General features: G+C 42.8%; 8 protein-coding genes and 1 long non-coding RNA gene across 13 annotated transcripts; 5 read left to right on the top strand and 4 right to left on the bottom strand.

Moving 5' to 3' along the window:
• Nucleotides 1-16,853: 16,853 nt before the first annotated feature.
• On the bottom strand, nt 16,854-26,013 carry LOC137334962 (uncharacterized). Its single transcript, XR_010966281.1, has 3 exons — nt 25,713-26,013; nt 24,463-24,687; nt 16,854-16,944 (listed from the first exon to the last, which is right to left on the bottom strand). It is a non-coding gene; the product is annotated as an uncharacterized lncRNA (long non-coding RNA).
• Nucleotides 26,014-26,222: 209 nt separating this feature from the next.
• myf6 (myogenic factor 6) lies at nt 26,223-27,878 on the top strand. Its single transcript, XM_068000054.1, has 3 exons — nt 26,223-26,846; nt 26,954-27,050; nt 27,438-27,878. Exons 1-3 carry the CDS (start codon nt 26,322-26,324, stop codon nt 27,551-27,553), a joined length of 738 nt encoding a protein of 245 aa, XP_067856155.1. The 5' UTR covers nt 26,223-26,321; the 3' UTR covers nt 27,554-27,878.
• An 8,774-nt stretch (nt 27,879-36,652) lies between these two features.
• Nucleotides 36,653-41,321, top strand: myf5 (myogenic factor 5). The gene is made up of 3 exons (XM_068000053.1): nt 36,653-37,250; nt 39,224-39,299; nt 40,991-41,321. Exons 1-3 carry the CDS (start codon nt 36,747-36,749, stop codon nt 41,173-41,175), a joined length of 765 nt encoding a protein of 254 aa, XP_067856154.1. The 5' UTR covers nt 36,653-36,746; the 3' UTR covers nt 41,176-41,321.
• A 49,736-nt stretch (nt 41,322-91,057) lies between these two features.
• On the bottom strand, nt 91,058-177,005 carry lin7a (lin-7 homolog A (C. elegans)). 2 transcript variants are annotated; one of them, XM_067999466.1, is made up of 7 exons: nt 176,854-177,005; nt 145,068-145,186; nt 108,909-108,980; nt 108,765-108,836; nt 101,500-101,709; nt 100,028-100,243; nt 91,058-93,923 (listed from the first exon to the last, which is right to left on the bottom strand). In XM_067999466.1, exons 1-6 carry the CDS (start codon nt 176,888-176,890, stop codon nt 100,028-100,030), a joined length of 726 nt encoding a protein of 241 aa, XP_067855567.1. In that variant the 5' UTR covers nt 176,891-177,005; the 3' UTR covers nt 91,058-93,923. The 2 variants fall into 2 exon arrangements, with proteins under 2 accessions (XP_067855567.1, XP_067855568.1); XM_067999467.1 differs by lacking the exon at nt 108,909-108,980 and having other exon boundaries at nt 176,854-177,002.
• A 32,229-nt stretch (nt 177,006-209,234) lies between these two features.
• On the top strand, nt 209,235-299,036 carry acss3 (acyl-CoA synthetase short chain family member 3). 2 transcript variants are annotated; one of them, XM_067999464.1, is made up of 16 exons: nt 209,235-209,717; nt 224,320-224,464; nt 242,866-243,054; nt 247,787-247,921; nt 249,677-249,817; nt 250,472-250,552; nt 250,646-250,741; nt 262,751-262,902; nt 264,782-264,885; nt 277,582-277,677; nt 289,267-289,330; nt 294,781-294,862; nt 296,440-296,562; nt 296,944-297,043; nt 297,145-297,320; nt 298,947-299,036. In XM_067999464.1, the coding sequence occupies exons 1-16, from the start codon at nt 209,293-209,295 to the stop codon at nt 299,022-299,024; spliced, it is 2,187 nt and encodes a 728-aa protein (XP_067855565.1). In that variant the 5' UTR covers nt 209,235-209,292; the 3' UTR covers nt 299,025-299,036. The 2 variants fall into 2 exon arrangements, with proteins under 2 accessions (XP_067855565.1, XP_067855566.1); XM_067999465.1 differs by lacking the exon at nt 277,582-277,677.
• Nucleotides 299,037-312,292: 13,256 nt separating this feature from the next.
• Nucleotides 312,293-726,202, bottom strand: ppfia2 (PTPRF interacting protein alpha 2). Its single transcript, XM_067999463.1, has 31 exons — nt 725,963-726,202; nt 552,554-552,655; nt 547,652-547,816; nt 532,258-532,332; nt 490,189-490,293; nt 479,230-479,451; nt 478,517-478,663; nt 475,217-475,351; nt 465,118-465,201; nt 458,431-458,562; nt 449,165-449,227; nt 437,602-437,693; nt 434,100-434,238; nt 433,494-433,714; nt 430,024-430,264; nt 429,592-429,621; nt 427,127-427,257; nt 426,322-426,470; nt 417,285-417,375; nt 405,743-405,751; nt 397,157-397,238; nt 379,381-379,581; nt 352,225-352,285; nt 342,316-342,347; nt 339,699-339,895; nt 338,769-338,866; nt 334,545-334,720; nt 331,746-331,814; nt 322,957-323,107; nt 314,917-315,008; nt 312,293-312,335 (listed from the first exon to the last, which is right to left on the bottom strand). The coding sequence occupies exons 1-30, from the start codon at nt 726,200-726,202 to the stop codon at nt 314,950-314,952; spliced, it is 3,699 nt and encodes a 1,232-aa protein (XP_067855564.1). The 3' UTR covers nt 312,293-312,335; nt 314,917-314,949.
• A 109,116-nt stretch (nt 726,203-835,318) lies between these two features.
• On the bottom strand, nt 835,319-843,177 carry ccdc59 (coiled-coil domain containing 59). Its single transcript, XM_067999462.1, has 4 exons — nt 842,980-843,177; nt 839,336-839,570; nt 837,843-837,921; nt 835,319-836,040 (listed from the first exon to the last, which is right to left on the bottom strand). The coding sequence occupies exons 1-4, from the start codon at nt 843,134-843,136 to the stop codon at nt 835,870-835,872; spliced, it is 642 nt and encodes a 213-aa protein (XP_067855563.1). The 5' UTR covers nt 843,137-843,177; the 3' UTR covers nt 835,319-835,869.
• On the top strand, nt 843,160-918,360 carry mettl25 (methyltransferase like 25). 2 transcript variants are annotated; one of them, XM_067999460.1, is made up of 12 exons: nt 843,160-843,652; nt 850,114-850,266; nt 854,924-855,030; nt 868,052-868,684; nt 872,359-872,512; nt 889,885-889,979; nt 890,100-890,129; nt 897,478-897,575; nt 899,330-899,423; nt 912,446-912,520; nt 914,334-914,405; nt 914,926-918,360. In XM_067999460.1, the coding sequence occupies exons 1-12, from the start codon at nt 843,451-843,453 to the stop codon at nt 915,010-915,012; spliced, it is 1,800 nt and encodes a 599-aa protein (XP_067855561.1). In that variant the 5' UTR covers nt 843,160-843,450; the 3' UTR covers nt 915,013-918,360. The 2 variants fall into 2 exon arrangements, with proteins under 2 accessions (XP_067855561.1, XP_067855562.1); XM_067999461.1 differs by lacking the exon at nt 868,052-868,684.
• Nucleotides 918,361-935,757: 17,397 nt separating this feature from the next.
• On the top strand, nt 935,758-1,062,981 carry LOC137334633 (protein O-mannosyl-transferase TMTC2-like). 2 transcript variants are annotated; one of them, XM_067999459.1, is made up of 12 exons: nt 935,758-936,082; nt 982,933-983,503; nt 1,008,535-1,009,363; nt 1,009,470-1,009,584; nt 1,019,271-1,019,356; nt 1,020,411-1,020,595; nt 1,024,562-1,024,640; nt 1,025,867-1,025,988; nt 1,031,493-1,031,574; nt 1,041,926-1,042,040; nt 1,047,483-1,047,546; nt 1,060,855-1,062,981. In XM_067999459.1, exons 1-12 carry the CDS (start codon nt 936,000-936,002, stop codon nt 1,061,047-1,061,049), a joined length of 2,526 nt encoding a protein of 841 aa, XP_067855560.1. In that variant the 5' UTR covers nt 935,758-935,999; the 3' UTR covers nt 1,061,050-1,062,981. The 2 variants fall into 2 exon arrangements, with proteins under 2 accessions (XP_067855560.1, XP_067855559.1); XM_067999458.1 differs by lacking the exon at nt 935,758-936,082 and adding an exon at nt 961,694-961,925.
• The last annotated feature ends 2,404 nt before the right edge of the window (nt 1,062,982-1,065,385 follow it).

Here is a 1,065,385-nt window from a genome sequence, read left to right as displayed (position 1 = left end):
GTCTCTAGCCACGCATTAACGTGCCTTATCTTCTTATTTCTGCACTCACTAGCCCGTGGCACTGAGAGTAATCCAGAGATTACTACCTTTGGGGTCCTGCTTTTTAACTTCCTAGTTCCTGAAACTCTACCTGTAGAACCTCATCCTTTTTCTTTCCTATGTCGTTGGTACCCACATGGACCACGACTTCTGGCTGCTCCCCTTCCCCCACCCTCTCCATGATGTCCTTTATCCTGGCACCAGGGAGGCAACACACCATGCGGGAGTCACGTCAGTGGTCACAAAATCGCCTGTCTGTCCCCTGACTATCGAATCCCCTATGACTACTGCATTTCTACACTTCACTGTGCTCCCCATGTAGTCCTTTGCCCTATGGTGCCATGGTCAGGACTGCACTCCTTCAAGGTGTCGTCACCCTCACTGGTATTCAATGCTGAATATTGGTTTGAGAGTGCCACACACCCAGAAGATTCCTGCACTGCCTGCCTCTTCCTACCCTTTCGGATGGCCACCCACATGCTGTTCTGAGCTCTCTGTGGCTGTGGGGTGACCACCTCCTGGAACTTACGATCCAGGAAACCTTCAGCCTCCCTTATGTTCTGCAGTGACTCCAGCTGCCTCTCAAGCTCAGAAACCCTCAGCTTGAGCTCGAGCAACTGGAGGCATTTCCTGCACATGTGGCCCTTCAGGACAATGAAGCATCCTGAAGTTTCCACATGGCGCAGGAATAGCAGGCAATGGGTCTCAGCTGCCATTATATTTAGGAACCTTTTTTTTCTAAACTCCCTTTAGATACTGTTGTTGATCTATGATACCCACATTTTACAGTCCTATAGTTTAGATCAGTGGATCATAGAGTGGAAATTATGAAATTTAGGGCATATTATGCTATCTTGGCCTAAACCCATCATTTGCATGGCTGCACTGTTGCTAGGGCAGACATTTTAGACCCTCCCTCACTTCAAACAGAATTTAGGATGGAACTTAAACGGACTGTAAAACTGGTGGATCCTCTCTCCTCCCCAAATTTCAACCCCCTCAGGCAGATCTGTCAAGTTTTTCCCCATCAATCCATTGGAATGTTGTGGTTTTAGGTCATTATTCAATGTATTTAACTAGAGCTCAGTTTGAACCTAAATCTATATCAGAACAATAACTGCTTCACTATTTTAAAATAATTAACATAAATATTATTTTAGAGTAAGTTATTAATGTGTGAAAGGTTATACTTGTAATATGAGCTGCAGTCTTTAGCTGTAGTCAAACTATAGGTTGGCTATTTTCAATCTGCTGAGTATTGGAAATATAATTAGGTGGAAGAAATCATATGCTTTATTATATCAGGATTAAGTATAATTTGTTGTCACAAATGTCATATCAGTACAATTTCATAGCAAATGTTTTGATGTTTGGTATAGCTTGAATCAGAATTACTCTTGGCTCACATATGCATTTACATGGAGTCAGCTGTTGCCACATTGCTCACATCAGAACATTTTTGTTCTCTGTTCCAATCCATTTCTATATTATTTCCTTAAACATATTTATCTCCTAAGCTCTCCTCAGTTACTGTTAACTTCTGCATCTGCTACAGTGAATTCATTTGGGCCCAATTCCAATTTGTTTAACATTATATTGATTTCATTGTCTCTGAATCTAACTCAATGTTTTACAATCTTTTCTGTGTAGGGGACTCGCTGTAAATATTTCTTCCTGCTTTATTGACACACTACCAGGGAGTATCTGTCTCCTGACATCCAAAAGATTGTGTTGCCGACTCAAAAGAAAACAGTTTTGTCATTAACAGCAACAGAAATTACATGCTAGTGAGTCAAAAATAATATGAATTTGGATCACAGAGCAATGGAAATTTGATACCATGAATTTAGGATTCAGAGAGCCCAGTTTGTAAACCTCTGATCTAACTTACACAAGGATTAGCATTTTCTTTCTTTATCTTTATGATTAATATTTCAGTACCACAGTGGTGTTGCTGCTACTTTTGAGTGGCAGTCGGGCACATAATCCTGCTTAACTCACATTGTGATAAATTTCATCAGTTCCGTACTCACTAATGTGTAAGCAGACAAAGTGTCTCACTGAGTTGGACTAGGAAGTCTTGAATGAAAAGCAGGATAGAAATGCTACGGAAAGTATTTTTATATCCATGGCTATCATTTGGTATGTTGATAGCTATTGACCAAAGATCTGGTAGTTTTATTTGCTGTGTTAGTTTATTATTTTTACTACCCATACTGCTTTAGAAAAACCTTAGTAAACTTGTATATCTTAATACATTGATCAAACCTTCAGGTCATGATACTGCTTGTGATCATTGTGAAGTAAGGCAACATGAATCATTGGTCATTTGATTTATTTAAGACAATAGTTTACATAGCAGATCACACAAATAGTAGCAGAATATTGCAAGGTAAGATATGTAGCAACTCACTTAGTATATTTATTTCTGGTTCCTTAAGAATTTGTGTGTCATAATTGAAAGTTGAAAATGGCTCAATTTTGTACCATTTACATCATGGCATTTGTGTCACATTTAGCGATCCAAAACATTTTCTTATGCTGCCACCCTATTTGTTGTGGCACATCTATTTTCTGTGTAAAGAAGAGCAAGAAACAAATACAATGCCACCAGAATGCACAATATTATATGAACCAGTAAAATATTACAATTCTGAGGAATCATTTCTTCATTCTTTTCAATCATTACAGATGGCAAAAAATGGCTTTATTCTGCGAATAGATACAAAGAAACAAAAGTAAATATCATATTTGAAAAAAAATGCCATTTAGTCATAGCTGGAGAGATGGCATTTAACCTCTGATCTTATGGTCTACCATAGAAGTATGCATCAATTTTCCCTCATAGACTAGTAGGGAATGTATTTATTTTCTCTGTTGATATGTGAATCATTACAGAGGTGGTATGTTTATATCAAATCCGTAGTGATATGGATGATGGCATACCTCTAAATAATGAAAGTGGGAAAAGGGTGGAGGACAATGGGAAACCTGGCCATGTTGGTCAGCAGTGATCTGTTCATTTCCAAATCAGTATTATTGGGGAGCTTATAAATGTGCATTGGTCCTTTAGCAGTTTGAATTAGAAACAAAGATATACCTATGTCCCTAAGCAATAAAATGAAAGGGCAATTGAGGCAAGTTATCCACACCAGTAACTATGTTTATTATGTATCTAAGTAGCAATCCTGACTGAGTGATTATGTTCTCAACAACTTGCATTTATATAGTGCCTTTAACGTAGGAAAATGTCACAGGAATGTAATGAGACTGTTCAGCTTCACAGGAACATAATCAGACAAAAATTGACAATGAACCAAAGAAGGAGATATTATAAGGCCAATAAAAGGAGCAGGGAGAGAGGACCTGAGCAGCCAAGAAAAGAGGCGGGGAGAGCGGACCTGGGCGGCCAATAAAAGAGGCAGGGAGAGCGGACCTGAGCGGCCAATAAGAGATGGGTAGGTGGACCTGAGCAGCCAATAAAAGGAGAGGGGACAGCAGACCTGAACGGCCAATAAAAGAGGCGGGGAGAGCGGACCTGGGCGGCCAATAAAAGAGGTGGGGAGAGCGGACCTGGGCGGCCAATAAAAGAGGTGGGGAGAGCGGACCTGGGCGGCCAATAAAAGAGGTGGGGAGAGCGGACCTGGGCGGCCAATAAAAGAGGCGGGGAGAGCGGACCTGGGCGGCCAATAAAAGAGGTGGGGAGAGCGGACCTGAGCGGCCAATAAAAGAGGCAGGGAGAGCGGACCTGAGCGGCCAATAAGAGATGGGTAGGTGGACCTGAGCAGCCAATAAAAGGAGAGGGGACAGCAGACCTGAACGGCCAATAAAAGAGGCGGGGAGAGCGGACCTGACCGCCAATAAAAGAGGCGAGGAGAGCGGACCTGATTGGCCAACAAAAGAGACGGGTAGGTGGACCTGAGTGGCCAATAAAAGGAGAGGGGAGTGCAGACCTGAACGGCCAATAAAAGAGGCGGGGAGAGCGGACCTGAGTGGCCAATAAAAGAGATGGGTAGGTGGACCTGAGCAGCCAATAAAAGGAGAGGGGACAGCAGACCTGAACGGCCAATAAAAGAGGCGGGGAGAGCGGACCTGAGCGGCCAATAAAAGAGGCTGGGAGAGCGGACCTGAGCGGCCAATAAAAGGAGAGGGGAGAGCAGACCTGAGCGGCCAATAAAAGAGGCGGGGAGAGCGGACCTGAGTGGCCAATAAAAGAGATGGGTAGGTGGACCTGAGCAGCCAATAAAAGGAGAGGGGACAGCAGACCTGAACGGCCAATAAAAGAGGCGGGGAGAGCGGACCTGAGCGGCCAATAAAAGGAGAGGGGAGAGCAGACCTGAACGGCCAATAAAAGAGGCGCGGGGAGCGGACCTGAGCGGCCAATAAAAGAGGTGGGAGGGTGGACCTGAGCGGCCAATAAAAGGAGAGGGGACAGCAGACCTGAACGGCCAATAAAAGAGGCGCGGGGAGCGGACCTGAGCGGCCAATAAAAGAGGTGGGAGGGTGGACCTGAGCGGCCAATAAAAGAGGCTGGGAGAGCGGACGTGAGCGCCAATAAAGGAGCGGGGAGAGCAGACCTGAGCGGTGAAATTTAAAAAAATCAAGAAAAAGCCAAAATGTGAGGTCAGAGAGGAGCACCAAGGGTAAGCCAGTGTAAGTATTTAGTTTATTGGTCAGTGTTTTTAGTGGTTATTGCATTTAGTGGTCAGTGTCTTTAGTGGTGATTAGTGTTTCTAGTGGTTAGTCTGTTAGTGTTAGTTAAAAAGCCTAAAATCTAAAGTTAAAAAGAGCGGGAAACTAGTTTAAACTAGATAAATTAATTAGTTTTTTAAAAAACTAATAATAAACAAAGTCAGTTAATTGCATTAAAATAAATAAATAAATGAAACAAGGTTAGATAGGGATGGCAGTGCAGGCAGTGTGCTATAACTGCAGCATGTGGGAGTTTGTGGAGATCACCATGATCCCAGGCAACCACATCTGCAGTAATTGTCTGCAACTCGGGGAACTTCGGCTCAGAGTTTTTGAGCTGAAGTCCGAGGTGCAGACATTGCGATGCATCAGGGAGCAGGAGAGTTACTTGGACACTTTGATTCAGGAGGCAGTCACACCCTTAGATTTGGTTAGTGGTCAGGGACAGGAGGATGTGACTGCAAGTCAGGCGGGTAAGGGGACCCCAGATGCACCAGTGGAGAAGCCTCAGCCTTTGCCCTTTTCCAACAGGTATGATGTACTTGTTACCTGTGTGGATGAGAACAAAGACTGCAGGGAGGATGGGCAAATTGGCCATGGCACCGTGGTACAGGAGGCCATTCAAGTGGGGGGAGCGAAAAGTAATGTGGTAGTGTTAGGGGATAGTATAGTCAGGGAGATAGATACTGTTCTCTGCAGCCACGACCGGGAGTCCCGAAGGCTGTGTTGCCTGCCCGTTGCCAGAGTTAAGGACATCTCCTCATGGCTGGAGAAGAACTTGGAGAAGGAGGGGGAAGATCCAGTTGTTGTGGTCCATGTAGGAACCAACGACATAGGTAGAACTAGGAATGAGATTCTACTGAGGGAGTTTGAAGAGTTAGGGTCCAAATTAAAAAGCAGAACCTCAAAGGTAATAATCTCTGGAATATTACCTGACCCACTGAATTCAGCCAATGCGTGGCTGAAAAATTGATGTGGGAAACAGGGGTTTCAATTCATGGGGCACTGGCACAATATTAAAGAAAGAGGGAGCTGTTCCATTGGCATGGGCTCCACTTAAACCGGTCGGGGACCAGTGTACTGGCGAATCGAATAACTAGAATGGTAGATAGGGCTTTAAGCTAATAAGAGGCGAGAAGGCTTCGGTAAGGGTAAATTTGTAAGTCTAAAGAGAAAAGTCAATTGTAAACAATTTTACAACACCAAGTTATAGTCCAGCAATTTTATTTTAAATTCACAAGCTTTCGGAGGCTTCCCCCTTCCTCAGGTGAACGATGTGAAATGAAGTCCTCGAAATGAAATCGCATTTATAATTCACAGAACAATGCTTGGTGAGTACAGACAGTTTTTTCAACTGCCCGTTGCCAAGGCAATCAGTGTGCAGACAGACAGGTGTTACCTGCCAGGTCTCACAGAATATACAAATCACCAAAAAAAAACAACAAAAAAAAAACAGATAGAGAGGTAGAAACATAGAAAAGACAGCAACTGACCCGTTATATTAAAAACAGATAACATTTGTTCGCTGGTGGGGTAACGTGTAGCGTGACATGAACCCAAGATCCCGGTTGAGGCCGTCCTCATGGGTGCGGAAATTGGCTATCAATTTCTGCTCGACGATTTTGCGTTGTCGTGTGTCTCGAAGGCCGCCTTGGAGAACGCTTACCCGAAGGTCGGTGGATGAATGTCCATGACTGCTGAAGTGTTCCCCGACTGGGAGGGAACCCTCCTGTTTGGCGATTAAAATTTGAAAAAACTGTCTGTACTCACCAAGCATTGTTCTGTGAATTATAAATGCGATTTCATTTCGAGGATTTCATTTCACATCGTTCACCTGACGAAGGGGGAAGCCTCCGAAAGCTTGTGAATTTAAAATAAAATTGCTAGACTATAACTTGGTGTTGTAAAATTGTTTACAATTGTCAACCCCAGTCCATCACCGGCATCTCCACATCGAGAAAAGTCAAGGCTGTAGAGCAGAGTAGTGATTTGGGTAAAAACAAGCAGAGTGTGTCAGGAAGGGACAGAGAGCTTAACAAAAGTAATAGGGCATTAGTGACTAAGGTCACATCAGGGAAATAAAGTAAAAAGTTAAAATTAAAGGCACTATATCTGAATGCATGAAGCATTCGTAACAAGATAGATGAATTAATGGCACAAATAGAGATAAATGGGTTTGATCTAGTAGCCATTATTGAGACGTGGTTGCAGGGATGACCAAAGTTAGGAACTAAATATTCCAGGGTACTTGACTTCTGGAAAAGATAGACAAAATGGAAAAGGAGGGGGTGTAGCCCTGATAATAAAGGATGAGAAAGGATCTTAGCTTAGAAAATCAGGATGTAGAATCAGTATGGGTGGAGCTAAGAAATAACAACGATCAGAAAACACTGGTGGGAGTAGTTTATAGGCCTCTTAACTAGTTATAGTATTGGATACTGTATAAATCAGGAAATTAGAGGAGCATGTAACAAGGGTAATGTAATAATTGTTGGGGTCTCTAATCTTCATATAGACTGGGCAAACCAAATTGGCAAAAGTAGTTTGTAGGACTAGTTCTTGGAATGCATTCGAGACAGTTTTCTAGAACAATATGTTGAGGAACTAACTAGGGAACAGGCTATTTTAAATGTAGTATTGTGTAATGAGACAGGGTTAAATAGTAACCCTACAGTTAAGGATCCTCTGGGGCAGAGTGATCATAATATGATAGAATTTCAGATTGAGTTTGAGAGTGATGTGGTTAAGTCCGAAACTAGAGTCTTAAATTTAAACAAAGCCATTTACATAGGTATGAGGGGCAAGTTGGCTAAGGTAGGTTGGGAAATTAGATTAAAAGATATGATGGTAGAAAAGCAATGGCAAACATTTAAAGAAATAATTCATAATTCTCAATGAATTCCCTTGAGGAATAAAAACTCCACTGGAAAAGTGATCCAACCGTGGCTAACTAGAGATGTTAAGGATAGTATTAGATTAAAAGAAGGGGCTTACAATGTTGCCAAAAAGAGTAGTAAACCTGAGGATTGGGAGGATTTTAGAAATCAGCAAAGGATGACCAAGAAATTGATAAAGAGGGAGAAAATTGAATATGAGAGTAAACGAACAAGAAATATAAAACAGATGGTAACAGCTTCCACAAGTATCTAATAAGGATGAGATTAACAAAAGTAAACGTGGGTCCCTTAGAGGCAGAGACTGGAGAAATTATAATGGGGAATAAGGAAATAACAGAGACGTTAAACAAATACTTTGTATCTGTATTCACAGTAGACGTCACAAAAAAAATATCGGAAATAATCGGGAACCAAGGATTTAATGAGAGTGAGGAACTTAAAGTAATTAAGATTAGTAAAGAAAAAGTATTGGAGAAAATAATGAGTCTAAAAGCCAACAAATCCCCTGGACCTGATGGCCTACATCCAAGGGTTTTAAAAGAAGTGGCTGCAGTGATAGTGGATGCATCTTCCAGAATTCCCTGGATTCCAGAATGGTCCCCGTGGATTGGAAGGTAGCAAATGTAACCCTGCTATTCAAGAAAGGAGAGAGAGAGAAAACAGGAAACTATAGGCCAGTTAGCCTGACATCGGTATTAGGGAAAATGCTAAAATCTATTATTAAGGACATGGTAACAGGGCACTTAGAAAATCATAATATAATTAGGCAGATTCAACACAGTTTTATGAAAGGGAAATCGTGTTTGACAAACCTAATAGAGTTGTTTGAGGGTGTAACTAGCAAGGTGGATATAGTATATTTGGATTTTCAAAAAGGCATTCGATAAGGTGCCACACAAGAGGTTGTTACAGAAGATTAGGGCTCATGGGATTGGGGGTAAAATATTAGCATGGATTGAGGATTGGTTAATGGACAAAAAACAGAGAGTAGGAATAAACAGATCATTTTCCGGTTGGCTGGTTGTAACTAGCGGGGTGCTGCAAGGATCAGTGCTTGGGCGTCAGCTGTTTACAATATATATCAATGACTTAGATGAGGGGACCGAGTGTAATGTATCCAAGATTGCTGATGATACAAAGCTAGGTGGGAATAAAAGCTGTGAGGAGGATGCAAAGAGGCTGCAAAGGAATATAGACAGGTTAAGTGAGTGGGCATGAAGGTGGCAGATTCAGAATAATGTGCGAAATGTGAAATTATCCACTTTGGTAGGAAGACTAGAAAAGCAGAATATTTTTTAAAAGGTGAGAGACTAAGAAATGTTGTTATTCAGAGGGATTTGGGTGTCCTTCTACACGAATCACAGAATGCAAGTACAGCAAACAATTAGGAAGGCAAATGGTATGTTAGCCTTTATTGCGAGGGGGTTGGAGTAAAAGAGTAAGGAGGTCTTGCTGCAATTATAGAGGGCTCTTGTGAGACTACACCTGGAGTACTATGTATAGTTTTGATCTCCTAACCTAAGGACGGATATACTTGCCTTATAGGGGGTGCAACGAAGGTTCACCAGGTTGATTCCTGGGATGAGAGGGTTGTCCTGTGAGGAGAGATTGAGTAGAATGGACCTATACTCTCTGGAGTTTAGAAGAATGAGCGGTGATCTCATTGAATTCTTAAAATTCTTAGAGGGCTTGACAGGGTAGATGCTGAGAGGCTGTTTGCCCTGGCTGGGGAATTTAGAACTAGGGGTCATTGTCTCAAGATAAGGGGTCGGCCATTTAGGACCGAGATGAGGAAAACTTTCTTCACTCAGATGGTTATGAATCTTAGGAATTCTCTACCCCAGAGGGCTGTGGATGCTCAATCGTTGACTATATTCAAGACTGAGATCAATAGATTTTTGGATGCTAAGGGAATCCAGGGATATGGGGATTGGGCTGCAAGTGTTGAAGTAGAAGATCAGCCATGATCTTATTGAATGGCGGAGCAGGCTCGAGGGGCCGTATGGACTTTTCCTGCTCCTATTTCTTATGTTCTTATGTTCTTTTTAGGAGGGGTGACTAAAAGCTTGGTCAAAGAGTTAGGTTTTAAGGAGGGTCTTAAAGGATGAGAGAGTGGTGGAGAGGCAGTGAGGTTTAGGGAGGGAATTCAGGAGCTATGAGGCAAGATGGATGAAGGCATGCCTGCCAATGATGGGGTGAATGGAATGGGGGATGAGTAAGAGGCTATAGTTGGAGGAATGCAGAGTTCCTGTGCAGTTGTAGGGCAGGGGGCATTTACATAGATAGGGAGGAGCAAGGTCACGGAGGGATTTGAACTAAGGATAAGAATTTTAAATTTGATGCTTTGGTGGATTGAGAGCCAATGTAGGTTAGCGAGCACAGGGGTGATGGGTGAATGGAACTTGGTGCGGGTTAGGATACATGCAGCAGAGTTTTGGAGGGTCGAAGATGGGAGGATGGCCAGGAGAACATTGGAATAGTTGAGGCTGGAGGTAACAAAAGCATAGATGAGGGTTTCAGCAGCTGATGAGCTGAGGTATGGGCAGAGACGGGCAATGTTACAGAGTGAAGTAGATGCTTTTTGTGATGGAGAGGATATGGGGTCGGAAGCTCAGCTCAAGATCAAATAGGATGCCGAGATTGCGAACAATGTGGTTCAGCCTGAGACGGTGGACAGGAACATGAATGGAAGCAGTGGCGAGGGAACAGAGTTTGTGGCGGGAACAAAGACAAGGGGCTCGAATTTAGCAGGCCTGCGGGTTCCCAGCGGGTGGTCCTCCGGGAGCGTCGAAAACGCGAACGGCGAAATTAGTGGGTTGCCCACGCGATCGTAGCAGGCAATCCACTAATAGGAATCAATTACCTGCTCCTCCGGGGTCCACGGCGCTGGCCTGCGCGTCGGGCGGGCTGCGCATGCGCAGTACGATCTGTCAGCTGGAGGCTCTCTAGTTAAAGGGGCAGTCCTCCACTGACAGATGCTGCAACCAATGGGACAAATTGCAGCATGGAGCAGCCCAGGGGGAAGGCTGCTCCCAGTTTAATGATGCCTCACCCCAGGTATCATCAGATGGGGTGAGGAGGAGGGGGAGGACACAGATCTTCCCCCCGGCGGGCGGGAGGAAGCGGCCTGCCTCTGCCACCAAGAAGGCCTGGCTCGAGGTGGCAGAGGGGGTCACCTGCGCCACCAACATATCGCCCACCTGCATACAGTGCAGGAGGCGCTGCAATGACCGCAGTAGGTCAGCCACAGTGAGAACACGAAGTCTTTCCCCTACACTCCGTCTGCCACAACACTGCCCCCACCCCAAATCTCCTTCGGCACCGCCAACACTATTCTGTCACATCACCCTTCATGCCCACTCACACCCCATCCTCATCTTACCTCCACCTACTCACCTCGCCAGTACTCATCCTGCCACTAACACGCGACCCAATCCTCATACAATCTCATGGCTCCATCCCATACTCACCCTCTCGTGCATCTCCCTCACGGCCAGCCTCACTCAACCTGCCACCACCTGTGCTGCAGCCACAGGGCATGCATCACATATGTGCAGTAGGCAGGGTAAGGCAAACGTCTCGTCAGCATGAAGGGGGTGCACAAGGGTGTCTGAGGGTTTGTCATGGGTGTTACCCATATTGAATTTCAGAGCCACAAACAGCACACATTATATTGACACCACCACTGCCATGTCTCCGCGAATCCTGTCCATTGTGTCCAATAATGCCCGCTCCTGGGTATCACTATGAGGACCCACCACTGATGCCACCCATCGTGTTACTGCAGAGTAGGTGCAGGTGTATTTGCAGGGCTCGTCCGCGCAGACAACTGAGAGACATCGGCGGTGTTGCCGGCTGCACCCTGGAAGGATGCGGAGGAGAAGGTGTGGAGGACAGTGGTGACTTTGCCAGCGACAGGTAAGCAGTTGGTGCTGGGGCCAGCCAGGAGCAGCTCAGCATGAAAGAGGCTGCAGATCTCCACGACTACATGTCGAGCGAATCTGCGCCTCCCTGTGCACTGCTGCTTGGAGAGGTCCGGGGAGCTGCGCCTCGGTCTGTGGACCCTGTGGCGAGGGTAGTGCCCTCTGCGACGCGTCTCTCTCTGCGGTAGCCCTCCCTCCTGCTGTGCAGGTGGGTGTGCCGCAGCACCGTGTTGGGGGGCCCCACCTCTCCGAGGCGGACGGCGTGGACTGCGAGGCTGCTGGGGCTGGTCATCCTGTTCGTCCTCCGACGATGTCAACGCACCACCCATCTGGCAGGTGTTGGTGTGAGGGGTTGTGCAGGGTAGGTGGGTGGGTCCTCGGACTGGGGCTGCGGTTTCGTGTCGGTCTGTCCTCTGGCTTGGCGGGGGTTGGTGGAGGGCAGGGGTTGCCCTATGTGACGCGGTGGCCTCCTGCATGGGTGAGGGCTCTCCCCCGTGGAGCGCACCTTGGCACCTGCCACAGGCTGCTGGCTGCAACACGCCTGGTTTGAAGGGTCCTGTTTCCCCCAGTGTGGGAAACTGACTGCTTTGACCGTAAAATCCCACACTTCCTCTTTTGACAGCTGCTTCAGCTCATTAACTGACCACAACGAGCAAGGTAAGTACTCTCAAGTGGAACCCCGCTGGCTTTAATTGCCTGCGGGATTCCCACCAGCGGGGCTTGCGCGCGCAGCCCCGCACGTCAGCGCGGTACCCGGAAGTGGCCGGGATTTCGTCCGAATCCGGTCACGTGATCGGAGATCGGGATTTTCGGGGCCCCCCCGCTGGAAACCCGCAGGTAACCCGACCCTAAAATCGAGCCCAATGGCTTTGGTCTTCCCAATGTTTAATATCACTACTTAAGAAAGGAGGGAGAGAGAAAACAGAGAACTACAGACCTGTTAGCCTGACATCAGTAGTAGGGAAAATGCTAGAATCTATTATAAAGGATGTGATAACAGGACACTTAGAAAATAATAATAGGATTTGGCAGAGTCAACATGGATTTATGAAAGGGAAATCTTGTTTGACAAACCTATTGGAGTTCTTTTAGGATGTAACTATTAGAATAGATAAGGGGGAACCAGTGGATGTGGTGTATTTGGATTTTCAGAAGGCTTTCGATAAGGTCCTACACAGGAGGCTGGTGAACAAAGTTAGAGCACATGGAATTGGGGGTAATATAATGGCATGGATTAAGAATTGGTTAACGGACAGAAAACAGAGTGTAGGAATAAACTAGTCTTTTTCGGGTTGGCAGACTGTGACTAATGGGGTACCGCAGGGATCGGTGCCTGGGCCCCAGCTATTCACAATCTATATCAGTGATTTGGATGAGGGGACCAAATGTAATATTTCCAAGTTTGCTGATGACACAAAACTAGGTGGGAATGTGAGTTGTGAGGAGGATGCAAAGAGGCTTCAAGCGGGTATAGACAGGCTAAGTAAGTGGGCAAGAACATGGCAGAAGGAATATAACGTGGAAAAATGTGAAGTTATCCACTTTGGTAGGAAAAACAGAAACGCAGAGTATTTTTTAAATGGTGAGAGATTAGGAGATGTTGATGTTCAAAGGGACCTGGGTGTCCTTGTACATGAGTCACTGAAAGCTAACATGCAGATGCAGCAAGCAATTAGGAAGGCAAATGGTATGTTGGCCTTTATTACAACAGGATTTCAGTACAGGAGTAAAGATGTCTTACTGCAATTATATAGGGTCTTGGTGAGACCCCACCTGGAGTATTGTGTACAATTTTGGTCTCCTTACCTAAGAAAGGATATACTTGCCATAGAGGGATTGCAACGAAGGTTCACCAGACTGATTCATGGGATGGCGGGATTGTCGTATGAGGAGAGATTGAGTAGACTAGGCCTGTATTCTCTAGAATTTAGAAGAATGAGAGGTGATCTCATTGAAACATACAAAATTCTTACAGGGCTCGACAGGATGGATGCAGGGAGGATATTTCTTCTGGCTGGGGAGTCTAGAACCAGGGGTCACAGTCTCAGAATAAGGGGTAGGCCATTTAGGACTGAGATGAGGAGAAATTTCTTCACTCAGAGGGTGGTGAAACTTTGGAATTCTCTACCTCAGTGGGCTATGGTGGCTCAGTCATTGAGTACATTCAAAACAGAGAGTGATAGATTCCTAGATATTAAAGGCATCAAGGGATATGGGGATGGTGCAGGAAATGGGGTGGAGGTAGAAGATCAGCCATGATCTTGATAAATGGCAGAGCAGGCTTGAGGGGCCGGATGGCCTACTCCTGCTCCTATTTCTTATGTTCTTATGAATTTGAGGAAGTGGATTGGAGGAGAGTAGTGGTAGTGAGGTAGAGCTGTGTGTCAATAAAACAAAGAATGAATTATTGTGACATCAGCTTTAAAGCAAGAAAACTCTATATAACATAATTAACAGACTTACAAGACACAAGTTTATTATTCTTTTGTGTAAGTTACCATAAGGATGCTATATTTTTCTGTTTTTCTCTCTAGCCCATTTTCCTTGTACAGTCTAGAAACCAGGGGATAAGCACTTGGGGCTTTCCCATGACATTGCACTGTGTGCTATTTTAGAAAGGCATTAACTCATTAAAAAGTACAGGTTAACACCCGCACTAATATAATGGACAACAAAGCGTTATAGGTGTGCGCATTAAGGATTTGTCTGTTAATATGTGTTGTGGCATTTGATAAAATTAAATTATTACTCTTTCAAATGCAAAAAACTCAATAACAGAAAAGATGTTTTGATGGATAACTTTTGGTAGGAAACTGTTTAAAAAATTCAATGGGAGAACTGTAAGTAAAAAGAACACATACATAAATGTACAATCTTAATGGATAATGAGTATGTTAATTTCCCTATTTCGGTCCTTTTAATTTCTATGGGGTCATTATCCTGTTTGTTTAATATCCCTCCCCCCCCCACCTTTAAAAGAAATGCCATATTCTGCTACATGGAGATTTAATAGAGGTTTTCAAAATTATGAAGGATTTTGATGGAGTAAATAAGGAGAAATTGTTTCCACTGGCAGGATGGTTGGTAACAAGAGGACACAGATTTAAGATAATTGGCAAAAGAATCAGAGGGGAGATGAGGAGAATTTTTGCAGTGAGTTGTTATGATCTGGAATTCACTTCCCGAAAAGGTGGTGGAAGCAGATTCAATAGTAACTTTCAAAAAGGAACTGGATAAATACTTGAAAAAGAAGAAATTGCAGAGCTATGAGGAAAGAGCATGGGAGCGGGACTAATTGGATAGCTCTTTCAAAGAGCCAGCACCGGTAGGAGGAACATAGAAACATAGAAAATAGGAGCAACAGTCGGCCATTCGGCCCTTCGGGTGTACCCTGTTCCCTCTTTTTCCCCATATCCCTTGATCCCTTTAGCATTAAGAAATATATCTATCTCCTTCTTGAATACATCTAATGACTTGGCCTCCACTGCCTTCTGTGGTAGAGAATTCCACAGGTTCACCACCCTCTGAGTGAAGAAATTTCTCCTCATCTCGGTTCTAAATGGCATACCCCGCATCCTGAAACTGCGACCCCTGGTTCTGGACTCCACAGCCATCAGGAACATCCTCCCTGCATCTAGTCTGTCTCGTCCTGTTAGAATTTTATATGTTTCGATGGGATCACCTCTCATTCTTCTAAACTCTAGTGAATATAGGCCTAATCGACTCAATCTCTCCTCATATGTCAGTCCTGCCATCCCAGGAATCAATCTGGTAAACCTTTGTTGCACTCCCTCCATGGCAAGGACATCCTTCCTAAGATAAGGAGACCAAAACTGCACACAATACTCCAGATGTGGTCTCACCAAGGCCCTGTATAACTGCAGTAAGACATCCCTGCTCTTGTACTCAAATCCTCTTGCAATGAAGGCCAACATACCATTCGCCTTCCTAACTGCTTGCGGCACCTGAATGCTCGCTTTCAGAGACTGGTGTGCAAGGACACCCAGGTCTCGTTGCACCTCCCCTTTTCCCAATCTATCACCATTCAGATAATAATCTGCCTTTCTGTTTTTACAATCAAAGTGGATAACCTCGCATTTATCCACGTTATACTGCATCTGCCATGTTCTTGCCCACCCACCCAACTTGTCTAAATCACATTGGAGCCTCTTTGCATCCTCCTCACAGCTCACATTCCACCCCAGCTTTGTGTCGTCTGCAAATGTTACATTTAGTTCCCTCATCCAAATCATTGATATATATTGTGAATAGCTGGGGCCCATGCACTGATCCCTGCGGTACCCCACTAGTCACTGCCTGCCACCCGAAAAAGACCTGTTTATTCCCACTCTCTGTTTCCTATCTGTCAACCAATTCTCAATCCATGCCAGTATATTCCCCCCAATCCCATGCTTTAATTTTACACACTAACCTCTTGTGTGGGACCTTATCAAAAGCCTTTTGAAAATCCAAGTACACCACATCCACTGGTTCTCCCCTTTCTATTCTACTAGTTACATCCTCAAAAAACTCCAGTAGATTTGTTAAGTATGATTTCCCTTACATAATCCCATGCTGACTTTGTCCAATCACTTTAATGCCTTCCAATTGTTCTGTTATCACATCTTTTATAATAGACTCTAGCATTTTCCCCACTCCTGATGTCAGGCTAACTGGTCTGTAATTCCCTGTTTTTTCTCTCCCTCCTTTTTTAAATAGTGGGGTTACATTTGTCACCCTCCAATCTGTAGGAACTGTTCCAGAGTCTATAGAATTTTGGAAGATGATCTCCAATGCATCCACTATTTCCAGGGCCACTTCCTTTAGTACTCTGGGATGTAGATTATCAGGCCCTGGGGATTTGTCAGCCTTTATCCCCATTAATTTCCCTAGCACTATTTTTTTTTACTAATACTAATTTCCTTCAGTTCCTCCCTCTCACTAGACCCTTGGTTCCCTAACATTTCTGGGAGGTTATTTGTGTCTTCCTTTGTGAAGGCAGAACCAAAGTATGTGTTTAATTATTCTGCCATTTCTTTGTTCCCCATTATAATTTCCCCTATTTCTGACTGACCCCCTTCTGTGCTGTATGATTCTATGTGAAAGAGCCATGGTTTATAGAAATAAACAAAAACATTATCATTGACTATGATGTAACGATAAAAGAGTTTTAAGATTTTCAAGCATAGTACAATTTGTGAAAAGTAGTTCAATAATTATATAATTTTGGTGGTCAGAACAAATAGTATTACATAATATTAACATAACACTCAATCCAAATAGTTGAAAGAATTACCTGGCTCAAGGCACCTTCGAGCTGTCTACTGTAAGGAAATACGATCTAAAAAGTGGCTTGCAGAGTTTTAAAGCATTGATCGCGTTTTACCTCGTACCTATAGTAACACGAATAAAGTATTTAGAGACCTCATTACAATGACATGACTGCTATCAAAACGAGAATATGTTTAAATATTCATTGATCGACACTTGTGGATGGTGTCGAATGAGAGTGATTTTATTGCATGGAAAACGTCAATAAAGTTTTGGAGTGTAGCCATGGAATCCGGGTAGACAATTTTTGGTGTCATTTCTTCACTATTTACCTGATGCACGGTTCGTTCCTTCGTTTTAATACTCAGAATTCCTTCCTCTGTTAACTACTTTTCATTTGCAGCAGATATGAACCAGAATGCGATGTCATGTACAACATATATAACACGTAGTGAAGTATAATATAAATATCTCAGGAAAACATGCATCAAACCTCGAATACGTGCTTTCTTGCGGTTATTTTCACATGATTTATTAACCTATGTACTTCATAAAACTGCATGAGTAATCACGTATTAAGAGCGTTATGGATTCTTTCACTTTACAGAATGATCTTTGGTTTGCATTTTGAGTTGAGCAGAACATGCCCCCATACAAATCATATCACTTGAGCAGCTGATAATTTAGTAGAATGGTGGCATTGAGTGAAGAACAATCGGTGCGTGTAAGTAAGTGGCTGCACAGTTGGTGTCAGTCTCTAGAGAGTTAGAGTTGAGAGACACGGTAGCTGTGCTAAAAGTGACTAATGAGACCAGCCCTTACTGCTAAATGAAACTCTTCATAACCACAAATCCAAATAGCCAGTTCCCAGCACTGCCACCTACACGTGTGCCCGGCGCAGGATTAAAACGCTTAAAACAGGACCAGGAGAGAATAGCTTATTAATAGCAGAATCAAGTGCTTTAGTAAATTCGTATACAAATCAACTTCTACTGATGACAGTTTACAGAAAAGTTCGTATTGAACGTTGCATCTATGTGAATTGCACATTATTACATTAAAGTTTAAAAGTTCTACATATATATGGCGATTGTAATTTATTTTCCATTATATGGAGACTGATCCAGAAAAATAGTTGATGTGTGTGTTTATGTGTGTGCATAGAGAGCCTTCTGGAATATCAAGGCCGAAAACCCCGAGCGTGTCACAATAAGATTGGAATCGACATTGGAGACACTGGCACACAGAAATAATCAATGTAAAAAATTATAACATGTTATCCAATGTTTTGTTGTACAGGCTTCTGATACTACCCAAATTTTAACGAATGCAATTTATATTGAAAATTCTCTATATGTTTCTGGGGTTAATTTGAAGAACGGACGAATCGTGGGTTACCGGATCAGCTATTAGGTTTGAAACGGGTAACGGTAGGATCGTCGTCATCTTGGCGTCATTGGTTCAAATCCTGCCACAGTAGCTGGGGGAATTTAAATTCAATTAATTAAAATAAAAAGCTACTATCAGTAATGGTAACCATAAAACTACCAGATTGTCGTAAAAATCCATCTAGTTCACTAATGTCCTTTAGGGAAGGAAACCTGCCGTCCTTACTTGGTCTGGCCTATACGTGACTCCAGACCCACAGCAATGTGGTTGATTCTTAACTGTCCTCTCAAATGGCCTAGCAAGCCACTCAGTTGTACAATCCCGCTGCAAAAAGACATAATAAGAATAAAACCGGACGGACCACTAGGAACCGGACACAACAAAGGCAAATCCAAACCCAGTCGATCCTGCAAAGTCCTCCTCACTAACATCTGGGGACTTGTGCCAAAATTGGGAGAGGTGTCCCACAGATTAGTCAAGCAACAACCTGTCATAGCCACACTCACAGAATCATACCTTTCAGCCAACGCCGCAGACTCCTCAATCACTGGAGGTGGTGGCACAGTGGTATACAGTCAGGAGGGAGTGGCCCTGGGAGTCCTCAACGTTGACTCTGGACCCCATGAAGTCTCATGGCATCAGGTCAAACATGGGCAAAGAAACCTCCTGCTGATTACCACCTACCACCCTCAGCTGATGAATCAGTACTCCTCCATGTTAAGCACCAATTGGAGGAAGGACTGAGAGTAGCAAGGGCACAGAATGTACTCTGGGTGGGGGACTTAAATGTTCATCACCAAAAGTGGCTCGGTAGCACCACTGCTGGCTGAACCCTGAAGGACATAGCTGCCAGACTGGGCCTGTGGCAGGTGGTGTGAGAACCAACACGAGGGAAAAACCTACTTGACCTCATCCTCACCAATTTACCTGTCCGTGACAATTTTGATAGGAGTGACCACTGCACAGTCCTTGTGGAGACGAAGTCCTGTCTTCACACATCCATTGTGTTGTGTGGCACCACTACTGTGCTAAATGGGATAGATTCAGAATAGATCTAGCAGCTCAAAACTGGGCATCCATGAGGCACTGTGGGCCATCTAGCAGCAGTAGAATTGTATTCCACCACAATCTGTAACGTCATGGCGCGGCATATCCCTTACTCTACCATTACCATCAAGCCAGGACTACATGCATGATAAACAGCGGAAGCAGCATGCTAAAGATAGAGCTAAGTGATCTCACAACCAATGGATCAGATCAAAACTCTGCAGCCCTTGCCACATCCAGTCATGGATGGCGGTGGACAGATGAACAACTAACGGGAGGAGGAGGCTCCGTGAACATCCCCATTCTCAATGATGGCAGAGCACAGCATGTGAATGCAAAAGACAAGGCTGAAGACTGCAACCATCTTCAGCCAGAATGGATGATCCATCTCAGCCTCCTCTCAAGATTCCCACCATAATAGAAGCCAGACTTCAGCCAATTCGATTCAGTCCATGTGATATCAAGAAGCGGCTGAGTGCTCTGGATACAGCAAAGTCTGTGGGCCCCAACAACATCCCAGCTGTAAAATTGAGTACTTGTGCTCCAGAACTAACCGCACCTCTAGTTCCGGTACAGCTACAACACTAGCATCTACCCAACAAAGTGGAAAATTGCCCAGGTATGTCATGTCCACAAAAAGCAGGACAAATCCAATCTGGCCAATTACTGCCCCATCAGTCTACTCTCAATCATCAGCAAAGTGATGGAAGGTGTCGTCAACAGTGCTATCAAGCGGCACTTACTCACCAATAACCTGCTCACCGATGCTCAGTTTGGATTCCGCCAGGACCACTCGGCTCCAGACCTCATTACAGCCTTGGTCCAAACATGGACAAAAGAGCTGAATTCCAGAGGTGAGGTGAGAGTGACTGCCTTCGACATCAAGTTAGCATTTCAACGATTGTGGCATCAAGGAGCCCTAGTAAAATTGAAGTCAATGTGAATCAGGGGGAAAACTTTCTGGTGGCTGGAGTCATACCTAGCACAAAAGAGGATGGTAGTGGTTATTGGAGGCCAATCATCTCAGCTCCAGGACATCACTGCAGGAGTTCCACAGGGCAGTGCCCTAGGCCCAACCATCTTCAGCTGCTTCATTAATGACCTTCCCTCCATCATAAGGTTAGAAGTGGGGCTGCTCGCTGATGATTGTACAGTATTCAGTTCCATTCAAAACCCCTCAGATAATGAAGCAGTCCATGTCAGCATGCAGCAAGACCTGGACAACACCCAGGCTTGGGCTGATAAGTGGCAAGTAACATTCGCGCCAGAAAAATGCCAGGCAATGACCATCTCCAACAAGAGAGAGTCTAATCACCTTCCCTTGACATTCAACAGCACTATCATCACCAAATCCCCCATCATCAACATCCTGGGGGTCACCATTGACCAGAAACTTAACTGGATCAGCTACCTAAATGCTGTGGCTACAAGAGCAGGTCAGAGGCTGGGTATTCTGCAGCGAGTGACTCACCTCCTGATTCCTCAAAGCCTTTCCACCATCTACAAGGCACAAGTCAGGAGTATGATGGAATACTCTTCACTTGCCTGGATGAGAGCAGCTCCAACAACACTCAAGAAGCTCAACGCCATCCAGGAAAAAGCAGCCCACTTGATTGGCATCTCACCCACCACCTTAAACATTCACTTCCTCCACAATCAGCATACTGTGGCTGCAGTGTGTACCATCTACAAGATGCACTGCAGCAACTTGCCAAGGCTTTTTCGACAGCACCTCCCAAACCCACAATCTCTACCACCTAGAAGGACAAGGGCAGTAGGCACATGGGAACACCACTACCTGCACTTTCCCCTCCAAGTCACACACCATCCTGACTTGGAAATATATCGCCGTTCCTTCAACGTTGGTGGGTCAAAATCCTGGAACTCCCTTCCTAACAGTACGGTGGGAGTACCTTCACCACACACACTGCAGTGGTTCAAGAAGGCGGCTCACCACCACCTTCTCAAGGGCAATTAGGTTTAGGCAATAAATGCTGGCCTTGCCAGCAATGCCCACATCACATGAATGAATAAAATAAATAGTTGTGCACAAAAATGCAAATATCTTGTCATTTTTGTTTCCATAAATAGGACCCAGGTGAATGTTCCCTGGGTTGTATGATTAACTGAACTTATATTTAGAGCATTTACAAATGAAACTAAATTTGGTTTGAAGTTACACATTTTAATTCAGTATCTGTAATGTGCTTAATAACTACCAGGGTCACTTGGAGGAGGATGGCAGCTAGGGAAGAACTCGTACAAACAATTGCCATCATTTACTAGTAAACTGGAGTGCACTGGATAACTTCATTTCACAAGACATTCCCAAACTAACTTACATTGCAATTATTTTAATTATAACCTTAATTTACAGTACTGGCCATAATAAGACATATAATTCTTCTTTGTTTACTGAAACAATAGAGTGGAGTAAAGCCTGAGTACTGCATTAAAGCACATTATCAATTCTCAATCACAGGTGACCTTCAGGAAAGACTCTCTGAAACAGCTACAGGTCTTAAAATGGGATTGTAGCATATCTGACAGAGTTGAGAAGAGAGACTTTACTAATTTTCTAATCCACTTGATACATGTAACACTTAGACTACAGTTGGAGCCCCTGATCGAAATACTGAACATGCATCAATAAGGAGGAAAGCAGGTGTCCAACAAAGTTGCTTCCTTCCTTACTTCTTTCAAAGTTTCCAGGAGAAAGCACTCAGTTGAATGATAGTAGAGGCATGTTAATTTATGTAAGGATTTTTCCTGAAACAAGTTAGGAAGATTTTTTTTGACTTAGTTAAATAAAACTCCTAAAGGCCAAAGGAATGTAAACTTATGTATCACTATCACATCCTAACACTATGGTGAGAGCAACAGAACTCTGGCAGTTTAAGAAGGGCAACTAGGGATGGCCAATAAATGCGGTCTTGTCAGCACCCCTACATCTCCAGAACAAAGAAACAAATTCCACATTGCTGGATGATATGAAGGTCATTCTGATGGTTTATTATCCCAATAAGACAAAAAGCAAAAGAAGATGAAGTAGCTTGGCCAACTAAACAAACAATTTTTGTGCCAACAATTACCAGCTTAGTTATTCTACTCAAAAGTGTTACCTTGTCTTTTCTCTCTCCTGATGTTGGTTGATTGCTCTGTATTTCCAGCATTTTCTGTTCTTGTTTCAGAATTTCAACACTGCAGTTTTTTTCTTGTTATTTGTATTGCATTCTTAGAATATTCATCAGATATTGAAAGGGATAAAGTACAAGCATTTTTTCTCATTTGCCACGACAAAGGAAGTGTAATATTTCCTAAACTTTCATTGAGTATTATTGCCAAATAATATGATTTGAAAGTGCATCCGTGCCCTCTCCTCTGCGCACATCCTGCTGCATATAAGGTTCCATGAGTGGTAATGTGTATCTGAATGCACTTTTATACCAGTGTGGTGATATTAAGACTATCTTCAAGTAACTACTAGTCATTAATTACAAGCAGCAAACAGGAACTGACACTCACTCTGACAAGATCAGATGTACCACTCCTCAAAACGTTTCCTCTAGTATTAATCTTTCTGCTGTGTTTTACAACACAAATTTGTAATTTCCACTGATTTGTTTTGTTAAAAACAGTTTGGGACTGTTCTTACACAGAGGGGCGTTCTATTTTAATTTCTCAAGTTATTCTTTATTGCAATGTTTCTTACCCCAATCATTCCAACTCTGGTCAACTCTATCCCAACTACTAGCCAGCTCCCAGATGTTAAATCTGAGTCTAATGTCCTGGATCTTTCCCAAAGGCTGACTCATGTGGCCCTTATTTATACTGTTTGCCATTATCACATGATATTCTGAAGTGTGAACCCTGATCTAAACTCAGCACACGGGCATATGCAACCGACACATGTGTTGGTGGGCAGTCCTAACCACAATAATATTGAAGCTTAATTCCTCCAAGAGAGACGTCAAGGTCAATTTCAGCATTAATCCCAAACCAGTCCCCCCATGGCCCCAATATTGATCCAAGTCAAATCCAAACTGAATTTCAGCTGCTTTGGGCACAAAACCTTCCCACAGACAGCAATATGTTATCTTAAGAGAAGAAGCGGGATATTGGTCAAGAAATCTTTCTTTAGGTGTTTCCTATATGATTTCTTTAAGTGTCATATCCTTGCTTTGAAAGTTAATCCAACATATGACTAGCTTTGTTTTGATGGGGGCTTCCTCCAAATCGCTCTTCCCTACTTCGCTCCACAACCACAGTGCAGATCCAGCTATTAATTTAACCGAGTGTAAACCGAGGGTGGTAGCGCAAAACAGGTAATAGTGAATTGAAAACCCATTTTGCACTCCACTCAATTCTCCTTTCAAAGAAAGAACTTACATTTATACAGCACCTATCATGTCCTCGGGATTTCCCAAAGTGCTTCATAGCCACTTAATTACTTTTGAAGTGTAGTCACTATTCTTAAGTAGGCAAACACTGCAGTCAATTTGACCAGAGCAAGGTTCTACTAACAACAATGAGGTACATGACCAGTTAATCCGGTTTTGGTGCTGTTGGTTGAGGGATCAATGTTAGCCATGGATTATGAAAAGTAAACCACTTATGCCTTTGGCACTCGTGAGTCACACAGCTCAGCATCATGCAATTGTTTATTTTCTATAATACACTGCTTTCTAAAGTGTAAGCACTATTTGTTGCAAGAGTTACTTCAATTTCTCAGAAACATAGCATTACCTACAATGAGGATAAACAGCTCGTTATCCCAGGAATGGCAGCATTACGCTAGAACTAATTCATTATTAAAATTGCAATAACGATTTACCAAATACAGCATCATACTTTTAGAATTAATAAAATCTCTCTGAAAATAGCATGAAATATCACAAGCAAAAACTTTATAATAAATATGGAATTTCACATTTGTGACAGAATAATACTTAATTTAATTCATAATCATGAAAGAAAGGTAATCACTTCCTGATAAATTAAGAGTAATACTACAATCATAGATGCATTAAAATGCATTCTACATACGCATGCACTGTAAGAAGGATGACTGACAATTTAAAACAGATCACGCTGTAGCTTTTAATATCGTTTTCATGAGATTTATTTTATGGAAAAATAATACAATAAAATTGAATAGAAAGTCAAGTCTCTTTCCAAGAATTTCAAACTGTGAAGCTCCTCACCTAACTCAGTCTTCCCTTCCTCTTAACATGTACAAGCGCTGAATTTGTTCTCAGGGTGTAGGTGATACTGGCAAGGCCACGTTAGTTGCTCAGGTGTAGGTGATACTGGCAAGGCCACGTTAGTTGCTCATCCTTCGTTATCCTGAAAAGGTGGTGATGGGCTTTCTCCATGAACCACTGAAGCCCTTGTGGTATTGCCCCATCTGTCCTCATCAGGCACAGCATCTATTGGTGTTAAGCAAAAATGGACAGAAAATGAAATACACGTTTGTGCCTTCTCTCTGCACCACCACCCTAACTATTTCACAGTGAAGGAATGGAGCCTTGAGACTGAATATTACTTAATTCTCATAAAATGACCAACCATGTGATATAAATCATACCCTGTAGCATTTGATTGTGACTTTATTCATCGTTACTTGTATGGTTCCTTGGTAACTTGATTTAAATGAGATGAAAAGAGCATTAGCAGAGCGTCAGTGCTTAGGTTTATATTTACAATTTATGACTGGTTGTTGCCCAATTAATACCCTGCTCAATGTCAGGACAGGGCATTTAGCGCGCAGTAAAGAGCGTTGACTGCCTACTCGGTGTTGCCCAATGGAACCTCTCAGGAACAGTTGGGTGTTTTTTCAGTCGAGACCGTTTATCAATGAAGAAACTGACACAGGCTCCCGATCACCTGCCAGTGAGAAGTGTGTGTCTGAACCACCCACAACACTACAGCTCACCCAAATCTAATTCCCTCTTTACGGCCTCCGCCAGATCATTTGTATTTTCTTTGCAAGGTAGGACCAATAAATGGGGGAGTTGCTAAAATGGCTGGTAACTGATCTGTGTCAAGTGCCCCGGAGCAACTCAATATGCAAATCGGAAATTATGCCTTAATATAAATAGTTTAATTACACCATTACATACTAATGAAAAAAAGAAAAACGAGCACAAAGTGCACAATATTTAAGTACATCATATTATGGAGAAAAATGGGTTTTACGTTGTAGTATGAAAAACTGCAGAGTGATCTTATTTTCAAGATCTTTTTGTTTAAATCACAAACAAGACCAGACAACAATTCAATTTTGATGGGTAACCAATGATAAAGCAATATTTTTAGTGATGTGCCATATTATAAAATTGTATTACGGTAACAATCAGAGTTTATTACATAAAGCAGATTGTCTGGAACTGCCTGTTTGTATTATGCGATTTCACTAATTTATGACTCTTAATTAAAGAGGTACTAAACATACCTGGATTTTCACTTTGTTCTGGGATCCACCAACAGGTGTGAAGCCACTTAATGTTTAACACGTGCGTAACATTAAATCTAAAAAATATGGACGTACTGTATATCTCCAAATGACATAATTATGAACTAAATACGAGTTCGGATAAATACATAACGCTGAGTTGTAGGCATCGTTTTTTACAAAATGTTTTAACAACCTAACATGTAAGCCAGAAAATAACTGATTTTATTCAACGGAGCGCTGAATGGAAATTTTCCAAGAGGAAAGAGATTCTCTCCCGGAGGTAGAGGGAGCGCCTGGTTATCACAGAAGAAACAACGTGTTTCTCTATCCCAAGAAACGTTGCTTTTCTAAAATAGAATCCCTGTAATAATGACAGCACCCACACAGCTCGGTAAGACAAGTCTTGAGAGTTTGATGCACTGCGACAGCTAAATGTTGGATAGAATTTCACCTGCTTCTATATATATGTATGTATGTATATATAGCACAGTGACTTGTCATCCAACTGTTTAAATGCCATCCAGACCCCTCTGCAGCTTTTGATCCACTGTCTCTCACATACACACACATATTCGCAAATTCATACATAAACGTGCAGGATCGACAATGATGGAGATGTTTGAAACCAACCCCTTTTACTACCACGATCAGCGATATCTGGTTAGTGAAAATATGGTTTTCCCGCACTTGGATGGGGCTGTGGCGTCTCCCCTCTACCCGGGAAGCGAGGACGGCCTGTCTCCAGTCGGAGACGCAAGCCAACCCGAACCGAGTTGTGACAGTGGCGGCGAAGAGCACGTGTACGCTCCGCCGGGCCTGAAGTCCCACTGCCCCGGCCAGTGCCTGATCTGGGCTTGTAAAGCGTGCAAGAGGAAATCGGCCACGACCGACAGGAGGAAGGCGGCCACTCTCAGGGAGAGGAGGAGGCTCAAAAAAATCAATGAGGCTTTCGAGGCGTTAAAACGGAGGACGGTGCCAAACCCTAACCAGAGGCTACCCAAAGTAGAAATCCTCCGCAGTGCCATTCACTACATCGAGAAACTCCAGGATCTGCTGCACAGCCTTGACCAGCAGGAGAAAATGCAGGAGAACGTGGACCCGATCAACGGCTGCAACGGTTCCCATTCAATGGTAAGCGACATAGAACCATGTCCGTCACCATTTGTGTACTGCATCTGGTCATTTAAACAGTGGATCTTTCAGGGTGTCAGTACCTAATCTTCCACATTTCTTCACAGGTAACCACTACAGATTGCTGGGGAACAAACACCTGTCCTTCTGAATGGGGGAATTTGTCTGATCATTCCAATATCCCAAATAAACTCCACAAAGAAGGTAAATAGTCTTCTATCAATCGTTCAGTAATTCATCCATATAAATGAAGTTATATTTTCAATGAGGTTGCCAGTTACTCAATAAATGCCTCACAACGAGCATATAATGTCAATAATTAGAAACTTTCAAAAATATTTATTTGCCGTGAAATTTTGATAAAAATCAAATCAGGTTCATGAAAAAAGTATCTCAGCGAGATTTTAATCTTGGGCGACAATCATAGTTTCACTCTTCCAGGCGGATTGGTTTGTAAGCGATAGGGCAGTTATATTTATAAGGCGGCGGGACCCGTTGTATTTGGATGGCCCCTAGTTAATGAGTAGGAAGAAGGAAAGTTCTGACAACCATCATTAACTTCTTCCGTGTTGGCTGTTTTGTTTTAACCAGGAAATATTTCCGAATCTTCAGGCACCAGCAGTCTTCGTTACTTGACCTCAATAGTAGACAGTATTTCAACGGACGAATCCACTACACTATATACCCAAGACTCCAATACAAAGTAATATGATTTATTACAAACGATAAACTCGAACTAGATGTATACAATAATTATGGTGACGGATCACCATAACTGTACTTGCCTGCCCGATAACTTTTTGCCGTGTTATACCTAGACATATACTTTAATACTGTTTGAATGTGTCGATTTTTGGAAAAAATCATTCCCTTAAGTAGAAGGAAAAGGCCAAAAATGTTGCAACGATTTATTTGACCAAGACTAATTCTAAAGTAAAGTTTTGAATGACATAAGTTGTAAATATGTTTGTAAAAATTCCGCTTGCGTGTATCCAGCAACAAGTTTCGTAATTTTATAAGATATATTTTTGTTTGTTTTAAGCAATATGTATTTAGCATTTATTGTAAAAACGGAATAAAACATTCTTTATTCGATGTCTTCAAAATGTCTGGGCGCCGTGTTTTAGTGAGGTTGTGCGATGATTTACAAAGAGGCACCAGTGGCTTGAGGAACTGGGTAATTGCACTCTTTACTGAAAATGTTTACCTTACTTTGAGATCATGGTGATTATATCATTTCATGATGTATAAGGCATCGCATCTCTTTTATATACATTATACTGATACTCCTAGATTGAAACCTAGCAGGAGTCAGACTTAATTCCCCCACTTCATTACTCCAGCAATATCACTGAACTCTACCGTCAGAATTGTACAAGCTTCCTACAGCAGGCTGACATTTCCATTTCAGTAACCACCTAAGGGTGCATTCACATTGCAGGTACTACAGTTCGGGTTCCAGAATGGCAGAACCGCCTTTAGGTTGCCAGGCTCTTGTCTGACTGGAACTGTACCAAGCTTGACCAGAAGACTTAGATACAGGCGTGGGCAGAGCTCTCTCCCAACAGTTAAAAATTTAAATGTTTAGAAAGCGGGGAGGGAAGAATCTCCACTCTCCAAGCATTTAAATTGAGGTTAGTTGAATTTAGGGGGAAAAGGGTATTTTGTAAACTAGATTTGACACCACCATGCAATGTGAAGCAAAGCTGTGCGATACTACACTCCCAGGAAGTCTTTGCTCTGGATCCAGGCAAGGCCCCGACTCTGGGTTTACACTACCTGTTTAGCGTGGGCGCTGAGCCAATATCGCTTGGCACCGACTTTAAACTTGCAGTGTAAATTCATTGTAAGTGGCTTCTATGTAGTAATGTCAACTACTGGAAATTTCAAAGGCAGTTTGTGCTATGCCCTGGTTTTCACTGGGATCTGGATTGAGAGGGTAGACAGTTCTGATGCCCCGCACCAATGGCAAGGCCTGGTATGCAGGTTTATCAGAAAATCAGGGGTGCATTGCCTATGATTTACTGACCATTAATATCAATAGATTGAAAAACTTGGACAAATCACCTGTGACTTTCTGATGTCATTATCAGAGGCTGAACTGGAGACCAAGTGAATTCTTTAGAACACCAATCTCAAAACTGCCTTGTAAATGTCACAATCTGTTGTTTCTGTTACAGCAGAATTCTATCAGCGTTACAGTCAGGGTCCCTACAATTCCGCGTCACATCAAAGCTAATTTATAATGCAGTTCTATCTGCAAACAGGCAAAATTTGTACAAGTATAATGTGAAATGTTACGTTTTCTTTAATGTCTAACATCTGTTTTCGAATAACATTCCCCGATTTTTTTGATTATCTGAATGGTTGATATGCATTGACTGACACTCATTACCGCATTTAACAATCTCTCAACTAAATTACTGAATTTACACATCAGTTGAGTGTGTTTTGTCTGATGTGCATACACTTTCCCCACAGGGGCACATCCACATATTTAAAGCTAGAGAACTTAGGTGCAGCTTGGCAAGACCCAACGCTTGCTGATTCTCAAGTGTGCGTAGAGGTAATGCCGGAGTTTAACCAACTAAAGCCATACAGTTTATCAGCACAGAGGAAGGAAACTTTTTTGCTGCTTACCCAGGCTGGACTATTGTACCTGTTAAGGTAATTATTTTTAGGGTTATCTAGTGTTGAGTGGAAAGAATTCCAGCTTCCAATGACAGATCTATCCTTCAGATCCCACCAATGAACCAGGCTGGCTGGTCAATCGTCAGCAGCATTCTGAAGTACTGTGGACCTGCTTGGCCCAGATATTGGATTACTCAATCGAGCACATCCCACTTTCCATCATCCTTGTCTCCCTCCCCGATAAGGATAATCAATAACTGGTCATTGGACAACTGAAAACTGGAGCTTTGAACCCTGAATAGACATAGAGCAGGCACAGATACTTTTCTAAAGCGGCACGGTAAGCAGCACAATTGAACGCAAATGTGAGAACGCATTGTCCGCAATGTCCTAACCATATCAAAGACCATAACTCGCCGAAGGTTCATGTGAAATTAGTTCTTGATATGTTTAAAACTGCTGGTTAATCTGACTAAAATCAACAAAACAGCAATAGTTAGTCAAAATATTGAAATAAAATCAACATTTAGATTTGTTAAAGCGGTAAATTAAGACCAAAACATGCATATCGCGTTTGAGTTATTAGCTAAACAACCTTAAGTTACAAAATTCATATCTAAACTATATTGCAACAGCTATGATGCAATTGCAATCGTGAGGGAATTTTCAGCTCTCTGTCGCAAGACATCTTGTCACAACGTCGTGCAGAAATCTGGTATAAAACAGTCTAACTGCATTATATAGTTGAAGTCACTGATAGTCCACTGGTCTCTTCATTTTTTAAATCTCAACTGAATCAAGACAGGATTAGACTTCGATGCTGTCGTCAGAGTCAATCTTTCGTTCAAGTTTGTGTCGCAATGCAGCGAGCATAACATTCCTGCTGATTGAGAAGAACAGCTAACCTTTGAACCTGCAGCTCCATTTCCACCCAACTTCCTGACTTAGCAGGTCAGTTTCAGTAATTCACTTGAAACTCAACCAATCAGAGATCTTTGTACAGATGAACCTTCAGTAAGTTGCTGTAAAATTTACGAGTTTTAAAATTGTAACAATATGGTTGTGTTAATGATGAACTCAAAGAATAACAGAAACGTTAAATCCAGATGTTTGTTTTCGGCCCAAAGATTCAGCAAAACAAACTTTATTCCTCCCAGAAACAGAAAGCGGAAACCTATCTCCCAGAGTTCCACTTTAAAAGACGCCATACGTTAAATTAGAAATGCTGGAATTTGAAACTAGCTGCAGTTGCATACAGCTGTTTCATTTGCTGATTAGAAACAAAACGTTTTCCTAACTTCAAGCTGAAAACAGAGTCGGTTTCATGTTTCATCATCTTGGGCCGAATGTGTCTATTCTATTTTATGCCATTGGCTCAATAGAGTAGAATTAGAAACCTTGACATTTTACTCAAGGACACTGTTGGAGATCAGATGTAGTGTTACTAAATACAGACTGTCGTTTACCTTCTCTTTCTATAGATCTGATTCATTATTGCTTTGCCAGCGGGTTGGAGTATTTTATGTTAATTGATTATAACGCAGTATTAGCATTACACTTGGTTTAGTGACTAACCAGATTAATCATCAATATGTCCAGCGTTAACTAGCTATGCTTTTTGGGGAACAAACCAAAATATATATTTACCGCTATTTGGTTTAATGTGGACACAGGATGTCGTAACAGTGGAATGGTACCACGTCAGAGTAATAGAACCCAGGAAAATAGATGTGGAAGTACAAGTCATATCCTTTTCATTCCAGGATTTAGTTATCATATTCAAATATTTACAGATGGTCCTTCCGGACTTTAATAGTGGTAATTACACAAAATGGCCTATTTAAAATGACCAAGATGAACTACATTCTGTAGAAGCACAGGCATTATTCGGTATGTCCGAATTTAATTAGGGTGTACTTACAGGAATAATTACTCAATTCATAGTTAGAATAAAAGCAATATCGATGGCAATGAATTAATCGTGTGAGTTTTATAGAATTTGTTGCGGGTGTTGACGTAAATATTATTGCAGCACATATTTATCTCCTACTGATGCTTCCGATCGAGAGCTAATTCCAGCAGCAGCACAGTCAGACATTGCAATGCTCCTCACTTTGTTTACAAACCTTGTTGGGGAGACTACCTAACTTTTCCTGCAAAGGGGAATGCGAACATGTTTTCGGGCATAATAGAGACATTTTTTGGAATATTTCAAGATATTATTTCAAATAATGATTACTAGGTCGATTTTTAAATATTAAGTACAGCGATCTCTCTATAAACACTTAAACATTGCAAAGTAAAGAATGTTTTATGTATTATCCATCCTTTCGAGAAAGGTCAGAGAGCAATGTCAAGCAAAACGTCAGGATGAGATGGCGTTTATCTTCTGAATTAATTTAAAATTGTTTTCCCATTGTTTGCAAAAATGATTTTCTTTAGCAATAAATAGTAATTTCAGTTTATGGGAGTTTAGAGGAAAATAAAGTTTATTGTAAATTAACTTAGTGTGATAAAATATTGGTCAGCTTTTGATAAACTGATCGTTTTTATAGCAATTGTAATTTGAAAATGGCCTTCAGAACAGAAGTAACCAAATCATAACCAATTCATTTCAATTTTCCTTTTATAAATCATGAATATAGAAACATGTAATGTAATGTTTCTGTGGTGGCTGAATGTAATTAGCAGGGCCGAAGATCCACATGATGAAATGTTTCAACACTTAGAATTTGGCGGGTAATCTGGCAAGTTAGAAATATGTGGGTTTAGTCAACTCTGTGAAACTTTAAGCCATATCAAAATGGAACTGCAGCTTGCAGTGTGGGCTGTAGAGAGATCCAAAAGGACAGAAAACACACATGAAATAAGATTTTGAAGGAACCGGAAACTTAAGAAGCAGCTACGTTGTTTGTTTCCTGGTGGACATAGAAACTCGGGCCTTCTTTTGAGATAATTTAACTCTAATGTATATTATTTAAGCAACAATTATCTAACAATACTATTTACATTTTCATTATTACAATTGCATGTGATATATTTACCTGTCACTGTAAACCGCTTAAAGCATGTTACAAAAAATCTAGTAGTTATTTCTTAATTGTGTTTAAAGGTAGTAACGGACCATTATCCTTCGTGCACTACAACAAAATATCACATTGAGTACAACATTATTGTGTAACACTTGTTATTAATTGATACAATCACTCATTACTAATGGATCCAATAACTTAACATAAAAATAATCTGTTGTAGCCACTATTTTAAGCTAATATTTATCTAATGTGAAGCCAGGTTAGTGCTTTTTTTGTTTAAAACTCCTTATAAGTTAGCAACGATATTATTTGTTTCATATTAATTATGACGATTAGTACATGACTTTACATCCAAAGAAAACACACCTCATATATGCAAAAGTCAAGCATTAAAGTGCCCGAGATCAGAGGTTTGGGGTTTAATCTATGCTGTTTCCACTGGGATTTGGATGCAAAATTATCAGCTCAAGAACTAATGAAAGTGATTCGAGTTGGAGATGCTATCTGCTATGCACAGAGTGTTTAAATAAAGCTCCAAGGTCTCGTTTTCACAATCCAACCTTTAATGTTTAATTCAAAAATGAGTATTTATTTTTATTCCAAAACACAGCTTAGTCGTGATTATTTCATGTCAAATGAGCAAAGACAGTCTGTCAAAAACCTGAAGCATTCATAGTTAAACAAGTAATGAATTAATAGTAGTAGTAGCAAACAATAACCGCCATATTAAATCTCAGATTTTGTTTTCAGTTTTTCGATTAGGAGACTCGTATCGCCCAATCACTTTATTCACATTTACTGCATGAATCTGCAAACGTATGGAACGAAAGTCAGTGGCATAACTGCTGCTAAACCCATGCGCTAGATCTTCAGACAGTGGTTTATGTTTGAGTCTAATGTAAGAGGGAGAATGCTCCAACTAGTGCACACTACTCATTTGTGCTGTGTGGGAATGTTTAATGTTCACATCTTATCGATGAGCAGTAATGTTGGGTGTTTTTTTTTATCAATTCATATTTCCCTACAGAGTAACCCGGCAGGAGTTGGCGGTGGGCTTCTTTCTCTTTAATTGGTTGATGAACATTTGGCAATCCCTGGGGTCCTCTCACCATATTCGCAGTTTCCACACAAGTCAGATAACAGTCACAGTTTGCACGTCACCCCCGATGAATTAGTACTGCTGAAGTAGAGATCATACTGGTCTCTGTACAAGTCCTTGTGTTGTACAGTGAGAACTCAGTTCGAGTTAAATATGCTGATTACATGATTTAGGTACAGTACTTTTATTTGTTTTGATCACGAATAGAAAAAAAAAATCACATCATATCCTGTCAATATTTCAGTGGTCATGTAACTAGATCAAAAATATGTTACCTGTACATAGGGCATATAGTCAGTCAGTCCAGTGCACAATGCGCCAACTACTTGTCCATGCTTGCGCTTCAAAGGGGCAATGCAGCAGAACTTCCCCTTGCGGAGGTCTTGGAAAAGCAGCTCACTTTGATCTCTCTTGGAAGTCGATTAAAACAGCAAAACTCCAATGTCTTCTTCAGCTGTCTTTCTACTGAGTCCCAGTAAAGTATTGAATGGAAAGTGGCAAGCATGCGTGTAGCTTGGAGGACATGAAAAAAAATCGCAAATACAAGTATTCAAACGTTTTGACAGATGTAATACAAATCCGGTTGTGTTCCCATGCAGGTTTGAACTAGGACTGTGCAGTATTTGTATCTAACTCTTAGCGTAACTTGCAAAATATTTCAGATTGTATCAAACAGTTAGGAGAAGAATGTTCAAATGGGATCCTAAGGAAGCCCACAGGGAAAAAACATCTGAATTAACTACGTGACACTCAGAGTTTTATAGGGACTTCGTGGAATCTATTTTATGATGCAAAAGGTTGACACCAATTTAACATCCGTTGTGCCGATCTGAATTTTAGGATTAAAAGAAAAATAATAAACCGAATAAAGGTAATGTCGATTGTTAACATACAATCATTAAACACTGCCAGTAATTTATTTTCTGTATATATGTCACAGTAAATATAATTGCAAAAAAGAATCGATTACAAAGGATGGGTTATTGATTTTAATTAGAAAGGGAACACGTTATTGTTCTGATTATGGTGCTCAAATGTTGGTGGGCTGGAGAGGTTTGATCTTGTGTAACAGCAATTGAAAGGTTGTGATTGTTGGGGGTCCTCCGGTCGCACTTTCAGCACCTCAATTCCCAGCTCAACAAAGAGCAAGAATCTGTTTCCTCACCGTCCTATTGGTCTTGTACCTTGTGTGTTCACCCTCGCTGTTCTGTTGCCATTGATTGCTTGGTTTTGGAAGTTGTTTTGATAACTGCTTTCGAAAAACATACCAAGTAGCAGCAGTAAAGTGGTGCTTCCTTTAAAACGACGGTAACATGTCCCAACGGAGCTTAAAGTGATGCCCCACGCTGCAGCATAATCGTGTTTCACAAAAAAAACTTTTCATTTCAGATTAAGGAGAATTTGAATAAACAACTTTTAATGTTTTTACATATTTTGTGAGCATTTATTTCTTTGTATTTTGTTCACTAATTACATATGGGTTTTGACTATTTTTCAAATACCCCTTACCGAATTGGGATATCAGGAAAAAGTTTGTTTTCATAATGAAGTGTTTAAAGTTAGATAAGGGAGAATGAAAATAAACCAAATCAGAAAATCCCACAAAAGGTTACACAAATAAGACGATATTACACGCAAATGGAAATCTATCCCTCTTCCATCGAATAGCTTTTCGGTTTCACTTAAGCTGCTCCTAATCTGACAAACACTCACTAATACGCTTCGTTGCCAATTTAATGATCACTTAACGATTTCCCTGACCCGTTCAAACTTTTGGGAAAGTCTTGTCACCACAGTGTGTGAATTTGCCCGACACTTTGGTGCAGGAGAATCTTGCACCTTTCAAGGGTCTGGTGGAGGTGCAGCTGGTACGCATCTGTAACGGTGCGAAATTTGCTTCAACCATAAAATCAGCAAACCCCAAAGAGCAGTGAAAATGCTGTTTTACAGTCTGTAGTCTGAGAAGCAGCGTGTCAGGACTTTCGACAGGTTTGATCTGACACGCAGTTTTCAAGACTGCTACACTGCTGATGGAAACACATTCTAGCTTAAAAAGAAAGTCACAACTTCTTCGTGTATTGTACTGTATACAATCATTTAAAATGTTAGCCTTTCCAACAATTTGAAATCAATGTTCGTAAATTTCTTAAATTAAGGTTCTAAAGCATCCAGCAATGATCTGTGTTGATTTCATTGCAAAGACAGAAATTTACGAAGATTTCTGTTAGGAGATTATTGTAGATACGATTTTTTCAGTAAAATTATATTGGTCTGATAAACATTACAACAAGGAAATACATCTAGCGGTAATGTTGGTAAAATGATCTGCTGTATGTTCCATAGACAGCGTTATTTGATGCTTTCACTGATTACGAGTACTAGTATTGTGCAGTACTGAACACGACACAAACTGTACACTGCATGCACTAACCTAGGCATTTTAGCATTATTTTTGTTTGAACATATGTGAACTAGTAGGAAACAAATGGGAATAAAAGCTCAGACAAACCACTTAGCAAAGTATTTTGAGTCGATGTTGCTTGGAGTGTTGTTTCGGTCCATTAAGTAAATTGTACACTTTTGAAATTACTTAAGTAGTGGACACACCCGACAACAGTTTGCTGACCATGTTAACGTTTACATAACTTCGAACAAAAATATATTATGGAACTTGGAATATATACACTATTTGCATTTTTCGGTTTTCAATATAAATCTATTAAAATGCAAGAGATTACTATATTTTTGCGATTCATTTAAACTCTATTATTACTCTCCGGTCAAAAGTGATCCTCTTACTGGGATTGTTCAATGAACGCCCTTATTTCTTGCTGGTCTCATTTCGCGGAATGTCTTATCTGAGTTGTGGGAGGAGATCTTCCCAACCCAACCAGGGTTAATGAGATACCCAAGGGACGGATCTAGGGTTAATGACATAGGGGAAGGACTGGATGTTAGCCGGTGTGACCGACCTCATCATGTGTATATAAAGAGCTCTTCAGTGTAAGCCGAAGGCACTTTACTCTGACCCTAACCGATGATTGCCTTTGAACTCCATCGCCTAGTTTAGTTATACGGAAAGGTTGTGCGAATTTAGCGTTTCAATTAAACATTTTTGTTTCGGTATTGTTAGAAATGGATATCATGGTCGACTGCCACTTTTCTCCGTCCGATCTGTTTTATGATAATTCTTGCCTCTCGTCGCCCGAGGAGGCAGACTTTGCAGATGATTTTGAGCACGGGGCCGCTGTGTTTGGGGATCATAAACAAGAGTCCCGTGGAACTGATGAAGAGGTACATGTCAGGGCTCCAAACGGTCACCACCAGGCTGGCCACTGTCTCCTGTGGGCTTGCAAAGCTTGCAAACGCAAAAGCTCCAACACCGATAGGAGGAAGGCGGCCACCATGAGGGAGAGGAGGAGGCTTAAGAAAGTGAACCAGGCTTTCGAGACTCTAAAGAGGTGCACCAGCTCAAACCCGAACCAGCGGCTGCCTAAAGTGGAGATTCTGAGAAACGCCATCAGCTACATCGAGAGTCTTCAGGAGCTCCTCAGGGAACAGGTGGCGAACTATTATGGCCTCCCCGACAATGTCAACTCAGAGCCGGGAAGTCCTACATCCAACTGCTCGGATGGAATGGTAAGCACTCATTTATTTAATCTGTAACCCCCTCCCCCCACTCCCCCTCCCCCTCCCCCCACACAGAATCAATGTAGTTACTTATTAAACTTATTACTTATGAAAACAATATGCATAGCATAAGCTGTCTGTATTAACGAGGATACACATGGTAAGAGCCCAGGTCTGAATCAGAATCGTTTTGTATGATCCAATCTATTTACCTCAGGAACGCGTTCCTTCCTATAATCGATCTACCCCATCGCTCCGGCACAGTTATCCTGCAGTGTGTCCGATTATTACATTAGATCGGTGTGTTCTTTGCATAACTGATGCAAGACGAGAACATCTGGTTATGGTAATCCATCCTTAATTAAAATATTTATCCATAAAGTTTTCTTCTTCGCACCCTGAACGAAAACCTGATATCCATGAGTTCGTAAATATCGATTACAAATGTATTCGCAAACGTTGTTTCGTCTGATCAGCAAATAATCCCTGAAGTTTGCAGTTAGTTACATTTTCCATTCTTATGGACAACTGGGGTGAATTATGAAACAGTGGACAATGCACGAGCGCGTGTGTAAGGAAAGGCTTCACCGTTTTATACTCTAATGTTTCAATGAACGCCCTTATTTCTTGCTGGTCTCATTTCGCGGAATGAGACCAGCAAGAAATGGTGCCATCTCCCTTAATGTGCTATTAGTATAGGATTTGGCCTGATACCAACTTCATAAATGGAATTGCATTAATAATAGGTCGCAGCAATAACAGACCTGAGCTCGATGTTACAATATACATGAAGGGGGTTGTAGCCAAATGGATTGATTATACCAAACAAATTTCAATCTTAAATATTTTAAATGAGATTTAGTAAACTGGTGGACCGATGATCAAGACATTTTAAAAATAAACGATGCAGTGTTTTTAAAAACAAGGCTATACCTTTTAAAATGTTTAAAAAATGTTTTCCAAATGACGACTCAACCAAACTTCAAATAAAGAGCAATGATGGAATTTATTCAGATACATTACGTTCAGCGTTTCAGTTCACTTATTAGTGTTCTGATTTCCCGTAGCTTTTTCAGGTAACCTCAATACAATTCCACTGTACAGCAGCCCCCACGAACACTGACCCTTATCCGTGTTTTAACTACCAGAAACCACTGTATGTTCACTTTGACACTATCTGAAGGCGGCATGTCGAAAACCACAGAGTGAGGGGACAGCTGTAAGAATCGTTAAAAGTTGCATTCACGGTTGTCGGGCATTCTTTTCTATGACATACTTCCTTAACTAACTTGGGAGAAAGGGAAGAGGAGCTAAAGTTAAACATCTTCATTTGCACTTGTTGAAAATTAGATGAAATGTTCTCTGTAGCTCAGGGTGTGATTTAGACGGCGTCTGGGTCTCATTATGTGTGACCGACTGCTTCTTCTCGCCACTTCAGTAAAAGTTGCTGCCACACACATTGATCTCTTTGGATGCGGGGATGATGACTTTCCCACCTCTACACATATTGCTATCCACAGGAGCCGAAAACAGCAGCAAGCTGAAGGCTGTGTTATTTGAAACAACAACCAGTGAAGCATTCTTATTGCACTACGTTTCGACTATTGGAGCCAAGGCTTTAATATGAATTTAGTATGGGAAACTCTGAACTGGCACAATTAATATAGTTTCCGCTAACTGCATAGACATGCAATCCATTTTCCATGGATAACACAATGCACATTTCTGTACAGGCCACGCACACAGACATACCTAATGCTTTATGTGAGAAAACCATGGTGTGGCAAAGAAACGGACTATGTCTAATCAACAGATGGGCTTATTTCCGTCCTGGAGTAATCATTTGTTTTACTCATTCAAGACTCTGATCGTCATGACATATACAGTATAAAGTAACATGTTACAACGAATCTATATAAAGACTTAACTAAAAACTATAGAGGTTGCTTGATTTAGATTTCCTTGTGGTTTTTTTTTTGCAGATGGAATGTAACAGCCCCGTCTGGTCTAGAAAGAACATCAGTTTTGACCGCATTTACTGTTCGGAATTACAGAATGGTACGTTTTATTGTTCTCATAAATCCACCTTGCATTTCATCATAAATCTGCCTGGAAACTGACGAAATTGTATGTTAAGCCGCAGCTTGTGAAAACGACAAAGAACACGAGGCTCTCGAGTTAAGAAGCGAGATAGAAAGATTTTAATGGTAGAATATGTATTTCCTTAACTATGGTCGAAATGTCACCTTGTAGTTTGAACTCTTCCCCCCCCCCCCTCCATTTTAACGTAATAACTACTTTAAAACCATATTGAGTCTTTGTCCCCATTAGTGCAACATTTCAAAACAAAATACAGCCAGTACTACGAATTCTTCCACTTCTCAAAGTTTGAGATATTGATGACGAGCACGTTGGACAGTGTTTTTTTAAAGTGCGTGTTCCTGAAGGGGGAAGGGAATCGGATATATTTCATTTTAATTTTTTTAAAGAGCACTTTATTAACATTAAACATGTTTGACTAATGTATTCTTTACTTATATAAGGGCTAACAACATTTTAAGGATTATAAATAGGGGCACAGTCTAGGAGTAAACAAGTAATGATAAATTTATACAAAATATAGGTTAGGCCACAGTTAGACTACTGTGTGCAGTTTTGGGTGTCCCGTTATAAAAGAACTTGCATTTATATAGCGCCTTTCACGACCTCGGGATGTCCCAAAGCACTTTGCAGCCAATTAGTTACTTTTGAAGTGTAATCACCGGTTGTGATGTAGGAAATGCAGCAGCCAATTTGTCCACAGCAGGTTCCCACAAACAACAATGTGATAAGGACCAGATCATCTGTTTTAGTGATGTTGGTTGAGGGATAAATGTTGGCCAGGACATTGGGGAGAACTCCCCTACTCTTTGAAATAATGTCATGGGATCTTTTACATCCACCTGAGATGGCAGACAGGACCTCGGATTAACATCTCATCCAAAAGACAGTGCCTCTGACAATGCAGCGCACCTTCAGTACTGCACTTAATTGTCAGCCTAGATTGTGTGCTCAAGTCTCTAGAGTGGGCATTGAACGTACAAACTTCTGACTCAGAGGTAAGGGTACTACCACTAAGCCACAGCTATTAAAGGGTGTTAAAGCCATAAGGTCTACAGAATAGATTCAGAATAATGATGCTGGGAATGGGAATCTATTATTGTGAAGGGAACCTTTAGATACTGGGAATATTTCCACTGCAGCAGAGAAGGGTAAAAGAAGGTTTAATAAAGGTTTTTTTAAAAAATAAAGTTATGAAGTGTTTTGATAGAGTGAATAGGGAAAGATTGTTTTCTGTGGTTGGGAGTCAGTGAGGAGGGGTCATCAATTTAAAATTGTGACTGAGTGAGCAGAGCGGTTAGGAGAAATGTTTTTACATGTAGCATGGAATGCTTTGCCACAGGGCATGGTTGGTGCAGAGACCATTGGATCTTTTAAGGGAATATTGGATAACTATTTGAACCAGAGTAAAACACAGGGCTGTGGATTGAGATCAGTACTGTGGAATTAGTTTTGGCTAGCTCTATGAAAAGCCTCACAGATAGGATGGGCCGTAAAGTTCTATGGCTCCATAACATGTTTAAAATAAATGTTAAATAAGTTAAGCATAGGACTGCTATCTTCAGCGTTGTTTGACATTTTTAGCCGACTTATTTACATATTTGATCCGTTATTTTTATCACGACATGATTCATTTCTTTTTTCTACAGTTTGCTCCAATAGCCGAGGCCTTGCTGTTTCCAGTTTGGACTATCTGTCCAATATAGTGGAGCGGATTTCACCGTCCCCCGAGCGTTGTCCTCTTTCAGGTCGAGATGGAAGGACCCAATCCCCGCCCACCAGCAATTCCTCTCAGCCCACCACACCCAGCCAGCCTGTCTATCATGTCCTTTAAATCCTCCAGCTGCAGGCTTTCAGATTGATCCATTCCATCGCAAAACACAACAACGTACCATCTGGATTCAAAGCTTCAAACATAACTTGTTCTATAAGTAGGACCACATTTTATTGTATATATGTAAATAGCATAATATTCATTAGTCGTTATCAAAATTATTGTATTTAAGAATTAAATAAAATCACGAAAGACTTTTATAAATCTCGTTATTTTCACTTTTAGTTTCCAATTGTCCAGCTGTGCAGAGAAATAAACACGTTTTAAATATGTTACATTTCTGCTTAATATCACCCAATGAACTCTGGGGGAGGGAAAGCCTATTGGAACCGCTTTCAACGAGAACGTGCGAGTTAGGCGAGCGTTATACTTCTTTAACAGAAAAAAATCCCAAGTATTATAATTATTTGGGAGTATTATTGTATTTCGTGTGAGATTTCGTGTAGCCTACCTTTTCGAAATAAACATCTTCCGTTTATTGAGTGAGCCAGCTTCTTACAAGAAGTCTATTTGCGAAGTCCTTGGATTTCAATTGCTTGATTACATTTTAATGAAGCCACAGTGAAGAACACAGGCCATCAACAAATGTACAAATTAACTAGAATTTAGCATGAAGCGGGTTGCTTATTTGAAAGAGATTCGAGTTTATTATAGTTCCCCCGTTACTTCAGGACTGGAGATGCGGAGACCACTGCCTCTTCTCACGTGTTGTTCAGCACCCCTTGGAATTATTCCAGCATCAGCAGAATTAAAGGAACTCAGCTGACTCTTTGCGCTGCACGTCCTTCTTAATGTTGGTTAAGTGTTGACAGTAAACAAGCCAACTGTCCTAACATTAAACATTTCATTCTCATTTTGTTATCAGTTATGATGCTCTGCTCTAAAACTACAAAACTTTTACTTTACAAAAGTGGAGCCAACTGAACGCGCCTCATTCTCCCATAATGGGCTGCACTTAGAAATGTAAAAGCAATGCCTGTTTACTCCGTCCCAGCAGTGGCTGAGATCCACTTTTTTGTTGGTCTTAGGAACAAGAACATAGGTTCACCAGCTGTGCTTCTATCCAGTGTTTGACGAAGAATAGTAGCAGATGGTAAAGTAAATGGAGGAGAGGGGCGCTTGAGGGTTTGTGTAACGGGGCACTCCCGAAATCAGAACTGCAAAGTAAAGATGATTCAATAGCAGTGTGAGGGCAATATTCTACCACACATGGTATCCCAATGAAACAGTTTCTGTGCCACCGCGGCATAAAACAAGCAGTTTGTCAGTTTGGCATCTTTATATTATGTGCAAGACCTCCCGGAGGAGGTAGCCACACATTGTTTTGACTTTTCACGGGTCAAAAAAGTGCAACTGGTGTTAAACAATCTTTAAGTTTAAAAATAATGTAGGTGGACAGGTGAACTGCTTTAAATTTCCAATGTTTAAAAAGAGCTGGCTTTCCTGCCTGCTCTTTTACAATAAAAATGTCACCGATATTTGAATATTGATTAGCAGATCTCATGGCATTTGTTTAAATGTGTTCAGATTAGGCAGTAACATAAGTAGGGCAGCACAACTGGTTATTGTCCATTCACTTCATATCGTTCTGAAAATCATACTAATGTCAACTATTAGATGCAATATAACCGCACGTCTTATACTAATGGTACGAGTACATCACCAAATGAGCAGCGATTTTAATGGCGAGCTACAGTCAATAATCACATCATTACAGAACGGGGGGACACAGAGCTCTCTGCATGCGCGTTAAAACTTACGCGTTGAATAGGATTTACCTTCATCCAACAGCCAGTATTTTCTTCTGATCAAGAATATTGAGGGTATAGTCAGCTTATTTCAATCAGTAGAGAATAGAAAGGCAGTCTCTCCTGCATTGAGAAAGGTATATTTCCCTTTTTAAAAAAATAGCTGAAAGGCAATTTTGTTACTGAATTTTTATTCGTTCATGGGATGTGGGCGTCGCTGGCGAGTCCGGCATTTATTGCCCATCCCTAATTGCCCTTGAGAAGGTGGTGGGGAGCCGCCTTCCAGAACTGCTGCAGTCGGTGTGGTGAAGGTTCTCCCACAGTGCTGTTAGGAAGGGAGTTCCAGGATTTGACCCAGCGACGATGAAGGGACAGCGATATATTTCCAAGTCGGGATGGTGTGTGACTTGGAGGGGAACGTGCAGGTGGTGTTGTTCCCATGTACCTGCTGCTCTTGTCCTCCTAGGTGGTAGAGGTTGCGGGTTTGGGAGGTGCTATCAAAGAAGCCTTGGCGAGTTGCTGCAGTGCATCCTGTGGATGGTACACACTGCAGCCACTGTGCGCCGGTGGTGAAGGGAGTGAATGTTTAGGATGGTGGATGGGTTACCAATCAAGCAGGCTGCTTTGTCCTGGATGGTGTTGAGCTTCTTGAGTGTTGTTGGAGCTGCACCCATCCACGCAAGTGGAGAGTATTCCATCACACTCCTGACTTGTGCCTTGTAGATGGTGGAAAGGCTTTGGGGAGTCAGGAGGTGAGTCACTCACTGCAGAATACCCAGCCTTTGACCTGCTCTCGTAGCCACAGTATTTATATGGCTGGTCCAGTTAAGTTTCTGGTCAATGGTGACCCCCAGGATGTTGATGGTGGGGGATTCGGCGATGGTAATGCCGTTGAATGTCAAGGGGAGGTGGTTAGACTGTCTCTTGTTGGAGATGGTTATTGCCTGGCACTTGTCTGGCGCAAATGCTACTTGCCACTTATGAGTCCAAGCCTGGATGTTATCCAGGTCTTGCTGCATGCGGGCTCGGACTGCTTCATTATTTGAGGGATTGCGAATGGAACTGAACACTGTGCAATCATCAGCAAACATCCCCATTTCTGACCTTATGATGGAGGGAAGGTCATTGATGAAGCAGCTGAAGATGGTTGGGCCTAGGACACTCCCCTGAGGAACTCCTGCAGCAATGTCCTGGGGCTGAGATGATTGGCCTCCAACAACCACTACCATCTTCCTTTGTGCTATATATTTATGTAGATATACTTCAGCCAATATAAATTAAAATTGATGTGAGGCTCTAGCATGTCTCTTGGACATGTCCAAACTGCATCATATACAATGAATTTGTATTGATCATGCTTGACCAACCTTATTGAATTCTTTGAAGAAGTAACGGAAAGAGTAGACAAGGGTAATGTAGTAGATGTAATATATTTGGAATTTCAAAAGGCTTTCGATAAGGTACTGCTTTGTAGACTCATGGCTAAAGTCGCAGAATGGGTAGCAAATTGGCTACAAAACAGAAAACATAGAGTGGGGGTTAAGGGTAGCTACTCAGACTGGAAAAAGGTGGGAAGTGGTGTTCCACAGGGATTGATGCTGAGACCACAGTTGTTCACAATTTACATTAATGATTTGGATTCGGGATTTGGAAGTGCAATTTCAAAATTTGCAGGCAACACTAAATTGGGGGTGTAGTTAATACAAAGGAAGAATGTGTCAAAATGCAAGAAAACATTAATAAACTTGCAGAATGGGTATGTAATTGGCAAATAAATTTCATTATAGATAAATGTGATTTGGTGCATTTTGGTAGGAAGAATAAGGAGGCCACATACTGCTTGGAAAATAAGAGTCTAAATGGGATAGAGGAGCAAAGGGATCTAGGAATACAGATACACAAATCACAAAAGTAGCGATGCAGGTTAACAAGGCCATTAAAAAGGCAAATCAAGCACTAGGGTTCATTTCTAGAGGGATAGGATTGAAAAGCAAAGAAGTTATGTTAAACTTGTATAGAACCGTTGTTAGACCGCACTTGGAGTATTGTGAACAGCTTTGGTTTCCATGTTATAGAAAGAATATAGAGCCACTGGGGTGGGTGCAAAAAAGATTCACAAGGAAGATACCAGAACTGAGACGATATCCTTATCAGGAAAAGCTGAACAGGCTGGGACTATTTTCTCCAGAAAAGAGAAGGCTGAGGGGTGACTTGATAGAGGTCTTTAAGATAGTGATAGGGTTTGATAGGGTAGACGTAGAGAAAGTGTTTCCACTTATGGGGGAGTCCAAAACTAGAGGTCATAAATATAAAATAGTCGCTAATAAATCCAATAGGGAATTCAGGAGAAATGTCTTTATCCAAAGAGTGGTAATAATATGGAACGTGCTACCACAAGGAGTAGTTGAGGCAAATAACATAGGTGAATTTAAGGGGAAGCGAGATAAGCACATGAGGGAGAAAGGAATAGAAGGGTATCTTGATAGGATTAGATGAAGTAGGGAGGGAGGAGGCTCGTGTGGAGCATAAATGCCCGCATGGACCAGTTGGGCCAAATGATCTGTTTCTGTGCTGTACTTTCGATGTAACTCGATGTAATTTTGGAGTGCAGTGACTGCTGGTTTGTAGACAAACATGAAAGCCCTTTTGTACACAATATAATATGAGAAAACCAACAATTAAATAAATGCCCAGTTAATCTGTTTTTGGTTATGTTGGTTGATGGAGGAATATTGACCAGGACACCAGGCGCACTCGCCTACTGTTCCTTAACATTCACCCATAGAACATGGCAGACAGGACCTCAATTTGATATCTCCTCAGAAGGATGACATCTCCAACAATATAGCGCTCCCTGAGTGTTCCACTACAGTGTCAGCCTAAATCATGAGTTCAAGTGCTGGAGTGAGGCTTGAACCCACAGCCTTCTCATTTACTTCAGTAAATGAAATAGGGCTCACAATAACACCATTTATACTATTTTTTTGCCATCACCACAATAAAAACATCAGGTCCGCATTAATACCAAATATGTAATATATAGATCATTTAACAATATGATCACAAAGTGAGAAAAGTGTCTCCTAGTGAAATGACAAACTACCAAGAGTAACAAAACTAGAGAACGCCGATTATTTCAATTAGTTTATAAAAAAGATTAAGTTATATCAGTATACACTGTTAATATTTTAATGTTTTATTTATGCTCAGAACACAAATACATCAGTCTTTCAATATACTAAAAATTTTACATCTGCACACATTCTCTGTCAACTCTTTCCATTATAAGTTCCTATGCCCACGCTTCTTTCACATTTATAATGGGAACTGCCAATGCAAACTTGTCACATTGTAATTACACCCTTCCAACAGTAGAGGGAGGGTGTAGTTAAAGATTAACAAGACAAAGGAATTTATAATGCAAAATGAAACTAAAGGTTGAATGTATAACTTCAAAATGGAGACTCAATTATGTGTGTATGTCCTGGTCCAAATATCCCCTGCCTCTAACCCCACTTCACGTGAATACTAGACTTGATCTTGACTACCTGTGTGCAATGCCATGGGAGATTAGCTAGTTGTATATACACATTTTAATGATTAAAAAAACACAAATGTGGTCCATCCTGCCCACAGTATCGAGACTGACTTCCTCAAAGTCAGCAGCAACATTCTTTATGATTGCAACCATGGTGCGTTATCGCTCCATGCCTTGCTCACCTCTTTGTGGCATTCACTTCAAACTTTTCAACTTCAAACTACTCCATCGTTTCTCTTCTGGGCTCACCTCCATGACACTCTACTCAATTGACTCCACTGCTAACTGTCTGAACATAGCCAGCACTTCTCCTGCAATGGCTTCTCTCCATTCACACATAGTCACTTCGAGAGTGCTGCAAGGTTCCATCCATAGTCCCTTTTCCTGCATGCAGTTACTGTGCCTTAGCAACATAGAATAGAATCATAGAACCATAAAGCCATCGAATAGTTACAGCACAGAAGGAGGCCAGTTGCACTCTTGCGGGCTCTTTGTATGGGCAATCCAGTTACCCCCATTCCCCCGCTCTTTCCCGGTAGCCTTGCAAACTTTTTCCCTTCATTAATTTATCCATTTCCTTTTTGAAAACCACGATTGAATCTTCTTCCACCACCCTTTCAGGCAGCACATTCCAGATCACAACTACTCGCTGTATAAAAAAGATTTTCCTCATGTCGCCTTTGGTTCTTTTGCCAATCACCTTAAATCTCTGTCCTCTGGTTCTCAGCCCTTCTGCCAATGGGAACAGTTTCTCTTTATTTATTTTATCTAAACCATTCATGATTTTGAACACTTCTATCAAATCTCCTCTTAACCTGCTATTCTCTAAGAAGAACAACCACAGCTTCTCCAGTCTATCCATGTAACTGAAGTCCCTCATCCCTGGAACCATTCTAGTAAATCTATTCTGCACCCTCTCTAAGGGTCTTCACATCCTTCCTAAAGTGTGGTGCCCAGAATTGGACACAATACTCCAGTTGTGAATGAACCATTGTTTTATAAAGGTTCAACATAACTTCCTTGCTTTTGTACTCTATGCCACTATTTATAAAGCCCAGGATCCTGTATGCTTTTTTAACCACTTTCTCAATCTGTCCTGCCACCTTCAAAGATTTGTGCACACATACCTCCAGGTCTCTCTGTTTCAGCAACCCTTTTAGAATTGTACCATTTAGTTTGTATTACCTCTCCTCATTCTGCCTGCCAAAATGTATCACCTCACACTTCTCAGTGTTAAATTTCATCTGCCATGTGTCCGCCCATTCCACCAGCCTGTCCATGTCCTCTTGAAGTCTATTACTATCCTCCTCACTGTTTACTACACTTCCAAGTTTTGTGTCATCTGCAAATTTTGAAATTGTGCCCTGTACACCCAAGTCCAAGTCATTAATATATATCAAGCAAAAGAAATGGTCCTAGTACCAACCCCTGGGGAACACCACTGTGTACCTTCCTCTAGTCTGAAACACAACCGTTCACCACTACTCTCTGTTTGCTGTCACTTAGCCAATTTTGTATCCATGCTGCCACTGCCTCTTTTATTCCATGGTCTTCAATTTTGCTGACTAGCCTATTATGTGGCACTCAAAGGCCTTTCGAAAGTCCATATACACAACATCAACTGCATTGCCCTCATCAACCCTCACTGTTACCTTATCAAAAAACTCAATCAAGTTAGTTAAACACGATTTGCCTTTCACAAATCCATACTGGCTTTCCTTTATTAATCTGAACTTATCCAGGTGACTATTAATTTTGATCCGGTTTATCGTTTCTAAAAGTTTCCCCACCACTGAGGTTAAACTGACTGGCCTGTAGTTGCCGGGTTTATCCTAGGTGGATTTGACAGGAAAGGCACAACCGTTTCCCGCTCAGGCCCATGGTTAAAATAGCAGTCAAGCCCCGATGACATCATCAGAGCCAATCTGCATATTTAATGAAGGAACCTGTGATTTCTGGCAGGTTTCCTTCTCAACTGCTCGGAAAAGCAGGCTATAATTATAGCATGCGGGTTATCGGTGAGTGAGCCAACGGGCAATTTTATCTGCCTGTTTGACTGGGTAGAAACCATTGCTTAAGGACATTTGTTTAACTAAGAAAAAAATGGGAAAGGTAATAAATGAAAAAACAATCCCATTGTCATTCCATATGAACTGTTCAACTGGTTGGTATCATGGGTTGAACAGATAATACAAGCAAATGCACGGCTATGATTCAACACATGACATAATCAGTGGAGCAGTCCTTTAAGAATGGGAAAGCATAGTATCGTAATAAATTAAAATATATATTTTAACTTGCTTTTTAAATTCAGTTTTGTGTGAGCAATTCCACTGCTTATCAGATTTTTTAAAGGGACTAGTGGGAAGGAGGAATTAAAGGTAAATTAGCAATAGTAAAAAAATAGCGCTGGAGAAATTAATGGGACTGAAAGCCGATAAATCCCCAGGGCCTGATAATCTGTATCCCAGAGTACTAAAAGAGGTAGCCACGGAAATAGTGGATGCATTAGTTGTCACCTTCTAAAATTCTACAGATTCTGGAACAGTTCCTGCAGATTGAAGGGTGGCAAATGTAACCCCACTATTTAAAAAAGAAGGGAGAGAGAAAACAGGGAACTACAGATCGGTTAGCCTAACATCAGTAGTAGGGAAAATGCTAGAGTCTATTATATAGGATGTGATAACAGGACACTTAAAAAATATCAATGGGAATAGACAAAGTCAACATGGATTTATGAAAGGGAAATCATGTTGGACAAACCTACTGGAGTTTTTTGAGGATATCAGTGGTAGAATAAATAAGGGAGAACCAGTGGATGTGGTTTATTTGGATTTTCAGATGGCCTTTAACAAAGTCCCACAGAAGAGGTTACTGTGCAAAATTAAAGCACATGGGATTGGGGGTAATATACTGGCATGAATTGAAAATTGGTGAACAGACAGGAAACAGAGAGTAGGAATAAATGGGTCTTTTTTGGGGTGGCAGGCAGTGACTAGTGGGGTACCGCAGGAATCAGTGCTTGGGCCCCAGCTATTCACAATATATATCAATGATTTGGATGAGGGAACCGAGTGAAATATTTCCAAGTTTGCTGATGACACAAAACTAGGTGGGATCGTGAGTTGTGAGGAGGATGCAAAGAGGCTTCAAGGTGATTTAGACAAGTTGAGTGAGTGGACAAAACATGGCAGATGCAGTATGATGTAGATAAATGTGAAGTTATCCACTTCGGAAGGAAAAACAGAAAGGCAGAGTAATATCTAAATGGTGATAGATTGGGAAATGTTGATGTACAAAGGGACCTGGGTGTCCTTGTACACAGTCACTGAAAGCAAACATGCAGGTGCAGCAAGCAGTTAGGAAGGCAAGTGGTATGTTGGCCTTCATTGCAAGAGGAGTTGAGAACAGGAGCAAGGATGTCTTGCTGCAGTTATACAGGGGCTTGGTGAGAGCACACCTGGAGTATTGTGTGCAGTTTTGGTCTCCTTACCTAAGAAAGGATATACTTGCCATGGAGGGAGTGCAGTGATGGTTCACCAGATTGATTCCTGGGATGGCAGGACTGTTGTATGAGGAGAAATTGGGTTGACTCGGCCTGTATCCACTCAAGTTTAGAAGAATGAGAGGAGATCTCATTGAAACATAAAATTCTGACAGGGCTAGACAGACTGGATGCAGGGAGGATGTTTCCCTAGCTGGGGGGGGGGGGTCCAGAATGAGAGGTCACAGTCTCAGGATACGGGGTAGGACATTTAGGACTGAGATGAGGAGCAACTTCTTCACTCAGAGCGTGATGAACCTGTGGAATTCTCTACCACAGAAGGTTGTGGAGGCCAATTCACTGAATATATTTAAGAAGGAGCTAGATAGATTTCTACACAAAAGGCATTAAGGGGTATGGAGAATATGGTACTAAGATAGAGGATCAGCCATGATCATATTGAATGGCGGAGCAGGTTCGAAGGGCCGAATGGCCTACTCCTGCTCCTTTTTTCTATGTTTCTATGTTTTAAAAAAAGGGACCTTGAAAAAAATGCACTATTTACAGTTTAAGCAGGGATTTACTTACGATAGTTAACATATTTTCTTATTCCTACTCTCTGTTTCTTGCCTGTTAACCAATTTTCAATCCATGCCAGTATATTACCCCCAATCCCATGTGCTTTAATTTTGCACAGTAACCTCTTATGTGGGACTTTGTCATATTACTTACATAGTTAACATATTTTCTTTGAAACTTTATATGTAATGGTCTTTTTATATCTACAGTTTGTTCCAATGAGTTATTTTGAGATTGAATGCTGCCCAGCAGTGTATATGTTTGTGGGAGGAGTACATGTTTCACCAGAGTCCACTTTATAACGGCAGGATTATCATCCGTGTTAGATATCATCTGACACTGCATAGATAAAAAAGCAAAAATAGCAACATAATATATTAAAGTACACATAAGGAATAATCAGATCCTTAGCATCTTAAGCAAGAAAAAAAAGGAACGATACGATACAAGACATATGAGAAAAACAACATTATCTGCTGAAGCATGTCCTTTATTTCTATCCTAAACTAGCAGATTTGTTTCTAATGAGGTTACATTGATAGTTTATGCTAATCAAGAGCACAGCTCCAAAGTCAACTGATGGGCTGGAATCTATGAGACTGTATGGATGGAATTTTAGTCTACGACAGTTACTAAAGTAAATCTGACATTTCCAAGGCACAAATCATCCATAACAAAAACAGACAGCACTTTGGCACCTGATGTGAGAACTGTACCAATGGCAAAGATTATCTGTAGGAAAGCGAAACAAATTAAATTAACCCAAAGGTTTTTTTTCATATTCTAGAAAAGCTATTTTATTTTTCCTCTTTCTTCCTCAAGCTTTGGATAACTGGTTCTCCTAATATCCCTTCCTTTGCATATGGAAAAATACCTGGCCCTTGCTCTATTTCTCCATGCCAGTACAGATGAGATTAGTAACTCCAAATGTGGCACAAACCTACGTGCCACCATTCCGCATGCTGTAATATAGCACCATCCATAAACCTTCACTTCAAGTTCATCAATGTTTGGTCAAATAATCCATGGAGATTACTGTTATAAAAGTGGTTGAGGAAAAAAGAAGCTCTTGTGACTTTGCATGGCACAGTATTTGTAGGAGCTTATATAAGTAAAGGTTCACTGATATAAATAAATGAACTATAGTTAATTCTGAGCAGAGCCCTTGACATCAAGGCAGCATTTGACCGAGTGTGGCACCAAGCAGCCCTAGTAAAATTGAAGTCAATGGGAATCAGGGGGAAAACTCTCCAGTGGCTGGAGTCATACCTAGCACAAAAGGAAGATGTTGTTGGAGGCCAATCATCGCGGCTCCAGGACATTGCTGCAGGAGTTCCTCAGGGCAGTGTCCTTGGCCCAACCTTCTTCAGCTGCTTCATCAATGAACTTCCTTCCATCATAAGGTCAGAAATGGGGATGTTCGCTGATGATTGCACAGTGTTCAGTTCCATTCGCAACCCTTCAGGTAATGAAGCAGTCCGTGCCTGCATGCAGCAAGACCTGGACAACATTCAGGCTTGGACTCATAAGTGGCAAGTAACATTCACACAGACAAGTGCCAGGCAATGACCATCTCCAACAAGAGAGAGTCTAACCACCTCCCCTTGACATTTAACAGCATTACCATCGCCGAATCCCCCACCATCAACATCCTGGGGGGTCACCATTGACCAGAAACTTAACTGGACCAGCCACATAAATACTGTGGCTACATGAGCAGCTCAGAGGCTGGGTATGCTGCGGCAAGTCACTCACGTCCTGACTCCCCAAAGCCTTTCCACCATCTACAGGAGTGTGATGGAATACTCTCCACTTGCCTGGATGAGTGCAGCTCCAACAACACTCAAGAAGCTCGACACCATCCAGGACAAAGCAGCCCGCATGATTGGAGCCTCATCCACCACCCTAAACATTCACTCCCTTCACCACCGGCACACTGTGGTTGCAGTGTGTACTATTCACAGGATGCACTGCAGCATCTCGCCAAGGTTTCTTCGACAGCACCTCCCAAACCCGCAACCTCTACCACCTAGAAGGACAAGGGCAGCAGGCACATGGGAACAATACTACCTGCATGTTCCCCTCCAAGTCACACACCATCCCGACTTGGAAATATATCGCCGTTCCTTCATCCTTGCTGGGTCAAAATCCTGGAACTCCCTTCCTAACAGCACTGTGGGAGAACCTTCACCACACGGACTGCAGCAGTTCAAGAAGGTGGCTCACCACCACCTTCTCAAGGGCAATTAGGGATGGGCAATAAATGCTGGCTCTGCCAGCGACGCCCACATCCCATGAATGAATGAAAAAAAATCAACAGAAAAGTACTACTGTACCTTTTCTTGGATCAAATGTTAAATCAATTTTCATTATCTCTGTGAAAGTTACTAAAAAATAAATTTGAAGCCTGAGCCTAATTACAAAAATGACGTTTAATCTTAGCCAAATTCTTCACCCTAAAAAGATACAACAAATTCAGCCCAAAATGATTAAAATTAGTCATTGAAATTCTTGAATTCTAGAATATTAAAATAGGAAGCTGCATGTTACAGTTTAATGGACATTCACATTTTCAAAGGTTTATCTCCTGCTCTCTTGAGGTGTAGGGCTTCTTGAAATTGTCAGAAACCAGCACTTTTCATGATCATAGTTACATAGGAACAAAGGAACAGGAGTAGGCTATTCAGCACCTCGAGCCTGTCCGCCATTCAGTGAGATCATGGCTGATCTGTATCCTAACTCCACCCACCCGCCTAGGCTCCATATCCCTTAATACCCTTGGCTAGCAAAAATTTATTGATTTTAGATTTAAAATTATTAATTGAACTAGCATCTACTGCTTATTGTGGGAGAGAATTCCACCCTTTGCATGAAGAAGTGTTTCCTAACTTCTCTCCTGAATGGCCTGGCTCTGATTTTAAGGTTATGTCCCTCTGTCCTAGACTCCCCACCAGCGGAAAAAGTTTCTCTTTACCCTATCAATTTCTTTCAAAATCCTAAAAACCTCAATCAAATCACCCCTTAACCTTCTATATTCAAGTTGTTGCTTGATCATAAAAAGAAATAAAAGCTATTCGGTTAATAGTTACCCGATTACCAGGTAATGTGTTTTTCTGCTTTTGAACCATAAAAAAAGGCTCTTTAATTTGGATGAAGAATTCAACTAATATTCATCAAAATATATTTTCCCTTACACATCAGAGAATATAAATGTTTCCTCTTACAGATGGTAAACTGGTCTTTTATTTATTGGTGAAGATAATGATAATTAGATCGGTTGTCCATTGACATTATCTCACTGACAAAGGCATTCATCGAAGACTAAAGTCAGTTGCTAAGGAGCCAATCCACAGAAATGAATTACAGGTCATGAATAAGCCTCCCGATTTTAGATTTTAACTCAAAGAAAACCTGATAATTACAGCCTAAAGGATGAATTCCAAAATAAGGATTTAACTTGATAAACTCTAAAACACAAATGTTACCTCCAAGCCGAATGAAGTAATAAAATAAAAAGACTAGTCTGTTTTTGATACCGAGCAGTAATCAAAATTGCAAACCCATTTGGGTGGTGGAACTGAAAACAGAATATAAACTACCCCTAACCTGGTTTCATAGTCGGACAACTGTAAAGATCTAAGCGATAATTTCTCAACTTTCCATTACCAGCAGGGAGCTTTACCCTTTGCTAGTGCAAATTGGAAATGTGGCAAATATGACTGGAACCCTAATATCCAATCATCATTAAAAATAAAAATAAGGCTGTTTACTTACAATATGACATCAGTGTCCAGGTCATGGAACTGCATTTGAGTAAGTGTCACATTTAATTCTATTAGTGCATGCATTAGACAGCTACTGCTCTAGCTGGCACAATGATGGTATTCAGCCTGACAATATAAAATGAGTTTGTATTGCCTTAAGGAGGTATATTTGTTCAACTATGTGGAAGGATTTGTTTGGTAAAAGCATGGCTCTAGGTGAGGTGGGTAGTAATGAAATGAATTATTCTGGGCAACATCATCTATAACCCAATGGTCACAATAAGAAAAGCTATATTCTAAATGAAACACAAGATATGCATAATCACTTTATCGCAAATACCAGTAACAAAAAGGTAGACAATTATAGATATTCAGCAGTGTTTTAATCTTCATAGTAGTTGAGGTTGGCCTAGAACACAGGTAAGATAATGCACTGGAACCACTGCAAGGGCAGATCATTTAAATATTTTGCTGGCACTCCCAGGATTTAACACATGATGTGCTGGGAGTATGCTGAGATTAGGGGCTGAATTTCCTGTACCCGCAGCCCATGAAAGATGACTAGCACATCTGCTTTGCAAGAAAAATAGCTTTGGGCAAAATAAACCCATTTAGCAAACAGGCATTGAAGTTTTACTGTAGGAAGTCCTGCATTGAAGAATGTCCCTATTCGGAGAGGATGGCCACCCAGCAATAAAGAGTGTCATCACAGCAACATGGATGGAGGTAACAGAGTCTGTCAACGTGTTCTGAACCATAGCCCAAATCTGGGAGCAGGATGAGAAAGAAATTTTACAGCCTATGCAATTTTGCCAAGGAAATTGTGCAAACATGTGACAACATTTTAATGGTATTTCTTTATTGTTCTTCATTGTAAACTGGTTACAGTATCACTGAAGGAGAATGCAGTGAACTTTGCCAAATGTTTATCTTTCTAAATGCACAGGCAAGCTCATGTTCTTACATAACAGCCATATCAAAGTGTTGACCATGTGGCCCATTATATGAAGCAAATGACTCACACCAAGTACTATGCCAACACAAGACACCTTAATGTTTCCTGCTTCCTGCTTATACATTCACAATGGGTAGCTAGAAGAAAGTCAACATGGTTGCAGTGCCAGAAAAAATTCACAGACCTCACCAGAGGCGCAGAGTAAATCATTGGCTGTCTGCTTTTCACCAAGGAAAAATTACTCTGTGCAGCTCAATGCATTCTGTCCCTCACGGTTTCTATTCTTTAGCACAAGCCCTGAACCATAGAACTATACAAGTTTACAGCACATCGTGTCCGGGCCAGGTTTTTGCTGGGGTGAAAGCCTCACTTTCTGCCCATAGCTCTAAAATCTGCTGGGGGGAGGCATATAGCTGTTAAAAAACCCGCCCAATTTTCCTTTATTTTAATCAATGGAAGAATATCAGGCAAGCTGCACTACTGTGTGCAATCCTCCCCACCAAACTTTTGTGTCTGCTAATTAATACTTCTATTGAAAATAATGGGCAGGTCTTCAGTCACAAACAAACTTTTCATGCTTGAAGCGTTTACAGTGCCTCACAAGTTTTACAGCTGCCAAGTGTAAGGGGTATTTTAAATTTGCTCAGAAAGTACTTTCAGCAATCTGCAAGATTGCATGCTATATTAGTCACACATTCTGGCATATTTATTATGCTCCTAGAGCAGGGCCATTCTGGAAGTGAGGAAAATGAAAGAGGTTTGGCACTTAACAAGTCTGGGCAGCAACTAAATAGTAAATAGCGAAAGCACCTTTGTGGCCTTTGTTTAAAAGACACATGTTCTATATTTAAGCAAACATTTTGGTTGATTCAAAGTTGTAATTTTGCCATTGTAAGATGGAGCTGGGTATTCTGGCTTGGTTTGTCGCAGATTCTTGGAAATGCATGTTCATTTACAAAAAGAAAATACAGTATTCAGATAGGAATTTAATTATCCAGCTTATGTTACTGATGGCAGCCTGAGTCATCCAAGGTCATTTTTTCCATGCCATGGTTATAAAGAAAGGACTATTGACCTAAAATTTGAAAGAATGAAACTGTTAACATGACTTTGAAAGAAAGCTCCAGTATTGTTGACTCAATAAAGCTTTAACTGTTTTCTTTTTCAGTTTTATTTTTGGTGAATTTTTTGGCTCATCAAAGGGAAGCATGTCAGTTCTGAGAACTGGGAGATGAAACATTATTTCATTATGGGCATGCCATGTCAGTGGTAAGCACAAATTGGATGCAAAGTAATACCATGACAATCCTGAACTTTTGCAGTGATTTTCCTTATGGCAATCCAAGAATGCAGTATAATGCTACCAGTGCAACTTTAGTGATGTTAGTGAGATGACCTCCATAGGAACATAGGAATAGGAGTAAGCCATTCATCCCCTAGATCCTGTTCACATTAAATTAGATCATCTGTACCTCAACTCCATTTACCTGCCTTTGATCCATATTCCTTGATATCCTACCTAATAAAAATTTGTCGATTTCAAACTTGGCAATGTGAATTGACCCAGCATCCACAGCCTTTTGAGGGAGAGAATTTCACATTTCCACTACCCTTTGTGTGAAAAAGTGCTTGCTGATTTCACTCCTGAATTGCCGAGCTCTAATTTTAAGATTGTGCCCCCTTGTTCTGGATTTCCCCTCCAGAGGAAATAGCTTCTCTGTATCTACTCTATCTAATCCTTTTAAAGGATTTTAAACACAGCAATGAAATCACCCCTCAACCTTCTAAACTCAAGGGAATACAAAGCAAGTTTACGCAACCTGGCATCATAATTTAACCCTTTAATCCCTGGTATAATTCTGGTGAATTTGCGCTGTAACCCCTGTAAGGTCAATACATCCTTTCTGAGGTGCGGTGCCCAAAATTGAATGCAGTACTTCAGATGGGAGGTAGTCTCGCATTGGTTTTTCTTTGATCCAGCTGTAGGGGATTTGTAGGTTGCACAATTCTAATGTTTTTATTTGACAACATTCAATTTTTTACCATTTATAAAATAGCTAATTGCCATGTCAACTCTTTTCAGTCAGAAGAAAACACATTGAGTGTTACCCACATAGAGCTGATACTGTATAGACAAGGACAATATAGCAGCAGTATAAACTTCCTCAACCATGCCTCAGTAATTAGCATTAATCCCAGCCACAGAAGGCCATCGTCTACAATACCAGCACATATTTTTTTCCTTTTCCCAAATCAACTAAACTTGAGATTTCTCTCAGCAAGATAGTCCATTTAGTGCTAATTTGTGCCAAGTTGTGGACAGTTTTGTGCTAAGTGCTTGCACTGACCAAGAATTGCATTGAAACTGCTCAGATTCATTATACAGAAAGTCCAGCTGTGAGAGAATTCGTCACATCATTTTGACTGAATTTGAACTCTAAAGCATGAAAGAATAGTATAGTTAAAATATGAGCATAGATTCAAGACATGATAAGACAATGTGTTCACCACTGCATAACTCAGCAATAATATTGCTTCTCATATATGTAGATCTTCATAATGTACTGGGAACTCCTTGGTCTGCCACTTTCCCAGTTTAATTTGGTGCAATGAAATATTATCACAATAAACATGATGTACATGATACGCATTAAAAACTAATTTCTCTATGAAAACAATGTTGCATACAAATTTAGATATCAGAAAAGATTGTGACATCTTATCAAGTAGTTTTGGTAACAGGAAAGATTGGTCACAATATTATGTATGGGTGGTACCAGGTAAAATAGAAAACAAATGCTAAGGAGAGAGTGTTGTAAGAGGATACTTATGTTATATCGTGTTATATTCATTTTGTGATATTAAGCATTCATAGGCTCTGATTTCTCTCTCCTCCCAAGGCTCTATTCAGGCAGAGTAAATGCAAAGTGCACTAACTCTTGGCAGGGCTTTGCATCTGGAACCAGGGGCAGAAATCCAAGTGCTGCTCCAGGCCTGGGCACAAAGGAGAAGAGAATCAGCCCCATCATTTTAATGAACATTAGCATTGTGTAAGAAGTATGTAAGCAATCTTTTGGAACAGATAAAATCATAATAGGTCCAAGAAATCTGTTCCTTTTTGATAGTTGAAATCACCTTTCTACATTCTCATCATATTACACAAGAAACACATTTGATTGCCTTTTAAAACCACCTACACTGTCTGCTTCAGCGAGCACGTGTTACAGAATTGGGTTTTTAGAACTGTCTTCTCTCTCAAATAGTTTAACATTCCCTGCAAATGGATCTTGTCCCTTACGATTCAAAATGTGGCTCCACAAGTGGTACCTTTTATACAATGTGTCCTCACAGAGGTCGAAACCCAAGGGGACAACAGTTTCCAGTTTGCAGTAATCTATTTATTGGATTTAACTTAGTCTTGCACTGTGTTGACAAATTCTCTTTGGGATGGTGGATATTATCACATTTCAGAAATTTACAAATGGAAATTAAATTTGAGTAGTTTCTAGAACGATTCACAATGCCAGTTTTACGCCCAAACGTCAAGTTGAATATCTACTCCAGTGTGCGTGTACGAAACACACATATCTTCACAATAGAACAACCTAGCTTATATCAGTCACAGGAACAATGCTGCTAATAAAATGAACGAAACAAAACAATCTGATCTTTTGATCAAAGATATAATCTGGTCTTTATGTAATTTACACAAGCAAGTCAAACTTCACTATATTTTCCATGATAACTTCTTAATTTTTAATTCAACAATGTAAAGTTTGTGAACAATTTGTCTGGGTCAAAGTGACTGTCCCTCACTCATTTTCTTGCCTCCATGAATTTCTCCTCTAAAGTATCAAGGGTTGCAGTTTTGGTGATTGTCCTCCTATATGCATGTGGTGCCTCTTGTTATGTGCAGAATTCTCCTGCAAGTAAATGGAAAAGGAGTATGTGTTTCAAGGGTGGGTGTATCTGATTTTGTTGGAGCAAAATCCTGAAACTCTGAAGTAAAATTGTTTCATTTGTAAGCACATCCTCATCAGTGGCTCATTCAACAACAACTTGCATTTATATAGCAAATTTAACATAGTAAAAATGTCCCAAAGTGCTTCACAAGAACGCTACCAGACAAAATTTGATGCCGAGCTACGTAAAGAGATATTAGGACAGGTGACCAAAAGTTTGGTCAAAGAGATAGGTTTTAAGGAGCAACTTAAAGAAGGAGAGAGAGGTAGAGAGGCGGAGAGGTTTAGGGAGACAATTCGAGAGCTTAGGACCTAGGTAGCTGAAAGCATGGCTGCCAACGGTGGAGCAATGAAAATTGGGGATGCCCAAGAGGCCAAAATTGGAGGAATGCAGAGATCTTGGAGGGTTGTAGGGCTGGAGGAGGTTACAGAGATAAGGAGGAGCAAGGCCATAGAGCGATTTGAATACAACAATGAGAATTTTAAAAGCAAGGTGTTGCGGGATTGGGAGCCAATGTAGTTCGATGAGCTCAGGGGTGATGGTTGAATGGGACGTAATGCGATTTAGGATACAGGCAGCAGAGTTTTGGATAAGCTCAAGTTTATAGATAGTGGAAGGTGGGAGGCCGGCCAGGAGACCATTGGAATAATCGAGTCTGGAGGATAGAAAGGCATAGATGAGGGTTGCAAACAGTCCAGTTCAGCCTCAGACAGTGCGTAACAAGTCAATCTGTGACAGTAAATGACTAAAACCAATCTGTGTGGCTACAACATTTGCCTCTCTATACGTCTAATTCCCTTTGTATATCAAAAGCTCTCTTCCTCGATATCCCACTTTGTATCTATGGTTTTCTTCTCTCTAACTCTGTGACTATGTGTTTTTCTCTATTTATCTGCTTTTTTGTGTCTATCACTGTGTCTGAAAATCCCTCTATCTCTCTTTGCCTCTATGGTTCTGAATTTCTTTTTCTTTCCCTGTTTCTCAGAAGTTCTCTCTCTTTCCTCTGTTTGAACTTTCTCCTCACTGTATGTCTGAATTCTGTCTCATCCATCACCCCCACCCCCCCACCTCCCATCATGTGGCAGAGGTTTATGAATAGTGGTTTGCTGGAGTATAGTTGGCTTTTGACTCTTTCCAAGTGGAAATAGGTTTAGATGGGCTGAGCAACAAAGAAGGAAAGAAAGAGTTTGTACATCTTTCACGTCCTCAAGACATCCCAAAGTGCTTCATGGCCAATGAGGTTATTTTGAAGTGTAGTCAGTATTGTAACATAGGGAAACACAGCAGCCAATTTAGACACAGCAAGGTCTCGCAGACAGCAATAAGATAAATGACCTGATAATCCGTTTTGGTGCTCTTTGTTGAGGAATAAATGTAGGGCAGGGCAGTGGGATAACTCCCCTGCTCTTCTTCAAATCGTGCCATGGGATATTTTATGCCCACCTGAGAGGTATATGAGGCAGGGCCTCAATTTAACATCTTATCTGAAAGATGGCATCTCTGACATTAATATCTCATCTGAAAGACAGCACCTTCATCAATGCAGTACTCCCTCAGTACTACACTGAACCTAAATTATGTGCTGAAGACCTGGAGTGGGACTGACTCAGAAGTAAGAGGTATTCAAAACAGTGAAAGATTTTCACCTGCAGGTGGCACTAGGTTCTCAATAATATTCTGCCTGAATCTTTGTAAGGCATCATCATTTATTTTCAACCCTGTCAATAAAAAAGTGAAGCAAAAGCTTTCAAAGTTGTATGTAATAGAAACAAACCAGACTACAAAAGAGAGAGAGAGAGAGAGAGAGATCGAGAAACTCAGACACACAGGAAGAAAGAGAAGTTCAGATACATCGACAGTGAGACAGAGCTGCATTCTGACAGAGAGAGCAAGATACACATCGACTGAGAACTAAACGCTGCCTTTACCCAGTAAACCATCAGGGTATCAGAACAGACCAGGGATTGGTGCCTTTACCCACTGAAGTTGCAGAGGGAGCCTCACTAAAAAAAGGACAACTTCTGTTAGGTTTATGGGCCTTGCTTTGTGGTGCTTTAATGTTTGGTGGGGTTTTTGATCCAGTGAAGGTCCGCACCTAAGAGCAGACAATTGGTTAAATAGATATTGAGATATTTTATTGTAACATTAAGTTACTGAGTGTACTGAGCACAACAATTTTTGATCCATTTGATCCAAGACACCTGGACTAAGGGGAAGGTCCTCTGTTTACGACCAGTACATATCTCCTCTAATCTCCAACATAGGCAAAACTGTGACAGATGGAGTTCAATGTCGGGAAGTGTGAGGTCATCCACTTTGGACCTAAAAAAGATAGGTCTGAGTATTTTCTAAATGGCAAGAAACTAGGAACTGTGGAGGAGCAGAGAGATTTAGGGGTCCATGCACAGAAATCACTAAAAACTATATTCAAAACGCTAATGGAATGATAGCCTTCATCTCAAGAGGGCTGGATTACAAAGCGGTGGAAGTTATGCTACAGTTGTATAGAGCCCTTGTTAGACCACATCTGGAGTACTGCGTTCAATTCTGGGCACCACACCTCAGGAAGGATAAATTGGCCTTGCAGCACAGATTCACCAGGATGATACCGGGACTTAGAGGGTTAAATTATGAGGACAGGTTGCAACAACAATATCAACTTGCATTTATATAGCGTCTTTAAAATAGTAAAACATCCCAAGGCGCTTCACAAACAAATTTTGACACCCAGCCATATAAGGAGATATTGGGACAGGTGACCAAAAGGTTTGTCAAAAAAGTAGGTTTTAAGGAGCATCTTAAAGGAGGAGAGAGAGGTAGAGAGGTGAAGAGGTTTAGGGAGGGAATTCCAAAGCCTAGTGCCTAGACAGCCGAAGGCACGGCCGTCAATGGTGGAGTGATGTAAATCGGGGATGCACAAGAGGCTCGAATTGGAGGAGCGCAGAGATCTTGGAGGCCTGTAGGGCTGGAGCAGGTTACAGAGATTTGGAGGGGTGAGACCATGGAGGGATTTGAAAACAAGGATGAGAATTTTAAAATCAAGGCATTGCCGGACTGGGAGCCAATATAGGTCAGCGAGCACAGGGGCGATGGAAGAAGGGGACTTGGTGCGAGTTGGAATACGGGCTCAAGTTTATGGAGGGTGCAAGGTGGGAAGCCAGCCAGGATTGCATTGAAATAGTCAAGTCTTGAGGCAACAAAGGCATGGGTGAGGGTTTCAGCAGCAGGTGAGCTGAGGCAGCAGTGGAGACAGGGGAATGTTATGGAGGTGGAAATAGGCGGTCTAGGAGATGGAGAGGATATGGGGTCAGAAGCTCAGGGTTGGATAGGGTGCCTGTTTCATCCTCAAACAGTGACCAGGGAGAGGGATGGAGTCGGTGGCTAGGGAATGGAATTTGTGGCAGGGACCGAAGACAATGGTCTTCCCAATATTTAATTGGAGGGAATTTCTGTTCATCCAATACTGGATGTCGGACCAGCAGCAGAGGAGGGGTCGAGATAGGTGGTGGTGAGGTAGAACTGGGTGTCGTCAGCATTCATGTGGAACCTGATGTTGTGTTTTCGGATGATGTCACCAAAGGGCAGTATGGACTAGGCTTGTATTCCCTCAAGTATAGAAGATTAAGCAGTGATATAATTGAGATGTTTAAGATGATTAAAGGATTTGATAGGGTAGATAGAGAGAAACTATTTCATCTGGTGGGGGAAGTCCACAACAAGGGGGCATAACCTTAAAATTAGAGATGGGCTGTTCAGGGGTGATGTCAGGAAGCACTTCTTCATGCATAGGGTAATGGCAATCTGGAACTCTCTCTCATTAAAAGCTTTGAGGCTAGGTCAATTGAAAATTTCAAAATTGATATTGATAGATTTTTATTAGGTAAAGGTGTTAAGGGATATGGAATCAAGGCGGGTAAATGGAGTTAAGATACAGATCAGCCATGATCTAATGAAATGGTGGAGAAGGCTTGAGGTGCTGAATGGCCTACTCCTGTTCCTATGTTCCTATGCCTATGTAACCCAAATTCCCTATGTGTCCATTTGCATGTGCATTTTGGCTGCCACTCCAGACCCGAGCCCATTTCTTCTAGATCCCTCTTTTTTTCTCTCAGCCCCTCTTGGGTCCTTCTATAATGTCTCCTCCCCTTCCTGTCACTGTGTCATGTCACCTTTCTTTTCTCCCCTCTAGAGTACTTTGCCTCCCCCAATCCCTACCCAAATCCATACTCATCTGCTTTCCTACTGTCCTGCCACTGTCCCAGGCTTGATTCTCCTTTTGATAAGCCCACAGGGACCCTCTGTGCCTTTTTCGGTCTAACGAGGGAACAAAATAACTTTAGGAAATATCATTTATTTGGAACCGTTATCTTTTCCATAAATTATAACTTTTATTGTTCTTAAAAACCTAATGAGAATAGTACAATCTCTAATGAGGTCCCATTATTGGTCACCATGAGCCAAAACATATGTGGTTGCTTAGAAACAATAGGGGATATCGTTATTGTATTGCTCTCAGTAGATTATAAATCCATAATCCTGTGAGAGGTCCAGATGGTCACGTATAAATGTATTTATCACCTCAGTCCAGAGGTTGAATTCCTAATCACCAACTATCATCCATTAGACAAGCAGGGTTGTCCAAATTGCAGCTCATTGACCACCTGCAGCCCCTGACCCCTGGTAATATAGCCCTTGAAAACCAGGCAATTCAATTCTATTTATGTTTATATTTCTTATTTGCTGGATGTGGCTTGTTTGAATTTTGTGGAGGTTTGGAAAGAACTGCTTTTAGCACCATTGCCTCCTTGCCCCATTGATTGATAAATTCTAAATCAGAACACCTAGATATGTTACTACTGTATTAGCAACTTCAGATATATGCGAATTAATGGGACTATTGGTTTAAACTTTAAATGTGGTCCACGGCACCTGTGTGACCCATCCTAACTAAAAGCTTGGACTCCACTAATGCAATGGTTATTAAACCTTTAAAATATTTTTCAACAATTAATGTTGATTGCTGCTGATTTGTCACACCTTCGTTAAATTGGTTGGATCTCGCAGAATGTAGCTTTTGTGATGTAGGACCTCATAGGATACTAAATTATTTCAATAATGAATTACAGAGAAAAACATAATTATCCTTTTTACTAAAACAATGTTTGCAGTGATGTGTTGATGAGAATTTTCCTACCCGCATCCCCTCTCTACTATAGAAATCCAGCAGTGTTCATGGCAGGGGAAAGGGATTAAAATACAGCTCCTCATAGCTAATTACTATTAGCACCACTCATCCTGATGATAATGACATGTAACAGCAATGCACTAGAGACATAATTTCACTGTTGGTCTGAGATGTCCTACTTATCTTCAGAAAAGGACTAAAGATAAAACAATAAGGTTCATGATTCATGAGCACAATCACAAAATCTATAACATCTCAATAGTAATCAACAGGTTTCACTGCAAAGTATTACCATAGGGCCCTTGTTACATATACTGCAGATGCAGTGTGGATACAGGATAGAGACTAATGCTCAGTTGGAACAGAATACTCCATGGAGCAGCAGAAAAAGGAGTTATGAAAGGAAAAGAATGATAAAAAGAAAAGCTGTCCACTGACAGAGCAAATGTTTTCAAAGAATAGAGATTCTTTACCACATTTGAAGGGTCAAAGGAAACAATGTGTGAATTCAAGCAGAAAATAAGATAAAGGAAAAAAAATCTTCCCAGAAAAAGGTGATAAATTTTATGCTTGATAATGTTTACGTTGTGGAAATAGAACAAGTATAGAAAAGAATAAAACAGCCCTAGTTCAGCACTGTGTTCACTTAAATAAACCTTCCCCACCCACCTTCACCATCACCATCTGTTCCTATAGGAGCGTGAAACAGCATTCATAGCATTTGTCATTGCAAAGAAGGATTACACCCTCAGCCATTGACCCACAGTTATTTTGTGTCCACACATGCAAGTGTAAGGAATCTTACAACACCAGGTTATAGTCCAACTGTTTTTCAAAAACAGTTGGACTATAACCTGGTGTTGTAAGATTCCTTACATTTGTCAACCCCAGTCCATCACCGGCATCTCCACATCGTGGCACACATGCAAGGACAGCTTTACATGTGTGAAATATTAAATAAGGAGCTCCACACAAGCAAATAAAGCAAGCAACTGTCCCAATGGCAAATTATGCCACCCGTCTCCTCATGCGCATACAAATCACTAGCCTTTTAAATCATTGCATGTGAATTTGTAGCAGTTGAACTGCAGGATGTGCTGAAACTCCCCTCAGGTAAAACTAGGATGTAATCCTTCTTTACACTGACACATAACTGTATGTGTTCCTTCACACTCCAATGAGAACAAAAGGCCAGTAGAGAACATTCCAATGGCACATTTAAGTGAGCACAACCCTGAAATGGAGCTCTCTCTCGCCCCTCCTTTTTTTACACACTGGATCATTTGCATAATACAAATTTTAAACACGTTCTTTGTGTCAATTCAATATAAAAATTACAGAATGGATATGGAATCCACAGTATAATTAAAGAACTCTCAACAAGATTTTGTTTAATGGAAATGGTCTAAAATGATCTTGAAGCAATAGTCTCACACCACCTTGCCTCAGTACAACTGCAACCAGTGCAGAGAGAACTTTTAAAGCATTATTTTTTAATGTCGGCAAAGAGTCCACTATTCTTCCAGCAATTTGCTATCATGGAAGCGCTCACCCTTATTTGGATACTGGTGAGCGGAAATGTGTACAAGCATATACGCACCCTATACACAGCTACAATTTCCTTGACCAGGTAGAAGGAAAGAAGAAAGAAAGACCTTGCATTTATATAGTGCCTTTCATGACCTCAGGATGTTCCAAAGCACCTGACAGCCAATGAAATAGTTTTTGAAGCGTCACTGTTGTAATGTAGGAAACGCGGCAGACAATTTGCACACAACAAAATCCCACAAACAGCAATGTGATAATGACCAGATCATCTGTTTTAGGTGTTGGTTAAGGAATAAATGTTGGCCAGGTCAACAGGGAAAGCTCTCCCGCTCTTCTTCGAAATAGTGCCATGGGAACATTTACATCCACCTGAGAGGAAAGACAGGGCCTCGGTTTAAAGTCTCATCCGAAAGAAAGCACCCCCCGATAGTGCAGCACTTCCTCAGTGCTGCATTGAAGTGTCTGTGCAGATTCAGCAGTATAAGTCATTATTGCGGGCTCATACTGCTGTAAAACATGTAGTGGTCTCAAAATTGCTCTAGAGCTGGGGCAATATATGTCTTAACCCAATTCTGAAATGGAAGCTATGCACCCCCAACATCACACCAATTCCTATTTGAGGGAGAGGTTCCCATACCTCTGTTAGTACTGTACTATGAGTGAGGCTGAAGTTCTCTGCTTCTCTGTGGGGTAGGATTTGCTTTCCTCTTGAATAAAATTTGATGGAATATGCCAACTGTCTCTTCTTGGTTAATTTTTAACATTATTTTAAAACAAAATTAACTAACCTCCCAATTATCTTTTTTTTTAAAACACAAAACCCATTTGTGAAAGGAAATCAGAACATGCCTGTAGAGTGCTGGATCTGGGAAGCCATTTTAAGTTATTCATGCTGTAGTCATTCTATTTTATTAAAATAAACTGACTCTGCCATTTACTTTTATCAAATCAGATGCAACGGTAAAGGGAAAAGTTTATCCTCTAGGGAATTATCTATGAAATGATGTGCAGTTCTGCGCTATAAATTGGGCCAAGACAGATAGAAATATGGGGACAGAAGTAACTTCAGCAAAGCATTTCTCCTTAGAGTTTCTTTTACTAAAATATGTCTTATGCCTGAATCTTTAACTCTTAACTGGCAGCAGTTCAAAAGAATTCCTCACACTCTGGCATTGTCACTTTTCAAAGGATTCAGTTCAAGGCTAAAGATTTCACAATATTATAATAATATTGTTACTGAGATGTCATGAGCAGCTTGATTACATTAATTTTAAATGATATGCTAATAAAAGGGACTTAAAATTCTGAGTAAATTTTACTCTGTCATTTTTACCTCTTTCTATTTCTCATCTGCATGCTGCCCCTTCGTGACATCATCCTAAGACATAACGTCAGGTTTCGCATGTACACTGATGACACCCAGATCTGCTTCACCACCATCTCGCTCAACTCCTCCACTGCCTCTATGTTGTCAGGCTGCTTGACTGACATCCAGTGCTGGATGAACCAATTCCTTCAATTAATTATTGGGAAGATTGACGCCACTGTCTTTGGTCCCCACCACAAACTCCATTCCCTCGCCAACGATTCCATCCCCCTCTCTGCCCACTATCTCAGGCTGAACCACACTGTTCGCAACCTCAGCGTCCTATTTGACCCTGAAATGAGCTTCCAACCCCAGATCCTCTTCATCACAAAGACGGCATACTTTCACCTCCGTAACATTGCCCATCTCCACCCCTGCCAGTCCAACTGCTGCTGAAACCCTCATCCATGCTTTTGTTACCTCCAGACTTGACTCTTCCAATGCTTTCCTGACTGGCCTCCCATCTTCTACCCTCCATAAACTTGAGCCCACCCAAAACTGTAATGCCTGCATCCTAACCTGCACCAAGTTTTGATCACCTATTACACCGGTACTCACCTACATTGGCTCTAACACCTCAAATTTAAAATTTTCATCCTCTTGTTGGAATCTCTCCATGGCCTCACCCCCTCCCTATATCTGCAACATCCTTCAGTTCTAAAAGCTGCCGAGAACTCTGCGTCCTTCCAACTCTGGCCTCTTACCCATTCCCCATTCCCTTTGCCCCACCATACGTTCATCCATCTAGGCCCTAAACTCAGGAATTCCCTCCTTAAACCTCTCTGCCTCTTCACCTCTTCCTCCTCCTTTAAGACCCCCTTAAAACCTATCTATTTGACCAAGCTTTTAGTCACCCCTCCTAATATCTCCTTCTTTGGCTTAGTGTCAACTTTTCTCTGATTACGCTCCTATAAAATGCCGAGTGACATTTTTCTACATTAAAGGCGCTATACAAATGCAAGTTGTTGTTGTTTCTTTCCTCTCCATCTCTTTTTCAATATTTACAGCATTATTATTTTACACTCACTACCTATTTCAATTACAATTTAAAACAAAATTCTATCCATTGATCTGTACCTACACTGTTTTGCTGTCTATTTTGGAGTTGGAACTCACATACGTAAAATTCTATTTCTATATTTTCAGATGGGCCTTATTTTATTTTGGGCTACACCTGGTGTTATGATAAGATTAATTGGAAAATCTAAACTGTTTAAAATGGGCTCCAAAGAACAGTTAAGTATCCAATCAAGGAGTGCATTGTGGACACTGTAAATAATATTATAATTTAATTTAATAAGTTTCCTTTTTTATGATTTGGGTGTTTATTGTTTGTACTCCTCTAAAGAGGGGGTACCTTTGTTAGTTTTTTTGAGTTGTTGACACTGGGGCAACCCAGTGTCTTCTTATTGGTGGAATAAAGAGTAGAGACTGAACATCAAAAGTTGACCAGTTCATGTCATTGGAGTAACCAGGTCAAGCTCTGATGTTGTTTCTAGGTCAACATGTAGAAGCGCAAAGCATCTAACAAAATAACTGATTAGTGGCCCAAGAAAGTAGATGTGCCAAAATAAGTTGCCTTGTTATAGTTGCCTAGGAGATAGGAGCTGCAGCTAGTACTGTGGGAAAGCTCATTGAAATAAGTGTACAACATCTTTGTTACAAAAAAAAAATGATTGTATAACCCCTCCTTTCCCACTCTCAAGAGAGATTGTAAAAAAGGAACAGAAGAAAATATGAAATAAACACACATCATTGTATTTATGCACATTCAATAAGAGGGCCAGATAAGGTTTAATTAAAATGTGCATTGTTCATGCATGCATGAATGGCTGTGTTTACTTGGGTTCAAATCGATGGAATATGTCTTTCAAGTGAGATTAAGCTAATCCTTGCATTGGGATTTTATTCCCTCGTATAATCTCCCATTTGTTCCAGCATCAAAACCGTTTTTGATAAAAGTTATATACTACAACATAATCCAGTCCAAAGAAGTAAAGATTTGAATGTGTAACATGGTTTGCACTGCATTTATTTACAAACAGTATGGGCTAAAAGCCAAAAGGTGTGCGAAAGATTGATCTAAAACGGAAAAGAAAATAATTTGGATTTAAGTAGCACCTTATCAGATCCGTAGGACATTCCAAAGTGTTCCACATTCAATTAATTACTTTTGAAGTGCTGTAATGTAGGCAAATGCAGCAGCCAGTTTGCATACAGCAAAATCCACAAATAGCAAAGGGAAAGAATAACTATTTTTGATGGTGTTGGTTGAGGGAAAAATGTTGACGAGGACAACAACAACACCAACTTGCATTTATTTATATAACGCCTTTAACCTAGTAATATGTCCCAAGCGATTCATAGGCGTGTAATCAGACAAAAATTGACATCGAGCCAAAAAAGGAGACATTAGGACAAGTGACCAAAAGCTTGGTCAAATAGGACACCTACCATTCTATTTCAAATAGTGCCATTTGATCTTTTATATCCACTTGAATGGGTAGAATAGACTTCAATCCAATGTCTCATCTAAAAGATATCACCCCTGACAATACAGCACTGAAGTGACAGGTTAGATTATATACTGAAGTCTTGGAGTGAGGCGTGAACCCAGCAACCTTCTAACTCAGAGGCAAAAGTGCTAGGGCTAAACCAAGCATACTCTCACTAAGCTAAGCTAACACTACGTACTGTTACAGTAAACTTAAAACTACTAAATGAAAAATCTTAATGAAGGTGTCAAGGTGGTGCACCATAATGGAGAACCAATATATAGCACCACAGTATGGCAGAAAGCAGATTCAATTCCCTCCATCATAAGAATCACTGGGGGAGGTGCAAAGGAAAGGGTAGACACTTCTTCGACAGGCAAATTCAGATGAAGAGTTAACCCCAGCCACTCTAACACATTTCTAGAGCTCAGTTTAGAGCTGCATTGGCTGATGTCAGGTAATATCATAGACTCTTACAGCACAGGAGGAGGTCATTGGACCTATTATGCTTGGTCCAGTGCTCAGAAAGAGCAATCCACTTGGTCTTAATCCCCTGCCATTTACCCACATCCCTCTTCAAAGCTATTATTGATTCTACTTCCACCATTGTTTCCAATTGGCATTCCATGTCCTAACAACCCCTTCTTCTAGTCTCTCCTTTAATTCTTTTTAAATTTATGCCCACTAATTACTGACTCCCACCATTGGAAATAGTTTTTCCCTATTTACCTGATCAAAACTCTTCATAATTTTGAACAGCTCTATCAGATCTCCTCTTAACCTTTACTGGTGTAATAAAATGAGCCCTAGTTTCTCTAGTGCCTCCTCATAATTAAACACTTTCATCCTTGGTATGATTTTAATGAATCTCTTCTATCCCATCTCCATAGCCTCAACATCCTTCCTAAAGTAAGCAAAATTGAACACAATATTCTAACTGTAGCTTAACCACTGACTTGTATGATGTGGCGATGCCGGTGATGGACTGGGGTGGACAAATGTAAGGAATCTTACAACACCAGGTTATAGTCCAACAGTTTTATTTGAAAATCACAAGCTTTCGGAGGCTTTCTCCTCCGTCACCTGACAAAAGAGAAAGGAGAAAGCCTCCGAAAGCTTGTGATTTTCAAATAAAACTGTTGGACTATAACCTGGTGTTGTAAGATTCCTTACAACTGACTTGTATAGGTTGAGCATTACCTCTTTTCTTTTGTACTCTATCTCCCTAAAACCAGAGATCCCATATACTTTTTTAAAACAGCTTTACCAACTACCCCTCTCACTTTAAAAAAAAGGTGTATTTTAAGAGGTCATCCACACTCTCAAGTATAGATAATGGTCCAGGTAAACCAGAAATTGGGGACAAGAATACTCAAAGGTCATTCTTTGATCTTTTTTAGAAAAGTAACCAAGTTATGGACAAATGTATAATTAAGCCTCCATCTGAAAGCTGGGAAAAATGTTAAAGAGGACCGTTTTTAAACCATTCTAATTTTCTGTTTATTCCTACATGATTCTGAATGGATCAATATCTACTTCTTCTAAATCTCCCTATCCATTGAAATTTTTTCTAACATTAATTTTTATTTCATAGAATTGTAATCAATTCAGTTCCTCATGAACAATCTGTTTTCTAGACTTTGTGCTTGCGCAAATACCTACAATGCATGTTAGGTGATGTAAATTTTCCACAGCAATTCTAATTTCACTTTCAGCTATTTTGACCAGCCTCTAGCAATCGTCTAACCCTCCAGCCTGCTACCTCCATACAGAACCACTGACAATTCACTCTCTATGCATATACTCCCTTCCAATCTGTGTTCGGCTCATCTCAGTACTTCAAAGATTGGAATGACTGCCCACTTGTAAACATATGGAGAAGGGGAAGGGTTTCTTAAACTGCTACATCCTAGGGCTGCAAATTCCTGCCCTTTATAGGATTACTTCAATGTTTGGGTGAGACACTAGGTTGACAGTCATCGTGGTCAGGGATGTAAGCAGAAAATTTTGAATTGTACAAACTTCTTCCAAAAGTTGCCCCATCCCTCCCTCAAGGACCAAGGATTGCTCCCCCCAAAAAATTATACAGTAAAAATGATGCATTTCACAATTGATTGATTTTGAATCTAAAAAGAAATAGGAAATATAAATAACATACCAACCAGACCATCAATTCTTCAAAAGCTATCTGAAAAATCATCATTCCCCTGTTCGGGTGTCGTCCCCTTCCCTTCACAGGGGACGTCTTTCACAAAGGAATTCTTCAGCTTTAATCCCTGTCCCAGTTTACAGAGGCACTGTCCCCCTCTGCTCCCAAGATCAGAGGATCACTTTCCCCTCTGTGTCTTCTCCCAATTCAAAGAAGCAATATTTGTCATCTAATCACTCCTCCAATTCACAGAGGCAATCTCCCTTCTTCGTGGTCTTCTCACTGCTAAGCTCAGTTGAAGCTTGTACCTAGCACTGTTGCTCTGCTCCAGAAGTGATTGTGTTGCACGCAGGAACTCCTGAACTATTGTAAGACCAGGAATTCCTGCTGGTAGCCTGTAATCTGCTCCTGGAGTAAAACAACAGTGGCAGCAGAAGCTACGGTGTCAGGTATGAGGATCACTTTCCCCTATTGCAGAGCAAACAGTTGAATTATCACTCCAAGACATATAAAGAGTATATATTTGCATACAGTGCATATATCCTGCTACACCTCTGATCATGATCAATTGAGTTACAGGTAAATGGTAGCAAGTGGGAAGGGGTAGTTCTCCATTAATTCAATGACGTTATTTCACTAGAATCCAGTTCCAGGAAGTACAATTTCAAAATTTGCGAACGACACCAAATTGGGGGGTATAGTTTATACTGTGGAGGACTGCGAAAAATACATGAAGACATTAATAAACTTGTCAAATGGGCATGTAATTAGCAAATGAACTTCAATATAGATAAGTGTGAGATATTACATTTTGGTCGGAAGAATAAGGGGGCCACATACTGCCTGGATGATAGGAGTCTAAATGGGGTAGAGGAGCAGAGGGATCCAATGGCACAGATGCACAATCACTAAAAGTAGCAATGTAGGTTAATAAGGCCATTAAAAAAGGCAAATCAAGCACCAGGGTTCATTTCTAGTGGGATAGAATTGAAAAGCAGAGAAGTTATGTTAAACTTGTATAGAACCTTGGTTAGACCACACTTGGAGTAAGAACATAAGAACATAAGAAATAGGATCAGGAGTAGGCCATATGGTCCCTTGAGCCTGGTCCGTCATTCAATCAGATCATGACTGATCTTCAACCTCAACTCTACTTTCCTGCCCGATCCCATATCCCTTGATTCCCCTAGAGTCCAAAAATTTATCTATCTCAGCCTTGAATATACTTAACGGCTCAGCATCCACAGCCCTTTGGGGTAGAGAATTCCAAAGATTCACAACCCTCTGAGTGAAGAAATGCCTCCTCATCTCAGTCTTAAATGTCTGACCCCTTATCCTGCGACTATGCCCTCTAGTTCTAGACTCTCCAGCCAGCGGAAACAACCTCTCAGCCTCAACCCAGTCAAGCCCCCTCAGAATCTTATATGTTTCAGTGAGATCACCTCTCATTCTTCTAAACTCCAGAGAGTATAGGCCCATTCTACTCAACTGTAGTGCTGTGAACAGTTCTAGTCTCCATATTATAAAAAGGATATAGAGGCACTGGTGAAGGTGCAAAAAAGATTTACTAGGCTGATACCAGAACTGAGAGGTTATACCTATCAGGAAAGATTGAGCAGGCTGGGGCTCTTTTCTCTGAAAAAGAGAAGACTGAGAGGTAACCTGATAGAGGTCTTTAAGATTATGAAAGGGTTTGATAGGGTTGACGTAGAGAAGATGTTTCCATTTGCGGGGGAAACCAGAACTAGGGGCCATAAATATAAGATAGTCACTAATAAATCCAATAGGGAATTCAGGAGAAACTTCTTTACCCAGTGGTTAGAATGTAGAACTCGTTACCACAAGGAGTAGATGAGGCAACTAGCATAGATGCACTTAAGGGGAAACTAGATAAACACATGAGGGAAAAAGGAATAGAAGGATATGCTGATAGGGTTAGATGAAGTAGGGAGGGAGGAGGCTCGTGTGGAGCATAAACAGCTGCATAGGCCTATTGGGCTGAATGGCCTGTTTCTGTGCTGTACATTCTGTGTAATTCTATGTAAATGTTATCATGAGAGAAATGTTCAATAATCAACAAGATTGCCCTTTGTCATTGTTAATAGTCACAACACCTGGAAATTGAAATATAGTCTCAGAATATCATGCTGAAATTATATTCTGCAGTGTGAGCCTCTCTGCCCAACCCCACCCCCCTTATTTTCTTCATTCTGATCTTGTATTTTGATAATTCTAAACACATGCACTGAAATGAATAGTTAAATATGTCATGTGGTTTATTTGCACTAATTGAATATCAAAAATAAAATTCTCTAAAATGAAATAATGTCAATTGAAAATAAAAAGTCTGTGGTGTCAGGGTTGAGTTTAAGTTTATAATTAATTTCACTACAAATTTACGCCCATTCTGACTTCAGTATTTTGGTTTGAGGTTGCTACTGCTCAGATTTCACTACTTCTATTGCACAATCAGACTTCTATAAGGTTCATACTTAAATAGAAAATATTTGTCCTCTAATGTAGCACTTGCTAGCTATATAGTAAGGTAACTGTAAGTGTTCAAAATGTATTTTTAAAAGAACCTCAGATTAAAACATGAATTCCCTAAGGTGTTTATCTTAGTGCTGAGCCTTGTAATGCCAATTAAATGTTTCTATAGCAACTAGATACATAATGCTAAATGGCTGTCCTGTCTCTGCACCTCAAACAGTTAAAGTCTGCTATATTTTCTCTGTTTAGTGTTGCACCACTCCTAATTCTGTTAAAAGCCTGGTTCAATCAAGTTATATTAGTTCACACAATTAGCTTACACACCAGGAGGAAAGAAAAATGTACGAGGTAAGCAATATAGTTAATTACACCTCCAATAGATATATTCCCAAAACCTTCATGACTTTATTCGGCATCAGTAGCTCCTGTTTTGCAACATAGAGACGGCATTTCACTCAGCTACATATCATAATGACCTTGAAGGCATCAGGATTAATTGTAAAACTCATCAAGCATTTTGTGCTCCAGTTTGCAAATAAATCATGTGAGTTGGAATCTCAAACATGGCAGAAAGCTGCAATAAATAAAAGAGACGTAGAGGACATTTTGAAATGATATTTATATTCAATAGTTAAACCCAATTAAAATGCACGAGTGATGAGGTTGTTCCTCAGTAATTCACATTGGATCCACCTTTTGCATTATCCATTGGTTCAACAGATTTGCTACTTAGATCATAGAGATAATATAAACAGTTATTACTTAAAATGTCAGAAAACAATGGAAAAAATGAAACAGCCTTGCTGTGCATTAAGATAAAACAGCATGTACTGATATCATAGAAGATATAATGCCTTCTTATTTGAAGATTAAAAAGAATGGTTTGGTCATGGTCATGGCTGCAACTCAGTTTAACTTTCCAGCCCAAAGAAGGCAGTATGCTTGCTATTCAAATGAATGCTGATATTGCTTAGAGCACAATTTTCTCCAGTGTGTGGGTAAAAGAGGTGACTGCATATGCTCTGCCCAAACATGGACCAAAAAGAGTTTCATGAAAATCGTATCTTGTGAATGGGGGGGGGGAACATCAATCTTTAGGGAGATTTCAACAAAACCTAAAATGTACTTCATTGGCTGTAAAATGCTTCAGGACATCATGAAGTCGTGAAAGGAGCTATATAAATGCAAGTCTTTTTTTCTTTTTTAAAAGGTTTTACAGGAATACATGAAGATTGTACTTACAAGTACCCCAGAAACATTCTTAGTGTAAAACCTCTACCAGACTCACTTTTTAACAGCCATTTTGACTGTACTGACCTCTTACATTAACAGCTCAGGCCATTTTTAAGGTTTGAACATGACTGCAATGTCAGTCTTGGCTCAGTGATAACACTCGGCTCTGATTCAGAAGATTGTGAGTTCAAGCCCCACCCCAGGACTTGAAACTAGAACTAGGGGGCATAATCTTAGAATAAGGGGCTGCTCTTTCAAAACTGAGATGAGGAGAAACTTCTTCACTCAGAGGGTGGTAGGTCTGTGGAATTTGCTGCCCCAGGAAGCTGTGGAAGCTACATCATTAGATAAATTTAAAACAGAAATAGACAGTTTCCTAGAAGTAAAGGGAATTAGGGGTTATGGGGAGCGGGCAGGAAATTGGACATGAAGCTGAGTTCGGATCGGTCAATGCCCTGTGGGTGGCGGAGAGGGCCCAGGGGCTATGTGGCCGGGTCCTGCTCCGACTTCTTGTGTTCTTTAGATTTGTGGTTGGGATCAGATCAGCCATGATCTTATTGAATGGCGGAGCAGGCTCGAGGGGCCGATTGGCCTACTCCTGCTCCAATTTCTTATGTTCTTATGTTCTTATGTTCTTATGACTTCAGCACATAATCTAGGCTGACACTTGAATGCAGTACAGTGGGAGTCCTACACTGTCAAAGGTGCCATCATTTCAGGTGAAACTGGGGTCCTATTGACACCTCTCAGGTGGATATAAAAGATGCCATAACACTATTTGAAAAAAAGGGGTGTTCTCCCAGTGTCCTGGCCAACATTTATTCCTTAATCAACACCACCAAAACTGACTATCAGGCCATTTATCTCATTCCTGTTTGTAGGACCTTGCTGTGTGCAAATTGGCTGCTGTCATCACAACAATGACCACACTTCAAAAGCATTTCATGGGCTGTGAAGCAATACGGCATGTCCTGAGATTGTGAAAGGCATTATGTAAATGAACTTCTTTTTTTGTGCTATCTCACCCTCAAAAAAGTGTCAGAATCATAATTGGGTCTTGAGAATTTATAGGTAAATATTTTACAGAAACTTGAAATTCTGAGGAGCCAATCACAGTGTATTATTTTTTAAAGAGCACACTCTCTGGTAAAGAACATGGAATAATTTATTTGAAAATTTATTTCCAGAGATGACTTTTAATGATTGGCAGTAATGCATAATGTATGTCTGAGACATCTCACTGTCTACGTTTTTGTAAAAGTGAATTGGATTACTGTATAAAAAGAATATATTACTTTCCTGTGGTATTGTTTTAAAACTAAATTCCTATGAAATTTTTCACTAATAGTTTTACTTCAAGTAATCCCACTTCATTGTAGTTTTGCACAGTTAGTAGCACTCTTCCAAGAGTCAGAAGGTTCTGCGTTCAAGCCCCACTGCAGGAATTGAATGAAAAATTAAGATACCATTAGCCCAGTCATTTTTGGAGATGTTGTTTTTCAGACGTTAACCTGTTTTGCCTGGTCATTCAGGTGGACTTTAAAGATCCCATGGCAGCTTTTGAAGAGCAGAGTTCTCCTTGCCAAAATGCTTTCCTCAAACATCACCAGCAACAGAATAACTGGTTAGTTATCTCGTTTGCTGTTTGTGGAATCTTGCTGTGTGAAAATTGGCTGTCACATTTGCCTACATCACAACAGACAACAGTGACTGAAGTTAAAAGTAATTCATTGGTTGTGAAGTGCTTTGCGACATACTGAGGATCCGAGAAGGTGCTATATAAATGCAAATTCTTTCTTTAAACCTGTGTTTAATCAATATAATTTTCAGTTACTTTGGCCCAGAATGTGGGGCATCTCACGGTGAGTGCTGTGAGTTGGATTTTTTCCCCTCACCCTTCAGCTCTGATTAGTTTTGCGCTGCAAATTGCTGGAAGTGAGAGTTGATAACAGCATGACGAGGTCACCAGGGCATTTGGGACCTTGGTAAACGACGGAATTCCTTAATCCCCTGTGGAATCAATATGGTGATTGTTGGTCACTTCCAAATTAGTGGACCCATATATTTTGAGGGGGGGTTACTCTAAATCCTGAGAAGCTGAAATGAATTTAGCATCGACTTTACTCCCAGCCAGAATGCACAACAAATTATTTTAACAAATCAGTTAATTGCTAACTGGTTTCAAAGTGGAATGCCATTGGAAACATAAATACCCCATTAACTGGGGTACGCCGTTAAATAGCAGCCCTAACATTCTGCGGCGAGTTTAATTCATATTTACAGAGCAAATGTAGCAATTTCTTGACACTCACTGGGAGGTTGACGGCAAGCTCCCATTTTTGCGAGGCTGATGGCGAAGTGGTGCAAATCATCCAGCAATTTGTGGCGATTTGCAACTCATGGCGTATCTCTTCCTCGCCACCAATTGCTGGATTTTTTACACACTAATAACAGCATGCGCCTTTAACTCGCCATTATATTGCCATCAAATTCTGGCCCATTATAATTTGTAGTGCAACTATTTAAGATTTATGGCACATTCTGTAAAGGAAATAAGCACAAAAATCTGCATTTTTATTTTAACAGCAATGTTATGGGTACAGTAGTGGAGTGGTTATATTACTGAAGCCTGGATTAATAATCCAGAGAACGTGAGTTCAAATCCCAGCATGAATTTGAATTCAGTTTGAAAAAACCTGGAAATAAAAAATTGGTATCAGTAAAAATGACCATGAAGCTGTCGGATTGTTGTGAAAACCCAACTGATTCACTAATATACGTTAGGGAAGGAAACTTGCCGCCCTTACCTGTTCTGGCCTGTATGTGACTTCAATCCCACATCAACTTAATTTATTCTTAATTGCTCTCCGAAGTAGCCTAGCAAGCTGCTCAGTTGTATCAAACTGGCAAGGCAACTGGGAATGGGCAATAAATGCCAGCCTTGCCAGGGACACCCACATCACAAGAATGAATTAAAATAAAATGTCACCAGTCATGAATTAATCTTACTCACAAAAATAGTGGTTTGGGGAGATGGGAGAACATAAGAAATAGGAGCAGGAGAAGGCCATACGGCCCCTCGAGCCTGCTCCGTCATTCAATAAGATCATGGCTGATCTTCAACCTCAACTCCACTTTCCCACCCAATCCCCATATCCCTTCATTCCCTTAGAGTCCAAAATCTATCGATCTCAGCCTTGAATATACTCAACGACTGAGCATCCATAGCCCTCTGGGGTAGGGAATTCCAAAGATTCACAACCTTGAGTGAAGAAATTCCTCCGCATCTCAGTCCTAACTGGCCGTCCCCTTATCCTGAGACTATGGGCCCGATTTTACCAGGGGTGCGGGTTCTCGGCGGGTGGGCCAGCGGGCGCGTTTTCAACGCGCCCGGTGAAATTAGTGGGTTGCCCGCGCGATCGTAGCAGGCAACACACTAATTGGATCCACTTACCTGCTCCTCCGGGTTCCCCGCTGCTGATCTGCGCGTCGGGCGGGCTGCGCATGCGCAGTAAGATCTGTCAGCTGGAGACGTTCTATTTAAAGGGGCAGTCCTCCACTGACAGATGCTGCAACAAACAGCAAAAATTACAGCATGGAGCAGCCCAGGGGGAAGGCTGCTCCCAGTTTAATGATGCCTCACCCCAGGTATCATTAGATGGGGTGAGGAGGAGGGGGAGGACAGAGATCTTCCTCCTGGTGGGCGGGAGGAAGCGGCCTGCCTCTGCCACCAAGAAGCCCTTGCTCGAGGTGGCAGAGGAGGTCACCAGCGCCACCAACATATCGCCCACCTGCATACAGTGCAGGAGGCGCTGCAATGACCTCAGTAGGTCAGCCACAGTGAGAACACGTAGTCTTTCCCCTACACTCCGTCTGCCACAACACTGCCCCCACCCCACATCTCCTTCGGCACTGCCAACACTACTCTGTCACATCACCCCTCATACCCACTCAAACCTCATCCTCATCTTACCTGCACCTACTCACCTCGCGAGTACTCACCCCGCCACTACCACGCAACCCAATCCTCATACAATCTCATGGCTCTGTCCCATACTCACCCTCTCGTGCATCTCTCTCACGGCCAGCCTCACTCAACCTGCCACCACCTGTGCTGCAGCCACAGGGCATGCATCGCATATGTGCAGTAGGCAGCGTAAGGCAAACGTGTCGTGAGCATGAAGGGGATGCACAAGGATGTTTGAGGGTTTGTCATGGTTCTTACTTCTATTGAATTAAAGAACAACTCACATCACACATTATATTGGCACCACTACTGCCATGTCTTCGCGAATCCTGTCCGGTTTGTGCAATAATGCTCGCTCCTGGGTATCCCTATGAGGACCGACCACTGATGCCACTCAGTGTGTCACTGCAGAGTGGGTGTAGGTGTATTTGCAGGGCTCTTCTGCGCAGACGACTGAGAGACATCGGGGATGTCCCCGGTTGCAGCCTGGAAGGCTGTGGAGCAGAAGTTCGGGAGGGCAGTGGTGACTTTGACAGCGACAGGTAGGAAGATGGTGCACGGGCCAGCCAGGAGCAGCTCGGCATGAAAGAGGCTGCAGATGTCCACGGCTACATGTCGAGTGACTCTGAGCCTCCGTGTGCACTGCTGCTCAGAGAGGTCCAGGAGGCTGAGCCTCGGTCTGTGGAACGTGTGGCGAGGGTAGTGCCCTCTGCGACGCATCTCTCTCTGCGGTAGCCCTCCCTCCTGCTGTACAGGTGGATATGTCACAGCGCTCTGTTGTGGAGCTCCACGTGTCAGAGGTGGACGGCGTGGATGGCGTGGCTGGTGAGGCTGGTGATGCTGTTTGCCCTCCGAGGAGGTCATGACTGCAGCTACGGCGGCCCCCATCCGCAAGATGTACATCTGAGGGGGTCCGCAAGGTAGGTACATGTCTCCGGACCCCGGGGTAAGTGTGCAGGTTGGTGACTTCAACCTTCAGGAGGAGGGTGGTGGAGGCCAAACTTTGTCCCAAGTGACAGAGCGGCCTCCTGCAATGGCTGAGGGTCTCCCCCCCCCCTCCACCTGTCAAATGGATCTTTGCAGCTGCCACAGGCTGACAGCTGCAACACGTCCATTTCAACTGGGAGTGTTTCCCCCAGTGTGTGAAACAGTCCCATGTTGCTCAAAAATCACACACAGTCCCTTAATCAGGTCAGTTAATGACCTGAATAAGCAAAGTAAATACTCTCAAGTGGCATCCCGCTGGCTTTAATTGCCTGCGGGATTCCCACCAGCGGGGGCTGCGCGCGCACGCCGGCGCGTCATCGGGGAACCCAGAAGTGGGCGGGATTGAGGCACGATCCGGTCCCGCACCTGGATTTCGGGATTTTCGGGGCCCCCCCGCCGAGAACGCACCCGGTAGCGGGTGCTAAAATTGGGCCCTATGCCCCCGTATTCTAGACTGTCCAGCCACAGGAAAAAGCCTCTCAGCATTTACCATGTCAAGTCCTCTCAGAATCTTATATGTTTCAATGAGATCACCTCTCATTCTTCTAAATTCCAGAGAATATAGGCCCATTCTACTCAATCTCTCCTCATAGGACAACCCTCTCATCCTAGGACTCAATCTAGTGAACCTTCGTTGCACCGCCTCTAAGGTAAGTATATCCTTCCTTAAGTAAGGAGACCAAAACTGTACACAGAACTCCAGGTGTGGTCTCATCAAAGCCCTGTACAATTGCAGGAAGACTTCCTTACTCTTGTACTTCAACCCACTTGCAATAAAGCTCAACATTCCATTTGCCTTCCTAATTGCTTGTTGTATCTGCATGTTAACTTTCTGTGTTCTGTGTACAAGGGCACCCAAATCTCTTTGAACAACAACATTCAATAGTTTCTCACCATTTAAAAAATATTCTGTTTTTCTATTCTTCCTACCATAGTGAATAACCTCACATTTCTCCACATTATACTCCAACTGCCACCTTCTTGCCCACCTGTCACTATCTCTTTACAGCCTCTTTGTGTTCTCCTCACAGCTTACTTTCCCACCTAGCTTTTTATCACCAGCAAACTTGGATACTTTACATTTGGTCCTTTCATCTAATTCATTAATATAGATTGTAAATAGTTAAGGCCCAAGCACTGATCCCTGCAGTACCCCATTAGTTATAGCCTGCCAACCTGAAAATGACCCGTTTATTCCTACTCTCTGTTTTCTATCCGTTAGCCAATCCTCTATCCATGCTAATATGTTACCCCCAACCCTTATCTTGTGTAACAACCTTTTGTGTAGCAACTTATCGAATTTCTTTTGAAAATCCAAATATACTATATCCACCGGTTCCCATTTATCTACCCTTCTAGTTACAAAAAACTCCAGTAGATTTGTCAAATATGATTTCCCTTTCATAAAACTATCTTGATTCTGTATAATCATATTATGATTTTCTAAGTGCCCCGTTACTACGTCCTAATAATGGATTCCAGCATTTTCCTACTGATGTCAGGCTAACTGGCCTGTAGTTTCCTGTTTTCTCTCTCGCTCCTTTCTTGAATAGTAGTGTTACATCAAGGGATATGGAGATCGGGCAGGAAAGTGGAGTTGAGGTCGAAGATCAGCCATGATCTTATTGAATGGCAGAGCAGGCTCGAGGGACCGTAAAGCCTACTCCTGCTCCTATTTCTTATGTTCTTATGTACATTTGCTACCTTCCAAACCATGGGGACCGTCCTAGAATCTAGGGAATTTTGGAAGATCATGACCAATGCATTCACTATCTCTGCAGCCACCACTTTTAAAACCTTAGGATGTAAACCATCAGGTCCAGTGAATTTGTCGCTTTTAGTCCCATTAATTTCTCCAGTACTTTTTCTTTACTAATATTAATTACTTTAAGTTCCTCACCCATGTTAGACCCTTGGTTCCCCACTATTTCTGGTATGTCTTTTTGTGTTCTCTACTGTGAAGACAGATACAAAATATTTGTTTAATGTCTCTGCCATTTCCTTATTCCCCATTATAATTTCTTCTGTCTCAGCCTCTAAGGAATCCACGTTTATTTTCATTACTCTCTTCCTTTTACATACTTGTAGAAGCTCTTACAATCTGTTTTTATATTTCTTGCTAGTTTACTCTCATATTCTATTTTCTGCCTCTTTATCAATTTTTTGATCATCCTTTGCAGGTTTCTAAAACTCTCCCAATCCTCAGGCTTACTACTCTTCTTGGCAACATTATAAGCCTTTTCTTTTAATCTAATACTATCCTTAACTTCTGTAGTTAGCCACGGTTGGATCACTTTTCCCTTGGAATTTTTATTCCTCAATGGAATGTATATTCATTGAGAATTATGAAATATTTCTTTAAATGTTCACCATTGCTTTTCTACCGTCATATCTTTTAATCTAATTTCCCAATCAACCTTAGCCAACTCGTCCCTCATACCTATGTAATTGCTTTATTTAAGTTTAAGACTCTAGTTTTGGACTTAAGTACATCACTGTCGAACTCAATGTGAAATTTTATCATATTATGATCACTCTTCCCCAGAGGATCACTGACTATGAGATTACTAATTAACCCTATCTCATTACACAAGACAAGATCTAAAATAGCCTGTTCCCGGGTTGGTTCCACGATGTATTGATCTAATAATGTACGATTACATAATGATCGGGTAGGACAGTCAAGGCTGATTTGTGACATTTTTGAATACTGACATCATTATGAAACACAAATAAATTGATATCCATTTTGAAATAATTCACAGCTTCAAATAAAGTATGGCATTTGCATGTCATATTCAGCAATACATATTGCTATAAACCTATTATTTAACACAATCTGAAAAATTAATATAATTTCATTACACCTCAATATTTTACAACATACATGTGTACAGTAGCAGAGGGGATCAATCTAATCAACACAATATGCTACCATAGTTATGTTAAAACTATGGAGACTGTAGTTAATATCAAATATGTATAGCAATTGTGGGAGAGGATTTAGAGAAAAATCAAAGTATCTGAACATTTCTGCTATACAATTACCTTGGCAGAGCCCTCTATCTTTAAAAAAATCAGGCTATTTTTGGGCTCAAGAAAAATTAGTACTGTTAAATGGATCATTTCTCCACTTTGATCACCAGGTATCACCATCAAGCACTTCCAGATAAAGTATACTCCCTCTGTTCTGCCTCAATCTTAAACCCAATCTCAAATAAGTCCCGTCTTCTGCACCCATATGAATATTTATTTTTTTTGTACCCGCCAGTCTTCAAGCTTCTGCGTGAAATTGTCATTTGGTGTTAATTTGTTGATAGTTTTGCATTGCAGACCCATAGGCATTAGTCATTTGGGCTTATGCTGGAAAAACACATTTGATAGCTGGTTATTTTAGGTCACCTAATTGCCATCAGCGTGAATGGGCATGGCCCAGTCGGACCCACGAAAGCGAAGGGGAGAGAATACTTTTAAAGAGAAAAAAAGCCTCAATTAAATATTTGGGATTTCAGATTATTTGGCTGCTAAAGAACAAAGTTTGCAATTGTACAACAAGCTGTGCCATTTTTGAATTTGAAGTTCACTAAGGCATAAATGTTATCTCTGTCAGATCAGGGAGCTACAATGGTTCTTTCATAAACTTAAAAGGACCATATTTCATTGTCACAGACCTGAGTGAGTTATGACCGTCTTAGGTACAAGGCAAAGAACACCTGGAATTTACTACCACTTCTGACATTTTGGGCTCGATACTACCAGGGCGGCGGGTTTGCGGCGGGGGGTCTATTGGGTGCGTGGATAACGCGTCCGGTGAAATCAGTCTGCCCCATGTCAGAGGTGGATGGCGTGGCCGGCGAGGCTGGTGATGCTGTTCGCCCTCCGAGGAGGTCATGACTGCAGCCACGACGGCCCCCATCCGGAAGATGTACATTTGAGGGGGTCCGCAAGGTAGGTACATGTGTCTGGACATCGGGGTAAGTGTGCAAGTTGGTGAATTTTATTGTTAGGAGGAGGGTGGTGGAGGCCAAACTTTGTCCAAAGTGACAGAGTGGCCTCCTGCAATGAGTGAGAGTCTCCCCCCCGCTACCTGTCAAATGGACCTTTGCAGCTGCCACAGGCTGATCGCTGCAACACGTCCATTTGAACTGGGAGTGTTTCCCCCAGTACGGGGAACAGTCACAGTTGTTTGCAAAATCCCACCCCATGTAAAGTATCTCCTTAATCAGGTCTCTAAACGACCTGAAATACCTAAATAAATAGCTTAAGTGGCACCCCGCCAGCTTTAATTGCCTGCGGGAGTCCCATATGCGGGGGCTGCGTGCGCATGTCAGCGGGTGCTAAAATCGACCCCTTTATTTCAACCGATTTCTCCCTTTCTTGGACTTCCACTAAGAGAATGCATGAGAGATTGCCAACATTTCAAATGAATGCCATCAATACATTTTTTGATCAGAAGGTGGAGGGCACTGAAGAACTGGAACTCAAAAGGAACACACAAGTATTTTCCTTCCTTCCCTCTTGGTCGGAAGGCATCTTACTTCTGCTTAGTGATAACACTAACTGCTACTATCAGCAACTGTTCATCTGATCAGAGAGTCTCTCAAAATGAAAGATTTATCTCCCGGGCACTGCTGCAAGCAAGCTGGGAGAAAAATCATTGCGGGGTGGTGGCGGTGTGGTAGAATATCCTGTGTATTTGCATCCAGAGATGTGTAATCAGGGAGCGGAAGCAAATACCCGGAGTAAAAGATTGAGGAAACTCAGGCGCAAGTAATCATACTACGCCCAAATTTCTTTGTTCTTTAATGATGGTCCATCAGTCCCTGTGCCAAAATGCATTTCGGCTCATTATAATGTATCCACCCCCCAGGCTAAAGAGATGTACACATGAATTTCCTGTAAAATTAAGCCCATAATTTTAGGCGCAGCAGGAAGCAAAATCTTTTTTCTTGTGTTTCATTGCGATTGTTTTATTTATCTTTAGTGAGATTTTCTGTTTCTTTTAATGAATTTTTATGGCATCAGTATAAGTCATATTAAAAAGCTATTATGATTGCATGTTCTTAAACATGCTGTGCCTAATGTACATGAATGATAGTTAGATGGCATGAAACTTTGGCCCAGATTTTACTGTCGAAATAACAGTGAGGCTAATGGCACTTTCCATTATTTATGCACAAATGGTACAGCAACTTCAGGCAAAGGCCACATGCGCGGTTAAACTCAAAAATCCAAAATGTTGCTGTTCGAGTTGCGTCGTTCCGCCTTTAGTTTCGTGAAACGGCATCTCGCTGTTTGACTCACCATTCAATTGCACTGGATGGCGTGAAGTCGCTGAATTTGCACAGTAGATATGAATTAAACTCGCCACACATAGTCTTGTCCCTTCTAGTCTAAGTACCCTTTTAATGACATGATAACTATTAATTACTGCCAATCAACCTTTCTGGCACTGAAAAAGGAGATACACACAGTTGCTTGCCCTGTTTACTCAGGTCCCAGATACCCGGTTTCCCTCGCTGCAACTTGCCACTAATTCCGCATGTTTACGCCCAATTTTACTTTCTGGTGTATACTAATGAGATTGGCATGAAATGTATTTGCATCATACGATCAGTACTAGTTTGGAATTGGTTTGCTACATGTATCAAAAACTACATATTGCATAAGTATTCATACATTTTATAATCATCCACATGCACTTTAAAATGTCCTCATTCTCCCAAAGGGAACAGCTTATTTTAATGTAGAATTCAATTTGATATGAGCAAACATATAATAAAAACACTGACAAAAATCATAGTTTACTATAAAAAGATTAAAGTCAGAGCAGAACTGAAACAGTAAATGCATTTAATGCCTGTATAGTTCCCCCTCCGATACACACTATTCATTATTGCTTTAATAGCCAATGAAACAAAATAGCTGACATTTAATATTAATATATTAATTTCTCTGGCTTTTCTCTATTTTGTCAGTAACATTTTGGTTTTCTTTGATTAATTTTAAGCTGACACACACCTCACTGTCATGCTGTAACCAAAGTTCAGAATCCGATCCGATTTTTAAAAAACTCTAGGGAATGTAACTTTTCTTTGGACTAATTCATGGAGCCCCAGGTCACATGATGATCAAAACTTTTTCTTTTGAAACAGCTTAAGTTTGACCCCTCGCCCCACTGATCCAATGTCCAAACACTCCCTTGGCTCAGAGCAGCAGTGGGTGGAAATTTTTGTCTAACTTGCCAACTTTTCTTTTTTTGCTCCACCTCAAACATGATCTTAGCGGAAAAATATGTTGGCACTAAGACAGAGGGAGGGGGAGGGAGTAGTTACAGCCCGTTTTACACCCCGCCCGATTTGACCCGCATTTTAAGAATGCAACAAAGATGGTGGTAGCAGCAGAGTGCAAGGAAGTGAACTGTTGGAAGTTTTGGTGAGGGACGGTTGGCACCGTGTCCTGGTCACTCTGAACGAGGAGAAGCTGATAATGAGGTGCAATCAGTTTGGGAACACTGCCACCTGAAACAGCCCCACCATTGGAGTTCACCCAACCCGAGCTGGAGCATGACAGGATCATATAGCCACACCCCATCCCCAAGTAGGATCTTCCACCCCCTAAGCTGTTGGTGTCTGAAATGCCTTCACCGAGCTACCTGAACATATCCCCAAAATGATCAGTAACAAGAAATGAATTGTCAGGGGCACTGGGGCATTTTGATTGGTATACTGACTGGGACAGAAGTAGCAGGAACCTTCGATACATAAAAACAATTAGTTTAAAAAGAAATCCTGTCTTTGGACAGGCGCTGCATATCAGAAGCCCAAGAATCCTGTCCAAAAGTGTCACAGATGTACAATTTCAATTAAGATAGCTATTTGATTCTGTTCATGACTACAGAGCCTGAGGCCTCAAATTTGCATTGTTTTCTTTTCCTATTCTCTCCCTTTTCCCCTCCTCTTGACGACACTAACTTTTACTGGGTTTGGTTCTGTGCAAAGAGACTCAACTACAGGGGGCCCCAACGTTTAGAAGATAAATGGAATAACAGCTGCAAACTGCAGGCAATGTCATGTGAACAAATGTCACATGAGCAAGCCTTCAACCAGAGTTGGCAACCCTATTCAGCTGCTGTAGAATTTCTCCCCTGCCAGCTTTTTAAAAAATCCTTATTTCCCTTCCCTGATTAGTCTTTCCCATTGTAACTGTACTGAAACCTAAACTAATACCTTGTTCTGATTCTGAATGGTATCATGCAACATCGGTTTTCTATTCTCCACTGATATGCAGTTCCTTAATCTCTACACATTTCACACCCTGCACAGTTGATCTGCAGCTGAAGTATGTATGGTATGAAATGCACGGGGATTATATAAATCCACTGACCTCAGACCCACAATCAACTGGCTGCGTGGAAGCTCCGAATCCAGTTTAGCAGGTATGTGTGCAAGGTGCAAAATGTATGAGAATTAGAAAATCAGTGTCAACCTATGCCATTACAATTCTGATGTAAGGAATCTTACAACACCAGGTTATAGTCCAACAATTTTATTTTAAAATCACAAGCTTTCAGAGATTATCCCCTTCGTCAGGTGAATGAGTGAAAGATTCTCAAATTGCTTATATTAGGCTGGGACAGCATCACACCAATCAAAAGGTGTCGTTGTTGTTCAAATAGGCCAGTCACGGAGAACAGCACATCCCAGTACACTGGATATACATTGTGTCAATTACACAGACAGAAAGAAAGAGACCCAAATGGCAGAGAGAGAGAGAGAGAATATTAAAACACATAACTTTTTTTTCCCTTTTTGCTGGTGGGGTTACGTGTAGCGTGACATGAACCCAAGATCCTGGTTGAGGCCGTCCTCATGGGTGCGGAACTTGGCTATCAACTTCTGCTCGACGATTTTGCGTTGTCGTGTGTCTCGAAGGCCGCCTTGGAGAACGCTGACCCGAAGATCAGTGGTTGAATGTCCTTGACTGCTAAAGTGTTCCCTGACTGGGAGGGAACCCTCCTGTCTGGCGATTGTTGCGCGGTGTCCGTTCATCCGTTGTCGCAGTGTCTGCATGGTCTCACCAATGTACCATGCTCCGGGGCATCCTTTCCTGCAACGTATGAGGTAGACAACGTTGGCCGAGTCACAGGAGTATGAACCATGTACCTGGTGGGTGGTGTCCTCTCGTGTGATGGTGGTATCCGTGTCGATGATCTGGCATGTCTTGCAGAGGTTGCCATGGCAGGGTTGTGTGGTGTCGTGGACGCTGTTCTCCTGAAAGCTGGGTAATTAGCTGCGAACGATGGTCTGTTTGAGGTTGGGTGGCTGTTTGAAGGCAAGTAGTGGAGGCGTGGGGATGGCCTTAGCAAGGTGTTCGTCGTCATCGATGACATGTTGAAGGCTGCGGAGAACATGGTGTAGTTTCTCCGCTCCGGGGAAGTACTGGACGACGAAGGGTACTCTGTTGGTTGCGTCCCGTGTTTGTCTTCTGAGGAGGTCTATGCGATTCTTCGCTGTGGCCCGTCGGAACTGTCGATCGACAAGTCGAGCGTCATATCCCGTTCTTACGAGGGCGTCTTTCAGCGTCTGTAGGTGAAAGAATCGGTTTCTTTCTTGGACACATAAATCTCCATCAAAGACGGGCACCTCAGCGCCTCACTCTACCGCAAGCCCACGGACAACCTCACGATGCTCCACTTTTCCAGCTTCCACCCCAACCACGTCAAAGACGCCATCCCCTATGGACAGGCCCTACGAATACACAGGATCTGCTCAGACGAGCAGAAACGCGATGGACACCTACAGACGCTGAAAGACGCCCTTGTAAGAACGGGATATGACACTTGACTTGTCGATTGACAGTTCTGACGGGCCACAGCGAAGAATCGCATAGACCTCCTCAGAAGACAAACACGGGACGCAACCAACAGAGTACCCTTCGTCGTCCAGTACTTCCCCGGAGCGGAGAAACTACACCATGTTCTCCGCAGCCTTCAACATGTCATCGATGATGACGAACACCTCGCTAAGGCCATCCCCACGCCTCCACTACTCGCCTTCAAACAGCCACCCAACCTCAAACAGACCATCGTTCGCAGCAAATTACCCAGCTTTCAGGAGAACAGTAACACGACACCACACAACCCTGCCACGGCAACCTCTGCAAGACATGCCAGATCATCGACATGGATACCACCATCACACGAGAGGACACCACCCACCAGGTACATGGTTCATACTCCTGTGACTCGGCCAACGTTGTCTACCTCATACGTTGCAGGAAAGGATGCCTCGGAGCATGGTACATTGGCGAGACCATGCAGACACTGCGACAGCGGATGAACGGACACCGCGCAACAATCACCAGACAGGAGGGTTCCCTCCCAGTCGGGGAACACTTCAGCAGTCAAGGACATTCAGCCACCGATCTTCGGGTAAGCGTTCTCCAAGGCGGCCTTCAAGACACACGACAACGCAAAATCGTCGAGCAGAAATTGATAGCCAAGTTCCGCACCCATGAGGACGGCCTCAACCGGGATCTTGGGTTCATGTCACGCTACACGTAACCCCACCAGCAAAAAGGGAAAAAAAAGTTATGTGTTTTAATATTCTCTCTCTCTCTCTCTGCCATTTGGGTCTCTTTCTTTCTGTCTGTATAATTGACACAATGTATATCCAGTGTACTGGGACGTGCTGTTCTCTGTGACTGGCCTGTTTGAACAACAACGACACCTTTTGATTGGTGTGATGCTGTCCCAGCCTAATATAAGATATGCGATTTGAGAATCTTTCACTCATTCACCTGACGAAGGGGATAATCTCCGAAAGCTTGTGATTTTAAAATAAAATTGTTGGACTATAACCTGGTGTTGTAAGATTCCTTACATTTGTCCACCCCAGTCCATCACCGGCATCTCCACATCATTACAATTTTGAACAGCAGCCAGGTATTGGTTACCTACCACTTAACACCTAATACCTAGCATTCTCACCTGACTAAGAACATAGGAAAGTACAGGACCAAAAAAAGACTGCAGTCCATTTAGCCAGTCCTAAAAACTAATCATTCCCAACCACCCACACCCTCAAATACCTATGTGATTCTCCACTAATTTTCCACTGCCTCCCTGGGCAGCTCAGTTTCACACATTCATCACTTGCTGCACAAAGTGGTTCAATTCAAACTATATGGACACCTTCCTTCATCTAAGCTTAAACCCATGTTTCTTTGTTCTAGAACTTGTGGTAATCTTGGACATATCATCAGGAGTCAAGTTATCTATTCCTTTAAGAACCTTGAATATTTAAATAGCTCCCATGAGCTTCATTTTCACTGGTGCAAACAATTCCAGGCTCAAAAGTCTTTTGCAAGGTATCAGACAGATGTTAAGTGGGAGCTATTCTCAGAATCAAGAGACTAAGCACAGAAAACTCTTTTCAATCATTTTAAAGTGCACAATTTTTCTAAATAAATATCAGCTTAGTACTGTTCCATACAGTATTTTAAAAATATTAAAAGAGAGATATCCTCAAACACTGGAGAGACATGCTTCAGAAACTACATTCTCATGCTGCAGAATTTGGTCTAGAGTTGAGACAGAAATTGGCCTGGAGGTGTTGCAGAATTCTCGGTGATTTAAACCTAGGTCTGCCAGTCCACAATGCAGCACAGCAAGGCATTGGGCTGTCTTAATGGTATTGCTTATTTGTTGGGTCAGCATTATTGATGGGATCTTAAGCACAATTTAAAATTAATTCTATGTTACCAAGTGCTGCTGCTGACATACATTTAAAAAAATGCAGTAATACACTGTGCAGTGAAATTCCTAACCATATACGATAACTCAAAAAAGAAACTGGAATCTTGCCAAGTTGGAATACAGGCACAAGCATACTACCAGAACTACCAGGGTTTCTACTATAGTTTTTAGGAAATAAATACATTATTTGTGTAAACAATCCAAAGTTTTATCATAACCTGAAATCGAAATACTAAAAACACTACAAAATTGGACCTCAAGTTTTGAGATACTTAACAGCAAGTGTGCATCAAAGACATCACAAATCACATGAAACAGCAGTAAGACTATAATCTTCCACATACACATTAAAAGACTGAACATTCCTTCAGGCCAGAAACATTCGTTTCTGATTAAGCCCACTTTTGGAGCAGAAAAGCAAATGAAAAAGATTGGAACACAAATTGTTCATCTTTATAACATAAAATGGAATAATTCCTATTTACAGTTGCATTCCAAATGAAATATAAAATCAGACCAAATAAACAGCAATGTAGATAATTAATACAGCCACTTTTTTGTAGATTCTGCACAGATATATTTTATGAATGTGTGAAGCTTTTCTGCTTCATTGCAGCACCGTGCAAAAACACAGCCACATCTTTACAACAGACACTATACTAGAACAAATTTGCCATTATTGTTTTCTCCTCCCTGTAGTTACAATGCTACAGGGGCTAACATTTGGGTTAAGTCAGAGCTGGGGGTGGTCCGGCTGTGTGAGGACTGCATTGGCCCTCATACGTGGGTTTGTGCTGGGTGGGGGGGAAGGGAGGGCTTGATTTTCTCTTTGAAGTATGGTGCAAAGAACTAGCTGCAAGTATTAACTGATAGCTAGAATTAATGCAATTACCAAAATATTTTACATTAAATGAGTGGATGTCTATCCTGACATATCAGAAGTCCTTGTAGGCTTTTCTCTTTATTTGGCTACTTATCCTTGTAGATTTAATTTTGTTTCAGATACAGTAGCATCAAGTGCGCTATGAGAGATTTTCATATCAAAATTGAAGAGTTTCAGTAATTTAGAAAAAAGTGCAGAACGAGGCATCAGCTAATCAACAAAAAGGTTGGGTAACGAAAACTTCCACTGAAGATGTCACTTGCACGTTAGTGTGAGCCTTTAATTGAAATCATTAAGTTGAACAGGAATGCAATTTCTCACCATAAGCATCTAGTTAGTTCTCAATTAGTAGCTCACAGATAGAGAAGTAAAAGAAAAGGGAATGCAGCTGGGGAATGCTAGTTCAGCTGAATCTGTGCAGCTGCCATTTTAGTAAAGAACAGCAAATTCATTATGCTGTCAGTAGCAGAATATCTATGTGTGGAGCCATCTATTATTTCTGTACATGGTGAAGTTCTTCATCACTGGTTTTAAATATTCTTTGTAAATAATGTTCTTTTACTTCAGGAACCATTGATAGATGGTTCTGAGCAGATAGATGATTTTCTGGATCAGTTCCTCGCATGGTACCACTGGGTAAGTAAACTTTCCATTATGAATCTACCAATGATAGAAATTTCACCAAAGGGTCATGTGTTCATTCTCTAGATTTTTTTTCCTGTAGCCCAAACTTCACGACACAGTAACCACTGGCAGTCACTGGAATTTGGGTGGGGTGAGATGGGGCAGGAGGAAATAGAGGCGGGGTTCAGATGAAGATGGTAGTGATGATAATAATGACGAATGGACGGAATCTCATTTATCAGCTTTCCATCACTTGCATTTCACCTCTTTCAATTGAGAAAAAGGGTTGGTAGGAGTGCAATGCAGTAGGCTGCGTAACCAGAAACAACTTGGCCTCATTTTATCTAGTCATTCAATACATTAAATCATTATTCCCTAAAACAGCATTAAAATTATATGCCAGAACATTTTTCACAAAGATAACTATAACTTGGCTTTTATGATTAGGCACAAGGTTTTAATTTAAAAAAAGAAACTGATTGGAAAAATAAAATTTTAAATTGTCTATTAGAAAAAGAATCAAGATTTTAAAATCTGATTATTTCTTTAATGTTCCTTTTATAAGTACCATTTGAAAAAAGCTTATTTGTATAACAATGCAATTATATTCTAGACAAAAATTGACAAGAGCCAATGTGGATGTCTTCAAAATAGTGAACAGCTGTCTGTCCAGACTCTGTATATTAGGGAGTGCTGAAATACAATCTCTCATTTAAAAGGAAAATCCTAATTTGTAACACTATGATTCTTAATACTTATGTTCTATTACTTTTCAAAAAACCTTGTGCCATTTTGATCTAAGCTACAATAAGCTTAGCTAAAACTTCACAATCATTTACAGTATGATGTACACAGTATCTGGGGTTTGAATGATTTATCTACAATCATCACAAATGATCTATCTTTAGGGTTTTCTCCCCCACCCACAGCAATACCACCAATCGAAACACAGTCTTCTGAGTTGGCAAATAACTGTAACCAGGACAGTTTTCATTCCAAACTTGCTGCCTGAAAGTTTCTTCTTGAAGAATCTGAAAGAGCAGTTTTTTAAAAAAAAGATTATTTCAACCAGATGAAATTGTAACCAAGTCAAATCTTATTTTCTAGGATCCTAAGATGTCTTAATTTAATTTTTATTAAAACAATCTACATTATCAGTACAACTTATCTCCAAAGTAATGTAACAATGCTTAAATTTATGACACAAATTTAGTAGTTCTTTTCCTCCTTCAATGATGGTGATCACTCCTGCACATATGCCAGCAGTTTAAGTGGCCTTTGGTCACATGTGAACAATGGTTAGCAAACTTCTTGACCGTGGACGGCATCACGGCCAAGCCCGATTCTATCTTCACCCGACATCCATATACATTCAGCGTCCTGTTAGGATCATGGGGGAGGGGAAGGGGGGGTCATTTTAGCCATTGAAGTCAATGGAAAGTAAAATCTGGCAGGCTGTGAAACAGGGGACCAATCCGATCAGTCAGTTTCCAATTGGGTGCAATGAGCAGAAGTGGGGAGTTTGGCTGATTTCTCCATCCCTCCCTCGGTTGTTGAAGCCATTTTGTGTTCCTACCACATATAATAAAGGAAAAGAAGAAAGGACTCACATTTATATAGTCCCTTTCATGACCTCAGGATGTCCCAAAGCACTTTACAGCCAATGAAGTATTTTTGAAATGTAGTCACTGTTGTGATGTAGGGAAACGTGGCAGCCAATTTGCGCATAGCAATGAGATACATGATCAGATCATCTGTGTGATGTTCGATGAGGGATAAATATTGGCCAGGACACCAGGAGAACTTCCCTTCTATTCTTCCATGGGATCTTTTACATCCACTTGAGGGGGCAGATGGGACCTCGGTTTAATGTTTCATCTGAAAGACAGCACCTCCGAAAATACAGTACGCCCTCAGTACTGCACTGACATGTCAGCTTGAATAATGTGCTCAAGTCTCTGGAGTGGGGCATGAATCCACGATCTTCTGACTCAGGTGAGGGTTCTATCACTGAGCCAAGGCTGACACTATGTGCTTTCATTTCTGTTTAGAAAATCTTTTTTTGTATTCAATGTGAGAGATGTCATTGCTGCTGAGTGGAACAGTTTTCACACTCAATGTCAGTATTAAGTATTCCAAAGCCAACAAAACACTTACTAAATATAAACATGTTAGCTTCCACTGTCTTGACAGTGATCCAGTATGATTGATATATTGTACATGGGTCAACTGGATAAGAAATCCAACTTTAGAAAAGTACCCTTTCGTCTTTCTCACAATCAGCATCCTATTTCCACTTTGTGTTATGGTGCAACTCTTAGTGATAATTAGCGCTGGATTGTAAAACGTTTCATGCTGTGGACGTCCCCACTAAAACCTGAGCTGTCTCAGAGAGGAGATGGTCATCCTATCTGTCTGAGCTGGATTGGAACCCTCATCTTAAATGTTAAATAACACAGATTCTGAACCCACCACTGTGCCAAGTACTCTGTGCATGAATAATTGAAAATAATAATTATGTGTTACAACTTTCCAAAAACTCCTCTCTATTAAGTTGTTATATTCTTAAAAAAGACTTTGCTTTGTTTCTCAATAATCCCTGTTGTGTGCATACTGTAGAATCTAATTAAAATGACCATTAAATTCCACACTTCTTCTTCTGTTCTTGCTCCGTTCAAATGTTTTTAATGTTCCTCATTAATACTGTTGCATTGGCCTCACCATGGAAACAGTCACTGAAGTCATAATAATTTTGCAAGGCTTTGTAAAATGGTGCTACGTTTGATCCAATTAAACAGTGAAAGTTTTAATTCCTACTTGTCAAATTGCTAATCTTTAACTGCATTTAGTACTCTACATTAAAAATATTAACAAAAAAAACCAAATTTAAAAATCATAAAATTCATATTTTCTTCAGTGTTAATTGTAATAATTAGCATCAGCTGGAAAAAATATTAAATACTGAATATAAAATAAAGTAATTTATATCATCTAACTTATGAGCTGTCTTATGCAGCATTTCAGAAAATAAAACGTTACTAACTTCTAGCAAAATAAGTTACAAATTACTTTTGATTTACATATGCTTTTAATAATGTGCTGCAAAATTATTCAATTAGTACAACACTTAGTTTAGCATTTATAGCACATACCGTATGATTCTGCTCAACTGACTTGACAAATATTAAATGCACCGAATACCAATTAAAGTTGTTTGTCACTGTACAACTTGACCAGCTGAGATTGGTACTGGGATCTTTATTGTTTGCAGGATTTATATTTATATTTAATCTTTTATGTATATTCTGAATTTGTATTCAAGCTAAATTATTCTGAGAATGACACATTTGGCTGACTTCCAGGGCACCTTTATAGCATATATTCTAATATCTCTGACTAGAAATGTTCCATTTAACAGTCCATTTTGACATTGCAAGTAGTGATATGGTGTAAAGAAATTTGAATAAACTTGATTGGGTTTTTAAACACTTTTAACAATAGAAAGCAGTGGTTTTTATTTCCTAGTAGTTGGAATGGTATGAGATATCAGAGTTAATGCAATAAACAGATGAACTGGTCATTGAAATACTGCACTGCTTGATTATTCATTAACAAATGAGGGTAGAGGTGAAAGGAGCAGTGACTGATTTTTTTTAAGCTCATTAAATATGTTGGTAAATGACTCAATTTTGAAGAATGCTCTGAAGTATGAGCCTGGAAATTATAAACTTATTAGCAAGAAATCCAGTGTCAAAAAGCATCATAGTTCATTGTAAAGGAAGCAATTCAAAAGCGTTTTAAAAAATCAAAGCCTACATGAGTTTGAGAGAGAGAAATTTAGCAGTTATTGGAATTTTCAGGCATGTAACAGAATTGGTCCATGCTGTTAATTTGATGAATACATCTCGACTCGATATATGCAGAATATCTAAAATAACTTTGGGTCTGATCTTGTTGCAAGGCCAAAGCCATCCTGTTTGTTTCTTGCCAGAAACCTACGCCTTGGCTGCCAACTTCATTCCCCTCCTGGGCTGCTCACTCAGACTGAACCAGAAAGTGCACAATCTTGGGTGTTCTGCTCAACCCTTCATACCTGATCTATTGCTGAGACAGACCATTTTCACCTCCAAAACGTCAACAGCCGTTGTCTCTATCTTACCATTCACCACTGCTGAAACCTTAACCATGCTTTTGTTATCTTTAGGCTCAACTTCTCCCATGCTCTCCTTGTCACCTTGCTGAACTCCAAAAAACCTCCAACTTGTCCACTTACTGCATCCTGTCCTGCATTATGTCTGCTCACCTATTACCCCTGCACTTGCTGATCTCCCTCATCTCTCCCTCCACCCTATCTCTGCAATTTTCTTCAGCCCTACATCCTAGCTTGTATCCTTTGCTCGTTTCTGAGCAATAATACACATCCCTCTCAACAAAAGCAACAACTTGCATTTATATAGCGCCTTTAATGCAGCAAAACATCCCAAAGTTCTTCACAGGAGCGTTACTAAACAAAATTTGACACCGAGCCACATAAGGAGATATTAGGACAGATGACCAAAATCTTGGTCAAAGGATTTTAAGGAGTGTCTTCAAGGAGGAGAGAGGGGTAGAGAGGCAGAGACGTTTAGGGAGGGAATTCCAGAGCTTAGGGCCTAGGCAGCTGAAGGCACGGCCACCAATGGTGGAGCAATTAAAATCGGGGATGTGCAAGAGGCCAGAATTGGAGGAGCACAGAGATTTCAGAGGATTGTAGGGCTGGAGGAGATTAGAGTTGGGAGGGGCGAGGCCACGGAGGGATTTGAAAACAAGGATAATAATTTTAAAATCAAGACGTTCCCGAACCAGGAGCCAATGTAGGTCAGCGAGTACAGGGGTGATAGGAGAACGGGATTTGGTACGAGTTAGGATACGGGCAGCAAAGTTTTGGATGAGCTCAAGTTTATGGAGGATGGAAGATGGGAGGCCAGCCAGGAGTGCATTGGAATAGTCGAGCCTAGAGGTAACAAAGGCATAGCTGAGGGTTTAAACAGCAGATGAACTGAGACAGGGGCTGAGACGGGCAATGTTACGGAGGTGGAAGTAGGCGGTCCTGGTGATGGAGCGGATATGTGGACAGAAGCTCATCTCAGGGTCAAATGGCATGCCAAGGTTGCAAACGGTCTGGTTCAGCCTTAGACAGTGGCCAGGGAGAGGGATGGGGTCGATGGCTAGGGAATGGAGTTTGCGGCGGGGGCCAAAGACAATGGTTTCGGTCTTCCCAATATTTAGTTGGAGGAAATTTTTGCTCATCCAGTACCAGACAAGCAGTATGACAAGTGAGAGACAGTGGAGGGGTCGAGAGAGGTGGTGGTGAGGTACAGCCACCCTCTCTCATCTCACCTTCCTTCAATATGTTCTTTCTCTTTGTCTCTCCAGAGGCATAAAGCTAGTGTGCTAAGCCTGGAGTGGTTAAAGGCCATGGTGCCAGAGCCTTCAGCCATCATGGCTCTGTACTCTGGAATTATCTTCTGAAACCTGTCAGCTTTGGTTCTTCGCTCTTCACCTTCCAAAATCTCCTCAAAACTTAACTGATTTCACCTTCAGTCACTTCTCGTGACCCTTATCCTAATTTCTTGCTTGGTGTCCGATTTCCCTCTCCCTCCTTTTTGTGAAACACCTTCGGATGTTTTGCTAAATTAAAGGCGATGTACAAGTGAGTTTTTTTAATGTTATATTTTTGACACCTATCCGTAGATATTGAGGACTGCTGACAGATTGCAGTCCCAGCCTCCACTCCATGGCCTCCAATCACTCCAGGCTTAGCACACACTAGCTTTATGTCTCTGCAGAGACAAAGAGAAAGAACATATTGAAGGATGGTGAGATGAAAGAGGGAGAGACACCATGTTGTGTAGGCAGCAGAGGAATAGACAGAACCCCAAAACTGCATGCACCAAACTATAACTGCAGCCGAAACATTGCCTTGTGCAAATCTGTCATTGCTTCTTTACTCTTGTACTTTATGTCCCATTTTTAAACACAAAATGCTAACAGCCTTTTTATGACTTTATTTATGTGCATTCACACTTACACAGAATGATGTACTTGAACCCCTAGGTCTCTAAGCTCATCCAAATCTTTCGGTGTCATTCCATTGAGTGCATACTTTCTTTTATAGCTTCCTCCCAAAATGAGTTACCCCTCATTTGGCCACATTAAATACATCCGGCTTATGTTTGATCATTCCCCTAACATGTCTTACATTCTCCTGACATCCTCTATAGTCCTTCTTGCCATTTGTCAGCAAATGTTAAGATCATGCTTGTAAGAATATTGGAAATAGGGAAAAATTGGCATCTTTTTCTTAATGCTACTAACCATCAAGCTCTGCAGGCTATGCTACATATTTTCCTGAGTGTGCAGTTTATTTTGCTGAATTGTAAACTGTTAACCTTTGACTAGTGACTGACCCTTGTTACCCTCATTGTGTGGCAAGGCAGCTACGTGGTAAAAGAGGAACAATGACCCAAAAAGCGGTACGATAACCCAAATATAGCAATAAGACCAGAACAATGACGAGATAGCTAGACAAGTGTGGTCAAACAAACCGGCCACCTTGAATAACAACTTTGAAAAGGGTCTTATGGTTAGATGAGTAATGTTAAAATAAGTGGACCAACTTGAATTCTTTGAAAAACAACTTTGTTAATCTTTATGGGTCTTATAAATATTGTTCCATATATGGTGTGAGTTTCCTGCCTGGAGGGGTGGCATAAAAACCCAACGTCTTTTGAGCTCAGGGGACAGGAATCAGTGAAGTCTGCCCAGCTGTCAGAAGGACACCTCAGTGTCTGATGATGATACCACTGTCAGAAGAACAAGTCGCTGTCTGAAGACTACCTCACTGTTGGAAAACTTGAAATGACCATGTCTCCGACTTAATTACAAATTCTACCCAGAGATCAAATGGGATAATATTGTTTTGGTCTTTGTTGTCTAATATTTGATACCTTTACATGTTTGATTTAACTATTAATAAATGATGCATTGATTACCATTTGGTGTCACATTTGAATCTGTTAGATGCTCCCTATGCCCAATTCATCTATATATAGAAGTTGAATGCTTCCCTTGAAATAAAAATGAATACTCTCACCTATGACATATGATTTTGTTGAACTTGCTGCTGCTGCTGCTGTTGCTGTTGGAGCAGAAGTTGCTGCTGCTGTCTGCGTCGGGCAGTTCGCAGCTTCTCAAATCTCGCTTCCATTTCCTCCAGCACCTTAGGCGTGTAACGAACTACCAGTTTCACACTGTTCTGAGCAGCCTTTAGTAATTCGACTGCCTTTTCATGGTGTTCCCCTTCCACGCTCTAAAAATGAGATAAGTATAAAGCAAAGGCCATGTAAATGTTATGTGCCAATAAGTGTAACATAGTAAATTTATAATTATATCTATAGAATTCATAGCCTCAACTTTCTACAATGTTGGGGGGTGGGGGTGAGGAGAGAAAAAGTCATTTAATTTCAACTATGGTCCTGAAACACACACAGACATGTAAATTTCCTCTGGAAAAGAATGATTGCTCCATATTGGTAAATAGATATATTTAAAAAAATGATATTCACAGCTCCTCATAAAACAACTTCTTATTTCAGTCATATGGTACCATTATATACATTTAGTGTAAAACCAACAGGAAGCTAAAGAAAATTTGATTCACTGAGATGAAAAGCACATCCTGGAGTTCTGAAAATAGGAATAGGCCAGTAATTTAATTCATCATATTAACCTCAATGCACCAAAATAAAAACTCTCTTTTGCTTTCATTCATTTGTGAAATGAAGTTAAAACCAGTGAAAGGTTTCAAACAATATTTTAACATTACATGCCACAATGTTTTCAGCATGAACTAATGTGCTAGAAAAAAAGTTACCATGGCTGAATTTTAGAGCAGATTCCTATTACTAGTTATTGCTGAAAAATTACAGAATTTATATTGTTTTTGGTCCTTGTTTTGTTACACTTCAAAAAATTTAGCTCTAAGAGTACAACAGTTCAGAAGTGTGGACTGCACTTTTTGGACTTTTGAAGTAAACCATTGGCCCCTGGATTACAGAATGGCCTTACCCACAACTTTCAGCTTTAATATCAACTGTGTTTCTTTCCTATGACACACTCCAGCCGATGTGTTATGTTAAATGCCAGCTATCATTTTTGCTCGATGTAATGAAGCTGTAAGTTTCAGGTAATTTTGAATTAAAAAAGATAAATACGATGCAAGAGTATTGTAGCTCATAGAATGAACAGCAAATTAATTAATTGAGTGAAAATTGTCATAGCAACAGAAAGCAGTAGGTAATAATTAAATGGAATAGAAATTCTTGTTGGAGGACTACTGATGAATAGAGTTCCATAGATGTCTGCTGAGCCTTGCTATTCACACTATTCCTAAATTATAATAGAAGAGTGGGTACTTTTTGTAATCTAATAACATTTACTGATGAATCAAACTGCATAGCAAATAATAAGTATAAAAGAGATTGAACATATTTTGAAATTGTTCTGAAAACACTCAATACTCAAGAGTAAATACCTACTTTCAGATTGATTAGCTCATTGACTTACCACGCCATTGACCGAAAGCAATTGGTCACCACGCTTTAGGCCCCCATGTCTATCCGCAACACCTCCAGGAATAATACGAGAGATGTAGATTGGTGAATTTTGTTCCTTTCCACCCATCACATTAAAGCCGAGGCCTTCTTCAGTTTTTGGTAACTCCACTACGCGAGGATGAGAATGGCCTTCACTTGCAGCAAAAGCAGCAACAGTGGCCTACGTCAAAGAAGAAAAAAATTCTGAAGTTAAAATCCACAGAATTAAAATCAAATATTGCTATTAACTATTGGCAATTCATTGTTAATGCCATTAGAGATAGGTAATGAAATGCACTTAATGCAAAACCTACTTCATTTTCATCTCTATATATTGCCATAATTTTATATTTGTAAAATGAAGTGTTCACTTTGCACAATCATGCTACAAAAAGAGATATGTATATTAGAATGAGTACAAAAAATAGCAACAACACTGATCAGCACAGTACATTTAAACTTGAGGTTTGTGATGAGTGCAGTTTTTGTCTAGTATCAAATAGAGAAAAATATTTCTGTCTTTTATACTATACAGTTTTGAAACAACTATAGTCAAGATGTACGTCGACTTTCCTTGACCAAATCACAAAATGGAGACCGTAGTTCAGCTGGCTGAGACGCAGGCTATTTCTTTAATCTGTAGATGAGCCAGGATGCAGAAACCTATTGTTGGTGTTCTAAGGGACTCTGGATACCTGCTATATAAACTTCAGCCCAATCAAAATGTGTGTTTTCAGTTAATGGCAAGTGTTCAGGAGTGTGAGTTTATGGATAAATTCATTACATCTTAAATGTCTGAGTCATCAAGGAGTTTTGTTCCAAGAGAAGTTCAGGTTGTACATTGTTTAAAAGCATTGACAGCTTTGCAAGAGCTGGACAAGATACAGTTTCAATGGCCAGCAGGTCAATAGCATGCGGCCTGTCTTTACATCAAATAGAACACTCAATGTATTCATAGTCCAACCCATATTTTTCAGTTCCCTGCTTTGCACTGACGACACCATGTGAGGTGACTAAGTGACAAATTTGTCCCATCTTAGATTGGGCCTGGTGGTAATTGAAGTTGGCATCAGTGGAGAAAAATGGGGAGAACATTTTCTAGGGTTGTTGGTACAATGGGTCAGTAGAGGTGGCTAAAGATATGGTACCACAGCAAGTTTGTTTCAAAATTTGTTTAAAGATCAAGGTCAGTTTGGGACTTCAAGGAAGACACAAAGAAAGAATTAGCCTAAGAGTGTAAACATAACATATGATTACTCTACTCAATCTGTAATACACTTCACCCACATGAATTTCAATTCTAGAGGTAAAAGATATTGGGCGCTAAATTGGGCTGTGTAGCGCCCATTGTTTCAGGGCTATTTGGCCTCCGGAAGTGCCAAGATGGCATCTTGGCTGCGCATGCACATTTCAAGCGTGACGTGCACCGGACACCATCTTGGTATAGGAGTTAGCGCAGGCGCAGTTAACGAGCGCCGGAAGCATGTAAAGTAAGGAGAAAATGGATACAATCAGTGTGCAACGCTAATTTAAAGTGACAGACACAATTTTGGGACTTAACTCTCAACTCAACGTGTAGTCTGAACGTGTCTTAAGAGCGCCTGGAGGACCCCCACCACAGCTATTTAAAGGGACTATGCAGGATTTACAGGTTGGTGGCTGGATTATTTCTTCTGGCCGCCGAGACATTTATAACTGTTTTTGGAGATCGACTTGAATACTAGGACTAGGGGACATAGCCTAACATTTAGAGCGAGGATGTGCAGGAGTGAAGTTAGGAAACGCTGCTACACACAAAGGGTGGGAGGAGTTTGGAACGCTCTTCTGCAAATGGCAGTTGATGCTAGCTCAATTGTGAATTCTAAATCTGAGATTGATAGATTTCTGTGAACCAAGGGTATTAAAGGATATGGGGCTAAGGCGGCTATATGGAGTTGGGTCACAGGTCCACCATGATCTCATTGAATGGCGGAACAGGCTCGAGGGGCTAAATGCCACTTGCTGCCTCCTGATATGCGCCACCTTCTCCTGCAAAAAAGCGGGACGTGTGTCTGGGTGATGTGTCTCTCATGGTTGAATGGCTGTCAGTGTGTGTGGCCTGTGAGTCGTGGGTGGGCGGCTTGCAACAGTGGTAATGTGTGAGGGTGAGAGGAAGCATCTGATTGGAAGAGTTGAGTACAGATGGAAAGAGTTTGTTGGTATGTGGGTGATGGGGGGTGTAGTGCGTGGAGCAGTGGATGCGGCTAGTGGTGCAATTGGTAGGAGACGTCACTCACCTTGACCACTCATGTCAAAGCATTGGACTTCTTCCTGCACTGCATCCATGTTCATGTGCTGTGCACCTGGCATTGACTTTGTCCCCCGCTGCCTCCTACTGCCTTTTGGGAATATGTCTGGAGGGCCTCTTGCCCACCCCCTCTCCCCACCATGGATATAGGATGTCCCTCCTTCTGTCCACCTCTTGCACCAAGGTCTCTAGTGCATCAGCAGAGAACCTTGGTGTATGCACTCTCGCAGACATGGTACCAACTCAGATTGGCATATTGGTGAGGTCTAGCACGCAGATTGAAGGATGCGAAGAATAGTGAACGGGAGATAGAAGAACAAATATGTAGGCAAATTTCTGAGTGCAAAAATAAGAGGGCAAAAATAGTAGGGGACTTCAACTACCCTAACATCAACTGGGATTCAAACAGTGTGAGGGGCATAGAGGGTGCAAAATTCTTGATCGGTGTCCAGGAGAACTTTTTTAGCCAGTACGTGACAAGCCCAACAAGACGGGATGCAATTCTAGATTTAGTCCTGCGAAATAAAGATGGGCAAGTGAGTGAAGTGACAGTGGGTGACCATATTGGGGATAGTGACCAGAATTCAGTTTTAGCATTATTATGGAAAAGGACAGAGTTAAATCAGGAGTAAATGTTTTAAATTGGGGGGAAGGCAAATTTTACAGAACTAAGAGGTGATTTGGCAGAAGTGGACCGGACACAACTACTTGAAGAGAAATCAGTGGCAAGCCATTGGGAGGCACTAAAAAATGAAATTCTACCGGTACAATGCAGACATGTCCCCTCAAAGAAAAAGGGTGGCACTGACAAATTTAGAGTCCCCTGGTTGCCTAGAAGTATACGGGGCAAGATAAAGCAGAAAAAGAAAGCTTATGACTGTCACAGGAAACTAAATACTGCAAAAAACCTAGAGGAGAAGAGAAAGTACAGGGATGATGTAAAAAGGAAATAAGAAAAGCAAAGAGAGGGCATGAAAAAATATTGGCTAGTAAGATAAAACATCTTTGGATTTTCGTTAATCAGTACATTAAGAACAAGAGGATAGCTAAGGAAAAGGTGGGACCTATCAGGGATGATAAGGGTAACTTGTGTAGAAGCAGAGGATGTGGGTAGGGTTTTAAATGAATATTTTGTCTCCGTATTCACAAAGGAAAGGGATGATCCGGACGTAGTAGTTAAAGAGGAGAGGTGTGAAATATTGGATAAAGTAAACATAACGAGAGAGGAAGTACTAGAGGGACTGGAATCCTTGAAAGTTGATAAGTCACCAGGGCTGGATGGATTTTTTCCTAGGCTATTGAAGAAAGCCAGGGAGGAAATAGCGGATGCTCTGAGGATCATTTTCCAATCCTCACTAGATACAGGGGAAGTACCGGAGGACTGGAAGACTGCAAACATAGTACCATTGTTTAAAAAGGGTACAAGGGAAAGGCCGAACAATTATAGGCCGGTCAGTCTTACCTCGGTGGTGGGCAAACTATTAGAATCAATAATGAGAGATCGGATAAACTGTCACTTGGAAAGGCATGGTTTAATCAGGGATAGTCAGCATGGATTTGTTCAGGGAAGGTCATGCCTTACAAATCTGATTAAATTCTTTGAGGAAGTGATAAGGAGGATTGATGAGGGTAGTGCAGTGGATGTTGTCTACATGGATTTTAGTAAGGCATTTGACAAGGTCCCACATGGCAGACTAGTCAGAAAGGTAAAAGCCCATGGGATACAGGGAAATGTGGCGAATTGGATCCAAAAATGGCTCAGTAACAGGAAACAAAGGGTAAAAGTCGATGGATGTCTTTGCGAATGGAAATCCATTTCCAGTGGTGTGCTACAGGGCTCAGTGTTGGGGTCCCTTGCTGTTTGTGGTATATATTAATGATTTAGACTTGAATGTAGGGGGCATGATTGGCAAATTTGCAGACAACACAAAAATTGGCCGTGTCGTTGATAGTGAAGAGGATAGCTATAGACTCCAAGAAGATATCAATGGGTTGGTGGAGTGGGCGGAAAAGTGGCAAATGGAGTTCAACCCGGAGAAGTATGAGAGTATGAGGTAATGCACTTAGGGAGTGCAAACAGTAAAAGGGAATATGCAGTAAACAGGAATATATTGAGAGGGGTAAAGGAAGTGAGAGACCTTGGAGTGCATATGCACAGGTCCCTGAAGGTGGCAATACAGGTAGATAAGGTTGTGAAGAAGGCATACGGAATGCTCTCTGTTATTAGCCAAAGTATAGAATACAAAAGCAGGGATGTAATGATGGAACTGTATAAAACGCTGGTAAGGCCACAGCTGGAGTATTGTGCACAGTTCTGGTCACCACATTACAGGAAGGACGTAATTTCTCTGGAGTGAGTGCAGAGAAGATTTACAAGAATGTTGCCAGGGCTTGAAAATTGCAGCTACGAGGAGAGATTGGATAGGCTGGGGTTGTTTTCCTTGGAGCAGAGGAGGCTGAGGGATAACTTGATTGAGGTGTACAAAATTATGAGGGGCCCAGATAGAGTAGACAGGAAGTACCGTTTCCCCTAACGGAGAGTTCAAGAACCAGAGGACATAGATTTAAGCTGATTGGCAGAAGGATTAGAGGGGACATGAGGAAAAACATTTTTACTCAGAGGGTGGTGGGTGTATGGAATTCGCTGCCCGAATTGCTGGTAGAGGTAGGGACCCTCAACTCTTTTAAAAAGTACCTGGAGCTGCACCTAAAGTGCTGTAAGCTGCAGGGCTACGGACCGGGTGCTGGAAGGTGGGATTAGAATGAGCAACAACCTGGTTGTTCTTTGAGCTGGAGCGAACACGAAGGGCCAAATGGCCTCCTTCTGCACTGCATCTTTTCTATGGTTTCTATGGTTCAATGTGGGATTTAGTAGTATAGATTTATTCAATGTTTTAACGTAACTCATCAATTTGTAAACGTAGGGATGGGAGTGCATCTGTGTTTTACATGTGCGATGTCTGATCTCCGTTCAGACTCTGTGCAGAGAACAGTCTTTTATTTTCAGCATAGAACAGGTACCAGCTACCTTTAAGAGATTTTTAAGAGTCAGCCTGCCTTTAAGAGATAGGAGCTCCCCCTGGTGGTGGAAAGTGCAAATTGCATGACATCCTTGTTCAATGCTGATTTTCAATGCAGATTGCAGGTAAGTCCTCAGGCCTGACGGAAGTCTCATCCTGCCTGCGCAGGGGCCATTGGGTGTGGGGTAATAGCGGATTGCACTACCCCCGCCCAATAACAGGCCCTATCTAATTTCTTTCCCCCCATTGTCTATTGAAGATGTTATTTTACATATATTTATACATGATCGTACCTTTGTCACAGGCATCCCATGATTTTATTAATATCTTTTTTTTAAAGAACACAGAGGAAAGCAAAACTCCTCCTGAATGGCCAAGTATTATCCCTCAGGAGAAGGTATATGCTTTTGATTTGCTCCTGAAGTGTTTCTCCCCCACAAATCTTACCTATGACACAATTAGTTTATTGCAGATGGAAGGACTTCTTGATCTTTGATGTATTTTAAGGAATAAGTAAAAAATAGTTATTTCTTCCTTTAACTCTCCCCTGATGATTTCCATCTCTTCCAATAGCCTGTGGGTTTCTTCACTGACTGTCTACCTCCCCATGCCCACAGTTTCCACACGTGTTAGGAAATGAAGGTAAAAAGGATTGGAGGGGATGAGAAAATAATCAGAAGTGATGAAAAAGAGACTAAATAGAAATGAAGGAGTGAAACAGAAGTGGAGGCCAAGGAGAGCAAAAAGAGAGCGCAGACTCTCAGGAGAGGCAGTAAAGAGAAAAAACAGAGCAAAAGAGAAAGAGCACAAGAGAGAAAAAGAGATCAAAAGAGGAAGTAGCAAGAAAGAATAACAATGTAGCTGATTCAAAGAAAATGCTTCCACTCAATACAAAACCCACCTGGGTGCTATAAAGAGAAAGCATGCAGCTCACAAAATCTATTCAGCAGATTCAATACTCAAAAGGACAAATAATGCTGGGAAAGAAACAGGCAGGAAGCAAAACCAGTACCAACAGCCGGAGTACATGTGGGGAACCTACAGTTTCCGCAGCATTGCCCCCCCCCCCCCCCACTAAAACAGGGACCCAAGTCACCAAGAAAACTGCTGAACTTGGCCTCATTGGCAAACTTACCCATTACTTCTTCGGCCCTCCAACATTCACACAAGGCAAACAAACCAAACTAAAACCTGGCAGCATCCCACACCCCTAACAAATATATCTCCAGCAAACCTGACTGCCAAGCACCAGGCCCAACAGGCAGTGCCAGATACAACTCCTAGAAAGACGCAGAACCCGCTGCTACCAAATGCAACACCCTCAACACAATAAACTGTTGTGCTCATACAAAACATATAGCTTAATAAAGGCAGTTTGGACCATGATTTCAATATTTTTAATCATGACTAATTAATGATTTTCCTCTAAATTTCCCACAATAAAATCTGCACCTCCCAACTCATGGACAGTATAAAAGTACCCCTGAATCTCTAAATTTAAGTTCAACTTTTATTTGTGATAAATCATTCATGTGGGAAAATGTTCAGATCACACAATCTTTAAAAAGAAATAGTATATTAGAATTATTGGTAGTCTTTCTCTCAATAACAATTATATTTGTAAGCAAGTTATACAATCAACAAGTATAAAAAGAAAAGCTAAAGATTACAGAAGTATAACAAGATTATTAAAGAAATGTCTGGAGAGCCCAGAAGTGACCAGATTAAATTTGGTGCATCTAAATAAAAGGTGTGAAATGACTTTCACAGTCCTGTTGTGACAGCAAGTCATCATGCATTAATTTCAGTTTTGGTCCAGCATTGTATCTGCTGTATTGCAAGGAGGTTAGTACAGTTGATCATGAAAGGAATTTGTTAATCTAATCAGAAAATATCAGCGTGAATACTAGCTCCCGTTAATGATATTACCTGGGTAGTAGCACTGGCTCTACCTTCTGGGCTGCCATTGATGTCTAAATTCTCATATATACTCTCGAACACCTGAAATACACATGTACACAAAATTAAAATACACAATTACAACACATCATCCAGTACTTCCACAGATCATACCTTGGCAGTTGCACGAGCTCTGAATTCTGGACAGCCACTGATGGTTATTGTTTCATGCATGTACTGATAAACCTGAAAAATTATTGGCAAATCAGAGAAGAATAAATTACTCACAACTCAATGCAGTGCAGATCTTTTTAAGATCTTGAAAAATATCTTAATGGAGCTGTTCTGTTTTTAAATTGTCATTTATCCCAATTTATATTTAGGGAACTTTTGACTTTATATGTAAATAATTAGGGTATTAATGCCCTCTCTACCAGATTCCATCATGTGAAAAACATTTATTTCATAACATATTTGTACTTGACTGTGGAACAAACTCAGGACTGTGGGAAAGTGAAGTAGTGGCTCCTCTCATCTCTGGGTATGCAAGGGAAACTCGGGAGGGGGGGATATTTTCAGAGAGAGATTGAGAGAGAGAGAGATTGAGAGAGAAGGAACAAAAGAATGAGAGTTGAGAAAAAGGAGAAAGAGAAAAAAAGAGAGAATGAGAAAATTTTTTGAAAAAAAGAGATAAAAGTAAGAAAAAAATAAGAAAGAAATGGAAGGTGGAACACAGAGCGAGTGAGAGCACCAGTGGGGAAGAATGGTACTGCTCTAGATGCTGATTTGTATCATTGTTGATGTTAAATACCCTCTGCTCTAAATATATGTAAAAAACTGTATTTGGATTTTTGCCTGGAAGAAAACTTTGTTATCTAGTATTTACATGGCTCTTCACAACAGACTATTGATGTTTCCACTAGCAATGCCTGTTACTTTAAGTCACTGTTTTGCACAAAACTCATTTTGCATGATTTTTTCCTAACTAAAAAATTAATTTTTTATGCAGAGAATTGAAAACGAAGCAATAAGTAGATTATTTTTCCCCCTTCATGAAATCTTCCAAATGGGTCAGGCTACAAAATATTAATAATGCAAGAATATCATGTACATTAATGAAGTTCTCATTGAAGAACTTTAAAAAATGAAATCTAATAATTTCTATAGATATGTGAACTTCGTAGGAACATTATAATAGATTGAATAAGGCAACAGTCACGTGAGCATTTGTCCAAAACATATAGCATTCTACATTTACCACAATGGTTTGTTTTCAAAAATCAGGACCAATCAACTTTCTGTGCTGCAGTGTTTGCACAAATGCTCAGTGGCTTAGTGTTGAGTTTTGAACTGACACAGAGGTATGTTTGAATTTATCTAGCAATTTGCATCTTTGCAGCAACCGTGAAAGAGTTTAAAAATAAGATTGCTGCTCATACAATGTTTGAATCACCACTAAAAGAATCCTGCATTCTAAGGATTCCTCAAAATGACTATTAGATCTCAGGGAGATGACCACTTTTGTAACAAAAGTGCCATAAGGAATATTGTACGATCCCAAAGTACTTAAAAAGATTAATTTTTTGTGCTGTTCTGCCTCCCTCTCTTGCTTAAAACCACAACAATAGGATAAAAGTTAACATACAGGTACAGCAAGCAATTAGGAAGGCAAATGGCATGTTAGCCTTTATTGCATGGGGGTTAGAATAAGAGTAAGGAAGTCTTGCTGGAATTGTACAGGACTTTGGAGAGACCACACCTGGAATACTGTGTATGGTTTTCGTCTCCTTACCGAAGGAAGGATATACTGGCCTTAGATGCGGTGCAACAAAGGTTCACTAGATTGATTCCTGGAATGAGAGGGTTGTCCTATGAGGAGAGTTTGAGTAGAATGGGCCTATACTCTCTGTAGGTCAGAAGGACGAGAGGTGATCTTATTGAAACATATAAGATTCTGGGAGGGCTTGACAGTGTAGATGTTGAGAGGCTGTTTCCTCTGGCTGGAGAGTATAGAACTAGAGGGGAAAGTCTCAGGCTAAGGGGTCGGCCATTTAGGACTGAGATGAGGAGCAATTTCTTCACTCAGAGGGTTGCGAATCTTTGGAATTCTCTACCCCAGAGGGCTGTGGATGCTCAGTCTTTGAATATATTCAAGGCTGAGATTGATAGATTTTTGGACTCTAAGGGAATCAAGGGATCGGGCAGGAAAGTGGAGTTCAGGTCGAAGATCAGCCATGATCCCAGGACGTTATGGGAGGTTAGGGAGGAAATTGCGGGTCCCCTAGCAGAGATATTTGAATCATCGACAGCTACAGGTGAGGTGCCTGAAGATTGGAGGGTAGCAAATGTTGTGCCTTTGTTTAAGAAGGGCGGCAGGGAAAAGCCTGGGAACTACAGACCGGTGAGCCTGACATCTGTACTAGGTAAGTTGTTAGAGGGTATTCTGAGAGACAGGATCTACAGGCATTTGGAGAGGCAGGGACTGATTAGGAACAGTCAGCATGGTTTTGTGAGAGGAAAATCATGTCTCACGAATTTGATTGAGTTTTTTGAAGGGGTAACCAAGAAGATAAATGAGAGCTGTGCAGTAGACGTGGTCTACATGGACTTTAGCAAAGCCTTTGACAAGGTACCGCATGGTAGGTTGTTACATAAGGTTAAATCTCACGGGATCCAAGGTGAGGTAGCCAATTGGATACAAAATTGGATTGACGGCAGAAGACAGAGGGTGGTTGTGGAGGGTTGTTTTTCAGACTGGAGGCCTGTGACCAGCGGTGTGCCTCAGGGATCGGTGCTGGGTCCGCTGTTATTTGTTATTTATATTAATGATTCGGATGAGAATCTAGGAGGCATGGTTAGTAAGTTTGCAGATGACACCAAGATTGGTGGCATTGTGGACAGTGAAGAAGGTTATCTAGGATTGCAACGGGATCTTGATAAATTGGGCCAGTGGGCCGATGAATGGCAGATGGAGTTTAATTTAGATAAATGTGAAGTGATGCATTTTGGTAGATCGAATCGGGCCAGGACCTACTCCGTTAATGGTAGGGCGTTGGGGAGAGTTATAGAACAAATAGATCTAGGAGTACAGGTTCATAGCTCCTTGAAAGTGGAGTCACAGGTGGATAGGGTGGTGAAGAAGGCATACAGCATGCTTGGTTTCATTGGTCAGAACATTGAATACAGGAGTTGGGATGTCTTGTTGAAGTTGTAGAAGACATTAGTAAGGCCACACTTGGAATACTGTGTACAGTTCTGGTCACCCTATTATAGAAAGGATATTATTAAACTAGAAAGAGCGCAGAAAAGATTTACTAGGATGCTACCGGGACTTGATGGTTTGACTTATAGGGAGAGGTTGGATAGACTGAGACTTTTTTCCCTGGAGAGTAGGAGGTTTAGGGGTGATCTTATAGATGTCTATAAAATAATGAGGGGCATAGATAAGGTAGATAGTCAAAATCTTTTCCCAAAGGTAGGGGAGTCTATAACGAGGGGGCATAGATTTAAGGTGAGAGGGGAGAGATACAAAAGGGTCCAGAGGGGCAATTTTTTCACTCAAAGGGTGGTGAGTGTCTGGAACGAGCTGCCAGAGGCAGTAGTAGAGGCAGGTACAATTTTGTCTTTTAAAAAGCATTTGGACAGTTACATGGGTAAGATGGGTATAGAGGGATATGGGCCAAGTGCAGGCAATTGGGACTAGCTTAGTGGTATAAACTGGGCGACATAGACATGTTGGGCCGAAGGGCCTGTTTCCATGTTGTAAACTTCTATGATTCTATGATTTTGTTGAATGGTGGAGTAGACTCAAGGGGCCGTATGGTCTACTCCTGCTCCTATTTCCTATGTTCTTATAAACAAAAGAGAATTTGCTAAAACAGTTTCAGTGCTGCAAGCATTTCTCCTCCTAAAAAGATAATCAGCTGCAATGTTTTCAGAGCAACAGATAAATGGACTAGAGATTAGAAAAACGTAACAGAAACTGGACACTAAGCTTCCAAATCATCACTGCAGATTATCTCTTTGAAAACCTAACGTCATCACGATTGTTAATCCTGATCATAGAAATTACAGGCCATTTAGCACATCCTGCCTGTGCTGGTCCTTGTTTTTCAACTGGAGCTATCTTTTGTGAACAACATCTTGAAAAAGGAGTGACAATTGCATAGAAAAAAGTGATCATAAAATCCTTATGTAAAATTGAGACTGTGGCATGGGATCTTTTACATTCACCTGAGGGTGCAGACAGGGCCTTGGTTTAATGCTTCATCTGAAAGACAGCACCTCCACCATTGCAGCACTCTTTCAATACTGCACTGAAGCATCAGCCTTGATTCTGTGCTCAAATGTCTGGAGTGGGACTTGGACCACGACCTTCTAACTCAGAGGCGAGGGTGCTACCACTGAGCCACAGCTGACACAACTGATCCTGCTTCTCTCCAAGTATTTAGGCCACTATTTCAACTTCTGTTTCCATCAAGTCCAAAAGTGTGCAGCAGAGGCTGCTAAAAATGAAACTTACATAAAATGAATGCTGGCATTAAAAAACATTATATTCCAAATTAATATTTCTTGTATGTTGCATGGCTGGCCAAGACTTCCAGCAAAATCAGAGGTATTGTCTAAATGTTAACTGTACTATATCTCAAATAAGAGGAGATATGAGGATGAACATAAAGTATTCAGATGAATAAACATCCAGGACATATTTAACTCAGCAATAAGCACCATACAAACATTATCTACAGAAAATGATTTTAACTGAGTACTGTTTATATTTCTATTCATCTTCTTCTCGATGAACAAATATACCATCATTACAATCATGTGTTTCTTTGTAGTCATAGAAATTATGCATATAGATGAACCTAAAAAAAATTGTCAAGTTTTGTTCTTGATTTCATATCAATTGCGATAACATATTGCTGGAAGACTGCTTAGAGTATTTTGTACTTTGTGTTGACTAATAACTGAGAAATTGCTGCTTTTTATAATCAGGGGCCAAAGGTCAAACCATAGTCACAATTTTCATTCATTAATACTGTGACTAAGTTCTCTACACCAGTTTTATAAACATTCCTTGTGCCACTGCTCCCTTATGGCTATATGAGTAATGTATTTCATGGTATGATACGGAGCCAAATCAAACCAGGTTGGATACCTGACTTGTGTTGAGTTAGAGGGTATCTCAGTTTACCCAGCCGACAGAGGGAGGGGAAAGAAATGGCAAAGATATCCTGTTACTGCAAAGTTTCTGTATGTAACTATCTGGTGCAGACAGGAGCAAAGTTGGTTGTGGTGTTCCCCCATCCCCACATGATTAAATAGCCCAGTGACATTCACTGTTTTGGTGCATTTCTAAGGGACATGCTCCTGTGGAAACTTTGGAACTTTTACAATAAAAATTATGCCATCTGGTTATTATCAAACAATTTTACTTCATAACTGACAACTTTTTCACCTAGAAAAAGGAAAAATAAATAACATTAGACCAACCAAACCATGACTTCCCGAAAAGCTACCTGAACAGGCACTCTTCCTTTCCATCCCCCAGCTCAGAAGCAGTGCTCCTGTCCAATTCCCCTATCTAATATGCACATCCTGTTTGTCACACTTGCTTCCTCTTGTCTGACTTTTGGCAGCACACTTTCACTGTACCACATTGTTGACTGAAGAGGTCGGGAAATTACAAATCCAAATAAAGAGAGGAAAGCAGGAAAAAAACTGCTATTGAGAAACTACTAAGGACTTCTAAAACCAACCGATTTTTTAAAGCTGAATTTGGAATCATGGTAGAGGGAAGACGTTTACCATGACTGACATGGAGAGCAGGCAATCAGAAGGAAGCCAATAATTCCTACCAATAAAAATGTAAGTGAACCAAAGGAAAAAGAAGTTAACTAAAATCATTAAAAATGCTTTTTGAAAAAAAATTCATCCATCATTTTTTCCCTCAAAAACTGAAATTTCTAATGCCCCAAATAAGGTTTTATAAGAACATAAGAAATAAAAGCAGAAGTAGACCATACGGCCCCTCGAGCCTGCTTCACCTTTCAATAAGATTATGGCTGATCTTCTTCCTCAACTCCACTTTCCCACCCTATCCCCATATCCCTTGATTCCCTTGGAGTCCAAAAATCTATCGATCTCAGTCTTGTATATACTCAACGACTGAGCATCCACAGCCTTCTGGTGTAGAGAATTCCAAAGATTCACAACCCACTGAGTGAAGAAATGTTTCCTCATCTCGGTCCGAAATGGCCGACCCCTTATCTTGAGAATATGGGGGAAAAATTGGATAGGGCCTGTTTTTGGGCGGGAGTAGCACGATCCGCTATTACCCCGTGCCCAATGGTCCCTGCGCAGGCAGGACGAGATTTTTATCAGGCCTGAGGACTTACCTGCAATCTGCGTTGGAAATCAGCGTTGAATGAGGATTCCATGCAATTTGCACTTTCCACCAGCAGGGGGAAGCTCGAATCTCTTAAAGGCAGGCTGTCTCTTAGAAATCTCCTAAAGGCAGCTGGTACCTGTTATTGGCTGAATATAACAGCCTGTTGTCTGCACGGAGTCTGAACGGAGATCAGACATCATACACGTAAAGCGCAGATGCAGGTCCCATCCCTATTTTTACATACTGATGAGTTATGTTAAAACACTGAATAAAGATTGCGCACCACTAAATCCCACATCCTCCAATCTGCATACCAGATCTCACCAATCTGAGACTCTATACACCAAGGTTCTCTGCTGATGCACCAGAGGCCTTGGTGCAAGAGGTGGACAGCAGGAGGGACATCCTATATCCGCCGGGGTGGGGGGGGGGAGCAAGAGGCCTCCAGACATACACCCAAAAGGTAGTGGGAGGCAGTAGGGGACGAAGTCAATGCCAGGCGCACAGCATCATGAACATGGACACAGAACAGGAAGAAGTTCAATGCTTTGACATGAGTGGTCAAGATGAGTGAGGTCAACTGTCAAGTGGCGTCTCCTACATGACTAGCTGCATCCACTGCTCCATGCACTACACCCTCCATCGCCCACATACCAACAAACTCTTTCCATCAGTACTCAACCCTCTCACCCATACACATTACAACCCTTGCAAGCCGCCCACCCACAACTCAACAGGCCACGCACACTGGCAGCTATTCAACCATGATAGGCACATCACCCAGACACACGTCCCGCCTTCTTGCAGGAGAAGCTGGCACATATCAGGAGGCAGCAAGTGGCAGTGGCATTTTGCCCCTTGAGCCTGTTCTACCATTCGATCAGATCAGGGTGGACCTGTGACCTAACTCCATATGCCCGCCTTAGCCCCATATCCCTTAATACCCTTGGTTCACAGAAATCTATCAATCTCAGATTTAGAATTCTCAATTGAGCTAGCATCAACTGCCGTTTGCAGAAGACCATTCCAAACTTCTCCCACCTTTTGCGTGTAGAAGCATTTCCTAACTTCACTCCTGCACGTCCTGGCTCTAAATGTTAGGCTACGTCCCTGCGTCCTAATATTCAAGTGTAGCAGACCTCCAAAAACAGTTACTCTAAGATACTCTAAGATACGTTCAGATGGTGGGGGTTAAGACTGTGCGTTGAGCTGTGCGTTAAGTTCCAAAATGGTGTCTATCACTTTAAATTAGCGTTGTACACTGATTGAAGCCATTTTCTCCTTACTTTACATGATTCCAGCATTCGTTATCTGCGCCCGCGCTAACTCCTATACCAAAATGGCGTCTGGCGCATGTCACGCTGGAAATGTGCGTGCGCATCCAAGATGCCATCTTGGATGTCGAAGAGGCCATGTCGCGCTGAAGCAACGGGCGCTACACAGCCCAAGTTAGTGCCCTATGGCTCCTAGCTCTTGACTGTCTAGCTAGGGGAGACAGCCCCTCAGCATCTACCCTGTGAAGCCCTCTACGACTTTTATACGTTTCAATATGATCACTTCTCATTCTTCTAAACCCCAGAGAATATAGGCCCATTCTACTCAATCTCTCCTCATAGAACAACCCTCTCATCCCAGGAATCAATCTAGTGAACCTTTGTTGCACTGCCGCTAAGGCAAATATATCCTTCCTTAGGTAAGGAGACCAAAACTGTACACAATGCTCCAGGTGTGGTCTCACCAGAGTCCTATATAACTGCAGCAAGGCCTCCTTACTCTTATACCCAAACCCCCTTACAATAAAGGCTAACATACCATTTGCCTTCCTAACTGCTTGTTGTATCTGCATATTAACTTTCTGTGATTCATGTACAAAAGGACACCCAAATCCTTCTGAATACCAACATTTCTTAGTCTCTCACCTTTTAAAAAATATTCTGCTTTTCTATTCTTCCTACCAAAGTGGATAATTTCACATTTCCCCACATTATACTCTATTTGTCACCTTCTCGCCCACTCCCTTAGCCTGTCTATATCCCATTGCAGCCTCTTTGCGTCCTCCTCACAGCTTGCTTTCCCACCTAGCTTTGTATCTTTGGCAAACTTGGATACATTACACTTGGTCCCCTCATCTAAATCACTGATATATATTGTAAACAGCTGAGGCCCAAGCACTGATCCTTGCGGCACTCCAATAGTTACAACCTGCCAACCTGAAAATGACCCGGTTATTCCTACTCTCTGTTGTCTGACCATTAACCAATCCATGCTAATATATTACCCCCAATCCCATGAGCCGTAATCTTGTGTAAACAGTAAAAACGGAATTAAATTTACCCATTAAATCACCTTGTGTTTCTTTTTAATACTTTAATTAAATTTTTTATTTCAAGGCTTCAATCTGCCTCAAAAGCTTAGGCTTCGACTGGATATGCCTTAGAACACTTGGAGAGATACCAACCATACCTCAGAGCATGAGTCATTTGCAAAATTTCTCAACATGCATCAGCAGGTTTCGGAGTTGAGGTCCAAAGATGATCCCCCTCATCCTATCAGGATTTGTGAGTTTCTTTGCTTGTTCCAAAACTTTGAAACAAACTGGAGATTGAATTCTCAAAGATTTATTTCAGGCACATTTCACATTTTAAATATTAAACAAATGCTCCTTTTCGATTATGAATTGCTCACTGATAGACAACACCTATGGTTTCTTTGTTGGCAGAAAAAAGCAGAACAAAGATTGTTCATCAAGAATGGATTTTCTTTCTCCGTTCATTTTTCCAAGTGACTTAAACCTAGTTGAAAAATTAATTTAAATTATTGGGTTCCTCCTGATTGGCTGCTGACCATGTCAATCATTGTAACTCTCTTCCCTCTACTGTGACTCCAAATTCAGTAACAAAAAAATATTTATAAAAATGAGAAAGATGGAGCTGCCTTACTGCCACAGATGGGTCAGAGGAGGCAGCTGACAGGTAGGAAGGGGTACCTGAAGTTCTGATATGGACCAAGGGCAGATTTTGACCCATTCTCTTCACCCCACTACTACCCCACAATACAGCCAGATCCTATAAATCCTCAAATATTGTCCAATTTTGCCCACCTCTTCTTCCATGCTTCCAGAACCTGCTCTCATCAGTCACCCAGGTTCCTGGGACTCTGCTCCAAAGGACCTCTGATCCATTCCGGGACTTGCTTTCAAACCTCAGATACCGCTAGATTACTCTCCCTGTGTTCTCACACCATGGATCACACCATTTGCTCCAAGACTTCTGCAACCCTCTGGCAATACTCCATGTCTTAATAGAGGTCGTCTGCTCTCACTATGGATTCGGAGATAGTCCTCCTCTATAGCATTCTTTTAGTTTGCTCTCATTTGCACCCAAAAACACAAATATGAGTGCCCATATTTATGCTGCACTGCAAGGCGCACATGCTTCCCAGCAATACCATTTCCATTGCCTGGTCACATCATGTAATTTTGGGGAACACAGGGTTCCTTGTATGGTACACAATGTACACACTTCACTGACTTCCTACCACAGTGTGATTATTAAAATGATCTTAGACAAGTTAGCTGATTTAATCAAAATCAGAATGATAGTAAAGCAGGCAACTAGACGTTTTATTTTAACTTTAACAGTTTACCTTTCTTTGTACCAGTTGTTTTTGTTACACCTAATATTCATCCCTCCCACCGCAAGACCACCCGTCTCAGGAATTTCTGACCACAATTAGCTTAAAGCATTTCTTCTCGTCATTACCAGTACACATGATTGGGTCATTTCAATGAGAACCCAAGCAAATCAGTAAGTTGCAGCAGACACATTAACAGTAATAGCACACTGAACTTACTTAGCAGAGATGGGCCACCCCCTGCTTTTAACCATATTTATGTTTGATATAATGACACCTCAGGTATGCAAATGGCTGAAAATCTCACATCTAAAGTTTGGTCAATGCTGACAGCTCTGCAAATGCAATAATACAAACAGCGAGACAGGCAGCAACAGAATCCTTGGAGACCTTATTGTTTGATAAATGTTAATAGTTCACCCGTAAGCATAATCCTCTACCATGTATTCTGAATCACGTAATGCTGCGCGTTGAAGAATTCCAGCTCGTAACATTACAATCCATTTCCATATGGATGGTAATATTCTTTTTTGTCCCTCCAGAGAAAAAAAATGACTTCGTAGTGGGCAGGATCCTCAGTTAAAAGTTCTTGGGGGTGATTTTAAACCCTAAGAATGGGTGGGTTAGGGGCGGGTGGGAGTTGAAAATAGTTGTTTTTTTCGGTCGCAACTGCAAAATTTTCGGACTTTGCATTCCCAGTGGGAAGCCTGTACTTTTACGTGCCGACGTTCAAACCGGAAATAAAGCCGGGTTGCGGTCACAACCCAAAAAACTATTTTCAACTCCCACCCGCCCCCAACCCACCCGCTCTTGGAGTTTAAAATCACCCCCCTTAAGTTTGATCATTCTGTTGAAAGTATTTTGCTGTGAAATATTGCCCACTTATCTATTGAAGGGTTAGAGTTCTGCGATGCTGTAATCTATTATCTCCATTGGACCATTTTTCACTGGGAATTCTGGCCATTATAATATATATTCTCTGCTGGCAGGAGCCAAGCTAAATCCAAGATATATGGCGTAATGAGATAAAAGGAAGTCTATATATGGTACAGTCCTAAATCCTTAAAAGCTTTTACCAGTATAAGTGCTGGCCTGTACACAAGCAAGTATTGTTTTACTACAGTACCTACCTGGAATGTGCCTAATTTATTAATACCCCTCCCCACACTTCTTAAATCAGACTGATTTTAAAAAATGGGACTTAATCCAAACTCATGATTAATGCAGAATCTAGAGCCTAGTTGGCCACATTTCAAAGGAGTGTACTGTGCTCGGAGCCAAACATTTAGAGGCTGGATTCAAATTCTAGTTTCCGTTTGTGAAATTAGCTCTGTTTATACTGTGCTGCAGTTTCCCCAACAAGAAGGACAATTAGCCCAGCCACAGTGGAACACAAATATGGGCACCAGTTTTTCTGGGGTGGGAGGGGAGCAATTCTGGGTGCTCAGTTTTCAATTATTTTCTCCATTTTATCACAAATTCAATTTAATATGATGAGGTACCATAGAAGTCGTAATCCTGGAAGGTAAGGCAGGACAGTTCCAGGAGAGTGGAATACAGACTAGCATTGGCAATATTTTTGCAACACCGCAAAACTGAAATCCAATTGTGGGGGGGCACGACATTTAAACAAATCAGAATAACGAAAACCACCAAAAAGATTTGCCATTTCAGTCTCTACACCACAAGTGGCATCAAATAGTTCTGTATCTCAGGTCCTTCTTGCTCTATACTTTGAACTGCACTTCACCTTCATCAATCCAATCCTTCCTTTACTAGCAGCTGCCAGAGGGATTGTGCAACAAGGATGCCACTTCATTTATTTTGGTCATGTTGTTGTTTAAATTAGTTTTGCTAGAAAGGAGAAATATATTCAATGCTACCATTTCGTCTGATTCATCAATTTGTATAATGGAAAGGTCAGTAAAAAGAGACCTCAGCACTCAAACACTTATTCAGAGGAGTATTTGGTGATGGGTAATTCTGCAGCAGAAGCAAACAAATATTTACACTAAATTTATGAGATTGAAAAGATCAGCAACATAGGGCTCGATTTTAAGGAATGAGGCGGGTTGGCAGCGGGGGGTTGACTGGGCGCATGGGGAACGTGCCCAGTAAATTCGGGGTGTTCCGCACGCAATCGCAGCCTAATTGAAGGCACTTACCTTGGCTTCTGGGTTTTGCGCTGGAAAGCTGCGCAGCCGCATCATAGGATATCAGCTGGAGGAGCCCTATTTAAAGGGGCAGTCCTCCACTGACTGATGCTGCAGAAAGGAGCCAAAATTACAGCATGGAGCAGCCCAGGGGAAAGGCTGCTCCCAGGTTTAATGATGCCTCACTCCAGATCCTACTGGATGGGGTGAGGAGGAGGGGGAGGACAGAGATCTTCTCCCCGGCGGACGGGAGGAAGTGGCCTGGCTCTGCCACCATGAAGGCCTGGCTTGAGGTGGCAGAGGAGGTCACCAGCACCACCAACATATCACGCACCTGCATACAGTGCAGGAGGTGCTTCAATGACCTAAGTAGGTCAGCCGAAGTGAGTACACTTATTCATTCCCCTACACTCCATCTGCCACATCACCGCCCCCACCCCACAGCTCCTTCTGCATTGCCAACACTACTCTATCACATTACTCCTCACACCCACTTAAAGCTCCTCCTCATCTTACCTGCACTTACTCACCTCCCCAGTACTCATCCCACCACTACCACTCAACCCAATCCTCATACAATCTCATGGCTCCATCTCAGACTCACCCTCTCATGCATTTCTTTCACGGTAAGCCTCACCCAACCTGCCACTACCTGTGCTGCAGCCACAGGGCATGCATCACATATGTGTAGTAGGAAACGTAAGGCAAATGTGTCGTGAGCATGAAGGGGATGCACAAGGGTGTTTGAAGGTTTGTCATGGTTTTTACTTATACTTGATTTCTGATCAACTCACGTTACATATTATATTGTCACCACTACTGCCATGCCTTTGCAAATATTGTCTGGTTTGTGCAATAATGCCCTTTCCTGAGGATCACCATGAAGACCCTCACCATGAAGACCCACACCTGATGCCACCCATTGTGTCACTGCAGAGTGGGTGTAGGTGTACTTGCAGGGCTCTTTTGTGCAGACGACTGAGGATGCGGAGGAGAAGTTGTTGAGGGCAGTAGTGACTTTGACAGTGACAGGTAACAACATGGTGCTCGGGCCAGCCTCTGTGTGCACTGCTGCTCAGAGAGGTCCAGGAAGCTGAGCCTCGGTCTGTAGACCCTGTGGCGAGGGTAGTGCCCTCTGCAACGCATCTCTCTCTGCGGTGTGCAGGTGGATGTGTCACAGCACTGTGTTGTGGAGCTCCACGTGTCAGAGGTGGTCGGTGAGGCTGGTGATGCTGTTCGTCCTCCGAGGTGGCCATGACTGTAGCTATAGCGGCCCCCATCCGGAAGATGTACGTTTGAGGGGGTCCGCAAGGTAAATGTGTCTGCACACTGAGGTTGAGGTTGCAACTTTATGAATTTTATTGTTAGGAGGAGGGTGGTGGAGGCCCAACTTTGTCCAAAGTGACAGAGTGGCCTCCTGCAATGAGTGAGGGACTCCCCTCGCCCCCCCCACACACCTGTTAAATGGACCTTTGCAGCTGCTACAGGCTGGTGGTTGCAACACGTGCATTTCAACTTGGAGTGTATCCCCCAGTATGGGAAACACGCTCAGTTGAGTTGAAAATCCCACTTCTCCTAAAATATCCTACAAATCAGGTCTGCTAACGACCTGAACAATCACATTAATTGCCTTAAGTGGGATCCCGCCGGCTTTAATTGCTGGCGGGAGTCCTGCATGCGGGGGCTACGCGCACATCTAAGCGCGTCACTGGGGAACCCAGAGGCGGGTGGGTTGGAGCCGGGCTCCGGACCTGCCCCAGGAATCCCCAATTTTCGGAGCCCATCCGCCACGAACCCGTCGTCTCGGAAGTCCGAAAATCGAGTCCATAGTGTTTAAAGAAGTAATTCCATGGTATATGACTGGTCTAAAAAAAAGGGTTCTGCTTAAATATCTTGGTCAGAAAAACATTTAAGAGCTCTGAAATGTCTTCCTGCATGTGAGGCATGAAATGTAAATGTAAGTTGTCAAAAAAATATTTAGCAAATTGTTAATCTCAAAGAAGGCACGTGGATGCTTGATGTGGCCTATGCAAATACCATGCTGATGCATCAGAGAATGCCTTTAGGTTTAGGCTAAAGTACAATGTTGGGAGAGAGAGTGGAGCATTTATTGTGTAGCTGGCTGCACTCCAACTGATCTAGGAATACCTGAAACCCAATATTAAATAACTTGCATGATTTCAAACTCATTTTTTCTTCATAAAGTTGAAGCAGCATTTTGCGCATGGAAATATCCCTTCCGTCACATGACTATATCAAGGTGAATCGATTTATTACAGGAAAAACAGCAGTGTCTAGCCACTGGAGGCATTTTGAAGCCTGGATATTAAAAAGGTAGGATAGTCAGTTGCATGTCTAAAATAATTAACGCATTGCTGAGTAACCTGGTTATGTGCAGCATAGTACAGACCACCAGTTAGTAACCACAAGTTTTATGGAGTAATACAAACAGGCCACCCTTTTAAATGTGTAATTTTCTACATTATAAGCAAACAGTAGCTTGGCAAATGATAGATTAGTTGCCAGACTACGTGTAATAAAAATCCAACTATGATTTATTCCCTCACCTCATTTCTATTTATGTAACCAATATCAAATTTTCATTTTTAGCCATCGCTGAAATGAACAAACACTGTTTTCAGCTATGATTAAATATTATTCTGTGAGATCACTGTATTGCAAATATCATATTGTTCTGTGAGGTCACTGTACAGCAAATAGCAATCTATTTTTATTTTGTGGGCTATGTGAGCTTTCTTTGCTTTTTTGTTGAATTCAATTGGTGATGGAAGGTACTTGAATTCTAAAGCTGACATATATATGCAGATCAGAACAATGCTAAATAGCACAATGACACTAAGAGCAAGGCAAAGAGCTTCCTTCAAATATCCTGGAAGCAAAATGGGAGCTCCAGACACCAGTAATGCTTAATAAATGATATTTTAAAAATGACTAGAATGGTTTAAAGAATTGATTTTGGGATTGAGACGAATGCAACAAGAGGCTCATCTATTTCATTGAGGAGATGCATGTAATTCCTATTTCCATTTTATCAATCTTAAAATCATAAACTAATTTTACTTTTCTCATACAGATTGTGGAGGCTGTAGATTAGCCTCTTGCCAGGGTGTTGAATATATGGAATAAAAGATCAGAATTGTTCCATCTTGTGCCTATCTGGGGTTTGTTGTAAAATATAATGAACTTCAAAAGGACAGAATCATTGGTGCATATTTCCTTGCAACCCACTTTGTGTCCTCATAGTAATGGTGCATAAATTTATCTTGTGTACTTGAATGGGCATCTGTTTTACCATGTGAAATGCTGCAATTGACATAGTTTGTGCATATGATTAAAAACCTGCATTTATATCAGAAATTATCATGCACCACCAGTAGGGAGTCTCACCCACTAGCCACCAATATCGGAAAATCGGGCATGCTGCCTACGAATTACACAAGTGTATAATGTGCGTGGCAAAGTGTATAGTTTACACTGGAATTGACCACTCTTGTATATGCATAAAAAGTTGTATTTATCATACAAAATGTTTACTGATAAAAGAAAAGGTTACAATGCTTTATAAAGCTTTTCTCCTAAGATTTCTTTAGCAAGATCATAATTGCATTGCAGTTACTGCGTCATGATAACACAGCCTTCATATTCTATTTTGAGGTGCAACATACTTCTGGGCCTTTATCTAAGCTATTCCATTACTGCCTGGTGAGAATGAGTCAACATGAGCTGCTCTTTCTCCAATTTCCATTCCCTCCCAAGGGGAATAATCCTGCCTACGTTCAGTGGGAGTGGCCCTCAATTATGATTGAGAAATGTGATAATGAAGATACAAGCCCCACACAGTGAAGTTCAAATATTAATTTAGAAACTTGAGATGATGGAAAAACTAGGTCTTTATTATTTGGCTTTTTGTATTAAAATAGTTTTATTGCTTCAGTACATGTTGCAGAGTGCAGTTAGTCTTTTTCAACATTGATGAAGGCTATATTTAGTACTATTGGTCCCCCTCTTTGGTAATATGGCATATTTGAATCCAGACAAGGAGCAAAAAACCCTTAGCAGCTGCTAAAGAAATTCAGTGGGGTCTCTCTAGGGCCACCAACAAATGTTTCCTACCAGAGAGTAGGAATCTCTCTTCCCCCTGACCAAACACCTTCTCCATACAACCTGGACAAAAAAAAGAGAAGTCTTACAGTCCAACCAGCAATCCCCTCTTATTCCTACACCATCATTCTTCATACTCACTCTTGTTTTCCCTGTTCCTCCACCTATTACTTGGCACCCACCACAGTGCCACTCTCTTACCAGCTCCCTCCAAGGCAGACCGCAAGGGCACCCAGATTCCTGCTATAGGTGCTGCTGTTCCACCCATGGCACAGCAGCATGAAGATACTTTGAGTAGGTAGGCACCTTAAACTAACTGGGAACAGCAGAGACCTTTACATTTTTGTTTCTGGCTGATATAATGGATTACATCCCTCTCAATTGTTCAGAACCAAAGTCTAGCTTCTAAACTATAATCAACTATAATGATGCAATTCTGGCATGGGGTTTGTACTGTGCTTGCCTTTTCAATGTTGCTGATGCCTTTAAGGTCTGAATTGCTATGGTTCCTCCTCTCCTCGCTGGCTTGGTGTCCAATAATACACCTCCATGTGCACCCAAAGTACACCTTCAATATGCAGATGAGGACCTACAGGAAATTCAAGCATTAATTCCATCCCCCAGGTGCAGCACACATCTGATGCACTGCACCTCACATCTGATGCGCTGCACCTTCTATTGCTCCCAGATAGAAACCTGTTCAGGAAAAATCAGCCCTGTACTGTTGTTCCTCCTGCAGGAATATTCCTTTGAAGAAGGTACACTCTTGGTATAACACTGGTTGTTTGACAGCAGCAAATATCATAAGCCAGTCAGATACAGTTGCCATTGCAGATGGATTTGTTGATACATAAAGCAAAACTAAATTTCACATAATGGGGAGTTCAACTCTTACAGATGCATGAAACTCCCAATGCCTCATGTAAGAATATTTCCTATACTAGGATTTCAAAATGTTTAAGGAGAACAGCACTGTTGGAGGTTTTGGGGAGTACTTTAAGTGTCACATATTTACTCACTTACATCTCACAGCCTCTTGCCTTTTCTAAATCTTGGTTATAAAGAACAATACAGTATTGAATGGCCTGCTCTGCAGCTGTCAGCAAACCGACATTTAGTGAAAGCAGATGTGCTCTGCTGACATCAATGCTGGGTAGCTGTGTACAATTTTCATTTCAATGTGCCTTTTATGTCCTATGATTCATTTTGTAAAGTAACAACAGAGAAGTTTTGCTTTCGCTTGGTTGAGAACACAGCAGCACTTAGGAGGCATAGGTTTATAAATCAAACTGCTCATAAATGGGCATCTTGTACTCAAAAGCTATGTAGAATTCAATTGTTCCCTGAGGGCACCTTCATCTTCCTGCAGTGATGTTAGCATAGTGCAGCTGCATGGCATAGTATTATAATGTATTATAGCATCCACATGTGGCATCACAGCAATAAGGGACACAGTTTTGAGCTCCTCGCACTATTATCCTGCTTTTTCAAGCACGCTACTTCAGGGAGGTAGCAAAATAAAACTAAAATGGTGTGAAGGACGGTGATCTTTGATAAGGAGTAGACCAGTGTCATGTGCCTCTTGCATGAGCAAAAGTTTTATTAAGGATGCAATTAGATTACAACTTAGTTCAGTTGAGAGCATTCTTGCTCAGAGTCAGAGGACTGTGGGATCAAGCCCCATTACAGATTTCAGCACTGACCCTTCAATGCAGTACTAATGGAGTGCTGCACTGTTGAAGGTGCCATCTTGCAGATAAGACTTTAAACCGAGGTTCCGAGTGCCTACTGACGGAGACGTAAAGATCCTATTGCAGTATTCGAAAAGGAGCACAGAGTTCTCCCAGTGTTCTGGCTAACTTTCCTCCGTAAACCACCACTAAACACAGATTATCAGATCATTCATTCATCTGCTGTTTGTTGGACCTTGCTGCATGTAAATTGATTGCTGCATTTGCCTCCATGGCAGTGGCTGCACCACAAAAGTAATCATTGATTGTAAAGCACTTTGGAACATCCGGAGGACATATGCTATATAAATGCTAGTTTGTTCTTTCAAACTGCGTCAGGGCAAAGTGGTCTTACATCGCGTCTGCAGTTACAGTTTAGGTGTAGCCTGAATCTAAAGTCAGGGCCCTACCTGAATCGGGAGCAAAGCAGAGCAAAATTCTTTGGAAGAGGGAGTCTCATTTCAGCTCCTTTGGAGTTAGTTTAAGCTTTAATACCTGATTTACATTGTACAAGGCTAATATCAGTGTGAGGTTCAATCTGGATATGCATCAACACTAAACTAGGAGTGCAAATGTAACCAAAATACTCATAATGTGTCTTGTTCATGTTAACAGGTTGTGTAATGAAATGATTGATTCGATTTTTTTTGTCCTCTAAACCTACTTTCTCTCAAGAACCTGACAGAAATGCATTTCAATTAACTCAAATTCCTTGTAGTGTCTCAGGTGTAGCTGCAAAACTATATTACCTGGAATTACATAAAGTACATAGAATCTACAGCACAGGAACAGGCCATTTGGCCCAACTTGTCTATGCCGATGTTTACACTCCACATGACCCTCCTCCCATTCTAATTACCACTTCCCACTCTGCTCCCATATCCCTCTATTCCTTTCTCCCACATATATGCAGCAAGCCTCCCCTTAAATGCATCAATGCTATCTGCTTTAACTATTCCATGTGGCAGAGTTCCACACTCTCACCACTCTCAAAAGAAATTCCTCCTAAATTCTTTATTTGATCTGTTAGTGGCTATCTTATATTTATGACCTGTTATTCTATACTCGCCCACCCACAAGTGGAACAGTTTCTCCACATCCATCCTATCGAACCTCTTCATAATTATAATGACTTCTATCAGGTTTCCTCTTCGTCTTTGCATTTCCAGGGATAAAAGCTCCAGCCTGCTCAATCTTTCCTAACAGTTGCATCCTTAAATATCAACAGAAAAGAAAACTTCAATTGTATTTACAATGACTTACTTTACAAATAGTCACGTATGTAAGTACATCCACTACCATAAACTGATTATAAGCATTAGTCTTTATTAGTCTATTAATAATTAAATATACTCCGAATAGCCCCGAATCTCAATTGGTTAGATGATCCATTAAGTTCATGAGTTTAAATCATAGTTTTTTTTTGTCTCAAGCATGCTTGCCTCATCTGGGTAAGTTCTGTCTTTTCTTAAACAGACTACTGTTAATCATTCACCAGAAAGAGTACAGGGGGAGGAGAAAAAGCCATGGCCCAAACTCTCCTGGCCTCTCAGCTAAAGGAACTTTCAAGCAAATTAGGGATTGGAGTATGGGGTAGAAAATATATATTTTTTAAATGCACAGTGTAATTTAGATGTAAGCAACTTACATAGTCTGGCCAAATATTTTGTTTGCCATATGCTAATTGTCTCACAGTACCTATATGAAATTGCAGAATGCAGCATGTTAAAAAAAAACTTCATAAGTGATATCAAAGGCTTTATTTGTGAATCTGCTTTAAGGGCAAACAAACATTCAGAAGTCACTACATATTGTCAACATTCTTAAATGTAGCTTAGACTGTAAGCCATTTGGTAGATACATCCATAGGATGGATTCCCTGTGTCTATCCCATCAGCCAAACTTTCTGGAAACAAACCAGAGCCTTTCAAAAACAAGGCGGCAATTTCATGGTATTTTTATTTGTGCTTGAAAATTAATTAATTTGTGAGAAACAAACCTGCAATTCGATATCCAAAGTTAATGAGATAGCCATCTTTTTAAAAAAAAGCTTTCGGAGATTATCTCCGTCGTCAGGCGAGCGAGTGGGATTCCTTGAAGGTTTCGCATTTATAGTCAGAGAACAATACCTGGTGATTACAGATAATCTTTCCAACTGCCCGTTGTCAAGGCAGTCAAAGTGTTCAGACAGAGAGATGTTACCTACAGGACCACCGAATATACAAACGGCCAGAACAAAAGACAGAGAGAGAGAGGGAGAAACATCCGAAAGGAAGAGAAAGAGAGAGAATGACCCGTTGTATTAAAAACTGATAACTTTTATTCGCTGGTGGGGTTACGTGTAGCGTGACATGAACCCAAGATCCCAGTTGAGGCCGTCCTCATGGGTGCGGAACTTGGCTATCAATTTCTGCTCGACGATTTTGCATTGTCGTGTGTCTCGAAGGCCGCCTTGGAGTACGCTTACCCGAAGATCGGTGGCTGAATGTCCTTGACTGCTGAAGTGTTCCCCGACTGGGAGGGAACCCTCCTGTCTGGTGATTGTTGCGCGGTGTCCGTTCATCCGTTGTCGCAGTGTCTGCATGGTCTCGCCAATGTACCATGCTCCGGGGCATCCTTTCCTGCAACGTATGAGGTAGACAACGTTGGCTGAGTCACAGGAGTATGAACCATGTACCTGGTGGGTGGTGTCCTCTCGTGTGATGGTGGTATCTGTGTCAATGATCTGGCATGTCTTGCAGTAATGCCGTGGCAGGGTTGTGTGGTGTCGTGGACGCTGTTCTGCTGAAAGCTGGGTAATTTGCTGCGAACGATGGTCTGTTTGAGGTTGGGTGGCTGTTTGAAGGTGAGTAGTGGAGGTGTGGGGACGGCCTTAGCGAGGTGTTCGTCGTCATCGATGACATGTTGAAGGCTGCGGAGAACATGGCGTAGTTTCTCCGCTCCGGGGAAGTACTGGACGACGAAGGGTACTCTGTTGGTTGCGTCCCGTGTTTGTCTTCTGAGGAGGTTTATGCGATTTTTCGCAGTGGCCCGTCGGAACTGTCGATCGACGAGTCGAGCGTCATATCCCGTTCTTACGAGGGCGTCTTTCAGCGTCTGTAGGTGTCCATCGCGTTCCTCCTCGTCTGAGCAGATCCTATGTATTTGCAGGGCCTGCCCATAGGGGATGGCCTCTTTGACGTGGTTAGGGTGGAAGCTGGAAAAGTGGAGCATCGTGAGGTTGTCCGTGGGCTTGCGGTAGAGTGAGGTGTTGAGGTGCCCATCTTTGATGGAGATTCGTGTGTCCAAGAAAGAAACCGATTCTGAGGAGTAGTCCATGGTGAGCTTGATGGTGGGATGGAACTTGTTGATGTTATCGTGTAGTCTCTTCAGTGATTCTTCACCGTGGGTCCATAGAAAGAAAATGTCATCGATGTATCTGGTGTATAGCGTTGGTTGGAGGTCCTGTGCAGTGAAGAAGTCGTGCTCGAACTTGTGCATGAAAATGTTGGCGTATTGGGGTGCGAATTTGGTCCCCATGGCTGTTCCGTGTGTTTGGGTGAAGACATTGTGATCCAGGATGAAGCGGATGAGTTGTAGGATGGCGTCTGGAGATTGGCTGTTGTTGGTGTTGAGTATTGATGCTGTTGCAGCGATGCTGTCATCGTGGGGGATACTGGTGTAGAGTGCCGAGACGTCCATCGTGGTGAGAAGTGTTCCTGGTTCAACTGGTCCGTGGGTGCTGAGTTTTTGTAGGAAGTCTGTAGTGTCGCGACAGAAGCTGGGGGTTCCCTGTACGATGGGTTTCAGGATGCCCTCGATGTATCCAGAGAGGTTCTCACATAGGGTTCCGTTGCCTGATACAATAGGACGTCCGGGTGTGTTGGCTTTGTGTATCTTTGGGAGGCAGTAGAAGTCTCCCACGCGGGGAGTACGTGGGATGAGAGCGCGTAGGATGCTTTGAAGGTCTGGATCGAAGGTCTTGATCAGTTTGTTGAGCTGGTGGGTGTGTTCTTTGGTTGGATCTGCGGGTAACCGTCTGTAGTGTTCCTGGTTGTTCAGTTGTCGGTCTGCTTCTTTGCAATAGTCCATTCTGTTCTGTATGACGATGGCTCCTCCTTTGTCCGCTGGTTTGATGACGATGTTGCGGTTGGTCTTGAGAGCGTCGATGGCGTTGCGTTGTGCTCGGGTGACATTCTGGACTGTCTTGTGAGTGCGGCTGATGAATCTGGCATTGACGCATTTCCTGACAGCTTGAGCATACATCTCTGGATACGTCGAGGGCATCCTGAAACCCATCGTACAGGGAACCCCCAGCTTCTGTCGCGACACTACAGACTTCCTACAAAAACTCAGCACCCACGGACCAGTTGAACCAGGAACACTTCCCACCACGATGGACGTCTCGGCACTCTACACCAGTATCCCCCACGATGACGGCATCGCTGCAACAGCATCAATACTCAACACCAAGAACAGCCAATCTCCAGCTGCCATCCTAGAACTCATCCACTTCATCCTGGATCACAATGTCTTCATCCAAACACACGGAACAGCCATGGGGACCAAATTCGCACCCCAATACGCCAACATTTTCATGCACAAGTTCGAGCACGACTTCTTCACTGCACAGGACCTCCAACCAACGCTATACACCAGATACATCGACGACATTTTCTTTCTATGGACCCACGGCGAAGAATCACTGAAGAGACTACACAATAACATCAACAAGTTCCATCCCACCATCAAGCTCACCATGGACTACTCCTCAGAATCGGTTTCTTTCTTGGACACACGAATCTCCATCAAAGATGGGCACCTCAACACCTCACTCTACCGCAAGCCCACGGACAACCTCACGATGCTCCACATTTCCAGCTTCCACCCTAACCACGTCAAAGAGGCCATCCCCTATGGACAGGCCCTGCGAATACACAGGATCTGCTCAGACGAGGAGGAACGCGATGGACACCTACAGACGCTGAAAGACGCCCTCGTAAGAACGGGATATGACGCTCGACTCGTCGATCGACAGTTCCGATGGGCCACAGCGAAAAATCGCATAGACCTCCTCAGAAGACAAACACGGGACGTAACCAACAGAGTACCCTTCGTCGTCCAGTACTTCCCCGGAGCGGAGAAACTACGCCATGTTCTCTGCAGCCTTCAACATGTCATCGATGACGACGAACACCTCGCTATGGCCAGCCCCACACCTCCACTACTCGCCTTCAAACAGCCACCCAACCTCAGACCATCATTCGCAGCAAATTACCCAGCTTTCAGGAGAACAGCATCCACGACACCACACAATCCTGCCACGGCAACCTCTGCAAGACATGCCAGATCATCGACACAGATACCACCATCACACGAGAGGACACCACCCACCAGGTACATGGTTCATACTCCTGTGACTCGGCCAACGTTGTCTACCTCATACGTTGCAGGAAAGGATGCCCCGGAGCATGGTACATTGGCGAGACCATGCAGACACTGCGACAACGGATGAACGGACACCGCGCAACAATCACCAGACAGGAGGGTTCCCTCCCAGTCGGGGAACACTTCAGCAGTCAAGGACATTCAGCCACCGATCTTCGGGTAAGCGTTCTCCAAGGCGGCCTTCGAGACACACGACAACGCAAAATCGTCGAGCAGAAATTGATAGCCAAGTTCCACACCCATGAGGACGGCCTCAACTGGGATCTTGGGTTCATGTCACGCTACACGTAACCCCACCAGCGAATAAAAATTATCTGTTTTTAATACAACGGGTCATTCTCTCTCTTTCTCTTCCTTTCGGATGTTTCTCCCTCTCTCTCTCTGTCCTTTGTTCTGGCCGTTTGTATATTCGGTGGTCCTGTAGGTAACATCTCTCTGTCTGAACACTTTGATTGCCTTGACAACGGGCAGTTGGAAAGATTATCTGTAATCACCAGGTATTGTTCTCTGACTATAAATGCGAAACGTTCAAGGAATCCCACACTCACTCGCCTGACGAAGGAGATAATCTCCGAAAGCTTGTGATTTTCAAATAAAACTGTTGGACTATAATCTGGTGTTGTAAGATTCTTTACATTTGTCAACCCCAGTCCATCTCCACATCATGGTTACGAAGTAAGTCACTATTTATCGCAGCTGTAATAGGTTTCAGAAAAGATTATTAAAATCTTTCAGTCACAGTACTCAGCAAGATGAGTAAAGCAATTAAAACTTCTGGTTATATTTCACTACAAATAATAATAGCAGCAGAAAATACTTGAAATATGATAACACTCATCATTTATAAATACAATTATTCAGGGTACCACCAAAGTAAGGTCTGAAATGAACTGGATTATAAATCATTTGTGCCTAGGCATCCAAATAATTGTATTTTATTAAGAATTAATTACCTCATTTTGATAACTAATGTCCTCACGGGGAGGTTAACTAGTGCTGTGGGAGAGGGTGTAAACTAATTTGGCAGGGGGAGGGGAACCAAGACGTAGCAGTAGAGAGGAGAGACAAGGTGCATTGAAAACTGGGAAGGACAAATCGTAACAGAATAAAGAATAGTGTAATAAGAGCAGTAATTCGATGGAGGAAAAAAGCAAAGCTGGCTAGCATGGTGTTTGAATGCATGTGTGTTAATGTGAGGAGTGTTATTAATATGGTTGATAAGCTGCAGGCACAAGTTGTCACATGGGGTTATGATATAGTGGCTGTAACAGAGACCTGGCTTAAACATGAGCAGGAATGGGAACTAAACATTCCTGGCTACAATGTATTCAGGAGGGATAGAGAAGGAAAAAAGGAGGGGGGGGGGTGGTGGGTGGCAGCATTGATCAAGGATAATATTAAACTTCTATAGAGGAATGGTATACTAGAGGGTTCAAAGACTGAATCTATTTGGTTAGAGTTAAAGAGCAGAAAAGGAGCTGTTAAGATTGCTGGGTGTTTATTATAGACCCCCAAATAGTGAGAAGGAGATAGAGGAGCAAATCTGGAGGCAAATTTCAGAGAAATGTAAAAATAATGGAGCAGTAATAGTCGGGGACATCAGTGATCCTAATATAGACTGGGGAAAAAAGTGTAAAGGGCAAGGAAGGTGAAGAATTCCTAAAATGTTACAGAAGAACTTTCTCAATCGGTATGTTTCTAGCCCAACAAGGAAGGAAGTGGTGTTGGATTCAGCTCTGGGGAATGAAGTAGGGCAAGTGGAGTGTGTTGCAATGGGAGAACATCTGGGTAATAGTGATCATAATATAATTAGGTTTGAAGTAGTCACGGAAAGGGACAAAGAAAAATCAAGTTGAAAATCCCCAACTGGAAGAGAGACAATTTCAGTGATTTGAGAAGGGATCTAGCACTGGTGGACTAGAAACAAAGATTGGCCAGGAAAACAGCAAATGAGCAATGGCAGGCCATCAAGAAGGAGATAGTTCGGGTACAAACCAAGCATTTTCCCATAAGGAGAAAAGATATTACATCCAAAGCTAGAGCTCCCTGGATGACAAAAGAAATACAGGTTAAAATAAAACAGAAAAAGGAGCTTTATTACAATGTCAGGTACAGAATACAGTAGAAAACCAGGCAGAATACAAAGAGTGCAGGGAGAAATTGAAAAAGGATATAAGTGGGGCAAAAAGACAATATGGGAAAAGATTAACGGGTAAAATAAAAGGGATCCCAAAAATCTTTTATAAACATATAAAAAGTAAAAGGATAGTTAAAGCTATGGTGGGACCAAACAGGGACAAAGAAGGTAATCTTCTTGTGGAGGCAGAGGGCATGAATGAGGCACTGAATGAGTACTTTGCAGCTATCTTCACAACAGAAGAGGATGAAGTTAATGCCGGAGTAGAGGAGGAGAGACTAGAGATATTGGACAGGATAAAAATAGATAGAAAGGAGGTGCTAAATAGGTTGGCACTCAAAGTTAACAAGTCACCCGGTCCAGATGTGATGCATCCTAGGTTGCTGAAGGAAGCTAGGGTGGAGATAGCAGAAGCTCTGACCACAGTCTTTCAATCCTCCTTGGATATGGGAGTGGTGACAAAGGACTACAAATGTTACACCCCTATTCAAAAAAGTGCGGAGGGATAAACCATGTAACTATAGGCCAATCAGTCTAACGTCAGTGGTGGGAAAACTACGACAGACCATTGTCAAGGGCAAAATTAATTCTCACTTGGAGAAGCGTGAGTTAATAAAGGTCAGCTAGCATGCCTTTGTTAAAGGCAAATCGTGTCTGACTAAAATGATTGAGTTCTTTGATGAAGTATCAGAGAGGGTTGATGAAGGTAATGCAGTAGATGTTGTATACATCGACTTTCAAAAAGCATTTGATAAAGTACCACATAACAGACTTATTCAGAAAATAGAAGCACATGGGATTAAGGGGACAGTGGTAATTTGGGTACATAATTGGCTAAGGGATAGGAGGCAGCGAGTAGTGGATGTTTCTCTGATTGTACAGAAGTATCCAGAGGGTGGTATTCGGACCATTGCTTTTCTTGTTATATATAAATGACCTGGACTTGGGTATAGAGTACACTTTTGAAGTTTGCAGATGATATAAAACTTGGCAACATAGTAAATGGCGAGCAAGATAGTAGCAGACTTCAGGAGGACATAGACAGACTGATGAAAGGACCAGACGCATGGCAGGTACAATTTAATGCAGATAAGTGTGAAGTGATGCACTTTGGGAAGAACAACACAGAGGGGCAGTATATTCTAAATGGTACTATTTTTAGAGGGGTGCAAGAGCAGAGGGACCTGGGGGTTCATATTCACAATTCTTTGAAGGTGGCAGGGCAAGTTGATAAGGCGGTTAAGAAAGCGTGTGGGATTCTTAGCTTTGTAAATAGGGGCATTGAATACAAAAACAAGGAAGTCATGCTAAATCTTTACAAATCACTGGTTAGGCCTCAGCTGGAGTATTGTGTACAATTCTGGACATCGCACTTTAGGAAGGATGTCAAGGCCTTGGAGAGGGTAGAGAGGAGGTTTGTCAGGATGATACCAGGGATGAGGGACTTCAGTTACGTGGAGAGATTGGAGAAACTGGGATTGTTCTCCTTAGAGCAGAGAAGGTTAAAGGGAGATCTAAATAATGAGACGTTTTGATAGAGCAAATAGGGAGAAACTGTTTCCTCTGGCAAGTGGGTCAGTAACCAAAGGTCATAGATTTAAAATAATTGACAAAAGAACGAGAGGGGAAATGAGAACAAATCTTTTCACACAGAGGGTTGTTAAGATCTGGAAGGCATTACCTGAAAGGCTGGTGGAAGCAGATTCCATAGAAACTTTCAAAGGCAATTAGACATGTACTTGAAGAGGACTAATTTGCAGGGTTATGGGGAAAAAGCTGAGGTGTGGGACTAAATTGGATAGCTCTTTCAAAGGGCCAACACAGACACGATGGGTCGAATTGCCTCCTTCTGTGCTGTAAGATTCGATGGGAGTAATTTTAACCCCCCATAGCGGCCACATCTGGGTTTGACCCAGCCATGTTTGGATGCGTGCACACAACAGATACCAAGAAGACCCTCCCCCACTTAAAGCCAAGGGGCAATGTATCTCATTGAAATAATTCTGTGTGTATTGTAAAAGTTAAATGAATTGAACCTTACTTCTTCGGGTTTCCCATCGTTTACAATTCACGTCAGGTGAAAGCAGGTGGATCCATGAGGTGAGGGCTTTAATTGCGCTGCTTGTGGGCCCGGAGGAGCAGGAGCGCTTCATTCAGGCCCAATAAGCTCATCTGGCACTAAATGACCCCACGATCGGCCTTCCCCCCACCTCCCGATCCCCCGACATTGGACCCTCTCGATCCCCGATGCTGGAATCCCCAGATCCCGACGCTGGACCCCACCCCCGATGCTGGCTGACCCCATCCCCCTCCTGATCCCGATGCTGGCTGAACCCCCCTCCAATCCTGATGCTGCTGGACCCACCCCACCACCTCCCCCCCCCCCAATTTCGTCCACCCCCCATTCTTAGTTTTTTCAGGGCCCACAATCTCTCTCCTTCTCCTGCCGCCCTCTCTGATTCATGGCTCCTTTCCCTTCCGATAAGCAGCCAGCCTGTCAATCTGGCTGCCTGGCACATGGGAAACCTGGAAGGACAAATACCTTCAATTGAGTTGCGATTGCAGATTGCGATGCACTCATTTGGCTTCCAGGTTCCCCATGCAAATATTTAGGGACAGGCTGGGTTCCTGGCTCCAACTTAAAATCATGCCCTACGATTCTATGATTCTTAATGACAGCCTAAAAAATAGCATAACTGCCTGCTTGATAAATCAATCTTTTCTAAAATGCTCAATGCATTTTTTTATTTTAATGAGTAATGAAACATATTAATTCATTTGTAATTAATGGAGACAAGTGGGCTTATCATGGCCCAGATGAAGTATTTTGTATAAACTGTAATTAAATCAAAGTTGAAGTTCTGGACTTGTGCAGTACTGATTCACATTGAGTCACCATTGTGCATCATAGACATCACTACAGCATGTCCCTCAATAGGAATCTCATGTGGTGGACAAGATAACTTTTATTCATTTATTCCTATCAAGTAATGCCATTTAAAAATATGCATAATGATTCCAATTCACTGTCACCTGCCCAATGTTCAGTGACCTGAACTAAAGCTAATAGACCATGTTTAACAAAAGCTTTGCATTAGGTGATAAAATAGTGACAATATAGAGTAACTATAACAGCCGTAGCAATCCATTTACATAGAATTACATAGAATCTACAGCACAAAAACAGGCTTTACAGCCCAATTGGTCTATGCCGGTGTTTATGTTCCACACAAGCCTCCTTCCACTCTAATTACTTCTTCCCACCCTGCCCCCATATCCCTCTATTCCCTTCTCCATCATGTATGCTATCTACTGCACCCAAGCATGTTGTGACTTGTGGTAAGTCACCTGATGATAACACATATGTAAATATTTGCCTTTAGGATGAAACGTTAAACCAAGATCCTGTCCGCCCTCTCAGGTGAACCTAAACGATCCGTTGGCATGATTCGAAAAGAGCATAGGTGTCTTGGCCAAAATTTATCCCTCAACTAACATCACTGAAACAGACTATCTGGTCATTTAGCTCATTACTGCTTGTAGGACTCTGCTGTTGCAATTGCTGCTACATTTCTCTACAGTGACTACACTTCAAGAAGTACCCAATTGGCTTGGAAGCACTTTGGGATATCCTGAAGGCATGGAAGGTGTAATATAAATGCAAGTTCTTTCTTTATTTCTATCATTCTATCTTTTTGTAAATATAACTGTAGTTCAAATTATGTTTTCAAAGTGGTAAAAATTTTAATGTAGGACACACAACAACAGGAAATCATGCAAAACCTGCTGAATGATACCAGCTGTACGTCACCTATTTTGCTACAAACCCAAATCAGCATTCAAGACAATCACTATACATTAACTGCACGGAAATGAGATTTTGAGTACTGCTTCTATTTAAAGCACTTGTCATATTTTTCACATATAATAAATGCACGTATAACAAACATCACTGGATCTCAAGGCACTTTCCAATCTAAAATTGTTTGCATTATACACAGAATTTGTATATCTCAGACACTTGAATTTATAGAATCATAGAATCATAGAAGTTACAACATGGAAACAGGCCCTTCGGCCCAACATGTCCATGTCGCCCAGTTTATACCACTAAGCTAGTCCCAATTGCCTGCACTTGGCCCATATCCCTCTATACCCATCTTACCCATGTAACTGTCCAAATGCTTTTTAAAAGACAAAATTGTACCCGCCTCTACTACTGCCTCTGGCAGCTCGTTCCAGACACTCACCACCCTTTGAGTGAAAAAATTGCCCCTCTGGACCCTTTTGTATCTCTCCCCTCTCACCTTAAATCTATGCCCCCTCGTTATAGACTCCCCTACCTTTGGGAAAAGATTTTGACTATCTACCTTATCTATGCCCCTCATTATTTTATAGACTTCTATAAGATCACCCCTTAACCTCCTACTCTCCAGGGAAAAAAGTCCCAGTCTATCTAACCTCTCCCTATAAGTCAAACCATCAAGTCCCGGTAGCATCCTAGTAAATCTTTTCTGCACTCTTTCTAGTTTAATAATATCCTTTCTATAATAGGGTGACCAGAACTGTACACAGTACTCCAAGTGTGGCCTCACCAATGCCCTGTACAACTTCAACAAGACATCCCAACTCCTGCATTCAATGTTCTGACCAATGAAACCAAGCATGCCGAATGCCTTCTTCACCACCCTATCCACCTGTGACTCCACTTTCAAGGAGCTATGAACCTGTACTCCTAGATCTCTTTGTTCTATAACTCTCCCCAACGCCCTACCATTAACGGAGTAGGTCCTGGCCCGATTCGATCTACCAAAATGCATCACCTCACATTTATCTAAATTAAACTCCATCTGCCATTCATCGGCCCACTGGCCCAATTTATCAAGATCCCGTTGCAATCCTAGATAACCTTCTTCACTGTCCACAATGCCACCAATCTTGGTGTCATCTGCAAACTTACTAACCATGCCTCCTAGATTCTCATCCAAATCATTAATATAAATAACAAATAACAGCGGACCCAGCACCGATCCCTGAGGCACACCGCTGGACACAGGCATCCAGTTTGAAAAACAACCCTCCACAACCACCCTCTGTCTTCTGTCGTCAAGCCAATTTTGTATCCAATTGGCTACCTCACCTTGGATCCCATGAGATTTAACCTTATGTAACAACCTACCATGCGGTACCTTGTCAAAGGCTTTGCTGAAGTCCATGTAGACCACGTCTACTGCACAGCCCTAATCTATCTTCTTGGTTACCCCTTCAAAAAACTCAATCAAATTCGTGAGACATGATTTTCCTCTCACAAAACCATGCTGACTGTTCCTAATTAGTCCCTGCCTCTCCAAATGCCTGTAGATCCTGTCCCTCAGAATACCCTCTAACAACTTACCCACTACAGATGTCAGGCTCACTGGTCTGTAGTTCCCAGGCTTTTCCCTGCCGCCCTTCTTAAACAAAGGCACAACATTTGCTACCCTCCAATCTTCAGGCACCTCACCTGTAGCGGTGGATGATTCAAATATCTCTGCTAGGGGACCCGCAATTTCCTCCCTAACCTCCCATAACGTCCTGGGATACATTTCATCAGGTCCCGGAGATTTATCTACCTTGATGCGCGTTAAGACTTCCAGCGCCTCCCTCTCTGTAATATGTACACTCCTCAAGACATCACTATTTATTTCCCCAAGTTCCCTAACATCCATGCCTTTCTCAACCGTAAATACCGATGTGAAATATTCATTCAGGATCTCACCCATCTCTTGTGGTTCCGCACATAGATGACCTTGTTGATCCTTAAGAGGCCCTACTCTCTCCCTAGTTACTCTTTTACCCTTTATGTATTTGTAGAAGCTCTTTGGATTCTCCTTTGCCTTATCTTCCAAAGCAATCTCATGTCCCCTTTTTGCCCTCCTGGTTTCTCTCTTAACTCTACTCCGGCAATCTCTATACTCTTCAAGGGATCCACTTGATCCCAGCTGCCTATGCATGTCATATGCCTCCTTCTTCTTTTTGTTGCAGCAGGAGTTCAGAATCATGCTTATAAAGCACTGACCTAAGTGCAGAGTGAACGCTGGTTTTAACATGGTACCCATTTATGCTGTAGATATGTACAGTACTTCTCAGGCAGATCATTAGACAGCAGTAGCTTTTCCAAAGTCCCACCACTACCATTAACAAGGTATCAGGATTATATTCCAGGTATGAGAAATGGTAAAAGGTGAAAAAAAATCAAATACATATAAAAAAACTACTTATAAAGTTGGTTTCCGAATTGGAACTCTTGAGTACAAAATAATTTCTGCATAAGAAAAAATTCAAAAGGAGAAAAAATTGCATTTATTATTGCTATTACATGCGCTCCAGAATTTTGGTTTCTTTGAAAATTCAGTCTCAATTGCACTTCAAGGGCTCCCACATAGAGCTCATTAGAACTCCATTTGCTGAATAGACGTGTGAAGTCTTGTGAGATCAATACAAGCCCTCAGAATGCACCTGGTCCCCACTACTTCTGTCAGTTCATTTAGTCTACTTTTAGATCCATCAAGAGGCCCCTTTCAATTATTTTAAACTCAACACAGTTTTGACAGCTAATGGATTACTTACAAAGCACCATACCCGAGGTATTAAAATGTGTATTTTTTTAATTGAAATTTGGGTGGAAAATGAAATACATTGTACAAGTAATTATGAAACAAAAGGTGGCAACAAGAACATACAGTTCATGCTTGATTTTTGATCCTTTACAAATAGTTTGCCTATGAAAGTAAAAAAAAATTCTCTACAGCATGCTTCATGCGTCCGTGAGAAAAAGGTTGCACATTATTTGTTGTAATACGCATTGGAAAAATGAGCCTTTGCTTCAAAAATGTAACACAACTACTTCTCATTAAAAATAATGAGCCACATTACAGCAATCCTAAATCCTGCAAAGCTACTCAACAAGTTGTTAGTACCTATTCCCATTAGTAGTTTTCAATTGAGGTAAAATAATTGAATGCTGCTTATTACAATTAGTATCCCACATTAAAATGCACTAACTGTGATTCTAGTGTCTTTTCTTTCCTGCACAACTGAGTTAATGTCACACCTCCTAAAGAATGTGCTTTCTGACCCAACAGCACTCCAAAAATAGTTCACTGTGTGACGCACGGAGACATTTTGACAATATGACAAGGCACTATATAAATGCATGCTTTTCTTTCTATGCAATGTGATATTCTGTACCATCATTCTCATTTCCAACACCAAATAAGGCTTATAGCACTGAGGTGGTGACATTTTTCTAGTAATTTGAGGGCAAAGTGGCTTTGATCCCTGTATGTTGTATACATTGAAGCAATATAGATGACATTTATTTTAAGGTGTCTCAGCTGAAATGGATATCCACATTTATGCACTGTGCAATTTTATGCAACAAGCCCCTACAAATGCTACGTTTTCAGTAATGAGAAGTGTTGTTTTGCAGCACTAAAAATATTGAGTGATTTTAATAATGCTAGAATGAAATAGGAGTGCTTCGAAGAAAATGATTTCAAGATGCCATTTTCTTCCTGGTTTAGAGGAACTACATACAAAACTGCAACTTTCAGGAAATCCTTAACTTTTTACTAATTCAGTAATTACTATGCATGAAGGTGAGGGTCCTACATTTGTCTACAACAATAATTTGATGGCCTCACATTAATACTAACCCATACCTTCCATAGCAGAACCTCAGAAAAATCTTGTGTCACCACTAACAGGGTATTAATACAGCCTCTCGTTAGTATGCTACTAAATTACATTAGTACCACAGCAGCAACACAAATTAGCAGCAGTTAATAAAGTTCAAGTTCATGGTACAGATAGTCACATTGACTATATCTGTGCAGCAGTTGGCATTTACACCAAGGTAATCTAATTAAATCTACATTATATAGTTTTCTCATCTTTTGGGATATTGCTATTTATTTTCATTGGCCTTTTCAGAAAGCACATATGTGTCAATTAAGGGAAAAAATTTCCTTAGAAGCATCATTGGTAGCAAAAAAAATTACAGCAAAGACTGTGCATGAAGGTGTGGACACAGGACTGGTTTTAATGGATGAAATATTCAAGACAAAACAGTATAGAAAGGGTGACATACGGCAAAAGGAGATTAACTGGCAATATTCAAGAGGCTTACCAATGGATTGGCTTGCAAGGCTATTTATGTTTTAAATAAGACCAACAATATACTTAGGAGCAAATTTCAAGAAAGTAACATTCTAAGGTTTTACACAGCATCAATAAACTGATAAAAACATCACTAGTGCAGTTCTAGAATCTGCAACTCTTACTGCCTTTTAACACACTCCTACATATTATCCTGTATATGGCAAAAATTTGTTTAATTTCTGTATGTTTAACAAGAACTCAAGGATTCTCAAATTTAATCAGATCTTTTCTTTTATACATACAAACACCAGAGTGGCTTCGGCATGAATGAGATCACATAAAAAGATATACGTTATATCATGTTATACCAGGATGCTCATTATCTATATAAAAAAGTCATAGTCACACTATTTCATAAATTTAACCATATATACCTTTCAGTCATCACAAGATTATTGTTACAATCTATACTTGTGCATTTAAGCTTACAAGCAGTAGTCTAGAATCATTAAATGAACAGGCGAGCATGATGAGGATAATGAAGCTTGTGGATGTAGAACGCAGCTGGCTCCAATCTCCTGGAGCAAACTCCTAGATACTATAAATTGCACAAAAGCTTAACAATCCTAGCTAGCCTTGCAGGGTTCTATAAATGTCATGAATAATGGCCTCCTGCCCAGTGACAAGATAATCATTCCCAGAATTACATTCCATTTTATAGAGCCCAATTTGCTGAGAGCACGTCCTACGATTGTTGAACGTCAGATCACTGATTAACTTGGAAACCACCGCTTAATTATAAAAGTAACCCATCATTCATTTCCAATAATTACTGGCTGTGCCGTTCAGTAGTTAATCAATATATAGAAAAGGAAATGTTACAACTGTATCATTACCAAGGTTTTTAATAACTATGCATAATAATATTAAGCAACATTGACTGTCTCCAGCCTAGAAATACTAATTTCCAATCCTATCAAATAGCTAATGTGCCGTGTTGAAGACAATCCGTGTCTTTATGACTTACCTTTTACTGTAACAGTTTTTAATCTTATAAAATGAAACCTTATACTACACAATGCTGCAAGCTTGTCTCTATAACAGTGACTACACTTCAAAGGTCCTGAGGTCATGAAAGCCACTATATAAATGCAAGACTTTCTTTTCCTTTTCTATAAGGTTACAAGATTTCCATTCCCTTAAATCTCAAATTATCCTTTAGGAACTAAATTTTGATATACATTACCTCATTAATCACTACAGAACTGAAGTTTGTTGATTTTCAACTGAACACATATTTTCTACCATATAATCTACAAATTGTTTCCAGCTGAGAAACTGTGATGATATCCACTGCTCAAAGAATTTGAAAAATGCATGACATTTACTGAAACCATAATGCACTACATCAGGGGTGTCAAACCCGCGGTGTACTGCGCTTAGGGTCGCAGTGTCTCCTGGAACGGGACAGGAATGGTTGCTGCTTTTTAACGGCCAGCCTGGGAGAACTGCACCTTTTAAATTTCGCGCCACAGCAGCAGCTCCTGCTCCTCGCGGCTCCACAGAAGGGAAAATAAAAAAGCGGCCACCTCCACGGCCCCTTTAAGGACTGCTGTAGAACTGGAAAAACTAGTCAGAGCTTGCACAGCTTTGCTCCACCTAGTTTTTCATACATTTTCCTGAAACAGGAGCAGGATGCTTCTTTGCATATTTAAATTGATCCAACGCTGATTCCAAGCAGCCCCCAGAGACGCCTAAAAACAGTGAGGATCTACATAGTGGCAGCCATTCCCCCCGCGCAAATAAGGTGCAGTATCTCGTGCCCAGAAATTGGTATACATTGCACCCGTTTTGTGCCCAATAAACAGGAAAAATGAATACCAATTTCTACCTCTGTGTCCAAATAACTTTTGCTGAATGTGGCCTGATGTTGGATCAGGCCCATCACGTAAAATGAGTTTGAGAACCCTGCACTTCATGGTTTTCAAATTTATAGGTCTTCTCTGGTAATCAAACATATGTAATCAAACATATTAACCATGTCATTCCTTATGCAATGGAGCAGCTGATTGAAATACACTATAAAACAAATTACATTAGTGTCAGCCATGGCTCAGTGATAACATTCTTGCCTGAGTCAGAAGGTTGTGGGTTCAAGTCCCACTCCAGTGACTTGAGCACATAATCCTGGCTGACACTCCAATGCAGTACTGAGGGAGTGCTGCACTGTCGGAGGTGTCGTCTTTTGGATGAGATGTTAAACCAAGCCCCGTCTGCCCTCTCAGATGAACGTAAAAGATCCCATGGCACCATTCGAAAAAGAGTATGGGATTTCTCCCAGTGTCCTGGCCAACACTTACCCTCAGCCAACACCTAAAATAGATGATCTGGTCATTTATCTCATTGCTATTTGTGGGAGCTCGCTGTGCGCAGATTGGCTGCTGCGTTTCCTGCATTACAACATTGACGACACTTTCAAAAGTACTTCATTGGCTGCAAAGTGCTCTGGGACATCCTGTGGTCATGAAAGCCGCTATATAAATCAAAGTCTTTCTTTATCTTTTTACATTAGGATACAGTAAGTGACTTCCATACCTCTCTGACAGCAGTGCAGAACTCACTCTGCAATACTCTCTGCAAGGACTGCAGTTTGTGGATTGGTAATACTCCACTCTCTTGAAGCTTCTCCAGCAGTTCAATGGCTCGAGCCACATCTGAAAAGAGAAACACAGAAGAAATAACAAAAAGCATGCTGTCTCTCATTCCACCCAATCAGCCATCGGCTTGACCTATTCCAACCCACCTAATTAATCTCTGCTAAAATACTCTTGTTTACCAATCTCAATGTGCTGGATTCTATTTGCTACAGTGAACTCCAAAAATTAACTCACTAGAATGGACTGCATTTACCAGAATGTACTTGCTTCAGAATAAAATATCAGAAATGAATTTTAATTGAATCCAAACTTGGATATATAACTCTCCATTCCATCATCCAAATCATTGATATATATAGTGAAAAGTTGAGGCCTGTACAGATCCCTAGGGAACACCACTTGTCATATCTCGCAAATTAGAGTATATTCCCTTTATCCCTACTCTCTGTCTCCTACTCCCCCTACCAATTATCAACCCATGTCCCAAGGTTAGCTCCAATTCCATGCGCTCTTATAGTCCCTTGTGCAGAACCTTATCAAATGCCTTCTGGAAGTCCATATAGACAACAGCCATAGACTGTCCCCTGGACAGTGCACAATTGCCGAATCTAGAGAACTTTAGAAAATAATGACAAACGCACCTGCAATATTCCCACCAGTTTCTTTTAATACCCTGGGGTGGCTATGGGGGGGTAGGGGGTTGGAGGGTGGAGGGGGAAAGGGGCAGAAAAAAAATCAAGTGCTGCTGCAGCAGCTGAAAGGGTCAAGACACTTATTATGTGTTTGTAAACATGTGGCTCAATGCACCGTTTGAGACTGAGGTTGCTGCTTCATCAGGAGACCAAGCCCACAATATTAAAGACTTGTCAGGTAAGGCATTACTATCTGTAATCCAGCAATAAAGGGATCAGCTTTTGTGTCCCAAGCAAAGGCAGCTCATGCCCCTCACCCTCATTAGGGAATGTGTTTTGAAACCTGGGTTACAGTCCACATGATGTGCGCTTACAATCTCTCTACTTCTTAAAGGGGAAACCACCCACAAGACAAGGAAGTACCACTTTAATCCCTCAAGGCTCCTAGTGCAATCATTAGGCAACCACCTCAGAACCTCCTGAGAAGTTGAAAGTCTAGACTGAAAGGGCACACAAGAGTAGGCATCAATGGGTGTCACGGTGGCCTTAAAAGAGTAGGAAGGTTGTCAGATTTGTTTTCAGTGAGATGCTCTTGTCACTGGTGTGATATGTACAAAGCAATTGGCACAAGGCAGAGGAATGCCTGCAAGAAGAAGTAGTATAATGACCCAATTTGAAGCCTTGGGAGTTGCATAGGAGAGCTACAAGTCATCCAGTGACTGAGTTGAGTTAGTTGCCAAAAGGGGATTGTATGGCGGGACTCATTTGGCAATGGCTTCAGATCTTAGTTAGCTGAAGACCTTCTTTTTCAGTTATGTCCCCAGCTGTCTGGCAGCTGGCACAATTTGGCTATTGCTTTGTAAAGTAGGTATAGCCTTCTGAAACATTGCTAAGCATCACAAGGATTCTGCCTGCATTTGCGAACGGAGAGGAATGGGTGTCAAAGGGCAGGGACCAGAGGCCTCCTACGGTGTCAGTTCTGCCTGACATTCCTATGATGGGCCTCCTGAACCACCATCTTTTCCTTCTCAAAGCAGAGGAACAGGGGAAGTCCAAGGGAGTCCCCCAATGGCAGCTGAGAACTGTAAAACTTAAAAAACCGGTTAAAAATACTTTGAAAATAATTTTTAAATCCTCAGATAGATTTTGTTTTAAAAGGAAGTTTTAAAAACTTTAAGGAAACTTCACCAAAAAATTACAAAAACTTAAAATGAATTAAAATCTACTTCAAATACTAATAACCTTACTTACCTGGTCCATATGGCCTTCAATGATGGAGCGCCTCTAACCTGCCCCAAGCAGGCCCAATTGCCTCCTCCCTTCAGGTGGTCTCTACTGCCAGCTGATTCAGAGTGGAAACAAAGGAAGATGCAGCGCTGAAGCAAATTCCACCTACTTGCCATGTTTTACATGTGGTGGGCTGGGGGGCAGGAACCAAAGATGTTGACTGCTCCAGGTACAGAAAAAATGGGCAGCTAAACGGAGGAAAATCCAGGCCCAAGAGTCAATCCTTAGTGTAGGACTGGAGTCACGACAGACTGGATAGGGGATGCCTTCCCTAAAGGCCATCGGTTTAGGTTTTTGTGACAAAACAAAAGCTTTCAGTGTCTTTTTTCCCCCAGATTTATTGAATTCAGTTTTACAACCTACCTCTAGTGGGATCTGAACTCATGACTTCTGGGTTACTAGTCTAGTACCATAACCACTAAAACTGAGCATTTGGTATTATAATGGTTAAATACTTATCATTAATACATGAAGTGTTACTTTCTCAAAGAGTAAAAATTCTGACCAGTATTCTGACCATAAAGTCATAAATCACTATAAAATTTATGATTGTTGTTGGAGACTGGAGTCCTGTATTTGTGAAAGGGTATAATCGTTAATGAATATTTGAAGCCGTACTGCTTAAGGTTTTCAAATTCACCAGTCAAAAATCCAGACAATGCCACAGCCCAATGCCATTTTAAGTGCATTTGAAGCCAGGAGTCTTTCTTCTCTATTACATAATCCCCCACAACATGCCATCCTTAAATAAGACAGCAACACTAGGTTTTAAGTGGTCTGGTATACTCAAACATGTTCAAGCCAGTAGCATGAGTAACATAATAGAAGCAGTAGTTTTGAGGATTACGGTTTTAAATAATGTGTTGTGTCAAAATACATTGCGCAGATGTTTGAATTCTTTAAAATCCGTCATGTCGGTTGTTTTGCAGATGAATTCCATTGGCATTCCAGAATTTTTTTTTAAAACTCAAACACTGAAGTCCAACAGAGCACGAGCAACCTAGATTTACTGTGTTTGTTAGTTAGAATACATCTAAAGTCCAGGTATGTACTCATTATTCTACTGGCCAAATCAACCACACACTTCAATAGTCCAAAAGGTGACCTTTGTATATCTTTGTCATCATTAGTCAGCCATGTGGCTCAAAAGTTCCAGCGCTTATATGTTTAGGTTTTTTTTCAGTCCTCCCAATTACCATTGCTATATCACCATTTCTGAATTGATTTCCAATAAACATTATGGAAGAAACAGATGAATACCGGCTCAAGCCGCCTTAAGTATGTGTCATGTTGAACAGCAAAGCAGCAGGGCCACTGATTGACATGTCCTGGGAGCTACAATTCAAATCAGCAATCACTTGTATCAAATAAATGTATGACTGACAGGAGTTTTCTAACTTTCCTTTAAGAGCACCCCAAGAGTCAGATTGTAGGCCAGAGATGCAAGTTTTTTGAGGGTGGGATTTTGATTTGGCAGTTCTAAAAATTTGGGCATTCAAAAAGGCAGAAATTACTCTGATCATTGAACCTGCAAGAAATGACCAAACTCCTTTATATGCCACAACTTTTCTTGCTGAGAGTAGTGTGTATGTAGAGCAGATGCCAAATAATACACATTTTATAGAGCTGGACAGCTAGGAGTGAGATTGAAGTTTTTCAGGATTAATAAATATTGGCATAGCTGATCAAATATGATGGTTCTAGGCAACTGGAGCCATGGAAATGGAAATAAAAAGACAAAATACTGCAATTCTGAAAAACCCCCAGGAAAAGCTGGGAACACAACAGGTCAGATAGCACCTGTGGAGAGAACAGATGACGCTTCAGGCTTGTACCCTTCTTCAGAACTGAAAAACATTAGATCAGCAAACATTAATAGAATCAGAAAAAGGGAGATGAGAGATGAAAATAAACAGACAAACACATAAAAGGGAAGTATTAGTGGAATGACTGAAGATGTAGCAGATAATCTCAGATGAGTAATGAAAAGTAGCATTTAACAAGTTAAAAAGATTAAAGAAACAAAGGTCATTTTAATAGCTAAAACAGTGGGAGGTTGGAAATAGCAAGAAAAGGAGAGAGATGGAAAATACAGTGGGTCCATCAACTCTAAAAACAGAAAGAACAGGTCAACAGAGGTGAGGGGGGTGGGGGCTTTACAGACCTCCTGCCCCCACCAACTATGTGTTCTGACAAAGTCTCATACCACCCAAAATGTCTTCCATCATTCCCATTTTCTCACCTTCCCACCACATTTGCTATCCACACATCCTTTATTTCTTTAATGCTTCTTTCTGTTACTTGACTGAGATGATCTGTTACATCAGCCAACAATCATTCCACTGATACTTCCTCGGTGTTTGGGGGGTCTTGTTTCTGCACTCTCTCTCTTTTACTGATTCTATTAATCTGCTTGTTTATCTAATTTTCCGTTCTAAAGGGTATGAACCTGAAATATTGACTGACTGTTTATGACTATTCTGCTGTGCATTTCCAGCATTTTCTGTTTGTGTTTCATGGAAATGTAATCTGTGGAAAGTAACTGACCATAGCTGAATGATTGAGGTTTAAGAATAGATAGAGAGAGGTGCTACAGTTTTCTCAAATACCTTTGACGGTCAAGAAGAAATTTTGCTGAACATTCCCTTCAGTAAACTAACTAAGTTAAATACAGTCCATACTGAATTGTGCACGGTCTGTGAAGAAATGGGCTTTACAGGCCAAATGTCCTTTTTTCCATCAGGTTGTTAATGATGTAACCTCCAGACCAATCACCAAACTCAGACAGTAAGGGCTCGATTTTCAAAGTAAAAAACAGGTGGGTTGGGGGCAGGGGGGAATTGAAAAATTGCCACCATTTCAGACCCGCCCCCAACCTGCCCATTTCCGGTTTTCACGGGGGCAGGATGAGGGGTGAGCGGCCAGCCCGCTCCCAGGAGGCAGGTCGGGCCTTAAAACCTTTCCAGAAGATGTCAGGCCTCCATCTTTCACTATTCCCGATGTCAATCCCGGCAGCCGGGATTCCCGGGCCTTCTGTTTTACACCTTCTGAAAAGAGGCGAGAAGGTCTGAGATTAACAGGCAAGCGCCTGGAAAGGCACAGCTTTTGGGCCCGGAGGAGGAGCAGTGCTTCCACCAGGCCCAACAAGCCTACCTGCACCGATTTCCCCCCCCTCCCCCGATCCTCCGACCCCGACCCTGATCCTCCCCCTCAACGATCGTGGACCCCTGCGGTGACCCCCGATCCTGCCCCCCCCACCCCGTGACTGACCCCTGATCCCATCCCCCATAACTCGTGACCCCCGTGTCCACATATGCCCACCGGTGCCCATCTATGCCCACCCATGCCCCTTGCCCACCAGTGCCCCTGTGCCCACCCATGCCCCCCATCCATACAAACAAAGACTTACCTTCAGACTTACCTGACAACGTCCTCTCCCTCACTGGTCTCCCGTCCGACTGAGACCAGCCTGTCAATCAGCCGGTCAGTCAGACAGGAAACGGACAAAAAAAAAGACGTCCTTATGTCCCCTTCCTGGCTCCATTTTAAAATTGAGCCCTAAATCACCATTGATAAATGCACTCCTGCCAAACTGCCAAGGAAAATGTAGAATTGCCAATAGACTGTGAGGAAATATACATATTCATTTTCACTAGTCTGGCAGGTAATAGAAGAAATATGCATTCTCACTACACACCAAGTAATAGAAAAACAACATTACAAACCATTGGTTCCTATCTTTGATGCTGTGGCTCTGCCTAAAGGTGGTCATCCATTGACCAACATATTGGTAAAAAACTGGTGAGCACACATGCAGAAAGTGATCATTTTCTCTCATTTTTGAAAAGGGACAGATATTTCAACCTGTAATGCTCTAAACTAAACATAATATCGGTACTCATATTAATGCTAAATCTTTTAAAAATTCATTCTCAGGATGTGGGTGTCACTGTCAAGGCCGGGATTTATTGCTCATCCCTAGTTACCCTTCAGAAGGCAGTGGTGGGCCTTCTAATTGAACCACTGCTGTCCGTGTGGTGAAGGTGCTCCCACAATGCTGTTAGCTAGGGAATTCTAGGATTTGGACACAGCGACGATGGAAGGAACGGCAGCGCTATATGTCCCAGTGGGGATGATGTTTGACTTGGAGGTGATGGTCCCATGCACCTGCTGCCCTTGTGCTTCTAGTTGGTGGAGGTTGCGGGTTTGGGAATTGCTGCTGAAGAAGCCTTGGTGACTTGCTGCAGTGCACCCTGTAGATATGCACAAATCTCAAACGCACAAGGTCTAGATCAAATTTTCAACTCAACACTGGATCCAGACAAAGGGCAGGTCTATATGTAGGAAACTATTTGCAGTTATTTCTGATCTTAATCACCAATTTTATACGTTAATTATTTTTCAGAATTATGTATTTTTGAGGTATGCGTGTTGTTATCATTACCCGCGTGAAGAAAAGTGACAGCCAAAAGTAGCTTGAAAATATTATGAGAGGATTAGATTGGTTCATTTTGTGGCATTTGCTGGTGGGTGAATAGTAACTTTGAAAAAGAAACTGAGGGATATAACGGCTCAGTTCTCTGCTAATTTGTTTTAATTTGTGTTTTCTGCTACTTTTCTTCACATTTAATCAATTAAATATTTGATAACCATTTATTTAAGTTACAATTTGAGTGAAATCACAATTTGTTTGCCCTACAGGTATGTGACGCCTCTGAGGTCACACTTTCAGTTGTAATAATAGACATGGACTAGACCCAAGACTTCTAATTATATAGATCATCACAGTATTCTTCATATTAGCATGAATTAAAATCCTAAACCATAATGGACAAAACTCCTTATGAAATTTTACCACTTTGCTAAAGATAGAATTATTTAAAGATCGAATGTTCCACTTTTGAAAGTGGCCTTACCAACAGATTTAATTGGAAGTAGAAACCACACAATCCACAACGTGACAAGAACAGCTCATTAATTTAATACAAACTTAGAATCTGTGCAGTGCTTCTGGAAAATTTTAAAAGAAAAAGTTACATTTTCTAACAAATTTGTTACAGCCCAAAATGTGAGCAGTATGGTGTAAACATAATAGGCGCTAAATTGGGCTGTGTAGCGCCCGTTGTTTCGGCGCTACACGGCCTCTCCGACATCCAAGATGGCGTCTTGGATGTGCAAGCACGTTTCCTGCATGACGTGCGCGAGACGCCATCTTGGTATAGGAGTTAGCGCATGTGCTAATCCCGAACGCTGGAAGCATGTAAAATAGGGAGAAAATGGCTGCAATCAGTGTGCAACGCTGATTTAAAGTGATACACACAATTTTGGACCGTAACGCTCAACTCAAAGCACAGTCTTATCCCCGACCATCTAAACGTTTCTTACAGTGCCTGAAGGACCTCCCACCAGCGCTATTTAAAGGGCCATGCAGGTGTTGCAGGTTAGTTGCTGGATTATTGCTTCTGGCTGCTGGAGGAGTAGGAAGTGTTTTTTGAACCTCCCTATTCTTATTGAGAGTTCCTACACTACTTTTGAGAGTGCTTTGACAGGTATTGCCTTACGGGTCTGAAAGTTACAATCCTGGTGGAACAACATTCCTGCCAACCATGGGCGGTCTGCTAGGGCTACTTCTGGCTGTCACTTTTCTTCATGCGGGTAATGATAACAAACATACCTCAAAAATACATAATTCTGAAAAATAATTAACTGGGAGCATGCAGAGAGGCCACGCCCAGCAGGTCAAGCTGCGAGGAGACGGAGGACGAGGAGGCGCAGGGCACTGAGCAGGAGGCCCTACCCAATGAGGGCCTTCCGGGATCAATGCTCTTACTTCAACATGACCGAGGAGGATTGCATCCGATGCCTGAGGTTCACCAAGGAAGCCGTCACCAAGATCTGTCAACTGGTGCGGCCACAACTGCAGCCTCAGAGCAGGGCGAGGACAGCATTGTCTGTGGCTGTGAAGGTCACCGTGGCACTGAATTTCTACGGCTCAGGAGCATTTCAGGCCTCTGCTGGGGATGTGTGCAACATCTCGCAGTATGCAGTGCACTGCTGCATAAGGGAGGTCACAGACACACTGTACCACGTGAGGAACAGGTTCATCACCTTTCCTCTCGACAGAGACAATCGACGAGAGAGCTTGGGGGTTCGCCCGCATTGCTGGCTTCCCCATGGTGCAGAGTACCATGTTGCCCTGCATGCCCCGCACATCAACTCGGTTCTCTTAGGGCTTCCTCTCCCTCAATGTGCAGCTAGTGTGCGACCACACTCATCGCATCTTGGAGGTCGATGCCCGCCACCCTGGGAGCAGTCACGACGCCTTCGTCATGCAGCAGTTCAACGTGCCAGCTATCTTTCATCCGACTCGGCAAGTCAAAGGCTGGCTATTGGGTGACAAGAGCTATCCCCTCACGACGTGGCTCATGACACCGGTCAGGAATCCACGCACACGTGCACAGCAGGCCTATAATGAGAGCCATGCTGCCACTCGCAACATCGTGGAGCACTCCATAGGCCTCCTCAAACAACGCTTCCGCTGCCTAGACTGGTCTGGAGGAGCCCTGCAGTACTCCCCTGAGAGGATGGACAGATTCGTGGTGGTCTGCTGCCTGCTGCACAACCTCGCCATCATGAGGGACCAGCCTTTGCCACCAATGACTGCAGAAGATCCTGAACCAGAGGTGCAGGAGGAGGAGGCTGAGGAGTAAGAGGCGGGTGAGCAGGAGGAAGAAGAGGCTGAGGAGGAGCAGGAGGACGGGGTGGAGCCGGAAGAGGAGGAAGATGCAAGGTTGCAACAGGAACCACATGCCTTGTCTACAAGGGCTGTGCGTGCTCGCCTGATCCGTGCCCGCTATCAATAATTGGAACTATATTCCTCAACTCACCAACAGTCCTACATTCCCCAACTTTCCCCTCCCACAAGACAATCAAATCGCCCTCCATCAGATTACACATTGGTGTCCCTCTCAGCTCATTGCATGAATAAAAACCACCACCAAAATCAAACTCTCATTTATGGATTAATAAATGAAAATATGCAAATGTAACAGAACTATTCACCCTTGTGCATTCTCTTAGTGCCTGTTGTCCGTGTGCCTTTACCTATCCTAGTGCTCCTACGAGGTGCTTCCCTAATGGCTGGAGCACGGGTGGTGGAAAGCTGCTGGCTTTCAATGGAGGAACGTCCAGATGGCCTTGGAGGACGACCTCGAGCAGCTCTGGGCCTGGAGGGCCCGGCTTCAGACTGCACCATCTCAGCATGGGCTGCAGCAATATGGCCTGGCTGGCCGACAGGCAACAACAGGGGCACGGGCGGAGTGGCAGGGGTGGGAGCAGGAATGCTGTCGTCCGGAGAGAGGACAGCAGGTCCGACTGCCATGGCGCCAATGCCACACTCCTGGTGATCGGCTGGAGAATGGATTGCTGGAGCTCTGTGATACCCTGGAAGCCCTGTTCCACAGTGGTCCCCAGAGCCATGATAGCAGCTGTCTGAGCTTCCAATGCAGCAGTCTGAGCTGCAAATGCAGCAGTCAGACCTTGGATGGCAGATGTTTGTGCTGCAATGGATGCTGTGACATCAGTCATCAGATGCTGTATCATGGTGGGTTCCACAGGTGCGCTGATGGAGGTGACCACCCATTCCATGTTGGAAAGGATGGGCTCCAAGTTCTGTGCCAATTTGGAGCTGGACTCCTCCATGCCCCTTTCATTATGCGCAGGCTTTCCAGTGCCCCAAGCATTTATTGGTGTACGCCTATCAGCCGTCTTCTGTAGCCTGGCCCATCGATGCCCTCATCTCCTCTGCAGCAGAACTAGTGAGCGACCTTGCCCTCCGGCAAGTTGGCTCCTGTGGTATCCATTCCCTCTGTCCTGGCTCCTGTGCACTTGTGCTCGGTGTCTCACCATGTGCAGATCCCTCCTCTAACCTAACCTCTAAAGGACGCGCAGTGAGAGTCTCTGAGCTGGTGGAAGCAAGTGTCAGATTGAGTGACGGTGTGGCCTCAGTGTCCTCCTCCTCCTCCTCCTCCTCCTCGAGTGCCGCCACGTGTTCTTGGGTATCTGCAATGACAAAAGGAAACAGGTTCAGTTGTGGAGTGGGGAGAGGAGCAAGTAAGAGGTGGGTGCTGGCAGCATGTGCAGCACGTGAGTCAGAAAAGATCATGGGAGGAGGGAGATGTGGAAAAGGAGAAGGAGCATGAGATATGCAGAGAACCCCTTGACAGGGACCTCCAGCGCGGCACGTTGTGACGGCTGCAGCGACGGCCCGCACAATGATCCGCAGCACCGTCTCCTCGAGGGGGGTGAGGACATGTGGACATGCCCATCCAGCCTCAAGTCCCTCCGTGGGTAACGCGCCCAGTGAAATCTGGGTTCTCCGCACGCAATCACAGGCTAATTGGAGCCACTTACCTGTGCTTCCGGGTTTCGCGCTGGAAAGCTGCCCAGCGGGCGGACTGCACATGCGCAGCATAGGCTGTCAGCTGGAGGAGCCCTATTTAAAGGGGCAGTCCTCCACTGACTGATGCTGCAGGAAATAGGAAAAATTACAGCATGGAGCAGCCCAGGGGGAAGGCTGCTCCCAGGTTTAATGATGCCTCACTCCAGGTATTATTGGATGGGGTGAGGAGGAGGGGGAGGACAGAGATCTCCCCCCCCCCCCCGGTGGGCGGGAGGAAGCGGCCTGCCTCTGCCACCAAGAAGACCTGGCTCGAGGTGGTAGAGGAGGTCACCTGCACCACCAACATATCACGCACCTGCATACAGTGCAGGAGGTGCTTCAATGACCTAAGTAGGTCAGCCGAAGTGAGTACACTTACTCATTCCCCTACACTCCATCTGCCACATCAGCACCCCCACCCCACATCTCCTTCTGCACTGCCAACAGTACTCTATCACATCACTCCTCACACCCACTCAAAGCTCATCCTCATCTTACCTGCACTTACTCACCTCGCCAGTACTCATCCCACCACTACCACTCAACCCAATCCTCGTACAATCTCATGGCTCTATCTCATACTCACCCTCTCATGCATCTCTTTCACGGTCAGCCTCACTCAACCTGCCACTACCTGCGCTGCAGCCACAGGGCATGCATCACATATGTGCAGTAGGAAGCGTAAGGCAAACGTTTCGTGAGCATGAAGGTGATGCACAAGGGTGTTTGAGGGTTTGTCATGGTTTTTACCTATATTTAATTTCTGATCAACTCACATAACATATTATATTGTCACCACTACTGCCACGTCTTTGCAAATCTTGTCTGGAGATCAGTATGAAGACCCACACCTGATGCCACCCATTGTGTCACTGCAGAGTGGATGTAGGTGCATTTGCAGGACTCTTTTGTGCAGATGACTCAGAGACGTTGGTAATGTCCCCGGTGGCACCCTGGAAGGATGCAGAGGAGAAGTTGTTGAGGGCAGTGGTGACTTTGACAGCGACAGGTAAGACGATGGTGCTTGGGCCAGCCGGGAGCAGCTCGGCATGAAGGAGGCTGCAGATGTCCACGACTACATGTCTAGTGACTCTGAGCCTCCGTGTGCACTGCTGCTCAGAGAGGTCCAGGAAGCTGAGCCTCGGTCTGTAGACCCTGTGGCGAGGGTAGTGCCTTCTGCGACGCATCTCTCTCTGCTGTTGCCCTCACTCCTGCTGTGCAGTTGGATGTGTCACAGCACTGTGTTGTGAGGCTCCGTGTGTCAGAGGTGGACGGCGTGGCCGGCGAGGCTGGTGATGCTGTTTGTCCTCCGAGGAGGTCATGACTGCAGCTACGGCGGCCCCCATCCGCAAGATGTACATTTGAGGGGGTCCGCAAGGTAGGTACATGTGTCTGGACACCGGGGTAAGTGTGCAAGTTGGTGAATTTTATTGTTCGGAGGAGGGTGGTGGAGGCCAAACTTTGTCCAAAGTGACAGAGTGGCCTCCTGCAATGAGTGAGGGTCCCCCCCCCTCACCCCACCTGTCAAATGGACCTTTGCAGCTGCCACAGGCTGATGGCTGCAACACGCCCATTTGAACTGGGAGTGTTTCCCCCAGTACGGGAAACAGTCCCAGTTGTTTGCAAAATCCCACCCCTCCTAAAATGTCATGTTAATCAGGTCACTATACGACCTGAAATACCTTAATGATTACTTTAAGTGGCACCCCGCCGGCTTTAATTGCTTGCGGGAGTCCCACATGCGGGGGCTGTGCGCGCATGTCAGCACGTCACTGGGGAACCCGGAATCCCCAATTTTCGCAGCCCCCCCGACATGAACGTACCCGCTCGGGGGTGCAAAAATCGAGCTCTGTGTCAGTGAGTGTCCTGCAAGGTGTGTGGGTGATGTGCCTGTCGTGGTCGAATAACTGCAAGTTTGTGTGACTTGAGTGGTGGCTGTGTGGCCTGCAAGTGTGTGCAATGTGCGGGTGAGATGCAGCATTGCGTATGTATGGCAGTGTTTGTTGGTGGGTGGGTGGGTGACGGGAGGTGTCGTGCATGGAGTATTGGTGCAGTTGGTAGGATGTGCCACTTGACACTTGCATTCACTCACCTTGACCACTCATGTCAAATCATCAAATTCCTTGCGGCACTGCACCCACGTGCGTGGTGCAATGCTCCTGGCATTCACCTCCTGCGCCACAGCCTGCCAATGCCTACGCAGCTGCAGTCTAGACAGTCTCCGGCAAACCTACAGGTACATACCTGCCGTCCTTCCACCAGGGCCTCCAGAGCATCGTGCGAGAATCTTGGTGCCCGCTCTCTTGCTGGTGCAGCTATTCATGATGCCGTTTTCCCTTCTCCTACTTGGCTGTGTATCTGCCACTGGAAATGTGCTTGCATCTTTAAAGTAGTGCAGGCTGCTGGTGATGTGCACTATCCACGCCCCGTTTCCAACTTCCTCATTCTCCGTGCAGCCTCTCAGCAGCGAGGGCTGCGCTTGCTGCACGGAGATTTCATGATAAGTATCAGGCAGCGCGAAGTTCACGTGCTGCTTGCATAGAGTCCGTTGGGCGCGGGCCCACAACGGACCCTTATCCAATTCTCCCCCCTGTGTGTATAACATTTTCTTTGATAGGAAGTTCTTCCTCCCAAAGAGTGATCGATACCTGGAATAGGTAGTGGAGGCAAAAATCCTGGAATCATTTAAGAACTAATTGATGCAGTAATGGAGAGACTCTGAGTTCATTCTGGATGGATGAACTATGATAAAATCCATAATTAATAATTATGATGTCATGTTATCCATAATTATTTAGCGATCTTACTATTTGGTTTGGTTGAGTTTACAGCACATATGAGGATTCTTCCATTTTCTCCTCTCTCCGTCACCCCCACCCCACCACACCCCCCCCCCAAACAAAAGATGCAAGCAGAATATATAAAGTGTATACATACTTATTGTACCAGACTGTTAAAAGAATATCAGTGATAGTCACACTACTTTTCTAATACAAGGGACATTTTAACACTGCAGGCCTTTGAAACCTGGCTAAGCCAAATGGCACTACAACTAAATACTTAAGCACTGTGAAGGTATTTTAGGTGACAACAAACTGTAAATTGATTTTTGAGTGCTCTAACAATTCATACAGTTTTATATACATGTTCTGTTTTTCCTCCCTTGGATCTTTATTTGACACCATTTTGCTGTTTGTTCTGTTGGAATAATTTGATTTTTTTTACTGTAAATTGTTACCATTTTATACAATAAATCTGACAATGTGTTTGCCATCTAATAAGTGAAAAGTTGTATTGAAAATTTAGAAACTAACAATTACAATCAATACCTTTCAGCAAGCTTTGCACTAAAATATTACTTGTTACTCAATCCACTACAATTTCATTTTTCTCATTACATCATGAATGTTAATATCGGCCACTGATTTTAATCTTAAGACTTGTACAACCAAGAAACGTGGTTTAATTACATTGTTTCATGCTATGAATCTCACACATTATTTACTAACTACAGATGCATCTCATTAGGATGTAATTGTAGAGTACAATTAAACTATTGATCTGAACTGTTTAAATGTTAGTTCAGAGTCTTTGCACATAGAATTTTTGTTTTGAATGTACCAAACGATCCTGTGGAGTTTCCCTTGGTTCTGTTTTGCATTCTTTGCTGTTCTTTATACCCATGAAGAACTGCATGAATAATGAAATTGGGTACGTCAGGATCCCATATGGGTCACAGCTAAATTAAATTTGTTTATGTCCACACTATTCAGAATAATTGCATCTTTTCGTACTATTGCTTTCCTCAGTGATATTTAATGGAACAAGTTGATTAAATACATTACTTATTCTATTGGACACAGACAAAAGGCAGTGCTTTCCACTGCACATGTAGGATAGAAACCCATCATAGCTGCTGCTTCCTTTCCTTCATCCAGGATCTTAGGTTTTACCTTGAATTCCCATTGCATGTAGCAGCCTTCCATGAGGAACTTACATTATTTCATGCTACGAATCTCACACATTATTTACCAACTACAGATGCATCTCATTAGGTGAAAGTCTTGGTACACACATCATAAGGTCCGCTGGGAACGTCATCTCCTTGGGAAAGTTCAATGAGGTTGGCCAGGCAAGATCTTTCCTTTCTGAAAGTCTGTTGGTTGCTAATTACTAGGTTATTATACAAATGATCCTCAAAACTCCAGATAATTTATTCCATTATTTTGCCTGTTAGTTATTTAAGACTAATGGGTCCGTAGTTTTCTGGATTAAATTTGTTACTTTCTTTTGGAATACTGCCACAGCGATGGCTTGTTTCCAAGCTGGTGGGACCTCCACAACATTCAATGACTCTTTCATGATGACTGTCAGTGCTTCACAAATCTTGATACTTTTTTCTCTCTTTCTCTCTCTCCCTCTACCCGAAGGCAAATACCATCTGCCCACAGAGATTTGTTTCAAGATCTTTAAGCCTGTCTAGAACTTCCATCTCGTTAATGTTCAAGCCCGTAAGTATATTTAGATTATCTCGGTTTAAGGAGACATAATCTATGTTCTTCTACACTGAATATTTTAAGGAAGTAGTTGTTGAGTATTTTAACTATTCGATGCTTATCCTCTGTTTCATCCCTGTTAGCATCATTTAAGATTCTCAACTTGTCCTTCACAGTCACCTTGCTGTTATAGTACAGAAAAATTCATTCCATTGCCTATAAATCTATGCTATAATAATTTCCAAATTTCTCTTTGCCCTTCTGACTATCGTTTTAATATTTATTTTCCCCAGTAGACTGCATCACCTTTCTCTCCACATGCTTTACATTGATATTTTTATTTCTCATTTCGCTTTGGATGAACTTATTTATCCAATTAGGGTCATGCTTATTTAACCTACAATTACTGGTCCTAATATATCCTGCAACTTTTCAATATATTTTAGAAGGCATTCTACTTGTCCTCAACTGAGGTGTTAATAAATCAATTTGCCCCAGTCAATCTATTTATGTTCTTCCCTCAGTCCCTTCAAATTGGGCTCTCTAAAATTGTATACATGGGTGTTGGTATCCGGCAGTACAGAATCCAGACCCTACCAAACTTAATCACGTTATGATCACCATCACCCAGGCATGCCACGGCTACTGATTGCTGTATGAACCATTGAATTATGGAAAGTTACGGCACTGAAAGAGGCCAATTGGCCCATCATGTCTCTGCCAGCCAAAAAAGAGCTATCCAGCTTAATTCCACTTTCCAGCACTTGATCTGTAGCCCTGTAGGTTACGACACTTCACGTGCTCACCCAAGTACTTTTTAAATGAGTTGAGGGTTTTTGCCTCCACCACCCTTTCAGGCAGTGAGTTCCAGGCCCCCACCACTCTCTGGGTGAAAGAATTTCTCCTCAGCTCCCCTCTAAACCATCTACCAATTACTTTAAATCTATGCGCCCTGGTCACTGACCCCTCTGCTAAGGGAAATAGGTCCTCCCTATCCACTCTATATAGTCTTGTCATAATTTTATATACCTCAATTAAATCTCCCCTCAGCCTCCTTTGTTCCAAAGAAAACAACCCCAGCATATCCAATCTTTTCTCATGGCTAAAATTCTCCAGCCCTAACAATATCCTCATAAATCTCCTCTGTACCCTCTCTAGTGCAATCACATCTTTCCTGTAATGTGGTGACCAGAACTGCACGTAGTACTCAAGCTGTGGCTTAACCAATGCTTTATACAGTTCTAACATAACCTCCCTGCTCTTATAGTCTATGCCTCAGCTAATAAAGGAAAGTATCCCATATGCCTTTTTAACCATCTTATCTACCTGTCCTGTTACCTTCAGGGATCTGTGGACATGCACTCCAAGGTCCCTTTGTTCCTCTACACCTCTCAGTATCCTCCCATTTATTATGTACTCCCTTGCCTTGTTTGCCCTCCCCAAATGCATTACCTCACACTTCTCTGGATTGAATTCCATTTGCCACTTTTCTGCCCATCTGACCAGTCCATTGATATCTGCCTGCAGTCTACAGCTTTCCTCCTCTCACTATCAACCACATGGCCAATTTTTGTATCATCTGCAAGCTTCTTGATCAAGCCCCCCACATTCAAGTCCAAATCATTAATATATACCACAAAAAGAAAGGGATTTAGAACTGAGCCTTGCGGAGCCCCAAGGAAACAGCCTTCCAGTCACAAAAACACCTGTCGACCATTACCCTTTGCTTCCTGCCACTGAGTCAATTTTGGATCCAAGTAGCCACTTTCCCTTGAATCCCATGGGCTTTTATTTTTTTGACCAGTCAAAAGCTTTGCTAAAATCCACGCACACTACATCAAATGCTATACCCTCATCGACCCTCCTTGTTACCTCCTCAAAAAATTCAATCTAGTTAGTCAGGCATGACCTTCCCTTAAGAAATCCATGCTTACTGTCCTTGATTAACCCATGCCTTTCTAAATGACGATTTATGCTGTCCCTCAGAATCGATTCCAATAATTTGCCCACCATTGAAGTTAGACTGACTGGCCTATAATTACTCGGTCTATCTTTTGCTCCCTTTCTAAACAATGGTACAACGTTAGCAGTCCTCCAATCCTCCGGCACCACGCCTGTAGCCAGGGAGGATTGGAAAATGATGGTCAGAGCCTCTGCTATTTCCTCCCTTGCTTCATTCAACAGCCTGGGATACATTTCATCCGGGCCTGGCGATTTATCTACTTTCAAAGTTGCTAAACCCTTTATTACTTCCTCTCTCACTATGTTTATCCCATCCAATAATTCACACTCCTCCTCTTCCTTAACTATAATCTCTGCATCGTCTCCCTCTTTTGTGAAGACAGACGCAAAGTATTCATTAAGAATCATTACCACATCGTCTGCCTCCACACATAGGTTACCTTTTTGGTCTCTAATAGGCCCTACTCTTTCCTTAGTTATCCTCTTGCTCTTTATGTATTTATAAAACATTTTTGAGTTTTCCTTAATTTTACTTGCCAGTATTTTTTCATGCCCTCTGCTTTCCTAATTTCCTTTTTAATTTTACCCATGCACTTTCTATACTCCTCTAGGCTTTCTGCAGTATTGAGCTCTCAGTGTCTGACATAAGCTTCCCTTTTTTGCCTTATCTTACCCTGCATAATCCTTGTCATCCAGGGGGCTCTAAATTTGGCAGTCCCACCCTTTTTCTTTGCAGGAACATGTTTACTCTGAACCCCTTGAATCTTCCCCTTGAATGCCTCCAACTGTTCCGACACTGATTTACCTTCAAGTAGCTGTTTGCAGTCCACTTTTGCTAAATCACTTCTCAGCCTTAGTAAAATTGGCCTTTCCCCAATTTAGAACTTTTACTCCTGTTCTATCTTCGTCCTTTTCCTCAACTATCCTAAGTCTGACTGAATTATGATCACTACCACCAAAATGCACTCCCATTGATAGTCCTTCCACCTGCCCAGCTTCAATTTCTAAAACTAAATCCAGAACTGCCCTCCCTCTTGTTGGGCTTGCTACGTACTGGCTAAAAAAGTTCTCCTGAATGCAATTGAAGAATTCTGCGCCCTCTATACCTTTTGCACTGATTGTATCCCAGTTACCATTAGAGTAGTTGAAATCCCCTACTATTACTGCCCCATTGCTTTTGCACTTCTCAGAAATTTGCCTAAATATTTGTTCTTCTATCTCCCTCTGTCTGTTTGGGGGTCTATAGTACAGTCCCAGCAGTGTGACTACCTCTTTTTTGTTCTTTAGCTCAATCCATATCGCCTCATTTGATGATCCTTCTAACATATCATCCCTCCTGACAGCCGTAATTGTTTCTTTAACCGATATTATCACCCCCCCCACCTGACTTTTCCCCCCTCTCTATCTCATCTGAAAACCCTGTAACCAGGAATGTTGAGCTGCCATTCCTGCCCCTCTTTAAGCTATGTTTCAGTAATAGCTAAGATATCAAACTTCCACATGTCTATCTGTGCCCTTAGCTCATCTGCCTTATTCACTATACTCCTTGCATTGAGGTATATACCATTAAGCACTGCCAAACTCCTTTGTTGCCTAGTTTCTAACCTTTGTTTCCTCTGCCTTCCAAACTCACTTACTTATTTTCTGCCTTCCATTTCCAGCTCTGCTTCTCTCTTTTTATGATGTGGAGATGGACTATAACTTGGTGTTGTAAAATTGTTTACAATTCTCTCTTTTTAGGCTTACTTACCATTGAGTAGAAGTTGCCTCTCCTGGCATCCCTGATGCAGCGAGTCATGAAGTAATTATGCAATGCATTACACAGCATCATTAGGCCAACTGACAAGTCAGATAAAATGAGATGAGATGAAATGAAATAAATATGGATTACAGCAGATGGAGCCTGTCCCTTTTGTCGTTACTCACAAACTGAGGTAAGGAAGAAAGTAGAAAACGATCTACACGCAAAGGAGCTCCAGATCCACAATTGTTCAACAAAACAGATAAAACGGTACCTTTGATACTCAAATAAGAAACATAATGTTTTAGGCTAGATTAAAAGCTGCTAAATATAAATATCAATAAAGCTACTTTTCAAAACAAAAATGTAATTTTCCTCCATAGTTATAAGCTAAAGGGAAAACATTTCAAAATCTTTCTAACTTCTCAACAGAGGGAAATAGAATGATCATAATAAACAATGCTGCAATCTATTTTATACTTGCAACGATTTCCCAGTGTGTGGTTGCAAGTTTAATTCCTAGGAGGTTATGGAGGTAACAGTTTTAATGACAGTGCCATTGCAAACCTTGCAAAAGCTGATCAACAGCCTCAAAAAGGCTGACTGTTCAAAAACAGCCCTGAATATAGACCTTATGACACATGAAGACAAGGAGTTACTCAAAGTGCAGTAGAGCTGCTGGTATTCCCAACAGTCAATCACTTTCATTGCAGGGAAAGAAGTACACAGAAGCACAGTTTTCACAATGGTGAATGTAGAAATTACTGAATGAGTGAAGACATCAGATTTATTTTATAGCAATGTCCAGAGGCATAACCACCTACATTCCCAGAAAATTTCAATTTTTGATACTTTATTTGGTACATCCTTCTGCATTTGAGCTTTGTAATATTACCTTTCAGTCAAAAATAGTTTCTCCTCTAAGCGTTAGATATTTCAAATATAAAAATAAAAGTACTTGTAGGGACTTCAATACAGCTTTTCAAGGTCCAGTTCCTTATTGAGGGCCTAACTGCAGATACATTATGTTAATTTATGAACTGAAACCTTTTACGACCTGCACCTCCAATCCCACCGGCAGTGCATTCAACATTCACAAAATAAAATGTGCTAATTATCGTATCTATCCAAACCCTGTGCCCTATGTAGCCCAGAGGCTGGATTGAAGGTATGCTGAGTTATCCATTTTAAATAGTTGACATCTATTTTAATTTTAAAGTTAGCTGCAGAAGCAATAAAGGCGAGTCAATATCAAAACAAAACCTTTGAATCTCTGATGAATGATCACATTCAAGTATTAACCCATTTTTTCCTTTCTTAGATCATCAATCTGCTGTACATTTCAAATGTTTTTAAAACCTTAACACACAAGGATAAAAATGACAGTTGGTAATAATGGCAGATGGCTTGCTTAATGTGCTTCTTTGGCATTCCTCTCTCTGCTATTTTAAGAGACATAAACCCATTTAAAATGAATGGATAACATTCCTGTTAAAATAGCAAACACAGGAATGTTATACATGTGCATTAAATGTTTCTTGTTATTATCGCCAACAGTAATTTATAGCCTACGAAGCTCTTAAGACATGGTTTTATTTTCTTGTACTGTAAATTAAAGTAATTGGGCCAGAAATTGCTGGGAAGTTGCATCATTAGAATGACATATTAATGGTGCTCATCATTATTAATTCATAAAAAATCCAGGAATTTTCAGAGTAAAAGAGATATGCCATGAGTTCCAATTCTCCACAATATGTTGAATGATTTGTGTCACTCCGCCGTTAGTATTGCCAAAGGCGATAAGTGTCTCTTCTCGCTGTGAAGCTCCCCATTGAACTTAATGGCAATCATGACATTGCTGGATTTACGTTATTACTAATTATTCCCGCCGCAGCCATTTAGGGCTGTTAATTAATGTCATAGACAACCCTGTTAATGATATGATTTGTGCTCCTGACATGACACTCAACTATGCAGGTCCATAAAGGGACCAATGAAGCTGTGGAGTTTCACTCCAGCAGATAGTGAATTGCTTCTAGAGGTTTTTAAAATCTTTTTATCTGCCTTGGCAGTTTTTGTGTGCCAGTCTTGCCATCCACACTCCTATTAGTGTCGGAAGGCAATAATTTCCAGGATGCAAAACTATTTCGACATCAAGAGAGAAACTTATTCAAATGCAAATTAGATCAATTTCTTTCAGAAAATATCATTTTGGGATACAGTATATGAGTAATTTGTTGGGAGGGAAAAGGTGATTTTGGACCTATGGTTCCCAAAACTCTCCACCACTACGGTTTTGCTCGTGTCATTTCTGGGTCTGTTGTGGACTAATTGATAGAGATTGATTGATATGATTAGTCAACACCCCCACTATTATTATATCATTCAACTACCAGGATGGTAGAAGGCGAACCAGATGGAGCTTGGTCTTTTTCATCTAGCAATTCCTATATTCCTATTAAAGCAGTGCAATGGCACATCCACTGGATGTTCCACTGTTCTCTGGTCATGATGTACTGGTTCTAAACTTCATGGGTCAAGAACGTTTGTACATTTTGCACATCTATCCTGTCATTCACTCATTAACTTCTCAAGGACCAATGCAGCAATTCCCAAAAACAACAACAGCTGGCATTTATATAGTGCCTTTAACATAGTAAAACATCCCAAGGCACTTCACAGGAGCGTTATCAAACAAAGTTTGACACTGAGCCACATAAGGAAATATTGGGACAGGTGGCCAAAGAGGTAGGTTTTAAGAAGCATCTTAAAGGAGGAGAGAGACAGAAAGGTTTAGTGTGGGGATTCCAGAGCTTAGGGCCAAGGCGGCTGAAGACACAGCCACCAACGATGGAGCAATTAAAATTGGGGATGCGCAAGAGGCCAGAATTGGAGGAGCGCAGAGATCTCGGAAGGTTATAGGGCTAGAGAAGGTTACAGAGATAGGGAGGGGTTTGAAAACAAGGATGAGAATTTTAAAATCGAGGCGTTGCCGAAGCAGGAGCTAATATAGGTCAGCGAGCACAGGGTGATGGGCGAACAGAACTTGGTGCGAGTTAGGATACGGGCAGCGCAGAGTTGGATGTGCTCAAGTTTCCGGAGGGTGCAAGGTGGGAGGCCAACCAAAAGAGCATTGGAATAGTCAAGACTAGAGGTAACAAAGGCATGGATAAGGGTTTCAGCAGCAGATGAACTGAGGCAGGGGCAAAGACAAACGATGTTATGGAGGTGGAAGTAGGTAGTCTTGATGATGGAGGTACCATCTGGGATACAATGTCCTCATGGAGATAAGCCATTGAGCACAACATTCATGAGGTCCCAGATATGACACTGACAGTGCTGTGCTGTTACTGGATCAATGTTCCAGTAATTTGTGGCGCAATTAAAGCGCGATGTCAATGTTGAGCGTAAAAGTCCAATTAATGTCCTTCACCGCCCAACCTATCATTGCAGCAATCTCTGGCCCATCACAATCAAAAAAAATGTCAATTGCATAAAAATCATGTTTATCAGGAAAAGACATGGAGGTCTGAATTGTGTGTGCTCAGGTAGACCTAATTGTCTCCAGTCTGGAGCTTGAAATTTACTGGAACTCTTACTGTCATGCCTCACATTTCCCCAGTGGACGTCGACTGCTTGAATACAGATGATGCAGGCTTTTTCCCCAGATACTGCACAATAACAAAAAAAGAACCTCCACCACCAGTGCATAAACAGACTGAAGTGAGTTTTCAAAAGTTTCAAAACCGAACTGGACACTACACTGTACCCACCAAGTGGCCAATGATCCACATCACAGTAGTAAACTCCTAAGTATGGGAATCTCAGTGTATATTTTTAAAATGAAAATAAAAGACATCACCATTCCAACCACATGCCCATTTTATTTCCAAACCATGGAAAGTACAGTAGCAAGAATGCTCAAATGAAGCCAGTCAATACATTCATTCCAATATCTAAAAATGTGGCTACACAAAAGACATCAACCAGAAATATCCCAGAAAGTTTCTTTAAGGAAAATAAAAGCTGCATTTAGCAGCTATAACTTCTTTGAAGAAAAAACACTAAGCAAACTTCTCCGTTCAGTTTGCATACAACCAACAAAGGGAGAAAGTAATGTCTAATTGATCCTGACACCTTCAGTCCTGTCTTCTAACTGACCTAAGTGGTTGACATGAAACTCACATCCAGCAAAAAGCCAACTTTTCTTCTGAAATGTCAATACGCTGACTCAGGGGTTGCCATGCTGATGGTCGGCATTAATGCTATAATCATTAAAGCATACTTATGAATGAATAAAGCTGTGAGCAAAGTTTATTGCTAAAAACGATACATACATAAGATTTGGACTTTCCAGAGGTGTGCATGAAAGAGCAGATTGAATGGAAGTAGTTTTCCCAGCATTGTGTGCATTTGCCCAAAAACTCAGCTGTACAAACATTGCAACATTAGTATCTATTTTGATCCATCAAGCAGACACTAACTACATAATATCAATTACTCCTAATGCATTTTCCAGCAGGGGTCATTAGATAGCAATCAGAAGCAGGATACCTGGCTGATTTTCCTCTCCCAAGCCCAGGGATGGTCAGGCAATTGCAATAACCCAACTGCCATTCCAGTGGAGATCAGCTAATTTTGCTGCAACCAAAAAATGAAGGACTGGCCTATGCTAATAAATGTGACTGTATACTTGTGGCAGTATAGGACACAGAACAGAGAAATACACAAAAGCGCCTGATATACCAGAAGCCTAATTGTTAAGTTTGTGGAGGAAGACAAAAACAGTTTTGAATCACTGTATCACAGTCAAAAAAAAGTACCATAAATGTCACAAACTGCACAGGCTGGCTAAATATGGGCAGGAAAGAGGAATGTGAAAAACAATTTAAATCAAAAATTCCACTATCCACCAAAAAAGCCCCAACACCAAGGAGCCATGCACATGGTCGATCTGAGTGCATGATCACAATACATCATAAAACAGCATTTTTAAACAATCTCCTCATATAGTACACTTTGAAGCATTGCTTGTATTGCTTATCATAATAAGCTTGTTAAGATCAGTTACTGAAGTTAATTCACATGAATAAAATCCTGTCCTCAAATTCTGCAGCTACACAGGAATTGCATAAATTATTCTGAAGCTCTTCAATATCTCTAACTTTAGTAGCTGTTTAGTCTAAGGTCACTAATGGAACAACACCTGCCTCCACAATTAAGTTGTCTTCAATGGACTTTGCCTCCTCCATATCTGAGGCCATAACTATTTGAGGATGATAGCGATGAGACATAAGAAGACACTGAACCACTGAAGATGTACCACTCTGAACCACACTGCGCTGCCAAGCCACAGGAATACACTTCATCTGTTGTTGGATCTACCACTGGCCCGTCTCTGGGGTGTGCTATATAAATCAAGAGGGTCAGCAACAGCAGACCATGGGAAATGACAATCACACCATCACTGTTACCCCAAAAGGGTAGGAGGAAGGCCTGTGCCTGCTTTGTCAGGCAATTATCATCCATGTTAGTAAGCAATCTGATGGTGCACAGATGCACAATGACTTGGTCACCTTGTACCATATTATGTAATTGAACAGTGTACAGCTGGCAAAGTAGACTAAAAAAAAATCAATCTGTTTACTGCACTGGTATGAAATCAACAATCCTCCTTCAAATTGTTCCAGGATATTACTGTTCAGAGTTTCCTCAAATTCTCAAGGGCACTACGGAGGGACTCGGAGGCTAGCAGCTCCATTTCTCCTATGGCTGAGCTGAGCTGATTCAAAGTACCAGTGTATGGAGAATCCCTCAAGTGCTGGGTCCTCTCAAAGCTCAACAGCCAGTACTTAAATAGAACAAAATTATGTACTTTTGGCACATGACTATGCTAAAAGACTGTATAATTGAAATACTTTCTTCCTTTTGGACATATTATTCCAGCTTAGGTCTTCCTACCTAACACTGCAACAGTTCAAGAAGCTGACCCACCACCACCTTCACAGGGTAACTAGGAATAGGCCTTGCTTGTATCGCCCACATCCCATGAACAAATAAAAAAATTGATATCACAGATACAGTTCGTAAACAATTGCGCATTGCTTTTTAAAAAAAATCTTTCTATTTACAGTTAGTACTGTATTTCAAATTTCAAAGGTAATTATACTTTTACAAATTATTTACTTTAACTGCAATATTTCTCATTTACACCTTTAGTGTTGTCTTTTCCCTCACCCCACCAGATTTTTTTCAATCCCTGTCCCATTTTAAAAATGGAAGCCTTCACTATGTTGACTCTTTATACTTCTGTGTGATGTACAAGTTGAGTGGCATCTGGCACTCGTATAGATCTCAAAGTTCTTAATACATCTATGCAGAGTGGCCTCAATTTATTCCAGTTGCAAGCAAATTATTTCCTCCTATTAAGTTGTCTATGCATCCATTTCAATTAAAAATAAACCACTAATAGAATGCAATTCACAGATAGCTTGTTGCACATTTTGCAATAGACAACAACATAACTGCAATTCATACTCGTCCACATCAGTAAAGTACGCACATTCATTCTGATACTTCAATACATCTATCTATATTAAAATTCTTATGTAAGGTGTACACTTCATTGAAACCTAAGTAAATATTTCCTACGGGAATACTTATGTCAAAATATCAACATTTACCGATAACTATTGTGTGTTGTTGCACTTGGTGGCACTGTAATGGAAATTCCAATATTAAATGACAACATCGACCTGTAATGATTACCTGTCATGCCACAAGGTAGAAGTGCATTATCATGTCTCAAAAGCTAGGACTTTGAATGGATTTTTTCCCTCAACAGTTAGAGAGAGCAGTCAAGCTGTACATTCCGACCATTTGCAGTTTGTAGAATTTGCCAGGATCCAACCTGTGCATTAACAGATGTTTAAGAGTAGAGGGGCATGTCCACCTCAATTTGTGAGCACGAGAGTTTCTTTGTTTTTATTCCCTAAAAGACTTTGAAAGAAACTGTAATTTGAATTTCTAAAGCTATTATGTCAGTTATAAAATTTATATAAGTCTCTTAATAATTGTGCTTTTGTTATGAATACTTCATAGACAAACAATACTTATGAGAGGCATCTCTTGTGAATATCAACATCTGTTATCATGGTCTCTTGGTTGATAGTGAAATTGGATTTTTTCTTCAGTCAATCACCTCGTTATTTTGTATATTTAGTTTAAAGGAAGATGGTTGTAGTTGTTGGAGGTCAAACATTTCAGCCCAGGCCATCGCTGCAAGAGTTCTTCAGGCCAGCATCGTAGGCCCAACTATTTTCAACTGCTTCACCAATGACCTTCCCTTCATCAAAGTCAGAAGTGGGCTGTTTGCTGGATTGCACAGTGTTCAGCTTTATTCTCAATTCCTCAGATAATAAAGATCGGCACACAACATCCAGGCTTGGGCTGATAAGTGCCAAGTAACATTTGCACCACACAAGTGTCAGGCAATGGCCATCTCCAACAAGAGAGAGTATAACCACCTCCCCTTGACATTCAATGGCATTACCATCGCAGAATCCCCCACCATTAACATCCTGGGAGGTCCGCATTGACCAGTAACTCAACTGGACCAGCCACATAAATTCCATGGCTCATCTCTTGATTTCCCAAAGCCTCTCCACCACCTATAAGGCACAAGTCAGGAGTGTGATGGAATACTCTCCACTTGCCTAGATATGTGCAGCTGCAAAAACACTCAAGAAGCTCGACACTATCCAGGACAAAGCAATCCACTTGATCAACAGCCCATCCACCACTTTAAACATCCACTCCCTCTATCACCGGTGCACCTGGTTGCAGTGTTTACTATCAACAAGATGCACTGCAGCAACTCGCCAAGGCTTCTTCAACTGCACCTCCCATACCCACGACCTTTACCACTGGAAGGATAGCAGGCATATGGAAACATCATCACCTCCAAGTCACACATCATCCTGACTTAGAATCATACAGCACAGAAGGAGGCCATTCATCATGCCTGTGCCAGTTCTTTGAAAGAGCTATCTAATTAGTGGAGGCGGGTACAATTTTGTCTTTTAAAAAGCATTTGGACAGTTACATGGGTAAGATGGGTATAAAGGGATATGGGCCAAGTGCAGGCAATTGGGACTAGCTTAGTGGTATAAACTGGGCGACATGGACATGTTGGGCCGAAGGGCCTGTTTCCGTGTTGTAAACTTCTATGATAATTAGTCACACTCCCCTGCTCTTTCCTCATAGCCCTGTAAATTTTTCAAATATATATCCAATTCCCTTCAGAAAGTTACTATTGAATCTGCTAACACCACCCTTTCAGGCAGTACATTCCAGATCATAACAACTCACTGCGTTATAAAAAAGTCTCATCTTCCCTCTGGTTCTTTTGCCAATTACCTTAAATCTGTGTCCTCTGCTTACCAACCCTCCTGCGTGGAAATGGTTCTCCTTATTTATTCTATCAAAATCAGTCATAATTTTCAACATCTCTATTAAATCTCCCCTTAACCTTCTCTGCTCCAGTCTCTCTACATAACAAGTCCCTCATCCCTGGTGCTATTCTGCTAAATCTCCTCTGCACCCTCTCCAAGACTGGGACATATATCGCCATTCCTTCATAGTTACTGGGACAAAATCCTGGAACTCCCTACCTAACAATGCTGTAGGAGAACCTTCACCACATAGATGCAATGGTTCAAGAAGAAGGCTCATCACTATCTTCTCAAGGGAAATTAGGGACGGGCAATAAATACCAGCTTTGCCAGTGATGCCCACATCCCGAGAATGAATATTCTTTTAAAAATCTGCACCACTACCCTCTGGGTTCTATCGTTCAACTAATTAGATATCTGCTGGCACAGAATGAGGTCTGATCAAAGTGTGGCTGGTTGAATGAGTCAAATAAATATTCCAAATTTGCATTGTGACTTGATAGTTGAATTTTCCACGAGCCCCCATGCCTTGATTAACTCCATTAGAGTCTTTAGTCCACTAAAGTAAAATATTTACTGCCGTGTTAAATCCATGTTGAATTTACAAAATTAGTATTAGTAGTTCTCAAGGTAGCCTCAACTCCTACAGTGCCATTTTCCATGTGGCGATAAGTTAGCAAAGATTACCAAAAGTTGGGATATCACTCCCATGTCTTTTTTCCACCACCCCGTTTGATATTTATATATGGTTTGCCAGTTCTTCCTCTCCAATGTCTATATATTTGTTTGTTGCAATTGTTGGCCAGGGGGTGCAGAAACCACTGAGTTTATTCCGAACTGCTGACACACAGGCAAAAGCAACTTTTGAACTGAAGTAACCTGAGATTCCGAACTGCTGACACACAGGCAAAAGCAACTTTTGAACTGAAGTAACCTGAGTTCAGTCGCTGGCCTGAGCTGGCTGGAACCGGTTTGAATGAGCTAAGTTTCGTGAAAGACAAAGGAGATGTGATAAGACACAAGTCCTTATTTAGAAAAGGAGTAATGAGGTAATGCTACCTAAGTCCTTGGGACAGAGCCAATGAGGAGAAGACACGGACTAGGCGAGCAAGCCTAAACCAACGGGAGAGAGACAGCACAGCTTGAAGAGATAAGATTCGGAATAAGAATGAAGAATCTTGGGTGTGGAGCCAGCGAAGACTCCGGAGACCAACCGTTGCGGAAGTGGAAGAACCTACGTCAGGGACGTAGAGACGACGTCGAAAGAGAGAGAGAGAACAGAACGCCTGGCCAGCGTCAGCTCTCCTTTTCGGGTATTAGCCTTTATATTCTGTGACCACTCAGGGAGTGTCAGAGAAACCTAGTGGGTGTGCGTTTAGATCCTAGTTTGGGTATAAAACTGTATAACCTGGTACAACCTGCATGTCTATATCTAACCAGACGTATAACCTATATGTATGTGATCTAACGACGTGAATAAAGCGAATTGAGAGTTAAGAGAGAATTGACTCTTCTCCTCTTTGTACTAAGCCAATAACCGTAACCGGTGACCTCCGGTCAACACAATCAAATTTCTCTCAATTCTTCCTCCCAGGTGTCTGGCTTTTTTCTTTTAATCCTTTATCTTAAACACCCCAACTTAATAACATTACTTCAGATTGATTCTTCATATTTCATTGTTAAATAACAATATCCAGATCTACCCATTTTAACATTTTGCTGCTTTTTTCTTACAACTTTGTAAAATTCCAATTCAATTTTGTCAAAAATGTTATTTTTTAAAAAAAGTCAGGTCCTTCTCAGATAGATTGAAAGCTTGAAAATCTCTCCCAGTTTCTTTCAGCTCTGTGCTTGGCTAAGCATTCAGTGCCCTGAAGAGCTTATTTGTTGCCACTGCATCCTTAGTCCTCCTTGGCATTATCAGCCAGTAAAAGTGATTTGTGACACAAGCTTCAGTAGTCAACTTTCTTAACTAAATATAAACCATTTCCTTTCTTGCCTTTGGACACCGTTGACAAGATCTTCCTGAAAAAAATTAGCCCTGGGAAGACTGATCAGCAGCATGAGTATAAAGGAATGGTTGTTTTTGTATTGTTTGCTCAGTGAAAAAATGCAGCATAGTTGCATAGCGAACATAGATCAATCCAAGGGAATGCATATCTGAAAGGTAAACATGAAACAGGTGCACAAACAGAATGGGAGCTCCTTAGTTTAAGTGGAACAATAAAAAGATTCAGAAATGATTATTTATTACCTGAAATTTTCCAGTCTATATGAAACTGCTATCAACATAGCTAATCAAATGTAAGGCTGCATTTTAATGGCATTTGATTAAATGAAAACATTCTAACCTTGTGCAGGTCATCAGTGAGGCCACATTTGGATTATTGTGTGCAATTTTAGGGTTTTACACTAGACATTTGCCTTGGGTACAGTGCCACTGATCACTCCCATAAGCAAGTTCCCCACTCCATACTATCTGGAGCATGTCTTTATCAGCCCTGGAGTTGAACAGATAACCCTCAACACTGCATTCCAGCTTACTGGATATATCATGACCTCTTGTTTAGTTTACCTGTCTTTACAGAAGATTAAACAATTTGCCAGACTGTAGCTTAGACTATAAACTACTCAAATTTATTGAATATTAAACAGATACATGAACAGTGAACAGTATAAATACATGCAGCAGATTTACAGTAACTGCATAGTTCACAAGCCCCCTCCAAGATGTCCACTGTATTCCAAAATGCTGTTGTAAACAGGTGAAAACTAGATTGTTACAGCAGCAGTCAAGTGGGAGAGGGCAGGTGGTCAAGCATTCAGTCAAAGACCAGTATCCTGTGAATTTCTTTTTGAAGTATATGTTTGATTGACAAATACCTTTTTGAATCCTATGGATGGCTGACCACCTATTGTAGTTGTGAGAGATACATTCTCTAGCATTTGATATGTCTTCAAAAGGATTTGAAAATGTTAATTGACTATTTGACCTGGACTGTGAGCGTAGACTTGGAGGACAAGTTTTTCAAAATTAATGAGCCTCAATACAGACTTAAAACAGGGGCTTTATGTCTATGACTCCCAGCAAAATTAGTTGATGTTTTCATCAACTCCTTCAAAAAACAGCTACATAAATATCTGGTTGGGAAGAGGATTGATGGTTGCAGGAATAATTATAGACTCAGATAGGATTGGTCTCTTACTGTTAGGACCAGCAGGAGGCATGGTTGCTGGAGTGGAACCACTCAAGATTAATTAGTGGAGATGGAGAGATTTCCTGCAGTTCTGCTTAAATGACGTCAAGAACGGTTATGTGGGACTTTCCTTAAGGAGATTAAACAAGTGGGATTCTGTGAATAATGATGAGTATCCTGGAATAATGGCCCTCAGCTTGTGTTTGCATTATACCGTACCACAATATTGCAACTCAGAAATCTGATAAAATGTGTAAATCACTTAATCTACACATTTGTCGTTTATGATACAATCTGATCTGAACTACATGCCTAACTTGTAAATACCTCTTTTACCTCTACAATGCTTTTAAACTGAATTAAAGGGCATGTGTACAAAACTGAAGACATCTTCACAATGCAGGCTATGCCTTGTACCACAATGTTCCTGGTCTGAATTGAAACCCATAATATCTTTAAGCTCAAAACTATTATTTGTTTATCAAAAGAGTCACCTTCTTCAATATTGTCAAGATACAATCAAATAGCAACGATATATTTGCGTGTACACTGTACTATTAATTGAGGAGAATCCAAATGCTTTAATCCATCAAATTTTCTGCAGCATTTTTTTGTGCTAATGTTATTGGTGAATTTAAAATAATTGATTTGAGCATGAATGGCCCCAGTTTGAGGGTCATCTAAAACAGTAATTTCAAAGAGCAAGCAAATCAGATTTTTAATTCAAATCATTTTTTTTTTAAAAAGGCAGGAGTTATTTTTCAGTCACTCAAGTTACTTCTCCTACTTTCGATTTCCCTATGCCCCAATCTGTCTCACTCAAATACAAGACTATCCCTTAGCAATTTCAGACCCTTCCATAACGCACAACCAGAACGTACTTCACGACCAGCGGTGCAAAGCAAACTATTTGATTGCAGCTGAAAAAAATAGAGCCCTTATTTAAACAACTGAACTCGGATTCAATGGAAAGGGAAAATGTTTTATCAATAAGGGGGACTAAGGTGAATTTACAAGGAAACCCATAATCTCCCAGTCTCTTAGTCGCTCTCCGTTGCCCTCCGATGTTACTGCCCGTCCAGATATCAAACAAACCGGCTGTAATTATCGCCAAGTCACGGCGTTTCCTAAAGACTTCGCTGTCCACCATCAGCCGCAACCCCTGCAAGTATAGGAAAAGATCTTAAATTTGCTCCCCTGTTCTGTTTTTATTCAAATCTTGCAGAGAAAACGGCAATCGTCATGATAGAGAATGTAATCCAAAATGTAACCTATCGTGGCTTCAAACATGTAAATGGAAAACATTGTTCTCCAGTATCAGTAAATCTCTCCTCACTCCGTCACTGTGGTCCATGAACACTAGGGAACACAAATGCTGAAAAGTAAAAAAAAAACAATTTCCCCCTGTTCTTTTTAAACACTTCCGACCGCCAGATATCCAATAACAGTTTATTTTTACAGATGGAAAGAGCACAGCGGAGGTTTAGCAGAGAAACTGGTGAAGCCTCTTCCTTACCTCTTTCCAGTGTAAGCGGTTGCAGTGTTGTCGCCATGTCTGCTGCAGCCCGAGGAAAGGAGGAGGAAAAGATAGCAGGGAATGTGAGAAAGAGAGAGCGGATGGAGTGACGCGGCTCACACAGCAGCCACGAGGGGCTGGGAGAAAGAAAACAGCGAGCAACAATCACAGCCATACAACACAAACACACATTACCCAGGATGGGTTGTCCAAACCATTTAGCATTAGTAACGGAAGCAGTCGTACTCTAGAGGTATGAATGAGCTGAGACACGCTACTTAGTGCTAAACACGTCCCCTGAAACATTACATGTAAGTTTACCGATTGTCAACAATAAGAAACACAAGTTAATATATTCAATCTGTCAAAACTTGAGAAGTTTATGGTCGTTAATAACATTGAGAGATGGAAGGACTCAAGACATTAGAAAGGCCGATTTCCAGAAATGAAATCCAGTGAATTTACCAAGACCTCTCTTCTCATCTTTAGCCCCCACCCGATATAAAGTCCAGCTATTAAAAAAAAATCACAGCTCATTGAAGGAAAAGGAGGACAACGACTGTCTCGTCAGAAGTATGGTTTATGCCTTACACATCTGCACAAAGCAGCAGAACACAGCTCCGATTCACATTGGCCAACCAGGGTCCTTATTCAGCAGGTTAATCCATCTATCCAGGGCAACATCTATGCTGGCCAGGGTGGTAGGGTTGCCAGCCTTCAGGTTTGTCCTGGAATCTCTAGGAATTAGAGATTAATCTCTCGGATCCCGTTGCGAGTCATCTGAGAGAAAAAACATATCTAGTTGTGCTTATTTTCATTTTTTTGATCACTTTCATTTATTATTTATAAAAATATTGGAGATGGAGAAAAGGCTGTTTGACTGGCAGTCAATCATTCAATGGTTTAACAAAGAGTTTGTTTGCTCTCTGTTGTCCGATTGCTTAGCCAACATTGAATCTTGCATGAGCAAGACCTTCCTTCAACTCAATATTAACAAGGCCAAAGCCATTCTGTTTGGCTCCTGCCAAATATTCTGCACTATAGCCTCTGATTCCATCCCTCCCCCTATTCCAGGGGCTTTAGAAAGAGGAAATAAGAGTAGAGAAGTGTAAGGCCTGGGTTCTGCTGATTTACACTTGGTATGCATTTCCTGGGGTAGACCCGGCATGGGCAGCAAGCCCCTGCCTAAAAGAGGCAGAAGCATGTAAGCAGTATGTAAATCATAGAATCATAGAAAGGTTACAGCATGGAAGGAGGCCATTCGGCCCATCCATACTGGATGTGAAATGTTGTGGAATGATGTCATAATATCTCTGGTTATTTTCTGAGGACTCCGCTGGGTAGCCACCTGGAGAGAAGACCGTGCATTAAAACTGGGATTTAGAGGTTGTGAGGCTGCCCTTCAGATTGGTGGATCTATAAAGAGGCAGCCAGCTGAACTGAATATAGAATTCTTTGGGCTCTTGGCACTAAAAATATTTGGGGCCCCTCCACCTCCCCTGCAAAACTCCTCTGCCAAACCATTAAAACAAAAACGTGCAGTAAAATGTATGAAGAAATAGATCTGTAGAGGGTTTACACACTGCATTAATGATAAAGCAAATCATATCACAATATATGATTAAATATATGCTTAAATAAAACTATTGCTGCTGTTACATGCAATTTTTCTGCATTATGATGAGTTTTACCAGGGGCCTCATATTTGGCTGGGGCCCCTGTGCACAGGCCGTATAGGCCCGTGTGTTAATCCATCTCTTCCAGTCAGCAACTTCCACTTACCTCAGGTAAATATTATTCTCATTATTGAGTGTAGCAGCATTGCACTGTGTGGATGCCGGCAATTTGTTGCTGTTTTTGACAGTAGCCAGCAGGGCAAATAAATTTAACTGCATATTAATCTCCCTTTCCCGATTTGGAACGAACACCGATACACGGATGGTGGTCTGCCATGTCTTGGTTAACATATTTAAAATAGCTGAACCCAGAAGTACAGACAGATTCAGCTGAAGTCAATTTGAGTGTTTGTGAAAAAAGAACAGCTCGACTTACAACGGGGCAAAGCAGAGAAGGAAATCACAGCCAAAACCTCTTGATTTGAAGACAATCACTAGGAACTGTAAGCTCAATCTTAGCTGTTATTTTAAGAGTGCATTTACACTCCGACAGTAGTGTCACATTGTTACAGCAGTAAAATAGGAACGTAAATGTGAAGTCAAATCAGCACATTTGAAACTAAAGCCTTCAGCAGCTAATGTTTTCATGCCAGAAGATCACATCTCTTCCCTCAGTGTAACCAAGGTTTTCGGTAGTTTGGGTTTTCCAGTTCCAGTTTCCTCCCATGCACAGCATTGTAATGTCATGATGTAAATTAATATTTAAGCTCCTCTCAGTAAAGCCTACATACTGGCAGACAAACTATGTAGAAAAGCCACCTGCTATTAATTCAGTAGCAATCATGTGATGCTGCATAACCTTCAGGCCTATTGTCATTCTTACCTGCATTACTTATCAGCCATATGATCTCAGGGTCCTGATGAATTTGAAGACTGTTCATGCTTCATACTCATAGGTTATGATGCCATCAGCTCTTTGATTTAATCACTACCTTGTGTATTTCTGCCTACCATATGCTATTGTGTATGCAATTTGCTAACAGCTAGCCAGCATGGTTAACATTACAATTTTGATTGTTGCATGAAAAATTTCACATATGACATTTATACATGCAGAGATGGGAAAAAAACAATTCTGTACATATTTCCAAGACACAGGCAATCACAAAGAACTTTACACTCAGGTATGATAAGGGAAAATTAGAGTTTTTTAAATAGTATATGTTCAATGTTATTGCAATTTAAAAAAATACTTTTCATTTATTTTAAATTTATTGAAAGGACAGTACAAATAAACAGGTGTAGTACAAACAGATGATTTCAGAGCTGGTTGTACATATATTTTGTATAGTTAATTTCAGGGTATTGATAAGTATGGAGAATCTATCAGTCCAGCTCCTTTATAAGTAAAATGTTTTTCCAAAACAGCTACCTATGTGATGAGCACTGAGCCACAGAAAGAACAAGTAGACTCCCTTATGTGGAGGTTAATTCTCTCAAAACTACTTATTCATTACTACTCATGACTAATATTGTGAATAATGTTCATAACATTGAAGGAAAGGGGCCCACATTGCTAAGGATGGTATTCTGGTCCAGCCAGGGAGAATACATAATCCCATCTGACAACCTTCTTCCACAGTATACAGATTTGTGCTGTGTGAGAAGGATCAGCAGCTCCCACTGTGAGCCATTATGGACTATCTTGCAGCAAACAGGAGAATGATTTGCCTTACAAAACTGGATAAACTTTAAAAAAATCAGGTAAACAATTTTTTACAATGGCTTTATGTTTTAATAGTAATGTTTTGATTTATATTGCAGGTGTACTGAATATTCAGACATATATAATGCAATGAATTTAGTGTAATATATCCTTCGTACATGTTGTCCTACAGGAAAGATTGTTTAAAGCCTGCCTGCAATATTCTTGTGTGGTGAGACTTGAGACCTGATATCATTGTATTGGGTACAGACTTTAGTGTGTAATTTCTTTCTTTTGTTACACGTCTAATAGCCTTTTGTACGTGAGCACAATATGCCATTTCTATGAGTAACAGAAATAAGTAGGGCAAATGTTAAAATGTATAATGTCAAACTTTTACATTTTAACAAATATATTTTGGGTCGAATACCTCCAAGATGGCCTATTGTTTGTTTTGGTAAATGTAACATTTTTTCTGTTTAATTTAGGCAAATGATCAGATGGCAAAAACAAAATTTGTACAGTGTAAAATCTGCAGCATGTAGGTTATCTGTGACCTGGATGGTTTTTAAGATTTGATGTTATTTCAATGTTTTACTTTGTCACACGGCAACAGTTATATGTTTTTTACAGGAATGTAAATAGTCACAAAAGTATTGAGGCAATTTTGAAAAAACACACTGTAAATATGCAAAAACTTTCAGATTTGCTGTGCCCATAAATTACCACTTGAGTATTTTTTCAGCACTCTACTGTTAGTTTGTAAGGAAAAGCAACACCGATATTGGAAAAGGAAATCTGAGGCCAGCTCAGCACCTGAGCTGCCTGATATTATGTGATGTGGAGATGCCGGTGATGGACTGGGGTTGACAATTGTAAACAATTTTACAACACCAAGTTATAGTCCAACAATTTTATTTTTAATCCCACAAGCTTTCGGGGGCTTCCCCCTTCCTCAGGTGGTACTCCACACCACCTGAGGAAGGGGGAAGCCCCCGAAAGCTTGTGGGATTAAAAATAAAATTGTTGGACTATAACTTGGTGTTGTAAAATTGTTTACAATTGATATTATGTGGGCTTAGAGCAGGCGAGCTACATCCGGACGCCCGTTCAAGGCGTGCAACTCGCCAGCATGATGTAAATGCGGCCCAAGCACAAAATAGCTGGGGCTCATCACTGACTTGACCAGTGGGTGAACAGCTTACTTGGATGGTCAGCGGCCCAAAAGTGAAAGTTGGCCCAATGTTTCTTGTTCACATTGAAATGTTCCCCAAAAATGGATAGATTTAATGCTGTAAAAATGTGGCATTAGTGTAAACACCACATTTTGAAATTGCTCATAATTGCTAAGAAATAACCTTCAATGCATTTTCTGACATTAAGTAATGTTACAATTTTGAAAATCATTAACCTACAGACTAGTCATTTTAATGTGCATCATTTTACTTTCATGCTTGTCTTTTCTTTGATCTTGCAGTTTATATTTTATAGAAACATAGAAAATAGGAGCAAGAGTATGAGGGGCACAGATAGGATGGATACTAAGGAGCTTTTTCCCTTTGTTGAGGGTTCTATAACAAGGGGACATAGATTCAAGGTAAAAGGCGGGAGGTTTAGAGGGGATTTGAGAAAGAACTTTTTCACCCAGAGGGTGGTTGGAGTCTGGAACTCACTGTCTGAAAGGGTTGTGGAGGCAGGAACCCTCACAACATTCAAGAAGCATTTGGATGAGCACTTGAAATGCCATAGCATACAAGGCTACGGACCAAATGCTGGAATATGGGATTAGAGTAGACAGGGCTGATGGCCGGCGCGGACACGATGGGCCGAAGGGCCTCTATCCGTGCTGTATGACTCTATGACTCTATGACTCTAGTAGGCCATTCGGCTCTTCGGGCCTGCTCCGCCGTTCAAAATGATCATGGCTGATCGTTTAACTCAGTACTCTGTTCCTGCTTTTTCCCCATATCCCTTGATCCCTTCAGCATTAAGAAATATATCTATCTCCTTCTTGAATACATCTAATGACTTGGCCTCCACTGCCTTCTGTGGTAGAGAATTCCACAGGTTCACCACCCTCTGAATGAAGAAATTTCTCCTCATCTCGGTTCTAAATGGCATACGCTGTATCCTGAGACTGTGACCCCTGGTTCTGGACTCCCCAGCCATCGGGAACATCCTCCCTGCATCTAGTCTGTCTAATCCTAATTTTTTGTTGATTTTGCTTGTATTCTGCTGTTTGCTGTAGGCATTTAAGTTAATAACACTGTAACTTGTTGCAAGAGATCCTAAAAATAAGTCAGTTACATATTAGTTTCATTCGGTTAGTTGTGCTCTTGCCTCTGAATCAGAAGGTCATGGGTTCAAGTTCCACTCTAGGACTCCACGATTTGAGCACATAATGAAAGCTGTCACCTCAGTGCAGTATTAAAGGAGTGCTACATTGTCAAATGTGATGCGCTTTGGATGAGATGTTAAAAGCAAGTTCCTGCCTGCCTGTTCCTGTGAATATTCAAGATCTCATTGTGCTACAGTATTTGAAAAAAAGCAGATAGTTCTGGCTAACATTCCTCCCTCATTACCCAAAACATATTGGGCCAGATTTTACTGTAAAAATAACAGTAAAGCTAACAGCATTCACCATTATTCATGTGCAAATTGGGCAGCAACTTCCGGTGACTGCACATGAGCAGTTAAACATGGAAATCAGGAAGTTGCTGGACAAGATGTGATGCTTCTCCAAAAGCTGCAGAAATACAGCATCTCACCGGCTGGCTCCCCATGGCGCAAAGTTCCTGTATTCACCTGATAGATATGAACTAATCTTGCCAAAAATAGTTAAGTCCAGTCGTTTCAAGTCTGAGTACCCTTTTAATGATGTGGAGATGCCGGTGATGGACTGGGGTTGACAATTGTAAACAATTTTACAACACCAAGTTATAGTCCAGCAATTTTATTTTAAATTCACAAGCTTTCGGAGACTTCCTCCTTCCTCAGGTAAATGTTCAGGATCTCCTTGAAGCCTACGCATTTATACATATAGAACAATACATGGTGTTTACAGACTGCTCCTGCAACTGCCCGTTGCCAAGGCAATCACCGTGTTCAGACAGAGAGGTGTCACCTGCAGAACCCCCGAATACACATTCAACAAAAAAACAAACAGGGAAAAAAAACAGAGAAGAAAAACAGAGAGAGGCAGAAACATCCAGAAGGCAGAGAGAGCCAGCAAATGACCCATTATATTAAAAACAGATAACATTTGTTCGCTGGTGGGATAACGTGTAGCGTGACATGAACCCAAGATCCCGGTTGAGGCCGTCCTCATGGGTGCGGAACTTGGCTATCAATTTCTGCTCGACGATTTTGCGTTGTCGTGTGTCTCGAAGGCCGCCTTGGAGTACGCTTACCCGAAGGTCGGTGGATGAATGTCCATGACTGCTGAAGTGTTCCCCGACTGGGAGGGAACCCTCCTGTTTGGCGATTGTTGCGCGGTGTCCGTTCATCCGTTGTCGCAGCGTCTGCATGGTTTTAATGGCATGGGTAGTCTTAATTACTGCCAATCAACCTCTTTGGCACTGAAAATTAACTTTTACAAATGTGGAGTCTCATTCCTTCAGATTTTAATTGTTGTTGGACATTTAAAAAAAATTAAATAATGCTTTTTTAACTTTTTCTTTCTGTCTCTTTTATCTTTGTCTTTTAATTCAATCTTTCTTTCCCTCTCTTTATTTCTCTTTCTGTACCTGATTTGACACTGAATTCACGATTCTAACTTACACTTCCGGGTTCTGACTCTGCGCTGTTATTAACGATACTTCAATCTGATTGGTTAAGGAGATACACAACTGCTTACCCTGTTTACACAGGTCCCAGATGCCCTGTAGAGGTCGCTGTGTTTTTTTGACTCTCTAATTTAGAGGAACTTGCCGTGCAAAAGCTCATAGAAAGTCTATGGGCAAGTGCAAGTCTAACGAATGGTGGGTGCCAATCATTTGATGCTCACAACAAAATCTGACTCATTAACTGGTCATTCATCCAATTGCTGTTTGTGGAAACTTGCTGTGTGCAAATTTCCCACACAACAGTCGCTCCACTGCAAAGTAATCCATTGTATGTGTAGTACGTCCGGATCTCTCTGAAAGATGTGATAAGGCACTATATAATTGCAAGTCTTTTTTCCTTTTAATGCATGGTTGCTTCAGTAATCGTGGTTAACTTGATGAGAAATACATCACTAAGCACCTTTATATGGCCTCAAGTGCTTAATTACACTGCTAATGTGATAAAACTTGAGAAGTATCTGAGTATGTAACCTGGAAACATCAACCTCAGCACACTGGGCTTGGGTGTGATGCATACAGCCACTGTCTTTTTTTTGGCTCAGGCAGCACTTCACGTTTTCTCCAAACCAACTGGCAACACTGACGTAAATCACACCCTCCACTCACCTGTGGCACAAACAGACGGCCGAATAAAATTCCATGGGGAGGGTGCAGTAAGGATTATATTTTACATAAAAACAATTGGAAACATTTATTGTTTCAATATTGTATTTGCTTTTCCAAAATTGTTTTGCTGACAAGGATTATATATTGCAAAATGTTTGCACATTGCAAAATTATTTTGCTGATTAAATCCAACTGAAAGTAAAGCTTTCTGATTATGAGCATTCATTTTATTTTTGCAGTAAATTGATTTCACCTGATTTTTGACCCAAATTAAGGAAAAAATTAAACCCAAAATTCAGAAGGCTTATCATTGAGTACATTGGCTTCACAAACTTAATGGGCCGGATTTTGTTGTGAGCGGCTAACGAACGGCACCAGACGTTCGTTAGACTTGCACTCACCCATCGACTTTTTGTGAGCTTTTGCACAGCAAGTTCCTGTCAATGGGACAGCCATTCAGCGCGGCGCCCTCTACAGAGCATCTCGGACCTGTGTAAACAGGGCAAGCAGCTGAGTATCTCCTTAACCAATCAGATTGAAGAATCGTTAGCAACAGCGCAGAGCCAGAACCAGGAAGTGTAAGTTAGAATGGTGAATTCAATGTCAAATCCAGTACAGAAAGTGAAATAAAGTGAGGGAAAGAAAGATTTAATTAAGAGACAGAGATAAAAGGACAGAAAGAGAAAGTAAAAAAAAATTCTTTTAAATGTCCAACAATAATTAAAATCTGAAAGAATGAGACTCCACACTTGTAAAAGTTAATTTTCAGTGCCAGAGGGGTTGTTTGGCAGTAATTAAGACTTACCAAGCTATTAAAATGGTACTTAGACTTGAAATGACGACGTAACATTTTGTGGCGAGTTTAGGGTCCGTACCTACGACGCCAGTACAGGAACTTTACGGTGTTCAATACATTTGGGGAGCCAGCTGGCGAGATGCCATTTTCGTGCAGCTTTTGAAAGAGCAGGGCATCTCGTACAGTAACTTCCAGTTTCCGCGTTTAACTGCGCATGCACGGTCGCTGAATGTTGCATTCCAATTCGCTGTAAATATTGGTGAGTGCTGTTAGCCTCATGGTTATTTTTACAGCAAAATCCGGTCCATTATGAAATAAGAGGCAGATTAGACTGCCAAGCAGTTCCTGTTTACTGTTGAGAGTAACCTCCCAGGGAACATTAATAATTCCCACAATACTGTGCCATATGATGCAGCCTTGATAAAACAGGTCCCCACTGTTTTGAATTAGTTAGTACACGTATGACATAGCACTCTGTGTTCCACACAATATATTAGTGCTATCCAGCTGCCATGGCCAAACAAAAATGTTCATTGCTATTAAAAAGGACAGTACAAATTAAATTTCTATATTATATACCAGACATAAAATTTCTTAGAAATTAACTAGGAATTAACTACAGGATCTAGGAAGGAGAACCAGTGCATTTTAGGAGGTCTGTGAGAGAAAGTCAGAAGGGTTTGGGGGAAATGTTTGCATTTCTGGGTGGAAGAGACAACCAGTTGCACGTTCAAGGAGAGAGAGGCAGAATGTTGCAGGATTTGGAAGGAAAAGGCAGATAGAGAAACAGGTCCACATTTAAATCAAAAAGGTGAAAGAGGTCTGACTTTAAGCCATGTAAACTAAACAAATACGTAAAGCACGACAAATAATCATTATGAGGCAAATATTTGAATAGGGCTGTTACAGAGTCTGGGATACCTCACTTGTACTGTGTTGAGGTAGAGTTTGGGATTTAGCCAAGATTTTGGGGTTGAAGTCTGGGATCAAAAAAGGCAATGTTTATTGAGGTTTGACAGAGAGACACAATGGGCATAATTTTAGCCCACAAGAACAAGTAGGTTGGGAGTGGGTGGGAGGTTAAAATAATAACTTTTTGGAGCATGACCGCATCCCGGTTCTAATGCGCCCATTTCTGGGTTTAACCCAGGTGCGTTTGGATGTGTGTGCACACCAGGAAGTCCGTCCCCACTTAAAGCTGGCGGGCCAATACTTAAAGGGGCATTGCGCCTCATTGAAATACTATATTTTGTGTATTGGAAAACTTTAATGAACCTTACCTGTTCAGGTTTCCCATCGCTTACGATTCAGGTCAGGTAAAAACAGACAAGAAGAGCCAGATCCGTGAGGTGATTGCTTTTATTGCACTGCTTGTGGGCCCGAAAGAGCAGAAGTGCTTCATCCAGGCCCAACAAGCTCACCCCCGACAGGACCCCCTCAATCAGCCAACCCAGCCCTCCCCCCACTGATGGTGGAACCCCCTCCGATGTTGGACCCTCCCCCCCAATGCTGGAACCTCCCCCCGATCTCCAATGCTGGCTGATGTCCTCCCCCCCACCACAGCCGATTCCCGATGCTGGCTGACCCCCCCCGATCCCCGATGCTGGCTGACTCCCTGATGTCATCCACATCCCACCTCCCCCATGCCACCCCCATTACGATTTTTTCCAAGCCTGTGATCTCTCCCTCCCGCCACCCTCTCTGATTTGTAGTTCCTTTCACTACCGACAGGCAGCCAACCTGTCAATCTGGCTGCCTGGCATGTGGAAAACCCAGAAGCTCAAACACTCACCTTCAATTGAGTTTGATCGCAGATTGCAACGCACTCAATTGACTTCTGGGATCCCCACGCGAATATTTGCGAACGCATGGGGTACCCAGCTCAGAGTGAAAATCACGCCCAATGTCTTTGATGGTCTAAAAATTATAGGCAATGTGCTTGGGGATCTGGGATGAGAGGCAACAGATGGCAAAATAATTAATCTCTTCCGCACAGAGATTGTGAAGCTGAATCCTATTGGGAAGGTCCTGTCCTAAACATGGTGTCATTCAGACTACCTGCTTCAGAAACAGTGTGCAGGTCGATCGGAGTCTGTGGTCAGTATGAATACAGAGAAATTAAAATGAAGTGGACAGTTTGTACTGGTGCTATAGTGAGAGATCGTTGGATGAGTCTGAAAGTATGAATGGGGAGATGCTTAACAGAGGAAATCGCACCCCACAGTAGTTTGAATGTATTCTGTTTATGCTCTATATTAAAAAATTAATCTGTTAAAAGAATTAGGAATGTTAATTTGGTAAGGAGATAAATATGATTGGTTTAATTATGCTCTACCTTCCTTTGTAACCTGCCTAGAGTATTGGAAAGAAAACAATTAGTCTGTTGAAATTGTCTTGTGAGTTTTAGATGCTCACACTTTGAACATGCTGTTCAAACAAATTTTCAAATGAAAAATAGTGCCAGTAATTAAAATGCCATGTGATTATATCATCTCCATAAAATATGCAAGATCACTGGCGAATATTTGATAGGACTTATTTGAATTCAATATTTATTCCATGAGTGAATGAGACCACATAAAGCAGAAATGATGAAAGCTTTTGTGATTTATACATGGCTCCTAAACTCATGGGTCAGACTATAGTCAAGAAGTTTATATGCAGCCTTCTGTTTATATAATGAATTAATAAACTTACTTTTTACCGGGGAATTAATTTGGTGTACTAGCTTTCTTGTCTCATGTGGCATATGAAGTAGCACCATAGTTGGTAAGATTCTCACAGATGCTGACAGCTATCACTGTGGGTGCTGGATCTTTGCACTGTTTCAGCTGTGCAGTGCAAGCATGTTTGTGGTAGTTATGCTACAGAAAACTCAACGGCAGTTATTGGGTGTGAGTAGCTATGGTTACACTTGTGCTTCTTGCTGCTAAGTGTCAGTATGCAGCTGCTAGAAGCAACAATCCCCTCTATACCCCTCCCCTCCTATAACACCCTCTTGAGACCTAAATCTGATTGAGCTTCTGGTCACCCCTCCTAATCGCTCCTCTTTTGGATCATTGTTCAATTTTCTGTGAAGCATCTTGGAACTCTTTTCTATGTTAAAGTGTAAGTTTAATGTAAATTGTTGTCATTGTAATAAATTTCTGTGCAATATTATTTTTCTGCTGATGTTAAGATTTTGATTTTTTAATTATTATTTACTGCAGGCAATATTCCAGAAATGTAATGATACTGATGTATCTGACAAATGGGTAGTTTGGTGAATTTAGAATAAATGACATTGTGCAGTTGCTGTTGTGTGGGTAAATGAGGCAGCCATTTTGCATCTAGCAAGGTCCCACAATCAGCAAAAAGATGAATGACCAAGACCAATTAATATGTTTTTGGTAGTGTTGATTGAGGGAGAAATGTTGTCCAGGACTGGGAGAAGTCCTGGCCCTTGAAATAATGCCGTAGAATCTTTAACTTCTATTTAACCACCAGAACAGGCAGACTCAATATAGCACCATATTCAAAGAACGCGTCTCTGATCTCTTTAGTACTCAGCTGACGTGTCAACTTGGATTATGTGCTCAAGTCTGGATTGGAACTTAAACTCAGAACCTCATGTCTAACAGGTGAGAGTGTTGCCAAATGAACCAAGTTGACTCTAATACTTTGCTATTTTGTCTGTAAACGTTTATGGCAAGTATAAAGCAATATCACCTGTGCATACAAACATATGAAAAGATGGATACAAAAACACGCATCTGGCCCATCAAGCCCACTCCATTCAGACATGGTGCAGCCACATACACTATTTACCCTCCCACCCTAGTCACACAGGAGGTGATATTCAACTTTGGTGGGTGAGCAAGATGGGCAGTATCGAATCGGACGCCCGTTATACACCCCGCCTGATTCTCCCTTCCAATGAAGTCTGTTAGAAGACTTTTCGGATTAGTCTGACATTGTGGAACTCTGCCATCTGCAGGAAACATTGTTTTTTTAAAGTACGGTATGTTTAAAAAAGTTTGTTGAAAGCATCTAAACAATTGTTGGCGTGTTATTTTTTATATTCACTGGTTGTTCTAACACAAACTTCACTGTGTGGAAGTACCAACAGCAGAAAATAAATGATAAAACACCATTATTCTTTTGGGAGTCTCGAACAATGTAAAAAAATAATATTTGTCATCCTAGTGCTCATCATATACTATTGCACTTTGGTTTTCTCACAGCACAATACCTTCAACCATCCCTGGGAAATAGATGCACATCAATGCTTAAGTTGTAGTGTAGTTGCACCCAAGGAATAATAACCTCTGAATTTCTAAAATATAAACGGCAGGCATAGCAGTGCACAGAACAAAATCAGAATCACTTCCTGAAATTTGATAAAACAATTGCAATTATTTATATTATGACAACAGATGCATTAAGTTAAATTAGCAAGTTTTAGATGATAAATCATTGGAGTTTTGTCTTTGCTCTTGTGTTTATGGCATCACATGAAGCTCTCAATTGTATTGCATATTACAGCCTTATAACAACAGCATTTGCATTTAAGCAAGGTAAGATTTTTAGGAGGGATGGCCTCCATCTTAACTTTCTGGGTGCACAGATGTTGGCTGAGAATTTTGAGGTAGCCTTTGGGGAGCATTTAAACTTGTTGAGCCAAGGGTTAGAATGGATAAACCAGCCAGTAGTTTTACTGGGTTAGGTAGCAACAATAGAGTACCCAGATTTTCTAAAGGTAAGGCACAGAAAAGGAATGGTACCCAGAGTCAGCTAACTGACAAACCATTGAAATGCTAATGCAAGAATTCTTAGATATAAACTGCTGGAACAACAATCTTACGCATCATTAGAAAACCCAGATGTTATAGATGTTCTTGAGACGTGACTAGATTTAAATGATGGTGCTGAATGCTATGTCACAGGGTATAACTGTTTTAGAAAAGATTGAATAGGTCAGAATGGAGGTGGTGTGGGCCTTATTTGTCAGAAATAATCTGCCTGGTGGCAAGAGATATTGGGGTAGAAATCTCTCCGAGTGGCAAACCAACAATGCTTGTCACTCCATAGATTGACACTAACCCACTAATTTATGTCTTTCCGTCAGCCGCTTCCTCTAATAGGAAGCAGAGAAGAGCCCAGCATCAGTTCATGCAAAGCTAGAACCCTGGGGGAAGCGAGAGGATCGCTCTCTCCCCTCATCCAATCAGATCGCAGCATTTTTGACAGCTGCGTTCACTGGGGGTTAACCCCCAAAAACGGGCGTGGGGATCGTGGTGTGCGAATAACCCACGCCCGGTCATTGAGATGCAGACAGCACATAACATTTGTGCTGCCTGATGATTTCTATGATTGCTGCATGCAGCCAGCCCTACCTGCGCTGTTGAGTGGCTGCTCACCAGCAGGGGGCCCAGATATCGCACGTGGCGAGCACGACTCAAAGGCAGCCTGCATCTCTTAAAGGAGTGGTGCACTGTGGCTGCAGAAAGTGGTGCAAGACAATGGTGAAGTGAATCTGTGCTGCAATATAGTGAAGCATGGTGATGATGAGAACGCTGGAATTTTTAATGAGCAACAACTAGGCTGCTCAAAGTTTGCAGGACTCTTATATTTTCAAAATGTAAGATAAGGGTCTGACCGGAGTCTGAACAGAGATCAGAAATCACACACGTAAAACACAGATGCAGGTCCCATCCTTATGTTTACAAACTGTTGAGTTCTTTCAAAATATTGAATAAAGGTTGCTCAACACTACACCACCCACCTACCTACAATCTCTTTCAATTAGAACTCAACTCTTCCAATCAGATGGTTCATCTCATCCTCACACATTACCACTGTTGCAAGCCGCACAGTCTCAGCTCATAGGTCACACACACTGGCAACTATTCAACCATGAGAGCCACAAACATCTTGCAGGACACTCACCGACACACTTCCTGCTTTCTTGCAGGAGAAAGTGCCGCATCACACAAGGCAGCAAGTGGCAGTGGCTCCATGGAACATGAAACTGCTGACTTTTCTCTAGATGACAACATTCCTGTCCCACCCCTGCCACTCTGCCAGTGCCCTTGCTGTTGCCAGTCAGCTAGCCATCCCATTGCCTGTAGAGTATTGAAACTTTATGACAGGACATAGAAACATAGGAACAGGAGTAGGCCATTTAGCCCCTCAAGCCTGTTCCGCCATTCATTGAGATCATGGCTGATCTGTGACCTAACTGCATATACCCGCCTTAGCCCCATATCCCTTAATACATTTGGTTAACAAAAATCTATCAATCTCAGATTTAAAATTAACAATTGAGCTAGCATCAACTGTCGTTTGTGGAAGAGAGTTCCAAACTTCTACCACCCTTTGTGTGTAGAAGCGTTTCCTAACTTCATTCCTAAGAGTCCTGGCTCTAATTTTTAGGCTATGTCCCCTCGTCCTAGTATTCAAGTATAGGAGACTTCCAAAAACAGGTACAAATGCATCAGCAGCCTGAAACAATAAACCAGCAACTAACCTGGAAATCCTGCATGATCCCTTTAAATAGCGCTGTATTGGGAATATGTATACGGTCTTAGGGAACCCCTGCTCCGCTAGTCACTTCCCAGTTCCGAAAGATTCAAGCTGACTCCAATTGGTTACGATGGCACGTACTTTATTATGAAAAACAGTTCAATACACCCAGTATTTAAGCAGCAGTTTACAGAATGGAAATTGGAGATATATTACCCAGTTCCACTATGGGTCTGCCTTCTGCAGACTTCTTTCCTTCTTTCGACACATGCGTTGGCTCCTGCCAGCATGTCCGACTTAACAAACCTAGTCTGCCGTTCCTGAGGGATCCTCTACGCTGCACCTTTGTTTGAGCTGTGTCTTATACTTTGTTTTCCAAAAAATATACTTTATTCATAAAATTTGCAGCAGTTCATAAAATACAGTTCTCATATCACATTCCAAACATACACAATATCGATTATGCAATTTGCAGGTTACATCAAGTTCAGTTCAATGAAACACATTGGACATCATTACAGTTCATGACACTCTAGGGTGCCTCATTGCATCACAATCAATACAGGTGATTCATTACAGATTCATTGCAGATTTATTGCGGGTACATTACATCAATTTTGAATTTTACATTCTGCCCGAGGGGGTTTTTCCCTGATTGCAGCCCCTCAGTATACAATGGCGGGAAGGCTCTAAACGGTTGCCTTTCCCCACAGAGCCTTTGCGGCGGCCGCACCCATCCTCAGTGCGTCCCTCAGCACATAGTCCTGGACCTTGGAATGTGCCAGTCTGCAACACTCGGTCGAGGACAGCTCCTTGTACTGGAAGACCAGCAAGTTTCGGGCAGACCAAAGGGCGTCTTTCACCGAGTTGATGGTCTTCCAGCAGCAGCTAAACAGCGGAAGCAACATGCTATAGACAGAGCTAAGCGATTCCACAACCAACGGATCAGATCAAAGCTCTGAAGTCCTGCCACATCCAGTCGTGAATGGTGGTGGACAATTAAACAACTAACGGGAGGAGGAGGCTCTGCAAACATCCCCATTCTCAATGATGGCGGAGTCCAGCACGTGAGTGCAAAAGACAAGGCTGAAGCGTTTGCACCCATCTTCAGCCAGAAGTGCCGAGTGGATAATCCATCTCAGCCTCCTCCCGATATCCCCACCATCACGGAAGCCAGTCTTCGGCCAATTCGATTCACTCCACGTGATATCAAGAAACGGCTGAGTGCACTGGATACATCAAAGGCTATGGGCCCCGACAACATCCCGGCTGTAGTGCTGAAGACTTGTGCTCCAGAACTAGCTGCGCCTCTCGCCAAGCTGTTCCAGTACAGCTACAACACTGGCATCCACCCGACAATGTGGAAAATTGCCCAGGTATGTCCTGTCCACAAAAAGCAGGACAAATCCAATCCGGCCAATTACCGCTCCATCAGTCTACTCTCAATCATCAGCAAAGTGATGGAAGGTGTCGTCGACAGTGCTATCAAGCGGCACTTACTCACCAATAACCTGCTCACCGATGCTCAGTTTGGGTTCCGCCAGGACCACTCGGCTCCAGACCTCATTACAGCCTTGGTCCAAACATGGACAAAAGAGCTGAATTCCAGAGGTGAGGTGAGAGTGACTGCCCTTGACATCAAGGCAGCATTTGACCGAGTGTGGCACCAAGGAGCCCTAGTAAAATTGAAGTCAATGGGAATCAGGGGGAAAACTCTCCAGTGGCTGGAGTCATACCTAGCACAAAGGAAGATGGTAGTGGTTGTTGGAGGCCAATCATCTCAGCCCCAGGGCATTGCTGCAGGAGTTCCTCAGGGCAGTGTCCTAGGCCCAACCATCTTCAGCTGCTTCATCAATGACCTTCCCTCCATCATAAGGTCAGAAATGGGGATGTTCGCTGATGACTGCACAGTGTTCAGTTCCATTCGCAACCCCTCAGATAATGAAGCAGTCCGAGCCCGCATGCAGCAAGACCTGGACAACATCCAGGCTTGGGCTGATAAGTGGCAAGTAACATTCGCGCCAGATAAGTGCCAGGCAATGACCATCTCCAACAAGAGAGAGTCTAACCACCTCCCCTTGACATTCAACGGCATTACCATCGCCGAATCCCCCACCATCAACATCCTGGGAGTCACCATTGACCAGAAACTTAACTGGACCAGCCATATAAATACTGTGGCTACGAGAGCAGGTCAGAGGCTGGGTATTCTGCGGCGAGTGACTCATCTCCTGACTCCCCAAAGCCTTTCCACCATCTACAAGGCACAAGTCAGGAGTGTGATGGAATACTCTCCACTTGCCTGGATGAGTGCAGCTCCAACAACACTCAAGAAGCTCGACACCATCCAAGATAAAGCAGCCCGCTTGATTGGCACCCCATCCACCACCCTAAACATTCACTCCCTTCACCACCGGCGCACTGTGGCTGCAGTGTGCACCATCCACAGGATGCACTGCAGCAACTCGCCAAGGCTTCTTCGACAGCACCTCCCAAACCCGCGACCTCTACCACCTAGAAGGACAAGGGCAGCAGGCACATGGGAACAACAACACCTGCACGTTCCCCTCCAAGTCACACACCATCCCGACTTGGAAATATATCGCCGTTCCTTCATTGTCGCTGGGTCAAAATCCTGGAACTCCCTTCCTAACAGCACTGTGGGAGAACCGTCACCACACGGACTGCAGCGGTTCAAGAAGGCGGCTCACCACCATCTTCTCAAGGGCAATTAGGGATGGGCAATAAATGCCGGCCTTGCCAGCGACGCCCACATCCCGTGAACGAATAAAAAAAAAAGCTGATGTCCGTCTCAGTGTGCGTCCCCGGGAACAGCCCGTAGAGCACAGAGTCCTGTGTTACGGAACTGCTCGGGACAAACCTGGACAGATACCACTGCATCTCTCTCCAGACCTTCTTTGCAAAGGCACATTCCAGAAGGAGATGGGTGACGGTCTCGTCTCCACCGCAGCCTCCTCTGGGACAGCGCGCGGTGGCGCTGAGAGTCCGGGGGTACATGATGGATCTGATGGGAAGGGCCCTTCTCACCACCAGCCAAGCTAGGTCTTGGTGCTTGTTTGAAAGCTCTGGTGATGAGGCGTTCTGCCAAATGACATTGACAGTCCGCTCGGGGAACCAACCGACAGGATCCAACATCTCCTTTTCCCGCAGGGTCTCGAGGACGTTACGTGCGGACCACTTGCTTATCGCCTTGTGGTCAAAGGTGTTTTTCTGCACAAACTTTTCCACGAAGGACAGGTGGGGCGGAACGGTCCAACTGGACGGAGCGTTCCGTAGCAGCGTGGCCAGGCCCATCCTTCTCAACACCGGGGACAGGTAGAACCTCAGCATGTAGTGACACTTTGTGTTTGCGTACCGAGGGTCTATGCACAGCTTAATGCAGCCGCACACAAAGGTGGCCATCAGGATGAGGGCCACGTTGGGCACGCCTTTCCCCCCTTTCTCTGGAGATCTGTACATCATGACCCTGCGGACACGGTCCATTTTTGATCTCCAGACAAAGCGGAAGATGGCTCGGGTGACTGTCGCGGCGCAGGAGCGAGGTATGGGCCAGACCTGCGCCACGTACAGCAACACCGAGAGCACCTCGCACCTGATGACCAGGCTCTTGCCCACGATCGAGAGGGATCGTCGATCCCGCAGTCCCAGTTTCTGCTTAACCTTGGAAATACGCTCCTCCCAGTTTTTGGTGCACGCCCTGGCCCCCCCGAACTAGATCCCCAGCACCTTCAGGTAATCCGACCTGACGGTGAAGGGGACAAAGGATCGGTCGGTCCAGTTCCCAAAGAACATGGCCTCGCTCTTGCTACGATTTACCCTGGCCCCCGAGGCCAGTTCGAACTGGTCGCAGATGCTCATCAATCTGCGGACCGAGAGCTGATCCGAGCAAAAGACGGCGACGTCATCCATGTACAGAGAGGCCTTGACCTGAGTACCTCCGCTGCCTGGGATCGTCACCCCTCTTATGCCCGCATCCCTCCTGATGGACTCGGCAAAGGGTTCGATGCAACACACGAACAAGACGGAGGAGAGAGGACAGCCCTGCCTGACTCCAGATTTGATCGGAAAGCTTTCTGATTCCCACCCGTTGATTGAAACTGCGCTACTGATGTTTGTGTAGAGCAGTTGGATCCAATTGCGGATTCCCTCCCCAAACCCCATTTTGGAGAGCACGTCCATCATGTACGTGTGGGATATTCTGTCAAAGGCAGGTGTTCACCCCCCTGTCCTGTACGTAGGCAATCGTATCCCTCAGTAGCGCCAGGCTATCACAAATCTTCCTGCCGTGTACGGCGCAGGTCTGATCGGGGTGGATCACCACCTCCAGGGCTGACTTGACCCGATTGGCGATGACCTTGGACAGAATTTTGTAGTCCACGTTAAGTAGTGAGATGGGTCGCCAATTTTTGATTTCTTCCCTCTCCCCCTTCCGCTTGTAGATGAGGGTGATGATGCCTTTCCTTGTTTGAGCTGTGTCTTATACACTGATTGTAAACAATTTTACAACACCAAGTTATAGTCCAGCAATTTTATTTTAAATTCACAAGCTTTCGGAGGCTTCCTCCTTCCTCAGGTGAACGTTTGTTAGAAATGAAATCCTCGAAATGAAATCGCATTTATAATTCACAGAACAATGCTTGGTGATTACAGACAGTTTTTTCAACTGCCCGTTGCCAAGGCAATCAGTGTGCAGACAGACAGGTGTTACCTGCCAGGTCTCACAGAATATACAAATCACCAAAAAAAAACAACAAACAAAAAAAAAACAGAGATAGAGAGGTAGAAACATAGAAAAGACAGCAACTGACCCGTTATATTAAAAACAGATAACATTTGTTCGCTGGTGGGGTAACGTGTAGCGTGACATGAACCCAAGATCCTGGTTGAGGCCGTCCTCATGGGTGCAGAACTTGGCTATCAATTTCTGCTCGACGATTTTGCGTTGTCGTGTGTCTCGAAGGCCGCCTTGGAGTACGCTTACCCGAAGGTCGGTGGCTGAATGTCCTTGACTGCTGAAGTGTTCCCCGACTGGGAGGGAACCCTCCTGTCTGGCGATTGTTGCGCGGTGTCCGTTCATCCGTTGTCGCAGCGTCTGCATGGTCTCGCCAATGTACCATGCTCTGGGGCATCCTTTCCTGCAACGTATGAGGTAGACAACGTTGGCCGAGTCACAGGAGTATGAACCATGCACCTGGTGGGTGGTGTCCTCTCGTGTGATGGTGGTATCTGTGTCGATGATCTGGCATGTCTTGCATGCCAGATCATCGGCCTCAACCGGGATCTTGGGTTCATGTCACACTACATGTTACCCCACCAGCGAACAAATGTTATCTGTTTTTAATATAACGGGTCAGTTGCTGTCTTTTCTATGTTTCTACCTCTCTAACTCTGTTTTTTTTTTGTTTGTTGTTTTTTTTTGGTGATTTGTATATTCGGAGACCTTGCAGGTAACACCTGTCTGTCTGCACACTGATTGCCTTGGCAACGGGCAGTTGAAAAAACTGTCTGTAATCACCAAGCATTGTTCTGTGAATTATAAATGCGATTTCATTTCGAGGATTTCATTTCCAACAAACGTTCACCTGAGGAAGGAGGAAGCCTCCGAAAGCTTGTGAATTTAAAATAAAATTGCTGGACTATAACTTGGTGTTGTAAAATTGTTTACAATTGTCAACCCCAGTCCATCACCGGCATCTCCACATCATTATACACTGATAGCAAGGAGTCCTGTAGTGTGCTGACTAAACATCCTCAGAATAATTGATGATGCCAGATATAGTCCATCAGCTTGACAAAAGTGATCCTGACTGGCCGGCACCTGACCTGACATCATCGACTTGCTGAGGCAATGGCAAGACATTTAACCTCATCAAGAGGAGGTGGCTAGTGATGCTAATGACATGGGACAATGGCAAGGTACTTAATCTCATCAAGAGGAGATGGCTTGTGGTGCTAACGACATGGGACGTTGGCAAGGTACTTGATCTCATCAAGAGGAGATGGCTCCTATTTCTCTGGAGGGAAGGCGGCCCGCCCGTTCCCAGTCGTCTCAAACAAAGAGTGACCTGTGGGTCTACAATACACATCTTCCTAGCTAATCACCTTAATATACTAAGCGTCTGTGGCTATCCCCAGTAAAAGTCCTTGATAACAGACTTATAATTTGTACAAGGTGTGTGATTACATACTAAGTGTATTTCATGAAACGTATATTGCGTAAAAACAACTCTTCGATATTTGTTATACTTTTAGCACACACCTGCATAATCTAACAATCGCCACCATGAGGCCAAGAGACTATAGTCTCGAGTCCTCACCTCTTGATTAATGCTGCTACTTCATGATAATACATGTGCCATGACAACCGTCGCATTACACTCTTAAGCCAACACACCATAGTAACTAAAACAATTAATACAACTATTTAACACTCAAGAAAGCAAGCGGAATTAAATGGACGAAATTTACAACTGCTTATAAAGTTTCTGTCAAATGGTGATTTTTTTTAGTAACATTGTGGGGCCTAACAGACACCAATGTTTTATCCCCAATTTAGTCATTTTTGGTTGGTGTGAGGCAAAATGTTGTTTGAAATCAGATATTGTGTGTAATGCCATTTCGACCTCTCTTGGAATATGCAATGTTCATTCTCCAAGTTCCATTGATCGACCTGTAGCGAGCAGTTGGGGGATTCTTCATCCAGGGTGAAGCCACCTGCTAGCGATGAGCTCTGCAGCACACCACAGCTGAATAGCCACTCCTGGACCAGCAAAAGGTATCTGGAGCTTTCCAGACTCCCTCATTTCCACTAATCAATGTCCTTAGGTAGTTCATGAACTCCTCATGTATATCTTTCAAAAGTCTATCAAGTCCACTTTAAACATTTCAATCAGTCTTTCATCAACAGATAGCGATGGCATTGCTACTGTTGCAGGAATCCACCTTGAAATTATATCATTTTGCTTCCGTCTTCCTGGCATAACGCACCTATCGGAGTCTTCACCTGACACCAAACCATATTCCCATGAGATTTCCAGATTTTTTTTAAAAAATAAAATTTGGGATCCAACCATTCACCAATACTATTTAACCCTTTTTTGGATCTGATTTAAGTAGACAAAAAAAGACCTTCATAAATTGCCTTTGAGCGGTTGTTCCTTTCTAAAAATGGTTTAACCACATGGTCAGAATAATATTGGGCTGGAACTGTTAGTCTGCCTGCCTTTTGGTGTCCGCTGGACATGTGAGGACTTTGAGCACAACCCATTGGTATTTAAACGGGAAGGCCAGGTACCTCCTCCCTTTAAAGCTTTGAGCGCAGCTCTGATAAGTCCAGGACTTGTCAATGTTAAATTTTATTTCCAGGGAAAAACAGCATAGTACAGAAACCACCTAGACTGAATTTTATTTTTAATACAATTTGATTAGTGTCAATTAAATCCTTCAGGTTACCCTTTGAGTGCTTGGACAGCAACTCATATCGCTGTATCTTATGAAGTTACATTTTATAAAGCAATGAAGCCCAGGCTTGGTGGTTTTCACAGCAGAGACAAAAGTGCTTGCATATACATTTGGGGTAAGTAAATCCCACATCTCTCCCCCTCGAGCACTTTGTCTCTGAAGATAACAAAGGATTAAAGGGCCTTGAGAAGCAAAGTTCTTAGTCCATCTTGTCACTGTGCTGTGACCTTTAATATTTCCTGCAGATATGAATTTAAATTCTTAACACCAGCTGATCTCCTTCTTGTACCAACACCTTTCCAGTGAAGGCTGCTCTGCAAGCTACTTTCATATAAAAGAAATATTACGCCACTACCACTGACATGGTCCCAAAACCCATGGTCACCTGTTAAAAAAACAAAGAAAAATCCATCATGGCCTTTCTTGAAAGCCTCGGATGGGTTAAAGAAATGTATTTGTAAAAATCCTCTCAAATTAAACCTGACACTTAAAAAGAAACAATACTGCAATGGTGCAGCATTGAAGTGCTAATTACATCTTGGCTTCTCAGACTCTGAAAGAACTTAAGGAAGATAAAGGAGTGATTAACTTTAAATACAATCTTTACAATTTAAGCTTAATTCAAAAGGGTGGTTTTCTCCTGGACTGTAATTTAGATTAAAAACTCAAATTTCATTAAATCATTTTTATTTTGGAATCTGGTCATTTTTGTTTTCCACCACAGTCAATCGCCAAATAAAAATGTCGACAGTCTCCTGATCACTACTGCATTTTAATTATTTTAAACAAACAGAACCGCCAGAAAGATTTTGAAGGCACTAAATCAAGCCAAAATTAACATACTCTTGACAACGATATTCACACTCATACACCTTAAAATATTGATTCCTGTAATGGGTCATGAATTCAGAAAGTGCCAGATTTACGTGATAATCCCAGGTCTTGAGCCCCAGGAATATTCACATAGTTTAAATAATTAGCTGCCTTTGGTGGCCAGCCACAGAAAACCAATTTCATCATTTGATAATTTAATCAAACACTCAATCTGTCAATTACTCCAAATCAGTTCAAAACCAAAAACACAAGGACTCAATATGTCAAAAATAATATGCTTACACACATGCACAGAGAAAACAAATGTAAGACAGCACATGTTTGTATTACACCTAATGTCTAAGACATGGACAACAGATAGTTAAACTGCTTTATCTTTGTGCAAGGGTGGAGCTTAAGCAAACATTGCAGAGACACATTTAACAGTAGAAAAGGAACAGAATATTTCCCTCTCTCCTGTATTCAGATGGAGTATAATGTGGGAAAATGTGAACTTGTCCACTTTGGCAGAAGGAATAGAAAAGCAGTATATTATTTAAATGGAGAGAGATTGCAGAACTCTGAGGTACAGAAGGGTCTGGGTGTCCTAGTACCTGAATCACAAAAAGTTAGTATGCAGGTACAGCAAGTGATTAGGAAGGCAAATGGAATGTTGTCATTTATTGCAAGGGGAATGGAATATAAAAGTAGAGATGTTTTGCTACAGTTGTACAGGGCATTGGTGAGACCACATCTAGAATACTGTGTGCAGTTTTGGTCTCCTTATTTAAGAAAGGACATAATTGCTTTAGAGGCGGTTCAGACTGATTCCTGGGATGAGGGGGTTAACTTATGAGAAAAGGTTGGACAAGTTGGGCCTGTATACACTGGAGTTTAGAAGAATGAGAGGTGATCGTATTGAAACATATAAGATCCTGAGGAGACTAGAAGGGGTAAATGCTGAGGAGATATTTCCCCTTGTGAGAGAGATTAGAACTCGGGCCACAGTTTAAAAATAAGGGGTCTCCCATTTAAGATGGAGATGAGGAGAAATTTTTTCTTTCAGAGGGTCGTAAGTCTGTGGAACTCCCTTCCCCAGAGAATGGTGGAGGCAGGGTCATTGAATATTTTTAAGGCTGAGTTAGATAGATTCCTGATTAACAAGGGAGTCAAAGGTTATAGTAGGTAGATGGGAAAGTAGGGTTGAGGTCACAATCAGATCAGCCATGATCTTATCAAATGGCAGAGCAGGCTCGAGGGGCCAAATGGCCTATTCCTGTTCTTAATTCATATGTTCGTATGTAAAACTAATTTATCCTTTTTCTCTCAGACCAATTTTAAATTTCTAAAGTTTGCTACTTAAGCCAAATTTGTCCCAATTTAATATCTCATGTAGGAAAGACCTTTTCTTAAACTCGTATTTTTCCTTCATTTGTTGAGTTCCTAACTCCTTGGCAACGGCAGCGGCAGTGGCCACTCCTGCCTGTAACTGGGTGACTAAACAGGACAGGCACGTTATCTTATGTTAAGCCTCCTTCTTATCCTTGGCTCCTTCTTGTTCTATTTTCTTAATTTCCCACTGAGCCTCCTCCTTGTTTTATTAAATTTCTTCTGTATGCATTCAATGGCCTACCTGTATGATCTCCCTCTGCAGCCTGCCGGAATGCCACAAACTGCTGCTGCAACTTGAATTTTCCCTGATTCAACAACTTCTCGCGACGCATCATGACTTCTGGCGTGGCGTCCGCCATCTCGGCACTAATACTGCTGGTGAGTAACAATTGTCGCCCACACATCCTTTCGGTTTCCTACTAAGACCCTTCATTGTACGGGTGAAAGAGTCTTAAGTCTGACTTCACGACAAAGTGCTATACCCCCAACGAGGTACTGTAAACCACCATTGTTCAACTCCTGCCTGCGCTTTATTGGGAATATATATATGGTCTTAGGGAGCCCCTGCTCCGCTACTTACTTTCCAGTTCTGAAAAATTCAAGTTAACCCCAATTGGTTACGGTGGTACGTACTTTATTACAAAGAACAATTTAATACATTCCGTATTTAAGCAGTAGTTTACAGAATGGAAACTGGAGATATATTACCCATTAGTACATCAGCAGTAGCTGAAACTGCTTGGATTCAATTAGTCCAAGCCAATGGCCCTGAGTTTATGATTATAGACCTCCGGGACAGGCATCCCGAGCTGATGAGGAACTTTGTTCACAAATTGCTACGGCTTCTAGCCTGGGCCCAATTTGTATTATGGGAGACTTCAAGTTTCCTTGTATTAAATGGTCTGATGGTGAACCAACTAGTGTAGTGGGCAGAGTAGCTGAGACTTTTGTATACACCATAAATTATTGTTTCCCTAAACAGCACATCGGTGAGGCAACTAGGGATAAACAAATTCTAGATCTGGTTTATAACAGTGACCCTAGTGCTGCCTCAAACCTCCATGTGGGGGAACACCTGGCCAGCTTTGATCATAATATAATCAGGTTTAATCTTATTGGCCAATCCAAGGCTGCAGCCAATCTAATTTAAGAGGACTAACTTTACAAAAATAGTTGAAGATCTGGCAAAATTTGATTGGGCACATGGTAAAGCAAAACCATTATGGTTGACGAGGAATGTACAGAGGCAAATTCGGTCGAAACAGAAGGCATTCTACACATTTAAGGCATTTAACTCGCAGGAAAAGAGGGAAAAATATTGCATGCAATTAAGGAAGACAAAAACAGCCATAATATTAGCCAAGAGATCTTTGGAAAAGAAGGAGGGGTGCTTAGTATTGAATAGCGTTATTAATATTAAAATAGATCGTAATATCATTGTGGATAGGTTAGGAATGCTCAAAATTGATAGGGTTCCAGGACTGGATAATATTCATCCAAGAGTGATTAAAGAGATGGGACAGATGCTCTGTGAGCCCCTTGCCTGTATCTTTAATACTTCAATAGAATCAAGGATAGTTCCCTTAGAATGGAAGTTAGCTCATGTAGTTCCTATTTTCAAAACTTTCCCAACATTGACTGGGACAGCCACAGCATTAGGGGCTTGGATGGAGAGAAATTTGTTGAGTGTATTCAGGAGGAATTTCTCATTCAGTATGTGCATGGCCCGACTAGAGAGGGGGCAAAACTTGACCTCCTCTTGGGAAATAAGGAAGGGCAGGTAACAGAAGTGTTAGTGAGGGATCACTTTGGGACCAGTGATCATAATTCCATTAGTTTTAAGATAGCTATGGAGAATGATAGGTCTGGCCCAAAAGTTAAAATTCTAAATTGGGGAAAGGCCAATTTTGATGGTATTAGACAGGAACTTTCAGAAGTTGATTGGGAGAGTCTGTTGGCAGGCAAAGGGACGTCTGGTAAGTGGGAGGCTTTCAAAAGTGTGTTAACCAGGGTTCAGGGTAAGCACATTCCTTATAAAGTGAAGGGCAAGGCTGGTAGAAGTAGGGAACCTTGAATGACTCGGGAGATTGAGGCCCTAGTCAAAAAGAAGAAGGAGGCATATGACATGCATAGACAGCTGGGATCAAGTGGATCCCTTGAAGAGTATAGAGATTGCTGGAGTAGAGTTAAGAGAGAAATCAGGAGGGCAAAAAGGGGACACGAGATTGCTTTGGCAGATAAGGCAAAGGAGAATCCAAAGAGCTTCTACAAATACATAAAGGGCAAAAGAGTAACTAGGGAGAGAGTAGGACCTCTTAAGGATCAACAAGGTCATCTATGTGCGGAACCACAAGAGATGGGTGAGATCCTAAATGAATATTTCACATCGGTATTTACGGTTGAGAAAGGCATGGATGTTAGGGAACTTGGGGAAATAAATAGTGATGTCTTGAGGAGTGTACATATTACAGAGAGGGAGGTGCTGGAAGTCTTAACGCGCATCAAGGTAGATAAATCTCCGGGACCTGATGAAATGTATCCCAGGACGTTATGGGAGGTTAGGGAGGAAATTGCGGGTCCCCTAGCAGAGATATTTGAATCATCGACAGCTACAGGTGAGGTGCCTGAAGATTGGAGGGTAGCAAATGTTGTGCCTTTGTTTAAGAAGGGCGGCAGGGAAAAGCCTGGGAACTACAGACCGGTGAGCCTGACATCTGTACTGGGTAAGTTGTTAGAGGGTATCCTGAGAGACAGGATCTACGGGCATTTGGAGAGGCAGGGACTGATTAGGAACAGTCAGCATGGTTTTGTGAGTGGAAGATCATGTCTCACGAATTTGATTGAGTTTTTTGAAGGGGTAACCAAGAAGATAGATGAGGGCTGTGCAGTAGACGTGGTCTACATGGACTTTAGCAAAGCCTTTGATAAGGTACCGCATGGTAGGTTGTTACATAAGGTTAAATCTCACGGGATCCAAGGTGAGGTAGCCAATTGGATACAAAATTGGATTGACGACAGAAGACAGAGGGTGGTTGTAGAGGGTTGTTTTTCAAACTGGAGGCCTGTGACCAGCGGTGTGCCTCAGGGATCGGTGCTGGGTCCGCTGTTATTTGTTATTTATATTAATGATTTGGATGAGAATTTAGGAGGCATGGTTAGTAAGTTTGCAGATGACACCAAGATTGGTGGCATTGTGGACAGTGAAGAAGGTTATCAAGGATTGCAGCGGGATTTTGATAAATTGGGCCAGTGGGCCGATGAATGGCAGATGGAGTTTAATTTAGATAAATGTGAGGTGATGCATTTTGGTAGATCGAATCGGGTCAGGACCTACTCCGTTAATGGTAGGGCGTTGGGGAGAGTTATAGAACAAAGAGATCTAGGAGTACAGGTTCATAGCTCCTTGAAAGTGGAGTCACAGGTGGATAGGGTGGTGAAAAAGGCATTCAGCATGCTTGGTTTCATTGGTCAGAACATTGAATACAGGAGTTGGGATGTCTTGTTGAAGTTGTACAAGACATTAGTAAGGCCACACTTGGAATACTGTGTACAGTTCTGGTCACCCTATTATAGAAAGGATATTATTAAACTAGAAAGAGTGCAGAAAAGATTTACTAGGATGCTACCGGGACTTGATGGTTTGACTTCTCGGGAGAGGTTGGATAGACTGAGACGTTTTTCCCTGGAGAGTAGGAGGTTTAGGGGTGATCTTATAGAAGTCTATAAAATAATGAGGGGCATAGATAAGGTAGATAGTCAAAATCTTTTCCCAAAGGTAGGGGAGTCTATAACGAGGGGGCATAGATTTAAGGTGAGAGGGGAGAGATACAAAAGGGTCCAGAGGGGCAATTTTTTCACTCAAAGAGTGGTGAGTGTCTGGAACGAGCTGCCAGAGGCAGTAGTAGAGGCGGGTACAATTTTGTCTTTTAAAAAGCATTTGGACAGTTACATGGGTAAGATGGGTATAGAGGGATATGGGCCAAGTGCAGGCAATTGGGACTAGCTTAGTGGTATAAACTGGGCGACATGGACATGTTGGGCCGAAGGGCCTGTTTCCATGTTGTAAAAGAAAAAAAAAAGGGGACAAATCAGAGCTGAGGATTTACGGACCTATCAGCCTGACATCCATTATTGGGAAGATGCTAGAAGGGATTGTAAGAGATGCCTTTAATGGTCACTGGGAAAGGGAAGGGGCCATTAGAAATACACAGTACGGCTTCCGAAAAAATAGTTTGTGCCTAACAAATTTGATAGAGTTTTTTGTGGAAGTCACTAGGGTAATGGATGAGGGTAATCTGGTAGACATTGTCTGCCTGGACTTTAAGAAAGCCTTTGATAAGGTACTTCACATTAGGTTACTTCACAAGATGGAATCTTGTGGTATCAGTAGAAATTTGAAAAGCTGGATTAGGAATTGGCTCCAATCCTGCAGCCAAAAAGTTGTAGTTAACGGATGTGGTTCAGCTTGGAGACATGTTACTAGTGGTGTCCCCCAGGGATCGGTCCTAGGCCCACTACTCATCACGGTCTTTATTAATGACCTGGACAGTGGTGTTGGGAGTTTGGTAAGTAAGTTTGCAGATGACACCAAAATCTGTGCGAGGATTAAGATGGTAGAGGTGTGCATCAAATCCAAAAAGATTTAGAAGTGTTAAAGGAGTGGACCACACATTGGTAAATGTAATGTCATGCATGTTGGTAGGGCCAACACAGGATATACATATCATTTGCAGGGAACAGTACTGAAAGAGCTTGAGCGACAAAAAGATCTTGGTGCTATTGTGCACAGATCACTTAAGGTTCATGACTAATGTAGAGAAACTGTAGTTAAAGCTAACAAGGTATTGGGTTGTGTTAATAGAACCATTCATTACAAATCAAACGTCGCATTTTGACACTATACAGACCGCATTTAGAATACTGTGCCCAGTTTTGGAGCCCCACATGGTGGGTGATATAGCAGCCTTGGAAAAGGTCCAGTGAAGAGCTACAAGAATGATTCCTAGCTTAAAGAACCTGAGCTACTCAGATAGGCTCAACAACCTTGGCCTATTTACTTTAGCCATGATGTGGAGATGCCGGTGATTTATTTACTTTAGCACAGTGTAGACCTTAGAAGTGACCTGAAAGAGGTCTACAAAATAATTAAAGGGCTGGATAGCATCCCTGTTGATAGATTATTCCAGTTTAACAGGTTGGGGAGGACCAGGGGACACGAGTTTAAACTATGGAAGTGTAGGAATGGACTGGATGTTAGGCGGTTCTTCTTTTCCCAGAGAATTGTGAGCCTCTGGAATACATTGTCGGCTGGTGTGGTGGGTGCTGACTCTTTGTATGCCTTCAAGAGGGAGCTGGACTGGTTCCTGACTGGGGCAGAGATTGCATCATATTGAAGGTAAGTGTCTTTATGGATAACACTTGTTCCCTGTGAAACTGATTTTGATTGCCTGTGGGGTCGGAGAGGAATTTTCTTCCCTTATTGGCCCTGGATTTTTTCTGTTTTTTGCCTCTCCCAGGAGATTATATGGCTGTGGAGGTGGGTGGGGTGGGTGGTGGTTGAAAGGGGATGGGGGCGATCAGGAGAGGGAAGAAGTGTTTAGCCATGATGGCCTGACCATCATGGTGTGGAGCAGGCTTGATGGACCAGCTGATCTTTTCCTGCCTGTCAATTTTGTATGTTTGTACATAGTGCTTTTAATATAAAGAAAATGTCCCAAGGCGTTTCATAAATAGAAGTACGGAAACAAATGGTGAGCCAGGGAGGGATTAGGAGGGCTGGCTGAAGAGATAGATTTTGAGAAGGCTATTAAAGGTGGAGAAAGGCAGAGAGGTTAGTAAGGGAGTTCCAGAGAGTAGCACTGAGGTGCTGGAGGCTCTGCCACCAATGCTGGTTGGAGGTGAGAGTCGGAGGAACAGGGTGTTCGGGAGGCGATAAAGAGCTGGAGGAGATTGCAGAGATCGAGTGGACCAATGTCAGGGAGGAGTTTACAGACAAGGATAAGGATTTTAAATTGAATCCACTGGGGGACAGGACTTAATGTAGGACAAGATATATGTTGGAGAATTTTGAACAAGTTGGAGTTTATGGAGAGTAGAGGATAGGAGGCCAGCAAGGAGAGCATTGGAGGAGTCAAGTTTGGAGGTGACAAAATGTGTATAAGGATCTCAGTGGAGGAGGGGCTGAGGTGGGTAATGTTGTAAAGATATTTCTTCCTTCTGTATTGTAAAGTTCTTTGGTTCTATTAAAAAGATAACAAGGCAGTGGGATTAGTTTTGGATTGCTCTAGCATGGAGCTGGCATAGACATGATGAATTGAATGGCCTCCTTCTGCCTGCCACCTTCTATAGTTCTAGATGGAAATAAGCAGTATCAGTGATAAATAGAATGTGGGGTTTAAAGCTCAGCCTAAAGTCGAACAAGATGTCAATAATACAAATGGTTTGGTTTAGCCTGAGAATGTGGCAAGGGAGAAAAATTTGTGGGCTGAAGACAATGGCTTCAGTCTTCCTGATGTTGAGCTAGAGGAAGTTGTAACTCATCCAAAATTTGATGTTGGAAACAGTCTGACAGCATGAAGGCAGTGGGGGGATCAATAGAAGTGGTGGAGAGGTAGAGCTGGGTGTCATCAGTATATCAGTAAAAGCTGGCCCTGTGCCTGCAGATGTTGTTGTTGAAGGGCAGCAAGTTGATAAGGAAGAGGAGAGAGCCAAGACTAGATCTTTGAGAAATTCTGGAGGTGATGGAAGAAGAGCCATTATTGGAGAGGCCCTGGCTATATTCAGATGGTTAGCGACCGGGCAAGGGCAGTCCCGCAGAGCTGGACTACAGAAGAGAGACGTTGCAGGATAACTTGGCCAACCATATCAAATGCTGCCAAAAGGTCCAGGCAGATGAGGAGGGATAATGCACCACGATCACATCATAAAACATGTTATATATGAGGATATGTTATTACGTCAAACATCCATAGCAATGATCCCTAATACTGCAGCAATTCAGTTCAACTTGAGATTACATCTTCGGCTTGCTATCCCTCGTCTATGCCCAAACCCCATCACTGGCAAAAAAGAACGCCAGCTGTGTAGATTGTTATGGATTAGGAATGTGTTTAAAAATGTGACATGGCTTGGTGTTGAGATAAACGTTTTCTGCTTTGCTCCCAGGTTCATATCTCAAGTGCTGGCTGTAATATACATGATGTGGAGATGCCGGTGATGGAATGGGGTTGACAAATGTAAGGAATCTTACAACACCAGGTTATAGTCCAACTGTTTTATTTGAAAATCACAAGCTTTCGGAGGCTTTCTCCTTCACTGACTCACCTTGACTCACCTGACGAAGGAGAAAGCCTCCGAAAGCTTGTGATTTTCAAATAAAACAGTTGGACTATAACCTGGTGTTGTAAGATTCCTTACATTTGTAATATACATCGCAAACTCTGTAACCCGTTACGTTTGAGAAACTGAACAAAGGTAAATAAAATCGGTACAGTATCAGTGTACTTTCAGGTCTTGACACACTTTCACACATCTATTAATGTAACCAGTTGCGGATATGTGTGACGTTCGGTTCTTCTTGTTGTTGCTGGGCGGTGTTTACCGACGCGATAGTGACGACAGCACTTCCCAAGACTGAATTCGGGTGTGGAGTTGTTGAACTGCGAGTGAAGTTTAGGAAACATGCGAATAAGTTCACTGAAGGTGAACGGGTTGTACTTGGCGAGACAGTGTAGAGAAGCAGGCCAGGCTCCGGTTACACGGTATGGAATTGCAGGTTACAAACGCGGCGAAAGTCCCCGGGGAAACGCGAAGAGAGTGAGCCGGGAGCAGGAGTTGCAATCTTCTTGGGCTGGATTGAGGGTTGCGCTGGTTCGCCCGTCGCACCACACCGCACCTCCCCACTTCTCCCAAAATGATGAGGTCCGGCGAAGGTTTCATGGGTCTGCCAGTTGTACGGCTGTCGATCCCCAGGCAAGTTATGAGAGTGCATTTCGCAGGTCTGTTGAGGAACCAGAAAAGTTCTGGAGCGAATGTGCCCAAGACATCGCGTGGTTCAAACCATGGCAAAAAACGATGGACTTTTCAAATCCACCTTTTGTGCGCTGGTAAGTTTATGCTTTAAAACTGTGAAACTCTATACTTCGTCAATAGCTTGGTTAATGATAACACATTCCCACAGAACCAGTGAAACCAGTCTAAATAACTTGGTGTGGAGATGCCGGTGATGGACTGGGGTTGACAATTGTAAACAATTTTACAACACCAAGTTATAGTCCAGCAATTTTATTTTAAATTCACAAGCTTTCGGAGATTTTCTCCTTCCTCAGGTAAATGTTTCAAGATCTCCTTGAAGCCTACGCATTTATACATATTGAATAATACATGGTGTTTACAGACTGCCCCTGCAACTGCCCGTTGCCAAGGCAATCACCGTGTTCAGACAGAGAGGTGTCATCTGCAGAACCCCCGAATACACATTCAACAAAAAAACAAACAGGGAAAAAAAACAGAGAAAAAAAAACACAGAGAGAGGCAGAAACATCCGGAAGGCAGAGAGAGCCAGCAAATGACCCATTATATTAAAAACAGATAACATTTGTTCGCTGGTGGGGTAACGTGTAGCGTGACATGAACCCAAGATCCCGGTTGAGGCCGTCCTCATGGGTGCGGAACTTGGCTATCAATTTCTGCTCGACGATTTTGCGTTGTCGTGTGTCTCGAAGGCCGCCTTGGAGTACGCTTACCCGAAGGTCGGTGGATGAATGATTCATCCACCGACCTTCGGGTAAGCGTACTCCAAGGCGGCCTTCGAGACACACGACAACGCAAAATCGTCGAGCAGAAATTGATAGCCAAGTTCCGCACCCATGAGGACGGCCTCAACCGGGATCTTGGGTTCATGTCACGCTACACGTTACCCCACCAGCGAACAAATGTTATCTGTTTTTAATATAATGGGTCATTTGCTGGCTCTCTCTGCCTTCCGGATGTTTCTGCCTCTCTCTGTGTTTTTTTTTCTCTGTTTTTTTTCCCTGTTTGTTTTTTTGTTGAATGTGTATTCGGGGGTTCTGCAGATGACACCTCTCTGTCTGAACACGGTGATTGCCTTGGCAACGGGCAGTTGCAGGGGCAGTCTGTAAACACCATGTATTATTCAATATGTATAAATGCGTAGGCTTCAAGGAGATCTTGAAACATTTACCTGAGGAAGGAGAAAATCTCCGAAAGCTTGTGAATTTAAAATAAAATTGCTGGACTATAACTTGGTGTTGTAAAATTGTTTACAATAAATAACTTGGAGTCAACACGTGGAATTCAGTAGGTTAGATAGAAGTAATTAACATAAGGAGTGGTTCAGATGGCATAAAGTGCAAGAAGGTCACTAAAGCAGGTTATAAATCATGTGGATTCATAGAAACATAGAAAATAGGAGCAGGAGTAGGCCATTCGGCCCTTCGAGCCTGCTCCGCCATTCAATATGATCATGGCTGATCCTCTATCTCAGTACCATATTCCTGCTCTCTCCCCATACCCCTTGATGCCTTTTGTGTAGAAATCTATCTAGCTCCTTCTTAAATATATTCAATGATTTGGCCTCCACAGCCTTCTGAGGTAGAGCATTCCACACGTTTACCATCTTCTGAGTGAAGAAATTTCTCCTCATCTCAGTCCTAAATGTCCTACCCTGTATCCTGAGACAGTGACCCCTCGTTCTGGACCCACCAGCCAGGGGAAACATCCTCCCTGCATCCAGTCTGTCTAAGCCTGTCAGAATTTTATTCATTCTTTTAAACTCGATGAATACAGGCTGAGTCGACCCAATGTTTCCTCATACGACAGTCCTGCCATCCCAGGGATCAGTCTGGTGAACCTTCGCTGCACTCCCTCTATGGCAAGTATATCCTTTCTTAGGTAAGGAGACCAAAACTGCGTACAATACTCCAGGTGTGGTCTCATCAAGGCCCTGTATAACTGCAGTAAGACATCCTTGCTCCTGTACTCAAATCCTATTGCAATGAAGGCCAGCATACCATTTGCCTTCCTAACTGCTTGCTGCATCTGCATGTTTGCTTTCAGTGACTGTTGTACAAGGACTCCCAGGTCCCTTTGTACATCAACATTCCCCAATCTATCACCATTTAAGTAATACTCTGCCTTTCTGTTCTTCCTTCCAAAGTGGATAACTTCACATTTATCCACATTATACTGCATCTGCCATGTATTTGCCCACTCACTCAACTTGTCTCAATTGCCTTGAAGCCTCTTTGCATCCTCCTCACAACTCACGATCCCACCTAGTTTTGTGTCATCAGCAAACTTGGAAATATTACATTTGGTTCCCTTATCCAAATCATTGATATATATTGTGAATATCTGGGGCCCAAGCATTGATCCCTGCAGTACTGCCTGCCACCTTCCAGGTGTCATGGGTCAGAAATCGCTCCCGAAATAATGGAGGTGCTCAACGGAGCACTCAGTTTTTAGTGGTGAATTGAAGGAGCAAGTTCCCGCATGTGCACATGCAGTAAAACGCGGAAATTGTGAACTTGCTCCTAGTGGTTCGCGGGCAATTTGACAGCTTCGAATTATAGGGACATTGCACGCTGCAATCAGAGAAATCATTGAAAAAGCGCTAGCTTATCTCCCTAGCTGGAAAATAACTGATTATGCCACCAAACAGGTACGCTTAAAACTAAGGTCGAAACTAAGATTTAAAACCCCGGTTAGTCATAATGACTGCCAAACAACTAAAAATTAACTTTTAAAAATGTGGAGACTCATATTACTTCTTATTTTAATAGTTATAGGTCATTAAAAACATTTTTAAAATTAAGATTTAATTTAAAAAAAATTATTTTTTCCTTCTGTCTCTTTAATTTAATTCAATTATTTCTTTGGTTTTTTTATATATAAAAAATTTAAGATTTTTTATTTACAATGATATCCAGAATACTAACTTTAAATGAATGAAGTCTGCTTGTCTGCATGAGCAATGCAGCCTGAATCTGTGAGCTTGACTTTTCCTGACAGATTTTATGGGCATGTCTTCTCCTCAGTAACGTTTCTAGCTGCTTGGCAACTCACGCTGCGCAGAGGCTGGGTTGATAGTGCACATTTTGTTTAAAGTTCAAATTCAAGCAATTGGACGCCACAGAGCTCTCAGTAAGTATTTTCGATAATTAAATTCGAAGGAGCTGCGGTGAGCGTTGCCTCGCCACTCTGTGCGATTTCTGGCCCATTATGTCTTTGAAATACTAATCTTTGTTCGTTAAATTTTAAAGCACAGGAGGCGGCCATTCAGCCCATTGCGCCTGTGAAAGCTGTCTGAAAGCTATCCACTAAGATTCATTCTCCTGCCTTTTCCCCATATTCTTTTAATTTTTCTTTTTCCAAACATTTAACCACTTCCCTTTTAAAAGCTAGTATTGATTCCTCTTCCACCATTACTTTTTGTAGGGCATTCCATGTCCTAACAATCCTCTGTTTTTAAAAAGAACTCCTAATTTTTCCTTTCATTCTTTTGATGATAATCTTCAATTTATACCATCTAGTTGCTAACTCACCAACCAGTAGAAATATTTTTTCCTAATTTACTTCATCAAAACCTCTCTCAATTTTAATGTCTCGATCAGATCACCTCTTAACCTTCTTTGTTCTAATGAAAAGAATCAAAGTTATCCTGTCTCTCCTCATAACTAAAGCCTCTCATCCCAGGAATTATCTCAGTGAATGACTTCTGTACCCTCTCCGTGGCTTTGATATGCTTCCTAAACTGAAGTACCCAAAACCGGACACACTGACCCAAAATTTGCTGAGAGTTTAATGCGGACACCCTTGTAAGTGTGTAAATAACCCAGCAATTTTTGGTGAGGAAGAGATACCCCCACGAGTTGCGAATTGGCACAAATTGCTGGATGATTTGCGCCGCTCTGCCATTGGCCTCGCGAAAATGGGAGCTCACCGTCAATCTGCCTGTGAGTTTCAAGATTGGTGGCATAGTGAGTAGTGTAGACGGGAGCATAAAATTACAGAGACATTGATAAATGAAGTGAGTTGGCAAAACTGTGGCAGATCGATTTCAACGCAGGTAAGTGTGAGGTGATCCAGTTTGGATCCGAGTTTTTTAAATGGTGAAAAGCTAGGAACAGTGGAGGTCCAAAGAGATTTAGGGGTCCATGTATACAGATCACTAAAATGTAGTAGTCAGGTACAAAAAATAATCAAATAGGCTAATAGAATGTTAACCTTTGTAATTAGAGGGCTAGGATATAAAGGGGAGGAAGTTTTGCTACAGCTATACAAAGCCCTGGTTAGACCACATCGGAAGTACTGCTCCTTAGAAAGGACATATTGGCCTTGGAAGGAGTGCAGCGCAGATTCACCAGAATGTTACCAGGGCTCCAAGGGTTAGAATATAAGGAGAGATTACATAAACAAGGCTTGTATTCCCTGGAATATAGAATGTTAAGGGGTGATTTGATTGAGGTTTTTAGGATTTTGAAAGGAATTGATACGGTAGATAGAGAGAAACTTTTTCTACTGGTGGGAGAGTCTAGGACATGGGGACATAACCTTAAAATCAGAGCCAGGGCAGTCAGGAGAGAAGTTACGAAACACTCCTTCATGCAAAGGGTGGTAGAAGTGTGGAACTCTCTCCGACAAAAAGCAGTAGATGCCAGCTCAATTAATCATTTTAAATCTGAGATAGATGACTCTTTACTAGCCAAGGGTAGTAAAGCCATGATCTCATTGAATGGTGGAACAGACTTGAGGGGCGGAATGGCCTACTCCTGTTCCTATGTTCCCCGTTGACCTCACCATGCTGTTACCAGCTTACACTTCCAGCAATTTGTGGCGCAAAAATTTTTCAAGCTGAAGGATAAGGGAAAAACATCTAACAACCGCCCGGCATGCCGCGAGATGCCCCACTCCAGCAAATTCTGGGCCAGTATTTTAACTATGCCCGAACAAATCATTCATGTATGGTTTGGCTTTGTCTCTGTTTTTATGCTGTGTGCCCCCTACTTAAAAAAAAATCTCAAAGCCATTTTTTTTTGTCATTTTTGAATGATTTGTGTATCTGAACCCTTAAGCCTCTGTGCTCGTCTACTCCTTTTTAAAGTTTTACCATTTAGTGTAGATGTCTTCTCCTTGTTCTTTTCAAAATGTATCGCCTCACATTTCTCTACCAAAAGTTTTATCTGACATGTATCTGCCCAATTTACTAATTTTTCCACAATCTCCTAAAGTTGCTTATCGTCTTCTTCACATTTAAAAACTCCCTATCTTTGTGTCAATTGTCTCATCCCAGGCCCATTAGCCAGGATGGCCCCCATTCCTTCTGAGAACAGCAGGAAATATTCTCTGTAAACTCACACCCCAAGGGGTGAAGAAAGGTAGCCAGTTTTTATTGACAGGCATTTCTGGTGAATTGTTTATGGGCAGGAAGTCAGTATCACTGCCTCCTCCTAGTTGGTAACATGGAGGAAAAGACTGAGGGACAGATGGCAATCTTTGAAACAAGATATTGTGTGTTGTAGGCTTGGGACTCAGAGCTGCAAGCTAAAATGCAGAAGGGCTTGTTTTGCATTTGAAAGCAGTCTAGAAGGAAAGCTGATGACAAACACAAGCAAGGCAGCTTATGAAAGGGTGTAGTTTAATATTTTTCCCCATTTTTCGAGGAGAGAAGCAAGATTGGGTGAGATATGTGGAATTTGCTTTGATGGTTACTCTACGTACACTTGCTGCCTGTTAAATGAAGCAGCTTAACAATTCGTACCTGGTCTCCCCTCACCAAGTCCAACTTTGAAAAGATTGAAGAAGCACACAGGAAAACGTATGCGAAAAACATGGGGGTCGATATTAACCCCTTCATGATTGGCAGGAGAGGGATGGGGATTGGGGAGGGTGGTTACAAATTAAAAATTAGGGAACATGTCCCCAATCCGCTTCATACACGCCTGCCACCGTTTATATTTCGGCAGGTTGTGAGGCGAAGGAGGGACACTTGAATACCATATTTAAATCTCATCTCCCACAGTGCAGTTGGCAGATTGATTCAAATTTAACAGTTGCTGGGCTGGGTTTCCCAGGGCTCGGGAAACCTGGCAGTGAAATGGAGAGCCGAGCAGCCGGCTCCAGAAGGTAAGTGCTTTTCAGAGCACTCCTTGTGGGCCAGGAGGAGCAGGAGTGCTGCTGTGATTGGTGACCCCCGACCCCCAGCCCACCCTGCCCCCCCCCCGATCTTCAGCCTGCCCTGCATCGGCTAACCTAACCCCCGGATCGCAAGCCTACTACCCTGCGTTCGGCCGCCCCCCACCAAGTCCTGTTCTCTCACGATTGGTGGGGACCATCCCCAGCATTCCCCAACTGTGGCCTCCTGCTGGTTTTCCCAGCTGGCAGCCGGCCAGCCTGTCAATCTAACCGGCTGCCAGGCAGGAAACGGATGACAAAAATGATAATGAGGTCCTGCCCCCTGGGTTCTGTGCTGAAAAGTGCTAAGATGCTTAAGTGCTGGCTGTACTTAAAGTATATAAGACACCTGGTCCAGATGGGATGCATCCTATGTTGCTGAGGGAAGTAAGGGTGGAAGTTGCAGAAGTGCTGGCCATAATCTTCCAATCCTCCTTAGATACAGAAGTGGTGCCAGAGGACTGGAGAATTGCAAATGTTGAACCCTTGTTCAAAATAGGGTTTAAGGATAAACCCAGCAACTACAGGCCAGTCAGTTTAACCTTGGTGGTGGGGAAGCTTTTAGAAACGATAATTCAGGACAAAATTAATAGTCACTTGGACAAGTGTGGAATAATAAAGGAAAGTCAGCACTGATTTGTGACAGGAAGCAGACAGTAGTGGTGAATGGTTATTTTTCGGACTGGAGGAAGGTATACAGTGGTGTTCCCCAGGGGTCGGTACTAGGATCACTGCTTTTTTTAATATAAATGACTTGGACGTGGGTGTAAAGGGCACAATTTCAAAATTTGCAGATGACACAAAGCTTGGAAGTGTGGTAAACAGTGAGGAGGATAGTAATAGACTTCAAGAGGACATAAACAGGCTGGTGGAATGGGCGGACACGTGACGGATGACATTTAACGTAGAGAAGTGCAAAGTGATACATTTTGGCAGGAAGAATGAGGAGAAGCAATATAAGCTAAATGGTACAATTCTAAAGGGGGTGCAGGATCAGAGAGACCTGCAGATATGTGTGCACAAATCTTTGAAGGTGGCAGGACAGGTTGAAAAAGCGGTTAAAAATGCATATGGGATCCTGGGCTTTATAAATAGAGACATAGAGTACAAAAGCAAGGCAGTTATGTTGAATCTTTATAAAACAATGGTTCGGCCACAATTGGAGTATTGTGTCCAATTCTGGGCACTGCACTTTAGGAAGGATATGAAGGCCTTAGGATGCAGAAAAGAATTACTCGAATAGTTCCAGGTATGAGGGACTTCAGTTACATGGATAGAATGGAGAAGCTGGGGTTTTTCTATTTAGGGCAGAGAAGGTTTGATAGTAGTGTTCAAAATCATGAAGGGCTTAGATAAAGTAAATAAAGAGAAACTTTCCCCATTGCCGGAAGGTTCGGGAACCAGAGGACACAGATTTAAGGTGATTGGCAAAAGTAACAAAGGCGACATGAAGAAAAACGTTTTTACGCAGCGAGTAGTTATGTTCTGGAATGTGCTGCCTGAAAGGGTGGTGGAAGCAGATTCAATCATAGCTTTCAAAAAGGAAATGGATAAATAATTGAAGGGAAAAAAATTGCAGGGCTAGGGGAAAGTGTGGGAAAATGGGACTAACTGGATTGCTCTTACAAAGAGCCGGGACGGGCTTGATGTGCTGAATTCCCTCCTGTGCTGTAACCATTCTATGATGGTTTTATGTGGATCTATCATCACCTATACCTTCAAAAAGATGAGAGGAATAACTCTCAAACTTTTGGAGGACTATAGCTTGAACACAAGTACATTAAAAAAAATAGGAGCAGGAGTAGGCCATACGGCCCCTCGAGCCTGCTCCAACATTCATTAAGATCATGGCTCATCTTTGGCCTCAACTCCATTATTCCCATATCCCTTGATTCCCCAAGAGTCCAAAAATCTATTTATCTCAGCCTTGAATATACTCAGTGACTCAGTATCTACAGCCCCCTGGTGTAGAGAATTCCAAAGATTCTCAACCCACTGAGTGAAGAAATTCCTTCTCATCTCAATCTTAAAAGTCCGACCGCATATCCTGAGACTATGCCCCCTAGTACCAGACTCGTCAGCCAGGAGAAACAACCTCTCAGCATCTACCCTGTCAAGCCCCCTCAGAATGTTTTATGTTTCAACGTGATCACCTCTCATTCTTCTAAACTCCAGAGAATATAGGCCCATTCTACTCAATCTCTCCTCATAGGACAACCCTCTCATTGCAGGAATCAATCTAGTGAACCTTCGTTGCACCGCCTCCAAGGCAAGTATATCCTTCCTTAAATAACGAGACCAGAACTGTACACAGTCCTCCAGGTTTGGTCTCACCAAAGCCCTGTACAATTGTAGCAAGACTTCCTTACTCTTGTACTCCAACTCCCTTTCAATAAAGGCTAACATACCATTTGCCTTCCTAATTGCTTGCTGTACTTACATGCTAACTTTCTGTGTTTCTTGTCAGAGGACACCCAGATCTCTCTGAACACCAATAGTTTCTCACCATTTAAAAGATATTCTGCTTTTCTATTTTTCCTACCAAAGTGAATAACCTCACATTTCCCCACATTATACTCCATCTGCTACCTTCTTGCCCACTCACTTAAACTGTCTGTCCCTTTGCAGACTTTTTGTGTCCTCCTCACAGCTTCCTTTCTCACCTAGCTTTGTATCATCAGCAAACTTGGATACATTACACTCAGTCCCTTCATCTAATTCATTAATATAGATTGTAAATTAGTTAGATAGATTCCTGATTAACAAGGGAGTCAAAGTAGGGTTGAGCTCACAATCAGATCAGCCATGATCTTATCAAATGGCAGAGCAGGCTTGAGGGGCCGAATGGCCTACTCCTGCTCTTAATTCGTATGTTCGTATGTAAATAGCTGAGGCCCCAGCACTGATCCTTGCAGCACCCCATTAGTTACAGCCTGCCAGCCTGAAAATGACCCGTTTATCCCTACTCTCTTTTCTGTCTGTTAACCAATCCTCTATCCATGCTAATATATTACCCCCAACCCCATGAGCCCTTATCTTGCATAGCAACTTTTTGTGTGGCACCTTATCGAATGCCTTTTGGAAATCCAAATATACGACGTCCACTGGTTTCTCTTTATTTACCCTGCTAGTTACATCCTCAAAGAACTCTAATAAATTTGTTAAACATGATTTCCCTTTCATAAAACCACATTGACTCTGCCTAATCACATTATGATTTTCTAAGTGCCCTGTTACTACTTCATTGACAGGTTTGTTATAAAAATGATTATGGTCCTGATGTACTGAGCTTATGGAAAGAGGAATTCTTTTTGACAGCACAGAACTCAAGTCACCAAGGCTTGTTATCAGTATGTAGATAGTTCCAGTTGTATACTTGCGTACACACTGTGAAAGCAACAGTTGAGTCCAATGATTGCAACATTATGGCAAGTAGATGGCCAGATAACAGTGGGCCTTACAGAGATCAACTTAATATTGCAAAATTTCCAAATGTTTAATAAAAGTCTGAATTGAGCATAAATTCCTGTCAGAAATTTTTCTTACACCTGGAAGTGGAGGACCTGAGAGAACTGATTACTGCATTAGGTGGAGGAAATCAGGCAGACTATTAGTTCAATATTGGCAATTAAAGCACTACACCCAGATGGAATCACAACAGACATTTATAATAAAAAGAAAGCTCTTCTTTAATTTACAATACTTCATCCCCACCATCACAGAAGCCAGTCTTCAGCCAATTCGATTCACTCCACGTAATATCAAGAAATGGCTGAGTGCACTGGATACAGCAAAGGCTATGGGCTCCGACAACATCCCGGCTGTAGTGCTGAAGACTTGTGCTCCAGAACTAGCTGTGCCTCTAGCTAAGCTGTTCCAGTACAGCTACAACACTGGGATCTACCCGACAATGTGGAAAATTGCCCAGGTATGTCCTGTCCACAAAAAGCAGGACAAATCCAATCCGGCCAATTACCGCCCCATCAGTCTACTCTCTATCATCAGCAAAGTGATGGAAGGTGTCGTCAACAGTGCTATCAAGCGGCACTTACTGACCAATAACCTGCTCACCGATGCTCAGTTTGGGTTCCGGCAGGACCACTCAGCTCCAGAGCTCATTACAGCCTTGGTCCAAACATGGACAAAAAAGCTGAATTCCAGAGGTGAGGTGAGAGTGACTGCCCTTGACATCAAGGCAGCATTTGACCGAGTGTGGCATCAAGGAGCCCTGGTAAAATTGAAGTCAATGGGAATCAGGGGGAAAACTCTCCAGTGGCTGGAGTCATACCTTGTACAAAGGAAGATGGTAGTGGTTGTTGGAGGCCAATCATCTCAGCCCCAGGACATTGCTGCAGGAGTTCTTCAGGGCAGTGTCCTAGGCCCAACCATCTTCAGCTCCTTCATTAACGACATTCCCTCCATCATAAGATCAGAAATGGGGATGTTCGCTGACGATTGCACAGTGTTCAGTTCCATTCGCAGCCCCTCAAATAATGAAGCAGTCCGAGCCCGCGTGCAGCAAGACTTGAACAACATCCAGGCTTGGGCTGATAAGTGGCAAGTAACATACGTGCCAGACAAGAGCCAGGCAATGACCATCTCCAACAAGATAGAGTCTAACCACCTCCCCTTGACATTCAACGGCATTACCATTGCCGAATCCCCCACTATCAACATTCTGGGGGTCACCATTGACCAGAAACTTAACTGGACCAGCCATATAAATACTGTGGCCACAAGAGCAGGTCAGAGGCTGGGTATTCTGCGGCGAGTGACACACCTCCTGATTCCCCAAAGCCTTTCCACCATCTACAAGGCACAAGTCAGGAGTGTGATGGAATACTCTTCACTTGCCTGGATGAGTGCAGCTCCAACAACATTCAAGAAGCTCGACACCATCCAGGACAAAGCAGCCCGCTTGATTGGCACCCCATCCACCACCCTAAACATTCACTCCCTTGACCACCGGCGCACAGTGGCTGCAGTGTGTACCATCCACAGGATGCACTGCAGCAACTCGCCAAGGCTTCTTCGACAGCACCTCCCAAACCCGCGACTTCTACCACCTAGAAGGACAAGAGCATCAGGTACAGGGGAACAACACCACCTGCACGTTCCCCTCCAAGTCACACACCATTCCGACTTGGAAATATATCGCCGTTCCTTCATCGTTGCTGGGTCAAAATCCTGGAACTCCCTTCCTAACAGCACTATGGGAGAACCTTCACCACACGGACTGCAGCGGTTCAAGAAGGCAGCTCACCACCACCTTCTCAAGGGCAATTAGGGATGGGCAATAAATGCTGGCCTCGCCAGCGACGCCCACATCCCATGAACAAATAAAAAAAATACTTCATTTATCATCGGTGTGTAAAATGCAGTCCAGTGTAGTGAACGCTAGAAATGCATGTAGAGTTAGAGGTTGATCTTGTTATAGCGTGCGAGGGCAGCTCATAATAAATATTTCAAGCTCAGCACAGGATGAACTGAGAGCGCCACAGGATCAGGGGCATATTATTTGACACCAGCAGGTCTTAATGAACTGCTAAAAACAGTCCTTTAAAGCAGGCTTAATTACTCGGATGCTGTCCTGCATGGTGTCTCATCCTTCACCTTCATTAAACTTCACCTCATCCAAAATACTGCTGTCTGTATCCTGTCCAACACCAAGTCCTGCTCGCCCGTCAACTCCATCGTCACTGACCTACATTGGTTCCCAGCCCCCCAGCACCTCAAGCTAAACATTCTCATTCTTGTGTTGTTCTCCCTCTATGGCCTTGCTTCTCCCCATCTTGGTAATCTCCTCCAGTCCTGCAACCCCTTTCCCTGAAACGCTCTGATCCTCTGACTCCAGCTTCTTGTGCAATTTCCCTCTCCTTTCATCCCATCATTGGTGGGTATACATTTAACCATTTAGGTCCCATTTGCTGCAATTCTTTCCCTAAACCCCTCTACTTCTCCAACTCCTTCTCCTTCTTTGAGACTACTCTCAAAATCCACTCCTTTGACCAAACTTTTGGTTACTCTCTTCTAATCTTTCATTCTTTGGCTGAGCGTCCTTTTTTCTCTTGCACCTCTTTGAAGCTCCTTGGGATGTTTTTCCATGTTAAAGATGCTATATAAATGTATGTTGTTGCTGTTCATTTCTTTTTAAATGCACAGAACCTCCTATGCGCTGTGTCATCTTTGTCAATGTGTTGATTCTGTGACCCATTAAATGTGGTAAGTAACAAATGCCAGTTATGCTGCCAACACAATATATCTGAATAGTGCATGTTTACAAACTCCCAGAAGGTGGCTGGCAACCTGGTCACTGGGGTGACACGCATCTCTCTCTTTCCTCTTTCTGATATATGCCCCTTTCCTGATTGTGTACAACCTTCTCCTGCAAGCAATGAGTGAGAGTACATGCAGTCAGAAAAGCAAACACCAAAGTTACGACCCGTGACTCCTTATGAGGAGAAGGCTATGGAGTTCCTGGGCATAGTGGGAATTGAGGAGGTTTAAGGTCTAAGCTCACTTGTGGTATCCTTTGCTTTTCATTGCTTATCTCCTCATTCACTTACATTCTCTCCTCACACACAAGGCGACATAGCAGCATTTCAGTATAACACACTGAAATATCTTGGCATGTGTAGCTGTGTTTTAAAGGGTGTCATACTACAAGCATTCTGCTCTTTACATTTCCAAGAGATGGAGGTGGCAGAGTCCAATGTACAGTCTCAACCCAGTTGTATAAAATTCCTTGTGTCACCCACTCCTACAGGCACTGACATACGCACTGTGGTGGTGTCAGTGAGCTGAAGGAAGCTGCTCTTGGGTGGAGCACAGAGCATGAGTGAGGAAGAACAAATGGAATTGCAGGAGACACAACTTGCTGGCCAGAGGGCCAGCTGAATGGCTGGGAATTCAGATCGCCTACCTACAAATGCACTTGGCTCAACATCAGCCATGGAGTCATTTGAGAGTATGCCAAGTACACTGTACAGTCTGGGAGCATTCATGGAGGAGTCCACAACCCACTCTATGCAGTGCTGCATGACCGCCTGACTGACATACTTGTAACAGATTTGAACGTGACGTGACACCAATTTGTAATCAATGTATCATTTATTAATATTCAAATCAAACATGCAAAAGTATCATTTAGACAACAAAGATCAAAACAATATTATCCTGTTTGATCTCTGGACACAGGTTGTAATTAAGTTAGCGATGTGGTCGTTTCAAGTTTTCTGACAGTGAGGTAGACTTCTGATAGTCAGGCTTTCTTCTGACAGCGGTGTCGTCGTCAGACAGCTAAGCGTTCTTTCGACAGCTGGGTGATCTCCACTGATTACTCTGCCCTGAGCTCAAAATGTGGAGATGCCGGTGATGGACTGGGGTTGACAATTGTAAACAATTTTACAACACCAAGTTATAGTCCAGCAATTTTATTTTAAATTCACAAGCTTTCGGAGATTTCCTCCTTCCTCAGGCAAATGTTTGCCTGAGGAAGGAGGAAATCTCCGAAAGCTTGTGAATTTAAAATAAAATTGCTGGACTATAACTTGGTGTTGTAAAATTGTTTACAACTGAGCTCAAAAGACATTGGGGTTTTATATCCCCTCTGGCAGGAAACCAGAGTGGGTACTCACACCATATATAGAACAACACACATAAGGCCCTTATAGATTAACAAAGTTATTTTTCAAAGAATTCAAGATGGTCAACTTATTTTAACATTAATCATTTAACCATAATACCCTTTTGCAATGTTTTTCAAGGTGGTCAGCTTGTGTGACTGCATTGTGTAGCTATCTGGCCATGATCCTTGTCTAATTGCTATCTTTAGATTATTGTTCTGCTTTTTGGGTCATTGTTCCTCTTTTATCATGTAGCTGCCTTGTCTAGCAAGGAGGGTGACAAGGGTCAGTCATCAGTCAAAGGTTAACAGTTTACAAATCAGCAAAATACGCAGCACAGCCTACGGAGCATGATGGTCAGTAGCATTAAGATAAAGATGTCAATTTTTCCCTATTTCTAATATTCTTACACACTGGAGAGAACCTCTGCAGCAGAGCCTCTAATAGCTGGTGTATTAAGTGCAGGCATAACTTTGGCTGGGCAATACAAACCTTGCGCTCACATCTACAGCAGTGTGTCTTGTCTGAATTCATCATGTTGGGATACCAGGTAATGCAGGGCTAATTACTGTCCAATGGTCTCTTCTCACACAGATCGCTATGTGAGAGGCTGTGCCCAGCAGCAGGAGAATAATGGGAGCTGGCAGGGATGACTGAGATATCTCACAGGGTAGATGCCACATCTATATCTCCCATCCATTCCACTCAAATGATTACAGATGCGATTTTTGAGCCCAGGCAGTTACTGCAGCAATCCCCATGGTTCCTGTTGATGCAGGGCCATCTACCGACCTGGCTACTAAGTAATATCTACTAAGAGTTTATAAGCAGTTTAATTTAGGTAATTAGAAAGCTGAAGTAAAACTTGCCTTTCTGCTGTATGTTTCAGGTTTGTTGATGGTGAACTTAATGTGTGCTATAATGCACTAGACCGTCATGTTGAAAATGGACTGGGAGACCAAACGGCCATTATTTATGACAGTCCAGTTACTGACACCAAACAAGCCATTAGCTACAAAGAAGCTTTGGAACAGGTAATGCAAACTTTTCGCTCAACTTAATTTACATTGTGCTTTGATGCTATAGAGTCCTTGCCTTCTGGAGTCCACCTGAAAGACCCTTCAAGACAGTCCTCATGCTGGTACTGCACCATTAGGGAAGGTAATTGATCTCTTTGCCAGTCTCTATGAACAATTTGAAGGTCCTGAGTTGAACAAACCATCTTTAGTCTACTACTTTAAGAATGGGAACATAAGAGAGCAACACTATATTTATATAGTCACAAGATGTAAAGAAGTATTGGACTCGTGGCAATGATGGCAAGGATATTTTATACTCTTGCAAAGAAGAGAATAAGTTGCCTTAAATTGCTATTGTTGTCTGTGTCCCTTCTGTCACATGCAACTCTGACTAGACATAGGGCAACAGTGAGATTAGTTAATGGGAATGGTAGCCAATTTACTGTCTTCAGCAATCATTCAGTACTCTGTCTGGCTTGTCTTAAATACCTCCTCATGCTGCTTCCTCATTGGAATCTCTGCTTGAAGACACTGAACATTTACTCTGTGATTGTAGTGTGTTTGTCGTGTGTTCCAGGTAATAGCTATGATATGCTCGCATTTGTGAGAAATAGAAATCACTAAAAACTAGTGGACAGGTAAAAAAATATTTTAAAAGTCTAATGAAATGTCAGCCTTTATCTCAAGGGGGCTGGAATACAAAGGGATGGAAGTAATGCTACAATTGTATAAAGCTCTGGTTAGACCGCATCTAGAATACAGCATTCAGTTCTGGTCTCTGCATCTCAGGAAGGATATATTGGCCTTGGAGGGGGTGCAGTGCAAGTTCACTAGAATGATACCATCGCTAAAAGGGTTAAATTATGAGCTAAAAGGCTTGTTTTCCCTTGAGTATAGAAGATTAAGGGGTGATCTAATTGAGGTGTATAGATGATTAAATGATTTAATAGGGTAGATAGAGAGAAACATTTTCCTCTGGTGGGGGAGTCCAGATCAAAGAGGCCTAACCTTAAAATTTGAGCTGGCCACTTGGTGACGTCAGGAAGCACTTCTTCACTCAAATAGTTGTGGACATCTGGAACCCTCTTCCCCCAAAAAGCTGTTGAGGCTAGGTCAATTGAAAATTTCAAACTGACACTGATAGATATTTGTTGGGTAAGGCATGTGGAACCAAAACAGGTAAATGAAGTTAAGATACAGATCAGCCAAGATCTAATTGATTGGTGGAACAGGTTTGAGGGGCTGAATGGTCTACTCCTGTTCCTATGTTCCTACATAAGTTATGAGCTTTCTTTGGCTTGGTGTTGATTTTTAGTTAATCTTCTGTGAAACATCTTGGAATGTTTTTCTATGTTAAAGGCACCTTCTACCATCGCTACTTGCTCCTCCTCACTTGTGAATTGTGATTCGCCCCCTGTTCCTTCCTCAAACTCAGTAAATAAGTTCTTTGGGTGTTGGTCTCCATGTTGGTGCTGGGGGAGAGTGCTTGATGCCAGATGCTATGATGTATGAGAGACTGGCTGCACCCCATTTTGGTTACAGGAAAAAACAACTTTATTCCGTGTGCTATCTAGAAACTCTGATGCATTAGGGTTTGTTAAAACTAACACACAACTTAATGGGCAGTCTGAATCCAACTGCAAGAATGCTATACAGCTGCTTAACCAGTGGAAAAAGTGCCCTGTAGATCAATCCAGTTGTTGAGAAAGCAGTTGGTGACCCGCATAGAGGGATAATGCAAAAGGAGCAACTATCTGCAGGTGGTTCAAAATCCTGGAACTCTACATCACAGCATTGTTTTTTACACCACATGGACTGCAACACTTTGAGAAGGTGGCCCACTACCACCTTCTTATGAGCAAATAGCTATGGGCAATAAATGCTGGCCTTGCCTGCAATGCTCACATTTCGAGAGTGACCTTTTTTTATTAAACAGCCCAGTACCCACTAATACCCAGAGGATAGAACAGGCATGAGAAGGCATTGTCCTGGAAATCAACATGTTGTCACATACGTGCAGAAGCAAGGATAGAAATCAGGAAAAAGGGGTCGGACTTCAAGGAAAGTGCTAAGGGTAGAAGTGAGGATAGCCTGCCATATATGTAGGAAGCCTTTGATGCCAATCAAAGTACATTACAGGAGTCAGATTAATTTGCTTTAACAATTTAGTACACTTAATCCAAATTGATCCAGGAACCTACTGCAATTGAAAAACAAAGGGAAGTAATGAAGATCATTGTAAACTAATATAACAGGCCACAAAAGAATCCATTAGAAAGATGCTGCTGAGAAAGATTGAAGATTGAGAATAATTATTAAAACCATAAATAATTGCACTTGGCTCTCAAACATTCTGTAGGCAAAGAATTTGCTTTGCATGGTGGCTTCTCACCTTTTTCACAAATGTTCCAAAGCAATTTACATACAATAAATTACCTTTCAAGTGTAGTCACTGTTATGTAGGCAAACTTGGTGGCCATTTTGCAAAAAGCTAAGTACCATGAACATCAAATGATGTGACCAATTAATTTATTTTTTGGTTGTGTTGACTGAGGGAGGAATTGTTGCCCATGGCGAACTCCACTCTCTTCTTCGAATATTGCCATGGCACCTGCAACAATGTCTCCAGTAATGGCATACAGGCAGAAGCACCAGAACAGGTGGTGGTGGCTCTCATGCTTCAGCAGTTCTTTCCCTGCACCTGCCTCTGGACAATGACAGAAGCCCCCCAAAGTAAGGCGGTCTTTGCACCCGTAATAGTACAATATAGTTCTCGGACACAAGGAGGACTTTTGGGGTCTGCAATGCGTAGACATAGAAAATCAACAAAATAACGAGCAGGTCCTCAGCAGATCTCTCGGGAAGCAACAACATTCCTTCCTTCCAGTAGGACATCCCAGAGTAGTACAGTAGAAAGTCCATGATGCAATAGTACAGATAAGCACAGGGGAAAGGCATAGTGGCATATCACACCATCACTATTATTTTCAATAAAACCACAGCATATCACTATAAAATTTTTGTCATTGTTCTTTCAAAGATAATGTTTTCCCGATTAATGGCAATGAAAATGAATGGTTGGGTTTAAAAAGACTGTTTGTGCCATTGTCACTTTCATTGCAGCTGGCAGCATGGTGCTGATGATAAGTTTTAGGCAGGTTGATTCCAAGATATGGCACAATTCATCAGTAGTTTCCTTGCTAAAATGTAGCCACCTCAGAGGGCTGTGGATGCTGAGTCATTGAGCATGCTCAAGGCTGAGATAGATAGAAAGATTTTTGGACTCTAGGTGAATCAAAGGATATGGGGATTGGGCAGAAAAGTGGAGTTGAGGTCGAAGGTCAGCCATAATCTTATTGAATGGTGCAGCAGGCTTGAGGGGCCGTATGGCCTACTTCTGTTCCTATTTCTTATGTTCACTTCCTTTGCTTGGTGATGGGGAGGTAACTCTCGGCTACGATCAACATACTGCCTTGAGCAGTACCGAGCCCTGATAGCCCTCCATTTCAGACCTTGAACCCCCATTGGGCCTTGTGTGCTTTCCACTCTCCTCCTTCAATATATCCAGCAAGTGAGACTTGCTGCTGCACCTGTGCTATTTTGTGGACTGGAACAGTTGAGTAGTTCCTTACATTGTGTCTCACTTTCCTCTGTGCTGGGCTGCTTTAATACCACCTTTGTACTTGATGTAATTAATGCAATGAGGACTGGAAAGCAAACAAGCAAAATTGTACTTTTGGTATTTAACAAGCCCAGAAAGTTCAGTTAACGCAGAGTCTGTGTGCCTAGGTGACTCTGACCCAGGAAGAATTTTGAGAATTCGGGCAAAACTTAGTAAATGCTGCTATTATGCTGATGAACAAAATTATTATACCATGAGAGCATATTTAATATGTACATTAGCTCCAATACACAGAAGAATTTCAACCCCTCACTAAATTCCAAATATTGATGCAGAAATGCTCCTGCAGTCATTGAAGAGTTAACAAAATGATGCATGAAGATTCACACCTTAGCATATAAAAACAGAATTGTCTGAAGGAATATTCTTTGGGTGAGGGTGGAATGAGGAGATTCACAACTCTTTTCTCATTTAACACCCAGTATAACAACTTACCGTAACTGTAGTAGAATTTTCATTAACCAAAACAAAAGTTTGACAGAACAAACCTAGTTTTCCCGTGCAAGCCAATTTGTTTCTGGCATAAGCATCAGCTTAACATTGAACAGTGGTTAATCATTAATAGCTGTACTGGTACGATGATTGCACGAGAAAATTTTACTGACCCTAACTGTTATAGGTTAACAAGATTAGTAAGTGGGTTTTATCTCATCTCTGAGCTAATCCAAACTGCTGTGCTTTCTTTGAGGGTCTCCCACTGTTTGTAAATCTGACTGATTGGCTCCCCATGCAATATGAGCATTCAACAGTGTGCCTGAGGTCATAGTGTGTAAATGCATGAAGCGTGGTAAATAAGATTGGTGAGCTGCAGGCGCAGATAGCCACGTGGGAATATGATGATGTGGCGATAACAGAGACTTGGCTCAAAAGAAGGCAGGATTGGGTACTAAATATTCCTGGATACAAGCTGTTCAGGAAAGATAGGGAAGGAAAAAAAGGAGGGGGGCGGTGGCAGTGGCAGTGTTGATTAAGGAGAATATTGCAGTACTGGAGAGAGAGGATGACCTTGAGGGGTCAAGGTCAGAATCTATTTGGTTAGAGTTAAGAAATAATAGAGGTGCCATTACACTACTGGATGTATTCTATAGGCTACCAATTAGTGGGAAGTATATAGACGAGCAAATTTGCAGGGAGATTACAGAGATGTGCAATAACTATAGAGTAGTGATAATGGGGGACTTCAACTATCCCAATATAGACTGGGATAGTAATAGTGTAAAGGGCTAAGAGGGAGAGGAATTTCTGAACCAAAAAGGAGATCTACACATGGAGGCAGAGGGCATGGTTAAGGTAATAAATGAGTATTTTGCATCTGTCTGTACCAAGGAAGAAGATGCTGTCAAAGTCACAGTAAAAGAGAAGGTAGTTAAGATACTGTATGGGGTAAAAATTGATAAAGAGGTGGTACTAGAAAGGCTGGCTGTGCTTAAAGTAGATAAGTCACCTGGTCCGGATGCAATGCATCCTAGGTTGCTGAGGGAAGTAAGGGTGGAAATTGAAGAGCTGCTTGACACAATCTTCCAATCCTCCTCAGATACGGGGATGGTGCCAGAGGACTGGAGATTTGCAAATGTTACACCCTTGTTGAAAATAGGGTTTAAGGATAAACCCGGCAACTACAGGTACATAGGAACATAGGAACAGGAGTAGGCCATTTAGCCCCTCGTGCCTGCTCCGCCATTTGATAAGATCATGGCTGATCTGTGATCTAACTCCATATACCTGCCTTTGGCCCATATCCCTTAATATCTTTGGTTGCCAAAAAGCTATCTATCTCCGATTTAAATTTAGCAATTGAGCTAGTATCAATTGCCATTTGCGGAAGAGAGTTCCAAACTTCTACCACCCTTTGTGTGTAGAAATGTTTTCTAATCTCGCTCCTGAAAGGTCTGGCTCTAATTTTTAGACTGTGCCCCCTACTCCTAAAATCCCCAACCAGCGGAAATAGTTTCTCTCTATCCACCCTATCTGTTCCCCTTAATATCTTATAAACTTCGATCAGATCATCCCTTAACCTTCGAAACTCTAGAGAATACAATCCCAATTTGTGTAATCTCTCCTCGTAACTTAACCCTTGAAGTCCGGGTATCATTCTAGTAAATCTACGCTGCACTCCTTCCAAGGCCAATATGTTCTTCCGAAGGTGCGGTGCCCAGAACTGCTCACAGTACTCCAGGTGCGGTCTAACCAGGGTTTTGTATAGCTGCAGCATAACTTCTGCCCCCTTGTACTCTCGTCCTCTAGATATAAAGGCCAGCATTCCATTAGCCTTATTGATTATTTTCTGCACCTGTTCGTGACACTTCAATGATCTATGTACCTGAACCCCTAAGTCCCTTTGGACATCCACTGTTTTTAACTTTTTACCATTTAGAAAGTACCCTGTTCTATGCTTTTTTGATCCAAAGTGGATGACCTCACATTTGTCTACATTGAATTCCATTTGCCACAGTTTTGCCCATTCACCTAATCTATCAATATCGCTTTGTAATTTTATGTTTTCATCTACACTGCTTACAATGCCACCAACCTTTGTGTCATCGGCAAACTTAGATATGAGACTTTCTATGCCTTCATCTAAGTCGTTAATAAATATTGTGAATAATTGAGGCCCCAAGACAGATCCCTGCGGGACACCACTAGTCACATCCTGCCAATGTGAGTACCTACCCATTATACCTACTCTCTGTCGCCTTTCGCTCAGCCAACTTCCGAACCAAGTCCGTACTTTTCCCCTCGATTCCATGGGCTTCTATCTTAGGTAACAGTCTCTTATGCGGGACCTTATCAAATGCCTTCTGGAAATCCATATAAATGACATCCGTTGACATTCCCCTGTCCACTACTTCAGTCACCTCTTCAAAAAATTCAATCAGGTTTGTCAGGCACGACCTACCTTTCATAAATCCATGCTGGCACTCTCTGATTAACTGAAAATTCTTGAGGTGTTCAGTCACCCTATCCTTAATTATAGACTCCAGCATTTTCCCCACAACAGATGTTATGCTAACTGGCCTATAATTCCCCGGTTTCCCTCTCTCTCCTTTCTTAAAAAGCGGAGTGACATGTGCAATTTTCCAATCTAGAGGGACAGTTCCTGAATCTAGAGAACTTTGAAAGATTATAGTTAGAGCATCCGCAATGTGCTCACCTACTTCCTTTAAAACTCTGGGATGGAAACCATCTGGTCCTGGGGATTTGTCACTCTTTAGTGCTATTACTTTCTTCATTACTGTTGCTTTACTTATGTTAATTTTATCGAGTCCCTGTCCCCGATTCAATATAAGGTCAGTCAGTTTAACTTCGGTAGTGGGGAAGCTTTTAGAAACGATAATCCAGGACAAAATTAATAGTCACTTGGACAATTGTGGATTAATAAAGGAAAGCCAGCATGCATTTATTAAAGGCAAATCGTGTTTAACTAACTTGATTGAGTTTTTTGATGAGGTAACAGAAAAGGTTGATGAGGGCAATGCTGTTGATGTCGTGTATATGGACTTTCAAAGGCATTTGATAAAGTGCCACTCAACAGGCTTGTCAGCAAAATTGAAGCCCATGGAATAAAAGGGGCAGTGGCAGCATGAATACAAAATTGACTAAGTGACAGGAAACAGAGTAGTGGTGAACGGTTGTTTTTCGGACTGGAGGAAGGTATACAGTGGTGTTTTCCAGGGGGCGGTACTAGGACCACTGCTTTTTTTTGATATATATTAATGACTTGGACTGGGTGTGCAGGACACAATTTCAAAATTTGCAGATGACATAAAATTTGGAAATGTAAACAGTGAGGAGAATAGTAATAGACTTCAAGAGGACATAGACAGGCTGCTGGAATGGGTGATCACATGGCAGATGAAACTTAATGCAGAGTAGTGTGACGTGATACATTTTGGGAGGAAGAACGAGGAGAGGCAATATAAACTAAATAGTTCAATTCTAAAGGGGGTGCAGGAACAGAGAGACCTGGGGTATATGTGCACAAATCTTTGAAGGTGGCAGGACAGATTGAGAAAGTGGTTAAAAATGCATATGGGATCCTGGGCTTTATAAATAGAGGCAGAGAGTACAAAAGCAAAGAAGTTATGTTGATCCTTTATAAAACGCTGGTTCAGCCACAACTGGAGTATTATGTCCAATTCTGGGCACTGCACTTTAGGAAGGATGTGAAGGCCTTAGAGAGGAAGCAGAAAAGATTTACGAGAATGGTTCCAGGGATTGGGGACATAACGGGTACGGTAGCATAGTGGTTATATTACTGGACTAGTAATCCACAGGCCTGGACTAATAATCAGGAGTCACGAGTTCAAATCCTAGGCAGCTGGGGAATTTAAATTCAATTAATTAAATAAAATCTGGAATTAAAATACTAGTATCAGTAATAGTGGCCATGAAACTACTGGATTGTCGTAAAAACCCATCTGGTTCACTAATGTCTTTTAGCGAAGGAAACCTGCCGTCCTTACCCGGTCTGGCCTAGACCCACAGCAATGTGGTTGATTCTTAATTGCCCTCTGAAATGGCCTAGCAAGCCACTCAGTTGTACAATCTCACTAAAAAAAGTCACAATAAGAATAAAACCAGACGGACCACTAGGCACCGGACACGACAAAGGCAAACCAAGCCCAGTCGACCTAGCAAAGTCCTCCTCACTAACATCTGGGGACTTGTGCCAAAATTGGGAGAGCTGTCCCACAGACTAGTCAAGCAACAGCCTGACTCACAGAATCATACCTTTCAGCCAAAGTCCCAGACTCTTCCATCACCATCCCTGGGTATGTCCTGCCCCACCAGCAGGACAGACCGACCAGAGGTGGCTCTTCAGTGATATACAGTCAGGAGGGAGTGGCCCTGGGAGTCTTCAACATTGACTCTGGACTCCATGAAATATCATGGCATCAGGTCAAACATGGGCAAGGAAAAATCCTGCTGATTACCACCTATTGCCCTCCCTCAGCTGTTGAATCAGTCCTCCTCCATGTTGAACACCACTTGGAGGAAGCACTGAGGGTAGCAAGGGCACAGAATGTACTCTGGGTGGGGGACTTCAATGTCCATCACCAAGAGTGGCTCGGTAGCACCAACACTGACCAAGCTGGCCGAGTCCTGAAGGACATAGCTGCCAGACTGGGCCTGTGGCAGGTGGTGAGCGAACCAACACGAGGGAAAAACTTACTTGAACTCGTCCTTACCAATCTACCTGTCAGAAATGCATCTGTCCATGACAGTATTGGTAGGAGTGACCACCGCACAGTCCTTGTGGAGACAAAGTCCCGTCTTCGCACTGAGGACACCATCCAACGTGTTGTGTGGCACTACCACCGTAATAAAAAGAATAGATTCAGAACAGATCTAGCAGCTCAAAACTGGGCATCCATGAGGTGCTATGGGCCATCAGCAGCAGCAGAATTGTATTCCTGCACAATCTGTAACCTCATGGCCCGGCATATTCCTCACTCTACCATTACCAACAAGCCAGGGGATTCAACCCTGGTTCAATAAGGAGTGTAGAAGACCATGCCAGGAGCAGCACCAGGTATACCTAAAAATGAGGTGCCAACCTGGTGAAGCTACAACTCAGGACTGCATGCATGCTAAACAGCGGAAGCAATATGCTATAGACAGAGCTAAGCGATTCCACAACTAACGGATCAGATCAAAACTCTGCAGTCCTGCCACGTCCAGTCGTGAATGGTGGTGGACAATTAAACAACTAACGGGAGGAGGAGGCTCTGCAAACATCCCCATCCTCAATGATGGCGGAGTCCATCACGTGAGTGCAAAAGACAAGGCTGAAGCGTTTGCAACCATCTTTAGCCAGAAGTGCCGAGTGGATGATCCATCTTGGCCTCCTCCTGATATCCCCACCATCACAGAAGCCAGTCCTCAGCCAATTTGATTCACTCCACGTGATAGCAAGAAACGGCTGAGTGCACTGGATACATCAAAGGCTATGGGCTCCGACAACATCCCGGCTGTAGTGCTGAAGTCTTGTGCTCCAGAACTAGCTGCGCCTCTAGCCAAGCTGTTCCAATACAGCTACAACACTGGGATCTATCCGACAATGTGGAAAATTGCCCAGGTATGTCCTGTCCTCAAAAAGCAGGACAAATCCAATCCAGCCAATTACCGTTCCCATCAGTCTACTCTCGATCACCAGCAAAGTGATGGAAGGTGTTGTCGACAGTGCTATCAAGCGGCACTTACTCACCAATAACCTGCTCACCGATGCTCAGTTTGGGTTCCGCCAGGACCACTCAGCTCCAGAGCTCATTACAGCCTTGGTCCAAACAGGGACAAAAAAGCTCAATTCCAGAGGTGAGGTGAGAGTGACTGCCCTTGACATCAAGGCAGCATTTGACCGAGTGTGGCACCAAGGAGCCCTAGTAAAATTGAAGTCAATGGGAATCAGGGGGAAAACTCTCCAGTGGCTGGAGTCATACCTAGCACAAAGGAAGATGGTTGTGGTTGTTGGAGGCCTATCATCTCAGCCTCAGGGCATTGCTGCAGGGGTTCCTCAGAGCAGTGTCCTAGGCCCAACCATCTTCAGCTGCTTCATCAATGACCTTCCCTCCATCATAAGGTAAGAAATGGGGATGTTCGCTGATGACTGCACAGTGTTCAGTTCCATTCGCAACCCCTCAAATAATGAAGCAGTCCGAGCTCGCATGCAGCAAGACCTGAACAACATCCATGTTTGGACCAAGGCTGTAATGAGGTCTGGAGCCGAGCGGTCCTGGCGGAACCCAAACTGAGCATCGGTGAGCAGGCTATTGGTGAGTAAGTGCCGCTTGATAGCACTGTCGACGACACCTTCCATCACTTTGCTAGTGATCGAGAGTACACTGATGGGACGGTAAGTGACTCATAAGTGGCAAGTTACATTTGTGCCAGACAAGTGCCAGGCAATGACCATCTCCAACAAGAGAGAGTCTAACCACCTCCCCTTGACATTCAACGGCATTACCATCGCCGAATCCCCCACCATCAACATCCTGGGGGTCACCATTGACCAGAAACTTAACTGGGCCAGCCATATAATTACTGTGGCTACAAGAGCAGGTCAGAGGCTGGGTAATCTGTGACGAGTGACTCACCTCCTGACTCCCCAAAGCCTTTCCACCATCAACAAGGCACAAGTCAGGAGTGTGATGCAAAACTCTCTACTTGCCTGGATGAGTGCAGCTCCAACAACACTCAAGAAGCTCGACACCATCCAGGACAAAGCAGCCTGCTTGATTGGCACCCCATCCACCACCCTAAACATTCACTCCCTTCACCACCGTCGCACTGTGGCTGCAGTGTGTACCATCCACAGGATGCATTGGAGCAACTCGCCAAGGCTTCTTCGATAGCACCTCCCAAACCCGCGACCTCTACCACCTAGAAAGACAAGGGCAGCAGGTACATGGGAACAACACCACCTGCATGTTCCCCTCCAAGTCACACACCATCCCGACTTGGAAATATATCGCTGTTCCTTCATTGTCGCTGGGTCAAAATCCTGGAACTCCCTTCCTAACAGCACTGTGGGAGAACCTTCACCACACGGACTGCAGCGGTTCAAGAAGGCGGCTCACCACCACCTTCTCAAGGGCAATTAGGGATGGGCAATAAATGCTGGCCTCGCCAGCGACACCCACATCCCATTAACGAATAAAAAACAAAGTTAGGTGGTTAGGCTGGAGAAGCTGGGGTTGTTCTCCTTAGATCAGAGAAGGTTGAGAGGAGATTTGATAGAAATGTTCAAAATCACGAAGAATTTAGATAAAGTAAATAAAGAGAAATTTCCCATTGGCGGAAGGGTCGAGAACCAGAGGACACAGATTTAAGATGATTGGCAAAAGAACGAAAAGTGACGTGAGGAAAAACTTCCTTACGCAGCGAGTAGTTATGATCTGGAATGCACTGCCTGAAAGGGTGTTGGCAGCAGATTCAATCGTGGCTTTCAAAAACAAATTGGACAAATACTTGAAGGGAAAAAATTTGCAGGGGTACGGGGAAAGAGCAGGCGAACGGGACTAACTGGATTGCTCTTACAAAGAGCTGGGACAGGCTCGATGGGCCGAATGGCCGCCTGTGCTTTAATGATTCTATATTTACCCAACCGTTTAGTAGTGCATTTAAAGATGTTTAATTAATCAGGGAGTTATATTGTCTCATAAACTATAAGAATGCTCCTGAAGAAATAATGTAAACTTTGAGCAGCCGCCTTTCACATTGTCATATAAAGTTTGAGAAATTTAATTTTGGTGAAATTGTTAAATTGCATATCTTCTCCTTACCCTGACACTGCAAAAGAGATTGAACGTTGCTTTATAAAATTGATGTCTTATTGGGTCGACTCTACAATGAAATAATTGAATTTTATCATAGAAGATACAGAGTTATTCAAACACACAATAAAACAGAATTTAGTGTTTTTAACAAAATCACTCAGATTTGGGGGGTAATTTTAATCCCCAAGGACGAATGGGTTGGGGGCAGGTGGGCACTAAAAATAGTTTGTTTTTGGAGCGGGATTGCATCCGGGCTTCAACGTGCCCACTTCTGGGTTTAACCCAGGCACGTTCGGAGGCTTGCGTACGCAACAGAAACCTAGAAGTCCCGTCCCCACTTAAAGCCGGCGGGCCAATATTTAAAGGGGCAATCTACCTCATTGCGATAGTTGAGGCACCTAATTTTGTGAATTAGAAATGTCAAATGAATTTAACCTTACCTGTTTGGGTTTCCCATCGGATAGGGATCACATGGGTACACTTAACATGGGGTGGGGGGGGGGGAGGGGTTGGCCGATTGTGGGGGTCCGATCATGCCAGGTGAGCTTGTTGGGCCTGGATGAAGCGCTCCTGCTCATCCTGGCCCACAAGCACTGCAATAAAGGCACTCACCTCATCGAACCGGCCCTTAAAACCGAGGCCCCATCTGCCCTTTCACATGGACATCGAACCCATGGCACTATTTCGAAGAACAGCAGGGGAATTCCCGCTGGTATCCTGGCAAACACTTATCCCTCAACCGACACCACTAAAACAGATTAACTGGTAATTATGTACTTCACTGGCTGCAAAGCTCTTTGGGCCATCCTGAGGTCACGAAAGGCACTATATAAATGCAAGTCTTTCTTTTTTTTCTCACCTGCTTTCACCTGATGTGATTCCCGATGGGAAACCCAAACAGGTAAGGTTAAATTCATTTGACATTTCTAATTCACAAAAATTAGGTGCCTCAACTATCGCAATGAGGTAGATTGCCCCTTTAAATATTGTTGCTCCAATCGTGAGATACTTGGAAGGCAGTTCTTTGAATCACGTCAGGTGAAAGCAGGTGAGAAAAAAAGAAAGACTTGCATTTATATAGCGCCTTTCGTGACCTCAGGATGGCCCAAAGAGCTTTGCAGCCAGTGAAGTACATAATTATCAGTTAATCTGTTTTAGTGGTGTTGGTTGAGGGATAAGTGTTTGCCAGGATACCGGCGGGAATTCCCCTGCTGTTCTTCGAAATAGTGCCATGGGTTCTCTGTCCATGTGAAAGGGCAGATGGGGCCTCGGTTTTAAGGGCCGGTTCGATGAGGTGAGTGCCTTTATTGCAGTGCTTGTGGGCCAGGATGAGCAGAAGCGCTTCATCCAGGCCCAACAAGCTCACCTTGCATGATCGGACCCCCACAATCGGCCAACCCCTCCCCCCCCACCCCCCCCCCCGCCGTGTTAAGTGTATCCATGTGATTTATATTAATTAACATCCTGATGGTGGACCCCCCCTCCCACCGGATCTGCTCCAAGGCCCACCCGATGTCATCCACGTCCCTCCACCTCCCCACCTGATTTCTTCTATGGTCCACGATCGATCTCTCACTCTCTTCCCCCCTCCCACGATTCGCGGCACCTTTCCTTCCCGAAAGGCAGCCAGTCTGGGGGCCTAGCGTGTGGGAAACCCGAAAGCACAAGTACTTACCATCAATTGAGTTGCGATCGCAGATTGCGATGCACTCGTTTGACTTCTGGGTTCCCCACTCGAATATCTAAGCACACGCTGGGTTCCCGGCTCTGAGCTAAAATCGTGCCCTTGGACTATTTATGAAATTGTAGAAAGCGCTGAAGAACAGTGAGACTTCCCATATTGCCATGTTGAACCAAACCACATCTCAATTGTTCGTTTTTTTTCTTCCCAGTGCTCCATTACAGTATTAAAGACAGTTTAGCATCGAGCAGATATGAAAAACATTGTGCCTCTTGTGATATGATCCATGGCCGCACATTTAACGAAAACTGGTGACTCTCATACCTGACAGCCACCCACTCCCCCCTCAAAAACCAGGGTCCTTGTATAAAAGATTATGGTCAATATTACAAAGCTTCTATACACCAAAATTCCCACTTTGTGTTGGCTGACATGCAAATACATTTTTCCCTCTATACTTTCTCATTTCAATCAGCACATTCCAACCAGTTGTTGCTCCAATCCTGTGATACTTGGAAGGCAGTTCTTTGAACTGACACCTGTACTGGTTTCTGTTGCTGATTTTACATCTTTTCTCCTTGCATCTGTCATACTGGACTGTCTCAGATTTTAAATCAGCAGTGGGAACGAGGAGTGAAGCTTGGAACGAGGAGTGAAGCTTGGAACGAGGGGTGAAGCTTGGAACGAGGGGTGAAGCTTGGAACGAGGGGTGAAGCTTGGAACGAGGGGTGAAGCTTGGAACGAGGGGTGAAGCTTGGAGCGAGGGGTGAAGCTTGGAGCGAGGGGTGAAGCTTGGAGCGAGGGGTGAAGCTTGGAGCGAGGGGTGAAGCTTGGAGCGAGGAGTGAAGCTTGGAGCGAGGAGTGAAGCTTGGAGCTGGGAGAGAAAGTTCCATTTAAATAATACAGCGCTGGAGGAGCAGAGCACAGAACAGCTGATACATACATTGGTATAGTACTGCTGTTGACTTTGTGGAAATTAAGGACACCGGCTAAGATGGAAAATTGAGGGAGCGTATCTCCTGGAAATAAGATAAACACCGTACTTTTAGCCCCAAACAACCCTTAAACCCCAAAACACCCTACTTTTAGCCCCAAACAACCCGTAAACCCTAAAACACCCTGCTTTTAGCCTCACACAAAGCATATATGGTATTTAACAGAGCAGCATATTAATTTTTTAAAATGTAAATTAATTATTAGATATTCCCAATTCAAAATCAACTATTAAATTTGAAGTACTAAAAAGTACCACGTGTACCCCTTCTTTATGATATATGCATTTCGATTGGCATGTGGAGCCCCGATGGCCACTTGGGTTCCATCTATCGGACCTGGAAGGATCTTATTCATAGAAGCTTAATGGTATTTTGTCCTTCACACTAAGAAATGAGCCCCCTTACCTGTCCTTGAAGTTGTTTGTAAATGGTCCTGCAGTAAATGGCATAGCTTATTTATTGCCTGTGCAGTGAAGCGAAAGGCTGGTTTCCTGTGACATACCCAGTTGGCAGTGGCATGCTCTGTAAACACAGGTTCTTGGTTAATGTCTGCTGTGAACAGATCACCTGAGGTGTTGCTGGACCTAAAGATGTTGTGCCTTCATGTATTTTCCAACCTCATCCAATTCTTGTAGCATTATGAGGACAGCCAAAAAGATTCTCATCCTTCCAATTTAGTTGGCTCTGACTTGTACTGCGGTAATAATTACCAAGAGTCTTGGAAGTGTGCCGTAGCAACTGAAGGCTTACCCAAAAAGGCAAAAAGATAGAGAGAAATAAATGTATGCACAAGAAATGCTCACTGTAAAAAAAAAAACTAGACTTCAACATTCAATAAAATGACAGCAACTTTGCTTTAAGAGAGACTTCAGAGTAGGCCAGGCGTGTTTTCCTGTCATGCACCCATTTAATATCAGTAAAGTACACATAATGGACACTAGTTTGTGGAAAATGGGATAAGGAAATCGATGCCTCACCTGAAGTTGTGAAATTTAGTGTAGGACCTTATTTCCCTTGATATACCATTTAAATGGGGTTTATGAATGTTTGTGGTTCAAGCCTGATTCAGCTCCACTCCCAAGTTACACAATGAATAACTGAACAGTGCATCAATTGGGTGCGTGAGGCTGGGGCCTTGATTTCCCAACATGTGCACATAACTAGTGATGGCTGCATTCTACCAACAGGGCCTTGGAGAATCAGGGTTAAGAATAACTGTCAGGTACCCTTCAGCTATTTTTTATTTTTTGTTTACTATTTGGCTACTTGCTCAATCTTTGCAATATTACACTATGCATTTTGTACTTTGATGCGGAAATAAAAAGAAATACAAATCCTTGAAATCTCAACTTCTGTGTCAAACAGTAATTCACTTCATCACATTTTGCAGCACTGATATTATGCAGAGAAAATGTGCTGTGTGGTTTTAGTTTCACAATGCTTTAGAACAAAATGCTTACAGACTTTTCAGGTATAGCAGATTGCCATACATACTTGCATATAAGATGCCCCTTCCCCCACTTTGCGGGTCAAAGATCGAAAAAGAATCTGTGACACTCACATAAGATGACGGTCAATATTACAACAATTCCATAGACCCTACGGGGGGTAATTTTAACCCCCAAGAATGGGTTGGCAGTAAAAATGGTGGATTTCTAGAGTGGGATGACATCCCCGCTCCAAGGTGCCCATCTCTGGGTTTAACCCAGGCACGTTTGGATGCGCGCGCACGCAACAGACGCCCAGAGGTCCCGCCCCCATTTAAAGCTGGTGGGCCGATACTTAAAGGGACAATGTACCTCATTGAAATAGTTGAGGTACTTAATTTTTTGTGTATTACAAAAATAAAACAACTTTAACTTTACCTGAAATAAAAACAGAAAATGCAGGAGAAACTGTGACGAAAGGTCTTCGACCTGAAACGTTAACTCTTTCTTTCTCCACAGATGCTGCCTGACTTGCTGAGCTTCTCCAGCATTTTCTGGTTTTATTCCAGATTTCCAGCATCTGGAGTATTTTGCTTTTGATTTAACTTCATCTGTTCGGGTTTCCCATCCATTCGAATCACGGTGAAAGCAGGTGGGAAGGGCTGGATCCATGAGGTGAGTGCCTTTATTGCACTGCTTGTCAGCCCAGAGGAGCAGGAGTGCTTCATCCAGGCCCAACAGGCTCACCTGGCACGACATAACCCTCCATTTGGCCGCCCCTGCCCCCACCGATGCTGGACCCCTCCCAGATAGTGTCTTCTCCCCTCTCCCCCCACCTCCATCTCTTCACCCGACCTCCAATCTCGTCAACATCTTTGAGCGACTATCTCGTCTTATGATCTCTAACCTCTTTGAGCGACCTCCGATCTCTTCCCAGCATCAGCCGTCCCCCCCCACCTGCATCTCCTCCCGGCATCAGCCCCCCCCCCCCCCCCCCCCCCAACCATGTCCTCTACATTCCCATCCTCCCTCTTCTCTGATCACCGCCCTTCCCACCGACAGCCAGCCAAACTGTCAATCAGACTGGCTGCTGGACGTGAAGCCTGGAAGTAAAATGCATTGATCTCATTAAAGTCGCAGACGCAGATTACAACACGCCAGCTTACCTTCTGGGTTTCGAGGGCCGATTATCTTCCCCCCCCCCCCGCCCCCCCCTTCCCGTCTCCATTTTAAAGTCATGCCCTATGACTTCAGCTCCCAATCTGACACTTCCTATTCTAAGCCCCCCACTCATTAACATACAGGAATGTTTAAAATGCAATTTTCATGTATTACCTCTTAATAAGTGGATATAAATTGAAAAGTACGACCAGATTATGTAGCTTTCCTCCTAGGATTTCCAAATGCAAGTAAACTTTTGTTTTTCAGGTCCAGACAATCTTTATTTCAGCAGAGAATAATGAGTATTTTGATACCCTGATACTCCAGTGAGATGAAGCTTTCTGACACAATGAAACACATACTAGAACTCACTGTGATTGGGCACTTTTGATTAATCTCCCTGTTGATTGAGGTTTGAGCTGTGGATTTTACTCTGTAAAATCCAAATTTCAAAAAACATACGTCCTTCATTTTTCAACAGATATAATTTAAAGATTTACCAGACTTACTGGCCTCAATATTAACGTCCCTTCGATGGGCAGGAGAGGGTCCAGGGGGGAGTTAAAAAGTGAAACGTGCGTTACTTGACCCAACAAGTGACGTACAACCCTGCCACTGTAAAAATGGCGGCGGATGTCGCGGTGTCCGAGTGTCCCGCTGTGGAGAGGCAGGATGCTTATTAACATATTTAAATCGGGCTCCTACAGTGCAATTGGGAGCCCGGTTTGAAGTTAACTGGTGCTGCATGGGTTTCCTGGGGGTTGGGAAACCTGTGCAGGTGGTGGCAGCTGTCTGCTCCCCAAGTAAGTGGCTGTTTCAGTACTCCTTGTGGGCCAGGAGAAGCAGGAGTTCTTCAGCTGTTTTCAGCCGTGCCTCCCCCCACCCGTAAATATCGGGGCCACTGTATTTGATCACAGCAACCCAAATGAGATGGCATGCCCTTGAAAATAAATATGTATGCAAGTTGATAAAAGTTTCCTGAGCGCTAATTAAACACAGTTCTCTTGTTCAATTTCATATGTCATACCTGAGTATATATGGTAGGTGTTGATTTAATTGACTCCATACTGCTTGAAATAGTAAGGAAAAAGCACATAATGATTTTTTTTGACAACAAAATAACTTTCATTTCATTCTGAAAGTAATAATTGTCATTCAGTTTATAAAACATCTCTTTTTTGTTTGAAACTGTAGGTTTCAAGGTTGGCTGGTGTCCTGGTCAAACATGGAGTAAAGAAGGGTGATTGTGTCATCATTTATATGCCAATGATCCCGCAAGCGATGTACACGATGTTGGCTTGTGCAAGAATTGGAGCCATACACAGCTTGATATTTGGTGGCTTTGCATCCAAGGAGCTTTCTGTTCGCATTAACCATGCTAAGGTAATGAGTTAAAATGAGTAACATTTGATAAAAATTTAATGTTGGGAAATCAACTGAATTACAGTATAAACAAATTATGAATTGCAATCAGGGCTAAATTTGGAATCTAGATCTGATGATCGCTATTGTGCTATGACATTAGTCCACTAGATTATGCTCCAAACGTACAATACTGTGGTGCCTGATAGTTCAGTATTAAACATCAAAATAATGTACAATTATGATCTCCAAAAGTGGTGTTATTTACATAACTTTAGTACCTAGTTTGGTTCTTCTAAAATACTGTACATTTGACAAGAGTTTTGTGCACAAACGTGGTGCTTGAAATTTTGTTAATGACCCCAGTTTATAACCCCTGTACCCTGATCAACCCAGATCATATTCCCATTGATACCAACTATACATGCTGCAAGATTCCTGCAGTCATTTGTTGTGGGTTCAAGTCCCACTCCAGGGACTTGAGCACAAAATCCAGGCTGATACTCAGTGCAGTACTGAGGAAGTGCTGCACTGTTGGAGGTGCCGACTTTCAGATGAGACGTTAAAACCGAGGCCCCGTATGCGCTCTCTCAGGTGGATGTAAAAGATCCCAAGACACTATTTTGAAGAAGAGCATGGGAGTTCTCCCCGGTGTCCTGGCCAACATTTATCCCTCAACCAACACCACTAAAACAGATTATCTGGTCATTATCACATTGCTGTTTGTGGGAGCTTGCTGTACGCAAATTGGCTGCCACATTTCCGACATTGCAACGGTGAACACACTGCAAAAATGTACTTCATTGGTTATAAAGCGCTTTGGGAGGTCCTGAGGTCGTGAAAGGTGCTACATAAATGCAAGTCTTTCTTTTCTTTCTTTAACTATGCAGGATTCTATCAGTGATTGAGCATATGAGTGGATCTCCTGATACAGATTGGCTAGGGTCTGACGTACAGTTATGATGTTTAGCTGTTAACCTGGCCTATCATTGTCAGACCACTTCTCAAATAGTTCCAGTGGGAATGTAAGTTAGTGTACCTACAAGAAATTGCTTCTAATGTCAGTTAGAGGTTTTTTCATGCATTTCAAGCTTCAGATCAATAACTGGCTTCCTCTTCTTGTTGAGAGTGTTTTGCAACAATAACAAAATGGCACTTTGATGTGTGACGTCAAGTGTGTAATGAAAATGAACTAGATCCAAAATGTTTTATACTATGAAATAATGGTGTTGCTCACAGTAAATCGAATGATGTGGTGTTTTATAAGGACTAGAATTTTAAACCATGGTTATATTCTGCTGCTGAGGCGATGCTGTGTTGCTTTAGGTCCACAAAATCTAATTTCTGTTAAGTAAACATGACGTCAGAGTTAATTGCCCTTTGGGTTATAGGTCAGATCCTAGCTTATTTTCTTTAGTGATATAGATATTCTTGTTCCTGTGTCATTTATGATATTATAAATTTCTGGGAAACTTTGTACGTTCCAAATGACTGGCTTTATATATTTTGTTTAAGTGTGACACAGAGATTTGAAATGTGATTGACGGGAAACACTGGAGGGGTAAGTCCCCAGCCCTGCTCTATCAATAAACATGCCACACTCCAAGGGGGCGCAGGTCAGAGATTGGGCTACTGTAGTAATGCCCCAATTTTCCAATCTTTGCTACCTATGAGTGTGATTCCTTGCTCAAATTGCAGGGTTGTGGAATTGCCTATTAGGTGTACCTTTATTATATACTAATGATCTCCTATTGTGCTGCTTGTAGTAAATCAGAAGGTGTGCACTTTTTAGATGTTATACTACAAATAAAACTCAATCCATTATTCTTCTGCTAGTGTGAGGCCATTTAAATGGCTAGAGATATTCTGACTTTCTGGCTTTGATAGTTTGTGTTCCTGGAGAGTTGCTTTGTTTGTTTCACTTTTCTTATAGTGTAACATATGATTTTGTGTATGATACTTGAAGTGTGTTAGAGATGGACAGGAAATGTGCATTAGCCTTACCATTTTTATATTACTACTAGATGATTCTTCACACCCCCCCCCCCCCCCCCCCACCACCAAAATCATAAACTGGAAGATAAAATGTTTTTTTTTAAATGGAACGGTATGCTATGTAATGCACAATGTATTATTATTAGGGCTACTAATTTGCAGTGGCTGTGAGTCAAATTGTGTTTTTGTTACATAGTATTCTTAGATTTGTTCCGTTCTGTCCATTTTTCTGTGAAAACTATAAATCAATGACCTTGATTATTAATACTGTGCTATTTTGCCTACAAGCTCAATTTTTATCTTGTTGGAATCCAAAATGGTAGACAAGATCTAGCAAAAAGGAATCAATTCTGCTGTTTAGTAGCTATGGAGAAGGAGTTGTGGGGTTTAGTAGTACCGGAAAGGGGATTCTGGGCTTTGGTAGCTCTGGGTGGGTGTATTCTGGGGGTTTGACACTGTAGGAGGGTGGCCATGAGGTTTAGCAGCACTGAGGGGGTGTTCCTGGAATTTTGCAGCACTGTAGAAAAATGGACGCATTCGAGGAATTTCACGGTGGAAACAGCATTAAGAAAATTCTACTAGTGCATGGTGAAAAACTATGCACGTGCTCAGACTGTAGCACTTCACTGAAGTTAAATGACTGCTCCAGCTCAAAAAATAAACTGGAGGGCCAGACTTTTGAGAGAAACCCTGGCCTTTATATAAAAATTTTAATGACACTTCTCAAATATACAGAAAACAACTTCAGACTGATTTTAATCGTGCTACTGTGAAATATGTCATGGAGATTTCAGCTACTAAGGAGGAAAAATGGTGAACAAAAGGACTTGGAATTTTTTTTAGGCAAAAAGAGCTTCCCCTGCTTCCTGACCTAAATCTCTTAGTTATCTTATATCAATGCTCCCTTTTTCTAGAACCCTCAACCACTGGAAACAGCCTGTTTCTATCTACTCTGTCCTATCCTTCATAACTTTAAACACCTCTATTATATCGCCCTATTATCTCCTCTGTTCTATTTTTCAAGTCTTCATGTTTGTGTTTCCTCATATCAGGCAACATCCTAGTGAATCTGTGATTAAACCCTCTTTGTTGCCTCAACATCTTTCCTATAGTGTGGAGCCCAAAACTGGGCACAGTCTTCCAACCTTGGTCTTACTGATTTTTGAGAGATTCACCATTGCATCTCGACTTTTACATTCTGTATCCCTTATTATAAAACCCAATATTTCTAATTAGATTTTTTTATGGCCTTATCTACTTAAGGATTTAACTAATGTGATAAATTCATTAACATTTTTTTAAAAATCACTCGCTGGTGACTGGCCCCCTTACTGGAACCAAAATTGTCACAAAAATGGTAGCTTTGATTATTTGTCCTGCGCATAATTGAGTAAAGTTTTAAAATCTATAAAGTTTGCAAAAGTTGAATATTATGGGGGAAAAATGGAAAGTTCTTTTACTTTCTTCTCTTCCTATAGTTTTCTCCTTCCCCTCCTGATGGTGTTAATTCTTTGCTTGCGTATGTTTCCATTCATCAGTACCTTTCCCAAGAAGCCGTTACTCCTTCATGAACCTTGAGAATTTCACACTATTTGACTACCTAGGGCATCATTTCAAGCCTGACCATTTTGCATTTTCTCCCTGTGTTCACCTTCTTTCTTTACTACCTTTCACAAAAGCATGGTCAATTCAGGCAGTTCTCTGAGAGAAATCACTGAGGATGTCTGTTTCCAAGATAGAATTATGTGACATTTTGTGAGGCCCTATTAACAACAACAGGAAATCTGATGATCCATTAATGTGGAACACCTTTTTAACTGTTTTGCTACAATCTTTAGTAACTAGTCTTGAATTTAAGATTGAGGATAACATATACCTGCAGTTTATTATTTTTATTATTGCTATTACATTCCATAGTGATGACACAAATAATAATCGGTTTAAAATTACTATACCATCAAACATTTTAGATAAGATTTCATATGTAACAGCAACTACTAACTGTTAACTTTCTAATAAGCAACTCAATATTTATGTCTCTCCCTCTTGTGTTGCCAGTTTTTAAAAAATTCATTCTTGGGATGTGGGTGTCACTGGCAAGGCCAGCATTTATTGCCCATCCCTAATTGCCCTTGAGAAGGTGGTGGTGAGCTGCCTTCTTGACAACTGAGTGGCTTGCTAGGCCATTTCAGAGGACAGTTAAGAATCAACCACATTGCTGTGGGTCTGGAGTCACAAATAGACCAGACCAGGTAAGGACAGCAGGTTTCCTTCCCTAAAGGACATTAGTGAACCAGATGGGTTTTTATGACAATCTGGTAGTTTCATGGTCGCCATTACTAATAGTAGCTTTTTATTCTGTTGTTGTTTCCTATCTTGTAGAAATGAAAAATGGTATAATTTACTAAACCAATTAGATGTAGAAGACCTACCATCCATCACAACAGAAACTGAGTTAATCTCTTGAATGACTAATAAATGGTTTGTTGCAGAGAAGAGCTGATTTGATACAGTACCAGGAAGATAGCAAAACCTCCAGTACAACTTTTCAGTTTCAGATTCCAGATATCCTGTACTTTCAATCTACTTATTTCTGTTGATTTAACATGTGCAACTGCATCAGACAGTGACATTATATTTACAATTTAATTGCATATCCACTTTTCAGTCCTTAGCCATATATTTACATAGTGAAATTTAAAAAATAGGTGTTTATCATTTCATGAGTTACATCTTTATTTTTTTTTATATACTCTAGCCAAAGCTGATTGTGACAGCATCGTTTGGAATTGAGCCAGGGAGAAGAGTACAGTATATACCACTGTTGGAAAAAGCTTTGGAAATTGCACATCACAAGCCAGATAAAGTCATAATCTACAACCGACGTAACATGGTGTATATCAAACTCAAACTGCTGACATTTTTAGCAAAATAGTTGTTAAACTGCTCATATAGGATGGTGTTTTCTCTTATTTTAATAAGCCTTCTAATTTTATGAAGTCCCTTTACTCCATAGCACTCACACATTTGTAATACTTGCACATTAGGATTTATAGAGGAAAATAAGAACGATGATGTTACCTAATCATTGTAGTTTATCCAGAAATCACACAGCTTGGCATGTGGAGCATTTTCCCCATTTTGTCACAATTTTTCCCTTCCTCTGCTGAGTCCTTTATGGGATATAGCTCCACACGCATTAGTTGCCATCTTCGATCTTGACCACATAGCTGATTTTCATATGCAAGTCTAGACAGTAAATGTTCATATGCTGATAACTGAGCTGGGGAAGAATTACAGCAAAGCCCTATTTTCTCTTTGCTCTTTGATGTCAGGGAGTTTATTTTTTATACCCATATCCTATCGCGCACCAAGTCCCACTTGCCTATCACCCCTATCCTCCACACCCACATTAGCTCCTGGTCCCCCAATGGCTCATATTTAATATTCTCAATCTTATGTTTAAATCTCTAAGGCCTCATCTCTTCCTATGGATGTAATTCCCTCCAGGTTTAAAACTCCCTGAACTGTCTATTCCTCTGATTCTGGCCTTTTGTGCATTCCCTCTCCTTTTGCTGCACCATTGGCAGACGTGCTTTCAGCCACCTAGGTCCCACACTCTGCAATTTGCTTCCTAAATCCCTCTTCTTCTCCACCTCCCTCTCCTCCTTTAAGACCCTCCATAAAACCCAACCCTTTGGTCACCCCTATTAATATCTCCTTTGGCACGGCATCCATTTTTTTTTGATTACATCCCTGTGCAGTGTCTTCGGACGTTTTCTATGTTAAAGATACTATACAAATGCAAGTTGTTGTTGTATCTTTCTTGTGAACGTCCGCACACTTATTTCCAGCAGCTGGTCACTGAATAGAAAATGGGAGCGGTAACTGGCATATTTTTCCTCCCAAATCCAGAAGTGTCGGCCCATTTGTATCTCTCTCCCCATTTGTTGCTCCAGCTGAGATCAACGAATTCCACTCACATCAAGGATCAAGCCTGGCACCTTTCTGGTGTGTATGGCTCAGATACATGTTGAACCATTGGGGAACCTTAAAACATGTATTTTTGATTTGACACTGTTCATTATGAAGTAGCTATTTAGCTATTAGTGAGACAGTGGTTTAGCACAATGTACTTCTACCCCCATGACCTCGATTTGAATCCAACCCAACCTGATGAAATGATGATCTGCTGTTAGCCTCTGTTGGCTATAAGGGTCATAAGCAAATTAATTTGTGCAGTTTTGACCCAGCTCCTAGTGGGTGTCAATTCACAGCACGAGATTACCTGTGCCTTTGCACAAATTAGTATTAGATTCATTGTGTAAAATGATTTGAAAGGTTTTGACACTCTCACTTGGAGAGGGTATATATGTATATGTATGTATGTGGCTGGTGTGGGAAATGGAAAATTCACACTGGTACAATACTCTTCTGAGGTTGGGGTCGGGCAGAGTAAAGAAAATCTGCATCTGACTGGTGCTGGATATCCTACATAGAAGAATGTTCCATTTTCCAGCACCGATGAATCTAAATAAAATTAAATAGCCATTGGATAAAATACTTGTGAAAATTCAACAGATTTCATGGTAAAAATGATGCATTCAGCAATGTATTTCTGATTGTATATTTTTAAATTATGTTGTAGGAAAGTGCTCATTTGACCTCTGGTCATGAGTTAGACTGGGATGAAGAGGTTTTTGCTGCTCGTTGTCACGACTGTGTCCCAGTGTCTTCAGACCATCCCTTATATATCCTTTATACATCTGGGACTACAGGAATTCCGAAGGTACAAAGCCAAATAACCTTTATCTGGCTTGGGTTTCCCTAGTAGAAATTTCAACAATACAGACTGGTAGTTACAGTGTCCCACTTGAATTCATTTTGAAAGATGCTAAAGATTTTCTATGTTATGTTTATACAAATATATCTTACAACTGTTAAGAGAATTGTATATTTGATACGTATACAGGTTTAAAACTTTGATGATTAATATCATACCCACCAAATCATGAGTGTCAATACTGTCTGGGAAAGCCACATATGTTTTGCACATTTTTCTTGTACCAACTGGGTATTTGCTTATGAGTGACATTCATACTTCTCTCCCATTTTGCTGGTTTCTTCTTCCTCTGTGTTTTCTGGAAGACCCCTGTTAGCACATCCAAATGATTATTTTTCACCTGTGAGCAAGACAAGTGTCAGCAACTTGTTCAATCCTGAACAACCAAGCCTTATCCTGTCCTTGCCTATATATGCTTTACATATGCAAATGCACACTCTTCCAGCAGGGATCACTTGCTCACAATCAAGAGCAGAAGCCCTAGCTTCTTTTCGCTTCTCTAGCCTGGGGATGCGCAGATCATTTGTAACGTGCTGCCTTCACCTCATGTGGGATTAAGTACACATGCCAAATGAAGTTGATTGTTGAAATGTTTTTCAGGGAGTTGTTCGTGCATCTGGTGGCTACGCAGTAATGCTAAACTGGACCATGTCAAAAGTGTATGGTCTCCGGCCTGGTGAGGTAAAGTTTAATTCCATTACTTGTGAAAGATTTTCACTAAGCCTTCTTGTTATAATATATTTGTATAAAAAATTTTTGTTTTGTATTTTCCAGGTCTGGTGGGCAGCTTCTGATCTAGGCTGGGTAGTAGGACATTCTTATATTTGTTATGCACCACTCCTTCATGGCAATACAACCGTTTTGTATGAGGTGGGTAGAACTTTTCCACAGAACAGGTCACAGGGATCAGCAATGTAAGGTGTCAGTGACAAAATTTGCCCTTCGATTCAACATTCAGGACCTATATCAGGCTTAGCTGACTCAGTTGGATGGCATTAAGGGTGTTACAAGTAGTTTATGGATAGATCCTCCAATGCTTTTATCCAGTTTGTTGATAAATATGATGAAGAGCAGTGGTCCTAACCTCGATCCCCGTGGGACTCCACTAGTAATCAGTGGTGGAAATAGCAGAGGATTATCGTTGAATGTGGATGCTGGTGGGGTGAAAGGTGTGGACAAGGTGGATCCTATCATGGTTCTGGGAGGGAGGAGAAGGGGTGAGGGAAATGGAATGGACACAGTCAACGTGTATGTTTAGGTGTTTACCATGATGGAGGGGAACCCGCAGCTGAGGAAAAAGGAGAATGTTTCAGAAGCTCTGGAGTGGAGGTATCGTTGTCAAGAGCAGATTCAATAGAGAAGGAGAAATTGAGAGCGTGGTGGGTAGAAGTATAATTGAGGTTGCTGTGGGAGTAGGTGGACCTGTAGTAGATATCAGTGTACAGCCTATCCCCGGAGATGGGGATAGAGAATTTGAGGACGGGAAGGGGTCAGAGACGGATCCCATGATGGTAAGTGAAGGGTGGAAGTTAGAAGCAAAATTAATGAAATTAAACAACTGAGAACAAGAAGCCGCACCGACACAGTCATATATGAACCAGAAGACGAGGCCAGGAGGGGACTTGAGTAGGACTTAGAGTGTTCAACAAATCCTATAAAAAGTCAGTCATAGTTAGGACCCATGTGGGTCCCATAGCAACACTGTTTATTTACATAGAATTACATAAAATGTACAGCACAGAAATAGGCCATTCGGCCCAACTGGTCTATGCTGGCATTTATGCTCCACATCTCCACATGAGCCTTCTGCCTCCCTACTTCATCTAGCCCCATCAGCATATCCTTCTATTCCTTTCTCCCTCGTGTACTTATCTAGCTTCCCCTTAAATGCATCTATGCTAGTCGCCGCAATACTCCTTGTGATAGCGAGTTCTACATTCTTACCACTCTCTGGGTGAAGAAGTTTCTCCTGAATTCCCCATTATTAGTGACTATCTTATATTTATGGCCTCTGGTTTTGGTCTGACCCACAAGTGGAAACATCTCTAGATCTACCCTATCGAACCCTTTCATAATCTTAGACCTCTATCAGGTCACCCCTTGGCCTCTTTTCTGGAGAAAAGAGCCCCAGCCCGTTCAATCTTTCCTGATAAGTATAACCTCTCAGTTGTGGTATTGTCCTTGTAAATCTTTTTTGCACCACCTTCAGTGTTTCGATATCCATTTTGATTAAATAAGGGCGCATGAACATGCGGCAGTTAAATTCTCTGTCAGAAAAAGGAGGCAACATTGTCACCAGGAGCCCAAGACCCCCTCCCCATGTCAGGTAACCTTGTAGTTATGATACTGAGCTAGCAATTCATGGAGATAATGTGTTCAAATCCCACCACGGCCAGTTGGGAAACTAAATTCGATCTAAATCTGGTAAATTTGTGGGAAACCAAACTGATCATGAGAAAAGCTGTTTTGATTTGTCGCAAAAACCCAACTGGCTCTCAAATGAATTTTTTAAAAAAACAGAAAATTCTGGAAACACTCAGCAGGGCAGGCAGCATTTGTGGAGAGAGAAACAAGAACCAAGGTTTCAGGTCGACGACCTCTCGGAATGGAAGCGATGAAAAGGTCATCGACCTGGAACGTCAACTTCTGTTTCTCTCTCCACCGATTCCGCCTGACCTGCCGAGCATCTCTGGCATTTTCTGTTTTTTATTTCAGATTTCCAGCATCTGTGATATTTTGCTTTTGGCTCAAGACTGATCTGGTCTGGGCCTACATGTGATTTTAGCGCCACACTATGTGGCTGACTCCTCATGCCCGCTTGAGTTCTACTTACAACTGAATGGCTTGCTGGGCCACTTCAGAGGACAATAAGAGGACGAGAATGAAGTCTTGCCAGTGTCACCTGCAGCCTGAGAAGTAGTACATAAAACAAAAGGGGGCAGCACGCACCCTTCTGGACTCCCCAGGGGTTAAACTGGATAAGCCCCAAAAAAAGGCGTTGGGATCGTGGTACATAATGAACCACCGTGCCCGTTTGTTGTGATGCAGGCAGCACCTAACATTCGTGCTGCCTGCTGTTTTAAATGATTGCTGGGCGCAGCAAGCATTACCTGCATTGTTGATTGGCTGCATGCATCAGCAGGGGGCCCCGATATCAGAGTGGCTCGCACTTCATAAAGGCAGCCTGCACCCCTTAAAGGTAAGGTGCATGGTGGCTACAAGAAGTGGTGGGAGTTGTTTCAAAACTGAATCTGTGCTGTGATACTTTGATGAACGGCTGTGCCTCGAGAGAGTGTGCACTAAGGTTCTCTGATGACGCACTAGAGGCCTTGGTGCAAGAGGTGGACAGAAGGAGGGGCATCCTATATCCGCGGAGGGGCAGGAGGCCCTCCAGACGTATGCTGAAGAGGCAGTGGAAGGAAGTAGTGGCAGAGGTAAATGCCAGGAGCATTGTTCCAAGAACATGGATGCAGTGCAGGAGAAAGTTCATTGATTTAACATGAGTTGTCAAGGTGAGTGAGTTCAAGTTTCAAGTTACATATCCAACCAACTGCACCACTGGCCTCATCCATTGCTCAATGCACTACGCCCCCCCCATCACCCATCTATCAAAAATCTCCTTCAATTAGTACTCAACAGTTGAAATCATATGCTTTACCTCACCCTCACACATTACCACTGTTGCAAGCCTCACACCCACAACTCACAAGTCACACACACTGTCAACTATTCAACCATGACAGCCACATCACCCAAACATCTTGCAGGACACTCACTGACATACTTCCCTCTATCTTGCAGGAGAAGGTGATGCATAACAGGAGGCAGCAGGAAAGATCTGGGGGAGGACAGTGACACGTCTTAACTCTCACAGAGGAGACAGTGTTGTCCATCATTGGAAGGGCCATCACTGAGGCCATGGCCACTGGATAAGCCCCAAAAAAGGGCGTTGGGATCGCGGTACATAATGAACCCCCGTGCTGGAGGTATCAATGATGAGGGTCTCTGCATACCGAATCCTCCTTCTCTCTTCACACTTCTCCCTCAGCCCACAATCTTTTCTGACTCGTACTGCAGATGGTGTAAACGCACACTTCTGACTTTCTCCTCTCCCCTCACCACAACTCAACCTGTGTCCTTTTTGTCATTTCAGATACCCAAGAACTGGAACCTGCACAATCAGAGGAGGTAGAGGAAGAAGAGTGATGATGAAGACACACCATCACTCGATCTTACACTCGCAGCCACCAGCTCAGTTACTGACGCTGTGCATATTTAGAGGCTAAGATAGAGGAGGGATCTGCACGGGGTGAGACACCAGGCACAAGTGCGTAGGAGCCAGGGCAGAGGGAATGGATACCGCAGGTGTCAGCTCCCCGGAGAGTGAGGTCGCACAACAGTTCTGCTGCAGAGAAGTCAGATGATGACTTTGATGGGCCAGGCAAAAGAAGACGACTGATGGGCCTACACAACCAAATGCTTGGTGCAGTGGAATGCCTGCCAGAAAGCCTGCGCTCAATGTCAAGAAGCATGGAGGAGTCCAGCTCCAACTTGGCACAGGGCTTTGCACAGAGCTTGGAGCCTATCCTTTCCCACATGGAACGGGTGGTCACCTCCATCAGCGCAACTGTGGAACCCACCATGATACAGCGTCTGATGACCGATGTCACAGCTTCCATTGCAGCATAAACATCTTCCATCAAAGGTCTGACTGCTGCATTGGGAGCTCAGACTGCGGCTATCATTGCTCTGGGTACCACTGTTAAAAGAGGCTTCCAGGGCATCACAGCAGTCCAGCAATCTGTTCTCCAGCAGATCACCAGGATTGCTGAGGCGCTGCCCAGGGAGAGTGGCAGTGTCTCCATGGAAGAGGAACTTGCTGTCCTCTCTCAAAATGACAGTATTCCTGCTCCCACTCCTGCCACTCCACCAGTGCCCTTGCTGTTGCTGATCGGCCAGCCAGGTCAGACTGCTGCAGCCCGTGCCAAGATGGTGCAGTTTGAAGCCGGATCCTCTCGGCCCACAGCTGCTCGAGGTAGTCCTCCACGGCCATCTGCACGCTCGTCAGTTGATTGTCACCAGTCTTCCACCACCCATGCTCCAGCGACTGGGGATGCACCTTGTAGGAGCACTAGAAAAGGTAAAGGCACGTGAACAACAGGCACTAAGGGAATGCATAAGGGTGAATAGTATCAGTTTGTTTGCATCGTTTCATGTATTAATTTATAAATATGCATTTGAATTTGCATATAGTGGTTTTCTGCTATGAACTGAGGGAGGAACCAATGTGTAATCATAAGGAGGATGATTTGATGGTCATGTGAGAGGAAAGGTTAGGAGTTTGGGACTGTTGGTGAATGGGGAGATGTTATTGAGGTTACTGGTATCGCTCATTAATAATCTGATCACGAAGAGCTCTGGCAGAAAGGGCCTGTCTACCTTGTAGCCTCCCTGGCTCTTGCTCCACTTCCTCTGTCCCCTCCTCTTCCTCCATCTCTTCCTTCTCCTTCTACTCTGGCTTTTTCTCGTCTTCCTCCGCCTCTTCCTTTTGCTCAGGCTCTCACCTGATAGGTGGTGGCAAGGGCTATTCCCTCATAATGACCAGGTTGTACAGCATGCCAGCATAAGAACAACAAATCTTGATACCAGCTCAGCTGAGTACTGCAGGGCTCCTCCAGAGCAGCCCAGGCAATGGAAGTGTTGCTTGAGGACGCCTATGGTGTGCTGGTTGAATTGGAGGTGGAACAGAGGACTGCCACAGGATCGTGACTGCTGCCAGGATAACAGGCATTGACCTGCGTGATGCGCTGCTTGTGGTTACACGTCAGCTGCACATTGCATCACAGAATCACAGAAAATTTACGGAACAGAAGGAGGCCATTTGGCCCATCATGTCCGTGCTGGCCGAAAATGAGCCATCCAGCCTAATCCCACTTTCCAGCACTTGGTCTGTAGCCTTGTAGGTCACGGCACTTCAGGTGCACATCCAGATACTTTTTAAATGAGTTGAGGGTTTCTGCCTCCACCACCCTTTCAGGCAGTGAGTTCCAGACTCCCAACACCCTCTGGGTGAAAAAACTTTTCCTCAGCTCCCCTCTAATCCTTCTACTAACCACTTTAAATCTATGCCCCCTGGTTATTGACTTCTCTGCTAGGGGAAATAGGTGCTTCCTATCTACTCTGTCTAGGCCCCTCATAATTTTATATACCTCAATTAAATCATCCCTCAGCCTCCTCTGTTCCAAAGAGAACAACCTCAGCCTATCCAATCTCATAGCTAAAATTCTCCAGTCCTGGCAACATCCTTGTAAATCTCCTCTGTATGCTCTCTAGCGCAATTACATCCTTCCTGTAATGTGGGTGACCAGAATTGTACACAGTACTCAAGCTGTTGCCTAACCAGTGTTTTATACAGCTCCAGCATAACCTCCCTGCTCTTATATTCCATGCCTCGGCTAATAAAGGAAAGTATTCCATATGCCTCCTTAACCACCTTATCTACCTGTCCTGCTACCTTCAAGGATCTGTGGACTTGCACTCCAAGGTCCCTCACTTCCTCTACACCTTTCAGTATCCTCCCATTTATTGTGTACTCCCTTGCCTTGTTTGCTCTCCCCAAATGCATTGGGCTCGATGTTAGGAGGGCTGTGGGTTCGCGGCGGGGGGGCGACTGGGCGCGTGGGTAATGCGCCCGGTGAAATCAGTCTGCCCCGCGCGCGATCGCAGCCTAATTGGATCCACTTACCTGGTCTTCCAGGTGCCCCGCTGCTGAGCTGCGCGTCGGGCAGACTGCGCATGCGCAGTAAGGTCTGTCAGCTGGAGGAGTTCTATTCAAAGGGGCAGTCCTCCACTGACAGATGCTGCAAGAAATAGGAAAAATCACAGCATGGAGCAGCCCAGGGGGAAGGCTGCTCCCAGGTTAATGATGCATCACTCCAGCTCTTATTGGATGGGGTGAGGAGGAGGGGGAGGACAGAGATCTTTCCCCCCCCCCCGGCGGGCGGTAGGAAGCGGCCTGCCTCTGCTACCAAGAAGGCCTGGCTCAAGGTGGCAGAGGAGGTCACCAGCACCACCAACATATCACGTACCTGCATACAGTGCAGGAGGCGCTGCAATGACCTAAGTAGGTCAGCCAAAGTGAGTACACTTACTCATTCCCCTACACTGCATCTGCCACATCACCCCCCCCACCCCACATCTCCTTCTGCACTACCAACACTACTCTGTCACATCACCCATCACACCCACTCAAACCTCATCCTTATCTTACCTGCACTTACTCACCTCACCAGTACTCATCCCGCCACTACCACTCAACCCAATCCTCATACAATCTCATGGCTCTATCTCATACTCACCCTCTCGTGCATCTCTTTCACGGTCAGCCTCACTCAACCTGCCACTACCTGTGCTGCAGCCACAGGGCATGCATCACATATGTGCAGTAGGAAGCGTAAGGCAAACATGTCGTGAGCATGAAGGGGATGCACAAGGGTGTTTGAGGGTTTGTCATGGTTTTTACTTGCATTTAATTTCTGAGCAATTCACATCACATATTATATTGGCACCACTACTGCCACGTCTTTGCGAATCTTGTCTGGTTCATGCAATAATGCCCTTTCCTGAGGATCACAATGAAGACCCACAACTGATGCCACCCATTGTGTCACTGCAGAGTGGGTGTAGGTGTATTTGCAGGGCTCTTTTGTGCAGACGACTGAGAGACGTCGGCGATGTCCCCGGTGGCACCCTGGAAGGATGCGGAGGAGAAGTTGTTGAGGGCAGTGGTGACTTTGACAGCGACAGGTAAGAAGATGGTGCTCGGGCCAACCGGGAGCAGCTCGGCATGAAGGAGGCTGCAGATGTCCACGACTACATGTCGAGTGACTCTGAGCCTCCGTGTGCACTGCTGCTCAGAGAGGTCCAGGAAGCTAAGCCTCGGTCTGTGGACCCTGTGGCGAGGGTAGTGCCCTCTGCGACTCATCTCTCTCTGCGGTTGCCCTCCCTCCTGCTGTGCAGGTGGATGTGTCACAGCACTGTGTTGTGGAGCTCCACGTGTCAGAGGTGGCCGGCGAGGCTGGTGAGGCTGTTTGCCCTCCGAGGAGGTCATGACTGCAACTACGGCGGCCCCCATCCGGAAGATGTACATCTGAGGGGGTCCGCAAGGTAGGTACATGTGTCTGAACCCTGGGGTAAGTGTGCAAGTTTGTGAATTTTGTTGTTAGGAGGAGGGTGGTGGAGGCCAAACTTTGTCCAAAGTGACAGAGTGGCCTCCTGCAATGAGTGAGAGTCTCCCTCCCCCCCCCCACCTGTCAAATGGACCTTTGCAGCTGCCACAGGCTGATGGCTGCAACACCTCCATTTCAACTGGGATGTTTCCCCCAGTACGGGAAACAGTCCCAGTTGTTTCTAAAATCCCACCCCTCCTGAAATATTCCCTTAATCAGGTTTGTTAATACCTGAATAAATACTCTCAAGTGGCACCCTGCCGGCTTTAATTGCCTGCGGGAGTCCCACATGCGGGGGCTGCACGCGCACGTCAGCGCGTCTGTGGGGAACCCGGAAGTGGGCGGGTTTGAGCCGGGCTCCCGACCCGCTCCGAGATTCCCCGATTTTCGGAGCCCCCCCGCCAGGAACGCACCCGATAGCGGGTGCTAATATCGGGCCCATTACCTCACACTTCTCCAGATTGAATTCCATTTGCCACTTTTCTGCCCACTTGACCAGTCCATTGATATCTTCCTGCAGTCTACAGCTTTCCTCCTCACTATCAATCACATGGCCAACTTTTGTATTGCTACAAACTTCTTAATCATGCCCCTTACGTTTAAGTCCAAATCATTTTTATATATGTATATATATCACAAAAAGCAAGGGACCTAGTACTGAGCCCTGCGGAACCCCACTGGAAACAGCCTTCCAGTCAAAAAAAACCCGTCGACCATTACTCTTTGCTTCCTGCCACTGAGCCAATTTTGGATCCAACTTGCCACTCTCCTTTGTATCCTGTGGGCTGGTACTTTTTTGACCAGTGTGCCTATGGGACCTTGTTAAAAGCCTCTCTAAAATCCATGTAGACTACATCAAATGCACTACCCTCATCAACCCTCTGTTACCTCCTCCAAAAATTCAATCAAGTGAGGGAGTGGAATCCCTTTCTGTTCATGAATATGGCCTAGTTCAGATGTGGAACACACATGGCAATATGCGTGCAGTCTATTGCACCCTGCACCATGGGGAAGCCCGCAATGCGAGCAAACCCTTGTGCTTGCTCCTGCTGCTTGTCTCTGGCAATAGGGAATGAGATGAATCTGTTTCTCAGTGGATACAGAGCCGCAGTGACCTCCCTTAATCAGCGGTGCACTGCAAACTCAAGATGTTGCTTATATTTCTAGTAGCAGCCTGAAAGGAGCCAGCGCCGTAAAAATTAAGAGCCACGATTACCTTGACAGCCACAGGCAATGCTGTCCTTGCCCTGCTCTGAGGCTGCAGTTGTGGCTGCAGCAGTTGACAAATTTCAGTGCTGACGTCTGATACACTGGTCGTCACTGAAGTTGAGGTAAAAACATAAGAAATAGGTTCAGGAGTAGGCCATACGCCCCTCGAGCCTGCTCCGCCATTCAGTAAGATCATGGCTGATCTTCTACCTCAACTCCACTTTCCTGCCCGATCCCCATGTCCCTTGATTCCCCTAGAGTCCTAAAATCCATCGATCTCAGCCTTGAATATACTCATGATGTGGAGATGCCGGTGATGGACTGGGGTTGACAATTGTAAACAATTTTACAACACCAAGTTATAGTCCAGCAATTTTATTTTAAATTCACAAGCTTTCGGAGATTTTCTCCTTCCTCAGGCAAATGAGGAAGGAGAAAATCTCCGAAAGCTTGTGAATTTAAAATAAAATTGCTGGACTATAACTTGGTGTTGTAAAATTGTTTACAATTGAATATACTCAACAACTGAGCATCCACAGCCCTCTGGGGCAGAGAATTCCAAAGATTCACAACCCTCTGAGTGAAGACAGTTTTCCTCATCTTGGTCCTAAATGGCCGACCCCTTATTCTGAGACTATGCCCCCAGTTCTAGACTCTCCAGCCAGGGAAAACAGCATGAGAACAGTATGAGAATTTGTCCCTGGAGACCCTCCCCCTTGGATATGGTCTCCTGCTGAGTGGCCTCCTCCTCCTCCCCCTTCTAGTAGCTCTGCCAGTCATGTTCAATTCCCAGAGGAAGCCCTAGCAGGTCACCCATGTCAGGAAACAACTTTGGTCACACACTCCTTTAAATGCCACTAACAGTACTGCAAGACCAGCCAGACCACTCTGTAGAATATTGTATCTTTAGCCAAGTATAGGAAACTTCCAAAAACACATACAATTGCATCAGCAGTCAGAATAAATAATCCAGCAACTAACCAGTAACTCCTGCATGATCCCTTTAAATAATGCTGGTGGGGTGGGGGGTGCGGGGGGCGGCGGGGTGGTGGCGTTGGTCCTTCATGCCATTTAAGATCTGTTCAACTGTGCGAGATTAAGACAGTGTGTTGGCTGGAGCATGATGTTCCAAAATGTTGCCAGCTGCTTCAGATCAGTGTTGCACATTGATTCGCATCATATTTTCCCGACTCTAAATGTTGCCGGCATTCGTTAGGTGCGCGCTTTTACCAAAATGGCGTCCTGCACACTTCTCTTTGGAAGCCATCTCGGACGCCATTTTCAGGCTTAGGTGTCCATGTAGCACCTACAAAACGGGTGCTACACGGCCCAATTTTGCCCCCACCATATCCCACCCTCCCCAGTGAACTCCTACAAGTTCACTTGGGTCTAAATAAAGTGTGTGTGAACATAATGATACAAGAATACTTCAGAAAACAAAAGAAACCATTAGGCCCAAGAAGCCTGCCCCTTTTGGATAAATCAGCCCCATCTTCTCACCATATTCCTCAATCCCTTCTCTCCCCAGAAACCCATCCGGTTGCCTCTTGACTCCATTCATATTGCCTGCTTCAGTGTCCTTCCCTGGCTCCCTCAGAATGAAAATGCTTCCACCCTCCAGCATTTCAACCCATCACCACAGCCAACGGTCAACCCAGATCAGTTCACCGTCAGTCTTGAAAACTTAGCCTCGAAGGCTCTTCAAACAAACTTCCCTAACAGAAGACAGCCATTAAATCATCAATCCAATTCACTGAGTCAATATACAGTAGACAGTCCTTTATTCAGCCTGGCCTGGGTGGCCATTTTCTCCTTAGAATTTGGAGGAAGTGAGTGGAGTTAAAGGAAAAGTTGTTCAAGGGAAGAATTTGTTCAGCCAGGCGGAGGAGGCTGGTGGTGGATGGTTTTATTTCAGATTTCCCGCAACTGCAGTATTTTGCTTTTTGATATATTTTCATGTGTTCTGTAAAATAGTGCAATGTGTTTTACAGAATGTTCTAAATAGCTTTGTATCTCAAAAGGTAACAATCTTAAATCAAGAAGTATTGTCAAACAGTTTGGCGATTTAGTATATATTATTATATACAGGGTAATTACTCTGCACAGTCGGGGGTTACGAGAATGGGGGTTCCCGAATTTCTAGCACCATATCTCTTAAAATTAAAAGCTTGATTATTGCATAAATTCATTGCTCTGTTACTCAAGGTGGCAAATCTTAATAGTCCAATTTGATATTTGCTGTGTAATATATCTTGATTCGGATTTGCTGAGTGTTGCAGCTCTTAGACTTTGCCAGATATATAACAGTGATTATGAAGTTGCAACCTGCATCTGACAGTGTTCAGTGTCAAATGAGGTTCTCTAGATAGATGGAATCATTGCTTTACAGAATCTTTCCCATCCATCATTACAAGGTTGATTACTGTAGAAGACCTATTCTCAATGGCTATTAGTGTGTAGACATAAATATAAGTCAAGCTAATCGTTGTGAAACAAGTTAATGACCTGATGTATACTTAAAAAATGATTATACTTTGTCCTGCATTTGAATACCATTGAAGTTAAAAATATTGGGTACATCAGTGTTCAGATAATATCCATCCAAGCTTTAATGACCAGCTCAGAGGTACAGACTTAATGTTGGGCATTGACTTGAATGTCAATATGATTGATTGTTTACAAAATAGAAATAAGTTTTAGAAGAACAGAATTAGTTACAAGACTAAGCAGTTCAAGTTCAACATTTTGTAGGTAAATGGACCAGAATGATTAGGAATTTGCAGCATGGGAATTTTAAGGCAATTTCTTCATTTAATGATGATGTGCTTTTAACTTTGTAGATTTCTTAATACAGAGATGCCTATTACATCTTTCAAATCATTATGAAATAATATGTTAATACCTGAATTCTACAATAACTTAACAACAGTATAACAAATGCAAGGGTTTTAACCAAATGAACAAGATTATCCTGTAACCTTTTTGACCTTGCTGGCACAAAAATGGCAAGTCAGTAAGAGCACAGCATAAAATAGAGAATTGTAAAAGTAGCATACTGTATCAATGCTGCGAATGTGTAATCATGCCATAGAACATACCTTGAGCTACATGAGTAACATAAAACTATCTGCAAGCTATCCATTGAGAATTTGTTGGTTTGAATATTTTAAGCCTTGGGAAGAGAATAAAAATTGGGAACCATTTAAAATGATGATACTCTGAGATTATATTAGAATATCATTTATACTGGAATTAGTACCAGTTAGCGATTTATATATATATTCAGTAGAATGCATCAATATGAATTCTTGGCTTTCTAATAAGACAGCTTCTTATAATGCATTTTTAAAAAAGAAAGTGAGTGTTTTAATAGCTCAATGAAGAGTAGATAATCTTTCCTCAATCCAGTTGCATATTTTCATTTATCCACTCCTCTTTCTAGGGGAAGCCTGTTGGGACCCCAAATGCTGGAGCATATTTTCGTTTATTATCAGATCATGGAGTAGTAGCTCTGTTCACTGCACCAACTGCTCTGAGAGCCATTCGCCAGCAAGATATTGAAGCAGTACTTGGAAGGCAGTACCAATTTCCAAGGTGACCATTCACAGGCTTAAATGCTAAAGAAACTTTTATTGCTTTTTTTCTCCCCTGCTGTAATTGTCTCCTTTCAGTTTACCTAATGCAGGGATGTCAGACTCATTTTATATGGTGGGCCTGATTCAACATCGTGAACAATCAGCAAAAGTTATTTGGACGCTCTGAGGTAGCAATTGGTATGCGTTCTCTTTTTTTGGGTGCAAAACAGGCGCAATGTACATCACTATATGGGTGTGAGGTCCTGCACCTCATCTGTGCCGGTGGCATGGCTGCCGCCATATTGGTCCTCACTGTTTTTAGGCGTCCTAAAGCAGCGTCGGATCAATTTAAATAAGCAAAGAAATCCTGCTTCAGAATCCTTCTGCAAAAGGCATGAAAAGTTAAGTGGAGCATGTGCAGTGCAAACTCTGACTAGTTTTCCAGTTCTACAGTGGCTTAAACAACGGTCCTTAAAAGGGTCCATGAAGGCCTCTGAAGAAATGGTAGGGAAAGTTTTTTTTTTACTTCCCCTCCTGTGGAGCCGGAAGGAGCAGCCTGCGGCCAGATTTCGGATGAGCCTCCGGCCCCGGGGTTTCTGGTGCATGCTTGAATTTCCACCCCACTAGTTCTGATGTGTATTAACAGTCCTTATTTAAAGGACTGTTTTAAGTTAAGCTAGCTGAATACCGATTAGAGTCAAGGCCCTGGACACCAGCTTTGATGCAAGCATCCTCAATACTAGTTTTGCTGGAAAACTAGTATTGAGGTTGCTTGCATCAAATGGTGTAGAAACTGCTTAAGCTTTCAGTTGAACAAAGTATTAACTGCTGCTCTTTGATCAGAGAAGAGCTCTTCAGATGTATTACAGACTTTGGAAATAATTAAACAGTCTATCATAGAACTATCAGGCCTCAGCTCAAAATGTTGCTCCTTCACCCTTCGTTTTGAGCTTTATTCTAAGATTAATTAGTTGTGTTGGAATCTGTGCAGAGCTTGCCTATACTTGTTTCTGAGTTTGGGAATAATGGGCATCCTGTCTCCTTTAACTGATGAGCTTCCTTTAAGGTCTTTAGGACATGTAAGTAATCAGCTGGTGTTAGGAATTACTTATCACCTGTCTTGTGTCCTCATCAATTTGAGTAAATTATTGTACCCTGGTATCTTGCCGGAATAGATTGTTAGGTTAACAAAGGCTTCAGCCTCAGTTTTCAGTTAGATATATTTGTAAAATAACTTGCATTTATATATCGTTCTTCGTGTAAAAGAATGTCTCAGAGTGCAACTACCACAAACTGTATAGTGGTAAAAATCTTTACAAATTTTGGTTATACTTTGCCTTTACCTGTGTTAGTATAGTTGTAATCAAAACAAAAAATTCTGGAAGCACTCAGCAGGTCAGGTAGCACGTGTGGAGAGCGAAACAGAGTTAATGTTTCAGGTGGATGACCTTTCATCAGAACTGGAAGAAGTTAGAGATTTAACAATTTATAAGCAAGTACAGAGCCAGGGAAAGGGGGTTGGGGGCAGGAAAGTACAAAAGATGGAGGGGCATGAGTGATTCCGTGACAGAAGGGGGGATGATGCAAGGCAAAAGGGGGCGGTAATGGGACAAGTAAAGAAACAGATAGGCCTAGAGGAGTTGTAAATGGTAACAGCAGAACCGCTATCAGCACCTGCTGTCCGAGAAAATGGGAGCAATGGTTATAATCCAAAGTTGTTGAATTCAATGTTGAGGCTGTAAAATGTCTAATCGAAAGATGAGGTGCCGTTCCTCGAGCTTATGTTGAGCTTCATTGGAACAGTGTAGGAGGCCGAGGACAGAGAGACCTGAGTGGGATAGAGCTAATAAAAATGTCCAATTCCTCTGCACCGCACTATTAACATTATTCTGGTCCAGGTTCAGAACTTTGTTTGTTGCTGGGGAGCACTGTGATGTAGGCACTTTGGAATGGGCCAAAGAAGTCTTCAAAGTTCCTGTTCTAGACCACTGGTGGCAAACAGGTAAGAATGGTAGATACCAATAGCTAATGTCAACGTAACTTTAATGTGCAGAGTGAACAGTTTAATGCCAAAACCATGATTTAAAAACAAATCAGTTTAGTGAAAGAAAATTCTCAAGAAATATTTTCTTAAGGGCATAACTGCATTGGAAATAATCCATTTAAACATTGAAAAAAAGTTGGAGGGTGACTTTACAATAAATTATATTAAAGGTAGTCTTCTATATTGTGTCACTTCCTTTTCTGCTTATTATGTTAGAAATTAATCTTTTATGTGTATTTTAGAATTTAAACTGCAAATTCCACATGAGAGATTGTATTCATATTTGACAATTAGAGCTCATCTAACAAAAACACAAAACAACTTGCATTTTACAGTAACTTTAATAATGATCCCAAAACATCCCAAGGTGCTTCACATTAATACATTTTTGTCTGTTGGCGTAAGTGGTTAAGAACTGGTGTGAAGCCTGGCAGAATGATACGATGCTAATAACATTCAAATTTCCTGGGTAAGCCTTGCTGCATAATTGTTCAGAGATGCAGATGCAGATGCAGACTTGGGCAGGTATAGAGAGCACACTAGTGGTGGAAGTGGAATTTAAAGGGAGGGGATACCTAAAGGGAAGTGTAATAATGAGGAAAAATCATTTGTCAGAAAAGCTGGAAAGATACCTCTACCCATTTGCAGCCTTTGACAAGAGGTTAGACAAAAAGGAAGGGAAAGGAACTCTTATGTGCAGATTGAATCTGCAGGGAAGTGACTAATTATTTCAACATTTGACATGCTGTTTGGCATCCGAAGTCAAGGTGGTGCTGCATAAGATTGTTGCAAAGAGGGTAGCCCTCTATACAATTCCAGGACACCATGTCAACAAGTCAAGGTGTAATATGCTTGCGAGTAGGCAGATGGAGGTTGCAGCTGATTGATCCTGTCACTGGCTATGCCAGTCCTGTGCTGCATGTCAGTAGCAGGTGTCCGTAAAGCAAATGAGACAGCTCTGTTTCTGTTTTCCTGTTACGATGGTTCCCAGCAGTTGTTACCAGATAGATGTGACAATGCCTACAAATATGGTTGGTAGCATCTTGACAGTTTTGGCCAATTAGGCTTTGTTAACTGATGGTCACCTTGGCATTCCTTTTTTGTAGGACCACATAAAACTGTGATTGGGGTGCCTCTGAAGAACCATCTGGCATTAGTCAGTCATTCTTTAACATGTATCTGTGCCATTGGCCTGCTATCAAAACCTATTTTCAAAATTGAAGCCTCCACTTGTACAGTAACCTGATCAAAGTGCGATCTGGTCAACTCATCTAGAGATGCAGGTGTGCCAGAGGTGGGTACAGAATACCTCTTGTATAGTCTGACCTGCCAGGTATCCATTTAGTGGTTCTCTTTCAAACACATCAGGTTAGGGGAATTCTCACTGGGAAACCTATTAATGTCAGTTGTGGTGCTGGGGACAAAAAAGAATAGAACTATTGGCCCAAAGGTTCATGAGAATTTTTTAAAAAGAGAAAAAAACTGCTGCATCAGTCTTATTTCTTGCTCTTTAATGTTACTTCTGTGTTGTTCTCAGTACCTCGCACCCCATGGACACCCATTTGTGTGAGTGGCTTTTAGAGGCGATGTAGGAGTGGCATAAATGCCAGAATAAACATAGGAGGTGTCATGCTGGTAGTCCTGTAAAATTAGTGTATTTTAATAAAATTCTTGCCTGCTTCAGGCAGGAACTTCACCCACCATCCGACCTACTAGAAATGAATGAATTGCATTATGGGTCTCTGCCAAATTTTCTGGTCTGTAATTTCCTGTGAACTGGCGCATATGGGGCTTTAAAGACAGGATAATCACCGCTTTATCTTTTGAGTCATAACTCAAGGGATTATCACATCTAGTTGCGATGGTGTGGGTTAAGTGAAAAACTCCATGTTTGAACTCACCTTTAAAATAACAAAAAGCTGGAGACTCTCAAACACTTCCCTTCATTTTCATGTTCATAAACTATCATTTCTCAAACAACTGATCTGTTTCGAGAAAAAAGAAATCCAATTTATTTTATACTTTTCCTAAGGACTTCATGCATAGAAACATGACACCAGTTTCTAGCAGATGGACATTAATATGCAAGAACAATCTGCTCTGTATGTTCAAGCAGAAAGTTAATTTCCAAATACTATGTCCAAATACAGTCAATATGCTGAATTCACTGCTGAACATCACAAGAGAACAACAAGGGACCAATTAAATACTTCTGTAAGAAAGGCATTGGCGTCTTGTCCTTGTCCTACTGCCCGTACATTTGTACATTACCTTTAAGGTTCTAGCCTAAACCATAATTTCCATATAGTTTTTGGCAGGATGTTTCCACTGGTGACCTTGTTCTTTGTGTTAAACACCTGTGGAACTCTGCTCTTGCACACTTTAGTGCCTGATCTCTCATCATGAATAGAACCGTAGAACTTTACAGCACAAAAGAAGGCCGTATGTGTGTGCCACCTCTTTATTAGAGTATCCAAAACTAATCACACTGCCCCATGTTCTCCCCATAGCCCTGTATCTTCTCTGCTTCAAACATTTAATCCAGTTTTCCCTCAAAAGATGCATTGGTCTCTCCTTCAACCACTCCCGTTACAGGCTCCAACAACCCTTTGCATTAAGAAATTTCTTCTAATCGCTCTCTTTACTTCTTAGTGACAGTTTAAAATTGATGATACCTCATCGCCAATTCCCCAAATAAAGGAAATAGTGTTCCCCATTCGTTCTATCAAAGCTCTTCATAAATTTAAAAACTTCTATTAAGTCTCCTACCAGCCTTCTCTACTCCAGTGGAAATAATCCTTGTATCCCAAGTCTCGCCTCATAACAATAGTTTCCATCGCTGGCATCATCAAGGTGCATGCTCTCTAGGGCTTCAATGTTCTATCTATAATGGGGTGTCCAAAACTGACGCAGTACTTTATTTGCGGCCTAACCAGTGTTTTATACAAATTTATCATTACTTATTCACTCTTGTACTCTGCCCTATACATAAACCCAAAATGTTGTGCTTTTCTATGGCTTTATTTACCTGCACTCTTACTTTCACAGAATTATGTATTTGAACCCCTAAGTCTCTCTATTCACTGACATTCTTCAGTGTCTTTGCATTGAATATGTACTCCTATTCCTTGCTATTTTCTCCCAAAATGTATCTGGCACTTATCTGCTCATACTGCTAGCCTGTCTGTGTCTTCCTGAAATCTTTCACCGTCATTTTGCTGTTTGCCAAACCTTCTACTTTGATTTTGTCAGTAAATTTCAAGATTGTGCTCTCAGTGCCCAAGTCCAAATTATCTATACCAAAAACAGGAAGTGGACCTAGTGCTGGGACATACCACTTCCAACCCTTCTTCAATATAAGCAATACTCATTTACCCTAACTCGGAGGTAAATTTTAAACCCCCCAGAACGGTGGGTTGGGGGCGGGTGGGGAGTAAAAATACTCTGTTTTCAGAGCGGGACTGCATCCCGGCTCCAACACGCCTGCTTCTGGTTTTAACCCAGGCAGGTTTGTCTGGATGTGGAGAGCAGACACCAGGAAGTCCCGCCTCCACTTAAATCTGGCGGGCCGATACTTAAAAGGGCCATGTACCTCTTTCAAATAGTTGAGGTACTTAATATTTTGTGTATTGGAATAATAAAATCAATTTAACCTTACCTGTTCAGGTTTCCCATTGCTTCCAATTCATGTCAGGTGAAAGTAGGCGGGAAGGGCCGGATCCACGAGGTGAGTGCCATTATTGAACTGCTTGTGAGCCCGGAGGAGCAGGAGTGCTTCATCCAGGCCCAACAAGCTCACCTGGCCGACAGGACCCCCGCAATTGACTGCTGACCCCCGACCGTGATGTTGGACCTCACCTACCTCCGACTCTTCAATCGACCTCCAGCGACCTCCGATCTTCTTCACAGCCCCCCAACCTCGTTCTGAGCCCCCTGGATCTTCTCCCCGCCCGCCCCTCTTTGTTTCTTGCCCTTCAATCAATTTTCTATCCATCCTGCTATATTTCTTCTCATACCACGTGTCTGAGGTTTTCAAATGAGCTTGTTGTGAGTGATCATATTGAACACCTTCTAAAGATCTACGCACACTACCTCTACTGCATTCCCTTTATCTTTTCAATCAGTCACTCCTTCAAAAAACTCTATTAAATTTGTCAAATACAACTTCCCTTTAACAAATCCATGCTGGCTGTCCTTGATTAACCCCTGCATTTCTAAATGCTCACTAATTTTTTTCTCAAATTATCAACTCTAAGAAGTTGCCCACAGCTGACAGGCTAACTGGTCTATAGTTACCCTTTTATTATTCCTTTGAACAAAGTTGGACGTCTTGGACATCTGTTAGGCTTTTGACAGCGTCTGGCAACGTGAAATTCCATGCAACTTAGCAGCAGCAAACAGTCTCCTATGAAAGCTACGTTCTTGGCTTTCCAGCTTCCTGTCAATTTGTTCTAGCTGTACTATAATTAATGGTTCACCCTCTAACTTTTTTCCATTAATCCACGGGTTTCCCAAGGCTCAGCGCTCTCTCCCATTTTGTTTGTTCTCTGTATCAATTATCTCTTCTACTCATCATTCAATTCCTTTTATAGCCAATGACTTTATTCTGCAGTCATTAACTTCTTTAAGATCACATAACCTCAGTGCACTCAATTTCCACTGCTCTCTTCAATGGCTGAATCACCACTGCAGTGCAGTTCTCAGTGTGGCAGCAGTGTCAAAAATGCAGTAGAATGGCTGTGTTCTATTACTAAAATGTAGAGGCTTAGAGTTGAGCTCAGGTTGCATCAAGATATGAGCTCAGGTTGCATAAATTTGGCTTGTATTCCCTTGAGTATAGAAGATTGAGGGGTGATCTAATCGAGATGTTTAAAATGATAAAAGGATTTGTTAGGGTGTATAAAGAGAAACTATTTCCTCTGGTAGGGGAATCCAGAACAAGGGGCCATAATCTTAAAAAAGCTAGGCCATTCAGGAGTGAAATCAGGAAGCACTTCTTCATACAAAGAGTTGTAGAAATCTTGGACTCTCTTCCCCCAAAAGGCTGTGGATGCTGGGTCAATTGGAGCTTTCAAAACTGAGATTGTTGGTTTTTGTTAGGTAAGGGCATCAAGGGATATAGATCAAAGGTGGGTAAATAGGGTTGAGGTACGAATCAGCCATGATCTAACTGAATGGCGGAACAGGCTTGCGGGCTGAATGCTTATGTTCCTATGTTTAGGAACAGTGAAGGAAGGTCCTAGCACAGAGGCTGGAATGTATTTTGGTGAGAGAGTATTGGAAAGACGTAACAAATGAAAGCATAGACAGAAACCACACACATTGCATGTTACAACTGTATAAGTTAACTCATTGTGTAGTGATAAAGTACTGCAAAATTCAATGGTGGAAAGTTCGTTGACTAGATTTGGAGTTTTAATGACAAGTTCCCCCGGTTAGCTGATAAGATGGTATATGTTGGTTTAGTCACTGCTTTAATGAGCTTATAGGGAAAATGCAGACCACAAGTTGTTAAAATTTTGGCAACAAAGCATGGGTTTACGTTATGCAGTCAAATTGTAGAAACTGCTTTTTAGACTAAGTGACAGGATCTGTTGGTGGCAGATAGTCATGGTTTGATTTCCAGGCTTTGTGTCTGTGACAAATGTCAGGAAATCCCATATCCTAGGATTTGTCAACAATTTATCTTAGAATGCATTTTTTTCCAACAACAAAGAACTGTTATCAACAATTCAGTTAGGGTCATTAAAATACAGATGTGAAAAATGCAGCTTTGCGGAGACAGGTAGAAAGAGGAGGATATCTCACAACTAACAGACTAAACACTGACTGAATGCACAAGGGGATGTGCACTAAATTGGATAACTACCAAGGACTGAGTAGTCACGACATTGTGTATTTGGGAGTTCAAATCTTGCTGAAGGATTCCCAATGAAATTGTTTCTCTGAAATCTCCAGTGGTCGATAGGAGGTATTCTGCTATGGTTGAGATTGAACGAATATTGCAGAAATGCCACCAACACTATATTCAAGAGGAGTATAATACTACTAGTAACATCACTTTTATCATCCCCTTTGTCTGGTAGTTATATTTTGATTATTTATGTAGAAACCCATTTGTTTATATGTTAGACTTCTGTAAGATATGTGTGTTATCATAGAAAGGAAAGAGCCAACAGCTGTGCTTCATACATTAGCAGCTGCTTGCTCTAGGCACCTATTTTCCATACAGCAATGTGATGTGAAAGCTCCAATAGTGCTGTTTTGCACAGTGCTTGAGGCCACAATCTGTAGTATCATGTAGCACAGAGAGGTGATTAAAATCTTTCTTTAGTGAAGAAAGTGTTCCCTAATGGGTTGGAGCACTTACTGCTTCTGGACGGGCAGACTGATCCTTTCTCCCTGTGCAGAAATTCCCGAGAATGTGCTGTGCAAATCATGACATTTCAAAAATGATTCCATTGTTTGGTGGAATTTGACCAGAACTTTCCAGAAGCCACTAGAGGATAAACTGATTTCTTTCTGGGGAAGCAGTTTTAGATTATGCAGTATTGATTTAAAGGTGAAATTAGAGAGTGAGAAAATCAGAGGTACATAGCAATTAATTCATCTGTAATATTTATAGGTATAAAACACTAGAGGCATGTTGTTAAAAGCTTTAAATCATTTTTCTGCATGTGTTTTAAAAAAAATAGTTAGGCATTTCATCTTAATTAAAACATCAACCTACAGAAACATTCAACTCCAGTAGGGGTGTAAAGTGGGCGATATCTGATCAGCTGCCCATTATACATCCTGCTTGATTTTCTTTGATGGAAAGGAAAATCAAGGTGTATAGTGAGCAGCCGATCCGATATTGCTCGTTTTACACCTACGTTTAAGTTGAAAGTAACATCGCTCATGTTTTAAGATACTGCCTCACTGCTGAATACATAGGAATAGTACATGATTGGTACAATGAATGCTCTGACAAAATATTACAATATTCAAAGAAAGAAATAACTTGCATTTATATAGCGCCTTTCATGACCTCAGGCTGCTCCAAAGCACTTTACAAAATATACAAGCTACAAAACATATCTATGAATGGTAATTTACATATAATGTGTCCTTTTTTATGGTAATTCATGTAGTATTTAACTGATGGAGGAGTGGATGATGGAGCTTATTTTTTGATAAGAGAATTTGATGTGCAAAGTTTTTAAGATGGAGCCAATCTCAAATGACTTTGCACAATTTAAAAATCATGTATGGATTTTTCTGTTGTAGTGAAACACATTTTATTTGATTTGATTAATCTGGATTGCTTCAATTTGATGCCATTGCAGTGGTAATGAATTTTATACTGTAAACTTTTATTTTGAAAGTTCTTTTTAACGATTGATAACATTAAATTGATAAAATGCTTCAAATTGATGGATTATCCTTCTGTGTAATATTTTTTCTATGTCGTTTTTAGTTATTACATAGAAAAAGAATTAGATGGGATTGTCATGCCCCAGCAAAGCAGGTAGCTAATCCCTGAGCTATTTTGAGACGAGCTACAGGGGAAAAAAATGACAAGATTGCTGATCTCATGCCTGTTGCCTAGCAACGACTATTCTTTCCCTTCCAGAGTACAGACTGTGTGTTAATGGTGTAAAGTTGATTATTTTGCTGATGATTTGGTCAGGTTGGAGGCCTTGGGCTAAGCTTTTGAATTCAGTCAGTGAAAAAAATCCTTAGTGACATTTCCTGGAACCTTGCTAAAGATCGCTTCCTGATTTACCCTTCATACATGCGAAAGTACAATTGCTATTACAGAGCAAGGAAATGTCTATTAGAAATGTTAATAGACCAGTAATGTCATGTTATAAAATGTGACTTATAATTAATTGTCGTTAATTTGAAATGTCAATCCAATATAAATGCAACTGTACAGTTTTCAGGTTGTTTTAAATCCTCAATATCTCATAAAATATAGAAGTAATTGGTTGCATTTCAGATGTAAGTTAGTTATTTTAATTTCACCTTTGAACTGCCAAGTTCACTTGGCAGTATGCATGCAACTTGGGTGCCTGCTTTAGGGGGGAGGGGCGGAGGAGATGTGGCACGGCAAGTCACCAAGGGAGCACCCTGGCACAACCAGCTCAGAAATATTTAAAAACAATTGAAAATTGGTCCCCTTTATTAGAGAGTCGATTCCACTGACGCTGCCAGCAATTTTCTGGAGGTCCAAGTCTCTGTTCATGAACCTGGAATACACTATCTTTCTGACGTGCATTTTGCTGGGGGCTCAGGATATGGGAGCCAGAGGAATTCTGCCAGGGAAGGGCGTTTCGCCTGTGCTTATGAGAGGTGGGTGGAACTTCTGCCTGCCCCAGACCACAGCAGCAATTCCCCTCAGTGCACCTTCAGGTTGGAGACCCTGGGGGCTTTTGACCCTCCCCTGCAGGCAGCAACAGTGCTTGGGAGGGGTTAAATTCAGGCGAAGCGACATACCGCTCTTTGGTTGCTCCGTTTCCACCCTGTGCCATTTTCTCTCTGCCGATTTTTAATTCGGCCGAGGCTCCCATTAAAGACAGTCGGGGGCATAATTCAAATGTATAAGTTGTAGCCTGATACTGTCATTGGTGCCAAACACTTTTTACTGCAACTTGGGGGGAGGCCTGCCCGGTGGCAAATCTGCCAGAGAAATCTGGTGGGAGGCAACTGAGCGCCCAGAAGAGGCCAAAGTAAGATGTATTTTTTATTCATTGGGAGGCTAGGAGGATCAGGAATGCCCTTCCGGGCCCCGAAGGAATCCTTGGGCCTCCCCTGAATCTGCCCTCTCTCTCCCTCCCCACAACGGCATCTGCTTAGGAACCTCCCCCACCAGCACTTACCTAATGTCGGAGACCGTTCCCTCGGGTCCCCGGTAGTCTCCATTCCCGCCCCAATTCCTGCTCTCGCCCACTGGCCTTGATGTCATTCCTGTTAGCTTCTGGGAGGGAGACCAGTTAAAATCATCCGGGTCTTGCTCTGTTCTCTTCCAGGTGTGCTGCCCACTTTACGCCCCCACACACCATTAGGCCCCACATTAATATTGCCTCCCACCCAGTATTTCTCGATCTTGCTTGATTTTCTGCCTCCTTTGTAGTTCTCCCAACAATTTTACATCAGATCTCTGCCCCTGGGCCCAGGAAATATATTCAAGCTCTACACTGTATATTTTAGTATAACAATACTAGCGGGGCGGTGGGACAGTTCCTGAAGGGAAACCCGGAAGAACGGGTTTCTCGGGCGTCCTTATGATTTTGACGTAAGGACGTCTTTTATTTTTTTTGTAGGTTTCCCACCCGACAGGCCAGCCAGTCGGACGGGAGAACAGCCAGGGAGCAGATGCCAGCAAGTAAGCCTTGGATTGGGGGTGGGGGGGGGGGGGGTCGGGGAGCACCGGAATGATCAGTCATCAGGGTCATTGGGGTTATTGGGGGGTCGGTCATCATTGGTCATGGGGGGTCGGAGGTCATCAGGGTTTCGGGGGTTGTCAGGGGTCATCGGAGGGGTACGTCATCGGGGTCGGCCATCAGCGGTCATTGGGGGCAGTCATCAGGAGGGTTGCAGTCATTGGGGGTTTGGGGGTGGACATCGGTGGGGGGGTCGGTCATCATCAGGGATGGGGTATCGGGTAGGTCAATCATCGGGGGGTTGATCATCGTGGGGAGTCATCGGGGGTGGCGGTCATTTGGGGGGTCATCAGAGGCTCAGTCACGGTGGGGGGTTTGGAGATCGGGGTGGTGGGGGGGTTTGGAGATCGGGGTGGTGGGGGGGTTTGGAGATCGGGGTGGTGGGGGGGTTTGGAGATCGGGGTGGTGGGGGGTTTGCAGATCGGGGTGGTGGGGGGTTTGCAGATCGGGGTGGTGGGGGGTTTGCAGATCGGGGTGGTGGGGGGTTTGCAGATCGGGGTGGTGGGTGTCGGAGATTATGGGGTGGGGGGGATCGGCTGATTGCTGTGTGGGATCACGGCAGGTAAGCTTGTCGGGCCTGGAGGAAATACACCTCTTCCTGGCCCACAAAAGACGTGCAATAAAGGCTGAGCCGAGCCTTCTCGCCTCCTCTCATGTGGTGTGAAGTAGAAGAACCTGGAGTCCCGGCCCCCAGGAGTTAAAAAATAAAACACCTGTCAAAATGGAGGCCCGCAGCCTCCTTAAAAGATTTTACCGACTGACCCGCCTCCTGAGAGCAGGTTGGTGGCCCACCCCTCAACCCTCGACCTGCCTCCGATAAAACTGAGAGTGGACGGTTTGGAGGCAGGTTTTACATTTTTACGGTTTTTACCTTCCCACCCACCCGTTAGTGGGATTAAAATTTACCCCAATGTTTCAATATATCTACAGTGCATCAAAAATGTTCCTTAGCTGCAGCCTCAGAGGAACTCCCCTCCTGCCATTACTCATATCCTGATGAACTGGTGTGTCAGTGAGATTTTCTCGGAATTGAATTGTCGGAGGTTTTGTCATGTCAACTTGTGTAGAGGATTCTAAGAAGAAAGTACATTAGAAAAATGTTTGTCAACACAATCGTGTAATCATTCCATTGATTTTGTTTGGTGCCAAAATATTTTATACTTGTTAGTTTGTGTAAAACTTAACGAAGATGAACAATATGACAGTCGTAGAACAAACTGCCTCAGATAGCCAATGTATTAATGTTTAAATTGAGTTTTGCAGAGTAGGAACTGAGCCAGCCCAAAAACTCAACCCACGCCCATGGCTCTTTAACGATCATCAGAGACAGGAGACTTTGATTCCAGCAGTTTTTTAATACAGGTATAAGGAAAGTTCTCGAACCTATGACCAGAAAGGGAGGGGTTAATGGTGTCCTATGAACAAGAAAGACAGAGGATGTCTTAGAGTCCCGCTTAAAAGAATACGGGTAAAGGAAGACTAAATCGGGCTGTATAAGATCAAACTTTAAAAAAATGAGTTCATGTGTTGCTATTGTAAGTGTTACTATATCAAATGTTCATCACAGTAAAGCCAATGAAGGCCCATGGCTTACTATCATTATTCAGCTGTCAGAGAGCTTAATGAAGGACAAGTAGGCCAGCTCTGAAAGGGAGGACCCACAACAAGAAGATTGACAGTGGAGAATTATCCATTACGTTTCATGGGGGAGGGTTTAGGATGTATGTAGGCTGATGAAAATGACCACAGTTGGTAAACATAGGCTTTTCTTGATCTGGATAGTGATCAAGAGTGGGAATTCTGGCTGATCTTCCCTTCTGTGGCTGGGGAATTTAGGTCAGTGCAGAACCCCTACTGCCACTCCAGCTGAGATTAGATAATTCAACACAGAACCTAAAACACTCTTGTCTGTATAGCTCAGTTACACGCTTCCATTACAAACTAAGTTAGAAGAGCATATACAGTGACAACTAAGTGACCATCTGACATCCTAGTGTGCATGAGTTAATGACCATATCTCAGAGATATGTTAAGTTGCAAGGGTGTTTGGTGTACAGGCCTTTTAAGAAGTGAGTGTGGCAATTGAGAGCGTGGTAAGTTGTAGCTTGGAGATGTACCCTGCTGTTGCATGGTTATAAATGGTGAGCATTGAAAGAGCAGTTGGTTGCCTGAATGCTTTTCATGGGCCAACACTATAGATGGACCAGGTTGAGAGGAAATGGTTTGTGGCATCCATACTTGGCTCAGCTACTTGGTAGAGTGCACTTTTGGAGTACCTTACTATTGCAGTAATATTATTATTCAGTCAATAACTATTGCAGTTCTCCAAGTCTAATGCCTTCTTCCTCATTTGTGTCCAGGTTCTGTGGGTACTGGAGGCTTCATTAAAACTTGTGGTGAAATCCTTCCAGGGATAGCATACAGCTGTAATATGCAAAGGTGTCCTGGAGTTCCATCTTCAGCTGCATCACAGAATCTGGCTGTTCCATTTCATTTGAGCTGCACTATTGAATTCTTTAGTGACTTCATCTTGCAAGATACAATTGTTGTCTCAGATTTATTCTAAGAGGCTGCTGTAAGCCTTTAAATACCTACAGCACTGCTCCTAACTTCTCTCCCCGTGCGTGCTCCACCTGAATATTTAAATTGGGGTTGAACCAGAACTTAAGGCAGAAATGGATGGGTGTTAAGTTGGGCAGAAGTCCTGCACCATTTCTGCACCACTAATGCCACCAGGGGAATTTTTATTCTATGACGTGAGCATCAGTCTACAGAATCTTGATTTTTTTAATGACTGAAGAAACACCCATTAAAGCTACATGATCAGGTTTAAATTAGAGTTGTATCAAGTGGTTAGATTATTTATTTTATTTTACTGGTGAATATTGGGAAATATCATGCCTTCTATATATTCTTTTATAACTGTTCACCTTAAATAATGTGAATAATATTGTCTTATAGCTTTTGCTAAAACTAGGAAAGATGTAAAGTAACTAGTGAAGAGGAATAATGTGGGATATAATGTTAAACAGAGTTTTGCTCAATTATCTTGGGGAGTGGGGGGGAGGAAATAACAAGGGTACAAGAAATACATTTTACTGAATCTTCCTGCCAAGGAGATTGAATGAGTAGGGTAGAGTCCATTATAGGAAACAAATCTTTTGCTTTAGAACAATTATCTGAATGATTTAATTGTGTTCACTGTAGTTTTTTTTGCTTTAAACAGAAACTGGATCTCCAATAAGTGCGTCTTGTGTAGGCCTGGGGAACATTCTAAATCCCCCTCCAGGACAAGCTGGAAAGCCTGTACCAGGATATAATGGTGTAGTAATATATTTCTTATTCCTTCTTACATTTGTTCTAAACTGCTCTGATAGTGTGGCTTTTTATGTGCTAAAATTTATCTTGATGGAGATTGATGCTAAGCAGCAAATACAAAGCTTTCACTAGTAGGCATTTCAAAAGGTTCATCACAGTAATCTTGCATTCGATTTTTGCATCTTTTGACTTCTCATATCCTATGGATAAGTTTCTTTCATCAACCTTCTTAATGTTAAATACATAGGGCCAGATTTTGCTGTGAGCATCGAACAAACAGCACTAGTCGTTCTAGCAGTGGACATCTGGGAATAGGGCAATCAAAAAATTTATTTTTTAAAAAGAAAATCTGCAACAATAATTAAAAGTTGAAGGAATGAGACTGCACGCTTGTAAAAATGTGCCAGAGAGGTCGTTTGGCAGTCATTAAGACTTATCACACCGTTAAAAGGGTACTTAGACTGGAATGGACAAGCCCTCACTTTTTGTGGTGGGTTTAGTCCGTATCCACCACGTCAGTACAGGACCTCCATGCAGTTCAATACAGGTGAATGAAGAACCAGATGGCGAGATGCCATTTTTACGGAGGGCAGTGCATTTCGGACAGGAACTTCTGGATTTTCTCGTTTAACCGTGCTCGCCGGAAGTTGCTGTCCGATTTGCGCACAAAAAATGGTGAACCAATTATGTTGGTTCTTGGCCAACTATTTTGTGGGTGAAACTCATGTCAATAGTCACTTTTGTGCTAAAGTTATTTACAGAATGAATTTCACCACCCTTGAACCTAGTGGACAAATAAGATAAATGTTGGTGGGGATTCGGCGATGGTAATGCGATTGAATGTCAAGGGATGTGGTTAAGCTCTCTTTTGTTGGAGATGTTCATTGCCTGGCACTTGTTTGGAGCAAATGTTACTTTCCACTTATCAGCTCAAGTCTGGATAATGTCCAGTTCTTGCTGCATGTGGGCATGAACTGCTTCATTATCTGAGGAATTGCGAATGGAGCTGAACACTATGCAAACATCAGCAAACAGCCCCACGTCTGACCTAATGGAAGGAAGGTCATTGATGAAGCAACTGAAGATAGTTGGGCCTAGGACGCTGCCCTGAGGAACTCCTGCTGTGATGTCCTGAAGCTAAAATGATTGGCCTCTAACAACCACAGTTATCTCCTTTGTGCTAAGTATGACACCAGCCACTGGAGAGTTTTCCTCCTGATCACTATTGACTTCAGTTTTATTAGATTTCCTTGGTGCCACACACAGTTGAATGTTGCCTTGATGTCAAGGGCAGTCACTCTCACTTCACCTTTGGAATTCAGCTCTTGTGTCCAAGTTTGGACCAAGGCCATAATGAGGTCTGGAGCCGAGTGGTCCTGGTGGAACCCAGACTAAGCATCTGTAAGCAGGTGGTTAGTTAGTAAGTGCTGCTTGATACCACTGTTGCCAACTCTGTCCATCACTTTCCTGATGATTGAGAGTAGGGTGATAGGGCTGAGTTGGATTTGTCCTGTTTTTTGTGGACAGGACGTCCCTGGGGATTTTTCCACATTGTTGGGTAGATGCCAGTGTTTTAGTTGTACTGGAATCATTTGAAATAAGCAGGTTAAAGTCTCTGCTAAATAGAAGAATTTGACACACATCTAAGCATTCATACGATAACATGGTTCACAGAAATCCAATCTCTGGAGACTGACTAGTTCTCCAATTTTTTGACATCCAAGTCCTGAAATTGCAAAACTCCGGTCCCAGCACAGTACAGATTGGAGAATTAGGCACGGAGGTCAGTGCTCTGAATTTTGCAGCTATTAAAATCAGTGGTCTGAAAATCAGATGTACTGTGAATCCAGTGCTCTAACCCATGCCCAGTTCTCCAATTTGACTTCCCTCAGGAGAGAAGTTCTGCAATTTTAAGGCTCCAGTACCTACATGAAGTCAGTAAAGATGTCGGCTAATGTCTGGCAAAAGACTCTGGAGTTTTGCAATTTCAGGACTTGGATGTCAAAAATTGCAGAAGTAGTCAGTGTCCAGAGATTGGATTTCTGTGAACCATGTTACCATATAAATGCTTAACATGTGTGTCAAATTCTTCTATTTAGCAGAGCCTTTGACCTGCTTTTTTCATACCACTCTTGTCAAGCTGTTCCAGTACAGCAACAACACTGGCATCTACCCAACAATGTGGAAAAATGCATTAAAAGAAGAGCCATGACATAAGAAGAAGAGATCGAAAAAGATATAAAGACATTTAAGATAGAAAGGATAGATAATAAACTAATCAAACTTAGAGAGGATAAAACACCAGGTCCGGATGGATTGCATCCAGGCATACCAAATGAAGTTAGGGAAGAGATAGCAGAGACACTATTACACATATATAAAAATTCATTAGAAAAGGGAATAGTGCCAGAGGACTGGCAGACAGCTGATGTTATTCCTATATTTAAAAAGGGAGATGGAACCAGTCGAGGGAACTATAGACCAGTTAGCTTAATGTCAGTGGTAGAAAAGATAATGGAATCCTTAATGTAATAGATGTAATAGAAAAACACCTAGAAACAGAAAATATAATAAAGAATAGCCAGCATGGATTCCAAAAGGGAAAGTCATGCCTGACCAACCTTACTGACTTCTTTGAAGAAGTAACAGAAAGGGTAGATAAGGGTAATGTAGTAGATGTAATATATTTGGATTTTCAAAAGGCCTTCGACAAGGTAATGCATTGTAGACTCATGACTGAGGTCAGAGCATGTGGCGTCAGGGGACAAGTAGCAGAATGGATTGCAAGCTGGCTACAAAACAGAAAACAGAGTAGGTGTTAAAGGTAGTTACTCAGACTGGCAAAAGGTGGGAAGTGATGTTCCACAAGGATCGGTGCAGGGACCACTGTTCACCATTTACATAAACGATTTGGACTCAGGAATCATAAATACAACTTCAAAATTTGCGGACGACACTAAATTAGGGGGTATAGTTAATACTGAGGAGGACGGCGACAAAATACAGGAAGACATTAATAAACTTGCAGAATGAGCGTGTAATTGGCAAATGAATTTCAATATAGATAAGTGCGAGGTATTACATTTCTCCTTAAAAGGCCATAAAAAAAGCAAACCAAGCATTGGGGTTCATTTCTTGAGGGATAGAATTGTAAAGCAGAGAAGTTATGCTAAACTTGTACAGAACCTTGGTTAGACCACACTTGGAGTACTGTGAACAGTTCTGGTCTCCAAATTATAAGAAAGGATATAGAGGTGCAAAAAGATTTACTAGGATGGTACTAGAACTGAGAGGTTATACCTATCAGGAAAGATTGAGCAGGATGGGGCTCTTTTCTCTAGAAAAGAGAAGACTCTGGGGTGACCTGTCAGAGATCTTTAAGATAATGAAAGGGTTTGATAGGATAGACGTAGAGAAGATGTCTCCACTTGCAGGAGAGACCAGAACTTGGGGCCATAAATATATAATAGTCACTAATAAATCCAATAGGGAATTCAGGAGAAACCTCTTTACCCAGAGAGTGGTTAGAATGTGGAACTTGCTACCACAAGGAGTAGTTGAGGTGACTAGCATAGATGCATTTAAGGGGAAGTTAGATAAACACATGAGGGTGAAAGGAATAGAAGGATATGCTGATTGTTAGGTGAAGTAGGGAGGAGGCCTGTGTGGATCATAAACACTGGCATGGACCTGTTGGGCCGAATGGGTTGTTTCTATGCTGTACCTTCTATGTGATTCTATGTAGTTTGCAGATTTCTTTCCACAATTAATAAACACAAGCAATGATTTTCTGTCAACAGATTTTTATCCACTAATTTTCAGAATTTGTTAACAATTGATGCCAAATTTCCTGATCACAATTTAAAAAATGAAGCTCTCTCGTCTTTGCATCGGACTAGTTATTAACACATTAAAACTAGTCGACAACAAATTGATCATAGTTACATACAGTGATTATTTTGTATATTAATGGGACTGATTCACAATCTCCTGAGTTACAATATGTTGCACTTATAGAAGAAAAAATGTCAATTCAAATACCAGGCAGTTCCGATTTCAGAAAGCATAAAAACTGATATGTTTCATAGTTGCATTGCCCGTGTGGCATTATCAGAAGCAAAGGAAGAAAGTACTTTTTAATTTTGATGAAAACACTTTGCAGAGTTTTATTTATCCATCATCCAACAATAAACTATCTTCCTACATTATAATTGGGTAACTGGTTGACCTGTGGCTTTGTACACAGGGAGTCAAGATCAAGTGTGGTTTTCAGGTGAAGCAGGTATAGAGGGTAGACGATAATGGACCAGGGCGCACAGGCGTAATTCATTCCCAGTATTAATTTGATCCAGTTTGTCCTTATAAAATAAATTGATTTGATGTTATTTATAGTTAAATAGCAACAGTTACAGGAATTTGAGAGGCAGAGAATCAGAAATGATTTGTGCAAAGAAATTTAACTGCAATATAGGCTGAGGAGCTGGAAGACGCAGGAGGCTGTAATTACAGTGTGACAAGTTTACATGGGCAGTTTCCATTAGAAATGTGGACACTGAATTTGTAATGGAAAATTGTTGATACAAACATGTGACAAAAACATGACAACAGGAAGTAAGCTTTTGCAGATAGGAAGTGTGTACTGACATACGATTTTTAATATATTTTAGATGAGTAAGCACAATTGTAAGTTTTCATAGTACTATTATTGTAACTGCAGATATTTCTGACCGGGTCACTGTGGTCCAGTTCTTACTAAAATAAACTGATTATATTTAGAAACATTGTTCAGTAATCTGGTGTGGCTTTACAAACATACAAATTTCACTATGTAACATTTACATTATGTTGGTAGCTTCCTTGAATTCTAAAGAACTGTGACAGAATTAGTAATTCAGACTGTGTAAACATTGTTATTCACAGAACAAAAAAATTACTTTGTTACAACTAAAAGCCTATAGAGGCAGGTCTCCTCTGGCATTGCTCATTGTGAGTTGGAGGATAGACTTTTTATAACAATAGGGATTTATGCCACATACCACTCAGTGGGGGTTATATTGGATAACCCCACGCCTGGTCATTGAGATGCGGGCAGCATGCAACATTTGTGCTGCCTGGTGATTTAACCTGATGGCTGCGTCCAGCCAGCGCTACCTGCGCTGTTGAGTGGCTGCTCACCAGCAGGGGACCCAGATATCGCAAGTGGCTAGCACCATTTAAAGGCTGCCTGCACCTCTTAAAGGGGAGGTGCAGTGTGGCTGCAGGAAGCGGTGGAAGTCAATTGGGAAGAGAATCTGTGCTGCAATATAGTGCAGCATGGTGATGATGAGAGCACTGGAATTTTTAATGAGCAACAACTGGGCTGCTCAATGTTTGCAGGACTCTGATATTTGCAAAATATAAGAGATGGGCCCACACGGAGTCTGAATGGAGATCAGACATCGCACACATAAAACACAGATGCGGGTCCCATCCCTATGTTTACAAACTGTTGAGTTATTTTAAAACATTGAATAAAGATTGCGCACTACTAAATCCCATATCCTCCAATCTGCCGATCTGAATTTGTACCAGGCCTGCGAAAGTGCGTGCACCAAGATTCTGTTGATGCACTAGAGGCCTTGGTGCAAGAGGTGGACAGAAGGAGGGGCATCCTATATCCGCAGGGGACGTCAAGAGGCCCTCCAGACATATGTTCTCGAGGCAGTAGGGGACGAAGTCAATGCCAGACGCATAGCACCACGAACATGGATGCAGTGCAGGAAGAAGTTCAATGCTTTGACACGAGGGGTCAAGGCGTGTGAGTTCAACTGTCAAGTGGCATCTCCTACCAACTGCACGACTGGCTGCATTCACTGCTCCACACACTACACCCCCCATCACCCACCTACTAATGAACTCTTTCAATCAGTACTCAACTCTTCCAAACAGATGCTTCATCTCACCCTCACACAAACATCTTCCACACTTCCTTGCAGGAGAAGGTGGCACATAACAGGAGGCAGCAAGGGGCTGTGGCTCCATGGAACATGAACCTGCTGTCCTCTCTCTCAGGAAGACAGCATTCCTGCCCCACCCCTGCTGCTCCATCAGTGCCCTTGCTGTAGCCTGTCAGCTAGCCAGTCCACTCTTTGTAGAGCATTGAAACTTTATTATAGGAACGTAGGAACAGGAGTAGGGTATTTAGCCCCTCGAGCCTGTTCCGCCATTCAATGCGATCATGGTTGATTTGTGACCTAACTCTGTATACCCGCCTTAGCCCCATATCCCTTAATACCTTTGGTTATAAAAGAATCTGTCATTCTCAGATTTAAACTTAACTGTGAGCTAGTATTAACTGCAGTTTGCGGAAGAGCGTTCCAAACTTCTACCACCCTTTGCATGTAGAAGTGTTTCCTAACTTCAATCCTGCAAGTCCTGCCTCTAATTTTTAGGCTATGTCCCCTAGTCCTAGTATTCCAGTATAGGAGACTTCCAAAAACAGGTACAAATGTATCAGCAGCCAGAAACAATAATCCAGCAACTAACCTGTAACTCCTGCACGATCCCTTTAAATAGCGCTGGTGTGGGGTCCTCCATGCTGTTTAAGATCTGTTCAGCTGTGCAAGGTTAACATAGTGCGTTGGCTGGAGCGTTGAGTTCCAAAATGAGCAACAATGAGCAAAATTGGATCTGTCCCTTTAAATCAGCGTTGCACACTGATCTACCTCATATTCTCCCTACTTTACATGGTGCCGGCGTTCGTTATCTGCGTGTGCATGAACGCCTTTAGCAATATGGCGTCCAGCGCACTTCAAGCAAGAAGAGTGCGCGTGCACTCTGGACTCATTTTGGGTTCTTAGGAGTCCAGGTAGCGCCTAGACAACGGGCGCTATGTGGCCCAATTTAGACCCCAATGTATCACCAGACTGATTTACAGTGCTGAATAATAATGACAACAACTTGCATTTATATTGCACCTTTAACATCGAAAAATGTCTCAAGGCGTTTCACAGAGACTTATATAAAATGGATGCCAGTCCAAAGAAGGAGATATTACGACGGATGAACAAAATCTTGGTCAAAGAGGTGGGTTTAAGGAGGGTCTTAAAGGGGTAGAGGGAAGTGGAGAATCAGAGGGATTTAGGGAGGAAACTCCAGAGAGTGGGGCCGAAGCGGGTAACGGCACAACTGCCAATCGTGAGGCAAAGGAAAGAGGGGACAGGCCAGAATCAGAGGAGTAGATATTTTGGGGGGAAATTGTAAGGCTTGAGGAGGTTACAGTGAGGATATGAAGGGATTTAAACATGAGGATGACAATTTTAAATTTGAGACATTAAGAGTCCAGGAGCTAATATAGGCCATTGAGGACAAGGGTGATGGGTGAGTGGAACTTAGTGTGGGATAGGATATGTGCAGAAGAGTTTTGCAGGAGCTGGAGTTTAGAGGGTGGAGGATGGGAGGCTGTCCAGGAGACCTTTGGAATAGAGGAGTCTAGAGGTGACAAAGGCATGGATGAGGGTTTCAGCAGCAGATGAGCTGAGGCGGGTGGTGTTAGAGGTGAAAGCAGGTGGTCTTTACGATGAAGAGGATATAGGGAGAGAATCTCAGTTTGGGGTTGAAGACGATGCCAAGATGGCAAACAGTCTGGTTCAACCTGAGATAGTGGGTGGAGAAGGAGATGGAATCAGTGGCAAGGTTTTGGAGCTTCTGGCAGGGGTTGAAAATGATAGCTTTCATCTTCCCAATGTTTAGCTGGAAGAAATTGTGACTTATCCAAGACTGGATATTGGAGATGAGACTGGGATTGGGGATCAGGCAGTTTTTCTGTGAACAAGGATGGAGGACAATGAAGGACATCATGAATCAGGAAACAGCCATCATCCTACCTAAGACCCTGCCCTATCCACCCCAATGCTACTGTGCATTCTCCCTTTCTATCCCCTCTCCCAAAACCACCCATCCTATTTATCTCCTTAATCACAAGGGGTAATGCTCAACCAATCTTAGCTTCTGCCCTAATTTCCTGCAGATCTGCCACAACAAGAGGGGAAGAGGAGGAGTAGGATGGTGATGATGAGTTGCAGCAGGAAGAGGAGGAAGAGATTAGTTATTTTTCCCTTGTTGCATATAACAATGGTGATAAGGATGATGGCAACATTTATTTAAAATGGAATATCTGCCTATTTTTCTCAAAGAATGAATAAAATGAGTCACAGAAGAGATAGAGATGGCAAGGACAGAATGTGTGTGAAAGTTGTAAAGAGAGAAATAGGGAGAGGATATTGAAAACACTGAAAGCCTTCTTACAATTTGTGCCTTGTAACAAATATCATTTCTCTGTTACGTTTGTTCACAAACATAACACCTTTGTGGTCTCTTTTGACATCTGCATGGAGACATTTTGTTTGGGTATCTTTAATTTCTTTCCGTTATCTTATAATAATTCATTCGCGCATTTCTGTGAATTAGTCATTATTTTATACAATATGTTGCTATTTTTACACTAATAGACTCCATTAAAGATTAATTTTCTCTTTTTAAAAAAGAAAAGAAATGGGCAGTTGGGCTTCATGGGTTGCTCTTTAGCTATTGCTGAGAGGCAGAGTGCTATGTACAGATCCTTCATAATTGTTTTTGTGACTGGAAGCCTGTGGCCAGTGGGGTACCACAGGGATCGGTGCTGGGTCCCTTGCTGTTTGTGGTCTACATTAATGACTTGGATATGAATGTAAAAGGTATGATCAGTAAGTTCGCTGATGATACAAAAATTGGTAGGGTGGTAAATAGCGAGGAGGATAGCCTCAGTCTGCAGGACGATATAGATGGGTTGGTCAGATGGGCGGAACAGTGGCAAATGGAATTTAACCCGGAAAAGTGCGAGGTGATGCACTTTGGAGGGACTAACAAGGCAAGGGAATACACAATGAATGGGAGGACCCTAGGCAAGACAGAGGGTCAGAGGGATCTTGGTGTGCAAGTTCACAGATCCCTGAAGGCGGCGGAACAGGTAGATAAGGTGGTAAAGAAGGCATATGGGATACTTGCCTTTATTAGCCGAGGCATAGAATATAAGAGCAAGGAGGTTATGATGGAGCTGTATAAAACACTGGTTAGGCCACAGCTGGAGTACTGTGTGCAGTTCTGGTCGCCACACTACAGGAAGGATGTGATCGCTCTGGAGAGGGTGCAGAGGAGATTCACCAGGATGTTACCAGGGCTGGAGCGCTTCAGCTATGAAGAGAGGCTGGGAAGATTGGGTTTGTTTTCCTTGGAGCAGAGGAGGCTGAGGGGGGACATGATTGAGGTGTACAAAATTATGAGGGGCACAGATAGGATGGATACTAAGGAGCTTTTTCCCTTCGTTGAGGGTACTATAACAAGGGGACATAGATTCAAGGTAAAAGGCGGGAGGTTTAGAGGGGATTTGAGAAAGAACTTTTTCACCCAGAGGGTGGTTGGAGTCTGGAACTCACTGCCTGAAAGGGTTGTGGAGGCAGGAACCCTCACAACATTCAAGAAGCATTTGGATGAGCACTTGAAATGCCATAGCATACAAGGCTACGGACCAAATGCTGGAATATGGGATTAGAGTAGACAGGGCTGATGGCCGGCGCGGACACGATGGGCCGAAGGGCCTCTATCCGTGCTGTATAACTCTATGACTCTATGACTGTATAATATTAAAATATTTAATATAAAAACAGGAAATGCTGGAAACCGTCAGGTCAGGCAGCATATGCTTAAAAATATTTAGATGGGGAAAAGTTTCAAGCAATTGAATGTTCCCAAGACTCTACTTTCATTTTTAAACACTAAAGTTCAGGATTCACGACAGCCAAAATCATATCATCCCTTCCAGTTGAAAGAGTTAATGATCTTGCAAATTGATTTCAATGAGCAGCAGTCTGATGCTTCATTTTTACTTTAATGAGACTCCTGCTCCAGGGACTTGAGCACAAAATCTAGGCTGACATTCCAGTGCAGTACTGAGGGAGTGCTGCTACTGTCAGAGGTGCCATCTTTCGGATGAGACGTTAAACCGAGGCTCCGTCTGCCCTCTCAGGTGGACATAAAAGATCCCATGGCACTATTTCGAAGAAGAGCAGGGGAGTTCTCCCCGGTGTCCTGGTCAACATTTATCCCTCAACCAACATCACTAAAACAGATTATCTGGTCATTGTCACATTGCTGTTTGTGGGGGCTTGCGGTGTGCAAATTGGCTGCCGCATTTCCTACATGTAGAGCGCTTTGGGATGTCCTGAGGTCATGAAAGGCGTTATATAAATGCAAGTTCTCTTCTTCCTTTAAAGAGCATACTGTGGTGGCAAGTGGTACAACAGATGTTTGGTCTATTGATTAGAATGCATCCAATATCTGATGCATTTATATTGGATAAAGTAATCTGCAATGTGTTGCAAATGGTAACAGATCATAGGGTTGAGATGACATCCCAAGCTGTGGGAGTGAAGCTAAAGTGGCTTAAAATTAGTCCAGCCTCTATCATGGGACATAAATTACATCCCACAGGTCTTCATCGTATATCTAATGAGTCAGAAATGCTGGTTTGGAAACTAAGATGTTTCTTGTAAATTTTCTGGTCCGTTGCTGCCTGTGAAATCACTCTGGTGGTAGGTTATTTCATAAATACCTATGTTTGTAGGTACAAAGAGTCATTGTTTCTTTGAAAAGTGTTAACGTAATATTTCACAAAAGAAATTGTCTTTTTCATAATTAAATGTTTTTTTAAAGGAACTGTGCTCCATAATACAATCCAAATTACTAATGATTCTGTTAATAATTAACAGCTTTTAAAACTTAATGTAAAAAAAAAATAAGCAGAATACTTTCAAGCATTTCTTCTTACCAGAATTATCATTTTCAGTGAGGGGGAACTGGACACTGTAGGTGTGCACTTTCACTTACCCATAGCCTATCCCTTTCCCCAGGCAGGTCATAACACAGCGACAGATACATTAGGCTTACGAGAAAAAGGAGTGTATGGAGAAATAAGGTCATAATGTATTCTGATGACTACTATTTCAGACTATACCACATATTTAATTCATCCTGGTTAGGATTTGGAATTCATTTTTAAAAGTTTATAAGTGGGGACAAAAAGTAGTTACCAACAGAGTTGTGTAGGATGAATTTTTTCATCAATCCAGGCAGTTGTCAGTAACAGTATACAGTACTAATGCATGTTACGTCCTCTCCTATTAAACTTTCTTTCATGCTACCAGTCATATTGTCAGATCATAAATGTTACTAATGAAGAAGATATCGGACTAACTGGTTTATAATTCTGGTTCACGGCTCACTCCTTTTTGAATATCAGTTTGGCATTAGCATTGGCATTATACTAAACTGATCAGTTTCTTTGAATTCCTCTTGCTGGTATCCTCAAACCTAATATATTTATTATTATCATTAATAATAATGTGTTTTAGTGATGTGGATAACTTGATGAATAGAACCATTTCATTTCCATTATGGCTACCCACTTAGCAGGCATCAACCTGATTTATAACTCAATGCACCTTTGTTCACTTTGTTATCTGGAATGTAAATTTTTAACCTGCTTTATTAAAAGATTTTATATTCTGTCATTTTGTAGCTATGATTCTCGACAAAGATCTGAAGGAAATGAACCGCAACAATCTGGGGAATATTGCAGTGAAGTGAGTGTTAATGGTTACGCATCAACATTAGCTATTCTAAGATGCGATCAACATTATTATTCCATTTAATTCAATAAAGCTTATCTTTCTTTCATTACATATAATGCACAACTCCACCCCCACGTATTGATCAAATTTTAAAAATCTAATCTAGACCATGAGACACAATGCCATTGTTAGGCATGATAAATAATTTTACAAGTGAGGGTGATCACCTTTTTAAAAATATATTAATTCTCAGGATGTGGACATCTCTGGCAGAGACATTTCTTGTCCATTCCTAGTTGCCCTTGAGAAGGCCGACTTCTTGAACCACTGCAGTCCATGTGGTGAACGCATTCCCACAATGCTGTTAAGTAGAAAGATCCAGGATTTTGATGCAACAACGTTGAAGGAACGGCGATTATATGTCCAATTCAGGATGGTGTGCGGTTTAGAGGGGAACTTGGAGGTGATGGTGTTCCCATGCACCTGCTGCTCTTGTCCACAAAGGTGGTGGAGCTCGCAGGTTTGGAAGGAGCTGCAGGAGAAGCCTTGGCGACTTGCTGCAGTACATCCTGTAGGTAGTACACACTGCTGCCATGCAGAGAGTGGTTATTTAAGCTAGTGGATGGGATACCGATCAAGCGGACTGCTTTGTCCTGGATGGTGTCGAGCTTCTTGAGTGCTGTTGCAGATACACCTATCCAGTGTTGAGTATTTCACCATGCTCCTGACTTCTGCCTTGTAGATGATAGACAATCTTTGGGAAGACAGGTGGTGAGCTACTCGCCACAGAATGCCCAGTCTCTGACCTGCTCTAGTAGCCACGGCATTTATGTAGCTGGTCCAGTTGAGTTTCTGGCCAATGGCGATGGTAATGCCATTGAACGTCAAGGGGAGGTGGTCATTGCCTGGCACTTGTGTGACACAAATGTTAATTATCACTTATCGGCCCAGGCCGAGATGTTGTCCAAGTCTTGCTGCATGTGGGTATGGGCTGCTTCATTATCTGAGGGATTATGATTGGAGCGGAACACTGAAACCGTCAGCAAACAGCACCACCTATGACTTTATGATAGAGGGAAGGTCATTGATGAAGCAGCTGAAAATAGGACGCTGGCCTGAGGATCTACTGCAGCAGTGTCCTGAGGCTGAGATGATTGGCCTCCAGCAATCACTACTGTGTTCCTTTCTGCCAGGTGTAACTCCAGCCACTGGAGAGTTTTCCCTCAGATCCCCATTACTTCAGTTTTACAAGGGCTCCTTGGTGCCACACTCAGTCGAATGCTACTTGATGATTTAGAAGTAATTTTTGGCCAAATTCAAATTCGACTTATCCAGTCATTTGAATGAAACAGTTGCATTATAGGTTCAGCAGCCCTTTTAAGTGCAATTCAATTCTGAATTATCAAGTAATTCAAATTAAATTACTTTGAATTAACAAGAGTAGATTGTAACTCATGATTGAGTTATAGTTGACACAAGTCATAATTAGTTGTGACATATTCTAATACTGTAGTAAACTGACAACTGAAAAAAATTAAATGAGCATTTTGCAATTTCTGTATCCCAGGAAAATCAGTTGAAGTTACTATGTCACTATTATTCTGATGATATACCTGTGGACACATTTTATCTGTTTTGAAGATTAATAGATTAACTTCAGTAGTTAGTATTCAAAAGTAAAAGCCCATGGGATCCAAGGGAAAGTGGCTAGTTGGATCCAAAATTGGCTCAGTGGCAGGAAGCAAAGGGTAATGGTTGACGGGTGTTTTTACGACTGGAAGGCTGTTTCCAGTGGGGTTCTGCAAGGCTCGGTACTAGGTCCCTTGCTTTTTGTGGTATATGTTAATGATTTGGACTTAAATGTGGGGGGCTTGATCAAGAAGTTTGCAGATGATACAAAAAATGGCCATGTGGTTGATGTTGAGGAGGAAAGCTGTCGACTGCAGGAAGATATCATCGGACTGGTCAGGTGGCAGAAAAGTGGCAAATGGAATTCAATCCAGAGAAGTGTGAGGTAATGCATTTGGGGAAGGCATACAAGGCAATGGAGTACACAATAAATGGGAGGATACTGAGAGGTGTAGAGGAACAAAGGGGCCTTGGATGCATGTCCACAGATCCCTGAAGGTAGCAGGACAGGTAGATAAGGTGGTTAAAAATGCATAGGGGATACTTTTCTTTATTAGCCGAGACATAGAATATAAGAGCAGGGAGGTTATGCTGGAACTGTATAACACATTGGTTAGGCCACAGCTTGAGTAGTGCTGGTCACCAAATTACAGGAAAGATGTGATTGCACTAGAGAGGGTACAGAGGAGATTTACGAGGATATTGTTAGGGCTGGAGAATTTTAGCTGTGAGAAAAGATTGGATAGGCTGAGGTTGTTTTCTTTGGAACAAAGGAGGCTGAGGGGAGATTTAATTGAGGTGTATAAAATTTTGATGGGACTAGATAGAGTGGATAGGGAGGACCTATTTCCCTTAACAGAGGGGTCAGTGACCAGGGGGCATGGATTTAAAGTAATTGGTAGATGGATTAGAGGGGGAGCTGAAGAGAGATTTTTTTCACCCAGTGGGTGGTGGGGGTCTGGAATTCACTGCTTGAGGGTGGTAGAGGCAGAATCCCTCAACTCATTTAAAAGCACTTGGATGTGCACTTGAAGTGCTGTAACCTACAGGGCTACGGAGCAAGTGCTGGAAAGTGGGGTTAAGCTGGATAGATCATTTTCGGCCAGCACAGACATGATGGGCTGAATGGCCTCCTTCTGTGGCGTAACTTTCTATGATTCTATGATTCATATATGGAATATAACTGGAGGGTAATTTTTTGTTCTGCATGGGTACTGGCATATAACAGGCAACGGGGCTGGGAAATAGGGAGAAAATCAATAACCAGCTGGATCTCTGCCTATTCAGTGCAATGCACAATCTTCCAGATGGCTTTTTAAACCAGGCTAAAGTATTCTCACATAAAAAGTTTAAATGTTGAAATTAATGGTAATAGCAGTTTAATAACTAAGTGCGATTTCCTGATTTTTCTCATGGGAAACTTGCTTTGCGCACAGTTTGTCTATGAAATGGGTGATTTGAGAGTCAGTCCAGTTCTTTGCAGATAGCACGTGACTGCTTAAATTTGAATTTCACATCAATCATTTTTGAAATTGGACTTCAGAAGGCTGTATTCCTAAGTGAGTATTTTGATCTTTTGAATTTAACGTTTTTGCATGGATATCTAGCAGCAACATTTTGATTGCTGCAGCAAAGGTGAATGGCCCACACCCATTCATACCTATACAGTTGTATGTACAAACACAGACAAACCTACCTGAGAATATCTGTGGAAAACTGTCCTTTTAAACTCACCATGGATATAGTGATGGATTTGCTTAGTCTAGTTGAAGTTGACCTACATAACCTCCTTCACATGAATGACACTACTAGTGGTTGTCAAGGTCACCACAACCCTGAGCTTTTATGCCTCAGGTTCATTTCAAGCTACTACAGTAGATACCAGCAATGTAAGTCAATTTTAAATGCACAGATATGCTGATAGGGTTAGATGAAGTAGGGTGGGAGGAGACTCGTGTGGAGCATAAACACCGACATAGACCAGTTGGGCTGAATGGCCTGTTTCTGTGCCGTACCATCTATGTAAGATGCATTGTTTGCCAGGCTAAATATTTTCATCACTTTTTCCATGGAAAACTGGCAGCAGAATGAAAGAGTGCTACAATTTTTCCTCATTGCAGGATTCCCCAAAGTCAGGGCACTATTAATAGTACCTGTGTATCTATCCAGTCCCTTACACACAATTCCATGATAACCTCCATGTACCACAAGGGGTCTCACTTCAACAATGTTCAGGTGTTGAGTGACCAGCAACACAGGAACATGCAGGTCAGTGTTCGTTTTCCAAGTGGAAATGATGATGCCTTGATTTTCATGCAACCCTCTGTGCCTGGACTACTTGAAGGAGAAGACAGACTGCAAGAAAATCTCCTAGGAAGCCACATTTACCGTCTTCTCATGAGTCTATTGAAACAGCCACAAACAGCATCTGAGTGAAGATGCAATAAGGTCCATGCAGCACAAGGATCCTTAATGAATACACTGTAAGCATCTTGAATCAGCCTTTCACATGCCTGGACAGATCAGGGTGTCTTACAGTGCAGTCTTGCCTGTGTTTGCAAAATTATCGTAATCTGCTATATGAGAATTTTGTTTGGCTTTGTTAATGGGGTGAAAACATGGCAGATCTGGGTTCCATCCCAAATTCAGTGTCTTCCACCATGCCTGCACTAGAACTTTAACCCAACAGGGAGCAGAATTTCTACCTTAGTGTTTTCTGCAGATTTTACATACAGCCTTAGTCACAGTACAAGAGGTTGAGAGGAAATTCTTTGTGACACACTTGGTATAGAGAAAAAATGTCTAGTGATTATTTTGGCAGACATCCTGAAACGTTCTCCTCATGCTTCCTTGTTTGTTCGGTGTTCGGCAGAACATTAATTCATTGAGCAACCTCCCCCCAAGTTGAATGCACACTTCACCAGTGTCATGGAGGCCCAAACAGGAGAACCATTCCTCCTCACACTTCTTACAGAAGAACCTCCATTGCAGCATATGGAAAGAGAAATGTTTTGTGTAATTCTTCAGCCATCTGTATTTTTCTCCAGCAAAATGTTCTGGTCCACAATTTCCTCACTGGCCGAGTGTTATTTAGCGATTAGTGGCAGCCTGCTGATTTGTTATTGCAAATTAAAATGGTCTTATTTTGAAACAAACAGGGAAAAGTGGCTCTGTAGAATATGTAATGTGGGTCTGCCAAAAGGCACAGTACCTTGGTGCCTTTACTGAGGCACAAAAGAAAATAAATGTCAGGCACTTGTATTATGACTGGAATCCCTTTGAGTTGAAGTTTGTAGCATGCTTGAATTTTTATTTAAAGAGTACTTTGTATATTACATCTAGGTCATATTTTCGAGTCCTGCCGTTAAAGTGGCACAACCAGAGCAGGGCAAACTATGCTTGTCAAATCACACATAGTCAACCTCTTTAAACTACGGCTTTTGTCTTTCAGCAAGAATGCTGATAAAGCCAAATCTCTAGAGTAAGTGACCTGTTGCCAGTGGCAACTCAAAATACCCAAATACTCCTTGAGTGTGTGCCTCCAACTGAACGTGCCACAATCGCAAAACTAGTTCTCACTGGAAGCATATGGTAGTTGGTCTGCTGTATGTTGGCCGTTGCTGGCTTGTACACGTCATCTCCCAATCTCGAAGAAAGCCCACAGCAAGTTCCACAAAGTTGCAAATATGACTTTACGCCTGTACAGTTGCTTTATAGTCAGATTTCCTGCCAGTTGAAAATGGCCATAAATTTAGATGAAGTTGTTCAGAGCTATTGAATATTTGCTTTTCACAAGCTAGTATCTCTATTTTAACACCATTGTCTCCTTTAAGGTTACCTTTACCTCCAGGTTCATTGGCAACACTCTGGAAAAATGAAAAATTGTTCAAGGAGATTTACTTCACTAAATTTCCAGTAAGTTTAATACTTTTTAAAAAATGTTTCCATTACTGTGAATGCAGTCTGCAAGATGAGCAAGCAGTTTAGTGTTTTAGGTTTTTGAGTGAACTATTGTGCTCATGGTAAGGAATGTCACCCCCAGCGTTTGAAATATTTTCGACATCCAGGAGGGAATTTTAACCCTCACCTAGTGGAAATTGGGCGGGCGAGTAGTTAAAATGCCCTGTGCAGCTTACCCCCTCTGATCCCACTGCCTTTCTGCGGGTCCTGATATTAACTGTCTCTTTTTAGTAGGGGAGAGGAAAGATAGTGGGGTCCTTGTTCAAATGTGCAAATTGAGCTCCAATTAAGTCATCGAGATCTGACTGCAATCCTTAACCTGATGCCTGCGCCAGGTAACAGGAGTGCTTCTCCAGGCCCTACAAGGTAACCTTGGGCCTCCACTGCCCTGGGCTTCACCTGCCCCTGACCGCGATGCCTTTCCAACCCCCCGATCACTTAACAGTGCTAGGGACCATTCCCTCAAGCCCCCAGCGGAAGCCTCCTGCCACTTGAAATCCTGCTCCCGCCTGCCAGTCTCCAAGTGATTCCTGCCGGATTCAGGTGGGAGATTGACCGAAAGCATGAGGGTGAGGCTCGGGAGTTAAAATCTCCCAGGCTTTACCCTCTGGATGGCTGGACAATTTGCTGTCTGCACTGAACACGCTCTCCATTAAAATCACCCCCCCCCCTACCAAAGTCAGCATCAAGCACTCCCATGTCAGTTATACCGTATGTTGAGCTGGAACTTTCCACAGCTTACTATCAACAAGACAGAAGCAATCCTGTTAGGCACTTGCCAGAAGCTTTGCACCATGGCCTCCAATTCAATCCCCCTTTCTGGCTGTTTGCTTGGTGGATTCTGTGGTGCACAGCCTTTGCACACTGTTTGACCCTGAAGTGAGCTTCAGATCTCCACTGCCAAAAACCTCATCCATGCCCTTAGATTCAACTTCTCAAATGCTCTTTTTGCTGGCTTCCTAAGCTACACCCTAAACAAACTCCTTTTATTCAGAACTTTGAATCTTACATTCTCTCCTCACATTCTGACCTGCACCAAATTCTGTTCACCTGTTACCCCTGTCGTTGCTAAACTCCAATGGCTCCCAGTCCATTAATTTCAAAATTCTCATCCTTGTCTATTAATTCCTACATGGCATTGTACCATCCTACTTCTGCAACCATCACCAGCTCTGTATTCCAGCTCACACCCTTCACTTTTCTCTGGATATCTTTGTCTTCCCCCACGCCCCCTCACCTGCTTCACCATCAGTGCCAGAGTCTTAAGTCACTACATTCCAACATTCTGGGAACAGAGGGGTGGGTGCACAAATATGCAGCTGGTTACAGGATCTAAATGCCCACCAGTAACCACAGCCCCTCCCTATGTTGGTATGCAAGCTTTTATTTTGCTGTGCTCAGAGAGGTTGAAGGGATACCAAAAAATGATTCATAAACTGTACTCAACAGGGATCCTTCACATTTGTATGGTACAGGAGCAGTAAAATTGTATCCATGATTTTAAACTTTTCCTTATATCTCTCTCTATCTAGGGTTACTATGATACAATGGATGCTGGGTATATGGATAATGATGGATATTTGTATGTCATGTCACGGGTAGATGATGTAATTAATGTTGCAGGCCATAGGATTTCAGCTGGAGCTATTGAGGAGGTAAACAACTTTTATCCCCATTTTGTTTCCTTTCTCCCTTCTCAAAATTGTTCCTCCTGCACATAGGTGACCCTCTCCAACCTGTAAGTTTGGACAATCTCGGGTGGCTCCAGATATCATCAGTTCTGTTTCTGGTAGCACCACATGGCGATGCTGTTGTAATGTGAATAGGTGCCCTCTGTCTTGGTGCAGTACCTTTCCTCTGGTTGACACTGCGTTCAATGAATTAACTGACAGCAGTATCTTGTCACCAATTCTGTATTTTTTCAAATTAAAATTCAATAACATGAAATGTAAGACTAATTTTAAATTGTTGGACATGATTTAGAAAAAAAAAATCAGTGAATAATTTACTGAATATGTTTGTTGACATTCTTTCAGTCTATCATCACTCATCCAGCTGTAGCAGACTGTGCCGTGGTAGCCCTCGAGGATTCTGTGAAGGGGCATATTCCACTAGCTTTATGTGTTTTAAGGACTGGTAAGACCTTTAATTTTGCCAATTAAATAGTTATGCATCTTCACTTAACATTCATGTAAATAGCTTCATCATTTTTTACTTTATGAAAAATATATAACCAGGTGTGACTGAGACATTTGAAGAACTTACAGAAGAGATTGTTGAAATTGTTCGGGACTCCATTGGTCCAGTTGCTGCATTCAGGAAAGCAGTTTTTGTACCAATGTTACCAAAGACTCGTTCTGGCAAGATACCTCGTTCTACACTTTCAGCAGTTGCTAATGGCAAGCCTTACTCGGTAACTTTATGCTTTTACTTTATTTTCTGGGATTTGATTTTGAATAGTGGCCTTTTTTTAAAAAGCTCTTGGCTTGCCACCGATGTGATAACTTTATTTGACATAGGTTATCTTATCTGCTGTTTTGTGCTTCATTTGTTGACCTGAAATAAAAATCAGTAATTTGATCCAGTTACTCTAATGACACATCCATGTTAAAGTGCACTGATCTGTCTCCTTTGGAACTAGTAGAAATGGAATTTTAATTCTGTGGGTCACAGCTCCAAAATGTGTGCAGGGAAGCACAAGAAAACTGGAAAGTATGCTATTTCAAAACAAAATAAGTAAATCAATCCATATTATATTAAAAGTTTTGCATATAGTGCACACTTCCTGTATCACACTTACTTCCTGTCATACTTTTGCCATCACACATTGTTCTTGATGGGCTCAACATAAACACAACAAACCAGAACTGAAGAGGTAGGGAACATATGAAATGTAAGCAAAGTAGCTTGAAAACTGCCAACAAGAAACTAAGGACTTGAGAAAATCCTGAATGAACAATCAGGAAAACAAACCAGTGGAAAAACACTCAAAATACTTTCTGAAAAAAGTTCACCTATGAATTTTTTTTCAAAGTATCTATATAGATATATAGACAGATACAGATAGCAACATACCCAGAAACCAATCACAAAACAATGAATTGAATGTTTGATTTTTTTTTTAAGAAACACACAAACCATTTCTGCTAGACCCAGGACCCTGCATTCTCAGTGCTGTCAGGCCTATGCCCTCCTCTCCCTTCACCGTTAGCAGACCCCAAGAACCTACCAAAGAGTGAAACCCCACATTCCACCCCCCAGTTCCACCAAATCTTGATTCCACCTCCACAGTTCTGCCAAATGTCATGTTTCCTCTCTCAGTGGTGCCTGACCACAGGACCACTCCAATGACATGGGCATTAGAGGAAAATCAACCTTAATTTAAAATGGCATTTTGTAAGTCTTTTGCATTCTCAGAAATCTTGGCCCTGCTTCAACCTCATATGCTTTAATACCTAATGCTAGAGGTGTGAGTTATGAGGAAAGAGCTGCAGACACTTTAGCTATTTAGCCTTGAAAGGAGTTAGATTCTGGAGGCAAAAACCCTGGAACAATTTAAGAACCAATTGGATGCTGCAATATGAGTAATTTAAAGTCATTCTGGATGGATCAACAAGATGGGTCGAAAGGCAGTCCTCATCCATAATTATCTTGTTGATATCTCTTGTCACCTTTTTATTGCTGTGGTTTATGTCACTTCAGTATTAATATACCAAGGGAGCTCTGTACAGGTGCTGTTCTAGATTATGCCTGACTGATATACGTGAAGCAGAAATGTCAATGAATTTTGGGATGGTCCTGAGGATGTGAAAGGCAGAATATACTTTCTTCACAAGATCAAGGATCAATTGAAAGACACTGAGACGTGTACCAATATCTATAACACTTCGAATTCTATGATAAATCAGTGGAATACAATTCCTCTTTAACAGTTGATTTAGAAAGCTGTCTGTGTTCAAAGTGTTCTGGTAATGTTATGGGATATTATGATAATTTAATGTTAGTATTTTTATGATCTTTTTTTCACTTTCTTCCATAGATAACATCAACCATTGAAGATCCTCATGTTTTCTCAAAAATTGAAGCAATTCTGAAGCAGAAGAAAATAACATCTTAATATTCAGTGAAACATCATGATCTATTATCACTTTTCCTCCTGGTGATCAAGAATTCTGTATCCACATTGTGCATACCTCTGAATCTAACATAGAAGCTCTATATTTTATTTTCTGCCTATATTTCAAACTGTATCGCACATATATTCTCCCGGAATTTGCTCCAAAAATAATGGAGAGCCAAACAGCGCTCACCATTATTTAAGAGCAAATGGATGAGCAACTTCCAGCGTGTGCACATGCGCAGTCAGACACACAAATCTGGAAGTTGCTTTCCCAGATGCTCTGCTCGTCTGAAAGTTGTGCGGGAAGGTCAGCTTGCCGGTGAAATGAATGGACTTTGACATCAAAGCAGTATTTAACCGAGTGTGGCACCAAACAGCCCTAGTAAAATTGAAGTCAATGGGAATCGGGGAAAACTCTCCAGTGGCTGGAGTCATACCTAGCACAAAGGAAGATGGTAGTGGTTGTTAGAGGCCAGTCATCTCAGCCCCAGGACATTGCTGCAGGAGTTCCTCAGGGCAGTGCCCTAGGCCCAACCATCTTCAGCTGCTTCATCAATGACCTTCCCTCCATCATAAGGTCAGAAAGGGGGATGTTCGCTGATGATTGCACAGTGTTCAGTTCCATTCACAACCCCTCAGATAATGAAGCAGTCAGTGCCCGCATGCAGCAAGACCTGGACAACATCCAGGCATGGGCTGATAAGTGGCAAATAACATTCGTGCCAGACAAGTGCCAGGCAATGACTATCTCCAGATTCATCAGCCGCACTCAGAAGACAGTCCAGAATGTCACCCGAGCACAACGCAACGCCATCAACGCTCTCAAGACCAACCGCAACATCGTCATCAAACCAGCGGACAAAGGAGGAGCCATAGTCATACAGAACAGAACAGACTATTGCAAAGAAGCATACCGACAACTGGACAACCAGGAACACTACAGACGGTTACCCGCAGATCCGACCAAAGAACACACCCACCAGCTCAACAAACTGATCAAGACCTTCGATCCAGACCTTCAAAGCATCCTACGCATTCTCATCCCACGTAATCCCCGCGTGGGAGACTTCTACTGCCTCCCAAAGATACACAAAGCCAACACACCCGGACGTCCCATCGTATCAGGCAACGGAACCCTGTGTGAGAACCTCTCTGGATACATCGAGGGCATCCTGAAACCCATCGTACAGGGAACCCCCAGCTTCTGTCGTGACACTACAGACTTCCTACAAAAACTCAGTACCCACGGACCAGTTGAACCAGGAACACTTCTCACCACGATGGACGTCTCGGCACTATACACCAGTATCCCCCACGATGACGGCATCGCTGCGACAGCATCAATACTCAACACCAACAACAGCCAATCTCCGGAAGCCATCCTACAACTCATCCGCTTCATCCTGGATCACAATGTCTTCACCTTCAATAACCAGTTCTTTACCCAAACACACGGAACAGCCATGGGGACCAAATTCGCACCCCAATACGCCAACATTTTCATGCACAAGTTCGAGCAGGACTTCTTCACTGCACAAGACCTCCAACCAACACTATACACCAGATACATCGACGACATTTTCTTTCTATGGACCCACGGCAAGGAATCACTAAAGAGACTACACGATAACATCAACAAGTTCCATCCCACCATCAAGCTCACCATGGACTACTCCTCAGAATCAGTTTCTTTCTTGGACACACGAATCTCCATCAAAGACGGGCACCTCAGCACCTCACTCTACCGCAAGCCCACGGACAACCTCACGATGCTCCACTTTTCCAGCTTCCACCCTAACCACGTCAAAGAGGCCATCCCCTATGGACAGGCCCTGCGAATACACAGGGTCTGCTCAGACGAGGAGGAACGCGATGGACACCTACAGACGCTGAAAGACGCCCTAGTAAGAACGGGATATGACGCTCGACTCATCGATCGACAGTTCCGACGGGCCACAGCAAAAAATCGCATAGACCTCCTCAGGAGACTAACACGGGACGCAACCAACAGAGTACCCTTTGTCGTCCAGTACTTCCCCGGAGCGGAGAAACTACGCCATGTTCTCCGCAGCCTTCAACATGTCATCAATGAGGACAAACACCTCGCTATGGCCATCCCCACACCTCCACTACTCGCCTTTAAACAGCCACCCAACCTCAAACAGACCATCGTTCGCAGCAAACTACCTAGCTTTCAAGAGAACAGCGTCCACGACGCCACACAACCCTGCCACGGTAACCTCTGCAAGACATGCCAGATCATCGACACAGATACCACCATCACACGAGATGACACCACCCACCAGGTGCATGGTTCATACTCCTGTGACTCAGCCAACGTTGTCTACCTCATACGTTGCAGGAAAGGATGCCCCAGAGCATGGTACATTGGCGAGACCATGCAGACGCTGCGACAACGGATGAACGGACACCGCGCAACAATCGCCAAACAGGAGGGTTCCCTCCCAGTCGGGGAACACTTCAGCAGTCATGGACATTCATCCACCGACCTTCGGGTAAGCGTACTCCAAGGCGGCCTTCGAGACACACGACAACGCAAAATCGTCGAGCAGAAATTGATAGCCAAGTTCCGCACCCATGAGGACGGCCTCAACCGGGATCTTGGGTTCATGTCACGCTACACGTTACCCCACCAGCGAACAAATGTTATCTGTTTTTAATATAATGGGTCATTTGCTGGCTCTCTCTGCCTTCCGGATGTTTCTGCCTCTCTCTGTGTTTTTTTTTCTCTGTTTTTTTTCCCTGTTTGTTTTTTTATTGAATGTGTATTCGGAGGTTCTGCAGGTAACACCTCTCTGTCTGAACACGGTGATTGCCTTGGCAACGGGCAGTTGCAGGGGCAGTCTGTAAACACCATGTATTATTGTTCAATATGTATAAATGCGTAGGCTTCAAGGAGATCTTGAAACATTTGCCTGAGGAAGGAGAAAATCTCCGAAAGCTTGTGAATTTAAAATAAAATTGCTGGACTATAACTTGGTGTTGTAAAATTGTTTACAATTATCTCCAACAAGAGAGAGTCTAACCACTTCTGCTTGACATTCAACGGCATTACCATCGCCAAATCCCTCACCATCAACATCCTGGGGGTCACCATTGACCAGAAACTTAACTGGACCAGCCACGTAAACACTGTGGCTACAAGAGCACGTCAGAGGCTGAGTATTCTGCGGCGAGTGACTCACCTCCTGACTCCCCAAAGCCTTTCCACCATCAACAAGGCACAAGTCAAGAGTGTGATGGAATACTCTCAACTTGCCTGGATGAGTGCAGCTCCAACAACACTCAAGAAGCTCGACACCATCTAGGACAAACCAGCCCGCTTGATTGGCACCCCATCCACCACCCTAAACGTTCACTCCCTTCTCAACAAGCGCACTGTGGCAGCAGTGTGTACCATTTACAGGATGCACTGCAGCAACTTGCCAAGACTTCTTCGATAGCACCTCCCAAACCCGCGACCTCTACCACCTAGAAGGACAAGGACAAGGGCAACAGGCACATGGGAACGACACCGCCTGCACGTTCCCCTCCAAGTCACGCACCATCCCGACTTGGAAATATATCGCCAGTCCTTCATCGCCGCTGGGTCAAAATCCTGGAACTCCCTACCTAACAGCACTGTGGGAGAACCTTCACCACACGGACTGCAGCGGTTCAAGTGGGAGGATCAGCACCACCTTCTCAAGGGCAATTAGGGATGGGCAATAAATGCTGGCCTTGCCAGCGACGCCCACATCCCACGAACGAATAAAAAAAAAACAGCGTGAAGTTTTCCAGCTGGATGTGAACTAATCTGCACAGAAAAAGGTATGCTGGGTATTTTCAGGTCCAAACTAATTCTTAACAGTGTGGTAAGTCTTAATGACTGCTAAACAACCTCTCTGGCATTGAAAATTAACTTTTAAAAATATGGAGTCTCATTTCTTCTGATTTTAATTGTTGTTGGACATTTAAATTTAAAAAAAAATGTTACATTTTTATTTTTTTACTTTGTCTTTCTGTCTTTTAATTCATTATTTCTTACCCTGTCTTTATTTTGCTTTTCCCAACTGATTTTACTTTGAATTTACTGTTGTAACTTTCACTTCCTGGTTCTTTGTCTGCATGGTTTGTGAAGGATGCTTCAATCTGATTGGTTGAGGGGACAGAGTGCTCCTTTCCCTGTTCATACAGCTCACAGATGCCCGGGAGAGGACACTGCACTTTTTGCAGCTCACCATTAGAGGAAATTCCTGCACTAAAGCCCTTGGATCATTTGTGGGTAAATTTAAATCTAATGAGTGGTGGGCGCTGTTCATTTGCCATTTAGAGCAAATTCCAGGCCATTATAAAATCTATTTCTGTAATGGTGCAGCTGTCAAAAGGCCAAATACACTATATGTTGTTTTATCCATAATGCTGCAAATGTAAGTCATATATAAAATATTTTACTTAGTTTCTTTCTAGGTATTATCTGTACTATTAATAAAAGGTCACATGTTTCATGGATGAAGAAATTAATGAAATTGTTGTCATACCATCTGCAAGTTGCTAATTGGAGTTATTTTCCATTTTCAGCGTCGAGTTTTTTCATAAGATCAAAAGAGTTACTTTTTCAGTCAGAACTAGAAATAATTAGTTTTTGGCTGTGCCTTAGCACTGAAGCAAACAGAATTCATATGGTGGATATAAATTGCTATATTACTTTAGAATCATGGAAAATTTACGGCACAGAAGGAGGCCATTCGGCCCATCGTGTCCGAGCCACCCAGCCTAATCCCACTTTTCAGCACTTGGTCCGTAGCCTTGTAGGTCATGGCACTTTAGGTGCACATCCAGGTAATTTTTAAATGAGTTGAGGGTTTCCGCCTCTACCACCCTTTCAGGCAGTGAGTTCCAGACCTCCATCACCCTCTGGGTGAAAACATTTTTCCTCAGCTCCCTTCTAATCCTTCCACCAACTACTTTAAATCTGTGCCCCCTGATTATTGATCTCTCTGCTAAGGGAAATAGGTCCTTCCTATCCACTCTATCTAGGCCCCTCAATTTTGTACACCTCAATTAAATCACCCCTCAGCCTCCTCTGTTCCAAAGAGAACAACCCCAGCCTATCCAATCTTCCCTCATAGCTAAAATTCTCCAGTCCTGGCAAGATCCTCATATCTATCTCCCCTGTACCCTCTCTAGTGCAATTACATCCTTTCTGTAATGTGGTGATCAGAACTGTACACAGTACTCAAGCTGTGGCCTAACCAATGTTTTATACAATTCCAGCATAACCTCCTGCTCTTATATTCTATGCCTCGGCTAATAAAGGAAAGTATTCCATATGCCGCCTTAACCATCTTATCTGCCTGTCCTGCTACCTTCAGGGATCTGTGGACATGCACTCCAAGGTTCCTCACTTCCTCTACACCTTTCAGTATTGTTCCATTTATTGTGTACTCCCTTGTTTGCCTTCTCCAAATGTGTTACCTCACACTTCTCCAGATTGAATTCCATTTGCCACTTTTCTGCCCACCTGACCAGTCCATTGATATCTTTCTGCAGTGTACAGCTTTCCTCCTCACTATCAACCACACGACCAATTTTTGTATCATCTGCAAACTTTTTAATCATGCCCCCTACATTTAAGTCCAAATCATTAATATATATCACCAAAAGCAAGGGACCTAGTATTGAGCCCTGAGCCCTGCGGAACCCCACTGGAAACGGCCTTCCAGTCTCAAAAACACCCGTCGACCATTACCCTTTGCTTCCTACCACTGAGCCACTTTTGGATCCAACTTGCCACTCTCCCTTGGATCCCACGGGCTTGTACTTTTTTGACTGGTGTGCCATGTGGGACCTTGTCAAAAGCTCTGCTAAAATCCATGTACACTACATCAAATGCACTACCCTCATCGACCCTCCTTGTCACCTCCTCAAAAAATTCAATCAAGTTACTCAGACACGACCTTCCCTTAACAAATCCATGCTGACTGTCCTTGATTACTCTGTGCTTTTATCCTGTCCCTCAGAATTGATTCCAATAATTTGCCCACCACAGAGGTTAGACTGACTGGCCTGTAATTACTCCATCTATCCCTTGCTCCCTTTTTAAAACACTTCATAATGCAAATTTCAATCATTATTTCCAATGGCAAAGATTTTATTCCCATGCAATGTAGGCTAGGCTTTAATGCCTTCTTTGTTTTGGAGACTTTGAAAATATAAATCAGAGATCAAACTGTTCATGATACATTGAGAAAACAAATCCAAGTCAAATAATTGGATTGTCAAGTGAAAAGTGTTTAAATAATGAATTTTCAAGTAATGCAATGAGAATATATTTTGCAGAATTGAGTATGTTTCAACCAATAATTTAATATATACAAATTAATTCTTGCCAATGAGAGCTAATCTGAGATACTTCTAACCCAGAAATGCCAAAGGTATTTTTAAAGAATTTTATAGTTTCTTTTTTCCCCAGAGGTGAATTATAAATTAAATCTGTGCAAAGTTAGTAAGGAGGTTGGAAGACTGGTAGCTCAGCTAGCCAAGGTCGTGTATCTCAGGCTATACTTATAGAGCTGGATTTTTCTCCACAAACCGGGCAGTAAAATGGTGGAAAACGGAGGTAAAATGGATGGGCTGGCATACTGCCAGGGTTGGCACTACTCAGGCAGGTGGCAGGGACATCAGTTGGTTTCCCTGGCCCTGCTTCCTCCCCACTGTCATTTAAATGCTATAGGTGATCAAATGTTGGGCAGTTGAGTTCCCTGTTGGGAGTAATGAAGTGGGGGCTGGAGAGAGCAAAATCTCTGGCAGGTGCAAAGCCTTGCCAAGGAGTGGGCATGCAGCTGGTGTGCACTGGGCTTAGGCTAATGACTTGAATCCACAAATACAGGTGGAGTCAGATCAGTTGGATTGGACTTCATACATGATTGGATACTAGGCATGGCGGGGTGGGGCAGAGAAGGAGTCAGCCCTATGACTTCCTAGGTTTTGTAAATAGAGTTATAAAGTACATTACTAAAGATGTAATGCCAAGCCTATACACATCACTGATTAGGCAACAGAATATTGTGCAGGATATCCTTCCACTATTCTACCTGATCTCAGGTGAAATGATGGTGGCCTGTTATTACATTCCCATCCTAAGCTCCATTTCCTTCCCCCACATCTGCAGAGATTGCTAGTAGCCACTCCTTCTCCGTCTGCCCCATGTAAATTACAACGGGAAGAGGCCCAACTTCCTAGCCAGTTTTACTGAGGTGGTCCCCTTGTACTGCTGCTCTCAGGGACCACCTGAAGTAAAGTGGCGGTAGGCCCTGGGTAATGGTAGTAAGGCCCAAAATTCTTTTAATAGAGGGAGATAGCACAGTAGGGACCACTTCTTCCTTCATGTTGGCCACAATGCTATATCTTTTCAGCACTCAGTCTAGGCCAAGGCCTAAACAAAAATCTTGGAATCCTCTTCAGGATTCTTCCACCCCTCCTTTAAATGTCCAACCGCCTCTTCTGGTATTGCAGTGGTGCTGTGATTTTGCATCCTGACAATGGCCGGCTCCCGCTTGGTGGTGGGAATCCCACTGGGAGCCTGCCCTGCATAAACAAACAGATCTGATCCATGAACATGGAGTGGGCTCATTATGGTGTCAGGGCAGTGAGTAGAACTGCAGGCCATGCTGTGATACTGCAGCGGTTCAAGAAGGCAGCTCACCACCACCTTCTCAAGGGCAATTAGGGATGGGCAATAAATGCCGGCCTCACCAGCGACGCCCACATCCCATGAACGAATAAAAAAATATATAACTACACCACTTTAAAGTAATCAGCCTATCACAACTCAGCCTAGTAATTCAATAAAATAAATATAAGTTTAATTTTAAAATATAAAGCTGAGCTATAAAAAGTTTACGTTTTACATATTACACAAAAAGTGTGTAACTGGTTTAATTAAACCCGTGAGACTGCCCTGTACAATATTATAGTCAACTTTATTTCTAGAATAACAATAGTAACCAACTCTGATACAATGAAAGCAACATTGGTGGAGGCCAGGAAACATATTGCCCATCGTCCTTTCAAACATGGATAGTTGCATAAGAGATAATTGTATCAGAGTTGGTTACTATTGTTATTCTAGAAATAAAGTTGACTATAATATTGTACAGGGCAGTCTCACGGGTTTAATTAAACCAGTTACACACTTTTTGTGTAATATGTAAAACGTAAACTTTTTATAGCTCAGCTTTATATTTTAAAATTAAACTTATATTTATTTTATTGAATTACTAGGCTGAGTTGTGATAGGCTGATTACTTTAAAGTGGTGTAGTTATATATTTTTTTATTCGTTCATGGGATGTGGGCGTCGCTGGTGAGGCCGGCATTTATTGCCCATCCCTAATTGCCCTTGAGAAGGTGGTGGTGAGCTGCCTTCTTGAACCGCTGCAGTCCGTGTGTGCTTAAGGAAAAGCAGAGACCCAGAATTCTTTGACTCTACCAACCCTATTTAGTGTCTGGAAGTTGACTATGTGGCCTGGGCTTTACAGCCTGTCCCATTTTTTTTTGGCAGATCTGGGGCGAAAAAGGGTCAGAATGTACTTAGGTGCATCCTCACTCCCCTACCCTTTTCTGGAGGGTGATCCTGGTAGCACATATATGGGTAGATGCATGCAGATTAAATTGAGGGAAACTCAGCCTCTGCCATGTTTCCAACAATTTATCCTAATTGAACTCTGGACACAGGGACTGGCTGTTGGACCTCAAAATCCAGTGTTTAAATGTCAGCAGCGGGGGGGGTCTCAGACTTTTCCCTAGAGAGGAGCCTATGCATGACAATGCTCAGAATGACTAAATAGGCCCCTCTCCAGGGAAGTCCAACTAGACACGCCCCAGGATTAGTGAGACAAATACCAAACAATTTTTTTAAGGGAGCTCAGAAGCTGTCTCTTTCTCCCCTTGTGGCAAGTCCCAGAGGCCCTTCACTGTAACTTTTGCAGTCCCAGTTTGGAAATACAGCCGGTTTGGGGGGGCAGGGTGTGGGGGTGGTGGTGTATCTCCAGGGTGGGCAGAAATCCCTTCCTTTTGGAGCCACCAATTGGGAAGCCTGAACTTTTATTTCAGAGACTGCATGCTATACTGTCCTTTTACCTCTAGGGTTTAGGTTCAAATCCAGCTTGGGTTGTAATGTTGAAGCCTCCTCTTGCTGATGGCTATAAAAATGTTGATTAAAAACAAGCTTGGGCAGTTTCAGCCCATTTCCTGGTGAACATTAAACAAGACAAAACTGTTCACAATTCAGCCATAAATTAGTTAATTAGTGTGGAAAATGTAAATGTCAAACTGATGCAGTAAGGGCTGTTCTGTGGTTGAGGTTAACCTGAATGGGCTTGATCCTGATACTGGCATGGAAAAGTATTTTGAGCGATAGAATTTCTGCAGGGTTCTCTGATCTGTTGTAACTTCAATGGAAACCCTAAAGAAACAGCGTAAACAGCTTATTAAATCCCATCATATGAAGAAAAGGTGAGAGAAGTTGAACAACCCATTTCACCTCGGTTCATTGAAGTGACTTTGAAATAGTACTTGACAGTAGTACTCTTTTATTGACAGTGCAAAATAACTAGATCACCATTACTGCCTGATTTCAGTCAAAGCTAAACAAATCTTGGACTAAACAGAGTGTTTGATCATACAAAACATGGCAAAAGAACTGCAAAGAGAAATAACTAAAAGACAGTTCGTAAAGCTGAAGTCAAAGCAGCTGTAGCTCGCAACTACAATATTAAAGCTATTACAATTCTCCCCAAATTTCTACAATTAAAGAGTAACAATATAACAAATAATACCACAGCAGGCAATAAATCTGATCAAATGACTTAACATTTTATACGCTTTATTTTGCATAACATTCTGTCTTTCAGTTATTTCTTCTGATAAAGTGAATGTAACAGTATAAAGTCTTTACAAGGCAAGCTTGGCAGAAGCTTGCACACAAGCTAAGAGAATTCAACAAATGCCAAGTTATAAAGACTAAAGATTTGTCAAAAACAAATGGCAACACCAAATATACTAGATTGCAAAATTTTTGCTCACATCTTGAGATCATGATAGCATGATTCTGACAAAAACGGAAGAGTGTAACTTGGTCCACAAGTCAAATCAGTAGTGGCCTGCAGAACAGGGTCCAGGATCGAAGTTCACCATCATGTCTTGTAAACAGCAGTTTAGCAGAGAACCATCACAATGCTTTTCTGCCATCTGTATACAGTCTCATCACCTTACGAAGGCCCAGAAAAAAGTTTATTCTGCAATGTAAGGTTTTCAGATGTTTAACATCTGGGTTGTGGCAGGATTCCAGCTTCAACTGCATGTTAGAAAGTTAGGAACATAATTGAAACTACAGTCCAAACTGCATTTGTTTACCAAATTTTTGTAAAAGTGATTGTTTTCTGTGTATTAAATATCACAAATTCTATGTCAAATGGTGAGATACAAACAGCAGCAAAATTTGACAATGAAGTATGTTCTGATTAAACCCACATGTAAATTCTGTGTAGTTTTTTTGTTTTTATAAAATATTTATATTCATTTACATACAACATACATAGATATAAAGAAGTACATACACAGTACATATGTTCAACCAGTATTATACAAGAATTTTTTATAAACCGAGTCAGAGACAAATTACATGATACAATGGTGCTAAAACACCTCCATTACTACACTGTAATGTCTGAAAAGGATGAGTGCAGTACTTTTCTGTCAAACATTTACTGAACAGTATCAATTCAGTTGATAGTGAAATATATTAAATTGACATTTACAAATCAGAACCTTACATATGTTGATTTTTTCACAAGAAAATTCTTTACACTTTGAGACTGTTCCCCCTATTAGCAATATCCAATTCATTGAGCTGGCAAATAGCTGCTGGTAGTGTCAGTCTTCAAAGGCAATGGATGTGTTTCCATACAGGCATCAGGAATATGCTGAAAGACAGAAAGTTGATTGTTATGCAGTAAAGTATTTTTAGATTATTTATTTTTTAGGTTTTGAGCTTCCCACGGCCACCTCTCAGCACCATATATTCTCATTCAATATACAAACGTTACTATGCCAATTTCTGCCCTGCATAACCCACCGGTGGATACAGTTCTCAGAGTGAATGTATGAGAACTTTGTTAAGCATGCTTCAGTGTCAGATTAGCTCAGTTGGCTGCACTCTTACTTGAGTCAGAAGGTTATGGGTTCAAGTTCCACTCCAAGGACTTAAGCACACAATCTAGGCTGACACTTCATTGTAGAAGAGGTCCTCACTCACAGATTGGGATCCTGCATTGTCATAGGTGATAACATTCAAATAAGAAGTTAATCCACCTATTAAGGTAGACATAAAAGGTCCCAAAGCACTATTTGAAGAAGAGCAGGGGAGCTGTCCTGGTGCCATGGCCAACATCACCAAAACAGATTAACAGATCGCATCTAATTTGCTGTTTGTAGGACCTTGCTGTGTAGAAATTGGCTACTATGTTTGCCTACATAAAAACAGTGACTACAATTCAAAAGTAATTAATTGGCTGTGAAGCAGTTTGGGACATTGAGGATGTTATATAAATTCAAGTTCTTCTAATGCAATTGAATAAGGGCATTGATATTTAATCTTAAGAATTGGACCCAGTATTAAGTCCACCCTTAAAGTAAGTATTAAAGTCAAATTGCATTCTTTCAGATAGGAAAGGGAGCCCTTAAAAGGGACACACTTTTTTTAACATCAATTTTACATGCAATACGAGATTTATTTTCAAAGCACCCTTACTACAGGTTTTGATGGCAGAAGATGAAAAGGTTCAAAGAAAGCAAGTTAGCAAGACCAGCTGGCACCAGAGTCATACTCCCTGCCATTATAACACCAAACATATCTGCAGGCTTTGACAAATCTATCTGCTAATGACCAAGAGCAACTGCCTCATCAGGCTCCAGGCCACAATGGAGGCAGTTGCAGAGTGGCAATGTCTGCTTCAAAGAAACTTGCATTCAACCTGCACTATAAGGATACTTGCATTCAACCTGCACTCACCTGACGAAGGAGAAAGCCTCCGAAAGCTTGTGATTTTAAAATAAAACAGTTGGACTATAACCTGGTGTTGTAAGATTCCTTACATTTGACAACCCCAGTCCATCACCGGCATCTCCATATCATCACTATAAGGATGGCATTGCCAGTGGCAGTCAAAATCTCCCCTGCCCTCCTTTTTACGCTTCCAACTCCTTCCAAGCTAGTACAAGGAACATCTGCAATATCAGTCAGCTTGAAGTCCACAAATATATCAAACAGGTGACTGGTGCATTGTTCATTAGGGCTAATTTGATCTCTTTTTCCCACTGAATAGCATCAGCAATGTAACACAACTGCCTGATTTCATTGTATTGCTAGATTTCCCATGGTCTACATGAACCAAAAAGGTTTCCATTCCATCAATGCTCAGCCATTTAATGATGTGCGATATTCTATTCATGCAGGGCAATGCCTGCTTCCCAGGACAATCGCCCTTATTTAAATACTAAAGCAGCCTGCAGAGACATACGACATTACCTCATCATTAACATCTCATTTGAGTACATCTGATCCTGATGGTTGATTTTCCACAACACTATTTCTGGGAAATCAGCTGACAGCTGTTTTGGAAAATCTACCCCAGTGGGTGTATGGTGTTATCGACAGTAAACATGTCAATTGTTCGCCTGGGATGTGCTACAACCCCAATTACTTTGTGTATTAGGTCATGTTTGTGTTCATAGTGAACAATGGACTGTCTAAGCAAGTAGACTTTTGAGTTGGGCCTGAGTATATAATGTCCGGAGAACATCCAAATTGTAACTAGACTGACCCTGTACCACTCACTCACCTGATGAAGGAGGTAAACTCCGAAAGCTTGTGATTTTCAAATAAAACTGTTGGACTATAACCTGGTGTTGTAAGATTCCTTACATTTGTCCACCCCAGTCCATCACCGGCATCTCCACATCACCTCCTTCCAGGCATACTGCAGGTCTTTCTTGTGGGGAGGATGTGCTGGAGTGTTAAATGCATCCACCTTAATCCAGCAGCACCTCCTCATTGCCATCAGTAAAACTGCAGCATTCAGTTCTTTTGGTGCACTATCAATTTACAGAAACTTTGTTGGCTTATTTTTTTTTGCCTCATAAAAGCCAGTGGCCATTAAATAGCTGCAGCAGTGCAGAAAACCCCATCTCTCTGCATGCGAGTTCCCAGAGGAGGACACCAAGGTTGTGTACTGTTGTGTTCACTCTGTGTGAGCAATTGGGAAAGGATGGTATTAGCAGCTGAGGTGGAAAGGTAGCAAGAGGTGAACCGTGTGGCTTCATTCGTGTCAATGCTGAGCTGAAGGAAGTTTTTGTTTATCTAGGAGTTAAACGAGGACCATTTCTCAGTGTCTTGGGATCTATTGAATATACACACATACCTTTCCTGCCAAGAATCCACAAATCTAAGTTCACAGGAAGGGTAGTACATAATGTCAAGATCATCACGGATGTGTGTGCTGCCAATTTTGTTGGCTATACTCATTACTCATTTATTTCTGATGATTCTGAAATAGGAATTTCATGCAAGAAGGTTTACAGTATAGCTGTCTGCTATGTGCAACATTCACTTGAAAATATGACTGTCATTGTATTGCATCTGGTTTGTTTTTATTTGGTGCCTAAATCTCTTTTTTTACAATTGTACTTTGGGCCCTATCTCCAAAACTCTGAATGAACAATATGTAATGAAACACATGCATGGTAAAGGAAGATCACAGAATACCTATTGATCTTACCTCCTGAAGAAATCATTCCTAAATTTTTTTTTATTCATTCATGGGATGCGGGCATCGCTGGCAAGGCCAGCATTTATTGCCCATCCCTAATTGCCCTTGAGAAGGTGGTGGTGAGCTGCCTTCTTGAACCGTTGTAGTCCGTGTGGTGAAGGTTCTCCCACAGTGCCGTTAGGTAGGGAGTTCCAGGATTTTGACCCAGCAACGATGAAGGACTGGCGATATATTTCCAAGTCAAGATGGTGTGTGACTTGGAGGGGAACGAGCAGGTTGCTGTTGTTCCCATGTGCCTGCTGCCCTTGTCCTTCTAGGTGGTAGAGTACACGGGTTTGGGAGGTGCTGTCGCAGAAGCCTTGGTGTGTTGCTGCAGTGCATCCTGTGGATGGTACACACTGCAGCCATGGTGCGCTGGTGGTGGGTGGGGTGCCAATCAAGCGGACTGCTTTGTCCTGGATGGTATTGAGCTTCTTGAGTGTTGTTGGAGCTGCACTTATCCAAGCAAGTGGAGAGTATTCCATCACACTCCTGACTTGTGCCTTGTAGATGGTGGAAAGGCTTTGGGGAGTCAGGAGGTGAGTCACTCGCCGCAGAATACCCAGCCTCTGACCTGCTCTTGTAGCCACAGTATTTACGTGGCAGGTCCAGTTAAGTTTCTGGTCAATGGTGACCCTCAGAATGTTGATGGTGAGGGATTTGGTGATGGTAATGCCGTTGAATGTCAAGGGGAGGTGGTTAGACTCTCTCTTGTTGGAGATGGTCATTGCCTGGCACTTGTCTGGCGCAAATGTTACTTGCCACTTATCAGCCCAAGCCTGGATGTTGTCCAGGTCTTGCTGCATGCGGGCACCGACTGCTTCATTATCTGAGGGGTTGCGAATGGAACTGAACACTGTGCAATCATCAGCGAACATCCTCATTTCTGACCTTATGATGGAGGGAAGGTCATTGGTGAAGCTGCTGAAGATGGTTCGGCTTAGGACATTGTCCTGGGGCTGAGATGATTAGCCTGCAATAACCACTACCAATGCAGCAGTCTTAGGTGCTGTCCACATTGTAAGTCTCAAGTTGCAGAAATATACCCCGAGCAGAAAAATAGTGAACGCTTCTTTAATGGTGAGCAGCCTTGGGACCTATTTTATGTTAAAGGTTCTGTATAAATTCGAGTCATCTTTAACGTCCATTTAAACAGGCTGATGGAGCCTCGGTTTAATGTCTCGTCCAAAACACATTTCATTCTTTGGGATAATTAGAGCTTTTGAAAAACCCCAATTTTACAAAAGCTTTTTTTTAATGTCACTTCTATTATGTTCTTTTTAGTAGAAAAAGCCATATTTTACCATTTTGATGTTAAATCTGATTTGTAGAATTAATTAGAAGTGTGGATTGATGACAAACTTGGAATTATTATAACAGTGCTATTTTTCAAATCTTGAACTATTTTAAAAATTTACTACAGATACAGTATATAATTATTGATGTGCGATATCATCGATTTGCATGTCTTTCTTGGTCGGGTTGATTCACACGCATCACTTTCTTGGAAGAACTTTTAAGCAAAGTGCTCCCCCTACAGTATGATGTAGGATCTCTCAATCATGAGTTCTATACAGATTCCTTTTACATTGGCATGGACTGTCTGAATAATTACAAAGCATCATGTGCAGTCGCTGTATGTACATTAATTGAAACTGAACAACTTGCAGGCAGCATTTCATTCTGCTCCCAGTTTGCATGATAAGCATCTTAAGGTCTCATCCAGTATTGCCACAAAAGTTGCTGGTATTTCTGTAATACAGATGTTAGGCCAGTGTCAAAACCAGATATGTGTATTTAAAGTTAGAGCTTGCCAGTACAGCTATTAACTTAGCCAAGTTCAAGCCAATGTTTTATACCAGCATAAATTAGGGTACAGGCAAACTGGTGATAGTAATTGCTGATGCTCTTTCAGTTTGCAAATCATATATACATAAATACATGGTTGATCTCCCAATAAAATTACATTCAAATATGCTTTTGCCATAAGAAAGACAAGGTAGTGAGTATAATATTTACCACAAAATTGTGCTGCTCCAATTTCTCTGGATGTCAGCAAGAATACGTCCGAATGGTAGAGTTGTCTATTCTTTGCATTCCTGATGTGCCGACTGGAATTGCACCACAAGCGATCAATTAATATACAAGTGGCGTTACAACTTACATAACCATTGTACTTTGTATGCACCAGTGAAATAAATAGCACATATTTCAACATTGAATATACAGATGCAACAAATTGACAGGAAGAACTGATAATCTACAATGATTTACTTATTTTTTTTGTGTGGTGCTTGGTTGTTACAATTTTCTTTTCATCAAGTATATGCTCGAGATCAAATTTTTATAGAGTGATAACCCCTCCTTTTAGGATATGTTCTGCTTTATTCCCTTTCTCCTTTCATGGGTGTTATGGCAAAACAGGATTTTGTTTGGTTTTACACTGTAACTCCATCCTCAGCCTGCAAGATGGATGGATGGCTGATCCACCCCTGGACTTCTTCTAGTGCTGCTCTGAAACTGGATGTGAGGAACAGTCCATAGCTGTTCTCTTCCAAATTTCTTTTCCTCCCCACAGGTAAGTACTGTACATGGACTTCCCGTGACAACACAGCTGAGGTTGCTAATTCACTATGGATAACCGTGGACACAAATGTGCTGTGCAACTATGCATAAGTTAATTTTTTTTAAATGTTCCATTCTCACAACTTTGAAAACAACTGGATTTGAGTGGTTATATTGATTACATTGTTGTACTTACACATCATTTGCAGCAGAACCTCTATTATAAATTTTGCAACTGACTACTTTGTTTTTTTCATAAAAACCTTCATACTAAAAATATTTTTAAATCAGGTGTGGGGGGGGGATTTCTTCAAAGTGAGTTTTGGCACTGTTGCACCTTAAAAAAAATGTGTTGTGCCTGTTGAGGGATTTGCATGCCGGTTTCTTGGGTCTGCTAATTTGCATACCATTGGAGTGGGCATTGGCATAAAATCCATGTAAAATGGGTGTAAAAGCTGAACTACATGGAAACTCATGTGCAGCCTTTAAGAACATTGTTCAGCCTGCACACTTCAGCAACAGACTGGGGCACAACGAGGTAAGAAAAGAACAGTGCTTTGCTCTCTCACTTTGCTCTCACATAACTTCACTAGATGTCTTATCAATATTTGTATTACACTTTTGAAGATGTATGACACCATCAGGACCAAGAAGGCAGCAGGGCATGGGTCCAAGCCAGAGAAAAAGAACACTGAACTTCTCTCACTCAGACCTCCAAGCCCTCTGGGAGGGAATTGAAGGCAGGAGGAACAGACTCCTGGGTGTACGTCCCAATGAGCCACCCAGAAATATCACTCGTGCCATATGGAGGTGACACTGTAAGTGCCCAACTCCCTCACCCCCAGGACTGCAGAGCAGTGCCTCAAAAAAGTTCACATCCTCAGCAGGGCAGGCGATGTAACTTGTTGGGCACTCTGCCTTGCCTATCCTATCCTGTAAGGAATCTTACAACACCAGGTTATAGTCCAACAGTTTTATTTGAAAATCACAAGCTTGCGGAGGCTTTCTCCTTCGTCAGGTGAAGTGTGGGATTCCTTGAAGGTTATCGCATTTATAGTCAGAGAACAATACCTGGTGATTACAGATAATCTTTTCAACTGCCGTTGTCAAGGCAATCAAAGTGTTCAGACAGAGAGATGTTACATACAGGATCACCGAATATACAAACAGCCAGAACAAAAGACAGAGAGAGAGAGACAAACATCCTAAAGGAAGAGAAAGAGAGAGAATGAATGACCCGTTGTATTAAAACCAGATAACTTTTTTTCGCTGGTGGGGTTACGTGTAGCGTGACATGAACCCAAGATCCCAGTTGAGGCAGTCCGCATGGGTGCGGAACTTGGCTATCAATTTCTGCTCGACGATTTTGCGTTGTCGTGTGTCTCGAAGGCCGCCTTGGAGAACGCTTACCCAAAGATCGGTGGCTGAATGTCCTTGACTGCTGAAGTGTTCCCTGACTGGGAGGGAACCCTCCTGTCTGGTGATTGTTGCGCGGTGTCCGTTCATCCGTTGTCGCAGTGTCTGCATGGTCTCGTGTACCATGCTCCGGGGCATCCTTTCCTGCAACATATGAGGTAGACAACGTTGGCCGAGTCACAGGAGTATGAACCATTTACCTGGTGGGTGGTGTCCTCTCGTGTGATGGTGGTATCTGTGTCGATGATCTGGCATGTCTTGCAGAGGTTGCCGTGGCAGGATTGTGTGGTGTCGTGGACACTGTTATCCTGAAAGCTGGGTAATTTGCTGCGAACGATGGTCTGTTTGAGGTTGGGTGGCTGTTTGAAGGCGAGTAGTGGAGGTGTGGGGATGGCCTTAGCGAGGTGTTCGTCGTCATTGATGACATGTTGAAGGCTGCGGAGAACATGGCGTAGTTTTTCCGCTCCGGGGAAGTACTGGACGACGAAGGGTACTCTGTTGGTTGCGTCCCGTGTTAGTCTTCTGAGGAGGTCTATGCGATTTTTCGCTGTGGCCCGTCGGAACTGTCGATCGACGAGTCGAGCGTCATATCCCATTCTTAGGAGGGCGTCTTTCAGCGTCTGTAGGTGTCCATCGCGTTCCTCCTCATCTGAGCAGATCCTGTGTATTCGCAGGGCCTGTCCATACGGGATGGCCTCTTTGACGTGGTTAGAGTGGAAGCTGGAAAAGTGGAGCATTGTGAGGTTGTCCGTGGGCTTGCGGTAGAGTGAGGTGCTGAGGTGCCCGTCTTTGATGGAGATTCGTGTGTCCAAGAAAGAAACCGATTCTGAGGAGTAGTCCATGGTGAGCTTGATGGTGGAATGGAACTTGTCGATGTTATCGTGTAGTCTCTTCAGTGATTCTTCGCCGTGGGTCCATAGGAAGAAAATGTCGTCGATGTATCTGGTGTATAGCGTTGGTTGGAGGTCCTGTGCAGTGAAGAAGTCCTGCTCGAACTTGTGCATGAAAATGTTGGCGTATTGGGGTGCGAATTTGGTCCCCGTGGCTGTTCCGTGTGGTTGCGTAAAGAACTGGTTATCGAAGGTGAAGACATTGTGATCCAGGATGAAGCGGATGAGTTGTAGGATGGCGTCTGGAGATTGGCTGTTGTTGGTGTTGAGTATTGATGTTGTTGCAGCCATGCCGTCATCGTGGGGGATACTGGTGTAGAGTGCCGAGACGTCCATCGTGGTGAGAAGTGTTCCTGGTTCAACTGGTCCGTGGGTGCTGAGTTTTTGTAGGAAGTCTGTAGTGTCGCGACAGAAGCTGGGGGTTCCCTGTACGATGGGTTTCAGGATGCCCTCGATGTATCCAGAGAGGTTCTCACACAGGGTTCCGTTGCCTGATACGATAGGACGTCCGGGTGTGTTGGCTTTGTGTATCTTTGGGAGGCAGTAGAAGTCTCCCACGCGGGGAGTACGTGGGATGAGAGCGCGTAGGATGCTTTGAAGGTCTGGATCGAAGGTCTTGATCAGTTTGTTGAGCTGGTGGGTCTGTTCTTTGGTCGGATCTGCGGGTAACCGTCTGTAGTGTTCCTGGTTGTCCAGTTGTCGGTATGCTTCTTTGCAATAGTCTGTTCTGTTCTGTATGACGAATCTTCATCAAAGACGGGCACCTCAGCACCTCACTCTACTGCAAGCCCACGGACAACCTCACAATGCTCCACTTTTCCAGCTTCCACGTCAATGAAGCCATCCCCTATGGACAGGCCCTGCGAATACACAGGATCTGCTCAGACGAGGACACCGACAGATACTGAAAGACGCCCTTGTAAGAACGGGATATGACGCCACAGCGAAAAATCGCATAGACCTCCTCAGAAGACTAACACGGGACGCAACCAACAGAGTACCGTTCATCGTCCAGTACTTTCCCGGAGCAGAGAAACTACGCCATGTTCTCCGCAGCCTTCAACATGTCATCGATGACGACGAACACATCGCTAAGGCCATCCCCACACCTCCACTACTCGCCTTCAAACAGCCACCCAACCTCAAACAGACCATTGATCGCAGCAAATTACCCAGCTTTCAGGAGAACAGCGTCCACGACACCACACAACCCTGCCACGGCAAACTCTGCAAGACATGCCAGATCATCGACACAGGTACCACCATCACACGAGAGGACACCACCCACCAGGTAAATGGTTCATACTCCTGTGACTTGGCCAACATTGTCTACCTCATACGTTGCAGGAAAGGATGCCCCGGAGCATGGTACATTGGCGAGACGATGCAGACACTGCGACAATGGATGAACGGACACCGCGCAACAATTACCAGACAGGAGGGTTCCCTCCCAGTCGGGGAACACTTCAGCAGTCAAGGACATTCAGCCACCGATCTTCGGGTAAGCGTTCTCCAAGGCGGCCTTTGAGACACACGACAACGCAAAATCGTCGAGCAGAAATTGATAACCAAGTTCCGCACCCATGAGGACGACCTCAACCGGGATCTTGGGTTCATGTCACGCTACACGTAACCCCACCAGCGAAAAAAAGTTATCTGTTTTTAATACAACGGGTCATTCTCTCTCTCTTCCTTTAGGATGTTTGTCTCTCTCTCTCTGTCTTTTGTTCTGGCTGTTTGTATATTTGGTGGTCCTGTATGTAACATCTCTCTGTCTGAACACTTTGATTGCCTTGACAACGGCAGTTGAAAAGATTATCTGTAATCACCAGGTATTGTTCTCTGACTATAAATGTGATAACCTTCAAGGAATCCCACACTTCACCTGACGAAGGAGAAAGCCTCCGCAAGCTTGTGATTTTCAAATAAAACTGTTGGACTATAACCTGGTGTTGTAAGATTCCTTACATTCGTCAACCCCAGTCCACCACCGGCATCTCCACATCATGTATCCTATCCTGGGCACCAGCACACGCTTCACCGTTGAACACCACTTGGAGGAAGCACTGAGGGTAGCAAGGGCACAAAATGTACTCTGGGTGGGGGACTTCAATGTCCGTCACCAAGAGTGGCTCGGTAGCACCACTACTGACCGAGCTGGCCGAGTCCTGAAGGACATAGCTGCTAGACTGGGCCTGCGGCAGGTGGTGAGCGAACCAACACGAGGGAAAAACTTACTTGACCTCGTCCTCACCAATCTACCTGTCGCAAAAGCATCTGTCCATGACATTATTGGTAGGAGTGACCACCGCACAGTCCTCGTGGAGATGAAATCCCATCTTCGCACTGAGGACACCATCCAACGTGTTGTGTGGCACTACCACCGTGCTAAATGGGATAGATTCAGAACAGATCTAGCAGCTCAAAACTGGGCATCCATGAGGCGCTGTGGGCCATCAGCAGCAGCAGAATTGTATTCCAGCACAATCTGTAACCTCATGGCCCGGCATATTCCTCACTCTACCATTACCAACAAGCCAGGGGATCAACCCTGGTTTAATGAGGAGTGTAGAAGAGCATGCCAGGAGCAGCACCAGGCGTACCTAAAAATGAGGTGCCAACCTGGTGAAGCTACAACTCAGGACGACATGCATGCTAAACAGCGGAAGCAACATGCTATAGACAGAGCTAAGCGATTCCACAACCAACGGATCAGATCAAAGCTCTGCAGTCCTGCCACATCCAGTCATGAATGGTGGTGGACAATTAAACAACTAACGGGAGGAGGAGGCTCTGCAAACATCCCCATTCTCAATGATGGCGGAGTCCAGCACGTGAGTGCAAAAGACAAGGCTGAAGCGTTTGCAACCATCTTCAGCCAGAAGTGCCGAGTGGATAATCCATCTCAGCCTCCTCCCGATATCCCCACCATCACGGAAGCCAGTCTTCGGCCAATTCGATTCACTCCACGTGATATCAAGAAACGGCTGAGTGCACTGGATACAGCAAAGGCTATGGGCCCCGACAATATCCCAGCTGTAGTGCTGAAGACTTGTGCTCCAGAACTAGCTGCGCCTCTAGCCAAGCTGTTCCAGTACAGCTACAACACTGGCATCCACCCGACAATGTGGAAAATTGCCCAGGTATGTCCTGTCCACAAAAAGCAGGACAAATCCAATCCGGCCAATTACCGCCCCATCAGTCTACTCTCAATCATCAGCAAACTGATGGAAGGTGTCGTCGACAGTGCTATCAAGCGGCACTTACTCACCAATAACCTGCTCACCGATGCTCAGTTTGGGTTCCGCCAGGACCACTCGGCTCCAGACCTCATTACAGCCTTGGTCCAAACATGGACAAAAGAGCTGAATTCCAGAGGTGAGGTGAGAGTGACTGCCCTTGACATCAAGGCAGCATTTGACCGAGTGTGGCACCAAGGAGCCCTAGTAAAATTGAAGTCAATGGGAATCAGGGGGAAAACTCTCCAGTGGCTGGAGTCATACCTAGCACAAAGGAAGGTGGTAGTGGTTGTTGGAGGCCAAGCATCTCAGCCCCAGGGCATAGCTGCAGGAGTTCCTCAGGGCAGTGTCCTAGGCCCAAACATCTTCAGCTGCTTCATCAATGACCTTCCCTCCATCATAAGGTCAGAAATGGGGATGTTCGCTGATGACTGCACAGTGTTCAGTTCCATTCGCAACCCCTCAGATAATGAAGCAGCAAGACCTGGACAACATCCAGGCTTGGGCTGATAAGTGGCAAGTAACATTCGCGCCAGATTAGTGCCAGGCAATGACCATCTCCAACAAGAGAGAGTCTAACCACCTCCCCATGACATTCAACAGCATTACCATCACCAAATCCCTCACCATCAACATTCTGGGGGTCACCATTGACCAGAAACTTAACTGGACCTGCCACGTAAATACTGTGGCTACAAGAGCAGGTCAGAGGCTGGGTATTCTGCGGCGAGTGACTCACCTCCTGACTCCCCAAAGCCTTTCCACCATCTACAAGGCACAAGTCAGGAGTGTGATGGAATACTCTCCACTTGCCTGGATGAGTGCAGCTCCAACAACACTCAAGAAGCTCGACACCATCCAAGATAAAGCAGCCCGCTTGATTGGCACGCCATCCAGCACCCTAAACATTCACTCCCTTCACCACCGGCGCACTGTGGCTGCAGTGTGCACCATCCACAGGATGCACTGCAGCAACTCGCCAAGGCTTCTTCGACAGCACCTCCCAAACCCGCGACCTCTACCACCTAGAAGGACAAGGGCAGCAGGCACATGGGAACAACAACACCTGCACATTCCCCTCCAAGTCACACACCATCCCGACTTGGAAATATATCGCCGTTCCTTCATTGTCGCTGGGTCAAAATCCTGGAACTCCCTTCCTAACAGCACTGTGGGAGAACCGTCACCACACGGACTGCAGCGGTTCAAGAAGGCGGCTCACCACCACCTTCTCAAGGGCAATTAGGGATGGGCAATAAATGCCGGCCTTGCCAGCGACGCCCACATCCCGTGAACGAATTAAAAAAAAACCCTCCTAAAGCAACACTTGCACTATTGCTATATAAATCATTTTCTAGTTGCAGAAATCAGTGTTTAAATTCTCCAGACTCTTCAGGCTCAAATCCTCCTCACTTCCACCTTCACAGGTGATTCCAGCAGTTGTTGAGCCTGATCTATTTCAGTCTAACTTACCCAGAGTGCATTAACAGTGCAAACCCAGAAAACTTGTAGCTGCAACGCCACTGGCCCTCACTCTGACATATACAAATGAGGTCAGCGGCCACTCAGCGGGCGGGTCGTGGGAAGGCTCAAAAAGCGCAAGGGAATGTGGAGGAAGCGAGTTGATGGCACAAAACAGGCAGAGACGACTTCCAACTAATTTACCTGCCTAAAAAAATTCCAGCATCATTTGTACATTGTGAATTCACTGAAAACAGCTGTGAAATCCCCCACTGTGACTGTTACAGAAATAGTGAAATGTAATGTAATACTTTGAATTGGGGTAATTACTTTGAGAGTAACAGCTACCATACTCACCGATTTTAAGGAAAGCCAAGCAAGTCCATTGTTAGGAGAGGGGTTCAATTTGAATCTGGTAATGACAGCCATTGGATATTTTGATAATTACAAAGGTAGACTTAAAGCATGTACAATTTAATAATACAAACCATCAGAGGATCTTTTTGTGGACGTTGTTGTTAATCTGAAACCTGCAGGAAGTGTTTCAGACGACCCAGGCATCATGCTGATTCCATGAACTTCACGTGGAGGGAACTGTTTTCTCCAGGAAGGCCCTCGCTGGAAATTTTTCTCATCATCCTTGTGATAACATATGTTAAAAAAATAGTATATTTTTAATGGTTCATAATAAATTGCAGGGTTAACTTTCTTCTCCCTGCTCCCCGCCAACCCGCCCCCCCCACCCAATCTGGATGCCAGCAGGCAGAGTGCACCAAAGTACCTGCAATGACCTGAACCTGGCTGTAGTTCTGGGTTTTGGTTATTATTTCAATCTCCATATCAGGCACTCTGGCAGGGCCTTCTGCTTAGAAATAGTGGCAGAATATAGCTACTGCTGTAGGCCTGAAATAACGAGCTGTGGGAATGGCCACTGGGCATTCTGGCCACAGTTCATAAATAGCAGACAGAAGAAAGAAAAAAGGGAAAATGCTGGAGAAGCTCAGCAAGTCAGGCAGCATCTGTGGAGAAAGAAAGAGAGTTAACGGCCCCGATTTTAGAATGGAGGCAGGATGGCAGCAGGTGGGGGGGTGAATGGGCGCGTGGGTAAACCGAACAATAAAATATATCCGTTTCCCACGCGATAGCAAGTGAATTGGTGCCACTGAGTGTGGCTTCCGGGTTTGCCATTGGAAAGCTGCGCAGCGGGCGGACTGCGCACCCACATCACAGGCTGTCAGCTGGAGGAGCTCTATTTAAAGGGCCATTGCTTCAAAGGCTTTTGCCGGAGCAAACACCCAGAAATCACAATGGAGCAGCAAAGGGGCAAGGCTGCTCCAAGATTCAGTGACGCCACGCTGCAGAAGCTATTAGACAGGGTGAGGAGGGAAGTGTTTTACCTCGTGGACGGGAGGAAGTACCCTGCCTCTGCTACCAAGAAGGCCTGGCTCGAGGTGGCAGACGAGGTCACCAGCAGGAGCAACATCTCCCACATCGGGATCCAGTGCAGGAAGTGGTTTAATGACCTAACTAGGTCAGCAAAAGTGAGTACACTTTTGATTCTCCTGCATTCCGTGTTGCACATCACCACCCCCACCCCACATCATTATGCACTGCCAAGACTACTCCATCACATCACTCCTCACACCCACTTTAGGCTCTTCCTCAACTTACCTGCACTTCCTCACCTCCCCATTTATGATCCCACCACTACCATACATCCCAATCCTCATCCAATGAGATACCTCTGTCTCATACTCAGCCTGTGATGCATCTCTTTCACGGTCAGCCTCACCCAAAGCAATGCATTCATCGGTTGGCCAATTCACCATCACTCATGTCTGTTCTTTCTCCCCTTCTAGAAGAGAGTGCAAAATGCTCGCAAGGGTGAGGACTGGAGGGGGGCCACAACAAGTAGTGGTCCTCACAGATGCAGAGCAGGAGACGCTCGAGATCAGCCACACCCTCAAGCGTCTGTCCGTCGGGGACACCGAGACTGGCACACCACAAACATCTGGTGACACAACTTCAACATTCATCGTACACAATATGAATTGATGTTAACAATGCTTGCCATATTCAACACCTCAGTATGCTCATCGCTCATCTGTGATGATGCTTAATATTGCCACCTGTTCTCTTACAGGCTCATCAGCGACCACAGTTACGGCAGAGGGTGATTCCTCAGAGGACCTGCCGCCTCTGAGGATGCACTGACACATCTTAGTGAGCCAGCTCAGATACACACACCTTGGTGGGTACTAGTAATGAGTTCATTGGGTTGGCACCTGGTGAGTCACCTCACACAAGTGAGCACGAGCAGACCTGGTGGTAGAGGCAGCTCTGGGGAGTCTGCGTCGGTGGGAGCACTCCTCTCCAGGCTTTGCTCAGCTGGACGCAGATGCTGAACCACAGCTCCATCCTTTAAAAGGAGAATGATCGAGGGACAGAAGCATATTTGCAAGGTACTAGAACAAGTGCCATGCGCACTCTCCACAATAGCGCAGAGTATGGAGGAGTCCAACTCCTGCATGAGTGGAATGGTAGCACAGGTACGTGAGGGAATCTCTGAGATAGTGTCGCAGGGATGTGAGCAACTGTTTTGAGATAGTGTTGCACGTAACTGCTGACATGTCTGAGATAGTGCCACAGGTAAGTGCGGGAATGTCTGCGATGGAGTAAAGGCTAGCGTCGTTTGAGCTTTAAGCACGGCTTTCAAATGAGTCCATTCAGGCCCTGACAACGGTCATTTGAACAACAGGCTGACAGATACTTTAGAAGTGGCCTTCCGAGGCATCACACATGGCCATCACACTGTTGTCCAGCAGGGTGGTAGGAGTGATGTGGCCCTGGCCCAGGGGAGGGATGATGGCGAAAGGGGACATGGAAGTGGGGGCGCCACTCAAAGTACTCCCACGACTCACCCGTTGCCCCCCTCTCAACCAGTACCCGTGATGCTGCCTCCTCTCCAGGTGGCCGAGTCTGCCCCTGCACAGGTGCAGGTGGAGCAGTGTTTGGAGGGGCCCTCACAGGCTCCAAAACCCAGAGGGCGAAGGCCGAAAGCATCTAAGCAGTCAGCAACCTGCTACTACCTCTGCTGCAGCCACAGGGGATGCACCTCGTAGAAGTAGTAGGAAGAGAAAGGCTAAGGTTTAGTAAGCACGAAGGGTACGCACAAGGGTGTTTGACATTTGGTCATTTTTTTCATTTATGTTATGATTATCACCATACTGCCACGTCTTGCCCGGCTTTTGTGATAGGGCCCTTTCATGAGCTTCACCATGAATGGTGACACTTAATTCCACCCAGTGGGTGACTTTACAGTGGATGTATGTGTAGTTGCAGGACTGTTTTGTGCAGGGAGCGGTGGGGGGGTGGGGGAGGGTGCTGGTATTGGCGCTGCTCTTTCCAGGTGGCCTGAGGACTGGACTCTTCTCATTTTCTGATCTTACGAGAACCGTTCACATATCAGTGACTCCCTGGCCTCACGAGCAGCCAGGTGAGCTGCTGCTCTGCCCATGGATTCCTCCTCCTCCTCCGCCTCCTCCTCCTTCTCATTGTGTGTGGCAGATGTTGATGGGGCCTCCTCAAGCGGCACCCCTCTCTGTTGCGCCAAGTTGTGCAGGACACAACACACTACTATAATGCGTCCCACTCTGTCTGGTGCGTATTGAAGCACTCTCCCAGAATGATCAAGGCACCTAAATCGCATCTTGAGCAGCCCTATAGCATGCTCAATTGTAGACCTGGTGGCGATGTGGCTGTCGTTACATTGACACTGTTGCTCAGTGGTGGGGATCCTCAGAGGTGTCATGAGCCACGTGTGGAGGCGATATCCCTTGTCCCCGAGGAGCCAGCCCTTAAGGGTGTTCGGTGCATGGAAGACGGGCGGGATGTTGGATTAATGAAGGAATCGTGGCAGCTGCCAGGGAATCTGGCGCACACGTGAAGGAATCTTTTGCGGTGGTCACAAACGAGCTGAGCGTTGATAGAGTGATACCCCTTTCTGTTGATGAACAGTCCTGGCTCGTGTGGAGGTGCTTGGATTGCTATATGGGTGCAGTCGATTGCACCCTGCACCCGTGGGAAGCCAGCCACAGAGTGGAATCCCACTGTCCTCTCCGTCAGGCTGAGGTTGTCCATGGGGAAGTTGATATACTGCGAGGCTCTGTGAAACAAGCCATTGGTGATCTGCCTTATGCACTTGTGTGCAGAAGACTGAGAGACCCCGGTGATGTCACTGGTGGCACCCTGGAATGATTCAGAGGTGAAGAAGTTGAGGGCAGTGGTAACTTTAACTGCAACAGGTAATGAGATGCCGCTTGGCCCCGCCGGGAGCAGCTCGGCATGAAGGAGGCTGCAGATGTCTGCGACCACCTGGTGATTCACTCTGAGCCTCTGTATGCACTGCTTCTCAGAGAAGTCCAGGAAGCTGAGCCTTAGTCTTTAGACCCTGTGGCGAGTGTAGTGCTTCATGCGATGTCGTTCTCTCTGTTGTTGCCCACTGTACTCTTGTGCAGGTGCCTGTAGTGCAGCACAGTGTTGTGGAGCTGCAAGTGGCGGAAGCGCACGCCATGCCCAGCGAGGCTGGTGATCTTGCTCGTCTTCAGATGTAGTGGTGAATGCAGCCATCCTGATGGTATCAGTTTGCGGGGGTCCGAAAAGTTGATAAATATGTATAACCAGAAGAATTCTGAGTGGAAATCATAAATTTTTGGTGAAAACACAAAGATCTCCCAGCCAAACGTTTGTCTGAAACAATTGAGTGCCCTGTTGCAATAACTCACCTTTTATCCCCATCTGTCAAACAAGCATTTGAGAGTCCAACTGTCTGCTGGCTGAAACATGAATGGTGGAACATGGAGTGTTTCCCACAGCACGGGAAACAAACTGAGGATGTTTGAAAATCGGACCCCTGCCTCAATGTGCACAAAATTAAGTACTTCAAGTACTTCAACTATCTAACTAACTGTCTTAAAGCCGGCGGGACTTCCGCATTCGGGAGGCGCGCGCGCACCCAGACGCTTCAGTGGGGAACCCGGAAGTCTGTGGGTTGCAGCCGTGTTCTGAACCCGCTTGGGATTTCCCTGATTTTTGGAGCCCCCCGCCCCCAACGCACCCGCACTTGAAGTCCAAAATCGAGCCCAACGTTTCAGGTCGAAGACCTTTCATCAGAACCAGAAGATGTTAAAAGAGTTAAAGTTTTTGAGCAATTATAGAGCCAGGGAAAGGGGAAAGGGAGGGGAGGGGAGGAAAGAACAAAAGGGAAAGTCTGTGATAGAGTAGAGGGCACGAGTGATTAAATGACAAAGGAGTGATGATGCAAGGCCACATCTTTTTCCTTAGCAACTGTCTCCAGCTCTGACTTATTCCACGTGGTTTCCAACTTAAATTCCACCCTTCATGTTTCTGATCCACCCGTGATTACAGATAGCTCCATGATATTCAGCGTTCCTCGAATCACTGCTCTCACCGCTTCCTGAGATCCATGCTCAACGCCACACGCTGCCGCATGCACGCTCTCGACCTCTCTCTTCAGTAGCACCGACTCACTCTTTTTCAGAGTTGTCCTGGTCCGCAGTTCCATTTCATTCTTCACCTCATCCGGCGCTTCAACAAAAAACTTTTTGTCTTCCTTTCAGGTGTCAAGGACTGCAAGCTTAACAACTCTTAGATACCAACACCCCTCTTGATCCTTCTTCCCCTTCACTTTCCTCTGACCCCATTCCTCCCTCCAATCTCACCCTTCGTCATGTTTTCACGATTGCCTCTGACCTTCCCCTCTCTGACCCTGAACGATCAGTCCTCAGCAAAGGCCTTAGCTTCATCCCTTTACCCCTTTAGCCCCCACCTCAATAAATTTCGAGCTCGACACGAAGCGGAGCTCTTCTTCCGTCGCCTTTGCCTTGGCGCCCACTTCTTTGGCCCAGAGTCTTCCCACCGCACAGTGGACCCTTTCTCCCGTCTTCAGAATTCTCGTTCCACCTGGACCCCTCTCTCTGGCCTCTTACCCTCTCTTGATCTTTTCATTGCGAACTGCTGGCGTGACATCAGCCATTTCAATTTCTCTACTCCCCTCACTCACTCTAACCTACCTCCCTCTGAACTCACAGCACTCCATTCTCTCAGGTCCAACCCTGACATTGTCATTAAACCTGCCGACAAGGGTGGCACTGTTGTTGTGTGGCGAACCGACTTCTACCTTGCGGAGGCTGAATACCAACTCCGACACCTCCTCTTACCTCCCCCTGGACCATGACCCCACCGCTGAACATCAAGCCATAGTTCCCAGACTGTCACTGACCGCATCTCCTCTGGAGATCTTCCCTCCGTGGACCTCCAACCCCATAGTCCCCCAACCCCACACAGCCCGTTTCTACCTCTTTCCCAAGATCCACAAACAGGACTGCCCCGGGAGACCCACTGTTTCAGCCTGTTCTTGCCCCACGGAACCTATTTCCTCCTATCTTGACTCTATCTTTTCTCCCCTTGTCCAGTCTCTTCCAACCTACATCCGCGACACTTCTGATGCCCTCCGCCACTTTAACAGTTTCCAGTTCCCCTTCCTTAACCGTCTCCTTTTTACCAGGGATGTCCAGTCCCTCTACACCTCCATCCTCCACCAGTACGGCCTGCAGGCCCTCCGCTTCTTCCTTGAACGGCGGCCCAACCAGTCCCCATCCACCACCACCCTCCTCTGCCTGGCTGAACTCGTTGTTACGTTAAACAACTTACATATGAACATATGAATTAAGAGCAGGAGTAGGCCATTTCGGCCCCTCGAGCCTGCTCTGCCATTTGATAAGATCATGGCTGATCTGATTGTGACCTCAACCCTACTTTCCCGTCTACCTGCTATAACCTTTGACTCCCTTGTTAATCAGGAATCTATCTAACTCAGCCTTAAAAATATTCAACGACCCTTCTGGGAAAGGGAGTTCCAGAGACTCATGACCCTCTGAGAGAAAAAAATTCTCCTTATCTCCGTCTTAAATGGGAGACCCCTTATTTTTAAACTGTGTCCCCTAGTTCTAGTCTCTCCCAGATGTGGAAACATCCTCTCAGCATCTACCCCTTCAACTCTCCTCAGGATATTATATGTTTCAATAAGATCACCTCTCATTCTTCTAAACTCCAATGTATACAGGCCTAACTTGTCCAACCTTCTCCTTTGAATCCACTCACTTCCTCCAAATAAAAGGTGTCGCTATGGGAACCTGTATGGGTCCCAGCTATGCTTGCCTTTTTGTGGGATACGTGGAAGATTCCTTGATTCAGTCCTACTCAGGTCTCCTCCCTCACCTCTTTTTCCGGTACATTGACAACTGTATCGGTGCCGCTTCCAGCTCTCGCCCCGAACTGGAAAATTTCATCAACTTTGCTTCCAATTTCCACCCTTCCCTCACCCTCACATGGTCCATCTCCCTTCCCTTCCTCAACTTTTCTATCTCTATTTCTGGGGATAGGCTGTCAACCAATATCTATTATAAACCCACCGACTCCCACAGCTACCTTGATTACACTTTCTCCCACCCTGCTTCCTGTAAGGACTCTATTCCCTTCTCCCAGTTTCTCTGTCTCAGTTGTATCTGTTCTGATGATACCAGCTTCCGCACCAGTGCTTCCGACATATCTTCCTGTTTCCTCAACCGAGGATTCCCCTCCACTGTAGTTGACAGGGCCCTCGACTGCATCGGTCCTATTTCCCGCACTTCTGCCCTTACCCCTTCCCTTCTCTCCCAGGACCATGATAGGGTCCTCCTTGTCCTCACCTTCCACCCTACCAGCCTCCACATTCAACATATCATCCTCTTCCATTTCCGCCACCTCCAGCGCGATCCCACCACCAAACACATCTTCCCCTCCCCTTTCAGCATTCCGAAGGGACTGCTCCCTCTGTGACACCCTGGTCCACTTTTCCATCACCCTCAACACTCGCTCTCCTCCCCACGGCACCTTCCTGTGTAAGTGCAGGAGATGCAACACCTGCCCCTTCACCTCCTCCCTTCTCACCATCCAGGGCCCCAAACACTCCTTCCAGGTGAAACAGCGGTTTACTTGTACTTCTTTCAATTTAGTATACTGTATCCGCTGCACACAATGTGGTCTCCTCTACACTGGGGAGACCAAACGCAGACTGGGTGATCGCTTTGCTGAACACCTCCATTCTGTCTGCAAGCGTGACCTTGACCTGCTGGTCGCTTGCTATTTTAATTCCCCTTCCCACTCCTACTCTGACCTCTCTGTCCTTGGCCTCTTACACTGTTCCAATGAAGCTCGAGGAACAGCAACTCATCTTTTGTTTAGGCACTTTATAACCTTCCGGACTCAACACTGATTTCAATAACTTCAGATCATAACCACTGCTCCCATTTTTTCGGTCAGCTAGTGCTGGTAATGGTTTTGCTGCTGCCATTTACAGCTACTGCTAATCAATCTTTTGTTTCTTAACCTGTCTCATTACCACCTTCCTTGCCTTGCACCATCATTCCTTTTGTCATTTAATCACTCATGCCCTCTACCCTATCACAGACCTTCCCTTTTAATCTTTCTTCCCCTCCCCTCCCTCCTCCCTTTCCCTGACTTTGTACTTGCTCAAAAACTTTAACTCTTTTAACATCTTCCAGTTCTGACGAAAGGTCTTTGACCTGAAAGTTAACTCTGTTTCTTTCTCCACAGCTGCTGCCTCACTTGCTGAGCTTCTCCAGCACGTTCTGTTTTTGTTTCAGATGTCACCATCTGCAGTGTTTTGCTTTTGAAAGAAAAAAGGGACTTATCTACATCATCTGCTTTTTCTTTCATTCCCCGCTTTGATACTCAGATTGGGGAGGGGCTGGGTAGAGGGCCTATTTCTTCTCGGCATCCCTCAAAATGGGTGACCTTCCAGAGCTGGGGGAAAAAAATGAGGTGGTATTGTTGGAAACCACCTCATTACCATGGCAACACTTTGCCTGCACCTGATGTAGGTACAGGGACTCCACCCCACCCTCAGGGGTAAGCCCGGAAATCCCAGGGCAACGTAAAGGGGGCATATAATATCTTTTTCCGACTACTAGGTATAAAAATATAAGTATAAAATGTTTATTAAGTTACCACCTATTTTTAAAAAATCAACCTGTTTTAACAAAACCTTCACCAATAAATCTAAAAGCTATATAGTAGAAAAAATTGTTAAAAACATAATTTAAATCCAGACACCTGCTACTTATTTTATAAAATAGATTATTTAATAACAATCACTGCTTGAAATCATATAACATAGTATAGGGAAATTACTTACATCATCAAGAGTCCTCTCCGTTCCTAGTGCAAGAAGGTTGTTATACTCTCTTTCAAGGACCTGTCTAGCCTGAAGAAGAGGACAGTATTTAGTTAATGGCTTAAAATGCAATACATACTGTACAAACTGAACGAAATAACCATTTTAATATTAACGCAAGTGCTTAACTTTAGAACATGTATCAGTAAGGGTTAAAGTTTAGGAAATTAAGCCAGATGTAAGCAAGAAAGCAGTAATAGAGTTTCCTTCTGTTTTTATCACTTCCTCCATTGCATACATATGTTTGCAAAATTTAGTCCACAAAAAAAAAGCTTGTTAAAGACTACTAAGTGTTTTTTAAGGGGTTTCAAGAGAAAGTCTTGCAGTTTTTCTCAGGGTGGGATAAATACAAACATGGAGTTCATTTCTTACCATCATTCATATGTCAGTTTCAGGAAGGAAAGTTTGAAAATTTCATCAGAGCTCTGACAGAAATTGTTAGTGTTGGTTTATAATAACTTGGACATTCAACCACTGTCAGTGGCACAAAAAAGCATCACGGTCCTCAACTTTTATGCTATAGGGTCTTTCCGAGCACCCATCAGAGGTATCACTGGAGTCAGTTGCCATCCACAGCCGTATTAAGGAAGTAACTGAAGCTTTGTTTTGCCATGTATTCAAAAACACTTCAGCAGGCACCACTAGCAGTAGAGGCAGATAGGGAGAAATTTTGTCTTTGGGCGATAGCGTTTCAGCCACTCTCCCGAATTTCATTTTCCTTGACTGAATCGATATTGCCCGTTTTACACTATCGGCCAAAGTCAAAATTACCCCCATACAGTTTCATCGTATTGATCACTTCTGCAAGGCGCAGAGCACCATTGATTGTACACACATAGCCACTCACGTGCCTACCAACAATTTTTAATACTTAAATAGAAAGTGATTTCACTCCATTGCTGTACAAATGGTATGTAACCAGTGTCAGAAAATTATACATATCAATGTATGCTTCCCAGGAAGAATGCATGACACTTCAGTGTCTATATTATCAAACATGACACAGCTCTTTGAAAGAGATGGGGAAGGAAATTTCGCTCTTCAGCTCTTTTACATTCCTCGGTCATCCTCTTCTCCTACTGCACTAAGAGATATACCCTGCCATGACCACTGAGCCCATACGATACACCAGAAAACTCCTTTCAGCTGATTAATACACTGGGTCTAATCTGAAGTTCAAAACTTAATTTTCTTTCTTGTTTGTCGTGTGTAATTTTGCACAAGTTTCTTATGACTGGCCTTAACAAGGCCCAAGCAACAAAAACGTGACATAGTGATACAACTGTTGAATAGTTAAAAAAAAATGATAGTACTTGAATTTACATTTTTGGTAGTTTTACATTAATTAATATGAGTGAAGTAAGCATTGGAGGAATGGAACATTAGTGGCATCCATTGTCAGATCAGGGATAGCAAAGGCCAGATGCAGAGTATCTTAATCTCAATCTCAGTACAGCAACCAAAACTGACCAGAGTGAATATATGCACTGCCCACACTGAACACCTTATTTCTTATCTGAGAACCCATGCCAATTTAATGCCTATTTGTGCTTGATTATGGGCAATTTTGGCTGAAGGACTTTGTCTACCAGGAACAGGGTTGAAATATCTAAATTGTTTTACACATGGCAGAGAGAGCAGAATTATATCTAGACTCTACCTGATTCTAACATTGTATGTACTACAAAAGTAGTAATCCTCCATTGTATGTACCACAAAAGTATTTGTACCCTGATTTTCAAATGCTTTAAATTTTTCTCCAACTTTGTTACATCTCAACTTTTACTGTGTCACAAATCTAGCATTTTCAAACATTCCAAAAAGTTGCCTTACTGGCAGAGATTCCTATTAATAATAGAGGGGTTCAGGTACATAGATCATTGAAGTGTCATGAACAGGTGCAGAAAATAATCAATAAGGCTAATGGAATGCTGGCCTTTATATCTAGAGGACTGGAGTACAAGGGGGCAGAAGTTATGCTGCAGCTATACAAAACCCTGGTTAGACCGCACCTGGAGTACTGTGAGCAGTTCTGGGCACCGCACCTTCGGAAGGACATATTGGCCTTGGAGGGAGTGCAGTGGAGTTTACTAGAATGATACCCGGACTTCAAAGGTGAAGTTACGAGGAGAGATTACACAAATTGGGGTTGTATTCTCTAGAGTTTAGAAGGTTAAGGGGTGATCTGATCGAAGTTTATAATATATTAAGGGGAACGGATAGGGTGGATAGAGATAAACTATTTCTGCTGGTTGGGGATTCTAGGAGTAGGGGGCACAGTCTAAAAATTAGAGCCAGACCTTTCAGAAGTGAGATTAGAAAACATTTCTACACACAAAGGATGGTAGAAGTTTGGAACTCTCTTCTGCAAATGGCAATTGATACTGGCTCAATTGCTAAATTTAAATCTGAGATAGATAGCTTTTTGGCAACCAAAGGTATTAAGGGATAAGGGATATGGGCTAAAGGCAGGAATATGGAGCTAGATCACAGATCAGCCATGATATGTTCCTATCATAGTTACATAGATATTCTCCAAAACAGTCATAATGTTAAGGTGTATAGTGGATTTGCCAGGCAAACCTAAATAATAATTGAAGAACCTAGGTACCAGAAGTTAAAGGACAGAATGCAAACCCAATGAACCACTCTAATGCAGAAATAGTTTCCAGTAAGGTAGAAACCATGTTATTTTAAAATCTACATTCAAAGAGTTAAAATGATAAAAAATGTCTGAAATTGAAATTGGTTTAGGTTTACCTGTGTGTTTTGTGTGGGAATTTGAAGTATTAATGCCAAACTGCTATAATCAAAGTTTTCATCCAAGGCTAGGAGTGCTCCATGGACGCCACTTTCCATGAGGTTGTTTACATAGTCTCGAAGGCCGATGGACTGTATCCACCTGATGACACGATCATTGCTCCATACTATTGTGTCTAAAATGTGAAACTGTACTATGAGCATACACTTTTCATTTCTAACATTTTAGTTGCACTTAATTCTTAACTTAAAAGGATACAGTCTCCTCCACAAAGTATTTGTACCCTGATTTTCAAATGCTTTAAATTTTTCTCCAACTTTGTTACATCTCAACATGCAATGCAACAGTCTTCTACTGTGTCACAAATCTAGCATTTTCAAACATTCCAAAAAGTTGCCTTACTGGCAGAGATTCCTATAAGTACATCACAGTTACATAGATATTCTCTGAAACAGTCATAATGTTAAGGTGTATAGCAGATTTGACAGCCAAACCTAAATAATAATTGAAGAATCTTTCTCATTGCGGTGTGAAGTCATATTCTCAGCATAAGGAACTGGCATTATGCTTAAGCTACGCAAACATGCAACATTTTGAAAATGCATTCACCACATATAACAAAAATACTTTATAGAGAAATTGATACAAATATTACATATTAAAACCTCAATTAAAGTAACAGAATGACCAAATGCCAGGAAAAGGCAGTGAAAGACTGGCGTACTCGGGGCTGGTAAGTATGAAAGGTTCATTCATAACTTGTAAACTTTGCATGGCACCATCCATGGTCAGCTGATGAATACAATTTATTTTATATAGAGGATGGTGACAGAGAGGTAGATTTTGGTCATGGCCCGTTTACAAGCCCAGATTCAGTACTGTGTGGCAAGCATGCGCTCAATCCGAGAGGCCTGAGGATTAATAGAAATTGGTCCTTGTGGCCTCATCAACATACTCAGCACGAGCTGCCGGTGCTAATCGCACCTCCACGGGGAGCTTGCCCCAGTGAAGAGATCAATGTTGGGCCACCTGCCTCAGGTAAGTAATGGGAGGGGGGAAAATCGAGCTTCTGCTCCTCCTGACTCCACAGGAACTTAAAAAAAATGTAACTTACCTGGGCCCGATGCCTGCCCCTCTCATCGGTGACTAATTTCACCAAAGGTTCCTCATCAGGCGTTATGCGCCTAATATACATTTTTAAATGGACCTAACGCATGTTTCAGACATCCACCCAGGACACCTAAAAAAACTGCCCCCCCCCCCAAATTTAGCAGTGGGATGAATACCTGCATAATTGGACGCAGACAGACTCACTGCTAAATTGGTATGCCATGCATCCGTTTTACGCCTGAAAAACGTTGCAATGCATATCGATTTCTACCCTAGAATTGGGAAAGAAATTTCAGAAACTGACTACACAGAGCCACCTGGTGGCCAGACCCTGCAACGTGACAGTGGATGTGGGAAATGTTGACATTGCAGTTTATAACGGTAAATGTTGACAGAAAAGTGTAACCAAAAATTGTGACAGCAGGCAGTAAGGTTTATAGACAGAAAGTTTGCCACCTACACAAGATTTTTAATTATATATTGATATGTAGCTGGTATTTAAAAGCTGGATAAAGTATAAGTAGTGCATGCTGGGAGGTTACAGTGGAGCAAGAGGCTGACAGAGGAGGCAGGGATTGGATTACAGTTAGGAGAAGCTGTCAGAAAGGCAAAAAAAAAAGTTGAGTAGCATAGGAAAAAAATGGGCCCCACATTTACACACTGTTTCGGGTGAACTAACATCGTAAAACTGGCATGAAGGTACTTTTTATGCTGCAAACTGGGACAGGATCTATTTACACTGGACTTCCACACATTTTTTATGTCCTGTATTTTCCAATCTAGGTTCGGGGGCAGTTTCCTGTCTATCCATTTGTGCAATTTTTTTTTAATGAGATGCAAATCCACAGGATGGTGTTTCTAGCTTAAAATCCCATGATTTGAACTTCCATTGCACTCAGTCTATCACTGAGATAAAAGCATGCCTGTTGCTAGGATCTGGAGACTATTGAGTATATCTCAAGTTAGCAATTTATTTATTTTTTTTGCTTTGGTCAAATACAGAGGATGATTTCAATCTGTTAGCCCCTCCTCCCCAGGAAATTATCACTCTCCACTCAGATTGAGGGGTTCTTATTTAGCACATGGGTTTCCCTATGGGGATTCTATGGTTTTGAATATTAATGGAGGAGGAGGAAAACAGAAAGGAGCAAAGGTGAGCATCTAAGGACGATGAGTCCAATTAGATATTAGTTCCCCCCCACACACAAAGAGTAAAATAGATCTTGCTGATGTTATCAAGATCTAAGTGCGGAGAAGAGTAAGGTTCATTAAAGAAACCATAGTTGAATTCTGCCAGCTTTTGAAGGATGACCTGCAGCCCAGATCATCAGCATGAACAACTCTGCTAATGGTTGTCAGTCACTAATTTATTTATTTTTTTTAGCACAAGCTGCAACAGTGGTCTTTTACAACATTATCCAGGGTACCATGTAGGCATGCATTGACCAGCCAACAAATACAATCTTCAGGAGAGCTGGGGATTTCATATTTGTTGGGATGACACCAAAGCAGCAGCATGATAGAGCTATACAGTTTTATCATGTTGCAGGCACTCACCTTGCACTGTGAGCTCTAACAGTTAAACCTTTGAATTTTTTCAACAGGAAAGGGAACCTCAGGAGGTGTCAGTGCAGTTTAAGGACATAAGGGAAAAGTTGTGAGGAAAAGTGGAATAGTAGTAGGATGTGTGGTGTGATGGGCGGATTTAACAGTAATAGGATATTTAGTGACTGAACCTGCATGCTGTCACTCTGTTATAACTGTGAAACTCCTCACTGAAATAAACTTTCACCCCTGTCAAAGGCGTTAATGCTCAACCATTCTATGTTTCTACCCTCCTTTCCTGCAGATCCACCACAGTAACAGGAGGAGGAGAAAGTACAGCACAGACACAACAACCTCCTTGTCAATTAGGATGATGATGAGGAAGAAGATGAGGAGGACGAAGTTGAATAGGGAGATGAAAGAGGACTGAAGCCCGCCCTTGAGTTTCTGCACAGACCAAATGGCTTGTTTTCTTGTGCCCCAACCGCCTCCAACTCACACCCTGCATCACTTGCTTCTTCACTCCCATGCACCGGAGTGTTTTGTGAGTATAAAATCATGAAACTTGATGTTGCAGTGCCAATGGCTCTCAACGGACAAATTACGGGAAGGGGCAAAAAGCGCAAGGGAATTCAGGGGAGCAACATTAAGATGGAAAACCGTCGTAAACAGCTTGGAAGTTATTACAACACTTGGCACAAAAGCTCAACAGAATCTAAGTGCCAGCAGGAAAAAAATAAACAAAAATAAGTAATGGTTAAGAAATGGCTGAAATACACTTCCTTAATATTGCTGTGTCCATTCCATGACTTTCTAGGCAGGATTTCCCTCATATTGATATCCAGAATGTTGAAAATCCCAGGACGGTGAACCAAGTAAAATGGGGAGAAGAAACCTTTCATCAAATCTTCACCCACTCATCAAAAAATCACTGTCTGAATGTTCCTCCACCCCAACTGGGGGAGAACTTCTATGGTCACTGCAATTCCCCTCCCACATGTAAAGGACAGTGAGTAGGTGGGGTTTGCAGCAGGACCTGATTTTCTGCCCCTACGGCCACTGGTCACCAGCGGCAACTAATGTCTCAGGGAAAGAGGCATTGAGGCCAACTTGTAGCAGGTCATGGGGACTCCATACCTGAAAGACACAAATATGTTTTTAACAGTATTACTTCAAGTTTTAAATTTTTAAAAAAATTGTGTAAGCTTTTTAAAAAGTTTTTAAAAGGTTTTTAAAGTATATGTAATTATTTTTAAAGGCAATTTAAGTATTTTTAAAGATTCACTTGTATTTATCCATATATAAATATACGAAATGTACACACACATATTCATCTTAATATATTAAAATTCCTATGTATAGCAATAACTCCCCAAAAGTATTACACTTACTTCCGGTCACACTTTAGCCATTACATTTCACACATCATACTTCAGCATATGCTCTGACTCACTATGACGAATGCCACACAATATTTGATATATTACATATATACACAGTTCCCCTTTTAAGAAAGTATCAGATGTTTCACACACCACTTATTTTCAAGCCGCAGTAATAAATCTCACCTTTAATTTCATGTTGGCTTATTTCTCTTCTCTTTTCCAGTTCTTTTCTGTCATAGTTCAACCGCTTCAAGCACATAATACCATACTGTAAACTTGTTCTGAACAAGAACAATACAACAGTTTTTGCAAATGTTTGAAAGTTGTTTTCAAAACAAATTAATAATGCATCAGAAGGCGGGCTGTCAGACAAACGTTTATAATAATTAAGCTATTGGATATTTTGGCCCCAAAAATCCAAGGGCCTTTGATCCTGGGGTAAATATTGGGATCTGCCTGCCGTTGACCTCTGATGCTGACCCTGCCAAAATTTCAGGGGCCTGGGGCAATTACTTAACTTAAATAAACCGGGCGGGTGTTCACACCACTAATGGCGCATCTCGGGAACCCTCCATATTATAGAGGTTGCAAAATGCAGAGAGCAGTACCTGATTTAGGTCCCCCAGAAACAGCACATTAGTGTGGGGTTAGTCTCCTTTAAAAGGTGTTTGAAAAATGCAGCCAGTATTTTAAAAATCTTTGGGGGCCTAGGCTACGATCCAAGCCTAGATCCTTGGGTGGGCCCCACAACTGTCAAACTGTGGGCCGGCCCGCTGCTCTAGTGCCAGGCTGGGGATGACCAAAACTTCTAGTCTGAGACTCCTCCCTCCTCCCCCAGTTTTGCCTCCTCTTATGCCGGTGACCCTGTTTGGGGCAGGCAGAGGCTCTGCCCCAAACAAGATTACGCCGGGGAATGCCATGGCATAATGTATCTGGGGCCCGGGATAAGGTTTGGTCCCTTTGCTGCACCCCTTCTGTACTTATGGTGGGAGAGTGCTGGAAGAACTGTGAATTTTCAGCTTCTTCAAGTGTACCCGAGAATGAATACAAAAACTTGCACATCTGAAAACCGTATATTTTATGTAAGAAGAGTTTTTTTTAAATTAAGCATACCGATGAAAGCTATCCACCATTTTTAAATGAATACGAAGATCCTTCTTTGTCAGGTGATCCAGCATTCTAGCATCTACCAGGCACTCCATAAAGTAGCTGCGGTACTGAGGTAATCCCAGACTAGGAAGCCATTCATTACCAATCCACTCATGATTCATGTCACCATAGGCCAAAGTCTGATGGAAAATGCAAGGACAGGTTGATCCAAAGTCATTTAGGCCATAGTTATTTAACCAACAAGGTAACAGTTATAAAATACAAAATAAATGCTGATAATACAGGGCCATATTTTCTTCTGTATGTTAATTTTAGCAAAAACATGAATAAGGAATGGCAGTAAGTCAGTAGAATACACTAAAGGAATATTTCTCAATGTTTAATGTTGATATGTTGATTCCCAGCCCTCCAAAATTGGATTAACAAATATGAATGAAAAGTGAATAAACTACATATTTTGATTGTTAAGTCATTAACGAGGAACTTGAGCAGCATTTCACAACAATGCAGTGAAAGCAAAAAATGGATATTCTACTCCTGGTCAAACTTGGAGTTAGTGGGTGGGGTTTTTCACTTTGGCAAAATTTGGTGCACATAGGTTGGAGCGGGATTTCCACTGTCCCTGACTCCGACTGATTTACAGCAGTCAGGCTATTTTGCATATTTTGGGCCAGCAGAGCATAGCCTGTTGCAGTGTAACATAGCTGGAAAATTCTCTGGCTCGCTGAAAAAGTTTTAAATTTAAAAAAAGCCATAGCCAAGGCAACTGACACAGGCCAAGGCCATCCTTTAATTTTTTAATTACTCCCACTGTCACAGCAACCCTGGATGCCAGGAACACACAAGCATTTCTAGGTCCAACATTGTTTGATGCACAAATGATGGGAAACAAATCCAATGATGTATTTCTGTCATTTACATGCTATTACAATACACCAACCGGTATTTGGGCATCTTGGTACTGACAGTGAACAACAAGCAGCTGACAGAGGTATTGCATTCTGCTGGAGTTACACTAGGTAGCCAGTGTAACTCTAATGGAAATTCCTATCCATTAAGTTTAAAAAAATTGAAACATTTCAAAATTTAACCACAGCACTTGCAGAAGCGATAGTACAAGTGGGGAAGTAGATTTTTAAAAAACCCCTAAATTAAATGGAGTTCACTTGGGCAAGGGAAGGGAAGAACAACTCGGAAGAGGATTGGAAGGAGAACATCTGGGATTTTTATTTCTCTTTTGTGTCCATATTCAATTCACAGCAGCTTTAAATTGGGTGCACACAGAATTTTGCTTCTGGGAGCGCTCATGCACAGTTTACAAAATTATACCTAGGCTCAGCTTTGTTGTGCATTTACTGTTGCTGTTGTTTGGGGAGAGGAAACAGGAGAAACAACACAACAGGAGAGAAGGAAATACAAATGCCAAGAACCACCAGAAGAGCGGAAGCAGCTTGAGGAATTTCTCAGCCTAGATTCAGGTGTACCACCTAACTTCATGCATATTGGTATCTTCCATGCCTGTACTGATGTTTATCCAACATTTGCTAAATGATTACATGACTTGGTATAACAAAGAAGTGCATTTTAACATTTTTATATACTCCAAGGGAACCAATTCTGTGTCCCTAGTGGTGTACTCCGAAGGTAAGTTTACTAGAAGTGCAGTGAAGGGGCTAGAGATTTGGCAAGGTGCTGAATATGCTGTGTCTTGGCCTTTGCTCCAAGTTTCCATGGACCTCCATCTGCCCAAAACATGGGCTCTTATGTCAGAGGAGGTTGGCCAGAGAGGACGGACCTCTCAGGCCAGCAATTTCCTTATCCCCTGCCTGGGTTACACCAGTTGCCGGTACACTGGGCTCAATCAGTCATACCAGTACTTGGCCTGGAGGATGTGGAGCCCTACTGGAGACCAAGTCTGGATCCTGGCCTGGACCCATAAAGAACATGTCCAGTTCTTTATAGGAAAGCTAAATGATCCATTATATCTTATGTTTAGGGAACCTCCTCCTGACTCAGATACTTTTCTGGGGTCAGTAGTAAAGGTTCCTGGCATAAGAACATAGGAACAGAAGTAAGCCATTTCACCCCTCGAGCCTGTTCTGCCATTCAATGAGATCATGGCTGATCTGTGACCTAACTTCATATACCCACCTTAGCCCCATTTCCCTTTATACCTTTGGTTAACAAAAATATATCATTCTCAGATTTAAAATTAACAATTGAGCTAGCATCAACTGCCATTTGCATAAGTTCCAAACTTCTACCACCTTTTGCATGTAGAAGCGATTCCTAACTTCACTCCGGAAAGTCCTGGCTCTAATTTTTAGGCTATGGCAAGCTTTTCCCAGCACTTATGCCAATGGAATAACCCCACAGATCTTCAGCCCCTATAAGTTCCACTTCTCTTGGTCACATGCAGATAACAAACCAATACTCTATGTGAAGTGCATTAAAACTAGAGCTGATAGTCCATCTATATATAATCTATAAAAAGAGAGTACTGCACAGCTTCTTAGATGCATTCCACTGCATGTTATAGAATCAGTTAAAAAGCAATGAGGAGTGAACCATTTAAGCACTTTAATCTTCAAACTGAATTATATATTTTAACATGCATTACCTGAGCCCAACTGCCTTCTTCAGACTCCTTAGGGATTGCCAGAAAGTACAGTTAATAAAAATCAAGTAATAAAATGTAGAGTTAACAGGCCATATGATTGTCAAGTTAAAATATTAAAAATAAGCATTTATGAACAAAAGAGTCATACAAGACTGCATTTAAACTAAAATGAAACAAGCTGTGAACCTAAATCTCAGTACCAGAAACATTTTACAAAAAATTTGTATAAGTGCTATTACATATTTAAGTTATGACTGTCATATCCTTGCTTTGTCAGGCATATTCAATTTGCACATATTACACTCATGTTCCATCAATATTCTGTACATTACTCAATGGGAATAAACAATCTCACTGTCCCATGGAATGATAATTCAAACTAGTAAACATCAAATATACATGCATGAGTTATCACTTGACAGGTTGTACAGTATTCAAAAATTGCCAGTCATTTCTCTAGAAATAGTTTTTTGTCTGAGTTATCCCAAGGTAAAATTAAATACTTCAAAATTCAGATTATGTGAACCATGTATAATAGTGCTAAACATCATTTTCATAATTTGCTTGAGAACTTTTTTGGGGATGTTAACAGATAGAATATACTGTCTTTTTTATTGTAGCCACAAATGAATAAGTATGTTTCCAAGAGGGAGATTTTAATTATTTAATCACTCTGTGGGAGGCAAGAGGCTTAGAGTAAACATTAAGATTATACAGAGTAATTATGACTTTGATCTTGAAAACAAAGTTGTACACTCTTATGATCCAGCATCTCACTCATAACATTGAGTTATGTCAATGCAGAACAATCCAAAATGAATTTTAGATTCCTGGTGCTCAACTGATTAGATATTAGTACCTGAAGTATGCTATAGCTGCAGCAGTAGCGCCTAAATCTAATTTCCTATCATGTTCAACATTTTAAAATTGGCTGATTCTGACTTATGAAATAATATTTTACAGAAACAAATGCTCAGTATAACGATCATATAATTACATCTTGGGTGACCATAATGGCAATATCATCTAGGATGACTGGACATCTATCTATAGTAGTATGTTGGTTCTTAGAGAACATTGATCCTCTAGTCTGTGCCGATGGTATCAGAGTAATGTTGGCAACAATTACCTTTATGCGAGGGATGCACTTAAGGGCTTCTGGATGGAGTTGGTCAGATTGATTAATTAAAATTAAAATCACAAGTCTTTGGGTCTTTGGATGTTCTAGGACAGAGGTGTCCAACCCATGCCCAATGTAGCAAATCTGGCCACGGAGCTCCACGTTTTGATCCTTCCCATCTGCAGAAACAGTTGATCTGACAGTGGGTGTGTTGAAACTTTAAAAAAAAATCACAGGTAGTGGTAAAAATGTTGTCAGCAGGAGTGCATTGGATTGATCTGCAACTTGTGCTCCCAGTAGTACTGTTTGGAAGAAGAAAGAACTTGCATTTATATAGAACCTTAATTTGGTGCAGCCCACTACTCCAAAAAGTTGGACACCTCTGTCCTAGGATACCAAGTCTGAAACATTACTTGCTCAATAACATGCCTTTGAAAATAAACAGTTTATCAGACTTGGGCTTCTGGTTGTGCAGTCTAGGACATAGCCTAAAAATTGGAGCCAGGAGTTTCAGGAGTAAAGTTAGGAAACACTTCTACATGCAAAGTGTGGTAGAAGTTTGGAACTCCTCTGCAAATGGCAGTTGATGCTAGTTCAGTTGTTAATTTTAAATCTGAGATAGATAGATTTTTGTTAACCAAAGGTATTAAGGGATATGGGGACAAGGTGGGTATATGGAGTTGGGTCACAGATCAGCCATGATCTCATTGAATGGAGGAACAGGCTCGAGGGCTAAATGGCCTACTCTTGTTCCTATGTTCTGGTAGCTGGAAGAATTATTTTTTAAACTGGATTGATAAAATTGATACTCAATTGCAGGTTAGGTAGACCTGACAAAACTGTTATTTTTGATGAAACTAGCCTCTTGGATGAAAAGGAGAGGGAATACTTTGAACTCGTCTTCATTTATTAATATATTTGAATGAAATGTCAAGTCTGAGATTAGATATATGATTTGTGTATCGGAATTCCACTATTACATAAAATTTGATTAATCCCATTTTCTGTACCTTTCTTGTATGGTTATTATAATCTGGAAATTACTGTCGGCATTGTTACCACATTTATCTCTAATGCTGACATATCAAATTTCTCTCTATAATTTTACCAGAAGCATTAACTCATTTAAAATAAATGGTAAAAACCTCCATTAATATAGGGGAGAGAGAAAGTTGATAGAAATCTGTTAAGTGTTTCCATAATAACATAATTTCTAGTGTTATACACAACTTAAAAGTTTTAAACATCAAAATTGTACCAGTATGCTTGTGTTTATTGGTGAAATATTGTACGATGCTTTTTACTTCTCTACATTTGCCACATATGGTACCTGCCCTGAAATTTTGCAGGGGTTCTCCTTCTGCAACTCAGTGGGAGACTGGCAGAACTCCCAGAGAAATGGCATAAATGACTGTTTTCAACTGTTTACTTTGTTTCCCTGGAGGTACTGTTGGGCTCCCATTGGGGTTATGGCAGGATATTGAGAGAACCCTTCAGAATTTCAGGGCCTTAGTGTTTTATTACATTCTCAGTTTAAAGTCCAGTCGCATTCTTACATAGCTGTGAAGCAATTAAGATTTCAGAGGTATCTTCTCCTATAGATTAAACAAAATGTTTCATTGTGAAAAAGTGAGTTTCAGGCATTCTTTTACCTATGCAAAAAAACAGACTAACTCACCTGTGCTCAGATTACTCAGCAGCACCATTTAAAGACCCTCAATTTATCTCACATTATCAGATATTAAATATATAAAAGATGTGTTGAATATTGGAAACAGAATTATATCTATAATCTACTCTTTATAAGGCCTAATAATATTTAAAATGGAGAATTAATATAATGACATAGATATTGAAGCTACATATTAGCAAACATTAAGTAAGATGTTTGAGTGTGCATACACACATATATGTGGAGGCTCAATTAAATTATCTTTAAGCTCACAGTGGAAAGGATATCCAAGAAGATCGCGCATATAGACACAGACATCAAGTTTTTACAGAGCTGCAAGAAAGCAGACAAGATCCCGAAAGGACTACAGATCACGAACCCACTCAAGTCCACATACAACTCGGATTACGCTGAGAGACTCTGCCGTCGTACCTTTCGCACACGCCGCAACCATCTCATACACCAACTCTACAGCAGATGCCGCAACCTCGAAACTAAGATAGAGTCCATACTCTCAACCTGTACTCAGGACACAGCAGACCAGCTACGAGATACCGCCAAACAGACGAGGCAACGGAACTACGCTGCCTACATGAAAACCAAGAGCAGGAAGCTTGAGAAACTTGGCATCACCACCAGCATCGACCAAGCTTCCCCTGGTACCACGGTTGCAACCACAGGGAAGTCTATTGTCAACTTGTCCGACCACACCCTTCAACTAGACGAAATCGAAGTTCTCAGCCGAGGGCTCAATTTCTGCCCCACTACCAAAATGGACCCCATTAGTCTTGCGGCGGACACAGAGGAATTCATCAGGAGAATGAGGCTCCAGGAATTCTTCCACAAACCCCAAAATTCCAGCAGCGAACCCAATGAGACAATCAACGATCCGGAACAGCAGACAGAGGGATCCACGATACAGCAACCGAAGAGGAAAGAGTCAAACTGGACTCCTCCGGAGGGTCACTGCCCTCAGCTTGTCATGTATGCTCAAGCTGTCAGGAAATGCGTCAATGCCAGATTCATCAGCCGCACTCAGAAGACAGTCCAGAATGTCACCCGAGCACAACGCAACGCCATCAAAGCTCTCAAGACCAACCGAAACATCGTCATCAAACCAGCGGACAAAGGAGGAGCCATAGTCGTACAGAACAGAATGGACTATTGCAAAGAAGCATACCGACAACTGGACAACCAGGAACACTACAGACGGTTACCCGCAGATCCGACCAAAGAACACACCCACCAGCTCAACAAACTGATCAAGACCTTCGATCCAGACCTTTAAAGCATCCTACGCGCTCTCATCCCACGTTCTCCCCGCGTGGGAGACTTCTACTGCCTCCCAAAGATACACAAAGCCAACATACCCGGACGTCCTATCGTATCAAGCAACGGAACCCTGTGAGAGAACCTCTCTGGATACATCGAGGGCATCCTGAAACCCATCGTACAGGGAACCCCCAGCTTTTGTCGCGACACTACAGACTTCCTACAAAAACTCAGTACCCACGGACCAGTTGAACCAGGAACACTTCTCACCACGATGGACGTCTCGGCACTCTACACCAGTATCCCCCACGATGACGGCATCGCTGCAACAGCATCAATACTCAACACCAACAACAGCCAATCTCCAGACGCCATCCTATAACTCATCCGCTTCATCCTGGATCACAATGTCTTCACCTTCGATAACCAGTTCTTTACCCAAACACACGGAACAGCCATGGGGACCAAATTCGCACCCCAATACGCCAACATTTTCATGCACAAGTTCGAGCAGGACTTCTTCACTGCACAGGACCTCCAACCAACGCTATACACCAGATACATCAACGACATTTTCTTTCTATGGACCCACGGCGAAGAATCACTAAAGGGACTACACGATAACATTAACAAGTTCCATCCCACCATCAAGCTCACCATGGACTACTCCTCAGAATCAGTTTCTTTCTTGGACACACGAATCTCCATCAAAGACGGGCACCTCAGCACCTCACTCTACCGCAAGCCCACGGACAACCTCACAATGCTCCACTTTTCCAGCTTCCACCCTAACCACGTCAAAGAGGCCATCCCCTATGGACAGGCCCTGTGAATACACAGGGTCTGCTCAGATGAGGAGGAACGTGATGGACACCTACAGACGCTGAAAGACGTCCTCGTAAGAACGGGATATGACGCTCGACTCATCGATCGACAGTTCCGACGGGCCACAGCGAAAAATCGCATAGACCTCCTCAGAAGACCAACACGGGACGCAACCAACAGAGTACCCTTCGTCGTCCAGTACTTCCCCGGAGCGGAGAAACTACGCCATGTTCTCCGCAGCCTTCAACATGTCATCAATGACGACGAACACCTCGCTATGGCCAGCCCCACACCTCCACTACTCGCCTTTAAACAGCCACCCAACCTCAAACAGACCATCGTTCGCAGCAAATTACCCAGCTTTCAGGAGAACAGCATCCACGACACCACACAACCCTGCCACGGCAAACTCTGCAAGACATGCCAGATCATCGACACAGATACCACCATCACACGAGAGGACACCACCCACCAGGTGCATGGTTCATACTCCTGTGACTCGGCCAACGTTGTCTACCTCATACGTTGCAGGAAAGGATGCCCCAGAGCATGGTACATTGGCGAGACCATGCAAACGCTGCGACAACGAATGAACGGACACCACGCAACAATCGCCAGACAGGAGGGTTCCCTCCCAGTCGGGGAACACTTCAGCAGTCAAGGACATTCAGTCACCGACCTTCGGGTAAGCGTTCTCCAAGGCGGCCTTCGAGACACTCAACAATGCAAAATCGTCGAGCAGAAATTGATAGCCAAGTTCCGCACCCATGAGGACGGCCTCAACCGGGATCTTGGGTTCATGTTACGCTACACGTTACCCCACCAGCGAACAAATGTTATCTGTTTTTAATATAACGGGTCAATTGCTGTCTTTTCCTTCCGGATGTTTCTATGTTTCTGCCTCTCTCGCTCTGTTTTTTTTAAATTGGCATCTCCACATCATCTGTTTTTTTAGTTCTGGCCGTTTGTATATTCGGTGGCCCTGTAGGTAACATCTGTCTGTCTGAACACTTTGGTTGCCTTGGCAACGGGCAGTTGAAAAGACTATCTGTAATCACCAGGCATTGTTCTGTGATTTATAAATGCGATAGGTTTGAGGATTTCATTTCCACATTCACTAGAGGAAGGAGGAAGCCTCCGAAAGCTTGTGGATTTTAAAATAAAATTGTTGGACTATAACTTGGTGTTGTAAAATTGTTTACAAATTATCTTTACACATTGCTTTTAGCTAGATTTTAAATTTATGCAGTGGCTTGTCTTGTGCATCTGCATTTGATTTCATAATGGCGGAAAATCATTGGTATGCAGTGACAACACAAGTTGAGCTCCTATTTTCCTGTGACAGGCTTTCAGTTTTTTGAAGATCAAGCTGTGAGCAGTGATGTTTGTAAGTAGACTGGGTGGGGTGGGGGAATTAATTTTGTTTGCTAGTGCATTGGTTAATGGGTTCACATAATATTCCATTATGTGTTATTATATTCCATTATGTGTTATTTTAACACCGTCGTTAAGCCATTATAGTGACTGTATTAAAACTTGCACAAAGAAATGTAATGCAAACATGTTAACCAGTATGCTACCACAGGACATTGAACCCCTTGAATTATTAACAGAAACAGGAAATGCTGCACACACATTTCAGGTCAGTCAACATCTGTAAAGTGAAGAAGTAAATGTTTCAACCAACAGCCTTTCACCAGAATGTTAACTCATCTGTTCTTTCCACAAATGCTGATAGACTTGCTGTTTGTTTCCAACATTTTCAGTTTCTATTTCAGATCTCCAGCTCTTGCAGGGTTTTAAAAAACATTTTATTCCCTTGAATTATTGCATCTTTAAACTATTTAGTTTAATGTTCCTTTTTTATTTTACGTAATGCACTATGTTATTGTTCATAATGAGATAGTGATAAAATCTGTTTTTTTGATTAAGCTATAACTTATTTTGATGGGAAGTAAAAATATGTTTTTTAAAAATAAGAAAGTATTTAGCCATTGCTATGTAACAATCAGACAGCCAGAAGGAAAGCTGTGCCATCTGCTGCAAGAACACCTGCAGCCAACATGCACCATAGGTTTACCATTGTCAGTGGCTGTCGTGGTCTGCTGAGTCCTTATGTTCTCTTCCTCTGTCTCCTTGCAGACTTCTGCAGTGCTGCCCTATAAGGAGTGTGCTCTAGAATGGAAAAGCAGAGTTGTCCTTTTCACTCCCACTGCATTCTGCAACAGTGACACTTTGCCAACCAAACGAAGTGTTGTGTCATTCCACCACTTGACCACACACTCAGGGCCCGATATTAGGAGGGAGCCGGGTTGCCAGTGGGGGGTCGACTGGACGTGTGGGTAACCCACCCAGTAAAATCGGTGGGTTCCCCATGCGATTGTAAGTAAATTGAAGCCACTTACCTTGGCTTCTGGGTTTCACGCTGGAAAGCTGCGCAGTGGGCGGACTGCGCACCCGCATCATAGGCTGTCAGCTGGAAGAGCCCTATTTAAAGGCGCAGTCCTCCACTGACTAATGCTGCAGAAAGGAGCCAAAATTACAGCATGGAGCAGCCCAGGGGAAGGCTGCTCCCAGGTTTAATGATGCCTCACTCCAGGTCTTACTGGATGGGGTGAGGAGGAGGGGGAGGACAGAGATCTTCTCCCCGGCGGACGGGAGGAAGTGGCCTGCCTCTGCCACCAAGAAGGCCTGGCTCGAGGTGGCAAAGGAGGTCACCAGCACCACCAACATATCACGCACCTGCATACAGTGCAGGAGGCGCTTCAATGACCTAAGTAGGTCAGCCGAAGTGAGTACACTTATTCATTCCCCTACACTCCATCTGCCACATCACCGCCCCCACCCCACAGCTCCTTCTGCATTGCCAACACTACTCTATCACATCACTCCTCACACCCACTTAAAGCTCCTCCTCATCTTACCTGCACTTACTCACCTCCCCAGTACTCATCCCACCACTACCACTCAACCCAATCCTCATACAATCTCATGGCTCCATCTCAGACTCACCCTCTCATGCATTTCTTTTGCGGTAAGCCTCACCCAACCTGCCACTACCTGTGCTGCAGCCACAGGGCATGCATCACGTATGTGTAGTAGGAAGCGTAAGGCAAACGTGTCGTGAGCATGAAGGGGATGCACAAGGGTGTTTGAGGGTTTGTCATGGTTTTTACTTATATTTGATTTCTGATCAACTCACATTACATATATTGTCACCACTACTGCCATGTCTTGGCCATTCTTGACTGGCTTGTGCAATAATGCCCTTTCATGAGGTTCTCCATGAACACCCTTGATGCCACCCATTGGGTCACTCTATAGTGGGTGTATGTGTAGTTTCACAACTACTTTGTTCAGGTGCCTGTTGCGCAGCACTGTGTTGTGTAGCTCTACATGGCGGAGGTGGACGGCATGCCTGGCGAGGCTGGTGATGTTGCTCGTCCTCCAATGGAGTGAAGAATGCAGTAATGGACCACCCCCATCCTGACGGTGTGAGTGTGAGGGGGTCCACAAAGTAGGTAAATGTGTTTGGACAGCAGAGTTTAGGGTATGATTTAATAATTTGGAGTGTGGAGACAACGGTGATGCAGGCAAAACTTTGTCTGAGGTGACAGAATGCCCTGCTGCAATGAATGAGGGTTTACCCCGCACCTGTTAAATGGACCTTTGCAGCTGCCACTGGCTGCTGGCTGCAACACATCTGTTTAAACAGGGAAACACGCTCTGGGTAGTCCAAAATTCGAATCTTCCTAAAATCTTCAACTAATGAGGTCTGTAAACGACCTCAAGCACCCAGATAATGATCTTAAGTGGGATCCCGCTGGCTTTGATTGCCGGTGGAAGTCCCGCATGCGGGGGCTGCGCGCGCACCGATTCGCATCATTGGGGAACCCGGAAGTGGGCGGGTTGGAGCCGGGCTCCGGACCCGCTCCGGGAATCCCCAACTTTAGGAACCCCCCCCCCCCCACCACATGAGCGCACCCGCTCGGCCATCCGAAAATTGACCCCTCATTTATTGCTTCAAGAGCTCGGTTTTGCCAGGTTTTTTGTTATTCAAAGAACTTTTGCAAATGGTGGAAGCCTAATCAGAAAATCTATTATAATGTGTTTATATCAAAAGTGAGTGAAATGTAGTGTGACCATAAAAAAACACTTATTGAGATTATTAAGATAGCAATGGCAAAATATTTCTGAGGACATCTTTTTGAGGGTTGTGCTGCCTTCTAAACCAGAAAACTAAGGACGGGAAATTCCTCGAATCTGCTTCTGCTCCGTCGGCATTACTTTGCTGGAAGTATGGCAGAAACACCAGGGTTTCTGCTGCATGTCTGGAGACTAAAATACGCCGAAGGAGCTGGAGCAGCTTTGAGGAATTTCCCAGCCTAAGATACTTAGGTTGATTATATTGTGATTAACAGCACATTATTAAACAGCAGATCACAGCAGCTGAAAAAGGAACATTACACATGAGTACAATGGCCATTACCAGATTAGTCATATACGTTAAAAAGCTCCCACCTTCAGTTCAAATTGCAAGCATATGATGCATGATAACAATAGATTTTATATAACATAAATTTTGATTGCTTTTTCATTCAAAATATTGTGGACAAATATACCTTTATTTTTCTTAAAAGGTAACTGTGAGAAACAGAATAACTCAGACAAATGGTAAAATTAGAGAGAAATTTATACTGTTTCAAGCAAATCTCTTTAGTTTGCTTTTGCCTTATAGACAGAAATGTAATACAAATCTTTCTAATCCTTCCTTAAGCAAAGGGAAAGTAAGTTTCCATCAGCTCAGAACATTAGATGATTACTACTTGGCTTTTTTACTTGTGTTATCAAAAGAGTGTGCTTTGTTAATACATTTCCATTTATAAGTTACAAATGAAAGAGATTTAGAAACAAAATCTTTGTATGAGAAAGAAGCTTAAAGCATGCAAGCAGTGAATTGTGCCATAGCCAAAGTAAATCTGCATCACTGTAAAAAGAACAATAAAGAGGAGACTAACCATTCTTGCAGCAGTTGTTAAGTTTTCCATTTCTTCATGGGTCACCCAGACATTTCCTGAGGGCTAATTATAAAGCCCACAGAGAGCCAATGACAATCCACGTGAGGCAAGCAGTGTTAAAGAAGAAAGGCAGCACCACTGTAAGCCAATAGCGTATAGCATCATAATGAGAACAACAGCCTCACCGCTAAAGTGAGCAAGTTCCCCACATGTTCATGCTCTGCTTATAATATATTTATGAATATTAGTATTTCATTGCATTGGAATAGTGAACAGGAGTACAAAGATTATTAAAAACACAAAATCAGAATATTCTATCAGAAATTATTCATTACATTTGTAAATCATTTTGTAGAAGACATTGTTATGCTGCAGCACAATTAGAAAGAAAGGCACAGTTCATATTTCCCAACAAATGTACAGAGAACTGGTACTAGAATTATCGCAAAATTATAAATTGAGGAATCCAGAACCCTCCCAGGTTAACCTGGTCTTTCCTCACTCCCCTCCCTTTTCCAGCTCACTTGTTGTAGAACCGACTGAAATTTGTATAATTTATCATTCCTTATACCAAATAACATACTTTTTGTATATCACAATATCACAAGATAGGTTCACATGAAGCAATCCCTTCAGCTGATTTAAAGTGTCATTCCATGCACCCAGTAAGTAGCTATGTTTGCTGAGTGCATGGGTTGCATGATGGGGCTACAACATTGCTGCTCCGATTTCCTGACCCACAGCTCCTGAAAGCATGGCTCCTCATTGGAAGTGGGATTGTAGAATTACCCCTTTGATCCTGTAATTCATCAATACCAACCACACTGTCTTCTTTTTATATTACCTAACTGTTTCATTCTTTCTGCAAATCTGTTCCAAACTTTAGATTACTCTGTCTACAGAAAAATACTTCCCGATGGCTGTCCCAATTGGCCTTCACAACTTTGAACCAGTGCTACTCTTCTCTAGTTGCCCTGGCATATCTAAAAGTGTTGTTTCAGGTTTATTTTCTCTATTATATTAAATATCTTTTATACCTCAATTAGGTCTCCGCTGAGACATTTCCTTTCAAGGCTGGAGAGTCCTAACTGATCAAGTCAGTTCCCATTGCACTTTACACTTAAGCCAGCCTATAGCAGTATCCGGATAACATCAAGGCTTGGACTGGCAAGTAGCAGTTAACATTCACGCCATGTAAGTGCTAGGTAATGAACATCTAAAACAAGATCTGATCAATACAGGTCACAATCATCAACTGGATTGGGTTGCTGGAAAAGGTGGTTGGGGCCAGAGCACTGGATTCAATTATGAAACTTCTATATTCTGCAATGGGGAGATGGTGGGGTTGGCATTCTGGAAGAAAAAGATTAAATAGTTTGAAGGACCTTTTTCAGCTAAACTTATTTTGTGATCTTGTGACTTAATTCAAAAGGATGCTATGGAATCAGCAGGTAGCACTTAAAGACCTCAAATAGTTTGTGATGGCTAAAAAAGCCACCCCATACATTGGGAGACTGTTAAATGCTCTTTATTGATCCTGCACATGTAACTTGTAAATATATTAATAATAAGTTAACTATAAAATTTTGAGTAGCTTATTTGGGTTACAATATTAGGTATTGTGATTACCATTTTGATGATTAGCATTATATTATTTACGCAAAAATATTAGGCTAATTTTTGCTCCGTTAATTAAAAAAAGAAAAAAGAGACTTGTATTTATAGAGTACCTTATCATTTCTCTAGAAGCGCTCACTGAAATGAATCACTTTGAAGTGCAGTAACTGTTATATACCAAATGGGACAGCCACTTTGTGCACAGAAAAATCCCACAAACAGCAATAAGATGAATGACCAATTAATCTGTTTTTGGTGGCACAATCCCCACCGCTTACAGTGGGCGCATTGGTGTCAACGCGATTTGCCCGCTATACCACGGTGAACACTGTAACGAAGAAAGCCCGTGCGAAAGCATCGGGGACGGGGTCCTCACAACAACGAGGCTCAACAAGTCAGCAAGAAGGGCTCACAGGGTTAAAATTGGCCCCTCGGGCATTTCTCCTCATCTCAGTCTTAAATGGCCTATCCCTTATTAAATTGCAAGATCAGGACAAGAGGGCACAAGTCTGTACTTTAGGATCTTTCTGGATGAATGATTTAAGATGGGTCAAATGGACTTCCAAATATGTAACGATCTTCTAATCTTGCGATTACCTTAAAGGACATGAAATACAGATGCAAAGACAACTTGCAATATAACTGATTATATTATAAGCTGGAAAAATGACTTCTTGAAAAGTAGTTAGTTCAACTCTTAAATTAAATTTCCTGAACTGCTGAAAGATATGTTGGCATTGCATAAGAGTCAATTAAGGGCCCAGCTGTATTTCTAATATTGGTTTGTGACTATCAATCCTACAAATTTGTTTCTGGTATAATATTACAAATTTCTTTTGACTCTAGTAGATGATACTGAAATGGAGTTTGATATTCCTTTTAAATGAACTGCAATGTGTAAGAAGAATCCTCAATTAAATTTTTCTCTCGGGACTTATCCAACTCTCTCTTGAATTGGGTGACACATTTGCCTCCCTTGGCAGTCCATTCTATACATTCATCACCCACTGTGTAAAGTAGTTAAACCTAAACTGTTTTTTCACCCTCCCTCTTCTAGGTTTAAGACTGTGGTCTCTTGTAGAATATGTGATTATATCAAACATATTGGCATTTATCTTGTTTGTGCCCTTTAAGATCTTGAATATTTCTATAAGATCATCTCTGAGCCTTTTCTCTCCAATGCAGACATTATCGCATATCAAGTCATGTTTATCCATCGTCCTTGTCTTCTCCAACACCCGCCAGCTTCCCATCCCTTGGTACACTGATTTCAAAATTTTGTCCTCATTTATAAATTATTCCATATCCTCCCTTTATTCTACCTCTACAAATCCCTCCAGCCCTATAGCCTAACTTGCAATCTTTTAAGATTGGACTATTGTGTATTCCACCCTTCCTCTTCTCCCACCAGTGATGGCACAGCCTTCACTCATCAAGGCCCTGGATTCTTGAATTCTCTTCCTAAACCCCTCCGTCCTGCTGCATCTCTCTCTACCTTCCAAAACCTTATCAAAACCTACCTCTTCAACATGCTTTTGATCACCTCTCTTAACTTTTTCCTAATTCCTGCATTGGCTCCAATCTGCATGTCTATAAAAAGCTCTGGGATGTTCTGCTACCTTAAATATGCTATGTAGGTGTAAGTTATTGTTGTAGAGATATATTACCACAAAAAACCCACAGCTGCTTCAACATCTACACTCAAGAACAATCAATCAATAATTTTAGTCATTTACAAGTTCAGGACTTCTGATAAAGGTTTATGTGCACTTAAATTGAAATGATTTGGATGGCTTTTTGATATTGCAGTGTAAATAGTTACCATTCCAATGTTTCATCCTAACTCAGAAACAAAATTATTTTGGGATGCATGACACATGAAGATTTCATGTGCCCACATGCTAACATATTTGGGGTTGTGATAGTGAGTGTTGTTGAACTCATTTCACAGCAGTGGTTTGAAAGAGTTACCAAGCCTGACAATGCAAAGATGCTGAACTGATGTAAGTATTGGTTTAAGGATGCTTCAGCTTTAATTACATATGATAATTCAGCTCTGTCACACTGTGAGATTCAGTGAAGCTTTCAAGTTAGTACCACTGAGGCATAATGCGTGCTGGCGAATTGGCAGCCTGTTTTACATTTCTCATGATTTCAATAGAAATAAAAATCTGGAGAGATGTAAAACAGGCTTCAATTCGCTATCAAGCATTTTACACTATTGCGCAAATTCACTTTGAATTTTTGAGATCCAAAATATGAATTTTACTTAGTCTGGTTTATTTGATTTGCACTACTTATAGTACTACTTATGGTATACTTCTTATAGTATATGTTTATTAATTGACAATTTGGCTCCAATGTGGGAATATCTAATGCCCCTCTGTTTACATAAGATATCAAAAGTATGTCACATTCACAGTATTCAGTGTCATGGAGTGGGGACGGATGCAGATTTGAGATATGCCTCACTCAGTTTCTGATCTAAGCTGCTCCAATCAGGAAAATGCTGAGTGGAGATTGCCACATTCTTTATAGAGGAAAAGGAAAATTTGAGGGGACTCATGCCTGGGTAGTCCAAAACTCCCTGGTGGCCAACAACAGGCAGAGAAAAAATAGGAAAGCTTACTTAAATGCCCCGTAAAAATAAACTCAAAAATTCAACACACAACAGTAATAATAGATTATTAACTGAGATGTGCAGTGTTGATGGCTCAGATGTGTTTCGCCCTTCCTTGTTCTGCCTGTGGTACAGAGATCACATGTCAATTAATTGTAACATATCCTGTCAAATATTTTATATAAAAAAGCACAAATGTGAGTGCAGACAGTATCCTCAGACAAGATTTATTTTTCCTGTTGTATTGCAGTCTCAATGATAGTGCCTGGTGAAATGTGTCACAAATAGCACCTAGGAGTAGGGTTGCCAACTTTCCCGGATTGCCCAGGGTGGTCGGGGGAGACGGGGATTTGGGATTTGTGCGATCCCTTGGCTTGGTTCAGGAGCCAGCTGGTTTTAACATGTGAAGTCCAATTACAGATCAACTCTGACTAAGAACATAAGAAATAGGAGCAGGAGTAGGCCACGTGCCCCCTCGAGCCTCCCAGTTCAGACTTGTCACCTTCACACAGTACCTGAGTCCAAACCAGAGTCCAAGGAGATAGGGAGAGAGAGATGGGGCCTATTAAAAGTGGCATCGACTGGGGAGCCTGACCGCACCTTGTGCTGTGCAGAGAGATTCTGGCTGTAGTTTCAGGGTGAATATCAGTGGGTTATAGGATTACTACTAGTTACAGTTAAGATATTGGGGCATTACACCTATTACAACTAGTTACATATAGACTATCATATGAGTTATTGTAATACTGTCGGTAATGAGGGGAATCTGAGTGTTATTATTATTACTTTTAGTTATTGGCATAATTTCAGTGAGTTACTATTAGTTACTGATGGAACCAAAGTTCCTCCCACCTCTGGTTTCCCCAAGCTGTTGATGCCAGGTAAACTGAAAATTTAAAAACTGATATTGATAGATTTTTGTTCGGCAAGGGTATTAAGGGTTACAGAACCAAGGCAGGTAGATGGAGTTAAGATACAGATCTAATGGAATGGCGGAACAGGCTCAAGGGGCAGGATGGTCCACTGCTGTTCCTACGTTCCAATGTTCCTAACGAATGCATGAATTGCAACAATTATACATTCCTTTCTGGCGCAAAAACACAAAAGGAAAAGCGGCCCAACCATGGCTAACAAAAGAAATTAAGGGTAGTGTTAGATCCAAAGAGGAGTCATATAATGTTGCCAGAAAAAGTAGCAAGCCTGAGGATTGGGAACAGTTTAGAATTCAGCAAAAAAGGACCAAGAGATTGATTAAGAGGGGAAAAATAAGAGTATGAGAGTTAACTTGCAAGGAACATAAAAGTGGACTGTAAAAGCTTCTATAAGTATGTAAAAAGAAAAAGATAAGAGAAGACAAATGTAGGTCCCTTACAGTCAGAAACGGGAGAATTTATAATGGGGAACAAGGAAATGGCAGAGCAATTAAACAAATACTTTAGTTCTGTCTTCATGGAAGAGGACAAAAATAACTTCCCAGAAATGCTAGGGAACCAAGGGACTAGTGAGAAGGAGGAATTAAAGGAAATTAATATCAGTAAAAAAAGTGCTGGAGAAATTAATGGAACTGAAAGCCGATAAATCCCCAGGGCCTGATAACCTACATCCCAGAGTACTAAAAGAGGTAGCCATGGAAGTAGTGGATGCATTAGTTGTCATCTTCCAAAATTCTATAGATTATGGAACAGGTCCTGTAGATTGGAGGGTGGCAAATGTAACCCCACTATTTAAAAAAGGAGGGAGAGATAAAACAGGGAACTACAGACCAGTTAGCCTAACATCAGTAGTAGGGAAAATGCCAGAGTCTTTTTTTTATATTCGTTCATGGGATGTGGGCGTCGCTGGCGAGGCTGGCATTTATTGCCCATCCCTAATTGCCCTTGAGAAGGTGGTGGTGAGCCGCCTTCTTGAACCGCTGCAGTCCGTGTGGTGAAGGTTCTCCCACAGTGCTGTTAGGAAGCGAGTTCCAGGATTTTGACCCAGCAACGATGAAGGAACGGCGATATATTTCCAAGTCGGGATGGTGTGTGACTTGGAGGGGAACATGCAGGTGGTGTTGTTCCCATGTACCTGCTGCTCTTGTCCTTCTAGGTGGCAGAGGTAGCGGGTTTGGGAGGTGCTGTCGAAGAAGCCTTGGTGAGTTGCTGCAGTGCATTCTGTGGATGGTACACACTGCAGCCACAGTACGCCAGTGGTGAAGGGAGTGAATGTTTAGGGTGGTGGATGGGGTGCTAATCAAGCAGGCAGCTTTGTCCTGGATGGTGTCAAGCTTCTTGAGTGTTGTTGGAGCTGCACTCATCCAGGCAAGTGGAGAGTATTCCATCACACTCCTGACTTGTGTCTGTAGATGGTGGAAAGGCTTTGGGGAGTCAGGAGGTGAGTCACTCGCCGCAGAATACCCAGCCTCTGACCTGCTCTTGTAGCCACAGTGTTTACGTGGCTGGTCCATTTAAGTTTCTGGTCAATGGTGACCCCCAGGATGTTGATAACAGGACACTTAGAAAATATCAACGGGATTAGCCAAAGTCCACATGGATTTATGAAAGGGAAATCATGTTTGACAAACTGACTGGAGTTTTTTGAGGAAGTAACTGGTAGAAAAAATAAGGGAGAACCAGTGGATGTGGTTTATTTGGATTTTCAGAAGGCCTTTGATAAAGTCCCACATAAGAGGTTAGTGTGCAAAATTAAAGCACATGGGATTAGTGGTAATATACTGGCATGGATTGAAAATTGGTTAACAGACAGGAAACAGAGAGTAGAAAAAATTGGGTCTTTTGCAGGGTGGCAGGCAGTGACTAGTGGGGTACCTCAGGGATCAGTGCTTGGGCCTCAGCTACTCACAATATATATCAATGATTTGGATGAGGGACGCAAATGTAATATTTCAAAGTTTGCTGATGGCACAAAACTGGGTGGGAACGTGAGTTGTGAGGAGGATGCAAAGAGGCTTCAAGACGATTTAGATAAGTTGAGTGAGTGGGCAAATACATGGCAGATGCAGTATAACATGGATAAATGTGAGGTTATCCACTTTGGAAGGAAAAGACAGAAAGGCAGAGTATTATTTAAATGGTGATAGATTGGGAAATGTTGATGTGCAAAAGGACCTGGGTGTCTTTGTACACCAGTCACTGAAAGAAAACCATAGACCCATAGAAAAGATACAGCACAGAAGGGGGCCTTTGGCCCATTGTGTCCGCACCGGCTCAAAGAACAACCATGTGCCCATTCTGATCCCACCTTCCAGCACCCGGTCCGTAGCCCTGCAGCTTACAGCACTTTAGGTGCAGCTCCAGGTACTTTTTAAAAGAATTGAGGGTCCCTGCCTCTACCACCAATTCGGGCAGCAAATTCCATACACCCACCACCCTCTGGGTAAAAAAGTTTTCCCTCATGCCCCCTCTAATCCTTCCACCAATCAGCTTAAATCTATGTCCTCTAGTTCTTGAACTCTCCACTAGGGGAAACAGGTACTTCCTGTCTACTCTATCTGGGCCCCTCATAATTTTGTACACCTCAATCAAGTCTCCCCTCAGCCTCCTCTACTCCAAGGAAACCAACCCCAGCCTATCCAATCTCTCCTCACAGCTGCAATTTTCAAGCCCTGGCAACATTCTTGTAAATCTTCTCTGCACTTTCTCCAGAACAATTACGTCCTTCCTGTAATGTGGTGACCAGAACTACGCATAATACTCCAGCTGTGGCCTTACTAGCGTTTTATACAGTTCCATTATTACATCCCTGCTTTTGTGTTCTATACCTCGGCTAATAACGGAGAGCATTCCGTATGCCTTCTTCACAACCTTATCTACCTGTACTGCCACCTTCAGGGACTTGTGCATATGCACTCCAAGGTCCCTCACTTCCTTTACCCCTCTCAATATATTCCCGTTTACTGCGTATTCCCTTTTACTGTTTGCCCTCCCTAAGTGTATTACCTCACACTTCACTGGGTTGAACTCCATTTACCACTTTTCCGCCCACTCCACCAACCCATTGATATCTTCTTTGAGTCTACAGCTATCCTCTTCACTATCAACTACACGGCCACTTTTTGTGTCGTCTGCAAATTTGCCAATCATGCCTCCTACATTCAAGTCTAAATCATTAATATATACCACAAACAGCAAGGGACTCAACACTGAGCCCTGTGGCACACCACTGGAAACGGATTTCCATTTGCAAAGACATCCATCAACTTTTACCCTTTGTTTCCTGTTACTTAGCCAATTTTGGATCCAATTCACCACATTTCCATGTATCCCATGGGCTTTTACCTTTCTGACCAGTCTGCCATGTGGGACCTTGTCAAATGCCTTACTAAAATCCATGTAGACAACATCCACTGCACTACCCTCATCAATCCTCCTTATCACTTCCTCAAAGAATTTAATCAGATTTGTAAGGCATGACCTTCCCTGAACAAATCCATGCTGACTATCCCTGATTAAACCATGCCTTTCCAAGTCACAGTTTATCCTATCTCTCAGTATTGATTCTAATAGTTTGCCCACCACTGAGGTAAGACTAAGACAAGTTACCCTTATCATCCCTGATAGGTCCCACCTTTTCCTTAGCTATCCTCTTGTTCTTAATATACTGATAAAACATCTTTGGGTTTTCTTTAATCTTACTAGCTAATATTTTTTCATGTCCTCTCTTTGCTTTCCTTATTTCCTTTTTTTGCCATCCCTGTACTTTCTATACTCCTCTAGGCTTTCTGCAGTATTTAGTTTTCTGTGACAGTCATAAACTTTCTTTTTCTGCTTTATCTTGCCTCGTATACTTCTAGATAAGAGGGGGCTCTAAATTTGGCAGTGCCACCCTTTTTCTTTGAGTGGATGTGTCTGCATTGTACCCGTAGAATTTCACTTTTTAGTGCCTCCCACTGGCTTGCCACTGATTTCTCAAATAATTGTGTCCAGTCCACTTCTGCCAAATCACCTCTTAGTTCTGTAAAATTTGCCTTCCCCCAATTTAAAACATTTACTCCTGACTTAACTCCGTCCTTTTACATAATAACGCTAAAACTAACTGTATTGTGGTCACTATCCCCAATATGGTCACCCACTGTCACTTCACTCACTTGCTCTTCTTCATTTCCCAGGACAAACATGCAGGTGCAGCAAGCAGCTAGGAAGGCAAATGGTATGTTGGCCTTCATTGCAAGAGGATTTGAGTACAGGAGCAAGGATGTCTTACTGCAGTTAAACAGAGCCTTGGTGAGACCACACCTGGAGTATTGTGTGCAGTTTTGGCACCTTACCTAACAAAGGATATACTTGCCATAAAGGGAGTGCAGCAAAGGTTTACCAGACTGATTCCTGGGATGGCAGGACTGTCGTATGACGAGAGATTGGGTCGACTCAGCCTGTATTCACTTGAGTTTAGAAGAATGAGAGGGGATCTCATTGAAACATATAAAATTCTGACAGGGCTAGACAGACTGGATGCAGGAAGGATGTTTCCCCTGGCTGGGGTGTCTCAGGATACGGGGTAGGACATTTAGGACTGAGATGAGGAGAAATTTCTTCACTTAGAGGGTGGTGAACCTGTGGAATTCTCTACCACAGAATGCTGTGGAGGCCAAGTCACTGAATATAGTTAAGAAGGAGCTAGATAAATTTCTAGACACAAAAGGCATCAAGGGGTATGGGGTGGGAGCGGGAATATGGTATTGAGATAGAGGATCAGCTATGATCATATTGAATGGCTCGAAGGGCCGAATGGCCTACTCCTGCTCCTATTTTCTATGTCTATGTTTCTATGACAGGGGACCCAACCTTTATAAGGTAAATACAATAACATTTGCAGATATCATGCGATCAGAGGTCACATGATCAGTTGTCATGTGGTTGGCATCACAAGGTCAGGCGCCACGTGGTCAGATGTCATGTGGTCAAAACATCACGTGATCAAACCTCCAGGAATGCCAACCAGAGTTGGCAACCCTACCTAGGCGGTGGTAGATAATACAGCCTGTAAATATTCTAATAAATATAACATGTTTTTTTTCTTTTGCATCTAATGAAACACCACATCAATGTGTGAGTCAATATGCATTTACAAACAGCTGTCTCCTTGGGAACATTGGCAGTATGTTGAGAAGAGAGTTTATTACCCAAGGAAAGGAAATCTAAGCAGTGGGGGGGGGGGGAAATCAAGAAATATTTTTAAAAAAATAACAAAAAGAAAACTCTAAATGGAACTTTATCAGTTATATTTTTGTTACAAAAAGTTTACATATAAAAGGGGCAATTCAAATTTTGTTGAAAACATAGGGAGAAAAATTTGTTCATGCCCAAATACGGGCATACAGGGGGCGCAGGGAATGATGTCTAAATGGATAGGCCTAAGACACACCTCATAGTGGGCCTTGGGCCTCATTATTATCAAACTGGCAAGCTGCAGACACCAATTGGGGGTCTTGCTGGAGAAGATGCCTTGAAGATCAGGCCACTTGTAATAAACAGCATTTTCTCACTGCTTTTCATTGGATATTGTTTGCATGTATTCGAGATTGTCTCAACTTTGTTGACTAATGTGTCCTTGGTTGATCACGTCATGAGCCATCCTGTCTTCATTTTCTATCTCATGTTTACAAGATCAAGGGATGGGAAACTGTTAGTTTTCTGTTTCTGTGTTGTTGTGGAATGTGCAGAAGTCAACAGATTTGATGTGCCTGCCCAAAAAGGGAGGAGAAGGGGCTCAAGGTCCTGTAAGAAGTAATGGGTGGTTGTAACATATATAAATTGAGACTTAAAGCATACTAGTTAGAATATTCTTGGAGCGAAGATTAGGCTGCTCAATATCTTATCACAAGGGCTTTTGGGGCTGAACAACCCAGGAACCTTGTTGGTGTAAAACTTTGCCAGGTTGTATCCCAATGTGTTATAATTTACTTACAACTTGTACTATTGTGTTTTAACACCTCTTACTGCTTATCTTTAACTTGTTAATAAAACCTTTATGCTTTGGAACAAGACATACTCCTAGCCTTTTTGATTAAAGACCAAACTGCAAACAAATTACTTATACCACTGTGTCACTGGTATATCCTTAAAGGGGATGGGGACAGGGGAGCCACTGGGAGAGGGGCAATCGGGATGGAGGGTATCGGTGGCTGGGTTCGGAGAGGGTGTGGCGGCGATCGGATGGGGGTCGAGGTCGAGGTCACGATTGGAGTGGGAGCTAGCATTGGCTGGCAGCAATCTGCGTGGTTTGTTAAAAATACTTATCTAAATGTAGAGCCGGGAGCACTCCTGCTCCTCCCGGCTCTACATTTAGATAAGTATTTTTAACAAACTTACCTTTTTGGTGGTGCCTGCAACGGTCCCTTTAAGGACTCCTGTTAGGCCACATGTAGACCTGGTTTTCCTGCATACAGCCACACAGGCGCTGGCTGCCTCAGAGCAAACCAATATTGTAGAGGGGGCCTCAGATAGACATTATGCCCTTTATCTGCCCGCCATATCAGAGGCATGGCACCATCGAATATCGAGGCTATCCTGTCATTTCTTTTTTAATCAAGCAGAGTGAATCATGTCAGCATTTGTACTGTGCATCATGAGCTCATTTCCTTCTGGACACCCTTCCAGAATTATTTTGTGACAATACACTGTAGAAATGAATTTAAATTAACTCATTAATATTTATTTGGCTGTGAAATACACCACTTACAAACAATATCTTCTTGCATAATGAGACCCAAATTTGTATGGCTCAGTTGGGTGGATTTTGTTACTTATCATTAGATGGAGCACCATGCACAGCTGAACACTCCTTTAGGGAAGAAAAAACCTGACACAACCTGAATAGTTTGCTCTACCTGAATCTGCACACCTTTCTGCCTGTAATGGAGCTGCATTAATTGGTCCAAGGAAAGTTAATGGCCTGGGACATTGCACCCAAATGGTGGATGCATATGGGTGAATGAGAGCCATAAGTTAAAAAAAAGCTAGAGAAAACAAATATAAAATATTCTAGACACGACACTATTTTGTTTGTCCTAATCTGGCAAAGAAGTGAAAATTTTATCAGGTTTGAGTCAGAAATTAGAATAGAAATCACACTTCCACCTCCGTATTTAATGATTTTCTTCCCTCCTTTAATTTATTCCCAGCTGAAACAGCTGACAGATGATGTTCTCCCAGAGAATGGCTGGGATTAGGAGGAGTAAAGTGCAATTCATCTACTGATCTTCCTTCCTTCTTTGTAGGGAAGTGGCTAACTCCGCGTGGTACCTTTCCAAAGGCCAGTAGCTCATCTTGTGTGGAATGGTGGGAGCAGACGCATGCTTAAGACACTCTGGAACCAGATCAGCTGCACTTTGAGTTCTTGTCAGAATCCACACTTCAATACTAATGTGGCTACCTGTTCTTGATATGTAGTTCACCTTATTTAGCATACATATGAAAATAACCAAAGAATGTACTAACAGAAAAAAAAAGTCTGTTAATCGTTGCAAAAACGTATTAATCATTGGGCATTTTAGGAATTAGAGAATAATAAATAATAAGGTGCACGTATATTGGAGATTTACTGTACCAGTAATTGTTCTGGCACAAGTAAACAAAGCAGAATGCAAAGAACATGCCCATAGTGGTAAAACCATAAATATATATGATCCATATTACAATTAGAGCAGCAGACTGGAAATGGTGTTATAGTAAGGAAACATACAAAATACAGATTTATGACTAAAAACAAAAGTCATGCCATCAGCAGAAACCAGGAAGAATAATTAAAATTACAAATGTACAATTTATGTGAGTACCAGGGGTTCAGAGCACTGTGACAGATAGTCACAGAGTTATTTTGTTTCAATAGTGACCTTGGTCCCGATTTTAGAATGGAGGCGGGATGGCAGCGGCGGGGGGGGGGGGGGGGGGGGAGGGGTGAATGGGTGCGTGGGTAACCCGACTAATAAAATGTCTGTTTTGCACGCAGTCGCAAGTGAACTGGTGCCACTTAATGTGGCTTCCGAGTTTGCCGTCAGAAAACTGCGCAGTGGGCGGACTGTGTACCTGCATAACAGGCTGTCAACTGGAGCGACTCTATTTAAAGGGCCATTGTTCAAAGTCCTTTGCTGCAGGAAAGACCAGAAAACACACAATATGGAGCAGCACAGGGGCAAGGCTACTCCGAGATTTAGCGATGCCTCACTGCAGCAGCTACTGGAAAGCAAAGAGAGGGCATGAAAAAATATTAGCTAGTAAAATTAAAGAAAACCCAAAGATGTTTTATCAGTACATTAAGAACAAGAGGATAACTAAGGAAATGGTGGGACCCAGCAGGGATGATAAGGGTAACTTGTGTGTAGAAGCAGAGGATGTGGGTAGGGTTTAAATGAATATTTTGTCTCCATATTCACAAAGGAAAGGGATGATCTGGACGTAGTAGTTAAAGAGGAGAGGTGTGAAATATTGGATAAAGTAAACATAACGAGAGAGGAAGTACTAGAGGGACTGGAATCCTTGAAAGTTGGTAAGTCACCACGGCTGGATGGATTGTTTCCTGGGCTATGAAGGAAGCCAGGGAGGAAATAGGGGATGCCCTGAGGATCATTTTCCAATCCTCACTAGATACAGAGGTACCGGAGGACTGGAAGACTGCAAACATAGTACCATTGTTTAAAAAGGGCATGAGGGAAAGGCCGAACAATTATAGGCCGGTCAGTCTTACCTCGGTGGTGGGCAAACTATTCGAATCAATACTGAGAGATAGGATAAACTGTCACTTGAAAAGGCATGGTTTAATCAGGGATAGTCAGCTTGGATTTGTTCAGGGAAGGTCATGCCTTACAAATCTGATTAAATTCTTTGAGGAAGTGACAAGGAGGATTGATGAGGGTAGTGCAGTGGATGTTGTCTACATGGATTTTAGTAAGGCATTTGACAAGGTCCCACATGGCAGACTGGTCAGAAAGGTAAAAGCCCATGGGATACAGGGAAATGTGGCGAATTGGATCCAAAATTGGCTCAGTAGCAGGAAACAAAGGGTAAAAGGCGAAGGATGTCTTTGCGAATGGAAATCCGTTTTCAGTGGTGTGCCACAGGGCTCAGTGTTGGGTCCCTTGCTGTTTGTGGTATATATTAATGATTTGGACTTGAATGTAGGAGGCATGATTGGCAAATTTGCAGATGACACAAAAATTGGCCATGTAGTTGATAGTGAAGAGGATAGCTGTAGACTCCAAGAAAATATCAATGGGTTGGTGGAGTGGGCGGAAAAGTGGTAAATGGAGATCAACCCAGAGAAGTGTGAGGTAATGCACTTAGGGAGGGCAAACAGTAAAAGGGAATACGCAGTAAACGGGAATATATTGAGAGGGGTAAAGGAAGTGAGAGACCTTGGAGTGCATATGCACAAGTCCCTGAAGGTGGCAGTACAGGTAGATAAGGTTGTGAAGAAGGCATACGGAATGCTCTTCGTTATTAGCCGAAGTATAGAATACAAAAGCAGGGATGTAATGATGGAATTGTATAAAACGCTGGTAAGGCCACAGCTGGAGTATTGTGCGTAGTTCTGGTCACCACATTACAGGAAGGACGTAATTGCTCTGGAGAAAGTGCAGAGAAGATTTACAAGAATGTTGCCAGGACTTGAAAATTGCAGCTACGAGGAGAGATTGGATAGACTGGGGTTGGTTTCCTTAAAGCAGATGAGGCTGAGGGGAGACTTGATTGAGGTGTACAAAATTATGAGGGGCCTAGATAGAGTAGACAGGATGTATCTGTTTCCCCTAGCGGAGAGTTCAAGAACTAGAGGACATAGATTTAAGCTGATTGGTGGAAGGATTAGAGGGGATATGAGGAAAAACCTTTTTACCCTGAGGGTGGTGGGTGTATGGGATTCGCTGTCTGAACTGCTGGTAGAGGCAGGGACCCTCAATTCTTTTAAAAAGTACCTTGAACTGCACATAAATTGCTGTAAGCTGCAGGGCTACGGACCGGGTGCTGGAAGGTGGGATTAGAATGGGCACCTGGTTGTTCTTCGAGCTGGCGCAGACATGATGGGCCGAATGGCCTCCTTCAGTGCTGTATGTTTTCTATGGTTCTATGGGGTGAGGAGGAGAAAGGAAGTCTTTTACCTCGCGGATGGGAGGAAGTGCCCTGACTCTGTAACCAAGAAGGTATGGCTCGAGGTGGCAGACGAGGTCACCAGCAGCAGCAACATCTCCCGCACATGGATCCAGTGCGGGAAGAATTTCAATGACCTAACTAGGTCATTGATTCTCCTACATTCCATGTTCCACATCACCGCTGCCCAGCAACCCCCTGTAAGATTCTCAAAATTCACAGATCCCCCAAAAACTCAGAGAAAAACCCTAAAGAAATTCACCTTTTCCCTGAGTATGGAAAAACTCTGGCCCCTGACTAAAATCCTAAGATGGAAGGATAGGTGAGAGGTCACCAGATGAATCCACAACCCACACGTGGAAGGTGGGAGAATTATTGCTTCAGACATGTCTTTGTTTTAATGCAAAACGGACAGCAGGGGGTCGACAATCACTCCCATTGAAAGAGGCAACTTTTCCAGACATGGTGGGGCCATGCCTTTGTTTAAAGCAAAACCATCAACACCTAGGACATTGGATACAAAAGGAAGCCTTATGTGACAAGCTCTAAATCAGAATTAAAACAATGACACATTGGGAGAAGCAATTTGCAATATGATTGGGACCATCAAAAAGCCATCAAAGAACTTTGTAAGAACTGTTTTAACAGACCATTGTAAGAGAGACAGCCACAAGGCGAAAGCTCTCTCTCGCTTTCTCTCTGTCTTGCTGGCTGTGGTGGGCTGCTTGTCTTGGTTCTGCCTGTGTCTGTAAAGAAGAGCAGTTTCCAGCAGAACAACAAGGAAAGCAGTTCGACAGAGAAGGACAGCAGCTCTAGAAGCAGGCCGACACACAAGAAGAAACCAGAGCAACAGTCCCAGTGACCATCAGACACCTCGCGGCAACAAGGGCCTTACGAAACAACCAACCGAATATTACCACCAACCAACCGGGTAATATTGAGCCACCGCGACCAAAGAAAACCAACTCAGGAGAAAACCGAAGATCCGCAAAGTTTCCACTCTACAATCTATTTCTGACTTACCTCTGGGTGAATTACTGTCAAGGTTTCGTTTGGTGAGCATTATCCCTGGTCCTTTAGAGTCCAACCTAACTAGTACAGTGGGATTTGGGTGGGGTGAGGTATCTTTCTACTGTAATTTCCCTCGCATGTACTGAAGTGTTCCCCATTTTATTAGAGTGTTAAGATTGTTGTGTTGTATTTCCTCTCTTGAATAAAGGTCAAAGTTTCTTGCACCAAAATCAGTTGTCTGCTGCACTTTGTCACAACCCCCAAATAAGTCCAAGGTTTAGAACCCAGGGAGTGGGAGCGATTCGGACCGCTCAGAAGTCAGAGGTGAAGCTGACACACACGACCACCCCCTACAAATGGCGACCCAGATGGGACTTTGGCAAAAGGGTTGCGATGCAGTGGAGACTGATTTGGAAGAGAGAACTGTAATGGAAGAGAGGATTTCAGATTATGTGTTCAGTAAGGTGAATATGGGGAAAAAGTGGGTTACTAATCTGTTAAAGGCTGGGCGCCCGGTAGATGCTGCAGCTAAATGGACAGAAGGGAAGAATCATAAGAAATCCATAGAAAAGGCAGTCTGGCTGATGTGCTTCAAGAATCAGATCCAGCTTTTGGACAGGCTCGTTGAAGCACAGGCAGCTGAGATCCGGCAGTCAACCCTTGAAGTCCAAACAAAGGCCCTAGCAGGGGAGAAGTTACTGTTAGCGTTGCAGACTCTGAACCAGGAAAGGGTGCAGTTAGTGGGGGAGCATAAGACCCAGCAGGAATATTTACAGTGTCAGGTCACTGAGGCCAAGAACAACAAGCTGAGGTTGCGGGAAAAGAATGCCCGCCTGGCAAGTCAAGTAAGAGAGCAGGAGGAGAAAGTAAAAGGCTTACAGGCAGCCTATAAGATAGTGAGCACACAGAGGTTTGAGGATGCAGACCATGGCCCCTGCCAGAAGCAGATAGAGAGTCTGAACCTTGCTCTAAGGACGGCAAAAGGCATGGTGTGCCTCATAAGCCCGAGTGCAGCCCAGGTCGACTTCACAGGAAACCTGGGGAGAACGGTTCAGACACCACAGGTAGTGCCAAGGGACAACCCGGTTGAGGAGCAGGAGGGCCCACGACCACCACCCGTAGCGCCAAGCTTTAGCGAAATCTGGCAGGAGGGTGGGGTGGAATTAGGGGCAGAAGCTGAGGAGGAAAACCCCCAGCAAGAGAGGCTGGGACCGGGGCCGATGTGCCCGGCCCGGCAGCAAAGGTTCGGCCCGCCCAATGATAATGGGGATGAGGGACCCCTCCAAAACCAGTTCGTAGTTCCCCACGGCACCCAACAGCTTAGGGCCATGGTAAGCCATTTAACTAAACTTGCTGAAAATGGGGACCCCCTCGGTCCACTTCAGGGAAGTGGAACAAGCAGCAAGCATCAACGAGTGCAATGATGCTGAACAGGCCAAAATGCTGCTATTCTCCCTGGAGAGTAAGCTCTTCCAGTCCCTCTCTGACCAATGTAAGATGGGACAGTGTGATTATGGGGAGCTCAAGGAGGAAGTTCTTGAGACCATGGGGATGAATGACGGAAGTCCTTTCTCCCGGGTGGAAAAAACAGTGCAGCTCGTAGGAGAAACCCCGCAGGCTTTTGCAGACAGGTTGTGGCCAGTGTATAGGAGCGCATGCTGTGGGACGCCTAACCGAGCTAACCTGGACCAGGATCAGCGGGCCCACTGGCTCCGTTGCCTGGTGGCAAACAGCTTGCCACAGGTCAGGGCCGCGGCAGGAATGTGGTTTGACCCAAAGAATCCCCTGACTACCGAACTCACAGTGATCAGACAATTGACCATAGCTTACCGTAATGGTAAAGGAACCGATGCACGCCCACCTAAAGGGAAAGTGCATGAAATGAAACCCGGCCAGGGTAGGAAGGAGTGGCATCAGGAAGGGAATAACCCTTCCAGCACAAAGCTCAACTGTTATGGGTGTGGGAAGGATGGACACTGGAGGAAGGAGCAAATACAGGAAAGGAAGGCGGAGTAGTAGTCATCCCAGGGAAACAGGGGAAGGGGACCCTGTGCACCATGAAGCCTAAAGAGGGTTATAACCTCGAACTCATGGTCAGCAATACCCCAAGGGAGTTCCAGGTATTTGTGCGAGCCCACCTAGCCACATTTGCCACACACAAACACGACTGTGGGAGGGTCAACGGGTTCGAGGTCAGTGTAGATGGGGACCCTATGGCCTGACCACAAAAGCAATATAACTTCCCCAGGGAAGCGGAGCCAGACATGGAAGCAGCCATGTCCTCTTTAGTGCAACAGGGCGTCCTGAGACCGATAGCCACCCACGTGAACTCTCCACTGTGGCCGGTTAGAAAACCGGACAACTCCTGGAGGGCCACAGTGGACTATCGGGTGCTCAACAGTAACATCCCAGCCTGTGCACCCACGGTAGCAGCAGTTGCCGACCTGATGGGAAGTATCCCAGCATCCGCGACCACTTTCACGGTGCTGGATATCTCCAACGGGTTTTGGTCCATCCCTTTAAGGAGAGAGGATCAGTACAAGTTTGCCTTTACCTTTAAAGGGCAACAGTACACCTGGAACTGTCTGCCTCAGGGCTTCCACAATAGCCCCAGCATAAAGGGCTTCAGCCAGCCCAGGTAGTTGGTACAATACGTGGATGACCTGCTCCTATTCACCGATTCGAGAGAGGAGCATGGCCCACTTCTGGCCGAACTGCTGGAACTGCTCGGGCAGGAAGGTTTTAAAGTGAACCCAAAGAAAGCACAGATTGGCCAGCAGGAGGTGAAATTCCTGGGCCTGACAATACGCGCTGGGGAAAGGGCCATAGATAAAGCTAGAAGGGAAGCAGTACAGGAGTTACCAGTCCCCAACACAGTCATGGGTGTGAGACTGTTTCTAGGGCTAACCGGGTACTGCAGAGACTTCATTGAGGACTATGCGGCCACAGCAGCCCCTCTGCTCCGACTCCTGCATAAGGGAGTGGAGTGGGTTTGGGATGAGGGTTGCCAGGCATCATTTGTCAGGCTCAAGAAAAATCTGCAGACCGCACCAGCTCTAGGGGCCATAGATGGAGGGGAAGAGTTCTTCCTGGAGGTAGCAGCCAGCGGGGAGTGCTGTGCTGCTCCAAGAGCGGCATGGCAAGCTGAGACCGGTAGTCTACTCCTCCAGGATACTCACAGATGTGGAGAAGAGCTACTCCAATTGTGAAAGGCACCTCTTGGCCACATATTGGGCTGTGAAAAGATCGCTGATCTTCACAGGCACCTCTCCCATCACCCTCCTCACCCATCACACGCCCACCCAGATGCTCCTGGACGGGAGAATCAAGGATGGGACAGTGAGCAGTGCCCGCATTGCTCGCTGGACCCTGCTTCTCTCACAGATGGACCTGAAAGTAAAAGGGCTCTGCGAGCCAAAGCTCGCAGCTAACCTGGTATATCCTGGAACAGCCCACCAGTGTTCCATAGAAGGGGTTTGGGAAGTAAACATAGGTTTACGGGCCGGGATACATCCCACAGGCCGTGAAATCTATGTGGATGGCTCCAGCACAGTATCTGCTGGTGAGCGACTCACGGGGTGTGGACCTGCCATGAGGCACCTAGGTCCCATTCTCTGGAACTCCCCCCTGTGATACTTTAACCTTGCTTCAAGTATCATACTGGTAAAAGGTGAGCAAAATTCTCGATCCTCGAGAGCCAACCTTCCCCTGTAGTTTACCTATCTAAGACCCAAAACATACATTCCCCTATAGGTGTAGTGTTCAGATACAGACACAGGTCAGAATTCAGTTACATTCATATCCAAGCACGGAGGGGGTCCAACACCCCTACATAGAAAGATAATACACGCTAAACAATAATACTTAAACTACCAACCACCTTATATAAAATTTAACTAAAACACCCAAACTTAACAATCTCAAAATTAAATAACAGAAGCTATGTACATCCGCCGCCCGTCCCCGGGCGGCCAGGCTAATCCCTGTTCGGGTTACAGCAAACTACTCCCTTCGGTGTGGCCGCCTTGTCCTGTACCTTTGGTCCCTCGCAGCCTGCGGCTGCTGGCTGGGGATCTCTGTCCTCAGATCGATCCCTGACTTGAGGGGCTGCCCTTTTAAACTGGGGAGCCGGTGACCACGGTTTCTTTGGCCGTGGCGTTCGTGGGGGCCTTCTAGGGACTCTGGCTGGTCGGGGTTTTCTGGCTGGTAAGTCTTTCACTCGAGCCACTGTCCCCTCTTGTGCGGTCTGTGGAATCTCCACTGCCGCTGGCTGGGGATTTCTATCCTCAGGCTGTACCTCTTCTAAACCGATGTCAGGGGCAGGTAACTCTCTGCCCTCAGGTCCCACCTCGTCTGAGTCCCAGATGTGCGGGGGAGTGTCCCAAACGGTGGGTGAGATGGCCCTTCCCATAAAACAAGCCACTGCACCTGCTTGTGCAGTCTGTGAGTTTGCTCCCGCTGCAGGCCGAGGAACCCTATCCCCAGACCCTGCCCCAACTGGCTGCCCCCTTCTCTCGTATTTAAACAACTGACATTCCTGACAAAGCTGTCCCGGTTCACCTCTCTGAGCTGACCCTCTGTGAGCACCGGGGCTAGCACATGGGTGGGGGTCCGCATAACCCTACCAGTCATGAGCTCGTGTGGGGAATACCCCGTGCTTTTTGACTGGCTGGCTCGGATCCCCATTAGGACCAACGGTAAGACTTCTACCCACTTTCTAGGTGAGTCTGCAGTCTCTTTCCTCAGCCTTTCTTTCAAGGTTCTGTTCATCCTCTCCACAATCCCTGAGGACTGTGGGTTGTGTGCAACGTGCCATTTCCCCTCTATGCCAAGTACCATATGGGTATGCCAGGAGCAGCACCAGGCGTACCTAAAAATGAGGTGCCAACCTGGTGAAGCTACAACTCAGGACTACATGCATGCTAAACAGCGGAAGCAACATGCTATAGACAGAGCTAAGCGATTCCACAACGAACGAATCAGATTAAAGCTCTGCAGTCCTGCCACATCCAGTCGTGAATGGTGGTGGACAATTAAACAACTAACGGGAGGAGGAGGCTCTGCAAACATCCCCATTCTCAATGATGGCGGAGTCCAGCACGTGAGTGCAAAAGACAAGGCTGAAGCGTTTGCAACCATCTTCAGCCAGAAGTGCCGAGTGGATGATCCATCTCAGCCTCCTCCCGATATCCCCACCATCACGGAAGCCAGTCATCGGCCAATTCGATTCACTCCACGTGATATCAAGAAACGGCTGAGTGCACTGGATACAGCAAAGGCTATGGGCCCTGACAACATCCCAGCTGTAGTGCTGAAGACTTGTGCTCCAGAACTAGCTGCGCCTCTAGCCAAGCTGTTCCAGTACAGCTACAACACTGGCATCTACCCGACAATGTGGAAAATTGCCCAGGTATGTCCTGTCCACAAAAAGCAGGACAAATCCAATCCGGCCAATTACCGCCCCATCAGTCTACTCTCAATCATCAGCAAAGTGATGGAAGGTGTCGTCGACAGTGCTATCAAGCGGCACTTACTCACCAATAACCTGCTCACCGATGCTCAGTTTGGGTTCCGCCAGGACCACTCGGCTCCAGACCTCATTACAGCCTTGGTCCAAACATGGACAAAAGAGCTGAATTCCAGAGGTGAGGTGAGAGTGACTGCCCTTGACATCAAGGCAGCATTTGACCGAGTGTGGCACCAAGGAGCCCCTATAAAATTGAAGTCAATGGGAATCAGGGGGAAAACTCTCCAGTGGCTGGAGTCATACCTAGCACAAAGGAAGATGGTAGTGGTTGTTGGAGGCCAATCATCTCAGCCCCAGGGCATTGCTGCAGGAGTTCCTCAGGGCAGTGTCCTAGGCCCAAACATCTTCAGCTGCTTCATCAATGACCTTCCCTCCATCATAAGGTCAGAAATGGGGATGTTCGCTGATGACTGCACAGTGTTCAGTTCCATTCGCAACCCCTCAGATAATGAAGCAGTCCGAGCCTGCATGCAGCAAGACCTGGACAACATCCAGGCTTGGGCTCATAAGTGGCAAGTAACATTCGCGCCAGATAAGTGCCAGGCAATGACCATCTCCAACAAGAGAGAGTCTAACCACCTCCCCTTGACATTCAACGGCATTACCATCGCCGAATCCCCCACCATCAACATCCTGGGGGTCACCATTGACCAGAAACTTAACTGGACCAGCCATATAAATACTGTGGCTACGAGAGCAGGTCAGAGGCTGGGTATTCTGCGGCGAGTGACTCACCTCCTGACTCCCCAAAGCCTTTCCACCATCAACAAGGCACAAGTCAGGAGTGTGATGGAATACTCTCCACTTGCCTGGATGAGTGCAGCTCCAACAACACTCAAGAAGCTCGACACCATCCAAGATAAAGCAGCCCGCTTGATTGGCACCCCATCCACCACCCTAAACATTCACTCCCTTCACCACCGGCGCACTGTGGCTGCAGTGTGCACCATCCACAGGATGCACTGCAGCAACTCGCCAAGGCTTCTTCGACAGCACCTCCCAAACCCGCGACCTCTACCACCTAGAAGGACAAGAGCAGTAGGCGCATGGGAACAACACTACCTGCACGTTCCCCTTCAAGTCACACACCATCCCGACTTGGAAATATATCGCCGTTCCTTCATTGTCGCTGGGTCAAAATCCTGGAACTCCCTTCCTAACAGCACTGTGGGAGAACCGTCACCACACGGACTGCAGCGGTTCAAGAAGGCGGCTCACCACCACCTTCTCGAGGGCAATTAGGGATGGCCAATAAATGCTGGCCTTGCCAGCGACGCCCACATCCCGTGAACGAATTTTAAAAAAAGATTGTTGTGTTGTATTTCCTCTCTTGAATAAAGGTCAAAGTTTCTTGCACCAAAATCAGTTGTCTGCTGCACTTTGTCACAACCCCCAAATAAGTCCAAGGTCTAGAACCCAGGGAGTGGGAACGATTCGGACCGCTCAGAAGTCAGAGGTGAAGCTGACACACACCACCACCCCCTACACCCCCCGCCACCACCAACTCATTCTGCACTGCCAAGACTACTCCATCACATTACTCCTCACATCCACTTAAGGCTCATCCTCAACTTACCTGCACTTCCTCACCTCTCCGTTAGTCACTCCACCACTACCACTCACCCCAATCCTCATTCTAAGTGATGGCTCTGCCTTACACTCACCCTCTGATGCACTACTTTCACGGGCAGCATCACACAAAGCAATGCATTCATCGGTTGGCCACTTCGCCATCACTCACTTCTAGAAGAGGGTGCAAAATGCACGCAAGAGGGCGAGGACTGGAGGGGGGCCACAAGTAGTGGTCCTCACAAATGCGGAGCAGGAGGCGCTCGAGATCAGCCGCACCCTTGAGTGCCTGTCCGTTGGGGACGCCGAGACTGGCACCCCACAAACGTCTGGTGACATAACTTTAACATCCATCACACACAATATGAATTGATGTTAACAATCCTTGCCATGTTCAACACCTCAGTATGCTCATCGCAACATGACAAAACTGTGATGATGGTTAATATTGCCTTCTGTTCTCTTACAGGCCCTTCAACGACCGCAGTGATAGCAGAGGGCGATTCCTCAGAGGACCTGACGGCATCTGAGGGCGCACCATCGCATCATAGCGAGCCATCCACCAGCGCAGATGCTCACACCTCGGTGGGTGCTAGCAGTGAGTTAATTGGGTTGGCACCTGGTGAGTCACCAGACACAAGTGAGCACGAGCAGACACTGGTGGCAGTGGCAGCTGTGGAGAGTCTGCGTCAGTGGGAGTACTCCTCTCCAGGCTCTGTTCAATTGGATGCAGAACCCCGGGGGCCATCCTTTAAAAGGAGAACGATCGAGGGACAGCAGCACATTTGTGAGGTACTGGAACAGGTGCCACGTGCACTCTTTACAATAGCACAGAGGATGGAGCAGTCCAACTCCTGCATGAATGGAATGGTGGCACAGGTATGTGAGGGAATCTCTGAGACAGTGTCACAGGGATGCGAGCAACTGTCTGAGATAGTATCGCAGGTAATTGCAGGAATGTCTGCAATGGAGACAAGGCTAGCCTCCATTGAGCTTCAAGCACGGCTCACAAATGAGTCCATTCAGGCCCTAACAACGGTCGTTCGGACTCAGGGTGAACAACATTCTGCCGCCTTAAACAGACAGACAGATACTTTACAACTGGGCTTCCAAGGCATCATACATGTCCTCCAAACTGTTGTCCAGCAGGGTGGAAGGAGTGATGTGGGCCTGGTCCAGGAGAGGGATGATGGCGAAAGAGGAAATGGAAATGGGGACGCCACTCAAAGCGCTCCCGCTGCTCACCCGTTGCCCCCCTCTCAACCAGTGCCCACGATGCTGCCTCCTCTCTAGGTGGCCGAGTCTGCCCCTGCACAGGTGCAGGTGGAGCAGTCTTTGGAGGGGCCCTCATAAGCTCCAAAGCCCAGAGGGCCCCTCCAAAGCATCTAAGGAGTCAGGGCATGAACATGAGCAACCTGCCACTACCTCTGCTGCAGCCTTAGGGGATGCACCAGTAGAAGTGGTCAGAAGAGGAAGCCTAAGGATTTGTGAGCACAAGGGTGTTTGACAGATGGTCATATTTTTCATTTATATTTGTTTTTTTGTTAAAGTCACATTAAATGTTATCATTGTCACCACTACTGCCACTTCTTGCCCATTCTTGACTGGCTTTTGTGATAGGGCCCTCTCATGAGCTTCACCATGAACGTTGACACTTGATGCCACCCATTGGTGCTCCAATGGTATAACTCCCACTTTCCCCAGTACTGGTGCCAGTGCCCCATAAATCAAAACCCATTTCTCCCACACCAATCTTTGAGCCACGAATTTAATTCTCTAATCTTATTTACCCTATGCCAATTGGATCGTGGCTCAGGTAATAATCCAGAGATTATTACCTTTGAGGTTCTGCTTTTTAATTTAGCTCCTAATTGCTCATACTCCCTAAGCAGAACCTCTTCCTTCGTCCTACCTATGTTATTGGTACCTACGTGGACCGCAACAACTGGATCCTCCCCCTCCCACCACAAGTTCCTCTCCAGCCCAGACCAGATGTCCCGAACCCTGGCACCGGCAGGCAACACAGCCTTCTGGACTTTCGTTCTTGGCTGCAGAGAACTGTGTCTATCCCCCTGACTATACTGTCCCCTACTACCATTACATTCCTACTAACTCCCCCCGTTTGAATGGTTTCCTGTACCATGGTGCCACAGTCAGTTTGCTCATTCACCTTTCAGCCCCCGATTTTGTCCATACAGGCTGCAAACATCTCAAACCTGTTGGACAATTGCAAAGGCTGAGGCTCCTCTACTTCTACCTTCTCGATCCCCTTACCTGCCTCGCACAGTCACACCCTCCTGTCCCTGATCACTGACCAATTTAGATAACCTTATCCAAAGGGGTGTGACCGTCTTCTGGAACCGAATGTCCAGGTATTTTTCCCCCTCCCTGATGTGACGCTGTGTCTGCAGCTCGGCCTCCAGCTCAATGACTCTGAGCAGAAGCTCCTCAAGCTGCAGACACTTACTGCAGATGTGTTTGCCCTGGATTACACTGGCATCCAGGAGCTCCCACATTCTGCAGTCGCTACACATCAACTGCTCTGTCATCTTTATTATGTGTTAATTAATTTATTATTCTTAATTAAATTTATAATTTATAAACCCTACTACCCCTTAAGGGTGTTCGGTGCATGGAAGAGGGGCGGGATGTTGGACTCCCTCAGAACGAAGGAATCGTGGCAGCTGCCAGGGAATCTGGCGCAAACGTGAAGGACTCTTTTGCGGTGGTCACAAACGAGCTGAGCGTTGATTCAGTGATACCCCTTTCTGTTGATGAACAGCCCTGGCTCGTAGGAAGGTGCTCATATTACTATATGGGTGCAATCGATTGCACCCTGCACCCTTGGGAAGCCAGCCACAGAGTGGAATCCCACTGCCCATTCTGTCTGGCTGAGGTCATCCATGACTGGCTCTGTGAAACAAGCTGTCACTGACCTGCCTTATGCGCTTGTGTGCAGACGATTGAGAGACCCCGGCGATATCACTGGTTGCACCCTGGAATGATCCGGATCCGAAGAAGTTGAGGGCAGTGGTGACTTTAACTGCAACGGGTAATGAGATGCCGCTCAGCCCAGCCAGGAGTAGCTCGGCATGAAGGAGGCTGAAAATGTCTGCGACCACCTGGCAACTCACTCTGAGCCTCTGTATGCACTGCTCCTCAGAGAGGTCGAGGAAGCTGAGCCTTGGTCTGTAGACCCTGTGGCGAGGGGAGTGCCTTCTGTTGTTGCCCTCTGTGCTCTTGTGCAGGTGCCTGTGGCGCAGCACTGTGTTGTGGAGCTGCACGTGGCGGAAGTGCTTGCCATGCCTGGCAAGGCTGGTGATGTTGCTTGTCCTCGGCTGTAGTGGTGAATGCAGCCATGGTGCCCCCCATCCTGATGGTATCAGTTTGAGCGAGCGCGCACCCAGCCACATCAGCGGGGAACCCGGAAGTCTGCAGGTTGGAGCTGGGTTCCGAACCCGCTCGGGAATTCTCCGATTTTTGGAGCCCCCCGCCCCCAACGCACCCGCTACTTCATTCTAAAATTGGGGCCCTAGTAATCAAAATGTTGAATCACTAAAGCTAAATAAACAACTTAAACAAAAGAACTCTGCAATTGGTTTCAATAGTGTTGTATAATCCTTGTAATTCATTCCCTGCTATCCATTGTTTACTGTCATCATGCAAGTCTGAAAATAAGGATGCCAAGGTTTCGGGATATCAAGCTTATTAAAATATGATAAATGACACTCACTGTTCTAGATGTCGGAGGTGCTGATGGGCTTGTTAGTGACACCATCTCTTGGATTGCCAGCCTGAGTTTTAAGCGATGAAGAGGATTACTAATTCCGATTTCCCTTTGGATCTCAGTGTCAGACAAGGCAGACATGATGGCACCACTCTTCACATTTGCACGACAAGCAGCAACATACCATGCGGGCATTCCAAGCCACAGCTGTATACCAGAAAAACATAATTCTCTTGTTAACCAGGTTATTAAAGTGTGCTTAAAAGTGCCAGCACTGCTGTGATATGTGGTATAGTATTTGAAAACTGGTGGAGCTATTACATAATTGCTTTAAATTCAAATAGTATCAGCATATAACACATTTAATACTTTATAATGATCAAATACATAGTGTTATCGCATTAAAATCTTTGTTAAAGATTGTCAGTCACCTAATACTGCCAAATAAAAACAGAAAATGCTGGAAAAGCTCAGCAAGTGAGGCAGCATCTGGGGAGAAAGAAACAGAGTTAACATTTAAGATGTTAAAGAGTTAAAGTTTTTACAGTTACAGTTAAAGTTTTAACATCTTCTGGTTCTGACGAAAGGTCTTCGACCTGAAACGTTAACTCTGTTTCTTTCTCTGCAGATACTGCCTCACTTGCTGTGCTTTTCCAGCATTTTCTGTTTTTATTTCAGATTTCCAGCATCTGCAGTATTTTGCTTTTGACTTAATAATGCTGCCAGTCTCATTTTAGGTAAATAAACATTCATTGGAATTCTGAGTTACAGTAAATTTAAGAATCTGGAAAAATGTATTCGAATGTTTAGTTTTCAAGGTATTCTTGATGCTTACAGGTTCACAAATAATGCAAGTTTTCTTTACCCAGCTGTATAAAGCTTTCTTGTTAAAAGATTCACAACAAAGACATTTTATAAGCAGGATTCACGACCTTTCACCTCTAGCACGGGATGGGGGTGGATTGCCATAGTTCAGTGTGTTATGTTTTTGCTTTTTTTTCTTTTACACTCATTTGCTATTTCTTTCTTTTTCTATGTATGTGTGTTCACACAACAGAATTCTTTTACAATGAAATCTTATTTATTTTGACATTTACAAAATCAGGAACTGGGCGAGTAAATGACGACTCTCAGGATCCCCAAATTTTTGATGAAGTATCCACTTGATTTCATATCGCAATCTTTCCTCATGACTGATTGACTACTTTATTAGAAGACTGCAATCCTAAAATGGAGTCAGTGTACAGACTAAATGATTCATGACTAGAGGCATTATTATCCCTTGCTTTAAGAATAAATAGAATCATAGAATCATAGAAGTTACAACATGGAAACAGGCCCTTCGGCCCAACATGTCCATGTCGCCCAGTTTATACCACTAAGCTAGTCCCAATTGCCTGCACTTGGCCCATATCCCTCTATACCCATCTTACCCATGTAACTGTCCAAATGCTTTTTAAAAGACAAAATTGTACCCGCCTCTACTACTGCCTCTGGCAGCTCGTTCCAGACACTCACCACCCTTTGAGTGAAAAAATTGCCCCTCTGGACCCTTTTGTATCTCTCCCCTCTCACCTTAAATCTATGCCCCCTCGTTATAGACTCCCCTACCTTTGGGAAAAGATTTTGACTATCTACCTTATCTATGCCCCTCATTATTTTATAGACTTCTATAAGATCACCCCTTAACCTCCTACTCTCCAGGGAAAAAAGTCCCAGTCTGTCTAACCTCTCCCTGTAAGTCAAACCATCAAGTCCCGGTAGCATCCTAGTAAATCTTTTCTGCACTCTTTCTAGTTTAATAATATCCTTTCTATAATAGGGTGACCAGAACTGTACACAGTACTCCAAGTGTGGCCTCACCAATGCCCTGTACAACTTCAACAAGACATCCCAACTCCTGCATTCAATGTTCTGACCAATGAAACCAAGCATGCCGAATGCCTTCTTCACCACCCTATCCACCTGTGACTCCACTTTCAAGGAGCTATGAATCTGTACTCCTAGATCTCTTTGTTCTATAACTCTCCCAACGCCCTACCATTAACGGAGTAGGTCCTGGCCCGATTCGATCTCTACCAAAATGCATCACCTCACATTTATCTAAATTAAACTCCATCTGCCATTCATCGGCCCACTGGCCCAATTGATCAAGATCCCGTTGCAATCCCAGATAACCTTCTTCACTGTCCACAATGCCACCAATCTTGGTGTCATCTGCAAACTTACTAACCATGCCTCCTAAATTCTCATCCAAATCATTAATATAAATAACAAATAACAGCGGACCCAGCACCGATCCCTGAGGCACACCGCTGGACACAGGCATCCAGTTTGAAAAACAACCCTCTACAACCACCCTCTGTCTTCTGTCGTCAAGCCAATTTTGTATCCAATTGGCTACCTCACCTTGGATCCCATGAGATTTAACCTTATGTAACAACCTACCATGCGGTACCTTGTCAAATGCTTTGCTGAAGTCCATGTAGACCACGTCTACTGCACAGCCCTCATAATGCGGATATTTATAATTATCAAGTAATAATTCATTGACAAGTTAATTTGGACACTGGAAATGTTTTCACAATAAATCGAATTTCATTATATCAGTGTTCACTACAAATGATTTACACCGTATATAAGTTTCTTACTTTTGCTTTTCCTATTTTATTCCTGTTTCTTATCTCTTTAAATATATTTTAATTTTGTCTGTTCTTCCATTCATTTTCTGTCTTGTTTATGTTATTAATTCCATTGTAATATTTGTTTCTTCTTTAAGTTTGTGGTCTTGGCTCTATTTACTCTTTTCTTTTGTTATCCTCATTGTCATTTCTCACTGCCTGAATGGACTGTGAGATAAGCTGCCTTGCCTCTTTGGGTACCATAGGAGAGGATTTTCCTCCCTTTTTCAAGGGATTTGCCACCGGAAATGGTTGCAGACAAGTTCAGAGAACTGGGCAGGGGTCCATTTCTGCTTCTTGGGATCATCTACTACCTCATGCACCATTCCAAATACAGGAAGATGTATTCAAATAAGGTGATAACGATGGAGTAACATCATACATAATTATGATACATTTTCTGTAATTACCGCCTTAGCAATGCAGGACACTAGCAACACTAGATTTCTGGGGCTTCCCTAGGTGTTGGGGGGAACAGTATGTGTGCCTACAATACCTGCTGGTTAAAAACAATAATGTAAATGAGGTGGGAGGGGACAGCTTGTTCTCCCACCAGGGGGTGCCCAATATAGAGGGTATCCTGAAGAAGTGGACCTTGGGCTCCATGGAAGTTTGGAGAAGACCAAGCAAGAACCATGCACGAACCAAACATAAGTTCATTTCCTTCTTTACAGGAACATCATGCCAGGAATTTGGAGCTGGAGTCCTTCTGGCTGCTGTGTTTGAACAGCAGCTAGAAGGTTACGACCACAGTAACATTGCCACTGCTGCAGACCTCTTAGGTTTGCAGTAGCGGCAGACATTCGTCCCCTGTTTCCAAATGCTAGTTTTTACCAGGGACTAGCCTATGTCAGGGGAGTGTCTGGGCCATACAAATGACCTAATCCCAGAAATCCAGGTGGGTTGGGGTTTGGCCAGGCTCAGTACACTTCAGGTGCATTGCACCTGACTAGCAACCTGGCACAGAACCCACAGGAAAATCACTCCCATTTTTAAAATTAAAGTCAGGATATGGAAAGAATGCTCAGCGAGTAACTGAAACATGAGCAAGGTTCACATATTAATAACTCATAAAGCAATGTTGCCACTCCCAAAATGTGAACTCTTCCTCACTTAAATGTTAAATTGTATTCCAGTTATCTATTGATTATCCCTTATATATAAGGGCTGGTTTTACAAATGTGTGTTTTCGGTGTGATCCTGGCCCACTGGGATCACATATTGGGAAATCACAGGCACACTCCCCATGATTTTCTGTCCATTAATTTTATTGGATAGAAATTCTTGGGAGCAAGCCCACGACTTCCTGATATGTGCTCCAAACTAGGAAGGGTAAATGCTGAGGATGCTCATTCCTGAAATCATTGGAATAGTAGGTATGTAGACCTCACTATAAAGTGGCACTGGATCAGCTTGTTTTATTGTTCATTTTTAAAATTTTCTTTTCTTTTCCCTTTCTACCATTTGCTAATTTTCTGGTGTTTGTGTTCTTTTTATTGTTTCTTTTTAACATTATGTTTTTCTGTTTGCTCTTTTACTTTTTGTTTTTCTTAGTTTCAACAATCTAGTGCTTCTTTTTAACATATTTCCTCTATTATTTTCTTCTTCTTCTGTATTAGATTTTCACAAAAGTGAATGTGGCCAAAGGCAATGTTTTTAAATTACATTTTAATGCCATTTATTTAATTTAATGTTTTGATTTATATTAATGTCTTTGTAAACCTCTCACTACTATGCACCTCCTCCACTTGTCATGTTGGATAGAATTGGCCACCACCTCCTCCACAATCACAGTGCAGTTCTGATATCAGGCAGGAGGAGGTGTTACTTGTGTAAGACAAAGTGGGAGATAGCAACTATTTCTTCCCTTAGACAGAACACCTTATTTGTACGTGGCACTGTTCAGTGGTACAGCTAAGAATGAGATATGACTGATTGCTGTTTGGCAATGTGCAACTGGAGCTGTGACCTTGGTGGGAGTCAAGTTGCTAACTATTTGAGTTCCCAGTCCATTATTCTAATTACTTGTCAGAAAAGAGTAAACCTTCACAATAATTAAATTCTCTGGACAGTGGGGATAAATTTTAAAAATTTAAAAAGCACCTTACTATCAATTTTTCAAGCATATTTTTAAAATCTAATTTAATTTAACTTGTGTTTATAAAATTATACGCCCCAAAATTGCATGCTGTATTCATCTTGTCTTTTTTCTCTTGGGCAGCAAATTGGGGCATAAGCTGTTTCCAGCAGTTTTCCACCCCAAAATCGATCTCCCACAAATTTTCAAACGCCTGCCCTAGCCATCCAATTACCACACAGTTGAATTTCTGCAAGGGTTCTTCCTATCATTCACTGCACCATTTGGCGGAAAAATCCATAGAAACCCCGGAGAAATAGCGTAAAAGCAGAAATTCAACTCTTACATATTTAAATTAGGTCCAGTGACACCGGAATCTAGCACTTGCAGTATTTGCACTCATCTGTATAGAATTTCATCAGCCACTGATTTGTCCATTTGCAAAATTTATTTAGCTCCTTTCTGTGGGTCCGTGGCTGCTTCTTTTTCCTCCCTCAGCTGCTGTACCCAATTTAATTGCATCTCCAACACATTCCAATTATATAAACTAATATACAAGACATCTTAAGCTGCTTTTATATTGCTCAAGTGCTGTGTCAGTGCCACCAGGTCCTGACAGATGGATCTTGTACAGATGGCGGCAACACCAAAGTAAACGTGGTAGATTTGTTAAGGCTGGTAGCCGGGAATACCACATGCAGGCCTCAGTGAATCTGACAAGTTTATCTGGGTATTGCCGCTGACTGTACAAGACACAGTGTTTGAACGTGGCATTAAACATGATATAAAACCATTCTAGATTTGTCAAATGGAAAAAATAATTAAGAAATGTTATAACATTTACACTTATATGGTATTTAACCTCTCAAAACTTCACAAATGAGCAGATAGGACACCAAGCAACAATACAGGGAAGGTCAGCAGAGGTGCAGAGGTGGCTGAAGGCAGGGGCCAGTGTTGAGAAGGGGAGAAATTACATAAAATCATCAGTGCCCCATAGTATGGTATAGATGGAATAGATAGCTTTCACAGTGATTAGGATGTAAAGAAACATTTTTAAATTGATCTTTCTACTACCCTCAGCTAACCAGATAGAAATGTTTATGAAAAGAGGCAACTTGCAGGGACACGCTATGTGTATTCTTGTCCTAATCTCTTTACTACCCTCTACTGTTCACAAATAGCAGAGATCAGTGATAGCTGAGCAGTTTAAAATATATATATATTTTCTGTATGATGTTCACAGTACGCTAAGGTAAGTTAGAATGTTATGGTGCAGCTATTGCCAGGATCATCTGAGACTGGTGGAAGTGAAGACATTTTGAGATTAAAGTTTGAGTAGCGATTACTGCAGCTGGGAATGACATTGTGGAACAATTTTAATTTTAGCATTAAGCTCGGACTTGCTTCTGATTGCTTATGGGACCATTAGATCGTCGGAAGATTTTGCCATCCCCCCTCACCCACGGTGAGGATTTCCAAGGAACAGGTATAGCAATCCCCATGGGTCTACCTTTGTATGCCATCATCATGGAAGAGGAGGAGGAGGAAGAGCAGCAGGAGAATGAGAGGATTGAGGATAAGAAAGTGAAGCAGCATTTAAGGAAGATCCATACTACCAGATATTATCTTGCCTCCCCCCCCCCCCAAAAAAAAAATATACAGGCAATACAGATCCTATGAGGACTGCAGTGAGGGGATGTGCATTAGAACAGTGCACTTCACCAAAAAGGCAATAGGGGAGCTCTGCCACCTACTGCAGCCATGGTCATCTGCATGTACTGCTCTGTGGCTATGAAGATGATAGCAGCACTCAACTTTTATGGGATCAGGTCGTTTTGGGCAGCCATGAGGGGCCTCTGTAATATCAGCCACGGTGCAATGTGGGCATACATCCATCAGGTAACTGAAGCACTTTTCATGAGAGCTGGGAATTCATAGAGTTTGGTATCACAGCAAAGCAGCATTGAGATAGGGCCAACCAGTTTTATGGGGTTGCTGGCATTCCCAAGATCCAGAGTGGAATAGATGGCACCCATATTGCTTTCCGAGCTCCTAAAGTTAACTCCTTCAGCTTTCTCAACAAAAATGGTTTCACTTCCTGAATGTAGATTGTGTGTGACGACATGCAAAAGATCCTGCATGTCAATGCAAGATTTGTTGGCGAAGCTGTCACCTTGCATTCATCTTTAAGAATTCAGCCCTCCCTGAGCTCTTTAAGGAAGAAAATCTTGTCAACTGATGAGTTGTGGGTGACACAGCATACCTCTTTTTCCATGGAAAATGACTCCGGTAAAACTTGTGTGAACAGCAGCAGCAGAGCGCTACAATGATGCACCTATATCTACCAGAGTAGTCATTGCAAGAACTATTGGGGCCTTAAATTGGTGCTTTCGCAGCCGTAACAGTTTAGGAAGGAGTCTGCAGTATGCTCCAGTTCATGTGTTCCATTTCAAGAGGCATCAGAGCACAACTGAGCACTGATGTCTTCCCATCTGTTAAACAATGTCTACATTTGTCACTACTGCATTAACTCCTTCTCCTCCACCTTCATATAAAGCAATAATCCATTGATCCAGTACCTATCATAGGACACGACATCAGACCTTTTTTTCCCCAACAATAATAATTCCTGTATGACTCTAATCTCCATGAATAACAGAGCATGACATAAGTGCACATTCTTCTTTAATACAGCTCCAAAGTGAACACAAGCCAACCTATTCTTTCCTGACAATGGGCTTCTCCTGGATGTCTAAATGTGTCTTTCTTACTCTTCTTCTATTGCTTTACCTAGGTGCAACCTGAGGGCCAATATCACAAGAGGTGGTCGGTAGCTTGTACTACAAAAGGGTAATGAGACTGAAGTAGCCATCCTCTCATGGCAGCTTGTTTCTGGGGGGAAGCTGCTGCTGGCTTCATCTCTGGACCTTGTGCCTGGGCACCCTGGTGTCAACTCCTATGTAACTTGAGTGCACAACAACAACAACAACAACAACAACAACAACTCCTCACATTTGTATAGCACCTTTAACATTGTAAAATGTCCCAAGGCGCTTCACAGGAGTGTTATTAATCAAAATTTGACACCGAGCCACATAAGGAGATATTAGGATCTTGGTCAAAGAGGTAGATTTTAAGGAGTGTCTTAAAGGAGGAGAGAGAAGTAGAGAGGCAAAGAGGTTGAGGGAGGGAATTCCAGAGAGTAGGGTCTGGAGTCGGTAGCTAGAGAATGGAGTTTGTGGTGGAGACTGAAGACAATGGCTTCAGCCTTCCCAATATTTAGTTGGAGGAAATTTCTGCTCATGCAGTACTGGATGTCGGACTAGCAGCATAACAAATCAGAGGCAGTGGAGGGGTCGAGAGAGGTGGTGGTGAGGTAGAGCTGGGTTTCATCAGCATACTCGTGGAACCTGACGTGTTTTCAAATGATGTCGCCAAGGCGCAGCATGTAGATGAGAAATAGGAGGGGGCCAAGGATAGATTCTTGGGGGACTCCAGAGGTAATGGTGTGGGAGCAGGGAGAGAAGCCACTGCAGGTGATTCACTGGCTACAACTGCATAGATAGAAATGGAACCAGGTGAGGGCAGTCCCCGCAGCTGGACGATGGAGGAGGATGGTGTGATCAACCCTGTCAAAGGCTGCAGACAGGTCGAGAAGGATGAGGAGGAATAGTTAACCGTGGTCACAGTCACATTGGATATAATATGTAACTTGATAGCGCTCTGAGGGAGAATGCATGGCATGTGTTGCTGCACTCCAGCTGTCGACATTCCTTGGATCTGTATCCCTACTGAACAAACAATCCTGAAAGACCTGAAAGACCTGAGACATAGCAGCGTGCATCTACTCTGACCCCTACTGCTAACATAATTGCAGTCTATGCTTCATGCAGGAGGATGCACCGACTGGTCCCTGGCTGCTTCTTAGGTGGGGTTTTGCTACAGATTCCATGCTCTATTGATATCTGCAATGAAAAAACCTTCATCTGCCCCAAACATGGTCCATGATGTCAGAAGGCTGAGTTGGGAGGAGAACATAAGAACATAAGAAATAGGAGCAGGAGTAGGCCAATCGGCCCCTCGAGCCTGCTCCGCCATTCAATAAGATCATGGCTGATCTGATCCTAACCTCAAATCTAAATTCATGTCCAATTTCCTGCCCGCTCCCCGTAACCCCTAATTCCCTTTACTTCTAGGAAACTGTCTATTTCTGTTTTAAATTTATTTAATGATGTAGCTTCCACAGCTTCCTGGGGCAGCAAATTCCACAGACCTACTACCCTCTGAGTGAAGAAGTTTTTCCTCATCTCAGTTTTGAAAGAGCAGCCTCTTATTCTAAGATTATGCCCCCTAGTTCTAGTTTCACCCATCCTTGGGAACATCCGTACCGCATCCACCCGATCAAGCCCCTTCACAATCTTATATGTTTCAATAAGATCGCCTCTCATTCTTCTGAACTCCAATGAGTAGAGTCCCAATCTACTCAACCTCTCCTCATATGTCCACCCCCTCATCCCCGGGATTAACCGAGTGAACCTTCTTTGTACTGCCTCGAGAGCAAGTATGTCTTTTCTTAAGTATGGAGACCAAAACTGTATGCAGTATTCCAGGTGCGGTCTCACCAATACCTTATATAACTGCAGCAATACCTCCCTGTTTTTATATTCTATCCCCCTAGCAATAAAAGCCAACATTCCGTTGGCCTTCTTGATCACCTGCTGCACCTGCAAACTAACTTTTTGATTTTCTTGCACTAGGACCCCCAGATCCCTTTGTACTGCAGTACTTTCCAGTTTCTCGCCATTAAGATAATAACTTGCTCTCCGATTTTTCCTGCCAAAGTGCATAACCTCACATTTTCCAATATTGTATTGCATCTGCCAAATCTCCGCCCACTCACCCAGCCTGTCTATATCCCCTTGTAGGTTTTTTATGTCCTCCTCACTCTCTACTTTCCCTCCCATCTTTGTATCATCTGCAAACTTTGATATGTTACACTCGGTCCCCTCCTCCAAATCGTTAATATAGATTGTAAAGAGTTGGGGACCCAGCACCGACCCCTGCGGAACACCACTGGCTACAGGTTGCCAGTCCGAGAATGTACCATTTATCCCAACTCTCTGCTTCCTATTAGATAACCAATCCTCCACCCATGCCAGAATATTACCCCCAATCCAGTGATTCTTTATCTTGTGCAATAATCTTTTATGTGGCACCTTGTCGAATGCCTTCTGGAAGTCCAAATACACTACGTCCACTGGTTCCCCTTTATCCACCCTGTAAAATCTTTGCATTATCTTGTGTTTGTCGTAGCACTTAATACATTAAAATTGGGAGGTAATTCCTATGCTGGGAATTTATTCATTCTAGGGCTCTAACACTGAACAACCTGGACATCGGGTTGAACCCGGGGTGCGTGTCTACTTGGATGCAAGTGAAGTCCACCTGGGCCCCCATCAGAATGCCAGCTCTGTTATTCCTTTTGGCCTTCTTATAAAGGGAGTATATTGGGCTGCAGCAAATAATATCCTAGCCAGTAATGTTGGCTTCGAGCAAGCTGCTTGCCAGCACCATTTTTCTAATTTCTCTTCTCTGGCAGGCAGCTGAGATGCGTCCATGCTAACTAGGTGACCCTCGATACACGGGTAGAGTCAGAAGCAGAGGCCATTGATGCTCACTCCACTGACCTTCTACTGACGGAGCAGGGCCAAGGATGTTTGGCTCCATTATGTCTTTAGCTGTGTCTTTTTCTCAGGATAAGAGATGTTACAGTGACATCTCTGGAGCAAATAACAATAAAAGGTGTTCTACTTTAGAGGTAACAGTGACACCTCTGCAGGAAGTAAGTATAACTGGCATTACGGTTACCGTTTTAATGTACTAAGTGCTACGACAAACACAAGATAATGCAAAGATTTTACTATATTATAGATAAATGAGGCAATTAGATAATTCATTGTGGGGATGATTTTTTAGCACTGGTTTAAAATGATTCGTTTCAACCACACATCTGAGATCTCATTGGCAACTGTGATTTATGTACCGTAATTCTTTTTCACTAATGAAAGATTAATAATCCATGAGTGATACTGGTGAGTCATGCCACCTAAACTGATGACAAAAAAAACACATTATTCATTTACTTTTTTTAACCTTTAAAAACAAAAATTGCTTCTCCCATCCTTAAATTAACTACCCATATGTGTGGACTTCCCACATAATGACAGAAAGACAGTCAATTCTGGAGGTACCTGCATGGACACCAGTGCCACTCCTTGGTTGACCTACCTTGGTTGGGGGGCTTGCGTGGTGTGGAAAACTCTCCCCCTTATATAGAATAATATACATACACAATGAGGGGAATTTTAACCTCCCACGACAGGTGGGTGATGGGCGGAGGAGGGGTTAAAAATTGAGAAACCCGACCCCAATCCTCCTCCACTTCCAGTTTTAACGAAGCCCAGTTGTGGGGTGGGCGACTAACCTGCTCTCCAGATACAGGCCTGTCATTTAAATATATTATTGAGGCTGTGCACCTCAAATTTTAGCACAGTTTTAAATTTAACACCTGTGGGTCGGGTTTCCCAGGGCTCGGAGAACCCAGCAGCTGAAAGGAGGTGAGGACGGCCAGGTCCAGCAGGTAAGTGCTTTTCCAGCACTGCTCATGGGCCAGGAGGAGTGGGAGTGCTTCCCCCCGGCTCCTCAAGCAAACCTGCTGCTCTCCCCGCTATCCGCCGCACCCCCCACCCCCCGCGATGGGACCCCTGTGATTAGACCGCCCAGCAATTGGACCCCTTGTGATTGGACACCCTGCCCCGACGATCAGAACCCCTCCCCAATCTCCTCCCGTCCTGCGATGTCCTCTCCGGAACCCCCGGATCTACTCACAGCCCGCGATGTCCTCTCCGGAAACCCCCCCACCACCCCGATCTATTCACGGCCCGGGATGTCCTCTCCGCCCCTTCTCCTGATGTACTCATGGCCCGCGATGTGCTCTTTGCCCCCTCTCCCAATGTACTCATATCCCGATATGTGCTCTCCGTGCACCCCTCCTGATCTACTCACGGCCCGCGATGTCCTCTCCGGCTCCCCTAGTCCTGATCTACTTGGCCCGCGATATGCTGTCCGGCTCTTCCCCCTGAACTACTCACGGCCTGCAATATCCTCTCCGGCCCCTCCGCCCCCACCTATTCACGGCACGCGATGTCCCTCTGGAGCCACAGGCCTTCCCACCTGACAGCCAGCCAGCCTCTCAATTTGGCTGGCTGCAGGCCGGGAATCGGAGTCAAAACATTCAAATGAGGTCCTGCCGCTAAATTCGGCAGGGCCTCCAGGAAACCCGCATTTCCAGGTTTCCCAACAGCTTCACCTCTCCCCCACGTCCCCTGTAAATATCAAGGCTAATGATTTTCAAGATCACAAAAAAGTTTTGGATGAAAAAAGCTATTTGGTCGATTTAATCATAACCTTCCAGAATAGCCATCCTGCCATCTTCCATCTTCCCCTTACAGCATTGAGTTGTTTCTTAAATGAGTCCATTGTTCTGGCCTCAATTACCCTTCTTGGCAACCTACTCCAGCTGTTGATCACTCTTCGTGTTAAGAAATAATTCCTGATATCTGTCTTAAATTTGCCTTTTACAACATTGAACCTGTGTCCATTTGTCCTGCTGAAAGTATTGTTTTGGATTTACTTATTCTATCTCTTTAAGTATCTTCTATAACTGTATAAGATTCCCTTTGAGATATATTCTTTCAAGGCTGAAGAGCATTCCTTATAGCTCTACCCTCTGACACTGGAGATCAATCACGTTGTTCTCCTCTGGAGTGCCTCTGGGGCCTGGATGATCCTTTCATGCCATGGTGACCAAAACTGTACGCGATATTCAGGTGTGGCCTGACTAAACACTATGGGCCCGATATTAAGAGGGTGGCGGGTTCTCAGCGGGGGGTTGACTGGGCGCGTGGGTAACGCGCCCAGTGAAATCAGTGTGCTCCGCACGGAATCGCAGGCTAATTGGAGCCACTTACCTGTGCTTCCAGGTTTCGCGCTGGAAAGCTGCGCGGCGGGCGGACTGCGCATGCGCAGCAAAGTCTGTCAGCTGGAGGAGCCCTATTTAAAGGGGCAGTCCACCAATGCTCCTCCTGCAGCAAACAACCAATTCTGAACCATGGAGCAGGCCAGAGGGAAGGCTGCTCCAAGATTTTCAGACTCCTCACTCCAGGTGCTGCTGGATGGGGTGAGGAGGAGGAGGGAAATCCTTTTCCCATATGATGGGAGGAAGTGCCCTCCCTCCACGAAGAAGGCCTGGCTGGAGGTGGCCGAGGAGGTCACCAGCAGCGGCAATGTGCCACGAACCTGGGTCCAGTGCAGGAAGAGATTTAATGGCCTAACCAGGTCAGCCAAAATGAGTATACTTATGCATTATCCCACACTCCGTCTTCCACATCGCTTCCACCACCACACAACCCCTTCTGCACTGCCACCACAATGCTCTCGCATCACTCCTCACATCCACTCAACTATCATCCTCACCTTGCCTGCACATACTCACCGCCCCTGTCCCCATTCGAACACTACCACGCAACCCAAACCTCATACAATATCATTGCTATGTTGCACACGCACCCTCCCATGCATCTCCTTCACGCTCAACCCCACCCACATCAATGCATGCAGTGGCTCACTGTGCAACCATCACTCAATCACGCCTCTGTGTTTTGTCTTGATAGAAGAGATGCCAGAACGCCCGGACCGGAGGGGGCCCGCCACACCAGGTGGCACTAACAGACGCAGAGCAGCAGGCATTGGAGATCAGCCGCACGCTGGAGTGCCTGTCCGTGGCGGATGCCGGTGACAGAAAGCTAACACTTAGCACTCATGATAGCGAATGATCTTAGCATCACTTGACATCTGCAGCACCTCAACATCTGTCCACATGCCTAATATTGCTTTCTGTTCCCTTGCAGGCCCATCGGCGAGCGCCGTGACCGTGGAGGGCGATTCCTCAGAGGACCTGCCGGCCTCTGAGGGTCCATCGTCACATCTGAGCCATGCATCCACCAACACAGATACACACACCTCGATGGGTCCCCGTCCTCACTTAGTTGGGCTTGCACATGGTGAGTTACCATGCACATGTGAGCACGAGCAGACACTGGTGGCAGGGGCAGCCGTGGAGAGTCCGCGTCGGTGGGAGCACTCTTCTTCAGGCTCTGCTCAGCTTGACCCAGATGCTGAACCCTGGGGGCCAGCCGTGAAAAGGAGAGTCGTCGAGGGGCAGCAGCACATTGCCGAGGTGCTGGAATAGGTGCCATGCGCACTCTCCACAATCGCGCAGAGGATGGAGGAGTCCAACTCCTGCATGAGGGGAATGGTGACACAGGTACAGGAGGGTATCTCTGAGATAGTGCCGCAGGGATGTGAAGGCATCTCTGTCGCGGGTAGGTGCGGGAATATCTGCGATGGAGGAAAGGCTAGCCTCCCTCGAGCGTCAAGCACGGCTCAACAATGAGTCCATTCAGGCCCTGACAATGGCCGTTCGGATTCACAGTGAGCAACATTCTGCCGCCTTAAACAGGCTGACAGATACTTTACAAGTGGCCTTCCAAGGCCTCACACAAGCCCTCCAAACTGCTGTCCAGCAGGGTGGAAGGAGGGATGTGGGCCTGGGCCACGAGAGGGCTGATGGTGAAAGGGGACATGGAAGTGGGGACGCCACTCAAAGTGCTCCCACGTCTCACCTGTTGCCCCCCTCTCAACCAGTACCCGCAATGCTGCCCCCTCTCCAGGTGACTGAGTCTGCCCCTGCACAGGTGCAGGTGGAGCAGTCTTTGAAGGGGCCCTCACGGGCACCGAAACCCAGAGGGCGTCGGCCCAAAGCATCTAATCGGTCAGAGCATGGACAAGAGCAACCTGCCACTACCTCTGCTGAAGCCACAGAGGTAGCACCATGTAGGGGTTCCTGGAAACGCAAGGCAAAGGTTTTGTGAGCACAAAGGGAATGCACAAAGGTGTCTGACGATTTGTCATGTTTTTTATTTATATTTCTTTTCTGCCACATGCACAATAAATATTATTATCACCACTACTGCCACGTCTTGCCCATTCTCGACTGGCTTGTGGAATAGGTCCCTTTCATGGGGTTCACCATGAACACGCACACTTGATGCCACCCATTGTGTCACTGCAGAGTGGGTGTAGGTGTATTTGCAGGGCTCTTTTGTGCAGACGACTGAGAGACGTCGGCGACGTCCCCGGTGGCACCCTGGAAGGATGCGGAGGAGAAGTTGTTGAGGGCAGTGGTGACTTTGACAGCAACAGGTAAGAAGATGGTGCTCGGGCCAGCCGGGAGCAGCTCAGCATGAAGGAGGCGGCAGATGTCTACGACTACATGTTGAGTGACTCTGAGCCTCCATGTGCACTGCTGCTCAGAGAGGTCCAGGAAGCTGAACCTTGGTTTGTAGACCCTGTGGCGAGGGTAGTGCCCTCTGCGACGCATCTCTCTCTGTGGTTGTCCTCCCTCCTGCTGTGCAGGTGGATGTGTCACAGCACTGTGTTGTGGAGCTCCACGTGTCAGAGGTGGACGGCGTGGCCAGTGAGGCTGGTGATGCCGTTCACCCTCCGAGGAGGTCATGACTGCAGCTATGGCGGCCCCCATCCGGAAGATGTACATATGATGGAGTCCACAAGGTAGGTAAATGTGTCTGGGCACCGGGATAAGTGTGCAAGTTTGTGAATTTAATTGTTAGGAGGAGGGTGGTGGAGGCCAAACTTTGTCTGAAGTGACAGAGTGGCCTCCTGCAATGAGTGAGGGTCTCCCCACCCCCACCCCACCTGTCAAATGGACCTTTGCAGCTGCCACAGGCTAATGGCTGCAACACGTCCATTTGAATTGGGAGTGTTTCCCCCAGTACGGTAGACAATCTCAGTTCATTTCAAAATCCCAGCCCTCCTAAAATATCAGGTCAATCAGGTCTGTAAACGACCTGAAGTACCTGTTTAAGTACTTTAAGTGGCACCCCGCCGGCTTTAATTGCTGGCGGGAGTCCCGCATGTGGGGGCTGCGCGCGCATGTCAGCGCGTCACTGGGGAACCCGGAAGTGGGCGAGTTGGAGCCGGGCTCCAGACTCCCCCGGGAATCCCCGATTTTTGCAGCCCCCCCGCCACAAACGCACACGACCGGGGGTGTGATTATACATCTTCAGCAATACCTCTGGTGATTTGCAATCAGCTGATTTGGCAAATATAATCCAGCATCCTATTGACTTCATTTACTGCTGTGTCACGCTTAGACATGGTGAATGACGTGACAGCTAACAACCCAGGTGCCTTTCAACTTCCCCCTTAGCAAGTACTAGCCCACCCATGGAATACACATGGCTCCTATTTTTACTTCCGATATACGGTACTTTGCATCTATCCTAATTGTACCTAATTTGCCATGATCAGTGCAGCTGGAAATTCTGTTGAGCTCTCATTGTAAGATCTTGCCTGCCTCCTCAGTCTCTCATAGCTTGGTGTCAACTGAAATGTAACTACCTTGCATTGAGATTGTGATTCCAGGTCATTTATATATGCCAGGAACATGGCCGCATAGATGCATTAGATAATTCTTGCATCGTTATACAAATCCACTCTTAACTTGTTTGAATTTTTAACTATCAACTTCAAGCGTTTAGAAAAAGAAACATGGTCATTGAAAGAATTGTCCTGTTATACACAAGTCTTAACAAGTTTAATAACAGAAAAGAACGGATGCGGTAGATATACAAGTCATTATGGTGGGTCTCTGCCTCCTTTATGGTGTCTAGGGTTTTTCCAAAAGATGCCCTGAAGGGAGAGCAGAGAAATTACACTCCAAGAAGGTGCAGCTATGCAAATGAGGTGAGAGGGAGGGCAATCAGCTTTCCTGCCTTATTTTCGTTCCTCAATGCCAGGCAGATGTCTAGAGTCGGCCGTAGTTCGTGTACCCAGTCTCTCTCTGGTAAGAGGGTATAAGAGGGGTAGGAGCCAGAAAAAAGATAAGTATCTTTTCTTTATAGGTACTGGACACCATCTTTTGGCCTGGAGGTCATGGCCATTACCACTGCTGAAGACCTAAGAGGTTTTGCACCCTCATTTGCAGATGCAAGAACCTACAGGTGGTGGGTTATGCTGGGAGAGTGCCTGAACCCAGAAATACCCTTTGAGTGCACTCCACCTGACTAGCAAATAGGTGCAGTGGTGGGGGGTGGAGGGGGGAGGGTGGTAGAAGAGAGGAGAAAAATCACATTCAAGAAGTAAATCAGCTCAATCAATTGCTTAGTGTTAAAAATCACAATTAAAAACCTCAACAACATTTGGTAATCAAAGCCGTATGTTTACAAATGTGCTTAATGTATATGATATTATTAAAAGGGCTAGTAAAAACTGGCCACACTGTTATGGAACTATATTGCTTTGCATTTTAATGTCTGTTTTAAGAGGCATTCAAAAATTAATGAGTTAAACAATGAAATGAAGATCCTATAGGGTGATAAACATCATCATGTTACCAGAAGACAAAGTTTAAGAAAGGTAAAATAATTGAAAGAAATTATAAAATAGTAGACTCATTTTGAATTCAAATATTTTTGAAGTCGGTCTCCCATTGTAATGATGTGTAGGGATAATTTTACGAATTTGCATTTCCGGTATGGAGCTTTACCAGCTGGGAGCGCATATTGAGAATTTGGGTGCCTGCCCCCCTGTGATTTTCCACTAATGGACATACAATTAGGGGGGCATTCAAACAAATCCTGAATTTGTGCTCCTGGCAGGCAACGCTTATTGTTAGGGATGCAAATTCATAAAACTACCCCTATAGTGTCAATAAACTTGAATAATGAAAAGTAAATCTACTATGTGAAGTTTTTTTCTTTGAGTTATTGTTCAGCCAACTATAAATGCCACTTATTTGTTCATATAGATTTGCCAATTCATTGGTTAGCGTACTGTTTGTATTCATTCAGAAGTGAAAGGGTTAAAAATGCAGTTCTACCTCAAGCCATGCGACTACTGTTGGTCCATCCCACTGTGCAAATGGCAAACCTTTTCTCCGGGCTTCTTCTAACAGTTCATGCCTGTAAAGAACACCAAATCATACAGATATTTTGAAATTGGCATTGCCTTATACTTGGCTCCTCTTCGTTGCCCCACATAGGCATAATTCTCAAATCACCCCTATATTCATGCAAAAGATAGAAAGACTTTGAGGGTGAAATTGGTCTTCGGCAATAGCACAAAACAGGCAATAGCAAATTGGCAGCCTGTTTTATAATCCATCCGATTTTCTTTTCCATGGGAAAAAAAATTGGGCAGGGTGTAAAAGCGGCTGCCGATTCACTATTATTCATTTTGCATTACTGCCGAAGACTAATTTCACCGCCTTTGTGTTTAAATAGCATGTTTCATGTTTCAGGACAACCCAAAGTGATTTGTGGCCATTGAATTACTTCTTGAAGTGTAGTCACCATTATGATTTTGGCAAAAATGACATCCTATTTGTGCATAACGATGTCCCACAAACAGCAAATGAAATGAATGACTAATCTGCTCTTGATGGTGTTGGTTGAGGGACAATTGTTGGCCAGGACACTGGAAGAACTCTTTGCTCTTCCTTAAATAGTGCCACCAGATCTCGTACACCCACCTGAACGGGTAGATGTCTTGTTTTAAAGCCTCATCCAAAAGAAGGCATCTCCATTAACGCACCTTTTTATTGCACTGAAGTCACGTAGATTATGTGCAAAAGTGGGGCTGGAAACCAAAACGTTCTGTCTCAGAGATAAGAGTGTTATCAACTGACTCAAACTGATGTCTCAAGTGAATGCCACTGCAAGGCCAATATGATTAATGTGTCATTATAGTACTTATAATTATACATGTATACATGTTATCTTATGGCAATATAATTTAAGTTTCGAGAACACAGGAATTATTTGTAAAAATATTTTCCACAAATCAATCACACACAATGAAAATATTTAATCTTCCCACGTGCAAAGTGCTGGACTCCCAAATAAAGCATTGTAAGTTTAACTCTTATGCTTCAATGTTCTGATTTTTGTCTTTTTAATGTCAGCAATAACCCATTTACTTTTATTGAGTTAGAGACGATGTTAAAATAATACTATTCAGAAAATCTAGACTTTAATCTTGGCTACCATTTGAATTTTGCTGGCCTCATCGACTCAGTTTCATCACTTCCTGGCTATGGTGCTAGATGGAGGTAATGCTTTGTTACAGTTTATGCTTTTCCCCAGTATTGTGTATGGTGTCGTATGTGAACAATGTAATTCTTAGTTCATCCATGAAGTTCAGATTGCTAACACAAAACTGTTCACCTGCATAACAGCAAGGATTGCACTTTGGAAGCAATTGTTGTAGGTGACATTGCTGCAGGAGTTCCTCAGGGCAGTGTCCTAGGCCCAACCATCTTCAGCTGCTTCATCAATGACTTTTCCTCCATCGTAAGTTCAGAAATGGGGATGTTCACTGATGATTGCACAGTGTTAAGTTCCACTCGCAACCCCTCAGATAATGAAGCAGTCCGAGCCCGCATGCAGCAAGACCTGGACAACATCCAGGCTTGGGCTCATGAGTGGCAAGTAACATTCGCACCAGACAAGTGCCAGGCAATGACCATCTCCAACAAGAGAGAGTCTATTCACCTCCCCTTGACATTCAACGACATTACCATCGCCGAATCCCCCACCATCAACATCCTGGGGGTCACCATTGACCAGAAACTTAACTGGGCCAGCCATATAAATACTGTGGCTACAAGAGCAGGTCAGAGGTTGGGTATTCTGCAGCGAGTGACTCACTTCCTGACTCCCCAAAGACTTTCCACCATCTACAAGGCACAAGTCAGGAGTGTGATGGAATACTCTCCACTTGCCTGGATGAGTGCAGCTCCAACAACACTCAAGAAGCTCGACACCATCCAGGACAAAGCAGCCCGCTTAATTGGCACCCCATCCACCATCCTAAACATTCACTCCCTTCACCACCGGCGCACAGTGGCTGCAGTGTGTACCATCCACAGGATGCACTGCAGCAACTCACCAAGGCTTCTTCGACAGCACCTCCCAAACCCGCGACCTCTACCACCTAGAAGGACAAGAGCAGCAGGCACATGGGAAAAACATCACCTGCACGTTACCTTCCAAGTCATACACCATCCCAACTTGGAAATATATCGCCGTTCTTTCATCATCACTGGGTCAAAATCCTGGAATTCCCTTCCTAAAAGCATTGTGGGAGAACCTTCACCACACAGACTGCAGCGGTTCAAGAAGGCGGCTCACCACCACCTTCTCAAGGGCAATTAGGGATGGGCAATAAATGCTGGCTTCGCCAGTGACGCCCACATCCCATGAACGAATAAAAAAAAAGTCTTGCGTTCAAGGCTAAAAGACAATTTCCATAAGCAGACCAAGTTTCTTGTGATCCTAAATATGCATCTTTATACTTGCCATATATGGGTTAGCTAGCACAGGTTTAATAATTAACTCCTCATTAGGTCACTGGAGATCATGTGGGAGGTCCATCATGTTCTCCTATCTCTCCTCAAATGCATAGAATATCACACCTAGAGACCAATGTGTATAGGCTAGAACTATTCATCAGATATATTTATAAATTAATAGAGAAACCAAATAATACAGCAATATTCTGAATCAGAACAGACCTAAAACAATAAAATTAGAATCAGTCTAATATATGTTAAACTATCCTTTTTAGAATGTAATGGTAAGCTGTAAGACTTTTGGATGAAACAATCATATTTGTCTCAGAAAACCTTCAAAGTTTGGTGTTGTATGTGAACAATGTAATTCTTAGTTCATCCATGAAGTTCGGAATGCTAACACAAAACTGTTCACCTGCACAACAGCAAGGATTGCACTTTGGAAGCAATTGTTGTACGTGAAGTACTTTGGGAAGTCCTGAGAGTTATGATAAGACACTGTATAAATGTAAGTTCTCTTTCTTTTCTTGTCAGAATTAGAGACTATGGGAAAATGGTCATGTACTTATCTGTCAATCATCTGGGATTAAAGATGCAATGATAGGAATTATTGCACAGAATGCTAATGAGCAGGTACTCATTGTCTGAGTTTTAATCATGTATTAATGCCTTTGCTATGTACAACTTAATTAGCATGGAGAACAAAACCTCTGTACCTTAACTTATTTCCACAATTAACTTGGTCTGGTCTTTTATACAATGCATCTCAGTGTCCATTTTGAAATTGGTAAAGAAAGATAGCTTCCATTTTAACTTTAGCTATTCCAAAACTGTATGAAATAACATACAGAAAACTTTCTGGGGGAGAAATTCAACTCACATCCACCCATTTTGCACCTAATAAATGGGTAGCCAGCAGATAAATCGAGGGGGTGGGGTAACTCAACTGCCCAATTGACACCCAAGGTCTACTTGATGTGATATTCAGTCAGGCCTGTAAATGGGCAATTGACCAGCCTGCCTGAAACAGGTGTACTGTCATTTAAATATGAAAATCGGAATGCTACCCTGCTTGTAGTCCTGATTGCAAACTTGTGCCGTGCACACTCCACTCAGTTGCACCAGGTATTGAGCGGCCAAACCACTGACCTTTAAAGGGACCACTAGAAGTGGATCAAAAAATGGCTGAAGAAATTCTTAATTTTTATTTTTGTCGGCCCAGGAGAAGCAGGAGTGCTTCTCCCGGACATACAAAACAACTCCGGCCTACTGCCATTGCATCTGAGGCCCCAGCTGAGATTGCCTATCACCTCCAGACCCAACCTAACAGCTGGTTCCGCTAAATAGCCGGATGATTACCTGCCTACCCATTTGGCATCTGCAGCTCACTGGCGGCATTTTTTTTTTCAAAAACGCTGCAGCAACAATAGTTATATAGTGCCTTTAAGGTAGAAAAATGTGCTATTATGCTTTACAGAGGCACCAGGGTAACAGATGCCAAATCAAAGAGAGAGAGATTAGGAGGGGTGACCAAAAGCTTGGTCAGAGGCAGGTTTTAAGGAGGGTTTTAAAAGAAGAGATGCAGGTGGACAGGCAGAGTGGTTTAGGCAAGCAGTTCCAGAGAATGGGACCTAGGTGCCTCATGGCAGGTCCACCATGGTGGGTGGAAATGGGATGGATGCATAAGCAGTCGGAGTTAGAAGAACAGAGAGTTTGGGAGGTGACTGTATGTTGGAGGAGCTTACAAAGATGGGAATGAGGACATGGCTGCAGAGGAATTTAAATGCAAGGACAAGAATATTAAATTTGAGGTACTGAAGTGCTGGGAGCTAATGTAGATGAGTGAGTATGGGGGTGATGTGTGAGCGAGACACGGAGTTCAATAGGATATGAGCAATATAGTTTTGGATGAGCTGGAGTGAATGAAAGGTGGAGGATTGTGGGGGGAGGGGGGGATCAGCAAAGAAAACACTGTAGTAATTGAGTCCAAAAGTAACAAAGATATGCATGAGGGATTCAGTGGCAGATGGGTTAAGGTTGGAGATGAAGGTGAGCAATGTTACGGAGAAGGGAATCTCTGTGATGGAGAGGATATGGGGTCAAAAAGTCAGTTCAGGATTGAACCAAAGGTTGAAGTTGGAAACAGTCTGGTTCAGCCTGGGAAGTCGTTGGAGTCGGCGGTGAGGCAGTGGAGTTTGTGGAAGGGGCCGAAGATGATACTTAGCTGGAGGATGTTAGGCGAAGAATTTATTTGTGTATTACGTGTAATGAAATAATAACACTCATTCTTTATAAATGCATATATGATTTTCTAAGAGCAAACAAAAATGTGGGAAGCTTATGTTTGCATTGGGTCCATGTGACCATAGCTGCTAATGTTGAATATTTCTGCCAATTCACCCATTTTTTGAATTATAGAATAATTACGTAATTGAAACTCGTAATTACAATCATTGAAGTATGTTTGCATTATGCAGTGTGTTTTTTCAGGCAGATCTGTATAATTTGGGATGCCTCCCTTTCTTGTAACATTTGTTTATAGCTAGGGTTATATTGTAGTGGTACTGTACAATTATTGTGTGTTCATTTGCTTTCTGTGTTATCAGCTAAACACTTTTACATTTTATATACCATTTGAATTTTGCTGGCCTCATCGACTCAGTTTCATCACTTCCGGGTATGGTGCTAGATGCAGGTAACACTTTGTTACAGTTTGGGCTTTTCCCTAACACTTTTGTCTTGTACACTGCATTAAATATGGTCACTTAACAATTATATCTGGATTGTGTATGTTACTTGGAAATCACAGATGGAAGCTTTATTTTTAATGAATCAGTTAGGATAAAACAGTCAAGAAATGTGATACAGGAATTCTGCCAATCACATTTCTTGACTGTTTTATCCTAACTGTTTTAGACACTTATCGTTCCACATGAAACAGGAATTCTGCCATTCATGTGGAAATATAAAATCATGGTAAAAGATATGCCTGGCAGAATGCAGGTGGGAAACTTGTAAAGACTGCATGATTCCTGGGGGCTGGTCAGTTTATTATGGTTGACAAGCTACCTATATAATGTGACAAGATGGCTGGTGACTTGGTTAGCAGATTGTCAGAGGGAGTTGGGTATAGCTGATCTTGCTACTTAAGGTATGGGTGAGTATCTGCTACATCAATTGCAATTTCACTGAAAAAGACAATGATTGATCAGGCCTAAGAAGTGTATGATTATTGTGCATAGTTTCGACAAAAAAATTCTACTTTGCTACTACGATGAGGGTGTGCAGGAACAGAGGGACCTGGGGGTATATGTGCACAAATCTTTGAAGGTGGCAGGACAGGTTGACAAAGCAGTTAAAAAAGCATACGGGATCCTGGGCTTTATAAATAGAGGCATAGAGTACAAAAGCAAGGAAGTCACGTTGAACATTTATAAAACACTGGTTCGGCCACATAGGAACATATTTTAGGAGAGTTCCTCCAAATTCTCAATCTTTACCTTTAAAAATTCAGTAGGCCAAATTGAGAATTGCATTGTACCCACTGCAAACTGACTAGTGTCATGTTGCTTGTGTGCATAAAACATTGTTCTTGTTACTTCCAAGTATCGAGGGAATGTATTGTGTGAATGGATTTCAAACTATCTCCAAAAAGCAGTGTCCAAAATGCACTACAATGGAACCCTTTCCCCATTCTTATTATGTCAGCAGCCTATCATTTTTATAAATGATTCATTGTACATTAGACACAAACCTGTAAGGGATCTTTAAAGGTTTCTTTGTGTGTCATCACCGACCATAAAATTATTTTGTATATTAAACATATTGAGGGCTAAATTGGGCCATGTAGCGCCCGTTATGTAGGCACAACATGGACTCCTAAGCACTGAAAATGGCATCAGAAATGCACGCACACACTTCTGGCGTGATGTACGCAGGACGCCATATTGGTAAAGGCGTTAGTGCATGCGCACTGAACGAACTCTGGCAGCATGTACAGTAGGGAGATTATGTAGTAGATCAGTGTGCAATGCTGATTTAAAGGGACACATGCGATTTTGGAACTCCACACTCTAGCCAACGCATGTCTTAACCTCGCACAGCTGAACAGGTCTTAAATAGCATGGAGGACCCCCCACCCCCCAATCAGTGCTACTTAAAGAGATCCTGCAGGAATTACAAGTTCATTACTGGATTATCGCTTCTGGTTGCTGATGCATTTGTACCTGTTTTTGGAGGTCTCCTATACTTGAATACTAGGACCAGGGGACATGGCCTAAAAATTAGAGTCAGGACTTGCAGGAGTGAAGTTAGGAAACACTTCTACACACAAAAGGTGGTAGAAGTTTGGAACTCCCACAAACAGCAGTTGATGCTAGCTCAACTATTAATTTTAAATCTGAAATTGATAGATTTTTGTTAACCAAAGGTATTAAGGAATATAGGGCTAAGGCGGGTATGTGGAGTTAGGTCACAGATCAGCCATGATCTCACTGAAAGATGGAACAGGCTCGAGGGGCTAAATGTCCTACTCCTGTTCCTATCTTCCTATAATAAAGATTCAATACTCTAAAGGGAGTGGGCTGACTAGCTGAAAGGCAACAGCAAGGGCACTGGTGGATTGGCAGGGGTGGGACAGGAATGCTGTCATTCTGAGAGAGGACAGCAGATTCATGTTCCATGGAGCCACTGCCACTTGCTGCCTCCTGTTATGCGCCAACTTCTTCTGCAAGAAAGTGGAACATGTGTCAGTGAGCGTCCTGCGAGATGTTTGGGTGATATGGCTGACATGGTTGGGTAGCTGTGAGTTGTGAATGTGCGGCTTACAACAATGGTAATGTGTCAGGGTGAGATGAAGCATCTGATTGGAAGAGTTGAGTACTGATTGAAAGAGTTTGTTGGTAGGTGGGTGATGGGGGGGTGCAGTACGTGGAGAAGTGGTTGCAGCTAGTGGTGCAGTTGGTAGGATATGCCACTTGACAGTTGAACCTTGACCACTCCTATCAAATCATTGCACTTTTTCCTGCACTGCATCCATGTTCGTAGTGCTATACACCTGGCATTGACCTTGTCCCCTACGGCCTTCCACTGCCTCAGGAGCATATGTCTGGAGAGCCTCTTGCCCCCCACTGCGGATATAGGATGCCCCTCCTCCTGTCCACCTCTTGCACCAAGGCGTTGAGTGCATCATCAGAGAACCTTGGTGTACGCTTTCTCACAGGCCCGATACAAACTCAGGGCGGCAGATTGGCGGGGTCTGGCGTGCAGATTGGACAATGTGAGATGTAGTTGTGAGCAACCTTTATTCAAAGTTTTGAAAGAACTCAACAGTTTGTAAACATAAGAACTGGACCTGCATCTGTGTTTGAAGTGTGCGATTTCTGATCTCTGTTCAGACTCCATTCAGACCTGTATCTTATATTTTGAAAATATAAGAATCCCGCAAACTTTGAGCAGCCCATCATCACCATACTTCACTATATTGCAGCACAGATTCACTTCACCATTGACTTCCACCAGTTCCTGCAGCCACAGTGCAACTAGCCTTTAAGAGGTGCAGGCTGCCTTTAAGTGGTGCTAGCCACTCGCGATATCTGGGCTCCCTGCTGGTGAACAGCCACTCAACAGCGCAGGTAGTGCTAGTTGCATGCAGCAATCATGTAAAGCAGCAGGCAGTATGAATGTTACGTGCTGCCTGCATCTCAACAACCGGGCATGGGTTAATTGCGATCCCAGCGCCCGTTTTCAGAGGTTAACCCCCATTCATTTTATGCAGAACTTACTGCATGATAATACTGTAGTGTTTAGTCTGAAACTTTATAATCTTTGTATCTTGAATATCATCATTGGACTAGGTGTATTATTCAGATGATGATAGTTGTGGAACTGTGGTTCACTTAGTTAACTTGTACCATGTAGACACTTTAATAAATTGTACCATCTTCCACAAGAGTAAATTAATAAAGATAAAATTGGAATGAAAGTGAAGTTTTAATTTAATAAGCTGTGATTGGGACAGTCCCTATATGAACTGATAGGAGTATGCAATATAAGGCAAATAGTGTAAAAGTAATAGTGATGAAATGGAATAGCAATCAAAGAAATAAAACTTACCCGAATGTGCTTTTCATTTATGGAGTTGATGAATGGAAAAGAAAAGCACACAGATATTAAATGTGAACATGAACAATAATCAGCAAAATAAGGATAAGTGAATTGAGCCATAGAAACCAAATATTTACTGCAGTTGAACATATAGAGAATTTGATAATGATTGTGAGTCAGCAACAGGTTAATGAACCCAACAATTCACTATTCAGTTACACTATGTATGTAGACCTGCATGATTTCACAAGTACTGTTCAAATGCCCTTTCAGAGTAGAGAGCAGATTTATTTCTCCACTTGTTTTCTCCACAGATTTCTAAAGGGGAATTATCAATTCACAAAACACACTTGTTAATAAATTCAGGAGATATTCTCTGTCATGGCCAGCAGCACTCAATTTACACACATGCTTTATAGGGGCTCTTCAGAGAAATGTAAAAAGGCAATTAAAAATAATCTGTAGAGGTCTTAGTTTACTGGATATCAGATTATCATGGTTGATGTGAATCTGAAATGAATGTGTGACAGAGACATTTGGAACAACTTGGTAAAACACTGAAATGGCCTTAAAAATATTGTGAGATAGTTAAAGTACAAGTACAGCCTTCCTGTAAGAGCATGTTCAATTAGACAAAATAAATGACCAAAATGTTTCAGCTTAGCATAAATCAAGCTTCAGACACATGCTTTAACTTTTCTAGTGCCATGAATGAGTTTTCTAGTCTAGGTGTGGTCTGGCTCTGGGGGCCACCAACAAACTTACTTGATGGCCTTTGTCTATTTTGGCACATAAAACATTAAAAATATTGATCTGTTCACATTTGGAATGTGAATATGCCAATCTTCTAGGGTTAGAAATAACTTTTGAAGCTAGTTTTCAACCAATTAAAGTCCAGTTTAAAAGGAAAACTTGCTCCCCTGTCTGAAAATGGATGGTGGGAGTCTGAAGAAAGCAGGTAAGTAAAAGGTTTCAACCATTCTTTGGGAAAATAAAGGTCTCTAACAGATAGGATGGTTAGGTTAAGTTAAAAAAAAATAACAACAGAACTGAGAAAATTGATGGAACCTCCATATCTTGGGGGTAATTTTAACCTAACCCACCCCATGGGAAACTGACAGGATCAGATTGGGTCCCGTTTTCCACTCTGCCTTCAATGGAAATAAAAATCAGGAGAGATTGAGAAAAAATTATCAAAGAAAAAGGGTGGCACTGCCAAATTTAGAGCCCCCTGGTTGCCTTGAAGTATACAGGCCAAGATTAAGCAGAAAAAGAAAGCTTATGACTGTTACAGAAAACTAAATACTGCAGAAAGCCTAGAGGAGTATAGAAAGTACAGGGGTGATGTAAAAAAGGAAATAAGGAAAGCAAAGAGAGGGCAAGAAAAAATATTAGCTAGTAACATTAAAGAAAACCCAAAGATGTTTTATCAGTACTTTAAGAACAAGAGGATAGCTAAGGAAAAGGTGGGACCTATCAGGGATGATAAGGGTAACTTGTGTGTAGAAGCAGAGGATGTGGGTAGGGTTTTCAATGAATATTTTGTCTCCGTATTCACAAAGGTCTTATTTTAAATCACAAGCTTTCGGAGCTTTCCTCCTTCGTCAGGTGAGTGAAGGGATTCTAAAAACGCATAGCATATATAGTCAGAGAACAATGCCTGGTGATTACAGATAATCTTTCCAACTGCCCCCTATAACACCTCGGCTGGGAGACAATCACAGCAATCAAAGGTGTCGTTGGTGTTCAGACAGGTCAGCCACGGAAAACATTACATCCCAGGATACTGAATACACAATAGGTCAGGTCACAAAGACAGAGAGAGAAAGAGACCCGAAAGGCAGAGAGAGAGAGAATGTCCAGTTGTATTAAAAACAGATAACTTTTTTTCGTTGGTGGGGTTACATGTAGCGTGACATGAACCCAAGATCCCAGTTGAGGCCGTCCTCATGGGTGCGGAACTTGGCTATCAATTTCTGCTCGACAATTTTGCGTTGTCGTGTGTCTCGAAGGCCGCCTTGGAGAACGCTTACCCGAAGATCGGAGGCTGAATGTCCTTGACTGCTGAAGTGTTCCCCGACTGGGAGGGAACCCTCCTGTCTGGCGATTGTTGTGCGGTGTCCGTTCATCCATTGTCGCAGTGTCTGCATGATCTCGCCAATGTACCATGCTCCGGGGTATCCTTTCCTGCAACGTATGAGGTAGACAATGTTGGCCGAGTCACAGGAGTATGAACCATTTACCTGGTGGGTGGTGTCCTCTCGTGTGATGGTGGTATCCGTGTCGATGATCTGGCATGTCTTGCAGAGGTTGCCGTGGCAGGGTTGTGCGGTGTCGTGGACGCTGTTCTCCTGAAAGCTGGGTAATTAGCTGCGAACGATGGTCTGTTTGAGGTTGGGTGGCTGTTTGAAGGCAAGTAGAGGAGGCGTGGGGATGGCCTTAGCGAGGTGTTCGTCGTCATCGATGACATGTTGAAGGCTGCGAAGAACATGGCGTAGTTTCTCCACTCTGGGGAAGTACTGGACGACGAAGGGTACTCTGTTGGTTGTGTCCCATGTTTGTCTTCTGAGGAGGTCTATGCGATTTTTCGCTGTGGCCCATCGGAACTGTCGATCGACGAGTCGAGCGTCATATCCCGTTCTTACGAGGGCGTCTTTCAGCGTCTGTAGGTGTCCATCGTGTTCCTCCTCGTCTGAGCAGATCCTGTGTATTCGCAGGGCCTGTCCATAGGGGATGGCCTCTTTGACATGGTTCGGGTGGAAGCTGGAAAAGTGGAGCATTGTGAGGTTGTCTGTGGGCTTGCGGTAGAGTGACGGGACACAACCAACGGAGTACCCTTCGTCGTCCAGTACTTCCCCGGAGCGGAGAAACTACGCCATGTTCTTCGCAGCCTTCAACATGTCATCGATGATGACGAACACCTCGCTAAGGCCATCCCCACGCCTCCACTACTTGCCTTCAAACAGCCACCTAACCTCAAACAGACCATCGTTCGCAGCAAATTACCCAGCTTTCAGGAGAACAGCGTCCACGACACCACACAACCCTGCCACGGCAAACTCTGCAAGACATGCCAGATCATCGACACAGATACCACCATCACACGAGAGGACACCACCCACCAGGTACAAGGTTCATACTCCTGTGACTCGGCCAACATTGTCTACCTTATACGTTGCAGGAAAGGATGCCCCGGAGCATGGTACATTGGCGAGACCATGCAGACACTGCGACAACAGATGAACGGACACCGCACAACAATCGCCAGACAGGAGGGTTCCCTCCCAGTTGGGGAACACTTCAGCAGTCAAGGACATTCAGCCTCCGATCTTCGGGTAAGCGTTCTCCAAGGCGGCCTTCGATACACACGACAACGCAAAATCGTCGAGCAGAAATTGATAGCCAAGTTCCACACCCATGAGGACGGCCTCAACTGGGATCTTGGGTTCATGTCATGCTACATGTAACCCCACCAACAAAAAAAAGTTATCTGTTTTTAATACAACTGGACATTCTCTCTCTCTGCCTTTCGGGTCTCTTTCTCTCTCTGTCTTTGTGACCTGACCCATTGTGTATTCAGTATCCTGGGATGTAATGTTTTCCGTGGCTAACCTGTCTGAACACCAACGACACCTTTGATTGCTGTGATTGTCTCCCAGCCGAGGTGTTATAGGGGGCAGTTGGAAAGATTATCTGTAATCACCAGGCATTGTTCTCTGACTATATATGCTATGCGTTTTTAGAATCCCTTCTCTCACCTGACGAAGGAGGAAAGCTCCGAAAGCTTGTGATTTAAAATAAAACTGTTGGACTATAACCCGGTGTTGTGCAAGTCCTTACATTTGTCCACCCCAGTCCACCACCGGCATCTCCACATCATATTCACAAAGGAAAGGGATGATCTGAATGTAGTAGTTAAAGAGGAGAGGTCTGAAATATTGGATAAGGTAAACATTACGAGAGAGGAAGTACTAGAGGGACTGGAATCCTTGAAAGTTGATAAGTCACCAGGGCCGGAAGGATTGTTTCCTCGGCTATTGAAGGAAGCCAGCGAGGAAATAGGGGATGCTCTGAGGATCATTTTCCAATCCTCACGAGATACAGGGGAGGTACTGGAGGACTGGAAGACTGCATTGTTTAAAAAGGGTACGAGGGAAAGGCCGAACAATTATAGGCCGGTCAGTCTTACCTCGGTGATGGGCAAACTATTAGAATCAATCCTGAGAGATAGGATAAACTGTGACTTGGAAAGGCATGGTTTGATCAGGGATAGTCAGCATGGGTTTGTTCAGGGAGGGTCATGCCTTACAAATCTGATTAAATTCTTTGAGGAAGTGACAAGGAGGATTGATAAGGGTAGTGCAGTGGATGTTGTCTACATGGATTTTAGTAAGGCATTTGACAAGGTCCCTAATAGCAGACAAGTCAGAAAGGTAAAAGCCTATGGGATACAGGGAAATGTGGCGAATTGGATCCAAAATTGGCTCAGTAACAGGAAACAAAGGGTAAAAGTCGATGGATGTCTTTGCGAATGGAAATCCGTTTTCAGTGGTGTGCCACAGGGCTCAGTGTTGGGTCCCTTGCTGTTTGTGGTATATATTAATGATTTGGACTTGAATGTAGGGGGCATGATTGGCAAATTTGCAGATGACACAAAAATTGGCCGTGTAGTTGATAGTGAAGAGGATAGCTGTAGACTCCAAGAAATTATCAATGGGTTGGTGGAGTGGGCGGAAAAGTGGCAAATGGATATCAACCCAGAGAAGTGTGAGGTAATGCTCTTAGGGAGGACAAACAGTAAAAGGGAATATACAGTAAACAGGAATATATTGAGAGGGGTAGAGGAAGTCAGAGACCTTGGAGTGCATGTGCACAGGTCCCTGAAGGTGGCAGAACAGGTAGATAAGGTTGTGAAGAAGGCATATGGAATGCTCTCCGTTATTAGCCAAAGTATAGAATACAAAAGCAGGGATGTAATGATGGAACTGTATAAAACGCTGGTAAGGCCACAGCTGGAGTATTGTGCGCAGTTCTGGTCACCACATTACAGGAAGGACGTAATTGCTCTGGAGAGAGTGCAGAGAAGATTTACAAGGATGTTGCCAGGGCTTGAAAATTGCAGCTACGAGGAGAGATTGGATAGGCTGGGGTTGGTTTCCTTGGAGCAGAGGAGGCTGGGGGGGTGACTTGATTGAGGTGTACAAAATTATGAGGGGCCCAGATAGAGTAGACAGGAAGTACCTGTTTCCCCTAGTGGAGAGTTCAAGAACTAGAGGACATAGATTTAAGCTGATTGGTGGAAGGATTAGAGGGGACATGAGGAAAAACTTTTTTCCCAGAGGGTGGTGGGTGTATGGAATTTGCTGCCCAAATTGGTGGTAGAGGCAGGGACCCTCAACTCTTTCAAAAAGTACCTGGAGCTGCACCTAAAGCGCTGTAAGCTGCAGGGCTACAGATCAGGTGCTGGAAGGTGGGATTAGACTAGGCATCTGGTTGTTCTTCGAGCTGGCGTGGACACGATGAGCCAAATGGCCCCCTTCTGTGCTGTATCTTTTCTATGTTTCTATGGTTCTAGATGTAAACTGGGCTGCTGATTCGCTAACCAGTTTTATGCTATTGCATAGTCAAAATCTAACCTGTTGGGCCCAATTTTAATCCCCAAGATTGGGTGGATTGTTAAAATATTTGATTATTGGAGCATGACTACAAGCCAGCTCCAATGCACCCACTTCTGGTTTTAATCCAGGCGCGTTTGGATGCGTGCAAGTAACCTACTCGCCGCAGTCAAGACTTTAGTTAATTCAGATGGGTGGGTAGTTATCGCAGCAATTAATTTCCTTATGAGATGTTAATTAGGTCTTTTTAAATTTAATTTTACTGACCTTTAAATTTAATACCTCAAGCGCAGGTTTCCCGGGGCTCATGAATCACGCCAGTGAAAAGGAGGCGAGAAAGGCCAGATCATGAGGTAAGTGCCTTTTTTGCACTGCTTGTGGGCCAGGTGGAGCAGTAATGTTTCCTCCAAGCCCAACAAGCTTGCTTGCCTCAATCTGACCCCGGCAATCAGCCGATCCCCCCCAGTTTTCCGAGATCCCCCCGATGTCTGAGAACCCCCAATGGCCGAGACCCCCCCCGATGGCCGACTGCTCACCAACCCAATGATGACCGACTTCTCACTTCCCCAACGATGGCCGACTGCTCACCTCCCCAACGATGGCCGACTGCTCACCTCCCCAACGATGGCCAACTTCTCACCTCCCCAACGATGGCCAACTTCTCACCTCCCCAACGATGGCCAACTTCTCACCTCCCCCTCCTGCAATCGCCCCCCCATTCCACCCCCAAAGATCATGATCTCTCCTCGACCTGCCCATCCAACCCACAAAGATCCCGATCTCTCCCCGACCTTCCCCATATAAACCCCGAAGACTTTGATCTCTCCCTGGCTGTTTTTCTATCCGACAGCAGCCAGCCTGTCAATCAGATTGGCTGCCAGCGCGAAACCCGGAAGTAAAATTTTTATCCTTCAATTAAGTTGCGATCACAGATTCTGACCTGCCAACTTTACTTCTGGGTTTTGCATCCGATAAACTTCCCCCCCGCTTCCTTCCCGGCTCAGTGTTAAAATCCAGGTCATTGAGTGTAAAAATAGATGTCTGATCCAATCCTGTCAGTTTCCCACCAGGTGGGTTAAGTTCAAATGACCCCAATATTGTTAATGAACTTAGAGGGGAGGGGATCCTTCAAAAACAGAAATACCCTTTATTCATGAACTGTCTTAGGTCTGCCACTAAGATGCCTGCAGTTCCACGAAGTCCTGGCACAAGTCTGAATGCTAGGTTTCTTTGGACACCTTTCTGCTTGGGTGCCCAATGGGCCACAAGGGGGGGAAGTGAGGCAGGAGTCTGGGAACACTTCCTCCTGCCTCATTATCGTACTTACACTGGACGTGCACCTACTGCAGGCAGAGACCCAGCTGTGGAGGGAACCACCGAGATATCCCGGAGCAATATAGTGGGGGCAGAGACCTGACGCAATGTGTTTCCACCCCCATTTAGGAACTGTGCATTCACCAGGTGCAATGAGGAGGAAGAGCTTCCCTAATGACTTTGGCATCACTTTCACAGTGGTTCTAAATCAGCTCAAAACCAACAACAGATAGTATAAACCCAAGAATGCTAAGTGAGACTACAAAGTGCTGACAGTGATCATGAGGGAATCTGTGAATACAGCGAAGGCCCCACTGTATTGAATACAAACCAACATGATTCCTATTTTCAAAAATGACAACAAATCAAACTCAGGTGATCACAGACCCATTAGTCTTTCATCAGTAATTAGCAAAATAATGAAATGGATCATTAAGGACTTAAGGATTACCTATATGAAAGTAACCCACAAATGGCAGTCAACATGGTTTCAGAAGCGGGAGATGCTGCCTAACCATCCTCCTTTTTTGAGGAAGTTCCAAACCTAGAGAAAATTGGAAATCTCTATGATTAATGTACCTGGGCTTCCAGAAATCTTTTGACATAGTCCTGGATAAAAAAACAAGTTTAAGGAGGTGGATATTGTAGGTAGAAATTGGAAGTGGATATGGAACAGATTGAAGGAAAGGAAGCAGCAGATGCTAGTTAGGGAAACTGGCTCTGGAGATGTAATGAATCGAGTATCCCAGGGATTAGAGTCATCGCCCTTACTGTTTCTAAACTACATATAAATGATCTGAATTCAGAAAAACTATTAAAGTTGGTCAAGTTTGCAGATGATATCAAATTAAGGTGGAAGTCTAGTCCATTTAAGAGCTATGGGACTATTGAAGGACATAGAGAAAATTTGCAAGTGGGCAGGACTATGACAAATGGCATTCATAGAAATGAGTGCAAGGTGTTACATACTGGAAGAAAAAATTGGGAATGCATTGAATGAAATATAAGTGTAAGTGACTGTGGGAGAGATTGAAACACATCTAAGAGTAATAATGGAATCAATACTTACCATGTTGTGTCATTACAGAGCAGAGATCAACAAAGCAAATAGAATGCTAAGCAATATTGTTAGATCAGTAAAATGTAAGACTAAGATCATCATGCTGAAGCTGTATAGTGGTCTGGTCAGGCTGCATTCAGTTCTGATCACCAAGGGACTAAGGAAAAATCCAAGCCCTGGAAGTGAGGCAGAGCACAACTGGGCTTTGGAAAACTTGAGGAGGAATTTTAACTGGGAGTGGGATTCATGCGGGTGGGGAGAATGCCAAATGCACCCGACATAGGCAGTGGGAGGCCAGGATGATTTTAATTCCTGGGCCCCATCTGCATGCCGCTGTTCAGCTGCCCACCTGAAAGGGGCGGAAAGCGATAGCTGGCCGGTGGGTGTGAGTTCAAGTTTGGACGGCAGGAGGCTGCTGGCCGGCACCAAGGAAGGCTTGCCGGCAAGAAGGTATTCCTGCTCCTTCTGGCCCAACAGGTAAAGTAAAAAAACATATTTTAAATGGAATCTTCTGGTCCCAGAACCTATTCCTGCTATTTTCACCTGGTGGAAAAACTGCAGTGTCTTCCCCACTCCGGTCAGATTTAAAATTACAGTCAGGGCCTGTGACGACATTGGACTGTGATCTGCATATTTAAAGAAGGACCCCGCCGGCTCAAAAGAGCAGGTTAAAATTAGGATTGGCATGAATCAGGCTGGAAATTGGCAGGTAAGTAACCGGGGAAATTTTACCTGCCCACCCACTCGGTTTCCGCTGGGTGGGTAGGGATAAAATCATGCCCCTGGAATCTTCAGCCTTGAAAGGAATCAAATCAGAGGGGATCTTATAGATGTATATGAGATACTAAGTGGAATAGAAAAGGTTAAACTGGAGCATTATTTCAGGGTTAACCACTACTGTAGGACAAAGGTACATTGATACAAGTTAGTAAATATCAAATTCAGGATTGTTGTCAGGAAGCACTTCTTCACGCAGTCATGACTATTCAGAATAGTCTTTTGGATACAGTAGTAGATGCAAAAACTCTGGAATCATTCATGGGGCAGTTGGATCTTATGATGGGAGGATGCCATAGATTCCCATGGGAGAATGAACTAAATGGATCAAATAGTGTTCCTTATCTGTAGTCTTCTTTCCGATTAGCCTATTAGTGTTGAAAAAGTCAGTATCTGTACAAGATTTTGTTTCTGTGCTATAATTATGGAAGCATTATCCTGTTTATTTTAAACTAATCACATTTAAATGCTAATATTGCAAATAGTAAATTCTAGGCTGATGTTGTAACTAATTCATATGAACATAAGAGCCTGATCCACCAATCAGATCATGGCTGGTCTTCAACCTCAACTCCACTTTCCTGCCCGATCCCCATATCCCTTGATTCCCCTAGAGTCCAAAAATTCATCTATCTCAGCCTTGAATATACTCAATGACTCAGCATCCACAGCCTTCTGGAGTAGAGAATTCCAAAGATTCACAACCCTCTGAGTGAAGAAATGTCTCCTCATCTCAGTCTTAAATGGCTGACTCCTTATCCTGCGACTATGTCTTCTAGTTTTATACTCAACCTCTCAGCCTCTACCCTGTCAAGCCCCCTAAGAATCTTATATGTTTCAATGAGATCACCTCTCATTCTTCTAAACTCCAGAGAGTATAGGCCTATTCTACTCAACCTTTCCTCATAGGACAGCCCTCTCATCCCAGGAATTAATCTAGGGAACCTTCGTTGCACCGCCTCTAAGGCAGGTATATCCTTCCTTAGATAAGGAGACCAAAACTATATGCAGTACTCCAGGTAAGGTCTCACCAAACCCTATACAATTGTAATACGACTTCCTTACTCTTGTACTCCAAGCCCCTTGCAATAAAGGCCAAAATGCCATTTGCCTTCCTAATTGCTTACTGTACCTGCATGTTAACTTTTTGTGTTTCTTGTAACAGGACACCCAAGTCCCTCTGGACACCAACATTTAATGGTTTCTCACCATTTAAAAAATAATCTGTTTTTCTATTCTTCCTACCGAAGTGAATAACCTGACATTTCCATACATTATACTCCATCTGCCACCTTCTTGCCCACTCACTTAACCTGTCTATATTCCTTTGCAGACTCTTTGTGTCCTCCTCACAGCTTACTTTCCCACCTAGCTTTGTATCGTCAGCAAACTTGGATACACTACATTCGGTTCCTTCATCCAAGTCATTACTATAGATTGTAAATAGCTGAGGCCCACGCACTGATCCTTGCGGTACCCCACTAGTTACAGCCTGTCAACCTGAAAATGATTAGTTTATCCCTACTTTCTGTTTTCTCTCCATTAACCAATCCTCTATCCGTGCTAATATGTTGCCCCCAACCCCATGAGCCCTTATCTTGTGTAACAACCTTTTATGTGGCATTTTATCGAATGGCTTTTGAAAATCCAAACATGCTACATCCACTGGTTACATCCTCAAAAAACTCTAATAAATTTGTCAAACACGATTTCCCTTTCATAAAACCATGCTGACCGCCTATTCATATTATGATGTTCTAAGTGCCCTGCTACCACTCCCTTAATAATGGATTCCAGCATTTTCCCGACGACTGATGTCAGGCTAACTGGCCTGTAGTTCCCTGTTTTCTCTCTCTCCTTTCTTGAATAGCCTTTCAGAATTCATTCTGTTTGAAGCACTAATGCATTTATATAAAAAAAGTGTACATTTGTTGTACACCGCTATGTTAATCAGCAAGAAATCCAGTACAAAATGATCAAGGTGCACAAACTTAGGTGTTTTTGCAGCAATTTCAACATAATTCACTGAATGCTGTAAAGTTTAACACTGAAAATGGACAAAAAACATTGGGGTAGATTTAAACTTTTACTGCCGGATGGAATACTGGTGGAAGCGGATCGGCTGCCCACTGTACGCACTGCCTGATTTTGAACGCAATGGAAAATAAAATTTGGTGGGGTATATAACCGGCGGCCGATCCGCTATCGCCAGTTTTCCCACTGGCGGTACAGATTAAAATCTAACTTGTTAAATATGTAAGTGAATTCTTAGCAAGGCTGAATAATTAGTTTAAGATGTGCATACAGACACAAAATAATGCACCTGTTTCATCAGGGAAGTGTGCTAATACAGCACTGGTAGTGGTCTAAGCTCATAATATGAACGCATTCTTTTTTCACCATTCTTCCTTTGCACTTTCTCTTTTAATTTCATATCTGCTGCACTTTTCTTTTTATTGTTTATTTATTTCTCATGCTTCTGTTCTATACGGACTTCTCCTGTGTCTTTTCGCTATTTAACATATTACCTCCCTTTCTGTGATTAACGTATTTGTGATTCTCTTCCCACTCTTTTCCCCTTTTTCTATTATTCCAACCTTACCCTCTTGTTCTTCAGTCTGATGAAGGGTACACATCTGAAACGTCATAACCTGTCTTTTCTCTTTATAAATGCTAACTGACCTGCTGTGCATCGCCAGCATTTTCTGTTTTTATTTAAGATTTCCATGCTTTGCAGTTTTTTTCTTTCCTAGTCAAAATAGATTTTCTTTTGCTTAACACTTACTTTTTCTTCAATCTTCTATCTTTTTCTGCTTGCGTTCCTAATTTGCCCAATCCAAGGGAATCTTGGTTACCAATCTCTGCATCGAAAATACCTATTGAAAGGAAATGTGAGCTCAGGATAAAAGGAACAGAATCACCAACATGTTCAGCCATATGAGTATATGTTATATTGCAGAAATAAAGACATGCTACTCTATTTTTGTTTGTTTTGTGTTTGTTAGTATGAGGGCTACCGGCAAGAGTTGATCATGCTTTCAAACTCTGCCTGCAATAACACTAAATTCTTTGCGAAGCACCATTTTCATTGTCCATATAGTCCACAGAGGTACTGGATTCATGGTGATGTTATGTCGTAATTTTATGTCCCTGAGGATCAATTGAGCTGTAAGTGACCAGTGGAGTGTGAAAAGCTAGAGGCATGTGGAGCCAACAGAAGTTCAGTTTAAGAGGGAGTTCTGCATTGAGGGACAGAAGGGGGTCACCATGGCACCATGGAGCAATGGACTACCCAAGAGGTGAGAGGCAGGTAGACTACATGAATGGGAGAGTGTTAGTAGTGGGAAATTCTAAACTTAGGGGTACAGGCAACCTTTTTTGCAGTCGTGGCCTGAATGGTACTCTGCCTCCCTGGTGCTACGGTAAAGTACATTATGGAACGTGTGGTTAAATTTCTGGTGTGATGTGGCAGATGGAGAAGTTGGAGTTCCTATGCCCGTAATCGGTTCATGCATATATGAAAAGCAACAATAATGGAAATAGACCAGAGCTTGAACAAAATGTTTGGCTAGGACAGCAACATGAGCTGATGTGCATATCATTCAATAACTGCAGAACTGTGCTAATCATTGGTTCTCTTTTGTATCCTCAGAATCAGCAAGCCAAGTTGGGACAAAAGAGGCAGCTGAAAATACCAGCCCGTCAACTTACACTCTCACTTACACTCACTAGCCCAGACACAGTCAGTGGGGATAACCAAGATAATGCAGATGAGAACTGGGTGACAGCTTCTCCAGGGATTCAGGACTGAAACGTAGTCTTCTATGGCATAGAAAGATTCAGAAAGAACTTCCTTGGTTTATAAATCCTATTGGCAGGGTATCTACAAGATGATTTGGATCTTCCCTGGTGCTGCATTATTTGACAGATTTCCCATGCAGCCACTTGCTGCTCTTACTCTTTTTCTATCTCCAGCATATATGTTAGAAATAATGGGAACCCTATTTTGCTGCCTTCACATTATATGCCAAATTTTCCTGGATGACATTCCTCCCCAGGAGTATGTGGATTTGAAGTTGTAGTTTTCAGGTGAAAAGGGTAAAAGAATTTTCCAGAAAGAAACAGAAACAAAGTTATAGGCAAAAACTCTTCCCTATCACAAAGCTGTTGCCGCATCCCTTTAAGATTCCACTAACTCTTCTGTAACCTGGTCGTGATAGGCATTCCTATTTTGTACAGGTACTTCTTAGAAGAGCATAGATAAGAACGGAAATAACAGAACTTAGGATGGGTGACATCATCCATCCTAAATCCCTCAGTCACATGCTTGCACTTCTTATTGGACAATTTGGAAAAACTGCATCCTGTCAGAGCCCAGGAATTTTGGGGCCTCTTCTGCAGAAGAGGCAAGGGGTATATATGAGAAAATCAGGAAAAAGAATAAAGGTTAAAATTCCCAAAAAATTGCATTGAGTGCTAGGTATGTGAATGCATAAAGCATTCAAAACAAAACAGGAGAATTAGAAGCATTATAACTCTGGAGGGTTATGATATAGTAACTATAACGGAAACATGGCTTAGGTGTGGACAGGACTAGGAATTTAATGTTCCTGGTTCTAACATTTTCAGGAGAGATAGGGAACTTTAAAAAAAAGGGGATATAGTGCCAGTGTTATTAAATGATTCTATCACAACAGTAGAACATAAGGATGTCCCAGGGGTTGCGTTAAAACAGAATCTCTACAAAGTTGAGAAATAGGAAAGGAAATGGTACAATTCTCGGTATGCATTACAGGCCACCAAGCAGTGGAAATGCGATGAAGGTGGAGATCTGCAGACTATTCAGAGAGATATGAAAGAACAGCAGAATATTACTGGTTTATTTTAGCTATCTCTAGATAGATTGGAATAAAGGTAATGCAGGTGGTCAAAGAACAGAATGACATTTAGAATTAGAATTAGCATCCAGGGCTGCTTCCTAGATCAGTATGTTTCTAGTCCAGCAAGAAAACTGGACTTAGTTCTGGGAAAAGAAGTGAGGCATAACATGGGCTCGATGGGCCGAATGGCCTCCTTCTGTGCTGTAACCGTTCTATAATTCTATGAAATAACTGATGTGACAGTTTGAGAACAATTGGGAAATAGTAACCACAACATAGTTAGGTTTAGTGTATGATTAGAAATGTTAATGAAGAGTCAAGGGAAGCTGGTCTGGAAAAAGCATAATTCAGTAAGATAAGAGGGTATCTGACCCATATTACCTAGGAGAAAAGTTAGCAAAACAGAGTGACAGATCATCAGTGGAAAATCTTCAAATATTAGATAGAATATAAATTACATATATTCTAATAAAGCAAAAGGGGGATGCATCAAAGAAAAGAGTTCCATAAATAAACAGATTAACACCATACTGAATCTTAAAGGGAGGCAGGTGATAAAATTAGGGTTAACAATATTAAAGAAAATCAAAAGGAATTCACAGATAGTACAAAAGGAATTAGTAAGGGCTTTTATAAGCATAAAAAAGTAAAAGAATAGTTAAAAGAGGGTAGGACCACTCCAGATGAATGAAGGTATGGCAGAGATATTAAAACAACATTTTGCATCAGTTTTTTTTTTACAAATTATGGTGGAAATTAGGATATTTGTGTACTAGAGGAGGATATGGAACAATTGTTCAAGATAACTATGGAAAAGATTCCTCCACAGCCTAGAACCATAGAACCATAGAAAAGATAGAGCACAGAAGGGGGCCATTCAGCCCATCGTGTCCGCGCCAGCTCCAAGAACAACCAGGTGCCCAATCTAATCCCATCTTCCAGCACCTGGTCCGTAGCCCTGCAGCTTACAGCACTTTAGGTGCAGCTCCAGGTGCTTTTTAAAAGAGTTGAGAGTCCCTGCCTTTCGGACAGCCAATTCCATACACCCACCTCTAATCCTTCCGCCAATCAGCTTAAATCTATGTCCTCTAGGGGAAACAGGTACTTCCTGTCTACTCTATCTGGGCCCCTCATAATTTTGTACACCTCAATCAAGTCTCTCCTCAGCCTCCTCTGCTCCTAGGAAACCAACCCCAGCCTATCCAATCTCTCCTCGTAGCTGCAATTTTCAAGCCCTGGCAACATTCTTGTAAATTTTCTCTGCACTCTCTCCAGAGAAATTACGTCCTTCCTATAATGTGGTGACCAGAACTGCGCACAATACTCCAGCTGTGGCCTTACCAGCGTTTTACACAGTTCCATCATTACATCCCTGCTTTTGTATTCTATACTTTGGCTAATAACGGAGAGCATTCCGTATGCCTTCTTCACAACCTTATCTACCTGTTCTGTCTCCTTCAGGGACTTGTGCACATGCACTCCACGGTCTCTCACTTCCTTTACCCCTCTCAATATATTCCCTTTTACTGCGTATTCCTTTTACTGTTTGCCCTCCCTAAGTGCATTGCCTTACACTTCTCCGGGTTGAACTCCATTTGCCACTTTTCCGCCCACTCCACCAACCCATTGATATCTTCTTGGAGTCTATCTTCACTATCAACTACACAGCCAATTTTTGTGTCGTCTGCAAATTTGTCAATTATGCCCCCTACATTCAAGTCCAAATCATTAATATATACCACAAACAGCAAGGGACTCAACACTGAGCCCTGTGGCACACCACTGGAAACGGATTTCCATTCGCAAAGACATCCATCGACTTTTACCCTTTGTTTCCTGTTACTGAGCCAATTCGCCATATTTCCCTGTATTCCATGGGCTTTTACCTTTCTGATCAGTCTGCCATGTGGGACCTTGTCAAATGCCTTACTAAAATCCATGTAGACAACATCCACTGCACTACCCTCATCAATCCTCCTTGTCACTTCCTCAAAGAATTTAATCAGATTTGTAAGGCATGACCTTCCCTGAACAAATCCATGCTGACTATCCCTGATTAAACCATGCCTTTCCAAGTGACAGTTTATCCTATCTCTCAGTATTGATTCTAATAGTTTGCCCACCACCGAGGTAAGACTAAGACAAGTTACCCTTATCATCCCTGATAGGTCCTCCCTTTTCCTTAGGTATCCTCTTGTTCTTAATGAACTGATAAAACATCTTTGGGTTTTCTTTGATCTTACTAGCTAATATTTTTTCATGTCCTCTCTTTGCTTTCCTTATTTCCTTTTTTTGCCGTCCCTGTACTTTCTATATTCCTCTAGGCTTTCTGCAGTATTTAGTTTTCTGTGACAGTCATAAACTTTCTTTTTCTGCTTTATCTTGCCCCGTATACTTCTAGATAACCAGGGGGCTCTAAATTTGGCAATGCCACCCTTTTTCTTTGTGGGGACGTGCCTGCATTGTACCCGTGGAATTTCACTTTTTAGTGCCTCCCACTGGCTTGCCACTGATTTCTCAAATAATTGTGTCCAGTCCACTTCTGCCAAATCACCTCTTAGTTCTGTAAAATTTGCCTTCCCCCAATTTAAAACGTTTACTCCTGATTTAACTCTGTCCTTTTCCATAATAATGCTGAAACTAACTGAATTGTGGTCACTATCCCCAATATGGTCACCCACTGTCACTTCACCCACTTGCCCATCTTCATTTCCCAGGACTAAATCTAGACTTGCATCCCCTCTTGTTGGGCTTGTCACGTACTGGCTAAAAAAGTTCTTCCGGACACCAATCAAGAATTTTGTGCCTCCAACCTTATAGTCCCCCAACCCTGCACAGCCCACTGCTACCCCCTTCCCAAGACCCACAAACAGGACTGCCCTGGTAGACCCATCATTTCAGCCTGTTCTTGCACCATGGGACTTATTTCTTCCTATCTCGAATCTATTTTATCTTCCCTTGTCGAATCTCTTCTGACCTACTCTTCCCAGACCAACCGCCACTTTAACAGTTTCCAGTTTCCTGGCCCTAACCGTCTTCTTTTCACCATGGACATCCAGTCCCTCTACACCTCCATCCCCCACTAAGACGGCCAGCAGGCTCTCCGCTTCTTCCTTGAACGGAGGCCCAACCAGTTCCATCCACCACCCCTCTCCTCCGCCTGGCTGAATTTGCTGTTACATTGAACAAATTCTCCTTTGACTCCACTCACTTCCTCCAAATAAAAGGTGTCGCTATGTGAACCCGCATGGATCCTAGCTATGCCTGCCTTTTCGTGGGATACATGGAACATTCTTTGTTCCAGTCCGACTCAGGTCCCCTCCCTCACCTCTTTTTCAGGTACATTGACGACTGTATCAGTGCCGCTTCCTGCTCTTGCCCCGAATTGGAAAATCTCATCAATTTTGCTTCCAATGTCCACTCCTCCCGCGCCTTCATATGATCCATCTCCAATTCTTCCCTTCCCTGACTTCTCTATCTCCATTTCTGGGATAGGCTGTCAACCAATATCTACTAACTCCCACAACTACCTTGATTACACTTCCTCCCACCTCACTACGCTACCATACCAAGGGGTATGGTAGCGTAGTGGTTATGTTACTGGGCTAGTAATCCAGAGGCCTGGACTAAAATCCAGAGTCACGAGTTCAAATCCCGCCACGGCGGCTGGTGAATTTAAATTCAATTAATTAAATAAAATCTGGAATTAAAATACTAGTATCAGTAATGATAGCCATGAAACTACTGGATTGTTGTAAAAACCCATCTGGTTCACTAATGTCCTTTAGGGAAGGAAACCTGCTGTCCTTACCCGGTCTGGCCTATATGTGACTCCAGACCCACAGCAATGTGGTTGATTCTTAATTGCCCTCTGAAATGGCCTAGCAAGCCACTCAGTTGTAAAAATCTCGCTAGGGATGGGCAATAAATGCCGGCATTGCCAGCGACGCCCACATCCCGTGAACGAATAAAAAAAAACTTGCTGTAAGGACTCTATTCCATTCTTCCAGTTTCTCCGTCTTCATCACATCTGTTCTGACGATGCACCTTCCATACCAGTGCTTCCGATATGTCTTCCTTTATCCTCAACCAAGGATCCCCCTCCACTGTAGTTGATAGGGCCCTTGACATTGACCGCTCATTGCTCGCACTTCTGCCCTCACCTCTTCCCCTTCCTCCCAGAACCACGATAGGGTTTCCCTTGTCCTCACCTTCCACCCCACCACCCTCCACATTCAACGGATCATCCTCCGCCATTTCCGCCACCTCCAGCGTGATGCCACCACCAAACACATCTTACCCTCCCCTCCCCTTTCAGCGTTCCAAAGGGATTGTTCCCTCCATGACACCATGGTACATTCTTCCATCGCCCCCAAACACCCACTAACCTTCCCATGCAAGCGCAGGAGATGCTACATCTGGTCTTTTACCTTCTCCCTTCCCACCATCCAGGGCCCCTAACAATCCTTCCAGATGAAACCGCGATTTATTTGTACTTCTTTCAATTTAGTATACTGTATTCGCTGCTCACGATGTGGTCTCCTCTACACTGGGGAGACCAAATGCAGAGTGGGCGATCGCTTTGCTGAACACCTCTGTTCAGTCTGCAAGTGAGACCCTGAGCTTTCAGTCGCTTGCCATTTTAATTCTTCGCCCCACTCCCACTCCGACCTCTCTGTCCTCGGCCTCCTACACTATTCTGATGAAGCTCAACGGAAGCTTGAGTAACAGCACCTCATCTTTCGAATAGGCACTTTACAACCTTCTGGACTGATTTCACTGATTTCAATAACTTCAGATCATAACCACTGCTCCCATTTTTTCACACAGCAAATGGTGGTAATGGTTCTGCTGTTGCCATTTACAGCTCCTCTAGACCCATCTTTTGTTTCTTTACTTGTCGCATTACCACCCCCTTTGCCTTGCACCATCATCCTTTTTATCACTTAATCACTCCTGCCCTTCACTCTATCACAGATCTTCCTTTTGTTCTTTCCTCCACCACCTCCTCCCCCCACCACCCTTTCCCTGGCTCTGTACTTGCTTAAAAACTGTTAAATCTTTACTTCTTCCAGTTCTGACAAAAGGTCATCGACCTGAAAGTTAACACTGTTTCTCTCTCCACAGTTACTGCCTGACCTGCTGAGTATTTTCAACATTTTCTGTTTTTATTTACTATAGAAAAGGAATTGATACTGAAAAAATAGCAGAATTCAAGGTGGATAAGTCACCAAGTCCTGATGGTATGCATCCTAAGCTGTTGAAAGAAGTTATAGAGGAGGTAGCAGTGTCTTTGGCCATAGTTTTACAATCCAGTCCAATGGCACAAGTTTAAGGAGGAGAGTAGCCAATATAACACCCTTGTCCAAGAATACAGGGATACTTCCACTGCAGCCTAGAAGGCTAAGAGGAGATTTAATAGTGGTTTTAAAATTATGAAAGGTTTAGATCGAGTGAATAGGGGAAATACTATTTTCTAAGGTTGAGGAATCAGTGATGAAGGGTCATCAATTTCAAATTATAACTAAGAGAGTGAGGAATGATTCCAGGGATGAGGGACTTTAGTTACGTGGATAGACTGGAGAAGCTGGGGTTGTTCTCTTTGGAACAGAGAAGGTTACGAGGAGATTTGATAGAGGTATTCAAAATCGTGAAGGGTCTAGACAGAGTAGATAGAGAGAAATTGTTCCCATTGGCGGAAGAGTCAAGAACCGGAGGACATAGATTTAAGGTGATTGGCAAAAGAACCAAAGGTGACATGAGGAAAAACGTTTTTTTTTAACACGGCGAGTGGTTAGGATCTGGAATGCACTGCCCGAGGGAGTGGTGGAGGCAGATTCAATCATGGCCTTCAAAAGGGAACTGGATAAGTACTTGAAAGCAAAAAATTTGCAAGGCTTTGGGGATATGTTGGGCCGAAGGGCCTGTTTCCGTGTTGTAAACTTCTATGATTCTATGATTCTATAGAGCGGGGGAATGGGACTAGCTGGATTGCTCTTGCATAGACCTGGCGCAGACTCGATCGGCCGAATGGCCTCCTTCGTGCTGTAACCTCTCTATGATTCGATGAGAGAAGTTAGGAGAAATTTCCTTATGCAGAGAGCTGTTAGACCATTAATTGCTTTGTCACAGAAAGTGGCTGAATTAGAGACCATTACATCTTCTAAAGGAAAATTGAATAAATATTTGAAGCATAGCGAACATTCAGTGCTGTGGGTAAGACTGGGGTTGTGATATTAGTTTTACAATTCTCTAGTTAAGAGCTGGTACAGACTCAATGGGCTGAATGGCCTACTTCTGTGCTTTAAACGTCTATGGTTCTATGGGTCTTAAATTGTAAACTTTTTTAAAACCAATCTTCTCTGAAAGTCATGCATCATGTATAATGCAAGACTGGAGTGAAACTTAGGTATCCAGAAGGAAGGCCATGAAGCAATCTGTTTTCTATTGTCTTTGTGAAAAATATTAAAATAAATTCATTTCACTTGATCATACGTAAGTATTATTTGAGCTATTTTTATACATGAATACTGCTTTCAGGTTGCCTCGCTGAGGACATGTTGAACCAAATAGAACCAGGTTTTATTTCAGTTGTACCCCAGTGATAAACACTCCTAACTCTTACTATATAAGTGAATGGCTTAAAGAGAACTTTTTAAAAATGCTCTCATTTTTAGTTTATTCCTCAAACAAAAAACTATAGCATCAAAACACCACAAATGCAACAATTTTGTTTCTCTAAACTGGGTTGACAAGTGGACAATGAAGTTTTTCTTTCTAGAAATGTAAATTAAAGTTTTAAAGAAAATTAGTTAAAATGAAAACAAAATGTATACACACAAGTAGTTATTTTATAAAATGGAAAAACTGTTAATCCCATATAACAAACTGACTATTGGTACACAGATTGCTAACCTTGTACTGAGGCCAAATGATCTTTGCCAAGGTGTCCTAGCCGTCCTTTCTCTTTTTTGCCAAATAAACGGCCTATAGAGGATTTGATTCCTTTCTTCTTTTGTGCTTTATGGAGTGAATCCTGGCTACTTGTACTGCTAAAGTTGCCCATTTCTGCTTCTAGTGATGCTGAAAAACTGTAAAGGATCAGTTCAAAAGTTGATATTTTATACTATTTTTCTCATTCAATTTTTTGTAAATGATTCTTCATGCATTGTTACTATTGTATTTCTTCTGATTTAACAAAAGTAATTTCAGTAAAAATATATAAATCAATGGATCACCAACCTTAACTACTTATCAATCATGTGACAGAAAAATACATAAGGTTGCCATGAAAATTTCAGATCATAAATTTTCACAATACTTACAAAAAGAAAAATGAAATAATCAATTCATGAATACAAACATTTCTAAACTCACAAATGATGCAAAATAATTATTTTTTAAAATCTTAGTTTATTTGCTAAACTAATCTCTTGGCCATAAATTCAGTGTGAAGAAGAACAATCCACAGGAGGGTCTCAATAATTTTATTCCAAAAATAACCTTGCCCTGAAGAAAGAAAAATGTGATTCCCTGAAATATTTCCCTTACTGGAATGGAAACAATTTAATATAACACTCCTGTGAACTAGCCCTTTCCTCATGAAATTTATTGATAAACTGATGATGTATAATGACAACATTATAATAACATGACATATTTAAAAAAGATATCACCATGGGTAAACCTATCAATGCAATCTTGTAAGCAAGTCGTAGGCATGGATCCTTGTCCCAGATGTACTTACCTTCGTACATCATCATGGTAGGAGGAGGGCAGGGTGTGTGTCATTCTTACTGGTCTTGGTGTTGAGGGAGGCGATGTTTCACATTTTATCGTGGCTTTGTCTTCGCGACCATCTTCCTGCACAGCTGCAATCTGAAGAGTAAAAAGCAAAATCTTTGGCATCAAACACATACTAAATGCTGATGATATTTAAATCTCATTATATCCATATGTTTTGATATTACTTGTAATATTATAGTTTTGATATTACTTGCTAAAAGTATACTTTAAGATGACATAAGAACATAAGAAATAGGAGTAGGAGTAGGCCATATGGTCCCTCGAGCCTGGTCCGCCATTCAATAAGATCATGGCTGATCTTCAACCTCAACTGTACTTTCCCGCCCGATCTCCATGTCCCTTGATTCCCTTAGAGTCCAAAAATCTATCGATCTCAGCCTTGAATATACTCAACAACTGAGCATTCACAGCCCTCTGGGGTAGAGAATTCCAAAGATTCACCACCCTCTGAGTGAAGAAATTCCTTCTCATCTCAGTCCTAAATGTCCGACCCCTTAACCTGAGACTATGCCCCCTAGTTCTAGACTCTCCAGCCAGGGGAAACAGCCTCTCAGCATCTACCCTGTCAAGCCCTCTTAGAATTGTACATGTTTCGATGAGATCACCTCTCATTTTTCTAAACTCCAGAGAGTATAGGCCCATTCTACTCAATCTTTCCTCATAGGACAACCCTCTCATCCCAGGAATCAATCTAGTGAACCTTTGTTGCACCGTCTCTAAGGCAAGTATATCCTTCCTTAGGTAAGGAGGCCAAAACTGTACACAGTACTCCAGGTGGAGTCTCACCAAAGCCCTGTACAATTGTAGCAAGACTTCCTTACTCTTGTACTCCAACCCCATGCATTAAAGGCCAACGTACCACTTGCCTTTCTAATTGCTTGCTGTACTTGTATGTTAACTTTCTGTGTTTCGTGTAAGAGGGCACCCGAATCCCTCTGAACATCAGCATTTATTAGTTTCTCACCATTTAAAAAATATTCTGTTTTTCTATTCTTTCTACCAAAGTGAATAACCTCACATATCCCCACATTATACTCCATCTGCCACCTTCTTGCCTATTCACTTAACCTGTCTATATCCCTTTGCAGACTCATTGTGTCCTCCTCACAGCTTACTTTCCCGCCTAGCTTTGTATCATCAGCAAATTTGGATACATTACACTCGGTCCCTTCGTCTAAGTCATTAATATAGATTGTAAATAGCTGAGGTCCAAGCACTGATCCTTGCAGCACCCCACTAGTTACAGTCTGTTCACCTGAAAATGACCTGTTTATTCCCACTCTCTGTTTTCTGTCCGTTAACTAATCCTCTATCCATGTTAATATGTTACCCCCCCCAACCCCATGAACTCTTATCTTGTGTAACAACCTTTTGTGTGGCACCTTATCGAATGCCTTTTGAAAATCCAAATATACTACATCCACTGGTTCCCCTTTATCCACCCTGCTAGTTACATCATATCTTTTAATCTAATTGCCCAATCAACCTTAGCCAACTTGCCCCTCATACCAATGTAATTGGCTTTGTTTAAGTTTAAGACTCTAGTTTCAGACTTAAGTATGTCACTCGCAAACTCAATGTGAAATTCTATCATATTATGATCACTCTACCCCAGTGGATCCCTTACTATGATATTACTAATTAACCCTGTCTCATTACACAAGACAAGATCTAAAATAGCCTGTTCCATGGTTGGTTCCATGGCGCATTGTTCTGGGAAACTGTTTTGAATGCATTCCATGAACTCGTCCTTCAAATTACTTTTGCCAATTTGATTTGCCCAGTCTATATGAAGATTAAGTCCACCATGATTATTGCATTACCTTTGTTACAAGCTCCTTTTATTTCTTGATTAATACTCTGTTCAACAGTATACCAATTGTTAGGGGGCCTATAAATTACTCCCACCAGTGTTTTCTGCCCCTTGTTACTTCTTAACTCCACCCATACTGGTTCCATTTCCTCATCTTCCAAGCCAAGATCCTTTCTCACTATTGTCTTCATGTCATCCTTTATTATCAGGGCTACTCCACCTCCTCTTCCATTTTGTCTGTCTTTTTGAAAAGTCAAGTACTCTGGAATATTTAGTTCCCAACCTTGGTCACCTTGTAACCACGTCTCAATAATGACTACTAGATCAAACCAATAGATCTCTATTTGTGCCATTATTTCGTCAATCTTGTTACAAATGATTGAAACATATTAATTAGCATTTGTTCATTTATACCTAACCACAAATAATCTGAAAATAATAAGTGAATGTTCAACAACATTAAATTAATAACAGAGAGTTCAAATAAATTATATAAACACCTTTAAAGTTTTTAAACATGGTTCTCAAAGAATAATTGCACATCTAAACTCTAAACAGATACTGTTCTCATGGAATGCAGGTAAAATAATTACCTTTCTCCGATGCTTTCTTAGATCACTAGGCTGATGTTTGCAAAAGAGTAAAGGCAAAAATTAAGCAGGAACTGCAGATTGGCAATGTAAATATTCTTTCATTTTCCAATTTGATTTTGAATAAGAGTTTACCACGTGTCATACATAACAAACTAACAGAGACATTTACAACCAGAACTTCGAACATGCTTGGGAACCTAGACGCCTAGATGTTAAATTCAAAAATATCTACATTAAGCTTGAACTATGATGACAGCCCATGCTTTCTGTGATCTAAAAATTTGAAATGCAAAATATTTAACTGTAGATTACCTTCTGTGCACATGAATAACTCATTTTAAAAATACATAGTAGTACTGCTAAAACTTTTGTCAACACTTGCAAGAAAATTCAGAAATAACCTATTGCCCTAGGTTTCATTCCTAAACTTACCAATGTCATGATGCCCATACGATCAATGTCCCGGGCAGGGCTACGTGCTCTGTATTTGGGTGTTGAGTGTCCACTGATAGGAGGGGAGGAGCTGGCTAAAGACGAAGCAGTGACAGAGCCTGTAATAGATCTCCCTGGATGCATTCTGGCCAAATTTAGACCTTCAAGGCTAACACTACCCACTCGATTCTCAATTTCCTCAGCACGAAGTTCAGTTGACTCTTTTTCTTCCTGAATCAACCTGAAAAATTCATAATGGTTTGAAGTAAAAAGAGTCATGCATTTTTGTTCTTACATATAAAATTATCAAGTGTGCTGTCAGTTGTTAGTTTCAAGAGACATTTGTAATTCATTAAAATGACTTAAAACAAAGTTCAATTAAATGATCAATATCCTGTGCCATGAAGAGCTGTGGTTTTTTTTAATATTCGTTCATGGGATGTGGGCGGCGCTGGCATGGCCAACATTTATTGACTATCCCTAATTGCCCTTGAGAAGGTGGTGGTGAGCCGCCTTCTTGAACCGCTGGAGTCTGTGTGGTGAAGGTTCTCCCACAGCGCTGTTAGGTAGGGAGTTCCAGGATATTGACCCAGCGACGATGAAGGGACGCCAATATATTTCCAAGTCAGGATGGTGTGTGACTTAAAGGGGAACGTGCAGGTGGTGTTGTTCCCATGTGCCTGCTGCTCTTGTCCTTCTAGGTAGTAGAGGTCGCAAGTTTGGGAGGTGCTGTTGAAGAAGCCTTGGCGAGTTGCTGCAATGCATCCTGTGGATGGTACACGCTGCGGCCACTGTGCGCTGGTGGTGAAGGGAGTGAATGTTTAGGGTGCTCGATGGGTTTCCAATCAAGCGGGCTGCTTTGTCCTGGATGGTGTCGAGCTTCTTGAGTGTTGTTGGAGGTGCACTCATCCAGACAAGTGGAGAGTATTCCATCACACTCCTGACTTGTGCCTTGTAGATAGTGGAAAGGCTTTGGGGAGTCAGGAGGTGAGTCACTTGCTGCAGAATACCCAGCTCTTCTATTTATGTGGCTTGTCCAGTTAAGTTTCTGGTCAATGGTGACCCCCCAAGATGTTGGTGGTGGGGGATTTGGTGATGGTGATGCCATTGAATATCAAGGGGAGGTGGTTAGATTCTCTCTTGTTGGAGATGGTCATTGCCTGGCACTTGTCTGGCGTGAATGTTACTTGCCACTTATCAGCCCAAGCCTGGATGTTGTCCAGGTCTTGCTGCTTGCGGGTACGGACTGCTTCATTATCTGAGGGGTTGCGAATGGAACTGAACACTGTGTAATCATCAGCGAACATCCTTAATTCTGACCTTATGATGGAGGGAAGGTCATTGATGAAGCAGCTGAAGATGGTTGGGCTTAGGACACTGCCCTGAGGAACTCCTGCAGCAATGTCCTGGGGCTGAGATGATTGGCCACCAACAACCACTACCATCTTCCTTTGTGCTCGGTATGACTCCAGCCACTGGAGAGTTTTCCCCCTGATTCCCATTGACTTCAATTTTACTCGAGCTCCTTGGTGCCACACTCTGTCAAATGCTGCCTTGATGTCAAGGGCAGTTACTCTCACCTCACCTCTGGAATTCAGCTCTTTCATCCATGTTTGGACCAAGGCTATAATGAGGTCTGGAGCCGAATGGTCCTAGCGGAACCCAAACTGAGCATAGGTGAGCAGGTTATTTTTGAGTAAGTGCCGTTTAATAGCACTGTCGATGACACCTTCCATCTCTTTGCTGATAATTGGCTGGATTGGATTTGTCCTGCTTTTTGTGGATTTTCCACCCATGTTGTGTGTTTACACCCATGATTCTTCACACTATGAACTTAGAAGCTTTGTCATACTATCCATAGCAGAGGCTAGAGACTTCCATACATAGAGGAAGGAACATTGTCAAGCAAATAACCCAGGTCTATTCTCTCTAGACCTCTTAGTGGCCAGTTCAAAACAATATAGGCAGAATTCCTAGAGAAGGCCATGCATGCCCTTTACTGTGGAATTGCGCATGGACAGTGGTGGGGAAAGGGACAGAAAAGAAATGAAATCTAAATTAGGAGAGCAGAATTGTTTAAATAATCAATTAAGAATCTATTAACATGGTACAGGAGCACTAATTGTCTGGTAAGATGAAATGTTATCAATAGAACATAATAAAGTCTGGGGTGTTAAAAAGAACCCCACCTGCTCTATCCAGAGTCAATGTGTAATTATTCTATCATGGATTCCCCTACCACCTGCTGATCCCCTACTTTAAGGAACCCCAAAAAGGTCAGCAGTGCTTGAGCTTTTCTTCATAGCCAGGTCCTTTATGGGCTGGAATCATCCTGCTCACTCTTCTCCGAAATCTTTCTAATGCATCTATATCCTTTTTGAGGTAGAATGACCTAAACTGCATACCGTACACCAGAACAAGGCTCACCACTGAACTGTACAAGGTCAATATAACTAGTTTTGTCTTTTAATCGAATGTCTTGAATTCTCCTACCTAATTTGCCTTATTGAAAACTTTTGGGGCCAGTTACTTTCACTGATCTACTGCAGAATATGTCCCTTTCATGCTGTACCCATGTGTATGGTTACCTGTTTCTATATGCACCACCCTATGTTTATCTACATTAAAACATATCGGCCATCTTCAAAATTGGTCTCAATCTCTCTTAAGATAATGAGCTGGATTTGCTCTAAAAATAACAAGTCTAACAGTGCTCACTGTTATTTCAGTGCAAATCGGACAGCAACTTCCGGTGACCGCACATGCGCAGTTAAATGTGGAAATCTGGAGGTTGCTGAACCAGATGCCCTGCTCCTCCAGAAAGTTCACGGGAAGGAGATCTTGCCGGCTGACTCACCATTGAAATAAATGCAACAGCGCAAAGTTCCTCTACTGCCCTGATGGAAACGAAGTAATCTCGCCAGAAAAAGGAATGTTAAGTTTTTTGTCTAAACAAACTTTTAACCATGTGATAAGTCTTAATGACTGCCAAACAAACTCTTTGGTACTGAACATTTACTTTTACAAGTGTGGAGTCTCATTCCTTCACATTTTAATTATTGTTGGACATTTGAAAAAAATGTTTACATTTTTACTCTCTTTTTGTTTCTTTTATCTCTGCCTTTAATTCAATATTTCTTACTCTCTCTTTATTTTGCTTTCTATACCTGATTTTACATTGAATTTACTATTCTAACTTACACTTTCTGGTTCTGAGTCTGGTTTATTAACATGCTTCAATCTGATTGGTTAAGGGAAAAAATAGCAGCTTGCCCACTCACACAGGTGCCAGATGCCATGTAGAGGACCCGATAAGAGGAACTTGCAGTGCAAAAGCCCATGAAAAGTCTATGGGCAAGTCCTAGTCTAACAAGCTGCAGGCGCGTTCATTAGCCACTCAGAGCAAAATCCGACCCAATGTCTCATTATTGAAATATAATATGGTATAATGACAAAAGAACAGTATTCACCTTATTTCGTTGTTAATAGCATCAAGCTGTTCTTGCAACATCATGGCAAGAGTCTGAGCATCAGAATGCTCACTAGGTGAAAGAAGATCCATGGAACTAAATATAGTTTCTCTGTCATCATCATCAATGTCAGACATTTCAGTGTCACTCTCAAATTGATGGCTGCTCAGCATACTAATATGTTGAGTTCTGCTCCATTCTTTGTCACCGAGAGTCTGTATCTGAAATGGAGGAAAAATAGGTTGAATTTCCATGGTAGTTCTCCTAATCATCCACTATAACTTAAGCAGAAGATCAAGAGCGGCCTTGGAGAAATGGTATCCATTTGCGGATCTTCCATCGAAGTTATGGTGAACGAATATCATTATCCATCTCCCTCCTATTTTGTCATTTCAGTTACAATGTCAGAATCATATACTAAATAGGAAGCTAGAAAATAACAAGGTTAATATTTTTACATTAGCTTGATTTTAATCCTTTCAATATTTATTATTCCTTGCAGCTTTCCAAAGATACATTTCCATACAATATAACATCCGATAACATAAATTATTCTTAAAAATGAAATTATTTAATTATACGTTAATTCAAATCTGAGGCACAAACCTTTGGCTCTTCTCTGTGGCCTACTGCACGCCCTTTCTGTGATCTCCTTAGCACTTTAGAAGATCTATAATGATCAGATTGGCTATCTATCAACGAGCCCATGGAATACCGCATATCAGGTGAAGTATCCAAATGTGACCTGGCGATAACAATATTTACATTATCTTGTAGAAAAAAATATGTACTAGAAGGCAGAGTGATTGCACTCATTTTACTGTCATAAATGATGACATTTTAATATATATTACAACAGGGATTATACTTCAAAAGTATTTCATTGGCTATAAACTGCTTTGGGATATTTCTTTCTTGCTTTCTTTATAGAAAACAACTTTGCCCACGAGTGGGGCCCATCAAAGTGGCTGAGCCATCAGTGCATGAATTAAAACAAAAACATCTGTGGATGCATGCAACATCAATTTTTTTTTTCATCTGACCAGCCTTCCCTCCGGACCCTGAAGAAATCTGAGAAGTAATTTTTGTGGCCTGATGCCACATTTGTCGCAAAGATCTTGTGGGTTGCTGCTCATTCAGCAGGGGATGTGCTGGTGCTTCTGAGGCTTATTATCCTGTGAAGGCTAAGGGAATTCACTTGACAATGTGCTGGCACTTTGCCACGATCCACTCTAAAGATGTAGACCTACATCCGGTAGGCAATGCACAGGCATGTTACATTCTGAACATTGCCGCCATATGGTAACATACCCAGTTATACACCTAAAGATATTCATGACCATAAATTGTGCTAATTTATTATCATAGAATCATAGAAAGTAACGGCACAGGAGGCGGCCATTCGGCCCATCGTGTTCGTGCTGGCTGAAAAAGGGCTATCTAGCTTAATCCCACTTTCCAACACTTGGTCCATGGCCCTATGGGTTACAGGACTTCAAGTGCACATCCAAGTACTTTTTAAATGAGCTGAGGGTTTCTGCCTCTACCACCCTTTCAGGCAGTGAGTTCCAGTTCCCCACCACCCATTGTTTAAACAATCAAAGAGCTAATTTAAAAAAAAATGTTGAATAGTTTATTTTAAACATACAATCTGATGGATGCTGAATACTGCAAACTGTTAGTTTTTCCTTCAAATGGACTACATGTCCCATGATGCCCTGCATGTGTGTCCAATTACATATCCATATATATAATGCTATGACAGTAGAATCTCTAACCAGTGTGGAGATTTTTTCCCTTCATTAAAGTAAAAGTTACTCAATAATAATGGTGAATAATTTAGGAAAGAAAGAACTTCTTACTTCTTCAGGACATCTAAAATCCTTCACATTCAATGAATAGGGTATGGTAGTGTAGTGGTTATGTTACTGGTCGAATAATCCAGAGAATGCAAATTTGAATTTCACCATGGCAGTTTGAGAATTTGAATTCTGGAAATTAAAAAACTACTAAAACAGTGACCATGAAGCTGTTGAATTGTTGTAAAAACCCAACTGGTTCATTAATGTCCTGTGGGGAAGGAAAGTTGCTGTCTTAATGCAGTCTGGTTTATACGTGACCCCAGTCCCTCACCAATGTGGTTGACTTTTAACTGCCCTCTGAAGTGGCCTTGCAAGCAATTCAGTTTAGGGCAACTCAGGATGGGCAACAAATGTTGCCCTTGCCAGTGATGACCATGTCCTGATAACGAAAAAAGAATACCTTTGAATTGTAGTCATTGTTGTTATGTAGGCAAACTTGGTAATCAATTTGAACACAAAGATCCCACACATGGCAAATAAGAATGAATGAGCAATTGATCTGTTTGTGTGATATTGTTTTAGGGAGGAACGCTGCCCAAGACACTAAGAGAACTCCCTGTTCTTTTTTTGAATTGTAGCACAGGATCTTTTGCATTCACCCGAAAAGACAGACTTGGTTTAATATCTCATCTGAATTACGACATCTCAGACAATGTGGCAATCTCCCAGTAATGCATTGAAGTGTCTCCTCTGATGACATGTGCAAGTCTTGGATGTGGTTTAAATCCACAACCCTCTGACTCAGATGTGAGAGTGGTGTCAACTGAGCTAAGCTAAAACAGTTAAAAATCTGAAAGAAAGTTTTTATTTATCTTCTTTTAAAAAAAATGTCACCTTAATAGGCTTGTTCCTTGCAGAAGCCAAGAAGATACTGATTATCTATTTAATTACCATTTTAATTTTATTCAACTTTATTATTTTCAGAGTAACCTGCTAATTGTTTTTTTCCAATGGACTGGACAAGAAGATAGAACTACTGCTGAGGACTTCCTGATGTGTTCAGCTCATGTGACGTTGCTTGCAGAAACTACACTTTTTTTATATCACCTGAGAGGGAAGGTTGCAAGCGACAGCTATCCTGGCCTGTCCCAAGGGAGAAGCCAGTGAGCGACAGGTGCCCTAGTCTGTCCCAGATGAAAAGAGAGTACAAAAATATTTTGGTTAGTTCATCGCTCAATATAATGTTTAAGTAAGTTGCTAATTGACTATAATAACTAATTAAATTACTTACTACACACAGTAATTAATTACATTACTGACTCAGGTTAGTAATTAATTGGCTCAATTTAATAATTAACTTCGTCACTTTAATTTAAGTAATCCATATATTTAATCCATTTTATAAATCAATCAGTTCCTTGCTACAATTAATAATCAAATTGGACTCTCAATTTATTAATTTATAACTTTATCTCTGTTTTAATAAAACTACATATTAACTGTTTATATAATTGAAAAGTTTGCATCAGGTATATATGTATCCATTGGGTGTGGGAAAGTGTCTTGTGGATTTGTAGGGTTTAAAGCATTCTGTTTGACTCAAATTAATTATTCAGTAAATATCATATAAACAAAACCACTGTCAGTTAAAATTATTTACAATCTCTGAAAAAAAGCAATCAATGAACAACCACTCAAAAAAAATTGGAAGTCCTTTGAATGGTCATATCGGCTTTCAAATCATCGCAGTCATTACCCCTAAAAATTCAACAATCTATATAAAAAAAAATCAAAAAACATAGAAAATATCACATTCCAAGGATTAGATGAAGATCTAAGCATTGGAAACAGAACAGGAGGCGACCTGGCTTTATTTCTGGGTTTAACGTCAGCGTGTAAAAGTACAGGCTTCCCAATGGAAATGCAAAGTTTGAAAATTTTAGGGTTGCGACCCAAAAAAACAACTGTTTTCAACTCTCACCCGCCCCCAACCCACCCGTTCTTGGGGTTTAAAATCACCCGCTTGGAAGCAGTCAGGTACAAAGGTAACATCAAGCAAAGTGTCTCAGAACCATGCAGTCAGAGCTAACAAAGGGGGAGACAAAAAGGGGAAGAGAAAGAGCTGAAGACAAGAAACAGAGGATGAGACACAAGATGAAAGACAGCTACATGAATAGGCACACATTTTATTTGTATTTTTGTCTGTAAGCAATGCTATGTTAGATGAACTATTTTATATCATAATTGTCGTGCTATTTCAAATTACTAGGCACTTGCCCTTAATTGATATTTTACTTTCAAGTTACCTGGACATGGCTGGGTCCAATAAAGCACCAGATTGCATTTTCATCTGTTCAACCTCAGAATGAAATTTTTCAACTTCTTCTGATAATCGTTCCTATGAAGAACAATAATTAAATAGGTTTCAACACTGAAACATAAGCTCTTAAAGCACAACAAAATGTAATTTACCAGAAAGATTGGCTTGAAATTTGCAGGGCCGCAGCACTATAATAATTACGAAATAACAGCGAATTACATTAACATTGCCATTAAAATCCCAGGAAATTGTGGCGTTAGTGAATAACACCACTGTTATAACAACACCATAACTTGCTGGGATATTAGCACTGCTCTGCTGACACCATCGCTGAAATCTGGAACGGATTGTAATGCAAGCTTCGCCCCCCATTGAAAACAGCAGCAAGGGTCAATTTGCTGTATTTAGGCCAGTTTTATTGCTGCCTGTGGGAATGCCATTTCTGAAAGACACTAGAGAGTTTGGCTCAATAAATCTGTTACTATTGGGATGATTATGAGATAAATAACTGATGAAATTTAACACGTAGTTCATCAAATGATGCCTTAGCAATACTGTATGGTCTTTCAATGATAATACAGTGTGTATATAGTCTAAAGGAACAAAAATTATACACCCTCTGTGGGTTGTTTTTAAAGGTGATAAATTACTTTATTCAGATGATGGTCAATCAAGTCATTGCAAGGAATGAACGTTGCTACTAATCACTACTCAAGTTTTGTAATTAATCTCAGATTTAACATTAGAGATGTTGAACCCATAACAAAAAGGTACAGTTAAATTCTAATTACACTTGTGATTTGGCCGTGATCATTCAGGATTTGTGAATTATCAACATCCTGGAGATAACTGCAAAGATAATTTTCAAGAATCTACAAGGCAATTTCATACGTGTTAAATTCAAAGGTCTGCTGTTTTCTTCCATTTTATAAACAGCAATAGGATTCCCATTGAGCGGTAGTACCGCTGAATCCAGATGAAGCTGACCTGTGTGTACAACTGGCCCGCTTCTGAGTGGTAGCGCCGATTCACAGCTCCTTGGATCACCACTATCAATGCTGAGTTTCTCAGCAAATTTTGTCTTTGGATCAGTGTTGGAGTATCGGGGTGAACAAAGGTCTTACTTACAGTGATCATTGCCAATAACACAGTTGCAGCAAATTCCAGGCCAATTTTTTTGATAAATTGGCTTCGAAAGGTAATGAAGCTTACATGTAAATAAAAAGTAACAATATGCACTAAGCTCTAAGCTTCATTTTTCAAGAAATGGCTAAAGGGTACTAACTAAAACTGTTTGTTCAACAAAACAACATTGTCCAAACTTTTGGCGCCTATGGGTGCAAAGAAATATTTTCTGGTGTTGAATATAGTATAGACTGCATTGAAATCGGAAGAAAAAAATCTTTTTACCACAGCTAATGGAATCTGCTTGACATAAATAAGGCAGCATATTTAACTCAAGGGGCTAGAAATTGGGCTATCTAGTGCCCGATGTTTTGGCCTCCTGAAGTGCCAAAATGGCATCTTGGCTGTGCACCCATGTTTCTAGCGTGATGTGCACTGGAAGCCATCTTGCTAAAGATAGTAGCGCATGCGCAAATAATGAACGCTGGCAGCATGTAAAGTAAAGAGAAAATGGATACAATCAGTATGCAATGCTGATTTAAAGTGATAGACACCATTTTGGGACTTAACGTTCCACTCAATGCACAGTCTTAACCGTGACCATCTGAACATGTCTTAGTGTGCCTGGAGGACCCCCACCAGCGCTATTTAAAGGGACCATGCAGGATTTACAGGTTAGTTGCTGGATTATTGCTTCTGGCTGCTGATGCATTTGTAATTGTTTTTGGAGGTCTCCTATACGTGAATACTAGACATGGGGACATACCCTAACATTTAGAGCCAGGACGTGCAGGAGTGAAGTTAGGAAAAGCTTCTTCATGTAAAGTGGGGGGTTGGGGGGGTGGGGGGGGGGGGGGAGAAGTTTGGAATGTTCTTCTGCAAACGGCAGTTGATGCTAGCTCAGTTGTAAATCTGAGATTGATAAATATCTGTGAACCAAGGGTATTAAGGATACGGGGCTAAAGCGGGTATATGGAATTAGGTCACAGGTCAACCATGATCTCATTGAATGGTGGAACAGGCTCAAGGGACTAAATGCCACTGCCACTTGCTGCCACCTGTTATGCGCCATCTTCTCCTGCAAGAAAGCGGGACCTGTGTCTGAGTGATGTGCCTGTCATGGTTGAATAGCTGCCAGTGTATGTGACCTGTGAGTTGTAGGTGGGCAGCTTGCAACAGTGGTAATGCGTAAGGGTAAAAGGATGCATCTGATTGGAAGAGTTGATTACTGAAGAGTTTGTTGGTATGTGGGTGATGGGGGTTGTAGTGTGTGGAGCAGTGGATGGGGCTGGTGGTGCAGTTTGTAGGAGATGCCACTTGACAGTTGACCTCACTCACCTTGACCACTCGTGTCAAAGCACTGAACTTCTTCCTGCACTGCATCCATGTTCGTGGTGCTATGCGCCTGGCATTGATTTTGTCCCCCGTTCACACTCCATGCAGACAGCAGACAGTTATTTTCAGCAAATAACAGGTGCTGGCTACCTTTAAGAGATTTTAAGAGACATCCTCCCTTTAAAAGATTCGGGCACCCCCTGCTGGTGGAAAGTGCGCATCTTCTTGAATCCTCGTGTCAGGCCTAGTTTTTAATGTTGCTGTCAGGTCAGTATTCAGGCTGAACGAATGTCTCGTCCTGCCTGCGCAGGAAGCTCCGGGAGCGGGTTAGTCGCGGATCACGCTGCCCACGCCCGATTATTGGCCTTGTCCAATTTAACCCCATGGTGTCTACATAGATATTCTGTAACAGGATTTGCCACACACTGGAAAGAGCCAAATTCATACTCATTAATCTCTGCAGGGTGATGTGGAGATGCCGGTGATGGACTGGGGTTGACAAATGTAAGGAATCTTACAACACCAGGTTATAGTCCAACTGTTTTATTTGAAAATCACAAGCTTTCGGAGGCTTTCTCCTTCTTGTGATTTTCAAAGCTTGTGATTTTCAAATAAAACAGTTGGACTATAAACTGGTGTTGTAAGATTCCTTACATCTGCAGGGTGAGTTCAGCATCTCACTTGCGGTCATTAGGGAACTGTTGAGTGAAGGTAATGTGTTTGCCTTAAAAGAGGGAAAGCCAGATGGCCAGTGAATGTGCATTACCGTTACCACCAAAGTGGTATGGACAGAGGGATGGGATACTTTTGTATGCCATGGAAAAAACTTCAACAGAGAAAAAATGAGGGAATCATAAAATGCAATCCAGCACTGAAGAAAAAAGGCTTATTCATCCATTGACCAAAATCTCCATTATTGATTTTAAAAGTCATCACTTGTCTTGTCGTAGGATGCTACCCCTTATTTGTACAGGTCATACTTTCATCAATTGCAACAAAACCAAAGGGAAACAACCTATGTTTAAAGATTATGGTAATTGAATCTTTAATGTTTTCCAAAATAGCTGAACATAAAGGAGGAAGAAATCCATCCTTTTCTATTTATAGCTAAAATCAGTAATGCGTATATAAAGAACACATTTATGATTTTGCTGCAACTAGCAAACAGCATAAATCTTCCCCCACAGATGGCTGATTCTTAATAGTTCACCTTTGAAACAACTAGACAGATTCACATTATTAAACACATTGCCAAATTCTGCATTTAGTAATGTTCTTATTCCCTATTTGTCCCAAGACAGCAATTCTCATGTATTCACAAATATACCAATATCGTCATTATGTTAATCGTTACCTAATTATTACTTGTCATTAGTGAAATGACAAAAAGCCTTTTCTATGACCAGGTTACTAATTAAGGGAAATGGCTTTGGCCTCAGTAAATATACTTGACAAACAGAAGTAAGTTAAACTATCATAACTGCACTTATAGATTGAGAGGAAGGATAGAAAGGGATCACATTATTAAAGGTAGACCACAGATCACAAAATTGTGGGTAGGAAGTGGAGGGAGAAATATGTTGGCATATATATGAAATGAGTAAAAAACACAGAATCATAATCATGGAGGATTTCAACTACCCCCGCACAAACTGGCAGGGAGAACGAGTGAAAGGTGAGAAGGGAATGGAGATTTTTCAGTGTGTACAAGACTGCTTTCTGACCCAATATGTAAAAAGCCCAACAATGGTGGAAGCACTGCTAGACCTAGTAATGGGAAATGAAACAGAGCAGAAAACAGCAGTAAGCATGGTAGAGCATTGAGGGAGTAATGATCACAATATAATTAGGTTTAAGACAATGATTGAGACAGATATAGATAGCACAAAGACCAAAGTAATAGATTGGAAAAAGCAACCATGACGGAATGAGGATGGAGCTAAGGAAGGCAAAGTGGAGAAAAATATTGTATAGAATCTTACAACACTAGGTTATAGTCCAACAATTTTATTTGAAAATCACAAGCTTTCGGAGATTATCTCCTTCGTCAGGTGAGCCTGACAAATAAAATTGTTGGACTATAACCTGGTGTTGTAAGATTCTTTACAATTGTCAACCCCAGTCCATCACCGGCATCTCCACATCATGGAGAAAAATATTAAGAGACAAAGAGGTAGAACAATATTTAAAGGGGAGGTCAATAGAGTTCAGGAGAAATACATTCCACTAAAAAATAAGAACAAACTAGCTAAGAATGAGATGCCATGGATAAATGAAGAGGTAAGGATACAATTGAATCTAAAGAAAAAGACTTTGCAAAGTACATAAACAATAAAAGAGAGGCTGACAAAAGGGAATATGATAAGCTTAGGGAAAAAGTTAAAAAGAGAATTAGGAAGGCAAAGATAAAATATTAAATTAAAATACATATTGAAGTATATATAAAGAAATAATTCACTGTTCTATAGGCATATAAATAACAAAAGAATTAAGATAGGGATGCGGCCACTAAAGGATAAGCAAGTTAAACTCACAGAAGATGATAAATGGCAGAGATACTGAACAGATACTTTGCCTCAGTATTAAAGAGGAAATGACAACAGTTGAAGAAGTCAAGAGAGACAATTAAGATAGAAAGAATGGAGATACTAGACAATCTAGCCAAACTTAAGGAGGACAAGAACCCAGGTCCGGATGGATTGATTGCATCCACAGATACTCGAAGAAACTAAAGAGAGCAGAGGCGCTAGTTTCAATATATAAAAATTCAACAGAAAAACAAATAGTGCCAGAGGACTAACTCCCAGCAAATGTAATTCCGATCTTCAAAAAGAAAGATAGAACAAATCCAGGGAACTATAGAACAGTTAATTTAATGTCAGTGGCAAGAAAGATACTAGAATCTTTGCTAAAAGACCAGATAACAAAACATCTAGCACCAAAGAATAGAATAAAGAAGATCATGGTTAACCAACCTTATTGAATTCTTGAAGAAGTAACAGAAAGAGTAGACAGAGGCAATGCAGTGGGTGTGGTAAACATGGACTTTCAGAAGGCCTTTCTGAGGTACCACATAAGAGACTTATGACAAAGGTCAGGGTGTGTGGAGTAAGGATCAAGGTAGCAGAATGGATTGAAACATGGCTACAAAACAGCATTAAAGTTAAGGGAAGTTTCTTGGACTGGCAGAAATTGGGAAGTGGTGTCTCACAGGCTTCTGTGCTGGGATCACTGTTGTTCACCATATATATATTTATGGTATATATATATATATATGTAATTTATAGAAACATAGAAACAAAGAAAATAGGAGCAAGAGTAGGCCATTCGGCCCTTCGGGCCTGCTCTGCCATTCAAAACAATCATGGTTGATCGTCAAACTCAGTACCCTGTTCCTGCTTTTTCCCCATATCCCTTGATCCCTTTAGCATTAAGAAATATATCTATCTCCTTCTTGAATACTTCTAATGACTTGGCCTCCACTGCCTTCTGGGGTAGAGAATTCCACAGGTTCACCACCCTCTGAGTGAAGAAATTTCTCCTCATCTCGGTTATAAATGGCATACCCGGTATCCTGAGACTGTGACCCCTGGTTCTGGACTCCCCAGCCATCGGGAACATCTTCCCTGCATCTAGTCTGTCTTGTCCTGTTAGAATTTTATATGTTTCGATGAGATCACCTCTCATTCTTCTAAACTCTAGTGAATATAGGCCTGGTCCACCCAATCTCTCCTCATACGTCAGTCCTGCCATCCCAGGAATCAATCTGGTAAACCTTCGTTGCACTCCCTCCATGGCAAGGACATCCTTCCTCAGATAAGGAAACCAAAACTGCACACAATACTCCAGGTGTGGTCTCACCAAGGCCCTGTACAATTGCAGTAAGACATCCCTGCTCCTGTACTCAAATCCTCTTGCAATGAAGGCCAACATACCATTTGCCTTCCTAACTGCTTGCTGCACCTGAATGCTCGCTTTCAGCGACTGGTGTACAAGGACACCCAGGTCTCGTTGCACCTCCCCTTTTCCCAATCTATCACCATTCAGATAATAATCTGTCTTTCTGTTTTTACAACCAAAGTGGATAACCTCACATTTATCCACTTTATAATGCATCTGCCATGTTCTTGCCCATTCATCCAACTTGTCTAAATCACATTGGAGCCTATTTGCATCCTCCTCACAGCTCACACTCCACTCCAGCTTTGTGTTGTCTGCAAACTTGGAAATGTTACATTCCGTTCCCTCTTCCAAATCATTGATATATATTAATAGCTGGGGCCCAAGCACTGATCCTTGCGGTACCCCACTAGTCACTGCCTGCCACCTGGAAAAAGACCTGTTTATTCCTACTCTCTGTTTCCTGTCTGTCAACCAATTCTCAATCCATGCCAGTATATTCCCCCCAATCCCATGTGCTTTAATTTTGCACACTAACCTCTTGTGTAGGACCTTATCAGAAGCCTTCTGAAAATCCAAATACACCACATCCACTGGTTCTCCCCTATCTATTCTACTAGTTACCTCCTCAAAAAACTCCAGTAGATTTGTTAAGCATGATTTCCCTTTCATAAACCCATGCTGACTTCGTCCAATCCCATTAATGCCTTCCAAGTATTCTGTTATCACATCCTTTATAATAGACTCGAGCATTTTCCCCACTACTGATGTTAGGCTAACTGGTCTGTAATTCCCTGTTTTTTCTCTCCCTCCTTTTTTAAATAGTGGGGTTACATTTGCCAATCTGTAGGAACTGTTCCAGAGTCTATAGAATTTTGGAAGATGACCACCAATGCATTCACTATTTCCAGGGCCACTTCCTTTAGTACTCTGGGACGTAGATTATCAGGCCCTGGGGATTTGTCAGCCTTTAGCTCCATTAATTTCCCTAGCACTATTTTTTTTTACTAATACTGATTTCCTTCAGTTCCTCCCTCTCACTAGACCCTTGGTTCCCTAACATTTCCGGGAGGTTATTTGTGTCCTCCTTTGTGAAGACAGAACCAAAGTATGTGTTTAATTGTTCTGCCATTTCTTTGTTCCCCATTATAATTTCCCCCATTTCTGACTGTAAGGGAACTACATTTGTCTTCACTAATCTTTTTCTCTTGACATATTTATAGAAGCTTTTACAGTCAGTTTTTATGTTCCCTGCTAAGTTACTCTCATACTCTATTTTTCCCCTCTTAATGAATCTCTTTGTCCTCCTTTGCTGAATTCTAAACTGTTCCCAATCCTCAGGCTTGCCGCTTTTTCTGGCAACTTTTTATGTCTCCTCTTTGGATCTAATACTATCCCTAATTTCTTTTGTAAGCCACGGTTGAGCCACCTTTCCTGTTTTATTTTTGCGCCAGACAGGAATGAATAATTGTGGTAATTCCTGCAGACGTTCTTTAAATATTAGCCATTGCCTATCCACCATCATCCCTTTTAGTAAAGTTCCCCAATCTATCCTAGCCAACTCACACCTCATATTTTCACAATTTCCTTTATTTAGATTCAGGACCCTAGTTTCGGATTCGACTACTTCACTCTCCATCTTAATGAGGAATTCTATCATGTTATAGTCGCTCTTCCTTAAGGGACCCCACACAACAAGATTGTTAATTAATCCTTTCTCATTGCACAATATCCAGTCTAGGATCACCTGTACTCTAGTTGGTTCCTCAACGTATTGGTCTTGAAATCCATCACGTACACACTCCAAGAATTCCTCCCCCACAGTATTATTGCTAATTTGGTTTGACCAATCTATATGTAAATTAAAGTCACCCATGGTTATAGTTGTACTCTTCTTGCATGCGTCTCTAATTTCCTGTTTAATGCCCTCCCCTACATCTCCACTACTGTTTGGGGTCCTATAGACAACCCCCACCAACGTTTTCTGCCCCTTGGTGTTTCTTAGCTCCACCCATACAGATTCCACATCGTGATTTTCTGAGCCAATATCCTTCCTCACTATTGCATTGATTTCCTCCTTTACTAGCAATGCTACCCCACCTCCTTTCCCTTTTTGCCTGTCCTTCCTAAATATTGAATACCCCTGGATGTTTAGTTCCCATCGTTGGTCACCCTGCAGCCATGTCTTCGTAATCGCAACTATATCATACTCGTTAATATCTATCTGCGCTTTTAATTCATCTACCTTGTTGTGAATGCTCCGCACATTAAGATACAATGCCTTTAGACTTGTCTTTTTAAGATTGCTAGTCATCTTACTATTATTTTGCACTATGGCCCTATTTGTTCTTCGCCCTTGTTTTCTCTGCCTTCCACTATTGCTTCTTCCCTTTCTGTCTTTTGTTTCTATCTTTGTTTCCACCTCCTGTCTCCCTGCTCAGGTTCCCATCCCTCTGCCATCCTAATTTAAACCTTCCCCAACAGCACTAGCAAACACCCCCGTGAGGACATTGGTCCCGGTCCTGCTCAGGTGTAACCCGTCCTGCTTGTACAGGTCCTACCTTCCCCAGGACCGGTCCCAATATCCCAGGAATCTAAATCCCTCCCTCCTACACCATCCCTGCAGCCATGCATTCATCTGGTCTATTCTCCTGTTCCTATACTCACTAGCACGTGGCACTGGTATATAAAAAAATGATTTGGACACAGGAATTTGAGGGACTTCACCAAGATACAGAAAGATATAAATAGGTTTGCAGAGTAGGTGGATAAAGGGCAAATTAAATTCACTATAGCAAAGTGTGAAGTGTAAGGTGGTTCATTTTGGTAGGAGGAATAATGAGGCCACTTATTCCTTGGAAGGTAAGAAACTACATGAGGTAGAAGAGCAAAGAGATCTGGGAATACAGGTACATAAATCGCTAAAAGTAACAACACAAGTTGATTAGACCATAATGAGTGCAAAGAAAGTAATGGGTTCATTTCTGGAAGAATAGAATACAAAAGGAGGGAGGTAATGTTGAATTTATGTGGAACCTTGGTTCAACCACACTTAAGAGTATTGTGTCCAGTTCTGGTCACCATACTGCAAAAAGGACATTGAAGCACTGAAGAAAGTGCAGAGAATTTACAAAGATGTTACCAGAATTGAGAGGATTTAACTATCAGGCAAGATTGAGAAGGCTGGGGCTCTTTTCTCCGGAAAAGAAACGGAAGAGACCTGATAGATGTTTTTACAATTATGAAAGGGTTTGATAGGGTGGATGTGGAGAAACTGTTTCCACCTGGGGGTGAGTCCAGAACACGGGGACATAAATACAAGCTAGCCACGAACCGATCAAATACAGAATTTAGGAGGAATTTGGGGAGAATATGGAATTTGCTACCGCATGGTTGAAGCAGATAGCATTGATGCATTTAAGGGGAAGCATAATGCATACATGCGAGAGAAGAGAATAGAGGGATACAGGTGCAGGATAGAAAGAGGTAATTACAGTGGGAAAAAGTTTTTGTGGAGTATAAACACCAACATAGGCCAGTTGGGATGAATGGCCTGTTTCTGTGCTGTAGATAGGAATCATTCTAGCACCCTAAATCTCCCATATCTAATATCCTAAATCTCCCATAAATACATCAGATCCTGCATTAAATAGCTTGTCTGCTTCATATGAAAAATCTTTTCCCCAAGCCTCTCTGAATTGTCTTCTACACTCTCCACAGAAATCTGTTAGAATCAACTGGAATGTCTTCACTCTAACCCACCCACATGCACTTCACACTTTCTACTCCCTTTCCGTTCAGTCTCAATTACCACATAATGATCTGGTACAGCACCAAGACATTTGCATATCACTCAAGTAAACGTGTGAATATAAAATTATCAAGTATTTGAAACATAATACCATAAGGAATTTTAAGTCAGAAGGCAAAGAAGTTTCTGTTTAAATTATCTGGTGAGACTTTAAAACAGTTACATGATAGAAACCTTTCATTCAACTTGCATTACAAATAATTATACTACCCACATACTGTAAATCAACAGTCATATCCAGTTCTTACAATACCTTAACCAAATGTTATTTCTTTATATCAATCCTAATATGATAATGAGCAATGTGATGAACAAAGAGACCATTTGTATACAGTTTTGATCTCCATACTTAAGAAAATATATACTTGCTCTCGAGGCAGTACAAAGAAGGTTCACTCGGTTAATCCCGGGGATGAGGGGGCGGACATATGAGGAGAGGTTGAGTAGATTGGGACTCTACTCATTGGAGTTCAGAAGAATGAGAGGCGATCTTATTGAAACATATAAGATTGTGAAGGGGCTTGATCGGGTGGATGTGGTAAGGATGTTCCCAAGGATGGGTGAAACTAGAACTAGGGGGCATAATCTTAGAATAAGGGGCTGCTCTTTCAAAACTGAGATGAGGAGAAACTTCTTCACTCAGAGGGTAGTAGGTCTGTGGAATTTGCTGCCCCAGGAAGCTGTGGAAGCTACATCATTGAATAAATTTAAAACAGAAATCGACAGTTTCCTAGAAGTAAAGGGAATTAGGGGTTACGGGGAGCGGGCAGGAAATTGGACATGAATTTAGATTTGAGATTAGGATCAGATCAGCCATGATCTTATTGAATGGCGGAGCAGGCTCGAGGGGCCGATTGGCCTACTCCTGCTCCTATTTCTTATGTTCTTATGTTCTTATTTGCACTGCCCAATTAGCATTATATCATAATGCAATAAGTACCATCTTACACAGTAATTTCTCATTCTCTTCTTATTATAACTTATTATATCTCATTTCAAAATTCATAGCTGATTCCAGGTTACAATATTGCCACACATTGCTAATATCATCTGCTCTCTTAAGCTGCTGTGATATTGATCAGACAAGTAACTGTATAATGCGATGTGCAGCCAGCCGACCCAAGTTGCATTGCAAGCTGAATCTCATTGCAGGTTGTGTTGAGCTCAGAGACAAAGAAGCTCTGCACACTTGTGGTTGGATCTTTCTCAGATGCCTGATTTTTAATATTATGAGAATGAATTCTAAGTTAATTAGGTACACAGTGGTATAATGGATCACCAGGTATGGCTTGCCATTAAAGCTTTAACATTTCAATTCCGTGCAACCAAAAAGTGTTACTATATCATGCGTTCTTATGTATTATGCTAATGATATTACCTTATCATGAAGAGACTCTTCTAGTTGTTTTCTTAAGAGTTCAGATTCTTGTATCAACATGTTCTAAGATAATAAAACATAATTATTTGCAAAATAAGCCGCAGTGACAAATTTGATCAAACATTGATGTTAATATACAAATCCCGTTAACAAAATTAAGGATCTCACTAGTTACAATATACTAATTTTCTTAAACAGCTCACATGAGTCATTGTTAGAAGACGTAGCTCCCACCAATGCATTTAGTATGGTTCCATATCTTAAGGGGCACAAATGAACTTATTCTATGTTCTGGCTACACCATTTAAAAATATAATGCTTCCTGTTTACAATCTTGAGATCTACGGGATTGTTACATGCTAGCATATCAATGCCATCAGTGGTTAAAGTAGAATTTGTTGAAGAAAAGGTATTCACACCTCCCCACCTGTGTCACATTTGTTTTCAACCTGTACACCTTAGTTTTGCCAATTTGCACAATTTTTGTCTATGTTAAGGTTTTTAGAAAAGGCAAGGGAATGGCATGTAGTGAAAATGATTATTGTACTTTGTTAAAGGCAAGACAAACGTTCAGTAAAATTAATCTATTTTGTGTTTCTAAAAGAAAGAAAGGAGCATTCAGTATTGTGGTATAATTTTGAAACAAGTGTTCATTCATTGTGGGTTTTTTTTAAATGATAAGAGGATTCAGTAAAGCTCAACACTGCAGAATTGAAAAAAAGATTGATTCAGTAAACTTCATCATGCTGCTTTTTTAAAGGTAAGTGGAGAGCTTGAGTAAATTTCCTTAGTGTGGCTATGTAGCAGAAAAACAGACACGCTGACACCATTAAATTCAATGCAGAAAAAGTTAATTTACAATAAAGTTAGTTAATAACAGACTTCAGCAATGACCTTTCTTAACTAACATCAACTAAAATTCTCTCTTCACCTCCTCTTTCAGTTTGTTTTGCTTTCCTTCAATTTATCATTGATTACCCTCATTCATTTGTTTTAATCACTTTTCTGTCATAAAACATATTAGCCCCGATATTTATGGGGAGGGAAAGGGGGACCATGGTAGTGGGAGGGGAACCCCGGAATCCTGGGGATGCTGAGGTCCTGCTGAATTTAACGTCAGGACCTTGTTATCATTTTTATATTCCGTTTCCCACCCGGCAGCTGGACAGATTGACAGGCTGGCCGGCTGCTAGACGGGAAAGCCAGCGGCAGAAGGCTGCAGCCAGGGACTGTTGGGGAAAGATTGGGGCTTGGTGGTGATGGGGTGGGGGGGGGGGGGGGGGGGTTGGAGCCCAGCAATCAGGAGGGAGGGGGGGAAAGATCGGGGCATGGTGGGGGAGGCGGGGGTCGGCTGATTGCGGCAGCGAAGAGAGGCTGCAATCCGCAGAAGGTTTGCTTGAGGAGCCGGGGGAGCACTCCTGCTCCTCCTGGCTCACAAGGAGCACTCTAAAAAGCATTTACCTTCTGGAGCCAGCTGCTCCCATCTCCATTTCGCTGCCGGGTTTCCCGAGCCGGGACACTTCATCATAATATTTAAATCAAGGGTCGTGTCTCGTGATTTTTAGTTTTAAACCCCCCTCTCGACCCTCTCCCACCTGTTGTGCAGGGGTTAATATCCACCCCATTCATTTTGGCCTGGTTTTCTTACGTCTTTAACATTAGTTTTTAAGTTGCATTCAGACATAAAATTACATAGGTTATGAAAGAAATAGTGGAGGCTGTGACTATAATTTTGCAAAGTTCTCTAGAAAGGAAAATTGTGTCAGAAGATTGGAAGATGGCAAATGTGCTATCACACTTCAAAAAGAGACAGTTATAAAGCCAGGAAATTATAGACCAATTAGTCTTACTTCTGTTGTTGGTAAACTACAACAATCCAAATTATGCAATAAAATTCTAGGAAGTTGGAGAAACCATGTTAATCAGGGCCAATCAGCATTGATGTTTAAAGGGGGAGCAAGCAGGAGAGTGGCATTAGACTAGGTGGCTCATGTGGAGAAAAACTCTGGCATAAACTTTGTGGGCCAAATGGCTTTAATCATGTGATTCTAGACACTAAAATTACACTAAAAGTGTACTAGCATATAGATACTTAATGTTTTCATGTGAAATTTCTCCCACCACTAAAGCAGTAGTGATGAATTTCACGTGAATGTTTAGCCATTCATCTGATAGCGTACAAAAGTATAATTTCAACATTACAAGCTTTACTATGTACATTTATTACTGGAAGTCAAAATCTGAACTTGTGTTGGAGGACTTCACTTTTTTGTACAACTTCTACATCAAAATGCAGTATTTCCTTCAGTTTTCATGTTCATTATGGCTGTCTTCTACCATTTAATTTTAGCCTTATGACTCCAGAATTTTATAGGGGGTTCACTCTGTGCTCTGATAAGTTTCACTTCTTGGGGGTGATTTTAAACCCCAAGAACGGGTGGGTTGGGGCAGGTGGGAGTTGAAAATAGTTGTTTTTTAGGTCACGACCGCAACCCGGCTTTATTTCCATGTTTAATGTCGGCGTGTAAAAGCACAGGCTTCCCACTGGGAATGCAAAGTCCGAAAATTTTGTGGTTGCGACCCAAAAAAACAACTATTTTCAACTCCCACGTGTCCCCAACCCACCCGTTCTTGGGGTTTAAAATCACCCCCCTTGTCTCTGTTTCACAGTCACGTCATATCGTTTTTTTAATAAGACTTACCTGCTTGTACTCAAGTTGAATAAAGTTAGCATTAATATCAATTGAGAGTTGAGAATCAGTCTGCTGCAGTATCAGTAGCAGGCTGATGCAGGAACATGTCATGCACATGCTGAACAGCAGGCAGCACTGATAGAAGAGCTGAAATATTCTGGCATGCTCAATTCGCATGCTTGCATCTTTTGGCAAGTATTGCAAAAACATAAATAGCAATGGAAAAAAGGCATCTCGCCAAAACAAGGGGAATTCAATAAGGCGAGATGTTTAAGGGCTGGAACATCAAACTAGATTATTCATTTTTAAAATTTATTCTCAGGAAGTGGGTGTCATTGGCCAGGTCATACTTATTGCCCGTTCCTAGGTGCCATGAGAAGATAGTGGGGGGGCCTTCTCCTTGAACCGCTGCAGTACATGGTGTGATGATACTCCCAGAATGGTTTTAGGATACTGACCCAATTGACAATGAAGGAAAAGCAATTTTTGACCAAGTCAGGATGGTGTGTGAGTTGGAGAGGAACTTAGAGGTGATTGTGTTCCCACAACATTGTTGCTTTTGTCCTTTTTGGGGGCAGAGATCGCAAAAGCGTGAGATGCTGTTGAAATAACTTTGGTGAGTTGCTGCTATGCGTCCTGTAGATTGTAGATAATGCAACCACAGTGCAGTAGAGATGGAGGAGGTAGATATTCAGTGCAGTTGCAGGAGTGCTGATCAAAGGAACTGTTCTGCCCAGGATGATGATGAGTTCCTTGAGTGTTTTTTATAGCTGCACCTCTCTAGGTGAGTGAGTATTCCATCAGGCTCCTGACTTGAGCCTTGTAGAACATACGAACATATGAAAATGACAGACAGGAAGAGACCTATTGGTCCATCCAGTCTGTCCCACACAGTTGTGATGCCTATCACAATACATATACCCCTCATCCACCCAGAGCCATGTAATCTCCTGCAAGAGGCAAAAAAAAGATAAACCTAGGCAGATTAGGAAAAAAACCTGGAAAATTCCTTTCCGATCCCCTAAGACAATCAAAACCAGTCCAGGAGATCACATTGGCCTTGATTTACGTTACAGGATACCTACCTCTTGTATGAGGTGATCTCAGCTCCAGCCAGAAACAGTTGCATGAAAGAATACAGTGAATCAACATTCACCACACGAGCCCCCAACCTGTTCTACAGGTCCACGATTCTCTTGGAAAAGAAGAACCGCCTAACATCCAACCTAATTCTGTCCTTACATAACTTGTAAGCTTGACCCCTGGTCCTCCCTAACCTATTCAGTTGAAATATTTAGTCTACATAAACACAATCTAGTCCCTTTGTTATTTTATAAATCTCGATCAAATCGGCTTTAAGTCTATACTGTTCTAAAGCACAGACACCCAGCTTGTTAAACCTATCTGGGTACCTAAGGTGTTTTAAACTGGGAATTAATCTTGTGGCCCTTCTCGGCACCCTTTCCAAAGTCTCACTACCTCCCACCATATGAGGAGACCAAAACTGGGCAAAGTATTCTAACTGAGGTCTAACAAGGGTCTTGTATAAAGACAAAATTATATGCTTTGCTTTATAGTGAATTGTCCTGTGAATATACTCTAGAACCTAGTTTGCATTAGCTGTAGCTTCACAGCATTGGTCATGGACCTTCAGAGATTGATGCACTAAAACACCCAGATCTCTTTCTTTCACCACTGGATTTAATTCTTTTCCCTATAGGGTGTATGTATGTTTAGCATTTGACCTGCCCAAGTACATGACACTATACTTTTCTAAGTTAAACATCATGTGCCTAATACGGGCCTAATCCCCCAGCATATCTAAATCTGCTTGTAGTAGTAAGTGAAGGAGAGGTTTTAAGGGCTGAAGAGATGAGCCACTTATCAAAGAGTACCCTGCCTCTGCCCTGCTGTTGTAGCCATGCTGTTAATATACCTGCTCTAATTGAGCTTCTGGTTACTGGTGACCCTTGGCGGCGGGGGGGGGGCTTGAGTTGGACGTGTTGGAGAGTTAAGAGTTAATAATCAAACTAACCTGTATAATTACAACTGGTCATGGAAGCAACAGGCTTTCTAAGATAAACAGTAAACCAGCAGGGTTTCTGGGAGAAGAAAGGATAGGTTATACAGTTTACTTCAAAGGTCTGATAACAAACTACGAGGGATGCCCGTGCAAAGAGATATTGACTGGGACCACATCGACCATGAGTGATTAATGCATAACTTTAGTGACTAGTGTAATAAACATAGGCAGAGGGATCGATTAATTGTGTTATAGAGTGTAAGTTTAAGTAAATAAGCTGTTCTTGAAAGAATCCAAGAACAAATCATACATGAAGTCTTAACTGTGAAATATACCATTGAAGCAGGCAAACTGAGGTGCTTAAGAAGAGTGGGTTTTTAAAGAGTTAGTTGGGAGGGCTCAAAAGAGAAAGAAACCCAAAGCCACTCCTGTGTATGGTATAGATTGATCATCTGTACAGTATATGAATAAAGTCTGTTCCATATATTCCAACGTCAAGTGTCTCGTACTTACTCGAAGGATGTGGTGGTGAACCTTAGAAGGAAGGAGATCAACAATTTAATGATGGTGGTGCCATTGAAGGTCAAAATAAGCTGGCTTAGTTTTCTTTTGTTTGATTTGGATATTATCTGGCACTTATGCAGCGTGAATATTACCTGCCACTAGTCAGCCCAAGTTTAGATGTTATCCGGGTCCTGTTGTAGGCTGGCATGGACTGCTTCATTATCGGAGCAATTGTGAATCGAAGTGAACACTGTGGAATCTTCAGCCCTCCTCCTGACCTTGTAATGGAGGAAAGATCATTGATATAGCTGAGAATCCCTACGTGGTCAGTTTTTAGTAAAATATTAAAATGCCTACGTGGCAAAGAAGCAGAATGCAAAATGGTTAGAAAGGGTTAATTAGTTAGTAACTGAGATTGATACAAGTGGCCTGGCCCTCCTGCTGGGCCATATGTTTGCTTAGTCAGCAGGCCTGCATTGTCTTATCAATGATAGGTCTTTGATGTGAGTCAAGGACTGGTCTGAATGTCTCCATGTTTATGGCAGATCAATATAGGGAACGAGCTTAGCCAAAGTTGAAAGACATTCCAGGTTGGGAGATAAGGAATAGAAGGAACAGGGAAGAACATTCCAAGTTGGAAAGTGAGGAAGTATCCCCTTTGATGTCTAATAGCAACATGGCCAGCACATGGATTGTCTATGATTGGCCGGAAATAATGTAACCCCGCATGGCAACCTGTGCCCGGCTTATGATTGGTGTTGACTCTTGTGTTAATGATGTTCCAACCTCTATGGATTTGTATAAAGGTATGAGTTTTTGTCTTTGTCTTTGTCTCTCCTTATTCTGTTAGAATCGTTCGGATTCTCTCAGGAATCTGAATTGAAGCTACAGACTAAGATCTGCTATTAAAGTTGTTTGAACTTTACGGTGTACTCGAATCAGTTCTTGCTGAACCAGACTGAGGGGAAAGAATCCGGTTCGTCATAGCAACTGAAGATGGCTGGGCCGAGGGCGCCTTCCTAAGGAATTCGTGCAGTGATGTCCTGGGGCTTTGATGACTGGCCTCTGACAACCACAACCTTTGTGTCAAGTATGACTCTAGCCACTGGAGATTTTTCTCTTTGATCCCAATTAACTTCAGTTTTGCTGCAGCTCCTTGGTGCCATACTCAGTCAAATGCTGCCTAGGGGGCAGCTACTGTCACCCCCTCTTCTCTAGCATTTAGCTCTTGCATCCATGTCCAGAATGAGGCTATAACTAGATTTTGAGCTGAGTGATTCTGATGGAATCTGAACTGAGCATTGTTAAGCAGACTATTGATGAATAGTTGTTAGTTGATGGCACTATTGGTCACTTCTTCTATCACTTTACTGATGATTTGGAGAAGGCTGATAAGTCACTAATTGGCTGGATTAAATTTATCCTGTTTGCTTGTAAATAGGACAAATCTGGGCAATCTTTCACATTGTTGGGTAGGTGACAATGTCATAGCTACACTGGAACAGCTTGGCAAGGAGAGCGAATAATTCTGGTGCATAGATCTTCAGCACTACAGCCAGGGTGTTATCAGGGTCCAAAGCCTTTGCCGTGTTCAATGCACTCTACTGCTTCTTAGCGTCACACGGAGTGAAACAAATTGGCTGGACACTGGTATCTTTGATGATGAGGACCTCAGGAGGAGGCTGAGTGCAATTATCCAATTGGCACTTTTGTCTGAAGATGATTGCAAACACCTTAACTTTGTCTCTTGCACTTACATGCTGGGCTTCACTGCAGAGAATGGGACTGTGAATGGTGACACCTCCTTATGTTTGTTGCCTGGTTGTGCAACTCCAAACTCAATTGGACGTGGTAGGGCTACAAAGTTTTGCTCTAACCTGTTGATCTTGGCACTGCTTAGCTCTGTTTGAAGTCTGCTGCTTTTGGTGTTTGGCATGCAGGTAGCCCTTTGTAGCAGTTTTGCTAGGTTCATGTCTCATTCCAGGGTATGCCTAATGCTGCTCCTGGCATGCCCTTCTACAATCTATATTGAACCTGGATTGGACTCCTAGCTTGATGGTGATCAAGGAGTGGGGGATGTGCTGGGCCATGAAGTTACAGTTGTGGTGGTATACAATTTCACTGCTGCTGATGGCCCACACTGCCTCATTGATGAATGGTTTTAGGCTCTAGGTCTGTTCTTAGTCTGTCCCACTCAGTTAGTGGTAGAGACATGTTATACAATGCTGGAGACAAGATTTAATCTTCACAAGGACTGTGTGATGGTCAATCCTACAAATGCTATTGTGGGCAGATGTGTCTACGACAGGTAGGCTGGTGGGGACAAGGTCAAGTAGGTTACTTCCTCATGTTAGTTCCCTCACCTCTTGTTGCACGCCTAATCTGACAGCTATGTTCTTCAGAACTCTTGGTCAGTGGCAGTTTGGTCAGTGGCAGTACTACCAAGCCTCTCTTGATGGTGGATATTGAGAGCTACCATCAGAGCTTCTTCCAAGTGATGTTCAACATGGAAGAGTACTGATTCGTCAGTTGGGTGGAAGGTAGGTGGCGATCAGCAGGAGGTTTCCTTGATCTTTTTTGATTTGAAGTCATGAGACCTACTTTAATCACTGGACTTAATACAAGTTGACAAGAATGCAATATTTTTGTGATAACCTTTTGTATCCTGTTGTATTGCCCAACTATTAGGTTCTACTGCAATAGTGCTATTGATTATTCCTACTAAATAAATTGTGGAATAAGTAAAATAGAGGTAGATTTTTCACAATAAAAGAAGTAAAAAGGTAGCATCTGAATAAAAAGCTCCATTCCAGAAAACAAACAAATGTAATTTAGCTTTAAAGCCTTACAAGAAATACTTTGAAATAATATTTACATTAATGTATACTAACATATATTTTTGTTGTAATTCTTCTTGTGAATGCTGTACAAGATTTCAGATTTTCTATATATATCTAAGCAAAGAAAATCTTAGTTTGAGAGCAATACTAGGATTTGCTCTTGTAATTTTTTCACAAGAAAAACTTCACCCTCAGATTTTCCCCTTGTCCTGTGCAAGTGCAAGAGTAGCAATTAATAGTGTAGAATTCTACATAAATGCAAAAGCAATTTCTTTCCAATGTGCCACAAATTAGAAAATTCAAATGCAAAGTCTTAGCTTGATGACCCTCTTCAGGGGAGCAGCCTATAAAAAAATGGCAAAATGTAACTGTTAACTTTGTCCACAAGTGATACCTTTCATTAAACAAAGTCTCAAAATTCCCTCAAACTCTGAGAAGGATGGAGAGTGAATACATCTTTTTCAAAGGAGTTACTGAGGTCGATTTTCAACTTTCCACCTGAGCATAAAACTGCCGTTTAGGAAAAGCTGTCCATTTTCAAAACCGCATGAATTTCATTTCCATTAAAATCGTTCTTTCCCCCTCTCTTTTTAAAAAAAAATGAAGTAGAACAAGATATAGTGCATAAATGAGAACTTACCTAGTGGTTGTAAATTTCTGAATATAGGATAGGTGATTAGTGTGGTGTATTTACTATGGTAGCTTATGATGGATAAAACGTGGTGCGTAGATAGAAACAGTTATGAATATTTTTAAATATTATTTTCTCTCTCCTTATTATCTAATTATTTTATATTGTCTTCCAGCCTCTGCATTGTCTTCCTTTAGCCAAGAAGGACCATTTCCTTTATTTTACTGTTGCTCTATATTGGTTAATAGGAGATATGTTCTGTCGAACTGAATAGATCACTGCTGAATTTTACTTTCTCTTCACCCGAGATGGATGCTCCACTTTGGTCTCCATTAAATGATTGGGAATCATTTAGACACATGATCATCAGGAATAGCCTAGTTTGACCGACAAAGGATTAGAGTTCCTAGCTGGGCCTCAATCATCTGAATCCAGCAATCTATGCTGCCTTATAATACATGCTTTACACCAATTTATAAGTATGCATTACAATGGCAATTATTCTATACAAATTATACAAAAAAAACCCATGAATACTTTAATATGGTGACTACTGTAAATGTTTAAAATGTTACCTTATCCTCTAATGCAGCCATTCGCTCTTTTAGATGTAGCTGAAGTCGCTCATTAGACTCTGTCAGCAATCTGTCCACTGTGTCTGATAGTCTCTTATTGTGCTCTTCATTCATTTTCTCTCTTTGGCGGGCCTATAACATTTGAAATAAAAAAGCAACTTTGCAAAACATTTAAATTTATACTGAAGATGAACAAAAATTACAGTTTGTCATTCACTTGCCAAACCCAAGAAAACAGCAATTTACTTCTTCAAATCGGGTTCAGCTAATACATATTCAGAGCTGTGGGCTGTGGACAGATCTTCCTTTTGTTATTTTTTTTAACATTCTATATTTTGTTACAATTTTGCTGAACTATATTTACTATAGATTTACTAGAATGATTCCAGGGATGAGGGACTTTAGTTACGTGGATAGACTAGAGAAGCTGGGGTTATTCTCCTTGGAACAGAGAAGGTTCAGAGGAGATTTGATAGAGCTATTCAAAATCATGAAGGGTCTAGACAGAGTAGATAGAGAGAAACTGTTCCCACTGGCGGGAGGGTCAAGAACCAGAGGACATAGATTTAAGGTAATTGGCAAAAGAACCAAAGCTAACATAAGGAAAAACTTTTTTACACAGCGAGTGGTTAGGATCTGGAATGTACTGGCAGATTCAATCATGGCTTCAAAAGGGAACTGGATAAGTGCTTGAAAGCAAAAAAAATTGCAGGGCTATGGGGATAGGGCGGGGGAGTGGGACTAGCTGGATTGCTCTTGCATAGAGCCGGAACGGACTCGATGGGCCAAACGGCCTCCTTCGTGCTGTAACCTCTTTGATCCTAAGATTCTATTTTCTTTCAGTACTGTGTTGTATTTCTCAAACCATTTTTCACTTGCCATTTATTTTGGATCCATGTTTTCCCTTTAATTTGTTTCCTTTCATATTTCATCTTTGTCTTTTTGGCTCAACTTATTTGAAGGCACCATCTTGTGACTAATCTGCCAGTGATGCATTTTACAGTTTTGCATCTAAATGTTCCAGTTTTGCAATGCAATCATGTAATGATGCAAATAAGCTAATTCACTCTGGGTTGAGTATTATGACTGAACTGGTATTGAGCCTATTGTATTTGTCAATGTACTAAGTGTTGATGGCAGTACATCAGTACACCGTAAGCTTCCTCGTCTGCTGTGAATCCAAAATATTGGGCCTGGAAAGAAGTAACAGTCCTCCTAATTTTGAACATAATATTTCATGAAAAGAATAATCAGAGTCAGTTGTGTGTTTTGAGCACCAATTTCTAATACTAACAGTGAGTCACAGGAAAGAATATTCATATAAACTAGATTATGTTACGACACATCACTGACTGGATAATGGTGTAAGAGTTGCTTTTCCTTAAAGACAAAGCAATATAAAAAGTAAAGGGTAATTATAACTTTTAGCATCGGGCAGAAAACTGGTGGTAGTGGTTCAACTGCCCGCTATGCATCCTGCCTGATTTTACTTTCCACGTAAATGGAAAGGAAAATCGGACAGGGTGTATAATGGGAGGCCGTTCCGGTATTGCCAGTTTCCCGCCTCGTGGGGAAATTTAAAATCTACCCCTAAATATCAGACAATAAAACTTCAGCCAGGATAAGGGAACATTTTACATTGAATAAAATAAAAAATTTTACTTAACCTGTTTTAGTAATTCTGGCCCTGATTTTCATGTGGAGCTTATACTGGGTGGACCAATTGCATTGCCTGCCCAATGACAACATTGGAAGGCCCGAATCATTTCCATGGTCAGGCCTCATTTGAAGGAACGTGGTGACTTGCTAGCATGAATCACACTGTTTAAGGTAGCTTCCCAGCTGGGAGGGGAGGCAACCCCATGTGACAGATGCTGATCATGGACCTACAGCAGCATCTTAATGGGGAGGGCTGTAAAGATCGAGGGAGTCAATGATGCAGCTTATTTCAGCAATGGAAAATTTAAAAAACACGCCCAAGAGCAAGGACTTCAAGTTAAGGAAGCCTTAGAGCTCAAAATAAAAGAATTAAGGAAAAATAAGTACAAGACCTGTTTCCAGCTTTCCCTAATTGATTCCTTTAAGTAGCACTCAAATTACAAAGAATATACAGCGCAGTAACAGGCCATTCGGCCCAATAGGTCCATGCCTGTGTTTATGCTCCATGTGAGCCTCCTCCCACCCTTCTTCATCTAATCTTATCAACATATCCTTCTATTCCCTTCTCCCTAAATGTATTTATCTAGCTTCCCCTTAAATGCAATTATGCTAGTCGCTTCAGCTACTCCTTGTGGTAGCGAGTTCCACATTCCAACCACTCTCTGGGTGAAGAAGTTTCTCCTCAATTCCCTATTGGATTTATTAGTGACCATCTTATATTAATGGCCCCTGGTTCTGGTCTCCCCCGCAAGTGAAAACATCTTCTCTACGTCTAGCCTGTCACACCCTTTCATAATCTTAAAGACCTCTATCAGGTCACTCCTCAGTCTTCTCTTTTCCAGAGAAAAGAGCCTCAGCCTATTCAATCTTTCAATCTAGGTATAACCTCTCATCTCTGGTATCATTCTGGTAAATCTTTTTTGCACCTTCTCCAGTACCTCTATATCCTTTTTATAGTGTGGAGGCCAAACCTGTTCGCAGTACTCCAAGTGTGGTCTAACCAAGGTTCTCTAAGATTAGCATAACTTCTCTGCTTTTCAATTCTGTCCCTCTAGAAATAAACCCCAGTGCTTCATTTGCTTTTTTTTTAATGGTCTTATTTTTAGCCTGCATCTCTACTTTGTGATTTGTGTATCTGCACCCCGAAATCCTTCTGCTCTTCTACCCTGTTTAGACAATTATTTTCCAAGGAGTATGTGGCCTCCTTATTATTCCTATCAATATGTACCACCTCACACTTGTCTATACTGAAATTCGTTTGTCAATTACATGCCCATTCTGCAAGTTCATTAATATCTTCCTGTGGTTTGTCACAGTTCTCCTCAGTATTAACTATACCACCCAATTCGGTGTCGTCCTCAAATTTTGAAATTGTACTTCCGATTCCAGAGTCCAAATCGTTTATGTATATGGTGAACAACAATGGTCCCAGCACCAATCTATGTGGAACACCACTTCCCACCTTTTGCCAGTCTGAGTAACTACCTTTGACCCTTACACTCTGTTTTCTGTTTTGTAGTCAGCTTGTTATCCATTCTGCTACTTATCCCTTGATTCCACATGCTCTGATCTTAGTCATGAGTCTACTGTGTGGTACCTCATCAAAGGCCTTTTGAAAATCCAAATATATTACATCTATTGCATTGCCCTTGTCTATACTTTCTGTTACTTCTTCAAAGAATTCAATAAGGTTGGTCAAGCATGACCTTCCCTTTTGAAATCCTTGCTGACTATTCTTTATTATAATTTCAGTTTCTAGATGTTTCTTTATTACATCTTTGAGTATGGATTCCATTATCTTTCCTACCTCCGACGTTAAGCTAATTGGTCTATAGTTCCTTGGATTTGTTCTATCTCCCTTTTTAAATATAAGATTCACATTAGCTGTCTGCCAGTCCTCTGGCACTATTTCCTTTTCTAATGATTTTTTATATATATGTGATGGTGTCTCTGCTATCTCTTCCCTAACTTCTTTTAGTATGCCTGGATATAATCCACCCGGACCTGGTGTTTTATCCTCTCTAAGTTTGATTAGTTTATCAATTCTCTCCCCTTTCAATCTTAAATGTCTTTACATCTTTTTTGAGTTCTTCTTCTAATGTCATGCCCATTATATTAGTCTCCCTGGTAAATACTGAAGCAAAGTAATTATTTAATATTTCTGCCATTTCGCTGTCGTTGCCTGTGAGTTTATCGTGCATATCCCTTAGCGGCCTTAACCCTATAGTGAATTTTCTTTTGCTATTTATGTGTCTGTAGAATGTCTACTGCCATTACGTTATCCCTAATTAGTACAGCTACTCCACCCCCCTTCTTCCTTCCCTATCCTTTCTGATTAAGTTATAATCTGCAATATTTAGTTGCCAGTCCCGTTCTTTATGTAGCCAATTCATACCCTATATCATTCATGGTTTGTGGGCAGGTTTAAGAAGCAGCGGTGGTGGTGCTGACTCGCTCAAAAATGGCATTGGGGGTTCTAAAACTGCTATAAAACCCTAATTTAGATATATGCATTAGGCTTCCGTTTGTTTACGGAAAGAGCGTTGCTGCAAAAATTGAGGCCTACTCAAAAATCATAATGGGCAAGTCCCGGGCAGTATAGCCACTTTTTTTTTTCTTCCGATTTTCATCCCACTACTGCCCCACTCACACTGAAAAATGGGATGGAAGGGAGATGAAAATCATCCCATCTGTAACCACAACAGTAGGAGAGGACACGTAAGGGTTGGTTTTCCTGACCCTTGTGTTCGGGAAGCTGAGCATCCAGAAGCATTTCACCAGTCTGTCTTTGTCCTCCTGAAGTCTGCTACTTTCCTCCTCACTGTTTACTACATTTCCGAGTTTCGTGTCATCTGCAAACTTTGAAATTATGCCCTGTATACTCAAGTCCAGGTTATTAATATATATTAAAAAGAGCAGTGGTCCTAATACCAACCCCTGGGGGCACCACTGTATACTTCCCTCCAGTTTGAAAAACAACCATTCACCACTACTCTCTACTTTCTGTCCCTTAGCCATTCGTATCCATGCTGCCACTGTCGCTTTAATCCCATGGGCTTCAATGTTGCTAACAATTCTATTATGTGGTACTTTATCAAACACCTTTTGAAAGTCCTTCTATACAACATCAGCTGCACTACCCTCACCAACCCTCTTTGTTATTTCATCAAAGAACTGGATCAAGTCAGTCGAACACAATTTGCCTTTAACATATCCATGCTGGCTCTCATTGATTATCCCATGTTTTTCCAAATGACAATTAATTTGTCCTGGATTATTGTCTCTAAAAGTTTCCCCACCACTGAGGTTAGGTTAATTGGCCTGTAGTTACCTGGTTTATCCCTCTCCCTTTTTTGAACAGGGGTGTAACATTTGCAATCCTCCAGTCCTCTAGCACTACTCCCATATCTAAGAAGGATTGGAAGATTGTGGCCGGCGCCTCCGTTATTTTCACCCTTACTTCCTTCAGCAACCTAGGATGCATTCCATCCGGGCCGGGTGACTTTTCTACTTTGAGTGCTGCTAACTATTTAAGTACCTCTTCTTTATCTATCTATTTTTATCCTATCCAATTTCTCTACTACCTCCTTTACTGTGACATTGGCAGCATCCTCTTCTTTTGTGAAGACAGATACAAAATACTCAATTTAGTACCTCAGCCATGCCTTCTGCCTATACAAGAAGATTTCCTTTTTGGTTCCTAATTGGCCCCACCCTTCCTTTGACTATCCTTTTATCTGTTTATAAATTTGACAAGTGAAACTTTGTGGTTTAAAACTTTTATATTACATCCTAAAATGTTTGGAACAATTTATTTATGTGTTTCTGAAAGAGAATTTCTGACACACATTGCCCATTTGTTCCAGAGGGTGAGCGGCCTAACCAGTGGTCCTTTAAGTGATCACTGGAGGTCACTCCAAAAATGGCCTGGAACATTTTTGAGGGGAATGTTTGTGGGGCCAGGAGGAGCAAGAATGCTCTTCCTGACACCACAAAAATACTGTGGTCTTCTGTTAGCCACTGGGTAAGTAAACCCTTTGGTGGTTCTTTTCTCGCTTTACTGCTGACTTATGATTCGGCTTGCTCATGTAGCAGCCAGAATTTTGGTCTGGTTTGACGAATGGCTCGCTAGTGCTCACTGAGTGCTGGGCAGCTCATCGACTATATTGTAATGAGGCCTGAACCTGAAAATAATTCAGTTCTCCCGCTGAATCTATCGGGCGCATTTGGGATAAAATTTGAAAATGACCACCCCCCCCCACTGCCTGGCTCTCTGCCGTGGAAGGCTAAACATCCATTTTCTTAGCATAAAGTGGAAGTGCCTTCCTCCTTCACAACACATGTACAGACCTATTTATTTACACAGTTGAGGTACATGAGGGGAACAAACTTATTTAATTATCTACCTATGATGAATGCAGAGAACACTATCACCTGAAATTTTTGTGGGGTTTCTCTGGCAGGAGGTCAATGGAAGTCCCGGATAAATGGCATAAATACACTCTTTTTCTGGGATTTGTGTTAATCTTCTACTGAGATTACAGCATCGATAATGTAGCTTACCTGATGGGGAGTGCCCGTGTAAATTCAGGGCCTATTTATTTTCCAGAAACCAAGCGGCAAATACTTACTTCCCTGACTTTGAGCATACCTCTCTCAAACTTCTTTCCAAATCCTTTCATTGCCAATCTGCATCTTTCCCCTTCATCACACCCTCCTTACAATAGATTTATCTCCTACCCGCCATGATCAACAAGAGCAAAGCCATGGGAGATCTGCTAGATTTCATAAAAAAGCTGCAATGATATTTCCTTTGCTTCCAAGTAGATGCAAGCATGGGAGTTCTACTGCTGAAGCATCTCAAGTTTCAGTGTTACACAAGGGTCCAACATCACTAATTTAATTGGAAATACAATATAGTCAGCGAGGTTCCCAAGATTTGAGGGGCAAACAGAATAACAATTGAAATAACTAATATGGCATGATATTGGATTCAGTCCTGAATATCAGATTCTCAATATGACTTACCCTCTGAAGTTCCTGGTTTTTTTCTTCAAGCTGAGTCTCTAAGTGCCTCAAGCGTTCTTCTATGCTGCCATGTCTCTCTTCAGCCTACAATACAAATTGAAAAAGCTGAACAGAACTCACTTTTATTTCACTAAGTTGTGTTTTTTTTAAAACAAGAAAAAACAAGCCAAGCTCAAGCCTAATCTGTCTGTGGACTCAAGTGTTCAGAATTAAGCAGGCAGCTAGACAGCATTGCTTAACATTTGTGGACTGGTAAAGCCAGTAACACCCAAGCATCAGCAATACTTTATTATAGATTTCAAAAATATTTTCATGAGTGATGACTTCAGCCAAATGTAACAACATGCTGGATTTTCATGGTTAAACCACAATCCTGCTATTTTAACAAATAAAGCTCCTCAAGCACAAAACTGCACAATGATAAATTGTGAAAAAAAAATACCAGAATCTAATTATCAACCAGCAGGACTACCTTCCTAAGCATGGTGATCATTTCTTGCAGTTTTGCTTCCAAAACATAGGGATAATCATCAGATGATGTAGAAGAGGTTGGGTCAGACTGACAAGTCAAGGAAAAGAAGAGGGACAAATCGAAAAATCAGAACTAAAGACACAAAAGCTGAACAAAATACAGCACATAATGTTTGAAACAAAAAGAATGACTAAAGGCCAAACATTAGCTGCACAAAACCAATAGTACTCTCAATGGCACAGCTGTTATATTAAAATGGTTTGGTACAATCAACAATAACTTGCATTTATATAGCGCCTTTAACGTATTAAAACATCCCAATCATGTATATAACCAATTTACAGGCTGCTTACTGAAGCAAATGTAAAAATATTGCTGCAGCTATGTTTTTTGTTCCTATTATTGATATTTCTCCATGAAAGTTTGAAAAGTAAGCAGGAGTTTCATACAAGTTTATGGGGGGGAAAACAATCTGACCTCCTCTGTGAATAAGAGCTTATTATATACATTGGATGAAGAATATTGCTGTAATGAACTGCAAATTATTTATTGATGGTTAATATTCTTCTACAAATGTTATCACACATCAAGGATTGCTTGGATAGTTGGCATCCAGACTAACAGCTACTGCTGGACCAAAAATAGACTAAAATGCCCATACAAAACTGAAATAATGTACATTATAGAACATAAAAGAATCCACAATTGACTTCAGGGATCTACTTCAGTTGAGAGCGTACATAAACTGCTTGATATTTACTCATGCAGTTTGTAATGGTGTTTCAACTCTTGATTAGATTACTGTCCTGATCATTTCCACTTCCACTTATATAGTGCCTTTCATAACCTCAGGATGTCACTAAGCGCTTTACAGTCAATGAATTACTTTTGAAGTATAGTCACTGCTATAATGTAGGAAGCGCGGCAGCTAATTTGTGAACAGCAAAGTTCTACAAACAGCAATGAGATAAATGACTAGCTATCTGTTTCAGATGTTGGTTAAGGGATAAATTTGGGCCAAGACACCGGGAGAACACTCTGCTCTTCTTTGCCATGGGATCTTTTATGTTCACCTGAGAGAGCAGACGGGGCCTTGGTATAACATCTCATTCAAATGACAGCACTTCTGACAGTGCAGCACTCCATCAGTACTGCACAGAAGTGCCAGCCTGGATTATGTGCTCAAGTCTCTGGAGTGGTGTTTGAATCCACGACCTTCTGACTCAGAGGCAAGATTACTACCACTGAACCAATGCTGAAACCATGGCCTAGAAATTTGTCAGTGCATCACCTGAAAGTGGGCTATTTCCTTCACCACATTGCCAGACATTTGTTTTATTTTAGAAAGAACTTGCATTTATGTAGCATCTTTCACATCCTCAAAAAATCCGAAAACACTTTCCAGCCAATTACATAATTTTGCAATTTGCGCATTGCAAGGTCCCACAAATGACATTGAGATAAATGACCAGTTAATTTGTCTTTCATAGCAATAGTTGATAAATAAACATTGGGCAGGATACCAGGATAAATCCCAAGTTCATCTTCATATGCTACCATGGAATCTTTTATATCCACCGGATTAGGCAAGCAGGACCTCAGTTTAATGTCTCACCTCTAACAATGTAGTACATCTCAGTACTGCATTGAAGTGACAGAGTAAATTATGTGCTCAAGTACATAAGGATGAAGCTTGAATGCAAGAATGCTAGCACTGGGACAAGCTGATACTTATACCAGAAATTTCCTCACAGCTTCTCTCACTTTACATGCTTAAATGGGGTTTCTGCTGAAGTTGCGGTGGCAGAGGGGAAGGAGCCACAAGGGGATTCCTGGCGTTCATTTGTTTGTTTGAGTTTTGATATTGTTATTCATATCATCCATTACGACAACCAATTTACCTCTTACTGCCAACAGCCATTGTCATTATAGGTACACAGGGGTAGAAATTGGACCCTTTTGCACCCATTTTACAGGCGTAAAATTAGCACAACGAGGGCCAATATCGGAAACTAACATCCTGTACCCCAAAGATACCTGAAAGACATCCGCCCCACAATTGGGTGAGGACTATTTTTCAGGCATACCTAGCAGCAATCTTAAAAAAGGCGTTAGGACCCCCATCTACATAAGGAGCCTGGTTTAGGACCCCTTCGGAAAATTGGTGTAACAAGGAGTGGAGCAGGCACCAGGACTGTTTCTTAAAGGATGCAGCTCACAATAAAAGGGAGATTATGGTAGAGGCAGAAATGTGGGCTAATTGCTCACAATTGCATAGTGGAGACATGTGAGCAACATCACTCCTTTAATTGCTGTAGAGTTGGAGATCCTGCAGGAGGGGCACTAAAGGAAGAGCGAGTTGCACGGAGGGTTAATGCAATCACTCGGGTCCCTTGCATCTCGTTGCAAATAAGGAAGAAATTTGCTGGTATTAGAAGGGAGATGAAGATGATTGTGCTCCTTAATTTTGTGCGCATTTCTTGTGGGGCATATCAAGCGTGATACAAACCTAAATTGGGAACTCCAGCATTCTCTGGAAAGTAACATTTCAACCATTGCGTACAACTATTTCACTTTTGCATACACTCTTTCATTGTGCCAAAGCTAGATGGTACCATTTTCTTGCAGGTGGAGGTGGCAGTTAATCAACAGCAAACAGAGGCTCAGGTTTCCAGTCCGAGGTGCTAGGAACATAGGAACAGAAGTAGGCCATTCAGCCCCTCGTGCCTGCTCCGCCATTTGATAAGATCATGGCTGATCTGTGATCTAACTCCATATACCTGCCTTTGGCCCATATCCCTTAATACCTTTGGTTGCCAAAAAGCTATCTATCTCAGATTTAAATTTAGCAATTGAGCTAGTATCAATTGCCGTTTGCGGAAGAGAGTTCCAAACTTCTACCACCCTTTGTGTGTAGAAATGTTTTCTAATCTCACTTCTGAAAGGTCTGGCTCTAATTTTTAGACTGTGCCCCCTACTACTAGAATCCCCAACCAGCAGAAATAGTTTCTCCCTATCCACTCTATCTGTTCCCCTTAATATCTTAAACTTCGATCAGATCACCCCTTAACCTTCTTGAAGTCCGGGTATCATTCTAGTAAACCTACGCTGCACTCCCTCCAAGGCCAATATGTCCTTCCGACGGTGCGGTGCCCAGAACTGCTCACAGTACTCCAGGTGCGGTCTAACCAGGGTTTTGTATAGCTGCAGCATAACTTCTGCCCCCTTGTACTCTCGTCCTCTAGATATAAAGGCCAGCATTCCATTAGCCTTATTGATTATTTTCTGCACCTTTTCATGACACTTCAATGATCTATGTACCTGAACCCCTAAGTCCCTTTGGACATCCACTGTTTTTAACATTTTACCATTTAGAAAGTACCCTGTTCTATCCTTTTTTGATCCAAAGTGGATGACCTCACATTTGCCAACATTGAATTCCATTTGCCACAGTTTTGCCCATTCACCAAATCTATCAATATCCCTTTGTAATTTTACGTTTTCATCTACACTGCTTACAATGCCAACAATCTGCGTCATCGGCAAACTTAGATATGGGACTTTCTATGCCTTCATCTAAGTCGTTAATAAATATTGTGAATAATTGAGGCCCAAGACAGATCCCTGCGGGACTCCACTAGTCACATCCTGCCAATGTGAGTACCTACCCATTATCCCTACTGTCTGTCGCCTTTTGCTCAGCCAACTTCCTAACTAAGTCCGTACTTTTCCCTCGATTCCATGGGCTTATATCTTAGCTAACAGTCTCTTATGTGGGACTTTATCAAATGCCTTCACGAAGTCCATATAAATAACATCCATTGACATTCCCCTGTCCACTACTTCAGTCACCTCTTCAAAAAATTCAATCAGGTTTGTCAGGCACGACCTACCTTTCACAAATCCACGCTGGCTCTCTCTGATTAACTGAAAATTCTCGGTGTTCAGTCACCCTATCCTTAATTATAGACTCCAGCATTTTCCCCACAACAGATGTTAGGCTAACTGGTCCATAATTCCCCGGTTTCCCTCTCTCTTTCTCTCTCTCTCTCTCCTTTCTTAAAAGCGCTGTTAGAAGCTGCTGTTAGAAGGTTTCTTCAAGTGTCAGACTTGACTCCGTGGTTGCATTCTCGCATCTTAGTCAGAAGGTTGTAGGTTCAAGCCCCACTCGAGAGACTTGAGCACATAATGTAGGCTGACACTTTAGTGCAATAAGGAGGGAGTGCTCTACTGTTGGAGGTGTCATCTTTCCGATGAGACATTGATCCGAGGGCCCATCAGCTCTCATGTAAAAGATCTCATTGCACTATTTGAAGGGGAGCAGGGGAATTCTCCCCAGTGTCCTGGCCAATATTTTCCGTCAACCAATATCACTAAAAAAAGGAGTATGTTCTCTGGTCATGTCTCTCATTGTTGTTTGTGAACCTTGCTGTGCACAAATTGGCTGCTGTGTTTCCCTACATCACAACAGTGACTACACTTCAAAAGTACTTCATTGGCTGTAAAGTACATTGGGATGTTCTGAGCTTGTGAAAGGAGCTATAAAAAGCACGCTCTTTCCTTTCAGTTGGGTCAACTGCCACAGATACAATAGTTAGCCCTAGTCTCCTTTAAAAAAAAAAAAATCCTGTCAATGTAATGAAAATATCATGGCAATTATTGGCATGCATAATAATGTTTCTATGGTTAGATGCCTCTAACAGTGAATGTAACCCCTTGCTGTTCATGTAGACTCTGGGGTTAATATGAAGAGCATTGATGTCCACAGGGGAGTGAATTTTATTCCTGAGCTGGCTTGAGGCAGGGGTTGTGGGGTGGGGGCACGGAGTGAGTGCAAAATGCACTTGGTGTCATAAATTTCAGTCCCAGGCCTCATTTACATGCCACCAATCATCTGCCCGCCCGAAAAGGCCGGCATTAAGGGAAAGCTCACCACCATGCAGGCAAGTTGTGTGATGGGGTGTGCAGCAGGCTCTTGCTGGTAGTACGGCGGAGAGCCCAGGATAGCAGAGGCCTAGACTTTCCTTGTGGGGCTTGGAGGAGTATTCATGCTCCTTCTGGCCTCACTAAGAAAAGTACTTTACTTACCTTGGAGGGCCTCCACTGCCTTCAGGGCACCCTACTCAGGTTGAGATTAAAATGCCATTGGGGTCCTATTAACATTATAGGACCTTAATTAGCATTTATGTATGAGGATCCTACCGGAGTCATTCAGGCGCCTCATGAACCGCCAAAACCACTGGCATTGAAATCGGAAATTGGTGGGAGCCGCTCCATTATAACTGTTCATTCACTCCATTCACTGCGAGCGAAGAGAGTTAAAATTTTCCCATGGATGCCATCTGGAATGCCTTACATTCAAGGGAGTTCTGCCTCCTGCACCCTGTCCAGATGATGGAAAGTGTTGTCACTTGGAAGCAACATTCGTTACTCGCTTATTAAATGTATGAACTTCAGACTGCCTGATGTGGAAGATGATTTCTTGGGTGGCTTGGAAGGATCCAGTATCATGAAAGCTTCAGGATCTGGTAACCTTACTTCTACGAGAAGACCATTCCTGTTCCAGATGTTGTCTGTAAGTCATTCTGCAGCAGATGGCAGAACTCGGTAGCAGCCTGTCTTGTGAAGCAGAATCAGTGAAGACTAATCTCTTCTGGCAAAAGAACCAAAGGTGACATGAGGAAAAACTTTTTTACACAGTGAATGGTTAGGATCTGGAATGCACTGCCCGAGGGGGTGGTGGAGGCAGATTCAATCATGGCCTTCAAAAGGGAACTGGATAAGTACTTGAAAGGAAAAAATTGCAGGGCCAAGGGGATAGGGGGAGTGGGACTAGCTAGATTGCTCTTGCATAGAGCTGGCGTGTTCTCGATAGGCCGAATGGCCTCCTTCCGTGCTGTAATCTTTCTATGATTCTACGTGCGAAGAGATCAATAAACGTAGGTCCTTGGGTGATAATCAGTGGGGAAAAAACACATCAGGTACTGTACCTGAATTTGTTGGCCCTTCGTGAACTGCTTTTCATCAGCTAAATCATGCAATGTGTTTGGAACCTCAAAGGAATATCCAACCTCATCACTTTGTCTGGTGTAAGAACATAAGAATAGGAGCAGGAGTAGACCATATGGCTCCTCGAGCCTGCTCTGCCATTCAATAAGATCATTGTTGCTCTTCTACCTCAACTCCACTTTCCCGCCCTATGCCCATAATTTAAATGCCAGCATAAAGAAAACTTTGCCAGGAAAAGAAAACAAAACTACACGAACAGTAAAACTACTCAGAAAAAAACAATTAACACATGGAGCAAAGTGTAATTTAAAATACACTCTTTTTTTACCAGCAACTGAAATTGTCAATTCTTTTTAAGAAGCCTTTAAAAATCCCAATTTTATGGCCTGTACCAGCCACTAGTGAGGCCTCTTGACTCCAGTTGGGCTTTGTAAAATCTGCTCTTAGGAAAACTTCCCACATGGAGTCTTATGTTCACTATTATGTAAAATCATTAAAATGTTCTGAAAGAACGTACTTATTATTTTACTGGAAATAGTGATCAGAAGAAATCTCCTTGCAATATTCACAGATAACTAACAAATAGCAATCAGAGGAACTCTTCCTCACATAAATCTATTATCATTCTATGCACCTGTGAAAAAATACCAATTTACATATTTTATACGTCTGCAGAGTGAAATTTACAGGGATGAATTTCCACGAGGATACTCCCATTCATCTACCGTAACTTTGGCGGAAGAGCTGCAGACACCCCATAAAAACTGCATAAATACTGTTTATGCCATTTTCCCAGGGTTTCTGCGATTCTTCTGCCAAAGTTACAGCTAATGAGCAGAACACCTGAGGAAATTCACACCCTCTGTTTTCTTTGTGTTTGAGCTACTAGCAAATGTGAAGCTATACATGCTTTTAACAAGGACTGTGGTCACAGAGTAGACCAATGATATAGACAACATGTCAGTCCATAACATATGCATTCCATACAGGTATTCTCAGAGAATGAAGAAAATACATCAATAATTTGGTCCATATTAACCCCCACCCCCCCTTAGTCCTGCATGAGGGGAAAAATAAACCTCAGTGTACATGTAATTTCCATTTCTAAATATAATGGCTGCAAAAATCCTCAGGAAGCGATACTTGTGCCCGATAGTGCCCTCCAGCATTTACCCCACAGGAATTGATGAGGTCAGTGGAGGGCACCTAATTTGTATGGAATAGGTGAGCGCAAGGGTCAATATGCACGCATCTCTGGCCCACCTGCCAAATGCAGCTGAAAAATCTGATGCTTGTCTGCCACTCATGGGGAGGGGTTGCTCAGGTGCTCCTCCAGACCCCAGCCATGCTCTGTAAGGGGGCCTAACAGAATTTAAAAAAAAATATGCAGCTTTCTTTGGCTATCCTGATTGACCCCCACCTCCCCACTTCCCCCCCACCCTAGTGGGGGGCCTCTTCCACCTATCTGGAGGCGGTACATCTCATCTCATTCGGTCTACCGACCTTCAGTGCAATTCAGAGTTCCAAATTAGCAAGGGAAGAGGGAACTCTCAGCATAGGGAGCCTCCACTCCTAGCTCCGCCCCTGACAACATTTACCTTTGCCCCTTACAAGGCATGAAGGAAAATCTTGGAAATGATGGATACTGGCGGAACCAGTTCCTTGTCATTTTTCAGTCAGTTCCAGCGGTCTCTCACTGGAACCCCTACAAATTTTCAGACCACTTAAAGGATAAAACTCTGAACTTATTTTTGAAAAGCTAACTATCGATCTAAATGAGTGAGCAAAACTATGGCAGATGGATTTCAACGTAGGGAAGTGTATTCTATTGTGGACCAAAAAAGGATAGATCCGAGTTTTTTTTAAATGGTGAAAAGCTAGGAATAGTGCATACAAAGAGATTTAGGGGTCCATGTACACAGATCACTAAAATGTAGTAGTTAGGTACAAAAAAAAAATCAAAAAGGCTAATGGAATGTTAGGCTTTATAACTAGAGGGCTAGGATATAAAGGGGAGGATGTTTTGCTACAGCTACACATAGCCTCGTTAGACCACATCTGGACTAGTGAGTACAGTTCTGGGCCTTTAAAGGATACATTGGCCTTAGAAGGAGTGCAATGTAGATTCACCAGAATGTTACCAGGGCTCCTAGGGTTAGATTATGAGAGATTACATAAACTAGGCTTGTATTCCCTGAAATATAGAAGGTTAAGGGGTGATTTGATTGAGGTTTTTAGAATTTTGAAAGGAATGGATTGAGTAGATAGAGAGAAACTTTTTCCGCTGGTGGGGGAGTCGAGGACAAAGGGACATATCCTTAAAATCAGAGCCAGGCCATTCAGGAGAAAAGTTAGGTAACACTTCATACAAAGGGTGATAGAAATATGGAACACTCTCCCACAAAAAGCAGTAGATGCTAGCTCAATTAATAATTTTAAATCTGAGAGCGATAGATTTTTGCTAGCCAAGCGTATTAAGGGATATGGAGCCAAGGTGGGTGGGTGGATGGATGCAGATCAGCCATGATCTCATGGCATGGCAGAACAGGCTCGAGGGACTGATGGCTTGCTCCTGTTTCTATGATCCTTTATTCAGTCCTGAATGAGGCCCTGTCTGCCCCCTCAGGTGGACGTAAAAGATCTCATATTTGAAGAGCAGGGCACCTGCCCTGGGCAATATCTATCCCTCAACCAACATTACTAAAACAGATTATCTGGTCATTTATCTCATTGGTGTTTGTGGGACCTTGCTGTATGCAAATTGGCTAGCGCATTGTTCCTATATTACAATAGTAACTACATTTCAAAAGTACTTTGTTGGCTGCAAAGTTCTTTGGGATGTCCCGAGCTCATGAAAGGTGCTATATAAATTCAAGTTCTATCTTTCTTTAAAAGGAGCTCTCTTACTAAAAGAAATTATTAGTAGTAAAACTATTAATATAATAACTTTACTACCAACAATTTGTAAAAATTGCAACATTTAAAAGGTATTTATTGTTTCATTCCTCCCCCTTTTGGACTTCCTATGCCAAATTTCATGCTCTGCCAAGAGGTCAGGCAAATGTGCTGATCCCAGGCCTCTGTTTATATTGGTGTATGATCATATGGAAGGAGTGTAACAGCAGTTCAGTGACTCCTCTAATTTTTCCACACTCTCTGTGGGGCAGTAGCAAAGAATGCATGATGCAGTACAATGAACCTTCAATTCATTGCACAATCCGTTAACTTAAGAGTCCATTTTAAAAAATGGAATTTCATGTGGTCCCGCTCCGCCGCTGGAAGTTCCCACCATTTGATTGTGTCTACATCACAGGGTCAGTGGCATTTAAATATTTTGGAGAGAGGATGAGGCATTTGGGGCACATACTGCATGTGTGCTTTTCCACAGTATAAGTGGACCCACTTGAAAAATATTTTTTAAAATGGCCAGTTTTTAAGTATGTTGGTTCTCCTAATGCAATCAATGCAAAACTGTGCACAATAGCTCCTTTGAAAGCTTCAATAATAATTTATCCAGCAATTTATGGACAGGTTTGGGAGAGAAATGGTACAAATCTTAGCAAGATGCACTTTAAAATAAGGTCTTGATTAAAATTATCTTCATATCAGTGCATTTACCTTTGTCAGGGCTGCAATTCGCTGGGCAAGTTCAGCTTCCACTTCAGGTAATGTTTCTGCCCTCTTCATCGTTTGTTGTAGCTTTTGTTCAGCAAGTTCCAGACGTTCCTGCAACTGTCTATTTTTTTCTTCTAGCTAAATTCCCATGTAACAGAAACGCAGAGTATTCATTTGAATGAGTATTTGAAAAAAGTTTTTTTTCTCTACATCTTTTAATTGGAAAGTTTAATGTTTATAAATAATTTATTATTATTTGATATGAAACAAATCAAATAAACTTGTTCATTGGAATACAAATATTATCCTATTTCCAATTTTTTTTTCTGTAATTTACTACAGATTTTAAGGTGACGTCCACTACCATAAACCTCAAAGTTATCTTCTTATCCAGTAGAGTTGCAAAATTATTCAAAACTCTTACAAGTTAATTCTTAGTACATTCATCTAAGAATTAATAACAAAGAATATTTATCATTTGGTATGTTGACTAAAGTGAATATTAAGAATAATGCTATCAATATATCTATTATATTACATTGAACTTTAGATCGGATTTATTCTAAGTGTAAATGACCCTGGGGCCAAAATTCCAATTGCCCGCTCCATTGGCAAATCTGCTGTGGAGCAAGCCGAAAATGGATCAGTGCCCAAAGCCCTAAACCCCGTCCAAAATTCAGAGATGGCATCATATGCATAGTCAGGGTGGGCCACTAGTGCCTACAAGGGCGCATCACAGTGGAGTGCCAGAAATCTGCTCTGCTGTGGTATGACTGAGACCCTCCCAGGTGCCAAAGTTTGAAAGCCTTTCATCTCTAAAGGGAGCCTTAAGGTAAGAAAGTTAAGGTGATGTATCCACTCCAGGATAGATTAACTTTGCTTGGTAAAGGTTTGGGACCTTTTTAGACAGCCTCAAGAGGATTCTTAGATGGCAAGAGTTCTGCTGAGGCTTAATAAGGGCATAATGAGCAGAATTCCTGGAGTAGTTTAGGACTCCTCATGACACACCTTTGTGTGTTGTGGAGTGGGGTGGGGGTGGGAGTGGAAGATCCTTCCATTGACCCCTGACTGAAAAGTGATTGACAAATATGGGGTGGAAGTCTGGTAGATGCAGGTTCCACCCCATCTTCTGGCTCCTAATCCAGTGATCTGATATTTTTATTACATGTCCAGCACTGTTATTTTCACGTACTGATATTTCACAGCAGTGCAAATAAAAAAAAAAGTGAAAATGACATATATATGGAGATATAACTCATGAACCCTAACAAACACTACATTGTCTGTGCACTACTATCATTAAAACTGTGGAAAAATCAAAAGATTCACATTTTGTGTCCTACAAGAAGTATTCTTCACCTCAAGAATGTCTCATACTGCAAAAACAAACTTCATCTGAATCCAAACAATTTAAAGATGAACAGCAGTAATAGAATAAAAAATGGAAGAAAACCAGTAATACAACTAGGAAACCAAAACTGAGATGGCTGACGATGTAAGATTTCAATTTACTGAAGAAGAAGTCACCAGTATTATTCGTTAAAGCAGAGTGACCTTTTTTTTACATGCTGTATTTAAATAGTAATGAGTATATAATAAATAATATTTTTTCACAGATAATGATGCATTACTGGATTTATTTAATTTATGTGGTGCTCTTTTAAACATCTGAAACAAATCAAGTGATGCACCATTGCCACTGCATACTCATCCATACATTTACATTTTAAATTGAAATTTATGAGGTATGACTTAAACAATATTGTAAGAACTAATTAGATAGCATCTGATAAACACCTGTAAAATGCTAACTAGCTCTTAATAAGATGTATTTAATCTTATTCATCTGAAGTTTGCCAGTATTTAAATTGATTTGTGAAAATATTTTAGAAATAGTACTTGTGTTACTACTCACTACTAATTTTCAGAGAACCATACAAATTTACAGCACAAAAGGAGGCTATTCAGCTCATTGTGTCTGGGCCAGTTTCTTGCTAGACCAATTGAAATCTAATCCCACCGCCCTGCTCTCCCCATAGCCCTGTATCTTCCTTTGCTTCAAATATTTATCTGATCTTCCTTTTAAAGGATGAAATGTTCTCTGCCTGAACTACTCTCTGTGGCAAAGCATTCCATGGTCTAACAAAACTCTGCATTAGGAAATTGCTTCTGACCTCTTGCCTCATTCTCATCGACAATTTCAAATTGATGACCTCTCGTCACTTACTCTCTAAGCAAAGGAAATAGTCTTTTCCTAGTCACCCTATAAAAAAATTTATTATATTATCTCTTGAGCCTTTGCTGTGCCAATGGAAATAATTCAAGATTGTCAATTCTTTCTTCATAACCATAGTTTCTCATTCCTGGTACCATCCTGGTGAATCTATGCAATACATTGTGCATGGCTTTTAATGTCCTTCCTTTAATGAGGTGCCTAAAACTCTACACAGTACTCTAACTGTCGCCTAAGCAAAGCGTTGTACAACATAGGAGCCTAATTTGCATACATAAGGTGCCCCTGCCTGTTTCAGGTAGGCATGCTGAGCACCCATTTACAGGCTCGCCTAAAATATGCATCAGGCAGGCCCTGGGCATCCAAGGAGCGGCCGAAGTGCCCCCTCCCAATTTTCAACTACTAGCTACCCGTTTTTCAGATGAGAAATGGGCGGGAGTCAGTTGAAAATCGCCTTGCATCTCTCCAATCACACAATCAGTTCCCTTATCTTGCTATTCTAATGCTGACTAGCATGTGGCACTGGGAGTAATCCTGAGATTACTACCTTTGAGATCTTATCTCCTAATTCTTGAAACACTCTCTAGAGAATTTCAATTCTATTCCTTCCTATGTCATTGGCTCCAACATGAACCACGGTTTCTGCCTGTTCTTCTCTCTCCAAAATTTTTTACACCTGTTTCAGCATAACCTTTACCTTAGACACAGCAGTCTAGTCAATTATATTGAACTGGATGAACAATGCTGATAGCTTGAATGAACTAAATGCATAACTTGGAGAATAAGGAGGTTGTTGCTATTCACTGTTCTAGAATATGGCTTATAATGTGAAGATTGGGATCTTTGTTTTACTGAATTGTTAAAAAATCTTTTTTAAAAAATAGCATCTGTATAATTATTATCTTATATAATATAACTTATTAATGATACAGAAACTTCAGCAATGGCAAGAAAAGAGAGTGATCTTTGCTGGTATGTTGCTCTTCAAATTCTAACATTTCTTTTAAAAGCCAATGCTGAAAGTGACATCTTATTTACAGGTTAACCTCTTATTGACAAATTTACTGAACCTGGCGTAAGAAGGCATCCTTATTTGCTAACTCATTTTCCAGTTTGTCATTCATGTCATGTAATGAGGTTGATTCTCTCTGTACATTAAGGTACCGCTTCTCCAATGTAGTTATCCTTTCTTCCATATCATCTTTCTGAGCGATTACCTATGGAAAAGCAATAAAGCCAATTTTACTTTGTTTTAATTTTAGATATTTCATTGCACATAAAAAAGCTTTATTTCCTCATATTAAATGGAAAAATACTTTGATTCACATGGCTTCATATTATTTTGTTTTGCATTGCAAATATGTGAACTATTTTCATCTGTCATCAGCCATTAACTCCTCAGATAAATTTTTGTCTTTGAGCCTTTCAAAGGCTTGTAAGATATTTTGTCCCCCATTTTGCCACATCCTCTTTAATTGTGAGATTCATCTACATACAATTTTCCATTCCCGCCACCAGTGTGCTCCCTACACGTCCAAATCTACACCTAGAGCACGGAATAATTATGCAAATAGATTGACCCGTGAAAATTGATTGCTATTAACATATTACCATTCTAGCGAGACTTACAGTGGTTTTTAATTATTTAGAACTGATGTACACCAATGCAGAAAAATTGGTCGCAAAATGTCTTCTATTCAGTTCATGAACAAACACTCATTGAGCAACAAGGTTTTGAAAAACAGGTTTCTCTGTAACAGAAACTGCTTTGTAAAATTCCTACCTCTCTGATATCCCTCTGATATTTAGTGCTCATTTCTTCTGATTTAATCAAGTCTTTTCTGGCTGTTTCTAGATCCTGTTCCACTTCAGCTAACTGACCAGACAATGTTGCTAGCCGTTCTTTTATTTGTGACATCTCATAATTCTGTTTTTCCAATAATTCCTGTAATTCCACAACTTGACTAATTTCATCATTAGGGTCGATAGAACCATTGGAAAGACGCTGCAAAGGAAAAGCAGGTGATTGTCTTAGTCATGGAGTTCCAACAATGAATGCAGATAAGAATCTACAGAAACATCATTAAAACACAATATTAGCTGGGATAAAATTATCAAGCTTCTATTACTCAGAGACAAATTAAACAGGAAGAATAAATGAAAATTGAATTCAAAACCCAAAGTAGTCTGAATCGGGTAATTTTAGTATTAATTAAAAGACTTGAATGTAGCCAAGTTCAAGGGGATAGCTTTGACCTTGGCAGCAATAGGACTGGAAATTCCTCAGAGCTGCTCCCCATCTGCAGCGTCCCTTGGCCAGAAGAGAGATGAAATCCCCGTTTACATACGAAAATGGAATTTCCGCTGCACTCCCAACAAAGCAATGCTGTGGAGCAGGAGAAACTCTGAGGAATTTCCTGACCATCGTCTTTTTAAAAATAGTAGCATTCATGTATATGACTATGATGTCCCTCTGCAACCATAGCATCACTTCTGATCTCTTGCCATGGACTATGTCCTGTCATCACAGCAGCTGTCAGGTTCCCATCCATTGAACTAACACTTGAAACTCAAGCTAGAGACAGGTATTTTACAAAATAATTTAGAACTTTTCTGATGGTCCCTTGACTAAATGTAGTTCTGGAGTAGAACTTAGCCACAAAGGCCAAGAAGATCCCAGATTTGATCACTGGTCTTTGCTGAGTTTGCTGATCTCACAATGGTAATGGTGCTGTTGTCCAGAGTATTCCTCGGTAAAAGAGGGAAAATTCATACAAAGTTCCCACTCCTGGGGCTCATTATTAGCACCCGCGAACAGGTGCGTTCCTGGCGGTGGGGGGGGCTCTGAAAATCGGGGAATCCCGGAGCGGGTCGGGAGCCCGGCTCCAACCCGCCCCACTTCCGGGTTCCCCACAGACGCGCTAACGTGTGCGCGCAGCCCCCGCATGTGGGACTCCCGCAGGCAATTAAAGCCGGCGGGGTGCCACTTAAAAGTATTTATACTGGTATTTCAGGTCATGAACAGACGTGATTAAGGAGATATTTTACATGGGGTGGGATTTTACAAACAACTGGGACTGTTTCCCGTACTGGGGGAAACACTCCCAGTTGAAATGGACGTGTGGCAGCTGCAAAGGTCCACTTGACAGGTGGGGGGGGGGGGGGAAGAGACCCTCACTCATTGCAGGAGGCCACTATGTCACTTTGGACAAAGTTTGGCCTCCATCACCCTCCTCCTAACAATAAAATTCACCAACTTGCACACTTACCCCGGGGTCCAGAGACATGTACCTACCTTGCGGACCCCCTCAGATGTACATCTTCCGGATGGGGGCCGCCGTAGGCTGCAGTCATGACCTCCCTCGGAGGGCGAGCAGCATCACCGGCCTCGCCAGCAACGCGTCCACCTCTGACACGTGGAGCCCCACAACACAGTGCTGTGACACATCCACCTGCACAGCAGGGGGGAGGGCAAAGGCAGAGAGAGATGTGTCACAGAGGGCACTACCTTCGCCACGGGGTCCACAGACCGAGGCTCAGCTTCCTGGACCTCTCTGAGCAGCAGTGCACACGGAGGCTCAGAGTCACTCGACATGTAGTCGTGGACATCTGCAGTCTCCTTCATGCCGAGCTGCTCCCGGCTGGCCCGAGCACCATCTTCTTACCTGTCGCTGTCAAAGTCACCACTGCCCTCAACAATTTCTCCTCCGCATCCTTCCAGGGTGCCACCGGAGACATCGCCGACATCTCTCAGTCGTCTGCACAAAAGAGCCCTGCAAATACACCTACACCCACTCTGCAGTGATACAATGGGTGGTATCAGGTGTGGGTCTTCACTGTGATCCTCAGGAAAGGGCATTATTGCACAAACCAGACAAGATTCGCAAAGACGTGGCAGTAGTGGTGCCAATATAATATGTGATGTGAGTTTGTCAGAAATTCAATATAAGTAAAAACCATGACAAACCCTCAAACACCCTTGTGCATCCCCTTCATGCGTACAACAAGTTTGCCTTACGCTGCCTACTGCACATATGTGATGCATGCCCTGTGGCTGCAGTGCAGGTAGTGGCAGGTTGAGTGAGGCTGACCATGAAAGAGATGCATGAGAGGGTGAGTATGAGATAGAGCCATGAGATTGTATGAGGATTGGGTTGAGTGGTGGTGGCGGGATGAAGACTGGCGAGGTGAGTAAGTGCAGGTAAGATGAGGATGAGTTTTGAGCGGGTGTGAGGGGTGATGTGACAGAGTAGTGTTGGCAGTGCAGAAGGAGATGTGGGGTGGGGGCGGTGATGTGGCAGATACAGTGTAGGGGAATGAGTACGTGTACTCACTTTGGCTGACCTACTTAGGTAATTGCAGCGCCTCCTGCACTGTATGCAGGTGCGCGATGTGTTGGTGGTGCAGGTGACCTCCTCTGCCACCTTGAGCCAGGCCTTCTTGGTGGCAGAGGCAGGCCGCTTCCTCCTGCCCGCCGGGGGGAAGATCTCTGTCCTCCCCCTCCTCCTCACCCCATCCAATGATACCTGGAGTGAGGCATCATTTAACCTGGGAGCAGCCTTCCCCCTGGGCTGCTCCATGCTGTAATTTTTCCTATTTCTTGCAGCATCAGTCAGTGGAGGACTGCCCCTTTAAATAGAGCTCCTCCAGCTGACAGACCTTACTGCGCATGCGCAGTCTGCCCGACGCGCAGCTCAGCAGCGGGGAACCCGGAAGACCAGGTAAGTGGATCCAATCAGCCTGCGATCGCGCATGGGGCAGACTGATTTCACCAGGCGCATTACCCACGCGCCCAATCGACCCCTCCCCGCCACCCTGGTAATGTCGAGCCCCTGATCACTGTCCATTGATCCCTGCTGGAACATACAAGGACTTTGTGTAAAGACAGAATTGGGCTTGGTTGTGATACTCCCTATGAAGGAATAGTTTACTTATGCTCGCTGTTGAAGCACATACATGAAGAATGATTCCTTGGATGAAATACTGGAGGCTTGCTGGTGTTCATGGAACTGTACTCCAGCAGGAGTCAGTGCCTTCAGCAGAAGAGAGAAAATTGGGGAAAAAAGGTTAATTTTTATTGGCCTTGAAATCGTACCGTGATATTGTAGCATATGAATGTTTAATGCTTAACATGTTCAGACAAAATTACTTACAATGCTACTTTAAAAGAACCACGTTAATTCCTCTGTTAAATATTGAGCAATGAATTTCATACGAAAGTGTTAAGTGATTCAATACTAGTATTCCATGATGTAATTCAAGATATTGTTATAGAAAGAGGTACCCACCCAATCATTGTCAATTTAGTGGAATGGGATGTGCTCATACCCTGATGATCTAATATGATGAACAGGTGTATCTTTGCTTCCTGGCAACCTGAAGAGGTACAGGAAAGCAGCCTTTGATTTTGAGTACTAATGGTCCGAATGGTCCAAATTTTGAAGGTTACTGAAGCTGAGATTAGACCCTCTCAAAAAAAAAATAAACAAGCACATTTATTGCGCAAATCAAAATTATATCTAAAAAGAAAACCAGAAATACAGATATTTGTAAATGAAAACCTTCACTGGCACATACCAAGTACTGTATGAGAACATATAAACCAATCACAATGATATCCAAAAGTGTGTGTCTGTGAAATAGCAGATGAACAACTTCAATCATCTATGCCCTGATTCTTGTTGTGAAAAAAGTTTCAGTTAGACTCCAAGTAATTTTTTTAATTAAAAATAATTATATTGTAGGTAATTAGATGGTGCAATAGGTAGGTAATCTGGCCTTTCACCTCCAGATTTGATTTTGAATCTAGCCCAGAATAATGGAAAGAAAGTCTCCTCCCTTTGCCAGCTCAAAAGCCCGAAAGGAAATACATTTGGACAGATTCAATCCAGTTTTTAGTAGTCTGACAACACAAATCTGGCCATAACCTGATACTAACTGGGACTATATTAGCTGTCTCACTCAGAAAGACCACAAGTATAGCTGCTGTAGGAAACAGAAAAAAATCACACTGGTGTAGCAATGGGTGTTCTTCTGAGATTGGGGTTAGTATATATTGGGCCAGAAATTGCTCACATCGGCGTGGCAACGTCTGCAGCAGCTCCTACGAATAAAAGGTACGAATTTACTTCCCGCGGCTCCGAGGCATAGACTTACGTGAATTTGAAGATTTGAAAAAAATCATGACATCAGCCCAGCCTCTGAACAGCGTGGGCTGATGTGCATGGGAAATGTCTGAGAATGGAAGCCCCGACCACAAGCAGGCAAGTAGAAATCATTCATTTAAAGTGAACTTCTCTATGATAGTGTAAATAAAACTTTAACACATATTATAAAAAGCCAAGCAAATGCTTTAATTTAATGAAACTTACAGAAGTTAAAAGTCAAAAAAAACTTTTTAAATCTGTAATTTTTTTTAAAAAATGTAATTATCAAAAAATATTAAGAGTTAATTGACATTCCACATTTTTAAAATTTTAATTTTTTGTTGTTTTGCAGTCATTAACAGTCACCGTGCTTTTAAAAAGTAGTGTAGGGCTGGTATTTTCCAGTGTACATAGGAACAGGAGTAGGCCATTCAGCCCCTCGTGCCTGCTCCGCCATTTGATAAGATCATGGCCTATCTGTGATCTAACTCCATATACCCGCCTTTGGCCCATATCCCTTAATACCTTTGGTTGCCAAAAAGCTATCTATCTCAGATTTAAATTTAGCAATTGAGCTAGTATCAATTGCCGTTTGCGGAAGAGAGTTCCAAACTTCTACCACCCTTTGTGTGTAGAAATATTTTCTAATCTCACTCCTGAAAGGTCTGGCTCTAATTTTTAAGACTGTGCCCCCTACTCCTAAAATCCCCAACCAGCGGAAATAGTTTCTCCCTATCCACTCTATCTGTTCCCCTTAATATCTTATAAACTTCGATCAGATCACTCCTTAATCTTCGAAACTCCAGAGAATACAACCCCAATTTGTGTAATCCCTCCTCGTAACTTAACCCTTGAAGTCCGGGTATCATTCTAGTAAACCTACGCTGCACTCCCTCCAAGGCCAATATGTCCTTCCGATGGTGCGGTGCCCAGAACTGCTCACAGTACTCCAGGTGCAGTCTAACCAGGGTTTTGTATAGCTGCAGCATAACTTCTGCCCCCTTGTACTCTCGTCCTCTAGATATAAAGGCCAGCATTCCATTTGCCTTATTGATTATTTTCTGCACCTGTTCATGACACTTCAATGATCTATGTACCTGAACCCCTAAGTCCCTTTGGACATCCACTGTTTTTAACTTTTTACCATTTAGAAAGTGCCCTGTTGTACCCTTTTTTGATCCAAAGTGGATGACCTCACATTTGTCTACATTAAATTCCATTTGCCACAGTTTTGCCCATTCACCTAATTTATCAATATCGCTTTGTAATTTTATGTTTTCATCTACACTGCTTACAATGCCAACAATCTTTGTGTCATCAGCAAACTTAGATATGGGACTTTCTATGCCTTCATCTAAGTCGTTAATAAATATTATGAATAATTGAGGCCCCAAGACAGATCCTTGCGGGACTCCACTAATCACATCTTGCCAATGTGAGTACCTACCCATTATCCCTATTCTCTTTCGCCTTTCGCTCAGCCAACATCCTAACCAAGTCCGTACTTTTCCCTCAATTCCATGGGCTTATATCTTAGCTAACAGTTTCTTATGTGGGACTTTATCAAATGCCTTCTGGAAGTCCATATAAATAACACCCATTGACATTCCCCTGTCCACTACTCCAGTCACCTCTTCAAAAAATTCAATCAGGTTTGTCAGGCACAACCTACCTTTCAAAAATCCATGCTGGCTCTCTCTGATTAACTGAAAATTCTCGAGGTGTTCAGTCACCCTATGCTTAATTATAGACTCCAGCATTTTCCCCACAACATTTGGTGGCTTAAGTATCTTCGTTCCAGCTGGGCAGATGGGTAAGTTTACGAATGTTGAATGATTTCTATGATTTTAGCATTCCATGTCCCTTTAATTCGGAACTGTCAAACCGCCCCCAAACCAATGGGAGCAAGTTCGCGATTTCCGGGTTTTAGGCATTCACAAACTTACTCCATCGATTCGCCGGTGGTCGGAGAGGATGCCATTATGGAACGGCATCCTGAGGTGAATAATTTCTGGGCCATAGTTATACAAAAGTGAACAAAGTTTTATTGTGACCTGGTAGTACTAATTATACTCAAATGTAAGGACTTGCACAACACCAGGTTATAGTCCAACAGTTTTATTTTAATTCTCAAGCTTTCGGAGCTTACCTCCTTAGTCAGGTGAGTGAAGGGTTCTAAAAACGCATAGCATATATAGATTCTAAAAACTCATGGCATATATAGAACCCTTCACTCACCTGACGAAGGAAGTAAGTTCCGAAAGCTTGTGATTTAAAATAAAACTGTTGGACTATAACCTGGTGTTGTGCAAGTCCTTACATTTGTCTACCCCAGTCCATTACCGGCATCTCCACATCATAATTATACTCAAGATGAGAAGTAGGAAAATACTCTGAAGTATCTGTTGAAAATCTGCAGTCGCATTCATCTGCATGCACTGTTCCTTCAGTGGCTATGAAGGAGACCCCCCCCACTCAACTTCTACGATACAAAGTCAATTCAGGCAGCCATGGGGAATTTCTGTAACATCAGGCAGGAGCAGGTCACTGATCTCCTTAACAGCAGAGCAGCCCAATTCATAAGCTTTGGCATCACAGCAAGGCAGAAGAGAGATAGGGCTATTCATGTTTTATGGGGTTTCTGGCATCCTCAAGGTCTAAGATGCAATCAACGGCAGCCACACTGCATTAAGGATACCCATAGAACATCCACTGAACTACATCAACAGGATGAGTTTCCACTCCCTCAATGTCCACTTAGTGACAGAGAATCCACCATGTCAACAGTGGATTCTCAGTATGCAGGGAGTTGCCATGATGCCCTCATCCTTCATCATTTGGCCCTCACTGAGCTCTTCAGGGAACAGAATCAGAACCATCGATGGCTTCTGGGTGACAAAAGCATACCCACTGCTCTAATTTCTAATGACCCCAACCAGAGTGTCCTGAACAGCAGTAGAGGAGCATTACAATGAGACACATGCAGCTATTGGACTGGTTATCAAGAGCGCCATTGTGGTGTTGAAAACACTCTTTCATTGCCTGGATAGGTCAGGAGGAGTCTACAGTATGCTCCAGAATAGCGATAGCTTGCTGTCCCACTCATAACTTTGCCAATCAGGAAGGGCTGCACTTTGACATGAATGAGGAAGATGCCCTGGCTCCAGCGGTTCAAGATCTACGTGGAGCCACATGCACTCAGAGGAGTCCTTACTGACTGCTGCAAGATAGGTCAGAGAACAGATCCTCTCCGAAGTCTTCCCCTCTGTCTAACTCAGTCTTGGGCACCACAGCCTAACCTCCTTCTCCCCCATTTGAAAACAGAGATATTACTTTAATCCACTACCCATCCTATAATAAACAGGCCTCTTTGCCCTGACATTACTGTGCCAGAAATCATCACCTGAGTGAATAAGTCAGCATCAAATGAGTGCACCTTGCCTGTGTGACTGCAATCTCGATGAATGACAAAGAACCATGTCAATGCACAGTCTATTTTAATACAATAATCGAGAAGTGCAAACAGACAATCACTCTACTGTATTTCCCCTGGTTGGTTACAGATGCTTTTCTATCATCTATTCAAGTATCATCTATCATCGTTTCATTTAAGAGTTGGTGGCTCCTTATGCTGTAAATTCATCTGGTTTCAGTTGAGCTAAAGGGGTATTTTCATCTGATTGGGAAATTTTCCTGAAGCCCAGTTTTTTTTTTATTCGTTCATGGGATGTGGGTGTCGCTGGCAAGGCCAGCATTTATTGCACATCCCTAATTGCCCTTGAGAAGGTGGTGGTGAGCTGCCTTCTTGATCCGCTGCAGTCCCGTGTGGTGAAGGTTCTCCCAGAGTGCAGTTAGGTAGGGAGTTCCAGGATTTTAACCCAGCAATGATGAAGGGCGGTGATATAATTCCAAGTCGAGATGGTGTGTGACTTGGAGGGGAATGTGCAGGTGCAGTTTTTCCCATGTGCCTGCTGCCCTTGTCCTTCTAGGTAGCAGGGGGGCGTGGGTTTGGGAGGTGCTGTTGAAGAAGCCTTGGCGAGTTGCTGCAGTGCATCCTGTGGATGGTACACACTGCAGCCACGGTGCGCCGGTGGTGGAGAGAATGAATGTTTAGGGTGGTGGATGGGGTGCCAATTAAGCGGGCTGCTTTGTCCTGGATGGTGTCAAGCTTCTTGAATGTTGTTGGAGCTGCACTCATCCAGGCAAGTGGAGAGTATTCCATCACACTCCTGACTTGTGCCTTGTAGATGGTGGATAGGCTTTGGGGAGTCAGGAGGTGAATCACTCGCCGCAGAATACCCAGCCTCTGACCTGCTCTTGTAGCCACAGTATTTATGTGGCTGGTCCAGTTAAGTTTCTGGTCACTGGTGACCCCCAGGATGTTGATGATGGGGGATTCAGCGATGGTAATGCCGTTTAATGTCAAGGGGAGGTGGTTAGACTCTCTTTTGTTGGAGATGGTCATTGCCTGGCACTTGTCTGGCACGAATGTTACTTGCCACTTATGAGCCCAAGCCTGGATGTTGTCAAGGTCTTGCAGCTCGCAGGCACGGACAGCTTCATTATCTGAGGGGTTGCGAATGGAACTGAACACTGTGCAATCGTCAGCGAACATCCCCATTTCTGACCTTATGATGGAGGGAAGGTCATTGATCAAGCAGCTGAAGATGGTTGGATCTAGGACACTGCCTTGGGGAACTCCTGCAGCAATGTCCTGGGGCTGAGATGATTGGCCCCCAACAACCACTACCATCTCCCTTTGTGCTAGCTTTGACTCCAGCCAGTGGAGAGTTTTCCCCCTGATTCCCATTGACTTCAATTTTTCTAGGGCTCCTTGGTGCCACACTTGGTCAAATGCTGCCTTGATGTCTCACCTCACCTCTAGAAGCTCTTTTGTCCATTTTTTGACCAAGGCTGTAATGAACTCTGGAGCTGAGTGGTCTTGGCAGAACCCAAACTGAGCATTGGTGAGCAGGTTATTGGTGAGTAAATGCAGCTTGATAGCTCTGTCGACGACACCTTCCATCACTTTGCTGATGATTGAGAGTAGACTGATGGGGCGGTAATTGGCCGGATTGGATTTGTCCTGCTTTTTGTGGACAGGACATACCTGGGCAATTTTCCACATTGTCAGGTAGATGCCAGTATTGCAGCGGTACTGGAACAGTTTGGCTAGAGGCGTGGCTAGTTCTGGAGCACAAGACTTCAGCACTACAGCCGGGATGTTGTCGGGGCCCATAGCCTTTGCTGTATCCAGTGCACTCAGCCGTTTCTTGATATCACGTGGAGTGAATCGAATTGGCTGAAGACTGGCTTCTGTAATGGTGGGGATATCGGGAGGAGGCCGAGATGGATCATCCACTCGCCACATCTGGCTGACGATGGTTGCAAACGCTTCAGCCTCGTCTTTTGCACTCACGTGCTGAACTCCGCCATCGTCGAGGATGGAGATGTTTAATTGTCCACCACCATTCACGACTGGATGTGGCAGGACTGCAGAGCTTTGATCTGATCCGTTGGCTGTGGAATCGCTTAGCTATGTCTGTAGCATGTTGCTTCCGTTGTTTAGCATATACAAACCCCCAAAAAAAAGAGAGAGAGAGAGAGAGAGAGAGAGAGAGGGGGTTTGTATATTCGGTGGCCTTTTAGGTGACACCTTTCTGTCTGCTCACTGTGATTGCCTTGGCAACGGGCAGTAATCACCAGGCATTGTTCTGTGATTTTCAAATGCGAAGGATTCGAAAATGTCATTTCGACACGATTCACCTGAGGAAGGAGGAAGCCTCCGAAAGCTTGTGGAATTTAAAATAAATTTGTTGGACTATAACTTGGTGTTGTAAAATTGTTTACAATTGTCAACCCCAGTCCATCACCGGCATCTCCACATCATGTCCTGCCAGTGGGAGAGTCAAAATTAAAAATTCAGCTAAAATATCAGCATGAGGAAAGTTTGATGTTGCAGGTGATGCACAGGTGATACACAATCTTTTGTGATGAAGTTATGGCGTAATTATTTTTTGTTTCTTTTTCAGATTGAAATATCAAAAAATATAGTAGCAGAAACGTTCAGTAATGCAATATGTGAGAAATTGTCTTGCAAAGCTGTGCATCAGGCGAAGTCAACCTTATAGAATTCCCCTGCCAAAGTCTGCGGAGTCAAGTTCAAAAATAAAAATTCTTGGGCCAGGATTTTCCTTGGAGGTGTTCCCGCTCCATCACAGTAACTTCCCTGGAAGTGCAGCACGTGTAAAAAGGGTTTCTGCTGCGCTTTCGCCAAACTTACGCCGGCTCCGAGGAAATTCTCTGTCCTTTCCAAATGCTGGTGCAAGAGGTGAAGGGGTGGAAGATTCACAAATATTGTGAGGTAAATGCTATCAATAATGCATCATAGTGAACGGAAAATACAATTAAGTCACAATGAAACGGTGGAAGCACAGGTATACTTAAGCTTCTAAAGAGAAAATAAGGAGCTCAGGATCTTTTGGAAACAAATCATTTGTAATTTAAGACATTTAAAAGCAACCTATAACCTAAACTACTACCACACTTGATGACCAAAGAATAATAGTTTCAATTGAGGCAATCTATTTGCCTACCTTTCCATGAATCCTCTGACCTGGCTCTGCTCCCTCAGGAATTTCAGATTCTTCAGATTCTTTGTTCTTTTGAGCGTATGCCCTTTGCTCTTGCTGTACCGCTATCTGCAAGAAATTGAACAAAACTACTGTCACAAATAAGTATGAATGTTGACAAATATTTTACTGGAACATTAAAGCTATCAAATGTCTTTAAGCAGGTTTTTGTAGACTAAAATTTTCTACTTAAAGTGATAGATAATTAAATAAATTCATTTTGATGAATGTCAACTTACACATCATATGTTAGTTATATAATTAAACTTCTTTTACCTCTTTAAAAAAAGTGATGGTTTCAATCTCCAGGAGCAGTGAATAAATAATCTTCAAACATTTTTAAAAATTCTGTATTGTAAGTTTAGCCATTAATTATTTGAAGTTGGATGTAAAAATATAAAGAACTGGATTTTATTCCACTATACCAGCCGAAGTCAGGCAGTAGAGCAGAAAAGAAGGGAAATGGGGTGGGGATGCCTATCGCTGGATTCCCATCCCTGCAAGCACGCTGGAAATATTGCTCCCCAACAGTGGTGAGGCTCCTGCCAGAAGTGTAGTGGAGATTCTGCCAGAAGCCCACTCTATATAAAATTAGGTCCAAACCCAGCAAAATGAGACAGGGGCATGATTGGGCTGGGGCAGCAGGTCGAAGTCCCGTCCCGACGCACCTCCAGTGGTGAAACTGTCCTGCAGCCACCAGGGAACTCAGAACATTATGAAGAATAATTTTGCAAACTTAAGAAACCACATTTTCAAAGAATGTGAAAGTTACATAAAACTGTATAAAACTTTACAACTAGCAGGCCATCTGAGAGAAAGCACTTTTAAATTTGAACTTTGGTGCTTATAAAGGTGAACATAACAGGGTAGATATTTGGGCAGCATACGCCCGAACCAAAAGGCCCAAGGATCACCAAGAATTGATCCTCAGGCCTCGTCTACATATTCGGGGTGAGCTTCCATTACTGGTAGCACCTCTATAGACAGCTCGCCTCACGGGAAAAATTTTGGACACCCTGCCTCGCTGGCAGCAGCCCTCAGGTAAGGTCAGGGAGGGGCTTGGATTGGATAATGGGGGCAGGGACAATCACAACGACAGTGGGGTCGGGGAGAGCACTTCTGCTCCTCCTAGTTCTGCAGAAAGATTTTATTTAAAAAAAATATTTACCTTTAGTTGTTGGTTGCAGGGGCTGCTGAAGAATCTGCCTGCTTATTGGTAACAAATTTTGTAGAGGGGTCCTTGAACAGGCGTTTGGCCCCTAATTAACATATTCATAGAACCAAAGAATCATAGAAAGGATACAGCATGGATGGAGGCCATTCGGCCCATCGAGTCTGCGCCGGCTCTTTGCAAGGGCAATCCAGCTAGTCCCGCTCCCCCGCCCTATTCCCGTAGCCCTGCAAATTTTTTCCTTTCAAGTACTTATCCAATTCCCTTTTAAAGGCCATGATTGAATCTGTCTCCACCACCTCCTCGGGCAGTGCATTCCAGATCTTAACCACTCGCTATGTAAAAAAAATTTTCCTCATGTCACCTTTGCTTCTTTTGCCAATCACCTTAAATCCATGTCCTCTGGTTCTTGACCCTTCTGCCAATGGGAACAATTTCTCTCTATCTGTTCTGTCTATATCCTTCATAATTTTGAATACCTCCATCTCTGTTCCAAGGAGAACAACCTCAGCTTCTCCAGTCTATCCACGTAACTAAAGTCCCTCACCCCTGGAATCATTCTAGTAAATCTCTTCTGTACCCTCTCTAAGGCCTTCACATCTTTCCTAAAGTGCAGTGCCCAGAACTGGGCACAATATTCAAAGGACCTAACGCCAGTTCGCAGTGGGCCCAATGCCTGCAGGCCATCCCACTGTTAAATTTGTGTGCTTTACACCCGCTTTTTGTAAAACAGGCACAACGCATACCAATGTCTACCCCAACATTTTTCCATTTTTTGCACTGAGTTTCAGCATCAAACAATCCTAGGTCAGGTACAGCTTGGATGAGAGGCACAGTACAGCTCCCTTTACTATGCCCTGAAAATAGATCTTAATAGCCTAGAATAGCACCCACTAGTGAACCAATATAATTTTTTTCCACTTCCTTTATCTTCCAACACCTAAGAAAGACAGTCAGGTAGTGCCAAAATTCTGCAGTTTTGAACTGTGGCCTTCTGACTACTAAGATTTGGACTCTCATAAGCAAGGTTTCAGTGGCTTATGTGTTAAATAAAACTGTGAATTTGGAGTTTTGGTCTAACAATTGCCTTTGGGCAATTTATCACTATCTTCCTCTCCCCTCTGCCTTGTGGAGTCCTGTTCATAATTTCCTATAGGTAGATGGGGATGTTCTAAAGGGGTCTATGGGTCACTTGGCTGTGAGGGTCTAGTCTGCCTCACTATGGATGAGAACATGCCTCTTACTGACTCTGCTGTCACTAACAGTCTTCCGGGCATTGAATCAGGTATGCAATGTGCACTGTCGTTCCCTGGCATTTTGTTCAGGGAAGAGTACAAGATTCACCTCTATTTTCTTGAATACCCCTTCCCAGAGGGAGTCTGTGGGTGTTTCAGAGGAAGAAACCCCCAATAAGAATGGACCATGCTGTACAGGTAGAGATAGGTTATCAATTCTCTCAATGTGGGCTGGTAGAACAAAGTGGACATTTTTAGAGACACTTTGTTGGGTTATGGGTTGAGAGGTCTTTCAGTTTCCCTCAGGCAGTTACGCTCAACACAAAATTCTGATGTCCATGTTCCACTGCCAGGAGGCTGCCCTCGGCCAATGCCATAGACCCCATCCTAATTGCCAAGGACAGGGTCATTTAAATAGTTGGGGCAGATGGCCTAAGCCTGTACAGACACAACATTGCAACTGACCTGAGGAAAATTGGAGTAGTGCCATGCTAGTCCTGGCAGAGGCCCATAAGAGGGCGAAGACAGATTACAAAAATCTTTCTTTAATTGCCCCAAGGGATAAAAAGATAGTCATTTTAAGGTAATAAATTCCTTCTGGGATCAATTATCTTTACCAGCGAACCGTTTTGGGCTTTTGAAAGGCCCAGTATGGGTCTATGTCATCTCTCAGCTGGCAAAATTGGCAGAGTTCAAGGGCTGGTCTCGGAACCACCCCAGGCATGTCCCCGGGATAGTTAGAGGACTTAGGGAGAGCGGGTGGAAGGTCAGAATTTGGGCTGCACGATCAGGGCTCTTCCACAAATTGCACCCTACAAAGGCAATCCGTCTCTTTCCAATTGCCCACACTACCAGATTTTGGGGCCAATTTAAAAAAAATTAATTCTCAGGATGTGGGCTTCATTCGCAGGGGCAGCATTTATTGCCTATCCGTAGTTGTTCTGGAAGGTGGTGGTGGGCCTTCTTCTTGAACCGCCGTCCATGTGGTGAAGGTGCTCCCATAATGCTGTTAGGTAGGGAGTTCTAAGATTTTTACCCAGCAACGATGAAGGAACGGCGATACATGTCCAAGTCATTATGGTGTGTGAATTAGAGGGGAACTTGGAGGTGATGGTGTCCCCATGCACCCACTGCCCTTGTACTTCTAGGTGGTGGAAGACATAAGTTTGAGAGATGCTACTGAAGAAGCCTGAATTGTTGCAGTACAACCTGTAGATAATATACACTGCGGCCACGGTATGCCGGTGGTGGAAGGGGTGGATGCTTAGGTTAGTGCGTAAGGTGCCATTCAAGTGGACTGCTTTGACCTGGATAGTGTCGAGCTTCTTGAGTGTTGTAACTGCATCCATCCAGGCACGTATAGAGTATTCCAGCACATTGCTGACTTGTGCCTTGTAAGTGGGAACGAGGCTTTGGGGAGTCAGGAGATGAGCCAGTCGCTGCAGAATACCCAGGCTTTGACCTGCTCTAGTAGCTACAACATTTATGTGGCTGGTCAAGTTGAGTTTCTGGTCAATAGTGATCCCCAAGATGTTGATGGTAAGGGATTTGGCAATGGTAATGCTATTGAAGGTCAAGGGGAAGTGGTTAGATTCTTTCTTGTTGGAGATGGTCATTGCCTGGCATTTGAAAGGTGATAATGTTACTTGCCACTTATCAGCTCAAGCTGGGATGTTGTCCAGGTCTCTCTGCATGCAGATAAGGACTGCTTCATTATCTGAGAAATTGCAAATGGAGCTGAACACTGTACAATCATCAGCGAACAACCCCACTTCTGACCACCTGGTTGTGGGAAGGTCATTGATGAAGCAGCTCAAGATATTTGGGCCTAGGATGCTGCCCTGAGGAACTGCTGCAGTGATGTCCTGCTGCTGAGATGATTGGCTTCCAACAAAGACAACCATCTCCCATTGTGCCAGGTATGACTCCAGCCACTGGAGAGTATCCCCTGATCCCTATTGACTTCAGTTTGACTAGGGCTCTTTGGTGCCACATTTGTTCAAATGCTGCCTTGATATCAAAGACAATTGCTCTAACTGCACATCTGGAATTCAGGTCTTGTGTCTATGTTTGTACCGAGGTCTGGAGCCGAGTGGTCCTGGTGGAACCCAAACTGAGCATCAGTGAGCAGGTTATTGGTGCGTAAGTGCCACTAGAAACCTTTTTATTTTAAAGAGCAATATAGGCCCGGAATCTCCTTGGAGATACTCGCCAGAATTTCACCAGAAGTGCGGCAGAAACCCCATTTACATGTAAAAATAGGTTTTCCGCCCCACTTCAGGTGAAGTTATGGTGGTGGAGCAGGAGCAGCTCTGTGAAAATTTTGGGCCAGGGAATTGAACGATATATTAGCTAGAAAAATATTCTAAGTAAAAGATGGAGGAATGCTAAAGAAACAAATAAAGCAAAATAGGAATGAGGGCATAAAGCAGGAAATACTGAGCAAGTCAGGCAGCATCTGTGGAGAAAGAAACAGAGTTAAAGTTTCAGGTCGATGACCTTTCGTCAGAACTCTGACGAAGGGTCATCAACCTGAAATGTTAACTTTGTTTCTTTCTCCACAGATGCTACCTGACTTGGTCAGTATTTCCAGCATTTTATGTTTTTATTTCAGATTTCAAGCATCCGCAGTATTTTGCTTTTGATTTAGGAATGTGGGCAAATAAATTAGTGTTTAGCTTTCTTGAATTTCTAATTAAAGTTGTTTAAACCATTTTTTCATAGTTTAGGGCTAATATTACAGTAATCATGATACTTCTGGCAAGCAAGAAGCTTTTTTACTGCAATATCAGTATTTGTTTCAGCATCAATTTTTTGTATTCTGTTACCCATAGCAATTTGCAGCAACTAGATCCATTTTTAAGCAATTTTGCAAATCCTACTTTTCCCCTAAATAATACTGCTGTGCTACATTAAATGCATGATAGATTGTTTAACTATTCAGAAACTTGAGTCCTGAACAGCAATCGAGGTCAATAACCGATTCTTTTTCCCAAAAGATGTAAGAGAAAGTGAAGCAATTTCAACGCAGACTAGAGGCATCAAATGTTTCAGTGGCAGCTTCTATCAATGGTAGTGAGGGGTGTCGGCCTATACAGGGCATAGCAAGACTTCCACCCAACTATCTATCTATTATCTATTTTATTTATATATATATATATATAATCATGTGATTCAGCCCTAAATCTCTCTCACCCACAATATGGGTGGGGCTTGGGACCTCCCACACATATGATCCGAATTTGGAAACGATGCTGCAAGTATTTAAAGATTTGCAGCACCTTCCTAAAGTGAAGCTGAGCTAGGAATTGTAGCATTGTTACCTTGCAAGGTGAAGTGAATGAAGAATTTGGCAGTGTAAGGAAAGTGAATGAAATGGAGTGTCACACCAGAAGAACTGCCAGGTTATGTGATGCAGCAGCAGAAATTCTGCTGTATGAGGTGCATGCAAGGAGGGCTGCCTTGTTTGGAACTCCAGGATACCATCCTCAAATGAGTGCTGTGTGCAATACCTGGAAGAAGGTCACTGCAGAAGTTAATGCAGTCTTCAGTACCCACAGAAGCTGAATCCAAATGAGGAAGAAGGTGTCAAAGACTTGAAGTGAGCTGAGAAGATGAGGGCTCACAAGTGCCCTATACCAAGTAGCTGCACAAGTAAACTTGACAGAAACTATTTGATTTCAACCTGTCCTTCTGCCCCAGGCAGCCTAATAGTTCTTTAAATGTTTAAATTCAAGGCCCTCTTCAAGCTGCAACTTACTACTCTCACTGTTGTCGCACACACTTCTTAAAAGAGCTTGACACCAAACACCCTTACAAAGTAATCTAGCTGCATGATGTATGTTCATAGATTTGCACATACACTGGGATACAGAATAGCCACTAGGTTGCCACTGTGCCTTGATATTAGCGGGGAGGCAGGACGGCAGTGGGAGGGTGATTGGGCGCGTGGGTAACCCGCCCAATAAAAATTGTCCATTTCTCACGTGATTGCGGGTCAATTGGAGCCACTCAACGTGGCTTCCGGGTTTGCCGTCCGAAAGCTGCGCAGCGGGCAGACTGCGCACCGCATCACAGGCTGTCAGCTGGAGGAGCTCTATTTAAAGGGGCAGTCCTCCAATGGCTGCTCCTGGAGCAAACACCCACACACCACAATGGAGCAGCACAGGGGAAAGGCTGCTCCAAGATTTAGCGATGCCTCACTCCAGATGCTACTGGATGGGGTGAGGAGGAGGAAGGATGTCTTCTACCTGGCGGATGTGAGGAAGTGACCTGCCTCTGCCACCAAGAAGGCCTGGCTCAAGGTGGCAGAGGAAACCACCAGCAGCAGCAACATCTCCCACACCTGGATCCACTGCAGGAAGCGCTTCAGTGACCTAACTAGGTCAGCCAAAGTGATTACACGTACTCATTCTCCTACAATCCATCTTCCACATCACTGCCCCCACCCCCCAACTCATTGTGCACTGCCAACACTACTCTATCATATCACTCCCCACACTCAATTAAGGCTCATCCTCAGCTTACTTGCACTTCTCCATTAGTCACCCCATCACTACCACTCAACCCAATCCTCATACAATGTCATGGCTCTGTCTCATACTCACCCTCTGATGCATCTCTTTCACGGTCAGCCACACCCAAGCCAACGCATTCATCGGTTGGCCACGTCACCATCATTCACTCACGCGTCTGTACTTTCTCCCCTTATAGGAGAAAAGAGCCCAGAATGCACGGGAGAGGGTGAGGACCGGAGGGGAGCCGCAACAAATCGTCGTCCTCACAGACCCCGAGCAGGAGGTGCTGGAGCTGAGCCGCACCCTTGAGTGCCTGTCTGTCGGGGATGCCAAGACTGGCACCCGACAAACGTCTGGTGACAGAACTTTAACATTCAGCACACACAATATGAATTGATGTTAACATGCCTTGCCATCTTCAGCATCTCAGTATGCTCATCGCAACATGACACATCTGTGATCATGCTTAATATTGCCTTCTGTTCTCTTACAGGGCCTTCAGCAACCGCTGTGACAGCAGAGACTGATTCCTCAGAGGACCTGCCGGCCGCTGAGGGTGTACCCTCATATCTGAGAGAGCCATCCACCAGCGCAGATACTCACACCTCGTTGGGTTCTAGTCCGCAGTTAGTTGGGGTCGCACATGGTGAGTCACCACACACATGTAAGCACGAGCATTCACAGGCAGCAGGGCCTGCTGTCAGTATCAGTGGGAGCACTCCTCTCCAGGTTCTGCTCAGCTAGAGACAGATGCTGAACCCTGTGGGCCATCCATTAAAAGTAAAATGATTGAGGGGCAGCAGCACATTTGCGAGGTGCTGGAACAGGTGCCACGCGCACTCTCCACAATAGTGCGGAGGATGGAGGAGTCCAACTCCTGCATGAGTGGAGTGGTGGCACAGGTAAGGCTATGGGCCTCGACAGCATCCTGGCTGTAGTGCTGAAGACTTGTGCTCCAGAACTAGCCGCGCCTCTAGCCAAACTGTTCCAGTACAGCTACAACACTGGCATCTACCCGACAATGTGGAAAATTGCCCAGGTATGTCCTGTCCACAAAAAGCAGGACAAATCCAATCCGGCCAATCACCACCCCATCAGCCTACTCTCAATCATCAGCAAAGAGATGGAAGGTGTCGTCGACAGTGCTATCAAGTGGCACTTACTCACCAATAACCTGCTCACCGATGCTCAGTTTGGGTTCTGCCAGGACCACTCGGCTCCAAACCTCATTACAGCCTTGGTCCAAACATGGACAAAAGAGCTGAATTCCAGAGGTGAGGTGAGAGTGACTGCCCTTCACATCAAGGCAGCATTTGACCGAGTGTGGCACCAAGGAGCCCTAGTAAAATTGAAGTCCATGGGAATCAGGGGGAAAACTCTCCAGTGGCTGGAGTCATATCTAGCACAAAGGAAGATGGTAGTGGTTGTTGGAGGCCAATCATCTCAGCCCCAGGACATTGCTGCAGGAGTTCCACAGGGTCCTATGTCCAACCATCTTCAGCTGCTTCATCAATGACCTTCCCTCCAGCATAAGGACAGAAATGGGGATGTTCGCTGATGATTGCACAGTGTTCAGTTCCATTCGCAACCCCTCAGATAATGAAGAAGTCCGTGCCCGCGAGCAGCCAGACCTGGACAACATCCATGCTTGGGCTCATAAGTGGCAAGTAACATTTGTGCCAGGCAAGGACTATCTCCAACAAAAGAGAGTCTGACCACCTCCCCATGATATTCAACGGCATTACCATTGCCGAATCCCCCACCATCAATATCCTGGGGGGTCACCATTGAACAGAAACTTAACTGGACCAGCCACATAAATACTGTGGCTGCAAGAGCAGGTCAGAGGCTGGGTATTCTGCGGCGAGTGACTCACCTCCTAACTCCCCAAAGTCTTTCCACCATCTACAGGGCACAAGTCAGGAGTGTGATGTAATACTCTCCACTTGCCTGGATGAGTGCAGCTCCAACAACACTCAAGAAGCTCGACACCATCCAGGACAAAAAGCAGCCCGCTTGATTGGCACCCCATCCACCACCCTAAACATTCACTCCCTTCACCACCGGCACAATGTGGCTGCAGTGTGTACCATCCGCACTGCAGCATAAGAGCCAATCGGCCCCTCGAGCCTGCTCCGCCATTCAATAAGATCATGGCTGATCTGATCCTAACCTCAAATCTAAATTCATGTCCAATTTCCTGCCCGCTCCTCGTAACCCCTAATTCCCTTTACTTCTAGGAAACTGTCTATTTCTGTTTTAAATTTATTTAATGATGTAGCTTCCACAGCTTCCTGGGGCAGCAAATTCCACAGACCTACTACCCTCTGAGTGAAGAAGTTTCTCCTCATCTCAGTTTTGAAAGAGCAGCCCCTTATTCTAAGATTATGCCCCCTAGTTCTAGTTTCATCCATCCTTGGGAACATCCTTACCGCATCCACCCGATCAAGCCCCTTCACAATCTTATATGTTTCAATAAGATCGCCTCTCATTCTTCTGAACTCAACCTCTCCTCATATGTCCACCCCCTCATCCCCGGGATTAACCGAGTGAACCTTCTTTGTACTGCCTCGAGAGCAAGTATGTCTTTTCTTAAGTATGGAGACCAAAACTGTATGCAGTATTCCAGGTACGGTCTCACCAATACCTTATATAACTGCAGCAATACCTCCCTGTTTTTATATTCTATCCCCCGAGCAATAAAAGCCAACATTCCGTTGGCCTTCTTGATCACCTGCTGCACCTGCATACTAACCTTTTGATTTTCTTGCACTAGGACCCCCAACTCGCCAAGTCTTCTTCGACAGCACCTCCCAAACCCACGAACTCTACCACCAAAAAGGACAAGAGCAGCAGGCACATGGGAACAACACCACCTGCACGTTCCCCTCCAAGTCACACACCATCCCGACTTGGAAATATATCGCCGTTCCTTCATCGTCGCTGGGTCAAAATCCTGGAACTCCCGACCTAACAGCAGTGTGGGAGAACCTTCACCACACGGACTGCAGCGGTTCAAGAAGGCAGATCACCACCACCTTCTCAAGGGCAATTAGGGTTGGGCAATAAATGCTGGCCTCGCCAGTGATGCCCACACCCCATGAACGAATTTTTAAAAAGCTACGGGAGGGAATCTCTGAGATACTGTCATGGGGACGAGAAGGCATCTCTGAGATACTGTCATGGGTAAGTGCGGGAATGTCTGTGATGGAGGGAAGGCTAGCCTCCATTGAACTTCAAGCATGGCTCACAAATGAATCCATTCAGGCCCTGACACTGGCTGTTCGGACTCACAGTAAACAACATTCTGCTGCCTTAAACAGGCAGGCAGATACACGAGCAGTGGACTTACAAGGCTTCACACATGTCCTCCAAACTGTTGTCCAGCAGAGTGGTATGAGTGATGTGGCCCAGGCCCAGGGGAGGAATGATGGCGAAAGGGGACATGGAAGTGAGGACGCCACTCAAAGCGCTCCCACATCTCACCTGTTGCTCCCCTCTCAACGAGTACTCGCAAAGCTGCCTTATCTCCAGGTGGCCGAGACTGCCCCTGCACAGGTGCAGGTGGAGCAGTCTTTGGAGGGGCCCTCAAGAGGGTGTAAGCCCAAAGCATTTAATCGGTCAGGGCATGAACAAGAGCAACCTGCCACTACCTCTGCTGCAGCCACAGGGGACGCACCATGTAGAAGTAGTCGGAAGTGAAAGGCGAAGGTTTTGTAAGCACGAAGGGTATGCACAAGGGTGTTTGACAATTGTTCATTTTTTAAAATTTCTACTTGCTTTTTGTTAAACTCACATTAAATATTATTATTGTCACCACTACTGCCACGTCTTGGCCATTCTTGACTGGTTTCTGTAATAATGCCCTTTCATGAGGTTCATCATGAATGCCAGCACTTGATGCCACCCACTGGGTCACTCGACAGTGGGTGTATGTGTAGTTGCAGGACTGTATTGTGCAGGGAGGGGTGGGGGTGGGTTGCTGGTCTGGGCGCTGCTCTATCTAGGTGGCGTCAGGACTGGACTCTTCACACTGTCTGATGTTTTTTTTATTCGTTCACGGGATGTGGGCGTTGCTGGCGAGGCCAGCATTTATTGCCCATCCCTAATTGCCCTCGAGAAGGTGGTGGTGAGCCGCCTTCTTGAACCGCTGCAGTCCGTGTGGTGACGGTTCTCCCACAGTGCTGTTAGGAAGGGAGTTCCAGGATTTTGACCCAGCGACCATGAAGGAACGGAGATATATTTCCAAGTCGGGATGGTGTGTGACTTGGAGGGGAACGTGCAGGTGAAGTTGTTCCCATGTGCCTGCTGCTCTTGTCCTTCTAGGTGGTAGAGGTCGCGGGTTTGGGAGGTGCTGTCGAAGAAGCCTTGGCGAGTTGCTGCAGTGCATCATGTGGATGGTGCACACTGCAGCCACAGTGCGCCGGTGGTGAAGGGAGTGAATGTTTAGGGTGGTGGATGGGGTGCCAATCAAGCGGGCTGCTTTATCTTGGATGGTGTCGAGCTTCTTGAGTGTTGTTGGAGCTGCACTCATCCAGGCAAGTGGAGAGTATTCCATCACACTCCTGACTTGTGCCTTGTAGATGGTGGAAAGGCTTTGGGGAGTCAGGAGGTGAGTCACTCGCCGCAGAATACCCAGCCTCTGACCTGCTCTCGTAGCCACAGTATTTATATGGCTGGTCCAGTTAAGTTTCTGGTCAATGGTGACCACAGGATGTTGATGGTGGGGGATTCGGCGATGGTAATGCCGTTGAATGTCAAGGGGAGGTGGTTAGACTCTCTTTTGTTGGAGATGGTCATTGCCTGGCACTTATCTGGCGCGAATGTTACTTGCCACTTATCAGCCCAAGCCTGGATGTTGTCCAGGTCTTGCTGCATGCGGGCTCGGACTGCTTCATTATCTGAGGGGTTGCGAATGGAACTGAACACTGTGCAGTCATCAGCGAACATCCCCATTTCTGACCTTATGATGGAGGGAAGGTCATTGATGAAGCAGCTGAAGATGGTTGGGCCTAGGACACTGCCCTGAGGAACTCCTGCAGCAATGCCCTGGGGCTGAGATGATTGGCCTCCAACAACCACTACCATCTTCCTTTGTGCTAGGTATGACTCCAGCCACTGGAGAGTTTTCCCCCTGATTCCCATGGACTTCAATTTTACTAGGGCTCCTTGGTGCCACACTCGGTCAAATGCTGCCTTGATGTGAAGGGCAGTCACTCTCACCTCACCTCTGGAATTCAGCTCTTTTGTCCATGTTTGGACCAAGGCTGTAATGAGGTCTGGAGCCGAGTGGTCCTGGCGGAACCCAAACTGAGCATCGGTGAGCAGGTTATTGGTGAGTAAGTGCCGCTTGATAGCACTGTCGATGACACCTTCCATCACTTTGCTGATGATTGAGAGTAGACTGATGGGGCGGTAATTGGCCGGATTGGATTTGTCCTGCTTTTTGTGGACAGGACATACCTGGGCAATTTTCCACATTTTCGGGTAGATGCCGGTGTTGTAGCTGTACTGGAACAGCTTGGCTAGAGGCGCAGCTAGTTCTGGAGCACAAGTCTTCAGCACTACAGCTGGGATGTTGTCGGGGCCCATAGCCTTTGCTGTATCCAGTGCACTCAGCCGTTTCTTGATATCACGTGGAGTGAATCGAATTGGCCGAAGACTGGCTTCCGTGATGGTGGGGATATCGGGAGGAGGCTGAGATGGATCATCCACTCGGCACTTCTGACTGAAGATGGTTGCAAACGCTTCAGCCTTGTCTTTTGCACTCACGTGCTGGACTCCGCCATCATTGAGAATGGGGATGTTTGCAGAGCCTCCTCCTCCCGTTAGTTGTTTAAATGTCCACCACCATTCACGACTGGATGTGGCAGGACTGCAGAGCTTTGATCTGATCCGTTGGTTGTGGAATCGCTTAGCTCTGTCTATAGCATGTTGCTTCCGCTGTTTAGCATGCATGTAGTCCTGAGTTGTAGCTTCACCAGGTTGGCACCTCATTTTTAGGTACGCCTGGTGCTGCTCCTGGCATGCTCTTCTACACTCCTCATTGAACCAGGGTTGATCCCCTGGCTTGTTGGTAATGGTAGAGTGAGGAATATGCCGGGCCATGAGGTTACCGATTGTGCTGGAATACAATTCTGCTGCTGCTGATGGCCCACAGCGCCTCATGGATGCCCAATTTTGAGCTGCTAGATCCATTCTGAATCTATCCCATTTAGCACGGTGGTAGTGCCACACAACACGTTGGATGGTGTCCTCAGTGCAAAGACGGGACTTCATCTCCACGAGGACTGTGCGGTGGTCACTCCTACCAATACTGTCATGGACAGATGCATCTGCGACAGGTAGATTGGTGAGGACGAGGTCAAGTAAGTTTTTCCCTCGTGTTGGTTCGCTCACCACCTGCCGCAGGCCCAGTCTAGCAGCTATGTCCTTCAGGACTCGGCCAGCTCGGTCAGTAGTGGTGCTACCGAGCCACTCTTGGTGATGGACATTGACTCCCCCACCCAGAGTACATTTTGTGCCCTTGCTACCCTCAGTGCTTCCTCCAAGTGGTGCTCAACATGGAGGAGGACTAATTCATCAGCTGAGGGAGGACGGTAGGTGGTAATCAGCAGGAGGTTTCCTTGCCCATGTTTGACCTGATGCCATGAGATTTCATGGGGTCCAGAGTCAATGTTGAGGACTCCCAGGGCCACTCCCTCCTGACTGTTAGGAGAAGCGGTCACATATCAGTGATTCCCTGTCCTCACGAGCAGCCATATGAGCCGTTGCTGTGCCCATGGGTTGCTCTTCCTCCTCCTCCTCCGCCTCTTCCTCCTCAATGTGGTACTTGCAATATTGATACTAGCTCAATTGCTAAATTTAAATCTGAGATAGATAGCTTTTTGGCAACCAAAGGTATTAAGGGATATGGAGTTAGATCACAGATCAGCCATGAAGTTATCAAATAGCGGAGCAGGCACGAGGGGCTGAATGGCCTACTCCTGTTCCTATGTTCCTCTGGGTGGCAAATGTGGACGGAGCCTCCTGAAGCGGCATCCCTCTCTGTTGTGCCATGTTGTGCAGGGCACAACACACAACTATAGTGCATCCCACTCTGTCTGGTGCGTAGTGAAGCTCTCCCCCAGAATGATCAAGCAGCCCTATAGCATGCTCAATTGTAGGCCTGGTGGTGATGTGGCTGTCGTTATGTCAACGCTGTTGCTTGGTGATGGGGTTCCTCAGAGGTATCATAAGCCATGTGTGTCGGGGGTATCCCTTGTCCCCGAGGAACTAGCCCTTAAAGGTGTTCGTTGTCTGGAAGAGGGGTGGGATGTTTGATTTCCGGAGGATGAAGGAATCGTGGCAGCTGCCAGGGAATCTGGCGCACATGTGAAGGAATCTTTTGCGGTGGTCACAAATGAGCTGAGTGTTGATGAAGTGATTGCCCTTGCTGTTGATGAACAGTCTTGGCTTGTGTGGAGGTGCTTGTATTGCTATATGGGTGCAATCGATTACACCCTCCACCCGTGGGAAGCCAGCCACAGAGTGGAATCCCACTGCCCTCTCCATCTGGCTGAGGTCATCCACAGGGAAGTTGATGGAGTGTGAGGCCCTGTGAAACAAGCCGTCGTTGACCTGCCTTATGCACTTGTGTGCAGGCAACTGAGAGACCCTGGCGATGTCCCCGGTGGCACCCTGGAATGATCCGGAGGCCAAGAAGTTGAGGGCAGTAGTGGCTTTGACAGTGACAGGTAAGGAGGTGCTGCTCAGCCCAGCCAGGAGCAGCTCGGCATGAAGGAGGCTGCAGATGTCCACGACTACCTGCCGACTGACTCTGAGCCTCCGTATGCACTGCTTCTCAGAGAGGTCCAGGAAGCTGAGCCTGGGTCTGTCGACCATGTGGCGAGGGTAGTGCCTCCTGCGACGTTGCTCTCTCTGTTGTTGCCCTCTGTGCTCTTGTGCAGGTGCCTGTGGTGTAGCACCGTGTTATGGAGCTCCAAGTGGCGGAGGTGGACATCGTGCCTGGCGAGGCTGGTGATGTTGCTCGCCCTTGGATGTAGTGGCGAATGCAGCCATGGTGCCCCCATCCTGATGGTGTGAGTTTGAGGGGGTTCGCAAAGTAGTTAAATATGTTTGAACAGCAGAGTTTTGGGTGGAAAGTAAGAATTTTGATTGAAAACACAAAGATCTTTCAGCCAAAACTTTATCTGAAGTGATAGAGTGCCCTGCTGCAATAAATGACATTTTCTCCACACCTGTCAAATAAGCATTTGCATCTCCCACAGGCTGCTGGCTGAAACACGTCTGTTGCAACAGGGAGTGTTTCCCACAGTACGGGAAACAGACTGAGGATACTTCAAAATCACACCCCTTCCAAAATGTCGAGACAATTAAGTACTTCAACTAGCTGACAAACTATGCAAAGTATCATCCCGCCGCCTTTAATTGCCAGTGGGATTTCTGCATTCAGGAGGCGCGCGCGCGCACCCGGACGCGTCACTGGGGAACCCGGAAGTCAGCGGGTTGGAGCCAGGCTCCGAACCCGCTTGGGGTTTCAGCGATTTTCGGAGCCCCCCCGCCCCTTCACCCGAAAATTGAGCCCATACGTTTTTCAAACTGACAACATCTCAACAGTAATATTCTGCTTGCAGGCCATATTGACCCAATAGAGGGGAGCAAACCCACATTCGATGATCTAATGCCACTGATATCATTTGAGGAGATCACTGGATATCAACAGCGGAGAGCACATAGAAGGTAAAGCCAGTGGCATCCTCTCAGCTAAGGGCTAATACCATACTTTTCTTTTTATGCCTTTGACTCCCTACTTAATCACTCATTTACTATCATACAGGAACAGAATGATGCACAGTACTTTGCCATGTAAGTGCTATTGAAGGGAAGTCCAGCATTTCATCTTCTTTTGTTTCTCTAAAAGTGCCACCAGAAGCAGATGCAGCTCTCAAGGCTGCCAAAGATGCCAAATGCTATGCGACTACACCGGTTACAAGTACCAACACAGGAACATCGGGGGTTAAATTGGTTAACCCCCAAAAATGGGATTTGAGTTGATCGGTCATTGAGATGGGAACTCTGGAATTTTTAAATCAATAACAACTTGGCTGCTTAAAGTTTGCAGGAATCTTATATTTGCAAAGTATAAGATACGGGTCTGAATGGAGATTAGAAATAGCACACGTAAAACACAGATGTAGGTCCCGTTCTTACGTTTACAAACTGTTGAGTTCTTTCAAAACATTGAATAAAGGTTGCTCACAACTGTACCCCACCACCCCCATCACCCACCCATGAACAAGCTCTTTCAATTAGTACTCAACTCTTCCAATCAGATGCTTCATCTCATCCTCACACATTACTACTGTTCCAAGCCGCACAAGTTACAGGTCACACACACTGGTAGCTATTCAACCATGATAGCCACATCACCTAAACATCTTGAAGGACACTCACTGACACACTTCCCGCTTTCTTGCAGAAGGTGGCGCATTACAGGAGGCAGCAATTGGTAGTGGCTCCATGGAACATGAACCAGCTGTCCTCTTTCAGGAGGACAGCATTCCTGTCCCACCCTTGCCGCTCTGCCAATGCCCATGTTGTTGCCTGTCAGCTAGCCAGCCAATTCCCTGTAGAGTATTGAAACTTTATTAGAGGAAAATAGGAACAGGAGTAGGCCATTTAGCCCCTCGAGCCTGTTACGTTATTCAATGAGATCATGGCTGATCTGTGACCTAACTGCATATACCCACCTTAGCCCCACAACCATTAATACCTTTGGTTAACAAAAATCTATCAATCTCACATTTAAAATTAACAATTGAGCTAGCATTAACTGCTGTTTGTGGAAGAGAGTTCCAAACTTCTACCACCTGTTGCTTGTAGAAGCGTATCCTAACTTCACCCCTGAAAACCCTGGTTCTAATTTTTAGGCTATGTCCCCTTTTCCTAGTATTGAAGTATAGGAGACCTCCAAAAGCAGGTACAAATGTGTCAGCAGCCAGAAGCAATAATCTAGCAACTAAACTGTAACTCCTGCATGATCCCATTAAATAGCGCTGGTGGGAGGTCCTCCATGCCGTTTAAGAACTGTTCAACTATGTGAGGTTAAGACAGTGCGTGGGCTGGAGCGTGGAGTTCCAAAATCACATTTGTCCCTTTAAATCAGCATTGCACAATGATCTACCACATAATCTCCCTACTGCTGCTGGCATTCGTTAAGTGCGGCACCAATATGGTGTCCTGCGTACATCACGCCGGAGCATCGCGGACGCCATTTTGAGTCCTTAGAAGTCCACGTAGCGCCTACACAACGGGCGCTATGTGGCCCAATTTAGACCCCATCCTCTTTAGGGGGCATTTGAGTAGTTAGTTTTAGGAAGATGCACTAGGTGAAGCATTGAGCAGAAGTGAGAAAGAGCAAATGCAAGTAGCAAGTAACCATATCTGAAGAGGTTAGTATTAATCTGTGAAGAACTATCTTTGCAGTTTGACTTCCCTTTCAAATAAATATTGCGACTGCTGCCTCAGAAATGGGCACTGACCTGATGATTCGGTATTAATCATCACTAACCAACTGCACATCAATGGAGTGGAACCTCTTTCAGTTCAAATAGGTAAAGCCACTGGGGTGGATTTTCCGCAATGCTGGGTTGTTTCCATTGTTTCAGGTGTGTGAGGCCATAGCATGGCACAGGGACATATTGTGCCAGCCCCCTGCTCCATTTATGTATTGCATGATTTTTCAAAGGGCCTCTACGATTATCATGTAATAATGAACTCACATGGAATTTCACAATGCTAACACATGATTGACAGAGTGTGCTTATCTCACCCATATAACGTGGGCATTAAAGATTATTCACATTCTATCCTTTCAGGAAGTAGTTAAAGATGTACTGTTTGAATTTTGATTGCTGCAACCAAAATTGTGAAAATGGGTATTGCAATCACTGCTTTTCCATCCCTGAATTTTTGGAGGCCAAATGGAACAAATGATGGAATGCCAACAAGGTTTATCATCAACAAAAGAGGCGGTCTATATCCACCATTAATCTTTGAGCTGTGTTTATAGGTCCAGTCACTATGATCTGGGACTGTCAGAAGATAACTGTCTTCAGAGGCTAAGGATACCGGGGAGGGAGTGAAGGAGCTGTGCCATCTTCTGCAAACTGATCTGTAGGCAGTGGCAGTCAAGGTCAAAATCTCTCGAAAAATTTATGCCTCTTGATCCTTCTAGGCTTCCAGAGGGGACAACTGCAACATCAGTCAATCATTCAAGCCACCAGCCTTTGTTCAGCAGGAGAAACATATTTATCAAACTTCCCAGGAAAAATTGACTGCAGAATGACAGGGCACTGCAATTCTTCCGCATCACAAGATTCCCCACCTGGGCCTCGAGATAAATTACCAGGGCATTCATGAACCACAGAGGCTTCTACTCCATCAATATCTCTAGATGGTCAATGGCCAGCAGCAAAGAATCATTCAGATCAATGCCCCCCTTCCCAGGCAGCAGTTATGATGCTATTATTTTAAAACAATGCTCTGTGTCTTTTTGAAGAAGGCAAACTTAAATGATAGTCCTGAGGAGACAAAAGTTACCATCTGCAGCCCTGGCTAATGATACCCTTGCAAGACCCATGGTCAGAAAGTGAATGCAAATACAAGGACAGCCATGCATCTGCCAGGGTGATCATAACAGACTACTGGAATCTTGAAAAAGAATTTTAGATGCCTGGAAAGATCAAGACATGTCTTGCAGTACAGCTCTACCAGAGCTATAATAGTAATACTATAATTGTCTCTCCATGATTTTGCCATTCAAAAAGACCTTAATATGGAAGAAGTGGAGATCAATCTGCAACCAGCACCAGAGAATAACACTGACAATAATCTTGAGGATGCTGCTGCAGAAACAACTTTGCAACCAGGAAGAGTGGTATGCCAGACTCTTATTGTGGAGATATTTACCTAATTCGCTAGCTTGCCCACTTTGCAACAGACTTACCACATGTGCACTACACTATGGGCCAAAACACCGTTCTCAATATTGTCCTTTGCCTTACCAAATTTATCATTATCCAGAGCCAAAGTAAGAAGAATGCAGCCTTTCATGTCCCATCAATAAGCAAGGCTGTGCTGCAAGCTAGCTATAAAACAGAAAGCCAACACACCCGGACGTCCCATCGTATCAGGCAACGGAACCCTGTGTGAGAACCTCTCTGGATACATCGAGGGCATCCTGAAACCCATCGTACAGGGAACCCCCAGCTTCTGTCGCGACACTACAGACTTCCTACAAAAACTCAGTACCCACGGACCAGTTGAACCAGGAACACTTCTCACCACGATGGACGTCTCGGCACTATACACCAGTATCCCCCACGATGACGGCATCGCTGCGACAGCATCAATACTCAACACCAACAACAGCCAATCTCCGGAAGCCATCCTACAACTCATCCGCTTCATCCTGGATCACAATGTCTTCACCTTCGATAACCAGTTCTTTACCCAAACACACGGAACAGCCATGGGGACCAAATTCGCACCCCAATACGCCAACATTTTCATGCACAAGTTCGAGCAGGACTTCTTCACTGCACAAGACCTCCAACCAACACTATACACCAGATACATCGACGACATTTTCTTTCTATGGACCCACGGCAAGGAATCACTAAAGAGACTACACGATAACATCAACAAGTTCCATCCCACCATCAAGCTCACCATGGACTACTCCTCAGAATCAGTTTCTTTCTTGGACACACGAATCTCCATCAAAGACGGGCACCTCAGCACCTCACTCTACCGCAAGCCCACGGACAACCTCACGATGCTCCACTTTTCCAGCTTCCACCCTAACCACGTCAAAGAGGCCATCCCCTATGGACAGGCCCTGCGAATACACAGGGTCTGCTCAGACGAGGAGGAACGCGATGGACACCTACAGACGCTGAAAGACGCCCTAGTAAGAACGGGATATGACGCTTGACTCATCGATCGACAGTTCCGACGGGCCACAGCAAAAAATCGCATAGACCTCCTCAGGAGACTAACACGGGACGCAACCAACAGAGTACCCTTTGTCGTCCAGTACTTCCCCGGAGCGGAGAAACTACGCCATGTTCTCCGCAGCCTTCAACATGTCATCAATGAGGACAAACACCTCGCTATGGCCATCCCCACACCTCCACTACTCGCCTTTAAACAGCCACCCAACCTCAAACAGACCATCGTTCGCAGCAAATTACCTAGCTTTCAAGAGAACAGCGTCCACGACGCCACACAACCCTGCCACGGTAACCTCTGCAAGACATGCCAGATCATCGACACAGATACCACCATCACACGAGAGGACACCACCCACCAGGTGCATGGTTCATACTCCTGTGACTCGGCCAACGTTGTCTACCTCATACGTTGCAGGAAAGGATGCCCCAGAGCATGGTACATTGGCGAGACCATGCAGACGCTGCGACAACGGATGAACGGACACCGCGCAACAATCGCCAAACAGGAGGGTTCCCTTCCAGTCGGGGAACACTTCAGCAGTCATGGACATTCATCCACCGACCTTCGGGTAAGCGTACCCCAAGGCGGCCTTCGAGACACACGACAACGCAAAATCGTCGAGCAGAAATTGATAGCCAAGTTCCGCACCCATGAGGACGGCCTCAACCGGGATCTTGGGTTCATGTCACGCTACACGTTACCCCACCAGCGAACAAATGTTATCTGTTTTTAATATAATGGGTCATTTGCTGGCTCTCTCTGCCTTCCGGATGTTTCTGCCTCTCTCTGTTTTTTTTCTCTGTTTTTTTTTCCCTGTTTGTTTTTTTGTTGAATGTGTATTCGGGGGTTCTGCAGGTGACACCTCTCTGTCTGAACACGGTGATTGCCTTGGCAACGGGCAGTTGCAGGGGCAGTCTGTAAACACCATGTATTGTTCTATATGTATAAATGCGTAGGCTTCAAGGAGATCCTGAAACATTTGCCTGAGGAAGGAGGAAGTCTCCGAAAGCTTGTGAATTTAAAATAAAATTGCTGGACTATAACTTGGTGTTGTAAAATTGTTTACAATTATAAAACAGAAAAGAGAGAGTAGGGGTTGAAGGTAGGTAATCAGACTGGCAAAAGGTGGGAAGTGGTGTTCCACAAGGATCGGTGCTGGGACCACTGTTATTCACCACTTACATCAACGATTTGGACTCAGGAATCAGAAGTACAATTTCAAAATTTGCGGAAGACACCAAATTGGGGGTTATGGTTACTACCGCGGAGGACGGCAACAAAATACAGGAAGACGTTAATAAACTTGCAGAATGGGCGTGTAATTGGCAAATGAATTTCAATATAGATAAGTGTGAGGTATTATATTTTGGTAGGAAGAATAAGAGTCTAAATGGGGTAGAGGAGCAGAGGGATCTGGGGGTACAGATACACAAATCACTAAAAGTAACAACGCAGATTAATAAGGTCATAAAAAAAACAAACCAAGCACTGGGGTTAATTTCTTGAGGGATAGAATTGAAAAGCAGAGAAGTTATATTAAACTTGCATAGAACCTTGGTTAGATCACACTTGGAGTACTATGAACAGTTCTAGTCTCCATATTATAAAAAGGATATAGAGGCACTGGAGAAGGTGCAAAAAAGATTTGCTAGGATGATACCAGAACTAAGAGGTTATAACTATCAGGAAAGATTGAGCAGGCTGGGGCTCTTTTCTCTAGAAAAGAGAAGACTGTGGGGTGATCTGAGATAGAGGTCTTTAATATTATGAAAGGGTTTGATAGGGTAGACATGGAGAAGATGTTTCCATTTGTGGGGGGCGACCAGAACTTGAGGCCATAAATATAAGATAGTCACTAATAAATCCAATAGGGAATTCAGGAGAAACGTCTTTACCCAAAGAGTGTTTGGAATGTGGAATTCACTTCCACAAGGAGTAGTTGAGGCGATTAGCATAGATGCATTTTAGTGGAAGCTGGATAAACGCATGAGGGAGAAAGGAATAGAATGGTATGCTGATAGGGTTAGATACTGGCAAGTAAAATTAAGGAAAACCCAAAAATGTTTTATAAATACATAAAGAGCAAGAGGATAACTAAGGATAGAGTAGGGCCTATTAAACACCAAAAAGGTAACCTATGTGTGGAGGCAGAAGATGTGGCTATGGTTCTTAATGAATATTTTGCTTCTGTCCTCACAAAAGAGGGGGACGATGCAGAGATTGTAGTTAAGGGGAAGGAGGAGTGTGAAATATTGGATGGGATGAATATAGTGAGAGAGGAAGTATTAAGGGGATTAGCATCTTTGAAAGTAGATAAATTGCCAGGCCCAGATGAAATGTATCTCAGGCTGTTAAGAGAAGTAAGGGAGGGAATAGCAGAGGCTCAGACCATCATTTTCCGATCCTCCCTGGCTACAGTCATGGTGCCGGATGATTGGAGGACTACTAACATTGTTTAAAAAGGGAGAAAGAGATAGACCGAGTAATTATAGGCCAGTCAGTCTAACCTTGGTGGCGGGAAAATTATTGGAATCAATTTTGAGGGACAGCATAAATCGTTATTTAGAAAGGCACGGGTTAATCAAGGACAGTCAGCATGGATTTGTTAAGGGAAGGTCGTGTCTGACTAACTTGATTGAATTTTTTGAGGAGGTAACAAGGAAGGTGGATGAGGGTAATGCATTTGATGTAGTGTATATGGATTTTAGCAAGGCTTTTGACAAGGTCCCAAATGGCAGACTGGTCAAAAAAGTAAAAGCCCATGGGATCCAAGGGAAAGTGACGAGTTGGATCCAAAATTGGCTCAGTGGTAGGAAGCAAAGGGTAATGGTTGATGAGTGTTTTTGCAACTGGAAGGCTGTTTCTAGTGGGGTTCTGCAAAGCTCAGTACTAGGTCCCTTTCTTTTTGTGGTATATATTAATGATTTGGACTTGAATGTGGGGGGCTTGATCAAGAAATTTGCAATGATACCAAAATTGGCCGTGTGGTTGATAGTGAGGAAGAAAGTTGTAGACTGCAGGAAGATATCAATGGACTGGTCAGGTGGGAAGAGAAATGGTAAATGAAACTCAATCCAGAGAAGTGTGAGATAAAGAATTTGGGGAGGTCAAACAAGGCAAGGGAGTACACAATAAATGGAAGGATACTGAGAGGTGTAGAGGAACAAAGGGACCTTGGAGTGCATGTCCACAGACCCCTGAAGGTAGCAGGACAGGTAGATGAGGTGGTTAAAAAGACATACAGGACACTTTCCTTTATTAGCCGAGGCATAGAAATAAGAGCAGGGAGGTTATACTGTAAAAAGCATTGGTTAGGCCACAGCTTGAGTATTGCGTACAGTTCTGGTCACCACATTACAGGAAAGATGTGATTGCACTGGAGAGGGTACAGAGGAGATTTACGAGGATGTTGCCAGGGCTGGAGAATTTTAGCTATGAGAAAAGGTTGGATAGGCTGGGGTTGTTTTCTTTGGAACAAAGGAGGCTGAGGGAGGTCTAATTGAGGTATATAAAATTATGACAGGACTAGATAGAGTGGATAGGGAGGACCTATTTCCCTTAGCAGAGGGGTCAGTGACCAGGGGGCATAGATTTAAAGTAATTGGCAGAAGGATTAGAGGGGACCTGAGGAGAAATGTTTTCACCCAGAAGGTGGTGGGGGTCTGGAACTCACTGCCTGAAAGGGTGGTAGAGGCAGAAACCCTCAACTCATTTAAAAAGTACTTGGATGTGTATTGAAGTGATGTAACCTACAGGGCTACGGACCAAGTGCTGGACAGTGGGATGAAGCTGGCGAGCTCTTTTTCAGCCGGCACGGACATAGTGGTTATGTTACTGGGCTAGTAACATAACCACTATGGGTACGGTAGCATAGTGGTTATGTTACTGGGCTAGTAATCCAGAGGCCGAGACTAAAATCCAGAGTCATGAGTTCAAATCCTGCCACGGCAGCTGGCCAATTTAAATTCAATTAATTAATTAAAAAATTCAATTAATTAAATAAAAATCTGGAATTAAAATACTAGTATCAGTAATGATGGCCATGAAACTACTGGATTGTTGTAAAAACCCATCTGGTTCACCAATGTCCTTTAGGAAAGGAAACCTGCCGTCCTGACCCGGTCTGGCCGAAATGTGACTCCAGACCCACAGCAATGTGGTTGATTCTTAATTGCCCTCCGAAATGGCCTAGCAAGCCACTCAGTTGTAAAATCTCGCTACGAAAAGTCATAATAAGAATAAAACCGGACGGACCACTAGGTACCGGACACGACAACGGCAAAGCACCAAGCCCAGTCGACCCTGCAAGGTCCTCCTTACTAACATCTGGGGACTTGTGCCAAAATTGGGAGAGCTGTCCCACAGACTAGTCAAGCAACAGCCTGACTCAGCCAACGTCCCAGACTCTTCCATCACCATCCCTGGGTATGTCCTGTCCCACCGGCAGGACAGACCCACCAGAGGTGGCAGTACAGTGATATACAGTCAGGAGGGAGTGGCCCTGGGAGTCCTCAACATTGACTCTGGACCCCATGAGATCTCATGGCATCAGGTCAAACATGGGCAAGGAAACCTCCTGCTGATTACCACCTACCGTCCTCCCTCAGCTGATGAATCAGTCCTCCTCCATGTTGAGCACCACTTGGAGGAAGCACTGAGGGTAGCAAGGGCACAAAATGTACTCTGGGTGGGGGACTTCAATGTCCATCACCAAGAGTGGCTCGGTAGCACCACTACTGACCGAGCTGGCCGAGTCCTGAAGGACACAACTGCTAGACTGGGCCTGTGGCAGGTGGTGAGCGAACCAACACGAGGGAAAAACTTACTTGACCTCGTCCTCACCAATCTACCTGTCGCAAATGCATCTGTCCATGACAGTATTGGTAGGAGTGACCACCGCACGGTCCTCGTGGAGATGAAGTCCCGTCTTCGCGCTGAGGACACCATCCAACGTGTTGCGTGGCACTACCACCGTGCTAAATGGGATAGATTCAGAATGGATCTAGCAGCTCAAAACTGGGCATCCATGAGGCGCTGTCGGCCATCAGCAGCAGCAGAATTGTATTCCAGCACAATCTGTAACCTCGTGGCCAAGCATATTCCTCACTCTACCATTACCAACAAGCCAGGGGATCAACCCTGGTTCAACGAGGAGTGTAGAAGAGCATGCCAGGAGCAGCACCAGGCGTACCTAAAAATGAGGTGCCAACCTGGTGAAGCTACAACTCAGGACTACATGCATGCTAAACAGCGGAAGCAACATGCTATAGACAGAGCTAAGCGATTCCACAACCAACGGATCAGATCAAAGCTCTGCAGTCGTGAATGGTGGTGGACATTTAAACAACTAACGGGAGGAGGAGGCTCTGCAAACATCCCCATTCTCAATGATGGCGGAGTCCAGCACGTGAGTGCAAAAGACAAGGCTGAAGCGTTTGCAACCATCTTCAGCCAGAAGTGCCGAGTGGATGATCCATCTCAGCCTCCTCCCGATATCCCCACCATCACGGAAGCCAGTCTTCGGCCAATTCGATTCACTCCACGTGATATCAAGAAACGGCTGAGTGCACTGGATACAGCAAAGGCTATGGGCCCCGACAACATCCCAGCTGTAGTGCTGAAGTCTTGTGCTCCAGAACTAGCTGCGCCTCTAGCCAAGCTGTTCCAGTACAGCTACAACACTGGCATCTACCCGACAATGTGGAAAATTGCCCAGGTATGTCCTGTCCACAAAAAGCAGGACAAATCCAATCCGGCCAATTACCGCCCCATCAGTCTACTCTCAATCATCAGCAAAGTGATGGTGATGGAAGGTGTCGTCGACAGTGCTATCAAGCGGCACTTACTCACCAATAACCTGCTCACCGATGCTCAGTTTGGGTTCCACCAGGACCACTCGGCTCCAGACCTCGTAACAGCCTTGGTCCAAACATGGACAAAAGAGCTGAATTCCAGAGGTGAGGTGAGAGTGACTGCCCTTGAGTGTGGCACCAAGGAGCCCTAGTAAAATTGAAGTCAATGGGAATCAGGGGGAAAACTCTCCAGTGGCTGGAGTCATACCTAGCACAAAGGAAGATGGTAGTGGTTGTTGGAGGCCAATCATCTCAGCCCCAGGGCATTGCTGCAGGAGTTCCTCAGGGCAGTGTCCTAGGCCCAACCATCTTCAGCTGCTTCATCAATGACCTTCCCTCCATCATAAGGTCAGAAATGGGGATGTTCGCTGATGACTGCACATTGTTCAGTTCCATTCGCAACCCCTCAGATAATGAAGCAGTCCGAGCCTGCATGCAGCAAGACCTGGACAACATCCAGGCTTGGGCTCATAAATGGCAAGTAACATTCGCGCCAGATAAGTGCCAGGCAATGACCATCTCCAACAAGAGAGAGTCGAACCACCTCCCCTTGACATTCAACGGCATTACCATCGCCGAATCCCCCACCATCAACATCCTGGGGGTCACCATTGACCAGAAACTTAACTGGACCAGCCATATAAATACTGTGGCTACGAGAGCAGGTCAGAGGCTGGGTATTCTGCGGCGAGTGACTCACCTCCTGACTCCCCAAAGCCTTTCCACCATCTGCAAGGCACAAGTCAGGAGTGTGATGGAATACTCTCCACTTGCCTGGATGAGTGCAGCTCCAACAACACTCAAGAAGCTCGACACCATCCAAGATAAAGCAGCCCGCTTGATTGGCACCCCATCCACCACCCTAAACATTCACTCCCTTCACCACTGGCGCACTGTGGCTGCAGTGTGCACCATCCACAGGATGCACTGCAGCAACTTGCCAAGGCTTCTTCGACAGCACCTCCCAAACCCGCGACCTCTACCACCTAGAAGGACAAGAGCAGCAGGCGCATGGGAACAACACCACCTGCACGTTCCCCTCCAAGTCACACACCATCCCGACTTGGAAATATATCGCCGTTCCTTCATTGTCGCTGGGTCAAAATCCTGGAACTCCCTTCCTAACAGCACTGTGGGAGAACCGTCACCACACGGACTGCAGCGGTTCAAGAAGGCGGCTCACCACCATCTTCTCGAGGGCAATTAGGGATGGGCAATAAATGCTGGCCTTGCCAGCGACGCCCACATCCCGTGAACGAATAAAAAAAAAACATGATGGGCCGAATGGCCTCCTTCTGTGCCGTAACTTTCTATGATTCTACGAAGTAGGGAGGGAGGAGGCTTGTGTGGAGCATAAAAACACTGGCATGGACCTGTTGGGCCAAAAGGCCTGTTTCTGTGCTGTACATTCTATGTAATTCTATGTGTACTGCTGCCCCGCCTTCCTCAGGTTTTAGATTACTGAGTCTGCCACAAAGGATTCACTCAATTGCAGTATTCCATCTGTGTCGTCAAGCCAATATGACCCTAACCAGGACAGCATTTACGGCCATGAAATTAGGAGTGCCAGATAGAAATGTCTCACACAGTGTCCTCATGTATTAAAACATCCTAAAAGAAAAAAAGCTAGAATTATGGAACTCTAAGGTAAAAATTCTTGGTCTTTTACTTTTTGCTATAACTTCTAGGTATGCTTTGAAGCTTTGGAGATGATTCTGTGTTGTGTTGGTTGAGTATCCTAGGAAATCTGGCATGAAGCCATGTTGTGATGTAACAAAAGCACCTTTCGTAGCCTTCATCAATTTCACACATATTTTAAATCCTGTGGTGAGGATCCTCTAATGAGTTACATCAATCATGTGGGTGGGTGTTGAAATTCCCAAAGTATCATCTAAAGCACAAATCAAACTTCACGAATTTGATAAAAATGCAAGAAAGGCCACTACAGTGTTAAAATACTACGATGAGAAAGCAAATAAATTGTGCATTACCAAACTGTGCACAAAGCACAACTGGAGTATATGAGGAATGTTTTTGCCATTCTGAGGACTGGACCTTTATATTGCACAGGAGTGGCTGGGGAAGAAAAAGGAAATCACACAGATGCGGTTCTGATGTTATTTCATCACCAATATCAAAAACATTTTAAAGGACTATTGTTTCTCATTTTTTTCTCCAAATAAAACAAAGTTGTTCACAGGAAACCCATCAGTATGTGTGGGATGCTGAGAAGAAGAAAATATTCTATTTTATTTTAGTTCAATAATGATAAGAATTAGAGTTAAATGCCTCAAACAGAAGCAATCACCTGGAATAAATGGTACCTAGCAATGTAAATCAATGTGAGCAAATATATCACACATTGTGCTTGCATAAATTAAACCAACATGCTTGTCTACAGGATTTGTGCTAGCTGTGATCTGGGTTATTTTTGCAGTTGAATGTGTAATTTATTTACAGATGGCTCGTAAGATCCAACTTTCCAGGGTAACTGATTAAGTTGATAATTGTGTATGGAGAATTGAGTACATGTTGCAGCCACAAATAAGTCTCATGTACAATAGCAATGGTATGGTCGACCTTGTCAAAGGCTGCAGGGAGGTCAAGGAGGACAAGGAGAGATACTGCACTATGACCACAGTCACAGAGGATGTAATTTGTGACTTTGGATAAGACCATTTCAGTGACATGGCAGGGATGAAATCTGATTGGAGAGATTCAAACATGGAGTTGCAGGAAAGGTGGAAATGGATTTGGGAGGTTACAACACATTTAAGAACTTTGGAGAGGACAAAGAGATTGGAGATAGTTGATGTCCAAGGAAATTGAGGTAGGAGGCTTGGAACATCCCTTCTCATTTAAATGGCTTTGATTGGCCTCTGCCTACTGCAAATGCAGGCTCACTTCTAACTCCACAAGGAAACCCCAAAAATTCTAGGACAACATAAAAAGGGCAGAAACCAGATTTCCATCCCTGTTTCCTGATCTTTGTGCCTGAGAAAATAGACATTCTCTGAGGGCAGAAAAAGCGGCCCTCCGAAGATCTCTTATGGGACTGCTACACCCACTGCAAGTAAATAAAAACTTTAGAACCAATACTAAACAGTCAACACTCCTTTAAGAAGCAAACTTCCAAAAGCAAATCCCAGTAGCTCCTATTTCAAATGGGTGAGTAGCACTAATGGAGTAAACAAGTGAAAAACATTTCTGAGTTTGGCATCAGATCAATTTGCATGAGATTGCCTTAAACTAGGAGCTGTAATGAAGCACTTGCACACTCATTGTGAGCCCGCCAAGAATTAGAAAGTTTGTCTCACTGAATTCAGAATCTTGCCAATTGGGCATTCTGGTCTGCTCATCTAATTCAATGGAATACGCTCCTGGAATACATGGAGGGTGTGCTCACCATTGCTGAATCTCTCCTGTTATCCACATATTCATAGAATAACTTATTTTCAGTTATAATGAAGTAATGGACAGGGATGATGAGGGTAGCGCGGTTGATGTTGTGTATATGGACTTTCAAAAGGCATTTGATAAAGAACTACAAAATAAACTTGTTAGCAAAATTGAAGCCCATGGGATTAAAGGGGCAGTGGAAGCGGGGATACGAAATTGGCTAAGGGACAGAAAGCAGAGAGTAGTGGTGAATGGTTGTTTTTCAGACTGGAGGGAAGTTTACAGTGGTGTTCCCCAGGGGTCGGTATTAGGACCACTGCTCTTTTTGATATATATTAATGACCTGGACTTGGGTGTACAAGGAATAATTTCAAAGTTTGCAGATGACACGAAACTCGGAAATGTAGTAACAGTGAGGAGGATAATAATAGACTTCAGGAGGACATAGACAGACTGGTAAAATGGGCAGGCACATGGCAGATGAAATTTAATGCATAGAAGTGTGAACTCATTCATTTTGGTTGGAAGAATGAGGAGAGGCAATATAAACTAAATGGTACAATTTTAAAAGCGGTGCAGGAACAGCGAGACCTGGGGGTATATGTACACAAATCTTTGAAGATGGCTGGACAAGTTGAGAAGGCTGTTAAAAAGGCATACGGGATCCTTGGCTTTATAAATAGATGCTTGGAGTACAAAAGCAAGAAAGTTATACTAAACCTTTATAAAACACTTGCCTGAGGAAGGAGAAAATCTCCGAAAGCTTGTGAATTTAAAATAAAATTGCTGGACTATAACTTGGTGTTGTAAAATTGTTTACAATTTATAAAACACTGGTTAGGCCTCAGCTGGAGTACTGTGTTCAAATCTGGGCACCAAACTTTAGGAAGGATGTTAGGGCCTTAGAGAGGGTGCAGAAGAGATTTACTAGAATTGCACCAGGGATGAGGGACATCAGTTATGTGGAGAGATTGGAGAAGCTGGGGCTGTTTCCCTTGGAGCAGAGAAGGTTAAGGGGAGATTTGACAGAGGTGCCCAAAATCATGAATGGTTTTGAGAGTAAATAAGGATAAACTGTTTACAGTGGCAGAAGAGTCTGTAACAGAGGACACAGATTTAAGGTAATTGGCAAAAGAAGCATAAGCGACATAAGGAAAAAAATTTTTTTGCACTGCGAGTTGTTATGATCTGGAATACACTGCCTGAAAGGATGGTGGAAACAGATTCAATAGTAGCTTTCAAAAGAGAATTGGATAAATTTGCAGGGCTATGGGGAAAGAGCATGGGAGTGGGACTAATTCGAAGGCTCTTTCAAAGAGCCGGCACAGGCACAATGAGCCAAATAGCCTTTTTTTTATTATTCGTTCATGGGATGTGGGCGTCGCTGGCGAGGCCGGCATTTATTGCCCATCCCTAATTGCCCTTGAGAAGGTGGTGGTGAGCCGCCTTCTTGAATCGCTGCAGTCCGTGTGGTGAAGGTTCTCCCACAGTGCTGTTAAGAAGGGAATTCCAGGATTTTGACCCAGCGACGATGAAGGAACGGCGATATATTTCCAAGTCGGGATGGTGTGTGACTTGGAGGGGAACGTGCAGGTGGTGTTGTTCCCATGTGCCTGCTGCTCTTGTCCTTCTAGGTGGTAGAGGTCGCGGGTTTGGGAGGTGCTGTCGAAGAAGCCTTGGCGAGTTGCTGAAGTGCACCCTGTGGATGGTACACACTGCAGCCACTGTGCGCAGGTGGTGAAGGGAGTGAATGTTTAGGGTGGTGGATGGGGTGCCAATCAAGCGGGCTGCTTTGTCCTGGATGGTGTCGAGCTTCTTGAGTGTTGTTGGAGCTGCACTCATCCAGGTAAGCGGAGAGTATTCCATCACACTCCTGACTTGTGCCTTGTAGATGGTGGAAAGGCTCTGGGGAGTCAGGAGGTGAGTCAATCATCGCAGAATACCCAGCCTCTGACCTGCTCTTGTAGCCACAGTATTTATATGGCTGTTCCAGTTAAGTTTCTGGTCAATGGTGACCCCCAGGATGTTGATGGTGGGGGATTCGGCAATGGTAATGCCGTTGAATATCAAGGGGAGGTGGTTAGACTCTCTCTTGTTGGTGATGGTCGTTGCCTGGCACTTGTGTGGTGCGAATGTTACTTGCCACTTATGAGCCCAAGCCTGGATGTTGTCCAGGTCTTGCTGCATGCGGGCTCGGAGTGCTTCATTATCTGAGGGGTTGCGAATGGAACTGAACACTGTGCAATCATCAGCGAGCATCCCCATTTCTGACCTTATGATGGAGGGAAGGTCATTGATCAAGCAGCTGAAGATGGTTGGGCCTAGGACACTGCCTTAAAGAACTCCTGCAGCAATGTCCAGGGACTGAGATGTTTGGCCAACAACAACCACTACCATCTTCCTTTGTGCTAGGTATGACTCCAGCCACTGGAGAGTTTTCCCCCTGATTCCCATTGACTTCAATTTTGCTGGGGGTCCTTGGTGCCACACTCGGTCAAATGCTGCCTTGATGTCAAGGGCAGTCACTCTCACCTCACCTCTGGAATTCAGCTCTTTTGTCCATGTTTGGACCAACGCTGTAATGAGGTCTGGAGCCGAGTGGTCCTGGCGAAACCCAAACTGAGCATCGGTGAGCAGGTTATTGGTGAGTAAGTGCCGCTTGATAGCACTGTTGACAATACCTTCCATTTCTTTGCTGATGATTGAGAGTAGACTGATGGGGCGGTAATTGGCCGGATTGGATTTGTCCTGCTTTTTGTGGACAGGACATACCTGGGCAATTTTCCACATTGTCGGGTAGATGCCAGTGTCGTAGCTGTACTGGAACAGCTTGGCTAGAGGCGCAGCTAGTTCTGGAGCACAAGTCTTCAGCACTACAGCCGGGATATTGTCGGGGCCCATAGCCTTTGCTGTATCCAGTGCACTCAGCCGTTTCTTGATATCACGTAGAGTGAATTGAATTGGCTGAAGACTGGCTTCTGTGATGGTGGGGATATCGGGAAGCAGCCGAGATGGATCATCCACTCTTCTTCTGTGCTTTATCATTCTGTGATTCTATAATATTTACTATTTTCCCTAAAAACACATAAGCATCTACGAGTGTGAAACAGGCACCCTGTAAAAACAGTTAATGATACATTTATTAACTGTTCCTGTGCTGTCAAACTGCTTGTCTGACGTCCAGGCCCCATTTTTAACCCAACTCACCCAGCAGGAATGGGGCAAGTGAGTGGTTTAAATTGTGAAAATCGACTTACTGCCCCATTCCCACCGGAAACCTGCTGACTGCCGTTTTAACTCTGCAGCTGATTCAGGTCGCTAACACACCCGCCAGACATTGGCAGGTGCCTCATTAATATATTCAAAATTGGGGTCCTTTAATGCCATGAGGTCAACGTCATTTACCTGAGCAGGTTAGAAGCCTCACCCAGCGGCAAACCTGCTGGGTAAAACCTAGCAGGATTGACTTTAAAAATGACTGACATGGCTGGAAGCTGCATTTAAAGGGTCACTCCCTTGCATGCACTCAAGTCATTCGGATCTGTGTGCCATTGTGAGCAGTATATTTTCAACCCAGTTCAGAGTAAGCCAGTTTGCTTTTTTCTACTTTTTTTCCCTTACCTACCCTCATTAAGCGCTCATTACTTATCATGGATACTGTTTTTGCTTTACTCCTTTGGATGAATGAACAATTGAAGGAGGAGGAGCAGCAGCAGCAGCAACCTCAACAACCAAGCAGACGTGTTAGAAGATAGCAGATGAGGTGGGCTATTCATAGAAGGCATTACCCAGCCCACAGGTCTATAGGCCAAGAGTTACTTCCTTGGATATTTCTGAGCAGCAGTGCATGATGAAGCTGTGCTTCACCAGGCAGGCTGTTGCTGACCTATGCAGCTGTCAAAGTCACCACTGCCCTTAACTTTAACATTTACCTGAGGAAGGAGGAAGCCTCCGAAAGCTTGTGAATTTAAAATAAAATTGCTGGACTATAACTTGGTGTTGTAAAATTGTTTACAATTGTCAACCCCAGTCCATCACCGGCATCTCCACATCATAACTTTATTGCCACAGGTTCCTTCCACAGGATGCTACATCACCCACATCTCCCAGTCTGCAGTGCACGGCTGCATCAAGCAGATCATAAATGCCCTCTTTGCTAGAGCAAACCAGTATATTACCTTCCTAATGGGTGCCAATAGCCAGAATGAGAGCGCTCTGGGATTTGCAGCAGTGGCCAGCTTCCCTTGTATCCAGAGCATAATAGACTGCATTCACGTAGCTATCAGCGCACCGGAAGACGAGCAAGTAGTTTTTGTCAACAGGAAGGGTTTCTACTCCATCAATGTTCAACTGGTGTGTGATCACTGCAGAAGAATGAGGCAAATCAGTGCCAGTTTCACTGGTAGCTGCCACAATGTCTTCATTCTGCGACACTTATTCATCCCCAAGTTTTCCACCCATCCAGGAGCACTGATGTTTTTTGTTGACAAACACTGACTGCCCATATCAAACACAGGTGATTAGCACAATGTTTGCACAATAAATAGTCAGAGCTGTGAATGTGGGTTGTAAAGTTGAACATGTAGTTGCATTTTGCTAAATTGCCATTAGCGTTGGGAAGAATGTTCATAAAGTATCATTTGTTTGGAGATTTACATTTGGTCAGTTGCTGTCCTCAGGGGATAGTGTGAGTTGAGCAGAGTCTTTGAAATGGCAAATTGGAGAAGTTCTTTGAAGGGAATGGGCTCAATAGGCCAGAGGGCTTTTTCTCTTTCCACATTTGGTTAAGTTTGTAAAAATTGCACCCACAGCCTTTGGCAATCTAGCAGTATCAGATTGAAAGTAAGCAGATGTGCCTGATAATTTTTTTCAAATAAGTGTAACTTGATAGATCCATAAATACATTAGACAGACTGGAGCCAGCAAAATCAAAACTTAAAAGGTAACAGTAGCTTAGATAGCAAGTTCCCACAGCTATTGGGTAACCAGAATCTATTGTGCACCAGTTCCATCAGGAATCACAGCACCCAACCCCTTCCCAATGTGACAACAGCTTGTTTATCCACCTGGACATGGGCAATGCTTTCATTTAAAATAGAAAAGCTAGATATTTGGATATAGTTAGCAAGAACAGCTTGAAAACTATGAGCTTCACAAAAACTCAGAGACTATGCTCATTATTTTCTCCCCAATTAAACAGTGGGAATTGGGTTACATTGAAAACAAGTTATTTGTGCCAAATCACACTAGTCACATTTCAAGCTTAATTTACTTGTGTGAAATATAAAATAGCCTAGTTCTGTGGAATAATTTTCATTAGCAAACAAGACATCTCTTTGCTTAAAATTTTTTACATATAATCAATGAAGGTACATATGCATTTTCAGAATTTAGTATTAGTCTTTTCAAAAATTCTCTAATAATTCATACAGCTATGCTAAATTATGTCTTATATACAGCTTTGTGTAATTATGCACCTTAGTTTGCACTACCTCTTCAAAAATTATTAATTTCAGAAATAACACCTGACTTCATTATTTTTTACAACATTAATCAACACTATCTGCAAAAGGCTTGAAACACAAATGTAAACAAGGAGCGTTAAAACACTTGCTGTGTTTGATCAATGTGCTAATCTCCCTAGTAGTCTTTACAGTGCGATGAAATTTAGCCACTTTATATCTGCCATTACCAACCAGGTTCAAATAAAACCAGTATCCCTGCTTTTAATCACAGCAAGATTAAGGTTTCATTAAAATTGACATTTTAAATGGATTGGAAATGAGGAAGCAGATGATGAGAGTAAGAAATGCACTTCTGACAATTTTCTGTCTGCAGTGAAGCATTTAATTAAGCAATTGCTGCACATTTGTACAGGATGCATTTAAAATAATAAAAAATGTGGGAAGGCAGTTTCAATGTAACTCTTTGTAACACCGTCTTTCTCCAATATAAAAGTAACATGAAAATTCATACTCCATCAGTGGGAACTGCTCCCAATTTTGTTTTGGCTTTAGTGGCCCCAATCATACAGGCACTTCCAAAGCCTGACCTCAGCTTATTTGTTTGGTGGTGACATTATAACACATGTCACACAAAACAATTTAGTTGATTTTTTATATCTTTAAAATTATTTCAAATGTTATCCCCAGGATAACATGGAAGCTCAGACGGCTGCCATCTTGGCTGTGGGGGCCACTGTTCAATGGGGCTTCCAGGGCGTCACATTACTCCAGCACTCTGTTCTCCAGCTCAGCACTAGGATTTCTGATGCACTGCCTCAGGACAGTGGCTTGGCTCCATGGGAGAGGCACCTGCTGTCCTCTCTCAGGATGACAGCCTGCCTGCTCCCCACCAGCCTCTCCGCCAGTTCCCATGCTGGTGCCATTCAGCCAGCTGGTCCAAATTGCTGCGGCCCATGCCGAGATGCTGTAGGCTGCAACCGGGCCTTCTAGGCCCAGAGTTGCTCGAGGTCATCCTCCAAGGCTGTTTGAAGTGTCCTCAATGGTAGCTCAGCAACCTTCCACCTCCCAAGCTGTAGCCATTGGGGAAGCAACTCATAGGTGCACTAGGATAGGAAAATGAGCACACAAGACAGGCATTAAGAGCTTACACAAGGATGATTAGTCCTTTTTTTTGTCAATACAGACATAATTAATTTGATAAATTTGTTTTTTGATCTGAATTTGGTATTGATATTTGTCTTTGTAGTGAAATGAGAGCAAGACCAATAAATTTGGAGTGAAGGAAGGGTGATGGTTGTAAGAAAATAGTAGTAAGGATTGTGGGTGTGTTGGTGAATGGGGAATGGAAGGGCTGATTTACTTGAAGTGATCCTCGAAGAGTTTGTCTCTGAGAGCTTGGGCAGATAGGAAATCTGGTAGTCACCGCCACTCCTCCTCCACTTCCTCTCTGCTTCCTCCTCATTCTCCTCTTCCTGCTCCTCCTCCCTTACTTGTTCCTGCCTAGATGGTGGTAAAGGCTGGTCCCTCATGCTGGCAAAGTTGTGGAGCATGTAGCAGACAATGACAAATCTGGAAACCTGCTCAAGAGTGTACTGCAAAGATTTTCTACAACGGCCCAGGTAGCGGAAGCGTTTCTTGAGCATGCCAATTGTTTGCTCAATGATGTTCCTTGTAGCAGCACAGCCCTAGTCATAGGCATGCTCTGCAGCTGTGCAGGACTTTCTGACTGGAATCATGAGTCATGTCCTGAGGGGATATCCTTTGTCGCCCAATAGCCAGCCTGTAACTTGGCGGCCTGGTTGGAATAAAGGCGGTACAGAGCACTGACACAGATGAAAGAGTCATGACTGCTGAAGAGATAGTGTGCACAAACCTTCATGATGCACTGCCTGTGGTTGCAAACCAGCTCTACGTTGAGGGAGTGGAACCCCTTTCGATTGATAAATATATGGCCGCTGACAGAGAGTATGCAAGGTAATGTATGTGCAGTCAATGGCACCCTGCACCCTGGGGAAGCCTGCATGCAAGCAAAACCTAGTGTTCTCTCGTCCTGTTTCACTCTGTCAATAGAGAAGGAGGTGTAGGTGTTTCTCCTGGTGTAAAATACATCAATGTACTGTGAACTGTGAGATGCCGTTGATATTACCTGTTGCAGCCTGAAATGAACCCGTGGCATAAAAGTTGAGGGCCATGGTGATCTGGCTGCCTTTAAGTGATGTCAGAGACACCCGATTTCTCGCACTCACCACTCCCCCGCCCAAACAGGCACGCAGCCAATAGGCCATGCAGGTAGCGCTGGCTGCATACCTGAACTATTATAATGAGCTGCCAGCACCAATTTCACGTGATCCTTGCGCTCGTGTGAACAGTCATGTGGAGCTAGCACCCTGTCCCTGATTGCTGGTTTTCGGGCATGATCGAATGTCTGGGCCTTCAGGTCTGCACTTGGCTTATACAACCACTGTTATTTACTATATAAAAGTTAGGCAATCCTACTCCTTTAAGGAAAATCTTAGAGACAAATAATTTGTCATAACATATGCAGTCTAAAGTATGTTCTAATTAAAATCCTTCTATCTTCTAAGCAGTTTAATGTGCAAGGTTCACAGTCCAGCAGGTTTGTGAAAGCATTGCTTCAAGCATGTCAAGTATGCTTGTAACATTTTCGACATCTAAATCAGTGCACTTCTGCATCAAAAATAGCAGCATTGTGAATAAAGAAATGTTTAATGGATCTATGTATTTGTATTTTTCTACTTTTGCAGCTGGTATATAATGCAAGTGACACAATTTAGAAAGCTGTAAAGATACTTTTTTGTAATCAAACAGCTACTGGTATATTGTGTACAGTTAAGTCATGCGTCAATGTGAATACAGCTGATTCACACATGAATGTGCAGGCTTTGGGGCTAACAATCACATCTGAGATCAGAAACATGAAATATATTCGTACACCCTACTAATTAGCATAGTAAATATTTACTAAATTATATTTCATTGCTATTTAGCATAATAGATAGTTGAATACAATGTTTACAGTCAACTGATTAAAATGCATTCCATCACCTAACTACCTGCTATTATTCATATCATAGAATCATAGCATGATACAACACAAAAGGAGCCAATTCAGCACATCATGCCTGTGCTGGCTCTTTGTAAGAGCTATCCAATTAGTCCCACTGCCTTGCTCTTTCCCCATAGCCGTGCAAAATGTTCCCCTTCAAGTATTTATCCAATTCCCTTTTGAAAGGTGCTATTGAATCTGCTTCTACCACCCTTTTAGGCAGTGCATTCCAGATTATAACAACTCACTGTGTAAAGCATTTTTTCCACGTCGCCTCTGGTTCTTTTGCCAATTACCGTAAATCTGTGTCCTCTGGATACATACCCTTCTGTCACTGGAAATAGTTTCTCCTTATTTTCTCTATCAAAACCCTTCATGATTTTGAAAACCTCTGTCAAATCTCCCTTGAACCTTCTCTGTTCTAAGGAGAACCACTCTAGCTTCTCCAGTCTCTCCACATAACTGAAGTCCCTCACCCCTGGTAAATCTCTACTTCACCCTCTCTAAGGCCTTGACATCCTTCCCAAAATGTGATGCCCAGAATTGGACACAATACACCAGCTGGGCCTAACCAGTGTTTCTCAAGGTTTAGCATGACTTCCTTGCTTTTATACCCTATGCCTCTATTTAAAAAGTCGTGGATCCCGTATGAGTTTTTGAATAGTCTTCTCAACTTGTCCTGCCACCTTCAAAGATTTGTGTACATAATACACCCTCAGGTCTCTCTGTTCCTGCAATCCTTTTAAAATTGTACCATTTAGCTAATATTGCCTCTCCTCGTTATTCCTACCAAAATGTACTACATGCATTAAATTTCATCTGCTGTGTGTCTTCCCATTTCACCAATCTGTCTATGTCCTCCTGAAGTCTATTATCCTCCTTATTGTTTACTACCTTTCCGAGTTTCGTGTCATCAGCAAACTTTGAAATTATACACTCTATACCCAAGTCCAGGTCATTTATATATATCAAAAAGAGCAGTGGTCCTAAAACCAACCCCTGGGGAACATCACTGTATACCTCCCTCCAGTCTGAAAAACAACCGTTCACCACTGCTTCTGTCCCTTAGCCAATTTCATATCCATGCTGCCACTGACCCTTTAATCCCATGGGCTTCAATTTTGCTAACAAATCTATTATGTGGTATATTATCAAATACCTTTTGAAAGTCGATATACACAACATCAACCTCACTACCCTCATCAACCCTCTCTGTTACTTCATCAAAGTACTCAGTCAAGTTAGTCAAACACGATTTGCCTTTAACAAATTCATGCTGGCTTTCATTTATTAACCCATACTTTTCCAAGTGCCAATTAATTTTCTCCCAGATTAATGTCTCTAAAAGTTCATCCACCACCGATGTTGGACTGACTGGCCTATAATTGTCAGGTTTATCCCTCTCCCCTTTTTGAATGGGGTGTAACGTGCAATCCTCCAGTTCTCTGACACCACTCCCATATCTAGTGTGGATTGGAAGATTGTGGCCACAGCCTCCGCAATTTCTACCCTTACTTCCCTCAGCAAACTAGGATGCATCCCATCTGGACTGGGTGACTTTTCTACTTTGAGCACTGCCAATCTTTTAAGTACCTCCTCTATCTATTTTGATCCTATCTAATATTGGTAGTACCTCCTCCTTTATTGTGACATTGGCAGGACCCTCTTCTTTCATGAAGACAGATGCAAAGTACTCATTTAGTACCTCAGCCATGCCCTCTGCCTCCACCAGAAGATCTTCTTTTTGGTCCTTAATTGGCCCCACCCTTCCTCTGACTAACTTTTTACTATTTATATGTTTATAAAAGACTTTTGGGTTCCCTTTTATGTTAGCCGCTAATCTATTCTCATATTCTCTCTTTACCCATCTTATTTCCTTTTTCAGTTCTCCTCTGTACTTTCTGTTATTGGCATGGTTCTCTACCGTATTATGAACCTGACAATTGTCATAAGCCTTCTTTTTCTGTTCCATTTTAATCTTTATATCTTTATTCATCCAGGGAGATCCAACGTTGGATGCCCTTCCTTTCCCCCTCGTGGGAATGTGACTGGTCTGTACCCGAACTATCTCCAATTTGAAGGCCTCCCATTGCTCAATTTTTGTTTTGCCTGCCAATCTTTGATTCCAATCCATCTGGGCCAGATCCCCTTGCGACTCACTGAAATTAGCCCTCCTCCAGTTAAGTATTTTCATGGCTAAACATTTTTTATCCTTTTCTATAACTACTCTAAACCTGATGATATTATGTTTCCCAAATGTTCCCCCACTAAAACATGCTCCAGTTGCCCCACTTCATTCCCTAGAACTAGATCCAACACGGTTTCCTTCCTTGTTGGGCTGGAAACATACTGATCAAGAAAAAAATCTCGTGCCAGACCACAAATTACTAGATTTATTGAATTCAATTTCACAGCTTTCCTTGGTGGGATTGAATCATGACCCCTGGGTTGCTGGTCCAATATCGTAACCATTATATCAACATAACCTTCTAAATAATTTAGCTTAGAATAAATTGGCAGCAAGCCAAACAACCATGTAATTAGTTATTTCAAAATCCTAAGTAATAAGCAAAATCTGTAAAGAGATCATGAAAATAATCTGCAATGTGCTGAAACAACATCATATATTGCAGAAAAACAATCTGTACTGCACATTTGCTATAGTGTATGCAAAATAAGTCCGTGCATTCAATGCATCAGCAGTAATCCAAAATCTGTGAAATGAGTCATCACAGACTTGCTGCAGGGCAGGATGCACTGTATAAAACATAGTAGAGTAATCTGAACACTTGTGATCGCTATCACCGGGCAGCCTACCATTGTCAGGCGCTACCCTGCACTTCACACTTGTAGTCAAACTATTGTTCATATTAACATATAAGCTTGGAAATTACTGTCAGTGAAGTCATTATCAGAACATTAACTCATTCATATCAAATCCTTCTCACCTGCAATTTAATGGATGCATTAACTGATTTTGTGAAGAAAGGAATTTGATACAAACACATTAAACATTCCGATAATATCATCACACAGTAGTTTCCAGGCTCTTCTCTCCAGTAACTTGTTTTTTCTGATAGTTATTATGGAAAATATTTCTCTCTGGAAGCAAACAAGTAAACACTTGTACTATGTAGAAACAAATTGTCTGCTTTCCTAAATAAATTAAACCTCCAGCAAAACCTAGTTCCAGACATTAGGGGATTGTTTTGCCATCTGCTGATTTTTCCAAGGCTATCACTAAGCAAGAACAACTCCAAATTAACGATAATTTTCAGTTATACTGATCGATCTATTGCTGTAATTCATTTCAGATAGGGTAAATCGTACAAATTTGTATTTGTTTTTATTTGTTTGTTTATCTTAAGAAGGATGAGCAAAAATATTTGAAATAGTGTGGCATTATTCTTTTGGGGAGGAAGGTGTAATTTTCTAAACCTAGAATTTATTATGTTTTTGTGACATTTTTCTCCCATTGAGTTAAAAAGTTCTAATATTTCTGATCTTTAAAATAATGGTGTAAGCACCTTGTCAATTTCAGAAATGTATTTTCTATTAGTATCACTGAATTATTTTAAATAAATATTGGTGTCAATTTTATGAATACATGCTCCTGATGTGGGAGCACATAAGGTAAATTGTGGGTGGCTATCCATGATTTTCTGTCCATGAAAACAAATGGATGGAAAATCATGGAGAGTCCCACAATTTACCCACATCCACTTCCAGTAGGCAAGGTGACATGTTGAAAGCATGCATTTGGAAAACAGACCCTATAAACTTCAAATCAACTAAAAACCGTGACATACAATTTTGTTTAATGCGGTAGCCTAATAATATCTGACCCACACTGTGTTCAAGTGTGGCATCCCCACTGGGAGAGCGCAGTTGTGAAATTATCACATTGTTTGTAAAAAGGAAGTGTGTTTTATTGTCATTAAATGCTCAAAAGAAAATGGTCGAAATATTAAATGCTTCATGAAACGATAATTGTGCTGATAGATAAAACCTTGTCAGAATAACCTAACACACAAAATGGTCATTATGGATTTCACAGTTTAGGTCCAAAGGGAAATATCACAAACAAATATAGCTGCCTATTAATCAACTCCCGTTTGATTCTACTCTTAGTGGCATGATAGGTTGCTGCGATCACACGTTGGTAGCAGTTGAGATTGGTCAGCAGTCTATTAATTGTAACATATAATTTGGTGACATTTCAAGTAATAGTCATGTAAGCCACATGGTATGTGGTAAAATAAAGGAAAAACAGTCTAACCAAGGAGAATTATGTTTAAACTTGTTACCTCCTGGTTAGCAGCTGCCAATTCCTCTTCCAGTGTGGATACCCTCTCCAGAGCAATTCGCAGACGTTCCCTCACCTTCAGACAAAACACAGACAAAAACAAATACAGATTTGTATAAATTGTAGGCACGTTTTTGTGCAAGTGCATCATGGTGCTACTTAGTGAACAAATGTGGTTCAACATTATGGTTCCATAAGTGATTAAATAGGTCCAGCATTAATGCCGATTAAGTAATCAAAATTTCTTGGTTTAGTCCACTTTTGCCTCTGTCTTGGGTATCTTATAATTCTGTACTGATGTAAACTCAGAGCACTTCAGACTCAGTTGCTTCTTTGATGAACTAATCATAATACTGCAATATTCCAACCTGGTACCGCAGCAATATTCATTTTAAATTATTAGGACTCTCAACTAGCACTCAAACCAGTCAGCAACATATAACAAGACAGCATTCAATGGAAAGTAAGCGCTTTCCAATGCAGTTTTCTCCTGCATAAAAACGGAAGGTAAGAAATTAAATGAAGCTACCTAATTATGATCATCTCATTATGCACCCCTTACAAGGCTCACTGGGAAATCCTGAAGATAGCAAGCACCTGGTGCAACAAGTAATAACTTGTGACAGCATTTGGATCTGGGTATTGCGACATGTCCTCAGTAGGATTATAAGTTCCAGGGTGATAACTAATGATTAGCAAAGGATGCTAGAAGGTTTAGACTGTGGCTTGGAAAGGATCATAGATTGCTGAGATGTAAACATTTCCAGCTCTATATCCTCTTCATCACAAACACCACTTACTTCCAAATTCAAATATTACCTACCTCCGTTCTTAATTCAGTCCATTTACCCCAGAAACCTTTATCCATGCCTTTGTCATCTCCAGTCTCAATGCTTGCCTGATCCGCCTCCTATCCAGCACCCTCCGTAAACTTCAACTCATTCAAAATTCTGCTGCCCTTATCCTATCCAACACCAAGTCCTACTTGCCCATCACCTCTGTCTTTGCTAACCAACATTGGATCCTGATCCCTTAGCGCCTCAAATTTAAAATTCTCATCCTTGTTTTTAAACCCCTCTTCCCCGTCTCTGTAACTTTCTCCAGTGCTATGACCCCCACTCTAAACTCTCCATTCCTCTGACACAGACCTTTTGTGCACCCTTTCTCTCTCTGTCTCACCAATGGTAGCCATGCTTTCCGTGCCTAGGCTCTTGGAATTCCTTCGCTAGACCTCTCCATTTCTCTGCCTCCCTCTCCTCCTTTAAAGCCTTCCATAAAATCCACCTCTTTGACCTAGTTTTTAGGCACTTCTCTTAAATTCCCCTCTTTGGCTCAACATCCATGTTCTCCTTATGCCTCTGTGAAGCGACTTTGGGAGTTTTCCTATGTTAAAGTTGCTATATAAATGCAAGTTGTTGTTATTGTAAGATGTCAATCATGGCTGCATAGATGGAATTGTGACACAGCCCGTATGATTGCCTCTGCTTCATGTTCAATTTGGATGCAGCATTTCTCTGTGGGATTCAGTGAACAACTGGCATAGATACCAGGGGCTCGATTTTCGCAGCCCGAGCGGGTGCGTTCGCGGCGGGGGGGGGGGGGGGGGCTGCGAAAATCGGGGATACCCGGGGCGGGTCTGGAGCCCGGCTCCAACCCGCCCACTTCCGGATTCCCCACCGACGCGCTGACAGGCGCGTGCAGCCCCCGCATGTGGGACTCCCGGCGGCAATTAAAGCCGGCGGGGTGCCACTTAAGGAAATCATTAAGGTATTTCAGGTCGTTTAGAGACCTGATTAACATAACATTTTAGGAGGGGTGGGATTTTGCAATGAACTGAGACTGTTTCCCGTATGGGTGGAAACACTCCCAGTTGAAATGGGCGTATTGCAGCCATCAGCCTGTGGCAGCTGCAAAGATCCATTTGACAGGTGGTGGGGGGGGGGGGAGACCCTCATTCATTGCAGGAGGCCACTCTGTCACTTTGGACAAAGTTTGGCCTCCATCACCCTCCTCCGAACAATCAAATTCACAAACTTGCACACTTACCCCGGTGTCCAGACACATGTACCTACCTTGCGGACCCCCTCAAATGTACATCTTCCAGATGGGAGCCGTCGTAGCTGCAGTCATGACCTCCTCGGAGGACAAACAGCATCACCAGCCTCACCGGCCACGCCGTCCACCTCTGACACGTGGAGCCCCACAACACAGTGCTGTGACACATCCACCTGCACAGCAGGAGGGAGGGCAACGGCAGAGAGAGATGCGTCACAGAAGGCACTACCCTCGCCACAGGGTCCACAGACCAAGGCTCAGCTTCCTGGACCTCTCTGAGCAGCAGTGCACATGGAGGCTCAGAGTCACTCGACATGTAGTCGTGGACATCTGCAGCCTCCTTCATGCCGAGCTGCTCCCTGCTGGCCCGAGCACCATCTTCTTACCTCTCGCTGTCAAAGTCACCACTGCCCTCAACAACTTCTCCTCCGCATCCTTCCAGGGTGCCAATGGGGACATCGCCGACGTCTCTCAATCGTCTGCACAAAAGAGCCCTACAAATACACCTACACCAACTCTGCAGTGACACAGTGGGCTCGATATTAGGAGGGCTGCGGGTTCGCGGCGGGGGGGGGGGGCGACTGGGCACGTGGGTAACGTGCCCGGTGAAATCAGTCTGCCCCGCGTGCAATCGCAGCCTAATTGGATCCACTTACCTGGTCTTCCGGGTTCCCCGCTGCTGAGCTGCGCATCGGACGGACTGCGCATGCGCAGTAAGGTCTGTCAGCTAGAGGAGCTCTATTTAAAGGGGCAGTCCTCCACTGACTGATGCTGCAACAAATAGGAAAAATTACAGCATGGGGCAGCCCAGGGGGAAGGCTGCTCCCAGGTTTATGATGCCTCACTCCAGGTATCATTGAATGGGGTGAGGAGGAGGAGGAGGAGGGCAGAGATCTTCCTCCCGGCGGGCGGGAGGAAGCGGCCTGCCTCTGCTACCAATAAGGTCTGGATCGAGGCGGCAGAGGACGTCACCTGCACCACCAACATATCACACACCTGCATATAGTGCAGGAGGCGCTGCAATGACCTAAGTTGGTCAGCCAAAGTGAGTACACTTACTCATTCCCCTACATTCCCCAACCCACATCTCCTTCTGCACTGCCAACACTACTCTGTCACATCACCCCTCACACCCACTCAAAGCTCATCCTCATCTTACCTACACTTACTCACCTTGCCAGTACTCATCCCGCCACTACCACTCAACCCAATCCTCATACAATCTCATGGCTCTATCTCATACTCACCCTCTCATGCATCTCTTTCACGGTCAGCCACACTCAACCTGCCACTACCTGTGCTGCAGCCACAGGGCATGCATCACATATGTGCAGCAGGAAGCGTAAGGCAAATGTGTTGTGAGCATGAAAGGGATGCACAAGGGTGTTTGAGGGTTTGTCATGGTTTTTACTTCTATTTAATTTCTGATCAACTCACATTACATCTAATATTGGCACCACTATTGCCACGTCTTTGCAAATCTTGTCTGGTTCGTGCAATAATGCCCTTTCCTGAGGATCACTATGAAGACCCACACTTGATGCCACCCATTGTGTCACTGCAGAGTGGGTGTAGGTGTATTTGCAGGGCTCTTTTGTGCAGACGACTGAGTGACATCAGCGATGTCCCCGGTGGCAGCCTGGAAGGATGTGGAGGAGAAGTTGTTGAGGGCAGTGGTGACTTTGACAGCGACAGGTAAGAAGATGGTGCTTGGGCCAGCCGAGAGCAGCTCGGCATGAAGGAGGCTGCAGATGTCCACGACTACATGTCGAGTGACTCTGAGCCTCCGTGTGCACTGCTGCTCAGAGAGGTCCAGGAAGCTGAGCCTCGGTCTGTGGTCCCTGTGGCGAGGGTATTGCCCTCTGCAACGCATCTCTCGCTGCGGTTGCCCTCCCTCCTGCTGTGCAAGTGGATGTGTCACAGCACTGTGTTGTGGGGCGCCACTTGTCAGAGGTGGACGGCGTGGCCGGCGAGGCTGGTGATGCTGTTTGCCTTCCGAGGAGGTCATGACTGCAGCTACGGCGGCACCCATCTGGAAGATGTCCATCTGAGGGGGTCCGCAAGGTAGGTACATGTGTCTGGACACTGGGGTAAGTGTGCAAGTTGGTGAATTTGACTGTTAGAAGGAGGGTGGTGGAGGCCAAACTTTGTCCAAGGTGACAGAGTGGCCTCCTGCAATGAGTGAGGGTCTCCCCCCACAACCTGTCAAATGGACCTTTGCAGCTGCTACTGGCTGATGGCTGCAACACGTCCATTTCAACTGGGAGTGTTTCGCCCAGTACGGGAAACAGTCCCAGTTGTTTGTAAAATCCCACCCCTCCTGACATATTCCCTTAATTAAATCTGTTAACGACCTGAAATACCAGAATAAATACTGTTAAGTGGCACCCCGCCGGCTTTAATTGCCCGTGGGAGTCCCACGTGCGGGGGCTGCGCGCGCACGTCAGCGCGTCTGTGGGGAACCCAGAAGTGGGCGGGTTGGAGCCGGGCTCCCGACCCGCTCCGGGATTCCCCGATTTTCGGAGCCCCCCCGCCAGGAACGCACCTGATAGTGGGTGCTAATATCGGGCCCAATGGTGGCATCAGTTGTGGGTCTTCATTGTGATCCTCAGGAAAGGGCATTATTGCACAAATCAGACAAGATTCGCAAAGACGTGGAAGTAGAGGTGCCAATATAATATCTTATGTGAGTTGATCAGAAATTAAATATAGGTAAAAACCGTGACAAACCCTCAAACACCCTTGTGCATCCCCTTCATGCTCACAACACGTTTGCCTTACGCTTCCTGCTGCACATATGTGATGCATGCCCTGTGGCTGCAGCACAGGTAGTGGCAGGTTGAGTGAGGCTGACCGTGAAAGAGATGCATGAGAGGGTGAGTATGAGATAGAGCCATGAGATTGTATGAGGATTGGGTTGAGTGGTAGTGGCGGGATGAGTACTGGCAAGGTGAGTAAGTGCAGGTAAGATGAGGATGAGCTTTGAGTGGGTGTGAGGGGTGATGTGACAGAGTAGTGTTGGCAGTGCAGAAGGAGATGTGGGGTGGGGGCGGTGATGTGGCAGACGGAGTGTAGGGGAATGAGTAAGTATACTCACTTCGGCTGACCTACTTAGGTCATTGAAGCGCCTCCTGCACTGTATGCAGGTGCGCGATATGTTGGTGGTGCAGGTGACCTCCTCTGCCACCTCGAGCCAGGCCTTCTTGGTGGCAGAGGCAGGCCGCTTCCTCCCACCTGCCGCGGTGGGGGGAAGATCTCTGTGCTCCCCCTCCTCTTCACCCCATCCAATGATATCTGGAGTGAGGCATCATTAACCTGGGAGCAGCCTTCCCCCTGGGCTGCTCCATGCTGTAATTTTTCATATTTCCTGCAGCATCAGTCAGTGGAGGACTGCCCCTTTAAATAGGGCTCCTCCAGCTGACAGTCTATGCTGCACATGCGCAGTCCACCCGCTGCGCAGCTTTCCAGCGCGAAACCCAGAAGCACAGGTAAGTGGATCCAATTAGCCTGCGATTCCGTGCGGAGCACCCCGACAGTTGACCCTCCACCGCGAACCCGCCGCCCTCCCAATATCGGGCCCTAGGTCTTAGTTGTACTAAGGTCATCTTCTTGCATAAGGGTGGCTCCTAAGCCCACTGGACTGGCATCAACATAGACCTCTAGTATCAAAATACACCATTATTTTATGACAAGTTAGAGTCTGCTTGATCGTCATAAACCAGTGATCATGCTTATCTGGGAGGGTTCTGGTTCTGGCCCTTTTTTACCAATTTTTAATTTCACCGGAACTGGGGCCGGGCGTTTCTTGTGTCTATCCCTCCCTACCCCCTCTCCATGTGGGTGTCACTGGAAGAAGTAGCGCTTGTGAGATAATGTCATCCATCCAAATTCTCCTCATTCGTCCCACCTCCATTGCCCCCAACATAATGCACGCCTGCATGAAGCAGGCATACTAGTATTCCAGGCATTGATCTTGGCGGAAGTGGGGAAAGAATAATTTAAAAGAGTGCTTTCCTATCAACTGCAAAGCAATCAATTGCTGTTTGGAAAGTGATTTAATTTTAAAAAGATCCTTCACTGGAACACTTGTCCTATTTTGCTGCGGCAAGGTGCTGTAATGAAATCCCTCCATTTGTTGAAGCGACTGTCCCAGTTGCGCTAAAAATGGCCACTCATATTATGTAAATCACCCTGAGCCCAGGATTTGTGATGGGGTCAGGGTCACATCCATAGGCTTTCCCTTTGCTGATCGCGGCCTCTCTCTCCCCCCGCCGCGATCGCCTCCCCCCCTCCAGTCCCGATAGTCCCTCTCCCTTGCGGACAATCCCTCCCCACAAAGCCCCGATCGCCGACCTTCCCCCCCTCCTGTGATGGCCTCTCTCCCTCCCAGCACTGATCGCTGACCTCTCCATGCTGCAATTGCGGCTGAACTCCTCCCATACCAAGCCTCGAACGCCAACCTTCCCCCCTCCCAATTGCCAATCACTGCCTCAAAGGTCCCTAGCTGTGGCCTCCTGCCATTAGTGTTACCTCCTGGCCACTGGCAAGACTGTCAATTTGGCCTGCAACTGGATGGAAACAGAAGAAAAAAATGATATCGAGGTCCTGCTGTTAAGTTCGGCAGGACCTCCGCATCCCCAGTCTCGCCGAGTTCTCAGCCGTTTTCGGCCTCCCCCGCACTCTCCTAGCCTCCCTGTAAATATCGGGGCCTAAGTTTCTGCAAGTGCAATCATCAAGATTGGCTTGGCGACAGTGACACAGCAATATCAACTCTGCCAGAAGAAAAGAACCTGGCATTTAGCAACTGGGAATGTGAGGGTCCTGCACAAGCCAAGAAAGCAAACTTCACCAAAGTACATAAAAGGGTGCAGTCCCACTTTTGAACCTGCAAGGAAAGTGGCAGGAGACCACATCAGCTGAAACTCAAAATTAAGCAGTTGAATAAGATCACAAAAACTTCTTTGATGCTCGGATACAGTCCACAAAGTTGTTATCTTGCTCCACCAAAGGTGGGAGTGACAACCCGCATCATATGATTGTATGTGCTTTTTACTTTGTTAGAAAAAGCATTTCCACTTTCTTCAGTTTATCCTCCGGAATTGCCAAATAACTGAGAAGATTTCACAAAAGTGAAAGTGAAAGAAAGCCTGGTCAAAACACTGCAACCTAAATTTGTTAGCATTTAAACTGGATTCCAGCAGTCCGCAGTGACTACACGCAGGAATGTAGAGGCCCTGCAATTTGGCCCCGTGCCGAAACCCACAGGTTAGTCCAGGAGGGGAAGGAGGCAATCAGGAGGGAAGCGAGGGCAGGCCGGCAAGAGCCCGCAGTTGTTTTGTGGAGCCAGGAGGAGCACTCCTTCTTACCTTCTGACTGCACAAATACCATACTCCTAGAAGATTTGGAGCAAACTTTGACGAGGGAAAACCAATTTAATAATCCGGGTCCGAAATGGGTGCAGGAGCCTCAATTCAATATTGAAATGGGCCACCTACAAAATGGACCCGAACAATTTAGCAGTTGTCCAAATGCCTCTGCAGATCAGACACGGGCTCTGCCCTACTAAATTGATTATCGTTGCTCCTATTTTAGGCCCATAAAACGAATGTAACAATGTTAAATTTAAACCCCACTGAGTATTGCCAAAGTGCACAAAGCAATACTACGAATAAAGAGCAGTGTCACAATTTTCACATTTTTTTTAAAAAGTAGATATTTTCTCAGGATTCAGCATCACCAGTCATTCCCATAAGTGGACTTTGCATTCCCTACAATCTTGAGTGTACCTTTTATTGCCCAATATCTAGTTAAACAGTCGCATGACTCAGGGATTTTAAAAACAGATCTCTGCTGCATGTATTGGCTGCTGAAAGATCACAAGTGCTGCCTCTCTTCATGGCGGGAAGACCGAAAAACATTGCATTGAGATAAGCACAACTTCAGATCAATACCCAGTTTATTTACGTAAGATACACGCATAAAGAGTATACAGTTTTCACAATGAGGTTAACTTTCCCATGCTCCTCAGTTATGAAGAACAATAAAAATGCAATTTATTAATTCTTTGAACATTGGGTCATCTTCTGTAGCCAGGCTTCTGAAGCCAAGTGGTCCAGACCTTTAAAATGCAGGTAAATTCCTGTTGCTGGGCAATAATCTGGAAGAACAGATCACCTAACTACTGCAGAACCCAACCGATTTTCATCCCATTATGGGATAACAATTGGGCAGATTCTATAATGGGTGGGTGAACTGCTCTTCCAGACTACCACCCGGGAGGTTAAAGTGAAAATTATCCTCTATATCTCCACAATCTGTAACCTCATGACCTGGTTCTGATTCCTTGATCACTATTAAACTAGGAGACTATCCTGGTTCAATGGGGAGTGCATGACTGCATGTGAAAACCAGTACCATACATACTGCAAGAATTAAGTATTTAGCTAGGGAAGCTACTACACAGGGTTACACTACCTTCATGCTAAACACTAAAACAGAGGAGAGGTGAGAGCTGCTGTTCATGACATCAAGGCAGCACCAAGGAGCCCTAGCAAAACTAAAGCCAGTAGGAGCTGAAGCAAAAAACTTTCAGTGCATGGAGTCATGGCTGACATAAAGAAAGATAGTTGTGGCTGTTGGAGACCAATTATCACAACCCCAGGATATCGCTGTAGCGTTTCCCCAGGGAAGCATCCTTGGCCCAAACATCTTCAGCTCCTTATCAATGACCTTCCTTCTGTCTTCAGCTCCTTATCAATGACCTTCCTTCTGTCAGGAGTAGGTTAGTTCCATTCACAACTTCTCTAATAATGGAGTATCCCGTGCCAGCTTGGAGTAGGATCTGGACAACATCCAGGCCTCGGCTGACAAGTAGCAAATAACATTCACTTTGTATAAGTACAAGGCAGTGGTCATCTCCAACAGGAAAATGCCCAACCATCTTCCCCTGACTGTCAATGGCAGAGTCCCCCACGATCAACATCTTGAGGGTCACTATTGATCAGAAGCTGAATTGGACTAGCTATATCAACACCATAGCTACAAGAGTGGGGCAAAGACTGCACCAAGTGGCTCACATCCTGATCCCTCAAAGCCTATTCACTGATTGCTGTTAATGAGCTGACCTTGTATAATGGAGTGAAGCAAGCCCCTTCAGGCAAAGACTTATGGAGCATCTCTGGAATGCCAAGACCACATTATCGACCCCATTGTGTTCAGCCTGTTGGTTTACATTGTTGCTGCAGGGTGCTGCTGAAAATTAAAGTCCAGTTGGCAGAATTCTTTGGTCAACTATATTTTGCTATAGTTAGGTACAAGTATGCAAAAATACAAAAATAATATCTACTGTTTAATATGATGGCAGTAACCAGTAATTTGATTAATAAAATTTGAGTGGCCTTTGACAAAATGTACACCGATGTTTTCTTAAAACAGCAACAAAAAATAGACTTATTTACAATAATAGTTGAGTCATTCCTAATATTAATAGTGAATTTGTGTGTCATGGTATTTTAAGGTAGATTTTTCAAGTTCTCGCCTTGGCAAGGAACTTTGTCCATCACAAGCGAGTATCGCAAAATTCCAAGTTTATTGCCCATGAGATTTCAATATGTCCTGGTGGTAAGGACTCAAATACGTATCCTTTTGTGTGTTAGTGTACATTCTTGCTTTACATCATATTATAAATATTCTAATAAAAACATAATTTAATGAATTATCTGGTTCTGTACAAATAAAAAAAATTATGCTGCCCATTTTCCCTGGTATTCTATATTGTATAAGAATATTTTGATTCATTTTTGTGTTTGATAAGGTGAGGGATATCATTGTGGAATGGAAAAGCTTCCACTTTTTGAGTTCTTTCTGGTCAAGCTGAACACAAGCCAGAGAAAATCTCTCTTTGTAATACCTTTAAATCATGTCTTAAGCCCAATGCCAGACATATATTCACTGCTATACCATTGTGAAATGTTATTTTCCCCCACCTGTCATTCATAAGGGCTACTTGAATGCGACTGCCAATTTGTGTTGAGTAATCGGCTATTTTGTGTTGTGGACTCATGGCAATTGGGATCTGAGTTCAGACTGCCACAGCCCATTTCACAAAAGACTAAGAGTCAGCAAAGAAATGCAACTTTCATCCCATTGATCTGGAGCTGAATCTAGGTTCCAGAAGTGATAATACAGTCTTTGGTCTCATGCATGTCTAATGAACCAATCAAGAACAAGTTTACTTTAATATTATTTTCACTTTTCTATATTTATTTGACATAAGTTTGGTGATCTAATAGCTTATTATACCACAAAAACCATGCATCTGAAGCTTTATGATACCTTCATTTAAAAAATAAATAAATAGAGAGGTGCCCACCGCACACCAAACCCATCATTCTAATGGTCTTGTAGCCCAACACAGAATGCTGGTCCTACTGGGGTAAGAAAATATAGAGAACTTAGTAATACCTTTCAAATTCTTTCCTATCATTGTTTCACTTCACACCAACGAAAAAAAGCACAAATCTGAAAGCAATACTCAGCCGATGCCACATTGAACTATCAGTATTACAAGCAAAGTGTGACGATTGCATAACTTTTCTCAGAACGGAAGAACTTGGGGGAAAAAAATTGGATTATTACTGGGCACAGATAGCGCGATCCACTAATAACCCATGCCCGATGGCCCCTGCACAGGCAGGACGAGACTTTAGTCGGGCCTGAGGACTTACTTTCAAGCAGCGTTGGAAATCAGCGTTGACGCGAAGATTCAATGTAATTCACACTTTCCACCAACAGGGGGAGCCCCAATCTCTTAAAGGGAGAATGTCTCTTAAAATCTCTTAAAGGTAGTTGGTACCTGTTGTTTGCTAAAAATAACAGTCTGCTGTCTGCACAGAGTCTGAACTGAGATCAGATGTCGCACACCTAAGACACAGCTGCAGTTCTGTCCCTATGTTTACAAACTGATGAGTTATGTTAAAACATTGAATAAAGGTTGCGTAGTACTAAATCCCACATCCTCCAATCTGCACACCAGACCTCACCAATCTGCTGATCTGAGTTTGTACCAGGCCTGTGACAGTGCGTGCACCAAGGTTCTCTGCTGATGCACTAGAGGTCTTGGTGCAAGATGTAGACAGAAGGAGGGAAATCTCATATCCGCGGGGTGGGGGGGCAGCAAGAGTCCCTCCAGACATATGCCCAAAAGGCAGTGGGAGGCAGCAGGGGACGAAGTCAATGCCAGGCACATTGCACCACGAACATGGGTGCAGTGCAGGAAGAAGTTCAATGCTTTGACACAAGTGGTCAAGGCAAGTGAGGTCAACTGTCAAGTGTCATCTCCTACCAACTGCACCGCATGCTCTTATGTTCCACTGCTCCACGCACTACACCCCCATCACCCACATACCAATAAACTCTTTCAATCAGTACTCAACTCTTCCAATCAGATGCTTCCTCTCACCCTCACACATTACCACTGTTGTCCACCCACAATTCACAGGCCACACACTGGCAGCTATTCAACCATGACAGGCACATCACCCAGACACACATCCCGCTTTCTTGCTGGAGAAAGTAGCGCATATCAGGAGACAACAAGTCGCAGTGGCATTTAGCCCCTCAAGCCCGTTCCACTATTCAATTAGATCATAGCGGACCTGTGACCTAACTCCATATACCCGCCTTAGCCCCTTATCCCTTAATACCCTTGGTTCACAGAAATCTATCAATCTCAGATTTAGAAGTCACAATTGAGCTAGCATCAGCTGCCATTTGCAGAAGAGCATTCCAAACTTCTACCACCCTTAGCGTGTAGCAGCGTTTCCTAACTTCACTCCTGCACGTGCTGGCTCTAAATGTTAGGCTATGTCCCCACATCCTAGTGTTCAAGTATAGGAGACCTCCAAAACCAGTTACAAACGTATCGGCAGCCTGAAGCAATAATTCAGCCACTAACCTGTAAATCATGTATGGTCCCTTTAAATAGCGTTGGTGGGGGTCCTCCAGACACTCTAAGACATGTTCAGATGGTCGTGATTAAGACTGTATGTTCAGATGGTCGTGGTTAAGACTGTGCGTTGAGTTGAGCGTTAGACACCATTTTGGAACTTATCACTTTAAATCAGCGTTGCACACTGATTGTATCCATTTTCTCCTTACTTTACATGCAGCCGACGTTCGATATTTGCGCATGCACTAATGCCTATACTAAGACGGCGTCCAGCGCACTTCACACTGGAAATGTGGGTGCACAGCCAAGACGCCATCTTGGCACTTCGGGCAGCCACATAGCGTCGAAACGATAGGTGCTACACGGCCCAATTTCTCACCTCTTATTTATATAGCACCTTATCATAATCTCAGGATGTACAAAAATACTTCACAACCAGTGAATTATTTTTGAAGTGTAGTCACCGTTGTTGTGCAAGCAAATGCATAGAATCATAGAAAGGTTTCAGCACAGAAGGAGGCCATTCAGCCCATCGAGTCCGCACCGGCCCTATGCAAGAGCAATCCAGCCAGTCCCACTCCCCCGCCCTACCCCCGTAGCCCTGCAAATTTTTTTCTTTCAAGTACTTATCCAGTTCCCTTTTGAAGGCCATCATTGAATCTGCCTCCACCACCCCCTCGGGCAGTGCATTCTAGATCCTCACCACTCGCTGTACACACTTACACACAATTCAGAAGCAAGGTCCCACAACAGAAAATAAGATACATGATCTGTTTTGTGATAGTGTTGGTTGTCAAGAATTCCTCAACTCATAGAATTTTTACTTCACACCTTTTGAGCTGTTGTCCTTGTTCCTCATTGGTTAACAGTTTAAGTCTGTGTTTTTCTCTTTTCTGATTGATAAATGATGAAAATATAACAAAAGTAAGAAAATAATCAATCACTTTGCACAAAGCTTTTCTTCCCAATTTCAATTTTCTCCCCAATCATATTCTACTAAAAATAATCACCAATCATATGCCACTGGGAAAAAATGCTTTCGCTACCATGATACCCAACTCAACTCTATACCTCTAAATATAACATTTATAATGTTACAAATAACACACACACACAAAAATCACAAACGGATTTACAAATGTACTCCAACAACTTCTCCACCTTCCAGAAACAGAGTGATGCAGATGCGACCTGGCCTGCTGAGTCCTTACATTTGGAGGCCTTCTGACACACTCTCATGGAAACTCCCTCTCAAGGTGCCATTAAATGTATGGGTGCCAAGTACATCCCAACATCCTCCCAAATGCCTCCTGTGCATGTGCAAATCGGCCAGCTGAATTCTCATCTTTTTAATTGTTTCATGAACTTTGTTATTGAGAAAAACAAGTTGAAAGCAGAGTAAGATAACAAACAGGCAAATCAAGACATAACACAGCCATGAAGAAAAACAGGAAGAACTATAAACTAAATGAATAACATCACAGAAAGAGGGTACAGGAGATCAATTCATAGGAGGCTTGAAGGTTTATAGTAAAGAGAGTAAGCTGGAATGAGCAAGGACTCCACTTCTGATCATAACATGCTGAGCACCATCCACCAACAATAGCTGGGACTGTTCAGAGCAGATTGATACAAATCTGTAAGTAATGTCACAAGAGATCGCCTAGTATAATGAATATAATACCGTATGTATAGCGATTGACAATATATTGTTGAGTTTATTTCATTCATGAGAAAAAATAATTTATTCAACAGTTGAAATGCTTGCAAATTATGGGTTTTTCATAACCGAAACAAACACAATCATACACCACGACTGAAGTATTCTCTATAAATCAATTCCACCCACACAACTCAGATAGTGCTGCAACAGGATTCCTTATTATTGAATTACTGCCACCTTCAGTATTATGATGTCCTGATAATTATTTCAGCATGTACAATCTCGTTATATAAGGGACAAAGTAAACACCTTCTCTGTGTTTTAGAGTTTTTAAGAGTTCATTTTTCTCCTTTTTAAGGCACTCTCAGGAATGCACAAGTTACTCTGTGTAAATTCCATGAGATTGGGAACACTATGGGGCCAATAATGTGATCATAGGTGCTTGCTTCAGGTGTAGGAGCCCCATTCTATGGAGCATGAAGGCTTGAATCCTTCTTTATGCCTTATGCGTAGTGTGCATATTAATATAATGTCTAAAAGCTTTCAATGCATGGAGCCTGAGCATGCAATATGTGAAAGGCTCAATAAGCCCTTATTGCTAATTAGGGTAAGCCCCATAACTTTTGAAATGGATTCTTCAAGGGAAACATGTCACTCTTTATTACTGGGTATACCTGTCCTTCAAATAGGACTATTAATGCTGCAGAATCTCTTGCTGCAGGATTTCCAATGCCTGATCAATGAATTCCCCCAACCATTTTTGTTAGAATCACAAGTACAGCTTTGAGAGCAGGCAACAGTCCTTTAAGAGCCACTGGCGCTAGATGGCCCACCTCCAGACCTGGGCACGTACCCAACACATCATGTGCTATGTGCTGGGAGCACCATAAAGATATTTAAATTAGTTGGCCTTACTTATGCTATGTGTAAGGCTCATTAAGAATGTGGAAAAAAAATGTAATTAGGGGGTCTCCCCCGAATGAAACTGGAGCACCTAAGCAGTGCTGAGGGAGTGCAGCAAAATGGTATAAGCTGGCATGGAGAATGGCTGAGTTGCTCGGAGTGATGCCCCCTCAAATTACAGTTTAATAATTTTGCACTGTTGATTGCCACTGAACCAGTCTTAACAAGCACACAAATCATTAATGCTGGGTCTGTGTATCAAAATTGGCAATGGTAGCTTATGCACAACAGCAAATTCAAGAGAGGGGAAACAGTGCACACACCGTATATTTGTGCAAATGCACAAAATGTTCACAACACAAACACAAAACTAGCATGTGTGCTAGATGTAAGACACAGTGTAATTTCATAACCCCAGTGTTTGTGTCTGTTCCCTGATTTATAGTTTTGATATACTAACAGTACTCAAATAAACATCAATTTATCAGGACACAAAAGCCTTCAATTTCAGCAGTGAAACATTTGTGCTTCTTCATTCCATTCTGCTTTTAACAATCTGGAATTACACTGCACTTCAGAAATATAACAAGTTATAAGAGAAATATGTATTTTAGAAACAACAGAAAACACAGTGAGCTAGCATGAAATATTTTCTACTTAACGGATGTATAATTTTAAAGGGATAAAGAAATGCAAAATAATTACAGTATGTTGACTTTAAGGTTAATTCCATGATTTCCTGAAATGCGTTCCCAGTGAGTGTCACTTTCTTGCTGGGAGTGAAGGCTCATGGAACCACCCCTTCTATGTAAACTACTCCCTTACCTTCTCATCTAAAGCTTTATGGTGTTCAAAAAGTGACTTCAATGCCTTCAAAACCTCAACTTCACTGGAAACCCCTGAAGGAGACTGAGCTTGCCGTTTCACCACTGTCATTCTCAGTGATCGTTCGTGTCTTGACACAAGGCATTCTAAATGTTCCAAAAGCAGCTGAAAGAAATGATATAAAAATTATATTTACTATATTTTTACTTAATAACCATAATTTATTTTGATTATAACAACAAATATATAAAAATCACAATAACTCTAAGTTAATAGTTATCTTTGATTTGTTCACCTTAGCTCCTTTTTTGAATACCATTTATCATTTATAATTTGGTTTCTCAAGAAATTTTATAATGCTACTCTCCTCCAAGTCATTTATAAATAATGTGAACAGCAGAGGACCGAAACAGATGTCTGCTAGTCATTGCCATCCAGAATAAGCTTATTCTATTGATCATCAACTTCTGCTTCCTAGTGCCAAACTAGTTTTCAATCCAGATATTTAAGTTACTGCCAATTCTATTGATTTAAACTTCTTTCCCAAAACTTTCAAATGTGGAACTTCATCAAATTACTTCTGAAAATCAAAGTAAATTATATCCAGGCTCCAAAATTCTATAGAGGTTCTACACGTAACTTCAGAGGGAGGCTGGCAGAACCCTAAAGAAAATGAAGAAAACTCAGTTATGTCAGAACTTCTGTCAACCCCTTACAAGGCAAATGATGAGCTAGGGCAGAGGGATCAGAGGCTGGGTTGGGGGAGTAGTGGCGATCGGGTGGGGGAGTAGTGGCGATCGGGTGGGGGAGTAGAGGCAATCAGGTGGGGGGGGGAGGGGGAACAGTGGTGATCGGGGGGAGTCCTGGCCCACATTCTTTAAATGTAGGGTCAGGAGCAGCATTGTAAATAAATTTGAAAAACTTATCTTCTTGGTAGCTGGCGGTCCCAAGGTCTAGTTTTATTGAGAGTTGTCAGCACTGGTGCTGACGCTTCAGGACAAACCAATCTTGTAGTGGTGAATTTTCCTTTACTAAATATGGTGGTCGGTGCACTACCGGCCGGAAATGTGCGCACGCTTCCTGCCCGCCATATTGGAGGATTGGTAGGCCGGTCAGTACCCTAAAAATTGGCACTGCATGGCCGAATTTATAGGCCAGAGAGATTGGAAAGGGAATGGGTTATGGAAAAAGGCATAGATATCTGGAAGGATTGGGCCATGAAAAGTGAGCCAAGATCAGGTGGGAATGGAACATTGAAAAAGCACAGGCATCAGGATGATGTGGGCCACTGCAGAAGCATAGGAAATAGATAGAATTTGTTAGTGAATGAAATGTAAGATAGAAAAAAAAATTTTAAATGCACATGCAATGCTGCTGTAGAGCAGTTTGGTTTCACATTTCTGACATTTTTTTAAGCAAATCACTGTCTGTGAGTGTGCCAAAGACCTGGTACATGTTGTGACAATTTAGAAAAAGGATGAAAGGGTAATCCAGGAAACTATAGACCTCTGACTTGACATCTGTAGTCAGTACAACATCCTGAAAGAGAGAAGAACGTGGCATCAAGTTAAACATAGTATGATAATATGGCATTATCAGGGCCAGGGTGATCTCCTGGACTAGTTTTGATTGCCTAAGAGAGTCAGAGAGGAATTGCCTCGATTTTTTTCCCCCAAATTGGCCTGGGTTTTTATCTGGCTTTTTGCCTCTCCCAGGAGATCACATGGTTTTTGGGTGGGATGTGGAGTCTATATATTGTGATGCACAAGGCATCGTAATTGTGTGGAGCAAGGCTGAATGGACCAGAGGGACATTTCCTGTCCATCATTGTTCGTATAAGAAATAATTAATGTGACTTTTTACAAGTGGCAGATCTAAACTGACAAATCTACTCAAGTTATTTCAGGCTATAACAGAGTTAACGGACAAAGGGAACTCTGTAGCTATAGAGGCCCCAGATTTCCTCAGGGGTTCCACTGGACTCCTGTAGTAACTTTGGCACAGGTCCAATGCAGCCCACTGAAAAATGGCAGGGACCCAGTTATGCAAGATCCATATTATTTCTGGGATTTTTCGATCGGCCTTGTAAGTGGGAGAACCTTCAGTTTGCCAAGTTAGATGAGGGATACCACCCTGCAGATGGGCAAAAGTGGGCACCATTGGGCCAGAAAGGTATGCAAGGCAGAGAAGCAGCCTGGAGCCCCAAAAAATGAATTAAAAAAAACAGATGGGGAGCCAAGGTGACACTAAGTGGGGTCTGGGCAACCCCCCCTCCAATGGTGGACAGATTCCAAATTTATCTGCATGTATTTATCTGCATGTAACAGGTGTGCACCAGAGATATTCCCATATTGGCACAGGCGTCAACTGGCCCCATGCAAATTAAGCACCCTTCTGCTGATCCTGCAAACTTCGTGGAGTTGGTGCTGGAGGGAACCCCTGAGAAACCACTGGGATAAGGACCAATGTATCTAGATTCGAGCAAAGGAGCATCATCAGCATGGAAAGAAGTGACTAGTGAGGTACTGCAGGGATTGGTTCTGGGGCAATTGTTGTTTTCAACATATTTTGATTTGGAAGAAGGAGCAGAACTCTCCAAATGCGAGGTTGATACCAGATTGGCAGAGGCTGCAAATAGTGGCACGCACATAGACTAGGTGCATAGGAATCTGGACAAACAAGGATTGAGCCAAAGGAGCACATATTGGAATATGGGCCACGAAGGATAGCATACCCAATATAAAGCCCAAGTGATAGTCCATGCAATGCTCTGTCCTAGAAGTACAAGGCAGAAAATTACCTTTATAATCCCTTGTATGAAAATGTTAGTTTCCATAATTCCAGCATGTTTATCCCCTAGGTTATTTTTAAAAATGGCTAAGGTAGCTTTGTAGCACATGGTGCTAGAGATGTAGAATGCAAATTCATACCCATGATTCCATACACAGTGAATTCTTTGCTGAGTTCAGCTATGCCATCAGATGAGGTGCCAGAGGTCAGATGTTCCTCCACAGGGAGGGAATCAATTGTTGGCTGATTACAAAATGGCATCACAAAGCCAGATAAACTTATCTTTCTTTTCAACACTGCAGTTTTTTTTAAAATGGCTACAGGAACCACAAAAAAAAAATCACAAAATGGAGATATCATACAGGTAACAAGAATGATCAATTAAAACAAACTAGAAGAAACTCCAATAGCAGAGGAGGTGAGAGGGTGGCAGAAGCACTAAGACAAAAAGAATTATAGGTCAGTCAGTCTTTTTTAAAATAAGCTGCTGTAGCTAAAAATGAGCTAAAATACAACTTCCTGTCATGAGTAATTTACCTGCTGCTTGCAGCATCAATATAGATGTAGTGATGCCTAGACATTTCCTTGTCATGTTAACTTTGCTTTTTAAGATGATATGCTGGACCACTTTGGATCATTGTTAACCACATACATCTTCACTGAGAATGTATATAGCAGGGATGGCAATGGTAACCAAAAACATATGCTGATTTATAAGCCTACAATTGCCATCAGCATAAAACATTACACCAGTGGCAAGTATGTAATAGGAACAACAATTTTGGGCGTATGATACAGCACACTCTAGGGTGTGAATGTGATAGTGGATGCTTGATGCATTGAAGCAGATGGAATGTCAGTTCTCCGTATTATTAGGTGTAGGGCCTGAGGCCTAGAGCATACTTAGGCATCTAGCACATCACAATGTCGTCTGCCAGTGTGTCATTTGTTGGGAGCCTGCGCACAAACTGTGCAAGGCTAAACCAAGCTCCCTAATGGAACCACTGAGAAGAATCATAACTGCTGAGCTCCTGTTTGGAATGAGCACGTTAAGGGTGGCTGGGGATTGGGCTGTAAAATTTTTGCAGTTGGATGGCCCTCTCCCTAATATAGACTACACTTCATTACTTACTCAGTTTTTTTGGCCTATAACAGCCCAATCTGTCAACAACAACTTGCATTTATATAGGGCCTTTGATGTAGAAAAATGGCTAAGGTGCTTCAAAGAGGCAGGAATCTTATCCCCAATGGCTGCAACAAAACAAAATGGCAACAATAGTTTGGTGCCCCGCAGTTCACCTGCCAAATTTAAATGAGGCCAGGGCCACAAAATCATGGGGGCCTCTTCACCACCAGAATGGAGGGCCGGCCAGCTGGCTCCGGTGGTTGGTCACTCGGAAGTAAAAAATCAACCCCGTAGTGTGTGAATGTTGGCAGCTGCACAATGCTGCCCTTGGTGCCTGTGCTTTGTTTCAGATGTGTGATACCTAACCTACCACTCATTCTAAGTGATTCCATTGTAGAAGAAGTAAATATGTTGGCTGTAGAGTTTCAATGCAGTCTGCAAGATTTCTGGTGACTCCAGAGTCTGCTGGGCTTTGCATTGTGAAGGCCCTGCACATGATTCAACCACATCCAAAATTATGGTGGCTGACTTGTGTTGCTGCTTTAAACTATCTCTTTCCATGCTTGATGCACCGATCTCTTCTGTGGGAGGGGGCTGAAGAGGTGGCCATTACAGTCTTGAATTGTGTGCCTCCTGTCCTTGAGCCCTTACCAGTAAAAATGCCATTCCTCTCTCATTAACACCTAATTCTACAGCATTTTTGAGCATAACAAGCTGGCTTAATTTTGCCAGTGCAATTTTAGATTCTTAAATACCTCCTAATTGCAGTTCACAGCTGATTTAGAGGATTAGTTCATCTCTTTTCATTGGTTGGCTTACTGGTGTGCTGGAGAAAGCCCACATTTTAGCCATAGACTGAAAACAGCAAAATCATATGTAAACTTGCATGAATAAATTCTCCTGGAACTATTAGTAACCCACAGTTACCCCTTCCCTTCAAATATACAGTAACAGCAATTTCTAGGCTATATACTCTGATAACTTACTCTCGTGTTGTTTCTCTCAGCTTTGAGTTCAGAAATTTCATCTTCTTTTTCCAACAGTTGTTCTCTGCATGCATTTAACTCCTTTGTCAGTGCAGCAAACTCCTGTTAAGGGATAAATTAAAAATATTAATTGATGTCTTAGTTTAAGGCAAAACTAATAGGAAATTGAACATATGGATGAATTACAATAGTTCATGGCTAGCACCATATGGCTTCTTCATAAACATAATATGCACAACAAAATCAAAACTGTTTGTTCCAGCATGGTATCATGGGACATAGATTTAGACTTGCAAGTCCCACAACATTGAGTCCATTATTTCACCCATTTACTGTGGACAAATGCCAAACAGAAGCTAGGGGGGAGAAATTCAAGTAATGCTAGAAATCAGTGTGAAATGGGCTTCACAAAAACGTGTGCCCGATCACGAGGGAGAGGCATGAGCAAAACTAGTGCTTTATTTGATTAAGATTGGCGATCTGCCAATGCTACTTCTGCTGTTTATTGGCAGCTCACTGATTGGGGTGGGTGCAAAAAATTGGGCATCAGTGACACCAGTTAAAGGCAGTCTGCACCTCTTAAAAGAGAAGTGCAGTTTGGCTGCTGTCAACTGAATTAACGCTTTGCAGGCAAAATGGCAAGCAGAGGAGCTGCAGGAAGGGCTTTTATGACTGCCCTTGCTCTTGTGGCTTCCTAGTCACACTCTTCATCTTGCTCCTCCGCTTCTTCCTCCTGAGGCGTCTTCAGGGGTTGTTCCTTTAGCAATGTGAAGTTGTGGAGAATGCTGCAGACCATGACAATTCTGGAGACCTTCTTGGGGCTCTACTGAAGGAGCCCTCCAGACCTATCCAGGCAGCAAAATCTCTGTCTTAGAGCACCAAACATTTGGAGGTCTCTGCCGTCTTCTTGCTGCTGCTGGTCCTCCACCTCCAGTCCGATGGCAGACCTAGCAACAGATCCAGTTTTCAACAAAAAAAAGCTGAAGCTCCAGCACAAAGTGCTCCAAAAAGTTAGTTCCCACAAATTTTGCAAACAGCTATCTCAGCTATGTTAACCAAAAGAAGGCCTCCAAGCCCACAGCAGCTTAAAATTACTAACTAGAAACTTACCTACATGCAGCTAAGGATCCCTTTAAGTATCGTTGATGCAGCCTGTTTGCTGACTTTTGGTGCTAATAATTACTGGATGAGGTTAACAGTCCACAAATCCAGCGCTCCCACAGTTCAATTTGGAAAAAAGATCCGTCAACAGGTGAATGACCCTTATTTGAATAGTTTGATAAGGCCAGCGCACCTTACAAGCTAAAAGTTGGCCAAACCAATATGGTGGTCGTCAAGCTTCTAGGGAAGATTGGGCTCGGAAAATCTTGACCTGAAATTCGTCTGACGATCATTTTCGCCCAACAACCGGGTACAATGATGTTCAATTTCTCTCTTTAGGTGATAACTCACATGGTGTATGGAAAATTAGAGGGACAGTTATCTCAGAATCATTTTTGCACATTTCTAATGGCCAATTTGGGAGAATGAAGAGGTCTATATAGGTGAATTGTAACTTTCAATCCATTCTTTAAATGAAATGTTATAGTACTGATTCTCCAATGCATGCATTGTATCAGGGGATGCTTTTTAACATTAAAAATAAGCGTGCGCAAAGATTCAGAATTTCACTCCTTTCAAACTTTAACTGGGAAAGTGTACAATTTTAACATTGATGGTTTCATGGCCAGTGCAAAATAATGTTACTTATATAAAAATGTGCCTAAATGCTGCAAATTCTTGAATTTGAAATCAAGCAATACTAAATAAATGTAATGACCACCAACTCCACATAAAGGAAAGTGAAATGTGAATCTTCTTCCTTATCTCCAAATGATAAACAGAACTAATCTTGAATCAACTCTTTTTCTGGAAATTTGTGAAATCAAATGTTAAATATCTAGCAAAATAGTAATATACACGCATTTCCACTGATTACATAACAGAGAAAATCTAGTAGCATCTCTAAGCATTTGTATACGAGATGTAGCATTCACCAGTAGAAATACAGACTATCTACAGTAACCTGATATTGCATAAAAATTAATACTCGACCATTAGGTTCAGGCACAAATAAATTTTAAAATCACTATTACTGGGTGCAAAAATGTTGTGAGGACATAAAACTTCTACTCATATACAAATCCCTTTCCCAACACTTCTATTATGAAATGGCATTGTAGCTATTATTATGCATGCCAAAAGAGGTTATTGTTTCTTTCCAATCCAAAGATTATGTATAGTACACTGAATGGTTAGACTGACCATCCAGTATTGCCTCACAGCTGTACAGTGCAGCGTCTGAGAAATTTGGTTAGGAAACTATGGGAATAGCATAGTGCAAAGACTAGGAAGGAGAAAATATTTGATTATACACTGTTTGACATAGTATAGTAAATACAGTAAAGCAATGGCAGAACAAATCTGCTGTCCAAGCAAAAATGAAGTATGAAAACTAGCAAGTCCTGGAATCAGAGATTACATTTAATGAAAGTAAAACACCCAAGTTATATTAATCTGGTATACTAATATTTTCATGATTTTGAAGAGAATACTATTCAAGTAATAGAATCATTTCAGCAAATTTCACAGCTAAATATTGTTGCACAGTGACAACTATGTCATAACTTGTTGGACTGAATCACAGGTTTTCAAACTGGGATCTGCAAGATCATTAAATTTCTGTTAATTTGTAAGCAGATTTTTGTATTTATTGACTTACCAGCACATTATTTGTCAATACTAATAAAAAAATGTTTTCTGCAACTACAGCTGTTTTTCTTTGGGTAGCTGACGCTGTTTATTGGAAATTATTGCATGGAGTCCCTAACACAAAACAGAACGATCCTCACAAAGTTAATGTTGTTTACCGAGGTTTATCAGCAAATACACACTAGTTATTTCCTGCATTAACATTTAGTGAATGATGCAAGCGAAATATAAAGAATTTCATCAGTATGCAGATCAATTTCTGTGGGGCTCTGCCGCTCATTCACCGTGTCTTTGCCGACAGAGCTGCAGAACTCCCAGGAGAATGGCATAAAAGATATTTGCCTCGTGTAGGTTACAGTTATATTGCAGCTTATTGAAGTTGAAGTGTTGTCAATCTCTTTGAGGTGGTCTCACACCGGAATCTAAATTCCAAAATCACATAAGTTGAGCTGCAGTTATACTGCACAATTTGTTTTACTGAGTTGCTAAAACTGCTTTACTTCCACCTAAAATGTTCAGCATAACTGCCCTATTATTGGAGCAGTGACAGCCTTATTCTGTTTACAATTCTAAAGATGCCAACATACCAATCACAAACATATACTTTTAAAAAAATTGACATTGGATAGATAAATTAAAATGGGGACAGTAAGTTGCCCCAAAAAAATTTCTGGGAATACTTAGAAACAGTCAACAGTAAATTCTCAACAGTTTTAATTACTAATTTATAAGAAATCAAAAAATGAACAACAGATGAGAGAAACGTTCTGAGTGTATGAGTAGATTTTAACATGTGGCGGATGGGGTGTAGAGTGCAAGGAAAAGTCCCGCAGGGAGCCCAGTGTGAGACCCAAGCCATTTCAACACCCAGGCCTTATTTAAATATTCCAGCACTTTGTCTACCTGAAACCAGCAGGAATGACTTCAGGGGCAGCAAGGCGGAACAGAAATCGGGTTGGGAGCTCGATGACACCGGGGTCACAAGAGAACGGTCCCTGGCATGAAGTTAGTGCTGGAGAGGGGGTTTGGATGAAGATTCAAAGGCTGGGGGGAAGAGGCAAGGCCAGGGCTGGGTAGGTCCAAGGACTTCTTCTGGAGCCCGGAGGGAGCACCCCTGTTTTTCCTGGCCCACAAGTATTCTACAAAAAAGTAAAATATTTTAACACCTTGGCCTCTTCTGGCTACTCTGCAGACTCCCACCATAGTAGAGCTGTTGGGGTTGGTACCATGCGGGTCTCCTGAACCCTAGAGTTAAAATGGGGTCATGGCGCCCGTGATATCCTTGGGCCATGAATTTTCCATGTAAATTAGGCTCCGCCTGCTTGGAGCGGGCAGTTTTCCTATACTTGTTTTGAGTTAAGTTACGATGGCTGCTGAGGGAATGCACAGCACCATTCCCACTGGGCAGGGTGGTTAAAATTGACCCCTATGTTGCTGTAGGGTGGTTAAAATTGACCCATATGTTGCCTCACCTACCACAGTGCATAACAGAAAATCAGGGACACACGTTATGCACTGGTGGTAGGTGAGGTTACAAATCCTTTTGTCATGTTAATTTGTTTCATATTAACTAACATTTACAAAATTGTAATTCTAAATGTAATAGTTTTAGAAATGTCAAAAAACACTACTTTATTGCTAAATTCCATAAGTAGCCTAGCAAAATCATAACATTTTGTGTTTTTTTTTATTTTGGCATAGCCCTTAAAAGTTAATCAGTTCTTACTTAAATCAGTCATTGAACGTTTACTGTAGCCTTAAAATAGTGGTCCAACTGGTCTTGTGTAGGGGGTGGTGGTGTGTGTCAGCTTCACCTCTGACTACTGAGCGGTCCGAATCGCTCCCACTCCCTGGGTTCTAGACCTTGGACTTATTTGGGGGTTGGGACAAAAAATGCAGCAGACAACTGGTTTTGGTACAAGAAAAGAAACTGGGTTTATTGAAGTCACAAATGAACTTATAACATTAGGATAATACTGAGATACAAAGTACACTTAGTTAAGAATGGGGAACACACGGCATAACGAGGGAAAATCACCCTACTAATCCCCTTACCCTTGTCCCACCCCCAAAACCTAACTAAATTGAACTAGTAGAGGTCAGGAATCATGCTCACCAAACCAGGGTTCCTTGACAGTTCGAAATCCAGCCAGGTAAGCCGGTTGCAGTTTTGGGGTACGCTCTTTGTGTCCTCTGGGCCCTGCCGTCCCCACGTGGTCCTGGTCTGTGGAATCTGCGAAGGTTCTTCAGTTGGATAGAGTCTGTTGGTATGGTAAGGCGCAGTTGTGGGTGGACGATCTTCGTGCAGGGCTGCGGCTGCCTTCTTGCTGCTTCAAAACTGCTGTTTAAAGCTGAACTGCTTAGAACCTGCTCCAAAACCAATCTAAAACCTGCTCCAAAACTGCTGCTTCAAAACTGCTGTTTAGAACCTGCTCCAAAACCAACTTTTTTTTTCTGCTTTGTAACTGATGGCCCAGTTATACTGTTTTTCGAATTTCTTATCTGATTCCAAAACAAGGTTAGTTCTTTGTCTGATTATGGTGGGCTTCTTCCGGTGATTGTTGGTGTCCTGTCCCCATAACTAGGCTTGAACTGAAAGCCATTGCATTGATGGGTTTGCATAATTGCATTGATTGATTTATGCAAGGTTTTGATGGGCTTTAGTTTCGTGTAAACTGAAGTCTTTCTCTGGGTTGATTGTTTTAAAGGGAAGAATGCGTATTCTGTCTACTCTCATTGTCTGGTTTTCAGGAACAATTCACTCTGTCCCAACAAGCCCGGGTATGTCTTGCAGGGATCCATGTTTAAACCTAGCAGTTGGTTCGTCTTCAAATAAAATTCCAAAAGTCATATCCTCGTTGATGATATGAAAAATGTGGGAATTTTGAGAACCCTTCACTTGTTAATAAACTGAACCAGTGGATGGAACTGGCTTAAGGCTGGTGCAGCGGAAGTACCAACCCTGAATCAACGAGTACTGAGCCTACCTGAATTTCCAGGTTCAGCCTCATTAATATATTGTCGGTGTGCTGCAGGTGGGAGTCATACCTGTGATTAGCAGCTCCTCCATTAGTCAGTGGAAAACTGTATGCTGCTGCAGGCCTGTAGCATTTTAAAGAGACATTGGGGGTGATTTTAAACCCCGAGAACGGGTGGGTTGGGGGCGGGTGGGAGTTGAAAATAGTTGTTTTTTTGGGTCGCAAACGCAAAATTTTTGGACTTTGCATTCCCAGTGGGAAGTTTTACTTTTATGCACTGACATTAAACCCGGAAATAAAGCCCGGGTGCGGTTGCGACCCAAAAACCAACTATTATCAACTCCCACCCGCCCCCAACACACCCGTTCTTGGGGTTTAAAATCATCCCCATTGTTACAGGAGTGGAGAAAGGTGTACAAGTAAGACAGTCACCCTGCAGCCATGTCTACCAACCCTCATGGAAACAGAGGGTGCCCCAGGTTTTCTAATATGTCAGTGAAAATTTAGCTACATCATTAAATAAATTTAAAACAGAAATAGACAGTTTCCTAGAAGTAAAGGGAATTAGGGGTTACGGGGAGCGGGTAGGAAATTGGACAAGAATTTAGATTTGAAGTTAGGATCAGATCAGCCATGATCTTATTGAATGGCGGAGCAAGCTCGAGGGGCCGATTGGCCTACTCCTGCTCCTATTTTGTAGCAAGTGCAGAAGAGGAACGTGCTCATCCCTGTAATCAAATGGATATCTGGCAGGAGGCAGTTGCCCATGTAAATGCAGACAACCTTGTACCTAGGACCTTGCTGCAGTGCTGCAAGAAATTTAATAACCTCACCAGGTATATAAAGATAGGGAACCCCATCCAAAATTTACAATATTGCAAAGTATCATCTATGAATAGCATGACCAGTACCCTCCCATCCACAGTCTTACATTACCTTGAAAGCTTCACATGATTGTCCATTTTGCACTAGGGAAGACTTTGCTGCACTAAAAGATCTTTTCCTTACCTCCTGAACTGTCATTCCCTTACAAATTCTTCCATCTGTTGTAACAGCATGATGCTTGTTCCTGGAATGGGCACAATCGGCAGCTGGCTGATAGATGGGTATCCCTGTATATTCCTCCTGTCAATGTCAATAATTCAATTTCTTTCACTATTTTTGCAGGAGAAGCCCCAATGGAGGAGGATTCCCCAATTTCTATCATCCTACATTTTTTGAGGGTTCTGTCCCAGTCAATGTAGAGGAATCAGGAGATGAGGACGCAAGAGTTTTGGTCGCAACTTTTCTTGCTCTTTCTTTGTTATCCTAATTATTCACTCAATTAGTGGAACTAAATCAGAAACTTGGAAACAATTCTTTGTCAGGTATCCTGCAGAAAGCAACATGTGACCAAGCAGCATTATAAAATTTGATCTTGTTCTCTTTCTCTATATATGCCACATGAAATGGAGTTGGGGCGAAGGAACCTGTGGAAACAAGCACCTGTTAACATCTACCATTACTCACTATACCTTTGCGTAGCACCAGCCCAGAAACATCCATACTGCATTTGTTTTAAAAATCAAAGTTTCATCAGTGCTGCTATTTAGCCAAACTATTCCATATTGTAACAGTCAGTAAGAGCAATGTGAGGTTCGTACAGGACTTTGTGAGTTTGAGCAGCATGCATTGGATGATACACAGAGCATGAGTGTGCAGGAGTAGATGACGATGACACAGGAGGAATTGAAACAAGCTGTCCAGAGAGTCACTCGAGTCCGTTCACTGCTGATGAGTACATGGATAGGGACCTTAGGGAGACCTGCTTTTAAAAAGAGTGTTCTCTGAGCATGAAAAATTGCTGAAGTTATTGAAGAGTGTACCTAGCAGCTAGAGTGGAGGAGTACTCAACCCACATGTATGGTGTTCTGCTGCATAGGATAAAAAAACTCCAATCCACCATAGTGTGATAACTTAAAATACAGTGGAGCCCGCTATGCCACTGCTCACAATGCTAGTCATAGCATCACTCATGAATACTCATACTGTTGTCATGTAGACCTTGGGTTCCCTTGTCTATTCCTCCCTGGACAAGCATGAAGATTGCATTCAGGCAGCCTGAAAGTTTTATAGGACTTCGATACTCTGAATGCTGTCATTGGGTCTGCTGTCACTGCAGATTAGTGGGTATGCTTATATAGCATCCAGTAGCAGGGACAGGCATAGAATGGCCATAGGTAATGTTGCTGCCTAATGAAAGGGATCCCACCTCTGTATACTGTAAATGGGAATTCTTTGTTGTTGCTGTTCTGAGGACAGGAGCTCCCACTTACAGTACGTAGAGGCGGTGATCCTTTCCATAGCAGAAGAACACTCAACGAGTGGTAATGAAAGGAGGGGCCTCAATCCACTCTGACATGCTGACTGGACCCCCAAAACAATGACTGTTAGTATGAAATGCTGATGGTTGGCATGTATGGATATACATGGGTCACCTGAAACATCCCCGGTTTCCTGTATGTCCTCACCCTCATGGTCCTTCTCCTTTGGGTGCTCCGTGTTTATTCCTTATTGCATAGCAAAGTTGTGCAACAAATAGCAAACCAAAATGATGCGTGACGCTGTGGAGATAATTTTAACCTAACCTGCCCAGCGGGAAATTGACAAAATCGGATTGGCTTCCCGTTTTATTTCCATTGACTCAAAGGAAAGTAAAATTGTGCAGGGTGTAAAACGGTCAGCCAAACCGATCCTGTCAATTTCCCGCCAGTTAAAATTATCTCCAATGGCTGGACTACGTTTTTGGAGGCCCCCAGATCTAAAGGCCAGCAAATGGTGTTGGCATTCAAATTATGTCAATTATTCCTAATTTTAATATTATTAAGCTCATCCTTTTTTTGCTGCTCCCAGGTAGTGGCAGAAAGGGATGATATGCAAAGTCAATGGAGATCAATTGGGATAGATTTCTATCCATTTATTACACCGTGTCTGGGTTTGTTGTGCCCCAAATGCATCTGTTTTTGGGATGTAACTGACACTAAAATCTTTGAGACATTATCATGCACATTTCTAACACAAGCAATTTTCTGTTTCCAAACATCTGAATAAATGATAATGTAACAGCCCAAGATTCTAAAAGCAGATGATTTATAGAAAAGGCTGCAAGCACATTACAAAATTTGAGCATGTGCTACGTACAATTTTCTAAAACTTACTTTGAAATGGTCAAAAAATGGTGCATGCTCGAGTTTCCAATATGTGCTTACGATGGGTGAAGCTCCCCCACCGAAAATGTGAAGTCAGCAAATGACACATCTGCGGAGTTAACTAAAATATCACTAATGAGATTGCTGTGCTGTAGTATTCTTTAGGAGGAGGAGGAGGAGTTAAATGTATAATTGGATCGAAAATAGTTGACACCATAAGACAAAATAAAATTAAACTGCATCGGCAGGCATTTTTAAAACTGTTTTCCAGCATTTTCTATTTTTATTTCAGTTTTCCAGCGTCTGCAGTATTTTGCTTTTATTTTTAAAATGCATTCTGTTTGTAGTACAGCAATAGAAGATAGAGATGATATAGGGAATCTGCACAAGTTAAATCTATTTGATTAGAGTTAAGGTAAAATAAGGGAAATGTTACTCTATTGGGAGTATATCATAGACCACCAAACAGTAGAAAGGAGCCAGAGGAAGAGGTATGGGCCTTGATATTGTTCTCCCTAATGCCTGGGGAAGTTTTATTTTTCAGGCAGTATGGAGAGGAAAAGAGAACAGTGAGATATTACTTCAGGTCTCCACCCTATTATGTTCCCCTAGGTTTTCCAGGGTTATCACAAAAAGGGCCTGCACATCCAATAGGCATGGGCCGAGCATACTCTTGGAAATGAAACAGGAAGGGTTGTTTCTGGCCCTTCCACATCAATTTCCTCTTCTCACCACCATGAGGCGCCCAATTCCAACAGTGCCCTGAGAAGCTGGTGGTGGTCCTTGCATCTGGGACCCCTCAGATTGGAGTGTCTAAAAGGACCCTGCAGCAAGTGAAAAAGGTAAGTGGCCTGCTGTTTCTAGTAAGACCTATTGATTTTTGGGACCTGGACACCTTCCAGCTGCTGTGTGAGACTGGCAGCCAGCCCCACTGCTTTGAAGTCTGCAGCTGTCTTTTTGTCTCTGATTTCTAGTCCAAAGCCTTGCCAGGGGGACGGGCCTGTAACAGGAGTGTGACTGGACGATGTTAATGACCTGCCCCACCTAAGTCAGGCATACCTCAGCCTGGATAGGTAGAACACACTTCTGGTGCATTCTGTCCATCCTATGCATAGGCACGAGGTATGAGCAATATGGAAGTGATATAGTCAAATTTGATAGAAGTGCTGGAACAATAGGACCATAATAAAGGATGACAGGAGATGATTAGGGTATAGACTAAACATACTCCCACGAGATGAAAAGAAGGTACTGCAAAAGCTGGATAAGGAGAGAAATTAAAATCAAAATAAGACTTAGAAAAGACAAGTCTGGGCTAATAATACAAAAGAATATTAAATGGAATACAAAAAAATATAGAGGGGAAGCAAAAAAAATTAGGAAGGCAAATAGAGGGTATGAAAGAAGACCAACAGATAACATAAAGGAAAATAGTAAAGAATTTTAGAAATACATAAAAGTAACAGAATAGTTAAAGAAAGGATATGGCTAATTAGAGATAAAATAAATCTTCTAATGGAGGAGGAAGGAATGGCAAAATTACTAAATGAGTATCTTGTCTCAGTTTTCACAGAAGAGTATGGTAGTGAGAATGAACTATAGATATGGAAGTAATACTGAAAGAAAATGGCAGGACTCAAAGTGTCAACCATGAAGGCATGCACTCAGAATGCTGAGGGAAGTTAGAGAGGAAATAGAAGTCAATGGAAATTAATATCGGAAGCGAGATATAACGGGCGGCTGATCTGATATCGCCCGTTTTACACTATCGCCCAAAGTCAAAATTACCCCTACCATGTGAAAAGTGATCTCAGGAGTCCTGCTTTGAAACAAAGGATTCTAGCAAAGCACCAAACATATATGGAAGTTCTGTGTAGCCTCTCCCACGATGTACAGCAGATGGCTGGAATAGTATGGCAGTCCACTGCCTTGCTGCGAGCCAATGTCTGAGAGGGGTTCATTTCATTCCAGTGCATTCTAAAGAAAGTAGCAACTCCAGAAACATCTGCATACCATTCCCTGCTTCAAGAAAGACGAAAAAGTTAGTTCAATGTGGAGGCATTGAATGAAGGAGTACCAGTCTTGAGGGACAGGATACTGAAGTCAATGGAAATAAAAATCAGGAGAGATATAAAACGGGCTGCTGACTTGCTAGCACCCATTATCACAAAAGTCTCTAAAAAGGGAGGGGACAAAATTAGAAAAGCAAAGAAAAAAAATAAAGTTTGACCTTTTATTACAATATGGGGGTCTAAAATGTAATGAAATAATTTGTAGAATTTAATTTATTGAGAAAACAAGGTGAAGCTGCCAAAGCCCATCAAGGTGGTATATATGGTAAAAGAGATCAGGCATATCAGGAACTGATGCTGAAGTAATGCCAAGTTTGGATATTGAAAGCCTGAAACTTGTAGGAGGAAGGAAAGACTGCAGCAGGTAAGGAGTCCAAAGTTTTGAGGTCCTGTGTAAAAATAAATTCAAGTAGAAAACATGGCAATAAGCTTTGGTTTCAACGCAGTGATGATGTTTGGAGGAGGAAAGGAGTATAAGTTGTATTGGGAGCTTAGAAGGAAAAAAAGAGGAATAATTGAAAAAGCATTGGCCATAATAGCATTGATAAAATAGAAAGATGCAAGGAAGGTTGCAATGCAGGCTAGGGTTGAGAAACAGATCACAGGTGACAAGCTTTTTCTTGTTTTCCATCCAGGAATGTGAGAAATTGTTAGAAGTGCCTTCTCAGTTGGAAACCGTAGTCAAATCTTGGGTTTTATAGTGAGTTAAGAATGTTTTAAGAGGAAAAAGGGTTGGCACAAAAAAGAAAACCAAGCTTGTTCAAGTACCTTTAGCAAAGGAGAAGAATTGAGAGTACCATTTGAGGTCAGAGGATAATAATGTGGCTCATAATGTCAATAGATAAAGAACGACTAAAGGTGGAGCCATCAAAAGTAAAAGGCGCTAGCTGTTGGTTAGACTTGTGAAGAGCTGTTTTGAAGGATTGAAATAAAGAACATTTTCTTTGCCTCATCAAAGACTAAATGAGAAGCATATGCCAACACTTATATCATAAATGTCTGTGAGGAGCTCCACTGGCATAACACTTGGTGTTCTGCAACTCTGACAGCAAATGCTGAGAACAAGACGTTATGCATTAATTAAAGGATGTTATAAATAGCCTGCATCTGATTTGTTAACACCTGCTGTGACAACATGTTAAAACCTTTATGGTCTTAATAATGTCTTGTTATCCTTGTAGTAAATGATTCTGTCAGGCTTACAACAAAACATTGCAAAAAACAAAGTTAGCCAGAATTTTTCCTATGGCCAAATATAAAAACAGCGTTTGCATTGATACAAGTATTAAAAAAAAACTTCCCAAAACAGCAAGGTATAAATGGTAATATCAGTGACAACATGGAATGCACAAACTGATGTGCTATAACAATGTCTTTAAAATAACATTGCTGAGAAAGAGATTGTTGGGGGAGGGAATAGGTAGCACAGTGGTTCAAAACATCATTGTTTCAACTCTGAAAACTGGTTGTGAATACAAGCCACATTTACAAGATTAAAAATTTCTTCAATCTGCTAGCTGTAATGGTGTGAATCGAAATTGAGTGTATGCAGTCTCAACACAGTTTCTAGTACATATGAATCCAAAGCACAAACTTGCCCAAAATTCAGCAATTATTAGCATCAGATTAGCAGTTTTACCAAGAAAAACTACAAGGATTATTAATGTAGAAAATATGACATTCCTACAAAAGGGGTGTTTTCTAAAATATGAAGTTTATGCACTTTGCTGTGACATTTACTCTGCATCAAAAATACATTTTGCCTATCCTGGGAACTTTTGAATGGGATACTGGGTACAAAAGGTTGCCAAATAAATATCCAGCAGTGCATTAATATTGACCTCATACTCTCAATAGTGGTACATAAAAAAAACCTTCATACATGGCATGGCTTAATTTCATGTGGAACTTTATCAAATGCCTCTTAGAAGTCGAAGTATACAAATTCATACACCAGTAATTTCTACATGGGATTTACCCGATCATTCGCCTTAACTTCGGCGGAAACCTCAGGCAAATGGCATAAACAGGCTTTAATGCCACTTGTCCAGAGTTTCCATCAATCTTCTGCCAAAGTTACAACAGGAGATTGAGGAACTCCCACAGAGATTCTACCTCAGAGTTTACCAAAGTCCACTTGGGCTGTAACTTCACAATATCATATCATAATTACCAATGAGGAAAGCCATTCGGCCCATCTTAGTTTATCCATCCAGAGAGATCCTGGCATCCCCTCCCCCATTGTACCATCCAATTGTTTCTTAAATGATTCCAGGGTTTTTGCCTCCAATATATCTGGAAGTTTATTTTGCATGTGGATCACTCTTTGTGTGAAGAAGAATTTCCTGATACAAGTCCTAAAGATACTTTTTACTATTTTGAACATGTGTCCCCTAGTTCTACATTCACAGTTTAATTTGAAGTAATATTCCAGGTTAAAGGTTTTTAAAAAGGTTAACAATCTTATATATCTCTATAAGATCACTTCCCAGACACCTTCTTTTTTGACTGAAAAGCCCAAGTTTTTCCAGTCTTCTCTCATAACTCATATCCCTGAAACTAGGGATTAGCCTTGTGGCTCTTGTCTGCAATGCCTCCAGTGTTTGAATGTTTCTCTTGTTTCTTGGAGATCAGAACTGGATGCAGTATTCAAGGTGCAGTCTGATTAGAGCACTATAAAGTTTGATCATTACCTCTTCTGACTAATATTCTGATATAGTTCAGTGGAGGCATAAGTCATGTCAGCCCCTGGTTGCAGAGCATATTGATGATGATTTCAGGGCTGCTGCAACAAAGAGACGGATGCAAACAAAGCATCAGGCACATTTGGAGGTTCTGCACGGCCATCCCAATAGGTACTGCAAATGACTGTGATAGCGGTGGAGACCATTGCCCTGCTGGGTGCCAACATCTAAGAGGGGTTCAACTCATTACAAGGCAGCCTGGAGAAAGTGGCGACTACAAGAGCATCTGCAAACCTTCCCTCGTTTCATGAGATATCCAGTTAAATCAATCAACTCAATGTGGAGGCACCAAATGAAGGACTGCAAGCCTCTGGAGACCATCTGGAGAAGTACATGTCAATCAAATTGAAAAGTATAACAGGGTAACTTCTCAGAGGGTTTACAGGATATTCAGTTGACTCTCTCTCTCTCTCAAGGATTTAAGGATCTCTGATTCAATAAGGGCCATTCTCTACTGACAACCAGAATCATGTTTGCAATACCAGTGGAAACTTGTGTTCATGCCTCAAAGATTGCTTTGCCTCACAACAGCAGCATAGAGGAGGACTCAATCAACTCCCCACAGAAATCTTCATCTTTGCAGGAGATTCTCATCGTTCCAACTTTGTTCGTTGCAACTTTGAATGCAGCAACAATTGCCAAAGATTGCAGACGAGTTTTGTCTAGGAAACTGAAGACATCAAGATGTAGAAATGCACAGGGTTAAAAAAATTGCACGATGTTAAATGCTGACTGCCAAAAATATTACAATTTACCACCAACTCAAACAAAAGCAACTTTGTTTTAGAAGCATAGGAATATAGGAACAAGGGTAGGCCATTCAGACCCTCGAGCGTTTTCCACCTTTCAGTTTGATCATGGCTGATCTATACCTCAACACCATTTACCCTTCTTTTCTCCATATCCATACCTCAACACAATACCCTTCTTTTCTCCATACAGTTAGGAGGGAGTGGCCCTGGGAGTCCTCGACATTGACTCTGGACCCCATGAAATCTCATGGCATCAGGTCAAACATGGGCAAGGAAACCTCCTACTGATTACCACCTACCGCCCTCCCTCAGCTGATGAATCAGTCCTCCTCCATGTTCAGCACCACTTGGAGGAAGCACTGAGGGTAGCAAGGGCACAAAATGTACTCTGGGTGGGGGACTTCAATGTCCATCACCAAGAGTGGCTCAGTAGTACCACTACTGACCGAGCTGGCCGAGTCCTGAGGACATAGCTGGCAGACTGGGCCTGCAGCAGGTGGTGAGCGAACCAACACGAAGGAAAAACTTACTTGACCTCGTCCTCACCAATCTACCTGTCGCAAATGCATCTGTCCATGACAGTATTGGTAGGAGTGACCACCGCACAGTCCTCGTGGAGACGAAGTCCCATCTTCGCACTGAGGACACCATCCAACGTGTTGTGTGGCACTACCACCGTGCTAAATGGAATAGATTCAGAACAGATCAAGCAACTCAAAACGGGGCATCCATGAGGCGCTGTGGGCCATCAGCAGCAGCAGAATTGTATTCCAGCACAATCCGTAACCTCATGGCCCGGCATATTCCTCACACTACCATTACCAACAAGCCAGGGGATCAACACTGGTTCAATGAGGAGTGTAGAAGAGCATGCCAGGAGCAGCACCAGGTGTACCTAAAAATGAGGTGCCAACCTGGTGAAACTACAACTCAGGACTACATGCATGCTAAACAGCGGAAGCAACATGCTATAGACAGAGCTAAGCGATTCCACAACCAACGGATCAGATCAAAGCTCTGCAGTCCTGCCACATCCAGTCATGAATGGTGGTGGACAATTAAACAACTAACGGGAGGAGGAGGCTCTGCAAACATCCCCATCCTCAACGACGGCGGAGTTCAGCACACGAGTGCAAAAGACAAGGCTGAAGCCTTTGCAACCATCTTCAGCCAGAAGTGCCGAGTGGATGATCCATCTCAGCCTCTTCCCGATATCCCCACCATCACAGAAGCCAGTCTTCAGCCAATTCGATTCACTCCACGAGATATCAAGAAACGGCTGAGTGCACTGGATACAGCAAAGGGTATGGGCCCCGACAACATCCCAGCTGTAGTGCTGAAGTCTTGTGCTCCAGAACTAGCTGCACCTCTAGCCAAGCTGTTCCAGTACAGCTACAACACTGGCATCTACCAGACAATGTGGAAAATTGCCCAGCTATGTCCTGTCCACAAAAAGCAGGACAAATCCAATCCGGCCAATTACCGCCCCTTCAGTCTACTCTCAATCATCAGCAAAGTGATGGAAGGTGTTGTCGACAGTGCTATCAAGCGGCATTTACTCACCAATAACCTGCTCACCGATGCTCAGTTTGGGTTCCGCCAGGACCACTCGGCTCCAGACCTCATTACAGCCTTGGACCAAACATGGACAGAAGAGCTGAATTCCAGAGGTGAGGTGAGAGTGACTGCCCTTGACATCAAGGCAGCATTTGACCGAGTGTGGCACCAAGGAGCCCTCGTAAAATTGATGTCAATGAGAATCAGGGGGAAAACTCTCCAGTGGCTGGAGTCATACCTAGCACAAAGGAAGATGGTAGTGGTTGTTGGAGGCCAATCATCTCAGCCCCAGGACATTGCTGCAGGAGTTCCTCAGGGCAGTGTCCTGGGGCCAACAATCTTCAGCTGCTTCATCAATGACCTTCCCTCCATCATAAGGTCAGAAATGGGGATGTTCGCTGACGATTGCACAGTGTTCAGTTCCATTCGCAACCCCTCAAATAATGAAGCAGTCCGAGCCTGCATGCAGCAAGACCTGGACAACATCCAGGCTTGGGCTCATAAGTGGCAAGTAACATTTGCGCCAGATAAGTGCCAGGCAATGACCATCTCCCAAACCCACGACCTCTACCACCTAGAAGGACAAGAGCAGCAGGCACATGGGAACAACACCACCTGCACGTTCCCCTCCAAGTCACACACCATCCCGACTTGGAAATATATCGCCGTTCCTTCATCGTCGCTGGGTCAAAATCCTGGAACTCCCTTCCTAACAGCACTGTGGGAGAACCGTCACCACACAGACTGCAGCGGTTCAAGAAGGCGGCTCACCACCACCTTCTCAAGGGCAATTAGGGATGGGCAATAAATGCCGATCTAGCCAGCGACGCCCACATCCCATGAACGAATAAAAAAAAAATCCCCTGATACCTTCACCTAACAAAAATCTATCAATCTGTTTTGAAAATTCCAGTTGACCCAGCATCCACAGACTACAGAGGGAAACAATTCCCGATCCCCACTACGATTTCTGTGAATAGTGCTTCCCGATTTCAGTCCTAAATGGCCTAGCTCTAATTTTCAGATTATACCCTCTTGTTCTTGAATCCCCACCAGAGGAAATAGTTACTCTGTATCTACCCTTTGAATCCCTTTATCATCTTAAATACCTTAATTCGATCACCTCAGCCTCCTAAACTCAAGTGAATGCAAACCAAGTTTATGTCCTCATAAATCAACCATTTAAGCCGTGGTATGATTTTGGTAAATCTACGCTTACCCCCTCCAAGACCAATATAGCTTTCCCAAGGTTTGGTGTTCAAAACCAGTGTTGTCCAATTGAAATTTCTGACTTGTAGCAGATGTAGCTACAGTGATACAGTTTTAACCACATGCACTCGTTTTAGTAGAAAACACCTTAATACACTCACACAATACAGGTAAATGTATTTTACATGCATATATTTACTTAACATCTACCACCATTCAGTAACCAAGGAAGCAAAGCACTCACAATGATCAAAAAACTCTCATACACTCTGCTTTACGTATTACCATTTTATCAACAAAGGCACAAAAAGGTTAAAGAACAAATGCGTACACCCCCTGAATATAAGTATTGGGTTCACATGAGCAATGACAGCATCCATTACTAATTTTTTATTTACTAATCAGAAATGCAATTAGTCACATCTGGGTTCCCAATTAGCCACAAGTGGCCAGTGACTAATGTATTGGACAACTGCCCAAAACTCAATGCAATACTCCAAATGGGTCCTGGCCAAGGTTCTGTGCAACTGAAGTGCTCATTCATTCTATGAGTGATGGTAGATTCCAGTAACTTCCCCAGAACTGATGTTAAACTAACAGGTCTGTAGTTATTTAGTTTCTACCTTTCTCCCTTCTTAAATAATGGAGTGATATTTGCAATTTTCCAATTCTAGGACACAATTCCTGAACCCAGAGAACTTTGAAAATTATGACTTTTTTTAATACTCTAGGGTGGAAACTATCAGGTCCTGGAGATTTATCTACCTTAAGTCCCATTATTTTCTTCATTGCCATTTTTTTTTTACTTATAGTAAATACACAAAGATTAGGCTAAAGCAGGCCAGGCCCGTTGAGCTGTCATGTGCCTATTCTATATACCCCAAATCATGGAATTCCGTATGGGATCTCATGGAATAATTTTACTATTTAAATTTGGGTTATGCTTGCCTGCACACTGCTTCCTTTTGCCCCAAAATTGCTCCGAGCAAAATATGGGTTACCACCAATCAAGAACATAGGGCCTGATATTAAGAGGGAGGAGGGGTGTCAGCGGGGGGTCGACCGGGCGCGTGGGTAACCCGCCCAGTAAAATCGGTGGGTTCCCCATGCGATCGTAAGTAAATTGAAGCCACTTACCTTGGCTTCCAGGTTTCACGCTGGAAAGCTGCGCACCCGCATCATACCAGAGACAAATCAGCTCTCCAATGAGGGAACCGCCTGTCCCATCCCACACTTGGCCTTCAATTTTCTCTCAAGTTTCAACACGTGCATTTCAAAATTTATGTTTTTAAATTGCAAATAGGTTACAAGTAACTCACCTAGGTTTTAATCTGTCTTGCACCAACGTTATGTTAAGATGCATTATGGTTGAAAGCTTTTTCACTCCTATTCAATACTGTGGTTCATGTACATCACTGCTGACTATTATTTACTGTTTGCACACGCAAGGATTAAGTGATAACCCCCTATCCTAGAGGAGGAGCTGGTGCTATAGAACAGGACAGCGTGTACTGGAGAACTGATGATTAACGGTACACGGATATGCATACCAGTTTTGCTTCCTGATTTTTGCAGAAAAAACTTGGGGACTGACGTCAGTTGTTCCATGTATTGCCATTATCCAGGTTACTCCATGCATACAAGATATATTTGTGTGCAGTAATACAGCATTTTCCATCAAGGTTTGTCTGCATGTGGAAGAAAAACTGGAGTAAACTCAAACACAGGACCATTGGAATTGTCAGGAGAGTGTTGAAGTTCTGAGGCTCTTGAAGCCTCTGGCTCGACATTTCGAAACTCTGCCGTGTAAATGGAATAATTAGCAGTGGTGCTAGAATTCTGGTCCCTTTCCCCTTTGTGTTAGCTTACTGACTACATTTTTATTTTTAAATTGCATTTTGCTTGGGACAATGGGCACTTAAGACATTTAAGGGAAAGGGGAAAGAGTAGAAAGAGTTTGAAACATATAAGATTATGAGGGGGCTTGACAGGGTAGATGCTGAGAGATTTTTTCCCCCTAGCTAGAGAGCCTGGAACTAGGGGGCATTGTCTCAAGATAAGGGGTCGGCCATTCAAGACTGAGATGAGGAGGAATTTCTTTATGCAGAGGGCTGTGAATTCTCTACCCCAGAGGTTGTGGATGCTGAGTCATTGAGTGTATTCAAGGGTGAGATGGATAGATTTTTGGACTCTAGGGGAATCGAGGGATATGGGGATCGGGCGGGAAAGTGGAGTTGAGGTTGAAGATCAGCCATGATCTGATTGAATGGTGGAGCAGGCTTGAGGGGCTGTATGGCCTACTCCTGCTCCTATTTCTTATGTTTTTTCTTATCATAGGCTGTCAGCTGGAGGAGCCCTATTTAAAGGGGCAGTCCTCCACTGACTGATGCGGTAGAAAGGAGCCAACATTACAGCATGGCGCAGCCCAGGGGGAAGGCTGCTCCCAGGTTTAATGATGCCTCACTCCGGGTCCTACTGGATGGGGTGAGGAGGAGGGGGAGGACAGAGATCTTCTCCCCGGCGGATGGGAGGAAGTGGCCTGCCTCTGCCACCACGAAGGCCTGGCTCGAGGTGGCAGAGGAGGTCGCCAGCACCAACAACATATCGCGCACCTGCATACAGTTCAGGAGGCGCTTCAATGACCTAAGTAGGTCAGCCAAAGTGAGTACACTTACTCATTCCCCTACACTCTGTCTGCCACATCACCACCCCTACCCCACATCTCCTTCTGCACTGTCGACACTACTCGGTCACATCACTCCTCACACCCACTCAAAGCTCATCCTTATCTTACCTGCACTTACTCACCTCGCCAGTACTCATTCTACCACTACCACTCAACCCAATCCTCATACAATCTCATGGCTCTATCTCATACTCATCCTCTGATGCATCTCTATCACGGTCAGCCTCACCCAAGCTGCCACTACCTGTGCTGCAGCCACAGGGCATATATCACATATGTGTAGTAAGAAGCGTAAGGCAAGCGTGTCGTGAGCATGAAGGGGATGCACAAGAGTGTGTGACAGTTTGTCATGGTTTTACTTATATTTGATTTCTGATCAACTCACATTACATATCATATTGTCACCACTACTGCCACGTCTTGGCCATTCTTGACTGACTTGTGCAATAATGCCCTTTCATGAGGTTCTCCATGAACACCCTTAATGCCACCCATTGGGTCACCCTACTGTGGGTGTATATGTAGTTGCACGACTACTTTGTGCTGGTGCCTGTTGCGCAGCACTGTGTTGTGTAGCTCCACGTGGCGGAGGTGGACGGCCTGCCTGGCGAGGCTGGTGATGTTGCTCGTCCTCCAATGGAGTGATGAATGCAGCAATGGTGACAGTGTGAGTGTGAGGTGATCCACAAAGTAGGTAAATGTGTTTGGACAGCAGAGTTTAGGGTATTATTTAATAATTTGGAGTGTGGAGACAATGGTGTGGCAGGCAAAACTTTATCTGAGGTGACAGAGTGCCCTACTGCAATGAATGAGGGTTTACCCCGCACCTGTTAAATGGATCTTTGCAGCTGCCACTGGCTGCTGGCTGCAACACGTCTGTTTAAACAGGGAGTGCTTCCCCCAGCATGGGAAACACGCTTTGGGTAGTCCAAAATCCGAATCCTCCTAAAATCTCCAACCAATGAGGTCTATAAACGACCTCAAGTACCCAGATAATGATCTTAAGTGGGATCCCGCCGACTTTGATTGCCGGTGGGAGTCCCGCATGCGGAGGCTGCGCGCGCATCGATTCGTGTCATTGGGAAACCCGGAAGTGGGCAGGTTGGAGCCGGGCTCTGGACCCACTCCGGGAATCCCCAGTTTTATGAGCCCCCCCACCACGAACGCACCCGCTCGGCCATCCGAAAATTGACCCCATGAAGTTCAGTGCCCAATTTTCTGACTTGTACCTGCCACCAACAAGGATTTACACCACTGTAATATCAGGGACTACAATTTTGTATTTCTAGAATTCAGTGCCTAACATGATAGTGTTGCAGAGAGGCAAGCAACTGCCGCTGAAACTCTAGATCTCCAATTGCTGGAAGCATTATTTAATACAGTATGGTCTGTGTCAATGGTGCAGTCAGAAGGATGTTGGCAATGTACTCGCACACTTCAACGTAAGTTGTGCTGTTCACCATGCCACCTGTGAGGAGTTTCTGACTCCTGCTGTATGTTTAAGATGAGCTCAAATAGGCAGTTGTCAGTTTTCTAATTACCAACTGGTGACTATCTTCCTTGGCATGAGGAAGAAATAAGTAGGGTCTCTTTGGGTCAAGGTGGCTTTAAAATGGCATAGCTGGTACTATAAGAATAAAACCAAATCAACTCTCCTTGGCAACTTTGATAATCCATTACCTGAGACAAAGAAGTCCAGAGTATGCAAGGGTACTGTTGAATAGCCGACTAGCCTGGCTAATTAATGAAAATTGGAGTTGCAGACTTGTTAATGGGAGCTAGGATTCTTCACACTTGATTCTAGTTACCCCTGAAAGCCAATAGATAGGGTGGTCCTGTTTGGACAAGCATTGAGAAGTCTCAGTGCTTTATTCTGGTAGCTACAATTTTAAGTGGTTAAATTCCAGCACTACTACTATATACACTTGGGGATCCATAAGTTGATGGGGTCATTCTGGATGGATGAACTAAAACTCAATCATTACAAATAAACAACATTTTATCTGGGCAAAACTTTTATAAGCAAATATCGGACACCTAAAGAAGGTAAAAGTGAGCAACTACCTGATAGCCAATACACAAAGCAACATTCCAAATTGTACTCCATTTTATTATTTGCATCCTAGTTATCCTGAGATGAGATGGGTGAAGTCAGTTGAAACAACAGAGGGGACTGACCAAGAAGCTGAACCAGGGAGAATCACGAAAAAATGCTCAAGTAATGAAACCAAACCACCAAACTCTTCCAGAAAGGGAGAATCATCTGAGTTTGGAAGGCATAGTTGGCACAGAGGAATAAAATGGGAAAAACTAAAGACAATTCACCAGGAGATGAAAACGTGAAAATACCAATGATCACTGTGCATAAGTTGCAAATTTAAAATTCTTAATGAATCACCCATGGCACTGCTCATAGTAATCTAGGGGATGCATGTTTTATAAGGAGAGGATGTTATGCCATGTAAAATAGAACGTAAGTGTGTCCTCCTTTTAGGCCATTAGGCGTAATTGTATTCTTGAAATGAATGCTGGGTTCAGTTAAAGTGTGGATTGCAGTTGAGTACACTGGCTTTTTATGATTCATGTTCAATTAAGTACTTGGTGGCATTGTGGAAACATATTCTTGGAGAAGGAGCTAAAATATACATAATTCTAAGAAAACCCCAGGATGGGATTGTGTAATTTCCAAATATGTACTCTGGCATGCACCAGGAGCGCAGAAGCAGAAAACTTACCCTTCAGTAAGTAAGTGAGTTTGCCAACTTCTACTGTCTTTAATCAGCATAAGTTTCCACAAAAAAAATACAATATAAAACACTCAAAACTTAATTGTTTACACAGTTTCTAGGTTTTTAAACAAAAAATATCCGTAAGCCTCAAAAATGGTTCAGTAGAGAAAGATTTTTAACTGAATTTTCTACAGAAATAAATAGGCAGATGATTAAAAAAGAAATACATTCCCATAACCTTTGTTTTCTTTGCAGAAAATAAAGCACAATCACATGTGCTGCTTGATCACAAGCATGGCAGCTGTTTGTGAGCAGTTCATAACAGTAAAGCAGAATTTTAAATAAATTTACATAAATATCATCACATGCCTAAAATAAAGCTTTTAGATTTCAATCTCTATTTTGTTTGAAAGTCTTTTGAAAAAAGCAAAGAAATTTTCAAATCCTAACAGGATGAAGCGACATCAATTCATGCTGATGCATAGATTGCATGCTGGGAAATTCTTCAAACTGCTAATGCTCAGAGTGCATATATGTGGTTGACTGCTCTTTTCAATTGTTATGAAGTAAGAATATAAGCCTCAAATTTCCTTAAGTTTAGATCCTGGCAGTTACACCAGGATTGTACCCTGGTGCTGCCTCTGCCAGAGGTCTCAAGGTCATTTACACAGAACAGGTGGGTGCATCTCCAGGAATTCTGTCATAAGTGGGGGCGGGGGAAGAGAGTTTTCCAGGCCCCTCCTTACCCTGGCCCAATTCCCTTTAGCCCCCTGAGCAAGGAGGGCAATCTGCAGAAAGTAAAGAAAAAAATCTGCCTTCCAGTTGCTTCTGTGGCATGACCACCACAGATGGGATTCACACTTGCCATTATGGAGAGTGGTATACTTCCACTCGCTCCTACTGTAGAGATTCCTCAACCTCACTATTATTTTTCTTGTAAGGAGCCCCTTACAAGGCAACCAGGAAACGCTTGGTAATAGTGGAGATCCAGGGCAACTGTTTACCTTGGGATTCCATAACTTTTCTGCCTGAATTATAGTGGGAGACTGGCAGAACCCCAGAAGAATTTTGGGGCCAGACAGTCGGAGCCCTGATTTTTAGACAGCCTCAGACCTAAGTGAAAAACTTCAATGGTCATCTTAAAAGACAGAAAAGGCAATTCAGTGGGTAAATTTGACCATGTTATTGTGAAATATGTAATTTAAAACAAAAATTAATTTGTTTCATACTTTATCTTGGATATTAGAATTTTCAGTTACTTAGAAAAATTACAGACAAATTTTGAGTGACTTGTTTGGTTCATCAACACATTCTGATAGTGAAATGTTTACAAGTTTAGATAGGGTTTCCCCACTATAAATATATATATATACTGATTTCCATTATAAATGCTTACAAATTGGTTTTAATGTTAAATAATGACATAGAAAGCATGACTCATGAGGGGGAGTAATAATGAGGACAGAAAATAACCATAAAAAAAGAGATAAAATAAATCACTATACTAATTTAAGATGCACAGCAATGCCATTAATTTCTTCACAAATGATTTCATGCAGAGAATTGATTATGAATATATTGTTTGCATAATTCATTCCCAACAACCATGCCCCCAAAACTTTGTTATATCCAAATTAATGTTTCACAAAAAATTTCTCATTAGTTGGAAAAAATGTTTTTTTTTTACTATAGGCTCTGTAAAGAAGAGCACTGATATGCTTTTGGAAATTAACCATTTGAATATGTTGATAAAATAATTGATAAAATTGAAGTTGAACGATAGGTCGGGTAACAAAACTGTAACTATTAATGTATAAATGTTAAAGAAAATTAATTAGGTTAAGCTTTACTTTACCATTCCAAATAAGATATGAAGCAAGCGCACTGACTTTTACAAATAACTTAGTAATTATAATGATTTAATTTTTTTTTTATTCGTTCACGGGATGTGGGCGTCGCTGGCGAGGCCAGCATTTATTGCCCATCCCTAATTGCCCTTGAGAAGGTGGTTTTGAGCAGCCGTCTTGAACCGCTGCAGTCCGTGTGGTGACGGTTCTCCCACAGTGCTGTTAGGAAGGGAGTTCCAGGATTTTGACCCAGCGACAATGAAGGAACGGCGATATATTTCCAAGTCGGGATGGTGTGTGACTTGGAGGGGAACGTGCAGGTGGTGTTCTTCCCATGTGCCTGCTGCTCTTGTCCTTCTAGGTGGTAGAGGTCGCGGGTTTGGGAGGTGCTGTCGAAGAAGCCTTGGCGAGTTGCTGCAGTGCATCCTGTGGATGGTGCACACTGCAGCCACAGTGCGCCGGTGGTGAAGGGAGTGAATGTTTAGGGTGTTGGATGGGGTGCCAATCAAGCGGGCTGCTTTATCTTGGATGGTGTCGAGCTTCTTGAGTGTTGTTGGATCTGCACTCATCCAGGCAAGTGGAGAGTATTCCATCACACTCCTGACTTGTGCCTTGTAGATGGTGGAAAGGCTTTGGGGAGTCAGGAGGTGCGTCACTCACCGCAGAATACCCAGCCTCTGACCTGCTCTCGTAGCCACAGTATTTATATGGCTGGTCCAGTTAAGTTTCTGGTCAATGGTGACCCCCAGGATGTTGATGGTGGGGGATTCGGCGATGGTAATGCCGTTGAATGTCAAGGGGAGGTGGTTAGACTCTCTCTTGTTGGAGATGGTCATTGCCTGGCACTTGTCTGGCGCGAATGTTACTTGCCACTTATGAGCCCAAGCCTGGATGTTGTCCAGGTCTTGCTGCATGCGGGCTCGGACTGCTTCATTATTTGAGGGGTTGCGAATGGAACTGAACACTGTGCAGTCATCAGCGAACATCCCCATTTCTGACCTTATGATGGAGGGAAGGTCATTGATGAAGCAGCTGAAGATGGTTGGGCCTAGGACACTGCCCTGAGGAACTCCTGCAGCAATGTCCTGGGGCTGAGATGATTGGCCTCCAACAACCACTACCATCTTCCTTTGTGCTAGGTATGACTCCAGCCACTGGAGAGTTTTCCCCCTGATTCCCATTGACTTCAATTTTACTAGGGCTCCTTGGTGCCACACTCGGTCAAATGCTGCCTTGATGTCAAGGGCAGTCACTCTCACCTCACCTCTGGAATTCAGCTCTTTTGTCCATGTTTGGACCAAGGCTGTAATGAGGTCTGGTGCCGAGTGGTCCTGGCGGAACCCAAACTGAGCATCGGTGAGCAGGTTATTGGTGAGTAAGTGCCGCTTGATAGCACTGTCGACGACACCTTCCATCACTTTGCTGATGATTGAGAGTAGACTGATGGGGCGGTAATTGGCCGGATTGGATTTGTCCTGCTTTTTGTGGACAGGACATACCTGGGCAATTTTCCACATTGTCGGGTAGATGCCAGTGTTGTAGCTGTACTGGAACAGCTTGGCTAGAGGCGCAGCTAGTTCTGGAGCACAAGACTTCAGCACTACAGCTGGGATGTTGTCGGGGCCCATAGCCTTTGCTGTATCCAGTGCACTCAGCCGTTTCTTGATATCACGTGGAGTGAATCGAATTGGCCGAAGACTGGCTTCCGTGATGATGGGGATATCGGGAGGAGGCCGAGATGGATCATCCACTCCGCACTTCTGGCTGAAGATGGTTGCAAATGCTTCAGCCTTGTCTTTTGCACTCATGTGCTGGACTCCGCCATCATTGAGGATGGGGATGTTTGCAGAGCCTCCTCCTCCCGTTAGTTGTTTAATTGTCCACCACCATTCACGACTGGATGTGGCAGGACTGCAGAGCTTTGATCTGATCCGTTGGTTGTGGAATCGCTTAGCTCTGTCTATAGCATGTTGCTTCCGCTGTTTAGCATGCATGTAGTCCTGTGTTGTAGCTTCACCAGGTTGGCACCTCATTTTTAGGTACGCCTGGTGCTGCTCCTGGCATGCTCTTCTACACTCCTCATTGAGTTTTAAAATCCGAAATTATCCAGTACCACTGCAGATTCATTTAACATTTATAGTGTAGTCATAAAGTACGGTAGATATTGCTTCTATAAGGTATGTTGGAAAAAATAAATCGAGTAAAAAGTGAATAAATAGGTTTAAATATTGACTAAATTCTCAACTTAAATTGACCTGAATTGAGCTGTTTCCTATTGGACCGGATTGTGCTGTAAAAATAACAGTGAGGCTAATAGTGTTCAGTTATTTATGTGCAAATTAGACAGTAACTTCCAACGCCCGCACATGCACAGTTAAACACAGAAATTGGGAAGTTGCTGTCCAAATACGCTGCTCCTCCCAAGGTTGCGCGAAAACGATATGTCGCCATCGGACTCACCATTCAAATATATTGTACTTACCTCATAAATACGGACTAAACTCGACAAAAATGTTAGGGCTGGTCCATTCCAGTGTAAGTACCCTGCTGATTAACAATGCTTCAATCTGATTGGTTAAGGAGACACACTGTTGTCAGCTATCCAAAGGAAAAAAAGTGCTATTGTTAAAGAAAATTATTTTCCTTCCCTGAATATTAGTACACAACAGTAAAATAATGTGTTAATAAGCCAACAGATACAGATTTTCCAACTTTGCACACTGAGGCATTTATACTACTAATCTCATTACATAGGTATTTGTAAACCATTTACTCATCTCTTGTATCTAACAAACCGTTGGCGCCAGCCGTTCGTTAGACTTGCACTTGCCCAAAGACTTTCTATGGGGTTTTGCATGGCAAGTTGCTGAACGTTAGAGATCCATTCAGCGCATCGCGTTAATCAGCAGTGCAGAATCTGAACCAGGAAGTATAAGTTAGAATAGTCAATGACCAATCAGGTACTGAAAGTGAAATATAAAGAGGGAAAGAAAGATTGGATTAAGAGATAGAGATAAAAGACACAGAAAGAAAAAGTAAGAAAAAAAATTATTTAATTTTTTAAAAAACGTCCAACAACAATTAAAAGCTGAAGGAATGAGACTCCATGCATGTAAAAGTTAATTTTCAGTGCCAGAGAGGTTTTATGGCAGTAATTAAGACTTACCACGTCATTCAAAGGGTACATACACTGGAATGGAAAAGCCCTAACTTTTTTTGGCGAGTTCAGTCTGTATCTATGAGGTTCACGCCGTTCAATATGTTTGAATGGTGAATCAGGCGGTGAGATGTCGTTTTCGTGCAGCTTTGGGAGGAGCAGCGTATCTCGGACATCAACTTTTGGATTCATCAATGCAGTTCAGCACTAATCCATGCAGACCAAGGTCCCAGGTTTGATTCCAGGTTTGTACTGATATAGCAAATCTCAGCTGGGTGAGTAAGGAACACCACAGTTGGCCTCAGCCTTCCCAAGTTTGCTGATGTACATAAATAATTAATATGTTGCCAGCAGTAATAAAAATTCAGTGTTCAATGTGCTAATTTATGTGAAGTTACTCTGCATCTTTGTATAAAATGCGTGAAGAGGAAGTATTTTTGTTCTGCTACTTCAAACAAGAGTGTGTCAACAATCTAAACTAACAATGAACAAGATACACTTAAAGTCCAAAGTGTTACATATCCAAATCAAATTTAATCATTGCTACATAACGGCCCTGAAAATCTTGGGAATCCTTTCTCCCAATTTCCCAAAGAGAGTGTCAACTATCCAAAGGAAAAAAGTGCTATTGTTGCAGAAAATATTATTTTTAATATTAGTACACAACAGTAAAAATAATGTGTTAATAAGTCAACAGATACAGATTTTCCAACTTGGCACTCCTGACAGGAAGCCTCACTGAATGTGCACCCAAATTCCCAATACGTGTGCCTAGTGAACGATACACCTCACTGACAGTGTAAAGTCAGAAAGTGACCCCTATAGAATACAGAGTTGTTGAGATACTGTGCTTGCAGCACACAATATGTCTGGCCCCAGATGGACAAAAATCTGAAGATTTCACAGACCCTCAGGAATTACCTAATGGACCCCAATTTGAAAATCTATAGGGGCGATTTTAACCCTACCCGCTTGGCAGAAACTAGACCGTCGGGCAGTTAAATTCATCTGCTGACGTCATAAACCCATCCCATAGGTTCCGATTAAATCAGCTCTTCTGAGGGAGAGGGACACCCGTCGGAAACTGGCAGGGTCCTTCTTTAAATATGCAGATTGTGCTCCAATGATGATATCGGTGATCGACTGCTATTTTAATCAGAGCCCTGTGAAGGTAAGCCGTCGTGGCTTTCCTGGCCAACTTAGCCAGACGTAACAGGTAAGTCTGTTTACTTTTTTTGACTTTCCTTGTTGGACCCGGAAGAGCAGGAATACTCCACGAGGAAAGTTTAGACCGCGCCTCCTCTGGGCTTCCTCCCCTCCCCGAGTCACGAGGCCCTCCCTGCAACTTATCTGTGTTCTGGAGACCATTCCTTCGGTCCCCGTTGGTGGCTTCCTGCTGGTGGGCGCACCTGCCTGCCAGCTAGCTACCGCTTCCCACCAGTTGTGGGTGGGAAACTGACTAAGGCTATGCAGATGAGGACCTGGAGTTAAAATCTCCTGACTTCACGCTGTCATGGTCGGGACAGTTTGCTGTCTGCCTTGGCCTCTGCCTACCCGACTCCCACCCCGAGTTAAAATCAATTATGTATGATTTACATAACTACATTGTAACTGTTTGGCTCTATTTTTCTGCTCTCTGCTCCCAATTTGTTAAGCTGTTATCACTGAAATATCAGAAATTTTAATTCTTTTCAAAAGTAATTCACAGTTGCTTTTGTTGAAAAGGAGGGGTGAACTCTAGGTGATATACATTCCAAGAACATGTTAACAGCATTCATCGTAAGCAATTTTAATTCGAGCTGAAAATACACTCTATCAATTCAAATTAAAGCATATTGTGTTCAATTTTTAAAAAAAGATTCTGAAGGAATATTTTTTGTTATGAAATCACTTATCGTTGAACGTACAGCACAGGCGGAGGCCATTCAGCCTATCGTGCCTGTGCTGGCTCTTTGAAAGAGCTATCCAATTAGTCCCATTCCCCAGTTCTTTCCCCATAATTTCCCTTCAAGTACTTAACCATTTCCCTTTTGAAAGTTACTATTGAATCTGCTTCCACCACCCTTTCAGGCAGTGCATTCCAGATCATTACAACTCGCTGCATAAAATAATGTTTCCTCATATCGCCTCTGGGTCTTTGCCGATTACCTTAAATCTGTGTCCTCTGTAACCGACCCTTCTGCCACTGGAAACAGTTTCTCCTTATTTACTTTATCAAAACCCTTCATGATTTTGAACACCTCAATCAAATCTCCCCATGTAGAAATGATGCACTCTGTAAAAAAAAAAATTATTAAGATAACTTCTGAAGCTAACATAGGGATTGGGATTGAATAATTCATCACCATCAACTACTGAAATTCTTTATTCAGTTTGGGATAGTTCTATTTCTATTAGCCCTTAGGTTAGTTTATCAAAATAATCAGTTCTACATATAAACCACGGAGCTGGATATCAGTATGCTTTCTAATGCTGTTCCACAACATTTGAAAATGTATTACAAATACTTTAAATAAAGGAAATGCAGAAAGACCTTCTCTACAATATATGACCATCTATCCATCATTACATACACATATCTATACAATATACATTACAACTCTGAAGGCTTCCTGTTTGTCATGCCCATTTCCTATAGTCACGATTTAGTCACGCCTTTGTAACACTTAGCAACATCTATGTGATATTCAGTAATGCCTCCATGACATTTGGTAATATCTACAGTGTAATAGTAACTCCTGCTTCTATTACTTTTAATAGGTAACACAATCATGCCTGTTATTCCCCACCATTGTTACATTGTGGCATCAGTCACCCAGACCTGCTTATCATTTTGTCTTTTCACCCTAGTTTTAATGTTTCCCAAGTTAGGTAAGTTCATTTTAAATTTTAGAAAATTTCTTTCCTTTCAGCTGAACTTCTTGGCCTGGAAATTCCTGGGTCCCAAATGCAACGGCACAATTGCAGCACTGCGGAACTTATACTTGCTGAAATTAGAGGAAGCTGTCAGAAATCCCATTGCCAGCTAAGTTAAATAATGCTGGCACCATAAGAGTGAGAGTCCTGCCAGTAGGAAGCCAGATATGCTGGAAGCAGCTGGAAAATTTGGGAAGGAGCAAGGATGCAGCTTTGTATTTAAAGGGCTGCCTATAGTTAAAGGGCTGATCAGGCTTTTGAAAGAGGAACTGAAATGGCTGCTGATAAAGGAAGGAAAGGGGGAGCATTTAACTTCAGTGAGGCTGATGGGGAAGTGCTGCTGGCCCAATTTAGAGAAAGGAGAGATATAGTTGGAGTATGGGAATAAAGCCATCACATGCAGCAACATGGGCTATATGGCAGGAGCTGGCTGTGGCTTTGAGTGGGACCTTCATAATCCTCTTGAATTGTTGAAAGAATTTTAATGCCTTCACTAGGTTTACAAAGGTAAGAATGTTTTCAACTGAATAACAAGGTACATATGGAGGCTCAGCGTAGCCTCTCCCAAGATGGGTGGAAAATGGCTGCGCTAGAAGTGGAGCCCACAGCCTTGCTGTGTGCCAACATCTGAGAGGATTTCAACTGATTGCATGGCAGCCTGGAAAAAAGGGCAGCTGCAGAAGCATCTGCAAACTTTCCCTCACTATAGGAGAGATCCAAGCAAGTCAGTCAATTCAATGTGAATCCACTGAATGGAGGACTGCAGGACTTGGGAGACCATCTAGAGCGGTCAGAGTCAACTGGATTGAAAAGTATACTGGATAGCATCTCAGAAAGAGTAAAAGATATTCGGTTGACTCTCTCCCACGGATTGCTGGTAACCAGAATCGTGTTCCCAATACCAGTGGAGAAGCTAGTGGGCATGCCTCAGAGATTTTTTCCCCTCATGGCAGCAGCACAAAGGGGAACTCCATCTGCTCCCCATAGAAGCTTTCAACTTTGCAGAACCAGTCTGCCAAGCAACCCAGGACAAATAATCAGTCTGTTCCATATCCATTCAGGACTTGGGGGGCCTTGAGAAAAAAGCCAACTTGATCCCAAGAGGGCCATAATATTTTGCAGCTGCTCTCTACATCTCAGGCCCCAGGGCCTGAGAAGGCAGGTAGAAATATTATGATATGGCAAAGAAAAGCTGTGTGGTCACAAAGGGTGCGCATGGTAACAGAACCAAATGATGGAAATAGTTGTAATAAATTACGAGACTATTTCATGCAAGAACTGGTCAGTATTTGATTCTCTTGTATGACAATGAGGAGCAGGTAGTGTGCTAATTTTGAAGCTCAGGATTAGGATGTGATAGCTAGCTGTGAGGAACAAGAATTTTATTTAGACTATAGAGCTTGGTGAGTGGAGGCAGATAAATAGTAATCTATTCATTTGTGAAGGTGTGCCAAATGAGTCTCTCTCAGCTGTCTAGCAGCCATTACCACTGCGCCTGCTTTGCGTTTTACATGGGCTGGCTCTTGAGCAATTAGCAGTTTCATAATCAGAGTCTCTGGCTTCTTCTGGGACATCTACCATCAATCCTTTCCTAATTGCAAAGTTGTGAAGCACACAACATGCTAGCACAATTCACAAGACAGTGCTAGGTATCTACTGACAGGCATCCCATTCAGACAGCTGAATCTTACTTTGGCTTGCTCAATTGTTATCTTTGTCTTCATGTTTGCTTCATTGTAACACTCCACTGCAATATTGATGATCCTCTGAAATAGCGTCATAAGCGACGGAGGCAGCAATCCTGCCCTTGTTCCTCCTGTTCGAATTGATCTGAGACACTGGACTGATGAATTATCAGGTCATCAATTCATGTGCAAGAAGTTATGCCTGTCATCGCTAATGAGCATCACAGTTAGGGAATGGAAATTTTTGCATAAAGTTTATATAAATATGGGGGTTTACATTTCAGGCACATGAATGCAATCAATAGCCCCCACAAACTTAGGGAATATGGGAATTTGGAAAAATGTTATGGCCTATGTCAAATTGTACAAATTGGGCTGCCCTGCCAAAGAACGCATTAGTGATTTGTGTTATAAAGGAGTATGCAGCAAATTGGCTGATCTGGCAAAAGTCTCTAGGAGCTCCTTGGAATGAGCTTGTGGCATAAAAGTTGAGAGCTGTGATCGCTTTCTGTGCCACAGTCAGAGCTGTAAGTGCTGTGGACCTTGGTTGGAGATCTGATTGCAACCTCTTGAGACAGCGCTCCTGGGAAAATCTCGGCAGGCGCTCCTGGTTTATATATCCTGCTGAATGGGTAGTGATGAGCTGGTCTGGCTCTCCACATATGCTGCCTGATTAATCTGGTTTCTCTTACAGCCTCCTGCCGCTCCTCTTTTTCCAGCATATAGGTCATGTAAAATGAGTTCCCATTAGAAACCCCACTGCGCAGCCATCAGACCCTAGCTCAGTAATTGTGTAGAAATAGAATGCTTTTCAAGAATGCAGGGAAAGGCTTCCTGAGTATAATGGTAATTTTTTTCCCTGCAACGCCTGCAGTATGTCTTAAGATATGGTGAAAAGTCTCCATAAGCAATCTTAATTGAAGGATGTCACTTTAGTTAAGTGCTCCCACTTAATTACTCCAGGCAAATCACACCTTTTAAACAGTGGCGCACATTCTCAAGGGTGGACAGGTAGGGAGAAGTCACAGAATTTAGGAATTTGACCTCATCGCATCCTAACTCATTTACACGTGGTTGTCACTTGAAGGGCGGGTACTTCAGTGCATCCTGAAACAGAACAGAATTTATGCCAAGGTGCTTCTGCAGCGGAACCTTGGCATAGATCAGTTCTGGCCTTGCAAAAATATAATTGCCAACTTCTCATTCTTGGTGATTTCAACCTCCATCTCAACTCATCATGCCCTCTCCCCTCTGAGATCACTGCCCTCTTATTCTCCCTTAATCTCTCCCTCCATACAAACTCCCCAACCCATATTCACGGCCACCCCCTCAACCTTGCCCTTTCATGTGGCCTCTCTACTCCCATCGTGTCAATCATGGATAAGGCCATCTCTGATCACTTCTTTGTATCCCTCTCTACCCACATTCCCTTCCTCCTCCCAACCCCATTTCCTTCTGTGCCCGCCCCTGGTAAAAACTATCTTTCAAGTCACTTACAATGGCACTTTCAAATTCCCAACTGTTTAGCCTTTGGCCCTCCATTCACCACAACATTTCTGCAGCTACTGATCTGCTCAATCAGGCCCTAATCACCACCTTTGATGCCGTTCTATGATTCTCCCTATTAGAGTCATAGAGTCATCGAGTCATAGAGTTATACAGCACGGATAGAGGCCCTTCGGCCCATCGTGTCCGCGCTGGCCATCAGCCCTGTCTACTCTAATCCCATATTCCAGCATTTGGTCCGTAGCCTTGTATGCTATGGCATTTCAAGTGCTCATCCAAATTAAAACCATTACTCTCTCTCACCCTGGTCGTTCCCGTTGGTATGGCCTCATTTCTGCTCCCTTAAGTCCAAGGGACGCAGACTTGAACATTTATGGCGTACAACTGGTTTAGCCATTCAGCCCAGATCTGGCTGGACCACATAAAGCACTATCGGGTCCTGCTCTCCTCTGCCAAAACTGTTCACTATTCGAGGATCATCCTGGAATGCAAAGATGACCCCCAGCTTCTCTTCACTACAAACTGTCTTCTTAAACCCCTCTCCCCTGCCTCCTCCATTTTCACCTCCAACAACAAGTGCAAGGACCTCAAGGATTTCTTTGTCACTAAGATTGAGACCATCCATTCAGTTGCCTCTGCAATTTCCCTCCCTTCCCCTAGCCCCTAAGATTCCCCCTTGCCCTAGCCCTGAACTTGCATCTTTCTCTAGCTTCTCTCCTCTCTCCCCTCATGCCCTCTGAGCTCATCTTAACCATGAGATCCATCTCCTGCTCCCTCACCCCTATTCCCACCAAACCACTGACCACCCAACTTCATTTCCTGGCCCCCATGTTAGCTAATATTGTTAATATTCGCTCTCCTCAGGTACTGACCCCCTGCCCTTCAAATCGGCCATCATCACCCCCCTCCTTAAAAAACCCACCTTTGACCCCTCTGCCCTTGAAAACTATCGCCCCATTTCCAACCTCCCTTTCCTTTCCAAAGTCCTTGAACGTGTTGTCGCCCCCCAAATCAGTGTCCATCTTTCCCACAACTCCATGTTTGAATCCCTCCAATCAGGTTTCCACTCCTGCCATAGTAGTGTAGCGGCCCTTATGAAAGTCACAGATGACATCCTAAGTGACTGTGACTGTAAACTATCCCTCCTCATCCTTCTCAATCTGTCTGCAGCCTTTGATACGGTTGACCACCCCACCCCCTTCCAGCGTCTCTCCTCCGCTGTCCAGCTGGGTGGGACTGCGTTCGCTGGTTCCATTCTTATCTGTCCAATCGTAGCCAGAGAATCACCTGCAATGGTTTCTCTTCCTGCTCCCACACCATTACCTCTGGGACGTTTTACTATGTTAAAGGCACTATATAAATGCAATTTGTTGTTGTTGTTATGCCATTCTCCATCCCAGGAATTTTGCGGCCCTTATTTTTGATACCCTTATCATACATATCATGGTCGTTACATTGGACAAGGCTGTCCCTTCAAGCAACTGGGATACAGGTAAGTATCTCTCTGGGCTTCAGTGATCTGATTGGTACCATTAGGTTTACATTCCCACAGATCACTGGTCATGGAGAGCCAATTCCTATTACTAGTGGCATGGCAGGAATGTACTCATGTGAAGCTGCTTTCCATTATGATAGCAACACATGAATGCCCTTCCCCTTTACATGCCAGCACATGTGGCAGAAAGAAGGCAGAGCCAGGCTAGACATGCAGCAGCTCAAGAGCTGAAGCCTGCAGCAGGTCTACCCAAGGCTTAGGTGTCATGCGATGCGGACCACCTCAATCCCAAGAGAGCTCAGGTAACACATAGGAAGAGCACTAGATTAGGTTTAAAAGATTTAACACATTTGCACCAAAGGGAACACGGTTGAAAGAAACTTGAGGCAAACACAAACTACGAGTTTTCATTTAAATTGTGGTTATACTAAAGTTTTTGTGTGTGCTGACAAATAAGGAGCAGCCCGCTTAATTGGCACCCCATCCACCACCTTAAATATTCACTCTTTCCACCACCGGCGCACCGTCGCTGCAGTGTTTACCACATACAAGATGCACTGCAGCAACTCGCCAAGACTTCTTCGATAGCACCTCCCAAACCCGCGACTTCTACCACCTAGAAGGACAAGGGTAGCAGGCGCATGGGAACACCACCACCAGCACGTTTCCCTCCAAGTCACACACCATCCTGACTTGGAAATATATCGCCGTTCCTTCATTGTCGTTGGGTCAAAATCCTGGAACTCCCTACCTAACAGTACCGTGGGAGATTCCTTCACCACACAGACTGCAGTGGTTCAAGAAGGCAGCTCACCACCACCTTCTCAAGGGGAATTAGGGATGAGCAATAATTGCTGGCCTTGCTAGCGACGCCCAAAAATACTAGGCTATGTTTGGAAGTGACTTTAGTAAGCTAAATGGGAGTCACGAGAGTTGATGCATGTAGAGAAAAGTCTGTACATGATGTTATCTTTGTGGTTGGAAGGGGTAAAATGCAGAATGGACTGTTCATGCAGTAGGAAGATGTGTAGTCAAGAGTATGCCTCCCCTATCAGATTAGCACAATGTCTCACAACTAGCAACAGGTTGGGTTCTGCATCTGCTGCTGCTCATCTGCCTGATCAAGCTGCTACCCTTGGGTACCTACCTTCTCTGGGACCGCCAGCGATGAGGTCTCTTGTAAGATAAAGTAGTGCAGCAGGTAGTACACCACCATGATCCTTGATATCCAGCTTGAGTATACTACAGAGCATTACGCCTTCCAACCACAAAGATGACATCAGTGTACATAGACATTTCTCTACATGCGTCACCTCTTATGGCTCCCATTTATTAATGCTTATTAAAGTCCCCTTCCACCTCCCTCTTCACCTGCCTTGATCCAATTAGCCCATTGTTCTCCAACTCTGCTTGAACTGAATACTGCAGTTAGACTTGACTCTCTGCACACAGCACCAAGGGAGAATGACTAATGGCACTTTAAAAGTTAAATGGGGCAATATAAAATTTCAAAACAATATTTTTATATTTATGATGACTCAATAAAGCAGCAATATTACCATATATTATATTCTCCACTTACCAACCTAAAAATATGAAAAATATTTCCATGAAACCTAATAAAATGATATACAAAGATATTTCACAGATGTCTATGCAATAAACATAGAAACATAAAAAACAGGAGTAGGAGTAGGCCATTTGACCCTTCGAGCTTGCTCCGCCATTCAATATGATCATGGCTGATCCTCTAACTCAATACAATATTCCCACTCTCTCCTCATACCCCTTGATGCCTTTTATGTCTAGAAATTTATCTAGCTCCTTCTTAAAAAATTCAGTGACTTGGCCTCCACAGCCTTCTCGGGTAGAGAATTCCACAGTTCACCACCCTCTGAGTGAAGAAATTTCTCCTCATCTCAGTCCAAAATATCCTACCCTGTAACTTGAGACTGTGACCCCTCGTTCTGGACCCCCCAACCAGGGGAAACATCCTCCCTGCATCCAGTCTGTCTAGCCCTGTCAGAATTTTATACGTTTCAATGAGTCGACCCAATCCCTCCTCATACAACAGCCCCGCCATCCCAGGAATCATTCTGGTGAACCTTCGCTACACTCTCTCTATTGCAAGTATATCCTTTCTTAGGTAAGGAGACCAAAACTGCACACAGTACTCCAGGTGTGGTCTCACCAAGGCCCTGTATAACTGCAGTAAGACAGCCTTGCTCCTGTACTCAAATCCACTTGCAATGAAGGCCAACATACCATTTGCCTTCCTAACTGCTTGCTGCACCTGCATGTTTGCTTCGTCAATCTCACCAATGATAAAATTGACCAAGGTGGCAGGCTGGTGATAGGGAGCATGTATGGCAATGTTTGTGCAGTCTGAGTGCCCTGCACCCTGGGGATGCCTGTCACACATGTGAAACCTAGTGTCCTCTTGTCCTAGTTGTCTCTGTACATGGGGAAGGAGATGTAGGTATTTCTTATGCCGTAGTGAGCCTCGATGATCTCCATAATACAATACATCTGTGTACTGCGAACTGTGAGATGTTACTGATATCACCTGTTGCAGACTGAAAGGAGCCTGTGGCATAAAAGTTGAGGGCCACGGTGAGCTCGACAGCCACAGGCAGTGCTATCCGTGCCCTGGTGTGAGACTCGAGTTGTGGCTGCGCCTGCAGGTGACAGAGCTCAGTAACAATCTCCTTGGTGAATCAAAGACGCCTCATGCATTGTTCCTGAGTAAAGTTCAGGGAGGAGAAGTGGTCCCTGAATACCCTCTAAGGATATGGCCTCCTGTTCAATGCCCTCCTCCTCCTTCTCCCCCCTCTTCTGGCAGCTTCTCCTGGTCATTGGTGTCTTCCTTGCTGTTCACACTCATCCTCCAGCCCCGAAGGAAGCCCTATGAGACCACCCATGTCTGCAGCCAAACTATCTGTGAGGCAACTAAAAGCAGACCAGTAACAGAAAAATCTATGTCTGTGCACAAAAAGTGAAGTTTCCAGAGTCATAAAACAAAACAAAAAACGTCCAGTGTTCAATTAGCAACCTGAAATGACAAACCAGCAACTAACCTGTGAGTTTAGCATGATCACTTTAAATACTGCCAGTGAGAGGGCCTTCCTGCCGATTTGCAGCACGTTCTGCTGAGAGAAGTCAGCACATGGAGAGTGAAGTGCTGGGGAACGCGAAAATTGAAAAGGCATTGTGAAATATGTTTAGTGCATTATTTGAATTAATTATTCAGATATTTCCATGGTGCCGGCGGGTACTCCTCCTGACATGGCAACCTCCTGAACCAGTATGGCGGGTGGCACACCTCTGGCCAGAAGTGTACACTCGCTTCCTGCCTGCCATACTGGGGCCTTGGTAGTCCAAGCAATGCCTGAAAAATGGGCTCTAAGCAGACCAATTTCTAGGCCTACCTGATGCTGCCTGGAAGGATCCAGTCGCAAGGAAATTCAAGACAGTGGTGACCTTGATTGGGGCAGACTGTGCTGGTCTACTGGTGGAAGTGAGTTGGAGGTATTCAGTCAGCAGTTGACGTATTTACCCAATAGCGTTCAGGTGGAAAAAGTCTTAAGTAAGACCTTGGTCAGTCATTTTCAAAAGGCGTTTGATAAAGTGCAACATGGTAGGCTTGCTATTAAGATTGTGGCCCATGGAATAAAGGGGGCAATAGCAACATGGATACAGAATTGGCTAAATGACAGGAAAGAGAAAGCAGTGGTGAACGGTTGTTTTTTGGATTGAAGGGAGGTGTGCAGAGTTGTTCCCTAGGGGTCGGTGCTGGGACCGCTGCTTTTCTTGATATATATTAATGACTTGGAATTGGGAGTACAGGGCACAATTTCAAAATCTGCAGATGACACAAAACTTGTAAGCGTTGTGAACAGTGAGGAGGATAGTGATAGACTTCAAGAGGATATAGACACGCTGGAGGCATGGGCGGACATGTGGCAGATGAAGTGGAACGGGGAAAAATGCGAGGTGATGCATTTCGGTCGGAAGAATGAGGAGAGGCAATATAAACTAGAGGGCACAACGCTAAAAGGGGGACAGGAATATGTGCACAAATAGTTGAAGGTAGCAAGGCAGGTTGAGAAAACGGTTAAAAAAGCCTAAGGGGTCCTGGGCTTTATAAATAGGGTCATAGAGTACAAAAGCAAGGAAGTCATGATGAACCTTTATAAAACAATGATTCGGCCACAACTGGAGTATTGTGTCCAGTTCTGGGCAACGCACTTTAGGAAGGATGTGAAGGCCTTAGGGAGGGTGCAGAGGAGATTTAATAGAATGATTCCAGGGATGAGGGACTTAAATTATGTGGATAGACCGGAGAAGTTGGGATTGTTCTCCTTGGAACAGAGAAGGTTGAGAGGAGATTTGAAAGAGGTATTAAAAATCATGAAGGGTCTAGACAGAGTAGATAGACAGAAACTGTTCCCATTGGCGGAAGGGCCAAGAACCAGAGGTCATAGATTTAAATTGATTGGCAAAAGAACCAAAGGTGATATGAGGAAAAACTTTTTTACACAGCAAGTGGTTAGGATCTGGAATGCACTGCCCGAGGGAGTGGTGGAGGCAGATTCAATCATGGCCTTCGAAAGGGAAGTGGATAAGTTCTTGAAAGGAAAAAATTTGCGGTGATAGGGGGAGTGGGACTTGCTGGATTGCTCGTGCATAGAGCTAGCATGGACTCGATGGGCCGAATGGCCTCCTTCCGTGCTGTAACCTTTCTACGATTCTATAATTTTGATGAGTGTATAGAAGTGCATAGGGAAGAGGTTGCTTCTGTGAAGCCTCTCTCTAAGAGCCTCCAATCTAGTCTTTTCCATGTCCTCACCTCCTCCATTTCATTGCATAAGAATAGAAGTACTCCCATTCGGAAATCCTTATCACCAATGCAAAGCAATACTTTGAGCCGAGCTGCGTGAAAGTTACAGCAAAAGTCCAGTCCGAACCTCCAAAGTACTAAAGAGATTGATATGCAGGCAAAGTAATACCAACCTTCATTAATACCAACCTTCATTAACAGCGCAGACGCAGATTTTTGTAGCAGGTTTGATGCGGTAGCCCCTGAAACCCATTTAACTCTGTTTACTGCTCCAAATCCATCCCAAAATGGATAGTAATTCAGAAGAAAATCCAGACCATTTATTTTCATGATTTACAGAGAACTCTGTCAAACACTTTGCTGCCAAATTTTATAAATTTTAACAACAGATTCAAAAAAAGCCGAGGAGAGGATGCTTTGGCCTTTTTCTTTTAGCTGAGTACTTTTGAAAAGCAAATTTTGCATAACGGGTTACCACTTCTTTAAAATTCAAAATTACAATGAAGTTGTAAAACCAAAGAAAAATGTAATGCTTTTCAACTTACTGTTTCTGATTGATTTACCAGACACATAGGGGGTTATATTGGAAAACCCCCAAAACCAGGTGCGGGGGTCGCGGTGCGCAATTAACCCGCGCCCAGTCGTTGAGATGCAGGCAGCACATAACATTCGTGCTGCCTGGTGATTTACCTGATTGCTGCAAGCAGCCAGGCCTAGCTGCGCTGTTGAGTGGCTGCTCACCAGCAAGGGGGCCCGATATCACGAGTGGCTAGCATCACGTAAAGGCAGCCTGCACTTCTTATTTGCAAGATATAAGATACGGGTCCGCATGGAGTCTAAACGGAGATCAGACATCACACACGTAAAACACAGATGCAGGTCCCATCCCTATGTTTACAAACTGTTGAGTTATTTTAAAACATTGAATAAAGGTTGCGCACTACTAAATACCACATCCTCCGATCTGCACGCCAGACCTCAACAATCTGCCGATCTGAATTTGTACCAGCGAGAGAGCGTGCACCAAGGTTCACTGATGATGCACTAGAGGCCTTGGTGCAAGAGGTGGACAGAAGGAGGGGCATCCTATAACCGCAGGGAGAGCAAGAGGCCCTCCAGACATATGCTCCAGAGGCAATGGGAGGCAGTAGGGGACAAAGTCAATGCCAGGCGCATAGCACCACAAACATGGATGCAGTGCAGGAAGAAGTTCAATGCTTTGACAGGAGTGGTCAAGCTGAGTGAGGTCAACTGTCAAGTGGCATCTTCTACCAACTGCATCCCCAGCCACATCCACTGCTTCAAGCACTACACCCCTCATCAACCACCTACCAACAAACTCTTTCAATCAGCACTCAACTCTTCCAATTAGATGCATCCTCTCACCCTCACACATTATCACTGTTGCAAGCTGCAGACCCACAACTCACAGGTCACATACACTGACAGCTGTTCAACCATGACAGCCACATATACTTATATACTTGCCTTAGAGGCGGTGCAACAAAGGTTCACTAGATTGATTCCTGGGATGAGAGGGTTGTCCTATGAGGAGAGATTGAATAGAATGCACCTATACTCTCTGGAATTTAGAAGAATGAGAGATGATCTCATTGAAACATATAAGATTCTGAGAAGGCTTGAGAGGGTAGATGCTGAGAGGCTGTTTCCCCTGGCTGGAGAGTCTAGAACTAGGGGGCATAGTCTCAGGATAAGGGGTTGGCCATTTAGGACAGAGAAGGGGAGAAATTTCTTCACTCAGAGGATTGTGAATGTTTGGAATTCTCTCCCCCAGAAGGCTGTGGATGCTCAGTCATTGACTATATTCAAGGCTGAGATTGATAGATTTTTGTACTCTGAGGGAATCAAGGGATATGGGGATCGGGCAGGAAAATGGAGTTGAGGTTGAAGATCAGCCATGATCTTATTGAATGGCAGAGCAGGCTCGAGGGGCTGTATGGTCTACCTCCTGCTTCTATTTCTTATGTTCTTGCATCATGCAAACACTTTGCAGGATACTCACCGACACACATCCTGCTTTCCTGCAGGAGAAGGTGGCACATAACAGGAGGCAGCAAGTGGCAATGGCTCCATGGAACATGAACCTGCTGTCCTCTCTCAGGGTGACAGCATTCCTGGCCCACCCCTGCCACTCCGCCAGTGCCCTTGCTGTTGCCTATCAGCTAGCCAGCCCACTCCCAGTAGAGTGTTGAAACTTTATTATAGCAATATAGGAAGATAGGAATAGTAGGTCATTTAGCCCCTCAAGCCTGTTCTGCCATTCAATGAGATCATGGCTGACCTGTGACCTAACTCCATATACTCACCTTAGCCCCATATCCATTAATACTTTTCGTTAACAAAAATCTATCAATCTCAGATTTAGAATTAACAATTGAGCTAGCATCAACTGCCGTTTGTGGAAGAGCGTTCCAAACTTCTATCACCCTATGCGTGTAGAAGCATTTCCTAACTTTACTCCTGCAAGTCCTGGCTCTAATTTTTAGGCTATGTCCCCAGTCCAATATTCAAGTGTAAGGGGATCTCCAAAAACAGGTACAATTGCATCTGCAGCCAGAAGTAATAATCCAGCAACTAACCTGTAACTCCTGCAAGCTCCCTTTAAATACCGCTAATTGGGGGTCCTCCATGCTTTTTATGACCTGTTCAGCTGTGTGAGGTTAAGACAGTGCATTGGCTGGAGTGTTGGGTTCTAAAATCACATCTGTCCCTTTAAATCAGCATTGCACACTGATCTACCACATATTTTCCCTATTTTACATGGTGCCAGCTTTCATTATCAGTGCGCGCGCGAATGCCTTTACCAAGATGGCATACGCTGCACGTCATGCTAGAAGTGTGCATGCGCATTCCTGATGCCATTTTGGGTCCTTAGGAGTACGCGTAGTGCCTACACAGCAGGCGCAATGCGGCCCAATTTAGAGCCCATAAACTCTTTTGAATGCAATAGATTTTGCTTTATTTTTTGCTTATGGTTTATATACAATTAACATTTGATATTGTAATACTTTTTTTCAATACGACTTGACAAACAATAGAAGGTTATATTGTGCAAATCGTAGGAATATTGCTTAACTGTCCAGATGGCATTAGTCAAGGTTTTGGACTGAATCATCATTGGTCTTTACAGGCTTCAGTGGAACCAAATGTGACAAAAATGAAGCATTTTTCCTATGATGTCTCATGGTATTGGCTTCTTTCTTTTTATCACTGGACGTAGAAAGGCTGATTTTACAAAATTGGGCTCCTGATGGGTACCTCACCTGGTGGGAGTGAATATCAGGAAAATCACTTCTGACAATTTTCTCCTTAATGGGTGGAAGATTGTAGGAAGTGCGTTCTCAACTTCATGATAAGTGCGCCAAGCGCATATGAGACCGAAGAATTAAAAACCAAGTTCACTCACAGCAAATTGTCCAATTTGTTTTGATGCACAATATGTTCTGTCTGTAGACTTTGTGCCCAACATCTCAGCATAAGTGCCAGGATGTGCCTGCCTGTGACCTTTGGTGCTAACTCTGCCAAAGTATGTGGGGTGGGGGAGGATCACTTAATTTTAATATTACAGGTGGATGGCCAAACCATTGGAGTACATCTCGGGCACCCGCCAGAGAGGGGAGGCCAGGAATCCCAGCGAAAGGTGCCCAATCTGGAGATGAGGGGAAGCCCTCTTGAATATACCTCCATGGTTTTGTAAAGTGGTCAATAAATCTTCAAAAATGTTAACAATCTTTGGGGGTCTAAGCCACAACCTAGGCCATTTCACCAGCTCTCACTCAGCGTACTGGCCCTCTGTTCTTCTGCCAGTTGATCCCCTTTCCCCAGCCACAGTCCCTCTTACATTGCCCTCAACAAGATTGCTTAGAACTGCTGGGACAGGCCGGATCTGGTGTATCTGGCTCCCATGCTAACTCATGACCCTTACACCGGACTTATGGTGGTACTGAGGTGGAAGGATCATGGATTTTCAGCTCCTCATGGGAAGAGGAGGGAGGAAGAGGAGGAGAGGGGGAAACAGAGCACGGCAGAGGGGGTAGCGCAGAGAGGAGTAGAGGGAGTGAGGAACAGGAGGGGACAGGGAAGGAGGATGTAGGGGTGTGAGGAAGGGGTGGGAGAGAAAAAGGATGGGAACGTGGTGTGGGAGCGGGGTGGGGAGAGGAGTGAAAGGGGTGGGGAGGAGTAGGAAAGTCAGGGAAACTCTCAACAATGGGGGTTGGGGGCGAATGGTCAGCTTGCCAAATGTCCTCAGTAGAGGGGGCAGAAAACGTTCTCAATTGAGAGGGGTGGGGCATGCTTCAATGGGCGAACCAAGTGCCAATAGCTTTTATTGGAGAGGTGACAAATCGAAGGGACACGGCATGCCAAATACTGTCAGTTGGGACAGGGGTAGGGCGGGGGGAGAGTACGGATTTGCAATGATTTCAATGGAAGGAGATGCCAAACCCTCCTGGCTGGGTGGGGCTATGAGGTGCCAATCACTCTCATTGGCGTGGGGGGAGTTGGCTGGGCTCCCGAAATCTCTCAGTGGGGGTAGAATTGCTCCCAAATGCTTTCACTGGAGGTCGGGGGGGGGGGGGGGGTGGTGGGGGTTGTGGAAAGACTGCTGAATGGTTTCGCTGGGAAGGGTGGGGAGAAGGGCTCCCAAATGTACCAATTGTGGCGGAGTATGAGGGCCCCGACCGGTCTAAATGGAAGGGATGATACAAAATTCTGGCAGGGAACTGGGTTGGCAGGTCTCTGGAATACTGTTACTGAGGAGGGACGTTTGGTGAGACTACCAAAGGTTCTCTCTGGGTGTACGGAGGGGGTTGGGGTGCCACAAGCTAGTAAAATTGCAAGAGGGGGCCGCAAGTATGCCACAGGTGGGGTATGGATTGCAGGTGCAGCAATTAAAATAGTTAAGTAGCTGAAGCTAGGCAGATTAAAATACTTGGATGAGTTAAATTAATTACACCTGGGGAAAAAACATCTATGTGGTGAATTTCCTGGCCGTGCTCAAACAGCGTAGGAAAGTTTTTCTCCGAGGAAAGTCAGGTGGAAGCTATTTCCACCCGACTCCCATGTTTAAACCCCTTCCCTCGAGTTTCCGCACTCTTCTGCAGCTCGCCCGCCAAATCTGTCAAAATGAAAGCCAATAGCGAAGTTTCCTGGAGCTGGACCACTTTCTATTTTTAAAAAGCATTTCTATTTTTAAAAAGCATTTGGACAGTTACATGGGGAAGATGGGTATCGAGGGATATGGGCCAAGTGCAGGCAATTGGGACTAGCTTAGTGGTATAAACTGGGCGACATGGACATGTTGGGCCGAAGGGCCTGTTTCCATGTTGTAACTTCTATGATTCTATGCTGATAAGTTAAGTGAGGCACAGCAGCTGTCAGGATCAGCTGTTCAAGGCAAAGTGAGAATTTCCTGAAACAAGAGGCTAGAGATTTTTTAATTCAGATTTCTGCAGGTAGGACAAACTTTTTGATATGTTTTTTTTTGCCATTCTGTCTACAGACATCAGCAATTGGTTCTAACTGCTTCATACATGTTCAAGCCACCAGTAGATTTTCTGACCCACCATGCCCAACATCAGTGCTTCTCAAGAAGAAGTATGGCATTCCTTATGGACACTTCTTCTCATGCTTCTTCAAGGTGCTACCTTAGGGCCTCAATTGCAAGAGGTGGTTGGCTACTCATGCTCTAAAGAAGGCTCATGAGACTGAGGTGGCCCTCGTCTCTCATGTCAGCTTGCTCCTTGGCAGCTTGATGTTGCTTCCCACATTCCATTGCTATAGTGCTATGAGGAAGACGGCTGGAGGCCTGGCAAGTTTTGCAGTCCTGAGCTGTGGTTCATGGGTGGCTTGATCCTCATCATGTTCTTCACCATCATCATTTTCCTCCTCCTGTGCCACCCGTTGTTGTGATGAATCTGCAGGAAAGGAGGGTAGAAGCTAAGAATTGGTGAGCAACTCCCCCTTGGAATTAAGTTGTGTCTGTGTGGTGGTTCATAGGATGCAAAGGCATCAGTGTGTGTGTTCAGTCAGTAACCTGGAGTGAGGGTTTAATGGTGGGAATATCCCTCTGGTGGCTTGCCTTTGGTGGGCATTGTGTGCCAATTTGTCCTGCAAGAAGATAGAGTGAATGAGGGTATGGCTAGCAGTTAAGGATTGTGTACCAAGTAACATGGGAATGCTGAAGTTAGAGTTGTGGAGGCATGAGACTGTTGAAGTGGAGGAAAAGGTTTTAGTTTGGTGCATGTAAGTAATTGCTGTGAGGGGTGCTGGGTAGCCATCGTGCAAGATGCAAGTTGGAGCTCCCCTTAACAAGAGAGCACTGTGAAGGGTTAGTTGAATGAGTGTTGCTTTAAGAAGGCAAAGAAAATGCTGGTACCCAATGTGGGTAAGAAATAAAAGAGAGGCTGCAGTATGTTACTGAGGATGTGGAACTTTTTGTAGCATAGTTCTGCAGTCATATGGGTGAGAGAGTCGGCAGTCAGTGCCAGTGCCATCTCTCTTCAGGTGGCATGAGTGATAATTCTGGGTGCCCTGGTGGCACCCACTCCCAGGACTCAGCTCATCTTGTCTTCAAAGTCATCCAGGAGGGCTTGGAGGTCTTAATGAGCGAAGTTATGTGTTCTTCTTTTCTGGCTTGGTGCCATGCCCTGCTGCCCCCTGGGCATGGACGGTACTTGAATGTTTATAATTCTGTTTAAGTGGAATAAAAATATTGCTAAGACATGCAGTGAAGTTATTAGAGAGTGAAGTGCAAGAGCCAAGCACTGTTGCTCTCTTACCTGTTTGTCCCCCAGCCTCCTGCTGAAGAAACTCACGTGTACCTCACTCTGGAAGCCACCAGCAGATGCAACAATTTTTTTAATGGTGCGACTGCGATGGAAGTCATTTTGAGGAAATTCTAGGCTCTATAGATTATTCCTTTGAGATGCAGGAAACATATTTAGCAGTGCATTGTACCAGGTCACTTTTTTGCTCCTAACTTTACATAAATATTGAAAATGGGTATTACTGCGCCACCCATGGGCATAATAGGTATTGCAGGTAATTGTGAACACTTAAAATGAAACAATGCCATTGGGCAGGTTCATATAGAGGTTTTTCATTTATTTTGAAATAGAATGTTACAACTCGCCCTGCAATTTTAATATATATTAGATATGATTATAATTTAATCTTAGGATTAAGATAGAATTTTGGCACCAAAATAAAAATCGTGGACCACCTCTCAGCTACATTACACAAGTGTTAAAGGAGACTTGGAGACTCAAGACTCATTTCTCCAACAGGATGGATTTTGCCAGTTGCAGCTGGGTGTCTGTATTATTTCATGTTCCCTGGTTCTTTATTTTTGCTCAAAATATATTTGGACTTTTGTGTTAGGTTTTCAGGTTTTTACTCGAGATATGTTATACGGAAACATAATCTGGGATATTGTTTTTGGGTTGTGTAATGTAATGTTCAAACATGTCACCTGCCAAGTCAATCAAGCCGCCATGTTGATGTCATCCTTATCCAAGATCCAAGAACAGCATGTTCCCGTTGCTTCTTGACTGAGAACACTGAACCTTCTAGCCAGTAAATATTGGGGGCCAGAATGTGGAATGAAAATGCCATTACAAGACCTTCTTCCTCCAAGTGGGCACCTCAGGGCTGTTACCACCACTTCCTGGGAAAAACCACTTCATTTTCCAAGGTGGCCCAAGGAAGTAGGCCAGATGGTTCCTCAATACCATTTACATGCAGTGGGTGGGAAAGGAGAGGTTAGTGGTGGTCCAGGCTGGAGGGAAATACAAGTCAGATGGCAAGGCTGGATCGCAGAGGAGAATCCTGGCCTATATCTTTGTTAAAACTAATGGAAAAATTATATTGGCAAATAATTATGACATTCAAGAAATGCAATGTCAATGTTTACTGACATATTGGGGTAAATTTTCTATTTGGGCCTCTGGGCATTAGCTGAGCAGTTCATTATTAGCACCACATGTTATTGTGTTGCTCCACCTGATTTTGCACAGCCAGCTTGATTTATATAGTGTGGGCAAGTTTGGCCTAGTTTTGGGAGTTTACCAGATGGGGATAGGATTTCACATGTAAATAGCCCTTATATGTAAATTTAAAGACTGTAGCCACTTAAATGTAAGTGCCACATATAGGGATAAAAATGGTGGTAATAATGTATATTTCAGCCTTTGTAAAAATTGTTTGGTAACAAAAATGCCTGGCAAAGCCCAGTGACTGGCACCATAAATGTAAAGGCAGGAAAGCGAGTCTGTGGCCAAGTGATGGTGCAGGGTAACACTCCAAACCCCAGTTTGATGGCTAGAAAGTGAAGGTGGTGCAGTTTGCAGTTCTCATGAGGAAGATGGCTCTGCTTGTCACACAAGGGCACCCTTCCCATAAGATAACTGTTTCTAGAAGGATGCAGAGGAAGAGGACTTGAAAGCTCAGCTGACTGTTCCAGCCACTGGCAGTTCCAGCTCTATGGTTCATATAATTTGCTGATCCAAAGCGTGTGTAGCCATGATCATTGCCAGGGAGGTGCACCTTGGTCTGTAAATATGGGTGAGATGGTACCAACAGGTGGACAGAGTCTGCCTCAGGTGTACCCTGACCTTTCTGACATCCTTTCTTTGCTCTTCCTCTTCTTCATCCACAAAACATACATAAAAGAGGGGTTGCCATTGGAGAATCTACCATCCTGATATCATGGATATACCAAAAAATGACAGCGTCGGAACACTTTACACAAAGTCTCTTGGCCAACTAACACAAACAGGAAAGAAACAAAAAAAGATATAGCTTCAAACAGTTGTTACAAATCTTACTGAGATGCTCCATTAACACATTTCCATAAACACCTAGTCCTAGCAGCCCAGAACACCCAATTTATATGGGCAGGTAGACAACTGAACTGTTGTAAATATCATGAAGTCGCATGAACAACTTCTCATGCCTGGTATTGTTCTAGTGAATCTCCACTGTACCCTTTCATGGCCCGAATTTTCTTTCCGTATTAGAATGGCCAGAAGTGTGAGTAATGCTCCAGTTGTGACCTAGCCAATGTCTTGTATAAGTTCAATAGCAGATTAGCTACATCATTAAATAAATAAATAAAAATAAATTTAAAACAGAAATAGACAGTTTCCTAGAAGTAAAGGGAATTAGGGGTTACGGGGAGCGGGCAGGAAATTGGACATGAATTTAGATTTGAGGTTAGGATCAGATCAGCCATGATCTTATTGAATGGCGGAGCAGGCTCGAGGGGCCGATTGGCCTACTCCTGCTCCTATTTCTTATGTTCTTATGTTCTTATAACAACAAAACAATTTGTATTTAAATGGCACCTTTAAAATAGCAGTACATTCCAAGACACTTCACAGTTGGGGTTATATCTGAAAAAGACTCGGGGAGGTAGTCAAAGGTACTGTCGAAGAGGTAAATTTAAAGGAGCATCTTAAAGATGAAAATGATGTAGCAAGATGAAGGGTTTCATAAGGGAGCTCCAGTGTTTGGAGGCAAGATAGCTGAAGGCTTTGTTATTGACGATAGAGTGGTGGTGAGGTGGGGGGGGGGGGGGGAGGGGGTATGCAGTAGACCAGTGTTGGAAGAGAAAATATAGAGATCAAGGAGGCTTCAATGGTAGAGAGGGGTAATGGTGTGAAGGGATTTGAAGACGAGGGCAAAGATTTTGAAGTCAATTCTTTGGGAGCTAGTGAAGTTTGGCAAGGGTCTTAGAGTAACAGAATGATTTGGCTATGGAGAGGGAGAGGAGATTTAGGTAATCGAGCCAGATATGATGGTGGGAAGCCAGGACAGTTCTTCACCATAAGCGCTTGAGCCTGTGGCCCTCAAATGTGTAGGTGATATGGGGGAGTGGTGAGGGTGGAAGAACATGAGAGCTTTTGTGGGACAAGGGCATCAGAAAGTGAGGCAAGGGAGCTGTTAATTAAGTCAACACAAGCAGGAGTTGTGACAAGTGGAGAACCAGTGGAGAGGGACCCAGTGGAGATCTAGAAAGGCTGCAAAAGGAATTAGGAGGTAGCTTTTGTGAGGAGTAGGGTGATGGTAAAGCGTTTGGATGTGGATAGCAAGAGAAATCAGAATATGATCAAAAGTGGCCTTGTCAGTAATATACAGATGGTGGAGAAGGGATAGGGCATTTAGGTGTAGGTTGAAATTGCCCTGGGTGCAGAGATACTTGGTGCAAGGACTGAGTGAAGAGAATAGGGAAATTCTCACAAGGAATTCAGCTTGGGGCTTTGGAGGACAGTAAATAATGAGGGCTTTGAAGTAGAGGTGAGAGGATGTGATAAATAGTGAGATGTTCAAATGTGTAGAAGGAGTCAAAAGAATAAAGGGGTAGGTTGAGATGGGGTCTTGAAATGACAGACATGCTACCGCTGTGACGGCATGATAGGACGTGTAGTTGGGCAGGTCAGCCTCAAAAAGTGTAAAGAAATCACCTTTTGTGAGCCAAGTACAAAATTATTTCCTGTGGTAAGATGGAAAGTCATTCTTGTCTTCCACTTATTTAATACTATGATCAGACCATGAACGTGCATTAATGAGAAAAAATCTCCAAATTTAATAGCACAACCAACCATAAATTTGTTGTAAGGCTCTGCCAGAGGTGCACGTCTCTCCTGGGAGCAGGTATGGGCTATAAAATCAGGCACACATTTTGTGGTGCATTATTTTGGGGGGCAGAATGGGCCTACATACAGGCAAGTTAAAAAGTTTATTTAAAACTGGTGACAAGCAAGTTGACATGATTTCTGATGGGACTCAACCCACAGCATGCACATCACCCATATAAGTAGCCTTCTTAAAGAGAAAGGTTGAGTTGCTGCTGAAATTGTTGGTTTTTCTTGCATTTGTAATTTCATTTTGCTGCATTTTGTTCCGCTGATTAGTTGATTTTAATGGGAATTTTGTGATTCTTGTAGTTTTTGTTTTTTTCCTCATTACTTTCCTTCATTATTCCTGATTGCCATCGTCATTTAAATAGCACAATACAAAATTGTAAAGATGAGAATTCCATTAGGGATTCCAATAGTGCTGCATGATTTAGAGAAGAAAGATGAGTTCAACAAATGCTGGTGCAACTACACCAGAGATATTTTATTTGCACCTGTCACAACTAATGGATCAGATCAAAGCTCTGCAGTCCTGCCACATCCAGTCGTGAATGGTGGTGGACAATTAAACAACTAACGGGAGGAGGAGGCTCTGCAAACATCCCCATCCTCAATGATGGCGGAGTCCAGCATGTGAGTGCAAAAGACAAGGCTGAAGCGTTTGCAACCATCTTCAGCCAGAAGTGCCGAGTAGATGATCCATCTCGGCCTCCTGCCGATATCCCCACCATCACAGAAGCCAGTCTTCAGCCAATTCGATTCGCTCCACGTGATATCAAGAAACGGCTGAGTGCACTGGATACAGCAAAGGCTATGGGCCCCGACAACATCCCGGCTGTAGTGCTGAAGTCTTGTGCTCCAGAACTAGCTGCGCCTCTAGCCAAGCTGTTCCAGTACAGCTACAACACTGGCATCTACCAGACAATGTGGAAAATTGCCCAGGTATGTCCTGTCCACAAAAAGCAGGACAAATCCAATCCGGCCAATTACCGCCCCATCAGTCTACTCTCAATCATCAGCAAAGTGATGGAAGGTGTCGTCGACAGTGCTATCAAGCGGCACTTACTCATCAATAACCTGCTCACCGATGCTCAGTTTGGGTTCCGCCAGGACCACTCGGCACCAGACCTCATTACAGCCTTGGTCCAAACATGGACAAAAGAGCTGAATTCCAGAGGTGAGGTGAGAGTGACTGCCCTTGACATCAAGGCAGCATTTGACCGAGTGTGGCACCAAGGAGCCCCAGTAAAATTGAAGTCAATGGGAATCAGGGGGAAAACTCTCCAGTGGCTGGAGTCATACCTAGCACAAAGGAAGATGGTAGTGGTTGTTGGAGGCCAATCATCTCAGCCCCAGGACATTGCTGCAGGAGTTCCTCAGGGCAGTGTCCTAGGCCCAACCATCTTCAGCTGCTTCATCAATGACCTTCCCTCCATCATAAGGTCAGAAATGGGAATGTTCGCTGATGATTGCACAGTGTTCAATTCCATTCGCAACCCCTCAGATAATGAAGCAGTCCGAGCCCGCATGCAGCAAGACCTGGACAACATCCAGGCTTGGGCTCATAAGTGGCAAGTAACATTCGCGCCAGACAAGTGCCAGGCAATGACCATCTCCAACAAGAGAGGGTCTAACCACCTCCCCTTGACATTCAACGGCATTACCATCGCCGAATCCCCCACCATCAACATCCTGGGGGTCACCATTGACCAGAAACTTAACTGGACCAGCCACATAAATACTGTGGCTACAAGAGCAGGTCAGAGGCTGGCTATTCTGCGGCGAGTGACGCACCTCCTGACTCCCCAAAGCCTTTCCACCATCTACAAGGCACAAGTCAGGAGTGTGATGGAATGCTCTCCACTTGCCTGGATGAGTGCAGCTTCAACAACACTCAAGAAGCTCGATACCATCCAGGACAATGCAGCCCGCTTGATTGGCACCCCATCCACCACCCTAAACATTCACTCCCTTCACCACCGACGCACTGTGGCTGCAGTGTGTACCATCCACATGATGCACTGCAGCAACTCGCCAAGGCTTCTTCGACAGCACCTCCCAAACCCGCGACCTCTACCACCTAGAAGGACAAGAGCAGCAGGCACATGGGAAAAACTGCACCTGCACATTCCCCTCCAAGTCACACACCATTCCGACTTGGAAATATATCCTTCATCGTCACTGGGTCAAAATCCTGGAATTCCCTTCCTAACAGCACTGTGGGAGAAACCTCACCACACGGACTGCAGCGGTTTAAGGCGGCGGCTCACTACCACCTTCTCAAGGGCAATTAGGGATGGGCAATAAATGCCGGCCATGCCAGCGACACCCACATCGCATGAACAAATTTTAAAAAACTACTTCAGGATCCGTGTTTATGGAATCCTCCACAAATAGCTGGACATGCCAAAAGACACCTGTGTTCATTGCTTCTGTTTTACAGAACAGTCCATCACAGGGTTGTATCATCTGTTGGAGGATGACCTACAGACAATATCTGGAATGAGGCAGCCCTTTCATTAGAAGTGAAGGTTACCACATCCTGAAGTTGTACTATGATGTTGTACTGTGCAGGTGCGAGGACCGCCTAAACAGCACCAGCACTGGTGGAGCTGGGTGGGGGTTATATTATCAGCCACTATGATTCTATGATTTGTGGATAGGTATAAAGGAGCTGAGTGGCTGCATTTCTCTATTGGCAACCTCCTTCCATGCAGCTTCAGCCCAAAGTAGCACCTCCTGCAGCAAGTCCTCCATCAAAGGTGTTGCTCATTTGTTTTACTGTGCCATTTTGAACAAAATAAATCATTTTTTTCTGCCACCAGCACAACCTACCCTTTAATGGCGATCTGCAGCCCTTTAAGAACTGCTGCCTATCAGACTTTATGCTCCCCGGCTAAATGTGCTAAAGACTAAGCTCTCTGGACACGCTTTTCCGGTCAGTGGCATAATCAAATTAGGGGGAAAAGACTCTGATAGCACAATTTGGCTTGTCCCTTTCTCTGACTTGCCAGCATAGGTAAGCCTGTATCATTAGCCAGGTCAACCCCATTTTTGCTATCTAACAAAACCAGGCTTTTATACCCAATACAATAGAGTAGTTTGAATTTTTATCACTGCAAAATATATACTCATGCAAGCCACAATCAATATCCAATCCAATGTTATTTGCTTTGGATTCAGATTCATTAAACTCATTTCATTTAGAACCTTTATATTCATCAGTCTGGCCTAGATTCAAACCAATGCTGTTTTCTAATCTTGTTTTGCATTTTCTGGCTCTGTGAGGCCTCATTTTTGCATAACAGATCACTCTTTTATTTATTTTCTCTGGAATCTGTCTCACTATTTTCTCTTCCGATCTTCTCGCTGTTTCTGCCATCTGTTGCACTGTTCATAATATTTATTTCTCTAATCTTCCCTGCACTTATATTCTATGCATCTTATTTTCCAGTAACCCTTCACTTTTCAGCTCCTTTCCCAATTGTTCTAGGCTCTGTTCCGTTGTTTTACTTAACTGTTTCCTATTCAACCTAAGAAATTGATGGATCCAAAAATGTTAAACGTGCTTCCTTGCAGCTGTCACAGAAACAAAATGTACTTTTAATATATATAATTTTCATATAGAGTGCATGTCGGGCGGGCGATGTGCAGAGTGATCGCACTGCTCGCCCCATGGCACTAGCAAGAGGCCTCATTTGAATGTGATTGGCTCAACAAACGATGAAAGGCAACTGGCCGATTGGAGGGGGGATCCAGCAGCTCCGCTGAGAAGGCTAGCCGTAAGTAATAATTTAAAGGGGGAAAGCAATCCTGGGGAGAGGGTCATTAAGTGGCTGGCAGAGGATGGGAGGATTTTGCTCCTGTTAGCCCACAAAAGTCAGTGCCACAGATTCTTTTTGGGCAGTTGGAAGTGAATTCCAGCGGTCCCTTTAAGGATCACCTATTCGACCGCTCTACAACTAGTACCAATAGGTGGAGTGTGTGCCTATTGGTACCTGAAAATTGCAGCAAGGGCCTACAACCAGCATTGGACCCTAATTTAAATATTTTAATAAGGCTCCTGCCTATTTCGGGCAGGCCTCCCGCAGGCAATAGTTGTTTATTAAATTTTTGTCTGCCCTGTTTTTCAGTGTATGGTACCGTATGGTAGGCAGATGAAAATGGCCCCCTCTTTATTTTTAAGAATTCTATAGGACAATAATATATGTTTGGGGCGATTCCAAAATTTAAGAAGAAAAGGAAACAGGAAGAAGTGTGGAAGAAAAGTAAGGCTGTTAATAATTTTTCACATACCTCTAGCTCTCAAACTCCCTATGCAAGCAGCAAGGAAATCTTCACAGTGTGAGAATACAATAAGGGAATACGGTTCCCATATTTTTCTGATATAATTCCTTTTATGGATTTAGTCACTTTGAAAATTAGGGTTCTTTTTGCTAGATGAGTCTAAAAGAGAGTTCCCAAATGTCTCCTCATCTTTTCCAACTACTTTGTGTACCAGCAATAAAGGCAGTGAGTTCTATATATGATCATCAATTGCACATTACCAAATTTATTTCTGGTGTTGAGAGTATACAGCAGTACAAATGTTCTTCCAATCCGCAACCCTCCCACAATTCAATTTAAAATCAGTTGAATCAGTCACATGCTTATAGCTGTAACTCACAGCCTATTTGAATATGTTTACAGGAGAGGTATCAACTAAGGAGGAGATAAAATTAAAGAACAAGTCACACTGGGAAACTCCCACACACCTGCTAGTATGACTGAAGCACAATAAATAACACCAGCCCAATTTCACTGGCCATGTTACCCATGCTGCATTCATTGAGAGCTCCAGTGTTCTCTGACACTCAGAACACCCAGTGCACATGCCCATGTAAATAAATGCTCTGTTATACACTGTGTGCATGTCAACACATGTCGTAAAACTTTGAATTTCTGAGGAAAATTACAGCAGCCAACACATGCACTGAGAGTAATCTGAGTGCATACACATCTATTTATTAGCACAAACCCATTTCTCCAACCTCTAACATGAGTAAGAAGGAAGGAAATTGTATTTAAATAGTGTCTTTCATGACCTCAGGAAGTACTTTTGAAGTGAAGTCACTGTTGTAATGTGTATGGTTCAATATAGTTGTGATGTTAGTTTCTGGAGCATTATATTTGGTCCACCTTGGCATGCAGCTGACTCAGCAATACTCCAAACCTGAAAATCCACAGGCCAGATGATGCATTCATAGCATAAATTGGCCAGGAGTGCAGCAGAGGGGGTAGAAAATTGGTCAGGACTCAGATATGCAGGGCCCCAGCCTAGGCCAAAGGTTTCGTCCATCCTAAACATGGCTTGTGATGCTTGGCGGTATATATATTCCCACACTGGGATTTCCACAGCCCCAGCCTCTGTAACAGCAAGTAACCCTGACACCAGGATAAACTCAGCATTCAGGCCACCTCAGCAGCACAAGTGGAGCCCACCAGGGTCTCAATGCATGGGTTCTGGCTTGGAAGACTTTGGAAACAGGGCCTTGGCCTGACTGAATGGGCCCTCCTGTAAAGGGGGCCAATATGCCTGTGCTTAATTTGTTATGGGTGTTGGGGGCAGCGCCAGCACCATTTTTTCTGACCTCTTCTCCGCTGGTAGTCATCCATTGTGATGGAGGAGCCCACCACTGCCATTCAAATGAGGTGACCTCCCCCTAACACTGGATACTCCAGCAGGGTCAGGAGCGGAGGTCACTGATGCTCACTCTGCCACACTTCTGCCATGTATTTTTGATGCTGCCATCTCTAAACCACCTTTTTGGGTACCTCTCAATGGAGGTGATTCAGCTAAACTGGAGTAAGATTTTGCTGCTGTATAATTATGATTTTTCTGGCTAATTTAGATTGCTACAGACATGAATACTTGGTAAAAATCATGGTATGACACAGCAATTAGAGGCTAGTTCGAAAACTGCATTAGTGAAGTCCTGGGCAGTCACCAGTCCACAGTCTTGTTCAGGGAATGGCATGTGGTCCACTTAGGCCTAAAGTGAGGAGAAAGTATCAACCACAAATATAGAAATATAGGAACAGGATTTGGCCATTTAGCCCCTCGAGCCTGTTCCGCCATTCAATCATGGCTGATCTGTGACCTAACTACATATACCCACCTTAGCTCCATATCCCTTAATACATTTGGTTAACAAAAATCTATCAATCTCAGATTTAAAATTAATAATTGAGCTAGCCTCAACTGCCGTTCGCGGAAGAGCATTCCAAACTTCTACCACCCTTTGCATGTAGAAGTGTTTCCTAAATTCATTCCTGAAAGTCCTGGCTCTATTTTTTAGACTATGTACCATAGTCCTAGACTCCCCAGCCAGCAGAAATAGTTTCTCTCTGTCTAACCTATCAGTTCCCCTTAATATCTTGAAAACTTCGATCAAATCATCTCTTAATCTTCTAAATTCCAGGGAATACAACCATAGTTTGTGTAATCGCACCTCGTAATTTAACCCTTGGAGTCCAGGTATCATTCTAGTAAATCTACACTGCACTCCCTCCAAGGCCAATATATTCTTCCTAAGATGTGGTGCCCAGAACTGAACACAGTACTCCAGGTGTGGTCTAACCAGGGCTATGTATAGCTGTAGCATAACTTCTACCCTGTTGTATTCTAGTCCTCTAGATATAAAGGCCAGCATTCCATTTGCCTTTTTGATTATTTTCTGTACTTGTCCATGACATTTTAATGATCTATGTACATGGACCCCTAAGTCTCTTTGGACCTCCACTGTATCAAGCTATTCACCATTTAGAAAGTACTCTGATCTATCCTTTTTAGGTCCAAAGTGGATGACCTCACACTTGCCTACATTGAAATCCATTTGCCACAGTTTTGATTGGAGATACAATATATAAATGTAATAATAGCATAACTACACTGAAGTGTTAGGCTAAAATATGTGATCAACCTCACTCCAGGACTTAAGCACATTATTTAGGCTGTAGGCTGACACTTTAGTCAGTACTGAAGGAATACTACCTGCCTGTTCCAATGATTCAGGCAGATTAAAATGCTCCCATGACACTATTCAAAGAGTAACAGAGAGTTCTTCTAGTGTCCTTTCCTCCTTTAGTTAACATTTCTTGTGCGGCCCATCAAGCAAGATACAAACCTTAAATTGGGAACTCTCGCCATCTCGGGGAGGTACTATTTGAAGCATTGTTCACAACCATTGTTCTTTTGCACATATTCTTCCATTGTGCCAAAGCTGAATGGTACTTCTCTTGCAGTTGATGGAGGTGGCAAGGAATAGCAAACAAGTCACTCAATTCATACGCTGTTTATAGGACCTTGCTTGTGAAAGCTGGCTGCTATGTTTGCTTGCATAACAACAGTGACTGCACTTCAAAAGTAATTCATTGGATGATACATGCTTTAGGATGTCCTGAAAGGTGCAACGAGGCACTATATAAATGCAAGTTCACGTAACTTGAAGGTTAAAAATGACTCACATGCAGGACACCACAGATAGAAAAAAAAATCTAATTCTCTGTACTTGGTCAATCAAAAAAGTATCCTCAAGTTTAAAAAATTAAACTATATTTTACAAAGGATCGCACAATATATATTTATACATGCATATAGATAATCCTTGGGAGAAAAAGCAACTGTGAGCAGCCTTGAAGACTCAACAGGGCATCCAGCTTTCAAATTATGAATACAGCATAATGCTTCAAAACTGAGCAAATATTTTTGGCATCAATACATACTTTATCCTGTTACAACAAACAGACAATGCCCAAAATAAAACAAAATTGAGAACAACAGTATACAAGTTGATACTAGTTATGATTACAAATTCTCACTCTTCCTTTCATTTTATCTCATTCCTTTAGCTTCCTCTTTCCCAGCCTGACATCTGTAGTGGGTAAGATGTTAGAGGGTATTCTGAGGGACAGGATCTACAGGCATTTGGAGAGGCAGGGACTGATTAGGAACAGTCAGCATGGTTTTGTGAAAGGAAAATCATGTCTCACGAATTTGATTGAGTTTTTTGAAGGGGTAACCAAGAAGATAGATGAGGGCTGTGCAGTAGACGTGGTCTACATGGACTTCAGCAAAGCCTTTGACAAGGTACCGCATGGTAGGTTGTTACATAAGGTTAAATCTCACGGGATCCAAGGTGAGGTAGCCAATTGGATACAAAATTGGCTTGACGACAGAAGACAGAGGGTGGTTGTAGAGGGTTGTTTTTCAAACTGGAGGCCTGTGTCCAGCGGTGTGCCTCAGGGATCGGTGCTGGGTCCGCTGTTATTTGTTATTTATATTAATGATTTGGATGAGAATTTAGGAGGCATGGTTAGTAAGTTTGCAGATGACAACAAGATTGGTGGCATTGTGGACAGTGAAGAAGGTTATCTAGGATTGCAACGGGATCTTGATAAATTGGGCCAGTGGGCCGATGAATGGCAGATGGAGTTTAATTTAGAGAAATGTGAGGTGATGCATTTTGGTAGATCGAATCGGGCAGGACCTACTCCGTTAACGGTAGGGCGTTGGGGAGAGTTATAGAACAAAAAGAGATCTAGGAGTACAGGTTCATAGCTCCTTGAAAGTGGAGTCACAGGTGGATAGGGTGGTGAAGAAGGCATTCAGCATGCTTGGTTTCATTGGTCAGAACATTGAATACAGGAGTTGGGATGTCTTGTTGAAGTTGTACAAGACATTAGTAAGGCCACACTTGGAATACTGTCTCCAGTACTGGTCACTCTATTATAGAAAGAGTGCAGAAAAGATTTACTAGGATGCTACCGGGACTTGATGGTTTGACTTATAGGGAGAGGTTAGATAGACTGGGACTTTTTTCCCTGGAGAGTAGGAGGTTAAGGGGTGATCTTATAGAAGTCTATAAAATAATGAGGGGCATAGATAAGGTCGATAGTCAAAATCTTTTCCCAAAGGTAGGGGAGTCTATAACGAGGGGACATAGATTTAAGGTGAGAGGGGAGAGATACAAAAGGGTCCAGAGGGGCAATTTTTTCACTCAAAGGGTGGTGAGTGTCTGGAACGAGCTGCCAGAGGCAGTAGTAGAGGCGGGTACAATTTTGTCTTTTAAAAAGCATTTGGACAGTTACATGGGTAAGATGGGTATAGAGGGATATGGGCCAAGTGCAGGCAATTGGGACTAGCTTAGTGGTATAAACTGGGCGACATGGACATGTTGGGCCAAAGGGCCTGTTTCCATGTTGTAACTTCTATGATTCTATGATTGCTATCTTTCTCACTTTAGGGCCGATTTTAACGCTGCCTGCCCTGCGGCATCCTTGCGGGTTGATCAGTTAAAATCACCCATGGGACTCACCTGTCGACATCCCTCACCAATCATGCAGGCTGCGATTTTAACCTGTTCATCTGAGCAGGAGAAAAGAACATCCACCGGAAACCAACGGGGTCCTTCTTTAAATATGCAGATTGGGCTCTGATGATATCGGGGCCCGACTGCTATTTTAGCTGTAGGTCTGCATGTGGCTTTCCTGCAAGGTCCACCAAGTACGAAGAGAAGTGGGGGTTGAGAAGACTTCCTGAAAGGTCATTCTTTTTATTACTTTTCTGTGGGGCCGGGAGAAGCAGGGTTGCTCCTCTGGGCCTCACAAGGAAAGTTTAGGTCTCCCTACCCCTGGGCTCCCCCCAACCCCGATCATCTTACCAGAGTGCCAGGTACCGTTCCTTCAGTTCCTGGCAGTGGCATCCTGCCACCTGACATTGTGCTCCTGCCTGCCGGTCAGCTATCGCTTACTGACAGTTTTGGGTGTGAAACTGACATGGGGCAGGTTGATGAGGCCTGGGGGTTAAAATCGCCCTGGCCTCACGCTGCCAAGATCAGGACGGTTTGCTGCCGCCCACCCGATTCCCACCCCAAGTTAAAATTGGGCTGTAATTTTCTCTTGCACGTAACGACAGAGTACCTTTTTAAATTTTGGAATTCTCATAAGTTCTATGATCAGTACACACTTAGACAGTTAGTCAGTGAATAGTATTCAGCATGTATCAGGTGACACTATCGTATAAATGGAAAGAGCACTGTTAAAGCTTTTTGTTTCTGTTATGCTTGTTAGTCAATTTGTTGCATTTTACAACACATTTAAGCATTTTTAAGTAAACGCTAATGAATTCCATTAATTTCCAGGATTTCTGAGACAATTTTGGGCCAATTTTACTCAGCCTGCCTGGCTAAAACCTGACCGGTGGGCTGTTAAAATGGCCACCATAATTTACCGCCTCTGATCCTACTGCCTTCCCATGCGTTGCAATTTTAACCCACTCTTTCGAGAAGACAAGCGGGACACCCACTGGAAGGCAGCATGGTCCTTCTATAAATATGCAGATCAGGTTCTATTGATGACATTGGGGCCCGACTGCAATTTTAGCCCAAGACATGTCTGGGGAAACCTTTGTACCTGTGATTTGTGTACATGGACACCCAAATCTGTTCGGTCCTCCACAGTTCCTAGTCTCGAGCCATTTGGATCCAAAGTGATCCCCCATTGAACTCCATCTGCCACAGTTTTTCCCACTTAAACACAATGCTCAGTGGAACATTAAGCCGGAGCTTTCAGATTGGATTGGAGATAAATGAAGAGAGTTATAAAAACTCAATTACATATTTAAATCTTGTGAAAACCTCTTTGCATTTAATTTTAAAAGTGGAGTACAAAAAGCCATAAAAACTACATAATTGTAGATTTGACACATTAATCCAAAATTGCTAAAAAATAGGGAGAAAAAAGGGGAAATAACATTAATTTTGTGTCTGTCTGTTGCCCTAGCCAAACTGAAACATTGACCAGGGATCAGAAAAAGAATAATCAGTCCTTTAAATCAAAAATGATTTTCTAGGTAGTAACAAATGTAGATTAATTTTTTTTTACAGACAGTGTAGAATTGTAAGGACTGCAGCTAAGGATCCCTTTAAATAGTGCTGTAATCGCCGCCTCTTGACTTGTACCACCAGTGGCTTGTGGATAGTTTGGGGAGGTAGCAGATGCGAAGGTGATTAACATGAAAATGGCATTGGTGGCCCTGGTTGAATATTTAACGGAGTGGTATTGAGATGAAAATCAACCCCTATGTGTTGTGTGGGCCATGGAAAGTTCAGAATATTGACAACAAAATGTATTTAGATTATTAAGGAAATAGTTATTTTTCACTTAACTGTTTGTGCCTTTAAGAATATGTATCATTAAAAGCTACATGTAATGTGGTGACACAATAGTGTGCAGGCTAGGCGATTTGTTGGAATACATATGTAGAGATTGTGAATGAAAATCGGACAGGTTCTATAATGGGCGGGCAATCTGCTCTGCCAGATTACCAGCCATGCAGTGAAGACAAAAGTTTACCCCCGAGTATCGAAGGTTTTTGATACAAGGAAAAACTGGAGTGCCTTGAATTTTTAAGTCTGAAAAGAAGGCATCTGAGAAGCAATCCTATTGAGATATGTAAGATTGTCAAAGGAATGGAAAAGGCAAATTGAAAATATTACCTTAAATTAAATTGTAAGAGCAGGACAAGGGAACAGAGATTTAAATTAGTAAAAGGTAAATTTGAGAGATATCAGAAAAGTCTTCTTGGCACAAAGTGCTCAATAAATGAAATAGAATTCCAGATAGAGTAGCAGAGGCAAAAATTTTGTAAGAAACAACTGGATCCTGCAATGCAGGTGCCATAATGCTCCTTGCTGCTTGTAAGGAAGACGCAAAGGGATGCTCTTCATAATTGACATCACTGGAGCAGCTTAGCAGGCAGATAGACCCAATTTGAGTGTTTCCACATTTTAATAAAATTAGAAATCCCTGGTAAAGCTGTTATTTTCTTCTATAAATCAAACCAAAATTACTCCTCCCAAACTTTGCTTCGCCTTTAAATATCAACTTTGTACTTTTAAACATCAATAAAAAGCCTTCAAAGTATGCAGTGTGATACAGGTCTGAACATTTAACATATTTGTTTGAAATTCCTTTGTCTATTATTTTTAAGGAGGCACTAAGTCATTTATTTCACATAAACTTATTAAGCATTTGCACCCTAGTATTACACAGTGTAATTTCAAGACTCAAATTATTATTAAGTTAAGAAATTAACTGTCATCCAGCAAGGTTAATTACAGGCTCCTGATTTTCATAAAAACTCTGTCATAACTACTTTAAATGATACACAAAATGTCCATTTCTAATGTGTATTTGGATATTTCTTTCAATTAACTACTTTTTGTTTTATCTCCATTCACACCTTATCTAAAAATGCCAAACTTAAAAAAAAGTTATCTTTTGCATCCAGAACTTCAACTAGATTGAATCAAACGTAAACATTTTTTAAAAATTGGCCCATATTTCCTAGTGTTATTCATTTTAACAATGTGTACCTTCTGTATTGAAACAACAATTACAGACTGCATAGCTTACACCAGTCACGAACTGTAATTAGGAGAAAACCACCCATCCAATGGGATCAAAATTGGAGAGAATATCATACGCTGACAATAGATACAATTTGTGATCTCTTATAATTAATACTGTTGTATTGCAACACAAAATGGGTGTAAATTTTAAAAACAATCAATAGCTTGTTATCTTAATTCAGTTCAAGGAAAAACTCCATTGATCTCGGTAAATTAAATCAGAATAAAATGCAATATAATAAGCAACTACTATTTTCCCTTAATTTATATATTGAAAATTTGCAAAATGATGCCTGCAGCTTGTTAGGTTGCCTTATGATCATCAACTACGTTACAAGGAAAACTGTTTTATTGCTCAAGGCCAAATTGCCTGTCGTTACTGAGCATCCAGGTTTTTCAATGTCATCTGCAAATTAGTTCTACTAGCTTGTTACAATTACCATTTCATATTATAGGTATTATCTCACTTTCTGGCAGTAAAGTAAAAAAGGCTTAACTTGAAGGCATTAGATGCTAAGAAAATCTAACATTACGTTTGATTAATAACTCTACATTTTGAAGTGCATCTGTTTTGCCAGAAGCCTCAGGAACTGATACTGGTTGAAGTTACATCTATATGTATAAATTATTTCCACTTGGTTACTTTCACTGGCAGTCCCAATTATTCTTTCTCAATAAATGTGATTTTAAGGTATATTCACTGAACTTATTTCAGCTACAACCTTAACCTAACTAGAAACAAAGGCATAGCAATTCAGGCACTCCCATTTTTGGGTATGCGGGGGGCACAGGGAGCAATATTGGGCCTTGGGCCTTATTACCATCGAGCCGGGAAGCTGGGGATAATAATAGGCAGCTCGCTGGTGAAGCAGGATTGAAGATCAGGCCCCTGCAACGCCAACAGCGGCCCTCAGGTAAGGTGTGGCCAGGGTGGGTGTTGCGGTGGCTTAAGGTGAGGATTGCAGTGCCATTTCAAAAATATCATTCAGTGACAAACAATTAATTCCAGCAACTTGTTAGGATCCTGCTCGATTATGAAAAAGACATTTTTAAGAATCCAAACAGTAAATTCAAAGTGTGCAGCTTGATAGATGAGTAGCATAAACACATCCATGATCTAATGTCTCACAAAAGTTTTCATCTTTTTGCAACATTCATGTGTTGCCCTGTTGTTTTCACCAGACTGGGGTCGATAATGTAAGGTTCAGCACCCTGTACATTGCAAGGCTGGGGAGTGGTGCCTTGCATACTAGGACCCTGAAGCCTGCTCAGTGCCTGCTGTGCACTGCACTGTAAAACATGCTGTGGAAGTGCCTTTGGTGTTGAGAGCCTGTGTGCGTGTTGTGTGTTTGGCTCATTAAAGCCCACAAAAATTAAGATAATGAGGCCTTACCTACCCCATAATACGATGAGAGCATCTGAACAGTGCTCCAGATGCTCAGCACTCATTTTAAAAAGGCCCTGCATGGGAAGCACAGTCCTCATGCAGGCTTCTCTCTCTTAAAGCAGAACCTTATTTTTTTAATTGTTGCCAGTAGCTGTTTAATTAGTTTGCGTTGATTTCAGTGCTTCTTTGCTTTTTGCCATGTATCCAAAGCTGAACTTAGAGTTACAGCTTTAAAATTCTCTATCTGCAATCTGTTTTCTCGTGGAACTGTCATTTTGTACTGCTTAAAAAGTTTTTTTTCTTATATTGAAGCTTTGGCTATGTCTTTCTCCATCACTCTCTGTTCTCAAGAAGCAGGAGGAGCATAAAAGGAGATATACAAAACAGGTGCGTATGCACTTTAGGTCATCAAGTAGAACCTGCTCTTAAGCTATCACTCCAGTATACATGTCAAGGCAACCATAGCTGGATATGTTCAAAGAAACCTGACTACTATTCTAAAAGATGTGAGTACTTTGCAATGTCCTGCGGTCAGACTTGGAAACCACTTCCAGGACAGGGGCAGCTTAGTCTGTGGCTGTCACGAGCAACCGCTGCCTTGCAGTGAATGCGCCTGGATGCTTCCAAGCAACAGCAGAATATAAATCATGAGATAAATGTGAAATCTCCCAACTTGCTGCATCATGCAGATTACAGATGACTTGTTTTCCTGGTCCAGCCTTAGAATTGACCTCCCCCTTCCCTGTTTCCTTTATTGCCCCCATACCCAGAATCTCCAGGACCCTCGCCTCAAGGGCTGCAGCTCAGGTGACCCTGCTCTTGACAGCATTATTCTCTTGCAAACAAATAGAAAAGGAAAAAATACTGGAATAAGGAATATGAGAATAGATGTATTTCACCCGGATCAGTAGACACCATGTGATTTTAAACTCCAAGAACAGGTGGGTTGGGGGCGGGTGGGAGTTGAAAATAGTTGTTTTTATTGGGTCGCAACTGCAAAATGTTTGGACTTTGCAGTCCCGGTGGGAAGCTCGTACTTCTACGCGCTGACGGTCAACCCAGAAATAAAGCCAGGTTGCAGTCGCGACCCAAAAAACAACTATTTTCAACTCCCACCCACCCCCAACCCACCCATTCTTGGGGTCTAAAATCACCCTCTTTTAGTGAGTGTGGGAATATATAGCATGCAGTCACCCTGTAGTGGCCAGCAAGCTTGGTGTTTGTTGCTTGGCATATTTCAAGGGTCACAGGGCAAACACATTGTGATGGCAGAAATGCTGTCTGTGTTGGTAAAACATGGGCATCTCCTGTGCATTTGGAAAACAGATGAACAGTTGCCAGATTGCTTTGTATTGTTTGTCTGTGATGTTGCACCAAACTTACAGTGAAGTGGTACTAAGATGCCTTGTAAAGCAACTTGGCAACCTCCATAGAATTATATAGAATGTACAGCACTGAAACAGGTCATTCGGCCCAACTGGTACATGCCGGTGCTTATGCTCCACATGAGCCTCCTCCCACCCCTCTTCATCTAACCCTGTCAGCATAACCTTCTATTCCTTTCTCCCTTATGTGTTTATCTAGCTTCCCCTTAAATGCATCTATGCTATTCGCTTCAACTGCTCCTGTGGTAGTGAGTTCCACATTCTAACCAGTCCCTGGGTAAAAAAGTTTCTCCTGAATTCCGTATTGGATTTATTATATCTTATATTTATGGCCCCTAGTTTTGATCTCCCCCACAGTGGAAACATCATATTCATGCCTACCCTATCAAACCCAATCATAATCTTAAAGATCTCTATCAGGTCACCCCTCAGCATTCTCTTTTCTAGAGAAAACAGCTCCAGCCTGTTCAAACTTTCCTGATAGGTATAGCCTCTCACTTCTGGTATCATCCTTGTACTGACCAGCAAATTTCTTTGTCACCTGCTCCTTGGTTTTGAGCACAGGTGATACTGCATTAATTGATTCAGCAATCTCCATCCATGCTACTCTGGTGGTACCACTGATTGGAGCCTGTCCCTCTTCCCCAGAAAATCAACCCTTTTTTACAGTACCTCTAAAGATGTTTATTGACTGGTGTTGCTTTGTCTCTGCACCTTGCTTTTCCAATTTTGGAAATTTGAAACCAGTTTTCTTTACAGGATGACCAGAAGACATTTAAGGGCAGCTGGCACTGAATATTCCAACCCTGAACATGTGAGTTTCTGGTGAGTCATTTGCAGAAGTGTATTTAAATGAGCTGACCTCAGTATGTTTATAGTACGGGGTCAACTCACTATGCCACAGGAGCAGTAGTCCCTTTGCCACTATGCTGGGAATGCATTATCAGCTCCATCCGATATTAAATTTGATGACACTTTATTTCAACTGTGTCAAGAATTTATTGGAATAGTGTAAAATAAGATAATAGCAAATGAAAGGAATGGGGATCTATGGTCGCTGAGTTAGTGCAGAGGCCAATGTTGGTGAAGGTGCATTTAACATCAGAACGTAAGAAATAGGAGCAGGAATAGGCCATACAGCCCCTCGAGCCTGCTCTGCTATTCAATCAGATCATGGCTGATCCTCACCCACAACTCCACTTTCCTGTCTGATCCTCATATCCCTTGATTCCCCTGGAGTCCAAAAATCTATCTTTTTTAGCCTTGAATATATTCAACGACTCAGCATCCACAGCCCTCTGGGGTAGAGAATTCCAAAGATTCACAACCCTCTGAGTGAAGGAATTCCTCCTCATCTCAGTCTTAAATGGCTGACCCCTTATCCTGCGACTATGCCCCCTAGTTCTAGACTCTCCAGCCATGGGAAACAACCTCTCAGCATCTACCCTTTCAAGTCCCCTCTTAATCTTATATGTTGCAATGAGATCGCCGCTCATTCTTCTAAACTCCAGAGAATATAGGCCCATTCTACTCAATCTCTCCGAATAGGAAAACCCTCTCATCCCAGGAATTAATCCAGTGAACCTTCGTTGCACCGTCTCTAAGGCAAGTATATCCTTCCTTAGATAAGGAGACCAAAACTGTACGCAGTACTCCAGGTGAGGTCTCACCAAAGCCCTGTACAATTGTAGTAAGACTTCCTTACCCTTGTACTCCAACCCCCTTGCAATAAAGGCCATCATGCCATTTGCTTTCCTAATTGCTTGCTGTACCTGCACGCTAACTTTTTGTGTTTCTTGTATGGGACATCCAAGTCTCTCTGAACACCATGGGGTCGATTTTCGCACCCCCGAACGGGTGCGTTCGTGGCGGGGGGGGTGGGGCTGCGAAAATCGGGGATTCCCGGGGCGGGTCTGGAGCCCGGCTCCAACCCGCCCACTTCCGGGTTCCCCAGTGACACGCTGATATGCACGCGCAGCCCCCGCAAGTGGGACTCCCGCCGGCAATTAAAGCTGGCGGGGTGTCACTTAAAGTAATCATTAAGGTATTTCAGGTCGTTTAGAGATCTGATTAACATGACATTTTAGGAGGGGTGGGATTTCAGAAACAACTGGGACTGCTTCCCGCACTGGGGGAAACACTCCCAATTCAAATGAACGTGTTGCAGCTGTCAGCCTGTGGCAGCTGCAAAGGTCCATTTGACAGGTGGGTGGGGGAGACACTCATTCATTGCAGGAGGCCACTTTGTCACTTTGGCCTCCACCACCCTCCTCCTAACAATAAAATTCACCAACTTGCACACTTACCCCGGTGTCCAGACACATGTACCTACCTTACGGACCCCCTCAAATGTACATCTTCCGGATGGGGGCCGCCGTAGCTGCAGTCATGACCTCCTCGGAGGACGAACAGCATCACCAGCCTCGCCGGCCACGCCGTCCACCTCTGACACGTGGAGCCCCACAACACAGTGCTGTGACACATCCAACTGCACAGCAGGAGGGAGGGCAACAGCAGAGAGAGATGCGTCGCAGAAGGCACTACCCTCGCCACAGGGTCTACAGACTGAGGCTCAGCTTCCTGGGCCTCTCTGAGCAGCAGTGCACACGGAGGCTCAGAGTCACTCGACATGTAGTCGTGGACATCTGCAGCCTCCTGCATGCCGAGCTGCTCCCGGTTGGCCCGAGCACCATCTTCTTACCTGTCGCTGTCAAAGTCACCACTGCCCTCAACAACTTCTCCTCCGCATCCTTCCAGGGTGCTACCGGGGACATCGCAGACGTCTCTGAGTCGTCTGCACAAAAGAGCCCTGCAAATACACCTACACCCACTCTGCAGTGTCACAATGGGTGGCATCAGTTGTGGGTCTTCATAGTGATCCTCAGGAAAGGGCATTATTGCACAAACCAGACAAGATTCGCAAAGATATGGCAGTAGTGGTGACAATATAATATGCTATGTGAGTTGATCAGAAATTAAATATCAGTAAAAACCATGACAAACCCTCAAACACCCTTGTGCATCCCCTTCATGCTCACAACACGTTTGCCTTACGCTTCCTACTACACATATGTGATGCATACCCTGTGGCTGCAGCACAAGTAGTGGCAGGTTGAGTGAGGCTGACCATGAAAGAGATGTACGAGGATTGGGTTGAGTGGTAGTGGCGGGATGAGTACTGGCGAGGTGAGTAAGTGCAGATAAGATGAGGATAAGAACATAAGAACATAAGAAATAGGAGCAGGAGTAGGCCAATCGGCCCCTCGAGCCTGCTCCGCCATTCAATAAGATCATTGCTGATCTGATCCTAACCTCAAATCTAAATTCATGTCCAATTTCCTGCCCGCTCCCCGTAACCCCTAATTCCCTTTACTTCTAGGAAACTGTCTATTTCAATGAGCTTTGAGTGGGTGTGAGGAGTGATGAGCTTTGAGTGGGTGTGAGGGGTGATGTGACAGAGTAGTGTTGGCAGTGCACAAGGAGATGTGGGGTGGGGGCAGTGATGTGGCAGACGGAGTGTGGGGGAATAAGTAAGTGTACTCACTTCGGCTGACCTACTTAGGTCATTGAAGTGCCTTCTGCACTGTATGCAGGTGCGCGATATGTTGGTGGTGCAGGTGACCTCCTCTGCCACCTTGAGCCAGGCTTTCTTGGTGGCAGAGGCAGGACGCTTCCTCCCGCCCGCCGGGGGGAAGATCTCTGTCCTCCTCCTCCTCACCCCATCCAATAATACCTGGAGTGAGGCATCATTAAACCTGGGAGCAGCCTTCCCCCTGGGATACTCCATGCTGTAATTTTTCCTATTTCCTGCAGCATCAGTCAGTGGAGGACTGCCCCTTTAAATAGGGCTCTTCCAGCTGACAGCCTATGCTGCGCATGCACAGTCCGCCCGCTGTGCAGCTTTCCAGCGCAAAACCCGGAAGCACAGGTAAGTGGCTCCAATTAGCCTGCAATTCCATGCGGAGCACCCCAATTTCACTGGGCTCCAATTAGCCTGCGATTCCGTGCGGAGCACCCCAATTTCAATGTGCACGTTACCCACGCGCCGTCAACCCCCCGCTGCGAACCCGCTGCCCTCCTAATATCGGGCCCCATCATTTAATAGTTTATCACCATTTTAAAAATATTGTTTTTCTATTCGTCCTACCAAAGTGAATAACCTCACATTCCCCGACATTATACTCCATCTGCTACCTTCTTGCCCACTCGCTTAACCTGTCGATATTCCTTTGCAGATTCTTTGGGTGTGATTTTAAACCCCAAGAACGGGTGGGTTAGGGGCGGGTGAGAGTTGAAAATTGTTGTTTTTTGGGTCGTGACCGCAACCCGGCTTTATTTCCAGGTTTAACGTCAGCGTATAAAAGTACAGGCTTCCCACTGGGAATGCAAAGTCCGAAAATTTTGCGGTTGCGACCTAAAAAAACCCAACTATTTTCAACTCCTACCTGCCCCCAATCCACCCGTTTTTGGAGTTTAAAATCACTCTCTTTGTGTCCTCACAGCTTACTTTCCCACCTTGGTTTGCTACATTGTGCAGAATGTGAAGAACTGTTAATGCATTGGGCAGAAAGGGTACATCAATAAGAGCCTGCCATATGGTTATTGCTGCTTGCAAAACATGACAAATAGATTAGCAGGAACTTCTTCCAGCTCTTCATCTTTGTCTTCTACTCTTCAGTGTGGGTGGATGTCCTTCTCCACCTGTTCCGTGCTTATGAATTTTTGCATGGCAAAGTTCTGGAGCTTGCAGAAGATTGCAATGATTTTAGTGGACTTATATTGTAAGACACCCCTAATCTGTTCTGCTTCAAGATGCCTATAGTGTGCTTGATAATGATCCTGGTAGCTCTATGGGCTGTGCTGTATCTACACTCTGCTACTGCCTCTAAAGTATCAAAAGCCATGGTAGAAGTGAGTAGCCCTAGTTCTCTAGATGACCTGCATATGGTGAAGTGGAAGCCCTTGCAGTTCATTAAGAGCATGAGTTTCTGTGAAGGGTGCTGTCCCTGGACTTTGGGAATTTCTGTGAAGAAAATTAGATAGCGCCATCAGTTGCTCATGGGGAAAGTAATGAAATGTAATGAAATTGTCTCAAGGGATATTCTGGCGTCTTGCGCATCCTCAATTTTAATCATTTCACCATTGGCAACCATGCCTTCAGCTGCCTAAGCCCTAAGCTCTGGAATTCCCACCTTAAACCTCTCCACATCTCTCTCTCCTCCTTTAAGATGCTCCTTAAAACCTACCTCTTTTGGTCACCTGTCCTAATATCTCCTTATATGGCTTGGTGTCAAATTTTGTTTGATAACGCTCCTGTGAAGCACCTGCGGATGTTTTACTACATTAAAGGCGCTATCTAAGTACAAGATATTGCTGTTGGTGAATAACATATCAGTCACCAGCTTGATATATCCGTCAACTGCAGATTGATTGATTAATACTTCTGCTGTGGCATGATGAAGGCCTTTGATAGAGTCCCACATAAGAGGTTAATGTGCAAAGTTAAAGCACATTGGATTGGTGGTAATATACTGGCATGGATTGAAAATTGGTTAACAGACAGGAAACAGAGTAGGAATAAATGGGTCTTTTTCGGGGTGGCAGGCAGTGACTAGTGGGGTACCGCAGGGATCAGTACTTGGGCCCAAGCTATTCACAATATATATCAATGATTTGGATGAGGGAACCAAATGTAATATTTCCAAGTTTGCTGATGACACAAAACTAGGTGGGATCGTGAGTTGTGAGGAGGATGCAAAGAGGCTTCAAGGCGATTTTGACAAGTTGAGTGAGTGGGCAAATACATGGCACATGCAGTATAACGTGAATAAATGTGAAGTTATCCACTTCGGAAGGAAAAACAGAAAGGCAGAGTGTTATTTAAATGGTGATAGATTGGGAAATGTTAATGTACAAAGGGACCTGGGTGTCCTTGTACACCTGTCACTGAAAGCAAACATGCAGGTGCAGCAATCAGTTAGGAAGGCAATTGGAATTTTGGCCTTCATTGCAAGAGGATGTGAGTACAGGAGCAAGGATGTCTTACTGCAGTTATACAGGGCCTTGGTGAGACCACACCTGGAGTATTGTGTGCAGTTTTGGTCTCCTTACCTATGAAAGGATATACTTGCCACCGAGGGAGTGCAGCGAAGGTTCACCAGACTGATTTCTGGGATGGCAGGACTGTCGTAAGAGGAGAGATTGGGTCGACTCGGCCTGTATTCAATCGAGTTTAGAAGAATGAGAGGGGATCTCATTGAAACATATAAAATTCTGACAGGGCTGGACAGACTGGATGCAGGGAGGATGTTTCCCCTGGCTGGGGGGTCCAGAACGAGGGGTCACTGTCTCAGGATACGGGGTAGGACATTTAGGACTGAGATGAGGAGAAATTTCTTCACTTAGAGCGTGACGAACCTGTGGAATTCTCTACCACAGGAGACTGTGGAGGCCAAGTCACTGAATATATTTAAGAAGGAGCTCGATAGATTTCTAGACACAAAAGGCATCAAGGGGTATGGGGAGAGAGCGGGAATATGGTACTGAAATAGAGGATCAGCCATGAACATACTGAATGGCGGAGCAGGCTCGAAGGGCCAAATGGCCTACTCCTGCTCCTATTTTCTATGTTTCTATGTATGTTTCTATGACCTTGACAGCCTTAAGCAGCACTGTCCCTGTGGTGGAGGTTCGCTGGATGATGGCACAACTCTATCACTTCCTCCCTAGTGAAGCATAGCCTAAAAAAAGTTATCCTCTGATTTTCTAAGGTATGTCGCCAGTAGTTATGGCTTTACAGCTGGTAACATCAATCCTCCTCTGATGAAATCTGACCTGTCTCACATCCCTCCTTCCTCTACCAAATAACAAAAAAATTCCCATAAGAACACCCATTTTCTTAATTATATTGCAGCAATTAAAAATGTGGCAGCCCAAAATCTTGGCTGAGAACTTCACAAAAACAAATACAAAAATTAACACTGAAAATAACATTCAACAAAAAGCTAAGTGACACTTTCTGAAGTTCTCCACAAAACACAGCAGGTTCCCTTTTAAATGCTGCCTGCCTGTCAGCCCAGAATGCCGCTGCACCCCAGCACCATTTTATATAACGCACAGAGCATTCCCAGGGAGAAATGCATGTGTGCAGTAGATTTAAATATTAAAACAAAGCTGTTGACTGTTTTTGCCAACAGCTCCTTGCACTATATTACATCCAAGACTACTGAATACACAAGCGGTCAGAACACAAAGACAGAGAGAGAGAGAGAGAGAGACCCAAAAGGCAGAGAAAGAGAGAGAATGACCCGTTGTATTAAAAACAGATAACTTTTTTTCGCTGGTGGGGTTACATGTAGCGTGACACGAACCCAAGATCCCGGTTGAGGCCGTCCTCATGGGTGCGGAACTTGGCTATCAATTCCTGCTCGACGATTTTGCATTGTCGTGTGTCTCGAAGGCCGCCTTGGAGAACGCTTACCTGAAGATCGGAGACTGAATGTCCTTGACTGCTGAAGTGTTCCCCGACTGGGAGGGAACCCTCCTGTCTGGCGATTGTTGCGCGGTGTCCGTTCATCCGTTGTCGCAGTGTCTGCATGGTCTCGCCGATGTACCATGCTCCGGGGCATCCTTTCCTGCAACGTATGAAGTAGACAACGTTAGCCGAGTCACAGGAGTATGAACCATGTACCTGGTGGGTGGTGTCCTCACGTGTGATGGTGGTATCTGTGTCGATGATCTGGTATGTCTTGCAGAGTTTGCCATGGCAGGGTTGTGTGGTGTCGTGGATGCTGTTCTCCTGAAAGCTGGGTAATTTGCTGCGAACGATAGTCTGTCTGAGGTTAGGTGGCTGTTTGAAGGCGTGTAGTGGAGGCGTGGGGATGGCCTTAGCGAGGTGTTCGTCGTCATTGATGACATGTTGAAGGCTGCGGAGAACATGGCGTAGTTTTTCCGCTCCGGGGAAGTACTGGACGACAAAGGGTACTCTGTTGGTTGTGTCCCATGTTTGTCTTCTGAGGAGGTCTATGCGATTTTTCGCTGTGGCCCGTCGGAACTGTCGATCGACGAGTCGAGCGCCATATCCCGTTCTTACGAGGACGTCTTTCAGCATCTGTAGGTGTCCATCGCGTTCCTCCTCGTCTGAGCAGATCCTGTGTATTCGCAGGGCCTGTCCATAGGGGATGGCCTCTTTGACGTGGTTAGGGTGGAAGCTGGAAAAGTGGAGCATCGTGAGGTTGTCCGTGGGCTTGCGGTAGAGTGAGGTGCTGAGGTGCCAGTCTTTGATGGAGATTCGTGTGTCCAAGAATGAAACCGATTCTGAGGAGTAGTCCATGGTGAGTTTGATGGTGGGATGGAACTTGTTGATGTTATAGTGTAGTCTCTTCAGTGATTCTTCGCCGTGGGTCCATAGGAAGAAAATGTCATCGATGTATCTGGTGTATAGCGTTGGTTGGAGGTCCTGTGCAGTGAGGAAGTCGTGCTCGAACTTGTGCATGAAAATGTTGGCGTATTGGGGTGCGAATTTGGTCCCCATGGCTGTTCCGTGTGTTTGGGTAAAGAACTGGTTATCGAAGGTGAAGACATTGTGATCCAGGATGAAGCGGATGAGTTGTAGGATGGCGTCTGGAGATTGGCTGTTGTTGGTGTTGAGTACTGAGGCTGTTGCAGTGATGCCGTCATCGTGGGGGATACTGGTGTAGAGTGCCGAGACGTCCATCGTGGTGAGAAGTGTTCCTGGTTCAACTGGTCCGTGGGTGCTGAGTTTTTGTAGGAAGTCTGTAGTGTCGCGACAGAAGCTGGGGGTTCCCTGTACGATGGGTTTCAGGATGCCCTCGACGTATTCAGAGAGGTTCTCACACAGGGTTCCGTTGCCTGATACGATAGGACGTCCGGGTGTGTTGGCTTTGTGTATCTTTGGGAGGCAGTAGAAGTCTCCCACTCGGGGAGTACGTGGGATGAGAGTGCGTAGGATGCTTTGAAGGTCTGGATTGAAGGTCTTGATCAGTTGAACCAGTAACACTTCTCACCATTATTTAAAATAACCAGAATTTAAAATAAAATTGCTGGACTATAACTTGGTGTTGTAAAATTGTTTACAATTGTCAACCCCAGTCCATCACCGGCATCTCCACATCATGACTTCTCACCATGATGGACGTCTCGGCACTCTACACCAGTATCCCCCACGATGACGGCATCGCTGCAACAGCCTCAGTACTCAACACCAACAACAGCCAATCTCCAGACGCCATCCTACAACTCATCCGCTTCATCCTGGATCGCAATGTGATAACCATTTCTTTACCCAAAAACACGGAGCAGCCATGGGGACCAAATTCACACCCCAATATGCCAACATTTTCATGCACAAGTTCGAGCACGACTTCTTCACTGCACAGGACCTCCAACCAATGCTATACACCAGATACATGGACCCACGGTGACGAATCACTGAAGAGACTACACGATAACATCAACAAGTTCCATCCCACCATCAAACTCACCATGGACTACTCCTCAGAATCGGTTTCATTCTTGGACACACGAATCTCCATCAAAGACTGGCACCTCAGCACCTCACTTTACCGCAAGCCCACGGACAAACTCACGATGCTCCACTTTTCCAGCTTCCACCCTAACCACGTCAAAGAGGCCATCCCCTATGGACAGGCCCTGCGAATACACAGGATCTGCTCAGATGAGGAGGAACGTGATGGACACCTACAGATGCTGAAAGACGTCCTCGTAAGAACGGGATATGATGCTCGACTCGTCGATCGACAGTTCCGACGGGCCACAGCAAAAAATCGCATAGATCTCCTCAGAAGACAAACACGGGACACAACCAACAGAGTACCCTTCGTCATCCAGTACTTCCCCGGAGCGGAGAAACTACGCCATGTTCTTCGCAGCCTTCAACATGTCATCAATGACGACGGACACCTCCCCACGGCTAAGGCCATCCCCACGCCTCCACTACTCGCCTTCAAACAGCCACCTAACCTCAGACAGACCATCGTTCGCAGCAAATTACCCAGCTTTCAGGAGAACAGCGTCCACAACACCACACAACCCTGCCACGGCAAACTCTGCAAGTCATGCCAGATCATCGACACAGATACCACCATCACACGAGAGGACACCACCCACCAGGTACATGGTTCATACTCCTGTGACTCGGCCAACATTGTCTACCTCATACGTTGCAGGAAAGGATGCCCCGGAGCATGGTACATCGGCGAGACCATGCAGACACTGCGACAACGGATGAACGGACACCGCGCAACAATCACCAGACAGGAGGGTTCCCTCCCAGTCGGGGAACACTTCAGCAGTCAAGGACATTCAGCCTTTGATCTTCGGGTAAGCGTTCTCCAAGGCGGCCTTCGAGACACACGACAACGCAAAATCGTCGAGCAGAAATTGATAGCCAAGTTCCGCACCCATGAGGACGACCTCAACCGGGATCTTGGGTTCATGTCACGCTACACGTAATCCCACCAGCGAAAAAAAGTTATCTGTTTTTAATACAACTGGTCATTCTCTCTCTTTCTCTGCCTTTCGGGTGTCTCTCTCTCTCTCTCTCTGTCTTTGTGTTCTGACCGCTTGTGTATTCAGTAGTCTTGGATGTAATGTTTCTCTGTCTGAACACCATCCACTCCTTTGATTGCTTTGATTATATCTCTGCCGAGGTGTGATAATGGGCAGTTGGAAAGATTATCTGTAATCACCAGGCATTGTTCTGTGACTATATGTGCTATGCCTTTATGGAACCCTACACTCACCTGACGAAGGAGGAAAGCTCCGAAAGCTTGTGATTTCAAATAAAGCTGTTGGACTATAACCTGGTGTTTTAAGACTCCTTACATTTGTCCACCCCAGTCCATCACCGGCATCTCCACATCACATAAATGCAGGATTTTGTTGTTGTTGTTGTTGACTGACTATTCACATAAAATGAATGGCGATCCAGTTCCGCCCAATGTTCACACCCCAACACCCATTCCACTCGGTCAGCACCAGTGGTGGCAACCAAAAAATATATCCTTTTATTTTCCTTCCATTAGAAAATCCCTTTCAGTGTTTGAGTGGCAATTAATATAGTTTTGAAGGCAATGGTGTTACCCATATTGTACGATTTAAAAATGAAAGTACTATAGGGCTGATGATGAAAGTCCTCAGGCAAATCAAGTCATGTAATGGCAGGGCAAGTGACATGGTGATTTCTTCTTCATCCTGCATTTGTAAACAATTTTACAACACCAAGTTATAGTCCAGCAATTTTATTTGAAATTCACAAGCTTTCAGAGGCTTCCTCCTTCCTCAGGTGATTCACCTGAGGAAGGAGGAAGCCTCTGAAAGCTTGTGAATTTCAAATAAAATTGCTGGACTATAACTTGGTGTTGTAAAATTGTTTACAATTGTCAACCCCAGTCCATCACCGGCATCTCCACATCATCCTGCATTGTTCAGGAATCATTTGTTTGAAACACTACAGGAATCATTTGCTTGAAACAAAGGAGATCCCAAAGGCTAGACAATGTCACAATGGATCAGAGAGGCTTAGCAGCAGGCTTGTTGCCAGAGTAAAGGCACAGGTGAGGAATTTCTTGTTAGCACTGCCTTTGGGCAGGATCTAACAATGCTGATGGATTTGTATCATTCTTCATGTGTGAAGTACAAGAAACATTGGATGCTGCCTTGGAGTTAGCTGCTGAAGCAATAAAATATGCAGACTTTTGCTTTGAGCTGCAGTACACTGAAAGACATCAGTACCTGATGAAAAGGTACAATTTTTTAGATGACTAAGAGGTAAATTTTCATCTTCACTGCATGTCCGGTAATCTAGCAGAGTAAATTGACTGCCCATTAATTTCAATGGAATGAAAATCGAATGGGTTCTATTACTGGCAGGCAATACACTCCACCAGATTACTGCACATGCGTTGTGGATGAAAATTTACCCCAGAATCTCCAGGAGCTGATTTAGGTAAATTTAGTGTTCTGCACTTACCAGGATGAGTGCTCTTTTACATTTTTTTGTGGCATCCTTGTTTCTTTCTAGATCAGAGATCCATAGTGCCCTGTCTTTATTTACAAAATCCTACAAAAGGATGGCAACTGCTAACATTGTAATCTGAAGGCAAATATTTGATGCATTTTTAAACCATATCCATCGGTCATTGAAAAGACAGCTTTGGCAGCCTTTATAATGTTTAAACCCTTTTGTGATGGTTGACAAGGCCATAATATATATTTTTAAACCTTCCTTTGTTCTAAAAAGAACAGTGATGTTTGCGAATGAAATCTATGTAGAGAAGAGATCTATACTTGTAACCAAATTCAGGTAAAATAAATTGGATGACGTTAGGTAAGGGCTAACCCAGGTAAGCTGGGGAAAAATGACGCATAATCAGGTACAATGACTGCCTTTTTATAGAGGGCGGTGACAGCCCATAATTGTTGACTACAACTTCATGACATATTGAGCTGGATTGTGCAATGAAAATGACAGTGAGACGAACAGCGCTCAACGTTATTCATGTGTAAATTGGACAGTAACTTCCGGCAACCACTCATGCGCAGTTAAACACAGAAATCTGGAAGTTGTTGTATTACATGCAATGCTCCTCCGAAAGCTGGGTGAATACGGCATCTCGCCAGCTGGTTCCCTGTTCAAACATGAAGTACCTGTACTTATCTGATAGATACGGACTTATCTCGCCAATAAAAGCTAAGTCAAGTCATTTCAAGTCTAAGTAACCTTTTAATGGTGTGGTAAGTCTTAATTACTGCCAAATAACCTCTCTGGCACTGAAAATTATCTTTTACAAGTGAGGAGTCTCAATCCTTCAGATTTTAATTGTTGGACATTTAAAAAAAATTTTTTTTAAAAACTTTTTCTTTCTGTCTCTTTTATCTTTGTCTCTTAATTCAATCTTTCTTACCCTCTATTAATTTTGCTTTCTGTACCTGATTTGACATTTAATTCACTATTCTAATTCACACTTCATGGTTCTGACTCTGTGCCGTTGAGAATCCCTACGTGGTCAGTTTTCGGTAAAATATTAAAATGCCTACGTGGCAAAGAAGCAGAATGCAAAATGGTTAGAAAGGATTAATTAGTTAGTAACTGAGATTGATACAAGTGGCCTGGCCCTCCTGCTGGGCCATATGTTTGCTTAGTCAGCAGGCCTGCATTGTCTTATCAATGATAGGTCTTTGATGTGAGTCAAGGACTGGTCTGAATGTCTCCATGTTTATGGCAGATCAATATAGGTAACGAGCTTAGCCAAAGTTGAAGGACATTCCAGGTTGGGAGATAAGGAACAGAAGGAACAGGGAAGAACATTCTAAGTTGGAAAGTGAGGAAGTTATCCCCTTTGATGTCTAACAGCAGCATGATCAGCACATGGACGATTTATGATTGGTCGGAAATAATGTAACCTCGCATGGCAACCTGTGCCCGGCTTATGATTGGTGTTGACCCTCGTTAAGTATGTTCCAACCCTATTGATTTGTATAAAAACGTGTGGATTTCTGTATGTTTTTGTTCTTGCTCTGCCAGCATAGAGGGACTCTATCAGGAGTCCAAATCAATGCTGCAGACTAAGAACCCTGCTATTAAAGATGTGTTGGACTTTAAAATGTATTCGACTTCAGTTATTACTGAACCAGACTGAGGGGAAAGAATCCGGATCGTCATTTGGTGGCAGCGGTGGGATCTTAACGGTTGTTCACCGAGAGTTCGCGGAGTAAGAGGCGGATTGTCTCAGACACGGAGGAAGGAAATGGCGCCCCGATGTAAGTAGTCTTAATTTACTATGTCGGTTTTCCTCCAATCCGTCAGTCTGACGACGAATCGTCCAATCGCTAACACTCGCGTGGCGTCCTTACAAGATTCAGGTCAGTCTGGCGAATACACAGAAATAGCAGGTAGGTCAGTGGTCGAATATCACTGAGGGGATAACGTGTAAGCGGTAGGTCAGTGGTTAATATCACTGAGGGTAGTCAGGGTTTAAGTTCCTGATGATTGGATATCAACAGGAACTATTGATAAAACTTGGATGCCGAAAAAAAAAGGCTCAGGAATTAATTTGGAAAATAACAGAGGTACCTCAGCCAAAGAACTAATTGCTTTATGGAGACAGTACTGTAAAAAAAATGGATAGAATTAAGTGACTAGACAAACGTTTAAAAGACAGAGACCCGAAAAAGAAAGGTTTTGTTGTTTAAGTGTACTGTCCCTTTAAAAAGCCTGACTTGATCAGTGTTTTTTTTGTCGGTGTTGTGGGCTACGCCCCCTTCTTACTGTGTCTTGTGTGTTTTCTTCCTTTGTGTAATGTATCTGTCTTGTCGTGTGTTTAATTCTGATACTGCTGAATTAAAATTGGAGTTATTGAGGTTAAGTGACCTATTAAATTCTGGTTCTTATAAAGTGTGGGCATGTTAAATTCTAGACATGGGATCTTCAAAAAATTGGCATTTTGAATGTTTATTTTGTGATTGGCTGTGGTTTAAAAAGAGGTTAAAAATTAACGGGATACATTAAAAAACTATCAGGATCACTGTGATAGGAAAAGTCGGAAAGCTGGAACAGCTCGCAGCGTTGATTATAATCAGATCCACGAAAAGTATGTGAAAAAATAGTGTGCAAAAATATAGTATAAAGCAATCCACAAATGTGAGAAGTAACAAAATCAGTCAAACCTGTGTGAAGTGAAATTTTGAAGGTGGAAACTTAATCTCAAAAGGGAGAAGGATCAAGTTACTCCTACCACAAGAGCAAGTTAATATTAACCCCTTCCATCCCAAGAAGCCAGACTGTCATGCCAAGAGCAGTTCAAACAGATAGAAATGACCCAGTCGGTTGAGAACTGTCTGAGGCTAACCATTACACAGGTGAACATGAGGTAACAATTGGTATAGGTTATATTAGTAAAATTGTCCCAATCACTCGGAAATGCCAAAGGCTACAATTGACTGAGATATAAGTTTTCACGCTACTGTGAAAAATTGATAAGAAAGGAATGTAAAACAAATCATATGAAAAGGAAGCTTAGGTTAGACAATTGGAAGTCCATTACTTGAGCTATGTACTGACACAGGGTACTAAACACCTATCAGTTTTACCCTGCCACAGTATGATAAGAAAGTTTTGACAAGTTCTGGGGCTATTCAATTTTATTTGAAATTCATAGTAGAATACAAGATCTGACCAAAGAGGGGAGACCTTCCCTGACAAATTATATAACTCGCATTGAGACTGCTAAGAAAACTCAACAATTAGATCAACAGCTCCTAACTCAAGTGTTAAAACAAAGAGCCACATGGAATGGAGGTGGACATCGTAAAAAGAGATAGGCAAATATGGAGACGTAAAGATCTGTGATAAGTGATATAGCAACTGCCTTTGCATCCGTTGTTAACACCATTGATTTGACAACATTAGATCAAAAGGTCAGAGATTTAGGGTCTCGCATTAAAGATATATTAAAAGATAAATGAAAATACAGATAAGGAATTGTCTGAGGATCAAATGCTGACCATATATTTGCAAAGGATAGCTACAGTGCTAGAAACACATGCCCAAACCATTAATAAATTAATAAAAGAGGAATATAACGTATCTTAGTAGGCGGCTGCTAATGATATCTGCTTAATGTGGTTACATCTTGAAAACACAGAGATTAGGACTTGGAGTTAGAAATTCCAGTCTGCAGCCCTGCGTACATCTGCATGTGGGAGAGACAGTGTTTATTTCAGACAGGCTGCGTGCTTCAGAGAGAGGGAGAGAGTGGAACTAGGCAATTTCTCTCTCCTGTTTTGTTTTCTAAATTTGTTTCGGGTATAGGGATTATTCCTTTGGATAAATAAATAATAAATGAAGATTTGACAAATTAATCACTTGGGCTCTCAAGAAGAGCCGCAATGGATTTTCTGTGTTTCTTTTAAAACAGGTCACCCTGGTTTTTTTTTGGGACCACGTGAGTGTTGATGGTGCAGGATTACCAAGAGTAGTTACAAAGTTACGGTGCAACCTTTGCTGGAGAAATTTGGTGCAGGAAACGATCCAGTGGTGTTAACGATTTAAGACTTTAGCTGCAGACATCAGCGGATACCAAATGTCACAGCGTGGTGATATCAACCTGATTCTCTTCTTTTGAAAACATTTTGATTTGTTTTGTTTTAACCTATTTGTTGTCTTCCGAGACAGAATGCTCGAGGTGGGGAGATATGGGAATTTCTCTAAAGTCATTGAATTGGGCATGATAAAAAATCAATCTGGCATAAATATACAATCTAGTGGAAGTCAGGAAAGTGTAGTTGAGAATAGTAAATTGATAGCTTTCTCGTGGAGATATTTGTGTCCTTGCCTATAATGAATAATGAGAAAACTACACTCAATAGCCTGGCCACTACCCTGACATCGGGACCATGCAGGGGGAGATAAGCACTCGAGACACCCCTGATCTTTTTGATAAGATAACCTGAAAACCTAAGAATGGCTACAGTGGACATAAAAGATACAAATATATGTTGCCATCATCTGAAATGGAGACCAGGATGAAGAACATGATTACAAAGGCCTGTGGCCTGGTGAGCTATTGCAACCACTCTTTAAACAAACCAGTTGCTTTTACAGGACTGAATCCTACAGGACATATGATGTGTGCTATGGGAAATGTTCGGAAATACCATGAGGAAGAAGAGACTGGCCAGCAGAAAGTTAATATCCAAGAACACTAAGCTCATTCCGATGAGATGCTGCTAGTATGCGGAGATACATGAAGAAGATACATTGAAGAATGAGTCTCAGACGGGCTCAGTTACTTAACAACAGCACAACATGAAATGGTTAATGTGGTCCAGGCGAGTGAGAAATCCTTTTAAACAAGGCACTAACACATGGTCCATAGAGAAACCAACTAATTAATGAAACAGTCAGGAAACACTGGTATCAATCAAAAGGACTGAAATTAAAGTAAAGAGGGACACAGTAATTTGGATTTCCAAAATTCAGGGTTAGGTTCCCATCAGTTAACAATAAAATTGGGAGAAACAATATTTAGAAGATATCCGTACGATGGATACAAAATTACAAGATTATGAGGGGCCCAGATAAAGTAGACAGGAAGTACCTGTTTCCCCAAGCAGAGGGTTCAAGAACTAGAGGACGTAGATTTAAGCTGATTGGCTGGAACAAAATTAAAGGGATGTGTTACTAGACATGCTGTCACTGTGTGTCCACATAGTGTTGGACACAGCCTAGAAGCACAGTGTGGGTTTAATACCGGTACCAATCCGGATATTAACTGTACCATGGAGGCCCTAGAGGCGGATCTAAAACCCGCTTAAGTGGTATATGCCGGAGAGGGCAAATATTGTGTTACAACTAATTTGAAAACGTTTAAATATGCCAATCTAACTTGTGATATTTTAAGTCCAGAATTCTACTCCATTTCTGAAGTCCTGGTTCGGATTGGACCCGAGGAACTGGTAGAGATACATCGGCATAACCTCACCACCTTACAAGTTTCTGAGAATGTCAGAAAGGACTTAAAAGCATATCAGGACACATTTGGGTATCTGACACCCCTGTTGCCTAAATACTTGGAAGCATTGCGAATGGAGATACGCCTCTCCCAGAAGGTTTATTATAACCTACAACAGGACAATAACAACATTAAGCATGACATTGACCAAATTAAAGTCACCACCTGGTGAAATGACCTCTGGAATTTGGGACTGAATATACAGATCCATCCTTGGATTAGATTAATTTCATATGTATTAGTCGTAGTGCAGTTTGTTGTAATGTGCTTCTTGATTTTCATTGCATGTAATAAATGTAAGCAGAGGATGAAGGGTTTGGCAAAGATAGTAAAACAGAGCCTGGGTGAGAATGTCCCCATTGTCTCTGTGGTTTCAACTAAGAACACATCTTAATGGTACTGGGAGTAGCACCCGCTGGGGTAAGGTGCATGTAAAAGGGAAGACAATTATAGTTCGATAGGATTATCAGATGCTCTGCCTCTCTTCCACCCGGACTGGTGGCCAACACGAAGGGAACCTGGTTAAGATGAGGTACAGCATCTAACGGGATATTGTAGGGAGAATTTGGATTAAGGGATATAATGGGGAGGGCACCAATTCACAGGTGTACAATGGTCTGAAAGGTACCATTCAGTCTAGTTAGGCTGGAAACAAAATATAAAGCACCATGGGATATTTGACTATGATAGCCTTTTCAAATTAACATGAATAGGTTCAGCTGACCAAGGACATTCGCAGCTTACTTGAGAGATGTTTAGAAGGAGTCTGTTCCTGAGAACAGATAAGATACAAAGGCGTATTGATGAAACATGTCTGTGTTCTATTGGGACTTCTCTAGTTCAAGGGCTAGTCATATTCATTGTTATAATTCTTATAGTTTATTGCTTACTTAAATGTTGCTGCACTGCAGAACCTGCAGAACCAGTGAGCACCGTAATAATTGGTTATCATAAAATGATAAAAGGGGGGAATGAGAATCCCTACGTGGTCAGTTTTCGGTAAAATATTAAAATGCCTACGTGGCAAAGAAGCAGAATGCAAAATGGTTAGAAAGGGTTAATTAGTTAGTAACTGAGATTGATACAAGTGGCCTGGCCCTCCTGCTGGGCCATATGTTTGCTTAGTCAGCAGGCCTGCATTGTCTTATCAATGATAGGTCTTTGATGTGAGTCAAGGACTGGTCTGAATGTCTCCATGTTTATGGCAGATCAATATAGGTAACGAGCTTAGCCAAAGTTGAAGGACATTCCAGGTTGGGAGATAAGGAACAGAAGGAACAGGGAAGAACATTCTAAGTTGGAAAGTGAGGAAGTTATCCCCTTTGATGTCTAACAGCAGCATGATCAGCACATGGACGATTTATGATTGGTCGGAAATAATGTAACCTCGCATGGCAACCTGTGCCCGGCTTATGATTGGTGTTGACCCTCGTTAAGTATGTTCCAACCCTATTGATTTGTATAAAAACGTGTGGATTTCTGTATGTTTTTGTTCTTGCTCTGCCAGCATAGAGGGACTCTATCAGGAGTCCAAATCAATGCTGCAGACTAAGAACCCTGCTATTAAAGATGTGTTGGACTTTAAAATGTATTCGACTTCAGTTATTACTGAACCAGACTGAGGGGAAAGAATCCGGATCGTCACCGTTATTAACGCTGTTTCAATCTGATTGGTTAAGGAGATACACAACTGCTTGCCCTGTTTACACAGGTCCCAGATGCCCTGTAGAGGTCGCTGTGTTTTTTGGCTCTCTAATTTAGAGGAACGTGCCGTGCAAAAGCTCATAGAAAGTCTAAGGGCAAGTGCAAGTCTAACAAACGGTGAGTGCCGTTCATTCTCCACTCACAGCAAAATCCGGCCATATGGTTTTCAAGTTGCACATGTAATTTACCAGGACCAATAAGACAAGGGACAGATACCTGCAGTATGTGGAGAATGTTTTACTTCAAAGAATGAAGAAGATACTATCAAGTTAGACAACGCATCTTGTTGCAGAGGAAGATTTTTCTAATTATACACCTGGGACAAAGCATAGGATAAATGAGACTGAGATCAATATGAAATATAGGCATTGTATCTAGGTTCCACTTTGATTAATAAAGAATAGGTCTCTATCAATAGTGATTATATGTACCCTATATATAAGATACAAAAATTTGTGAGATGCAGTATCGGGGTTACACCGGAGACGTGCCCAATGGTGCCCTCCAGCACTAGCACTGCCGAAGAGTCAGTGAGAAGGCACCTCATCTACATGGGGCTAGTGGGTGTACTTGCTGCTAGGAATGTATCTTAGATAACTGCTTGTTGCATGATGTCGGAAACTTCAGTGACCACCAGTTATCTGGGGAATTGCTCAGTACTCCCCCCACACCCAGCACTTCATTCACAGCTTCCTTCAGCAGCCTGCATAAGGGGCTGATGTATGGTGATTAAATATACCCTAAGTTGGACATTCATGATTAGCAGCTGAGAAAAGAACTAAACAATGGCAGCTTGAATCCACAAACCGCTCCCATATTGCTATAGCTATGTTATAAAGGCTGCATTTGAACCCAAGTGGAAAGATCTTCTGTGCAGTTCACACACTCTCTATCAAAATTGATCTGAGCTCAAAATAAAGGTGAATAAAACCACATAAAAAATTGGTGAAATGTAGAATTGTTTTCATATGTATCTTCTAATAATTCTATTACCGTACTCAATTTCCAACCTCTACAGATTTCAGTTAGTACTGTAGTCAGAAAGCTTCTAAAAGATTTTGCCAATTGTCCAACAATTCATAGATAAAAAATGTAACAATTCATAAAAATATATGAATTACAGATACTTAAAGTAAATTTGTTACCAATTCAAATGTCTATGGTAGACCAGTTTCTGTTACATCTGAAATAAGAAATGCTATTCCTAGGTTATTATACTGAAGTATTGCATTTAAAAAGTTATACATTTCCAATAGGTTTTTTTCCACAGACAAAAATCCCGAACAGGTGTTCTGGGTAATATTATAGTGAAATCCAGATTTTAATATTGCATCTTTTTTGCTACTGGACCATTATTATCTCCTAACCCAACATATTCTGGGAAGCCATGATGTGGAGATGCCGGTGATGGACTGGGGTTGACAATTGTAAACAATTTTACAACACCAAGTTATAGTCCAACAATTTTATTTTTAATCCCACAAGCTTTCGGGGGCTTTCCCCTTCCTCAGGCGGTGTGGAAATGAGATTTTCGAATCCTTCGCATTTTAAGATCACATAACAATGCCTGGTGATTACTGCCCGTTGCCAAGGCAATCACAGTGAGCAGACAGAAAGGTGTCACCTAAAAAGGCCACCGAATATACAAACCCCCCCAAAAAAAGAGAGAGAGAGAGATAAGAAAGACAGTCAATGACCCGTTATATTAAAAACAGATAACATTTGTTCGCTGGTGGGGTTACGTGTTGTGTTACTTGGGTTCATGTCACTTGGGTTCATGTTACTTGGGTTCATGTCACACTACACGTAACCCCACCAGCGAACAAATGTTATCTGTTTTTAATATAACGGGTCATTGACTGTCTTCCTTATCTCTCTCTTTTTTGGGGGGGTTTGTATATTCGGTGGCCTTTTTAGGTGACACCTTTCTGTCTGCTCACTGTGATTGCCTTGGCAACAGGCAGTAATCACCAGGCATTGTTATGTGATCTTAAAATGCGAAGGATTCGAAAATCTCATTTCCACACCGCCTGAGGAAGGGGAAAGCCCCCGAAAGCTTGTGGGATTAAAAATAAAATTGTTGGACTATAACTTGGTGTTGTAAAATTGTTTACAATATTCTGGGAAGGATAGTTTTCCTGAAGTCAGTTTGTGGTACAAAACTATTCCACAAATTCTGGCTAATAAATAAAACAGATAAATATTATTTTTCCACGAGTTTAAATTAGATAAAACATGAAGTGAAAGCATACAGCCAAATTTAAGCATCACTAACTCCTAGGCACAATCTAGGTGGTAAACCCCAAATAGTTCCTTGACAAAAAGTTACGGTGAAGGGGTTAAGGATTTGCCTGGTGTCCTTGATGAATAATCGTGCCAAGGTATCCATCCTAATGTCCTTACAATGTCATATAATCCAGTAAACCAGGGTACTGTGGCAAGGTTCTCTGTTCAATCACTGGGTCTTGCTACATTTACCTAGAAAATGAGAACACTCTGGTTCATAGGGACGTGAGATTTGCTTATGGAAGTGGTAGGTGATGCTGAACCCAATAAGAAAATCAGTGTAAAAATCCAAAAATGTAAAATGTCCCACATATAGAACTTTAGCAAATGTCACTGAAAGCGATGTAATTATATTCAATGCCAGCCATCATCTGTTATTTTAATTACTGTCAAACTAAGGGACTGTTGTCCCGAAATAAATCAAAGTCAAATTGCTCTGTATCTGCTAATTAATAACAAAAGTTAAATGATTTCAAGGTTTTGTGAGCATTAATAAATCATATAACAAAGAAATTGGTGCAGTAGCCTAGTAGTTATGGCATTGGATTAGAAATCCTGAGATTGTGAGTTCAAATCCTACCAAGGCAAGTTGTGAAACTACTTCACTAAATCTGATAATTTGTGAGTTGGCCAACAAAGCTGTTAGACTGTTCATTAATGTCCTCTAGGGAAAGTAACTTGCCACTCCTACCCAGTCTGCCCTGCATGTGGCTCCAAACCCAGACTTATGGTTGGCTCTCAGTAGGGATGCAAGTGTTGCCCACATCACAAGAATAAATAAAACATGTTACATGTTGAGAATAAAAGCATTTCTAAATCAATCATACATAAAGAATTAACAGCTAGCTCATTGTAGACAATCACTAGTTATTCTCATGAGTCAAAATGAATGTACATTGCAATATTTGTAGTGTATAATAGCTTAATAATAATGCTGAACAAAGTAATAAGTAAAAAAAGGCAATCAGCAGAAGGCTAGATCTGTCGTAATGAACTAATTGAGGCTATATTTTGGTCATAAGACGGCATCTATGTATTATATGTTGCACCTAACTACATAAAATCAAATACAATCAATGAATTACTACAAAATATTGCAACTTTTTACAGTTTCTGAAGTATACATCCTTGCTAATGATCTTATAATATATTTTTCAAATAATGAATAGTTTTCATGGGGTGAAAAAGTTTAGTAAGTGGTATTTAAGGTTACAACACGACAGAAGAAAAACATTGAAGGAAATTAATTTTATTAGTTGCTCTGTTGCAATTCCAGTGGTGCCTACTGCCTGTTTGTTTCAATTTGATGTATTTAATAGTTGTACAGTTCATTGTTTCTCATTAAAAAGGTGCTTGCTCTCAGTCTAATCATTTTGACTAACCCCTTTATATAGATTATTTTAAAAAATATAGGGGTATTACAGAGATTTTTAAAATATTGTAAAAATGCAATTTTTTCCAGTATGTTCATCAGAAAATATCCACAATGAAATGCTCTTTGTGCTTTGTCTTATCAATAGCCCGATTAAGCATTTTATTTGATTAACGTCTGTAACTAATTTATCCAAGTTCATCAGGGTTGATCAATGAGGCAGTACTTAGCTTCACTTTCATTTAGGAATTTCATTGTCAATCATAACAAAGACTGATATTTTATACTCAATTAGAAAATACAAACACTGAATTTAAAGGGGCACTGCCACCATAAAAAAGTGTTTGGCAAACCTCCTTTTTTCTCACCAACTTCCTCCCCTCTTGTTCTCTCCTAAAGACATTAGAATTATAGAAAGGTTATAGCATGGAAGGAGGCTATTCGGCCCATCGAGTCTGCGCTGGCTCTATGCAAAAGCAATCCAGCTAGTCCCACTCCCCCGCCCTATTCCCATAGCCCTGCAACTTTTTTCCTTTCAAGTACTTATCCACTTCCCTTTTGAAGGCCATGATTGAATCTGCCTCCACCATCCCCTCGGGCAGTGCATTCCAGATCCTAACCACTTACTGTGTAAGTTTTTCCTCATGTCACCTTTGGTTCATTTGCCAATCACCTTAAATCTATGTCCTTTGGCCCTTCCGACAATGGGAACAGTTTCTCTTTATCTAGTCTGTCTAGACCCTTCATGATTTTGAATACCTCTATCAAATCTCCTCGCTACCGTCCCTGTTCCAAGGAGAACAACCCCAGCTTCTCCAGTCTATCCACGTAACTAAAGTCCATCATCCCTGGAATCATTCTAGTAAATTGCTTCTGCACCCTCGCTAAGACCTTCACAACTTCCCTAAAGTGCGGTGTCCAGAACTGGACACAATACTTCAGTGTGGCCGAACCAGTGTTTTATAAAGGTTCATCGTGACTTCCATACTTTTGTACTCTATGCCTCTATTTATAAAGCCCAGGATCCATATGCTTTTTTAACCACTTTCTCAACCTGCCCTGCCATCCTCGACGATTTGTGCACATATACCCCCAGATCTCTCTGACCCTGTACCCCTTTTAGATTTGTGCCCTCTAGTTTATGTTGCCTCTCCTCGTTCTTCCTACCGAAATGTATCACTTCGCATTTTTCTGCATTAAATTTCATCTGCCCCGTGTCCGCCCATGCCCCCAGCCTGTCTATATCCTCTTGCAGTCTATCACTATCCTCATTGCTGGGGTATTATTCCACAAGTGCCACCCTGCTCAAGATGCTATTATTCAGTGAGTTTTGGTAGGTATCGACCTTGGGGAAGGGGCATTAAGCCAAGCCCAATCCTGTCTTCAACCTGCATCCACAAATTGTGCAATGCCAGCATAGGTTTTTGGAATTAATCATGAGTTACTACACTGGGGTTTTTTCCTCCCTAACCTAGGTTAGGAATGAAAAAGATGCAGACGAAACATGTCATTGCTATCATAAAAAAAAATGTAAACGACAGGTCGTTGGTTTTTAACGTGAATTACACAATTGTGCAGCATAACTGTTCTAGGAATTCCGTAACCAAGCATGTGACCTGTCTCATGCAAAAGTGCAATGCTGACTGACTTACATGACTAATGTCATCAGAGGCCACTTGAAAGTATCCAGATGCATAAAGGTTAATTGCCGTTGTCACATTCACAGCCACAGACAAGACAGTGTCCCAGTGGAAAGAGGCTGCAAGTCAGGTTGCAACAGCAGGCATAGCTCTGTCATGGCCTTGGGGGAAGCAAAGCCTCACAGACACAGCCATAGTAAAAATTCAGATAGGATCTTTGTGGTCTGAAGACCCTGTGTCATGCATATTTGCAGCTCAGTGTTGCATGTGTGCATGTCACACTCTCCTGGCTTCCATCCTTTCCTCCTTCATGTCCTCTTCCTCAAAAGGACAGGAACAATGGAATCTCTAGAGGGCAATCCATTATTTCACTATGCATAGTTCCCTTTAAATTCTCAGCAAGTTTCACAAAGTACCTTTAAATGCTCAGATACTGAAACTTCAAAGTACTGGAAGTGACTCCCAGCCAAAACAGTGTTGCAGAATCGCTCTCCTATGTGATTTTTCACCTTCCTGATCTCTAACCATCTGTTCAACCTTACAGGTTCAGCACTGCCATCTTTATTTTTAATTTTTTTTTATCATTCATGGGATGTGGGTATTGCTGGCAAGGCCAGCATTTATTGCCCATCCCTAATTCCCCTTGAGAAGGTGGTGGTCAGCCGCCTTCTTGAACCGCTGCAGTCTGTGTGGTGAAGATTCTCCCACAGTGTTGTTAGGTAAGGAGTTCCAGGATTTTGACCCAGTGACAATGAAGGAACGGCGATATATTTGCAAGTTAGGATAGTGTGTGACTTGGAGGGGAATGTGCAGGTGGTGGTGTTCCTATGCACATGCTGCCCTTGTCCTTCTAGGTGGTAGAAGTCGCAGGTTTGGGAGATGCTGTCGAAGAAGCCTTGGCGAGCTGCTGCAGTGCATCTTGTAGATGTTACACACTGCAGCCATGGTGCACCGGTGGCGGAGGGAATGAACGTTTAAAGTGGCGGATGGGGTGTCAATCAAGCGGACTGCTTTGTCCTAGATAGTGTCGAGCTTCTTGAGTGTTGTTGGAGCTGCACTCATCCAGGCAAACGGAGAGTATTCCATCACACTCCTGACTTGTGCCTTGTAGATGGTGGAAAGGCTTTGGGGAGTCAGGAGGAGAGTCACTCGCTGCAGAATACCCAGCCTCTGACCTGCTCTTGTAGCCACAGTATTTATGTGGCTGGTCCAGTTAAGTTTCTGGTCAATGTTGACCTCCAGGATGTTGATGGTGGACGATTTGGTGATGGTAATGCCGTTGAATGTCAAGGGGAGGTGGTTAGACTCTCTCTTATTGGAGGTGGTCATTGACAGGCACTTGTTTGGCGCGAATGTTACTTGCCACTTATCAGCCCAATCCTGGATGTTGTCCAGGTCTTGCTGCTTTCGGGCATGGACCGCTTCATTATCTGAGGGGTTGCGAAAGGAACTGAAGACTGTGCAGTCATCAGCGAACATATAGCAGCATAGTTTGCAGGTAAGTGGGCAAAATCAAAGAGAAATCTTGCACACTAATTTCCAGTTTGGATTCTAAAACAGGCATTAGGCCCCTTCTTTGCATATTTAAGGGGCCTAACGTCTGTTTTAGGCAGTCACCAGGGATGCCTCTACAGTCCTTAAACCAATTGGATGCATTTTCAACGCTGTTTGGGTGCAGGAGGTTGCCCCTTAAAATTGGACCTCTTTGCACCCGTTCACTGCCCTAAAAACAATTTTACCCCCACTTATTTCCAAATCTCAGCCAAACTGCTAGCGGGAACATCAAGCAGAGGCAACATATTTCCATACAAAGAAAGGGGCAATATCTGATGGAGTAGTTCTTTCATTGTCCTTCTAGAAATCAGTTACAGAAAGGCATCGACAGAAACTTTATAGCATGTAATCTGCCTACTTGCTTAGACATGGAATGGTCCACAGCAAAGTGGAAGACCTGACCAAGAGAGGGAATATAAGTTTAATTTTAAAATGCATGTACTCCTGAGAAGCATGTAATTTTTTTCAAAAATGCAGTTAGTATATAAATATCCTCTTCAGGGAAAATTAAATGCATCAACATTTTTCAATTTTACTTTTTTCAAGTATTTACTGGAACAGTTTTTATTAATGGTTTTCCACACATTGTCAGTAAATAATTAGTTAAGTATCCTTTCATTATAATGCTCCAGAATTGCTTCAGCTGAAGACACTCAAAATTAGCTTCAAGCACGTTGATGGATCTAACAATAAACAAAACTGAATCTAGTATATTACTGTGAAAGATTCAATAAATGCATCAAGATGCTTTAGATCTTTTACATTACAGCTAACCATTATTCATCATTAGCTGCTAGCATAGGAATTATCCCTCAGGTGTCACTTCTAAATCGTCAAACCTTAATTTCAAGTAGCCCTCTATATGTTAAATTGACAAGATACAACACTCTATATAATCTGAGGATAATATTTTACTGTAATTCAATAAGAAACATTAAGCATAGCATCCTTAGCCAAATTTTATTTTTATAAATGACCAGGCATGAACTATCTGTCCAACTGCTATAATTTGAAATTCATTTATAGATATTAAGTGTCATTATTTAAAATGCCAGCATATCATGCACTATAAAAGATTTTCTGGATGCAGAATAGGAAAATTCCATCTTAACGAGTCAATGAGTATTTTCAATTTAGCTTGCCTGTCATTTTCTATGTGACTCTGGCATCACCTCCACTTAGCGCAAAGCTTGATTTTAATTGCTTTGATGAAGTGCTCACTAGAGATCAAAGCTCAGAGAATAGTTGCAGTGATTACATGCAGTTTAGCAAAGGTAGCTATATAAATGCTGCTTGTGTTCAAAATCATAACAATTCTCCAGAAAATAAAGATTTCCTAAAAATTATAAGAACTACTCTCAAGGCATGTTTCAATTAAAGCATGCACACAAGTTCTAAGAAATTGAATAGCAGACCCTATGCAGCTTTATACACTATTCTCAAAACATTTTCTCTAAACATTATTGTAGTCAAAATATTTCTGACAATCTTACCATCCAACTATAAAGCATGAAGCAAAATTCATAAAATGGACAACAGAAATGATTCAGTAGAACTATTCTGCAAAACCAAATGCATTTTCTACAGGCACATAATTTGAATTATGGTTACAAGGAATATGTCTGTTCAAATGTTAATGCTTTACATTATTTGTATTGAGCAATTTCTCTATCACAGTTGTACAGCAATGGAGCAAAATTTTTCATGCAGCCTTCATTCCTTCAAAAATGTAGATCTTTCAATCTGAATAGGTATAAAGCTAAATCTTACATTTAATACTAGTGAAAAGGCTGCACTCTAATAAATATACAACACTGAATTAAAATAGATTGCACTCTGGAGAAGTACATCGGATATAATTTTATTGATTTTCTATTGTTTAACTATTCCTGTAGAGATGATTAATTAAAGTTGCAACATCTTGCAACTTTCTGATTGCGCTTACCTGAAAAGTATAAAATCGTGTTCCGTTAGGTGGATGAACCTTAACAGAGTCAGTCCCCGTGCTCATGTCAGAAAAAATCATTATTGGAAGCAACTGTAATATAATCCACAAGTGTACACAAATGTAAAGCTATACATAGAGCTCAGCTCACTGCTAAATCCTTTCTTGTATGATGGGTAGCGACTGTACAAATGAAATTTGCCTTTTCTCGACTATGGTCTTCCGTGGCAGCAGTTAAAGTCAATGCATGTTCCCACAACTGTGGGTTTGATCCAAAGATAACCATTCATTGCGCTTTCTATAACAATCATTTGAATTGAAAGCTCAATGTAAAAAAAAACACAGGAGAAGCTGTTGAAATGACTGAGATCATCTGTTAATAGAGCTCATGCGGACACTGCGTTATAGACCTGCCCATCTGCTCCCAACGATAATCACCTGCTTCCATCACAGCCTAGTGATTATGCTCAGCATCACAACCCAGCTAACCAATAACATTGAGTCTGTGTTCACACAGGCATGTACAGTGTAAGACAGAGGACCTCTTCTGACTAACTAGCAATCTGTCCTTTATTTTGCCAATTTATCAATTGTTTTTGCATCCATAATCGAAAAAAAATTCAACAATTAACTAAATTGCAAGAAGTTGCAGTTTTGAAACATGATTCAAATGATTGTACCTACATTAATTAAAAAATATCAGCCTTACGTGAATTGCTTATAGTAATGCCCTTTTAACGCTTCTGAAGCAGCTATTTGTAGAACTTAAGAGGCATAAATGTTGAATACTTTGTTAATCCAGCTGTGGATTTGATGTTTCTTTGAAAATGTTAATTTTTTTACTGACATGAGACCCTCAAGTAGGATCATGCTCCCTGTTCTGGTGAAGTCAATTATAGGAGTGTCCCTAAGCATCCAACAGCAGCTCCATAGTAAACATCAGGAGGATAACTTTCGGTTGTTCTGAAATCCCTCTAATCACAGGAAACACATTACAGGTTGGGAGATCTGCATTCCATCGTTTAGCGTGTTTCCCAGGGTTAGGCACCAAAAAGTGGCCGTAAACCTGATTTAAAATCATGTATACCCTTTCCTGCCCCAATTACTTGTGAAGGAGCTACTCCAAGATGCTTCCTGCAGTTGACTTCACCAGTGACCTAGCAAGGAGGGAGATATTGTTTGAAGTTCCCCTTACCACTTTCCAAAAAATATTAAATAAATGTAAGCTATGAGTATCATTTTCTTCCATAAAAGGAAAGCACTTTGAATAAAAGGGACCATTATTCTGCGCTTCCATTGGGGAGTAGCACCCACAGGAAACACATCATGAACGCAGAGCCTGTGATTTTCCAACCAAACAAAAAGAATCACAGATTAATAGTTTAAAATTTTCTGCAATGCACTCCCTACGAGCACCACTCCCTGCTGGGAGCATGGAATCAGCCCTAACAAATACTCCCCTAGATTTTCCTTCCTCTTTAAGGATTTATAGATAAAATACTGTACTAACACAGATAAATATTGTTGAGGATATAGCAAGTAAGTTGATATAAGTTACACATATTACGTTATACATGCCACAGCTGGAAACAAACTGTACTGCAAACAAGAATTACTATGGGCCAAATCACAATGGCCCTGAATTTCCTCTGACTTTCTGCCACTGTGCCGCTGTAACTTTATTGGAAATGGAGCGTAAACTGGAATTCTGCTGTATTTCCAATGAAGTTACGATGGCGCAGCAGCACAAAGTCCGAGGAAATTCAGTCCTATATCTCAATCCCCACTGGTTTTATGTTTAAAACCAAACCTGGCATATAATCTAAATCACAGGATGGAACAGGTCATGAAACCCAAAAGTAAGGGAAACATAAACAGAAAGCATATTCAAAAGATTATTTATTTTGTAATGGTATCTAATGAATAAAATCACAAATATGTCAACGGTTGTTATACTTGAATATTTCAGGTGATTTCACATGTTGCAATAAACAGATATGCAGATCTACAACAAGTTTACAAAATACTAACATAATTTGAAAATATCATCTCTGCAACGAACAGTATTGCTGCGTTATTTATTCTTCCTTGCTATTCTATAAAACGATCAGAAATTCTTACCATTTTAAAAATGTGCAGGCTATAAGTAACAGATTTATATTCTTTCAATAATAGCAATATTTTAAAAATAAGTTTAAAATTGTGTTGCAGTAGTCGTTCTTATAGAGAATCTTAGGACCTGAATTTCTTTCATGTCAATTTCAGCTCCCGAGAAATGTTTGCTTGAAATACACTGGGCATTTGTCTTGTGATTTGTTATTTATGAACATTATAGTAAGCCAAGAAAGAGACCATTCAGTAGGTTTGGTCTTCTTTACACGGGTGAGGATTCCTGGAAAGGTGCTGCTGGGCCAAAGAGATCTGGAAGGGTGCATAAAAGGTGTGGCTGAGGTGCTGCAACTGCAGTTGATCAGTTGATGAAGACGTCCTGCAGAATCTACCTTCGAATGCCCCTTGCAGCAACAAGTGAGGACATGGCCTGATTTGCATCATAGACAAGCTGGACATCCTGGGAATGAAACCCCTTCCTATTTACATATATCAGCAACTGCTCAGTTGATGCTTTCAGTGCCACATGCATGCCATCATGGCACCCTGCACCCAGGGGAATGCAGCTATCATGTAGCAGTCCCTGGCTCTGTACTTCTGCTGCCTGGGAACGATTCCCACATGGAGGAATTCGGCTGCTCTGAAAGATGGCATCGGTCATCTGCAAGATACATGTCATGACAGCTCCTGGTTAATGTTGCATCGACACCCTGTGGCCAATCTAGAAGGATGCGGAGCTGTAATAGTTGAGGGCTGCTGTCACTTTAAATGCCATGGATAGAGCAAATCTGCAAATCTTTATGATGAAGGTGGCAGAGATGTCTAATGGTATCCTTGGAGAGGCACAGTCATCAGATGCACAATTCCTCGGAGAGGTTTTCGTAGGATACCACAGTGTGGGTTGCACATAAGTTAATGAGGGTCGTACCTGGTGGGCTTCTGTTCTCTGCCACGATGCCTGATTCGCTTGGCCTGGACACACTGGTGGTGCAACTTTTGCTCCATTATGATGACATAAGAGTGTATGTCCAGGAGGAAGCCATCCCTTGTCTGAAATCGATCTGAGTGTGGGTTTAGGGGTGGGGAAAGTCGGGGGTCCCAAAAAAAATTTCTAGGAAGAGAGGAAAGTTCTACGGTAAAATGAAGTACTGCGGCTGCAGGACATTCTGGAGGGGGAGGGTGAACAGCCAGTAGTCGTGGTCCATATTGGTACCAACGACAAAGGTAAAAAAAGGGATGAAGTCCTGCAAGGTGAATTTAAGGAGTTAGGAGATAAATTAAAAGCAGGACTTCAAAGGTAGTGATCTCAGGATTACTACCGGTGCCACGTGCTAGTCAGTATAGGAACAGGAGAATAGACAGGATGAATGCGTGGCTGCAGGGATGGTGTAGGAGGGAGGGATTTAGATTCCTGGGACATTGGGACCGGTTCTGGGGAAGGTGGGACCTGTACAAGCGTGACGGGTCACACCCGAGCAGGACCGGGACCAATGTCCTCGCGGGGGTGTTTGCTAGTGCTGTTGGGGAAGGTTTGAACTAGAGTGGCAGGGGGATGGGAACCTAAGCGGGAAGTCAGAAGAGGATAAAGTTGAGAGCAGCAAGAGAGGGGAAGACCCAGGGGAAATCTACAATACAAATAGTACAAACAGTTGTTCAAGAACAAGTGAAAGGGAAAAGCGTAGAGCAGCAGAAAGAAAATGTACTTTAGGCACGACAGATAAAATAAAAACTAGAAGGCGCAAGGCGATTAATCCAGCATCAAAGCTGTGGCAGGGGGTTGGGAACCTGAGCAGGGAGACAGAGGAAAGCGTGTCAGGAAGGGACAGAAGGTATGGAGAAAAAGGTAAAGTGTTAAAAAAGGAAAAAGCAGGAACTATGTGTCACAAAACATATTTGAAAGTTCTTTATCTGAATGCACGTAGCATTCGTAACAAAATGGACGAGTTAACGGCACAAATAACTACGTATGGGTATGATCTTGTGGCCATTACAGAAACATGGCTGCAGGGTGACAATGACTGGGAATTAAATATGCCAGGGTATTTAACAATCAGGAAGGACAGGCAGGAAGGAAGGGGAGGTGGGGTGGCTATGTTAATAAAGGAAGGAATCACTGTAATACAGAGAAATGATATTGGGACAAAAGATCAGGACAATGAAACAGTTTGGGTGGAGATAAGGAATAATAAGGGGAAAAAAACACTAGTGGGCGTAGTATATAGGCCTCCTAATAGTTGCAACTCTGCTGGAAGAAGTATTAATCAGGAAATAGTTGGGGCATGTAATAAGGGAACAGCTATAATTATGGGGGATTTTAACTATCATATTAACTGGACAAATCAAGTTGGGCAGGGCAGCCTTGAGGAAGAGTTTATTGAGTGTATTAGGGATGGATTTCTTGAGCAGTATGTAACTGATCCTACAAGGGGGCAAGCAACCTTGGACCTGGTCCTGTGTAATGAGCCAGGATTAATTAATAATGTCCTAGTTAAAGATCCCCTGGGAATGAGTGACCATAACATGGTTACATTCCATATCCAATTAGAGGGTGAGACGGTTGGTTCTCAAACAAGCGCACTGAGCTTGAATAAAGGAGCCTATGATGGTATGAGAGCAGAATTGATTAAAGTGGACTGGGAAAATAGATTAAAGGGTAAGACGGTACATGAGCAGTGGTGTTCATTTAAGGAGTTATTTTACAACTTTCAAAAAATATATATTCCACTGAGGAAAAAAGGGTGTAAAAGAAATGACAGCCATCTGTGGCTAAGTAAAGAAATTAAGGATAGTATCCGACTAAAAACAAGGGCATATAAGGTAGCCAAACTTAGTGGGAGGATAGAAGATTGGGAAGTCTTCAAAAGACAGCAAAAAGTAACTAAAGGATTGATTAAGAAAGGGAAGATAGATTATGAAAATAAATTAGCAAAAAATATAAAAACAGATAGCAAGAGTTTCTACAGTTATATAAAAAGAAAAAGGGTGGCTAAGGCAAACGTAGGTCCCTGAGAGGATGAGACCGGGAAATTAATGGTGGGAAACATGGAGATGGCAAAAATGCTGAACAAATATTTTGTTTCAGTCTTTACGGTAGAGGACACTAAGAATATCGCAACACTGGACAAACAGGGGGCTCTAGGGGGGGAGGAGCTTAATACGATTAAAATCAGTAAGGAATTGGTACTCAGTAAATTAATGAGACTCAAGGCGGATAAATCCCCTGGACCCAATGGCTTACATCCTAGGGTCTTGAGGGAAGTGGCAGTAGGGATTGTGGATGCTTTGGTAATAATTTTCCAAAATTCTCTGGACTCGGCAAAGGTCCCGGCAGATAGGAAAACTGCTAATGTAACACCCTTATTTAAAAAGGGTAGTAGGCAGAAGGCTGGAAATTATAGACCAGTTAGCCTAACATCTGTGGTGAGTAAAATTTTGGAGTCTATTATTAAGGAGACAGTAACGGAACATTTGGATAAACATAATTTAATAGCACAAAGTCAGCATGGCTTTATGAAGGGGAAGTCATGTCTGACAAATTTGCTTGAGTTCTTTGAGGACATAACGTACAGGGTGGATAAAGGGGAACCAGTGGACGTAGTGTATTTAGACTTCCAGAAGGCATTCGACAAGGTGCCACATAAAAGATTATTGCTCAAGATAAAGAATCACTGGATTGGGGGTAATATTCTGGCATGGGTGGAGGTTTGGTTATCTAATAGGAAGCAGAGAGTTGGGATAAATGGTTCATTCTCAGACTGGCAACCAGTAGCCAGTGGTGTTCCGCAGGGGTCGGTGCTGGGTCCCCAACTCTTTACAATCTATATTAACGATTTGGAGGAGGGGACCGAATGTAACATATCAAAGTTTGCAGATGATACAAAGATGGGAGGGAAAGTAGAGAGTGAGGAGGACATAAAAAACCTACAAGGGGATATAGACAGGCTGGGTGAGTGGGCGGAGATTTGGCAGATGCAATACGATATTGGAAAATGTGAGGTTATGCACTTTGGCAGGAAAAATCGGAGAGCAAGTTATTATCTTAATGGCGAGAAACTGGAAAGTACTGCAGTACAAAGGGATCTGGGGGTCCTAGTGCAAGAAAATCAAAAAGTTAGTATGCAGGTGCAGCAGGTGATCAAGAAGGCCAACGGAATGTTGGCTTTTATTGATAGGGGGATAGAATATAAAAACAGGAAGGTATTGCTGCAGTTATATAAGGTATTGGTGAGACCGCACCTGGAATACTGCATACAGTTTTGGTCTCCATACTTAAGAAAAGACATACTTGCTCTCGAGGCAGTACAAAGGAGGTTCACTCGGTTAATCCTGGGGATGAGGGGGTGGACATATGAGGAGAGGTTGAGTAGATTGGGACTCTACTCATTGGAGTTCAGAAGAATGAGAGGCGATCTTATTGAAACATATAGGATTGTGAAGGGGCTTGATCGGGTGGATGCGGTAAGGATGTTCCCAAGGATGGGTGAAACTAGAACTAGGAGGCATAATCTTAGAATAAGGGGCTGCTCTTTCAAAACTGAGATGAGGAGAAACTTCTTCACTCAGAAGGTAGTAGGTCTGTGGAATTTGCTGCCCCAGGAAGCTGTGGAAGCTACATCATTAAATAAATTTAAAACAGAAATAGACAGTTTCCTAGAAGTAAAGGGAATTAGGGGTTACAGGGAGCGGGCAGGAAATTGGACATGAATTTAAATTTGAGGTTAGGATCAGATCAGCCATGATCTTATTGAATGGCGGAGCAAGCTCGAGGGGCCGATTGTCCTACTCCTGCTCCTATTTCTTATGTTCTTATGAAGTGCAACTGTCAGTGATCAAAAAATATGAAGGAAGGGGTTAATAAAAGTTCCTCATAAGCCTGTAAACCCAGGAAAATCTGTGTACTTGAATTGTGCAACTATGTAACTGAGCTCAGGGCATTTGATGGGCTTAAGATATACAGTTAAAAAGAATGAGGAAATTTGTGTTTAGTGCATCAATGGCATAAATCCCAAATACGCCAAAATGCAAATTTCTTCAATCTTTTCAGTGCAATAACGGTGTAACGACAGCATTAGTGCTGAAGATGACAAAGAAATTCAGGGTCAATTTACTGAATTTGTTACAATAAAAGGTTTCCTCATTTTTTTAATTTGTCATTCAAAATTTTTCTTTACTAAGGATATGCATGTACCTTTTTCTTTTCTCTCCCATCTGTTTTCTCCCCATTCTGCTTAGTCAACATTATACATTCCGCACATCTGAAAAAATGAGGGGGGCAGCCTGCTCTCATGCCATTGTGAATGCTGCTGTTATCCAGATATGAAAGGCAACACAGTGGATACTCTCGCCGGAAATTTCCTTGGGGGTTCTCTTGATCAGCTGCCGTAACTTTGGCAGAAATCCAGTTACGTGGTTTATCCGGAGTTGCTGATTTTCTGCCTAAGTTACAGCAGCCAATCGACAGTACGCCCAAGGAAATGTCCATTCTCGTTCTGAATTTCACTCCTCCAGATTCTTGTGAAAGAAAATAAGAATAGGTCCAGGATAGTGGCGATAATGGCCCCAAAGTGCAGCAATGGAGGTAAAGAGTCAATAAGGTGGCTTCCCACTGCAGCCAATCCCCATAAACGATTGATCAAGTACCTGAGGGAAGGAAAGTATTGACAGCCACGGTGTTGTTGCACATGGCTCTAGCTGATACAGAGACATTTGGGCTCCCTGCACCCAGAGGATAATGACCATGACCATCCCAGGAGGCTCACAGCACCCCATCATTTCTTGCTAAAACAGTTGCTCTTCCCATTCAGAAAACACTTTGTCACAGTTTAAGATTAAGAAGTAGATCTTGCACACCTTACACAATCTACTCTTCTTCTCCCCTCTTTCATATAGGCCTGCTACCCCTTGGCCTTCTCATACTCCAGCTGCATACTCATCCCTCTTTCAACTTAAAAATTATGCAGGACACTTAATGATTTTCCACACCTTGTACTGCAGCAGCCCACCCAATCAGTGAAGAAGCCAGTGCTTAAGCAGCTCAGTGACATGTTCCACAGTGACTTGGTGGGACTAGCATTGTTATTTTTGTGCTCCGTTGCTGTGTAGGGGATCCTATTTGAGGTCCGGAGACATGGCTGCAACAAGTAGCTCTAGTCTTCCAAGAGCTATGTGGACATTCTGTTGTTATATTCAAACAATGCAGGAATTGTGGACTGCCAGAGAATGAAAGCATCATTGGTACTTCCTGGATAATATGCAGGATTACATTGTTATAGTCAGAAACCACTTGCATATTAATTGAGTAGCAACCTTCCTGTTCAGGTCTACATTGAGATTGTCACGAAAAACCCTGATTTCATGCTCATCCCTCTTTCAACTGAAAAATTATATAGCATGCAGCACACAGTAGTGATTTTCGACACCTTGTATCGTAGCACCTCACCTAATCAGTCCAAGTGAAGGAATCATTATTCAAGCAACCCACGCTCCATTTGTAACATTCTGGACTCTTGGGAATTCTGTTGATTGGTAAAAGTTCTGGCCTTCTCTAAAACTCTTGCTATCTGGGAAAGTAATGAAGTTTTTTAACCAAGCAAACATAGCATCAGTCCCTTGCTTGATGCAGGAAAGAATTGCAGAGTGGCTTATCGGACAGATGTCTCCTGCAGTGACCTGGAAGGATCCTGTGGCATCAAAGTTTAATAATGTTGGCCTTGAAATTGCACAGGCCTTCCAGCACATTCCCACCATAACTCCGACAAATGTGCAGTGGAAAGCTCCGGAGATGGACCAGAATCTGGATACCTTGGGTCTTGGCCTTTGCTGTGCATTTCCAGGAAGCTTTGACTAGGATGCAAACTTCCATCCAACCCACACATGGTCCCCAGGTTAGAAGGACAGAGACAGTGACTCCCTACATTGGGAGTTCCCACTTTCCTGAACTAAGATTGGAGGCCGGTACACACAGTGAGATGATCCAGAAGGGCACATGGGAGGGAGAGGGGTTCTAGACCAGCTTGGGCTCCCAAAGATCAGGTAATTCTTTTTTTGTTATTCGTTCATGGAATGTGGGCGTTGCTGGCAAGGCCAGCATTTATTGCCCATCCCTAATTGCCCGTGAAAAGGTGGTGGTGAGCTGCCTTTTTGAACCACTGCAGTTCATGTGGTGAAGGTTCTCCCACAGTGCTGTTAGGTAGGGAGTTCCAGGACTTTGACCCAGCGACGATGAAGGAACGGCAATACATTTCCAAGTCGGGATGGTGTGCGACTTAGAGAGGAACGTGCAGGTGGTGTTGTTCCCATGTGCCTGCTGCCCTTGTCTTTCTAGGTGGTAGAGGTCGTGGGTTTGGGAGGTGCTGTTGAAGAAGCCTTGGTGAGTTGCTGCAGTGCATCCTGTGGATGGTACACACTGCAGCTACTGTGCGCCAGTGGTGGAGGGAGTGAATGATTAGGGTGGTGGATGGGGTGCCAATTAAGCAGGTTGTTTTGTCCTGGGTGGTGTCGAGCTTCTTGAGTGTTGTTGGAGCTGCCCTCATCCAGGCAAGTGGAAAGTATTCCATCACACTCCTGACTTGTGCCTTGTAGATGGTGGAAAGGTTTTGGGGAGTCAGGACGTGAGTCACTCGCCACAAAATACCCAGCCTCTGACCTGTTCTTATAGCCACAGTATTTATGTGGCTGGTCCAGTTAAGTTTCTGGTCAATAGTGACCCCCAGGATGTTGATGGTGGGGAATTCGGCAATAGTAATGGCGTTGAATGTCAAGGGGAGGTGGTTAGATTCTCTCTTGTTGGAGATGGTCATTGCCTGACACTTGTCTGGCGCGAATGTTACTTGCCACTTATCAGCTCAAGCTGGATGTTGACAAGGTCTTGCTGATGCGGGCACGGACTGCTTCATTATCTGAGGGGTTGCGAATGGAACTGAACAATGTGCAATCATCAGCGAACATCCCCATTTCTGACCTTATGATGGAGGGAAGGTCATTGATGAAGCAGCTGAAGATGGTTGGGCCTAGGACACTGCCCTGAGGAATTCCTGCAGAAATGTTCTGGGGCTGAGATGATTGGCCTCCAACAGCCACTACCATCTTCCTTTGTGCTAGGTATGACTCTAGCCACTGGAGAGTTTTCCCCTTGATTCCCATTGACTTCAATTTTACTGGGGCTCCTTGATGCCACACTCAGTCAAATGCTGCCTTGATGTCAAGGGCAGTTACTCTCACCTCACCTCACCTCTGGAATTCAGTTCTTTTGTCCATGTTTGGACCAAGGCTGTAATGAGATCTGGAGCCGAGTGGTCCTGGCGGAATCCAAACTGAGCATTAGTGAGCAGGTTATTGGTGAGTAAGTGCCGCTTGATAGCACTGTTGACGACACCTTCCATCACTTTGCTGAAGATTGAGAGTAGACTGATGGAGCGGTAATTGGCCGGATTGGATTTGTCCTGCTTCTCTGTGGACAGGACATACCTGGGTAATTTTCCACATTGTCGGGTAGATGCCAGTGTTGTAGCTGTACTGGAACAGTTTGGCTAGAGGCGGGCTAGTTCTGGAGCACAAGTCTTCAGCACTACAGCCAGGATGTTGTCAGGTCCCATAGCCTTTGTTGTATCCAGTGCACTCAGCCATTTCTTGATATCACGTGGAGTGAATCGAATTAGGCTGAGGGCTGGCTTCTGTGATGGTGGGGATATCGGGAGGAGGCTGAGATGGATCATCTACTCGGCACTTCTGGCTGAAGATGGTTGCAAACGCTTCAGCCTTGTCTTTTGCACTCACATGCTGGACTCTGCCATCATTGAGGATGGGGATGTTTACAGAGCCTCCTCCAGTTAGTTGTTTAACTGTCCACCACTGTTCACAACTGGATGTGGCAGGACTGCAGAGCTTTGATCTGATCCGTTGGTTGTGGAATCGCTTAGCTCTGTCTGTAGCATATTCTTCCGCTGTTTAGCATGCATGTAGTCCTGTGTTGTAGCTTCACCACATTTGCACCTCATTTTTAAGTACCCCTGGTGCTGCTCCTGGCATGCTCTTCTACACTCCTCGTTGAGTCAGGGTTGATCCCCTGGCTTGTTGGTAATCAGTAGAGTGAGGAATATGCCGGGCCAAGAGGTTACAGATTGTGCTGGAATACAAATCTGCTGCTGCTGATGGCCCACAGCACCTCATGGATACCCAGTTTTGAGCTGCTAGATCTGTTCTGAATCTATCCCATTTAACATGGTGGTAGTGCCACACAACACTACAAACACGTTAGATGGTGTCCTCAATGCGAGGACAGAAACTTTGTCTCCGCGAGAACTGTGCGATGGTCGCTCCTACCAATGCTGTCATGGACAGATGCATCTGTGACAGGTAGATTGGTGAGGACAAGGTCAAGTAAGTTTTTCCCTCGTGTTGGTTTGCTTACCACCTGCCGCAGGCCCAGTCTGGCAGCTATGTCTTTCAGGACTCAGCCACTCTTGGTGATGGACATTGAAGTCCCCCACCCAGAGTACATTCTGTGCCCTTGCTACCCTCACTGGTGCTCAACATGGAGGCGGATTGTTGGCAGCAATCAGCAGGAGGTTTCCTTGCCCATGTTTGGCTTGATGCCATGAGATTTCATGGGGTCCGGTGTCAATGTTGAGTACTCCCAGGGCCTCTCCCTGCTGACTGTACATCACTGTACTGCCACCTCAGGAATGGTGATGGAGGAGTCTGGGATGTTGGCTGAAAGGTATGATTCTGTGAGTCTGGCTGTTGCTTGACTAGCCTGTGGGACAGCTCTCCCAATTTTGGCACATGTCCCCAGATGTTGGTGAGGAGGACTTTTCACGGTTGACTGGGCTTGGTTTGCTTTTGTCATGTCCGGTGCCTTAGTGGTCCGTCTGGTTTTATTCTTATTATGACTTTTCATAGTGAGATTTTACAACTGAGTGGCTTGCTAGGCCATTTCAGAGGGTAATTAAGAATCAACCACATTGCTGTGGGTCTGGAGTCACATGTAGGCCAGATCAGGTAAGGACAGCAGGTTTCCTTCACCTAAAGGGCATGAGTGAACCAGATGGGTTTGTTAACGACAATCCGGTAGTTTTATGGCCACCATTACAGATACTATTTTTTTTAATTCCAGAATTTTATTTAATTAATTGAAGTTCACCAGCTGCCATGGCAGGATTTGAACTCAGGACTCAACATAAGAACATAAGAAATAGGAGCAGGAGTAGGTCAATCGGCCCCTCGAGCCTGCTCCGCCATTCAATAAGATCATGGCTGATCTGACCCTAACCTCAAATCTAAAGAACACAAGAAGTAGAAGACTCGGGATTATTAGTCTTGGCCTCTCGATTACTAGTCTAGTAACATAACCACTATGCTACCGTACCCTTTAGGTATCAGCCTAGTATCATCCGCTTACTTTTAGTACTTTTTAGTATCAGCCTCTTACTTAGGTGGCTTAGGTTCTCAGGTGGAAAACCAGGCATCCTCCCATCTAGGTGGCTTCAGACATCAGAGTTTCCAGCAGCATGGGGCTGTCGGGTGGCCAAGATGTGCCCATAGTGTGCCCCTGTAGGCCTCATGTAAATGAGGTTTCCTCCAGTACTGAACCTTCTGCAGTATGCTGGATTGTGACCCATGCAACTTCAGGATGTTATGATGTTGACAACAACAGGAAGAGCTAGCCCAATCCTTGACATTTTCTGTAAGTCAGGCTGCAGCAGATGTTGTACCTCAGGTATAGAAAACAGGTCCTCCTCAGGAAGGAGTGGTGTGGTTTGTACACAACAGTTCCTGTGTTAGTAGTGGGTGTGCAAATAATGCAAATTGAGCAGTTGTACAGCAAACCCAATGGTTTTTTTGTAGGTAAGGAAAACTTGGCTCTACTGTTATAGCATTCTACATAAGAACAAAAATGAAAAAAGGCCATTCAACATATAACAACTGTTCTTTCCATAGACTATCAATAATGGCCCAATCATAAATTCTTCAGAATTTATTTAATCTTCTGAGAGACCTGAAGAACCATAGGTAAAGATTTTAAAGCTTAAAAACCATCTCTCACTCACTCGGTTAATCTAGGAAAACTCCAAGATATAATTCAATTTATATTATTCAATTTTGACCAGTTGCATTCCTTAGATGACATTTCTATCATCCAAGCAAATGTATAACCATTGGGTTTCACACAGTATTTGATAATCTGGATCTGTACTTATCCTGCTAATCTTCATTGTGATGCCCCTTGTCTTCAGCCTATTATTTCCACCTATCCAAAAACTGATAATAAACAAAAAGACTGTTGACAAGAGAGAACCCATGAGGAAAAAACAGAGAATGTAAGCAGAAGTTACTAATTGCTCCATTATAATTGACATTTTTTTCTCCTGCTAGACCTGTCAGATCCTCCACTCTCTGGAATCCATATAACCAACATCATTAAAACAGATTATCTGGTCATTATCACATTGCTGTTTGTGGGAGTTTGCTGTGCGTAAATTGGCTGCCGCATTTCCTACATAACAAAAGTGACTACATTTCAAAAATACTTAATTGGCTGTAAAGCACTTTGGGACATCCTGAGGTCGTGAAAAGCACTATATAAATGCAAGTCTTTCTTACAAGTTCTCTGACCTTGCTAGTATCCCTCCCATTATTCCTGAAATGTGTGTCTCTGAACTTGCCCCGATCCTATGCCACCTCTTCATCTATTTCACTCTATCCTATAGTTGTCAAATTTCATGCCTTCCAAACATTCGGCCCTCTTGCAGTGCAATGTTGAATCACCACATCATGATTTCTCTCATCACCTAAGCATTGCTTCCTGATTTACTTCCTCTTTCTTACTCTTTTAAACCTTGACGGTGCTTACACTATTAACCTTGATCTTTCACCTTGGCCACTTAATAAAAAAAACATCAGTTCCCTCTCCAATTGTCTGGGCAGTGAGCCCTGCAATAGTGTGCTGTTTAAAGGTGCAATTTGCTATTTTTCTCATCAAAGTTAACCTTCAGAATGAATCTATTATACTTAAACGAGTCAGTGCATATTAACTACAATCAGGAAAATTTTAACTCTCCCCAATCGGCAGGAAAAGAGGAGTTAAAATGGAGCAGCTCCAATTCCCACTCCGTTCCCACCAATCAGTGATTTTAATGCTGCAGGTTTTGGTGGCAGATGTGAATCCCGCCTGATTCTGGCAGAAACTTCATTAATAAATGTAAATCATGGTCCCATACATATATGGGACCCCGACGGCATTTTAACCTGCAGCGGCTATCCCGCCATGTAGAGCTCTTGGGAAGCCTGCGAGGTCACTGAAGGTCAGTTAAAAAAGCCTTCCTTAATGGGACCAGTAGGAGCAGGAGTGCTCCTCCAGGCCCCACAAAAATAGTCTGGGTCTCTTCTGCCCTGGGCTAAGCCTTACGCCACAGCTGTGAGACCCTGGCAACACCCGCACTAACCTCCCCCACAACTTACCTTGCAGCTTTCATCCTTTTCCTGATGTCAGTGGGTGGCCTCTGGGCCGCCCAATCTTCGTCCACCCCCAACCAGCTGCTGCTTTCCACCAGAAATGGCCGAGCAGCTGACTGGCAGCATTCAAATGAAGTCTGGCAGTTAAAAACCACTCTCCAAATCAAACTCCCGCGAGGGATTACCATCCACTCAGCCTCAGTAAATTTGCACAAACCATTTTACAATGATTGATTTAATAGCACCATCTGCTGGTAAGAGAAATTATTGAAGTTTTAGAAGCATTGATTAACTCAGTGTTGTCGAAAAGAAATTGTTGAGCAGCCACCAGGTGTGGCTAGGGCAACACTATTTTACCCACATGTACTAATTGTATTAGAAAACACTTTACTTACACTCACACAATACCAGTAAATGTACTTCACAAGAGTATATTTACTTAACAAATGTCTACCACCATTTAGTAACCAAGAAAATAAAGCACTCACAATGAGAAAAAAACACTTGCACTCTCTGATTTTCCTTTTCATTTTACTAACAAACGCACAAAAAGGTTGAAGTACACATGCATACGCTGTGCAAATGAGTATTGAGATCACATGCCCAATGACAATGTCTATTACTCATTTTTTATTTACTAATCAGAAGTGCAATTTGCCACATCTCAATTCCTAACTCATTACATGTGGCTAGTGGCTAACGTATTGGACCACTCTCGATTAGCCCAATAATAAATTTTCCTTTCAATGCTCCTGATGTAAAGCTTCCTGCCTGAGTGCACATACTAGGAATTCGGGTGCACTTAGATTAAAACTCCCAGGGAGATAAGTGTAAATGGGATAAGTGTAAAAAAACCAAGCCCAGACGACCCTGCAAAGTCCTCCTCACGAACATCTGGGGACTTGTGCCAAAGTTGGGAGAGCTGTCCCACAGACTAGTTAAGCAACAGCCTGACATAGCCTTACTCACAGACTCATAACTTTCAGCAAATGTCCCAGACTCTTCCATCACCATCCCTGGGTATGTCCTATCCCACCGGCAGGACAGACCCACCAGAGGTGGTGGTACAGTGATATACAGTCAGGAGGGAGTGGCCCTGGGAGTCTTCAACATTGACTCTGGACCCCATGAAATCTCATGGCATCAGGTCAAACATGGGCAAGGAAACCTCCTCCTGATTACCACCCACCACCCTCCATCAGCTGATGAATCAGTTCTCCTCTATGTTGAGCACCGCTTGGAGGAAGCACTGAAGGTAGCAAGGGCACAAAATGAACTCTAGGTGGGGGACTTCAATGTCCATCACCAAGAGTGGCTCGGTAGCACCACGACTGACCGAGCTGGCCGAGTCCTGAAGGACATAGCTGCCAGACTGGGCCTGCGGCAGGTGGTGAGCGAACCAACACGAGGGAAAAACATACTTGACCTCGTCCTCACCAATCTACCTGTTGCAAATGCATCTGTCCATGACAGTATTGGCAAGAGTGACCACCGCACAGTCCTCGTGAAGACGAAGTCCTGTCTTCGCACTGAGGATACCATCCAACGTGTTGTGTGGCACTGCCACCGTGCTAAATGGGATAGATTCAGAACAGATCTAGCAGCTCAAAACTGGGCATCCATGAGGTGCTGTGAGCCATCAGCAGCAGCAGAATTGTATTCCAGCACAATCTGTATCCTCATGGCACGGCATATTCCTCACTCTACCATTACCAACAAGCCAGGGAATCAACCCTGGTTCAATGAGGAGTGTAGAAGAGCATGCCAGGAGCAGCACCAGGTGTACCTAAAAATGAGGTGCCAACCTGGTGAAGCTACAACTCAGGACTACATGCATGCTAAACAGCGGAAGCAACATGCTATAGACAGAGCTAAGCGATTCCACAACCAACGGATCAGATCAAAGCTCTGCAGTCCTGCCACATCCAGTCATGAATGGTGGTGGACAATTAAACAACTAACGGGAGGAGGAGGCTCTGTAAACATCCCCAACCTCAATGATGATGTGGAGATGCCGGTGATGGACTAGGGTTGACAAATGTAAAGAATCTTACAACACCAGGTTATAGTCCAACAGTTTTATTTGAAAATCACAAGCTTTCGGAGATTACCTGACGAAGGAGATAATCTCCGAAAGCTTGTGATTTTCAAATAAAACTGTTGGACGATAACCTGGTGTTGTAAGATTCTTTACAAACCTCAATGATGGCAGAGTCCAGCACATGAGTGCAAAAGACAAGGCTGAAGCACTTGCAACCATCTTCAGCCAGAAGTGCCGAGTGGATGATCCATCTCGGCCGCCTCCCGATATCCCCACCATCACAGAAGCCAGTCTTCAGCCAATTCGATTCACTCCAGGTGATATCAAGAAACGGCTGAGTGCACTGGATACAGCAAAGGCTATGGGCCCCGACAACATCCCAGCTGTGGTGCTGAAGACTTGTGCTCCAGAACTAGCTGCGCCTCCAGCCAAGCTGTTCCAGTACAGCTACAACACTGGCATCTACCTGACAATGTGGAAAATTGCCCAGCTATGTCCTGTCCACAAAAAGCAGGACAAATCCAATCCGGCCAATAACCACCCCATCAGTCTACTCTCAATCATCAGCAAAGTGATGGAAGGTGTCGTCGACAGTGCTATCAAGTGGCACTTACTCACCAATAACCTGAGCACCAATGCTCAGTTTGGGTTCTGCCAGGACCACTCGGCTCCAGACCTCAATACAGCCTTCGTCCAAACATGGACAAAAGAGCTGAATTCCAGAGGTGAGGTGAGAGTGACTGCCCTTGACATCAAGGCAGCATTTGACCGAGTGTGGCACCAAGGGGCCCTAGTAAAATTGAAGTCAATGGGAATCAAGGGGAAAGCTTTCCAGTGGCTGGAGTCGTACCTACCACAAAGGAAGATGGTAGTGGTTGTTGGAGGCCAATCATCTCAGCCCCAGGACATTTCTGCAGGAGTTCCTCAGGGGAGTGTCCTAGGCCCAACCATCTTCAGCTGCTTCATCAATGACCTTCCCTCCATCATAAGGTCAGAAATGGGGATGTTCGCTGATGATTGCACAGTGTTCAGTTCCATTCGCAATCTCTCAGATAATGAAGCAGTCCGTGCCCACATCAGCAAGACTTGGACAACATCCAGGCTTGGCCTCATGAGTGGCAAGTAACATTCGCGCGAGACAAGTGCCAGGCAATTACCATCTCCAACAAGAGAGAGTTTAACCACCTCCTCTTGACATTCAACGGCATTACTATTGCCGAATCCCCCACCATCAACATCCTGTGGTCACCATTGACCAGAAACTTAACTGGACCAGCCATATAAATACTGTGGCTACAAGAGCAGGTCAGAGGCTGGGTATTCTGCAGTGAGTGACTCACCTCCTGACTCCCCAAAGCCTTTCCGCCATCAACAAGGCACAAGTTAGGAGTGTGATGGAATGCTCTCCACTTGCCTGGATGAGTGCAGCTCCAACAACACTCAAGAAGCTCGACACCATCCAGGACAAAAAGCAGCCCGCTTGATTGGCACCCCATCCACCACCCTAAACATTCACTCCCTTCACCACCGGCGCACAGTGGCTGCAGTGTGCACCATCCACAGGATGCACTGCAGCAACTCGCCAAGGCTTCTTCGACAGCACCTCCCAAACCCGCGACCTCTACCACCTAGAAGGACAAGAGCGGCAGGCACATGGGAACAACACCACCTGCACGTTCCCCTCGAATTCACACACCATCCCGACTTGGAAATATATCGCTGTTCCTTCATCGTCAAAATCCTGGAACTCCCTTCCTAACAGCACTGTGTGAGAACCTTCACCACACGGACTGCAACAGTTCAAGAAGGCAGATCATCACCACCTTCTCAAGGGCAATTAGGGATGGGCAATAAATGCTGGCCTCACCAGCGATGCCCACATCCCATGAACGAATAAAAAAAAAGCTGAATCCTGCACTTCACAGGGGGTAAGTAATTACAGAGCCTATTATGAAGGTTTGGAAGCCAGACATTCAGGAGAAAGAGGCTAAAGTGATGAAAGTGAAAAGATTTTGTGGCTGTCCTTGTGGATTTTGACTTACAAAATCTGTCAATTCTGGCACAGCCTGAAGTATAAATGTAGATGCAAAACCAAGTGCACCCTTTCTCCACTTTTCAGGTTTTTCAGACCCCAAATTCAATCTCTCTCTCTCTCTCTCTCTTCCTCCGCATTAGTGGTAAAATAATATACACTGGTAGCAGGTGTAATAATGTAACAGTCTGTAAAGAATTTATTGGATTGTCTGAAAAGAAAAAAACACAGAAATTATATACATATTCGAATGGCTAGAAATTTTAATGGTCCCAAAATTCCTCGGCGGTTCTGCCAGTCTCCCGCTTAACTCCACCAAACCCCCAGGAAAATGTTGGAGATCCTTCTGCCACTTATAATGCAAATCAGAGCTGGGGGCCGAGCCAGGTATGGGACTCGCTAAGTGAAGAGTCCCTCTCCTGGGCCACACTTGGGACCTAGTGTAATAGAGGCACACAGTACGCTGAGTGAGTGGAGAAGTACTGGCCTCCACAAGGATGAATGAGGGCCTCACCAGTGAGATCCAGACCAGGTAAGTGGCATGGCTGAAGTCAGGGAGCCCTCGACGACCGGTGGAAAATGGAGTTTCCAGTAGACATGGGCAGGCAGGTGTTGCTGATGCATCCGAAGTGGTGCTTGTGCCTGCCTAACCCATGCAAACATGTGCAAAATTTGATATTTGCCCTATTTTGGTTGTTGGTTTTAAACCTTGCTTAGCTGTTTCTGATAATACTGACATCCCGACTACTTTAATGTAACAGGTAGTGAAAAAGGTTATATCTGTCTTTTGGTAAGGGCTTCATACAGATGGTGGCAGAGTTGTTTTATTGTCTATGTATGCATTAATAAACTGCTGCACATAAGATTTAGAATCAATGTACCTTCAATGCCCTTTGGAGAAAAGTATTCCACAAGGTAAGGAAAGACCTAATTTCAAAAATGTACCATCCACCATTTGCAAATGATTCCATTTTTGCTTATCTATATTTGTTTCCCAACATTGCAACAGTGACTACACTTCAATAGTACTTCACTGGACGAGAAGAGTTTTGGAACATCCTGAAGTTGTGAAAAGCACTGTATAAATGCAAATTCTTTCTTCTTCTTATCTGGATTGGATGGTAAGATCTTTTAAAAAGTACAAGTTGAAACTGGATCCAAAAGACCTTTTGTCAATATCGTGAAAGGAATATCACATGTAAGGTTTGGCTATATAACAGGACTGCCTGGAACAAGCTCAAAAAGAAGTTGCTATCTCACATCGGCATCCCATTTTCCAGTAGAATATTACACTTTAAATGGGCTCAGATCAAATCAAACCTGTTGATGCAGAGTACCTGCTGTCAAAAGGAGCTAACAGTCCCAGTGTGAAGATTTGCTACAGCATTAGCCAAAAAACAAGAACATTTTGGTAAACTAATACAGGGGTGTCTATGCGTTTTATCTTTGTGAGCCACATAGATAAATACCATACAGCCTCAGGACCATATATAAAGTTTAAATCCACATTCATTTGCATATGTTTTAAGTTGCTAATGCTAACAGATCTTTATGATCTGATTTAGAATTTATCCACCAAAAAGCAATAGCGTTAAGTACAGACACTTTCAAATCTTCAAGCCCCCAAAATTCAAAGAGGACAAATCAGCAAATAAGAAATATCATAGAGAGGTTACAGCATGGAAGGAAGCCATTTGGCCCATCAAGTCTGTGCCAGCTCCATGCAAGAGCAATTCAGCTAGTCCCACTCCCCCGCCCTATCCCCGTAGCCCTGCAAATTTTTTCCTTTCAAGTGCTTATCCAGTTCCCTTTTGAATGCCATGATTAAATCTGCCTCCACCACCCCCTCGGGCAGTGCAGTCCAGATCCTAACCACTTGCTGTGAGTATTTCCTTATGTCGCCTTTGGTTCCTTTACCAATCAGCTTAAATCTATGTCCTCTGTTTCTTGACCCTCTGCCAATGGGAATAGTTTCTCTCTATCTAATCTGTCAAGACCCTTCATGGTTTTGAATACCTCTATCAAATCTCCTCTCACTCTTCTCTGTTCTAAGAAGAACAACCCCATCCTCTCCAGTCTATCCACATAACTAATGTCCCTCATCCCTGGAATCATTCTTGTAAATCTCTTCTGCAATCTCTCTAAGGCCTTCACATCTTTCCTAAAGTCCAGTGCCCAGAACTGGACTCAATACTCCAGTGTGGCCGAATCAGTGTTTTATAAAGGTTCATCATGACTTCCTTGCTTTTGTACTCTATGACTCCATTTATAAAGCCCAGGATTCCATATGCTTTGTTAACTGCTTTCTCAACCTGCCCTGCCACCCTCGACGATTCGTGCACATATACCCCCAGATCTCTCTGTTCCTGTACCCCTTTTAGAATTGTGCCCTCTAGTTTATATTGCCTTTTCTCATTCTTCCTACCGAAATCTATCACGTCGCATTTTTCTGCGTTAAATTTCATCTGCCCTGTGTCCACCCATGCCACAAGCCTGTCTATATCCTCTTGAAGTCTATCAGTATCCTCCTCACTGTTCACTACACTTCCAAGTTTTGTGTCATCTGCAAATTTCGAAATTGTGCCCTGTACACCCAAGTCCAAGTCATTAACATATATCAAGAAAAGCAGTGGTCCCACCACCGATCCCCGGGGAACATCACTGTACACCTCCTTCCAATCCGAAAAACAACCATTCACCACTACTCCCTGTTTCCTGCTACTTAGCCAATTCTGTATCCATACCGCTACTGCCCCATTTAATCCACGGGCTTCAATCTTGATGACAAGCCTATTATGCAGCACTTTATCAAAGGCCTTTTGAAAGTCCATATACACCACATCATCTACATTGTCCTCATCTACCCTCTCTGTTACCTCATCAAAAAACTCTATCAAGTTAGTTAAACACGATTTGCCTTTAATAAATCCATGCTGGCTTTCCCAAATCAATTCACACTTGTTCAAGTGACTGCTAGTTCTGTCCCGGATTATTGTTTCTAAAAGTTTCCCCACCATCGAGGTTAAACTGTCTGGCCTGTAGTTGCCGGGTTTATCCTTACACTCTTTTTTGGACAAGGGTGTAACATTTGCAATTCTCCAGACCTCTGGCATCACCTCCGTATCTAAGGAGGATCGGAAGATTATGGCCAGTACCTCCGCAATTTCCACCCTTACTTCCCTCAGCAACCTAGGATGCATCCTATCTGAATCGGGTGACTTATCTACTATAAGTACAGCTAGCCTTTCCAGTACCTCCTCTTTATCATTTTTTAGCCCATCCAGTCTCTCAACTACCTCTTCCTTTACTGAGACTCTGGCAGCATCTTCTTCCTTGCTAAGGGCAGATGCAAATATAAGCGTAAATAGGATTGAGTTGCCCGGGCTTCAAGCCAAGGTTGCCAGTACTTGGGGGCTGCATATGGCCTAAGGGTCACATCTTGGATATGCTTGATCTCCTGTAGCATTACTTATGGTAAATTGGAGGTCATGCTGTTGTGGAGAGGTGGGGGGGGGGGGGGGGTGGTGGGGGAAGGGGATGGGTTGCTGAAGAGGTGCACGTTACCATTGAAAGAATTTGAAAAGGTTTGTGAGCGATAGTGAAGTAAGTGTTTTTTTGATTGGATTCTGGGAAAGAAAAATAATAAGCCTGAAATTCCTGGTGACCTACTCCACCAGTGCAAGAGTCGCAGAGCAGGACTCTCATCCGGACATGCAGTAGACTACAGTCCCTATCACAGATTGCAAAGAAGGGGTTATTTACATGGTCTAGGCCCCTGGTGCCTTCAAAGAAACTTCAGCAGCATCCACCTTGATCTGATTTGTATGGTGTTATTGGCCCAAGCCACTCCGCCTGAGGTGCCCTGAGGCTTTTCTGGGCTGAAGAAAAAGACGGCTGCACAAGTCTTCAGCAATAAGGGGAGCCATCATGCCTACTGACAAAAAAACTAAATGAGCCTCTCTGGAATCAATTGCTGGGACTTTCCATTCTCATACTGCTGGGCTCATTTCTTGGGGGCAGAAATCCTGCCAGAAGTCCACCATGTATATTAAATGACCCCTGACCAAGGGGTATGGGTTGGGGTTGGGACCAATCCAGAGACTGAGGTGGAGTCCCACCCTGCCAGAAATCTGCCCCCCAAAAATTCCAGCAATAGTGTCAAAAGGGACTGCCAAATGAAGCCAGGAGGCTCCAAAATAAAGAGCAAAAAGAAATTGACTGAAGTTAAGATATGATGATCTCCCTAACAGCACAATGAAACACAACAATTCACCTTTAAGATCCCTACATCAGCTTTCATCACCTACTTGTCTAAATTACCCCTGTTTTATAGTGGCATAAGTTAGAATGGTAGATCCTAGGGTGTAAATTTAAGACTCATGGCTCTGCGCAGCACCACATCTTCCTTGCAACCTCTGAACAGCGTGATGAGGTCTGCTGGTATCTTAATATGATTTCTGGAATTCCAACATTTGGATGTATACATGAATGTAGAAAGCCTAACAATTAAATTTTGCCCATAGACAAAACAATAATTAAAATTTTGGCAATAATTAAAATTTCTTCCTGTAAGGTATGCTAAAATTCAACATTTACAGTGACAGAATATTGAAACAGAAGTATATAAATCAAAGAAAGAGGTTTGGACATCAAAATCCCATGATACCACATGGGGAAAAAGAGATTACTTTACTTTATTATGTAACATTAGTGCCAAGTTATGATTACTTGTCACTAGTGTTAAAACTTTTTCAACAAATGTTGACAAATTCCCTGATCACCAAACAGAATTCAACCTGCCACTTCGTCCTTAGCACACCCCCATCTCAAATGTGAGAACGGAGTAATTTAAACATTAAGAGCGTTGCCTATGTCAATAGCAGCGCCACAAGGGGATAAAATCCTGCTGAGCTATGAGAATTTAGGAGTGGCTCATTGCCACTCCAAAGGGTGGCCACTGGCCGGTCAGGTGGAAAGGAAACAACTTGCATTTATGTGGCACCTTTCATGACCCAATGAAGTACTTTTGAAGTGTAGTCATTGTTGTAATGTAGGGAAACGCAGCAGCCAATTTGTGCGCAGCATGGTCCCACAAACAGCAATGAGATATATGATCAGAAAATCTGTTTTAGTGATGTTGGTTGAGGGTTAAATATTGGCCAGGGCACCAGAAGAACTCCCCCCCTCATCTTCAAATATTGCCATGGGATCTTTTACACCCACCTGAGAGGGCCTCAGTTTAACATCTCATTCGATCTAGCCAAGTTCTTGTTTGGGGGTGGGTGGGGGGGGGGGTGGGTGGGGAGGAGAGAGAAAAAGAATCAGAAGACTTAAAGCTTTGCAAACATCTTTTCTCCTTGCTCCCTCTGGTAGGCTCAGATTCAATTGATAATTGAACCGGCTGGCACCAATTACGGTTTGCATTTCTCAGTGGGGCTCACATACGGTTCTATACGTACCAGTGGCATTGCTCGCATTTCTGGCGGGTTTTCTGGGGAAACCCAGGAACCCTCTTCCAAACATGTTCCCCAACTGAAATTTGGCTTTGATGAAAGCAGCACCTTCTCTGGCAGCTATCAAGAGGCAGAACCCACTGCAGACAAGTTCTGCCCCAATTTCTAATCCCTCTGTTTCCAAGATGCCTGACTTCCACCCCAAGAAGTAGCAATTCTACCCTTTAGACTACCTTTCCCATCATTTTTGTGTAATTCAAATAATTAATTATTTAAACAAGAACATTTTTGTAAAACTAGTCAACCGTAAACTTTTGCTAAATATTGACAAAGAACCGTACTTAAGCCATGGTATTAAATAACAGGAAGTATAATACCACCTGGTGGACATTCAACAGAATTACGTGAGTTTAAATATTAGAATTGGTAAATATTCTATTTTTTTCAATAGCAGTTGAAAGTATACACTTATAATAATAATGTGTACAATAGCCAATGCAAGGTCATCTGTGAGGAAAGTGCCCTTGTTAACACTGACTAGTTGCATAATCCAGGCACACTCACAGTGCAGGCCTGCTCTCTGCAAAGAACACTATTGCCATAGATAACCATTACAAATTATTGTACGTGAAGGATTCTAAGCCTCAATATGATTGTAAAATATCACACTGCCATTGTAGTTTATTTTGATACACTTACTATTTTGTTTAAATATGAATTTGTTGTACTTCCTCAGAAAAAAGGGAAAATTTGAAAAAAAATTTTAGAAGAAGAATCATTTTTTGAGCATGTAACAAGGGTAATGAAATAATCGTAAGGGACTTTAATCTTCATATAGACTGGGCAAACCAAATTGGCAAAAGTAGTTTGGTGGACGAGTTCATGGAATGCATTCGAGACAGTTTTTTCAAACGATACATCAAGGAACCAACGAGGGAACAGGCTATTTTGGATCTAGTATTGTGTAATGAGACAGGGTTAATTAGTAATCTTATAGATAAGGATCCTCTGGGGAGGAGTGATCATAATAAGATAGAATTTCATATTGAGTTTGAGAGTGATGTAGTTAAGTCCGAAACCAGGGTCTTAAATTTAAACAAAGCCAATTACGTAGGTATGAGGGGCGAGTTGGCTAAAGTAGATTGGGAAATTAGATTAAAGGATATGATGGTAGATAAGCAATGGCAAACATTTAAAGAAATAATTCATAATTCTCAACGAATATACATTCCCTTGAGGAACAAAAACTCCATGGAGAAAAATGATCCAAGCGTGGCTAACTAGAGAAGTTAAGGATAGTATTAGATTAAGGAACTAAGGGTGGAAATTGCAGAGGTACTGGCCATAATCTTCGAAACATCCATAGATAAGGGGGTGGTGCCAGAGGACTGGAGAATTGCAAATGTTACATCCTTGTTCAAAAAAGGCTGTAAGGATAAACCCAGCAATTATAGGCCAGTTAGTTTAACCTCAGTGGTGGGGAAACTTTTAGAAACGATAATCCGGGACAGAATTAACAGTCACTTGGATGGGTGTGGATTGATTAGGGAAAGCCAGCATGGATTTGTTAAAGGCAAATTGTATTTTACTAACCTGATAGAGTTTTTTGATGAGGTAATAGAGAGGGTAGATGACGGCAACGCAGTTGATGTGGTGTATGTGGACTTTCAAAAGGCGTTTGATAAAGTGCCGCATGATAGGCTTATCATCAATATTGCAGCCCATGGAATAAAGGGAGCAGTAGCAACATGGATACAGTATTGGCTAAGGGACAGGAAACAGAGAGAACTGGTGAACGGTTGTTTTTCGGACTAGAGGGAGGTGTACAATGATGTTCCCCAGGGCTCGGTGCTGGGACCACTGCTTTTCTTGATATATATTAATGACTTGGACTTGTGTGTACAGGGCACAATTTCAAAATTTGCAGATGACACAAAACTTGGAAGGGTAGTAAACAGTGAAGAGGATAGTGATAGACTTCAAGAGGATATAGACAGGCTTGTGGCATGGGTGGACACGGGCAGATGAAATTTAACGCAGAACAATGCAAAGTGATACATTTCAGTAGGAAGAACGAGGAGAGGCAACATAAACTAGAGGGCACAATTCTGAAAGGGGTACAGTAACAGAGAGATCTGGGGGTATATGTGCACAAATCGTTGAAGGTGGCAGGGCAGGTTGAGAAAGCAGTTAAAAAAGCCTACAGGATCCTGGGCTTTATAAATAGAGGCATAGAGTACAAAAGTATGGAAGTCATGATGAACCTTTACAAAACACTGGTTCAGCCACAACTGGAGTATTGTGTCCAGTTCTGGGCACCAGACTTTAGGAAAGATTCGAAGGCCTTAGAGAGGGTGCAGAAGAGATTTACTAGAATGATTCCAGGGATGAGGGACTTTAGTTGCGTGGATAGAATGGAGAAGCTTGGGTTGTTCTCCTTGGAACAGAGACGGTTGCAAGGAGGTTTGATAGACGTATTCAAAATTGTGAAGGATCTAGACAGAGCAGATAGAGAGAAACTCTTCCCATTGTCGAAGGGTCAAGAACCAGAGGACATAGATTTAAGGTGATTGGCAAAACAACCAAAGGTGACATGAGGAAAAACATTTTTACACAGCGAGTGGCTAGGATCTGGAACGCACTGCCCGAGGGGTGGCGGAGGCAGATTCAATCATGGCCTTCAAAAGGGAAGTGGATAAGTACTTGAGAGGAAAAAATTTGCAGGGCTATGGGGATAGGGCGGGGGAGTAGGACTAGCTGGATTGCTCTTGCATAGAGCCGGCGCGGACATGATGGGCCGAATGACCTCCTTCCTTGTTGTAACCTTTCTATGATTCTATGATTAAAAGAAGAAGCTTACAATGTTGCCAAAAAGAGTAGTAAGCCTGAGGATTGGGAAGGTTTAGAAATCAGCAAAGGATGACCTAGAAATTGATAGAGGGAGAAAATTGAATATGAGATAAACTAGCAAGAAATATAAAAACAGATTGTAAGAGCTTCTCCAAGTATATAACAAGGAAGAGATTAGCGAAAGTAAACTTGGGACCCTTAGAGGCAGAGACAGGAGAAATTATAATGGGGACTAAGGTAATGGCAGAGACATTAAACAAATATTTTGTATCTGTCTTCATAGTAGAAGACACAAAAAAAATACTGGAAATAGTGGGGAACCAAAGGTCTAATGAGAGTGAGGAACTTAAAGTAATTAAGATTAGTAAAGAAAAAGTACTGGAGAAATTAACGGGACTAAAAGTGGACAAATCCCCTGGGCCTGATGGCCTACATCCTAGGGTTTTAAAAGAGGTCGCTGCAGAGATAGTGGATGCATTGGTTTTGATCTTCTAGAATTCCTTATATTCTACAATGGTCCCTGTGGATTGGAAGGTAGCAAATGTAACCCCGCTATTCAAGAGAGGAGGGAGAGAGAAAACAGGGAACTATAAACCAGTTAGCCTGACATCGGTAGTAAAATGTTAGAATCCATTATTAAGAACGTAGTAACAGGGCACTTAGAAAATCATAACATAATTAGGCAGAGGCAACACGGTTTTATGAAAGGGAAATTGTGTTTGACTAATCTATTAGAATTTTTAAGGGTGGATAAGGTGGGACCAGTGGGTGTAGTATATTTGGATTTTCAAAAGGCATTCGATAAGGTGCCACACAAGAGGTTGTTACACAAGACTAGGGCTCATGGGATTGCGGGTAATATATTAGCATGGATTGAGGATTGGTTAACGGAGAGAAAACAGAGAGTAGGAATGAACAGGTCATTTTCAGGTTGGCAGGTTGTAACTAGTGTGGTGCCACAAGGATCAGTACTTGGGCCTCAGCTGGTTACAATCTAATCAATGACTTAGATTAGAGGACCAAGTAATGTATCCAAGTTTGCTGACGATACAAAACTAGGTGGGAAAGTAAGCTGTGAGGAGGACGCAAAAAGGCTGCAATGGGATATAGACAGGCTAAGGGAGTGGGCAGGAAGGTGGCAGATGGAGTATAATGTGGGGAAATGTGAAATTATCCACTTTGGTAGGAATAGAAAAGCCGAATATTTTTTTAAAGTTGAGAGATTAAGAAATGTTGGTAGTCAGAGGGATTTGGGTGCCCTTGTACATGAACCACAGAAAGTTAACATGCAGGTACAGCAAGCAATTCGGAAGGCAAATGATATGTTAGCCTTTATTGCAAGGGGTTTGGAGTGTCTTGCTGCAATTAGAAAGGGCTCTGGTGAGATTACACCTCGAGTACTGTGTACAATTTTGGTCTCCTTACCTAAGGAAGGATATACTTGCCTTATAGGGGACGCAACGAAGGTTCACTAGAGTGATTCCTGGGATAAGAGGGTTGCCCTATGAGGAGAGATTGAGTAGAATGGGCCTATATTCTCTGGTGTTTTGAAGAATGAGAGTGATCTCATTGAAAGGTATAAAATTCTTCGAGGGCTTGACAAGGTGGATGCTGAGAGGCTGTTTCTCCTGGCTTAAGAGTCCAGAATTAGGGGTCATAGTCTCAAGATAAGGGGTCAGCCATTTAGGACCAAGAGGAGGAAAATTTATTCACTCAGAGGGTTGTGAATCATTGCAATTCTCTACCAGAGGGCTGTGGATGCTCAGTCATTGAGTATATTCAAGACTGGACACTAAGGAAATCAAGGGATTTGGGGATACGGCGGGAAAGTGGAATCGAAGTAGAAGATCAGCCATGATCTTATTGAATGGCGGAGCAGGCTCGAGGGGCGTATGGCCTGCTCCTGTTCGTATTTTTTATGTTCTTATGTAGAAAGGAGTACATTTCCAGTGCCTGCTGGCCCATGTTGGCTGGAAGCTCCAGTACCTGCCTGTTGGGGAAAGGGTTTTACCCAACCCCCTCCCCCCGCACCTCAACCCCCCCCCCCACAACCCCAGCCATGGTCTCTTCGGCTATCTGAGCAAAGGGACTTCTGGTCTTCAAGGATCTAGGCTGCTTGCCTAGCCTGGAATCCACTGGTGGGACCTTCATCTTCCCTTATGGAGGAAAGTACACCATAACTCACTCAGCATACATTCTCCACTGAGATACCGGGTTGCAGTGGAGCCTGAGAAGCGGAAACTTCCAGCGTAGGGAATCCCTGACTCCACCTCCAGCCGTCATTTGCCTTGTAAGGGGCAGACAAAAGTCTCGCCACTTTCGTGACAACTGGGAAATTCCTGAAATCGTGTCGACTCAACTGGGTCTCTGCCAGTTACTAAGTGGTTACACCAGTCTCCCACTGCAGAAAAATACTGGCCAGGAGATTGCGCTGAGCGGTGCACCAACGTCGCCCACCGCTCATTAGTTATACACTCACCCACTAACTCTTCTCAGGCTTTTGGGCGGCAACTTGCTACATTGGTGAGCTGCAAAAAGTGCAGCTTCTTTTCGCGGGCTTCTGTGAGCTGTGAGAGTGGGGAAATAATGGGCATGATTTTAGCACCCGCTATCGGGTGCGTTCCTGGCGGGAGGGCCCCGAAAATCTGGAAATGCCGTAGCGGAACCGGAGCCCGCCTCGAACCCGCGCACTTCCGGGTTCCCCATTGACGCGCCGGCGTGCGCGCGCAGCCCCCGCTGGTGGGAATCCCGCAGGCAATTAAAGCCAGCGGGATGCCACTTGAACCTATTTATCCTGCTCGTTCAGGTCGTTTACAGACCTGATTGAGCTATTTTATAAGGAGAGGTGGGATTTTACAGTGAACCGAGACTGTTTCCCACACTGGGGGAAACACTCCCAGTCCAAACGGAGGTGTTGCAGCCAGCAGCCTGTGGCAGCTGCAAAGGTGCATTTGACAGGTGGGGGAGACCCCTCACCATCGCAGGAGGCCACTCCGTCACATTGGACAGAGGTTGGCCTCCACCACCCTCCCCCTAACAAGAAAACTCACCGACCTGGAACCGCAACCCCGGTGTGGGGACACATCTACCTACCTTACGGACCCCCTCAGACCTACACCTCCCAGATGGGGGCCGCCGTAGTCGCAGTCATGACCTCCTCGGAGGACGAACAGCATCACCAGCCTCGCCGGCCACGCCGCCCGCCCCTGTCACGTGGAGCTCCACAACACGGTGCTGTGGCACATCCACCCACACAGCAGGAGGGAGGGCAACCACAGAGAGAGATGCGTCGCAGGAGGCAATACCTTCACCACAGGGTCTACAGACCGAGGCTCAGCTTCATGGACCTCTCTGAGGAGCAGTGCATATGGAGGCTCAGAGTCAGTCGCCAGGTAATCGTGGACATCTGCAGCCTCCTTAATGACGAGCTGCTCCCGGACGGACTAAGCAGCATTTTCTTACCGGTCGCCGTCAAAGTCACCACTGCCCTCAACTTCTTCGCCTCTGGATCCTTCCAGGGTGCCACCGGGGACATCACCGGGGTCTGTCAGTCGTCTGCACACAAGTGCATAAGGCAGGTTACCGACGGCTTGTTTCACAGAGCCTCGCACTACATCAACTTCGCCATAGATGACCGCAGCCAGATGGAGAGGGCGGTTGGATTCCATGCTGTGGGTGGCTTCCCACGGGTGCAGGGTGTAATCGACTGCACCCACACAGCAATACGGGCACCTCCACATGAGCCAGGACTGTTCATCAACCGTAAGGGGTATCACTCCATGAACGCCCAGCTCATCTGTGACCACCGCAAGAGATTCCTACACGTGTGCGTCAGATACCCTGGCAGCTGCCACGATTCCTTCATCCTCAGGGAGTCCACCGTGCCGCCCCTCTTCCACGCTCCCAACACCGGCAACGGCTGGCTCCTCGGTGACAAGGGATATCCCCTGCACACGTGGCTTCTGACACCTCTGAGGAACCCCACCACCGAGCCACAGCGTCGATATAACGACAGCCACATCGCTACCAGGTCTACAATTGAGCAGGCTATAGGGCTGCTCAAGATGCGCTTCAGGTGCCTTCTGGGGGAGCGCTCCAATACGCACCACGCAGAGTGGGACGCATTGTAGTTGTCTGTTGTGCCCTGCACAACACGGCACAACAGAGGGGGGTGCCGCTGGAGGAGGCCCCGCCCACATCCACCACACATATTGACGACGATGAGGATGAGGAGGAGGAGGAGGCGGCCGAGGAGGAGGAGGAGGAGGAACGACCCATGGGGCGAACACTGGCTCACCTGGCTGCTCGTCAGGCCAGGGAGGCACTGATATGTCAACGGTTCTCCTAACAGCAGACTGTCCGAAGCGTCCAGACCTCCCCACGTGGACAGAGGGGCGGCCATACCAGCCCCCTCCCCTGCCCCCTGCACGGAACAGTGGTGCAATTACTCCTGCACCCACCTTAGTGTGACCCAATGGGTGAGACCTGGTGTTCGTCTGCATGCTGAGCCCCACGAAAGGGACCTATTGCACAGGCCGGTCAAGAATGGACAAGACGTGGCAGTAGTGGTGAGAACTATGGGGTTTATTGGGTATGTGCACTAAACAATTATAAATTAAAACATCACAGATAGTCATTCACCCTCATGCATTCCCTTTGTGTTCACAACACCTTCGCCTTACGCTTCCGGGAACCCCTACGTGGTGCTACCCCTGTGGCTCCAGCAGAGGTAGTGGCAGGTTGCTCTTGTTGATGCCCTGACCGGGTAGATGCTTTGGGCCGACGCCCTCTGGGTTTCGGTGCCCGTGAGGGCCCCTCCAAAGACTGCTCCTCCTGCACCTGTGCAGGGGCAGACTCGGCCACCTGGAGAGGAGGCAGCATTGCGGGTACTGGTTGAGAGGGGGGCAACGGGTGAGATGTGGGGGCACTTTGAGTGGCGTCCCCACTTCCATGTCCCCGTTCACCATCATCCCTCTCGTAGCTCAGGCCCACATCACTCCTTCCACCCTGCTGGACGGCAGTTTGGATGACCTGTGTGAGGCCTTGGAAGGCCACCTGTAATGTATCTGTCAGCCTGTCTAAGGCGGCAGAATGTTGCTCACCCTGAATCCGACCAGCCGTTGTCAGGGCCTGGGTGGACTCAATGTTGAGCTGTGCGGAACGCTCGAGGGAGGCCAGCCTTTCCTCCATCGCAGACATTCCCGCACCTACCCGCGGCACTATCTCGCAGATACCCTCCTGTACTTGTGCCGCCATTCCCCTCATGTAGGAGTTGGACTCCTCCATCACCTGCGCGATTGTGGAGAGTGCTCGTGGCACCTGTTCCAGCACCTCAGCAATGTGCTCGTGCCCCTCGATGACTCTCCTTTTCACGGCTGGCCCCCAGGGTTCAGCATCTGGGTCTGGCTGAGCAGAGCCTGGAGAAGAGTGCTCCCACCGACGCGTACTCTCCACGGCTGCCCCTGCCACCAGGGTCTGCTCATGCTCACATGTGCGTGGTGACTCACCATGTGCAAGCCCAACTAAAGGGGGACGGGGACCCACCGAGGTGTGTGTATCTGTGCTGGTGGATGCATGGCTCAGATGTGACAATGGACCCTCAGAGGCCGGCAGGTCCTCTGAGGAATCGCCCTCCAAGGTCACGGCGCTCGCAGACGGCCCTGCAAGAGAACAGAAGGCAATCTTAGGCATCTGGACAGATGTTGGGGTGCGGCAGATGCCAAGTGATGCTAAGATCATTCGCTATCATGAGTGCTGAGTGTCAGCTTTCTGTCACCGGCCGTTTCTGCAACCCCAGCCTCGCCATCAACCACGGACAGGCACTCCAGCGTGTGGCTGAGCTCTAAAGCCTCCTGCTCCGCGTCCGTGTGGCGGGCCCCCTCCGGTCCGGGCCCTCTCCCAGGCGTTCTTGCATCTCTTCTCCTGTCAAGGCAAAACGCAGAGGCGTGATTGAGTGCTGCTTGCATGGTGAGATGCTGCAAGCATTGGTGTGGGTGGGTTGAGCGTGGGGAGATAGATGGGAGGGTGCGTGTGCCACATGGCCATACCATTGTATGGGGATTGGGGTGTGTGGTAGTGTTCGAATGGGAACAGGGGCGGTGAGTACGTGCAGGCACGGTGAGGATGATAGTTGAGTGGATGTGAGGAGTGATGCGAGAGCGCTGTGGTGGTAGTGCAGAAGGGGTTGTGTGGTGGTGGAGGTGATGTGGAGGACGGAGTGTGGGAGACTGCGTAAGTGTACTCACTTTGCCGGACCTAGTTAGGTCATTAAACCTCTTGCGGCACTGGATCCAGGTCCTGGTGATGTTTCCTCTGCTGCTCACCTCTGCTGCCACCTCCGACCATGCCTTCCTGGTGGTGGAGGGAGGGCACTTCCTGCCATCGGATGGGAACAACGTCTCCCTCCTCCTCCTCACCCCATCCAGCAGCAGCTGGAGTGAGGAGTCTGAAAACCTTGGGGCAGCCTTCCCCCTGGGGTGCTCCATGTTCTCCACGTTGTTGGTGCAGCAGGAGGAGCATTGGTGGACTGTCCCTTTAAATAGAGCTCCACCAGCTCTCAGACGTCACTGCGCATGCGCAGTCCGCCGGTGCGCAGCTGAGCAGCGGCAAACCCGGATCCGGAGGTAAGTGGCTCCAATTAGCCCACAATTGTGCGCGAATGACACTGATTTCATCGGGCGCGTTATCCACGCGCCCGATAGCCCCCCCGCCGAGAACCCGGAGCCCTGGTAACATCAGGCCCAATCTCTCTTTCTCCCCTCAACCAATCAGCTTGAAGCATCCTTGAGTCAGAACCAGGAAGTGAAAGCTACAACAGTAAATTCAATATAAAATCAGTTAGAGAAAGCAAAATAAAGAGAGGGTAAGGAATATTGGATTAAAAGAAAGATAAAAGAGAGAGACATAAAAAGTTTTTAATTTTTTTATAAACATCCAACAATAATTAATATTGGAAGTAATGAGACTCCACATTTTAACAGTTAATTTTCAGTGCCAGAGAGGTTGTTAGGCAATCATTAAGACTTACCAGGCCGTTAAAAGTTAGTTTAGACCTAAAAAGCCCAGCGTACCTTTTTAAAGGAGCGATTAATTTGTTTCCAGCTGGGCAAGTTCGCGCTGGTCCATTCAGACAACTAGCTGTCCTTCCCACGCAGCTTTCAAATGAGCAGGGCACATGGTAGAGCAACTTCCAGATTTCTGCGTTTGACTGCACATGTGCGCTCGCCGGAAGTTGCTCTTCCATTTGCCCATAAATAATGGTGGGCATTGTCCGGCTCTCCGTTATTTTTGAAGCAAATTCCGGGCAATTGTTTCTGTTTACTTGAATATATTGATTTGTAAGTACTTTGTTTTGCCACAAAGTATAACTCTCATGTAATTTTCATCATCATTACTACTCCTTTAGGGTCCTTTAGGGAAAAGTGACCATAACATGATAGAATTCTTCATTAAGATGGAAAGTGAAGTAGTCCAATCCGGAACTAGGCTCCTAAGTCTGAACAAAGGAAACTACGAAGGTATGAGGAGTGCGTTGACTATGATAGATTGGGAAGCTTCATTAAAAGGCATGACAGTGGATAGGTAATGGCTAACATTTAAGGAACGAATGCACAAATTGCAACAATTATACATTCCTTTCTGGCACAAAAACACAAAAGGAAAAGCAGCCCAACCATGGCTAACAAAAGAAATTAAGGATAGTATTAGATCCAAAGAGGAGTCATATAAAGTTGCCAGAAAAAGTAGCAAGCCTGAGGATTGGGAACAGTTTAGAATTCAGCAAAAGAGGACCAAGAGATTGATTAGGAGGGGAAAAATAGAGTATGAAAGTAAACTTGCAAGGAACATAAAAGTGGACTGTAAAAGCTTCTACAAGTAGGTAAAAAGAAAAAGATTAGTGAAGACAAATGTAGGTTCCTTACAATCAGAAATGGGAGAATTTATAATGGGGAACAAGGAAATGGCAGAGCAATTAAACAAATACTTTGGTTCTGTCTTCACGAAAGAGGACACAAATAACTTCCCAGAAATGCTAGGGAACCAAGGGACTAGTGAGAAGGAGGAATTAAAGGAAATTAGTATTAGTAAAAAAATAGTGCTGGAGAAATTAATGGGACTGAAAGCTGATAAATCCCCAGGGCCTGATAATCTGTATCTCAGAGTACTAAAAGAGGTAGCCATGGAAATAGTGGATGCATTAGTTGGCATCTTCCAAAATTCTATTGATTATGGAACAGTTCCTGCAGATTGGAGGGTGGCAAATGTAACCCCACTATTTAAAAAAGGGAGAGAGAAAACAGGGAACTACAGACCGGATAGCCTAACATCAGTAGTAAGGAAAATGCTAGAGTCTATTATAAAAGATGTGATAACAGGACACTTAGAAAATATCAGCAGGATTAGAAAAGTCAACATGGATTTATGAAAGGGAAATCATGTTTGACAAACCTACTGGAGTTTTTTGAGGATGTAACTGGTAGGATAGATAAGGGAGAACCAGTGGTTGTGGTTTATTTGGATTTTCAGAAGGATTTGATAACATCCCACATAAGAGGTTACTGTGCAAAATTAAAGCACATGGGATTGGTGGTAATATACTAGCATGGATTGAAAATTAGTTAACAGACAGGAAACAGAGAGTAGGAATAAATGAGTCTTTCTCAGGGTGGCAGGCAGTGACTAGTGGGGTACCGCAGTGGGATCAGTGCTTGGGCCCCAGTTATTCACAATATATATCAATGATTTGGATGACCAAACCAAATGTAATATTTCCAAATTTGCTGATGACACAAAACTAGGTGGGATCGTAAGTTATGAGGAGGATGCAAAGAGGCTTTAAGGCGATTTTGACAAGTTGAGTAAGTGGGCAAATACATGGCACACGCAGTATGACGTGGATAACGTGGACAATATAGATGTACAAAGGGACCTGGGTTTCCTTGTACACCAGTAACTGAAAGCAAACATGCAGGTGCAGCAAGCAGTTAGGAAGGCAAACAGTATGTTGGCCTTCATTGCAAGAGGATTTGAGTACAGAAGCAAGGGTGTCTTACTGCAGTTTTACAGGACCTTGGTGAGATCACATCTGGAGTATCATGTGCAGTTTTGGTCTCCTTACCTAACAAAGGATATACTTGCCATGGAGGGAGTGCAGCGAAGGTTCATCAGACTGATTCCTGGGATAGCAGGACTGTCGTATGAGGAGAGATTGGGCCGACTCGGCCTGTATTCACTCGAGTTTAGAAGAATGAGAGGGGATCTCATTGAAACATATAAAATTCTGACAGGGATAGACAGACTGGATGCAGGGAGGATGTTTCCCCTGGCTGGCGGTCACAGTCTCAGGATACGGGGTAGGACATTTAGGACTGAGATGAGGAGACATTTCTTCACTCAGAGGGTGGTGAACCTGTGGAATTCTCTACCACAGAAGGCTGTGGAGTCAAGTCACTTAATATATTTAAGAAGGAGCTAGATAGATTTCTAGATACAAAAGGCATCAAGGGGTATGGGGAGAGCGCAGGAATATGGTATTGGTATAGAGGATCAGCCATGATCATATTGAATGGTGTAGCAGGCTCGAAGGGCCGAATGACCTACTCCTACTCTTGTTTTCTATGTTTCTATGTTTACTCTGATTAATATATTTGCATAAACAACAGCTCAATCAATAGAAAATTAGGCCTTGAGTTTCTGCAGAGCTGCTGCCACTCTACAGCTGTAACTTCGCCGGAAGTGCGGCAGAACCATGTTTACTCAAAGTATGGTGGTGGAGTGTGAGCCGCTTTGAGGAAAGTCCCAGACTTAGGCCTAGACATTGGTCAGTACAGTGCCTGTCCTACTAAGGTCCCAGTATGGCAGGGAGGAAGCGTGCGCATATTTCCAGACAGATGTATGTTAATAAGGGGCCTAAAGCCTGTTTGACACCCCCTTCTATAAGCCTGATTTTTTTATTCGTTCATGGGATGTGGGCATCGCTAGCGAGGCCAGCATTTATTGCCCATCCCTAATGGCCCTTGAGAAGGTGGTGGTGAGCTGCTTTCTTGAACCGCTGCAGTCCGTGTGGTGAAGGTTCTCCCACAGTGCTGTTACGAAGGGAGTTCCAGGATTTTGACCCAGCGACGATGAAGAAACGGCGATATATTTCCAAGTTGTGATGGTGTTTGACTTGGAGGGGATCAAGCAGGTGGTGTTGTTCCCATGTGCCTGCTGCTCTTGTCCTTCTAGGTGGTAGAGTACATTGGTTTGGGAGGTGCTGTCGAAGGCAGCCTGTGCTGTATGTTCCGTCTTGAAGGTATGCTCTCTTCAGATATGAGTGTGCATGAGATGCAAGGAATGAACTGTAAGGTAGTGTGAGAGCTTGACATGAATGAAGATGAGTACATATATCACAGGCAACTCCTTCTGACATATGGGGGGTGGGGATGGGGGGTGCTTTAACCCCCCAGGATGGGCAGGAGATAGTGTTGGGGGGGGGTGGTTAAATATTTTAAAATGTGAAACCCTATCCCAAAACTCCACGAACACGCCTACTTCCGGTTTAACCGGGGCGGTTTGGGGGGCGGCCGATTAACTTGCTCTCGAGAGGTGAGTCAGTAATTAAAAATGTTAATGAGGCTGCGTGCCTCAGATTTTAGCAGCCATTTAGATTTAATAGCTGTGCGTTGGGTTTCCCAGGGCTCAGGGAACCCGGCAGCTAAAGGGAGGAGAGAACTGCCGGATCAGCAGATAAGTGTTTTTACAGCTTGTGAGCCAGGAGAAGCAGGAGTGCTTCACTCCAGTCCCCCAAGCTAACCTGCCGTGATCTGCCTCCCTCCCTGCTATCTGATCTCTTTCCCCTCCGCTCTGGTCTCCAGCTGTGGCCTTCTACCGCAGCCTTCCCGCCCAATAGCTGCCGGGCGGGATAGGGAGAAAAAAATGCAAACAAAGTCCCCGTACTTCCGGGTTTCCCAGCCGTTAACAGTCGTCCCTGCTCCCTCCCCGCCTCTCTGTAAATATCAGGGCCACAATCTTTGGGGCGCCCATGAATTACATGGCACTGTTGTGTCGTCATTCCTTGCTAGATTCCTTTAAGTGTGCCTTCATCTTGTGTATCCGTTGTCAGGTCCTGCAGGTAGTGTAAGTGGTGTAGAGCCTTGTTAGAACCTCTGCCAGGAAAGTTATACTGCTGTCCCCTTGGGAGGATACCTGGAAGTGCCAATCTGACCAACCCTTGTTGTACCTAGCTCAAGCAATTGCATGATCATTTAGCCATTTATCAAACAGGAAGTAAGGTACTGTATCTGTCACTTCTCCACAGAATCTGTTATATATCTCCACATTAGGTTTCCTTTTACGTTATTTATGTCTACCTTTCCCTGACCTCCCACCCCCACCCACTCCACCTCTAACCTTGGCCAAGATTGACAAGTATCTAAAACTAACTTTGAAGCTTGATAAAGGCTTAAACAACTATTTGTCCCTATGTGCAACCACTCATCTGTAAGGGCATATATCCCTTTAATTTGGACCTGCTAACTAGATTTTCCACTTTCTGATTATGCTTGCTCTCTGCACAAGGCAAAAGTGGTCTTTGCAGCTCTGAAAAATTATTCTAATGATAGAAAGAGGAAAATTCACTGCAGTGGTTAGCTTTGCTCCAGAAATGCCACACAAAAGCTTCAATTCCAATGGAAAATCAGCTGTAATTGGTTCTCCCAATCTCCTGTAGTAACTTTGTGGGAGATCAATGGAACTCCCAGGGAACTATCCATTTTTAGATGTTTCAGCTAATTCTCTGGGGGTTTTGCCAAACTCTCACTCTAGTTACAATGGCATTTTTAGGAGAATATTTAGGCCTTTATGTTTTTATTATGTTAGAAGTCTTATTTTGAAATCAATGGAATTAAAATGGGGTGTATTCTATAAAGGGTGGGAAATCCACCCTGCCAAATTACCACCCAGGTGGTGAAGACAAAAATCTATACCAAGTATGAGTTGTCACTCTATATCATAATATACAAGAGCATTATATACAAGTACTACACAGTGTGTTATATAATGTTAGTTGATAGCCAATTCATCATTCACAAATAAAATGCAAACTGTTTACTACTCAAGATGAAGCACATTTTCCCAAAATTTCCTTTGTGCACCAATCCATGCCCCATTGGTGTAACACTGCTGTTATCAGAGCTCTGTCATGGCTCTCTTCTATTTGTCATTGGTAAGGAGCTTGGACAATGGGTAGTTCTCGCAGAATGTCATATTACAGAAATTCAGCCCATCAGCTTTGCATTGGTGTTTTTCTCCATCAGTCACTTAACATATTCCCATTCTTTTGCTTGGTCTCCATACTTTTTAATGTTCCTCTTTTTCAAGCAACTATCTAAATTAATTTTAAAAGAATTAATGGATCCCACTGGTCTTCTCAGAAATTTATAAACGATGCTAAAATTCTGAAAGATGTGTTGTTTTGGGACACAGTACACTCTTCTTTACTGTATTCCTGAGCCCATCACTAATTATGAACAGTCAACGCAAGCTTTGAGCGTTGAGAAATGCTCTGTGCCCACTCCCCAGTATCCATAAGAACAATAGAAGGATACAACTCAAAAGGAAGCCAGTCATCTCATCATGTCTGTGTTTCCTCTTTGCTAGATCAATCCAAAACTAATTCCACTGTCTCGCATTCTTCTCAATTCCCTGTATCTTCCTCTGCTTCAAATATTTATCCAATTTTCCCTTAAAAGATGCAATGGTTGTTGCCTCAACCATTCCCTGTGCCAAAGCATTCCATGCTCCAACAATCCTCTGCATAAAAATATTTCCCCAAACCACCCTCCTCACTCTCTTAGTGACAATTTTAAATTGATGGCCCCTCATCACTGTCTTCCCAACCAGAGGAAATACTCTTTACTATTTGCTCTATTAAAACCCTTCATAATTTTAAGCACCTCTACTAAATTTCCTCTTAACCTTCTCTGCTCCAGTGAAAGTTGTCCCTATATCTCAAGTCTCTCCTCAGAACTATAGCTTTCCATCCCAAATGAATCTATGCTGTGTAGCTCTCCAAGGCTTTATTGTCCTTCCCATAATGGGGGACCCAAAAATGCACACAGTGGTCTAACCAATGGTTTGTACAAACTTATTATTACTTCTTTACTCTTGTACTATATGCCCCAATTTATAAAGCCCAAAATGTTTCTGGTCTTTTTAAAGCTTCATCTACCTGCACTCACACTTTCAAGAAATTATGTATTGGAACTTTCTGTTCATCAACACCCTTCAGCAACTTTCCAATGATTGTATACTCTCATTCCTACTTTTCCTCCCAAAATGTATTCCCTCACACTTATATCCACATTAAATTGCATCTGGCACCTGTTTTCCTCAAGTGTTTTACAGTCCTCCTTGCTATTTGTCAAAACCCCTACATTTGTGACATCAGCAAATTTTGAGATTGTGCCCATCTATATAAAAGGGGGACCCTGGACCTAACTCCTAGGGTACACTACTTCCAAGCCTTCTCCAATCTCTACAACATCCCCAGGCCTGAATATCAAACAGGGCAGATTTAAAAAAAGCAGTTACTTTCTATTTTTAGGTTGCTCTCGGCCCCCCCTCAAGTCCTCCAGTATGAGGCCCCACCAACAACTTTTTCGGATACCCCTGCATTAGAATGCTTGATGGACAGACAGAGTCGAAACTGAGGTGGAAGGACCAGGATTGCCCATTCCTCTTTCATTTTAATACTAATGCTGACTCATTTATGCTCAATGAGGGTTTCCCAGAAAGTCCCAGGACTATGGAATAGTGGTAGGGACCTGGGGGGGGGATTTTAATTCCCCTTACCCCATCCCACCAGGTGGCAATGGAATGTGGGAGAGTTAAAAATTGGGAGAGGGAACTTACCCCCCTTTCCTGCTTTCTGCAAGCCCACCACCATTTTACTGGGGTGAAGTCGGTCAAGGCTCCTGCTACAGGCAGGCTCCCGGAGTTTCATAAAGGTGATGCAAATCATGGTCTTATAACGCAATTAGGACCCCGACGCATTTTGCCACTGAAACATGGAAGTCCTGCCCATTGGTGGTAGATTCATCAGTCTGCAGGATTTAAACAGGTAGGCACTTCCAAGCACTCAGATCATTGGCATCTGAGTGCTTGTGAGGTTTTTCCATTTGGACTGAATTGTGAGTTCCAAAATTATCTATTTCTGATAGTCCCTTTGCTTTACTGATTCTGAAGAGGATGTAAAGCTTTATAATGGGTGCTGCTCTGGATGTCTTGTACTGGGTGCAGCAAGAGAAGTAGGAAGAAGAGCAGCGGCAATAACAGCTGCAGCAGAGGCCTCATTTTTATCTGCATCCAACAGTAGGTGCAGGGCGACCTCTAAGGGTACAGCAGGTGATGGGGTCACCTTTCTTGACATCTCTGAGGTGTCGTATATGAGGAGTCTTTTTTTTTTATTCGTTCACGGGATGTGGGCGTCGCTGGCAAGGCCGGCATTTATTGCCCATCCCTAATTGCCCTCGAGAAGGTGGTGGTGAGCCGCCTTCTTGAACCGCTGCAGTCCGTGTGGTGACGGTTCTCCCACAGTGCTGTTAGGAAGGGAGTTCCAGGATTTTGACCCAGCGACAATGAAGGAATGGCGATATATTTCCAAGTCGGGATGGTGTGTGACTTGGAGGGGAACGTGCAGGTGGTGTTGTTCCCATGCGCCTGCTGCCCTTGTCCTTCTAGGTGGTAGAGGTCGCGGGTTTGGGAGGTGCTGTCGAAGAAGCCTTGGCGAGTTGCTGCAGTGCATCCTGTGGATGGTGCACACTGCAGCCACAGTGCGCCGGTGGTGAAGGGAGTGAATGTTTAGGGTGGTGGATGGGGTGCCAATCAAGCGGGCTGCTTTATCTTGGATGGTGTCGAGCTTCTTGAGTGTTGTTGGAGCTGCACTCATCCAGGCAAGTGGAGAGTATTCCATCACACTCCTGACTTGTGCCTTGTAGATGGTGGAAAGGCTTTGGGGAGTCAGGAGGTGAGTCACTCGCCGCAGAATACCCAGCCTCTGACCTGCTCTCGTAGCCACAGTATTTATATGGCTGGTCCAGTTAAGTTTCTGGTCAATGGTGACCCCCAGGATGTTGATGGTGGGGGATTCGGCGATGGTAATGCCGTTGAATGTCAAGGGGAGGTGGTTAGACTCTCTCTTGTTGGAGATGGTCATTGCCTGGCACTTATCTGGCGCGAATGTTACTTGCCACTTATGAGCCCAAGCCTGGATGTTGTCCAGGTCTTGCTGCATGCAGGCTCGGACTGCTTCATTATCTGAGGGATTGCGAATGGAACTGAACACTGTGCAGTCATCAGTGAACATCCCCATTTCTGACCTTATGATGGAGGGAAGGTCATTGATGAAGCAGCTGAAGATGGTTGGGCCAAGGACACTGCTCTGAGGAACTCCTGCAGCAATGCCCTGGGGCTGAGATGATTGGCCTCCAACAACCACTACCATCTTCCTTTGTGTTAGGTTTGACTCCAGCCACTGGAGAGTTTTCCCCCTGATTCCCATTGACTTCAATTTTACTAGGGCTCTTTGGTGCCACACTCGGTCAAATGCTGCCTTGATGTCAAGGGCAGTCACTCTCACCTCACCTCTGGAATTCAGCTCTTTTGTCCATGTTTGGACCAAGGCTGTAATGAGGTCTGGAGCCGAGTGGTCCTGGCGGAACCCAAACTGAGCATCGGTGAGCAGGTTATTGGTGAGTAAGTGCCGCTTGATAGCACTGTCGACGACACCTTCCATCACTTTGCTGATGATTGAGAGTAGACTGATGGGGCGGTAATTGGCCGGATTGGATTTGTCCTGCTTTTTGTGGACAGGACATACCTGGGCAATTTTCCACATTGTCGGGTGGATGCCAGTGTTGTAGCTGTACTGGAACAGCTTGGCTGGAGGCGCAGCTAGTTCTGGAGCACAAGTCTTCAGCACTACAGCTGGGATGTTGTCGGGGCCCATAGCCTTTGCTGTATCCAGTGCACTCAGCCGTTTCTTGATATCACCTGGAGTGAATCGAATTGGCCGAAGACTGGCTTCCGTGATGGTGTGGATATCGGGAGGAGGCTGAGATGGGTTATCCACTCGGCACTTCTGGCTGAAGATGGTTGCAAACGCTTCAGCCTTGTCTTTTGCACTCACGTGCTGGACTCCGCCATCATTGAGAATGGGGATGTTTGCAGAGCCTCCTCCTCCCGTTAGTTGTTTAATTGTCCACCACCATTCACGACTGGATGTGGCAGGACTGCAGAGCTTTGATCTGATCCGTTGGTTGTGGAATCGCTTAGCTCTGTCTATAGCATGTTGCTTCCGCTGTTTAGCATGCATGTAGTCCTGAGTTGTAGCTTCACCAGGTTGGCACCTCATTTTTCGGTACGCCTGGTGCTGCTCCTGGCATGCTCTTCTACACTTCTCATTGAACCAGGGTTGATCCCCTGGCTTGTTGGTAATGGTAGAGTGAGGAATATGCCGGGCCATGAGGTTACAGATTGTGCTGGAATACAATTCTGCTGCTGCTGATGGCCCACAGCGCCTCATGGATGCCCAGTTTTGAGCTGCTAGATCTGTTCTGAATCTATCCCATTTAGCACGGTGGTAGTGCCACACAACACGTTGGATGGTGTCCTCAGTGCGAAGACGGGATTTCATCTCCACGAGGACTGTGCTTATCAAAGCTGGTAGTTGCTGACCAATGCAGTCTTGTGCAACAAGACCTGCAGGCTGCAGCGCCAGGGGGCCATGCCATGTCAGTGGCTGTAAAGATGATTACCATCCTAAATTTTTTTGTGTCAGGAACCTTCCAGGCTGCTACGAGGGATGTCAGTCACATCTCACAGTCAGCGATCCATAAATACATCAAGCAGATGACAAATGCTCTATTTGCCAGAGCGAACCACTACATCTCATTCCCAATTGATGAAAACAGCCAAAACAAGAGATCCTTTGGGTTTGCAGCAATGGCTGGCTTCCCTAGTGTTCAGGGTATAATTGACAGCACTCATGTCATTGCACGGCACCGCTGGACCAGCCAGGAATGTTTTGTTAACCGCAAGGGGCTCTATTCTTTCAATGTCCTGCCAGTATGTGATCACACCAAGGGAGTCGTGCAGGTCGGTGCCAGTACCCAGGCAGCTGCCATGATTCATTCATCCAGCAGCAATCCCATTCCCCCTACTTTTCGACCATGGCAAGAATATCAGAGGATGGCTGCTTGGGGACAAGGGCTACCACTGCTAATTTCGCTCCTGACATACCCTTCGAAACCCCACACACCAAGCCAGTTCAGATATAACCAGAATCATACCACCACGAAGATGATGATCAAGCTCACTATAGGGCTTTTAAAGTAAAGGTATAGGTGCCGTAATAGGTCCGGCGTGACTCGGATAATTATGGCTTGTTGTGTCCTCCACAACATAGCTGTCCAGAAAGGATTGCAGCTGGAGAAGACAGATGAACAGGATGAATCCGTATTCTGATGAGGAACAGCATGTCGGAGGCAAGGCCTAAGCATAGTGAGGAGAGGCAGCACCAGTCCTTCCAGCGAAAAATACAAGGGATGAATTAATTGCACAACGATTCAGCTGAATTGCTCAGTCCCCTGCCCTGAACAATGAAACCAAGCCCCTCTGCACTAAGCCTTGGCAGTGGCAGGCATCTGTACATGTTAAGAATGAGGAGGTCTGGAGCATCGTTTATAATGTAACTACTGGAGTCCCACTGGTTCTTGACTGTGTTATCCCTGCAGGCAGATTTACATATGGCATTCTTTAAGAAAGGCTATGAAAAGAAAACTATGCTACTGATATCTTGGATGGCAAAACATTGACAAAGTGGGAATTCCATATGAGGATACAGTTAATGAACAGTGCTGTGTAAGAACTTTAAACTTTCCATTTTTCTGCAGACATGAGGGCCAATATGGATATTTCCCTGTACTCATGCCTGAGTGCAGTGTGAACTTGATCTAAAAACTGAGACTAATGTAATTAATACTTCAAAATGGAAGGTGCAGGAAAGATGTAAGATCCATGAACCACGCTTATGAAGGACCAGTGAACGAACTTGTGGTGACATGAACACATGAAGCTTGTTATAATTTGCGATTAGAGATAATTCCTACTCTGTTAAATATTTCTTCTTACGATTACGATTTATGTAATTGAATGTATGTAGAATTTTATTAAGCTAAGAGAAATGCTACACAGTTTTACCAAGCGTAATCGGGAAAGGATTTAGTCAAACTCAGAGACAATGTGGGAACATGGTAAAACAATGCGCAGAGTGTCTATTAACATCACTGTATCAGCCAATGAATTGCACTGTCAGCCAATGAGTTGGAGGCAGGGTGGAACTTACGCAGGACTCATAGAAAACAGTCTATTTTATAGCATACAAAGTCTATTTACTCAGCAAGCAGCAAAGCAAACAAAGTCTATTTAAACAGCAGACTACAGCAAACAGTCTACAGAGTTTATTTAAAAAGAGTCCCTGCAAACTAGAGGAAACAGCAGTCATGACCGAAACTATAGCAACTTCTCCCGTTAAAAGCAGAGTGATTTCTCCAGCAAAATGCAGTGAGTGGAAGACAGTTACATAATACAAATTGATTATTTCTCCAGCAAATTGCAGTGAGTGGAGAATAGTTACATACAAATTATGTGCATAAAATCAATCCCAGTCACTTACAGTAGTGCGTCTCCAGGCGTGATTGATGGGGGAATTACCCAATTATCTGCATTCTGGCCGAGAATAGTGGTGTCACTGTAGGCAGCCAACAATGCGCAAGCAATTAAAGGGATTGCTTAAAGGGGTGAATAGGCAGACTGGGGATGTTATATCAAAACAAGGAGAGTCCCTGTTTTTAATAAAAGAAAAGGCAGAAAGATTAGGACAGGTTAGCGATAAAGTTAATATGACAATCATTCAGAATAGCAAAGTCAATAAGGAACAACTGATCTCAAAGGCAATTATGTATTGAGGTTTTCATAATGTTGATTCAAAAAGGGTTTAAATGGTACTAGAAAACAATTGGATCCCAAATTTTATATTAGACAAACAAACTGAAAATCTGAAAATCAGGTGCGTATATAGACTGGGGTAAGGTGCGAAGACTTGGATTGGTATATTATGTCAGGAAGCTTTGAAAGCAAAGTGATATTATGTCACAACTGATTCCTGTGATAGTGGCATTACCACTGCTATTTGCTGATGTAAAACCAATGAAAGTATTTAAAGTGGAATCGATGAGCTTGTTGGAGGATGATATACATAAGGAATTTTAAATTATTCGAAGATAGAAGGTATCAGTAAAGGAGAAAAGAAGGGTTCTGGATTGCACCAAACACGTCATACAGTTCCAGGAAAAGTGGATCCTGGTTGTGCAGATGTGACATTTTACAAAGTGTACAGCCAGCTTGTGGTTTCACTCTAAATTGTACGATTGAATTCGAAAAGGATCAGCGTCATTTATTCGGAGAAAGGAAGGTATTGCATTACAACTAATAAGAAGCAACACACACAAGACGACTTCATGTCCGGTTTGGCGGTCAATATTTTGCTTTACACCAATCAGAATTACAAAATTGGGGATAAGATATTGGTGCCTGTTAGGGTCCACAGTGTTAAAAAAAATTCAAATAAACATTACCCTCCAGTCATAAGGCTTACGAGTGGTTGTAAATTTTGGCCACAAAAGCGTTAGGTGTACTTAAACCTGCTGTCAGGGATGGTAGACAGAGGCAGGGCTACTTAGAACTGACAGCCTCATTGAAAGATAGGTGAGGGATCGAAAAACTTTAGGGTTTCCTCACTCTGAGTGGGGACTGTAAGGAAGCAGGGTAGATGGCAGAACTAAATTTTAGAAAGCAGCTTGAAGCAAACATGAGGTTAATAAATTTTAGGTGATACAACATTAAGGTGGAATAAGTTTTGGGTGATACATATGCTGGAGTGAGTTTTGAATGATGCAACAGTAAACTGAAACTAGTTTGATCATATTGTGTGAGGGACTGATAAGAGGACTATTTGATCACATTGCCTGGGCTGTTATCCATTTTATCCACAACATAAGAGCTATTGATCAAGGGAAGGGCAGATGAGTGAGATTACGATCTTTACACAATCCAAAGGTGAGTTTTTTTTAATTCATTCATGGGATGTGGGCGTCGCTGGTGAGAACAGCATTTATTGCCCATCCCTAATTGCCCTTGAGAAGGTGGTGGTGAGCCACCTTCTTGAACCGCTGCAGTCCATGTGGTGAAGGTTCTCCCACAGTGCTGTTAGGAAGGGAGTTCGAGGATTGACCCAGCGACGATGAAGGAACGGCGATATATTTCCAAGTCGGGATGGTGTGTGACTTGGAGGGGAACGTGCTGGTGGTGTTGTTCCCATGTGCCTGCTGCCCTTGTCCTTCTAGGTGGTAGAGGTCGCGGGTTTGGGAGGTGCTGTCGAAGAAGCCTTGGCGAGTTGCTGCAGTGCATCCTGTGGATGGTACACACTGCAGTCACTGTGCGCTGGTGGTCAAGGGAGTGAATGTTTAGGGTGGTGGATGGGGTGCCAATCAAGTGGGCTGCTTTGTCCTGGATGGTGTCGAGCTTCTTGAGTGTTGTTGGAGCTGCACTCATCCAGGCAAGTGGAGAGTATTCCATCACACTCCTAACTTGTGCCTTGTAGATAGTGGAAAGGCTTTGGGGAGTCAGGAGGTAAGTCACTCGCTGCAGAATACCCAGCCTCTGACCTGCTCTTGTAGCCAAATTATTTATATGGCTGGTCAATGGTGACCTCCAGGATGTTGATGGTGGGGGATTTGGCGATGGTAATGCCGTTGAATGTCACGGGGAGGTGGTTAGACTCTCTCTTGTTGGAGATGGACATTGCCTGGCACTTGTCTCACGCGAATGTTACTTGCCACTTATGAGCCCAAGCCTGGATGTTGTCCAGGTCTTGCTGCATGCGGGCTCGGGCTGCTTCATTATCTGAGGGATTGCGAATGGAACTGAACACTGTGCAATCATCAGCAAACATCCTCATTTCTGTCCTTATGATGGAGGGAAGGTCATTGATGAAGCAGCTGAAGATGGTTGGACCTAGGACACTGCCCTGAGGAACTCATGCAGCAATGTCCTGGGACTGAGATGATTGGCCTCCAACAACCACTACCATCTTCCTTTGTGCTAGGTATGACTCTAGCCTCTGGAGAATTCTCCCCCTAATTCTCATTGATTTCAATTTTACGAGGGCTCCTTGGTGCCACACTCGGTCAAATGCTGCCTTGATGTCAAGGGCAGTCACTCTCACCTCACCTCTGGAATTCAGCTCTTTTGTCCATGTTTGGACCAAGGCTGTAATGAGCTCTGGAGCCGAGTAGTCCTGGCAGAACCGAAACGAGCATCGGTGAGCAGGTTGTTGGTGAGTAAGTGCCGCTTGATAGCACTGTCAACAACACCTTCCATCACTTTGCTGATGATTGAGAGTAGACTGACGGGGCGGTAATTGGCCGGATTGGATTTGTCCTGCTTTTTGTGGACAGGACATACCTGGGCAATTTTCCACATTGTCGGGTAGATGCCAGTGTTGTAGCTGTACTAGAACAGTCTGGCTAGAGGTGCGGCTGGTTCTGGAGCACAAGTCTTCAGCACTACAGCCGGGATGTTATCGGGGCCCATAGCTTTTGCTGTATCCAGTGCACTCAGCCGTTTCTTGATATCACCTGGAGTGAATCGAATTGGCTGAACACTGGCTTCTGTGATGGTGGGGATATCGGGAGGAGGCTGAGATGGATCATCCACAGGGCACTTCTGGCTGAAGATGGTTGCAAAGGCTTCAGCCTTGTCTTTTGCACTCACGTGCTGGACTCCGCCACCATTGAGGATGGGGATGTTTACAGAGCCTCCTCCTCCCGTTAGTTGTTTAATTGTCCACCACCATTCACGACTGGATGTGGCAGGACTGCAGAGCTTTGATCTGATCCGTTGGTTGTGGAATCGCTTAGCTCTGTCTATAGCATGTTGCTTGCGCTGTTTAGCATGCATGTAGTCCTGAGTTTTAGCTTCACCAGGTTGGCACCTCATTTTTAAGTACGCCTGGTGCTGCTCCTGGAGTGCTCCTCTACACTCCTCATTGAACCAGGGTTGATCCCTTGGCTTGTTGGTAATGGTAGGGTGAGGAATATGCCGTGCCATGAGGTTACAGATTGTGCTGGAATACAATTTTGCTGCTGCTGATGGCCCACAGCACCTCATGGATGCCCAGTGTTGAGCTGCTAGATCTGTTCTGAATCTAGCCCATTTAGCACGGTGATAGTGCCACACAACACGTTGGATGGTGTCCTCAGTGCGAAGACGGGACTTCGTCTTCACGAAGACTGTGCGGTGGTCACTCTTACCAATACTGTCATGGACAGATGCATCTGCGACAGGTAGATTGGTGAGGACGAGGTCAAGTATGTTTTTCCCTTGTGTTGGTTCGCTCACCACCTGCCGCAGGCCCAGTCTGGCAGCTATGTCCTTCAGGACTCGGCCAGCTCGGTCAGTAGTGGTACTACCGAGCCACTTGGTGATCGACATTGATGTCCCCCACCCAGAGTACATTCTGTGCCCTTGCTACCCTCAGTGCTTCCTCCAAGTGGTGCTCAACATGGAGGAGGACTGATTCATCAGCTGAGGGAGGACGGTAGGTCGTAATCAGAAGGAGGTTTCCTTGCCCATGTTTGACCTGATGCCATGAAATTTCATGGGGTCTGGAGTCAATGTTGAGAACTCCCAGGGCCACTCCCTCCTGACTGTATATCACTGTACCGCCACCTCTGGTTGGTCTATCCTGCCGGTGGGACAGGACATATTAATTAAGTGGTTTTGCATGCAAAGTCAAGTGGACAATACAAGAAAGATGGATAGCGGAGCCACAGAACCAAGACCACAGGGTGATCAAATGACATGGCAGGGAGACAGGATATAAACTGGGTGGAAGAGAAAACTCATTGTAGAGAATCAAAAGAAGATCACCAGGAAGAGGCAAGGGCTGCGTCTCTATCCAGAGGAGCGGGTAATACTGTTTTGCTTATTCCTCTGTACTACTTAATGTATTCCATATCAATAAAATCATCACATAACCAATCTGGAGTCTCCCTCGAATGCTTACAAATGTATCAAGGGAAATGGAGCTAAGGCGGGTGAATGGAGTTGAAGTCTGAATGCTGGAGGAGGGAGGAGGTAGACTGGGAGCAGGTACAATGCAAGAGATGGTGAAAGGAGTGGTTGTACTCATCATTGCTATCCTTGTGAGGTCATTAAATTTCGTGTGGCAGTGTATCCAAGTTCTTGAGGCAATGCTCCTGCTGCTGACCTGATATGCCATCTCTGGCCATGTTTTCTTTGCTAAACTGTTGGCCACCTTCTTCCCGTGTTGTTGGAAAACTACATCCAACTTGGTCCTCTCCTCAGACAGTAACACCTCTGGGTGCTAACCTTCCCCTCTTTGCAGCCATCTGAAACCTCCAGCAGATTCACAATTCAAAATTGTTAAAGTTTTGAAAGTATGTGAATGCAACCTTCCTTTTCGGAGGTGCATTTGCCTTTTAAATATGACGGTCTGGGCTTCCGGCAGAAATTACACACGACAGATGGATGGGTGGCCTGCTGCCAACGCGATCAGCCAGCTAGCCCACCAAGCATATGATAATGAGGCCCAGCACTTAAAATCAGCTCGGCCAGCACCTGCCTCGGGCCCAGCCCCCCAGCGCCCCACAAGGATCCCGTTTCCCGGGATAATTGACCCCCTAATGTCATGGGTTTCCATCCCTTTTTCTTCCTCTCTGCACCTTGGAATAGAGCAGTCCCCAAGTGCAAGGAAGAAGAAAACCCCCCTTGAGTTTATAAACTTTTGTATTGTGTGTCAGAAACAGCTGTCAATTAAGATCAAAATTTGCAACTAACAAGGCAATACTTGAAAAACTATTGCAGCAGCTTCTATATATCATTTATCCTGAAATTACAGTTCTACAACCAAAAACAAAACCATATAAATTTACTGATAAATAAAAATGTCCAAGCATCTATCATTGGAATCTTTCAAAGGAGTAATTTCAATCGGTCAAAAGATGACTGGAAAAAGCTGAGTGCATTTCAACTTAAAGCACTAAAGGGAGATTACTGTAAAACATGTAATACAAATAACATTAGTTTCTATGTACCCTTTCCCTATAATTTGAAGAGTGGCATTTACAACAACACTGTGAAATGAATTATATGTGGCCTGTGGTACTTTTCCACTCTTCCGGCTGCACTCTATTAGGATACGAAGATGTGAATCAAGGTTGCAACAGATGTTCACTACTAACAGCAAAAGTGATCCATTCATGGCTAACTAAAGAATATAAGGATAGTATTAGATTAAAAGAAGAGGCATATAATGTTGCCAAGAACAGCAGTAAGCCTGAGGATTGGGAGAGGTTTAGAAACCTGCAAAGGATGACCAAAACAACGATAAAGGGAGAAAATAGAATATGAGAGTAAACTAGCAAAAAATATAAAAACAGATTGTAAGAGCTTCTACAAGTATGTAAAAATGAAAAGTGTAGTGAAAGTAAACGTGGATCCCTTAGAGGCTGAGACAAGAGAAATTATGATGGGGAATAAGGAAATGGCAGAGACGTTAAACAAATATTTTGTATCTGTCTTCACAGTAGAAGACACAAAAACAAACCAGAAATAGTGGGGAACCAAGGGTCTAATGAGAGTGGGGAACTTAAAATAATTAACATTAGTAAAGAAAAAGTACTGGAGGAATTAATGGGATTAAAAGCCGACAAATCCCCTGGACCTGATGGCCAACATCTGAGGGTTCTAAAAGAGGTGGCTGCAGTGATAGTGGATGCATTACTGTGATCTTCCAAAATTCCCTCGATTCTAGAATAGACCCAGTGGATTGGAAGGTAGCAAATGTAACCCCGCTATTCAAAAAAGGAGGGAGCGAGAAAACAGGGAACTATAGGCCAGTTAGCCTGACATCAGTAATTGGGAAAATGCTGGAATCTATTATTAAGGACAGGACACATAGCAAATCATAATATGATTAGGCAGAGTCAACATGGCTTTATGAAAGGGAAATCATGTTTGACAAATCTATTCAAGTTTTTTGAGGATGCAACCAACAGGGTAGATAAAGGGGAACCAGTGCATATAGTATATTTGGATTTTCAAAAGATTGTTACACAAGATAAGGGCTCATGGGGTTGGGGGTAATATACCAGCATGGATAGAGGATTGGTTAACGGACAGAAAACAGAGAGTAGGGATAAACGGGTCATTTTCAGGTTGGCAGGCTGTAACTAGTCGGGTGCCACAAGGATCAGTGCTTGGGCATCAGCTATTTACAATCTATAATAATGACTTAGATGAAGGGACCTAGTGTAATGTATCCAAGTTTGCTGACGATACAAAGCTAGGTGGGAAAGTAAGCTGTGAGGAAGACACAGAGTCTGCAAAGGTACATAGACAGGTTAAGTGAGTGGGCAAGAAGGTGGCAGATAGACTATAATGTGGGGAAATGTGAGGTTATTCACTTTGGTAGGAAGAATAGAAAAACAGAATATTTTTAAATAGTGAGAAACTATTAAATGTTGGTGTTCTGAGGGAGTTAGGTGTCCTTGTACACGAAACACAGAAAGTTAACATGCAGGTAAGGCCGAGGTACTGAATGAATACTTTGCAACTCTCTTTACCAAGAAAGAAGATGCTGCCAGAATCTCAGTAAAGGAAGATATAGTTAAGATACAGGATGGGCTAAAAATTGATAAAGAAGAGGTTCTTAAAAGGCTAGCTGTACTTAAAATAGATAAGTCACCCGGTCCGGATGAGATGCATCCTAGGCTGCTGAGGGAAATTGTGGAGCTACTGGCCATAATCTTCCAAACATCCGTAGATACAGGGGTGGTGCTACAGGACTGGAGAATTGCAAATGTTACACCCTTGTTCAAAAAAAGGTGTAAGGATAAACCCAGCAACTATAAGCCAGTTAGTTTAACCTCAGTGGTGGGGAACCTTCTAGAAACGATAATCCAGAACAGAATAAACGGTTACTTGGACGAGTGTGGGTTGATTAGGGAAAGCCAGCACAGATTTGTGAAAGGCAAATCATGTTTAACTAATCTATTAGAGTTTTTTGATGAGGTAATAGAGAGGGTAGATTAGGGCAATGCAGTTGATGTGGTGTATATGGACTTTCAAAAGGCGTTTGATAAAGTGCCACATGGTAGGCTTATCATCAAGAATGCAGCCCATGGAATAAAGGAGGCAGTAGCAACATGGACACAGAATTGGCTAAGGGGCAAGAAACAGAGAGTAGTGGTGAACGGTTGTTTTTCGGATTGGAGGGAGGTGTGCAGTGGTGTTCCCCAGGGGTCAGTGCTGGGAACATTCCTTTTGTTGATATATATTAATGACTTGGACTTGGGTGTACAGGGCACAATTTCAAAATTTGCAGATGACACAAAACTTGGAATGGTAGTAAACAGTGAGGAGGATAGTGATAGACTACAAGAGGATATAGACAGGCTGGTGGCACAAGCGGACATGTGGCAGATGAAATTTAATGCAGAAAAATGCGAAGTGATACATTTCAGTAAGAAGAACGAGGAGAGGCAATATAAACTAGAGGGCACAATTCTAAAAGGGGTACAGGAACAGAGAGATCTGGGGGTATATGTGCACAAATCGTTGAAGGTGGCAGGGCAGGTTGAGAAAGCAGTTAAAAAAGCATACGGGATCCTGGGCTTTATAAATAGAAGCATGGGGCTCAATTTTCCCAGGATAATGTAGGTGCGTTGGGGGCGGGGGGTGGGCTCCGAAAATCGGGGAAATCCTGTTCGGGTTCGGAATCCGGCTCCAACCCACAGACTTTCGGGTTCCCCACAGACGTGTCTGGATGCGCATGCACCTCCCGAATACGTAAGCCCCACCGGCAATTAAAGCCGGCGGGATGATACTTGACACAGTTGTTTAGATAGTTTAAGTAGTTGAACTACTTAATTTTCTCCACATTGAGGCAAGGGTGCCATTTTGAAGCATCCTCACCGTGTTTCACGTGCTGTGGGAAACACTCCATGTTGCAACAGACGTGTTTCATCCTGCAGCCAGTTGTACAAATGCTTCTTTGACAGATGGGGAGAAAAAGTCACGTACTGCAGCAGGGCACTCAGTTCTTTCAGACAAAGTTTTGGCTGTGAGATCTTTGTGTTTTCAATGAAAGTTCTTACTTTCCACTCAAAATTCTTCTGTTCACACATATTTAACTACTTTGCGGACCCCTCATACTGTCAGGAGGGGGGACACCATGGCTGCATTCACCACTACATCTGAGGATGAGCAACATCACCAGCCTCGCCAGGCACGACATCCATCTCCGCCATTTGGAGCTCCACGACACAATGTTGCGCCACAGGCACCTCCACAAGAGCACAGAGTGCAACAACAGAGAGCGGCGCTGCTTGAGGAGGGCCCATTCACATCTGTGACCCACGTGGAGGAGGAGGAGTAGGAGGAGGAGCCCATGGGCAGAGCAGCAGCTCTCCTGGCTGCTCATGAGGCCATGGAGTCACTGATATGTGAACGGTTCTTCTAACATCAGAAAGTGTGAACAGTCCAGTCCTCACCTGGAAAGAGCAGCACCCACACCAGGTTGCCCACCCCTCCCCGCACAAAACAGTCCTGCAACTACACATACACCCACTGTAAAGTGATCCAATGGGTGGCATCAAGTGTCGCCGTTCATGGTGAACCTCATCAAGGGCCCTATCACAAGAATGGGCAAGACGTGGCAGCAGTGGTGACAATCATAAAATTTAATGTCACTTTAGCAGAAACTAAATATAAATGACAAACATTGCAGTCTGTCAAACACCCTTGTGCGTACCCTTTGTGCTCACAAAACCTTCACCTTTTTCTGATGATTACTTCTACGTGGTGCATCCCCTGTGGCTGCAGCAGATGTAGTGGCAGGTTGCTCACGTTCATGCCCTGACTGCTTAGATGTTTTGGGCCTATACCCTCTGGGTTTTGGAGCCCAGGAGGGCCCCTCCAAAGACTGCTCCACCTGCACCTGTGCAGGGGCAGACTAGGCCACTTGGAGAGGAGGCAGCATTGCGGGTATTGGTTGAGAGGGGGGCAACAGGTGAGACGTGGGAGCGCTTTGAGTGGCGTCCCCACTTCCATGTCCCCTTTCGCCATCATCCCTCCCCTGGGCCAGGGCCACATCACTCGTGCCATTCTGCTGGACAACGGTTTGGAGGTCATGTGTGATGCCTTGTAAGGCCAGTGCTAGTGTATCTGTCTGCCTGTTTAAGGCGGTAGAATGTTGTTCAGCCTGAGTCCGAACAGCCGTTGTCAGGACCTGAATGGGCTCATTTGTGAGCCCTACTTGAAGCTCAATGGAGGCTAGCCTTCTCTCCATCGCAGACATTCCCGCACTTACCTGTGGCAGTATCTCAGAGAGTTGTTCACGTCCCTGTACCACTTTCTCAGCGATTCCCTCACGTCCCGGTGACAGTATCTCAGAGATTCCATCCTGAACCTGTGCCACCATTCCACTCATGCAGGAGTTGGACTCCTCCATCCTCTGCGCTATTGTGGAGAGTGTGTGTGGCACCTGTTTCAGTACCTCGCGAATGTGCTGCCGTCCCTCGATCATTCTCCTTCTAAAGGATGGCCCCCAGAGTTCCGCATCTGCATCCAGCTGAGCAGAACCTGGAGAGGAGTGCTCCTACCGATGCGGACTCTCCACAGCTGCCCCTGGTACCAGTGTCTGCTCGTGCTTACATGTGTGTGGTAACTCACCAGGTGCCAACCTAACTAACTGAGGACTAGAACCCACCGAGGTGTGAGTATCTGCGCTGGTGGATGGCTCGCTAAGTTGTGACGGTGCACCCTCAGAGGTCAGCAGGTCCTCTGAGGAATCGCCCTCTGCCGTCACAGCGGTCGCTGAAAGCCCCATAAGAGAACAAAAGGCAATATTAAGCATCAACACAGATGTGTCATGTTGCGATGAGCATAATGAGGTGCTGAATAATGGCAAAGCATGTTAACATCAATTCATATTGTGTGTGATGAATGTCAAAGTTGTGTCACCAGACGTTTGATAGACAGGCATTCGAGGGTTCGGCTGAGCTCCAGTGCCTCCTGCTCCGCCCCTGTGAGCTCGACAGTTTGTTGCAGCCCCCTCCAGTCCTCGCCCTCTCCCGTGAATTCTGAGCTCTCTTCTCCCAGAAGGGGAGAAAGTACAGATACATGAGTGAGTGATGGTGAAGTGGCCAACTGATGAATGCGTTGGTTTGGGTGAGGTTGACGGTGAAAGAGATGCATCAGAGGGTGAGTATGAAACAGAGCCATGACATTGTATGAGGATTAGGTTGAGTGGTAGTAGTGAGGTGACTAATGGGGAGGTGAGGGAGTGCTGAGGAAGTGCAGGTAAGTTGAGGGTGAGCCTTAGGTGGGTGTGAGGAGTGATGTGATAGAGTAGTGTTGGCAGTGCAGAATGAGTTGGGGGGTGGGGACGGTGATGTGGAAGACGGAATGTAGGAGAATCAATAAGTGTACTCACTTTGGCTGACCTAGTTAAGTCATTCAAGCGCTTCCTGCACTGGAACCAGGTGCGCGAGATGTTGCTGCTGCTCGTGACCTCCTCGAGCCAGGCCTTCTTGGTGGCAACGGCAGGTCACTTCCTCCCGTCCACCAGGTAAAACAGATCCCTCCTCCTCCTCACCCCATCCAGTAGCACCTGGAGTGAGGCATCGTTGAACCTTGGGCCAAGGACACTGGCCTGAGGAACTCCTGCAGTGATGTCCTGGGGCTGAGATGATTGGCCTCCAACAGCCACTACCATCTTCCTTTGTGCTAGGTACAACTCCAGCCACTGGAGAGTTTTCCCCCTGATTCCCATTGACTTCAATTTTAGTAGGGTTTCTTGTGCCGCACTCGGTCAAATGCTGCCTTGATGTCAAGTGCAGTCACTCTCACCTCACCTCTGGAATTCAGCTCTTTTGTCCATGTTTGGACCAAGGCTGTAATGAGCTCTGGAGCCGAGTAGTCCTGGCGGAACCCAAACTGAGCACCGGTGAGCAGGTAATTGGTGAGTAAGTGCCGCTTGATAGCACTGTCGACGACTCCTTCCATCACTTTGCTGATGATTGAGAATAGATTGATGGGGCGGTAATTAGCCGGATTGGATTTGTCCTGTTTTTTGTGGACAGGACATACCTGGGCAATTTTCCACATTGTCGGATAAATGTGGGATGTAGTTGTAAGCAAACTTTACTCAACGTTTTGAAAGAACTCAACAGTTTGTAAACATGAGGACAGGACCTGCATCTGTGTTTTACGTACACGATTTCTAATCTCTGTTCAGACCTGTATCTTATATTTTGAAAATATAAGAGTCCTGCAAACCTTGAGCAGCCAAGTTGTCGCTCCTTAAAAATTCCAGAGTTACCATCATCACCATGCTTTACTATATTGCAGCACAGATTTACTTCACCGTTGACTTCCACCACTTCCTGCTTCCACGGTGCACCTCCCCTTTAAAAGGTGCCGGCTGCCTTTAAGTCGTGCTAGCCACTCACGATATCTGGGTCCCCTGCTGGTGAGCAGTCACTCAACAGTGCAGCTTGGGCTGGTTGCACGCAACAATCATGTAAAACAGCAGACAGCTCGAATGTTACGTGCTACCAGCATCTCAACAACCGGGCACAGGTTAATCCCCACACCCGTTTTCGGGGGTTAACCAAGTTCATCCCCTTGGGTTTAACGTGGAAAAGACTCAGTTTTATTCACATCTCAGTGTTACATTCCAGCATGAAATTAGTGAATTTGTACATTGTGGACATATTTAAAAGTTTTAAAATGGGAAAGGAAACAGAAATGCTATTGTTAAGTTCGATTCACTGAATGACATTTATTTTTTATCTTATCTTCATATCATAATATTAAACATACTACCTTGTTTCTGTATGGATAGAATCTATGTTCTAATATGTTTGAAGAAAATTGGGGCGGCATATCATAAAAACAGCAGTAAGTAACTCAGCCCCTCGAGCCTGTTCTGCCATTCAATTAGATCATGTTTATCTACACCTCAACTCCATTTACATGCCTCTATTTTAATTTTTTTTTTATTCGTTCATGGGATGTGGGCGTCGCTGGCGAGGCCAGCATTTATTGCCCATCCCTAATTGCCCTTGAGAAGGTGGTGGGGAGCCGCTTTCTTGAACCGCTGCAGTCGTGTGGTGAAGGTTCTCCCACAGTGCTGTTAGGAAGGGAGTTCCAGGATTTTGACCCAGCAACGATGAAGGAACGGCGATATATTTCCAAGTTGGGATGATGTGTGACTTGGAGGGGAACGTGCAGGTGATGTTGTTCCCATGTGCCTGCTGCCCTTGTCCTTCTAGGTGGTAAAGGTCGTGGGTTTGGGAGGTGCTGTCGAAGAAGCCTTGGCGAGTTGCTGCAGTGCATCCTGTGGATGGTACACACTGCAGCCACTGTGCGCCAGTGGTCAAGGGAGTGAATGTTTAGGGTGGTGGATGGGGTGCCAATCAAGCGGGCTGCTTTGTCCTGGATGGTGTCGAGCTTCTTGAGTGTTGTTGGAGCTGCACTCATCCAGGCAAGTGGAGAGTATTCCATCACACTCCTGACTTGTGCCTTGTAGATGGTGGAAAGGCTTTGGGGAGTCAGGTGGTAAGTTACTCGCCTCAGAATAGCCAGCCTCTGACCTGCTCTTGTAGCCACAGTATTTATATGGCTGGTCCAGTTAAGTTTCTGGTGAATGGTGACCCCCAGGACGTTGATGGTGGGGGATTCGGCGATGGTAATGCCTTTGAATGTCAAGGGGAGGTGGTTAGACTTTCTCTGGTTGGAGATGGTCATTGCCTGGCACTCGTCTGGCACGAATGTTACATGCCACTTATCAGCCCAAGCCTGGATGTTGTCCAGGTCTAGCTGCATGTGGGCACGGACTCCTCCATTATCTGAGGGGTTACGAATTGAACTGAACACTGCAATCATCAGCGAACATCCCCATTTCTGACCTTATGATGGAGGGAAGTTTATTGATGAAGCAGCTGAAGATGGTTGGGCCTAGGATACTGCCCTGAGGAACTTTTTCTTTTTTTTTATTCGTTCACGGGATGTGGGCGTCGCTGGCGAGGCCAGCATTTATTGCCCATCCCTAATTGCCCTTGAGAAGGTGGTGGTGAGCCGCCTTCTTGAACCGCTGCAGTCCGTGTGGTGACGGTTCTCCCACAGTGCTGTTAGGAAGGGAGTTCCAGGATTTTGACCCAGCGACGATGAAGGAACGGCGATATATTTCCAAGTCGGGATGGTGTGTGACTTGGAGGGGAACGTGCAGGTGGTGCAGAATGTGCCTGCTGCTCTTGTCCTTCTAGAACTCCTGCAGCAATGTCCTGGGGCTGAGATGATTGGCCTCCAACAACCACTACCATCTTCCTTTGTGCTGGGTTTTTCCCCTGATACCCATTGACTTCAATTTTACTAGGGCTCCATGGTGCCACACTTGGTCAAATGCTGCCTTGATGTCAAGGGCAGTCACTCTCACCTCACCTCTGGAATTCAGCTCTTTTGTCCATGTTTGGTCCAAGGCTGTAATGAGGTCTGGAGCCGAGTGGTCCTGGCGGAACCCAAACTGAGCATCGGTGAGCAGGTTATTGGTGAGTAAGTGCCGCTTGATAGCACTGTCGACGACGCCTTCCATCACTTTGCTGATGATTGAGAGTAGGCTGATGGGGCGGTAATTGGCCGGATTGGATTTGACCTGCTTTTTGTGGACAGGACATAGCTGGGCAATTTTCCACATTGTCGGGTAGATGCCAGTGTTGTAGCTGTACTGGAACAGTTTGGCTAGAGGCGCAGCTAGTTCTGGAGCACAAGTCTTCAGCACTACAGCCGGGATGCTGTTGGGGCCCAAAGCCTTTGCTGTATCCAGTGCACTCAGCCGTTTCTTGACATCACATGGAGTGAATTGAATTGGCTGAAGACTGGCTTCTGTGATGGTGGGGATATCGGGAGGAGGCCATGATGGATCATCCACTCGGCACTCTGGCTGAAGATGGTTGCAAACACTTCAGCCTTGCCTTTTGCACTCACGTGCTGGACTCCGCCATCATTGAGGATGGGGGTGTTTACAGAACCTCTTCCTCCAGTTAGTTGTTTAATTGTCCACCACTATTCACGACTGGATGTGACAGGACTGCAGAGCTTTGATCTGATCCATTGGTTGTGTAATCACTTAGCTCTGTCTATGGCTTGTTGCTTCCGCTGTTTAGTCCTGAGTTGTAGCTTCACCAGTTTGGCACCTCATTTTTAGGTACACCTGGTGCTGCTCCTGGCATGCTCTTCTACACTCCTCATTGAACCAGGGTTGATCCTCTGGCTTGCTGGTAATGGTAGAGTGAGGAATATGCCGGGACATGAGGTTACAGATTGTGCTGGAATACAATTCTGCTGCTGCTGATGCCCCACAGAGCCTCATGGATGCCCAGTTTTCATGGGATTCAGAGTCAATGTTGAGGACTCCCAGGGCCACTCCCTCCTGACTGTATATCACTGTACCGCCACCTCTGGTGGGTCTGTCCTGCCGGTGGGACAGGACATCCCCAGGGATGGTGATGGAAGAGTCTGGGATGTTGGCTGAAACATGGTTTTATTCCATATCCCTTGGTATCCTTACTCATCGGAACATAGCAACTTGTAGACACAGTCCACTGCATACCCACTCAACCATTCTGATCCATATTTTTACATGTTTTACTTTTCACGTGTTCTAATTTAGCACATACATGATATATTATAATTCACAATGTAACATTCCTCTAATCAACACACTCTGTTACATGCTTCAATGATTACATATGATTCACGAAAGAGCAGTTGATCTTTGACTACTCTAAACTGAGCCCTCTAGCAATGTCACAAGATGGAAGCACCCACTGTTATGAAAGACAGCACTGTGCTCTTAATTATTTTAAAGTTAACATACCAAACACTTACAAAACATTGCGTGAAAATGTCTTGTCAGACAGAATACTATTTGTGTTGATATAAGTTTGGCCTCAGGACTCCCTATGGTTGTACAAAGTGTTGTTTAGAGTTAGCTCCAATATGATTTAACTTATGGGCATGGATGATGCAAATAACTGAATAAAATCTCAAACTTTAGATTTTAAATACAGGAATATTCAACATGCTATAAATTCTAAAATATTAACAATTTTTAAATATTGTTTATTCTAGAAACCATTAAAGCTCATATATTTAATAGCTCACTGGTGTCTGGGACTGTTCCCATGGACAGAAGAGAGGCCCAAGTAATGACTAGGCCCAGAATTTCCTGGATTGGTGCGAGCTGCGACTTACACCATACATTACGACGTTTTGTGTCTGATCTTCCCGTTGTGAACTTACTCCAAAATTTTCTGGAAAAGTTATTTAAATACACCACAGCATGCATAATGGTGAATCAAGGACCTCAGAGGCAGTGAAGCCAGTGACTTACCCCATCTGCATCAATATTGGCATGACTGGGAGAAGAGAGAGAAGGAGGGGATTAAAGGGCATTTTGCTACCTCCTGGGCATTGATGGTAAACTATTCAAGAACTCTAAAAACAGTGAGGGGAAGGTGGTTGTAAGTAGCACACATATTAGTACAGTGCTTTCTTGGAAGGTGTGGCTATCTCCTCTTATCTTGCCTCACCTGGTAAGGTCATTGGGAAAATGCTAGAATCCATTATTAAGGAAGTAGTAGCAGGACATTTGGAGACTCATAATACAATCAAAGAGAATCAACATGGTTTTATCAAGGGGAAATCATGTCTGACAAATTTATTAGAGTTCTTTGAGGAAGTAATGGGCAGGGTGGATAAAGAGGAACCAATGGATGCAGTATATTTGGATTTCCAAAAGGCATTCGATTAAGTGCCACATAAAATATTACTGTACAAGATAAGAGCTCATGGTGTTGGCATGGATAGAGGATTGGCTAACTAACAGCAAACAAAGAGTCGGGATAAAAGGGTCATTTTCAAAATGGCAATCTGTAACTAGTGGGATGCTGCAGGGATCAGTGCTGGGGCCTCAAATATTTACAATATATATCAATGACTTGGATGAAGGAACAGAGTGTCTTGTGGCCAAATTTGCTGAGGATACAAAGATAGGTGGAAAAGCAAGTTGCGACGAGGACACAAAGTGTCCGCAAAGGGATATTGACAGGTTAAACGAATGGTCAAAAATTTGGCAGATGGAATATAATGTGGGAAAATGAGAAGTCATCCACTTTGGGAGGAAAAATAAAAAAGCAAAATATTATTTGAATGGAGAAATACTACAAAATGCTGCGGTACAGAGGGATCTGGGTGTCCTCGTATATGAAACACAAAAGGTCAACATACAGGTGCAGCAGGTAATCCGGAAGACAAACAGAATATTGGCCTTTATTTCAAGGGGGATGGAGTATAAAAGCAGGGAAGTCATGCTACAACTGTACAGGGTGCTGGTGAGACCACACCTGGAGTACTGCGTACAGTTCTGGTGCCCTTATTTAAGGAAGGACATACTTGCATTGGAGGCAGTTCAGAGAAGATTCACTAGGTTAATTCTGGGTATGGAAGAGTTGTCTTATGAGGAAAGATTGAACAGATTTATTTTTATTGGTTCGTGGGATGTGGGCGTCACTGGCGAGGCCAGCATTTATTGCCCATCCCCAATTGCCCTTGAGAAGGTGGTGGTGGGCCGCCTTCTTGAATGGCTGCAGTTCGTGTGGTGAAGGTTCTCCCACAGTGCTGTTAGGAAGGGAGTTCCAGGATTTTGACCCAGCGACGATGAAGAAACGGCAATATATTTCTAAGGCGGGATGGTGTGTGACTTGGAGGGGAACGTGCTGGTGGTGTTGTTCCCATGTGCCTGCTGCTCTTGTCCTTCTAGGTGGTAGAGGTTGCGGGTTTGGGAGGTGCTGTCGAAGCCTTGGCGAGTTGCTGCAGTGCATCCTGTGGATGGTACACACTGAAGCCACTGTGCACTGGTGGTCAAGGGAGTGAATGTTTAGGGTGGTGGTTGGGGTGCCAATCAAGCGGGCTGCTTTGTCCTGGATGATGTTGAGCTTCTTGAGTGTTATTGGAGCTGCACTCATCCAGGCAAGTGGAGAGTATTCCATCACACTCCTGACTTGTGCCTTGTAGATGGTGGAAAGGCTTTGGGGAGTCAGGAGGTGAGTCACTCGCTGCAGAATACCCAGCCTCTGACCTGCTGTTGTAGCCACTGTATTTATATGGCTGGTCCAGTTAAGTTTCTGGTCAATGGTGACCCCCAGCATGTTGATGGTGGGGGATTTGGCGATGGTAATGCCGTTGAATGTCAAGGGGAGGTGGTTAGACTCTCTTGTTGGAGATGATGTGGAGATGCCGGTGATGGACTGGGGTTGACAATTGTAAACAATTTTACAACACCAAGTTATAGTCCAACAATTTTATTTTTAATTCCACAAGCTTTCGGAGGCTTCCTCCTTCCTCAGGTGGTGTGGAAATGACCCAGCGACGATGAAGAAACGGCAATATATTTCTAAGGCGGGATGGTGTGTGACTTGGAGGGGAACGTGCTGGTGGTGTTGTTCCCATGTGCCTGCTGCTCTTGTCCTTCTAGGTGGTAGAGGTTGCGGGTTTGGGAGGTGCTGTCGAAGCCTTGGCGAGATGCTGCAGTGCATCCTGTGGATGGTACACACTGCAGCCACTGTGCACTGGTGGTCAAGGGAGTGAATGTTTAGGGTGGTGGTTGGGGTGCCAATCAAGCGGGTGTCATTTCCACACCACCTGAGGAAGGAGGAAGCCTCCGAAATCTTGTGGAATTAAAAATAAAATTGTTGGACTATAACTTGGTGTTGTAAAATTGTTTACAATTGTTGGAGATGGTCATTGCCTGGCCCTTGTGTGGTGCGGATTGGGTTTATACTCATTGGAGTTTAGAAGAATGAGAGGAAATCTTATTGAAACATACAAGATTCTGAGGGGACTCGATAGGGTAGATGCTGAGAGGATGTTACCGCTCATGTGGGAATCTAGAACTAGTGGGCATAGTCTCAGAATAAGGGGTCGCCTGTTTAAGACGGAAATGAGGAGGAATTTCTTCTCCCAGAGGGTCCTGAATCTTTGGAATTCTTTACCCCAAAAAGCTGTGGAGGCTAAGTCACTGAATACATTCAAGGCTGAGTTAAGGAAGTCAAAGGATATGGGGAAAGGGCGGGAAAGTGGAGTTGAGGTAAAAATCAGATCAGCCATGATCTCATTAAATGGCGGAGCAGGCTCGAGGGGCCAAATGGCCTACTCCTGTTCCTATCTCTTATGGTCTTATGGTCTTATGGTCATTCAACGTCTTGCTGCATTAAGTAACCATGCTCCAAATGGTGCCGTTGGCACTGATTGTCCTGGCCACCTCCTTCCACTTATCCATAGGAACTTCCTTTCATTCGTTCCAAAGAGAATTTCCCTCCTCAGCTGAACCTCCTGAAGCAGCATTTCAATAGTCATATCTGCAAAGCAGGGGCTCAGTAGATTTCTTTGACACTTTTAGATTTTAGATTTACCAAATTGTTACCAGCATGCAAACTAAGGAGCACGTATGGCATTCCCTATGGGCATACCCTTGCATGCCATTATCATGGAGAAGAAGGCGCAGCAGGAGAGGAGGGAGCAAAGAGAGTCAGGCAGAATTTAAAGAAGATGGACCCCATCCTTAACATCCCCCCACCCCGACTTAACATACAGGAAAAACAGGTCATATAAGGACCATAGTGAGGAGCTGCTCCAAGACGGCTCTTGGTCTGGCAGCTCCTAGAATCATAGAATTATTACAGCACAGAAGGAGGCCATTCAGCCCATCGTGCCTGTGCTGGCTCTTTGTAAGAGCAATCCATTTAGTCCCACTCCCCCGCTCTTTCCCTGTAGCCCTGCAAATTTTTGCCCTTCAAATATTTATCCAATTCCTTTTTGAAAGCCACATTTGAATCAGCATCCACCACCCTTTCAGGCAATAGATTCCAGGTCATAAAAATGTTTTCCTCACGTTGCCTTTGGTTCTTTTGCCAGAAAGTCACACAGAATTTAAAGAAGATGGACCCCATCCTTAACATCACCCCCCCCCACCTTAACATACAAGCAAAACAGATCATACAAGGACCTTAGTGAGGAGATGCTTCAAGATGGCTATTGATCTGGCAGCTCCTTACTGAGCTCCTTTGTTCTGCAACTGTATACTTGGTCATCTGTTACTATCCTTTGCCCTTTCGACCCCATTGTCCTCTCTTCCACTGTTTAAGTTCCCCTGTCTCTAACAGGGGGTGCATTTTAGCCCAAACTACAAGTTCAAGCTACAAGTTAAAGTTACCTGTGCAGAGTCAGCTGCCCATCCTCTGATCCTGCTTGTTCTTTGTTTTCATCGTGCTCCTTCAAACTGCTGGAACTCTGTTCAAATTTAGCTTCCCAATTCCTGTATTTCTTTGCCATCGGGACTATGCTGCACTACTGGCCTACACTAAGATTCGATTGCTGCGACTCTATTTTGCTACTCAGCCGCTTCAAGTTTTAAGGTAACTTTTACAAGCCTACAGCCCATCCCCCACCTGTTGCAGTTACCTGCTGAGCTTCTGACTGTACTTCATTGCACTGCTGGTATCTCAGCTTTATTTTGCTGCTGTTGCGGGTCTTGGCCAGAAATCCACTTCTGGGCCAAAGTTCATTTCTCTGTGGCTTCTGGATCTTAAAGTGACCTCCAACTTCGCCAGTGTTTGCAGCTGTATTCTCTGCTGATTTGTCTTGATTCTAGTATCTTGTCTGCTGCTGTGTTCTCAGTTTTCTGCTCCTCTGCCAGAAATTTTTCACTCTACGCTGAATTTATTTTGATCAGTTTCTGCTGATTCCCATCCTGCCCTGGATTCTGCTCCACTGCTGCCAAATGACCTTAGTGTTGTGCCTTTTCTCCTGTTTCCCATTGTCACTGACTCCATTCATCCCTTCGCTGCTATACTGGATCTGTTGGTGTGCAGTACTACTCATCTCTGCTGGATCCCTGGATCGCCCTATGCTGCCTCATGGACGATTCTCCACATCTCCTTGGCTCTCCATTTTCCATAGGTTCATTGATACTCTGCCGCTTACTTGCCCTTCCCACCTGCACATCAGTTTGTCAGTGCTCCAAGCTGACTCCACCCTATCTACAAGTCAACTTCATTCCATCTTGGAACTTCTGACTTTAACTTTGGACTCTCTCTTATTGTCTCCTCCTCTCCCACGCCCCTGCCACCCTCACTTCCAACGAAAAGTGCGAGGAGCTCATGGACTTCTTTGTCACTAAGACTGAGACCATTCGTTCAGCTGCCTCTGCCGCTTCCATCCCTTCCCCTAGCCCACCAAGCCAAACTTCCCCTAAGGTCCCCCCTGCCCTAACCATGAACTTGTATCTTTCTCTAGTTTCTCTGCTATCTCCCCTCATGCCCTCTCCAAGCTCATCTTGACCATGCTCTCCCGACCCTATTCCCATCAAACTGCTGACCACCCAACATCCCTTTCTGGCCTCCATGATAGCTGATATTGTTAACAGTTCCCTCTCCTCAGGTATTGTCCCCCTCCCCTTCAAATCTGCCGTTATCACCCCTTTCCTCAAAAAACCCATCCTTGACTTCTCTGTCCTTGCAAACTATCGGCCCATCTCCAAACTCCATTTCCTCTCCAAAATCCTTGAACATGTTGTCGTCTCCCAAATCCATGCCCATCTTTCCCACAACATCATGTTTGAATCCCTCCAATCAGGTTTCCACCCCTGCCACAGTACTGAAACGGCTCTCATCAAAGTCACAAATGATATCCTATGTGACTGTGACCATGGTAAACTATCCCTCCTCATCTTTCTCGACCTGCCTACAGCCTTTGACACAGTTGCCCACACAATCCTCCTCCGAAGCCTCTCCTCTGTCGTCCAGCTGACTGGGACTGCGCACGCCTGGTTCCATTCTTGTCTACCCAGTCGTAGCCAGAGAATCACCTGCTATGGCTTCTCTTCCCACTTCCGCACCGTTACCTCTGGAGTCCCTAAATGATCTATCCTTGGCCCCCTCCTACTTCTCATCTACATGCTGCCCCTCGGCGAAAACATGTCAGATTCCACATGTACGCTGATGACTCCCAGCTGTACCTCACCACCACCTCTCTCGACCCCTCCACTGTCTCTCATTTGTCACACTGTTTGTACGACAAGGTGAATAAGCAAAAATTTCCTCCAACTAGATATCAGGAAGACAGAAGCTGTTGTCTTCGGTCCCTGCCACAAACTCCGTTCCCTAGCCACCGACTCCATCCCACTCCTCCCTGGCCACTATCTGAGACTGGACCAGACCATTCATGACCTTGGTGTCCTATTTGACTCTAAGATGAGCTTCCAACCGCATATCCGCTCCATCACCAAAACTGCCTATTTCCACCTCCGTAACATCGCCCATTTCCCCCCCCGCTTCAGCTCATCTACTGCTGAAACCCTCATCCGTGCCTTTGTTACCTCTGGACTCGATGTGGAGATGCCGGTGATGGACTGGGGTTGACAATTGTAAACAATTTTACAACACCAAGTTATAGTCCAACAATTTTATTTTAAAATCCACAAGCTTTCGGAGGCTTCCTCCTTCCTCAGGTGAATGTGGAAATGAAATCCTTGAACCTATCGCATTTATAAATGCCTAGTGATTACAGATAGTCTTTTCAACTGCCCGTTGCCAAGGCAACCAAAGTGTTCAGACAGATAGGTGTTACCTATAGGGCCACCGGATATACAAACGGCCAGAACTAAAAAAACAGATGATGTGGACAGGCCCTGCGAATACACAGGGTCTGCTCAGACGAGGAGGAACGCGATGCAAACCTACAGACGCTGAAAGACACCCTAGTAAGAATGGGATATGACGCTCGACTCATCGATCGACAGTTCCGACGGCCACAGCGAAAAATCGCATGGACCTCCTCAGAAGACTAACATGGGACGCAACCAACAGAGTACCCTTCGTCGTCCAGTACTTCCCCGGAGCGGAGAAACTACACCATGTTCTCCGCAGCCTTCAACATGTCATCGATGATGACGAACACCTCGCTATGGCCATCCCCACACCTCCACTACTCGCCTTCAAACAGCCACCCAACCTCAAACAGACCATCGTTCGCAGCAAATTACCCAGCTTTCAGGATAACAGTGTCCACGACACCACACAACCCTGCCACAGTAACCTCTGCAAGACATGCCAGATCATTGACACAGATACCACCATCACACGAGAGGACACCACCCACCAGGTGCATGGTTCATACTCCTGTGACTCGGCCAACATTGTCTACCTCATACGTTGCAGGAAAGGATGCCCCAGAGCATGGTACATTGGCGAGACCATGCAAACGCTGCGACAACAGATGAACGGACACCGCGCAACAATCGCCAGACAGGAGGGTTCCCTCCCAGTCGGGGAACACTTCAGCAGTCAAGGACATTCAGCCACCGACCTTCGGGTAAGCGTACTCCAAGGCGGCCTTCGAGACACTCGACAATGCAAAATCGTCGAGCAGAAATTGATAGCCAAGTTCCGCACCCATGAGGACGGCCTCAACCGGGATCTTGGGTTCATGTCACGCTACACGTTACCCCACCAGCGAACAAATGTTATCTGTTTTTAATATAACGGGTCAATTGCTGTCTTTTCCTTCCAGATGTTTCTATGTTTCTGCCTCTCTCGCTCTGTTTTTTTTAATTGGCATCTCCACATCATCTGTTTTTTTAGTTCTGGCCGTTTGTATATCCGGTGGCCCTGTAGGTAACACCTATCTGTCTGAACACTTTGGTTGCCTTGGCAACGGGCAGTTGAAAAGACTATCTGTAATCACCAGGCATTGTTCTGTGATTTATAAATGCAATAGGTTCAAGGATTTCATTTCCACATTCACCTGAGGAAGGAGGAAGCCTCCGAAAGCTTATGGATTTTAAAATAAATTTGTTGGACTATAACTTGGTGTTGTAAAATTGTTTACAAACCTCTAGACTCGACTATTCTAACGCTCTCCTGGCTGTTCTCCCATTGTCCACCCTCCATAAACTTCAGCTCATCCAAAACTCTACTGCCTGTATCCTAACTCGCACCAAGCCCCGTTCTCTCATTACCCCTGTGCTCTCTGACCTACATTGGCTCCCGGTATAGGAACACCTTGATTTTAAAATTCTCATCCTTGTTTTCAAATCCCTTTATGGCCTTACCCCTCCCTATCTCTGTAACCTCCTTCAGCCCTATAACCCTCCGAGATCTCTGCATTCCTCCAAATCTTGCCTCTTGTGCATCCATGATTTGAATCGCTCCACCATTGACGGCCGTGCCTCCAGCTGCCCGGGTCCTAAGCTCTGGAATTCCCTTCCTAAACCTCTCCACCTCTCTACCTCTTTCTCCTCCTTTAAGATGCTCCTTAAAACCTACCTCTTTGACCAAGCCTTTGATCACCTGTCCTAATATCTCCTTATGTGGCTCAGTGTCAAATTTTGTTTAATAACGCTCCTGTGAATTGCCTTGGAACATTTTACTATGTTAAAGGCGGTATACAAATGCAAATTGTTATTGTTGTCGTTATTATTCTCTGTTTACAACCAGGGCATGTCTATCCTAATCTTTACCAAGCCTTTGTAACCGCATTTTCCGTGACCATTCACATGTGCATTTTGTCTGCCACCGGTCCCGTAGTAAAATGTCCCAAGGCGCTTCACAGGAGCATCACCAAACAAAATTTGACACCGAGCCACATAAGGAGATATTAGGATAGGTGACCAAAAGCTTGGTCAAAGAGATAGGTTTTAAGGAGCATCTTAAAGGATGAGAGAGATACGGAGAGATTTAGGGAGGGAATTCCAGAGCTTAGGGCCCAGGCAACTGAAGGCACGGCTGCCAATGGTGCAGCAATTAAAATCGGGGATGCGCAATGGGCCAGAACTGAAAGAGGATAAAACCTCGGAGGGTTGTAGGGCTGCAGGAGGTTACAGAGATAGGGAGAGGTGAGGCCAAGGAGGGATTTGAAAATAAGGATGAGAATTTTAACATTGCGGCGTTGCCGGACCAGGAGCCAATGTAGGTCAGTAAGCACAGTGGTAATGGGTGAACAGGACTTGGTGCGAGTTAGACATGGGCAGCAGAGTTTTGGATGAGCTGAAGTTTATGGAGGAAGGAAGGTGGGTGGCCGGCCAGGAGAGCATTGGAATAGTCGAATCTAGAGGTAACAAAGGCATCGATGAGGCAGCAGATGAAGGAATGGAGATGGATGATGTTACTGAGGTGGAAGTAGGAGGTCTTGATATGGGGTTGGAAGCTCACCTCAGCGACAAATAGGTCGTGACGGGTTTGGTTCAGCCTCAGACAGTGGCCAGAGAATGGAGTTTGTGGCGGGGACCGAAGATAATGGCTTTGGTCTTCCCAATATTTAGTTGGAGGAAATTTCTGCTCATCCAACACTGGATGCCGGACCAGCAGTGTGACAAATCAGAGGCACTTGGAGGGGTCGAGAGAGGTGGTGGTGAGGTAGAGCTGGGTGTCGTCAGCGTACACATGGAACCTGATGTTGCATTTTCAGATGATATTCAGCTGAGGGGCAGCATGTAGATGAGAAATAGGAGGGGGCTAAGGATAGATCCTAGGGGGACTCCAGAGGTAATAGTGCAGGAACGGGAAGAAAAGTCATTGCTGGTGATTCTCTGGCTACGACAAGGAACATAGGAACATAGGAACAGGAGTAGGCCATTTAGCCCCTCGAGTCTGTTCCACTATTCAATGAGATCATGGCTGATCTGTGTCCTAACTCCATAGACCCGCCTTAGCCCCATATCCCTTAATACCTTTGGTTAACAAAAATCTATCAATCTCAGATTTAAAATAACAACTGAGCCAGCATCAACTGCCGTTTGCGAAAGAGAGTTCCGAACTTCTACCACCTATTGCATATAGAAGTGTTTCCTAGCTTCACTCCCAAAAGTCCTGCCTCTAACTTTTAGGCTATGTCCCCTAGTCGTAGACTCCCCACCTGGATAGATAGGAATGGAACCAGGCAAGGGCAGTTCCTCGTTCCAGCTGGACGACCTCTTGGACTCTTCGTTCCTGTCTTCTTGCCTTCTTGTTACCAAGCCATATCTCTTTTCATTTCTCCCCTCTTGGGTACTTTGCCCCCCTCCAATGACTACCCTAACCCTTCACTACTCCTCGACCTCTTCGACAAATCCGTGTCCCTCTTTTCCATAACTCCATGTTTGAACCTCTTGAATAAGGCTTCAGCGCTGAAAGGGCCCTAATCAAAGTCACAAATTACATCTTATGTCACTGTGACCATGGTACGCTGTCCCTCCTCATCCTTCTCGACCTGCCTACGACCTTTGGCATGGTTGACCACACCATCCTCCTCCAACGCCTCTCTTCCGTTGTCCAGATGAGTGGGACTGACTTTGCCTGGTTCCACTCTTACCTATCCTGTCGTAACCAGAGAATCTTCTGCAATGGCTTCTTTTGCCACTGACGCATCGTTATCTCTGGAGTTCCCCAAGGATCTATCCTTGGTCCCTTCCTATTTCTCATCTACATGCTGCCCTCGACAACATCATCTGAAGAGACAACATCAGGTTCTACAGGTAGGCTGACAATACCAAGCTCTACCTCACCACCACCTCTCTCAATCCCTCCACTGCCTCTGTGCTGTCAGACTGTTTGTCAGATATCCAGTCCTGGATAAGCAGAAATTTCCTCCAATTAAACATTGGGAGGACAGAAGCTATTATCTTCAGCCCCTACCACAAACTCCATCCCCTAGCCACCGATTCAATTCCCCTCCCCGAACCAGATTGTTCGCAACCTTGGCATCCTATTTGACCTCGAGCTGAGCTTCCGATCCCATATCCTTTCCATCACAAAAACCACCTACTTCCACCTCCGTAATATCGCCCATCTCCACGCCTGCCTCAGCCCATCTGCTGCTGAAACCCTCATCCATGCTTTTGTTCCTTCAGACTCAACTATTCCAATGCTCTTCTGGCTGGCCTCCCATCTTCCACCTTCCATAAACTTGAGCTCATCCAAAACTCTGCTGCCCGTATCCTAACTCACACCAAGTCCCGTTAACCCATCAACCGTTATGCTCGCTGACCTACCGATCCACGATGCCTCAATTTTAAAATTCTCATCCTTTGTTCAAATCCCAACATGGCCTCAGGCCTCTCTATCTCTGTAACCTCCTCCAGCCCTCCAAGAACTCTATGTTGCTCCAATCATCTTGTGCATCCCCCACTTCCTTTGCCCTATGATTGGTGGCCACGCCATCAGCCATCAAGGCCCTAAGCTCTGGAAATTCCTCCCCAAACCTCTTTGTCTCTCCACCTCTCTCTCCTCCTTTGAGACGCTGCTGAAATCCTATCTCTTTGACCAAGCGTAGGCAGGTCGAGAAGGATGAGGAGGGATAGCGTACCATGGTCACAGTGACCTAAGATGTAATTTGTGACTTTGATTAGGGCCCTTTCAGTGCTGGAGCCTTATTCAAGAGGTACAAACATGGAGTTACGGAAAAGATGGACACGGATTTGTCGAAGAGGTCGAGGAGTAGTAAAAGTTTAGGGTAGTCATTGGAGGGGGGCAATGAAAAGAGATATGGTTTGGTAACAAGAAGGCAAAGAAGACAGAAGAAAAAGAGAGGCGTTGGAGGAGGATGGTGTGGCTCAGTGTCAATTTTTGTCTGATTACGCTCCTGTGAAACGCCTTACGGCGTTTTACTATGTTAATGGCGCTATATAAATGCAGGTTGTTGTTGTTGTTGTTGTTGTCTTTGTCGTCGTCTAGTTGTTCACCACCATTCATGACTGATATGGTAGGGCTTCAGAGCTGTGTTCTGATCTGTTGATTGTAGGTTCACGTCACCTTATATATAGCCTGCTGCTTTTAGTATTCAGCACAAATAGCCTCAAGTAATAACTTCATTAGGCTGGTACTTTTGAGCTGTACCTGGTGTTGCTCCTGGCACCTTTTACAAGCTGCATTGAACCAGGGTTGGTCCCCTGGCTTGACAGTGATCAAGGAAGGAGGAATGCTCCAGGCCATGAGGTTACAGATTGTGATGGCATCCAATTCGGCTGCTACTGATGGCCCACAGTGCCTTATGACCAGTTTTGGACTACTAGATAAGTCCACAATCTGCCCTACTTATCATGATGGTAGTGGCACACTTCACAATGGAGGATGTCCTCACTGTGGAGATGAGACTTTATTTTCACAAGCATGGCGGTGGTCACTTCTACCAATGTTATCGGGGACAGACATATCTGCAACATGTCTGTGGAGGACGAGTTCAAGTAGGCTACTTGCTCATGTTGGTTCCTTCACCAATGAACGCAGCCCCAGTCTGGCAGCTATGTCCAGCTCAGTCAGTGGCGGTACTAACAAACTACTCTTGGTGGTGAACATTGAAAACCCCCACCCAGAGTATATTCTGTGCCTTTGCTTCCCTCAAAGCTTCCTTTAAGTGATGTTCAACATGGAGGAGTACTGATTTGTCTCTGATATGCACTTAACTGAGGATAGGCAATTCCAACAATCAACAAAGTCTCTAGCAGTCTCGTTCTTCAGTTGTCCTAGTTATCTTCAACTCAAAGCACAGTATACATTACTACGAACTTGCATTCATATAGTGCCTTTCAACACCTCATGATGTCCCAAAGCGCTTTACAGGCAATTAAGTACTTTTTGAAGTGTAGTTACTGTTGTGATGTAGGGAAATGCGGCAACCAATTTTCACACAGCAAAGTCCCACAAACAGCAATGAGATAAATAGCTAAATAAATCTGTTTAAGTGATGTTGATTAAGAGATAAATATTGGACAGGGCACCAGAAGAGCTCCCATTCTCATCTCCGAATGGAGCCATGGGAGCTTTTACGTCCACCTGATGACACCTCCGACAGAGCTGCACTCCCTCAGTACTACACTAAAATCTCAGCTTTGATTAATTATTATTACTTCATTAATGAGTGAATGGTGCTTGATAAAGTTGATGATATTGGCTACTTACTTAGTTATAATAGACATTTTTCTCACACATACACACACACACACACAGAGCATTTTTCAGCTGAAGTCTTTTCATGTCTAAATTAATGACATTTTTGAGAAATAAGTATTTATGCAAAGGTGTTACACTCTACTCACGAACTTGCACAAAGTGCATTTTGCTTTAATATTACATAGTAGCTAGCCAAGTTAATGAGCTCAAACTTGTACATCACAGGTTCATATTTATTTTTGGCTATTTGTTTTTACTAAACCCAACAGACAGATGCAATTTAATAAATGACTTTGTAACTAGTTTAATTCTGCTATGTCAATTAGTTTAATGAAATTCATTGAAAAGAAATACAACATTCTATTATTAGACCATGTTACTGTTAGGAACTGTCTTAGTGAAATGTGTAACAACAATAAAACTGTGGAAGATATTTATTGTACAATTCTAACTATTTTATTGAAGTATATATTTTAATAAACACTAAAATAGTAAATACAGTATTCAGTAAAACTGAATTAACAAACCAATTAACTTTTTTGAAAAAGCACCAATAATGAAGGTACAGCAGAATAAAAACAAACATAAATATCAGTTAATTTTCTGTAAATTTAATTCCCTATTAGAACATATATTATTTGATTATGTTTTCTATTATCATTTTGCTCTAGAACAGGGTGCATTGAAATTTAACACATGTACATTCTTAGGTCCCAAATTGTGACTACGTGAATTGCCATATGTCAATCATTGCACTCTCAAAACACACATTAAGGACAAGATCCAGGTCATTATTGACTACTTTACCACAGACACCACCAGCCATTCACCTGCTACCCCAGAAAACAGCCCCGGGGTATTTTAACTCCAGGCCCTCATTAGAATCTCACGGGCAGATGGCAGAACAGGCTCATGGGGCTATATGGCCAACTTGAATTTCTATGCCCCTACGTTCCACAGTCTGCTGTCCTACAGATCAGTGAAGGTGCTGAGCCTCAGCCCCATGGGAGTGGTAGTAGCACAGCGGAAGTAGCACATGTTGCCCACTCTCAGGGTGTCAGCACATCTGCTTTCTCGCTGCCCCCGCAACCAATATCAACCACAGTGCCACAAAGCCATCTGGGCCAGACTGCCCCGATAGCAGACAAAATACTGCAGCCTGCAGCTGAGCCGTCAAAGGCTCATTGACATGAGAGGTTGGCCGAATGGTTTCAACGTTCATTAAAACAGAATCAAGGTAGAGGTGAAGGGGTAAAAAGGACTGTTAATGCTCAGGGTTTTTTTCTGGCTTTTCAGGTAAGGGGATTGAGGAGATCATTGAAAGCGTTGCACTATCTATTGCTCCCTGTCCTGTCTAGCTGCAATGCGTTCTGCTGGCCCTTCTTCTTCTAGTTCTCCCTCACCTTCATCCAATTCTTCTAGGCTCTATGATGTTCCTGGGGGTCCCATGGTAGTCACTGTACCTGTGTTAGTCAGGTGTGGTAGGGTTGTGATGGGTATCATCCGCAATATATGGAGGGGGTATTCATTGGTCCCCTAACAGCCATCCTCTGACATTCCTGGATGGGTGGAAAAGTAGGGGTTGGGTTAGTGTCGTAGAATGAAGGTGTGTAGCAGCGGCCAGCAAAACGCGCTAATTTGCATTATCCTTCTGCAGTGATCACACACCAGTTGAGTATTGATGGAGTACCCCTTCCTGTTGACATAAGCTGCTGGCTTGTCTTTTAGTGCCCTGTTTGCTACATGAGTACATTGTATTATGCCCTGGACATGAGGGAAACCGATCACTGTTGCAAATCCCAGAGTTCTCTCATTCTGACTGTTGGTGTCTATTGCAAAGATAATGTACTGGTTTGCTCTGGCAAGGAGGGCATTGGTGACCTGTTTGATGCAGCTGTGCACTGTAGACTGAGAGATACAGGTGATGTCCCCTATAGCAGCCTGGAAGTGACTATGACAGCCAATGGTAATGCATGGCCCCTTGGTCTAGCAGGTAGCAGGTCCTGCTGCAACAGGCTGCATCAGTCAGTAACAGCCTGTCTGGTTAAGTGCAACCTCCTCCTGCACTGCTCTTCAGAAATATCCAAGAAAGTAACTCTTGACCTGTAGACCTTGTGGGCTGGGTAAGGCCTTCTATGAGCAGCCACCTCACCAGCTGTCTTCTAACAGGCCCAGCTGCTGCTACTCCTCTTCCTCCAACTGTTCATTGCAAAAACAGCACCCATGATAAGCAAAGTGCTTAATGAAGATAGGTAAGGGGGAAAAAAATCAGAAAGAAGCAAAGTAGAAGCTCAGAATTGTCTTGGAAATGCACTACTCATAATGGTGCACAGATTTTAATGACCTGAGTGCCTGCGGGTGAGTGCTCCTTTGAATTCAGCTTGCAGTCATGTCAGTCAGTTCGTGAAGCCAGTCCCACTAGCTTTTAGTTAGCAAGTTTACCTCTTGGCAGAACTTCTGACCACTCAGTTAAAATAGTGTCAGGGTTCAAATGATGTCATCAGACCCCTATTTGTCTGTTCCTGTTGGGTGCATTTCTGTTGCGAGTCAGTTTAAGAGTGAAAGTGGTGATCGGTGAGTTTCTGGCAGAAACGGGGCCTATGCAACAACCAGCCCTGTTGAAGCAGTATATCTTGCTGAGAATCACCATTAATGGAACCCAGTTGAATGTAGCCTAGAAGTTTGTAGATCTGGGCAGTGTCATCTCCAACAATCAGTTATATCAAGAAATCAAGTGCATTCTTCAGATTTCTCAGAAAGTGGCTATCTGATCAACAGGACATAAAATTGCTCAACATGTCATTTCCACCCTTTTCTGGAGCTATAAGTCTTCGATCTACCACAGAAAGCTTCTCAGAGATCTTGACAGATTTCATGGATGCTAACTCCATGTAATCCTGCAATCCTAAACATCAAATGGCAGGACAAAGTACCCACTGAAGTTCTGATATGAACACTGAGGCAATGTTGATAACACTACAGCTGCCCTGGATCAGCCATGTGCTGAATGGATGAGGATCAGCTCTCAAAACAGATAATTTATGGCAAACTCAAGGAAGGTAAATGTAAGGAAGGAAGTCAGCACAAATGATTTGAGAACTCAATCAATAAATTATGATCAACTGTGCTATGCCACAGGAAGATTGGGAATGCATCATCATGGACCAGTCAGGCTGGCATACTGTCACTTGCACACTTTAAAAGCCAACAAGTGGCAACTTTTTAAAAATTCATTCCCAGGATGTGGGCATCACTGGCAAGGCCAGCATTTATTGCCCATCCCTAGTTGCCCTGAGAAGTTGGTAGTGGACCTCCTTCTTCAACCACTGCATAGTGGTTTGATACAACTCAGTGGCTTAGTAAGCCATTTCCGAGGGCAGTTAAGAATCAACTACATTAGTGTGGGACTCGAGTCACATATAGGCCAGACCAGGTGAGGACGGAAGGTTTCCTTCCCTAAAGGACATTAGCGAATCAGTTGTGTTTTTATAACAATCCAACAGCTTCATGGTTACTTTTACTGATACCAGCTTTTTTATTTCCAGATTTTTAAAAATCTGAATTCAAGTTCTCAAACTGCCATGGTGGGATTTGGACTCCCATTCTCTGGGTTATTAGTCCAGGCTTCTAGGCTTCTTGATTACACAACTGCACAATAGAAAGGAAAGGAGAGGATACCCAACCTGCCAGTGAATACCACCAGTACTACAAATGCAGTAGGTTTCTGCACATGTATCAGCCTTGATAACCATCTGTGTGCACATATATAATGGGGAAATACAAATATGACCTGAAAATTCCATCAACCTTTTGGTCATAATTGACATGACAACCTGCATGAAAATAAACAGCCCAGAAATAATCCATATTACAGTTTTTAAAAATGGATATATGGCCTGTTAAATATATGTTAGATTAAAAAAAGGCAAGCTGAGGATATAGAAAGAAATGTGCTATATGGAAGAATGGCTGACATGCCATGCTATATTGAAAGACAACCATGCTACAATCCTTGTTTTATGCAATGCACAGTTTCAATACATTAACATTGGTAAATGTCCTTGGATATATACTCAATAGAAATGGTGCATTTTATTGATAATATATCTCAATGATTTCAAATACAACTCTTCTCAAATCGAAACTGTTGTTGTGCATCTTTTCAAACCAATCCTCTTTTTTCAAAAAGACTCATGCCAATTAGATTATATACTCTGGACACTAACATATTAGTTTGCTGTTAAGTTCTATACTTTAATAAAACATCGATGATCTGGTTCCTTTTCTAAATATTTTAGTTACCTCAAAATAAGACACTGACTACATGAACATCTATATCAATGCTTTAAATTATTCAGCATGTAAACATTGATTTCAACTTTGACCATCTCTCTTTTGAATACATTTCTGGTATTTATCTTCACATTTCACAAGAATTAGTTACAACAATGACAATGAGCCTCAAAATTACAGGTATAACACTTTCTCCAGTAATGTGGTCTACAAGCATATTACTTTTGCACAGTACCATGAAACGGTTGCATGGGAATTCTACAAAAGCATAGGAACACCTTCTAAGTCCAATATTTACTAGTTTATCATTAAAAAATGAAAACTTGGTCATTGTTTAACTTAACATTTTGAACAATCCAATAGTTTATACATGGATAGCTATTAAGAATTGTTTTTCACTAAAATATACATTCTGGACTTTGACAGAAACTCAATATTTATTAAACAGTGTGATCGGTAAACAATGTCAATTATTTATCAAATTGCATATTGTTAGTTTAGTAAATATTGGATTAGTATAATTTATTTTGAAAAAATAGCAAATATTTAGTCTGATTACCAATAACAATCACAGTGAACCAGATTTTAAATCAGGTTTTATATTCCTAACAAAATCCCAATTTAAAATTAATAGACTGACCATCTTTCGTTTACCAATTCCCCCTTTAAACTATTGCACTTATTAACATAATCGTGATATACCTGCCAACCTGCACGATGTTGATAAATTCAATGGATACCGAACAGCAGCCAAGCGCACCATAGCATGCACCCACTATAGAAAACCTAATGCAAACATCTGGACGCCCCTGGTGGTAAAAGTCATGAAAAAAAATTCTTTACGTAAAAGAAAAAAAAATTGGAGAGGCAGAAAGATGATTCTGCAGTTGCAATAATACACATTATTGTTAGTTATTACAGATTTTAGCATTACTTTAAGAAGCCGGAGGTGCCTACCTGAGGCAGTGCAGAGTTGAGCTGGCGCTGCAGAGAGTCCCTGTCGTAGATGACATCTTGGAGTTTGCCTTGTGCCAGCGCCAAGCTCTCCTGGGTCTCACGGAGAGTGTCGAGCAGCCGGTCGCGTTCATCCAACATGTTCACCATCAGCTGCTCGAAATTGGAATCCTCCGAGCTGCTCTGGGAGCCCCTCTGGCTGAGGGTGTCCTCGCTGATAGTGGGCATCACCTCACACATCATCGTCCTCCGAGTCCGAGTCTCTCAGGCTGGCAGCCGGGCAAAAACCTTCCAGCGGAAAACAAAAGGGAAGGAATAAAATAAAATCCGCGCGCACACCAAGGGATGGTCAGGGGAAAACGCTCGCCATTCCTCCTCCCTGTCCGAGTGACATTACAGCCCGTTGGCCCTGACACCTCGTCACTTGCCCCTTTTTTATTAAAAACTCTCGGTCCTTTTCTCTCTTCAGAGATGAACAATGACAACCGCAGTCCCGCCGCTGCTCCAATCCTGCGCATTTCTCCGCTCACATCTTCAGAAACAGTTCTCAAATAAACCGTTTTTTTTTAAATTCAAAAACGAACCGAACCGGCGGCGGCGGTGACAGTCCGTAAGGCGAAGCTTTTGGTCCCGACCCGACACTCTCGCAATTGTTCCGTTTCTCCGCCCGCTTGTCACCGTTATGATGATGAGTGGAATCACTTAAGAGCGAGGTAAAGAATAATAAATAATTATATTTTTTAAGAGAGAAAAAGATATGACAGAAAAATGTAAAGCGTGCGCTGAAAAAGGCAAGTTCCAGCCGGGCTCGAGCCGTGGGGGGCGGGTACGCGCGCCGGGTAACGGGCACAGTAGCGCGCGAGCCTACATCACACCACGGCGCTTCTGCAATCTTTATTTTCCTATCAGTTCGATTTTATATTCTATGTATGCATGTGTATCTTAAAAAGAGATAAATGACTCGCCTGGTTCCTTGGAATTGTGAAATTAATTGCATTTTTACTCACCGCTTCTGCTCGCATCATCACAATCCGTTTAATACACCGAGCATCATATGTGTGTGTGTGCAACATATGATGGTGAATCGTATGTATACATTATATCCTAACCAATATGGGCGTATCCGGAGTTTATTTGGCATTACCTCATGCCCGGTTTCAAAGATGTCAAGTGCTGCACCTAAGGAATTAACTGCAACCCTTCACTCTCATCCAGCTGTTTAGCGTATACCTTTTTTCAAGGGTGGGGGACAACTGTGTGTAGAAATGCTGTGCAGATTGCTTGTTGGAGAATATTTTATATGATTTTTTTTGCTGCTGCTGCTGCAAAACATCACGTATTAGTAGTGACGGTAATATTGTAAAACATCACCCTGGAGTAGTGTAAAATTTAGCTAGTAGCAGAAACCAGATGCAAAGCGCGTGCCACTCCCAGGATCACTACGGTAGAAATATCTGTAAATGTCACCGCTTTGAGCGCCCTCTAAAGCAGCTGCATGCTTGCTCAACAATGATGTCATTGTTAAGTATGAACCCAAAATGTTGTATTCATGCAAAAGATTGATCTGACATGCATGACCAGTGCGTTTCCGTATCTTTAATTTTCAATCAGGTGGGACACTCATTAAAAATATCACTAGCTGGCATAAGAACGAATAGAAGTAATAATAATTTGCCTGTCAAAAGACTGCCACAATCCAAATGAAAAAGAGAACACAAAACACAAAGCACAAAAACGCTGTTTGCAGTCTGAAGTGCTAGAGAGACTTCGGGTGGTGTGAGAGGGTTAGACAACAGCCATCACCCTCACCACTTCAAAATTGCGTAGAGAATACATTTTTACACGTAAATCATCGTGTTCTCTTAATAATACCGATTCGTCTCAAGCAAGACCTATCTTCAAAAATAATGATGATGGTTATGGAATATAAGATTACATTTGTTCCCTAAAGACTGTTATCTGACTGCAAACGTTATTTTATTGAATCGCCTACAAACTCATATTTATCCCAGTCTGTGGGTACTAGGTTAACACCATATTAAATATGGATGATCAAAAGAACACAGAGATAGGTATATAGAATGCAAATAGTATGATCAAAACTTGGGCATTTTTTTCAGGTGGGTTTGCAGTATAAAAACCTAGGAGATGGCATTCCCCTGGTCGCAAAATATGGACAATTATCTAATAAAATTACGGGAGAGTGTCGCATTTCCGATTGGCAAATGTGAAAAATGCAATTTGTTAGTGGAAATAAAAAGTCATTCGCAATGCACCTGGAATAATGCTCTTTTCCTGCTTGTGAAGCAACAAACAAGCCATTAGACCCCTATATATTTTTTAAAGTTTGAGAATCCAACTGAGGTCAAAGTAGGCTTTTTAGAATGCAGCCAGGACTACTTCTGGATCAGTTTCTAGCCCAACAAGGAAAGAAGCCGGAAAATGAAGTGAGACAAGTAACTGATGTGAGAATAGAAGAATAATTGGGAAATAGTGATCACAACATAGTTAAGCTCAATATAGGAATAGAAAATTATAATGAAGAGTCAATAAAGGTGCTGGGCTGAAAAAAGGCAAAATTCAGCAAGATAAAATGGGATATGACAAAATTAACTAAGCAGAAAAGTGATCAAACAGGTTGATTGATCAGCAATGGGAAATTTTCAAATATGCATAGAGTAGCAAATAAATATATTCTTCTAAAGTGAAAATCGGGAGTATCAAAGTATAGAGTTCAAAAACTAAATTGAAACTTGAAAGCATCTAATAAAGTTAGAGCTAATCATAAAAGACTAAAGAACGTGTAGGGAGGTGAAAAGCAAGATTAGAAGGGCTAAAAGGGAACATGAAAAGAGACTAGATAATATAAAAGGAAATAGTAGTAATCGTTTCATAAGCATACAAAAAGCAAAAGAATAGTTAAAGAGAGGGTAGGACCACTCGGATGAAAGAGGGAGTGCTGCACTGTCGGAAGTGCCATCTTTCAGATGGGATGTTAACCAAGGTCCCATCTTCCCTCTCGGGTGGACATAAAAGATCATATGGCATTATTCATAGAAGAGCAGGGGAGTTCTCCAGTGTTCTAGTCGACATTTATCCCTCAACCAACACCACCAAACACAGTTTAATTGGTCATTTATCTTATTGCTGTTTGTAAGATCTTGCTGTAATGCAAATTGCCTTCCACGTTTCTCTACATTACAACAATGACTACACTTCAAAAATAATTAGTTGGCTATGAAACACTTTGAGATGCCCTGAGGTTATGAAAGGCGTTACATATTTTTCCTTTCTAATTGTGCAGGATAAAGATATGGCAGCTTTATTAAATAAATATTTTGCATTAGTTCTTACAAATGTTTTTTCAAATGTTGGTGGAAGTTAAAATGTGGGGCAGTTAAAATGGAGATGGGGACTTATCCACTCCTTTCCCATCCCAATATGGCCGACTGCAATTTTAAATTGCAGGTAGCAAGGACATCTGCCCCAAGCTGGCGGGATCCTCTTTAAATATGCAGATCAGGCTCCAATGATGTCAGGTACATGACATGTACAGTTATAGCTAAGATTATATCAATGATTTTAGCCAGCAACTGCCCAACAGAAGGTCATAGTGAATGCCGAATACAATAATTAAGGGACACTTTATTTTAAACATGGATGATATTTTGAAGCAATGCATGATTTTCCTTCCACAAAGGGATAATCTAGTAATAATTTTCTTTCTCCAACCTGCAACAAAAGCAGTTGGCGGATGAATCCCCATACATTCCATTCAGTGCTCATAGTGTATAATACAGTGCAAATATTTAAACTGAATTTATTTTATACCAGACGGACTCCCATATGTCCTCATCAAGAGAGCAACTGAGATACTTCTCACAGATGTTCTTCAGTATGGCAACCCTGTGATCGTCAGCCAAATCTACTGATAAAAGTATTGAAGTAAGAAAACAACACTGGTAGTGTGGTTCTTTATTCATAGCTAGGAGACATGTGCATTGAATCATAGAATCTTACAACACAGGAGGCTATTCGGCCTGTTGTGCCTGTGCATGAAGGATAAATAATTCAATAAATCCAATAAAAAGTTTTTGAGGTCTGAAGAAAGGAGTGAGAATCAGTATTTAATACATGGGAGGTTACTTTACAAAGTAGAAAGACATACGAGCCAATTTTAACTGACTGAAATCACCATTAACCGGGCAACAATGACCTCAAAATGGGGTCAGTAGACTTACCGCCCCCCCTTAACGTTGAAGCTCCAGCCTCTACCATTTTGAAAGGTGTCTTCCCTTGGGCAGCTGGAGGCCCCGCCTGTTTCAGGCATTAGGCCACTTAATTATGCAAATTGGGTCCTTTAACTTAGTTACAGCCCCAATTGCAAATTTAAGGGATACAATGGTGGAGTGTGCGCCATATGCTCCACCCATGTATCCTGCCATTTAGTGGCCTAACCAGTGGTCCTTAAAGGGATGACTGCTGTCTGCTCCTAAAACGGCCACAAAATGTTTTCGTTATATTTTTGTGGAGCCGGAAGGAGCAGGAATGCTCCTCCTGGCTCCACAAAAATGATGTAGGCCATTGACAAAATGGGTTCATTCCCCCTCTGTTTCACCACCGCCCCCACCCCAGGACCAAGCTGAAGGCTGGTTTGATGTCGGAGGCAGCTGACATTTCTCAGGTCCAAAACTGGCGAGCTGAATCAGAGCACCTGTTTGGCTTCCATAGCTTGCTGGCTACATTTAAATGAGGCTAGGCCCCGAAATGGCTCCGGCTTCTTCAACCCTAGAATAGGCAGCCAGCCGACGTGCTCCATCGGTCTCAATAGAATAGAAAGGAAGTTTTTGAATTGCATAGCTAACTGAGGCAGCTGTTGCAAAAGGTAACTGTTGAGGGAGCAGCATAGAAAGAGTGGTAGTTTGGGTACTGCAGGGATTGGTTCCAGGGCTATTGACATTTTCAATATATATTAATGATTTGGAGAAAGGGACAGTAACAAAGTTTGCAAGTTTGTCAATCACACCGGATTGGGAGAGGTCATAAGTATCAGGGAACACACGGACTAGTTGCATAGGGAACTGGACAGGTTGGGATAATGGGCTAAAAAGTAGAAGATATTGTTTAATGTAGAGAAGTGCAAAGGCATGAAGCCAAGGGAATATAAACAAATAATGAGAGTACAAATAAATGGGAATACTCTACTGGAAATAACAAAGGAAGCTTTAATAGAAAGCACCCCAAACCATCAGCATATTGTGCAGCAGTGGTGAAAAAGCAAGTTATTCAATATTAACACAAGCTCAAGGGCAAAGGGGACATGTGTTCAAGCTAAGATGAGAACAGTTGAATACACAGTTAAGACACAACTTGTTCATGCACAGTGTGGAGAATATGTGGAATAGCCTACCCAGAGAGGCAGTGAATACAGAGGATGTTATAAATTTAATGAGGGTGATGGTTAAAATTTTGACAGACAGGAATACAAAGATAAAGTGGACCAGCCCAATAGATAGTAATGGTGTTTTCTGATCCTGTAAAGCCCTCAGGGCAAAATATTTTGAACTCTTACATCTTGGCTTAAGCGGCTGGAAAATTTGGCTACATCAAGCCTCCCCTTAAATATGCCAATACTACCTGCTTCAACCATTTTATGTGGCAGCATGTTCCACATTCTCACCATTCTGTGTAAAGAAATTCTTCCTAAATTATTTGATCTGTTAGTTGGTTATCATATATTTATGGTCCCTTGTTCTGGACTCATCCACAAGTGGAAATAGTTTCCCCATGTCCATCCTATCGAAACCCTTCATAATTAAGGCACCTAGATGACAATGTTTTTATAGTCATAAATAGAAAGTTCAACTTCACAAGATATGCTTGTACAGCATCTAGAGAAACCACCGAGGCCTACTGTTTGGTAATTAATATGAAATGTATCTAGAAAATGGTTAATGTTACCACTAGAATGCTGCTGTTTTATAAATCCATTTAGTCCATTCAGGCTAGCTTGAAAAAGTATACTTTACGCACAGTGGATTGGAATTTGGCCAGAATGTTTGATATCACAATTCACAACAGCTATAAAAAGAGGATTTCTGCCTTTTTGTAGACATTTTCAATGGACTGAAGCAGAATGATTTTGGGAGGGTTTTACATCTTTGTCAAGACCCAGAAAGATTCCAGAAAGAGACCAATATTATGTGAATAGTTTAGTGAGGAATCTGTCAAATTCTGGAGGCTTATCACTCTGTTTTTCCATTTACATCATCAGGTTTTTCCATGCCAAATTTATGTTAGGATTATTGTAGGTTATCTTCTCAGATTGGGGAGAAAAATAATTAAATTAACTTTTAGTTTGATGTTCAGATATGTAGTTTTTTTATAAAACTGGTAAAATGTTTCACTGCTCTTGTATGATCTACCCATTATATGTTATGATTGCACATATAATTTTGCCTCTTTAGCCGAAGAATAAACATTGCTATGGTCATACTACTTTTGTTTCAAGAATAGTGTTATTTCTTAGTACTCTCAGTGAACAAAGCTTCAAATTTAGCACTAATGGTGAAGTGCAACAATTATCTTAGATTGATTTTCTTTGAAGCCCTGAAACCCTTTGTCCTTTAAAATAAATTCCAATTTCTTGTTTGCTGAAGTGGGCATAATTTCTTCTGACCTTTTGAGTAAAGTTCCATCAACCTTTCCATTTATCAGAAGAAGGACTGGAGGATTTGGAAATATAATTTTAAAATACATATTTGATCACCAAGGCAGAGGCGCCTAGGTTTACCAATTGGAATGCTGATGAAAACCCATTCATTTTCAATGGGCTACTGTTATATTTTGATCTGAAAATGTAGGCCGGAATGTTTAGTCTTTATTATTTACATTTTTGGGGGTGTGGGGCAGGGGAGAAAGTAGAGAGAATGAAGAGAAATTCAGACAAAATTGAATATGATGCAATATAAAAGTAGAAATACTCATATGAACTCTTAAATGCATTTGCATTAAATTCCTCAGTGCTCTATTTAAATGCAGGCATTAATCCACTTAAATAAACAGGTTCTTAAAAAAACTGGTGTTAAAATAGTAGTTGGGAATTTGATATGAGCCAATTAGGCATTTGTACAAGAACAGTGCTGATCATAGTTTCTACCTGTCAGTTACCAAGCTAATTCTTCAGGCTCTGTAAATGAAGATGTAATTAAATTGCAACTAAGAAAAAACAATTTTATTTAGGTGGGTTAACTTCCAAATATTTAAGGTGATGTGATCTACAATCAGGTTTATCCCCATGTAGGCTAGACGTGATGTTCCAGCCATCATGACGTGTGAGGAGGATTTGATAGCTGATCTTTTCCTGCCCATCAATTTTGTATATTCGGATGGAATGTTAAAAGTCCAAAAATAAAGTGTTAGATTAAAAGGTTGGTTTGTTATCACATTTGATACAAATGCAGAGAAGGCCAATGGGCCAGAGATTTTCCTAGTGACTAACAGATAGAACTTTGTGAACAAAAAGATAAAGTAATTGGTCTATTCAATCACTTCTCCTGCTCCATGGATTTCCTTGAGAAAGATCATTTTTTCAATGGAAAAAATTGTTCCAAAATGTTAACTTTCTATGAGATAACTAATACAGCACACAATCAACATGCTAACTTGTAAGATGATATCGTCATAATCTATTAGAAAGAACAAATATGCATTTAGATAGGACTTTATCACACCTCTCATGACACCCCAAATCACTTCACATCCAGCCAATTATTTTTTGAAGTGCAATCATTGTTATATGGGTAAATGTGTCACCAATTTTGCATGGAACAAGGTACTGCAACTAGCAAATGAGATGATTAACCCAATAAACTTTATTTTGTGCCACTGGTTGAGGGAAGAATGTTGGCAAGGACACTGGGAGAACTCCTACTCATGGGATCTTTTATACATCTGAACAGGTTCAATGCCTCATCTGGAGGACAGCACCTCCAATAATGCAGCAATTCTTTAGGACTGTAGTGATACATTCTAAATTATGTGGTCAAATGGTGAAATAGGGCTTGAATCTATCACTTTCTGACACAGAGTCAAGAATGCTGCTAACTGACCTAGGCTGGCACTCATAGAACATATTCATTACATGATTAATTTATGTTTAAGTCGATGAATACAGGGGAGGTCCTGTTCAATTGGAAACAAGCCAACATAGTATATTCAAAAAAGATGACAAGAAACCAGGGTAATTATAGACACTTTCATCTTACATTGATATCTGGTAAAATAATAGATAATCAGGAACAAACCTGAGAATTATCGATAGAAAAATAACATAACAAATGCCAGCCAACACAATATCAGAAGAGGGAGATCCTGACTGGCAACCTCTTTGACGTTTTGGGGGAAATGACATCCTAAGTAGACATTAGAAAGACCTATGGCATTGTGTACCTAGATTTTCAGAAAGTCTTGATTACATTTTCTGCTGAAAAGCTGCTACACAAGTTTAAGACAGTGAACATTCTAGGTAAAACTTGGATCTGGGTAAGGAATTGTTTGAAACAGTTTACCAGTTAGGGGAGTGATGTTGAACTCGGGAGATATACTCAGTGGAGTGCCTCTACAGTTTCTCATTTACATGAAGATCTGCATTCAGAATCACAATACAAATTGATTAGATATGGGATGTGGGGTTGGGGGGAAGGGGCGTGTAGTTGAGTCTGAAGAAGCAGTTAATAAACTATAGAAGGGCTTGGGAAAAATTTACACATTGGCACAGCTATGCAGATGAAATATAATTGCAAGATGTTACACACTGGGAGAAAAAATTGAGGATGCATTTAACGAATGGTGTTGAACTAGCTAGGAAAAGGGGCGAAAGAAACCTGGGAGTCCTTTACAGTCCTTGCTAAGTGTAGCCAGGAATGGCTAGCTGCTAGCATAAAACTAGTCAAAAGTGCAATGAGCTGACTGCCTGCTATCTTCCAAATTCAGCTCAGTTGCATAATTATCCTGAGCTCCTGGAACAATTTTTACCTTGTACATGGGTCAGATACAAGTAAAGCTTATGTCCCAATAAATTGCACTACTCTGACCTTGAAATGGGAACTTCTTAAGTCCCCAATATCATATTTTCTATTCCCACTCCAACACTTCATTTGGACTCGGAGTGAGTCTGCTACTTGTAAAATAATGCCAAATTAGGTATTTTGCCCTAGGAACGTAAATCGAATAAGTAGAATATTGAGATTCCCAAACTTATTTTTCCAGGGATCAGCATCCACGGGGAACTCAGCTGAGACTACGCAAACACATTTCACTTATGATTACAACAATCAAAATGCAATTACTTTCTGTATGCCAGTCTTCTAAATTGGAATCCATATTCTAAAGATGAAGGTAGCCTTGTAATCCACTGTGCCACCCAATCACCATGGGGTAAAAGTTCCTCTCATTGCTATATGTAATATTTAATACTGATCAGAGGCACACTTAACTGCATGAATCAGCTCCTAATTTTTTAAATGCCTGTCTGTCCTTTTGAACTGAAAAATATTATTTTTCTTCTGTCCAAAACCACACTATATAATATATAATATAATCAGTCACTCTAATTTATCCATGGTGTAGGCTAATGCAGAAAATAATAGTTCAGGATTCCACCATTTCTCTATTCAAAGTTAAGGCCTTGGCACCATCCTGTTATAGATGTGACAGATAAGTCCTATTTTTGTTCACTCCTATGTGACTGTGACAGTCGTAAACTATTCCTCCTCACCCTTCTTTACCTGTCTGCAGCCTTTGACTCGGTTGACCACACCATCCTCCTCCAACGCCTTTCTTCTGTCGTCCAGCTGGGTGGGCTGCGCTGGCCTGGTTCCATTCTTATCTATCCAGTCATAGCCAGAGAATCACCTGCAATGGCTTCTCTTCCCGCTCCCACACCGTTACCTCTGGAGTCCCCCTAGGATCTATACTTGGCCCCCTCCTATTACTTATCTACAGGCTGCCCCTCGGCGACATCATCCGAAAACACATAAGGTTCCACATGTACGCTGATGACACCCAGCTCTACCTCACCACCACCTCCCCCAACCCCTCTACTGTCTCTGATTTGTCACACTGCTTGTCCAACATCCAGTATTGGATGAGCAAAAATTTCCTTCAACTAAATATTGGAAACACCGAAGCATTATCTTCGATCCCTGCCACAAACTCCATTCCCTAGTCACCGACTCCATCCCTCTCCCTGGCCACTGTCTGAAGCTGAATCAGACCATTCGCAACATTGGCATCCTATTTGACCCTGAGATGATCTTCCGACCACATATCTGCTCCATCACCAAGACTGCCTACTTCCACCTCCATAACATCACCCGTTTCCACCCCTGCCTCAGCTCATCTGCTGCTGAAACCCTCATCCATGCCTTTGTTACCTCTAGACTTGACTATTCCAATGCCCTCCAGGCCGGCCACAATCTACCACCCTCCATAAACTTGAGCTCATCCAAAACTCTGCTGTCTGTATCCTAACTCACACCAAGTTCCGTTCACCCATCACCCCTGTGCTCGCTGACCTACAGTGGCTCCCGGTCCGAGAATGCACCGATTTTAAAATTCTCATCCTTGTTTTCAAATCCTTCCATGGCCTCGCCCCTCCCTATCTCTGTAAACTCATCCAGCCCTACAACCCTCCGAGATCTCTGCGCTCCTCCAATTCTTGCCTCTTGCGTATCCCAATTTTAATCACTCCACCATTGGCAGGCATGCTTTCAGCTGCCTAGGTCCTAAGCTCGGGATTTCCCTCCTTAAACCTTTCCACCTCTCTACATCTCTCTCCTCCTTTGAGTCGCTCCTTAAAACCTACCTCTTTGACCAAGCTTTTGGTCACCTGGTCTAATATCTCCTTATGTGTCAAATTTTGTTTGATAATCACTCCTGTGAAGCGCCTTGGGACGTTTTACTATGCCAAAGGCTCTATATAAATACAAATTGTTGTTGCTGTTGTTGATTTGAATATAGAAATTTTACTGCAGGTCCTTTGCTGCTATGCAATCCACTATTACTCTATTTTTAGATTTTGATTGATGGCAAATGACATCAGCATTTGAGGATCTTACAGAGCCGTGGAGAGGAAAAGAAGAAAATCGCATTTGGCTTCTCCTCAGGCATTACAGGATTCTCCCATCTCAGGATTTCTATAAACTACAGATAAAAATAGCCAATTTTCAAATCTTTCTACTACAGCCCATTTGGATAGCCATTCTAAATATAAACATAAACTTTAAAGAGGCACTTTTAAACACAAAATAATATTTTTTAAAAATAAGCTGTGTCTGTAGGCAAATTTTGACAGTAGTTTAATTATATTTAGTCTGCTGATCATTAAGAGAAGATAAATAAGAGCTGGATAAGAAATTTAGTACAATCACAGCAAATAGAAATAGGATTGCTATCTTGGAAATCTATATTTGGGTCTGGAGTTGAGTATAGTCCTAAAACTGATTCCAGTTATCCAATCAGCAAAATATTTTTATCAGAATTTTATTTTAAACATCGTACTATATGCACAATACATTACTAGCCCTGAGCTTTGGGGAGCCTTGCTCAGTGAAAGAATAGGAAAAGGTCTATTGACCCAGTGAGGCCACGTCTTACACAAGACATCTGGAATCTGCTTTATCATGAACTCCACCTAACCCACTCAATCTCCTGACAAGCAAGGAAAGGTCTAAATTCTAATACTTCGTAAATATAGAATGCAAATAGTTCAACCCTCTCTAAAATTAACTTGGCCTGGATGTAATTCAACACAGCCAAAAAATGAAAATAAAAAATGGAGTGAAACATTAATTATTTTATCAGTTTCTGATGGTGTAAAGCCAGGACAAAAAAATAAATCCAATCTCAATAAAATTAAACTCCAATGAGAACTTTGTTGCCAGGACTCGTGATTTTGTAATAGTTTAATTGTATGAAAGAGTTGGATAATTCCATTATCCTAATTTTACTAAAATAATACCTTTTAAGTTTAAGCCAAACTTATTTTTTGAGCACAGTTAGTAAGATTGACTTACTACATGAATTGTGTGAAAAACAGAAATTTCCCAACTTACTGATTAAATGGCATTGCAAACATTTTGCTTAATATTCAAAAATATGTTATAATCTGCCCCTGTCACTAGCAGAGATACAGGAGTTTCTCATGCTCTAAATAACATTTTTTCAAAAAAGGGATATCTTTGGCTAGGTCTGGACCCAAAAGCAAGGCCGACTTAAAATAGCCTGTTTCAGCAGGGTATTGATAGATAATTGCTGACTTGCTTCCTCCATCTTCAATTTCCTGTTAATATTTCGAACAAGGCTGCAAGACTGCTTGAGTTCATAAGCTGGAAGACAAAGAGACACAGATAAGACAAACTGCGCAGTTTTGACTACATTCAAAGCAAATTCATTTATCCTTTCTATGTGGTTTGTGTACTGCTTTCAGAAAAAAAATCACTTGAGCAACTTGAGAGCAGGAGATTGTCCTGTGAACTATCTAAAGTGCTTGTATTTTATTTAAGAAAATTGAAGCTCCCTCTAAATAGAAACTGTACACAATAAACTCATAGTTGACAGTTCTAGGTATTACATGGTGTTCAAAATGAGATGTCACATGTTTTGCAGCAGAGCTTAATGATGAAAATGGTGCATTTACTGCATTACAAATTAAAACGCAACTTATTTGACTTAGATTACATTGTTTAAAATGGACAAAGAGCTTATTTACAAATAAACACAAATACTACAAATGCCACAGATCACTACAACTGTTAGCCAAATTGCATGAAAGCTGCCCTTTGAAATCTCTACATTCTACATTCTACCAAAATAAAAAGTACATTACATTAATTCTTTTTTTGTTTGGTGGGGGCGCGGTGATTGGAAAACATTCATTCAGATAGGCAGAAAATTCATGCTGGGAAACAAACAGAGAAGCTAAAACCTCGTGTGACCCATAGCAAAAATAGCTGTAAAAGGTATTACAAAATAAGTTATTATCCTTTTAGGCAAAGGTCATTTGCACAATAAAGTTTTAAATTGATTTGGCTTTGGCCACTGACGAAACAGTTGCGAAAGCATTAAAGTATTATGATTCAATATTGATTTTTAATGATGAATTAAGCACCTTTAGATGAATGAAGGTTGGAGTCCATAAGCCATTGGTAAAAATACTTTGGCTTTAAAGTTGTTCCATGCACCAACCATGCAACCGTGAAAGCACTTGAGCAAAATGATTCTATATATATAGCTGGAAGTATAGCAGTCCCAAGCATCTCTGAGTTCCAGCCTGTTTATACATCAGTTCTCTAGTGCTTTGGACCCTTCTGCAATGCAGATGAACGTCTCAGCCTGTAACAGTGATGGATAGTGGATGAGACTGCAAGTGCCTTCTCTCTATAAATTGGGCATGCCTCTGTGATATGTGTATTATCCTTACTGTGGCAAAAGAGCCTGAAAGCGGAACCCATTGTGATGCCACATTCAGCTGTTGAGGTCTCAAACAGTTTTACATCAAGCAACAAAACACTGGTGGTTGCCATTTGTCTTTTTACCTAGAAGAAGATTCATGTTTATGGCTTTGCCCCATGTTATAACGCCTGACAAGTGGGGTTTAATAACTAAGAATTATTATCAGAACTAGTTGATCTCCCGTGGCATTGCACATGTGAAGTAAAGACCAACTGTAATCTTCAAGTGAAGCGGGGATAAGTACACCAGGAAGCACAGATGTAATTTAGTCCCCATTTTCAAGTCATACACGCTGCCCTTATTTTTATACTTCCATTGTAAATTCGTATGTCCCGAATTATAATGGAAACTGGCTATGCAAACTTGTCACACTAAGTACACCTTCCTGCCAGTAGAGGTGCTGCAGGAGAGAGGGAAGGGGGAGAGGAAGGAGGAATAAGCGAAGGAGAAATGGGAAGGATATAAGGAAGTAGGAGGAAGGAGAGTGAAAGGGGTAGAGGCAGCAGGAGGAGAAAGACAGGTGGAGAAGAGAGATAGGGAAGAGGGAAAAGATAGATGGGGAAGGGGAAAGGAGAAGAGAAATGGGAGGGGGAAGAGGAGGAGAGAAGGGAAAGATAAGGGAGGTGGAGAAAGAGAGGGTAGGGGGTAGAGAAGAGAGACTGGGGAGGGAAAAAGGGAAGGAGGGAAGTGGAAAGAGGGGTGAGGGGAAAGTGAAGTGGGAAGAGGAGGAAGCAGAGGATGCAGAGACAGAGGTACAGAAAAAGAAAGGGACAGGGAGGAGAAGGAAGAAAGAGGGCAGGGCTACGGGAGGAAGGTGGGAGTAGGAAGGGGAGGAGGGTCAAATGTAGACCAGGGCAGTCACACTTGTGAGTCAGGGTGGACATAACCAACAGAGTGCCAGATATCCATGGGAGCCATGGCTTGCAGGCTAGGAGGCGTGAGTTAACAGGCAAGGGGCCAAAGGGAGGGAGATGGGAAATTTAATGTTCTAAAATTATATGCTATATAGGTGATAAAAAAAAATGTAATTCTATACAACTGGGGGAAGGGGGCAAAAGATATAGACCAGGGCAATGGCCAGTGCGGCACAAGGTATTGTATCAGCTGAGTCCCTGACATAGTCAGTGGGAGGTGCACTAGATGACTACAGTGTTCGCCTGTGAGAACTACAAGTCAACGGCCACATCGGGAGTCAGGATCTGATATAGCTGGTGATGAAATGGGCATTGGACTCATTTTTAAAATTGCCAACATACGGAGCCAGGGCAGGGGCAGAAGGAGACAGCTGGGGCAGGGATCGGCAGGCCTAGAACTGATGGCTGGCATGGACATCATCGGCGGCCAAGGACGGTTCGACCAGCTGGTGCAAAGGCAAGAAGGGCTGACAATGGCTAAGTGGCCACATGAAGAGCAGCTAACGGAACAGGAGGGCGATAAAATATCGGCCAAGGGGGCCCACACTATGAGCCCCATGCGCAATAAGTGGTGACATGTCAGTTAGTGCCAGAGACAGCCAAGTGCTGTTTTAGGTACAAATATTTATTTTAAAAGTAAAAACAAATTTCTAATTACAGTCACTTTGGAGGTACAGAGCCTAGATAGCCAGCAATGCGTGAAAAGGCCAGCATGAGTAATCCAATTTTACTTTAAATTTTAGAGGCCAGGAGGCTGAAAGGTGCGAAGAGCCTGAAAAAGTGAGGCCGGTGGGGGGGAAATTTTGCTGATTGAAAAAAAACTTTTTTCAAAAAGGTAAAATTTAAAAGTAAAACTTACCTGACCATAAAACAAGATGGTGAACTGAGACTCTGAAATTTTTCAGAATATGAGGTTCTGAAAACATTAATGGCCTGGAAATTGCTCATAAAATAACAGCAATGCTAACAGGGCTCACTGTTATTTCAGGGCAAATGCACAGTCAAACGGGGAAATCCGGAAGTTGCTTTACCAGATGCCCTGTTCCTCCAAAAGCTGCGTGGGAAGGACAGCTCGCCGGTAAAATGAATGGACCAGCGTAAAGTTACTGCACTGCCCAGCTGGAAATGAACTATTCTGCTCAGAAAAAGGTACTCTGGGGTTTTTTTTAGGTCAAAACTAACTTTTAACGTTGTGGTAAGTCTTAATGACTGCCAATCAACTTCTCTGGCACTGAAAATTAACTTTTAAAAATGTAGAATCTCATTCCTTCTGATTTTAATTGTTGGAGATTTTAAAAAATGTTTTAATTTTTTTTAACGTTTTATTTCTGTCTCTTTTATCTCTCTTTTAATTCAATTTTGCTTACCCTCTCTATTTCAATTTCTCTAACTGATTTTACATTGAATTACCTGTTCTAGCTTTCACTCTCTGGTTCTGACTCTGCACGGCTTGTCAAGGATGCTTCAATCTGATTGGATCCATTCCCTGCTCACACAGCTCACAGATGCCCGGGAGAGGATGCTGCACTTTTTGCAGCTCACCATTAGAGGAAGTTCTTGTACTAAAGCCCGTGGATCGTTTGTCGGCAAAGTTAAATCTAATCAGTGGCGGGTGCTGTTCATTCGCCGCTCAGAGCAAATTGTGTACAAGCCACCCAGTGGCTAGATTGTATAATTGCATTGTGATAAGTTGACATAGGCAAAACCCTTATTAAGTGTGGACATTGGAAATTATAATGGGATAAAGTTGACACAAAAAGTGTGACAAAAATGTAACAGGAAGGCAAGTGACACAGACAGAAAGTGTGTGCTGATGTAAGACTTTTAATAAGACATCATCTGCTTGTTGCTGAAAAAACAAACCTATCAATATCCCAGACACAAGTTCAGCTGAGATTTAATTCATTGCTGATGGAGGCTGATGTCAGTGCCAGTCCCAATAAATCAGAACTTCCATTTGTTGTCAACCGCACAACCTCAGTCATCTACATGGAGAAAATAAATGACTCTCGACAGTCTTTCAGGAGCTTCCCGGTTTGAGGGTGATCTACTGCTCTATTTGTGGGAAATTGCTCAATGCAGGGTGTCATCATCAGAGGCTAGGATTTTCCTTTGGGCATTTATCGTGTTGAATCTATGATTCAAGGCAGCAAGTCTGAGGCGATGTGGATGATGACCATGCTTCAGCATCATCAGTCAAGGGCATGTAGAAAGACCTTGTGACTGATGCTGGAGTAGGTGGTTTGGACTCCTGAAAAACCCAGTCGTCCTCTGGCACAGGAGCATTCATAGATGTTCACTCTCTTAAGTAGAATCATAGAATCATATAATCATAGAAGTTACAACATGGAAACAGGCCCTTCGGCCCAACATGTCCATGTCGCCCAGTTTATACCACTAAGCTAGTCCCAATTGCCTGCACTTGGCCCATATCCCTCTATACCCATCTTACCCATGTAACTGTCCAAATGCTTTTTAAAAGACAAAATTGTACCCGCCTCTACTACTGCCTCTGGCAGCTCGTTCCAGACACTCACCACCCTTTGAGTGAAAAAATTGCCCCTCTGGACCCTTTTGTATCTCTCCCCTCTCACCTTAAATCTATGCTCCCTCGTTATAGACTCCCCTACCTTTGGGAAAAGATTTTGACTATCGACCTTATCTATGCTCCTCATTATTTTATAGACTTCTATAAGATCACCCCTTAACCTCCTACTCTCCAGGGAAAAAAGTTCCAGTCTATCTAACCTCTCCCTGTAAGTCAAACCATCAAGTCCCGGTAGCATCCTAGTAAATCTTTTCTGCACTCTTTCTAGTTTAATAATATCCTTTCTATAATAGGGTGACCAGAACTGTACACAGTACTCCAAGTGTGGCCTCACCAATGCCCTGTACAACTTCAACAAGACATCCCAACTCCTGCATTCAATGTTCTGACCAATGAAACCAAGCATGCCGAATGCCTTCTTCACCACCCTATCCACCTGTGACTCCACTTTCAAGGAGCTATGAATCTGTACTCCTAGATCTCTTTGTTCTATAACTCTCCCCAACGCCCTACCATTAACGGAGTAGGTCCTGGCCCGATTCGATCTACCAAAATGCATCACCTCACATTTATCTAAATTAAACTCCATCTGCCATTCATCGGCCCACTGGCCCAATTTATCAAGATCCCGTTGCAATCCCAGATAACCTTCTTCACTGTCCACAATGCCACCAATCTTGGTATCATCTGCAAACTTACTAACCATGCCTCCTAAATTCTCATCCAAATCATTAATATAAATAACAAATAACAGCGGACCCAGCACCGATCCCTGAGGCACACCGCTGGACACAGGCATCCAGTTTGAAAAACAACCCTCTACAACCACCCTCTGTCTTCTGTCGTCAAGCCAATTTTGTATCCAATTGGCTACCTCACCTTGGATTCCATGAGATTTAACCTTATGTAACAACCTACCATGCGGTACCTTGTCAAATGCTTTGCTGAAGTCCATGTAGACCACGTCTACTGCACAGCCCTCATCTATCTTCTTGGTTACCCCTTCAAAAAACTCAATCAAATTCGTGAGACATGATTTTCCTCTCACAAAACCATGCTGACTGTTCCTAATTAGTCCCTGCCTCTCCAAATGCCTGTAGATCCTGTCCCTCAGAATACCCTCTAACAACTTACCCACTACAGATGTCAGGCTCACCGGCCTGTAGTTCCCAGGCTTTTCCCTGCCGCCCTTCTTAAACAAAGGCACAACATTTGCTACCCTCCAATCTTCAGGCACCTCACCTGTAGCGGTGGATGATTCAAATATCTCTGCTAGGGGACCCGCAATTTCCTCCCCTAACCTCCCATAACGTCCTGGGATACATTTCATCAGGTCCCGGAGATTTATCTACCTTGATGCGCGTTAAGACTTCCAGCACCTCCCTCTCTGTAATATGTACACTCCTCAAGACATCACTATTTATTTCCCCAAGTTCCCTAACATCCATGCCTTTCTCAACCGTAAATACCGATGTGAAATATTCATTCAGGATCTCACCCATTTCTTGTGGTTCCGCACACAGATGAACTTGTTGATCCTTAAGAGGCCCTACTCTCTCCCTAGTTACCCTTTTGCCCTTTATGTATTTGTAGAAGCTCTTTGGATTCACCTTTGCCTTATCTGCCAAAGCAATCTCATATCCCCTTTTTGCCCTCCTGATTTCTCTCTTAACTCTACTCCGGCAATCTCTATACTCTTCAAGGGATCCACTTGATCCCAGCTGCCTATGCATGTCATATGCCTCCTTCTTCTTTTTGACTAGTGCCTCAATCTCCCGAGTCAACCAAGGTTCCCTACTTCTACCAGCCTTGCCCTTCACTTTATAAGGAATGTGCTTACCCTGAACCCTGGTTAACACACTTTTGAAAGCCTCCCACTTACCAGACGTCCCTTTGCCTGCCAACAGACTCTCCCAATCAACTTCTGAAAGTTCCTGTCTAATACCATCAAAATTGGCCTTTCCCCAATTTAGAATTTTAACTTTTGGGCCAGACCTATCCTTCTCCATAGCTATCTTAAAACTAATGGAATTATGATCACTGGTCCCAAAGTGATCCCTCACCAACACTTCTGTCACCTGCCCTTCCTTATTTCCCAAGAGGAGGTCAAGTTTTGCCCCCTCTCTAGTCGGGCCATCCACATACTGAATGAGAAATTCCTCCTGAATACACTCAACAAATTTCTCTCCATCCAAGCCCCTAATGCTATGGCTGTCCCAGTCAATGTTGGGAAAGTTAAAGTCCCCTACTATTACCACCCTATTTTTCTTGCAGCTGTCTGTAATCTCCTTACATATTTGCTCCTCAATTTCCCGTTGACTGGACCTAGTTTCAGAAGAATGTTACTTTGTGACTGCAGCACTTGAGACCTCCTCAAGGAAACAATCTTAAATATCCTCGTTGTCAGGACCATCTTCCAGTGAACAAGATGGTTGTATCAAGCCCTTCTGTTAGATTGGACAGCACCTTTGGAAGTCCCTTACTTCATTGGATAATGATGTATATGTTACATTTGATGTAGCGATTAAAACCTAGAGTTAGCATTCACTGAAAAGAAACGGGCATAGGCTACAATAGGCTAGACTACATGGGTGTTGACCAAAGGAAGACCATCCTGAACTTTCTAAAAGTTTTTCTATTCCATTAAATTCCAATAAATTCTAAAGCAGACTCAGATTTTTTTAATGAGCTCCAGAGTTTGATGTTCTTTGTCTGTCTGTGAAAACTAAATCTACAAAACTTTGCTTGAGTTCAGACATTGCAGTTTACAGAAGAATCAATGAAAAATAGCTCAGATGAAAATGAAAGGCACTTTTGGCAGCGGGCTGTAGCACGGAAAATGTGGAGCTGCTTCCTAACGGCCCATCAAAAGGGTCAATGGAATTGACAAAATGTTGGTGAATGCAAAAAAGGGTCACTGGCACTCAGAGATCATGGGGTAATTTTACCACTCGCTATCGGGTGCGTTCTCGGCAGGGGGCCCCCGAAAATCGGGGAATCCCGGAGCGGGACCGGATCCCATCTCGATCCCGCCCACTTCCAGGTTCCCCACGGACGCGCCGGCGTGCACGCGCAACCCCCGCTGGTGGGAATCCCGCAGGCAATTAAAGCCAACGGGATGCCACTTGACAGTATTTATTTAGGTATTTCAGGTCATTAACTGACCTGATCATCCCACGTACTCCCCGCGTGGGAGACTTCTACTGCCTCCCAAAGATACACAAAGCCAATACACCCAGACGTCCTATCGTATCAGGCAACGGAACCCTGTGTGAGAACCTCTCCGGCTACGTCGAGGGCATCCTGAAACCCATCGTACAGGGAACCCCCAGCTTCTGTTGCGACACTACAGACTTCCTACAAAAACTCAGCACCCACGGACCAGTTGAACCAGGAACACTTCTCACCACGATGGACGTCTCGGCACTCTACACCAGTATCCCCCACGATGACGGCATCGCTGCAACAGCATCAATACTCAACACCAACAACAGCCAATCTCCAGATGCCATCCTACAACTCATCCGCTTCATCCTGGATCACAATGTCTTCACCTTCGATAACCAGTTCTTTACCCAAACACACGGAACAGCCATGGGGACCAAATTCGCACCCCAATACGCCAACATTTTCATGCACAAGTTCGAGCGGACATCATCACTGCACAGGACCTCCAACCAACGCTATACACCAGATACATCGACGACATTTTCTTTCCATGGACCCACGGCGAAGAATCACTAAAGAGACTACACGATAACATCAACAAGTTCCATCCCACCATCAAGCTCACCATGAACTACTCCTCAGAATCGGTTTCTTTCTTGGACACACGAATCTCCATCAAAGACGGGCACCTCAGCACCTCACTCTATCGCAAGCCCACGGACAACCTCACGATGCTCCACTTTTCCAGCTTCCACCCGAACCACGTCAAAGAGGCCATCCCCTATGGACAGGCCCTGCGAATACACAGGATCTGCTCAGACGAGGAGGAACGCGATGGACACCTACAGACGCTGAAAGACGCCCTCGTAAGAACGGGATATGACGCTCGACTCATCGATCGACAGTTCCGACGGGCCACAGCGAAAAATCGCATAGACCTCCTCAGAAGACTAACATAGGACGCAACCAACAGAGTACCCTTCGTCGTCCAGTACTTCCCCGGAGTGGAGAAACTACGCCATGTTCTCCGCAGCCTTCAACATGTCATCGATGACGACGAACACCTCGCTAAAGCCATCCCCACACCTCCACTACTCGCCTTTAAACAGCCACCCAACCTCAAACAGACCATCGTTCGCAGCAAATTACCCAGCTTTCAGGAGAACAGCATCCACGACACCACACAACCCTGCCACGGCAACCTCTGCAAGACATGCCAGATCATCGACACAGATACCACCATCACACGAGAGGACACCACCCACCAGGTACGTGGTTCATACTCCTGTGACTCGGCCAACGTTGTCTACCTCATACGTTGCAGGAAAGGATGCCCCGGAGCATGGTACATTGGCGAGACCATGCAGACACTGCAACAACGGATGAACGGACACCGCACAACAATCGCCAGACAGGAGGGTTCCCTCCCAGTCAGGGAACACTTAAGCAGTCAAGGACATTCAGCCACCGATCTTCGGGTGAGCGTACTCCAAGGCGGCCTTCGAGACACACGACAACGCAAAGTCGTCAAGCAGAAATTGATAGCCAAGTTCCGCACCCATGAGGACGGCCTCAACCGGGATCTTGGGTTCATGTTGCGCTACACGTAACCCCACCAGCGAATAAAAGTTATCTGTTTTTAATTCAACGGGTCATTTTCAGTCTTTCTCTTCCTTTCGGATGTTTCTCCCTCTCTCTGTTTTGTGTTCTGGCCGTTTGTATATTCGGTTGTCCTGTCGGTAACACCTCTCTGTCTGAACACTTCGATTGCCTTGACAACGGGCAGTTGGAATGATTATCTGTAATCACCAGGTATTGTTCTCTGAATATAAATGCGAAAGGTTCAAGGATTTCCTGACATTCACCTGACGAAGGAGGAAGCCTCCGAAAGCTTGTGATTTTCAAATAAAATTGTTGGACCATAACTTGGTGTTGTAAGATTGTTTATATTTGACCTGATTAAGGGATTATGTGGGATTTTAGAACAAAGTGGGACTGTTTCCCACACTGTGGGAAACACTCCCAGGTCAAATGGACGTCTTGCAGCCGTCAGCCTGTGGCAGCTGCAAAGGTCCATTTGACAGGTGGGGGGGGAGACCCCCACCCATTGCAGGAGGCCACTCTGTCACTTGGGACAAAGTTTGGCCTCCACCACCCTCCTCCTGACAGTCAAAGTCACCAACTTGCACACTTACCCCGGGGTCCAGAGACATGTACCTACCTTGCGGACCCCCTCAGATGTACATCTTGCGGATGGGGGCCGCCGTAGCTGCAGTCATGACCTCCTCGGAGGACGAACAGCATCACCAGCCTCACCAGCCTCGCCCTCCACGCCGTCCACCTCTGACACGTGGAGCTCCACAACAGAGTGCTGTGACATATCCACCTGCACAGCAGGAGGGAGGGCCACCGCAGAGAGAGATGCGTCGCAGAGGGCACTACCCTCGCCACAGGGTCCACAGACCGAGGCTCAGCCTCCTGGAACTCTCTGAGCAGCAGTGCACACGGAGGCTCAGAGTCACTCGACATGTCGTGGACATCTGCAGCCTCTTTCATGCCAAGCTGCTCCTGGCTGGCCCGAGCACCATCTTCTTACCTGTCGCTGTCAAAGTCACCACTGCCCTCAACAACTTCTCCTCCGCATCCTTCCAGGGTGCAACCAGGGACATCGCCGATGTCTCCCAGTCGTCTGCGCAGAAGAGCCCTGCAAATACACCTACACCCACTCTGCAGTGACACAATGGGTGGCATCAGTTGTGGCTCCTCATAGTGATCCTCAGGAGCGGGCATTATTGCACAAATCAGACAGGATTCGCGAAGACATGGCAGTAGTGGTGCCAATATAATATGTAATATGAGTTGTTCAGAAATTCAATATAAGTAACATCCATGACAAACCCTCAAACACCCTTGTGCATCCCCTTCATGCTCACGACACGATTGCCTTACGCTGCCTACTGCACATATGTGATGCATGCCCTGTGGCTGCAGCACAGGTAGTGGCAGGTTGAGTGAGGCTGGCCGTGAAAGAGATGCACGAGAGGGTGAGTATGAGATAGAGCCATGAGATTGTATGAGGATTGGGTTGAGTGGTAGTGGCGGGATGAGTACTGGCGAGGTGAGTAGGTGCAGGTAGGATGAGGATGAGGTTTGAGTGGGTGATGTGACAGAGTAGTGTTGGCAGTGCCGAAGGAGATGTGGGGTGGGGGCAGTGATGTGGCAGACGGAGTGTCGCGGAAAGACTACGTGTACTCACTTTGGCTGACCTACTGAGGTCATTGGAGTGCCTCCTGCACTGTATGCAGGTGGGCGATATGTTGGTGACGCTGGTGACCTCCTCTGCCACCTCGAGCCAGGCCTTCCTGGTGGTAGAGGCAGGCCGCTTCCTCCCGCCCGCTGGGAGGAAGATCTCTGCCCTCCCCCTCCTCCTCACCCCATGTATTGATACCTGGAGTGAGGCATCATTAAACTGGGAGCAGCCTTCCCCCTGGGCTGCTCCATGCTGTAATTTTTTCCATTTGTTGCAGCATCAATCAGTGGAGGACTGCTCCTTTAACTAGAGCGCCTCCAGCTGACAGATCTTACTGCGCATGCGCAGCCCGCCCGACGCGCAGATCAGCAGTGGGGAACCCGGAGGAGCAGGTAAGTGGCTCCAATTAGTGAATTGTCTGCTACGATCGCGGGGAAACTGACTAATTTCACTGGGCGCGTTACCCACACGCCCGATAGCCCCCCCGCCGAGAACCCGCAGCCCTGCTAACATCGGGCCCCATGGTTCTCTGGGTGCCCAGCATCATTATAAATTGTATAATGGAAATGATTAATTGAAATAGTACTGTTTAATGTTACTGATGCTGATAGTGGGAATAAGAAACCAGATGTGACTCAACACGGGGGTTGTTTCACTAACACAGTGAGTGAAAGTCAAATGGTTCCGGTATAGATTTTCATAGTATAGTAACCTAGGTCCCTAGAATAGTAACCTAGGTCCCTAGTATAGTTAACATTTTCTAATTTCAAGGTAATTTAAAAGGGGTAACTAAGCTAAGGCAAGTCATGGCAGCAGACCTCGCACCCGTGATATGCCCCTCCTGCAAGATGTGGGAAGTCATGGACACTACCAGTGTCCCTGCCGACCATGTGTGCAGGAAGTGTGTCCACCTGCAGCTACTGACCGATCGTATCTCGGAGCTGGAGCTGCGGGTGGACTCACTGTGGAGCATCCGCGATGCAGAGAAACTCGTGGATAGCACGTTTAGCGAGTTGGCCACACCACAGGTAAAGGGAGTACAGGCAGGAAGTGAATGGGTGACCACCAGGCAGAGTAAGAGGTGCAGGCAGGTAGTGCAGGGGTCCCCTGTGGCCATCCCCCTCTCAAACAGGTATACCGTTTTGGATACTGTTGGGGGAGATGGCTCACCAGGGGAAGGTGGCAGCGGCCAGGTTCATGGCACCGTGGCTGGCTCTGCAGCACAGGAGGGCAGGAAAAAGAGTGGCAGAGCTATAGTGATAGGGGACTCAATTGTAAGGGGAATAGACAGGCGTTTCTGCGGACGCAACCGAGACTCCAGGATGGTATGTTGCCTCCCTGGTGCAAGGGTCAGGGATGTCTCGGAGCGGCTGCAGGACATTCTGGAAGGGGAGGGTGAACAGCCAGTTGTCGTGGTGCATATAGGTACCAACGATATAGGTAAAAAACAGGATGAGGTCCTACAAGCTGAATTTAGGGAGTTAGGAGTTAAACTAAAAAGTAGGACCTCAAAGGTAGTAATCTCAGGATTGCTACCAGTGCCACGGGCTAGTCAGAGTAGGAATGACAGGATAGCTAGGATGAATACGTGGCTTGAGAGATGGTGCAAGAGGGAGGGATTCAAATTCCTGGGACATTGGAACCGGTTCTGGGGGAGGTGGGACCAGTACAAATTGGACGGTCTGCATCTGGGCAGGACTGGAACCAATGTCCTAGGGGGAGTGTTTGCTAGTGCTGTTGGGGAGGGTTTAAACTAAAGTGGCAGGGGGATGGGAACCGATGCAGGAAGTCAGTGGGAAGTAAAGTGGTGACAGAAACAAAAGGCAGTAAGGGAGAGTGTACAAAACATGACCGGACAGATGGTCTGAGAAAGCAGGGCAAAGACCAAGGGAAGTCTAGATTAAACTGCATTTATTTCAATGCAAGAAGTCTGATGGGCAAGGTAGATGAACTCAGGGCATGGATGGGTACATGGGACTGGGATGTTATAGCTATTACTGAAACATGGCTAAGGGAGGGGCAGGACTGGCAGCTCAATGTTCCAGGGTACAGATGCTATAGGAAAGATAGAGCAGGAGGTAAGAGAGGAGGGGGAGTTGCGTTCTTGATTAGGGAGAACATCACGGCAGTAGTGAGAGAGGATATATCCGAGGGTTCGCCCACGGAGTCTATATGGGTAGAACTGAAAAATAAGAAGGAAGAGATCACTTTGATAGGATTGTACTACAGACCCCCAAATAGTCAACGGGAAATTGAGGAGCAAATATGTAAGGAGATTACAGACAGCTGCAAGAAAAATAGGGTGGTAATAGAAGGGGACTTTAACTTTCCCAACATTGACTGGGACAGCCATAGCATTAAGGGCTTGGATGGAGAGAAATTTGTTGAGTGTATTCAGGAAGAATTTCTCATTCAGTATGTGGATGGCCTGACTAGAGAGGGGGCAAAACTTGACCTCCTCTTGGGAAATAAGGAAGGACAGGTGACAGAAGTGTTAGTGAGGGATCACTTTGGGACCAGTGATCATAATTCCATTAGTTTTAAGATAGCTATAGAGAATGATAGGTCTGGCCCAAAAGTTAAAATTCTAAATTGGGGAAAGGCCAATTTTGATGGTATTAGACAGGAACTTTCAGAAGTTGATTGGGAGAGTCTGTTGGCAGGCAAAGGGACGTCTGGTAAGTGGAAGGCCTTCAAAAGTGTGTTAACCAGGGTTCAGGGTAAGCACATTCCTTATAAAGTGAAGGGCAAGGCTGGTAGAAGTAGGGAACCTTGGATGACTCGGGAGATTGAGGCCCTAGTCAGAAAGAAGAAGGAGGCATATGACATGCATAGGCAGCTGGAATCAAGTGGATCCCTTGAAGAGCATAGTGATTGCCGGAGTAGAGTTAAGAGAGAAATCAGGAGGGCAAAAAGGGGACATGAGATTGCTTTGGCAGATAAGGCAAAGATGAATCCAAAGAGCTTCTACAAATACATAAAGGGCAAAAGAGTAACTAGGGAGAGAGTAGGGCCTCTTAAGGATCAACAAGGTCATCTGTGTGCGGAACCACAAGAGATGGGTGAGATCCTAAATGAATATTTCACATCGGTATTTACGGTTGAGAAAGGCATGGATGTTAGGGAACTTGGGGAAATAAATAGTGATGTCTTGAGGAGTGTACATATTACAGAGAGGGAGGTGCTGGAAGTCTTAACGCGCATCAAGGTAGATAAATTTCCGGGACCTGATGAAGTGTATCCCAGGACGTTATGGGAGGTTAGGGAGGAAATTGCGGGTCCCCTAGCAGAGATATTTCAATCATCAACAGCTACAGGTGAGGTGCCCGAAGATTGGAGGGTAGCAAATGTTGTGCCTTTGTTTAAGAAGGGCGGCAGGGAAAAGCCTGGGAACTACAGGCCGGTGAGCCTGACATCTGTAGTGGGTAAGTTGTTAGAGGGTATTCTGAGAGACAGGATCTACGGACATTTGGAGAGGCAGGGACTGATTAGGAACAGTCAGCATGGTTTTGTGAGTGGAAAATCATGTCTCACGAATTTGATTGAGTTTTTTGAAGGGGTACCCAAAAAGATAGATGAGGGCTGTGCAGTAGATGTGGTCTACATGGACGTTAGCAAAGCCTTGGACAAGGTATCGCATGGTAGGTTGTTACATAAGGTTAGATCTCACGGGATCCAAGGTGAGGTAGCCAATTGGATACAAAATTGGATTGACGGCAGAAGACAGAGGGTGGTTGTAGAGGGTTGTTTTTCAAACTGGAGGCCTGTGACCAGCGGTGTGCCTCAGGGATCGGTGCTGGGTCCGCTGTTATTGGTTATTTATATTAATGATTTGGATGAGAATTTAGGAGGCATGGTTAGTAAGTTTGCAGATAACACCAAGATTGGTGGCATTGTGAACAGTGAAGAAGGTTATCTAGGATTGCAACGGGATCTTGATAAATTGGGCCAGTGGGCCGATGAATGGCAGATGGAGTTTAATTTAGATAAATGTGAGGTGATGCATTTTGGTAGATCGAATCGGGCCAGGACCTACTCCGTTAATGGTAAGGCGTTGGGGTGAGTTATAGAACAAAGAGATCTAGGAGTACAGGTTCATAGCTCCTTGAAAGTGGAGTCACAGGTGGATAGGGTGGTAAAGAAGGCATTCAGCATGCTTGGTTTCATTGGTCAGAACATTGAATACAGGAGTTGGGATGTCTTGTTGAAGTTGTACAAGACATTAGTTAGGCCATACTTGGAATACTGTGTACAATTCTGGTCACCCTATTATAGAAAGGATATTATTAAAATAGAAAGAGTGCAGAAAAGATTTACTAGGATGCTACCGGGACTTGATGGTTTGACTTATAGGGAGAGGTTGGATGGACTGAGACTTTTTTCCCTGGAGAGTAGGAGGTTTAGGGGTGATCTTATAGAAGTCTATAAAATAATGAGGGGCATAGATAAGGTAGACAGTCAAAATCTTTTCCCAAAGGTAGGGGAGTCTATAACGAGGGGGCATAGATTTAAGGTGAGAGGGGAGAGATACAAAAGGGTCCAGAGGGGCAATTTTTTCACTCAAAGGGTGGTGAGTGTCTGGAACGAGCTGCCAGAGGCAGTAGTAGAGACGGGTACAATTTTGTCTTTTAAAAAGCATTTGGACAGTTACATGGGTAAGATGGGTATAGAGGGATATGGGCTAAGTGCAGGCAACTGGGACTAGCTTAGTGGTATAAACTGGGCGACATGGACATGTTGGGCCGAAGGGCCTGTTTCCATGTTGTAAACTTCTATGATTCTATGATTCTATATAAACAACCTTACTCATGATTTTTTTGCTCTTGTATGTTGAGTGGAATCACTGGATCATAAACTAATTATTACTGCTAATCAAAGTTTACTGTGGAAATGTTAATTTCTAAAGTCAAAGATTATGAAATACAACAAAGTCCATTCCATTTCTATACTTTCACTCAATCAGGTTACAGTACAAATACATTATAAATTACAACAGCATTAATTCTTGTTTGTCCCATTTATATTTTTCTGTGAATATTCACAGTATATTTGGATGACAGACGTCAGTGCTGAGGAATGGAATTTATTCCATTTTTAATACTCACTTGTAGCATTAAACACTACTGAGTTAGGTATAGCAGTGGCCACATGAGAAATAAAATTCTCTTTATTTGCTGCAACAATCCATTTTAATCTTAACTTCAATCCATTTAATCTTAACTTCATACACCAAACAGAGAGAAAAGACTTTCATCTCATAGACTGTGCTGAAGTTGATGCCAAGTGACAGAGGTGAAAAGAGACAGTGTTCTAACCCACTGTATCACCAGTTCTCTTGGCTCATATAAATAGTAAATCATCAAAAATTTAAACCAAGAACCAGGTTCCAGAGCATTGTAATTAATATACTCTGCTTTATTTTCCCTTGAAAAATATGTATCAATGAAGGTGTATAATGCAATACTGTAAAGAATTATTTCTCCACAAAATATCTCTGTAGTAAATGCAACTTACCCTTTAATAAAGCAATTAGCTCCTCTGCAAAGAATCCACACTCAATCCATTCACGATAATCTTGAATTAAATCAACTGCACTAACACCTTGGTTGTTCTTCTGCTTTATATTTGCCCCTAGAGAAAAATAAAATGTCTATGCGAGCTGGAAGTATCACATCTCTGACTTGATTCTCTAAAATGATAGCTTCATATTGGGGCAGAACTTGGTCTCGAAATAACGGAGCAGCTCAACAGCACTTTCCATTTTTAATGGTGAAACGAAGGAGCAAGTTCACACGTTTACACGTGCACTAAAACGTGGAAATCGTGAACTTGCTCCTATTGGTTTGCAGGCCGTTTGACAGCTGCGAATTAAAGGGCCATCGCACATTACAATCATTGAAATCACTGAAAAATCGCAAACTTGCTCATCCGCCCGGCTGGAAAGTAATTAATTACACCACCAAAAAGTACGCTTAAAAATACCAGGTCCAAACTAAGTTTTAAAAGCACTGTTAGTCTTAATGACTGCGAAACAACTAAAAATTAAATTAAAAAAATGTGGAGTCTCATATTATTCCTTTTTTTAAAAAGATTTTGGTCATTGAAAAAAAATTAAAAATTAAAATGTTTTTTTTAACTTTTCCCTTCTGTCTCTTTAATTTAATTCAATTATTTCTTTGGCTTTTTAGTAAAATTTTTTTTTTATTTACAATGACTTCCAGAATACTAACTTTAAATGAATGAAATCTGCTTGCCTGCTTGTGGGCATGTCTTCTGTTCTCACAGACTGTTCCATGCACATCAACTTACCCTGCTCAGAGGCTGAGTTGATAGCGCATCAATTTTTCAAAAGTTCAAAATCAAGCAAGTCGATGCCACAGAGCCCGCAGTAAGTACATTCGCTAATTTAATATGCAGGAGCTGCGGCGAACATTGCCACGCTGCTCTGCGCAAGTTCTGGCCCATTATGTCAGGTGTATGGTATCCTAGATACAGTAATGAGTAGAGAAGTAGTTTAAATATTTTAATGTAAAATAGCAAATGGAAAATACAAAGACTAAAGCCATTAGCCTCTCAAGAATGGGCAGTACCCAGGACAGGTGCCAATAAATGGTGGAGGTAGCAATGGTTCAAGCAGATGGCGTATCTCACCTAGTGACATGAGTGAGCATGAACCTGTAACCTATGCCTCAGGACCCTAAAAGTAAGATGAAGTCACATAATATTTTGAGATACGTTACATATTTGTTGAAAATATCATTGCAGCAACACTCACAAGTATTCCCATAACTCTAACTGATTCACATCCAGATTTATTTAAAAGGGACTATCTGCCTAATCTTCTTGCACAAAAAGACACAATAGCTGGGAATTTGCTGCAATGGAATTATTGGCAACGATTGCCATAAGATCATTGCTCGCCCTGATCCTCCAGCGCCGATCCTAAGCCAAAATTTGCTGGGAAACTCATTATCTACGCTACAGCGATGATAGTGGAGATCCGAGGAGGTTCAAATCTGCACTACCGCTCAGAAGCAGGCCAGCTGTATACACTGGTCAGCTTCATCTGGAGACAGTGGTGCTACCGTTCAATGGGGATCCTATTGCTGTTTATAAAACAGAAGAAAAGATTAAAAGATGAACAATTCATGCAGATTTCCCATTTTCATATTTTTAAAATCTATATACCTTTACCTAAGCTGATTAGCATAAACAGTTAGTTTTTTCTTATTTTGTAATTAATTCACTTTGCTTATTCTTACATTTAAGATACAATTTTAATTTAATTTGAATCTGTTTATAATCGGCTCAACGCCAAAGGACACCAGTCTGCTAAAACAAGGGCCGCTCATTAGTTGCAAGTTCCTTTAACATTTGAAATTGATTGGGAAAATTAATAGCCTGAGGATTAGACAAATGACCCTAGCAAAATGTTATGTTACGGCTTAACATTATACTGTGAAATCCACCTGACGACGTTTATAGGCTTGGAAGAGAATCCACAGAACGTTACAAGAAAATTGTCAGGATACTGATCATATTTTAATCTTTTCAATTCCCCATTATTGGTCCGTTTTATCGAACGAAGACGGAGGTTTTAGTATTTAGAACTTTACAATGAAAACGTGGTTCGAGGATCTAACCGGCTTCATTTGGATAGAAATGCCAGTTCTGATTTTGAGCAAGATATGATTTAATTCCTTGATACTTTTCCATATTAAGGGGAAGTTTGTCCAAATGCTGATAATGGAGGATGACTGCACCAGAGTCACTGGGAGTGGAGGAGGTATGGGCTGGGGCTCGGGGTTGTCAGCACTTCTGGGGTCTACCTGCTTTTCTTTCACCACATTCCTGGGCCATGGCCTCCTCTTTGCCAGATTTTCCATGCTTCCCTTGAGTGACTTACGCCACACCATACTTTCCTGGGATTTTTGCGCCGCTCCACCATTATCCTCACCAAAATAGTTGAAAGTTAATTACAATAGCTCTGCCCCCCATCAAAACTAATAGTGATCGCGAATTTCTGAAATAAAGCTACTTTGGTCGCTGCCGCCACTAGACCAATACAGAATGGCTCTGGTGGGCTCTGTATCAGTCAAGAGATATTCAATAAACATTAAAATGAGATTAAAACAAATTGCAAAATATTGCAGGAGCTGGAAATCTGAAATAAAAAGAGACAATGCTAGAAGCACTCAGCAGGTCAGGTAGCATGTGTGGAGAAACAGAGGGAGAGGTCTGTGATCGGGTGGAGGGTAGTAATGATTAAATGACAAAAGTGATGATGGTGCAAGGCAAAAGGAGGTGATAATGAGACGTATAGAAACAAAAGATTGGTCCAGAGGAGGTGTATTCTGGTTACATAATGTCCTGGAACATCTGTGCTAGAAGATGCAGTGGATGCCCCATTAATATAGCGCAAGTTTTCAGGACAATTCGGGCCTATACAATGAGAAAGAGTTGGAGACAAACCAAGAGATACAGAGAAGACAATGAGAGAAAGTGCATGAGAGATAAAAAGGAGACAAAAAGAGTGGAAGGCAGAGGTAGAGAATGAATTAGAGTGGGAGACAAGCAAAGAGTAACAGGAAAAGAATGAGAGACATTTCTTTTACATATATCCATCAGTAATGCCACAGAAGATTAACTGTACTGTCAAAAAAGGAAAATATGCCTTTAGTACCATGTTGTATTAGAAGACTTGCCCCATAACAGTTTGATGACTGAACTGCATAGAACAGAGGGGTGCAATGGTCACAGTTCAGTATATCGACCTCGGCATTGTTTGATAGCAGTAATATCAGCAGGTCATTGCAACTATCTTTAAGTGCAGCAAGGTGCAAAGCACTGTGTGTAGGAAGCAGAAGCAACCATTAATTTTATATATCATAAAGGTATAAACCACAAAATAATAGAATATTAAAGCTAAACTTAATAAAATTAAGCTAATAGATTAGTTACTTTCTGACACCTTCATGAGAATAAAATCAATGAAACTCAACTGGTAAAAAATACATAATCTTATGATTGAGGGGCTTTGGAGAGGGCAACAGATCACTGACTAAATAGAAATATCATGTGGCCCAGAAAAGACCATATCCATTCCTGGAAGGTCAGGGAGTTACTGTAGGCGTGATTGGGGATGAGCTGAAATAAACAGGCTGAGAAAAACTGAAAATCTGTCTGAGGCCTAACAGGCGTGGATACAAGGAATAATAGAGGTGGGTCTATTTAGAGGGAAATTAACAACCCTTAATGTCAAAGACTACCAGTGGGCGTTGTGATATGTCACAACAGCAACATGTCTTGATGTTCATTTTTGCCATTTTTTTGTTGCATCAAAACTCCCGTTTTATCAACGCTTTCTGTCATTTCTAACATAGAATCAAAGTAAAAGTGGATGAAGTCTCAGCACAGCAGCTCTACATGGCATGATTTGGAGACACCATAAAAGGGATAAAATAGCCCCAAGCTATGCCACACAACTATGCCAGTGACAGACAATGATCGGGGGTGGGGGGAGCAGGTCCTTAGGATAGGATCTAGAATTTTTCTGAGTGAAAAAGTTGATCCTACTGCCATCTCCAAGAAAAGGTTGGTACAAGTGATAGGCATCATTAGAACATTTTAGATTAATACTGATCTCAAATATTTTTGATCAGAGTTAGCAACTAATCCTAAATGCTGAAAATTCTAATTATATCACAATAGACTCAAGCAACTGACTGTGTGGATAATCATTAACCTGGCAAAAATAGTACAGATAACACTAAACGCATTTGTAAAAGAAATTAAATTTGTTCCTTACTGCATGACCTCATGACTGCTTGATTAGAGTAGGAAACTTCAACCCAAATAGGGATGCATAATTGTTAAAAATTACACTTAAGATGCATAACCTTTGGTCCAGATAACTGAGCTGTATCTAGAGGTCTTACCTGTTACATTATTACATTACTTTTATCTTCACTGCATAAATTCGGATTTAAAATCGTAGCATTTTAAATATGGTGCCTATTAAACTGAATTTTCTCAAAACAACTCAAGGTTAACATAACTATGACCATGTGCTTTTGTGTATCAAATTTATAATTGCAACACTTCATTTTTCTTACCTATCACCATGTTTGTCAACTGCATTAATATTGACTCCATTCCTTATAAGAAATTCCAGACTCTGAGCTTTCTCTTGCCTGTACCAAAACAAGTTTTTTTTTAAACACCTATTGCATTTCTGCACCATACCAATTATTTCAGGTGCAAATTAAAATGACAGTCATAAACTGATAGTAGAGACATACGCTTCTATTTCATCATGTAGCAATTCAAACAGCAGTTCTTCCTGCTCCTCGGCTTTAAAATTGAAGCCCTTTGCAGTGAGCCTGTAAATTAAACCAAAACAACAATAAAGAATAAAAGGTAAATGGAAAATATAAATGTGCTATGTTTGAGTATCTTGTCCTTTATTCTTCTACTCTTTTCATCTTAAATATAAGATGTCATGATATTAGGAAGCTGATTGACCTCTCCTGCATGCAAACTCTCCTATTATTTTTATAATTATTTTACTTGTGGGTGACACAAAATATTTCCATAAGTAAAATAAACAAAATAAGTCATTTTGTTGTAAATAAAACTAAAATCCAATTCGGAATTTTAAAAATTCATTCTCGGGACGTGGGCGTTGTTGGCAAGGCTGGCATTTATTGCCCATCCTGATTGCCCTGAGAGGGTGGTGGTGGATCTTCTTCTGGAACCGCTGCAGTCCATATGCTGAAGGTGCTCCAACAATGCAGTTAGGTAGGGAGATCCAGGATTTTAACCCAGCTACAATGAAAGAGCAATGATATACGTCCAAATCAGGATGTTGTGTGACTTGGAGGGGAACTTGGAGGTAATGGTGTTCCCATGCCCCTGTTGCCCGTATCCTTCTAGGTGGTGAAGTTTGGAAGTCGCTGCAGTACATCCTGTAGATAGTGCACCCTGCTGCCAAGGTACACCAATGGTGGAGGAGATGGATGTTTAGGCTAGTGGATCAGGTGTCAATTCAGCAGACTGTTTTGTCCTGGATGATGTCAAGCTTCTTTTAAAACATTACCATTTAACCTTATTTGGTCAAATCTAAGTGTAAAATGAATCCTGCTTTGCATGGACAGAATTAAAAGGTGGACCAATTTCCCATGCTCCTGCCACCAGCCTCATTATGCACATGCAGCATGCGCTGCACTGGGGCACAATCCAATTTCTAGGCCCCTATGTTCCAACTAATCCCTGGGCCCAAACATGCAGTTTTTCTATCAAGCAATTTATCCTCTGCCACTTCTGCCTAGATAATTAGTCTCAAACATGGGAATCATTATTGTGTCATCCATCCCTCTCATTACTAGATACAACAAAGTTAGGATTGATGGGAATGAAGACATTGACCGTGTCCTCTGGAGACAAAATGGAGAATTTAGCATTAAAATTAATGAAGGCCATCACAAATCTTCCAGACGAAGTGCAGAAACTTTTGAAAATAAAATAAACATTCAGAGCAAACTGAAAGCATGGTTTAGTATAAACTATGGACATACATTTTCCACATAGTGGAACAAACCAAACTACCTCTGATAAAGCAGGAAGGGAAGAAACTAAGACCTGTGGAGATATTTCAATGGAAGGTCAGATGATTCCTGCCACATAAAAAGCACCTTCAAGGGATAGATCTCTCTCTAATTTTCCTAATTGGGCAGGCTATCTTATCCATAACAGTGACAGTTTAACAAATGAAGAACAATACTTGTTTTTTTTTTATTTTCACAGACATGAAGAAATTGAAGAGAATGATTGGAGACTGTCTGACATCTGGAAGTATTGCAGTAAGAAACAGTCAATAGAAACATTTTCTTAAAAGGAATATTTCTTCATACATTCAAAACTATTAGCTCAATCAGAGTAATTGGATAAAGGGAACCTTTTCCTTGCAGCTAGGGTTTTTTTCCTTTGAGAGGTTTCCACTGTAATTTAGATGGGCAGCAAGAGTAAAATCAATATTTCTATTTTAACTGGTAGAAATAATATAGCGTTATTTATAATTACAGCCCCAACAAACCATGGTTGCAAAGTGATTGAAGGACATAATGGCCTGCACAATAGCATAATTGGCATCACAAAATCAGATGAACAGTGACACCAGGCCAGTGCATCCAACAGTGTTAAAAATAACTGAATACAATCGTAAGGGAACTTCTAGTTTTCAAAAATCTCTTTACAATCACAAATAAATTTAATTGTGTAATCTTACCAGTTAGCACATTCAATGTGATTATTGGCCACAGAAAGGTAGAGGAGGCTTGGAGCTTTTCTTTTCATTAACTTTACGATCATTTGTTCTTCTGAGTCAAACTGCAGCAGGAACTGAATAACATCTATTCTACCTTGTATGGCAGCACAATGGATGGGCAACAGTTCTTTATTGTTCCATCTTTCTATTGCAGCCTTATGAGACAGCTACGTACATGGAATAATTAACTGTAATTAGTTAGTAACAGTTGCTGGCAGAGCTATTAGGATACAATAACAGAGTAGCATCAGATACAAAGCCAGTATTTGCTCTGCCAAGATGTTTTGGACAGATCCAGTTGTAAGTTTATCTGACAGGCATCCCGACTATTCTGCAGTTGGTTTCTCAAACTGACATCTTAATTTTGTTAACTAAAGATGTATCAGCTTGAAAGTATGTATTTGTAAACATTAACGTGGGATACTAGAGCAAGGTAAGTCTTAGGATATTCAGCTCATGTACTGCATCCATTATTGCAGAATTCCTTTCCAGTCAAATATTCCCTATTAGTAGATAGTTTTAATAATGTAACAGTATGCATTTTGCACTATACCATATGCAAATCTAATATTTCCCCACATGGGCTCTCTTGCCTGCTGGATGAAAGGGTTCACGTGAAAATTGACCCCTTGATGTGCGATTTACATTTTTAAAAATGGATTCAGTACAAAACTGACTTATGGTAACACTAATGCATTCTTAATGATAGGGTGCCTCAGAGTACCTTGTCTTTATATTGTGCACCTCTGCTTCAGTGTGCAGTTTTATAAACATTTTGACTTTGAAATGGCACTGAGTTCTTACCAAAAGTTCTAAACAGTCCAATCTAGCCGGTTTCTTCATTTCGCCATAGCACATTACATGCAAAGACGTATTGCCATCCACATCTGACCAGTTTACATCAGCACCATGGTCTATCAGCAACTGAAATTACAAGACTCAAAGAGAATTATCGATTTTCCCCAATGATGAGTTAAATTATTAGCTCAAAACAACCCATTATCATTAAAGCTTCACCACCCATCATTTTGTTGAAATCAATACACCAATTTCAAATGTCTTATCAGGAAATGCTTCTCTTGTTAAAATAAACTGACCTGCATTGTCTCTGTATCTCTGGATCTATGTAGTGGGGTTGCTTCTTTATAATCCAACAGGTTGACATCTATCTTTAATTGTAGAAGTGCCTGAAAACAAAAAATAAAAAGAAAGAACACACTAATGCATGTAGATATGTTTAAAAAGTCCATTGTCAATAGTGGTTCAGTATTTAAATGAATACAGTTTACCCAAAGCACAGCAGCCTGTGCATTTTTTCACAAGCGATTCTATTCACTTGAAACTGAAATCATGATCATGAAATCTTACGAAGAGATTCTCCAAACCTACTTTGGTACGTGGTGTACAATAAATATGATCTACAATTATTGAAACGATATCAAAAGATTGCTGCTGACTCTTTACATTTTCCTGGTTTGCAGTATAAACTGCCTTTAATTAAACGATTGTAGTCAGACATTGAAACTGAAAAGTAATGCAGAAGCACACAAGGTGGAAAAATGGGGAGGGGGGGTGGGGTGGAGTTGGGAGTGGGAGTGTAGGGCCAGTAAGAACTCCTCTGTGAAATAGTGCCATGGGATCTTTTACATCCACCTGAGAGGGCAGATGGCACCTTCAACAGTACAGCAGTCCCCTCAGTACTGGACTGAAGTGTTAGCCTAGATTTTGTGCTCAAGTCTCTGGACTGGGACTTGAACCCACAACCTTCTAAATCAGAGGCAAGAACACTCAGGTAGCACTGACTAAGGTTTCTGAGGAGGGTGCCCCCACAGCCAAAAGTGGCAACTCTTTTTGTCATCACCTCTCTCAGCATAACCATCAGGACTTTCTCAGAAAATGGAGCTATTCCACTTGGAAACTCGCAGGTTCCAGGCTCATCTTACACACTATTCAGCCCTTTCCACCAAACAGGAAATGCAGGTATCCTTTAAGGAGCTGCACCTGCGCATTTTTGCTCCTTCCCAGTAAATCCTGAGCCCCTACCCCCTCCCTCGACACTCCCAGCATGTGACATAAATCATGCGGGGAGCGCACCAGCTTCAGAATACCTGTGGAGATCCCCTCTCTACACCAGAAATGCAGAATGTGTTCAGGCAAAGACATTTGTACCACCGCTGTGCCCCTAGTGGAATGTTGGCCTCATCATTATTTTATACTAGCAGGTCTCCAATGGTGTTGCACACGGTTAAGTCAGAAGGTACAGTGTCTCTCTTGCCTGTCTCTGTGGTGTTGCTGTTTTAATCTTTCTTTTTTGCTTTTCTTAACGCTTGCTTCTTTTTCTGTTTCTCGTTTGCTTCTCTTGGTGGGAGATGATATGGTACAACATGGTGTGGAGACCACTTACTGAGGGCCTCCAGTCACATTCATTGCAGCCACTCCTTGCGTTTGCCTCATTTTCATGCATTCCCACTCTTGATATCCTATACCTTTCTTTCCTGTTTCCCTTCACATCCTGTCCCCATCCCTCTACCCTTTACCTCAACATCTCCCTCCACTCTTCCGATCCCTTCTCTTCTTTCCTGTATTCTGCAATCATTCTTCAGCCCCACCTACTTCACCTCTATTCACTTTTCCTCTAAAATCCCTGTCCACTGCCCAATCACCCCCACCTTCCCCAATCTCCCCTCAATCCTGCCACCTTTGCCTGCTCCACCATCCTCAGGATTTTCTATTCTATTCTAAGCAACTAAGGGATTCCTACTTTATTTCTATTTTTAGGTGTCAAATAATTATCAGTTGCACGCAACACCCTCTAGTGGCCCAATTCTTTATGTTTCATCAACATACATTTTAAGAAGCTGATCAGACAGTTCAAACCTTACTGGAAATCTTAAAGTGCATATGATTACATATAGAAATTTATAATTAGCAGCTATATTAATTTTTCAATGTTAAAGAAGTCTTATGTTTTCATTCATAATTTTTTTTTTTAATTCACAGAATCAGAATCGTTACAACACAGAAGGAGGCCATTCGGCCCATCGAGCCTGTGTACTAGTTGCCTTAAGAAACAAACTTTTTAGTTTGCAATTTGTGTACAGAAAAGAGACAGATTAATCAAACAGCCCCCATCCTACAACTGAGTCTTGAATTCTGCATGTTCTTTCAACACTAAATAGTTCTTCCTGAAAAGTAGTCAGAATGCTCCTTTGCCTGGAATTTCTGCTGGGGTTCTGCCAATCTCCCACCGGAACAGCCGTTTGCACTGTTTCTCCGGAGTATCTGCCGAAGTTACAGCTGATGTTCGGGAGAACCCTCGTGGAGATTGTGCCCCCCATATCTGTTGTAAACATAATTTTTACCATCACATGATACAAATATTTTATAGTGTTCACATTTCAGAATGCAAACCATAAACTTTATAATGAAAAGGAAATGGAAACAGATAAGTTAAATATTTTCACAAAATGCATGTTATTTTGAGCCTAATCCAACAGCCTCGCACATGCACCTCCAGCAAGAGTCACTGGGTAGTGATTAGAAGTGGCAACTCTGACCAATTTTTCTCCTTCCTAACCCAGTGGTGCTAAGTTCAATTGAAGTGTCTTTACTGCCAACCCAGCTGAGATCAGCTAACTCAGCACAAACTGATACTTCAGCCTGAACCTTCCTGGTCTGAATGGTTCAGCTACTTACTGGGTAAACAAATGTTGAGCCATTGGCGGGGGGTGGGCTGTAATCCACTTGGATTCCCAAGAGTGCAGGGCATCATATATGGCACCAATGTGAGGAGCCCTGGTGGCCGCCTGAACCCCATGGCCTAAATGAACAGAGATTTCCATTAATCTACAAGTGGAGTCAGAACAGAGAAACTCATTATGCAAGTTAATACCTCATATCCAGAAAGCACCCATGATGCCGTCATTATGTGGCAGTCGACCTGTTATTTGAAGATTGAAAAGATGGCAGCAAGAAGGTTAGGGCTACCCTCTTCAGCCGTCTCAGCACAAACTTGGGTTTTCAACCTGAACCTTCGAGAAATCCACAAACACCAGATGAACTGATATATTCAAGCATAGATTCTGCCGTTTGGACCGATTAGGTGAGGTACTCCTCTTTGTCTTGCTGCATGGTTACTCCTCTTAGAACAGCAGAATTAGGCAATTTGCAGCAAACGGTTATTATTTTGGAGATTTATGCTGAGGTACACATCAGGACTCCACCTGATCAGTCCAAGTCGGGAGGGATTCAATTTGTCAGAAGAGCCTATAGTCTGGTCACACTAGGATGAGTTGTTTTCTTTTCCGTTGGTGTAACGCTTTCTGTCATGATCTTTTTATCATAAAACCCCATTTTTACTCATTTCTTTATAGTCAAATTTTACTTTAAGTATATTATCTCCAAAACTTAAATAAATTTTCCATTTTTAAAAGCTCAATTTTTCCTGAGTATTTCAAAATATCAACATTAAATTCATGAGTTTCATCATTTTATTCATATCCATCCCTGTGTTGTTACATATAAATGTCTACATGTTAATGTCAGGTAAACTCAATACAATTGGTGACATTTTCTTTTCCCATTCCTTCATTTCTTACTTCTTGTACAAATTCTAATAAATGTGCAGGAAATCTTATTTCCAAATACTAAGTTATAGCATCTAACAATTGCAGTTACTTTCTCAGTTCCGCAATAGCAAAATGAAAAAGGATTAAATGCTTTTAACACATTTAACAAATTAGTAAATAAATGGTATTTATATATTCAGTAATAACATAGAGTAGGTTCAAAAATATTTTAATGCCATAATTGTGGTGTAGCAACTGTGGAAATCTTGTTTTGTAGACAAAAAATAATGAATTTAAAATACAACTGTTACAATATACATGTGGAAATAATAATCCATTTTCTACCTCTATTTGGTCATGAACTGTAGAGATGGGAAACTTTCCAATTGTCTTATTCCCTGCAACCATTAGACATAAAAGCCTCACTTATAAGGAAAGTGAACAATATTGCATTTTTAATCTAGCATTTAATAACTATAATCATTTTAACTTTTAGGGCGCTAAAACCCAAATTACAGAAATTATTTATAAAAGTAATTTATTAAAGGAAGTATCCCATATTACCAGAGATTCTAAATAATGTATGAAATTGTGCAAACAAATTAAAGGATGGCATGTTTAAATGTGGCCAATGATAACTCTCTAAAACTGAAGGCCAATGGTAGATTATGGTACTGGACTAGCGACCCAGAGTTCATGAGTCCATAATCCCAACAAGTTGTAAAATTGAATCCAATAAATCTAGTCATTTGTGGACCACGAAAAATGGTTGCAAAAACCCACTAGTTTCAATAATGTTCTTCAGGAAGGGAACCTGCCACCCTACTTAGTCTAGCCTACGCATGACTTCAGCCCCACAGTATGTGGCTGACTCTTAATGTTCTTGCAAACTACTCCGTTGTAAAAATGAAAGCTAGAGGAATGCCCACACCACCTTCTCAAAATATAGCATTGCTCACATTCTGAGAATTAAAAAAATGGTACCCCAGTATAACAAATGGCTCCTACAAAAAAAAAGTAGCAACATTTTTTCACATTGTGAGGAGATGAAAAGAGTCCATTCTTCTGGGAATGTCACATAATGCCATTCACTGTTTATAAAGAATGGCCACATATAATGTGGACTAATTTAATATAGGTGCCAATATCAATTTGCATACGTACATACGAACATACGAATTAAGAGCAGGAGTAGGCCATTCAGCCCCTCGAGCCTGCTCTGCCATTTGATAAGATCGTGGCTGATCTGATTGTGACCTCAACCCTACTTTCCCGTCTACCTACTATAACCTTTGACTCCTTTGTTAATCAGGAATCTATCTAACTCAGCCTTAAAAATATTTAATGATCTTGCCTCCACCGCTCTCTGGGGAAGGGAGTTCCAGAGACTCACGACCCTCCGAGAGAAAAAATTTCTCCTCATCTCCATCTTAAATGGGAGACTCCTTATTTTTAAACTGTGGCCCTTAGTTCTAGTCTCTCCCACAAGGGGAAACATCCTCTCAGCATCTAACCCTTCAAGTCTCCTCAGGATCTTATATGTTTCAATATGATCACCTCTCATTCTTCTAAACTCCAGTGCATACAGGCCCAATTTGTCCAACCTTTCCTCATAAGATAACCCCCTCATTCCTGGAATCAGTCGAGTGAACCTTCTCTGAACCGCCTCCAAAGCAATTATGTCCTTTCTTAAATAAGGAGACCAAAACGGCACACAGTATTCTAGATGTGGTCTCACCAATGCCCTGTAGCAAAACATCTCTACTTTTATATTCCATTCCCCTTGCAATAAATGACAACATTCTATTTGCCTTCCTAATCACTTGCTGTACCTGCATACTAACTTTTTGTGATTCATGTACTAGGACGCCCAGATTCCTCTGTACCTCAGAGTTCTGCAATCTCTCTCCATTCAAATATACAGCTTTTCTATTCCTCCTGCCAAAGTGGACAAGTTCACATTTTCGAAATTATACTCTATCTGCCAAATTTTTGCCCACTCACTTAACCTATCTATATCCCTTTGCAGACTCCAGGAGGGTGATTTTAGGAGGCAATTGCAGGTGCGTTAGGGGTGGGGGGGGGGGGGGTTCCGAAAATCGCAGAAATCCTGTTCGGGTTCGGAAGCTGGCTCCAACCTGCCGAGTTCCGTGTTTCCCTGGGATCCACCTGTGAGCGCGCAGGCAACCCGAAAACGGAAATCCTGCCGGCAATTAAAGCCGGTGGGATGACAGTTAAAGAGCCAAATGTACCTCATTGAGGTACTTAAGGCACTTTACCTGTGACAGATTAAGTACTTGGAAAGATTTTTAACTTACCTGGGCGGCTTGCCCACCGCTTCTGATTCACGCCTGGTGGCCGGATCAGGGAACAAGAAACTAAATAAATTAAATAAAAACCATGGAAGGAAATTAAAACACTAAATGAACCTACCTTTGCAACCTGCTCCGATGTCCAATGTCTCCCGCTCTGAAGTCCCCCTCTTCACCCCCCCCCCATGTCCTCTTCACAACTTACTTTCCTACCTACTTTTGTGTCATCAGCAAATTTAGCAACCATGGTCCCTTCATCCAAGTCATTGATATAGATTGTAAATAGTTGAGGCCCAAGCACTGATCCCTGTGGCCCTCCACTCATTACATCTTGCCAACCTGAAAATGACCCATTTATGCCTACTCTCTGCTTCCTGTTAGCTAACCAATCCTTTATCCATGCTAATATGTTACCCCTTACACCATGAGCTCTTATTTTGTGTAGTAGCCTTTGATGTGGCATCTTGTCAAAAATCTTCTGGAAATCCAAGTACACCACATCCACAGGACCCCCTTTATCCATGTTGCTTGTTACCTCCTCAAAGAACTCTAATAAATTAGTCAAACACAATTTCCCTTTCACAAAGCCATGTTGACTCTGCCTGATTGCATTGAAATTTTCTAAGTGCCCTGCTTTAACCTCCTTAATAATATAATCTAGCATTTTCCCTATGACAGATGTTAAGCTAACTGGCCTGTAGTTTCCTGCTTTCTGTCTCCCTCCTTTCTTGAATAGAGGAGTTATATTCTCTATTTTCCAATCTGATGGGACCCTTCCAGAATCTTGGGAATTTTGGAAAATTAATACCAATGCATCTACTATCTCTGCAGCCACTTCTTTTAAGACCTTAGGATGAAGTCCGTCAGGACCTGGGGACTTGTCAGCTTTTAGTTCAAATATTTTTTTCAAAACCCTATCCCTGGTGATTGTAAATGTTTTTAAGTTGCTCCCTCCCTTTCACCTCTTGATTCACAATTATTTCTGGCATGTTATTTGTATCCTCTACATTGAAGACAGATGCAAAGTATCTTTTCAATTCATCTGCCATTTCCTTATTCTCCATTATTAATTCCCCACTCTCTAGAGGACCAATGCTCGCTTTACTTACTCTTTTCCTTTTTAAATACTTGTAGAAACTCTTACTATCTGTTTTTATATTTCTAGTTAGCTTTCTCTCATACTCTAATTTCTCCCTTCTTATTATTCTTTTAGTCATTCTTTGCTGTTTTTTTATATTCTGTCCAATCTTCTGACCTGCCACTAATCTCAGCAGAATTGTATGCTTTTTCTTTCAATTTGATACTATCTTCAACTTCCTTAGTTAGTCATGGATGGTACGTCCTTCCTCTAGAGTCTTTCTTTCTCACTGGAATGTACCTTTGCTGAGTGTTATGAAATATCTCATTAAATGTCTGCCACTGCATCTCTATTGACCTATCCCTTAACCTAATTTCCCAGTTCATTTTAGCCAGCTCTGTCTTCATGCCTTCATAATTGCCCTTATTTAAGTTGAAAACACTAGTCTTAGACTTACTCTTCTCTTCCTCAAACTGAATGTGAAATTCAATCATATTGTGATCACTGCTACCTAGAGGCTCCTTTACAATGAGGTCATTAATTAATCCTGTCTCATCACACATTACCAGATCTAGAATAGCCCGCTCTCTGGTTGGCTCTAAAATGTGCTACTCTACGAAACTGTCCTGAAAGAACTCTATGAACTCATCTTCCAGGCTACCTTTGCCAATCAGATTCTTCCAATCTATGCATAGATTAAAATCACCCATGATTATCGCTGTTCCTTTCTCACAAGCCCCCATTAGTTCTTCCTGTATACCCTGTCCTACAGTGTGGTTACTTTTAGGGGGCCTATAAACTACTCCCACAAGTGACTTCTTGTCTTTACTATTTCTTATCTCTACCCAAACTGATTCTACATCTTGTTCTTTAGAACTAAGGTCATTTCTCTCTATTATACTCATGTCATCCTTAATTAACAGAGCTACCCCTCCACCTTTTCCTCGCTTCCTGTCCTTCCGAAATGTCAAGTATCTTTGAATATTCAGGTTCCAGCCTTTGTCATCTTGCAGCCATGTCTCTGTAATGGTTATCAGATCATACATATTTATTTCTATTTGAGCTGTCAATTCATCCATTTTGTTACGAATGCTACATGCATTCAGATACAAAGCCTTTAGTGCAGGCTTTTTACTATTTTTGCAACCTCTAGCCTTATCTGCTGGCGCACTCTTAAGTTGCATGCTATGACCCTTCCTGCCACTTTCTGATTATCATTTCCCTCATTGCTACCTTATTCTCTTGCCTTGTCTTCTTTCTTTAACTTATCACATCTTCCATTACTTGATTCCTCGCCCCACTATTTAAGGTCCTCTCTACTGCCCTAGTTATACGATTCGTCAGAACACTGGCCCCAGCACATTAGAACATATATGCACATTGCACATTAGAACATATATGCATTTCTGAAAGTTTTAAAATAAATGTAAACTACAGTATCAGCCTTAGCTCAGTGGTAGCCTGTGTCAGGTGGTCATGGTTTCAAGTTCCACTGCATAACCTAGGCAAATACTTCAGTGCAGTACTGAGAATGCTGCATTGTTGGAGATGAAACATTAAACCGAGCTCCACATGCCTGTTCAGGTGGATGTAAAAGATCCCATGCTACTAGTTGAAGAAGAGCAGGGATTCCCTGGCTGACATTTATCCCTCAGCCAATACCACCAATAACAGATTAAGTGGTAATTTTTCTCCCACTATTTTCGATGCGAACTTGCAATGTACAAATTGGTTACCACATTTTACCTATAAAACAGGGACTACAAAAGCAATTCATTGGCTGAGAAGTGCTTTGAGGACATATTGAGGACATGAAAGGCACTATATAAATGCAAGTTATTTCTAATCATTTTTTAAAAATCCATAGTATGAAGTTAGATATTCATACAAGTTTCATCCACACCCCAATCAATGGTTGAATCATTCGATTGTTTCATCGTAATTTGCCAACATCAGAGATTCAGCTTCCCCCTGAGAAGAAACCTTCATTCCAGGATCCTCCAAACAGTTAGCTCATAGGAGGCTGTTCAGTATCTTCTTACATTCTAACATGAATTATCCCGCACAGTACAATCCAAGCAAAAATCTTTATAAAAGCACTTTTTTAATGGGAATGTTTCCTCAGGCACTAATTCATTCCCCATACACTATTAGAAGAATAGGATAAAGGAAGCATTTGCTCACGAGGCTGTATTTCCATTAATGGGCTTCTACTGTACAATAATGATCAGTAAGAACTATGTGAAATAATCCAAAAATAGTTCAGGGCTGTGCATTTGTAGGTACAACAGGCGTGAAATCTGAAAACACCATCATACCGATTCCATAAAAGATCACACTTGACTGTTGTGATACATTTCAAATAGTTCTCTTCCTGGCCTACTGGGTATAGGCACCACCTGATGTACTACTAAGCCATAAAGATTAAAAGGTAAAAGGTACAATTCCATGTCTGTGCTTAGTTAGCTGATCTAATTCGAGGCAAGAATGCTATAATTGATCTCAGTGCATCTGGACTAGGAAAGGGAAAACAATTAGCCAGATTCCCTGCTCCTAATTGCTATCTAGTGACATATGTTGGGAAGTGTGTGTCTGTGGTGCTGGATGAGGACTGGATCAGGGTTGGCTGTGGTGATCCACAGGCTTGAATTGCCTGCTGACGATCATAGTTTAATTTCATACATGAATCTTGGGCAAGGAACCAGAGTACTTCTGGTGTCAATTGAGCAGTACCCAAAAAATGTCAGCATCTTCAGCAAAGGAGAGGATAAAATTTGAAAATAAAAATCAAGGTTATATCAAAAAATAATATAGGCAAAAATGTTAAAAATTCTTTTGTTGGTTCTGCAGCATTTCTATTCACCTACACAAAAATTTACATCTAATGTGCATCCTGCTCCAGGATGGGGGGAGTTTTAATGCCCCCCACGACGGGGGGGAAGAGGGTCGAAGGGGGGAGTTAAATTGTTAAAAGTGTGAAACCCGACCCCAACCTGCTGTGAACGCATCTACTTCCGGTTATACCGTGGCGGGTTTGGGGGCAGCCGAGTAACTCATTCTGGAGAGGTGGGTTGGTGATTTTAATATTTAAATGAGGCTCTGTTCCTCAGATTTTGGCAGCCATTTAAATTTAACAGCTGCGGACTGGGTTTCCCAGAGCTCGGGAAACCCGGCAGCTGAAGGGAAGTGGGAGCTATGATTCCAGCAAGTAAATGCTTTTCCACACTACTTGTGGGCCAGGAAGAGCAGGAGTGCTTCCCCCCGGCTCCTCAAGCATATCTTCTGCCACGATCTACCTTTCCCCGTGATCGGCTGACCGCACCCACAATCTGCCAACCCCCCTCCCACCGTCCCCTGCGATCGGCCGATCCCCCCCACCCCACGATCTGCCAAACCCATCTCTATCTCTCTCCCCCGCGATCTCTATCTCTGCCCCCGCAATCGTTATCTCTCCCCCTGCAATCTCTATCTCTCCCCCACCCCGCAATCACCAGCTCTCTCTCCCGCAATCTCCATCTAACCCCCCACGATCTCTATCTCTCCCCCCGCGATCTCCACCTCTCCCCTCATGATCTCCATCTCTCCACTTGCACTTTCCATCTTTCCTCCCCATGATCCCCATCTCTCCTCGTGAACTCTATCGCTCCCCGTGATCTCCAACTCTCCCTCCCGCGATCTATCCAGCCCCCCACCGTGATCCCTCCCCTGTGCGATCTCTCCCCCTCCGTGATCTCTCCCACGCAATCTCTCTCCCTGGTGATCTCTCCTACCTCGATATCTCCCCTCCCTCCACAACAATCTTTCCCCTCCGTGATCCCTTCCCCCCCGCAATCTTTCCCCTGCCGCGATTCCTCGCCCCAACCCGCGATCTCTCCCTCCCTCCCTCTTCGCCGCTGTGCTCTGAGCCCCCCGCCCCCCCCACCCCACACCACCCTACCAGCCCCCGATCTTCTCAATTGCTGGGGACTGTCCCCAGCAGTCCCCGCCTGTTGCCTTCTACCACTCGCTCAGCAGCCAGCCAAAATCTCTATCGGGCCTGCTGCCGGAGGGGAAAAGGAATTTAAAAATTCTAATGGGGTCCTGCAATTAAATTCGGCAGGTCCTCCGCCTTCCCCGTATTTCAGGGTTTCCTGGCCGCTGACACGTGCCCCCGCTCCCTCCCCACCTCTCTGGAGATATCGGGGCCCACAAGTTTGATACAGATGCAGAACAATCTTCATAAAAAGAGAAAGAAAGCCAGTTCACGCTGGGTGCATCTAACCTGTAGCCTGAAACACATATTTTCTAATCTGCTCAGTTTCTTTGGCAAATAATTGAACTCTGAATGACTTGGGGGTTTATTTACTTAACAACAGTTAGACGTTATGGCCTTAAAGGCACAGATGGCCCTTAGCATAAGAATATAAGAACATAAGAAATAGGAGCAAGAGTAGGTCATACGGCCCCTCGAGCCTGCTCCGCCATTCAATAAGATTACGGCTGACCTTTGGCCTCAACTCCACTTTTCTGCCCTATCCCCATATCCCTTGATTCCCTTGGAGTCCAAAAATCTATCTATTTCAGCCTTGAATATGCTCAATGACTCAACATCCACAACCCCTTGGGATAGAGGATTCCAAAGATTCACAACCCTCTGAGTGGAGAAATTCCTCCTCTTCTCAGTCTTAAATGGCCGACCCCTTATCCTGAGACTACGCCCCCTAGTTCATGGCTTGCCATCCAGGAGAAACAACCTCTCAGCATCTACCCTGTCAAGCCCACTCAGAATCATATATGTTTCAATGAGATTACTTCTCATTCTTCTAAACTCCAGAGAGTGTAGACCCATTCTACTTAATCTTTCCTCATAGGACAACCCTCTCATCCCAGCAATTAATCCAGTGAACCTTCGTTGCACCGCCTCTAAGGCAAGTATATCCTTCCTTAGATAAGGAGACCAAAACTGTAAGCAGTACTCCAGATGTGATCTCACCAAAGCCCTGTATAATTGTAGCAAGACTTCCTTACTCTTGTACTCCAACCCCCTTGCAATAAAGGCCAACATGCCATTTGCCTTCCTAATTGCTTGCTGTGCCTACATGCTAACTTTCTGTATTTCTTGTATGAGGCCACCCAGATCTCTCTGAACACCAACATTTAATAGTTTCTCACCATTTAAAAAATATTCTGCTTTTCTATTCTTCCTATTAAAGTGAATAACCTCACATTTCCCCACATTATACTCCATCTGCCACCTTCTTGCCCACTCACTTAATCTGTCTATATCCTGTTGCAGACTCTTTGTGTTCTCCTCACAGTTTACTTTCCCACCTACCTTTGTATCATCAGCAAACTTGGATACATTACACTCAATCCCTTCATCTAAGTCATTAATATAAATTGTAAATAGCTGAGGCCCTAGCACTGATCCTTGCAGCACCCCACTAGTTACAGCTTGCCAATTTGAAAATGACCCGTTTAGCCTGCTCTCTGTTTTCTGTCTGTTAACCAATCCTCTCTCCATGCTAATATATTACCCCCAACTCCATGAGCCCTTATCTTGCGCAGCAACCTTTTATGTGGCACCTTATCAAATGCCTTTTGGAAATCCAAATATACTACACATCCACTGGCTCCTCTTTACCTACCCTGCTAGTTACATCCTCAAAGAACTCTAATAAATTTGTTAAACACGATTTCCCTTTCATAAAACCATGTTGACTCTGCTTAATCATATGATTTTCTAAGTGCCTGTTACCACTTCCTTAATAATGGATTCCAGCATTTTCCCGACAACTGATGTCAGGCTAACCGGCCTGTAGTTCCATGTTTTCTCTCTCCCTCCTTTCTTGAATAGCAATAGAATAATACACTGTGGATTACATGGTATAACACTCCGGCCCTTATGAAATAATGCATCATCCAACTTACTATGAGCAACATCATGGGAGCTGTGCTAGTGCGATGAAAAGAAAAATACCCCTGGTCTTGTGGTTGGAAACTGGAATGTTACCAACAAAATTTCTCTGTGACAGACCAATATATAGCAAATCAGCATTCCTGATAATGTTGTTGGTAACCTTTAGAAATTTATCAATAATTTTGCAATTGGTCAAACAAGCCCCCTGAAATAAATCACATGAAATAGAAAATCTACATTAAAATTATAGAAGTGAAAAACATAATCGTAATTCATATATCAGGAATGATAAATAATAACTCTTACTTTGATGATATCTGTTTTCCCAAAGTAAGCAGCTGTATGTAACAAAGTGCTTCCATTAATGCACCTATGCAAAATGGAGAAGTTGCAATTAGAATAGTTGCCTGGCTTCAATCTTTATTTCCTTTATACAAATGGTGGAGTTACCTAATATGTCCATAGCAGTCTGTACAAGACCTGGGTGTCATTGTACACCAGTTGCTGAAGCGAGCATTCAGGTGCAGCAAGCAATTAGGAAGGCGAATGGTATGTTGCAAGAGGATTTGAGTACAGGAGCAGGGATGTCTTACTGCAGATATACAGGGCCTTGGTGAGACCACATCTGGAGTATTGTGTGCATTTTTGGTCTCCTTATCTGAGGAAGGATGTCCTTGCCATGGAGGGAGTGCAACGAAGGTTTACCAGACTGATTCCTGGGATGGCAGGACTGACATAGGAACATAGGAACAGGAGTAGGCCATTCAGCCCCTCGTGCCTGCTCCGCCATTTGATAAGATCATGGCTGATCTGTGACCTAACTCCATATACCTGCCTTTGGCCCATATCCCTTAATACCTTTGGTTGCCAAAAAGCTATCTATCTCAGATTTAAATTTAGCAATTGAGCTAGTATCAATTGCCATTTGCGGAAGAGAGTTCCAAACTTCTACAACCCTTTGTATGTAGAAATGTTTTCTAATCTCGCTCCTGAAAGATCTGGCTCTAATTTTTAGACTGTGCCCCCTACTCCTAAAATCCCCAACCAGTGGAAATAGTTTCTCTCTATCCACCCTATCCGTTCCCCTTAATATCTTATAAACTTCGATCAGATCACTCCTTAACCTTCGAAACTCGAGAGAATACAACCCCAATTTGTGTAATCTCGCCTCATAACTTAACCCTTGAAGTCCGGGTATCATTCTAGTAAACCTACGCTGCACTCCCTCCAAGGCCAATATGTCCTTCCGAAGGTGCGGTGCCCAGAACTGCTCACAGTACTCCAGGTGCGGTCTAACCAGGGTTTTGTATAGCTGCAGCATAACTTCTGCCCCCTTGTACTCTCGTCCTCTAGATATAAAGGCCAACATTCCATTTGCCTTATTGATTATTTTCTGCACCTGTTCATGACACTTCAATGATCTATGTACCTGAACCCCTAAGTCCCTTTGGACATCCACTGTTTTTAACTTTTTACCATTTAGAAAATACCCTGTTCTATCCTTTTTTGATCCAAAGTGGATGACCTCACATTTGTCTACAATGAATTCCATTTGGCACAGTTTTGCCCATTCACCTAATCTATCAATATCGCTTTGTAATTTTATGTTTTCATCTACACTGCTTACAATGCCAACAATCTTTGTGTCATCGGTAAACTTAGATATGAGACTTTCTATGCCTTCATCTAAGTCGTTAATAAATATTGTGAATAATTGAGGCCCCAAGACAGATCCTTGCGGGACTCTACTAGTCACATCCTGCCAATGTGAGTACCTACCCATTATACCTACTCTCTGTCGCCTTTCGCTCAGCCAACTTCCTAACCAAGTCCGTACTTTTCCCTCGATTCCATGGGTTTCTATCTTAGCTAACAGTTTCTTATGTGGGACCTTATCAAATGCCTTCTGGAAGTCCATATAAATAACATCCATTGACATTTCCCTGTCCACTACTTTAGTTACCTCTTCAAAAAATTCAATCAGGTTTGTCAGGCACGACCTACCTTTCACAAATGCATGCTGGCACTCTCTGATTAACTGAAAATTCTCGAGGTGTTCAGTCACCCTATCCTTAATTATAGACTCCAGCATTTTCCCCACAACAGATGTTAGGCTAACTGGTCTATAATTCCCCGGTTTCCCTCTCCTTTCTTAAAAAGCGGAGTGACGTGCAATTTTCCAATCTAGAGGGACAGTTCCTGAATCTAGAGAACTTTGAAAGATTATAGTTAGGGCATCCGCAATGTGCTCACCTACTTCCTTTAAAACCCTGGGATGGAAACCATCTGGTCCTGGGGATTTGTCACTCTTTAGAGCTATTATTTTCTTCATTGCTGTTGCTTTACTTATGTTAATTTTATCGAGTCCCTGTCCCCGATTCAATATAAGTTTTCTTGGGATTTCCGGCATGCTATCCTCTTTTTCCACTGTAAATACTGACGCAAAGTAATTGTTCAACATGTCCGCCATTTCCACATTGTCAATGACAATATCCCCACTTTCAGTTTTTAAGGGGCCAACACTGCTCCTGACCACCCTCTTTTTCCTAATATAACTATAAAAGTTCTTCGTATTGTTTTTGATATCCCTTGCGAGTTTCTTTTCATACTCTCTTTTTGTAGCCCTTACTATCTGTTTTGTGACCCTTTGTTGATCTTTGTATCTTTCCCATTCACCAGGATCTGTGCCATTTTTTGCCTTTTTGTATGCCCTTTCCTTATGTCTTATACTGTCCCTTACCTCTTTAGTTGTCCATGGCTGTTTTTTTTGGCAAGTAGAGTTCTTGCCCCTCAGGGGTATAAACCGATTCTGTATCACGTTAAATGTTTCTTTAAACATTTCCCATTGATCATCAGACGTATGAGGAGAGATTGGGTCGACTCGGCTTATATTCACTCGAGTTTACAAGAATGAGAAGTGATCTCATCGAAACATATAAAATTCTAACAGGACTAGACAGACTAGATGCAGGGGGGATGTTCCCGATGGCTGGAGAGTCCAGAACCAGGGGTAACAGTCTCAGGATACGGGGTATGTATTTAGAACCGAGATGAGGAGACATTTCTTCACTCAGAGGGTGGTGAACCTGTGGAATTCTCTACCACAGAAGGAAGTGGAGGCCAAGTCATTAGATGTATTCAAGAAGGAGATAGATATATTTCTTAATGCTAAAAGGATCAAGGGTAATGAGTTAGACGATCAGCCATGATCATTTTAATGGCGGAGCAGGCCCGAAGGGCCGAATGGTCTTGCTCCTATTTTCTATGTTTCTATGTCTGGATGTAAACGTAAAGCATGCTTACATCGAGTTGTGGTATCTAAATGTTACAGTCCAAAAAGACAAATTCAAAAAGCCTCATAACTTTGCAAAACAAATTCTAAAAGTTAAGACCATTCACCCACCATTCCATTAGTAGGAAACACTCACAGTCTAACTACATAAAAACAAAATTGGTTCAGAACCTACACACAAATTAACTGCAACATTTAGATGCAAAATTCAATACAAGTAGAATAGGTGACAGCTGCTGAACGATTTATACACTACATGCACACAATCAATAAAAGATTTTCAGGGTCCAGTTAACCAACATTGTAATGCCTGTCACCAAACTACAGATAACACATCTGACCCAAAAGCAGATGCTTAAGTATTTTTTGTTTTATTATACCCAGGGTTCCTCAGGAATTTTTTTTAAGTGCTGGTATTTAAATGTCCTTTTTTACACAAAAAAGCATGTTTGATCATTTTTCTTCCCTTTTACATCCCTTTAACCATTTGAAAAATCAATTATGGGATGTTAAAATATAAATTATCAAAATTTTAAGTTGTGAAAGCCTGAACATCCCATGAGATTGCCTGGATTTGCCATTCTTATGTATTTCTATTATTAATAAATCCATGGACCAATTCATTGAACAGGAATGCTAGTACTGCCTCTTAAAGCTCTTCAACATTACATATAGGATTACAAATGGCTGGCAGCCAGTGGTGGAGCCAGTGGGGTGGAGGTGGGGAGGGAATGGGGGGAGGGGTCATGATTTGCCCCCCCCCATCAGATCAGGTAGCTTTCACCTCATTTTACAGCATCCCCTGACTGGTGGGTGCCCAAAATGTGCCCATAGTGGCCCAGGTGCCGCTAATGATATTTTAATGAGGGAACCTCCCCCTTGCCCTACATATCTTACAAGCCAGACGAGTTGCATCTGAACAGTGCTGGGACCAACGTCCTCATGGGAAGGTTAACTAGTGCTGTGGGGGAGGGTTTAAACTAATTTGGCAGGGCAAAGGGAACCAAGACATAGCAGCAGAGAGGGGAGACAAGTTGTATAGAAAACTAGGAGGGGAAAACAGCAATAGAATAAAGAATAATGTAGAAAGAACAGGAATTGGATGGAGGAGAAAAGCAAAGCCGACTAGCATGGTATTGGAATGCATCTGTGTTAATGCGAGGAGTGTTACAAATAACCATGTAATGGCTATAACGGAGACCTGGCTTAAACATGGGCAGGAATGGGAACTAAACATTCCTGGCTACAATGTATTCAGGAAGGTTAGGGGAGGAAAAAAGAAAGGAGGAGGGGTGGCAGTATTAATGAAGGATAATATTACAGTTCTATAGAGGGACGATATACTAGAGGGTTCAAAGACTGAATCTATTTGGTTATAGTTAAGGAACAGAAAAGGAGCTGTTACATTGCTGGGTGTTTACAACAGACCCCCAAATAGTGAGAAGGAGATAGAGGAGCAAATCTCTAGGCAAATTTTAGAGAAATGTAAAAATAATAGAGCAGTAATAGTAGGGGACATCAATGACCCTAATATAGACTGGGAAAAGAAAGTATAAAGGGCAAGGAGGCTGAATAATTCATAAAATGTGTACAGGAGAACTTTCTTAATCAGTATGTTTCTAGCCCAATGAGGAAGGAAGCGATGCTGGATCTAGTTCTGGGGAATGAAGTAGAGCAAGTGCAGTGTATTTCAGTGGGAGAACATCTGGATAATAGTGATCATAATATAATTAGGTTTAAAGTAGTTCGGGAAAGGAACAAAGAAAAATCAAAGGTGAAAATCCCCAACTGGAAGAGAGCCAATTTCAGTGATTTGAGAAGGGATCTAGCTCAGGTGAGCTGGAAACAAAGATTAGCCAGGAAAATAGCAAATGAGCAATGGCAGGCCTTCAAGGCAGAGATAGTTCGGGTGCAAACCAAGCATTTTCCCATAAGGAGGAAAAATGGGGCATCCAAAGCTAGAGCTTCCTGGATGACAAAGGAAATAAAGTTTGAAATAAAACAGAAAAAGGAGGTTTATGACAAATGTCAGGTACAGAATACAGTAGGAAACCAAGCAGAAAAGAGAGTGTGCAGGGGGAAATTGAGAAAGGAGGCTGAGCGTAGTGGTGAACGGATATTTTTCTGACTGGAGAGAAGTACACAGTGGGGTCCCCCAGGGGGTGGTATTAGGACCATTGCTTTTCTTGTTATATATAAATGACCTGGACTTGGGTATGGGGATAAAATTTTGAAGATTGCAGATGATCCAAAACTTGGCAATGTAGTAAATAGTGAGTAGGATAATAGCAGACTTCAGGAGGGCATAGACAGACTGGTAAAATGGGCAGACACATGGCAGATGCAATTTAATGCGGATAAGTGTGAAGTAATGCACTTTGGGAGGAACAACATGGAGAGACAATATAATCTAAACTGTACTATTTTGAGGGGGCGCAAGAGCAGAGGGACCTGGGGGTGCATATTCACATATCTTTGAAGGTGGCAGGGTAAGTTGATGAGGCGATTAAGAAAGCGTATGAGATACTTGGCTTTGTAAATAGGGGCATTGAATACAAAAACAAGAAAGTCATGATAAACCTTTACAAATCACTAGTTAGACCTCAGCTGCAGTATTGTGTACAATTCTGGGCACCACACTTTAGGAAGGATGTCAAGACCTTGGAGAGGGTACAGAGGAGGTTTACCAGGATGATACCAGCGATGAGGGATTTTAGTTATGTGGAGAGATTGGAGAAGCTGGGATTTTTCTCCTTAGAGCAGAGAAGGTTAAGGGGAGATCTACTAGAGGTATTCAAATTTATGAGGGGTTTTGCTAGAGCAAATAGGGATAAGCTGTTTCCTCTGGCAAGTGGGTCAGTACCCAGAGGTAATTGGCAAAAGAACTAGAGGGGAAATTAGGAGAATTTTTTTCACACAAAGAGTTGTTAAGATCTGGAACACAATACCTGAAGGGGTGATGGAAGTAGATTCCATAGGAACTTTCAAAAGGCAATTGGACATGTACTTGAAGAGGACTAATTTGTAGGGTTATGGGGAAAAAACTGGGGTGTGGGACTAAATTGGATAGCTCTTTCAAAGATCTGGCAAAGGCACAACGGGCTGAACGGCCTCCTTCTGTGCTGTAAGATTCTATGATTCTACTCTGCCAGGGTCAGTGCTGGAGGTTCCCGGCAGACACATCCTGGCACTTTGGGAGCCATCCTTTCAGCCGAGTTTTCAGTCAGCTCTCCTAAGTCACCCACGAATGCTCACAATTTGTTTCTCCTCTGCGAAACTCTTTGAGACATTTTTGACATTGAAGGCTCAATGTAGATGCAAGTCGGTGTATGTCTAAGGGTCCTGGTAATGTTTGCAATCTACCACTCAAATTTCACAACATGCACAATATACCAGATGTCCATAAAAAATATGCCAGAAAACCTACCTGCTTCTTGGACTGCTCATCAAGCTTATCTTTTTTAAGTGATTGTGAACTATATCTTGAAGAATGTCTGTGTTACCATGGATGATAATAGGGGTTGCTGATGACCAAAATGCATGGTAACCTAAGTACAGATAAAAACATGTTCTGAAAGGAAAGCCTTAATAGATCAAGGGGGGAATTTTAACCCCGACCCATGCCCAGAAGCGACGGGAAGGGAGGGGTTAAATTCTTAAAATTCTGAAACCTGACCCCAACCCGCTGCAATTGAGTCTACTTCTAGTTTAACCAGGGCGGGGTTGGGGAGCAGAAGAGTAGCCTGCTCTTGAGAGACAGGTCAGTAATTTAAATATGTTAATGAGGCTGCGTGCCTCGGATTGTAGCAACTATTCAGATTTAATGGCTGCGGGCCGGGTTTCCCAGGGATCGGGAAATTCGGCAGCTAAAGGGTGGTGAGAACTGCTGGATCCAGCAGGGAAGTGCTTTTAAAAGCACTGCTTGTGGGCCAGGAGGAACTGGAGTGCTTCCTGCTAACCTGCCGCGATTGGCCTCCTTCCCCCGATAGGTCGACATTCACCCCCCCTCACCCGCTGCGATCTAATATCCCCTCCTACCTCCAGACCAACCTGCGATTTCCACACCCACCCCCCCAACCGCGAGCAACCCCCCCAGCGCAGGCCTACCAGCCCAACAGCTAGTTAGCCTCTCAATCTGACTGGCTGTTGGTCGGGAAACGGAGAAAAAAAGTTCAAATGACGTCCTGCTGTTAAATTCAGCAGGACCTCCGCGTTCCCTGCATTTCCGGGTTTTCCAGCAACTACTACTTCTCCCCCCACCCCTGCCTCCCCGTAAATATCAGGGCCAAAGAGTGTAGTGCACAATACAATAATAGCATTATGTTCCTTATATTTAGTGTCAGATTGAAGTTAACTATAATTCAAGAAATTGTAGTGACATAATTTTTGCTATTTTTACAACAATATTTTCTGTTTGTCACTCAGGCATAATTTATTGTATATTTATGCTACCTGCACACTTTCAAGCCATAAGGGCAAAAGAAAACTTAACAAAAGGTGCAACAATGGCTTCTATTTTTAAGAAATCCTAAAGCCCTGGGGGGAGTTTTAACACCCAGGAACGGGTGGGTTGGAGCCAGGTGGGAGGTGAAAATGGTAGTTTTTGCGATCGTGACTGCAACCCGGCTCCAACGTGCCCACTTCTGGGTTTAACGTGGGCGCATTTGGATACGCAGCCAAATCGTGGCGATCACGTCCCTAATTAGTGCTGGTGGACGTGTATTTAGTGGGGCAATTAACGTCCTTAATTTTTTTAATTGAATGTCACTAAGCTTTAAATTTAACGTCTCCAGTGGTTCTGACAGAACCCAAACTGAGCATCAGCGGAGCAGGCTATTGATGAGTAGGTGTTATTTGATGTCACTAATGATGACTCCTTCCATCGCTTTACTGATGATTGGGAGAGGTGGGGAGGGGGCACAGTTAGATGATAAAGGTGGCAATTGACTGAATTAGATCTGTTCTGTTTTTTGTACAATGGCCTTGTGTCGAGGTGTTAAGTAATGACCCCAAACATTTGCAAATAAGAAGACAAAATAATGTGACTGTCCATTTCAGAAATTACTTTTCAGAAGAAATTGCAGACAATTTAAACATTTCCCTGAATTTACAAGTATTTAATCATAGATAATCTTTGACCTTGGAAGCCATTTTGGAAATTATGCATTTCCTTCCTAGAACTAATACATATTCCAGACATATGCTCCAAGACAAAGGTCCTATGTGCAAGAAAAACATTAATGTATTTTATGACTAACTACATAAAATTATGTCACCTTACTCAGCAAGAACTTTCTGAATTCTTCACTTCGAATGCCATCAAATGCTGTGTGGTTTTTCAAGTCCTTTGAATGCACATCACAACCCCATTCAATTAAAAGCTGTTAAGTAGAACCATTAAAATATCAAATGCAGTACTGAAATGTAAGGGCATGCAATAAATAAAATGCAACTGAGAAAACAAACTGTCCATCAATGTAGAACATAATACAAATAACATTTAGGCATTTTGTAATGGCTTCATTATGTGCAACAAGGCTGAATAATTAAGGCTTCATGATGTCCTAGCTGTAACATTTATCATAAATACAATGAGTGTACTCATACATCAGCTAAATTGATGATTCTGTTCCTTAAGATTTTTAATTTACCAGGCATTGCAAGTTGAAATTTTTTTAAAAATTAAATAACAACTTTTATTACGGTTCAGATATTGATTTTTGAAGCATCTTTAAAAAAATTATAACTTATTATTTGGCATAATCCTTAGGTCGTGGGATAACAACATACAAAAGCTTAATGCATTGATCTAAATGTAAAATAATTGTAATGACATCTCCACTGAAATAGATGGCAAAGGAAATTCAGATGATGTGAAGGTTTCGTACACTTTAATCTCATAGTGTAATTTCAAAGTATTTGTTTTTTAAACTCATATTACTTGTATGAAATCAGATGCATTCATTCCATTTAAATTAATGGCAAAACATGGAGCATGCGATGAGAACAGTTCTGTAATTACTGTTTTTTATATCTCAGTGATATTTTTAATTGTATTCTCTCAGAAAGCTCTCACAGGGTTTATTTTTAGTCTGCAGATGATAAATTAGTAATTAAAAATGTAATGGTTCTTTAGTTTATGAAAACTTTCTAAGCCTCATTTTAAGCAAACCACACCAAGATTTATATCATTCTATGCAGCTTAATATCTTCTCAGATTGCCACTTGTAACAGAAATATTTTAAAAATCTCAGTTGACCCTACATAGGTTGCTGTTGACCTATTATGTGATGTTAACCTATTATGCTACTTTCTTAAAAAAAATTCAACAACCTCTCCCATGTCTCTAAACATCAACCTTAGGCAGACAACGTAGGAATTATTGTCCTTCCTGTATAGTTATATTGTCAACCTTAAAGTTATGCATCTTAGTATGGCAGATAATTATAATCAAATGTAAAAGCATATTATTGTACTCTAAGCACTAGCCACTGTATCTCAGTCTTCAAGGGCTCGATTTTACCAGCGGGTTCCGGGTGCGTTCCCGGCGGGGGGGCGTCGAAAATCGCGATATCCAGGTGCGTGACCGGATCACGCCTCGATCCCGCCCACTTCCGGGTTCCGCGCTGACGTGCGGGGGTGCGTGCGCAGCCCTCGCTGGTGGGAATCCCGCAGGCAATTAAAGCCAGCGGGATGCCACTTGAGTGTATTTACCTTGCTTGTTGAGGTCATTAAATGACCTGATTCAGCTGTCTTAATAGGAAGTGTGGGATTTTACCTTCAACCGAGACTGTTTCACACACTGGGGAAAACAGTCTCACTCCAGCCGGACGTGTTGCAGCCAGCAGCCTGTGGCAGCTGCCAAGGTGCACTCCACAGGGCGGGGGGAGAGCCCTCACCCACGCAGGAGGCCACCGCGTCACATAGGGCAACCCCTGCCCTCCACCACCCCCCTCCAAGCCAGAGGAAACACCGACGTGAAACCGCAGCCCCAGTGCGAGGAAACACCTACCTACCCTGCACAACCCCTCAGACCAACACCAGCCAGATGGGTGGTGCGTTGACATCCTCGGAGGACGAACAGCATGACCAGCCCCAGCAGCCTCGCAGTCCACGCCGTCCGCCTCAGCGACGTGGAGCCCCCCAACACGGTGCAGACCGAGGCTCAGCTTCATGGACCTCTCCGAGGAGCAGTGCATACGGCGGCTCAGAGTCAATTGCCAGGTAGTTGCCAACATCTGCAGCCTCCTTAACGACGAGCTGCTCCCGGATGGACCAAGCAGCATCTTCTTACCTGTCGCCATCAAAGTCACCACTGCCCTCAACTTCTTCGCATCCGGATCCTTCCAGGGTGCCACCGGGGACATCACCAGGGTCTGTCAGTCGTCTGCACACAAGTGCATAAGGCAGGTTACCGATGGGTTGTTCCACAGGGCCTCGCACTACATCAACTTCGCCATGGACGAGCGCAGCCAGATGGAGAGGGCGGTTGGATTCCATGCCATGGCTGGCTTCCCACGGGTACAGGGTATAATCGACTGCACCCACATCGCAATACGGGCACCTCCGCATGAGCCAGGGCTGTTCATCAACAGGAAGGGGTATCACTCCATGAACGCGCAGCTCATCTGTGACCACCGCCAGAGATTCCTACACGTGTGCGCCAGATACCCCGGCAGCTGCCACGATGCAAGCATCCTCAGGGAGTCCACCGTCCCGCCCCTCTTCCACGCACCCAACACCGGCAACGGCTGGCTCCTCGGCGACAAGGGGTATCCCCTACACACGTCGCTCATGACACCTCTGAGGAACCCCATCACCGAGCCGGAGCGTCGGTACAATGACAGCCACACTGCTACCAGGTCTACAATTGAGCAGACCATAGGGCTGCTCAAGATGCGCTTCAGGTGCCTTGATCGTTCTGGGGGAGCGCTCCAATACACACCATTCAGAGTGGGACGAATCATAGTTGTCTGCTGTGCCCTGCACAACATGGCCCAACAGAGAGGGGTGCCGCTGGAGGAGGCCCCATCCACACCCGCCACCCACAATGAGGACGGCGATGAGGACGAGGAGGTGGAGGTGGAGGAGGAGGTGGAGGAGGAGGAGGGGGAGGAGGAGGACGCGCCAGAGGATGTTGGACGACCCATGCGCCGAACACCGACTCACCGGGATGCTCGCCGGGCCAGGGAGGCACTCATATGTCAACGGTTCTCCTAGAGTCAGACAGTGCGAGGCGTTCGCATCTCCTCACCTGCACATGCGAGGGGCCATACCAGACCCCTCCACTGAAGAGTGTTGCCAGTACTCCTGCACCCACAGCAGTGTGCCCAATGGGTGGCAGCAGGTGTTCACCGTCATGGTGGGCTGCACGGAACACACCAATTGCACAGGCCGCAGAAGAATGGACGAGAGGTGGCAGGAGTGGTGAGAATGATAGTGTTTAATATGTACAAGGTGCAATACTATAAACAAAAAGTGTACAAATTAACAGACACCCTGGTGCATTCCCTTTGTGCTTATAACGCCTTTGGCTTTCATTTCCGGGTACCCCTACGTGGTGCTACCCCTGTGGCTCCAGCAGAGGTAGTGGCAGGTTGCTCCTGTTCTTGCCCTGACCGGGTAGATGCATTGGGCCGACAGCCCCTGGGTTTCGGTGCCCGTGAGGGCACCTCCACAGACTGCTCCTCCTGCACCTGTGCAGGGGCAGACTCGGCCACCTGGAGAGGAGGCACCATTGCGGGTACTGGTTGAGAGGGGGGCAACGGGTGGGACGTGGGGGCACCTTGAGAAGCGTCCCCGCTTCCATGTCCCCGTTCACCATCATCCCTCTCGTGGCCTCGGCCCACATCACCCCTTCCACCCTGCTGGACGACAGTTTGGATGGCATGTGTGAGGCCTTGCAAGGCCACCCCTAGTGTATCCGTCAGCCTGTTTATGGCGGCGGAATGTTGCTCACCCTGAAACTGTACAGCCGTTGTCAGGGCCTGCATGGACTCGATGTGGAGCTGTGCGTGACGCTCGAGGGAGGCCAGCCTGTCCTCCACCGCAGACAGTCCCGCACCTACCCGCGACACTGTGTCGCCGTACCCTCCTGTACCTGCGCCACCAATGCCCACATGCAGGAGTTGGACTCCTCCATCGCCTGCGCAATTGTGGACAATGCGCGTGGCACCTCTCCCAGTACCTCGGCAATTAGCTGGTGCCCCTCGACGACTCTCCTTTTGACTGGTTGCCCCCTGGGTTCAGCATCTGGGTCCGGCTGAGCAGAGCCTGGAGATGAGTGCTCCCACCGACGCGGACCCTCCGCGGCTGCCCCTGCCACCAGGGTCTGCTCATGCTCACACGTGCGCGGTAAATCACCAAGTGCAACCCCAACTAGTTGGCGAGGGGGATCCACCGAGGTGCGTGTCTCTGCGCTGGTGGATGGTTGGCTCATATTTGACGATGCACCCTCAGAGACTGGAATGTCCTCTGAGGAATCGCCCTCCTCACACACAGCGCTCGCAGACGGCCCTGCAAGAGAACAGAGGGCACTATGAGGCATGTGCACAAACGTTACGGTGCGCCTGATGCCAGGTGATGATACGGTCACTCGCGATCATGAGTGTTGAGTGTCAGCTTTCCCTTACCGGCCGTTTCTGCAGCGCCAGACTCGCCATCCGCAACAGAGAGGCAATGTTGTGTGCCGGCGAGGTCGAGCGCCTCCACCTCTGCATCCGTCAGTTCGACCACGTGCGGCGGGCCCCCTCCGGTGCGGGCCCTTTCTCGGTTGTTCTTGCATCTCTTCTCCTGTCAAGGCAAAACACAGATGCGCGAGTGAGTGCATATTGCATAGTGAGACGCATCAAGCATCGGTGTGGGTGGGTTGATCGTGGGGCAGATGGATGGGAGGATGCGTGTGCCACATGCCCATCCCATTGCATGGGGATTGGGGTGTGTGGTAGTGTTCGGGTGGGGACAGGGACCGTGGGTACTTGCGGGCACGGCGAGGATGGTGAGTGAGTGACTGTGAGGATTGCTGCGGGAGCGCTGTGGTGGCTTTGCAGGAGGGGTTGTGATATGTTTGGCGTGATGGTGGGGACGGGTTGTGGGAGGGTGCGTTGGTGTACTCACCTTGCCGGACCTAGCGAGGTCATTGAATCGCTTTCGGCACTGCTCCCATGTCCTGGGGGTGTTGGCCCTGCTGCTGACCTCCGCCGCCACCTCTGCCCATGTCTTCCTGGTGACGGAGCCAGGGCACTTGCGTCCATCCGCCGGGAACAGCGTGTCCCTCCTCCTCCTCACACCCTCCAGCAGCAGCTGCAGCGCGAGGTCGGAGAAGCGTGGCGCAGCCTTGCCCCTGGGTTGCGCCATCCTGTGTTGCCTCTTGCTTGCAGCAGGAGGAGCTTTGGGGGACTGCCCCTTTAAGTGGAGCTCCTCCATCGCGAAAACGGTAGTGCGCATGCGCAGCCCGCCGGCACGCAGCTGGGGAGCGGAGAACCCGGAACCACGGCTTAATGTGATCAATTATCCCGCGATCGCGCGGGGGGCGCACTCAATTAGCCGTCCGCGTTTTCCACGCTCCCGAAGGACCACCCGCTGGGAACCTGCAGGCCTGCTAAAATCGGGCCCCAAGTGTCTCATCATGCCTAACCAAAATTTAGTTTCATACTTATATATTTATATTTTGTATTTCAACTTTGGCATACTCTGTTCTTGTTACTGTGTATTTTCAGAAGTCGTGATTGGTGCTTTTTAGAATAGCTGATCTCACTTAAAATGAGGCTGTTTCTTTCGATAGGGGTAAGTCTAATGTTCATGACTTGAATGTTGGTCAAATAGAGAGTTTTCTTAGCTTACAAGAATCAGTAACAACAGCCATCAAATTTATGATACTTCAAATTGAAAAGAATTATTTTTCCTCTTTATAAGCACCACTTTTTGCAGTATCTGTTATCAGAATCATTTTGCACAGTTATAAAATGTATCCCACCTGGCATATTTTACGATGCTGTCTCTCTGCTGCAAAGAAGAATGGAGTGAAGCCATTGGCATTCCTTGCATCGAGAGACACTCCATTCTCCAACAGCTCCTGAGCTATATCCTGTCAGCCAAAAATGACATGCACATAAATCTACTGAAGAAATAATTTAAAAATGACAAACATTATCCCCCAAAACATTTAAATACAAAATAGAAATTATTGACAAGGATTTTTCTCTGCAATCACACCCTAAGCTGTTTTATTAGGTTGGTGTGGGCAGGTTTTCACTCAATGTAAACTTTCCAGCAGAGTCAGGGGAGAGTGTTCAGGACCATTACAACAATTGGGAAGGGAAATGGTATAGCTCTGTGTGACAGAGACAATTAGGAGGTAAAGCAAGTCAATCCCATAGAAAGAGAAAAGCTGTGCAGCAAAATACTCTGCCTGAATGTTTCTAATGCAAAGAAAGCCAAAATAGAACTAGGGGTTTGCTATAGAATGGCAACTCATAAAAGGGTAGTAAAATTTGGACCCCTGAATAAAAGATCACTGTCACAGTCTTTATGCTGGGTATAGCTGGATTTATGCTGGTTAAGAAACAATAAAGGTTCCATTACACTACTGGGGGTATTCAATAGGCCCCCAACTAGTGGGAAGGATATAGAGGAGCAAATTTGCTGGGAAATTACAGAGATGTGCAAGAACCATACAGTAGTGAAAATGGGGGACTTCAACTATCCTAATTTAGACTGGGATAGTAATAGTGTAAGGGGTAAAGAGGGGGAGGAATTTCTGAAGTGTGTTCAGGAGAAATTTCTTGACCAGTACATTACTGGCTGGAGCAAGTGTCAATGGGGGAACATTTAGGGAACAGCAATCATAGTATCATAAGGTTTAGAATAGCTACGGAAAAGGACAAAGTAAATATACTCAATTGGAGGAGGGCTAATTTCAATGGGGTGAGAACGGATCTGGCCCGGGTAAATTGGAATCAAAGACTGGCAGGCAAAACTGAAATTGAACAATGGGCAGCCTTTAAAGAGGAGATGTTTTGGGTACAGTCTAGATACATTCCCACGAGGGAGAAAGGTAGGGCAACTAAAACCAGAGCTCCTTGGATGACAAAAGAGATAGAAAGTAAGATGAAGCAGAAAAAAAGAGGCGTGTGACAGATGTCAGGTTGATAATACAAGTGAGAACCAAGCTGAATATAGGAAGTTTAGAGGGGAAGCGAAAAAGCAAATACGAGGGGCAAAGAGAGACCATGGGCATCATTTTAGCACCCGCTATCTGGTGCGTTCCTGGCGGGGGGGCTCCGAAAATCGGAGAATCCCGGAGCGGGACCGGAGCCCGGCTCCAACCCACCCACTTCCGGGTTCCCCACTGACGCGCCGGCGTGCGCGCACAGCCCCCGCTGGTGGGAATCCCGCAGGCAATTAAAGCCAGCGGGATGCCACTTAAAAGTATTTATCTTGCTTGTTCAGGTCATTAACTGACCTGATTAAGGGATTATGTGAGGAGGGGTGGGATTTTATAGAAAACTGGGACTGCTTCCCATACTGGGGGAAACACTCCCAGTTCAAATGGATGTGCTGCAGCTGTCAGCCTGTGGCAGCTGCAAAGGTCCATTTGACAGGTGCGGGGTGTGGGGGGGGGGGACCCTCACTCATTGCAGGAGGCCACTCTGTCACTTGGGACAAAGTTTGGCCTCCACCATTCTCCTCCTGACAATCAAAGTCACCAACTTGCACACTTACCCCGGGGTCCAGAGACATGTACCTACCTTGCGGACCCCCTCAGATGCACATCTTCCGGATGGGGGCCGCCGTAGCTGCAGTCATGACCTCCTCGGAGGGCGAACAGCATCACCAGCCTCGCCATCCACGCCGTCCACCTCTGACACGTGGAGCTCCACAACAGAGCGTTGTGACACATCCACCTGTACAGCAGGAGGGAGGGCTACCGCAGAGAGAGATGCGTCGCACAGGGTCCACAGACCGAGGCTCAGCTTCCTGGACCTCTCTGAGCAGCAGTGCACACGGAGGCTCAGAGTCACTCGACATGTCATCTTGGACATCTGCAGCCTCCTTCATGCCGAGCTGCTCCCGGCTGGCCCGAGTACCATCTTCTTACCTGTCGCTGTCAAAGTCACCACTGCCCTCAACAACTTCTCCTCCGCATCCTTCCAGGGTGCCACCGGGGACATCGCCGACGTCTGCACAAAAGAGCCCTGCAAATACACCTACACCCACTCTCAGTTGTGGGTCTTCATAGTGATCCTCAGGAAAGGGCATTATTGCACAAACCAGACAAGATTCGCAAAGACGTGGCAGTAGTGGTGCCAATATAATATGTAATGTGAGTTGATCAGAAATTCAATATAAGTAACAACCATGACAAACCCTCAAACACCCTTGTGCATCCCCTTCATGCTCACGACACATTTGCCTTACGCTGCCTACTGCACATATGTGATGCATGCCCTGTGGCAGCAGCACAGGTAGTGGCAGGTTGAGTGAGGCTGACCGTGAAAGAGATGCACGAGAGGGTGAGTATGAGATAGAGCCATGAGATTGTATGAGGATTGGGTTGAGTGGTAGTGGTGGGATGAGTACTGGTGAGGTGAGTAAGTGCAGGTAAGATGAGGATGAGGTTTGAGTGGGTATGAGGAGTGATGTGACAGAGTAGTGTTGGCAGTGCAGAAGGAGGTGTGGGGTGGGGGCGGTGATGTGGCAGATGGAGTGTAGGGGAATGAGTAAGTGAACTCACTTTGGCTGACCTACTGAGGTCATTGGAGCGCCTCCTGCACTGTATGCAGGTGCGCGATATGTTGGTGGTGTAGGTGACCTCCTCTGCCACCTCGAGCCAGACCTTCCTGGTGGCAGAGGCAGGCCGCTTCCTCCCGCCCACCGGGGGGAAGATCTCTGTCCTACCCCTCCTCCTCACCCCATGTATTGATACCTGGAGTGAGGCATCATTAAACTGGGAACAGCCTTCCCCCTGGGCTGCTCCATGCTGTAATTTTTTCTATTTGTTGCAGCATCTGTCAGTGGAGGACTGCCCCTTTAAATAGAGCTCCTCCAGCTGACAGATCTTACTGTGCATGCGCAGCCCGCCCGACGCGCAGATCAGCAGTGGGGAACCCGGAGGACAAGGTAAGTGGATCCAATTGGGCTGCAATCGCGCGGGTGGCTGACTAATTTCACTGGGCGCGTTACCCACTCACCCAATAGCCCCCCCGCCGCGAACCCGCAGCCCTGCTAACATCGAGCCCCATGAGAATAGACTGGCAGCTAACATAAAAGGGAATCCAAAAGTCTTCTATAGACATATAAACAGTGAACGGGTAGTAAGAGAAGCGGTGGGACCAAATAGGGACCAAAAAGGAGTTCCACGCATGGAGGCAGAGGGCATGGCTAGGGTACAAAATGAGTTCTTTGCATTTGTCTTTACCAAGGAAGAAGATGCTACCAAAGTCACTGTAAATGAAGAGGTAGTTCAGATGGGCTAAAAATTGATAGAGGAGGTACTAGAAAGGCTAGCTATACTTAAAGTAGATAAGTCACCCGGTCCAGATGGGATGCATCCTAGGTTGCTGAGGGAAGTAAGGGTGGAAATTGACTGGAGCAAGTGTCACTGGGGGAACATTTAGGGAACAGCAATCATAGCATCATAACGTTTATAATAGCCACGGAAAAGGACACGGACCACTCTAAAGTAAATATACTCAATTGGAGGAGGGCCAATTTCAATGGGGTGAGAACGGATCTGGCCCGGGTAAATTGGAATCAAAGACTGCCAGGCAAAACTGGAATTGAACAATGGGCAGCCTTTTAGGAGGAGAAGTTTTGGGTACAGTCTAGATACATTCCCACGAGCCATAATCTTCCAGTCATCCTTAGATATGGGGGTGGTGCCAGAGGACTGGAGAATTGCATATATTACACCCTTGTTCAAAAAAGGCTGTAAGGATAAACACAGCAACTACAGGCCAGTCAGTTTAACCTCAATAGTAGGGAAACTTTTAGAAACGATAATTCGGGACAAAATTAACAGTCACTTGCACAAGTGTGGATGAATTAATGAAAGCCAGCACGGATTTGTTGAAGGCAAATCATGTTTAACCAACTTGATGGAGTTTTTTGATGAGGTAACAGAGAGGGTGGATGAGGGCAATACGGTTGATGTAGTGTATATGGACTTTCAAAAGGCATTTGATAAAGTGCCGCATAATAGGCTTGTCATCAAAGTTGAAGCCCATGGAATGAAAGAGGCAGTGGCAGCATGGATATGAAATTGGCTAAGTGATAGGAAACAGAGTTGTGGTGAACACTTGTTTTTCAGACTGGTGGGAGGTATACAGTGGTGTTCCCCAGGGGTCGGTACTAGGACCATTGCTTTTTTTGACCTATATTAGTGACTTGGACTTGGATGTACAGAGCACAATTTCAAAATTTGCAGATGTCACAAAACTTGGAAGTATAGTGAACAGTGAGAAGGATAGTGATAGACTTCAAGAGGACATAGATAGGCTGGTGGAATGGGCGGACACGTGGCAGATTAAATTTAACGCAGAAAAGTGTGAAGTGATACATTTCGGTAGGAAGAACGAGGCAATATAAACTAAAGGGTAGAATTCTAAAAGGGGTGCAGGAACAGAGAGATCTGGGGGTATATGTGCACAAATCGTTGAAGATGGCAGGACAGGTTGAGAAAGCGGTTAAAAAAGCATACGCAATCCTGGGCTTTATATATAGAGGCATAGAGTATAAAAGCAAGGAGGTTATGATGAACCTTTATAAAACTGTTTCGGCCACAACTGGAGTATTGTGTCCAGTTCTGGGCACTGTACTTTAGGAAGGATGTGAAGGTCTTAGAGAGGGTGCAGAAAAGATTTACTAGAATTATTCCAGGGATGAGGGACTTCAGTTATGTGGATGGACTGGAGAAGCTGGGATTGTTCTCCTTAGAGCAGAGAAGGTTGAGAGAAGATTTGATAGAGGTATTCAAAATCATGAAGGGTCTAGACAGAGTAGATAGAGAGAAACTATTCCCATTGGCGGAAGGGTAAAGAACCAGAGGACATAGACTTAAGATGATTGGCAAAAGAACTAAAGGCGACATGAGGAAAAACTTTTTTACACAGCGAGCGGTTATGATCTGGAATGCACTGCCTGAGGGGGTGGTGGAGGCAGATTCAATCGTGGCTTTCAAAAAAGAATTGGATAAGTACTTGAAGGGAAAAAATTTGCAGGGCTACGGGGATAGGGCGGGGGAATGGGACTAGCTGGATTGCTCTTACAGAGAGCCGGCACGGACTCGATGGGCTGGATGGCCTCCTTCTGTGCTGTAACCATTCTATGATTCTATACATAGGTAGTACAATCTCAAACTCTGCCCGTACTTTTTAATATTTACCTTTTTTTAGTATAGTGAGAAGAAGGTGGTCAGGGGCACTTTAATATTCCCTTTTGTATTACAAATTGCCTCTCATCTCTCTCCAGAGACAACTGACTGACATTTTAATTATTTAGTAGGAATAGAGCCAAAATGGCCAAATACAGATTCAGAAACTTTTGTCACAAAATGTCTGTCTCGATAACTTGTTGCTCCCCACTCTATTTTTATTAGGATAAAAAAGATTGTTTGCAGGACTCCAGGAAGTGTCGGTGCTGCCATATATTTCTCCCACAATTTTCTCTTTGCTGGCAGACTTGCATTTTCTGTTGGCACTTCTCTAGGTCAGTACAAGAACTGAGTGGAAGCTCCTTCAGACACCAATCCATATTTCAATGACCAGTAGAGTCTGCAGGGTTCACATCAGTGGAGTTTGATTTTACCGTCCACCACTTAAAGCAGGTAAATCGTGTTAACACCAGCCCGCCTGTTATAAGCGGTGGGGACTGTACTAAATTTGTTATCATAGATGTTGCTAAATAATACACTTGTGTGTCCAATTCAACTTCAAGTAGGAAGTAAATTATACCCCATTCAGTGTTTACTGTGGTCCTGCTGTGACTAATCTGGCTTAGTTAACTATCAATATAATTATAAACTCTGGACATGAATGGTAGATCCCAATCCAAATTCCTGATGTTTCTGATTTAGGAAAAAGAGAAAAGATTTATCTCATACTATATATTGGATGTTTTGATACAATGGGGGTGAAATTGGAAAGTGCTGGCAAACTGGACTGGGAACGATCCCTGCACCGGAACGGGTAGGCCTAAGGCACACTCAATATTGGGCATCAGGCCTCATTTAAATTAGACCGGCGAGCTGAAGAGTCCTGTTGCACTTGCCCAGGCAGCTCGCTGGTGCAGCAGATATAAATTTTGGGCCTTCAGTTGGGAACTGGAAAGGGGTGGAGGCAATCGAGAGGGAGGGGCCAATAATGAGAAAGGGAGGAACGATTGGGAGGGAGAGACGGGCATGGTCGAGAGGGGGAGAAGGGTCAATCAAGAGGGAGAGAGGGTGGGTGCTGGATTTTAATGCACAAAATGGTTGGCAGCCATTTTATACATTAATATCCAGGTTTAATTACACAATGTGAAATTTCTTTTGATGCACTAATTCTTGTTCTAAACTCTCTATTGAATTCAAAGTTATATAGTGAAAGATTTATAAAGGACATTATAACCACAAAAAAGTTAGCAATAAGTAAAATAATGCAGATGAATGTAACACTTGTACTTTTTCATGACATGAAATAATTCCTCTGGCTACTAAGTGTGGTAACATTATAAAGGCATTAAAAAAGAACATACTTGTGGCATTTGGCGGGTTTAGTTACTATTCAGCTAGTAAATAAAAAGATACACCCACTAAGTAGAGCAATTAATATTACTGTTTCTCTAAAGTACATTATGCATCTGCTAGCAATTGCAGAAGATCATAACTTTTGAAAACAAAAGAGGAATCTACAACCTGTTTACTCCTCTTAATAAATGGTCTATGTCGGGCATAAATGGAAATAAAATGGTAGAAAGACACCATGGAAAAAACTATTTAAAAGGATTTTTTAAAAAATGAATATAAAATGCAGATGAATGGAAACATTATGCCAATACTTACAAAATGGCCCTTTCGACATGCCAAGTGCAAAGTTCCATTGCCAGAGGCTGATTCTTTTGAATGGATAACATCAAGATGTGAATCCTTGAAAAACTGAACCATATTTTTAACAACTTGGAAGTCACCATTTCTCACAGCTTGGAAGAAAGTTCGTTGCCAGTGGCTTGGGCTCCCAGGAAATACTTGGTACAAAAAGCTGTTAGAAAAATTACTTTTAGTTTTTTCATAAGAGCACAATTTTTTTAATAAAGGTATTGGGTAAACTTCAAATCCCCCACAATACCTTAGAGTGTACATAAATTATGCACCTGATACACAGATCCATGTATTAATAAGCAACATATTCATCTATCCTGACCCAGTCCTTTTAAAGAACAGATTAAAAAATCTAGCCAGGATTCCCAATAACCCATTGATTAAATGCACTCATAGTATGGTACTGAGCAGTAAAAAACAGAAAGTCTTCCATTCTCTTCAGGTTAAGGATGGGATGGATGAACTAGCCATGGTTCCTGCTCCTAGACGCTACCCAGTAACCTCCTGGTGTTATTGAATATGGATCAGCGCTGAATGAGGGCAGGATTGGACTAGACTCTCCAGACTCTCATACACACGCAGTATGAGTCTTCAGGAGTCGAGGGATAAGAGAAGAAAATCAAAGGGAGAGAAACAAAATAAAATCAACTGAGTTTGCATCCAGCTTGATGAAGCTGATCCCAAGTTCCAGAGATCTGAGGTACGAGGAAAGGCTGGAGAAACCTGGGAACAAAGAGGACTGAGAGGTGATCTTTTAGGTATAGAGATAGTAAACAGGAAGGAAAGTGTAAAATTACTTCAAACTAAATTGCGAGAGTAGAGCAAGGGACTACAGATTCAAACTAGTAAAAGACAGTCCTGAAATTCCATTGGGACTCTCCCCGCTTCCCACCATAACTTCAGTGAGAGATCAGTGGAATCCACAGAGAAAAAGAAACAGCAGAATTGGCCAAAAACAGCCATTTACACAATCTCTCTAGTGGCTCCGTCAATCTCCCATCGTTACTTCGAGAAAAGCCCTGTGGAATTTCAGGGCCAACAATTTTACTACTGATTTTAGGAAGCCTTTTTTCACACAAAGGAGGAAAGGATTTCAAAGGAGAGTTGAGGAAATGAAAACCCTGGAATTTCTTTAAAAATGATTATATGCCACAATGATTATGTCGTCTTTCTGGATGGATGAACAAAGATGGACCAAATGGCCTTCTCATCCATATTTATCTGGTAACCTTGGGAAATATTTTCATACATTGTTACAGCTCAGAAACTGGCCATTCAGCCTATCAAGTCTGCATATTCCCTTTCTCTCATTCCAGGAATTCAACACTATTAATCTTTTTCAAACTTTATGATGTTATTCCAACCCCTGCAGACCCTGCAATTTATGTGGCATTCTCAGGGACTCTTCACTCTTCTACCACTCATTCATAATCAATGGGCAGAAAGTCATTAAGTAATGGTAGATAATATAATATTCCACATGGCATTCAGAGTCATCATGCCCAATCCAATGCCAATGGACAAATTTTAGTTTGGAGTAATTTATATTTTGTGGTGGCAATAAACTCTGCAAAAGGGAGAATTTTTCAACCACTGCCAAAGAACATGGAGGGAAATGTCCAGACCTTCCCATCTTGTATCAATTACCATTCTCAATGCATCACATTCCAAGACATGAGGTCAGGCATACTCTGCATTCGATTAATCTGGATAAGCCAGATGTGCATCATTAGAAACTACATGGGTGGTGCAGTGGGTGAGACCCTGGCCTTTTGCCTCTTGGAACTAGGATTGAATCCAGCCTAGAATGAGGGGATAGAAGTCTCCTCTCTCTGTTGGTTGTGAAGGCTCCATGTGAAAGTAATTTAGGCAGTCTCAACCCAAGTCCTAGTCAATACAGGCACAGCACAAAACTTTGACTAAATTAGGAATCTAACCCAGTGAGGCCATAAGGATTGCTGATATGCAAAAAGGAAGATTTAGAATGCTACAGTCGAAGGTTGAAGGTAACACACATTGACAAAAGTGGAAAAACTGTATCACTTCTCAGCACCAACATCCTTTACCTTCATTAAAGTGATTAGTAACCATATAACACCTATTATCCTATCTATGAAACAAAAGTACATTGATGTAGGAACATACTTTGAAAGTTTAATCTCAATTACAATTCAAGGCTGAGATACAAATGATTACCAGTATTATTATTGCACTTACCACATGTTCATCTTCAGTTTCTTATTTCTTGTTTTACTTTCAAAAAATAACTATCAACAAAACAAAATGAACTTTAGTCAATGTAGTATAACAAAATTAATATGCAACAAAAAATGAGGAGTTTAACTCAATATAGTACTTACATGATAATCTGGGTAAGCAATTGGGTCAATCTCAACCATACCAGTTAATGCAAGTTTCAAGATCTTTCGAACTGATACTGAGTACAAAAACACAATGAAAGTTAGCCATTGCACATAATCAATTCTTTTCATAGAATTCTTACACAATTTCAAAAAATACAACATGTTAACTTTTCTAAACACATGAAAACAATAAAAAAATATTGACAAAACAGCATATAATCAAACTTATTACTTTTTTGTTTTTAAAAAAGAATCAGTCATGATCTTATTGAATGGCGGAGCAGGCTTGAGGAGCCGATTGGCCTACTCCTGCTCCTATTTCTTATGAATATGTGGGGGGAGATTTTCAACCTGTACCCAAAACAGGCGCGAAGTGGATGGAGGATCCGTGGCCCCCAGCCAGTGAGGTGGGTGAGAGGCAAGAATCGTTTTCAGGAGAGCTGCCAGAGCTACTCGCGCTAGTTATTGGCAGCTCACCCATTGGGTGGGGTGGGGAGGGGGAATTCAGGCAGGATTGACCCAATTAAAGACAGCCTACACCTCTTAAAGGCGAAGTGTACTTTGCCCATGCTGCATGCTTCAAACTTAAAACTTGGAACAGATAACAGTTAATATGAGATTTGATTTCAGACAACGCTGTAGAAGTCCTTGTAGAGAAGGTATGCAGGAGGAAGGAGGACCTATTTCCAGCTAACAGAAGAAGGATGCAAGGCAAATCACAATAGTGATTAGAGGCGGTTGAGCAGGCGAATGCATGTAGCATTGCTCCCAGGATTTGGAAACAGTGTCAAAAAGAATTCAATGATTTGAGCAGAGCATTTAAGGTAAGACTCCTACACACCTCTTTCTCTCTGCTTAGCTCTGGATCACTGTAGCCCCAGCAATCACAAGCCTACCCTCCCCCTGCTTCCCATCACTCTCCTCCGATCAAAGCAGCATACTTCACTGTACCTCCTTCTGCTGCTACTTGAATTCTCCACATCGGCTACTGTCCTCACAATTACTCTCACACACTTGCAGCTTCTTTCATGCACTATCCAAACTCTTCTGCCCTAACACACACATCTTCACCACAATTCAGCAGGCCACACACTAACACACTCCCTTTCTTCTTGTAAGACAAGCTGGCACACAATAAGAGGGAACAGATGTAAAGAGGAGGAGGACCACCATCATTTCAAGTGTTGTCCTCAATAGAAGAGGCTGCCATTCACGTAGTGGGCAGAGGGTGGGCCAGATGCATGGCAAGTGGCTAAGCCAGAAGATAAATTCCACAGGGTGTTTGGCCATCTTTCCCTCCTTTGCTCTTCTGATTGAACTCTCTCTCACACACACTTTGCATGACAACATGGTGCTGCTTTGAGCTGGCACTCATCTGTTTCTGCTAACCCTTGTGACTAAGTGCTAACCCTTATCCCTCTCTTCCCTTTCCAGGTTCATTGTAAATCATGGACGCAGTCGGAGAAAAGAAAGAGGAGGACAGTCCTTTCAAAGATGCACTGTCACTCGATCTTACCATTATAAGCACAGCTCATAAATTGGCACCTCGTGTACTTCAGAGAGTCAGTTAGAGGAGTCTGCACTGGGATAGTCACACAGCACAAGTGGGCAGGAGCAAGGACAGGTGGAAAGGATGGCCCAGGTACCAGCTTGACAGAGGGTGTACTCACATCCTACCTCTGCTGCAGAGAGCACAGATGAAAATTTCCTGGATCCAGCCTATAAAAGATTAGTGGTTCTGCACCAACTGTTTGATGCATTGGATTGCCTGCCAGGAAGCCTGCACACAATGTCAGGCAATGTGGAGGAGTCCACCTCCAACTTGTGTGGGATCATTGCACATGGCATGAATCAATGCAGTCAACTATGGAGCGTGACGTCACCCCTATGTGCAGTACTGCAGGATCCTCATTTATGGATCCTCTACTGACAGCTCTGACAGCTTCAATGAAAGTTCAGATTGCTGCCATTAAGGTTCTGGCGTCCACCATCGTCCCCAACTTGCTAAGTGTGAAGGAAAGCATGGATAGGGGCTTCCAAACATGACAACTACATTCTGTTCTCACGCAGAGCAGCGGGAGTGCTGAGGCACAGCCCCGTGCGAGTGGCAGTAGTGCCATTGGAGAGGCACATGCTGTCCTCTCTCAGGATGCTCCACCACGAAACCCCCCAACCTGTGCCGGTAGAATAAAAGGCCCCATGTACTTTAGTTGCTGTGGTTCCAGGTAAGCATGATCAGCACAGTGTGGGGGAAGGTTAGGATGCAACACTCAATTAAAGGGACATAAGGGTAAACTTTCTACTTCTGCAGTCCTGGCATAGTGCCTTGCACACTGGGAGCACATATTGGAAAATTGCACAGGCTCATCCCTTGATCTTCCATCCAGTGAGAGTAAGCAGATATCAGTGTCTGACATTCAAAGTTTAAGGTACGGTGCACTGTACATTTCCAGACAATATGTTATGCATATATTGCAAAATGAAACTGCAAAAAAAATCTTTACAAAAGTATTGCACAAATCCCTGAGCTGTACCTACGTAGTAGTATAATATGCCCCTTTTTGAAATGTGACTGGCTAATTTAGAAATCGGCATTCGTTGCAAGTTTGAGTTGGAGCCCTTTTTAATCTGTCTGATTGGAAAGTACAGAAACAATAAATTAAGTACGATCCAGACTAAAACTAAATTATAGACCTTAAATTATGTACCATCAAGATACAATAAAATGTTAATGTCTAACTGAGAAATGGAAAATAAAGAAATTAAGCATATTCCATGTTATCCTGCAAGTCCTTTAATGTGCAGGTTTCATTTGTCTACCAACAGGTATAAATGTATTATATAGGCAAACATTGACTTGTGACTATTACTTACTATTAGTTTGATACCCTGAAAAATCTTCAGTAAATTCCTTAGTCTTCTTATTTTGAAGAACTATTTTTCTACTTTCTGGGAAGCTCTCCTTCCCAGTTGCAAGATAGAAACCATTGGTCTGGGTGAAAGCAATTGCCAACGACAAGCACAGATCATTCATGGACATATTTCTTAAAGATAAAAGAAACAAAAATCAAAAAAAATTCCAATCACTTCCTGCTCTCCCTCTGTCTCCTATCTTTTAAGTCTTCTCCATAAGATGTACCATTCCTTGACTGAGACAGAAAGCACACAACTTTCTCCCAGGCCTCTAACTAACACTTTCAAGATGACTACCACAAGGGTGGTCCATGGACAGGTATCTCTGAATGTCAGTGTTTGAAGGAGAATTCAAATGCAATTCATGCCCACATTGACACTTTGCCAGCACAAAGTCATACAGGTGTGAAACCACAGTCTTCACAGGTGAGCTTTTGCATTGATATAGCTACAGACTACAGGGTTTATACTATGCGCAAAATTTATATTCCGGAATAAATCTTGTACTTTAAAGAAGTTAGAAGAACAGAGATACACAATACCATTTGGCTCAGATCCTTTATGCTACCAACAATAATTTGCATTTGTATATTGCCTTTAATGTAATAAAAATATTCTATGACACTTCATGCAGGAGACAGACAAATGGAGGCTTTTGGAAATTTGGCCAAAAACAGTCAAAAAGTAGGTTTTGAAAAGGTTTTTAAAGGATGGGAAGGAAGTAGCAAGGTGAAGAGGTTTAGGGAGGGCAGGGCCAAGATGACTGGTGAAAGCCCTGCCACCAAGTGAGCAATGCTCAGGAGTTCAGAGTTGAAAGACCATGGTGGAGATGGTAGAATGGGCTGGGATGTAGGTCTGGTAGGGTGGGGCAAGGCCACGGAAGGATTTGCAAATGAGAACAAGGAACTTGAATTTGGTACACTGAGGGGCAAGGAGCAATTGGAGATCAGCGAGGACAGGAATGACAGATGACCAAGACCTAGTACAGGATAGAATGCAGACAGCAAAGTTTTAGATAAGTTGGAATTTATATAGGGAGGAGCTCAGGAGGCTGACAAGGAAGCATTCAACAAGTCAAGTCTTAAAGGAACAAAATAATAACTAAGGGTTTCAGCAGTAGAGGGGTAAAATGGGGTGAAGATAGACAATGTTACCGAAATTATGCTGTCTTGGTGGTAGATAGGAAATGGGTTTTGAAGCTCAGCTCAGGCTCAGATGGGACGTTGAGGTTGCACACTGCCCTGTTTCGCCTGAATGAAAGCTCAGGAAGAAGGATACAGAAAGGAACAAAGGGATATAAATTTTGTTGGAAGCTGAAGATGATGGCTTTGGTTTTCCCAGCATTTAACTAGTGACAGTTTTGGCTCATCCATGGTAATAGCGAATCGGCAGTAAGCTGAGATAAAGTATATTGGAGGTCTGCAGCACAACATTATAGTTACATTATGTCAACATCCCATTAACAGAGTCCTTAAACACAATTCAATGCTAAGTCCAACAGTGAAAATATATACATCTGAGAATAATTTACGATATTTCCTAGCACAGAGTATAAAATAAGGTTTCTATCACATGGTTCAAGTGAAACCTTATTAAAACCTTTGAAGGAATGGCAAGGGGGTGGGGGGAGACGCTGGACCCAAATCTGTGAATCTATGTGCCCCTGTACTGTAAAATCATGTTCCTCAATGTATGATTAGATGCATCATAATGACACCAATGAGGGCACCCTCCATTGTGTAGTGTCATCGATCTAACAGCCCAAAAATTGGCATCCATGAAACGCTGCGGGCCATTGGTAGCAGCAGGACTGTACACCACCACAAACTGTAGCCTCATGGTCCGGCACATCCCTCACTCCATTACCATCAAAGTGAGTAACCAATCCTTGTTCAATGGGAAGTGTATAAGTGCGTGCCAGAAGCAGCATCTTTAGGGTTACCAACCCTCCCGGATTGCCCAGCCATCTTCTGGAATGGGGTATGAATTTCCCAGGCACTGCTGCTAGCAGCCTGGGTGAACTTTGCCCTTTATGAATGTACTATTTACAGGATGCACTGTAGCAACTCAGCCAACTTACTTTGACAGCACCTCTCAGCCCCATCACCTCTACCAGTAAGAAGGATAAGAGCTACAATGTCATAGGAACACATCACCTCCAGGTTCCCCTTCAAGTCACACAATATCCTGACTCGCACACATACGGCCATTCCCTAATAGTTGCTAGGTCACAATTCTGGTATTCCCTATCTACCATCATCATAGGGAGCACCTTCAGCAGAGGGAATGCAACAATCCAAAAAGAAGGCCCACCACCACTTTCTCAGGGTAATTGGGGATGGATCGTAAATGCAGCCTTGGCAGCATCACTACATCCTACGTACAAATAAAATATTCACACTTCACCCCAAAATTACTTCCTTGCCAATACATCAATACTGATTATTTTATGTTGATTTATTGATCATAAATTTTATTTCACTTGTCTGAATTAACTTTTTACTGGCCAAAAATAGTTCCTTTAACTTTAACCAGAGAAAATCTATGTTAAAAAAATCTATAAAAGATATCTTGGCACGGAGGAAGAAACAGTTCTTGGTATAGGTGAGAGTGGTAGCAGATTGCAAAGGATCAGACACAGCAGAGTAGCAGATAAAGAATTAATAGACAGAACATAGGAACAGGAGTAAGCCATTCAGCCCCTCAAGCTTGTTCCACCATTCAATTAGATCATGGCTGATCTGTATCTCAACTCCATCCACATGCCTTGGTTCCATAACTCTTAATACTTTTCAATCTCAGTTTTGAAATTTTCAATTAACCTAGTCGCAACAGCTTTTTGGTGGAGAGAGTTTCACTGCCCTTTGTGTGAAGAAGTGCTTCCTGACATCACCCCTGAACAGCCTAGCTTTAATTTTAAGGTTATGCCCCCTTGTTCTGGACTCCCCCACCAGAGGATATAGTTTCTCTCTATCCATCCTATCAACTCCTTTAATCATCTTGAACACCTCAATTAGATCACCCTTTAATCCTTTATATTCAAGGGAATACAAGCCTAGCCTATGCAACCTGTCCTAATAATTTAACTCTTTAGCACATTCTGGTGAATCTGCGCTGCACCCCCTCCAAGGCCACATATCCTTCCTGAGGTGCGGTGCCCAGAATTGAACGCAGTACTCTAATTAGGGTCTAAGCGGAGCTTTATATAACTGTAACATAACATCCACCCTTTTGTATTCAAGCCTCCTTGAGATAAAGGCCAACATTCCATTAGCCTTTTTAATTACTTTTTGTAGCTTTTTGTGATTTTTGCACTTGGACCCCTAAATCTCTCTGCTCATCCACAGTTTCTAGCTTCTCACTCTTTAGAAAATATTCTGATCTATTTTTCTTAGGTCCAAAGTAGATGAAGATTGGAGATGGAGGGATAAGTATGATGATGTTACACAAAGCTGGAAAATTGCTTTGCTTCTCAGCTCATCCCCAAGCTAGGTAGGGAGTGAAATGTTCTAGTTACAATGTACAGTAACACTAATTCTGCATATGAACAATGGATATATGGACAAAATAAATGTCTTGTCAAATATAGGAGACACTTCTGTAATTGAAATTTGTTTCTCAGTGAAACAGACAATATCTGCCATAGACAACAAATTGTAAATCCCCATATGAAGATAAAAATTATGAAATGGATTCTCTTGCTTTTATTGCAGATTACAGATACCCAGGAAATGAACACAGGTTTCTCCAGACTCAATAAATCTATTCAAACGCCTTCAAGCATTACCAGTAACAATTAACATTTGCCTGCGAGCAAAGTACACCCTTTTACCATCACAATAAACCTTTCTGATTTACAGAAAGGTTTAATTACTGTTAGACTATTACAGTCAGCAGAGAGTCCTGTGCTAAAAGATGCACTACGCCATCCTTTTTATTCTAGGCATAAGATTATTTTGACAGCGCTGACAGCAATTCCTGCTGTTGGGAATGCCCCCCAGGATATCACTGTGACATCCATACACTGCAAGCACACTGCCTTAAATAGGCTCTGCCGAACAGATAACATTTTAATTTTTGTTTTCTCCAATTTATATTTTCTCCTTTTTTTTCTGCTTGAGAATCCTTCCCCCTCCATTCCTACACTAGAAATGTGCATCATTTCCCTAAAGGGATTGCCAGATTATCTACTCCCAGACATCTGCCAATACTGGTATTTAAGTAGCTACTGGAAGGCATGTGAGAGTAGTCCAGGTTACTCACTTCAGATTTTCTCTCCATTCCTTCCACTGTGTGGGAAGTTTTCAGTTTCCATTTGTCATCACCTCCAGTCAGCATGACTGAAAGTAAAAACTTGCCATGTGGGAGGAGGTGGTGGAGGTGGGGGAGGAGAGAGGGAAATCAGTTTAAAATAACATTTTGCCCTCGTGCTATGAAAATGCTGCTGCCTCCTGACGCATGGGTCTTACACAGCTCACATCAACATCAAAGTAAACGTATGTTTGCTGAAGGGTCCACATTTTAAAAATTAACTTATCTGTTCTTTGCCCAGATGCTGCCTGACCTGCTGAATGTTTCCAGCATTTTCTTTTTTTGTTCCAAGTAAATTTGCCGGAATAGCTGAGGCCAGTGATCAAGCAGATTCAGTTAATCAGCTCTTCACAGCCTTAGACTGCAGAAAGTTTACTTTGATGTTGCTGCTGGCTGTGCAAGAAGGCACTGGAGCATTAGACCACCATAGACGGCACTAGATGTTTGCAGGTATATAATACCAACACATTACTTTGACGCACTATACGTTCAAGATTACATCTTAATAGTAACAGGTACAGATTGACAATTTCATTTGATTATTGTTTTAGATTACATGCATAAAATGATTTATACCCTAACAATTCCTGCAAACTATATTTCATGAATTATCTTCGGGATTAGAATAATCACGATACACCTTATCCTATGTTCCTAACCTTGCAATGGTCATGATTCTGTCCAGTCTCTGGTAATTTAGTGGGGAGGTGGATATGCATCTGCCTGATTCTTTGAAATTTCTTCCTGAGATCCAAAAGGTAATTGAACAAAAACTGTACACACATAGTTTTCTCCCTGCCTTTCTTGAAGGTGCTGACTGATCATGCTGTATGGTTCTACAACTGCCGTCAGTTCTCTGGTACTTTGTCCAATTGACCAATCTTCATATGTGAGCTTGGACAGTGTTGACAACCTTTTTGACTATAGAGTCATCACAGCCAAGTCTGATCTTGTCCTCATCCAAAAGCAATAAAAAACCACATAATTTTAAAAGCTTTGTGTTAGTAAAAATTGTGTGTCTTTTAAGAGTAAGACTCTTTTTTTAGACATAAACATCCTAACTGTGGCCTGTGAGCCACTTGCAGTCCTTGAGTCCTGCAATCTGGTCCTTGAAGCCCTGGCAACTCAATCCCACTTGCACTGATATTTCTGGTTCATTGGTTTGTGCTGTTTGAAATTTTGTTGGCCTGGAGGTTTGGAAAGGGTTGTACTGTTGCCTCATTGATGGGTTTACCCTAAATTAGAACAGCCAGATCTGTTAGTATCAATAACCTAAAATATATATAAAATTAATAGAAAGACTAGAGCAACCATGGTATGCACTTATGCACCCATGAAGTGAAAACGCTTGGACTCAGCTTTAAGATATTTATAGTTTTTCATCTTTCCCACTTCATTGGTTTCTCCATAAGGTAAACAAACACAATTAAACAATAGTGTAATTGTTCTAGCCTGAGGTTTGTTTTACAAAATAATGACCAGCAATTACCTCGGAGCAGCTACCGCTCCATCGCCATAACGTCGGCAGAAACCCCGATTACCGGCGTATATGGGGTTCCCACCATACTCCTGGAGAAGTGACGGCGGTGGAGCGGGAGCAGCTCCGAGTAAACTCCCGGACCGTGTTTCCTTCATTCATTTTATGCATGTCAGGGGTAAAATGAGTACACAAGTGGGGGAGAGTTTAGACAATTTGCTGGGCAAAACCCATGTGGTGACAGCCTTTCTTTTTCACATTTTATGTATGACTGTTTCCATGAATGTCTTCAGTTGTCTTGAGTTTGGCAATACCTTATGTGGAATATTTGATTTATATCAAATTCTGCATTCTAAATCTGCACCTAGTGTAGAAAGATCTTTTCCTCTAACCAGTGGTCATGACTAATGGCTCTGCCGGTGCTTAGTTTAATATTTCCTCTGATTTTACCAGCCTATTGAAGATGTGTCTGTTGCCTTATGCTTGTTGTCTCTTTATAGTGACACAGTTGAGATTAGAATTTAGCAAATGGGGTCTTCAAGCCACCGAGAACACATCATTGATTCCACTATTGGTGCCGTATAACTACACCATTTATACAGAGCGATGTTGTTATTGTTCTTATTTGTAAAAAGAATTGCAAACAAGAATATCAAAAGAATGGGGGATAATAGTATTGGAGTGTAAAACAGCACCATCTTGTGGTGCAGGCTGTCATTCCCACTGCACGAGTGTTCTGCTATTGTATCGTAGAACTTTTTAAAGGTATATTCTTTTTTTATTTATTAATTTTTGTTGAATAATAGCATTATTTTCTTCATGATTTATTTTAAATGTTTGATCATTGCAATGTTTATATTTTAATTTCTTTTTTCAATGTATTGCTTTTAGAATTACATAGAATTTACAGCACAGAAACAGGCCATTTGGCCCAACAGGTCCATTCGGGGGTTACGCTCCTCCCTCCCTACTTCATCTAACCCTATCAGCATATTCTTCTAATTCCTCCTTACCTCTCCACACAACACATGCTTGGAGGGTGGGAGGGGAGGCTAAAAACAATTTCCAGGCTTCTGCCAATGGTGCTTAATAACCAGCTGCTGGGAGACACACAACAGCAATTCAAGTTTACTCACCCTTCAATTTTCTCTCCATCATGAAATTAGGCACTGGCATTTAAAAAAAAAACTGTTGAAAAGAAATCCCTATTCAATGCATGAAAATATCATCCCACTCTACTCAATTTTAAACATGTGGACTGCTATTTTTTTAGTTCTTTGATTCAAATGGCTCCAATTTATGGGACTAATTTTTCAAAGTTGATGCCACTTTGTGTAAATGTTGTGCTGGGAACTTTGCATCCTTACATGCTGCACACGACTGGCCCCATTGCAATGTCCAGGGCCAGCCTTAATTACACATTCGTAGCACCCTGCTGACAATTTTCACAACAAGAGGACAACATTTCCAGGTTTACTGCAGTCAGTGAAGGGCTGTGGCCACTTAATAGCTAATCGGCCACATATAAAGGGGAACATTTTTCAAGTCGCCCAAAATTACTGTAGGGCAAATGTGAAAGGCAGCAAAATGATGGTTGCCAGACTATTCTTGCAGGCCAAATAAAAGTTAGAAAGAAGCTGAAAGTGTTTGCCATGCTAACCAATGCATCAATAACTTGTTTGATACATCTGTGGGTAACAAATTGACCGTTATACTGCAAATAATCCCTATGCTACTCTAGGAGAGTTAGAAAACTGTAGAGTTGAGACTGATTGTGACTGCCAGTGGTATTCGTATTTTGCAGGTAGGCTGCGGTTATCCTTGCACCAAATCTCACAGCTTGGTAACTGCCTTCCAGGTGACCAGAAATTATAGAGGTAGTTCTTCTTGGTCATTGTCAGGGGCTGTTGCTGCCAAATATCTCCCTGCCTTGCCATCCTTCATTTTGTACTATCTGTCATTAAATATGGTGATTGGAGCACTTTAAAAGTCACCCCATCATTAATTTTAAATTGAGTGCCAACTGGTATGAGCTCTATAACTTGCAGTTAGATACCTTGTCACTCCTTGAGCTAAGTTTGTATTCTAAGAATCATTTTTCAGATCCCCTCTTTGACATCTTTTGCTGCACTTTTGCAAATGCTTCATTTGCAGTTGGCTTTTCAGTGATTTTGTGTTAATATTAATATTTTATTTACGTTCTTAACCAACCACCCTAAAAATACAAAGGAAGCATAAAAATCCTACAAAAGAAATGGAATAAATGTCATCCTGGATCAATGGGGAATGCTTTTCAGGGGTGGGGCTGAGAAACCTAGTTGTCTCACAATAGAGGGAGCTTTACTCTGCATTTGATGATGCTACACCTGGCCTGGGAGTGCTTGATGCTGACACTGGGTGCCTGAAATTGGAAAAGTTTCATTCCTCAGCAGCAACAACCCACACCTTGATAAGAACTTTTGAAAAGAAGTCCCACAAAAGAGCTTCTGCCCCTTTAAGACCTCCTTAATGAAAATGAAAATCGGGCTGTTTCTATAACAGGCAGCCAATCTGAAATGCCATTTTTATGTCTGGGCAGCAAGTTGAAAATCTACCATGGGGTTTCCTTCATGCCCGCTCCATGTAATGTGTTGAGTGATTTGCACGAACCCATTGTAAAGGTTGAGAAATCACACAAAAAACACTTTAAATGCAATTTAAATAGAATTGACCTAGTTAATGAAGCTCTAGTTATGATCAGAACCACTGCTCCCATTTTTTCAAACAGTAGGTGCTGGTAATGGTTCTGATGTTGCCATTTACAGCTACTCTAGACCCATCTTTTGTTTCTTTACTTGTCCCATTACCACCCTTTTGCATTGCACTATCATCCCTTTAGTTATTTATAGAATCATAGAAGTTTACAACATGGAAACAGGCCCTTCGGCCCAACATGTCCATGTCACCCAGTTTATACCACTAAGCTAGTCCCAATTGCCTGCACTTGGCCCATATCCCTCTATACCCATCTTACCCAGGTAACTGTCCAAATGCTTTTTAAAAGACAAAATTGTACCCGCCTCTACTACTGCCTCTGGCAGCTCGTTCCAGACACTCGCCACCCTTTGAGTGAAAAAATTGCCCCTCTGGACCCTTTTGTATCTCTCCCCTCTCACCTTAAATCTATGCCCCCTCGTTATAGACTCCCCTACCTTTGGGAAAAGATTTTGACTATCTACCTTATCTATGCCCCTCATTATTTTATAGACTTCTATAAGATCACTCCTGCTCTCCACCCTGTCACAGACTTTCCCCTTTGTTCTTTCCTTCCTTCCCCTCTCACCCTCCTTTCCCTTGCTCTGCTTGCTTAAAAACTGTTAAATCTTTACTTCTTCCATTTCTGATGAAAGGCCAGTGACCTGAAACATTAACTCTGTTTTACTGTCCACAGCTGCTGCCTGACCTGCTGAGTATTTCCAGCATTTTCTGTTTTTATTTCTACTAACCTTATTTCTTTTCATCCCCTTCCCACACATTCCCTTGATGGGGAACTTATAGCCAATTTCCAAACTGCTCTTTTACTGGTAACAGTGCTAGCTCATTTGCAAACAAGATACGTAGACAAATGACACAAGAAAGTAATTTTGCAACTTCAATAAACTGCCCACTCCATACTCTTGCAAGATCAGGAAATTCTGTCCCTTGCTGTTGTGGTGTGAATCAGAGCTGCTGCCACTTCAGATAGGGAAGCATCAAGAAAGTGGGGCAGAATTTCTGTATGAAGGAATGGATTGATGATTGGTGTTGTACATCATGTAGGTGGCAGCATCTCAGGTGGGTGAGAGGGGAACTGAACCAGACAGTGGGTTGACATTGGCCCATTAAAATCCATAAAATCAACAACTGCTGCATAGGAGGATGCTTTTGCACATATGCAATGCAAAACTTTCATTTTGAGGAGGTACTCATCCATAACAGAGATTGTTTATATGAGTGAGTAGGTCACAGAATTTCCATTCTGTAAATCGTAAACATCACAACATAATAAACAAATTGCAGTATGTGAATGAATGAACTCATCTGTAAGCTATCAAGGATCGGGAAAACACTTTAATTGTAGAAGGAAAAGCAAAAAAATACTGTTTTGAGTTTGTAATTCATTACCTCGGTACAATAACTGTCTCAAACCGCTCTGTCAATTTCTGAGAAATAGTCTCCTTGGTCTGTTTTTGTATCTTGTAGGCGTGCTCACTCCAACTCTGACAGAATGGCACGTCATATGAGGCATGAAGCCAGCTCAGCTCTGCAACACAAATGGTTAATTTTTAATTCAATACCAGCGGATTTCCTGTGCCATTGCCCATGGACAGTAAGCAGATATGCTATTCTATGCAATGTATTGTACAACATATTGGCCTGGAAATTTTTTTTTTAAATCCTCAAAAATTGTAATAAAACACCAGAAAAATGATTTTGTTTCCTGTTGAGCCTGAAAATCTGGTCATAATTTGAAGAGAGCCTCTGAGCAGCTTGTGTCAGGCAAGAGGACCAATTTTCACAGGGATCAAGTGGGTTGTGTTGTGAAGAATAGCATCGCCCACCTTGGAGACATATTTTGGGAGCTGAGAATCTACAGAGGTGGAGCCAGTCATATGGGAACAATAAGCCTGAGGGAAAGTGTTACAGAAACTATGCGCTATATGCAAGGCAAATTATATATTATTTATCCATGCTTCACTTCATATATCAAATGTTATAAATTCCATACTTTTACTTTGAGCAGCATTGGCATAGAATCATGCAGATGGTCATCTAGCATAATGCTCAAAGAACTGTACAATCTAAACATCATAACATACACAGCTAAACAAATCTATACACAAGTCCTCACACTTCTCTGTCTGACAATTACAAATCCTTTTAATTCAATTTGCCTATTTTGTACTATTGAGAACTCAGAATAAAAGTCTACAACGGCAGATAATACTGTACACAAAAATGATATATACAAGATGAACAGTATGCAGTTTGTGCTTTTATGATGTAAATGGACAGTCCATTTACCATTCTTAGTTGCTTCCAGCTTCTTCTGTAACTCGCTCCTTTGAGTAGACTGATCTGGCTCCAGGGCTTGGACAGTGAAGGTTTTCAGTTGTGAGTCTAACTTATTCATTGAAAGGTACATCTCTCTCTGATACAAAGGAAAAAGTAATTTATTCCAAAAACAGCTCAACAAACACAGCACACTGAATTCCTTAATCTAATGCTCATATCCAAGGTTTCCATTGTCATCTTGATTTAATTGAATGTACCTTTACCTCTGTTAGAAGGATGTGGGTTCAAGCTTCCATATAGGAATTGAGTGCCCAACCTAGGCTGACATGCCTATGCCGTACTGAGAGAATGTTGCACTTTGGAGACAACGACATGTACCAGTTCTTATGTCTCAGCCTTAATGTTAAACGCTATTCAAAGACGAGCGGGAAATTCTCCCACTGCCCTGTGTGCGATGCTTCTGGTGCGCAATGGCTGTTGCATTTCCTTACATGACAACAGTCACTGCATTTCACAAGTAATTCATTGTGTGAAATGATTTGAAACATTTCAACATAATAAGGGACTTTACCAATGACTTGGATGAAGGAACAGAGTGTCTTGTGGCCAAATTTGCTGATGATACAAAGATAGGTGGAAAAGCAAGTTGCGATGAGGACACAAAGTGTCTGTAAAGAGATATTGACAGGTTAAGCGAATGGGCAAAAATTTGGCAGATGGAATATAATGTGGGAAAATGTGAAGTCATCCACTTTGGGAGGAAAAATAAAAAAGCAAAATATCATTTGAATGGAGAAATACTACAAAATGCTGCGGTACAGAGGAATCTGGGTGTCCTTGTACATGAAACACAAAAAGTCAACATACAGGTGCAGCAGGTAATCCGGAAGGCAAACGGAATATTGGCCTTTATTTCTAGGGGGATGGAGTATAAAAGCAGGGAAGTCATGCTACAACTGTACAGGGTGCTGGTGAGACCACACCTGGAGTACTGCGTACAGTTCTGGTGCCCTTATTTAAGGAAGGACATACTTGCATTGGAGGCAGTTCAGAGAAGGTTCACTAGGTTGATTCCGGGTATGGAAGGGTTGTCTTATGAGGAAAGATTGAACAGGTTGGGTCTATACTCATTGGAGTTTAGAAGAATGAGAGGAGATCTTATTGAAACATACACGATTCTGAGGGGACTTGATAGGGTAGATGCTGAGAGGATGTTACCCATTATGGGGGTATCTAAAACTAGGGGGCATAGTCTCAGAATAAGGGGTTGCCCGTTTAAGATGGAAATGAGGAGGAATTTCTTCTCCTAGAGGGTCATGAATCTTTGGAATTCTTTACCCCAAAAAGCTGTGGAGGCTGAGTCATTGAATACATTCAAGGCTGAGTTAGACAAATTTTTGATCAGCAAGGGAGTCAAAGGATATGGGGAATGGGCGGGAAAGTGGAGTTGAGGTAAAAATCAGATCAGCCATGATCTCATTGAATGGCAGAGCAGGCTCGAGGGGCCGAATGGCCTACTCCTGCTCCTATCTCTTATGGTCTTATAAGTATTATTTATTATGTTTCTTTTAAATTTGTTTAGTTTCCATTACTTGTATGAAGTATGTTTACAGTGTTAATCAAGTTGTGCTCAATCACTAAAAAGAAAAGCTGGGTATCTCCTGGGGGGGTAGGGTCATCCTAATGACGATTCATACAGATCCCATTTATATGTCTACCCGGCATTTCCACCAAAGCTAAAGCAGCCGATCGGGAGAACCCAGAGGAAATTCCCGGCATAAGATTAATAGGGGGAGAAATTCTACTCGCAGCCATCCATTTTGCGCCTGAAAAACGGACAGCCAGGAGTTAAAAATTGGGGTGGGACAGGGTGGGCACCACGGCTGCCCCAGTGATGCCCAAGGCCTGCCTGATGCCATATTGAGGGACGCTTTACTATGCAAATCGGGGTCCTATTGCGGTTATATGAACCCAATGCTTGTGCCACATTGGCTCAGCCTAGTTGTACCAGGTCTTAAGGAGCCTAACCAGCTGTCCGTAAAGGGACCTCTGAAGGCCGCTCAAAAAATGGCCATGAGACTTTTTCAAAGTTATAGTTTTGTGGATCCAAAAGATGCAGGAGTGCTCCTGCTGGTTCTACAAAAGTAATGTGGGCCATTGCTGGCCTGGGCTCACCCCCCTGGACTTCACCTCCCCCATCCCCCATACCCCCTCCCCCGTCCCCCAGGACCTTTCAGCAGGCCAGCTTGGCGTTGGAGCCGGCTGGAAATTGTCAGATGTAGGGGTGCAGAAACATCGATCTTTAAGAGCTGGAGTACAGGCAGGAAAGGTCGTTAAAAAGGCAAATGGGATTCTGAGTCTTTTACATATATGGACACTGAACATAAATGCAAAAAAAAGACATTGAATTTGTACAGCTATTGGTTAGGCTGCAGTTAAAGTGTTGTGTGCAGCTCTGAGCACCTTACTATAGGAAGAATATCAGAGCCATAAAAAGGGTATGGCAAAAATTCATTTGAACACAAGGAATGAGAGTTTGCAGTTATGAAGAAAAGCTCAACTGGGGCTTTTTCACAGTAACAGAAAGATCTAGTAAAGGCTTTCAAAACTATGAAAGATTTTCACAGGGTAAGTTGTTAAAGATCATTTCCACTGGTTATAAGCGGCATAGATTCAGTATTATCAATAGTTAAGAAGAGATAGGTCTCACACTAAAGATCATTAGAACATGGAATGCTTTATCACAAGTGGATATTGATGCAGAGACTAGAATATAATTAAAAGTATTTGAAAAAGCAAAATATAAAAATTCACAATGAAAGGACAAGAAAATGGGATTAAAGTAGATAGCCCTTTAACTAAACCCACACAGACACGATGGGCCAAATGACTAATTTCTATGATTCTACTCACAGTGCAGTTTGTAACTGCTCTGGACTGCTTGAACTTGTAGCCACACATAAAGACAAAACACATATAGGCACAGAGAGTCTTAGAATCTGCCTTTAAAAAGAAAAAAAAAATGAAAAGTTAATTTTTAAAAAACATGAAATGATAGCAATAAAAAAGATTACGTTTTCTGCTTTTTTCCCTTACAGTTTTCATGTGTTACCTCAAGAAGATCTTGTGACGTAAAAGAGGTTGAGGTACAAAGAAATTCTTCCATTGTTTTTAAAGCAAGATTTGTAGTCCATCTATGAAATTAATCATATTTGAAGAATAAAATAAGAGTGGAGAGAAATAATAAGCCAAGCTGTAAGTTATAGTGACTAGTCTGACCTGTCATATGGCAGTACTTCCACAATGAATGTGCCAGGCATGAAGGAATTAACCAGATAACACCAGACATGACTATCTACCAAGTCAGCTAGCTCTTTCACATGGAGTTTCTGTCCTTCAGATGCTATCTATATTAATGACAGAAAAGCAGGTGTGAACTCCAACTTTTTGTGCTGAATCTGGTTATACCATATCTGTTCATTTACAATAATGTATGTTTTAATATGGTCAATATCAAACCATTGCTACATAAGCATGTGGTACACTCCATATAATAAATTTGGTAAAAGTCATGTTATGGAGGAGGGACTGGGGAGCACATGGGAGGAGCAGAGTCTAGCAGCATGGGCTGACAGCAGGAAGGAGTTTTTTGTGGGCTCAGGAGGAGCACTCCTGCACCTCCTTGGCCCTACAAAAATAAAAATTAAAAATGACTTTGGCTGTTTTTTGAGCAGGCTTAAACTGATGAGTAACTCACATATTTTTGCCAAAAAATGCCTTAATTGGCCTCAACTAATATAATGGTATAATCAAGAACATTAAAAGAGAAATCTTATTACAATTTAACATCGACTTGGGATCAACTTTCCTTTTTATAAAAGTGGACACCAATGTTCAGTTTTGTAGTCTCATTCATATTACAACAGTAATTATTTTTTACAATATCAATTCAGTGATGGTATTGACACTGTATTCTGTGACTATATGAGAAAACAATCCCTTCTGTGTTTAATAAAAGCACCTGTAGATGGACATTAATGAGATCCAGAATGCATTCAACAGCGGAAGGATAGTAATCCCAGCCTTCTTTAGGAATCTTCTTGTTAAAGACCTTAGCTACCTCACGACCTTAGAGATAGAATGAATAAAACAAAAATTAATTTATATCTTTTTTTAACCTTTGGACAACTAGCATTTCTCTTAAAGGAGCATTAGGGTAATTTTTGTGAGGCTCTGCTCCTGGTGCCAATTATCGCCTGGACATTGAACACACCCAGAAATTGCTTAAAAAAGAACAGTGAGCTCAACAATGTTCACCACTGTTACTTTTTCCTTCCGTCTCTTTTATTTAATTCGAATATTTCTTACCCTCTCTTTTTTTCGCTGTCTATAACTGTTTTTACAAATGACTTTAGTGCTGTACCTTTCACTTGCTGGATTTTATGTTGCAGCTTGCAGAAACCATTCACAGCGTGTCAAAAATGCTGCAATCTGGTTGGTCGAGGGGAGAGAATGACCGGCCCAGAAATTGCTCTGAGTGGCGAACCAATGGTGCTTGCCGCTCCATTGATTTATATTAACCTAGTAACTTACCGCGGTCTTTACTGCGGGCACTTCCTCTTATAGGAAGCAGAGAAGAGCCCAGCGTTAACTCCAGCGAAGCTAAGATCCAGGGGAGAAGCGAGAGGATCGATCGCTCTCCTCCGACAATCAGATTGCAGCATTTTTGACAAGCTGCAAACGGTTTCTAATAAAGCACAATACAGCAGGATTTTTAAAAACCAGCATCAATTTGTTAAGAAGACTTCAATTTATCAATGAATAAAATATGAATAACAAGAAAAAAATAGTAAACTTTCTTAAAATCTAATATTGCTACTAATTACCTGGAAAAGGCTCAAAATCCTGCAAATATAATGATTCAATCAGAGAAGAGACAGAAGATCTTTTTGTAGCACTTAATGAGGCTTCAAGACCAGCAAAAAGGGACAGAGGTGTTTTTGCTTGTTGTTTTTCCTTCTCTGGTGATTGAACCTTTGGGGTCCACTGAATCCAAAACATAACACAATCTCCTTAAACTGGATCACTATTCCACAATTACCACAGAAAATAATAACGTAATTACAGGATTCATATATCACTGTGCCTTTAACAGCATTCAGCGAATTGCTTCAAAGCTATTTTTATATATGTTTTGTCATGTAAAATATAAAAAGTTTTTTTAAATATGAGATTTCCACAAAATGACAAAAAGTATCAAAATTCTATTTTTCTTGGTGTAATGTGCATGTTGTTGGCAATGATATTTTAATAAATGTACTAATTTTGATTCAAGCCATCAACAAAGTTTGTATCAAGTAGAAAATGATGGAATAGACAGAAATATTGCAACATTATATTCAAGAGCAATTCCAAACCTCATTGAACCAAATTTAAAAATCCATTAAAAATGAATAGATTAGATATTCCAGAACAAAAAGATTATATCCCTTTTGTCTAGTAACAATATGTTGAATGTGTAGCTGTGAGCACTTGGAAAGTGTGAATAGTCCTCTTGTACCTTGAAACAAACAGAGCAGACCAATTTATCGTTATCGAGCTGCAGTTGGCTTGATCGTTCCCAGGTGAACCGGATGTCATGAACGATCAACTTCCATAACAGTTCAGCTATCTAGAGCACAAATCAAAATGCACTCCTCACAGCGTAAGTCATTGTGCAATCTAAGCATTCATTGTCAATAATCAGTAAATAACACTGTTATCAGGTGATTCATTGAAGAAAAATAATACAATAAATCATTTTAATAACTTGCCATCAATAAAATATTAATATTAAATTACATTTTCTGTAATGCAAAACTGAAGCACAAAATAACTCTGGTTCATCACCACTTTTCCAAAGTTGAAGCAGACATAACTGGTACAGATGTGAAATCTATCCATTTATTTGAACATAATTTAGCCAACAAGAAATGTCATCACACAATAAGAATCCATCATAATCTTACTAAAATTAAAACCTAAGAGGATGTTGATGGTTGTAAAGTTTTATTTTTTAAAATTGCAACTGACCTTAGGAACTGTTGCTTTATTCTTTGGAAAACCAAGTAGGATGAGGAAGAGACTAAATCACAAAACTAAACAATATATTTGCCAGCTGGCAGATAAGATTGAGAGAGGGAATCAGTCAGAAAGCAAAATGTGAACAGAGATGTGCAAATAAACAAATCCATTTGTTTGCAAATCTGCTGTACCCTGTTTACCAGATTACCTTTTAACTTTAACTTCAAAAATATGTGAATCATTAAAGATTCATGTATGTCAGAACAATGATTTTAAAAAATGGGAATTATTTGCTAATTAACACTGATTTATTCCTGTGTTTACTGGGTTTTGGTTCAAATTGTAATCCTGAAAATGAATAAAAATTCTTGAAACTCCAGTTTGTAAAGTTACATCCAAGATTCCCCCATTTCAGAAAGCTTATAAGAATGAATGATTGTATTATAAGTATAAAAATATGCTATGGTAATATGGAAATAAGGGTTAATGAAAAAGACTAATGTTCATGGGCAGATGGAAGATAGTTCCCACAAAAGTACCTTACAAATGGAACACTGTCTGATGGGAGGAAGTCAATTATGAAGCACAGTAGGTGAGTGGAGCTTGTTGTAGTTTCAAGTAACTTGTGGGAGTTCATTTGATTTGTGACAGATGGATAACATCATAATACAAAATGTCCTACGGGATTGTAATTCAAGAATCATATTCCCTCCAGCTGGAGTGATGGACTGCATAAATTGCAGATACTTCAAGTAAATACCAATGACTCCGTTGAAAAATCTATGATGGGCCACAAGTGCAGCTTCCCTTAGCCATTCTCAGCACCTTTATCTCATCTTTGTAATGACCTGGCAATTCCAATTCTGGACATTTTACAGTCTAATCAATCTATTTGTTGGTCTCTTCTCTCCTTCATTAGCTGATTAAAGCTGCTTATAAAATTAAATACCAGCTCTTTAAAATATAAAGAATTAATTGAAAAATGGAACCAGCAGCCTTCCAGCCCTATTCTGGACGGAAAATGTGAATTTAAAGAATGAGAACTTAGGAGGGAATCAAAATGAAGGTTTGTAATATCTGGGAGTTGTCCTAACTACATAGCACTAGGGAATGAACCAAGCAAAAATAGAAGCACTAAATGACCCTTTTCTCATAGGCTGTGATGTCTGTTATATCCAGGTGCTGATTTGACATCACTACCTCTTTTGGCTGCAACTGTACTGCAGCCACCAGTCTCAGATTGGTAACTGTGGAGTATGATGTACAGTTGGCAGACCAGAGATACATTGCAGACTATACATTTGCTGTGGGTCACACTGGGGTCAGCCATAAAAGAGCACTTTGCATGTTCGCTTGAATGTAAGCCCAGAGCTCCGTTCCCTGAGCAGCTAATTTTCAATGCTGGGGAAGCATTCACTTTCTCCTAACATTAAGTTTACGGTCCAATGGACTGCCGGGGCACTTTTAAAATGTGGCTTTGCATTAGGCTGGAGATATAGTGCAGCTAATGCAGCAGCAGCAGCAGCAACAACAACAACAACAGTTTGCATTTAAATAATCATACAATCTCACAGAACAGAAGTAGGCCATTTGGCCCATCGTGCCTGTGCCAGCTTTAATGTAGTAAAACTCCTAAAATGCTTCACAGGAGTGTTATCAGTCAAAGTTTGACACCGAGCCACACAAGGAAATATTAGGACAGCTGACCAAAAGCTTGGTCAAAGAGGCAGGCTTTAATGAGCGTCTTAAAAGAGGAAAGAGAGTTAGAGAGGCAGAGAGGTTTAGGGAGGGAATCCCAGAGCTTAGTGCCTAGACAGCTGAAGATACCGCCACCAATAGTGGGGCAAAGGAAATTGAGGGTGCACAAGAGGCTAGAATTGGAGGAATATAGAGTTCTTTGAGTGTTGTAGGGCTGGAGGAGGTTACAGAGATAGGGAGAAGCAAGGCCATGGAGGGATTTGAACACAATGACTGGTCTGAAGGGAATCTTCCATCTCCTGGCTTCAGTGCACTCAAGAGTCAGAATGGATCTAACTTCTGAGGAATACGAAGACTTTCCAGTTGATGCAACTCGAAGCAGCTTCACATGGAAGCAAATGGGGTGATAAAGCTACAAACTAATAGTGGTGTGAGCTGCCTTTGCACTGTTTTCCAGTCAGGGAATGTTAGAGTTGCGTCAATTTACATTTACATATACCGTCTCAATCATGGAATCTCAATGCCAGTGAAATTCTTACTGTTAGAAAAGAACCAGTGGAACATAAAACCTTAAAGCAAAGGTAGTTTTGAAACTTTAAAACTTAATTTAATTTTACATTGCACAATTATACTGCAAGTGGTGCAAAGCCAAACTATTGCTTTGAGTTGCTCCCACACTGTTCAAATCGCAGAGATCACTACGGTTATAGAGCCAATCCCAAATCTGATATCAAATTGATATTGAAAATCTGACGGGTAATTCCACGGTCCCGTACCCCCAGAGGGGAGCCGCGCTCACAGGGAACAGAGCTGCAGTATTGTAATCCCGATTCCCTGATCCACCATCCCTGTGAACTCAGCTCCTACACTGGGATCGCAGGATGCGCAATTACCCCTCTCAGCTATAACTTGCCCATTTCACCAGTCTGCCTATGTCCTCTTGAAGTCTGCTACTATCCTCACTGTTTACTACTTTTCCGAGTTTGTAGTCCCGCTTTCCTGATCCACGATCACTATGAATTGCACAGGCTGCGCAATTAACCCTCTCAGGTATAACTTGCTTATTACGCACTATTTTAAACAACCCAACAGCACTGAAAGGTAACATAATATGATTATTAGAATTATCAAAAGATCAATTATTCAGACAATCCTCATGTAGTGTCATCCGAGCAAGAGAGGTAAAGTTGAAAGAGACCCTTATACATACACATTTAGTATTTTTCTTGGCAATCATGTCACAGTTAATTTCGCTGTCCTCGGGTATGATGCCAGCTGTCCGCAATTCTACTAAAAGCAACTCAAACTGTGCAATAAGTTGCCGGTATGTCTGTCGCCTAGCCATGCAGTACATATTCTTGGGTGACTGTCCGGTAAAACCTAACCAAGAAGCACAGAGAAAATTTTCAGTAACTCTCAATCAGTAATTAGCAGTTAAATGGAAAATACGGCTTAAAAGCTTGCTTTCATTAAATATAAAACAATTACATGGATCTTTCAGGAGTATTACATATTTCCTTACTTCGGTAAAGCCAACGCAGCAAGTAAACAACGTTGTTTAGCTGCTGTGTTGGCTTTACCGAATGTTAGAGTATTTGTCACAATATTACACAAACAAAAGTCATGTCTTCTATTGCTGTACTTCAGATATTCTTTATGTACTTCTGTACAAAAAAGTGCCAGGAACAATTATATAAAATGCTATATGTTCAATATTCAGGCAACCGTGGGAATTATCAGCACATTCTGACTCCATCTTTATTTTTCAAAGTTATTTCTATGAATTGTGTACAAAATTATGATGAGGTGTACAAAATTATGAGGGGCACAGATAGGATGGATACTAAGGAGCTTTTTCCCTTCGTTGAGGGTTCTATAACAAGGGGGCATAGATTCAAGGTAAAAGGCGGGAGGTTTAGAGGGGATTTGAGAAAGAACTTTTTCACCCAGAGGGTGGTTGGAGTCTGGAACTCACTGCCTGAAAGGGTTCTGGAGGCAGGAACCCTCACAACATTCAAGAAGCATTTGGATGAGCACTTGAAATGCCATAGCATACAAGGCTACGGACCAAATGCTGGAATATGGGATTAGAGTAGACAGGGCTTGATGGCCGGCGCGGACACGATGGGCCGAAGGGCCTCTATCCGTGCCGTATGACTCTATGACTCTATGAATTACACTGCAACCTGCCATTCCAATTTACTGCTCACAAAAACCTACATGATGGTGTGATCTATACACTAGACACAGTTACGTAGCTGATTAAATTTGATTTGATAGTTATTGTTTCTAACAGCTTTGCAAAAACCATTGCGGAGTTGTACTTAAGATTTTCCACACAAATATTTGACCAGTGAAAGGTATAAACCCAGCATATATAGAAAAACAAGGGACCCACCATCTCCTACAGTCAAATGCTACAGAGTTTTTTTTTAAAGTAGATTTATTTGAGCTTACTTTCTAACAAGGATTTCAAATGAGTGTCTGAGAATAGATCTGTAAACACATTATTGAGCTGCTGGTTAAATGATGAACATCGCACATTTGCCCAGGCTGTGTAGCCTCTTATTCTTGACTGTAGAGGCATTTAATCAAATATTCTCCAAATCATTAGTCTGAAATGCCTCCAATATCTGCAAATAAAAGCAAAAATTAATTAACTTAAAAATAAAGAAATAAATGTTATCCATTTATCATCCCACTTCCCAAGTTCACCCTCTGTAACCAAGCTATTCTCCTTGGTCAGCAGGGTCAGATAATCCAATCCATAGACCGTAACCACAACACTAGATATTATCACAGACCTTGGTAGCCTGGAGGGAAGCATGCACTGGAGTGAAAACGGCAACGGACTTATCAGCCCTCTTTCTAATATGGCGCAGCTGCAATTCTCCTGAGGTGTCACTGCAACTGATAATCATCAAAATAAGAAAACTGCTCCTCAAGGTCCAAAGCATGTCCTTCGTGCAACTTGCTGACAAATTCAAGATCTCAAAACACGGTATCTTTTGCTGTTTCCAGGACCCTGCTGTGCTTTCTAAAATCAAGTACAAACCAACCCGATTAGAACTGTCTTCACACAACATATAAATCCCCCACAGGAACATCTCTTCATTTTATTTGATACTGTTATCCATATTATCAGATGACATTCGAAACTTTCATAAACCTTGGGAACATGACTTGGGCCACTCAATCGTAGGAGATTGTTGGATTAAGGCACTAAGGCTGACCAGCAGAACTTCCAACTGCAGCAGAAGAGTGGGCCAGTTCAAAATGTTTCATCATATATATCTAATTGTACACAAATTCCAAACCTGACAAATGATTATTAATGGAACAGTGACCAAAAGAGCATGCCCCAGAGCATACTTTGTTTATGCCTTTACTTCCAGCCCATCTTGGAGGTCACTGGAACCTTGCCATTCCTTTGGATCTATCCTCTGCTTCCTTATCTTTTGCTTCTAGTAGCCAAATGGCTCATTCCTCATCTTTAGTGCAACCCAACATCCTCATGCCAAATGTGGTTGAAGTACCTGTGGAACAATCAGAGCAAATAATGCACCTAAAGCTAGGAAAGTGCTAGAGGGTAGGTGCCCTATTCCTGCAGGCCCACTACTCACTCATCCCAGGCCCTCACTGCTGAAGAAATCCCAACTGCAACCACTGAGTGGGAAAGTCATAGTTCCCCATCACACGCCAACCTTCCACAGACAACAATATCCATTGCCCGAGACCTCTGTCCCTCCTGTTTTCCCTCCCACTGTCTGATCTGAGCCCCTGGCAAAGAAAGATGCTGATCCAGCCTACAAGCGGGAAGGACAATGACGGATGAAATTTAATGTAGAGGAGTGTATAGAAAGGAAAAATAGACAACACGTGTACTCCATGGATGGTCTTGAAATAGCTAAGGATGAAGCTGAAGGATACCTAGTCTTAGACTTGACACTAAACATGTCCAAACAATACAGAGCAACAATCAACAAAGCTAATAGTATGTTACATAGCCAAAACAGTAGAATATAAGTCAGAGGAGGTAATGATCAAACAGTATAGTACTCAGGCCAGACCATACCTGGAGTATTGTGTCAAGTTCTGGTCACCGAGAAACAAGAGGGACATTTAAATACTGAAGGCGTGCGTAGAATAGCCATGCAACCCATTCCTAGTGTCATGGGTCTGTGTTATGAGGAAAGATTGGATAGGCTTTGGCTTTTCAGCCCGAAAGGAGGCATCTGAGAGGTGATCTTATAGGGTATTCAAAAAAAGAACAGAATCATTTAAGATGCAACTAGATGCTACAATGGGAGGGAGGTCGCTGGATGGATGTATTAAGATGAATCGAATGGCAATCCTCATCTGTAATTATTTTGTGAGGAATTTCTTACTTGCAAACAAGATCTTGGTTATTTCTTCCTGATCCACCGGGGTACGCAATGCCTTGAGCAGTCCCGTGGGCTCAGTGCTCCCTGTACAGTGAGCCTCTTACCTACCAATTATGAATGTTCCATCCCAATGTTTCCTATTCTCTTTTCACAAAAACAAAATCTTTCATCATTTCCCTTGACAGTAATTCAACTTAAACATCGCATTGACCTTTAATGACCAACTGAAAGAACATGTATGATGATGGAGCGGTCAGTTAACGTTCGTGTCGCACTCTTACGGTCTCAATATATGAAACTCTCGACCTTCGCTGCTGAGCTCTGGAAGCTGCAGTATCCGGAGACGGGACCCGGAGCAACTCGCACCCTTCCCAAAAAGGCAACATTCGCAGCCTCCTGGCAACGGCGGCGGCTTCTGCCCTTCCGATTGGTGCACATCCCTATGATTTATGCGTCACAGAGATAGATGGAGCGTTGTGTGCGGTTACTATGACTACGACATAGTTTCACTCTCGCTCTCCCTCCTTCTATCCTTTGTTCCATTCAATTCTTGCACCGGTTGTCATTACCTCCCTCACATCCCCATTAGTGAATTACATACACACTTGTGCCCGTTGTTGATACCAGAAGAAAAAAACTGTAGTATTCTTACAGCAGGGATAATTTATAGACAATAATGGCTATTTGGGATTATAAAGTAGTAATCTGGAGGGATTCAGGTGACATCTTGAACGATCAAAGCTTCAATGGTTTATAAACTTCATCTTAAAATAGATTAGATTATTGCCATGACATTACGCCCAGATTTTAAAGCTTTGGTTTTAAATGTTATGCGCTAGTTTTATTCAATTGTGCGTCTATTTCACTGCTAGCACCAGCTGCGAGTATACATACTGCCCGTGTCCTCTAGGTCAATGGCAATTTTCACATTAATTTATAATTTTCTATCCAAGCTACTTCAGCGCTTGCATTTAATTTTAAATGTGACCTAATAGGAATAAATAACATACAGATATATGTATTTTACGTTACGTGGAGGCATACTTTTGAATTTCATAGAATCATACATAGAAGTTACAACATGGAAACAGGCCCTTCGGCCCAACATGTCCATGTCGCCCAGTTTATACCACTAAGCTAGTCCCAATTGCCTGCACTTGGCCCATATCCCTCGATACCCATCTTACCCATTTAACTGTCCAAATGCTTTTTAAAAGACAAAATTGTACCCGCCTCTACTACTGCCTCTGGCAGCTCGTTCCAGACACTCACCACCCTTTGAGTGAAAAAATTGCCCCTCTGGACCCTTTTGTATCTCTCCCCTCTCACCTTAAATCTATGTCCCCTCGTTATAGACTCCCCTACCTTTGGGAAAAGATTTTGACTATCGACCTTATCTATGCCCCTCATTATTTTATAGACTTCTATAAGATCACCCCTTAACCTCCTACTCTCCAGGGAAAAAAGTCCCAGTCTGTCTAACCTCTCCCTGTAAGTCAAACCATCAAGTCCCGGTAGCATCCTAGTAAATCTTTTCTGCACTCTTTCTAGTTTAATAATATCCTTTCTATAATAGGGTGACCAGAACTGTACACAGTACTCCAAGTGTGGCCTCACCAATGCCCTGTACAACTTCAACAAGACATCCCAACTCCTGCATTCAATGTTCTGACCAATGAAACCAAGCATGCTGAATGCCTTCTTCACCACCCTATCCACCTGTGACTCCACTTTCAAGGAGCTATGAATCTGTACTCCTAGATCTCTTTGTTCTATAACTCTCCCCAACGCCCTACCATTAACGGAGTAGGTCCTGGCCCGATTCGATCTACCAAAATGCATCACCTCACATTTATCTAAATTAAACTCCATCTGCCATTCATCGGCCCACTGGCCCAATTTATCAAGATCCCGTTGCAATCCGAGATAACCTTCTTCACTGTCCACAATGCCACCAATCTTGGTGTCATCTGCAAACTTACTAACCATGCCTCCTAAATTCTCATCCAAATCATTAATATAAATAACAAATAACAGCGGACCAAGCACCGATCCCTGAGGCACATCGCTGGACACAGGCATCCAGTTTGAAAAACAACCCTCGACAACCACCCTCTGTCTTCTGTCGTCAAGCCAATTTTGTATCCAATTGGCTACCTCACCTTGGATCCCATGAGATTTAACCTTATGTAACAACCTACCATGCGGTACCTTGTCAAATGCTTTGCTGAAGTCCATGTAGACCACGTCTACTGCACAGCCCTCATCTATCTTCTTGGTTACCCCTTCAAAAAACTCAATCAAATTCGTGAGACATGATTTTCCTCTCACAAAACCATGCTGACTGTTCCTAATTAGTCCCTGCCTCTCCAAATGCCTGTAGATCCTGTCCCTCAGAATACCCTCTAACAACTTACCCACTACAGATGTCAGGCTCACTGGTCTGTAGTTCCCAGGCTTTTCCCTGCCGCCCTTCTTAAACAAAGGCACAACATTTGCTACCCTCCAATCTTCAGGCACCTCACCTGTAGCGGTGGATGATTCAAATATCTCTGCTAGGGGACCCGCAATTTCCTCCCTAACCTCCCATAACGTCCTGGGATACATTTCATCAGGTCCCGGAGATTTATCTACCTTGATGCGCGTTAAGACTTCCAGCACCTCCCTCTCTGTAATATGTACACTCCTCAAGACATCACTATTTATTTCCCCAAGTTCCCTAACATCCATGCCTTTCTCAACCGTAAATACCGATGTGAAATATTCATTCAGGATCTCACCCATCTCTTGTGGTTCCGCACATAGATGACCTTGTTGATCCTTAAGAGGCCCTACTCTCTCCCTAGTTACCCTTTTGCCCTTTATGTATTTGTAGAAGCTCTTTGGATTCACCTTTGCCTGATCTGCCAAAGCAATCTCATATCCCCTTTTTGCCCTCCTGATTTCTCTCTTAACTCTACTCCGGCAATCTCTATACTCTTCAAGGGATCCACTTGATCCCAGCTGCCTATGCATGTCATATGCCTCCTTCTTCTTTTTGACTAGGGCCTCAATCTCCCGAGTCATCCAAGGTTCCCTACTTCTACCAGCCTTGCCCTTCACTTTATAAGGAATGTGCTTACCCTGAACCCTGGTTAACACACTTTTGAAAGCCTCCCACTTACCAGACGTCCCTTTGCCTGCCAACAGACTCTCCCAATCAACTTCTGAAAGTTCCTGTCTAATACCATCAAAATTGGCCTTTCCCCAATTTAGAATTTTAACTTTTGGGCCAGACCTATCCTTCTCCATAGCTATCTTAAAACTAATGGAATTATGATCACTGGTCCCAAAGTGATCCCTCACTAACACTTCTGTCACCTGCCCTTCCTTATTTCCCAAGAGGAGGTCAAGTTTTGCCCCCTCTCTAGTCGGGCCATCCACATACTGAATGAGAAATTCCTCCTGAATACACTCAACAAATTTCTCTCCATCCAAGCCCCTAATGCTATGGCTGTCCCAGTCAATGTTGGGAAAGTTAAAGTCCCCTTCTATTACCACCCTATTTTTCTTGCAGCTGTCTGTAATCTCCTTACATATTTGCTCCTCAATTTCCCGTTGACTATTTGGGGGTCTGTAGTACAATCCTATCAAAGTGATCTCTCCCTTCTTATTTTTCAGTTCTACCCATATAGACTCAGTGGGCGAACCCTCGGATATATCCCCTCTCACTACTGCTGTGATGTTCTCCCTAATCAAGAACGCAACTCCCCCTCCTCTCTTACCTCCTGCTCTATCTTTCCTATAGCATCTGTACCCTGGAACATTGAGCTGCCAGTCCTGCCCCTCCCGTAGCCATGTTTCAGTAATAGCTATAACATCCCAGTCCCATGTACCCATCCATGCCCTGAGTTCATCTGCCTTGCCCATCAGACTTCTTGCATTGAAATAAATGCAGTTTAATCTAGACTTCCCTTGGTCTTTGCCCTGCTTTCTCAGACCATCTGTCCGGTCATGTTCTGTACACTCTCCCTTACTGCCTTTTGTTTCTGTCACCACTTTATTTCCCACTGACTTCCTGCATCGGTTCCCATCCCCCTGCCACATTAGTTTAAACCCTCCCCAACAGCACTGGCAAACACTCCCCCTAGGACATTGGTTCCAGTCCTGCCCAGATGCAGACCGTCCAATTTGTACTGGTCCCACCTCCCCCAGAACCGGTTCCAATGGCCCAGGAATTTGAATCCCTCCCTCTTGCACCATCTCTCAAGCCACGTATTCATCTTAGCTATCCTGTCATTCCTACTCTGACTAACCCGTGGCACTGGTAGCAATCCTGAGATTACTACCTTTGAGGTCCTACTCTTTAGTTTAACTCCTAACTCCCTAAATTCAGCTTGTAGGACCTCATCCTGTTTTTTACCTATATCGTTGGTGCCTATATGCACCACGACAACTGGCTGTTCACCCTCCCCCTCCAGAATGTCCTGCAGCCGCTCCGAGACATCCTTGACCCTTGCACCAGGGAGGCAACATACCATCCTGGAGTCTCGGTTGCGTCCGCAGAAACGCCTGTCTATTCCCCTTACAATCGAGTCCCCTATCACTATAGCTCTGCCACTCTTTTTCCTGCCCTCCTGTGCAGCAGAGCCAGCCACGGTGCCATGAACCTGGCCACTGCCACCTTCCCCTGGTGAGCCATCTCCCCCAACAGTATCCAAAACGGTATACCTGTTTTGGAGGGAGATGACCGCAGGGGACCCCTGCACTGCCTTCCTACTCTTCCTCTGTCTGTTGGTCACCCATTCACTATCTCCCTCAGTAATTTTTATCTGCGGTGTGACCAACTCACTGAACGTGCTATCCACGACTTTCTCAGCATCGCGGATGCTCCAAAGGGAATCCATCCGCAGCTCCAGAGCCGTCAAGCGGTCAAACAATAGCTGCAGCTGGACACACTTCCCGCAGGTGAAGGAATCAGGGATACAGGAAGGAGCCCTGAATTCCCACATCCCACAAGAGGAACATGACACGGCGCTGGGATCTCCTGCCATGACTTAACCCTTAAATTAGCTTAAGAACAACTACAATGTCAAGAGAAAAAAAAAGGAAAGAAAAACTACTTACCACTCCCTTTAAGGAGTTTACTCCTTTAAATTGTTCTCAATTTAGAGAATGTTAACTACACTAGGGACCTTGATTCACTAAAAAATAAACGCTACTTCCGATAAGACCTGCAGACCTTCCCTTTCCTTTTACTTTAGTTACTGTAGATAAGTAGAAATACTCACCTGAACCTACTCACCAATCAGGTGCCTCCCCTGTGTCGCGTCCCGATCTGATTCCTGACGTCACTTCGAACTCGGTCGCAGCTCCGCTCGGCTCGGCTCCTCTCAGCGCTCTGAAATCCCGCCTTTTATCGGACGCTCCCTCCGCTCGGCTCGGCTCCTCTCAGCTGTTCTCAGCGCTCTGAAATCCCGCCTTTTATCGGACGCTCCCTCCGCTCCGCTCGGCTCCTCTCAGCTGTTCTCAGCGCTCTGAAATCCCGCCTTTTATCGGACGCTCCCTCCGCTCCGCTCGGCTCCTCTCAGCTGTCCTCAGTGCTCTGAAATCCCGCCTTTTATCGGACGCTCCCTCCGCTCCGCTCGGCTCGGCTCCTCTCAGCGCTCTGAAATCCCGCCTTTTATCGGACGCTCCCTCCGCTCGGCTCGACTCCTCTCAGCTGTACTCAGCGCTCTGAAATCCCGCCTTTTATCGGACGCTCCCTCCGCTCGGCTCGGCTCCTCTCAGCCGAGCCGAGCGGAGGGAGCAATTTATTTAGGCATGAACTAGATTTCATTCCACATTTAAATATAAAGAATTAACTTGTATTTATAAAAGCATCTTTCACATCCTCAAGACATCCCAATCTGCTTCATAGCTGAAGAATTATTTTTTCAAGTATAGTCACTGTTGTTTTATAATCAAACAGGACAGCCAATTGTGCAAAATAAGGTCTCACAAACAGCAATGAGATAAATGACCAGATGATCTGTTTTAGTGGTGTTGTTTGAGAGATGAATGTTGGGCAGCACACCAGAACTCTCCTCTTCACTTTCAAATAATGCCATGGAATCTTTCTTGACCACCTAAATAGGCAGCCAGGAACTCGGTTTAATGTCTTATGTGAAAGGTGGCACCTCAGATAGTGCAGCATTCCTTCAGTACTGTACTGAAGGACTAGCCTAGATCTCTGTGCTCAAGTCCCTGGAGTGGGAATTGAGCACAGCAAATTCTGATTCAGAGACAAATGCTACCACTGAACTAAGTCCTTAGAACTTCCTCAGTTAGAGCTCTAAAAAAGAGTAAGTTGTTGGAATGTTTATGTATTTTTTTTATTTGTTCATAGGATGTGGGCGTCGCTGGCAAGGCCAGCATTTATTGCCCATCCCTAATTGCCCTTGAGAAGGTGGTGGTGAGCCGCCTTCTTGAACCGCTGCAGTCTGTGTGGTGAAGGTTCTCCCACAGTGCTGTTAGGAAGGGAGTTCCAGGATTTTGATCCAGCAACGATGAAGGAACGGCAATATATTTCCATGATGTGGAGATGCCGGTGATGGACTGGGGTTAACAATTGTAAACAATTTTACAACACCAAGTTATAGTCCAACGATTTTATTTTTAATCCCACAAGCTTTCGGGGGCTTTCCCCTTCCTCAGGCGGTGTGGAAGTGACAATTTCGAATCCTTCGCATTTTAAGATCACATAACAAAGCCTGGTGATTACTGCCCGTTGCCAAGGCAATCACAGTGAGCAGACAGAAAGGTGTCATCTAAAAGGCCACTGAATATACAACCCCCCCCAAAAAAAGAGAGACAGAACGAAGACAGTCAATGACCCGTGATATTAAAAACAGATAACATTTGTTCGCTGGTGGGGTTACGTGTAGTGTGACATGAACCCAAGATCCCGGTTGAGGCCGTCCTCATGGGTGCGGAACTTGGCTATTAATTTCTGCTCGACGATTTTGCGTTGTCGTGTGTCTCGAAGGCCGCCTTGGAGTATGTTTACCCGAAGGTCGGTGGCTGAATGTCCATGACTGCTGAAGTGTTCCCCGACAGGGAGAGAACCCTCCTGTTTGGCGATTGTTGCGCGGTGTCCGTTCATCCGTTGTCGCAGCGTCTGCATGGTCTCGCCAATGTACCATGCTCTGGGGCATCCTTTCCTGCAACGTATGAGGTAGACAACGTTGGCCGAGTCACAGGAGTATGAACCGTGCACCTGGTGGGTGGTGTCCTCTCGTGTGATGGTGGTATCTGTGTCGATGATCTGGCATGTCTTGCAGAGGTTACCGTGGCAGGGTTGTGTGGTGTCGTGGACGCTGTTCTCCTGAAGGCTGGGTAATTTGCTGCGAACGATGGTTTGTTTGAGGTTGGGTGGCTGTTTAAAGGCGAGTAGTGGAGGTGTGGGGATGGCCATAGCGAGGTTTTTTTTTTGGGGGGTTGTATATTCAGTGGCCTTTTAGATGACACCTTTCTGTCTGCTCACTGTGATTGCCTTGGCAACGGGCAGTAATCACCAGGCTTTGTTATGTGATCTTAAAATGCGAAGGATTCGAAATTGTCACTTCCACACCGCCTGAGGAAGGGGAAAGCCCCCGAAAGCTTGTGGGATTAAAAATAAAATCGTTGGACTATAACTTGGTGTTGTAAAATTGTTTACAATATATTTCCAAGTCAGGATGGTGTGTGACTTGGTGGGGAACGTGCAGGTGGTGTTGTTCCCATGTGCCTGCTGCTCTTGTCCTTCTAGGTGGTAGAGGTCACGGGTTTGGGAGGTGCTGTTGAAGCCTTGGCGAGTTGCTGCAATACACACTACAGCCACTGTGCACCAGTGGTGAGGGGAGTGAATGTTTAGGGTGGTGGATGGTGTGCCAATCAAGCGGGCTGCTTTGTCCTGGATGGTGTTGAGCTTCTTGAGTGTTGTTGGAGCTGCACTCATCCAGGCAAGTGGAGAGTATTCCATCACACTCCTGACTTGTGCCTTGTAGATGGTGGAAAGGCTCTGGGGAGTCAGGTCTAATCAGTGTTGTAAATGTTTTTAAATTGTAATTCAAAAAGCAAATTACAATGATAGTGATAGCACCCTTACCTCTAGGTCAACAGTTGAGTTCAAGCTCCACTCGAGACTTGAACACGTAATTTAGGCTGACACTTCGTTGGAATACTGAGTGGTGCATTGTCAGAAGTGCCGTCTTTCTGCTGAGATGTTAAACCGAGGCCCTATCTGTCCTCTCAGGTGGACATAAAAGATGCCCTGGCACGTTTTGAAGAGCAGGGGAGTTCTCCTGAACATTTATCCCTCAAACAACATCACTTAACAGATTATCTGGTCATTTAAGGGGAAGCTAGATAAGCACATGTGGGAGAAAGGAATAGAAGAATATGCTGATAGGGTTAGATGAAGTAGTGGGAGGAGGCTTGTGCAGAGCATAAACACTAGCATAGACCAGTTGGGCTGAATGGCCTGTTTCTGTGCTGTAAATTCTATGTAATTTATTTCATTGCTGTTTGTGTGTTCAAGTCTCTAACGGAGAAAGTTCTAAGGACTTAGTTCAATGGTAGCATTTGTCTCTGCATCAGAAGTTTTTGTGCTCAATTCCCACTCAGGGACTTGAGCACAGGATCTAGGCTGTAGTGTGTGCAAATTCACTGCTGTGTTTCCCTATATTACAACAGTGACTGCACTTCTTGAAGTGTTTTGGAACATCATGATGTTATGAAAGATGCTGTATAAATACAAGTCCTTTCTTTCAAGAATGTGTGTTAGTAGCTTTTAGCAGCAATGTGCATGCTGCACTGAAATTTTGAATGCCAAAATGTCAGCAGGCGAGGTGTTTTAACTTCTTGTTCGGGCAACGTTAAACACACTGTGCACTGCCAAGGAATATATATTTTCGGCAAAACCCCTCCCTGGTTCGATACATTTTTACATGTCAAAGATATCATGTTCAAGTCAATCTTAAGAGTCTGGGCTTTCCATTTGGCATTGAACCAGAACATATTCTGGTTGATTGTGTGCATTCCAACATCTTTGCCGAGAGTATAGGATCAATGGGCTCTTACAAATGTTAGTGCATTTTCTTAAGTTGAAACAAAACTTTCCTTGTGAAAGCTGCTAGCAATGCAAAGCATTAATTTGAACAATTGGAAAATTGTGGGTAGAGCCCACTTAAATTTTAATGACTTGCACGTTTGTTGGCTGAACTAGTCCAAAGCAAAATGTATTTTAAAGTTCCAACGCTTTTCCAATGAATGCAAGTCCACAGCACAAAACTGACAACAACCAGTATTTTTGTTCAGAAAAATAAGAAAGATTGGTACAGGAGATGGAAATGTCACACAGGTACTCTAGTGCATTTGGCATTAAGTTAGGATAGAAACAAAGGAAAGTTTCCTAATGTTTGATGCTGACAATGGGTACAAAAAGTGGAAATGTGTTTCATTGTCAATCATTGATATCACTTATGTTTATGGGCACAAAAAATCCTAAATTAAATCAAAAATAGTGTCTGGATTTCTAGCCTAGGTTAAAACAAACATTTGATCCCAATAGGTTACTAAACAGGACATGCAGACTTAAGGCTTTTGAGTATAGACACTGATACAAATCTTAATGATTTGAAACCTGCATTTTGTATCAACAACTCTTGCTCTGTATCATTAAAAAAAGTGATGGGTCATGGAGGACAGAATCTGAGCCTGGAGGGGCAATGGTCTTCATGTTAAACAGCAAAAGAGACTAGGTGGTATCCTGAGGTTTCACAAGTTAGCAAACTGCCCTTTCAACTCAAACCTAGATCAAAATCCAGTCCAGATGGATGGAATGGAAGTCTTTTGGGGCTGTAAGGGTTCTATACAAGATGAGTTTGAATGGTCTTATTCAGTTCTTAGTAGACACTAACCCACAGCAAAAGAACTGGCTACAGTTCAGTTCAAATTGGCAATCTCAATCAGCAGAGTTGCAAGGATGGGAAATGGGAAAATTCAGACTAGTGCACTAGGGGGATGCTCTGAGGTTGGGGCTAAATTACACTTTTGGGTACAGCAAAGGGAACCGCACTCTGCATCTAGCCATGGTAAAGCTGACTTTCAAATGCACTATGCCAACATTGACATAATTCAACTTGACAAACACAAGAAAGATTAACAAAATTTGTATCATATCTCAAATAGTTTAATATCGGATAACTAAAGAGAATTCCCCACACCCACTGGTCATTTTTAAAAACAAAATCAATAATACTTTCCATAGGAAAAGACTCCTTGAGCAAGGCCTCAAAAGGGCTAGAGAAATCATCGCTCCTTTAGGTTAAATATTTAAAGTGAATACTTCAAAACTTACAAACACAAAATGTCATATTCTGTACATTTCAAAGTTCAAGCAGGCTATTTTGATGAGCAGAGCGAGTTATATTTCAAGACTACAAATGGACAACGTATTTTTCCAGGTGTACTTTTGTCATGTTCGATTTGCACCTTGTTTGCACTGGACCAATTACACCGACCACCTGGGATCTGCATCTACACTGATCCTTAAAAGTGAACAATTTTTCTAGGAGTATCAGGAGTCAAGCTGTATGCAATATTACAGTTACTCAAGTTCAGGGACCAATGGCAATTAAATGAGAATTTTTAGGCACTAACAAAATGAGATACACAAGAGATCAAAATAGTGCCAATGATGAGATCGGTTGTATGTGATCTCATTTAGTGCCCTGACTCTCTTGTATTTTCTTAAGCAGGTATTCAATCTGTATATTCAGGTTTGGTTGTCCTTTTTTTGTTTTTTTGCTGAGTATTCTGTACTTCTCTAGTTTTTGCTCCTTGTATTTCCTCTGAGCCTCTTCTTTTTCTCGTTGACTTTTCTCAGCCGCCTTTTTAAAAAAAAAATTAGAAAGAAGTTAATAAGTACACTTAGAATAGATAAACTCTGGAACATTAATTATTAATTCAATGGGATTAAAGAAATTTCTGATAATCCTTTGCAATTACTCTCAGATACAACACACTCACACTTCATTGGCACAGCATATGGGCATAATTCACAGTGATGGAGAGTGAGTCTTAAATAATAGTTTACTGATGGCCATTTCTGGGCAGTGATATCAGTTATGGCGACCTGTTGTAGCAATGTTGATGTACACTGGATCTTTTTACCTGTGTTACTATAGTTTTATGAACTTCCAGGCACAGGTGAGTTGGCACAGATCAATCTGAGTTATATGGCAGATGTCGTCAGTGTGTCAGACAGCCATTGGCAGTAGGGCAATAATGGGAATTGAATTTGAGAGCTTCTCCAGGTTCAACCTGAATAAGTATGTTATTTTCTCAGTGTGAGCTAATTTCTATTCTGCCTTAATCTACATAGAACTTGGTTAGGGGGAGGAGGAAGGAAGAAGAGGCAGGGAATCCATCTGTCATCATTGCAGTATGGAGTGTTGCACTGGGCTTTCTGCCTTAAGGTCCCCTCCAATGCCTACATGAGGGAGCTTCAGGCATGGACTTGCCACCCCTTGCCATTGCAATAGAAAGCTGCCAGCTGGATTCTTTGGCACAGGCTCCAAGGGACCATCTCAGCCACGCACCACTTAACCTCATTTTATTTGGGGAGCACCTCATAGGAGTAGATGATTAGATGGGACAAGGGGGTAGAAATGGTATTAAGTAGTTGTAGATATGGGCAACAACAAAATGTTATGAAAAGTAGTAAACAGTGAGGAGGATAGTAACAGACTTCAGGAGGACATGGACTGACTGGTGAAATGGGCATAAATGAAATTTAATGCACAGAAGTGTGAAGTGATGCGTTTTAGATAGAAGAATGAGGAGAGGCAATATAAACTAAATGGTACCATTCTGAAGAGGGTTTAGGAAGAGAGAGATCTGAGGGGGGGTGGTCTTCAAATCTTTGGAGGAGACACGACAAGTTGATAAGACTGTTAAAAAAGCATATGGGATCCTTAGCTTTATAAATAAAGGCATAGAGTACAAAAGTAAGGAAGTTATGCTAAACCTTTATAAATCACTGTTTAAGGCTCAGCTGGAGTATTGTGTCCAATTCTGGGCACCACCCTTTAGAAAGGATGTCAAGGCCTTGGAAAGGGTGCAAAGGAGATTTGCCAGACTACAATGCAGGGCCACATTTATACATAAAGAAAATATTTTGTTGACTACATTAGTTACGGTATTGACTACTTTCTTTCAGCAGACATTAATAGATTCATTTTTGCAATCAGAATGTACAAAATCATTTTTCAGCACCAGAACTTTAAGTCCGTACATTGTGGATACTAGGGGAATTTGGGGATAGGGCAGGAAAACTGGAGTCGAGGTAGAAGATCAGGCACGATCTTATTGAATGGCGGAGCAGGCTTGAGGGGCCATATGGCCTACTCCTATTTCTTATGTTCTTATATATTTGAACTGCAAATAAAAATATTGCTGGTTAATTCAGAACATTCAAATTCCATTTCTAATTATCATTTAATTATTTCACTAAATCCTTGCTGTTTATAGCAATGAAAGTTTGTCATTGACGCCACACATTAAAATCTTGAAGTATGTACTCTTGTATACAATTTGCATTTCTAAAACTACAATATATGCCATTAGAAATAATCTAATAGATCTCATAGAATCACATTTCAATTCCAAAAACATACTGCAGGAAACTTACCTCTTTCTGCTTTATATGCTCTGCCTGTATTTTTTCATATTCCTCTTTAGTTTTTTGATATGATGACTTATTCTTTTTCCTAAAATCATAAAATGCAATGAATGCACAGGATATCATTTGCGTTTTGGTAAGTATCTTCAGCAGCGAGGCATCACAGCAGATTTATCTTCCAGAACGTACTCATTTATAATGATGTGATTGAAGTCAACACTGCAATTTCACAGCTTTGACACACAGAGCCACAGCTCAATTACAGAATCATGGAAATTTCAGCAGATGGATGCCATCTGTCCCATTCTGCTAGCTCCACATCAGTTATCTATTCTAATCTCATCTGTTTTCTCCATAAGTGTTTATCTTATTGCATTTTAAATGTTGGGAGTGATTTAGCTTCAAATAGCCATAATCTAATAACTCTTGCATGAAAAAATCCTTTCCTTTATGATTCTAATACTAATCTTAAGTTTATGCCACTAGTTATCTATTCACCAAAAGTTCTTTTACTATTTACCCTCTGAAACCCTTTCAAAATTCTGAAAACTTCTAATAGATCTCCCTTAACCATTTCTGTTCTAGTGAATACAGCTTCTCAAGCCTCTCATTAGATCCTGTCATCCATGGTACCTTTCTAGTGAGTTCATGTTGCATCTTTTCCATGGCTTTAATGTGCTTTCTGTAAGAGGGTGCCTAGAACTGCACACAGTACTCCAATAACATTGCACAGATTCTTCATCACCTCATTGCTTCTGTATTCAGTGTCTCTATAAATAAAATCCAGAATTCCATTTGCCCTTTTTATGTTTTTCTCTATATACTATCTTCTTTTTAAAAATCTTAGCAGTTGCCCCAGATCTTTCGGTTCCTCAGCTCCAGCAAATTTTAATATTTGGGTTCTATTTTCAGTCTCTGTTCTTTTTTCCAAAAGTACTTTACATTTATTTATATTGAACTGTATTTGACACATACCTGATGCTTGACTAATTTATCTAAGTCCTCCTCCAGACTCCCAAAATGGAAAATATTCAGTGTCCTAACTTATGTGGTCGAAGAACTATTTATAAATTTGCAGATGACACAAAAATGTATACAGGTTAAGTCATTTAGATCGAATTAATGAATCAGCCTTTGCTTTAGATAGATTGGTGGAATGGGCCCATTTGTAGCAGATGTCTTTCAATTTGGGCAAATACCATATTCTGTACTTGGGATGGGAACTTCCAGGCATGTTTAACTCACTGTGCGAAGTAATACGTGAACACCATGATATGTTACTACTAACCACTAACAGCCAATTTTTAGATGCTAGTGGTTAAACTAACAATCAAACAAACTATTCCTACATTACAACGGTGACTACACTTCAAAAGTATTTAACTGGTTGTGAAATGCTTTGGGACACCCTGAGGTTGTGAAAGACTCGATATAAAAATAAGTCCCTTCTTTCTTTTCAAATTAATTTCACAATTTTTGAAAGAATGTTCAAAATCTCCTACTTTTTTGTCCCTCCTGCTTGAGAATCTGGTTGATCTGTTAAAATTCGGTTATCTTTAGCTTTCTTTGATTGTTTCTTAAGCAGTTCTTCTTCAGCCAGATACAGGTGGCGCAAATGATCTGGGTAATCCTCGGTATGATGTACTTCTGGAGGATGTTGAGCTTTCTTTTCTTTTCTCAGCAATTTCTTGTACTCATGCTTAATCTTTTCCTTTCGCTGGAAAGCAAAACCTTGCCCTGTAAGTGAACAATATTAGAACCTTATCAAAAACTAGACTCAAGCATCAAATCGATAGCAATATTGGATTTATACTCACTTTGAATAGGTCATCATGTAACCATTTATAAAATGAATGTGACATCTTACTGTTTCCCAAAAGGTAATTAGAAACATGGGAGCACATCATAGCAACACATAATTTCACAATTTCATAATTAACTCATGGTACCCACACAAAAATTAATAGGAACAAAAGATTAATTGCTAATATTTTTAAGTAGTACTTTTTTGTGCAACCAACAATTTGGTATTCTAAGTGGCAGTTGCTGTGGGTTATACAGTCCATCTCTGCAGTTTGAACAGAATGTGGATGGACTGGGAGAACAAGCAGCAAAATAAAAAGCATCAAGTAAATAAGTGAAGGGTAAAATGAGGGAAGCATGCTTCAACGTGACCTTAAAAAATGCTTTTAATTTTATAAAATTATCTATGTTTTAAGTAGCAGGAAACACAAATTCATCGTCACACCCCAAATTCACAATATGCACATCTGGCAATCAAGGCTATGCAAGCGGATGGAAACTTACTCCATAGAGTATGGGGAATGCATACTTTTAGTTTGAAAACCAGACTTTTGATGTCCATTTTTTCAACAATAGATCTATATTAACAATCTATATTAACAATCTATATTAACGATTTGGAGGAGGGGACCGAGTGCAACATATCAAAATTTGCAGATGATACAAAGATGGGAGGGAAAGTAGAGAGTGAGGAGGACATAAAAAACCTGCAAGGGGATATAGACAGGCTGGGTGAGTGGGCGGAGATTTGGCAGATGCAATATAATATTGGAAAATGTGAGGTTATGCACTTTGGCAGGAAAAATCAGAGAGCAAGTTATTTTCTTAATGGCGAGAGACTGGAAAGTACTGCAGTACAAAGGGATCTGGGGGTCCTAGTGCAAGAAAATCAAAAAGTTGGTATGCAGGTGCAGCAGGTGATCAAGAAAGCCAACGGAATGTTGGCTTTTATTGCTAGGGGGATAGAATATAAAAACAAGGAGGTATTGCTGCAGTTATATAAGGTATTGGTGAGACCGCACCTGGAATACTGCATACAGTTTTGGTCTCCATACTTAAGAAAAGACATACTTGCTCTCGAGGCAGTACAAAGAAGGTTCACTCGGTTAATTCCGGGGATGAGGGGGCGGACATATGAGGAGAGGTTGAGTAGATTGGGACTCTACTCATTGGAGTTCAGAAGAATGAGAGGCGATCTTATTGAAACATATAAGATTGTGAAGGGTCTTGATCGGGTGGATGCAGTAAGGATGTTCCCAAAGATGGGTGAAACTAGAACTAGGGGGCATAATCTTAGAATAAGGGGCTGCTCTTTCAAAACTGAGATGAGGAGAAACTTCTTCACTCAGAGGGTGGTCGGTCTGTGGAATTTGCTGCCCCAGGAAGCTGTGGAAGCTACATCATTAGATAAATTTAAAACAGAAATAGACAGTTTCCTAGAAGTAAAGGGAATTAGGGGTTATGGGGAGCGGGCAGGAAATTGGACATGAAGCTGAGTTCGGATCGGTCAATGCCCTGTGGGTGGCGGAGAGGGCCCAGGGGCTATGTGGCCGGGTCCTGCTCCGACTTCTTGTGTTCTTTAGATTTGTGGTTGGGATCAGATCAGCCATGATCTTATTGAATGGCGGAGCAGGCTCGAGGGGCCGATTGGCCTACTCCTGCTCCAATTTCTTATGTTCTTATGTTCTTATGTAAAAGCCAAACTACCCAGTCAAAAGCTAGTTTTGGGAGAAACCTACCTACAACTCACTTTAATTATGCTCTGTAAAACTAATTCATATCCTCTCAATGCATCTGTCTGTGTGTTACATAGAAGGTCCTGTGATGACATAGTAGGTAGCTTCCCTGCCCTTTAAGAATCCGAGCTATAAAGACCAGGAATGTTCAGGTGCTCTTGTCTGTGTAAGTTAGGTTATTTTAGCTAAACCAGCAAAGGGGCCCCCATGCTAAAGAGAAGGGGGGGGGGGGGGGAGCGGTGGGAAACAAAATTATCCAAGTTTCTTGCTCCTGGCTGCTATCTGGTGGAACAGTGCTAATAAGTGTGGGGGTAGGATTGGACTCAACTGGGGTGACCAATGAAATAGTCTGCAAACATTCGTTGTCAACGCTCACGGGTGAAAATGGTTTTTTGGGTGAGTTACTAAGGAGGTGAATGGTTGGGAGGAGCAGGTGACTTTGGACCTATGGGACCCAAAGCTCTCCACACTGGTGGGTTTCCTCATGCCAAGTCTGGGGGTCTGTTGTACATCGAGTTATGTCAAGTCTCCTGCAAAGAAACAGGCCATTCGGCCTAACTGGTCTATGCCGGTGTTTTTGCTCCACACGAGCCTCCTGCCTCCCTACTTCATCTAACCCCATCAGCATACCCTTCTATTCCTTTCTCACTTGTGTGCTTATCTCGCTTTCCTTTAAATGCATCTATGCTCATTGTCTCAACTACTCCTTGTGGTACCACGTTCCATATTCTTACCACTCTTTGGGTAAAGAAGTTTCTCCTAAATTCCCTATGGGATTTATTAGTGACTATCTTATATTTATGACCTCTAGTTCTGGACTCCCCCACAAGTGGAAACATTTTCTCGACTACTACCCTATCATTATCTTAAAGACCTCTATCAGGTCACCCTTCAGCCTTTTTTTCTGGAGCCACAGCCTCTTCAGCCTTTATTGATAAGTATATCCTCTCAATTAAGGTATCATCCTCTTTTTTGCACCTTCGCCAATGCCTCTATATCCTTTTTATAATATGGAGACCTGAACTGTTCACAGTACTCCAAGTGTGGTCTAACCAAGGTTAACATAATTTCTCCGCTTTTCAATTCTATCCCTCTAAAAATGAATTCCAGTACTTGGTTTGCCTTTTCTATGGCCTTAATAACCCGTGTCGCTATTTTTAGTGATTTGTGTATCTGTACCCATAAACAATTATTATCCAAGCAGTATGTGGCTTCTTTACTCTTCCTACCAAATTACACTACCTCACACTTATCTATATTGAAATTCATTTGCCAATTACACACCCATTCTGCAAGTTTATTAACGTCCTCTTGCATTTTGACACACTTCTCCTTTGTATTAACTACACCCCCAATTTGGTGCTGTCCACAAAATTTTGAAATTGTACTTCCAAATCCCAAGTCCAAATCGTTAACCTGTACGCTAATTGATAGAGATTGATTACTCAACAACTCCATTATCGTTTTACCCTGCGATTACCAGGCTGGTAGGAGGCGAACTGGATGGACTTCGGTCTTTTTTTCACATCCAGCAAATTCCTATGTTTCTAATCACTCAGCCCAGGGCTGCAGCAAAACGAGCCGTTAAGCACAAGTCTAGTCCTCACCTTCTTTAACACTGCCCCAGCCCTTCTTAAAATGATCGGCCTTCCACTGGTGCTTTTGTTTTGAAATCCGTGCACCGTTTCCAGGAGCCGGGCCCTTCGAACGCTTCCCCTTAGAGGAAACGCTGCCGCTCTCCCGCCACCTGTTGCTCGGCGCCATTTTCCTTCGGCCGGTGAGGTCATCAACGTGCGACTGATCACAACATGGCGACGGCAGGCGGGGGAGGTCAAACCGGGCCGCCGTCTTCCGCGGTTTGGACAATGTGCACGTGGCCGCTGTTCACGATCTAAAGCTGCCCGTTTCGCTGTGTCGGGTTTTTAAAATTATATATCAGTGGAAGATTCTGTGACTATTCTTACCGATTCAATGACAACATCGCCCACCCTCCCCGGCCTTGGGCCTTTGGAGCCACTGCCCCCGTAAATGTCTCCTTTCGGGTTATTTTCCATCGGGAGCGCGAGCCCATTCACAAAATGCTGCTCGCCAGTGACGTGGGTTTAGACCTGGTGAAGAGCAAAATCAAATGTCTCACCGAGTTCCTGGACATTTACCTCAGAATAGCAAACGTGCACACAGTTGATTTTTATACCAAAGACGTTTGGAATGAGTTTGTGGCCGTGCCACCTGAAACCGTGATCTCACGACTCCGCTGTCAGCAGGGTGGAAGCACAACGGGTAAGAAGGGTTGGATCAAGTGACAATCAGTAAAATGAGCAGCACTGGCAGTAATGTTAATAATCTGTACAACCCCCTCCCCAATCTCCACGAGAGGCTGAGCATACATCTGGATTTTATCATTCCACTGATGAAAATCTAGACAGGTCCACGTCTTTTTGTTCAATATTGCCCCTAGTTTTGGGATACCAGATGATGAAAGAACTTGCATTTCTAGAACGGCTTCCACGACCTCAGGGTGCCCCAAAGCGCTTTACAGCCATGGAAGTACTTTTTGAAGTGTAGTCACTGTTATAATGTAGGTAGCGCAGCAGCCAATTTGCGCACAGCAAGGTCGAACAAACAGGAATGAAATAAATGACCAGATCGTCTTTTTATAGAGTGTTGGTTGAGGGATAAATTTTGGCCAGGACACCGGGGAGAACTCCCCTGTTCTACTTCAAATAGTGCCATGGGATCTTTTACTTCCACCTGAGAGAGCAGACGGGGCCTCGGTTTAATGTCCCATTCAAAAGATGGCACCTCCAACAGTGCAGAGCTCCCTCACTACTGCACTGATAGGTCAGCCTAGATTATGTGCTTAAGTCTTTGAAGTGGGGATTGAACCCACAACCTTCTGACTCAGGCAAGATTGCTACCACTGAGATAAGGCTGACCGCTATTTTCCACCATTGCCGTATGGGGTCAAATTGAGCCAGGATGATTGCATGAGAGTTTCAACATTGTCACAGTTTTAAGAGTGTTGCATGACAGGGAGTTTGAACAGTCTCAGTGCAGTTCCTGGTTGGTGAAAATCCAGAGGCAGCTCAGCGGATGAGGTGAATGAGGCACTACCTCACCTAGAATTTTGTGCCTGTACACACACGAGTGGGGAGTCATTGTCGCTGTCGGCAGTAGCTCGAGCTCTGGGTGAGCAGGATGGAGCCAAGTGGCAGGGCCGTGCTCCACATGGTGGTGGTGGGATTCCACAAGAAGGGCTGCCAGGTGAGCGGCAGGTTGGCTCAGAGCTGGAATAATGGGGCCAGAGCCAGAGAGAGGTCTGGGCTGTGAGATTAGGGGGAGAGATGGAAGTTTACGATGTGCATACTGAGAAAAACGAGTTCAAGGAAAGGAATCGGCTTCTCAAAGTGGTTATTGGCTTTTTCTCCTCCCATCTGTTTACTGATTCCCCTCTTGCTCTTTTCGTTGACCTTGTTTTCTTGAAAGGTAGCTAAGGACAAGAATATAAAACACATTGCACGTGCGTGAAGGGCCCATTGCGATAGTAACACGCTGGGCTTAGTTAGGCATACATAGCTGTGTCTCACCTGTTTAAAAAGGTTACCAGCGGCCAATGGGAAAATCTACAATATCAGTTACCTGTCTCACTCAGAGAAGCTACAAGGATGCCTGCCTGGAAATAGAGATGCCATAAAGGTGCAGTGTGGCTGCTCTTCTGACTCCTGCTGTTCAGTTACTGGTATAGGTCCTGGATTGCATTTACGCAGAAATTGCGCCAAAATTTCGCTATCTTGCTGATGGGAACTTACGCCAAAACTTCCTGAGGAGTTCAACTGTCTGCACCGGACGGTAAACCAAGCGCAAATGCAGTGCCACCAATTGTTGCTCATTTGTGTTACAACTGTTGATACAGAATCATAGAATGATACAGCACAGAAGCAGGCCATTTGGCCCATCATGTCTGTGCCAGCTCTTTGTAAGAGCTATCAAATTAGTCCCACTCTCCTGCTCTTTCCCTATAGCCCTGTAAATTTTTTCCCCTTCAAGTATTTATCCAATTCCCTTTTGAAAGTTACTATTGAATCTGCTTCCACCAGCCTTTCAGGTAGTGCATTCCAGATCATAACAACTCTCTGTATAAATTTGTTTCCCCCTCATGTCGCCTCTGGTTCTTCTGCCAATCATCTTAAATTTGTGTCCTCTGGTTACCAACCCTTCTGCCACTGGAAACAGTTTCTCCTTATTTTACTCTATCAAAATCATTCATGATTTTGAACACCCCTATCAAATCTCCTCTTAACCCTCTCTGCTCTAAGGAGAGCAACCCCAGATTCTCCAGTCACTCCACATAATTATCCCTGGTACCATTTTAGTAAATCTCTTCTGCACCCTCTCTAAGGCCTTGACATCTTCCTAAAGTGTGGTGCCCAGAATTGAACACAATGCCCCAGCTGAGGCCTAACCAGTGTTTTTAAAAGCTTTAGCATAACTTCCTTGCTTTTGTACTCTAAACCTCTATTAATAAAGCCAAGGAACCCATGTGCTTTTTTAACAACCTTCTCAACTTGTCTTGCCATCTTCAAAGATTTGTGTACATTTACCCCCAGGTCTCTCTGTTCCTGCACCCCCTTTAAAATTGTACTATTTAGTTTATATTGCCTCTCCTCATTCTTCCTACGAAAAATGTATCACTTCACACTTTTCTGCGTTAAATTTCATCTGCCATGTGTCTGTCCATTTCACCAGTCTGTCTATGCCCTCCTGATGTCTGTTACTATCCTCCTCATTGTTTACATTTCCGAGTTTCGTGTCATCTGCAAAGTTTAAAATTATTCCAAGTATACCCAAGTCCAGGTCATTAATATATATCAAAAAGAGCAGTGGTCCTAATATCGACCCCAGGGGAACACCACTGTAAACTTCCCTCCAGTCTGAAAAACATCCGTTCATCACTACTCTCTGTTTTCTGTCCCTTAGCCAATTTCATATCCACGCTGCCACTGTCCCTTTAATCCTATGGGCTTCAATTTTGCTAACAATTCTATCATGTGGTACTTCACCAAACACCTTTAGAAAGTCCATCAACATCAACTGCACTATCCTCATCAACCCTCTCCGTTACTTCATCAAAGAATTCAAACAAGTTAGTAAAACACAATTTGCCTTTAACAAATCTGTGCTGACTTTCATTTATTAGCCCATACTTTTCCAAGTGCCAATTAATTTTGTCCCAGATTATTGTCTCTAAAAGTTCCCCCACCACTGACATTAGGCTGACTGGCCTGTACCTGCCAGGTTTATCCTTCTCCCATTTTTTGAACAGGGGTGTAACATTTGCAATTCTTCAGTCCTCTGGCACCGCCCCTATATCTAAGGAGGATTGGAAGATTGTGGCCAGCACCTCCGCAATTTCCACCCTTACTTTCCTCAGTAATTTAGGATGCATCCCATCCGGACCGGGTGACTATTCCACTTTGAGTATTGCCAACCTTTTAAGTACCTCCTCTATTTTTATCCTGTCCAGTATCACTACTACCTCCTCATTTACTGCTACATTGGCAGCGTCCTCTTCTCTAGTGAAGACTGATGCAAAGTACCTCAGCCATACCTTCTGCCTCCACAAGAAGATCTCCTCTTTGGTCCCTAATTGGGCTTCCTTTGACTGCCTTTTTACTATTTTTATGTTCATAAAAGACTTTTGGATTCCCTTTTGCGTTAACTGCTAATCTATTCTCATTCTCTCTCTTTGCCCCTCTTATTCCCTTTTTTAGATCTCCTCTGTAATTTCTGTATTTAGCTTGGTTCTCTACTGTATTATTACCCTTACATTTGTCATAAGTCTCCTTTTTTTTGTTTCATTTTAATCTCTATATCTTTATTCATCCAGGGAACTCTAACTTTGGATGCCCTTCCTTTCCCCCTCGTGGGAATGTGTAAAATAAAGACTGTAGTTTGTGTCTCCATTGCTGTTTAGTGGACCTTTTTGTAAATTCAGGAAATTTGTGTGTGTGGAATGTGAAATAGAGGATTCTGATCCTTCACAGTAGCAACACCGCATCATTTGCTGGTCTGGCAAGAACCACCAAAACTCAGTTAAATCTGGGTTTGAACTCACAGTTGTGATCACTGACATTTTATCACCAGGCCTACTGGAGAGGAACCTATTTCTGGTTTAGGTTCTCATTTCTAAATGCAACTGAAAAAGGCAGTGGTTCCATTGCTATGTCGAGTAACAAAGGTTAATTTGCGCCATGGTGTCATTTTAGGCAGCATCCAAAACTTGTGTTAAAAAGCCATTGTTAACATTGTTAAAGTGTGAATTATTCAGAATTACCTTTGAGGTTAATATCCCTACCAGATGTAGCTTCAGGTTTGGTTGTTTTGCTGTGTAATGACTACTCTGTCAGTCTCTTCTGCCATGGCAACTCATTCTTAAAGCCTCCTCCTTCTGCTGCTCTTCTTCCTTTTCTATTACTATATTCCTTTTCTATTACTATATATACTATATATTATATTACTATATAGGCAACGGGCAGTTGCAGAGGCAGTCTGTAAACACCATGTATTATTCAATATGTATAAATGCGTAGGCTTCAAGGAGATCTTGAAACATTTACCTGAGGAAGGAGAAAATCTCCGAAAGCTTGTGAATTTAAAATAAAATTGCTGGACTATAACTTGGTGTTGTAAAATTGTTTACAATTGTCAACCCCAGTCCATCACCGGCATCTCCACATCATATATAGAAGAGAGGTACGTCCATTGGGAAGGCCATTCCAGCTTGTAATAAATCCAACTCTAACACATGGGTGGTGATGAGTTTCTTTATTGAGGTGATCAAACCAAGCACAAATTAAGACAAATACAATGGTCGGACAATAGTTATAAGAACAGAAAGATATTACCCCGTTCCCTTCTTGAGTAGCGCCATAACCCAACCAATATTTTCTTCTCCTCTGTAGCTTTACCTCTACTACTGACCTCTTACAATCAACTGTACTTATACTGGTCTTGTAATCGGTGACCCTGACACTTGCACCTGGAGCCTTGAAATGTGATGTTTTTCCAACATAACAAGGTCAGGGAAGATAAGGTTGATTGGCTATTGTCAGCTTGATGAGTTTAGACTGGAGGGGGGACAAAGTCGATCCGCCATGAGTGGCTTATCTCAACAGACTAAATTCTTTAAGAGACTGGTATTGTCCAGAGCCAAAGTGACTAAGAGAAGGCTGGTCCACCATGAGCAGCTTATCTTAACAAAGCATTCTTACTAAGTTCTTTTAAAGACATTACATAGGACTACAGCAGCTATGCTAAGCACAGGTTATTGCAGCATTTTAGTTTTAACTGTTTCATTGCCAGGCAGCATCATTAAAATTAAGTGTACAAGATATCTTCATGGGCTCTTGCTCGAATCTTCCTTGACCTGTCCATTCTTAAAAGCTGCTTAGTCCTCCTGAACGGGGAGTGGAGTTGGGAGTGGAAGGGGTCTGAAAAATGTCGGGTGCACTAAGAATGTCAGCAGTTTGGTTAAGTATAGTGCAGGTCTCAATAAAAAAATGTTTTAAATTGCCAAGAAAATCACCCATGCAACTTCAGAAATCTAAGTTACACTGATATCAGGTGACGTCAGGCTGAGCTGTGCTTAAATTTTTGGTCTTAAATCTACGTCAGCGCATTATTTGCATAACTCTAGGAAACTCGCATGAGCTAATCTTTTGCATGGAGCTACGTAAATGAGTGGCAGGCGGTTTCGTCGGATGTATCTTGGATTGTGGAAATTCGCACTTAGCGATGTTTCAGCATAAAACTAGTGTAAATCAGTTATATATACATTTTTTTGGGAAAAATGACGCTTTTATGCTGTAGTTACGCCGAAGATTTCTAGCAAATTCCAAGCCAAAGTAAGGGATGCTCTTCTGATCCCTGTTGTTCAGTTATAGGTATATTGTTTGGGCAGTGAAAATATATGTGGATGAGTCTTGCTACTGACACTGGATATAAAAAAATTGTTTCACCAATCAGCTCATGACTCTTTCACCATGATGGACTTAAAATATCCACTTAAAAACAAATAAATGCTTTTAAAAATTGATTTGAAGAAGTACAGACCGCATTATGATTTATTTTTTAAAATTTACATTTTGTTGAGTTATTCTTTAGTGAGACTGTATCCTAATGAATACATTTTTAAAAAAAGTCCCCACATTTTACCATTTTGGGGCAAAATCCACCTCCTTCCTTCCTTCCTTTCATCATCCATTTATGCTTTGATTGGGAATAATTTGCAGACTTCCTGAGAAACTTCCTGCCCGTTAGTGTCAGTTAGCTTCATGTCCCCCTCTCACATGCACTAATGAGTTATAAGAAGCAAGTATTCACTGAAATTGGTTAATCCAAAATATTGTCAATTTCGTCAAATGTTTGTTTTAATAATATTATAGGGTATTTCACGCTGAGCACTAAAACCACTCTTAGTGCCTTTGAAATTGCCTCTAAAGTTTTTTAGTGACCTGTACTTTATAATCTCCATTAGGTACGTAAAGATTTTTTTTCAGACTCCTGTGTAGCAGAAATGTGTATTTGGTACTTTGAAAGCCATTATGGATTCTGTGTGCTCAAAGAATTAAGAAACTTTTTTTTAAGATTTTACTTTTTCTGTTCTAGGCCATAATGGTAAGCACCAGTAATTAGAGGTCAGATTTAGATATTACTTAAACATTTTCTTTATTCATGACCAGAAGGAATAGGTGTCTCCGTATGGGACCAGTCCCAAAAACTTCGAGATGTGGCTGCCTACATGAGAGTCACTCAAGATCATTCTCTGCCAAACCTTGGAGTGTGCACACTGCTGGATGACCTGCTGCAGGAGGTGTGGGGAGACAAACAAAAAGGTGTGGAAATCATAGGTTCTGTATTGAGTGTTTTTTTAATGGAATGTGGACTACAGCACATATTACATGGAATTACATAGAATGTACAGCACAGAAACAAGCCATTCGGTCTATGCCAGGCATTAGGCTCCACATCAGCCTCCTCCCACTGCCCCCCCCCCTTCACATAACCCTATCTGCTTAACCTTCTATTCCTTTCTCCCTCACGTGTTTATTGAGCTTCCCCTTAATTGAATCTATGCTATTCGCCTCAACTACTCCTTGTTGTAGTTTGCACATTGTAATTGTTCTCTGGGTAAAGAAGTTTCTCCTGAATTCCCTATTAGATTTATTAGTGACTTTCTTATATTTATGGCCCCTAGTTTTGGTCTCCTCCACAAATGGAAACATCTTCTCTACGTCTACCCTATCAAACCCTTTCATAATCTTAAAGACTTTTATTAGGTCACCCCTCAGCCTTCTCTTTTCTAGAATCTATAGATTATGAAACAGTTCCTGCAGATTGGAGGGTGACAAATGTAACCCCACTATTTAAAAAAGGAAGGAGAGAGAAAACAGGGAACTACAGACTGGTTAGCTTAACATCAGCAGTAGGGAAAATGCTAGAGTCTATTATAAAGGATGTGATAACAGGACACTTGGAAAATATCAATGGGATTAGACAAAGTCAACATGGATTTATGAAAGGGAAATTGTGTTTGACAAACCTACTGGAGTTTTTTGAGGATGTAACTGGTAGAATAGATAAGGGAGAACCAGTGATTTGTGGTTTATTTGGATTTTCAGAAGGCCTTTGATGAAGTCCCACATAAGAGGTTAGTGTGCAAAATTAAAGCACATGGGATTGGCGGTAATATATTGGCATGGATTAAAAATTGGTTAGCAGACAGGAAACAGAGAGTAGGAATAAATGGGTCTTTTTTGGGGTGGCAGGAGGTGACTAGTGGGGTACCGCAGGGATCAGTGTTGGGCCCCAGCTATTCACAATATATATCATTGATTTGGATGAGGGAACCAAATGTAATATTTCCAAGTTTGCTGATGAAACAAAACTAGGTGGGATCGTGAGTTGTGAGGACGATGCAAAGAGGCTTCAAGGCGATTTAGACAAGTTGAGTGAGTGGGCAAATACATGGCAGATGCAGTATAACGTGGATAAATGTGAAGTTATCCACTTCGGAAGGAAAAACAGAAAGGCAGAGTGTTATTTAAATGGTGATGGATTGGGAAATATTGATATACAAAGGGACCTGGGCGTCCTTGTACACCAGTCACTGAAAGCAAACATGCAGGTGCAGCAAGCAGTTAGGAAGGCAAATGGTATGTTGGCCTTCGTTGCAAGAGGATTTGAGTACAGGAGCAAGGATGTCTTACTGCAGTTATACAGGGCCTTGGTGAGACCACACCTGGATTATTGTGTGCAGTTTTGGTCTCCTTTCCTAAGAAAGGATATACTTGCCATACATGGAGTGCAGCGAAGGTTCACCAGACTGATTCCTGGGACGGCAGGACTGTCGTAAGAGGAGAGATTGGTTGACTAGGCCCCTATTCACTCAAGTTTAGAAGAATGAGAGGGGATCTCATTGAAACATATAAAATTCTGACAGGGCTAGACAGACTGGATACAGGGAGGATGTTTCCCCTGGCTGGGGGGTCCAGAATGAGGGGTCACAGTCTCAGGATACGGGGTAGGACATTTAGGAATGAGATGAGGAGCAATTTCTTCACCACATAAGGCTGTGGAGGCCAAGTCACTGAATATATTTAAGAAGGAGCTAGATAGATTTCTAGACACAAAAGGTACCAAGGGGTTTGGGAAAAGAGTGGGAATATGGTATTGAGATAAAGATCAGCCATAATCATATTGAATGGCGGAGCAGGCTCGAAGGGCCAAATGGCCTACTTCTGCTCTTATTTTCTTTGTTTCTGTATTTAGAGAAAAGAGCCCCAGCCTGTTCAATCTTTCCTGATAGGTATAACCTCTCAGTTCTGGTATCATCCTTGTAAGCCTTTTTTGCACCTTCTCCGGTGCCTCTATATGCTTTTTATAATATGGAGACCAGAACTGTGCATGGTACTCCAAGTGTTGTAATACATTTAAAAAAGGACAGGGAAAGATCATTCACATAAAAGCTGAACAACTTTTGGCAAATATACTGTAAAATGTGAAGATCGGAAACTGAAAAATACCCACACTTATAGTATTGGACTATAATTTCTGGTGTCATAACCATTTGATGCTGTCAAATGAGCTTGTTCCTTTGTTTATTGGTGCTAATTTAATCATATCCTTTTTTTTGGATAGTTCAATAAATTTAAATGGTGCGTGGAAGGTTGCAAAATGACTCTGTTTCTGGTATAGCCTGCTTAAAACATCGAGTTACATCGAAACAACAGCACAGAAATAGGCCAATTGGCTTATATGCTCCACACGAGCCTCCTCCCTCCCTATTAGTATATCCTTCTATTCCTTTCTCCCTCGTGCTTATCTGGCTTCCCCTTAAATGCATACCGTCCCCTTTAACCTATCGGCACGGGCCTCTCAGTATGACACTTAAACTAACTGTTTTTGCTGGAGAGCATCAGGAGCCACATTTACATATAATTCAAAAGTGCTGCTCAGTGCAATTAAATATTAAAAAATTATATTTTTTAATGTTTAAACTTCCCCTTTAAACAAGACCCAATCTAAATGTGACTGTATGATATGAGCAATACGTTGCACATCACCATCCATTTGATGAATTATTTAAGTGAGCCCCCACTCTAGAATTAAAATGATCCATTAATTCTTGTGCTATAGTCCTGTAATCATTTGCATTTATTTTCTCTGTTAATTCTGTAAAGCACAATTCTCCTCTTTTTCAGAATCTGATGTCCAATCTGACCATCTTGCCTTTAATCTCAAACAAATTAAGTTCTGACCTAATTTGTCATTATTGAACTTTTTCAAATTTCAAACTTTTAACCCTCTCTCAGAATGTCTGATTTCTTCTTTGTATTATTTATTTTTGATCTAGTTTGCTATCATTTCCCTAATTCCATAACCCTTAATCTTCCCCAATAGTCTCCTGTGTGGTACTTCATCAAAAGCCCATGTACACGAAAGTCCATGTACACCACATTCACAGCATTTCCCCCATCTGTATTTCAAGTATATAAGAAACTTTAATACCCTCTGCTGCTCCCCCCCCCCGCCCCATTATACCACAAGCTGTTTTTCATCTCCTAAAATGACTAGCCACCATCTTGAAAATCTTTCAAGTGGGGATCAAGTATTAAATCCACAGAGAGACAGATCAGTCAAAAATACTACTTCATATAGCTACAGTTATGGGAACTAAAATGTGGCTTGATATAATTTAGCAAGAAAACACATTTCAGAATCTTTGCCCCAGATGGAAAGAGGGGTATCTTCCCTTGTGTGACAGGCTATATGTGTGGCCCTGCTACTGTCTAATTTTATCTGAAAATTACACTTATCCCCTATGAGAACAGAGAGAAAAGCAGTTCTGGTTATGATGTTGTTGTCCATGTATAGTAACTGAGAACTGTGACGTCGAAAATATCAAAACACCCATATAGTAAAATATGCATACTGCAAGCATAAGAATTCAAAACAATAACAGCTTAATTATTAAAGAAAAACTATCAATTTTGTAAATTTGTTTTTTTCCCTATTTCCCCCCCCCACAACCCCGCTCCTTGTAGGTTAGTGACTTATATCCACACTATCATCATGTCAGGTGAGGAGGTGCAGATTTAAACCTAGGTATCATAGTTGAGATCCTGATACTATGGAGGAGAAATTCAACTTGCATCCAAAAGGGGCCCAAAGTTGGTGGATGGACCAATTCGTGCCGGCCTGCACCTGAGCCAAATTCAACTTTTGGCCTCATTTAATGGCCAAACAGATGCCCCACTGCAGCCCACCAGTCGGGGAGGGACTGAGGAAATCAGTCTGGGATATCAGCCTGTCCTCATGCGTAGCCGGCCGGCAGCTCGGGTCTTGGCGGGGAGGCGATCCCGATGAGGGGACCTCGTATGTGTCAGAGTGCCAGAGTTCTTTTGTGGGCCCAGGACGATCACTCCTGTTTCTCCTGAAGATTACTGAAATTTACTTGGTCCCTTTAAGGACCGTTGGTTAGGCCGCTGAAGACATGCTACAACTAGGCAGAGCTTGCACGGCGCAAGCTCCACCCATTAGTACCTGAATTTCGTATTCGGGGTTCTACAACCGGCATACGACCGCGATTTGCATATTTAAGAGTTTATTTTCAAGGGGCTGCCGTGGATGACTAAAGGTCAACCAAGGCAATATAGCGTCCGGCGCATTTCCGATCCAGATCAGGTGCGACAGATGTGAAATTTGGAGGCCCAATACCCATTTTATTGGTGCAAAGCGGGCATCTGTAAGTTGAATTTCTCCCCCTATATTACTATGATGTCCTTTGATCTAGATTTTATTTGGTTATATAATGAATGGAAATAAATGGTAGGCAGGTTACAGGTGTACAGGTAAATTATAATGTTTTTATGGTGTTGTTGAAGCAGCTATGGGTATAGGTAGTCACCTCTTCATGTGTAAACATCTGGCACTTTTTCAGCATATTGGTGAATGAGAAGAATCTCAAACTATTTTTTTCTTTCTTCTCAGATATGTTTCTGAAAACCAGCACGTTTATGAATACAAAGAAATCCCATGAGGTTGAGGTGATGTCTGAAGTCATCGCATGTTTTGCCAAATACTGCAATATCAAACAGGTGAGAGAGAACATCCAATCATTAATTAGATGAAGCATTCTAGTAGGACAATTTCCAAGTCTGTTTAAAGCACTAGTTTCCTGAAAGCAGTACAGTGTCTCTGGTGCAGTTACTAGTCTAAATCCTTTTTGTCCAAGATATGTTGAATATGCAGCTCCTAATTCCTGGATTAATTTCCTTTCATGCAGTTACTTTCCATATATAGAGCATGAGATGGTGTGAAAGTAGTGCTGGTGGCATACCAGTATTTTCAGTTTCTGTAGAAATTAAGATGCTAATGCATATTGGTGATGGTAGCTGTTAGCATCCACTAAGCATGCAGATTTAGAACATGGTCCAAAGACGGCTACATCATGGAATGTTAGATCAGTTCTGCCAACTCCCCAGTTCTGTCAACTCCTGCCAACTCTGTCAACAACAATTTGTTGATTTTATCTCCCGGGTGGGAATGCGGCCAAGTGAACAGTTGGCCTGTCCGGGTGCGGCAGCAGACAGGCTTGGCCGATTTTAATGGCCGGGCCTCATTAGCATGCTGCTTCCAGATCAAAAAGGGGAGAAAACGGCTGCTTGGCCGTTAAAATAGCGCAGCTCGGAGGCCGCTGCTGGGGACCTGCGGGAACGGTCCCCGGCACAAGAGCTCTTCCTGGCCTTACAAGAAAATCTTGGGCCTCCCCTGAACCCAGGCTTCCCTCGTCGGGGTTTCTCCTTGCAACTATTTATCTTGGGTAAGTCTCCCACTCCATTTTAACTGTCCCCTGCCTGGTGTGAACCAGACTGGTTTGGGGGGGGGTGGGGAGTTAAAATTACCCCCAATGTGCTTTCATTCTCAGGCAAGGGAGGTATGATTGGAGGGTTTCATGCTTTCCCACAGGGAAGCAGGCTGTATCATTTTGGGTTAGTAATGTCTGTTTCAGAAGCAACATGGGTAGTAGCAATTACCCTCTCTCTTAGTTGGGCAATAATGCATGACATGGGGGAATTTAAATGAGGGAGAAGTGTCTCCATTGGTAAATATATTTTTAGATATTTGTCTTGCCCATATTTGTCATCTCCAGGAGTGAATTTGGTGACAGGATTATGCAAGGAACAATAGAATTTAAATGTAAAATAAACCATGAAATGTACAAGTTAAGATTCTAATTTCAGTCACAGTGCTGAGTATGTAAAAAGTGCATTTAGCAAACTTTTTGTTTCAGTATTGTCCCACTGCCAACGATGATAGAAATAGGCCACAAAAACCACCAGAAACTAAAGCTGTGATTTGGACTTTTGTAAGAGAGTTTGACTTGCTTTGGGTATTATTTTGCTATTTCTTTTCAGTGCTTGGTTTGTTTATCAAGGCAAATTATTTCAATACAATTATATATTCATATTGGTGGAAATGCTTATAGCGTAGGTAAACCCCCAAATTTTCTCATCAAAATTAACTGGAAAATTCATAAATCAGTTTAATTTAAAATTAGTTTAGATATATGCTATTGATCCATAATTAGCATTTAAAAAGTGAAGAAAATTTGTGTTTGGTCTAATCCAAAGTAACACCAGAATGTACGGAAATATGCCAAAGCACTTAACAGTCGGAGTCAGACACCGAACAGTCATATGCTAATAGTTGTAGCAAGAAGGTGTCTGTTCATACTAGCTCTGGAGTGCACAAAGACAGGACTTTATTAAGCAGAATAATGCAAGGCCCCTTTACTGCACCAGAAAATCCCACAATGTCTGTGTTTGAAACAGTTTTTGTTTTGGTACGCTGTAGTGAAGTCTGTCAATGAGTTCAGAGTTTATTTTTAAAAAGTGTGACTCAGGAAGTAATGGACCATTATAAGGAGGCTAGGGACATTTTAGGAAATGTACAGTATATGACTAACTTAAAACAACCAGAACTCTAACGTGCTGGCTGCACTTACTCTAGACTGTGTAATAGCTTATGCATGTCTATGAAATTCTAATATGTGCAATTATATAACTGATCTATAAAAATACCAGTACATTTCTGGTGACCAGCATACACTATATAGATCTCATTGGGGCTTTTTACATAAAGGTATCCAAGGATAGATTTTCTGCCTGTTGACTCTGAATAGAGAAAAAATCTAGCCCATATTTTATTGATTAAAGTGAATCTAATTTACAAAAGTCAAATTTATGTTTACCCAATCTGGTTACATAGATTGACTAAAATTTCAGTTAATATTTAAAAAAAATAAATACTAGCTAATCCTGAGTTGCTACCTAATATTGAAACATGAAGTGCAGAAATTAGTCAAAGTGAAGGAATTGGGTGGCGCAGTGGATTAACACACAGTTCTTGCCTCAGTGGGATTGAACTCTCCTCTGTGTGCCAGCTATGAAGATCCTCAAATAAAATGAGTTTGGGCAGTATAGCCAAAATTTGGCATAAACTGTGAATCTTAATCAAAGAATGCCCAACGGTATCTTGTGGAAATGTTGGTAGTGCCATAAGAGTGTTTCTTCAGATTACAATTAAGGCACACAGGGAGCTTCACCCTTCATCAGACAACGTTGTATTTTATTCTAACAATGGGTGGGAAGAGTAAAAAAATGTTCTATTCCACAGCACTGACAGCCCTCATGTTAGCATATAATTCAGCAAAAAATTACTATTAACAAAAAAAATCTGTAAATCTAAATTAACTTTGAAACCTATATTAAAGGTCACCAAACTAAATCTGATGTATACATGTAAATGACCAAATATATTCCTATAAATTTAAAAACAACTTAGAGTTGAGACAGTTTATCTTGGCTCCAGATGTTTCCAATATGAGTATTTTTCAAATCTCAAAATCTCCAGATGTGACCTCATCAATGATATCAGAACCATTTGCTAATATGCAATGTGTACTATCCATTTAAGAAAATGGTGTCACTAATACTTTTTGGCAGAATTAATTATGAATTTGGCTGCAACACTGTTGATGACATCATTTTGTATCTGCAAAGGAACAGTATAAGCTTTGAGAAACATTTGGAGATCAAGGTTCAGTTCAAATACACAAATGTGTAGAAGTATTCTCTAAAACAAAAATAAAATGCTGGTGACATTTTTCCACGCAGGGGGTAGTCAATCTCTGCTCTATTTTTGAAGAGATATAGCAAGTAGGTACAAGATGTGCCTCCCACAGGAGGGAAATTAGAGTGAGACCACTCTTGCAGTCAGCTCAAGACTGACATCGATCAAGGGTAAATGATTCCTGTTCTACCAGGAAATTATGCGTAGCATGAGGAGGGCAACAGGAGCAGGGAGCAGAGAAACAAACAATGAATCTACGGCCATGGTGTGCTTTCTAAAAGGCCAGTAGTGAGTATATTATTGTCATTCTGTGCAATATGAGAATGTCACAGGAGACACATTTTTTCCCCTTTAATCAGTTTTTGTTTGTTCCAGGTGGTTACCCACCAGATAAATTAGCACGAGACATAATTTTAAATATAAACATTAATTGAGCTCATCAGTTTTCCTGTGCTAGGTAAACATATTGACTATTATGCACTTCTACATTTTGATATGACACCTATCCTAAAGTAATATTTTGTGAAGAGTTTTGATTCTCAGTTTCAAGTAGATAGCTCGTACACAAGGCGTTGATGGACTAAAGCTTTGGGAGGCTGTTTATATGACATAATTAATTGATTTTAAACCTGAATGCATTTTCTATCTTGAGCCTTCCAAATTATTTATCTTCCATCTCTTTTTACATGTTAGTGTCTTTCTATTTTCATAGAATATTTCCTGATTTTGAAATATGCTATCTTCAATTTATAGGATAGAAATTACTATTGACGATGTTATTGGGCAAGCACTTAATGGCCTGTATTCCTTTCCCAACTATTTAACAAAGATGTTAACCTGTTTATTTTAAATAGGTAACGCCTCCATTAAAATAGAGAAAAGCATTTGGTACAAGCATGTTAAACGTCCACATAATAGAATCATCAGCAGTAATTTCTACCTTTGCATGAGAGATGGTGTATTTTATCCACCCCCCCCCCCGCCAACTCTCATTTGCTACTTCCCTAAATTTCTGTAGCTCTCTGTCTGATAATTCTGCACACTTACTACTTAATTTTCTACATTTTCTCTAGTTAGATTTTTCTGATTTGTCACTCCACTCGTTGCCTTCACTACACCTGCAAATTGCACCATCTACCCTCTTTTCAAACCCTCTGCGCATTTCTAATGTCTCTCTGCTCTTTGATCACCTATCCATTTTCTCTCAATTTCTGCCTAGTTTTCACTCTCTTTAGCTTCTTACTCACTCTGCCTTTGCCTACATCCTACTTCAAAGTAATTAATTGTATATGATGTTTGGTATGTTTGAGAGACATGATAAAGCGCTATATAAGTACAAGTCTTTTTTTTTACTTGCTACTTGCCCTATATCCAAAGCCTTTCCTGGTTCTCGTTTGTTCTTTTTCTTGCTCACTCCCCAGGTGAGTTAGGGTTATGCTTCGGAAGGTAAAAATGCTTTTTTCATCCATTGGCCATGCCTGAGGATTCTTAGGGGGTGATTTTAAACCCCAAGAATGGGTGGGTTGGGGGCGGGTGGGAGTTGAAAATAGTTGGGTTTTTTTGGGTCGCAACTGCAAAATTTTCGGACGTTGCATTCCCAGTGGGAAGCTTGTACTTTTATGTGCCAACGTTAAACCCGGAAATAAAGCCGGGTTGCAGTCGCGACCCAAAAACCAACTATTTTCAAATCCCACCCACCCCCAACCCACCAGTTCTTGGGGTTTAAAATCACCCCCATAAGCCCTAAGTTTACCAGCAACACTTGTTGCTTCACCCTTTTCCCATTGTGTGTGATTCTGTGCTGATACCTGCTTCAAGTGGGAGTGGCACGAGGTGTGCTGAGGTGAGTGGTGCTCTTCGGGTGCACCCAATCAGCCACTGAGCTCTCCTTGCTCTGCCATGAGAATGGATAGGACATTTTGAATCTTCAAACACATTTATCCGTTTGAGTGCTGTATTCTCATTCCATGCACTATTATGCACTTGTGGAGAATCAGTGTGTACGAATGCACTGATGTAACATATTTTGCAAATTATAGAATATATAGTACTGTGCACATCTCCAGTCTCCACAGTCCCTGTGTCTACCAAACATTTCATTCCAAATGAGTTCGTATATGGTATTAATTCCTTCATGTAGGATACACCATCTGTTCTGCTCTGTGCCTCCTATTAGGCGTCAGTTTTGATTTTAAAAGACAAGAGCTACAGCTATCCAGACAGTGTGATTGACGCATGGAAATGTTTTCCTGCAGCGTATTTACATTCATGTTTCAGAACCACACATCCCCCCAATTTTGTTAGTACGTTCTAAATTACATACTTTTTCCCATTTTTCATTTAGAGAAAAATCTAGTCCCTGGGGTGCAAGAAGTGGAGTAAGAATGTGAAATAGGACGTGAGGGATAAAGAGGGCAATCAGAGGGAACAAGAACTGGGAGAAGCCAGAAAAGGGAGAGAGAAATAGGGAGATAGCTAGCCATTTTAAGCTGAAGCCATAAATAAACATTTTATAGCCCAGATACTTTGCAGCTGAAGGATTCTGTGAGGGTGGAGTATCCTTTGACAGACTTCATTGACAGCGTTTAAACTCAACTTCTATCAAACCATGTAGTACGGAATCATCAATGTTGATAAATTAATGAATTATTAACTTTCTGTGTGAGGACATTGTAAAAATTGCAAATTCTCGTTTATTCAATTTATATTCGCTGAAGTCAGATATTGTACATCGCTGGCTTACAACATGGAGTCAAAAGCCGTCATGGTAGACTGGCCTTGAACTAAATTTGAACAAAATTAATCCCACACAATGATCCATTGTATTCCTTGAAATACTCTTGAACAAATACACAGAAAGTAATTTGATCCACAAAAATTATAGTCAGAAAACAATTATTCAAATTAATGCCTAGACAATCTTCCAAATAAATCTGGTAATATTTATCTAACTTGTATGCAATAAAGATAATGGTTACAATACAAAACAAATGAAAATGTAGAAGAATGAAAACAATGACATAAGTCTGCATGGTTTCATTATACAGATCTAAGATTCAAGATCCAGACTGTTTGATGTCAATGATGTACAGTATTTCTGTTGATACTGACCTTTATTTCAACTCTAGTTAATTTTATCCTGATGCAAGGTTGTTTTTCACAATCTAAGGTGTTCTAACTCCTTTCTGCACTACCCTCAGGCTCTATATTTATAAGTTGTATCCAATTTTAAATCCAAATGTACAATATATATTTAACCTTGACAGAAATTTGCTTTTCTTCACTGTTTCTGAATTGAAATGCAAATTCCCAATCCCAGTGCTTTAATCTGGTTACTTCTCCCCAAAGATTTGTTCTGCAGAAGGGCAAAAGATTTCCCCATACCAATTCTACACCAAAGCAAAAAGAGAACTTGGGCTGCAGGATTTTCCAGTATAATTAAATACAAGTAAATCATTTGGCATGTGGGTACTGAGTATTTCATATATGTCAACCATTACCGCTTTGGGAACCTTGCCCATGAGTCAAGTTTGCTGACAGAAGTCAGCACAGACCAAGTCCCAGGCCCCAGGCCCCTCAGCACTGCCCCTTCCTGAGTCCTACCACTGATGGATGTGATTCGGGCCACTGCATACTGTGAGCAGGAATTCTCATGAGAGTAGTAATTCCCAACTACAATACGCAGCAGCCAGAATCACTTCCATTAGCAGCAGGACTTAGTAGGAGTGGTGCTGAGGGCAGGGGAGAAATGAATGGTAATAAGGGAGAGAGGGAAGGGGGATAATGAAGGTGAAATGGATTATTGTGAAGGGGGGAAAGAAGAGGGAAATTGGTGGCAGTGAAGGGGAAAGGGAAGGGAAGGTAATGGATGGTGAGAAAGAAGCCAGGATCACGCATAGCAGTGTATGTAGGGTCAGTGGGAGGGCATTTGATTTTCAGTTCATACAAATCCTGGGCACCCGCCAGACCCACACTGCCAGAACTTCTGGTGCTTGACCACTATCCAGGGGAGAATTCCAAACTCCCCACCGCCATTGAAAAACAATTTACATTAAAATATTTTTGTTAAAGAAATTCCACTTCCCTGGACCCATTTCTCTTCCATCCCCGGTGGTGCCCACTTCTGCCTTCCTGGAGGCCAATATGCCTCTGCTAACTCGGTGGACTGGCCTCTAGCCTTACACTCGGTCCTATATTGGCCAGGGAGGTCGGGACTCCCAGCATAGGGAGTCCCCACCTTCACCCCCACCCCCACCCAGTGGAAAATCCCAGATTAGGTTGGGATGCGGTGTATTCAGAGCCCAGCCCATTTCTGAGCTGTTCTGCTGGACCTCTGTTGGAGTCACATACATTGATCTTCTCTCCTTCAGCAATTGCCTATTTGTAGCTATTTATGGCTTGTTCATTGATTGGTTTCCCACCTGCTCCCCTGTCTGCTCAATAATATTTTGGGCAATTAGCGTTGTTCACTTAACAGTGATTTATTGTGATTTGTTGCTTTTTGGTGAATATGATAAGAGTCAATCAGGTGCAAATGTGACATATACTTTGCATATGGGTACACTTTCAACTTGGCATGATACTTATACCTTAAAGTGTGACTTGTGACGTACATTTCCCCATGTACAGGAAGATATTAATAAACTTGCAGAATGGGCATGTAATTGGCATATGAATTTCAATATAGATAAGTGTGAGGTATTACATTTTGCTAAGAAGAATAAGGGGGCCACTTACTGCTTGGATAATTAGAGTCTAAATGGGGTAGAGGAGCAGAGGGATCTGGGGGTACATATACACAAATCATTAAAAGTAGCGACGCAGGTTAATAAGGCCATTTTTTAAAAAAAAGCAAACCAAGCACTGGGGTTCATTCCTAGAGGGATAGAATTGAAAAGCAGAGAAGTTATGTTAAACTTGTACAGAACCTTGGTTAGACCACACTTGGAGTACTGTGGACAGTTCTGGTCTCCACATTATAAAAATGATATAGAGGCACTGGAGAAGATGCAAAAAAGATTTACTATGATGATACCAGAACTGAGAGGTTACACCCATCAGCAAAGATTGAGCAGGCTGGGGCTGTTTTCTCTAGAAAAGAGAAGACCTGATAGAGGTCTTTAAGATAATGAAAGAGTTTGATAAGGTAGATATAGAGAAAATGTTTCCATTTGTGAGGGTGTCCAAAACTAGGGGTCATAAATATAAGATAGTCACTAATAAATCCAGTAGGAAATTCAGGAGAAACTTCTTTACCCAGAGAGTGGTTAGAATGTGAAACTCACTGTCACAAGGAGGAGTTGAGGCGACTAGCATAGATGCATTTAAGGGGAAGCTAGATAAACACATGGGGGAGAAAGGAATAGAAGGATATGCTGATAGGGTTATATGTAGTAGGGAGGGAGGAGGCTCGTGTGGAGCATAAACACCGGCATGGACCTGTTAGGCCGAATGGCCAGTTTCTGTGCTGTACATTCTATGTAATTCTATGTAATGCAATAATACTATAGATGTGAGCTAGACACAAGACTTGTAATTACATAGACGATGGAGTCCCTATCTCTGTAACTTCCTCCAGCCCTATAACCCTCTGAGAACTCTGCGTTCCTCTAATTCTAGCTTCTTGTGCATCCCTGATTTCCTTTGCCCACCTTTGACGGTTGTGCCTTTAGGTCTAGGCCCCCAAGTTCCCTCCCTAAACCCCTCTGCCTCTCTCTCCTCCTTTAAGACGCTCCTTAAAACCTACCTCTTTGACCAAGCTTTTGGTTACCTGTCCTAATACCTCCTTATGTGGCTCGGTGTCAAACTTTTTCTGATAATGCTCCTGTGACGTGCTTTACTATGTTAAAGGCTATATAAATGCAAGTTGTTGTTGCCTTTCTAAGAAATAATGAATACATAGACCTCCTTGTTTTCTTTTAAAGATCTCAGACTTCTTCATTTCTATCCCTAACAATACACCCAAGACAGCAGGTGAGAGGTTGACCAGTCCCCAAGTTCATGCCAAAAGCACTCTGGAAACTCTGGAGACTATCTGAGACTTACAACATCCTGATGATCACTCTCCCACCATTTTCGCTCCTTTCCTCAGCTCTGCCTTCCACTTGCCCACACCACAAGCTCAAATCCATGCTCACCATTCATTGGCATCAAACATATACTTGAATACAATGTGCTTTGTTTTCAGTTATTTGCAAAAGGTTTATTTATTTGTATGGATTAAAATTCCAGTTAAGATTAAGGGAATCTTAATATTGTAAAATTGGGGTAGGGATTATGGGATTACTTTTAGGGGTAAGAGTTCTCCGTTCTCATAAGTCAGCACAGTGCTGAGGTTTTGAGTACTTACAACATTTATTATTTAACCTCCTGCTGCAGGAGATTATCGTGTTTTCCTGCGATCCGCTTGTTTGTCATTAACCTCATTTCACATGTTCCCACCTTGTATTTGACAAATTTGATTGTCAAAGTCAATTTTTATTGGACTGAATTGCAGCTGATTTCGTTCTGAGAAAAAAAATCCAACCAGTTGCCAAGGAGGAAGCAAGTGTAGAAAGTTCCTGCTGTGAACAGTGGTGGCGGAAGCTTTTTATGCTGTTGTTTGTCATTTTTGAGTTAGTAGGCTTTCATCACTCGTGAGAATAAAAACAGCATTCCATAGCACTCCATTAAGTAACTTCTATAAAGCATACATGCAATATTTTATTTCCCAGTAATCCGTTTTCCCCCTCCCAAATAAAAGCTCATAATACTATAGCACCAGTCATGCGGTGTCACGCAGCTTCAGATCCTACATCCCGGTTGATTTGGTTACATTTACTTGCCATACAACATCAACCACTTCCCGTGCACTCGCTGAAAAAAAGAAAGCTGAGAACTTTTTGTCAAGACTTTTCAATATGTTTTATGAAAACTAACACAATATAAGGCAGTAATTCAATCTCCGAGGCTCCGCTGAGAATCAGAACCGCTCAAGCTTCGCCCTTGCGGTTTATGATGTGATTAGAACTGCTTGATTGAATTACTGCCTTGTAACTGTGTTACATGCAGTAAAATAAAACCTGATATCACTGCAGTACAAATCATATAGTATGATGGGACTGTAGTTCAATTTCATCTTAACTGCCTTCAATTTTCAGCTGTTTTTCGTCTGTATATTCCACTACTGTCTTCACCTGTGCTATGTTTTCCTCACAAAGTTTCTTAATATCATAAAATAAACACCACATACCTTTTATGATGATGGGATCTGGCATTCATGCAGCTTTAGTATGTGGGCATGAGCAGGAATTACATATTAGGAATACAAGGCTACATGCTGAGCTGTTCTTTTATGCAGTACATAGTCATCATAGTAGCAACACTCTAAAATGCACAGCATTGATTCTATATCATCTCAATTGCTTGTTTTTATTTCATTCTCCCCTTGGCCCTATTAAATTTCCTCCTCAACTTTTCTCTTCCTTCAGTAATACAGAAAATCACCTAAACTATGTTGGGGATAATCTTCAGATACAAGGTCTATGTGTGTTGCACATTTCCATTATATCCAAAGTCTGGTTAGTGTCATAGGAGTGGCATTAGCTTTGTGCAAGGTTGCCTAATGTACTCTAATGTGTGCTCTCACAACCTTCTGTACTTTTTTTTCCTATCAATAATTCTTTAGTATTTGCCTGAAAAACCTTTGATTAAACAATTTTAAATGATAAAAAAATCTTCTCAGTCAGGGTTGCTCCATTATTGCCTCAATGCTTTAATTTGTTCATGAATAGAATGAATTTGGTATTATGCAGTTCCCACACAAAATTGAAGTCAATGGGAAAACTCTCCAATGGCTGGAGTCATACTTAGCACATAGGAAGATGATAGTGGTTGTTGGAGGCCAATCATCTCAGCCCCAGGACATTGCTGCAGGAGTTCCTCAGGTCAGTGTCCCAGGCCCAACCATCTTCAGCTGCTTCATCAATGACCTTCCCTCCATCAAAAGGTCAGAAATGGGGATGTTCGCTGATGATTGCACACTGTTCAGTTCCATTCACAACCCCTCAGATAATGAAGCAGTCTGTGCCCGCATGCAGCAAGACCTGGACAATATCCAGGCTTGGACTTATAAGTGGCAAGTAACATTCGTGCCAGACAAGTGCCAGGCAATGACCACCTCCAACAAGAGAGAGTCTAACCACCTCCCTTTGACGTTCAATGGCATTACCATCGCCAAATCCCCCACCATCAACATCCTGGGGGTCACCATTGACCAGAAACTTAACTGGACCAGCCACATAAATACTATGGCTACAAGAGCAGGTCAGAGACTGGGTATTCTGCGGCGATTGACTAATTTCCTGACTCCCCAAAGCCTTTCTACCATCTACAAAGCACAAGTCAGGAGTGTAATGGAATACTCTCCACTTGCCTGGATGAGTGCAGCTCCAACAACACTCAAGAAGCTCGACACCATCCAGGACAAAGCAGCCCGCTTGATTGGCACCCCATCTACCACCCTAAACATTCACTCCCTTCACCACCACGCACCGTGGCTGCAGTGTGTACCATCCACAGGATGCACTGCAGCAACTCGTCAAGGCTTCTTCGACAGCACCTCCCAAACCCGCGATCTCTACCACCTAGAAGGACAAGGACAGCTGGCACATGGGAACAACACCACCTGCACGTTCCCCTCCAAGTCACACACCATCCTGACTTGGAAATGTATCGCCATTCCTTCATCGTCGCTGGGACAAAATCCTGGAACTCCCTACCTAACAGCACTGTGGGAGAATCTTCACCACACGGACCGCAGCGGTTCAAGAAGGCGGCTCATCACCACCTTCTCAAGGGCAATTAGGGATGGGCAATAAATGCTGGCCTTGCCAGCGACGCCCACATTCCATGAATGAATTTAAAAATAGGGACTTTAGAAATATATATTCACTGTTCCCAAGTATGCATTTTGTTTATTGAAGTACAAAGGGATATATCAAAACTGGTTTAAAATGAATTCAAGTGTACATTTTCAAGGTATTAAAGCATCTCAACAGAGAACACTTTGACCATTATACTTCAACAGTTTGTGCAAGTAATCCCTCTTTTAAGTCTTGTTTACACACATGAAATTGGGGACATGGCTTCCAAACCATCAAACTGCAGCAGCAAACACTAAGATGACTGTGCTATATATAAGAACAAACGATTTTATATACATTACACTCATACTTGCAGTAATATTCTCAGCTATCCAATACCAAAACAGTAATGATACAATGAAGAAAAATTTTGAAGGAAAAATACTCTGCCAGCTGGCTGCCCCATATTTAAAATGAGCCCCGATATTTATTTGCCTCGCTCTCTTCATTTTATTCCTATTTCTTTTTAATGTTGACGTTACCTTGAGACAATAGGTACAAGTTGTTTCCTTTGTTCCGTTGATGTTGTATGGGAGGGCAGGTAAGTTTTGGTTGATAGTGCTGATTGTGGCATACCTCAGCCATTACTAATCCTGCCATCATCTAATTTTCCATCGCAGAAGAACATTAGTATGAGTCAGCTCAGTGTTTGGGAAGGGTTAAGTATCCCTACTGTACTGATAATGTACAGTTTACTTATGCAGCAGTCCTAGGGATGATATTGTATGGCAACAGTTGCTCTGCCTCACTTCCAGCATAATGTATTCAAAATAGTGTTTTAATATTATTGGTCCAGACATGAAAAACACAGTTAATGTAACATTTTTATGTATTGCTTTTTTTTCACAATTTGAATTGTAACGCTGTACATTTTCAAGCCCTGGTTGCAATATTCCCTTGTGTCCAATGTGGAGAACAATAAGAAAGGCATTACATTAAAAGAGAAAATGAAAATGTTATTCAGCTATGAATACATGTTTGGACTGCAATTAAAAATAGTTTACCTCAGGGTATTATAAATTAGATTGATGTTGTTGTAAATTATAATAATGATGTTATTGAACCTTTTGATTTCTCCTAGGTAATTGATATAGGATCAGGAAAGGGCTATTTGAGTTCCTATCTGTCCATGCAATATGGCTTAAATGTGTATGGCATTGATTCTTCCAGCACCAACACCAGTGGGGCGAATGAGAGGAACAGAAAATTAAAAAGATACTGGAAAGTTTATCAGCGTCAAACAAAGCCTCTGAACCAAGGCTCTGCACCAGAACATCCGCAGGAAATGCAAATGCATAGTGTGGAGAGTTTTAAGGAAATCGGGGAACAGATTGGCCATGATCAGGAGCAAGAGAGTACTCCTGAAACTCAGTCTGGCCATGAACCTGTACAGACTCCTATTTCTGCTACTTTCACAGAGTCAGAGACAAACGAGAAAAATGATATAGATGCATCTGCACAGATTGTGGGACCAATTGAAGATGAATTTAATGACGCTAACAATCTGTTTCTGGAACTTCTGTCAACTGATGCTGTGGAAATGAGTTCACTGTCGAGACAAAAGAAAGATCTGGATGAAAAAGAGAAAGAGAAAAGAAAAACTGCAAATTTAGAGGCCAAAGCAAAGCGAATAAAAGAGGCTAACCTGTATTCTCCATTAACACTGCATGTTACTGCCACAACGGAACTCCGAGACATAATTTCTGACATAAAGGTTAGGCATCCTTACACAAAGCACAATGTCTTGAGATGTGTATTAAGGTAAACATTAGATTGCGTGAGTGACACTGGGTTAATACACTATCCTTTCACCTTTGGAGCCCCAGTTTAAATTTAGGCCAGGATGATGGCTCTCAGCTCATAAGGGTCGCTCACGAAGAAGTGAAATTTGGTATTCAACCCATTTCTTTGTGTGTGTGAACCCACAACACAGAACTGCCCCTAATGGTGCAAATTAACACTGTGGGCTCAATTTTAAAATGGTGGCAGGATGGCAGTGGCGGGGTGGGGGAGGTGAAGGTGCTCGTGGCAAACCCAAATTTATAAAAAACTTACCTTTCCCAACGTGATCACGATGTAATTGATGGTGATTAAAGCTGTTTCAGGGTTTCACGCCTGGCAGCCAGCATGATTGACAGGCTGGCTGCCAACAGGAGCTGCAACGCCACAGTGGGGGGAGAGACGTCATCTGGCGCTGGAACAGAGAGTGGAGGGTGCTGAAGATCGGGGGGAGCAGAGGGGAAGATCAGGGGGGGAGAGGGGAAGATCAGGGGGGAGGGGGGAGATCGGAGAGGGAGACATCGGGGGCTGAGAGGGACATCGGATGGGGGAGAGGGGGACATCGGAGCGGGGGTTTGCAGGTGACATCGGTGGAAAGGTAGGTTTATTTTGTTTTTTAGCTTTGTGCAATGGATTTTTATTTACTTTATTTACTTTATTTTTGCCCGATCTGGCCCTTTTTGTCTGGTTTCATGTGGGAAAGCCGCCTGGATAAGTTTAAAATCAGTTTAACTATCTACTATGTCAGAAATAAAGTACCTTAAGTACCTCAATGAGATACATTTGGTTCTTTAACTATCATCCCGCTGGCTTTAATTGCCGGTGGGACTTCCGCATTGGGGAAACGCGCATGCACGCAGGCGTGTCTGTGGGGAACCCGGAAGTCGGTGGGTTGGGGCTGGCTTCCTCACCCGCTCGGGATTTTCCTGATTTTCGCAGCCCTCCCGCCCCCAACGCACCCGCAATTTCATTTGAAAATCAGGGGCCTATATTGGAAATCAGCAAGCCCATATGATGGCTGGTGTGGGAGATGTAAAAATTCATACAGCAACAATGAGAAGATAGTCTTCTAAGATTTGGAAATTGGGATTAAAGCACATTGTTAGGTTGAGAAAAGTGAGCTATACCCCGCATCCAGTTGTGCTATGCCTGATTTGGGAGTGCAATATAGGGACCTTGGGTAACAAATGTTGAAAATAAGTGTTCTGTTCCTTTGCACTGATATCCTTCACATTGATGAGCCCCAAAAATATAAAAAGTAGACATGATGTTGTGGTCTGTTTTATAACCTTTTACGGCATTGATGTTAGCTTTGTTAGTTATATATTGTACAATTTCAAAAGGCAAAAATATTCTTCCATGATGGGCTGTTTTACGCATTATATTGTGACTGCCACAAGGTGGCAGGCACTCTGCTTGTCTTTTTTCTGAGTATAAGCAGCAGAATCATGTAATACAATTCTTTTGAATTGATTTTAAATAGTTATATTTGATGAAAATTGAGATTTTTAACAGCTGTTCTACAAAAAGGCAATAATTTAGTTGTTTTTTTTAATGAAAGGTTATCAAAATTAGAATAAATGGTATATAAAATCATTCCCACTCATTGCAACATAAAATATGGTTGAGATAATTCCTGTTAGATCAAATCTTGTCTAAAGAGTGAGTTTGCTTCTTCTGTGGCTCAAATCGTAAATGCTTTGTGTGGTGGTAGTACTCAGCTATATAGTCCAGGAAGGTTCTGGGTTTGCTGCCCACTATGTGCTCAGTTAGCTGATTTCAGCCAGAATAATGGTGAGGTTACTATAGTTGGCTGCAATGTATCCAGATCTTGGAGGGAAAAATCAGGCAGGGTTCCTATTCCTCTCCAATGACTCAAAGAACACTATGATAAGGAGGACATTTGGCCCATCTAACTTATCCATGGAAACCAAGCGTCCCCCATCACAGTGTGGACAGCTAATGTTGTTCCTATATTTAAAAAGGGAGATAGGACAGTTAGCTTAATATCGGTAGTAGGAAAGATAATGGAATCTTTACTCAAAGATGTAATAGAAAGACATCTACAGAACGAAAATATAATAAAGAATAGTCAGCACGGCTTTCAGAAGGGAAAGTCATGCTTGACCAACCTCACTGAATTCTTTGAAGAAGTAACAGAAAGAGTAGACAAGGGTAACATAGTAGATGTAATATATTTGGATTTTCAAAAGGCCTTCGATAAGGTACCGCATTGTAGACTCATGGCTAAGGTCAGAGCATGTGGAGTCAGGTGGACAGGTAGCAGAATGGATAGCAAGTTGGCTACAAAACAGAAAAGAGAGTAGGGGTTAAGGGAAGCTACTCAGACTGACAAAAGGTGGGAAGTGGTGTACCACAGGGATTGGTGCTGAGACCACAGTTGTTCACAGTTTACATGAACGATTTGGTTCGGGAATCGGAAGTACAATTTTAAAATTTGTGGGCGACACCAAATTGGGGGTGTAGTTAATACAAAGGAAGAATGTGTCAAAATGCAAGAAAACATTAATAAACTTGAAAAATGGGCATGTAATTGGCAAATGAATTTCAATATAAATAAGTGTGAGGTGGTGCATTTTGGTAGGACGAGTAAGGAGGCCACATACTGCTTGGATAATAAGAGTCTAAACAGGATAGAGGAGTAAAGGGATCTAGGAATACAGATACATAAATCACGAAGAGTAGCGACGCAGGTTAATAAGGCCATAAGAAAAGCAAACCAAGCATCAGAGTTCATTTCTAGAGGGATAGAATTGAAAAGCAAAGAAGTTATGTTTAACTTGTATAGAACCTGGGTTAGACCACACATGGAGTATTGTGCACAGTTCTGGTCTCCATATTACAAAAAGAGTATAGAGGCATTGGAGAGGGTGCAAAAAAGATTCACAAGGATATCCCTGTCAGGAAAGGCTGAACAGACCGGGAATCTTTTCTCTAGAAAAGAGAAGGCTGAGGGGTGACCTGATAGAGGTCTTTAAGATAATGATAGGGTTTGATAGGGTAGAAGAGAAATCCAAAACTAGAGGTCATCAATATAAAATAATCGCTAATAAATCCAATAGGTAATTCAGGAGAAACTTCTTTACCAAAGAGTGGTAAAAATGTGGAACGTGCTACCACAAGGAATAGTTGAGGCAAATAGCATAGATGCATTAAGAGGAAGATAGATAAGCACATGAGGGAGAAAGGAATAGAAGGGCATCCTGATAAGGCTAGATGAAGTAGGGAGGGAGGAGGCTTGTGTGGAGCATAAACGCAGGCATAGACCTGTTGGGCCGAATTGCCTGTTTTTGTGATGTAGTTTCGATGTAACTCGATGCCTCTGAAATGACTTCAGAGTTTTTGCCTGCTGGAAAGTGCACTTATAGTCATCAGGTAGAATGGTCACTTGGATGAGGTACTGGAAGGACAGCACCTATTGAACTGTAGCCAGCATATGAGGTTTGTTAAAATTAAAAATGTTATTTCATCTATGGTACATGAGACTCAGTCCTCGGGGGACTGCTCTGTAGCGGTTGCTCGAGGCCATTTCTGTTACGTGTAATTTGTCACGTAAATGTAAGAAGGACTCTACTGCTTACTTTCCAGGATTCTATGATGGTCGGTCTGCACACCTGCGGTGACCTTGCCTCAAACACTTTGCGCATTTTCATTACTAAACCAGAACTCAAAGCTGTTTGCAGTGTGGGCTGTTGCTACCATCTTCTCTCGGAGGAGTTTGAATTATCGGATGACAGCAAAGGTAAGCAAAGGAATGCTAAATAGGGTGTGTGATTTGTCAACAGAGTGTTGGAACCAGAAACTGCTGAACACAACTAACACACGCAGTGCACTGTGGGAGTCACATTACTGCTAGCAGCAATAAAAGACAGGGTGCATTGTATGAAAAAAATAATGCAAACATATTTACAAAATGGGAAAAAAACTTAAGGTAGAAGAAAACTAATGGCTACGTTTTATTTCTTTAGAACAAAAATGTTCATTTCATTGAAGCTCCATGTATTTGCCTTTCAAATAGAAATGAAATGAATCTGTAAACAAAGTTCTAAAAATCAGCTTCACTCAAATGTTTTGTACAGTAGAGGTGATGATTTCCTTACCGTCTGCTCCTGATAATTCTGGTTTTATTTGACTTACCTCAAAGACAGCAAATATTACTACAGTAGTACTATATTGAAATTTATATGGACAGTCATTCATTTTGTTTTAAAAATGTGACTTACATTGATGCATGTCACTTTCAAAAATAAACGCAGATCCATATGTTAAAATAGGTTTTCCGATCTATGTCATTTGTGCCTGTCACACATATTACTCCCAACTTTTACTTGATGTTGGTACACTTAGATTCTAGTGATAATAGTATTATTAGATCTGATATTGTAATAAATGCTAAAGTCATAAATAACAATGCAGACTTGCGAGACTTTAGAAGAGCAAGCTACGGGGCATATTAAATGGAAGATTAGAGTGTTAAGACTACTTTAAAGACTATGGAAAAAGAAGCATATCCTTATGAGATAAGGCGGGGGGGAATGTAAAGACCATAGTGGCTGTATAAGGAGATGAAAAACTGCTGGATGATAAGTAGAATTATTTCAGAAGAAAGAAGGAAAGAAAGGTTAGGGACTCTTCATTCAACAATTTCAACCTGCACCTGAATTCATCCACACACGACCATTCCTTCAACTTCATCATGGCCTTCAGCCTTGAGACCTCTGAAGTTTCTATCACTCACAGCTGCTGATCTGATCATGTCCTCATCTGCTTTATACTACACATCCCTCTGCTCTCCCTAAACCTCTTCACTCTTGCGTTCCACCATTGGAAGAAACTAATCTCAATTCCTTCACATAAGTCCTTTCAAACTCCACCCACCTAACCTATCAACCATGACAACACCAATACCTTTGTGGATCTACTCCACAATTATCTTTCCACCTTCTTTGCCCTCATCTTTACTAGACCTATAAATGTCCTTTTCCTTCTGCTTTCCATAGTATGCCACTTTTGTGGCCTCGCATCAGTATACTGTAAGCTTAAACACATGTGGCAAACAGCCCGCCTGGCTGTCAACCGTCAGATCTGGATTGATCACCTGAAGCTTTCATGGCGAAATCTTGAAACCAAGATCAACCTGGAAAGAGGGTACATCTCTAAAATCCTCTTGGGCTTGACAGATTAGATGCTGAGAGGCTGTTTACCCTTGCTGGACAGTCGAGAACTAGAGGTCATAGTCTCAAGATGTGGGGTCGGCTCTTTAGGGCCGAGATGAGGAAAAAATTCTTCACTTAGAGGGTTGTGAATCTTTGCAATTCTCTACCCCAGAGGGCTGTGGATGCTCAGTCGCTGAGTATGTTCAAGACTGAAATCGATAGATTTTTGGACTCTTAAGGGAATCAAGAGATATGGGGATAGGGTGGGAAATTGGAGTTGAGATTCAAGATCAGCCATGATCTTCTTGAATGGTGGAGTAGGTTCGAGGGGCTGTATGGCCTACTCCTGCTCCTGTTTCTTAGGTTCTTACGTTCTTACTCACCATCTCCTCCTATTTTTCTCCAACGCATTCTCTAGTCATACCTCAGATGCTTATTACAAGGAACTGATGAACATCTCTGTGACCATGATCAAGACCATTTGCACGTCTTGTCCCTACTCTTCTGAACTCTGCCTTCCTCCCTATCGTCCTCCCAACGGAGGCTCCACTCCCTCTTACTTTCCCTCTCCAGCTGACAATCTAGCACTCCTAAAACTTCCACAAAGTTCCTCACCAACTCCCTTGATTCCTTCTCTTCCCAATTCCTCCTCAAATGTCTCTTTTTTTATTCGTTCATGGGATGTCGGCGTTGCTGGTGAGGCCAGCATTTATTACCCATCCCTAATTGCCCTTGAGAAGGTGGTGGTGAGCCGCCTTCTTGAACCGCTGCAGTCCGTGTGGTGAAGGTTCTCCCACAGTGCTATTAGGAAAGGAGTTCCAGGATTTTGACCCAGCGACGATGAAGGAACAGTGATATATTTCCAAGTCAGGATGGTGTGTGACTTAGAGGGGAACATGCAGGTGGTGTTGTTCCATGTGCCTGCTGCCCTTGTCCTTCTAGGTGGTAGAGGTCGCGGGTTTGGGAGGTGCTGTCAAAGAAGCCTTGGCGAGTTGTGGCAGTGCATCCTGTGGATGGTACACACTGCAGCCACAGTGCGCCGGTGGTGAAGGGAGTGAATGTTTAGGGTGGTAGATGGGGTGCCAATCAAGCGGGCTGCTTTGTCCTGGATGGTGTCGAGCTTCTTGAGTGTTGTTGGAGCTGCACTCATCCAGGCAAGTGGACAGTATTCCATCACACTCCTGACTTGTGCCTTGTAGATGGTGGAAAGGCTTGGGGAGTCAGGAGGTGAGTCACTCGCCGCAGAATACTCAGCCTCTGACCTGCTCTTGTAGCCATAGTATTTATGTGGCTGGTCCAGTTAAGTTTCTGGTAAATGGTGACCCCCAGGATGTTGATTGTGGGGGATCCGGCGATGGTAATGCCATTGAATGTCAAGGGAAGGTGGTTAGACTCTCTCTTGTTGGAGATAGTCATTGCCTGGCACTTGTCTGGCGCATATGTTATTTGCCACTTATCAGCCCAAGCCTGGATGTTGTCCAGGTCTTGCTGCATGCGGGCACGGACTGCTTCATTATCTGAAGGGTTGCGAATGGAACTGAACACTGTGCAATCATCAGCAAACATCCCCATTTCTGACCTTAAGATGCAGGGAAGGTCATTGATGAAGCAGCTGAAGATGGTTGGGCCTAGGACACAGCCCTGAGGAACTCCTGCAGCAATGTCCTAGGGCTGAGATGATTGGCCTCCAACAACCACTACCATCTTCCTTTGTACTAGGTATGACTCCAGCCACTGGAGAGTTTTCCCCCTGATTCCTATTGACTTCAATTTTACTAGGGCTCCTTGGTGCCACACTCGGTCAAATGCTGCCTTGATGTCAAGGGCAGTCACTCTCACCTCACCTCTGGAATTCAGCTCTTATGTCCATGTTTGGACCAAGGCTGTAATGTGGTCTGGAGCCGAGTGGTCCTGGCGGAACCCAAACTGAGCATCGGTGAGCAGGTTATTGATGAGTAAGTGCCGCTTGATAGCACTGTTGACGACACCTTCCATCACTTTGCTGATGATTGAGGGTAGACTGATGGGGTGGTAATTGGCCGGATTGGATTTGTCCTGCTTTTTGTGGACAGGACATACCTGGGAAATTTTCCACATTGTTGGGTAGATGCTAGTGTTGTAGCTTACTGGAACAGTTTAGCTAGAGGTGCGGCTAGTTCTGGAGCACAAGTCTTCAGCACTACAACAGGGATGTTGTCGGGGCCCATAGCCTTTGCTGTATCCAGTGCATTCAGCCGTTTCTTGATATCACGTGGAGTGAATCGAATTGGTTGAAGACTGGCTTCTGTGATGGTGGGGATATCGGGAGGAGGCCGAGATGGATCATCCACTGCGCACTTCTGGCTGAAGATGGTTGCAAACGCTTCAGCCTTGTCTTTTGCACTCATGTGCTGAACTCCGCCATCATTGAGGATGGGGATGTTTACAGAGCCTCCTCCTCCCGTTAGTGTTTAATTGTCCACCACCATTCACGACTGGATGTGGCAGGACTGCAGAGCTTTGATCTGATCCGTTGGTTGTGGAATCGCTTGGCTCTGTCTATAGCATGTTGCTTGCTCTGTTTAGCATGCATGTCGTCCTGAGTTGTAGCTTCACCAGGTTGGCACCTCATTTTTAGGTACGCCTGGTGCTGCTCTTGGCATGCTCTTCTACACTCCTCATTGAACCAGGGTTGATCCCCTGGCTTGTTGGTAATGGTAGAGTGAGGAATATGCTGGGCCATGAGGTTACAGATTGTGCTGGAATACAATTCTACTGCTGCTGATGGCCCACAGTGCCTCATTCATGCCCAGTTTTGAGCTGCTAGATCTGTTCTGAATCTATCCCATTTAGCACGGTGATAGTGCCACACAACACGTTGGATGATGTCCTCAGTGCGAACACGGGACTTTGTCTCCACGAGGACCGTGCGGTGGTCACTCCTACCAATACTGTCATGGACAGATGCATCTGCGACAGGTAAATTGGTGAGGACGAGGTCAAGTAGGTTTTTCCCTCGTGTTGGTTCACTCACCACTTGCCGCAGGCCCAGTGTGGCAGCTATGTCCTTCAGGACTCGGCCAGCTCGGTCAGTAGTGGTGCTTCCGAGCCACTCTTGGTGATGGACATTGAAGTCCCCCACCCGGAGTACATTCTGTGTCCTTGCTACCCTCAGTGCTTCCTCCAAGTGGTGCTCAACGTGGAGGACTGATTCATCAGCTGAGGGAGGTTGGTAGGTGGTAATCAGCAGGAGTTTTCCTTCAGGCCCATGTTTGACCTGATGCCATGAGATTTCATGGGGTCCGGAGTCAATGTTGAGGACTCCCAGGGCCACTCCCTCCTGACTGTATATCACTGTACCTCCACCTCTGGTTGGTCTGTCTTGCCGGTGGGACAGGACATACCCAGGGATAGTGATGGAAGAGTCTGGAACAATGGCTGAAAGGTATTATTCTGTGAGTATGGCTATATCAGGCTGCTGCTTGACTGGTCTGTGGGACAGCTCTCCCAGTTTTGGTATAAGTCCCTAAATGTTCGTGAGGGGGACTTTGCAGGGTTGACTGGGCTTGGTTTGCCTTTGTCGTGTCCGGTGCCTAGTGGTCCGATGCCGGGTGGTCCGTCCGGTTTTATTCTTATTATGACTTTTTTTAGCGAGATTTTACAACTGAGTGGCTTGCTAGGCCATCCTCTGGCATTGTCCCTATCTCCTTGAAAACGGGCATTATTACTCCATCCTCAAACGATTCAACCTCAGCCCCTCCATTCTCTCCAACTAGTGCCTTAATTGCAAACGTCTTTCTCTCTGATATCTTTTGTTCCTATTTCTCCCATCATGACCCTTCAATCTGGCTTTCAATCTGCCCACAGCACTGAGACTGCTCTGGTCACAAAGTACATCCTGCACACTCTAACCTGTAGCTCATTGTCTCTCCATATGAATCTTGATCTCTCCAGTGGTTAGAATGTGGAACGTGCTACCACAAAGAGTAGTTGAGGCAACAAACATAGATGCATTTAAGGGAAAGCTAGATAAACACGAGGGAGAAAAGAACAGAAGGATATGTTGATGGGGTTAGATGAAAAGGAGTGGGAGGAGCCACATGTGGAGCATAAAAGCCCGGCATGGACCTGTTGGACTGAATGCCCTGTTTCTGTGCTGTACATTCTATGTGAAGCTTCCAACATCATCATCCATGTCATCCATCTTTGACGCTTCTTCCAAGGCGATCACTTCTGTTTTTTCCACGGCTCCTCTTATGAATAACCTAACAAAAGCACAACAGGACAAATTGTCCTGCCCATTCCCCCTGCTCCGGCACTGGACAGGAGCAGAGATCAGCAGCCAGAAGGTCCCAGTATCTGTGGGGAGGTTTAACAATGAAAAAATGAAGACTTGTCTTTGGCCCCAAGATCCTCACAGACCCTCAGGTCATTGGGGATCTGGGGACTGGCCACAACTCCATGTTTCACTGAGTGCCCCCTCCCATCTCATTAGCATAGCTGCAGTGGACCTGAACCTACTGCAGGCACAGGCTCAGGCCTAGCCCTGCCTCTTCATGGAAGCCCCAAAAATCCCAGGACAACATAAAAAGGATGGAGGTTTAGTAAAATGGATCTCTACCCCTTTTTCCTGACCTTTGTTCCAAGGAAATTGGGTGCTCCCTGGGGCAAGGGTCAGTAAAATAGTTCTTTACATCTTCTCTCAAGGTTTCTTCTCATATGCCTGCATGGTCACCTACTGTGCCTCGGGTCCAAATTAAATGATCAAAATCAGTTCCTTATTTTGATCATTTTAGATGCTTTCCCTCAGCAAAGTCATCCAAAAGTATGTGGCCAGCTTCTACATTTATGCTAATAACACCCAGCTTTACTTCTCTGCACCATCTATTCCATTGCTATTGCTACATTCTCCAACGACTTATCCAAACACCGCCACCGCCACCACCAACAACACGTATTTATATAGCACCTTACATGCAGACAAATGTCCCATGGTACTTCACAAAGGCATAATCAAAACAAAATGGATGCCAAAGAAGATGATATTTGGATCAAAAGCTTGGTCAAAGAAGTAGGTTTTAAGGAGTGTCTTAAAGGAGAAGAGGGAGGTCAAGAGATGGAAGGGTTTCAGGAGCGAATTCCAGAGCATGAGACCCAGGCGTGGCCGCCGATGGTGGGGCGAAGGGAGGGGAAGTGCACAAAAGGCCATTGTCATAGAGTCATAGAGTTATACAGCACGGATAGAGGCCCTTCGGCCCATCGTGTCCGCGCCGGCCATCAAGCCCTGTCTAATCTAATCCCATATTCCAGCATTTGGTCCGTAGCCTTGTATGCTATGACATTTCAAGTGCTCATCCAAATGCTTCTTGAATGTTGTGAGGGTTCCTGCCTCCACAACCCTTTCAGGCAGTGAGTTCCAGACTCCAACCACCCTCTGGGTGAAAAAGTTCTTTCTCAAATCCCCTCTAAACCTCCCGCCTTTTACCTTGAATCTATGCCCCCTTGTTATAGAACCCTCAACGAAGGGAAAAAGCTCCTTGGTATCCATCCTATCTGTGCCCCTCATAATTTTGTACACCTCAATCATGTCCCCCCTCAGCCTCCTCTGCTCCAAGGAAAACAAACCCAATCTTCCCAGTCTCTCTTCATAGCTGAAGCGCTCCAGCCCTGGTAACATCCTGGTGAATCTCCTCTGCACCTTCTCCAAAGCGATCACATCCTTCCTGTAGTGTGGCGACCAGAACTGCACACAGTACTCCAGCTGTGGCCTAACCAGTGTTTTATACAGCTCCATCATAACCTCCTTGCTCTTATATTCTATGCCTCGGCTAATAAAGGCAAGTATCCCATATGCCTTCTTTACCACCTTATCTACCTGTTCCGCCGCCTTCAGGGATCTGTGAACTTGCACACCAAGATCCCTCTGACCCTCTGTCTTGCCTAGGGTCCTCCCATTCATTGTGTATTCCCTTGCCTTGTTAGTCCCTCCAAAGTGCATCACCTCGCACTTTTCCAGGTTAAATTCCATTTGCCACTGTTCCGCCCATCTGACCAACCCATCTATATCGTCCTGCAGACTGAGGCTATCCTCCTTGCTATTTACCACCCTACCAATTTTTGTATCATCAGCGAACTTACTGATCATACCTTTTACATTCATATCCAAGTCGTTAATGTAGACCACAAACAGCAAGGGACCCAGCACCGATCCCTGTGGTACCCCACTGGCCACAGGCTTCCAGTCACAAAAACAACCTTCGACCATCACCCTCTGCCTTCTGCCACTAAGCCAGTTTTGTATCCAAAGTGCCAAAACACCCTGGATTCCATTGTCAGAAGAACGGAGAGTTCGGCGGGTGGGACTGGAGGGTGTTACAGAGTTACGGAAGGGCAAGGCCGTGAAAGGATGTAAACATGAGGATGGGAATTTTAAATATGAGGCATTGAGGGATCAGGAGCCAATGCTGATCAGCATGGACAGGGGTGATGGTTGAGCAGGATCTGGTGCAAGATAGGATACAGGCAACACAGATTTGGATGAGCTGAAATTTACGGAGGTTGGAAGATGGGAGGGGGGTGGCCAGGAGAGCATTGGTATGTTGAGTTTGGAAGTGACAAAGGCATGGACGAGGGTTTCAGCAGCAGATGGGCTAATGTAAGGGTGGAAGGAGGTAATGTTTTGGACGTGGAAGTAGGCGGTCATTGAGATGGAGAGGATATGGTGTCAGATGCGCAACGTGAGGTAGAATAGGATGCTGAGGTTCCAAACAATTTGGTTCATTCTGAGACAGTGGCAGTAGAGAGAGATGGAATCATTGGCAAAGGGACAGAGTTTGCGGTGGGGACCGAAGACGGTGACTTCAGTCTTCCCAATGCTTAGCTGGAGGATATTGCGGCTCATCCAATTCTGGATGTTAGACAATCAGTCTGACAACACAGACGCAGGTTGAGGGGTTGAGACAGGTGATGGAGAGGTAGGTGTCGTCGGCATACTTGCATAAGTTGAAATTTCGTCCAGCGTAATGTTGATAAAACCAAAGCCAGCCTCTTTAGCTCCTGCCAGCACCAAGTACCTTTGACCTCAACTTGCTGAACGTCCCCAGGCTTAGTTTGGAAATGCGAAACCTTGGTGTCTAGTTCATTGCAAAACTCAACTTCTTTCCTCACATCCAACTGTTATTAAGACCACTTTCTTTTTCCTCCAAAATATTGACTACCTCTGCCTTACTTGTCCCTCACCGCTACCAAAATCCTATCCACGGTGTTGGCACTTTAAGGCTTGACTCCTCTAATTGTCTTGCTGGCCACGACCCGCAACAAACTATAGCTTATCCAGAAGGCCACAGCCTATGTCCTCTCCTGCATAAAATCTTGCACATCTATCTCCCCTGTCCTTGCAAAGTTCTGTCGGTTCCCTGTGTTGTAGCAAATTGATTTTAAAATTCTCACTCTCACTTTCACTTTCAAATCCCTGTATGAATCTCACCCACCCAACTTCAGTGGAAGAAAGAAAAGCTTTGTTTAAGGCTGGCAATACAGTTTAGACTTAGGTTGTCCTTAACAAAACTAATGCAAATTAGAACTTGAAAAGAACAACTGACCTAAGACAAACCAGACTCTAGTATCTTCCAACTAGTCAGATATTAGTGCCACAAGTCTGTTTTAAGAAAAAACACTGTTGCTTATCAGTTTATAGAAGATGCCAAATCTGGAAATTTTGTCCACTGTTTCTTTTTTTTCTGCATAGGCAAAATTGTCTGTTTTTATCAAATAAAATTGCCACAGATATTGAAAGGATAAATTATACAAGTCAATTCTTCATTTGAAGGTCAGGGTTGCTACACTGTAAGTCAGAAGAGAACTACTGGGAAGTTGCCAGTTGTAATCAAGTGGCATCATAAGCTTAAATGGTTTATGAAAGTTTTCCATGAGGTAAATGAGAGCCTTTAATTCACTTTCCAGTATCTGCTAGTGTATAAAATATAAATTATTAATGAACATTCATTCAGAAAGTTCCCTGGTTTGTTCTGTTTTGAGACTTGCCATTATCAGCCGGTACTGATTATCAGTTAAGAGTGGTTCTTGATGAGCCTTGTTAAAGTGTGTTATGATCCTTTGTGACATCATTACTGAAGAATTACACACAACTCCCAGGAGGGTATTCCAGGGTTGTTTTTTCCACAGTAATGGGGTATTTATTTCCTGAGAGGCTAAACACTGTAAATCCATGAAATATACCTAAAAGCAACTTTTTATTTTCAGAATAAATTACCTGAGAAACCCAAGGCATGTAACAGGAAGTGAAGATAATGGAAAATAAACCACTTAGTGATCATAGGCCACTTTACTAGCGATTTCGGTCTTTGGGTTTTTTACTATTTTAACACAGAGGGTATTATTTATATTAAAATGTGATTTTAAGTTAAAGTTGCTTTTAATATGCTAAGATTTTGCAGGACAGCCACATGTTGGGGATGTGTATCAGAAGTTAGGCAAACTGACTGTCCAGATGTCCTTGAACAATGGAGGTTCATTTAAAAAAGATCCCAACAAACATTCATACCATAGGCATTGTCTCATACTTCTGAGCTTTGCAAGAGCTAGTATCAAGTGTCCCACACCTGGGCATGAGCAGGTAACTGGTTTAATTGGCAGCTCTACTGGTCAATTCCTAGACAAAGAAGGAATCAGGGGTCAATCTGTTAAACTTGCCACAAAAGAACAAAGACCCACCTTTTGAGGGCCAATTGGTAAGATCTGTTGAGAGGGGCAGGTAAGACTTAGGCCAGCCTATCTTTAAGGAAAGTGTCAACTGGGCCCAGACCAAGCCTTGGACTGATTTGGTAATCGGGAGGACCAAAAGAAAGTGTTGCTTAGACAGCTAACCAGGATAGTGTGGTGTATTTTTGTTATTTTCTTTATTAAGGAAGGACCGAAGTTAAATTGAAGTAAAGTAATATTTGCTATAACTGTTACCCTGCACATTCACTTACTGACTGTAAAATAAAGCAGCTCAACGATTGGGAATTCTGACCTTGTCTCACTGAAGTGCTAATTGATCCGCCTTTTAAAAGATTGGAGAATTGCATGTGAGGATCATGATATCCAGTTCATATAACAAAAGAATCTCATTATTACAACCCTTCACCTCCCACCTCCCCCCGGGTTACTCCACATATTGAGTAGTGAGAGAAACTCCTGATCATGAGGGATGCTAGCCTGCTTATGGGAGACACTAGTGACGTGCTAACCCAAGAAAATATCTAAGGCAGGCCTAAAATTTGTAATAGGCACGTGTACTCATATAGACCGCATCACAAGTGGTTTATTTTCTGTAATCTATTGTTCCCTTTTAAATTTTATTTGCACAAGTTCTTTTGTCACGTCTAATTTTCTTCTGAAGTACATTTATAAAGATTTATTTGCTTGTTTTGGCTAGACTTACTTCTGTGCACTAGCTCCCCATTGCGATGTCATGCTGTGTGTCATGGCATGACTGCTGTTTCACAGCCCATAGTGAACGTTTGATGTAAGTTCCAGCAGTGGCTTGCAGGAGGCACAAAGCATTGGTCAGAAACCACTGGTAGAACTTCCCATGCCTACAGTATAAGTTAAAACAAGCCAAAGTGACAGTCCTGACTAATGTCTGAATTAGATCTTGGTCTGTTTTAGCAGTCTGTCAGATTGTGAAGTCAGTATAATGCTCAGCAATGGCACTGTAGAAGTGCCAATGGCCAATCTGCTCTGCTGAGATAGTATTTTGGAGGAGAAAAAATATGAATGTGATTATCCCACTGAAATTATATTCAAATTACTCAGGCATATGACTTAATTGAAACCACTCATTCAGTCCTTGTGCTGCTGATTTCTGCAGAACTGATATAGGAGCATTAGCAATCTTAGAATTGTTAGTCAAATGTCCTTGGGTAAGAAATATAATAGGTTCAATTTTATTTGCACTCTTTGTCTTGATGATGGAGTAATCTAGTGTAAAAACAAATATATTTGGTGTTGTGACTTGAAGTTTCCTACTGATAAATTAATATTCATGGTCAATTTTAAATGTGTTCCTGATATGCTGGAATGACATCCGAGTGCTAGGGAAGAAATGGCCTTACACATTGCAGGAAGTTTTAAAAGGTTATTTCCTCCCCAGGTGCAGGTTCAGGAATAAAAATGAGGCACTAAGTCTATTGGGAAACACCAGTCCTTAGGGATTAGGGGTCTATAAGGTTTTTTAAAATGTGTTCATTATATCTTTTTCTCTCCATATTTCTTAATGTCTCCCAGTGTTGCCGACCTGCTCCCAGGCTTCTGCTTATGTTGGTTATGTTGCTGGGGCTTATGTGAGACCAGTCTAGGGTAACTTATCAACTTTTCCCTCTCATCCAGTGGGGCGAATGACTGCTGTTAGCTCAACATCTCCTGCGATGGCATATCTCTGAGGTCAGTAGCTCGCTATGGTGGGAATCAGGAGCATGAATCATCCTACTACCTTGTAGCACAGCACATTGGGCCTCCAGCATGCTGTGCTCCCGTGTCACCTCCTGGGGTCAAATTTTCTTTTTAAGAGACTTCCAGCAAATGGTTGTGGAACACAATGTTGCATTGTCTCTGAGGTGTAGGTATGGATACATCCTATTAAAGAAAAGAAGGAACTTGTAATTATATAGCGCCTTATACGACCTCAGGACGTCCCAAAGTGCTTTACAGCTAATGAAGTACTTTTGATGTGTAGTTAATGTTTTGATGTGTAGTTAATGTTGTAATGTAGAAATGTGGCAGTCAATTTGTGCACAGCCAGGTCTCACAAACAGCAAGGTGATAATGACCAGTTAATCTGTTTTTGTTTTTTTAAATAAAGCAACTTTGGCAGTGCCTCAGGTTTGGCATTATTACCATCCCATTTTACAGAGGCAATTTGATGGTTTTGGTAATGCCAATGGGAGTGGCAAATGGTACATGATAGTAAATACCATCATCACAATAGTAATAAAATATACCACTTGTCTGGATATTTAAAGAAAAAGAAAGTGCTGCATATTTATAGCATCTTATATCGTCTCAGAAATATCTCAAAGCACTTTTTATACAATGAATTGCTTTGACATGCAGTGACTATTGTTATGTAGGCTCAACTGGCAATCATTTTGTGCACAAGAAGATCCTATAAACAGCAGTTCGAATCTGTTTTGGTGCTATTAGTGTAGATTTGTAACCTGCAGTTGATACTTAAGTTGACAGTTGTAGCGATCAAAAAGGCCTGCCGAATTACTTTCCTTTAGCCTGGGTGATGGGAGAAGGGAGAGTGCCCCATTTCAGATTCATTGCATGATGAAAAGTAATCGCAGCTACGGAGGGAATAATTTAGAGCTGATTTCAAGAGGGTTTCCTTACCTTTCCCTTGCATTATTTTCATCACAACTGCTGTCAGATCAAAACCCTTCTTAAAGTTTGGCATTAAACTTATCACCACCATTTACCAGTGGTGATATTACTTTAGGACATGACTTCAGTTAAAATAAGCATGCATACATTATTTATGAACACTCTGCCATTTAGATTAAATTCTAATGATGTCGACCATTTCTGTTTTTGACCACATCCACATCATTTTATTTAAAGTCTCAAGATGGGATCTGAAAATCTAGATCAAAAACATCGCATTGCGTTGACAGAATTACATATTACCCCACACTTTGCTAAGAGATAATCATATTAGTTATGGAATCACTGATTACTTTACACACTGTATTATAACATAGAACTCACCATTTTCATGTTACCCCAGTTACCTCCAAAGAATTCTTTGTTATAATTAAAGAGCAGAGAAAACAACTTGATTCCAGTCTTGTGGATTCAGCTGCATACATGCTTTTCCACCCTCTCATATTACTCCCCATAGTTTGAATTTGGCTTTCGTTCCAACATAATCCCTGCCAGTAACTGGATTTAATGATGTACTTGCCTGAGTCTTGTACTACCTCACTCGCAGCTGTGTCTGATCCTTGGTCGGTTCTGTTTTGCATTCATTTTATTTTTTATTTTTCTGGCAGCAATTTAGCCAATTTTTTTCTTCCTGGAGCTGTCCTTCTGCTGTTTCTTTGGCCTCTGCCACCATTTTTTTCTTGTTAGGTGCCTTCAGAATAGTCAGTAATTTGACTTTGATATCTTTCCTTTGGATGATTTAATTTTGTCAAAATATTTACAGTCTGCACTATATGTATTATAATTTCAACTTGTCAAGATGTGTTTTCTAATATTGAAATACTATTGTCACAGGAAATTGATATGACTTTTATTTTCATCAAATATTAAAGGATAAAGTGCATTTTACTGAGAAGGCACACAATCCTAAGTATTGGAAAGGGAGTTATGTGTACACTATCACTTAGTATTTTATCTTCTGCTTTAAAACTGCTGGTTTGAGGCAGCTTATGAACAAATGTGTACATTCTCACTGATGTCTAATGAACAGTTTGTTTGTTTCCAATTTTCTCCCTAAAACAATGATTTATGTTTGGTGTGTGCAGTTCTGCTGTACATCACCCAAAGGCAGTGAGTATCACTGGGCTAATGGACAAAGGAGGCATCACGACTAAGTCCAATTCTGCCCTATGTCCACATGTATGCAGTTTCCAACAGACATCCCTGCATATTGATCCAAGGTGAGAATCCTGGAAGTTGCCTCCTCCTTAGCCCAGTGACAATCAGGCCAATTACAATGTCTGTACTGCTGGCCTGGCTGAGCTTAGTTAACTCAGGGATAACTTAGGGAGGCCTTTCTAGCCTGTATGGTTCAGTACCCCCAAATATTGTACTTTTACCTACTTTGCCATATCTGGAGCTCCTAAGCAGCAGTATTAAAGCATAAGACGCAATAACAAGGGCCAGATGAAAGGTACCAGTAGGTATGTAGCTATTTCCCTTTTAACATTTAGAATTACAGGGCAATTCAATTTCAGATTCCCTTTAAGCAAAGGTTTTTGCAACTATCTGTGTTTTTCATTCAACTTCACTTCAACAGATTTGGATATAATTAGCACTTAGTTTAAATGAAGCTCAGTGATAATGTCTGCATTTGGCTGGGCTTAACCCTGCAGTGAGGATTTCACTCCATTATTATTGTATTACTTTATTGTACAGCTACATAAAAAATAAAGTAAGATATTGTCATACCGAGTAAGAAGGAAAAGTGTTACTGTAGAGTTACAATGGGGTCGATTTTAGCACCCGCGATCGGGTGCGTTCCTTGGGGGGGGGGGGGCTTCGAAAATCAGGGATTCCCGGGGCGCATGTGGGACTCACGCAGGCAATTAAAGCCGGCGGGGTGCCACTTAAGCTATTTATTTAGGTATTTCAGGTCGTCTACAGACCTGATTAAGGAGATATTTCAGGAGGGTTGGGATTTTGCAAACAACTAGGACTGTTTCCCGTGTTGCAGCCATCAGCCTGTGGCAGCTGCAAACATCCATTTGACAGGTGGGGGGGGGGGGAAGACCCTCACTCATTGCAGGAGGCCACTCTGTCACTTTGGACAAAGTTTGGCTTCCACCACCCTCCTCCTAACAATAAAATTCACCAACTTGCACACTTATCCCGGTATCCAGACACATGTACCTACCTTGCAGACCCCTTCAGATGTACATCTTCCGGACGGGGGCCGCCGTAGCTGCAGTCATGACCTCCTCGGAAGGCGAACAGCATCATCAGCCTCGCCGGCCACGCCGTCCACCTCTGACACGTGGAGCTCCACAACACAGTGCTGTGATACATCCACCTGCACAGCAGAAGGGAGGGCAACGGCAGAGAGAGATGCGTTGCAGAGGGCACTACCCTCGCCACAGGGTCCACAGACCGAGGCTCAGCTTCCTGGACCTCTCTGAGCAGCAGTGCACACGGAGGCTCAGAGTCACTCGACATGTAGTCGTGGACATCTGCAGCCTCCTTCATGCCGAGCTGCTCCCGGCTGGCCCGAGCACCATCTTCTTACCTGTCGCTGTCAAAGTCACCACTGCCCTCAACAACTTCTCCTCCGCATCCTTCCAGGGTGCCACCGGGGACATACCGATGTCTCTCAGTCGTCTGCACAAAAGAGCCCTGCAAATACACCTACACCCACTCTGCAGTGACACAATGGGTGGCATCAAGTGTGGGTCTTCATTGTGATCCTCAGGAAAGGGCATTATTGCCCAAACCAGACAAGATTTGCAAAGACGTGGCAGTAGTGGTGCCAATATAATATGTGATGTGAGTTGCTCAGAAATTAAATATAAGTTAAAAACCATGACAAACCCTCAAACACCCTTGTGCATCCCCTTCATGCTCACGACACGTTTGCCTTACGCTTCCGACTGCACATATGTGATGCATGCCCTGTGGCTGCAGCACAGGTAGTGGCAGGTTGAGTGAGGCTGACCGTGAAAGAGATGCATGAGAGGGTGAGTATGAGATAGAGCTGTGAGATTGTATGAGGATTGGGTTGAGTGGTAGCGGGATGAGTACTGGCGAGGTGAGTAAGTGCAGGTAAGATGAGGATGAGGTTTGAGTGAGTGTGAGGGGTGATGTGACAGAGTAGTGTTGGCAGTGCAGAAGGAGGTGTGGGTTGGGGGCGGTGATGTGGCAGACGGAGTGTAGGGGAATGAGTAAGTACTCACTTTGGCTGACCTACTTAGGTCATTGCAGCGCCTCCTGCACTGTATGCAGGTGCGCGATATGTTGGTGGTGCAGGTGACCTCCTCTGCCACCTCGAGCCAGGCCTTCTTGGTGGCAGAGGCAGGCTGCTTCCTCCTGCCCGCCGGGGGGATGATCTCTGTCCTCCCCCCTCCTCCTCACCCCATCCAATGATACCTGAAGTGAAGCATCATTAAACCTGGGAGCAGCCTTCCCCCTGGGCTGCTCCATGCTGTAATGTTTCCTTTTTCTTGCAGCATCAGTCAGTGGAGGATTGCCCCTTTAAATAGAGCTCCTCCAGCTGACAGACCTTACTGCGCATGCGCAGTCTGCCCGCCACGCAGCTCAGCAGCGGGGAACCCGGAAGATCAGGTAAGTGGATCCAATTAGCCTGCGATTGCACGCGGGGCAGACTGATTTCACCGGGCGCGTTACCCACGCGCCCAATCGCCCCCCTGCCGCGAACCCGCTGCCCTGGTAATATCGGGCCCAATGAGTTTAAAAATCCATTCTTTTATCTCAGTGTCTTGGGTTAAAATCTAACCCACACTGATGGAATGAATATCTCATTTTTCTACTGGTTGCAAGGATTGTACTGAAATACATTTGGGACACTTTCAATCCAATTACTAGTCCCTACCACAAAACCTCCCACAATTCAGCACAGCTTGGCACTAAATTAGATGTCTAACTGAAAGAGGCCAAAAGGAAGGCTATTTTGGGAAATGACAAGTTGGTGCAGTAATGAGCGTTCTTCTAAGGCTAGAGTTAAGGCATGTTACATGGAATTACATGGAATGTACAGCACAGAAACAGACCACTTGGCCCAACAGATCCATGCAGTTGTTTATGCTCCACACAAGACTCCTCCCTCCCTCCCAAAGCCCATGCGGATGGGACAGTACTTGATGCTGATATTGGGGGGGAAACTGTAGGGAAGTATTCCATTTCCTGGCATTGACATCTCTCACCCTGAGGAGCACAAAAATAAAATTTAAAAATGTGCATAATACTGCAGAGGGTTGTAACTGACATTGTAGAAAAATTAATTGAGAAATAGGAAACCCCAAATAACTTAATAGCCACGACAGACCATACAGTACCTCAACAATGAGAGAGCCTTTTTTAGTTTGAGTTACGGCAGTGTCTTCAAGTAGTAGTTTTCTTGATTTATAGTCATATATCAACTGATGTATTAGCAATACCTTAACAAAAATCGTATTTTAAAAATACAACTTTAAAATATGAATACGAGGGTTAATGCTTTTGAAGAATAATGGGTTCTTCATTTTTTTTCTCTCTGCAGAATGTTGTCAGGGACCATGGGGGTTTCCTATGAGCCAGTTCTTGAGAGGCAGTGTCTGGCGTTGTGGACGGAATGCTAGAATGTCTGCATGTCTGGTACATTTTCACATCGGTCTTGCAATTTACTGTGTATGATGCATCGATTTTAGTAAATTATAAGGTTACAGAGTCCTCCTATTCAAAGCTTAAAAATCTTATGTTTATCTCACTTTCTAGCCATTGGAAAGAGTGACAACTGGCCATGGGGTAAGTGTATCCATTTATGCTCTACCTTTGACAACTAATGACTATAGTAACTTTATTGTAAATCTTAGTGTAAGAGTGTTTGATGGAATATTGATTGTCTTTTCTTGGCAGTGAGATAATATTTCAATATGAATACTAATAGGATTATAGAATGTCTTGGGCATGAGAATAATGTGCCAGCTTTGGGACAAGGTACATATGTTGTGGGCTTATTTCAATACTTCAGAAATAATAGTCTCTTTCCCAATAAAGCCGATGAATACATAGTTCCTGCCCTTATGCATCACAGCCAAGGATTGAAATTCTCTTAATGTGACTTTTGTGCAGTACTCCGCTAAAACCCCAGCATGTTTTTTCTGAAGAAAATAAATTGACTAGAAAGAAGAAAAGAAAGAAAAACGTGCATTTATATAGCATCTTTCACAAACTCAGGATGTCCCAAAGCGCCTTTACAGCAAAAGAAGTACTTTTTTTGAAGTGTCGTCACTGTTGTAAAGTGGGAAATGAGGTAGCCAATTTTTGTACAGCAAGGTCCCACAAACAGCAATGAGATAATGACCAGATAATTAGTTTTAGTGATATTGATTGAGGGATAAATATTGGCCAGGACATCGGGGTGAGCTTTTCGAAATAGTGCAGTGGGGTCTTTTATGTCCACCTGAGAGGGCAGACGTGGCCTCGGTTTAACGTTTCATCGGAAAGATGGCACCTCCAACAATACAGCACCCCTCAGTACTGCACCGAAGTGCCAGCCTGGATTTTGTGCTCAAGTCCCTGGAGAGGGACTTGAACCCACAACCTTCTGACTCCGAGGTGAGAGTGCTACCACTGAGCACAACATCATGGGGCCGGATTTTGCTCTGAACGGCGAATGAGCAACGCCTGCCGCTCGTTAGACTCGAACTTGCCCAAGACTTTTCATGGCCTTTTGCATTGCAAGTTCCTTTTATCTGGCCCTCAATCCAGCATGGCATCTGAGACCTGTGTCAATGGGGCAAGCTGCTGTTGTCCCCTTAACCAATCAGATGGAAGCGTGTAAATAAGCAGCGCAGACACACAACCAGGAAGTGTGAGTTAGAATAGTGAATTCAATGTAAAATCAGTTACAGAAAGCAAACTAAAGAGAGGGTATGAAATATTGAATTAAAAGTCAGAGATAAAAGACGGAAAGAAAAAGTAAAAAAAAAATCTTTTTTTTAATGTCCAACAACAATTAAAATTGGAAGGAATGAGACTCCACATTTGTAAAAGTAAATTTTCAGTGTCAGAGAGGTTGTTAGGCAGTCATTAAGACTTACCACGCCGTTAGGTGTACAAAATTATGAGGTGTACAAAATTATGAGGGGCACAGATAGGATGGATACTAAGGAGCTTTTTCCCTTCGTTGAGGGTTCTATAACAAGGGGGCATAGATTCAAGGTAAAAGGCGGGAGGTTTAGAGGGGATTTGAGAAAGAACTTTTTCACCCAGAGGGTGGTTGGAGTCTGGAACTCACTGCCTGAGAGGGTTGTGGAGGCAGGAACCCTCACAACATTCAAGAAGCATTTGGATGAGCACTTGAAATGTCATAGCATAGAAGGCTACGGACCAAATGCTGGAATATGGGATTAGAGTAGACAGGGCTTGATGGCCGGCGCGGACACGATGGGCCGAAGGGCCTCTATCCGTGCTGTATAACTCTATGACTCTATAAAATTTTGATTACACTGAAAAAGCTTGACGTACCTTTTTCTGGCAAGATTACTTTGTTTCCATCTGGGCAATGCAGGAACTTCGCGATGTTGCAGTCATTTCAACGATGAGTCAGCCGGCAAGATCTCCTTCCCGCGCAGCTTACGGTGGAGCAGGGCATCTGGTAGAGGAACTTCCGGATTTCCACGTTTAACTGCGCAGGAGCGGTCACCGGAAGTTCCTCTACCATGTGCACTGAAATAACGGTGAGCGCTATTAGGCTTGCCGTTATTTTTAGAGCCAAATCCGGCCCCATATCTGATGGCTGAGTCAGTATATATACTATCCGATGTAATATTGAGCCATACAGACAACGAAGTTCCCAGATTACATCCCTGGTCTAGGCTCAGTTAGCTGATGTCAGCTGAACCAGTGGTGGGGCATTATAATTGAATTAATTGCCCATGGGCTAGGGGAGGAAAAGTCAGCCAGGGCTCCTGCTCCTGATCATTATCCATAACTCCTGCTGGAAAGAGCATGGGGCACACACTTGAGCATGTCTGGTGCACAACCGGTATAGCCACCCATCACCAGATCTGCCTGGACCAGATCAAGCACCCCCGGGCCTCGCTGTCCTCTGCCAAAACTGTTCGCTACTCCAGGATCATCCTGGAGAGCAAAGATAACCCCAGCTCTTTCCACCCTTACCTCCAACAAAAAGTGCAAAGAGCTCATGAACTTCCTTGTCTCTAAGATTGAGACCATCCATTCAGCTGCACTTTGTGCATTTCCCCCCCTTCCTCTTGGTCACCAAGCCTAATCTCCCCCAAGCACCCGCCCCCCCCACCCCCCCCTGCCCTAGCCGTGAACATGTGACTTTCTCTAGTTTCTGTCCTATCTCGCCTCATGCTATCTCTGAGCTCAGCTATGCTTGAGACCCACCTCCTGCTTCCTTGAGCCCATTTCCATTAAACTGCTGATCACCCAACTTTCCTTCCTGGTCCCCATGCTAATTGACATTATAAATGGTTCCCTCTCTCGGGTAATATCCTCCTCCCTTTCAGAACAGCTGTCATGACCCCTCTACTCAAAAAAACAACCCACCTCAACCCCTTTGTCCTTGCAAACGACCACCCAATCTCCAATTTCCCCTTTTCTCTCCCAAAGCCATTGAATGTCTTGTCGTCTCTGAACTCCATGTCCATCTTTCCCACAACTCCATGGGGTAGTTTTAACGGGAGGCCGAAGCTGTATCACCCATTTTATGCTATCACCGATAGTTAAAATTACCCCAATGTTTGAATCTCTCTAATTAAGTTTCCCCCCGTCACAGAACTGAAACAGCCCTAATCAAAGTCACAAATTTGATCCTTTGTGACTGTGACCACGATAAACTATCCCTCCTTGTCCTTTTTGACCTCTTTGCAGCCCTTGACACATTCAACCACACCATCCTTCTCCAATACCCCTCTTTCGTTGCCAGATTGGTGGGACTGCCCTTGCTTGCTTCCATTCTTACCTATCCAGTCATAGCCAGAGCTCCAGTCGTTACCTTCTGGTGTTCCCCAAGGATTTATCCTTGGCCCCCTCCTCTTCCTCATTTACATGCTGCTCCTTGTGACATTATTCGAAGACAAAGGCCCTCGATTTTAATCTCTCCCTTCCCCCCCCCCCCGCCGCCGCCCCCCCCCCCCTGCCCCCGGCCCCAAGGTGGGTGGGAGAGGGTCGGGAGGGGTTTAAAAGATCAGGATAGGGCAACCCGACTCCATTCCCGCCACTTTAAATTTTAAAGTGCAAGAATCAGGTCATGGACGAGGCTCCCACAAAAGGCAGGTGGGGGCCCAAGCCACTACTTACATTTAACAGAAAGTGAGGGGGAGGCCCAAGCTATGGGATTCCTGGCAAATAAACTGATGTTGGAGCTGCGAGCTCTCCAAGGTAAGTGGCTCTTCCACCACACACTGTGGGCCAGGAGGAGCAGAAGTGCTCCCCCTGGGTCCCTCAAGGAAGCCTTTGACCTTCTACAGCCCCGATCGCCAGCCCCCCTCGCCCACGCCCCTCCCTAGCCCTGATCTTCAGCCTTCCCCGCCCGCTCCAACCCTCCAGATCGCAGGCTTCCCCCCATCTCCCGATTGCCAAGCAAAGCTTCTTTCCCAGTTTGGGGACCATCCCCAAGGGTTTCTGCCTGCAATGTCCTTCCGTAAGTGTTCCCTCTGGCCAGGCTGTCCATTTGGCCGGCTGCTGGGTGGGAGGCAGTGCTACAATATGTTAATGAGGCCCTGCTGTTAAGATCAGCAGGATATCCACGTCCCCGGTCTTCCGTGTTCTTTGGCCATTTTCAGCCTCCCCCACACCCGCCACCTCCTCATTAACATTGGGGCCATGGAGTCAGGTTCCGCATGTATGCTGATAACACCACCAACTCTCTCAACCCCTCCACTGCCTCTGTGTTGTCAGACTGGTTGTTCGACATTCAGTCCTAGATGAGTCACGAATTCCTCCAAATCGCCATTGGTAAGACCAAAGCCATTGTCTTCCTCCCTGTCTCAAACTCCGTACCCTTGCCTCCGACTCCATGCCTGTCCCTGGCCACTCCAACCCCATATCTTCTCCATCACAACGATTGCCTGCCACCTCCGTAATATCACCCATACTTTTGTGACCTCCAGATTTGATTATTCCAATGCTTTCCTGGCCTGCCTCCCATCCTTCAACTTCCATAAATTACCGCTCATCCAAATCACATGTCTATATCTTGTCCTGTACCAAGTCTCACTCATCCCTGTGCTCGCTGACCTTCATTTTCTACCGATCTCTCAATGCCTCAAATTTAAAATTTTCATCCCCAAGTTTAAATCGCTTCACGGCCTCACCCTTCCCAATCTCTGTAACTTGCTCCAGCCCTAACAACTCTCCGAAAAATCTGCTTTCCTCTGACCAGCATTTACTCACCAATAACCTGCTCACTGATGCTCAGTTTGGGTTCTGCCAGGACCACTCGGCTCCAGATCTCATTACAGCCTTGGTCCAAACATGGACAAAAGAGCTGAATTCCAGAGGTGAGGTGAGAGCGACTGCCCTTGACATCAAGGCAGCATTTGATCGAGTGTGGCACCAAGGAGCCCTAGTAAAATTGAAGTCAATGGGAATCAGGGGGAAAACTCTCCAGTGGCTGGAGTCGAACCTAGCACAAAGGAAGATGGTAGTGGTTGTTGGAGGCCAATCATCTCAGCCCCAGGACATTGCTGCAGGAGTTCCTCACAGCAGTTTACTAGGCCCATCTATCTTCAGCTGCTTCATCAATGACCTTCCCTCCATCATGAGGTCAGAAATGGGGATGTTTGCTGATAATTGCAAAGTGTTCAGTTCCATTCGCAACCCCTCAGATAATGAAGCAGTCCATGCCTGCATGCAGCAAGACCTGGACAACATCCAGGCTTGGGCTGATAAGTGGCAAGTAACATTCACGCCAGACAAGTGCCAGGCAATGACCATCTCCAACAAGAGAGAGTCTAACCACCTCCCCTTGACATTCAACAGCATCACCATTGTCCAGAAACTTATTTGGACCAGCCACATAAATACTGTGGCTCCAAGAGCAGGTCAGCGGCTGGGTATTCTGCGGCGAGTGACTCACCTCCTGACTCCCCAAAGCCTCTCCACCATCTACAAGGCACAAGTCAGGAGTGTGATGGAATACTTTCCACTTGCCTGGATGAGTGCAGCTCCAACAACACTCAAGAAGCTTGACACCATCCAGGACAAAGCAGCCTGCTTGATTGGCACCCCATCCACCATCATAAACATTCACTCCCTTCACCACCGGTGCACTGTGGCTGCAGTGTGTACCATCCACAGGATGCACTGCAGCAACTCGCCAAGGCTTCTTCGATAGCACCTCCCAAGCCCGCGACCTCTACCACCTAGAAAGGCAAGGGCAGCAGGCACATGGGAACAACACCGCCTGCACGTTTGCCTCCAAGTCTCACACCATCCCGACTTGGAAATATATTGCCGTCCTTCATTGTCGCTGGGTCAAAATCCTGGAACTACCTACCTGATAGCACTGTAGGAGAACCTTCGCCACACGGACTGTAGCGGTTCAAGAAGGCGGCTCACCACCACCTTCTCAAGGGCAATTAGGGATGGGCAATAAATGCTGGCCTTGCCAGCGATGCCCACATCCCATGAACGAATGAAAAAAAACACCGACCTATTGTCCAATGCCCCCAGTCCCTTTGCCCCACCATTTGCAACAGTGCCTTGAGCCATCTAGGCTCAATGCTGTGGAATTCCCTCCATGAACTTCTCTGCCTTTCCTCCTCCCTCTTCCTTTCACACCCTCCTTAAAACCCACCTCTTTGACCAACCTGTTAGCCACATTTCCTGATATCTCATTTTCGCTTGGCATCCAATTTTGTCTGATTGTGTTTCTTTGAAGCACCATGGTATGCATTTCCACGTTAAAGGCACTATGTCAACAAACGCTGTTGTTGTTGTATGTCGATGTCAGCGTAGGATAGAATAAAGCTTGATGATGAAACCTCCCATTGATGAGTTTTGTGAATTTGTGAAGAACGGTCTTTTGAATGAGATACTACAGGGCTGCCAGTGCTTATGGAATCATATTCCAGCATCACTCAGAGAGGAAAATCGGAAGAGGAAGAATTATCTGTGGTTGTGCAAGAATGTTAAACTTTTTGTTGACGTAATTTAAAATATTTTCAGCTTACAATGAGACCTGAGAATGTTAGACAAAGCTTTTTATTATTTTTGAAGTTTGAGTTACATAAGGGATACTGCTCACTCTTAGAGTTCTTAAAGGGCTAGCTAGTTCATGTTCTAATTCTAAAGAAGTTCCTGTCCAGCAAGGGTAGATATCATTTCTGTTGTGATTTGTCATATGTTCCACATTATTTCTTGGTAGGCGGAGGTGAGATCCCTTTAAACTGGGCTCATTGTTGTGCCATTTCTGATCTGATACATATTGATAGATAGTTGATTTAAACCTTCCCCCACCCTTTGTACAGTAGGTTTGTTTCTTCATGCATAGATATGTACTGAAATTGAGAAATATGAGGCCATGGTATCTCTTACTGCTGAATTTAGAAAAAACAAGTAGTAACGGAAATGTTTTACAACATCTTATTTTGTAGAAGTAAAGATAGTTTCAGATATTATTGGTTGATGAATGGTTATTTGATTGACTGGTTGCTTATTCAGAGTAGAAATTGTTGAACATTTTGCATATCATGAAATCATTTTGCACAATTTGCTGTTGCTGCCATTATTTCTATGGGCATGACACGGCATTCACAGAATTCAGCTGTTCACTTGTCATTTGATCAGAACATCCCAGAATTCTAGAAACGATTCCAGTAGCAGAAACACAAAAACAGAGATAGAATGAAAACTCAAAATGGGTTGACTTTTGGCACATGACGAAAAGTTAAATGTATAAATATACCCTGCACTGTAGGTAGTTGGCACAACTGTGATATTGCATTTTTAAAGTATTTTTACCAGCTGTTGAGATCACTGCAGATTGTTATCATCAAACCCATTACACTCTTAATCCCTTGATTGTGTGCATGTGCTAAATTACATTTGTCCATTTGTTCTGAATTGACAGTGAGGTGACGCTGCATTCTACTGTTTGTCCTTTTGTTGTTGACAGCTTCCTTCAGAATCCTTATTTTATCGTGCAGTCCTGCAAGTTATTATCAAAGAAAACTTTGGAAATGGAAAGACATACAACAGATTGCAAAGAACAAAGTATGTTTTGGAGGTTTGCATGGAATTTCAAGAATATAACTGTTGGGATCTCAGCATCTGAAGACAATTAATTGAAACGGAACGAGGGAACTGGGTAGCAAGTTGGGCTTGAACACAGTCCTTTCATCTCTGGACTCTGGATTTTAATTAAGCGCAAAGTGATGGAACAAAAAAGCTCCTCTTTATGATGACTGTCAAGGGTCCTAAGTAGGAGGTGTTTGGAAAGTTTCAATCTAGTTCCAGTGAGCATGAATCTAAGGCACAGATGTGTTCATAAATTGGCAGCAGAGTGGGTTATCTCACTCACAAGTGAAAATAGTGCAGTAAGGGTGTCCTTCTGAGCTTGGCGTTAATGCACATCTTTGGGCCACAGTTCCAGTATCATTTGATCCTGCTACCAACACCAAACTGCCAATTTCACAGATACTGAACTGCCCCAAAATATTAGGAACATAGGAACAGGAATAGGCCATTCAGCCCCTCGAGCCTGTTCCGCCATTCAATTAGATCATGGCTGATCTGTATCTTCACTCCATTTGCTCACCTTTGTTCCATATCCTTGCCTAACAAAAAATCTATCAATCTCAGTTTTGAAATTTTCAATTGACCTAGCATCACAGCTTTTCGGGGGAGAGAATTCCAGATTTGTACTACCCTTTGTGTGAAGAAGTGCTTCATGACTTCACCCCTGAACAGCCTAGCTCTAATTTTAAGGTTATGTCCCCTTGTTCTGGACTCCCCCACCAGAGGAAATAGTTTCTGTCTATCTGCCCTATGAAATCCTTTAATCATCTCAAACACCTCAATTAGATCACCCCTCACATTGCCCTACATTGATGCCGAACAAGATGTTTGGAACAATGCACCTTATCACAAACTCTGAGAAGCTCCCGTGTTGCACCAGTGTATCATTTCCATTTCCCACACAGCCTATCCTTGTGGCCTCTTGTAGAGAGATTGGCTGAACCCTCAACTAGTGTGAAATTTAAGAGCAGTTTCTTTTCAAGGGAATCCACTGGGAGCTGGGTTGAGACTGGCTGAAATCATTTCACATAGAACCCATTATAATGCTCTGAAAGAGGACAGACTTTCATCTAATCTATCTGGGCTCAATTTCAACTTGGCTCCCAGAGCTGGTCAAGCATAGCATTCTTATTCTAACACATTGCACCGCTTAGTTTCTTCAGGTTATTTAACTTTTACTATAACAAGGTGAAGAATAAAATAGGAGTTGATAGTAAGAGTTATTAAACACATTAATCTTAAATGTAATATTGCTGTAAAACTGATACTGTAGTTTAAAAGTATTTCAGCTGGAAGGACAGTGTTCTGTCATGTGTGTATGTGTCAGCAGTTAAAAAATGTAGTTTTTATGGGCATTGCCTGGTTTTATTTTCACAGCCTGCAAAATGAAAACTTTTTAAAAACAATTTTATATGAAAAATGTATTGAATGGCCAGCTGAACTGCATGCTGAATGAGATAGGCCTTTCTATCTCTTTCACTCTTTTGAAGAAATGCTGCCAATTAATTGAATACCATAAGCTTGTGGATTTTGTACATCCAAGAAGGATCAGTACACTACCTGTGTGTCCCATTGTGGTACCATATTACTTTCTGATAAAACAATGAAAATTTACTTAACTGAGGTTTTCTTGTGTTCAAAACAAACGAATGCCATAAAAATGTCTGTAGCTATTTTAGTAGTAAATTTAACTTAAATGATTGCGTTTTGTGATCTGTGACAATTTACAGCAGCAAACACGTTGGCAAAGTCTATTCTAAGTCCTCGTCCTTTGTGGATTACACCAGAAAATCAGTAGAAAAGCTGGGAATGGATGGCTCGAAGGTTGGTCATTTTATTTGTTTGTTCAAGCTCTGAGATCTGCTACTTGGATTCAGACTGGCACAATGGGCAGGATTTTAACAGGGAAAAATGGGTGGGTTGGGGGCAGGGGGGCATTGAAAATTGCAACAATTTCAGACCCACCCCGAACTTGCCTCCAACCTGCCCATTTCCGGTTTTCACCAGGGAGGGACGAGGGGTGGGTGACTAACCCGCTTTCAGGAGGCGGGTTGGGCACTAAAGCCTTTCATGGAGGCTATGGGCATCCATTTTGAAAGGTTTTGCAATTTCAACCCCTGGGGTGCCGGAATTCCTGGGCCTTCTCCTTCATGCCACGTGAGAGGAGGCGAAAAGGTCTGAAACTGCAGGTAGGTGCCATTCTGGCACAGCTTGTGGGTCCGGAGGAGCAGGAATACTTCCCCCAGGCCCAACAAGCCTACCTGCAGCGACGCAACCCCCCACCGCCCAATGATCACCGACCCCCCCCCCCCACAAACGGTCGCAGACTCCCCATCCAATGATCGCAGAACCCCCCCCAACAATCGCGGACCCCCACAATGACCCCGATCCTGACCCCCCCCCCCCCACCAAGGTGACTGACACCCAATTGTCCCCCGCCCCATATCCCCCCTCCCCCCATGATTGACTCCCCGGTGACTGTTCTCCGATGACACCACCACCCTCCCGCCACCGGATGACCGACATGCCCCTGTGCCCACCCATTCCCCCCCCCCCCCCCCACGCAATCCATACAATCTACGTCAAAATCGTAAAGATGTCCAGGAAACCCGTACTTCCGAGTTTCCCGGCCGAGATTCGATATCCCCTTCCCAGGTCCGAGTCAAAATCCTGGCCAATGTGTCAGTTTCATGTCAGACGGAATAATGGAATAATGGGAATTGTGTACTGCACATTTTCATGCACTGCTTACTGTCGGCCACTAGATGTTGCTAGTGTTTAAATGGTTTGTTGTTCCCACACAAATACTTAAGGCTCTGGTAATAACTTCCTCCATATAGTTTTTAAACTAGTTCTTAACCTGTTTAAAATCAATTGGCTAACACCTGCAGTCAAAAAGCGCACAGAGGAATTTCGTACACGCACATTAAGCATGTTTATGGGAACTGGGCTGGTCAGAATGGGTTGGTATCTGGATCTCTGCTGCCATTGAACTGGGTGATCTTCTGTGAATGAGTTTCACCATGTGAGGGCTACCTCATGAAAGCAGAGCGTTCCCACTAATCAGCAGGGAAACGTATTCTACTTTGCAGTTTGTGCCAATGCGGGCCATGAAAAGTTAACAGACCACACAGGCTTCTGGATTTTGTACATTCCAGGAGGACAGCTGGAGAGAGGAGACACGAACAAGGGTACAAATTAGAACACAGCAAAATTAAAGGGTAAAAACAACTGATTTGCCTTTTGTAGCAATAACATTTCAGCAGGGACGTCTAATAAATCTTTAGCTGCAGTAGCAAGAAATTATAAAATATGACTGGTTATTTTGGCTATTCTCCAAATGCAGCAATCAATCAAATGTTGCCAATGAGAGATCAGAGTACACGATGGGAGTTGCATGCCTGCTGTTTCCTTCAAATGGATTGCAGGGTTTTTTGGAAGCAATGGCCCTGAATTTCCGGTTTGGGCGCAATCTACAATTGGGCATATAGTGCGCCTGAAAATTGTGCTGGCTGGGTTTTATTGTGAGTTTCCGCTAAAATGTACTAACATAATCACAAATGTAAAATCTTCCATGAATCAGCACAATCTGGCAGCTTAACAAAGCGTAATCATTTATTCTTATTTTTATGCAATAAAAAATATTCATTGACTTATTTAAAAATGGTAATCTGGTGCAGTTTTATTAATGCAGCTGAAAATGGGTTTATCACAAACAATAAGCATTTTTAATCAGAGTGTCTAGTCCTCCACCTGTGAGTAAGCTGATGTTAAATCACTGAAAACGACTTAAGAAAACTATACTGAAGCATTTACTACTTTATTTGCTGTACATTGGTCAGTTTCTTAGTAAGTTAAATATTTTTTAATGTTTAAACTGTGCTTACTAATGCCAGTGCGTCTAAGAAAATGAGTTTAGTTTTTAAGACCATTCTTGAACAGCCTCAGGCATGCGCAATTGGTGGAAACTTACCATCCTCATTGTTTCGATCGGGGACGTGGCCAGTATTGTGGGCGAGGCCGGTTTCAGTGCAATTTTTTTTGAGCCAGTGCAAAACATCGTGGAAACTCGAATTCATGCCCAGTGTAAATCGAAATTCTGCGATGTTTTGCGCTGATTTGGCCAAATAGCGCTGAAAAGGCCAGCGCGATCTAGCGGAAACTCAGGGCTGATGTATTTACAGTATGTTTGTCAGCTCTTCTTTCATTAGTGGCTCTTACTATGAATCTTCATGGAATGGCCAACTATATTTGAGGCTGTGTTGCCAAGAAAAGACATAGTGCTTTACATATTTTTGGAACAACCTTTTTTTTATTATTTACTCACTCGTTAATTTGAAGCACCGGTTGTAATATGCAACCAAATTACTTCAATTCAAACAGCCCTTTATCAATATTTTCCACGAAAACTACTTTGTTGATTAAGCAAGGAGGAAACAAAAGCTGACAGAAAAAGGAATATCAGATCACAAGTTACCATACCAGCCCAAACTTGTTTCAAGATATAAATTGTTACTTATTATAGATATAAATATTGACAAAGAATAGCGGGGGTGAATTTCTGCAGGGGGTTTATGCTGTTTTTCAGGGGTTTTTACGAGTCTCCTGCTGAAAAGTTATGGTGGACGATCAGGAGAACCCCTGGTGTCTGTTGAACCCTTTATGTTCCAGTAACTAACAATCTTTAAGTTGCAAAATCGTATACAACTTTCAGTAGAAGTCTGGATCCTATAATAATACTGTGGTTGGGATTTTTTTGGTCCCTGTGTTTAATTTAAAGAAATTGCTTGCATCAGTACTGAAATTTAAGGGGATTTCTGAGAGTCATATGATCCATAAGAGTGAAATAGAGTGAGTGCTCATGTACTCTCTAGGACAGGGGTACATGGATTGCACTCCCCCCCCCCCCCCCCCCCTGTGGACCTCATAGACATGTTTCTCTAAGTGTGTCTGGGTCACCATCCACAGCCGACCGCTCCACTCCTGCCTGTCTCCCTCTGGGGCATTGTTGGAGCCAAGGTATGTATCAGACAGAGATTGGCATTGTGGTCTTTGACAAAACGTTAGTGAGTAATCATGTTGTAGGATTTTACAAGGTAGGTGTTTGTGAACATCGAGAATTGTCACGGTTCTGGATCTTTTGACCATTTTCCACAGAAAGAATTTGGAAAAGGAGTTGCTTAAAATTATGTATAATGTATTCATGCACGGTAAAAATTAAGGGGGTCTGAGACAATAGGTAGTTAACATACTAATGAGCTAGCTTTGCTGTTGTTTTCTCATTGACTGTAAATAATGAGCAATTTGTTAGCTTGTCTCAGTAATCAATAAATATCTCACGCACTTTGTTTTGGGGAGTTGCTGGTCCCAGGAGTTCACCAGGAGGTCTGCCGGGTCTTCCCTTTCTGGTTCTGAACAGCAAGAGATAAAACAATTAGAGACAGACGGTCAAGTAGAGATTTTTGAAATAGGAAGGTTTGTTAAAGAGAAAGCTTAAAAATGCTGGAGGATAGTTAGATACCATCTTTAAGCCAAGTAAGGTGATCCACTTATGTGGTGTAGCATGGCGTATTCTTTATTTTGTATTATGTGAAGATGAGTTATACAGATTGAATTAAGTGAGTCTGATCAGAACAGATGTTCTGTATGTTCACTGTACTGTGAAATAAAGCAGAGCAATGATTTGTATCTGGCTTTAGTCTCACTAAATGTTTGCTCTATATGCCTTCAGAGAGATTGATTGAGATGTGCAAAAGACACAACTATCCAAACCAAGTCACAAGAGGGTAATGTTGTTACACTCCCGGGTTTTACTATTGTGCAAACAGATATTAGAGCAGTGTGAGTTAACACCAATAAAAGTAAGTTGCTCAGATTGTTTGTGAGTGACTGATGCTACTGAACTGTGGAGGGGGGGAATTATTCGATAGGAAATGTCCATGGAGGTTAAAAAAAAATTTAAAACTAATTTTATGCCTAGAATTTCTACGTTGGATGCAGTTTGCTCCAGATTTCTTGCTTTAAACCCCGCACCGAGGGACACGAGTTCCTGAATATCCCCAGTTTAAAACCATGAGATAGTGGTGATACAAATTCATATTGAAAAGCATTCAGAATTGTTAGCTTCCTAGGCGTTATATATAAACTAATACATGGATTGTATTACAGCTGTTTTCAATGGGGAAGAAACTGAAAAGTTTTGAAAGCAAATTTGAAGCTCTCTTTATGCATATTATTGGGGATTTGTAAGAATGTTGCATTGGTTTGTCCAAAGCTATTTGTTGTAGAAAGCAAGTTTTTTTACACAGGAGAAAGCCCATTCAGAGCTAATTTAAAAGAAAAAATGTATTCTAAAATTTCAGGTTTTATTCTGTCTGTTATGACCGCTAATTAGGGTAGATGTTTGAGTCCTTGCCCGCCACCAGCGCCTAAGAAAATCATGGGTATATTGCTCATGACTTTTCAATATGCGTGGAAGTGGGTGAGGACTCAGAGTATCTATCCTCTAGTGACAAACATTCCCTTTTGAATTTTTTTTTTGCATAATTGTTCCCAGATGTGTGTGACGCTGGCAGAGCTGTATTTATTGCCCATTCCTAGCTGCCATGAGAGGGTGGTGGTGAGCCGCTGCAGTCCTTGTGGTGATGGTACTCCCTAGATGGTGTTAAGTAAGGAATTATCAGATTTTGACCAAGCAGTGATGAGCAAATGGCAGTACATGTCCAAGCTATGATGGAGTGTGACTTGGAGAGGACTTTGGAGGTGATGATGCTCTTATGATGTTGTTGCTCTTGTACTGCTTGGTGGTAGAGGATTCGGGGGAGGGAGATATTGTCGAAGTAAGCTTGGCGAGTTGCTGCTGTGCATCCTGTGGATAGTACAAACTGTGGTGGAGGGGGTGGATATTTGAGTTCACGGGCACTGATGAAATGGACTATTTTGTCCCAGATGATGTCGAGCTTCTTGAGTTTTGTTTCAGCTGCACCCATTCAGACCACTGGTGAGCGTTTTTTTTTATTCGTTCACGGGATGTGGGCGTCGCTGGCAAGGCCGGCATTTATTGCCCATCCCTAATTGCCCTTGAGAAGGTGGTGGTGAGCCGCCTTCTTGAACCGCTGCAGTCCGTGTGGTGACGGTTCTCCCACAGTGCTGTTAGGAAGGGAGTTCCAGGATTTTGACCCAGCGACAATGAAGGAACGGCGATATATTTCCAAGTTCCATTGCACTCCTGACTTGAACTTTGTAAATTCTGGAGAGGCTTTGAGGGGTCAGGAGGTGAGCCACCCATCCAGCCTTTTCCCCACTTTTATAACCACATTGTCGATATGGCTGCTCCAGTTAAGCTTCTGGTCAGTGGTGACCTCCTCCCCTGGCTATTAATGTGGGAGACACTCTTGATTCTGGTGCCATTGAAGGGGCAGGTGGTTGGGTCTTTTTTGTTGGAGATAGTCATTGTCTGCCATTTATGTTGCACTAATGTTACCTGTCACTTGTCAGCCCAAGCCTAGATATTGTCCCGTGCCTGCTGTAGCCTGGCATAGGCTGCTTCAACAGTTGTGAATGGAATTGAACAGTAGAGTTCTGCAAACAGCACTGGTTCCCTTTTATGACGGAGGGAGGGTCACTGATGAAACATTAGGCTTAAAATTGAGGAGTGAGGATATGTTATAATGATTGCACTGCTTACTTTGTGGTGCCACAATACCTTGAAGTACCAACACATTTTACTGTTGATGCAGGTTGGCACTGATAGTTCCCAATCTCAGATGTACCATCGTAGGAATGTGCTGAATTCATGTCAGTTGCTTCCCCGTAGAGAGGGGGGAAAAGTCCTCTCGGCTGCTTTCAAGCATCTCTTAGAATCTAGTTAAAGAACCTGGAATAGCCTGCCCTCTTGGATTGGATATGAAGCATATCATGGGAAGCTGTTAAAAAGTGAAAATTGAGTATAAAATACATAAATATCATTCCTCCTCCCAAAAAGAAACTGGAATCTTAATCTACTGAATTCTATTAATTTTCTGTTCTAACCCAATAGGTCGTTTCTGATTTGAAAGTCAGAAACCCCCCCCACTTGGTTAGGAAACTAAAGAAACTTTTTTTAAAATATAATTTTGGCAGACTCCTTAATAATTTAGCTACAAATCCAAATCATACATTAATAGAACATTTTAAAACTTTTCTGTGGTATTTTATAAATAAAAGAGTGGATGTTCTGATGCTGATTGAGGTTTTTTTCTTGTTTCAAACTACTGAAATTACCCAAACGCTCATCAACTGTAATGGAAGAGCTGGAGAAACCAATTATTCCTCAACAAATAGAAAATGCTATTAATATACTTCCATTATATAAAGCTCCTAGTTCATAATGATGCTCATCTGGATTTCATTTAAAGAAAAAAATTGGCACCTTCCTCTGTACCTCTCTTGTTACAGGCTTTTAATGAAGCTAGTGGCAAAGGCTACCTACCGGATATATTGAATCAAGCTATCTTTACTCTTTTTTTAAAAGAAAGACAAAGCCACTTGGTTCAGTTTTAGCCGCATGTCACTCATCAACATTGATTGCATAATCTTCTTGGACTTGGTTACTCTAGTCCCTAATCGGTCTAGTTTTATCTGGGCAGATGCCCTACTGATAAAAGTGGCATAAATGTAAAGCTCACTTTATCATGCAAAGAATAAATGACGCCAGTGTATGTTGTTTCAGTCAATGGTAAAACTTATTTGACAAAGTGGAGTGAACTTGTCTGTTTTGGGTGTTGGAAGTTTGGCTTTCAAAATAAAGTTTGAAGTTGGATTGAAACTACGTGAGAGACCTTCATTGATGCAGGTACTGTGTTAGAATGTCAGAGATGTGCAAGATCCAGATGCCTTCTGTCTTCGATCTTTGTTCTCAAACTAAAGATTGAGCTGCGAAGATTGCTTTAAAAGCACAGATAACAGCTATTAATGCTCATCAGGGTACTGGGTATGTCGGGATTAGAGACAAAGAACATAAGATCTTCCTATATGTTGACAACATCCTCTTGTTTATATTTTACATTTGTGGTTTTCTTTGTCATATTGTACAACATGTTTAAAAAATTGGCCAGATTTCTCGTTACAGGGTCGATAATCTTAAGCTTGAGATCATGGCCATTTCCAAAGGCTGTTTTCCTTCATCTGTACCCTTTAAATAGCCTCCTGAAGGATTATAGAATCATAGAATCATAGAAGTTACAACATGGAAACAGGCCCTTCGGCCCAACATATCCATGTCGCCCAGTTTATACCATTAAGCTAGTCCCAATTGCCTGCGCTTGGCCCATATCCCTCTATACCCATCTTACCCATGTAACTGTCCAAATGCATTTTAAAAGACAAAATTGTACCCGCCTCTACTACTGCCTCTGGCAGCTCGTTCCAGACACTCGCCACCCTTTGAGTGAAAAAATTGCCCCTCTGGACCCTTTTGTATCTCTCCCCTCTCACCTTAAATCTATGCCCCCTCGTTATAGACTCCCCTACCTTTGGGAAAAGATTTTGACTATCTACCTTATCTATGCCCCTCATTATTTTATAGACTTCTATAAGATCACCCCTTAACCTCCTACTCTCCAGGGAAAAAAGTCCCAGTCCATCTAACCTCTCCCTATAAGTCAAACCATCAAGTCCCGGTAGCATCCTAGTAAATATTTTCTGCACTCTTTCTAGTTTAATAATATCCTTTCTGTAATAGGGTGACCAGAACTGTACACAGTATTCCAAGTGTGGCCTTACTAATGTCTTGTACAACTTCAACAAGACATCCCAACTCCTGTATTCAATGTTCTGACCAATGAAACCAAGCATGCCGAATGCCTTCTTCACCACCCTATCCATCAAAAACAAAATACTGCGGATGCTGGAAATCTGAAATAAAAACAGAAAATGCTGGAGAAGCTCAGCAAGACAGGCAGCATCTGTGGAGAAAGAAACAGAGTTAACGTTTCAGGTCGAAGACCTTTCGTCAGAACTGGAAGATGTCAAAGAGTTAAAGTTTTTACGCAAATGCAGAGCCAGGGAAGGGGGGGGGAGGGAGGTGAGGGGAGGAAAGAACAAAAGGGAAGGTCTGTGATAGGGTAGAGGGCACAAGTGATTAAATGACAAAAGGGATGATGGTGGAAGGCAAGGAAGGTGTTAATAGGACAGGTTAAGAAACAAAAGATTGATCAGGAGTAGCTATAAATGGCAGCAGCAGAACCATTACCAGCACTAGCTGACCAAGAAAATGGGAGCAGTGGTTATGATCTGAAGTTATTAAAATCAATGTTGAGTCCGGAAGGTTGTAAAGTACCTAAACAAAAGATAAGGTGCTGTTCCTCGAGCTTACGTTGAGCTTCATTGGAACAGTGTAAGAGGCCGAGGACAGAGAGGTCAAAGTAGGAGTGGGAAGGGGAACTAAAATGGCAAGCGACTGGCAGGTCAGGGTCACCCTTGCGGACAGAGCTGAGCTTCTCTAGCATTTTCTGTTTTTATTCCTGAAGGACTAATGTATCTGGGAATATTAGATTCCTATAATATTAATAGCCTTAGTCACTTAAATCTAAACCCCATATTCTGTCAAATTGAATCTCATCTCACTCAATGGGAAAGGCTGAAACATTAAAAAAATTCTTCCATTGCTTTAAATTTAGTAACATTTTCTCTTTGCTCCTGTTCTCCAAGTCATTATTTTTTTTTAGAATCATTCATAATTTGCTTAAGAAAATCTGTTTATTGTTTAACGGTGTTTATTGTTAGCTCAGTGGGACATAATTAAGCCAAGAGCTGAGCATGATAAAGTTACGACCGAACAGAACAAAGGACCCAGACCTTTTATTCCAACAGTTGGCAGTCATAGTTATTTTTATACCTCCTCTCCCAAGCACCAACAAACCAGCTGATTATTTATAGAGTAGTTGCAGTTCAAGCATTTACACTGTGCTACTTGATGTATCAGCAAGTATTGTTTGGGAAGTAGTGCAATCAATTTGTGATTCTCAATACTGGGTGTTCCAGAAAGCTACAAATTAACAGGAAGTATTGTTCATCTCACAAAAATAGCTTGTTAAGGGGGGATTTTACAATATGGGCTGGAGGTTCTTTAATCACTTGTGGAAGGATAAGAACATTTCAAATATCAATAATGCATACGTGTCTAGATAATTTAAAGACTTGAGTCTAGCTTGTATCCATAGTTTGTGGGAATTGTTCATCCCACTTCAAAGTGTAACATATGCAACAGATCTGTCGCTCTTGCATTTGTTTGTTTGACTGGCCAAAATAACCATTATCTGTTAAGTTAACCGCACAAATGTTACCGAGCACAAATCAACACCCCCACACACAGAAAAACAACTAATCAAGTTACTCAAATATTTTCAAAGCTGTCAATCAGAAACCAGCAACAGTCACAAGCAAACCAATTAAATCACTCAAACATATTTTCTAACTTCCGTGTGTGGCCATACTGTTTCCTCATCCAGCCGACCATATATACAGCAAACCAATAAAGGTTATAATGTAAAAAAAGTCATTACAAATAGTTAAACTTGGTTAGAAAATGACTGAAGTTCTGTTGGCAATCTGTCCAATAAATATTTTCCCAGAGGCTTTCTCTCTCTCTCAGGGGCCTGAGATTGAGTATTCCTTCTTTACTGGAGAATATCCCACTCCGCGAGTATTCCTACACCTAAAGTCTCCAGACTGCAACCTCACTGATTATTTCCAGTCCCCAGTCTTCCCATGTGCTCCAACCTCCTGCTTCCAATTGGCCATAACTCCTGCCCCAGCTCCTCCTGTCCTGAACCTCAGTTCCACCTGTAGCACCTCTCTGACAGCCTCTTCTTACTTAATCCAGATACCCTTCTATAAATCCAATATATATTGCCTCTTGCTGCACACCCCAGCCTTAATAAAGTCAAGAGATACATATTGAATACATCAGCTAAAGAACATTTGTGGGAGACCTGTCGATGAGAATGGAGATAGGAGGAGAGACTTAAAAGATTGAGACAGAAATACAAAACAAAGAGAAAAAGAGTCGGACCAAACAAAGATAGGCCCTGAATTTTCTTGCTATCTTCATCACTTACGCCATTGTTACGTCGTTATTTTGCTGAAAAGATCAAGGAAATTAGCATTTTAACACATTTGGGTATATTTATGCAAATATTGTGCTAAACACAATCTTTTTAACTGCAAACCTTATGTCTGTGAAAGTCCCTCAGGGCTCATTTGAAGAGCTGCACTGTTCAAGTACACAGACGTTTCCTTGGTTTACGACATCCTACACCCGGTGTGAGTTTACACCCCAAAAAAACGGTTAACAGCTTCCCCCATCACTTCAGACAATTGTAAGTGAGGGGTTGGTGAGCTGAAGAGGGCACCAACTTCACATACCGTTTACAAGCTTCCGATGAACCTTTTTTAACCCATTTCTTCACATTTTCTAATCACTGACATCTGCACTTCATTTTATTGTAGTGCTTTCCTCTCTTCCCAGTGAAAAAAAACTTTGGGATCCCTGTCTTTCCCCACCCCCAAAACCATACTCAGATCAACTTTGGACAATGGATGGCTTTCCTCATGGGAATACCACTCCATGCCATCATAATGGAGAAGGAGTTGCAGCAGCAGCTTGTCCAGGCCAGGAGAATCAGGTACCATGGCTGAGGACAGCAACCCACCAGGTACCATACTCCCCAACAAGTCTACAGGCCACACCAGTCCTACGAGGACCTCTCCAAGGAGCTGTACATCTGATGGCTGTATCTATCCAAGGATGCCATTGGACATCTCTACCAACCTCATCACAAAGATTACGGGCATTTCGGATCCTGGGATTTATTAATCAAGGCATAGAGTTCAAGAGCAAAGAAGTTATGCTGAACCTTTATAAAACACTGGATAGGCCTCAGCTGGAGTACTGTGTTCAATTCTAGGCACCACACCTTAGGAAGGATGCCAAGGTCTTGGAGAGGGTGCAGTAGAGATTTTCTAGAATGGTGCCAGGGATGAGGGACTTCAGTTATGTGGAGAGACTGGAGAAGCTGGGGTTGTTCTCCTTCGAACTGAGAAGGTTAAGGGGAGAATGGTTTTGACAGAATAAATAAGGAGAAACTGTTTCCAGTGGCAGAAGGGTCAGTAACCAGAAGACATAGATTTAAGGTGATCGGCAAAAGAGCCAGAGGTGACATAAGGAAACATTTTTTTATGCAGCAAGTTGTAATGATCTGGAATGCACTGCCTGAAAGTGTGATGGAAGCAGATTCAATAGTAACTTTCAAAAGGGAATTAGATAAATACTTGAAGGGAAAAAATTTACAGGGCTATGGGGAAAGAGCTGGGGAATGGGACTAATTGAATGGCTCTTTCAAAGAGCCAGCATAGGCACGATTGGCCGAATGGCCTGCTCCTGTGCTGTACCTACTATGATACTCTGATGATCTGCTACAACTGCTCCATCCTTGGCAGTTAAAGTGACAGCAGCCCTCAGTGTTTACAGCTTCGTATCCTTTCAGACTGCCACAGGTCATCTGTACAACATTAGCCAGGGAGCAGATGTTGTCCAGGTATCAGACACCCTCTTTCATAGAACAGCCTAATTCCTCCACTTGGGCTTCACCCCCAAGGCTGCAGAGGCACGGAACCAGGGACCGCTACAGAATAGCTGCATTCCCCGGGATGCATAATGGTGTGAGCTTACTTCCTTGACTTGGCCTTACACCACTTGTCAGAATGTGAAATGCTGCCAGTTTGGCAACTTCACTCAAGTTATACTGTCAGTTTTGCAAAGTGGTTTTGGAATCAATTGGTGGTATAAACTGATTGTAAAAGATAACCAAGAAAATTTCAATATTCTGTATTTTGGCAGAATCATACTTGTAAAGGAATTTGTCTTTCTGCCGCTCTTCATTGTTCTCCCCAGCTTGTCTACCTTCTTACTGCAACATCTCCCTATAAATGACTTGAGGAAAGAAAGAAACTTTGATGCCTTACAGAATAAACCAAGGGTTTTTATTTGGTAGTACAGCGACCATACACAGAAACCTATGGAGACTCATCTAAGTTATTTACTGTTTCCTTCTTTTTCTACCTCTCTGTTTTGTTTTGCATGGAGTCTTTATACTGTATATGCATTTTATATTGTGTTTGTCTTCTACAAAAAACCTATAAAATTATATAGTTTATACTGTTTTGAAACAGTCAAATATTCTCTGTCATTAGTTATTGCTGGCAAGCAATATACTGAAACGCTTGTGCTAAATATGCTGGGGTCATTTCGTGGTAAATGAAGATGTTCTGGATAATTATTCCTGAAGTAAAAATATTACAAAACCAGTGACATTGATACTTTAAACGGGCATATCATTTACGAGTGTTTTTTGATTTATTTACATATACTGAATGCTGTGAAATAAATCTCATCTGGATAAGTCAATCTGTCGGTGAAATAATTTAAGAAAAGTGACAAGAGGCTGTCTGGCTTTTTTTTACCTGCCCAAGCAATAACTAAAGATTTTTCATGAAGGAAATGCCTCTCTAAATATAAGTTGACATTAACCATATTCTGTTGTGTCTTCGTTGACTAAATGTGGCAGACCTGGCACCATAGAAAGGAAGGCATGCCTGAAAATGTTTACTTGACCTCTACCAAATCAAATTGCTTAAGTAACGAGCTTTTAGCCAAAGCTATGTATTGCTATCTGTATGAGGTACACCAACTGCATATTGTAACAATTGTACTTTGACAGATATGTTTATGACATTGGCTGGAACAATTCCAGTCGATCACATGGTTATAATTGGACTTAAATGTGTGCCTTTTTTCCATTTTTCAGCTATCAGACAGTTTAATACAAGGTTATTATGACAGATACATGCCCCGAATGAAAGAGTTGGAAGCATTTAACCTGGTAAGCTTTGGGGAACAGACATAAAAATACTTTGCACATGTGAAACAAAGGAAATGTGCTCATTCCTCCAGAATAGCTGCTGCTAACACTATTAACATGACAGTGCAGCCAAAACAAAAGTTTGTTGTAATAGCAATATTTTTGTAACATTGTACAGATTCTTCGGACCAAATTTGCAATAAACTAAGTACAGTAAATGAAGTGTCCTGTTCAAGAACCATCAAGCACAGGTTTTATATCTGCTGAATAATAGAGTGCAGCAGTTGGCTTTTCTTCAACAAGGAATTTCAACTGCCCATTCAAAGGAGACACTACCCTTTCATCACTGATTTCTGGGTTTGAATCAGCCCAGACTGTTAGGATGAAAGCCTGCTCTCTTTGATGGCTGTAAGGGTCGTATGTCAAATGAATTTGGGCCGACTCAATCAAGTTCATATTGAGCATGGGTCCACGGCACAAATTTGTAATTTGGCCTAAAATAGTGATCCCTTTCCAAGAGGCCACAGGGTAGTAGCTGACAAAAAGAAGAAAAATCATTTTGGTACTCTAGTGTCAAGGTGTCCCTGATGTGAGAGTGCTTGATGCTGACATTTGGTGCCAAAAGTGGGAAAGTTAAGAAAGTGTTTCATCTTCCAGCACTGTCATCACTCACCTTAACCAGAACAAAAATAACCAAAATCAACAAAAACGTTTTTTTTTAATTTAGTAAGAATGTAAATGGGTACAGAAACAGATAATTGAGCTGGATTTGAAACTACTGAGACAATTATCGCTGTACAGACACTTTGATCGAGATACTTCTGAGAAACCTACTCAGTACACAGACATTGTATAGTGGATGTCTTAAACCCTGTAATATCGCTTGAAATTAAAAAGATAATAAAATTTCAGTTTGACTGTTGTTTTAGATCTCTTACAGTATAGTCCGGCTTAATGATACCATTCGGTTCTCTGACTTAAGTAGGAGTTGTTTTATTACCAAAACATAGTTAAGTAGTAGGTGTATTGTTGAGAAAAGATTTTCACCTGTTTTAAAAAGTTTGGTTATTACATTTTAGGGATGAAAATGTCTGTAATATTTGGTTTTGTTAATTGTTTGCTGCTATATAGGAAGTTCACCACTATACATCCTGAAGCTTGCGGTATTAGTGAACAAACTCATGGATTCTTCCAGAACTTCTAATGCCAATTTCTGTCCTTGGTGTTGTGTGCCAGTACAGCCTGATGCACAGAGTAACAAACAATGTTACATTCCTGGGTGTCTATCTGAAAACAGTCCTAATTACACATATTGGTGCTCAGGCATTCTTAAGACTCCATTAATAGCATGAAGGGAGCACTTTAACAGCTATGTTACAGTGCCTCTCCATACAGACTGTTTGCAATTTTGTTGGCAGCCAGTCTAAGGAGTCCAACAAAGAGCATACTGTGTCTCTTGGTAAAACATATTGTGTCTTGTATATTCCAGAATTGTGTTAATTAGAGCAAGGAAAAGGAAGAGGTCATTTTCTCATATAATGTGTTGGCATATTTATGTATAGTATACTTAATTAACTTTTACTAAGGCCTACTTGATGCTAAAATACCTTGGAATTTCAGAATATTATATTGACATAAGAATCTATACCTTATGAGCGAAAGTCGTGAACCTCACTGAAAAATACTTTCTATTAAGTACAATTAGAGGCAGCTGTTTAAATAGATTAATAATTAAAACTATTGAATACATCATGCAGCTGAGGTATCTGAGGACCTGATACTTATGAACTACTTAAACAGACAACTAGAACTGTTTTATGCATCTTTCTTTCAGCTGAAGGTAGCCTTAGCCCCTTGTATAGAGGGTTTGATACTTTTGGACCGGCTTTGCTACCTCAAGGAACAGGTAAGTATTTCTCACTGGATGGGGTATATGGAGTACTTCATTTTACCAAAGATGTAATGCCCATAATGTCATTTCAGAGATTTTCAGAAAATGCTTTTATTTCTTTAAATCAATCTATGTAACTTTGCATTCTTTAAAACGTATGGCTAACATATGCTCTTTATATTTGATACAGTTACATTTGTTTATCTCACTTAATCAAAAAAACTGGCACTAAAAATACAGCCATTAGACAGAAGACAGTATATAATCCTATTGAGAGCTATACTTTACAATGATGGGGTATAAGCAGAATAAAATAGTGAAATTATAGTACCTTAATTACAGTGAATCACCTGTATTAGTTACAATAAATTATTTGCACATGGTAAATACTGTAATTACAATATGATTTTATCATTAAATAGAAGACTATAAATGCAGAAACACATGTATTCAATGTAAAATGGCATGTGTTTTGTTGAAGCCCTTTTTTTTAGTGAACCATTTGAAAGATTTCTAAAACTTACATCTTTTGCAGGACAACGTAGCTTGGTCGGCACTAGTACAGTTGTTTGATCCCCTGAAGTCCCCAAGATGTTATGCAGTAATTGGTGTGAAGAAGTAGCACTGTTCCAAATTCACTTACCGCATTACAAGTTTTGACTCCATGCTTTTTGGTTTATCCGTTCCTGTACAATTTAAATTCATGTTTTTAAGAGTTCCGAGTTTGCTAGTTTTACATTATATTTTTAAACTGTTGATTAAACTTTTTCTTCTAGCAGTGCAGATACGACAATTTAATGACCAAATGGAAAGCATTAGAACGGGACAGTCATTATTACATATTACATTTCTTGGCAAGACTTGCTCAACTGAAAGAGCAAAGTCTTAAAGATGAAGTCACGTTTTTATAATACAAAAAATAAAACTTTTATTTCAGTAGCAGCCACATTATATGGGCCCCTTCACTCTGTGTAAACAGAAATATATTATTCTTTCCTAATGGAAAACTAATTCAAATCTACTTGCATGCACATTTTTTGTTTGAGAACCTAAATTATGTAGAATAAATGATGACTGAGAGTGTGTTACGATGGTGATCTGGCACATTTAAGAGTTGGAGTAACATCATAGAACTTATGGCCTAGAAATTGGTTCACACTGGTGGGGAAGGAGTGATTGGAAAGGGGCTGAGCCGGGGCCAGCAACAGTCTTAGGCACTGCAATGGAGCCATGAGGAGCACTCCTATACCTCCCGGCTCCACAATCAGGTGAGCATTTTTTAAAAACTTCCCTTTCTGGTGACGGCCTCCAGTGGCCCCATTAAGGGCCGCTGGTTAGGCTGCATGGAGACCACATTTTCCTGAAGGCAGCCGGCCCAGTGCCTGCTGCAATCGGGGCTGCCCAGTTTTACAAAGGGAGCCTCAAACAGGCTTTAGGCCTCCTATTTGCATATGCAAAGGGCCTAACGCCCGTTTCAGTTGCGGGCCCTGGACACCTCTTTTTCTGCCTTTACCAATATGTTGGGTGATGTGCTTCTGGCATGTAATGAGTGTGTAAACCATATTGGATGCTTAGGCACCTGAGAAATGGGCAGTGTGCCATTGAATTTCTAGGCTTATATCTTTTTACCCACCCATTTTAACACTGGAAGCAGCCCTGTCAAACTAAGCTGTATCATGTGTACATTTTTTTTAACTGTTCTATTGTCAGAGTTTATTTTTCATGGCATCTTTTTTTCTGTTGTGCCAATCAGCAATAATGAATGGGTACATTGGTACAACATTGTTATTGTTATTACAATGGAGTCATAGAATGATAGAATTTTACAGCACAGAAGGAGATCATTAGGTCAACGGTGCCTATTCTGACTCTTTGGAAAAGGTCCCATTCCCCTGCCCTTTCCCTATACCCTTTTTTTTCTTTTTCAGCGATTTATCTACTTTCCTTTCAAACAACCTTCTGTGTTTAAAAAAAAAATCTCCTAGCTTCTCCCTTTATTCTTCTGGTGATGATCTTAAACTTATGTCCTCTATTTATCAACTCACCAACCAGTGGAAATGGTTTTTCCCTATTTAATTTATCAAAGCCCCTTGTCATTTTGACGCCTCAATCAGATCTCCTCTTAACTTTCTCTGTTCTAGGGAAAAGAATGCTAGTTTTTCTAGTCTCTCCACAACAAAATCTCTTGTTCCTGGTATCATCTTTGCAGACCTTTCCTGTAGCTCTCTATGGCCTTGACATCTTCCTGAAGTAAAGTATCTTAAACCTTACACCCTAGGGATAATTTTAGCCCCCCAAGACCGGGTGGGCAGTCAAAATAGTAGATTTTTGGAGCAGGACCACATCCTGGCTCCAATGTGCCCACTTCTGGCAGGTTTGTGTGCATGTGCACAACAGACACCAGAAAGTCACGCCCCCAATTAAAGCCGGTGGGCCGATACTTAAAGGGGCAATGTACCTCATTGAAATACTTGAGGTACTTCATATTTGGTATATTGGAAAACTTAAATGTACCTTATCTGTTCGAGTTTTTCATCGCTTCTGATTCACATCAGGTAAAAACAGGTGGGAAGGGTTGCATCCATGAGATGAGTGCCTGTATGGCACTGCTTGTGTGCCTGGTGGAGCAGGTGTGCTTCATCGAGGCCCAACAAGGTCATCTGGCCGACAGGACCCCCGCGATTCTCCGATCCCCCATCCTGGACCCCACCCCAATCCCTAATGCTGGCTGGACCCTCGATGTCGTCCACATCCCGCTACCTCCCCCTGCCCCCGCTTCGATTTTTTCTAAGCCCAGTGATCTCTCTGATTTGCAGCTCCATTGACTGCTGATAGGCAGCCAGCCTGGCGCGTGGGAAACCCGGAAGCTCAAATACTTACCTTCCTTTGAGTTGCAATCACAGATTGCAATCACAGATCACTTGTAAATATTTGAATATGTGAACGTCTAAGTCTGTCTGCTTTTCAGATCCTTCTGCCATTTAGTGCCTATGCTTTTTTTCCCAAACTGTATTACCTCACATTTCTCCACTTCAAATTTTGACTAACTTCTATCTCCCAAATCTACTAAGCTTTTAAGATTACAGACACTCTGCAATACATGCATTGCATCACTTTTTAACACCATGTTTATATACTTTTGCCAAGGCGCTTTAACAGATGTTTTATTTAATAAGTGGTTAGAGGTTGGTTATGTAGTGATTATTTATAACTCATCATTTCTCTGTGCTGTTATACATCCGAAACTGGCAAGGAGACAAAAGTACACAATCCATTTAGCATGTATTGCTGTTTATAATGTTCAAGCATGATTCCAACTTTTTGGGGGCAAATAATGTTAAGTTTTTGGAGATAAATCACATTTATATGTGCATGAAGGAGAATTGTAGGGAAGAGAGAGGCAGTGTTTAAAATAATAAATAATTGAAATACAGTAAAACCTCAATACAATGACCATCTTGGGACCATCCTTACAAATGTGGTCCCTGTTATAGGTTTAACTGTGATTTTATTTATGTTTGGGACTAGTACAGTCTGGTCATTGTACATAAGTGTTTTTTTAGAGGTTGGTATGTACTTATTAACCAAAGTTTAATATGTGCTGGAAATGTACTTAGGTCCTCTGATTATGCTGTGGGATACTAATGTATGAAGCCTAACCCAAAATTACTCTCTCCACTATCTGAGCTGGGGCATTAATGTCTTTTCTTTGTTTGCTAAAAGAGTGGAGAGAAATTTAAACAAACACATAAAGCACGCATATGCTAGTACCTCATTGTTTAATTTCAGGGCCTTAATATTTATGTACAGTAACTTCTGCTTAATTGCATACAGAACCACATTTTAAATAACCTCGATTGATGTGAATGGGTTTTCTTTGACCATTGCCTTTTTCATTATCATCTGTATATTTTCACTATAATTCTGATCAGAAAGTAGGAAAGATGCCATTAGTTAATGAAATAAAGTGACCGTATTTATTTTTAAATCAGTATTGTTATCCTGTTTGTTGCAGCTCATGGTGGTTATTGCACTACACAGTACAAGCTACAATACAGCAAAAAAAATAGATTGGTGGAACCCAAACTAAATTCCAAGTGGCAACACATTGTACAAATTAGTAAGTGGGGGAGGTTGATCTTTAGGATAACATTTCTTGCAAACAAATGTTTTAGGTGTAGAACTATAATCAATTAAATAGGTTGGGTTTACATAAGAAATAATGGCAGACAAACTGATCATTTAGTCTCTTCCACTTTTGACAATCATACAGTTAAGCATTGTGGAATTAAATGGGACATATTGCACCTTGTCTCACTCATATATTGTTTGCTTTCCAGTGATTTTACGTTCTTGTGGATCTACCATCTTGGTTCCTTTTCTATTTAGTGAAATAAAATTAAAGTTGAAAATATGAATCTTTGGGGCCCAATTTTCCAGTCCCTACAAAAGTGGGTTTGTGCTGGCCCAAAACTTAGGTGCACTCACACCCATAGTGTAGGGGACAGGCTGCACCCAGTTTTCTGATTACAAGATCCACCTCCTATTTCTAGCCCAGGATCATTTATATATGGGAGTCATGACTATCCAGTGGCAGATACTTGCTGTGGTAGGCCACAGACGCCTGCTGCAGTGGGAGGGAGAGGCAACTGATGATGGGGCCTCTGGATGGCTGTGCTCCTCATTTTTGGCCCTTAGGCTTTCTCTGCTCATCTACAAATAGATGTTGGGGGCCTAATTGGTGTCCCCTGCATCCAGCGTTTGAAGAGTGCAAAAGGATGAAAACATGGTGGAAGCTGTGGTTAACAGATACCTGCATACATATGGCCAGGTGTATTATGCTCCTACCATGGTGGGGAAGCAAGGACATGGTCCCAAGTAGCTTTTCACCTCTATTTGCCCAAAGTCGGCCAAAAACTTGGCGGGAGCGAGGCAAAAAGTCTCGGTCATTATGTCCAAAGACTCCCTCTGAATCTGCAAACAAAGTGTTGTCGAGGATAAAGCTTGAAACTTTTATTTTGACCGTTATCATAATACCAATTCTCTGAAATTCAAACTGAAAATTGTGTTTATATTAATCTAACACCAGTGGACTTCATCCATACAGATGAGTTATTACAGCTGTTATGAGTCTCCGTTACAGACACAGTGACGGACATTTTAATAAAGTCATTACAGACCTCACTAAAATAGTAATCGTGTTATTTTTGCGCCTTTTTATGATGTCAAGAGGTTGACTGGCCTCTGGAGGTTAAAATGAAGGAATATTAAGGGTGCCAGGAACAGAGTCAGTTATTCCATTCTGTTCATAATTCCCTTAACATTTCTTTAGCTTTGGCCCTCAGGCAGTTGTAACTTACTGTAACAGAATGAACAAATAGGATGAATTCAGTGTCTGCAACATTTGAGCTTTTGAAGACCTAGAATATTACACAACCACCTTCTGAGAAGGATTATGACTCATTTAAATTTGAGTCAGTACTGAGTGTGACTTTCAGCGCCTGGATGGCTTTGGCCGAAGGTAGCGCCAGGACATCTGGGCTGCCAACGCCTCTGGCGATATCCAGCCCACTCCGCCGCCATCCAGTACGTTCCTGACTCTGGTTACCTTTGCAATACTTAGTAGTAGGTACTCCAATTGGGTCATAAAAATAGATTTATTGTTTGTAAACAGTTTGCCAAAAGGAAAAATTATTATAATACAGACTAATGTGCCACAATTATATTTTGGGATTTTCTGAACAGGCTTTCAAAGATTTTATTAAAGGACAAACCTATCTGTTAAAGCTTAGAATTGTGTTCATATCCTTTAAGTACACTTAGTGTTGCAAATGTATTATATTTTTCATAAGGAAAGTAAATTAGATTTTGTTAAGGGGTTAGTCTAAATGGGTTAATGACTGTTAAAATAGCATAGACAGAGATTTATGCAAACATATTAACTGGTGTACTAAATATAGCACACAGAGGGAATTAAACCTACAGATATCCTGCAGAATTCACATAATTTAAACCTGTACAAACATTGCCGTATGAGTAATAGAGTTTTGTAATTAGATGGTTGAAATATTTTTACTCGGAAAGAAATTTATATAGTGCCTTTCTCCACCGCAGGACATCCCAAAGCACTTTACAGCTAATGAAATACTTTTGAAGTGTAATCACTGTGGGAAATGCAGCAGCCAATTTGCACACAGTAATGTCCCACAAACATCAATGTGGTAATAACCAGATAATCTGTTTTAATGCTATTGGTCAAGGGATAACTATTGGCCAGGACACCAGGAGAAGCTCCCCTGCTCTTCTTTGAAATAGTGCCATGGTTTCTTTTACATTCACCCGAGAGGACAGCCGGGGTCTCGGTTTAACATCTCAACCGAACGATAGCACTTCTTGACAGTACTACACACCCTCAGTACTGCACTAAAGTGTCAGCCTAGATTTTGTGTTCAAGTCTCTGGAGTGGGATTTGAAACCACAACCTTCTGATTCAGAGGCGAGCACGTTACCACTGAGCCACGGCTATCACCTAATTACAGTTCTACACTGGATTGGTGCCCCAACATGCTGTTTCCACTTATTGGGATACATGTTCACAACCTTGGCTCCCCATATTGCAAGATTTCAATCTTAGCTACTTATCAAGGTAGGGTGCAGGACTGCCCATAGGGAGAGTGGATGGCGAATCAGCAGCCCACTTTACCCCGCACTCTATTTTCTTGTCTTTTGACTTTCAGGCCTGCCTTTCCCTCACCTTCCTCAGCTATTCACATGATCTCTGTGTCTCTTCAGTATCTTTAATTTCTTTCATGATACTTCTTCCTACCATATCATGTTAAAATCACCAGCCATTTAAATATCTCCTGTTTTCCTTTCAAGCACTTTACAGGCCATTTTATTTCCTCTTGTATGTGTATGTGTTCCCCTCCCCCCACCTTCCCTTTGTTATGTTTCTTTTTAAATGCCATTCATCTGTATTTTCTTTCCCAGTTCTGATGAAGGGTTATACCTGAAACGTTAACTGGTTTGTTCTTGCCACAGATGTGGTACTACTGATGTTGACTGGCCTGCTAAGTGTTTCCAGGATTTTCCGTTTTTTTAGCTTTCCAGCATTTGCAGATTTTGATTTTTCTTTGTTTTTAATACCCTCCTTTCTGTGGGGAAATCTCTGGCTTCTGCGAGTTGCCTCTCCAGTGGGACAGCCAGCATCAAAAGCATTGGTTTTTAACATGAAATTAGTAATGCAGAATGAAAAAATATAACCAGTGAGTTAGCCACAGCTGAAAGGGAGCAATATAGAAAAGGATACAAATATGAGGTTAAAAATTTCAACAAAGAAGGATTTTTTTAAAAAAACAAAGCCAACAAGGACATCAAAATAGTTCGGAATAATTCGGAATGTTTTACAAATGGTTCAGGACCTCTACTATGAAAGAACATTGTGGTAATGGAAAAGGGAATGAAGATTCCTTTTTGATATCATTATGACAATGTCACACATAAGTGACCTGATCTGTTTTGAGATAATTTATGATGTGGAGATGCCGGTGATGGACTGGGGTTGACAATTGTAAACAATTTTACAACACCAAGTTATAGTCCAGCAATTTTATTTTGAATCCAGCACCCAAATTGCTGGATTCAATTTTATTTTGAATCCAGCATCCAAAATTGCTGGACTATAACTTGGTGTTGTAAAATTGTTTACAAGAGATAATTTATGTAATTGTCCTTGTGGAAACAAACTTGTTTGACAAATTATTCCTAATGAAGATAATGTCCCTTTAACGTAGTAACACCAATCCTTGTTCTGTAGAAGTCAAATACCAAGCACTTTAAAGCTCCAAAAGATGAAAATACATGCATCTTTTGCTAGTCAGTTTTTTTTCTGCCCTTTTCCCTGTTCATTCCCTTTCCTGAAGATGGTGGTTCATGTTGGTTATGTTTGCACAGAGGCAGCCAGCCATTCTTCAAGTGCTAGCCTAGATTGTGAGTGTAGGGTATTCAATCATAGGAGACATCACAGCCAAGGACAATCCCATCCATGTATACTTCAGCAAAGATGACTGGATAGAGATCTGAAACTGGAACCCTAGCTATATTAACCGCCCCCCCCCCCCCCCCCACACTGAGCTCAGGGGTACTGCAGTTAATTGTAATAGTCCTACTACCATCCTAAATTAGATCTGCTAACTCAACAGACTGAATGGCTCAGTAGCAGACCATATGGTGCATTTAAGCCACCCCAACTTTTGCAAACCGGATGGCATTTATGCAGATCCAGTCAATGGACACAATTTTAAAAGCGCATTTAGATACCTAAAGATTATCCAATACTTAGTGTTTGTTATATTTGTTTAAGAGTCACAAATGGCAGAATGCTATTTATTGGAAATTGAAATTTGATATTCTTAGTTTCCATTCCCTGCACTGGGCTCTCTCTCTTCCCCCCACCCCCGCCCAGAGGCCCTCCCAAAACCCCCTCTCCACAATGAACCAGCTTGCTGGAGAACCTTCCTTTAGCGCTAGTCGCTTGAACTTGCACCCCTGCCCGCTGGACAGCTGCTGCTTTCCTCCTATTTAAGGCGGGCAGCTGACCGACAGCATGCAGATGAGGCTCAGGAGTTAAAATACCCCAGGCCTCAAACTTAGGCCTGCAAGTGCATTTTGCACTCACCTGCCCATCCAAAACCTGCTGGGGGTTAAAATCGACCCTCGGGTCCCTGAAGCAAAAGAAGAGTGTAGCATACTGCCTTTTCCCCATAAAAGCCACCTTGTGATTGGGGAAACCTATAATAAAAGATCCACACACTACCATTCTATTACAACAGAATCAGTGTACTCCTGAATTGGGTTCACCAGACTACGATAGATTTTACTGTGCATATTTTTGATGTTTTGGGAGACCCTTTGTGATGAGATGAAAGTGCAGTCGTAATGTCTGTAATGGCCTAGGACACTAAAAATTTTGAACTCTGAATCTTAAAGTTGAAAGTTGCTTGAGAAATGGCCTAGATTGTAAACTAAATACAGCTGTGATTACTTTTAAATCAGGAGGAATTGTCTAGTTTCTCCTGCTAGATGTTTCAGTGTCACTATTTAATAAATACGTGATTGATAAAATTGCTGCATAGAATGAGCAGCAAGGCCAAATTAGCTCTCAGTCTGAGAACTTCAGGAAGTTACAGTAAGGTGATATCCTAAGTGCCTTGATTGTTTCACATGGAAAGGCTCTTCTTCAAGAGCTGTATAATTAAAAGCCAAATCCTGGTTATAAAGTTTAGTAACATCGGCAGCAGCAGCCAGGTACCAAGTGTAGGTATTAGCCCAATAGCTTTGAAAATGGTTTTACTGAGTGCTGCTGAAAGCTTAAATCTGCCGTGTGCTGTTAGTTTATAGAGCAGTGCATGCTCACGTACTGAGGTCCCAGTGTGAGGTCACATTTCATGCACTGCCTGGCAAGGCTTGAGACTGGAGCCAGTCAGATATGTCAAGTTTCTGAGATTTTTGGCAAGTCTTACTGTTTATGGGATGGTTGTACAGTTTCATTGAAAATTTCAAATCTCTGTGTTGAAATTCTGCTGTACAAAATTTGTAATTTGTTTAAAATAAACAGGTTATAAACTTTGTCAAAATAGTGAAAAGAGGAACTTTGTGCAATTGCATCAACCAAGACATCACAAATATTGCATCATGGGATTTCAACTGCTAATACTTTTTGCATATCTTGGTGTGTGCTAATTGTTTGCCTAAATGTACAACTGTGTGTTAAAAGCACTTAAATAAAGTTAAGCCAGTTCCTGACAAGAGCTGGGAATGTGGTTGTTGTGACTATGGGGGGCGGGTGGAGGGGGGTGGTGGTGGAGGGCTCGGGATTCGAAGGTTGGGTCAAGTTGGCTTAGGGTCCAATCACTTTCTTGAAAGGGTTTCCCCAGCACTGACTGCATTTATTTCAAATACCTCCAGCCTTCAGTCACGAGGCACCCCCCAGTGACAAAAAAATGGGTTCCTGCCCATTGCCAGGAACTAGCTTGAAGTTCTTTCAGCAATGGCTGGGAACACCATTGGCCTGGAATTTCCTTGGAGTTGCTCCTGCTCCGCCACCATAACTTTGCTGGATGTGATGCTGAAACCCCATTCATGTGCATAAACAGAGTTTCCGCCAGCTTCTGGTGACATTATGGTGGCAGGGCGGGAGCAGCTCTGAGGAACTTTTAGGCCATTGTCAGCACAAAGTTGGACACCTATATATGCTTAACCTGAGATTGATAGATTGGGTATTGACCTAAGCTTTAGTCACGTTGATAGAGGCAGGGTACTTAATGTAGGATCAGGGCTTGGTGTCTGATTGCAACAGACGTAGGTGTGGTTATGGTACGGGGATGGCAGCAGATGGAGGGGACATGTGCCACAGGTGATAGTGGGAGCCATAGCCAAAGTCCACCCTCTCACCATTGCTATACCCAGCATCTCATCCTAGTGCTCCTACACAGTGGCACCCCTTTTCTGCTCCTCCATACCCCTTCCTGACATATGCAGACATTCCTACTACTCTTATCAGCCTCTGGCATCCCCTTCCCTGTGCCCCCAAACACCACATCCATCCCTTTCAAGCTTCCCCTTCCAGACTCCTGCACCTTTGCCATTTGCCCCCACACCCATTGCCTCTTACTCCTGATGCTCCTCAAGACATTAGGACCACACTCCCAATAACATCAACCCACACAGCACACCCCACTGCTCAATAGTGCCTAAAACCTACTTCCTACATAGCTGCAATCTGGAGCATCTTCCTCCATATCCTCAGCTTCAAAAAAAGGTGAAAGGTAAAATGAATGACATTGTTAAATAAACATTAAATAGCAATGAATGCCATTGATGTATCCTTTCCACACATATGCACGTAAGCATTGAATTCAAAGTCAAAACTATCACTAACACTCCTATAATGCTTTTTAATAAAAACAACATTTGACTTATTCAGTCACCTGATAATATATTGTATGTTACATAGCATAAAACAGCATATCCTCTGGCTCAACATGAGCAACGCCACAGGACATCTGCTAGCAATTTAAAGAGAAATCACCGCAGAAATTTTTGTAAAAGTGAACTGAAAGAGATGTTAAAGCGCATGCTAGGAAAACAAAGGGAAATGAAGTCATTCTGAGATATTCCATTATCTGTGACATTGTTTTCAGTGATGACTGATGCCATACTTAATGTCGACCATCATTTCTCAACAGTTTTGTAACGCCGGATGTAGCCCTGTTATTACAGAACAATTGATACTTCATGGTTTTTCATAAGATACTCCTTCCTTTACATGGTGCATTTGTGAGTGCTTTGGTGTTTATGAAAAAAAGGAAAACATCAATCAAATCCTTTGAGATTAAATGCCCCAGACATATGAATACATTTATTATTTTCTGACTCAATGAGCCCTGCCATCTGGCACAGGCAGAGCAAGGAAGATTAGATTTTCAATAGTGAAGTAGGAATTTCTGTTTAAAAATGCTTATGTAGAATACACGATAGCTCGTAGGTGTGTTGTTATCTCTGAAATCAGCACAGATCCGCAGCAGTTGTTGATTATTTTTGGCATGATTTTTTTAAAATAAGGCGGCTCTGGGAAGGGAGGCAGTCAGAGTAAAGATAGAAAGGTATATTTTCTGCTCAGGGCACTAAAGTGGCAGGACCAGACTGTAGCTAAACTCCCAAATTTTCAAGGTCATCCAGAATAATTTACTCAACTTCCAGTCCCTATTGGGCATGGTACTGGGAGCTCAACTTAAAGGGCTACAGTTAAAGTTTAAAGGATAAATGGCTGGGGATATAATCATAACAAATTTTACAAAGGCTGTAAAAATTTAAAAGTATATGTCAGCCTTTACAGAGGCTACATAGAATTTTTTTTAAAATGTGGCTGGCAGTAGTTAGCAAAATTAAAGTGGAGACAGAAATTGGAATCTACGGGTATTTAATGGAGTAAGGTAGTATCTGTTTGATAACTGGTGAAGTGGAGGTGCTATTGCATGAGGTGGGTGCAAGGATTCTGGCACTCCCCAGAGGACATCAGTGCAGCATGTCTGGCAGGAGGTAACAGTTAGGGGTAACGCTGTATATAATACCCACAGGACCTAGAAATAGATGCAGAAGGTAAGCAATCTGCCAAAGTAAGACTCAACAGTACCATTTGCCAGATAGATGGCACAAGTATGCATGCCAGAAAGTGTTACCTGTCAACCTGTTCCACATTCACTGCTGCCCCATGCCAAGCCCTCACAAAACCTTTAGGTTACTTCTCATGCATAGAGCAGGCCACACATTCAAGCTGCAACTTACATTCTTGCACACTCAAAGGTCTTTATGCATAAAGTTATGGTAACACAACCCAGTTGAATGATTCATGATCATTACTGTCTCAGGTTGCACTGCAGGATGGCCATATGGCTCCATCAATGAGTCTTTTACTTTGGAAAATGGAGAAATGCAGTGACATTGGGCAACTGTTCCATGCTGATGTTGCTGTTAAGTTGGAAAGAAGATTGTAGTTTTGGCCATTCTCACCTATGCATCAGTCACAGTTGATACATGTGTGGGTAACACGTTAATTAATGCTGCAGATTACACCTATACTTGTCTAGAAGGAGGTGAAGGCAAAGAAACTGAGGTCAAAAATTAATTTAACTGTTTGGTGATTTAATCCTTAAAATAATGTTTTCTGTGCACCAGCAATTGCTCAATGTACTGGACAGCCTGCCAACGAGTTACTGCCACACATTGGAGATGATGGAGGAGTCCGCAACCAACTTCTGTGGGATTCTGGCACTTGGCATTGACACTCTGCCATCAACCATGGAGCATTTAGTCACCTCAGTAGGTGCTGCAGCTTGGCCCTCCTTGCAGGAGTCTGTGACACCAGTAATAACATCTCTCGGAGATGCTCATACTGGCACCACTCAGGCTCTGGGCTCCATCATCTCCTCTGACTTGAGACAAGCTGGGAGACCAAATGCAAAGGAATTTCAGTCATATCACAGATCTCCTACAGCCTGCTCGCCCAGATATCAGTGGCAGGGTTGAGCCGCAGCCCTATAGAATGGACAGTTGTGCAATGGGAGTGGAACATGTTGCCATCTCTCAGGATAACAGCAGTCCACACTCTCACCAAAGCCTCAAATAATGCTTGTCCTGGTACCAGAAAGCCCGCTGAGCCAAATTGCTCTGACAACTGTCAAGATGCTGCAGCCAGGTCCTCTCATCTGAACCATAGCAGCCTTTCACCTGCCAGGTTGAAGCCATGGGGGAAGCATCTCGTAGTAGTAGAATAGATTTCTTAAGAAAGACACTATGGGCTCACACCTGGGTGATAATTAATTTGTAGTCGTGTTGAAATCTTTGGGTGCTGTGTGGTCCTGTGGTAGCTGATGACCTTGCAATATCAGGTGATAAGTATATCAATGTTGGTCTTTGGGCAAAAGTAGTTTATTGGAGAGTGGAAAGACTGGGACAGATGCTGGACATAGCTGTTAATGCATGGAGGTAGGGGGCGTTGGCAGGATTCTTCAGCCAAAGTGCTGTTCAATGAACAGCTGCTGAAAAGCTTTGGCTTCAGGCTTGTCTTGAAGCCCTCCCATTTTTCACTATCCTTGATCAAATTTGTGTCGTCTTCATCATCTGGTTGAATGTTCTCATCCAATAGTGGCTCCAAGTGTTCTCCCCATTGCAGAGCAAAATTATGAAGTATAGAGCAAACCACTATCATATGGAAGGGTGTCTGAGCTGTATGGGAGAAAGCCACGAGGCCTGTCCAGGCAGTGGAAAGGTTGCTTGAACACTCCGATGATCTACATTGGAACAGAGGTATAGGAGTAAACCATTCAGTCCCTCGAGCCTGTTCCACAATTCGATTAGATCATGGCTGATCTGTACCTCAATTCCATTAACCCACCTTTGTTCCATTTCCCTTGAAACCCGTACCCAAGAAAAATCTATAAATCTCAGTCTTGAAAATTTCAATTGACCCAGCATCCACCATCCTTAGTGTGAAAAAGTGCTTCCTGATTTCACTACTAAGTAGCCTTGCTCTAATTTGCTTTTGCAAACATGGCATCGGTCATCTTTTTAATGCAAGCATGAATTGCCACCTGTCTGATGTTGCCGATATCCCCAGTTCAGCCTAGAGGGAGCTATAGGCAAGGAAGTTGAGGACCCTGACGGCATCAGGCAATGCAGTGCCAGTTGTGGCTGTGGGTTTCAGTTCTTGTTGCAGAAAGCGACAGGTCTGTGACAGTTTCCATGGAAAAATGCAACCACCTTATGCACTGATCCTCTGAGAATCGCAGATATATAACGCTGGGCCTATACACCAAGTTGGGAGGGAATGGATTTCACAAGCTCTCATTCTCCTCTGTGGTTTCCCTGTAGCTGCAGCTTCATGTGTTCCTTTCACCTGCTGTTGCTGCTCCTCTTCCTCTAGCCAAAAGGATTCCCATTTTCACAAAAAAAGAGCATTACCAGTACTCCTATAAGCTTCCTGATGGTTGTCCAACCACTACAAGCAAACTCAGGTATTCACTGGATACACTTACTGAGTCACCAATCAAGCTACAGGGGCAGGTTACATTAACCCCTAGTATTCTCAGTTGACTCTTAAATTTTCTCTCGGCTTAATCTTCGAGGGCTTTGTATTGCTTCCTTCATCCTTTTCATTATATGGGACCGGGGTATGTACTACCCTAAGCTTTTCCTAGATTCACCTTTCTCTTTACCTCCCTATGTTATTGTCTCACATTTTTTTTGTTTTTTTAAAATGTACCCCAGATGCATGATGTCCACTTCTGTGCCCAAAATACTCATTCCCTTTCATTGAACTCATCATTAATGCCCCTGGAAATCATGCTTGAGACGTTTCCCAGTATAAGTTTACAATTTGTTGTCCTAGTTCTAACCACCCCTGAAAATACCCACCTTCAATAGAATTCTATGACTCTCTTTGTCTTAGTCCTTACAAAGATTATCACCATTAAATCTTTGGTCTTAGCTACTCTTGCCTCAGGTATTACTATTACACACTTATATTTATTGTTAACTTGCTGTATGTAGTGTGATGTTGATTTCTTTTTAAATTTTATTTTGCACTATTTATATTTTTGTTTGAGTTTTTTTTTTACTTGCAAGTTGTAGAAGTGCTTTGTAATTGAAAATTCCAAAACAAACAAGTTTATTTTAAAGGAGCTGAATTGTGCTTATATTTTAATTAATATTGCTGTCACAGGAAATAAATGATCAAAAAATACTTTAACAATTGTTTAAACAGAGAATTACTGCTGCATGATTCAAGAATATTCTACCTATGTGAACCTGACACCCAAACAGTCTGTCTTTCTCAGCATAGAACTTTTATTGCATTTGACAAAAACTCATTACCTCCAAAAAGAACATGGATCTGAACAGAATGTAGGCTTGTAACTGTGAGACATTCACTAAATAAACAAATGTTTGATAAAGAACGGCGCACTTGTAAAGAATTTTAAAGTGTGTATTTACAGCCTGTTTATTACACTTCACCATGACTGCGGAACCTCTACTAGGCGTTAAACTGCCATGTTGCCAATAAAATGTACAAAAAGCACTTTGGTTGAGAAAGCGTTACTATTAAATAGTGGTACATTGCAACCACTACTCTTATGTTAGTTTCTGTGCTGATATTTTCTGCACTTTGCTAGATTTTATGCTGAACATAAACTTCTGAAACCTTTGGCTGAACAATCTTCCAGATAAACACTGACAATTCCTGCAGCAAGGGAACAGCTGTAGTCATCACTTGTTGTTCTGTACAAGACATATTTAAAGAAGGAACACAAGTTTTCCTCTCTTTAATAACTTTTTGTTATTTTGTCACTGTTTTACAGATATTTTAGTATAGTATGAGTTTCTATTTTAAAGTTTCTGTATTTATTTGGCAGTTGATTTCAGTCTTAATTTGAAGAAAAATATTCTAATGTTCCAACTAATATTTCCTTTATGAAGTCCTCCAAATGTTCTCCCAGTTCTTTGGTATTTTGCCTCCTTTTAATCATCACCAGTCAATTTAACCTCAGCGGTGGGGAAACGTCTAGAAACGATAATCCTGGACAGAATTAGCAGTCACTTGGACAAGTGTGGATTGTTTGGGGAAAGCCAGCATGGATTTGTTAAAGGCAAATCATGTTTAACTAACTTGATAGAGTTTTTTGATGAGGTAACAGAGAGGGTCAATGAGGGCAATGCGGTTGATGTGGTGTATATGGACTTTCAAAAGGCCCTTGATAAAATGCCACATAATAGGCTTGTCATTAAGATTGAAGCCCGTGGAATAAAGGGGGCAATAGCAGCATAGATACAAAACTGGCTAAGTAACAGGAAGTAGAGAGGAGTGGTGAACGGTTGTTTTTTTGGACTGGAGGGAGGTGTACAGTAGTGTTCCCCGGGGATCGGTACTAGGACTTCTTTTCTTGATATATATTAATGACTTAGACTTGGGTGTACAGGGCACAATTTCCAAATTTGCAGATGACACAAAATTTGGAAGTGTAGTGAACAGTGAGGAGGATAGTGATAGACTTCAAGAGGATATTGACAGGCTTGTGAAATGGGCAGACACGTAGCAGATGAAATTTAACGCAAAAAAATGCAAAGTGATACATTTCGGTGGGAAGAACGAGGAGAGGCAATATAAACTAGAGGGTGCAACTCTAAAAGGGATACAGGAACAGAGAGATCTGGAGATATATGTGCACAAATTGCTGACGGTGGCAGGGCAGGTTGAGAAAGCGGTTAAAAAAGCATATGGGATCCTGGGCTTTATAAATAGAGTCACAGAGTACAACAGCAAGGAAGTCATGATGAACCTTTATAAAACACTGGTTCGACGACAACTGGAGTATCGTGTCCAGTTCTGGGCACTGCACTTAGGAAACATGTAAAGGCCTTAGAGAGGGTGCAGAAAAGATTTACTAGAATGATTCCAGGGATGAGGGACTTTAGTTACGTGGATAGACTGGAGAAGCTGGGGTTGTTCTCCTTGGAACAGAGAAGGTTGAGAGGAGATTTGATAGAGGTATTTAAAATCATGAAGGATCTAGACAGAAGAAAGAGAAACTGTTCCCATTGGCGGAAGGGTCAAGAACCAGAGGTCATAGATTTGGCAAAAGAACCAAAGGCGACATGAGGAAAAACTTTTTTTTACACAGCGAGTGGTTATGATCTGGAATGCACTGCCTGAGGGGGTGGTGGAGGCAGATTCAATCATGGCTTTCAAAAGGGAACTGGATAGGTACTTGAAAGAAAAAGAGTTGCAGGGCTACGGGGTTAGGGCGGGGGAGTGGGACTAGCTGGATTGCTCTTACATAGAGCCGGTATGGGTTCAATGGCTGAATTGCCTCCTTCCATGCTGTAACCTTTCTATGATTCATTGTCACAGATTTTTAGAAGTATTATTTGTAAACTTGCTTACCATTGATTGTCTGCAAATTACAAAGTTATATTATGTCCCAATATTTAAATACTGTACAATTTTAAATATTTTAAAATTTATTTAGCCTTGTCCATGTCAAAAACTGTTTGCAACTGAGAGAATGGGCAGACAACCATTATCTATGCTGTCTCTAGTCTGCTTGCTGTAGGTGTACAAGAGTGGCCTAGGATGACTTACCTTCCATTTTCACCTTTCTCTGGCAGAGTGCTTGACCTCTCCTTTTTACCCATTGCTATGCTACAGCCAAGATTGGACCTTGTGGAGAAGTAAAAGAATTAACTCATTTCCTTAAACTCCATACAGGATTAGGTTAGTACTTTGGAGTATTAACATCTTGCACCATTATACTGCTTTATGCATGTTTTAAATTTACCAATAAATGGTCTGGTGATCAGTGTTTTAATGCACTAGATTTTGGTTCAGCAGGACATACATTTATGCCTGTGATTCTATTTGGTGAGCTCTCAATCTCAACCAACTTATCATTGGAAGATCTGAGAAGCTGGTGGGTATTTTTCCACAAAGCAGGGAGATAAGATTCATGGTACAAGACACACAGGCTACTCCAGTATACCTCCTAGTGGTCAGTCATGGTACATTTCTAGTGGAAGACTTGAGTCGATAATCTTATACCTCCGGCAATGGTGTAGAATTGATTTGAATGAGAAGTAACAGAAACGTATGTATGTCCTATGTCTGAGAAAGAAAGTTATGTATCTGTAACAATGTGTACATTTAAAGCAATCATTTATAATTGGCATTGATAACTGGAAACTACCACAAACCACCTCAGGTAGGATATTCAACTAAAACAAACATATCTGAGAAAAAAGGATTCTGTTTCCTTTGTTATTTCCTGTTGTTGGTATTTTCCCAATGCTTTTAGGTAGATAGTCGCAATAGGATCTCAGTTAGTACCAAAGAAAGCTAATGTTTCTCACAGCCTGTCCTCAATTTATTGGTGCTGACTACAGTGGATTCAAATTTGAATCGAAGTGTGGTGGGATGCTTTTAACTTCTATTACATGTTTCACTACCTCAATGTTCTCAGTTAGAAACTGTTATAAGCTCCTCTCAACTGACAAGTGGACAACAAATCAAATTCATTTCCTTGATTTGTGCTAAATGAGTCTCTCAGCTGGGGCAGCAGTTAGTTTGCTGATTAGCCCTAGTCCCTTCGTGTGGTGAGAAGCGAAAAAAAACTAGGCTTTTGATTCAGATGGTTATCCAGTGACTCCCGCTGGAAGGTGCAGTTGTTAGTTGATGACATAATGGAATTCAGCTATGATACCTTCCACGGCCGTAAAGCCTGCTGACAATCAATGTCTGGTATACCAAGAACCAGAGGAACTATATCTCGGCAACATCAAAGAGTTAGGTAGAATCTGTGATGAAGGAGGAATTCTTCTCTGGAGTCACCTGCATCAGAAATTGAATAAGACCTGAAGAGAAATTTAAGGAAGAACATGAAAACAAAAATCTGAGAAAGTCCCAGTAAAAGTTGATAATTAAACCAAAACTTGCAGTTAAAGAACTGTTTAGGTAGGGCTCGATTACACGTTACAGAATTGAAATCACGGCGGAATTGAATCATTTAATAACTACAAAATGGTTTTCCTGGAGATTTCTACTCCTGAAGATTGTACAATCCTCCCTCAAAAAAAAGGATGCATGTACGTGCGCTTAAAAAAAATTGGAGGAGACAACCGCCGCTAGAGGGCAAAACCGACACAAGTCCTGTTGCGAACAGCGAGCAGGCCTACTGGAGAATTGGCATTGAACGGAAAATAATTCGGACTGAACAAACTGAATAAACTAAGCGAAATAAGCATAAAGAAGACGTGGATTCGTGTATTTTTTTATGCCAGTTACTTCTTCGGTTGAACTTCAGCCACGACCAGCACTTCACAATATGCTGCAATTAGTCAGTAATGAAGGAAGGCACTATATATTTGAGGATGACTAGAAATAACCACAAACCACATGAAGATAGGATATTCAACAACAAAAAAAGATTGTCTGTTTCCTGTTGTTGATGCTTTCCTGATGCTCTGCACACACAACCGCATTAGGCTCGCACTTAGCATGAAGCTAACATTTCTCACAGTTCGTCCTTCAGTTACGAAGGAGATCAGGAAAAGGAAATGTCGGGAAAAACTTACATTGTGTATACGTTGTCAAAAAAAAATCAATGCTTTGAAGTTATAATTCCGGAGCTAGAAATGGTCAGCAGCCGAGCACCCATGGTGTTCTGAAATAAACCCAATTGAGAACAAATACAAAGGGGGCGTCCCATCACCTTGTAGCAGTCGTTGTCGGAGAGCGTGGTGTGGTGCAGGTACATATATTATCACACGTGCGTGTGTGTGAAATGTAATCCCTAGATGTCAAACCACTGAGGAGATCTCACTATATGACTTGAGAATTAGTAAACCGAGGCTTAGTAGTAAAATGTGAATGACTGAGAAAACACTTCGAATAAACAAATTCCTGGTCTGAACTTTTTCCAAGTCCCAATTTGGTCCGAACTGGAGCAGTGCGGGTATTAAACGCTGCTGCAACATGCAATCAAATTTCACTTTTCTTTCTTTACAAATATTTTCTAACTTTATTGCATTTGGATTCATTACTTCAATATTAAATACAATGATCCGTGTTTCACACAAAAAAGGACGAGTTAACTCCTAACGTTTGGGATTAAGACAATGTCATGGAATCTTAGAAGTAAAAGCTAAAAAAAATAGCTGAATCAAAAGTAAAATACTGCGGATGCTGGAAATCTGAAATAAAATATTATAAAAAATAACATTCTATTTAAATGAGTAAGGCGAAAACAGTATCACCACTAAACCTATACATATACCGGCTGCAAAATATGACGGCTTATTCATCCTTAAATTGTTATTGGGTTTTCATAACCTATTACACTACTTTAAATGTTAGAGCCACTAGTGCACTCAAATTGGGTGAAGATTTCTCCTAGCTGGAATTATAAATACGTTTATAAATCGTAATATGGAGGAAACCAGCAGAGATTACTTGAGTGTGGAAAATCTAAAAACTCTATTACAGCTTTTAATACTGAAAACTACCCACCCGCTTATTTTAACCCTATTACCCCCAACGCATGTTCCACAAAATTACTTGTCTATAAATTTTATTTTTATATCAGGCTAAGTTATGTAATTAATTGATATTTTCACCTGGTAATGTTCAGTGACAGGCGGAACTTCAATTTAACACTCTGTAAAAGGACGGTATTCAAAGAAACAAAGCGTTGACGGTGTGACATTTCCGTCCATTCATCAAATCGCAAATAATTGATCTTCGAAGAAAAAGCGTGCCAAACCGAATGGAATGCCTTTCCTCCTCTTGAACAACACTGAACTCGCTGTTACCAAGCTTTAAAACTGAAACCTGCTTTGAATTTCATGCAGTGCCTATCAGCCCTTTTTGGGGGGGGGGGGGGAGGGGGGGTGCATTCAATTTAAACGACACATTTAATAAAATCAGTGCACCTTTGGCCGGTTGAGCTAGAAATTCTGCAATTTGACAAGAACATGTCAAATTTAAAAGGGGAGGGTGCCTTTTTTTTAATGCACTGTAGTACAGGTGCAGTGTGCTGAGTGACAGCTGCTCAGAGAGAGGGAGAGTAGCGGCTGTTCTGGACCCGGGTGTCTGTGAAACTGACGAGCTCCGGCCGCCCCTGGGAGGGAGGGGGGGTTGTTGGAGGAGGAGGGGGTTGGAGGAGGAGGAGGAGGGGGGGGCGTGGCCGTACGCATGCGTCATGCTGCCTGCCGGGATCCCCACACGCGGCTCCGCTCTTGCGAGCAGAAACACACACACTCATTCACTGTTGGCAGCCTTTATATATATATATATAGAAAAAAGCGGATTCCTAAATGTAGCCGACCGATTGCACACCGAGTCTGCGTCCTGGGGCGATCAGCAGCACCATGCAGTCTGTTGCGGGTTAGAGACTCAAAAGGGGGAAGAAAAAAAAATATAAAACACAAAAAAAACAGCCCGAGGATGCGGATCCATCCCAGCGAGGTGAAAAGAGGAATCGATACGATATTGTAGTAGACATGATTTCTGAATTTGTGAGCAGCGCGGTTGCTATTGCCCTGTATCTGAACACACTGAGTGCTGATTTCTGTTACGATGACAGGTAGGTATTGTTCTCTCTCCATACTTCCTGATTGATCACTTAAAACTGCTGCCAGACAATTCATTCTATTATTATTTTGAATCTATAGACGGGGTGATGGATGCAGTTGTTCCCCTCTGAGGAGGGAGAGGATGGGGAATGAAATCTTTGTGCTTAAAACTCTCAATTGTATCACGAGTGTCTGCAGATGCTGAAAATCTTGTGATCCAATTGGGGGGAAATAAAGATCGCACTTCCATGTCACTCGGTTAGAAATAAAATTGCACTGGGTCCTAGCAAAATAGTCCCAATTCTCCCACCTTTCGGCAATAATTGTAGCTGCTAGAGTCACAAGGCGATTTTTCTTTCACTGTGCATTAATAATAACTGAAATCCGCATGCTTGTCAGCGTTGTTTTATTGTTTTAAATGAAAGTAATTCCTCTATTTTTAAAAATGCATTGCGATCGCGAGGGGAAAAATGTGTCAGCTGTGTTGTCTAAGAAACTGTGAAGCCTTCTATAAAATCTAGCAGTTTTGCTGGTGTTCCTTTGGTGAAAACCGCAGTGTTTTGAAGCTCAGCATTGTTACAAATTGATTAAAAGCGTCCCCGCTATTGTGAATCTTTAGTTTAATTCAGTTTCCGGTGACTTAATCTGATTACCATTTAGTGGCTGCATAATTGGAATATATGAGGACAATCACGCCTGGATAAACTTCACTGTCTGGGGTTTTCATGCTTCATTTAAATCAAACCGTCCTAGAACTGACGGTACATTGACTTGATCGGTTTTCATCAGAGGGCCACCCGATTATTCTGATGGTTTAAGGCTGAGGTCGGTGTTGCAAGGCTTGAAGTGTTCTATTAAAAGCTGATATTCAATCGCTTAGTGATATTTTTCTGTGTTTCGGCTCTTCAGAAAAATGATTTGGTTCGGAGCTGCCAAAAGTGAGACCATTGCCAACAACGAGCGACGCAGACTGCTTCTTACTGAAGCGTGTTTGCTTCATTTACAGTGAGGTGCTTAGAGAAAGGTTTCAACCTTTTTAAAAAGACTGATTATCAGTGAGTCTCATTGAAAGTGCGTGGGCTTTGACAGGTTCATTTTGTCACGTTGAATAATAAAGTAAATCAGCCTCCCTTGCCAAGAAAAGACCATTGTCCAACAGTGAGATTTTTTTTGAGGGGGAGGGGTGCATCCTGAGTGATTGGAAATACGTTGAAATTATGTGTTTATCTGCTGTGCACCGTTAGATACGTAGAAACCGTGTATCTTTAAATTAGTAAGAGTAAACCAATAAGACCCGTTAGATCTGCGCAAGAATCCTTCAAAGGGCAAATATGAAGAACAGAAATGTCAGCTCAGGAGATTCCTCCTGTTGTTGACCTGTCCTTCGCAAGTACAACAATAAGCACGTGTGTTTTAAGACAGCAGTTCAGGATAACGCCATATAATGGCCTCACCCGGCACAGTTGGTCTGAAAAATACATTTTCGTGTCTAATTAAAATATAATGCGTGGAAAAAAAACACAAGGAAAATTGTTGGCCTTTTGCCAACTTCTCAGCGACAAGGTGCAGAAATATGGGTCCCGAAATTACCCCGTGGGATACCAATATATCAGCTTAACGTTCGTCTGAAATCCCTGCTACTTCAGTGGCGGCGTTAACGCATTTAGAATAAACTAACCCATTTCAAATAAATTAACTCATTTGAAATAAATGGGTTAACAGCTCCACTAAAATAACAAGAGAAAAGAATTTCAAAGGAATAGTTAAGAGTTTGTATGCCGGTATCCCATGGAGTCATTTCAGGACCATGATGTTTTGTCACTTAGCCTTTACTGTCAGTACCTCCTGCTGAATATTGCTTTGAATAAGCAGCAGGGAAAGCAGGGTACTGGAAGTTTGGACTAAATGTTGAATGCTTTGTTTTCTGTATCTATTCTCAGAAGTTATATTCGAGATGGCTGCTCAGATCAAGAGACCAGACACCTCAAGAAGAGTTTTGTTTGGGTTGGGGGGAAGCTTTAGATATTTTTGGATTATATTTTTCAACCAGTAATCAAGGGAAAGTTAAGTGTAGGGCTGTCTCTTAGAATATTCCTTCAGATTGTGAAAGCTATTTAAATAACTTGAAAGTAGAATGTTGTCCTCAAGGTGATATTTAATAGACCTCTTCAAGCAGTAGAAAGAAAAAAGTGAAGGTAATATTATAATTACTTCCAGTAAGAACTAGTCTATTCTCAACTTGATGACTTGGGTGTGCCAATTTACTGTTATAATTGGCATATCGTATAACAATTATTTGTACACCCAGCCCTCAGACTAGTTTTTCCAGGGAGAATGATTACAAAACAATGCACTGGATTTTTTTTTCACCCATGTTTGATTGCTATGGTTTTGTTCATGGGTGTTACCAATAGTGTTCTAGCATGCAAAAGTGAAAGAGATAAATGATTATGTGATGTGTAGCATTGCAAGAATTTCATCATAATTCACTGGTTTAATATTATTCCAAATGATTATCTGTGATGTTTCCTTCATAAAAGTGCAGTCTTGCATCGCACAGCATAACATTTATTAAGACACCTGGAATGCCAAAGCAATTAGTCACTGTCAGTGTATCATAAAAAGTGTATTTTATATAAAAATAAATACTATTTACAACATATAAATAAATATTAGATGGTTCTCAATGAAATAGAACTGTAATGTTGGCTCAGGGTTCGGCAGATGGACATAAAGAAAGTATTTGCATTTATATAGTGCCTTTCCCAATCTCAGGATGTCCCAAAGTACTTTACAGCCAATGAAGTATTTTTGAAGTGTAGCCACTGTTGTAGGAAATGCGGCAGCCTATTCGTGCACAGCATGGTCCCACAAACAGCAATTAAATAAATGTCCAGTTCATCACTTTTAGGCGTTGCTTGAGGGATAAATGTCGGCCAGAACATTGGGAGAACTCCCCTACTCTTTGAATAAGGTGCCATTATATAAAGGCTAGTATTGCTATAATGCAATGTGCATCTAGCATATTGAAGTTATGCTATCAGCTGCATCTCCCAAGCCTCACATTGAGCTCAGTGACAAAGCAGCTTTGCATTCATAATGGAATTCTTGTTCTGCTACGTACACATGATCATTTGTCTTTCACTTTTGCATGCTGTGCATCCTAGAATGTACATACAGTGTTGTTCTTCATGGGTTAATGGTATCATGCATGGAGAATACCATGGTGCACATGCTCAGATCTTTATTCTCCAGATAGCTAATTTTTTAATGTCACGAGAGAGCAGATGGCAGTGGCTAAATTTGAAACATTCCCAGGTGATTCAATGGATATCTTGGGCATTTTTAAAATGTTGCGTTTCACTGGATTGAAGTTATGTTATATCTAGTGCGTAGCCCAACCAACATGAGATGACCATGTCTCGTTCCTTGGATTTTCATTGTTCCCAAGAGTCAGATTGGAACTTCACTGTTGGGAATTACACTGCTGCTTTCACACTGATGTACATCAGAAACCCTTTGTATCTATACAAAAATGGTAGTATACTGGCACTGATGAATTGCCAAGGCTTTATTCCTATTGTGATGTAATCTGAAGCCCTCAATTGTGTTTTCCCGATAGTCATCCAATATGATCTCTGTTATGGGAAGAACTGGTCTCTCTCAACTTGTGGATTAAGCGTGCAAGTCTTGTACAACAATCGATCGTGTGCCCTATCTCTTGAGTTGAAAACAGACCAATTCTTCCCAGAATTTCATTGTTTGCCACTATGTGTTCAAGTCTGCAAAACCTTATTTACATAATGCTGTGAACAATGTTTTAGATACATTGCTGCTTGAAAGTTAAGGGGAGTCTGACAACTAACTGTTGTTGCTCATAAACAATAGCTCCTGTAATCTTCTTGTGCTGAGCTACAGTTAGCTCCTACTTAAGTAAGACTTTATAAAGTAGTGAATTATATATTTATTTCATACCACCATTCAAAAACTATCCCTGATTTCTGAATCCAGATTCTGCTGGAAGTTCCAATCTATGAGGTGTAGAAGCTAAATTTAACTCCCATCAAATACATTTATAAATTCAGTTCTTGAATATAATTAGAACATAATAACAATGTAACTGAAGGTGCAAACATTACATATCTTGAACAGTGCTTTATTTGTAATTTTGGTAAAAAAAATTACACTTCCCTCCCCAAAAGTCTAACTATTTAGGAAGTTATGTTGAGAAGGTTTATTTGGGGACAGTTTGGAGAGACCTTGTAAATAATTAAAGTAAACTGATGGTGATGCTTCAACCTCTTCAACTCTTAATTTTTATCTTTAATATTTTTTGCCCATCAACAGGGGCAGATTGAATTTATTTCAGATTAGTAGTTATGAAATTAATCAAATAACTCAGACATTTGGACCAGGACATACATTTAGTATCAAGCTGTCTGTATGATTGCAAACTACAGTTAAGAATGTGGCTAGCATGGAATGACAGTTTAGATTAGACAGCACAGCAGCCTGATTTGAATGAATTTGCACCTGCGCTAACTTTAAACTGGAATTATAGTTGAGATGTTTATCGAGCAGTCTAACACTGCAGCAAATTAATTTCCAGTGTTTGGGTCTGAGCTCAACATAGAGTAGCAGATTAAAGTAGGCTTTTGAATTCAACTAATAAGCAATCATTAGCAGGTCACCCCATTGTGAACACATTTGCATTGTGTAGAGCAAGATAACTCCAGTCATTTGCAAATACATTTTAAGCAGGGTTCCCTGTGATGTTTGTTAATCTGTAATAATTGAAATTGTTAACTAATAGCACCAAGGGATAATATTTCTAAGATGGTGCATTATAATGACGTAAAACACCTCAACATTTTTCTGAAGTTTTTTCCTTTGTAATTAAATGTGATGTCATATTTAGTTACTATAATTTGAGTTTTAAAGTTGAGATTTGGAGATGTTAACATTTTACAAATATCCAGTAAACTGTACAATAATTGGTTGGGGAATTATAACGTGCTAATGCAATTTTCTGTTATTCACAAACAACAGGTTTTTGAAATCTTGCATTAAATGATTTACTGCATTTCTTCTAGATCAGACACTTTGACAGTAACCTCGGTGTTTTGAGTCAAATATTTCAGCCACCTATCTGAAGCCAGATGGGTGCTTTATCAAAATTCCCATCAGCTCTGGTATTACATGCAGTAAATTTGCTGATATGATTAGAAAGTCTTGTGTTATTTTTCTCTGTTTCCCTTCTGTTTATAACACTGTTTCCTTTCCGGCTTCCCAGACACTGGTGAAGTCATGCTAAAATGATTACAACATCTTTTCCCATATTTAATGCAAATAAACATCAAAGCCAGTACGTTATTTCCTTTTAAAATTACCCAATCAAATGCAAGATGAGCAAATCTTGGGAGGTTAGGAACATTTAATACTTAATCAGCTGTAGCTTATCCAGAGTTCCTGTTTGCTGTTGTGCCCAATGAGCAACTTTCATGGTTGAAGAAACAGTTTAGTATGTTGCAAGTTCTTGACAGTAGCTACACTCCACTGCCAAAATATGCTAGGAAAAGGTCATGCATCTCACATAAGTCTTTCTTCTCACTAAACTAGAAATTGTTCTTAACTGTTTAAAAATAGCTGGCGTGATGGTTATAACTAAAAACTCAATTTTTAATACAAGGGGTTCTGCAATTTTTTTAACCCCAAATTCTTCTTAAGCGATCGTTTTTGAGAGTTAATGAAATTACAACAGAAATAATCCATTTAAGAAATTATAAACCAGCACAAAAAAATATTTTCCTTTTTACAGTGCCATTACTAATCAGGAAGCACATATGTATTAAAAGTTGGTATGGTAACATCATTGAGCAAGGCTGGTAAAAGACGGAACCCAGCAAGTTATGTGCACTGTCAGAGTGTTAAGCTGTTTGAAGACCTAAAGTTTATTTATACTAGCTAGAAAGAGATCTAGTATTGGGCATGTCTGAAAGACAGAAATAAACTATAAATTGTTAAAAAGGAACAACTATCTGAGTCAAAATGTGTGTAAATCTTTTATTATCTCTTTCAACACCACATATATGTGTTTGGGTTTGAAAAACAATGGCTTCAAATAATTTGAGTAAAGATGTTCAGTTTAAATATATAATTATATTTCAACACAGCTTTACAACAAAGCTACAGTAAATCTCTTTCACTAATAATCAAGGCTACTGCTTTGCAGTTTTCATGGAAAAATGCACAAAATTGTGGAATGCAATCCCCAAAACACTGGTTAAATTTTTGGAATCCCATATAATAAAAACAGAATTTGATTTATTCAATCACTATAAATCAATGGATGGAATCGTGGAATGCTGCCCCCAAAACACCACTTAAAAATCCCAGAATCTATGTAACAAAAGGGAATTTGATTTATCCAGTCATTGTAAAGTAGTGGCCCTGATTATAATTATTGCACTCAAGTTATAGAGGAAGACAACTGGGAAGAGTCCACTTGTTCTCAGCTGTTCTTCCCAGACCTAATGATTTTAACTGATGTTCCCATGTGGAACGTCTAGATTCTGGAATAGAATCAACTTGCAATTGCTTTTAAAACAGTAGAACGGAGTGAAGGAGATACAATAGCATGGTGGCGCTGCAAAGAACTGGACAGTTATCAACTCAAGGGTTCAAGTGCATGTTTGGTTATTGTGCTCAATTATCCTTGCACAATAATAGATTATGTGCTGAATCCCACTTGTTGAGAACAGAATATTTTTTTCTCATGTCTAATCTTAACAGGATACGGTTTATACAACTGCCAAATTTGTAGCTAAGAAAACACTCGAGTTTGCACTATGTGAGTTATTGACAAAACGGTAAATTAGCATGACAATAGTTCTTTCGGTCAAGAACCAATTTACATTCAGATAATCTTTGTAATTCACTGGGCCACAGATTAACTTTATTGTGCGCTCATCAAGGTGAGGGATGTCAGTGCTGGGAAATGCAATGATTCCACACCCCCCTACCTCACCACTTTGCATCCAGCATCAGGATGAAGCAATCTCAGATCAGAAGCAAAATACTGCGGATGCTGGAAATCTGAAATAAAAACAGAAAATGCTTAGTAAGTCAGGCAGCATCTATGGAGAAAGAAACAGAGTTAACGTTTCGGGTCGAAGATCTTTTGTCAGAACTGGAAGATGTTAAAAGAGTTAAAGTTTTTGAGCAAGTACAAAGCCAGGGAAAGGGGGGGGGAGGGAGGGACAGGAGGGGAGGAGAGAACAAAAGGGAAGGTCTGTGATAGGGTAGAGGGCGGGAGTAATTAAATGACAAAAGGGATGGTGGTGCAAGGCAGGGAAGGTGGTAGTGGGACAGGTTAAGAAACAAAAGATTGATCAGGAGTAGCTGTAAATGGCAGCAGCAGAACCATTACCAGCATTAGCTGACCAAAAAAATGGGGGCAGTGGTTATGATCTGAAGTTATTGAAATCAATGTTGAGTCCGGAAGGTTATAAAGTACCTAAACAAAAGATGAGGTGCTGTTCCTCGAGTTTACATGGAGCTTCATTGGAACAGTGTAAGAGGCCGAGGACAGAGAGGTCAAAGTAGGAGTGGGAAGGGGAACTAAAATGGCAAGCGACCGGCAGGTCAGGGTCACCCTTGTGGACAGAGCAGAGGTGTTCAGCAAAGCGATCACCCAGTCTGCGTTTGGTCTCCCCAGTGTAGAGGAGACCGCATTGTGTGCAGCGGATACAGTATACTAAATTGAAAGAAGTACAAGTAAACTGCTGTTTCACCTGGAAGGATTGTTTGGGGCCCTGGACAGTGGGAAGAGAGGAGGTGAAGGGGCAGGTGTTGCATCTCCTGTGCTCGCACAGGAAGGTGCTGTGGGGAGGAGAGCAGGTGTAGGGGGTGATGGAAGAGTGGACCAGGGTGTCGCGGAGGGAGCGATCCCTTTGGAATGCTGAAAAGGGAGGGGAAGATGTGTTTGGTGGTGGGATCGCGCTGGAGGTGGTGGAAATGGCAGAGGATGATACGTTGAATGTGGAGGCTGGTGGGGTGGAAGGTGAGGACAAGGAGGACCCTATCATGGTCCTGGGAGGGAAGGGAAGGGGTGAAGGCAGAAGCGCGGGAAATAGGAAGGACACGATCGAGGGCCCTGTCAACTACAGTGGAGGGGACTCCTTGGTTGAGCAAAAAGGAAGATATATCGGAAGCACTGGTGTGGAAGCTGGTATCATCAGAACAGATGAGACGGAGAAACTGGGAGAAGGGAATAGAGTCCTTACAGGAAGCGGGGTGGGAGAAAGTGTAATCAATGTAGCTGTGGGAGTCGGTAGGTTTATAATAGATATTAGTTGACAGCCTATCCTCAGAAATGGAGATAGAGAAGTCGACGAAGGGAAGAACATAAGAACATAAGAACATAAGAAATTGGAGCAGGAGTAGGCCAATCGGCCCCTCGAGCCTGCTCCGCCATTCAATAAGATCATGGCTGATCTGATCCCAACCACAAATCTAAAGAACACAAGAAGTCGGAGCAGGACCCGGCCACATAGCCCCTGGGCCCTCTCCGCCACCCACAGGGCATTGACCGATCCGAACTCAGCTTCATGTCCAATTTCCTGCCCGCTCCCCATAACCCCTAATTCCCTTTACTTCTAGGAAACTGTCTATTTCTGTTTTAAATTTATCTAATGATGTAGCTTCCACAGCTTCCTGGGGCAGCAAATTCCACAGACCGACCACCCTCTGAGTGAAGAAGTTTCTCCTCATCTCAGTTTTGAAAGAGCAGCCCCTTATTCTAAGATTATGCCCCCTAGTTCTAGTTTCACCCATCTTTGGGAACATCCTTACTGCATCCACCCGATCAAGACCCTTCACAATCTTATATGTTTCAATAAGATCGCCTCTCATTCTTCTGAACTCCAATGAGTAGAGTCCCAATCTACTCAACCTCTCCTCATATGTCCGCCCCCTCATCCCCGGGATTAACCGAGTGAACCTTCTTTGTACTGCCTCGAGAGCAAGTATGTCTTTTCTTAAGTATGGAGACCAAAACTGTATGCAGTATTCCAGGTGCGGTCTCACCAATACCTTATATAACTGCAGCAATACCTCCTTGTTTTTATATTCTATCCCCCTAGCAATAAAAGCCAACATTCCGTTGGCTTTCTTGATCACCTGCTGCACCTGCATACCAACTTTTTGATTTTCTTGCACTAGGACCCCCAGATCCCTTTGTACTGCAGTACTTTCCAGTCTCTCGCCATTAAGAAAATAACTTGCTCTCTGATTTTTCCTGCCAAAGTGCATAACCTCACATTTTCCAATATTATATTGCATCTGCCAAATCTCCGCCCACTCACCCAGCCTGTCTATATCCCCTTGCAGGTTTTTTATGTCCTCCTCACTCTCTACTTTCCCTCCCATCTTTGTATCATCTGCAAATTTTGATATGTTGCACTCGGTCCCCTCCTCCAAATCGTTAATATAGATTGTAAAGAGTTGGGGACCCAGCACCGACCCCTGTGGAACACCACTGGTTACTGGTTGCCAGTCCGAAAATGAACCATTTATCCCAACTCTCTGCTTCCTGTTCGATAACCAATCCTCCACCCATGCCAGAATATTACCCCCAATCCCGTGATTTTTTATCTTAAGTAATAATCTTTTATGTGGCACCTTGTCGAATGCCTTCTGGAAGTCTAAATACACTACGTCCACTGGTTCCCCTTTATCCACCCTATACGTTATATCCTCGAAGAACTCAAGCAAATTTGTCAGACATGACTTCCCCTTCATAAAGCCATGCTGACTTTGTCCTATTAAATTATGCTTATCTAAATGTTCCGTTACTGTCTCCTTAATAATAGACTCCAAAATTTTACCCACCACAGATGTTAAGCTAACTGGCCTATAATTTCCAGCCTTCTGCCTACTACCCTTTTTAAATAACGGGAAGGGAAGAGTCGGAGATGGACCATGTGAAGGAAGGGAAAGGTGGAAATTGGAAGCAAAGTTGATGAAATTTTCTAGTTCGGGGCAAGAACAGGAAACAGCACAGATACAGTTATCAAAGAACCAGAAAAAGAGGTGAGGGAGGGGACCTGAGAGGGACTGGAACAAGGAATGTTCCACATATCCCCCAAAAAGGCATGCATAGCTGGGACCCATACAGGTTCCCATAGCGACACCTTTTATTTGCAGGAATTGAGTGGAGTCAAAGGAGAAGTTTTTCAACGTAAGAACAAGTTCAGCCAGGTGGGGGAGGGTGGTGGTGGATGGGGACTGGTTGGGCCGCCGTTCAAGGAAGAAGCGGAGGGCCCACAGGCCGTCCTGGTGGGGGATGGAGGTGTAGAGGGACTGCACATCCCTGGTGAAAAGGAGACAGTTAGGGCCGGGGAACTTGAAACTGTTGAAGTGATGGAGGGTATCAGAGGAGTCATGGATGTAGGTTGGAAGAGACTGGACAAGGGGAGAAAAAATAGGAGGCAATTAATTCCGTGGGGCAAGAACAGGCTGAAACGATAGGTCTCCCAAGGCAGTCCTGTTTATGGATCTTGGGAAGGAGGTAGAAGCGGGCTGAGCGGGGTTGGGGGACTATGACGTTGGAGGGCATGGAGAAAAGATCTCCAGAAGAGATGCAGTTAGTGGTGGTCTGGGAACCTATGGCTTGATGTTCGGCAGCAGGGTCTTGGGCCAGGGGGAGGTAGGAGGAGGTGTCGGAGTTGGTATTCAGCCTCCGCAAGGTTCTGTCTGTTCACCACACAACAACAGCGCCGCCCTTGTTGGCAGGTTTAATGACAATGTCAGGGTTGGACCTGAGAGAACGGAATGCTGCGAGATCAGAGGGAAGTAGGTTAGAGTGAGTGAGGGAAGTAGAGAAATTTAAATGGCCAATGTCACACGGCAGTTCGCAATGAAAAGATCAAGAGAGGGTAAGAGGCCAGAGGAAGGGGTCCAGGTGGAACGAGAATTCTGAAGACGGGAGAAAGGGTCCGCTGTGCAGGGAGAAGACTCCTGGCCAAAGAAGTGGGCGCGGAGGCGAAGGCGACGGAAGAAGAGCTCCGCTTCGTGTCGAGCTCGAAATTCATTTGAGGTGGGGGTGTAAGGGGATGAAGCTAAGGCCTTTGCTGAGGACTGATCATTCAGGGTCAGAGAGGGGAAGGTCAGAGGGGATAGTGAAAACACGCCAAAGGGTGAGATTGGAGGGAGGGATGGGACCAGAGGAAAGCGAAGGGGAAGAAGGATCAAGAGGGGCGTTAGTATCTAAGAATTGTTGAAGCTTGCAGTCCTTGACACCTGAAAGGAAGACAAAAAGTTTTTTGTTAAAGCGCTGGATGAGGTGAAGGATGAAATAGAATTGCGGACCAGGACAGCTCTGGAAAAAGAGTGAGTCGGTGCTGCTGAAGAGAGAGGTCGAGAGCGTGCATGCGGCAGCGTGTGGCGTTGAGCATGGATCTCAGGAAGCGGTGAGAGCAGTGATTCGAGGAACGCTGAATATCATGGAGATATCTGTAATCACGGGTGGATCCGAAACATGAAGGGTGGAATTTAAGTTGGAAGGGTATAGCCCAGATATATGGAAAACTAAGTTTCTTTCTACCCTGCTCCAGTAATGCACCTGAACCCCACCTCCAGAAAGAACCCTTACTGCATAAGTGTAAATCTTCTAATTTCCCAGACTGTACATTCTTGCAGTCTCTCTCTCGGGATACAGTTACACGGCACTAAAGCTTCTTAGAGCACATCCCTTTCTAGTTTGCTGTGGTTTGGGAACTAATTTACACGGTCTCAGACAGCCCAACACAATTCCCAATCTGAACTTATGAATTAGGAGGTATAAGAATGCTAAAGTAATATCAACACTTTGGACAGTAATGGCAGAGCTGGCAGATAGAGCTGCAGTGAAAAAAGCATAACAGCGGATTCATTTACTTTTGTTCTGCGGATAGATCATTCTATGCAAAAGAATAACTTGGAAAACAAACTGCAGTATTTAGCGGAGGGATCTTAAACATCAATTTACGTTATGATGCAATGCCATCAAAATGTCCCAGTGCTGCATGTGGGAAGAAATTGGAGCTGGGAAATCCAAACTGATCGAGACCTTATTTTCACTGAGGGAAGGGACGTGTGCTTCAGGTGTGAACCCATGACCTACTGGGAGGTTCAGTTTCAGGTCCCAAGTATTCTGGGGAATCAGATACTGATTTGGCCCTGTGTTTACATTTCAACTTTAGCATCACAGCAATGTTAAAGTTGGAGTATAAATGCCCCTTCAGAGAGACAGCCAATTTATTGCCTATTCGTAGTGAGCTTGTAGTCACAAATATTTGGATTGAGGATGCTCAAACTGGTTTCACTTATACCCTTAACAGCCAGTCGCACCATCCAGATTTACAAAATGATGAATACTGTACTACAGGGTTGGGAAGAGCATGATAAAGGCTAATTCGGGGCTAAATAGATCGGACTTTCCTGTATCTACTTTTACACAGTTGTCAAAGTTAAAGAAATTCCGGAAGTCTTTTTGTCTCTTTTATTGGAGATATGGAAACAGTTTTGAAATGCTGAAAGGCTCGTGCATAAAAACAATAGAGTGGTAAGGAATTTATGGTGATGAGGCTCTCAATTTGAACAATGGAAATAGGAACTGCTCACATGAAATAAAAGGTGACGTTTTGCTATTATTACACTTTAAAATGTCATTATTACCTTGCATTGCTATTTACTTTATGTTTGCTCCTACCTGGTTTGCATTTTGCAGCTGATGACTGCACAAATCAAGCATAGTGGAACTGGAGTAAAGTGCTGTGGATGATATAGCTTCAACGTGTAACTATTCACTCCATGAACTGAGTTACTGAAGCATCTTTAACTGGGGAAAAATGTGAAGAAAATGTCCTCACCTGAAATTGATCCTCCAATGACAGCAACAATATTCCCGATCTTCAATACTGTGGCTATCATTCAGTCATGTGGATAAAGCAGATATTCAAAAAATTGTTTTGAACCTTGTATTCTGCAGCATAATGACATCATGATGCTACATGTTGTGGTGGAGATGAAAGTGTTTAGTGGAGGAAAATAAAGTGTCTGCTGGTTTTATAGAATGCTTTTGAAGTAAAATAACTAAACAAAATTCTATTTGTACTGTTGGGCAAACTTAAAGGAGAATTCTTTGGATGTTTAATGGTAAAACTTGTATATGAAGGCATTGTTTCTGATTTAATTTCATACTCACCACATGTATAATATAATGGGGCTAAAAGGATGAGGGTAAAGAGGGTTGAATGCAGAAGGAGAAAGGTGCCTAATGTAACCGACCCATGTGCACAGCCTGGTGCACGTAGAATAGGTGGAACTTTAGTTTCTCAGCCTTGTACCATCAGAGTTAATTGGCCAAGGATAGTTTCATTTGACGGTGATGTAAAATTCAAAAGTCATTTTTAAAGCATTTTGGTGCTAAAACTGAGATTTTCGAATTACATCGAATTTTACAGCACAGAAACTGGCATTCGTCCCAACAGGTCTATGCCGGTGTTTATGCTCCATACGAGCCACCTCCCACCTTACTTCAGCTCACCCTATCACCATATCCTTCTATTCATTTCTCCCTCATCTACTTATCTAGCTTCCCCTTAAATGCATCTATAGAATCTAAACAGAGGCTGTCAATTCACTTTAAAATTATTATTAATACTGAACATTGCTACATTGGATAAGAAAGGCTGGATTCCAACGATCAGGTAGTTGACCGGTGGAAGGGGCAGGCCAGCTACCCGATTCCTCGGGCGCGAGGTCTGGTCCGTTTTGAGGGCTGAACCTCATTAAGATGTCACTGGCAAGCTGCCCACCCCAGATAGGCGTTGCGTTGCTGCTCACCGGCAGGAAGGCCAGGGGTTGATGTTGCAAACACGGGGAAGGGGCATCCTGAGCAGGTAGCATCCCACATTATTCATGTGGAGCCCGGAGGAGCACTGCTGCTCCTCCTGGCCCCACAAAAATAATTTTAACACTTACCTTCCCTGCCCCTTCTGCTGTACCACCAGGTTTTACTCAGGGACATACATCATAGGACCCCGATTTGCATAGATTCCTGAGGCGCCCACCTACTTCTGATGGATGCTTGGGCCATCCAGCAGAAACCCCCAGGAAAATGACGGAGGAGCAGGAACAGGATGTTAAGTCCACCACCTCCATTTTAACTCTGGCACCATCTTGATATCATCAGGTGGAGGGAATCAAAATCTCCCCCTAATACTTGATTTGTGCAATGAAAGTGTTGTTGCAGCATGGTTCCACATCTCACAAGGTCACAAAAATAAAATTGCGTGTGGGGCATTCCTCTGCTTCTTCTGAAGGGACTATCCACACTAAGGTTTAAATGTAGAACAATATATTGAGTAAAGAAAGACTTACATATAATCTGCAGTGACATTTCTCAGCACTTCTGCCGATTGCATAATAATTTGTATGTTAAGTAGCCGATCCACTCGTATTATATCACACACCTATTAGCTGTCCCTCTTCATATCTACAGAGAGGAAATGGTGGTTTGGTTTCCACACTGCTGAATCTGTACCAATTTAAGTATCATTAAGGAGTTTAGTTTTATCAGTATCAAAAAGGAATGCCTCAACATATTTTGTAATAAAGCAATGTTTTTAACATGGATATCATTCCTCATGTAAGCAACTAATAAGCAAAAAATTTGCAAGAACCTGAGACTAAATATCAACTGACAAACTTTGATTAAAAATGTCAACACATCTTAAACATGTTTTCAAAAAAAACCTAAATCACAAAGTTCTACATTCTCTCCATCCTCTATATTTTGTATGTATCTTTCTTCCATGTCATTTGAATCCTTGATATTACACACGTTTAGCCAAGAGGTGGACAGGTGGCCAAAGCTACTCGTAAATTGCCCAATAAGATATGTGGAAGAACATTGGCTCACTTTCCAGTTGTTCTCCTGCACCTCTGGAGAATCCCATATCTCTGCTTGGTACCACTCCAGACAGCCTGGCTGAGATTGAGAAATCCTTTCATAAACCATCACAAGATTTTTTAAAATATTCGTTCATTGGAAGTGGGCGTCGCTGGCGAGGCCGGCATTTATTGCCCATCCCTGATTGCCCTTGAGAAGGTCAATTAGGGATGGGCAATAAATGCCAACCTCGCCAGTGACGCCCACATCCCATGAACGAATAAAAAAAAAGATAAAAGTTATATGCCTCCATTCTGTGGAGCACCATATCAGTGTGCTAATGCAATGTGCCACCAGGCTGGTTACTTGATTACTTTCTTGAACCAGGGAGTTGAATTGGGTAATTTAATGTGGACCATTGAGCAAAATTCATGCAGATATGAAAGAGAGTGCAAATTACAGCAGAGCCAAAACAAAACTATATACATAATTAATTAACTACCTCTAATTTAACACATTAGAATGATAACAAATGTAACAAAACATAGAAAACGAAATGTACAGTAAACTCAGTAACTGCAGACTTTGCCTTATATATTTATTTAGCTACAGTCCAGCTATGTTGTGTTCGACTTGAGCATCCATAATTTCACCACTGACCTTACCCATTCGTCTTGTCATTTGGAGAGCTTTATGTTAGGCATGAGGCACACTTTGGACCTAGTACTGTTACGTTGAGCAGCAGCCTCACCTATTCGATTAAGGGACATGCCATTGGCAGACAGGACAGTGACAACATCAACATCTAGAGGGGATTTTCTTCTATCTAAAATTAAGATTAATTATGGCGAGAAATTATTTTGTTACTACGGATTACATCTGTAAAATTCGATTTCCCCCATTCATCAGGAATTTGTCTGTACGATCATCCATCTTCAAGATTTCTGCATTTAAGCATCCTCAATCTATAATTGCTATGAATATGACTAGGGAGTTCCTCATACTATCTCTCTAGTATTAGGGTAACCTGGAGCTTACTACATTTTTACTAGTCACATGTAACATTGATTGTTTCTTCTTAAAATGGCTACATAACTAAATTTTGCAATAGTTACATCTTTGTAGTAACATGCAAATCTGGGTTATGTTATAACTAGCTTTTTAAATAATTTTGCAGTATATTATTATAGTTAGTGTCTTGTATATGAAGTATATACATGAAGTGTACAGTTGTAATCGTTTCCATGGAAAGTGCTCATCATAGCATTAAGACTACAATCCCATATGGTGTCTAGACAGTAACTGCCTAAAGTTCTTTGTGATTTTTTTCCCCAATTTTAGATACAGTCTTTGGGGTGTTCTGTATTGGTTTTGGAAGTTCTCTCAAAGAAACTATCAGAAAAACCTCTGTTCTTCCTACATAGCCTTTGATTAGAGATTAATGTTGCAAGTACCACAATGAGGATGCTCGGTAGTTTAAATTGGGCATTGATGTGCTGGAGGGAAATTATACTCTTATGGTTTCAAAGATTGTTTTATTTGTGAATGCCTGCGTTTATTCCATTTCTGTGAAGGCAGGGGAGTTGCTAATTGTGGGTATCATTTTGCATGAATGAAATAAATGACGCTTGGGTTTTATGAATATTTTCACATCATTTTACATAAAGCTGTCAAAACAAATCTGCTTGTTCCTTTATAGTCAGGTCCTGCTGATTTCACAATCAAAAATCGGGCTTCTGACGAAATCAAATGATTGCATTGTCTGATTCTTTAAAGGGCACCATTTTCTCGAACCTGCCATCTGCAGATTGGAGAGGCTGCGGTTTGACAGAACAGTAGGGTGGGTCTTCATTTGAAGCCCTTCTTTCAAAAGGCTACTGACAGAATAATTGACTTTTTTTTAGAAAATGCATGCCCTTGAATACTCATTGCAGCAAAGTGGAATATCTGCAGTGCATGTGATGGATCTCTTTGGGAGGTTATTGGCAAACATTCCTCTTGTTTAGTTTCCAAGACTGGTTCAATTCAAAGTTACTCTTCTTCTCACAAGTCATACAGCCAGAGGCCAATAGCTCATACAGTATATAATATAAGACAGCAATATAAATCATCTCTGTCATTTGAGATTGTGATTTAATAGCTCTGATAACCATTTTATTTATTTATTCTTTGATTTTCAGGTAGTGAAGTTAGAAATTACTGATCATGATATTCGCACTTAATCTGTTTATATGATGTTATTCTGTAAGTTATTTTAATGCAGCCATTAATCCATTTAGATTAAATGGGTTAGTGCCTCTGTTAAAATAACGAAGAGAGAAATGACATATATGCATGTTAAGTGTTCATTCACTATTCACTAACAGCCATTTCTGGCCTATGTAAGGAAGCATGGAATGAAAAAGGTGGTTCAGTTCATCAGGCTAGTTCCTTCTATGGACTACGTAAACCTATTTTATGATCAACTCTACCCAACTCATTTAAACTGCTCTGTGAAACACCTTACTGCGTCTGTCAGATGGCCTGGATGAGATTTGAGCTCATTGTCAGGGTGAATCTAGGGTCTCTCCAAAACACTGTGTTTTGGTACCTCAAAACATTGCATCACCATCTACCCTTGTAAGTAACATCTCAGTGCATACACTAAATAGTAATAATAATTAACTTCTCAGATCTGAGAATATTGTGTTTTAATAAGGAATCCATTACTTCTCAGAATTTATTATAACTATATTGTATTTTTAAAAATTTGTACTTTAAAAAAAATGCTCAAAAATCACTCCATTTGCTTATGTGGAAACTGTAACAAGAGTAACTTTTAGTGTATTGTGAGCCTGAGTTCAGTCAGCAGATTACTAACTCAAATTGGCATCATTGCACACGCTGAGCTGCTAACTGTTCATTTGAGAGGATTTATTTAATCTCATTTTTCATAAAGTACTAGATCATTGGGACAAATTACATTCTGGTGGAGTCCACTAAGCTAAGAGAAAGAGAATGAGAGAATTTTTCTGCAGTCTACAGCTATTTTATATGGCAACTGTGTCATGGCGGTATCTATTAATGAGTCTGTTCAGCATGATATAATGCTCAGCCCAGTGACTGAAATTCATTTTTAGGAACAATTGTTCTCATGCTTGAGGCTCTGTAAAGTAAATGGAGTGCGCAATTAAATGGAAAATGTGAAATCTGGTCTATCAAAGGGTTGTATCTATCACATTCTATTGAAGCATTTGAATAGGGTCTGGTACACACCTTTAAAAGAGCGGATAGTCCAGGTGTGAAGCCATGTCCATCATTGATTTATAAAGCATCTTTAATGCAATAAAATGTACTGTGCGCTTTACAGAGGAGAGAATGCACTGAGCAGTAGCAGAATAGTTAAGGCAAGCTGACTGAAAACAAAGTTGAAAATATAGGCTCTGTGGAGGCTTTTAAAGGCAGGAAAAAAATAGCATAGGAACAGGAGTAGGCCGTTCAGTCACTTGAGCCTGTTCCTTCATTGAATTAGATCATGGCTGATCTGTACTTCAATTCAATTTTCGCTCCTTTGCTCCATTTCCCTTAATACCCTTACCTAACAAAAATCTATTGATCCCAGTCTTGAAAATTTCAATTAACCCACCATTCACTGCCTTTTGGAGAAGCAAGTTCCAGATTTCCACTACCCTTTGTGTGAAAAAGTGCTTCCTGATTTCACTCCTAAATGGCCTAGCTCTAATTTTGAGATTATGACCCCTTGTTCTGGATTCCTCCACCAGATGAAATTGTTTCTCTGTATCTACCCTATTGAATCCCTTTATCTTCTTAAAGACCTCAATTGGATCACCTCTAAACTCAAGGAAATACGAGCCAAATTGATGCAACCTGATCTCATACTCTAACCTTTTAAGCCCTGGTATCATTCTGGTGACTCTGTGCTGTACCCCCTACAAGGCTAATATACCTTTCCTATGGTTCAGTGCTCAAAGCTGAATGCAATGCTCCAGATGGGATTAGACCAAGGGCCAAGGCAAAGAGATTTAAGGATGATTTCCAGAGAGTAGGGTTAAGGTGACTGAAGGCTTTCCTGTTGATGGAAGAGTGTCAAGGGAGGGGCGAGGGAAGGAGGCGGAATGAACAGGAGGCCAGAATTGAAAACCCGAAGGGCTTGGGCTGGAATGTAGGTATGGAGGAAGTTGCAAAGGTAAGAATGGGCGAGGGTATGGATGGATTTGGAGGCGTGGACAAAAATGTTGAATTCAGTGTACAACTATGCAAAAAAAAGTAGCTTTTTTAAAACTTTGTATTTTTTAAGATGTTCTACCATATTAGAACAAAGCTAGCTTTGAGTTGTGGGTGCACATTCCTATTTCCCTAGGAAATGCTCTGTACAGGGACCGATCTGCTGAACTCACTACCACATCTGTTCTGTGCCTGAGTTTGACCGAGAATAGCAGCTGGCCATTGGATGGCGTGCTACCCCTGCCATCTCCTTGCCTACGGGCATTTTCTGAATCATCTGGAATAGAAAAATAATTTCAAACACTCCTGAATCATAAGCCAGCCTAATGATGCTCAGTAGGAATCAAAGCCTTGAAAGATTGTTAAGCCTATCAAGCAACAGTAGTTATTGTTATATTGAGGATGCTGTAAGACATTTATTTAAGTGAAGATTGAAAAACTACAGCATAAGGAGGCTTGTGATGCAGTGCATGTGTTACTCTCGTGTGGGGAACCACTGATAGGGTACTGTAGATATGGGAGTCAGCAAACATCATTCCAGGTAAAGCAGGACAACTTTCTAATCATGGAAATGTGGATCCTAAAATGAATGATGTACATAGGATAGTGTCACTGATGGAAAAATTCCACATAATCAGTGGCTAAAGACAGTACAGTTTTCTGTTCAATGCTGCTCAAAATTAATTTTAATTTCTGCAATACAGCACAAATGAATTCAAACAAATGAGCTACATTTGCTAAATAATCCCTCATTCCTAGATTGTCAGTTTAGATTACTGCCTGAATCTTAACTAATCGGTATTGCATGTCTCTCTATGCCTCAAGCACAATAACATTGATCCTGGTTGGCTAGAAAAGAAAAGCTATAGTGTATAAAATATAAATATTCTAAAGAGGGCAAGTAAAAAGGTCATAACTAAGCTCATTTTAATATAATTGTAATCCTGGTAATTAAGTTTTAAAAATCCATCCTGTCTTGTATAGTACCAATAGTCTTATGCAGAAACATACAGAGCCCAAAATTCCTCTTTTCACACAAAACTGGGAGAAAAATCATGTTTTTTTTCAAAATCCATGAATTACTAATGAAATTGCAGGAAAGCGTGCCTTTCAAATGTATAATTTTTGAGAATGTGATTTTAATAACAGCAACAAAAAAGTGGCAGCCAAGCATGACAAACTTCAATAATGATCCTTTGACACCTCTCAGGCAGCTACCAAACCACTTAACCACGTAAGTGTCAAAGTTTGATAATCCAGTTGCGGAGTGTTAAATACTTGGAGAAAATGTATGAATGCGAGCAGAGCAAAGACAATTTAGCAACAAAGTTTTTCAAGTAATGGAGCGATGCAAACATTTTTGATTAAGGGGGCAGGGGGAGCATGCTGGCATAGAAAGATAGCAAGAAATATGGCAAGATGTTACAAATATGGTCAATGCTGTCTCCACCACTTCAAAAACCTGGCAGGGGGACCAGAAGAAGGTCCCAGGCTTAAAGGTGATTACTGCAAAGCAGTTCGCCCATGATATTTATGCATATGAAGGAAAGTAATAAAAGATTTCTATGAAAAAGTGTTGTATTGACACAGAGTAACATTAGCAAAGTTCTAGCAAGTGAGGTTATGAGAAGTTAAAAAAGCAAGATCATGCAAATTGCATTAGACATGATATGATGGGAAAAAGAAAATTCTGCAGGAAGTAATTTCCATGGATGAAATCATATGTTTCAATCCTCCATTGTTCTTATGTTTGAAAGTAAAACTAGCAGGAATCTTTGGGGCTCTAACTCCTAAGTATAATAATGGCCGGCTTCATCTCACTTGGAGAATGTTACAGACAACCAAGATGGAAGGATTCCAAAATGTCATAGATGCCCACACGGATCAGTGGGTGTCTTGAGATGCCCTTCAGCAATGGCATAAGTTGATTGGCACAGGAGCAGCTATTTGGCACTCATGTCCGTGATGGTTTGGTGCCATCACATAATCCAAGCGACAGTAAGTGATGCCTCTGAAAGCACTAAGCTCAAAGTGATGATTGCAAAGGACATTCCTGGTATTGATGAAGATCCACTTTGCTTTCTGTATCCTGTTGCAAATCATGGGATTCCTATGCCCTCTGGACTCCCGGCCGCCCTATCCCCTGCAATATACCCAGCAATGGTAACTGTACCCGTGCTCTCAGACAGAAGACGTCTCTGTATGTTTCATTCTCTCATTGCTATGGTAATACTTCAAGATCTTGCCCTTTGTTAAGCTCACTAACTTCAGGTCTGATCTGGTGTACCATACTTTTCAGAGTGACTTTGCAGCTGTGAAATGCTGCATGTGTTTATCATTAATGATCTTTTAACAGTTACATTTGTCATCTTCTCTGACCTCTTGCTTTTTACTCCTATGTTGGAGGCGTAAGAATCCTCAGACAGCAATAAATATGGATAAATTGGCACAGTCTCCTGACATTCACCGCTCCTTATTCACATTTATTTTTTGTTAAGATTAGCTAACACTGGAATATTGAGCTCAAAGTGTCCAGATAAATGTGAGGTTAAGGTAAAGAGAGCTCCGCAGCTGTGGAACCACATTTTCAGAGAGTCATTTCATTTGAAATGATTGTAGCTTCATAGTTGATCTGAAGCACTTCCTCATGTGTAAATAGTGGTACCAGAGTGGTGCAGATGGTTCCTCCTGCAGTCTGCTGTGAACATTTTCTACTCCAGTATTAGCCAGTGCAAAGCCAGCAGTAATCCTGAGCTAGTGATTAGGATATTGAACACGTGGAGTCTAGTGTAGGACTTGAAATAGCTAGGAAAAGGTTGCTGTTTGTACAATGGATATTTGATTCATGGTTACAGGCAGTGCTATTGTGACAAGAGAGATAGGAATGGGAAAAGGCCATTCAGCCTGCCCAGCTCATCTAGTTGTTTCGGTCCAAGCACATGGATGCTCCAACCATTTTCCTTTACCTTCTGCCTTGGTGTTGAGTCTGTATCTCTCTACCCTCTGAATCAGGAATCTGGCCATGTTATTGGAACTTATCTATTGATAGTGAACTCTGAAAATTTGAACTAAATCTGCAATATTGCAATATTTTAATTTCTGTACTAAAAGCTAGAATGTGAACAACAGCATAGATCAGTTGTGTGATTTTATTTTTTAGTAGCAGCTACAACTTTTAGAGGTTGCTTTTGCCTAAATCATCTGACAGTTTTTTTTTCATAATTGATAAAATTGTGGCTTGTTTTGGTTATAAGATTGAGCTTTTAATGTGAGTGTCAATCAGAGTAACTGGAAAAGTTCCATTTCTGGTCTCCAGGTGTTTTATTTTGGATCCAACTCATCCCAACATTCCTGCAAATCAGCTTCGTGGCACATATTCTAAAATACTTTGTCATGTGAAAAGTACACATTAAGCACAAAGTCACTCTTGCATGCATCAGTCTTCAATTTGCTTTGATGCCTATCCTGTGTAGATTATTTTGTGCTTGAATCAGAGGGGAAAGGATGGAAGCAATGTAGTGTGTACTGATGTTTCCATGTAAGTGGCTCTGTAGTCCATTACAGTTGGTGCCTCTACAGACCAGCAGAGATAACAATTAGCCTGCCAGGGAACTTTGTTAATCGTCTTTAACTGAATCCAAAAAATGATGAGGTACTTTAGCCATTCCTTTCATAGGCAGATGTTCAGATAATTAATAATCTGAAAGGCAAGCTACTTAACCTTTGCACAAATTAAAATTGCACTCTGATGTGTCAGTTGTTTACTTATTGAATTTATTTTTATTTAGGGCAACGATTTCACGGTTGCACGAATAGTCCCCAGATGTCATTATTATATACATTGGTTGAGAGCTGATGTTCCTAGGTTACTGATTTACACCATTAACTTGATTCCTTGGGCCTTCAGCTCTTCCATCAGCATTAACCATTTAGTGACTGATTTTAAATGACTTGGCTTTCAGGAGACTTACAGAAGGTCTTCCCTGCCATTCCTTGTTTAATATTAAGGCTGAACGTTAAATAACATTAAGACAGGCAAGTGGGATTTGTGGACTGCACTAAAATAAAAAAATCAAGGCTTTACAAATATTTTTTAAAAAAGTTTTCTTGTTTTAATTGTAACTTAGAATATTTGTATTTGAAATAAGAAGAATTGGAAAAGTTCAATATTGCTTGATTCCCTGACTCTCTGAACAGTGGTACAGCCTATCTTGTTCTAAAAGATTTATTTGCAACCAAAAATTCTACAAATAAATAGCTTCTCATAGATTTCTGCTGTGCTTTACACGATAGACATTTCACGTAACAAAAATAGATAAAAGCTTAAAGGCTCGTTCAGTACTCAAAAAGGTAATTTTACACATTTGTGAAGCAGCTATAGAATTTAGTAAAATTTAAATAAAATTCGAGTAGCTAAAGAGATGATATTGACCACGTAAACAAATGCTGTCATGTGTTTTGATGAATGGAATGAGTGGCTATGTGTGGGAGATGAGCTGAGTTCTTTATTTCTCCCAGGGGAATGTACAATCTACCGTGGTCATGAAAATTACACTGGTTAGAATCAAAGACAGAATCTCGTGCCATGCCCATTCATTTCATTTCATTTCTAGCTGGATGGTGGTGAGCAGAATAATTAGCACCAGATAGGGAATCAATACGAGGAGAAAATCACTGACAGAAACTGTTGCCTATGGTTACTGAAGCAGGAGCTGATCAGAGATTACTGGCAGCACTACCTGTCACTTGTGATGATGGCTGTCACTGATCATGCTCTGGGCAAGTGATAGGCATCACCATTTATAGGATGATAATACCATCCGTGGGGACAATGATCAGAAGGTCTGCTGATTGACCAAAAGCTAGAGATTATGCTGTGCCTACAGTATTTACTATCATTTCTTTACATATTTCATAAATTGAGATCACTAAATCGCCACACCTATGAGTAATTTGGATACTTTCTGTTCTATGCACAATATTGTCTTGAGATGCTGAATGTTCAGTACCTCCCATTGCATGTACTACTGTTCCAGAATATTGCTTAAGAAATAAAATGTGGAAATATTATTTATGTTTGAACCCTTCATATAAAGCCACATGATAAAGTAGATTCCTTATAATCATTGTAGTTCTGAACTGAGCAGCAGTTATGTACTGTTAAACGCAGCCTCCAGTGGCAAAAGCTTGTAAATAGGGAGCTTATACACAGTAAAGCCATTCTCTTAACAGAACAAATGCAATTCTAAACAAATCTGTCATAAAGTAGAAGAGCCTCTGTATAAGGCTGCCTTTTAGTACTATGCAGAAAGCATGCTGTGTACAGAGAATGTGTATTGATTTCAGCTGCGACATTAAAGGGAGCTGCTAAATGAAACAGCACTTTTCCACAAGGAGATTCAGAGAGACGGTCATTCTCATGCACCTCCTAGCTTCACGTTACAGAACAGCATTGGCACAGGTCTGTGAGCAGGTTGTGCCTCTGCCTTGTTAATAGTGTACATTATCCGAAGAAGGAAAAAGATAAAATAAGGCAGACGTACAGAGAGGTGTTCTATTTTGATGGTCCTGAGCATTTGTCTCCAGTATTTATTACTTATTTTATGAAGAGCTTAGCAAAATATATATTCTCACTGAGAGTGACAGATCGGTTTCATTTTCTATTGCACCAGTGGGATATTTTTATGTTACACTAGGCACCAGTGTGCATATCTGAGAGAGACGTCACTATCAATTCACAATGAAATATGGCCATTTTTGAGCTGTGGGCACACATCCCACAAGGAATTGGTTAGGACTCCCTGGTCTCATTTCACATAGGACACTCAGCAGGCAAAGAGAAGATATTTCATTCAATCAGTCTGGGGTGGATTTAAACCCAGGGTTTTTTGGAGATGAAAGGGTAGTGTGAAATCACCTGGTCACTAATCATCTGGATTTGCGTCAGAATTGTAGCATTCAATTTCCAATTTTTCCTATAGAAAATAGTGTGTTTTGTTCTAGTTTCTGTACTTCATATAAAAACTAGCTTGGTATTTAGAAATGACAGAGCACTGTGTGTTTGCCAGGGCTCAAAATCTGGGTAGACAGTGTTTTGTTCAACAGCTGGTGTGAGTTGGGAAGGCAGGGTGGTATGGTCAGTGGTTGGTGAGATGACATTACTGCTGATTTATTTCTGTACTTCCTCTCATCTCAACATATTTTCCATATTACAGTTGAAATCTTCCACTTCCCTTTTTGTCAGACACGCATTTGCTGACCATTTTTATTTTTAATTTGCCTCGCTCCAGCTCCAGTGGAATTGTGTTTTTTTCTCTCAATTTCTTCCCCTTTCCTGTCCTCCTGCTCTAAAGTTGGTGAGTCCACGAGCAGCCTTCAGTGCCTTGCCCAAGGGCCATTTCTTCATGTGCAAACCAAGACAGTGAGTGTCATCATAGAGTGAAAGAGAGTCAGGCATGCAGGTCAGCTACAAGAAACCTGATCAAGAGATATATGGAGAGGCAAGAAGGACATTTAACATGAACACATTGGGTAAAGTAGTGAGAAGAAGAAAATAATCGAAGTGGAAGAAAAACAGAGAATATGAGTGACAGTAAATCAGAAGAAAAGAAGTACAAACAGTGGAGGGAAAAAAAGGAAATTAGCAAGAAGAAGCTAAGAGACCTAGAAGAAAGAAACATCTTGAGAGTAAAAAAGTAAGTTATGAATATTAGATGATCCCCATGGTGTTGCTCAAAGACAAAAAATATATTTAAAAGCTCTCTCTTCCTGTAACTACCCCTCTACAGGAGAAATCTGACCAAGATATTGGGACATTCCTGTTCCGGTTCTAATGTCATTCTGCACCGGAAGTTTACCTGTTATACCCCATTCCCTAACAGGCTCAGGTAACAGAGATGTTCAATGAATTCTTACACTAAAGTATAGGCATGGGATTTGGGGTGTACAGTACTGACCCATTCAAAATGTCTTTTGTGTTTGCATATTAGTGGCATATTTGCATATTAAATATTTTAAAAATTCATTTTGTGTTTCAATTAATTATCACTAATCACTGGAGCAGCTTGTTGAGATGAATGTGAAATGAAACACATTAGAATAGTTCAGAGCTTTTTTTGCAGCATGTTCCAGAGATGTCTTGAATTAGCGCGGTTACATTGTGCAGGCCGCTGACCTCATCTTCAGCTAGCTGACCCCTCGTCCTCTCATGTTGTCTTGGACTTGTCTAATGTTAATTAGATGTCCAGTGTTTGCATTTCACTGCTGCAGTGGCTTCTAAAAAGTGGTGGCTAACCAAACCACAATGGTGGTCTTTCACAAAAAAACAGATATCTTATAGAACAATAGGGAAAAAAGAAAAAAGCACAATATGAAACTGATTTTGTTGCCTAACTCAACTGTGAGTTGATCAATGTTATTTCAGGGATGTTACTTTTACTTCTGTGTCTAAAGATTTTATTCACTCAAGGCTCATGGATTTGAAATGCACTCTGTTATGTTAATGATGCCACCTATCTTGTTAGCCATAATCTATTTAACCTTTTCTCCTGGTTCCTTGCCCCAGTAATCCATCTAACGTCCTAAGTTAAAGATGGCTTGAACAAGCTTTTTTTAAAAATGTTACATTTTTTTAAAGTTCAAGCAACATGAGGTCACATAATAATCTTCTGATATAAAAGTTTCCATTTACATCTGTTTCAACAGAAGTCAGGTAATGGGAGGTATCTGTGGTTGTTGTATATTTATGCAGTGCCCGTTGATGTGTAATAATCGACCACATGTGGTTTGCTTGATTTGACTACTCTTGACTGCTGATTGTTTGCTGATGGGTAGAACAGGACAGTGTCTACAGGCTCACCTTCCAGGATAGCCTGGGTGATTTTTTTTTGCATCTCCTTTTGAATATTTCTTAGCAGACACATTTCTTTCACATTTTGTGCAGTGCATGCAATTGTATGTGTGGGGTGATTACCATCTTTTGCTTCTTCCCAACTTGTAAAACAGGGATAGAATTCTAAATATATACCATCAGGGTTCTTCACGAATGAACATGTGCTTCCTAGCTGTTGTTTAAGAACCATACCAGCTGGTTGAAAATGAGTTTATTTTATCTGTTGTGATGCTGATCTATAGTACCCTACTCAAGCAGATGTGTTTATCTATGTGGTGAGAGTGATTGATGGCAGCTTCCTTTCATCAGGAGCCTGTAAAGTGCACTGTACAAATGAACCCAGGTCTTTGCTGGAAAGACACATTAAATACTGTAATACCAAAAGAATGGATAATTTTGAGATGGAAGGAAAGTTTTGTCAAGTAATATAATCATTTACAAATGTTCTCTTGGTGGCCCAGTTTGATTTTAAGTTGTTTGACTTAGGACCGAGCAAGTAGTGAGATAAGTGTACTGTATGGCTGGACATAAATATTCTATGTTTAAAGGCCCTATAATGTATTAATGATCATAGATTAATGACATTGTATGACACACTGTTACCATTCATTTCAAGTTGCGTTTAAATAATCAGAGAACAAAAGAATTTATGAAAAAAACAATATGGTACCAGGAAGGGAAGTACGGTCATCAATGTAAAAGTCTGTAATCTGAAGGGTTTTTTTTAGAAATTAAATTTTAAATGCCTTGAGAAAAGTGGCTTCAGGTTGTTCATTAATTGTGAACATGCTGTGATGCCAGATGAATACCTCAGTTCTCCTGAAAAGTGCATCAGTTGTACATACTGAGGTGGCACCCTGGTTGATATTACATGAAATTACATGAAATGACCAGTGCCATAGAAGTTGAATGTGGTGTGGGCAGATGACCGTAGCTGAAGATCTTCTTGCAATAGGTGGTAGAGCTCCGCTGTTGCTTCTTTTCTGAACTATACTCTTCTAATTCACATCTCCTCACTAAGGTTTTCACAGGACCTGTGTTGCCTGTATCTTCTTTGGGGTTGGGTGTAATATCTTGCATGGTGCAACCTCCTTAAATGCTGCCTCAATCTCCTTTTCTCCATCTTTTCCTGCTGCTGCTTCTCATTCTCCTCTTCCTCCATGATAACAACATACAAAAGTATGCCCATAGGGAATGTCATCCTGAGAAGCTATCACCAGGAGTGGTGGGTGGGGATCAGAGGGGGAAAAATCTCCTGGTTAAGACACAGCTACAGATAGGCAGAAGCAAGTACAAAGCTGTCTTGGCTGAATCTCCAAAAAGTCATTTCTAGCTGCAATAATTACAACCCAAACCCAGTCTTCAGGCTCAAAAAGTCCTCACTTCCTCCAGTCTAAGCTGATCCTGGCATTAGCTGCACCATATTTTTCTCATTCTAACTTACCCATAGTGCATTTCAAGCATAAATACAGGAAATTTGTGACTGCAACGCCAGTGGCCCTCATCTTAATATGATAATTAGGTTCATGGGGACTCGGCGGACAGAAGGGCCAGATTGCATTTGGAAATTTGTGTGTTTTGTTTTTGGGGTGGAAAACTGGTGTAAATGGCTTCTGCTCTGATTTGCTGGCCAGTCAATGAATTGCCCTGATTTTAGGCCCCAGAAAAGTTAAAAATGGCATGGAATTTTTTGGTGCCTATCTCATTTGGTAATGCTTTCCTCCTCATTTTGCCACAAGGGTGGATGTGGTATGGGTAGAAACTGGAAATGCAAGTACATCATAAACTGGAAAGTACTGCAGTACAAAGGGATCTGGGGGTCCTAGTGCAAGAAGATCAAAAAGTTAGTATGCAGGTGCAGCAGGTGATCAAGAAGGCCAACGGAATGTTGGCTTTTATTGCTCGGGGGATAGAATATAAAAACAGGGAGGTATTGCTGCAGTTATATAAGGTATTGGTGAGACCGCACCTGGAATACTGCATACAGTTTTGGTCTCCATACTTATGAAAAGACATACTTGCTCTCGAGGCAGTACAAAGAAGGTTCACTCGGTTAATCCCGGGGATGAGGGGGCGGACATATGAGGAGAGGTTGAGTAGATTGGGACTCTACTCATTGGAGTTCAGAAGAATGAGAGGTGATCTTATTGAAACATATAAGATTGTGAAGGGGCTTGATCGGGTGGATGCGGTAAGGATGTTCCCAAGGATGGGTGAAACTAGAACTAGGGGGCATAATCTTAGTTATTCTAAGATTATGCCCCCTAGTTCTAGTTGCTGCTCTTTCAAAACTGAGATGAGGAGAAACTTCTTCACTCAGAGGGTAGTAGGTCTGTGGAATTTGCTGCCCCAGGAAGCTGTGGAAGCTACATCATTAAATAAATTTAAAACAGAAATCGACAGTTTCCTAGAAGTAAAGGGAATTAAGGGTTACGGGGAGCGGGCAGGAAATTGGACATGAATTTAGATTTGAGGTTAGGATCAGATCAGCCATGATCTTATTGAATGGCGGAGCAGGCTCGAGGGGCCGATTGGCCTACTCCTGCTCCTATTTCTTATGTTCTTATATTCTTATAAAGAGACTTGGAAGCCACTAGTGCCTCTAAGTTATATGGACAAAGTTCATTTGGCACATACTAAATGCTTCTCCACCTTGTATTAGGAGTAGTCTTTTTTCTAGTGGAGTGTACCTGCTGATTATGCTCCACATATATTCTAAAGTCCACTCCAGTTGTTGCTAAAGCGGGGTTAGAAACCAACTTAGTTGCAATAGACAAAAAAAAGTTATTTGACCCAATTCCTGTTCCATATTAAAAAAATCCAAATAATTTACAAATGGGAAAAGGTCATTCAGCTTATCCCAGCCTTTCTGGGCTCAGATCTAAGCCCCAAAATTGTATTGCTGGCAATTTCATGGCTATGCATGCACATGGTGTAGATGCATCTGTGCTGGCAGTGTGAAGGACTGGCCTCATAGTAAATTGTAAGGCAAGTCCTTTCCCTGATTGTTGTAGGCCACTTGCACTTGGAAGATGGATGCTGGAAGCTAGGCTGGAAATGCAATTGGCTGGAGTGGGGACAAAATTTTCCATAAGGTAGCAGTTGTTAAAAGGGCTGGTCTTGCCCTTCAAGGAAGTCACTTAAAGTGAAATGATGCTTTCTGCAGTAATCAAGAAACTTTTGTGGAACCTGCAATGAAGTCAAGGGCAATGTGGGGAGAACTACTCAAATAGGCTGGAGAACTAACCCCTTTTAGGCATTGGAAGTGTTAATGCGGGAGGTGCAGCAAAAGAGAATGGCACACTTTGGAGCAGAAAGCTACCCTACAATGAAAGCAGTGGCTCAAGTTGCACAGTTGGAGATAGTGTAGAGTGAATGGAGTTTTTCAAGTCCATAAGACTTGATTAAAGATAAGGAAAAGGTTTAATGGAACCAGAAAGGGTATCAAAATAAATGTACACTTTCCTATACTTCAGCAATATTGGGACACATAGTGAGTTTTGGAACTTTTAACGAGATATCAGGCAAAGCATCCAAGCAAGCTTTTCCCTTTCTATAATTGCAGAAAAGCTGCAGGACACATTTTTTGCACAGCATATAAGCTTACACTATGGCATCCAAATGCTGAAATATCTGCTCTAAATGCCCGTTGCCACCAGACCCTACATGCCTGCTGGAGTGGATTGCAGGAGGGCTGTGGACTGGCCACAGAGCTGTTTGGGTGCATTACCAATTCATAACATCTGGATGTCTTGTGTGTAATTCTAGAAAAAGACTGCTTACAAACCACCAGGAGAGAATGTGCACAGGCGGGGAATCACCGGGTTTGAAGAACCTGACCGAGTACAAGGAGATGGCCCTTGGTAAATTTGGCCCGAGTATGTGGATGTAACAGCGGAGGGAGAATTTGAAGGAATGTTGTCTTGCCCATAAAGTCTCCTTTTTCTCTCATTGTCATCCTCGCTCACTTTCTCACTCCGTAACACAAGGGCCTACATTGCACAACAGTACCATGGCAAACAATGTTAAGATGCAAAAATTGTACCCTTCATAGCAAAATAAACTAATGCAGGGAGCATAATGCAGCTAGATATTAATGATTCTTAAACACAAGTTTGGATTTAACTTTGGGAATAGTAACCTAACTTTAAGAATCCAGCTTAAATAGGCCAGGCCAGTGGATTAGTCATACGTCCAATTTATATACATGAGATGAGCAACAGAGGTGGAACTCATCCAGTGTGGGAACTTTGCAGTGAAGCTGACCCTGGCTGGCAGAACATCTTCCCTTTGGTCCCTTTTTTCTCTCTGCCATGAATTGTGGTGCTCATTGACTTGAGTGCGCATCTGTGTATGTCCAAAATCCTGACCCATGCTTGGCCCACGGTGAGGCTTTGTGCCACTAGCAAAGCCTCTGACTCTTACTGCACAACTGTTATGGTGATTCAGCTAGATTTTGTTTTAATAAAGGCTTTCGTTCTAAAACCCTACTGCACACAAACATAAAACAAATAAAATAGTACGTTTATTTAAGTTTTCCGTCATTCTTCCCCACTAAGGGATGACATCACCAATTAATAGTGTGTGTGGGGACAGCTCAGTCCCTTGTGTAATGAGTAAGTTGCTTTATGTTTTGTTTTGGACAGATTGGTGGTTGGTGGGAACTGGGAGAAGCAACAAATGCCTCCTTTGAAGAAGAAGGATGCCACAAACATTTTAGAGATGGGTGTGAGAGGAGGAGTAGATGGTGAATGTTCAAAATAAAATTTAAGGATTAAATAGTAAATTGTAATAGGTTGGGTGTGATATCCTGTAGTGCCAGGATCAGTCATGAAAAGGTTCCAGTAAACTGGCAGACACTGCCATACATAAAAGAATGAAATAGTACACCAATTTATGTTTTCTATATTTCCTTCACAATGAAGGATGACATCACCAATTAGCACTGCATGGGGACAGCACATTCCCATGTGTTAATAGTGTATTTCTGTACTAATGTAGGTGGAAAATCACCAATTCTTTTAATAAAAACACTTACTGGCAATTTGTAATAAATAATGTTGATTGTTATCATTCTAAAAAGACATTGGAGGATAGTTTGTATTGGACTAAATTTAAATGATGAGAGCACTATTGTATCTTCTTGGGGGGTCTATGCTAAACCTCTATGATTATGTAATAAGATTGAATGAGTCCTATGTGTTTTCAGAACAAACTGCTCTGTTCACATAGAAACCTTCAATAGTTATCCAAATACAGCAGGCTCTCATTGTAACATACTTTAACCACCATATAAGATGTAGGAGAAACTGTGCTTTCTATAGTGTGGTCTTTGTATGACTAACTAAGATGGGGTTAGAAAGAGGACCTACTTTATGTCATTGAAATTACCACCTAAGGATCCAACCTATTGCAGTTTCTGTGGTATCATCTGTGAGTTTCTACTATCTCATTTATGTGGTAAAGTCAAACATGAGAAACGGAACCAGTGAACAAAACACAGTGTTGTTTAATAAACATTGAGGTTCCTAATGGAATCCTTTTACTTTAAGTGATTTTTGTGCCGAGAAAGAGAAGTTAATACTTTAAAATGTATTACTTTTTGGTGTTTTGCCAAATTATCAGCATCAAGTACTCCTTGGTTGGGTATAGCAACTTCAAAGCAAAGGTCTCTTTACAATGCTCTTAACATTGGAGGTAATTTCCAAAGCTTGTGGGTAACCTGGCTCTCCAGCAGCACATATCAGAAAATTGCAGGCAGGCTGGCCACGATTTTCCACCCATTCATTTTAATGGACGAAAAATCTTGGGCTGCGCATCTATGATTTCCTGATATGTTTGATCAGTGGGCAAGGTTCCCTGCCAGCAGCATGGATCCTGAAAATTATACCCAATGTGTCTTAACTTCATCCTCCTACATTAGTGTGAATACTTACAAAGTCAGCCAGCTTTATGACCTTTTTTCACCCTTTTCAAATTTACCTTCAATTTTCTACATTTAGTTGTCATTATGCTGGAGAACAGTTTCATGATTGACAATAGCACTTTGGAAACTGACGTAAGGAGTCATTCTTAGTTTGGGAGTCTGGACAGTGAGCATTGGTGTCTTATTTGAATCTGTTCCCTTTCTGGCACCCATGTTAGTTGACTTGTAAATGGTTCCCTCACCTCAGGCACTGGCTCCTCCCTTTCAAAACCACTGTCATCACTTCCCTCCTCAAAAAACTCACCCCTCGATTCCTCTGCCCTCATTATCTAGTGTCTCGTCTCTAACCTCCTTTTCCTCCTCAAGGTCCTTGAACATGTTGTCACCTATCAAATCTCACCCACAACTCCCTGTTTGAATCCCTCCAGTCAGGTTCCTGCTCCTTCCAAAGCACTGAAACTGGCCTAACCAAAGTCACGAATAACATTTCCTGTGACTGTGGTGTATTATCTGGCCTCATCTTCCTTGATCTTTCTGCAGCCTTTGACATCAATCACACTATCCTCCTCGAATGCCTCTCCTTCATTGTCCAGCTCGATAGGACTTCCCTCATTTGGTTCCACTCTTACGTATCAGTTTGATGCATAGGATCTCTAGTAAAGATTTTCTTTCTTCTTCCTTGTGCTGTCACAGGAATCCCCCGAAGGATCTATCCTTGGCTCCCTTCCCTGCATCATCTACATGCTGCTCCTTGGCAACATCATCCATAAACATTGGGTTAGTTTCCACATGTACTCTAATGACATCCAGTTCCAACTCTTCATCAACTCTCTACTGCCTCTGTGGTGTCAGACAAGCAGTCTTGGATGTACCACAATTTTCTTCACCAATACTTTGGGAAGCAATCATCTTTGGTGCCTGGCACAAACTCTGTACCCTCACGACTATTAGTAGCCATCCATTCAGCCGCCTAAGCCCGACACTGGAATTCCCTCCCTAAATCCCTCCATCTCTCTAATTCCCTTTTGTCTTTACACTCTCCTTAAAACCTATCTCTTTGGCCCCTATTCTTGCCTTTGTCACCATGACTCAATTACTCCAATGCTCTTCTGGCCAGCCTCCCATCCTTCAGAAAATTTAGCTTATCCAAAACTTTGTTCTCCATTTTCTATCACACACCAAGTTCTGCTTGCCCTTCACACCAATCCTTACTGACCTATATTGGCTCCCCATTTCCCAATGCCTCAAATTTAATATTTTTATTCTTGTCTTTAAATCCCTCTATGCACTTGCTCCTCTCTATCTCTGCAAATCACACGTGCGATCCCCATGATTTTCCATCTGTAATGAATATAAAATTGTGGGGAGCGTGGCTGTGATTTCCGAATGTGCACTCTGGTGAGTGATGGTCCCTAACGGGAGTGCGAGCTTGTCAAATTGGCCCAGTCCATGCATGCACATTTCCAAGAAGAGATCAGTGGATTGTAATTGGGAGTGGGAACTGTACCAGACATAAGGATCCATCCTATTTAAAATCATCATCTTATTATTATATATAATGCAAAATATATTTTTTATATATATAGGAATTTGTTACAATGCCCAACTTTGCAACAATTTAAAAATAGTGACTCTGATTGTATTTTGGAGAAATTTTTTTAAAAATTCGTTCATGGGATGTGGGCGTCGCTGGGGAGGCCAGCATTTATTGCCCATCCCTAATTGCCCACACTCGGTCAAATGCTGCCTTGATGTCAAGGGCAGTCACTCTCACCTCACCTCTGGAATTCAGCTCTTTTGTCCATGTTTGGACCAAGGCTGTAATGAGGTCTGGAGCCGAGTGGTCCTGGTGAAACCCAAACTGAGCATCGGTGAGCAGGTTATTGATGAGTAAGTGCCGCTTGATAGCACTGTTGACGACACCTTCCATCACTTTGCTGATGATTGAGGGTAGACTGATGGGGTGGTAATTGGCCGGATTGGATTTGTCCTGCTTTTTGTGGACAGGACATACCTGGACAATTTACCACATTGTCGGGTAGATGCCAGTGTTGTAGCTGTACTGGAACAGCTTGGCTAGAGGTGCAGCTAGTTCTGGAGCACAAGTCTTCAGCACTACAGCTGGGATGTTGTCGGGGCCCATAGCCTTTGCTGTATCCAGTGCACTCAGCCATTTCTTGATATAATGTGGAGTGAATCGAATTGGCTGAAGATTGGTTTCTGTGATGGTGGAGCTATCGGGAGGAGGCCAAGATGGATCATCCACTCTGCACTTCTGGCTGAAGATGGTTGCAAACGCTTCAGCCTTGTCTTTTGCACTCACGTGCTGGACTCCGCCATCATTGAAGGTGGGGATGTTTGCAGAGCCTCCTCCTCCCGTTAGTTGTTTAATTGTCCACCACCATTCACGACTGAATGTGGCAGGCCTGCAGAGCTTTGATCTGATCCGTTGGTTGTGGAATCGCTTGGCTCTGTCTATAGCATGTTGCTTGTGCTGTTTAGCATGCATGTAGTCCTGAGTTGTAGCTTCACCAGGTTGGCACCTCATTTTTAGGTACGCCTGGTGCTGCTCCTGGCATGCTCTTCTACACTCCTCATTGAACCAGGGTTGATCCCCTGGCTTGTTGGTAATGGTAGAGTGAGGAATATTTTTTTTTTTTTTTATTCGTTCACGGGATGTGGGCGTCGCTGGCGAGGCCAGCATTTATTGCCCATCCCTAATTGCCCTCGAGAAGGTGGTGGTGAGCCGCCTTCTTGAACCGCTGCAGTCCGTGTGGTGACGGTTCTCCCACAGTGCTGTTAGGAAGGGAGTTCCAGGATTTTGACCCAGCGACGATGAAGGAACGGCGATATATTTCCAAGTCGGGATGGTGTGTGACTTGGAGGGGAACGTGCAGGTGGTGTTGTTCCCATGTGCCTGCTGCTCTTGTCCTTCTAGGTGGTAGAGGTCGCGGGTTTGGGAGGTGCTGTCGAAGAAGCCTTGGCGAGTTGCTGCAGTGCATCCTGTGGATGGTACACACTGCAGCCACAGTGCGCCGGTGGTGAAGGGAGTGAATGTTTAGGGTGATGGATGGGGTGCCAATCAAGCGGGCTGCTTTATCTTGGATGGTGTCGAGCTTCTTGAGTGTTGTTGGAGCTGCACTCATCCAGGCAAGTGGAGAGTATTCCATCACACTCCTGACTTGTGCCTTGTAGATGGTGGAAAGGCTTTGGGGAGTCAGGACGTGAGTCACTCGCCGCAGAACACCCAGCCTCTGACCTGCTCTCGTAGCCACAGTATTTATATGGCTGGTCCAGTTCAGTTTCTGGTCAATATGCCGGGCCATGAGGTTACAGATTGTGCTGGAATACAATTCTGCTGCTGCTGATGGCCCACAGCGCCTCATGGATGCCCAGTTTTGAGCTGCTAGATCTGTTCTGAATCTATCTCATTTAGCACGGTGGTAGTGCCACACAACACGTTGGATGGTGTCCTCAGTGCGAAGACGTGACTTCGTCTCCACGAGGACTATGCGATGGTCACTCCTACCATTACCATCATGGACAGATGCATTTGCAACAGGTAGATTGGTGAGGACGAGGTCAAGTAAGTTTTTCCCTCGTGTTGGTTCACTCACCACCTGCCGCAGGCCCAGTCTGGCAGCTATGTCCTTCAGGACTCGGCCTGCTCGGTCAGTAGTGGTGCTACCGAGCCACTCTTGGTGATGGACATTGAAGTCCCCCACCCAGAGTACATTCTATGCCCTTGCTACCCCCAGTGCTTCCTCCAATTTTGTTTCAACATGGAGGAGGACTGATTGTTCAGCTGAGGGAGGGCGGTAGGTGGCAATCAGCAGGGGGTTTCCTTGCCCATGTTTGACCTGATGCCATGAGATTTCATGGGGTCCAGAGTCGATGTTGAGGAGAGATTTGATTGGTTTGACATTGATGTGTCAGCAGACTTTGATGTACATGGTGTTTGCATTGCTCTGCATTTTGTTTACTTCTTTATAAACAGACACCAGTTAGCCAGACGCCTAAGCTTGTGATATGTTAAAATATGTAAGGCTGCCAGTGCGGTGTAGGTGCCATTGTTATCCCCAATGCCTTTAACATCAAAAATAAGCTTTTTTTATTAAAAGCAACATTGTGTCAAGATGAGCATCTCCTGGTTAAAGCAGACAAAGTTACAGCCAATCTCCATGGATTGTGAGCCATCTCATGCGATTGCGTCTTTTTTCTGATTCTTTATTGAAAATTCTGCATCAAGTCTGAGGATAAATATGACAAAGTTTCCCTCGTTCTTTGAAATCATAGAATCTTGGAATGATACTGCACAGAAGGGGGCCATTCAGCTGTCGTGTCTGTGCCAGCTCTTTGAAAGAACTATCCAATTAGTACCACTCCCCTGCTCTTTCCCCATAGCCCTACAAATTTTACCCCTTCAAGTATTTATCCAATTCCCTTTTGAAAGCTACTATTGAATCTGTTTCCACCACCCTTCCAGGCAGTGCATTCCAGACCATAACAACTCGCTGCGTAAAGAAATTTCTCCTCATCTCGGCTCTGGTTCTTTTGCCAATTGCCTTAAATCTATGTCCTCTGATTACCAACCCTTTTGTTTCTCCTTATTTACCCTATCAAAGCCCTTCATGAGTTGAGTTCATATAGTTCCATTGCATGTACTGTTTCCCAAAGCTCTTTATTTGTGCTTCCTATAAAAGTCAACTCCCATCGGCAAGCCTGTGCTTCCCATGATCCCAAACATGACCTTCTTTGCAAAATATCTGCAGTGAACCAGGACTCTTGAGTAAAAAATCTTATTTTGGGTTGAGATAGTGAGATAGTAACAGGAAAAATATCAGCTTCTGTTGGATTTTATGTAAGTATTACACTAAAATACAAGAAATGAACTGCAGTGAGATTTCTGAATACAAAATAGCCACTGTGTTTTCAGTTCTGATGAAGGGTATGGATCTGAAACATTAACTTGTCCTTTCAAACATTAACTTGTCCTGATACTACAGATGTCAACTGTGCCTCAGTGGTAGCACTCTCGCCTCTGAGTCAAAGGCTGTGTCCCACTCCAGAGACTTGAGCACATAATCTAGGGTCACAGTTCAGTACAGTACTGAGGTAGTGCTGCACTGTCGAATGTGCTGTCTCAGATGAGATGTTAAACCCGGCCAATATTTATCCCTCAACCAACATCACTTAAAAAAGAACAGCTTATCTGGTCTTTATCTCATTGCTGTTTGTGGGACCTTTCTGTGTCCAAATTGGCTGCCATGCTTCCTTCATTACAATAGTGAGTGTACTTCATTGGCTGTGAAGTGCTTTGGGACATCCTGAGGTTATGAAAGGTGCTGTATTAATGCAAGTTCTTTCTTTTTACAGATGGCCTGCTGTTTATCTCCAGCATTTTTATAGATTTCCATCGGTTTTTATATTTGTGTTTTGTTCAACTCTGGAGGCAACAGTATTACGAAGTGATTATTTAATTTGTATTCAGAGATCTCATTATAATTAATTTCGTATATTTTGCTGTATTTGTGGCATAATGAAGTTAGTATTTTTTCCTGTTAACAACTGACACATTCAACTGCAGGTCACAGTGGTTGCATGTGTGATGTAATCCAACTCCTTTCTGTGGAGTTCAGCATTGTGGGTTATCTTTAGAAAAAAATCTTCTGCAGAAGAAAACAAACTAAAAATTGCAGCCCAACAAAATTCTGCTCAGCAATAAGCTGATCCGAACAGTGATGAAACTTCATTAATATACAAGTGATTACAACATCTGAAAAGTTGAACTGGGTTCCATTGTAGCTTGAAAGCATATCAACAATAATCTGCTGCCAAGGATGAACTCTTCAGAATTACATGTATTTTCCTTCACAGCACATAAGCATTTTAAGTTTGACATCTGTCCTTTTTTAAAATTTCTAGTTAGGAGTCCATAATCCCCAAACACAAAATCCAACAGGTTCTAATGAAATATCACCACAGTGTTGATTTTGAACTACAAAAGCATAAGACTGAATCAAAATAGGACATGAATGTAAAGAGCTAGTGTGCTAATTTGATGGTTATGACTCGAAATTATAAACAACACTGATGTCAAATCAGTTCAGTGCTTATGTTCTGTGAAATAGAACACATGCCGAGAAATCTTGGCGCTAAACCACACAAACATTGTTTATTCTCTTTGTATAAAATTAATGTTCCATTAATTGAGGGTTGTTCATCTTGTATTAAATAGAAGATTATATCTGACACATTGTTCTGACCTGTACTTCAAGACCACTTTAAGACTTTTGTTATGAACAAAGATGTTTACTTGAATATGGCTCAGTACTACCAGTGACAATTCATTAAATAGTTTGTTTGTATTGAAACAGCCTATTAACTAGTTTGTTCTATTTTTACAATTTACCAATTTTATCTGCTTGCTATTTTTAAGTTGTTTTTAAATTCAATTTCTTTTCGCTTCCATATTCCTCTCCCCCTGTTGGAGAAATGCTTGCTCTCTGCTTGGCTGTTCCTTCTGATGGCATGGTCTAGATCAGCAACTCGCAGCCTAGGGAATCACAGGCATGAGCATGTTGGGTCAAATCTTGCTGAAGCACGGCATCTTGCAGCATACGCCTTTAGTTAGATTTTTTTCCTGCGCCCTTCAGCTCAAGAAATTTTTGCGCCATAACTTGCTCAAAGTGCGAGCTGATAACAGCACAGCAAAAGGAATGGGGCATTCGGGATCTTAGTGAGTGGTGGGCCCAACAGTCCATCTCCATTACCAATGAGATTTGAGGATTGAGGAAGAAACAGAGGAGCGATGGAGAAAGAGGGTGAATTAGACTGGATCAAGTCAGGTACAGAAAGAGAAGGAAAGAAAGGGAAAGAAAGATTGGATTAAGAGAGAGAGAAAAAGAGACAGAAAGGAAAAGTAAGAAAAAAAATTTAAAATGTTAAATTTTAACTTTTTTAAAGCTCTGAGAAGAATTTACTACATGCCGAAATGTGACTGAACAGTTTAAATTGTTATCTTTCTGAGCCAGAGAGGTTGATTGGCATTGCATTAAAAATTATCATGTCGTTAAAAGGGTACTTACGCTCTTAAATGCCAGCCCTACCTTTCTGTGGCGAGTTTAACGGGCAATTAACATGCAAGTCCAGCAAGTTCTTAAATAGTGCACAGCAGAAACTTCCCCAAATTTGGTACTAAAGGGCCACTTTTGTGAAAGGGGTGCAGTGGTGGTATGGTGGGAAGTACATAAGCGTATTTCTTATCAGGAGTACATGGAATGTACCGTGTGAGAGTTTGTGAAATCTGCTGTTTTTTAAATGGTTATTCTGCGCTCCCAACATGGATTGGGCCATGCCTGCATTGGGAACATGTAGGCTGTGAGAGCAGGATATCTGGTGTAACAGCAGATTTAAAACACTGCTGCTGTGTTTTAAAAGAGAAGACCCCACCTTAGTGGTGGAAGAGTGTAGTGATAATGGGGGACTTCAATTATCCTAATATAGATTGGGTAAAAAACAATGTAAAGCACTGAGAATAGAGATTTCAAAAGAGAAGTCGCATTCCCCATCACTTAATGGAATACTCCAATCTATTGCTTCAAATGTGCCAGAACAAGACCCCCAAGCTTTTCATATAATCGGAAAACTATTTGACCATGGCACAGTATGACTGGGTAAGTTACACTGTGTGTAGATCAAATCTGATGGGTAGCACCATTTGTTGTGTTACTGTTGAATTGTATCCCTCAAAATGGTTGGCAGGTGATATGCTTTCACTTTGTAATCATCGTGGGGTTGTAAAAATATACATACATATATAATCACTTATAAAACCCATTTGCAGAGCTAGTGAGCTCTGTTTACTTCCCTTTGAAACAGTACCCTGGATTACTCCTTAAAATGCAGAAAGATGAGTTCGCTGAAACATCTCAAGGGTGTTGGTCATCCAGGATATGACCACAGTACTTAAACCACAAAACCAGAACAGTAATCTTCTTCCCCCAAAATATCAGCTTGACCTTTTTTTGCGTATCAAGCATTTTACCCTTATAGAGTCATAGACTCATAGAAAGTTATGGCACAAAATGAGACCAATCGGCCCATCGTGTCCGTGCCGGCTGAAAAAGAGCTATCCAGCTTAATCCCATTTTCCAGCACTTGGTCCATAGCCCTGTAGGTTACGGCATGTCACGTGCTCATCCAAGTACTTTTTGAATGAGTTGAGGGTTTCTGCCTCTACCACCCTTTCAGGCAGTGAGTTCCAGCCCCCACCACCTTCTGGGTGAAAAAAGTTTTCCTCAGCTCCCCTCTAATCCTTCTACCAATCACTTTAAATCGATGCCCCCTGGTCACTGACCCCTCTGCTAAGGGAAATAGGTCCTCCTATCCACTCTATCTAGTCCTGTCATAATTTTATATACCTCAATCAAATCTCCCCTCAGCCTCCTCTGTTCCAATGAAAACAACCCCAGCCTATCCAATCTTTCCTCATAGCTAAAATTCTCCAGCCCTGGCAACATCCTTGTAAATCTCCTCTGTACCCTCTCCAGTGCAATCACATCTTTCCTGTAATGTGGTGACCAGAACTGTATGCAGTACTCAAGCTATGGCCTAACCAATGTTTTATACAGTTCTAGCATAACGTCCCTGCTCTTTTATTAGCCGAGGCATAGAATATAAGAAAGTATCCCGTATACCTTTTTGACCAATTATATACCTGTCCTGCTATCTTCAGGGATCTGTGCACATGCACTCCAAGGTCCCTTCATTCCTCTACACCTCTCGGTTTCCTCCCATTTATTGTGTACTTCCTTGCTTGTTTGCCCTCCCCAAATGCATTACCTCGCACTTCTCTGGATTGAATTCCATTTCTCACTTTTCTGCCCACCTGACCAGTCCATTGATATCTTGCTGCAGGCTACAGCTTTCCTCCTCACTGTCAACCACTCAACCAATTTTTGTATCATTTGCAAACTTCTTGATCAAGCCGCCCACATTCAAGCCCAAATCATTAATAAATACCACAAAAAGCAAGGGACCCGGTACTGAGCCTAGCGGAACCCCACTGGAAACAGTCTTCCAGTCACAAAAACACCCGTCAACCATTACCCTTTGCTTCCTGACACTGAGTCAATTTTGGATCCAACTAGCCACTTTCCCTTGAATCCCATGGGCTTTTACTTTTTTGACCAATCTGCCATGTGGGACCTTGTCAAAAGCCTTGCTAAAGTCCATGTAGATTACATCAAACGCGTTACCCTCATCGACCCTCCTTGTTACCTCCTCAAAAAATTAAATCAAGTTAGTCAGTAACGACCATCCCTTAACAAATCCATGCTGACTCTTACTTTCTAAATGACGATTTATGCTGTCCCTCAGAATTGATTCCAATAACATGCCCACCACTGAGATTAGACTAACTGGCTTGTAATTACTCGGTCTATCTTATGGCCTATCTAGATCAGTTTGACAAATTAGTGCTGTTTGTGATAAACGTCAGAGCAGTTTTATATCATAGGGAGTGAAATTCAACTTTGGCAGTGACATCAAATGGCTTGTTTTGCAGCCGGCCAATTTTCCCTTCCGCTGGGATTGATTTTAACTGTTCCCGTCGGGTGGGAAACAAATGGCAGTGGGTTGGCAAGTTTGAGAAGTCAAATTGGGTGACGTATAAAACGGAGGGCTGACTTGCTGTTGCCGTTTCTCTCCCGGCGGGATCGACCTCGTTGACTTCAATGGAAAGGAAAATCTTTGTGCACCCGCTGAAGTTGAATTTCACACTCATGTTCACTGAGAAATGTGCCCATACTAATTTCACTTAAGACCCTTAACGGGCATCGCACATAGCAGAGATAATCCTGTCAGCCTGACCTGGTTTGAGCCCATGTCCTACAGTTGAAATGACCATTTTTCAACCAGTTCCACAAGGGGAAGTTTATTCCCAATAGAAATAAGATTCCCTATTCAAGTTTTAAAAACAACAGATCCAGAGATTGCTGCAGATGTAATGGAAAATAACTGAGCGGGATGCAGTTGCTGAACAAAAGCTGAATTATAGTTTATGTAAACATAGAAAAATCCCATTATGTTGCCAAAATATTTTCAGGGTGATATTGAATATTGCAACAAAGCAATGACACATTATTGGCATAGTAATAATACATTTGTGTTTACATTTGGTAAAGTAGTGCTGTAACACATGCTTCAGGCACTCATGGTCACTGAAGACATATGGTGTAGAAATTGATATGCGTTGCGCCAGTTTCTTGGGCCTAAGACGGGTGCAAAGCATACCAATTTAGCAGTGACATGGTCTGTGACCAAATAGAGCAGGCATTGGGCCCACTGCTTAATTTGTGGGGATCTTTCTTTGGGCATCCTGGGCAGAAGCATTAGGCCCCTGAAATATGTAAATTGGGGGCCTAACACCTGTTGAAGGTGTTGACTGAAAAACTCGTCTGCATTGAGCGGGACAGGCGTAGGGCCTACCCCGCTCATGATTCTTCAGCAGTCCCCACGATCACCGCTCTCTGTAGTGTGATGGAATACTCTCCACTTGCCTGGATGAGTGCAGCTCCAACAACACTCAAGAAGCTCGACACCATCCAGGATAAAGCAGCCCGCTTGATTGGGACCCAATCCACCACTCTAAACATTCACTCCCTTCACCACCGGCGCACAGTGGCTGCAGTGTGTACCATCCACAGGATGCACTGCAGCAACTCGCTAAGGCTTCTTCGACAGCACCTCCCAAACCCGCGACCTCTACCACCTAGAAGGACATGAGCAGCAGGTACATGGGAACAACACCACCTGCACGTTCCCCTCCAAGTCACACCATCCTGACTTGGAAATATATCGCTGTTCCTTCAACGTCGCTGGGTCAAAATCCTGGAACTCCCTAACAGCACTGTGGGAGAACCTTCACCACACGGACTGCAGTGGTTCAAGAAGGCGGCTCACCACCATCTTCTCAAGGGCAATTAGGGATGGGCAATAAATGCTGGCCTTGCCAGCGACGCCCACATCCCATGAACGAATAAAAAAAAGACCACTCCAACCCTCCTTCCCGGGATTCCTCTCTGCTACCGGCGAGGTGGGTGGCGCGACATTGGTGTTTTCGCTTGGGCAGCTCGCGCCGAATATGTTAATTAGGCCTGAGGTCCAATTTCCATTGATCTGGCCTCGGTATGGGCGCACACTGGTTGTGCGGCACTGAGTCAGGCCAGACTAGTTTCTGGGTTACATCCATGGGTTTATACTGAGTTCCCATATGGTGATTGCTGTCATGGAAGTTGGTGAGCACTGGTGAAGCACTTCTCAATTCGGAGTGAGGGAAAAATCAGAGTGACAGTTAATACATGTCACTCTTGTGCACTCTAACAGGCTTAATTGGAGGCTGAATTGTAGTTAGTTCGAAATGTGGAAGCAGTTAGTCTACCCATTATCTCAGGGATGATTCACAGTGCAATTAGTGCACACCTTAATTAGGAAGGGAGAAAATTAGATTTTTTTTTCATTGGGTGAAATAGTCTTTGAAATACTGAAAAGTGGATGTTTCAAGATATTTATTTTTCAAAGCTGAATGCAAAATGCACTTAGTATCTGGTCTAAAAAGCAGTGTAATATGTAACTGTCAATCTACAATGGTGCACAAAATCTTCAGACTGACATTACCCATTTCTAGTCAGTACGACAGCACCGTACCTTAATTATGACTTGTGATTAGACTTTTCCAAGTTCCTGTGATGTACATAGGACCCCAACACAATATTGAGGTACCAGCGAGTGTGCGTGTGCTGCGAATGCCACACCTATTGGTGCCAGACTTTGAGAAGCCTAAGCAGCGGTCCTTATAGGGACCACTGCAGGCCGCTCAGAAAACAGCCCAACTAAGTAATAAGATAAAAATCTTCTGGCCTATCTGTATCCTCTCCATGATTATCCCCCCTTTTAAGGTAATACCACCAGCCTGCAGAGCGGTCAGAATTTCCTGACCCCCCCATTACAGTGTTCACAGTCCACGAGCAGTAACCAAAATGAGGCCCAGCCCTTAAATTGGCTCGGGCCTTATGGCAAAGACTTTGGGTGGGCAGCATGATCCCTCCTCCTATTGCCTGCCCGAAGTCCACCCAAAGTGAAAATCTACCCCAGTATTGGGTCATTTATCTGACTGCTGTTTGTGGGACCTTGCTATGTGCAAATTGGCTGCTGCATTTTTCTGCATTCAACAGTGACAACATTTCAAAAGTATTTAATTGGCTGTGAAGCACTTTGGGATGTGAAAGGTGATATAGAAATGCAGTCTCTTTCGCATACTGCGATGAAATAATCTACATGTTATTCCTTGTGGATTGTCCCACCATTTCCTTTAATCATTCCATGAACATTTTTTGTGTGATTTGTGCAGCAAGGGATATTTCATTAATTTAAGAACATTTAGAAGGTGAGGTTAATCTGTCACTTCTACCCGAAAATGTTGATAAAATCAGCAGAGAAAAAACTCAAAATTCACCTACAGATATAGCTTCTGACTTAAATCTCTGTGTATCCTTTCACCTCATTATTTCATTCAGTTGGTCTGTATTTTTTCATTCATGATTCCATTTTCATTTTCTTTGTTTTATGTTATTACCTTTTTATTTTTGCTCTAATTTGTTGTTTTATTTTTTACAATAGTTTCTGAAATTTTCTGGGACGATAACTTTTTTAATGTTCTTTCAACAACAGCTCACATTTATATAGCGCCTTTAATGTAATAAAACATCCCAAGGCGCTTCACAGGAGCGCAATCAGACAAAAATTGACACCGAGCCAAAGAAGGAGACATTAGGACGGGTGACCAAATGCTTGGTCAAAGAGGTAGGTTTTAAGCAGCATCTTAAAGGAGGAGAGAGTGGCAGATGGGCAGAAAGGTTTGGGAAAGGAATTCCAGAGCTTCGGGCCTAGACAGGTAATGGCACGGCCGCCAATGGTGGACTGAATGAAGTTGGGGATGTACAAAAGGCCAGAGTTGGAGGAACGCAGAGTTCTTATGTTCTTATGTTTTATGGTTGAAGGAGGTTACAGAGATAGGGAGGGGCGAGGCCATGGATGTATTTGAACAGGAGGATAAGAATTTTAAAACTGAGGCATTGGTGGACCGGTAACCAATGTAGGCCAATGAGCACAGGTGCAATGGGTGAAAGGGACATGGTGCGAGTTAGGATACGGGCAGCAAGCTTTGGATGAGCTGAAATTTACGGAGGGTGCAAGGGGGGAGGCTGGCCAGGAGAGCATTGGAATAGTCAAGTCTGGAGGTAACAAAGGCATGGATCATTGCAGTTCCTCTATTATGCAGGAAACTGCTCCAACCATATCTTCATGTTATAACAATTCTATAGTAACCAATTGCAATTCATTGAGACCACCAAGACATGAGTAACATGACGATGAAGTTGTTTGAACTTATTATTAGGATGCAGGTTCATGCTCACTAATCCTATATGGAAAGTCCACAGTCTGAAGTATATTGTCAAGAAAAGCAGCATTGGCAGAGGCTCAGGAGTAGGGCATTAGCCCATCCCTGGGGAGAGGAATTGTGTGTGATGCTGAGGCAGCTAAAAATGAGGAGTAAGAAACAGCTGTTTTCCTCTGCGGTTTCAGGATACAGTTTCATCACTATGAAGAAGACAGCCTGATGCTATAGAGATTGAAGTAATCATGTTCTTTTACTAGCTGTTTCACACAGTTAGACACCAATAGAATAGTAATAGTAGGTGACCTTTGTGAAGCAACATGGAATGAAACTGGAGACCTGTTACTAAATTGCTATGACCCAGACTAATGAGAAGCTTTTTTTTATTGTGCAGTGATTAATTTTATTTTTATTTTTTCCTTCCAGCCGAGCCATTAAAGCCAACCCAGATCTACTTCCAGAAACACCCTGGGCGAATATCTTTTACAATGACTTTTGGGGAACCCTTCTTACACACAGTGGTAGCCACAAGTCCTACCGCCCACTGTGTACACTTTCCTTCCGTTTCAACTGTGCCTTTGGAGGTTTGGATCCCTGGGGCTATCATCTTGTCAACGTACTATTGCACAGTGCAGTCACTGGCTTCTTCACAAACTTCTCCCGGGTGCTGTTTGGCAATGGCTATTGGACTTTTATTGCAGGCCTACTGTTTGCAACGCATCCGATCCACACCGAGGCAGTGGCAGGAATTGTAGGACGAGCAGACGTCGGAGCTGGGCTCTTTTTCCTCCTTTCTTTAATGTGTTACATCCGGCACTGTGGGTGTAGGGGACGTTCTCCATGGAGCTGGGCCTGGTTGTTTGGAAGCTTCATGTGTGCCGCCTGCAGTATGCTCTGGAAAGAGCAGGGAGTAACTGTCCTGGCTATTTCAGCTGTCTATGATGTTTTTGTAGATCACAGGCTCAAATTGTACCAGCTCATCTCATTGATTCACAAGGTAAGCCCTTTCAGATTAATGCGGGAATTACTGGCCACATAATAACAGGGTAACTATGAGTCCATGCTGCAGGCAGGGAGCCTCACCCACTGGTAGTGCACATCAGGAACTCGGGTGCGGGCTGCCCATGATTTTCTGACTGGCAGCACAGCCTTATAAAATTATCTCTTCAGTGAAACTCTGTGTTCTTTTTGTGCTGTCATGCAAATGCTGATCACAATTATACTAAGTGGCTTCCAGTTTTGTTGCTTTTTGGCAGTTGCATGCGACCTTCAGATTGCATTTTGATCTGTTTATGCACTTTGTGTCGATGCCAATATGAACCACATCAGGGACTGGTGTCATGCTGATACTGATTTGGACATGTGTCAGTAAGATGGGCAATGGAGTGAATGGTAAATTGCCCCTCCCTTGTACTCATTGTGCTTACTGCATCCCCCTCAGTGCAGACAACAGCTACAATGGTTCCATTTGTTTGCAGTTAGGATCCTTGTTCAATTTGGAAAAAAAAGTTATAGCAAAAAATTAATTGTTCATGCCAGTTTTGAACTGGCATGAACAGCATTGGGCATGGGCGCAAAGTAGTGCAGAGCTGCCTGACTGATCAAGTTGGCAGTGCCACTATTTTACCCACAAATATTTGGACACTGAGCTTTGATTGAGGCACCATTTCTTAGCATAGGAACTGACCTGATTGAACAGTTTCTCAAAAAATGTCTTAGAAAATTCAAATTTATGTATCACCAATTTCCTCCCCTCCCTCCACCCCCAAGGTGTTTATCTTTGTTAGGGTACAGTTCTACGTGCACTGGTACTTCACTCCAGTAACTACTATTCATGTGTAAGCCTTGACATTATGGGTCAGCAGGCTATTCAACCATGGCAGCGGGGTCATCACAGCTGAGCTTGATCTTGTGCTCAGTCGAAGTCCACAGTTGCTGGAAAGAGCAGGGATTTATCCCCCCTTACAACTCGGGGGCTCAGGCCAATTGTGGTCCCTTAATCACTGTCCCACCTGAGATCAGCTAACTCGACACAGGCCAGGAATCAAACCTGGGAGTTTTCTGGTCTGAATAACTCAGCTACTCATTACTTAAATCTGCTAAGACAAATAGGGAAGCATTAGTAGGAACATAGGAATTGCTAGGTGAGAAAAGACCAAGGTCATCTGGTTCACCGTCTACCGTTCTGGTAGTCACATGATATAATAATAATGGAGTTGTTGACTAATCATAGCAATCAATCTCTATCAATTAGCCTACAACAGACCCAGACATGGTGCGAGGAAAACCCTAGTGGTGGACAGCTTTGAGAACCATTGGTCCAAAGTCACCTTTTCCCTCCCAAACTTGCTACATTTAGCTATATTCTAATATGATTTCTACAAAAATATTTTTTATGCATTGTCAAGTGGCTGGCATATAATGATTTGTCTGACAATGCAATGTACTGTATTTTGAAAGGCAGCAATCAACATTTGTGACGTTTTAAAGCGTCATTCTTTATTCAATTTCCATTGCAGACAGCCAGTTCTAACAATGCAAGAAATTAATAGATTATATAACTATTAATCCATATATTTAATCCATGGATTTTGATTGGTCCCAATGAAGGACCTAAATGTGATTTTAAAATGTGTCAAAGAAACCTCAGAGACTTTTGTTTTTGAAGTAGCGAGTGATTGATAGGTTCAGGAAGTCAGACTGGCAAAAGTGCCTTGTCTACAAGCTCTTTGGTAAAGTTGCACATTGGTCCTATACAAAGGGTTTGCAATGGTTCATATTATTGACTTAAAAAGTTGATAATACTTATAAGCTACGCTTGCTTTACGTATCACAGTATTGTCATGGTGCTTCAGTAAATTAAAATGACAAATGCACAGCAGAGATGTGAAATTTCACCTGCCAGCTAAACAATAGACAAAAACCAGAGGAGTGTTTTAGAGGAGATGTTTTATAGTGTATTTCAATTAAGTTTAATTCTTTTAAACTACTGTCTAGGTATAACAGAGCTAGAAGTGGATTTTGCTGTCAGGGCAGCTGCATTTACCATAAATGAAATCGGTAAGCTCCATGATGGATTAGTGAGTTTATCTACTGAGTAGCTGAACTATATGCTCCAGGAAAGCACATGTCTGTTGGTCTGTGCTGGTGTTGTGGTAGAGGCACTGCAATTGGCATCAGCACCACTGGGCTAGGTAGGAGAAGATTGATCAGGGTTTTCATTTCTGATTGTTTTAGAGTGATCCACGTGTGCGTGAACTTTGAATGAAGACAGTTTGGGCTCACTTATGATGGTTGAGTAGCCTAGCGACATTTACAGACATGAATAATGACCATTTGGGTGAGGTACTGGAAGGTGACAAGCACCTGTGGAACCAGAATGGGATACACAGCTGTGGCTGGCAATCTTCATGTTCTCATTGAAGAACAGCAATTTGAAAGCATAAGTCACACAAACAAACTATGACTGAGGAATATTAGAAGCATACACACATGACCTGCTATACTTTGTGTCAATTTAGGAAAATATAGTTCCTCTTTACATCACAAATATACCCAGAAGGTTGTTAATAGTATTAGAAACACATTCTGAATATAACTAGAATGTTGCATAATAATACAGCCATGTAATAATGTATATATCTGCATATTTGAGATTACGTTTGTATATTTATATGTATTTCATTTTTAAGTACCGATAGCATTATAGATTGGACCTACATGGATATATTGTAATATTATCTCCTTGATGAACTGCATATATCTGGTGCAGCATGTGTACAATCAAATACATTATGTCAAAGTCATATTAATGACAGGATACCTGAATTACTGGCCATAAGAAAAACCCTGCAGTGTTGCAGCTGGAGATGAGTGGACATATTAATCCGCTGAGGCCTGATGTGTGTATGGAGCAGGCTGGGGCCTAAGAAAGGAGCCATTAATCAAACCAACTGCACGTGTCCATCTGTCAAGCCAAGGATGGACTAATTTAGGCATCCTTGTAAATACTGCTTTCGTCCAGCTCGTTTTCTTCAAGTATTTTTGTGGAGACAGGAAATCTAGTCGCCAAAGGGCACAGCTGACCATGCCAAACATTCTGTAAACACATGACAGGAATGCAAGGATCTGAACTTTAAAAAAAAAACATAGGGCAAGAAAGGGTGCACTTTGGAAGCCAAGAAACACATGCACAATTTCAAAAGGAATGCCAGCACCTTTTTATTAGATTATCTCAGTCTGTGGACATTTTAGGAACATGTGATAGCATACCCATTGAAAACCTCATCAAATTAAACCTGCTCCTTTTAATCACAACAAGAAAATGTTGCAAAGAAAGCAGACTAATAAATAGTATTGCTGCAATAACTTTTAATAGCACAAGTCATGCTGCGTGGATTGAGTGCAAGCACTGTTGTTATAACTGTGGAACTTGGCTTGCAAGGAAAAAATCAGAAGTTCTGCATTAGTTCCGGGGGTGTGTAAGAAAAATCTCTGTTGGAATTGACCAGTTTTAAAAAAAGAAATAAAATTACAAATACAGTACCACTATTTTTCAACAGCTAGTTGGTTGGTCTAACTCGTGATGTTAATCAAAAAAAATCTCTCATTTCTCAGATGAATGGCAGTGAACTCAATGAAAAGGCGAACATGCGTAAAATGGAGATGTATTGTCAATTTGATTTTTGCTGGATCTCAAACACTGTGCAACCAATAGAGGTCTGCGACAAAGGGATGATGCAGCGTTTAATAAGAAGCATGTTAACTGGAATAAATACACCACCTTCTTCAGGGGAGTGAGAAAGCAGCTTTAATGTATGATCTGAATTTTTAGTGTTTTGCTAGGAAGGAAGGGAAAAAAACATGGTAACCAGATGGCATTTATATGCTCTACTTGTTTGATAATAGTTCCTGTCAGCAAGTGATAAGCTGGAAACACATTTTGTTCACGGTGTGCTTTTGCACCAGCACCTGCTCCTCAGCAACATGTAGACAGGTTTACAGCTATTTCAGCCATTGGTCAGCTTGGTTTTCTATTCACAATAAAGATTCCTCCAAATACCTTAACTGGTTCACTTGTATCAGAACAATTTTTCCAATATGCTACATATCTGTTGTTTCTTCACTCTCCATGCTGATTGAAGTCAAACTTTACCTGTCTCTAACTGGAGTGCCATTGCAAGGAGCCCGAGAGATTTACTTTCATCAGGCAAAGCACAGTTAAATCTGTTTGCCTTTTTGCTAAGCTTTGATATATAATGTATGTAATTTACCTACAGAGAATCTGAAAGCTAAAAGTCACTTAGGCTGTATTTATACTGCAGCTCCTGGTCTCAGATTACTATCCATGGTCAGCAGAGTGGGGTGGCATTGGCCACTGTGCATTACTGCAAATTGCATTGTGGTCAGCCACGAGGAGCCCTATGTACGTGTCCTTGGATGCACACATAGGGCTCTGTTCCTCCGATGTAGCTGGGAGCATCCACCTTCTCCTACCATTGAAATTTTTTTAGGAGTTTCCAGGTGGCCCAATAATCCCCCTCCCCCCACCCACGCAGGGCACTTTAAAATGTGGCTTTGTACTGGGCTGAAGTTATACAGTGATGGTGCGAACTTAAACTGGTGTGAGATGGCCTTCAGGAAGGAATCCCTGATTGTTTGGCTTAGTGCAGATTGTGATATTGACTCCTGAGTTATACAGTCACTGTTGCATCAATGTGCATCCCAAACCATTTCACATAAACATAGGAGTGACAGTATAACTGGTCTCTTAGATTTATTTCACAGAATGGTGGATGAAGTATAACTTCAGCGAGGGCACAAAACAGGTGGCAGTGGATTGACCGCCCCTTATACACTGCCCCAATTTCCTTTCTATTGACTTTAATGGAAAAGGAAATTGGGCATGGTGTATAATAGGCATCTGATCTGCTCCTGTCTGTTTTGTGCCACCGTTGAAGTTATATTTCATGTTGAATATTTCTCCAGTTCTAGCTCCCAGCACAAATTAATCTAGGCAGTAAACTAGTTTCAAAATGGATGTTTTTTTTTTACTTACTGAGAACAATTGCTTACAGCTTTACGGTGGCCATCAGCAGCTTTCTTCCCCCAACCCACAACATGATCATGTGATCATTGTGACAATGTTGAATGAGATAAAGAGGAAAATTAGCTATGTCAGCACAGGGAGGGTTTTTATAATTAGCAGATTTGTCTGAGTGATTCAACAGAAGTCTGTTAATAATTACGCTGTGCTCTTAAAGCAAGCAGCTAATAGTTCTCAAATTCATGTGTAATTTTAGTCAGCAGCAAGCAATGTGATATTATGGATTGGTAACAAAAGACTAACAATCATTCCACATCAATCAGTGACTACTAGCGTTCTTTGTATTAAACAGAAGTTATTTAGAACCTGCAAGTTTTCCTTTAAATTAACTACATTTGACATTGCTGGAAGTAGAATTGCTGTTGGTAATCTGTCACACTGAAAAATCTACCATTTTTAACACAATGAATTAGCTAAATCTGGTGTACCGTTCATGCCACAAAGACAGGGCAGCCATTTTGAATGTGGATGGTTTGAACAGATTGTGACTTCATATTGCTGCTCATCTACAGCCTGACCTCATTTGTCAGGCAGTCCATGTGACAATGATGCACACAATTGGCAACTTATTACATCTGTCAATCTCTCAGATTCAGAGATGAGGTGAAACTAGCTCGGACAGGGAAATATCCTAACTCCTTAGAAATAAAAATATAAGACTAGAAATTACTGTTGGCAAATGAATGCTTAACACATTTATGTGATAGTACTTTAATGGATGTATGAATGCATTAATTTTAAGTGGGTTAGTGCTTCTATTTAAATAGCAGACACAGGAATTTCATGTATATGTATTAAGTGTTTGTCCACTAATATCACCAACAGTAATTTCTAACCTGGAACAATTTATTTTTCTGGAGGGATTAGAAGGGAACACCTTATCCCAAAGTAGCTTTTCCACAAAGTACTCAAGAATATTCATCACCAATAGCTTTTTAAATCAAAATTTTTACAAAACAATGACATTGCTACAAATCAAAGATCAAACATGGCTGTGGATCATGGTCAAAATAATGGGGCTATGCAGAGCTCTACTTAAAGGAAGCAGTGATTGATTATTTCAGCCGGTGTTTCCCCTGCTGCAAATTTAGTAGAGCAGCTTATGGTAGAAGCACAATAATTCACCGTGTACAGGGTTTCCCCATGCTTCTAAACAAAATGAATAATTTATTGGTGGAGCTAGTCATTGGTAAAATTGCTAATCTGTTAGATCATGACCGCAGTCTGTTTTGTGCAGCTGTGTATAGCAGGTGTGGAAGCAGTGCTTGCTTTTACGTGGATCTGTTGAACCACTACCACAGAGTGCTAGTTTAAGTTTGCCATCTTTAATTAAGCCTCAAAATGGGGTCAGTAGTCTTACCGCCCCGCTAACCCTGACAATGCAGCTGGCAACATTTTGAAAGCGGACAACCGCTGGGCTCCCAAAGCCCCCTTTCAATATACAAATGGAGGTACCAGGACCCCAATTATCATTTTAAGTTGCATGTTCCATGGGCAATATAGCTGAAGAGGCCCAACAAAGGTAACTTTTTAATATTTTTTTGGGGGCCCCAAGGATCAGGAGTGTTCCTCTGGGGTCCACAAACGTAATCTGGACCGCTGCCGCCCCGGGACCCCCCCACTCCTCCACAATCGTTCCCCACTCCCCCCCCACTCCCCCCCCCACTCCCCCCTCCCCCCCCACTCCCCCCTCCCCCCCCACTCCCCCCTCCCCCACGATCGTGACCCCCACTCCCCCACGATCGTGACCCCTCCCCCCCCACTCCCCCACGATCGTGACCCCCTCCCCCCACTCCTCCACGATCGTGACCCCTCCCCCACGATCGTTCACCACTCCCCCCCCCACTCCCCCCCAACTCCCCCCACTCCCCCCTCCCCCCCCACTCCCCCCTCCCCCACGATCGTGACCCCCACTCCCCCACGATCGTGACCCCCACTCCCCCACGATCGTGACCCCCTCCCCCCCACGATCGTGACCCCCTCCCCCCCCACTCCCCCACGATCGTGACCCCCTCCCCCCCCACTCCCCCACGATCGTGACCCCCTCCTCCCCACTCCCCCATGATCGTGACCCACTCCCCCACGATCGTGACCCACTCCCCCACGATCGTGACCCCTCTCCCCACTTATCTGGCTGTAATCCGGCGAGCTTCATTAGGACGTTCATTTGACAACCTACAGCTTACTGGCTCAATGTAAACGAGGAAGGGAATCTCAAAGTCACGCCTGCCTCTCTGCCACGGGTACGTGAGACTGACTGGCACGTTTCCCCGGTCGGTCGCCCTAATTTGTTAGAAAATAGTGAATTATTATTAATTAACTAATGGGTAGAGGAGTAATGCTTTCTAGGTTGAAAAAAATACAGAAAAGAACAATGCTACTCCAGCTTCTCCAATTAACTTGACAAGTCAAGGTACCTTTCATTACTATGGGCAAACAGAGTCCTTTACCATAACATTTGGCTGTGATTCATTAATCACCTTTTATTCTGAAAAATCCCAGTATTTTAAGATGTGCAAAGTAACTAGCTGTTCCAGAATACCTGTCAGAATATCCTAACGGAGTGAAGGAATTCTGGGATCATTGTTTTACATCACATGCTGGCCTGCAGGAGATGACCTGAATATCGGCAGCTGCCACATAATTTAATAACAATTTAAAACTGACTTACGGGAAGGTTACCTTGGAATGAGACCTTTCTGTTTTGAAGCACAAGACAAGCATCGATAGCTTGTGCATTGCCCTGTGTGTTAATGACTGCTTAATGGGGAATCTTTTTGAACAGTGCAATATTTGGAGTTAATGGACCAGATTTTACTGTCAAAATAACAGTGAGGCTAACAGCGCTCACCGTTATTTATGCGCAAATCGGACAGCACCTTAAGGCAAGCGGAGATATGCAGTTAAACGCAAAAATCTGGAAGTTGCTGTTTGAGATACACCGCTCCTCCATAAGCTGGGTGAAAACGGCATTTCACCGTCCAGCTCCCCATTCAACTGTATTGAACGCCGTGAAGTTCCAGTACTGACGTCGTAGATACAGACTAAACTCACCACAAGAAGTTAGGGCTTGTCCATTCCAGTCTATGTACCTTTTTAATGGCGTGATAAGTCTTAATTACTGCCAAACAACCTCTCTGGCGCTGAAAATTAACTTTTACAAGTTTGGAGTCTCATTCCTTCAGCTTTTAATTGTTGTTGGAGATTTAAAAAAGAAATAAAATTGTTTTTTGTCTTTTTCTTTCTGTCTCTTTTTTCTTTCTCTCCTAATCCAATCTTTCGTTCCCTCTCTTTATTTTGCTTTCTGTACCTGATTTAACATTGAATTCACTATTCCAAATTACACTTCCTGGTTCAGACTGCTGCTCATTAATGATTCTTCATCAATGATTGGTTAAGGAGATACACAGTTGCTTGGCCTGTTCACACAGGTCCCAGATGCCCTGTAGAGGGCAGTGTGCCATTTGGAGCTCTCGCTGACAGCAACTTGCTGTGCAAAACCCCAGAGAAAGCCTATGGGCAAGTGCAAGGCTAACGAACGGCTGGTGTCATTCATTCGCCGCTCACAGCAAAATCTGGCCCGTTATCTACTTAGTGGCCAAAGAACTATCTTCTGATTTCAGCTTTGACAATAGGAGAGAAACATGCTGATATTTTTACTGTACAAAAATATTTTCTAAACTGTATTAGTTTGGCACAGTTTCAGCACTAATTGGTTCTGGCTATACTGGGAAATGCATGGCCTAACCCTTTAATTCCCCAGTTGTAATACTGCATCCAGTACAGTATATAGCGATTAATATTGAAAAGTGCAGTTTTCCAAATTTCATATTCATCACATCTCAGAATGTATGAAGGAAAAAAAAATCACGTCAGTGATATTTTCAGCTGAAATGTGGTTATATATTCAGAATGTTGTGTTGAATTCATGACAAACTTTTACAAATGTGTATTAATAATGCAAATTGTCCATTTAAAAACTAAATTACAACAGATTTCTATGCAACTTGGGTGCAGCCATGTCTCAGGAGAGGGAAAGTCATAGTTACTATAGCTTGTATATGATGAAAATGAACAAGTCAGTTCAGCAACTTGGGACATACTGTGTAACTTCAGCAGACATTGTTTATAGTATTTTTATGCACCTCAGAGCATCACAGTGGTTGTATGAATTTGACACTGCTACTTTCAATCTCTGTATTATCATCGCCCCGCAGCTGTACTAGGAGAAGGTGTAAGAAATGGATAGATTTACTCAAAATGAAGAAGAGCAATGGAATTATATCAATAATATGCTATCAATAAACATCCTTCACTTACACTTCTAAATAAAATATGGATGGAACTCATTCTGCCTCCGTGATATAATTCTTTTTTAAAAATAGGTCACGGTAAAGGGAGGTACTAGATTTGCTAGGTAATGCCTGGAGATTTAAAATCATGTTTGCAGAAGTTTTTGTCATGGATCTTGAAAAATAGTACTCAACAGTCAAAAATCCAATACATTTTTTCAGCTTCACCAACAATGCAAGTGGCAGATAGCACCCCAACTAATGTATTTTATTCTGAATGCACCTTTGAATGCTGCTTTTGTTTGTTAATTAGCGATAATCCCATAACACTGTTGGTTTTTAGGACTTAATACAAAAAGAACTCTTTTCAGAACTGGTAATTCTCCTGAATAACAATGACCTCACCATATACAAAGCTTCAGAAAAAGGTCCTGAAGTCTGTTAATAGCATTATTTAAACAATCAATAGATTTTTTAATTCCTGTCTGGCACAAAAATAAAACAGGAAAGGTGGCTCAACCGTGGCTTTCAAAAGAAATTAGGGATAGTATTAGATCCAAAGAGGAGACATATAAAATTGCCAGAAAAAGCAGCAAGCCTGAGGATTGGGAGCAGTTTAGAATTCAGCAAAGGAGAACAAAGAGATTGATTAAGAGGGGAAAAATAGAGTATGAGAGTAAACTAGCAGGGAACATAAAAACTGACTGTAAAAGCTTCTATAAATATGTCAAGAGAAAAGGATTAGTGAAGACAAATGTAGGTCCCTTACAGTCAGAAATGGGGGAAATTATAATGGGGAACAAAGAAATGGCAGAACAATTAAACACATACTTTGGTTCTGTCTTCACAAAGGAAGACACAAATAATCTCCTGGAAATGTTAGGGAACCAAGGGTCTAGTGAGAGGGAGGAACTGAAGGAAATCAGTATTAGTAAAAAAAAATAGTGCTAGGGAAATTAATGGAGCTAAAGGCTGACAAATCCCCAGGGCCTGATAATCTACATCCCAGAGTACTAAAGGAAGTGGCCCTGGAAATAGTGGATGCATTGATGGTCATCTTCCCAAATTCTATAGACTCTGGAACAGTTCCTACAGATTGGAGGGTGGCAAATGTAACCCCACTATTTAAAAAAGGAGGGAGAGAAAAAACAGGGAATTACAGACCAGTTAGCCTAACATCAGTAGTGGGGAAAGTGCTAGAGTCTATTATAAAGGATGTGATAACAGAACACTAGGAAGGCATTAACGGGATTGGACAATGTCAGCATGGGTTTATGAAAGGGAAATCATGCTTAATAAATCTACTGGAGTTTTTGAGGCGGTAACTAGTAGAATAGATAGGGGAGAACCAGTGGATGTGGTGTACTTGGATTTTCAGAAGGCTTTTGATAAGGTCCCACACAAGAGGTTAGTGTGCATAATGAAAGCACATGGGATTGGGGGGAATATACTGGCATGGATTGAGAATTGGTTGACAGACAGGAAACAGAGAGTAGGAATAAACGGGTGTTTTTCCGGGTGGCAGGCAGTGACTAGTGGGGTACCGCAGAGATCAGTGCTTGGGCCCCAGCTATTCACAATATATATCAATGATTTGGATGAGGGAACTAAATGTAACATTTCCAAGTTTGCAGACGACACAAAGTTGGGGTGGAATGTGAACTGTGAGGAGGATGCAAAGAGGCTCCAATGTGATTTAGACAAGTTAGGTGAGTGGGCAAGAACATGGCAGATGCAGTATAACATGGATAAATGTGAGGTTATCCACTTTGGTTGTAAAAACAGAAAGACAGATTATTTTCTGATAGATTGGGAAAAGGGGAGGTGCAACGAGACCTGGGTGTTCTTGTACACCATTCGCTGAAAGCGAGCATTCAGGTGCAGCAAACAGTTAGGAAGGCGAATGGTATGTTGGCGTTCATTGCAAGAGGATTTGAGTACAGGAACAGGGTTGTCTTACTGCAGTTGTACAGGACCTTGGTGAGACCACATCTGGAGTATTGTGTGCAGTTTTGGTCTCCTTACCTGAGGAAGGATGTCCTTGCCATGGAGGGAGTGCAACGAAGGTTTACTAGACTGATTCCTGGGATGGCAGGACTGACGTATGAGGAGAGATTGGGTCGACTAGGCCTATATTCACTGGAGTTAGAAGAATGAGAGGTAATCTCATTGAAACAGGACTAGACAGACTAGATGCAGGGAGGATGTTCCCGATGGCTGGGGAGTCCAGAACCAGGGGTCACAGTCTCAGGATACAGGGTATGCCATTTAGAACCGAGATGAGGAGAAATTTCTTCACTCAGAGGGTGGTGAACCTGTGGAATTCTCTACCACAGACGGCAGTGGAGGCCTAGTCATTAGATGTATTCAAGAAAGAGATAGATATATTTCTTAATGCTAAAGGGATCAAGGGATATGGGGAAAAAGTGGGAACAGGGTACTGAGTTAGACGATCAGCCATGATCATTTTGAATGGCGGAGTAGGCCCGAAGGGCCGAATGGCCTACTCTTGTTCCTATTTTCTATGATTCTATGATTTTTAAAAATGCTAACCTGGGTCTTATCCATGGGTTTCTATATCCACTATCAATGTTAATGAACAGAATAAAAAAACAGTCTTTATATCTTGTGTGATAATTACTGCAACAAATGCTCACATTTCTGTAAAGCACCTCATGTATAGAGAGCTGTCTTAGAATACTTTACAATGTAATGGAGAATGAAGTGGACACTGAGCAGGAGAAAATGAAGAGATGTATTAGGTGGGATCAAAATCATGGGCAAAGAGGGGATCTTTTCAAGACAGGAAGGGAGTTGTCATGGCGGAGATGCTGAAGGAGGGAGTTCCAGAGGGCAGGGGTATGATGGCTAAAGGAGCAGTTGCCATATGGAGGGAACAGGGCAATGAGAAGTAAGCCAATGCCAGATGAGAGGTAAATGTAGGATGATGTTGCATCAGATACTATATTTAAATGACATTTAGCCCAACTTTGGAAACTGGAACCAGCCTTTAAGAAATATTAACAGTAAGAACATCTGGATTCCAGTTGATCGATATCTTGATGAAATTGCTAAACAGGTAAATACTGGTTAATAAAGAACCTGCCTTATCAGCCACACAAAAGTAATTCAGAGAGATTAGCACAGAGGTTAATGAAGGAGCTAAATTGGTTAACTTTTGGTGACAGAATTCTTAATGTTGCATTTCTACCAACAACAGTCTACCAAATAAAAACGTATAAAAATAATTAATTGCAAGTCTGTAATGAATAAGGAGTTTGGGGACTGCATTTTCTCCATCCATCGTGGTTTGACTTTGTTTCCCAGTTCCAATCTTGCATCTGTCACTGTATGTTGCCTGGAGTTAGTGGAGGGAGGCAGTTGAGAATGGATCTGATCCTTAATCCCTTAAATGTAAATAATGCTCCCTGATAAACCAATGAGTAGCTGTACTATGCAGACCAGGAAAGTCCCAGGTTCCAGTTACTAGGTTGTAGCCACAACAATGGGAGGGGTGCTACAATTAGCTTCTGCAGCCCTGGCTAAGGAAGGAAAATCGGCCAGGGTTTCCACTCGATAACTCGCCAGCAAGCTCTTGGTGTGAGTGTGTGGATGTTGGGTGAGAATGGGATTTGGTGCAGCTGCAATGTCCCCACAATCGAATAACACACCAGCACTCATCATCAAGGGTCACATAAGAGGAAAGCTTATGTTTGTGAGACACTGGAGGGTGACCAATGTCTGTGGAACATACACCAGCAAGAAGTTAATGCCTTCAGGAGAGCAAGGGAGAAAAATTCAGGAAAAAATTGGTGAGGAGAAAGTGTCATCAGGAAGGAAAAACATTAATGAAAAATTACATACAACCAATGAAATATGGCACAGAATGGGGGTTTCACATAAATAATTAAAAAGCAGCAAGTTCATCAAACATTCTATTGGAACTGTTGATGGTGAAAAGCTTATAAATAGAACAAGTTTTAAATATTTCCAAAAATGTTTTAACTTCTGAGGGCTAGTTGAATACATTGTATGCAAAGTGACAGCACTCTGCCAGCACAATATGTGATTGCTTGTATTATAGAGAATTAGATGCTGCTGAATTAGTTGACGTCTGAACTGTTGTTTCAAAGAAGAGTCCTGTTCTATTCCTATTTTACAAAAACATATTTTACAAGAACAACACCTTTTTTTGAGGGGGACATGAATATCCGAATCATCCTTTGTGTAAAATGGACACAGCACAGATTTTGGACTGTCTATAATTCAGTGTTTGAAAGATGCAGCATTTACACAAAACAAACTCAATCACAAGTACAGGTGGACCATTGCCTAATCTTATTCCTTAAAGGAAATGCTGTAAGCCATTTACTGAAACCAGTAGATCTCTATGGATTTCTGCCTTGTTTTGGCTTAAAACATTATTACAGTTGATTTCCGACAAACATCTGAGTAATTTGCCAAGATAAATTATGCTTGGATCAGGTAAGTGTTTCTCTGGACTCAGCTGTGATAATAAAATATTTGGTGTGTTTTTCACGCTAATGCTTTCTTTTCCAGCCTCTATTTACTTTGTCTGATAATAAGTATTGGGTTGGAAATTGCTTAAAAAAGAATGGTGAGCTCAACAGCGCTCACCATTGTTAGTGGCGAAATCGAGGAGCAAGTTCCGGCATTTGCACATGTGCAGTAAAACGTGGAAATCCAGAACTTGTTCCTCCTGGTTCACCGGCGATATGACAGCTTCAAATTAAAGGGATATCGCTGGGTGGAATCACTGGAATCAACATATCAGCGCCAACTTGCTCTTCTGCCCAGCTGACAAGTAACTAATATCGCCACCAAACAGGTATGCTTAAAAATACCAGGTCTAAACTAAGTTTTAACAGCATGGTAAGTCTTAATGACTGTCAAACAACTAAAAATTAACTTTTAAAAATGTGGGGTCTCATTACTCCTTATTGTAATAGTATTTGATCATTAAAAATTTTTTTAAAATTAAATATTCGATTATTTCTTACCTTCTCTTTTTTCGCCGTCCAACTGTTTTTACAAATGATTTTAGTGTTGTACCTTTCACTTCCTGGATTTCACGTTCCAGCTTGCAGTGACTGTTCGCACCGTGTCAAAAATGCTGCAATCTGATTGGTCGAGGGGAGAGATCGAACCTCTTGTTTCTCCCATGGGTCCTAGCTTCACTGGAGCTAATGCTGGGCTCTTCTCCACTTCCTATTAGAGGAAGTGCACCCAGTAAAGACCACGGTAAGTTAGTGAGTTAGTATAAATCTATGGAGCACTGTTGGATCGCTACTCCACGCAATTTCTGGGCCATTATTTAAAACTTTTAAAATTCATTCTTAGGATATGGGCATCACTAGCAAGGCCGACTTTATTGCCCATCCCTAGTTGCCCTTGAGAAGGTGATGGTGAACCTTCTTCTTGAACCGTTGCATTCCGTGTGGTGAAGGTACATTCATAATGCTGTGCGATAGAGAGTTCCAGGATTGTTGGGATGGTGTGTGACTTGGCGGGGAAATTGGAGGTGATGTTTTTTCCATGCATCTGCTGCCCTTGTTCTTTTAGGTGGTAGAGGTCGCTGGTTTGGGAAGTGCTGTCATCTGTGGATTTGAGTGATATTTTTCACTGCATAAGTAGCAACATCAAACTGCAGTTACTGGTTATTCAATGGTTCACTTGGATGTGTTTTAACGACACTCATGCTATTAATAGAACATTGTACTCGTATTTTCTGACCTAACTTCCAATGAATTTGTGCTGTTCTGGGTCTTTCACACTTCTAAGTAAATCCTCGTAACCGACCATCAGTGAGGCAATTGCCTACACCAATGGTTTACACATTTTTCTGTGTGGGAGATCCCTTGGCACTCTCGTGGACACTCCGGCCAACTTCCAGAAACAGGATCATTGCAGAAAATGTTTTTATTCGTGTACATCAAGAAAAATAATGTGGTAGTAAGTCAACAAATACTGAGGAATATAGAATACAGAATTCCCAAAACACTATACTTGTGTTGTGCAATATGCTGAACCCAGACAGACAGAAATCTCATGGCCTGACACATCTGCGACCCAGGGTATTGAGTTAGACGATCAGCAGTGATCATTTTGAATGGCGGAGCAGGCCCGACGGGACAAATGGCCTACTCTTGCTCCTATTTTCTATGTTTCTATTTTTCTATATTTACAAGAGCCAAGACCTATGGACCCTAAGTGTGTGCAGGGGCACTGCTGGAGATTAACCAGCTAAAATAGCACAGCTTACTAATCCAGAGCATTGGTATTGTCCAACCAGCATTAACCTACCTGTTACAGCATTGTCTTGCAGGGTTATCTGGAACCGAGTGGGAAGAATATTAAAGGCGCCTCCTCATCCCAATGACAGGTCTACCCATCCAGGTCTTCATAATGAACCAGGTTGGCTGATCAATCATCAGTAGTACCACGGAGTACTATGGATCCGCCTGGGGAGGAGTGATGCGGTTCCAATCTTTCATTGCCAGTTGTTTTAAAGTTAACTTGACCGCACAGAAACTGCGTTTATTTCTTTCCACCTCTCTAAAGGAGAGTAAGGCTTATTAAAGTATATGTGAATGCTGGTTAAATTGTCAAACCACTAGTCAGTTGGCAGGTCTTTGTCTGTGATGTAAAGGACAGACAGCCATTCCCCACAAGCTCAACATGAGCAGCACTTACGGGAAATGCAGCTTTATTTTTCTATTATGTAACATTCTACAACAAAAGTTTACAGTTACTTAGCATTTCTAAGATGTGCCTTCAATGTGCATCAAATCCTTCCTGCACTGTGAAAGCCTTTTCCACTAGCAGCTTACTTTTATTTTTTGGAAGTATGCTGCATTTCAGAAAGGCATATGTTTTTTTAGCCTTTGCAGATTCTGCTGATATATTGAGTAGTTTGTTTCCCACAGCTTTCACACGGCAAATCAATAACACATGCTCGTAATGCTAGCAAAATGTTGAACCAAACCCAAATTTAAATTGATCAGGACCAAAACTGGGGTCCCTGATGCAACAGCAGGTGATAAATATTCTAACAGTATCGACAACAAACCAGTCTATGTAACACCAGCATGCCTTGTGTCTCGTGCCATGAATACTGGCAAACTAACACTTCAGAACTTAATACCACTCACGTCCTTCACTGGCACAAATGAATATTAGCAATTCACACATTTATGAGGTATTAAATGGCCCCTGTGTGCTCAACATACATTAAAGGTGCAGGCCCTGTTTTCATTAGTACACAGAAGCTACTTATTGCTCAGTGCACCCAAAGGTTCCTGAGTTTATGCTACATCCCTTTTATGCTACATGTCACTGCGAGCCTACATTGTACCGGTCTGCCAGAAATTGTTTGGCTACACAATGAGGCCAAATATTGATTGATTTGTGGAGTATTAAAATATGTGACAGAGATTGGGTAATGTTAAAATTTTAAAACAACAGTGATTTTCTGTAGCTTGTGTGATTGTTTGTTGACATTGGCTCACAGTTACATCATGCAGTGTAATTAGGTTGGAACAAAAAGACTCGTTGGACCCGATTCTAATCAGCAGACAACAAATTTGCGATTCTGCATCTCATACAGTTGTAATTGGATGTGCAACTAAAGGCAGCTGTATGCTGATTAGAATCAGGATGTTAGTAACCTGTGCAGAATTTTTGTTTTAAGTGCATTCTTTTTTAACCATTTGAACTTCATACACTTTCACATGTGCACAGCATTATGTGAGTGATGTGGATATAAAACAAGTATACTATCTACCTTCCACTGAATTATTAATCGTTCAGTGAGGATGTCATCAAGCATCAACTATGTGGAGCCTTCTGACCATTGACTCATCAGAAACTCACCATCAATAGAAATAAAACTGAGACAAAAATTAAATAAAAATCCCACCAACTCCACAGTATAATGTTATAATGTCGTGATTTCTAGGAAGTGATCTTATCTCAGCATTCAAATAAGCACCACATATTGTTTTGCTCGCATAGTTTATGATGTCATCTAAACTCCTCATGAGTCTTCTAAGAATTAGGAAAATCTAAAACAATTAGCAGCACAATAGCAAATTAAAGAAAGTTGGCCAAATCTGTTACTAAATGTACAGTGAAACCTGTGAATTACAGACACCTAAGGGAATTGCATCAGCTATCTTTTTTAAACAGGTGTCTTTATTTTCAAAATGGGCATTGTATGTACTGTAAAAATTTTCCCGACAATCTTGAAGAACTAGCTGGGATTATGATCAGCACCGAATCAGCTGCAACAATGCTAAAAACTTAAGTTTGGAAGCAGATGTAACAACAAAACTGATGTGCCAAATATAGTACCCATACAGTGGAACCTAACGACGCTCTCAGATGACAGACAACCACGGGGTCGGGTCCGTGCACATCTTCCGGGTCCGTGTGCATCTATTGGGTCCGCGTGGGGTCGGGTCCATGTGCGTCTTCTGGGTCTGCGTGGGGTCGGGTGCGTGCTCATCTTCTGGGTCTGCGTGGGGTCGGGTGCGTGCTCATCTTCTGGGTCTGCGTGGGGTCGGGTGCGTGCTCATCTTCTAGCGTGCGTTGTCAATATGGTTACTTCTGGAAGCAAGGACAGCGGCGGCAGGTTTGATTTACCGGCACGGAATCCAGTAACAATCCATCGGTCATCACGATCTTCAGACTCAGATATAGTAGGTACTTTCAAGTTTTTAAAGTGTGACGTTAGGCTGTGTCCATATTTTAAGTTGTAAAAGGGCTTGGTGCATTGAAGGCCGCCCGTAGTTCGTAATTTGCGAGTGTCCGAGGTTTCAGAGGGACTCTTGTGCATTTTACAATGTAAGTTATTTGGGACTGCCAATAAGTATCCCTTTTTTGCAGATGTCCGTTTTTTGGGTGTGTCCGTTTATACAGGTTTCACTGTACGTGGATACTTACTTTGTATAGTCTGTCACATGTTTTGTGTACATATACCCTACCCATTGACATGTAACTGTATAACTCAGCGAGATGTGATCAGAAAATATCCATTTAGCAAATACTTAGCAGAAACTGAAAGAACATGTTAAAAGCTGCCTGAAATCAACCTGTGAACTGACCATGAAAAGAGCAGGCCCCAGTATTGATTCTGAGTGAACACTGTGCAATTTGGTTTCATCCCATATCACCCCATTGCACCTTGTAAATATGTGAACCCAAAGTTTCATGGAGAACTCTTGTCAAAGAAGGTATTTGCAAAAGTAATGTATTCGCATATATTTTCCAAACACTTCTGTTAATTTGTCGTATAGTGCACAGTGCTAATCTTCCTTCCTCCTTGAAATTTCACTAAAAGCAGCATTCAAACAAAGCTAAATACCAACCCAACCAATTTCAATTGCCAAATGAAAAGGGTTACACGGTTCCCATCACACTGCTGTGGTCATGGCTTTAGTTGATATTCAAATCTGTCAGTCGAGTGTGTGATGAGTTTTGTCAGCTTTCAGCTGGGCCACTAATTGGGGACACACAACGTAAGGAGAAAAATTGCATATCTGTCAGCTGACAAACAGAGTGTTTGTGTTAAAAGTTGGGATGGGGTTTGAAGCTTTTCTATCCACTTTCTCGTCTGCGGAAGGGATGCCTGGATGTGAGGAAATATGATAGAAAATGTATTAATGATGCAGGAAGATGAAAAGAGTCGGCTGATTTCTCAGATCTCTGGTTTTATAATGTGAAACTAATGGGGGTATTTTAACACCCCCCCCGGGGGGGTTAACATGGCAAGCGTTTTGCACCGCGTTCCTGCCCCCCTACCATTTTAACTGAGCTGAAATCAGGCATGGAAGGCCACTCGCCTCAAAAGTGGGGGCCTAATTTCAAGTCACATGCTGATGCCACCATTGGGACAGGCAGCCATTTTAACTGCAGGCCGACTAAGGGCCACACAGTCTCAGACCCGTTGGCGAAAGATGCCAGTAGGCAGCATCCTGGCTACAGGAGGCCCAGGTGAATGTTTTATTTTTACTTTTTTAAAGTTTCCTTGTGGATACTTTGGGCCCTACGTGCCCTGGTCTTCCCCCCCACCCCTCAATCGCGAACTTTACCAATTCCCCACGCTTTCTCACTTACCTTGCTGGGGACCGTTTCCTTGGGATGCAGGTGGTGGCCTGAGCCCACCACGTGACGTCATCCCCACTGGCTTCGGGTGAAAGTCAGTGTCACGACATTAAAATAAGGCCTAGGAGTTAAAATCTCTGGGGCTTTGCACTTCGGGGGTCTGGATAGATCTTCCTCCGATTCTTGCCTCGAGTTAAAATTGGGGCTCAAATCTCCAAATTAGTTGATCATTTTAATTGGGATGTTGTCAAAGCATTTAGAACGAGGCAAAGGCTAAGCTAAAATAAGTTGGATTACTATCAATTCAGAGTAAAATCTTTTTTTCCTAATCTTGCTCATTTTTCTCCTTTCTCATCCTCTGCATACTCTTTTGCTCTCACATTTTAATTATGTTATAAAGGACTGAGGAAAAGACTTTTATTTGGAATTCTGCACAATGAGTAAGTTTTCAAGCCAACTCTTCATTCAATGTAAAAGTCTCCACACTATTTGACACCAAGTGGCACACGGACAGAAGCAGCTTAGTAATGAGTTGCCAAAATAGAAAGAGAGTGAAGTATATTTGCAGTTCGCCTTGGTTTTTGGAAAAGCTAATTACTTGGCCAAAAGATTGCTAAACGTGTTTCTTGTCCTTAGAGCACTTTTTTTTCTCACTCCCGAGTTCCAAGGACAAGCACTTCAGGAGGATGCTGCTTGAAAGGGAGCCAAGGCATTTGTATGATATTATGCTCCTCGAAAGTGAATGATTCAGTTCTTATGTCCAGCTTCATGCTGCTGATCAAATATTGCACCCTTGCTCCCTTTTTTTTCTGACAGATTTCCTTTTGAGTTCTAAAAGTGTTGAAAGTGTTCTGTTTTCAGATCCAATTCATCTTGGAGGATACACTCACATGCATACATAATAAAAGGCTGGATTGTTTCATGCTTATAATGATTTGACTGAAATACAATGCCTACTGGGAACCAGTAAACCTCTTATTTTGTACTAAACAGGATTAAAGTTAGTGCTGACATTCAAAAGCTTTCCATATATTAATGATGAAAGGAGGAGGGAGGTAAGGTCAGTTTGAGTTTCTAGTCAGATCCCCTGGAGGTTCAGTAATTGAACTGTTTAGATTCTTAGCCACTAATAATTTGCTCTTAACATGAACTGGGTATCAGTGCCCAGGATTTGCTGACTGGGGAATTTTCTGCATTCTTCTAAATGTGTTGATCTGTTGTAGTTTCAACAGTTAATCGGAGAACTGCAGTTCCAGTAAATAACTTACTTAGTCACATTTTCCATTGAATTAGATTACTGGTACATGTGGTAGGAACCATGAAATTGAAACGTCCTTGTGGAGTAGACAATTGAGAACAAATTTTCACCATTTCTTTATTGTTTATTTTAGTATTAAAACAGTACAAAAGCAGCTTTTGATGGAATTCAAAACTCAACACAGTTTCCACCGTGTTTGTACCATTTTTTAAGAAAGAATTTAGGCCCAAGTTCTTTTTTGAATTTGTTCTTGGGATGTGAACGACACTGGCAAGGCTGCATTTATTGCCCATCCTTAGTTTTGCTGAGAAGGTGGCGGTGGGCCTTCTTGAACTGCTGTAGTGCTTGTATTGGTAATGCTCTCTCAATGGTATTGTATAGGGAATTCTAGGATATTGCCCAGTGATGATGCAGAATTGGTGATATTTGTCCAACTCAGGATGGTGTGTGACTTAGTTGGGAACTTGGAGATGATGGTGTTCCTGTGATTTTGATGCTTTTGTCCTTCTCAGTGGCAAAGGTCACGGGAGGGAGGTGTTGTTCAAGAAACCATGGTGAGTTGCTGCAGCGCATCCTACATTGTACATAGTGCAGCGAAAGGGCACCGGTGATGTAGGGGGTAGATATTAAGTACAAGGGCGTTGATCAAGCAAACTGCTGTATCTTAGATGATATGGATTTTCTTGCATTTTGTTGTGATTGCACCCATCCAGGCAAGTGGTGAGTGGTCCATTACACTTTCTACTTGAACTTTGTAGATGGTGGATCAGGAGGTGAGCCACGTTCCCAGCCTCTGCCATGCTCTTGTAGCCACAGTGTTGAAATAGCTAGTCCAGTTAAGCTGTTGGTCAGTAGTGATCTCCAGTTGATGGTGGGGGACTCAGCAATGATGGTGCTGTTGAAGGTTGGGGGATGCTTACTGGGCTTTCTCTTCTTCAAGGTGCTTGTTACCTCGCACTTATATACCATGAATGTTACCTGCCCCTTGTCAGCCCAAGATTGGATGTTGTCCAGGTCATGCTGTAGGCTGGTATGGGCTGCTTCATTATTGGTTGAGTTGTGAATGGAGCTGAACACTGTAGAATAATCAGCAAACAGCCCCACTCCTGACGTTATGATGGAGGAAGGCCATTGATGAAGCAGCTGAAGATGGTTGGGGCAAGGATGCTTCCCTGAGGTCCTACATTGTGATGGCTGATCTTCAACAACCACAACTATTTTTCTTTGTGTCAGGTATAGCTATAGCCACTGGAGGATTTTCCCTTTGACTCCCATTAACTTCAGTTTTGCTAGGGCTTCTTGTTGCCATACTTGGTTGAATGCTGTCTTGATGTCAAAGTCGGCCACTGTCACCTCTCCTCTGGCATTCAACTCTTGTGTCCATGCCTGGATCAAGCCTGTGATGAGCTCAGGAACTAAGTGGTTCTGGTAGAACCCACACTGTGCATCGGTGAGCAGGTTATTGGTGAGTAGGTGTCACTTGATGGCACTATTGATGACTCATTCCATCGCTTTACTGATGGTAGGGAGGAGGCTGATAGAATGGTAATGGCCGGGTTCGATTTCTTTTGTTTTTTTTTGTGGCTAGGACTGACTAGACAATCTTCCACATTGTTGGGTAGATGCCAGTGTCATAGCTGTACTGGAACAACTTGGCTAGGGGATCTGCTAGCTCTGGTGCATAGATATTAAGCTCTACAGTGGGGTTGCTGTCAAGGCCCATAGCCTTGTGTTCAATGCACTCAGCTGCTTTTTAATGTAGAGATGGGACTGAATAGCAGAGATATGAAAATTGGTTACAGTTCACATATTTGGTTTGGTTTATTCCAAATCAACCCCATCATATCAAAATGGGAACCAAATTGGAAATATTAAAGTTGTCCATATCATTATTGAAATTTGCTTTCCAAGATGGCATAAAAAGGAATCAAGTTTACTCATGCCTGAAATGACCAAAGCTTTGTTTAGGACTGGCCTTGTCAAGTTATTTAAATTCAATTTTGTGAGGCATTCTACTTTGTTTTTACACTTGGCCTTTGCGCAATCAGATGTAATGGTGATGGTTTTCATGCAGAAGAGGAATTTATTATACATTATTGTGAAAGTTCCAAGTACAAACTGTGGTTGACAAGTCATTTCCTAAGTGCCTTCGGAATTGAAAGTAGTGGCATTTTCAATTAACTGAAACAGAAAATAACTTGAAAGGAGTGAGGCAGCACTTGAGGGGTTAACAAATATGAACATAGGAACAATGGTGGACAGGAAAAGACCCTCTGGTCCATCCAGCTTGTCACACACAATTGTGATACCTACCACAAATGGTCTACTTATTGTGCATAGAAGGAGTTGAAAGAATGAGGCTTTATTAAAATCAAGAATTCCAAGCAGTTTTAATAGTAGAAATTTATGTCAGCCCTTTATTTAGAAATGTCTTTTAGTTTTTCGAGGTCTACAGCAGAGATCCGTATACAATTTTACGATGCAGTACATGCACAAAAAATCTCTAATGCAAATTGAGGTCACATTATTAATTCCTCAAAATTATTTTTTTGTAGTGACAAGGTTGAATTAGATTTATTCTGGCATGATAATTACTCAAACTAAAGATTGCCAGCTACTAAATCACATCGACTGCATTGTGTTCGGATGAAGGATCTGCGTTTCTTCCAGTTGTTTTGCCCAGTCGTACAGCTGGAATGGACTGGCCTTATGGGAAATTGGGAGATTTCCCCAGTGCCCCCGCGAATTCTTCCAGGGTACTGTATTGTCGGCGCCCCGCACCCTCCTACGTTTTTCCTTGAGAATGCCGAAGAATCCTGTGCCTGTGGGGGAGCCAGTCCAAACCCCCTTACACAGCCATTGTTTAAAATCCAGCGCAATGATTTGCTTCTCTAATCGAAAGGGCAATCACTTGTAATTTTCCAGTGAGATATTTAAATCTGGACTGAAAAGAAAATATTGTGTATATGAAAAGCTTGCAGCTGTATCAATTTTTTATAATTATAAAATGTAAATAATCGTTGCTGTGCTGTCAGCCTAATAATTACAGAAAGCACCAATAGTAATTGAATCTTTACACTACATAGTGCAAGGATAAGGGTATAAAATTTTCTGTGAATGGAACAATGAGGGTGAAATTGGTCTTGAACATCAGCATCTTTTGTGTAGCGTCATTTTTAATATTAGCAAACTACTAGCAGGAGGAACAGCTACTAATAACAGCAGTGTGTCAGATAAAATCCACCCTCTGTCCTTATTTTACCCTTAAAAACTGACTTTCAAAGCATGGTGGTATGGAGAACTCTTTGGGGACGGGACTGTTTTCTCGAAGAATCTCTTTTGTGTAAAATCAATTTTCTGGAAGTGGAACGCTTTGTCCAAACCTTTGTTTTTATTAGTGTATCTCAGCATGACTAGAGGGTTAGACCCGCCCTCCATTCATACACTGCAGGGAAAATTGAACCTAGGATTGCTGACTTCTTCAAATGCATTTCCACCTAAGCACAATTTTCTAGCAGCCACTATTTATAAAGTTATACATAATTAACTACATTTATGTCATCAAGCAAGACATGGGTATAAATTACAGGCAGTATAAAGTATCTAAAATCAGGCCCTTGGCTTTATTTGTTGAATAAAAGTGAACTAACTTTAAAAAAGGCAATTTCTTTAATATTTTACTCTACAGTTCTCTTTAATATTTTACTCTTTCTGTACCATATTATCTTTACTGTGTTTTCTTCAATGCTTTTCTATGCTATTTGAAATGAAGGGTAAACATTAACCCATCTTTTCACTTTACAGAAGGTGAGTGACCAGTTGTGCACTTCCGCATTTCCTGTTTTTATTTCAGATTTTCAGTCTTTTATTTCTCTTTTCTATAATTTATTCAATTTAGTATTTTATTGTTGTATTCTCTTCAATGTTTTACTGTACTATGTTTTTTAAAGGTCTCTGTATGGCTTTTCACTTGTTTTAATGTAGCCCATAGTTGATTTTGCTAGAGCACAATGTAATATTATTACAAGGCATTGCTGTACAGCAACAACCTAGCTTCTGTTTCCTCCGACAGATGTGTTTTCAGAGTTTAGTGCAATAAGCATTTTTCCAACATTAACACATGGTTTAAAGTTTGCATATAGTTTTCTTTCCTCAGACTGTCAAAAATGGTATGAATATTACTTGAGATTTCAGTCATTAATTTACTTATTTTCTCTCCTAATTATTTTTTTTCTTTTTTCTTTTAGAGACAGGTTACTTCCCTTTTGATAAGGGTGGGACTGTTGGCTGTCTGGGGTGCCACTTTACTTGGACTTCGCTTATACTGGATGGGTAACAAGCCACCAAGCTTCTCCAACTCTGACAACCCAGCAGCAGACTCGGACAGTCTGCTGACACGCACCTTGACCTTTCATTACTTGCCGGCAGCAAATATTTGGCTACTGTTGTGCCCTGATACTATGAGTTTTGATTGGTCGATGGACGCTGTGCCATTAATAAAAACTGTTGGTGATTGGAGGAACCTTCACACTTTAGCATTCTTTGTCGGATTGCTGCTGCTCATCTATACCAGCCTGAAGGGCTCTCCAAAAGACAGAGTTTGCAATGGAAAAACAGTGATGAATGGCAAACAGAATACAAATGGACACAGCTGCCAGTCAGCAATGCAGCATGGGAACAATGAGCAGGGTTTTTATTTTGTACCAAGAACTGACCACTTTCTAAAGAATGATTTAATTCAGGGACTACCACTTCCAAAAGCTCAGAACATTGTCATTTTCTCTTTATCACTGCTAATAGTGCCATTCCTGCCCGCTACGAACCTTTTCTTTTATGTTGGTTTTGTGATAGCAGAGCGAATTCTGTACATTCCAAGCATGGGATTCTGTTTACTAGTAACATTGGGCATAAGGACCCTTTCTCTCAGAATGAAGAAGAGAGTCTTTAAGAGCTTGGTTTTATATGCAGCTGCTGCTTTAGTCATTTTATATGGGTCGAAAACCATATCAAGGAACAGAGACTGGCATGATGAGGAAATGTTATATAGATCAGGGATAAAAGTGAATGCAGCTAAAGGTAAACCATTTTGATCTCAAAAAAATGGAACTTGATATTAAGATGATGTGTCATGTTTAAACGGATTCTAGCACCAACTTGAACAACTGCTTTCTCTTCCTGGCAGCGTGGGGTAACCTCGGGAATGTTCTGAAAAGCCAAGGCAAAGTTTTGGAAGCTGAAAAGGCCTATAGAAATGCCTTGTACTATCGCAGCAACATGGCTGATATGCTTTATAATTTGTAAGTATGCATGACTCAACTGCTGGCCTTATTCCTAACCAGGTCAATTATAAAACTTGCAATGAATGGCACTATTGATCTATTTCTGTGACACAGATATTGTTTACTGGTACAATGAATCGCTGTAGCAGTGTTTTAATTAATCCTGTTCCCTGTTCTGCTCAGACAGCAGCATTTCTTTATTATATTCCTAAATAGAAAAAAGTTTCATCCACTTACTAAATCTCAAATGTCATTTGATTTTTGTTCACAGCACTTAAGCGGTTTAAGCAGCATTAAGAGCCATGGTACAATCTTTGAAAGTAAGTTTGTAGTTGGCATTATGTTACTAAGAAATCTGACAAAATATATGGAATAAATATTCAGGAGTTTCTTTCATCTCTTTTTGAGAGTGACAGTTGCTATTTTGCATTCAACGACTGAGCACTCCTTAGTTAGGTAGGGTTATTTCAGCTTCAGAAGAGGCCCCTGCTGCAGTAGCCCAATGCTCGTTGTTCAGTAGCTGCAATTCAGGCCAACTTGTGCTATGGGCTTCTGTTCATCAGGGCCAGGCAGAGACTGTAAGAACTCAGTTTACTTGTGGCCACTGGTTGTCAGCAGATACAATCATATTTTTAATTTTATTGAAAGTGAAATGCTGGAATTGTGCAACATGTTATTCAGCATCTGAGAGACCGCCTCCTTGGCAAAAAAAAATCTTAGATGTTGATATATGTGCTGTGCAATGTCAGCACTTTCTGTTCTTATTTCAAATTTACCTTCTCACCTATTGGATTCCTTCACAAGTGATGTAAATATGCAGCAAATAGATCTAAAACTGGTCATTTCCTTGAATTATGTTAGAGAATATAATTTTTCCCAGTGTGCTTGGATAGTTCAAGCCAACATTCATTTTCCATTATGCCCATTCCATCTGTTTTCAGTTTTTATATGAAGATGTGAACAGCCACAAGCAAATAATCATATCTTAGCTTTTGTAAAGAAGATATAAGCTGCAACATATTTGTTGCTTGTACACAAAAATGGCATGACGTCGTGCATAATAACTTAACCGAAAAGGATCACCACTGGGATCCGGTATCACAAGCCAGTGAGCATGTCTCCCTGGTTTGAGCCACAGGGCTACGTGACACTTGAATTCGTTTACTTCGGCTTTGTGCATTTCATCAGTTGTAGGCCAGGCTGATACTCAGATAACCTTGTGGAACTTAAGTGTTCCATGCCAAGGAGCAGAAAACCTGACATTGTCTGCTTTGTCTTCTTTTAAAATTGTTTCCTCTCACTTAGCTGTTCAGCATTGATGATGGTCAGGGAGATGTCCATGATTTAGACTGTCATACTTTCAGTAAGATGCCTGTAGAGGCATTGAATTGCATATGTAGTAGTTTGTATACACACACACACACACACACACACACACACATGAGAAATTGAAGGGACGCAATGGTTTAGGGCAGGTAGAAATGTGTGACTCCGTTCATCCCTGCATTGACACAGCAGGGATCTTTTTGTTCCTGGATTCCAATCCGAAGATGTTAATCATTCGCAGCCCTTTGCACTAACTGCATCCATACACTACTCTGCCTTTTTACAATTTGTTTTATAAAATAAAATCAACGGTATTGTCAAATGTATGGGGTCCTAGAATTGAAACAAAACTCTCTATTCAAACCATGTTATAATCTCATAACAGAATGCATCTGCTTTGCATTTTTTTTTGAGTGATATGTATTTTGTGGGCATTGTTGATCCTTAGTGTAAATTGTGGGGATTGAGCTGTGATAAAAAGAAAATGTAAATAAATATGCATGCACTTAACTTTTTAAAAATGTAAACAGTAATGTAAGTCATTGTTGCTGTTGTTCTTAAAGGAGCTGGAAGTTTCCATTAATTGTGCTGCGCTGCCCAAGTGACATCATGTTCTATTTATGAACTGTGGAAACTCATAACAGATTGTATTTCCTTTTTAAAAATCCTAGCATTCCATTGTTTCCTTGGTGAGTTTTTACTCTGAATGTAGACAGAATTAACATTGAAGAACCTACAGCAAAATTCAAGGTGAAACTGCATAGTGTACATAAAAGCCTAATCACCGTGTAGAAGCTCTGGCTAACTCCCATCAGTATAAGGTGTGCTTTATTACTACTCCAAATGTCTGTCAGAATTATGCAGGCCCTTAACCACAGTATCAATAAATGGAAGTATTACCATATCATTAGCCTTATTTACACTACACTTTTATTCCATGGTGATTCTGGTGATATGGTTGCAGTTTCCCAATTAGCTGTACTGATTAATTGATGGTGTTTAATCAATGGAATAGTTAATGTTTCATAGAATTACACAGAATTTACAGCACAGAAACAGACCAACTGGTTTATGCCAGTGTTCATGCACCACACGAGCCTCCTCCTTCCCTACTTCAGCATACCTTCTATTCCTTTCTCCCTCATGTACTTATCTGGCTTCCCCTTAAATGCATCTATGCTATTTGCCTCAACTACTCCATGTGGCAGTGTGTTCCACATTCTAACCACTCAGTTAATCACCGTATCAGTTAATCACCATATCAGTTAATCACCATATCATTGAAGCAGATGATAGGAGCTTGGTGCAACATTCTACTGAACAATTATTTTCTTCAGCTACCACTCTACAGAAGACTGTTACTATTATTATTGTAATAATCACAAATTCTGTTTTTTTTTAACTAGTGGAATAACGTACCTTTGTTTTGAATGATAAGTGCACTATAAATGAGCTGGAAGTTCTTTCAATGTGATAATATGTTGCTGCGATAAACACTAATCACAAATTTAAGTAGTCATTTGTACCAATTTTCTGGTGTTTTAATGTTTTCAATGAATTGCTTCAGTAATCAATAGGATATTAGGGCTGCCAAAAAAATTATCTGACACAGTACTGCATTTCTGTAGATTCATATATTGGAGGTAGACAGAGACTCTCTCTACAGATACTCCTCAGTCTTCTGTCTTTGAACACTGACTCCTCTGAATATAGACACTTTTCACCCCTTTGACTCTGGGATACTGGTACCTCTATCTGTGAACCCTCACCCCTCTATATATAGACATTCCTTACCTCTCTGTCTGTGAACACTCATTCTTCTTTTTCTATAGACACTCCTCACCCTACTGACTTTAGGCACTTGCCTCTGTGTCTGTGAACACTTGTCCCACTGTCTATAGATGCTCCTTGCCTTTCTGCCTGTGAACATTCATTTTTGACTCTGTGAATTCTCAATTATCTCCTTGTGAACCCACCCAGTTCTATGCTTATTCACTCCTCTGACTGTGGATTCCACACTGATAAAGACAACTCTAGCAGTGAGAACATGGTGCTGTATATATTCATCAGGCTGTGAGTTTCCTTAATAGATTTGCTCAAATATCAGGTTATGGGTTACACACTGATGGACACATGAGGCCATAGGCTTCATACTGTTGAGCGGTCATACATCATGCTTTGGGTTTTATATTGACGGGCACACTCACCTCAGGCTATGGGTTTCATACTAATAGAAATACACACATTAGGTTAGAAGTTTTTTTGTGATTTGTTTTTATTCATTCATGGGATGTGGGCATCGTTAGCAAGGCCAGCATTTATTGCCTATCCCTAATTGCCCTTGAGAAGGTGATGGTGAGCCGCCTTGTTGGACCGCTGCAGTCCGTGTGGTGAAGGTTCTCCCACAATACAGTGGTATCAGTGTGGTGTAATGACTTCTTTGCAGAAGCCAAAGTAACAAGAAAATCTGGATGATCCAGTTCCTTTTTGTCACTATAAACAATGAGACTTTAAATACACAAATCCCACTAAGATAAATACTGCCTAGCTCTAAATATAGTGATAAATTAACATGCTCAAACTGCCTCCTGCACTCTAAGTGATTTCACTGGACTTATTTGGGACATGCCTCTAAAAATATGTAAACATTTTTTTTAAATCTCCACGTGCCCAAACTCACTGTAAGAATTAATATGCAATTTGTTGTGCACGTGCAGTTTTTTTAAAAAATACGTTTCCTTCAGGTACTTATTGAGAAATATCACAGGTTTATCCAGTAGAATTTGATTGACGGTGGGCAGGTGAGACCAAGGGGTCGATTTTAGCACCCACGATCGGGTGCGTTCCTGGCGGGGGGGCCATGAAAATCGGGGATTCCCGGGGCGGATCGGGAGCCTGGCTCCAACCCGCCCACTTCCGGGTTTCCCACAGACGCGCAGGCGTGCGCGCACAACCCCCGCATGTGGGACTCCCGTCGGCAATTAAAGCCAGCGGGGTGCCACTTTAGGTATTTATTTTGGTATTTCAGGTCGTTTACAGACATGATTAACGAGATATTTTAGGAGGGTTGGGATTTTACAAACAACTGGGACTGTTTCCCGTACTGGGGGAAACACTCCCAGTTCAAATGGACGTGTTGCAGCGATCAGCTTGTGGCAGCTGCAAAGGTCCATTTGACATGTGGTGGGGGGGAGACCCTCACTCATTGCAGGAGGCCACTCTGTCACTTTGGACAAAGTTTGGCCTCCACCACCCTCCTCCTAACAACAAAATTCACCAACTTGCACACTTACCCCCGTGTCCAGACACATGTACCTACCTTGCGGACCCCCTCAGATGTATATCTTCCGGATGGGGGCCGCCGTAGCTGCAGTCATGACCTCCTCGGAAGGCGAACAGCATCACCAGCCTCGCCGGCCACGCCATCCACCTCTGACACGTGGAGCTCCACAACACAGTGCTGTGACACATCCACCTGCACAGCAGGAGTGAGTGCAACGGCAGAGAGAGATGCGTCGCAGAGGGCACTACCCTCGCCAGAGGGTCCACAGACCGAGGCTCAGCTTCCTGGACCTCTCTGAGCAGCAGTGCACGCGGAGGCTGAAAGTCACTAGACATGTAGTCGTGGACATCTGCAGCCTCCTTCATGCCGAGTTGCTCCCAGCTGGCCCGAGCACCATCTTCTTACCTGTCGGTGTCAAAGTCACCACTGCCCTCAACAACTTCTCCTCCGCATCCTTCCAGGGTGCCACCGGGGACATCGCCAACGTCTCTCAGTCGTCTGCACAAAAGAGCCCTGCAAATACACCTACACCCACTCTGCAGTGACACAACGGGTGGCATCAGGTGTGGGTTTTCATTGTGATCCTCAGGAAAGGGCATTATTGCACAAACCAGACAAGGTTTGCAAAGACGTGGCAGTAGTGGTGCCAATATAATATGTGATGTGAGGTGATCAGAAATTAAATATAAATAAAAACCATGACAAACCCTCAAACACCCTTGTGCATCCCCTTCATGCTCACGACACGTTTGCCTTACGCTGCCTACTGCACATATGTGATGCATGCCCTGTGGCTGCAGCACAGGTAGTGGCAGTTTGAGTGAGGCTGACTGTCAAAGAGATGCATGAGAGGGTGAGTATGAGATAGAGCCATGAGATTGTATGAGGATTGGGTTGAGTGGTAGTGGCGGGATGAGTACTGGCGAGGGGAGTAAGTGCAGGTAAGATGAGGATGAGGTTTGAGTGGGTGTGAGGGGTGATGTGACAGAGTAGTGTTGGCAGTGCAGAAGGAGGTGTGGGGTGGGGGCGGTGATGTGGCAGATGGAGTGTAGGGGAATGAGTAAGTGTACTCACTTTGGCTGACCTACTTAGGTCATTGTATGCAGGTGCGCGATATGTTGGTGGTGCAGGTGACCTCCTCTGCCACCTCGAGCCAGGCCTTGGTGGCAGAGGCAGGCTGCTTCCTCCTGCCCGCCGGGGGGAAGACCTCTGTCCTCCTCCTCCTCCTCACCCAATCCAGTAAGAGCTGGAGTGAGGCATCATTAAACCTGGGAGCAGCCATCCCCCTGGGCTGCTCCATGCTGTAATTTTCTTATTTCTTGCAACATCAGTCAGTGAAGGACTGTCCCTTTAAATAGACTCCTCCAGCTGACAGACCTTACTGCGCATGCGCAGTCCGCCCGACACGCAGCTCAGCAGCGGGGAACCCGAAACAAGAGGTAAGTGGATCCAATCAGCCTGCGATTGCGCGCGGGGCAGACTGATTTCACCGGGCGTGTTACCCATGCGCCCAATCGCCCTCCCGTCGCGAACCCGCCGCCCTGGTAATATCGGGCCCCAATTGTTTTTAACCTTGTAGCCTTCTTTTCTTTCCCCTCTGGATAATGGAACTGCCCTGCAATGTCACTGGGAAGTTTTCAAAAACTGGAAAGAGAAGTTCAGCCTTATTTTCGAGTGTGGCTTTTTTTAAGCATGAATTAAATTTAAATGTAAAAGAATAAAGACTTGCATTTATAAAGCACCTTACCACATCTCTCAGAAATTCTAAAGCACTTCAAACAAAATGAATTGCTTTGACTTGTGTAGGCAAACAAAGCAGCCATTTTTGCACATATTGAGATCCTATAAATAGCAATGAATGACCCTCTGTATTTGGTTGAGGGACGAATGCTGTCCAGAACAATTGTACAATTCCCTGTTCTTCTTTGAATAATGCCATGAAATTTTTAACATCAAATTGACAGAAATTGGCAGAAAAGGCCTCAGTTTAACATCTCATCTAAAGGGCAGCACCTCGGACAATGCAGGACTCCCTGAGTTCCGCAGTGTAGTGTTAGCCTAAATTGTACGCTCATGTCATGGAATGGTCCTTAAAGGAACCACTGGAGGCCTCTCCCAAAAGATAAGTTTTTGTTTATTTTAAAGATTTTTATGGGGCTCCTCTGGCCTACTGCCAACCTGACCACTGGAATCTGCACACCTTCCCAACAGGTCTTACCTGCCGGCTGGCTTAATCAGCTGAAACTGTGCAGCCTACCTGCACAAATCGCTGATAAGCTTGCCATTCTTATTCAGCCATGGCCACCTTACCCGTTAGGCTATTGGCTTGTAGAGTAATCTGGAGACAAGTGGGAAGAACCCCAGCCCCCAGTAACAGATGTACCGTTCCAAGTCCCATTAGGGAAGCAGCATGGCTGGTCAATTGCCAACTGTGCTCTGGAGTCTATGAACTTGCATGGCTCAGGTATCTGATGACCAAGTCTGCCACTGAGGTGAACTTTCATCACCAGATGTGTCACCTTGGAGCTACCTTGATCCCAGAAAAACTCACTTTTCTTCCCCCTTCCTGCAAGGGACTAATCGTCACAAGTCGGTAATTAGACAACTGACAAGCTTGGTTTTGAGCCCTCATTAGGCAAACAGCAGGTACCAGGCACTCCTTCTGAGTGGCATGTTGAGCAGCACAACTCATCATTGAATGTATGAGTGCATTACCACCATTCTCTTGAGCACAGCAGGGGCACATACTATACTGTATCAATTGGAGGTGCAGAGCTTCAGCAGCATCTGCCTCACTTTCTTCAATGTAATCATGGTGGGAACAAAAAGCACAAACAAATCTACAGATGCTGGAAATCTGAAGCAAAAACAGACAATACTGGAAGCGTTCAGCAGGTCGGTCAGAATCTATGGAGAGAACAGACAAGTTGACATTTCTGGGTATGGACCCCTTATCAGGACTGGAATCATGGTAGACCCCAGGGCCTATGTATGTGAGCACGTGTTCTCATATTTGGCCTTCAGGCTACAATTCCTGCAGTTGTTCTCCCATGTCTGCTTCCTCATCAGCTGTGTGATGGACACTTGCCTTCAGTGTGGAGAAAAAACCTCCACGGGGTAGGTTGTAGCATGTCAGCTACATTGATGTTCAAGTTGTCCAAGTCAATGTACCAGTCTTGCCCGGTGCCAATTGCTGAATCCAGGACATTGTGAGTGGCTTTGACAAAGAGGTGTGAAGCTAACTCCCACTCTAATGGTACTGAATGACAGGATGATGTAGGCTAAAGACCTACTTCCAACAACTGTTTCCTATTTTTGCTACAAATCCACTTGAAAGCTTGATTCTGGAATTTGCACATGAGCCAGAGGAAGCCCTGCTATTCCCTGCCTAAGAATTTTGAACTTTAACTTCACTTTTGTTACATAATGAACGGTGCATGATACATAACAGACACTGTAGTACTAGTTTGATGGTGGAAAGAGAGTATAAGATAACAGTTTAGTTTTCTTTTGTACCAGTATTGCTTGCTGTGCCAGTGTAAATGAGACTACCATGGAAAGAGGTAGAGGAAAGAAAACTGCAAAAAATGAGAGTCTAGAACTAGTGGACATGACCTCAGGATAAGGGGTCGGCCATTTAGGACTGAGATGAAGAGAAATTTCTTCACTCAGAGGGTTGTGAATCTTTGGAATTCTCTACCCCAGAGGTGGATGCTCAGTCATTGAGTATATTCAAGACTGAAATTGCTAGATTTTCAGACTGTAAGGGAATCAAGGAATATGGGGATCTGGCGGGAAAGTGGAGTTGAGGTCGAAGATCAGCCATGATCTTATTGAATGGCGGAACAGATTTGAGGGGTCATATGGTCTACTCCTGATCCTATTTCTTATGTTCTTATATCAAAATACCCAGATATTTAGATGCTACAGGGTAACAGTGACATATAGAATAGCCTGAACTATCATCGAAAGTGGTTTGCACTAAGATGGCAACAGTAGTTAATATTTGCAATTTTAAAAAAATTTCTTTTTTTTTGTTTTTTGTTTCAAGGTCTTCCTGACCCCTAAGGAACTCTTCAAAAAAAAAAATAACAAACCTTTTCAGCCCACTTCTAGGCCTGCTGATCCTCGCCGCCAGGTTTCCCTGTGGCTGGCCGGCAACAGGCACCATCCTCACTGCTGCCAGTTACATGTGCTCAGGGTCCAAATGAAATCATCAGACCCCGACTTTTGCATCTCAGTGTGGTCCTCGCCTGCTTGGGGTGAGAGTCTTAGGCTGCCTGAAATGTGGCTGTTAAAATGGCATGGGGCGCATGTGCAGTGTGGCTCGCTGATGATATTTTAACCCCCCCCCCCCCACAACACCTTGATCTCATCAGGCATGGCGGGGGGGGGGGTTAAAATCAGGTCTGTGGAGCAGTACTATACTTAGATGCAATATTTATCTTGACACCTGGATTATGACTGATGTAGCATTGAAGTAATTCTCCAAAAATTTTACTGCATTCATTTATCAAGGGATGCCTAATGATCATCTCTACCTGTGGAAGAAGAAAAAAAGATTAGAAAAGATGGGTGTGCAGAATTAAGAGGGGGAGAAAAAGCAAAAAAAAAACGATCAATACAGGAACGAGAAATGTAAAGAAACTTTCGGGCAGGCAAATATCAAGAGGACAGGGAAACAGTTAACAACTGACCTTGGAGTCCTTTGCCACCAAAGACACATGCACAATCAAAAGACTCTGGACATTACTGACAATAAGTAACTTACACCACAAGGGCAGGTGGATAAGGGAAAACTCATGAGCAGTAAGAAGATCATGCTTTTCAAATTCTTTTGAGAGAAACCATTGCAAAGATGATCAAGAGCTGTGTTTTTGTTGCTGAGTTTGATAACCTCAGTTTGAAAAAAGGAAATGCTGCTGTCATCAGCTTTGAATTACACTGGGAATATTTTCATCTTTGTATTTGGGATACAGTATTTGTCTTTAATCCTGCCCTTCCCCAAGTGGTAGACTCGCTGCCTCAGTACATTTTTACTTCAGTAATGACTTGGTCCTTGTAATAAATATTTTATACTTTTTTTTATAATCAGAGGGCTACTTCTACAGGAAAATGACCGGTTCTCAGAGGCCCTACATTACTATAAATTGGCAATTGGTAGCAGGCCTACCCTGGCATGTAAGTAACCACCTAATGTTGTTGAAAACATTAACAGACTTTTGCATTTCAAGATAGCTAACGAGCTATTTTTTCTTGTTGAAACAAAATACCCACGCTATTGAGATTTTGGGTATTCATTTAAAACAAACCAAATGTGAGTTGGTCAACACTCATTATGATTAACCAATTAAAGTATGGTAATTTATGGCTGTTTCTCTTAGCAGTAATAGTGACGAAAACTTGATTTCACAACAGTGATGAAAGTCTGATTTCACTCCAGTTTCTGCTCAATTAGCTGAAAATGTCTTTTGTTGTCAATTAATTTTTTTTACTTGAAAATAGTTCTGGTGTACTGATTGTTAATTCTTCCATATGGTTCTGCTCAAAACTCCACACTTCTTCTACAAGTACATTGCATTCAAAATGACAAAGGACCATGGAGAAACCACTTTTTGAATGAAGGGCCACATTTATTTTAAGATATGTATTCCATCTGATGGTGCAGTGGCATTGTGCAAATCATGTACCAATGGGCTGTGCCACAGAATGGAAGGGGTCACCCACACTATCTCGTTGCAATGAATTCCTAGTCTAGCCAAGGCCATTAAAGAGCCAAGCATTTCCCCAGAAAGAGGCCAAGAAGAGGGTCATCTGGACAGTAGCTTTGGCTAAGTCTAAGGTGTAAGTTACCTACCCATCATGTTTGGGAAATGGTGCTTAACAGATGTAAATAAGAGAACAAAAAAAATGCACATAATCTCATAGAAATAAGTTTTCAACAGGAGCTGTTAACCAGGTCCATTGACTCATCTTGCACAATGTTATGTTTCATTGCCATTTCACCTCAGTCGTTCAACTGTAGACTATGATTGCTTCAACAATGAAGCCATTTTATTTGGTATTTTATTTGCATATTAACATACTAATAATCCGTGGCATCTTTGCCAATGTTTAGCTATAGAAATTCCAAACTTGTGACAAATGTCAACTATAGAATATAGACATAGGGAACATATCCCTTGTGCTTAATTAGCATTTCTGACAGCTGTTTATTCTTTTTTTTTTCTTGCAGCTGCCTACTTGAACACTGGGATTATCTTAATGAACCAGGGCAGGTTAGAAGAAGCCAAGAGAACCTTTGTTATATGTGCTGACATCTCAGATGAAAACCTCAAAGACCCTCATACTCACAGGAGTTCAGTAACGAGCTGCCTATACAACTTAGGCAAACTGCTGCATGAACAAGGACAGCATGAGGTAGGAGCAGAGTAAGAGGTACAACTGTAACAGTGAACGTGCAAGGAACATCGGAACAGGAGTAGGCCATTCAGTCACTCGAGCCTGTTCCACCATTCAATTAGATCATGACTGATCTGTATCTTAATTCCATCTATCCGCCTTGGTACCGTAAAGCTTAATACCCTTGCCTAACAAAAATACCCTTGTCTAACAAAAACAAAGGTATCAGTCAAACCTACTCATTGAGACAATTCACTGTTTTATTATGTACCAAAGGCTGATTCAGGGTCCAGGCTCATAGCTGGTCCACCATCAAAAGAATAAAGCATTGGTGTCTGTGATCCCACTATAGTTTTAAAAAATGTAAAATATTTACTAATCTGAAGATTTAAAACCTTCCACTTACTCCAAGGACAAATGGTATTCAAGAGATAACCATTGAAACAAATTTTGTTTCCTGAGAAATGTAAATATTTACCCTATTTTTTGGCCTGGAGTGAGTTTAACATGGACACCAGAATTCATGGCACAGGCTGGAATGTGTATTGGAACAACGCAGCTGGTAGCTATGTAGAACAGGCCTGATGTAAATGAGTGCTACTGGTCTCAAGCTCTAAACATTAGGGATGAGGTATAGCTTTCTGGCAGCCTTAATGGATGCTACAGAGATCATCCCTTCTCAACACGAAAAATAAAACATGGCAGGCATAAGTTGATGTAGTCAGTGTAATTATAGGCTGATTAACCTGACCATCCATCTGTTCTTACATAGTTGAAGTTACTGTGGGACTTGACAATGGAATGTGCTACTCATGTGGGTACTGGTATCCATCCAATACTTGGAATGGGGATGACTCAAGTATAACTAGTTAAATCATAGAGAGTGAAATGGGATTTAGATAGCTTCTTTCCTTCTAAATTTTATGCATTATAACTCTATACATGAAATGTATAATGATTTATTTTCTCTCTGCACTAAAATCTTTAATTTCTGCTTGATGTGGAACGTGAATACATAAATTAATTTTACCGTGTGCTGAGTGGGCATTCATTTATGTATGCACACACAGAACTCTGCTTTGCATAAGGAGAATGGTTGGTGGCTGACAGTATAACTTGGTTCTGTTGGCTTGCACTGCTCTAAAGAAAATACTGGCCTCAAATTGATATCTGCAATGTGAAGGGGCCATTGAAGACTGCTACAGCTACTTTTCCTCATGTGCTATGTGGTGTCTGTCTCCCATCCTGCAGCAGGATCCTATTCTAAACAAGCTCTATCCCACGTAAATATCTTTAAACAATCAATCAAAAATTAAATACACAGTACTCTCCTGAGCCTTTCCAGTTAAAGGGGCATTGGATTAGGTTGCAGTGTACATGTTGAATGCACCACTTCTTACCTTTTCAACTGAAAAGTAATTCATGTATAGAAAAAAAAGAGACAGAGCTATAGCAATGTGCTGACAAAAGTTATGTTCATTGATGTAAAGTGAACAGTTTTGCAAATTTGTCCTAGGAAATTTGTTTTGGGGGGAAGAGGGGAGGACATTTTTGTGAGGTCTAGAGGAGCAGGTGTGCCACAATGGATCCCACAAAACAGTAGCGGCCTACTGGCCGGTTTGTTCTCAGCCCCCACCCCGGGGTTGACTCCCACCCCCAGCAGGCCCGACCTAATGGCCGCCCCTGTGCAGAATTCTGCTGATTTTCGGCCTTCTGAAACCAGCGAGCTGCAGCGGAGAGCCTGTTTGGCACCGGCAGTTCACCGATGAAATGAAACTCGAACCTGAAAATGGTTTGGGTCTCCCAACAGTGGCTTTGGACTGACACCAAGGATGCACCACTGACTTTGTGCCCATTTAAGGAAAAATTAAAAATGACTCCCAATGCCTCATCTCAAGGACATCACCTCTGACAATTCAGCATTCCCTAGACTGAAATAGATTATGAGCTCAAGTCCCGGAGAGGCTTGAACCCATAATCAAAAAAACATGTCTGAGTATCAGATATATTTACAGCTTATAATTTTCAACTATTCCAATGCTCTCCTGGCCAGCCTCCCATCTTCCACCCTTCATTAACTTGAGCTGATCCAAATCTCTGCTGCCCATATCCTTATCCAATACAAGTCCTGTTCACCCATTGTCCCTATGCTCGCTAACTTACATTGGCTTCTGGTTCACCAATTCAGTTGTGAATTTAAAATTCTCATCCTTGTACTTAAATCCCACCATGGCCTTGCCCCTCCCTATCTCTGTAACCTCTTCCAGCCCTACAACCCTCCAAGAACGCTGAGTTCCTCCAACTCTGGCCTCTTGTGCATTCTCCACTCCCTTCACCCCACCATTGATGGCTATGCTTTCAGCCTGTTAGGTCCTAACCTCTGGAATTCTCTCCCTAAACCTCTCTGTCTGTCTCTCCTCCTTCAAGAACCTCCTCTTTGATCAAGCTTTTAGTCACCCCACCTAATATCTCTGCCTTTGGCTTGGTGTCAGTTTTTGTTTAATAATCGCTCCTGTGAAGCGCTTTGGGACGTTTTACTATGTTAAAGGTGCTATATAAATGCAAGTTGTTGTTGTTGTTGTTATAATGTATCAATCGGCACTCTTTCTGAACTGTGCACAGGAGTTGTCTACTGTAACTGCCAGTTTTGAAATACTTGCATGCTACGTCCTTTTTCCCAATCACGCACAGTGCATAAGAATGACAAGGTAACTGTTACAAATTCGGGTCTGCTACAGGTACCTACGTGGGATCAGTGGTGTCAGTCACTCCGTTAGCAGTTGGTCACCTGTGCTGTATCTAGTAGCACAGTAGCAAGACCTGGGAGTGTAACAATGAAACTCCTTTGTGATCGTGACTGGATCTCCGTGTGTTAAGCTTGTGTACTCCTTTCATCTCTCCGAAAGCAGACCACGTTTACACTAGACCTGAATGGATAGGAAAATTGGGCAGGATGTATAATGGGTGGCTGATCGGTTGACCGCCCATTTTCTGCCCCCGTCGGAAGTTAAAACCTACCCTTATACGGGGTGTTGGGCTCGTAAGTTGCTTTATTTCACAGTAGGTTAAACGTACAGAACACTGAGTCTGGTGAAAGTCAACTTCTGTTTGTGTATTGTTACGAAAGCAGAACCCACTTAGGTGGACCTTTTGCTTAGTGTAAGTGCACAACCTCTCCCTGAACAGGGCAGAGATTTTACACTTGTAGCCAGCTGCTGCCTGACTTACTTTCACAGCCTTTTTGCTGCTGTCTCTGATTTCCTGGCTCTCTGCTGATTTTTAAAAAGCCCCTGTTCAAAGCCTCACAGATATCAAGGAAATGTGTCAACACCAGGATGCTGGATGTCTCCTGGATGACCACAGATTGGTAACGAATGAGCCATCGTTTAGTACTGTGGAAAACAACTGCCTCTGCTACATTCCAGTTGCCTTTTGACTGCCAATAATGGCCAGCCCAGCATGGTGCTGTCTAGAGAAACTGCTCCCTTTTGAGCAAGTATCTACCCAACACACATTAAAGTCACTTGTGTCCAAGTCTTTTTGTGGGGAAAAAAGGCCACAGAATCCTAAACCCTGACAGTACCATCATAAGTATGTGCCTAAGCTTATAAGACACTCCCATTATAACAGACGCCATTTAACCGCCTTGAATATAAAAACAAAAATGCTGGAAATGCAAAGCAAATCTATCAAAATCTGAAAAGTGAAAAGGTAGGTTGCTATTTCGAGCTGAGACCCTTCATCAGAAAATTTAAAATGCTTACTACACCACTGCTCTTGTGCATTACCTGGCTGATGGCTCAGGTTGTTACAAGCCTGGAAACAAGTTGTTTGCCAACTCTTTCTGATGCAGTTATTATGTGGCCTGATGAGATCAGGAGAAAAGGGAATAAGTTGGGTTGAAAAAGAGGGTCTTGTACCCTCAGAACTTTTTAAAAAATAAACTTTGTGTTAGATACAACTTTGTTTCTTTTTTCACTATAGGATGCACTAGTTGTTTATAAGGAGGCAATACAGAAGATGCCAAAACAGTTTGCACCACAGAGCTTGTACAACATGATGGGTGAGTATACCATCACATGCCTTGCAATAACACTGTCACATGCACAGAAGTAAGTGTTTGTGTTTCATGAGGATGTGTTCAGCGCAGTAGGTCTGTAATAATGTCATCCTTCTAATCAATTACTGTAAAGCAGCTCTTCTGAATTAACTAGCCCAGTAATGATATATCATCTTGTGGAACTGGCTCCAGTCAAAAGCCTCAAGTAAACTGTAAGCTGATGAATTTTTCAAACAAAATCAAGCTCAGGGACATAAATAAGGTAACATTAAAAATAGCAATATAGAACACAACATATGCTGCTTATTAAGCACTGAAAAAACAATTCCTGTTGTATTAGTCAAAATACCACGTTAAAAGTGCTTGTTAAAGAGCAACTTAAATAGATCCTATGTTAGGGCATATGCTGGTACAAGTACCAGTGCAGACACTTTACTACTTGGCTAGAGTTGCAATCCACAGAATGGGTTCATTACAGCCACCAGATGAGTCAAAGCATATTGTAAATTTATTATCGTGCCACTAAGCTTAGTTAGACCATCACTTGCTACGTGACTACAAAAACCTCTTGCCCAAGGGAAAATATTATTATAGCAAAGCATGATTTATCTTAAGCTATTCAGTTTTTATCGAGTAGTTACAAAGGAAATACGTGAATAACGGTATTATTTAAAAATTGTCTTTGTGACTAATGACTCCCTAATTGAGCATAGACGTGTCATAAAAACTATATGGGAGGGTGGTAAATATAGTTCAAACAACTCCAATGCTTAAAAAGAAATACTGTGCCTGTAGATTTGAACGTGTACTTTTAAGTCAGAGCCAAGCCCCAAATACTCATTATGGTTGTCAGGGCTGCATTGTTTTCTCAGGAATGCGATGTCAGATTAATGCTGTTTCTGAGGATATTGGCCTCCTACCTGTTGTAATATATTAGACTTTGGGCTGTATAGTGCTTTGGAGGAGTAGCTTCACTGGTGACATGCTTCATTTCTCCTCCCAGTCAGTACGGTTGAGTTTCAAGGGGTCATTACTCAAACTGGACATCAAAGTACTGTACGCTAGGCTCCTCTGTTGTTTGGAATCTACCCATTTGTTAACCTGTCATTATATAACGAATCACAGGAGTTGGACACATTTAAAAGATTTTCTTTGGTATGCTCGCGTTATGAGAGAGTATCATTAAAGATACATATCGCACTGACTTTGACCTCTATCTGTACCCACAGGTGAAGCATACATGAGACTGAACAAACTGACAGAGGCTGAGCACTGGTACCTGGAATCCCTGCGTTCCAAGCCTGATCATATCCCTGCCCATCTCACGTATGGAAAACTTTTGGCATTCACTGTGAGTTGACCTTATTAATGTTAGAATGATATTTAACAACTCACCCCTTGTGAGTTTGTGCATCCAGGAAAAGGAGCTTGAAAGCAAATCTTTAGATCCCAGCACTTAACTTCGTTATTTGTGTCTGAGCCAGGAGTTATTTAACTTTTTCAAATTTTGCTTAGTCAGATGGTTTCCTACTTAAAACATGTTGGTGCTGCTTCCCGAATATGTTGGAATAACACCATCATATTTTTCTAAACAAATTATAGTTATTAATTTCAGTATGAGAATGTAGATCATTTGTTGACTAGAAGGCACATATGGGGTAGAAATGTGTCATCTTTGCATTGCTGCTCCGTAGCAATAGTATTATGATGTGTATTGTTGCTATTGTTATTTAATGCAACAAACATTTTCAGGATGCTGGCCCTATTGAGGGTCTTTAAAATAGTGGTGACAGAGTTTGAAGGAAATTGGTGCACTCAGTTTGCAAGGGCCACTTCATCAGGGCACATGATTTGATACTAGCCCTGGGAATGAAGGGCTTAGACTTCTATAAGTAGATACAACAATTTCGATGTGCACCAGTTTCATGAGCAACATGGTACTTCAACTGTTCTATTGAAATTACCGCAGCATTACTCTAGCATCAAATTACTTATTTAGATTCTTGCCAGAGGTGTTTTAGGTGCACCAATTCCAGGTTCAGCGGTATCGCATTACAGTTCTGGTGCCAAATTCACCCTGGTACTGGTGTCAATTTGGCATCATATTCAGTGTGGCAACAGCAATAGCTGCACAAAAATAATACTGCACGTGAATCCTCTTTCTCTCCAGGTAAATTACCATTATTGAGGTTTGAAGAATTCCAGCAATTTTTAAAATTCTTTTGGTAATGTACAACCTCGGCTATGATAACACCACCTGGGGAGTAATGTAGAAATGGGACAACATTGACATGTTGTCAACATCTGTCTGCTTTTAAAGTAGCCCCATTTTATTCTTTTTGATGCAACCCATGTGACTGGGGGTTGACCTTTTTAAGTATTTTTTGCCAGCAAATCAGATTTCCCATTTTATTTGACGAATAATATCTACTTTGCTATTGGGAAGACACATAATTCTTGCATGTGTGATCATTCCTTCCTGACATTGGAATTGAAAATATCTGTTTGATTTCCACAATAAGCAGATATTTTCATTGTTTATTTTTTTTTGTTCTCAACCTCTTTTATACTCCCTAAATGTTTGCTCCTGATGCCTGCTGGAATATTTCCTTTATCGAGTTGGATTACATCATGACTGGGCACCTAAACTCCTACTTGAAATGTAGTTGAATTGTGAAATGATTATCTCAAGCTTTCCAACAAAACTGGCTTTTATTTGTGTGTTTGATGCACTGTTTCACCTCTCTTGCCGGGGTTACTTTTCTTAAATAGCCTCTGTCCAATTTACATATCTCCCAGACACCATGCCAGCATCACTCTGTGATTAGCCAGCGGATAGCACAGTTTTGGAGGAACAAAGTGAGCATGTTTGTTTTTCCTCTACATGTTATATTGATTGTGCCAGTTCCATGAGTCAATATATCCAGCAGAACACTGAAAACAGTAAAAATTTGTTCCAACTGTGGCAGTCAGATTCACGTGACAATCAGCCGTGGGATCTTGAATCTGTGACTATAAATTAGGGACCACATGCTCTGCTGTATGGTAGCAGTCCACTTGCTGAAGAAATTTTATCTAAAAAAAAATGATCTCATCAGGAATGAATTGGAAATCATATTGGCTAGGATATCTTAAAAAGGAAATTTTATGTAGAGAACGAAAGAAAAAGAACTTGCATTTATATAGTGCCTTTCACAACCTCAGGATGTCCCAAAGTGCTTTACAGCCAATTAAGTACTTTTAAGATGCAGTCACTGTTGTAATGTAGGAAACGAGGCAGCCAATTGATGCACAGCAATGTCCCACAAACTGCAATGAAACAAATGATCACATCATTTGTTCTTTATGTTGGTTGAGGGATAAATGTTGGCCAGGACACCGGGAGAACTCCCTTGCTCTTCATTGAATTGTGCCGTGGTATTTTTTACATCCACCTGAGAGGGCAGACAGGGCCTCTGATCTGAAGGTTAGTTGATAGAATATTTTTAGGGGTCTACTATAACAGTGAGTAATAATAACTTTGGACTAGAACTAGCAAACCAAAGATATGACCTCATTGCTTAGTTTATTATTTTGGTTTGGCTCAGAGTCAGTCCAGATTTCAATTCACCGTTTTCCTGTGCAAGCTGTACATTCTTCAAAAACCACATGTTCCTTTATTACTTGGATATATAACAAGAACACAAAGATAGATGTTTTGATTGATGCCTGTCTAATTATCCAAATAAATTAATTTACAGCAAACTGCATCATTACAGCATCAGGCCTTGTGCTTCATTGCAGAATCCTGGGCAGAGGCCACAAATGAAATTAAGTTAATTTCACTTGAGTTCTCATTGAACACAAATCCACAGACACAGATGACAAGAATTTGTCATTTAAATTGAAAAGTCAGTTTACTTAATGAGTATTAAATAACAAATGCCACACTACTGCAATGGGGTACTGTGAGAGGAGGGGACATTTTTGTAATTTGGGTTGTGGGACCTTATTGCATGCACCACAACTGATCTAGTGGTGTTTCATGTTTCCATTAGAGAGCCAATAATCTTTTAAAGGGGAAAAGATTGCTTTCCTATTATGCAGTTTTAGCTTTTCCTTTGCATGCTAAATACATTTAGTGCTGCAGACAGAATGTGCTTATGCTTACCAGTCAGTCAAATTCTGTCGAATGCTGATTTATGATTGTATATGCCAATTGTATAGTTTAGTCTGTTTATAGCTATGACTTGTAAAATAAATGACAATGTGTACAGGGCAAATCCATCAATATGATTCAGTGGGACTCATTTAAACATATAACATTTAAACAACGATCAGGCTATACAATATTATGTAAATGCTCATGTAACAGATCATTTTACCATGCAGTAATTAATGATCTCAACTTTTATATTACGTAACAATTTTAAAGATGCAGTACTTTGTTTTCAATTGGAGTCACTGCATATGGTTCTCATACATCTCTCTCTGTCTGTCTCTTTCTTTCAATAAGAGGTTGTTACTCAAGATTAGGGCTCATGGGATTGGGGGTAATATATTAGCATGGATTGAGGATTGGTTAACGGATAGAAAACGGACAGTAGAAAAAAACGGATCATTTTCGGGTTGGCAGGTTGTAACTAGTGGGGTGCTTAGTGAGGCCCAAGCACCAAACAAGGATTGCTGCTTGGGCCTCAACTATTTACAATTTATATCAATTACTTAGATGAAGGGACCAAGTGTACTGTATCCAGGTTTGCTGAAGACACAAAGCTAGGTGGGAAAGTAAGCTATGAGGAGGATGCAAAGAGTCTGCAAAGGGATATAGACAGGTTAAGTGAATGGGCAAGAAGGTGGCAGATGGAGTATAATGTGGGGAAATTTGAGGTTATTCACTTTGGTAGGAAGAATAGAAAAACAGAATATTTTTTAAATGGTAAGAAACTATTAAATGTTGGTGTTCAGAGGGATTCAATCATGGCCTTCGAAAGGAAACTGGATAAGTACTTGAAAGGAAAAAATTTGCAGGACTACAGGGATAGGGCGGGGGAGTGGGACTAGCTGGATTGCTCTTGCATAGAGCCGGCGCAGACTCAATGGGCCGAATGGCCTCCTTCTGTGCTGTAACCTTTCTATGACTTGGGTATCCTTGTACACAAAACACAGCAAGTTAACATGCAGGTACAGCAAGCAATTAGGAAGGCAAATGGTAGGTTGGCCTTTATTGCAAGGGGGTTGGAGTACAAGAGTAAGGAAGCCTTGCTGCAATTGTACAGGGCTTTGGTGAGACCACACCTGGAGTACTGTGCGCAGTTTTAGTCTCCTTATCTAAGGAAGGATATACTTGCCTTAGAGGGGGTGCAATGAAGGTTCACTAGATTGATTCCTGGGATGAGAGGGTTGTCCCATGATGAGAGATTGAATGGGCCTATACTCTCTGGAGTTTAGACGAATGAGAGATGATCTCATTGAAACATTTAAGATTCTGAGAAGGCTTGACTGGGTAGATGCTGAGAGGATGTTTCCCCTGGCTGGTGAGTCTAAACAAGGGGACATAGTCTCAGGAAAGGGGGTCGGACATTTAAGACTGAGATAAGGAGAAATTTCTTCACTCACAGGGTCGTGAATATTTGGAATTCTCTACCCCAGTGTGCTGTGGATGCTCAGTCGTTGAGTATATTCAAGACCGAGATTGATGGATTTTTGAACTCTAAGGGAATCAAGGGATACGGGGATCAGGCAGGAAAGTGGAGTTGAGGTCAAAGATCAGCCATGATCTTATTGAATGGCGGAGCAGCCTCGAAGGGGCATATGGCCTACTCCTGCTCCTATTTCTTATGTTCTTATGTTTCTCTCTCCCATTGTTTATCTTGCTATCTATATCTGTCTGTCTACCTATCTATATGAGAACTATATACTTACTGGCTCACTGTCACTCTTAGATTGGTGGGAGGTCTAGGGAAATAATTGTCTCCGTGGGTTGGCTGTGTTTTTTTTAAGCTTTAGGTGTGATATTGAAACAAAAGTAATATTACAGCAGATTTACTATTGTTATATAAGTTTCCCAAGGAATTTTTATGAAGACAATGCCTCTTTAAGAATAAAAACGTCTTTAAGAATTTTATGTAAAGGTTGCAGCTCAAAGTTTTCTTTTTCTTCCTTATAAGATTTTCCTCCATTTCACGTACACTTTCCTAACTGCAAGGGCAGTAGGTGACTTCTTCCCTGACATCTTGAGCCAGCTGCGAGATGACAGTGACAATTGTGGATTAAGCCTTCAGTTTTATTTCCTTCTAGGCAAGCATCTACCCTAAATTGACAGGATGATCTGGGACCTCGCTGGGTAGGGAATTGTGAAGTGTATTAGCACTTCAACACATGGAACAGTGTGGACTTTCTTTAAACTTTTCTCATTGACATGTTTTACATTTAATAGTTATAAGTGTCCTCATTTGATGTGTGCTAACCTCAAACAATAAAAAGAATCAGCTGTCATTTACCAACTGGAAAATGTTGCTGTAGGTTTGAACACATCTGTTGCAGGATTTAATTTAAAATATATCAGTGCTGAACATATTCTGTTTATGACATTGATAATACATAAACAGAATTCATCCAGCACTGATCTATTTTGTGCATATATAAATGTTAAAATAATCATCTATGACGCGGATAATACATCGGTGATTATTTTAACATTTATATATGCACGAAATTGGTGTGCACTCATAATGTGTGTTTGGAAGCTTTCTATTGTACGTAATGAGATAATGTTAGATAGGACCTTTGTTTTGTTGCTCGTTGATTTAAAATGAAAGCAATGAGCTGTTCAAGCCTTTTTTCTGAGCTAGGATTTTTTTTGTTGATTCAAAGGGACGTAAGGAAGAAGCTGAAAAGTATTTTTTACGATCTATCCAGCTAGATCCGGCAAAAGGAAACTGCTACATGCATTATGGTGAGTTCATTTTTAACTCAGTGTTTAACTTGGCCCTACTTTTAGAAAGAAGAAAGATCTTGCATAATGCTATTCACATCCTCAGGATGTCACAAAATGATTCATAGCCAATGCATTAATTTGAAGTGTAGTCACTTTTGTTTTGTAGCCAAATCAAGGAACATAATATGTGCACAACACAGTGCCACAAACAGTAATGAAATGAATGGTCAGCCTATCTGTTTTGGTGGTGTTGGTTGAGGGATAGATGTTGGCCAGGACACTGGGAGAGCTGCCTGCTCTTCTTTGGATAAAGCGCTATGGAAAAGAAAGAAAGAACTTGCATTTATATAGTGCTTTTCATGACCTCGGAACATCCCAAAGCACTTTACAGCCAATGAAGTACTTTTGAAGTATAGTCACTGTTATAATGTAGGAAACGCGGCAGCCAATTTGCGCACAGCAAGTTCCCAGAAACAACAGAGATAAATGACCAGGTAATCTGCTTTTAGTGATGTTGGTTGAGGGCTAAATATTGGCCAGGATACCGGGAGAACTCCTGTGCTTCCCTTCGAATAGCGCCATGGGATTTTTAACATCCACTTAAGAGGTCAGACGGGGCTCAGTTTATTGTTTCATTATCTGGGGGTATATGTTGAAGGTGGCAGGGCAGGTTGAGACAGCGGTTAAAAAAGCATACGGGATCCTGGGCTTTATAGAGTCATTGGGCCCGATATTACCATGGCGGCGGGGGATCTATTTGGCGCGTGGGTAACGCGCCCGGTGAAATCAGTCAGCTCTGCGCGCAATTACAGGATAATTGGAGCCACTTACCTTTGGTTCCGGGTTTCCCGCTGCTAAGCTGCGCGTCGGGCGGACTGCGCATGTGCAGTAACGTCTGACAGCTGGAGGAGCTCTATTTAAAGGGGCAGTACACCAATGCTCCTCCTGCTGCAAACAACGAATGTGACATCATGGAGCACTCCAGGGGGAAGGCTGCCCCAAGATTCTCAGACTTCTCACTCCAGCTGCTGCTGGATGGGGTGAGGAGGAGGAGGAGGGAAACATTGTTCCCATCGGATGGGAGGAAGTGCCCTCCCTCCACCACGAGGAAGGCATGGTTGGAGGTGGCAGAGGAGGTCAGCAGCTGCGGCAACGTTGCACGAACCTGGATCCAGTGCCGCAAGAGATGTAATGATCTAACCAGGTCAGGCAAAGTGAGTATACTTACGCATTCTCCCACACTCCGTCTTCCACATCACCTCCACCACCACATAACCCCTTCTGCACTGCCACCACAACGCTCTCGCATCACTCCTCACATCCACTCACCGCCCCTGTCCCCATTTGAACACTACCATGCACCCCAATCCTCATACAATATCATGGCCATGTTGCACACGCACCCTCCCATCCATCTCCCTCACGCTCAACCCACCCACACCAATGCATGCAGCGTTTCACCATGCAAGCATCACTCAATCATGCCTCTGTGTTCTGCCTTGATAGGAGAAGAGATGCCAGAACGCCCAGGAGAGGGCACGGACCGGATGGGGCCCGCCACACCGGGTGGTGCTAGCGGACGCGGAGCAGGAGGCGTTAGAGATCAGCCGCACGCTGGAGTGCCTGTCCGTGGCGGATGCCGAGGCTGGGGCTGCACAAACGGCCGGTGACAGAAAGCTAACACTCAGCACTCATGCTAGCGAATGATCTCAGCATCACTTGGCATCTGCCGCACCTCAACATCTGTCCACATGCCTAATATTGCTTTCTGTTCTCTTGCAGGGCCGTCTGCGAGCGCCGTGAGCGTGGAGGGCGATTCCTCAGAGGACCTGTCGGTCTCTGAGGGTCCATCGTCACATCTGAGCCATGCATCCACCAGCACAGATACACACACCTCAGTGGGTCCCCGTCCTCACTTAGTTGAGCTTGCACATGGTGAGTCACCACGCACATGTGAACACGAGCAGACCCTGGTGGCAGGGGCAGCCGTGGAGAGTCTGCGTCGGTGGGAGCACTCTTCTGCAGGCTCTGCTCAGCTGGACCCAGATGCTGAACCCTGGGGGCCAGCCGTGAAAAGGAGAGTCGTCGAGGGGCAGCAGCACATTGCCGAGGTGCTGGAACAGGTGCCACGTGCACTCTCCACAATCGTGCAGGTGATGGAGGAGTCCAACTCCTGCATGAGGGGAATGGTAGCACAGGTACAGGAGGGTATCTGCCTGATAGTGTCGTGGGTAGGTGCGGGAATGTCTGCGATGGAGGAAAGGCTAGCCTCCCTTGAGCGTCAAGCACGGCTCAACAATGAGTCTATCCAGGCCCTGACAACGGCCGTTCGGACTCAGGGTGAGCAACATTCTGCCGCCTTAAACAGGCTGAAAGATACATTACAGGTGGCCTTCCAAGGCCTCACACAGGTCCTCCAAACTGCCGTCCAGCAGGGTGGAAGGGTGATGTGGGCCTGGGCCACGAGAGGGATGATGGTGAAAGGGGACATGGAAGTGGGGACGCCACTCAAAGTGCTCCCACATCTCACCCATTGCCCCCCTCTCAACCAGTACCCACAATGCTGCCCCCTCTCCAGGTGGCCGAGTCTGCCCCTGCACAGGTGCAGGAGGAGCAGTCTTTGGAGGGGCCCTCACGGGCACCGAAACCCAGAGTGCATCGGCCCAAAGCATCTAATCGGTCAGGACATGGACAAGAGCAACCTGCCACTACCTCTGCTGAAGCCACAGGGGTAGCACCACGTAGGGGTTCCCAGAAGCGCAAGGCGAAGGTGTTGTGAGCACAAAGGGAATGCACAAAGGTGTATGACGATTTGTCATGTTTTTTATTTATATTTGTTCAGTTCACATCCACAATAAACCCCATTGTTATCACCACTACTGCCATGTCTTGCCCATTCTTGACTGGCTTGTGCAATAGGTCCCTTCTGTGGGGCTCACCATGAAGATGAACACCTGGTCCCACCCATTGGGTCATACTACAGTGGGTGCAGGTGTAGTTGCACCACCGTTCCGTGCAGGGGGCAGGGGAGGGGGCTGGTATTGCCGCTCCTCTGTCCAGGTGATGAGGACTGCACTCTTCAGACAGTCTGATATTAGGAGAACCGTTCACATATCAGTGCCTCCCTGGTCTCACAAGCAGCCAGGTGAGCCGCTGTTCTGCCCATGGGTTGTTCCTTCTCCTCCTCCTCCTTGGCCTCCTCCTCGGCCCCCTCCTCCTCGTCGTCCTCCTCCTCGTCCTCAATATGGGTGGCAGATGTGGATGGGGCCTCCTCCAGTGGCACTCCTCTCTGTTGTGTCATGTTGTGCAGGGCACAACAGACGACTATGATGCGTCCCACTCTGTCTGGTGCGTATTGGAGCGCTCCCCCAGACTGATCAAGGCACCTGAAGCGCATCTTGAGCAGCCCTATAGCCTGCTCAATTGTGGACCTGGTAGCGATGTGGCTGTCGTTATACCGACACTGTGGCTCGGTGGTGGGGTTCCTCAGAGGTGTCATAAGCCACGTGTGCAGGGGATATCCCATGTCCCCGAGGAGCCAGCCCTTGCGGGTGTTGGGTGAGTGGAAGAGGGGCGGCACGGTGGACTCCCTGAGGATGAAGGAGTCGTGGCAACTACCAGGGTATCTGGCGCACACGTGTAGGAATCTCTTGCGGTGGTCACAGATGAGCTGAGTGTTCACGGAGTGATAGCCCTTCCTGTTGACGAACAGTCCTGACTCTTGTGGAGGTGCCCGTATTGCTATATGGGTGCAACCGATTACACCCTGCACCCGTGGGAAGCCAGCCACAGCATGGAATTCAACTGCCCTCTCCATCTGGCTGCGGTCATCCATGGGGAAGTTGATATAGTGCAAGGCCCTGTGAAACAAGCCGTCGGTGACCTGCGTTATGCACTTGTGTGCAGACGACTGAGAGATGCCGGTGATGTCCCTGGTGGCACCCTGGAAGGATCCGGAGGTGAACAAGTTGAGGGCAGTGGTGACTTTGACAGCGACAGGTAAGAAGATGCTGCTCGGGTCAGCCGGGAGCAGCTCATCATTAAGGAGGCTGCAGATGTCCGCAACTACCTGGCGACTGACTCTGAGCCTCCGTATGCACTGCTCCTCAGAGAGGTCCAGGAAGCTGAGCCTCGGTCTGTAGACCCTGTGGCGAGGGTAGTGCCTTCTGCGACGCATCTCTCTCTGCGGGTGCCCTCCCTCCTGCTGTGCAGGTGGATGTGCCACAACACTGTGTTGTGGAGCTCCACGTGTGAGGGGCGGACGGCGAGGCTGGTGATGCTGTTTGTCCTCCGAGGAGGTCATGACTGCAACCAAGGCGGCCCCCATCCAGAAGGTGTACGTCTGAGGGGGTCCGCAAGGTAGGTAAGTGTGTCCTCACACTAGGGTTGAGGTTCCAGATCGGTGAATTTTCTTGTTAGGATGAGGGTGGTGGAGGCCAAACTTTGTCCAAAGTGACGGAGTGGCCTCCTGCGATGGTTAAGGGTCTCCCTCCCACAACCTGTCAAATGGACCTTTGCAGCTGCCACAGGCTGATAGCGGCAACATGTCCGTTTGAACTGGGAGTGTTTCCCCCAGTACGGGAAACAGTCTCTGTCAATTGCAAAATCCCATCCCTCCTAATATAACAGGTCAATCAGGTCTGTTAACGACCTGAAATACCAAGATAAATACTTTAAGTGACACCCCGCTGGCTTTAATTGCCGGCGGGAGTCCCACATGCGGGGGCTGTGCGCGCATGTCGGCGTGTCTGTGGGAAACCCGGAAGTGGGCGGGTTGGAGCCAGGCTCCCGCCCCACCCCGGGAATCCCCGGGATTTTCGGAGCTGCTCCCACCAGGAACGCACCAGATGGCGGGTGCTAAAATCGACCCCATAGAGTACAAAAGCAAGGAAGTTATGATGAACCTTTATAAAACACTGGTTTGGCCAGAACTGGAATAATTGTGTCCAATTCTGGGCACTGCACTTTAGGAAGGATGTGAAGGCCTTAGAGAGGGTGCTGAAGAGATTTATTAGAATAGTTCCAGGGATGAAGGACTTCAGTTACTTAGATAGACTGGAGAAGCTGGGGTCGTTCTTCTTACAGCAGAGAAGGTTGAGAGGAGATTTGATAGAGATATTCAAAATCATGAAGGGTCTAGACAGAGTAGATAGAGAGAAACTGTTCCCATTGGTGGAAGGGTCAAGAGCCAGAGGACATGGATTTAAGGTGATTGGCAAAAGAACCAGAGGCGACATGAAGAAAAACTTCTTTACACAGCGAGTGGTTATGATCTGGAATGTACTGCCTGAGGGGATGGTGGAGGCAGATTCAATCATGGCTTTCAAAAGGGAAATGGATAAGTACTTGAAGGGAAGAAATTTGCAGGCCTACGGGAATAGGGCGGGGGAGTGGGACTAGCTGGATTGCTCTTGCATAGAGCCGGCATGGACTCGATGGGCCGAATGGCCTCCTTCCATGCAGTAACCATTCTATGATCCAAAAGAGGGCACCTCTGACACTGCAGTACTCCCTCAGTACTGCACTGAAGTGTCAGCCTAGGTTATGTGTTGTGTAGTGGGACTTGAACCCACAACATTCTGACTCAGAGGTAAAAGTGTTACCCACTGTGCCAAGCTGGCACAGAAGATTCCACATTTTGTTGCTTTTCATTAAGGCAACAGTTTTTGAACACAAGAAAGCATGGAATAATATAGGCCTCCCTGCCCATCAAGCATGTTCCATCCATGTACCATTTGCAGTCTATCCTATTATGAATCTACGATAATTATTTAATTACCCAATGGCATTCTGTAAAATGTGACTCTGAGTCCTAAAGATAATTCAACAAAATTCCAGAATAGCTGTCCTTACACCTCCATCTCTCCTTACACCTCCATCTCTCCTTACACCTCCATCTCTCCTTACACCTCCATCTCTCCTTACACCTCCATCTGTCCTTACACCTCCATCTGTCCCTACACCTACATCTGTCCTTACACCTCCATCTGTCCTTACACCTCCATCTCTCCTTACACCTCCATCTGTCTTTACACCTCCATCTCTCCTTACACCTCCATCTGTCCCTACACCTCCATCTCTCCTTACACCTCCATCTGTCCCTACACCTCCATCTCTCCTTACACCTCCATCTCTCCTTACACCTCCATCTGTCCTTACACCTCCATCTGTCCTTACACCTCCATCTGTCCTTACACCTCCATCTCTCCTTACACCTCCATCTGTCCTTACACCTCCATCTCTCCTTACACCTCCATCTGTCCTTACACCTCCATCTGTCCTTACACCTCCATCTGTCTTTACACCTCCATCTGTCCTTACACCTCCATCTGTCCTTACACCTCCATCTCTCCTTACACCTCCATCTGTCTTTACACCTCCATCTCTCCTTACACCTCCATCTGTCCTTGCACCTCCATCTGTCCTTACACCTCCATCTGTCCCTGCACCTCCATCTGTCCCTACACCTCCATCTGTCCCTACACCTCCATCTGTCCCTACACCTCCATCTGTCCTTACACCTCCATCTGTCCTTACACCTCCATCTGTCCTTGCACCTCCATCTGTCCCTCCACCGCCATCTGTCCTTACACCTCCATCTGTCCCTACACCTCCATCTGTCCCTGCACCTCCATCTGTCCCTACACCTCCATCTGTCCCTACACCTCCATCTGTCCCTACACCTCCATCTGTCCTTACACCTCCATCTGTCCTTGCACCTCCATCTGTCCCTCCACCGCCATCTGTCCTTGCACCTCCATCTGTCCCTGCGCCTCCATCTGTCCCTGCGCCTCCATCTGTCCTTACACCTCCATCTGTCCCTGCGCCTCCATCTGTCCCTGCGCCTCCATCTGTCCCTGCGCCTCCATCTGTCCTTACACCTCCATCTGTCCCTGCGCCTCCATCTGTCCCTGCACCTCCATCTGTCCCTGCACCTCCATCTGTCCCTGCACCTCCATCTGTCCCTACACCTCCATCTGTCCTTACACCTCCACTATTCAACTCTAGGTAGTTACTTACAGTTTCCATGGTCCCAGCAGCACAGGAAAAATTGTGTTCCATGGAATGTTTGATGATCTCTGTCCACATCTAACTCTCAGTCCCATTCTTAAACAGATATTTAACCAGCTCTTTTATTAAAGGAGTTAATGGATAAGCATTAACCACCTATGCTGAAAGTTTTTTTTTCCATTGCTTATAATGCTGTCATGGGGAAAAATTTCTTGCTTGAGGCTTGCTACTTTTCTCCTTGTGTCCTTTAGCTCTGTGATGACAATCCAAAGTAAATAGTCCGCTTATATCCACATTATCTATGCCTCTCAATATTATAAAGATTGGATCATCATCCTTGTCAATCATCATTCCTTCATTCAAAATAAGTTCAACTGAGTCTTCCTTCATTACTTAAATATCTAAATCATTCTTGCTCATCTCTGAATCTTACTTAATGTACTGATGTACATTCCAGTATGGTGGACAAACCTGCATGCAATATAATAAATACGATCTTATCAATGATCTATGCAAGATTAGAACAACTTGTTTCAATTTATGCCCTTGAGGTTTGAGTATTGGTTTTGATTATTAGATTGAGAGAAAAAAATATTTAGAAACAGGAAGCATCCATGGTTATAAAGTGTTTAAAGAAGATAATGAAGTTCCTCTTGTAATTTGGTGACATTATGCTTCGATCATATTGATCATTTAAAAAAAGACCTTCATATTAAAAAAAAATTCTAAACCTCATTCTGATCAAGACTTGGCAGTTAGAATTGTCTTCAGCAGAACTTTCTCTACTATCTCATGTAGATGGATTGCAAAATAGGTTACTCTTCGGATTGTATTTTGATGTTTCGATAAAGTTGGCCTTCTTTAACTATATGGTGGCATGGTGCATTGGAATACTAATGTCCTTCACCATGTACTAATGGTGAAATGCAAATTTGATCCCCCATTCTGCTGAGTGCCTAGTTACAGCTCCATTACTGAAGTGAATTGCATGGCAGGGAGGGGAAAATCACCAAAGGGTTACTCTTGTATATCTGTTAGTAGCTGGTTCAGAATAGCGTTTTGAGCCACAATTGGCACATGGCCCGGGAGATCAGGTATGAGACGTAAAATAATATAGTGACTTACTCTTAAATGATATTAAAAATAATAATCAAGTAAAGCCATTTTAGTTTATTTTTAATACTTCCATTATACATCAAGATGCTAAAAATCACATATGTGTTTATAGATTGGGTAGAGCTGAATTGAAGGACATAGAACTTGCCACACATGGTCTCAAATTTAGCTGGGAAACTTCAATTGAAGAACATATCTGTTTAAAAAGTTCTGATTTGAAAAAGCCCCTGATTACTATTTAAATAGAATCTGTGGAATTTCTATCAGATCTCTCTTTTGACCTTACACTTGAAACTATGATTATAAATTGTTGAGGCACAACATATTCTAGAAGTGTTGCCACTGTCTATTTGTGTTTCTGTTTATGCCAGTAAAACAAAAGACAGCTAATTGGATATAACTGACAGCAAATTTGGAACAAGGGAGTTTTAAAAAAAAATCAACACTCTCCTGAGTTTTAGTTCACTTCATGAAACTGCTTTATGGCTCTGAGATTACCATGTGGGACACTAACAGACAAATGCTAATGCATTTGTGTGATATTTGTCTTTCTGCTATTTTATCAGATGTCTTAACCCATTTAAAAATAAAATGGGTGACATTAAATTTAGTGTCTATTAAAATAATGGAGTGAGGAATTTCAGATGAATGGCGCTTAGCAATTTTCTGTTGCTATCCCATGTTGTAATTTCAAGATCTGAGTTTTTTTTAAACTACTCAATATTATACCTAAGAAAGACAGAACTTGCATTTATATAGCGCCTTTCATGACCTCAGGACATCCCAAAGCGCTATATAGCCAATAAACAGTGTGGTCACTGATGTAATGTAGGAAACGGGCAGCCAATTTGCACACAGCAAGGTCCCACTAATAGTAATGTGATAGTGACCAGATAATCTGTTTTAGTGGTGTTGGTTGAGGGATAAATAGAACTCCCCTGCTCTTCTTTGAAATAATGTCATGGGATATTTTACGTCCACCTGAGAGGGCAGAAAGGGCTTTGGTTTAATGTCTCATCCGAAAGACGGCACCTCCGACAGTGTAGCAGTCCCTCAGTACTAACTGAAGTGTCAGCCTAGATTGTGTGCTCAAGTCTCGAGTAGGACTTGAACCCACAACCTTCTGACTCAGAGGAGAGATGGTTACCAACTGAGTTATGGCTGACACCTCTCCAACTTTAAACTGCATGGGGGTAATTTTTAGCATCAAATCAATGGCTATGAAAATCGGGCAGTTCTATGATGGGTGGGTGATCTGTTCTGCCAGTTTACCACCCAAGCGGTGTTGGTGAAAATGACCCTATTGATTTTCAATCCTTGGGGCACAGATTGGTGGTTTAATGATTTGTTTAAAAGTCATGAGTCACACATAACATTTAAATGAAAATATAGAATATAGATTTTAAAAAATGTTCTTACAAGCATTAAGAAAGTAAGCATAAATAACTCGACTGTCCCCGAGTTTTGTCTTCAACATTTTCTTCTCTAATGTTATTCATGTTCTGTAAGAGCTAGTTAAGATATAGAGATGGAGAAATTGTAACAGTTTTGCATCCTGTTGTTAAGTCCAAGGTTTTATGCAATCTTATTACTAATATTAATATTCTGCACCATTTTAAAATGAGTTGTTATTTAGGGTTTTTACCTCGGACAGGCTTAAGACATGCACGACTCTGTGTACTATCCATGAGACCATGAGGTCCGTGGGGTCTCTCCTGATCATCTGCTGTATCTTTGGCAGAAGATCCACGGAAACCCTTGAGAAATGGTGTAAACAGCATCTTCCAGACAAGCTAAAGAATCGCTTATTGTTTGGTCTTTGGGAGAAGCATCTTCCAACTAGTATTTTAAGCATCTTTCATCCAGGTGCCTCTGTTTTTTTAAAAACTCGTGAGAATACACATTGCTTTTAAAACCCACAGCATTAAAATTAACTCTTTTTTCCAAACACTTTCAATGGAAAAATGGTCACCAAATTCAGAAATGTGACAACAGGCATAAGGAGTCCCCGCCCCTGCTTCTGCCTCCTTACCATCATTGGCCCAGTAAAGGGCAGACGGAGGTTGTGCAAATAGAAAGCTCCTGGAAAGAGCAGAGTCCCAGCATAACTAGATCTCTGCCACGTTCTGGGAGGTTCTGGCCCCAAATAGATTGGACTGATCGTTGAAAAGGAGTCGAGTGTGTTGGTCCTAACAGTCTTTTTCTGTTCCTAAGAAATATTTGCATTTTTATGTTCTCACAGGTCAGTTTCTGTTGGAAGAATCTCGCCTGGTGGAAGCTGCTCAGATGGCAGAGAAAGCGGCTGAACTGGACAGCATAGAATTTGATGTTGTCTTTAATGCAGCCCACATGCTCAGGTTAGTTCTGTCCTAACAGTGGATTGCATCATGAAATTCTTTCTAAATTAGTTCTATGGATTCTGTTATCTGACATAATTTTAATAAATAATCATATTTCTAAAAAAAAATGATTTAAGGGCTAATATTTCAATGTGGCAGACTTTCAAATCCGTTTAAAAAGCTGCAGCATCATGCAGTAATTCTGTATCCCTCTGTGCCTAATTTAACTTGGACGTCTTGTGTGCTAAAGCATTTAAAAAAAACATACTTGATCTGAGTGACCTTGTATAGAGTTCTGAAGGGCAGGTTGTAGTAAGTGCTTTGCTGGCATGAAGTATTTGGAGAAAGGAAATGCTACACTATATACTTTACAGCTAGTTTGTCTTCTGATGAAGTTCACTTGCAAAAGGCCAAAGTTAACTTTTGTCTTGATGTGTATAAACTTTCACTGGGAGTCAGCAAGTGGAGGGGGAGAAAAACACAATTGGGAACAAATGCATCCATTACTAACTTTTGTTTCATATGAGATTTCACAAATAGGCAGCAAGCAGGGAACTCGCAACAGTATGGCCTATATATTCGGTCAATTCCTTTATTTGGGGCAATAGACCAACATTAACTTCTGCATTAATTCCTGGTGCAATTATGTTTAGAGTTTGAGGAAAACAGAAATATCAGTTTTTGCCAAGAATAAAATGCACAACAGATTGATCAGCATTTGAAGGAGAAATGCAGATTTACATTTAAGGTGTCACCCTGCCATGGTCAGACTAGAGAAACAACTTTTACAGCATACAGTTAAATGCCAGATTTAACTTCTGTTTGCTTGTGTATATCCTCCAGCTATTAAATTAAATTTGAAAGTAATGTGCTAACCTTGGATACTGCTCCAAATCAGCAAAAATAGTTCACTTTTCACCTGATTTGAATGTTCTCAAATGAACTTAGATATTTACCCATATTTATACAAAAACAGGCTCGAGCATATGTTGTGGACATCTTGAATGCAGATCTAATTACCGGTGAACTGCGTCTGGTAAAGGCTGCATTTCTTTTATATAGTGGAACCCTATGTTTGAACAGTCAATGCAGTCACCCCTTCTATACTCATCAATTCACTACACAATCTTTTACTGAGTACTCCATTTATCATGTTAACAGATTGTAACACATGCAGTCAGTCATCTTCTGCATAAACAGCATGATTTCAATCATGTTTATATTCTATCAAAATGTGGAAACTTAGAAGTAATAACAAATATTCACACAGCATAGGGAATTGCGAAAAGGAAAAGTTTTACTCAGATTTGACTCTGAGTTCCTGATGAAAGAATATAATTCATGGTAAACAGGTTAGTGCTATCACATCACATAAACGCTTATACAGCTCTATTTACTCCATTGTAACATCATGTGGGATATCACCTGTACTTTCAATAGAGCATTACTTCAGACTCATAACTATATTTCTCTAAATGTTATATGAAAAGCATTGGTGAGTCAGCAGTATAACTTACAGCATATGTCATATGGAATGAAAAGGTAAACCTTCTGGAATCTGGAACAATTGGTTAAACCCTTAGCTCAGGGTTTACATGCCATCAATAGACACATCTGTGAAGGAATCACACTGTGACCAACCAGTGCCTGTGCTACCCAATAACTAATGGTGCTCCACTGTGAACTGAGGAAGTTGAATGGTCAGATCAGTTTCTCACAGTGAATTACAATCTCTGGGATATTACAACAGGACCAATGAGTAAACACGTTAAGCTGACCTGGCATCATCTTGTAATGGAAAGTTTATCACCAATGTTATTGCGAGTACACTCTCAGTTTCACAAAAAATAAATAAATCTGTCTGTGGGCTTAGGACCATCCCCTAATGTGGAGGAAGACTGAAGAGAAATAATTATTTGCAGAAATGAAAAACTACTGAGGAAGTAGTGGCTATGAACTTTAAGAGTGTCAGTATTTGAAAATAAACTTTAGGTAAAAACATGCTGTGACTATTGTAAAAGTTTAGATTAGGATTGCTATGAAAACAGTATATTTTAGCTTTGAAGCTTCATCCATGTGGCACAACATAGTTTTGGCTGCCATTTCAAAGTAAAATGGCACTTCTTGGGGGATCAAAGTCATGGGCAGGGGAAGCAGGATCAAGCCAAGGAAAGTAGAAGTTGTCTGAAATGGTCACATTTTTTCCTGGCTTGATAGATGTAATATTAATAAATGACCTTCCAAATATTCAAAGTGATTTGCATGCCTATACTAGCATACTCATGTGTTTTTCTTTGATTGGAAGGGGCCTTTGTAGAGATGAATAACTGCACAACTCTGGTTCATTGAAATTGGTATTTATTTTACAGCAAAAAGAGTAACATATTTCAACTAAGAACACAGAGTGAAGTTAAATTCACCAAAAAGGATGTAATATATTATTTTTGTTCTCAGGATGAGCAACACTGGCAAGTGGCATTTATTACTCATCCCTAGCTATCCTGAGGCATATAGTTCGAGAGTGGAGTAGGCAGGGATGGTAGGTTTCCTTCCCTGAAGGACATTAGTGAACCAGTTACTTTTTTACAGCAATCCAGCAACTGTCATGCTCGTTTTTCCAGTGCCAGCCCAAAATTTAGCAAATTTCTGGAGTTTAGTTTCACAACTTACCATGATGAGATTTGAACTCAAAACCTCTAGGTAGCCAGTCCAGTAACCACTATGCTATTGTAATCTGCACTTATATTCTTCTCCACATGAATTGTCACCTATTCTAATTCTACTCTCTTGCTTGATTTCCATATTCTTTAATATTTCTTATTTTTAAGCAAATGTCCAATTATCTTTTAAAATAATTTATGGGCTCTGCTTCAACAATGATTTGTGGCCAAGAATTCCACATTCTAAAACATCCGCTGTGTAAATAAATTTATTTTGTGATTATCTTAAATCTCTGCCCCCTCATTAATATTGCATTGAGCATTCAAAACTATTTACCTCATCATAATCCTTCATAATCTTGAAAGACCTCTATCAAGTCACCCGTAAACTTTTCAGCTCTAAATTAAAAAGAAGTCCTAACTTCGTAAGTTTTTCTTCATAATTTTAACTCCTCATCCCTGGTAAAACCCTAGCGAATCAATGGTGCACCTTTTCCATTGTTTTTATATCCTTCTAATAGCGAGTGACCAAAATTGTACACAATACTCCAACTGTGGCACAACTTAAGGTCTTGTTTAAGTTCAACATTATCCTCTTCCTTTTGTATTCTTTGCCTCTAGTTACAAAACCAAGGATTCTGTTTGACATGTGCTGCCACTTTTAATGTGTATCTGCACATTTAGGTCCCTTTGATTATTTACTCCATTTAAAATCTTATCATTTAGGGTGTATTTCCTTCCCTGTTCCTACTTCCAAATTGTATTACATCATATTTTTCAACATTGAGCTTCCACCTATCTGCTGTACCTACTAGCTTATCTATATCCTCCTGCAATCTTTATCACAATTTGCAATAGCCCCAATTTCAGCAAATTTCAATATTAGTCCCTCAATTCCTTTTTCCAATTCACTATATATACAGTGAAAAGAGCAAACCTAACATCGACCCCTTTGGCACACTACGCACAACATATTTCCATTCCAAGAAACTTCTTTTCACCCTTGTCCTTTGCTTTCTGCCCTCCCATCATCTCTTTGCAACAGCTTGAGAAATAGTTGGAGATCAGAGAGTTAAGGGTAAGGTAAAAGGAAGAATCTGTGGACAAATTTCACTAATTTGGACATTAAGACATCTCTGCTGAAGAAAGGAGATAGATTTTCAACTTGCCGTCTGGGCATAAAACTGGCGTGTGGATCAGCTGTCCATTATAGGCACTGCCCGATTTTCATTTCCAGTTTTACGCCCGGGTGGTAAGTTGAAGAATTACCCCAAGTCACAGGTTTTAATCAGTTTTTATTACTTTATTGTAAATATTTTAGTTGCAAATTCTTCTATCAGTGATCATTCATTAAATGCTGTATTTTAGCAGGCCAGCTAAAGGCTTTGCGCACAGAGAGCTAAATTGGTGATACTTCTCAGTTGGGTATATTAAACTCAGAAATATACAATTAATCTGTTTTATTTATAACTAATTGTTCTTTCTAATAGAACAGTATTTGGCAACAAATATTCTGAATAATAATAATATGCCTCATACGGGACCTTTTATTGGAACTTGATTAACTAGCTAGTGCTGAAGGATTTTTTCCCCAGTGGACCAATGTCACTGCTCATCTATATTAAACTTCTCCACAAAACGGTGGCAAAGACATTCAAAACTTTTGGCAAAAAGACTGGTGTTTGTGAGGTAAATGAGCATTGTGAGTAAAAGAAAATTTTAAAAGTTCAGTATTAAAGAGGCACCATCTTCATGATGACTGGTAATTTTTTTCAGTTGTTCACAAACACACAATGAAATGACAACAACTGTGTGGAAATGTACCATCATATTCAGTGAGCATGACATCATCATATTGGAAATGGCACTCAGTTACTGCCCCTCTAAAGGTACTGCCAAACACGTTTTCATGAAGACATTAAATAGGAGTTGCTGCGGTGAATCAAACACAATAGTGCCATAAATAATATCCAATTTTTAAATATAAAGCTGCAAAACGATCTAGTGATAGATAATGTTCTCAGTGGGCCATGCATACTTTTTCATTAAGTCATTGTTTAATGTAAGCCATATAGACCAGAAAGGTTTCCTGTCTGTGCTGAGTTGATTAATCTTGGCCAGGGTGGCAATAGGGATTCTATAATTGACCTCACTGCCTCGTGGCTAGGGAGGGGAAAATCAACCAGGGTTCCCACATCTGATTTTTCTCAATGGCTCCTGCTAAAAAGTGCATCTATATGGACATTGCATGAGGACAGAATCTGGCTTGGCTCTGATGCTCTGCACTATTGAATAACCTACTCACACTAGCAGTCTATGCTCACACATGAAGATTGGCCACTTAGACCAGGCACATGAAGGGTGCTGGCACCTGTGGAATCACATACCAACCTGGCTCACCACCTTAAGATGAGGAAAGAAGAAAACTGAGGGTGGGGGGAGTATCACTGTCTAATATTATGATCACTATAGGTATTTCAGATACATTGCTTAAAAGTACAGTACTGCTAATGTATTTGCACACAACTTAAAAGTGGAATTCAATGCATAGTAATTACTTCGATAAATACTAAAAACTTTGGGAAATATCCTGTATGCTGCAGGTACAATGCATGACAGGCATGTCGAAGGCATTGTCCCTTTCTCATGTTATGTGGTGCGTTTGCCACACTGTGTCCTGCCTGCTGAACATCTGGCAGCACTGTCAGCGTTTCTATCTGAAATGTAAACCATTTTTATGACACGTGTCTGAAATCAGCTTTCCTTTCATTTGAAAACTGTGTTGTTTTTTGTTCATCAGACAAGCTGGCCTGAATGAAGCAGCTGAGAAACATTATAGATTGGCAGCAGGACTGCGACCCAATGTAAGTCAATACAGTCATAACCATAACAGCAGCATCACATGATTAACAGAGACCTCTATATATTACATCATCTGAAAACAGTGCACCCCTATTAAATGTACTTAAGATTGCGGTTATACTGCACTACTAATCTGAGACCAGTAGCTGTAGCATGCAAAGCACAGCCAGAAAGAACCCCTGTTACATTGTATGGCTAGGGAATCGCACAATGCTTGGCAGGAAAGAGGTCTGTACATGCGCACTCAGAGCTCTGCTCCTATGTGGTAAAGTTTTAATGTTTGGAGAGTGTAGGTGGAATGTTTGCTTTCTCAAAACATAAAGAAGAAAGACTCTGTGATAATTTTATAAAGTGCCCAAGCAGGTCTAACTTTTTTAATTTGGCTCAACTCTGCTCTAAAGTTATATTCTGCACAATAACGAGCTCAAGTGGTATGAGACAGCCTCTCTGAGGGGTCTCCTGGTTCTGGGCTCCAGATTCAGATCGGGTCCTGACTCCGGAGCTTTGCTACCACTTTTGTGTTGATACACAGTGGAAACTGCACTTTAAATCTGTTTTCCACCATTTCAATATACAGTGGGATACATAATTCACATAAGGAATGCTATAAAACAGAAACCAATATATTTGAAAACATACTATTTTAAACTCTCTGTAACAGGACAGTTTAAAGAGTTCAAAGTGTGGTGATACTTACAGTGGCTACACCAGTAGACAAATGAACAGTTGATGGAGCATCTGTGGTGGAGAAAATGGGGGTTATAGACTGCAAAGTGATCCATTTTCAAGAAAAGGTATCTAATTATGCACTAACACATAACCATTGAAATTACTAGGCAAAGCTGTGGCTTTATAAAGACTATACACTTAGCGGTGGTATGCACTTAACAGATGTACACTTAAGAGTATTTTTGTCCATAGTTAGAAGTCATAATTTTGTTCTGAACACAAAATTGTTGTTCCACAGCAAAAAGTATTGATACTCTTATTTAAAAAAAAGTCTTATTCAGTGCCGACAAAAACAGCTCAGATCGCTTTTAGACACCATCTATTGGTAAAGTAGACAGCCATTTGTAATTTGAATTAGAATTATTTTTACGTATTAACATTTGACTTAAAGCCAACATGAAAAAAATAAATACCAATTTACTGTTTTTATGATGATACTCAACCTACATTTTCAATGGATATGCCTATCTAGGAAGTTTTGGATAAGACATTAAGTGATTCTGGTATATATGGCATGATGTACTGGATAAAACATATCAATATTGGGCTGTGGTGGATGCCAGCTTCTTCAGGATCACACTGGCCTTTCCCATCTTTCTTCAGTGAAAACAATCTCCCAATGCAGGTTAAGCTTGTAGTGTATAAATTATATTTCCAAACAGTTCTTCATGGTTTAAAGTTTATAGGATATAATGAAAGAGCATCCTTTGGCTTGCATGTAAGGTTAGGACCAAGTCATGAGGTGAATTTATGGCATAAAAACTAAGTAATTGCAGGAAGGATCTCTCCATCACCAACTTCTCACTCAGTACCTGGAAGGATGTCAGCCTTACGTGAAAAGTCTCTTTGCCGAAGTCCCTTATGTGAATCCGTGAGTGCAGTTAGAACCTGGATTAAGCAGTTAGTGACAACTAAGGCAGGTATGGGGCTTTAGACTTGGATGTCTAGAACATTAAAGTGGCTGACACATTGTAAGCTGTCTTGAATAAACCCATTCATTAAGCTGAGGGCAAATGACAATCAAATGGCAGATATGGAAACTCCAATGTGTCCCAGTGCAGACATTACATCGGTAGCAATGGCTTCTCCTCCACTCCTGAATATTATACCTGGAGTTTAGTACGGAACGTAGTAACAGGAGTAGGCCTCTTTCTCATTTATATGCTACCCCTTGGCAACATTAACTGTATACAGGAGATTAGCTTCCATATGTATGCTGACCACACCCAGCTCTACTTCTCTACCACTTCCCTTGACCCCCATTTGACCCTGAACTGTACTTAAAATTTCATATCCTATTTATCATTAAGACAGCTTAATGTCGCCCTTCTTTGCTCTTACCTCACCCGCACCACTGAAACCCTTACAGTGCCATTGTTACCTCCAGACTTGATTTTTACAATACCCTCCTTGCTGAGCTCCACCCTCCAGAAACTCCAACTCATAAGGAAAAAATGAAATTACATTTATATGGTGCTTTTGAAAAGCTCAGGGTATCTGAAAGCACTTCATAGCCCAATAAGTTACTTTTGAAGTGTAGTCACTGTTGTTAAGCAGGCAAGCGTGGCAGCCAATTTGCACACAGCAAGGTCGCACAAACAGCATTGAGTTAAAGGAACAGATAGTCTGTTTTAGTAATATTGGTTGAGAGATAAATGTTGGCCAGCACATGGAGAGAACTCCCTTGCTTTTCTTTGAATACTGTCATGGGATCTTTTACTTTCCCACTTGCATGCTGCCTGCACGAAGTCCTACTTGTCCATCACCCCTGTCCTTGTGGACTTACACTGGTTCCCTGTATCCATCATGTTAAATTTAAAATCCTCATGATCATCTACAAATCCGTCTATGGTTTTATTCTGGTGTCAGCCCATGGCTCAGTGGCAGAACTTTGACCTCTAAGTCAGAAGGTCATGATTTCAAGCCCCATTCCGATATCTGAGCACATAATCTGGGCTGACACCATGCAGTACTGATGGATTGCAGTAATGTCAGAGGTGCCATCTTTTAGATGAGACATTAAATCGAGGCCCCATTTTCCCTCCAGTTACAACATGGAAACAGACCATGCAGCTCAATCACTCTGTGTCGGCATTTACCTTCTGTGAGCAAATAGTACGAATCACGTTTACCCACCCCGTACCCATAATTGGTTAATAACCATTCTTCCCACTTGGTTCAAGATAACCCTGCAAGCCAATGCCCTTGCTTTTTGATAAAAGAGTTGCACAAATATTTTATTGATTTAAAAAATAGAAAAGAGTAATGCTATCTTAATATAATTAGCTTAATAGGCGCATGGAGTTGTTTGGTTAGATTAATTACAGCTTTATTCTGGTAGACGAAGAAGACTTTCATTCTTAATTTTCTTCCCATTTTGGGAGAGATTAGGGCTGCATCTAATAAGGCAGTTCTACTATGCCAAGCAGTGCAGTAAATGGAATATTTTTGATAGCAGTGCATGGGACAGTTCAGTTGCTCACTGTTCTACAGTCAGGGAAAGCAGAGCTCAGCATATCCATACTTGAATCGTCTCTGGTGCAGAAAATTGCAGTGTTATAAAAAGAGCTGATGCAGCGCTGAACCATGCAAAGCAGGATGGTTCCAAGTTCAGTCCCCGTGCAGAGTTAACTAATCTTAGCCAGGGCAACAGTAGGGGCACTGCAGTCCCGCCCGCTCTTGTGCGAGGGAGGGGAAATATAGATCAGGCTTCTTGCTCTAAACACTACTTAGTAACCCCTGCTGCAAAAGTGTTGACATGAGATGAGGACAGGATTGCCCTTGAGTATGATAAGCCTTGGAGGTATGGGAGGGTGGCTGCCTCCAAAACATGAATCAGCCCCTCCAGAAAAGGAGAAGAAAAATGAGGGGAAAATATGTTAAAATGTTATGGGATTAAAGTCTCCTCTGCCTGTTGGCTATTGGGGTATTATGTGAAATGAGTTTAGGTAGTCTCAATCAGATCCTTAGCATAATTCCACAGACAAAATTGTCCTAATTTGGCACAAATTGTTACCAAATTGACCATTTCACATCGAGAGGCCTCAGAACGGCTGAGTTGGGAAATGGAAAAATGTCACACTGGTGGCTATTCTGAAATTGATACTGATTAGGGGTAGGATAGAGAGGGGTTAACTCTACATCAACCAATAGTGTAATGCTTGAAGCTGGCAATGGGTGCCCAAAGTGTAAAGTGCACCATTCCTCCTTTGCAAGAATCTTCAGCCAGAAGTGCCCTATGGATGATCCATCTCGGCCTCCTCCCGATATCCCCACCATCACAGAAGCCAGTCTTCAGCCAATTCGATTCACTCCACGTGATATCAAGAAACGGCTGAGTGCACTGGATACAGCAAAGGCTATGGGCCCCGACAACATCCCGGCGCTACAGAACTAGCCGCGCCTCTAGCCAAGCTGTTCGAGTACAGCTGCAACACTGGCATCTACCCGACAATATGGAAAATTGCCCAGGTATGTCCTGTCCACAAAAAGCAGGACAAATCCAATCCGGCCAATTACCGCCCCATCAGTTTACTCTCAATCATCAGCAAAGTGATGGAAGGTGTCGTCGACAGTGCTATCAAGCGGCACTTACTCACCAATAATCTGCTCACTGATGCTCAGTTTGGGTTCCGCCAGGACAAATCGGCTCCAGACCTCATTACGGCCTTGGTCCAAACATGGACAAAAGAGCTGAATTCCAGAGGTGAGGTGAGAGTGACTGCCCTTGACATCAAGGCAGCATTTGACCAAGAGTGGCACCAAGGACCCCTAGTAAAATTGAAGTCAACGGGAATCAGGGGGAAAACTCAAAGGAAGATGGTAGTGGTTGTTGGAGGCCAATTATCTCAGCCCCAGGACATTGCTGCAGGAGTTCCTCAGGGCAGTGTCCTAGGCCCAACCATCTTCAGCTGCTTCATCAACGACCTTCCCTCCATCATAAGGTAAGAAATGGGAATGTTCGCTGATGATTGCACAGTGTTCAGTTCCATTCGCAAACCCTCAGATAATGAAGCAGTCCGAGCCAGCATGCAGCATGACCTGGACAACATCCAGGCTTGGGCTGATATGTGGCAAGTAACATTCGCGCCAGACAAGTGCCAGGCAATGGCCATCTCCAACAAGAGAGAGTCCAACCACCTCCTCTTGACATTCAACGGCATTACCATCGCCGAATCCCCCACCATCAACATCCTGGGGGTCACCATTGATCAGAAACTTAACTGGACCAGCCATATAAATACTGTGGCTACAAGAGCAGGTCAGAGGCTGGCTATTCTGCAGCGAGTGACTCACCTTCTGACTCCCCAAAGCCTTTCCACCATCTACAAGGCACAAGTCAGGAGTGTGATGGAATACTCTCCACTTGCCTGGATGAGTGCAGCTCCAACAACGCTCAAGAAGCTCGACACCATCCAGGACAAAGCAGCCCGCTTGATTGGTACCCCATCCACCACCCTAAACATTCACTCCCTTCACCACCGATGCACTGTGGCTGCAGTGTGTACCATCCACAGGATGCACTGCAGCAACTCGCCAAGGCTTCTTCGACAGCACCTCCCAAACCCATGACCTCTACCAGCTGGAAGGACAAGAGCAGCAGGCACATAGGAACAATACCACCTGCATGTTCCCCTCCAAGTCACACACTTTCCCGACTTGGAAATATATCGCCGTTCCTTCATCGTTGCTGGGTCAAAATCCTGGAACTCCCTTCCTAACAGCACTGTGGGAGAACCTTCACCACACGGACTGCAGCGGTTCAAGAAGGCGGCTCACCACCACCTTCTCGAGGGCAATTAGGGATGGGCAATAAATGCTGGCCTTGCCAGCGACGCCCACATCCCATGAACGAATAAAAAAAGACTTATCATCGCGCACGTGGATGAGCATAGTATTTACAAAACTATGATATCCTGCAGATATGCTGTAATCAATATGCAACGCAAGTGATGTGAGGGAACCTCTTCAAAGAACTGGCAAAGAAGTTTCAGAAACTACACACTTGGTGTGGGTATTGTGCAAAGTACTGTGCCACACTAATAGCGAAGATGAAGTGTAACTTTGTTTTCAGGAACTAAGGAAACTGATATCGGAAGTTTTGCTGCATTTCCTCTTTGGCCTTTCGTGCTGCTGTTTTTTCGATGCACACTCCTTTTCTCTGCACCGTACACACATGATTTTGAACAGCTGTGTTCGGAGGAACTGATTCTCCCACATCTGCTAATTTACTTGCTCTTCTGTGCCTGAAAAGGAGCACTTTGAAGTTTTGTCTGAAACATATTAAACAAAAGTTAAGTGTATTGTTACATTTTGTTTTCTTGGTGCCCACATTGAGTTCTGTATTTTTGAAATTCCCTTCTCCCGCCTTTAATGCCATGACCCAGAAAACATATGTGCTGTTAATGGAAAACCAATGTACTTATAGAATCATAGAATCATAGAAGTTTACAACATGGAAACAGGCCCTTCGGCCCAACATGTCCATGTCGCCCAGTTTATACCACTAAGCTAGTCCCAGTTGCCTGCACTTGGCCCATATCCCTCTATACCCATCTTACCCATGTAACTGTCCAAATGCTTTTTAAAAGACAAAATTGTACCCGCCTCTACTACTGCCTCTGGCAGCTCGTTCCAGACACTCACCACCCTTTGAGTGAAAAAATTGCCCTTCTGGACCCTTTTGTATCTCTCCCCTCTCACCTTAAATCTATGTCCCCTCGTTATAGACTCCCCTACCTTTGGGAAAAGATTTTGACTATCTACCTTATCTATGCCCCTCATTATTTTATAGACTTCTATAAGATCACCCCTAAACCTCCTACTCTCCAGGGAAAAAAGTCTCAGTCTATCCAACCTCTCCCTATAAGTCAAACCATCAAGTCCCGGTAGCATCCTAGTAAATCTTTTCTGCACTCTTTCTAGTTTAATAATATCCTTTCTATAATAGGGTGACCAGAACTGTACACAGTATTCCAAGTGTGGCCTTACTAATGTCTTGTACAACTTCAACAAGACATCCCAACTCCTGTATTCAATGTTCTGACCAATGAAACCAAGCATGCTGAATGCCTTCTTCACCACCCTATCCACCTGTGACTCCACTTTCAAGGAGCTATGAACCTGTACTCCTAGATCTCTTTGTTCTATAACTCTCCCCAACGCCCTACCATTAACGGAGTAGGTCCTGGCCCGATTCGATCTACCAAAATGCATCACCTCACATTTATCTAAATTAAACTCCATCTGCCATTCATCGGCCCACTGGCCCAATTTATCAAGATCCCGTTGCAATCCTGGATAACCTTCTTCACTGTCCACAATTGCACCAATCTTGGTGTCATCTGCAAACTTACTAACCATGCCTCCTAAATTCTCATCCAATTCATTAATATAAATACAAATAACAGCGGACCCAACACCGATCCCTGAGGCACACCGCTGGTCACAGGCCTCCAGTTTGAAAAACAACCCTCTACAACCACCCTCTGTCTTCTGTCGTCAATCCAATTTTGTATCCAATTGGCTACCTCACCTTGGATCCCGTGAGATTTAACCTTATGTAACAACCTACCATGCGGTACCTTGTCAAAGGCTTTGCTGAAGTCCATGTAGACCACGTCTACTGCACAGCCTTCATCTATCTTCTTGGTTACCCCTTCAAAAAACTCAATCAAATTCATGAGACATGATTTTCCACTCACGAAACCATGCTGACTGTTCCTAATCAGTCCCTGCCTCTCCAAATGCCCGTAGATCCTGTCTCTCAGAATACCCTCTAACAACTTACCCACTACAGATGTCAGGCTCACCGGTCTGTAGTTCCCAGGCTTTTCCCTGCCGCCCTTCTTAAACAAAGGCACAACATTTGCTACCCTCCAATCTTCAGGCACCTCACCTGTAGCTGTCGATGATTCAAATATCTCTGCTAGGGGACCCGCAATTTCCTCCCTAACCTCCCATAACGTCCTGGGATACATACTTGTACTTCATATCTGAAGTATTTTGACAAACTTTAGCTTTGCCCGTCAGAACTATGTGGGAAGTAACATTTTTCACTGTAAAATGTTTCTATCCAATGTCATTCCATACAAACAATCACAGGATACTCTGTCTAGAGTTACACCTCCAGGCAAAGCACAGAAATTATAATAAAAAGGTCTGCATAGTTTGTAAATCTTTGTGGTCAGTAGAGCTTTGCAGACTGCAATCAGTTTGTTGCCATTCAAATTTGTTAAATATTATATCATTTGTACTAACAGAGATGCCAAACATGGAATTTTGTGCATGCCAGACGGACAATTACCAGTTACTTTTGCGTGCCTCTGTGTATTACTTTGAGTAAGAAGTATAGAGTCAGATGGAAATTGCCATGTACCATGCAAAAAGAATCAAAATCCTAATAAAAAATGTTTTAGGTGGAATTTGATTGATTTGACCACCCAGAAATGAACTTGGCCAAGACTGTGTGGCATTTCATTGTCAATCAGTAGCCGCAGGAATTTTCTGCGCCCTGCATCTACAACAAATACAATTTAACAGCCTTGCAATAGTTTGTTTACTGAATAGCACAAACTCAACAACAGTTAATGGATTCATCACGCCAGTATCAGCTCTGTATCTCTAAAAATCAATTATATTGTCCCACAGTATATTTGTTTATTCTCGTCAGAACTTATATTTGTCTTGGTTGGCTTGTATTAACTTGTGCTGAACATTTGAACAAAGCCCTAAAAAGTGGGTATTTTTTTTCCCTCTTTCCCTCTTCCGCCCCAATTTTAATTCTGAGATAGTTTCTCTAAGCATCTGAAGCTGATATTAATTTGGAACTTGCACAAAAAAAAATTGAAGGAATACGTTATTTGACAACAGCCAGTATTTTGACATAACATCCATCTTGGATTTCACTTGACCATGTGAACATTGCATTGGAACGACATAGCTGGCATGATGATTAATTTACTTCGTTGTGGATTTCGAGGTTTTGTTAAGTTAACTGTCTTTGATTCAGTTGAGGTTGCATTGGCCTGCTCTTTAGCTCATTGATATAAAACGTCTCATCTACTGCAGGAAATGAAGCAAGTCTTTTGATCATTTGACCAGCAAAGCTGTAGGTGGTGTCATTTTTTATGGAAGCCTAGCAGTGGTGGATTATTGAATTCCAGCATTAATGACTGTCTTTATTGATGAGGTGAAAAGTTTCATCAGCTGCATTCAATAAAAGACAATCTGTTTTTGAAACTTCCCCATTATACATTCATTTACCATTATACTGCCCATTAATCATGTGACCCGCAAAGCACACTAACATAATGAAGGTGGTACGTATCCTGAAGCAAATATAATGTCGGTGATCTTTTACAAAGAAAATGAATGAGCAAATCAAGTTGCAAAGAAGGCTCTGTGAATTGTGTATGTGATCAACAGGGTTTCCTATTCAGTACTTGGAGGACTATGTGTCCCTTTTGACAACGTGTCTTAGTCACTGAAGGTACATGGCAACAGAGAGGATAAAGATGAGAGGAATGTTTTTGGCTGGGGGGTTGGTTGGCTACGCTATCCCAGGAACAAAGTCTTTGTGAAGCTGAAGACTGATGCCCGAAAACCAAGGCTGGTGCGTGAGCTTCTCAGACTATCAAAGATGTGGATCTAGCTCTCTTCATAAACCAGCAGGGAAATTGGCCACATACCAACTCCCCCTGTCTTATTTGACAACAGATAAATATGGTTTTGCCCCAGTAAATTAAAACACTTTCACTAAAACCGCCTTCAATGTACCTTTGCTGTTGTAGTTCCAGAATTAGGCTTCAAATGCTGTGATGGCAGGACGCTGAAAATAATGTGCCCATACCCACTCTGCTGCATACATATGAAGTAATTTCCTTTTTTAAAGGGGTAGGTGCTTCCAAAACCAAATGATCAAGTTTATGATTAAATTGGTGGTTCATCCCTTTACAGGGGTTAATTTTCTGAAATATGCCATCTAAGTTTGGCAAAGACAGTCAGGATTTGGGGTGCCCAATCCATGTGTCCAAGTTTGTAGACGAAAAACAGGGCAAGCCAGCCCTCTGAACCCCAGCGCCATTCCTACCTGCATCCTAATCTACTGTAAGTGATTCTGTCAGCTCCATACTGCGGGCACAAATTCTTGCAAGATCAGGAGGAATTACTGCCCACATACGCAGGGCCAGAATCGCTTACAGTAACAACAAGACTCAGGTAGGAGTAGAGCTAAAGAGAACAAGAGTAAGGTAGTCTTGCTTCAATTGTACAGGGCTTTGGTGAGACCACACCTGGAGTATTGCGCACAGTTTTGATCTCCTTACCTAAGGAAGGATATACTCACCTTAGAGGGGGTGCAACAAAGGTTCACTATCTTGATTCCTGGGATGAGAGGGTTGTCCTGTGAGGAGAGGTTGAGTAGAATGAGCCTATACTCTCTGGAGTTTAGAAGAATGAGAGATGATCTTATTGAAACATATAGGATTTCGAGAGGGCTTGACAGGGTAAATGCTGATAAGTTATTTGCCCTGGCTGGAGAGTCTAGAAGTGGGGGACGTGGTCTCAGGATAAGGGGTCAGACATTTCGGAATGAGATGAGGAAGAATTTCTTCACTCAGAGGATTTGTGAATCTCTGGAATTCTCTACCCCAGAGGGCTGTGGATGCTCAGTCGTTGAGTATATTTAAGACTGAGATCGATAGATTTTTGGACTCTAAGGGAATGAAGGGATATGGGGATTGGGCGGGAAAGTGGAGTGAGGTCAAAGATCAGCCATGATCTTATTGATGGCGGAGCAGGCTCGAGGGGCCTTATGGCCTAGTCCTGCTCATATTTCTTATGTTCTTAGAAGAGGGCAGAAGCTGGGAGCATTGCTGTTGCTATTTGTGGTGGGGGGGGGGGGGCGGCAGAGGGAAGGGTTGTGCATGGCACCTTGGGAAGGGTGGACAGGGCAGAAGGGAGAAGTGACACGTTGGGGGGGGACATGGGAGAAGCTAGGAGTGATACTTTGAGAACCAGGAGGATTGGGGACAGATTGGAAGTGACACCTTGTTGCGGGGAGGGGACGAAACAAAAAGCTCGGAGTGGTGCTTTCAGGGGAAAGATGGAAAAAGCCAGGGCACTTTGGGATTAGGGCAAAAAGGGTCAGTATTAACCGAAGGGGAGAGAAGAGTGCCAGCTTGAATGGAGGGAGTTGAAAGGAAAAACTGTATCAGCTTGAGTTGGGGGTGGGGCGGGGGGAGGGAGTGTGCTAACTTGAACTGGGGTGGGAGTGGAAGAAGAGTACCATCTTGAATTAGGTTGGAGGGGGAGATGATTGCTAGAATAAAGTGGAGGGGGTGCAAGCAGAGTAGAAGTTTGATAAGGAGAGTGGTTGAAGAAGCATGCCAAGTAGAATTGAGGGAATTGAAGGGGAGAAAAGTGCCAGCTTGAACGGAGAGGCGAAAGAATGCCAGGTTCAATTGTGGAAAGAAGAGTGCTAACTTGAGCTGGGTCGGAATATGTTGGAAGGATACCAACTTCAACTGATTTGGAGGGGGGGATATGAGCGGCAGTATGAACTGGGGAAGATGTGCAAGAAATGTCAGCTTGAAAGGGAGAGGGGTGAAAGAAGAGTACCTGGTTGAATTGAAGGGGAAACAGAGGAACAAGAGTAGGCCATTCAGCCCCTCAAGACTGTTCTGCCATGCAGTTAGATCATAGCTGATCTGTATTTTAACTCCGTTTACCCGCCTTTACTCCATATCCCTTGATACCCTTATCTAACAAAAACCTATCGATCTCGGTCTTAAAAATTTCAATTGACTTAGTATCATAGTCTTTTGGGGGATTGGATTCCAGATTTCCACTACCTTTTGTGTGAAAAAGTGCTTTCTGATTTCCCTCCTAAATGGTCAAACTCTAATTTTAAGATTTTGCTTCCTTGTTCTGAATTCCCCAACCATAGGAAAGAGGAATGAACTGAGGGAGTTGGAGGAGGAGATAGTGTCTCTGTTAACTGGCTGAAGCATTGGAGGGGAGGAGTAGTATGTCAGTGTAATCCGGTTTGGAGGGAGTAGTATGCCACTGTAAACTGAGATAAGGAGAAGGGCTGGAGTTGGGTGACGGATTGCTCAGATAGCTCTTGGGAAGTGATGGTCATTTGAAAATCTAAATGTCAAGTTTTTCAAAATCTATCAATTGTGAAGTGTTTCTAATGAAATAAAATGCATAATTTTTAATGAAAAAATGCAATTTTTTTTCATAGAAGCATACCTTGAAGGCCTCTAGAAATGTGCCACTAGTTGGTCTGTGGAGAGGGGCCACATTTGGATAGAATGTGCATAATTCTAAATGTATTGCCAACGGTCATGACTAGAACAATCCCACGGTCAATAAGACAGGGTTCAAATCCCCTATTTCCTATTAGGCAATTTAAAGAAAGGAAAATCAATGACAACGTTATTCTCTCGGTAATAGATTATAGCTACTGGGAGAAAGAAGTTTTAAAATATACAGAAAAATAATTCAGACTCGGGGGCAATTTTGACATTGGACGATAGTGTGAAACGGGTGAAATCGGATTTACTGCCCGTTATACATCTCTCCCGCTTTTAATTTCTTTTGATTCCAATGGAAATGAAAATCGTGAAAGATGTATAATGGGTGGCTGATGCTATAATGCCACTTTTGCACTATAATCCAACGTCAAAATTACCCCCTCAGCAAAAAGATGGTAGTTTTTAATACAATTGAGAAAAAGTCCTTTACCTTTTAGATGCAAAACATGCAATGCCAATGTTCATTGCAGCTTCCAACATACTGTAAAATGTAGCAAAAATCAACATTTTTTGGGCGGGTTATGCTGCCAGGCCCATCAAGAAAATAAATCTTGTACCTTCAACATTTGTGTTTCCCTTCACTCTTTCATGTACTTATGCTGCTTTTCTGTAGTACGAGTAATGAAATGTTGGCTATGCCGACAGCTTAAGTTATAAGTCCACGTGGCACTGCACTTGTAGTGTAATTACTTGTTTTGATGTGTAAAAAATTTATACTCCGGGCTGCTTTTGAAGTTGTTTTGTCAATTTTTGATTCTTTTCTAGGTGGCACGTATGATTGCAGTTGGAATTCCTTTGCCCTGGAAACAGTCTGCCTTTTCACCACAGAGTGAGGAACTTTCACCATCACTGACCGGGTGGTAACCTGGCAGTGCGGATCACTTGAGTTGTAGAACCCGCCCAAATAGCATCCCATTTCAATGGGATGAAATCTGGACGGGTTCTGCAATGGATGGATGATCCGTTCCACTCTATAAGATTACCGTCCAGGCAATGAAGGTGAAAATTTACTCCAGAAACTTTATATGTAGTAACATTGGTCTTAAATATGTTCTGATCAGAAAAAGGCAGGTTACCACTTTTTAAAAAGTCAATTGATTTTGAATCTTACACCATACTATTTGAATTGCAAATCTCATGTACTCATATGGGTGAGGGACTGATTAATGTGAGCAGTTTGTTTTTTTGTCCCCTGCCTATAATCAGTGTTTAAAGATCATTTTTGTTTTTCCTCTCACTCTGTCCTCTCTTTTCTGACAGTATCCCGCAGCATTGATGAACCTGGGAGCCATTCTTCACCTGAATGGAAAACTGCATGAGGCTGAGGCTAACTACCTCCGAGCTCTTCAACTCAAACCTGACGATGCCATTACCCAGTCCAACCTTCGCAAACTACGGAACATCATGGAGAAACAAGGCTTGATTGGGCAAAAAAGAAGAAATGGTAAAACTTAATCAGACAGACTCTAGCGACACTAAACCAGATGGAATCGGCAAAGACATGAGGGACAAAAATCTGCTGATCGCGACCCTGGCGATGCCCTCCAGCACTGACCCCCGTCGGAGTTTGCAGGGTCAGTGGGAAGGCACTTGGTTAGTATGGGACAGGCGGGCGCAAGCACTATGTCAGCTGCATCTCCTGCAATCACTTACCCTTGGCAGTCAGAAATACTGGCATCCACCCGAACTTCAGAGGGGGAGTTGTGCAGGTTCCTCTGCCCAACTTCAACTATGGTCTCCGTGGTCCCTTGTGTGAGGGGGCCAATCTTTAGAAGATTTTATTAAACAATTCTTTTTCTTCAGGGTCCAGGCAGCTTGAGGCTCACATTCGCTCTTCTGAAGGCTGGTACCCCTCAACTCACTTGGTGTACCGGCCTCCACTGATACATTGGAGCCCACCTGAGCCGGAGGAGTAGAAACACCCGACGTAGGAGTCTCTGTCCCTGCGTCCGCTTTCTTGTTGTCCTTTGTGTTATAAGGGGCAGATGGAGGTTCTGCAACTTACAAGACTAATGGGAAGCTCCCAGAAATGATGGAGATCTGCTTAGTGTTGAGGGGGGGTGTTCGGGTTTCACTGGTCTTCCACTGGAATTTCGGCCCCTGATTTTATACAAGCTTGGCCTCCCTTGGGTCTGCCTAGCCAGCAGGCAATCAGAGCACTTAACAAAGCAGATTAGTGAATAACTGTTGCTTTTTGGATGAAGATAAACATTAACAAATTTACTTTTCATTTTGAACACATAAGCCTCAACACTTCCACAGACCTGACACACATTGCCTGATTCACACAGCTTTTGCTAAAATGTGCTCGTCTACTCTGCATCTCCAAGTGGCTGATTTCCTTTTGCTGCAACTTACCATTTGTAAGCAAGTCGCAGAACACTTTGTTTTAGCAAATTGTCAAAAGCTTTCTGAATTGGGGCCACATACCTGTCAGGGCAGATAGACCATTTACGAGGGTTCTGCTGAATTATTGGTGCAATGGCTATGGAATCTTGAGGTTGAATATTTGTAAAGTGTTCCCACACCCACACAGGTGTCTTTCACGTTTGGCACAACGCTATGTATGGTTCTGGAGTATTGTACACAATTGTGCATAAATAGCTTTTATGTTGGTTTTGGCAAAATGATATTGGGCCATTTCATTGACTTAGGAAGATGTGGGTTACAGGAATGGGAATGGAAACATTAAATTGCACCCTCTTCTCCTACAGCAACAGCAGAATCTTTTTGCTTTTGAAAACAAATTTTAATAAAGGCATATTTGTTGGTATTTTAGGGGAAAAAGGAAAAAATCACAAGCTGCATTTGTTCTATTGCCATTTTTCTTTTAGTTTGTTTGCATCTATTATCTCTTGAATGACTGAATACATTCAACTGATTTTTCTGGCCATGGATCAGATGTATTTTTACGACTTCTAAGTCGCTACACAAAGACATCACGTTACATCTGTACTTCACTCATTTAAATCGAACAGCAGGGATTTTTTTCTTCTTTTTTTGTGTGATTGCGTGGCAGAAATGACTAATTGCTCTGACTTTGTTGGCATTGTGTTGTAGCAATGATTCATTCATGGGTCTGTCCGAGAGTTAAGGGTGAAATCTAAACCATGCAGAGGAGACTTCCTCTCTGCCTGGTCAATGCTTTCAGGTTCTGAGAAAAGCTGAAAAGTATTACATTCGTGTTGCTGCTCAGGGATTTCATACAGTGGAGTAATTCCAGACAGTGCTAAAAAGCACAGAACATGTTTACTAAATTAAAAAGTTTTATTTTTTGAAATTGTTGTATTTGTATAAATTATCCAAATTTGTAGATTTGTTTCCTTTTGTAAAATGACTGCGTACATGCCAGTTTAGTAATTCACAAGCTTTTCCCCAATTAAAAAAAAAAGCAGTGATGAAAACACGACTCAAGTGTGTTTGTGGTGCTTTACATTTACACTCACAACTTCACAGCACAGTGAACAAATACGTCTCGTAACAAATATCAGAGTTCCGGAATACAACTTAGCAACTGCATAGGCTGAGGAGCTACTGCTTAATGTGAACAATTCTCTGCAGCCACTTTGGATCTGATATTTGGACAAATGATGGTATTGCGTATTTCAATGAACTGCAATGACACAAAGCCAACGGAAGTGTTGGATCATATAGCTATTTTATTCAAAGAAAGTAGTAAAACGACATAAATTAATAATCTAACATACGAAAGAACAAGTGACACATTAATTGTGGACAAATAAACATCAGGTATTAAAGCCAAGTGCATTAACTGCCATTTATCAAACAACAATAATGGGGGAATTTTAAGCCCAGGACGGGCAGGACAGTGGTGGGGGAGGTTAAATTGTTAAAAATAGGAAACCTGACCCCAACCAACCTCTTGAGGCGGGTCAGTAATTATAATATGTTAATGAGGCTCTGCGCCTCAGATTTTGGCAGCCATTTGGAGTAAACGGCATCGGGCCGGCTTTCCCGGGGTCTGGGAAGCCCGGCAGCTAAAGGGAGGCGAGATCTGCTTGATCCAGCAGGTCAGTGCTTTTCTAGCGCTGCTTGTGGGCTTGGAGGAGCAGGAATGCTTCCCCCCGGCCCCCAAAGCTAACCTGCTGCGATCTCCCTCCCCCAAACCCCCGCAATCTCTCTCTCCCTCCCTCCTCTCCGGTCCCCGGCTGTGGCTTTGTACAGCAGGCTTTCCTACCTAGCAGCCAGCCAGCCTCTCAATCTGGCTGGCTGCCAGGCAGGAATCTGAGTAAAAAAAATCTAATGAGATGCTGCCGTTAAATTCGGCAGCATCTCCACCTTTCCCATATTTCCTGGCCACTGACAGGCACCCCCGCTCCCTCTCTGCCTCTCCGTTAATATCGGGGCCATGTTTCAGAAGGGATGTTGCTGAGGTATGGCATATTCTATTGACACATGTTTAAAATATAATTTGAAATATAATATTTAAACCAGTTTACATTTGTGGTAGCTGACATGAAAATGTAGAGATATAAAACATATTTCCACAGTTCCTAGACCACATCTGATATATTAAATGTAATAATTTTCAGTTCTTTATCCATTAAGAAACCAATCCGGACACTACACATCCTAATAATTGATTTAGCAGGGATGTTGTAAAAAGCAGAGTCAAATTGTTGGAATAGTTTCTGAGAAAGCGCTGACAAATTTTGGTGGTGTGGATTTCTGTTTCTTTTCACAGTAGTGGATTGTACATTAGAACATTTTGCCATATAACAAATTGAGTTAACTTAGTTAAATCATGTTCCTTGTGAATATAAAGGAAAAGAAAAAAATATAGAAGTTCACCGAACCCACAATCCCAGTGGAGGACTGAACTTGAAGGGAGAGCAGATGAAAGATAGGACTACAACATTGTCACACCAATTCTCTGATCTGTGCTCCCTTCAAGTGATTCCCCACGGAAGCACAGGCCTAGTGCATTTACCAAGTAGTGAGAGCCCTGCACAACACTAGAGTGCCTTATACTTGATGATGGAACCTGAATGCATATTTTCTGTATAAATAGATGCTCAGGCTTCTGTCAGCCATGCTTGCTTTGCTAAAATTTATTCTTTGCCATTTTTAAATCTGCTTCTGCACTGAAGTATTGGGTTTTCCAAGTGGTTCTAGTACCTCATTTAATATTTAAAGCATATTATATTTCTATTTTCCAAAAAGAGACCCAAATATTATTTTTCAATTAAAATAGTGGCTCTGAAATTTTACTTTGGGTACGTGCATACGGACACTTACAAAATATGCCTGAAATGCCTGTTTTCATTATTTTAGCGAAGGTGTTAACTTGCTCAAAATAAATGGTGTGTTTTTGAACCCAGTGTCCAAAAATTGGTTCCTTTATTTAGCAACATGAAGTCCCATTTCAGGCACTGTCAAAACCCTGAAGTAATTTAAATGAATTGCTAGTGTATCCTTTCATTAATGTTCAATTACAATTGTTCACCATGATGCAAATAGGTTAATGCAGTGCTGCAAGATTTAAGAGGCTGTATCCAGTAATGGAATCTCCACAAATTCGAACGCTGATGAAAATGACATTAAGCTTATTGGTCCCTATACCCATGGAGGTCAGGGACCTGTAAACGCACAACTTTTTTCTATTAATAGGAACGTGCGGCTTGTATTCCAGTTAGTTATGGAGTATATGCAGCATAATGTCTGAGGCATTGTGCTCCTATGTCATGCACATCAAATACCACTCCTTATAGAGGGGAGAATAGAAGGTATTGTATGCATACCACATTATTGTGCTCATATTCTCAAAATG

The sequence above is a fragment of the Heptranchias perlo genome, chromosome 18 (genome assembly GCF_035084215.1).
Source record: "Heptranchias perlo isolate sHepPer1 chromosome 18, sHepPer1.hap1, whole genome shotgun sequence".
Lineage (NCBI taxonomy): Eukaryota > Metazoa > Chordata > Chondrichthyes > Hexanchiformes > Hexanchidae > Heptranchias > Heptranchias perlo.
The sequence above is the reverse complement of the archived record's forward strand: the minus strand, read 5'-3'. Positions and strand labels throughout refer to the sequence as shown.

Coding starts and splice junctions, on each gene's coding strand:
- myf6 (XM_068000054.1), top strand. CDS start 26,322: ATGATGGAGATGTTTGAAACCAACCCCTTTTACTACCACGATCAGCGA. Junction 26,847..26,953: donor GCAACGGTTCCCATTCAATG/GTAAGCGACATA, acceptor ATTTCTTCACAG/GTAACCACTACAGATTGCTG. Junction 27,051..27,437: donor AAATAAACTCCACAAAGAAG/GTAAATAGTCTT, acceptor TGTTTTAACCAG/GAAATATTTCCGAATCTTCA.
- myf5 (XM_068000053.1), top strand. CDS start 36,747: ATGGATATCATGGTCGACTGCCACTTTTCTCCGTCCGATCTGTTTTAT. Junction 37,251..39,223: donor CCAACTGCTCGGATGGAATG/GTAAGCACTCAT, acceptor TTTTTTTTGCAG/ATGGAATGTAACAGCCCCGT. Junction 39,300..40,990: donor CTGTTCGGAATTACAGAATG/GTACGTTTTATT, acceptor TTTTTTCTACAG/TTTGCTCCAATAGCCGAGGC.
- lin7a (XM_067999466.1), bottom strand. CDS start 176,890: ATGGCGACAACACTGCAACCGCTTACACTGGAAAGAG. Junction 108,981..145,067: donor TCTGCACTGCTGTCAGAGAG/GTATGGAAGTCA, acceptor ATAATTTTTCAG/GTTTATCAGTACATGCATGA. Junction 101,710..108,764: donor GAGCCAGTGCTACTACCCAG/GTAATATCATTA, acceptor TCTTTGACGTAG/GCCACTGTTGCTGCTTTTGC.
- acss3 (XM_067999464.1), top strand. CDS start 209,293: ATGCGAATAAGTTCACTGAAGGTGAACGGGTTGTACTTGGCGAGACAG. Junction 249,818..250,471: donor GGACTACAGGAATTCCGAAG/GTACAAAGCCAA, acceptor AATGTTTTTCAG/GGAGTTGTTCGTGCATCTGG. Junction 250,553..250,645: donor ATGGTCTCCGGCCTGGTGAG/GTAAAGTTTAAT, acceptor TGTATTTTCCAG/GTCTGGTGGGCAGCTTCTGA.
- ppfia2 (XM_067999463.1), bottom strand. CDS start 726,202: ATGATGTGTGAGGTGATGCCCACTATCAGCGAGGACACCCTCAGCCAG. Junction 547,817..552,553: donor CTGAGAGAAACAACACGAGA/GTAAGTTATCAG, acceptor CATTTCTTTCAG/CTGCTTTTGGAACATTTAGA. Junction 429,622..430,023: donor GTATGGGCATCATGACATTG/GTAAGTTTAGGA, acceptor TGCAAACATCAG/CCTAGTGATCTAAGAAAGCA.
- ccdc59 (XM_067999462.1), bottom strand. CDS start 843,136: ATGGCGCCGAGCAACAGGTGGCGGGAGAGCGGCAGCGTTTCCTCTAAG. Junction 839,571..842,979: donor CTGGGGCAGTGTTAAAGAAG/GTGAGGACTAGA, acceptor GTTCACTTACAG/GGCAAGGTTTTGCTTTCCAG. Junction 837,922..839,335: donor CAAGCAGGAGGGACAAAAAA/GTAGGAGATTTT, acceptor TTATGATTTTAG/GAAAAAGAATAAGTCATCAT.
- mettl25 (XM_067999460.1), top strand. CDS start 843,451: ATGCTGCTCGCCAGTGACGTGGGTTTAGACCTGGTGAAGAGCAAAATC. Junction 843,653..850,113: donor GCAGGGTGGAAGCACAACGG/GTAAGAAGGGTT, acceptor ATTCATGACCAG/AAGGAATAGGTGTCTCCGTA. Junction 914,406..914,925: donor TTTGCTACCTCAAGGAACAG/GTAAGTATTTCT, acceptor CATCTTTTGCAG/GACAACGTAGCTTGGTCGGC.
- LOC137334633 (XM_067999458.1), top strand. CDS start 961,813: ATGAGTGACAGTAAATCAGAAGAAAAGAAGTACAAACAGTGGAGGGAA. Junction 1,031,575..1,041,925: donor AAACTGCTACATGCATTATG/GTGAGTTCATTT, acceptor ATGTTCTCACAG/GTCAGTTTCTGTTGGAAGAA. Junction 1,042,041..1,047,482: donor AATGCAGCCCACATGCTCAG/GTTAGTTCTGTC, acceptor TTTGTTCATCAG/ACAAGCTGGCCTGAATGAAG.